Source organism: Ochotona curzoniae, unplaced genomic scaffold (assembly GCF_017591425.1).
Source record: "Ochotona curzoniae isolate NIBS_2020 unplaced genomic scaffold, NIBS_Ocur_1.0 contig_64, whole genome shotgun sequence".
In the NCBI taxonomy this organism is placed as follows: domain Eukaryota; kingdom Metazoa; phylum Chordata; class Mammalia; order Lagomorpha; family Ochotonidae; genus Ochotona; species Ochotona curzoniae.
This window is the reverse complement of record NW_024466502.1, coordinates 51,674,638-52,828,070: the sequence shown is the minus strand read 5'-3', so window position 1 is coordinate 52,828,070 and position 1,153,433 is coordinate 51,674,638. Positions and strand designations below refer to the sequence as shown.

General features: G+C 38.3%; 4 protein-coding genes, 1 long non-coding RNA gene and 1 other non-coding gene across 6 annotated transcripts; 3 read left to right on the top strand and 3 right to left on the bottom strand.

The window, feature by feature from the left end:
• Nucleotides 1-511,277: 511,277 nt before the first annotated feature.
• LOC121163538 lies at nt 511,278-512,257 on the bottom strand. Its single transcript, XR_005884907.1, has 3 exons — nt 512,209-512,257; nt 511,963-512,032; nt 511,278-511,868 (listed from the first exon to the last, which is right to left on the bottom strand). It is a non-coding gene; the product is annotated as an uncharacterized LOC121163538 (long non-coding RNA).
• Nucleotides 512,258-512,797: 540 nt separating this feature from the next.
• On the top strand, nt 512,798-579,067 carry LOC121163554 (neurobeachin-like). Its single transcript, XM_040991089.1, has 6 exons — nt 512,798-513,241; nt 569,967-570,198; nt 573,801-573,901; nt 574,148-574,243; nt 578,132-578,253; nt 579,007-579,067. The coding sequence occupies exons 1-6, from the start codon at nt 512,897-512,899 to the stop codon at nt 579,065-579,067; spliced, it is 957 nt and encodes a 318-aa protein (XP_040847023.1). The 5' UTR covers nt 512,798-512,896.
• NBEA (neurobeachin) lies at nt 574,350-1,058,007 on the top strand. The gene is made up of 54 exons (XM_040991525.1): nt 574,350-574,354; nt 580,591-580,657; nt 588,627-588,746; nt 589,901-590,047; nt 596,601-596,798; nt 597,384-597,517; nt 614,749-614,857; nt 623,819-623,971; nt 625,071-625,239; nt 628,163-628,242; nt 628,891-628,953; nt 629,050-629,147; nt 633,132-633,224; nt 650,471-650,579; nt 651,871-651,952; nt 652,187-652,310; nt 653,022-653,214; nt 654,696-655,712; nt 657,335-657,552; nt 659,921-660,074; nt 664,806-664,814; nt 666,615-666,795; nt 668,912-669,042; nt 671,409-671,516; nt 672,171-672,339; nt 673,876-673,971; nt 686,134-686,572; nt 696,047-696,201; nt 698,319-698,445; nt 711,783-711,910; nt 732,517-732,578; nt 756,821-756,885; nt 785,387-785,495; nt 789,868-790,034; nt 837,623-837,747; nt 855,974-856,117; nt 874,158-874,294; nt 946,705-946,822; nt 947,154-947,256; nt 954,853-954,968; nt 967,774-967,886; nt 976,160-976,300; nt 983,063-983,182; nt 992,910-993,062; nt 1,009,040-1,009,207; nt 1,027,783-1,027,872; nt 1,030,244-1,030,436; nt 1,033,064-1,033,135; nt 1,034,978-1,035,133; nt 1,035,605-1,035,775; nt 1,049,720-1,049,821; nt 1,052,737-1,052,933; nt 1,053,671-1,053,822; nt 1,056,184-1,058,007. The coding sequence occupies exons 3-54, from the start codon at nt 588,633-588,635 to the stop codon at nt 1,056,272-1,056,274; spliced, it is 7,863 nt and encodes a 2,620-aa protein (XP_040847459.1). The 5' UTR covers nt 574,350-574,354; nt 580,591-580,657; nt 588,627-588,632; the 3' UTR covers nt 1,056,275-1,058,007.
• Nucleotides 862,514-862,615, bottom strand: LOC121163822. The gene has a single exon (XR_005884972.1). It is a non-coding gene; the product is annotated as a U6 spliceosomal RNA (small nuclear RNA).
• On the bottom strand, nt 876,828-877,960 carry MAB21L1 (mab-21 like 1). The gene has a single exon (XM_040991526.1). The coding sequence runs from the start codon at nt 877,905-877,907 to the stop codon at nt 876,828-876,830; it is 1,080 nt and encodes a 359-aa protein (XP_040847460.1). The 5' UTR covers nt 877,908-877,960.
• An 84,630-nt stretch (nt 1,058,008-1,142,637) lies between the features above and the next one.
• Nucleotides 1,142,638-1,145,163, top strand: LOC121163537 (volume-regulated anion channel subunit LRRC8D-like). Its single transcript, XM_040991077.1, has one exon. It carries the CDS (start codon nt 1,142,638-1,142,640, stop codon nt 1,145,161-1,145,163), a length of 2,526 nt encoding a protein of 841 aa, XP_040847011.1.
• Nucleotides 1,145,164-1,153,433: the final 8,270 nt, after the last annotated feature.

Sequence of the window (1,153,433 nt, the reverse complement as noted above, 5' to 3'; positions counted from 1 at the left end):
CTTCCCACAAGGACTATTCCCATCCCTATCATCATTGACCAAACCTACCTGGAAGTCAGAAGGCAAAAAGACTGTTAATAGAATTCAATGAATAGGGTCCCTGAGGAAAGCACTAGTGAAGACAGATTTGATAAAATAACCTGTAGTATCAGCCTGAGAAAACCACAAGCCTCTATTTGCTACTTCATCTGTCGTTCATTCCCGCTTCCTAGATAACTAAAGGTAGGCACAATATAAAGAAGCGTCTGTGCCTTTGCTGATGCCTCAATGACTCTATTCCCAGAGAATGCCTGGTAAAGGTGGGCTTCTGCTTTCAGTTCATTGCAATTCAGATAGAAGGGTTGAGTTATAAAATGTGAGCTGCACACTATAAATTCTTATGAGTAATAGATCAATTAATACAGCATTGTCCTTTACTGCTCCCCACGTTATTTACTGTGGTGTTGCCCATGCTCAACACACACACAGGGAGAGAGAGAGAGAAAAAGAGAGAGGCATGGGCATTCAACGTTTCACCACAAGAAGGCAGGGATGAAACACAGCTTGTTTCCAGCTGTGGTGCTACAAAGTTAATTGCAGTTAGAAAATGCCTTGAAGGACTTCCAACTCCACAAAACACAGAACTTCTGTAACCATTGGTTTTTTTTTTTTTTTCTGTATGGTATCCAGTGCCAATATCTAAATTTCCAAGCCTCAAAACCTTTACTGAAATTAGTCTCTAGTATGAAGCAACTCTCATGATAAAAAATAGTAACCGTTCATGTTGTGATTGTGTCATTGACCAAATAAGTATGTGTGTGGGTTGAGGGATGGGGGATGGATGGATGGATGGATGAATGGGTAACTGGGAAGAGAGATATATGAAATATGGTATTGGATGGAGAATGAGCCCATAAGAATTAATTAATTGGAAAATATATACCAATTTTTGATGAAAACAAGCCTAAAATCACAATCAATCTAGAGGCAAAAATATCTCATCTCTAAATTACTGCATTTATATGAGGAATATATTATAGAAGATAAGAATACAAACTCTGTTGATTGAGAAACCTTGGCCTTCCACCATGAACTCATAGCACATCTTGAAATACTTTCCAGTTCTCTGGGAGGAATTCTCCATCCCACAGGAGATCCTCCCTGCTCCGCCAGTGGTATGAAATTGCAGTACAAGCAATAATTAACTTAGGGCATTACAAGGATGATGATTCCCCCATAACACAGTGGGTACAGTTCTTTGGGAAAGCACTCTTTCCATGGAAAAGGAAATCCAGTCTGGCCACAAATTTCTCAGAAAAAAAAAAAACCTGAAGATTTGCAGCAGTTAAATAGCTGTAATAAGATTGGCTAGAAAATACATATATGATGTTTCTGAAAGGCAACAAGCAACATTGAGAAATTGCAAGTCAGGACCAGTACATAAATTTGTTGTGAATATGATATTGAACAATTTCCTTGGCCTCTCAGTGTCTGCCACAGGTGGTATAACCTGGTTTTGCTACGGACAAAACTCTCAATATATTTGATTTCTTTGCATCACACTTTTTTAAGCATATGTGATCTGAGACTTTGAACTTGACAGTTACTCCAAAGCAGCCGTTTTCTATATGTGTGGATAATAGGGAGATCTTGCAGTGCTTCGCGATGCTCCTACAGGGTAACCGTCAGGGAGAGCTAAGAATGAAATGCCCACTGGAGATGACTGTATCTTCTGGGCACTACAGCCTCTACCACAGCTCGTTGACAATTGATACCTTCTCTTCAGTATAAACAGATGGCTGCCAAACACCTCAAACTTAGAAGCTCTTGTCTCATCTATAAAAAAAGTAATAATGGCCAAGCCAGAAACATTATTAAAAACAATGAAGTCCAAAATGTGACAGGCACAGCAAGTAGTCGTCACACCATAGCAATGGAATATAGATCAACATGTTTCACTTTGCTGGGAATATATTCACTGAGTACATTCTACATGTACAGTATATACCGGACAAGACATAAGCCAGGAGGGGGTAATAGGGTAAGTATGAAATTGGCCTCCAAAGGTTGTATTCCTATGGTAGAAAATATATTTGTAAAGCAAATATGGCAGATATTGACGTGAGCAGCTCCATGCAGCCATCCTCCAGCAAGGCTTCCTTGAGGGGATCCAGAAAAGGAAAGAAGACTTTGGAGGAATCCTTTTTTATGAAAAGAGAGAGAGAGAGATGTTATAAGCCTGGAGTTAGGGAGTCCCTCAAAGTTATTTCAAATTGTGTTCCCTTTTACCAAATTAGAAACATTCATGTAAAGTTTGTTTACCTTTTATACTAGTACAGATAATTGCAAGTTTTATACGGCAGAATCAGGGCACCATGAAGTAACACCTGGATCTTACCCACTGAGAGATTAAATAAAAGCTCATCACCGAAGTCAGATGGAGTCTGTGAATGGGAAGCTTATCATAAAAACCTGGAGAAGAAATTTCAGCTTAATCTGTTAATGTCAACCTGCCCTAAATTTAGGTTGCAAAAACCCACTCTGCTCTGCCATAGAAACTAGAACGTTCCAGAAAACCACAGCTCACCGCGGGAGTATGGTAACAAGACACGTTATAGAGCACATGAAGCAAAGCCGTACTGCCCTGCGCTCCCACAGCCAGTGCTCCACCCTGAGGCGTGCTGCTGCTCGGCAATGACTACCCTGGAATCCTTTCATTCTTTTCAAAAGCTGCTACTTCGTCACTTTACCTCTTCACATTAGGCCTCTGAAACCAGTTTTCCTCACGTACAGTTGGTCCCCACAGCAAAACTTGACTTTATATTCCCCAGATTTTCAGAACATAAGTGTTGGGATTTAGACATTTTGCTTAAATAACATAGTATGTCCTCTAAAAACAACCTACAGTATAGAGAGAATATTATATGACTTAAAGCCAGAAAGGTCCAAGACCAAATCTCTTTCCCCAATTATTAGCCCAGTGACATTGGACAAAGGACTCAATAACTCTGGAAAAAAATAAACAACAACGAAAACCTTTCCAGAGTTTCTATATTCTGTGATAAATATAACACATTTCACATGGTCACCAGGAAGTCTAACACATAGATAACATTCATAAGAATAATTGTCCATCGTTAAATTGGTTCCATCGTTACCAAACCGTGTAAATTGGTTCTACATCACTGTAGCAGCAACTAACCCTTATGTTTTGCATAACAAGGGAAGATAATTGATTTAAGCTATTTAACTCATAATCACTCACTAATCTTTATAAAAAAAGTTTGTTTGAGAAACCTTTCCTTAGAATTGTCAAATAAGTGTGAATGAAATAACCAATTTAATACTTACATCATCCTATTACTAATGCTATTTGAAAAGAGAGAAAACTAAGATACAAAGAAATCAGGTACTTGTCCAAGGTCATCATTAGTAAGTCATGGAGATGCCATTCATTCCCAGTCTAGTTATAGAGACCTTATACTAAAGAACATGTATAAAGGAGAAAAATGTGCATCAGGACCACCCCACCCCTAATACTAGATTCATTTACAAACACATCATTTTCAATTGCATTAAGAGATCACACTTATAATTTAATCTCCAGGCTTATTTTTGCTATTACAAACAAATTACTGCCCTCCTTGAGGAAGGTGCTAGTTAGAGTTATCATCTCCATCTAATTAGAAGGCAACACAGAAACAACCAGAATCACAAAGGAGAACTTGAGTGCAAGAGGATCATTCTGGGAAAATAAATCCCAATTTAACAATTTTAAAGCCCCCACAAACACTCATCACACCCTTCTTATATCCCACAGCCTTCTGAATTCACCGAAACATGCTTTCCCCATCTGCCGATTTCACATGTTGGAGCTCCCTTTTCCAAAGCAAAGTTACTGCTCCCATGTTGCCATAAGCATTCACCTTTGGATGGAAGTCTCTGATGGGACAGTGTTTTGTTGTTTAGAAACACTGAAAGTGCTAAGAGTAGACAAATCCTTGGGAAGAGAAACAAGCTCACATACCTACCTACATTACCAGCCGTGAGGCTGCCCTTGTAGCCCTTGGTCCTAGAGTGTTCCTTTGCCACTCCTTTGGGAAATCGAATAAACAGCAATTCCATGGACTGAAAAGAGGAAACCAAAAAGCTGAGCCTGTGGCCCATTGTCTGTTTCTGAAACCTTCCACAGGAAACATCACGCAGGATAACTTATGTAAGATTCACATTAAAATGTCCCTTTCATTACACTATTACTGCAAATGTGCTTGCCAGTTTAGTACAGACAGCTGAATTTGATGGTAAGTTAAGAGACAAACAGAGGAAACATCCAGGCATGACTTGGGGAAAGAGGAACCAGGGCCAGGAGGGAGAGCTCAGAATGAAGTAGGTGGGAGGAGGTGACAGGCTGCTCAGATCTCTGAAGAAGCCTCTCCCTTAGGAACCAGGGAGGCAATGGTCTCATTCACCTTGAAATAAACTCTTCAACAAGAGCAGGCCGTACGGACTAGGATTGAATTGATTGGCATAAAAAATTCCAGGTGCCACAATGAAAATTGCTTCAGGGGCTTTTTGCTTGTTAGTTTGATTTTGTTTTGTGGAAGAAGAGTTTCAGCAGAGGCAGGAGAACACAGCCGTTTCTCTTCTTTCTGCCCTGCATGCTCATACACGTAACTTAGTTCCAGAAATCATGTACCATAGGAGCAGCTGACCCTCCGTGGGGCAGGTTTCCCTCCAGCCGAGTTTTCTGCCAGCTATGTGCTTAGGCCCTGACACAAGCCCCTGGGGATGGGATTGACAATCAGCAGGCAGTCTGTTATTGCAAAAATTGTCTGTTCATCCTGAGATGGAGCTGAGGCAAAGAGGGGTGAGTCCCCCATGGGGGGGGCTGTAGGTAAGGGGATGATGCTGCTGCCTGCCTGCTGGCTGCTCAGACCTGAGTTATGTCAGTGGGGAGACCTAGGGTACTATGTGAATCATAATGTGCTGGATGGGCTGATTTTTCCGCCTGTCCTCATGCCTCCACTATTTATGGTGACCTGTTTTTCTGTCCTGGTGGGTTGGGGGCTGAGTACACACACGGAGATGAAGCCTTTACCAGGGAGATTCCTGGGACACCTTCAGCCTGCAGCGTGCTCTCGGAATTCAAGTCACTGGAATCCGCTCCTTCCCTTCTCCCAGCCTTCCACAGTGCAGTTTCTTAATTTTGAGAGCTTGAAAGAAATACATAAGCATGAACTCTGAAGAGTCTTCCCAGGTAGAATGTTCATTTCGCATGAACTAGATGATCGTGTGATACAACCAGGGCAGTCATTCTTGTCTACAAATTGTAAGAACACAAGACAAACAGGTCAACCCCTCACATCTCAAACTATCTATTTAACTTGTGTCAAAATGTCACAACGATTCATGCTTTCTGACTCTCTGAATTGTCTAAGTGATACTATTTTAATCAAAATTGAAATGTGGTCTTGGGAGACACAAAAATGGTGTTCTTCTCTTTGTATGTGAAAACTAAAGGCATTTTAATTGAGTTCATGTTCTGCACCACATATAATACAGAATGTTATTGGCAGATAAATTTAGTGTAACTGAATTTCTTTTCCCTATTGACAGAGACAGGGTGTTGGAAGAACATACTTCTCTTTGTAATGTCTTTTGTTTTGTTAAAGAGATGAAAGAGAGGGAATTTCCAAGACAAATAAGTGTGTGATTGACTTGGCCTTTTAGAGAACCTAAGTTGTTGAGCTGATCATTCCATTTCCTTTCAAGATCTTCCTTTATGGCTTCAAGCTAATGGAAATGCTCAATGGCATTTGGAAGACTAGATGACCAGGTGTACATTTATTTATTGAAGGAAAAGGACCACAGCATATCCATTCTGCATGAAAGAAGGCAACCGTGGCTCTGCACACTCAAGCAATGAGAATACTTCAGCAGCAGAAAGAGCAAATTTTCCAAAGGACAGTCAGTGACCTCATCTTATTTGTTTTCTTGCGCTAGGTGTGCTAGAAGTACAGGATTCGTGCCAACACCAAATACAAAGAAAGGAAAAGCAAAGCCTTTCCTCAAACTCTCTGACTTGGCTCTGAGTACTGACAAATAAAAGAAAAAAAAAAGTACTTACTTCAATTTCAAAGGCTGTGAGGTGCATGATGATCTGCTTGCATTTACATTTTATTTCATCAGATACACATGAAGTCATCTCTGAGATAATCAGGTAGAGTTAAATTTGTGGGTCGATGTCTTAGTCCATTTGGTGTTACTATAACAAAATATGTTTGGCATTTTATGTAGAAAAAAGGTTTAGTTCACAGTTTGGAGGTTGAAAATTCAAGATTACATGGCCACCTGTAGAGATGGTGCATCACCATGTGATGAATGACAACACAAGTTAGGGTAACATTCAAGAGGGAGGAATCCCAGAGACAGAAAAGGACACACTGAGGAACCCAGGCTCAAGTTATACTAAGCTGCTTCTTTGGTAAACAATCCAGTCCCATGAGATCCAATCCATTCCCACAGAAGTAAACCAGCTTTTTGAAAAAAAATATTAATGTGCACATTACACATTTCAAATGTCTCTTAAAGGCCCTGGACCTTCAGTGTCGTTCCATTAGAGAATTAAACCCCAGTGTGAGTTCTGGAGAGGACAACTCACATTCAACCTTCACCCTTGATGCTCATGAATATCGCATCCCTAGAGTCCATACTCTGTGTCAAATGCTATTGTAAGCTTTGTGTAAGTCAGGAGACAGTTCTTCACAGACTCACACAGTTCTGCATATTATGCTAGCATAAACATCAATAGATTTTTATTCTGGGTTATTATTTTCAAGATGCTTATATGGAAAAGGCAAGGAACAAGCATTTATTGTGTCTAGGAAACAGTTTCCCAATTGGGGTCTGGGAAAGTCCCTAAAGTAAATGCTGGTACTGGCTACTACTTTTGCTGTGAGTAATATTCTTCCTTGTCTTTGACCAAGGAGTCTCATACCTTCTGTGAGCAACCAAGGACTAATTCAGGTTAACTCCTTGTATTGCAAGTAGGGTTAAAATATCACAGTCTCCCCAATTCTTGACAGAAGCACGATGCATTTAACCATTGTTGTTTTTACCAAATGTGTTCTGAATATTATACCCACACAATGGTAGATAAGACTGCAATGTTCCACAAGAGTGGAATTCTACCCAGAGAGCTATCTTAATTTCTAGAAACATTGTGTTTTTATACACCTCAGTTTTAAAAATAATGTTTTACTTATGTGGAAGAAAACTTACAGTGAGAGAGGAGGAAACACACACACACGTGCATAGTGTGCCTGTGTGCCTGTGTGTGTGTGTGTGTGTGTGTGTGTGTGTGTGTGTGTGTGAGTGAGAGAGAGAGAGAGAGATGTTTGCCTGCTGGTTCACTCCCCCAAATGGCTGCAATGGCCAGCGCTGGCCAGTCTGAAGTCAGAAGCCCAGAGCTTCTTCTGGGTTTCCTGTGTAGGTCCTGGAGTTGCAAGCACTTGGGCCATCTCAGCTGATTTCCCAGACACATTAGCAGGGAGCTGAATCAGAAATGGAGCATGAGGGACGTGAACTGGCACCACAAGAGATGTTGTTGTTGCAGTCAGTGCATCAACACCACAACACTGCCCTGATGCTTCTTTTTAAAATGAAACAAACAAAAAAAGCACTGCTAAGAGATCAATCTAAAAATTATGTCTCTATCCCCAGTACTTTAATATAAGTTATGCATAGAAGATGGATCTACAATGTAGGATTCTGGAAGCAAACAGAGATGCAGAGAAATGGAGGATATGTTTTTCCTTCCAATTTTTGAGTATTACTGGCTTTTTAAATAAATGTCCAATCTTCTTTTTTTTCTTAAGGGAAGTACCAAGAACTTCATGAATGGAGGTTTTTTGTGGGTTTACCAGTGTGAGTTTGTTACTGTGAAGGAAACACAGTAACTTCTCTCCAGAGCGAGCTCTGTTCTTGGTCACCTGCTGGTACGTTTTACAGTGCATGTGTTGATGTGTCTCTCCATCTATGAATCTGGGGACCACCATCCTTTGAGGTGTTGGCATGAACTGAGCCCTGTTAGGAAGACACAATAGGATGCTTCAGAATTTCTTAAAGGTGCATGTGTTTGGCAAAGTGTTTAAGAAACCAATTGTGGGGGGAGCATGCAGTGGCCTAGCAGCTAAAGTCCTCGCCTTGAATACGCCGGGATCCAACATGGACACCGGTTCTAATCCTAGCAGCCCCGCTTCCCATTCAGCTCCCTGCTTGTGGCCTGGGAAAGCAGTCAAGGACGGCCCAAAGCCTTGGGACCCTGCACCCACATGGGAGACCTAGAGGAAGTTCTGGCTTCTGGCTTTGGATTGGCCCAGTACCGGTCATTGTGGTCACTTGGAGAGTGAATCATCAGATGGAAGATCTTCCTCTCTGTCTCTCCTAATCTCAGTATATCTGAGTTTGCAATAAAAAAAATAAATAAATCTTTAAAAAAGAAAAAAAGTGGGCTTAAATACGTGCAGTGCTTCTTGCTTCCAGGCTGCAAGCCCAGAGCAGAAAAGGAAGATGCTCACTTATTCATTTAGTGAACAGTTAGTTTGTAGAATTGCCTTTGCAGTTTAATAGGTGGTCCAAAAATGAATACTACACAGAGAATTACCACACCTACAATTAATTAGTAAAAATATGATAACTATTAGAAGCAATGTAACATGGCAAGCTAGGAAATAAATGATATAAAAGTAGATAAATCCGTGGAACTCAAACCAGAGTTATGGCTGGCTGAACTCTTAGGAGCTGGACCTTCTGTGGGGATATAAAGTGTTGTTAGGGGCAGGCCTGCTTATGGACTAGCTCATGGCAAAAGTAGTCCAAAGTGTGTTGCACATAAAATGCAGGAAGGTAATCAGTTGACAATTGTATACTGTAAATCAGGCTGGGGTCAGAGGGAGGAAAATTCTGAGTATCACTCAGAGGATTTAAGGTTTAATCCAGTGAGGGTGGGGGCAAGAACCATGGAATGCTTTGGGGGTGGCGTCTTGGTAGAAGAGACGGCATAATATACTGTCACAGAAACTGAAGACGTGTCAGAAAATTCAGTTCAAATCTTAGGAAGAGATTCCAGGTTGTGAGTCAAGAAAATACCGAATCAGCACTTGCTGAGCAGAAAAAAATGGAGTTGCTTTTTTGAGATAGGGATTGAAGTGATATAAGCGTCTGGCAACATAGGCTTGCACATTGTCCATTCAATCAGTGTTCAGTTTCAAGCGACATTATCTGAACACGTGATTTATTCCCAGATGAACCGTACCCTTTACAGAAGAATTCATAAGACTTCAATTACCCATTCTGTAATACAGTGTAAGGCACCACATACGTACTTGGCGTCAAGTAGATGCTCAACAAATGTTTGCTTATGGCATTATAAGAAATGAGGCATAAAAATAAATTTAGACATCCTATGCTAATTAGGTGCAAAAATGAAAAAAAAAATACATTGACTTATTGTCTCATCAGATGTCTTTATCCAGGTCAAGCTTTTTAAAATTAGCCTGGCTATAAATGCAAAACATTCCCAGCAATAATATGTGAGTTTTTAAGTATAGAATTAGATGCTAGGAAACCAATTGCTTGTATGTCTACATTCCTAAGAGCTAAATTTCAGACATATGACCTCACTGAATAAAAAGTGATTAATCATTCAAATTATAATAAATAGAAATAAATTTACATTATCTCAACACTTTCCCTCTGATGTGCATTTTAGTATTTTTCTTTTTGGAGAGTGTATTTTATAAGTGTGTACACAGAGCTCCAGAAATAGATGTGCAATTCTGTTATAAGAAAATCAAGGAAAGCATTAAGTAATAAACATGACTATGAATCTGCAGAATACTTTAATCACATTGATTAACTCAGAACCATTAAGTGTTACATGCCTCTGAATGCCAACACTTTTGTCAATAAAATTGTGAAACTATTAAATCTTTGCAGACAGGTAGAAAATGTGATTCCTTGAGTGGTGTCTGTTGAAATTTTAAATAGTGTAATGAACTTAAAGGGGAGCAACGATTCTTTCTCAAGAGCTTTCCTATGTCAGTGATTTAATTAATGGCTTTTCTGATTGGCTCAAACTTTTTTCAATTGCAAATTTTGCCACTTGTAAGGGTGGACTCCCCAAGGCTGCCAGTCAAGCCAGGCAGCTAAAGGATCCCAGCCAGACTGGCACATCCTCAGGAAAGCACTAAGTGTCACTGGACATCTCACAGTGTAATTTGGAGGGTGGAGAAATCCCTGGATAGACCACGCATTCATCTGTGGATAGTTGTTCCCTATGGGGCAGAGAAGAAAAGGGTGGTCTCCGTAAAAAAAAAAAAAAAATTGGCAAGAGTCCTCCTTGTTTCAAGGATGTGAAATCCGAGATGCAGAGAGAAAGATTTTGAGGTCAGAAGAAATTACGATTGAATATTATTTATTTGTACTGTATCCCAGACCTCACTCTGCAAGATGTGAGCTGAAAATAAGGTAGAGGTATGAGTGGAGGATTGTGTTCTAGGATGCAGACATTCCTAGCTCTCAATGTCTGAGCATTGCAGAAGACACAATTTGAATTTTGATATTAATGACAGGAAGTATCAGCCAGTTCTGACCAGCCTGCAAGACATCACCATAACTTAAATTACAGTGGAAGCATCTAAGCTAGCCAGTGCCGAGCATCTGTGTGGACTGCTATCAGTCCATACTTCTCTGCTGCCTTCTGAAGCCATCTGGTAGTAGAAGGAGCTAAAGAGGGATCAGGGTGAGGAGTGGAGTCCGTAGGCACGAAGTTATACGCTGTAAATGTCTACTTGTCTTTTCCTATGAGACTCATTTTCTCTTCTTCCAAAAGGTGGTTTATTTAGGTGTATGAGTTGTACGGATTGGAAGTGTCAAGCAAAAATGCATTGCTGAGTCAAATGTTCATATTAACCTATCCAAGCATTCTGTACGAACTTATTAACAGGTTCTCTACCGTCTAGGTGAGTGAAGTATAATGAATTCTGTTGAAGCAGCTACCACTTATATTGACTGATCCCCAAATGAAAAAGGAGGTATCACTATGCTTCCACACCTGTATCATGGAATGTGTGAAATTTATTCATTTTGTATAAATACACAAAGTTGTTAAATAAGCAAAAAGCCAAAAAAGCAAAAGAACCTTATGTATCATGCTTACCAGATCATTTCAATACTTTTAACTATTTATTAAATATTGTCTGAAATAAATGAATTTTGTCAAAACACATTTAAAAAAATGCTTCATGTAACAACATAATGAGAATTAAAGCAGATCACCATGACACTGGGGGCCTTTAAGTGAGTATTTGTCCAGGAATCTAAGAGTCTGCATCTCTCCATAATTTTATTAGTTCAAACCATTTTCCTCAAGGGGCTCTGTAAGCAGAGCCACTCCGTATTGGTTTTCTATGGCCCCATACAGTTACAATGTGTGTGTGTATGTGTGTGTGTGAGTGTGTGTGAGTGTTTGTGTGTGTGTGTATGTGTGTGAGTGTGTGTGTGTGTGTGTTAGTATGATGGAGAAAGAGAGCAGAGACTACCCATAGTGAAGAATAAAATGACACTGTTGTCCCAGGCAGCTAAACAAAAATGCTTGCTCTACCATTTAGTGATCCCTGGGAGTGGCAGCTGGACAAGAATTGAATGAAAAGTTTCTGCAAAAGTGTAGCTAAAGCATGTCTGACTCAGGTGAAACATTTCTCCAGACATCATTCATTTGCATCCGGCCTGGAAAACAAAAGGATGAGAATCAATTTCACTGGAGACATGAATCATTTGAGGGTGTACAGCTCATCGGCACCAGTGTCTACATCGCAAGAAATATGGTAGCAATTGTCATCTTCTATGGAGGGATGAGAGGTAGCAATAATAACACTGAAAGAAAGACGTTCATTCATGTTCTCTGCAGATGTTAACTTGTTTTGCAATGTATCATTCTTGTGATATAGAAAAACAATGAGCATTTCATTCATGAGAAAATTTCATCACTGTAAGAGAAAAATCTAACCATCGTATAGGCACATTTATTTAAAACACACATATGCTTACAAATGATAATACACTCACACATGTGTACATATATAAAGTAACAAAACCTTGACATAGAATATAAATGCATAAACATGACTATATGTACATTTAATGCTGTATTACATAGACACAGTCATATTTGACTAAATACATATAAAATACATATAATAACATATATGTGCGTGTGCTTATTCCTCAGTGGAAACTCAAAAGTGTATCATTCTTGCTTATCTGGTAAATCAACGTGAGCGTTTTTCTTGCTTCTTGGTAGTCATTAGGGTTGGACAAATCTTAAGTTTGAACAACACAAATGACTAAACTGATTATTTATGTCACAATATCAATTTTAAGGTTTGAATAATGTGCACTATGCCCACATTCATTTTTTTAAATTGGAATTTCCAGACATTTATTCAGTGCCCCAGTGTAGAAAGAAACCTGTGTGCATTCATTGGAAAGGCTGTTTTTATCAAGAGTTCTGTCTCCAAGCAGACTGCATGCAGCCTGCACCATCACACAGATATAAAACGAAATCCACAGATAACCCGTAAACCTCATTTCAGCCAATGGTGTTAGTTCTCCCCTCAGAAGATCTCTTACAAAAGCAGCTAACAGGCAGATTGGAATTTTTTTTATCTTCCCCATCCTCAACTACAATTGCTAATGAGCAATGAAATGACTAAAGTGCAATGAATAGCAGCAAGAGGAGGATAAGAAAGGACCTGGAAAACCCTCCAGCTTCACGGTTGCATCCTGAATAATAAGCAATTGATGGTGGCTCCTCACACAAAGTGCTTTCTGCATCCTCTCCTGCCAGCCAGGCTCAGACTGTGAAACCTGGATGTCCCAAAAACACTTGTTCTGAAATTGCTCGATAGGCTGTATGAGAAGGCTAAATCAAAGCCCGATTTGCTATCACTGCCAGTCAGAGTTCCCTGGTATTAGCTATCTTTAAAACATATTTCCATGGCAACTACTTTGGAAACATATTTGACTGTAGAGCCTCTTCCATTATAAGAGCCAGAAAAACTCAAGTGGCCTTTTCTTCTCAAAGCTTTTCCCAAATGAGACAGCAGATTTGATGCCAAGGATAAGTGGGAATGTCCCTTAAGGTATAAGGCAGTGGCACTTCTGGTATTCAGAGCTACACCAGTCTTCCCAGTTACCCAAATAGCCAGATATTAGATTTGCCTGTGTTACTATTTCTCCCTAGAGACAAACTTCATCTACTTCCTTCCTGAGCTTTTTCAAGCCCCAGCATACTGCAGCAGATCTGACCTGCTGATTTGCCCTTATTTTTCCAGTCCTGCCCAGGTTCTGAGGCTGACCACAATGTGCTGCCTTCATAAATGGGAGACAGAAACTTGTTTGTTCTGTATGAAAAGGAGGAATAAAATCCAGGTACCTGATTCCACAACTACCCAGCCTAGGGGTGACTTGCCAAGTAAGCCCTGGGCTGGAGCTTATTCCAGGTACCCTGATACTACAGAATTCTATATATTTTATAAGGAGCAACCATGAAATTTCTGTGGTGCAGGCTATGAAGATGAGACCCACAACAACTCTTTGTTAGAAGTAGATAAACCATTCAATTTCAACCTGCCTCTGTAAGGACTATATATGGTTAGCATTGGATTGACAGCCAGTCAGGAAAGGCCACTGTTCCTACTAGGGCAGGAGGTGGACTGTTTAGGGCTGGCTCATGGACCTACTGGTAGGCATGATATCTGCATTGGGAGAGGTTCTAATGGAGGAGCCTGGGCAACTCCTCTGGCAGGACACAGACCCTGCAGGTAAGCACAAGAAGCATGATAAGAAACAGCCCAAAATAGGCCATGGAAAGTATCCCACTGGCATACATTTGGCAGGGGTCGGGGCAGACAGGCTGAACCAGTTTACATCAGCCTCTGGTGAATCCCAGCACTAGAACAGAGTATGGGCGAGCCAGGTTTGGTCGTGACAAAAACGAGTGCACATTACAGAATGCCAAGGTGAGATGACCTGTATCGGATGTGACCTCAGCAGCAAACAGCACACCTGAGAACCAGGAGGGAGGGGGCAGAGCTGGCAGGGGGAATATGGGGGACTCCCCTGCTGGACAGTTACTCCTACTGGAGAGTGTGAGCTGGGATGGGGGCAGACCAGACTGAGCAGGGCTACAACACCTCTGCGCCTCATGAGGACTAGATCAGGGAAAAGCCAGGCTGGGCTGATTGTTCCTACTGGTGCAAGCATAAAATAGAGTGGGTGAGGATTGGTTGGGCTTAGCAGCAGCATCAGCTGGCAGAAGCTGCCATTGGGGGCTAGCTCTGTCAAGTTTAACTGCAGAACCACCTGGAGAGTGCATAATCTGGGAGTGGGAGTGGCCTAGGAGGGAAATAGTGGGCTCCTCCCTCTTGGGTTACCACTCCCACTGGAGGGCAGGAAAACCAGGACAGGGCAGAGGTGGCTAGACAGAGAGGCACCTAACAGCATGTGTGCTGGCTGGATAGTGGGGTTGGTTGGATTGAATTAAGCTTCAATGACCATTGATATGTATGGGAGCTGAATGGGATGTGGGACAGACCAGACCAGTCTGCTGCACATATTGGCAAACACTGGAACCAGGAGAGGGGGCGGGCCTGGTGGGGGTTATTGTGGGTTGCTGCAACTAGGCTGCAGCTCTCACTGGTTTAAGTGAGGGCCGACTGTGTGCTGGGCAGAATCAGGCTGGATTGCAACACCCATTGCTTCCAGTGGAAGACAGGGCTGGAAACAGAACCAATCCAGCAGTTGCAACAACCAGGTGATTGGGGCAATGGACTGTGGCGGGCCGTGAACTTGCCAAGTACATATAAGAATCTGGTCTGGGTTCACCTCAGATGAAGTTTCTTTTGGGATCCTCTCAATCAAACTGCCAGACTCAGAACCCTAACCATGAAAAGACAGAGACAGAACAAATCAATCAATTACCCCAGCCATATGTTGGCAGTGAAAACCTGGGCAAATGGAGACTGTAAAATGGACTATGTCAAGCAGTGGATTTTGCAGCGATTTCTTTGTGCTTGGAATGGCAAGATTGGCAGCAATCCATAACTGCTGAACTATCAAAACCACTTGAGCACGACCCTCAGAGCATGGCCCACATCAGGGATCTGGGATGGGTGGGAGACTGGTTGGGGCTTCTCTCTTTACGTTTCCCTTTACCCCAGATATAGGAAAAAAAATGTGTGGGAATGGATAGTCTTACCAACTTTCCTTTAGCCCTTGAACCTTTGTGCACTAATTAACTATGTAAAGATTGTCAAAAATACAGTAGAAATGGGGAAAAAAAGATGGGGTCTCCAATATAATCATTTTGCTCAAGTAACACAACCCGAGTGTATTTTCTTTCCTACTACTGAGAGGCTGCAAAGTCCCGCTTCTTATTTTTCCAAATGAGATACATATCTGCAGGAATCAAGTTTCCTTTTAATTAAAGCACAAATGGTGTAAGACAGTCATCAAAACTGTATTCAAGAAAATCTAAATATGTGTCAATATATATGGAAAATTAAATTGGGAATCACCTTTTGGTCTTAAGATGTTCAAGCAAAAAATTTTCACAGAGAGGTAGAATATAAAATGATCAGGCATATAAAAACTTCATTCTTAATGCATTAGGTATAGGCTGTTTGGGGTTAAAATAATGTTACAATACATTGGTACTATTTTCCAGATTGATATCCTTTCATCTTATATTAAGGCAAACATGTGGTATTTGACCTTTTGGGATTGGTTCATTTCCCGTAGCATTATGGTTTCCGGTTGGACCCAGTTGGCCATAAAAAAAAAAAACACAAAAAACTGCATTTTGTTTCTTTTAATAGTTGAGTAATATTCCACGGAGTAAATGAACCATAGCTTTTTTATCCAGTCTTCTGTTGATGGGCATTTCAGTTGCTTCCAATTTTTGCAATTATTGATTACGCTGCTATAAACGTAGGGGTGCATGTTGGTTTTTCGTGTAACAGGTGTTTCGGATATATTTCTAGGAGTGCTATTGCTCAATCATATGGTATGCAGATTTGGAGTTGTCTGAGTGTTCTCCATACTGATTTCCATATTAAGATACTGTGGTATAACAAATGAACATACAATTAATGTGAATCTGATTGCTTATATTCTACATCAAAGAATTATAAAACCTAATATACCTTTAAGACCCTAAGCTACTTGGAAATGGGTGGAAGAACATGGAAATCTTCTATCCCCTTAGCATGTGTGAGGAAGTATAACCTAGCAGAAACATAACAGGTAATTCATAGACAACAGACTCAAATCAGCATTAAACAATAGTTAAATTACAAAGGCGTATAGGGGGAATCAAGATCAATCCTGACCACCTCTTAACAGGAAGTCATATGCATAGAGCGTGGGGAGGGGGGACCCAGAGTGGAGCAGGTGGACAGGAGGAGGCTTGTATCCCAACCCTGAAGACTCAGATCCTCACCAAGGATTATCAGTATGGGCACCAAGGACTACATCCCAACAGACAAGGAGAACATGGGGAATTGGAGTGCCTTCGGAGGCCGAGAACTCCGAGGTCACCCAGCCCCATTTGGATCTACCACATGGCATGGAAGAGGCCCAAACCCTTCCTCACAGGGCACAAGCTCATCGGAACAACAGCCAGGAGCCCTGAGCAGTCGGCAGAAACAGAAAAACAGCAAATTTACTTCGGGACTAGGGAGAGGAGCTTCTCCTGGTCCTTGCTAAGCTCCATCTTTGGATCCCCACCCTCTCTTGCAATGACCATCATGATCGCCCCACAGCCCCCTCCCCCTCAAAATAGGATAAATAGAGAAATACAAGGAAAGCTTAGAACCACGCAGGAAATGATCAGTGTGAATCTACATATAGCTTACAAGATAGGACACAAAGATTAGTTACTCCTCACTAGGGTATTGAAGATTTCTCTGCACACCCCTCCTAAAACTGTGCCTTGTTAGATTTATAAGCCAGCTTAGACTAACCTAAAATCTGCCAAGTTCAGCAAAATTATGCCTCAACACAATAAACTGCTAAATACTAAAATGAAAATAGACACGAGACAGCTGAATAGTACCCTATAGCCACTTTAAGGTAAATAGCAGCCAGTTCTGTATATAAACAAAAAATGAAATGTCAATGAAATAGTCAGAGGATGTGGTTAAGAATTTGCATTTTTTAAACATATTGATTACTTAATACCATATCAATTAATTCCATAATGTTGTAAATTGTTGTTGATGCTGTTCTGGGGCTTTTAATTGATCAGGATGACATTCTGCCAGCTCTAACTTCAGACCAGAGAAGGTCTCCCCAAGAAACTGTTGAAATTATCTGGACAATAAGATGCTGGACTCTATGCTTGGTATATGGTTGCAATGAAGGAATCTTGACTTAATTTGATCTGTAATACTGCAACTAGGTGGAAGAATCCACCATGGGGAGAGGGAATAGGGAGAGGATGGGGGAATCCCAGAGCCTATGAAACTGTGTCACATAAGGCAACATAATTAATAATATATATAAATAAATAAATATATTATATATATATATAAACAAAAAATGTATTCCTTTGAATGTCCTCATGTAGCAGGAGGGAGGTAATGACTGGTTTTGTAAAAGGCAGGAACATCACCTCTAACCCTGTACCCAGTGCTGGCCTTGAACAGTACACTGTTCTCTGATACAGTCTGCTTCAGTTTGGGCTGGTATCCATTTCAGCAATCTTCATGAGGGACATTGATCACCACAAATCACTCATCCGACATTCTTCATTGATCATTAAATGGCTGCAATTAATTGACTAACTGGCTGAAGATCTACTCACTTAGCAAACATAGCCATAGACAATGAGCCCATGGGGATCCTAAGTCTTCAATCTCTGGTCACTGCATATTGCCTCACAGTTCCTGTCAAGCCTTTGCTGAGACAATGCATGTACTTGCCCTGAGTCACCTGACGTGTGTAAACTTTCTAAAGTCAGTATCGTAGCCATGCAGACAGCTTTTTAAGTGAAGTCTAGGAAAGACATAGTAAAATGGTAATACTCTCATATTTGAAACTGAAATTGAAAGTATCTAGGAAAACTGAATTATTTGGAAAATGATATGACTCACTGGTGCCACAAACTGAGGCCTTTTCTACCACACTACAGTGCCAGGCCCACAAATAAAATTCTCAAAAGTAAATGCAGAGGATCGCCTTAACTCTTCATGTCCCTACAGGGTGGCAGATCCAGAGCTCCAACGCACATGAACATTTAGCTTGGACACCACAGAAACAAGAAATTAAGTTTATTATCCCACTAACACAAAAGCTCATGTGATGCAGCCATGATATCTAATTCATCTGTGCTTTGATTTCTTACTAGTAAATGGGAGAGGATATTTTCAAATTTTTAATGAAATTTGAGAATTACTCATTAAAATTAGAACATAATAAGTGCATAATAATTTAAACTATTATATAATCTTTTCTTCAGATTGTCTATTTGTTTAAATCTCTCTATACACACATATATGTGTGTATTTATATATATAAATATACATGCACACATACCTATACACATATACACACACCTGTACATACATATTTCTTTTCTCTCTTTCCTCTCCATTTTATAGTTGCTGGTAAATTTTTGTCCATTCAGGAGGAAACAAAATTTGTGAAAACAAAAGCACATTGTCAGTTATAGGTTATAGTTAATGGTCTATAGTAGTCATCTTTTTCAAGTAGTAAGTTTGGTTTTCTGAGCCTCAGTTTCCTCATTATAGAACAAACATTAAAAACCCACTCCTCCCATAGGATATGAGAGGATAAAAGAAGGCAGCAAATGTAAAAGCATCCTAAAGATTTTGAGTCCTATAAAAATACATGATATTATTTGGAGTTCCCCCAAATACATTTTCATATTACAGATTTCTGTTTTATTAAAATAAATAGGATAAAACATTATCATCCCAAATACCATATGATTTCTACTGGAGTCCAAAGCTGATGTTTTTTATGATAATGCTTTTTAATGTAGGGGATATGTGATGCTAACATTACATTTCCGTTTCATAATGCATTAAAATTGAAAAACCAGCTAAAATAAGATATATAAAATTTCCCATTTTTCTATTATTATTAAGGAGGAGAAAGGACAGTGTAAGCAGTAAAATCACATATGCCAAACCTGATTGGATGGATAAGACAGAAGTTGAGATTCTCACGCTACTGTTGTCTTTAAAATGTCCTTTGGAAAGAGCTGCCATGGAGGCTGATGCTTCCCTATGAATCAAATCAAATCATGACAGATGTCAGTTAACCAAAATCCAATATGAATTCACAATCCACAATCAGATATCTCAATACATTCTCTTAATTTTGCAGAATGACAACTCTGTGTGAACACCTTTTCTGTGGAATTTATTACTATGAATTGAATGTTATCAAGAAATGAAGCTTCCCTGAAAAGACATTTGATATGTTCCCGAAGTTGCTATGTCATGTCTCATTTGAAGGTGCCTTTTGGCTGTACAAGAAGTTAAAATTTCAAATACTATATGAAATATAGTGTGTTTGGCACATAAATATCTTAAAAAAGAATCAAGGAGATTGTTGTGTTGATGGTATTTGAAGTTGCGTGAGGAAGAGTAGAAATAAATACTTAATAACTTGACAGACTATTTGAAACCTTAACCACATGATTAAGATTCACACCACCGTGAGGTTATGTGGCGCCCAAGAACCATGCACCTGACCTTCCAGACATGATGTGATGAAAGAGGCGTTGCATCACTAGGGGTCTGCCCTTTACGCAAAGCCATCAGCCCCTACTTAGCGATGAGAACAGCATCAGACAAACCAACATTGAGGGACTTCGTACAAAATGATCAACCTGTTTTTATCAAAATTATCATGGAGACACTGCGAAGACCAGAAGGGACTGTAAAGAAGTAATAACCAAATACAATATGCGGGTCTGGATTGGATCTGGGAGCAGAAAAAGATAATGAGTGGGAAAGCTGGGAAAGACACATCAACCCTGAAATTTGTTTAGGAGCAACGTGCAGTGGTAGCTTCTTACTTTTGACAGAAATACCATAGTAATATAACATTGGAGGAAGCTAAAACTGGATAAAAGGATGTGAGAGCTCTTTGCATTAGCTTTATAACTTTTCTGCAATTATAGTTGATTTATTAAAAATAAAATATTCACATAATATTAAATAAAATATAAATATTGTCAATCATTAAAACAATCATTTCTAATAGAACTACTTTAATCGAGATATTCAAATTTATTGAATAAATGCATTTATAGTTGTGGATTATTCATTGATGAGGACACATTCTGATAAATGCACTATTATATACTTATATATATTAACTCAGTAATTTTTGTTTCCTATACAAATTCTATAAATGAGCAAATAAATAAATAGTAGATGAGAGACATCTTTCCATAGAATCGTTTCAACTAATTATGTGAAATTAAAAAATTGAAAATCCTCTACAAACAAATAGATGACAATCCGGGGGAAAACGCTGTGGGATAATTGGTTGATAGGCTGCAGAAGTAAGAAGCTAGACCCACACCTTTCACCATATACAAAGATCAAAAGTTGGAAGCATTTCCACCATGTTTCAGAACCAGATAAAGATGCTGAATGTTACCAATGTCATTCAAGTATGGTTCTGGACCTTTTAATGAGAATCATGAGAGAAAAAAAAAAAAAAAGAAATGGAAGGGACACCAGTTTAGACAGGAGTAAGTCAAACTAGCCCTATTTACAGATGATTTGATCCTAGATATAAAGGATTCAAAAGATTTTAGACTTTGGGTACTCATAAGAGAGTTTAGTAAAGTTGCAGGACATAAAACCAATACGTAAAAGTCAATAACCTGGGCCCGGCGCAGTGGTGCAAGTGGTTAAGGTCCTCCCCTTGCACGCTCGCCAGGATCCCATATGGGCGGCGCCAGTTCTATCCCAGCAGCCCCGCTTCCCGTCCAGCTCCCTGCCTGTGGCCCGGGAAAGCAGTCGAGGACGGCCCAAAGCTTTGGGACCCTGCACCCGTGTGGGAGACCCAGAAGAGTCTCCTGGCTTCAGATCGGCATAGCATTGGCCGTTTTCGCGCTCACTTGGGGAGTGAATCATGGGACGGAAGATCTTCCTCTCTGTCTCTCCTCTCTGTATATCCGCCTTTCCAATAAAAAAATAATAAAAATAAATCTAAAAAAAAGTCAATAACCTGTTTATGTATAAAAAGTACTGTTAATGAAAAAAAAAACCTTATAAGATTATCTCTTCACAGTAGCCATAAAAAATTTTAAGTACCTTGGAAAAATATAATCAAGGATGTGAAAATATAATCAAGGATGAAAATCTCAAAACATCAAAGACTCAAATATGGAAAATGTTTCCATGATCATGGATTGGAAGTATCGATATCAAAATGTCCATACTATCAAAAAAAAATTTACAGAAGCAATGAGATTTCAATTGCTATGGAAAAGAGTTAAGAGGCAGATTTCAAGGGCCCCATTTATTGTTTATACTAAGAAGACTTCACTTAGTTATACCCTAACATGCATTATGTACAACCAACCAATGTGACAACAGTTTGAAATTTTGGAGGATCACGTGTCCCTTCAAGAATACGATTGCAACCAAAGCTCACCTTCTCAGAAACATTTAGATATACCCTAAATAGTGAATACAGTCCAGAGGTAGGATTTTCATAAGTAACTACACTTACACACCTGTCTCATTCACATGATCTTATTCAAATTCAGAATATATGATCTACAGAGTTCTTTTGCTCTGACAATATGAATCATTGACATATACTAAATTTAAATGGAAAAAATTATCTTTCCAGCAAAACCTGTTTCTGATCAGATATGGCTAAAAACAAAATGACTCCAAGGTATTCTGTTGGGGATGGAAGAGAATTAGGCTAATGGATGAATGCCATCCCTTTAAACTCACCTTGGAGGCCATGATCAGCATCTCTTACTGCATAGTACAGCATCCACAAATAAGATTGCCTTACTGCTGGGGTGAGGGGTGTCTTGTAGGAGCTGTACAAAATGGCAGGAAAAAAATGCATGTCCTACTGTTGAGAAACGGAAAACTAAAACTTGGATAGCTTCAATACAAACCTTTAAGGTGAGGCATTGCCTCTGTCTCCATTCTCTCCATTTTTATATGTTTGACTGAATCACTTCACTTCTCTCTATTTTAGTCTAAGATCCTGCAAAAAAGGATCAAAATAGCTTCATGTGGGGAATAGAGACAAAACGATGTCTTGGATCAGTATCATTTCCAACGAGCTCGGGTCACACAAATCTTTGCTTTCCTGAAGTCTTTCACCAAACATAGGAGCATGGAGTGCTATGGAAAGACCTCTCATATAAACACGTAAGTAGACAAACAGATAAATGAATAAAGTCAAGGAGAGTCACCAGTGTCCTGGCCCAGGCTCAACTATGGAAAGGAGAATTTATGACATGGTCATATCCCTGGGGCTTACACAGCTGGGTTGAATAAGTCAGAAGAAATAGTCTTCCTAGACAACTGAGCAGTGAAACAAAGCAAAACAACAAAAAAATAAAGTTCTCCTATTTTTAAGACAAAGGTTGATGCAGCAAAGTGTGAAATACCATGCTGTGTATAAATAAAAAATGAGGCAGTCACCTGCCAAAGAGGAAGCTGCGGTAAAGTATTCAGGAAAACACGAGTTTCTAGTTCATTGAAGTTATCCTAGAATTCTCTGTTTCAGGAGTGATTTGTACACTTTAGAAACTGAGCAGAAGGTCTAAAATGTGCTTCCTAAAGTGAAATCTGCACTCTTATTCAAGCCTGTAGTTCATGTTTGGATTATCTGAATGAACAATTATGACATGTATTCATACTAATTTTGCTCTTAATTATAAATCTAATGATTTTACATGATAAGCGCCACATAGCTAAATAAGTCAAAATACATTGAGTAGCTCACCTAATTATTGAATGATGTGATTGATGGTTGTTTTCTCTTTTGGGCAAAGTAAAATTTGCATTTTGTCTTAGGTGTCAAGGTTGCAGAAGCCTTTTATTTGTCACAATGATAAACTTTGTATGCAAAAGGTTACAAAGGAAGAAGCAAATTGGTAGATTGACATTTTAATCTAATTTAATACAAACATAATTACGGGTATAAAATTTGAAATGAAAATAAATTATAATTATGCCTCTATTACTTTGGAGCATGTTTCTGTGAGCTAAAAAGAAAAGAAAATCATTTCACTTAAAGTTTGAGCCTAGAGAATAATAAATGAAGAGCCAGTCCTTGGGACTATTTATCTGTATGCATTTTTACTTATTTATCTGGAGAGGGACTTTCTTTGTTTCAAATTAGTGCTACCTTCATTTTGTTTCTTTAAAATAATTTTTCAGCATTTACGTATTTATTTGAAAAGCAGAGTAATGGGGGTAGGGCCTGGAGTTAGAGAGAGAAAGGTGTTCCATCCATGAACTAGCTCCTAAGATCTTTATAAAAGACCAGTTTCGGACCAGGATGAAATTCAAAAAATGGTCCAGATCTTCCCTGTGGTTGCAAGCACCACAGGAGCTATCCTCTGCTGCTTTTGTTAGAAGCTGGATCAGGAACAGAGGCAGAACTCTACCCCAGGCACTCAAATGCTGAATCTGGGTATCTCAAGCAGCAACTTACGCTGCAGCACCATAAAACTCATCTCATAATTTTTAACTGACACACAGAAATTGTACACCTTTTTGGGGTACAGTTTGGCATTTCATTGTACACATACAATATGCCACAATCCACTCAGGGTGATTGGAATATGTGCCCCTGAGACACACAACATTTGTTCATGGGGAGAATATTTAAAATTCTCTCTGTTAAGTTTGATTAATTGTTGTCAACCATGGTTATCCTGAATGTGTTATAGAATATTTCAAGTAATTTTTTTAGACATAACACTTCCTGATTCTTGCAGTCTAGTTGAGTTAATATAATAAATACATGGAACAAAACTCTGTTTTTCCTCCTCTGATCTTTGTTGTTCATTTGGGTTTACCGGTTTTTGAAGAGAACCATACGCCACAGAAACGGTGTTGGTTGGACTTTGGCACCAACAATCTGTTATGTGGATTTTGGACCAACATCAGAAATTTGTCAGGAGGAATGCAGGGATTGCTGTAGGATGGTAACTTCTTTTGTTGTCATCTGCACCTCTCTCTAGGACAGTGGAGCTTTGATTTTAAGGTCAGAGGTACTTTGTTTCCTTAACTGTGTTAGATGCAGGACTCTTAATGTTCAGAAAAAGGAGGAAACAAAATTCTAAGTTAGAAAGTAGATGCACCACACTCATTTTAGAGTTAAAGAACTGAACACTCTTCAAAGGTATCAGTAACCTAATAAATAGAGGAATAAAGATTCCAATTTAGTATTTTAGATTCTAATATAATCCACCACATGCCTATTTTCCTCATTTCTCTTTAAAAAATCTTTTTTCATGGTGATTACATGGTAAATCAGGCTGGGAAGGATAGAGGGCTAAGGAAAAGTGGGTGAAATCATTGTTTCCAAATTTGCTATTTCTTCTTGTTCTTTCTGGAGGAAGGGGAGAGATAAAGAGGGAAGTCACACCTGGTCTCTCAACTGTCCCAGGACCCAGGGAAGGGGAACTGCCACACGGTATTAACCCAGGGTCTCAATGTTTGCATGTTCTGAGGGCTCTGCCCAAGAGTTTTGGATAGTTTTGAAATGTCACCAATTCAAGAGTGATGCAGCCCTCCTCAAGTCCATTGCTGACACAGTCACATCTCCATTCACCCAGATATTTTTGTCATCATTTGGCTCGGAAGTTGTCTGATTTGTTCTGGTCTTCTGCTATGGTACCATATGGGCTGCCGTATTCTCCATGTGAGTCACGGTCTGTGTGCGCTGCTCCATCTTTTTTACTGAGGAAGACATATTCTTGCAGGTTAACCTAAAACCCAGGCCAGACAACGTGAGTACCTTCAGATGCCCCATCCCTAGGGCTCATGAACCTGGCACCCACCTTGCAGGTGGGCCCAAGAACCTGAACCAGGAGACCCAAGCCCCATTGGATCCCACACCATATTTCTTTATAGCAATCATTTACAATATATCACTATACAACTCATTTGAGTATACACATTTATAGTTTTCATGGCATATATGTTATTATCATACAGCTACATATAAAATAAAATCATATGTAAAACTAAGGTGATCCACATCCATTTAAAAACAACAAGTTAAAGGACAAGCAATACAATTACTCAGTAAATAACTGCCTTTATAACGAGAGCAGTATAATTTCACCATAAGTCTGTATTTTCTGGGTACCTACTTTGACTCCATTTGGCACATAGTTAGGTTCTACAGTGAGCAAAAAATAGTAGACTGAGGCCAGACAGGAGGCATTCACAGGGGGAGGAAAAACAAGGCACATCCTGCACAAGAGATTTCAGGAATGGAAGTGCTCCTCCTGGGCACTCAGATTCCAGCTCCCAGGAAGGAGTAGCAGTTGTGGCTGGAGGGATTAAATATGATTAACACCCTGGCTGACACCTTGACACCTCGTTAAGCTGGATCAACTCTAGTCAACTTGGGACTTCACCTGAGGATTAAATCACTTTCCTATTAAATTCATGTACTCTCTAGGAACTGCTTGGCTTCCCAGCAATAATTCCAGACTCTGCAAAGAGTTTGTGAACAGATGAAACACATGGCTTCTTCCTGTCTGGCATGTCCCCAGGCTACAAATATGGAGCCACAACGATCTTTTTGAGTGATGGGTTTTACCTGCAGATGCAAAAGGGAAACATCTTTCTCTCCTGTAGTACTGACTGGTGGATCAGTAACACCTGGATTCAAACTGACTGGACGTATCCCAGCTCTGTCATTTCGTTATATTGAATCAGGTAGCATCAACATTGTGTCTCCACTTCATTGTATCTAAAATAATGATGAAAGTAATAATAAATTTCTTGTTACAATATTTAAATAACACATTCATTTCTTATAAGAGAAAGCCAATGGAGCCCTCCAAATGTTCCGGCAATTAGAATGTACAGACCTCAGAATATGTCCCCTGTATGAGTTTTAGTACCCTACACTTTGGTTGAACGAAGAATTTCATGCCTTTTCAGTAAATTCCAGGTGTCAAGCAAAATATTTGTTATCTGACATGGGCATCTGGCCTTGTAGTTAAGACTCCCGCATTCCTTATTGGAAAATCTGGATTGGATACTGAGTTCTGACTCCTGAATCCAGCTTCCTGATAATGCAGGGGCACCTTGACAGCTCATGTAGCTAGAACCCTATCAACCCATATGGGAGATCCAGACTAAATTCCCAGTTCTTAGGTTGGGCTTTGCCAATCCCTGGACTATTCCCAGTTGTCTGTCATAGGCATTTAATGAGAGGATCAGCAAAAGACATTCTCTTTCTCTTTCTAGTAAATTTAATTGTAGATAACTACATTTTGGTTGTGCTTTCAATAATTTAGTAAATGCTTTCATATATTATCTGACCCTGTAGGGATAGGAACAATTTAACAAGTGTCTTATTATGAACCCTATAAACCAAGATACGATCTAGCCAGTAGTTTGAAAAACACCATTCTTCATATATTATCTCTGATTATAACTCCCAATTTTCAATCATACTACTTCAAACTCTTAGAATAATGTGAAATACAAAATATGAGTGCAAATCTAATGATAAAAGGAAAACTGTTAATTTAAAAAAAAATACTTAGCAATAATCTACAAGATACAATGTATAGGACCTAAAAGATTGTGATTCCTAGAAGTGTCAGAACCCATGTTTCAAGATCTCACAGTCTGGTGATGGGTACAAACATGTCTCTACATGCTTCTAACTTCTAGAAAAATTTTTGAGTGCTAGAATAAAAGCTACTGCAAAATTCAATAATAACAGGTAGAGTCTTATCTCATAACCTAAGGCAGAAGTGTAAAAGAGGATATTTGAGTAGAAGGGAGAATATAAAAATGGCAGAGGAACAGGGGTATCCAGAAGGGCTGGGGACAAGCACACACAGCTGAGGCTGTGTCAGGCTGAATCTAGGAGCCAGGAGCCAGGAATTAAATCTATCTTTTCAATGTGAATGGCAGAAACCTGAAATATTTCAGACATCACCTGCTGCCTCTTAGATCGTGCTTCAGCAGGAAGCTGAAATCTGGTATATAGTCAGGATTTAAACCCCGGCAACACAATTTGGAATGTGAGCAACATCCACTACTTTCTCATATATAATACTGATGTGACTGCAGATACCACTTAAGTGATTTTATGCTTACATTTTTTTCTCCATCAGAAATCAGTTGAAATTTTTTACTCCACTAAGAATGGGAAATGACATTTTAAAATTATCATGTTAAGTAACGTTATGGTTCTTGACTATTTTATTCAGATTCAGTCAAAGAACTACATACATATATCACTCTTTTTAGAATGTGGCTACAAGATCACCAGATACCAAAATCTGGAGATTGTTGAGTCCCTTCTATGAAATGAGGACTATTTATTTGTAAATAGCCTATAAATATCATCATAAAACTAAAATATATCTATATTACTTACAATACTTAATACAAAGTAACTGCCATATAGGTGAATGAATTGCTTAGGAATAATGACAAGGAAAAATGTCTACACATATTTAGCACCAGAAGAATCAAATATTTTTAATCCACACTTGGTTGATTTTGAAAGTACACAATTTATAGATTCTGAGTGTGCAATATAGTACCTTGAGTGCATCATTTTTTATATATTCCACCTTTTTGTAGTGGTCACACTTGAAGCCTAATTTCCCTGAATTCCCTTTGTATCCATTGACTATTGTCTTCTTCCTAGCAGAAGACACAAAGTCGTTCAGCATCTCCATTGTTTCCTCTCTCTCCTTTTACAATTCCTGAACCTTGCCACAGACCTTTATTAATGGTCCTTCAGAGGAAAATCTATCTCCTGTGTCAAGCTCTGAGCTTGCATACAGTCCTCACATGTGCTTCTCGAATACACTAACAGGCAGACCCATTCTTCCTGTACAATCTGTCCAAGAAACATCTATCTCTTAGGTGTAATTAAAGAGCTGGCTTTAAAAAAGCTGTGGCTGTAGATGTACAGGTGTCTGCTTCTTTTATAGAATTTCTATTATTAGCCCAAAGACGAGGGCTTGTTCTATAATACCAGATTCAGTGCAGCAATTCTACTAGCTTGCATGCTAGGCAGCCCATCCCAGTGTTGCTAAAGCACTCTGCAGGGGATAGTGCATTGCGGCACTAAATTAAGCCATTGCTCAAGATGCCCACATCCCATAGAGGAGCACCTGCGCAAGTCCCAAGTATTCTGCTTCTGATACAGTGGCCATGCTTTGGGAAACAGAAGGTGATGTCTCAAGCATTTGAGCTGCTGCCATCCACATGGGAGTACCAGTGGAGTTCCTGGTTCCTACCTTCAGCTTTATCCAACCCTGCTCATGTAGGCGTTGCAGGAATGAGCCAGCTAATGAAAGATCCATCTCTCTATCTCTCCCCTTCTCTGTCAGTCTGCATTTTAAATAAATAACCAAATATTTAAAAACAAACAAAAAGAATTCAGGAATATGATAAGTAGCAGTTGAAGTTTCTTCTTACATATTCCCCCCAAAAAAAGAGAGCTGAGAATTTTTTCACTTATTAGATATATAAAAAATAACAGACTCTTCAGCCTTTTGACCACTTAAATTTAACAAAAGTTTTATATTTTCTTTTTAATGGAGTGTTTCAAAATACTAATAAAGGTCATCAGTAGAGACTCAACCCTAGTTTTCTAATTCTTGCACATTATTGTAATGTAAATTAGCCCTTGATTATTACTACTTTATTACTTTGATCCCTAAGCAATTAGCTACTGATTATTGAATGATCTCCTGGGGTGCAAGGGAGCAAAAGTTCAACACACAGAAAAAACTCCATGTGTTTTATATCCTCCTCCCACTTCAATATGCTCATTCGGCTCATGCTTTTGCTTTTCCTTTATCAAGCCCCAGTTGCCTTTAGCAGAAACACAGTGGCACTTGAACATGCAGGCCTATTCACATACAGAGTTGAACAGACAATGGTGTCCTCCCCAAGATTAAGATAATTATTCCCACACCTTTACCCTCAGTCCTTTCCATGTAACAAGCAAGCAAATAAGTAAGCAAATAAATTGGGGAAGAAGAGGTGAAAATTTTTCACCTTGATTTTCAGAGGTGAAAATTGTTCACCTCGATTTTCATTCAAGAACTTACATTATAAACTCTTGACTACCTAATCCCTCCATTATTGAGAAAGAGGGTGAAGACATACAAAGCAATTGAAAAAAAGTTCATGGAAAAGTGGAAATAAGTGATAAGTTCGGGGATGGGCATTGAATGTTGTGTTTAAGTTTCCACTTGGAATATTGATATCCCCCAGTGCATGGCTCAAGTCCTGGCTGTACACCTGAGTGTACTGCCGATTCACACTTTGGGAGGTAGTAGCAATGGCTCAAATCTGAAATGTATTCTATCTTTTCAGCTTTGTGGGCATTTGGGAACTAAATGAGGGGATTGAAGATGCTTCTCTGCTGTGTCTCCATCTCTCTGATTCTCAAATGAATAAATAAATGAATGTATACATATATATACATATTTACGCACATATGTATATTATACATAAAAATTAAAATTGTATTTGATGCCAAAATATTGAAATACACAGTTTTTTCATAATGTGTGTATGTGTGTGTACACACTTGGAATATATTCAGAAAACCAATGAATTTTTTTTTGTCAAAATAAAGCATAATACTCTCATTTTTATTCTCAAAATCAGGCTGTGATGTTTTCTCATTCAGTCCATGGTGATCATCAGAATGCACTTCTATGATCTATGTACACAATATTCTCTGAACACTCAACACCCATTTTGTCACCCAAACATTCAATGATTGATTAAATATTACCAAAGAGACTATGGCACCTGACCGAGGAAGAACAGGCTATACCTGCCTTTGTCCGATTGGAAGGAGGTTTCTACAGAAGACAGAAGTCCCAAGAGCTGGACCAAGCACTCAGGATGTCCACCTATGCAAATGCTACTTATTCTCTAGAGGTTTTTCAAGCATCATTTATTCCACAAGTACTTCGTGAAAGCACATTCCACACCACAGAAATCATCTTTTTAAATTGAATTACTTGCCATTTGGAACCCAACTCAATATTGCTTGATAGACTTGTCTTGATGGGCACCTTGTCTTTGACACAAGAAAACCTTGTCTTTGCCAGAGGACAAATGGATTTATTTTTAATGTTCCAAAGAACCAAGCATATTTACACTACACTACACTACACACACACACACACACACACTCACACACACACACACACACACACACACACACACACACACACAGAATCAGAGAAAGAAAAAGAAAAATGAGTAGTGAAGGAGAACTCATTGTTCCCTCAATATCCATCCTATTTGCCCCCTTTCTCTCAATAATAAAACCCAGAAGCATTAGCTCAGCACATATTTCGCTGGATAAAGAATGTATTTCCCATGTATAATTTACATTGTTCCAGAAATGTAAAAAATCTCCAATATGAGAGAAATAGTATAGTAGACTGAAAATGATTATCCCAAACTGGGAGTCATTTCCAGAATCTATTTCCAGAATCTAAATGCTACCGTATTTAGAAAGATGTGCTTTGTACTTGTAGTTAAGTTATGCATCTTGAGATGGGATGATTATTATGGATTATCTGTGTGAGCATTAAGTATAAATTATTATGTTGAATTAATGTATAAATCAAATAAAATTAATTCAATGTGATTAAGCATCTCTGCAAGTGTCATAAGATGGAGGCACAGAGAGTTCTGGCATACAAAGAAGTCCATGTAAACATGAAGACAAAGATAGGAGTAAAAAGGTCACACACTCCAAGGACGTGCAATAATGATGTCTGGACCATGAGACATGGGATGAGACAGAATTCTCTGCAGAGCCTCCAGAGAGCATAGCCCTGCTGACACTTTATTTCAAACCTGTGACCTTTGAAATCGTGAGAGAATAAATGACTTCTGTTTTAAGTCACCAAGTTGCTGTTAACTTGTTATAACTGCCAGAACCACAGGATTCTAAAATGTATTTTGTGAGCAGATAGTGACATACAATTTCAGCAATAATAATGTGTACCTAATAATGTGAAAATGGCTGCATTAAAATCATGCGTAGAGCCAGAAGTTTGGGGGGAAAAAGTCTAAGTGATCTGTAAGATACTATTGTGGAAACTGGCAATTAATGTAAACATAATTGAGGAAGTGCCTATCATCTTAGAAACTCCATATATTATAATAAACAGCAGATCTTGTGGAAATATGGATGTGGAAGATACTTCTAAAAGGACATAAAGAAAGTGAGGATCATGTAACTGCCAACTGAAGGGAAGGAAAGACAAAAAGTAATATGTAGTGGGGCCTGGCACAATAGCACAATTGGCTAATCCTATCTGCTTTTAAGTACTGAATTCCCATTCGGATGTCAGTTCATGTCCAGGTTGCTCCACTTCTCATCCAGCTCCCTGCCTGTGGCCTGAGAATGCAGCAGAGGATGACCCTAAACCTTGGCACCCTGCAACCGTGTGGGAGACCCGGAGTCTCCTGACTCCAAGCTTTGGATCGGCCCAGCTTGGGCTCTTGCAGCCAGTTCGGAAGTAAGCCAGCAGTTGGAAGATCTTTCTTTCTGTCTCGCCTCTTTGTAAATCAGCTTTTCCAACAAAAGTCAATAAATCTTTAAAAATATATAATACATAGTGGTAAAATTGTAATTTGATTTTGTTGGACAATTGTGTGGAGAAACTAAAAAGCTTGCAAAAGAGTTGTGAAAGAATTCTTAGTTTATTAAAATTTCCAAGCAAAGTGTTCAAGATACAACCTGGTTCCATCTTACTTAAAGGAAAATATGAAAAAAAGAAAGAAATTGATACAGGTATTGATAACAAAATAATGGGTTGCTGAGTAATTGGGAAATTCTGAACCTATCTAAAAAGATGATATTATTAGGAGATTCTATTAGGAAAGTGCTCTTTGAAAACAAAATTAAGAGGAACCTGTTCATATGAGTGCTTTATTTAGAGAAAGATTTTTTGCAGATGTTCTTGAGCGAAGAATATTGATGCGCAGAGATATTCCGGGATTACAAAAGTGATTCTTACATTCATTCGCAGATGTCTTAACAGAGAGACAAAGGGAGATCTAACACACATGCAAAAGAGAAAGCAATGTGACAAAATTTTGCTGCATAATTTTTTACCAATGTTGTTAGGTCACATCCGGATCCACACAAGCACCTCCACAAACACCAGAAATGGAAATGTGTTGATTCAGTGCAGACCTGCTGAGGAGCTTCTTGTTCAATGCTGGGAATTCTGATGACCACACATGCAAGATAGCTGCGTGGTTTTCAGAATGTTTCACCTGTAGAAACCTTGCTATCTTAAGCTTGTGGTAGAGAAAGATAATTAAGTGTATTAAAAGATAATCAAAAACCTAGAGGCAAAAATAGTTTAATAAAACCAAGCAGTATCAAAAATGTGCTACCCTCAATGGGAAAGTGTGCAAGCGCACACACACACACACACACACACACACACACACACACACACACACACACACACACAAAGCAGTGATTGGCCTAGATGCTAAAATGCAGCTTTAGATGCCTTCAACCTACACTGGAGTACATGGGTTTGATATCTGGCTGATGCTTCTACTATTGCAGACTAGTGTCACTGGGGAGACCTGAATCAAATTTCTTGTTCTTGACTGATCGTGAACCATTGAACCATTTCCTGCTTTACCAGAACATTTTGATAGTGGATCAGTGGATGGGAGCATTGTCTTTCTCTCTGTATGTTCCTCAAGCAAACATTTGTGTTTTATCACATGGAAAAACAGTTGTAAGGGCAAATGTACAGAGGCAGAAGCCTGAGCCTTCAATTGTTTTTCTTTCTAACCTTTCTCTTTACTATAGATGTTACTATCCAATGTCCTTTCTATTTTCCAAATGTCATAGGAATGTGTCTCATTTTCCTTATTCTTGCATCATAAATAAAGCTGTTTTGTGGGTCACATTTTGAGGCTTCACGTGTGACACCAGCATCCCATAACAGAGTATTAGTTTGAGTACTGGCTGCTCCACTTCCCATCCAGTTCCCTGCTACAGTGCCTGAGAAAGCACCAGATGGTGGCCCAAGCACCTGAGGCCCTGCCACACGTGTGGAGACCCGGGTGCAGTTCCATACTCCTGGCTTCAGCTTGCTCCATTCTTGACCATTGCAAATATTTGGTGAGTGAACATGCAGATGGAAACATCTCTCTCTCTCTCTCTTTCTGACTTTCAAATTATTAATGATCTCATAACATCTCAGCATTTCCAAACTTTCCAATCCTACTTAGAGAACTCTAGCTCTCTGCTATGTTCAACTTGCCACATTCAATTGTTGCTCATTACCTAAAAGATAAAGAGCTTCAACTGCAATCTTGTTTCTAAGTATTTGTATAGAATATGAATCAAAGATTAAAATTGCAAATGATGCGTCTATGTCATAATTATTTAGCTTGTTCATATATTTTCCTTTTCTATGTTTTAACTATAGTTTTAAAATCCTCTACAATTAAAGTGTGCTGTTTTGCATATAATTTTCTTTGCTTTGGATGCAATGACAACATACAACAGATTTGGTGGCTTAAACAGCAGAAACGCTACACTTTAGTGCAGTGTTGGAAGTTGGAAGTCCAGGAACAAGCTCTATCAGGGTTTAGTTTCTATTGAGGTTTCTCCTCTTCCCCTGCAAATGACACTTTATTGTGTTCTCACATGACCTTTCATAGGACATGTGCAGAAGGGGAAGGAGACAGATATTCTGTGCTTGTCATAAGGTCATGCATACTCTCTCATCTCTAGGTCTTTAGACCCCCACAGAATGCAGGGGGTAGGAAACACACAGTTGGGACTATCTACACTAGTTTAATTAGGATTTTGCATTATTGGACCTGGTTCTGGACTTATGTATATCAGGTCACTAGGCTAGTAACTGTCCACTTAGCAGCAGCATTCTGTGAGGATATAATTGATTCACTCAGTCAGTAAAGGATGCATCCATTTATTGGATCACCTTGAGGCATTAGTAAATGAAGCCTTTGGTTTGTCGTAATGCCTGCCTCATATCCAGAAGGTCATGGAACTGAGTTGAAGAATACATTGTGATTTATACAAGTATGAAATCCTCAAAAAGTACCTCTGGGCATATAAGGAACATCCCAAGGTGACAGTAGGGTAGCTAGAAATAACCCTGCTCGGTCAGGTTAATACATTATTCTTCAAGGCCTGGCATGAATGCTATTTTGTTCCACAAGCATGTATTAAGTGCATTTATAATGTCAGGAATTTTTTACCAGTTTCTAGGGACACAACAGTAAATACAAGAGGAGTTCTTGTAAAGGGGAGGGCATGTATATTAAGACTGTAATCCTAACATCACAAAAATGATTCATCAGAAAATATAAGTGTTTGAACAATCAGTGATCATGAGTTTTGGCAGCTTAGAAGTTAAATTGCTCAAGAGGTACATTACGAAACCATTAGAGGGGATGTGACAAAGTCACTGGATTTAAAGAATGAGTTGCCTTTCTTAGGTAAAGAACATTTTGTGGGAATAGACAGTTTGACCACATATTCATACATGCAAAAATACTGTGCCTCCTTAGGAAGACAGGAGGTGAGATATACTAAACAAAAAACCGCTATGCAGTTTAGATTTCAAAGGTTCTAGGTTTTTTTTCTTGTAGTGGCCATGTTTTCTACTAGCAGTAACCACTTCTTTCTCTTGTCTATAAAATATTAGCACATAAAAATAGAATAACTTTTCTGTATCTTCATTGTACCAAATGCAGCACTGTAATTAGTCAATAGTTTAAAATTTTGCATGTGCAATGCATGATGTTTCTTTTTTCTGAGTTATAGAAAGGGTTTTTTTGCTAATTCCTATAAAATGCATGTGACCTCAAGTATTTCCTGTAATGAGAATAACAAAGTTCCGTATGACTGGTTTAAGATGGCACTACAGTCAAAGGCCAGAGGAGTGGGAGTCCTGTCTAAAAAATGGTGACCTTCAGTTAGACTTTATCAAGCAAACTGGACTCTTAATGAATTCTGAAAGAGATTGGAGGTTTCTAACAGTCATAAAAATTCTTATACAGAAAATTCTTTTTTGTCATTCTCTGAAAGGTTTATCGAGAATAATAAGGTTAAACATAATGATAACTCAACCAAAGCATGATTGGCAATATGCACACAGAAACAGCACTAAATCAACAATGGAATAATAATGTCACTGCTGACTCTTCTGTAATGCTGACAAAGGCAAAAGCTGACAATAGATGCTAGCACCAATGTCAGCAAGACACTAAACTTGTTAGCTCTCACATATCACAGGTAAGATGGCTGTATGCCAAAAGTGCATTACCTTATCAGGTCTGTTTATTTCTGTCCTTTCCAATTTCTGTTGACTAAGGCTATTTGTGTCCATCATGCTTTTATTTTCTATGCACCTGCAAAGAACCATACCTAAAATCAGAATAACGAAGGGCAAACCGTGAGTGATGGGAGAAATTACTCAAAGCTCTTAGGCTTGGGTACGGAAGTTTTGAATATGCTTTTTATAGAGATTAGTTCAACATCATTTTGTACTTAATCTTCACAAGCCATCATCAAGACAGTCATTTTTGTCTCCATCTTACAAATGAGAATTTCAAGGTTCAGAAAGATTAAATAATTTGTTCTATCTTACCTTTTACTAAGTAACAGGTACACCTTCAAATCTTCATCAATCTGGTTTAATCGACAATGAAATCCTGCTGGAGTCTTCATTCCTCATCAACTTTCATTGCGTTTTCTTCTTGTTGGCCAACTCTTCTAATAGCAAAAGGCAGGACTAAACATTTGAGCTCTAATGAAATATGTTAGTAGAGAAAGCATTTGAGTTTTAATTAGAATTTTTAATTTCTGTCTCCAAACTTAGGACCAGATATGACATTCTGGCCAGAACTTGATCTTCATTTCCTCATTACTTAAATTCCTTACTTCTTATGTTTGGTATAGTTTCTTTTGAGCAATCCTCCTTTTTCTTCCCTTTTTAAATCAGCTTTTTCATTACTGGATGTCCCAATATATCTTTAAAAATCCATGAAATTTAGAAACAAAGCAAGGCACAAAAAGCCATCTTTCTCAGTTCATGCTCACGTTATATCAGTAAAAACATAAGGCCTTGGCAATATTCGCACAGAAAGAAGCTGTTTTGTATAGGGAATATGCTAAGGATTCCTCACAACAACAGAAACATTTTTTATCATGAAAAATCAGGTCAGCCACCACAGACTGTGCTACATTTTGGATATGGTTTCCTCCCCAAGATTCATGTGTTGAAAGTTTAATCCCCAGTGTAGCACGTTGAGATAGGTACCTGCCAACACTGGAACAACAACAGCTCATCAATATCATGCTCAGAGCTTAGATTCTTATTCCGTTGTTGTCAGATGATTTGCTGATCTGAGCATCACATGCTAGTTGCAAGCGGAAATTGAGAGAAGGACTATTTAAATCCTTGACATGTTCAATCAAGAAAGTAAAATCTCACCAGAATTCCACAGGGACTTTCTATCTATGCCCCCTACTTGGACCATATTGAACCCCCAGTTCTCTTGAAATGGGAACCACAAATAAGCAGCAAAAGAGCAGTCACGACCAGCCAATCCAGAGCACAGATGGATAACAGTGGGGGGGATGTCATTTCCGTACTTTGGGAGGTCTGTTTGATTTTCCTTTTGAAAGGTTAGCTTTACATACTGTTGAGCTGTGCAGGATATTCTCATTTCATTCTCCATCTACAGTCTGCTCTTGTTCTCCACCCGGAGACACTGAGCACTGGAGTACACAGGAGGAAACGAAGAGGAACTGCAGGATTCCGGAAAATAATGAGTGAGAAATCCAGGTGTTTGCTCCTCAGCTCCCACTCAGCCAGCTGCTTTCGTCTGATGCAGTTTCTGTCAACCCACCTTCCCCCGTAGCCATGTTCACATTGCTGGTGGCTCTTCCTCTTGCTCCTTGGATTAAGAAGTGGTAACAGGGCCTGGCGCGATAGCGTAGTGGTTAAAAGTCCTCACCTTGTACACGTCGGGATCCCATATAGTTCTAATCACGGTGGCCCTGCTTCCCATCCAGCTCCCTGCTTGTGGCCTGGGAAAGCAGTCGAGGACAGCCCAAAGCCTTGGGACCCTGCACCTGCATGCAAGACCCAGAAGAGCTCCTGGCTTTGGATCAGCATAGCACCGGCCATTGTGGTCACCTGGGGAGTGAACCATTGGACAGAAGATTTTCCTCTCTGTCTCTCTTCCTCTCTGTATATCCACCTTTCCAATAAAAATAAAATTAATCTTAAAAAAAAAAGAACTGGTAACAGCATAACCAACCACTGTAAGCTGGCTCTGGTACAGTTCAGTTTCCATATTTGTCAACATTTCTTCCATTAAGTTTCTTTCTTTACTTATTTATGTAGCTAGTTAGTAATATACTTACCTACTTACTTAGGTGAAAGGTAATCAAACAGACCAATAGAAAGACAAAGATTTCCCACTTCTTGCTTCACTTTCCAAGTGCCCAAAGCAGCCAGGACTGGTCCAACCAATCAGGATCCTAGAATTGATTCTCTATCCCTCATATAAATAGCAGCAACACAACCAATTATACCATCTGTTTCTGCTTCCCCTACCAAAATGTGCATTAATGGATTGCTGGAAGGAGAATGCACTCAGGACTCCAACAGTCCAAAACCCATGCATGTGTGCCAACCAGCTTAAAAATGTACTGTCTCATGATGGGCATTGTGGAAGAATGAGTTAAGATGCCATGCAAAGCACCAACATCCCACAGAATAGTACTTGTTTGAATTCTGGCTATCCTGCTTTCAATCCAGCTTCCTGCTATTGCTTCTGGGAAAAAAATAATGATAATTTAAGCATTTGAGTTCCTGTCACCCTCTTGGAAGAGCTGGAAGCTTCAGACTGGCCAGCCCTAGCCGTTACAAAACTGTGGGAAGTAACTAATGGCTGGAAATCTCTCTCTCTCACAACCCTTCTCTCTCCTTGTTACTCTGTATCTCAATTAAGTAGATAATAATCTTTAATAAAACCTGTGATTTCTTTCTTTTCCATGCATTTTAAGGTGTCCTTAAAAGGTGCTGACCCTTTTGTTCCAGAATTACATGTGCTTAAAATAGGGAGATAGAACATCCACTCATTTGCACAGTACTGACTTTTTTCTACACAGACTTGTACTACCACCAGCTATTGATTAGACTAAGACTTTCTGTTCCATTTCCTTTCCATACTTTCTGTATCGTTAACACTTGCATTTGAAGTATATTCTGGAACTTGGAAGTCTCATCTCGTGACTACTCTGTCTGCACAACCCCCTCTATATCCCTCATTGTCCCTCTCCTCTGACCAAAATTGTAGATGTTCACATAAAAGTCTATGCCTACAGTTGTTGTTGATATAATGGCAAAATCAATCTCAGAGGATAGAAAGAAAATGATTCCTTAGTAATAATGGAGGTGCTGTCAAGAAAATTTATAAAACATAATTAGTATACAACACACTTTACAGGTTTCTCTGCCAATGAATATATAAATTATATTTCCTTAAGGCATAGCTGATTATGCTGATAAAAATTTCAAGATAAGCCTTTACAATCACAACAATGAAGTGCATGAAACCAATTATACTGCTACTCTTCTATATTATTATAGACTTAATTTAAATGACTTATAGGCAAAAAAAGCAGAAAATGCAATGTAGTGATATGTTAAAATACTTTTTACAAGTTTTCAAGGTGGAGGACTTTAGTAAGGAAGTCAGGTGCTACTTATGAATAAAACAGAGTCATCCCCCCAAGGTTCAATCAAAGAGGATGATCGTTTTATCTTGTAATGTTTGCCTTGCCATCAGGTATGGAAGGAAGGAGAATGCTAGAACTTGTATAGCTGGAAGACTTGGTCAAGTACATCTAACTAACAGTGCTTTTATGATAAGAAAAGAGAACAACAACAGAATCAGTTGCTTTACTAGGATCATGCATTTCTGAATGCTAATCAGAAGCTGGGACTGTATTGCTCAAAGCATTAAGCACTTGATAAATTGAAGATTTGAAAGACTCACTGCTAAATAGTTTAATCAGTATTTTTAAGATCACATACTGACATCTGCTGATTTTTTTTTCTGAAATCTTATCTTGGGTTATTCTTATTCCTATTTCTGTTTCAAAATTCTGTCTGCAACCCAGTGTTTCCCTTTTGTCTATGATTCCCATGAATTTTGCACTGGGGGTACAGAGAAAAATCCCTATCAGTTAAATGATGATATGAATTAAGCAAGAAACGACTACAAATATGTGCATTAACCTACAAGGGCCATATTACTTGAATCTTCAGAAAAATTGTATCTTATATTAAGGCAAGTGCTGCATATAGAAAAAAAACTATGTATGTTTGAAGAATAAATCAAGACTTGCAAATAATATTGAATTGAATTTTATAGTATCTGCTTACAGCCAAATTGTGATATTTTAGCTACCTTGACCTTAGAAGTGATTTGGTACTATGTTTCATTGCTTTTTTTTTTAATTTTTATCATGATTTTCTATTAATTAGTTACTTTCATAACACTCTTGAATTTGCTAGGTACTTCCTTCACTAAAATTGAGTTTTTCCTTTAGTAACTGATTATTTTACTTAACGTAATCCTAAGTCATTTTAATGTAACAGAAATATCAACTTGGTGTTCTATGATTTCTTTCAATTCTGACACTGACTTCATAGGTTTAGCACATATCTCACATGAAAAGGTGTTAATCCTGAAGGCTGTCCCAATGCAGATGCCATCAGCACTGGATGCCACAAGCCACTATACCATGCCCAGGTGGCCACAGACCTGGGACTTACAATAACTTCTTCATGATCCATCACTCTATAGAATAATTATCAGCATTCATAAAAGTGCTCTCCTCCCAATTTCACTGTTGATATAAAGGATACATCTCAAGAAAAGACACAAAGTCTTGGGGATGTGGGGGTGGACCAGGCTGCCCCCGTGAAGTTGGCAGGCACTGCCCACCTAGTAAGTGAATGCTCATTCAGAGATTTTAGTCAAGATTTCATTGCTTTGGTGTGATTGATAGCGAAGAGCTAAATTCCTCACATTGGACATGCTGGGATCCCCAATGGGCACCGGTTCTAATCCCGGTCGCTCTGCTTCCCATCCAGCTCCCTGCTTGTGGCTTGGGAAAGCAGTGGAGCACAGCCCAAAGCTTTGGGATCCTGCATCCACATGGAAGACCCAGAAGAGGCTCCTGGCTTTGGATTGGCTCAGCTCCGGCCATTGTGGCCGCTTTGGGAGTGCACCATGGATGGAAGACCTTCTTCTCTGTCACTCCTCCTTCTCTGTATACCTGCCTTTTAAACATATCTTTAAAAATAAATAAATAAAATAATCTTTAAACAATCAGAGATTATTTTTATAATTTAATACAACAGTACCTGTTGAAATTTTACCTAATCCCTGAGAAGCATACTTCAATGTCTGAAATGGCACACCAAATGCCTTCACTAGACTGTGAGATGTTTGATAGCAAGAACTGTATATCCTTCCTGTATCCTGTGTTTCCAAAAATCAATGTGGTGCCTCACACATCTTAAATGCACAATTGTTGTTTCTCCTGGAAAATACACAGTAGCTTATTAATTTAAAAACTTAGTATAAACAAACATTTCCTTTGGTACCCAGAGTTATTGCTGAATTCAAACTGCCAAAGTAAAATAATTGCTCTTCACACCTAGAGCGTTCAGCTCTTCAAAGGTTAATTGAATTAAGCTGGAATAACTAAATGGTGCACTTTAGATTGCTAATAATAATAATTATTACTATATCCATATGTAACATAAAAGTAACAACTATTTTGACATCCTAATGATAATCACATTTTCCAATCAACCACTCAGGAACCCAAACTGTTACAAGTTGCCTGAAATATCAGGGTGATTTTTCTCTACCTTGAATTTATTTATTAATTTAGAGTATTTTTGTCTTTCAACTTAATCATTTGATTTTCTCAAACACGTAGCTCTTCTAGAGATTTTTGGAAGGATGTCTGCAATGAACTACTTTAGTATTTAATGACCTCAAAATGAAATTGATTCAGGATTATGTATAAAAAAACACATGAAGAGAAGGCAACAGTATTACGTTACATTAATTTTTAGCTTGAATGATGTGTGATACCTAACTCACAGCACATATTAAACTAAACTAATACAAAAATTATAACTGAAATCAATTTTCCATTCAGCTGCCATTTAGTACTTGGCTACTCTGCCTGGCAACGGCCTAATATATACACATCTTACTCATGCATCCCAGATGCATACGGCATACATATGCTCAACTCCATTTTGCACTTTTTTTTTATAAAGGTCTATTTTATTGGAAAGAAAAGGCAAATTTATGGAGAGAGAGAGAGATGTTATATCCGCTAGTTCACTCCCTATATAACTCCAATGGTTGTAGCCAAGCTAATCCAAAGCCAGTAACCATGGAATATTCTGGGTCCCAAGGTTTTGAGTCATCCTCTAATTGCTTTCTGAAACCTGAAGCAGGGAGCTAGATGGGATACCAAACAGTGCCCATATGGGATCCCAGTGCTTCCAAGGAAAGGATTTGGCCACCAAGTCATTTTGCCGAGCCCTCGATTTTGTATTCTTAAGGAATTCCACTAGCCCATCCAGTTCCCTAGGCTGTAAGTGGTGCAACCAGAAATATTACACGAAATTCATCACTTAAGAAACCACAAGTAGAAGCACAGCCCCACAGCCCTGAAGGATAGAATAAAGAGGAATAAGCATGGTAGTTACACTGGTAAATCAAAAAATGATATTGAGGGGCCAGGTGCAGTAGTCTAGTGACTGGAGTCCTTGCCTTGCATGTGCTGGGATCCCATATGGGCACCAGTTCTAATCCCAGAGTCTTCCCATCCAGCTCCCTGCTTGTTGCCTGGGAGAGCAGTTGAGAATGGCCCAGAGTCTTGGATCCCTACACTCTTGTGGGAGACCCAGATGAGGCTCCAGGCTCCTGGCTTCAGATCAGCTCAGCATTGACCATAGCAGCCACTTGGGGAGTGAGTCAATGGTCAGAAGATCTTCCTCTCTGTCTCCCCCTCTTGATATATCTGCCTTTCAACAGATTAAAAAAATAACTTTAAAAAATTAACAAATTAACATTGTATTGTAAGTTTTATAACGTATTGACTTAGAATGTATAACAACAGTAATGTTAAATGTGGGAAAAAGATAAATGCTTGTAAATGGTTCTAAGAACCATGCATCATCCAGGAAATAGTAGAAGTACAAACTTACAGAAGGATTTAAAAATCAAGCATGAACATTTTAGTTCCATGTAACAAATGAAAGTGTAGTAAAAATAAACTGTATAACCAAAAAGCTAACAGAGCATCAAAGTAGAATAATAAAAACACCTGATTTAAGAAAAGGAAGTTAGACATTCAGACAGTGAGCCAGCACACCAGAGCTCTGTCTCTATCTGCCTGTCTTTCTGCCTCTCAGTGTTCCTTAAATAATACATTTAAAAAACAAAATTAGCATCTGAAACAAAAATAAAATAAACAACAGCAGGAAGATTTGAAGCAAAATATAAGAATAATCATATTAACTCTAAACTGACTAAATTCTTCAATTGAAACACAAAGATTCACAGAGATTTGGAAAAAAAAACTTCGTTTAGGGGAGATTTGAAAAAAAAAGCTCTTGAATATGAGGACATATGAAGGTTAAAAGTTAAAAAATAGGCAAATATTTATTATACTAAATTAACCACAGGAATGCTTCTGGAGTAGATTGTTACCAGGTGGCATAGGCTCTCAGTCTTTAAGTCTTGACCTGGCGCGGTGGCATAATGGGCACCCTTTGTGGCACCAACATCCCATATGAGTATAAATTTGAGGTCCCACTGCTGCACATCTGATCCAGGTCCCTGTTAAAGCACTGGGAAAGCAGCTGAGCATGGTCCCATCGCCCATGTGGGAGATCCACAACAAGCTTCTGGCGCCCAGCTGCACACTCGCCCAGCTTTGGCCATTGTGATCATTCAGGGGAATCAATTAATACGCCAAAAATCTCTGTTTCTCTCTTTCTTTCTCTGTCATGCTACCTCTCTGTAATGCTGCCTTTCAGATATGTACATACACACATACATAAATATAATTCCAAACTCATTGTGAATGATTGAAACATACATTAGTAATTAAATGAAAAAAAAGTACCAGAGGAAGAAAAGATTTGATAATAATTTATGAAAGCTAGTTTTATTAAACTTTGTTTTTCTTCCATCATCTACACATGTGCATTTCTTAGGCGTGCACCTGGAATATTTACCCAGATAAAACTGACCGGATCAAAAGGCAACTCTTGAATTTCACAAATTGAAATTATATACAGAATGTTCTTTGAATTCATTGGAATTAAGCCGGAAACCAATTTTAAAAGATAGACATTGAAATCTACTAGATGTTCACAATTTAAAAACTCACTTCTGAATGATTCATATTTGAAGAAGAAACAATCAAGGAAGCTAGATATATTTCAATCTATATGATACTGAAGACAGTGGGGTTTGTGGGGTACAAGTCATGCTTAGAGAAAATTTTATTATAACATCATATGTATCCATTAGGAAAACAAGACCAGTGGAAATTAATCATTAAGTATGTACCACAAGAAGTTAGAAATAAGGAAAAAGGGGGGTCAACACAGAGGATTTGCAACATCAGTATCGCCTATTGGAGTGTGGGCTCAAGTCCTGACTTTACTCTGTTTCAGTTCCAGCTCATTGATAATATATACGGAAAGGCAATAGAAATAGCTCAGGTTCTTGGGCACCTTCCATTCATGTGGGAGGCCAGAATTGAGTCTGTCTCTCCCTTTACCTCTGTACTCATGCCTCTCAAATAAATACATCTTCTTAGAGAAGTGATAAATTAAATTCAGTGCGTGTTAAATAAAGGACAAATTAATAAAAGTGAAACATTAACCCAATAATGAAAGAATACAGTGAAAAAGAATCATTACAATCAGAATCCAATGAGCTTCTAGAAAGACTGATCAGTAAAGTAAAAAAAGAATCCGTCAGTACTATGTGAAGGATAATGTCACCAGAGATACTGTGTTCATTGAAAAATTAATAAAAGAACATAATAAAAGATCTCATGCCCATAAATTGGAAAAGTTGAATTAAGTGAGTAAGGCAGTTGAAGAATGCAATTAAATAACTCTATTTTAAAAATTAAAAATTTGAGTAGTTCCACACTTACCGCATAAATTAGATCGCTAGTTTAAAACTTGTACCTTACCCTCCAATAATAGCAAAAAAGTTAATTCCCGACTTACATAGCTCACTGATACACTTTTCCAAATATTTAATGTAGCAAAATATTTCCAAAGAATACAGGAAAGGAGTATTTCCAACCCATTTTACAAGGTAGCATAGTCTTGGTATTAAACCTGACAAAAGAAAATCATGGACCAGATGTAAAGATAATGAATGAAATACGAGCTAATCAAATCCAATGCTGTATAAAAAATAAGGCATTTTTACCTCACAAGCAAGTTCATTGAAGGATTAAAAAGTGGGCTTTGCTATTAGAAAATTAATGTAATTCATCACAACGGTGGAGTAATCATCTTAATAGAGACAAATCATTTAATAAAATTCAGTCCTTTTTCAATATAAAATCCCTACAAAAAGAGGAACAAAAAAAAATAAGAATTTCTTAGTCTGGTCAATGAGGTTTTATTTAGAAAGATAAAACTAACTACATCTAATGTAAAAATTGGCTGCCTTTATCCTGAAGTTTTTGACAAGAAATGCTTGGCAACATTTTATTTCAATATTCAGCTGCTGAAATAAGGTAGTAAAAATAAATTAACATTATAGAGTTTTTACAAGTGAATTCCAAAGAAGCTGCCACTAGTCTTTGATAACATGATTGCTAATGTAAAAAAATTAAAATACTCTCTGGAAGCAACATGAAGCAATAAAAATAATACCAGTTATAAAACTGGTATTGCCTCTACGAATGTCATTGTGAAGTTTGGGACATGATCGACACAGAGATGAATGAAATAGAAGAAGTTCCACTTGTATGAGTCCCCTGATATTACATATGCCCTGATATGTAATAAACATGTCACTTCACTATGTGAAAAAATGTTGACCTTTCCAATAAATGGAGCTGAGTCAGCTGGCTGTCCATCTGAAAAACATGAACCATTTCCTCTACCTCAAATTAAATTGAAATGAATCACAGACTTAAAACATACAAAATAGAATAGTAAAACTTCCAGGAGAAAAGGAGAAAACATTTGAGAACTTTGGGGTAGGCATACATTTCTCAGAAAGGACATCCAATGAAATAATTAAAATGGAAATATTTGTAAGATGAATTTCATTAAAATTAAAAACTTTTTCTTAAAGATTTATTTTATTTTTATCAGAAAGGCAGATATACAGAGAGGAGGAGAGGCAGACAGAAAGATCTTCCGTCCGATGATTCATTCCCCAAGTGAGTGCAACGGCCAGTGCTGTGCCGACACAAAGCCAGGAGCCAGGATCTTCCTCCAGGTCTCCTAAGGCTGCTTTCCTAGGCCACAAGAATGAAGCTAGATGGGAAGTGGAGCCGCTGGGACTAGAACCAGCATCCATGTGGGATCCTGGCACGTTCAAGGTGAGGATTTTAGCAGCTAGGCTATGCCACCAGGCCCTAACATTAAAAACTTTTATTCATAAATGAAAAAATTAAAATAATATAAATGCATGTCCCAGAATTACGTAAGATATTTACATTGTATGTTCTAGGAAAGGACTTGAATTCAACGGACATATCACTACTGTGTCCTTTAAATTTTAAAGTAAATTCTAACCTCTGCAATGCATCCTGGAGTACAATTTTTACAAGATTTCTTTATCTGAAAAGGAGAGAGATAGGGAGAGACACACAGAGAAGAAGGGCTCTTCCATCCACTGGCTCACTCTCCGAATGCCTGCCAAAGGCAGGAGATGGACCAGTACAAAGCAAGGAGCCAAGATCTTCCACTTTTCTCACTTGGTTGCAGGGGCCCAAGCAAGTGGGTTGTTTTGTTGCTTTCCCAGGCACATTATTAGGGAACTGGTTCAGAAGTGGAGAAACTGATATTAAAGCCATGTGTGGTATTGGTGCTGCAGACAGAGGCTCTAGCAGCTATTCCACAGCACTGGCCCCCGGAGCACAATTTTGATTCTTATTTGCTGCTGTCTTAACGAGGGCAGGAAGCACTTTACATTTTTCAGCACTCTAGGAATCTTACACTCACCTTAGAATCAATCTTTCTTTTATTATTTATTATTATTTTTTAATTACATTGCACTATGTGACACTATTTCATAGGCTCTGGCTTCAGACCAGAGCTGGTCTCCCCAAGAAACCATTGAATTTATCTGGACAATAAGATGCTGGACTCTATGCTTGCAATGGAAGAATCAATCTTTCCTTTCCCTGTGGTTATCACCAGCATGTTAAATCCTCTGAGAGCAGGCCTTTGACCCAGTAGTTTAGACACCGGTTAGTACTCTGTACCCTACACTGAGAGTGTTGGTGCCTGAAACTGGCTTCCATCTCTAGCTTCCTGTTAGTGTAGACTCTGAAAGCCAATGCTCATGGCTCTGGTAGTTGAGCCCTTGCCACTTACTTGGGAAACATGGAAACAGTTCCCACTTTCCGAATTATGCTTGACTTAGTCACAGCCCTGATACAGGCATTTGGAAAGTAAACGATGAGATGAGAACACTGATTCTCTGTCTCTCTATATGAGTGTTGTCCTCCCTCATGAACAAATCAATGAATGAATATCCTCCGTTTCAAAGCAATGTCCCCAAGTAGGATAATACTTGGTGGTCGACTCTTATTTTCCAGTATTTTAAGCGAACACCTTCAAAATCCTGTCCTAAATCCAGACCTCTCCTGGATCCTGAAAAAAAAATACCATGTCATTCTCACAGCAGCTTGGAAGAGTAATATCTCCCCTTACCATGTCCAGCACATACTCAGCACATACTTCCGGTTAGACTGACATTAATCCTGTTTACTAGCTTGGCATCCAGTAGAGCTAGAGAGAGGATCCTTGAGGAGGCTACCTATTACCTTACTGGGAAGAGGCCTTGATAACATCTCCCACATTGGAAAAGTTATCAGCTGTTAGTATGATGGAAGGCTGTCTGTGTAATTCTGGTTGCAGAGGAGTCCGCAAGACTTCATTGGCTGCCTTCCAGTTATTCTATGCACCTTGATATTTGAATAACAGACCTTCTGAACTGAGCATCAAAATGTCTTGTACTCCATAGTTCTAATTTACTCTTTTTTTTAAAAAAATCATAGTTGATCAAGGTGGAAAGGACTGAGCGTTATGGGAAAGTGGGTGAGACCATTGTTTCCAAATTTTCTTTTTCTTCTTCCTGTATGTGGGGCAGGGGGAAGGTAAGAGGAGAAGCCACACCCAGCCTCCCAACTGGCCTAGCACTTTGAGATGGCGAACAGCCACCCAATATCAGCCCAGGATCCCCAATGTGGAGCATGTTCCAAGGGTTCTGCTTAAGTGGTTTCAATAGTTCTGAAATGCTGTCAATCTTGTTAATCCAAGGATGATCCTTCCAAAGTCGATTGGCTAACGTAGTCAACCTTAGAATCTCCATTTGCCCAGATATTAGCCATCATCATAAGTTGAAGCCCCATTTTATTGCGTTCTTCTGGGGTGTTTTCCCAGGCCAGAGGCCTGTTGCTCCTGGAATAGAAGAGAGTTGCTGAGATTTCAAGTCCTACTGTACAAAAGCTGTAGCTGTTCAAGTGCTTTACATGATGTTTGGATCAGTAACTGAGAATACTGGCCAAGATGCATTCTTCGCCCATAGTCCCATTATCTGTTGTGACAACCATAACCAGAAGTCTTTATCTGAAAAAAGAAAAAGAAGCAATTCATTATTATTAAATAACAACATAAACATCGTTGTGAAATTCAGGCCTCATTAGAAAGCAGCTACTACATTTGAAAACTTGCATCTGTGGTTTTGCTAAATTAGTCTTAGGATCTCTACTTTCTGTCTCAAAACAGATTCTATTACAAAGTAGGTTCATGTATGTATGGATGGATATATTTATTTGCTTTAAAGGGAGAGATGAAGAAAAAAATCCCCCATCTTCAGGTCCACTTCAACTGCAGCAGCCAGAATTGAACCAGGACAAAGTCAAAATATAGAAACTACATCCAGATGTCCCACATGGGTGGCACTAAAGTATTCTGTTCACCATCTGCTGCTTTCTAAGGCATATTAGCAGGAAACTGAATCAAAATCAGAGAAGCCAAGACTCCAGTGTGCACTCAGATATGGGTTGCTGAATCCCAGACTGTGGTCTAACCCACTGGGCTATATAATATTTACCCCTCAAAAGAAATTATCTTTTAGTCATGGTCCCTACTTCCAAAACAAGGATTATTTTCATCTTCAGAAAAGTAAAAACAAAGCACTTTTCTCTGAAAAAAAAAATAAGGGAAATAGGGAACAAATTTGAAAATTTAGTATGATTAACTTAAAAAATTTAATTGTAGAACACCTTGGTACAAATGGAAACACCCTGTTCTCCTTTTGAATACTATCAGACATTTTGTCATTCTGTTTCTTGAATTTCACAAATACCTCTTAATTTATGAGTATTACATTAATTAGATGTCAAATGTAAAAAAGAAGTGACTTTGGTCTCTCTGAAAAATGACTTCCAAATCCCATAAAATGAAATTATAAGTAAAGGATTACGCTTCTGAAGTGTGTTTTGATGGAACTATTTTTTAAAATGCAATTAGGAAGTTATAGCTAAGTTAATAGCTATAAAATAAATTCAGTGTAAGATTTGTAGAAGGGTATTTTTTTCTTACTGACAAAGCCATGTTATTTATGATTAATGTGGCAGAAAACATGCTCCAACTCTGCCCTGCCTGTTTCAGAGAAAAGCTGGGAAGCTGGCTGCTGTGGATTTCTACGACCGATGTGAGACACATGTATTCAGGCATTTATTAAGCACAGCTGGACATCCTGGTCTGGCCACTGTCGAAAAAGGACACAAAAAAGTGCTTCCAACAGATAAGGGAAGACAAATTTGGAAGGAAATTTATAATATACTCAAAGAAAAAAAATTATATCATTAAAAAAAAAGGAAACGAAAGCTAAGTAAGTTGTGGCGTTGCAGCTCTTTTTTTCAATTGTGTCATCCAGAAGCGTTCCAGTCAGTAGTCTCAACACATCACAGATGAGGACAGATTTACCACTTGACTTCACTGAATAACAATCTTGAAGCTTAAGTGAGTCTTTGCAAAGGAGCACTCAGGTAGCTGAATGCATTTTGATCTATTCTAAAGGCAGCGTGTTGCTTAAACATGAATGCTCACAATGTGGAGATAAAGAAGACCATCTTGAATATGCAATGAGTTTAGAAATAACAACAACAAAAAAAACCTGAACTAAGGCTTGGAAAAGTCATGGTGGATTTCTAGAACAAAAAAATGCCTGGGGCTTTGGCCTGGAACTGGAAAGCAATTCTCTCTCTCTCTCCTCTCTCTCTCTCTCTCTTTCTCTGCCCACCCATGTATCTCAGTCTTCCAAATCAGTTGATAAATCTTTAAAAAAAGTGAACTTGCATGTCCACATACCTCTCTAGTTTGCTGACAAAATTAGCCTCAGCAGCACGGTTATGCGAGCTCAGAGTCCCCATCAGCACGGTCATAATGTCAACCTCTATCATTCACCAGGTCCTCAGCTACTCTCATTTCCTTGCTCATCATTTCTTTCTTCTTGACAGTCAAGTCTCTTTAACCCTTTCTCCTCCAAAATATCTCTTTCAGCTGAGATGAAACAAAATAGAAAAAGCTTTTATGCATGGCAATAAAAATCCAGGGGGAAGAACCAAAGCCAGTTGCCTGGTCACTCAATCCCTAACTATAGTGATGTTTGCATTATCAAAGTATGAAACAACGTGAATTCCATACTGCTTCAGACTCAAAAAGACAGGCTCCTTCCTTTGAGAAAGCATGTGCCAATCTTTTAATTCTTGAGTGTTCTATGAGCTCTTTCCCTGGGATAAATTCTTTCAGAGAAGAAGCAGCCTTACTATTGCTTACCACCAAGTAGCAGAGCAGGGCAGGTGGTCGATTGGAAGTGGGTTCATCACCAATTTCTCTTGCTGACTTAGAAGAGCCTGTAGGGTGTGCACCCAGAGAACTCTAGGAATCTGACTCCTTCATTAATCATGTTTGATCAGGCTTTTATCTAATAAAATCTTGAGATTTCTGTGTGAAGCAAGAGAACAATGAAGAATAAGGTCTCTCAGGGCACAGACTCCTGCAGGTGAACCTTGGCACTACCAATAAGTGATATGTGATAGCAGCTGATTTGCCTAAAAGGTCCATCCAAGCCCTAGTTTCCTTATCTGTAAAATACAGAAAAAATGATAACCAGCTTTGTTAGTGAGTGTGAATGAAATCAAGTTTTTCAAGGGAATGCCTCAAATACAAAAAGTAGAAATACCTAAAGTAGAAAGTAGTTAATAATTGCTATCAACAATGCACCAATACCGGTACAAGTTGTACCAACATCAATATGCTCAACCTGAGCATAAGCAAGTCTTGATCTAACTCACTAGCCATCGTCATCTCCTTTAGGAGCTTTGTTCTCTCTAAGCTGTCTTTAAATGGATGTTGAAACACTCTGAACACTATCACCTCCAAAGAAGAGAAAAAAGATGACTCAGAAATGGCTGTGAGTTGCCTGAGGGCTGAGGATTCTGATAGAAAATGTTTCTAGTGGCCCCAATTAGACTGCAGTTACAGCCAGAAATTTGGAAGCACTGAAAGAGGTTGGTAAAGGCTCACTCCAAAAACATAAAAATGAAGTTTGACTCAAAGTGAAAGTAAGAGCATGAAATCTAACTATACCTGGAAGGCATAAGAATGTCTGGTTTTAAATAAAAAAAGCAAATAGAGTTACATCAAACACATGGGGAACTTATGAATGTGACATCCACTCTTGGCGGTAAGTGGCTTCTGGTGGTGTGCCTGGAGAAAAAAAAAGCAGTTCCCTAGTACTACAAGTCCTGACTGTTGACTGGGCGGGGTTCACTCTAGGTGACGAGGGAAATATGAGTAGGGACCTAAAAGAAACACTTGTTCAAGAGTCACTCGGCAGTCTTGTTGAATGACCCAAGGGAGCATGCCAATGTCGTCTTGTACTTCCAAAGGCATCACATGTGTCATGCAGATGTTACCAGCTGCCCAAGAAAACCAAACTCAACTCGGTCACTCTCTAGCTCTACTGAAACCTTGCACTCTGAGGCCCTTTCATTCTCAGAAACCCAGGTTCCCTAGGTGAGTGAAGGGTGGATGGGGATGCCATGTGAGGAGCCACCTTTTCTGGGGGTAGTTTTAGGCTAATTGAACACAGCTGTTCAGCTGATCTGTAATTGACAACACCATGATGGAAACTAACAACAGAGATAGAAATAATGACAAAGGAAGAGGAGAGATGACCCATCAGAGTAGGCAGGTGTGGCCTGAGTGGAGAGGGAATGTCAGGAGCAAAGTGGGCACTCTATAGAGCTGGAGAAGGACAATCACGGCATTAGTTTAGCATTACTCATAGCAGACCCACGGAGAGAAGGCAGAGCTGTGTGGATGGATGAACAAAAACTGTTGAAAATACCTGAGGTTGCAGCCTATAGCCCAAAAGGAAAGTGACAAGAGGGAGTGAAGCACACTTAATTAAACATGCAGCTCTGTGACTCCACAACTGCTCCGGCACCTGTTTCAATACCTATCCTGTCATGCAGAGGACTAAAAAAACAACAGCCCCACAGTGGGTCCAGCACCTTAGTGGAAGTCCCAGATGCACAGCAGGGGTCTTTGCCCACAGGAAACAATACACAAACTGAAGTATGCATTCATGTCCAAGGAAATGCCCCCACACCATCTCCCAAAAGAAAGAAAGTAGGGAACTATCCCTCACTTCTTTTTTGAGAAATATCTCCACCATCCAGGGAAGATTCCAAACAAATCAGACATTGCTCATCTGTCTCCAAGTGCAACAGTTACCCAGTTGCCAACTATGGCAGAGCAAGAAACAATCAAAGAACAACTACACAGTTGAAAAGAGCAACAGTAGAGACTGTCACGGTGGCCTAGCTGCTAAAGTCCTCACTTTGAACATGCCGGGATCCAACATGGGCACTGGTTCTAATCCTGGCAGCTCCGCTTCCCATCCAGCTCCCTGCTTGTGACCTTGGAAAGCAATCAAGCATGGCCCAAAGCCTTGTGATCCTGCACCTACGTGGGAGAACTGGAGGAAGATCCTGGCTCCCGGCTTTGGATTGGCGCAGCACCGGCCGTTGCAGTCACTTGGCTCCTGGCTTCAGATCGGCTCAGCTCCAGCCATTGTGGTCACTTGAGGAGTGAATCATCAGAAGGAAGATCTTTCTCTCTGTCTCTCCTCCTCTACTGTGTATCTGACTTTGCAATACAAATGAATAAATCTTTAAAAAAGTACACACATTGGATACTCTTAGCTACTTACAAAACCCAAGGAGTAAGATGTGTGATGAATGATACTTTCTTAAAAAATAAATTCAAATGGCTAACTGACATATGAAAAAACGCTCATGATCCCTAGCAATAGGGGAACACAAATACAAACCACATTGAGGTTCCATCTAACTCCAGTGAAACTGGCCTACACACAGAAATCTTCTGACAACACCTGCTGACATGGATGTGGAGAAAAATGTACCCTATTCCCCAGTTGGTGGGTACAGGTTAATGCAGCCACTATAAAATCCAGTATGTAACCCAGGTGGTACAATGTGGAAGTTAGAGGGGAAGGAGGAAAAGCAGGAAAAGGAAGCTCTCATCACAAAAATATATAATGGCAAATAAGAATGAAAAAAATGGCATAATATTTCAAAAATTAGGATTGTAATTTAATTTAAGGCTTTTTTATTGCTTTTGGAAAAGCAGATTTATAGAGAGAAGGAGAAAGAGAAAGATCTTCCAAGTGCTTCTTTACTTCTCAAGTGGCTACAATGGTGGAAGCTTAGCCAATCCATACCCAGGTACTTCCTCTGTGTCTCCCACACTGATGGAAGATTCCAAGGCTTTTGGCTATCCTCCAGTGCTTTTTGAGGCCATAATCAGGGAGCTCAATAAGAAGTGGAGCAGCCAGATCACAAATCAGTACCCATATGGGGTCCTGGTGCTTGGAGGTGGAGGTTCAGCCAGTTGAATTATCATGCCAAGCCCTGAATGTGAATTTACTTTTACTTTCCTGAGTTCATGGTATCCTTCCAACTCATTGCACCCAAATCAACCATGTACTTGAAATATAAATATTTGTCCAGAAAGAATGAGAAGCAAAAAATCAAGGTTTTAAATACTCAAAATAGAAATTTTCAGCAACAAATAGCCTCACTAATACTCTATTTTTAAAATTATGTGCACTGAGGTTCCATTCATTTTATTCTTCCATGATATAAAGCAAATGTTTTAGCTGACTGATCTTGTGAGAATATTCAATTTTAGTGTAAAGTTATTCCATAACAAGCAGCATGGGTTTCCTAGCATTAGATGAAGCCAGACCCAAAGCAATTGGATGAGGGGCAGCCATTACATTGTCTGATGTGATTTATTGCCCCTGGGCTTCAGCCTATCGGAAGACAAATATTTTATGATTGGATGTTCAGGCCAAAGCCTGAAACTGGTCCCTGGGAGAATAACATTTGGCAGCTGTCTTATACCAGCCCAGTTTACAGCCAGATCAAAACTACCAGGGTAACATTAGGTCTGTGTTTTGGATTCACTGGGCCAGCCCCTTTCCCATGGAACACAGACAGCACCATGGTCTACCCAAGAACCTAGCTGAGACTCAAGGCAGGAAGCAATACCATCAGTGAATAAGATGCTGCTGAGTCCAGAGTAGTGGAGGACATAGTGCAGGTGTCAGCCAACCAGGAGTTTACCTTGGGGCTCAGAGTTCTTCCTACTACCAGCTGGGAGGAACCAGGAGCTCCATCATCTGCAGAACACAACAAATAACAGTAAAGAAAAGAAAAGGAAGGAGCCGCCAGAAAGCAGCTGCCATAGAGTCACACTAGACAAGGAACATCACGTCAGAACCTGAGGGTTCCAAGAATACTTTACCAAAAACTGATTTTATTTCCACTGTGACATCTCAGTATCACCATTCCTGTCACGTATACCAGGATGCCTTCCCAAAATGAAATGCAATGTTCTGCAGAAGACTTACAAATAATGAATGAGTTAAACAATTTTGGTTTTTCCTATTGGACTAAGGTGAAAGTTCTTTAAGTCTCAATTCCAATTATTTTCTTATTTCAAGTGGCATGTTACTATTTTATTTATTTGTATTCACAGGTCTTCTTTACCAAATCCATGTTCCTTTTAAATTTTTATTAATATAAAGAGAAGGGATGGCATGTATTTCATAGATGCAATTTTAAGATTACTCTACTTTGCATGGTCCTTCCCTCCTTTAATATTTTAATGCTTTATACAAAGTATTGAAGTCAATTTTCTATTGTTCCAGTTTGCTTGTTTTTCTCCAAGTAATCAATAGGAGGAAAATCTCATTGGTCACAGAAAAAGATAAAAAAAATTTCATGTGCTCAGCACATGTACTCAGTACATTTTAGGTAGGGAGCAAAATTTATAATCCTAATCTGTAATGACAACATGAGAATTAGAAAAAGAAAGATTAATAAATAAAATTGCCGGGTATGTATGCCCCACTAAGATTATGCCCTGAAATGGCAATAATGAGGAATGACAAGGTTAAATGTTGAATCTGCTCCAGATATATTGTTGGAAATAATACGTCTAAATGGAGTTAGTGCCACTAACTAATTCATAATAAGAGGCAAGACTGACACCATTAAAAATATACTTGCTGGTGCAGAAGTCCAAATCCATGACTAAGCAGTGAATATGTCTGCTGCCTGACTCACGGGCTAAACTCAGGAAGTGATACTTGAATGTGGCTCTGTCATTGATTCTCTAAAGGCTCCTGTGTCAGACATTCTTTTTGATTAATTACTGAAACCAGGTGCTTACAATAATAAAAACTTACCTAAAAGTTTCAAGGGTCAGAAATCCAGTAGTGCTCTAGCTAGGTGGTTCTGCCTCAGGGCATGAGATGACACTCAGCTGATGGCCAGGGACTTTCTGCCATATGAAATATGGAAATAGTGGAGCCACTTCTCGGGTTATATTTTCACATTAGCATGTGCAAGACACTTAAATTGCTCATTTGAAAACCTTTCTCAAAGACAGCCAGGGCATTGTCATGACATGGTAGGCATCATCCCCAGAGGAAGCATTGAGAGACAGGACAGAATGTGAAAATTATTGAAGGTTAGTTGGGGGTTCTTAAAGGTTGCTTATTACAACTCTTTTCCAATGAAAATTAAATCCAACAGATCTCCAGCACTGATATAGATTACTTGTATTACTTGTTATTCTTTTTGTTTGTTTTATTTTCTTAATCTGAAAGGCAGATTTACAAAGAGAATGAGAGACAGAAAGCTTTTCCATCCACTGGTTCGCTTCCCAAACGGCTGCAATAGATTTGAACAAAACTGAGCAGAACTGAAGCTGGGAGCCACCTCCAGGTCTCCGCAGGTACAGGTTTTCAAAGTTTTGGGCCATCATCTGCTGCCTTCCTAGGCTACAAGCAGAGAACTGGATGGGAAGTGAGAGCCGCGAGAAAATGAACTCTCAGCCACATGAGATGCTAGCTCCTGCAGGCAGAGGGTTAGCCAAATGGACCATCGTGAAGTGCCATGTTACATACATTTTTAAAACATATGAAATCAAATGAAAACTTTTTGGTGTAAATAAGTCAATTACTTATTGACAAAGATATACTCTTTTTCAAACTTTGTGTACTATTTCAGTTTTATGGGCTTCATAAAACTGTCAAATCTAGGATGAAGATTTTTGTAAGATGTCGCTTGTTAACTCCACAACTGCCCCGTTCGTTCATTTGAAGATAAGTTTCACATTGCAGTGTTATTGAAATTTGAATTAAATAGATCCCTAATCCACTTACTGCTAGATCAACAGAAAATACCGCACTGATATTTTATTGCTGTAATTTTTGCTGATGGATGGTGCAAGCTTGTGCAAAATATGGAATCTGCATAATATACCTCCTTTTATGCCTACAACATAAATACAGTCCTGGCTGCCACAGTGCAAATTCTTTGGATTTTAGCATGTTCATGTTCTGTAGGCCCCCAAATGATTCATTTCTTCTCTCTCCTTTCCAATTTGAACCACTGTATAGTCTCCCTTTTTAGAATGCTTTGATATCATTTGCTCTCACGTGGAATAAAAGAGATAATAAATTAAGGTGTCTTACTGAAATCATATAGCAATGCTCAATTTTAAGGTGAGTGTCTAGGTGAAAAACAGCATGTTTTTATTTTCACAACAATAATAAAGTGACCACAGATGTGACATATTGATATAAATGCTCTTCCAACATATAGTTATGCTTTGAGGTCACAGTTATGCCGAGATCCTCAATCTAATGAAAATGGAGTAGGGTTTATTTCTAGACAAAAAAAGGAATACTACTCAATCAGATGAGGACAAAAACATATTCGTGGGTGGCACAGAGTACAATGTGCCACCAAACAGCCCATGTCTCCAGGATCCTGCAAGACAAAGCTGTCTGTTCAACCTAGAGGTCTTCCCTGAGTTTCTCTTACATTGTTTCTATTTGCTCCAATGTGAGATATCATCTTATCTCCCCACTCTGTTCACCACTTTAAGCCAAATTATGAGGTCACCACTTCCAAGGCATAAGCAAGGGGGCAGAATGGCAAAGGCATTGGGAAGATATTGACATCATAAACATGGCTTGGCCTTGAAAAAAGAGTATCCATATGTTTATACAGATTTTTGAGCCACTTGGTTATTCTTGGCATTCCACCATCCAGAAAACACTCTCTGGGTCAGACAGCTTCTGAACAGATTTCCTCGTCTTTGACAATGAGCAGGGCTTTCAAAGACTGACGGGGAGCCTCTGGCCTCAGACATCCGGTCTGAGAGCCAGATGCTGTTACATTTATAACAGTGCATCAGGATTCCTTGTCCAGTTGAGCAGATAAAAGGATTTTCAGAAATGGCCTTCTCTCCATTGCAGAAGGCCTCCAGGCTACCATGTCACACACACTCTGGAGAAGACAGCTCTGGCATTGGCTTCCCTGTCTCTGTTAGATGCACTGCTGCTCACCGTGATGACAGAAACAAAGCACATGGAGTGTTCTCGCTCACTGACTACCTTGCCTGTTGTTCAGCCATGAGTGTGCCCTCACTCACTGAGTCAGGAAAATCAAACCCCTCTCGCACCTACTTAATGCAAATATCAAGGTACAGCTGCAGCTACCTTCTGTCCACGGCGGAAGCCCCTTTCCGCTTTGTTCTCTTACTAACTCTGATAATGTTCAGAATGCCTTACCCAAGAACCCCAAAGAACAGGGCAACAAGACATGCATGTGTTGGTATTGACTTATGCGCTCCAATGCCCTTGCTTTTCTGTTCTGTTTTGTCATGTTTAAACCCTAAAGACTTGTAGCAGGAAAAATTGCTGAAGACAGCAAAATTGCGTTGTTACAAAGTCCCTGGAGGTAAGATTCTTTGATGTACTCAGAGTCTGACTCAGGATGAGAGAGTTCCCAGAAATGTTTTTCATGGAGAATCACATTTATTCTTTGTTGCTAAACAGCTGGGGAAATTTGAACTGAAGTGTTACAAGGATGATGGGGAAATGCCAGACTGTGGTTGCTCACTGCAGGAGTAGGCTTGGGTCCCTGAGGTAAAAATTGCATGCAGCCCAGTAACACCCAGACTCACCTTTCCATGCTAATGCAAATGCATCCATTAGCTACCACTAAGGGGACCATTAAAGCTGTGCTGCACTGCACTCTCCATGGGAGCTGGGAAGGGCCAGCTGTGTTGAGAATCCTGTCAGACATGCAGCCAGGAAACAGATGAAAGCATTACATCATCAAGTTGTCAAGGTAACTGGCCAGGCTGCCTCTCTGGACTCCTGTAAATCACAATAACAGGGCCACTAGAGGAGGACTGAGCCACCTGAGGAAGGTGTGTGCAGCTGGAGGTGGGGCCCGGCTAGCAGCCTTCTGCGGTACTGTGGGCCAGGGAGGGCTGGGTCATGCAATGAGCTCCACTGTTCCTGTGAGACGGAAATAACTATTCTGCATATTACCAACTTGCAAGAGTTCTCAGAATTTCTCTTTCCTTGTCATCACCCTGACATCCAGAAAAGCTGGATGTCTTAAGAAGGGCACCTTGAATTCCTGCAAGTTCCAGACTCCAGCTTCTTCTGTGATAACTTCCTGGAGTGTTTGACAAAGCAGCATTAGCCAGGTAGTTTAAATAAATGAAGTTCATATTGTAATTTTTGAGGCAAAAATACCTAAGAATAAAATATTGGCAGGCCCAAGGTCCTGTGGTAGAATTTGCCTAGCCCCAGGCACACCTTAGTTTGCAATGACTTCTGTCTTCATGGGCTGTCTTCCCCGAGTGTCTGTGTGTTGTGGTTTCAAACACTCCCTTATCTGTGTTCACATTTCCCTCCTCTCAACACCAATCATAGTGGATTGCAACCTATCAATGATTTCATCTTAGCTGGATTTATCTTCAGAAACTGTTTCCATACAAGGTCCTATAAAGTGCTTCTGGTGGGAGGTTGCTCCTCTACATAGCTTTCATAAAAGACACAATTCAACCCACAAATGGCTGAATTTTCATTACACAAAGATGGATACACCCAAGACTTGTCCTAGTCTGCAATAAACCATCCATAACTGAACTTCTTAACAACAAACTTGCAGAAAGTCGTTTAACAACTTGGCCAAATTGTTAAAGGGAACTATGTTGAAGAATGAAGGACAGCACGATGACCTTAGAAGTTAAGTTCACTTAATGATCCTCAGCCTGCCAACAGCTCCCATCACTGCTCTTGCCTCATTTCCTGTGGCTAACAGAAAGACTGTGAGATAAGGGCCAGAGTTGCAGCATAAGGATAAAGCTGCCATATGTAGTGCTGCCATCCCAAATGAGGACCAGTTCAAGTCCTGGCAGTTCCACTTTCTACCCAGATCTAACGTGCTGGAAAAGCAGCAAAGTGTCACCGATGTGCTTGGGCCACTGCACACATGCAGAATATACAACGGAGAAAACTCACTGCTGTTTACTCTGGTCTAATACATGGTCTATCTCCAGCTATTGTGTCCATTTGGGAAGTGAGTCAACAGACAGAAGGCATTTCCCTGTCTCTTCTTCCATTTCTCTGTAACTGTTCTTCAAACAAATAAACAAACTATATATATTAAGTAGCTGTAGCTTAAGCCACCACCTGTGATGCCAGCATCCCATATTGACACCCATTCAAATCACAGGTAATCCATTTTCAATCCAACTCTCCAATAATGCACATAGGAAAAGCAAGAGGCCCCTGGACATATCTAGGAGGCTCAAATGAAGCTCCTGTCTCCTGGCTTTAGCCTGGCCCAGCCTTGATTTTCATGACTATTCAAGGAGGGAATCAACAAATCTCTCTTTCTCTGCAACTCTGCCTTTAAAATAATTAAGTAAATGCTCAAAGATTTTAAAATATTGTGAGACAAGGAGTTCATCAATAGGGTCCAGCTGAAGAAGCGGATCTTTCCGGTTGAAGGGTATCAAAACATACCATCCTCAATTATGCCACTTTAAAAAGAAAACATGCTTATGTATTTGAAACTCAGAATTACAGGGGATGAGAGACAGATGAGAGAGAGAGAGAAGAAGAAGACAGAAGAGAAGAAAGGGGGGGGATCCTCCTTACTCTGGTTCAACCACTTATAGGCTATAGTAGCCAGGGCCATTACCAGGATGAAGCCAACAGCCGGATTTATTCAGGTCTTTCATGTTGCTATCAGGAGCATAAGCACTTGGGAATCTTCCACTGCTTTTCCTAGTCCATTAACAGAGCTAGATTGAATACTGAACAGCCAGAACAAACTCATACCCATGTGCGATGCTGATGTTGCAGGTGGTGGTAGCTTCACCCATCATCCCTCAAAATCAGCCCCACAAATATGCCACTTAGAGAATTGTTTTAAGCTAAAGGTAATAGCAAGAAAATTTCTCTGACAACCCGCTCTCTACCCCTATAGATCCATTTTTTAAAAGATCTATTTTTATTTTTTGTAGAAAGGCGGAATTGCAGAGAGAAGTAGAGATAGGGGAAATTTGATTTTTCATCCATAGGTTCTTTCTCCAAATGGCTGCAACAGGCAGAGCTGAGTCAATTTAAAGTCAGGGGCCAGCAGGTTCTTCAGGCTCTCCCACATGAGTGCAGAGCCTCAGGGACTTAAGCCATCATCTGCTGCTTTCCTGGCCATAAGCAGTATTGAATTGGAAATAAACAGGCACCCATGTGGGATGCTGGCACCACAGGTAGAGACTTAACCTACTATACCTTGGTTCTGACACCGAGAATAATTCTTAATTATCAAAAACAATCCCAGACCCTTATGAACCAGGCAACTGCACCAGAAGAATCAATATAATAGCATTAGTAAACCAACCCTGTGTTCCAATAATCTTCCCTTTAATTTAGGTTCCCTCAATTTGACACTCCTAGAAGCTTAAAATCTTTTAGTCTCTCTGTTTCCATTTCTCTGAAAAAAAAAATTACTGTTTCATTGCTAACAGGCTATATAAATTTAGGTTCTAATAATTGCTTTGAGTTACACATCTGTGTGTAGTCCCATACGTGGCACCATGCATGTGATCATAAATTTCCATTTGCCTCTTGCTAATTGTTGTTCATCTGTTGGGTCCCACTTGGAGAACTGAAAGTGGGTAGAGCAAGACAATTTTTTTCCCCCATGTGAACATGAAGAATTTTATTCTTGCTTTCTGTTCAGTATTCCTAAGACCTGTAGAAAAGCAGAGATTTTTTTTCTCTGTGAATTATTCAGCTGGAGCAGCGCAAGAGAAGAGGTTTCTGCTGAGATGTGCCAGTCTTTGCTGTCTTTCAATAGACACTATTTTTGTAGGGTTAGCACAGAACTTTTCTGTTGTCTTAATTTCAGGAGTGTGCTCAAACTTTACAAATGATGAGTGTTATTCTTGTGAATCAAGGCAACACAACGGAGAACACCACTCAGGGGAGGATGAAAGACAAGGAAATCGGGCCACTCCATGTACGTGGTTTCTCCAAAGATGGGGGCTCCACAGGGGTTTTTTATTTTTATTATTTTTTTCTTGCCAGATTCTAATTCTGCAATGTTTGAACATCAGCCTAAACAATTGAAGTAATCCCACTGATGCTGAAACAGCATTTTTTTTCAATCTGGTAGTAAGGCTATGGCTAACTTCAAGTGGGAAAAAGCTAATGAACAAAAGACACAGAGTGAGCGAGATGAATGTGCTCCTCTCAGCCAAAGGAAGGAAACAGAAACAAATAATAGATTGATTGAATCCCAAAGTTCACTTCCAGCCTTTGGGATACTATTTCCACCTCCTGAAAGTATGTGACTATAACTGATAGATATAGATATATAGATATCAACAAATTTTATATATATGTATATACACACATATTTTATATATATATATCTGTATATATCTGTATATATAATCTATTCTTCATAGTCCTTTAATGAAATGATAAATGAAGAACAAACAGCATAGGCTCCAGAGTCTGATGGTTCAATTCACAAAGCTCTACTCCCACATTTCCACATTTCCTCTTTATCTGACTCCAGCAAAGTCAGTGAGTCTCTGTGGCGCAAAATGAAAGACTCAAATTTCAATTCTATAGAGTGATTATGAAGACTAAAGAGGGATAGCATATGGAGATAATAAATGCGACCTCCTATTCTTAGGTGATATAAAATTCCCAATTCTATACCAAAGGAACAAGATTTAGAAAGACTAAATCACATCTTTTGGACACGCGACGAATTGTGATAGACAGGATTTTGTCTGAGCTTGTGCCACTGCAAGCTCTGTGCCCCTCAGCCTTGACCATTAGGTACAACCACCCCCTGATAATTCAGACCAAAGGCAACCCAGAGACCAGGGTCCTTCACAGGATCCAGCTTCCCCTGAGCACACCCATAGTCTAGACGGACCCCTCAACAAGATGTTTTCCTCAAAATTGCTTCTTTCAGAATTGCCCTTAGCTTTCTAAAGTGAAAGTGGTCATACATGTAAGATAAAATATAAGCTGATGGTGATGGCTTAATTTGTTACCCTTCCTTTTTACCAAATTGTGCGAAGGCCAGTCTTACACCCAGTGCAGATGAAGTATTGTTATACCATTGCCGCTATAATTCAAGTTCATGATATAGGGCCTTTTCTCCTAGAATCCATGATACAAAAAATGCAGGTAAATAATTAACTCTTCACTCAAAGGAAAGTGATCATTCTATAGAATGAAAATGAGAAATGACAACTGCATAGATGTGAAATTGAGTACTTAGGGATGTGTGGGCAAGTATGCTGGAATTTCAGCACATGAGAGAGAATTATGAGATGGGACCGGAGATCTGTGAAGGTCGAGGCCAGATGTAGGTCCTTGAATGGCTGCTAAGTAAGCATTTCTTACACTTTAGCTTGTGTTTAAATCAATGTTAGATTTGTCAAGGCACAGATTCCTGGCCCCATGTTCAGTGATTTGGATTCCTCTTCTCTGATAGTTGGCTTGAAAAATTTGTATTTCTCAATAATTCAGGGAACCCTGGGACTTCACTTCCTAGGACCAACATTTGAAATGATTTCTCAATTAGTGAAAAGGCATTAGTGGAGAACTATCTGGAAAGTTTCCATTTTAAATGTACACTGTGGTCTCTTCTAAGAAAAGCTAGTTGGGAGCCAGTACTCTTGTGAGCTCCTCCCTTTAATCTGCTGTCTTATCATCTCAGCATATATGCTAATGTTGGACCCTGCTACAGATGTTGGGCTCTGTTGATGACAAAGCTTGACACTTTTTGTTGCTATATGCTGTTGATGCTGTGACTGAAACTACCTCAATTAACTTCCCTTCCTCACTGCTGGGATGAAAATGTTCTTTACTCCTTTCCAGTAGCATGTAACCTAAGCTCCATATAGGCTCCAAAAAATCTCTTAAAAGGCAAAGAAAAAGGATTATCTGGGGAAGAAAGGCATTTAAGAAGACAAAAATCAGAATTGGTATGACTTCTGTATACCTCTGTGAGTCTGTGTCCCTCACTTCACATCTCATTTTTATCTAAGTTCATCTGAATACCATATTTATCACCTATAAGACAGAGCCAGGGCTTTGTACTGTTCCAACTAACCAGAATTTTCTTCTTCCAAAATACACAAGACTCACTCCTGGAAGTCTTTCCCATCTTACTGAATTTTCTCTGGCAATCTTTATTGGATGGTAGACTTCCTCCCCAACACACACACACACACACACACACACACACACACACACACACACACACACGCACACACGCGCGCACACACACACACACACGCACACACACACGTAGCAATGTGCATGCACCCATCCCCTAATCCTTCTTCCTTATTCCTCGCAGAGCCTGCTATCATCTTTCACATTAGGCATTGCATTTACTTAGTCTGTGCCTCGCCTGCTTGAAAGCAATCTCCCTGAGAACAGAGATTCTAGGTTGATTTGTTTAGTATGTGATATCCAACACCTAAATCAATACTTAGAATGAATAATAATAGATGCTCAGCATTTCTTGAGTATATCAACTATATTGATTCTTCTCTCACAACTTGGGTTTGCTCAATAGTTTCTTTCGCATAGGATGGCCAATCAAGGTACTTTATATTTCTTATTTAAAAAGTAAAATAATAACATCTGCCTTACTCAGATGTCAAGGTTTAGGGAGAATAAACTGACATCTAATGATGAAAGAGTCATGAAACCATAACCATAATACAAAGGCATGTTATTATTGGAATAGCTTTTTAATTCCCCCCACCCAAAAAAACAACATAGATGTCCAATGTCGTTAATACTACTGGTATCATTTTTTTTTCAAGAATGTTTGAAAGACAGCTTTCTTTGTTTCAGTGTGTTTATAAATAGTTCTTTGTACATACAAAAGAAATAGAAGAAAACATGAAAGCTGCTAGCAGAGAGGAAGATAAATAGAAATAAGTCAAGTGTAAGATTGTTCAATTGAGTGTGTTTGGTTACTGTATAAATAATGAGTGATGTTGAGTTACAAAGCAATTTAGAGAATGCTCACCCAATATTTTCTGAGTAAAGTGAAGGAAAAAAGAAAACATTTATCCATCTTATTGAATATATATATTCATATAATATATAATATTAAGATATATATATATATATATTCAATATATATATATCTCCAAAAGTTACCAGGCTTCCTCACATCATGGATTTGATTATGATCACACTGATGTGAATTCATTGACACTGCTGGCAAAAGTGTATGATTGCAAACATGTAACTAAATGCCATCTGGAAATACTTGTTGCATGAGTACAGAAATCATTGGGGTATTTCACATTTGCTCATGAATATTTCAGGTTTCGATGCTACAGCCTTTTTGTTGGTGTCCAGTACCTCAGTCCCTCAGAACATTTCCATCCAGAGAAACATCTCCTGGTGCTCCCAAGTTGCCTAAACTCTGAGGAGCCTGGAGATCACAACCAAACAGGCGTCACACTGTGTAAGATCTGATTTGAAATGGCTGCCCCTCTCTTGAAGTTTTCAATTGAATTCTGGAGTTCAGATGGTAAATTACAAATGAAAAGCCAACACTAGCTTCATATCATCCAATTTAAAGCAATTCATTTAAGATGACTGTTACCAGAATACATGTTCTCACATACCATAGAACAATCCTGAAGTTTACAAACCATGGGGAGACTTGACCTCATATTTTTTGAAAGCTTTATCATGCATAATGATGACTCCGTTGAATTAAGATCTCTGAGAAAGCAGAGTATTGAAAGACCTGAATGAAGTGCAACATACCCTCCAGCTTTGATGAAGGTAGCCGTAACTACACTTGCACAGGGTTCCTGGTTGCCATACATGCAGCAGTATTCCAAAACATTTCTGGCCTCTCCATATGCCACTCTGCCTCCCTGGCAAGTTTGACCCAGCTGTGCTTGTTTCCTGGTTGCTTTTCTTTGACTAGGGAACATCTGTGCAATTCTCTATTCATGCAGGAAACAGTAATTCTCATCTCCATGCCTTTGATGGAAAACAAAAGATCGCGCCGCCCTGCCTTCGGAGGAAGCGCAGCGAAGGGACTTCTCAGGCCTTAGTGACAGTGCTTGGAAGGGAAGTGACTGCTCCCTCCCCTGCTTGTCCATGGTTCAATCTGTGATGATTTCACTTCATGCCAAAATACAAGTACACTTTAGTGGACACGTGATTGTGGGATAGTCCATCCTCATATACAGGAGTAGTCTCATCTCAATTAACTAAAGGGAGTAATCCACAAATTCAAATGCTATAGAATCTCTCTTTTAAGCAAGTTACAAGCTTTTATTTGCTGCTCTTGGCTATCACACACAACAAGCGTTATCCATTTACCTGTAAGTTATGATACATGCAGTTTTCATAAACCTGTGTGTTTTCAGCCCCAGCTGAAAGTACGGAACCCAACTACATCTGACCCTATGAGCTGATAGAGTGAGGAAGTGATTCTGAGCTTTAGCTTTCTTTCATTCAGTTAAGGAAATGATACAATGCCACTGGTGCCGCCTAAGACCTGCATAAACTTTAAAATCTCATTGTTGTTCCCTGTGAATAATTTGCATTGTGTAAGTAAACAAAACAAACAACAAATAAAAAGGAAGGTTAAAAACTGCAGCCAGAGCTATAGCCCACAGACATAGACTATTGCTTGTGAGGTCTTCATTTAGTAAAGCAGTGCTGGCTCCTGCTAAAGAGCTGGGAGGGCAATAGCTGTTGGCCCAACAGCAGTACTCTAAATCATCCAATATTTAAAATCAAAATCACTGGATTTACAAAAAAAAAAAAAGTGCTGGATTTAGAATGAGAAAGAATAACACAAAAGTTTGTGGATAATTTGGGCCCATATGTAAAGAAATGATATTGACAGGCCCGGCGCTGTGGCCTAGCGGCTAAAGTCCTCACCTTGAACATGCCAGGATTCCATATGGGCACAGGTTCTAATCCTGGCAGCTCCACTTCCCTTCCGGCTCCCTGCTTGCAGCCTGGGAAAGAAGTTGAGGACAGCCCAAAGCTTTGGTATCCTGCACCCGTGTGGGAGACCCGGAGGAAGTTCCTGGATCCTGGCTTCGGATCAGATTAGCATCGGCCGTTGAGCTCACTTGGGGAGTGGATCATCGGATGGAAGATCTTCCTCTCTGTCTCTCCTCCTCTCTGTATATCTGACTTTGTAACAAATAAATAAATCTTTAAAAAAAAGATGTGATATTGACATATTTCCTTCTGCTTTAATATGTATAGAAGATAATATGGAACTCCAATTTCTTTTGCTTCTGAACCAATAATTTTAACAAAATTATCCAAGTACAAAATAATAGACACTTATTCTTTAAATCTCTATTTTCATTCTCTCAAAAGTAAAAAATAAAGTATCAATAAATATCAAAATGTTTGATCTTTTATTTAGGTAATTTCTTTTTCCATAATTGTAAAGAAATTCCCTGAAAGCAGTCCAAAAGTTGACAGAGAAGTTGGTAGGGTGCTTATGAAATGAAAATGAACGCTTCAAAATATTTCAGAACAAGCAATAAAGTCTCAGTTTTGCGAAAATCAATTTGAGTCAAGTATTCTCCTTTAAACATAATTGTTTAGAGACTCAGGACTAGTAGATTCTGTGTGAAAAGAGCAAGATTTATTTTAAAGGATTTTATCACATATTTGTAGGGGCTGGTGATTCTAAAATTTGCAGGGAAGGCATTGATCTAGAGTCTCTATGTTGCAAACAATGAGGCAAAATTCCTTCTGAAAACCCCAGTCTATTCTTCAGGCATTCTACTGACTGGACCAAGTCTACCTTCCTAATCTGGTTAAAGTCTACTGATCATCAATGCTAATCACATCTGAAAAATACCTTCACAGCATTATCTGAACCAGTGCTTCACCATGTAATCAAACAGCATACACGGGCATGTTGATACTTAATATTAATCATTATGTGCCTGGAGTAAGTAGTATGCTAGCAGTAAAGTTAAAAATTGAAATTTCCTTGACTGATACTTTACTACAAGAGTTACTATTCACTATTAATTTAGTGCTAATAAAATAGATTCTTGTCTTCAGTAATGAGGATATATGCATATACATACGTGTTTGTAAAGGAGGCTTTATAAAATAAAGCAACGATTCATAATTATTTAATGTACCCTTTCATGTGAATTTTAAAGAAAGTACTTTTAGATTCTTTAAAGCTTATTCATATAATTCCTTTGAAATGCAGAGATGTATATGGACAAAGACAGAGACATCTTTCATCTCTGAGTTCACTCCCAAATGCTTGCGATGGCTTGAGCTATGCCAGTACAAAGCCAGGATCCTTGAACCCAACCCAAGTTTCCCATGTGGGTGGCAAGGACCCACCTCCTTAAGCCATCACCACTGCCTCCAGGTTATGCATCTGTAATACCAGGCAGAGCCGAGACTTGAACATAGGCATTCCAAAATGGTACAGACACCCCAAATGGAGTCTTAAAGACCCCATCAATTACCCATTCCAGTAAACATCTTTTTCTCCTATACATTTTAGACCAGGCTCTTGATAAATAAGTAAAATATGTATGTGTTTTTTCAAATTTTAAAATTTCAGTTTGACGTAAGAATTTGCCTTATACTGAATTGACCCACACAGATCATTAGCATAAATTCTGCACAAAGAATACATTTCAAAGCAGTGAAAGCATCTGGAAACAGACATCAGGGATAGTGGGCGGATAATCCAGGAAAGAAAGGATTGTTCTGGGCAAGATCCGCATGTAATGTTCATACGCATCTTTGTCTCTTAAACATGGAATAATTAGGGTGTATAGAAACCAGCATTCATATAACTTGAGGTGTCAGAGATAATGGTGAAACTGAGATAAAAGTTCTGGGAAGGAAGCAACTACCAAAGGATAGAGGAGAGGCGATTTAAAAAAAAAAAGTTTATAGCTGAACATAAAAAAAGACTAGAGTCCAGCAGAAGGTCACAGCTCTAAGGCTAAAGAAACTGCACATTTACATGCAGCTGCAGTACAGAAGAAAAAGAATTTGAAATTTGAGTCCTGCCAAGAACTTTGTTGAATAGAAAGAGAAACCTGATTTATTTAAGGGCTACAATTTATTACAGACAATATGACATTGCCATGGTTTTTGTACTTGTCCCCGAAGACCTGACCAATGATGAAGTGGGAGAATCTAGTCTAGCTCATGTAACCGCAACACTGATGCATCATCCTCTGTGGATCACGGCGAAGCGTAATTACCATTGGATTACCACCCGTGACTGATCTGTGCCCCAGAGTGGTAACAAGTTTTCATCAAGATGCAATCTGCTGAAATAGAGAGCAGCCCTTTTCATTTGTACAATGATCAACATGAGGGAAAGTGGAAGTGGGTTTTTAATTCTCCAGATCCAGATATAAGTGGCCTTGGTAAAATGAAGAAGTAGTTAAGATGCATTAGAATGCAGTTTAGCAGACAAATGCTTGAGAAAGAGGACAAACAGCACAAGCAATGCAATGGAGTAGTTGGTAGACAAGAACAGACAAGAACAGTGTTTCTTGAGCTTTTGGTCTCATGATTCATAGTTTTACTTGTATGGGTTATATCTGGTGGATTTTAATGTATTGGAAATTAAAATTGAATAATATTGACAAGTGTTTTACTAAGACATTTCTGTATGACACTAATACTATATTTAAATAACACATCTATTATTTGAGAGGCAAAGTGACCTATAAAGACAGAAAAAGATGAAAGCTCTTCCAGCCAGTGTTTTATCCCCAGATAGCTACAACAGCTAGATCTGGGTCATACTGAAGTTAGGAGCTGAGAACTCCGCATGAGTCATCCACATGGGTGACAGGGACTTGCATATTTTGGCCAACCATCTGCTGTTTTCCCAGACACATTAACCAAAAGCTGAATTGGAAGTGGAGAAACCAGATTTCAAACCAACACTCTGAAATGAGATGCTGAAATCACAAGTGAGAGCTTTATTTGCTGCACCATGACGTCAATCCCAATGATTCCATTTTATATTAACAGAATTAAAACTTTTATGAAAAGTGGAAATAGCAGCTTGCAAGTGTGCTATTATTTTACATTTCTTTTGTAAATCTCTTTAATGCCTGGCTTACTAGAAAAAAAATCTGGGTTCTCATATCTGATTCTATATTCAGTATGTTGAAAACCATGCTTTTTGTAGCTTGTAGAAAACTTCCCTCTATTCTTGTCAAAGAACGTGAGTGAAAATTGCAAATGACAACCTTTCATTAGGAAAATAGTCTTGCACTTATGGGTTGTATGAAGTGGTCCCACGAACCCCGCAGGAGACATCTTTATGGGAAATTCTCAAGAAATACAAATATGTTTACTTGCTGGTCACTTCATAGAATTCAAATGAAGTCTTCCTCGAGCTCTTTAACAGCAATCCTTCAGTGTTTGTTAAGCTTTCAGGTCCGTCCAGAGATTCATTAATAACTTACGCATAAATACACTGCTCTACACTTCTGGTCCTCTCTCTAAGCAAAACAAACAATTGCTATACCCCTTCAAACTTTGACCATTGGGAATTCTTTTTTCCTCATTGTATGTGAAGGATAACTCAAATACGGTTCAATCTGCAGTGCTCCACTCACGTCTGGTTCCAGCACTATATAGAAATACCTCTAACTTAGGTTTCAATGTTTTTTTTTTTCTCAGTCCCTTTTACACTCCAGTTAAAGTTTAAGGAACAATAGGCAACATCAAAAGGTCATGTGCTCCAGACCACCATGTAACCATGATGGAATATCTAGTACCTGCCCAAAACTAATTTTTTAAAGATTCATTTTGTGCATTGGAAAGGTAGAGTTACAGAGAGATAGAAGGAGAGACCTAGAAAGAAATGCTGCATCCTCTGGTTCATTTCTTAAATGGTCACAATGGCCAGGATTGGACCAGACTGAAGCCAAGAAGCTGGAGCTTCATCTAGTTCTCTTATGTGGGTTCAGAGAGCCAAGCACGTGGGCAACCCTCCGCTGGTTCCTCAAACCAAGCATAGAGCGCTGGATTGGAAGTGTAGCAGCCTAGACTCAACGTGGTGTCTGTGTGAGATGCTGATGTCACCCCTGCAGCTTTACGCGCTACACTACAGCAACGGCCACCAAGACTAATTCTTTAAGTGATGATAGTCTACTACCTAAACTTACCTAAACTTATGGGACACCGGCCACCAGCTCACAGTAGATGTTCGATTTACATATTCATGTAGTATAGTCAGGGCACAGCAACACATCCAATGGTTTTTCTTAAAAAGAGATAAATGTTTTCTGAGTGAGGTTCAACCCCGCTCCCTGGCCACGAGGAGCCAGTCACATTATCCTGATAGATACTGGAAACAAGACCCCCCCCAAATATTCCAGTTTACAATTGTTCCAGTTGAATGGTGTTGGACTGGCTACAAGGAGCAGCAAATAGTGTTGTTTAAAATGCAGCCTGGTTTAGCTGTTCCCAAATGTGAAAAATTTTCTCTTTCACAAGCCTCAATGTCTCTTTCTTAAGTGGTGGGACTTGCACAAAATATAAGAAACCTGTTTTTCATTTTGTATGTAATCTCTGACATGCCCTGAAGTTTAAAAGAAACAGAAAGGGCACGGCGCGGTGGCGCAGTGGCGCAGTGGTTAAGGTCCTCACCTTGCACGCGCGCCAGGATCCCATATGGGCGCCGGTTCTATCCCTGCGGCTCCACTTCCCTTCCAGCTCCCTGCCTGTGGGCCTGGGAAAGCAGTCGAGGACGGCCCAAAGCTTTGGGACCCTGCACCCGCGTGGGAGACCCGGAAGAGGCTCCTGGCTTCGGATCGGCATAGCATTGGCCGTTTTCGCGCTCACTTGGGGAGTGAATCATGGGACGGAAGATCTTCCTCTCTGTCTCTCCTCTCTGTATATCCGCCTTTCCAATAAAATAAATAAATAAATAAATCTTAAAAAAAAAAAAGAAACAAAATTTTCTGAGACAGGCACATACGTTTCCATTGTGTTATATTCCATGCTCAATAGGCATGAATCTCACTGTTTAGATTATCTGCTGTTATATAACAAATCACTCAAAAAGTTAGTGACTGCAACAAACCAGCCATCATTTTATCACTCAGGTGGGCAGGGCTTGGCTGGGCAGTACTGACTCAGGACTCCTCATGTAGCTCCAGTCAGACTGTGGCAGATATTGAAAAAGATGGGGCACTGAAGGCACTGGAGCAAACCTGGGCACTTCTCTTTTGGCCTGGTTTCTGGACTCTGTATGATCTTTCCTGCCAGTGGGATAATCTTTCTTTTAAATGCCGTGTATAAACTCCAAGCACATGCATACTGCTGGGGAAAATGGAAACATCTCCACCTTTCACGACCCATCTAGTGGCATGCATAGCACTACTTCCAGTAGCCAGAAGGGAATCTTTTGGTTGAAGCAATGGGAAAATCCCACCCATTTTCAGGAAAAGCAAAAGAGACTCCCCACTTCATATGCCTCTAAGTCAGAGGAGCGTCTCAATTGTAAGAAAAGCATGTGAAATTAGAGATATTGCTAAAGCTTTTTTGGGAATATTTGAAGTACTTAGAAGTTCGTGTGAAAAGGAATTATAAGATAAAGTTAGTTTTGTTCAAAACTAATTTGAAGTACAAGAATAGTTTTTACCTAATGTGTATTCCCCATGAACTTTTTGAAGACCCTTAAACTATCTGCCAATTCAAGTGTCATCAGTATTAATTCCTCCAGAATACGTACTATAACATGATCATAATAATATGGATGATAAATATAAGCAACATGCCTATGTATTACCTACTATCATTATATTTTTAAGATTTATCTATCTTTTAGCAAGTAAGATTTACAGAGAGAAGGAGAGACAGGGGAAAAAATTCTCTGTTCCCCAGTTCACTACCGAAGTGGCCACAACAATTGGAGTTGAGCTAAGCTGAATACAGCAGAGCCTTTCCCAGGTTCCAAGACTCTGGGCCATCCTCCATTGATTTTTCATGTCACAAGCAGGGAACTGGATGGAAAATGAAACAGCCGGGACTTGAACTGATGCCCACAGGAGATCCCAGTGTTTGCAAGGTGAGGATGCAGCCACTAGGCTACCGTACTGGGTCCCTTACTGTCATTCTTTAGAATGTGACACTGCTTAGGAATATTGTTGTTCCATAGTAAAATGGCAAAAAACATGTAGCTGTGCCATTCAAATGAAAATAGATTGCTTCTAGTACTGTCTATGCATTACTATAAATGTTAAAAACATTTAAATTCTGTATTTAGTAAAGTTTAAGCATGTAATTATAAAGAAAACTTAAAATATGAAAATTACAAGTACAATAAGAAAAGGAAGGGTAGCAGTGAAGGAGAACAGGATGGGCGAATAGCATAGTATCATTATGCTCTTAAACTTTATAAACGGAATATATGAGATTCTATTTTCCTTTCATAAATAAATTTTTAAGATAAAAAGGATGGAGTGAAGCCTAAGAGAAGCAGATTTCATTTACAAGGTGGGAATAATAAGGTACTGCAAAGATTGGCATGTATTCAATGGAACTATACCATGTAAAATGTTTTCAGGAACAGAGCGGAGGTGTTTGAATTTCGAAGAGGTCACATCTGAAACCATGTGTGTTTTTGGACTCCCCACTTAATTGTTTCACAGTAGCCTCCTCTCCCTTCCCTTGACCTGCTCATCTCGTACATGGAGAAATGCATGCCTTATTTGGAAATAAAACAGACATTTCTGAATTGTTTTATGTTTTTGGGTGCAGCTGCAACTCATCCTGGAACACAGTTTTCATTTTGCCTTTTCATTTTCAATTCTGGTGCCGTTTCAGAGCCTTTGATTTCATTCTTCCTAACACAATGGTGTTTCCTACACATGTTCAAGAGTGACCATGGGGCAATATGCCAAGAGTCAAGTTTTGCTTGACTTTCATGGTGAGTTTTTATGCTTTGAATACTCAACATAAGTCTGCGGATCTTGGGGCCCACTGGGAGACAAACTTGGACCCAAATTGTACCTAAACCTCTAATCTCCAAAAGCTCTCACAGCCCTGTTTTTGTCTTGAGAATGACAGAGTTCAAAACCAATAGTCTGTAGCTCCATGACTTCTTGCTATTTTATTTCCCTAATTTAAAGTTGGTCTAATAAATATCTGCAGATCTCTGAGAAAGCAAAGATGGAAATGATTGCAACATGTACTTGCTTCAATGTCTTTAAGTCTCTGCAAGGCTTTGTGAATATTACATTCCATGTCTGGAAATATAACCGTGAACATAGATCTCAATCCTGTGATTCAAATGAAATTTTGTTTCTGTGTCTAGATTTTCTGCTTATTTGGGATTATATAGAGCTTTACAAAACTGCCCTTAGTAGAATCCCAAGAATGCCATCACTAGTTTATCACCACTGGCATTTGATCTTTGGGATTCCTCCGTATATAGTCTAAGTAATCTTCGAAATAAAAATTTCATTTGTTGTAGATATTACTGACACTGCCACATCTAAAGATAAAAATTGGGCTTAAATGTGCTTCATAGAGTTCACAAATCTAGTCTATGGTTTATTCTTCAGGTGTATATTTCATTGTACTAAAAATCCTAACAAATTATAAACTATCTCTCCTGGATTCTCCCGAGGCAGTAGTTTTATAAACTAATTAAATATATTTGTGCTGACTAGAAGTACCTATATAAGACTTGAAGGAAATTAGAATAAATGAATGTCATTAAAGAATCCAATATAATAACCACTAAAACAAAGTACCAGAATAAAGTGATATGAGACTCAGAACTTCAAAATACATTATCATCGTTGTAAATCAGAACACCGAGTCTTCAATCTTTCAAGGAAAATGAATTTATTATGGAGCAAGGTGGCAACTGTCTCACAGGATAGTACACCCAGGGGAAAGAAAAGCAGGGTTCTTCAAGTGAATATACAAAAAATCATACTATGTGCACAACAGCAGGTGGCCACTGGTAGCTTTTCGCTAATTCTAGAACAATAACATCTCAAGCAGACAAAGCAAAAATTACCAAGGTCAGCAAGCCCTAAAACAGACAACATTACCTTCCAAGAGCCTCGCTCAACTGGCCCCTTTGCAGAATTGATGGTTGGCCTTATCGTCGCTGTCTCTGTTAGGTGATCCATATAAATCATTAAGTATACAGTTGTTCTCACAACTTTCCAGTCAGATAGGGTAGCATACAAGAAAGTTCTTCCATAGTGTTAACAAGCAAGGAAATAATTTTGTTGGATTCTGTTTTCCACTGTTTCATAATATATATAGCAATGTGACAAATGCAATTCAAGTGTGAAGAGAAAAATGGTTTTCACTAAAAAAAAAATTATTGAAAGTTCACAATCAGAATACAGTGTCAATAGTATGAGTCTAGAACACAGAGTGATAAGCTAAAATAGTTATATATAGGATATCACACCCTGGCAAGTATGCAAACTTTACATAATTTTTATTTAAGACATATAAATCATAGGTACATACACATGCTCATTGATATTTCTGGAAGTATTGTCATCAGAATATTTAGTTCTGATATCCCAACTGTAAAATATTTATCAGGTGTGAATATATCAGTGCTCATGTATTTATTTCTTAAGTCATTTATTTCTGTTCACCATGTCAGTGATTAGTACGACGATGACTAAGACAAGGAAATTAAATTGGTAAACTATATATTAGAGTTCCCCTTCACAAAGCTGTGAATTATGTGTGTAACTGATGGGCTGTGGACCAGAGGGCCTGGTGCAGCTCATCAGACAAACTTGAAATCCTGCATTAAGTTTGCTTCCACATCTTCACTTACCTAAGACCGTTCTTACTAAATCAAGCAACTTAATTGCAAAGACTAATGCTGCTGACCCTCATTCTACATAAAATAGTCTTGTGATATAATAAACAGCAGCCCAGAAGATGACTTCTATAAAAATAATTCTAGAAGGGACTAAGGGAAAATATACAGGTCTCTTGCATTAAATCAATTTTATCAATGAATATTAGATAAGGTCAGATAGTTTTCCTAAGAGGAATATATTACCTAATAGTAATGCATTATGACAATACATATAATGTAAAAAATTGCCCTATATGCACACTACTTTCCAACAGCCTGTCCTATTTTCTTTAAAATGACATTGAAATTGCTGAATGGAAAGAGTATATCTATTTTTGCTTGAGCCATATTTTTAAAAGCTGCAATTTAATAGAGATTGTTCACCTTCAATTCTTCAAAATTAAACATTTTTTTCTAGCATTTTTGTCACCCTTTAAGTACAAAAACAATAAATCTTGGAACATAGAAAATAACCCAAAATATCTTGGAGTTACTCAAATGACCATAGAAAGTGGATATTGATTAGGACTTATGAATATCTAAAGTTGTTTTTAAGATGTATTTTATTTTTATTCAAGGGGCAGAGTTACAGAGAGAAAAGACAGAGAGAGATCTTGCATCTGTTGATTCATTCCCTAAGTGGCCTCAATGGCTGGTTCTTGGCCATTCTGAAGCCAGGAGCCAGGAGCTTCTTCTGAGTCTCCCAAGTGGGGGCCCAATGACTTGAACCGGCCTCCAATACTTTCCCAATCCATAACCACAAAATTAGATCAAAAGTGGAGCATCCAGGACACACAAACTATTGTCCATATGGGATGCTGGAATCACAGGCCCACTGGCTCCAAATATCTAAAATATTTTTAACAGACTTCTAATTTTTTCCTAGTTAGATTCCTCTTAAACATGCAGTGAAAAACCCAAATAAAATTAAGAACCACCTTTATTAATCTAAAAATAATCAGTTGCATTGGAAATGTAGAACATAGAAAGCATATAGAAGTGATGAAGGTATTGCTTCAGAAAAACTCTAACATATAGGAGCATGAAGAAGCAGAGTGCTCAAGACGCAGCTTACCCAGAAAGCAATCATCACTCTCATGCATCTGAATGTTGCTCACCCTCAGATAATGTTATTCAAACAAACTGCGTATTCAGTCAGGGCTACCTGCATCTGTAATTGTGCCATTTTCGTGATTCTAATAAACATTATCTCATTTAACTATATAATACAAATTACATAAAATATTGTGTTTAGGTATCATGAAACTTTACTAGAAGAACATCTAGACAGCGCTTTATTTTGAGAACCATTACTCAGAGTACAGAGTGAATAGCTATTTTAATTTTAATTTTTTTATTTTATGATTCAGTTCCACAGACTCTGGGATTTCCTTCTGCTCTCCCCATATCCCTTAGTAATAATACCAGTATGCTTCCCTCACAGAATGCACTCCTCCTGTATTTTATTACAGTTTTTTTTCCTACATTTTTCTATGCATGATCACAAAAACAAAGCAATGTCAATGCAACAGTTTTTTCCTCACTTATTTTTTTAATTTCAGATATCTTCAGTGAATTTATACTTGACCTCATTAACTCTCAGAACAATTGGAGGAAGTACAGACTATTTAGGGAGCTATGGCAGGCAAGGGAATGAAGGCTAAAGAAAGGTTAATCAAATTACCCAAAGTCAAACAGCTGTAAGTGTCAGATCTGCACTTTGAGCTCTCTGGTCCCTGAGCTGATGCTCTTAGAAACTGTGTTATTATATTGCTCTTCCTGGAAATGAAATGTCATGTCTGAAACCAGGGGGAGAACAGAGTTTGTAGAGCCCGCTGTTAACCTTTGACTCATTTTCTCTTGCTTAGGACATGACAGGTCCTGAGATGAGTCCTGTCCACACTTCCAGTGCTGTTCATGGTGAGTGCTTGCAAAGGCTGTGGTTCCCTTCCTCTGTCCTCCTGAAAAAACAGGATTGGCACAAATAGTTACACCCGGAGCCCAGTCCCTCTCCTCGAGGCTCCACCAGATTGCTACTAAGGGGATGCTGGTGATGCCTAAGAAAGTTTGATTTTAAAAATGTATAGCTTTTCTCCTAGGAGAATGTGGACAGATTGGTGGTCTTTAATAGATGATGATTAAAATTTATTATGAAGGCTTGGATCTCTAAAATGCCAAATCATTTTAAAATAATAAATTTGTAAAGTTTTCCTTTGAACATCTGCCTCTAAATATTACTCATTAAAAATATTTCTGGGCCCAGCGGCGTGGCCTAGCGGCTAAAGTCCTCGCCTTGAACGCGCTGGGATCCCATATGGGCACCGGTTCTAATCCTGGCAGCCCCACTTCCTATCCAGCTCCCTGCCTGTGGCCTGGGAAAGCAGTCGAGGACGGCCCAAGGCTTTGGGACCCTGCACCCGCGTGGGAGACCCGGAAGAAGTTCCTGGATCCTGGCTTTGGATCGGCATAGCATCGGCTGTTGCGCTCACTTGGGGAGCAAATCATCGAATGGAAGATCTTCCTCTCTGTCTCTCCTCCTCTCTATATGTCTGATTTCCAATAAATAAATAAATCTTTAAACAAAAATAAATGAATAAATGAAATTTAAAAATTAAAAAAAGAATATTTTTGACAGATCTATTTACTAAATACGTTTTTATTTATTTGAAAGGGAGAGTTACAAAAAATTTCCATACACAGCTTCACTCCCCAAATGGCCACAGTGGCACTGGCTGGGCCAGGCCAAAGCAACAAGCCAGGAAGTCTAGTCAGGTCTCGTGTAAGGGGCTAAAGAGCTGGGCAAATTTCTACTGCTTTTCTTGGCACCTAAACAGGCAGCTGCATGAATGTGGTTCAGTTGAGACTAGAACATGTCTCCTTGTGAGATGTAAGCGTGCAGGCGCTTTCTTAACCAGCCATTCCACAACCTGCTGTGTACAACACTGGCCCTTCTAGTATTTTTAAATTTATAATATATTGTGCACTAATTTTAGGGAATATTTTTCTCAAGTAAAAATTATTTATATTGACTAACTTAAACTCAATGAATATTTTATTGTAGATTTATAGTGAATAAAAGCTATCTAATATTTATAGCATCTATTAATCATTAATAACATTTACTATTCATAAGATTTAATATAAATAATGTGGCCATTAATCTATAATGCAGTTGTTAATATAGTAATATTTCTTGTTATCCTTGGTCAGTATCTCAACATTATGTAGGTTTGTAATTGACAATATGTCATAAGAGAAAGGACTCACTTAATTTTTCAGAGTTCCATATATACATAGAAAATTTTAAAAATCATTTTTATTGAAAACTATTCCATAAGGCATATAACAAGAATTTGAAAGTGTAGAAATTATTCATATTGAAGTGAACACAGAACAGTGCATAAGAAAATTCTGGGCTAGCAGAAAGCAAGCTTAGTTAGAGCCACATCACACAGTGCTGTTTAATAATCCTCTCATTCATAGTATAATATGATTTTTTTACTGTATTAGTTAATTTTACACTGATATTATTTTTGTTTTTTGTTCGTCCTTTCTGATATGACCATGACTAAGAAAGAAGATAGTTAATAGCAGGACGAAAATTTTCAAAGTAAAAAAATTACTTGAACAAAAGCAATTAGTTAAATATATGAGATCATTTACAATCTATAAGAAATTCAAATGAGAAACAGAATTTTTATTGAATGATTTCTAGTATATAATAAAATATTTAAAATTCATCCCATGAGTTTGTCTGATCTACACAGTGTAAATTTAATGAATGATTATCATTATCAATGAGATGATGATGTGAACATTTTACAGAAAGTACTTTTGCAAATATGGGTTTTCTCAACATTTTCCCAGTATGATTTTCTATTAATCCAATTTCTTTAAGTGCAAAAAGGCACCCTATCTACATTGTCAAGAATATCTAAGTAAAACTGAGACCCATGTTTAAAATCTCTTCTGTCACTACCAAAGAGACGGTCTTTTATCGGCAGCACTGCCAAACAAGCTTGAACCAATTTTGCCTTACATTATGAAAACTATATAGTACCTGATCATCTATGTAGATTTCTCCCAGTTTGTCTACTATCAGGATGTACCTTTTTATAATACAAAACCGGGAGGCCAGACTTTGAGCTTGGAAAACAATTTGTTTCTTCCCTGATTCTTCAAATTTATAAACTGTATAGTTCGCCTGTTTAAGATCTATTTTTAGCAATTAAAACTCTCTTAAGGTTTATAAAGGTGAAGTTTTATAGTATTCACATGTTTGACACTTTTAAGAAATGGTGAACAGAAAATATTACTTTTCCCATCCTGGGGCTGGATTGGAAATGGAGCGGACAGAGGGTTAGCCTAACGTACAATAGCACCAGTCCCAACAATTTTATCTTTGCTGTCAATTCTCCTAAGTAAGTTTACAATAAGATTTATAATAGTGACAGAGCCTTGTATTCTTGATATTAAGTGGCAATTAAAACCTTTGAATTGAATGAATTTCTTGAAAATATTCAACTGTGTTGGGATGAATGTAACGAATTTCCTGTTTGAATGATCTGATGACACTGGTATCCTCAAGTTGTCTGTTGACTGGTAGGGCCAGTTTATGAGCAGGAATCTCTCAAATATTGTGTGTACAGAGGAAACCATAAAATCAAACTAATAAAATAAATTTAGAAGAATAATTGCTTAATTTGAAAAAGTTCATAAGGTAATAAAAACTAAGCAAACATTTTGCTACTGTTCATGTTATACTGCATAGCTGTATGCTTTTAATAATTAATCCAACTTAAACTATATTCTTGGTCTTTTAAAAAACTTTTGTCTGCAAGTCTTCACATGGATAGTAGTGATATACCACAATAATCCATATTTGATGATAAATATTTATAAACATATTTATAAATAATCAGTTCCAGATACATATTTATTAGCAAATTTCTTTAGAAAAGAAGAACCAATACTTAAATTTAAGTAAACATGCCCTTGCACTTTTTAAGCTCTTTGCTGTCAAAAAGCTCACAGGGGGAAATAAAAGCATCCCCGAATGATGAAAAATAATTATATACAATTACACATCAAAGTACTGACAAAATCACTGAAGCGAGAGTGTTTGGATGACTGCTGATATACTCTAGTCCTGAACTTCTCAACTTCTATTTCCCAGACAACTTTGATATACATATAAATTATAACTCCCCATGTTTCCAGATGGCTTCATCTGACTCTCCCACTGACAGCCTAGTGGTTTCACTTCTCACAAACCATGGTGCCACGTTCTGTCCCACCATCACTCAACATTCAAGCATAGTTTTCAACCACGGCCTGTTTGCTTCCTGTAAGATGCAAAAGTTGGTTGAGTGTGTTAGAAAAGCCTGGAAAACAAAAGTAAGTTCCATGGATCATGCTTCCCAGTTCATCAGTTGTAGTAGAAGCATGTGAACCCTAAATGCATCTCATGTGCTAAGAGAAAACCATAAAAGACGAGGAGTTTGCCTAACTCATCCAGGCTTCTTTTATTGTATTTCATTGTATTATTTTAAAATTTATTTTAAGGACAGAGTTACAGAGAGAGAGAAAATGAGTCTGAGAGAGAGTTTGTACCCATTGATTCACTCGCTCAAATGTCCACAGAGGCCAAGGATGAGCCAGGGCAAAACCAGTATCCTAGACCTTCTTGATCTCCCACTTGGGTTGAAGAACCCAATCACTTGGTCTGTAGTCATTGCTTTCCCTGGAATATTAACAGGAGGCTTGAAAAGAAATGTTACAGCTAGGACTCAAACTGGTACCCTGATGGGACACCAACATCACAGGTGGAGACTTAACTTGCTATGCCACAATGCTGGCTTAAGGCTTATTTTAATACAACCATTAATAAAAGCACTTAATTCAAAAATATTAAAATACATAGTGAGTGCTAAGTACAATGTGAATTCAATAGATTTAAACCATTAGCCACACAGTAATAGGCTACTCAATGTTTAAGATTCATATAATATTTGGTACTATTTTGTTGCAAATAGAATTTCATTCCTTTTAATGGCTGAATAGTATTCCCTGGAGTAGATGTGCCACAGCTCCTTTCTCCATTCCTCTTTTGACATGTATTTGACATGCATTAAAACATTGTTTCAAGGTTTTCCCTTTTGTACATTTGTACTGCTGTAAATACAGAATTACAGGTTGCTTTCTTATATGCAATTTCCATTTCCTTTGGATATATTTCTAGAAGTGGACAATAAGGCAATCCACAAAGGACAAATATCATATGTTCTCTCTGATATAAGGCAACCTTCATGCAAGGAACAACATCAATATATAGGTAAATACGTATATATTAGAGGAACTGTATAATGGAAACTAGCATACCAAGAAGTGAAGATGCGTTGCAGTATGCACCTCTACTCATGAATAAAAGGAAGACTCCCAATGACACTGTTAAGTATATCTTGACAATAGAATTCTTGACTTTCTGCCATTGTCTGTACCTACAATGTCATGGCAACTTAAGTTGTAGAATGATGGACTTGTGACTGTTGAAGGACTATACTATTGTAATAATATGGGGAAAATGGTGGTGGGAGAAGGATGAGGAGGGTGGAAAGGGGAATTCTGAGCCCATGGAACTGTATCATGAAAAGTAAACATTTTTAAAAAGATAAAGATAAAAATCCAAATAATAATCATGTAAGTATTTAATAAGAGAAAAAACTTTTGAATTTTAACATATAATTCGATAAAAGAGCAGTTAATATGACCAACCCTTCCTGTTACTAATGAAAGATGAGAGTATAACCAGATGTCAATTGTTCCCTAGTTAACTTGTTTTATTGCAAAAATAGTGTGTAAAAAGAAATCGCTTACAAATCAATGACTCATAAACTTCAACACTTAAAGTTCCAACAGTAATTTTTAAATAACTTTTTGAAATAAAAGAATCACCACCTTAATATAGTAACTTGAAAACAGAAGTACAATTATTACCTGCTCTGTAATTTTTAAGTTATGCAAAACCAAGATCTATTTTACAAATGCTATACATACTCTTAAATACTAGAATAAACATTTTTCATATAGTTTGGAGTTCTCATACCTTCTACACAAACGTCTCTTCTGCCATTTTTTCTTGATGAAGTTAAATTGTGGTGACCTGGAAGCTTTTATGATCCAAAACATTATAAAATGTCTAACTCAACATAGTAGGCATGTAACATAAAACAGGTCAAACTCTTACACTTATAAAACCTCTTTATTAATTAACAGCAAATAAAACAAAGTGGAGTTTGCAAAGATAGATACTTTGTTTGCAAGGTCTTACTGTTCTAACGTTGCTGAGTTCGCTTCCATACATCTCAGTGGCGTGAGAGTCTGAGAATAGTATGAATCCATAGGTTTCTGAAGGTCTCAGAGTCAATATTGGCCTCTGCTGGAAAAACTCAGAAGACGATTAAGCTGCATAACTCTGAGACCAGAGCAGCTTGTTTCAGATGTATATCAGTTCGTGTCCTTTCTGGTATGTTCTTGACCATTTTCTTAGAATATTCTACTTCAGATAATATTGTTACCAAGAGCTATGTAGTCCCCTAAAAAGCAAAGAAATATTCAAAGAAAATTGAGCCAAGAAACCACATGTCGCCTGGTTTTGCTTGTTAAACAGACCGATGTGTTCACAGATCTAGGAAGAGGTAATCAGAAGGAACTTGCTATTCTTCATCAAACAGCCACGTGTGGTAAATGACCTCTTGTAAAATCCAACTTCTTTGGAATCATGGAAATTCCAAGATCATTGCAAGAATAGCCTGATTTCCTTAATTTGTGGTCCTCTTAGAAGTTTGTTTTGTCTTTAGCAAAGCATTTTCGTGGAATACTAAGAAAAATGACATTGGGGATACAGTCTATGAAACTATCTGCAGCAGACATTTTACCATTCACCTCTCATCTGTTATGATTGTGGAGTCTATTTCTGAAACATCAGTTCTCCACTTGCAGCTCTGAACTCCACTTGCTTCAGTAAAACTGAGTAATCATCTCAGAACCCTGTTCCTGTCATCATACATGCACCAATTTCTTTTTTTAAAGATTTATTTATTATATAAATTATATATATAATATTATAAACATATATATATATATATATCAAGAAGGAGAGACAGAGAGAAATATCTTCCGTCTGATGACTCACTTCCCAAGTGACCGCAACAGCCAGTGGTGTGCCGATCCAAAGCCAGGAACCAGGAACTCTTTCAGGTCTCCCATGCTGGTGCAGGGTCCCAAGGCTTTGGCCATCCTCAACTGCTTTCCCAGGCCACAAGCAGGGAGCTGGACGGGAAGCAGGGCTGTCGGGATTAGAACTGGTGCCTATATGGGATCTCAGTGTGTTCAAGGCGAGGACTTTAGCTGTTAGGCCATGGTGCTAAATTTCTAAAACACAACTATCTTGTATGCTGTTAATGTTCAAAGTCTCTTTAAAAACTTGTTAGAAGTCTCAACCCACTAATCATCCCTTTTTGAAATCATCCTGGAAAATGTAAGGCACTACATGATGTTACTTACTATGATTATAGTCATAATAATTTCCCACTTTTCTCAAAAGTCACATAACAAATCTCCAGAGCTACATATTTATTCATTCAACAAAAGTTGACCAACCTTTCTTAGCTCCAGACACTATTCGAGGTGCTAGAGTAGAATACTATAAAATAACCACATCTTACTGTTTCAGGGAGAGTGACTTCCTGTGAGAAGAGACAAGTTATTACAGAGTGAGTAAGTAAATGTATGATAGAGATAAGCACTGCAGAGAAAAGATGTCATAAGGCAGGTATGTTTTTCAGGAAATCTTGATGGAAAAAAAATCTGAGAAGAGCTGACATTTAGGCACATATTTCAATTCAATGAGGCCATGATGAAATCTGGGAGAAGAGAAGACAGAACAATAAATGTACATTCCTATAGCAGGAGCAGGCTGGAATGTTTGAGGACCAGCAAGTTGACCTGCAGTGCACCTGCGGCACGATAGACTAGAACACACACGATTGCCATCTCTTCTAGTTGTTCCTCAAGTTGAGTTTCCTGTGTTTTAGGGAAAAACACCGAGCAGCCATGATTGCTGAGCTATTTGTGATTTGGAGTCAGTCTTTCTTGCTCAGCCTGCTGCATCATTCTGCTTTGTTGTGTCTATGAGTTCCTGACCTCCAACTTTCAAAAATGTCCCCTTGTCCTGCCACCCCAGTGTATACTCTGATGTTTCTATTGCTATCGTCACCACTAAGATCGATTTTCTTGTCCTACATGACCAAATTGTCCCAGTCCAAAAGACCAAATACCTAAATCCATATTAAATATCATATTAAACTTCAATTTAGTTCTGGGGTATGCTTTTGATCTAATAATCAAGATGACTGTATCTCATATCAGGAGGCCTCAGTTTAATATGTTGCTCAGAATTCAGAATTCCAGTCTCCTGCTAAAGCAATGCCTGGGAAACAGGGATGATAAGTCAAGTGATTGGGCTCTTTCTGTCCATGCCAGTAGATCTGGATTGACTTTTCCATTGCAGGCATTGGGAGAGCACATCAGCGGGTGAGCATGCACTCATTCATCTTCTGTTTTTGTCTCTACGTATTCTGGCATGTAAGTAAAGATATTTTTTTTTTTAATAAATCCTGTCCTTCCTTCCATCAGCTGACTCTCTGAATTCATTTCTTCAACTAGTCACACATTTCGTGACCATCAAATCCCTGTAATCTGATTTCTGCTTCTACTGTGAAAGTTCTACCACTGATACTGCCCCTTGTTTACCCCTAGAAAGCTAAAATATGGATTGTCTGTTATGGTCTCTTCAAGGTTCTCATGTTCCTAGCACCAGCTGCTGATGGTGACATTACTGACGAATCCCATCTTGGAAGGTTAAACAATAAACTCCATTGTAAACCAACTGTAAAATCCAGCCCCTATCCCTGATGCCTTTGATATAGTTTATCAGGTCCCAATTTCTATCCCTCAGTTTGCAGTTCCTCTGATTTCATTCTGATAACTTCAAGTCAACTTTTAACAATAAATGTTCTCTTTCTTATTCATGGCAGTGAAACAAGCGTCAGACCAGCCCTTCATGGCTCTTGATCACAGACTCAGAATTCAATTATTACTTTTATACTTAACACTGTGTCCTATTCCAAGATGCCTCACAGAAACTCCAGGCTCTTACCAAACAAAATATTGAATGTTCTACCCACAGGCCTGCTTTACCACCACAGCGTTGTCAGAAAACTCTGGCCTCCTGTCAGTGACCAGTCAAAGGCAGACCACATCATGGCCTTGTATGTCAGTTGATCGAGCACTGCCGGGTCCCAACTTTATAAAATTCATCACCCTTAATCCCTCAGAGGATCAGAGAATTGAGAACTGAATGATAGCTTCCTGACTCCTTGCTTTGTGCATTGTAAATAAACTCCCTGCCAACAGCTTGGTGTCAGTGACTGTTGCTGCATATTAGGCAAGTGGACACGGCATAGGGATGACTCTACAACACTCATATAAAACCCAAGATTTACTACTACAGTTGTTCTGAGAGCTATGACACTTTCTTTAAACTTGCTTTGGCTCTGTTTCTCATTTATAAATAGGAGTAGGATAATAGCCTCTTCATGGAATTATTATGAGTCTTACTTAAAGCCATTCTTCAAAAGACTATAGCACTGTATCAGGCCAGGGGAATACTCAGTAAATGTTGTTACTACTATGAGCGTTGAGAATGCCCATTCCCCTTGATTTATCTTTGTTTTTTTTTTTTAAGTGTTTTTTGATCTTTGTGTTTTGTCTTGTTTGCTTATCTCTATCCAAACTGAGAAGTTATTTTGTGTTAACATGAGGTGGAAGATTTGGAAAAACAAAACTGAGTAAGATGTGCACATTTTCCTCCAGGAAAATGCAATCCAGGGACCTTTTAATCACCTCATTCTTCCTGTCTCCAAGGATCCCACAAATCTTGGATCCTCTGACATTCCTTCCTTCTCCCTCCGGTTTTCGTCAAGATTTAGTAAAATATAACAAAACATGCATGACACAACAGAAGTGGTTACCAGGGCCCTTCATGACAGACTGGAAGCCTAGACTCTGTCTCAAAACAAGTCAGATTAGAGGTACAAGTTCCAGGCAGACACCACACCAGATTTTAAGGGAAGACAGAATTATTCCTGCTTTTTGCTCATTAGAGAAATATCTCATTCAGTAACATAAACTTTTCTAAATCTACACCTTTAGGCATTTCCTACAGCCTCAAATTCAGTGTGTCCATTGGCTACTTTTGTCGTAGCCACCACTTGTTTATCTGCATTTGCATAACTCCTCTAGTTTATGTACTATTTTAGGAACAAGAAAGTTCTCTCTCAACCATCACACCACTGATGGAGACTCAGAGAATTCCTGGATGGAGCTTCACCTCTGGTTCCACTTGTATGTCTGAGATATTTAGTCCTTAATGGATTCACACCAGTCGTGAACATAGTTACTTGTTCGTTCTTAGAGTTTAACATCTCCTTCCAGTTGTGGAATTAATTCTCCTCTTTGAATTTCTTTAGCATACTTGAATCCAGGAGGGATTATTTCTTCTCTCTAAGGCCCAAACTACACAAATATGCTTTTAAGTAGCAGCTGTAATAAAACGTAGCAATTAACAAGTTAAGTCCTAATCTGGAATTATGGGGCTGATCTTCTTCTATACAAATGAAATTATTAGGCTTTACATCATTATTAAAAAAAAAAACCTCAGTCCCTCTGTAGAGCTAAAGAAAAGTTCAGTTCCATACCAGTTAGCTCACAGTGTCCAATAAAGAAAAGCCACAGTAACGTGTTGCTCTTCAGAAGTCTACAGATCTGCTAGTCTGTTTTCATCTAAACCTGCTTGCCTGGTGCTGGCTGGTCTAAGTTGACCTCATCAACTAATGTTGATTGACTCCAGAGTAGCTACAGTGCCAGGGTGACAAGGTTCCCCATTGGCAGATCCTGCTCTGTTTATTGACCAATATGGCCAACAAGCTTGGAGGAACCATCATCAAGCAAGTGCAGGGCAGGCAGAATGTGACTTGCACGTGTTACATGTCTTCCCCTAGACAAGCCAAACATTTTAATAGAAGAAGCCATATATGGTATCTTTGATAGAAAACAGCAATCAGCCCTTTTAACTGGCATGATCTACCCTCTAAGCAATGTCACTACCTAGAATCCCCTTACAAGGAACTCATAAATTTTACATTCCAGGTGCTCCTTAAACTACTTAATGTCCTTCCTTCCCTACTTCATTCTAAAACAGGTTTCCTAACAATAGCCTACAAAATTCTACAACAGGGTTTGTGCTACGGCACAGTTATTTAGTCTGTCACTTGCAACACTAACGTCCCATACCAGAACTCCAATTTAAGTTTTGGCTGTTATGCTTCCAAACTGGCCAGCTGTTATAATGCCTGGGAATATAGCAGAACGTGGCCCAAGTACTTGGGCCCTTGCCACCCTTGTAGGAGATCCTAAAGGAGTTATAGGTCCTTGGCCCCAGTCTGTACCAGCTCTGGCTTTTGTGGACATTGGAGGAGTGAATCCATCAAGAGATGCAAAACCCTTCCCTTTCTCTCCACCCCCACCCCCTTCTACATAAAATAAATGTATCTTTAAAAAACATCAAAATGACTTTCACAATGCATCCTCAGGCTCCGTTTCAAATAGAGTGAATGATTTAGATAGTCATGCCTGATATTCTGGGGGAACTAATCATCTATTTTGTCAATATATAAATCTGTCTCTTCTGAAAATGCTATTTTGTTAAAGTTAGAGAATATCTCTTTGTGGTTTTATTTTTCTTGCATTTACTTCATGGAATTTTTGTAGCCACTTTATTTCTGTGGATATTCTTCCCCTTCAGGTACCCCAACCTACTAGCCTTATTTCAAACAATGGTAGTATTTAACATACATCTATTGATTCTTTTAAATTTTTATTTTAATTATTATATGATAGAGTTCCATAGGCTGTGGGATTTCCCTCTTTCCTTTCCCAAATCCCACCTCCCCCCACTGATTTCCCCTATATTATTATAGTAATATAGTCTCTTATTAACAGTTATTATTCTGCTATATAAGTGTACCCTGACATTGTCGGTATGGACAGTGGCAGAGAGTTCAGCATCCTATTGTCAAGATATATTTAACAGTTTCACTGGGAGTTCATATTTGATTTGTAAGTTGAGAAGCATACTGCATTGTATCCTCACATCTGGACATGATAGTCTCTATTACACAGTTACTATGTATCCTCGTAAATAAAAAACCATAAAATTAACAACAGGAAGAAAAAATAGAAAATTTACAACAACATGAAGTTAAATAACATACTACTAAATGGCCAACGCATTGCTGAAGAAATGAAAAAGACAATCAAGACCTTCTTGAAGCAACTGATACTACTGAATAACCTGAGTCAGTGAAAAAATTAGTAAGAAAAAAACCTGAAAAAATTAAATTAAAATAAAAATATCAAAACCCATGAAGTATAGCAAAAACAATATTGAAATGGTTATTGATTTTTTTTAGTATATTTTGACATTGTGTGAAAGCTTATATAGGGCTACCAGTAGGAGGTATCATTATGGCCTTAAAATATTATAAATATGAAATGCATGAAATCTAATGCACTATTTGTACCACAAAGCTCAGTTATTTTAATAAATTTTTAAAATATATTTATCTTTATTTGAAAGGCAGAGTTATAGAGAGAAGGAGAGATAGAGAGGAAGATCACCAGCCAGACTGAGTCAATCTGAGGCAAGGAACCAGGAGTTTCTTCCAGATCCCCCATTTGGGTGCAGGGGCCTAAAGACTTGGGTCATCTTCTAGTGCTTTCCTAGGCACTTTAGCAACTAGCTGGATCAGAAGTGGACCAAGCAAACACAGACCAGTGCCAGTGTAGGATGCTGGCACCATAGGTGGAAGCTTAGCCTGTTACACTATGCTGATTATTTCTACTTCTTTAATGGGAGCAAATGCAAATTTATGAGCATCAATATAAAACCAAAAAATTATAAGAAAGTGTTAGGTGAAAGATTCTCTTCCAAAGAGTAGTCCTGACTTGAACTATCATTTCTATACCTGACCTTTTGCCATACTTCTTACAACAAAGAAATAATTTTGGTTCATTTCATAACAGCATCTGGCTCTGTTGATTTCATGAGGCCTCCTGGTTTTGATGAACATCTTCTAGATAGCAGGAATTGTTTTCCTTTGCAATATTTCATGGCTATTCTTTGAGTCTTTTTGGTGGTTTACCCCCACCCTATCTAACATACATGGTAAGAATGTGGTTTGGGCTGGGAGCAGACAATGATGAGCTGGCTGACTTACAGCCTCTGAGTCAACCTTTTCCTTTGGATAGGACCACATACCTTGACTCCATTCCTCCAGAGTCAGTAAACATGGCCACCTCCCAGGATTCACCACATCGGGGGAAATCAATGTGGAAAAGCTTAAGGAGCAATAAATACTTCAACCCTAGGTGAATGGTCAGAGGAACAGGATACCAACTTCATTTTTGAAATCTTCCCAAATGTTAAATGAAGCCTAATAATCAGAATTACATTCAATTATGATCCAAAAGGCCAGAATTTTCACAACTCATTCACTCACTCATTCACCTAAAGGTTTGTAGTGACCCCTATAGCAATTGAGCCTCCAGTTACTTAGAGGGGGAAATTTTAAATTTAGGGACTTCCTCTAGGGATTGTCTTGATAAGCATGTACAGCAAGCATTTCACTTGATGGGAAAATATTTCTTTTCCTTATTGGTGTGCATATAAAAGAACACAGGTGAATTCAAATGTATGATAATACCCACAAAGTAGAGAAAAACATTTGCAATCTGAACATAAACCTAGAGTTAACAAGACAAGGGCAAAAGGAATGGACAATAATCCAAAGATTTCTGATATTTATCGGATATCAGATAACACAATGAATCTATCATAGTAAATCAAACCCATTAAATGCACTTGAAATATCACAAACATCTGAGGAGTCATTACTGATAAATAATACTTATTTTTAATGACTCTTTCTTTAAAAAAAAAAACTTTTAGCTGTCCCTGTAAGATCATATCAGAGTTTGTATTTCCTGTAAAAATCTAACAGCCCTATAAATACTGCGTGGGACACTTTGAGAGATGGTTGGAGAATTAAGCAATGTCGAATTTCTGCAATTGTTTGGAATTCTCAAATACTTCCATGATGAAAAACTTTAGACAATTATTTCTCTTTTGCATGTTTTAGAATATAAATGCTGAATACCTTTTAAATATAGAAGGGGAACTCAAACATATTTAATGGCATAATTTTAAGATTTTATGGTTGTGCCTACAGGGGATAATAGCTCAAAGACCTAAATGTAAGAGCTGAAACCGGAGTTTTAGAGGAAAAAATGTGAAAAATCTTCATGACATTATATTAGAAATGATTTCTTGAATATGAAACCAAAACACGACCAAGGAAAGGAAAAATTCAATGAATTAAATTATATTAAAAATAAAACATTTGCATGTAAAGGGACAATAGCAATAGTGAAAAGGAAACCAAAGAACCAAACACACACACACGTACACATATATGTATAAATATATATGTGTATATATGTATATATATACACATATACAGCTAATATCCATAATATAGAAGGAACTCTGAAAAATTCAACACCAAAAAAAACAGCCAAGTTAACAAATGGAGAAAGACTGGAAAGAACATTTCCTCTAAAGATGTACAAATGATCACATAAAAAATATTCAATGTCATTAGTAATTGTGGAAATGTATGGAAAAACCAGTGTGGTAGACTAGCAGCTAAAGTCCTAGCCTTGAATGCATCAGGATCCCATATGGATGCCGGTTCTAACCCTGGCAGCCCTGCTTTCCATCCAGCTTCTGGCTTGCAGCCTGGGAAAGCAGTCAAGCACAGCCCAAAACCTTGGGACCCTGCAACCATATGGGAGACCTGGAAGAGACTCCTGGCTTCTGGCTTTGGATTGGCTCACTCAGCTTCAGCCATTGCGGTTGTTTTGGGAGTGAATCAGCAGATGCAAGATCTTCCTCTCTGTCTCTCGTCCTCTCTGTATATCTGACTTTCCAATTAAAATAAATAATTTTTTTCAAATATAATACTCTGTTAGAATGAATTTCACAGATGAATAGACACACTAATCAGAAAATAAACATGGAAAGAAAACAAAAATCCTTGTGCATTGTTGGTAATAAATAATGCGGACATTACAGAAGATAGTATGGTGGACATTTGAAAATTGAATACCCACAAAATTTAGCAATTAATTTTTGAGTGTAACAAAATAATTGGAATAAATTTGTATACCACTGTTCATAAAAATGCTCACAATAGCCAAATATGGAATATGAATAGACAAACTGTGAATGTGGTGTGTATACACCCATGAAATAGCCAACCTTAAAAAAAGAAGTTTTGCACTTGCTACAAAAAATGGATGAATTCTGAAGATTTTTATGTTAAACGAAATAAGCTAGCTTGAAATGGAGAAATGCTGTGATTCCTCCAATTGTATCAAGTATCTATAGTAGTCAAATTCATTGAGGAAAAAGAAGTGGCAATTGCCAGGGACTGGAAGGAGAGAAATTGGAGAGTCAGTGTTTAATGGGTAAAAAAATTCAGTTTTGGAAGATGAAAAATTACCTGGATTCAATAGTGGTGATATTTATCAAAAAATAATTATACAATGCTAATCAGTTTTATGTGATGTATGTATTACTGCAACACAAATCTATTTTTATTGAGTAGAGAAGACTGTGTTTTGAGAAAGACAGAATAGTGGGAATAAAGAGAGAGTGGCTAGCGCCTGTCCAGACAGAGGACACGGTCCTTGACTCTGGGCTTCTTTCAAACTGAGCAGCAGAAAGAGTCCTTCCACAGAGTGGCTTGTTGGGAGGGTACCACACGGACTCTGGTAAGGTGAAGGGCAACATACAGAATGGCTACTTGGTAAACTTTCAAGAGGCAATACACCCATCATTGACTTCTGGGTGTTCAGCTTGCAAGCAGCACCACAAGCAAGACTGGAATGATTTACACGAAAGCAATGTTGTGCCGGTTCTTTCTCCCAAGTGTGGAGAGTATCTGCCAGAGTGGCACCTGTGAGAGGTTGTAGGGACTACTTCTGATGATTTGTAGAACTGCTTATACAGAAGTGAAACTTAAGTTCAGAGTCAGGCACAGGGAAGGTGGGGGAGCTTCAGAACAAGACATGTTGTGTGAATATGCCATTAGCACAGGTCAGGGGTGGAGGGTGGAGAGAAGGTAGAAGTCATAGTAAATAACCTGGTGAGCCTGGTGATTTAAAGGGTCAGTCATCTTGATCATTGGTCCATACAGCTTACATGGTAATGATGCCTGATAGGGAGCCCCCGCTATGCAAAAGTAAGCCTTTGCTAGGAGCAATGTTAGCAGTAAGTAGGTCAAGGATGCAGTTTTTGGAGGGTCAGGACAAGATAAGACTTTGCAGGGAGCAGTCACGTGGTTTGGTGAACAGTCATCTATTCAGGGCCTTCTGGAATACCAGTGAAGATAAGACAGGAGTATCTCCCAGTTTGTAATCAATACTTTTTTGTTTTAAGATTTATTTTATTTGGGCTAGGTGAGGTAGCATAGTGGCTGAAGCCTATGCCTTGCATGTGCTGGGATCCCACACTGGCGTTGGTTCTTGTTCCTGCAGCCCTGTTTCCCATCCAGCTCCCTGCGTTTGGTCTGGAAAAGCAGTAGAGGATGGTTCAAAGCCTTGGCACCTGCATCCGCATGGGAGACACAAAGGATGCTCCTGGCTCCTGGCTTCGGATTGGCTCAGCTCTGGCCACTGTGGCTTTTGGGGGAGTAAATCAGCAGATGGAAGTCTTTCCTCTCAGTCTTTTCTCCTCTCTGTCTATCTGACTTTCCATTAAAAACAAATAAATAAAAGATCTTTTGTCAAGGACTTTAGCCACTACGCTACCACGCCAGGCACAAACTGATACTTATTTAAGGCTTCACACCAGTCATTTACCTGGGTCAGTGCAAATGTCGTCCTGGGCAGATGAACCTGGGCAGAAGTGACTGACTGTTCAGCAGCTGTGGTAGCTAGATTGACCCCATAAGGGCCCACTTCATCTGGGTCGGAATGGCTTTGGATTCGGGTTTTCATAGAGAAAGATCTGTGAGACATTGGAGGGTGGGATAGCAGAGGTGGCATATGGGTCTTTATTTTTTCTTTCCTTTCCTTGTGTGGGATATTTCTGGGTGGAGGACTTCCTGAATACAGAATTCGTGAAATTCCTGTCAGGACTTTATCACGGTCCCATTGGTACAATGTGAGGGAGGTTTCCTTAGGCTGTCTTCAGGGAGACCTGGAACACATCTTGGTAAGATTATTAACAAGGGTAAGACTTTTCATCATTTAGCCACAAGAACTTCCATTCTTGCATGCATACACTAACATCCCCCTAGCTAGTAATAGGAGAGGGCAATTTACAGTTATGTGTAATGGCAACAGTGACCCTGGGCTGATCAGGCTCTGGAAGAGGCTGACATAGAGAGTTTGAGAAAGAGTAACTTGTCACTGTCTCTTCTAAGACTCCTCTTGCATGAGTGTGGCTGAAAGAGAAAGCAAGGCAAGGAGATGCCAAGATGGTTTGGGCAAATGTGTAGGTAAACCACTGTCTCCATGTAATATCGGTAAAGAGGTTTTTTGACTGCTGCTAGGCAACGAGACAACACAGGAGAAAAGAGTAGAAAACTGGGCATTGTGCGTTTTTTTTGAAACAAAGTTGCCCAGGTTCTTGTGTTCCTTTTTTTGTTTTTTGATTCTGTTTCTTTGTTTTCTCCTTAGCTGCACCAAATACGCTCCAGGAGTTGGCTAATACAGAGGCTTTGTCTTCACACAGGAGAGAATTTAGATGTAAAAGAGAGTAGCATTTCAAGGTAGCAAGGTTTAATGATCAGAGCAGATGGTACCCCTCCAGGTGGAGACAGAATTTCTCCAAGGAAGAGACTGGAAGTGAAAGAATGAAGGATGGTCATGGAGGAAGAGATATGCATGTGTATTATGAACCTCAGACCATTTGAAGTTTTGCCAAGGGTTAGATGAGCAGATTACAGGTCTGTAAAATGAAACAAAAATGAGAGGGGGTGGGGTGTTAACAAGAGTACACAAGATGCCTTCTGCACAGAAGATGTGTTAGCAACACAGAAGTAGCATCTTTCACTTCTGAGTTTCTAATGTTAGCAAGAGCAAAACAAGTTACTGATCACATCCTTGTGATGATTTTTGTTTCATCCTGAGCAACCTAGACAGGATTACATCTCTGGCCTGCTGACAGGCTTTGAGCTCAACCTTTTATTGATTTCTACCTGTTATTTTCATCTTCTAACTGTGCTGAACAGGCATCGCTTCCACCATTTTCTCAGGTTTTCCTGTCTTCGAGTGCCTCTCCTGAACGTTACAGCAGAAGCACTGAGTCATCCCAACTATGAATGCCAAGTTCTGAGTCCTCTTAGATGAGAGATTGAGGGTCCTGATGCTTAGACCAAGTGTCCCAGGAGGGGGAAACCAACTGAACAGAACCAAAAGGAGGAAGTGAATCGCCCACACGCATCAGCCCCAGCGCACTTGGTTGACGGGGACCTTTCTTGCTCATCTGGTGGGCTAAGAATCAGATTCCATGTTGCATGTAAAGGGAAAATCTGACACATCTCTGGCTGTGAACCTGCAGAGAGACAAGAATGCATATTAGGGGGTAGGAGATTCTGAAACGATGCCCCCAAGCCCACCTGCATCACTCCCCAAAGGGCACTTGAGAAAGAGACACTTAATAAAAAAATCATAATAAAGAAAGGAAGTCAGCGTGGACTTTACCTCACATCATTCTGTTAGGCTTCTGCGTTAGAGCTTCATATTTTTGGTTCAAAGAAGAGGAGGAGGTGACTAGTTAAAGTAGAGAGGAACTTTATTTCAGGGAGGACAGAATGTAGGAAATAAAGAGTCAAGGTAGAGTCTTCCCGGACAGGGGGCAGCGGTTTGAAATACTAGACTTCATTGCCAACATAGAAATGTTTAAGAAACATACTGGCACTGATAATGAATTCTTAAAAGATCACTTCAGCTTCACTTACATAAGTATTTGAGGATTAAAGGCTTCAAAGACTTAAATTATCCAGAAAATGTATATGCATTAAAGCAGTCTCTTGGAGATATGAATAATCTCCTGGGAAATTCTATTCCTGCAAAGAAAGTGTATTTGAGGAAGGTTGTCTCGGTCACGTTCTGGCCTGCTCTCTGGGTCTGCTTCCTTCATTCCTGATGGACTGGCCTCTGTCTTTCCCTGCTACTGTCACTACCATGCATAGTGTATACTGTGACTCTAACCCCAGCCCCATTCCCATTCAAACCTTAGACATCTGACTCAAGTTGGTCAATCAGAGGACTTTACCAACACATCTTGAATTAGAAAGGAGACAAAGGAATAGACATAGAGAATGAGAACTGGGGAGCCTCTGATGATCTTCAATGATCTGCATCTACTAGAATATATGCCTTCATCCACTGAGTGTGGGCTAAAACTGGACTCTGTTTCTATTTAAACAGAAGAGATAAAAAGCAATGGCTACCTAAGAAGAGCTTTCTTTTTTTTTTTTTTTTAAGATTTACTTATTCGTATTGTAAAGGCAAATTTACAGAGAAAAAGAAAAAGGAGAGAGACAGAAAGATTGTTCATCTATTGATTCATTCCCCACAGCAGCCAGAGCTGCACTGAACCAAAGCTAGGAGCCGGAAGCTTCTTCCAGATCTCCCCTGTGAGTGCAGGGTCCCAAGGCTTTTGGCCATCCTCTACTACTTTTTTAGGCTACAGTAGGCAGCTGACTGGGAGGTGGAGCAGCTGGGACCAAAAACAGTGCCCATATGGAATCTCGGTGCCTACAAGGAGAGGATTGCCACTGGAGCCATCATGCCAGGCCCTAAGGTCAACTTTCAAAAAAAATATAGCATCCTTCTCACTTCTTCCCCGTCTCTTTTTAAAGTGTTAATTAATTTATTTGAAGGTCAGTTTACCAAGGGTGGAAGAGAGGAAGAGGGTGAGACATCTTCCACCTGCTGGCCACAAATACTGTCTGGCCAGACTAAAGCCAGGGGTCTGGAACTCCAGCCAAATGTCCCCCATGAGTGGCAGGGGTCTAAATCCTTGGACCATCTTCCGCTGACTTCCCAGATGCATTAGCTGGGAGCTGTATTGGAAGTGGGGCAACCAGATCTTGAACCAGGACTATTACTAGTTCCAGCACTGTAGGCAGCAACTTAGCAACTTCACCACAGTGTCAGTACCTAGCTTTTTCCTTTTCTAATCTCGCTTACTTTCTAATCTCTCAGTCTTATAGAAACTGGCATCCATATTGCAAACTGCCCTGTAGTGGTGGCTGTGTCCCAAGGCATTGAGGGAAGCCAAACGCCATGAGTCCAAGAGCCCACAAGAACTGAATTCTGCCAGCAACTATGTGAATGAGGGGGCATGTGTGACCCCAGTGAAGCCTCTAAGGAGACTGCAGCCCTAGTCAGTGCCTTGAATGAGACCTTGTGGACAAAACACCCAGCTAAACTACACCTAGGTTCCTGCCCCACACCAATGACAGATGCTCAATGTTGGTTGTTTTAAACACTACGGTTTGGTGCAATGTGCTACACTGCAATGGATAACTAATGTAGAGAAGCAGGGACCTTTAGGGAGGCAATCATAAAATACTGGCCATTGAGGGTGGTCACAGTATGCCAGGTAGATGAGTGAGGAAAGAAATAGTCTTCACAGAAAGAAAACTATCAAGGATTGACACGGAAAGAAGCATGGATGAGAGTACGAATGATATGAGAGTCTTTCAAAACATTCATGGACAGTAAGAATTAAAAGAATGGATTCATCTGGGGGCCAGTGGGTGATGCAACAGGCTAAATCACTGCCTGCTGGTGTTAGCATCCCATATGGACACCAATTTGGCTGCACCCAATTTCCTATCCAGTTCCCTATTTACAGCCTGGAAAAGCAACAGATGATGGTACAAATGCTTGGACCCCTGCACCCAAGTGGGAAACCTGGAAGAATCTCCTGGCTCCCAGCTTCAGATAAGCTCACCTCTGGCCAATGCAACAACTAAGGGAGTGAAACAGAGGATGGAATAACTATCTCTCTCTTTGGCTTTCTTCCTCTCTGTGTAACTCTGATTTTCCAAGTAAAATAAATAAGATAAATCCCTCTTTTAAAGTATGAATTCATTTGAATGAAGCAAAATTCTGTGTACAAAAGCTATTCATAATGCATGGAAAATGCGTATTATAAAATATTATTACACATGGCCAGCATGGTGGCATAGAAGTATAATCCTTTCCACGTGCAAGCACCAGCAACCCATACGAGTGCTGCTTTGGTCATGACTACTCCACTTCTTACCAGCTCTCTGGTTGTGGTCTGGGAAAGCAGGAGAAAATGGCTCAGGTCCTTGGGATCCTGCACCCACATGGGAGGCCAGGAGAAGGCGCTGGACCTTGGTTTCAAATCAGCTCAACTCAGGTTTTTTTGTGGTCATTTTGGGGAAGTGAATCAGCAATTAGAAGACTTCTCTCTGTGTCTCTAGCTCTCTCTATGTAAAAGCATCCCTTTCAGGCCTGGCTGCTAAAGTCCTTGCCTTGCATGCACCTGAATTCCATATGGGTACCAGTTCTCATCCTGGCAGTCCCACTTCCCATCCAGCTCCCTGTTTGTGGCCTAGGAAAGTAGTCAAGGACAGCCCAAAAACATTGGGACCCTGCACCAATGTGGGAGACATGGAAGAAGCTCTTGGCTTCTGGCTTCAAATTGGCTCAGTTTCAGCCGTTTCAGCTTCTTGAGGAGTGAATTAGCAGATGGAAGATCTTTCTCTCTGTCTCTTCTTCTCTTTGTATATCTGCCTTTCCAGTAAAAATAAGTAAATCCTTCTAAAAAACACATGCCTTTCAAATAAAAAATTTAAAAAGCTATACAAATATTTCAAATTTTGCATCCCAATAAGCTCACACTTTTAATTCCATTTTTCCCATGACCTTTGTGATGTTTGCTTATATTGTCTGAATTCCCCAAGGCTTGCCAGTTTTCCACTCCAGCCCTTCCTAAGGCCTGCCCTGTGTTCTGTGAAATTTCTGGTGCTTTATAACACATTGCTTTTGTTGACTCTTTTTTCACCCTCAGTTGATTTTTGCAGCTTGCAATCAGAATCCTGACAACCTAGCTTGTATCAAGTTGCACAGTTGTAATTTTTGTAGGCAATCAGATAGCTGACAAAGAGTGTGTTTCAGTTTGAAGAGGCTCTTGACCCAAGAAGCACCCAGATGTTCTGAGCCACTTGAGGATGGGTCATAAGAAATGGAGCCAGCTTCAAGAGCATCTAACTCTCCACCTACTGCTCTAATCAATGATCAACCATGGCAACATCTATTCAGTGTTAGGTAGCTTTGGTAATATTTGTTCAGATCTTACAGATCTCAGCTGAAAGCTGTTTGAACTTCACAGTATTGAAGTTGATACCGAACAAATTGTTATCCTTTCTTTTAAAGAACACAGTGATATTTTTCAGAAGTCACTTATTACAGTACATGTTGGCATTACATAATCAGAGGAGGGTTGTTTTCATTCTTAGAAACAGCCTAACTACATAAAAATGTACTATTCTCTCTTAATCTGGTTACATCTCTTTTCTTTTTTAATGTCATGTCATGGTCTAATCACCTGCTATCTTAACAAAATTTATATCTCCTAAGTCTTGCCATAAAATACAGAGTTAAAAGCAATGAGTGTCTTTGAAGCATTCCATCAAGTCCTCAAAAAGGATGTGAGAATGAGTTTGGGATTGATAAGTTTTAATTTAAAAGTGAATGTTTGCTCTCAGGCTGGGACTTAAAATATCTCAAACCCATTTTTATGGCCAAGTTTTAAGTGTTGAGAAATGAGCAAGGCCTAGAAGTCAATACAGAGGCACTGCACGGGTTCTGCAACGCTGTGAGGATGACCGTTTGGGGTCTGTTCCTGTGTTATCTCCACATGTGTATGCATTATTTGAACTTTTGCCCTATTTCTTGTTTCTGTGTGTATGTTCAACCTTCATTCCTGCGGTGAGAGATCTAGATTTGGCGTAAGGTGGAAAACGATCAGTTCATCATTAGAGCACTTCTCTTTGTCCTGTCTCTTCAACAATAGCACTTGTCTCCTTTTGCCTTCTGGAAGATCATCTCCCACCAGAATGCGACTCCCAAGTAACAGGAAATTAGTAACGCAGTCTTAGCTGCTGACCTGTTGTTACCTGTCTTCCTTCACTAGAATCCATGGCCATAGGACCAAGGCATTGGGAGAGGCTCTCTTAGTTTAAGAAAAAGTGACAGAGATTAACTTATACATTAAACACTAACATAAAAGATCAGAACACACATGTCGGTAAACTAGTTCTAAGACTGGATAAAGGAAAATCAGTGTAAGACCTGTCTTATTTTGGCTCCTTGGGATCCCTCTATGTGTGGCACTAGCTCATCTTCCTTGTGCTTCTTACCCTGTGACATTGATCTGTGTCAAGTTGTTCTTTGTACTAGATCCAAAACACTTGCATGCAGACATTTTACTGTCTGCAACTACTCTAAGCATTCATTGTAAGTCAAGTTTTGACCAACTTTTCATCTCTTTCTATCGCCATGACTAATGGGAGAATCAAAAGTGTCCTCTGTTCTCTAAAGTGTGCTCTGCACAGGGTGAAGCAGAAATTGTCTAATACGGCTTTCTGGGGGCATATGTTGTCACACACGGGGTTAGTGCCTTGCCCTGCCTTGAGCAAAGCATTTGTCTCATTGCTACTTGAAGTCATAGAGTTTGGTCGTTGTTGATTCAGTTGTGGGGCCCTGATCCCCTTCCCCTTGGTAATTTAGCTGTCTCACTTCCTAACCAACCCATGTGTACAACCTGGTGCTTCCCTGCTGTTGCTTTTTAGGACTCACAAATATGTTAACAGTGGCGAAAAGCATTAATATATGACACAGTCACATGTGATCATCAGCAAATAGAAGCCAGTGAAATAATTCTTATCCATTCTCCCTCTGGAAATACAGTTGGAAGATATAGATACATCAGTTACCCTTGCCAAAGCTCCGTCTCACCAGACAAGCAACACATCATGAATCACAGCCATCCCCGGAACCTGCTCGCTGAATTTCCCTGTCTCACTCTATTGCAGTCTCAGTCATGTCTCGTGAGATAACTCCTCGCTGCTACAAAGCTTTATTTCAGCCTTTGCTTTCTGGAGAATTCAAGCTAAGGATATGAAGAAGTGCATGCACATACACACACAAGTGCACGTGTGTGCATATTAATATGTGTGTATGCATAGATATACTTAAGTTTTTATAGAAAATTAAAAACAAACTTTCCTGCAGAGAACTACAAAAACAGGTAAGAAAGAAAATCAAAGACAAAATAATTTTTAAAATTGTGTTTTTTGTTTGTTTAGAAGTGATTCATCATTTTTCTTTCCTGTGTTTCATGTCAGAAAATTCCCCTAAGTAGACTGGTTCAGATTTCATGGATAACACTTCATTCCTTTCCGATATTTGAATCTAAATGTACTTTAGAATATGCAAAAATGTGTTCATGTAGCTTATCTAATTTCATCCTGAGTTAGGATGACAATCTCCATTGATCACATCACATTGAAGAGTGAACTCATGGCTGAACAATGTTGTCCCGACCTGCAGGACACGATGTTCAAATCCTGAGGGTGGACTGGCAATGCCGGGCTACTAACCCCCGGGCTGCTGGCCCAAGAAACACATGGACATATGTTCTTGGTGGAAAAGCGTGCCTCTATTTTACTCCTCATATAAATACCTTCTTCTCTGGGGAAGGAGGGAAAGGGGGGAGGTTTCCTGGAAGTAATTATCTTCATTGAAGCAAGGAAGGAACTAACCATCTGAACAGGAACAAGGATGGAGGTTCTATTCTGCTTGCTTTACACAGGATGTTCTGGCTTAAGATCCTGCTTGCTGTGGCCCTGCTTGCCCAAGGCAGGCTTTGCAATGCAACAGGTTGTCAGGTATGCCAAATCTAAGGACCATAATTCTGTGGCTCCTAACATAATGTGGTACACTAAGTTATACTATTTCTTAGGACACTCACATCCCATACTCTATCCCAATGCATTTTCCTGCTAACACACACATTGGGAGACAAAGAGGTGACCCAAGTACTTGGGACCAAACACCTGACATGTAGACCCAGAGTGAGTTCTTGGATCTTGACTTTGGCATGATCTGCCATGAATGTTGTGGATACTTGGGAAATGAATCAGCAGAGGAAATATAACTCTCTCTGTGTCTCATTTTTTTTCTGTCATTCTGCCTCTTAAATAAAATAAACCTCTTTTTAAAAAGAAATTATTGTGATTCTTACTTTATGCCACTGAAGAAATTCTTTGACAATAAAGCACTCCTAAATGAAAGTAGCAAAAAAAAATAAATAAATAAAAGACTGGGAAAGCATTCTAGGATAGCCCAAAGCCTTGGGACTCTGCACCTGTGTGGGAAACCCAGGAGAGGTCCCTGGCTCCTGGTTTGGTAGCAGCTCAGCTCCAGCTGTTACAGCCACTTGGAGATTGAATCAGCAGACAGAAGATCTTTTTCTCTCTTTCCCTACTCTCTATATATCTGCCTTTCCAATGGAAATAAATCTTTTTCTAAAATAATGAAAATAAGTTCACCATCAATAGTATGTTCAGGATTTAGCACTACACAATCAGAAAGGGCCAATCAGTTGTTGAAGCAGTTCAAGAGATTAGACACAAGTGCAATCAGAAATTCTCATGTTATGGATAATTAATAGTTGTAAATCCCTTTAAAGGTCCACACAGAAGCCAATGACCTGTTCCTGGGAAGGGCAGAATCTCTAAATCAGTTATATGGGAAATGGAGCATATTTCCCACGGAAGCAATTTCTTCCTTGATGATTAAAAGTCCAAGTCATTTCCTCTGTGCTTATTTAGCCCATGATGCACTTGAGTCCATTTCTGGGGGTTATCTGGGCAAAGGGGAGAAAAATAAAGGAGGAAATGAACTCTCCTTGAATGAACTTTCCTGACTCAGTCCTATCTTGTAACTACTTCTGACAAAGGACAAATCTAGTTTCAGTTCTTCCTACATTCTTTCTTCAGACTTTTCCTACTTTTCAGCATGTGACTACGACCTTCCAGACCTGCTATGTACACTCTGATTTTCCCAGGAGATAGCCTGACGCTACCATGGGCGGAAGGGGAAACACTCTCAGCCCCCCCGGCCCCCGCTTTTTTAAAATTCATTTATCCTTTCAGACATGAAGAAGTCCTGAAGAGGAGGGTCATCTCAGGAGAGATGATATAGAATCCTGGAAATGCAGCCACTTTAAACAGCCACCACTTGGTAAGGATAGAACTCTGTATCTTGCTTGGTGTCCTAAAGTTTCCATATTGCTGCAATAAAATGTTTTCCCAGTATGATCTTGTCTAGAGGACCAGTTACATTACAGAGCAGGTCTGGAAGGCCGTAGTCACATGCACACATGGATATTGGTAATAGAGGAAGTATTATTGAGGACAGGAAAATGAATATGGCCACCTGAGACTTTCACTTAGACACAAATGTGAACTTCCTTATTTATCAAAACAAGTCATGAAAAAAACAGAACACTTTTTATTATCATTTCCTGAGAGACAAAGACAGAGAGAAGCAGATGGCCATAGAGAAGAAGCACTCCTTTCACGCACTCACTCCCCAAATGCCAACAATGACCAGTATCGAATACTGAATTCTCACCTAAGTCAAGAAATGGAGTACAGGAAACTCCTACTCCACCTCTTTCCTCCTCACCTCCAGACCTATAGCAGCACTTTAAGAATAAAATATATTCAGTTCCAAGTATGCAAAAACTCATCAACTATATTCAAAGTAGAAAGAAACAGATGCAAATAACTCTGGGGGAAGCCTTTCGTCCTTTAACTTGATAATGGAAGGGGAGAGAAACAGAACCAGCTTGGTATCTCCACCCTGCCAGTTGTCCAACCTGAGAGCCCTTAGACCAAGAACAATTATGAGTCAGAATCCCACAGGTTCAGATGGGGTGATACGGTTCTTGTTCGGTTCCAGAAACTCCACCTGCAGATGGGGTGAAAAATACCAGCTGGGAGAAGGCATTACGAAGGACCAAGGTCTCACCCTCTAATGGAGATTAGTTTAGAATGCTTAAGCCCAAATATTAAGAAGGTGGCAAAAGGGTTAGAAAAACAATAGAAGATGCCAGATGAATCCAAGAACTTGTCTCTGGGCCTGCAGCTCAAAATAGGTTAAACCTGCTGGTCCAAGAGGGTGTGGAAAGGAGGACTGAACAACTACGCCATGACACAGTCCCAGAAAAGGCCCAGAAAACACCCTGGAGAAAAGTTGTCCGTGATCAGAAGCCCTCAGTTTTGAGTCAGCAACTGAATTTCCTTCGAACATTCTAGAAACTACTTTTTAAGAGGTAAATTTCCTCCCACACACATTACAACCTTCCCAAACCCCATAGTGTTTTCTGTTACTGTGTGGATGATAAACGCAGTGTAATACTGCTGTTACACGGGGTCAGTTGGAACTCCTGTTTTATGTTCTTCATTGGTCCTCCTATCAGTACTTATGAAAGATTCAAGGAGCGTTCTAACCTGCTGCACGGAGAATACAAGAATGAGGTAAGAGGTGGGTGAGTCTGGAAAAACAGGTTGGGCTAGAGCAACCACAGCAGCCACTCTGGATCCTGTGGAGAAAAGTGGAAGCTGGAGCCCCACACAGGGGCCTGCAGGACCACCCCATCCTCCTCAGAGTTTAACAGAGGAGAAATTTCCCCTTACAGTAATCCCCTGTGTGGCCATCAGTCTGCTGTTGGGCACATTCATCTTCTTGTTTTTGACTGAAAGAGTGAGATGAGTGATGCTTGTATATTATTTTTATTGATGAAGATCCTTAATGCAAAAACAAAAAAAAATAAATGAATTTATTAAGTCAATAACAAAAGTACAGAATAGCATTGGCTAAATTGCCTAATGGAGAAAACTTAACTTCATTTAAAAATCACTGTTCCCAAAAACATATCTACTGGAGCAGCTAAGTTTGAATCGTCCCAAGAATTTTAGCCTAGTTCTTGTATCAAACATTACAGAGAACCTGGTGTGCGTAGGACTCTGAATGAGGCATAGATGCACAGTGACAAAAGCCAGACACAGTCCCTATATCTAGATTCCAATGAAGATGTCTCAATCAGGAAATATCTTTTCCACTGGTTCACCTCGGGGACTGTTATAAGGGGGTATGTTTATGGGAGAGGGTGGGCATGTGGGACAGCCATTAAGATGCCATTTGAGTTACTCATTTCCCTTTTACATATTACGTCTATTTTTCAGATGAGATTCCATAGCTTCACTTTTGCTTGATTTCATGTTGTTTAACTTTTCTGTCCACTGCTGTAAAATCTAAGCCATTATCTTAAAAGCCCAGACCAGCCAAATTGCAAAGGCTGATTGTTCAAGGCAGCTTAAATGAAGCGCAAAATCTCAGGAATTTTTTACACAGCAGCCAACAAATGCTCAAACTGATCAATCAAGTCCTGCTTCTTCTCCGAATTCCATCTGCTAATGTGCATAAGAAGAAGCGGGTGTCAACTGCCTCAAGTACTTGGGTCCTTGTCACCCATTTAAGAGGCACAAATTGGACTGCCAACTTGTCTTATTCTGGCCTAGTACCAGCTGTTACAGACATTTGGGAAGTGAATCAACAGATGAAAAACTCTCTCTCTCTCACTCTGTGTGTGTACCTCTTTCTTTCAATAAAATAAGTAAACAGTTTTTAAAGATTGTGTAAAAATTTAATTCAAAGATTTTTTTCCTCTGTATGCAAAATTTCTGTAATCCATGCCAAGTTTTTTTCATATATATTATCCGTGAACTTTTTGAAGACCTCATTTGTATTCCTAAGTAAAGAATTTTTCTTTCCTTTGAGATATTTCAGAGTTTGCTTGGGAGAGGAAATTGAATTTTCACTTGGTTGACAACTGAGGTGTCCAAGGGTTTGGGGTAACTGGGAACCTAGGTAATGTCAACCAGCTTGCTGGTAAATCAATTCTTATGCAAATGCACAAAAGTCTAGAGCAAAGCTGATGGATGTCCCTGAGTGCTGCTCTCAACAGTACCAGTTTGGGAGATGCTATCTCTACTTCATCTTCTGGTGACTTTGCTGATGATCAATGAGTCTGACCAGCAGTTTTTAGGTGGCCCCACTGAGCAGTGCAGACCATACTCTTAAGAACACACACCATTAATGGCTCTGTTGTCGTCTGGTTTATTTGCTCATTCTGTCTAGACTCCAATCTCTGGAGCCTTGGGTGACTCATTTTTTCAACAAAATGCAAGTGATTTCACTTTACTTTGCCGTAAGTGCTATATAACCTAATATTTAATGTGCATTTTGTAATATTATGTGTACCCCATCAAAAAGCAATCTGCCAGCATCCCGGAATATCACATCATTTTGATTTTGATTATGATCACATATTAGCCCTCCTATTGAAGTCTTAGTTTTTGTGAAAAGCTGAATTCTAGAATTCGCTTCAAAGCTGTAGTGTTGGATGTGATATTTTCTGCAGTGCCTTATATATTTCGCATTTGGTTTCCAATAGCCTAAGATACCATAGCCTCGTCTTAGATTGCTTGTGAATTGATTATCTGCTGATGTTCACTCCGGTAATATCTTAGTCTTTAAAAGTATAGAATAGTCCAATTTTAAAGGTTGAATTTCAGGGTACCTTAAATTTTCAGCGTAGCATAATCTTGAGATGCTTTTTTCCCCCAACAACAACCAACTAAAAATATACAAATGCATCATAATGGCATCCCATGTTTTCAAATAATGTTCTGTAGCTGTAGGATTAGAAAATGTGTTTCAGATTTTATATCTTTGTAACTCTTGGGAAAGGGTCTGTTCTTTTTCTTCTATAGTTTGTCAGAGACCATGAATCAGAAGCACAAGGGAGTATCATGCAGATTGGTTCATCTCCGGGTAAATTTATGCTCAGAAATGTGAGGCTCTCGGTGCCACCCTGCTTGTGGTATCTCCTTGCAATGTATGCTCTTATCTTGAGGAGAATGACCCTAATCTTCGTTGGGAGACATCTCTCTAGAGACTAAGTATAATACTAAAAGCTATTTTTTGATTATACTGAAATTCCACTTTAGATGAATATTCTTATTTTTGCTAATTCTAAAAGACTTTAAACAGGTTTAACCAGATTTGGAGCTTTACTTCTTCACATAACATGTTTTCAGAATTCTCTTTCTTTTATCCTAAGAGCCAATATTTTTGAAACATTCTTTCAAGATCTTCATGTTTATTTATTTGTTCCTTTCATATTTTTATTCAGCTCTTCAAATAAATGTAGGTTAAAGGGCCAGAAAAGCCCTAAATTATTCTTGGGTCAGAGATCCAGTAGGAAGTATACAAAATTCCAGTTCTCACAGAGTTTATAAACTAAGAGATAATAATAGCTACAATTAATACATTCTAAAAATCTTTATACCCATTACCTCCTTTCTCCCTCTTATGAGGGAAGCATCAGTACCCTCATGTTGTAAGTGAGAAAACTGGAGCTTGGAATAGCACGTGCAGTCCTGTCCAGCAGCCAGGTCTGAATCCTTGCCTGTAACCAACAGTGGCTAAGATCCAACCTGAGGCCCCTTAGCAGCCAATACTCCATCATTGAGAGTCCCGCATGCTTATGGCATTACAATCACACATCATGATGTAGGAATTTCTTCTGTAATTCCCACGTATATGTAGTATATACAATATTTTTTTCATTATTTTATCGACATGATTACCATATAGGAAAACATCTGGAACATTATACGTTTCCTTCCTCTCTTTACACTGGGCTTAGAAATCAGAGGAAATTTAATATTTAATATCTAAGCAAAACATTTAATGGTTACAAAGTGGTGTTCCACTTTTGATGTAAAATCAAAGCTAAAATTAACTCTTAGAAAACTACTCTATCTTCCTGAGAAACAGGCAGCCCATGGACGGAAGGAAAGAAAGCATTTAAGCACAATGCAGATGACTTGTGTAAGCATCTTGTGTCTTGACTTTTCTCGTTTGCTTTTCTCTTCACTCATGCATTATAGAGGTGATCTAACTCCAGAAGATAAACGAGACCTTTCGTTGTCAACACTCCTCCATACCTCCACGGTGCAGATAAGTTGATAAACAGACTGCTAATCGTATTAACATTTTGCAATGTTTTATTCAGTGTTGTTTGCCATAAAAACGAACTGTCCTTACTTGGAATATTTACTTTCCTGCTCCATTGTGCCTTCTTTCCAGTAAGCGTTGGAGGGCAGCCAATATTATTCTCTTACGATAGGTGACAGATTTTTGGAATTATCAGAGTATACCACTAAGTAATCTTTCATATATTAAAATGAAATTCCAGGACTGCCTAATAGATGACAACTTGAAATTAAGCAAGAACAATTTCTGTTCATAATAAATTATCATAAAGTTCTCTGCCAATGAATATTTATGGAGGGTCACGTGGAGTAATTTTGCCAGACATGCTTTAAAATAAAACACCAAAAGGTTCTTTTTTCTCCTCTGAGAAAGAAATTTCATGATGTCTGTGTAGGTCCTTAGAGTTTACTGAGGAATAGAAGAAGTAGACCTATGAGCACATTCCTCAACACATGCCAAGTAAATAGTGAAACAGATTAGTAAGTGAAGACCACAAGTCAGACCCAGAAGACCGACTCTGTGTGAGACAACTTCAGATAATGTAAAGCAATCAAAATTATGCATCATACAGGGCTTTGGAAATACATTTTTACATGCTGAGGCGTAACTATGCATAGCCTTGATAGTTTTACCTCCTGTGACGAAGGATTGTCTGTACTTTGGACTTGGTATTAAAGCCCTGGTTGAGAATATTTGTTTTTCCACCTTACTGAGTCATCACAGACGAATATATTAACTTCTCTGAGTATGTTTCTCATTACTTGCTTGGTGGCACTCTTTTAAGGATAATACACAATTTACCAGTGATTGGGCAATGGGAGTGTCCATTTGTAGCTTTAATTGTTGTTTTATAATTGAATGTTATAGTTATTGTTACTTCAAGTGCCACTTTTTGGGAGAGTTGAGGTAATATTGTTTCCCAGTTACTCTCTTCTCTCCTTTTAAGCATGCACTGTCAGAGCAGAAGCTTCCATCTTGCAGCGCTGTCATTCCTCCCCCTGCCGCCATCAGGCCAGCATGTCCAAGACTGGATAACTTTCCAGACTGGAACCCAAAATGGACACATAAGAAGAACCTTGGCTAAGCTGCACCTGACACGCAAAATAAGTTGAAATGAAGCCTGAATTGTAAGTCACTTTGTATTGTAAGAATGCTTTAAGGTGTTCAACTACAGCAGAACACAAAACAGCTATTAACATGTGGGAGTTTTCAGGTTGGGTTAATTTGGAGTTGTGATAAAATTTCAGCTGTGATCTCATTTACCTTTGGAAGTTTCCATTCTGTTCAGGCTCAGTTGTTCAGAATTTTGTCAGAGCCGTTGCTGTAAAGCAAGAAGACATCATCACTAGCTGCTTTTATTTCTTAATCATTTTTCATCATCCCACTTCAGCCCACATTGAAAGTGATTCTCTTGTTTCCATAGAACACCTTCAAGTGCAGAAATGGATGGGTACTAAGAATCCTTAAGACAAATTGTTGAGGAAACAAAGCCCTTCATAGAGAAAACATTCTGAGAAAGACATTTTCACCCAACAAGAAATCAACAAATCTTTGCTGAGTCCCCACTGTTCCGGGAGCTATGCAGAACATAAGACAGGCTAAGCAACATACCACAAACCTCGCACTGCACTCCATCATCCTGTACTGCAGTAAAATATTTCACCAATAAGTGCAATCCCAAATCAATCTGTCAAATCCAATTGGGAGAAACTAACCACTGTGAGATCTCAGGGGGTTGAGGAAAACCTCTCGCTGGCCCCAGAGATGGAATAGAACAGGAGCTGCTTATGCCCCTGAACATGTGCAAACAGGATAACATCCCAATGCCAATATAACGGCAGGTGAGTGTTACAGAGGGAAAAGACAACATTATAAACATATAAAGGTAGAAGCTAAGGTTACTTTCGGAAGATGGAGAGCTCTTCAGTTTAACTAAAGTAGAGTTCTCGGAGAAGCAGTGAGAAGCCAGTGTTTATACTGCCACTGTGTTAGTACTGAATATGGGAGGGCCCTGAGATTGCAGGATAAAATGAAGGCTTCATGCAGAGATATCACACATCCTTGAACAAAGAATGGCTGGTCACACTATGATCAGTTCAAGTTGTACATAAACAGGCAAGAATGGAATGCCATGACAAAAGACCAAAGATGAGATTGAAAGAGCAATACCATCTATTGCAGATGACAGCACAAGTATTGTATTCCCTCTCCATTCAAATATCCTACTGAAATGACAGTACATAAGATTAAAGTGAATATCTCTAGTAATACTACGGAAAAGACTGTTTTCCAGCCTGGGATTTTGATAAACTTCTGAAAGATGAAAAACTGTTGAGATTAAGTTAGTGTATATATATATATATATATATGTGAGTGAGTGTGTGTGTGTGTTTGTGAATGATAATCTACCCATGCACATTTAGATGTGGTAAGCTCAGAGTATGTGTGAAGTTCCAACTGGTGAGAGAGCAGAACAAGAGTGAAGAACAAAAATCTAGTGGTGACAGACTGTGAAACCCCTCCCAACCTCTGCTTTTTTAAGTCCTTGCTTTTATCAGCACTGGCATTTGTTTCCAAGCTAGACAGAAGTAATACTTTCTGAACAAGCTATGACCCACCAAGGGAAGGTTAGAGATGATTACCTCTTGGTGTTGAGACCCTCTGCCTTTGTGTGAAATAGAATGTAAGCACTGGAAATTCCACCATGTAAGAGTAATGGACGTGCTATCTGTCAAGAGAAATGAATGATGCCGTATTCCCCATAGGAGTGAGTGTCTGGAGAGAATGTTCAATGTTAATCAGAAGCTTCAGCACATTATTTCAAAATATAAAACTCACCAAAATAATACCTGAAGTTATAGCACAATTAAAACCAAGTGAGAAATGGGAAGCTAATTGACTAGACACTTAGGTACACTGAACTCTTGATCTTCCATGGTATAAAGTTACTGAATATGTTCATATTTTCAAAAGTACAATCAGAAATATTGCTATATTTGTGTGATTTCCATATATAGAGGTTGCCAGTGTAAAAATACAGACAAATGGGATTAAAAATTGTGCCTTCCAGGGAATGAAATTTGCATGGGGAAAAAAACTACAAGGACTAAGACTTTATTTTTTTCACATTTTATTATTATTGCTATAATTTTATGATACAGTTCCATATTCCCTTATCCCCTTCCCAATTCCCTCCCCTCCCAGTTCCTTTATATCATTACTAACATATAGTTCTTCATACTCAGTCATATGTTCATCATTGCGGGCATGGACAATGGCAGAGAGTCCAGAATCCTATTGTCAAAATATAATATAAACAGTTTCACTGTAAGTCCATCTTTGTCTGGAAACAGAGATGCATACCACACTGCATCCTCACATCTGGTTTTTAGTCTCCATTACATAACTACTGTACATTCCCTTAAATGAAAAATCATGATACAAAATCAACAATAGAAAGAAAAATAGAAATTTACAATGCCATGAAGTTAAATGACATGTTACTAGATATGATGGTCTCCATTACATAACTACTATACCTTCCCTTAAATAAAGAGCCACAAAACAAAATCAACATCCAAGAGAAAAAAGAAATTAACAACACCAAGAAGTTAAACAACATGCTATTAAGTGTCTAATGTGTAGCTGAAGAAGTGAAAATCATGACTCATTTTGAAGATTCTGGTCAAAAATGAGAAGCTCATGCAAGAGTTCAAAGAATTTAAGGAAGCAGTAAAGCAAATCAAGGCTGACATATCAGAAATTAAGAACACAGTAGAGCAAATTACAAGAACAGTGGAGAGTCTCCAAAATAGAATGAAGCAAGCAGAAGAAAAAAATCTCAGAATTGGCAGATATCTCCTGTCACCAGGGGTAAGCAAACAAAAAACTGGAAGCAGAGCTGGATCAGGCCAAACAAAGTATTCAAGAATTGAAAGACACTATTAAGAGACCAAATATAAGAGTTATGGGAGTCCTGAAAGGTGCAAAAAGAGAAGCTGAGTTTGCAAATGTATTTAATGAAATAATAAAGGAAAATTTCCCTAATCTAGAGAAAGAATTGGGAAACAAGATCCAGGAGGGACACAGAACGCCCAACAGGCTTGATCAAAAGCGATCTTCACCAAGACACATGATCATCAAGCTCTCTTCAATTGGACAGAAGGAAAAGATCCTTAAATGTGCACGTGAAAAAAACCAATTGACATATAAAGGAATGCCAATTAAGCTCACAGGAGATCTCTCACAGGAAACTCTACAGGCAAGAAGAGAATGGAGTGACATATTCCAGATTCTAAAAGAAAAAAATTGTCGGCCTAGGATAACATACCCAGCAAAGCTTTCTTTCATCTTTGAAAATGAAATAGAAGTATTCTGCAGTAAAGAAAAGCTAAAAGAATTTGCCTCTTCCAAACCTGCCCTACAAATAATACTTCAAGATGTTCTCTTGACAGAGAAGAGAAATAGCACCTACCAAAACCAAAGGCAGAGGTGAAGAACATCCCAGTAAAATGACAACAGAAGACCAAATCAATGAACAACCCATTCCTAAGATGACAGGACCAAAGTACCACCTATGTATATTTAACTCTGAATGTAAATGGCTTAAGCTCGATCAAACATCACAGATTAGTAGACTGGATTAAAAACAAAACCCATCTGTTTATTGTCTGGAGGAGACACACTCCAACAAAGATCGGTGGAAACTCTATCACATGGATTTTGTTGTTTTCTGTAGGTTTCATCTCTTCAAAACACTTTCTTCTGATTAAATCATTCCATGACTCGTAGATCATACAGTGGCATCATTTTCTCTAAGACTTTATTTAAAAGTTGATTTAATAGCCTTACATCTGAGTGGAAGGTTTAAAACACAGATTAAATATTTATTATTAAATTTAAAAACAGAAAAACAACATTTGAATTTTATGTCAATGCCAGAATAACAAACATGACTAATAAATTCTTTGTTGACTCCAAGAAATTTTAGGGGAACTGCAAGTATCACAGGCATAGTATGAATTTATATTCCTTTTTCATGTTTATGGCCTGGTTACAACTTCTATTTTTGTTACTCTATATTACATGTTTTTCTTCTTTTAGAAGTGAAAAAAATGCATTTTTTCTATTTTCTGAGTCCTATACTTGGACTTAGAGCTGTCAGTTTAATTAGCAGTATCTAGTATTATGATTCCCAGGAAGAATATGAATCAGTGGAGCATCATATAAGCTTTGGGTATTACTAGACCAGTCTGGAAAAAAATCTAAAGAAGGGAATAACTGATAATCAGTGTTAAACACAACTGAATATGAAAATCATTATAAAGTATACCCTAAATGCTTAAAAGAAGTTAATTCAGACATACCTAACTGCTTCAATTTTCACTAGGCTGATTGACTATGCATTGAAATTTTCATGAGAGTGCTATGAAGAAAGATTTAAATGAAGCCATTTTCCTAATAAGATTTCAAGTAGGCATATGTTTGCCCCAAGGAGATGTTCAACTAACAGACCTTCCAGAGAAACATCATGCCATCAAGAAAGAGTGTATCTTCAGCCTTCAAAATTTGGTATTATTTTTGAGATAGAGCATCATCTGTTCAAATTTCCAGTGTATAATTTCGGAATTGCTGAAACCAACCTTTGCCCAGTGGTAAGTTTTTTGTAGCACAAACCTAGAGAATTCTACATGTTTACCACAAAAATTCTCTTGAGAATATTGTAGCTTTAAAAAAAAATGTTAATTTATACAGATAGGAACTACTCAATTAGGCTCATGCTTAGAACAATCTTCTCTGACAAGAGCCGCCTACCATCTGTTAAGTCAACTATTCCCGTTCCCAGCGATCCCAAGTTCATCATCTTAGCTGCTGAGATGAAATTCTCCGTCAGTCATAAACATCATCTGTTCCGTCCTCCTATTCCCCTCTTGTGTTCATTTATGTTGTAAGTTTTTTTCCCTTCATTTACCATCAACATATTTGAAAGCAGCTCCACAGAAAGGATGTATAAGCAACTTGATTATCATAGTCAATGAATGGCTTTCTAACAACCACTAATCCATTCCGGTGGCTTATAAGACTGCTCCTTTTCTAACCAGAAGAGTGGCACAAGGTGGACATTTGACCTGTTCATTCAGACTCTTGCTCCTCACATCAGTTTCTGAGCTTACTTTCTGACTTTAGATTCTGATTGCAGCTTACTGCCAAGTCACATCCTGCAAGGTGGCAGGAAGAAGTCAAGTAGCTGGGACCCTGGCACCCAGGTAGGAAACCTGCATTGAGTCCCCAGGTTCTGGGGTTGAATCCCCAGCCTCTACCCCTAAGGGCGGTTAGAGAATAATGAACAAAAGTGCTCTTGCTCTCACTCTGTCTCTCTTTCTCCCCACCTCTGTCATAAATAAACAAATTAATCAATCAATTGGTAAGATTTAAAAAAAAAAGATAGAAACCCATGGAGGGCTCAGTGAGCTAGCATAGTGGCTAAATCTTCCCTTTGTATGTGTCAGGATCCAAATATAGGTGCCGCCGATTCATGTCCTGGCTGCTCCACTTCCCATTCAGATCCCTGCTTGTAGCCTGGGGAAGCAGTTGAGGATGGCCCAAAGTCTTGGGATTCTGTACCTGTGTGGGAGACCTGGAGGAAGCTTCTGGTTCCTGGCTTAAGATTGGCTCAGTTCCAGCCATTTCACTTGAGGAGTGAAACAGTGGATGAAAAATCTTTCTGTCTGTAATAGAAAATTACAAGAGGCAACGGAGAGCCTCATTTTCCATACCCTTCTCCAGGTCAAGAATCACTTCAAGCCTTCTTGTGACTATATTCTCAGTTCTAGAATATCTGCCGTGTTCAAGATTGCATGGTCTCGAGCAGTTACAACTTCAGCAAACAGTTTTATCAGCACTGCCTGATGCAGGGTTTTAGAACCCAGAAAGTTGCCAGCGGATCCTGAGGAGTTGATCATCCCAATTTTAATGACTCTTTGAAGACTTCTTATTTTCTTTGATAGGAAAGGCTGTATATTGAACTGAAGTCCTCCTTTTTGTAAGACTTTTTTAAATAAGAAAACCTTTTTTGGTAAGAAAGAACTTTTTTTTTGTAAGTTCTTTTAAATCAGAAGTTTCGGTCTTCTTTATGTTTACAATGGTTTTTTATCACAGTGTGGATATTAGTAAATATGTACAGCACTTCAGTACCCAATGACGTGGACATTCTTAAAGCCCCAGGACAAGGAGGGCCTCATAAGTGTCAACCTACTTAAGGAACTCCAGCTTGTCAGTACAAGCTCTCCTTTGGGGAGAGGGACTAGAGTTGACTCAACTTCCAACTGGAACAACGGTTCTTTACCTGACTCTAAGTAGCTGGAATTTCCAGAGAATTCATACATATAAATAGCTTGTATCCACAAATTACATAGCCTGGCTTCAACCTGCCTGTGATTCTCCCTTTGAGATTTGCCACATTTAAGGGATAGAAAACAAAACAAAACAGGATTCCCAGTTAAATTTGTATTTCAGTGGGGAGTTGTGGTATTGAAATGGAGCAATTCTTGGTCATTTCACTATTATACTAACATATATGCATAATAGTCTGAAGTTCAAGTTTAACAAGATACCCCTTATTTTAGTTGTCAGCATTACATACCCCGCAACTTACACACGTGCATGTACAAATAAACACAGCTGCCTTCACATGCTCATTTCTGTAAGAATAGAGTATAGAGTGCCATCTTTTGATGCTGTGCTCACAGATCACATCACAGACCCTTGGTGTAGGATAAATGATGAACCACATTACATATTAAACTTTAATGCTGTGAATTCTTACTAAAGATAGTTACTTTTTTTAAAAAAAATCTTTTTTAAAAGATGCATTTATTTTTATTGGAAAGGCATATCAGATCCACAGAGAGGAGAGGCAGAATGATCGTTCATCTGCTGGCTCACTCCCTGGTCAGCCACTACAGCTAAAGCTGAGCAGAACCCAAGCCAGGGGCCTGGAACCTCATCCAGTTCCGAGTCCTAAGGACTTGGGACATCCTTTACTGCTTTCCCAGGCCACGTGTATAGGGAGCTGGATGGGAAGTGGAGCAGCCACAATGTGCATTGATTCCCTATGAGATCTGGGTGCTCTATAAGGTGAGGATTTAGGATTTAGGAGCCATTGCACCAGGACTTAAAAAAAAAAAAACACTTTCTTGTGATCATATGACTATTACAACCAAACAACATGGTACTACTATAAAATGCGGAACAAAGTGGAAGTCAAGATACAAATCTACTTTTCTACATCCAGTTTATGTTTGACATAGGTGATTTTTCTGCATTTGTGTGGCCCTAGTGAGCGTTTAATTCTCAAACATTAAAAAAAACTGTTGATATACCTTTACAAATATGATCTATATGGATTTGTTGCATGACCTATTCTAAAAGTCATCTTACATTAATAACTTTTTTTTTTTTTTTTTTTTTAAGATTTATTTTTATTATTTTTTCATTGGAAAGGCGGATATACAGAGAGGAGAGACAGAGAGGAAGATCTTCCGTCCGATGATTCACTCCCCAAGTGAGCGCAACGGGCCGATACTATGCCGATCCGAAGCCAGGAGCCTCTTCCGGGTCTCCCACGCGGGTGCAGGGTCCCAAAGCTTTGGGCTGTCCTCGACTGCTTTCCCAGGCCACAGGCAGGGAGCTGGAAGGGAAGCGGGGCTGCCGGGATTAGAACCGGCGCCCATATGGGATCCTGGGCGTGCAAGGCGAGGACCTTTAACCACTTGCGCCACCGCGCCGGGCCCCATTAATAACTTTTTAAAAGATCGCCCTCAATTCCTAATCTACCATTAACATTGTTTCCACATGCAGCATTGTAAACACATCTTCATTTATTTATTTTTTTCACAGCCGGAACAAATTGTTAGAGTAACGTAAACTTGTAGAGTTTGCCAACTACAAATGACACAGGCCTGATCTACCAACAGGCTTGGTCTTAGGTACTTAGGAGTCTTATGTAGGAGTCTGGGAAGGAGGGCCGAAGGAGAAGCCGAGATAGCTTTTCCTGGGAGTTTTCAAACACAGTTGCCATTCCTCTTTAGGGAACAGGTAGCTGGAAAGGAATCCAGAGACTGGGTGCTAAACAGTAGAGTGTAAATGCATCTTTGAAGTATTCTCAGCCTTCTTATTTCTATCCCAAGCATTCCCAGAAGTGAGACTGTCGGTCAAAGGTTTTGTGATGAGCCAGAATTTCCCGGGATATTAATAAAAATGTCAGCTTTAATATCTGGATAATACACATCCTTTAGACACTTTTTTACTTTGTTTCATATTTGTGATATTTTTCTTAAAGGATAATGAATGGGAAAAATACTAAAATGAATGAAGCTACTTAGATAAAAGCTTTGGAATCCATAAAATCCTAACTCCCCCTTAGTATGTGTAAGCAATTACTGTCAGATCGTTTTCCCCAATATGACAGCAATTCATGCTTCCATAGGTGACACAGGACAGGACCCAGTGGCACACATAGTGATAGCAATGAGTGCCAATCTACTTTGATTGGTAAACATAAAATATTTTATTAATTTTCTTAAAGTTTCCTTACTTCTCTCAGTTTAATCATTTATCTGACTACATAGAATTTGATTTAAACATACATAAAATACACAAGCATGTATAATTCTTCCATGACTTTTATAGTATTTTTCCATTGGATTGTAATCCTCTCCCCCTAGGTTTCTGTAAGTTCTTTGGATGTCTTAGTTCACCCATTCACAAATATCGAGCATACACTGCATTCGGGGGACTCACGTGGGCTGAGGAGGGAGCAGTGAAGATAGTCGTTACAAGTGTACTTCCGTAAGGAGAGACAGTAAAAGATGTGGCAGAGTGTTATAAAGAAAATCAAGCAGTTAAAATGGAGCAGACAGAAGTTGGTGTTTGGCTATTGGTTTAGACACCAGTTCGGGTACCCTTATCAGAAGGACTGAGTTCAAGGCATGGCTCCACTCTTGAATCCGACTTCACTAACGTGCACCCTGGTAAGCAGCCTGGATGAGGCAGTAGCTGGGTCCTTACTACTGATGTGGGGAACCTGATTGAGGCTGTGATTCTGCCTTACCCAGGACTGGTCCTGACTGTGGCAGGCAGCATTTGAAGAGTGAACCAACCGAGGTCTCTCTCTCTCTCTCTCTTTTTCTCCTTCTCTCTTCTCAAATAATACACAGGAGAGCTAAGGCTCCAGTCATGAGCAATGAAAAGCAGAGGAAAACATATTACCACAGTTTGACCAGTACATAATAAGAATTCATTGAAATGATGCACTATACGCTATTCATGTTTATAACTACTAATAAAAAATTTAATGTTTTATGAAAGTAGAGAAGGTAAATAAATATTCAAAAGTGCATTCTCAATCAAGAAATAATTATTTATTTCAAAAATGGTGACAAAGAAGGAGAGACAGAGACAGAAAGAGAGTGATCTTCCATCTACTAGTTCATTACACAAATAGCACCAACAGCCAAGACTGGGCAGGCTGAGCCTGGGAGCTTGATCTGTGTCTCCCAAGTACCTTGAGTGCCCCAGTCACATGGGCCATCTTCTCCTATCTTCCCAGGTACCTTGGCAGGAGGCTGTGTAAATGAATCAGGATCTGAACCAGCACTCACATGTTATACCAGTGTCACAGACAACAGCTAACCCACAGCATCCCAATGCCACACAAGATTATGAATTTCTAATCTGTGAGTCTGTGATTTAAATAGCGGAAAATGTATTCAAAAGCATTTTCCTAAGAACTCAGAATTATTTACAATTTTGGTTTTAGGTTATCTTTTCTAAGCCACATGAAAAAAAGAAAAATTCAAAAGACATTTAAATACATGGACTATTTGATAGTAAAGAGTCTCAGGCAATAGCAAAAACTATTGTCACTTTTGCTATCTCAAATGGCTTGGAATCACATATACATCTGAACTGAATTTTTCTCCATGTTTGTTTGATTGTTTGGCTCTTCTGGCATACAATCTATCTTACTTTTCTGGAAAGGACATAAAAGAAAAAAACACCTCTCTCTCTCTGACTCAGCACTCCACCGTGCTGCTAATATATATTAGATGGTAAGGTTATTTATACTGAACAATCCAAAAAGAACAAGGTCTCGTTCTTATTTCAGGAGTGTCCACAAATATTTGTGCACAATCTGCTGAGAACAAATATGCTGAATTTTATAGCTTTGGGAAGAATAAATTATCCATGTATGTTACAAATGAGTTTAATCCAACATTAACGTTTAGAGAAAGAGCAAGGAAAAGTGCTATTATTACGTGACAACAATAAGAAATTTCCTAATGTTTAGTTCTGTGTTTTATTTACTCACATGATGTTATATATAAATTTGATTTTGCACTGACATAATTACAATAAAAGCTCTAAAAATAAAAAAAACTAAAAAGAAAAGCTTCAGCATTAAGTTTAAATGTTCATATAAAGATTATCAAGAGCTTTATTTACGATCTGTTATTCCAACAAATGTTATGATTTATTACTCTTTTATTAAAGAAATAAACTTATAAATAGCAAATAATTAGATGACTCGCTGCTTTTCATTAACTTATTTTCTTAGCTTTAATGCACATATGCCTTGTCTGTAGAAGACATTAAATGTCAGTAGACACTCTAAGTCATAATACAAACAGCAGCAGAGGGGACTATGGTCAATGTCCTTACTAATAGAGGGGAACTATGGTCTGAAAAATAAAACAAAGCATGTAATGCTGTCAACTGGCTTGGGCTAAATGGATATGACAGCTGCCTGTGTGCAACACGTGATTAGGCATCGTGAGCTTCGTCCCTGTCACTCCTGCATTGGACTGAATTCCTGGACACACCTCGGTTTAAGTTTCTGTACCACTGCTCTTTCCATTGCATCATTTTTTCATTGAAATCTCCACACAGTATGCACAGAGAAAGAATTTCCCCTGCCATATCAATGGCCTTTGACTGCCTCTCCAAAGGACATCAGAAACTTACGCAAACTGGAACCCATCTAGGATGTCATCATCATGAGTTGTGGTTTAATTTACTAAGTCCCAACACCATCCTGCTCCACTTCTGATGTAGCTCAAAGTTAATGACCTGGCAAAGTAGCAGAAAATGGACCCAGAACTTGGGCGCCTGCATCCATGTGGGAAACCTGGAAGAAGCCCCTGGCTCCTGGCTTGGGCCTGGCCCTCTGCAAGCCTTTGTGGTCATTTGGGAAGTGAGCCAGAAGATAAAACACCTCTCTCTCTCAGTGTCTCTCTCTCTCTCTCTCTCTCTCTCTCTCTCTCTCTCTCTCTCTCCTTTCTGTCAAATAAAAAAATAGTTTAATAAACATAGTTTCAAACATGTTCTTTTTTGTTTTCATAATTGGATCCAGGAACCTGCCCTAATGGAGTAGCAGAGGCTCAAATGGAAACACATGCAATGCCAGAAGTAGTTGACATGGGACCAGTGCTAAAGTGTCTTAGGCTTCCATTGAAGGCACATGGGAAGGGCAATAGGCCTCCAGGCTTTTCCTCAAAGTTCCCCTCCACCCACGACAGTATCATCACTGTGGGAGATTGGGTGGCGTCGTAGCCAAAGTGCTGGAGCGTGGTTTAATTCGGTCTTGTCTTGAGAGGCTGCATTGGATTAGGAACCGCAGGCCATGGCATGAAGCACTAGCACATTAGCCTCTCACTAATCCTGGAAATCTGGAGGGACTGATGTCCTTTTCTAGCACTTCCTGACCATTTTGTCCCTCATATTTGCCTTTCTCAATATCAATGCTTATTACCACAGGAGTAGGGCAACTTACGTTTTCACGGCCATCCAACAATAAAAACAGATAACACCTAATTTTTGTTGGGCACTCACTATTTAACAGGTGTCACCTAAGTGTTTTTCCAGTGTTATCTGCATTGTACCACATCATTAAAAAAAAACCCTAGGAGGTAGCTCCTATTATTATTTTCATTTATAGAAGCTAATTTACATGGCATTTAAAAAAAACTTATTTATTTGGAAAGGCAGATATGCAGAGAGGAGGAGAGACAGAGAGGAAGATCTTCCGTCTGACAATTTATTCCCCCAAGCAGCCACAATGGCTGGAGCTGAGCCAAATCAAAGTCAGGAATCCCGAGCCTTTTCCGGGTCTTGCATGCAGTTGCAGAGTCCCAAGGTTTTGGGCCATCCTCAACTGCTTTCCCAGGCCACAAATAGGGAGCTGGATGGGAAGTGGGGTTGCTGGGACTAGAACTAGTATGTATATGGGATCCCAGTGCATTCAAGGCGAGGAGTTTAGCCACTAGGCTCCCGCGTATATGGCCTTACTAACTTGCAGGAGAGAATGCCCTTTCTTCCTCAGTGACCTTCATTCCTTCATTCAGATATTAACCACATAACAAGAACCAACAAGGTGGAAAGTCATGTTCTGTACAATAGGAAGGCAGAGATAAAAGATATGGTCTCTACCTCCAAGGGGTTTGCAGCCTAACTGGGGATTGTGCATAAAAGTAAACTTTAAAATTTTGAATTCAATGTGATAAGTCAGCATAGCATGTACGCAAGATGTTATGATTTTAAAACAAAGAGGCCACATGAAGCAGGCATTTAGCTTGGGCATTGAAGCCCTTGGAATCGGTTTCCCAGCTCCACCCCCTAACTCCAGATTCCTGCTAATGCAAACCCTGGGAGGCGACAGTGAGGCCTCCAGCAAATGGCTGACCTGGGGCGAGCTTTCAGTTGCCATTTTTAGCATCAGTCTGAACTCCAGCCATCAGGGTCTGGATAATGAAACCACAGATGAGGGACCCAGCGCTCACTAACTCTCACTCCCTTTCATTCTCCTATTCTCTTTTCCTCTCAAATAAGCAATACAATTTTTAGGGGGCAAAAAGAGAAAAGTAAAGTTGTGAAGAGGGAGAATGGGCAGTCAAGACTTCTCACGGAGGCAAGGAAGGATAAGGTAAGTTACAGAACAAGGAGTCGGGGTGAAGAGAACATGACCACCTGGAGAGGTGAATGGAGCACTACGTTGTTTATCAGATTAAGAAACTGATTTGAAGGGCCAGCATTTTGGCAGAGTGGGTTAAACTACCGTCTGAGTGACAGGCATCTCGAATGAATGCTGGTTCAAGTTCTGGCTGCTCCACCTCTGATCCAGCTCCCCCGTTAGTGTGCCTGAGGAAAGCAGAAGACAGCCAAGCATTGGAGCAATCCATTTGGGAGAACACACGAATCCCATGGCTCCTGCTTTTGGACTGCAGGAGACCTGACTGTTGCAGCCACTTGGGGAGTGAACCAACAGGTGAAAGATACCTCTATTTTCTTAAACAGATCTTATTGTAAAATTAATGAGAAGACATAAATTAATTTTATTGTGAAGTAAACACAAATTACACTATCTTCATCATTGTTAAATATACACTTCAGTCACAGTAAGTAATCACATAGCCATACTCAGATTTTTCATCCTCATGAATGAATTTTGTCTATCCCTTTATATAGCTCTAATTTTCGGCTTCCTCCCTTTCCTTGCTAACAGATCTTTTATCCAATTTTCCTATCTCTTTCTTTCTACCTGGTCATGATGTTTTAACCCTCATCTGGCCTAAGCTTTGCTATTTCAAAGTACTTCTATGTCATAACTATATATACCCCCAAATCTGCTATTATCTTTATTGTTATTATTATTATTATCTACTTGAAAGTGGAATTTTATGGGATCTGGCATGATAGCTCAGCAGCTTAATCCTCACCTTGCATGCAGTGAGATTCCATATGGGCAGTAGTTTATATTCTGGTGCTCCACTTCCCATTCATCTCCCTGCTTGTGGCCTGGGAAAACAACAGAGGACAGTCCAAAGCCTTGGGACCCTGCACTCATGAGGGAGACCTGGAAGAAGCTCCTGGCTCCTGGCTTATGATCAGTTCAGCTCCGTGCATTGCAGCCACTTTGTGAAATAGCAAGTGGAAGATCTAATTCCCTGTATCTCCTTCTCACTGTAAAATCTGTAAAATTTCCAATAAAAATAAATCTTAGAAACAAAAAATCTTCTGGAGAGACAAGTACATAGAAGAAAACATCCACAGTTCTGGGTCACAAAACGAGTCACACATACGAACATTCTTCCTTTGATTTTACATTAAATATTCTCTTCTTCATCAAGTCTATAAACACATCTCACACTCTGTGAACTTCCTGGCATTGGCATCCTTCCTTTTGGGAAAATGTTAAACTGCAAATATATGTATATGATATAGAGTGATAGAACTCAAACTAGGTTAGTCAGGGCCAAAACAGCAAAGAAAGAAGATTTCCATGCTTCTCCATAACACTTGCCTGTTAAATAAATTTCACCCCCAAAATAGGTATTATAATAAATAAAACCAAGAGAGTGAAGATACAAAATAAATGATGAGTGGGCCCAGCGTGACAGCTGAGAGGCAAGATCCTCACCTTATAAGTGCTAGGATCTTATATGGGTGCCAGTTCGGGTCCTGGCTGCTTCACTTCCCACCAGCTCCCTGATTATAGTCTGGGAAAGGAGTGGAAATGGACTAAAGCCTTGGGATCAACCCAGAAGAAGCTCCTGGTTCCTGGCTTCCAATCAGCTCAGTTCCCGCTGTTGTAGCCACTTGGTGAATAAACTAGCAGACAAGAGATCTTCCTCTCTGTCACTCCCTCTCTCTGTTAATCTGCCTTTCCAACAAAAATAAATAGATCTTTTTTTTAATTGATGAGGAAAATGTAATAAGAGTAACTCAGATTTTGTTGAAATTAACACTGAGAAGTAATGTGATAACCCATTAGCATTTCTAAATATCAGGGAACTGCACTAAAAATAACAGTACCTTACTATGACTTTATCTAACTTTCCAACTCTTTTAAATGATTATTAGGTGGGGTGAAGAAAGTCACAAAAGAGGGCCCGGCGGCGTGGCCAGTGACTAAATTCCTCGCCTTGAACTTGCCAGGATCCCATATAGGCGCTGGTTCTAATCCCGGCAGCCCTCCTTCCCATTCAGCTCCCTGCCTGTGGCCTGGGAAAGCAGTCAGGAATGGCCCAAAGCCTTGGGACCCTGCACCTGCATGGGAGACCCGGAAAAGCTCCTGGCTTCAGAACGGCACAGCACCGACCGTTGTGGTTACTTGGGGAGTGAATCACTGGACAGAAGATACTTCTCTCTGTCTTTCCTTCTCTCTTTATATATCTGACTTTGCAATAAAAAATAAATCTTTTTTTAAGAAAGAAAGTCACAGCAGAGAAATGTTATATTTATACATTCCATGTCAGATAGGTTATCATCAGAAATTAGTATGACTGTTAGTAATTGGGATTTTATCCTTGGAAGAAAATTAGAACTGAAACTTCTTTGGTCTTCCATAAAGATTCTAAGCAAGTGATTTGTTTTTATTATTCCTTCTTTTTAAAAATTAAATTGATATTTATTCGCTACAGGACAATAAAATTCAGTATCAGGTTTACTTACTTGGTCACTAAAAACAAGTGGTAAAAGTTGAAATTTTCAAGATATGAACTTGGCTATTTCCTTCTTTCTCATCACTGTAAATTGATGAGGCTTTCAAATACTAGGAAACAACCTTTGGAGGGAGAATTGACAAGGCGTGTGTTATGCTGTGCTTGATGAGAAAAATCAACGCAACTCTCAGATTACAGAAAATGTTCTTTGTAGTAAATAAAGTTGCAGGCTGGTAAATGGCAGTTTAGAGGAAGAAAGGATCGCTTCAATCCCTCCAGCAGGGTTTTACACTGAATAAACGCCTTAAATAAAAACCATGCCTGTGAGACACAATGTCACATAATGAGCAGTACACAAGTTTTCTTTGTGAAGCTAAATCAGTGAGAACAGGCAATGTCGATGCTGTATGCTTTCCCTTTTGGTACTAAGCTTACCTCTGCTGACCTCCAATTTTACAAAAAAAAAAAAAAAAGAGGTTATTTGAGTGTTTTTTGTTTGTTTGAAAGCCAATTCAGTTGCTGCTTTTAACAGAGAAAAAAACTATAACATGGTTAGTTTGGAATTAGGAGACTCTGCAGTCTCCCGACTTTGTTGTGATGCATGGGAGAGTGCGAAGAGAGCGGTTGGAGCAACACTGCTTCTTACATTGCTGATTGTGTAGAAGAAAAGCCTAGAAAAAATATGGAAAAAAATTCCATAAATGTCAATAGGAAAAAGGAAAAGTGATTTGAATAACTACAAAAAGAAAAATATAATGACAAACATTAAATTTGGTTCTCCCAATGTCAAAATTATTTTATTATTGCATAATACTGTGATCACATTTTTATCTGCTAAGTTGTTACATATGTTAAGATAGGCTGATGCCTGAATTTGATCACACTGTTGAGAATGCAAAAATAGTGTCAGCTTTGTGAAAAGCAATTTGATATGTGCCTTAAGCACGCCTCCACTTCATATCCCCAGTGCCTTGATATGGAAACCTATCCAAAGAAATAGAAACCTTTGAAAATATTTACCAAGAACATTAACAGTCAAGTTATTAAAAATTCAAGTAATTTAAATGTCCTACAATTAAAATGAATTTTACACATTATCTGAGCTATCATTCCTCTATTAAAAATACACAAATGGCATGAGGAAATATACTACAATAGTTGAAGAAAAAATTATAATACAATTAACCTGGATTCAATTTAGTAAAAAAAATCATAAATTTAGTATTGTATATACACATATGCATACATATTTTGCATACAAAACAGTCCAGAATTCATTAAAAATAAAAATCTTAGTTGAGTGCATGTTCATCTTAATAGTTAAGGTGCCCAAGTTCCACATGGCAGTACCTGAATTCAGTCCTGGGCTCCATGTCCTGCCTTTAGCTTGCTGCAAAGGTAGACCCTCCGAGGCCACAATGAGGGCTCCTGAGAATGGGTTCCTGACACCCAATTGAAAAATCTTGACCACCTTGTTGGATCCTGCATTTTATCTTTTCCTTGACCTTGTAAGCATTTGAAGAATATTTCAGATTTTGAGCTCTCTCTTTGCGTCAGTCTCTCTGCCTTCAAACAAATTAGCTAAATATTAAAAAAAAACAAACTTACAGATAAACACAGATAAAAAATTATGGAAGGGTACTATTATTCTCTGGTACCTCTGTTTATGTTGATACAAGAAAAAAGATAGGACATACATCAATATTAATTCAAACAAGATTATTATTTTCATGTGTCTTTTTGTGTCTTCCATTTTCCCCAGATAAAGCAAGTATTTATTAATATTTCTTTGGCTACATTTCAACTCAACTACATTAAGAAACATGAAATTTACAGGCCTTTCTGTTCTTATTTCTTGGCTAGACATTGCCTCAGGATGCAATAGATGTCATAGGAGTTAATCAAGGAGAATCAAGATGGCAAAATATGGTAAAGACTAGCCAGCATGAAGCAGAAAGGGCAGATTTCAGGGAAAATGACACAACAGGCCAATAACAGCGGGGTACCTGAGACTGAGGGGCATGAGGAAGCAGCGGAGATAATGGTGTGGGGTTGCAGTGACCCCAGCAGGAGTCCGTGAGCGGCAATTTGAGCTTCACTGGCACACAGTGATTAATTTCATTAATTAAATGTCTTGGATTAGTAAGACCAGATCAAAAACATCCATCTGTTGCCTAGAGGAGATGCATCTCACCAACCCAACAAAGATCAGTGGAAATCTATCTCATGGATTTTTATGGTTTGGTTTTTATTTTCATTTCTTCAAATAAGTTTTTTTTTTTTTCACATATAAAGTTCCGCACTGACTCATAGGTCATACTGTAGCATCATTTGGTTCAACAATGTTCTTGATTTTCTTTTTCATTTCTTCAATGACACATTAGTCATTCAGTAGCTTGTTGTTTAACCTCATGGCATTGTAAATTTTCTGTTTTTCTTCCTGTAGTTGACTTTCTTTTATGGCTTTCATTTAAGAGGATGAACAGTAACTCCATAATAGAGACTTTCATATCCAGATGTGAGGATACAATGCAGTGTGCATCTCTACTTCCAGATCAAAGATGGACTCCCAATGAAATTGTTAAATATAACTTGACAATATGATGCTGGGCTCTCTGCCATTGTCCATACTGTTAATGTCAGGATACACTTAAATTGCAGAACGATGGACTTAAGACTGTTGGGTATGAAGAATTATACTATTGCAATAATACAGGGGAAATCATTGGGGGTGGGGGGGAGGGAGCTTGGGAAAGGGATAATGGAAATCCCAGGGCCTCTGGAATTGTAACTTCAAATTAAAAAAAAAAAAAGAAAAGAAGAAAAAAAAGTAAATCAATATTCTTTTTCTATTGTCATAAACTGAATTTCCATGTTTAATTATTCATACAATAATTTTCCTGTGGGATTTACAGATCTACATATTTCCAGGTTTGAGTCCCATGCACAGTAAGACTCCTGCTTAGGTCTGCCTTGAGTATATACTCAAGAAGAAAGAGTCATGTCAGGGACATGTTGAACACCAATCCACCCAGTGTGTTCTCTCATTCCCTGGCTCCCTAATATAGACCCAACAGGCCAAGTTGAATCAAGGTTTGAGACAGACAGGGTACCAAATAAAATTCAGGATACTGTTAAGAGATGGGGAGTAAATGAAAAATGCTCAACATACAGATATTTCTTTTTAAAAGACAAAAAGAAATAACTGAGCTATTTTTCAAAACCAGACACTACATTTTCCCATCATTTCCTAATCAACTCTTCTTTCTCATGAGTGTTGATTGGCTACAGAATTGTTCTGTTGCCACTGGCTTGTACCATGTCCATTACAAATTATACTTTTCATGAATACGTAGAAAGAAAAATAAGTTAAATATTAGTTTCCCTGTGTATGAAAGGTAATTCAAAGTGAAATTTTCACTCAATAAAAAATTTATTATCAATACCTCACTCCACCCTTTCTTCTCCAAGTCAGTTAGATAAAACATGATTCCGCTGTTTTGAACTGTTGTTTTTGAAATGTTGTTAGACAAACACAGCAAGTGGAGAATGACTCCAGGCTGTTAATTTCATCTTGGTTTACTTCTACTAAGTTGAGCTTGTGAGATTATTTCCAGTATACTCTTCGCAGTTACAATGTCATATATTTTTCAACAGCAATGCTTTGAAATGCAATGTGGACTTTTCTCTGAAACCTTCTTTCATTTATCTCATAAAGGTAATTTTCTCTTAAAAACCACTGGTTAAGTGAATTCTCATACGTAAAAAACATAATTACCACTAACTTTTATGAGTGTCAATTTATGCTGACAACAGTAAAGCCCATTATAGTTAACTCTATTACTTCAACAGCTACATTAGTTAAACTACCTAACAAGGCCTTTTCTCTTCATTAAACATACCATGATACAACAATTCACAGAATCTCATTAAGCTCTTACACAGCTATTATGCAATATATACTTAAGACAATACAAATAAAACATGCTTAATACTCAGAGCTTATACAGTTCAGTATTTAGTCCAACAAAAATAAAAAACTGAAATGATCCACAACAAAAATGATAAAAAAAAAAAGTCTGAAAGTAAGGAGAATTTATTTCACACTCACCAAATAATTTGACATCCTTTGGATGTGAGATCATCCTCATTGTAAACTAGAAAGGCAGTCAGAAGTCGGAAATGAGGCAATACAGTGCTCACAAACCTTCAAAAATTGAACATGGCCTCAAACTACTGCTGGTCTGCCCAGGGTCATTTGGCCACATGGCATCTAAACTCAAAATCATTTCTTGTAACTATAAACAAATATCCTTTTTAAAAATTTTTTGTGTAAATTATCTGAGACCATTTTAAAATTCAGCTTGTAAAAATAATTTTTTCTCCTTTGAGTATTATTAATGAACTCTATTTCTTGCTGGGCTGTGTCTTAAAATATGTCTTTTAAGCATATTTGTTAAACTCTTTGTTTGGAGAGACATTACTTCTGACTATAATGCAAATAAAAAGTCTTTTTGCCAAAATCAACTAAAAAGAATGGTTTGCACCCTTGGAAAAAAAAAGCCTCATAAGCCAAAGTTGAGATACATAACAAAACTTTTTTAAAACGTAAGATTTGATTGTTATTCTGTTACCAACACAATTCTTGTATCTGACCTTTAGGTTGTTCTTATAATCATATTGAATAATTAATACGATAAATTCCTGTTGAAATAGTGTCTCTTTAATGTTTCATTGCCTTAACTAATTGCAGATATTTGTTTTCAATTATTTGACAAATAATTGCAATTTCAACTCCACTTTTTAATTAGTAAAGTCACACTAACAACACAACATCTGAATCATTACCTTGCCTACAGAAATTGACCAAAGTGAAGAGCTACATAGCCAACTGCAGAGTGGCTACTGTGAGTGTGGTCACCCCAGGTCCCCACCTTCACTACAACCAACATGGAAAGGGCCATGCTCTGGGGCCTTTGACCTCATCTATACCTTCCAATACTTTTTTTTTCACAACAGTAAATTAGCCATTAATATGAAAAAACACAGCCCACGGGCAAAGAACAGTTTCCCAATTATAATATGGCCAGTAACACTTGAATCTTTCCTCCCTTGTAAAAGAACCATGAAGACAGAAAATAAATGTTAGCCTTTGTTTTTATCTTGTCTTGAAAGAAGTTCGATAAAGAACTGAAAAGGAAGTGTAGTTCAGATAGTAAAGCTAATGACAAAACAGGTGGCGTACTATTCTTCAGTACCATAGCATCAGCTTCAGTCTCACTAACATTGTTTCACAGAAATGGGCCATAATAGCATCAAGTTTTTCGGGTTTTGCTCTGTCTATCCACAGTGCATCTTTAGTGCATCAACAAGCTATTTCTGAAAGTATGTGGACAAAATACATTGAGCTGAGATCTGTAGCCTTAGTCTTCTGGAGATGGCTTCTATAGGTTGTCATGGTAACTCACAGGGTGCCATCTTTAAAAGCATTAAATTCAGCAAAAGTGTACAGAGAAATTTCAGCCCTAAAAGCTGTCCTCCCAAATTGCACATTGGCTTAGATATTTCTGCTTTCTTAATCTTCGTTTCCTAGCTTTTATTCCAAAAATCAAAATGTGTGGAATTATGAAACCAATGAGAGTAGTTTGAGATCCTTTATTACAGACTTTGTATAAATTCAACCCATGTTTCAACTGAAGAAGCAATGCACCTCAACTCTACAAATATATTTTCTTCCTCTTTACTTTCTTCATTATTTAACTTCCCCCATTTATTAATAGATGAGATGTTTGTTCTTCCTCTTGAAATTGGCCTGTAATCAATATTAACACCATTAGTTTCTCTTACTTTTAAGCTCAAAGCAATAGTTATCAATTCGTGTGTGAATGGTTTGAAGAAATAATGACTTTTCCTCTTTTTGTGAAGGACGTATTTGGTGTTTCAGTCACGTGGGATTCAGCAAGTTATACCTCATACTGTTGTTTGTCTTCTCATTAGCATCTGCTATCCCTCCAGCAGGATCGCAGGCTCAGATGCAGAGTGATACTTAGAACTTTTTCATCTCTAGAATCAGAAGCACCATGCACAGGAGCGTTCTAAACGTTTTGTGATACATCTCTCAAATTTAGATAATCACACTAAAAGGACCTTGGAGGTCATCAAATTTATTTCCTCATTACCATAAATGAGGAAAGTGAAATAAGGAAAGGTGAAATATCTCACTCCTGTCATTTCTAATTAATAACATTATGATGACAATAATAATAAAGGTATCCCAATATCCATTAGCCAGGAGCTGCCTGCAATGCAGCACATTCCTAGTTTACATACCATCTACTTCATCATATTGATATTCCAATTCAGGAATACTATGCACAAGAAACAATGCATTGAACATAAGCTAGACATGGAATATTATTAAGAGGAAGTATAAATAAAGCCCTTGAAGAATGATGAAGAAAAAAAGATTAAAGAAGAATTCTATTAATAATGTTAACCAGTTTCAGACTTGGAAACAACAGATGGCAAATAGTGCCACTGTCTTGCTGAAGGCTTGGGAGGTTCCCAAAGACCAGTCATGTCGAGGCATTGCATCAGCACTGGTACAGAGTCAAGTAGGATGACAGATTCTGAGACTATTAGAAATCATCCTTGAAAATTATCACCTAAAATTTTTTTTTAAAAATGTTATCTTGGAAATCTGTGAAGGTTTCTTGGATTTCACAACAGAGACATCAAATGGATCTAGGATTTGTCAATTCTGACATCAAATTCCCATTGAGGGTTCTCTGCAGAGACCTGTCTCCAAGGCATTCTCCTGGATTGATCATTGTTTTTAAAGATTTATTAATTTTTATTGCAAAGTCAGACATATAGAGTAGAGAAGAGACAGAGAGGAAGATCTTCCATTCAAGATTCACTCCCCAACTGGCCATAACCGTTGGAGCTGAGCAGATCTGAAGCCAGGAGCCCCGAGCCTCCTCTGGGTCCTCTGCATGGATGTAGGTTCCATGGATTTGGGCTGTGCTCTGCTGTTTTCCCAGGATTTCCCAGGCCACAAGCAGGAAGCTGGATGGGAAGTGGGGCTGTTGCAATTAGAACCAGCACCTATATAGGATCCCGACAGTGTGTGCAAGGTGAGAACTTAGCTGCTAGATTACCACGCTGGGCCCAATTGGATTGATCATTTTATCACAAACTTCCTGTGCAGGGGTATTTACATGTGTATACATGCAGGTTTGCATGTATATGAACATGCGTGCTAAACTCTGAGATTAATAAATCTGTTGTGGGAGCCAGCCTTGAGGCTTAGTGCAAAAAGCTACCACCCACTACCTGTACAGTCAGCATCATATATGGATACCCAAAGAGTTCCAGCTTTACTGCTTCCAAACTTGCTCCCTGCTAATGTCCTGGGAAAAGCAGAAGATGGTCCATATATATGGGAGACCCACATCGAACTCTTGGCTCCTCTCTTCTGTCTGCTGGCTTTGGCTTGGCAAAGGCCTAGTCATGGTGGTCATTTGTAGCTGTCTAGGGAATGAACCAGCAGATGGAAGATATTGCATCTTTCTCTCTTTCAGTGTCTTCCTCCTTCTCTCTCTCTCTCCTTGCCTTTAACTCTGACATTCAGATAGATAACAAATCTCCAAAACTTAAATGATTCTGCTGTAAACAACAATACAGCCTTTCAGTGGTGTTCTCTCTCATAGAAGTTTACTGAGTGAGAGAACATTGACTTTCATTTCACATCATCCCCTCCATTCTACAGCGGTTACAATTTTCAGAATGAATGAACATGCCTGAACAAGTTAAATCCAATCGTGATTTTAATTTGTTGAATGCAGACCATGATTCAGCACTCTGGTAAAGCACTTTCTAGAAACACCTTAATGCTCAAAACATCACCTGGGTATGATCAATTCCATCTTATTAATGAAAAACATTGAAGTGTTGAGTAGTTAAATTAATGGCAGACTTGAGATCTGAAATAAATCTCATCTGCCTACAAATCCTATGCTTTGTTTTGAAGGCCAATCTCCACCATTACCGCAGAGGGAAGCAAGGACACAGTGTCTTACTGGGTTTAAATACTGAAAAGGTTTCTGGGGCACATTAGTAGTAGTTGAGAAGAAGACACAACCTGCACTTCTTTCTCTGGATATGGCATTCATGCCACGGTAGTGTTTCCTTCACGGCCCTAAGGCCTTAGCCCTGCCTGTACTACTTGAGAGGAATCTTTTACATACCTGATCTAAAAAAATAAAAAACACCTCTAATATGTGATGTATTTCAGGTGATACACAGAAAGTCTGAAATTCAACAGCATTCCCTAGGTAGGTAGAACAGGTCCAGATTTTGAACCTGGAGAAAGAATTTTAATCAGACCTGTTCTCTTTCACCAAGGGACGGATATTCTTAATCTATATATATTACTGAGATTACGAACTAAAGAATATGACCAGCTGTGTATCAAGAATCTTTCTTTTGCAGAGTCTTCCTTGTGACTCATGTCAGCTTCAACATCTCAAGGTAAGTGACCCAGACTTGAAAGCCTTTCTGCTTTGGAAATCTGACACCTGCTCTGGCATTAGTTTTGTGAATATGTCACTACAACATATATCCATTCATCTGTATTCAGTCAGTCTGTTTTCTGTTGCATTTGTGAATATCAGAGATTAGAAAATGCCTAGGGTTCTGGAGGATGGAATTGCAGTTTGTGACATTGACATTCGCTGAACAGCTGGTAGGACTTTCTTGGTCGATGACAACTCAGTAGAAGATATCATAAGATGAGAAAGATCACTTTGGGGGAAAAATCCAATCTCTTGGTAGCAGATTCATCTATTCATGAGGTCTGAGTATCAAACAGCATTAACATGTATGAGTTTGGGGATAAAAATGCCAACATAAGAAATTGAAGACCATATTCAAGCCACAACAGATGGACAAACAGAAATATAGATAGTAATAATTTGCAAATAACTCTCTCTAGAAAACCTCTCGGAAATCCTGACACATATACTTAACTGCTTATTTGAACCCTCTATAAATACATGTCAAAGAAACATCAGCTATGCAAGGTGAATGCTATGATGTAATCTAACGCTGTTTGATCCTCAGTGCTCCCGATGTGGTTTCAATTGCTTCTATACACATTAACCAGAAACTCAGGAGTTACCATTCTCTTTCCTGATTATGTGTTTCCTTTTTTTAAAAGATTTATTTATTTTCATCGCAAAGTTACACATACAGAGAGAACAAGAGACAGAGAGGAAGATCTTCTGTCAGATGATTTACTTCCCAAGTGACTGCAACAGCTGGTGCTGCGCCGATCCGAAGTGAGGAGCCTGGAGCTTCTTCCAGTTCTCCCGTGTGGGTGCAGGATCCCAAGGCTTTGGGCTTTCCCAGGACACAAGCAGGGAACTGGATGGGAAATAGGGCTACTGGGATTAGAACCAGCTCCCATATGGGGTCCTGAGGTGTTCAAGGTGAGGACTTTGACCACTAGGCCACCGTGCCAGGCCCCCTAATTGTGAATTTCATGAACACTTTGTTGTGTATCTCATGAACACTTCATGTTCATTGTGTATTTCAGAAATGCTTTAGCCCGTCGGATGCATGCTGTATTCTCTTAGGCTGCGTATTGTTTGTAGGTAAGTGCAATCATACTTCTAACAAATCAGAAGACACATACCTAGAGGCAGCACTTACATTGAGGAAGCTGACGGCAAGAGTAGGGTTAAAATTCAGACTTTGAAGGCTGCAGTTCTCATTTATGCTTTGCTTTCACACATCCTGCTTGATTTTCTAATTTCATGGAGATATTCAGAAGCTAAAGGCAGATGGAGGTGGTCACTTAGATGGCAAATTACTTTATAGATATTTTAGCACAAGTTTCAGCAGGCACGTTTGAGGATTTCAGGTTGTATCCATTAGGATGCTGACCTGCCACCAGCTGCCTAAATCGTTTTCTAATAAATCGGGTCTTCATTACATCCCAGTTGCCCAAAGTCTGCTCACCTTGTCAGACAGAAATTTTTAAAAGCATTTTAGTCTTGAGCCACGTTAGCTAACATGGATTTCTCCCTCCCTATTCATTTGCAGTCCTACTTTCTGGTGTATTTTTTTTTCCAGTATATTTGAAAAAGCTTTTATTCTCTTTAATCCCTTTGGCTCCTTTTAGTGCAGTCAGCAATTTTACCAACCTTATCTTTCCTCTGGGCTCCAGCAGGCTGTTGTCTGCGCTTACAGTTGCTGGCAGCATGTCTTTTGACAAACCATCTTGAAATCTAATTGAATATTTCATGTTTTAAAAGTTCACTCTTAGAGGAACGCCAGACAACCAGATCTCTTCCAATACAACTTTTGTTCGTCTTTTACCTGCATTCATGCTATCATGTAAATGAGTTAAAGTCCAAAATGTGTAAATCAGTATATATGGAATTAATTAGAAGAAAGCATTATTTTTATAAAAGGAGAACATTTAGAGAAAAAATTTCTTCCACCAAAACAAGAGTTCCTAGATATGGGTTTAATAAAAGCATTATCACAACATACCTATCACCTTCTCGGGGTATACATATTTCACTTTCCACCCCAACAGAATTGCCAAGTTATATAGGAATAAACAAATACAAAAGAGGTCAAAATGAGAGAGAATGTTTTGTTATTCTGATATATCTTCCCCTTTCAATTAAAGAGGAAAACAAATTGTTTTTCTTCAGATTTCAAGTTCGATTTAGCCATGAATTATCATTATTTTCAAAACCGATAGGCATTAATCATCAAGCTTATGTGTGTTTACTGGTAGACATTGAAAATCCTCATCTTATTGTTTGATTTTATTATGACTCAACCCATGTTGAAACGGCCTTTTTAAAAATAGCTATACACAAATGTTTCCAATTGGATGTCACACATTTGATTCAGTTCAAATAGATTTTACTGCCTCACACAGCAATTTGAATTATAAATGAACAATAAGGGACTAAAAATATGAAACAGTAATTCCATTATTTTTTTGGCTTCAGTTTTTTTTTATGCTTATATTGTCACTTCTAAGCATTTTTTTTGGAGGACTTTTATTTGTCAGGGTCAGTGTATGTTTCAGGCAGATGCAGAATGAAACAGATAGTTAAGAACTTAGAACAATGTACAGCAATAAGTTATTTAATAGCACAATCGCATTCCGGTCTGTGTATCTGGTGATGTCACCCCTACAGGAGCATCACAGAATTACAACAACTAAGATGACAATTACCTCATTGCAATGCAGTCTTAGAGGACCACGGTGGCTTTTTGTCTAACCAGGGAAGGATGCATGCTGGGCTATGCCACAGGGATCTTTAACAGAGAAGCCAAATCTCGTCACCCCTTTCCCAAAACTCTCCTCTGTGGTTTGCATCTCATTTAAGCGAAAAGCCAGACATGAGGAAATCTGAGCTTTACAAAGATTGACTTTGAAAACAACATGGAATTCAGACATTGAGATAGTGAAGTAGTTTTCCTGTCAGCTGTCCTAACTTGGTCTACAGGCCTTGTGTGAGCTGGCTGCTGCTTAAAGATCAGTCTCCCCTCTCCCATTGTGTATCTTTTTCTGCTTCGGTGAAAATTCCTGATAAGTTCTCACTTTGGTAAGTGTTCTTGACTACATCTAGACTACTTTTGTAGCAGATCCTGCATGGCTCAGTCTCATATCCTTTTCTCTTTTATGTCTCCAGAAAACCTTCCTTACTATACAGTATAAAATGTGTGTGTACTCATGTGGGTTACCCAAAAGAGCCTGTCTCCTGCCTTCGCTTTGGCTAAGCCCCAGCCATTGTAGCCACTTGAGGCAATGAGCCAGTGGATGGAAAAGCTTCTCTTTCTCTCTCCCAAACCCAGTATTTCTTTCAAGTAAGTAAGCAAATCTTCTTAAAAAGTACTTCCAGAACTTCAGGGAAAACATAATTAAAAAGTGAGCTTATTTTGTTAGAAATCACTTGACATCTGTACATAGATGCTTTCAAAATGTTCCTGGAAAATACATATCATGAAAAAAATCATACATGCATTTCAGACAATTTACATCAAAATAAACTTACCTTTAAGTTCCAATTTGCAATGAAATTTAGAAAAAGCCTTCACAGTATCCCTCATCCCAGGAGCTACATATGTACTTTATCCAACGTTAATATTTCCCCGAGAATTAATCACAAGATCCTAAAGTACAAGTATATTTGTTTACATATTTGCAAAATATATATCTATCCACTGGAAGGTAAGTGCAGTGAGAATGACTGCTGAGGTATCCGTCATACGCCCGGGAACTTACAAGAGTGTCACAAGGTATATAACAGGTGCCTAGGAAATAGTTCTTGAACTAGTAAACAAGGTTATCGCAGGTGGCCACCCAAGTGAAATAGGACATAAAGAAATTTCCAGACTATGTGAAGTAAGCATTGTTCCCAGGGAGGCACGGGTCCTGAGTGTGGGTTCAGGATGAAACAAGACAAGCTTAAAGTCAGAAATGGTAATGCCGAGTGAGCTGCCAAATGTTAGTAGTGCAGCTCATGTTAGATTCCTGACTGAAATATGAGGTCAGGAGCAGAAACCAGATGCACAGGCTTTTAAAAATCCCTCCCCGACACAATGATTGATGGTTAAGATGCTTTCAGCAGCAACCATAACTCCAAGCATGTTAGACATTTGCACCGGGAAATCCAGAAGGAGCAGAATGGATTCATGCCAATCAGAAGGCATCTGTCTTTAAGACATCTCAAGTGAAGCAGACATTGCTAAGTATCCCCTTTGGGGAAAAAAAAAAATCTTCAGAAGAGCCTCCCTAGTGCCCCCCAGAATGTCTGACAAACAAGGATTCAGATAGCACCGGTATTTGGAATCTCAAGGGTAAAGGGAACAGCTGGAAATGCCACTGACCCATCTGACCTCTGCGTGATAAAAAAAAAGACATCTTTCTCTCTTGGGAGCACAAAGTTCTGTACCCAGGGTCTCAGTTGGACAGACTTTTCCAGTCACCGTTATACAGCAGGCCCTGGTGTAGCCCTGGGAGTAGCAGGGATGTTTCAGAACAACACTAGTTTCCTGTAGCCCTAGACACTGCCAGCCCGTCCCTGGAGGCATGTGCAGCCTCTGCGGCTCCAGCTTTCTGAGGTCTGGCACGATTAAAGGACTCCAAACGCCACAAGCTCTTCCTCTCTGGGGCCCTTCTGTATTGTGCAGATAACACAAGTTTAGCACTTAGTCAACTTGACAGGAGCTCGCATCCTTCGCTTTCACTTTGTGGTTCCCTCACTCGTCTCCAAGGATCTTCACATACCTCAGGGTATTTCTCTGCTGAGAGTGGGCATGGGGGCTGCTTGTCTAGATGCTCACATCCCAAATTGGAATTCCTGGGTTTGCGTTTGGGCTCCAGTTCTAGGTGTCTACGTTTCAGCTTTCTGCCACTGGAAAAAGTGGGGAGCAACGGGTAAAGGGTAATGGTAACCCATGTGAAATGAGCTCAGCTGAGTTCCCCAGCTCCTGGCCCAGCCGCAATAATTGTGACCATTTCTCTCTCTCTCTCTCTCTCTCTCTGTGGGTGTGTATTTCTTTCTCTCTCTCTCAAATAGGTTAACAAATAAAATGAAGGAGCAGTTTCTGTGCAAACCAGGGCCACAGAGGTATCATGGTGAAAGACACTATTGGAGAATCAGAAAGGCAGATCAGTGTTCCTCATTGGCTCATGACATTGAGCAAATCTCTTGATTTCCACCAGCTTCAATTTCATCTTTAAATGGAAGGTAGTAAAGATTACTGGGTTAGAGCATTGCCTCAAATTAAAATTATAACCAGTAGTGGACAGACACCACATTATTCTTATGATCTATTTAGTAGTGCTTTTAGTACTTACATGCCTGGGTACAATTTCATACTTGCATTTAAATAATGAAAAAAGTAGATGTTTTCTTTGACAAATTGTCATTCCCCACAAGTACAATAAATTCTTATATTGCAAGCATAACTTTTATAAGCCCTTCATAGAATTATCCAGGAATATAATTGACTTACAATATTTTATATACCTTTATATTTTGTTCTGTATTTTTTTTTTTTGCTACTAGAATAGTTCTATCAAAATCATCTTGAAAAACAAATCATCTTGATTTAGTACTTGGTTGATAAAGGTTTTTAAAAACTTTTCTGAGCCCTTTTGTTACAAGTATATGTCTTTAAATAGCATATCCTAGATTTTTGAATTTCAATCTGCAAAACTATTTTTAATTGCAAATGCAAGCCATCTGCACTCATTTTATTTAAAAGTTGTGATTGGGATTTATTTGTACCACCATACTTAGTATTTTCAATTTCCAATTTTTCCCATTTTCTCCTATTTTCTGCTGTTTATTGATTATTTAACTGTATTTAATCCCATTCTCTTTCCTTTTCCCTATACTGGCTGGTTTTATAATGGTGTATTTAAATGTTTAGTATACTTATTTCACTTAGTACAGTCAGGATTTGAACAGTATCTCTGCTGTGGGGATACATCTTTTCCTCTCATTTTGAGTGACCTTTGTGTATTTTAATTTCTCTTGCTGCTTTTTGTCCCTCATGTGTGCATTATAGGTATTATTTTTGCGCAATCAATGCTGTTTTTATTTGTCCATCCTTACCGGGTTCTTGTCTCACTGCTGTCTCTTTTCCAGCAATCATCCCTCAGGCTTTTGTCTTTCTTGTGACAGACATTCTTCAGTTACCCACTCTTGGCCTTGTAGCATTAAAACTCAAACCCTTTGTTGCTGAGTCCAGCACCATCATTCAACTCACCCACCTCCAGCTCTGGTTTTCCAATTCATCTTCCATCCTGGCTACTGGAAAATTTCATTTCTTTCTTGCAAGCTCTCTATGTATTAAAAAAAAAAAAGTCTATGTCATATTCTACATTTTAAGAATTACAAGTAATCTTAACATATTCATAGAAAATATAAATTATCAAACAGTCATGTTTGTATAAAAAGCATTTTAAAATAAAATGAGCATTTTTAATTTCATTGTTTCACCTGCATCCTGAGATGCTTTCATATATAATCGGAATCCATTTGGATGTGCTCAGAAGTTATCATTCAAATGTGAATATTAGGGCACATATGGTGTTCTAACCACCAGAGGTGTAAAGATGAAAATGAGTTGTTCAGCTCTCAGGGAGACCATGACCCAAAAGAAACAGTTGTTAATTTAAAAATGTAATGCTGATTTTTCAGTGCTATAGTTGCCAAAATTATTAGGCCGGTACTAAATTAAGCTTCTTAAGAATATTTTGCCTTAACTATCTTACCTTCTTCATGCCTATGCTTCTGCTAGCAGATAGTCAGGGTTCATTAAATGTTTGTTCACTAATTTTTATGAATGAATTATAAACATCAACCTATATTTGTGCTATTGCCCAACTAATTTTTTTAAAATGTATTCAGAAAAATTATGTTATTAAGTTGTACATGCAACTCTGGTGTCATATGTAAGTACTATTATTCATGTGAGGGAACTGGATTAGGTGCTGGGTTCTCAGCTTCGGCTTGGCTGTGGCTGTTGCAGGTATTTTGGGCCTTTCCTTCTGTCCCTTAAAACCTGTCAGTCTCTCACTGTTTTCTCGTTTTCCCTCTGTGTCTTTCAAATTAATTGATAAAGTACTTTTGCTTTAAAAGGAACTACAGTTGAAAATCACTTATATATATGTTCCATTTCTCATTCCTGATTTATTCACCAGCCACTTTCCAGCTGGGAGTGACACAGACTGATTGCCAAAATTAGCATTCACAATTGCTTAAAAATTAAGAGTTGGAATTCCAGAATCTAACAAAGAACTCCAGTTTAATGTGTTGCATTGCAGAGTTCAGTTTTTAATTTTAGGCCAATACTGTTCAATGCATTTTTCTATCAATGCTTGTTATTTTTCATGCCTTCTTAAGAAGTCATTGATAACAGTATGGAATTAGATTCTTAGATTGTTTTGGTGCATAAATATATCATCTTTCAATAGCCAAAAATATGAAAACTATCCCAAGAGACTAAGATGTTATTTTGTTATCTTGGCCTTAAATATCCTTAATTAATAACTTACACTATGGGATACTTTGATTTTTAATTTTTATCTGACCAAATATAAGCAAGATAAGAATTTAACAGTCTCACAAAATCATGATCCTGACTTACATGCTTCACCCTCAGAATACTAACATTTCGTATTCTCAGAACAAATATTTGTCCAAGGTCATTTATGTTTCAGGCTCTGTCCCAGGGATCTGAGACAAAACAGCAAACATCCACATATACCCATAAACAAAAAAGCTTTATTGCTGCTTAAAACATTATATGACATGAATAATGCTTTCTACTTTAAACACTCTGGTGGGTGTATTTAAAAACTGCATCAAATTTTTCCAGGCTTTTCCCGTTTGATTCACCAAGCACACCACCAGCAGCACAGCAACACATACTCTCATAGAATCCATAAGCTTCCCAGTGGCTATGGGTTCAATCCTGTCTTTTCTCATCCCCAACCTCTGCTGTGATCATCTGTCCTGTCTAGGAATACCTTTTAGTCCTATCAGTAGTTCGAAATCCCTAATGAGTCTATCCTTACACCATCTTTATTCATCTGAATGTGGATATTTGTCATCTTTTCATGATATCTTACAATATATTATACATTCTGTAATGTGCTTTGGATTATGGTGACTTAGGGATTTATGTTCACCATTGTGAGATTATCAGAAAGAGTAAAAACCCTGGAATAACAAGCCCCGTTTTCCACTTTAATCATTGAATTTTGTGCGGTACTGAAGCAACACTGCACACTATTAATTCTCAGGAGTGTTTGGAAATTTGAACAATTATACCATACTCTCTCTTGTGTAAGTCAAATATATTTACTTTTCATTTATTTATCTACTCAACAGATATTCAGTTAATACCTACTAGATGCATCAGTTTCTCAAGAACTTGAGGACACATGAGTGACAACATTTTTTAGCAATTTGCAAGTAAACATATGAAGATTCACCTTCCTTCATGCATGGGTTGATAAGAACTTGGAAGGCAGAGTCTCACAAAGAATTTAATGTATTTGTCTCAAGATGTTTAAAAAAAACCTTGCCTGAAGGAAGATACGTGGAGGATTTTATTTCGTAATGTTCCCGTCAGGTATTTAGCTGTGGGAATTACTACGTGTGAGGATAAACAACCGGGTGAGTTCTTTCTTCCCTCCCCTCAATAAGGGCAGAGGAAACCATCTATAAAAATCATTAGTCGTGGAAATTGTAGTAGGTTGAAGACTTTCATTGGTCTTTTAGCTCCCATGTAATCTATTTTCCCAAGAGCTGAAAAGGTTTAACAACCAAGAAAGGTCAATTCTCTAAAAAAGAATCTCAACAATGTCTGACTTGATAACATTTTGTAAGAAGGGGTGATACAAGACAGTTTTGTAAGGGGGAAGAAATGCCTTGAATAGTACAAAATGCCAATTAGCTTTTCATCCCCTTCATAACTGTGCCACGAAAATGTCAGAAAGCTTGACCGAAATGTAACAGACCTTGCAAAATTGACCATAGGAGATTCTGAAATCATAAAATGGTCACTCTAAAAATGGGCTGGCAAATAGATGGGTCATTTTTTTTCTAGACTCTATGAAATAGAATCTTTGATATCCATTAGTTTACTTCTAAAATGTTTGGTTCAAAACTATCAGAAAGATGGGGAGATGCTGAGTTAACAGGTTAAAGAATTTAGCATTGAAGACACTCTTCACACATCAGAATTCAGGTTTATTATCTCTGTGGTCCTCTCCCCACCTCCTCACGCCATCCTCCCTGGCTCACATCCTCCTACCTTTATGCAGAGAGCCCTGAGAGGCTCCCAGAGAACCTTTCTTCAACTGACTTGACCACCTGCAGAGTCCTTGGGTTTCATCATTCATAATTCTCACATACTTTCTTTCAACTTTGCTGAATCTGTAAAGGGTAGTTACCTGTGACCACTGCTTTACAGAGATTTCTGACAGGCCAAAGAAAATGATCTACCATTACTCAGAGAATCCTGGAAGTCAGTTCTGGTCGGGGAGAGAAATTCAAGCATGAGTAATAAAACTTGGTCAGACATGAAGTAGCTGAAGGATGATGGCACAACTGGGGAAGTTTTAACATTTCCACCATTCCAAGTAGACCAACTCATCACCAAGCTGCTCCAATTTAGGCACACTATGGGGATGTGCAAATACCTCTGCACCTCCAAGGAACAGACTGTCATTCCCCACAAAGACGGTGCAACTTCAAGCAGCTGGAAGGCGAATGCTATTCCAAAACAGAATATCCACCCAAGTTTTTGCCTTTTTCTAAGTCATTGGCAGTCAGCCTAGCTGCAAAAAAAAAAAAAAAAGAAAAAAGAAAAAAAATGTATTTAGGCTGGACTGAAGCAAGGAACTCCATCAAAAAGGATTAGAGAAGGAATGAGCTATTGGGGGAGAGGTCATGTTCAGCTTTGGTTGAATGAGAAAGTAGGCCCATTCTGAAATGGGAGCAGCTGCCATGCCACAGAAGCCCTCAGGCTTTCATTCATTTTAATAGGATTCTAAGGGAGGCTTTCCCTGGTCTTGATAATCCATCTTTCACCATAAATGCAAACATATCCCTTCAGATTCATTGACATTTGGGGAGTGTCATTTTAGACTCATTTCATTTAAAGCACATTGAAGGCTTACAATGTGACAGGCACTATTCCAGGCTGTACGCTTCAGTCTTGAAACTAGATAGGCAAGGATCTGTCTAGCATGGAGCTGTGATGTCTCAGCATGTGCATTTGGTTAGAGCTTGTTGAAGTGGGAACAAAGAGACATTTCAGCCACCTGCCTTTACCCACGAGGGGTATGTTCCAGGACCTACAGCACATGCTACCGAATCCCTGGGTAGTATCAATCCCTACATATAGTATATTTTTTTCCTATACATACTATCTTTACAGTATTGAAATGCACACAAAAGGATGGTCCTTGCCCTATGTAGGATGAAGCAGGGTGACATAAAATTTCATCACACTACTCAGAATCATGTGCAATTTCAAATTTACAGAGTATTATTTTTGGAATTTTCGTTCAATATTTTCAGACTATGTTTGACTGCAGGTAACCAAAAACAGAGAAAACAATATAGATAAGGGAGCACCACTATAGAATATAGACAAAGAGATCTGTGATGTATTTTTCTTTAACAAGGAAAATAGCAGATACCACATGCAATGACTGGAATATGTATGAAATGGTGTGTGCTTGTTTTTTTTGTAAGATGTAGAGTCTGGCCTGACCCTCCCTCAGGATGTGATCCTTGAAAGCAAAGGTCAGTCACCGAAATCGGCTGCAAAGACATGAGGCAGGGAGGTTAACACCAAGTAGGTGCACAAAACAGAATCAAAATTTTTCATTTAGAAATGATCAAAATATCAACTTGTGAAAATATCATACGTGTATCAAGGTATATTTTGCCAAAAAAATCATGCATTTTTAGCTGAAAATGAATTCTATCCACTGATCACTTCCCCTAAGCATTTTTCAACTTTACAGGGAGATGAAAACAGAGTGGTACACCAGGAAACTGAAAGACGACCAGAGGAAGTGATCTTGCCTTGGCCTGGGTGTGCCTACAGCAGTGAACTGTCAGGGAAAATGGTGAGCTATTGGACAAAGGGTACACAGCTTCAATTAGGAAGAACAGTTCTAGGAATCTACAGTAATTCACGTTGACTGTAGTTAATAACGCACAGTGTGGCACATCTGAAAAGAGAAACAGCTTCTTAGAAACCATGTATTTTTCCCACCCAAATGCATATCTGATCCTAGGGAAAGATGGAATAGCATCTTTCAAGTGTGATCTGCAAAGCTGTGGTTCCTGTACACACACAGGAAAAGGATGATGACTATGCATCTAGGAAAGACCAGAGCCTTCAAGATTTGTGTTTTGGTTGTTCACAACAAACAAAGCAAGACAGCGGTCCTGATAACTTGTAACATGAGAAGGACGTGAAGAATTTTGGTTAACTTGGAATTTCTCAAACTTATTTGAATGCAATTCTCTTTGTTGTCACTGAGGTAGACATTGTTCATAATCACCAGTCTTGTTTTATACGGCGCCCAGGAAAAGAATATTTCTGAGAATGTCTTGCAGTCAGATAGGAGCTATACCATTAGTTCTGGATAATGTGGCTGGTAGCGTAGATTTGAGTTGTCAATGGGCCAAACTTCCTCTTCAACCAAACAATAAAGATTGTGAAGGCCAAATATCAAACCATGAAGCCACCAGCATAAAGCTTCCTGGATTATCCAGTCATCTCTAGAGGACTAACTCCTAAAGAAACATACAATCCTGCCCAGTGTAGTGGCCTAATAGTTAACGTCCTTGCCTTGAATGTGCCAGGATCCCTTGTTGGGACCGGTTCTAATCCCAGCAGCTCTACTTCCCATTCAGCTCCCTGCTTGTGACTTTGGAAGGCAGTCAAGGACAGCTCAAAGCCCTGAGATCCTGCACCCACGTGGGAGACCTGGAAGAGCTCCTGGCTTCTGATCGGCCCAGCTCCCGCCATTGTGGTCACTTGGGGAGAGAATCATCAGACAGAAGATTTTCCTCTCTGTCTCTCCTCCTCTCTGTATACCTGACTTTGCAATAAAAATAAATAAATAGATTTTTAAAAAAACATACAAGCTGCAGAGACCTTTTCTTGAGTGACCTTTGCTTGCACAGGTCATGCCACTAAAATGTTGAAGTTTTTGATTGTTTGTTTGTAAAATAAACCTAGACTGCCCTGACGTGATTGTATTAATGACATCATTATCGTGAAAGCATTTTGAGAACCACTACTGAAAAGATGTTGGTAGCTCGGTCCTTTAAGTAGAGCAGGTGCGCACTTACTTTTCAGTAAAGGGTCATATGGTCAGTATTTTTACCTTTTATGAGCCATTCAGTTAATTCATACACTGTTACGATAGAGCAAAGGTAGCCAAAATCAAAAGTGAATCAATGTGACTGAGTTCCAGTAATTTTTAATTCCAAAACACAAAATGGGCCTGCGGGAAAATAGGCTATCGTTTGCTAACTCCAATGTAAAAGAATTGGGATTGAACCCACACTTACTAGACTTGGATTAATTTACCATTTGTGTTGAACAAACGAACAAACAAAAAATCCAGATACAGACAGAATGATTTATCAGAAATTCTGATGGTTACTTCCAGTTTCCCCTCTAAAGAACTGCATTGTGATGACTCTGAATCAACGCGCGCACAGAAAGACGGCAAGCCCATCCGAATCTTCCCATCAATGTTCCACTGTCTTCCTTCTCACTCTCTCCTGGTAGGTCTATTTGTTGGTAATCAAAGACAGCTACTCTACCTCTTAATCTGGAAAAGCGTGTATATGCACACACACGCACACACAAACACGCACACTCCTCTTGAAAAGTTGTAATTCTCTGAATATGTTTTTAGCAATGTTGACTGCCTTTTGCATTATGATTAGAATAGAAATATCTGTCCAACACCGTAACTTTTTTTTTCTATAACCTGTGTACCTCAGGTTGCTTCTAGTGCCATAATCCATGATTTTTTTTACTCATTTTTCATTGAGCAATATTCAATACTCTCCCATAGGCCTCTCAAATAAGAGGGTGCTTCTCCTAGCCAATGAGCGTGGAAGAAACACTTTTGTCTGGATTCTGAAATGAAATAAACTTCTTCCTTTACACAAAATGGAGTCACCTCAATTCTTCCTAAGAAAGATATTTATAGCTGGCAGTAGCTAAGGATTGTTTTATATTGTGAACTTTCTGGCTCTTAATTATAGCATGTGTCCTTAACTTTGTGAAGAGGCTGTTTGAGGGTTGGTTCATGGACTGGGTTGCAAAGAGAAGTTTCACACAATTGACACAAAAACCGTACAGAACAGTGGGGCAGTATTTGATAGCTACAGCTGTGCAGACCAATGTCCTACTGAAAGGAATGATGAGAAGAGAAAATTAGACCTTCTAGAAAGAAGGATCAGCTTCATAGGGAAATACCACAGTTCATGGTTAGGGCCCAGCACAGTGGCCTAGCAGCTAAAGTCCTTGCCTTGAATGTGCCAGGATCCCCATATGGGCACCGATTCTAATCCTGATAGCTCCACTTCCCATTCAGCTCCCAGCTTGTAGCCTGAGAAAGCAGTCAAGGAGGGCCCAAAACTTTGGGACCCTGCACCTGCATGGGAGACCTGGAAGAAGTTTCTGGCTTCTGGCTTCGGATCGGCGCAGCACCAGCCATTGCAGTCACTTGAGGAGTGAATCATCAGATGGAAGATCTTCCTCTCTATCTTTTCCTCCTCTCTGTATATCTGACTTTACAATAAAAATAAAATAAATCTTAAACAAAAGTTCATGGCTAAAAATGGTAGGTTAGGAACTGGCATTGGCCCCTAGTTCCTGGTTAATGCTCCCAATTCCAGTTTTCCTGACAATGTAGATTCTGGGAGGCAGAAGTTGGTGGTTCAGGTGCTTAGGATCCTAACACCTATATGGAGAAGCTGAAATGAATTCTCAGCAACTGGCGTCAGCTCAGCCTACTCTCAACCACTGTTGCCTTGAGGGTTATTTTGGGAGTAAACCCATGGATAGAAGCTCCCTTCTCTGCCTCCTTCTCTTATCTCTTCAATTAAAAAAAATAATGATAATTATAAAAAAGCAGATTTAGCCTAGATTAAAAAGTTACTAACAAGTCTGAGCAGGAAGACAGAGGAAACTTTAGAATGTTATATATATTAGTGATATGCAAGCTTGATCGAAAGAAGTAGAGAGCAGGTACAAGAATGCCAGCTACAAAGATGTCTTGGCATTTAATGGGAAGAGAAGCAGTAACTTTTGTGCATATTTATAGGACATGGATCCTTACACTGAAAGAAATTCTTAAACATATGGATGCCAACAATTAAATACCAATGGGCACAATCCTCTTCTAGTGTTCCTATCTTTGGGTTTCACATATTTAATTTTACTTCCTCTCACTCATACAAAATGTATTTGCATTTCCTCAAATCCATAAGCTCCCCCCAAGAGCTTCTGTGTAATTTTGTATAACAATAATATCATCGCAGGAAAAACACAACAAACAGGGACACTCAAGCAACAAGATATAGGCATTAAATCTGAAAGATAGATTTTGAATTTATTCAAAACATAGGCATCTGGGCTGCCAACGTTCAGATGCTTGGTGAATTTGCTTCTCAAATATGCTAAAAGATAATTGAACCCTTGCAATAGGGTTGGCTCCAGTCCACCCTCCCATGGTTCTTCTGCATATATCATCTTTGTCTGAGCTTGCCCTTCATTTAATTCAACACAGTTGAGCTGTTCTCCTGAAATCCAGCCCCAATTAAGTGGGCTTGGACAGAACCATTTTTTAAAATATTTATTTATTTTTATTGAACAGGCAGATATACCAAAAGAAGTGATACACAGAGAAAGATCTTCCTACTGCTGCTTCACTCTCCAAGTAACCACAACAGCCAAAGCTAAGCTTATCAGAAGCCAGGAGCCCAGAGCCTCCTCTTGGTCTCCCATGGGGGGTGCAGGGTCCCAAGGCCTTGGGCCGTCTTGGACTGCCTTCCCAGGCCACAGGCAAGTTGCAGGATGGGAAGCAGGCCGCCGGGATTAGAATTAGCACCCTTGGTGACTAACTTTGTAAAATGTTTTGCTTTTCCGTGACACACACGCACATAAACACACACACAGAGATCCCATTTGCTTTTCACTCCTCAGATGCCCACCATGACTCTTGGCTGGGACAAAAACCGGAACCAAGAACTCAAACCAGTTCTAACATATGTGTGTCATAATTATAATTAAGAGAGTCATCACTGTTCTGCATTAGGGAGAATCTGGAGTCAGAAGCTAGAATTAGGCATATAGTCCAAATATTCCAACATCAGAGGTGGAACTTCTTAACAAGCACTCAATCAGTGCATTAAACTTCTGCCCATTGAACTAACTCAAGGTAAAATAACCGCCCAAAAAATAGGACAAAATTTCTGAAGACACCTTTTCCTGAATATTCTCAATTATTAAAATTTATTCAATAGATTAATTATAATCTAGTCCCACTTGTTGTAGCCATTTGAGAAATGAATCTGTCTCTCTGTCTTTCAAATAAAATGAAAATTTGAAAGAAAGGCATGTGATGCTAAATATGAACATAATTCAAAATATCTTAGTAATCACATATTAAAAAGTTAAAAAAGAAAAGTAAAATTGATTTTAACAACATAGTTCATGTAATACATGATATCCAAAATACTAGTTGGGCATGTCATTAACAGAAATATTATATTTTAGATTTTTTTTTATATTAAGTCCCCAAAACTCATTCTGTGTTTCATACCTACAACATATCTAAATTTGGACAGTCGCATTTGAAGTGCTCAAGACAGATCAGTTTATTAGTAAGACAAACAGAATAGGAATGGACATTTTATAGGATATTTTATAATATAAATCTTGTTGCCATAACATTATCAGTGTGAAAACTGAGCTTCTATGAGATTGAATAACTTCTCTCAAGAAATTGTTATCCTGCATTTGTAGCCAGCTTCTTTTTCTTTTTTTTTCAAACTTGTGATCTTTCTGCAAGAATACAGATGCAGTTTCCTTCAGACTCCTTTCCCTGCAGCTGCCTCTATTCTCAAGACAGAATAAGATGTGTTTTGTGCTTCTACTTGTCAGGACAAGCATCTTCAAAAGTCTCTCCCCACTACATGGTTTGTAGTGCTTACATAATCTCGTTGTACTCCTCCAGATCCTCCGTGGCTATGATTCTAAAAGCCTGAAATCTTGCAGAAACTGGATAAACTGTAGATTCGGTAATAATACCACCGGCACCCTTGGGCTGAACACTGCCTCTAGTAATACAATCTAGCACTTTTACTTTTTACTAGTTTTAATACTCAATCCATCTCTAAGGAACTTGTGACACCCCCATAATTTCTTCTATGTTTGTACAACTGACACAGTGCTTTTAGTTTATTCTTACTAACTTCCTTTCGGCTGACATAAATCAATATTAAAAATCATATAACAAGAAAACATGTTCTTTTTGACAACTAGGTCTGAGTACAGCCTTGTAATTTTAGGAGGAAAAGTTGAGCATATGAACAAAGGCAATCTGAAAACTATTTTTGGAGAACAATGTGAAGGGCAAGAGAATATGAACGATGATGAATATTTGTTCTGTACAACCAAATTTCTATTTCTACCCTCTTTAGGTACCTAATAAGATTGCAGAGGGTAATAAAGCATGAAAAGGGCATGAGTCATTTCATTTTTCACTTGAAAGTCAGAGTTACAAAAAAAGAGGGAGAGATAAAGGTATTGCATCTGCTGGTTCACTCTTCAAATTGCTACAACATTCAGAGCTGAACTGAATCAAATCCAGGAGTCAGTAGTTTCTTCTGGGTCTCCGCCATGGGTGCAGGGACCCAAGAAATTGGGCCATCCCCCACTTCTTTTATAGGGTATAAGCAGAGAGTTGGATAGGAAGTGGAGCAACCCAGATTAGAAACCTCTTTCATACAGAATGTGGCATGATAGGAGTAGGATTAGCTTGCTACACCATACCAGCTCCAGCCTGAGTCATTTTGAAGTGAAAGCTTTAATTAGCAGTACATGGTTTGTCAAGTCCTCTCTTTGCCTCTGCCACAGATACAGGTGCTAATTAAGATGTTACTTTTTCTCTTCCTGAATAAGTCAGAGAGTGAGGAGAAAAGATACAGAGCTCCCATTTGACCAGGAGGTATAGAGGCGCATCTTGTTAGGAACCAATAAAAGTGTGGATGTAACTGTAGTATTAATATGAAATTTAAAGGCCTCAGCTCGGTACAATAATATACTTTTGAAAATAATTTATTTAAAAAATCTAACTTTGGAGACCATTTTATCTTCAGTGCAATAACACCAGATTCCTTGGGAAAAAAGTAACAGAAATTATAATATATATGTAAACATATAAAGTACAGAATGAGAAAAAATAGGAAGCAAGTTAAAGTAAAATTAGACTATAATATTAAGTGTAATTGTTAAAATTGAAGACTTTTTTTTTAAAATTGGGGGATTCAAATGAAACAAAAGACAGATACTGTAGAAGTTAAAGAAGAAATTAACAGATATTAATAGAACTAATATACAAAGATACAACTGAAGAAAATATTTTTGCATTAAAACTTAAATGACCGAGTAGATGTACTAAAGAAAAGTCATGAAATGATGACGTGTAAATTTACCTGACAACATTGCAAACAAAGGAACAGCACAAAACTGCCATAAGATGTTGACCTGCTTCCAAATTATACTTTGGTGTTAAAGTCTGCTCAAACCACACGCGAAGAGTATTTTTCAGTTAACTCATTTTTAATGTACTTTCTTTCCTAATCGCTAGTTCATTAACACGTTGGCAACAGCTTCCGTATCTTCCTCTATTATAGGATGTCTGACCTCTTTTGTATTTAGCTTGCATGATCATTGTTTTTGATGGTTGCTCATCGTTTCATTGCAGTCAATACAGTGATACAGATGCATCTTCCAGAAAATAAAAATGTTCTACAGGGTATCCAGCTTTTATGCTTGGACACATAGTTGGCCTATCATTGTTTAACTTCATGCAGGCCACCTTGTATAAGTGAATAACCTTGTCATATGTGTGACCATCAGTCTTCCTCATGTTTCCTTTAATGACAGAATTCCTATGCTTCTCAGGGACTCCCTGCTATCCATCACTGCTATATTAAATAGAAGATATTTATCTACCCTATAGAGAAATGTTTGTTTTAGAGATAAAGTAAAGTCCCAATTAAGGCCAACAGTAAAAAATTAGGCTGATCCCGCAGCTTTCATCTCCCTTGTGAAATGCTAAGTGATGGCAGAGCAATACGTTACACACTATTGGGAGGAAAATGCCAGTAGCCAGACAAAATGTTGTTCATGTGCCTCTGTGTCACTCAGATTCCTAAGAAAATCTCAAAACAACATACTTTACTGAAAGGCGAAGCAAAATTAACAAATTTCTGATGGAAAATGTCGTGTAAGCTACTGAATTAAGCAGTTATACATCAATAAGTTTCGTGAATATGGTTGCAGTATATTAAACATGAAAAAATTAAGATGTACAATACCAACAGCATTCTTTGGTTCTACATCCCGGATTGAATTAACAAAGACTAGGAAGCTTCTGGCATGAAACAGAGTAACAAGATATAAAACACTCACTTTATACGCAGAGAACCAAAAGGCACTATTAAATGCTTGATTTTTCACAATCAGAAAAAGGTAGTGGCAAATTTTTGGATTCGTTCATTATTTCTGCTCTTTAGTAATAATACCTGAAACACTGACTTGAGACATAATGAACAAAGAATGGAAGTAGTATGTAAATACATTTTGAATCCAATCCAAAGACCTCAGATGTTTGAGTGTTTCTTATTTGTATTGATGACCTCATCCCTACCTTCATGCTAATTCTCATTCCTGAAACTTTCATCTTCAAATACAAGATGCTTCAAAATGTTTGTGGGAAAACGCAACCCCTGTTTGCCTTCCTCCTACTATTTGCATTCAAATATTGTCTACCAGTGCACCTAGAATACAGAGCACTCAGGGTACAGAAAATGGCTCCCTCCTCCCAGAAACTGAATGCAGAGCAGTAACCAGCAGTATCCCCCTCCCCTATTTCTATACCTGTTTCTCCCAAATTACTTTAATATGTGACTCTAGATATGATATATTCTTAAAAGAAATCCCTCTACCATGTCATACCAATCTAGCCTCCTCAAACTAATCAATGAAAATAAATAAATAAATAAGAAATAAATAAAATGTTAACAGTGAATGGCAGCAGCTAAAAGCAAGCTAAAGTAGCACCCTGGCAATATTTTCTATTTGAGTGATAATACCTGTGTGCTTGGACCATTGTTGCTCCGAGGCCTAGTGCCTAGCAGTATGTGTTAATTTGCCAACATGCTTTAATATTTAGTGAAGAGCCACAGCCAACCAATAATTTTTAATAGCCTCTTTTCTATTGGTTTCAACCCACATATTAAAGGGCCTAATAAAAATTTTAAAAGGAAAGGTGAAAGGACGTAAGGACAATAGAAAGTTAATGGCTTTGTCCACTTCCCTAGGAAGGAACAAGATTAATTCAACTGACAAAAAGAGTATAATAAAATACTTGCTGACTGCATCATTTCTCAGCAATGTTTTTGTTTCATTTTTAGATTTTCTTACAATGTACAAAGGTTTGTGTGTAGGTTTTTGTTTGATTGTCTTTCATGTTTTTACGTACGTGTTTTATTCCTCAATCTCTGAATTCAGCAATTTCAAATGTAGTACAGATGGGTTAAAAAAAGATTTATTTATTTACAGAGAGGAAGAGAGATAGAGAGGAAGACCCTCCATTTACTGATTTGTTCCCCAACTGGCCACAAAGGCTGGAGCTATGTCAACTCAAAGCCAGGAGCCAGGAGCTTTTTCAGGGTCTCTGATGTGGATGCAGGGTCCCAAGCTGGCCTTGACTGCTTTCCCAGGTCACAAGCAGGGAGCTGGATGGGAATCAGGGTTGCTAAGACATGAACTGGGATGCCCATATGGGATCTTGGCACATGCAAAGGTGATGACCCCAGCCATCAGGTTACCATGCCAGGTTGCCAGATGGATTGTTTTATAAATCCAAAAGAACTGCAAATACAGCAATGGATTTTTAAAAAATGCCCCTCCCAAGAATGACACTTCAGATGTTGGCCCATGGCACTCCTCACCCCTCTAACCCAGGCTGCTTTGATCCTATAGGAGCAAAGCAATGGCAGGATGCATAATAGTTCCAGAACCCCATGGTCAGTACAATTGAAGTCCAAGCTTGGGACGCTTGGAGATTCATGGGACAAGCATTTGTCTTTTCCCTAGATTTGATTTGGAGCAAAAAGAATGTAAGAGCCACCTGGTGTGTATCATTTTAAAAGAAACCGTTCATTCTGAAGCAGCCTTCAATTTTAGCACAGGAACCAATGATCTGTTCAAAGACTTTTGTGGCTTTAAAAAATTTTAATTTCTTTTTTTAGTCATGCTTACATAATTGATTAGGGTGAAAAGGATGGACAGTCAGGGGAAAGTGGGTGACACCATTGTTTCCAAATTTTCCTTTTCTTCTTCCTGTATCTGGGGAAGTAGGGGAGATGAGGGAGAAGCCACATCCAACTTCCCAACCACCTCAGTACCTGGAAATGGGGAATAACCACCTACTATCTTCACAGAATCCCCAATGTGGAGCATGCTCCAAGGGTTTTTGTTTAAGTGGTTTTGATAGTTCTGGAATGCTGTCAATCTCTCTGATCCAAGGATGAGGAAATCCTTCCAAGGCCCATTGGCTGAAATAGTCCATTTAGAGTCTCCATTTACCAAGATACTTGTTGTCAATACTTGGCTGGGGGGGGGGGGTGGGAGGTAGTTGATCAATTTGCTCTTCCTTCCTCTGCTATGGTACCAGATGTCTTCTGCAGGCCCCAATGGACTGCTATATCCTCCATGTGCATATGGGTATGCCACCCACTGGCCATCTTTTCCACTGAGGAGGACCAATTCTGACACATGCACTCTGCAGTCAGTCCACTAATCCTGCAATTCTTTCTGTGGTTGGAATTCTGAGTCTAGCAGCTCAGTTGGGGGTATCCCCAAAGAGAACTTATCTGAAGTGATCCCATTCCTGATTTCTGTGTTTGCTTTCCAGTATAAGGTCTGGCTCAGTCTGTCACCCACATCAGCCTACACACACACTGGTAGTTGCAATTGCTGGGTCAGTTCTGTATCCAGCCCCATCTCTTATGCACACCAATGGACACTGCAACCTAGACCCACCCAAACCAATATGCACTTAGCCCTTATGTACACCAGTGGGAACTGCAGCCTAGTTGGAGCAACCCCCAATAACTTCTACCAGGCCCATCCCCAGCCCTAGTTCCTGTGCTTGCCAGTACGTGCAGTGGACAGGTCTAGTCTGCCCCACATCCTATCCAGCTCTCATACACATCAATGGATGTTGAAGCCTGGTTCAGCCCAACTGACCCTAGTTTCGAGCCTACACTTATGCTGGCAGCTGCCACAGCCTGTCTAGCCAGGCCATTCCCCCAGCACTGGTTCTAATGCACATCAGTAAGAATTGCAGCCCATCAGAGAAGTACCCAGTTTCCCTACTGGATCCTCTCCCATTCCCAGATCTTTCATTCTCCAGGTCTAGCTTGACAGGATTTGCCCCCAGGCCCAGCACTTGCCAGTCACTGTGGCACAGTCTAACCAGGCTGTACTTACTCTGATTGATGCAGGCACCAGTGAATACAGTCCATTAGCCCAGCCTGACTCTCCCCCTATCCCAGTTCACACTGCAGGCCAACAGATGTTGCAGTCCTTGCCTGGTCTGGTCTGCTTGAAGTACCAGTTTTCACATTTATCAGAAACAGCAGTGGCCAGCAAAGGAGATTAAACTGCCCCCTTGCAAGGCTCATGCCTCCCCTACCAACCCCTCCTCAATGTCTCACGTGTACAGGAGGGTGCTGTAGCCCAGTCTGACATGGCCTGCCTCACCTCAGCATTTGCCAGTGGATGCTATAACTTGGCCCAGCCTGGTCTGCACCCAATTCCAGCTCATGCTGTTGTGTGCTGTAGCCTAACCTGACCAGCCAGCCCCACTTGCATCAAAGACTTTTGGATTACAGATGTTGTAACTTACAAAATAGATGCATGCATATTAAGTACTTTTTAAAGATATAAGCTCTCCATACATTCTACCATTTAAGCCTGTATATTAACTCACCCCTCCTTACACTTTCCTACATTCCCATATCTGTTTTGGCTAGAATAAAGCCCATCAGGTGATTTCTCTTGGGTGACCCCAGAAGAGAATGGGAAATGGAATTATGATGAGCATTGGAGCCAGCAGTGTGTGAGGAAAAGTAATATTTGAAAATAGTTATGCATTCTTGGTGATTCTGCCAAGACACAGTCCATAATTTGGGCTGAAAGATGATTTTGGAGAGATCAAAAGTGGTGCAATGAAAGGATTTTTACAACCCTAAAGGAGAATTTAACAGGCTGCCATTAAAACCCATATGTCTCAGAAAATAGGGCTTTCTCTTATGCCACAGCAGGCATTTGCTGAGTCTCTACAGGTCAAGCATGACGCCAGGAAGCAAGGCAGACAAATAAAAGGGGGCACAAATTCCAGCTCAAAGATAATTTCAATTTGGTTGCAAAAGCAAAACACACTCATGAAATAACATGGGACAGAAAGCAGAACAACATTTCAGTGAGGCACTAAAAACGGCATTAAATGGGAGAAAAACCTAGAGCCTTTGCGTCAACAGCTTTTTATAATACAGTTAGGGATTGAGAATGGGTGAGTCTATATGTGTTCAAGGCGGTGGAGGCCTGATGATGTCACCATGGGGTGAGTAATCATCTCCACTGCCAAGAACTGAAGTATTTCCTGAGATGAGGAATTTTTTGTATGCTAGAACTGAGACAGCACTTGGAAATTTGGAATGTGTCAGCTACTTAATTCAGAGGATCCAAGTGCAAGCTTTGGAGACAGGCTCTAAATTTAAATTAAATCTCTGCTATTACTATGCTAAGATTATGGGAAAGTGATTTAAAACTTCTGAGTCTTTTTTTTCTGAAAAATACAGATTTAATAGGTTTATATACAATGTATTAGGATATCTGCTATATGGAAGGCACAATAATACTGGAGCATGTTCTGTAATGTGGCACTGCAGACAGAAATCTCATAGGACTTCATAGAAGAAAAATGGATATTATTGCTTAACATCAAAGAGAAAAATCCTTATGTAGGAGGGCCATAAATAATTTTTTCTTCCAATCTGGATACTTCTGGATTCTTATGAAGACACTGATCTTAATAAGTATGCTACGATGACAAGTATAGGCTGTGCATGTTCCAGATCAACCAAAAAGACCATCAGGAATTCTTGACTTAAGCTTTGATGAAGATTGGACAGGAAGAAGACCATGACATGCAAAGGTCAGGTTCTGCAAGGAGTTGCTAGACCATTATGAACCACAGTTACACAAAACCGATCAGTTGTGAATGGATCTGTTTCTGTCAAATTTAAAATTTTATATCTTAGACTGTAACTACAAGTCATGTTTGAGGAGAAAAGAAAAATGCAAAAATGTTATGGCAACAGTCTACAATAAATGAAAAAGCCCTAAATTTGGAAGTACATCCATATTCATAACAACACTGTTCACAGTGGTAAGGATGTGCAGGCAGTTTAAGCGTTAATCCACAGGTGAATGGATAAAGACCAAGGGATATACAATAAAATACTGTTAGGGCTTTAAAAGGAATTAAATTCTGCTATTGGCAACCAATGGATGAGCTTAGAGGACATTAGGCTAAGTAAAACAAGCCATGCATGGAAGGGCAAATATCACATGTTCATACTAATGTGGAATCTGAAGAATGAAGCATGGGTGTAGGTCTTTAGAATCAAGGTTTGAAAGTTGCTTCATATCCTTCCTCTCATCCCAACTTCCTCTTAGTGTGCATATATTCCGTGAGGCAATGGAGATGGATCAACTAGTTGGACTTGCCCTCACACTACAACTGAATTCTTGGCTCTAACCTGACCTTGTCTTGCCCTACATGTGGCAGGCATTAGGAGAATGAATTAATGGAGGGGGTTCATTCTCTTCCTGTTTGCTTACTCATTTTAATCTATCTATCTATCTATCTATCTATCTATCTATCTATCTATCTATCTATCCACCCATCTATCTTTTAGATAGCTATATATATCTCTATATTTGGCTCTCTGCCTTTCAAATAAATGAATAAAAATATTTTAAAATGGAAAGAAAAAAATATATATCCAATTCAAAGAAGCAAACAATAGACTGTTAGTTCCCAGTATGTGGCGAAGGCAGAATTGGAGTATGACTAAATAGCAGGTGTCAGATTTCAAGGAAGGAAAGTAAACAAACTCTATTGATATGTTGGGCAATATTCTTCATATAGATTGCAATACTGCCCTTTGCACTTAAAAATCCACTAAAATCCACTAGTGCCACTTAAAGTAATATTATTCCAATAAAATGATTTTTATAAAGATTTATTTATTTTTATTGAAAAGGCAGAGGAGGAGAAATTGAGAGGAAGATCTTTCATCTGCTGATTCACTCCCCAGGTGACCACAATGGCCAGAGCTGAGCCAATCCGAAGCCAGGATCCCAGAGCCTCTCTCAGGTCTCCCCCGTGGATGTAGGGTACCAAGGCTTTGGGCTGTCCTTGACTGCTTTCCCAGGCCACAAACAGGAAACTAGATGGGAAGTGAGGCTGCCAGGGTATGAACCAGCTCCCATATTGGATCCTGGAGCATGCAAGGTGAGGATATTAGCTGCTAGGTTACTGTGCTGGGTCCTAAAATAATTTTATCACACATGCAATAAGATATTGTGAAGTAACCAATGAACCAACAATCAATGTGAGTCAGACTGCTAATGATCTACATCATAGAACTGTAAAACCTAATATATTTTTAATACACTATGTTATTCTGTAATGGAGTGGGAGAGCAGAGAAATCTTCCATCTTCCTAGAATGTGTGAGGAAGACATGAAATACAACCTACCAGGATCATAAATGGTAACTCATTGACAACTGACTCGAATCAGCATTAGACAATAGTTAAACTATAAAGACGCTTGGGGGTTATGGGGGATCAGGAGCAATCCCAGCAACCTCTTAACAGGAGGTCATATGCACAGAGCAGGGGGCGGACCCCAGAGCAGAGCAGGAGGACAGGAGGAAGTTTATATCCCAACCCTGAAGACTCCAGGATCCTCACCAAGGACTATCAGTACGAGCACCAAGGACTATATCCCAACTACGAAGGAGACCACGGGGAATTGGAGTGCTTTCAGAGGCCAGGAACTCTAAGGTCATCCACTCCTGCTTGGATCTACCACATGGGTTGGAAGAAGTCCAAATCCTTCCTTGCAAGATCCAAGGGCATCAGAACAATAGCCAAGAGCCCTGAGCAGTCTGCAGAAACAGAATAACAGTAAACTTCCCTCGGGAATAGGGTGGGGAGCTCTCTCTGGTCCTCGCTTGGTTCCAACTTTGAGTTCCCACCCTCTCTGGCAATGACCATCAGAATTGCTCCAGAAACCCCTCAAAACAAAAAACAAACAAACAAAAAATCTAGAATAGATATACAGAGAACAACAAGGAAAGCTTAGAATCAGACAGGAAACAGTCAGTAAAGATTCACTTATACCTCACTACATGGGACATAAAGATTAGTTACTCCTCACTAGGGTATTGAGAATTTCTCTGCACACCTCTCCTAAAACTGTTCCGCACCTCAACTGTTGACATATGTTCTGTTATAAGCCAGTCTAGACTACCCCAAAAAAACTGCCAGGTTCAGCAAAATTATGCTTCAACGTTATAAAATGCTAAATAATATAATGAAAATAGACACGAGACAACTGAATAGTAATCTATGGCCATTTTAGGTATATAGAACCCGGTTGTATACAAACTAAAACTGAAATGTCAATGAAGAAGTCACAGGATGTGGTTAAGAACTTGCATTTTTTTTTTAACATATTGGTTACTCGATACTATGTCACTAATTGCATAATGTTATGAATTGTTGCTGATGTTATGTTGGGGCTTTTAATTGATTGGGATGATACTCTGCCGGCTCTACCTTCAGACCAAAGATGGTCTCCCCAACAAGCTGTTGAACTTATCTGGACAATAAGATACTGGACTGTATGCTAGGTATATGCTTGCAATGAAAGAATCTCAACTGAACTTGAACCGTGGTAATGCAACAAGGTGGAGGAATCCACCACGGGGGAGGGTTTGGGGAGGGGTAGGGGGACTCCCAGTGCCTATAAAACTGTGTCACATAATGCAATGTAATTAATAATAATAAAAAAAAGATTTACAAGAAATTGTGAGAGAACTTGATCATAACTACGGAGCAGTAAAAAATAACTGAAATTGATGTCAAAGGTTCAAAACTAATTTTTCAGGAATAAAAAATTGGTACTGGTAACAAAAATTGATCATGTATTATGCACCACATAATTTTCACGAAAGTATCAAATATGAAACATGTAATACAGGAGAGACTTATTTCTCAAATTTGCTTTCATCATGAATTTCTGGACAGATTATCATCTGCGGTCATAGGTGATGATACTTTGAGAAAATACATAATTCATGGATCTTGACTTTGAAATCTACATTGAATGCCAGGCAGATGCATAAGTAGGTGTCAAAATCAGGCCTAGGATTCAGTTAGTCTATTAATTATGCCCAGTAAAAGCAGATAATTAGAAAACCAAGTGCATACAGAATAATGATTTAGTCTGTTATTTTGTAGACATAACCAAATCTTTGAGTCTGAGTATTTTATAGAGCGAAACACATATTTCTTTCATGATTCTGGTGACTGGAGAGTCCAAATAGCTTGCTGCTAGCTTCCTGGCAAAGGCTGTGTAACTGTGTCATTCACTGGTTAGGAAACACACAAAGGAAGCAGCCCTGAGGCCATACCTGTCAGGTCATCTTAGTTTGTAGCAACCACTCACCTGACTCACTCCACCAGACCAGCACTAGTCCCTTCCAAGGTCAGGGCCCCCAGGGGGTACAAATACCTTGCACTGACTCTTACCTCTTAGGGATCCTACTGCCTCGACACCACAACATTAGGAACCAAGGTTCCATGACCTGAAGTGAAATGCCCACATTAGTAAGAGCAGTTTAACATGCAGAACTGCAACACAAACCCCTGAGGGCATTAGTCTAAAGTAATTTACCCTCATGATTATGATTTCACATACAGGCCCCACAGGTCAGCAAGCTGACTCACTTGGAGACAAATAAATCTGCTCATTCTTTGCTTTTATATCCCTTAGAAGTCTCTTCCCTGTTTTTTTTTTTGGGGGGGGGCGGGGAGATATACACAAACACACTCACAGACACACACACACAAGATAAAATACACACGTTTTTGACTCTTGGGTTGACTTGATATAAATTAATGCAGATCTAACAGTGGAAGGAAGGGAGGAACAAAGGGAGGAAGGAGAGAAGCAGAGAAGGAAAGAAGGGAAGGGGGAAAGGAAGCAAAACTAACTTGAAAGAATAAAGTTGAAGGAAAGGAACTAAAATTAAGTTTCCACAGAACAGTGTGAGAATCAATTACAACAGAAGCTGAAAATGCCTCTGGGCATAATTGATAACACAGTGAGACAGGGAAAAAAATTACAAGTATGAGGCTAAATCCAAAACTTCTTACTTGGAGAAAATGCAGAGGCTTCTTGTGTCCCACAGGACTAATCTAGAGAACTATTAGTGTTTCAGGAAGCAAGAACCAGAGAATAATTGTTGTTGTTAGTTTATTCTTGACAGTTTTAAAGGACAATCTCTCTTGGGGGAAGACTTTTTTTCTATTGAGAAATTTGCACTAAATTCAGAACTGTTCAAAGAAGTTTTGGGCTCGTTCTTGAATTTGAGAATGTATTCTGCATAAACTTGTATAATCTATTCGCTTAATTGCTTCAGCAGACTATCATTCCTCAAGCCCAGAGCTTTAAAAACATCACTGGATATGAAGCACATTCCGGAGAGCAAATAATAACAATAATAATAATAATAATAATGTATAATCTCCATGTTACAAAACTAGAAATTAATCCAGAGATTAAAAGATCCGGATTGTGGCATGATAGCCTCAGAATTGTATAATCACAATTTTACATTTTCAAGCCTCTTCATTGTTAATGAAATTTTTAATAAGATGTTAAAATGAGTCAAATGCTTTGTGAAGTTACAGCTCAATAATTTAGGCATGAAGACTTGTTTAACTTTGTCCTATTCTCTTAGTACACTATTCATTAAACTAGAGACGTGGATGAGAAAAATCTTAATTCGTATTAACATTTTAGGACTTGATGAAAAGAATTTGATTTTTGTATAGGAACACAATTAACTGTTATTTCATTGTAGTATTAAATGTTTAGTAATCACTAACATGAATATTAAAATATAAATAAATTATTTCAATTCTTGACAAGCCTTTCTGACTCACTGGGGATATTTCAGGGCAAATAACTCAGGAAGAATAGATACCTAGAATATATTGGTCTAAAATTAATATAGAATTATTGTACCCATTAAAGTTGGTTATCTCTTGTTAATGAAGTTTAAGAAGACAGCACATTTATTGCCCGGGAGCTAGGAAAAAGGAAGCAGTAATTATCAGAATATATGTACCAAATCATTATTCTACCTCATTCCTTATGCATTTAAACTGTCTCTCTCCACTACACAAGTCTTTTATAATAAAAGTGATGATCCTGATTGCCTACTTAATATAAATTTAGATGCAGTCCACAGCTAGTTGTAAGAGAAGAAAAATCTTCAATTTTATTACCATGGCTCCCAGATTAATTGATTGCAGAAAGGTTAAATTCCAAATACATGTTAGTCTTGTTAACACCTAATTGATTCTAACTCCTCAAAGACAGTTGTTCTTCCTTTTCTTGGAAGGCACCTATGCTATAAACCGAGGTAATGTTGGTACATGCTGTAGATAAGCAAGAAACAGGTGTAACGACTTCATTCATTTTTCTCTCTTTAAAAGTTATTTTAGTCATAATCACAGCAAACATTTGAATTCCTACTATCTATCAGCTACTTTGTAAGTACGACTCATTTCTGGTTTGCACTTGACAACAATCCTCTATGGTATTCATTAATAATTTCCAAATTATACACATGAAAATTTGTGATGCAAAGAAGTTAAGTAACTCGTTTGTGATAATTTCACCGGATTGTGTGACTCTGAGTTCCGTTGACACTTGTATCTGCAGCTTACCACTGAGCATAACTTCAAAGCAAATCAACACCAAATCAGCAAACTTTTCAAATTGGACAAGCCACTCCACTCACGTTTTGTCTTTCATTACTGTCTACGAATGTTGAACCTGCCAGCAAGATCAGGCAAGGTCTTATATCGATTCTTTATCATGCCTGTAGCAGTTTTATGATCTGCATAAGAATTCACTCTCCCTCTTACTGGCTAATTAGTCCTTAGCAATTTCCCCTAGTTGAAAATTTATCCCTATGTAAAAGAGAAAAGAACAAAAAAAGTTTCAAGTATTATTTCTGTGAAGACTTCCACAGCTATCGTAGAAATGTGAGGCGTGTCTGCCTCTCTGCTGCCTTTTAACTTAGTTCTTACCTATGTCAAAGTACAGATGTAATGACAGCAGCGTAAACGGTCTGTGAGTCGCCTTCCACATAAGCCCAAAATCTAGGACAAATTCTTTTTTTTTTTTTTTTTTGTGAGTCTGTTGATCATCACAGGGAATTTGTATCTCCATTCATCTTCATTTTCAAATCCGTATTGCAACAGTTGATTGCTACTGCTGCAATTTTCTTTTCTTATACCTGTATAAATAATTTTTCTCAAACACACAAGTATGGCATCATTAATTTAGAAACCCCAAGAAGGGCCTATAGAAACTTCTCTAAATATTTGAGGCCTCTACATGAGGCAAGACCCTGGAAAAACAGAGAATGCACAAAACAGCACAGGATTCCATTTCAGGCACCACAGTACTTTACTTAGAGAACTATAACGGTTGGGAAAATTAGAAATACCCAGGATTTACTCAGAGCTTCAGCAACTCAATGATAGCAAAGCGAGCAACTGTGTGAAGAGAAGGCTGAAGGAAATGATCAGACATTTTCCAAAAGAACAAATTCAAATGGTTAGTAGACATATGATAAAATGCTAAGATTCCCTAGTTTTATACTGTAAGCTCTGTTATTTCAAACATTTTCATATTTTGCTACTACAAGCAATGCTGCAGGAAACTGCCTTATTTACATAACCCAATCCCTCCTAAATAATTCCTTTTCGTAAATCTCCAGAAGTAGAACTTTGGAGTAAAACATGTAGGCATTTAATATTTCAGTCATTATTTTTCCCACCAATGAAAGATAAGACCTCATCTCTGGTCCTGTTTTGGGTCAGAAACAGAGGTAGGAGCACAGTCATTGGGGTGGGATGTGCGGCAGCATGCCCACCTGTCTGTCTGGCCAGTACTGTGTGCACGTGAGCACATGCAGGTCGTCAGGCTTGATCTGCCCACTTCTGCCCATGTGCCAGCCTCTGAAATTCTTCCTAAAGATAATTCTATGACTTCTTCATTAAGAAAAAAAGGCTGTTTTTTAAAAAAATTCTTAGAATGCATTGTTATGAATGGTATGAGAAAGGCACATTTTTTTCAGATTTTCTACAGGTTTGCAGAATGGAAGTTTGATTTTCTTTTTTCTTTTTTTTCTTTTTTTTTTTTAAGATTTATTTGTTTTTATTACAAAGTCAGATATACAGAGAGGACAAAAGACAGAGAGGAATATCTTCCATCTGATGGTTCACTCCCTAAGTGACTGCAACAGTCAGTGCTACTCCGATCCGAAGCTGGGAACCAGGAACTTCTTCCAGGTCTCCCACATGGGTGCAGGGTCCCAAAGCTTGGGTCATCCTCTATTGCTTTCCCAGACCACAAGCAGGAAGCTGGATGGGAAGTAGAGCTGCCGGGATCAGATCCGGTGCCCATAGGGATCCTGGTGCATGCAAGCCTAGGACTTTAATCACTATGCTATTGCGCCAGACTGCCATTTACTAGATTTTTAAAATAGTGTTTCATACCTCTGTGGTCCTTTTGTTTTAGTCTTCTCTACACATGTGATTCTTTATTTCTCTTGGCATATTTCAATCTTTGTATTTTCTATTGATCCATTTCCAGTTCACAAATTCTTTTTTTTTTGTTTTGGCACCATGTTTAGTCTTTGTTTAATCTGCTCATCAATTTTTTCTTAGGTTATTGTATTTTCAATTTTTACTTAACTCTTTCTATAGATTAGTTGTATGGTAAGACTAATCAGGTTGGCATCTGTTTACTTGAAAAAGTCACAGATATTCTGCAATCATAGCTGAATGGTACAATTGGTAGTCACCTAAACTTGATATTTTTCTGACTCTTGATTTTTTCTCATTTTGTTTTCTTGCAAACCTATCCATTTTTTTTTTCTGTGAGTTTTTCTTTCTCTTAGTTTTTATGCTATCTTCCTGAACACCTGGGAAATTAAAAAAAATATTTATTTTATTGGAAAGGCAGATAAGATTTATGAAGACAAGTAGAGACAAAGATCTTCCAGCAGCTGGTTCATTCCCCAAACAGCTACAATGGCTAGAGCTGAGTTAATCCGAAGCCAGGAGCCAGGTACATCTTCCTTGTCTCCAACATGGGTGCAGAATCCCAACACTTTGGGCCATCCTCTACTGCTTTCTCAGGATGCAGGCAGGGAGCTGGAAGGGAATTAGAGCAGCCAGGACGTGAACAGCACCCATATGGAATCTCAGTACTTAAGCCATTGAGCTGTCACATCAAGCCTGGAAATTTTTAAAACTAGCATTGTAAAGGTTGGTATTGTGGGGCATCATATTAAGCTAATACTGGTAATGCTGCACAGCTATGAGAATGAGTTCTAATCCTGATAGCTCTGCTTCTGATGGGGCTCTCTACTCATACGCCTGGAAAAGTAGCAGAATGTGGCTGAAGTGCTCGGGCCTCCATCACCAGTGTCCGGGAAGTAAATGGAGCTCAGGCTAATGATTTCTGCCTGACCCAGCCAATGGGGTAGTGAGCCAGCACATGGAAGATCTGTTTCTCCCTCTGTGTAACTATACCTTTCAAATTAATAAATAAATAGTTTAACAACTCAAGTTCTTGTCCAACATGCTTAATTCATTATTGATGAAAATAAAAGTACATAATTATTGGGACTTGTGCAGTGGTATAGCAGGCTAAACCGTCCCCTATGACGCTGGCATAACATATGGATATTGGCTCATGTCCCAGGTGATCTACTTCATATCCAACCCATTGCTAATGGACTGGGAACACAGCAGAGAATGGATCAAGACTTTGGGTCCATGAGCCCATGTGGCAAAGGCAGAGGAACTCCTGGCTCCTAGCTTCAGACCAGCTGAGCTCCGGTGGTTGCAGTCATTTGGGGAGTGAACTAGGAGATGAAAGACCTCTCTCTCTTTCAGGCTTTCTCCTTTTCTCAGTGTAACCACTTTTTAAAAATAAAAATGAAAATAAAATTAAACGGTTAAAAATATGTAATTATAATCTCTGGTTTAATTCACCCAATCCTTCTTCCTTTGTATCTTTCTGTTTCAGTTAGGTTTACTCAGTTCTACAAACTCCAGGGTCACATCTCCGCCTCTATACCTTGAACTCTTCCGTTTAGCTTTGACGTTAAGCAGACCTGATATATTTCCACTTTGCCTTTGGAGAGGAGAAGGAACATTTTACAGTACTTCAAATTGTTCCCAAGCATGTCTCTTCAATCTGAAACTCACTTTTTCAATAAACACTTTTATAAATAGTTTAGCACCTCACTTTAGAATGTAAGCTTACTGCTACCTACTGTCTCAGAACCTCGGTTTGAACTGAAAGTTTCCTTTGCATATAATGTTATGATGTAAGACAATATCGTCCCTATGATGATATTTGTATATAAAAATTATTATTATTACTGTAAGTTTAGAATATTTTATGTTTATTTAAAGTCGTTATGAATCCCTCTAATGTGTAAGAATGTGCCCATAACTAGTTAATTCATAAACTTATCCACACTGAACACAATTCACATTCTACCTGCTAAAAACGAAACTACAGAGAGGCAGAAGTAGAATGAAAAGAAAGTGGAAATGATAATACATGGAGCCTTTAAAAAGTTCAAGCAAAATGTATAGTACTCTTTGATTTTATTCTTCCATGAAATTTTACATGTAAGACTCAGGTAATGGTGAGCTGATTTTGGCCTTGTGACTGTGGTTTAAAAGAACTGCTCTGCCAGATTCACTTTAGTCGTGTGTAATGTAAACATTTGCACCTTTGTGTATCCTTATCCCTCTTCTGAACACCTATCTCTCCCCTAGAGTTCTCTGCTTCTAATTTTTGATAGTAGTGTGTCTCTATAAACTGATCATGAGTTGAAAATTTTAAAGTAGGAAGCTGATTTACTTCTTTTAATCTACCAAACAACATAGATTGGCAGCACAAAACGCTGCTGAATGTTGGTTGTATTTCTTTGTGAATGCGTAGCTCACTGGAAGCATTCATTATAAGAGAGAGTATTGGATTATACAGAATCAGTCTGGGAAACAAACCAAATCCAAAATTCCAGGTGAGGCTTCTGTTGACAAAAGTTGGCTTTCATGCCACCGTAAAGTTGAAAAACCATTAAGTCAAGATCTTGTAAGTTGGAGAGTACCTATACATACAGTTATTTTTGAATTAAGGACTTAAAACCAAGTAGGAAATGGATAGGGTATGAGGCCGTTTAAGTGTGTGTGTGTGTATGTGTGTGTGTGTGTGTGTGTGTGCATCAAGGAGCTGCACCCGGGTCCTGTGAGTTCTTATTTTAATAATTACTCGGTAATAGAGTGATAGAGTGATGGTTATGACTGTGGAATGAAAATGGCATTTTAACTGGACCAAACCTTTTTGGCTTCACACAAAGACGGAGTTCTGCATCTTCTTTAGCCCATCACCTTTGCTGATATCACATGTGTCTTATAAGCTTTCAACACTGTGACCTTCTATCACTTACAAGCCATTTGCATCTATTCCATAGCACTCTTAGAGAATTTTGACTGCCCTGTGAATTGGTCCAGTAATTATGGCCAAATGTTTAGAGATTCTCCTGTGCTTTATCAATGTATCAATGCGCATTCTGTTGTGGTGATGTGATAGTGATGAAATTAGACCTTCTCCCTTTCAGTAGCTTTTCAGTAAGTCACTCACAAGGGGGATATTTCCTTGTCCATGGTGAATCTCCTCGATTATAATTCCTTGCAAGGGCCAAAGCCCAGGGATCTGAAAAATTTGGGTCCCATGAGGATGATGGCCCTTGCCTTGATCATACATTATGCTAATTTTGTGAGAGATGTAAGTATAATATTAGAGTCCTCCAAAATCCTTCCATCCATTGGGTTTAGGCAACATTATTAACAACATCAAACTCCTTTTTTTTTTTTTTAGGATGAAATCTTCCACTTGTTGAAGACTAAAGTTATGGAATCAAAAGATTGTAAAAAAAAATAAAAATTTCATTCCTATTTCCACTGCCCACCTTCAGGAATCACTATCAAGACGGTATTTCTTGGTCCTGCAAGTCGGTCAGTTGTCCACACTCTGATGACACCAGTGTCACTTTAGCACAGTTAACACTTAGATTTGTGTCTGTCTATTTATATGTCCTTTATATAAAGAAATCAGATATAGAATATTATCATTAGCTAGAGATTAAGATGTCTTGCAAAGCACAAAAGTGCTGCCATTGTAATAAAGGCATAAAGATATGAAGAACAAGATACAAATTGGTTATCTTCAAATTTTATGGTAGACTAGGAAAGATTCTTGAGCAATGGATTTCTGTTAAAATGACAAATGAGTATGGATAGTACAATACGCTAAAGGAAATATTAATATTTAGAGATTGATCTACTGGATCCCAAGGAAACCAGATGAAGGGGATATGCAAAGTCTTAGGTGTGTCTATGGCACTGTAGGTATGGAGATTTTATTGTATGGAATGTGTATATATTACAGAAAGTGGAAACACATGAAGCATTTTAATACATAGTTTTTATATTTTATCATTTTTATCTATTTTAAGAACAGTGTAACAAAAAGACAGATCTTGCATTTTCTGGTTCAAATGCTCACTGCAACCATAGCAAGGCCAGGCTGAAAGCACAGGGACTCCATCCGAGTCTCCACATAAGTGGGAGGATCCAAGTACTTCCAGCATAATTTGCCTCCAGGGCACATTAGCCGGAAGCTGGACCAGAAGCCACAGAACTGAGACTTTAACCAGGCACTCCGGGATGAGGTTATTGTCACCAGCTGCACCACAATGCCTGCAGTTCTGAAGTCATTTGAGAGGAAGGGAAATAAAGATAATTTTTCTCTTCCCATCTTGGAGAGCAATATGACAGGTATAATAACATAAACCAAAATAATTCCTTAAAAATGATAGTATTTATTGTATGATATTCCAGTGAAAAAGCAAACAAGAAATATGGATCACATTCATAACTTGAATGTACTGTGAGATCCCAGACATAAGTTTCCTTATTCGAGCATTTGCCTCCTCTGTTAATGTTTACCCTGGTACTGGATTTGGGATTGGCTCTTGAACTATCCTGTTTTCAGACAGTTGCTCTTTTCAAGAAGCCTTGCCAGGCTTGCCTCTTTTCTTCTCTAGACAGAGCATGCACTTGTCAATCAAAGCATAAAGAACACCCAAGCAACCTGGACTCCAGAGGCTGGGGGAGAGACAGGGCTGCTTTCCCATGGAAGGTCTGCCAAGTGCAGAATGATGGAATTCTTTGTAAGCCCTTTGGAATTGTAGCAAGGGACAGAAACTCCTGCTTCTGCTGTTGGTCTTGTGTGTGCATCCTTTGCTATTCTAGTTAGCAGTCTCTGAGGGATTCCTAAGACTACAAATTTGCAATCTTACAGGTTTCTTACAACTGTGTCAAGAGTATCGGAAAATGCTCTTCTGTTGCCCTACCTTTTCCACCAACACAGTCGCAATGAATTTTTTTAATTTTTTTATTTTTTTCCTCTTGTATATTATACTTCCAAATGCTCAATCTTCATGTTTTGCAGTATTCACTGAATCTGTTCTTTTGGTGACTGGCAATGATAAAATTCTTCAGGAGTCACAGAGATGATTCATAGCTTCCATTCAGTGGCCTGAATCAGGGTGTTCTCACATGCCAACGGGCACACCAATTCCATCAGCCAGTGCAAATGCTTCCAGAGGCCTTGTGATCTCCCAATCACAATACTTAGAGATGTACCAGAGGTTGTGAGGGTAGCTTTTTGTGTCTCATCCTTTCTTCCCCTATTCAAAGACTGACTGGCTAGCAGACAGCAAGACTGGCAAAGGAAGAAAGACAGAATGCCACCATAATGCAAGTTTTTGCTTTGTGTTTATTTTCCTATCAGGTATTGCTGGACAGCTTGGTGAACTCCAGTAATTTGATCTGGCAAAGAAATCCTTGGCAGATACAGGACAGCAAAGTGTGCACTAACAGCTAATGCTGAGATGATTGGTCAGAGGATCTAGTTAAGCATTTTTTATCTGAGTAAGGCATACCATCTAAATTCTAAGAAGCTGGTTCTAGAGTGAGGAACAGAGAGAGCCCAGAGCATTTGCACAAGATGGGGAGTTTACTTCTATCAGTAACAGTTTGCTTTTGGAGAGGACAGGCGGTTTCTGTGTCCCTGTGGTAAACCCTGATGAGGTTGGGTATTCAGAAACCTTAGTGCTTTGAGAAATAAAGAAGAAAAGAAAATCATAGACTACTACATGGTAACATCTGCTGTTGGTATTTTGCACATATTTATCATTCATTTCCTTAGCAAAGAGAGAGAGAGAGAGAGAGAGAGAGAGAGAAATCACAATCATTTGACTATGTCATGCTCTATCTTGGCTCTGTCTCATAGAAATGAGGTGAAGTAAGAGTGAGATGTGAATAATGTCAGTTTTCAGACTCATGGCTGTCATTATCTAGCCAATGCTACACACATTTTCTTTCATGTGGCTTTGGATGTATAAATCACTGTACTATCTTCTGACACTAGCTCTCACATATAAGCAGATCAGGCGTATATGAATTCTTTTAAGCATTTACACATGAAGAAATATATCTTTGATACTTCATTCAAGAAATTGTTCAGATTTTATTAATTTTTAAACTTTATACCAACTATTTATGGAACACTTACTATGGCCTCATCATTTTACTAAGTACAAAGCTTAACAGTAACTGAAACAAACAAAAATTCCTAGTAACATAATATTCTACTATAAGGAAATAAATTGTAAACAAACACAGTCGACCCTCAGAATTTATTAGTTCCACATTTACTAAACATGGAAAGATTTACTATTAATACCACATCCAGAATAAGCCATAACTATTTTACACATCACTTCATATGTTTTAGAGATTATTAGTTACATTTAGAGCTAATTTGAAGCATGCAGAAGACTTTGAGGTAGGATCCATGCAAGTACTACTTCAGAATAGAAGGCAACATAGAAATAATTTCCTGTGGAAATTGAGATATAATTTTGCATACATTTAAGTATGTGGTAAAATAATACATTTAAGAAGACTAATTATGATTAATGGAGTATAATATGTGGTTAAGGAGGAAAGCAAAGCAGGAATAAGAAGCAGACGATTCTCAGCAATGTGGTTAGAAGAGACTTTAAGAGGCAGGGTTTTGTACAAAAACTTGAGGGAGGTGAACAACAGGTCATGAAACAGCTGTCCTGGCAGAGGGAATCATAAATATAAAGAGTTGAGTCTAGAGCATATTTGTCATGTTTGGGAAAGAACAAAGAGTTGGGAGTGACGTAAGAGAGTGTTAGACCTTAGAATGGGTCAAGATATTCTCCAGCTGAAGAGGGCTAGTGGAGTGTAGGACATGGAAGGGATTCAGGGTGACCGGCTCTTATGCTAGGGAGGTAGGACATGCAATAATTTAGGATATAGTTTGAGATACAAGAAACTAGGTGAAAGACCATGAACACACTGCCTATGTTGGAAATAGTAAAGATGGAGACATGTAATTGGATTCTGGAGATGTTTTCAAGTGGAGTCTGTTAATTTCAGAGGTACTTGGACTTATTTGAGAGAAACAAAATTTTTAGTCCAGGAAAGGGATTTTAGTAGTCGGGGAGAGAGTTTGAATGACCATTGCATCATGGGAGATGGCTGAAGACTACGTTTCATGTGGTGTGATGACTGTGTGAGGAAAATGACCACATAAGGTATACAGCACTGGAGTTTTATTCACTTCAAGCTCGGAGGATGGAGAGGGAAGGCAGGGGTGGAGAAAACATAGAGGCATAAGCCTTTTCTTGCTCTGCACATGCATATGATGGGTATGCCCCATATGTATATGGCTATGTTAAGCTTTTGCAGAGAGACATGGTCAGGTCGCTGCAACACATTCGAAACATTCAGAATGGAAGTGTCTGCTTAAGAAGTTGGTGATTTTGGCAAGGTGATTATCATGGAATCACTTCTGCTCTGTCCAACCTAACAGAGTGGATCTGTTATTGTCATTGGTGTGTGAAAGGTTCAGGGAAACTTCCACATGGGGACTTAGAGAGAGCCAGAGGCAATCAGCATTTGGGGATTGGCAGAATGAGGACCGTGGTCCTCAAGTGAGCATCTGAACACAACATCCCTGCAACAATGTGTGGATTTCCCAAAGTAAGAGGAGCTATGATTATCGCGCCCACCTTATGAATAATAAAGCAGAAGTTGCAAAAGTTAGGTTAAGTAGCTTACTTAAATTCCCAGGATAGCAAGTGATGAATCTTGGTAACAAACAGTTCTTCCAATTCCCAGTTCTGCACGCATTATATTTTTAACCACTTGAAATGCTCTCCACTTGCTTGCTGTACAAGTCTGCAGGACTAAGTGAAGACCAGATCCCATAGTGACACTGAAGTGTCTTCTCCTGTGGTGGATAGCTTTGACTAAATTCTCTGCCCTCAGGTTTGGTCAACATAGAAATATTTGTGAACATGAGTATGGGCTGGCATACCCTTGTCTGTGTGGTAGGATGTGTATTTCACCATCTATTTCCTTCCTACACCTTCAAAGCTTATTCATTTATTTCTCTTTTTCTCTTTCCTTCCTTTGATCAGTTTGAAAATATCTACAATTTGTGAAGATTTGTGCCCATCAAAGAACTAAGTGCTCTTTATGCATTTTACCATTAATTTAATAATGCTAGAGGGAACAAAAGAACCAATACCAGAACCTGAATGTAGTGCTTCATAGCAAGAGAAGTTTGAGGCTGGAGTTATTTTTTGATCATGTTGCTTCTGAGATACCCGTGGAACATTAAGTTTGAAGGATACAAAATTCCAACTCTGGGAAGTCTAAGGAGAGACACAAATTTGAGTGTTTCCAAAGTTCTCTTCCAAAACCAAAACCAAAACAAAACAAAACAAAAAACAAAACCCAAAACCCAAAAAACAAAACAAACCCAAAAAACCTGGCAATCAGTGAGTCAGTTTCCTATTTAATTTAATCATTGCTATTGTTTCTGTGCATGCCTGAGTGCCACAGGCAAATTGAACAAATACAACTCAGGTTTAAAGCAAGCACACCTTTCTTTTACCTGCCACCCTCCTTTTATTCACTAGGATAATAAGATGCTGGACATTGTGCTTGGTAAATACTTCCAATGAAAGAACCTCAACTGAATTTGAACTGTGGTAATGCAGCAGGGTGGAGAACTCCACCATGGGGAGAGGGTTCGGGGAGGGGTGGGGGGAATCCCAGTGCCTTTAACATTGTGCCACATAATGCAATAAAATTAATTTTTTTTAAAAAAAAAGCAAGCACACCTTTCTTTTACCTGTCACCCTCCTTTTATTTAGGACAGATATTCTTTCTCAGATAATGAGGGAAGATTTCAGAGACTTTATATTTACTCATAGAAAATGCACATTCTTATGAGGATTTGAAGTTATAGGTATAGCCTCATTTCAAATATTTAATGTTTGATGCAATGTGGTACTCAATCATCTGACTTGGCTCAGTGTCAAAATATCAAGCTTTCCCTGGCACGTATTTGGATCAATCTGGAGACAGGGACAATGAGAGGAGCAAGAATCCCCCACCTAACAGACTTGATTTTTTGCAGTGACAGGAAAGAGGTGAGAACTAAGGGGTTTGCTATTGGCTTCACATCCTAGACCTGGCAGATGTCTGTTCATATATTTATTTTGGCTCCTAGTAGGTTCTAGGTTGACTTTTCTCACTTTAAATATCATAAGAAAGGGTAAGTCTATTCTGAGTGGCCACAGTCGCGCCTTGTCAGTCTGGAGCCTTGAGAAGGTCCCAGCTCTCTTCTCCCACCAGTCTCTTTTTGTGGATATTTCCTTGGTCTGAGTAGGACCTGAGTACTTCTTTAGACTGTCTCCTCCTCTCCCTGGCATGCCCCACATTTGGCCCAGCATGGAAGCTGGAAATATCATGCCTCTGTCACAACAAAAGAGTCAGATCTTTTCTTATTTCATAGACTTCCTGTGCAGCAAGCAGTCCCAACTGCTAGTCCTGCTTGGCTGAACAAGATATCAGTTCCTGCACTTGAAAGTTTCTGGAGATGCAGGTCAAGCTATCCAGGATAGAGCAAGTGTGTGATCCTGGTAATTTTCTTCCTTTTCTCTGGCCTTGTATTTGGTGAAGGCATGGCAGGTCATCCTCCTCCTTCTTCTGTGTGTTTCTTCCCATTCCTCACACTCATGGATAAAAATACTCTGCAGAGAGAAATCTTGAGAATGACACAAGGCAGTTGTTCAGGCTGCGAGCTCAAGGGAGGCTGTGATGCTTCTAGATAGATTGCTGATATTCCCAACAGAAGGAGTCTTTAGAGAATCTGGAAAAGGAGAGAGGGGGTGGGTGCTGGTACTTCCTGAGAGTGCTGTTTTTCCCTTTACCTTGGATAACCTGGATGGGAATCTAGTGGCCTGGCTCTCTGTCTTACTAAGTGCTGTGACAGGCTCGGGGAGATGAAGTGTCCCTGGGCCTAGTGATGGTCAGCGATGAGGAAGACAGTGTGGCTGTAGGTGAACCACGGTCCTGTCTCTCTGCACGTCTATCTCAGGCTGGAACTCCTGTTTCTCCATAAATGCTGGTACAAAGAAGTGGATCATTTTGTGGGTGGGAGAATCAGTACCAATTACATAAAAAAAAATTGCTTATAAGAGTCCAAGAAATTCAGCTGGTGAGTTAGAAATTTCACACTCCAAATGAAATTGGAGAGAAGCCCAGAAGTCACCATTTTCACATTAGATACTAAAATTCTCACATGGATTGACTTAACAAAAAGTTAACAGGATATTAACATGTCCTTTGGGCTTTACTTTGTTTGCATATGATCTATTTGCATGGTTATTTATTTACTAAATGACTTTAAAAATTATTTTGAAATTGTGCAGGATTCATACATCTATTTGTAAGATATCCCATGATCGGAAAGTATTAATGTTCTTACAAAGATGAATGATCTGATGGCATACTTTCACATTTTACATTTTCTTTATAGGCATAAAATATGATAGTGCCCTCCCCTGAGAGGGTCCAGTAGGATCTTGTTAATTGGATAACTCAGTTGAATAAAAGGGTCTTAGAAGGTTTAATCCTCTCCAGTTGGATATGGTAATTTAAAATGTGTTACCCTTCCAGAGAATGCTGAAAGTGGCACAGGACAAAGAAATGCTGTCTGCTCCCCATCCTCCAGTGGGTGGATGTTTGTAATCATTATGCACACACTTCATCTATGCAAGCCTTTCCACAAATAGAGTCAGACTTCATAGTGCACTCCCCATCTGAAAATTTTTCCTATTCTTTAAAATATCTTTGTAGTCCTAAAATCAATATTCATAGCATTTTCACCATGACGTGCCAACATGTGAAGAGTGGTAAAATATTTGCTTTACCCAGATTGCACATTTCCAGGCAAAGTCAAAGACGATGAGGTTATTTTCTCATGTTTTAGTATTTTTATGCTTGAGACAAGTGCCCTTTTCACAGAGCAGTTAATGTGCTGCGTTTTGCACTTATGTGAGTTCTGTGGGTGATTTTGCTGTTGGAAATGGACCCCAAGTGTAGTACTAGAATGTTGTTTGGTCTTTCTGAGCATAAGAAAGCTGTGATGTGTCCAACAGAGAAAACGCATGTGTTAGATAAGTTCCACTTCAGGTTGAGTTTCAGTGCTATTGGATGTGAGTTCAATACAATTAATCAGAAACATTTGTTAAATAATATGCCTTAAACACATATAAACAAAGCTCTGTTGTTGAAAATGTGTAACCAAAAGATTGTGGGAATGTAACCCCGTATTTTCTTTAGGAGACATGGTTCAAAGCACACTAATTCAGCATTCATGGTAGCTTTTTAAAACACAACTAAACAACAGAAAGCAGCCATGCTGGCTATTGATTGATACATATCATTGGGACCTTCACATCTAGTCACCAACTCCTTTGTCAGCACTCACAAAGCTACAGATCAGATTTGAATAATTGTTAGTGTCCTGTGGCTGATGCCATTCTGGATCAACCAGTGTGGACCAAGAAGCAAGGTGACTTTCTCCATGGCTCACAACACCTAGTTATTCCCCTACAGTTTACACTGATAGTGGCCTGGGGTGTGTGGCAAGGGAGAGGTGGAGGCGTGCTGAGAACTACGGAGAAGGCAACATTGCCCATAGTCAGAGCTGACAGACTGATGCAGATTGGAATCAGGTGGAGGGAACAAATTAGAACTGATCTGCTGCTTATCCACACAAGTGCTGACGTCAGAGGGGTGCGATTATGTGATGCTCTCCTGCTCCTGTAGTGGGGACAGCTGTGGGACTTGAGAGGAAAAATGAGGCATGGGAATTCAAAGCTCCATTTGAACTGAAGCTATATTTGTACGTAATCCAACTCCAGAATTGCTTCCTTTGAGTAGAGGGATTTTGTTGTTGTTGTTTTGCTTAAAAACACACAGAAATAGTAATACAACCTCTTTTTTTTATGTTTTTAGAAAACTATGCACTTAGAGGTAGCAAAATGCAGCTTTAAAAATTTAGTTATGAATTATGTGAGGAAAAATGTTAATACTGTTATTTATGTTTTACTTCATGCCATGGCAGTATTTTATATCACTCTTGTGTGTTTATAGGATATAAATGATATTGCCAGATTTTTGGTGATTTTTATTCATGTTAATAAAATTTTTTAAAAGTACTCAATGTTCTGAAGAGTATTTTTCCAACTGCTTGGTGAAATGACGATAATAATAATAATAATATTTGAGGATATTTCTATTTTTAAAAGATATATCTATTTTTATTGAAAAGGCAGATTTACAGAAAGGAAGAGAGAGAAAGATCTTCCATGTGCTGGTTCACTACCCCCATGGTCGAAATGGTTGAAACTGAGCTGATCCAAAGTCAAGAGCCAGGAGCCCTGAGACTCTTCTGCTTCATTTTCATTTGAAAAAGTCCAAAGTAATGTTCTCTTGATGGCATTGCTTTTGTCACCTGTTCCATATGCTGAATGAATATGTGTGACATGGATTTTATTCTATCCAAGTATACGTTGCCTTCTTATGTTAGACAACATCTGGAGGGGGATCTTCAACATGCAAAGGATTCAACAAGGTTAGATTATCATTTAAAGTGTAAGCATGGCTCAAGATTCAAGGTTTCTAACTCTATCATTATTTCTCTTGCCAAATAAACATTTATGCATATAAGAGAATACAGGAGGTTCGGGAAATATGAATATACATAGAATACAATCTTGGTTCTTCAGAATTTATGTGAAGAGATGGCCATGAAATCAAATACAGTAAGCTATGAGAGTACAGTGAAAGAAGGAATGCTAGCTTTTTCAGATGAAGAGCAGTGGAAGACTTGAAGACAAGCATCAAAATCCACAACTTACTTGGAGAACTACAAGAATTTGGAGCACCATCAAAAGTGCGTGAAAATATCATAACTACAATGTCATAATAAATAGCAGAATGGTGGACCTATAACACTGAAGAACTATACTATTGTAATAATATAGGGAAAACAGCGTTTGAGGGGATGGTAACTGGGGAGGGTGGAGGAGGGAATTCCTGAGCCTGTGGAACTGTATCATGAAAAATAAAGAAGTCTCTTTTATTATCCAGATCCGACATTGTGGTATGAAAAATCTTGTTAAAAACACAAGAAGGCACAATATGAAGGAAGTATTGAATATCAATTCTTTAATGTAAACCAATCAGACAAGGAGCAGTGTAGACAAAATAAGATTCTGTTTACATTTGTATAGTAAGTATAAAATTTGATAGTTGTTGGAAAATAGATGACATAATTATAAGGTTTGAATTTCTTGAGAGATTGCTGTCAGAATTTTGAGTAACTTGGAACAAGGTCATTCTCTTGCCCCCTTCCTCCTTTCTTCTCCAATTTTAAGCACAAAGACAATCAATATTTTGACATCTTTGGGTTTTAAAAAGAAGACATTGTTGGATTTGTCAGATAGGAAGAAACTAAAGCAATTTTTTTATAAGTGCCTATTCAATATAATGTCGATGAATTCTTACAATCTGAGAATTGAAAGATCCTGTTTAAACTGTGTTTATTGGTAGTTTTAAAATGTAAGTGATTCCAAATTCTCCCAGTTATATTTTTGTTTTCAAAAATACCTGGCAATCATTTATCCACGATAGTTATAAAATCAAGACTTTAGTAAAGAGCGCATTAACAAGATGTATAACAGGAAATAATGCATACTACTAACTAACTCATTTTAAAATAATCAATAAAAACCTATTTTGATCATAAAACTTGAAAGAGTTTAAAATAGATTTCATACAAAGTTAAAGTCTCTCCTGTGAAAGACAACAACTTTCTATTATAACCAGGTTTATTTTTCTAAAAGGTTTTAGGCTTGCTTTTCCAAATTGGATTCAGATCAAACTCCCAATAAAAGAAACATCTTTTTCCTCTTCTCTCAGCTGTTCTGACTCTGAAGGCCTTGGTTTCCTTGGGTTGGAGCTGTTTCAACATCTTGAAATGAAACGACTAATTAAAGTGTTTTTGTTTTTGGCTGGGAGTCCTTTTTGCCAGGCTGGAGTTCTGTCTTATTTTGAAGCTAGTACAGCACATTCCTTTTTCTAAATTTTAGTGTGGAAAATACCATTGGTTGGGCAACAAAAATTATGAATGAAGCATTTGACAACTGATTACCCACCTTGCTCTGCCTCATACCAGTTGGGAGGTGCTCCAAGAATCCATCATCATCATTTTCTCACAACTTCGTATGAATCAGATCCTCTAATAAAATGCATCTTCTTTTGATTATGAACTTTATGTAGACTCTTCCATTCTGTGTTTATGATGAATTATTGATTTTAAAATACCTTACTTAATCAACACCTTTGAGAGCTATTGTGCCAGAGTTTGAGAATATAATACATGTTGATACTGTTTTTTCTCTTTTTAATTATTTGCTTTCCCCAACAAATTAAAACCTCCTTTTTGGAAAGCCTCCGACTTTCTTGCTTGATGATGTATCTTCCATAGCGTACAATTTCTGACTTATGGTAAAACTGTCAAGAAATATTAACATAAATAATGGGTGGATTAGCTTAATGGATACCACTCTGACACCGAATAACAGAATAGACAAATTAGACATAATGATGGAATATAAACAATGACAATCCACTCATCTAATCGATAGGAACATGCATAAAAATTATAGAGTACCAGTTACAGACAAATCCCCATGTGCTTGGGGAAGACAATAAATGTAAGGAAAATATTCAGAGCAGGTGTTGTCTGAATAGCAACTTTAAGTAGAACAGCTCTTTGGAAAGTCTGGAAGAAAGAAGGGAATATATATACATACATATGTTATTTACATATATATAATATAATATATTTATAATCTATGAAAACCACAGTAACAGACATTTTACTTTGTGATTATACTAAATTTGAGGTACTTAAAGCAGGATTCATAGTGGATTTGAAGCTCATGATAAAAGTCGTAGAATGTAAGAATCTTGCTTAATCTTCAGTGTGTATCTCACTTTTCAAATATAGTTTTGGAGTATGCTAAATACTACAAGCTAATAGATAACTTATACAATGATAAGATTTGGTTTGAAGAATACCTAGGTCTACTTCTGCAGATTAATTTAAAACTGTAAAGTGGAGATAATGCAGTGTATTTTTTAGCACAAAAATCTTCAAATGTTAGCTATAACCTTAACACACTGCAATCTTTTGACCATTTCATGACTAGACACAAGAGGCAGCCAGTGCAGTTACCAATCCATTGTATCTTGTGTTGGTCATGTCCTTTTCACATTATTATCCTTATTCTCTATTACCTTTATTCTCTAAGAATTCTATTTAATGTGCATTTTTCCACATCCAACATTAAAATGAACCACAACAAAGAGAGAAAAGGCATTGGGAAACCCCTCACACAAACTGCTTCAAAAAGTAGAGGAGGCTTAGATTGTTTGAGTCCAGTCTTGACTGACAATTGCTCTGTGAATGCTGATTTGCACATAAAGCCATCATGAAACAATGGCATGTCAGAAGCTTGTTTGTCAAAAATGTGATTTGGGTGGATATGAGTTCAATAACTGTATTTAAAAGGATGGAGAAGTGGGAAATGGATGGCTTTTTAGCTTTTAAAGAGGACCATGACGTAGTTATGGCCAAAAGAAGTTACATAATCCAATGTCCTACAAGAGAAATATTTAAAGCACAAGGAAATAATTGTTGGTGTTATCTGTGTGCAAACAGAAGCGCAAATATTTAAAAGTTACCTTCTTTTGTCAAATAAATAACATAATACTAAACATGCCACAGATTTATAATTTGAAGGTTAGACATGACGTTGAAATTTCATGAATTTAAGGTGACTTTGTGCGGTAGAGTTACTTTGTAGGAGAGGTAACGGCCATGTCTGCTTTGAGGATGCCCTCCATGTGTGCAGTGTGCTAAGCTGTACTTATGTCTCCACATGGACATTCTGAGAGCTTTTTGTGTGAGAACATTGGAAACCAGTCTCCTAAGATTATGTTTCAGGCAGTGAATTGAGGAAGTATAGGAACCATGGGGGCTGTTCCTGTGACCTGAGGAATACATGATTTTTGTCAGTCATCAATGATGTGCACACTAATTTCTCTTTACAAGAATGCTCAAGAATGTCAAGAATGCATCTTTGTGTTTCCTCTCACTGAATATGAGAAAAAAAAACCTCTGGGGAAGATGAAAGAAGAAAAATAATTCAGGAAACATGCTAAAAAAGAAAAATAGTCTCGAAGGAGGTAAGAGGAACTTCTGGAAAGATCAATACCAGCGAGAAGAGATTCTCTAGCGGACTTATGTGACAGTGAGGAAAAGGATGAAGAAAAATAATTTTCACCAGTGTAGTATGGCACAAAACTTCTCTTGAAACAGGAAAGAAATATGCTGTTATTCTGAAAGCACTCAGGATCCTTTATAACGATGAGTGAATAAGCAACATTTTGCTGTGATGTTGTATTGAAGTTCCTTGCTTCTCTCAACCACTGAGGAAACAGTGATGGTAAACAATTCCATACTAGGAATGTGATAATTAAAAAAAATAGAAAAATAAACTAAAAGAAAAGTTTATTTCCGTTAATAACAAATTTGAAATATGTATTTAGTTTTATAACAAGTATTTTCCATGAACTGTTTTGAAGATCTCCATTAGCACGAAGGTCAAAAATTTTGTGCCAAAATAAACTTGTCTTTTAGCTCCACTTTTCCACAAATATCTTGACCTCTGCTTATATATGTAATTGATAATATGAAAGTGAGATAATTTGGAAAGAAAAAAAAAGGCAAAGGACCTCATTCTTAACTTCCAATCTGTTTGTTTCTACTGTTTTCAGCATTAGTTTAATTATGTATTTGAAGAAGAGAATAAAAGAGAGTACTTCCTTTCTTGGATGCCGCCTATAAATGTCTGCAAAGTCCAGACCTAGACGAACTAAAAACTAGGAGGCCTGGAACCCAGTCCATGTCTCCTGCTGGGTGGTAGGGAACCAACAGCTTTAGCCATCCCTGTGTGCATACAATGGGAAGCTAGAATGGAGCAAGCAGAGAGCCCTGTGACTTGAACCTAGGCATTCTCATATAGAATAAGAGCATCTCTAACTTGGTGTTTTAATTACTAGGCCAAACTCTTGCCCTGCATTTTTTGTTTGTTTTTGTTTGTAAGGACTTAAAAATACTGGTTGGTACAAAAAGAAAGGAGATTGGAAGATCTGAGTAGGAAGATGATAGACGTTGAGGCACAGGATATTGTTTCTTTTTAAATATAACATTGAAAGTAAGAGGGGAGAGTTATGGAAAGTAGTTGGATGACAGGTATGTGATTAATGGTTACAAAATGAGGAGGGGAAGGAAAAGCTCAGGAGAATGACTGACTTACTCTCTTGAGAACAAGGACCATATCTTATTCATCTCTCCATCTGTAGCATCTATTAGAATCTTTACAAATAGTAGGAGCTTAAAATGGAAAGACTTACAAGGAGAGACAGAATAAAATGTTATGCCAATGAGAGAATAGATTATAATTTTACAAATGTTGCTAGGTATGTGCAAAAACAAAACTGAAGCAAATAACTTACATGGTAAGGTTGGGGGCTCAGTTATTCTCACGAGTGAACAAAAGGGAGATTGGTCAAGAGTAGTAACTTACAGTTAAACTTTAAACTTGTAATCCTGTAAGAGCAAAATGGTAGAGAACAAGCAGGATGAATTTGGAAAGTTGATAAAGTAAAGCAGAAGTGATCATGCAGCATGTATCATGGCATGCTCAACCTAGTAGATGGTGGTAACAATATGGTTTAACTACTGTTATAAATACCAAATCGATAAAAAGAGAAGAAATAAAATATTAGGGATAGGAAGTCTGACTCTTCATGCAAAAATTGTTTTAAAAATATGTCAGGGGATGACACAGTGCGTCAACATGTTAATCTTCTACCTCTAAGTGCCAGCATCCCATAAGGGCACCAATTTGTGTCCCTGCTGCCCCATTTCAGATTCAGTACCCTGATGATGGCTAGGAAAAGCAGTGGAGGAGAGCTCAAGCTTTTGGGATCCCGCACCCATGTAGGATACCCAAGCAAGCTTCTGGCTTCCAGCTTTAGATCGGCTCAGCTCTGGACATTGTGGCCATTTGGGAAGTGAACTGGCAGATGAAAGAAACTTTTATCTCTGTCTCTCCTTCTCTTTGTAATTTTGCCTCTCAAATAAAAGTAAGTACATCTTTTTTTTTAAATGGCATTAAGACATTAGCCTAGGGATTAAGGTGTTCATTTTCTACAGCAGAATACCTGGAGTGGAGTCCCAACTCCGGTTGTTGGCTCTAGCTGTCAGGTAAGACAGACCCCGGGAGGCAGTGATGATGGCTCAGTCATTGAGACCCTGTCACCCAGGTGAGAGAACTGGAATGAGTTCCCAGCTTCTAACTTAGATGGGATTAGGTGAGATGGGGAGCTCTTTTCCTTCTTTGCTCCCTTTCCATTTCCCAAGGGAATAGAAAGTTGTTGAAACTAGGTGAGATTTTATGATGTGTCTACTCATTAGTTTAAAACATTTCACTAAAAATGACAATGTCCTAATCCTGGTACCAGAAGATGAAAGTTAAGGCAAATATGTAAGTAGTGTACATGAAAATAAAAAATGTGGAAAGTGTGAAAATCATTCTGTTCACTGTGCCATGGGGTTTGCTGGAGGGAGAAACTAAGTGTCAGAATGCAAGAGAGAAGATGTGTGTCATTTACCAGTCTTTTCACAAATAGTTTCTACCCTTCTCTGCCCAGTCTATAATTCAGAGACAGTACTTTCTTGGATTTTTAATTTTAATTTTTAGTTTTAGTTTTTTTGTACCTTGGGTTCCAAGGATGACAGTGGGAAGCACTGTGGGAAACCAAAAGGGCCCAGTCAAAGAGTCAGATATCTCCCATACTTCTCTGCTTTGATAATGTTTGCAGTAATAACTATTGTGTCTTTTGCTGAGCATGTTACCCTGTTCTTGGACTCTGGTAAAGCAGCCTTCTGCCTTTATGATGTCCTCATTGGCCTCCTGATCTTTTCTATTATCTGTGAAATCCATGCCTAATGACAAATTCAGGAAAACACCAAATATGTTTCTCTTCCCTGACTAGTTCTCCTCTGGTTTAGACACTAGCCAATGAAGATCTCATTTAATGGCTATTAGGCTTGGGCAGGTACTTAGGATTCTGGCTAGCATCCTCTTCCTTTATCAGAATACATCCTTCAGCTCCTGCCTGTAGTTCTTTACTCCAGCTCTGGAGGTAGCAAGAGTTGGTTCAAGTAGCTGGGTTCCTGTCGTTCGTGTGAAATAGCTGCACTGAATTCTTAGCTCCCACCCAACGCTGGCTGTTATGGAAAACTGGGCAGTGAATCTGTGGATTGGAAATCTGTTTCTTTCCCACCACATTACATGACCAAAATATGCTATAATACTTCTGTCTCTACAGGTTGCATTTATTTATATACTTCATAATCCTACAGTGATTCACTTGGTAATTATTGATAAACTTTTAATTTACCCTGGACTCAGATGTCAGAAGAATTTAGTCTCAGAATTCATTTGCGGAATTATCCAACACGTTTTGTTGATGCATTATTCACTTGAGGTATCATGCCGAGCCTGCATGGTCTGGACAGATGTGGCTCCCTGCTCCAACAGGTGTCACAGATTGGTGAGATGAAAGATGCCTACATGTATTCATGCAGAAGATTTCAATAACAGTGTCATTAATATTCAAGTTTCTTTAAAATGTCCATTAAGTTTTCAAGTTCAGTGATAGTAAGTGAGCATGTAATTATTTTTGAGGATCACAGAGTGTGTGGAAAGCTTTCATTAAAACTAAATGGATACCACTCAAGATTTTAGTCTAAGCAGCTTTATAAATACAAAAGAAACTGCAAAATTGCTTTAGTTTTGATGAACCCCAAAATGATGTGCTCTAGCCCTGTTAATCAACATGTCTGTAATTAAGGGACACATGTGCCCTTCTTTGTGATTTACTCTCTCAGAGAAATACGTTTGGCAAAAATTTTCTTTCAGAAATTCCTTTTGTACAGGAAATGCTTGCTATTTCATTGTACTATAAAACTGAGCTTTTTACATTTAAAACCAAATGATTATCTCAAAGGGATGAAGGATGAACTTAATCAATCCCTTATTCTGTGGGTGGGAGCATACCAAATTCATTGCATTTTGATCAGGAGGAATCTTATTTTTACATATTTGGAGAGTATAAATTTTAATATCTTCCAGAAATACATTTCAATGTCAGGAAGCTTATTCATCTTTTTAAGTATCCTAGGCTATTTTTTTTTTAGAGAAAGAGAAGAACAATTGGCTACAATTCCACACATAATAGGCAATGATTATAATTAGGTATTCACTTTTTCATTCAATAAGTGTTTATTGAGTATGTACTACTTAGAGTCACGCCTGAGGATAAAACGTTGAGCAAAACCAGTCTTCTACAATTATTTTTGTAGTCAAATTATCTCTTTTTCTTTGCTCTATTTTTCCAACACTTAATTTCTCTGTCTTTCTTTGTTAAATAATTCTCCTTATTTTATTTGAAAGGCAGAACCATATAGACACAGGAGGATCTTCTAGCCTCTGGCACAATCCCTAAATAGTTACAAAATTGAGGCTGGGCCAGTTCAAAGTCAGGAGCTATATCAGATACCGCACTTGGGTGGTGGGAACCCGAGCACTTGACTGATCTTCCCATTGCTTTCCAGGTGTGTTAGGAGGAGCTGCAGCCGAAGTGGGACAGCTGGGATGAGAACCTATGCTCCTATGGGATGCTTGGGTTGTATGCAGCAGCCTAACCCACTGTACTACAATTCCAGCTCCTTAAGCTTTAATTTCTATTCCTACTTTTCCAATTTATTAACTGTTTTTAATGAACATGTCAATTGTGCTCTGTTAAGCGAGTTTTCTTTTTTTATACTTTTGGCATTTACCTCACAGAGCTTGTTTTTAAAGTTGAAAGAGCTAAGAAATACTCAATAATATTGACATTTCTCATATTCATTATTCCATAGAGTCTTTGCAGTTCTTCTCTTCCACCAGTATGACCACTAGTTAAATGAGGCTATTTAACAAAATTAATTAAAAATAATGTAAAAATAGTTGCTCTAGTCACAGTCCAGGTGCTTAACAAGCACATGTGTTTAGTGGTTGTCATACTGGACAGCAGACATAGAATATTTTCATTGTTGCAGAAAGTTCTGTTGGCCAACAGTGTCTACAGGGACCTTGAATAAGAAGAAAGAAGTGGCTGAGGAGTGGGGGTGTGGAGGACGCTGGATAGAAACACAGAAACACAAAGATAGACTGTGAGGAAAGTGACACATGTTCCTGAAATAATTTCTAGAGAATTGCTTCTGATGTTGTTGCTACAAGTCACATATTTATAATCATTTCTGTATTGTATCTTTTTCCGTGGGTTGTACAATCTAATACTGGAAAACGTGTGCTCTGGAGTTAGATGGCCTGGGTTTGAATTCTGGACCCACTACTTACTGGTTATATGACTTGAAACAATTTTATTAATCTCTCTGGCTCTGAGTTTCTTCCCACATAAAGGAGACAATATAGTTTATGCCTTTTAGTGAATCCGCACAGAGCACTAGGAACGGTGCTTAACCACATGAAACCTTCAGTAACAGCAATATTAGCAGGCAGATGTGGGTTGTATATACACACTTTTCATCAACATGAAACCTTGCCAGCTTTGCCCTTTCCTGAGCTATTTTTAAAACCTTTCCTCCACAGACAGTCATTGGTTCCAGGACGCCTGCAGATACCAAACTCTGTGGATGCTCAAGCCCTTTATATAAAATGACGCAGCACTTTCATAAATATTTTCACATCCCCTGTGTATTTTAAATTGTCTGTGGATTAATTTTAATGCATAACATAAAATAATCAGCTGTTAAACTGTAGTGCTTATGGAATGATAAAACCCTTATATATTTTCAACACAGACATAATTTTAAAATCTTTTCAGTATTTGATTAGCCAAATCCACATATGTGAACATGTGGGCATGCAGGGCCAACTGTACTTAAATTTTCTGCATCTCAGTTTGCACTTTTAAAAAGTTGATTATATGCTTTCCCAAATGGGGATCAGTGTTGAGGAAAACAGCACTTGTAAAAGCAGGGGCAACATTATAGGCGTTCAATAAAGCTGTTTCCTTTGTTCCTCTTTGATTCTTTACTGGAATTATCGTAAGTACAGGTCATACTGAATATTATGGTCGATTATCCTTCAGGGTTATCTAACATTGCATATGAACAAAACTAAGAGTCCTTTCAGGCAACTTACAGACTCTGTGAAGCAGATAATGCATTTCCGTTCCTGACATTCTGATTCCCATTGTGTGTGCTCTTAGGGCAACACAGATGACTGTGCACTTTCAATTATCTGACTGATAGAGGGGAGAAACGGCGAGAATAATCTAATATGACAGAAACTACAACCGAAGAGGGGTATGACCATCACTAATATTCATTTATTAATGTTTGCAATTCAGTTCACAGTTATCAAAAGCATTGTGTTGGGTGCAACACAGCCTTCAAACTAATTTGACAGCAGATTTATTCTAGTGATTGTTTAGTTTGGGCTTATATTTAAATTGGTTTACATTCACAGAGAGTGACTGATTTTAGAAAAATGGGGGAGCCCCTGGGGAGGTAGAAGCAGGATGGAGGTAGGCTGTTCTTAGAAATTCAGTAGAGTGTGTGTAGTAACATAATGTGGGGATTCACAGGAAGAAGGTAACATTTCTTATATTTTTATTTAGCATTTCATGAACAGTATTTTCTACTGGCCTTGGAGAACCTGAAGGACTTATCCACATAACCAAGTTCTGCCTTCTTTGCATAGGCTGCAGTAATAACCCCCCATCAAGCACTTCTAACAGTCCATGAGACAGTCCTCACTACAGTCACAGACATTTACACAGCATGACCATACAAGTACCATCTGGTGCTGACGTGACAATATGAAGTCTTAGCCAAATCACCTTCTTCGTATGACTCTCTTCTAAAGGACAAGAGGGCAATGGGTGGCCAGATTCAAAGAGAAGACCACTTGTTAAGAAACAATGTCTCACTTCTGGGATTTCATTAAGTTGCTTCTGAAATTTAAAATGGAAACACCAGTTTAAAATATTGGCTAGAAATTTATGTTTGAGGAGTATTTGCTAGTGTGTCAAGGAAGTTGGGAAATGAAAGGCAAGGAAGTCACAGAAGATTCAGGAGATAGCCTGTGCTCTCAAGGGAAGAGATGTCTACATTGAGTATGATTTCAGCTACAGAATGGTTTGCAGATTGTAGTAGAAAAGTTGCACTTCTGTCCTATGTTGTTCTGGACAGCATCTGGGAGCATCTACTCAAAAACATGCCATTTACGAAGAATGCGGAGTTAGGAGAGTTCTTGGTAAATGGAATTAGAAAAGCAATGATTCAATGTGGACTTTGAGACAACAATGTTGACTTAGCACTTTGCACCTGTAGTTAGGGATAAACTTCATTTACATTTTGGCATAAATATTGACAAAGTTAAAGATGAATGGATAAGTCCCATGATGTGGTATTTACACTAGACTGAGAGTTCAATGAGGAAGCCTGCAATTAGGACGTTTGGAAACGTGCTGTTTTGAACATTTTTCTGTCTCGCTTGGGAAGAGCATGGTGCAGACTGGTAAGGGATCCAGGAGTGCTGGAGGATGTCCAGAGGGCAGGGAAGACTCACGGTTTTCTGTGTCACACAAGATGATCAAGATGTCCATCTCTTTTCTGCTCAAAAAGAATCAGTGTGCCAGGAAACACACATCTTTCTCCAAGATCTTTCTTGAGTTTAAATGGGATAAAGTAAGATGAAGTTTTCTTCCCCACATACTGAAATTTTTTTCCTTCATGATTTAATAAATGTCTACCAAAGGAAAATGAAGAGGAGTTTAGAGGAGAATCTAATTGCTCACTTCAATCATTCCCGCACTGGATGCCTGGCTAAAGCACAGGCAAGCAGAACGGCAGCGTTTGGGCAAAAAGTTAAAATAAAAAGAAAAGGGAAAAACATGTCCCGAGAATTCTGTTGGGAAATGGAGACGAGCTGCTGCATTTTCTCCAGGCTGTTATCTCTTAACCCAAAGACAGTCCAACTCTTAACCACGTGCAAGGTTTCAAAGTAGAGGGAAATAAGGCTTGCCTAGAACTCTCTTAGTTGGGGACCAAAGCTTCCCAAGTTGAAGGAAATGCTTGTCATTTGGAGAAAAGTACTGTTTCCAGAGCGGCCAGGTAAGCAATCTTAGTGTTTCCGAGTGCACTGACTTTTGCCAGCATTGTACGGTAAGTTTACACAGCATCCCATTCTCAATCTAGTCTAACAACCCGTGCATTTAAAGAGACTTCATGTCTGTTTAGATTTCCAAGCTCTCATTCAAATATTGGTGTGGTTTGACATGGCTGGTCTCTACAAATCATAGAAATCTCATACTGAAATGTAAATTCCTGATGCACTAGTGTTGAGAGAGAGTGAGTGCTGAGGGACTATGCTATTCTCTCTGCTGATGTGTTAGTTCTTTATGGCTTTGGTTGGTTACCCTGACGGTGGGTTTTTATCAAGGGAGCTTCCTGGGTCTCCTCTTTCTCTTCCAGTTGTATTCCTCTCCTACATGTGTCCATTTGCTCTTCTGGTCTCACTCATGTGACTCCACCAGAAGCTGATAGAATGCTGGTGCCATGGTCCTGAAGTCTCCTGCCCCAAGAACTATGAGATGAAATAATTCTCTTCCTTTACAAAACTCTCAGAATCAGGCATTTTTTAAAAAAAGAAAAAACAATAGAAACACAGTGAGACATAAAGGTTTGCGATCTTCTTTCCATGAGACCACTTTTACAATTTGAATATTAGTTTAGTTGTTTCCCCAAAGCCCACCCACCAGATGCTTGGTCCCCAAAGCCTTATATCAATGTTAACGAATTGATTTTAATAGCTATTGGATTCCATGTCCAGGCCTAATCCAGTTGTGATGCCTGAATGTGGGGCCTTTACAGAGTGTCTATTTGGGTTAAGCTGGCATGGTTGAGCCCTCATGATGAAATCACAGTTGCTTAGAAGAAACAAACACAGACATGGTGAGTGAATTCCGTCTTGTGTCTCTGGGCCTGTTGGCTGCCTGTGGGATCTTAGCTCCACATGCATTTACCATTCACTGTCTTCATTAATGTTAATTCTCCTGGGGCTTCTCCATCTAGTACTATGAATCTCCAAAACTATAAGTTGAAATAAAATTGACCATCATTAATAGCTTCTCTCAGGTATTTTTTTTTAAAGGGATGCAAAGCTGACTGAACACAGATTCTTAATTAATTAAAACACTCACAGTATCTGAATTGCATCTTGATGTTACATACCCTTTGGACCAGGGTGAGTCTTATATGAGCGAGAATTTGTGGGACCTCTTCAACATCGATACTGAGCAGTTGGACATGCAAGGAGAGGCAGGCCTGGTACGGTAGTGTAGTGGCTACAATCCTTGCCTGGCATGTGCCACCAGGCTCCCATATGGGTTCCAGTTCTAGACCCAGCAGCCCCACTTCCCATCCAGCTCCCTGCTTGAGGTCTGGGAAAGCAGTCAAGCACAGCCAAATGCCTTGGGATCTTAAACCCATGTGGGAGACCCAGAAGAGGCTCTGGGCTCCTGGCTGCAGATTGCTGCAGCTCTGGCTTTTGTGGCCACTTGGGGAGTGAAGCAAGGAATGCAAGATCTTCTTTTCAGTCTTTCCTCCAGTCTGTATATCTGACTTTCCAATAAAAACAAATAAATCTTAAAAACAAAAAAGCAAGTGCAAGGAACCAGATGGAAAGGAAAGAGGCCCGGGTCAATTTTAAGAAGCAGCTCAGATTTTAACTTAAATTCAACATGACATGTGTATACTCACTGTGTGTATATATGTATACACACATAAAAGCTAGAAGAAAACAGTAGAATATTTACCCTTGAAGAAATGAGTGTCTGCGGAGATATATTCACCACAATTGAACACTATCCAAATATATTTGTGTATCAAATCATCACATGATACCCTGCAAATCTAAATTTTAAAAATTAAATATATATTTGAAAGGCAGGTGTGATAGTGAAAGGAGAGCTAGAAATATTCCATCTACTTGTTTACTTTCTAAATGTTGCAATGAACTGTTTTGAACCAAGTTGAAGTCAGAAACCAGGAAGTCCACCCTGGTCTCTCACTTAGTTGACAGAGGTGTAAATATTCAGACCATCCTTTGTTGCCTTTCTGGTACAGCAGAAGGAAGATTAATCAGAAGTAGAACAATGGCGATTTGAAACATCATTCAGATATGGGATCACAGTGCCACAAGTGATGGGTTAACACACTGAGCCACAGTGTCAGCCTTCTGTACAATTTTAAAGTATCTATCTTAAAAAAAAATTAAGAGATTTGGTCAGGACACAAGACCTGGATCAAGAGCTTGAACCTGTATCACCATAGGGGGAACTTGGGTTAAATGATGTTTATAGAAGTTAAGGTCAGGATAATGACCTTAAATAAGACATTTCTTCCCAAGCTACACCTCTGCTGATTCAGTTGTGTGAGAGTATTGGAGTTACATAACATTCTTTGGATGTTGGAGTTCATAACTTCTTTGCTTTCATGAAGTGATCATAAATGATGAACCACCCCTCCCATCTCACCCTGCATCCTTAGGAGAAACAGGGACTTCTCTTTTCTTAATGAGGTCAAATTGGACAAACCCAACTGGCTGTAAAAATATAAATAAAAGGGAAATTCAGTTACTACCTGCATGTTTTAGTAGACTTTCAAAAACAATCTCATACTACATTGGCCTCTCCCTTTCCACTTTCGTAGCCCTTGCAGATTTTCCCATCACTGCTCAGCCTCCCTGGGTTTTCTTCCCTCTGTCGCTGAGCTTTCTGAGTCCTTTTTACCTGTGTTTTAATATCTCAGACTACTCATGCAAGTAACTTCGGTCTCCTGGTATGTGTCTCTGGATCCAGTCTCCAGATTCCACCACACAGAGATGTAGGCTTTGACCCAGCATAAACTTGTCAGTGGGAGAGGGTTCCAGAAAGCAGCAGATTCTTGCATCAGTCTTGGCTTAGTCTAAGGCTTCTGTCTTTTTGGTTCATCCACATTGATCCTTCAGTTTTGGATGAACCTTCCTTGTCTGACCCTAGTAAAACCATGTATCCAATCCATGTGATCTTTTCAAATTTAGGCTACTAGAAAGCAAGGCTTAATATATCGACCATTTTGAATCAATCACTTATGGAGTGATGTGAATCTGATATTAATGAGAATAATGAAGGAAAATATTAGAGCTGTATGATCTAGAGACAAGTTACAGCATTGGATTGAATTTCATTGGGGAAATATCCAGGCGATTCACAAGTGTGAGAAGATGCTGAGTGGACTCTAGATGTGTGCAATGCCTTAATCATCACAATATCACATGCATACTGAGTACACGTGCAGAAAAGAATGTACTGTACTATAAATATAATGATTCTGAAGAATATTGGGGGCATTTAGGAAAGGATATCCATAATACCTACTATGCACTAAATAATCACTCTGTTATGCTAGACTGTTACATATGCTTAATAGTTCTCAAGATAGCCTTAAGATATAACTATTCATCCACACTGTTGTATCTCATGCCTGCAGCATCTATATTCCATGAGACTAAGTATGATAGGTAGAAGATGTAGATGTGTAGACATGACATACCATATGTATACAGCTAAATATTTATCCAGACCCAGATCTACATATCAGAGTAAACTGGAACTATGAGGAAGTAGGAAGGATTAGAGCTTGGAATTGTTGTGATTGGAAGAATAACATTTCATCTGAAACAAAACTCAGCCTCAGAGTAGGTTAATTAATAAAACCTCATGTCAATTAAACTAAGCCAATACAGAAATACAAGTATGGTACGTCCATTCTTGGAAGCTAAAACTGTGGAGCTATTGATGAACAAAACAAACTTGTGATCATTAGAGCCCAGAAAATTTAAGGAAGAGAGAAGATAGGAGGAGGAAAGATAACAGAAATTAGAGCACAGAAGGAATTAGTTCTAGTGCTCTACAGCACAAGAAGGTAATTAGAATCTACATAATGTATAATCTATTTCAAGGTAACTAGGAGAATGTAAAGATCTCCAGCATGCAAGAATGGCAAATGCTTGAGGAGACAGAAATATTACTTATCCTGAATTGATAATTATACTTTATCTATATAAATATATCAAATCCTGATATAGTACCCCATAAATATGTGTAAATATTATATAACAATTAAAGTTTAACATGACAGAACTATCAATCCCTTTCATTTATCATGGCATGTTGTCATTTAAGTTACTCGTTTTTATGTCAATTTGATTTTATAACTAACTTGAAGGAAATAGCTTCTTATTTAACTTAGTAATTTCTGTGGGCATATGAACTTAGCAAATATCCAATTAAATAGAAATAAAAACTTATTTTAAAAATTTTTATTTGAAAGGTGGAAGGACAAAGAGATCTATCTACTGACTCAACCTCAAATTGTTGCAAAAATGAAGAGTAGACCAGTCTGAAGCCAGCAACCAAGAACTTAATCATGGTGTTCTAAGGGGGTGTCAGGGATCCAAGTAGTTGCACCATAACTTGCTGCCTCACGGGAAATTGTAGTTGGAAGAGAAGCTGGGACATGAATCAAGGCACTCCAATATGGAATGCTGATAGCTGCAATTAGTTTAACTGATGCACTGAATGCCAGTCCTGACCTCAACATTTTAAATGAAGATACAAGAAAGGAAAAAGAGCTTAGACTATTGGCAGTGGTAAAAGAAGACGTCCACTGAGATATCAGTCATGATCACTTATTCAATATCCAGTGAGCAAATATTTTATTGGGGGAGTAGTCTCTACTCTCAAGCAGCTGATACATAAATAATGAAGATGATACGATTCATACTTAGTGTCCCCAAGTCATGGGGAAGCAAAGCAGAGGGCAAGCCGTTTTGTAAACATAAAAAGGTTTGGAAGGAAAGTTTTCTTCTATCTCAAAAGAAGGATTGACATTTTACAACAGGAGGACAGGAACGTTTTGGTGGGGGTTCCCATGTATAAGCAGAGGTAGAACATTGTACAAAGTAACCTTGGAGGCTTAGGGAGACAGCTGAGTGCTGAAGAATTGGAGAAATAGGGATGGATGGAAAAAAACAAACAAACATGTGGGATTAAGATCAGCAAGGCCCTGCTGGAAATAGGTAAGTATGTCTATCACGTTGAGTTCCCTGGGAAAGCGTGAATGATGTTTCTGCTCTGGATCAATACAGTAAAGCTGACACAGAGGAGTAGTTTTTCCTTCAATAATTGGGTCTGTTTCTCTAGACCAGCCAAAGGAAGCACCTCAAACTGGCTACCGTAGCAAGTGACGAAAACAACAGAAATTTATTTTTCTGCAGTACAGGAGGCAAAAGTCCTAAATTAGTCGAGTGGGACAATAAAGTTTCAGGAAGGTGGCTCCCGAAGGCTCCAAGGAACTCACGCTCTTGTCCTTATTGACTATTGGCTATGACATTTTATGCATGTGCTGTCATGGTTCTAACTTCTACTTCAGTCATCACATGGCCTCCTCCTCTTTTTTTTTTTTTTTTTAAAAGACACACAACCTCATTTCTGTCTTTGCTTCAGAGACTGAAGAACAGCTTTGATCCATCAGAGGCTGTTCTTTCGCATTCATAAGTCTGAGCAGTGGAAGCTGTGGACCAGCCCTCAGGGGTAGGATGGACACTGATGTGTCCAGTAGGGACTGCTGAGCACACACAAAGGGTGCTTGAATGCCTTCAGACCAGTCTGTAAGCTCAGGTTGAGCAGCAGTAAACTCAGGAGCTGGAGCTGTCCATTCACCTTGGAATATCTCCTTGGTCACAGCTTGAAAAAGCTGAAAAGCAGCGGCTTCCTCTTAGTCTTAACTCTCTCCAAAATCTATGCAGAAGTACAGATAAGGCATGAGTTCCTGAAATTGTTCACAGGAGATAGTATCTTGTATGTGCAGAACCTTCTGGGTCAGCACCCACCACGTGAGGTCCATGCAGTGGACTCCCTTGTTGTGGCATAAGATTGACAATGTCAACATCGTGCAGAAGGGCATCTCCGTTACACATTACAATGGTAGGAAAGTTCTTATAAGACACCTCTGTGTCAGGCTTGTGGTCAGTCTTGGATCAGTAACCATTAGATGTAGCTCCCAAAGAAGTATAGCTGGATCTGATTAGTGAAGGTTTTAGGCATGCAGCGGCCAGCAATGAGAATAACTCCAGTGGCAGCAGCAAGCTTTAGCACAGCCCCCTCAAAAGTGTTCCTGAAGAATATCATACTCACATCAGAAAAAAAAAAAACTCAATGGTGACCATGACATGATCCACAAGCCTAAGACTATCCCCAATCCTCTTCAGATTTGCAGCACAGATATGATCACTTTTTCCTTTGGTAGTCTTCTTTTGGAAGTCTAGGTTGGTGACACTTTGGTGGGTTCCTCCAACAAGGAATTTAAGGACATCCTGTTCTTTCATTGTAGGATATCAAAGGTGCTGGACATTGTGACAACTTCGCTTTAGGTGATACCAGGAATCAATGACAAGGCCATATGGATTTGTCAGCTAGTGTGGAAAAGCACTGGTTCCTCTTCTGTACTGAAATTTCCTTCTGCCTCTCGCTTAGCTGTGAATGCATTTATGGCCCATCAGGATATTCCACAGCACTCTACTCATCTTCAGAGCTTTAATGTAATCACATCTTCAAAGTACTTCTTTCCATGGGGTAACACAATTGCAGAGATTAGAGAATGGATATCTCTGGAAAGTATTATTCATCTTACCCCAAGCCTCACAGCCTCTAGATGTTCTGTTCCCTTCCTGCTAGGCTGTTGGATGTGTTTGGCCTTGCGTGGTATGAATAGTTGAGCAGACATCTGGGTGTCAATTTCTGTGTCTTTCCGTGCAGAGGGGAATTAGGTTGGATGGACACACTGGATGTTAGGATTTGGAGTAAACAGAAACGGGCAGAGAACAGTAGCTTCTGATGTAACTCTTACAGCTGAAGAAAGGTAGTTATGAAAAGACCAGCATATATGAAAGACATACTAAGACATCATGGGAATTCAGGTGATGAGTTTTGGTGCGGGATCAGAACAGCACTAGCAAGTAGAGAAAGAGTAATTCTGTAAACAAGTAATCACAAACACCTAAGCCTCTCCTTAAGTTCCACCTGGATCATCTTGATGCCTCCCCATTCTCACATACAACCTATCATGCCAGCCTGATGGTTCTGTTGTACCTTTGTTTATGATTTTTCACATGAGAGTGTCACTTCTATGCCCAGACTCTGGAATTTCCACCCCTCCCCTCCAGCATCCATACCTTCCCACCCCAGCAATTTCACTAACATCATCTTTAATTGGTACCGTGGTGTCTCTTTTTCTGATTCAGGGACATGTTTTCTGCCTTTTTCTCAAAGTGTAGTAGAGCTCCTTCAGCTTCCCCACCTTGTTCTTCTCTTCCCACAGTATTTCCTTCTCATTTCAAGTGAAGAAGTTCAGGGATTGTCATTTCTGTTGTCTCTACATCCCTTTGCCTTGTACCCCTGGTCCCAGTCTTGCCAACATTGGCTAAAATTCTACTATATTCATTAAACCTTGATTTAAATAAGGAACTGATGTGGTCCCAACATTCCAACTTAAATAAATGGATTATAAGGTACTGAATATTTTCACTCTATACCTAGTGTTTTGTAGCAAAGAGAAAAAGATACAAAAAGAGTGCTGAGAATAACATTCAAATATGGGAAATTATTACTAGACATTATTATATTAGATTACTTTAGCTAATTTTGCATTGTTTCACAGATCAACTCTCCTTTGTTTCAATGGCTTTTTCCTGTAACAAATCCATGTGAGCGCAGGTGGATTTTTAAAAAGAGTTTTGTATCTTAAAGATAGGTTTTGAGCAATGTCTGAAACCTTAGGAACACTTACAAAATACCATTCAAGGATAATAATTCTTTCAAGAGAAAGATTTTGAAAGTGAAACACACACGCACACAAACTATAGATGCTGTCGCTGGTTAAAATTAGACCTAAGCTGCTGGATACCGTACAGCCAACACTCTGGAGATGAGAATTGATACCAGGAAACAAGTTTATTCAAGTGACCTCCCGCAGAATTGGGATCTGCAGTTCCAAATACACACTTTACAGCTTCCAATTTAACAAGAAAAATGGGGAGGTATTTGAAAAAAGGAAGAGTTGGGGGATGTTATTAAACAGGTGCCTAGGGTAGGATGAAGCTTCTTAGATAGGAAACTTGACTATTTTAGCTGATGATCATAAATTTCTGCTTTATCTAAGGCATAATTTTACAGAACAACTCCTCAAACTAGTTGGAGCTATTGCTATAGAATCCTCACACCTGAATTTACTGGCTTGACACACAAAATGTCAACCACTGGGACTGGGTGGCAGAAGAAATTAGATGCTTAACCACAAAATGCAAAGCGAGGAATTGGGTAAGTGTCAGTTAAATTTGAGACTCTCTGAGGAGTTAGGGGTCAAAATACTTACAAATAGAAATTGGAGCTAAAAGGCCTATGCTTAGCTCTTGTCCAAGTTCCTGGTTGGTCACTGGTGCTCATGGCCTTTCCTTGATCAGAGACAATACGCTTCCTAGGGAATCCTTGTTGTTGTGTTGGCCCCGTGGGCTTCAGTAAGTCAACTGAGTTACATTCAACCCCAAACCTGAAATTTCCCTTTCTGGGATTGAGTTTTGCTAAACATCCCTCTTTGGATGCTACTGGCCAATACTGTATCTACTAGGGAAGTAAATGCTTTTTTGAAGCCAGCGATTAGAAACTCAAAGATAAGTTGTACAGCTCTCTCAATTCAGTGACTTTCTTTAGCCATCCTAAAAGAAAAACAAGGAAACCTTGAGTTAAGCATGGGAGTGTGGGTTCCAGTGGTATCTTGCCTATCATTTTATGAACAGTACAATAGGGCTTCCTTTGCAGTGCTGAGCCTTCAGTCAGCTCCTGAAGTGTTAGGTCCCCATCTATTTGAGCAAATATTTTAGTTCGTCACAAGATTAACAAGGGTACATAAGTAATTGTACTTTTAACAATTGCAAATGTGTGCAAAGTCTTAAGGCTAGACTATGAAATGTAATACAGTTATAACATCGAAGGACACCTTCATTTCATGGTATAGGAGTCATCTAACTTTAGTGTGCCAGTCTACTAAGACTGTGGAAGAACAGTTTATTATTAGAATATTTGCTGGGAAATAGAGTAAAAGTATTCTTAGATTTGCCTGCTTTTTTTTTTTTTTGATCATTTCCACAAACTCTCATGGGAAAAGTGGATTGCTCCAAGAAATAGCTTAATTTAAAAAATTGTTTATATCTCCCCACCTGACAGGAAAAAGATGACCTGTCTATGACAAAGTCGAAGGTAGGAGCTCTCGATGTTTGAACTAAACATTCCCCTGACCCCAAACGCATTGAGGCACAGATTTCTTCTTCTTCATCTGCACGCTTCTGCATTATGGAATGAAGTTGGCTCTTCCAGACAATTGCCTATCAGTATCCAGGGAAAAGGCCAGGCATTTAGAGAAAGAAGAAAGACACTGGGAAAAGAAGGACCTGGTCCACCTTTGTTCACCAGCGTGTAGCAAGCTACACAATGTTGAGGACATAGTTAATGTATGCCATTGAACATGTGAGTGATGGAATGATCTCAAGAATCCAGGGACCTCAAGTGTGTCTTCTCTTCCCTTAAATGTAAGAGAATGGTTTCTTCCTCTTTACTATTCGCTGAGAATATTTAGGTAAACACATCTTTTGGGTGCATATCCATTCCATAAAAGTCTTTTTCTGCATCCTCTCTCTTCAAGCTCCATAAGCGAAAATGTATTACACATTAGCTCATTATAACCCTTATTCTAAGGCAGTTTCTATGCTTTTATTTTCTCCATAATGTGAAAATTATGAAGATTGTTCAGAATATGAAAAATTGGCCTTTTTCCTCTTCCTTTTTTTTCCATACAATCAACATCTCTTTGCAGTGATATTCAGAAATATATTTGAGACAATAAAACAGTAAAAAGAACTAGTACTCATTCTCACATATTTTCTGCAACAATGTTCCTAACATTTTTTTAAAATGAAAACATGCATTTCTACAGAATCTTTAAAAAAAACTGCGACTGCATTTATAGTAGGATCCTACAGAGGGCATTTGTGGAGATTGCATTCCTAGCATCCATTTAATTTATCTTTTCTACTAAAAATATATTTTAGGGAAGCTTACAGGAGGCAGGTATTTTCTTTCCTGGGTTTACATTGGTAGCTCATCCTCAGCAAACTATTGAATCTGAGCCTGCGATGTTGAAAGGTGGGAATGGGTGGAAGCTCTGCTCAGAAAGCTGCTGTGTTATCCTGAGCTAGGCTGCAGGATGCCATGGAAACAGTACTCACATTTGGTGTTAGACACAATGTCAGTACCAGAGATGATGATGTGCAAGGAGCAGGAACAATGGGAGCAGCACAAACTTAGATTACACTTAGGTGTGATTTGGGCCTCATTTCTGGCTGTGTTGAACTGTAGTGTCTGACTCTTTCAAACCTGGTACTATAGACTTCTTATTGTTATAAGAGATTATCGCAAAAAAAATTTAGGTGCAAATCAAGTGAAAATAATCTAATTGAAACATGAAAATGTGGCACCTGGCTCCTATGTATGCTATATCTATATATAAAGAGAGCTAAGCATATCTTTGAATATCCCTCTTACAATATTTGAAAATGTGGCTTTACAAATTTTACAAACTAAATGATTAATTCACCATTCTAAATTTTTTGTTTGTATAACATCTCTAAGAATTGTGCATAGAGTAAGGGATAAGTAATAACTACTAAATAATGTTATAAAAATAGATGGCAAGAAGAAACATGCAGGTTAAAAAAAATTGTATTATTGCTTTGGAAATATGAGTGTCCGGGTTTATAAGGGAAATGATCAGATTTCACCATGAAATGTTGAAGCTTTTCTTGAGTCACTGTACTTCCTCATGAACTTTAGCTATTCCTCCTCATCCTCGGATTATTTCCATCAGTAATAAAATAGGTAAACACAATTATCAAGGTAAATTTCATCACAGTTTGAACCTATTTTGTGCATGAGCAATTTGTCACACATTGTTTTTTTTTTTGTTTTTTTTTTTAAAGATTTATTTTTATTATTTTTTTTATTGGAAAGGCGGATATACAGAGAGGAGAGACAGAGAGGAAGATCTTCCGTCCGATGATTCACTCCCCAAGTGAGCGCAACGGGCCGATACTATGCCAATCCGAAGCCAGGAGCCTCTTCCGGGTCTCCCACGTGGGTGCAGGGTCCCAAAGCTTTGGGCCGTCCTCGACTGCTTTCCCAGGCCACAGGCAGGGAGCTGGAAGGGAAGCGGGGCTGCCGGGATTAGAACCAGCGCCCATATGGGATCCCGGGTGTGCAAGGTGAGGACCTTAGCCACTGCGCCACCGTGCCGGGCCCCACACATTGTTTAAAACTAGGAAGTTTTTCATGGGTAGGTAGGATTGGGAAAATATAAATATGAAATCTTGGTGAACTTTCTTTTTACTTTTCCTGAGAGAAATCTAGAGTCACTTAACAATTTAAGGAAACCACAAATGATAATAAAAATAGTACTTTTCATTTACTGCTTTTAGTGCTATTTTAAGATTCCCATGTAATTGTTAAAATTAAATGTTACTAATTAATGAAATATTAGCCCTTTAGTTTCACCATCTCTTTATAAGGTGTCTAATGTGATTTGCAAATTGAGATAGCTACTAAATTAGTTTAGAAAAGGGATATATAGACTATATGACACTACAGCATAAATCTAATCAACCAGGTGGATTCTTACACAACAGCCTGAAAGCGAAAAATATTCACACCTGGAGTAAAATTGTTAAGCCTCTCAGGAGCTATTTTTATCTTCTTGATTACACTGAAACATCATCAATACTTAAATAATATTGAGATGAATATCCTTACATATGAGAGATTTGGGGGTCCAATAATTAGTAGTCTGGTGATTTTATTTATAATATTAAATCATGTGCATTAGAAAGATGGCATTGATTTAATCAATGGGACATGCACGTGATCACTTTCTTTCACTTTCACCAGCTGATTCTCAAAAATGATTCTGAGTTATTTTGGTGGATGAAAAATTATGTCTACTTTAAGTATTTTGGTTTTTAGTGATATTGGAAAGTTTCCTGTCTTATTTTTGCATGTTTATTTTTATGCTGTTATAAATTCCTTTTGCTTATTTGTTTTTGGAAATACAGTATGATTTACTGATAAGGAATTAATGAGGGTTATCTTTTCAAATTCCGGTGTCAGTGGTATTAAAATAGTAACAAATGTGACAGATATCCAAATCTAAAAGAAAAATGTGGGACTAATTGACTAAAACTAGATGACATCCATGGAATAGCACGGAATGGAATGGTAGACAATTTGGCCAATCAATTGCTGCTCCTTCATTCAAGTTTTCAAGATATGTCTTAAATCATTTGTGAGTACTTACACTGATTATTTTTTGGCTGTTAGTTTCTGTTGGTGGTTTTAGAGAAAAAGCATAGACTAAAAACAGATTAGTTAGAATTCTTATTCTATTTAACTAGCTTTTTGAACTCAGAATTTGTGCTCTTTTTGGATGGGTCGGGGGCTTTCGTCTTCTTTTCTGTAAAATTATCCTGATAGCGTCTGTAATTTTGGTTTAGAGTTTAAAGTAGATAAAGAAGAAAATGGGTCTTTCAGGTGCTATCAGTGTGATAGCATAGCGGCTAAAGTCCTTGCTTTAAGCGTGCCAGGATTCCATATGGGTGCTAGTTCTAATCCCGGCAGCCCCACTTCCCATCCAGTTCCCTGCTTGTGGCCTGGGAAAGCAATCAAGGACAGCCCAAAGCTTTGAGATCCTGCACCTGTGTGGGAGACCTGGAAGAGGTCCCTGACTCCTGTTTTGGATCAGCTCAGCTCCAGACATTGGGGCTACCTGGGGAGTGAATCATCAGACAGAAGATCTTCCTCTCTGTATATCCGCCTTTGCAGTAAAAATAAGTAACTCGTTAAACAAACAGCAACATCAACAAATAAAATGGGTCTTTCAGTCCTCAGAACATAGTGTAGGTACTGAACTGTAATGGATATCGCATTGGGTAGTAGTTTGTGATTGTGCATGATTGGACAAAAATATGTGAACTTTAGCAAAAATTTTTAATTACTCACACTAAAGGAGCATCAGCCTTGCATAAGTGATTCCAGCTCTACTCCCAAACCTGAGTATACATGAAAAGTAGGTGGTGGGTTGGCTTGATTTATAGCGACAGAGTTGCAAAATGTCACTCACCCCACTGCTGTAGGCAACTAGGCTTCTGAGATTGAAACACAGGACATTCCCAGCACAGAGCCTGTGTTCTTGCCAGATTGGACATATTTTCTTTAAAAGAATTTTTTTAAATCTATTTTTATTGGAAAGTCAGATATACAGAGAAGAGGAAAGATAGAGAGTACAATTTTCCATCCAATGATTCACTCCCCAGGTGACCAAAATGGCCGAAGCTGAACCAATCCGAAATCAGGATCCCAGAGCTTCTTCCACGTCTCCTATGCAGGTGCATCGTCCCAAGGCTTTGGGCCGTCCTGGACTGCTTTCCCAGGCCACAAGCAGGGAGCTGGATGGGAAGTGGAGCTGCCGGGATTAGAACCGGCGCATATGGATGAGGACTTTAGCCACTAGGCCGCCGCACTGGGTCCTAGGTTTGATATGTTTTCAAACAAACTCATTATGCATTTTGTATGCTGTGTTTCCTCCCCAATAATCCATTTCTGTGAGGGTTTTCAGTTTCAAACTATCTTTAATGCTTTCTTTTACCCTCCCACTAGATTTCTGAAATGTTGGTTAGCATTTGCCATTTTCTGTTACTATTTCTACTCTTTTGTTTAGATCCTCTTCAATGAAATTGCCTACGACTGAGTTGTGGTCTCTTGAGTTTCTTGGAACCCAAGTCCACCCACTGAAGTGATTCCTTGTCATCTACATGTCAGGATGAATCCTGTTATGATCTTGTGTCTCTGTAATTAGACTTAGTACTCACATGCATTTGATTGTAGTTCCTTAGTCTTCAACACAACTTCGTGCCCTGCGTAACACAAATTGTACCCTTTTTTTGGCACACCCAGTGCTATTTCTTCTGCTCCCTGCACCATATCAAAAATGCAGCCACTTTTCAAGGCTTAGCCTGAGATCTTTCTCTGTGAATCTTTCTCAGATTCATATGGACGATGAACATGGGGACTTTGAACAGTTGATGGAAAATAGAGTTAGAATATAAATCCATTTCTGTAAATTTGTTTGCCATCCATGTATATTTTTCCTATGCATATGCATTTCCTCTGATCTTTCTGAAGATTATATATATGCAGCTTTTTTTCCCCCACTAGTGTTATACAAGCTTTTGGAAGTATTCTTGTACTTCCTGAATTTTTATCCCTAAATATTTGAGCAAAGTGTAAGGTGCAAGGTCTCATGTATGTTGGTTTTCTCTTATATATCCACAGTGGAAGGCTTGGAGAAAATGGTTGTACCATCTACAGCTAAAGTTTCCCTTGTTCTAGGCCCACATCTGACCTACCAAACCCGTAACGCCTTCTGCTTATTTAGCCACCTATATATGGAATGTGAGTGTCATGGGGTTGTTGTTGAACTCAGAGCTGATCTTTCAAATCACAACTCATTTTTCTCTCCTCTCATGATGATTTTCACAATGTATTCTGATATCTGCAAGCCTAGAACCATGTACACTTGATTAGTCCTTAAACTTTTTTTTAAAGGTTTATTTATTTATTTTTTTTTATTGGAAAGGCAGATATACAGAGAGGAGAGACAGAGAGGAAGATCTTCCGTCCGATGATTCACTCCCCAAGTGACCGCAACGGGCTGCTGCTATGCCAATCCGAAGCCAGGAGCCTCTTCTGGGTCTCCCACGCGGGTGCAGGGTCCCAAAGCTTTGGGCCGTCCTCGACTGCTTTCCCGGGCCACAGGCGGGGAGCTGGAAGGGAAGCGGGGCCGCAGTGATAGAACCGGCGCCCATATGAGATCCCGGGCGTGCAAGGGGCCCCAAGTCCTTAAACTTGAGAGCATAATCACGTACCCTTGACGACCTCTGTCTCTGTGCTTCGTATTCAGTGAGCCTTGAGGTTCTCTTTCATTGGGAACCTGAAGCATGTTTGCAAACTTCATGTTCCCCCTGCCCCACTGCCTGGCCCTGGAGATTCCTCAGCTTTTTTTCTCCTCTTTATATAAACCTCTACTCACTCAATTTCTTGAATACTACCATAGAGCCTCCATTTCCACTTAGATATGTCCATTTGTTCCAAGGCTCCCAGTGGATCCTTGAAACTAAAATTGGTGCCAAACCCTCTATATGCTGTTTTTCCTACGCATATACACTTATGATAAACTTTAAGTTGTATATTAAGCATAGTAAGACATGAGCAGTAATAACTAAAAATTATATAAAACCGTTCTAACAATACATATTCACAAAGGTTATTTGAAACATGAACTCTCATTTCCGGTATTTTCCATTTGGTATGTTCAGAATGTGTTTGACCATAGGTAACTAAAACTGTGGATAAAGGAGTACTTATGTGCCAAGAATCACTGCGGAGTCATCCTCACCCACTCCAGCTATCACGACAAATAAGCACAGAGATCATGTCAATTTTCACTCACAGTCAGTAAGGGAAAACACAAAATTGTGGAAAATTCCAAGGAGTAGCCAAACTACGTAAGACATGAGTACTAGAGTGGGGGTTGTGGTGAAGCAGATTTTGCTACAACATGGGGATGCCAGCATCTTGTATAACAAACCTGGCATCAAGTTCTGTCTCTGCTTCTGACCCAAGTGTCTTCTAATGGTGTCCAGGAGACAGCAGATGGTAGTTCAAATGTGAGGGTCCCTGGTATCTATTTGGCAGACATGGGTGGAGTTCTAGACTTCCAGCTTGACCTGGCCCAACTTTGTCTAATCTACTATATGGGCATTTAAGGAATAAAACAGTGGATAAGAAATAATATGATATCTTATTCAAGATTTCTGATTTGTTTTGCCTGCAAGCAGCACCCCCCCCAAAGCATGCTTATATTTAGTGTTTTTCTTATAATTCAATAAGTTGGTTATTTCTCCAATGATTTATTGTATAATGGGCACTGGGCTAGGAGCTAGAAGTGAAAAGATGAATAAGCCATTTCTGCAACCAGCCTATAAAACATAGTCAAGTGCATGTACTATAAAAATAAATAAATAAATAAATAAATACTATATGCTATCAATCTTCCCCATTTAATCAATACCTCTACCCTGGGTCCAAAACTTTCATCTTTCCTATTACTCTATAGGCCTGTAAGAAGAAACGGAATAACAGGCTCTAACTAAAGCTTTGTGGTTACAAGCCAGATTAAAACTATGAAACTGGCACTGTTAAAAGAATGGAGGGCATTAAAAATGGGCATGTGATATATCATTCTAAGTGATTCTTTCATGAGACTACAATATTTACCTTACTAATGTTGCTCTTAAGATATTCATTCAAGCTAATTTAGCAACCATTAAAAATTGTTCCCAAAACATGTTTTTCACACCTATTTTTGTATACTAAATAGAATACCATAGTTTACGCATAGGCTTTATTGCTCAAACAGCTTAGGATGACTTCGGGCTGTTTCCAAGAGTTGCACATGTATGTATACCACTGGATAGCAAAGTTTTGGCACTTTAATATAGATATTCCCCAATATGTGCTTTAGTTATACAAGCAATTTCTCAAAAGAGATTCCAGTGGGTTCTGAGCAAGGATAAAATGATTAACATTCATGTCAAGCCTCCAAGGGGACCATTTTGATCGACAACTCGACATAAGGCTCAGCTCCCTGTGGGCTTGGGGATGTTGCTTGCAGAATGTTTCCTGGGAAATGCTCTTGGGAGATACATACTCTAAAAGAAAGAAAAACAAAACTGGACAGGGGGACAACTTGATCCTTAGTGCAATAGCTACATGGATATACAAATTTAAAATTCTGAAAAAAAAAACCATAAGTGTTTTTGTTGCATTAAGTCTTATGTCCTGATTATCAGCCAAATTACACAAAACATCAATGCAATTTGGTAGAAGTGATGCTTCATAACTGCATATGAGCTGATCATTTGCCTGTAAACATCATGTTGTTAGAGATTGATTGATACAACTTTACAGTATGGTCTCCAAAAGCATCCAGATAAGGAGTTACACGTAATTTCACATTCTCAAATATATTATATTTTGGCTATAATTAAAAGAATTGGGTTGAATTTCAACAACTGTTTGATGTATATGCTGACTGACATTGAATCTCCACACTAGCAGGTTTAAATGGAACAATAAGAAAGAATTTCATGCTAATCAATGTGATTGAGCTCATTCTATGGCTGAAGATCGGGAGACAGAGTAACTCCTGCTTGGATAGTAGTGTTCAGTAGCCTTGCAACTTCCCCTTTCCAAATTGTAGCTAAGTGAGCAAAGGAATGAGTACATGAGGGCATATCATTTGGCTTGTTCAGATTTGCAGTCCAATAGGAAAGAGAAGCATGGAAGATCAACCTGTGTCTTAAGGCTGCATGGACAGGAGGTTCTGTTACATGTTAGTGCCCATGTAGTCACAAAACAATATAGAGTTTAGAATCTCGGTTTGAAAAGTCAGAATACCATCACTCCTGCCGGAAATATATTGTGATCCCTTAAGTGAGGTCTCCCTTGAGCCCATGTCTTTGCCCATCTCTTACAGGGTTTAGGCATCTTTGCCCTTTTACCTTGTTGCTTCATTTTTACTTCTCAGTGGAAGTAACATCCACCAATCCAAGGTAGATGATGGAAATTGATAACCTCTTTTTTATAAATGAGGCAGAGAAATTGGAAATTGTTCTAAATCATGTGGCTATTCAAAGATATAGCTGTGGTACACACTCAGGAAATAGAACTGTATTTATTCCTCTCTGTGAAGAACTATGTCCTAATCACACGTGCATGCCTAGTGACGAACGAATTACATGACACCTAATAGATTTTTAACAGAGAAGCCATTGAAAGGCCCTTTATCATAGGCTGTTCTATCTTGAGGAACACGACTGACTAAATGTACAGGGTTTCTGTCCAGCTGAAGCTGCATCCCAAATAATCAGCTCAGCAAATTTTTCTGTCCTTATGGTTCATAGGGGCTATTATTATGAGGAAGCATCCTTTTGACCTGTAACATAATTCTCTCTCTTTCCCTAGAGTTAGAATCCCAGTGGAGAGGCCTCCTGTTGGGCAAGAAGCATAGAAAAAATACAGCTATCCATTTGGTATATTCTGCCTGGGCCTTTCAGTTTATCTTAGTTTTGGTTCCATTACCTATGTGGACTAGCAGCAATGATCAATAAGCAAAAACATTGCCTAAATCTTTCTGGGAGAACATGCAATTTAGGAGTATTAACACTGGTTCCCCAGTGCTGTGGCTTTTGGGCTGCTAAGAGTGGTTAGACTAATGGAGATTGAATCCAATATGGAGATAAACATAAATAGATGGAGGAAAAAATATTATTTAAACTCACATGACTCCCAACTGTACCTGCTTTTCTTGGGGTTAATGAGGAAATTTAAATTAAAATTTTAGGCTTGTCTGAACCAACTTATGTGGAGTGATTAAATAGTCAACCCAAGAGCAGGTTTCATTCCACAACAGAGATGGTGGCTGATTTGATTCAGCAGTAAGAACAAGGCTCACCAAGCCGCACATCACATCAGTGTGGCGTTCGTCTGCCAGCGCCTTAAAGCACATGGTGAGTTTCTTAATTTAGTTCTCTATTCTATTATCACTGCATTTCATGTTGCTTAGGCAGCAGAACTCGGTGACAGCTTGCTTGTTGGCTCTGTAGACTGATGGAAATCTTTGGCTCTCAGTTTCTCTGGCCCAGACTTCCATAACCTTACAATAACCTTCAATCCTCGGCAGAGTTACTACCCAAACCCAGCCTACCGCTTCTGCTACAGTGTCTGAGTTCTCTTGGTGCCTGTGGAACAATGAGGGTTGAGGTAGGATGAATTATTTCTACTAAACACACAGGAGTTAGCATATGACACTTCTTGAACAGCCATTTCTACCACTTTAAAACATTCTGGCCTTTTAAGTTGAAGGGAATTTCCTGATACACAAAAGCATAGCCTGATATGAACTTAACAGATGTTTTGTATCTTTTCAATACAAAATAGGGAACTAGCAAAGCTCATTCTATGTGGAAACAAATGTGTGTTTCACACTTCTTACCTTCCCAATGTAAACTTATTGGCTCAGTGCAACAAATTTTACTAAAAAAAAATGGCATTTTTGCATTCTGGGAGTCAGCATTCTGAATTGGGTCTAAACTGAAGTTGCTAGCAAAGCTGTGTTCTTTCTGGAGATTCTGGAAGAATCTTTACCTTGCATTCCCTAGCTTCTAGAGGAAGCCCACATTTCTTGACCAGTAGAGACAGTCCTCTGACCTGCATTTCCACTGACACATCTTTTTCTCCAAATGTCTCCCTTCTGCTTCACTTATGATTACCTTGGGCTCACACCGATAATGCAAGATTATCTTCCCATGTCAAGAGACTCATGCACATTAGCCAGTCACTTTTGTCACACTGACAGACCTAGACGCTAGGAATCGGGACATGGTCATCTTTAGGGATCCTTATTCTGTTAAATTAGAACTTTATTGGAGTAGATAAGAAATCCAATTTGATGTGTTCTCAAAAGACAGAGCAGAGAGCATAGTAAACCACTCAGTGCCTTCCCACCCTGATTCTTACTCTGTCTCTCATCACTTACTTTTTTTCTGCTTTAGCTCCAGACTATTAACCTGATATGCACACACTTGCCTCCGTGCCTTTCTGTTGTTGCTTAGCCTTGGACAATAAATACACACTTACACTATGTGCGTAGCTATGCATGGATACACAACTCCACTGGTCTGAACACGCTGTGACGGAAGCACAGATAAACTCCCGTCTGAAACATTTCACTGGTAGTATTTGTGGGTTCCGAGTGTTCTTTCTGACTTGAGATTTTCCAGTCTTGGAAATTGCTTAGGCATCAAGTAGCTGCCTTATGTCCTCATAAACCTCTGAGGACACCGTCAGACAAGGTTCCAGTTTCTGGAATTTCTTACTCTATTGTATCACTGAGGCATCCAATCTTGTCTACTGACACCCTTTATTTCACAGCTCCAGACAGAACAAAAGTTAACTAAATTTTCAAATGATTTATTTAAGCTCTGGTAACAGGTAGCACAAAAATGCAAAAATGAATACACACATATTCATATATATATGAATTGTTCTATTTATATAAGGGGCAATTGTGCATTTCAGTAAGAAAGAATGATTCATAGGAATTTTCAGAAAGCAACATAGATAAGAATCTTTAATCTTTTAAAAGATCTTTATGTTTTCCTTTCAGAGAATACAATGAATTTGTTTTTGCTAAATCCTGTTTTATTTCCATTTTATTTTAAGTTTTACACGATTTATATAATTTAGTTTTCAAGACGTTCATGATCTAATGTGGATGGAAGTAATATATTTGGGGGTACTCTATAATACTTCAATTGATGCTGTAGAGTTAATCACTGTTTTTGTTTAGGTAACCTAACTATCTATTTCCAAAGTGGTTCATCATTTATAATTGCAGTTTCAGATTATTATAATAAAATTATTCACAGGATTACTTTTCAAAAAATTAAATATTGTTCCCTATCTGCTGTATATTGTGCAGATTTTCTCCCATTCAGATGGTTGCCTCTTCACTCTGTTGATCATCTCTTTGGCTGTACGAAAGCTTCTTAGTTTGATGCAGTCCCATTTGTTCATCTTGGTTTTGGCTGTCTGTGCTCTTGGTGACTTTTCTAAGAAATCTTTCCAATGCTTCTATCTTGTAGAGTGCTTCCCATATTTTCCTGTAGTAGTTTGATAGTTTCTGGTTGCAGATTGAGATCTTTGATTCATTAATGTGACAAGTGGGGATCTTGTTTCTTACTTCTGCAGGCTGGTACTCAATTAGCTCAACAACATTTGCTGAGGAAACCAAATATTTTCCCTAGATTATTTTCAGTTCTGTTGTCAAAGATGAGCTGGCTGTACATGTGTCTGGTCAATTCTGGGGTTTCTATTAGCTCCATTAATCATCTTCTCTGTTTCTATGTCAGTATCAGACTGTTTTGACTACCACTGTCCTGTGGTATATTTTGAGGTTGATAATATATCCAAAAGAAGTGAAATCTGCATTTGAGAAAGTGACTTGTACCCCTATAGTTATATCAGCACAATCCATATTAGCGAAGACATAGAAACAACCCAGAAGCCTGTTGAAAGAGGAATGGATAAAGAAACTGTAGTACATTTACACCATAGAATAGTACTCAGTCATTAAAAAGAATGGAATTCCAGTATTTGCAACAAAATAGCCCCAACTATAAACCATTATGCTCATTGAAATAAGCCAATTCTCAAATAAAAAAAAATCATATGTTCTCTCCGATATAAGGCAACCTTCATGCAAAATGCAATGCAAGCAGATATATACATAAACATGTATGTACATATATTCTTATAGTTGGACTATATAATGGAGACTATCATATTGGAAAGTGAAGTTGTATTGCAGTATGCATCCCTTTTGTCAAATAAAAGGACTCTCAATGAAACTGTTAAATATACCTGGATAGTACGATTTTCTACCATTGCCTGTACTTACAATGTAGAATGTTGGCCATATGACTTGCTAAAGGACTATACTATTGGAATAATATGGAGGGAACTAAGGGGGGCAGGGACACAGGAAGTGATGGGAAAGAGAAGAGGAAGATGCAGGATGGAATCCCTACAAAACTGTAACGTGGAAAATAATAAAAAGTAAAATAAAATAGCAAAAAAGAACAGAGTAAAGCCATTTAACAAGAGCTGAGAATGGTAGCCTAATGGCTAAGTCCTCACTTTGCATTGCTGGGATCCCATATGGGCGTTGGTTCATATCTCAGTTGCTCCACTTCCTCTCAGTTCCTTGCTTGTAGCCTGGGAAAGCAGTTATAAAAAGCCTGAAGTCTTGGGACCTTGCACCCATAAAGGATATGCAAAGGAAGCTCCTGGATCCTGGTTTTGAATCAGCTCAGCTCTGACCATTGCAGCCACTTGGGGAGTGAGGTGCTGTATGGGGTGCAGCGATCTTAACCAGTGCCTTGAACCTACTACAAAATTCCCATAGCAAGCTTCTAAATCATTGTACCTGTTAGCTTCTGTAAATGGTGGTGGACTTTGAATGAAATCGCCCAAATCAAATGAAATTACTAACATTGCCATGGACATAAAAAAACATAAATATACTTGGCACAGAATAAGTATTGAATAATTATAATAATTATCAGCCTAAGTGATTATTATTCTCCATTTCGTGCATCCTTGTGCCATGAATGTTATCTTCTTAACACCACTGTGACATCTTTCAAAAGTTCCTTGTGTATATAATAGGTAGATTTCTTCCATTGAAGCTTATGAAATGCACATCAATGTTTAGGGAAAATCAAATTCTTTCTCAATGCAATGAGTAAATGTGATATTTATTTATATGATCAACATAAAATTTATCATAGATTCATATACACATATAAAGAATGTATTAGTTGCTTTCTAATAATGATCTTGGGGCCAACATCATGGTATAGCAAAATAAACTTCCTATTGCATTGCCAGTATCCCATATGGGGACCATTTCAAGTTCCTGCTGCTCAGCTTCCAATACAGATCTCTTCTAATGGCCTGTGAAAGAAGATGACCCAGTAGCAGAAGTAGCCCTTGCACCTATATAGGAGATTCAAAAGACTTCTTGGCTCCTTGCTTCAAACAAGCCCAGCTCACTCACTTGCTCTCTCGCTCTTTCTCTCTCCTCCCACTATAACTCTGTCTTTCAAACTAAATACAACTTTAAAACAAAAAATAAATTTTTAATTATTTAATAATGATTTATATTTTCAATCATTAGAAAATAATTTATCCTTGGTCATCTCACCCATCTCACAAAAGATCATTTTGCATTTCCTTCCTTTCCTTTTCCTCTTTTTGGGGTCTTATATAAAGACCAGTATTATTTAAACACCATGATTCTGAATAGCACAGACATATTCTTTTTCCTGTATTTTCCCTCTCATCTCCTTTGACTCTCATATTTTTGTATATCTCCTCTATTGTAGTGAGATGAATGTCTAATTGTTCTCACATAAGAGAAATGACACATTAATGAGAATATGCTAAATATGAAAGTATGCATGACAGAATTTTTTTCAGTGAAATTTAGGGAGTCAGAAAAGGCTGGTCCTGTCACGGGGGAAATGTTGGCTTCATTTTTAGGAGAGAAATGCTTGTGTTTCCATTTACTTGCATTCCATAAGAAGCTATTTTGCATGACCACGGAAAGGTTGTGTGATAAGGCTCCAATAGGAGCTGCATTCTTCGGGCAGAATTTCTGATTCATGGTGACAGTCTGGAGAAGAATTGACAGGCAGCTGTGTATCTAAATGCTTATCCTAATTTGTGGACAGGTTTTGTTAATAAACCAGGACATAAAGGTTTATCATCCCTTCCCAAATTAAAAAAAAAAAAAAGAAAAGAAAGAAAGAAAATTATGATGCCTTTAGTCGAGCTCTGCTTGTGTTTAAGCTTCACTTACAACACTGTATCTTTTATGCTGGTGGACAGCCATGCTTCAACTCCTCAGGATCTTAAGCAACATACATTTAACAGCATGACACGTTAAAGGGAGAACAAATTTCTTTCCTTCACACCAGATGGGAATAAGAGACGTGAGAATTGTGCACAATGAAACAATATCTATAACTCCAGCATTTTATCATCCCATTTCAAACTATAAAATTAGAAGATTACACTTCTACTCATTGAAATACTCCCTGCTGAGGTTCAGGCTCTGTGGAGGAAATGGATGTGGATGCCATCTTTAAAAGGGTGAAGTTGTACATCTGTGAACACCGCAGGATTGGCAGGGACACAACCTTGCATCCAGTGGCAGTTGTGCTTTGCTAAGGCATAGTAGAGTAGTACCAGGGATCAGAATTACTAAGAATCAGCTTATTACCACTTGTAATTCATGGCCCTTCAGGAGAACTAAGGTAACACTCCCCGTGGATGAAAAAATTGCATTTCTATTAGTTGGAAAATTATTCATTTCCTCAGGAAGAATACGTAAGCAAATTTTATCCTATTTCTTTTCACTCTTTCTCTCAGTTTCTAAATCTGACCCATATTCATGCTGTTTCTGCTCCTGATAATAACAGTGACAAGTGATATCCATAAGGTGCTAAACATTTTCAGAGTTTTCACCTTCATGATCTCATGTAATCCCCAATCAACTCTGGGGAACTTGGACAAGAAAAGGCTTAATGAGTTGGTCAAGATTTGGTTTGAAAATGCAGATACCCTGAACAAATTACACTGTTTTTTGTTTTTAATTGTTATACTTTGGGACCCTTTTTCCCAGTGTTCCAATGAGTACCAAACTGGGCCAGAGATTTGTATCAAAATATGGGTCAGAGGTTCCTTATTTCCTGAATTCTTCTTTCTCTTGAAAGCATACCTGTAGAACTCAAGGAAGAAAAGATAGAATTTTCTGGTTGTTACCTACTAACATTCCATTAGCTGGGAAATATGCATCTCTGCTTTAGGCCAGGAAAATCTATTCTGACCTGATTGGCTTGGGAATGAACACAAATTCAATAACCATGCATAATAAATTACTTCAAAAGGGTCCAATATAACCATTCTCTGAGGTTTTGAATTTGCAACCAAAATAAACCAATTCAATAGTTTAACTCTAACTATTATACAGAATCTAGCACTCTTCCTTTCAGAGTAGCTGATAGGGAATAGGAAAGGGAGAGCAAATCAGGGACTAGGGAAGAAGATGGGAAGCTGGGTTTCTGCCTGAGGATGAAGCTGTACCCCTCTCCCAGCTTGGCTCTGTGGACGCTGCAACTATAACTTTCACCCTTTTATGTAAATGAGTCTGACAAGGTTGTAATATTTTCCATACTGCGACTCAAGTGCAAATATAAATTTCATATGGTCCTAGTGGGGAGGAAATGTACTTAATTTTCTCTAGTCTGTAATATTGCTCAATCTTACCTACATCTCCAAACTTCTCTCCTGATGAGTCTTAGATTGAACTAAGGAAAATCATGGCCTGTGATCTGGAACCTAGAGGTTCTGAGAACTCCACTGCTCTCTGCCCTCCATTAGAATGTGCTTGACCACTACATCATGGCTTCTCCTGTTGACCTTCATAGCTGCAGCCCTTAGAATGAATTGACTCAGCACTGCCACAATAAAATACCCAAGGCACTTAACTTTATAAAGAGAAAAGTTTAATTTAACTCACAATCTCAGAGGTGAGAAGCCCAGGGTATGACTCTGGAGGGTTGATAGAATGGAGAAAGCATTCATTTGGGTTTTGGTGAGAGTGCCAAATGACAGCTGCAGGAGCACCTATGTATTCAGATAGCGACATCTGCAACAGGAGGCATACCCATGCTTGCGTAACAATCATCTCATGAGAACTGCCAACAAGTCCTATGAGAACTACCTTCCAAAAGCAGTGGCCCGATGACCTAAGATCTAACACATCCACTCCTCCAGAGATTCCATCATCTCCCAATATCAGCAACCTGGGAATCAGATCTTTAATTATAGACCTTAGAAGATACCCACACACTTATCCAAACCATAGCATCTGTGAACCTGTTTTGCTCTGGCTTTACTCCCCATTCCACAATATCACAACTTTCTTCAGCCTGCAGAACACACTGAGGCTTTCTCCCATGCCCTGAGACATCCTTTAGGAGAGGGTCTCCTTTCAGTACCTAACAACACACCCCCACCCCCGTGAATCAAACAAAATCCATCATTCTCAGTATTTCCATCAATTTACCTAACACCCTCATTTAGCTGAAGGAAAATTAAAATAAATTAGCTTAACATGTTTTGAAATGCATTCCTCTCCATGTAAGTCTGAGTGCTAATGAAAACTCCAGAGTTCTAAGTAATGCTGTCAGGAGCAAATAGCAAAACTGCTGACATCATTCAGTCACTAAACCAATTGATCAACACTTTACTGAGAAGTTGCTCAATCCGGGAACTTAGCTGTGGCTTGTCTACCATTACTGAATTGCTCACAATCTAGAAAAATAAACTAGTAAAAAAAAAAAAAGCGCAGTAACAACAGTAAAGAAAAATGCACTGAATTGGTGGAAGCAATTCAGAACTGAACTATCAAAACCACTTGAGCAGTGCCCTCGGAGAATGCCTCACATCAAGGACCTGGGATGGGTGGGAGGGTGGGGCTTCTCCCTTTATCAACCCCTTCCCCCAGATACAGAAAAAGAGAGAGAGAGAGAGAGAGAGAGAGAGATTGTGGAAACAATAGTCTTACCCACTTTCCTACAGCCCTTGACCCTTTGTGCCCTGATCAACTATGTGAAGATCATCAAAATAAAATAATAACAAACTAAAAAAAAAAAAAAAAAAACTATTTCTAAACAGAAGGATGATCAAAGATTTTCTTTGCCCCCTGCAGATGGGCAAATGAGAAATGCTGTAAAAGGGGACACAGAGCTCCCTTCACAGCGGTGAGCAAAGACAATGCCAGATCTGCAGCCTGCAAAGCCATTCCCTCACCAGGCTGCTGATTCGATTTATCATGTTTAAATCTCTGAGCAATGTACCTCATAAGCCTGAATTCTAAGTGACACAGTGACCATAAAATATCATATTGCATCTTATGTTTGGACCATATAGCTTTGAAAATGCACAGCAGTTTACCCAGTATTGACATTTTTGTTTATTTGAATATAAAATACTTTGAGATGGTATTGGAATGTGTTAGTAATGGCTTAGGCCTACAGGTATATCCTCACTCTTCTGGGAACTCTGTGGTGGTCTTCCTGGAGCTCCGAGAGCCCAGTGCCTCTCCTTGTGTTACTTTCAGCACCACTATATTTAATATTTCTTGTGACTGGCTACATGAAGACTTGACTGGTGCTGTTTAATTCACTGCTTTCTACCCAGATTTTGCGACATAACCTTGGATGTAGACTAAATACCCTATTAACCAATACGCGTTGATTACATGATGAATAAACACCACATTTAGGATGCAATTTGTTAATAGATATATAAATTTTTAATTTGCCTTACAAGTTGATCCTAAGGAGATAATCATGGATATTCACAATTATTTACAGAATGTTCAGAACAATGTGATTTACATAGAGAACTAGAAATAATCAAATATGCTCAATATTAGAATCATGTTTACATAAATTATAGGATTGTCTTTTGAAAGGTTACTTTGTAACAGTTAAAAATGACAATAGCTACAATAAAACTATCACATTTTAATAAATCTGTATATATTGAGTTTATCTATTACTAAATGTACATGCATAGAAAAAAAAAGTCAGGAAACTGGGTACTAAATAATGTTATTTCCAGGAGCAAACTTTTCAATTTATGTATTAGTTTATCTTTGTTTATATTTTCAGTGTTATAACTTAACAGCATATTTCTTTCAATGTAATAATAAAGCAACATTGACCATAAAAATCATAAATGGTCTTTAGCCAATAGTTTAGAAAGCTGGTCATCAGATCCCAAACTAATCCATGTGTTCCCATTTTCAACAAAGGTCTTCAATTATCTTGACAAAAAGTTAAACCCAGATGCTCATCCATGATATTTATGGTGGGATTTATGCTATCAATCCTTTTCCATTCTGCTCACCAGCTGCGTGAGGAGGCAGTGAATTAGGCAGCAATAAGCCTGATCTGCAATTATGCACCATTTTATGATAGAGACTGATCCACACTAAGCCAACCCTCAGATCTACCAACACTCAAACTGACCTCACTGCTTACAGGAACTCAAACAAAATCAAACTAGCAGCACTGACACATCACACCTAGCAACAGCCACTAGAATGTCTGCTGGGCCGCTATTTCAAGGTGGGTTAGCACCTGCACCCCTTTTAAAGTTCCAAAAGATCTGTAACTAGTCCAGGCATTAACTGTATAAGTCAGAGCGTAGCATGCCACCCAAAACCACAAGTGTCAACAATAACCTGTTCTTTCTGACTGCATGGGAAGCAACAGGGAAGAAAAGATGACAGCTGACATTTCCAGAGCAGAGGATACTTGCCGCAGACACTATCAGATATGCAGGGAAAGTACCATGCCCAGTCCCTGGAAGACACAGCTTAAATCTGTCTTAAACCTCCATCATGACTGCTCACTGCTCAGCCTAACTTATCGACAGATTTCACCTTTCTCTAACCTCAAGGAATTGCAATTGTGGAACTTATTTTTTATAGCCATTTTGAGTGTGTGCCTTTTCCTTTAAAGCACTTTTAACTCATCTTTTAAAGTATTCATATTTAGAAAATCAGACTAGTGATCTAATTTCTAATGAAATGATTGCTTCTGTAAAGGATAGAAATGAAATGTCCTGAAGAATCCCACAGGATTATTGTTGCTCCGATAATGTTTATCATCATTACCTATCCTAAATTTCAGACACCACAGCTTTCACCTCTAAAACAGCGATGTGACTGATATGATTAGAAAAGAATCACTTAGTTACAAATTGCCTTCATCTTGCCCCGATCAAAGCACTCCACTGATGACAGCTTGTTCTGATTCACTGTGGTATTTGCATTGCTCATTGATATTAAACCAAGGAGCTTTAATGTTTATAGATTTTCTTTTAAAAAAATATTTATTTTTATTGGAAACTTAGATTTACAGAGAGAATGAAATGTCTTTTATTTGCTCATTCCCCAAGTGGCCCCAACAGCCAGAGCTGAGCTGAGTTGAAGCCAGGAGCTAGGAGCTTCCTCCAGGTTTCCCACGTGGGTACAGGTACCCAAGACTTTGAGCCGTCCTCTACTGCTTCTCTATCCACAAGCAGGGAGCTGGATGGGAAGAGGATAGCTGGGATACAAACCAGTGCCCATATGAATCCTCCCAAGGTGAGGATTTAGTCTCTAGGTTATCATGCCAAGCCACATATTTGCCTTTGTTTTTGAAAAATTACATTACTAATTTAAGTGTCACTTGGATTCTATTCTTTTTAAACTAAGCCTTTGCATGGATCATCTTATTTTTTTCCAAGTTTCTCATTGCAATTCCTGTTAGGGTGGCAGAGCACATGGAAACTTGTGCAAATATATACAGCATGGCTTAGGAAGGAGTGCAGGAAAGAAGGAAGAGGTTATTAACTTAAAATCTGCTGCAAAACTCAGAGATGGATTCCAACTCATTTTAATAGAAAGTGACTGAGCCAAGAAGATGCATTCTCAAACCAAAAGACAGCTTTTACTCACAACTGCATCTTGCCTGGCTGCTGTCAGCCTAACACAAACTATGTATACTGACTTCCATACAGAAAAAGACCTCAGAGCTTTCTGTATCTTCACTCCATTCGACAACACTCTGGCAAAGTAGCATCCGTTCTTCAAGAGCTTGCCTAATAAAAATCAAACTGAAAATTGCTATCTAAAACAATTACTTCTACTAAGAACACATAAAACAAGTATCTAGATTTCAGCACATTTATGGCCTCAGCATTCATCACGTCATGCTATTAAATAAGCACACTGATTACTGGAACCCTAGATAATTTGCCTCAGCCATATACTTTTGAAATATGCCCAGAGTCTCCTATCCCAAAATATTTAGGGATAATACCTACTGGCATTGTTTACTAACAATTTTATTTTTATGTAGCTACCTAGTTGTTTCAAAGGCAGTACAAAGTACCATAGACTTGGTATAACTTAGACAGCAGAAAGATATTATGTCACCATCTAAAAACCTGGAAGTCAACACTTTGGTTTAAGACCTCCTTCCTTGGCTAATACATGATCTTTCTGTTGTTTCTTTATATGATTTCTTCTTCTTCTTCTTCTTCTTCTTCAAGATTTATTTTTTGCAAAGTCAAATATATACAGAGAGGAGGAGGAGAGAGGACAATCTTCCATCTGATGATTCTCCCCAAGGGACCACAACGTCCAAAGCTGAGCCAATCCGAAGCCAGGAGCAAGGAGCTTCTTCTGGGTCTCCTACGTGGGTCCAGTGTCCCAAGGCTTTAGGTCGTCCTTGACTACTTTCCCAGGCCACAATCAGGGAGCTGGATGGGAAGAGAGGTTGCCAGGATTAGAACCAGCTCCCATGTGGGATCCCAATGTGTTCAAGGGGAGGATTTTAACTGCTAGGCCACCGTATTGGGCCCTATATGATCTTCTTTTTGCACACTTACAGTGTCTACTCTCCTTTTCTTGTACTGATGCCAGTCATGTGGGATTAGAGCTCAATTCCATGACTTGATTTTATCTTTTCAAAGGTTCTATCTCCAAAGGTCTCCTGCAATACCAATGGTTAAGGAAGGCTTCAATGTGTGAATTTTGGAGGCACATAATTCATTTCAACATGATTTGTAAAATAGGAGCTACAGGGCCCGGTGACGTGGCCTAGTGGCTAAAGTCCTTGCCTTGAATTTGCCAGGATCCCATATGGGCGCCGGTTCTAATCCTGACAGCCCCACTTTCCATCCAGCTCCCTGCTTGTGGCCTGGGAAAGCACTCGAAGATGGCCCAAAGCTTTGGGACCCTGCACTCGTGTGGGATACCTGGAGGAAGTTCCTGGATCCTGGCTTTGGATCGGCATAGCATCGGCCGTTGCGCTCGCTTAGGGATGAAAGATCTTCCTCTCTGTATATCTGACTTCCCAATAAATAAATAAATCTTTAAAAAAAATAGTAGCTACAGTAGATGGTCTTTAAGGTTAGCATTGCTCTCATATCTAACATAGTAACTAAGTTTTTATTTTTTTTTCAGCTTTCTCTTCACCAACTCAGCAAAGATCTACTTGATGCCAGATGCACCTGTAAAAATGTGCTTCCCCAGATTTTTGTTTATTTATTTTGCTTTGTTAAACATTTGCTTACTTTTCTTGGAAAGTCTGATTTGCAGAAGAAAGAAGGAGAGACAAAGATCTTCTGTTAACTGATTCACTCCCACATGACCACAACAGCCAGAGCTGATCTGATCCAAAGTCAGAAACTTCTGGGTTTCCCATATGGTGCAGGGTCCCAAGGCTCGGGTCATCTTCTACTGCTTTCCCAGGCCACTATCAGGGAGCTAGACAAAATGTGGAGCTGCCAGACATGAACCAGTGCCCATATGGCATCGCATTGTATATAAGGTGAGGATTTAGCCCTTGGGCTATCAAACCAGGCCCAGCTTCTCAGTCTTAACTTGGTAATTATTGTCCCTCTACTTCACTGGACTTTGTCATGTCACTCGCTGGGGGCAAAAAGGAGGTACCCAAGTGTAGGAAATCAGGTAGAGACTGGCTAAGACACCCAGTGCTCACATAAAATAAGAGAAATTGGTGGCTAAACCACAAGCCATAGTGAGAGCTGATGCCCAATTTAGGAAGACTCTAGTGGGAGCCATTCAAGCAAATTCTGAATTTGGAGTCACAATTTTATCTTTTAGGAAGAAAAAAAGCAAGGTAAAGTATGCTGGAATCAAAAAGGAAAAGAATCAAAATGGTGATACAAAAAAATGGATGGCTGTCTGAATGGGGAGATAGTCATACACATTGGGTACCACCTTACTCTCTATGCCTTTAGAAAAAGCAGTTTGAGGTTTACAGGAAAATTGAGTGGAATGTACAAAATTGTCCTATATTCCTCTTCCCCACTCAAGCATGGCCTTTTTCATTGTCAATATCCCTCACTAGTGTGAAGATTGGAATAAATTACAACTAATGTGTGTAATAAATCACAGTGTACACCAAATTATAATTAATGAGCCTACATTAACAATCAGAGTCACCCCAAATCACTAGTATACACTGGAATTCAGAATTGGTGTTTCATATTCTATATATTTAGACCAAGGTAAAACCCAATGTACTCATCATTGTCGTTTCTTTATCTTATACAATAATTTCCCTTCACAAAAAAAGTCCTCTGTGCTTTGTCTATTCATCCCTCCCCTCACCTCAAATCCAGGCAACCACGGATCTTTTCATTGCCTCCATGTTTTTATGATTTAATAGGTCATTTCTTCTGAGCATTGTGTAGTGGCCCATTATCTGATATAACACAACTTAGTTACCCATTCAGCTGCTGAATTGATTGCTTCCAAGTCTTACCCTGACCATCTGTGACAAATTGTATTTTTAAGAGATGGTTAGAAAATATCCCCTTTTCCTAAGTTTGTTCAGAAATCAGGCACTTCTTCATTAAGAGATGTTTTCTGCTCTCTTTCCTTGACTCTGGATAGATGTGTAACTTTTTGGTAACCACCAGAGTATGTGACAGATGATGAATTCTGAGAATGGGTTATGTCTTCAATGAGTTCATGGAAAATTAATATAATGAGAAAACCTGCAAATGGATTTTTTTGGCAGATCAATGAATATATGGTTTATTTTTTAAATAAATTTTTATTTTGAATTTTGAATTGTGTGGTACAATTTTGTGTAGGCTGGGATTCCCCCCAAACTCCCACCCCCTATCAGATTTTTCCCATTTTGTTACAATAGTGAAGCCCTTCATAAGGAATCATAATTCTATAGTCTCTTATTTAAGTGCACAGCGACACTGTTGGTACAGAATGTATGTTTCAATTCCATTTTCTCATAAACTTTCTGAGGTAACTTTGTGAATGGGGCAGCTCTCGCCTTACAGGAGCACTGGCACTGGCAGCTTGAGCCACTAAGAGTCCAATCAAGCATCTTGAAGTCAGTTTCATGTGATGGGGGAGCCCAGCTAGCCCATCTGAATAGATGGGGTTGAGGAACACTGAAACAGTGTCATGAGCAAGAGATGTCCAACTAACACGCATCAATTCCAGCACTCCCCTCTCCTCGCCAATTGTCTCACCTTTCTCTTTTCCCACCTCCACCCTCAATTACTCCTGCTGCTCCAATCACTGCTTGCTGCAATCACAGAATAGACTCCAATCCCATAGTATCCACACTGAACACTTCCTGTATCCCCAACCACAAAAGTTAGGAGCTAATCAAATGAATGCTGTCTATCACTAAGCTTTGGGTGATTTGACTATGCAGCCAAGGATGACTCAAATTAATATCTTCTCTTCCTCTCCTTCATCACTGATTTGGCTTCCAGGTGGAGCCGTTACACTTTCTGTGCCTTTAAATTCAGTATTCTTACAGGAAATGTACTACACACTGAAGCATCCAGAAAATGCTGATCCTGGGCTTTAATGTTATTGTACTCTCTTTATCAGAAACTAGATAACCCAAATGTAATCATTTTCCTCATATTTCCATGTAAATGCTTTTTAAGAACTGATTGTGTCCCAGCTGTTTACAGTTACAACCATATCATTACCACAAAACATTTCTACTGTTGTCCCAAAACATTTTCAAAATTCAAAATATAGAATAAAATAGTACTTTCTTGTTGTAATGTTCCCCTCTCCCACAAACCCACCAAACCGGAGTATTTAATGGAGGTTTTCATGTTGAGAAGGGCATAGTTTGCCTTGTTTTTCCCCTTTCCTCTCTTGTTATGTTACCCACACAATATTGGATTACTGTCAATTAGATAACTGACATCAAGGTCACATCACTCATCAGCAGTCAGACATTAATCCTTCATCACTGAGGTGAGGAGAAACGATCGCATTGTAGAACATCATGGTGGATGGCAGTAGTTGAGCTTGAATGTGCTTACTAAATCTCCAAATGCAGACTGCTACTCTTGGAGGCTAATTTCAAAATGGAAAAGTTTTTTCTTTAAATTTCTATAGGATAATGACTGCTTTAGTTCAATAAGAAGTAGAGTGGATTTCTAGTGTGATACTTCCCAGTGACATTCCCAATCCTGTTTTTAGTCATGCTAACTAAAACTTAAAACTATCAGAAGACAGAGAAGTCATATATTTGAACTTGTCTGTTAGCTCTGTGTAATTCAGAGCAGCACAATCATTTAATGTAGCATCTCCAGCATCAGCAAACTTCTACCCTCTATTTTTATTCATAGTTGTTGGAAGTGGGAGAAATCACTTCAACGAGTTAATGTAGCAATGAACTTTGTTATATCTTTCAGGCAAATGTCATTCAATGATTAAAAATCACTGAACTAGAGAAGGGAGTTAGTCTGCCACCCGTGGTACCAGCATCCCATACGAAAGATCAGGTTCTAAGACCAGCTGTTCTGTTTCCAACACACCTCCCTGCTAAAGCACCTGGGTGTGGGTAGTCATCCATGCATCTGGGCCTTCCCGGCCTATGCCAGAGGTCATGAGGGTGCAGCACACTGCGCCCATGAGGAAACCAGCAGAAGACTTGGCCAACTGACACCCTGATTTGACCTGATGGCTGACAGGCAGCTTGGGACTGGACGTACATATCCTGCTTTCCTCCGCTTGCAGTGGGGAGACAACAGAAGCACTCAGGGGCCGCTGCGGTCAGGTCAAGCTTGCAGGTTGCTCTCATCAGTAAGGATTGTATCTAAAACTGACATTTAAGTAGACTGACAGCTATGGAGGGTGGGGTGATCAATCAAGTTACTGTTCCTAATGCTCTGGCCTTCCTGCTTATCACCTGTATATAAGCTTCACTATTAGACGCAATAAATGGATCAGTCGGCTGACTCCTGGTCGTCTTCTTTCTTTGGAGGCCTTCTGCGGGGCCTTCCATCACCTCACCTTGGGATCTCTTCCAGGAAGACTGCGAAAGTAGCCTCACCTTGGAAAGTGGCAGATGAAGCATTGAAGGTGTGGGGCTTTGCACCTGCATGGGAAGTCCGGATGGAATCCTTGACTCCCAGCTTCAGCCTGGCTCAGTCCTGGCTACTAAGACCATTTGTAATCAATGGATGAAAGACTCTCTCTGTGTGTGTCCAGTCTATCACTCTGTGAAATAAGTTGTCCTTTTCAGAGAATAATTGAGCTATCAAAGATACAAAAAGCTACAAGAAATCTTAAACATATATTGTTAAGGGAAGTAACTGAGCCTGAAAAATCTGTATACTGTATGATCCAACTATATTAAATTCGAAAAACTATGGAGATAGCAAAAAGACCAAAAGGCAGACAGGAGTTCTGGGAAAGGAGATATGGGATCCATAGGTAAAGCACAGGAAATGTTTCAGACAGTGAAACTATTTTCTGATAGTGATGAATGACATGGCACATTTACCCCAAACCACAGAATCGGGGCTGGTATTGTGACACAGAGGAGTAAGCCACCACCTGCGAAGCAGGCACCCCCTAAAACAAAGCATCCATTAGAACCCTGGCAGCTCCTCCTCCCATGCAGCTTCTTACTAATGGGAAAGGGGGCAGGGAAAGGCCCGAGTGCTTGGAAGTGTGTCACATACATGGTAAACTGGCATGGAGCTCCTGGCTTGGTTTTGACCTGAATCAGCCTTAAGCAGTCGTTTGGGAAATGAACTAATTGATACAAGATCTTTCCTTTCTCTGTCTCTCTGTCTGTCTCTCTGTCTCTCTCTCACGCACTCTCTTTGTGTCACTCTGCCAGTAAAATGAACAAATCTTACAAAAACTAACTCACAGAATTATATAGCATAGGATGAACCGTATTGAAGACTCTGGACTTATTTAATCAAAATGCACACATACCAGCTCAGTCATTATAATAAATCTACCACATTACTGTGAGATGCCATTTTAAAAAGAAAACAAGGAGCAGGGAGAAAGATAAAAGGACTTGGACTTTCCATACTATTCACTATTTTTTTTTTTGCTAATCTAAAACTATTCTAAATAAAGTTCATTACATTTTTTTAAGTCTGGCATCACAGAGTGAACAACTCTATTTTAGCTAATGTTCAACAATCAGCTGTCTAAACATTAGCATGAGATACTATTTACTATTAAGCTGCAAGAAAAAAAAAACATTAACTTACCCTTGAAACTGTTGTTGAGATTACATGATGAATTCGGAACAAAGGGTTGAACATATTATTGAATCAGAGTTGATTTAAACATAGATCATCCTCCCACATAGCTGTGAGCTGTCGCTAGAACCAGAAGAAAATGGAAGAAATGATCAAAATTTCCCCCAAAAGAATTAACTGGTCCCTTGTCAAAATCGCCCTGATGTGAAAAAGTCAGTCACTCCCAGGCAGAATTTGAAGTGATTTGATCTACAATGACACATAAAAGGTGTTGCTAAAAGCTTATTTTCTAAGGTTTAGAATCCTGTTCTGTTCAAAGGAAAGCATCTTCTTACAGTGAGGAAAAGGCCAGGGTTCTGTGTGACATGGCTCAGGATCCTTCCCCCTTGGCCACAGTATTTGGGGCTGGAGATAACTATTTGTGGAGTGAGACAGAGGACATGAGCCAAAATGAATTTCAGGCTTGCCAGAGCTTACAATCTTAATGTAAATTTGATAATTAGCAATGCCTCAGCTGTGGAAGCTGAAAAAAATCCACACATCAGATGGCGAGAGAGCCTGGTAGGAAAATCACTTCCAACTGAGATTGCTAACCTGCCGTCTCCGAACGCGACTCACAACCTTGAAAGCAGACCTGGCGGGTATCACTTGTGAACTCACTGAAATGATTCCAGAAAGGCGCCTGTTTATTTATTCAAATTAGGAAGACAAACATGCGCACAACTCAACTAGGGAAAGAGCTTTAAAATATGACATAAGGCACAGGTTGAAAACTTTGGAGGTTAACATACATCATAGAAGGCCAACACAATTTGATTGACTTAAGAGACAACTAAGAATCAGAAACTCTAGGAATAGGTCATAGGCACAGCAGTTGAGATGCCACTTTGGGATGCTTGCATCCAACATTAAAGAGCCTGGTTCAAGTCCCTGCTCCTGCAATTCTGATTGTGGCTTCCTGCCAAGGAAAATGCTGAGAGGCAGAAGTGATGATTCGAGTGTTTGGGTCCCTGCCAAGAGCTTGTAAGAGGCCTGGATTGATTACTTGGCTTCTGATTTCAGCCTAGCCAAACTTTGGCTATTGCAAACATTTGAAAATTAAACCAGCAGATGGAAAATTCTGTCACGCTCTCTCTCTTCCTTCCCTTCCTCCTTCCTCCCCTTTCAAATAAAATGAAAAAAAAAAAAGGAAGGAAGGAAGAAAAAGACTAATGAATTCTGCTGTGTCCTTGTCAGTTTGTAGTATATGTCAGCTAATATTCTGTAATGAGGTTATTTTCTTTGGTTCTAGAGATGTTTGGAGAAGACAGAAAACACATATTGCACACAATGGGTCAGTTAGCCAATAACTTTGGGATTTATTTGTCTCATCTGCTTGCCTTAATTCTTTTCTACAGCTGTCACTTGCAGTACAGGTCTCCCATCTGAGAACAGGTTCAAGTCCCAGCTGCATCATTTCCTATCCAACATTCTTATTTTTGTACCTGGAAAGGAACAAAAAATGTCCCGACTCTTGGATTTCTGTGACCCATGTGGGAGACCCAGGTAGAGTTCCAGTATCTTGGCTTTGAACTAGCCAGGGTCTGGTAGTTGCAGCTATTGGAATGAACAAGCAAATGGAAGATCTGTCGCTTTTTCTGTCTCTTCCCATCTGTCTGTGCATCCCTCCTGCCCTCCCTCCCTGTAACTTTGTCATTCAAATAAATAACTTTAAAAAGAGGAGTAGTGCTGCAAGCAAGTGCTTTTTAGCAATCTTATTGGAAAAAAATGTAATCATACGAGAAATTAAGAAAAAGACCTAAAATTCTTTTTAAAGGTTTATTTATTTTCATCTGTTGGAAGGCAGAGCTATCAAGGAGAGAGAGATCATCCATCTGTTGGTTTAATTCATCAAACTTCCACAAAATGCAGAGCTGAGCCAGGCTGAAGCCAGGAGTTTGGAACTTCATCTGGGTCACCCACATGAGTTGCAAGGGCCTGAATACTTGAGCCATCATCTGCTGCCTCCCAATATACACTGGAAGGAAGTGAGGTCTGAAGTGGAATAGGCAAGACAGCAGAATTCTGCTGTGGGCTGTGGGCACCACAAGAGGTGGTTTAGCCCTCTGCCAGAATACCCACCTGAACATCTCAAATTCTAAGGACTCCATGGGATTTTCATCCCTTGAGGGATATTATATATCCTATTTATATTACCTATTGCATATAATGCAGGCTTGTGATCATCCTCAAAGCTAAGAACCATACTCCATTTTAACCACACAACTGGTCTGCGAACATATTCTTATGTTTTTTTAAGTTTTATTTATCTTCATTTGAAAGACAGATTTACAGAGAGAAGGAGAAACAGAAAGTTATTCCTTCTGCTGGTTCACTTACAAAAAGACCATAATGGCTGGAGCTGAGCTGATCTGAAGCCAGGAGTTTCTTCCAGATCTCCCATGTGGATGCAGAGTCTCAAGGCCTTGTGCTATCCTCTACTGCTTTCCCAGACCACAAGCAGGGAGCTGGATGGAAAATGGAGCAGCTGGGACATGAACTGGTCCATAAGGGATGCTGACACTTGCGGTTAGAGGAGTAGCCTGTTGAGCCACTATGCCAGCACTAGTAACTTGTGTCAAATATTTCTCTACATTCTATTACATCACTCCTTTGTAAAAGATACTCCCGTGTCTTATATGAGTAGATTCTTATGAATGCACATCAAACAAATATTTTGAATATTTATTTATTTATTTGAAAATTAGAGTTACGGAGTAGGAGAGAGAGAGAGAAGGAATCTTTCATTTGCTGGTTCACTCTTCAAATGGCTGCAATCTCCCAAGCCTAAGATTCCAATGGAGTGTTGACTTTCCAGCAGCATTAGCAAAGGAGCTGGGGTTCAAATCTGTGCCAGCATCGCAAGTGGCATTTTAACTTGCTGCACTGCAAACACTAGTTCCCAAATTGTCAGTTTTTAAATAAAATTATCATTCAATTTTTCTCCATTCAGTGTGTATCCGAGTATGGATTCTTACCCATCTCCCAAACACAGGGACTGAGAAATAAATCTGGCACAAGCAGTGTCTTTGGGCAATGGTCCCAGAAATACAGAAAAGCTCTGGGGAGGCCAAACAACCTAAGGGAAGCAAATCAAGGTACCCCAATGAGTGAGTGACCACGTGACAAACAGTGCCTTGTGTCAGATGCCGATCTTCTGTGCACTTCACACCCCCGAAGTGGCCCGGTCAGGTATGCATATCCACGACTACAGTTTGAAAGACCCCCCAAATACTCAATGAGGGTGACAAGTATGAATAAGATAACAACTTAATCTGGCAATGGTATTTGGAGGTGACTGAGAGTTTGGGGAAGTAATTAGGGTTACAGGAAGGGTCCTATTGCAAGTGCACTGTGCTTTTATATGAAGAGAGTCTGAGTCCTGCCCACCATGAGATGCACTGCATCATCCTAGTACTCTGCAGGGTCCTCAGCAGCAGGGAACTTCCCTCACCAGATGTCACTCTCCAGTACTGAACTTACATCCTTCAGAACCATGAATTAATTAATCAACCTGTGGTATTAGGTTACAGCAGGGAAACAGTACTAAGACACCCACCAAATCCTATTCTTCACAGTTTGAGAGCTCTTTCTAAGATTTTCTGGACTTTTCAGACTTACAGGCCTGCATGGCACATAAGCAGAGAAGACCCCAGTGACCAGAGAGCGTCCTCTAGCAGAAAAACCCAAGTCATAAGGGAGATCTCCTCCTCGTGGCTAGGAACTGCCCGCTGAACCTGCAAGGGACCTTCTGAGCAGGCTGAAGGGATGGGCACAGGGCTCCACTGCCAGCTGCTGCCCATGCTCAAATCCCCAAGTGCTCAGCTCTGCACATAGCAGTGAGTTGTGTTTATTGAGTTAACAGTCTAAGACTCTCTCCCCTTTTATCTTCTAAATGAATTATGATCCATATTTGTATCTCTACTGGAAAGAACCTTTAACCCAGTCATTCATTTACACATCTTTTAATCTATACAAAAAGCTTCCTGTCTCCATTCTGCAAACACTTGTTTTGAACCCAATTATCTCAGAGCTCTTCTCTCTCATATGCACTGTCAAGGCAATTTACTTCAAATGAGCAAAGAGCTTCAGCTCACAGCCCTTGCTTTTGAAATGAAGAAAAAGGAGCCAGGATATCTTTCTCAACCACAGGGCTCTATCAAGCGGTTTTTGTAAAAGAAGTTTTAAAAATGTTTAATTATTTCAGAATCCCACAATTATTTTCCGCATCATCTATTTGCATAAGTAAAAAGGAAACATGTTCTTTTATAATAGACTCTTACTCAATCAGCAAATAGGCAGAAAATTTCATCCTAGCAAATTTGGTTGGTTTTATACTCAGATCACAATTGCTGTTTTTGAGGTTCATACAAAACAAGAAGAGAGAGCGAAAGAGATACCAGAAAATGTAAGCTGTCACTCAGATACTCACTTTATTTTTACACTAGATATTACCTACAGGCTTGTCTTTTCCTATCGCAATAACTTCTTACGATTCAATCTCTTATTAATCCTTATTCTTGGAGACAGGGCTACTTCTTCAGTCCTCAAAAGACCCCCACGTTCCCTGACAGTAACAGTGACTTTTCCAGCATAGCTGGTGTATCAGAGCACTTGAGGGCAGTGCCATGAGTTGGGGATTAGGGACATCATCATCTCTTACCCTGTGGTATGGTCACGTGTTCTGAAAGGTTGGAGAAATCCCCTTACGGGCATTGATGAGAATGGACTGTAGTGTCTCTTGTTTGTGGTGAACGTGTCTTTGAATTGCAGCAATAAAAGCACCTAATTCTCAAATAGGTCCCAAAGGTCTCCATTAATTGATGTAGCGAGCGTCAGTTTCACGTGATCAGTTCCTGAGAGCCGCGTGGGGCAGAAAGTGTGTCCAGCACCTGTGACAGCAGAGAGCCATGGGAAGCCAGAGGGACTCCTGGGAAGGACATGTTCACAGACCCCAAAGATAGCTGAAGGCAAGAAGACAATTGACCTAAAATATTGATCCATAAAATACTTTCTGGTCGTTTCTGAATTTCCATCAAGAAAAGCCTGATGGGTATAAATTAGGCACCTATTGAAAGCAACCTTCCAAGCATGAATGGCTAAAGGATTGTAATTTTTTCTTCCTATCATTATAGGTCTCCCCGAGGCCGTACGAATGACTAGCATCCTTCAATCCTAAACATGACCGTGCTCAGCTGAGACACCAGCTTATGAAAGTTCAGTTTTAAATGGGATTTTATTTTGCTGATGATCTCATTAATTAATTGCTAACAGCCTTTAAAACCCTCAGTGGAAAACAGGGACCTTTAAGTCCTTTCTTTGAGAATTAAAGCTTTCCTTTAAGGTTTCCAGATGGATCGCATTTAAATATTGAAGTTCAAGTGCTTTAACCACCAGAAAATGAAAGGCATTTTGCTTGGTTTTGTTCCACAATCGCCACCAGTAGCTCTTCAATCCTGGCCAAATTGAGCATCAATTTAAATGAGATTTACTCATGGGGCTCTCTACAATCACAATCAACACAAGATACTAGGGAGCTCAGGAAATGGATCTATTAGTCCGCCACCCAGAGCTCATTTTCAGTTAATGTCATCCCTAGCAGACGGTCGGATGTGACTGCTGTAAATAAAGTGGTTTGCTTTACGACACGTACTGCAGTCCAGAGCTGGTTGCTTGAACTCTGATGATGGCTCATGGTTTTATTTTGCTTTGAGACAGCTTCAAAATTGTTGGTTTGAATAAGCGATTTTGAAATAACTTCCTGTATAACTGCATAATTTCTCCTTGAAAATCCTAACATTCACATACACAACACACACACACAAACAATTAAGCTGTCACCACCAAAAAAGTCACCAATGAAGTCCTGGGTGTCCCCCGGCTTTCGCTTTTTGGTGTGAAGTTTGTTTCATGGCAGTTCTTTACATCTCCCCATCTGGCAGCTGGTAAGCAGCAAAGGACATCTTATGTCTAGAGGATGCTTAGTCATTCTCTTGGCACAACGTGTTTGCAGCTAGGGTTTGCTCCTGATGAAACAATGATAGGTGATCCAAAGTTGAGAAACAAGTATGTTGCTTGTGGAAGCAGACATGAGCAGAGCATACCACAAGTTTGCATTTGTCACATTCAATTCATTCATCTAGCTGCTCCCAAACCTCTTGCTAGCACTGTCTCCTCGGTGTTTACTTGGATACCTGTGTCCCCAGAAACCCTAAAGTTCCTAAGAATCACATTGTTCTCCATCTAAACACACCTAGCTGTCTCCACCTCCTGAGATTTAAGCTCTTTGCAGTCAGCCAGGCTGAAAAGTCAGATCCTAAATTCTTCATGGTGAGGTATTCATGGATTAACGTTGCCTCCACTGTGTAGGATTACATATTTTAAAATGAGATCCTCCTCAAGACTTTCAACCAAAAAATGGAATTGAAATGGGAATTTCAGGCTGCACGTAAAATCCCAATCAGTAGAACTCCTGTGGCTTAAAATCGTTTGGTGAAGTTTATTTTCAGCATATGTGCATGTGTGTGCGCACACGCTAATTTCTTCGTTATGTTTCATCATAAAAACATATTCATGCTGATTATAGAAAATGTAGGGAATAAAAAGTGAAAAGAAGATAAAATTCAACCATATTCTTACCATGCAGAAATAGTACTTTCAACATCCTTTCTTGTTGCCTATGAATCATGGTAATATGCAAAAATGCTTATTTATTTTGTGGAGTCATGACTAGAGTTTATGTATAATTTAACATTTCTTCACTTAACTTGTTTAATGGAAAATATCAGAACAGTTCTCCCCCAACCAAGGGCCCACATTTTATGGTAGTTTACCCTGTCTCCACTCATCAGTCTTTCTGCGGAAACTACTTCGAAAGTACTCCCTTCATCTGGCTTGGATTCTTTTCTACTCCAGCATCTACAGTAAACTGGAAACCCTTTCTATCTGTATCTACTAAATTTCTGCATAAAAAGCACCCAGGCCCAGTTCTGTCTTAGGGAAAGTACTGGTGAGCACCAAAGCAAGGTTTGCATGTCCAGCAGAAGGACTCAGTCTAGAAAGAGCTACTAGCAACAGGTTAAGATGAAGGTCCTTGTCACAGCCTGCAACCGATCAGAAGCGTGGCTGCCACAGCTCAGTTCAACGGGCTGTTTCACAAAACGTGACTCTGCGCCCAGTTGCCTTGGGTGCCACGTAGCTCCGTGATGGGGTCACAGGCTCATTATCTGGTCTGAGGAAAGTCAGCTCCCAGCATCAGCAACACACTTTCTGCCACCCACAACAACATTGTGTACAAAATCATCACTCCGGTTAGCCACGCCCACCTGTTTGGCTCAGGAAACAGAGACAAGGGTAGATGGGGGCTCTTAGATTTGATTAGGATTTGTTGAATGTGTTCACATTTTTATTAGGAGTATTTTTTTCCAAGTTTGCCATTGATGAGGTAGTGAAATGCAACATTCACCTTGTATTATTCTACTTGGACTGATGGTCTTCTCAAATTACACCGAGAAAGTACGGCCACATGTTTTGGAAAGCAACACAGTGCAAAGTGCTGCTATTCTTAGTCTCATTAGTCATGTTTCTTTAAAACAAATAAATAAATAAAAGTTCAAAGGGGACAAAAGGATAAGAAGAGATCGGTAAAGAGAATTAGGTAAACTTCTGTTGATTAAGGCATTTGATTCATAATGAACATGCCTTTTTTTTTTTGCTAATGGAGTTGCATTACATCTAATTTTATTATAAATGTTGGATTATATTAAACATGTCATAAAGAGCCTTTAGCTCCTTTTGAACAAGCAAGACTGCCCAGAGGTCAGTATTAATAATGTTTGATAATAATTAACAAACACTTAGGAGGTCCATCAGATTTCCAATCACTAACAATTCGATGATCTACCCAGTCTCAGAAGGCATCAAGTGCAGGTGTCTGATGGCTGCATGTCTGCTCCTTTCACATGACATCCCAAGCACCCAGCATGTGAACCAGGGGGAATGGTTCCTCTCCTCACCCATCAGCTCTTACTCTCCTCAGCAGCAGGAAGTGGAATTGCTTTCAAGGTGGATGCAGGTTCTGGGGGGCTGGTATTCATGGCAACTCAGGAGCCCTTGTGAACATGGTGATGTACGTCATTCTTCTGATCATCATTGGTTTTATGATCTGCAATCCAGGTCTACTGAATCTTATAATAGGATCAATGTCAGAGGCAAGCAAATCAAAATAACAAGGCAGAGGGAGCTGAAATGGTTGTAAATATGCATGATTGTTTATAAATTATCTCATGGACACAAAGCTCCATAGATTAAAATAAACAACATTATCATTTTCCCTTTATTTTAATGTTTTTTCTTATTAGAAAGGTAGATTTTACAGAGATAAAGAGAAACAGAAAAAGATCTTCTGTCCGCTGATTCACTCCCCATGTGGTCACAATAGCCGAAACTAAGCTGATCAGAAACCAGGAGCTCACAGCTTCTTCTGGGTCTCCCACGCGGGTGCAGGGTCCCAAGGTTTTGGGCCGTCCTTGACTGCTTTCCCAGGCACAAGCAGGGAGCTGGATGGGAAGTAGAGCAGCCAAGACATGAAACAGTCCCATATGGGATCCTGGCACACGCAAGGCAAGGATTTAGCCACTAGGCTCCAGCACTGGGCCCTCCCATTTTCTAATATGGGGTGAAAAAAATCCAGGAAATAGCGCAGAAGCTTTCTGTTTTTTAAATTTATTAGAGAGGAGAGACACAAAGAGAAGTACAGAGAGGCAGGTACAGGGAGAATCTGAGACTGAAACAGCTCCTAATTGCTAATTTATTCCCCAAACGCCTGCAATGGTTGGACCTGGATGAGGACCAGAACCAGGAGCGAAAGACATAATCCAGATCATTTTGAAAAACAAATTCCTTACTCCATTCAAATTTTTAAAGATGTACTGATCTATGTTTCTCTATTTCTCTAGATTTTTCTCCATTAGGATCCCCTCGTCTACCCAATTGAGCATTCTCATTACGTATCACTTCATAAAGTGGATTGACTGCTTCTGTAATTAACGTGATGTCCTGTGTGTCTTACCACAATACAAAGATTCAAAATAAACATTGGACTGAAAACGCAGGAAAAAGTGCTCCAAGCATTTTTTTTAAAAAATTTTGGAAACCAGAGAGTTGAAGAAATTATCTAAATCACATTGTTTACTGGCGAGGAATGGAATCAGGTTTAGAGTTTTCTCTTTCACTGACCTTTGAAATGAGAAAACGAACATATAGGATTCTCTTTTCCCAGGAAAGACCCATGCTTCCTTCTGGGTCTGAAGACCAAAGAAGGCCGTCCTCTGGCACCTTCTCTTCCTGAATTCCCAGCAAGCAGTCACGTTAAGGAGCTCCGGTTGGTCTGAGGAAAGCACCCTGACCAGTTCACACTCGTATTCAATGAGCTTTGTCCTTTTTCTTCTCTTGGGTGTGAAATCCTGCAGCTATTTGCCACTAACGGAAACCCTTTACAGGTTAAGTCATGGAAGCAAGATGGAAAGCTCTGGAATATAGGCTATGAACAGTGTTGTTATGTCTAATCCCGTTACTCATCTGATCCTCCCTCACGTTACAACGTTGTGCCTTGCCTTTCAGGATGCAGAGCTCTCAGATCAAACCAGCCGACTAAAGTGTCAGCATCCGGTCAGTGTGTCTCCTCCCAGCACATCCAGCACAGCGGCTGGGTGCTCACGACTCTGTCACCCTCACGTTTTTAAACTGCAAGGGCCACACGGTAGGCCTCGGTGAGTGTTACAGAAGAGGAGGGAAAGGAAAATGCACTGGACCCAGACACACGGAAGAAGTATAAAAGGGATCTTCAAGAGTTCCTGGAAAACATGCATCATGAAAAAACTGCTTATGACTAGAAAGGACTATACTGTTATAATAACATAGGGGAAATCAGCGGAGGGAGGGAGACTTGAGGGGAAATCCTAGAGCCCATGGAACCGCACCACAAAATTAATTAATTAATTAAAAGACAGCTTGCATTTCAAAATAATTTGCACTAAAACAAGCATGCCTGTTAATCCTGTTTCAATAACTTTTTGATGTATCCACACATGTATTTCATTTAGCAAACCATTCAAGTAGCATCTTTGTCTACGTATCGTGTATTCAATTTTTGTCTGGCAAGAATCAAGGAAGCACCAAAAAAATCACAAGCTATAATATTGATATGTAAAATAAAACCATTATTAACAATGGCAAAAAGGGAGTTATGCCCTAGAACTTTTATCACAGACTTTTGTATTTTTGTGCCATATCATTAAAATTAATGAGACAAAAATCCTAACACCATTTTCTATTGCAAAAAAAAAAAAAAAAAGATCCAAGAATATGAATCGGTAGGCTTAGATAGCCTGGAAATCCCTGTTCAAGGCATACCTGTTCGCTACAAAGGGAACAATAGTACCTTCCCAAGAGGAGACAACACATTAACCCAGTAACCAAAGATAACGTGACTAGTAGCAGGATGTACCACTACTCTGTGTCCGTGATGGAATGCATCCAGTGGAGCACAGCATCACTATCGGGATAATCTTCACAAAAACACATCATCTAGATTCGATCATGAGAAAAATTCACACAAACTCAAATTGAGGAACATTTCCCAAAATAACTGACAAGCATTTTTCAAAAGTGCCAGGGTCATAAATAATAGAAATGGACACATTTTCACAGGTTGGAGGAAACCAGGAAATCAGAACAACTCAATGGGATTTGCCATCCAGGATTAGATCAGAAATAGGCTGTTAGTTGGAAAAAATGGAGAAATTTTATTAAGGTGTGTTGATTAATGTAATATTATTACATCATCTCATAATTTGAATCCCTTGGTTTGGATCCTTTACATGAAGATTATAAAGATGTTAGTATTAGGGGGCTTTGAGTGAATATTGAAATTCTTTAAAGTACAGAACATTTCAAACGAACGGTAGGTTTAAAATAAAACAAAATCGAAAGGTCTAAATGGTGGATTTCAGTGCATTGCTGTGAGCACTTTTTGAAACATTTTTGAGAAAAAGGAACATAAAAACCACAAAGTTAGTGGTATTTCTTTTAGATCTGTGAGTGGGTTGGCCTTTTTTGGCATTTTAATTAGAAAGATACAAAGAGGTAGGAATACCGTCGGTAAGAGACACCTAAGTTGGTATGTCTGCACTGACGAATCATTTCAAAGAAAACCAGGGCTTCATCTTAGAGCCAACACACCAAGGAGGCTGTCACAGCTCCTGTCCCAGCCACGTGGAATTCCCGGAATCAAAGGCAGGCTTTCCTCTGACTGGTCAGGTCAGGCTGCTAATGAGGAGAAGGTCACAGCGCTTCATCCCCAGGGCCAGAGGGGGTCACGTTGTCCCTTGGCAGTTCCCTGATCACAAGGTAGCCAGGTGTGAATGCTGGACTGCATTAGTGAGAAGCCAGCTGTCCTGATGGAAAACCGGAACGCTCACTTTCCTGAGGTCACCTCAAACAGGATGGACACACTTGAACAGAATCACTGTCACCTCCATGGGCTTTTAAAAATAACTGCTCCAGGGAATGCATTCCTCATTAGATTCCCTTTACTCGCCTGAGCCTGTAATTAGGAGACCTGGAATAGTGAAGCCGATTGGCTCCACATGGCCCAAAGTTCCAAAGAGCCGTGCTGGTTCTTCAGCGGAAGGATGCCGAACCTGGAAAGCAGTGCTCCTGTGTCATGTCACCGAGGCACACTGCAAACGCATGAAGAATAAGGCTGCTCACTCTGCCCCTGACAACGTTCCCACTCATTAATAAAAAGGGGACAGGGAGGCTCCCTGGCATACTGTGGACAGGGAGATGAACATGCCCAGGAGAAGCCTCAGTTCCGAAGATCAGCACGTTTTAGAGCCAAAAGCAGCTCAGGAATCAGATCAGGTTCCAACGTTGGATCACCAAAACAAACAAACAACAACAACAAACCAGCAATTTGAAAGTAAGTTTTCTTGTGTGGTGAAATAAAAAACAAAGTTATCCAGTTTTACTCACCTAGGCCTATCATTAGAACAATGTGATGCATACTATATGAAAAGTTATCAATGTGAGATTTCTTAAACATGCAGATTTATAAACATAAAAGGATAAGGTGTCTTAATTTACCTTGTGCAGCTGTACCTGAGTTGAGCTAATCTGTAAAGTGTTTAGCTCACAGTTCTACTAAAGGCTGGGAGGTTCAAGAGAACAGAACCAGCATCTGCCCAGAGCCTTATATTATATTATGTCCTAACTTGGGAGAAGACTAAGAAAGCATGAGATTGCTGGAGTGGGCCAAACTTCATTCTCTCTTTTTTTTATATATATATAAATTTGAGCAGGTGTTGTCAGGTTCTCTGGATCTTTTTTTTTTTAAGATTTTTTATTTTTGGGGGGGAAGTCAGTTATACAGAGAAGAGAGAGGAAGATCTTCAGTCTGATGATTCACTCTCCAAGTGAGCGCAATGGCCGATGCTGTGCTGATCCAAAGCCAGGATCCAGGAACTTCTTCTGGGTATCCCACACGGGTACAGGGTCCCAAAGCTTTGGGCTGTCCTTGACTGCCTTCCCAGGCCACAAGCAGGGAGCTGGATGGGAAGTGGAACTGCTGGGATTAGAACCTGTGCCCATATGGGATCCTGGCACATTCAAGGCGAGGACTTTAGCCGCTAGGCCACGCTGCCGGGTGCCAAACTTCATTTTCTAATCCTTGCAAAAACTAAGTCAATCCCCAGATAACAGCATTAATTCATCCAAAAGTCTTGGTCTTGTGAACTAATCGCTTTTTGTTGGATACTACTTCCCAGCACTCTGGCATTAGGGATTCAATTTCCAATGCATGGAATAGAGCAGACATTTTCAAAGCACAACACAGGATTGCCTCCGAGTGGCAACACCATCCCTTTGCTTCCTGTACTGAACTGTGAATTTCCAGGTCCTCTCCAGCAGAACAAGATGAAGGGGCAAGCCCGTGCAAATAAGCCAAAGAGCTTCTCCCAGTCTCAGCATGCTCTATAAATCTCAGGGAAACGAGATGCTTCACAATGCTGAAAAGTTGGAAGCTCCTCATGAGAGCAGAAACAAAAATAAAAACCAGAAACACAGTCTCAGCACCTCTACTTAGTAAAACTGAGGACAGCTTCAAAAAATCAATGTCAGAAAAACCAAACAAAATACGTGCAATAGGAGGAAAAAATGCCTCAAGACAGCAGAGTTGTTGGGTTGTAAATATTTTTAATTCAGATGCTGAGACAAAACTGTTATCCTATATTATATTAAAATGGTGTGTCACTTTCAGATGAAGGAACTCATGTTCTACCACCACCTCTTGATTTTGTTCCCACAGGACAAATTTGGATAGACACTCTTATAGACTTGAACTCTCCGAAGGAGACACTAATGAAACCTTCCTTCCAACCTGTGCCTTTATTAGCCATACCGTACACAAGAAGCAAGAAATAAGTTTACAAGTTTGTCTCCCTATATACACACATTTTGCCAAGAAGGATAGACGTAAGAAGTTTTTTCTGTAGCTGATTGGACCATGAGCTAACAGTAGAATGTTCTGCTTCTGGGGAAAATAGAAAATAACTGGAATTTGTCTCCTGATGAGGGACCAGTCTTCCTGCAATCAAGCTTTAGCCCATGAAAACACACATAGAATCAAACCTATTGTTTGAAATCAGACAGGAAATCTGTGCAGTCCCCACTGGGGAGCCCACCTGAGCCCCTTCTTCCCTCTCTGTGAATTTAGAAATCATGGAGAAGTTTTCACCATTTATTTAACATATGTGTCCATATTATCTTCTAAAGAGTAGAGCCTGATTAGCATTCTGCAGCTGAGGTAGTTGAGATTCAGAGGCCAAGGTGACCTTGGTAAGCAAGCTACAGTCTGTGCAACCAAGCTGCAACCAAGTTTGTCTCCCAGGTGAGAGTCTGGTCCATATCAGCATCCTAGGAACCAGTCATGACATATCCTCTCAATAAGGTAAGTCTTTGTTCTTACCTTATTCTCAGTATCTCCATGTCTGAGCACTTTTGATCTCCTCTCTTTCCCTCTAAAACTCCACAAAATGCACATTTGCTCAAAAATGCCTATTAATTATATTAACCTGCCACCTCACATCAAAGGCAAGTGCCCTTTGCTTGCCAAATTATAATCTTGATTATATAATGGCCCTATTGATGAAAGAAATGATGTTAAAACTTTGTCTTTAAGACCAACCACTTGCAGACACAAATACATACAAGCAGGTACCTATAAGTGTTAAGAAAACTGACTAAGCATTCTGACTGAAAACTCAGAGATCTCATTTGGCAAACCTCATTATGTCCAAGCACTCGAGGAACGGCTGTCTTTGGAAACAATATCCAGCAGCCGCATGCAAAGATTACTCAAAGATGTGGTACTTGTATCTCTGAAAGTATGAATGCTTCTTTTACAACTACAGAGCCTAGCGACCTCCCCACCTCTCCAACACACATTGCCACTACCCTACAGAACAGAATCTCCAGGACAAACTATAGCCCAAGGAAGAGAGACCACTCACTTCCCACTCTGCTGGCTCCGCAGCCCCAGCATCAAACCCCTGTAACCAGGGCATGCAGAAATGGTCCTAAGGACCCACCAGAAAGGCTCAGAGACTATTGAACATACAGTGGTTGAGGAAGGGTCTTTCTCTACCCTTCCATTGTTCTAGCACAAGGGCATTCTGAGAATTCCATCACCAGTCATGAAGGAAGAACGCTAACTGTGAGTGGCTAGATATGAAGATCGCCCGCTGTGAATCTAGAAGCAGCAACTGCCAGGATGCAGAATAACCATTAGCACCAGCATGAACCTTTTCAAAATCTCCCATACTTAGACCCATACTAGCTCTGCCCTTATTGTGCTGACTTAGAAACCCTTCCTGGCTGCTTGGAGGGTCTCTCAGAGGGATACCGTTCACGTATGGGAAAGGAGCAAGATTCTCTGTCGAGCTTAGGCTCTCCAAATGAAATCATGCAAAGTAGATGGGCTAAGGACAGGTTAACAAGACAAAAGCAAACAGAAGTCTACTCACACATGCATCATGCATGTAACACATGGGAATAACCAAAAATGAGTAATTCAAGAGGGTTTTTATAATTTACCTTGAAGACCACCTTGCCAAAAAAAAAAAACCCCAAAAAGGAATGGTAAGCATTTGGTGAAGCAGTTAAAACATCTCTTGGAGCTCTGGCATACCACATGGAAGTGCCAGGCTTACCACAGAGTAAAGACTAAAGAGGCCTCCTTTGAGCTAGTACATTCCTGCATCCTTCATTGAGCAATAAAGTTCCCTAGTGAATCTCATCTATTTTCAATTAATTTGTAAGCCTTGACTGACTGGATATGTTAGTGCTGTTATTTTAATATTATCTGACCCACCTCCCTCCACAATCTAATGCAGACATTTAAAACCCAATGTTGTAAATCAGTGGCATTAAAAAGGCCGGAATTTAATCAAATTATATTGTTTGGGAGATTGGTCTAATACAAATTCTTTTGGAATTAGGCAACTTGTCCAGGGAAGGAAGATCCTGGGACAGGGTTGGTATTAAACCTAGAGTTGTGCCAGCCTTTCTCTTCATGGCTCATCGCATGGTCCTTCCTCTGCACAAACCAAGGCTAAATCAATGAGGTCAACCAATCTTGGACTTAAGCCTCCAAAACAATGAACTGAATGAACCTTCTCTCCTTAGAAAGCGGAGGGGCCCCAGGCTGTTACACAGTAATACTGCAAAATTAACTTATACAGATGTTACAAGGAAAGTTTTCCTCGAAGAACTCTAATATCACCAAGCCGTTAAAAAATTCAGGATTGTTATTGGGAGGTAAAAGAAAGCCTACTCTACTTAAACCACTTAGTTAGGTTTCTACTACTTATACCACAGATTAGACTCAGTAGAATTAACAAGCCCACTGATTGTTTTAAATCAAGATACAAGGTAACAGGAAAAGGACCCAATGCCAGCACTTGCTGTGGGGCTGTGGGTGAGGCAGCTGTCTGAGAAGGAGCTCTGATCATGGCAGCATGACTGCTCACAGTGATTGGAAGATCACAAACACAACAGAAACACAAACACAATGCTGAGAAAGTGTAGCAGCGACATCTGACCAGTTAGATGCAAATGACCAATCTTACATATCCTCGTCCAGAAATGGCTATGAATCAGCTTCTCATATTTTTTCCTTGAATGATCAATCCATTGAAATTTTATATCATCTTGGTAAAATGGAAAATAAAGTTCTTAAATCTTGTCATGGTTTTCAAAAACTTATCAAATCATTCCTATTATGAAAGAAAACATTCATATGCCAATAAGGAACCTGGGTTTTATAATTAACAGTCTTTTCCTCATGAGTTCTATGTATTAGGGAAAGCTAGGAATTAGGAGAAAGAGAGGGGATGGATAAAGAAGTTATGGGGCACGTTAGGGATGAATGGCTGATTCTTCCAATGTCAGCAGGGCCAGAGGCAAAGGGTGAGAGTAGAAAATGATAGGAGGAAAGCATGAGAGGCAATGAGCACCACGCCCAAACTGGTATCTGGGTGAAAAGGCTTATTAATTTGAGGAATTAAATTGGAATTCGGACTAGAAAGCCTAAATCTTTAAATTAACCTAGAAGTTGGCAAACATCTAGAACATTTTCACATTTTTCCAAGCGTTGTGGAAACTATTTGAATCTTCATATGTTCAATCCCAAAATAAAAAGATGGGATGTGAGTGGGTACTAAAATTTTCTCAACCCTTAGATCTTATATTTCTACACTTTGTCTTCTCAAGGGTATTCTGGCCATAGCTTTTAGAATAAACTCTATGTTTATTCCTGCAGTCTTCTTTTTAGCTTGACAAGGATCACACATGAGTTGTAAAAGAAATTCTATTATCTCTCCACAGAATGGCTTGTATATTTATTCCCAGCCCAATCTGTGACCCTCACAAATCAACAAGCCTAGTAATTCACTCTGAGAATTATTTAAACCTTCATCATGAATCAGGTACTCAGTATGCTTTGGAAACAAAAGAAGAGAAGGTATTCTCAGCCTCAAGTTACTTGTAGTTTACTCCAAGACAGCTGTTTCACCAAGAATCATCCCAAAAATTTGTTGAATACATGAATGAGTTCTTACTAAACTGTGCAATTATTTTTAAGGAGTAGCTTCTCTTCTCTTGCCTGAGTCTCTCAAGGTGGAGGGCATCAACAAGCATTCTCCTAGCCATTTCTCAGTTGGGTGCTATGTCCTCATTGTTTGGACACAGAGGTAAAGCAGAGAGAGATGGTGTATGAATTCAGAGCCAAATTATCAATGAGATAAATAAATCCAAGAGCGTGGCCAAATTTCCATGACAGGAAACACATGACAGGAACTGAACACATGACAGGAACACAGTCAACACAGTTCATCACAGCTGAACACATGACAGGAACCCAGTCCCTGAGCAGGTTGGGCTTTGGGATCTTGGGGATGTTCTTCAGGGTGGGAAAATTCCATGATAAAGGAAGAGGGGGTGAGGACCAGGATCAGTTTGGGGGAACGTTTCAACCTTAGCAGTCCTGATCCCTGCAGATGAGGAAATAGAGTCTGGGATGAGGGCAGGTAACACTGGATTTTGCAATGCCATATAAAAGTCCTCAGTGAAAAATTCTCCGTTTACTATCCTGCAGACATAAGGCTCAAAGTTGTGTTCTTGCTTCCTTCACCGGTACCCAAAAACTCAGAGTGAGGGTGTGAACCAAAGCTTGATTGGCAACAGAAAATAGCATCCTTAGCCACCACAGATGCTTTTTTACCCATACAATACTAATTCATTTTCAAGGTTTAGTTAGTCCTTTGTTGAACAGTTCAAGACTTTTTCCCAAAACTTGGTGGAATGTGGTGCTGATTACAAATGAAACCAGTTGTGGTCCAACAGCTGCCTCACTCTTGAATCCTCAAAAGGAGGATGCGCTTTTGCTGCTGCTCCCAGAGGTACTCTATGCCTTGAGTCACTTTTAGTTTCCTCCTTCTGAATCTCTTCCTCCTGTGGGACCTTGCCTCAGAGTCTCATCCCCATTCTAAAATAACTCAGGCCTTCTGGCAAATATTCAATTTAAATGTCTTACACATTTGCTAAGCTCAGGCACCCAGTAAGCCTCCTCCTTACTCTGGTGTGTAGAGTAAGGTGTGCTTGCCAGCTCTCCTCAGGGGCGTTGGAGTTCCTGATCCCCAGATTCGAGGAAAAGAAGGGTGGCATTGGAGCTTCTCACTGGGGTTTAGTGACTTTTATTCCGCAGTACACACAATAATTGCAACAGTAACCCCACCCTACGCCATGCACAGAGAAATGGCAATGGGGTGGTTTTCCTTATTGGGTGTGTGTGTGTGTGTGTGTGTGTGTGTGTTTCTTGTCAGTATTCCCTTAGGAATAGGGGTTTATGATCATCCAATCACACAAAGAAAATACAGAAGCATAGAATTAGGTGGTATAAACAGTAAGAAGCAAGAAACTTTTCTTAGTCAGATGGGGCAGGTTGACACATATGACTTGCTAATTCCATCTGATTTTTGAAGGATATAATATAATAAGAGTAGAAATTTCAGGGTTCTAGTCCATGCAAGGGATAAATATAAGCAAACAACAGAGGCACAGGCCTGTCTGATTCATCCTGAAGATGGTATTAAAAGAGCAACCAATTCACAAGCATTGTATTAATCTTAGACCCTCAACCCCTTCAAAGCTGTCACCGTATGAGGTCTCTCAGGGTACATGCCAGGAATGGGAGGCACTGGTGATCTCCAGCCAATGCTATAAATATTTTCCTGGTGTTAAATGAAACCGTCAAGAGAATAACAGATGCAGAGACAGGAAGGGGAGAACGAAGCCATGTGTAGTGATTTGTACATACTATATATTAAATGATAAAAATAAAACCCAGTCCTATCTGCCATTCAAAAAATTCTTAATATGACTAATTCAATATGTCCCTTATTTTCCTCACACTACATTTAAAGGTGCTTTTTTTTTTAAGTTATTAAACACCTATTGCATCCAAAGCATGAGATCCTATAGAGCAAAGTGAGTTCTAATTCCTGAGGCTGAACAGTCTCCAACCTGCAGGATGGCAGATCCATAAGAGGAATTTAGTCTAAGCAGTTAGAAATGATGTTAACATTTCAGAATCAGTGACTGTTTCTTTCTCTAAACCTACTTGGTTGTGTTTGTTTGAAAGTCACAGAATCAGAGATGGAAAATGATGGAGATCTGCTGGTTCACTTTCCAAATACCTGTAACAGCTGGGGCAAGACCAGGCCAAATTTAACAAGAGTAAGAAACTCAGTTCAGGTCCCTCACATGGGTAGGAGTGACCCAACTATTTAAAACATCAACTGCTACTCTGCAGAGTGTACATCAGTGGAAAAGAGAGCTATAAGTAAAGCTAGTACTCAACTCTGATACAGGATGCAGGAATCCCAAGTGGAAAACTAACAGATAGACCAAACAGCCAGCCCCAGAGAGATTATAAGCTTGAAGACAAGGATGTGTAGGAACTTTTTAGGTTAAAATGTGCAAAGTGGGGTCCCTGCATTGCAGTCTAGTGGCTAAAGTCCTCACCTTGCATGCACTGGGATCCTAAATGGCCACCGTGTTGTAACCCAGCTGTTCCACTTCCCATCCAGTTCCCTTCTTGTGGCCTGGAAAAGCAATAGAGGACAGGCCAAAGCCTTGGGACCCTGTATCCTAACGGGAGACCTGGAAGTTACTCCTGGCTCCTGGCTTCAGATCCTCTGAGCTTGGGCCATTGTTGCCACGTGGGGAGTGAACCAATGGACAGAAGATCTTTTTCTCTTTCTCTCCTTTTCTTTGTAAATCTGACTTCCCAATGGAAATAAATAAGCCTTTAAAGTAAATGTAAAAAGAGGAATATTCAAGTAAAAAAAAGCAGCAAGTATAGAGGCCTAGGCATGTAGAAAGTTATGCAATACATGTTTCTGAAATGATGGAATGTGTCATATCTACGCTTTCCACATGGTAGGAAATAATGATATGAAGGCATTGAGTATTTGAAATGTGCTTAGTACCACTGATGAACTGATCTTATATAGGACTTTTAAATTAACTTAAGTATGCATAGCTTCTATGAAAATAAAAGAAGACCTACCAAACCAAACTAATGCTACATGCTCTGAACTGTTAGAGCAGGGAATCAGTCGCCATCATTTGCATTTTGACAGACTTGGAAGTAGGTCACAAGTTGGAAAACAATACTGTGGGGGAAGGAGAAGGCACAGCAACATCCCAATGGAAGTAGCTGGCGTGGAGCATCTGTAGCTAGGCTCCCCATTTGATTAGTTAGGGAGCATATTGTGCTCTCTATTTTTATATTGATCTCTCTATCCAGTGACCCTTCATATATTCAGCCTCTCACCAATAACAGCTTATGGTAATAACATTTGTCATGACAATTCTGTAGACACAAGAAATCTAGTTTAGCGGAATAGGCTATAGGCTATATGTTAGGAAATAGTAGGAAACAAGGCTAAGAGAGAGAAAAACAGAATGTGAAAACTTGAATGCCAATTTGAGGAAAGTATATTTATGCTGATGTGGATGTGGAAAATATAGGAAGGCCAGCCCAATGGTTCAATTGACTAAGCTGCTCCTTGCAAGTGCTGACATCCCCTATGGGCACTGGTTTATGCCCAAGTTGCCCCACTTCTGATCCAGCCCCTGCTTATGGCTTGGGAAAATAGCAGAGGAAGCCCAGAGACTTGAAACCCCACAACCATGTAGGATACCCAAAAGAAGCTCCTGACTTCTGGCTCCTGGCTTCAGATCTGCTCAATTCCAGTCATTATGGCCATTTGGTGAGTGAGCCAGCAAATAGAAGACCTTTCTCTCAGTTTCTCCTTCCGTCCATAAAACCTGCCTTCCCAGTGAAAATAGATAAGCAGAGTTTAGATTAATACATTGTGAGTTTAGTTAACACATGGTACAGGTCAAAGGACATAGAGGCTGCAGTATAATAGCAAAGAAGATGGAAAATGTAGGTAGGAGCGAAAATGATTGAGATATACAATATAAATGATTCAACATGAGAGTCAAAACAAAAAGGTCTCCAAATTACTATCAAGCCCTGATACGGTAGAATTTTGTAGATCTTTCAAGAACTGTGGATGTAGCAATATAGAATGATTAAAATTTGGGCAAAAGATTTCAAACCAGTAAACCTCAACAGAAAAACAAATCAGAAGAAGCCAAAAAGGAAAAAAAAAAGCGCATTTAAATGAGACCAACTTGACAATACTTTTTAACAAGAGCACACACAAATAATAAATTATATAACTTCAAATGCAATTACCAAGCTTAGGGGATGTCAGTTTGGATACCCCTCTTGTCTATCAAGCACCTGGGTTTAGCCCCTGCTACGTCTCTGGTTTCCCAATTGCTGCTGGTGTAGACCATGGAGGACTCAGGTGATTGGTACCCATATAGGAGACCTGGATCAAGTTTCAGCTCCTGGCTTTGGCTCAGTACAACTCCAGCTTTTGTTGGTATTTGGAAAATGAACTGGCTGATGGGAAACCTCTCCTCTGTCTCTCCCTCTCTCTCTCTCTCATAAATAAAAACCAAATGGATTTCTAAATTAATTTCATTATTAAACAAACATACATATATGCATTATTAAACAAACATACACATATACTACAGAAAAACCAAAAAGTTATGCTTGACAGTTTTCAAATAATCCCAATTAAATTAGAGCAGTTCTCTTCAATATAAGCAGTGATACCAAGTGTCTTGTTTTTCTTTTAAGACTTGATTTGGCTCTCTACTATGCTTGAGGATTATTAGTTAATTAAAATAAACAAATCTAAACAAGGGTTCTTAGCAATGTGCCCTGTTATTAATTAGTGAAATCTTTGTAAGAGGAGGACATCCACTCTTTTCAAGAGATTGCAATCAAGGAAATACTTTCTGGTTTCAAAGAGCAGAGATCATGTCCTTGCCAAGGAGTTAGAATCAGATAGTATCTCCTCTTCCTGGTACATAGTCTAACTCGGTTCACCAGAACATTTTCTCATTTCAGTGAATTCCCTTTTTGCCGTGGAACCTTTGTTTTATAATGTATTCACCCTGATTAACTGGAACTCAAGCAATCAGATACCATGTCTCCCAAATTGACACTACACTTCCACTATCTCAAATGAAGACTGATTGGCAGGGCACCAAATTGTGAGACTACACAAAGATATCTAACCCCACCTGGTCAGTTCTCAGCATTCCCCAACATGTGAGACCTCAGAGGGCAGGGATCCTTCTTTGATTCAATGCTACCTAGGTGATCGTTTCCACAAAATAGTCCCTCTAACCACTTTAGCTGAATGTATAGTGAAGGCAAAGTTGGGGCAGTGATGGGATACTGGAGAGCAGAGCAGACTACAAAATAAGAGAAAAATCTGACCTATGTCACACATCCTCAATGATTTTATACCTTTCATTCATTAATTTTAGTGTTTTCTGTATGCCAACTAAGGATCATACTCTATGCTAGTGAGATAAAGAGAGAGCATGAGAGGCTTCTTAAGTTTTGTTGAAAATGCATGTTATGAAAAAATTGCATGGTTTTCAAAGAATATTTTACATCAAATCAACATGTCTTATAATTTCATTTTCAAAAACTTTTTGAAAAGCCTTTATACTATCTTGCCCCTGTCCTCCAAGATTACATTAAATTTTGGTTTCACATCATAGTAACAGTCAATTGTGCTTAATGCCTCTGGTAGTCAACTCTTAGTAACTAAAAAATCTTTCCTGGAAAGAAAAAAAAAAACAATTAGGAAGAATACCATTGCCACTTCCCAAGAAAGCCTGACCATCTCTGTTTGCAGTCCTCTCACACTGGTGATTTTATCATCAAGGTCTAATTCAAAAGATGAAAATACAATTCACTTCTTTTATATCCAGAAATAATTACAGCAGTTAAAAGAACATGTGTTTCAAAACTTCAAATCCAAGCAAGTTCAAACTCAAAAGGAGACATCCATATCACTAACTGTTGCTTAAAAATGAGTCCTTTGCCCCATCTATAGACAACTGCCTAGGTTGGCTTGTACCGAAGTAAGTGTTAAAATGATCTGAAAAAAGTAACCAGGAGCTGACAAGCATTTTGGGTCTGGTTAATACCAAATTTATGCTAACTATACCAGTATGCCAGCAATAGTCGCTTATTTTTACTTTTAAGGTTAAGTAGGGGAAATGGGGAACTCTGAATCAGGACATACCACCCTGGTCCCCAGGTGGCAGGTTGTAAATTCCCCAGGAAAGGGGGTCAAGGACATATCGAAGTGGGAATGGCCAAGTGACTATTTGATAGTGAAGGAATGACTCCTAGTCTTCCAGAGATTGGGCCACTGCATTCACAGATAGACAAGAGATCTGAGACTGAGTTGTTTAGATGGAGAAAACTCAGGGGCATGTCTGGATCAAGCCAAGCCACTCACCCACATGGCAGACCAGGGTTGGGCTAAATAGCACCACCTACCACCAGCTGGCACTTGCAGAAGCTGGAGACAGGAGGCATGCCTGGTTGGGCTAGGTTGCAGTACCCACCCATGAGAGTCAGAGCAGAGGTTGGGCCACTTCAGGCTTGCAGCACACACCAGAATGAGAGAAAGAATCACAGTTTGAAGGCAGATTCTGTAGGGGAATTGTAGGCTCATATTTATGGGACTGTAGCACCTGCCAGTTTATGCAGAGAACTGGGGCAGTGATGGGCCAAGTCAGGGTAGGCCACAGAACTCACCTAACAGGAACCCACATGACACTCATGAGAGCTAAGGCTGGGAGGAGGGCAGGTTGGGCCAGGCTGCAGCAGCCATAGACACATGCCAAGGCAGGAACTGAGCAAAGACCATGCCAAGCCGGGCTGTTGTTCCAGGTGACTTGCAGGAGATCCAGGGCTAGAAGCAGGCCTGGTGGGAATAATTGGGAAACTGTTCTACCAGGAAGCAGCTAGGATGCACAAGGGCTGGAGCTTAGAGCAGGCCAGGACAGACAAGGCTGCAGCACTCAGTGTTTATGTGGGCAGGATCTGAAGATAGGTCTGGCTGTGCCGGGCTGGAGTACCTGCTGTCAAGCAGTAGAGCCAGGACAGGATGTGGGCCATGCCTGCCCAGATTAAGCTGCAACACCCGCCAATGAGAGCTGGTCATGAGTGAGCCATGGCAGGTTGGGTCACAGAACCTCCCAGCACATGCAAGAGCTGGACTAGGAACGGACCTAGTGGGGAACCCTGGGAACTCCTCTGCTGAGCCATACCTCCCACTGCTACCAGCAATAGCTAGGGCTTTGGTCAGGCCACACTGGGCAAGGCTACAGCACCCATTGACAAGCATGTGGGCTTGGTCTGGGGGTGGACCGGTTGGGCTAGGCTGTAGCACGTATCAGTGACAGTCAAGCTGGGTACAGGCCAGTCAGACTAGGTCATAATACCTTCCAATGATGGCCAGGGTGGGGCACCAGCCATGTCTTGCTGGGAGCAGGTCTGGTGGAGAAACGTGAGGAACTCCCCTGTAAGATCACAGCTCCTGCTGGTAAGCAGGCTAGACCAGGCTGGGCTATAGCACCCATTGGTATATGTGTGAGCTGATCTTGGAGTAGGCCAGGACAGACTGGACTGCAGCACCCATCAATTCACATGAAGGCTGGGTATGGACCAGGCTGGGCTAGATTGCTGTGCGCCTCAGTGAAAGCTGGGGCTAAGAGCAGGCCTGGTTGAGCCAGGTTACAGCACCCATTGCCAAATGCTAAAAATAAGGGCAGACATCTCAGGCTGAGCCGCAGCACCCACTGGCACATAAAACCTGGGGCTGGAAGCAGGCTTGGTAGGGGAATTTTAGGTATTCCCTTGCTGGGTTTCTGCTTCCACTGGTTAATATGAGAGCTGGGACTAGAGGCTGGCCCCAGGTTAGGCTGCTGCACCCTCTGGCATGTATGAAGTCCAGAATGGGTGCCTGTTAGCCAGGTTAGGCTACAGCACCAACTGTCAAGTATCAGGAGTAGATGCAAGTCATGGCAGGCTAGATTGTAGTTCTCCCTGGCAGGCACTAGATCCAGCTGGGAACATGTCTAGGAATGTCCAGGCATTCCCCTGTTAAGCTGTACCTATCACTGGTGAGTGCAAGAGCCAGGCCAGACAAGGCAGTAGCACCTGTTGGATTATGTGAGAGTTGAGTTGGGCTAAGCTAAGCTGCCGCACTCATAGACATAAACAAGAGCCAAATGGGATGCAGGTTGAGCTGACAGCAAAGGCACACACATGCAAAACCTGTGCTGGGACAGGTCTCGGGGGAGTTAGGATGGAATCTGTCATGGGCTGGTTAAACTGGACCACAACACTAGCTGGCACACAGTTAAATCTCACATCTTCCCAGAAAAGGTTTCTTGGAAGACTATCCTACTAGACCACTGGACTCAGATTCTGGCCATGGTGAAAATCACAGAATGTATGGTCTGACTTTGCAGTGCATGTATGGACCTCCTTAGCTGCTGATGCCTGTGCAGTGGACATCATGCCCAGATGGAAATGGACAGCGGGGCGTATCAATTGCTCTTTAAAAGATGGAAAACTTGTTCTTGAATCTGTGAATGCACTAGGATGGATTTTGTTAACCAACATACCTTGGAAAGACTTTTTCAACACTGGAGCAAAACAACCAACTACTCAGAACTATCAGAACCACTCAAATAACCTCCTCAAAATACTTTTCTGCACTTCATGACCTCTCAGGCATCATCAAATGACCATGCTTTCTCCCCAGATGATGATGCAATTTCACGGCAGGAGACCCCTACTCCTCCTCTCCTGTGGACAAAGAAGGAAAAAAGAAAGTGAAACACTTAGTCCCACCCACCTTTCTCCGTACCTGACCCTCCCCCTTCTGATCAGTGGCTCACATGGGCATGCATCCCTCTCAACTGTGTAAACAATAATAAAAAAAGAAAATTAAAAAAACATCTTTAAAACCAAATTATTTGGAAAGCAAACTATCATTTTGTCAGTATTAAGTTTTGCAACAGGGTTTCTTTTAGGTTCATCTCTCCTAAAGCCAAGCAAAAAAAAATGTAGATTTAGCCAATTGATAATAAAAACACCTACTAGAAAAAATGATTATAACATGTTGTTAGCAAATGCAGAATAGTAAAATCGCATCATTTATCTTTAGGGATCTTTCTATATTCTGAATAACTCATGGACAGCAAAGTAGTCATCGACAAGATTTGGTTTAAAATTGTCACTACACATTTTTATTTCAGTTATCACTGGGTATAATATATGCTAATCTGAAGTTAAATGTGCCTTTAGGTGTTGTATCATTTTTGTTCTCAGTTTGAAAGAAAGGCATCAATTAAAACAAAGCTCTGATTCCCAAAGCCGAGCTGGAATTTCTCACTGCTGTAGCGATCCAGATCATACCAGGTCTATCTGGACATTTTCAAAATGCCAAGGGAGCTTCTGAAAATGGTTATCATTATGAAGGCAATGACCCAGAGCTCTCCTCAATGGTAAATCCTCTGTCTGGGAATTTGGCCAGCCAGGCAAGAAGATCAATGCAGTGTTCAGATAGATTTATTTCCAATAGGCAAAGAACTCGCATGTGAGAGAGTCACTTCGAGCAATGCTAAGCTTTCAGGTTCTTGCACATCCTTGTGTTCCACCTGACTGTATTTCTTGGAAGCAGGACAAGCCTTAGAGGAAGTCTGTGGAGCCCTTGAATGCCCCTTTTGTGCCCTGCTCTCACCTTGGCAGTGTTCAGCTTTCACCTACTTGAAATCCCATCGTATGAATAAGTGCTTATCTATCCCCCTAAGGAGTGAGGTCAGCACTTTCAGGAAGTAAGCTTGCCTGTTGAGGCCAAGAGAAATGGACACTGAGATCTTTTTTCATTTCAAGCAGGTCTTCTAGCAGGAGGTTCTTGGCACGTGAAATAGCCTAACTCAAGCTTTTGTAGGCAGAAACAATTTCATCAAAAGATTCAACACAGGATCAGAAACCAGGCCTTCAGGGTATATAGAGAGAAAAAGAAAATTTCTTCTTTCTTGCATAGGAAAAAAATTTTGAAAACAAGAATAAATGACTGAATGAAACACCAGCAGGCTCAAGTTCCCTAGTCTGAGATTTGCCCATAAATATAAGCGGCGATTTCTCCTGTCTGCAGTCACTTTGGAGTCTTCAAATTCCCCAGCTAGGGTGGATCTGAAATCTTCAAGCCAGTTCCCAAAGAGACTGCAGGAGCTGCATCGAAGCCCAAGGGAAGGCACAGGAGGGAGAGTCCGTGGTGGAGGCTCTACAAAGCCACCATGTAATCAGATACAAATGACAAGAGCAGAATTGAACTTGTCAAAGGCAAAACAAAATCCAAGATAAAATCAACACAGACTGTTTATTCAAAAACTTGTGACAAGTTTTTTAATCTGTCTTCCCTTACTTTTCAGCAGGTGTTCATGGGTGTTAGAAAGTGTTATCAAGTGAAAAGATCTAATACTGAAGCCGTGGCTGATTGACAAGCCTTTATTAAGCTGAGGTTGTTGGAACTGGAAAGACTATCATCTAATTGGCCTTTGGATATATGTGACACTCTTAGGTTGACTGCACAAGTGGGGCAGGGGAGAGTTGAGCAGTCTAGGGACATTTAGAGAGAAAGGATTTGTCCAACATCAGGGCAGGGAGTTTTCTGTGCCAACCATTTTGTGGAATAAGGTGGGTTTCTGGGTGTGCCTTGCAGCAGTGATTCTTTATGACCAACTATTGGCCAGAGCTGGCATCTCCCCAAAGATTAGGGGAGAAACTGGGGGGGAAACCAAGGGAGTCCTCCTGGAGCACAGATGCATGTTAACGAAGCAGGTGCAAGTAGTACTAATAGTTTTTTTTCCAGCATCTTTCTGTCATCTCAGCTGTTTTCCTAGTCCAGGAACAGAGTCCTGTTTGACTTTTCAGCTCTGGCTTGTCCCAATTTGTCATCAGTTAGGGTTAGGGCTTTTAGATGATGGATTGCTTTTTTCTCATGGTTTAGCCTCTGGTTTTGCACTATGTAACCAGAGAATAAGATCTTTTTTTTAATGTGAAAGTAAGGATGTTACATAAAACAAGTCCAGATTTAAAAGCAACAAGGAGTAAAGGCATTTGGGCAGCCCCGACAATGAGCCAGGAATACAAAATTACAGCTTTGTCCTCCAAATTGACAAGAAGGTACTTAAATCAATTGTACTTTACTCCTTATCACCACTATCTATACTGTTTATGTGTGTATGTACATGTACATACAGGTGCTAGAACTGAGGAAAATTTAATATTCTCTTCCAGGTTTTCAGAAAATAGTAGAGAAACAATATGTACATGTCATTCAAACTCTGCATTAAATCCATCTAAATTCATTTTTATTGATTCATTCTCTCTAAGATCAAAGTTGTAAAGAATAGAAAGAGAGGAGTAACAACAATTGAAAGCTTTAGACAACAGCAAAAGGAATGTCTGTGCTTCCACACAGCCAGATCCAGAGGTAAACTTACGTGAATAGATACTCTTGGCTCTGTTTGCCCTCAGGAACAGCCAGGTGATAACTACTACAGTTAATATCCAGTTTTCTTTCCTTCATATTCCTTACGATGCTACCCGATAAATGCTCTCATGGAATATTTATCTTGAAGGCTTTATATCACTGAACCCTTTGATCTAGTGCCTTCCACAAATAAGAAAAGAAAAAGAATTAACTTGTTCAGTCTAACCAGTATTTTAATTAAAATTCAAAGTTCTGGAGCAAAGAAGTATTTTAATAAAATACTCACCACATTGAACTTTTAAATAAATATTAAGTATCACTGTATATAAAATACCTACTTTTCTGACAAAAATCCCCCAAAAATGAAACCAGCAGGATTTCATGCATAATATGAATGCCAAGTATGTATTTCTCTGATTTTTTTTCTGAAAATGTAAATGAGATTATAATTAAAAAAACACTTTTGCTCACTAGTTAAATTGGTTTGAAGAAAGCAGCTCTTTGTCTTCTTTATTAAATTCACATCTGTACACAAATTGTCCTTCCTGTTTAGAGCTTTGATGTTCTGATTATTATTGCCTTTTTTTTAATTGTTTTTCAATTCCACAATGTTATGGTTGTCTTGGTGATAGAAAAATTGGCTCAGATCTTTTAAAATGATAACCATCTCCTATTCCATATTATTTACTGGATTTTATTCGGGTATTTTTCCCTTTCTATGTTTTTCCCTTTATGAATTGAAGCTACTTCTCTTGTCATCTAGATTTATGTTTTCTAAATACTTTCAAAACTGCCAGTCCTTCATACTTATTCTATTGAAACGAAGCAAGTCCATGACTCTAGGCACAGTGGAAAAGCAGACATTTGCATTTGCATTGCAACAAGAACCGTGAGTGTCACAGCCACCTGCACAGTAAACTGCTTACAGCTGCTGTGTCTGTGAGCTCCACTCATCCAGGGATTCCAAGAGGACTATGCATTGGGGAGTTGGGAAATCAGGATTCATGCAGTCAAGGAGCATCTGCTGAGGGAACACCAGGCACTCACTAGCCAATTCCATTCCCTCAGTAGGCAATGAGCTGCGGGGAGCAGCTGTCCCCTGCTTTCAGCTTCTGTGTAAGTGCAAGGAAGGTTACTGCTGGGATGGTCAAGGCTCTCCCTTTGTTGTGAGAAGCCCCACCTAAAGATAGTGCTCAAAGCTCCTTAAACGCAAAGGGATTTCAGATACTGCTTGGAAGCTGAGGCGAACATCTGTCCAGTGTGAAAATCCGCAGAACCAACTACGCCAAAAATCAGGTAGTCTCCTGATTGCTACAACGAAGTGAATAGAATTATAGAACTTATAAGAAGAAAGAACTTAAAGTAATTTTGCCCAGGAGTACTTAGTCCAGGAAAGCAGTTTTCCTAAAGTTCCAGACCTAGACTTCAGTAGGGTAAAGGACCCTATCATATCATCTTCAAAATTTAGAGTAAATGTGTGTAGCCACTGTAGAGAAAGCCTAAGGATTTTTCATGTTCTCAGAGAGGCCTTGAACAGTTATGTTTATGTATATTGTCCTGGATTCATTTGCTATTTATGCCCCATTTTACTCTCAAAATGATCCCACTGTTGTAGAGAAATTGTGGTCTGTTTGCCTTTGCTATAGAAAATAAAAGAACCACTGGTTTGACCCATTCCTCCTCTCCTTCACAAGCACCCCTATTCTGTTATTTTAACAACAGGTGCCAAGGCATGGGACTTAAAAGCTGAAAAATGTAGCTAATTAAGTCAGGTGTAGCTATATTGGAGACTGAAATCAAACAAAATTCTTTGACATGAAGATAATCACCTTTTTTATTATCAACATGAGCATTCAAAGGCATATATAATTATAAGCATTTTGTTAGTATTCCAGATTCTGCTCAAGATAAAGTCAACTTATTTATTGCAGTACAGAAATTATGCACTTTCAAAATTTTTCTTATTTGCACAGTTTGAAGAATTAACACATTCTATGATCAACAAAAAATAGAAAGCTGACAAAACTGACCGAGTTTTGCCTGTGCTTCAGACACTGCTTTGTAATACTAGAACACAGAAGAGAGACAAAAATAGAAAAAGGTAAACTTGAATAGGTGAGCCTTCAGGATCTTGAGAGATTAGAAGGAAAGGAAAGATGAAGTGTAAATAAGTAGCAAAAGCTTTGATATAATTATTTATAAGGAATTAGGTTCAACTGCAATAGGAGGAAAATCTAAAGTGATAATGACCTAAGCAAGGTGAAAGTTCAGCTTTCTTCTATACAAAAATGTGGAACTAGGTAGCCCAGGCTGAGCGCTGTTCTCCAGAGCCAGGGGTCTCAAATTCTTTTTCATTGTTGGTCTGCAATCTGTGGTCTCTGTTCCAAAATTAATATGCATCTTTAAAACCAAAGCTGCTATAGAGAAAGTTCTGTCTGCTGGGATATAAGTGAACTCAAGGAAGGGAAGACAAAAGGAAATATGTCAATATTTGAAATCTTGGTTGGAATGCTCCAATAAATTTTACTTCACTGTGATTTTTTAAAGGCATGTTGTGTAGCAGTTGGAGCACTGTTTGACACATGTAAAATCTAGACCAGAATGCCTGTGTTAAAGCCCCAGCTGTGTTTCCAATTGTACCTTCCTGCTAATGCACAGGCTGAAAGGCACAAGGCAATGACTCAAAAGTTGGGTCCCTCACTCCCATCAAGCATGCCTGCTTCTGACCATGGCCTGGCTGTTGCAAACATTCGGAGAGTGCACAGTGAATGAAAGATCTCTGTCTGTCTCTAAAAAAAGGAATTAAAAAATAAGAGATGGAACGAATGACAACACAGACACAGGCAGGAATGTTTAGAACACCAACCGTTAAGCAGAAAAGACTGGATGAACGTTGGCTCGGGGAGCCTGGTGGGAGCGTGCTATTTGATTTGTTTTTTTAAAATAAGAAGATTTTAACAGACACAGATTTCGAAAGAAGATAGTCCTATCGTAAAGTATGAGTTAGTTCAGACAATAAATTAAGCAAGTGTGGTTAGTGTGGAAAAACACAGATAGTGCTGGTTTTTTATGGAAAGGACTAAAGACGGGGCACAACAGGATTACGGAAAGACCTGGAGCATCTGCGGCGCCGTCCAACTCACGCTCTGAAGCTGAAGGAGAGATTCAAAGATTTTCAAAGAAGGAGTTTAAGAGGGGAGAAATGCAGTCCAAGATCCCCATCTCACAGTATTTACATTCGCCATGGGATGGTCAACTTGTAACAAATGGACAATTAATCATGAAATTGTAATTTGAATGCTATGAAGAAATAAACAGCGTGATGAAATAACATATCTAGAGGAAGCCACTTACTTTAGGTAGGGGGTGACCTTTGCTTAGAAAACAAATATGAAGAGAAGTGACAAAAGTCATGATAAGTCAGAGCCCCTGAGGCATGAAAGAGCTTGGTGTGCTTAACGCTGAAAAACCCAATGTGCTGCTGCTTAGTGAATAGGTGATTTGAATGTAGTCATTTTGGAGGCGCAGAACCTTGTAAGCCAAGGGTATAGACAGAGCGTTATTACCTTAAGGGAGGAAAAGCCAAATAAAGGATTTTAAGCAAGGAACAAATAGAATCCAATTAATATCCACTGCATGAAGAACAGATAGGAAGGTGTCAGCAAGAGAAGATTAGGAAGCAAGGTACAGTGACAGCCTGGTCCAAGATAATGAACCACAGATGGAGGCGTATGTGCTGAGGGTATAAACAATAGCATTCACTGTTGAAATGGGAAAGAGAAGAAATAGAGGGAGTCCAAAATAATTACTAACCTTGGGACATTTAACACCTAAGTGGAAGGTGACCAAATACACTTACAGTAAAAAGTAAGAAGGGAGTTGTTTTCAGCTGGGAGTAATTGTGGGGAGAGTGATGGGTTCAAAGGCTGTATTTTTTAATAACTTTTTTTTTTTAATTCTAAAGTCACATTTGCAGAGTGAAGGAGAGACTGACAGAAAGATCTTCCATCTGCTGGTTCACTCCCCAAGTGGTTGCAACAGCCGGAGCTGAGCTGGTTTGAAGTCAGGAGCCAGGAGCATCTTCTGGGTCTCACACTTGGATGCAGAGTCTCAAGGCTTTGAGAAATCCTCTACTGATTTCCCAGACCACAGGCAGGGAGCTGGATGGGAATTGGAGAGGCTAGACTATGAATTGGTGCCCATATTGTATTCTGGTGCATGCAACACAAGTACTTCAGCCACAAGGCTACCACGTCAGACCCAGACTGTGCTTTTAAAACATTGAGTTTGAAAGGAAATGTGTATTCAAGTAAAAATGCTCAAATTGTAGCTCATCATATGCATAGCTAAAATTTTGGAATATGTTTTAATATAGGATAAATTTAGAGTTTATGGGAGAATAAAAAAAGATTGATATAGAAATATAAACGGGGGAGAGAGAAGATGGCCGACGTAGGAGGAAGGCTGTGAGAGAGCGTCTAGTGAAAGAGGGATAGAAAGTTACAGAAGCAGCAAAGTGGAACAGCAGGGAATCGCAGGGAGAGGTCCGTGAGGCTCCCTGGGACAGTGTGGAGCCAAAAAGATCCACACAACTCGGAAGAACAGCGAGAACGGAGCAGGGCAAAGGTAGAGAAACCGACATCCCACTCCAGACCTGCTGAGTCACTTTTGAAAGCGGCCTGACGGGAGACGCGGACAGCCCGGAGGCGGGGAGATCGGGCGGACCGTTGCCGGCGGGAGGCGGAGGCAGACTGCAGCGGCCGGACGTTTGGTGAGCCGGGGGGTTGACGTGGTAGCCTCCGCATTCCTTGACCCCCTACTGAGGGTCCAGCCTCTGAGAACGCGGGGCAGAGAGACTGAAGCTCTCGGGTTTATGCCTTGGGAACTACGCACAGTGGTGTTGGTGGCTGAGGGGGCACCAGGAAGGCGCCTCGGATGTTCCTACACTGAGAGGGCCAGTGCGTCTCAGTGCGCAGAGGCTGCTGGTGAGGATCTGGAGTCCTCCACATCCTGCCTGGTGGAAGCGCGATAACATCGGGAAGACCCTGGTCGCTGCGCCGAGCGGACTAGGCGGCCCCGCCTGCAGCAGCCGAGCGGATTAGGCGGCCCCGCCTGCAGCAGCCGAGCGGATTAGGCGGCCCCGCCTGCAGCAGCTGAGCAGACTAGGCGGCCCCGCCTGCAGCAGCCGCCTCCACAGCGCAGGTGTCAGATGTCAGGGGAGCTTTGAGACTTGGGAAGTGTAGCGCTGTGTGTCCCCGACACGCAGGTACCACTCCCATAGGGTGAACTGCTCACCCCTCGCCTCCCACCCCGCAGTTCTGAGCGTGGGCGACCCACCAGGAGAGCTCTGAAAACTCCTGCATCACACTGACACGGTGCGAACCTGCTGTGAAGTCATTATAACAGGGCGCCTGGGCCACTCCCCCGCTAAGGGCCGGTGTGAGAGAGCCACACAGGAGCAGGGGCTCTGAACACCCACACACCACGAGTGGTGGATTCACTGCACAAGAGCCACGCCTGGAAAGTGCCTCACCCACAGTCCCGTGTGTGGGAGACGCACCAGGTGGGCTCTGAAAAACCTTGCAGTCCCTGACACGGAGAACGCAGGGAGAAAGCACATAAAACCTTCTAAGTCCTGTGGATTCCCGTGCAGGGGGCACACCCAGAGAGCGCCTCCATCCCTCCACGCCCTGGGGTGTCACACCTGTTGAAGAGGTGCCCAGAGTGTGCCTGGAATCCACTGGGCCCCCAAGGTGGTGCTCTTCAGCCCCGGGCCCTGAGAACGCACCAACGGTGCCTTGAAAATTACCACGCCCGGCAACACCACGCCTGCAGGCTCCAATCTCTACAGGAAAGCACCTGACAGCCCCTCAACACACGGGTTCATTTGCCCCACCAGAATACACCAACGCAATGGGAAAAACCACCAGAAAGAGCTGTGCTCCAGATGAAAGAGCCAGCACCCCACCAAACATGGGCCAAAAGCCATTATCAATATCGGCGATGCGAGATGAAGACATGGACGTGTTACCAGCAAAGGAATTGATGAAAATAATGCTAAAATTTCTCAGAGACGTGGACACAAAGCTGGAAGACTACCAGAACCGCATAATCACCGAAATACAACAAATCAAAACCAAACTGGATGCCCAAGAGAATAAGATTGAAAGCCTCATCAACAGAATAAATGCGGCAGAGGAAAGGATCTCTGAAACAGAAGACACACAAAATGAAAGTGCCCAGCGAATTAAACAGCTGGAGACAAACCTCAGCAAAACTAATAAAATGATGCAAGAGATGAAGGATTACCTTAGAAAACTGAATATTCGGATCATCGGCCTCCCTGAGGGAGTAGAAAGAGAATCTGGGATGCAAGCAGTGCTTGATGAAATTATACAGGAAAACTTCCAAAACACTTGGAACACGAATCCACCCCGCATACAGGATGGACAGAGAACTCCCAACAGACATGATCCAAAGAGATCCTCACCCAGACACACGGTGCTCAGGTTCTACTCCAATGAAGACAAAGAAGGAATCCTGAGACAAGCACGAAGTAGAGAAAAGATCACATACAGGGGAAAACCCATCAGAATCACTGCTGACTTCTCCGAAGAGACCCTACAAGCAAGGAGAGAATGGACAAAGATCTTCCAAGTCCTGAAACAAAACAACTGTCAACCAAAAATAATCTACCCAGCAAAGATCTCATTTGTATATGAGAACGAAATCAGATACTTCAATAGCAAAGAAAAACTAGAAGAATATGTCTACACAAAACCAGCTCTGCAAAGTCTCCTTAGAAATGCACTAGTCCCGGACAAAAAGGAGGCAAATCACAAACAAAGCTGGCAAATAAGAAGGTCTCCAAACTAAAAGCTGCACAAACAAGACAACTACATTGGCAACAACACACACACAACACAATCACATGGCAGGGCAAAATTGCAAACTCTCAATTTTAACTCTCAACACAAATGGTCTAAATTCACCAATCAAAAGACAGAGATTAATAGAATGGATCATCAAACAAGACCCAACCATCTGTTGCCTACAAGAAACGCATCTAACCAGAAAGGATGCAAAGAAACTGAAAGTGAAGGGATGGAAAAAGATATTTCACGCCAATAGACGAGAAAAAAAAGCTGGGGTAGCTATCCTAATTTCAGATGAAATAGATTTCATTCTAACTAATATCAAAAGAGACAGGGAAGGCCATTTTATACTGGTGAAAGGAATGATCCATCAAGAAGCAATCACCATCATTAATGTTTATGCACCGAATCTTAATGCACCTAGTTACGTAAAGCAATTACTTACAGACTTAAAGGAAGACATAGACACCCGCACAATTCTTGTAGGCGATCTCAACACACCTCTAACAACAATGGACCGGTCCACGAAACAAAAACTCAACAAAGAAACAACAGAGCTCACACAAACAATAGAACAACTAGACTTAGTAGACATATATAGAACTTTTTATCCTAAGGCCACAGACTATACATTCTTCTCAGCGGTGCATGGCACCTTCTCCAGAATCGATCACATGATAGGACATAAAGCGAATCTAAACAACTTCCAAAACATTAGTATCATACCATGTACCCTCTCAGACCACCATGGGATGAAACTGGAAATCAACAACTCAAAACTCCCCAGGAAGTATAGGCACTCTTGGAAATTGAACAATATGCTATTAAACGAACAATGGGTCAGAGAAGAAATTAAAGATGAGATCAAAAAATTCATGGAAACCAACGAAAACTCTGATACAACATTCCAAAACTTGTGGGACACCGCCAAAGCAGTGCTAAGAGGTAGATTCATTGCAATCGGAGCGCATGTCAAGGCCCAAGAAAGACGCCAAATACAGGAACTAACCACACACCTCCAGGATCTGGAAAAACAGCAGCAGAAGAGTCCCACGCACAATAGGAAACAAGAAATCATCAAAACAAGGGAGGAGATAAACCAAATAGAAATCAAAAAAACTATACATAAAATCAACAAATCAAAAAGTTGGTTTTTTGAGAAAATAAACAAAATAGACACTCCACTGGCCCGATTGACCAAAAAAAAAACAAGAGAAAGTGAGAATCAATAGCATTAAAGATGAAAAAGGCAACATAACAACAGACACTGCAATCATTAAGAAAATAATTAGAAATTACTACAAAGAACTGTACTCCCACAAATTTGAGGACCACCAAGAAATAGAAAAGTTCCTGGACTCCCACCACTTACCAAAACTCAGTCCGGAGGCAACTGCAGAATTAAATAAACCCATAACCGAGGTAGAGATTGAAACAGTCATCAAGGATCTCCCAACGAAAAAAAGCCCAGGCCCAGACGGCTTCACTACAGAATTCTACAAAACATTCCGAACAGAACTAACCCCAATCCTCTACAAGCTCTTCAAAACAATAGAGGAGGAAGCAACCCTCCCAAACTCATTCTATGAAGCCAACATCACCTTAATCCCAAAACCGGACAGAGAACCATCAGAGAAGGAAAACTACAGACCTATCTCTCTGATGAACATTGATGCTAAAATTCTCAACAAAATCCTAGCCAATAGAATTCAAAAAATCATCAGACAGATCATTCATCCGGATCAAGTAGGATTCATCCCTGGAATGCAGGGATGGTTCAACATTCGGAAATCCATAAATGTTATAAACCATATCCAAAAACTGCAAAACAAGAACCACATAATAGTTTCAATAGATGCAGAAAAAGCTTTCGACAAAATCCAACACCTCTTCATGCTAAAAACTCTAGCCAAAGTAGGCATAGATGGGAAAATCCACAACATAATTAAAGCAATTTATGAAAAACCCAACGCCAGTATCATACTGAATGGAGAAAAGCTAGAACCCTTCCCACTGAGATCTGGAACAAGACAAGGGTGCCCGCTATCACCACTGCTATTCAACATAGTCCTAGAGGTACTTGCAGAGGCCATAAGACAAGAAAAAGAAATCAAAGGCATACGTATAGGAAACGAAGAAGTCAAGCTTTCACTATATGCAGATGACATAATCCTATACATAGAAAAACCAGGAGAATCAATACAGAAACTGCTAGAACTTATACGAGAGTTTGGCAGAGTGGCGGGGTACAAAATTAACGAACGAAAATCAACAGCCATAGTGTACGCAAATAACACCAAGATGGAAGAAGATCTAACCAACAGGATACCATTCAAAATAGCAGAGAGAAGTATGAAGTATTTGGGAATAAATCTAACCAAAAGCGTAGGAGACCTATTCGAAGAAAACTACAAACTATTTAAAAAGGAAATTGAACAAGACCTCAAAAGATGGAATAACATCCCGTGCTCCTGGATAGGCAAAATCAATATCATTAAAATGTCTATACTACCACAAGCAATATACATTTTCAACGCAATTCCAGTCAAATTGCCCAAAACATTCTTCACGGAACTGGATACAATGATTCAAAAGTTCATCTGGAAACACAAAAAACCACGAATAGCTAGAACCATCCTGAAAAATAAGAGATTAGCAGGGGGAATCACAATCCCGGACCTCTGGACATACTATAGAGCAGTGGTTATCAAAACAGCCTGGTACTGGCACAAAGACAGAAAAGAAGATCAATGGAATAGAATAGAAGCACCAAAAGGGAACCCACACAAATACAGCCAATTAATCTTTGACAAAAAGACCAATGATAGCTCAAGCAAGTGGGAAGGCCTCTTTAGTAAATGTTGTTGGGACAACTGGCTGATAGCCTGTAGAAACAAAAGGATAGACCCACATCTATCACCATACACTAAGATCCAATCTACATGGATAAAAGACCTAAACCTACATCCAGAAACCTTCAAACTCTTGCAAGAAAATGTAGGAAATACACTGCAAGACCTAGGAGTAGGTTCCGACTTTCTAAGAAGGACACCAAAAGCAATAGCAGTTGAGAACAGAATAAACAAATGGGACCTCATCAAACTAAGAAGCTTCTGTACAGCAAGGGAAACAATCAACAAAGTAAAAAAGCAACCCACAGAGTGGGAGAAGATCTTTGCACACGATATAGGCGATAGGGGGCTAATTTCCAGGATATACAAAGAACTTCAAAACAACCAAAAAACCAAAACAAACAAGCCACTCAAGAAATGGGCAAGGGAAATGGGCAAACATTTCACAAAGGAGCAAGTCCAAATGGCAAACAAACATATGAAAAAATGTTCCAGCTCCCTAGCAATAAGGGAAATCCAAATTAAAACATCGATGAGGTACCACCTAACACCAGTAAGATTGGCCCACATAAACAAGAACACCAACGACGCTTGCTGGCGAGGATGCGGGGAAAAGGGAACCCTACTCCACTGCTGGTGGAGCTGCAAATTGGTACAGCCTTTATGGAAATCAGTCTGGAGAACACTCAAACAACTCGGAATCTGCATGCCATATGACCCAGCAATAGCACTCCTAGGAATATATCCAAAACACCTGTTTTACGACAAACCAACATGCATCCCCATGTTCATTGCAGCACAATCAGTAATTGCAAAAACATGGAAGCAACCGAAATGCCCATCAATAGAAGATTGGATAAGAAAGCTTTGGTTCATCTACTCCATGGAATACTACTCAGCTGTTAAAAAAAACAAAATGCAGTTCTTTGTGGCTAAATGGGCACAACTGGAAACTATAATGCTAAGGGAAATGAGTGAATCCCAAAAGATTAGATACCACATGTTCGCCTTGATTTAACCTGTAATTTATTGTTTGGTTGTTTGTTATTTTTTGAACGTGTCATTGATGCTGTCTCAACCCAGATGTTTCGAAGAATGGAACTTGCATTATTTTTAACATATTGTTTACCCAATACTATGTCAATTAATTCCATAATGTTGTATATTGATACTGAGGCCTTGTTGGGGCTTTTAACCGACCGGATCTTTACTCTGTTAGACCTATCTTCAGACCATAGAAGGTCTCCCCAGTAGGCCACTGAACTTATCTGGACAATAAGACGCTGAACTTTATGCTAGGCATGTGTTTGCAAGCAATGAATCTCAACTGAACTTGAACTATGGTTAAGCAGCAAGGTGGAGGAATCCACCATGGGGGGAGGGGTATGGGGAGGGGTGGGGGGAATCCCCAGCGCCTATAAAACTGTACTACACAATACAGTGTAAGCAACAATAAAAAAAAAAAAAAAAAAGAAATATAAACGAGCTGAGTTTTGCTCGGTCTTTGCTAAGAGGCAGGTGTGACTTGGTAAAATTTTACGTAATCAAGCATTGACATGTCTAAGGACCAGGCCCAGAACTCAGCTAAATAGTAATAGATGGTGGTTATCTTAAGTAGCTTCAGTAAGTCATATTTCCGTGTTCAGTTTCTCTTTACTGTTGAGTTACGTTACTTCTAGCCACCTTGGTGTGAGAAGGCTTCCTGGAGCATGCTGACTGCCATTCTACAGATTCTACATAGAATGCGATAAGCACAAGTCATCTAGCAGTTATTGCATTCTGCTTCAAAGGAAAATCTTTAAGGAAATATTCAACCCTTTCACCACCTGAGGATACCTGGTGGTGGTTTCTTATTCAATAAAATGAAATATGTTCTGGGCATGCAGGTCTTCTGATAATGCAACTACTGTCGTGTGCTGTAAAGTCAGAGAAGAAAATATCTCAGAATACATTGCACAGTTAGGGTGTAGCCATAATAATGTTATGGACAACACACTATTCATATTTGTGCTGATGCTGGTGTAAACAAACATGCAAATCCAGTTGTAAAAAAGAATAGTACACATAGCTATATGCAAAACATGTTGCTTGATAATGACAATAAATGACATTACTGATTTAGGGAATTATGATACTAAATACGATCCTTTTATATCATCTGTCCACTTGTGTTTTGTTGCAGCCAACACTGCGGTATAGTGGCAAAGCCAGTGTCACATGGGTGCTGATTGAAGACTTGACTGCTTCACTTCTGATCCAGCTACCTGTTAATATTCCTGATAAAGCAGAAAAAAAAAATGGCCCAAGTGCTTGGAATCCTGCATGCAGGTTGGAGAGCTGGAAGAAGCTCCCGACTTCAAACAGTCGTAGCTCCATCTCTTGTGGCCACCTGGGCAGTGAACAAGCAGATGGAAGACTCTGCTTGGCCTTGGGAGGTTGACTTCTGTTCACGTCCCCCTCCTAGCCTGCTAGCTTTCCAACAGGTCATCCAACTGAAGGCACTAGCAGAGCAACAGGTCATGGTATGGATCGTGTGTCCTCTGATTCTGATTCCACATCACATGAGTGACCCCTCTCCTTTGGCTATAGCTGTGACCAGGGTCACACAAGCAGTGGTCCCTATCTCTATGGTTGCTACTGCCTGGACATTTCAATCTTTGACAGGGGTGTCCCTAACCTTCAAATAAGGGTTGATTGGGTTAATTCATCCTGTAGAACAGGAATGACAGACCTGCTTATTTTATACTGATAATCTCAGCCTATACAGTCCTATAATGAGCTTCTGGCATTGAAATGTTTTACAAGAGCATCTCCTGAGATGAGGAATCCTAGGAGTGACAACAGAAGACCTCTATCAGGGCAAAGGCCAGGATTTAGTCCTGCAAGTCTAAGTCAGGATATATGCCCTCAAAGACATAGTCTCCCAACCCTACTTGTCCACATTCCTAGTTTATTCCTTTCTCCTCAGTAGCCCCCATCTTCTCATGAAGCCTGATGTTCCTGCTAAAAGTAATCAATCTTGAGAAATAATTATTTCTAGCAAGTGAGTACACAATGAATGAAACATCCCTGCTGAAGCTGAGATTTGAGACTGGTATGGTTCCTACTAGCAATTTTTTTTTAAATCTCATCTGGGAACCACCTTTGATGTATCTAGCAACTTTGTTTCTCTGGAAGAGTTTTAGGGGTTGGTGTCATAGTATAGCAAATAAAGCCACTGTTTACAGTGCTGGTACCTCACATGAGCACCATGAGTTCTGGTTGTTCAACTTCTAATCCAGCTCCCTACTAATGGCCTGGGAAAGCAGCAAAGTATGGCCCAAGTGCTTGGACCCCTGGACCCATGGCAGAGACCCAGAGGGAGTCCTGACTTTAGCCCAGTCCATCTCTGGCCATGACAGACCATTTAGGGAGTAAACCAGCAAATGAAGAATCTCAATCTGTCTTTCTCTGTGACTCAACTTTTCAAATAAATATGTGTTAAAAAAAAAAAACTCCAGAAAATGACTCTCCAGATATTGGAAGTCAAGTTCAAATTTCGCTTTAGCTTATAGGACTTCATTGCCTGAACTCTGTGTCTCCAACATCATTTTTGCAATTCCTGATCTGAACTCTTTCATGCAGCCATTTTCAACTACAATACCTCTACCCTTATCAATGAGGGATAGATTCCTAGGTCCCAGTGGCCATCTGCAACCACAAGTAGTACTGAGCCTGATAAATGCTATTTTTTCATATACATACAGAGCTGTGATAAAGTTTGAATAAAAAATTAGGTAAAAAGAAATTAAAAACAGTAACCAAATAATAAAATAGAATAGTTATAGCAATATATTACAATAATAGTGTATGAATGTGTTCTTCCTCTGCCCACAAATATTTCATTGTATCTTATTCAACCTTCCCCTTGTGATGATGTGACAAGATACAGTGTTCTGTTGATGAGAAGAACTAAGGTGAGTGTCATTTGGGTTTTTTATTCAATTATTATATAAGGCCTGCTTGAATACAAGTATAGTGATACCATGAAAATTAGCGTAATAAACAAGAAAGTTACTAACCAAATAATGTTGGATAACATACACTGTATGGATTCTCTAGACAAAAAGATGGTTCACATACCAAGTCAGATTGGGCTAAACTATGTGAGAATTCATCACGCTACTAAGATGGTACTTAATTACAAATATGCACATCATCTCTTTAAGCAACATTTCTTTAATAATTCTGAACCATAGTACCTGAAACCAGAAAGTGAAACCTCTGCTACCTCATTATGCTCTTTCAAGATTCTTTAAACTATATGTCACATCCTCTCTACTCCCATTTGCCCTTCCACCTATTCTCCCTGCAGGATCTTCCTGCTCCTCCAGGCTCATCTCAAGCATTCCATCCACCTGGGAGGTCTTTCTTTTCTTCAGTGAATGCAGTGTTTTATTTTGTTATTTGTATGGAACATAAAATTATCAGACTTGAAAAAATAACCATCAGTTACTTATCCATTTGACTGCGAAGCTATAGATTTCTAGAGGGAATTGTTCATGTTTATATTCTGAGAACCTACATAAGTGTTTCAAACATAGTAACAGTTAAATCTGTGGTGAATAATTGAATTTGATTCATTCATTTTGAGTAAGTTAGGAGGAACTAGGGGATGTTGAGAAGGAAAATGGGAAAACAACTAGGTTTAAGCAATGATTTGAAACGTGATGACTTAAAAGATGAGATGATTTACCCTAGGAAGAACAGGATATGAAATAACTTATTTTTATACATGTGACAATTATCACAATTTTAAATCAAGAAATGTGTTATAAGTGTATCAAACAAGTATACGTGGAGCCAGCAGGACGGCGTATTATGCTACTCCTCCACCTGCAGCATGGTGTAGGGGAGGGTCCAGTTTGGATTCCTGCTACTCCATTTCCAATGTAACGTAACTGGACTGGGAAAGCAGTGGAGGATGGCCCAAGTTTTGGGCCCCCACACCCACCTCACTCCTGGCTTTGTTTTGGCTCATCTCTGGCTATTGTGACAATTTGGAGAGTGAACCAGCAGATGGAAGACTCCTCTATCTCTCCTCTATTTGTAAGATGTCTTTTCACATAAAAGTGAAACAGAAAAAAAAATAGTATATATAACGAATATTTTAAAATAACTGTGAATACAAAAAACTAAAATCTTTCTAATACTTGTTTTAAAGTGCTGTCCTTAGAAACATTTTTTAAAAGAAGAAGACGTGAAAGCTCAGCTTTCTTGAAAGTTTGTGTAGACATCTACATGAAGTAAATAAGGAGATACGGTCACCACTTTGGCATTGCAGGTGTCATCCAGGCCACCCAACAGTATCAGAAGAGCATGGAGGAAAAGACCACGTGGTTAGAGCCCCTGAGAGCTATGTTCACCCTGCTTTTTACTTTCCCACTCTCCGGATATGAAGCTTGGGTCTGTTGTCTGCAAAGCAGAGAACGTAGTTGAAGTTAGCTTCTAGAGCAATTGTGAGGATTATATGAGATAACGCACTTTAAAAATTAGCCTCTATGAGCTTAATAAAGGCAATTTTTGTTAACGTCTACATTGTTGTTTTATATCCAAGACAACCACGACCCGGGCAGATAACAGTGACATCCCAGAATCACATCACAGGTACGGCTGGGGTTAGGACAGCAGCCAGGTGTTAAAACATTCACCTCACCACTCCTGACAATACAAAGGCCAGAAGTACAATGATTCCAGCATTGCTCCACTTTTACACTCCTAAAATACAGTACAAAGTAAGAACCTGTGTTAGGAATTAAAAGCTAAAATCATCTAACCTGCAGCCTTTATTAATAAAAGATTAAAGCCTTATTTTTGTTAGCCTTAACTTTTTAATTACAAAGAGCTTTTCTTGAAGCATGCTAGGTGAAGCCCGCCTTTCAACGTCAACAGCTTCAAAAATGCTTTCTATTTCAAGCTGGAATTTTCTAAGACCTCCAAAAGAAAAGTTAAATTGACAGAGTGACCTCTAAAAGAGCACTGAAAAATTTTTGGCCACCCAAGGTCATTACCTATAAGAAGCTCCACATCCATTATTTAGAAGAAGCTGAGTGATGGAGTGTTTCTGCCTCCGTCAAGACGTTTGATGCCGAGTGGGCAAAAGAAAAGTCACAGGAGTGTGATTCCTACACTCTGCACAGATGAGTGAGCTCTCGGGGGCAGCTGCAAGCCCAGAGCTGGGACCTTTTTTCTTTTTTCCTTTTGCTGCATACCTTTGGAAATCTGTCCTCACTACCTTTCCCAAGCATTATTTTTCAATCTGTTTCTTCAAGAAATAGAATGTAGCTGTAAAGCAACAGTGCAGAGACTATAAGGGAAGATCACGGAGATGCATGAAATCATCTACGCGTTTGCGGTTGTAGAGAGTATGTGCCTCTGGTGTGTTTAAGCTGATTATCACACTGCAGGTGTCAAGGTTTCCTCTCAGTGATCTCTGCCCTAAAAGAGTCAATTCACAGTCGTCTTTTCCTTCCTACACTGTGAGGATTAAGTTTTCTCTTCCAGTGTGACGGATTTTTAAACACCCTAATGACTAGGTGATTGCAAATCTTTCTTGCTAGTATTACAAGTAACAATGCCTCATTTCTGGCTGAATCTTAAGAATTTTCACTGTGCTTTCTGTTTAAAATACCTTATAAATGTCCACAATTGAATTAAAGCCTTATGTTCAATCATGAACCATGAAATTAGTTGGTATTACCAATGTTCTGCAATTCAGACTCTGAAAAAAATAAAAAGATGGCAATGCAAAATTATTTGAGAAGAGCCTCCGCTGAAATGGGACTTGGTACTTGAGAAAGGTGTGATGGCTTCACCAACTCTTTCAAAGGGTAGAATACGAAACACAAAGAACACTGCTAGGTGAGAGAATTTTAAAACTGAATGTTTTAAAAAAAAATAGAATGAAAAGATAAGTTTCTTTTGCTGCCACAATTTTGAGGGGTGGGTATTTGGCTCAGCAGTTCAGTCATGACTTTGAATGCTGTACGTGGGTTGGAGCCCTAAGTCAGCCTCCGAAGCCAGCATCCTATTAATGCACACTCAGTTCATGCACATGCTGAGAAACAACAGGTGAGAGCTTAAGTAGTTGGGTCCCTGTCACCCATATCAGAAACTAACTGCTGGCAGCTGGGCGCTTTTAGCGAGAGAACCAATACATATCTCTGTCTCTCAATCTCTCTCTCTCTCTCATTCTCCCTCTCAAATAACTATTTTTTAAAACAGTAAAAAATAAAACAATTTTGAAATTCATGTTTACTTTTTCAATAATATGCATATTTTTCATGAAACAACCTCATAATGCACCTGTCTATTGTATAAAAACACACAAAACACGTACTATTCATAAAAGATTTTTTAAAGGCTTATTTATTCGAAAAGTGAAGTTACAGAAGAGAGGAAGATCTACCTACAGATTTGCTTTCCAAATGATAACAAAGGTAGGGACTGGGCTAGGTGAATGGTAGGAGCCAAGAGCCTGGAACTCCATTCAGGTCTCCCACACGTGGGTCAGCGGCCCAAGCCATAGACCATCTTCTGCTGCTTTCTAGGTGTTTAAGCAAGAAGCTGGATAAAAAGTGGAAAGCTGAGGCTCTTAAGGCATTCACGTGGCATGCTGGCTCCACAGGCAGTGACTTAACCTGATGGATCACCAAAATTTATATTCAGTGGGCTCAAACTGATGTTAGTGACACAGAATATCACAAACATAAGACTACTGATATCAGCTTTTTAGTCATAAGAATCAAGGTTTCATAGCTGGGGTGAATTTCTGGTACAATCAATATACCCAGATCACAGAATGTTAAGCAGTAAACAGCATTAAATCCATCCTGTTGCAGCAGCATCAGGACTTTAATCAAGAGCACTCCCAGGGTGTAACAAAAACAGTTGCTGTGATTTGGCTCCATCCTACTCACTGCAGCCCACCATCTTCTGTGTATCGGAAAGGCAAGATCCAGAACCTGTCCTACACCTCCTGAAGCACAAGCTGCATTGTAACAAGATCTCGGAGACATCAAATGCATCCTGCAGTTTGAGAAGCACTGATTTCATCAACTGGTCTATAAGTGTACATAGTTTCTTCAAAATAATACTCAGAAATTGAGTAACAATTTTGAAGGAGAAAAAAAATGTGGAACCTATCATGTGCATGCCTAGATTTTATTTTATTGAATCTTCATTAAAATAATAACTACACAGTAGGTGTAATCTCATTTTGTAGTGCGGTAATGGAATGCTTCGTCAAAGCTAAACACAGCTAATACATGTTGGAGCCAAGATCAAAAATAAAGTCTGTCTGGCTCCAATGTTTCCCAACTCTTTTCCATTATAGCACAATATGCCTTATCTTGCTCATTTTTTATGCTACTTAACATCATTAAAAGTCTTGGATATGGGCCTTAGATTGAACTTCAACATCAGAGTCCATTTATTAAACTCAGTTTGTCACTTATGTTTTTGAGTTTTGTGTCCAAGGTTGCCCTTAGTTGGTTCTGTATCCTCACAGAGTAACCTGCTCTATTAGTCACACTGCCCAGTGTCCATTAGTGGTATATCATTTCCCCTTGGTATCACAACTTACCTTTTCAGTAATTCATAGATGTAAAGAGTTTCAAAGCTTATTGCAAATAAAATAATCTCAAAATCTCACCGACAAACATAGCAGCAAAATATTACATAGAAATATAGCAAACAATATCTCTCTAGGTAAATCACTAAGAAGTATTATGTTTCATTTGGAGGAGGATTATACCCCCACAGAAAAAAAAATCATCCTGGGGAAGACAATGAGCCTAACAATTAACATTTTAGTTGAAATATCTGTGCTTCACGTAGGAATATCTGAATTCAATTCTCAGTACTGAGTCTTAATTTCAGTCCTGCTAATGTAAAACCTGGTTCAAGTATTGAACATGGTCATAGTTCAAGCATTGGAGTTCCTACCATTCAGTTGGAATACTGGAGTCACTTACTCAGTTGCAGACTTACTCCTGTGCCAGCTCCTTCCATTGCAAGCATCTGGGGAATGAATCAGTGTATGGGAGCTCTTTCTGTCTCTCTCTCTCTGTCTCATACACACATAAATTAATGCAAGTTGCTAGAACGTTTATTTTAGTTGTAATGCAGAAAGATAGAGATCTCCCACTTACTGGCTTACTCCATATAACCACAAAAATTAGGGTTGAACCAGGCTAAAGGAGATGGAAATAGCTCAGGGCTTGCACATTCAAAGCTACACACAATAAGAATTTCTTTTATCAAAGCTGTATATTTCTGAGAGTTCTCTGCATCTTGAATTAGGAATTTAAATATCTGAGGTCACCATTTTGTTTTCCAAGAAGTGTCAAATTCACAAATGAGTAAACATAGAGGCAACAAGAAAAATCCATTATGCTTTTTTTTGTTGTTGTTTCACAATAAAATAATATAACATAATAAATATGTGGTCTAGCCAAGACACTTAAGATACTTTCTTTCAATGTGTAAAAAGAATCACACCAGAAATCGTTTTTGCCTTACAGGCCACAAACTACCAATGTCCAATTTATCAATGGAAGCAAGGTCATTATTGTCTTCATGTGTAAATTGGATCAGGAACTCAGTTTCAGGTCATTCAAACCATTACACAAAACTCTCTCTATAGTGTTTTATTCCTCTAGAACCACTTATACTAGTAATTTAAGCTCCGACTAGAGAACTAAAGCTTTCTGAGTGCTATAAGCTAAAATATGTTGCAGGATTAGTTCTTATTCAATCGTGGGGAATGATGGGACAATCTAGAAAGACTGATTCCACATCCAGTGTTGAGCCTAGAATTTCTGTAGGACAGGCAATTGATCAAAAAAGGAAGTTGGATATGAATTAGAAAAGACAAACTGGAAGCCCCAAGGTTGCATTGAAATGCACTAGAAAGCCAGAAAGCATCCATGGTCTTCACCAACTTCAACTTTCATACTGTGATTTATCAATAATGGAACCTAGCGCCTTGTCCCATGAAATTGCACTTGCAATTGGCCCAGAATCCTGATGAACTGAAGAAATCAGATTTTTCAGAAGATACTGCAGCTTTCAACCCATGAGTTGCTCTGTTCCAAAAAGGCAACAACAATGAATGCATGTGAGTGACCACGGTACCTGACCTGAAACTGTCAAAAATATCATCCTTTTTTCATCTTCCAAATAATATACTAACTTGTTCTATATCCTGTGTTAACTGAGAACTATATAGGAAGGAAAATTTCCAGGAAACATATTTCTATCTTGGGTATATTGAAGAAATGCAAAGCTGCCATTAAAAGACATTGGTTAAACTTTTCTGTGTATACCAAGAATGACTCACACATAGTGACACATAAGAACTCAACAAATTTCACCACAGTGCATATTTTTTTGAAATTCTAAACCTACTGTACAGTTCTTTAAGGACAAAAGTGTAAGATAATTAAAATTAATTAGTTAAATCCCATGACTCCACTGAAATGTTACAAGCTATCTTTATTTACAAAATATTCTGAGAAATCTGAGCCTTATTTACCTTAGTTTAACCCCACTCTGCATCACTAAAAATTAATTGCTCCATAGAACTCTTTTTAAACCAATGTTTAGCATCCTATGAAGTGATATTCTACAAAATTAACATTGGAAAGCACTTCCTCGGAGAATTATTTAACCAGCATGGTAAAAGCTTCCATCTAAGACACAGTGTCTAAAGTGTGTATGGAAACAAAACATCACAAGCCAAGCAGCTTGTAAGCAACAGAAATATTTGGCTTCCAGTTTGAAAAGCTGGGAGGTCCAGGGTATGAACAAATGAAGTGGGTGCTGAGGCCTGGTGTCTGATTCACAGATGGACTCTCTTACTGTGTGCTTGCATGCTGCTTAGGTCAAAAATGCTGCCCTGTGTCTCTTTGATAAATACACCGATTCTACTTATGAAGGTTCTGCTTTCATCATTTTTCCCAAAGGTCCCATTTCTCAATTCCATCACCTTGGAGCCTGATATGTCATTATATACATGTAGCATTCAAACCGTAGCATGATGCAACCTTTAAATCAGGTGATGAGTGGATATGGGGGATTTTAATGCAAGTTTGATGGGAAAGCAATTATGATGAATGAGCAATGCCTGTTCTAATCAGAGAAAGTGAGAAAGAAGGCAGAAGTGTATTTGGTAATACAACCTCCATGGCAACAGCCAACATAAGCCATGAGTGGGAGGATCAAGTGAATATTCAAGTGGAAATACTGAACAGCAATGAAGCTTGTCAAGAACCTATTGATTATTCTTACAAACTGGTTCCTTGTACTATTTGATTCCTTTGCTAACTGTATAAGTTCTGACTAGATAGACTTTCTATTGATCACCTTCTTTTTTTTTTTAAGATTTTATGTTATTGTTATTGGAAAGTCAAATATACAGAGAGGAAGAGAGACAGAGAGGAAGATTTTCCATCCGATCATTCATTCTCCAAGCGGCTGCAACGGCTGGCACTGAGCCGATCCAAAGTCAGAAACCCAGAGCCTTCTGCAGGTTTCCCAAAAGGGTACAGGGTTCCAAGGCTTTGGGCTGTCCTTGACTGCTTTCCCAGGCCACAAGCAGGGAGCTGGATGGGAAGTGGAGCTGCCGGGATTAGAACCGGCGCCCATATGGGATCCCAGTGCATGCAAGGTGAAGGCATTAGCAGCAAGGCTACAGCGCTGGGCCTTATTGATCATCTTCTTTAGTGAACACAGATTTCACCTACACCTATTTAAAGCTTATCTTTAATCATGTTAACCAATGTAATAAATAGACGTGTCTAGTTACCTATTTTAGACTTCGACATGTATATTTTTATTTCAAAATTATCCTTTGATCAAAGATTTTACTTCCAAGGGCTTGAAGTCCAAATTACTTCATTTATAAAATGAAATAGTTGTGAGTCACTTTCAGCAACTATCCATTTTTATGGATTAATTATTAAATGATCATATTTACAGCAATCAATATTTTAATGATACATTGCTACTGGCACAGCTTATTCACATACTTTACAATATTAAGTTGAGGGATACCTTTGGATGTTTAAAAAATTTTTAAGTATAAATAAATCTACCAAGAGATGTTCTCCATTACAATTTTTCCACATTTTAGAAATTTGAATGTTGTCATAAGGTGAAAAAACAGAAAGAAAAAAGCAGACCTTCTCTATCTGAATGGAAGCTTGTATATATGACATTCTCAATAAACACATACAGTTGTAAAACATTGAAGCATTACAGTTGCCTTATTCTCATTCAAAATGAACTCAAAAATTCAGAGAGATTTGAGAAATCGGAAGTGCTTCCTATTGTCCACAAGAAAACTTCTTGGTAAAAGTTGTTAAGTCAAGTAGAATATTAATGATTATGCAAATATCTACTATTTCAGGCACAATAAATCTCTATAAAATTTAAAACCTTTTCTTTATATTTTTGAATGCTTATTTCTTTATTTGAAAGACAGAATGATGGAGAGAAGGGGAGAGACTGAGAGAGATCTTCCATCCACTGGTTCACTTTCAAATGGTTACAAATACCAGGGCTTTACCAGGCCACAGTCAAGAACCAAAACACTATCTGAGGCTCTAAGTGGCAGGTGCCGTCTTTATTGAACAATCTTCCATTGCCTTTCAAAATGTTTTGGCAGGGAGCTAGATTAGAAGCAGAGCAACAAGGACTTGAACTGGCACAAGCTGCTGGCATCACAAGCAGTGGCCACTGCGCCACAACACCAACCCTATCAGTGTTGATTCCTATCAACCATTGGCATCAATATTATTTAGAAACACTTTTTTTTACTCAGTTCATGGACAATAGGACACTTTGAATGTACACGTCTTTGATTTACCTACATATCACTTTTAAATGGTAAATGCTGATCTACTAAATACGAGACAACTTCAGCTCTATCCACATGCACAATCAAGGTTCACTTTACAATAGCAAAAATGCTGACTTAAAGAAGTATTATGTAAAAACAGTAGCCCAAAGTAGGGGTAACAAATGGTGCTTTTACAAGAACATGATGGAATACCCACGAAACTATTCTGGGTGAGTCTGTTATCAAATATATTCCTGCCACGGATATCACTGGTTTTCAATGATGGGCTTCTCTTGGATGTCTCATCCAGCTCCCAATTTTCACAGTTGGCTCTGAGTGACTCACATCTCATCCTCCTCTGGCAAATGTTCTAGCTAAAGGAGTGACACACACTCTGCCCAGGGTGACCCAGAGTCTAGATTTGGAGTATAAGAGCCCAGCTTATTCACCTCTGAGCAAAACATCCTGTGTGGAATAATTCATGATCCAAAGCCCACAATGGAATGAGGCTGAAGCTACACTCTCCCTGAAACTAATTTGCACATCACATTCTTCTTGCTCTCCTATTTCCTTTGATTTCTTATAGATTACTACTGAGAGTACATCTTTGACAAATCATTTGCATAGGGATGTCCAGTAAGGAAGAAGGTTTACCAAGAAATTACTACAAGAATTTATAATAACAATGCTGAGAACAACAGCAAAAAAAAAAAAAAGGCATTAAAATGTTTCACAGGGAAAGTGCATCCTTTGAACAGAACAGAGGAACCAGAAATAGATCTACATCAAAACAATTTACAAGCAAAGGAAAGTCTTTTCAAAAATGTGCTAAAACAATCAAAGAGCAACAAGAAAAGAAAAATGAGCCCTGACTCCTAGCACACCACGTAAAAATCTTAATTTGTGACATTTGTTACACTTAAACCTTAAAGTTAAAATTGAACAACTCTTTAAAAAATGTATGGAGGATTACTTCAAAAATATTTATCAAAAATAATAAGTCAGTGCTGGAGAAAGAGGGAAGCACAGATAGAAACAAGAATGGTAGAATTTTCATACTTCCTGAGCTAGATAATAGGTAAATGGGTATTCACAGTACTACTCACTTAATTCATATACAGGCATTAACCCTCAAATGGTGACTTGTTTTATTCAAAAGTGGCTAAGAAGATGAAGTTTTTTCAACATGTTGTCATGAAATCACATCACCCATATAAAGTACACCTCCCTCTAATCACAAAATAATTCCTGAAGGGTTCATAAGTCTGAACCTACATCTTAGAAGGAACCCAAAAGGCTAGAAGGAACTATAGGAAATAATGCATGCAACTTTCAGGTAAGGAAAGACAGTTTTTATGTTAAGTTATTTTATTAGCAGTATTTTTAGCCTTCATTAATGATTTCTTTCTTTGAACCATGCCTTTGCACTTTAGTGGAGTGTCTACTACAATGCTATCCAGAGGCATGTACTAGGTAGGGCCCGGGAGGCCAGGTCAGTGCTCGAAGGCGGCACAATAGTCCAGGGTGACAGCTAGTTTGGGTTGTCACCAAACTAAATTCCTTGTAAGCAAAAAGAGAGGCTATGGTCAGGCCAATCAGTGTAATCACACCCACATCTCGTTTCTGCCACAGTGATCAGTACTGTAACTTAGGCCACAATGACTACAGACCCCACCCACACAGGTGCATGGACCGCGGAAAGAATCTGTATTAATCGGTGAGATCACAGTATCTTTCACAATGACCCCATCCCAGGGTCTCAAGAAATCTGAGACTCTGAAACCAGACACAGAAAGTGCCAGGAGACCCAGCTACATCCCGCATCCTTCATGCAGTCACAGAACTCCCCCAGTCACTGCAGATAAGGCTCCCGCAGTCACAAGGAGCACTGGATCTACTCAGTCACAGGAGCCACTTGCATCCATGGAGAGAGCAGAGGCGATCCTAAGCAGTTGTCCGTTGGTCCTCTGCCTTGGCACTTTTGAGTCCGGGTGCCTGTGATACAGTGCGGGGACAAGAACATCGCCTAGCCTTCCTTACGTGCCCCTGTGCCTGATAACCCTCCGCGGCAGACTCGAAGTCCGTGGAGAGCATGCATTTCTCCCTCCATGCACACAATCTGTTGCAGCCTCTAGTCGCATTTGTAAGATGGCACTTTCTCCTCGCTTCTCACCAGCTGCGAAGTGGAGGAAGGAGAGAAAGAAGTGTACTCTCCCTTCACGGGGTTAGGTGAACATCTGGCACCCCACTAGCACTCCAAGCTGGAATCAAAGCCGTGTGGCCTGCAAGATCCTTCCTTAGGCAATATCATCAGTGACGTGGCTGCCACAGTCTAACCTCACTCCCAGAAGATGGTGTCAACTCGAGGCCTGGATGCACAAGTTGCCAGTGGGGTCTGCTTGCTGTCCTGCGCTTAATCTTCCACGCTGCTGCATGGCGTCTTTTCTTTCCACAGAATTTCCACTGCAAACTTCTCTTCAGTTCTCCTTTCCACTGTTATCGTCCTATGGTCAAAATCAGCACATCTTTTACTTAATCACCTTAGATTCCTTGGAAACTACTTCTTAGATGAGGAACAAAACACATAAATCATTAAAATTTTGGATTAATCAACCTTATCTGAATTAAATCTTCTGTTCTTTAAAATGGGCATCTATACTCACGAAAAAGTACTCAGTAACTTTCCAACACAATATGTACATGTAGAACATATAATGCACGTTATGATAGAAAGAAAAACAATGCTTGCAATAATCAAAATGCTTCAATATTTACTTTGCAAAAAAAGATATAGGAATGACTTATAACAATATAAAGAGTTATTGAGCAATATTGTAATCAGAGAAATTCAAACCATTTTATATCAATGCAAAAATAAGAAAGGCTAAAAGGGCCCAGTGCCACAGCTCAGCTGGCTAATCCTGCACCTTTCAAATGCCAGAATCCCATATGGGTACTGATTTGTGTCTTTGCTGCTCCACTTTCCATCTAGCTCCTTGCCTGTGGCCTGGGAAAACTGTTGAGGACAACCTAAAACCTTTGGACCCTGCACCCATGTCGGAGACCCAGAAGAAGTACCTGGTTCCTGGATTTGGATCGATTCAATTCTGGCTATTATAGCTGTTTAAGGAGTGAACCAGCAGAAGGAAGACCTTTCTCTCTGTCTCTCCTTCTGTCCACAAATCAATATTTCCAATAAAAACAAAGCAATTTTTAAAAAATGTGTAAAAATGTAATATTTTGAAAATGTCTAGCAATTTCAAGTGTTTCCGTGGTACAGAGCCACTATGACCCTCATACTTTGCTTTTGAGGACATAAAACAGTGCAATCATCTTGTAAAAAGGTATTGTAACTTCTTCTAAACCTATGCATACACTTTCTAAATAACCCAAAGCTTTTTCCTTATGTCCTCACCTTAGAAAACTTAAAACATTTTCTTTAAAACCGTTTACATGAATCGTTACAATAATTTTACATATAAGAGTTAAAACTCGAAGTGGTCAAATGTCCAACAATAAGAAATTGTACAAACTACTTTAGATTATATCCATGCAGCAGAACATTAGCATGAAATGAAATAAAAAACGGCAGTTCAGCAGTTGCTGAGGCAAAACAACAGATACATGTTTATTATGGTAGTCCATTTGCTTAGTATCTGCCTGAGATTTTCCATAATAATATTTTTGAAGTAACACAGAAATCAATTTTCAAAAGTTACAAAAATGACACATTAGTGGATCTAGTAATTCCCTTCCTGAAAAACTCATCCTTGAAAACAACCAAAAAGCAGAAATAAATGATAAAAATGAAAATATACAGTTAGAGTGATTTATAGTTTTGGGAAACTTGGAAAGAATCTAAATATACAACAATAAAGTAAGAATATTAGATTTACTCCATAAAACATAATGCAGCCACTGTAATTATTTAAAATGAATGGCAGGTAACGTATTATGTACACTCAACCAGCTAGACCTTATCTTGAGTACTTTACCTGGCCTTGCTTACTTAATATGAACGACAGATAAAACATTAGTTTGTGAAGCAAATAGTATACACTAGCCATCTCAGGACGTGCTAAGAACTAGTAATACAAGAATGAGCAAGAAAACTTTATGTTTAGTCTCATGAAACTTTGCAAAGTCAATTAAAATCTGTGGATCAGGACAGAAGCAATTACAATGTGATACTGAAACACTTAAAGTTGGTTCAAGCAGCAACATGAAGTTGCTGTTTCTATCACATGGCATCTAATAAGATGACCAGGGTGAAAAGAAAACATTTCATTTATTCAAAAGATACCATCAAATGTGAGCGATTTAGTTTGCATTCTGTTAGTTTTGATGCAGTACTTTTAAGTTTTAAAAATCACGTCACATGTATATCAATGAACTAACTTAATAGTGAGTAGTGTTTGATTTTTCCCTTTTCCTATGAATTAATGTAATTGAAATGTATTTAATCATTTTAACTTATTTTTTTAAACAATTTATTTCACAGTAGTTTCAAAATCGCAGAATAGAAATGACAGAAAGTCAGGTAACAACACTGAGTTCCCATGTAGCCCTCATGCTGGTCTTCTGCTAACTTGTTATATTAGCAACTATGTCACAATTAAGAAACCATGCTAGGTTTCTCCTATTTCTTTCTCTCTTTCGTTCTTTTTTTTTTTTCTTTTAAAAATGTTAAGAATATTTTTATCGCTCTCATCCATCATGGCTTCTAAGTAATCAACAGTCTGGGTTTAATTTGGGATTTTTCTGTTTCTTTATTTTGCTTTGTTTTGTTTCAGTTTTACTTATAGCTCCCACATGTAAGGGAAATTACACCTTGTCTTTCTGTGTATGACTTACTTCAATCAATGGGATATCCTCCAGTTCTTTCCATTTTGCTGCAAATGACCAAATGACAGGATTTAAATAACTCTATCTACATTCTATAAATCCGTTCTAGTGATCCAGCTAAAGTGGATGCATATCAGAATCAACATTTTTTAATTTAATAAATACCTGTGTCTCCACCCAAATCAATCAAGTCCAAGTCTCTGAGGGAAGAATCCCTTCACATGCTAGCAAAGCTATGCGTTCGTTTTTTATTATTATTCTTACTTGGGTCTTTGTTGAGTTCCTGCCATCTAGGAGGTTTTATGCGCCCCATTTGTACACAGCTGTGAAAATAATTACATTTACTGATGTAGACATTTCAGAATACTGATTATGTAAAATACAGATCTTTCATTCGTTTTTCCATATTCTAGACTTGTGTGTTGTGCAGTTTATGCATTACAGATTACTTGTCACTTGCAAGGCAGAAAACAGGACACCCAGCACAATCAAAAAGCCAAATAATGTGATGCTGTTCACTATTTTCATCACTTTTTAATTCAAATAGAACACATTATATACAAACAGAATTGAGTAAGTACACAGATTAAAACACACACTCGAGCTCAGGGAGAAACCCAGAAGTGATAAGTATAAATAAGGAACAGTCTCTTTGTTACAAGTGAAATGACAATTTCCCCAGCCCACCTGCCTCTTCTCTGTTTGAAAAAAATTCAATGCCCCAACTGATATATTCCACAAAGGACTGAGATCAAAAAGCAAATAATGTCAACATTTCCCCATAAAATTTAAGCTTAATCCACCCCTCAACAGGAAGTATAGACAATTTCAAAAATTTTATGGAAAATCATATTATAAAAAACACTCTGGAGCCTGTATGTACCGGGATCCCATATGTGCTCTGGTTCATGTCCTGGTCACCCTGCTTCCCATGCAGCTCCCTGTTTGTAGCCTGGGAAAACAGTCAAGAATGGCCCAAAACCTTGGGACCCTATACCTGCAATGGGAGACCTGGAAGAGCTCCTGGCTCCTGGCTTCAGTTTGGCGCAGCACTGGCTGTGTGGCCGCTTGGGGAGTGAATCAACAGATGGTATATCTTCTGCTCTGTCTCTCCTCCTCTTTCTATAATATGTGACTTTACAATAAAAAAAAAAAAATCTTAAAAAAAACCACTGTGTATGGGTTTGAATTTTTTGCACTATCACACCTAACTTATTTATGATAATGAAGAAGAAAAAGAAGGAAGAGGAGAACGAGGAGGAGCAGGAGGAGAAAGGTGCAGACAGAGAAAGAGAGATGGATAGAAAGAGCCTCCATGCACTGGTTTACTTGGTAATTACCCGCATTGTAAGCACTAGTCCAGATCAGGCAGAAGAAGGAATTCCAAAGAATTTGAGACATCCCACATGAGAGGCAGGAATTTAATTACTTGACCCACCTCTATTATATCACAGGTTTCTCACTGGCAGGAAGTCAGAGCCAAGAGACAGAGCTGGGAACTGAACTCAGGCATTCCAATGTGGGACTTGGTGTCTTAATCCCTACACCAAATACCTCTCCTTCACTTCCCTTTTAACTCCACTTTCCCATGAACATACTGGAAGCGCCGCTGTAACATTGTGTGATGTGGCTGTTTTTCCTCACCCATGCTTGGTAAATATTGTGGGATGATCACACAGAAGACAGGGATAATAGCTAGTTAACTTGCTTGATGCAGTGCTTAACACAGTAACACATGCACGTGGGTGCCTAATAAGCCATGGTGTAAAATTAGTCTAATTCTACTCTGACTCCTTGTTCCATCAGCCTTTGGGGAGACAATGATAATTAGTCGAAATAGCTGGAGAATAACATTTAATCATAGAAAACCAATGCAGAAAAATGATCAAAAACAAATTGTCTTTGCCTAAGGTACATTTCTACTTGAGAAAAAGAACAAAATTAAGCAACTGTCAAGAACTGTAAAGCTTACAAGCCAAAATGTTGGGTATATCTTTTTCTTTCTTCTTTTTTGTATAACCACTCTGGGCAGACATTTGACTCAAATTCTCAAATGGGTCAGACTGTCCACTGACCTCTGCAAATAATTGACATGAGACTTTTATAGAAGCATGCGCAGTTCATTTTACTCATAATAATAAAATATAGTTAAATGACTCCTAGTTAGTTGCTCCATTCTTTCAATTTGGGAGATAAGAATTTTACTTCCATAAAGTCAGACTGAGTTTTTTTTTTTTACACACTGGCTTGCATAATGTTCAACATGATAATTAAAAATGAACGCACAGCCACCTTTGTCTGAAATAATGAAACTGGTTCAGTTGCTTGAGTTCAAATTAAGCACCTTCTGGAAAAATTGCAAGTATGATTAAATAAAGGTTTGGTTATAAAGTGTGGGTGGTTAAATGATGAGAATTGCAGAATAGTCACAAGCTGTGCTTTTCCCATGCTAGACAACTTTTCCAGTCTTGCCCAAGATGATTAAGGTGTCAATTCATAGAACATTGGTTTCACAGCAAAACTTAGAATCAAGGTGAGGTATCTTTTCCATAACATTCTACATTACAGCTACACTAAAATGCGACCCACAGAATATTAGCTGCAACAAATTTCAAATAGTTCCTTTTTCTTTCTATGCTGTTATTTTATTACAATGGTGACTTTTCACAACCTGAGTGTGAGTTTTGGGACTGGGTCTCCCCACGGGAACTGCCTCCCAAGGGTAACTGCTACTGAGTAAGGGGAATGAGACCTGGATGGCTTGAATTGTTTCTGTATTTCTTCCGAATTTGGAAAGTATCGAGCAGGCTTAATGACTGCTTTGGTCTAAAGGCCATGCAAAACTGTGACTTCGGTTCTGCCTCCCCATTGCCTTTTGATATTATTTTTAATAATATCATATAAGGCGCAGATCAAGCCACGGAAGAGACCCAGGCTGCCTTTGTATAGCAAGTACCTGCTAGTGCACACCTCCAGAGTGAGCAAAGCAGGAGTAGGAGGCACACCTACAGGACTGCGAATGCTAGTGAGCGGAGATGGAGAAAATCAACCAGATTCCAGGGAACCATCTGCCTCTGACACAACTTGCAACAGTGTCAACAGTGAAAACCATTTCAAAGGCACAGGCTGAAAATCAGCTCTGACCTTTTCAGAGCAAAGATTAGCCTCTCCTCTCTGCCTTCAGCTGCTTTAACATAACCCCCCAGGTAATGTTCTTGGAGTTCTTCCCCCACTACTTTTTTTTTCACTTCATCTATCTTTTACCTTTGAGATATGAAACATGCTGGATTACCTGAAGCCTTGCTTTCAAATGAATGGATCAGCAGACCTCTCTGTACTGAGGCTCGTGGCTTAAAAGCAAACATGCTCAGCTGTTTGCAAATTGCTGAGGGCTGTTGTACATAGTATTTAAGGTATTGATTCTGTGAATGGGCAATGCCTTGAACTAGAGTGGTTAGGTGCCCAAGTGGAGCTAGAACCTAAAGCCCAAAACAGTGGAATGTGTTCTGCACAGTCTCTAATAGAGTAGCTGTCGCAAACATATATACATATTTGAGAATAAATGAATGCATTCATCAGTTTGGACCATTGAGCTAAGTGGGGAAGTGAGGCAATCACCCTATACAGAGTACATACTATACATGCATGCCTGTTGCTCAGGTTCTATACAGTTTCTGCCATTATTTTTCTTTGCCATTATTTTTCATTATTTTTCATTGGTCCTATAGACCTCAAACATCCCCTTTTATCTCTTAAGCATATGCTTTCATTCTCCAAAGCTTTTACTTTCAGCTCCTCCCCTTTGCAAGAGTTGGTAATCCCCTAGTTCATCTGTTGCAAAGATGAGCTAAAATAATATGGTTATGTCAAAAGTCACAGTCTCAATCAGCATCCAATTAATTTCTAGTATTTAGCTTGCTCCTCTATTAGCCCCTATTTAAAAAAATATTCTAAATTGCTTTTTAAAATAAGTTTACCTTTTAATTCTGTTATAAAGCAATTAATTCTTTAAGAGTTATTTAATTGTTCATTTAAAAGAAAAAGTTGCAGAAATCAGCAGGAGAGAAAGAGAGAGAGAGTTCTTCCATTCTCTGATTTGTGCCCAAAAGGCTACAGCTGCTGAGACTGGGCCAGGTTAAAGCCAAAAGCCTGGAACTCCTTCTGAGTGTCCCACATGGATGAAACAGATCCAAGCATTTGTACCATCTGTTGTTTTCCCAGGAGCAGGGAGCCAGATCAGAAGTGCAGCAGTTTGAATTCAAACTAGCACTTACATATGGAGGCATTATATACAGAGGCTTAACAGGTTGCACCAGACTGTACATTGGCCCCTAGGTTGTTTCTATAAACTCACTTAGCATTTGAGTGTTTTAGAAATAATACTAGCTTGGGCCTGGAGCGATAGTCTAGCAAAGTCCTCACCTTGCATGTACTAAGATCCCATATGAGCGCCGGTTCTAATCCTGGCAGCCCTGCTTCCCATCCAGCTCCCTGCTTGTGACCTGGGAGAGCAGTTGAGGACAGTCCAATGCCTTGGGACTCTACACCTGCATGGGAGACCTGGAAGAAGTTCTTTACTCCTGGCTTTGGATCAGCTCAGCTCTGGTTGTTGCGGCCATTTGGGGAGTGAATCAACAGAGGGAAAAATCTTCTTCTCCTCTTTGTACATCTGACTTTATAATAAAAATAAATTTAAAATATTTAAAAATTTTTTGAAAATGCTAGCTTTTCTGTATGTAAGCTATAGTTCATGTAGTTGTGATCATTAGATCTAAAATGCTGTAATTCATCTATATTTTTTAAGTGGTTCCGATCTAGGGCATTCTATCAAACCTGAAAATGGGGCTGTACAACTTTTGAGAAGTCACAAACACAAAAATATTACATGATTGTGTTAGCTATATGACACAGAAAATTCCAGAAAACTACAGTTGGAGTATTTTATAAGTCATGCATTGACTATTATCTTGGTTGAACAGCTCTACCTTGAGAAAGAAAATTTTTTTAATACCATGCATGAAAATCATATTAAACAATTCCACACTTCCCCTGATTCTATTTTTTAAACATAAATCAGGGCCCGGCGCGGTGGCGCAGTGGTTAAGGTCCTCGCCTTGCACGCCCGGGATCCCATATGGGCACCGGTTCTATCCCACCAGCCCCGCTTCCCTTCCAGCTTCCTGCCTGTGGCCTGGGAAAGCAGTTGAGGAGGGCCCAAAGCTTTGGGACCCTGCACCCGCGTGGGAGACCGGCATAGCATCGGCCATTGCGCTCACTTGGGGAGTGAATCATGGGACGGAAGATCTTCCTCTCTGTCTCTCCTCTCTGTATATCTGCCTTTCCAATAAAAAAAATAAATCTTTAAATAAACATAAATCAAACAGGAGAATCCATCATGCTGGATTTAACTTTTATAAGGTGAAGAAGGAGCTAAAAGAAATTAAATATTGATACTCTCAAGGCAATATTTTCTGCCCTTACAAACAGTAATAAAAAAAAGTTAAACCCAACAATGGTAGTTTTTACAGCTGATGGATATTTCTCAGTGGTAAGTTACGGATGAGAAATGAAGGAACAAATGATTTCTGAGGAACTAAGGGTTCCTGCCAACTGTCTTCAAAGCAAGCTGCCTTCGAAGCAGGTCTTCCAGCCCCACTCATGTCTTAATCAGCTTCACCCCTAGTCAAAGCAGTAACTTCAGCCTCCTGAGAGATTTGAAGTTAGAATTGGTCTACTTGCACTGACTTTCTGAGCCACAAAACAGAAATGATAAATGCATATTAGCTGAAGCTACGAAGTGACCGTGTACTCTGTTACACCATGGTAGAGTCCCACGGATGTGAGTACTTTGAACTTTGACTTGACAAGCAACCAAAAACATAGAAATGGCTTTGGAAAAGCATTAAGCAGACATCTTAGGAAGCATGTTAGTGAAGTCTGAAGTATATGACAGGTGAAACGAGACTGCTTTTGAGGAGTGTGTGGAGCGGGGAAGAGGGGAACCTACAGGACAAAGTTATAGGAACAGAGGAAAGGAGATACTGATTATCCTCTGTCAGGAAATTTAGCAACACTACTTTTTTGCAGTTAAATGCAAAGTAGAAAATGTGCCACATGGCAGTTTTGACCTGGCAAAAGAGACTTAAGTATAAAGTTGAAATTGCTGCTGTGTGCCTTGTGCTGTTTTTAGAAAAATGCAAGCAAAGCAAGATAAAATACAATCTCACTCTTTTTTGTTTTTCCCCAATTATTACACCATGATTGACAATTAAAAGTTGTATAGATTTATACTGCACAACATGCATTGTGATGAGAACATTACAGATAGTAGTGATTCAAGATGGTGGAATAGGGTAAGGACACTTTTAAACAGATGGAGAAATATTCGCCAGTGTGAAGCAAAGAGGGCACATTCCAGTAAATAGGAGATTACAGAACAACAACAGAGGGTACCCGGAGACTGACAGGCACAGGAAATCAGCAGACACAATGGTGTGGTGTTGCAGTGACTGATATCCCAGTGGCATTCTGCGAATAGTGATCTGAACTCCACCTGCAGCCAGAACTCCACCAGCAAGGAGGTGAGAAGCTCCGGAGGTGAGCCCAGACAAAGAACAGCCCATCTTGCTGGTCTGTTTGATTTGACCAGGAGCAAAGAGAGAACAGCAGGTCCCAGACGGGCAGTGCAGGATCAGGGTAGATTTCACAGCCCAGTCTGCCCCCCTAGAGCTGTGGTGGGTGCCATTTTGTTTGAGGCAAGGACTGTGGACAGTACTGCACTTGCATTGACCTGGGAGTTAACTCATTTCTGGCTCAGTGAACTGTAACAATGTGGCATCCTACAGGTTCTATTCAAGACAGGTCTGGGTAGCCCTCAGACCTGATGGCCAGCAGATCAGGTGTCATTTCTTACAGTGTGGCAAAGAATTTAAGAAGGCAGGGGACAAGAGCAAGCTACGCAGTGAAAACTCACTGAGCATTGCACTGATCCCACAGGAAAATAATACTGACTATTGCATTGTACAGGTCAAAAAAGGTCTGTATGACCCTCAGACCTAACGACCAACTGGTTCAGGCAAGAGCAGCACCAACAACAACCTAGCTATATAGGACACCTGGTGTCTCCCTATTCCTGGGACCTACTCCAACTGAAAGTGGGAGTAAGGCTGTACAGACAATGGTGCAGCTTCAGCACAGTATCACAGGAGGTAGAGATTGGTGAGCCAGGAACTGGAGTTACAGAGACCATGGTGAAATCTAACATAAGAACCAGATCTGGAACTCACTGGAGGGAGTGGCACAAGTGACTGCATTCAAAGAATAATGTACCAACTACAATAACTAAAATCAAACTGTAGACCCGTGGGTGACACAGCTTAGAAACCTGCCCCAAGGACAAGAATCTGATAACCAGAAGTACAACGACCAAGAGGAAAAAAGAGACAGAGGCACAACAAATATTATTGAAGACTTGCCTGTAAAGGAGCAAAATCCTCTGCAAACCTCAGAGGTAACTGAGGAAGACATTGAGAAAATGGGGGATACAAAATTCAAAACACTTGTTATAAAACTTCTTATCAACAACAAGAAGCACGTAAAGTAGGAATACAAGGAATTCAAGGAATTTTTCACACAGGAAATTAATCAATTGAAAGCTGATATGTCATAAATAAAGAATACAGTGGAGAAAAATTAAAAGTACAATGAAGAGTCTCCAAAATAGAATGAATAAGGCAGAAGAAAGATTCTCAAAATTATATTTCCTGTCACCAGGGGGAAACCAACAAAAAAGCTGGAAGCAGAGCTGGATCAGGCAAAACAAAAAAAAAAAAAAAATTCAAGAATTGAAAGACACTATTAAAAGGCAAAACATAAAGAGTTATGGGAGTTGCAGAAGGTACACAAAGAGAATCTGGGTGTACAAATGTATTTAATGAAATAATAAGGGAAATTTTCCCTAATCTGGAGAAAGAATTGGGAAACAACATCCAGGAGGGGCACAGAACTCCCAACAGGCTTGGCCAAAAGCGATCTTCACCACAACAGATGATAATCAAGCTCTCTTCAATTGAACATAAGGAAAAGATCCTTAAATGTGCATGTGAAAACAAACAAAGAAACAAACAACTGACATATAAAGGAATGCCAATTAGACTCACAGGAGACCTCTCACAGGAAACTCAGGCAAGAAGAGAATGGAGTGACATATTCCAGATTCTAAATGCAAAATATTGTCGACCCAGGACAACGTGCCTAGCAAAGCTTTCCTTTGTCTTTGAAAATGAAATAAAATTCTTCCACAGTGAAGAAAAGTTAAAAGAATTTGCCTCATTCAAACCTGCCCTACAAATGATACTTCAAGATGTTCTCTTGACAGAGAGAGGAATAGTACCTACCAAAACCAAAGGCAAATGCAAAGAACATCCCAGTAAAATAACAGAAGACTAATTCAATGAACAACCCATTGCTAAAATGACGGAACCAAATTACCACCTATTTGCATTAACTCTGAATGTAAATGGCTTAAATTCACCAATCAAACGTCATAGATTATTAGACAGGAATAAAAAACAAAAGCCATGTGTTTGTGGCCAGCAGGAAACATATTTCACCAACATAGATCAGTGGAAACTATATCTCATGAATTTTGATTTTTTTGTTAGTTTCCTCTCTTCAAAACACTTTCTTCTGATTAAATTCTTCAGTGACTCATAGAACATACAGTAGCACCATTTTCTTCAAGAAGGTTCTTGATTTACTTTTTCATTTCTTCAGTGAAAAATTAGCCATTCAGTAACATGTTATTTAACTTCAGAGTGTTGTTAATTTCCTTTTGTTTTCTTTCTGTCGTTAATTTTGTTTTGTGACTTTTCATTTAAGGGGATGTATAGTAACTGTGTAATGGAGACCATCATACCTAGCAGCATGTTGTTTAATTTCATGACATTGTAAATTTTGATTTTTCTTCCTGTTGATTTTGTATTGTGGCTTTTCATGTAAGGGAATGCAGAGTAATTGTGTAATGGAGACTGTCATATCCAGATATGAGGGTACAATGCAGTATGCATCTCTACTTCCAGACTAAACTCACAATGAAACTGTATACCAGATCTTAACAATAGGATGCTGAACTCTCTGTCATTATCCATGTCCACAATGATGGACATATGACTATATATGGGGGATTGTACTATGGTAATGATATAGGGGAACTCAGTGAGGGGGCAGGATATTGGGGAGCGGAAAAGGGAAATTGCAGAGTCTATGGAAATCTATCATAAAATGATAATAATAAAAAGAAGTAAAATTTTAAAAAAGACACACACACACACACAAAACATTAACAGGTACTCTTAGCAATTTTAACTGTGTGATTATTATGAGCTATAATCACCAAGCTGTACAATAGAGCCCCAGGACTTATTTATGTGTTCTAACTTCAACTTTATATCAAAGAAAGACTTTAGAACAAAAACGGAAAAGCATTCATTGCTTTGAAAATTCTCAGACCATCCAGAAAATTAATGATGCTGACATTAAGAAACACCTTCCAAAGATCTAATCCAGGGAACTCCAGGAATCATGGTTTTGGTGGAACTTCAAGGTGAGGCTGCAAAATCCTTTCTGAAGATTTCATGTAGATTGAATGTGGTGCCACTGTGAATTTTTCAGTCCAACAACAGGGCTTCTGAAAAACACATTGCAGAACTCCATCAGCAAGGTCACCAGAAGACCAAGTTAGGGAAGGGCTTACCTAAAAAAGATTTGCAAACACAGCTTTTATATAATAAGAGGGCCACATAGTGTTTAAGACAATTACATTGGCAGACGTAACAATAGCTTGCACTGAACGGGACAGGAATATAGAAAGTAAAAAAAAAAAAAAAACCAAAAAACAGGACTTTGAATTCTCAAAACCACACAGCTGCAAACACAGCTGAGAACCCATCATGACAATAGAAGAGAGATTCAGAAAGAAGTAGCATCAGCCCCCAACACAGACCCAAGAACCACTGTGAAGAAGCAGGACTAAATTCTGGTCAAACAAAATATGCCCATTTCAACAACAGACCACTGATTCCCACATGCTTCCTATTTTCCTCTTATTTTAACAGGACAGTTATCATCTTATGCAAATGTATGTGTTAGAGAGAGAAAGCTTATCTGTTTAGCTTCACTAACATTCACGTCAAGTGGTACCATACTTGAGATATTATACCTAAGAAGCCACATCTGTGTCAGACCACCTGTACCAGGATGGAGAGTCTTGGGAGGGTTATGAAGACATTTTTCACGCAGAGACATGAATCAGCAGATGCAGGAAGTAGATTATAGTAGTCAACTTCCAAGATGGCAGGCAACACTCCCTGACCTTTGGAATTTACATCCTTGTAGAGCCGCCTTTCACATGGAGTAGGACTCACCTCTGTAAAAGCTAAAAGCCATGATTCCTGGGGTTCCTTGGATTGGAACTTTGGAAGATATTTTTTTAATGTCAGCATCATTAGTCCTCTGGATAGTCTGAGAATTTTCAAAGCAATAAATGCTTTTCCTTTTTTTGTTCTAGAGTCATTCTTTAGATATAAACTTGAAGTTAGAGAGTATTGGGCCTGGCATGACAGCTTAGCAGCTAAAGCCCTTGTCTTGAACACACCAGGATCCTATATAGGCACCAGTTCTAGACCCAGCGGCCCCATTTCCCATCCAGCTCCTTGCTTGTGGCCTGGGAAAGCAGTCAGAGATGGCTCCAAGCCTTGGGACCCTGCACCCACATGGGAGACCTGGAAGAGGCTCTTGGCTTTGGATTGTGGCCACTTGTGGAGTGAACCATCGGATGGAAGATCTTCTTCTCTGTCTCCTCTCCTTTCTGTATATCCGCCTTTCCAATAAAAATAAGTAAATCTTTAAAAAAGAAAATAAGAAGTTAGAGAGTATAAGTAAGTCCTGGGACTCTATTGTACAGCATGGTGATTATAGCTCATAAGAATCAAAGAAATGACAACTGGCCTTCCAAGACAAAGGTATTACAGAATTTACAATTATCTTTTCTCTTTGATAATTGCTGTAGGGGAAGCAATTTCCCATAATGTGAATGCCAAAATGCCCAAGTAGCTTTTTAGAAAGGCTACATGGAAAAGAAATTTTATTGGTAGCATGGTTATAAACATTTAACATTAAGCTCTTCACAGCAAATGCATGTTTGTGTATGTGTTCCTTAATAATTTAATCAGTATTGAGGAAGAAGTAATGATTTATACAAATAATGAATGATTGGCTTTATTTTAAACGGCAAATAGCCAGGCCCAGTGTAGTAGCCTAGCAGCTAAATACCACACCTTATACGTACCGTCAGAACCCCATATGGGCACCAGTTCTAATCCTGGTAGCCTCACCTCCCATCCCGGTCCCTGCTTGTGGCCTGGAAAAGTAGTCGAGGATGGCTTAAGGCCTTGGGCCCCTGCACCTGTGTTGAAGACCCTGAAAAGGCTCCTGGCTCCTGGCTTCGGATTGGCTCCTCTCTGGCCTTTGCAGCACTTTGGGAGTGAATCAACAGGTGGAAGATCTTCTCTGTCTCTCCTCCTCTCTGTAGACATGACTTTCCAATAAAAATAAATAAATCTTTAAAATAAATATTATATAGCCAATTTGATTTTCAGTTTTTGTTGATGAATTTTTGACAAGTTTCTGACATAAAAGTTGCTAATATTCTCATTTACATTATGAATAAAAAGTGCAATGATGTACTAATAACGGTCTGTATCGCAGCATTATGAATTTTTAGCATGAAAAATGACTTGTTTGTTGAATTGACTGATAGGTGCAAATATGATAGGAATAGTTCCTTAAACTTTTATGCTATTCATAAAATAAGAGATAAATATATATCATATTTTAATTTAATCTGCTATTAATGTTTCCTCCATCATTTTTTAAATAATCAGTAAGTAATTACTAAATTATCAGTAAAATAACAAATCAAATTCTGATTTGTAGTGTCTGCTGACATCGGAAGAATAGGTACTCCCACTAGGGCTAGTCTTAATACACTGATGTAATTCACTGAGTAATACAGAGTTGAAATGAGGTGTTCACTAGAACAGAACTATACTGCCTTTGTCCCATGAGATACAACAGGCATAAGTAACAACCGCTCCAAAAAAAAAAAAAAAAGGAAAATTGAAAATAATTAAGAAGTGATGCATATTGCATATTTATTACTGTGGTTGTCATTGAAATTTATTCAAATTAAACCCACAGGATTTAGATCTTAATAGGGACGATGTGTAACAATTGGCTTGCAAAACATGTAGAATTGAACAATTGGTTTTTGAAAGCAGGTGTGTGCCAGCTCCGGCATGCTCTTGGATCAAAGCTTCCTGCCCACACCCGTGGGAGCGAGCCATCTCTGCAGCACATCTCTTCATGCAGTCAAGGTTTCGCAGGACTTCAGCCGCAGCCAGCACATTCACGGCAGCCTTGTGAAAGACCCTGAACCCGAACAGCTCTTCCCCTGGGGAATTCCTGACCCACGGACTGTGAAAAATAATGTTTATTATTTAAATCACAGAGTGTTTAGCTGAATTGTTACATGGAGACACAGGTATATAAAACACAAACAGTAAATAAGAGTAACATTTTCAGGGGGAACCTTGGCACCTGAGGCAGCACCCCTACAACTATTTGGGAGAAATATAATGGGATTGAGATAATGGGATTGTTTTAATTCTCATTTTCCTAATATGTTAACTGAGGCTTGCAGAGAGTAAACAACTTATTTAATAAAACCAAGATGTAAACCTAAGTTTCAACCTGTGTTCTCTCAGACTTCAAACAGATCTTTAGTTTGTAGAACAGTTTATTCCCTATGAACAAACCGACGCTCACAATAATCTGATCAATGAAAAAGATTATTTCTGCTTTATAAATGTTCGAAAGACAGATTTCCCTTAGTAAACACACCTCAAATGAGAAAACCTTTACTTGGCTCCAAAAGTAAATTCAAGTGTAAAATAAGATTATGTTAGTTAATGAATTTTATAATATAGAATATAAATCCTAAAAGTTCAGAAGTCAGCAGCCTTGTTATTTTTGCTAATAGATTTATTTTAGCGCAGTGTTACAGTTATAGAAAAATTGATCAGAAGGCTCAGAGATTTACCACATCCCCCCTTCATCCCTCAACCCATAAAACTCATGGCATCCTCCGCTATCAATATCTCTCCCTAGTTTGGTGCATTTGTTATAACTGGCAAATTTACATTGACCCATCATCAGCACATAGGTCCACTCATTCTCGGTGTACATTCTACGGTTTTGGAATGAATGCAGAATGACGTGAGCTCACAATTATATTATAGAGCATAGTTTCATTACCCTAAATGTCATCTTTTTCTCCCCACTTATCTTTTATTAGCATTTGTATTTTGCAATTAGAGGCACAGAAATATCTATCCTTAGGATAGATAATATTTTTAAGATTTATTAAAATTGTTACTCAAAATAAAATGTATTTTATGCATTATCAAGTTTGACTCAGGACCAATGGCCCCCACTAATTTGCATAACTGCCTCACACAGTATTAATACATTTCCAATCATTTCAAATTATTCCTCTTTACAGCTTTTCATAAGCAATCCAAATGAATAGCAACAATTTTGTTTCCCAGATATCATTTCCTGTGTCTAAATAATTCTATTCGACTTTTATGTTTACAATCATACAGGATTGATAAGAACAAATACCAAACTCAATTTGGGATAATTTGAATAAAAAAATTATTATTATTATATACATATATATTTTTGCTTTCCTCTTAAGCATACAGTTCATTAGTGGTGAGAACAATGGCATCATCACACATAATGTAGTCTCTAGAAAATTCCATTGTACGCTCATGAAAGGAGATTTAAAACCAAATAACCTCCAAATGATATTACTTTTTACTTCACAGACTCACAATAAAATTCTCAAGGACTCCTAATAATCCTCAGAATGCATTTTAAGAACCACTGTCTTGGATCACTCATTTAACAAGTACTGCAACACTTTGAGTGATCAGAAATTTACCTTTCTCAGCAGTCTGTTCTTCCAGCTTTCTAACTGGGGCTTTGATTTACTGGGGAGAGTCAACATGGGAGGAAGGATGTCCTCTGAGTTTCCTCAACTCTAATAAAATTTTATCTTAGATTCTCAAAACTGACATATTTACCGCTATAAAGTTCAAATTCAATCTCACTCTCGAATTTCACAAGTCAATAACCTCAGAAATGCAATGAGCCACATGTCCACAGATACGTAGACACACTATGCACTTATTAAACATTTATGTATTTTAATGCCTAAGTTTTATGTTGGGAAACTCTCTGTGATGCAGTATTAGTTTCCATTATACCATGATACAAGGCTTATAATACTCATTTGAGAGATAGGCAAGCAAAATGATTAAGATATTCCCAAAGTCTTATCTTTATATGACAAAGCTGGAATTGCAAATATTTAATGACTATACTCATTATAATAACAAACATTACACGTGGACCAATGACATTACTCTAATGCCTTACTTTTGTTTATATTTTCAACAGTATTTGGTATGGTAAATACAACTGTGGATTTCCCACTGATATTTGAGAAAAACGAGAGACAAACAGATTAAGTAATATACGGAAGATCATCCAGCACACACACTTGGTATGACTTAAATTTGATTGAACCCGGGGCTGTCTGACCCGAGAATGTCTGTTTGTTATCTTTACTCCTTGATGTCCATTAGTCTTATTCATGTTCGAGTCTGCAGCTCTCTGAAGTCACCTAAGGGAGACACGGATGTGCATCCTCTTCTGGCTACAGGGGAGGTACAGAGGCCTATGGGAACCACAACAATCGTCTCTGTAGCACAGATGAATACAACTACTGTTTTAACTAATACATACGTAAGGCAAAAAACATGAGTTACTTATGTATGACTAGAACAAATCGTGAAAAAAGTAACTATACAGAGTATTAAAAAATAGAAATAATCACAGGATGAGAGAATCCTAGAAAACGTAAAAAGGATCATAGTTAATACAAGTAAGGAGGAAAGGCAGGCCGACTATAAACAAAGTGTTCAAACCTTTGTAGAGCTTGGTCCCCCACGTCATTAGACGTGAATCATTCAGGGACCATTGCCCATTGTGAATAATTTCAAGATACTCTTGAACTATAGATTCCCAAGGAACACATAAGGCCATTAGCCAATTTTTAGATATCCATTTATTTACTTCCAGAGTCGAAGTCTGGCCATCTACAAAGCTGGTTCATTTACTTAAGAAGCAAAATTAAAAAGCACATTAGCAATAGTGATACAATAAGAACCGTTTCTTCAGTACTGAATCTGTTGGTTGCAGATGTTTTTTTTTTTTTTTTTGAGAACAGGACTAAAAGTAGAATGTCACATCTGTGGACTCCAAATTTTGCACTGCAAATACTCATAAAATGCATCTGTACTGAATGTGCTTTTTTGCCATTATTACTTAAACAACACAATATAATCAGCAGTTTCGCAGCATTTACATGATACCATGTGTTGCAAGTAACCAGAGATGATTTAAAGTAGATGGTAGAATGTGCAAAGATTATATATAAATATTACACAATTTATGCAAGGACTTAAGCATTCCAGAGTTTATCCATAAAGGGAGTCTCACACCCATTCCCCAAGGATTCTAAGACAACTGCACGTAAAATGTTCATTTTGTTTTCATCTATGAAGTTACTTATTTACCCCATTGCGAACTTTGATGATAATTTATTGCTCTGAACTCTTGGAGAATAAAACTTCATTTCCATTGATAATGGCTTCACTTAAATTCTTTCGGCCATTAAGATGTAAAGATGAACTTAGAAGCAATTCCTTTGATATTCTTTGATAATTTCAAAGAGGAAAAAAATTGGAATCTGAGAGCTTTTTAGCTCAAAAGTACCAGTTAGAACTGGATAAACCTTTCCTGACCTTTGAAGCTGTTTAAATGCTCTTTCCAACTTAAGTCACTTTACCCCAACCAGACAGAAACTTGACTTCCCAGCTGTTAAGGAGAGTTCAGACTCTGTTATGCTGATTATAGGGATATTCACATATGGTCACATTATTCAGTCTGTTCTCACCCCATACATTCCCTTACTCACATCTATCTCGTTCTCATTCTCTTTCTTACCCCCTTTTCCACATCCCTCACTTTTCCTTCACCATCAACACAGACAAGGTCTTCCTTCCTGATGGTGAATTGGCTTACCAGTCACATAACTGTTGTTTCTACTGAGAGAGAAACTGAGTGGAAAATTGTCTTGAACTCAATGTAGCCCGATTGATTCAATGGCTTTCTTTTTATTAAGCCACATTAGCAAGAAATCTTTAATAATAATTCTACACAAGCTATATTATACATTTAAAACTCGTGTATGATAATTCTGAGTGTATTTTTCAATTGATTTTGTTTGAGACAGAGTCTTATTAAAGGAAAAAATATTGCAACTGAAGGGAATAAGAACACAAGTTTGAGTCTTACTCATTTGAAATAGTAAACAGAGATTCTCCCGTGAGAGAATTTAAAACGACTAAATTTAAAAACAAAACAAAACAATGAACAGTCTAACCTGTCCCATCCCCAGTCTCTGCATTTCCTTACCCGAGGGTGCAAGACCTACCAATGTTGAAATGCCCAAAAAGTTGGTCCAATCCCCATCCACTTCATTTTTTTTTTTTTTTGGAAATCCCTTGCTCCTAGGAATATTTCCCAAAATGCCGAACTATAAAATTCCCAGCCAACTGAAGAACTAGACCTCTACATGTTTTCACTCCATGTACTCCAGGGCAGATGATCCACCGCTTTGAATTTATCATTAAAACATTCAATTTAGCTGTGAATTTGCTCCCTGCTACTTTTCTAATAACCAAAAAATAATTAATGAAGTTCAATGAGTAAATCAGGTTAATACTGTGTGTATGTGTGTGCATTGAAGAGCATAAATAAGAGAAGTGCAGATCATGTAGGAAACATATATTTTTAAAAATTTTAATTGTACTTGGTTGTGTAATTAATTATCCAACAGCTGATACACCCAGAATAGAACAGAGTTCAAAAGATCTAGGATCAACAAGAAAGAGTTTATAAAGAACATCCATCTGTTATTAGTTACATCACATCAATGCAGTAAGCTAACACGTTTTCCTCATACCAATTACTACTGATCTCAAAATCTCTCATCAGAATTCATTGGTGCGCAGTGAATGCCAATTTATAGAGGGAATAGTTTCTGATCTTTGGATTGCAATGTTTCTATATAATGATACCCTTTTTCTTCTTCTAGAACGATCTTGTTATGTTACTTGATATGAGCCATGATGGCCACAGCACAACAAATGAAATGATGGGTACAATGGATCCCATTGAGAAGCTGTTTAGCCTGGGACATGACTCAACTGAGGGTGGCAGGGGTACAAGCCAGGAGCAGTAGGAACCCACAGAGAAGGCCCACAATGGACCAGGAGACTCAGCAACAAAAGGCCATCAGGATTTCCAAAGAGCTTGTGCAACAGGAAGATCTAAAACACTGAGTTAAGGACCCGGTGAGATAGTATAAAGGTTAAGGTCCTCCCCTTGAGCACACTGGGATCCCATATGGGCACCGGTTCTAATCCCGGCTGCTCCACTTCGCATCCAGCTCCGTTTGCTGCCTTGGAAAACAGTGAGGACGGCCCAAAGCCTTGGGACCCTGCACCCACTTGGGAGACCCAGAAAGAAGTTCCTGGCTCCTGGCTCCTCGCTTCGGATATGCGCAGCACCGGCTTTTGCGGCCACTTGCAGAGTGAATCATCTGACGGAAGATCTTCCCCTCTGTCTCTCCTCCCCTCTGTATATCTGACTTTCCAATAAAATAAATAAATAACAAATAAATAAATAAGACACCGAGTTAATACATTACATTAAAATACGAGGACCAGTATCTGATAAGTTTCAATCACAGGGAACTGCAATAGTTATCTAATACTGAATAAGAAAATTACCTACAGCTGGCTGCTTGAAGTAACCAACATTTGTTACTTTATAGTGAGTGCAGAAATCTTGGATCAGTTTCACTTGGGGAATTTTGCACAGGTCATTTGAGAAGATTGTTAACAATGCTTTTGGCTGGTTGCAGTCTCAGGAAAGGCTGCACAATAGAAATATGTGCCACCAATCTCAATGATACAGCTGCTGTCAGATTTGAGTCTGGCCCTGACTGTTGTAAAAACCTCAATCCTTTATCACATAACCCTACCTGTAGGTTGCCTACATTTTCTCACGAATAGCAGATGATTTACATAGGGACAGAAGCCAAGAAAGAAAGAGAAGGAGAAGGGAGGACACTACACTCAAGATGGAGACCAGGGCCATTCTATAACCTACAGTCTGAAGCGTAGACCATTACTTTCGCCACATGCTAGCCACATGCTAGTTGTCATACAGGTGAACACTGATAATACGTGAAAGAATTTACACTACGGTGAGCAAACCAGAAGGTGAGAAGCATTAGGGCCCACCTTGGAATTGGGCCACAACTATACATTTTCACAAGAAGAAAATATTCAAGTTCCATGAAGGGTAATCCTAAAGGAAAGATTTAGAAAATCCAAAAATTTCACAAGAGGCCTAGGCCACACATGAAGAAGACGTGAGTGACAGGGATACCAGTGAGCCTTGAAGGACATCCAGGCAAGCAGAAGTTGGAAAAATATTCAGCCAAAGAAAGCAGAAAACCAAGAAGAGTTTCTCGGCCACAGACGTGCCGGAGAGGTTAACATCAACAGCTAAGCCTCATTGAGGCACAATTCCACTGTGAAGCCCAGTTAAATTTTCAAAAGCTGGTAATGTTGGGTTTTTCCTGTCTGCAGTTTTGATTTACAACTCCTTTACACCAGAATTCAGGACCCATTGACTCTCCTGGAAAATCATATTATGCACAGAAGTGCGGAAGGCATCCCCAAGAGACTGAGCGTCCGCACCCAGAGCGCATGTAGTGTTAAGCAGGGAAAATTGTCCTTGGAATGTTTAATGTCACCGGTGCCTTTTGTGCAGCACAACAGGAGGTCACCAGATGCTGAAACAGAGACTGCTATTTTTGCAAATCAAAAAAAGTCTTAGACCAAAAACGGCACTAATAAAACACTAATGAATTTTGATAAACTGTTTTCATGGTGTCTATTATCTAACGATTAATGCTCCATTAATGAAGTACTTCTCATCTCATATAGCCTCCAAGTTTATTGAGACACACAATAAACAAAGGATTATTCTGGGCTGGCAATTTTCCCCCTTTGCTACCCGTGTCTAATGATGAGAAGGGCATTCAGAAGTCTGTCCTACTCCCTCTGTAACAGAATGTGTGGGACAATTTCGGCGTTCACACCTGACAGAAGATGTGATGTGACAGCCACCCACGTTCCTTTAGCTGTAGTTTTGCTGACTGAGAAGTCACTTGTTCTACCTCCAAGATATGCATCATATTTCCAACTTGATCAGTTCTGCATTCCATTGACTTTTTTTTTTTCGGGTGTGGGCTGGTCTGGAAACTAAGGGTACCTCAAAAAGTTCATGAAAAATAGAATTACAAATATGAGCTTACTTTCAGACAAAACTTTTTATTCCACCCATGTTTTTCTCACAATACACATTTTCCAGAAGTTATAAAGAAAATCTTCATCAGAAACTTTCCACCAGAATAAATTCCTTTTTAAAAAACCACTAATGCATTTATTTGAAAGGCAACGATACAGAGAGAAACAGCAAGAATTTCTGCCCACAAGTTGACCCTCCAAATTGCCTAGAAGGCCAGGCCTGCTGGGCCAGACCTACACAGACCTTCCAAGTCCATACAGGGGCCTATGGCCAAGAGAGATATCCTGCTATTTCCCTGGTCTAATCAGTAGAGAGCTGGACAAGAAGTAAGCAAGTATAGCAACTGGGACTTGAACCAGTGCCACACAGGATTCTGACATCTTGGTCAGTGGCCTAAACTACTGTCCCACAATTCCATCCCTGAAAATAAATTCTTACTTTTAATTCCATGTATCACGAAGCTTTGGAGTACTGTCTTAATAACAAGATTTACCACTTTAATCATTTTTGATACAGCTCAGTGGCATTGAATGCCACTGCCATTGGATATCACTGTGTACCCGTTACTACCACTCCACTGTATAACTTTTCATTGCTCTCAGATGGAACTCTACTCATTTAAACGTAACTCCTCATTCCTGTCTTTAGCCCCTGGTGACAAACAGTCCATTTTCTGTTTCTGTGAATTGCCTACCCCGGTACTTTATGGAGTAATGCAATATTTATCCTTTTGTATCTGATTTATTTCACTTAAAATAATATTTTCCAGGTTCCAGACTCATGTATTCCACCCCCCCCCCAATGTCTTAAATACACTTTGTTCATGGAGGAAGTCAAGCTCTTTCTTAAGTATATGGAATTACTTAGCTCTTATGTGCAAATGTACATTTCACCTGCTTTCAATATGTGGCAAATAGTCATAGGAGAAATGAGGAATGCATACTATTACCCTTGAAATAAGAACAGAGAAAGAGCTGATTTGTCGAGATTACTGCGTCAGATGTGAGCAAGAATCTAGTAATGGAATACAAAGCAGTGACCAAGAGCTGGGAGTGACAGAGAACAGCAATAGATTTCCCAAGGCATCTGGCTTGTGCTTTCCACATGTTCCTAACGGATGAAGAAAGCCTGGCCCCTTTGTCTCCCAGAGTGTCTCTATTACCACCATGTTGCATGGACCTCCTCCAGTCTTACGGAGTTTCTTCACTGATCACAGGTAGGTACAGAATTTAAAAGAACGCCTGATTTCCAATTTGTTTCATTGCTTGTGAAGAGCTATGGTTGTTTATTCGCTTTGAATTGGAACCAAATCCTGTGTTAAATGTGTATCAGAAGCATGAATGGCTGCATGATATCAGAATGAGATATATCAAACTATCAAAGACACATAAAATCTCATATATTGTGTGCTTCAGTGTGTTTATGTGTATGCGTTGACATAATCCACGGCTGTGGAGCATCCAAATTGATACAGAGTTCTGGGAAAAGAGCAAATGTCTGTGAAACCATCTGAGGAACTGCTGTGAGTAAGCAAGTCAACCTGTTGCCACCTCTCGTGTCCAACATTAAAAAAATATCCTCACAGTAATATGAGAATATAGCCTACTGCCTAACGCATATAAGAATTTCAAACAAGAAAAAACACTTGAGAGCCATTTGAAGTGATAACTTGGATCCCCTCTGAGGTTCTTCAAGCCATACAAGTCAAAGATGAAAACATCTTATTAAAATAATTGTAGCTATTATACTGCATTTTGCATAAAATTCCAGAGAGATAAAATGGTGCGTAGCTCCATTTCTGGGAAGGTTACAAGTTACTCATTCTCTCTGTCTTCCTCTGCCTCTCTCTCAGTCCACGATATGAAAGCATCACTGGATGACCTTAACTGAGCTCATTCTCTCTCGAGCATTGTTTCACTGCAGCTGTTAGAATACAAAGCCTCAGCATCTCGGCAATGACGTAAGCATTTCTCCCAAGCATCACGTCACCATTCTTCTTGTCTTGCTACACCTTCCACCTCTCCAAGGCTTGTCTTCCAGAGCTGCCACAACAGCGAAAGAAAGTGTCGAAGGAGGCAACATGCCTGCCTTTGGCAGGAAGTGATTCACAGGATTCATATCATATTCCATTGCCCAAAATAGAGTGGACAAAGGAGACAGAGAAAGACAGGGAAGTGCATGGTATTCAATGAGCATCAAGCATCTCTACCATTCCCATAGTATGGTTCTCAGGGTTAGGGAAGAGACTGTGCTAGCCTTTCAGTGCTGTATTCTGTAAAACAACAATATCTGTTTTTGGAGCACACAAAAGAAAATAGAAAACTCATGAAAAATAAAAAAATTTAAAATCTCCAGTCTTTATCTAACCCTAGCCCTGAACTTCTAAATTTAAAAATATTCTAAATTTCAAACTTTTCCAATAGGTAACTTCATATAACCTGAATTGTGACCTTAGAAGCATATCTGGACCCTTGGTTTTCATTTAAAGAAGAGTGGCTCTGGATAAAACATGTATAAACTAATATATATAAATTGGTGCTAAGAATGGAAATTATGCTGTAATTCAGATGTATTTGATCAACCTACATTTTCAGTCATATATCATGTAAATTGTTGATATTAGCCAACATTTATTCAGTAGTTTCTATGTAACAGGTATGGTGTTAATTACTTCTCATTTGTTGGCTAATCGAAAGCTTTCACAATCATTTGCTATAATGTATCATTGTCATCTCCAGATACAGAGATAGCTTTGATAAAATTTAAACAAAGTCACTCAGCTAAAAGACAGGGGCAGTTGACACTATACTGGACCCACAGTGCAATTAAACCACCTTAAGAAAATGTCTTCACGGTTATGTGTGCCTGCCCACATTTTACAAGCTAAAACAGAGTTGATTTAAGTGAAGCTTTGAATAATGTATACATATATGTTTGCTATGAAAATTTTCAGCAGAATTTAAATCAATAGCCTAATCTACCTTAAGCTCTATCATCAGAAAATTTTGATATTTCAGTTTTGGTTTTTCCATTTCTTGAATGAGAATTGAGCTTGAATGAGCTGTAGGTTCATTTATGGCCGCAGGAATTCCCCATCAGCACTTCTAAAAGAGTCTTTGGCTTGTTTTAAGAGACTCCCTGGAAAAACTTTGTTGACCAGAAATGTATGTGTAGTGAATACATTAACTGCTTTAAAACAAGGTTTAACTAACACAACGCAGACCTCGTCTTCAATTTATTAAGGTATATACATATATATGAAATGGTTAAATCAAGCTGATTAGTGCATACAATACTTCACATAACTCTATTTTTTATAGGTCTACTAAACATCACATAAAATATTTCCTGGCATATTAAATACCTCTTTCATTGCAGAAAATGCCAGTGAAAGGAATGTTATTTCATGTTGCCTGAATTGGAAAACCTGTAACTATACTAGAATAATTATAGAAAATATATTTCTTAAAGTACATTTTTTTCTGAAAGGTCTCAATTTAAAATCTAGAAGCCACTTTATTCTGAGAAAGAGTCTCTTTCTATAATCCTGAAAAAAAATTTAAGATTTATTTATTTTTATTGGAATGTCAGATATACAGAGGAGAAGAGACGGAAAGGAAGATCTTCCATCTAATGATTCACTCCCCAAGTGGCTGGAGCTGTGCTGATCCAAAGGCAGGAACCAGGAGCCTCTTTCCAATCTCTCACACAGGTGCAGGGTCCCAATACCTTGGGCCATCCTTGGCTGCTTTCCGAGGTCACAAGCAGAGAGCAATACGGGAAGCTGGAACACCAGGATTATAACGCACAACCATATGGGATCTCAGTGCATGCAAGGTGAGGATTTTGACCACTAGGCTATTGCACCAGGCCCAACTTTAAAAAATCTTAATCCAAATGTAATAAAATGATTTTTTTTTCAGACTGAATTGCATCCCAAATCGTCTTTCTACATTTACAATTTCACACCCATTGATATTTTCCAATAATATTAAGATTTGGTGGAAATTGTGTCTAAAAAACCCAATTAAAATTAATGAAATAAAAGATTCTCCCAGGCCTGGTGTGATAGAGCAGTGGTTTAAGTCCTCATTTTGAGCACACTGGGATCCCATAGCGCATCAGTTATAATTCCAGAAGCCCTGCTTCCCATACAGCTTGCTGCCTGTGGCCTGGGAAAGCAGTTGAGGATGGCCCAAAACTTTGGGACGCTACACTCACCTGGGAGACCTGGAAGAGCTCCTGGCTCCTTGCCTTGGATTGGCTCAGCTTTGGCCATTGAGGCTGCTTGGGGAGTGAACCATTAGGCAGAAGACCTTCTTTTCTGTCTCTCTTCCTCTCTATATATCTGCCTTTCCAACAAAAAATAAGTAAATCTTAAAAAGTAATAAGGATTCTCCCTAACTTCTTAGACATTCTCATTTCCTTATTCTTCAGAGCTAGGAAGAATAGAGCTTGAGTTTGGATGGTGGGTTGGTTGGTCCTTTCCTATTGTATCAACCTACAAGTTAAAGTCATTTTCCTGTCCCTGCCTTGCATGCACCAGCATCCCCCATATGGATGCTAGTTTGTATCCTGGCTGCCCCACTTCCTATGCAGCTCCCTGCATGTGGCCTGGGAAGGCAGTCAAGGAAAGACCAAGGTATTGCGACCCTGCACCTGCATGGAAATCCAGGAAGAAGCTCTTGGCTCCTGCCTTTGGATCGGCTCAGCTCCAGACATTGGACCACTTGGGAAGTGAATCATCAGGGGACTCTCCCACTCTAGCACTCTCTGCTTTGGTAACACCAACAATCTTGAGTTCTCCCAGCCCCCTCCATCCAATGTTTTCTAAAAAGGATCTAATTTTTCATCCCATTTCTGCCATGGAATATAAGCAAGTGTGTGTTATTCTTATTCATCTGCAATTCCCCAAATGTTGTTAGCATAGTGAAAAATTTTTTTTAGCAAAACAATGAATAAGGAAGGGACAGTGAGATGTTTCCTCTTCCTGATCTGAAGTATATTAAAATACATCCATATTGTAATAATGCTGAAAATATATTGCTATTGTAATTTAGCTTTCTTTAATGTTCATAGTGTTTCATCTTACCAATTCATTACTTCCTGCATTATCAATATGCACTAACATATTTCTACCTTTCTTGAGACTTCAATTGCCATTAAAATAAACATCAAAACATTTAGTTCTGTGTTTATTTAATAATTTCTTGTGTACTAGTGTTTTTCTTTCCTACTAGACTGTAATTTTTAAGGCAAGTTGTTGTCTGTCCTTGAATACACATATCTTATCCATAGTATATAATGAATATGTGTGAAATGAAATATAGAAAAAGCATTATATTTCCATAATTACGACTATATTATAAGCCTGATTCTGATGTGATCCATGTATTGATTCAATTAGTCCCTACAACAAATTCAGGAAGCAAAGTACAGAGTGGAGGAATTCAACTACTACATGAAAGAATAGATTTCACCATAAGAAAGTCTAGCTGTAAAATCTGGACATCTAATCATTATTCATACAAAAATTAATCATCATTTATGCTCAGTTGACTGATTGAAACATGATCAATATGACAGTGTTATAAACATTTACCCCAATATAATTTTTTAATATTTTTAAATTTATTTTTCACATTTTATTATTATTGCTATCATTTTATGATACAATTCCATATTCCCTTATCCCCTCCCCAATTTCCCCCCCCCAGTTCCTTTATATCATTACTAACATATAGTTCTTCATACTCAGTCATATGTTCATCACTGTGGGCATGGACAACGGCAGAGAGTCCAGAATCCTATTGTCAAAATATAATATAAACAGTTTCACTGTAAGTCCATCTTTGTCTGGAAACAGAAATGCACACCACACTCCATCCTCATATCTGGATGTTAGTCTCCATTACATAACTACTGTACATTCCCTTAAATGAAAAATCATGATACAAACTCAACAATAGAAAGAAAAATAGAAATTTACAATGCCATGAAGTTAAATGACATGTTACTAGATATGACAGTCTCCATTACACAGCTACTATACCTTCCCTTAAATGAAGAGCCACAAAACAAAATCAACTTCCGGGAGAAAAAAGAAATTAACAACACCAAGCAGTTAAACAACATGCTATTAAATGTATAATGTGTAGCTGAAGAAGTGAAAATCAAGAACCTTCTTGAAGAAAATGATGCCACTGTATGATCTATGAGTCATTGAATGATTTGATCAGAAGAAAGTGTTTTGAAGAGATGAAACCAACAGAACACAACAAAACCCATGTGATATAGTCTCTGCTGATCTTTGTTGGAGTGTGTCTCCTCCCGACAATAAACAGATGGGTTTTGTTTTTTAATCCAGTCTACTAATCTATGATGTTTGATTGAGCTTAAGCAATTTACATTTAGAGTTAAATATACATAGGTGGTACTTTGGTCCTATAATTTTAGGAATGGGTTGTTCATTGAATTAGTCTTCTGTTGTCATTTTACTGGGATGTTCTTCCCGTTTGCCTTTGGTTTTGGTAGGTGCTATTCCTCTTCTCTGTCAAGAGAACATCTTATGTATCATTTGTAGAGCAGGTTTGGAAGAGGCAAATTCTTTTAGCTTTTCTTTACTCTGGAAGAATTTTATTTCATTTTCAAAGACGAAAAAAAGCTTTGCAGAGTATGTTATCCTAGGCCGACAAATTTTTTTCTTTTAGAATCTGAAATATGTCACTCCATTGTCTTCTTGCCTGTAAATTCATTGCTTGCCTAAAATTCCCAAAAAGGTATCAAAGCTTGCTGATTATACGCTGCAAATATTTCAGTGATATTTATTCTATTGATTTCAGTCTTCTTTTTTTAAGATTCATTTGCTTTTATGGAAAAGGCAGATTTACAGAGAGAAGGAAAAACAGAGAGAAAAACCTTCCATCCACTGGTTCACTCCCTAAGTGGCCAAAATGACCAGAGCTGAACCAATCTAAAGCCATGAACCAGGATGCAGGGTCCCAAGGCTTAGGGTCACTGTCTACTCCTTTCCCAGGCTACACACAGGCAGTTGGATGGGAATCGGGGCTGCCAGGACACAACTGGTGGCAATGTTGGGTCCCAGCACATGCAAGGTGAGGACTTGGCCACTGCACCATCACTCTGAGCTCCTGACTTCAATCTTGTTCAGGGATTAGAGAGACACAAAAGTCATCACTGTGAGTGTGAAGAAAGCGAAAGGTGACTGATAAAACTTGTGTCATGCTTTATTTATTTCCTCAACTTGACCTTCAAGCAAGACGTGAAAAAGAGCTTTCTTCTAGAAAACATTTCTCACACCATAGCGGGAGTACATCTCCACATAGATGGTAGTCATTTAACAAATGTCCCCTGCAGTGATATTTAGTTAGATGTGAATCACCACAGAAAGATAAGTGAGCAAATAATAAAATTATAAATGTCTTATAAATATTACAAATTGTAAAATTATTAATATTGCTTCAAATGTGTGATTTCTGTTCCAGGATATCAGCAATGTAAAACTGTCTGCACCTGTGTCACTCCTTATGTGATATTACAACTACCTTCCGGAAGCTGGATAGGTTATATACAACAGACATTCATGTCCCACAGTTCTAGATCCTGACTATGTCGAGACGAACCCCACAGCAGGTTGGGTTTCTGCTGAGAGCCACTCCTCAGCTTCCAAGAAGGAGCCTTGCTGCATGTCCTCAGGAAGGGGTGAGCACAGTGCCGCCACATGGCAGAAAACAGGTCTAGGCAGTTCCCTCCAACTGCTTGGTAAGGTTATTAATTGCATTCATGAACGCTCTTCTTTCATTCTTTAACCACACCATAAGGGCCTTAGGTTTTATCATACTATTTTGGGGAAAGAAGGTAACATACATTGAAAACGTAGCTCCCTCTCGGTCTCCAACTGAGTCTGAGTCATAGTAAGTTGTTAATAAGCATTTGCTCAATGAATGGTACTTAATGATGAAAGTGTAATATTGGTTACCATCTTCAGTTGGAAATCCATTTTTTTTCTAAATTGTTATATTGTCAGAGATACACAAATGTGCACTGAAAACTGCCTAAGTGTTCATTCACAAGATAGATTCTGACAACTTTAGTGTCATGGGAATTTAGGCACTTCATCAAAACAATCCAATATAAACAGAATCTAGTTATAGAATGTATTTTAGAGTTACCATTCTTCCTACTTCTGAGAAATAAACTTTATAGGACAGAAAAAAACCTGCTTCTATATCCATATGCACATGCCACCAAGGAAAGTGTTGCATAGATAAAAAGGAATGCACAAATAATATAGAGATTCTTAACTATATATTGGTTTCCAATACACCTTTTTGCTTTTCTCGCAGGGATGAGGTGAGGCCCATAATCTATCCCCTCAGAACCCTGTTAATAGTAAGAGCTAAAGAGTACCTCTCCATGGCAGTTGGTACTCCACTTGACAGCAGGCAAGGCCCTTCCGTCTGAGGGCCTAAGCTCAACAGCCACAAGGCAAAGATGACACGGAATCTGTGTTGCGCATCTATCACCTGGGTAAACACAGAAGCTTACCAACACTTTCCTCATTTTTCATTTTAACTCACTTTTTTTACTTCTATTCGTCCTTATTTCTCTTATCATCTTGATTTAATAGACTCCCTCCCCCATGAGCTATTCATAAAAATGTTTAAAACTAGGAGGAAAACTGACCACTAAGATTTATGTGGTTGGGATAATTTATTCACCTCTCAAGGAAAGAGGAAATCCATCACGTGTTGAAAGGCTGGACAGTCAAGCTCTGACTATAGTAACATGACAGCAAAAAGCTGCATTCCCTGAGAAAGACCAATTTAAAGATAAAACCAAATTATGTGAGCAAGACATTTTCAATGACTCTTTTTGATTCAAGTGTATTTGTTTATCACTACGGATTTTTTTTTCAGTGTTAGAAAAATCTCACATGCATGATTGCCTTGACTCAATGTTTCATAGCTTACTGAAAATTATGTGGAAAAAACATTACTAATAGATATTGTGGGCTAAGTGCTAAATTGAATATCCTATGTTTTTTGCTATTCCAGAATTCACAGATATTTGCAGTCTAGTGGGAAAATAGCTACATAAATAATTAGAATTGTAGTAAAGCTCAACTCTACCCAAAGTGAGCAGCTCAACATCTGTATCCACGAGATCAAAATCAAAGGATTTTGGCCTTTTATTATAATTGGCAACTAAGAGCTTTCAAACTTTTACAGAAGAAAGTAAATATTGCAAAAAAACTCCAATATAATAAAAGACATGTTTTGGCACATATAATGAAATGAGAAGGTAAGAATAAGCGTTAAACGTAAGGCTTCAGGTCAGCATTTTCCCTTATGCTATTTTCAAAACTTACCAGTTGCTTGTGCTTCTCTCTGTGTGCCAACAGTTAGGTTGGAAAACAGTGTGAGAAGTGAGTTCTCACTAAGACACTGCATCTGTACTAAGATGCCATAGAACTGCAGGATTTGCTCACTGACAGCCCACTGTTAAAAATAAAAGCCTTGGGCCCAGCGCCGTGGCCTAGCACCTAAAGTGCTTGCCTTGAACGCGCCGGGATCCCATATGGGTGCTGGTTCTCCCAGCAGCTCCACCTCCCATCCAGCTCCTTGTTTGTGGCCTGGGAAAGCAGTTGAGGAGGACCCAAAGCCTTGGGACCCTGCAGCCGTGTGGGAGATCTAGAGGAGGTTCCTGGCTCCTTGCTTCGGATTGGCACAGCATCAGCCGTTGGGGTCACTTGGGAAGTGAATCATCAGATGGAAGATCTTCTTCTCTGTCTCTTCTCCTCTGTAATCTGACATTCCAATAAAATAAATAAATCTAAAACAAAATCCTTTGCTCAGTAGTAGAAATCACTAATTTTAGATATGTCACAATGTTTATATCCTATTTCTAGATCTGAATGGTCTGTCCTTATTTATCCACATCAAAACACAACATTCATCAAGCTCATGCAAAGGAAACAGCATTTCAAATCAGATGCATCCAGAAACAAATCATTTGAAAAACTGATTTTTCAGTCTAAACTTTTGTGACATAGTATTCATCATAACAAAAACAAAATAGTTATAATACGTGTAGTGACTACCTGTGGATATTGTGATACCATGGGCAAATGATTCTAGGTAGGTTTTCCAGTTTTTCTTTTCACAAGCAGATCTAGTACTACCATCAGGCTGTTTAGAAACAAAAACCTTAACACAGTCGCCAGTCTTATGTCAGGACAACCGTGGCACAAAGTGCTTTCAGCTTTTTAACAATAACAGTCCCAGGTGACAACAAGCAAACTGTCATTCACACAACTTTGCTAAAAATTATAAATACTCCAAGAAGAAAGCTAATGGAGTGGGAAAAACAAGTTTAACACTCAAAACAAACACTTTGCCGTAACACTAACATTAGCAAGTATGCTTGCCGATCATGTAAAGGTTTACTTGAAAATCCTCCTAGGTACCAAGCAGGGAGACGCCTTGGATTATTCAAAAGCTAGCCAGCTGGGATTCTTGGCACTGAGCACAATTCGTAAGCTAAATGGGTCAGAGTAACTCAAAACAGGAAGATGTAAAGGACCAAAGAAACTTCCTAGCAAATCCAGAAGTGCAAAACAGTCTATATGAAGCATCAGGCTGAAGGTTGATTACACAAATAAAAATCATATAAAAGCATTGACACTGGCCTCCAAAAAACCACTATTAGAATAATGATAAAGTGTTGTGAAAGAAAAAAAATGTTTCTCAGTCTGCCTCTTAATGGAGTACCCGCAACGTCATGAGTTGCGACAGGAAAGATAGAGCAGATTCAAATACGTCCTTCTTAGCAAAAGTTGCACAACATACTTTAAAAAAAGTTTTTAAGAGATAGTTTACACACTAGTGCGGGCAACTTACGAGGCCAAAAAAAGTTAGAATGAATATTAAATTTCTCTCAACTTTGTTCAACATATTTTATTTCCCAGTGTATCAAATTATTTTGGTTTTACTAAATTTAATTCCAAACGCAAAGCCTTAGCCTATTAAAACACCAACATCTAACGCTCTCTCAGGCTAATTCAGACTGTTTGAAAATTTCACCAAAGCCCCTTTAATAGTTCTAAGAAGATTACCTATCAAAACTGTTACCAGCGCTGCCTAGCAACAAAACTAATTACAGAGCATAAACTTACTGCAAAACTTAGTAGACCAGTTCTTTCTTCAAATACAAAAATTTTCCCACTTAAGTACATCAGAAAATGTATGATGTGAAAATATCTTAGAAAATCCTACTAGACTACTTTGCTTTGTTTTACATACTCATGTATGTGAAAAGTCATTTTATCCTGGAAACTAAATCATTCAATCAATTTTTGTCTGCCTTCTCCCACCCTTTGTATATGATCATGTGTTTTCCGATTTTGTGAATGGGAGTTGATTTCCAGGAGATCTCTGTGGCATTACCTGTGTCTCCTCTTGCGAATGGCACTCCGCGCCCTGTATAGCTTTTCAGGTTGATGGAAGAGCCCGTGAGCTAGCCAGCATCTTGATGTCTGACTTGTTTTTTTTAATGATGAACGTGAATATACCACGAAACCTAAACTAAAAATCAGGAAGAATATTGTTAACCAATGTTATTAGACTGTTTTCATGCAAGAATTAAATATATCCGACAACCTGATTAACATTAAAATTCATACCAATGTAGTGATTATGACTCCATAAATGTCACATACATTCCAAAATTATGTTCTCTTTCACAGACATAACACTGAGGCAGAAACAACCCTTTATTGTGCCTTTGTATATGAGATCATTCAAAGGCAACTAATTCTTGTAAGAAAAATTTAGGGAATTAGTTATTTGCCTCTACTCCACATTCTCAATTCTATAAATGCAGTTTTATTTGAAACTGCTGACAAATAATCAATGCCGGATTTATTTACTAGGCTGTGCAGTCATTTGGTATTCAAAAGATAGAAATTAATACTGGATTTTTTTTCTCTTCATTGTATACTAACATGCAGTATTTTTTATTCAGCCATTACCATTTACCTGAAAGGGGTGATTATCAATAAATTACCCTATTCATCACATCTCTGCATTTTAAAAAAATAACTTTAGTGGAAAATTTAATGATTCCCAAAACAAGAAAGTTAGATTTGCTAACAAACAAGCAAGCTGGTTTTGCTGCAGCCTACATGTTGACTGTGGAATTATTTGCTCTGGCACTTGCAATTATTTGTTTGTTTAGACTAGTCTTGAAGTTTTCCATTGTTCCAGTTGATGTCCTCAGTTTGTCCTTTTTATAGCTGTCATTTTTTTCACAACTGGTCAAAGCATTAAAAAATCTATATGGGAAAAGCAACACACTATTCATGAGAGTAAGACTACATTTTAGAACCATATTTGGTAGTGCAAAATTCAGAAAACAGGATCTTAGTCATCCATGAGCATTTTAAAAATCCCCAATGAATTAAATCCTATTCTACTTGGCGAATTAGCCCAGGTACTTACAAGACAATCGCCAAAATATCAACTAGACTGTGAAGAGCCAAATTGACCACGAACAAATAGACCTCTTGTGGTGAAATTCTAGCCAAAATCCATCAAACATAAAAGAGGAGAAAAATAACCAAGATTAGTGAGCATATTAGAACTGGCACAACATTCCATAGCCATCCCATTTAGTAGTGCTTATACCAGCACAGTTACAGCATTAAAATGCTAACGATTTTAAACGTAAAAACCCAATATAATTATCCATACAATTTTCCAAGATAGTGACTAAACAAATTCATACACAAACTTAAGTCAAAGTGATTGTAAGTTGGTTTCAGCTTCCCCTCAAAAATTTCACTTCCATTTGTTAGCATTTCTCCCAACCTGGCTCTTTCTGACATATACCAAGAACAGACCACTACAGGGCTTTCCTGAAGCTACTACTGTCCTAGCATATACATTTCAAGATAAGATACAAATTCTAAAATGCTCAAATCACTTCTCTACAGTGGAAGTCCTTTAGAACAACCATCATTTTTTTTTTTAATCTGTTGAAAGAATCAAGAGTTTGTTTCTGTACCAGTTCCAGACTGCTTTGATGACCACTGCCCTGTAGTATATGTTGCGGTCTGGAATTATAATTCCTCCAACTTGATTTTTATTCTTCAGGATAGCTTTTGCTATTCATGGTCTCTTGTGCTTCCAGATGAACTTTTGTATCTTTTTTTTTTTTCTGGGGGAATGATGTGAGAATTTTGATTGGGATCACACTGAATTTGTGTATTACTTTTGGTAATATGAATATTTTGATGATGTCCATCCTGCCAATCCAGGAACATGGTAAGTTTCTCCTTTTATTTTTCTTAACATCTTCTTCTGTCTCTCTTTTTTTAATATATATATATATATATATATATATATATATTATGGTTTTCATCATAGACATCTTCCATGTCTTTGGTTAGGTTAATTCGCAGGTATTTAAGACTCCTCTCCACTGTTTTAAAGTGGACTGTACTTACAATTTCTTTCTCAGTCATGGGGTTATTTGTATATAATAGTGTCACCAATTTATGTTCATCAATTTTGTATCTTGCTACCCTGCTAAAATCTCTTATGAGTTCCAATAGTCCCTTGATTGAGTCTTTTAGTTCTCCAACGGAACAGAACAGAAACACCAGAAGGGAGTTCACACATGTATAGACAATGTATTTTTGGCAAGAAAACTCAAAACAATCCAGATCAAAAGACTGGTCTCTTCAGCAAACGCTGTTAGGATAATTGGATAGCAGGTTACAGAGGGAAGAAGCAATACCCCTACCTGTCAAGTAGAACAAAAATTAGCTCTAAATTGATCAAGAACCTAACTCTGTACCCAGAAACAATCAAACCACTAGAGGAAAACATAAGAAGCACTCTACAAGATAGAGAAATTTGGAAAGACTTCTTAGAAAAGTCACCAAGAGCACAGGCATTCAAAGCCAAAATAAACAAATGTGATTACATCAAACTAAAAACCTTCTGCACAGCAAAGGAAATAATCGATAAAGTAAAGAAGCAACCAACAGAATGGGAGAAAATCTTTGTACACTACACAACTGACAGGGGACTAATATTCAGGATTTACAAGAGCTTCAGAAACTCAGCGATAGCAAAACAAACAACCCTGTGAAGAAACGGGCAAAGGAAATGAACAGACAGCTTCCAAAAGAACAAATTCAAATGGCTAATAGATACATGAAAAAATGCTCAAGCTCCCTAGCTGTCAGGGAAATATACATGAAAACTACATTGAGGTTCCACCTAAGTCATGTCAGATTGGCCTTCATTCAGAACTCTACTAAAAACACCTGCTGGCATGGATGTGTGGAGGAAGGAGTGTAAGCTAATACAATCACTGTCGAAATCAGTATGGAGAATGCTAAGAGAAATAAAAATAGACCTGCTGTATGATCCAGCTATCCCACTTCTAGCAATATATGCAAAGGAAATGAAATCTTCCTATGAGAAAGGGATCTGTAACCCATTATTTACAGCAGCACAATCTACAATAGAAAAAACGTGGAAACAACACAGATGCCCATCAAAAGAGGAGTGGATAAAGAAACTGTAGTACAACCAATCCGTGGAATACTACTCAGCCTTCAAAAAGAGTGAAATTCTACCAATTTTAATCAAATGGTCCCAATTAGAGACCATGAGCTAAGTGAAATAAGTCAATCCCAAAAGGACAAATACATATTCTCTGTGATGTAAAACAACCTAATTGCAAAATACAAGATCAATAGCCATTTCAATACTTTTTTTGCTACATCTCATAAGTATTGATATTTTTGTTTTTATTTGCATTCATTCAAAAACAGGTTTTTTTTCTTATTAAATTTTTCACTATCATACATAGCATCAATTTCCTCAAGAAGATCCTTGATTTTCTTTTTCATCCCTTCAGCGAAACATTAGTCATTCAGTAGCTTGTTACTTTACTTCATGGCACTGTAAATTTTCTATTTTCTAATTATTGTCGATTTTGTTTTGTTGTTTTTCATTTAAGGGATGTATAGTATTTGTGTAATGCAGACTATCATATCCAGATGTGAGGGTACAATGCAGTATGCATCTCTACTTCCAAATCAAAGATGGACTCCCAATGAAACTGTTAAATATATCTTGATACTAGGATGCTGCATTCCCTGCCATTGTCCATACCCAGGATACATTCAGCTGGCAGAATTATGGACTTTTAAGACTGCTTATGAAGGACTATAGTATTGTAATAATACACAGATTAGTTGGCAGGTAGGGGACTTGGGGAGAAGGGACAGGAAATCCTAGAGGCTTTGGATCTGGATCATAAAATAACTTTTAAAAACAAAAAGAAATAATAATCAAAAGGTTTTTTTTTAAAATCAGTACCATTGCACAAATTGCACAAAAATTCCTTCTAATTAAGCACATGCCAAACTTTCAACTGAATTCTTTTTGCTCTACTAAAAAATATTTTGCTTTTCTTTTAGTTCCCTGTTGTGCTTCTTCCTGCAACATCCGCACATACACGTGGTTTAAGGGTGGTGACGCTGGTGAAGCATGTTAACACAGTACTTACCACAGAGGACTCTGGTGTAGAATGAATTAGGCTTGAATCCTGATTCCACCACTTCTTTTTTGTAAGCTCTTGAGTAAGTACACGCTTACAATCCTCTTTTGTGCATGAGGATTAAATAACAGCATTGTTCTGGAGATTTGCTGTGAGAATAAAGGACACATAAAATTCTGAGCACAGTGACTGACATGTAGTTGATGTTTTAAATATGATAAATATTATTACTATTAATGATGTTTCACACATGTAAATATTCAGTGGATATTCACTGGATATAAAAATGGATGTCTGGTTAAAATAAGATCATGTCTATAGACAAACAATTCGACCGGTGAAGACATAAGTCTGCAATTCCACTTGCTCACCAGCATTTGTTTGTCCAGGCGTACCATGGCTACTTAAAATGTAGAATCATTAAATACCCAGAAAACCACAAGCCCAGCAAACAAGTGAAAGGGAATTGAGATAACCATGAAAATCAATTCCTCTAGTCCTAATGTGTTCAAATGGTCAATGCACACAGTGTTTTGAAACGTCAGCCTATAAAAATACCTGCACTCGGGGCAAGTCTTTAGCCCAGCTCTGAAGACAAGGTTTAAGACGTCAGCAAATCACATCAAAGAGAATGGGGTTTGAGTCCCAGATCTCGTTTCTGATCCCATCTTGCTGAACCCTAGACCCTAGAAAGCAACAGCAGTATCTCTAATGATTGAGTCCCTGCCACCTTTTGTGAGAGAGACGTAGATTATGTTCTCAGCTCTTGATTTCAACCTTAGAATTCGTGAGCATTTGGGGAGCAGAAGAGAGGATGGGAGTTTCTCTCCCTCTTTCACTCAATCTCTCTCTCTCGTATGCTTACTCATATTAGCTTCCCTCCTGTCCTCAAATTTCAAATCATGCCATCTCCAAAAAGATATCTTTTTGACAAAAGATAGAACAAGTGAACACAAGAAAAGCTCTCTATCTCCCCCTTCTTACCCGCAAAAAATAAAGTATAAATTTTCACTTTGGTAAAGAGAAGTTTTATTTACGCAGGGCATTTTCATTAGCAACTAGGTATCTGCCAAGAACAGAAGAACATTGGAACAATGCTTGCCATCTGAGAGATTTACCTACATAAAAAGATAATCTTTATTAATATTAGAACTCCCATACCCTTCGCATATCCACTTTGCCTGAGCAATCACCTAAAACTCCCCAAACCCTTATCACTTAATGTAATACCATAATTCACTACAATATACATTCCTCAATCATCAAGACATTTTATTCTCACATTTATGTGGGAATTCCATGTGTGCATACATAACGAAGATGGGTTTTTTTCCTGTTCATCTGTTTTATGTAAATTTAATTCAAAGAACCAAGAAGAGTAGAAGAAGCAAACTTTTTCTCTCCTTTACTGCTTTGTGTTGGAGAATTTAAAATCTTCACTCCCAAATTTATTGAGCTTATATAAAAGATTTACATTTATTTCATCTGACATCAGCAGTAGGCTGATATCATTCTAGGTTTTTTAGAGATTTATTTATCTTTATTTGAAAAACAGATTTACAGAGAGAGAGAAAGAGAAAGCATTTCATTTGCTGATTCAATCCCCAAATAGTGGCAATGATGCAGCTGAGCTGATCCAAAGCCAGAGGCCAAGAGCATCCCCTAGGTCTCCCACGTAGGTGCAGGGACCCAAGGGCTTGGGCTATCCTCTGCTGCCTTCTCGGGCCACAAGCAGAAGCAGAGCAGTCTGAAGATGAACTGGTGGCCATATCGGGTGCCAGTACCTGCAGGTGAAGGATTAGCCTGTTTAGCCACAATACCAGCCCTAGGTAATATTCTCTAGTTCACAGATTAAGAAACTAAAAATCATAAAGTTTGATAACGTGTCCAAATTAGATACCTGGGAAATGAAAGATCCAGGACTCAATTCAAGTTTTATATTATAGTATCAGTGTGATTTAAACCATTACTACAACAATATAACAGTAATACAAAATGCATGGACTATCCATTATGTGTCAGGTACTGGTATATTAGGAGTGAGGATGCAAAATGTCCTCAAAGTGATTACAGTTTATGGGCAGGTTCATGGTTCAGCAGTTCAGATATCACTTTGGATGCCCACATTCCATAACACAGTGCCAAAGTTTGAGACCTGCCTCCACTTCTGATCCAAATCCCTTCTAACGTGCATCCTGGGAGACAGGTCGATAAGTTAAGTATTTAAGTTCCTGGTATTCACATGAAAGCTCAAGATTGAGTTCTATTTTCCTGGCTTCAGTTTGGTTCTAGTCCAGCTGCTGGGAGTATTTGGGAATGAGCTAGTAAATAGAAGAGATCTCCCCTTCTCTCTCTGTTTCTTTCTCTCTCTTCCTTCAACTCTCTCTTTCCAACTCTCTCTCTCTTTCTCATTCACTCTCACTCACTTTCTCTCCTTCCTCACCTTTACTTCTCTGTATCTGCTCTCAAGCAAACACAACAATTTTGTAAACCACGGAGGTAGGCTTTTACAAAGGAACAAGGTACGCAACAGGTGGTTCATGCCTCTTGTACACCTAGTGCTCTCCAGTTGTGCTAAATACAGAATTGTGTATGTTTATTGCTGAATAATGATATTTCTCCTGAAATCTTGTTGGGTTAAAATAGTATATTCTAAGGAACGTTTGAATCAAACCAGTGACAGACAAATGCAAAAACATATATTTTAAGATTGAAGGTAGGGCCCAGCGCAATAGGGTAGTGGTTAAAGTCCTCTCCTTGCACCCACCGGGATCCCATATGGGTGCAGGTTCTAATCCCAGCAGCTCCACTTCCCATCCAGTTCCCTGCCTGTAGTCTGGGAAAGCAGCCGAAGATGGCCCAAAGCCTTGAGATCCTGCACCCATGTGGGAGACCTGGAAAGAAGTTCCTGGCTCCTGGCTTCTGATCGGCACAGCACCAGCCATTGTGGCTACTTGGGGAGTGAATCATCGGATGAAAGATCTTCCTCTCTGTCCCTCCTCCTCTCTGTGTATCTGCCTTTGCAATAAAAATAAATAAATCTTTTTAAAAAAGGATTGAATAGAGAATCTTCAAATTGCAGTTAAGTCAAAACAAGTTGCAAAGCTCATGAAAGTGCCACAAACATGAGACCCAATCAGTAGCTCTTAATCTTCTGTGCTTTACCTTATCACATCTGAAGTTCTTTCCACTCAGGTAAGCTGAGCAGATGTGAAATCATTATGTCAAAGACCTTGTTCTGTGTAGAGTCTTCCCTAATCTAACCCTTGTCAATACCACCTGGCTCCAAAGCGTAAAAGCTCGCCTATTTTACACAACTCCTTTTCATTTCGGTCCGTGGGAGTAACATTAGTGCTTCGTAGGAGTGGTATAAAGAAAGTAGATATAATCAAATGCAACTAGATTGATACAAAAGCTGATACAAAATCAGGCAGACGTGCTGTAGTACGATCATGCATTGTTAGTGAAGACATAGGAGTCTGGCCTTGTAAGTCAGGAACATGGGGCCCATGTCCAGCTCTCTCTGAGGCACGGAACAGAAGCAACAGGTATGTGTGTATCCAAGGTTAACCAAGCCTGTGGAGGCTGGCTGGCAGAGTTCCACCTGGTTTCTCACTGCTGCCAGAAAGGGTAAGGACACAGGTTCATGCAGCAGAAGAAATTACCTGGAAGCCAGCTCTTGTTGAGACTCGTGGTGTATGTCTCAATTGTCTCAATGGGAAACTACTGGCTTTTTCTCTGTGCAAGTCTTTCTTTTTGCAAAAATTTCCCTCATTATACGGTGATTGTCATTCCTAGTCCTGAATATGAAATACAAAAAGTAACCCCCAGAGATTAAGACGGTCCCAAACAGCTTCCACCCTCCCACACTCCCCCAATAAGTATAGAACCCACAGACACTCCTTGAGGACCCCTAAAGAAAGCTTAACTCCCTGGAGAACACATTTATTGTCATCAAGTTCCACATCTTCACTCTGTATACAATGTGAAATCCAACCTGTATATTATTCAGTAGTCTCGGGCCTAGAAACCAGTTTGGGGGATTTCAGACATATGTTGTAAATTTCAGTGCTGCCTCGTTTTGAACTGCAAACCTGCCTTCCCACTTAAAAACCTTTTATGCTATCTAAAATCTCTCTGCTAAATAAATAAGTTTCCAGCGATTTCTCCCTTTAGGAATATGTATTTACATATCTTCTTTTTCAACTTAAATAATTGACTAGTATGAGACCAATAAGCAAAGATGAAATGCGAGAAAAAATTCATCTTCAAATGGAAAGTAAGGGCGAGATTCATGAAAAATTAAATACACATCTAGAAATTCTCATGAAATTCCAGTATATTAAGGATAAACAAAGCACTTAAAATTTGACTTCTGCTAAGTTTTTTTTTTAAAGTTTATTCAAAGGGATAATAATAATAATTAGGTTGACATCATGCTCATTAGAAACATTGAACCCATAGTCCCAGCAAATCCCCTTATAGGGTAGCAAAACAAAATCTTCAACATGTTGGGAGGAAAAAATTGAAAACTGAAGCTGGACTTCTCTGTCACTCAAGTGAAATGTAAAATTATTGCTTGTGAAGATATACTTATTCATTTTAAAGGTGGAATGACAGAGAATGAGGGAGGAGGGATGAGAGAACCTTCCATTCACTGGTTCACTCTCCAAATGGACCAACAACCAAGTCCAGTGCAGGCTGAGGCTAGGAGACTTGAACTCCAGCTGGGTCTCCCACATGAGTGGTAGGGACCCAAACACTTGGAACATCTTTTGCTCTCTTCGCAGGTGCATTAGCAGGATGCTGGATCAGAAGTGGAACAGTTAGGACTGCAATCAATGCTCAGAAAAAGGGATGCTGGCACTGCATGTTGCAGCTTACTCGTAACACCGGCTCGACCAACAAAATTTTATGCATGCAATGAAATGGCTTGCCTGATTAAATACTAAAAGCATAAGAATGATATTACTTTCAAATACAATATCAAACTGTGTTATGCATGTTAAGGTTTCAGTTATGAGAGACCATTTGCGGGGTGTGAGTGAATGGTGAAGGACGAAAGGTAGACCTTTGGCTTTGGCCTCATCCATGAAGGGCCTCACATTTCACCTGTAAAGGTTAGGCACACCAGAGATGTTCCCAGGAGGCTAAATGCTTCATTGTTTGAACTTCTACCATAGAAATCTGTATAACTATGGCTTAAATACCAGAGTTTGTTTTTCACTCATGGAAGAACACATTTTGATATCAATCATTCCTCAAATTGGCCAGTGTACCAGCTTAAGGAAATCTAATCTGAAAACTCTGGCTTACATCATGGTCATGCTATGACCTTTCATGCAACATTACAGACCAGAAGGAAGCAGGAGAAGACCCAGAGGACAGATGCCAGGGTCTATTTCCTAACGACTCTGACCTCCATCTCCTGGAGCGAGCTCCCGTGTCAAATCTCTCCCTTATGAATCAGAAGCTAGGAAATGCAGCTTATTAACTGAGTGTAGTGGCATGCCATTTGCATTGATTGATGAGTAGAGAAAATAATGTTTCTCCTTTTTATATAATTGATTTTATCTATAGGGAAATTTTGCTTTACAGATTTTTCAGAAAGCAAGAATTCTATGACAACCTTTCTCACTCCCACACATACTATTCCTTAGTGAAGGAATTATTGATATCTTACCTTAGTGAAGTATGTGGATATTATCATCGGTGAACTAGTATTGATACACTATAATTAACTGAATTATTTACCATTGGTTCATTGTTTACATTTGAGTACATTCTTTGGGTTTTGCAGTTCCATGAGTTTTAGAAAGTACATAATCATAATGTCACGTGTCTGGCATTGTTTTAGATATGTCAGAACATTCAAAATACTGGAAATAACCCAGTCCTCTTTTGGTTCTCCGACTCTGATAAGAAGACTGGTTTTAAAAGCAGTATTTTTATTGCAGTAAAGGATGTAGAAACAAAGCTAAAACCTTTGCAATGTGCCAAAAGAATGACAGATAAAATTCTCAGGAAAATATGTCTCTGAGCCTTTTCAGGAATCTTACCCCCTGAAGATAGGCTAGGCAAGGAAAATGGCCAGAAGGCCAAGTCCCAGGCAGGAGGCTCTTGCTCAAGAATATGGGACATCTTATCTACAAAAATTGCCCAGCATCTCTCCACAGAATGTGGAGATAGTCATCACCAAAAGTTCTTAGCTGCAGGTACTCAGTCTACAGTGAAAATTCATGAATGAGTCACTAATGAATACATGACTATACTCCAGTTGTTGCACAGAAAATGCATGGGAGATGATGCAAGAACAAAAATTCAAAAGTGTCAGAATGAGTGTAACCAAACTGGGATGACAGAAGCAAGGCCTGTTAAGAAAAGGCTCCAGGAAGAGGAGGTGAAGGGCTCCCCATCCATCGTACATGCTGCCCTCAGTGTGTAAAAGCTGGAACCCTGTAAATAAATGTTGTCAGTAGCCCAAGAGAGCACCAGCCCCTGTTTCTTATTTGGTTGCTTCCCTCCCCAGGTAACTTGCACAGACTTAGTTGGAGAGCTACAGTAAAAATCCAGATGAAATAAATGAATATGGTATGGAATAGTTATTGGCTTCCAGTGCTTACCAATAGACATTGGTAAGTGTAAGCATTTTCTATAAATGATTAGTCAGTAAATACTTTAGGTTTAGAAGGTCATACATCTCTGATGCAACCATTCAGTTCAGTTCCTGTAGCACAAAAGTAACCACAGATGATCTGTGCGTGTGAATGAATAAATGACTGCATTTCAACATACTGTGTTTATGTGCCATGAAACTCATTTTCATTCACTTTTATGTCTTAATACACGCCTCTTTAATTTTTTTCTTAAATTGGTCCTTAAGTATACCCGATATTGGAAGCTAACTTGCCTCATTTCAAAGGCTTTCCCCCTTCAAATAACACGATTCCAGTCAGATTTAAACGGTTTTAGAGCAGTTTACCACTTTTCCACTAGTTTTTCAAGACTAGGATAACCCAAATAATCAAACTGAGCTAGAACAAAAAAAAAAAAAGAGTCATAGACAAATGTAACTTGCAGATACAATGCAAATACACAGTGATTATGCATTAATAAATCCAATCTTTAAATGTAACAAACTAAAATATCTAAATAGAGTTTATTCCAGAATGTTTTGCTGTGAGAAAGATCTTACATGATCATATTAAAGGAGAAAGCCCATAGATCATCTCAAGAGACGACAAAAATATTTAACAAATCTTACCTTGCCTTTATAATGAAGGAATTGTATTTTAACACTAATTGAGAAAATACAGGATCAAGCACTATAAATGAATTCAGCAACACTTTAAATGAAGTTGACTTTCCTTAATCACAACAACTAATTTGATAAAAGCTGACAAGCAGAAATCTTCCGGAAACTATATAGGCAAACATCAGAAAGGTTGCCATTGTCTTTGAGAATAAAAGAGTTTTTTAGTCTCTGCTAAGAAGGGAGAGGCTCTTGTAATATTTGAGGGTTTGTTCCAAGAACCGTTGACTTGTTACTTAACACCAAGAATTTTTTTACAGGAAATACTTACTTAATTTGTGTATGGTAGAGAACTGTGTGAGTGCTTATGAGGTAAACCATGTGTTATAGGAAGCTAATTTTACCTACAACTCTACAAGTCATTATAATCTCAGCAACTAGTATTAACTCGACTTCTTTGACATATTGTACAGATTTTTACAAAATACAAACATTGTTAGAGACAATTTTTTTTCTTGTGTGAATTATTTTAAAATAAAGCACAAGTGACCCTTACAGATTAAATTGCAAGGCAGTTCCTCCATTTGCCATGACAACAAAGCTAGAATGATGATAGTATTAGCTTATGAAGTTTACTTTAGTTAGTGACTATTTTTAGAGAGGTTTTAAAGATGAAGGGTAGAAATGAAACATAATGGGCCTCCCTGGGGCCAGGCCACTGCACCTGCCAATGTGGAGAAGAGCCAGGTCTCGGGGCAGGCCAGGACCTAAAGAGGCAGCACACTGGGCTCCACGGCCCAGAACATAGCACTCCCTGTGAACAGGTAGGCATGGTGGAACAACAATGGCTTTTAGCATCAGAAACCAGCCTGCAGTTACATCTCACAATGGCTTCAGTCACAATAGGATCCTGATCTCGGGGACCCTTGCCCATGGAATGTGGTCTGGCCTTGGCACACCCGTTAGATTAGACCACATCTGTCACTGAGTCCTGTGCAAAGGTGAAGAATATACACATTCACGCAAAAGATCAGACTGCCTACTCCGCTAAACCAACCAAAAATCTCATGTAACTTTTTAAAGGATAGAAAGATAAGCAAAGACTTTACTTCTACATTTCAAGGCTGCCGCACTTTAAGACATACATGTTTTTTCCTACCTTTTCCCTAGACCCTTTCTAGAAATTGCTACTGGTTAGGAACGCAACTTCATGAGTGAGATCTTCTAGTATAGTATTAGAAGTTACTGCTGTGTCATATGAGACTGATTTCTAAGACCCATTGCTTTAAGTAAGTTGACCAACTCTTCAGGTCAGGATGTCACTACAGAAGATGTAATGAATCTGCACCTTTTGTCAACCGTGAAGATTAAGAAGCGGTAATCTCTGAGAAGGGAATAAAATGGCAGAGCAAGGTAGCCAGCTTAGGCTCACACCTCTCTCACTCTGTAAATCCTATCTGCCCATCTTTCAATAAATGGCCCCTCCCTCAGGACACATCTCCCCCTGCTGAGGGCTGTATTATGTAACCAGTCCTCCTCCAAGACTCTTATGCTGTCTGACAATGCACAGGGGCCCTTTCTCTCTTCTTGTGGACCCAGGATGGAAGGCAGAATAGTTCTCTCTCCTAATTTTCTCCTCCAGGCCCATTCTATCTCTGATCGCAACCCAGAGCCTATGATCTCCTCACTTCTTTTTTTTTTAAAGATTTATTTTTATTATTTTTTTATTGGAAAGGTGGATATACACAGAGGAGAGACAGAGAGGAAGATCTTCTGTCTGATGATTCACTCCCCAAGTGAGCGCAACGGCCGATGCTATGCCAATCCGAAGCCAGGAGCCTCTTCAGGGTCTTGCACACTGGTGCAGGGTCCCAAGGCTTTGGGCCATCTTTGACTGCTTTCCAAGGCCACAAGCAGGGAGCTGGATGGGAAGTTGAGCGGTCGGGATTAGAACCAGCGCCCATATGGGATCCCGGGCGTGCAAGGAAAGGACCTTAACCACTGTGCCACCGGACCGGGCCCTCTCCTCACTTCTTAAACAAATGTTGTAAAACATGTTTTTAAAAGATGACACACACACATACACAAGGACTGTTTCTAAGCTTTGTGCCCCTCGTCAAATTCCGCATCTTGTTAGCACATTAGAGTCTGCCTCTAAGAATAGAAGAAAATGGTGGACTAATTCTGGATCAGGATCCTGGCACTGTGAAAGACGCTGGAAATTTGAGGTGGACATGAGTGCTAACCCAGCCCTTCTGAGCATTCAGTGTCACACACTTGTCGGTGCTCAAGATTTGTGCTATATGTAGGATGCCATTAGCCACACACAGTTAAACAAAATAGAAAATTTCATTTATCAGTCATACTAGCCACATTTCAGTGCCACTTACAACTACTGCCTACCTCACTGAACTGAACAGATAGAAGAGAACTTTCCCATCATTGTAGAAGGCTTTAGGCAGGACTGCTCTATGTAGAACAAGACGTTGGCTGGATTTGAAAACAAGATCAGTTATTAAATAGGGGGACAATGTTGACAATATTAATTACCTGATGAAAAGAAGCTGATTGCTAATTGGCAAGTCTTTCTAGAACCACACATCCCATAAGCCTAAAAATTCACATTAGACATTTATATCAAAGAAAAAAAAGACTTTTTTATGGTTCAAATCATCGATTTTAGAAATCTATTAAAGCGCATGTGGGCGACTGTCAGCAGAAGTGCTCATCAGATATGTTCCCTTTCATTCCTCTACCTTATAACCTTATAACACTTGTGTACTTATACCTGCTCATCTCTCCATCCCATAAATTTCAATGGGTAACGTGTATGGTGTTAATCCTTCTCCGGATCATTTGATTGTAAAAGAGAACCGATTAAGTGGAGTGAGAAAGAAGCTCTAATGGAGGAATTTCAAACATCATCAATACATCACTGGGAGAGACAAGTCAGACTCAAAAAGTTTTCTTAATTCTTCATATGCACCTAAACGGCTCTTCTGCCACATCCAAATTCAGGGTTCAGTTACAAAATCTGTTATGAGGAGAAACAAACAGAGAAGTCCATTTCTATGTTTTCCCTGCAATTTTGAAGAGATAGACTACTAAAATGAAATAACTCAGGTCTGTCTTCCTTGATGTCACCATTCCATGGCTCCCTAGGAGGTTACTACATCACTTTTATATTTCATCAAAGTTCACAGAGGATTTTGGCTCAGGCACAAAATTGGGTTGTTTAAAAACCCCAATACATTAGACATGAAATATTTAATATTTTCTTGGAGAGTCTCCAATCAGCCCTAACATGCTTGATTCGATCCAGACTTCCGTGAACTTCTTGTCCTCTTGGAGAGCCCCTTCCTTTGCAGGTATCTGCCATCATGGTAATAGCTGTTCATCATTTTCAATACATCAGCTTTTTAAAAATGAGGAAGGGCTGGTGGGGCAGCACATAGAGCTAATCCTCTACTCTGTGATGGTAGTATCCCATATGGGTGCTGGTTCATGTCCTGGTTGCTCCACTTCTGATCCTGCTCTCTGCCTGTTGGCCTGGGAAAGCAGTGGAGGGTGGTTCAAGGCCTTGGGCCCCTGCACTCACGTTGGAGAACTGGAAGCTCCTGGTTTCTGAACAGATCAACTGAGGCTGCAGCCACATCTGTGCTGTGAATCTCCTCTCTCTCTCTCTCTGTAAAATATCTTTCTCTCTGAAAAACTGGCTTTCAAATAAAATAAATCCATCTTTAATAAAAAAAATTATATCTCAGGCTCAGTGCAGTAGCCTAGCAGCTAAAGTCCTTATTAACATGTCAGGGATCCCATTTGGGCATGGGTTCATGTCCCGGCAGCCCCGCTTCCCATCCAGCTCCCTGCTTGTGGCCTGGGAAAGCAGTCGAGGACGGATCAAAGCAGTGGGACCCTGAACCAGTGAGGGAGACCCAGAAGATGCTCCCAAGTCCTGGCTTTGGATCAGCTCAGTCCTAGCCATTGAAGCCACTTAGGAAGTGAATTAGCAGACAGAAAATCTTCCTGTCTCTCCCCTTTTCTGTATATCTAACTTTCCAATAAAAATAAATAAACCTTTTAAAAAGAGAGAGCGAGAACTCTCCATTCTGTGTGTAATACTGCGATAAGATTAATTGGCTCACGGAAGCCAATTTGTTGGGTCAGCTCCAAGAAACCATGTGCCTTATTGAATGTGAGTGTGAGTCTGTTAATATCTGCCAGACTGAAGCACTCTGAAGCCCTTTAAGGACTTAATTCCCTCATCCAATTTGACTTCTGCCCAATTCTGCATCTCATTTGCTAGTCCCTATCCTTAAATCCATCCAGTTTGTCAGTTGTGGATATGGATCAAATATTATTTTTCACCAGCAGTAATTTTTTTCATTGTCAAAGTCTATTTGGTATTGGCTGTGGTTTATAGGAGCTGATAGACATGTATGTCTGTGTATACACATATTTGGTCAGGCCTGTTTATGTTATTATCTCTTCAGTTAAGAGATATACATTGTAACTCAGCTAAATCCTTGCCTTGCATATGCTGGGGTTTCAAATGGGCACCAGTTTGTGACTTGGCTGCTCTATTTCCCATCCAGCTCCCTGCTTGTGGCCTGGGAAGACAGGAGAGGCTGTCCCAAAGCCTGTGGAGCCTGAACCTACATGGGAGACTCATAAGAAGTTCCTGGCTCCTGGCTCCTGGCTCCTGGCTCCTGGCTCCTGGCTCCTGGCTTCTGGCTCTGGATCAGCTCAGCTATGGCCAGTACAGCCACTTGGGGAGTGAAAGAGCAGATGCAAGATCTTTGTCTCTCCTCCTCTCACTTTGCAAAACTGCCTTTCCAATCTAAATAAATAAATAAGTCTTAATAAAAAAAGAAATACACTGATATAAAACTTTGATTCCAATGGTTGTAACATCTTCAAGAAAATTGCATACTATGACTTAACAGTGATATGTAAAGCTAATGCATACAAAGAGCAGAGAAAAAATGGGATACACGTGTGATCTTATTAAATAGCAACTGTGTTACTGGGAAAATGACTACAATTGCATATTTTCTTACAAAAAGAATCATCATATGTTTTGTGGGAGTTATGAAATCACCCTGAATAAATGGATGTATTTTAATTTCACAATGGAATATACAGAAAATGGCTGTTAGACTTAAACAGAACATGTGAGAAACTGTCAAACTCAGCACACTGAAAGAAGCTTGTAGCAATGAAAGGTCAGTGGGACAGATAGGTGCATCCAACAAGACTATCACTGAGGCACCAATGTCACTTAACACAACTCCTGACTTGGAACAGAAACTGCTTAACAGCAGGCATAGATGACTTATTGAAAAGAAAACATTGTGTTTAGTCAAATAGGAAGCCCAAATGAAACGCTATTCTATAAAATGCCTTGAAATTTTTACTAGCAAAACCAGGAAATCAAGAATGCAATATCATGACTTTGAATTACTTACAAAAATATCTTATCACTGTGATGCTAGGAAAAATTGAGGATGGCCAGAAGGTCAGCTGAACGGTTAATTGATTTTAAAGCACAGAATCTAAGAATAAAGCATTTCCCAGAACATATGGGTTTATGTGATCTCCATCTATAGTACAGCAGATGTAGAGATGACTAAAATTCATCAGAGCAGTCCAGAGCACTAAGGTATCAATCGGTTGTGTTAATTCTTGACACTTTGGATGTATCTTAACAGTTAAATCACAAGCACCACAGGGTACAGGAATGGCCCTCTCTCGCTCTCTCATTCCCTCTAACTCTCCACCTGCCTCCACCTTTCAATGAATATAAAAAGTAGATGAATAGCTAAATGATAGATCATTCTAACAAAAAGCTGTCTGAAGCTCTATGATACTGTAGTGAGCTGTCTACTTTGTCCTATGGACTGATTGTGATTGAACAACTCCAACCTTAGAACATTTTCCTTTCCAAACAACTCATTGTCCGTATGAAGAAAAGGCACGAGTCCTGGCAACTGTCTGAAAATATCTTCCTGTGTCTTCAAGGCAAAACAACAAATCTGTTAAGTTAGAAGAAAATCCCAGAAACCAGCAGTGAAAGGTTTCTTTAGGGAATGCTCTATCATCGTACCCCTTAAAGGCACAAAAACCATTATTGTAAAGAGAAATCGAGGCATTGCCTGATCTGAGCCAAAAGATAGAAATCCATATTTGTTAGAAGAGTCAGAACATGAGTGGGAAAAGTTTAAGAAATATTAAAACCAAACCACTTAATTTGTACTTTCCTTCCTAAAGAAAATAATGATATATAATTTTCATTACACCCTACTCAACAACTCAAAAGGAAACTTTCATGTGCTTAAGTACAAAACAAGGCATTTTAGGTTAGAAGCATTATGCCATAATTTAATTTGTAGTGTTTCATTTTTTAGGAGTATATAAAATAATGACATCTTATAATATCTGGCCCCTTCAATTTGATAAAGACTAATGCACCTATTGGTTCATTGCTGATTTAGGTATCTATAACAGATGGGGCTGCAAGGATTTGTACACTAAAAGCAGCCATTTGCATGGTTAAGATTAAACTCCCAACTCGTGATCAGTACTATACAAACTGTGTAAGTATACAAGAAACAATCTTACTCTGGGAGACTTCAAAAAGAATCACGTTAACAGTTAATATTTGGCAGGAAAATATTCAAATATCTCTTTACATTTGCCATAAATACCCCAAAATAACTGGTAATTTTCCTCTACTTAACAGGTAATATGGAGCACATTCATAAATGTTCTAGCTGTAACACTAGCTAGATAATATTTTTAAGTTCACCATTGTGGTGGAGCAGATTAAGTCACCACTTGCAAGGCCAGCATCCCATGTGGGTTCTAGTTCGAATCCCAGGTGTTGACCTTCTGATCAGATTCTCTGCTAATGGGTCTGGGGAAGCAGCAGAAGACAGCACAGGTTCTTGCACTCATAGGTGAGATCCCAATGAGGCTCTTGGCTCCCAGCATTGACCTGACCCTGCCCTACTTCTTGCAGCCATTTGGGAAATGAACCAGTGTATGAAAAATATCTCTCTCTCTCTCTCTCTCTCTCTCTCTCCCCATATATTTCGTGTGTGTCTATAACTCTTTCTTTCAAACAAACAAATATATAAGAAATTTTTAATAAAGATACTTACTTGTGGTGTAGTCTTGGTCTATTTTTGCCCTTAATTGATCATCAATCAAAAATATCAAACCTTGAAATGTATAACTGGAAAAACATAATGGCATAGTTTCAAAATCTGTGTAAGAAATATAATCATATTAAGGAATTACAAAATGGAGCCCTTGTTTCAGCAAATGTCATGGCACTCTCAGAAGCAGCCTGATGACAACATTGTAAGCTATTCTTAGCACATCACCTTTTTAGAACATTTGTGGTTGTTAATTATGACCATTTGGAGCTCACAGATGGTATATGAAATCGCAGTGTTCTGTTTTAGATAATGAGGGTGGAAGTATGATAAATAAATCATTGCGAAATCAAAGGACATAGTTGGTGCATAGCATGGTGTATTGGTTATTTACAATACACAGTACCTTGGTTGTTAATAATGCTTTATCTTTGGCTTCCAGTTATCATTCCATCTGCCACTCTAAGTCTCTATTTTACAGGGTTTTCATCATATTAATCTCTCCACTTACAATCTTTGGGGTCTTTTATTTTGTCTGCCCTATCAAACTTGAGTTCCTCAGCTTTGATACCAAGGCTCTATGATAGGCTACAGCCTTCCCAGATTAAATCATTTCCTGATATAAGGCCACCTTCATGCAAAATTCAAGATCAATATCCTTGCAATACTGTTTTTGATACATTTCATGGGGTTTGATATTTTTGCTTCTATTTTCACTCATTCAAAAAAAAATTTTATGAAACTCCTCACTGACTCATAGGTTACACAGTAGCATTGTTTGCTTCACTAAGGTTTTTTATTTTTTTTTCATTGCTTCAGTGACAAATCAGTCATTCAGTAGCATGTTATTTAACTTCGTGTTGTAAATTTTTTAACTTTCTTCCTGTTGTTGATTTTGTTTTATGGCTTTTCATTTAACGGATGTATAATAATTGGGTTATACAGACTATCATTTCCAGATGTGAAGATAAAATGTAATATGCATCTCTACTTACAAATCAAAGATGGACACCCAGTGAAGCAGTTCAATACATCTTGAAAATGAGACCTCCACAACCAGCATCAGAATATTTGGGAACCATTTCTGGCTCCAGCTCCTGTCTCCCACTTCCTGCCTGTACAGCCCCTGTGAAGGAGCAGTGAATTCCTGCCACTCAATAGAAGATCTGGACTTAGTTATCAGCTATAAATGTATGCCCCAGCCCACCCACAGCCCTGGTCATTGCAGTCACTGGGAGAATAAAGTAGCAGATCTAAGTTCTGTGTGTGTGCGTGTGCGTGTGTGTGTGTGTGTGTCTTTCTCTCTCTGTCTCTCTCATCCTTTGTAATAAATAGAAAAAAGAAAAAAATTTAGGAAAAAATCCCAACGAAAACACTTGCACACTAATTGTATTAAAGTAGAAGAAGAAAAACTAACAACTGATGCAACGTATAATGATCATCATGATAATTTCTCAGACATTTGCCATTTCAAAAACTGCTAACAACTCTTAAAGCAGCACACCACAGAAAGCTGAAGTCTCCAGGTTCAAGTCATCAATTTCATAACTGAGACTTTGCAATATGAATGATATTGCACAACAAAGGAAAGAATCCATCTTTTAGAAACCATTAGCCATTTGTTAAAATATTCATAGTCCCATTCATTTTGACTTATACATCTTAGACATTTGGCACAATGTTTCCATAATTTATTATTCACTTGACATTTTGATATTCATGTTACTAAGATAAAAACAGGAAGAAAATGGCATGCAAATACATACAATGAAATATAAAAAGTTACTTCAAAACGAATTATTAGATGATTAAATCTGCTATAAAATGGTTTATGTTTGGAACACTTACACATAGAAAACAAAAGCTTGCCAAGAAATAGCTAAAACAAAATGGAGAAGATAAATAATCCAAGCTAAGAATATTCAGGAAATTCTGTCAGTAGGATGAAAGCAATTTACAAGTTAACTATCATGTCCACAACCCACATTGTGTCTCAGACCTGACCTAAGTCTAGTCCCTAATTGTGTAACTGTCAAAGACTTGGAGCCCCACAGACATTTTTGCATGCATTTACATCCTTAATGTGATAAATTTAATTATTCCTTTTGTGACAGCCTCTCATGTTTTAATCTGAAATCAAAACCCATACAAAATATGGTATGATGAAAATAAAACCTTACCAAGTCATTTAAATGTGATAGCAAGGAAACACAGCTTAACCTCCAAACCACAACTCCATTGCCCCAGTAAGCATAAGCATATTGAATTACAGCAGTTCTGTGAGGGAACTGGCTTTGCAGAAGAGGCTTTGGTTAAGACAATCCAATCATACATGTTCTCTCATCTCTCTTGTTTCCCTGATTCTTGTGTTGTATCTGTTCAACTAGTGTCGGTGTCTCAGAATAAAAATTGTATTTATTATGTCTATAGATATACTGTTGGTACAATACAACACTGTTGCTGTACTGTTGGTATAATACTAAATAAATCCAAAGTATAAAATATCTTCTTGGTAGTTGTTTTAAATAACTGTGCCTTTAAGAGAATGAAGAGAAAATAACATACAAGTGGAAATCCAACTTGTTAGTTATGTTTTTTTCATACAGCATTCACCAAGAGTTAGTTTATTTGAGAACTATGATATTCTCCAACTTGGGGCAGTGGGTTTATGTGAGCTTTTCATACAAGCAAGATTTCTTAATTTATTTTTAATTCAGCTTATTTTACTAGTCCCTTGTCTATTCATTTTTTTCTTTTATTAATGATCTCTTTAACTTTATGCAGATTTGGGTTCACTTTTTTTTTGAGTCAATACATTATTGAACCTTCAATGAGCATGTAAGTCCTCTGGGCACTATCTGGGTAGCACTTAAGGAACAAACCAAGAGGCACAGAGTTTCCAGGTGCATGAAATAACTCCTGAGAGAGTTTGTGTGCAGCAGAATGGAGACAGAATCACTGCTACAGGAAACTGCATTGTGCAGAAGCATTTGAGGAGCGTTGGAGTGAACTAATGTGCTATCAGGTGCTGCAGTCTCCTTTCTGAACATATATATATATATACACATATATTTCAGTATCACTCCTGTCATTCTTTGGAAGACAAAGGGTTCTATAAATGGAATAACAGGTGTGTGAATGCTGCTATAATTATGTCCTAATAGAGGTTTCCTTTTCTATAACATTTCTGATGATTGAGTGCCTGGTATGTGGTTTGTTTCCTAATTACAATCAATCATTTCCTCCTAGAAGTCATTCTGGTAAAACACCTCTGTCATTATTTTTTTTTAATCTATGACAAGCACGTATCCTGTATGAATTCAGGAATAGTTTTCATTCAGGAGCTTTCATCAAGTACTGCTTTTAGAAAGAAACAAAGACTCATATAATCTCAAGGATTGGCTCCACTTCCAAAAGAAAACATTAAACCCCGTATATGAGTTAACCCCTAAGAGAGTACAGTGGGCAGGGCTGGTCATCCCTACATAAATAAGTCACTTACTGTTATTAAGCACGGGTTCATAACATCAAAATTTGTCCCCTTACACCCATTTATTCTTGGAATTCCTTTAAAAATGTATGATCTTCTTTCTAAACTACTGTAAAGTTACAAAGAGTTCTTGGAAAGATAATGTACAGATCTAAAGTGACACCAAAGGAAAGAATAATTGTAACTGATACTAACTTCTTCCAAAAGAGGCTGTTGTGTTTTACAGCTTACTGTAAGAACCTGGAAGAGCCCATCATGGAAACAGAAAGGGACGCAGGTCGCCACTTGGGCATTGCTTGGGATAGACGCTCACTTGTTTGCAAACTTGACCTGGATTGCTGCTGACTTTGGGATTAGCAGATTTTTTTTTCTCCAAAGTTTGCAATCATACATCTCATTCTTCTCTCAATTATTTGGGTTCCAGTGAAAAAGGGTTATAATTTTCATTTGAAGTACACACATAATCAGATCTTCATAAAAACTGTAGTTTCCTAATAGTTTAAGTTAAATGCCCTATCAAGTTTCCAGAGTTCATCCTATGATGCAAACTCATTTTTCCCAACCTAAATGTTCTTCACATAAGCTTGGAAAGAAGAAACTTGCCAATCCCAACAGTCTTGAGTTACATGAGCAGAGCCTCAGTACTCCAAGCTATGGAGGCACGTGGGTGTTGACTGAAAATGAGAGTCATTGAAAGTAAAGAAGAGGGGCCTTGAATGCACTGGGATCCCATCTGGGCACCGGTTCTAATCCTGGCAGCCCCACTTGCCATCCAACTCCCTGCTGGTGGCCTGGGAAAGCAGTTGGATGGCCCGAGGTTTTGGGACCCTGCACCCGCATGGGAGACCCAAAAGAGGCTCCAGACTCCTGGCTTCAGATCTGCTCAGTTCCAGTCATTGTGTCTGCTTGGAGAGTGAATCAATGGACAGATCGTTCTCTCTGCTTTTCTTTCTCTCAGTATATCTGTCTTTCCAATAACAATAAATAAACCTTTAAAGAAAAAAGTACAGAAGAAACTATAACGTTGACAAAAAAGCAGATAAAACAACTTGGTAAGCAGTCTGACTATAGTAAAATCATGCTCTAAAGAGATTTGGTTCAAAAGCTGAAAGCTTTACCTTAAGCTAAAAGTCTTTCCTCTGTTTCAGACTCCAAGAAGTACCGTAGAAGTTGAGAAGACTTAATAAAGACAGTTGCTTTGAACGTGGCATTTCCAGGTCTACTTCCACTAATGGTGCAAACACAACCACAGTGTGACTGGCTGTACCACTGTTTTTTATTTGTCACATAGACAATATCCAAGACGGAGGGTGACTGATTTTGCAGCAGCATTAAGACATTACTTGAAAAGCCCTTGGATTTCATTGCACTTGCTTTTACCAGCTTATGGAATGTAAAAGGAAGGCTTTTATACTGTGCTCTGTGCTAAAACCTCTCATTTCCCAAAATAGATGCATGTGAATTTCAATCAGAGAAGTTCCAGCTGCATGAGTGGTAACCACTTCTCACGCTTTGACCTTGGATTTATCACACAGGGATCAGAGGTCACACTCCCTGTGGAACGCCAACTGGTTTTTACCAGCTGAAGTTTTTTTTCTACACAGGCAGAATGGGGAAAACATTTCATGCAATCAATGTCAGAATATTCAAGGAAAATACTTACATCCAAATTATTCAGAATTAAGGATTTATATTATTACATAAAGGTTCTATAGGGCTATTTAAATAACCCCTATCAGTATTTCTAAGAAAAATGTTATGTTTCATAAACAGATGACAGGTTTAAGGAAAGAGAGTTGATTTTTATATGTTTAATATATATGTATATATTTTAAAAACTGCAGATAAAGATCTTTCAGTGCCAAGCCATGTAGAATTATTCAGGTCCTAATTTGCCTGCAGAATCTTTTGGTATTCCTTAAAAGACTTTCATGTACTCAAAATCAATCTCTCACACTCTCTTGCACCATTCTGTTGATTTTTTACATCCCCTATATGCAAAATCATTTATTCAAAGTGACTAGAGAAGTGGAAAAATTAGAATTTCATGGTTTAAGGATTGAAATTTATACAGCTTTTACAGCTTTACTTTTAAAGAAAGGAAAATGTTTTCTGCAGTTAAGAAATCACTCCAACAGATGGGTCTATCTCCTCTATATTTATCTCTAGTTGACTTACAGGTGAATTACCCTGGACATAGTTATAAATTTGGAATCATAGGAACTGCTGAGGGATGATATTTTTCTGCCTATAAAATACAATGAAGACACAGCTGCAACATCTACAAAGTAAGGGAAGCTAAGACCCTAAAGCATTACCGTTTCCTCCTTCCTGTTTCAGATGCAGACCCTGATAGTGAAGCTTATCTGGTTTCCCATTATTTATAATGATTAATCTAATGCCACATTTCCAGGAGAATAATCAGTCAGTCAATTACTTCTGTGCAAATCCAGCAATTCTGAATAACTGAAACTTGGTGATTAGAAATGGCCAACCAGCACAGCATCATTTTATGGTGAGCAGGGCATGGAAGGAAGTTGAATGTTTGGAAACCAAGTAGTATACTTCTAAATAACCAATGGCTCATAAGAAATTTTAAATGGGAAATGAAAGAATTTTTTAAACTGATTAGAAAAACTCACCTAAACAGATTTGTTTTTTCAATCGCCACTAAAAGGAAAAGAAAGAAGCAGTGAAATAAATACCAGAAATTTAGAAAGTCTGAAATCAATTGTTTCAATTTGCAGGTATGGAAAATAGGAAGTAAAAGAAAGCCCAAAAGGCAGAAAAGATGAAAATACTAAAAATTAAGGTGGGAATCTCTTAAATGGAAAACAGGAAAAAATCTGATTTTTAAAAATATATAAATAAAACTAACACCTGATTAATTAGGGGAAAACCCAAGAAGATACAAATTAACAATATCAAGATAGAAGATGCACTATTACTACTGATTGCAAAAATACATAAAGCAACCTGAGGAAATGTGGATTGAACAACTTTGACAAGTAGGAAAATTCTTTAAAAGGCACAGAATAACAAATCTTTAAAAAAATTATTATAAAAATGTGGTACTTGCCTAAATACAAATAATAGATCAATAACAGAACAGATAATTCACAATGGACCGCAAATAAAAGTAAACAACGGATTTTTTACAGATTTATTTATGTTTGTTGGAAAGTCAGATATACAGAGAGGAGGAAAGACAGAGAGGAACATCTTCCATCTACTGATTCATTCCCCAAGCAGCCACAATGACCAGAGCTGCGCTGTCCAAAAACAGGAACCAGGAGCTTCTTCCAGTTCTTCCATGCAGGTGCAGGGTCCCAAGGCTATGAGCTGTCCTCGACTGCTTTCCCAGGCCACAAGCAGGGAGCTGGATGGAAAGTGGGACCGCTGGGACATGAACCAGCGCGCATATGGGATCCTCACATGTGCAAGGCAAGGACCTTAGCCACTAAGCTACCGTGCCTGGCCCGCACTGATTTTTTAAAGATCAAAAGTGATCCAGTGGATAAAGAAGAATTCTCTCAAGAAGTGGTACTGGAACAAAAGAAATCCATATACAAAAAGATCAACTCAATGCAAACCTCATGCAATATAAAAAAAATTAATTCAAAATGTATTATGTAACTAAAAGGGAAGCAAAAACCATTAAACTATGAATAAATATAGGGAAAGTCATTTACTTTATGAATGTTTTTAGATATTACACTAAAACCATAATTCATTAAACCAAGAGTATTAAATTATACCTCATCAAAATTCAAAATATTTGGTTGAGTATTTAGCTGTTGGCTAATTAAATTACAAACATGCTATTTCTAAAGTGAAAAAAAAGGAAGGAAGAGTGGGGAGGGAGAGATGAGGGGGAGGAAGGGAAAGAGAGGGAAGAGAGGACATATTTATATTCTCAGAATTCTATTTATGAACTAATCTTTTAAAGTTTGAAAAAAACTAAAAACAAATAAGTAAAAATATTGCTTTTCAAGAGAAACTGTCAAAAAGAATAAAAGATGAGCCAGAATCTTGAAGAAGATATTTGCAAATTCATGCATATGATAAAGGGCTTGTATCCAGAATACATGTATAAAACTCCCAAAACTCAATACGAAAAATCAGTTTTTAAAATGAGCTGAAATTTTGGAAATGTCTCCAAATAAAATATAAGTGACAAATAGGTGCATGAAACTTGCTTAAAGTATTTGTCTTTAGGGACATGCAAATTGAAACTAAAATGAGATTCAACTATGAAAATTTTAAAAATAGATACAATTTTCAACAGTGATGGTAAGGAACCAAAATTCTTCCTGTGGGATTGTAAAATAGTGAAATCATTTTGGAAAACTGTTTGGAAGTTTCTTAAAGTTAACATATTCATATCATGTGATCAGCCATTCCATATCTAAGAAAACATTGAAGAGAAATAAAATAATGAATCTATATAAATGTAAATACTTACACATGAAACACTTATAGCAGCTTTATTGTAAACTGTCAAAAATTGAAACCCACCTAAATATCAACAGATGAATGAATGAATACATTTTGATGTAGCTGTATCATAGAACTATATTAATAAATACAAAGAGAAGCTATTGATAAGCAAAACACATGAATGAATCTCAAATAATTAACACAACTTCAAGTACCTTACTCTCCTTTACTCAAAACTCTCCAATGACTTCTTCATGGAAGTCAAAGGTTATAAAGGCTTCAACATGAATACTATTGCCTTCACTGTTAAGCCTGTTCCCATCTCTGTTTTTATCCGTGAAGGCCAAGAACAACTTATGCCGCAGCTCCCTCAACCTGCTCTGCTTGACACACTTATGCCCAGATATTCCTTGGATTGCTTCGTATCTTCCAGCTCTCGTCTCTACCCAACTCTCTGCTTTGCTTTTTCATTGTAACATTCAACACGACATTGTACTATACAACTTTTTTATTTTGTGTGTTTATGCTGTGATGAGCTTCTCTTTTGCCTTTGCAATGATGGATGCAAGCTCAGGCCAGAACCTACATTCATGACAACAGCCAGGTGAGAGTAGTCAAACCTAGCCTTGCCGACTCTCAAACACATCAGACAGTGTAACAATGATCATCTTAAATTGTTAGACTTCAGGGTGAGCTGTGGGGCAGCATTAGTGTTGCAACAGACATTATGTGAGCATCTATTATCTTTCTCTCCAGGATAGAATGTAAGTTCTATGGGGCAGGAATTTGTCTTAACTTTGTTCTGAGTCTAGAACACTGCTTAGTAAATATTCTGGAAATAAATCAATAAATGAATAAAATGACTCTAGTTTTCAAATAAGACCATGGTCATTTTAACTTGAATAGACAGAATATACCATTTTTTTATTGTTAATAACATTGTATTATGTGATATGGTTTTATAGGCACTGGGATTCCCCACAACCCTCCCACAACCCTCCCCCCATGGTGGATTCCTCCCCCTTGCTGCATAACCACAATTCAAGTTCAGTTGAGATTCCTTCATTGCAAGCATATACCTAGCATAGAATCCAGCATCTTATTGTCCAGATAAGTTCAGTGGCTTCTTGGGGAGACCTTCTCTGGTTTGAAGGTAGAGCTAACAGAGTAAATTCCTGGTCAGTTAAAAGCCGAAACAAAACATCAGCAACAATATACAATGTTATAGAATTAACTGACATAATATTGAGTAAACAATATGTTAAAGATAATGAAAGTTCAATTCTTCAAAACACATGGGTTGAGACAGTATCAATGACGGGTTCAAAAACAAACAAACGACAAAAAAAAATTACAGGTTAAATTAAGGCAAATGTGGTATCTAACCTTTTGGGATTCGCTCATTTCCCTTAGTGGAAAAGAGAACCCTACTCCACTGCTGGCAGAGCTGCAGGTTGGTACAGCCTTTATGGAAATCAGTATGGAGAACACTTAAACAACTCAAAATCTGCATACCATATGACCCAGCAATAGCACTCCTAGAATACACCATTTTTTAAGTCACCACAAATTTGATTATTTAAATTTTTTACATATGATGATTCATATATTTGATAAATGGTTTGTTAGAGATATAAACTATACTCTGAGTATGGAAAATGTTTTTATTTACTGTTCAATAGATAATGCCCTGACATATGTTCAGAAGAGGATGAACCATCTGAAGGATGATTTAACGGCTTTTTCATCTTACCTATAGCAGTCTTTATAAACTAATATCAAAGGTATCTTTTCATCATGTTGTACTTTACTGACTAGAAGTGAGTCAGTAATCCAGGCCATGCTTAAGGGGAAATGATTAGTTGGGGTAATGAACACTAGAGGGTGGGGACATAGGACTGGTTACACATGAACAGTCAGCCCTCAAATTTTGTCTGTAAAAGCAATAAATAAAAATTATCATGTTTAACTCTATATAAAACTTGTATCAGATATCATATTGCACTTAACAGTGTGAACTCTGAACATTTTTTCCCTGAGGAGCAAGAAAATCTAAACTCTAGGTGTACTAAGAGCTCCAAATTACAGAGCAATATTTAATACTGGTATGATCAGACAATGTAATTTAAAAGTAACAAGTAGAATATTTCATCACAAAATTGTATCTCTGCACTGTATCTTCCTGCCTGGTATGATAGTGTCCCTGACACCGTTTCTCCAGATGAATAGACCTATATATATGTATATATATATGCTTACCTATATATCTATGTGTCTTGCATTTCACATGAAGGTTGCCTTATGTCAGAGAGAACATAAATTTGTCCTGTTTGTATTGGCTTGTTTCACTAAGTATAATCCTTTCTAGTTGGACCTATCTTGTCCGAAATGGTAGAATTTCATTCTTTTTAATAGCTGAGTAGTATTCCATGGAGTAGATGTACCACAGTTCAATACCCATTCCTCTTTCTTTCTTTATTTCTTAAGATTTACATATTTTTACTAGAAAGATAGATTTACATAGAGAAGGAGAGACAGAGAAAAAGAGCATCTGTCCACTGATTCACTTCTCAAGTGGTCACAACAGCTAGAGCTGAGCCAATCTGAAGCCAGAAGCCCAGGTCTCCCATGCGGGTACAGGGTGCCAAGGCTTTGGGCCATCCTCTATTGCTTTCCCAGGCCCCAAGCAGGGAGCTGGCTGGGAAATGGAGCAGCTGGGACACAAACCAGCACCCATATGGTGTCCCAGTTGTGTGCATGATGTGGACATTAGCCACCGTGCCAGGCCTTCTCCATTCTTCTCAATGGTCATCTGGGTTGCTTTCACATATGTATGCATCTCTACTCCTGAATAAAAGATAATCCCCAATGAAACTGTTAAATATATTTTAACAATAGGATGCTTGCCTTTCTACCATTGTCTATACATACAATGTCTACCTTAAAATTCAATTATAATAAAATGAAAGTAACTCCAAGAGGAAATTGGCTTCCTAGGTGATTAGGACAAAGCTGTACTTACCTGCTTAGGAACCAACGTCTGGAACAGTTACTATATATAAACAACTGAAAAATAATTCCTCACTGTATTCTTCCCAGAATTGTGCTGAATTGAGAAAAGACTTCCTGCACTGCATTTCCATTTCACTGACTCTTTTCACAGAAACTGCATGCCGCCATTCTCCAACAAGCACCTGAGCCAACATTAATTCATACTCTACCACTGCAATCTTCGGTTACATACATGCCAAGAACATCAACAACGTCTTCCTTGCTTCTCTCCGTTCTACCATCCTTACTTTTTCCCTTGCAAAAAAAAAAAATCAATCAATGCTTGTCAAAATTTAAAACATTAGATGTGCATTCCATTTCATATGGAATCAATGTGAACCTACCCATGCATGTAATTATAGTATTGTTACTAAATAAATGGTTCATGATGGAAATGTCAAACAGATATTTGTTCATGCACTCTAAAAGAACATTACTAGTATACCATGCTGCAAAATGACCCTATATCCCTCAGATCTCTGATCCCCAACAACAAGTTCTGCGGTCAAAGAGATACACATTCTTGGGCTGAAAGACCATGGATACTAACACAGAGTAAAAAGAAAGAAACGGAAGTTGACATCAATAAAAGTAACTCTCTCACATACACACATCATGACTTTCTGAAAATCAAAAACAAATGTATCTCTGGACTTCCTCCATAGAGAATCAATTCAAGAATGACATACAAGACAATCAGGGCTACGCTTCATTTCAGAAAACTTTCCAATGTAAGATTGGCATTAGCCCAACCAAGCACTTATTCCAGGCTATAATCACAAACGTACATCCTCTAGTTGAATCCTGCATTGCACAGATCCCCTAGGATAGCAAGTAGTGTTTGTGTGATTTTTTTCTCCTACACCTTTTAAAACTTCAACTTGTACTTCCAAATAGAATTTACTCATTTATTGAGAGACCAAATCAAACAAGTTTGTTCATTTTTTGTGTAGCTGTAGCAACATTAAAACAATTTTATATCAATTACTTGACCAGGATAACAAGTTCAGTTCCTTGCTTCATACGTGTAGTGTGTCTGCTTTCCAAGATGCCAGCTAAAAACATTACAAAGTACTAAAATGCCTACCTTAGAGGAGTTTATGAAAATTAATGCAATTTAAGTTAGAAGGAATGTAATTAGCTTGCTTGGAATTTGGCGATTCCAGCTGAGTTAACATGGTGGCTTTTCTAAAATGCTCCACAAGCCCCATGAGCTTAGGGAATACAATAGCAATTCATGACCTCGAGTACAAACCTACTCAAGGGAACGGCCTTTCAGTCAAACACAATTCCTTGTCAAAAAAACACATGACCAGTCAGCACTTAGAAGTCAGTGGAAAGAACAGTTTTCATTTCATTTACCAAAAATGTCTGCCTCAATAAAATAGCAAAAACTTACTTGGTGCCCTGTATGAAGGAACTGATCTATACAGCACAGATGGGGGTGGAAGGGCTCTGTACTCACAGGTTATTGCAGTCAGCTCAATGTTACTGTGAATCTTGCTTTAAATCCCTGGCTCGAAAATGCATGTACAAAACGTAAAACCTGCAGGGGATCCAAATTCCTAAAAACCTCCACTCCCTCTAACATTTTGGTCCTGCAAGTCACTGCTTTTTATTAATGTACTTATTATGACCTAAAAAACTATCAGGTTTCTATATTGATGCATGGATGAGCAGCAGTGCTCCTGTGGCTTTCCGAAAGCTGTCTGAGGATGCAACTTTGGATCCTCTTTACACACCTGTAAGTTTAAGGTCAAAGTGAATATAAACCTCAATTCTGAGCCCAACATGATTGCTCAGTGACTAAATCCTCTTTTGGCACACAACTGGGGTACCACATGGATGCTGGTTCATGTCCAAGCAGTTCCACTTCCCATCCAGATCCCTGCTAGTGGCCTGGGAAAACTGTAGAGAATGACCCAAAATGTTGGGACTCTGCATCTGTGTGGGAGACCTGGAAGAGTTTCCTCCCTCCTGGCTTCATATTTGCTCAGCTCTGGGTGTTGCGGCTGCTTGGAGAGTTAATCAGTGGACAAGAGATTGTTTTCTCTGTATATCCTTTTTCTGTAAATCTACCTTTCCAACAAAAATAAATGAAGCTTTAAAAAACCTAATTCTACACTAGGAAATCTACACTGTGAAAAATCCACACTAGAAAAGTCTACACTATCATTTTAAACCATGGGTTTGGTTAATCTGAAGTTTCCCCTAATTCCATTAATACATTTTCACCAAAACTGGACCCAGCCAATTTATGTTTTCTCTGAGAAGTGCTGCAGTATAATAGAGAATTTTTCTGGTCTTTTCCCTGGGTTTTTGTTATGGCCATTGCGGTCTTCTACTTTCTGCTTCAGCTCACCTGAAACAGACTGAATGCACAGCAGTTCCCAGGAACCCAACAGTTTCCTGTTATTCTAATTCACCTAAGAATTAACTTGAATGGCTTTTCAAAGCAAAGGCTTTCAAAGTTTTACCAGTGGTCTCTTAAACACCATTACTAATTCAGAGACAAAGGGAACAGAAAGAAATGTACCCTAAATCAGGGAGAAAAGACTATTTTTAAATACAAGTGCACAAATTGAGCTAAAATTAACATTAGGCATACAATTTTTTCAGCTTTTCCCATGACTTCGTTTGTTCTGTATTTGCGTCAGCTCATTGATTGCTACCTACATTGTATAAGGTACTTGGTTTCTTCTAAATCACTCTGCCTTTTGTTGAAGTAACTGACCCCCCCCCAATATCGACATTTTAATGGATGAATTATTACCACTTTCCCAAAGTTACAGAAAATTGATCTAAACAATTAAAATGTAAAAATCTATATATGCAACTATTGGACTGGAGGACAAAATGTCTTTACAAATAAAATAAGCAAAAATGAATTTACCATAAGTCAAGTGAAACTGTATTTGAATGTCTAGACCAAATGCAAGGACAAATCTTTTCAATGAACTTAAATTATACCCAAAAATTTGAAGCTTGTAGCTACAGATGTATATACACATTTATATAAGTAGGAAATGGAAGAATCCCAGCAAAAAATACCAAAAACCCCATATGCTGAACAGTATAAATATAGAAAAATCATAAGATGGAGGCTTATGTATCTCTAAAAAAAAGAAGTAAAAAAGTCCACACATAGACTAAGCTTGTTATACTAGTGGAAATAAAGATGGATAATATCACATACATTTTTACCCATTGTTTACTGAGTTGACCAAAGTTCAGATCATCCATAATGGTGGGTGACCTGTTAACCAGTCAGACCTGCAGTTGCTGATACTTCCTATGCACTGGGAATTCTGTCCTCACCCCGGATGGGTGGTACTCTGCTCTTCTCACAAATGGCAACATTACATCACATATTAATTCTCACTGTCTCAGGATGCAGTATTTGGCCACTAGGGACCATATTAGGAAGGATAGAACAAGGCTGGAAAGCAGTTGGGCTGAGGCCTTCTAGGGCTTCTCTCTCTAGCACCAGCCTCTCCCTAAAGGAATGTTACTGCAATTGCTTCTTGGCCTTTTGGCTAAGATCAAGTGAGATGTTGCTGCAGCAAGAATACTCTTGTGTGTAAACAAACACATGGCAGTATGTCTCTGTCACTCATCCATTGACTTCACAACCTTTTATAGGGCACTCCTATGAAAACATAACTTTTCTTAATCCATTCTGCTCCTCACAAGCACAGGAAGAGGTCGCAATGACTCTCCTTGTTTTACAGGAGTGTGTGCAGGTGAGGAAACATGCTTCAAGCCCTCAGGATGGTAAATGGTGAAATCTGTGCACACAGTAACTTGGATGACCTGGAAACTTCTTTCCTCCTCTGTGTAAATTGTCTCATCACACAGATAATGGGCATGGAGGTCATTAAGAGATATATAAACATCTTGCTTCATTGCCTCCCATCTCACAGTCTGCCTGAGTGAAGAGAGGGAACAGCTGGGTTAATTCCTAGGCAGCAACACCCAAGAGAGCTTTCAACATAAGTCTAATTTTATATGAAAGTGATACAAGATCACTTACAACAGAGACATCCCCCAAAGAAACCCATCTTAAAGTGAACATGCCAACAGATTATATTCATATTTAAGGAACAAGGCCTTGTAAAGACACACCCTAAAATATGGCACTGTATTTCTGCGGAATGTGTTCAATGGGAGAAAATAACTGAAGAAATTGGCCAGCTTTCCTTATCACACAACACTCCTAACCATCTGCTACATGTGCTTAGGAACAGTGCTCAGGACTTAAAATTCACATCAAAGATAATTTGGAAAACCGGTTTACAACCTGTGAGGAAAGGAAAGGGTTGCCTCGTTCCCGTATCCACAGTTCAGCTTTATAGCTAGCACATGCATTTGTGGGTGGCGGCGCTTGTTTCTTAAAAGAAGATAATTGCACATGCTACCAAATAACAAAACAAAGGGGGGAAATGTGTGTGGGAGTTGGGAGTGAGTTGTTAGAATAATTTAATTACTGTCAGGTGGTTTTCAAGCTGTACTACAGGAACTAAGCCTTAAAAAGGTTCTATTATCCAGAAAACAACTAAGCTTGCATCTCATTTTTATCAAATAATTCTAATGTTTTTTTTAAAAAATTTGGCACACTTTACGTTGATATGTAAATGAGCACTAATGACTACAAGAACAACAATAATGAGGTCATAGTCTCAAGTTCGCTCAAAGCCTTCAATTGCAATAGTTTTCATTCCATTCCATGACTACTAACTGCATATTATTTAACACTGGGACCTCTATCTAGCCTCTAGATTATCCCAAGCACCATCACTATTATAACATGCTAGTATCCTATGAATAGCATGTGTGGTGTGTGGTCCAGGTTCAGCCAGAGCCTAGAAATTTGCTACCTATTACTGTCAGTCCTCAGATTTCAAAGTGATAAGGAAAATGAGAGTGGCCACTTAAATAGGAAAGAGGAAGTTTTAAAAAGACAAAGGAAAGAACATATACATCTTGAAGTTTAGCCAGGACCTATGGGCTGTGCTCCACTTTAATGGCCTTGGAGTTTGACAATGGCATTGATACATACCATGAGTAAAGCCTAGAGCTGGCTTGCCTGGTGCTCCACCCTGGATTCATTAGGTACCACGGAACACAGAATGCCTGCTAAGGTACACTAGCTCTGATTGCTCAGTGGTCAGAAGAAAAGCAATAGGAGGAGATGTCCTATGAGCTGGAGTTACAAGCAACTTTGAGTCCCCATAATGACAGCATTCTGTACTATAGTGGTGGCCTGGGGCTGGTATCACTGTGAACCTGACAACTCCAGAGAAATAATACAAGTTGCAATGGCATGAATGCCTCCAGAGAAACCAGGAATTGACAGCCTGGGATAGCAAGAGTTTGTCATAGAAAAAGCAATGTCATATTGACACCTTATTTCATACAGAAGAGATTTCCTCTACACAAGCATGATAGGTCAACTCAAATCCTCTTTAGAATGATAGCCATGCAGAGCAGCTCCAGGAGTCCTTGAGCAGAATAGACCTGATGGCACAGCCTCTCCTTGCTTCATCCCTTCACTCCTCCCTCTACAAGCCCACTCCACATCTGTGCCTCTGAATTCAGAACCTGTTGAAGATCAAACAAATAAATACTTTGTGACATGGAATAAATACACCTGTCACAGCTATCAAAGTGGTTACAAATATTGACATTAATTATCAAAGTTTTGAAATGATGTCACATGACTTATTACAAAGACTACTAGGGGCTGGGAGGAACTCCGAATAAATAGAAAATTACAACTGTCGTCTTGACACACTACAGATTAATTAGACAATAATAAAAGTCAACAACTGTTATACCATTAGGGTTACTGAAACCCAAATGGCATTGTTTATGAATCACAAGACTAAAACTGTGAGGGCTGCTGAATTAATCTTTGCATTCCTTCCCTTGAAAAGTGCTTGTTTACTTGGCAAAATCCCTGTTAGAGATTCTGGCTGAGCATAGTGCCTTGGTTACAAGGACGTCATCAGCTACACTTCAACCAGGAAATACAGGACTCTCAGGAAGTGCACTTGATAATGAAGCCACTGTGAGCCAAAATTAGCCAGTAATCATCATTGTGCTTCATCCTGAAATGATGCAGTCATATGTCACAAGGCAGTCCAGGGGATGATCCACTGTGAAGCACATGTTAGACCCCATCCTCACTTTGCCATCAGTTTATGGGATCTTAGGCTGTCGGGTTTAATAACTTTCTAGTGCTTCAGCTTCTCAGTTTCAAAGTCTCAGATACAGCATCAACAGTAGGATTTATACAGGTGGCAAATTTACTGTACAAATGAGCTCTACAACCTTGAGGATGATGTTTAATGTGTTTTAATACCCATAAGGTAAAACACTTGCTTCAGTAGATGTTCAATTAACATCTGCTAAATTACTAGCCATCAGAAAGGCAAATAACAAACAAACCCTATTATCCACTTGATATTTGCACAGGGTTAGTTGGTGTCCACTGACTCTATGAAGTGCAAGAATAGGAATTACTTACATAGAGAGGCACATGGGAAGGGCTGGGGTGGCAGTATAGCCCATGAAGATCCATTGTGCTGAAACAGGGCTGTCTTGGTAATATACTCTTCTCCACCAACACGAAGAAAAACAGCTTTGGGAGAATCTTGGAACATTTAAGATCCACTTATTTTTGCTTACATGCTTTTGGCAGGTAGAGCATACATACTGAAGAAAAGGTGCTGAAATCCAAGAGTTTTTTATTCATTCCTAGAAATTTTGTGGGAATCATTACATCTGTGGTAGATGAGTCCAGCTAAAATTTGTTTCTTCTTGTAGAAGAAAAGTACACAACAAAGTTTGGTGTCTCGGGCCCAGCACGATAGCGTAGTTGTTAAAATCCTTGCCTTGAATGCTCTGAGATCCCATATGGGCACTGGTTTTAATCCCAGCCGTCCCTCTTCCCATCCAGCTCCGTGCTTGTGACCTGGGAATGCAGTCGAGGATGGCCCAAGGCCTTGAGACCCTGCATCCGTGTGGGAGACCTGGAAGAAGCTACTGGCTTCTGGCTTTGGATCAGCTCAGCTTCAGCCATTGTGGTCGCTTGGGGATTGAATCATTGCATGGAAGATTTTCCTCTCTGTCTCTCCTCTTCTCTGTATATCTGCATTTCCAATAAAATAAATAAATCTTTTTTTTTTTAATGGTGTCTCTATTCCAAGAGAACTACAGCACCCCACTTGTATCCCCTAGTGATTCTCAATATAACTCCTTCCCACAACTTTTTAAATAAGAAGCACCTAAACTTAGCAGTCAGGGACTTATAATGAGCACAAATGCAGCGTAGATGCTACAGTGAAAGAAAAATCCCGAGTTTCAGAACAGTTACTTATCAATTGTATGACTTGGGGCATATAACTCATCTGTCTGGACCTCAGTCTCCTCATAATTTCATATCTCAGGTTTACTGTAAGAACCAGATGTGACCAAGTATACTTCAAGAGGCTGTGCAAATCATAAAACACTTTATGTACAATATTCACAGCATGCTTCTTGCATAAACATAAAGTAGAGATTTAAACCTCAAAAAATGTCCTTTCTGAAAACAGCCATTCAAAGAGCCATGACTGCAAACTGGGAGTGAATTCTGACATGACAGAGTGACCAAAACCAAAAATGTAGCTTTAACCACATACCTAGAAATATTCACATACACCCAGGTGATGGTAATGTTTTTCTGCACAGCTCTATTGAGAACACTAACAAATTTAGCTCTCAGCTCTGGTGTCTCCACTATCAGAATGGCTTTTGACACCAGAACTTAGAAGAACTGGCATTTTCCCAATGTCTATCACATTAATTTAGGTTTTATAATTGGTAAATTTTTATCAATATAACATAAACAACTTGAACTTTTTTTTAGGTCTAATAGCCTAATAAAAAAACTTCCCAGGCATGCTTGTGTAAAGACACTGCCATTGGTAGAAACAGATTAAAAGACTGGAATATCAAAGCTATAAAACATATATGATAATAGGTTCTGTAAGAATTTATGGGTTTTTTTAAATAAGCCTGAGTATATTCTTAGTAAATAAAAAAATAGGTAGGTTTATTTTATCCTGTTGAGTGACCAGCTTCCTCTTATTGTCAGCACAAAATTTTTATAGATTTGAGCACTTTTCCATGAAGAATGACTGCATATATTATGGAGGAAGATGCACCCAGTTACCACATATTGCCTGAATTTCCAGGTAATGACCTTCCCCCCCATAGTTGGACTGATGATGTAAATTTGTAAGAGATACCCTTTTTCCCTTATTGTTCTCTCCCCTATTCCGCTTTTTCTTCATTTTATCTTGCTGGCAAATTTATGTCCTAGTTCTCCTGACACTGATCCCATTCCTCTTCTCAAGGTTTCATCAGATTGCATCTGCGGCCTCACAGGTCGGGTGGAGTGGTCCTCCCTTCTTTAAAAAATGAGCTCATTTCTCCTTGTGTCTGCACTAGGCAGGGCCTAGAAACACACAGTGCAGTGAGATTCAAGACTGGAGCCTGTGCAGGGCTCCACCCTTAGAGAGTCAGTCTCCATGGAGACAGACACACAAGACACAAGCCAGCCAGGTGGAGACAGAACAGCAGGGCAGACACCAGGAGTCAGAGATGCGGAAAACAAAAATATATTCAGGGTGGGGAGGAATTGTTCCATCGTGGGGGTGGATTTACTTTCTGATCAATTTTTAAAATATTTTATTTCAAAGCAAGAAAACAAAGAAAGTGGAAACTGTTCCCAGATGAGTGTAACTAATGCTTTAACTGTTAATATAGTAACACATGATTTTTTTTTCTGCTTAGATTGTTCTGTGATCATTTCAGCGTTTGTAATTGTGGATCTAGTCAATGTTTATTACAGCAGTCATGAGAAAATAGTTGATCAAGAAAACCGTTGCCTGCAGTTAGCAAATAATCACCCCCATTTAAAACTTTCATCAAGTTGTATATATATATATATATACACAAATATATATGATGTGATCCATCAAATGCCTGGCTTTTTCTAATATCTCGTTAATTTTCTGGGGTGACTTCTGATTATTACGCTTCAGAAATTAGCAGAAACATTTCTCTCCTTTTGTTGCTTGTTGCCTAGTGAGGATAATCTTGTAATGACACCACACGATTCGACATGCCTTTTGCTAATGAGTCTTTAGGGGGAAATTCAACTTATGAGAATTACGAAAACAATCTGCTACTTCCCATAACAGCAAAACCATAGGAACATGGCTTTGAATGCATACTGCCACAAGGTTCTAATGTCTGCAACAGAGTCAGTGGCACCCTGTATAAGTTATGGGCTGTTGCTTCTGATTAATACAAATGCATTACATGATTCATACGTGCAGTTTAAAATCATTGATAACATATAATTTGTTGCCATTTCTAAAAATTAGACAATATTGTAAAAGATTGAAGCACAAAGCCTGGGAATAATTCTATTTTATGCTATACACCACAGAAACTAATGCGATCAATAGAACAATTTTGAAAAGGAAGAAATATATTTCTCATGTAAACTTCTACCAACTTGCAGGCTTAACCATGGTGATCAGTCTTGTTTTCTCAATAAAACAGTGAACAACAATCTAGGAAGGAAACAGACACTAGTAAATGAGGTGCATTTATCTAAAGCTCTCTGTCCCTGGGGACGGGGAATGACTTTCCACTTGGGACTAGAACAGCAGGGCCAACAGTCACTGTCACAGAAGTCAGCATGAAATGAAATAATGGTCTCAACCATGTTCCCAAAGGGATATTTTTTCTAAAGAAATCTTTGAGTTTATTCCAGTGACACAATACATTTCTTGTGTTGTCCCAATGTTGTTCTCTTACATTGCCAAATAGCACACATCAAGAATTTTGTAATCTCTCAGCTATTGTACACAATGTAATAAATATTTCTTTTTATTTATTTAGTTCTCAATCAAGACAAACTATCATGTATGACCTCATATCATATTTCAATAAGAAGCTAGACTTAATCATACAGAAACTCTCACTGCCTGCATTAAAGCCCACAAACTTTGCCTTTCTTCCTGTGACCATGAAAGAGGCATGTGATCTAGGACGATAGGTCTGATGTTGGGCCCTAGAATGTCCTCTACTCCTAACAGAAGAATACGACCCGAACATTGCAGTTACGTGGAGAGAATTTAAATGAAAATTACAACAGGCAAAAGAAATTGTTTATATTCTATGTGTCATTCTTCCCTCAATATAGTAATGTAATTGCACAGTGCTATAAAAATCCCTGTGCATCTGAAGTAAGCAGCAGTCACACTCTGTCCCTCTACGTCTGAAATAGTTTACCCTATTAAGCTATACAAAGTTCTGACAAATTAGTCAATTCATTAATTCACGTTTACTGATTTTCACTAGACGATTTCAAGGTTTTGCATATGTCAAAAAGAGAATGCTTTCAATCATCATGTTGCTGCAGCAGGTATATTAATATTAAATAAAATGAATTTCAAGCATAAGATGTCACAGATTTAAAGAGAATATTTTTAAATAGCAGATATTTAAGCATAAATACACCTTAAAACAGAGCCCCTAAATTCACAAGAAAAATCTGACAAAATTAGAAACAAATAAAAACTACCTTATTTGAAACAAAATTAAAACTTACTGTCAGAAAAAAAATGTTGGAATTCACAAATAAGTAGAAATTAAACAGCAAATTCTTACAAAGCTATTGGTCAGATAAGTAATAATACAGACATTTAGAAAATATCTTGTTATGAATATAAGTAAACCAAAATGCAAAATATGTGAAGTTTATGGAATGCTAAAACAGGGCTCAGATGAAATCTTATACCTATAAAATGTATATTTAAGAGGAATGATTTCAAATCAATAACCTAATTTCTCAACTTGATCAAGTAGAAAAAAGAATAGACTGAATTCAAAATAGGCACACACTTTCTACCTCCGTTCATTTGCCTATTCTAGATAGTATCTAATATGAATGGAGCAAGGGTAAATGTGGTCTTCTGCGGTTGACTTCTTTCACTTGGTAGCATCCTGTCCAGATTCATAATGTGGCATTTGTCAGCACTGTTAGATTGACAAGTACTATGTATATAAGAATATACTACATTTTATTTACAGTCATCAATTGATGAACTTTAGTGTGGTTTCCAGTTTTATTCTTTCATTTTATTTGAAAGACAGAAGGTGAGAGAGAGCAAAAGAATCTTCCAATCCCTACTTCACTCCTCAACAGCCCATACTAGTCAGGTCCAGGCCAAGGTAAAGCGAAGAGCCTGGAGCTCGATTCAGGTCACCCATGTGGTTGTCAGGGATCCAACCACTGAACGCCTGCTCTAAGAGAGCACATCATAGGAAACTGGGCAGAGCAACACAGACTTGAAACAGACACGTAGCATGGAATTCTGGCATCCGAAGCAGCAGCTTCACACACTGTGCCAAACACACAGCCTGGTGTTTTTTTTTTCAGTTTTATACCTTTATGATTAATCAGTTATGAACGCTCACATAGAGTAGTCACACAGTAGTTGTATGCTCAACAATTTGAGGAACTGCCACTGTTTTCCAAAGTGCATGAACTACTTTACATTTCTCCCAGCAAAGAACGAAGGTTTCCATTTTAGCTAATGTTCAGTGACACTTGATGTCATCTGGTTTGTAATTATTATTTTTTTAAGATTTATTTATTTTTGTTGGCTAGGCCAATCTGCAGAGAGAAAAAGAGACAGAGAGAAATATTTTTCATCTGCTAATTCACTCCACAAGTGGCCACAATGGCCAGAGCTGAACTAACCCAAAGCCACAACCAGGTCTCCTACATAAGTACAGGAGACCAAGGACTTGAAACATCCTCTATTGCTTTTCCAGACAACAAACAGGGAGCTGGATGGGAAGTGGAAGAGCCAGGGCAGCAACCAGAGCTCACATGGGATCCCAATGCTTGAAGGAGGAGGATTAGGCAATAGAGCCATCGCATAGGCCCTGGTTGGTAATTATTAATACATGGTTCCTCTTAGATGTGAAGTGACATCTCATTGTAGATTTTTTCATTTGTATTTCTTTAATGACTAATGTTATTAAACAATATTTGCATAAGCTCATTGGACATTTTTGTATTTCCATGGCAGGAGTGTCTGCTTGATTGCTTTTCGTTTTTTAAACTGTTACTACTACTAAATTTAAATAATTACTTATACATTCTTCATAATCAATTAGATGATTTACAAATATTTTTCTGGTTTTGAAGAATACAGGATTTACAAATATTTCTCAAATCTAGGATTAGATTTTACTTTTTTTCTGATAACACCTGAAATGCCAAGGTTCTCACTTTTTGTACTATATTTTATCTATATTTCTACTCTGTATTTGTGCTTTTAGCTTCACCTTTATGAAACAATTGCCTAGTATAAGGAACTGAGTCTGTCATTGTATGTCTTCTCCTACAAGTTTATCTTTTTCTTCATTTTTCATTAAATTGTGTATGGCACAAGACAGGGGCTCAAATACACAGTTTTAAACGTACATAGCCATTTGTTCAAACTTGATTGAAAAACAACTCATCCATCCTTTGAATTGTCTCAATGGCATTTTTAAAGATCAATTTTCCATAAATAAATTAATTTCATTTATAAACTTCTTTACAGCTATAACCTTCCCTGTTTTTACAAGGTTTGTAGGCAGAATGGAAATGAATTCAAGTTACAGCAGAATTCAGATTCACCATAACAGTCCGTTGGGAGATGTGGTTGCCAATGACATCTGACACTTTGTGAACAGCACCTCCATAAAAGGTGTGATCAGCACTTCCTGTTAAAACAGCTGTAAAGATGCAGCATTCCAAATACAAACATCCTAGTAAGAGTTCTTATTTATACAGAAATTTAGTTTGCTTTTCTTAGTAAGATGCTTTCTATAGTCAAATTATAGGCTCACAGCAAACTTGAGTTAAAGGTAGAAAGATTTCCAGTATATCCAAGTTGCCACATTACACACCCTCCCCAATGATCAACATTTCCCACCAGAGCGGTATATTTGATACAATGAATCCACCTTGATAGGATATTACAGTTCAAAATGTAGAGTTCCCATTAGGGTTCAGCCTCAGCACCACACATTCTGTGGGTTTAGACAGCTGTGCCATGGCATGTTCCAACACCGTAATACCATCAGAGTGGTGTCATGTCATTGCACCAAGAATGCTCTTCACTCTAGCTGTTCGTTCTTCCTTCCAACCTCTTCTGTCTTCCCAGGAAACCTTTCAATGTCTGCACAGTTTTGCCTTTTGCAGATGTCATTTTACTGGAATCATCTTGTGGCACCGTTTGAATTTGGCTTTCTTAATTTAGTAATATACACTTACACTTCCTCCACAAGGTTTCATGGCTTTGACTCATTGATTTTTAGCACTGCATAATATCCCATTTGCCAGGATGTATCACAGTTTATTTATGCATTCACCTGCTGAAAGACATTTAATTGACCCCACATTTTGACAATTATGAGAAAGCTGGTCTAAACATGCACGTGCAGGCTTTCACGTGGACGTGAGTTTTCAGCTCATTTGTGTAAATTCCAGGAAGCGTGATTTCTGGATCACACAGTACATTTAGTTTTACAACAAATAGCCAAAATTGTTCAATACAAAATTAAAATGTAATATTTAGGTAAAAACAAGGCTGACTAAAAAGGAAACATTAGAAAGACATAATACACCAACTCTAAATCTTATTGTTAAACAAGGACTCAGATTCTAGTGCCTTGGGGGATAGGGAGTTGTTTAGAATTTCCCTACATGGGCACTGTGATCATTTATGAAAATGAGAGACAAATACCCTAGATATGCAAAGGCTCAGACAACCTATCAGACAGGTAACCTTGCTAATATTCTTTAGGCAAGTGCTTCAAATGAATTCTTTGCAACAATGGCATTAAGTAAATTAAGAATTAAAGCATGGGATCCAGCGCAGTGGCATACTGGCTAATATTCTCACCTTGCACGTGCCAAGATCCCAAATGGGCGCCTGTTTGTGCCCGTGCTGCTCCACTTTCCTTCCAGCTCCATGCTTGAGGCCTGAGAAAGCAGTAGAGGACGGCCCAAAGTCTTGGGACCCTGCACCCACGTGGGAAACAGGGAACAAGCTTCTTGCTCTTAGCGTCTGATCCACTCGCCTCGGGCCATTTCTGGCGCTTGGGGAATGAACTAGCGGCTGGAAGATCTTTCTCTCTGTATCTCCTTCTCTCTGTGTATCTGAATTTCCAATATAAATCAATCAATTAATCAATAAACAAGTAAATCTTTTTTTAAAAAAAATTCAAGAATGGAAAAGTTATTATGTAAGAAGATCAGTAGTAAATAGCATTTTCTCTGCCATCTCTAATTAGAACACACCTCCCATGATTGATTCCTTAGAAAAATATACCTTCTGAGTGGCTTATGTTCCAGTTCCAGTATACACACGCTGCTGCAACTGACCAGTGTCTATCACTCCCATTTGTTCCGCAGGCCTTCTGAGTAGGAGGGAACACGACCGCCCACCTTCAGAGGCACTTCCGGCCTTAGAGTCTGCGTCACTTCTTTAAGAATCAATGAAGCTGCTTCTATTGAGGCACTTACTCATCAGTCATAACTCACAGTGTGTGTGTCCTTTGTGGGTATCTCAAGGAGTTTCTGGATGCTACGGGTATCTGCACAATGCTCAAATTAGACCGAGTCACCCAATAAACATTTCTGAAGTAATGAGGTGAAACATTCACAGCTCCCTCTGGTAGTCCACCCCTGCTGTACCAAACAACCAAAACCTCCATGCCCTTTGGCACCTCATTGGGAAATAGAATTTAAAAATACATTGATTTTTGGTGCAAAAATAAATAAATTTATGCGTGGGGTTTTTTTTCCATTGTATACATTTTTCACAAACTTTTGAAAACCTGTGTGATTTTTTTCTTTTTTTTTGCCCAATTTGCCTACTTTGTGAACTCTAAGATTGTCAGACAGTTCCATCTGTCAACACTCAGGTAGAAATCACCAATGTCACAGCCACTAGTAATGCTGTTCCAAAATTTTAGATTATTTGTTCATCCTCCATAGTACGTGGTGGAAGATTGAAAGCTATGATTTTACCTTTTTCAAATTAAGTCCTACATTTTCTAACTGATAGCATGTACTCATTAAATGTTTGCTAAATAAAGAAGCTTTTTGTAGAACTGAATAAGTAGGCATACTACAAGAGCCACATGGCTATGTGATTGCTTATCTAGTCAAAAGGTATTTAGGGCCTGCCACAGTAGCCTAATGGTTAAAGTCTTTGCCTTGCCCGCACCATATGGGCACCAGCTCATATCCCACCAGCCCTGCTTCCTATCCAGCTTCCTACTTGTGGCCTGGGAAATCAGTAGAGAATGTCCCAAAGCCTTGGGACCCTGTATGCTTGTGAGAGACCACGAAGATGCTCCTTGCTTCTGGCTTAAGATTGGCTCAGCTCTGGCATTTGTGGCTACTTGGAGAATGAATCATTGGATGTAAGATCTTTCTCTCTGTCTCTCCTGGCCAATTTGGAGGTAGCAAAATATAACTAGATAATCATGCATTCAAGAAAGGATCTGCAAATGATACACAGACATCCCTACAATCATCTGAATTTGTTTTTAGCATAAAGGAAATTTTGTATTTTTATCTCAGGAGAAATCATATACTCAAGGTTTAGTAAAAGAACTTAAGGTTTTGCTGTATTCAAGCTGTAGTCAAAAGGTTTCAGTGCTTCCAAGCTCTTCCCTCAAAATTAGAACATAAAAGGAGAGATTTTTCAGTGTCTTCTAAGCTTTTTTCATGTAATTAATAGTTAAATAAAGAAATGTTCCTCATCAAAATTTCCTTTGATCTATTGTACTAGACTCGCTTTCTCTGCCATGTGAAAGTGCTATAATTTTTGATACTTAGAAGATTCAATTAAAGTTTTAATGGGGAGTTTTAGTTAATCCTTGAAAATCAATGTTTTTTTAAAGATTATACTTTCTTAGATGTAGAAACTACAGTTAAATCTCCTCTATAATTGGCTTATCTTTCCTGCCCTTATTTTTGCTGAGATTTCTTTTCTGTTCTTTGAAAGCCTGCTATGTCTATCCTTGCTTGGCTGTTGATGAGAATTTTTCACGTAAGGTAATAACAAGAAGCATGCCGGCTGATGTATTGTTTGCACATAAGAGAATCAGAGATGAACAGAATTGACTGAGACAATGCGTGCAATTTGGGGTGGACAAGAGATTTCAATAAAATGACAATTAAAGTGAATCAAAATACATTAAAAATAACACAAAATTACTGTCATAAATTAATCTCAAAACTATTCTACTAAATTTGATATCCCGGATCTTATATAAAGGCATCTTTCAGAGAATGGAAGGCCAGGTTCTTACAAGAATAGCCATACAAAATGTACCTAAGATGAGGATGTCCTTTCTAGGACATGTCTTCACATTCTATTTTTGACCATGACAAGTCAGTGTTACAAAGTTGAAAAGACGTGGAAACAGCCAAACACTGAGGCCCAGACTGCTCAGGACATCAGTTTTTACACAAACACCAAAAAAACGTTAAAATGTGTCGATTCCTGCCTAAAACTTCCAGAAATAGAAACTGAGGAAACTAAAAGTATGTAATTAACCTAATTTCATTCAATTCTTAGCATAATTATAATTGACATGTTGATTTCTTGTTTATTTGAGGGGAGAATATATGTATACACACACACATACAGAGAAAAAGAGAGAGCGAGAAGAAAGAAAGAACGAAAGAACGAGGAAAGGAAAGGAAAGGAAAGGAAAGGGAAGGGAAGGGAAGGGAAGGGAAGGGAAGGGAAGGGAAGGGAAGGGAAGGGAAGGGAAGGGAAGGGAAGGGAAGGGAAGGGAAGGGAAGGGAAGGGAAGGGAAGGGAAGGGAAGGGAAGGGAAGGGAAGGGAAGGGAAGGGAAGGGAAGGGAAGGGAAGGGAAGGGAAGGGAAGGGAAGGGAAGGGAAGGGAAGGGAAGGGAAGGGAAGGGAAGGGAAGGGAAGGGAAGGGAAGGGAAGGGAAGGGAAGGGAAGGGAAGGGAAGGAAATCTACAAACACCAGAAATGGACCAGGGATGAAGCTGGCAGCCAGGAATATAGTTGAAGACCCACGTATAGGCAGCAGGAATTCAGTTACGTGAGACATCACCACTACCTGCTAGGGCGGAGCCAAGAGACAGAGAAAGGAATGAAACCCAGGAACTCCCTGAGAAATGAAAGCATCTGAACCAATAGGGCAAACACTAGATGCTATCACAGATTTTTAACTGCTCCTCTCCATGATTAATTTGACCTTGGCAGATAAGAATAGGATTCTGTGGTTCTGAGAGCCAGTTTCAATCCTACCCAAGTCTGAGCACCACAAGTAAGGTCTTTGCTCTCTTTAAGTATCTGTTTACCTTTTGTAAACTAATAAGTTGAATAAATTTATCCCAATTTTAAGTTTGTGACTAAAGTGATTTCTATATAAAGGAGAGACACGTCTTGCCCTGGAAATAAAAATAAATAAATAAATAAATAGGAAGGAGAAAGGAAGAGGTCACTGCATTCTTAAAATGGCACCTATGAATGTATGAAATCTCTCTTTATATTAGTTTATCTGAGAGTTGACTTAAGGAAAAGCCTTCAATTGCAAAAGCCTTCTATATGCAACATCAGTGTCTCAATGCAAGATTAATGTCAAAGCTATGAAAAGAATTATAAACTTTTAGATAATAAGAGCAAAAAATACCTGATTTTGCATCAGCTCTATTAGACTGCCTGAGGTTATGCCAAGCAAGATGTAGAAGGCGCAATCTGAGCTTAGTAGGAAAGTGCTATGATTTATTTAGCAATATCTGCTAAGTGTGAATAGTGTATATGCATATTTGCCACATGAACTTTCAAATAATATTCTAACCACATACAAGAACACTACAAAAAGTTCTTGGAAAATGGAAATATAAGATTATCTTGATACAAAAATAAATTTGAAATCCATACATCACCTTTTCATATATATTTTCTGTGCTCTTTTTGAGACCTTCATATGCATGGATTTCAGAAAGTTTTGCATCAAATTAAAATTATATTTTAATTACATTTATGCAGGCTTTTTGAAATACCCTAGTATAGTAGACACCTGTTATTGGTTTCTGAAGACATAACTAAAGACTAGTTCAGTCACATTAAACACAATATAGCTTCAATATACAACTAACTTATTTTGATCTAAACTGTCCTATATGTAGAAGTTTCAAGTGAAAAACTATAGTAAAGAATATTGCATGACCACTGATTTTCATTTCTCTTTTCTGTAATAATAGGTGCTCTGACTATACTGGGGCACATGGTTGCCCCAAATAGACACTACTGCTTGGCCTCTCTTGCAGTCATATGGACCAAGTGCAGATCAATGCTGTAAACTGACGTGAAGTGAGAAACTCGCAGGTCATGCTCTTAAAGGAAAAGGATATTCCTGCCCCTTTCCCGGTGGTATCTCTGATATCATAGCGAGCCATAAAGGATATGATAACAGAGGATACCCTGCAGTAACCCTGTCAGCCCCAGATTGCTTACACTTGGGAAGTTACCAGGAAAGTATTTTTTATCTTGCTCAAGTCACCACTGTTTTGAATTTGTATTAGAGCAAACTCAACTAACCTAATAAAATCATTACCCAGAAGGGGTGAGAGATGTACAGCCCATGGGACATGGACCCTCAAAATCATTTGTTCTGACCCAGCCAGGGAAGCCACGGGCAAGATTTAAAATCCAATAAGTTTATAACAAGCTAATTTTTACATGTATAATTTAATATAACCCACAAATAATTTCATAGATATGCAAACTCCCCTTGGCAGAAAAACTAGTTTCCCCTCCTGGCTTGGAGTATTAAAGTTTGCATAGGCGATCCATGCTTCCTTGTGAGAAATCTGAGGGACTCGGAAGTCTTTTCTGCTACCTGGGTATTTCCAAAAAGTAACAAGTGGTAAAGGAAGCACTGTAGCTACCCAGCAGATCTTTGGATAAGATTTATCTCTTCCATCAGGGTCGGCAAACTACAGCCTGTGAGCTAAACCCTGTCAAATTCTGCCCCAAAAGCCTGTGGTTATAAATAAAGTTCTGCAACATAGCCATGTTCACTCATTTACATATTGTCTGTAGTAGCTGATTTTCAAGTTACAAGGCCATAGTTGAATCATAAGTTCTAATAGAGATATGACTCACAAAGTCTAAAACATTTACTATGTGATCCTTAACAGAAAAGGTTTTCCCAGTCGCTGTCTTAAAAGATGACAGCATTTCCATCCATAGGAACTCCAGCTGACTAAATTATTTTTATACTTAACATTTTTAATCTTTATTTATTTATTATAATTATTGTTTTATGATACAGTTCCATCGGCTCCTGGGATTTCTCTTATCACCTCTCCAATCCCCCCTTCAAGCGAACTCCCCTATATCATTACTAAAAGTTCATATGTTGGAAAGACAGAATGAGACAAAAACACACAGAGAAAAAAGAAGGGGGAGGAGAGAACACACACACACACACGCACACACACACACACACAGGAGAAAGAGATCTTCCTTCCATTGGTCCATTTCCAAAATGCTTGCAACAGCCAGAGCAAGGCAGCCAAGGGCTCCATCTGGGTCTCTCACAACGCTGGCAAAAGCCCAAATATTTACTGCCTCTGGGGCATATAACAAGAAGCTGGATCAGAAGCAGAATAGCCAGGACTCAAAATGCATTCACATATACATTGTGGACATAGCAAACATTGGTTTAAATTGCTGGCCATTCCCTACTTCCAATGTGGCAGTTTGTTCACATCTATGCATCATTTTTAATTTCTTATTCAAAGTTATTTAAACACACACCTTTCTATTTAAAAAGCATCCCAATTTTTAAAAAAAGTTTCTCCTCACTTCTCTCCACACGAAATACTCTTGGGTATTGCTAACCCCAATCATTGTTCACAAAAAAGTGCTACTTCACCACAAAAATAAGAATATTAAAAAGGAGGTGGGAAGACTAGTGAGGCGAGGCTGTCATCTCACCTCGTGGCCTCACCTCCAGGGAAATCTGATTTCACACCCTGACCTCAATCTAAGTTGCATCTTCACCTTCTGTCACTGTGAAACAAAATGTGTCCAACAAAGAAAATAAAAATCGCATTAAATTTTTTAAAATGCCATAAATCTACTTTACTGCAGTTTGGGGACATAAGCTAGTGTGCATATTTTGTTCTCAAAGGCAGCCAATAATCAAAGCGAAAAGCATATGATTATGTAGCTAATTATAAATTAAAAACCATGCAAACCAGAAATGTGGACCACCAACAACCAAAGAGAAGATATTAAGAATGACATTGTCTGTAACAGCATTGTTTGGGTACACTTAAATAGCAGACTGATAGAATTGTAACTTCTTATGAAGAAATGTAACCTTGTGACAATATGAGAAAAGTCAGTTGGGGGTGGGAATTGGGGGGAGAGTAATCCCAGACTACACAGAATTGTACGATAAAATTAAAATTTTTAAATAAAAATTAAAAGATTCAAAAAAAGACATTAAGACTGAACATGTGGATTCATTTTTCAATATATTTTAGGAATAAAAATTAAGATAATCTTCTTAAGCCATTTAGAAAAGATGAAAACTTTCAAAAAAAACTAGTTATGACTAAAAATAAGAGAAATTGCAATTGACACTGAAGTATAAATCCACACATAAAACATGAGTTAGAACTACATTTTTAACATGGATTTTTTAATTACATTTATTTTCAGTACCTTTCATCTATGACATGGTTGCCTCAGTACCTATGATACTGCTAATCTAATAAAGAGCAAAATGTCCGTGTTCAGGGAACCTAACATTGTTATTGTTGTTATATTCCTACTGGATAGCACTTGTCTAGAATGTCTCAGGGAACTACTTTCTTCCTCATAACTTTGAGGTTCTGAAATTATCACCACAATGATAGCAATCAATACATGTAAGTTTTTTGTATTGACTATTTCAATGAGATTTAAAAAAAAATCGGTTGGAGAACTCCCAATCTATGGGTTTTAGTTTTAATAATTGAACTAGGAACAAAGGAAGAAAATGTCCAAATAATATTTTTCTCCTTGTATTTCTTGCTTTAATTTCATTGGTCCCAAAGAGAAGGGGTGTGTGTGTGTGTGTGTGTGTGTATGTGTAGGATAAGATACAGTGCCAGTTACAAATATGGCAGACTTGAGAAAAGAATTGTGCCATATTGAGTTATAATAACTACACTTGGGATGAAACGCCATCAAAAATAACCTCTCTGAAGAACACAAATTTAGCACATTCCTTCATTTCTTTACATGAAAGCTGCCCCCAAGCTATACCACAGTCAGCTCAGTGTAATACTTTGTATAGAATTATAGAAAGAAAAGTCTCCAATAGCAAAAACAGGGACCACATCTCAAAATTTTTCATTAGCATGTTCTCTACAGATAATCAAGATGAATTTATTTAGACTACAAGTTCTACAGCATCACATTAAAAATTTTACATCATATTTTTTACTGAAACTGTTCTAAGAGGCTAACTTGATTTCTTGAGCATTTAAGTTTACCTTAATGAGATTATTTATTTGACTAATTCTTGACTGAACAGAACAAAATATGACAGCTAACAGTACACATCTGCCTCCTTCCAGTCCTTGTGGTTGGAAGGGTTACTTGAGATGGGGATAATGGCCATGCACAAAAGTATTTCCTTGGATTCCCTTCTAAGAACAACTTGAATATTATCTTCCCTGCTTTTTAATTTAAGTTTTATTAATTTGAGATACAGAGTCACAGGGGTGAGGAGGGATGTGGTGGGAAAGAAAAAAATCTTTCATCTACTTGTCCACTCCTCAAATAGTTGGAATTACCAGCACTGGGCCAGACTGAAGCCAAATTCTTAGAAACTCATCCAGGTCTCCCACAAGGGTGGTAGGGTTCCAGGCCACCAGCAGGGAGCTGAATTGAAAGTGGAGCAGCCAAAAATCAAAACTAGCATACTTGTGGGACACCGGCATTACGGGTGATTGCTTTAACTGCTGTGTCACATCATGGGTCAGACTTCCTCTTTTCTTTCAACACCAGCCTTGCCAAGAATGGAAGTGCTATGTCGCTCATTTCATTGCTTCTTACATTTGTTTCTAAAATGATGAGATGTCTTTGTTTTCATTTCTAAGATATCAAGGAGAGACAACAGAGAAAAAAACTCCAACGCTCACAATAAAAATGCCTGTGTGATTATTTCTAAATACCAGTTACTAGAGGGGCCACAAGGAAGACATGAAGTCAACTCTTCCGGTTGTAATTCATGCATGAAGGAATACATCATGGATCTACTCCACTCAAGCACACACATACACACACACTTTCAATGATTGATCAAAAGGTAAAGGAAGCTGTTAGGAGTCAGCATTGTGGAGTAGTGGGTTACGTTACCACTTTGAACTTGGGACTCTAGCATGTGCTGTGAGCACTGATTCAAGTCTCAGCTACTAAACTTCCAACCCAATTTCCTGCTACAGGCCAGGAAGGCAACAGAGGATGTCAAACAAGCCTGGGTTCCTGTCATCCACGTAAGAGACCATATTGTTTCTGGTTCTTAGCAACAGCCCTGTGCTTTTAACCCAGCCCTGGCCATTGAGAGAGTGAACCAGTAGGCAGAAAATCTCTACTTCTGGCTCTCTCTCAACTCCACCTTTCAAATATATAAATGAATAAATATTTTAAAAAAAGAAGCTGCTAAATGCTCAGGACACAATATTTTATATTCATTAATAGAAATCAAGATAGAAGAACTTACAACCATCATTGCAGCTTAACCAATGACAGCAGGATCCTACAGCTATGTCCAACCCAGAATTACAGATGTGGTGTGCATGGGAACTGTTAGTCCTTAGATTAACAAACATAAAATGGGTTTGCACAAAGGCCTTGGGAGCAAAACAAGATCTTAAAAAAAAAAAAAAAACAAGAGCAAGCCAGAGATGGAGACAGTGGCATCGACTTCTAATCAGTCTGTAAAACTGGATTTAATCGCACCAAGAAAAGGCTGAGATAGACCATTCTGATGAAGGAGTTGGTGATCTTGGAGGCAAGCAGGAGAGTCTGGTGGTCAGCATGGAATTCCACAGAGTTGAGGAATACAACTGGATGCTCAGATGGGGTGAGGTAGCGCGGGGCAGGCTGGTATGGCGGCAGCCATGCATCTTTCACCAAATGTAGCTGAAGATGTGAGCATGCAGGTGAGAGGCAGGATGCTTGCCTATTCAGTCTCTGGGTACCATGGTTTGTCTTCTTCCTCATTGTCACACCACCACACTCTTAAATACACAATGTCAACCTAGCACCTTAAAAGTGTTAATGGAAATGTTTTTGGAAAACAGTGCTTGAGACTGACAGCTTCTTTGTGGCAGTGATAAACTGCAGAATAGGGATAAACACCATCCAGGATATTTGAAGATCCTAGTCCTTTGCAATAAAGTTCTCAGTGGACATCAGCTGCAAAAACTATTCCATGAGTCCTTTCCTTAAGGAGATCAACTGGAGGGGTTGCCTCACAGAATATCAGAAGTATTGATTAAGGACACAAGTGAGACAAAAATTAGGCAACTCTGACAGAAGATTTATACTTTCTCAGAACAGTGTGACGACTCCATTCCCCAGAAGAGGCCTGTGTGGGATTTCTTCTTAATCAAAGACCAAAACATGAGTCATCAGAATACAAGATCAGAATCCCCAATCCTAGGAAAAATATTTTAACTAAATGCTTAGAAAACAGATAATAAAACTGGTTCCATAATCCAGACTGCAATTTTGCATTCAAATCGGCATTATAATATTTACTTCATATTATTCCAGAAAGGTGTTAATGAACATGAGAGTAAAAGATTTTTTGAAATTTGAACTATCTTGAGGACAAAGATGGTGGAATAGGGTGAGGACAGGTGTAAACCAATGGAGAATTATTAGCCAAGATGAAGCAGAGAGGGAGCAACCCGAGGAATTAGGAGATGACAGGTCAATGAGAGAGGAGACCCTAGATCCCGTGGACATGGGCAAGCAGTGGAGACAGAAGAGCACTGTTGCAGTGACCAAATAACTCAGTGGTGCTTGGATATTGGAGTTCCACCAGTGACCAGGTGAGAAGGGAAGTTCACCAGGAGCCCAGGAGGTGAACCCAAGCATAGGACTGCCCATCTTGCTGATTTGCAGAGTCCAAGCAGGTGGTGCAGGAACAGGGTAGATACCATGGCTCAGAATCCCACCAGTACCACAAGAAGTGTCATTTTGCATACTGAGGAAAAGGTGGGGGAAGAGGCTGGAGAAACAACACTGAGCTTCACATGCACTAAACCAGGAACTAGCTCATTTCCTGCCTGACACATTGCACAGGTCCCACAGGGAAACATCCTACAGGTTCCACCCAAAATAGGTCCAGGTGGCCCCCAAACCTAACTGCCAACAGGCCCAGACCTCCACCAGTGCCATCAGGCACCATTTTAGGTAATGAGCAAAAGGCTGTGGGGCTGAAGGAACAACAGCAAGCTGCGCATGCACTAAGCCAGAAGAGAACTCACTTTTGGCTCAATGCATTGCCCTCCCATGGAGAAAATAGTGGAAAATTTGGCATCCTGGGAGTTCCATCCAAAATAGATCCAGGTGGCCCTCAGACATAACAACCAGCAGATTCCACCAAGACCAACTCTCTGACAACACAGTAATTTAGAACAATGCGACTCCTTAATCACAGCCACTGTCGTACCAAGAGTCTAGGAGAAAGGCTGTGCAGATAGCAGTGCAGTCACAGCACAGGGGATGGAATGCAGTGATCCAGGACCTGGGACTGTGGTGAAATCCTAGCTCAAGAACTTGAGAATTGGGCCCGGCGCGGTGGCGCAGTGGCGCAGTGGTTAAGGTCCTCACCTTGCACGCCCGGGATCCCATATGGGCACCGGTTCTATCCCGGCAGCTCCACTTCCCATCCAGCTCCCTGCTTGTGGCCCGGAAAAGCAGTCGAGGACGGCCCAAGGCTTTGGGACCCTGCACCCGCGTGGGAGACCTGGAAGAGGCTCCTGGCTTCGGATTGGCATAGTATCGACCGTTGCACTCACTTGGGGAGTGAATCATCGGATGGAAGATCTTCTCTGTCTCTCCTCTCTGTATATCTGCCTTTCCAATAAAAAAATAATAATAAAAATAAGTCTTTAAAAAAAAAGAACTTGAGAATAAAAGTTGCTGGAGGGAGTAGCATAAGTGACTGCAAGTGAAGAACTGGATACTGAACACAATCAGTAAAATCAACTTTTAGACCTGTGGGCAACACAGCATTTGAAACTGACCCTAAGCAGCAGAATCTGCTAATCAGAAATGCAATGACCAAGTGTAATAGAAGAGACAGAGGCACAATGACTATTACTGATGCCTCCACCACAAAGGAGCAAAAGCCTTTGTCAACCTCAGAGTTAACTGAGGAAAACATAAAGGAAATGAGGGATAAGAAATTTTTTAAAATTTGTTGTAAGTCTTCTTAACAATAATGAGAAGTACATGTAGGAGATCAAGGAATATGTCACACAGGAAATAACAACAAAGAATCAAATGAAAACTGATATATTAGAAATTAAGAACATAATGAAGCAAATTAAAAATTCAATGGAGAGCCTCAATAATAGAATGAGCAAGGCAGAAGAAAGAATCTCATAATCAGAAGACATTTCTTGCCACAATGGGGAAACAAGCAAAAAAAAAAATGGAAGAGAAACTGAGTCAAGCTAAGAAAAGTATTCAAGTATTAAGGACACAAATAAAAGGTCTAACATAGGCACTATTGGAGTTATAGAAAGTGCAAGAAGAGAAGCTGGGTTTAAAGATGCATTCAGTGAAATATTAAGTGGATAATTCCATAATATGGAAAGAATTGGGGAACAGCATGCAGGAGAGGCACAATACTTCAAGCGACATTAACTAAAATTATCTTCACCAAGATACATGACAATCACTCTCTTAAGTTGAACATAAGGAAAAGATACTTAAATGCACAAACGAAAAAAATGAATTAACATGTAGAGGCACCCCATCAAACCTACAACTGACCTCTCCGAAATAATTCTACAGAAGAGGATAGAGTGACATATTCCAAATTCTAAAAGGAAAATATTGTCAGCCCAGGATAACTTACCCAGCAAAGTTTTCCATTGTCTTTGAAAATAAAAAAAAAATTATTCTACAGTAAAGCTCAAAGAATTTGCCTCTTCCAGACACACCCTACAAATGATACTTAAAGATGTCCTACTGACAGAGAAAAAGAATAGTGCCTACCAAAACCAAAAGCAAATGAAAAGAACATCCCAATAAAATGACAAAAGAAGACTAAATCCATTGCTAAAATGAGAGGACTAAATTAATGCTTATCAATATTAACCCTGATGTAATGTAATGTAAATGGGTTAATCTCATCTATCAAGCATCATACATTAGTGGACTGGATCAAAAAAACAAAACCCATCTAGCTGTTGCCTACAGGAAACATATCTCAGCAACAAAGATATGTGGAAACTAAAAGTGAAATGATGGAAAAAATATTCCAGGCCAATGGAAAAGAAAAATGAGCTGGTGTAGCCATCCTTACATCAAATAATATAGACTTTGACATGAAAAACATTAAAAGAGATGAAGGACATCACATAATGCTAAAAGGATCCATTCAGCAAGAAAAGGTCACCATAATAAATGTATGCACACCAAACGCCAGGGCACCTAGCTATGTGAAACAAATATTAATCTATTTAAAGGCAGAAATACTATACAATAATACAATACAATAATAAAATAATAGTGGGGTCCCTAATACACCATTAACATCAATGGACAGATCAACAAAAACTCAGCAAGGAAATAACAGAGAAACAACAGAAAAAAATCTAGACACTACAAAATTGATAGAGGACTATAACCCAGGATTGACAAAAATCTTTAAAACACAACAACAGCAATACAAACAGCCCTGTGAAGAAATGGGCAAAAGAAATTAACAGTTATTTCAAAAAACAAATTAAAATGACTAATAATAGATATATGAAAAAATGCTCAGGCTCCCTAGCCATGAAGGAAATACAAATGAAAATCACATTGAGGTTCCATCTAGCACTGATGAGGTCGGCCTACATTCAGAGCACTAAAAACACTTGTGGCTGTGGATTTTGGGAGAAAGTTACCCTCTGCCATGGTTGTGTGGCTAGTGCAACCACTATGAAAATCAGTATAGAGAGTGCAAGGAGAAATTAAAAATGATCTACGGTAAGAGCAGCTATCCCACTTCCAGGAATATATCCAAAGGGAATGAAATCTGCATATGAGAAAAGGATCTGTAATACTGTATTTATAGCAGCACAAACTACAATAGTAAAGACATGGAAATAATCCAGATGCCCACTAAAAGAGGAGTGAATAAAGAAACTTTGGTCATCTAACTCCACGGAATACTCTTCACCCATTAAAAAAAAATGAAATTTTACCATTTTCAGCCATATGGTCCCAACTACCCAACTAGAGACAATTATGCCCAGTGAAATAAGCCAATCCCAAAAGTACAAATATCATGTTCTCTCTAAGGCATCCTTCATGCAAAACGCAAAACTAATAGATATATAGGTAAGCATGTATGTAGATATAGTCACTTAGAGGAACAGTGTAATATTGACTATCATATGAATATGTGAAGATACAAAGCAGTATGCATCTACTTCCAAATCAAAGATGGACCCCCAAGAAAACTGTTAAATATATCTTCTTGACAATACGATGCTGGATTCTCTGCCATTGCCCATACCTATAACATCAAGATACACTTAAATAGCAGAATGATGGACTTCCAACCATTGCTGAAGGACTGTATTATAATAATAATAAAGGGGAAATCAGTGGGACAGTGAGTGCTTGGCAAACAGGGAGGGATAATCCCAGAGCCTATGGAACTATAGCATAAACTTAACTAATTTATTAATTGAAAGATTTTGAACATCTTTTAAATTCTCTAGAAAAGATAATGACAAAGGGAAGCTAATAATTCCCTGGTTAAGGCACTATTCATTGAATGCATCTGTTTCATATCACTGAATTTTAACATTTTTCTTCAAATGGAGTATAAATTACTTTAAATTCATTGTACACTTACTATATGCTCTAAGCAAAGTTGTAATGGTTCAAAAATGAGTAGAAACGTGCCAGATACCAGCATGGGCCCCCACTCACTCTACTTTTTTTTTTCTGATATGGCTTTCTGCTAATGTGCACTCAGAGAAGCAATGAATGAATGATAGCTCAAATACTTTGATCCCACCACTCACTTGTGAGAATAGACCGAGTTCCCAGTTCCTAGCTTCTATTTGACTCAACCCTAGCTATTGTGGGCATTCAGGTAGCAAGCCAGCAGACAGACAATATCTCTGACAACATCTTGTCTGTTTTATAAATACTATACTTTTCAAACAAAATATAAATATTTTTTCACAAACAGTCCTTATTTTCCAGGTGGCCATGATTGTCAGAGCTGGCACTATGTCCCACAGAAAAACATCAGAGTCAAAAGGAAAGAATTAATTCAGTACTTGTAACAGAAATTTGAAAACTTGAGAACACTGAAGTTGGATCTTCAAATATGATTACAAATGCAAACTTTAAAATGCTTTTCGAAAATGAAATTGAGATGTGTTTATTTTGGAGCACAATTTCAAAATCTTTGCATACAAATCAGCATCCTAAAATTCATAAAGACCTCATAGCATGAATACACACACATATATATAATGATTTAAAATTACCAAAATAGATATTTATTTCCATTGTCACTGAATTTTTCAAAGTACACTTGTTTGCCTGGTAATGAAATGAGTGAGATGGGGACAAAAGGAGGTATTCCTAACATTAAATGAACATGTTCCTGGTAAAACCTATATGGAGGACACATAGAGATTACTCTGTGTCATTTACACAACTTCCTCCAACTGTAATAACTCAATTTTAAAACATTTTAAAAGAATATTTGCTAGTATTCACATTGCGAATATGCATGACTGTTTGGAAATAAGGCCATTAACCCTAAGTGAGGGATTGCAGTGGAAGGATGCTGGAAAGATAGGCAGTAATTATATCGCAGAAAAACAACTGGAAGTAAATGGAAGGGCATATTTTTTTTTTAGCAGAAACACCAATTAACATGTGATTTTACTAGCCACATACAAAAGCTAAGAATGCCTGGAATCAACCTGTGGAAGCAGAAGTGGAGAGAAGATAAATGAAATTTATACTGAGTGAAAGCAATGGAATTTAGTGATTCTATAAAAGGAGGGAAGGGGAAGAGATAACTTTCAGACTTGAATGAAAAATCCTGCCACTAAAACTATATAGTATGACCTAGAAGGCTTTTGAAGTGAGGTAATGAGCTCAGTTTGCCCTTTCTGCTCTGTGGCTTCTGAGATTGCACGCCTCATAATGTGCTTGAAAGCTCTCATTGATACAAGGGAATTCCTCGCATGATATATCTGATAGAGAGCATCATAATTATTTGGGTGGTTGAGGATCAGCTAGCACAACCAGATATCAATCACCTGGGATTAATGTGGGAAGCTTTAAACGTGTAAGGTTTCCACAAATGTAAAATTGCATGAGACAAAAATCAGTCCTCTACCTTTGAAAAAGTAAAAATTCTCCATCTATTTTCATGTTTCTGTAATCTTCCTGTAAGTTTTTAAGTGGCAAAAACCATGCCTTATTGAATTGTACTTTCTCCAAACAGATACTTGTATTTATTGTTGAATTAAAAAATAAATTACAGTGCATTCTCATAAAGCAGATATATACATACTGATATTTACAGGCTGACTCTGACAAATCTCTTCAACAGATCCAGTAAGCATTTTATTTATTTATAAGTGCATGGATCAGACCAGTCAATCAGAGAGACATTGTCATAGGAAAATACTGAATTTCTCTTGGACAGACAGAATGAAAATAACTTCAATGACACGGTGGTTCAAGATTCCAGACACAGAGAATCTCAACTTGGTTTTTAGCAGATTATGACGAAGATCCTAAATCCTCTATTCATTGTGAAAGTAAGTCAGCAAACAGATCTGACATTGTGTGAGTATGGAAAAGTAAATTTATGTCACACAGGCTGTGTTTGCTCAGGCATAGTGGAGCAGAGAAGTGATGTGTTAGGTAAGATCAAAACCCAGCATGGGTGGGGTGAAGGAAGAGAGATACAGCAAGCAAAATGAATGGATTTTCTTTTACTTCCCTGAGGCAATTTATAAATTGGGGACATGATTACATAAATTATGGTTTGTTCATATAGTAGAAAATTTGCAGTTGTTTCAAAAGAGATGAAAAAAGCAACATACATTGATATGGGAAAATATGTCATATATATTGACAAGGCAAAAAAAATGAAAGTGACTGGCAGTTTTTACCACCTGCTAATAGTCTGCATTTCAAAAAAAAAAAAAGATGTAGATAGTTGGATATGCATAAACTACTGTAGATATACCAGCTGTAGGCAATTCCCTAGGTTGCCTTGTATCTATGCAAGTATTACATTGCTGGGAGAAAAACAGCCAATAGCTGGTGGGCATTCTGGGCCTGGTTAATGCCAACTCTGTGTTAACTATACCAGTGTGCCAGCATAGCTGCCTATTTTATTCAATTTTTTAAAGATATGTGGACCATGCAGCAAAAAAGAGACACCAGGCTGGGGTAGACATACTCTCCAGGGCAGCCCCAGGCACACCATTCACTGTCAGGCATCATTCTGGCCTCAAGGTGAAGCACAGGCAGGGCAGGAGCTTGCCCAGGGAAGAGGATCTGCAGACATGTTGGAGTGGCAGCTGCTGGGGGCCTGTATGATAGCTGAGGCATGACCTCTGGGGTCTTTTACAGACAGGGTCACTGTACTTGCAGGAAGGTGAAGGAGTTGAGGTGCTTTAGAGGGGCGAAACTGGAAACCATGTCTGAGTCATGCCAAGACACCTGCCAAAGTGGGAGACCTGAGCCAAGGAATATCACCTATTGCCCACCAGTGCACATTAAAGCTGCCTGACTGGGTTAGGCTGCAGTACCTGCCCACAAGTGTCATGGCATGAAGTAAGCCACGATCAGGATGGGCCTCAGCACCCCTAGAGTATGACAGAACGGGATCTGGGGACAGGTTCTATATTTGCAGACCAACCCCTGTGGAGCTGCAGCATCCACTGGTTTTTGTAAGAGTCAGGGTGGTGACAGGCCAAGCCAGGCTAGACCATGACATCATGGACACTCACAAGGGCTAGAGCCAACAGGAGGCAGGGCTGGGCCAGGCTGCAACACCTGCTCACCTATAAAAGATCATGACTGGGAGCAGATCAGGCTAAGGGTTTCAGCACACACTGGCAGGGCTGGTAGTGGGCCTGGTAGAACCTACAGTTAACTTCACAAATTAAAGAAAACTTTCCTTTCCAATACAAGTCAGGCATTAGGAATTACCATGAAGGCCCAAACCATCATTCTGACTCTTCAAAGAAAAGACAGAGAAGGAAATAATGACATTTGGTGAAGGCCAGTAACTTCTTATCACAATTTAGCAAACACCTCTCCTGAATATCTGTGAGAACTTGAATTAAAATTGCTCATCTCCCAGCAGATTCATGATTTACCATTTCCTTTGGCATTTGTAAGGAAAGCTACTAAGTTGTGGTTCAAATTGGTTACAGCATTGCAAAATTTATCTAGAATAGCTTTTTAAAATGTGGATTTTTTTTTCCAAAAAAGAAATATACCATATATTGATTTTTTTGGTAATAAAGAACTTCACTTATGTTTATAAAGATAATGGGAATTCACATTTGTAAGAGAAAATTAAATTTATCTTCCTAAGGGCTGATATAACTTTAGGTGTAAAACCATTTATCCTGATTTGGTTAAATTGGCCACATAATCACCCTGCAGTCTACATTTCATTACCTTTGTAAACACAGACAGGGCATCATTTATCTGAAACTTTAGCGAAGAATCATGTTGGTGTCTTAAACATTTTAAAGAGGCTTATATTAAATAACTATCCTGAGAATAAAAGAGAAGCTGGTTAAGTGATCATTGGGTATATTAATGATCAGCGGATCATTTTTTTAGTTATGCCTAAATCACAAACTAGTCACTTTGAAAAAGAAAACAGTCATGGTTGTTATATTAACATTCGGATCTATTATCCTACTAGGGAAAGAATAGGATGTAGACCTAACAAAGGCTTGAAGACATACAAAACGACCAAATGATAAGCTCATTCACTGAAGAACAATTCTTCATGCTTAAGCCTCTTCCAGGTCACCAGCAATGTGGACATGCAACCAGGAAGAGGGGTTACTGGCTTACTTCTTGACACTGCTTGTTACCTTTCAAAGGCAAATCCTAAATTAGAGTGGGGGGTGTATGAGACACAGAGACAGGAGAGACAGAATAGAACGCCTGAACATGTCTCCGTGTTTCCGTGTCTATTAGAAGAAAAAGAGGAAGAGAGGATCAGAGGCATCATTGAAGACTCTGCTTGGGAATCTTTGGTCAATGACTCTGACAACAGAAGAATCAGGAAAATTTTCTTTTTTTTAAGTATATTTTATTTTGTTGTATGTTACAATTTTGTATAGGCTGGGATTCCCCCCCAAACTCCCACCCCCATCAGATTTTTCCCATTTTGTTACAATAGGAATAAATGAGCATAACAATTTTAAATACAAGGATAAAAAACTATCTTGGTTTCACTGACTGAGATTACCTGTCCCCTAACCACTGAAACCAAAGGGTGCATATGAAAACTATTTATAAGTCAGGAAATAAGAAAGAAAGAAACACTTCACTTCTGATACTTGGTAAAGTAGTTTTAGGGCAGTAAAGGGTACTCAACTTTAACAACAACTTCACTACACTACAACCATCATGTTGAATGATGAAAAGCATTCCGCTGCGGCAAACTGGAATCCTAGAGCTGAGAAGATACTTGATTTATTTACCTCAACTTATAAATTACTGAAATGCATCCGTATTTTAGAAGAAAATCAGCAAACTTTACTCACAGACAGAAAGAGCATGAAATCTACTCCAGTTTTTAATTTAATATGTGTTACCATACCAAGTGATGCTCTTCTGTATACCTGATAAGAAGAAAAGGAGGAAGTTCTGCAGATCAAAAACAACTTCACATTTTACTGGTATATGGAACTGCAAGCCAGGTGTAAATCTTTCCAGGGATGTGGAGTCTGGGAAGCAGAGGATTATGTGATGAAGTCTGCAAGAGAGGAGCTGGAGGTCCTTATGCCGATGCAAGCTGATTAAAATTAGTACCTCATGAGATTGCCTTTTTTTAGATGATAAGTGATTCTGAGTGTGACATTGTTATAAAAACTAGAAAAACCTCTCATGTTTCAATCTATGCTAAAGGTTCTTTCTATGTGTGACCTTATTTGGTATATTAAGATAATACTATTGCACAACTTTTCAAATACTTTGTCCTTTTTCATGTCTTGGCTGTTAAAGGAAAAAAGGTTTTCTGAAAAATGACCAAGAGTATCTGAAGGCACAGAAACTAGATTTATTCAAAAGAGAATTAAAGCCCTGAGACTTGGACTCGGAATAAACTATTTCACCTTCCAGCTAGAATCATCTTTAAGTTTCACCGGTAAAACTATTGACAGGACTAAAAGAGGATACAATATTTTAGAGTGTCTGATGCCACACATTAGGCACGCAAGAGCAACTCCTATTGCATTCTAATGTTAAATTTAGTGATGGTACTGTTACTTCCTTCTATTCGTGTTAGGCTCCTTAGCTAGGGCCCCACAAATTAGATGAACAAAAGACAAGTTCCCAAGAGAGAAAGCAACAGAAGCCTACTAACATGCACAGAGGTGCATTCATTCACTGAAGAATAACTCAGTGTGGTTAGCACTTGGGCTTGCATAGCATCTTAGCAAAAACAATGAATTTCACAGAATAAAGAAGTTTACAGAGGTGAAAAGACAAGAAGAAAAGGACTCAGTTTCTAGGGCAGCCAATTGTGGGAAGGTAAATATGAGAGCAGGGAATCAATGTGAAAGACTAGTAAATAAGTTTTCTTATGTAGATGACACTGCTGTTTCTAGTCAAATGTGTCTAATATTGACTCTGGCGATTAAATTCTATCCTTCTTGGTAGAGAAGGAAAAAGATTCCTCCTGTATACAGCATAATATAGAGAGCCAATGGATTTCCAGGAGCCCCTATTAAGGAAAGACACATGATATAACTCTCCAGAGCCCTGAGGGTGAGACAGAAGACAGGAGAAAAACAAGCAATGTAATCTACAGATGTTTAATCTTCAGATGTTGTTGAGTGACTTGAGCACTCCGCACATAGGTGTGCAAAACTGCCTGCTCTGGTCAGTTCCCTGATTGGTTCATGTAACATGTCTCATTAACGTACATTTTCACTTTCCCAGTAGGTTATTATCCCCACTTTCTAATTAGCTGTTATTCTAATCTCCTGATTGATTGTTATTCTGTTTCTTCCCTGAGTGGCTGAAACTGTAATCATTTTCCAAAAGACAGCCAATCAGAGAAAGTCACTATGCATAGAAAAAACCCAGAACTTGTAAGCTTCTCCTGGAATTTATCCCTTAGAGTTGCCCTCCTGCATGTTGAGACAAGATCCTTGCTTTCAGTAAACTTTACTTTGTTTATTGGTCCTATCCACATGCAAGTTGTTTGACATGAGACAAGAACTGAGATCTCCCTATCATCCCACAAGAAGAGGACAGGGGCTCTATGTGATGGCTCAGTGGCTAAATCCTTGCCTTGCATGTTTGGGTTCCCATATGGGCACCAGTTCATGTCCCACCTGCTCTACTTCTCAACCAGCTCCCTGCTTGTAGCCTGGAAAGGCAGTGGAGGATGACCCAAAGCCTTAGGAATCTGCACCCACACAGGAGACCCAGAAAAAATTCCTGGTTCCTGGCTTCTGTTCAGCTCAGCACCCATCATTACGCCACTTGTGGAATGGTCCAGCAGGCAGAAGGTTTTTCTCTTTGCATCCCCTTCTCTCTCTCTGTAAAATCTGCCTTTCTAATAAATCAATAAATCTTTTTTAAAAAGAAGAGGAAAAAGAGAGGGAGGAGCACAGATAGCTCATCTGCTCGGTTTGGAGGGGACGTGCCTTTTTAAAAAATATATTTATTTGACAAGCAGAGTTACAGAGTACAGGGAGAGGGAAAGAGAGAGAGAGAGATCTTCCATCTACAGATTCACTCCCCAAGTGGCTAAAACAGGTGGGGCTTTGCCAGGCAAAAGCCAAGAGCCAGGAGTTTCTTTCAGGTCTGCCAAGAGAGGAAGTGCCCAAGAATGTGAGCTCTCTTGCATTGCTTTCCCAGGAGCATTAGTAGAGAGCTGGATTCAAAGTGGGACTTGTGAACTCATTCAATGTGAACCCAGATAAAATCCCAACAATATTCTTCTCAGAAATAGAAACATAATATTGAGATTTTTCTGGAAGCACAACAGACCACCAATACCCAAATCTATCCCAAAGAATAGAAATAAAGCTGGAGGAATCACAAATCCAGGCCTCAAGACATACTACGGGGTAGTGGTGGTAATGCAAACAGCCTGGTATGGAAACAGAGAGGAAAATCAGTGAAACAGAACAGAAACCCTGTGAGGGATCCTACATATGTACAGCCAGCTAATCTTCCAGGACAGAACTGAAAATAACTCAGGGAAAGAGGTTGGTCTCTTCAACAAATGCTGTTGGGATAACTGGATATTAGCCTGCAGAAGTAAGAAGCAAGACCCCATCTGTCACCTTAACACAAAAATCAGCACTAAATGGATGAAGGATCAAAATCATCACCCAGAAACCATCTGATTATTAGAGGAAAACATAGGAAGCATTCTACAAGAATAGGCATTGATAAAGGTTTCTTAGAAAAGTCACCAAAAATGCAAGTAGTCAAAGTAAAAAAAAAAAAAAACAAGCAAACAAAAACAAATGGGACTATACTAAACTAAGCTTCTGTACAAAAAAAAAAAAAAAACCAGTCAACCAAGTGAAGAGGCAACTAACAGAATGGGAGAAAAATCATTGTACACTGCACAGCAGCAGATAGGGGACTAATCCAGGATTGACAAAGAGCTTCAGAACGTCATCAACAACAAAGCAAGTAACGCTGCGAAGAAATGTGTGAAGGAAACAGCGGGCAATTTTCAAAAGAACAAATCCTAATGACTCATAGGCATATGAAAAATGCTCAGGCTCCCTAGCAATTAGGGAAATACAAATAAAAGCCACATTGAGATTCCACCTAACTGCACTGACTCTGGCCTACAGTCAGTAACCTATTAACAACACCTGCTGGCATGAATGTGGTTAAAACGGTACTCTTCTTCACTTCTGGTGAGAGTGTAGGCTAGAGCAACCACTGCCAGTATGGAGAGCACTAAGGCAACTGAAAATTGATCTGCTGCATGACACAGCTACCTCACTTCTACGAATATATCCATAGGAATGAAATTTGCATATGAAAAGTGACTTGCAACCCTATATTTATAGCAGCACAATCCCTAATAGCAAAGATGTGGAAGCAACCCAGATATCCAATGAAAAAAGAATGGATAAAGAAGTTGGTACATCTTCATAGAATACTACTCAGCCACTAAAAACAATGCAGAAGCAAAAGAGAGAGAGAAATTCTACCACTGCCAAATTGAAGAACATTATGTTCAGTAATATAAACCAGTCCCGAAAGGACAAACATCATATGTTCTCTCTGATAAAGCAACATCTACACAAAATAAAAAACAGAAAGATATATAGGTGAACAAATATACACATGTATTTTCATAGATTAACTGTGTAATGAAGACTAGCAAACCAGGAAGTGAAGATACGTCGCAGTATACATCTCTACTGCTGAATAAAAGTAGGATCCCCAGCAAGACTTTTAAATATACCTTGACAGTATGACACTATATTTTGCATCATTGTCAATACTTACAGTGCCATGGGTACATTTAAATAGTAGCATGAAGGACTTGTAGCTGTGGCTGAAGGATTTAACTATTATAACAATATGTGAGAAAACGTTGGGTAGAGGAAAGAAAGGTGGAGAGAGGAATCCCTCTACTCACAAAACTATGTCATGGTAAATGACCACAACCAACACAAAAAGAAGTGTGACTTGAACCAATGCCCATATAGGATGCCAGTGACTGCTACATCACAACCCAAGCCACCACAGTCTTATATTTAATTCTTCTCAATTGTCCTCAGTTCAAAATAATCCCTACGGCAAAGCATACTCAAGAGAGAGAAGAAGAAAGTGATATTCTACCACTTTTCATAATACAGCAAACTCTATTTGCTTACGTAGGAAGTGCCAGAGCTACAACAGGTGCCTACAAAGAGTTTATAATCTTCTAAAAGCACAAACAATGTTAGTCCATTTGATTTGCAAAGAGTAAGCAGAGATTAAGATCAATCAGGAAGTTTAACTGAAATTGAATTTCTCCATGAATTGCTGACTCAGATCCATCCCCATGGTGACAGGGCAGAGGCTATGACCTGGCATTTATAAAAAATCAGACACAAAGGGCCTGCTTTAAGCTTGCTTTTCTTCCATCACTACTTCTAAGATAAAATATTCTGGGATCCTTCCTTGTCTCATTTAGCTAATTGGTACACTGCCCTACCAACTTTGCCAGCAACACCCAAGTGTCTTCCGTCATGTACTTAGGCTGCTTCTCTTCAAGCCTTTCTGTTCTGCTGATTCACCAGCAACGAAAGAAGCACATCCTGCCTGTTACTGACATTTCCTTGAGACGTACAAATTGGACTGAAGCACTGGCAATTAGTATTGCCACTCTTTCCTGTATGACATACACAATATTCTAAATGGTACTTTACTTGTATAGAAACAAAATTAAATTATGAAAAGAGATTGGATTTTTAACACCAAAATCAATGACAGATGCACTTTACTTTCACACAAGCATACAGAAGGAGGAAAAAGACCAAGTCATAATGTGGTTTCAGATGCCTTTTAATAGCGGGCCCAGCGCAGTAGCCTAGTGGATAAAGTCCTCTCCTTCCACACACTGGGATCCCAACTGGGTGCTGGTTCTCATCCTGATGGCCCTGCCCTCCTTATAGCAACCTGTTTGTGGCCTAGGCAAGTAGTTGAGGATGACCCAAAGCCTTAGGACCCTGCATCTGCATGGGAGACCCAGAGGAGGCTCCAGACTCCTGGCTTCGGATTGGCTCAGCTTCGGACATTGCGGCTGCTTGGAGAGTGAATTAACAGATGGAAGATCTTCCTCTCTGTCTCTCCTCCTCTTTGTATATCTGAGTTTCCAATAAAAATAAATAAATTTTTTAAAAAAGATGCTTTTTTATATCATTTTATTTCCCCCAAGGAATGGGTTAAGGCAGGAAGTGGAATAGCATTGCATTCATCTCATTACATTGCTCTGTCATCTGAAAAATACAATAATTATTTTGTCATTTCAGTGTATTTATCATTTAAAACTGGCAGAATATAAGAGTCAATAGCCACATGTTTTTAATGTGGGTTCCACATCTCTTGCAAGCCACAAACTCAAATCTAATCAAACTCCTTTAAAACCTTAAATAATATTGGAACCTACTCCAAAGTCTGTCTCAAGTGGCGTCTAACCAGCTGTGAAGAGTTTCTCTGCACAATCTCTTAAGTTCCCAGAACTTAGAAGACCCTGGAGTACAATCTAGATTCCTTCTCTTTTCTGTACCCTACTCATATGTATGCAGAGATATTTTGATTTCCAAGGAAAAGAATCTTTGTCATATTATGTTTTCTTGCTGCTTGTGTTTATTTTACTGATTAGTAAGGCAGAGACAGAAGGACAGAGAGAGATCTCTCATTCACTGGTTCACTCCCCAGATGTCTAACTCAGCCAGGAATAGGCCAGGCCAAATCCAGGATCCCAGAACTCGGTGCAGGTCTCCTTGGTGGGTCATAGAAGCCCACCGATTTGAGCTATCATCATTGTCTCCCAGAGTCTGATTTAGCAGGATGTAGGGCTAAAATCCACACACTCCAATATGGGATGTGGGTGTCCCAACAGGTGCCAAACACTCATTCCTAAAATATTCTATTGATTAAGTTACATAATATTTGAAAATTTTTGTCATATAGAGATTAAAAGAATTCTATGAAGATAAAAGCAACCCCAAAGGTTATAGTCTTATTGTACTAACAGATATACACCAATTTACTATTTAAGCTAGCAATCTTATCCCAGCATTATTTATTCAATTACTTTAAATCCTTGTGCTTTTAATGTGTTTTAAGCCAGACTTTAATACCTTTCTGGTTCCCTCATCAATAAGTTAAATAAATCTTCAGCGTGTGCTCTGTGCTTGCGTCAGAATCATATGTTAACATTTTGAAAATAGTATTTGGACACTCCTATAGTTTGGATGTTTCCTCCAAAATTCAGAACTTAATTGCCTTTTGACAGTATTAAAGTGATTGTGCTGAGTTCTCATGAATGGATTAACATTGTTAGCTTAAAAACTGTTCTTTATCATGGAAGTGGTACCCTGATTTAAGCAAAGAAGCAAAAGAAATTAACTCTGCTTGATTTTCTCTACTTGTCCTATGGGTCGTCACTCACCCTTCCTCTGTGTTATAGGGGCCCTTACTATATGATGGGCCCATGTTCTTACATGGAATAGTGAGCCAAATAAGCATCTGTGCTCACAAATTACTCTGTCTGTGGCATTCTCTGATAGCAGTAAGAAGTGGTCAAAAATAGGCAGTTGGGGATGATGATCTCAAAAATATGCCTCATGAATAATCCAGATAGGGGATGAAATGGAAAACTGAGTTTGTTAAAATTTTTATTCTTTGGATTATCAAGCAACTTTTCTAAAGATGTATTTATTTGTTTAAAAGGCAGAGTTATAGAGAGAGGAGAAACAGAGAAACAGAGAGAAAAAGAGAGATCTTCTATCTTCCGGGTCATACCCGAAATGGCCAAATGGCTAGAGCCATCCCAACCCGAAAGCAGGAGGTAGCAGCGTCTTCCAGATCTCTCATGTGTTTACAGGGGCCTAAGGTCTTGGGCCATCTTCTGGTGCTTTCCCCAGGTCATTTGCAGGGAGCTGGGCAGAAATGGAGCAGTCAGGGTTTGAACTGGCATCATTATGGGATGCTAATGCTGCACGTAGTGGCTTCACGCAAATTGATTTTAAAATGTACCTACTTTCTGAAAAGGAGAACAGCTCTTTGAGATCTGGGCCCGTCAGTTTTGTTTCTGGGTTTGCTTTTAATTCATAGCCACTATATACCCAGGTGTTTCTAGGAGACTTCACACTGATTTGCTGCGGCTAGTAGACCTTACAGATTATAAAACCCGATGACGGAACTGTGCTCTGTCTGTTTCGCAGGAAATGATAAACCACTGCACAAATATAATATTCCCAGGATTCCTTAAAACAAACTTATAATACTTTAAATATACAACTAACCCCACATACAACAAAAACATCAGAAACTGCTATCTTAGAAGTACTTTTATACTTTAATCCAACTTAATATAATCAAAGAGAATCTTTGACCATACTTAGTTTGTTCAGTTATTTTCATTTTAAAATAACTGTTTGCCTTCTCCCTAATTTTAACTATATAGAATATAACACAAGAAACATTTCATAATTTTTAAGGTTTTTAGGAGTAAAATTTTTAAGGTATGCTTTTTATTGGAAAGCCAAATACACAGAAAGGAGGAGAGACAGAGAGGAGGATTTTCCATCTATTGATTCACTCCCCAAGTGGCCACAATGTCCAAAGCTGGGCTGATCCGAAGACAGGAGTCCAGAGTCTCCTCTGGGTCTCCCGCACGGCTGCAGGGTCCCAAGACTTTGAGTCATCCTTGACTGCTTTCTGAAGCCACAAGCAGGGAGCTGAATGGACAGTAAGGCCGCCAGGATTAGAACCAATGCCCAAATGGGATCCTGGCACATGCAAGGTGAGGACTTAAGCCACTAGGCTATAGCACCACAAGATTTTATAAGTAAACTCTTAATCTGCATTTCTCAAAATTCACAGTGTTAATGATCAGACAAATCAGCATATTTCCATGTCAAATTTTGAATTATAAAAAATTCTACGTTCCAAGAATTAGGCCTATAATTCTGACTATGTCAACAGTGGTTGCAGTCTGTAGTGCACCAGTTTACACACAATTTTCAAGTTCCTTGAATGATATTGAAACGTAAACTATGATTAGGTTGAGCTAATAATCTCTATCTGAATAGCTGCTAATAGAATATTCACACACATCTTAACTTTTTACTATATCATGTCATTGACTATAGCTTGTAGTCATTTTAAGAAAAACTTCCCAACAGAGATAATTTTGTACCAGGTGAATTCCTAATTGTGAAAGCTTTCCTGGGCACTATAGAATACAATGCAGTATCTCTGAACTCCTCTCAGTAGATGCCATTACCGCCACCCTACCTTTGCCAATGGTGACCAAATGTTGAAAATATTCCCTAGAAGCAATATAGAGAACTATGGTGTTAATAAAAACATTTACTTGTATTATTTCAAGAGTGAGAAAGTAATTCACACACCGTATCACCGTATTGGATGTTCTCTGCTGACTTGATAGCTTTACTGCCCCTCTCCTTGTTCTCTCTGTTAACTAGGAGTCAGTTATTTCAGCTTGAAGGTAAAATTAATGTAGGCGATTAAGACTGTTAGAAAGTGGAATGGCAGAGAAAGATGACTGTATATAAGATAATGGAGTAAAGAGAAAAAGAAAGGGTTTAGTTTTAAAATTAGGCATCTTGTTCTAGAACTGTGAACAGAGATAGTCTAGGTTAAAACTTGACTTAAGGGCCCGGCGCGGTGGCCTAGTGGTTAAAGTTCTCACCTTGCATGCCCAGGATCCCATATGGGCGCCGGTTCTATCCCGGCGGCCCCACTTCCCTTCCAGCTCCCTGCCTATGGCCTGGAAAGCAGCAGAGGACGGCCCAAAGCCTTGGGACCCTGCACCCGTGTGGGAGACCCGGAAGAGGCTCCTGGCTTCGGATTGGCATAGCATCAAGACCGTTGCGCTCACTTGGGGAGTGAATCATCGGACGGAAGATCTTCCTCTCTGTCTCTCCTCCTCTCTGTATATCTGCCTTTCCAATTAATAAAATAATAAAAATAAATCTTTTTAAAAAAAACTTGACTTAACATAAAAAATCCAAGGAGCAGAGAAAACAATTGTTCCCTTGGTACATAATTATTACAAATAAAATAAACATAAATATTGGCAAGTGGGCTCAGTTTGGATGAAGCAATCCATACATCTAAGAAAAAAGATAGAAACTATTATTTGGGACATGCACACTCTTATCAATGCCCCTGAGATCAATCCTGCTCCACTTCCGATCCTTCTCCCAGTTAGCACCTATCCTGGGAGGCAGTAGTAACGGCTCGAATAATTAGGTCCCTGCCATCCACACGGGAGAGTCAGAGTAACATCTGGAACTACAGCTTTGGCCTGTTCCAGCACAGATTGTCTCAAACATTTAGGTGACAGGACTAACGGAAAGAAGATTCTCTTTCAAAGAAAGGAAAGAAAAACTATTTAAAAAGAAGCAATTTCTGGAAATCCTTTATACCAAGTGTTTGTGTTAATACAAAATTAGAATTTGGTCTACTTTCTGTTAAAATTCACCAGTCAATATTTGGTTTGTTCTTAACAAGTGGTAGGAAAAGCTATGATTTATCTTCCGTGTATTCCGCCCAGATAGCAATGCTTCTGTATCACTAGAATGATATGCTCTGCTTTGACTACGTTGCTGATGGCCTTCATTATTTAAAAAAAAAAAGTCTCCTTAAAAGAGCCCAAGTCATAAGTTCTTCCGCATTTTTAAAAATATATTCCATTGGGCCCGGCGCGGTGGCGCAAGTGGTTAAGGTCCTCGCCTTGCACGCCCGGGATCCCATATGGGCGCCGGTGCTAATCCCGGCAGCCCCGCTTCCCTTCCAGCTCCCTGCTTGTGGCCCGGGAAAGCAGTCGAGGACGGCCCAAAGCTTTGGGACCCTGCACCCACATGGGAGACCCGAAGAGGCTCCTGGCTTCGGATCGGCATAGCATCGGCCGTTGTGCTCACTTGGGGAGTGAATCATCGGACGGAAGATCTTCCTCTCTGTCTCTCCTCTCTGTATATCCGCCTTTCCAATGAAAAAATAATAATAAAAATAAATCTTAAAAAAATAAATAAATAAAATATATTCCATTGTCACTTTGATTAACACATAGCTTCACTGAAATTATTCATGTACTCCAGCATCTAGGATCTTGTTCTCAGCAAATTATTAAATGTCCTTTGTTAGCTCCTTTCATTTTTCTCAAGATCAGATATTTTAAATTGAACAGCCCTTGGGATTTTCCATGGGGCTGTAGAAAATCTCAAAGATTGCTTGTTTTAATTTATGTATTAATTTCATGTTGCTGGCTTATTACCTTAAATCACCACAATGGTAGTAATTTTTTAAAAACACACAAATTATATTCTCTCATGGCTCTGAAGATCCAAAGTCCATAAGGAGTATCGGCAAGCGAAAACCAAAATCAAGACCTTGTAAGAGCTGACTGCTTGTGGGAGCTATGAGCAGAAAACTGGTTCTCTCGACCCTCTGGCTTCTAGTGGCGCAATGCTCCTTGTCCATGTTCCCTTTCTCCATGTCCAAAACCTATCACTCTGGGCTTCGTTTTCATCATCACATCACCTCCCTCTCTTACACATTATGTAACCTTCATTCTTACATCAGATTCACCACAGTAATTCAGAGTAATTTCTCATTTTATAGCTTTAAGTTAACCACATCCCTCATAATCCCTTTTGTAATATAGAGTAACATATTCATGGTTTCCAAGGATCACAACATTACTATCTTTGATAGTTCTATTATTCAGTCTACCACACATTATGAAAAGAGGAGTCCCAGGAAGAATGAGGTTTTCTGGTAAACCATGTATTTCTTGTCGTGTCTCCACATCATTTTCAAAAGCTGCAGAAGAGAGCTGTCACATGAAAAGTTTACTCCTCCTTAGGGGTAACATTAGTAATTTAAATATGCTCTACAGATGCTATATTTTTTTCAAGTCAGTTTCAAAACCTTTGAGAATTTGTCAATGCCTTTGATTTTTGTAATATTCTTGTGACAAGAGAAAAATTGGCCAGATCTTTATGTAATACACATGAAAAGACAAAACTAATAGCTTAGCATCATGACATGGTGGGGTAAGCCACCTGTGATGCAGCATCCCATGTCAGAGCACTACTCCACTTCCAATCCAGATACCTGTTAATGCACCTGGAAAAGAAGCAGAAGGTGGCCCAGCTAATTAGGCACCCCTATTCTTGCAGGAGTCTTGGCTGGAGTTCCAATCTCCTGGTTTCAGCCCCCGCCCCCCAGTCCAAGCCATTATAGGCACTGGGAAACAAAACTGTAACTGGAAGATCTCTTATCTGTCCTCGCTTTTCTGTTTCTCTCCTTCCCCTCACTCTGCCTTTCAAATCACAAAAATTAATAAATAAATAAAAACAGAAAAGAGAGCCACAACGAATTTATTTGTGTATTTAATACATGCATAGGCGTAGGCTTTGATCAACATAGAGTGAGAGATTTCCCTGGGAAGTGGTAGCGCAGTATGTACTTTAAGGTAAGAAACATGAAACATGACAGTAGATGTGAAGCTGAATGGCTAGCACCAGTTTACTTCAAGTTATTCCTTGTAAGAGTAAAGCAGAGAGACTTCTTTACCACCCCTGCTAAGGTGGCTTGTTTGGAGATCTGCCTCGGAGACTTCTCTTTCTTGATTTCAAAGATCAAACAAAGAAAGTTATAGAGAGGAATCTCTTGGATTGGGATTTGTATAGTGTTTAAATACAAAAACCCTTAAGATTCTTTTTGTTTTGTCATGAAATAAAAGCAGCCGCCCAAAAATGTTTCCTGAGATTCCTTAGGAAGCTATCAGACAGAACGCAACTGTCTCACGTTGAAATTGCCCAGTATTGTAATAGCCAGACTTCACTCAGAGAGGATCAAATGTTAAGACAGCCTACTAAATCAATATAAATAAATCACACCAAAATACAAAGTGGTCAGCCTATTCTTCATATGATGAAAAATAATCCTGAGATAATTTGAGATCACCCTTCATTTCCCTGAGTTGGTTTGTTGTTGTCATTGTCATAACAGGACTGAGTGAGAGTAGGATGTGCCGACCTAATGAGGGAAATTTCATGTGGTATTTATCTGAAAAATCTTTTAAACTATTCTTAATGCTCTGTTTGTGATTTATGCTCTAATAGAAGCAAATAAACGTGCATGAACACAAAGCAGTGATGTTATTTAATGTTATTAGTCATTGAGAGACTCTGCAACAGATTGCAGTAAGATCAAAAGAAAAATTTGAAAAACAGTACGTACGTAAGCAAGAAGGGTGCTGAAATGGAGTTCCAAATAAATGTAAATTGGCTTTTTCACAGAGTATTGAGGGAAAATAAATTACCTCTCCACCACTTAGAATTCATTTGTATATTTATGAGTAAGAGCTATTTGCATTGTGGTTGTCTACAACTATAGAGCTGTAAAGAGCTCAAAATCAATGAAAGGCAGAGGTATCCCAGAATACTTGTTCATCAATTGTTTATTTATTTAGCCCACTTTTAAGTATTTCACATTTTTTCCTAACATCTATGAAACAAAATTTTCCCTCCCACATCTCTCTCTGCAGAGGACTTCTAAGCCCATCTTTGGAAATTTGGATTTCTCATCCATTCCCTAACAAGACTACTAATGCATTTTGTTCTACAAAACACCAGTAGGAGTCCTTCTATCCAACTAATTTTTTCACTGAGTAAGTTTCCCCAGGGGCTGCTTCTATATCCTCACGTCTGCTTCCTGTGGGGTTCTGGTCTACTGGCTCCTTGAACACCCTGATGTTCAAAAAGAAAATATTGACATGAAGTAATGAGCTCCTAAACAGGTCTGAAAAGCAACACATATTTCCCCTGGGTGTCACTGCAATAACTTGGACCCTTGCAAGGGGCCATGCAATTAGAGAAGAAGCCTGAGGGTTGGGTTACCCTGGGAATACCTCATTTGCAAGCTGTGAACATATCAAGACCTTGGTGCTCAGAACCTGGCCATTCGTCCAAGTCCTTCCCAATAGGACACCCTCAACGGTGCGTCACATTCCTACCAGAAGTTCCTTTCATTTTCTGTGAACCATTTTTAAAGTTACATCCTATTTCAATGATGCCAAGCTCTGAAGACAAGATTTGCAAACTGCTCAAGTCATCTTAGATGCCTTAAAGGCTTCACTAAGATATATGCAAATATATGCAAATAAGGCCCACCGTGGAGTAATTAAAATAAAATCTAGTAGCCTTAAATAGACACCAAATAATAGTCCTGGGAGAGGCAATTAATTTCATTGTTTACCACCACTCCCTTTGTTAGCTGATTTTTTCCCCCTCAAATGAAGAGGGAAATCATTTTCTTAGCTTCTCTGACAGAAAGACAAAACGGCATTGAATTTATTATCTGCCTCATTGTTGTTTGTAACAACACAGCCAACAATTTTGATTAACAGCAGGAAAAATAATTCAGAAATGGTGCCACAGCTCATGCAAGTTTTCAGGGTCTGGCCACAGTATAGCCCTGCAGCCTCCTCTTCTCCCAAGCCCTTGCCACAATTCTCAGCCAATCCACACCAAATACCTTCCAACCCTATCACTTTCTCAGCTCCTAGGTTGCTAACAGGACCCACACCATCCTGAGGAGCACACAACCCAAACAGGAAAGAGACAACAAAGCCCACACTGTGACCCCAGGGCTATGAGTGCAGTAATGGACTGTGAATGGAGTATGGTGGTGTGCAAAGAAGGACGCATAAAGCCTGGGGTGAGAGATCAGAGAAGAACCTGGAAAATAATACACTGAGCTGAGGACTAATGGAAGAATCAGAGGCAAGCTCTGGTGAACAGACCTAAAGTACATAATGTTAAGGGTTGTATTTGGGAAAACTACTAGAAATTAGGGGTGTGAGATCAGGATTGATAAGAAATGAGTTGTGAGAGGCAAACTGGCAGAGCCTGGAAGATTGGGTTTTCATGTTAAAAAAAAGTTTGCACTTTGGAGCAGGAATTACAGCATAGGGGCTTGGCTGCCCACTGAGACACCTCCCTCCTATAGGAGTGCCAGTCTCAAGTAGCAGCTAATCCACTTCCAATACAGCATTCTTACTAAAGCAGCTGGCGAAGCAGCAGTTGATAACTCCAGTGCTTGGGTCACTGCCATCCTTGTTGGAAATAAGATAGAGTTCTGGCTACTGGCTTTAACCTGGCCCAGCCCTGGTTGATGCTGGCATTTGCAGAATGAATCAGCAGATAAAAATACCTCTCATACCGCTCTTCCTCCAATTCATTCATTCTAACTCTATCCTTCTATCTATCTATCTATCTATCTACCTATCTATCTATCTATCTATCTATCTATCTATCTATCTATCTATCTCTCCCTCTCTGTCTCTCGCCCCATTTCAAGCAGTGAAAAGCAAATATTTTTTTCAAAGTTTGTGAAAGTTTCTTATTATTAAAAAAAAGGTGGCTCTTCAACCACTGGCAGGCAACCACTGAGGGACTTTTAAAAGGTGAAGAAAGTGAGTGCTGGTATAAACTCCTCTAATTCACTCCCCAAATTACTGAAACAGTCGAATGGATCAGACCAAAGCTAGGAGACTGGAATTCAATTCAGTTCTTCCACGTGAATGAAAGAAACCCCAAGGACTTGATTCATCCCCTGCTGCCTCCCAAGGGACACCTTACCAGTAATCTGCAATTGAACCCATCTCTGATGTGCTTTGCACACATATGCGTATTTTAACCACCACACCGAAACCTGCTCCTGAGATAAGGTTTTCATCCAGGGTGAAGACCACCTGCTGTGACTTCACTGAAAGGAAAAAAAAAAAAAGAGGGAGAAGACTGAAGAAATAGTTTCCCATATGAGAAGTTGTTATAGTAATGCCTCAAAGGGCAGTGAACAGCAGAGGGGTGCAGGTTTTCAAGATATTAATGGTGTGGGTGTTTGGCATAGCAGGTGTGATGTCAGTTGGGTAGGTCCACAATCTGTTACAGTGCCTGGGTTCATGTGTGTGCTCTGCTCCCACCTTCCCACTGAAGCAACCCAGCAGGTGAGGACTAAAGTAATTGGGTGCCTGCCACCTACGTGGGAGACCCAAACTGAGTTTGGGGAGTGAGCCAGAGAGTAGGACAATTAGTGAGAATGGAGAAAAATTCTGGGATGAGAAAAAAGTACAAGCCAATATCAACTCCCATTTTTTGTTGTTGGTCTGCTCTGTATGTATTGGCATTCTGTCCTGAGATGAGAACACAGAAGCAGTATCATGGGAGGTAATATTGAATGTGATGAAAAGCAAGTGCCTGATATCTCTACAGGTCTAGTCCTTGGATGGTCACTTGGAGTAATGAGTTTCAGAAGCTGCCACTACCATAGAGGCAAGGAGACTTCTTAGAAAGGAAATCCTGGTTCTTGCCTCTGGCCTGGCCCATTCCTGCGAGGTCTCACCCACAGCTTCCTCTAGTACCCCGTTGCCAGAGGGCATGAGCCTGCTGCCCGCCACCCAGCCTCCGACTCGCAAGAGACAAACAGACGGGCAGGGGTTCTGTCCAGCAGTTCCGGTTTTTTGGGGGAAGTACAGATTCTTATATAGGGTAAAGGATAGCCTCAGGCCAGGAATTTCAGGAATTCTAGGAGGGGAGAAATTAGGAGCCAATTACTAGGAGCATGGCTGTGGAAGCCACTTCCCAAAGGTTGGGGTAGGTGAGCCAAACGGCCCTGGCCAATCAGTCTTTCTTTGAGACGACTGACCCCCTGCCCTGGTTCATGCCCAGGGCTCTGTCCTTGGCCACCATCTTGCTCACCATGTGTAACCCAGTGACCTTGACTGTTAGTCACCACCTTGTTGACTTAGTGACCTCTTTGCCACTGAGCCCAACACATTGCTGGTCATTGTGGCCACCTGGAGAATGAAAGAGGAGAACAGATATTATTCTTTTTTGTCTCTCCTCTCTCTACAACTCTGACTTCCACAGAAATATATTTTTTTTTTAAGATTTATTTATTTTTGTTGGAAACGCAGATGTACAGAGAGGAGGAGAGACAGAGGAAGATCTTCCTTCTGATGATTCACTTCCCAAGTGACCGCAATGGCCAGTGCTGCGCCAATCCGAAGCCAGGAGACAGGAATTTCTTTCCAGGTCTTCCACGTGGGTGCAGGGTCCCAAGGCTTTGGGCCATCCTCGACTGCTTTCCCAGGCCACAAGCAGGAAGTTGGATGGGAAGTGGGGCTGCCAGGATTAGGCCTGGCATCAATATATGATCCTGGCACCTGCTAGGCTAGGACTTTAACCACTGCGCCACCACACCAGGCCCAGAAAAAAAATTTTGTATTTGAAGAGAGAAATATTTGGGAGGCAGGCTACTTCTTTCCCCTTTCATTTTATGCTTTCCAAACATCATTCACATACTCAAGATTGTGTTAATTGGCTTCTATGGAATGAGCAACTACAGCTAGAAAATTTTGGATGGTAAAGACTTCAATTTATATTGTTAATATCTTCTTCCACTCTGTAGCTACATCCTCCGCAAAGTTTCTGTAAGCAATGTGTCAAAGAAGTACTATAGTCCTCTTCTTTTGGGAAAGTAAGAGGGGGATATGCTGACAAGCATTTGTATTTGTCAAAGTTTTAACCAGATGCTGCAAGTTTCTCTTGGACCTTCTCCTAGATTTATCTGTGTACTGCACTGCTTTGTAAAATTCACTTTTAAATAACAAACCTGTTAAGTGAGTTTATCAAGAGTCCCCCATCCTCCAAATCTGATTATATTTGATTTTTGTTGTTATTGTTGTTGTTGTTTCTTTCTTTTAAGACTTACTTTACATACTGAAAGGCAGAGTCACCTAGATAAAGGAATAAAGAGCATCTGCTGGTTCACTCTCCAAATGGCTACAATGGGAAGGACTAAGCGAGGACAAAGCCAGGTGGTGGTGTCCCACCTGAGAGCAGGGCCCTAAGCACTTAGGTCATCTTCTGCTTTTTTCCCAAGCCATCACCAAGGATCTACATCAAAAGCATGGCAGCCAGAACTTGAACCAGCACTCAGTAAGCGTGCTATATCACAATACCAACCCTATCTAATCAGTTCTTCATGCTCTAACTCGCCCCAGGTAATGTTAGGCCACTTGTTCTGCCTTAGGCAAGAATCGTATTCAGCTGATTTAGCCAGAAACCCTTTCCCAGAGACAACTCTTACTCGGTGCCCATCAATGGACTCTCCCTGCTGCATTTGGAATTAAGTTCCATTCCATACTGAGGTCTCTATTTCCTTTTCTGCAATAGTCAATAGTCTTGAATAAAATCTATTCTTATTACTTTCTTTACTATAAAATCCAGGGTTGTTTTTTTTTTTTTCTGTGACATGCCCCAAGTAACAGAAGTTAATTGGAGCCAGAACTAGAAGCAGAATCCCTCTGGCTCCTAATACCTTTCTCTTTCACTGCACGATGTTCTGCTCTTTCAACTTTGTATTAGTGTAAATATTTAAACAGCCATCTAAAGACATACAGAACATCAGAGAAGACACGTTTCAAAACAATCCATTCTTATTCTCAAAGGTGCATTAGAGAAAAAATCATGTAATGAATAGTTACTTACTTACTCAGGATCAATAGACTCCCTGGCTGAGAGGTGCAATTGCTTTGGGACACACGCAGCAGAAACACAGCAGCTGAGGGCAACGGAAAGAATATGGTGAGAATACGGAGATCACAGCGGCACCTGGGGTAGGGGGCAATCTTCCGTCAGTCCAACAAATCAAACTTGCGGCATAGCCTTCCCCAGAAAGAGACGCAGATGTAAAATTTGTAATTAGTGGGCCGACGCCCTAGCATAGCAAGTTAAGCAGCTGCATGTAATATGGCATCCAGTATGGTTGCTGGTTTGAGTCCCGGCCACTCCACTTCCAATCCAGTTCCATGGTAATGTTCCTGAGAAAGCAATAAATAATGGTACCAGTCCTTGGTCCCTGCACTTGGGCGAGACATGAAAAAGCTCCTGGCTCCTGATTTTGGTGTGGCACACTTGTAGTCATTGCTGTCATTAGGGAGCAATCAGTGATTGGAAAGTATCCTCCCCTACATCTCTCTCTCTCACACACACACACTCTCTCTCTCTCTCTCTCTCTTTCTCCTCCCTACCTTTCAAATAAATAAAACAAATCTTAAAGAAAGAAGTTAGTAACTGAAACCTTTACACTAAGAATCCTGAATTTGGAAACTCTGAGGAAATCCAGTTTTACACTCTGAACCTTAAAATGTGTGTTCCTTCCCAGTTTAGCGTCAATACTTTCATCAGGCTACTTAAAAAAAATTTTTTTTCTTTGTTTGAAAGGTTAAAGACAGAATAGGACAGAGACAAAAGGAGAGATAGAGAGATCTTCCATCTGCTGGTTCACATGGACAAGGTATGGGCCAGGTTGAAACCAAGAGCCTTTTGTGAGTCTTCTGCATGAGTGGCAGGAATGAGGTATTTAGATCACATTCTTTGCATCCCCAGGAACTTCTGGGAGCTGGAGGGGAAAGCCGAGTCTCTAGGACTCCAACTACTGCTCTGATTTGGGGTGCAGGTGTCAGAGGTGGCTTCTTCACCCACTGCACCTCAACCCTGGCCCCTATCAGATAGACAACTTTTAGCTGATTATTTTAGTTGATTATGACTCTGTCCCAACTCTAGAGTGGGGATGTTCCCAAAGACCTTCAGTTCTAAAGAAAAATTGTATACTCCCAAGACAAGAGGTTGATGATGAAATGGAGTGGCAGTTTCAGAACAAAACCAACTGAATAATGTATAAAGGCTATAAAAATCCCTACAGCTTTATTGAAATTATTTTATTATGAAATGAGGAAATCTTAAGCAGCTGTGTTAATATGATGACTCTAAACTAGAATGCGTAATTTTCATGAGCCACTTCTTTTGAAGTATGTCAGGAGCAAGTGTTCACTGGATACATTCCTCTTAGAAACTGTTTCAATGTGAAAGTAAAATACCATCCCCACTCACTATTTCCATGGTAACTGTTTCCTTGCTAAATGGAAATAGCAAAATCAACATTTAAGAATTTCAATTTCCTGGAATGTTTATCTTATGTGAATGTCATTTTCAAATCCCAATGAATTTTCATATCTCTCTCTTTAATTTCTTCTTTCAATTAAAATTAATTCTGCTAGTATGGTGGCTATGTAATGAAAAAAAAATAATGTTTTGCTACCCTATTATTCTTAAAATATATTCCTGGACTGAATGTTTGGTACAATAATTGAGCATACCTCTTCTCCACATAGTGTTAAGAATGCAGAGCTTTCAAAGAGATAATTCAATAAATACATATTCTAGTGGTGTTTGGAAAACACTGCAAACAAACACTTGTCTCTTTTACAATGTAACTTTTACAAAAATAAAGGGGACATTGTGTCTCCCACACAGATACAGAAAAGAACACATGTGGCTTATTAAATTTTTTGCTTAGGAGAGAGCCAGAACTCTCTCTTTCAGCAAGCCTTTGAGCTCTCTTCTCTGTTGTCTTTGACCTCAGCCCCTTCCTTGTCAGGCATGCATTGCACAAAATAGTAAAGAGAATGCAGATAAGTTGATATCAGGCATGGGGACCATCCAGCCCTCAAAAAATCACAAGTTGTGATCCTGCCAAAGCAACTGCAGGTGGGACTCAAAATCCAATAAATCTGTAACAGGATAATTTTAATAATAGATACTTTTGTGTAGCCTGCAAATAATGTTATAAATATTGAAATGGCACTAGGCAGGAAAAAAAAAAAAGGCACTAACACCCCTGATCACCTCGGCCTGCCTTCCAGTAGAATCTTGTTAAATTGGGGTAGGAAGAATCCTGCTACCCTTGACATCACCTCTTGGAAATGTGCCATTGACTCCCTCACTATGCTCAAGGACTACAAACTCCCTGCAGTCTCTGCTGCATTTGGAATTGAGCCCAATCTGGCTTGCTATTGGAATGCTATTGACACCAATTGCAGGAGTCCTGAATGCCATCTCTCTTGCTATTTTAACAAGTGTCAGGATAATTGGGTAACCACAGGCAAACATTATAACCAGTTCAAAGGAAAAGTAAAAAAACAAAACAAAACAAAACAAAAAACCCACAAATTTACTAGGAGCAAGGGAAACAAATGTAAATAAAGGCAAAATAGGTTTTTCAGGGGGTGGGGATGCAAGGAAGTCCTCCAGCAATATAGTTTGTGTTTCTGTCAGTGAGCTGCCATTGAAGCACCTACACAAAACTGCTCTAAAGCCACTGGGGTTGACTGTGGGCTAGTCTAAGACAGCGTGGAATAACCCATGTGGTGACTGCAGATTAGCATAAATCACAATACACATTAAATATTAGCTTTACAATCATATTCTCTCCAAACTCAAAGCACGACTTCACAGAAATTGGGCTCAGAAAAAAAATTAACAATATAAGGAAACTAATACTTAACTTCAATAGGTCTTAAATGCAGTTCAATCTGTACACTTTTGAAAACAATCTAGTTGGTGGAGAGTCCTTTCATGCAAGACTTTACTTAGGTAAAGACACCCAACAACACCAAATGAAGTTACGACATAGAATAGAAACACTAGCAATGAATATGCATGTTTTCAGAAATTGATTTGAAAAACAATGCACTCAGGAGTTCTGAATATGAACTCATAGAAATAAATATATAACTTTTATTAAATATTTCACATTGTTCCTTGTATAGTTTTCTTATTTTTTTGTCTTTTTTTTTTTTCAGAGAGAATAGACAGACAGATGGAGCGAGAACTTCTATGTACTGGTTACTCCTCAAATGCCCACAACAGCCAGAACTGGGAGCCTGTAACTTCGTGTAGACCGCCTACATGAGTAGGGAGGATTCAAGTACCTGAGCCTTCCTCTTTTCCTGCCAGGGTGCACCACAGCAGGAAGAGGAAGCAGAGCAGCCAGGAGTTGAACCAATTACCCCTACCTGGGTCTAGAGCTTTGTAAGCCGCAGCCTATGCACTGGGCCACATGCCCATCCCCCTTGGCCACGTCTCTCACCCTAAACTCAGTTGAGGGCAGGGACCATGTCTATATCATCATAATGCCCTCCACAGAAACCACCACTTTTCACAAAACACACATAGGCTGAGTGATTAGAAATGGGACGAAGGCTTCTGCTGTGGTTTCAATATTTGGCCCCTGCAATGCTCATACTTAAACTCAATTGTCTTTACAATAGTATAAGAAGTGACTCTTTATGAGGCAGTTAGGCCACAAGGACTGTATCCTCATAAGTGGGAATAACGCTGATAAAACCAGGTAAATTGGGCCTAGCAAGATGGTCTAATAGCTGGAGTCCTTGCTTTTCACGTGCCAGGATCCCTTGTGGGCACCGATTCATGTGCTGGCTGCCCCACTTCCAATCTAGCTCCCTGCCTGTAGGTTGGGAAAGCAGTCAAGAATGGCCCAAAGCCTTGGAACCCTGCATCCTCATGGACGAACCAGAACAAGCTCCTGGCTCCTGGCTCCTGGCTCCTGGCTTCTGGCTTCAGAGCTGCTCAATTCTGGCCGTTGCGACCACTTGGGGGTGAACCAGCAGACAGAAAATCTTCCTCTCTGTCTTTCCTTCTTTCTGTAGATCTGACTTTAAAGTAAAACATACACACACACACACACAAGCAAATAATTTCAGCTCTTTCTCACTTACTTTGTCCTAGTATGTGATTCCTTCTGTTGTGTGATGATATGGAAAGAAGACCATCAGCAGATGCCAGTTCCTTGATTCCCAAACTTGATGCCAGCTCCAAACTTCAGAGATGTGACCCAATATCTTATTGTTCATGATAATGACTCAGTCTTATGTGTTCTGTCATTGCAGCATAAATAGACTACCAGCTTTCCTCTAGTATAAATGAAGTGCAGTTTCCTAGCTATGTTGCCCCCCATCTCATTCACTTAACTTAAAATGTCATTTTTAGATAACCTCCCAAGCTGCCATTAACTGAGCACAGATTATGTGCTAGACTCTGTGCTGATGCCTGACATCTGTGATCTAATCCCCATGCCAACTCTGGCTATTATCAGAGATGCAATGGGAGTAAGTTTTTCCACTGCACAGACCTTCCCCAAAACAGCCAGTACTCTATTCATGAGTTCTGCCTCCACGAATCAATCCACTACAGAATGAAAATATTTAGAAAAGAAAAACAAATCCCTATCTGTACTGAACATAAGCAGACACTTTTTCCTTAGCATATTCTCTAATACAATGTAACAATGGGTATTAATGAGTTACATAACTCATATATAGTGTTAGGTGGTGAACATAATCTAGAAGTGATTTAGAATATACATAAGTGTGTACATGGGTTATATACAATGCTACATCACTTCATACCACAGGTTTAAACATGCAGAATGATTCAATCTCCATAGATGTTGAGGAATAACTGTACACACATGTATTTTATCTTCTGTTCACAGCATCTGGAATTAAAATTCCTCAATCAGTATTTCTAAGCTCTGTATCCTGACTCATTAATAATAGGATCTTCACATGAGGTAGTTAGAGTAAGACTTTACAAACTGTCAAAATTCACCTAATGTAGATGTTGCCCCACAAATGCAGCCAGGTTTGTCAGAAGAGACTCACACCACCCACCACAGATGTTAGAGCAGATGGTTTGCAGGTGCTAGCTTGTCTTCCTGGCACTGGCAGTGGATATGCTCCATGTCTTCCGTGTGAGTCTCCTCCCAGCCCACTGACCACCTCCCAGGACAGGTTGTCTGCCCTACCCTAGCACTGCCCAATGCTTCTCAGATCTCCGTAGGCCAGAGAAGAATGACTAACCATCTCTTCTTTTTCTACTAATTTTGTTCTGGCACAAATGTCTCTCTTGATTTTTTAAGACAACTCTTTCTTTACAAACTTAGCTCGTGCAGATGGAAAGTCTCCATTTTCTGTAGATATAAATTATGCCCATTTGTTCTATTGTCTGGGTAAGCTCTTTTGTTTCCTTGCTGAGTTTCTGTCTTACTGATCTATCCATCGAGATTAGTGGGGTGTTGAGGTCCCCCACTATAATTTACTGGAGTCTGTTTCTCCTTTTAAATAGATTAATATTGATTTATGTAGCTAGGTGCCCTGGTATTTGGTGTGGATATATTTATTATGGTGAACTCTTCTGGGGGAATGAATCTCTTGATCATTATGTGGCATTCTTCCTCACTCTTTTGTTGCTTTTCATGCTGAAGTCTATATTATCTGATATAAAAATGGCTATACCAGCTCATTTTTCCTTTCCGTTGCACTGGAATATCCTTTTCCATTCTTTTACTTTCAGTTTCCACACATCTTTGTTGATGACAGATGTCTCCTGTAGCAACAGCTAGATGGGTTTATTAATTATTATTTTTCAGTCCACTAATCTATGACATTTGATTGATGAATTTAAGTCATTTATATTCAGGGTTAACAATAGGTGGTCGCATCATCTTAGCAGTAGGTTGTTCATTGTTTGATTTAGTCTTGTCATTTAATCGGGGTGTTCACCACATTTGCCTTTGATTTTGGTAAGTGCTATTCCTTTTTTATGTCAATAACGTATCTGTAAGTAACATTTGTAGGGCTGGTCTACTAGAGGTGAAGTCTTTTAGCTTTTGTTTGCTGTGGAAGTATCTTCTTTTATTTTCAAAGACAAAGGGAAATTTTGTTAGGTAAGTTATTCTGAGCTGACAATTTTTTTTTTCTTTTTAGGATCTGCAATATGTCACTCCATTCTCTTATGACCTGTAGAGTCTCCTATTTAGGGTCAGTTGTGAGTCTGACTGGTCTTCCTCTACAAGTTAACTGGTCTTATGTGCATATTTAAGTATTTATTCAAGTATTTATCCTTATATTCAACTTAAGAGAGCTTGATCATCATGTGTTGCACTGAAGATTGCTTTTGGCTGATTCTATTGGAAGTTCTGTGCCCCTCCTGTATTGTTTCCCAATTTGTCCTCCATATCAGAAAAGTTCTCAATTATTATTTCATTAAATACATCTTTGAACCAAGCTTCTCTTTCTGTGTCTTTTGTAACTCCCATAACTATTATGTGTGATCTTCTGATGGTATCCCTTAATTCCTAAATGCTTTTCTTAGCTTCACTCAGGTCCTCTTTCAGCTTTTTGACTGTTTTAGTGTTATTCCAGATGTTTCCAATTCTGAGATTGTTTCTTCTGTCTCATTCTATTATTGAGGCTTGTCACTGAATTTTTAATTTGCTGTATTGTGTTCTTCATTTCTAATAATTTAGCTTGATTTTGTTTCAATATTGCTATTTCCTGTCTAACGTATTCCTTAAATTCCTTGGACTCCTGTGTGTGCTTCTCATTATTTTTAATGACATTCACAACAATTTTTTAAAAATTCTTTATCCTCCAGTGCCTCAATGTTTTTCTCAATTAACTCTGAGGTAGACAAAGACTTTAGCTCCTTTGTGGAGGAGGCATCAGTAATGTTATATATTGTGCCTATGTCTTTTCTTTTGTTCTTGGTCATTACAGCTATGATTCATGGACTCTTGTCCTTGGAGCCAGTTTTTAAGCTATGTTCCCCACAGGTCTGCAGGTCAACTTTACTTATCCCATTCAGTGTCAGATCTTTGTTTACTATTCTGATGCCACTCTGTTGCGAGTTTCATTCCAGGGCTCCCATGCTATGTTTCTAATATGTTCTCTGCAGCCCTAGCTCCCAGCTCACCGTTCTCCACTGCCTGTGATCTCATGTTGTGGCTGCACCATTGCCTGTTCAGCCTTTCGCTCACCACAGTTCCAGCAGTACTTGGTTTTAGAGAGATATTAGCTGTAACTTTAACCTAACTCACAGGGTAATCCGTGGTGCCCGTTGCACAGATTTTTTTTTCTTTTCTCTTCTTGCCAGAACCTGCTGACAGTTAGGCCTGGAGGCAACTCAGACCTGTTTTAGATGAAACTTGTGGTATGCCACGTCAGTATCGCTTTCCTGATGAGACCAGTGCAATGTGTTGTGCTGAAAGTGGGTTCTCTCCTTGCTTAGCACATGTGCAGCTCCCTGCTCCCTGCTCCCACCCACCCTAAGACTTTGCCTCAGGACACCAAATGGCACCTGATGTGGTACTGGTGGGGTATGGTCCACAAAATCCACCCTGTTCCCACACCCAACTGCTTGGGCTCTGCCACTCTACTTCTGCTCATGGTCAGATTAAACGAACCAACAGAACCTGCAGTTCTGTGGCTGGGAAAAGTGTTTGAATAATTAGATTTACTTGGATATTAGTATTGGTGAATTGATGAGAAAAGCCATCAAATTAGAAGAGATGATTAACCTTTCTTGAATTAAACTTGTATGAATAAAAGTTTATGAATGCAAATATTATAGTAATTATGTCATATGAGAAGTTCCTAGAGAATTGCCAATGTCCTTACAATCCATGATATGTTTCTAGTTGTTAGAGTCATCATGCTACTTTGCCTGTTATTACAGAGTAGAAGTTAGGCTTTACCATGTTAAGTGGATCAGAACTTTATTTCCAAACTAATATCTTCAAAACCAACAGTTCTTAAGGAGACTTATTTCACTTACTTATGCTGTTTAAAGAATATTAAGGACTATACTTATTTCATATTATTGGTATATTGGTGTATTTTATTAGATTATTGGTATATTTGCAATATATTATGTCAGTATATATTATATCTCTGGCAACTTTCTGGATACAAATATATAAACCTGGATTATGTAATCCAAATTCATAAATTGAACATATTAGATATATATTAATTGTTTAATTTGAAAACAGACCTATTATATAAATGTTTGTAGATACTCTCTAAAACTTGAACAAATTGAATTAGTTATCTAGTTTTGCATGCCACAGAAACAATTGAATTTCCTAGTCAATTGCAAAATTTTAACGAACTTTATTCTATTTTTAACTTTTGAAACATAATCATAAAAAGTCAATCACAGAATGTTTTTAAATTCATTTGTTTTTATTGGGAAGGTAGATTTTGCAGAGAGAAGGAACACAGAAAGATCCTCCATTCACTGGTTCACACACCAAATGGTCAGAGCTAAGCTAATCCAAAGCAGGAGCTTCTACTAGGTCTCCCACAAGGGTGCAGGTTCCCAGGGCTTTGGACTATTATCTACTGCTTTGCCAGGCCACAAGCAGGAGACTAGATGAGAAGTGGAGCAACCAGGACATGAACCAGCACCCATATTGGATCTTGGCACTTGAAGTGAAGGATTAGTCAACTATGCCATTGGACCAGACCCCAAAACCAAAAACAGTAAGCCCATCATCTACGCAGAGTTTCCTGGTTTATGCTACTCGCTTTCAAAAGCATGTGTAGACATAGGGCACAGGATTTTCTTTTCAAAAAGAAGATACCATCTAGGACTATGTCAGAAAACTTAGCCTACTGGGTTCTGATGGCCTCAATTAAACAATGCTTATACCATGCCGGTTGAATGAGTCAGCGTTTCTAGAACTCTGGTCTGAAGCAAATTGATTTGAGAGATCATAAACTCGAGGTGGAGCACAACAGGTGTCAGTTGTACAGGATGAGGGAGCTGAAGAGGGATACTTGAGGGGTTTGCATGGGATGTGTGTCCTTTCTAAGCATCTACTTTGATTCTGTATTGAGTTGATTTTTCTTTATTTCGTTGAGTTTTTTTTTTCCCAAAACTCAAACTTGATTGGAACACATTACCCAGTAACTCAGTAAAATGGCTTTTTACAGATTCTTGTTTTATTCCTATCTTAGAGGCCTCTCCTATGATGCTGTCCACCTGTAGTGCCACCTGTAGTGGCTGCCCTCACTGTGCTGCAGTGGTCACTTCAGAGCGTGTCACTGGAACATGCCTCTTTGGTGGATGGTTTCAATTTTAATTTTTTCACTTTACTCTCATTTTTGTGGAGCTTTTTCCATAGAATCTTCCTGAGAAAATCTGCTTCGAAGACACGGATTTTTAAAGACTGTTTTGTTCAGTCTGTAGTTTGTCTAAAATTTGGTTGACAATTTTACTGGAAAAAAAATAGGCTACTGATCATTTTCATTCATAATTTGGAGGCATTGTTCCACTGTTGCTGTGTGATCCCTGATCCCCTCTATGTGAATATTACTTTTTACAGTTATATTTTACTTATGATTTATTTATTTATTATTTCATTTTTATTTGCAAAGTCAGATACACAGAGAGGAGGAGAGACAGAGAGGAAGATCTTCTCTCTGATGGTTCACTCTCCAAGCAGCTGCAATGGATGGAGCAGAGTCAATCTGAAGTCAGGTATCTCCTCTGGGTCTCCCAAGTGGGTGCAGGGTCCCAAGGCTTTGGACCATTCTTGACTGCTTTCAGAGGCCAGGTAGGGAGCTGCAAGGGAAACAGGGATCCAGGATTAGAACTAGTGCCCTTATGGGATCCTGACACATACAAGGTGAGGACTTTAGCCACTAGGCTACCACACTGGGCCCTATTTATTATTTTTTGAGATAACATATTTTTAATTTAAATTAAACCCAAAGACTTAATGGTTATGCTAAATAAAGGGCCTAATAAATAAAAAGTAAATGACCATCATATACCATAACAACAGGTGAGGCGCTAAACAACAACCAAATGAAAAAATGTTCCACTACTCTATTTGTATACTATGATTGTCATGATCATCACCTTTGAAAATATGTAAAACCTCCTGTTTATCCCAATTTATATTGATCATGGTACTGTGCCTTGATAAAGATTTTATTAGTAATATTCCTTTTACTGATTCATGAAAGTCTTATTCAATTTTAATATTCCTATTCTTTAGTTTGGGGGGAATTTTTGAATTCTTTGTTCTATTTTTCTGTACTCTGCCAGAAAATTCTATAACAGAGATTTTAAAATCTCAAAATGATCTTTCTTCTTTCCTTATATTTTCTTTTTGTTTGTCTAATTTTTATCTTCTTGTTCTGTCAGTGTAGCAAGAATGGGAACTATGTCCTGTTTTAAAGAAGATGTCTCTGACGTCACTTTTCTCCTCTAACTGTTCTATTGCATATTTATACTGCACTTGCAATATCTAAAAGCTCTTTATTATTTCTAAATGCCTCCCTTTTATAGCAAGCATTTTTTAAATTACTGGAATGAAAATGACTTCTTAGTTCCTTGAGTATATTAACGACAGTTTTGTTTTCGTTATTAGTCTACTTTCTGAAGCCTCTTCTTCTCTCATTTCGGTTGGTTCATTTGGTGAGATGCTTCCCTCAAACCCAGGGCTGGCACAGCATGCTGATGAGGCAGAGCTCCTAGACAGAAAGTCTCATTCTATAATGATTGAGAAGCCTTGGGTATTTTGTGGGAAACTCTCAGATCCACTGAAATCTTCTTTATTATTCCTTGGCCCATTGTGCGTTTCCTCAACCATGCCCAATATTCGTAAGGCTGCATCTCTCATATTTCAGTGTCTTCAGAAGTAACAATCTGTTTTTAAAATTGAGAAACAAAGATTCATTATGATGTGATGTTGGGGAGTAGGTATCAGAATCTCTTGATTTTTAAGAGACACAAAGACAAGGAGAGAGAGGGGAAAAAATAGAGAGAGCTCCCATTCACTAGTTCACACCCCAAGGTCCCACCGTGACTGGTGCAGGACCAGAACGGAAGCCTGAAGCCAACACCTAAATGGAGGTATCCCATATGAGTGGCAAGAACCCAGTTATTTGAGCAACTACCACTGCTTCCCAGGATCTGCACTGTCGAGAAGTTGGAGGCAGGAATCAGAGTCAGGAGTTGAGTTCAGGAACTTGATTTTGAGACACAGGCCTCTTAACTGGCAAGCTAAATATCCACTCCTACATTATTTTTTCAAGACTTTTAACCAAACTAGTTTTCAACGGGACTTTTACCTTCAGAGTTACTGGGTGACTCCAATTCCTGAACTTTCTAGTGCTCAGTGAAGTTGGCTGTGTGTTGTGTTTCATTTGTCCCTGGCAGTCAAGTATCAGATTTCTCTGCTCTGAGAAGTCCGTTCTCATCTATTCATCCACTTTTTGAACCCCAAATTTGGATGCCAACTCTAATCAGCATTGGTGTACTTTCCTTTTATGTCCATGCAGATTTATTGTTACTGCACTCTTTTACTGTCATTCAATAGAGATTTTAGAAGAAACAAAGACGAACTTCCATATTCACATGGATCATTTTAAATACCTTCTAGTTGATTGCTCACTATTCTATATTATTAAATCTTATACTTTGCCCCTTCCCCAGTTTGCAGCTTTACCATTTGATATTTATACCTTATAACACAGAGTACAGTAATTTTTAAACTTCAGAATTTTGTATTTGCATGAGTATCAAGACCAACAAATCATTTTTGTTTGTTTTTTGTTTTGTCTTGTTTTCCTGGATTGGCATAACATGCAATCCATAGGCTCTTACCAGCTTTATTTGCACTCTCTCAATTTAATAATTATCACAGGTCTATAAGATGAGTGTCTCTCCCTACTTCCATATTCAAAGAAAATGTTAAACTATCACTAAAACACAAAAACATCGAATAGAGTTATGATTTTTCTTGAGATAAATACCTCTTTTTTTTTCATTTGTCCAAAGTTGTACCCTAAAGAGTAATTGTGGCCTCAGTTCAAAGACTAAGTCTCCAGGACTATAACCACTTAAAAACCATTACCTGCAGTTTGAGTAATTCACAATTTTCAGAACCACAATTCTTTCCCAAGGATTTTTTTTTGTTAAATGATGCAAAAGAATATAGAATGTTTGGGTAACTCTTTGTTAGAGATTGATATCTTCCCAATAGCTACTACAGACACTCTGTAACAAACTTCTCTGGAAACAACCGCAAAGAAAACATGTACTAGGAACCACTTCATATAAGGACAGAGGAGATGCTTAGTCAAAGATGAATTTTTTTAAATGCCCTTCAAATCTTTTCTAGCTGAATGAGTTTAACTTGTTAATAAATAGCACTACTAATAGCAGAGCTGTTCTATTGGTCCCTCCTTGTAATTACCTGATTGGTGAGTGCTGAATTCCTGGAAATGTAGCAGGAAGCATGGTTCACATCTGTCTGCAATATCCCAGAGCTGCGCATGTACTCTGGAAACCTGACAGACAAGAAACAAGAGGAAGGAAACACCAGTACAATTCATCAGGGGACTTGAAAGACTTCAGTGTCTATCAGGAAGTACAGCTACAGTGCAGTAGTTACCCAAGATAAAAGCAGTCGCCAGTTCTGTGAGCATGTCCTCTGAAGTCACCAATTTACTCCATGAATTAAAACCCAGCTATCAAGCCATATAACTGTGAGTGGGAAGACCACAGGGATTGACATGCAAATAAGCACTCCAGGCAACCCACACTGCTTAAATTTGCTCGAGGGAAGAATATTTGGGTGCTCATTTGCATTGCATGTTGGTTACTAAAAAGTACATTCAGTTCACAGCCATTTAAAGCACTCCTTGTCAGTCCCGGAGAATAAACTGCAGCATCTGAACAAAGGTGATTGAGGCAATGTGTTCTCTTCTGGAAGTCACAGGAAGACAATGTGCCGTCTACTGGGGACTTAAATATTCTTTTTAGATGTGTACTGCACAAACAGCACTCACCGACAAGTATGAATTCCTCTTGCTAAGAAAAGATCTCTGACCACATTTGCTCTTTCCTGCCTTAATCTCTGGATTCTGCTGTCTTAGCCCTTCCCACTAAACTGCTGTCTCAGAAAGACTAATATCTGATTCTTCTGTTACTACATCTGCTTTCTATTTGTAAAGAGTGCACTTTGCAAAAAGAAATGCTTCTTTCTTTAATCCACAGCAAAATTTATTGCTGCAGGGGAATTCCGGTTTTGTCCTTTTGGCAAGCACACAATTCTCAATTTAAACAGGCAAACCAAATGCATCTTCTCTCCACTGAAAGCAGCTGTGGTTAACAAGGCTCCGTGTGTGACAAATACATACATTTCAGTTATTTTAAAACAAATAAGAAATAAGCAATCCTCCCCTTACCCCCTGTAAAAGATCACCTTCAAGTCAGGATCACTGTTCTAGAAATTTCTTTCCTACAGCGTCTTTGGAAATCCGCACATTTCGGCTTTCATATTCATTGTTCTTTAAGTGCCCACAGTGCCTGAGCTATGACTGGCTATGATTCAAAACGTCTGTCCCTGCCCTACAGCGACCGGCACTTACCAGGAAAAAAAAACACAAGGTGAGACCACACAAGAATGTCCATTAAACACTTTCCTTCAGGACCAAGTACCGTGAGGATTGTAGGGTGTATGGCGGTAAATGGAGGTTTGATATGTTTGAAATGGGAGCAGTGATAAAATCTCGTTTCTTTGGACTCATTTATTGTGATGTCCACATTTGGGCCATGAATACAAATGAACTGGAAGAGCCCCCAGCATTTTCTTTCTCTTGATGTGTCTTCAGAACCAGTTCTTCAAAAACCTGTTCTTATGAGTGGATAATTATTGTAGATATTCTGGTAATGGTTTTCATCAGTCTCATTCACAAAGCTCATTTCAACCTGGATCTATTATCACTTATTCTGAGAAGCCCCTGGGGTTAAATAGAAGCTATTTTCACCAGTAACACTCAAAAGATATCAGTGACCTGATTTCTCAACCTCACAATCTAGGACCATCTAGAGAAAATACCTAAAAAGCAGCTCAATAGATCAGGTAAACATTATTTATGCACAATAACCTGCAAATAGCACCTCCTTAAAGAATGCTTAGCTGTGTACCCATTGCTTTCCGTCTCACCCAACTCCTTCCAGAATATTAGTTCTGCCGCATACAGGCACAAAGTGAACATGCTTTTATAACATGCAAACAACGGTAAATCACATCTTTCCTCACTTGTACAACCCTGTGTAAATATTTAACACTTATCTCATGTTTCTTATTTTCAAAGCACCTTTTATCACTTGGTAAAGCACATATATATATATATTTATTTATTCATTTACTTATTTATATATATATTATATATATATATTTTGCTCTACATACTCTATTAAGGTACATTTAAAAAAAAAAGAAGAAGAAGAATTACATTGACCACACGTAATATGTGCAACACAGCCAAAAATTGAATTTAAAATTTCTAAAGTGTATCATTTTCATCAATGCACATTTAACACATAGAGTCTTAGCCTAAGAAAGCCACAGAATGGGGTATGACATATATGATAGTGGAAAATGTGTGCCTTATAAATGCCTTATCAATACATTTTATCAGAAATCATTTCTTTCTACACCATTTTCCAAATAGCCTGAATAAAATGGATAATGGTGCAATTACTTTAGATCTTTGAAAGCATTGGAGAATCCAATTAATGGTTTTAAAATTGTGTTCTTTTTTATGAGTTTCATTATCATAATTTGGTTATATGTAGGGTTTTTATTCAACACTTTTCTTAGTCCGTTTTGTGCTGCTATAACAGAATATAAGAGGCAAGGGAGTTACTGAACAACAGAAATTTATTTTTAATTATTCTGGGACTTAAAAAGTCCATGCCCAAGGCTGCAGCAATCCAATGAGCCCTCTTCGTTAGGTCATCCATGGCAGAAGGCAAAACGGCTAGAGAGGGAAAGAGGAAGCCAAACATATCCTTTAATAAAGAATGGACTCCTGCGATAACAGTCCATTCCTGTTACCACAAACACACTACCACAAAACAACCCTAATCCGTCACTAGGGCAACACCTCCAACAAGCCACACATTCCACACGAAGCCCACCTCTTAATGCCACCAAATACACATGAACTTTGAGGGGCACACTTAATCTATTGAAACACTGAAGTCCTTCTTACATATCAAGAGAGGGGATTTGGCTTTTTCTCTTTTATGTTATCTCCTAATGTCCCCCAGACCACAAATTCTACTAAAATAATTTTGTTAGACTTCTTAGACAATGATTAGTTAGTAAATATCTGTTTAAAACAGACCTGAAGCATTATAACAAAGGAATTATAAAAGCATTAATAACTATCCACATATTGAATGATTTGAAATCATATTTCTTAGACACTAGAAATACGCAGGAGAAAATCCTGATACCAGCCATTTAATTTAGGATGAAATTAGTGTCTTTCTTTTTTTTTTTTTTAACTTTTATTTACTTATTTGAAAGAGAGAGAATAGATGGACACAGAAAGAATGAAATCTCCCATTTATGGGATCACCCCTCAGCTGCTGGCAGCAGCTGGAGGTGGAACAACGCAGGGCCAAACCCAGAAAGCATCTCTACCACACTGATGTAAGCAACCCAATTTCCTGGGCTGTCACAGTGCCTCCCAGAGTTTGCATTAGCGGGAAGCTCCAGTCAAGAGCAGGAACTGAGACCCAAATGGAGACACTCTGTTGTAGGAAAGAAATATTTTAACTGCCTGGCAGTGTCCAAGCTTTAACTTCTTTTATAAGAGATAGACTTGTTCAAGGCTATGGTGATTTTAAAGTTTAAACAGCAATCAATTTCAGAAGAAAGCTAATTTGTTCTACACTGTCTTATTTTGTAGGGAATGCATCTTCAGCTTTATAGGTGGATCAAAAGATAATGCATTTGTAGAAGACCTTGGATAGTTACAAAATGCCAAAAGACAAAACATCTTAAAGATAAAATATTTTAAAAATGGACTTTACTATCATATGTTGCATAAGAGTAGACCTCCTCTGCCTTTTCCCTTGCGAATTCCAAAAATGTGAATACATTTCAGTTCAAGTGCAACCAAAATTATAGGAGCATTTTTTTCTGCTTTTCTTTGGCTTCCTGTCATTGCCAATATTTTTCATATTGATAAGAGGTAGGACTTCTGGGGTCAGGAAGCATTGAAAAACGAAAAACAGTGGTGGTTATGCAGAAATGAAATAACATCGAAAAAGCAAATCAACAAATCTTAAATTTTAAAATAAAGGCCACAGAAGTAAGTTTATGAAGCTTAAGTTTACCAATAATAATAACAACAATAATTAAAAGAAGAAGAAAAAGAAGAAGAATGGATGCACAGGCTGGTTGGGGGAATAAACGAAACAGATGGAGCAGAGGGATTTCACGGGGCGGGGGGTGTGTTCAAGGTTATGACAACAAGCCAGTCCCAGTCCACACAGGAGCTAGAAGGAAGGGTTGCTGTGCACCTCCAAGCACTGCATGGCTTCTTCAATTCTGCTTCTCTGTTCTGGCCTCCCGTTTTCCCTTTTCCTGAATCCTTGACAGGATTAATGGATCAAGATCATCATGGTGTTTACTGATTCTCACCTTGGCTCTGCCTGACCAAATCATTTCAGTGGCCAGCATCACCTCCATTCTGACAGACCCAGTTTCCAGCTTCAGTCAACAATTTTCTTTTCCAAAAATCAACTCAGGTCAGAGCAAAGAACCAAGCAGCAAAAACAAAACAAAACAAAAAAAAATTGCCCCCTTTAGGTTATGAGTAGGACAGAATGTCCAAACTGAAGTTGTGGGAAGGCATTAAATAAACAAACACATATATAATATGGAATAAAACAACCCTTGAGATTTCTATAGAAACTACAACCTTTTATCAGTCTTAATCATTACTTTTTAGGATAGGTCAGATTGAGCAATGAGTGGTGAAGGTGATGGGGCTGTTATGGAACAGTAATACAATAAAATCACTGGAAAAAATCAAAAGCAGACTCTGCATAATGGCTTGTAGTGATATAGATAAGAAAACTTACATGTGTTTTTTTTTTGGTTTCAAACAAAAAAAGAACCAACCATGGTCTTAACTTTTGCATATGGTAGAAATGGGAAAGAATCCCAATAGCAATGACTGGAAAAGTGTAATCTTAATGCGCAATGTTAAAGGGTTATTAAATACTGTATATAAAATATGTAACAGTATCTATAAGTGATTAAATGCAGGGGTGAAAGAAGACATTTATAATTATGAAGTAGAGATCACAAAGCAATCTGTCATCAGATCTAAGAGTAGAGTTCAAAATCTGAATCTCTGTCCGTCATAAGTTGCCATATTTACTGTACTTACAAAGATGAGTCCATCTTGCTCCTGCGTGTTATATGGAATTCCTTAAATGTTAAGAAAAGTAGAACTCCACCAAATAAAATTAGTAGATCTTGAATAACATCACCATTATTCAGTATATCGAATATAACGCCAAGAGTAACTTTGCTTTCTTGTGTTATCAATCCTTCATTCACAACTAAAATTTGCTAGATATTTTTCTATCCAAATAGTATAAACAGCTTCCAATCTGCATTAGACAATAATAAAAATTAGCTAAGGATCTGTATATCAGTGGAGGAGCTGGTTGAAAGGGCTTTTTGTATATATGTGACTGTATCTTTTTTCCATATCTGTGACTTGATATATTTTGGCCATATTACCTATAGACTTAGCATGTACACAGATAAATAAGACTCCATGTAAAAAAAAGTTATATATACTCAATATTACATGCATGCATATAGAATATTAGTTTTAATACTTAAAACCGGTTCAAAGCACCCTTTGCTCTTCCCCATCCTTATTTTCAGATTTTTTGTCTCTTCTGTTTTATTTCTGCTTTTAATGCTGATCCTGATCCACTAAATTGATTTCGCAAGCCACTAATGAGTTATAATCTAGAGTTTGAAAAACGTGTATCTAGACCAATTAAATATTGTTCTTTACTTCAGGTTCCTTCAATTAATTGGATACACCTGGAGACAGACTGTGTCATTTAGAAATGATAGCCAAGATTAATCTAGGACTTACATTGGTCTACATACCCACAAATGTTTTCTCCTAGTAAACTATGCAGTCATTTCCTATAAATTACTGTGGTTGGTGTTGCTGTAAATCTTGCAGGCATTTTCTTTATCTGCAGAAAGTATCTGTTTTCAAATGGAGAAGAGAATCCCTACTGAAAAACAAGCTCAACTATGCAGAAAGTAATTAATGGGGTTAGTTGTGCACATAGCCCAGTTTTTGTTCCTCAGGAAGTGTGCATATAACCTCAAATTCATCTTCCCTAATATGTTACCACTTAGTTGGTGTTCTAGAGGCTCATTGGCTAGTGAATAATTAATCAGAAAATCTCTACTAATGACCACTGAGAATGAATCAGTAGGATTTTTTTCCGGCATAGAAAAAGATTTCTAATAATGGCACCTTTACATAATGCCCATAAGAGATAAAGCATTGGCCTTTGTGAAATTTAGATAAGAGATTTTTAAATGTAATTTCTTGTGTAAAAATAAGTTTTAGACTTTCTCTTGTTTATAATGCTAAGATACCAAGGTATTTCATTTCTGACTCACATATCCCCTGAACCAATCATATCATACCCTGGACTCATCCTATCATGCATTCATCCTGATTGCCATGAATTATTCTATTTTTTTTTTTTGCTCTATGTGTGTTATTCTGTGTATTCTAGATGCTATCTAATGCACTGTGAAAATTGCAATACATATCCAGTGCTTATGACATCAGTTACTCATTGAATCGTGGTTGAGTGAATTAGTGAGTAATGGATGGATGCAGGTACTTGAGTACTTGTATATGAAAACATAGATCATCATTTTTTTCTGTTCCAAAATAGAGGCAAGGACTAACATATCATTACTACTGTGTGTGTAGTCACTGAAAGGCATGCACACTCTTCTGTTCATTAAACTGAGAATGCTTTAGTTGTGTTCAAATACACCTCTTTCCACTGTGTCCCATGCAACTAATATTTATTGAACTCTTGGCACAGCTAGCAACCACAATAGCTCTCTAATCCATCTGTTCCTCTCTATTTTTTTGTGCCCCAACCTTAACACTTCTCCCTTAAATTATTGCAGTTGTGCTTAAATTTCTTCTGCATCTGCTTTCAATGGTGCTCCCACCCCAGTCTGTTCGCTTCATGTCTTTCCAGATACTGTTACCAAAAAACATGCCATTCTCTTGTTCAAAATTCTCAAGCTCTCAAGTCTGAAAAACTAAGTTTTTCCTACATGCATCTTCCTGATATCAGTCCTTAGACCCCACTTGTAAAAACCTTTCAGTTTGCAGAATGCACCTGTCATTGCAGCACTCCACGATTCAAACTTCCTATTCTTTTTTTTTTTTTAGAATGTCCTGTATGCTATCTTAATCCCAAACACTACTACTCATTCTTAAAGAACCAATGCAAAATGTGTTTTCCAGGATTGCATTTCCTTTCCTAGTTTAATTGCCTATATAGGCCATAGCTCCTTTCCTTTGTTCCTATTTCACTATGGATTGCTAGTTTTGGTGACACTTATTGAATTGTACTGCCGTAGTTTACTGCTGCACCTGTTGCTGCCTCCTCAGCTCAAGATTGCAGAGTCCTTCAGGATTATTATTAGTAAAATGTAGTGGGAACAAAAGAAGAGCTGAGTATAAGTTAAGTTGTGTATTTATAGTATCTGTTACAGAGGCTGGCCATAATAAATTGTCAGAATTCATACTTTCTTGAACCAACAGAATTCAGCTCTTTTGTACAAAACGGAAATTATTGCAAGGCTGTGGTAGCTGAGGTTTTTTGGAGAAGGTAGACTGTGTAGTTCAGATGCTATTCAACTTATTCAACTAACTAGTCTTAAGCAGTAGAACATTTAGTCTATTAAGGGACTGTCCTAGCTAAAACCTCACCCCCATATCTGTCCCACCACAAAACTCTCAACAGAATGTCCTTTGAAAGTTTCTTTATAAGATCCAAACATTTACCACCATATTTGCCTAAAAATTCTACACCAATCACTTACTACTCATTTCCTTCAAATCCCCACTCACAAAACAGGTCTGCAAGCTATATGCTTGAGATACTATCTACATAAGAACAATTGGAATGGACATATGACTATGTATGAAGAACTACACCACAGTAATGATATAGGGGAACTCACTGACAGTGGAGGGAATAAGGCAAATCCCAGGGCCTATGGAACTGTATCATAAAATGATAATAATAAAAAGAAGTAAAAATAAATAAATAAATAAATAAAATACATTTGCATCCTTAACTTTTGTTGAAGAACTGACAGCCTCATCAATAAATTAAGCTGGAGAAACTTGACCCATAATCTCTCACTCTACAAAAATCCACTCAAAATTGCGATGGGCGTTGGCCTAAGAGTCAAGAGGTCATATTCTATGTAGGAGTATCTGAGTGCGAAATCTCCTTTCACTCCTGATCCTGCTCCTTTTTAATGCAGACACTCGGTAGTAGCAGACAATGACTTAAGGAACTCAATCTCTGTCACCAATGTGAGAGACCTGAGTTGAAGCTCCAGTTCCTGGCTTTGCCGTGACCTTATCCTGGCCAAAGTAAGCATTTGAAGACTGAACCAACAGATGAGAACTCGCTCTGATTCTTCTCTCTCTTTCACTCAATCTCTCCGCTCTCTCTCCCTGCCTCCCTGAATAAATTTCAAAGACCTAAATGTATGATCCTAAACAAGGAAAGTACTAGGAGAAAACAGAGTTGAAAGACTTTGTGACATCGGTATAGACAATGATTTTCTAGAAAGGACACCAAAATTACAGGCAACTAAAGCAAAATCTAGACAAACAAAATTGTATCAAGCTAAGAATGTTGTTCACAGCAAAAGAGTAACTCAGCAAAGAAAAGAGGCAACCAACAGAGCTAAAGAAAATATTACCATACTATTTTTCAAAGGACTAATATCCAGAATACATAAGGAATTTAAAAAAATCAACAGACAACTTAAATGTGGGTAAAGTAAGGGCCACCATAGTGGCATATGAAGCTATTCCTCTGCCTTTTGTGCTGGCATCCCTTACACGTGCTGGCTTGATTTCTGGCTGCTCCATTTTCAATCCAGGTCCTTACTAACAGCCTGGGAAGGCAGCAGAAGATGGCTCATGGAACGGAGCCCCTGCACACATGTCAGACACCCAAAAGTTCCAAATAAGCAATAATGCCTAGTGAATTTCCAATCCAAGCTTCAACATGGCCAGGCCGAGTTTCTAAAGATAAAATTACACTTAGTGATAGTAGTGCTTTATCCCAATTCAGCCACTGACTTATTAAGCAATAAAGCAAAGCTACGTAAGATATAATACTTTATCTGACTATAACAAATGAACTGGAGGGAGCATTAAGAGATTCAGGGGATAAAACTCAGAGTAAAGCCAAGAAAAGTTTCCATTTAAAAAATTTATGTTAGAAACAGAGAAAATCAGATAGTGAGAGAATTCCCAACTGGCAGTTCACTTTTCAAATGCCTACAACATCCATGATTTGGCCAACACTGAGCTGGCCAAAGTCAGTATCCAGGAACTCAATATTAACCTCCCATGGTGGTGGCAGGAACTCATCCTCTAAGCCATCCCCTCTGCCTCTCAACTATTGCAATAACAGTAAGTTAGAATCAGTCACTGCAGTTGGTAATCAATCTTAGATACTCAGGCCTGGCACTGTAGCCTATTGGCTAGGGTCTTCACTTTGCATGTGCCAGGATCCCATACGGGCACCAGTTCATGTCCTGGTGGATAATCCAGCACTATGATATGGGATGTCAGTGTTACTGTATCACTACACTGACCCTGAAATTCACCTTTTTGACTATATCAGTTTATTTGGTAGATTAAATTATAATCAATTCCTGTGATTATGCAATCTTCACCACAATCTACCTCTGAAATTTTCCATATTCCAAACACCTTTGTCTATTAAATAACTAGGCATTCGTTATTTCCCCCATGTGCTGACTACCACCATTCTGCCTTGTACTCTCTGTTGAATACTTTCTACTTACTTAAGTGAGGTTATACAAGAAAACATATAATTTTTTATTCTGTTTTTCTTAGAAAAATGGTCTCAAGATTCATTCATATTTAGCATATTGCCATTTTCGAGGTTGAGTAATATTCCATTGTACAAATACACCACAGTGTTTGTTCAACAATTTGTGGTTGGACAGATAGGTTGTTTTACCTTTTAGATACTGTAAATAATGTTACTGTTTAAAGATATAAAATTATTTCTTGCATCCCTGCTTTCAAACCTTTTGGAAAGATATTCAGATGCTGTTCATGATTTAATTTTTTGTCATCGATTTCCTGGCATTGTTCTAGTGATGATATATAATAAAAACCATCCCAGGATCCCTGTGTTATGGAAACTCTATTCTGGCAAAGGAAAACAAATACATGAATAGACAAACAGGATCCACTTAGGATTCACTACATGGCAAATAAGCAGAAGTGAGGCAGAGTGGCTATAAATACAGTTTCATGTGTCAAGAAAGGAAGCAAAAAGATAGCAGCACATCACAGGGCCAGCCTGTTCTTTTTATGAACAATAAAAAATGCTAAGAAGTCCAATGAATTCCCCAGGGTCATACAGCTAATCGACTCCATAGGCCAGAATATAATCACTACCTGTCCTTCACACACAGACACTCTCCTGAGCTGAATAGCTGGATTAGAGTACAGATTTATTCATCACAGCAGCCTGTACAGTACTTCTAAGATGACTGGTCTCCATCTACTTTCATGGTTCTGTCCAGAACTCACTCTCTGAATGATAAGCAGACATTGAATACTCTGTGTACCCACATGCTAACCTCAACTATGTCACTGATACTCCTTTGTTTGTTTAAAGAGATTTGTGACAAGTACAGGTTAAAACAGTATTAATCCTAAGGAGAAACGTCAAACTTACTATAGTCTAGCTTTAAAATAAACAATTTCTATTCCATTCAGAAAAAAACGCACATATGACCTCAGTAAGTAATATCTGACAAAATATATAAATGTTCTGTTGAACAATAAGAACACTGTTTCTTCTAACCTTTGCTTTCATTCAAGGTCATGTGAAGCTTACATAAATATTTCATGAAACCTGTTTTGCCAACAATCACTGTCTAGGATGATGTATAAATACACAAGTCCATTGGCAAAGTCTACATTTATAAACACTATAAATTTTTCTTTTCTAGCAAGAGGAGAGTAACCCTTTTCTCATGAGGTGAATGGATACAACCTTTCAGGGAGGATTAAGACCTTAACACAGTTCATGTGTACAGCAGAGATTTATCAAAACCTCTTTGTGAAAGAATGTGTCCAGTGAAAAGATGTGTAGCAATCCAGTTCAGAACCTAAACGACATTGACTGGATGAGAAAAAAAGAAGTTATGACATAAAGTTTTATGTTAGGAAAAATGCTGATTCATTTATTTAAAAATGAATCTTGCTCCACTGTGAGCTGTTATAGAATTAAAGAGTTAGTAGAGATTCTTAGCATTTCAATTAAATGTTAAAAATGACCAACTCTGCTTGATATATTTGTTCCATCAACAAATAACTACTATGAACAACTGTTATGTACATAATACTTTAATATAGGCTATTAAATTATAATATGTCATTGTGAAACTAGACATTTTCATACTTACATTAGCTGATTGATTTGGTATTTTAAAACATATATGAAAATATTCAGATATTTAACATGCTTTACAAAAGCTTTAGCTGAATAAGTGCTACGTGTTAATCCCAGGGAATCTCTTGTCTCTATCACTTAGAAATGACCTCAAACCTAGTATTTCACAACTACATTGTGAAGTAAAAAGGAAGTTAAAAGGGCTTTCCATTACCTTACTTTTCATGAAACCTTCTTTTGTCTTTTTTTGTAACAACTTCTCAACTTCTTTTTTGATTATTCAAAAGTCAACACAATTTATTAAGTGCCAAGTACAATGACGATCGTTGAGATACAAAGGTGAGATTGCTGCTGTGTAAAATTTACAATCTGGTTAAGGAGACAAATAAATAAAGCACGACCATAAAGTTCAAAGGCACCATGACAGGAAAAATAGAAATCACCATTGAGGCACATCAAAATATCACTGGAAATGGGCCCGGCATGATAGCATAGTGGTTAAAGTGCTTGCCTTGCACACGCTGGGATCCCATATGGGCACCAGTTCTAATCCTGGAGGCCCTGCTTCCCATCCAGCTCCCTGCTTGTGGCCCAGGAAGGCAGTCGAGGTCGGCTCAAAGCCTTGGGACCCTGCACCCGCATGGGAGACCCAGAGGAGATCCTGGTTCCTGGCTTCAGACCAGTTCAGCTTCAGCCGTTGAGCTGCTTGGGGAGTGAATCATCAGATGGAAGATCTTCCTCTCTGTCTTTCCTCCTCTCTGTGTATCTGCCTTTCCAATAAAAAAATAAATAAACAAAAAAAAATTTTTTTTAAAAAATCACTAAAACAGAATGAAGAAGCAGAATACAAACTATGGCAGGAACAACATCTTGGAGGCAGACACAGTCAGCTCACCTTTCAGGTTTTCCAGCGAGGTCTGGTCACTTCCAGCAAAAGAGCCAAATTTTGAATTTAGGTTTTGAAACTAATTTGAAAGCTCTGCGTTACCCTGCCAGGTTACCCTTTCCCTCAGCTGATTCACTCCTGAAATGTTCTTGCTTCCTTAAATGCAACATGTGCCTCCCCAGCTACAGTGTTATCTTCATCACTGTCCAAAAATTTTTGCTGTCTTGGTTTTAGAAGTGAGTTTTAAGTTTTACTGAGACTGGAACAATTGTGTGCCCTCCTGTAGCTTTCCCCATATCCTGATTCTCTGCCAGTTCTTGCCAAGCTGTGCCATGCCCACCCTCACCATCGCCAGGATCAAAGAGCCCACTCTCAGGAACATCCTGCAGGATGCAGACCTGCTCCAACCCACCCAGGAGTCAGAGGATGTGCGTCTAGTTTCATCTCACTGTTCCAGAAGACCCCCAGACAACCAAGAGCACCCTGTGGGGATGGAGACATGCCCTCAAAATACAGAAGATGCTGAATTTCTACCAGTCAGGAACTTTGGTAGCAAGAAATACAATTACTTTGATCGTCTTTAGTGGAAGAAAAACATACATACATAGAAAAGCAACTGAGTAGTTCACAGCGATACAGAAAAAAGTGCCAAAAACCAAAGTTCGGAAGCGGCAGCTGCTCCTGAGCCCTGATGCCATAATCTCCTCAGGTCGCTCCCACCGGGGGCTCCTTGTTGAGTACATTCCAAGACATCAGTTCCTGGGAGAAAGTAGCAGATTGGCGCATCCATTGGCCAGAGGAAGAAGACAACACCACTGAGCGTATGCAATCAAAAAGGAGTGATTGTCCAAAGCACAGCTGGGAAGCTGTTTCCACAAAAAAAGAGAATAGATACTAATACAAGAATTTAAATTGCCACTACAGGAGGCAACCTTGCTTCTGGGTGAGTTCTTAGAGGCCTGATTCTGCAGGTTTCCAGCCCTGTATGCATTTGCCTGAATATTGTCTCAGCATGCCATTTAATCGAGTCTACATGAGTTCCAAACCTTTCAACATATGATCACCAGGAGCCTTTGAATATAACTCTTGAATAAAATATATATGCATGTATGTGTGTATATATATATGATAAAGCATAGAAATTGTATTTCTTCAAAATGGTACATCATTTTTAGGACTGGTGATATATATAACATTGAAAGCTCACTCATAAATGTTCCTGTTATATAAAATTGTTCAGCACACTCTGATCTTTTAGAGCAATCTTTAAAGAGGAAAGCTATGGGTCCGGTGTTTTAGCCAAGAGGCTAAGGCCCTTGCCTTGCATGTGCCAGTATCCATATGCGCACCAGTTCTAATCCTGGCAGCCCCACTTCTCATCCAGCTCCCTGCCTGTTGCCTGGGAAAGTAGTCGAGGACAGCCCAAAACATTGGGACCCTGCACCCATGTGGGAGACCTGAAAGAAGCTCCTGGCTCCTGGCTTCAGATCAGCTCAGTCCTAGCCGTTATGGCCACTTGGGGAGTGAATCATCAGATGGAAAATCTTCCTCTCTGTCTCTCCTCCCCTCTGTATATCTGACTTTTACAATAAAAACAAAATAAATCTTTTTTTTTTAAAAAAGAGGAAAGCCATGCCCTATGCTTATCTTAGCACTAGTAGATTCAATAAAAATATTAAGAAGTAATCCTCTTCCTGTTGAGTGATGCCAACTTTGTGCTGAACTATCATGAGGGTAACATTTAAAATCATATTCTTTCAGTGGCCTCTCCTCACTACAAACCATACAAGCACACACATTCTGTAACATCAGCTAGTGCTGTCTTCCTAGTTCTCAAAAGAGTTTTGCATACAAACAAAAAATGTCAAGACCAGTTTTTGATTTTGTTCACACTTGTGCTCCTAAATGTTGGTCCTTGAGCTTACAATCTTTGGAAGATCTGATATGTATCCCCAGGACTAAGCTCAACACTGTTCACGCTGAACAAGATGAAATTGGTGATGGCATTATACTAACACCTAATACACATTAAAGTCATACTGTGAACAGGCTGCCACTTAAGCATTCTGTGTACATTATGCTTTCATATTGGATGGGGTGCTCTAAGGGAAAGGAACATGTGTAGGAAAGAGAATCAGGAGAGAATAAAGATAATTACTGCAACCAAGTCCATGAGTAGGTGGAGAGAATGAGATTCAGAATTCAAGTGCAGATAGAACAGGAGAAATCTTTCCATTATAAAATTGCTAAGGGATTGGTAGACTTGGCTTGGGAATGATGAGAAAAGTCTATTATGGAAGTTGCTATTTTTTTGAACAAATAGGAAGGAAACGCTGGGAAAGAAGGTGGGTAATTATGGTGCGTGATTGAAGACATCAAAAAATGACCAACAGTAGTATTGCAGAAACAGAAAAGCATGTCACTAAAATTTGTACAAAGGGAGAAAAACTGAACTCCACCTAGAACAGAAGCAAGAAAGTTTTAAAGTTTATAGAAGTCTCATCCACAATAGCTGTTCTTCAAATCTGCCTAAATCAAAGCTAAGAAGGCAACACTACACGTTTTTCTTTAATTATTTGTTTTTATTTATTCGAAAGTCAGAATAAGATGAAGGAGCTTTTCCATTTGCTATTTACTCCCTAAATGACTGTAATGACCAGAACTAGGCAAGAGTGAAGCCAGGAGTCAGATGCCTGATCCGCATCTCACACATGGAGGCAGGAGCCCAAGAACTTGGGCCATTTCCTGCTGTTTTTCCAGGAACATTAGCAGGGAGTTGAACAGGAGTGGAGCAGCCATGATTTAAACCAGCACGCATTTGGGATGATGCCATTGCAGGTGAAGGTTAACCTGTTAGGCTACAGCATCAGCCCACACACATTTCCTATGATAGGGTTCTTTGATGCTCCCTCAGAGGAAGTCACAATGTCAAGAGGGTGGGAAACACTGTATACATATTTTATAAATGGATTAATTAATAGAAATCCAGATGAATAAATAAAGAAGGAATTTACATAATTTTATTCCCCATTCTGAATTTTCCTCTTAAAATCATATGTCATACATATTGCATGCTGCTGATATACTTGGCTTTCAACCCAATCTCCTTTTCAGAAACTTGAGGAAATCTCAGAAAGGCATTCATGTTAGGCCCAAAAATGAAACAAATGCTCCACATTTTCTATGGATATTTAGAGACCCTCATGTTTTCCAAAGTTTTGTAATAAGTGTCTGCCTATACTATTTGCTGGCTTAATGTGAGAAACATTTTAATTCAAATTCTCACCTGGGACAAATGACCAAATGGTCACTCCAGAACAAGATCATTTTTCTTTTCAAAGTTATTCCCTTGGGTCTAAATTTATGTCCCCTGACTACCCACACAAGTCTTCCCTTCGACTAACCAGTGTCCTCTTTTGAACTACGAGGGTACCTAAAGGTACCCCTTTGATTAGAAAAGAGCTTGTAATTTCTTTCTGTTTTACCAAAAAGCACTATCCATGCAACCCATGGCCACAATTGTTCCTATAAGATTTCCAGTATGTGATGTCATCTTTTAGTTTTGATGTCCAGCTTTCCAGATCTTAGCATACAAAGAAGCTCATCCTCAAAGGACAAGAGTGTATCTTGTTTTGCATCCTCAATACTCAGCATGGCTTTTGCTGGAGGAGTGAATAAATGATTCACTAATGAATAAATATTAAATTGTTCTAAAGGTGACATATCCTAATTCATTGGAATTCAATTTGTGCTCCACGCTGCAGAGGCAGCAATGCTGAATGTTTATCTCAGTGTCTGTCCTATCTTTCAAATATAGAGATAAACATTCCTCATCCCAAGAATTTGCATGGCACAGCAATTATCATACTAGTCCAATTTATCCCCACTGAGAGAGAAAAATCAAATAACTTAGAGCATCTCAATGCTTCAAATTGACTGATTTTATCAAGTAAGGACAAAATATAATCACAGCTTGTTCCAAACTCTGAAATCTCTAGAACACTTCTTTCAATTTTCCTAGAATTATTCCCTACTAATAGCATTATGGCACCTAACATTCAAAATTCCTTTCTCCATCATTTTCTTTTGTGGAGCCTGCATTAATTTTTAAGCATTTTTCACATTTTTAAGTAGCTGGGATATGGGGAGGCACAAGCCCTTGAAATTGTGTCTAGAACTACTTCTCAGTAATAGTTACAGCTTTTCATCTTCTTAGTATCAAAATCAAAATGAAAGCATCGCCCAGCTCTAAATTGTGAAACAATAAAGATGATTCCTTTCCCTACTTAGTTTAAACATGGAATAAATTCAATACTCTTCCTAATAAGGAGCAAGAGGACCCGATTATAAAATTGTGAAGACAGATTCTGTTCTAATAATTCATTTGCCTGGATCATTTGGAAGAAACACATCACTTCTCTCAGCTTTCTCCAAACATTCAGTGGCAAAGAGGCATTTCCTTCCACATTGGGAAAAAAGTGTGCAGGATGGTGAGAGGGTGGGCATGAAATGCTGGCTGTTAGTAACATTGAACATCAGTTCACTGAACCAGCAATGCATTTTCTGCACACAAGTCCTCTTCCCAACATGAGATGCAGGAGAGGCTACATAAGGATGGAAAGCTTCTAACTGAGTGCAAAGTGAAGACAGTCAGGTTTTTAAATCATTCATACAAAGGAATTAATAATAAGCATTTTTGGAATGCCCATAATTAAAACAATAAATGCTCAGCAGGGTCGAGGGAGGTGGGGCACAGGGGTCTCTATCATTCCCCTTAAGAAAGAACAAGTCAGTAATTATCCTGTCACTTTTAGAAGTCAGGCCCTCTGGTAGGCTGTTTCCAGTAAAAGACTTTTTCTGATTAGGTTACCTGTCACACTGTTATTAAGATCTGCTAGTACTTTATGGTCAGCAGCTCACCAACTCCAATTTTTTCTGGAAGGAAGAGAATGTCTGATTTTTGCTTAATGTACAGAGAAAGCCAAGAGAAGTTACATGGTTTTCCCGAAGATATGGGCAAATTGTCTAATAATAGAATCTGTCTGCACTGATTTATAACCTGATCTTCTTGTACTTTGCACATCATTTTCCTTGTCCTACATTTGTAGCTGTGGGAAAGAAATTCCATCTCCAGGTGCTTCTGCCTCTGCTTTCTGGGGGCATCCCTAACAGACAGAAAACTGTGGTGCTGTAGTGGAGGTAAACTGAAAGAACATGTGAGTCCAAGCCCCTGAGCTGTGCTTCCCTACTGTGCAGCGGGAAAAAGATACCCAAACCCCTGCACACATCTTATCTCTTTAGTAATGTGGCTGAGTATTAGAACAGGAAACTTTCTATACCAAATACAAAGTGTCATCATCATTGAGAACCTGGGGAGACCATGACTTAGATGGAGCCCCTGAGCCCAGAGAGAAGAAAGGGAGCTCACCAGCTAGGGATTCCCCAGCTGTGTGCAAAGTCAGGGCAGCAAACACATCATCATGGCACAGGTGAGCAGGGACTCCAAGGTAATGCAAAAACTCACATCAGGACCAAAAACGATGACATCCACTCAAAGGGAAGAATCCTGGAATATAAATATTTATCAATCATTTAATCAATCATTTTAATCATTAATGAAAAAAACCAGTAACAAACATTTGAAAATACTCATCATTAAAACAACTTCTTTCTACAAACAGAGAAACCAGTCCACACGCCATTTGTCACTAAACACCAGGAAATCATTCAAAGCTTACGGGATTCATGATGAGGAGCTTTGTTTATGGAATTGGATTATTAAGAGCTCCACGTTCACATTCTATGCACATTTCAGTCTTAGTTTGAGTAGACCTGCAAGGACAGCCAATGAAACCCAACACGAAGACCACAGAACAAAGAGATCTCCCGAAGATTGTCCTTCTGTCACCTGAAATCATCAGCCACAGACAGCTAAGTCAAAGCTGAAAAAATGACCATATCCCACTGCTTTACTATACCATGGTTTGGGGCTATAAAGGTTCATTCTCAATTCCACAGCCTTGAGATCTCTACACGTGAGACCCAAGGGCCAACATTGCAACATGGTGTGCTAAACTGCCACTTGGAACGCTCACATCCCGTATCGGAGAGCTAATGGAACTTCAAATCCAGCTCTCTGCCTGAGTCAGTAGCAGATGCCCCATATACTTGAACTTTCATCATCCATAAGGAGAACTGGATGGAGTTTCAAGCTCCTGGCTACAACTAGGACCAGACCTGGCAGCTACAGCCATTTGGAAAAGGAAGTAATTGAAGCAGCGAATAATGACAGATCTTTCTCTCTCTTTCTGTCTCTCTCTCTCTCTCTCTCTCTAATTTTGACTTATGAATAAAATAAGTGAAATTCATATTGAAATAAATTGTTTTTCTCAAAGGTAATGTTTTAGATAGTCCTCTATGTGTGGCATCAAGTTGTGATCGCTATAGACTGTTTCTAAGGTGCTTCATATAAAACGAAATTACAATTACGAGTTACAATCAGCTGTAGTACAATAGAGTGGACCTCAATGATGCTTGTGAGTGAAGACACAATAGTTCTTTGAAGGTTGTGTTTGACAGAAAAGATGAGAATTTTGCTGAGCGCATATATAAAGAAAAAATAGAAAACCATTCTATTCAAATTGTAAGACCTGAAAGGCAACCTGTTCCAAAGGAAAAAGCACTCTGACTATTTTTGGATGTTGTAGACAATATTATTCATTCATTCATTCATTAAACAAAAATTGATTGAGCCCCTACAATATTCCAGGCAATTCCCCAGATATTGTCAGTGCCAATATAGAAAACACCCTTTTCCAGAAATGTATGTTATATCCACGAAGATCTACAATAAACAGTCACACAAAATACATTCAGAGAGTGATAAGTGCCACAAAGATAAAAAAAAAAAAACCACACAACCTAAAAAAAGACAGGATAAAGGGGATAAGGGGAGACACACAGGATTTTTATAGAGAGTGCACAGGATTTTCCTGACAAGGTAATAACTGAATAGAGATTTATCCTTAGTGAATTAAGCCAGTCCCAACAGGACAAATATCATATCATGTTCTCTCTGACAGAAGATAGCCAATACACAAAGTATTATAAATATTGTACATATATACAAATGTAAACATATATATGCATATTTATATCCATATTTGTGAACTGTACAAAGGAAATTACCATACCAGGAAGTAAAAGTACTTTGCAGTAGGTGTCTACCAACGGACCTTACAAATACGCCTCCACATTACATTACTAAGTTTTCTACCTTTGCCTGTACTTACCATGTCATGATACATTTAAATATCAGAAAACTAAGCTTCTAACTTGTACTAAGGGACTAGAGTATCATGATAAAACGGGGGGAAATGGCAGGAGAGGGAAAGGGAGGGCAAGGGATGAATCCGTATATCCACAAAACTGTATCATGGAAAACAATTATTAAAACTAAAAAAAAAAATTAAATGAGAGGAAGATTCATGCAAATATCAGGAAAAAAATCACATTCTAGGCAGGAGAAATAGAAATACAAAAAGTGTATTTAAAACTAGTTAATAGACCTGTAGTGTTTGAATAGAACAAGAGAATGGATGGCTGAAAATGAGGTTGGAAAGTAGCCAAGAGACTTTGTAGGACTAAATAAGACAATGAATTATACAATGAGAAGACATTGGAAAATTTTCAGCAAGGAAATAACAGTATCATGTACTCATTTTTTTTTCTTAAATTTCATTCCAACTACTGTACAAAAAACAGACTGAAATGGAACAAGGTGGAAACAGGAAGTCCAGTTAGTATTGCAGTAATTGAGAGAGAAAAAAAATGGCAATTCACACAAAGGCAAAGGCAGACAGGCAATGAGAAATGGTTACATTTATTACATATTTTTAGGAGTGAGCCAACAGCACTTGCAGATAAACTGAGGTTGGCTCCTAGAATTTGGTCAGAGTAACAGACAGACGCTGGGATTATTTAACAAAATGGAGAATAATCAGAAAGTATCTGATTTTGGAACAAGAGGTAGACATCTACTTTAAGTGTGTTTAGGACACCTATTAGACCTCAAATGAAGGCTTTATCTATTGGTTGAAATCGTTTGGAGTCTGACAGATAGCTAGAGATTACAAGGAGTTACAGATTTTTTTAAGCATATTTCTTTGAAAGGTGTTAGATTTAGCAGAGCAGGAGGCTGGCCTGAGACAGGGTGAAAGTGAGTCCTTATTGCCTCAGCAATGTCTGGAATGCCCTGCAGGAACCCCTCGGGCATTGTCTCAGCCCCCTGGCTGAGGACCTGTGTTACAGAACTGCACAAGCTAAGGAGTTAGCGTCTTCTTCCACACACCACCGCCCGCAACTAAGATGTGTAAGAACCCAGTGCTGTGTACCCTGGAAGGTCCATGTGGAAGTGGTTCAGGCTGTCTCCCACCAGGCAGCAGTCTGTCAGACACTCACTCCTAATTAATAAAACCCTTTGGCAGAACTAAAAGCTTCTCTCTCTCCTACTCTCAACCAAGGCCTAATTAACAAAATGCAAAAAGACAGAGTGAGCTCTCATCTGCTGGTTCACTCCACCAAAACCCACCATAGGTAGGGCTAGAGAGGGCTGAAGTAGGGATCTGTGAAGTAAATCCAAGGTTTCCCATGTAGGTAACAGGCACTCAATTCAATTGAATCACCACCACTGCTTCCCAGTGTCTGTGTTTGTTGGAAACTGGAGACAGAAAATAGAGTTGAGAATCAAATCTGGGCAGTCTGATGAAGAATTCAGACACTTTCATCACCAGGCCAAAGATGCTATCTCAGAAGATGAAAAATTGGATTTTCAGCATGTGGAACAGAAACAAATGCAAATAGAAAGTAAAGCACTTAAAGGGCTAAAACCAGGGCCATACCAAATTGTCAGCTTAACAAATGAGAAGACTTTCAGAATAGACAGCCTGAGATATAAGAGGAAATTAGAAGTCATTGTCCCGGAAGCTAGCTTCCTACCAGTATGTACTCTAGAAGGCAACCTATGGTGGTTCAAATACTTGGTCCCTTGCCACTAATGTGGGAACCTGGACGGAGTCATAGACTTCTGTCTTGTGTCTGACCCAGTCCCAGTTGTTGTAGACATGTAAGACTGAACTGGCAGATAGAAGAACAGTTAAAAATATCTCCCTCTCCTCCACTCTTCTTTTCCTTTCTTTCTCCCTCCTTTTTTTTTCCAAATAAAATGAAAATAAGAAATAAACTAGAATTTATTAATGAAATGTGTAGTTCGGTGAATTCAGTGATCAAGACACCACAGAGTACACTTACAGCAACTAAGGCAGGTATAAAATTATTAAAGGTTGCTATTTTGTGTAATAACTATCATATACTCAGTCCATAATTTACTAAAATGCTGTGATGTGGCATCTGACCACATTATCAAAGGAGAATTATTAATTAGAGAACAGCAAGTACCACTGGATATGAAATCAATGGAATTGACATATAGAAAATTAATGGAAAGAGAAAAAAATTAATCAGGTCATTTTCAATAGCAATAAAAACAATTAAGTATTTGGGAAGAGAATTGTAAAACTTTATTGAAAAACATTAAAGGCCTGAATAAATTGAGAGGCAAACCATGTTCATGCATAGAAAGAATCAGTTTTATAAAGATGTCCATTTTTTTATATTAATTGGCTACTTCAATACCATTTTAATCAAATTCTCAATGGGGTTTCCCTTGGAAAGTGATATTCTGATTGCAGATTTATTTGGATATGCAGAGACCACAAAGCCATAATGGCTTTGCAGATGAAGCACAGATGGCAAGACTCAAAAAACTGAGTGATTTTTAAAAGGTATGACAGTGATCCAAAAATGAAAAAATAGGTCCATGAAATAAATAAAGAATTCATAAACAGACCTAAAATATATGTAGAATCTTAAAATATAGCATTGATGATGGGCAAGGAATGAATATTCAATGTATAGTTGCAGGTTAATTTGCTATTCAAATTGAGGGCCTACGATGCATCAAATTCTCACCTAACTATATGCCAAAATCAGTTCCAGACACCAAGAAACGCTCTGTATGAGAGGCAAATTCCAAACCTCACAAGATAAATCTTAAGATTCCATGTTTGAGCTCCATAAGGGATAGGAGTTCTGCGAGAAGACACACTGGAGCAGGAGACAGGAAGAGAGGCCAAAGGAGGGATAGGAGGAGGCAAAGTTCGACAAATCTGACCACATTAAGATTTTTAAACTTCTGTAACTTTAAATATGCCATAAACAAAATTAGAAGACATGACACAACCTGAAATAACATATTTGCAATGACTATAACAGGCAATATATTAGTATCCATAATATATAAATAAGGACTGTAAGTAAGTCAACAAAAAAAAAAACCTAATAGAAAAAATGATCAAAACCTTTAGAGATATTTCAAAAAAAATCTCCAAAGAGCCAGTAAATATAAAATAAGGTATTATTGTTGAATTTCTGAAACTCTTTGTAAATCCTGGATATTAGTGCCCTATCTGTTGTGTAATGTGCAAAGATTTTCTCTCATTCTCTTTGTTGCCTCTTCAATTTGTTGATCATTTCCTGTGCTGTTCAGAAGTTTCTTAGTTTGATGTAGTTCTATTTGTTTATTTCAGCTTTGACTGCCAGTGCATTTAGAAAATGGGTATAAAAAAAGGAAAGTGGGAGGGAGGGAGGAATCCCTATAGCCACTAAACTATATAATGGAAAATAACAGTTGAAACTTAGATGTGCCATCTCACTAGTGGGGGAAATAAGTACTTTAAAACATTCTAAAATATTTCGCAATAATCATATCAACAAGATTCAAAATTTCTAACAGTACTAAAAGACAATACAAACGTGAAGAAAGAACATCTCATTTACTACTAATGAAAATCAAAAATTGAAGCAGTCTCTTTGAAAAGTGACTCAACATCTCCTGTTAAGTCAAAGAGGTGTGAACACCACAACTCGGCATCTAATTTCTCATGTATCCCTATGATTCAGAGAAGTTTCTAGAGGTGTGCACAGGGAAGACACATCAAGAGTGTTCATCACAGCATACATGAAAGCAAAAAGTTGATGCAATATGAATATGTGTTAACAAGAGATGAATAAATAAATTATAGTATATTTATTATCATGCTGATATATCTGTGAAAATAAATGATGAGCCACATATTTTAATGTAGATGAATCCTAAGTCTCATTGAACAAAAACAAAAGCAGGTTTCAGAAGGTTTTTGACAAAGTGTAATAGCAGAGAACAATAATACATGAAGATATGAATGAGATGCAAAGAAACATAAAAAGAAATTAACACCCAAATCAGGATAGCTGTGCTCAATTGGTTCTCCAAGAAACAGTCACCAAGACAGATTGGGTGTGAAGAAACACATTCACGGAATGGCTGTGAAGGAGACAATAAGGGGGCAAGACACCCAAAAGAGGGTCTTTACTCTGCAAATGAGTAACCTGAAGGAAGATCAATGTGGTAGGAGGCAGTTCAGATTTCCATACAGCAAGAGAAGCTGTGCCCAGGCAGCTGAAGACTCCTTGCCCAACAAAATCTATTGCAGAAATCCTACAAGGAAGAAAAATTGGTCTGATCTATTTAGTCATTTCTGCAGCCTCTCTCAGATGAAGCAAACACAGTGGAACTTTGCTCCCCACAATAGGGATCAGAATGGCCCACATCTGCCACACGAGCTTTGAAAGATTAAAGTGTGGCAGAGTGCACGAAGCTAAAAGCAAATGGGTTTTGACTTCCAACTCTTGAAAGAGAAAACAAACATACCCAAAGTATTATTTTCCTTACTATCTGGGGTAAATTAGAGGAAGAATAGGAAGTTAAGAAGTTGACATACTAAATTTAGAAAATTGTCTCATAGCATTTCCCTACAATGCAAAATCTAGCAACAATCTTCCTAATACTAATTTAGCTTATTAGGGAAATTCTTTTCATTTTTGTCTGTGTGTTTGTTTATTAATTTGCAATCCACAGTTGTTTTGGTTTTTGTTTTGTTTTCTGTTATAACTTGAGTTCACTGAGAAAGGGTTCTAGCAGTTTGGAGAAGTTAGTTTCTGCAAGGGGTAGGCAGGGGCTTCCGTAGAACCCAGGACCTTTCTCTTTAGCTTCCTTTTTTTTCTGATCATTTTCTTTCCCGTGTATCAGGAAGCTGTCTCAGCTTTTAGAGTGCTTGACATGCTCAATATAAACATTATCTTGCCCTTATCCTTTTTTAAACAACCATAACAGCTGCATACTTGAGTACATTGTAGACCTTTCCAGTTTTGGCGTGGTAATATTTTGGGGGCATTCCTTTTTTGAACAGTATCCATTCCTTTGATGTCTACATGCAAATGTGCACCTATAGGGCTGAAAAAAATGACTCCATGTTTCCTAAAAAACCTGAGGAACATGTATTAGATGCTGCTCCTCTTTCCCTTTGTTCTTGTCATCTAAGATTTTTTTTTTTTTAATGGAGAGAGAGGGAGACTTCATCAGCTGGTTCACTCCCTAAATGGCTGCAATAGGCAGCTGCATCAGGCCAAAGTCAGGAATCGGGAACTGCATTCTGGTCTCCTACACAGGCGGCAGGCATTTCCTCCTACATTTGAAGGAATCTGGATGAGGAACCAAATATGCAACACTCCCAAGCGGAAAGCATTACAACCAACTGACCGAGTGCACTGGAAGACCCACTGTTGGAGAAATTGGACACGAGAGAAAGCAGGAAAATTGTAATGCTAATAGCACAAACACAAAAGGAAGATCAGAAACAATTATCCACCCTGGAAAAGAAAATTTTTGAGTCAAAGTACAGGTAGAGAATTTCAGGTCAGAAGATAAGAAAAGCCTCCAGTGACTATTGTTTGCCTACTAAATCAAGAAGCAAGCTGATTAGCTCAAAGTGAGGCAGTGGAAAGTGGTTTTGGAGGCTGGAGGAAAGTGCAATTGCCTAGGAGTCCCCAGGGCTCACTTGAGGTTTGTGGTCAGAGATGTGAAAAGATAGCTGTCAGTGTGGCTGTGTGATTTCTGCCTGCTGGAGGCTGCTGTGGCTCAAGCAATTGCCTGCAAGGATAGAGAAGTTGCATTCACCAAAATGGGTCTCCGCCAAGCAAGTATGATGAAGAGAAAGAAATGAGAGTAAAGGGTTTGGGAGTTCAGGGAAAAGGAAAAACATCCTCATAGTGACAGGCTGTAGGAAATTAGGATGCAATTGAATAATAATGAGGAACCACAAGGAAAACAATAGGGAAAGTAATGGGTTGGAGGCTCCATGCATGGTGATTAGAGCATGACATGTTCAAAGTTGTGATTGTGGACACAGCAGAGGTCAAGGTTTATGGAATACTGATTTGAGATAAGCCAAAGGAAAGCTGCAGCAAATCCTACACAAAAAATGGCAGCAACCTTGTCTCACATGAAAGAATTTTCATGCAGACAACTTTAGTATAAAAGACAAAGGACTGCCTGGCCCCACCAATATCCGTTAACTGTCACCTGCCAAGCAAGAGACACACAGACTCCCTAGCCAGGCTGATGCACCAGAGCCCACTGCACTTTTCTCAACCAAAGGACATGGCCAGAAACTGGGAAGATGCTCATACAATTCCAACTGGTACTAGCTAATATATCTTCAGTATACCACAAATCCCAATGCAGTCTACATCTAGGAAAAAGGAATATAATTTTTTATTCCAACTGCATTCCTCAATCACCACGGAACTTATCAAAATTATAAATTATATTGTACTACATTTTATTACCCATTTTATTGTGTTGATTGTTGATAAATCTCTGAAGATAAAAACCCAGTGTGAAATCTTCTCTATTAATGAGACCCATTAATAAATTAGATCTTCACTAACCAATGGGAACATTTAACTCTTCTTTGTTTTTTCAGTCTGGAACTCTGGCTAATTATGAGTTCAATTTCCATCCCTTCTGATCAGACTAAGTGTTCAGAATTCTCAAGGAGTAGTTAATTGAAACATTGAATGTTCAAACTTCTACAGGAATTCTGTCATACACAAATGGATACTGAGTGGTGCAGTAAGCTACAGAATCTGACACCTTTTAAAAATTCCTGTTTTATATTTAAACTTGTTTATTGCTTTGACTCAGGTGGTTTCTTGCAGGATATATGTTTTTCCCCAATGTATCGATCTTCAGCTTTTATACATAAATTCCACTGGTTCACAATTGTCCTGAAAAGTAATGAAGTTCATTTTATTATCCATGTTATGTTTATTATTATAACATCTGTTGTTTGTATTTGTTCATCTTGCTACTTTTGTTGACTGGCTAAACTTTTTTCCTTTCCTGCTCCTTTCCATGTCAACACTAATTTGGACTTTCTATGCATCTCAGATTGAGTGGAGGCCTATAAAACTTAGCAACAAGAACTTCCACCAAGTGGCTTCATTGCCAAAATTCCCCCAATGCTAGAAATGAAGCCTGACACCCCTCTTGCTCTGACCCTCTTCCCGCATCCCTGCCCTCGACTTCCCCTGGATTTCACTCTTGGTTGTCACTTCCTTTTCCTTTAGATGTTTCTTACTTTTCAGCTTCTTTGGCACTCATATAATCACTTTTCATTAATATTGTTACTATTTACTGAGACTGCTTATCAAGTGATGGTTATTTCTTTTTGAAAGACGAAATGATTTACTTTCTTTGCTCTACCATTAATGTTTTCCAGTTACCTATTCCATTTTTTATTTCTGATCATTGTCTTCCACAATTTTTTTTTCGCATAGCACACAGAAAGGGCATGCTCTCCATCTGTCCTGACAGATGAACAGTGTCTTAACATACATGAATCTTAGCCCACCATTCATTTGTCTCTTATGACCCCATTGCAGCTCTCAGTTTAGCAGATGGAAATCCAAAGCTAGTTTTTCTTCATCCCTTTCTTAGTAACTTATACTTTGACCCAAGAAATCTGAAAGATCTTATGCTGGCTCTTAGAATTGAGAAATTTTACCAGAATATGTAGAAATATATAACTTTCATTATCATTATTAAACTATGCCAGGATATCAATACATCATCTTATTTTTTTTTCCATTTTGGGAAATTTTCTTTCAGAACTTATTCAGTGATAGCTTTTGCTCCCTCTCTCCCCCACCATCAGAATATTTTCTGCTGTTAGGAAAGACTTTTCCTCACAAGTGAAGCCCCCTTGAGCCTGTTTTCCATGTCTGTATACTCCTCTCCTTTTTTTCAGTGTCTTTGTATTTCTTTTTTCCTCTAAGCAGCAAGATTCTTTCATTTATCTCCCAGGTCTCTTTCAGATAATTTAGCAAGGTGCTTTATTTGTTGTTTGCTAACTCACATAGGCAGAGGCTAGACCAAAGCCAGCAAGTACAAGCCACATCTCAGTGTGAGCATCAGCTGAACCTGGAGTCACAAGTGGGACTGGGGCATGAACCAGACAGATACAGGATGGAGGTGTCGAACCTGACACGCCAAATGTCCTCCCCAGCTAGGCTGTTTTTAATTTCGGAAACAATGGACTGTTTTAAATTTTCAGAAATTCTTACTCTCTGACCTCATTGCATCTTCTTGAGGATTCTCATTATGGTGTTCTCTTAATTTTATTTTTCGTCTCTCATTAGCACCTTGTCACCGCAGCCATCTGCTCTGGTGCCTGAGCCCGGACTTCCTTCCGGAAGTCATGATGATCTTTTAAGCAGGACACAAGCTTTTTGGTTTTTTTTTTTTTTTGTATATCTTGTTACCTGCTCTACTCCAAAATACACCCTAAATACAACCATCTCTCACCACCCCCACTGCTAACATCCGAGTGTGATTCTCCATCATCTGTCCCCGGACCAAAAGCCTCTGACAGATCTTCAGTGTATGGCTGCCTTGCCGCTCCTGGCAGCAACCAGAAATGTCTTTTTCACTCTGAAGTCAGACCACATCACAACCAGAGGTAGCACATCCTTACTATCTCAAAAACACATGCCAGACTCCTCTAAGAGCTTTTCATCTTTCTCTGCAAAACTTTTTCTTTTTTTAAAGATTTATTGATTTTTATTGGAAAGGCAGATGTACAGAGAAGAAAAGAGACAGAAAGATCTTCCATCCGATGATTCACTCCCCGAATGACCACAAGGGCTGGAGCTGAGTCAATCTGGAACCAGGAGCCAGGAGCCTCTTTTGGGTCTCCCACACAGATGCAGGGTCGCAAAGATTTGGGCTGTCCTTGACTGCTTTCCCAGGCCACAAGCAGGGAGCTGGATGGGAACTGGGGCTGCCAGGATTAGAACTGGCACCCATATGGATCCAGGCACATTCAAGGCGAGGACTTTTAGCCCTTACACTATTGCACCAGCCCTAAACTTGTCTATTTTAATCATTCATGTCACATTTAAAGAAAAAATTCTTCTTATCTTAATGTACTTAATTGAGGGGGTGGGGGGAAACTCCCATTTACTCTCTCATTTCTCAAATGCCTGAAAATCCTGGGGTGAGTCAAGCAAAGCTGGGAATCAACTCGATCCAGGTCTCCCACATGGGAGGAAGCGATTCAATTACTTGAACCACGATTTGCTGCCTCCCAAGGGTGCACTTAAGCAGGAAGCTGGAATGGGGTGCAGGGACCCCAAAGTAAGCTCTCCAATGTAGGTGTCTCTACTATCACATTAAATGCCCTCCCTGCTCATTATTTTTAATTCCTGACTCACAAAGTTCTTTCCAAAGGGACTTGCCCTTGCTCTGTTTAAAACTGTAACTCTTTTTGCCCCAAGCCATACATCTACTAATTATTTGAAGTAATTTATTCCTTTGAAGTTTTTTCTGCATCCAATTTTCACCTTAATATCTTACCTAAAGTATATACTGTTATGCATTCTAATTGTTTGTTGTACGTCTCTCCTGTTGAAACATAAGCTCCCTGAGCCAGAACCCTTTGTCTTCTTCTTTGATGTTCTCCTAGTGCCTACACTAACACCTAGAATATAATGAATGTTTAATACACACTTCTTCAATCAATATTGAATAAATTATATTTTCAGTTCTTTTACTTGCTAGTTATTTCAATTATTGGGCAACACTAGGAGGCCCATTCGTATACGTGAAATAAGACAGTTGAGATAGGATTTCTCTTCAAGTACAAGGGTCTGTTTCCCTTAATGGCAGAGCTGGCTACAAGCAAGCTTTTAGGGAGATGCTCATACATGGAGCAGTTGGACCATATCCAGCTCCCATCTGCCACCTCAGGCTACACAGTCTCACTCATTAGGTGAAAATGATGAGAGTGTTGTCTTGGTGTGTTTACACTAATAAGGCAGTTCAACAGAGCAATTAAACTCTTTAAATTACAGTTCTCTGGGCTTTTAACAAAACATGAACACATACAGCCAGAGACTCTATGTTAGCGACAGGTGAATTTAGGAAGGAGAGAGGGAGTAAGCAAATATCTTCAGAGGGTTTCCCTTTGGGTAACCATCAAGTCAACCAAGGGGTCCCCCTTGCAATTTTTGTTCTGTGTGTTGTCACACAGCCTCTCAGCAAAGAACCATTCTCCAGAAGAAAGAGCCCACCACTTCCATCTTCATGCATTTTGGGCATAAGGTGCCTTCCATTCTGCTATATTCAGTTCAATGCTACCTATTTTTAACCTTCCAAAAATTGCCTGTATCCTGATACTTCAGCCTACACATCCTTCTTTTCTGCTGTTAGTGGTTTTATTCCCTTTTTTGGCATGTTTTTTATGCTAGTGTCTCTACAAAATTTTGTGAGTGGTCTGAATGTAAGAATGTTTTAGTCCTCTATCTTGGGTAAGAAGCCAGAAAATTCTTTGAAGAAACAGTACTACTTATCAGATAAAGGAGAAAAATATATGTGAAACAGAAAATTAAGTTATATTTCTGTTTATTTCCCCTTTTAAAAAAATTCAAGGAAAATTACATTTAATATGTTGAGCTTTAATTCAGTACTTTCATACGAATTCAAGAAATACCCTCTGTACACACTGGAAAGTGTAGTCACAACGACTCTTAAGTCATTCAAGCATAGCAGATGATGGAAACTGTACAAATAATCTGGGAAACAATGACTGGTGAAGCTTCTGGCCTGTGGTTGAGTCATCTTCACCCACGTAGAAACCTGGGTGAAGCTCCTGACTCCTGGCTTTAGTCCTGACAAACAGGGACATTTGGGGGAGTGAACTAGTCAAGGGGAGATCTTTCTTCCAAATAAATAAATATTGTAAAAAATAAAAAGTGTTTCTACCACTCCTCCACTAAACTCCATACTTATGCGTTTGACTTGTACATCGCACAAATTCACATTCTGGCTTATTGTAGAATTCTCTATGGATTATATAAATCTTTATTTCTAATTTGGCCTTTGCATTCATAAACCTCAAAAGACAATGGAAAAATTGATTTTTATAACAAACTCCACCACTTAAAAACACAACATATCTCATCCTGAGTGATAACCACAAAAAGATAACCTGACAGTTTTTTAAATATATGTCAAATTCCTTTTGTGACCACTAAATTGGAAAAATATATCCAAACGCATTCCCTGGCGATAACTGACAGTGGTCTTATCATTCTCAAATCTTTGATTCAAATATGTCAGAAATCTGACAAGACACACTTCAGAATAAATTTACTGAAGATGAAAAATTTCTTATAGATTTAATCCATTCCAGCGGTTCAACTGTTCCTTGTTTCCCCCAAGTTAACTGCAAAATAGAATAAACATGAACTGGATTACAGTACGACAGAAGTCACACATGCGCCCATGATGTTATACATGAATAGTACCTGCAGACACATTCTCTCTAGGAGAAGCACAGGGTGTTGCCATTTGAAGATAGAGACTGCTCTTGAGAGAGAATATAAAACTCGCCGAGTGAAAATTCACAGCAATTCTTTGGGGCATTGGTCTAAATTATTCTTACCTTAAAACCGATGAAACAGCAGCTGCAATGTTCATTAACAAAATAGGCGGCTGCCGACATGGCTTAATTTCAAGGTTGCCCTAAGCTCTCCTTTTTAAAATGTTGCCATGGAGCTTGGAATTCGCAAAATGTGGCCTAGTCTTTGAGTTTTACCTGAAGTTCCTAGTAGAGGCTGAAAAGTGGGTATTACAACTAGCAAAGGTTCTAAAGAGAGATTGTATATGCCTGGTTTTTGCTCCCATTATTAGCTATAACTTGGGCAAGTTAGATAACCTCTGTGTTACACATAAGGCATTTGTAAATAAAAAATCATTTAAACTCTTTTTAAAATTGTATTATAAATTCACAAGAGGGCCTAGCTCAACAGCTCAGTGGCTAAGTACTCTCTTTGCAAGCCCTGGGATCCCACGTGCGTGACAGTTCATGTCCTGGCTGCTCCACTTCCCATCCAGCTCCCTGCTTGTGGCCTGGGAAAGCAGTAGAAGATGGTGTTTTAAAGCCTTGAGACCCTGAATCCACGTGGAAGACCCAATAGAAGCTCCTAAGTTCTGGATTTGAATTGGCTCAGTTCTGACCATTGCAATCACTTGAGGAGTTGTCAGCGGACAGAAGATTTTTCTCTCCATCTCGTTCTCTGTAAATCTTCCTTTCCAACAAACAATAAAAACAAATCTAAAAAAGAAAAAAAAATGCTACAGAAAACCAGAATTAAACAACTAAATACCCATACCCAAACACAGCTTAGAATCCAAGTTAACCACAGGAAATATTCAGCTTCTAATCACCTAATCACCACCTCTTGCCACTGCTGGGCTTCTCAGTGTCCAGCAGTCTCTTTTCTGTTGCTTAGCTTCTCTGTTTACCCAGTATCAACCTGACCATAAACAGCAGCCTCCCAAGTTGGCCTACAGATCTTTTATTGGGTGACTTCCTGCTAAATCTTTTTTATTTCTTTCTTTAAAAGTAGTTTGACAAAAAAAGATTGTACTATGTGATGGTTTAATATATGCACATATTGTGCAATGCTTTCAAAAATTACTGGGCACATCACATCCATCATCCCCATGTCATAGACTGCCAATGTTCATCTATTAACTAGAATTTCTTCCCTTTGCTTAGTATCTCTCTACTTCCTGCAACTGCCAGCACCCAGAAACTATCATGCTACTCTGCTTTTATGACTTCTGCCTTTTAGAGTTCACACATAGGAAAAATGATACAGTATTTACCTGTCTATGCTTTGCAGTTGCATTTAGATGAATGACCTCCCCTCTAAGATTCATCTAATGATGTGGTTCCATTCCTTTTCATGGCCAAATATTTGTGTGCATGTGTGTGTCACATTTTCTTATACATTCCATGTGTCTATAGATACTTAAGTGGTTCCATATCTTGGCTATTGTGAAAGAACTGCAATGAACAAGGAAGAACTCGTTGCTGGATGTCTGCATTTCACATTCAGAGAGTTCTCATTTCACAGCAAATGCTCACTCTAGTCATAGGTCATTGGCAGACCATTAGCATACCAATTCTGAGCCAGGTATTCTTGGCCCAATCCCCATAGCCGGAGAGACTGGTCACACAGGCAGTAGGTCCATCCAAAGAGCAAGCACAGCAGTGAGGAGCAAGACACAGAGTCTGCAGTATGCCCTTCTAATCTGATTTTCTCTACTGAAACATATAGATAAGTAACGTGTTTCACAAATTTTTCTAGGGATTGGCATATTTTATTGACTGTCTACTTAAATAAACTCAGAATGGCATACTGACCTTCAGTGCTTTTTCAGTAAATGCCACTGACTTAATTCATTTAGTGAAATCTACATCACTTTTGGTGATTGTCCTCATATTTAATCTTCATTTCAGTATTAGCATATGTAAGAGTTGGCTCCAGAGTATATAGATAGTGCCTCACTTCTTGGAATGCCTGATTGAGTCCAACTTACTTCAGCAGCTCTATTTGTAAAACATTGCATAGTTTGCAAGTGCTCTTGCCTGGAGAGCATCATTTTGTGTGGTAATCTGTGGCGGCCTCAGAAACTACGCAGGCTCCTTTTTCAAGACTGCTTTGTTTATACTTCTGCTGGGTCTCTGTGTTCTGAAATCATTGCTCCGTTCACCTGGGTCTCAGGTAAGTAAGGGTTTGTCTCTGTGGCAGAAGGCTACCAGATACATCATATATGATTTCATTTTTTAGTTGATATAAAAACTACAAAGATTAAACCGCTTCCTTCCAAGTGCCACCGTCCCATATGGACACCAGTTCAAGTCTCAGCTGCTCCATTTCCAATTAAAAACTCTGCTTATGGCTGGAAAAGCAGCAGAGGATGACTCAACGCCTTGGGACCCAGGACCCACATAGGAGACCAGGGAGAAGCTCTTGGTTCCTGGCTTCGGATTAGCTCAGCTCTGGCCACTGTGGCTATTTGAGGAGTTAATCAGCAGAAGAAAGATCTTTCTGTCTCTCTTCCTACTTCTAAATCTGCTTTTCCAATAAAAATAAATAACTCTTTTTTAAAAAGCACAGATTATCAAATGTTGACAGTTTTTAAAATATATTTTTATGATTCATTTTATTTATTTCAAAGGCAGAATAGCAGAGAGAAGGTAAGTCAAGAGAGAGAGCAAGAGGGAGGAATAAGAGAAGGATCTTCCCCATCCATGATTTATTTTTCAAATGGCCCCAGAAGTCAGGACTGGGCCTGGCCAAAGCCAAGAGCCTGAAACTCCACCATGGGCTCCTGTCTGGATGACTGGGTCCCAAGGTCTTGGGCCATCTTGCACTGCTGTTCCAGGGACATTAACAGGAAACTAGGTTGAAAGTGGAGCAGCAGGGACTCAAACCATTTGGATTCCAGCATTGCAGGCAACAGTCTAACCCATTATGTGACAATATTAGCCTTCCCAGCATAGAATTCTTGCTGAAGGTATAGTATTATGCTACCAGTGATTGGGAGGAAGGTGAAGAATGAGGAACCTGATAAAATATTAAGCATAATTACACATCAAGATTGGAGACTTTTGTGAAATTCATTTCACAAAGTTTTTGCTAAAATTGAATTTAAGAAGGACGTACACAGATGGACCTAGGAGAAGGCTCCGGAGCCTAAGGTACAATAAAGCAAAACATCTTTGTCATTACTGAAGGAAAACATTAGGCACAAGAATCGTTCTAGAAGCCCAGTCCTGGAGAAGCAGGGCTCACTTCTGACATAAGGGAAGGAACAGAAGGAAAGACAGAGTTCAGAAAGTTAGCTACTTTCCCAATTATCCAAAGAGCGGGAATCTACTTCTTGCCCTTATTTACTTCGAGCCTCTTCCAATACTGGTAAACATCTTGGGTAAACTTTATTACCATATCGCATTCACCTTCTTCCAGATGAATGTTGTAGTACTGAATCTTTGCACTGCTATTTTAAAGGAGCAGCTGCCTGGAAAATGTGAGCTTTTCAATGACCCAAACACCAATCATTCTCATCCTTCTCCAATGTGGTGCCTCCTGTTTAGAACAGGAATATCACATATAATTAGCTCTTGGAATTCTGTCTTTGATTCACTTTTACGTATACATTTAGGGAGATAGTATGAGAAGAACCTGAGAGGAATGTGTGTTGTATGTGTTTCTTATCAGCTTCGCGGTTTCCAAACTCATAAAATATTAAAGTTCTTGGAACAAAAACCAACCAAGTCTCAAGTACCTGAAACATTTATTTGGAGGTACACTAAGAATATAGAGAAGCAGAACAGGAAAGAAAAACGAGTCAATACAAACACATTCTCTGTTTCTCCCAGAATGTGCTTTCTGGAAGAGCAACACAGAGGCTCTGCCTGGGCATTTCCTTTGTTCTTCAGCCCCAGGACTGCCCTGTTGCAGCCAGTGTAAAATGACCCTCCACCGCCAAGAAAAGTACTCTCTGTGGCGACAGGAGCCTTGAGAACCAGCATTGGCACTGCACTGCCCACAAATAACTGTGCTTTGTATGGTTGTCATCTAACCTCTTGATATGCTGATCTTAAAGTAAGATCAGACTGTCATGCCTGATCCGTTTAGGCTTACGCTATACAACAGAATTATACAGGTGGAATCATTTTTGAAAAGCTACAAATTGCTACATAAAATTAGGAATGAAGAGAAGCCAGGGTATTTTTATTCTGAATGCAGTAAACAACTTGGTTTCTGCTTTTAACTACTGAAGGGCAGCCTCTAATTGAAGTGGTTCTCTTTTGCTTTAATATATTCATTTGGGGAAGAGTGCTCTTCCAGTGAGGCAGTTTCTCACCATCATTTTGCACATAAACATACAATGCACTGATATCTTTATTGCAAGCAGAATTTATTGAAGTGGCTAATGAAATTCTGAATATAAAAACTGAAAAACAAATTGAAATTTACTTGAAAATTAAATTGAAATTTGATTATAAGGGACCCAGTGCAATGGCTCAACTAGCTAATCCTCCCCCTTCAGGTGCCAGCACCCTATATGGGTGTTGGTTTGTGTTCCAGCTGCTACACTTCCCATCCATGTCTCTGCTTGTGGCCTAGAAAAGCAGTCAAGGAAGGCCCAAAGCCTTGGAACCTGCATCCACATGGGAGACCCAGAAGAGGATCCTGGCTTTGGATTAGCTCAGCTCTGGGCATTGCAGCCATTTGGGAAGTGAACCAATGAATGGAACATCTTTCTGTCTCTCCCCTTTGTAGATCTGCCTTTTCAATACAAAATAAATATTTAAAAGAATAATTTTAATATAAGTGTATAGGAAAAAAATCTATCCACACATTTTAATAGATTTTTTGAAAAGGTCACTTAAGTCATAAAATTCAGAATTGTTCACCTAATCTGTAGTCAAGATAGACATTAAAATTTGATTTTGCAATCCGGAAGAATCTGAGCCTCTAAAAACAGTATGTGTCATGTATATAGCAGACAATCAATCATTAAACATGCCAGAAAAGGAATAAAATTGGAAGATCCCTTAGGACTACTAAATGAGACAATACAGATGAAATAAATATGCAAGAGCCTAACACAGAGTAAGGCACATTGTGGATACTCCATTTGAATTCAATCTATTTCAGCTGTCATGGATCAAAAAGAAATATTCAGGGAAATTCTCTGTAATGAGAAACATTTTCATCATAAAACAGAGAATATAGATACACAAGTATACTACTAAACACACGCTGATAGAGTGGCAAAAAGACATAGAAAACTGTACTGAATTTAGAATCAGAAAAGAAGTTCAACTCCCAGTTCTCCCACTTCCCAGCTGTCTGATGCTAGAAAGTTCACTTTCACTTGCTGTCTGAACACCCATTTTCTTAGAGGTAGAATGAATGTAATTGCACCTATTAATGTATTTTGTAGGGTTGTTATAAGCATAAAACCAAATGAGAATTCATTGGAAAGAAATATGTAATCTAAGATATCACATCATATTGTTAGCATTGTATAAATTTACCTTCCAAACTTTCTGAAAGGTAGTTTTGGAAAATAATAGGTGAATTTAACTACAACATTGGAGTGATTTTCACCAGGCATATGAAACTTAATCTGCTTGAATATGTGTTTCTTATGGGTATATTACATTATAAGAATAGTAAATTTCTGCAAATCAAACACAGTAAGTAAGTTTTACATTTAATACAGGCCAGGAAGCTTTTATCAGAGAAGTTAACTGAGGGAGCATACGCAAACAGCTAGACAATCACAAGTACAGGTAACCACAAAAATGACCTTGAAACTGTCCAGTAACTCATTAGAGAAGTTCCTCAGTCCTAAACAGTTCTGGACACATTTTTAAAATAACAGATAAATTGGCTAAGATGTAAAATATAAATCAGCTTTGAGGAGGCTGACATAAATACTTCTGAAATCAAATATGTGTCACTGAATTCGTAAAAAAATAACATTCATAAAAAATGTAGAGATTTTAAACATAAAAAGCTAAATTACACATCAAGATACCTTTGCAATAATAGGACACTTTATTTTTCACAGTAAAATGCTAAACCATGTGGCATGGTTTCCTAGTAACAACAGCAGTACTAAGTAAATAAAATATAGTTCAGCTTACAGCAATCAGTAACCATTCAGTTTCCAATGAGAGGTTGAAATCACTTGGAAGCTTACATTTTCATCTTCATTATTCTAAAAGTTAAAAAAAAAAGAAATCAACTTTCTAAGCATAGAATTATTCTTTCAAAATTTGGAGAACACATTGAACCAATTTTTCAACATTCCTGGACATTCTGGGTACTTCGTACTGAGTTATCCTCAACAAAGTGACCCCTTACCCAGTCCATGGTCAAGAAGGTTTCTCACGAGGCCGAAATTTTAAAGGGCCTACCCCACCTGTCCTCACTGGTATCTGAAACTCCACACTTAGAAGAAACCCTCACTTTGGAAGCAGTGGGAACCATAAGAGAACATTTTGTTCCACTCCTCTTTTTGACATAACATTGGCAAGTGGCAAGAACACGACTACTTGAGGCATTACTTGCTGCCTCCCAGAGACACAGAAGCAGACAGCTAGGACTTGAATCCACACACGATGATCTAGGTTCAGACTTCTCATCAATGTCTTCATTGGTAACAACAAATGCCCCCTCCACCTTTTCTGCACTGAAAAAGTATTGTTTCTGGGATGCTCAGATGTACACATGATTTTGTTATATGTGAAATGTTGTGGAAGTGGTACACTATTTGTTCATACTTGAGAATCTCTGGCATGCCCAGTTCTCTGGCATTGCAAAAACTGTTGATTATTTACTGCAAATCTATTCCACCCAATCTTCCTTCTTGGAAAATTCCTGCTTTGGTTTTCTTTCGTTTCACTTGTCTCCCATATCTCTGTGATCAAATGCTTACTAAAGATATTCTAATTCTGAGCGCAGGAACAAACTCCGATTACTGCTTGTCCATTTTAGTAATCCCTTGCCAGTGGCTATCTTGGAAACAGGCATGTGACACAATGACTGGTTGTGATCAATAAAATTTAAAAGTATGTTCATGAGACTTCTTTACTGATTTTAAAGTCAGGTGCAAAAAGAAATACTTACTTCTAGATAGCCATCTTCGTGATGACTGGAAATACGGCAACTATCATGTGACCAAGAGGACAAACTGTTCTATGCCAAAATCCTACGGTTGAGAGACAAGGAAAATGAAAATAATCCAAATCCGTAATACCACTGGGCTTCTAAACCACCCTATCCTAAAGTTTCCCCATCTCTAGACTTCTTTCCATGTGAGATGAAACATATTGTTATCCTTCATGTCAACTGAGTAGATTTTCCTATTGCAGCTGAAGGCTGACTACTCCAGAATATATGGTCATCACAGCCAAGTATCTGAGAGCCTTCCTGTAATATCCTGTGAATTTGATGGGACAACACAGATTCAAAGATTTGTTGCTGTTCTTGTTGTTGTTTTGGTAGGTTAACAGATAGTTTAATGAGAAGTTTTTAACAAATTTGGAGTCATATTTTAAAAACCACCAAAACCTACCTTCTCAACACACTCTTACATATAAACTTCACCTACAGCCAGTCTGGTGAGCAGGCAGGTTCCTTTTTCCAGAGTTGAGGTCTTTGTCTTCACTCCATGAATTTGAGAAGACTTATGACTGCTTAAATCAACAGAATAAGGTGAAAATGACCCCAGGTAACTTCTGAGATCTGGTCAGAAAAATTCATGCAAATCTATGTCCGCTTTTGGATTCTTCTGTGGAGGAAACTCCATGAGGCATCTCAACTGTCATGCTGTAAGAGGCCCAAGCCAACAGAAAGGCCACAAGGAGGTACATGTACATTGTGAACATTCCAAAGGGACATACCCTCACCCTTTTTCAACCATCACAGCCTGAGTGCAAATGTGTGAAGGAGAAAGCCTCCAGAGTGGCTCTCATTTTCTAACATGCATCAGAGACAGAGAGCTTTTTTTAAAAAGATTTATTTTTATTATGTTTTTATTGGAAAGGCGGATATACAGAGAGGAGAGACAGAGAGGAAGATCTTCCGTCCGATGATTCACTCCTCAAATGAGCGCAAGGCCGATGCTATGCCGATCCGAATCCAGGAGCCTCTTCCAGGTCTCCCACGCGGGTGCAGGGTCCCAAAGCTTTGGGCCATCCTCCACTGCTTTCCCGGGCCACAGGCAGGGAGCTGAAAGGGAAGCAGGGCTGCCGGGATAGAACCGGCGCCCATATGGGATCCCGGGCGTGCAAGGCGAGCACACTAACCACTTGCGCCACCGCGCCGTTCCCCAGAGAGCTTTTTAAAATGGGCCATAGATGCCACTGCTGGAAGCTCTGAGTTGTTAGATCTAGGACTGGACCACACAATTGGTATTTGCAAACGACCACCCTTTAAGGATAACCACGCTACAAAAGTCAAACCACTAACGCTGGATTCCTGGAGCACAGACTTCACGTCAGCAATATTCTGTCATTTCCTGTTCAAGAAGGTATGTTAAGATGAAGTAAAATGATATCATAGGGGATTTTTAAGAATATTCTTTAGTTTTCATAATATATTCGGTAGGCTCTGGGATTCACCCTTCTGCTTTCCCCCATTATCCTCTCACTCTGTTTTCCCCGGCATTGTGACAATAGTTTTATCATGAAGTGGAGATGCACTGCAGTAAGCATCTCTACTTCTGAATAAAAGATGGACTCCAAATGAAACTGTGAAATATCTCTTGACACTAGAATGCTGGACTTTTCGGTGATTTTAATAGTTTTCAAAAACTTGTTGATTTGAGAGGCAGAGTTATAGGGAGGAAAGGAAAGCCAGCGGAAGCAAGAGAGTGATCTTCCAACTGCTGGTTCACTATCCAAATGGCGACCACCATCAGGGTTGGGTCAGACCAAAGCCAGTAGCCCAAAACTCCATCCAGACCTGAAAGCACAAACAGGCCATCCCCCACAGATTTTAAGGATATTGGTAGGGAGCTGAACCAAATATTGAGCAACTGGGACTTGAATCAACACCCATAGGGAATATTAGCATCATGGACAGATGCTTAACCCACTGTGCCATCATCTCATACCCATTCTAATGATTTTACACACTCACATTTTGAAGACTTGCTTTACTGATTCCTGTGATAATAACATTCCTCACCAAACTTTGCTGCCTACTACACCACAACTGGAAACCTCTCCTCATTGGACAGCAGGGCTTCGGAAGCTCTCAGAGATGATGTTGACTCTCATGAATACTACTTACAGATTAACACAACAATTAATGGGATAAGGAAGAGTTTTAATGCCTGGATTTAAATCCCAGCCCTACCAATTTTTAATTAGAAATGACAGTAACAAAATCCTTCGCCTTCCTAAGCTAATAGCTCTGCATTCCTAAAGTGGCTTGAGGAGACAGCTGTGGTTCTTAAATGTGATCATCTCCAGTAACACCCAATATGGAGAAGCCGCTATAACTATATGATTATATAACCATCTCATGAAATGGTAGGTGCCCTTAGACAGATTTTCTCTATAAAAGCAGAATTCATCTATAAATCAAAATAATAATAATAAATCAAAATAATAATATATCACAGAGAAATTATTTAAATAAATAATAGACTAATAGTAAGTGCTCAATTAAAGGCAGTTGTTATTATTATAGTTACTGTGCAACAATCCCACTTCCCGGCATTAAAAGCTCAATGTAGGAAGTTTAAGCCAGATAAAACAGTTTTCATTCCAGAGGCAAGGTGATTGCAGTGTACAAGGTGTCTTAGCCTGCCACTGACCAAACAGTGAGGGAACAGGAGATATTAAAATTTGATCATAGAATCAAAACATTACTGAAAGAGCTCACATATGCTCAGAAGCTGGAATAAGAACTATGCTAACTCAGGGCTGGTGCAGTAGCACCACACACTAATCTCCCATCTGCAGCACCAGCATACCATGTGGCCACTGGTTCATGTCCTGGGTATTCCAGTTTCAGTCCAGCTCTGTATTTATGGCCTGTGGAAGCAGCCAAGGATTACAGAAATCCATAGGGCCTTATACCTTTGGAAAATGTCCCTGGGACTATCAGAGTTTCTGTCAAAATTTAATTACAAAGGTATTGACTAGAGGTTTGCTTATAACAGTGGAGTTTTTGTTTTGTTTTAAAAATTTATTTATTTCTATTGGAAGGGCATATTTACCGAGAAAGGAGAGACAGAAAGACATTTGTCCGCTGATTCACTCCCCAAGTGGCTGCAATGGCTAGAGCTGAGCTGATCCAAAGCTGGGAGCCAAGAGCATCTTCCAGGTTTCCCACACAAGTGCAGGATCCCAAGACTTTGGGCTCTCCTTTATTGCCTTCCCAGGCCACAAGTAGGAGGCTCCAAGGAAAGTGGAGCAGCTGGGACATGAATCAATGCCCATATGGGAATCCCGGCATGCAAGGTGAGGATTCAGCCACTAGAGTATCACGCCAGGCCTTATGCCAGTGGAGTTTGTAGAAAAACATGCCTGACACTAAAGATTAAGTTTTATGTATTTGTAAGAATGTCATGTCTTACATCACTTTATCATTTCCAAAAGTTCTTACTGATTTAGAAGAATATATACCTAAAAATGGTGAAGAAAATAGTTACCAAACAATAGCTACCAGGCACGGCTTTTGAAAATGTTTTGTAGCAGCTCTCTGTAAGTGCTGTATTGAAGGTCACTCTGAAGCAGCATCTGGACTCAGCAGGAAAGGCAGCTGTGACCCTGAATGTCTGCCATGGGCATGAGAGGTGTGGAGCAAGAGCACAAATGTCCTCTCCCTGCCACCCCAAGTGCTATACACAGTGCTGTTTCCATCATCCATCTATCTGTGTGCAAACAGTGCGTGCGCACGTGTGTGTGTGTGTGTGTGTGTGTGTGTGTGTGTGTGTGTGTGTGTAGAAGTACTGCATGGCGACAGCAGCAATTCTTTTCAAGTTGTGAGACTGGGGTGATGTGTTTTCTTTTCTCAAAAAATATGGGAATATTTCTTCAAATTTCTTTCATGGGGTCCAGGACATACTACTCCATATCAGCAGGTCAAATGTCTTATGTTGAAGGAATCTGAGGAAAAGCATGTATAGGACTGTGCGACCTTCTCCTGAAGTAAAGCCCAAGTGAAAGGACCACCCTCCACTCAGAGGGGAGCAGCGTTCTCACCTTTGAAGGCACAGGGTCATGCAGGAGGCTGGAGGCACAGAACCTGCAGGGCTTTTGCGGTTCCTCGCACTCGGCTCCTCCTTCTTCGGCAGATTACCTTCTGCTCAGCTGTCCGCTCTCCAGCAAACCCAGCCTAAAGACACCAGGAAGCAGGCCTTTGGTACCAGTTAAAACGCTGCTTGGGACTCTCATATCCAATCTCAGCTACTCCACTGCCTACCCAGCTTCCCGCAAAGCACACCCTGGGAAGCAGCAGATGATGACTTAGTTCAGAAAGACCCGGACTGAGCTCCTGCCCCTGACCTTGGCCTGGCTCAGCCCCAGCTGCTACCGTGAGCAATGAACCAGTGGATGAGATCTCTCACACTCTCACTGTTGCTTTCCACTTTCGAAAGAAATAAAAATATGCATTTTTTTCTAGAATACTCTCACTTAACCCATTTCTCTGGTTTGCATTTCTTTCAAAGTTTCCTTTGTCTCATAAGACTTTTACTGAGTAAATCTGTGTGCTTTTTTCTTCTTATTCCACCTTTACTTCGGAACTCTAGTCAGTAAACCTGAGATGGATAGAAGGAAGCAGTTTTTCCTCTATCACATCTACTTTGACCATATCTTTGTTTTTATATATTCATTGTTTTCTGTAGCTTCAAACTGTTTGCTGATGTTTTAATTAGAATGTTGTCTACTCTGGGCTTCACCACAGGGATGGGAGGAATAAAAATCTATGCAGATCATATTAGAGAAATTTTTATGTGCTTTTGTTTCTTTTTCTAGAAGGAAAAATATGTTATCAGAGTTAGAAATATTTTTCCAGGACCCAGCACAAAGATTCATTAAATCCTCATCTTGCACATGTCGGGATCCCATATATGAGTGCCAGTTCATGTCCCAGCTTCTCCAATTTCTATCCAGTTCCCTGCTTGTAGCCAGAGAAAGCAGTGGAGGAAGACCCAATGCCTTTGGACCCTGCACCTGCATGGGAGATCGGGATGACGCTCCTAGCTCCTGGCTTTCGATCGGCTTAGCTCCAGCCATTGCAGCTACTTGGAGAGTGAGCAAGCAGAAGGAAGGTCTTTTGTATTTCCTGCTCTCTGTAGATCTGCTTTGCAACAGAAATAAATAAATCTTTTTAAAAAGAAGAAAGAAGAAGAAAGCCTACTGTCTAAATTCTCCCTCTTTAAGCATCAGAATACCATATGGGTGCCAGTTCACGTCCTAGCTGCTTCACTTCCCATCCAGCTGCCTGCTTGTGGTCTGGGAAAGCAGTCAAGGACGGCCCAAAGCCTTGGGACCCTGCACCTGCATGGGAGACCTGGAAGAAGCTCCTGACTTCAGATCAGCTCAGTTCTAGCCATTACGGCCACTTGGAGAATGAGCCAGCAGATGGAACATCTTTCTCTAAATATCTCCTTCTCTCTACATATCCACTTTTTTCCAATCAAATAATAATAATCTTTAAAAAATGTTTTTTCAGTACAGATAAACTACATCTCTTCAATGTCATTGTGAATGCAAATATAAATGTGACCTTTTATCTTCTATGGAAATACAAACACTTGAAAGATTTCTGTGAATGAGCAAAAAAAAAAAAAAAGGACAATTTGCATAAATAACCATAGGGCAAAAATCTAATAAAACCATAATCAAAAGTGCCAGTTCTTAAATATTTTAAAGAAATTTGAGATGCTTTTAATTTCTTTTTCTGGCTTGTGTACTGCTGAGTCATCCTCTCTTGTGCAGCAGATTCTGATATCTTATAAATTCAGGCGTCTTTGCAGAGAGTACCAACCAAGTGAGGAAGTGAGCTAAGTGTGGTTCCAGGTTGAGTTTCTCCCAGCCTGCTCGGTTGGCTCAGGATTGGAGATCACAGTCTTCCGGAAGCAAGAGAAAGCAGACCCAGCCATGACTCTGTTTAATTAGCTCTGTGATGTTATGCAAAGCATTTCTCTGTTCTCTTTCACATTTTCCACGTTTGTAAAATGAAAATATACTGTTACTGCCCTCCAGGGCATAGTCTGGGAGCATGAATTGAGTAAAAGATATGAGATGTATAAGCCAACGGGAGACCGTCTTTCCTACTGGGTTTCACTCCCAGATGACTGTGTACAAATCCCTTCTAAGGTGTTAATTCATAATGAGGATGTTAACTGGCAGCCAAGTAGTCAGCGATATTTGAGTTTCTAGAAGTGAATTATGTGGGACTGTCTTGTATTTCACAAGTGGAGAGCATCAGCAAGATGTCCAGGGCTGACCCCAGGGAGCTTCAGGGAAGTATATCAGTTATAATTTCCCTTAGCAGTTCCCAATTCTCTTAAAACAGAAATCCCAGGGCCCAGCGCGGTGGCGCAAGTGGTTAAGGTCCTCGCCTTGCACGCCCGGGATCCCATGTGGGCGCCGGTTCTAATCCCGGCAGCCCCGCTTCCCTTCCAGCTCCCTGCCTGTGGCCTGGGAAAGCAGTCGAGGACGGCCCAAAGCTTTGGGACCCTGCACCCGCGTGGGAGACCCTGAAGAGGCTCCTGGCTTTGGATCGGCATAGTATCGGCCCGTTGTGCTCACTTGGGGAGTGAATCATCGGACGGAAGATCTTCCTCTCTGTCTCTCCTCTCTGTATATCCGCCTGGCTCTTGGTTTTGAATCAGCTCAGCTCCAGCCATTGTATCCACTTGGGGAGTGAACCAGCAGATGGGGAAAATTTCTGACTCTCCTTCTTTCTGTCAATCTGCCCTTCCAATAAAAATAAACCAATATTATTTTTTAAAATATCAAAGACGATGCACAGACTCAAAATTAATTCAACACTTAACAAATAAGCTTATATCCATAGCTTGTAAATATTATAAACACCCATACCCGTAAATATTATACACACTTCCTTAGAACAGATTTCATTGCTAACCACACTCGCCTCCCACATAATCTAAATCAAGATCCACAGTGCATCTTTATGCAGCCCCTTTTTCCTTTTTTTTTTCTTACCCCTAGCATTGTGTAACATTTACTCTGTACAAGCTCTGTGTGACACTATGTAAGAGTTATTAGAGGTTATGTTCCATCACTGTCAGAATTACCTACATTTCCACATTGCAAACTGTTTTTTCTAGCTACCTCAACACCAGTACTCCAAAGCACAAAGACAAGTCATTTTATTTTCTTCCATATTTTCTACAGTAATAGTGTGACTATATTCTACTAAGTATCCTCTGTTCTTTAAATGCTTTATAACTGAATTTTGGTTATAAAATTTACTTAAGCCAAATAATATAAAGTTTACATAAGCCATATAATTTTACTTTATATGAGGATACTTCAAAATGTTCATGGAAAATAGAATTTAAAAATAGATTTTATTTTAGTGAGAAAAAAAATTGAGGTCCATGCTTATTAAGGATCTTCAAAACGTTTGTGAGAAACATATTGTGAAAAAATCCATTCAAAGAGTTCAAAACTTTGCTATACAACAATTATTTATCATTTAATGAAAATTTCCATGAACCTTCTAAAGTAATCATCTATATTAAAAATTACATTAAATCACATTACATTGAAGCTGTAGCATTTCCTTTTGGGGCCACATGGGGAGTGAACTAACAGTTGGAAGATCTTTCTGTCTGTTCTTTCTGTAAATTTGCCTTTCCAATAAATAAATAAATAGATAATCTTTTAAAAACATAATAAAATAAAAGGCAAGGTTGAAATTTAAGCCTGTCCCAAAGGCAACTCTTTCTTTGCAAATAAGATTTAATAAGTTCACCATGGGAAATTGAAAAGAAGCTGATACAAAGAATAGAAACTTCAAATTTTTTTTTCTTGCCGATTGTGTTTGCATCTCTAAAAAAGAGAATAATGAATTCCACTAAAACTTACTAATCACAAAATCTCCATTCTCTTCTTGACAGGTGTATAGCCTTCTAACAAAACCCAAAATTACCACAAACTTCCACATAAAGAACAGTAAAACAGGGGTCAGGGTCTATCCTGTGTCATAGAAGGTTAAACCTTCACTTGCAGCGGCAGCATCTCGTGTGGGCACCAGTTTTGGTTCCAACTGTTTCATTTCCAATCCAGCTTCCTGCTAATGACTGCAAAAGCAGCAAAGGATGGTTCAAGTCCTTAAGCCCATGCACCTGTGTGGGAGATTCAGAAGAAGCTCCTGGCTCCAGGCTTTGGACTGTCCAAGCTCCAGCTGTTGTACATTTGAAGAATGAACCAGTACATGCAAGATCTCTCTCTCTCTCTCTCTCTCTCTCTCTCTCTCATTTCTGTTAATCTGCATTTCAAATAAAAATATTTTTTATAAAGAGAAAGAATAATAAAACCTAAATTTCCTCCCATCTCTTTCTATTTTTGCTCCTAGATATTACCATGATTTGTTTGAGGAAAGTTTCAAGTTTATTGAGTCTTATTAAGACCAACTCACAAATAATCAGAAATTGTTTTCTGTACTTAGGCTATGCTGTTACTTATTTAAATGATTTGATTCAATACTTGCAACAAATTAGGTTATCCCACATGAGGTCATTCAAACAAGGTGTTAAATCCCTGCTCCAGGTGCCCTGAAACTGCTGCCAACAGTTTGCTCAATGGAGCAGCTAGAGCTCCTTGCATCCAAGTGAAGGAGCATCATTGGTGGCAGGAAAGAGGCAAGGGTACAAATGAGCAACAGGGACATAAATAGGATAAACCAAAAGGAGAGCAAGGAAGCATGGACCTGTGTTGACTAAATCTGGTTTATGCATTCTTCATGTGTTTGGCTTAATGTTTGCAGTGGGGCGGGGGGAGGGAGAATTTTGTCAAATCTTGAAGTAGCAGTCTCACAGATGACATGGATCTGGAATAACATACTGCTCTACTTCAGAAAGCCATTAAGACAGACCTTTTATCTTACATGCCCTACTGTGTAACAGATGCTCTCTGTAGTGAACTTGGGAACAAGAACGGCCAGTTGAGGGAATTATTCACCTAAGGGCAAAGACTCTGCTGTTTATGATGTTCTCACCTCTCTTCATTCTGCTTCTAATTAACTCAACTTTCCTGCCTGCTGTCCTCTCTTCATTCTGGATGCTGACTGGAGAATGAATTCGAGAGAACAATGACCATGGGTAGAAAATTACTCGCTATACAAAGTGGTGGCTAACGTGACGAAGAGAGATGAGTAAACTTGAAAGTGTTCACAAGATTGGGAGGGAGTGTGATTGAAAATAGGTGATATGGGAGAGTCAAGAGTCAACAAAACCCATTAAGACATCTGATCTGGGCAGTTGAGTGAAGAGCAATTCCATTTATCAGGTAAGAAGACATGACATAGGGAATTGAATTGTTACAGTTTATCAAACTGAGAACCTGAAGTAGAGATGTCTGGCAAGTAAGATATGCATGTTGGGAGGTCAGGAGAAAAAGTAAACTGAAGACAAATAGTCAGACTTCGAGGAGTCACCATTATTTTGAAAACTTACAGCAGGATCCATATCTGCATTTGGAGCAGATCAGGAAGTTCTACCGGAGACACAGCAAACAAACCAGAAGAGTAAAATTCACAGTATTGTACAAAAATGTTTTTTTATGTTAACATTTTTATGTTAACACCATAAAAATGTTAAATCAAGAGAAGATAATTATTAAAAACGTATTTGTTAAGATGGGCATTTGGCACACTGATTAAAACATTGCTTAGAGTACTCTCATTCCATATCAGAATGCATGTTCAAGTTTGGATTCTCTAATTCTGATATATTCAAGATATCTTCCGTTTGCTGGTTTATTTTCTAAATGCCAGCAACAATCAAGACTGGGCCATGATGAAGCTGTGCGCCCAGAACTCTTTCTGGAGTCTCACAAAGGAGGCAGGGACTCAGACACATGCCCTGCTGCCTCCCAAGCAAATCAAGAATACTGGATTACAAGTGGATTACTTGGAAGTGGATTCAGTTTTAAAACTATTTTTTACTGTATGGTCTATGAGTCATTGAAGAATTTAATCAGAAGAAAGTGTTTTTGAAGAGATGGAACTAACAAAAAAAAAAATCAAAATCCGTGAGATATGGTTTCCACTGATCTTTGTTGGTGAGATATGTCTCCTGTAGGCAACAAATAGGTGGGTTTTGCTTTTAAATCCAGTCTAGTAATCTATGACGTTTGATTGATGAGATTAAACCATTCATATTCAGGGTTAATACAAATAGGTGATAATTTGGTTCTGTCATTTTAGCAGTGAGTTGTTCATTGATTTAGTCTTCTGTTGTTATTTTACTGGGATACTCTTAGCATTTGCTTTTGGTTTTGGTGGGTGCTATTCCTTTTCTCTGTCAAGAGAACATCTTTATCATTTGAAGGGCAGGTTTGGAAGAGGCATATTCTTTTAACTTTTATTTACTGTGGAAGAATGAAACTGTTTACTGTATCTTGACAATAGGATACTGGACTCTGTGCCATTGTCCATGCCTGCAATGATGGACATATGATTGTATATGAAGAGCTGTACTATAGTAATGATATAGGGGAACTCAGTGAAGGGGTAGGGAAATGGGGAGGGGATAAGGGATATCCCACTATCTATGGAACTGTGTCATAAAATGATAATAATAAAAAGAAGTAACATTTTTAAAAAGAAAACAACTATTTTTAAATCCATACATAGTTTTAAAATTTATAAATTTCCACAAAAATTTTGAGAACTCCTTGTATGCCAGACATAGGAACATCATATATAAAGGAATGCTTGTGTTTCTGTATTTCAGATATGCTGTTCTAAAATTGTGCCGTATCATCTCATATTTTATAACTCTGAAATCCGTTAAACTGTGACATTTTCATATCACAACAATTCTATGAAGCAAGTAGGGCAGGTATTCTTATCCTTTGTTAAGATGAAGAAACTGGGGCGTGTGCCAAGGTTAAGAACCCAACCTCCTGAGCCAGGCTGGGTTGCTAGTCTGGACCAGATCAGTCCCTGAAGAATAGCGCTTTCATTAGGAACCTGTGATATGCAGATGAGGGTTAATTGCCCTATCAGTAAGTGGTCTGGAACCACAATAAGAGGGAAAGTGTGCTACTTGTTCCTTTACTTTCAGAAACAAATACAGCACAACAATTTAAGCTTCTTTCAGCTGAGTTTCCTATCCTCTTCTCCACAATGATGAATTGCATGATATTGAATCTTCCTTGCCTCTGGGACAGGCCAAGTGTTAGCTTGTAAAAGCTCAGAACACCTGGGAGCCGAGAGGTGTACTCTTGGTAACAGCAGCAGCACCTGAGGCCCAATGAGCAGCCAATAAGACAGGAACCCCAGCCCAGACAGACAGCCATGAAAGAGAGGAAGCTGTGGTCAAACATTGTGGCAAAGAGGGTTTCTGACAAAATGGAATTCAAAATAAGACAAATAATCAGCTTAAATCAAAATGCTATGACACCTATAGCCACAGGAACAATGGCAACAATGTATATATGTATGTAATGTAGCCTGCAAATGCCAAAAATAGAAGATACTTGCAAACTACACTAGTCTTCTCAGACTGTCACAAGAAGATACCCCTCACTTAGCAGCATAAACAACAGATATCTATTTTCTTATCGTTCTCGAAACTAGAAAGTGCCAGCAAATTTGGCTGCTGGTAAGAGCTGTCTTTGCACTTGCACAAGGCCATTTTTCCATGTGCTCTCACATCGCCTTTCCTCAAGGCTCACCGCAGAATTCTCAGTGTCTTCCTCTTCTAGGAACTCCACCTCTGACACATTAGGGCCCCACCTTACAACCTCTATTAACATCTATAAACATGTCATTGCCAAACATTAACACATGGGTGAGGGCTTCAACACAAAATTTGGGGGGAGTCAAAATCAGTGTGTAATAGAAACTAAAACGTGTGACTTTCAGATTTTGAAAATGAGTAAATAACTTGGAAGATCAAGAGGAAAACATTAAAGGAAAATTTACCAAGAATTAGAAATTATGAGACAACATGAACACAGGCAAACAAATCCAGGAGATAGCACAAGAATGGCAAAAGTTTCAAGAGAAAAGTAAGTTTGAGGAAAGGCAATACTTGTGCACTAGAGAGAAAAATTATGTCTGCCTCAAGGCAGAGAAGAGGTTTGAGGCGCCCACTGCAGAGCTGTGGAACATCTGCATACCATTTTGAAGGACCTGAGTCCAGTCCCAGCCACTCACTGTCTGTCCAGCTTCCCAGCAATGCACATGCTAGGGGGCAGCTGGTGATGGCTCAAGAGTTTGGGCTTCTGCCACCCGCATGGGATACCCAGATGCAATTCCCGGTTTGGGCTTAGAACAGCTCTCGTGCTTACAACGCATAGGAAGTGAACTAGAGGATGGAAGAGATCATTTTCTTCTGTGTCTCCATCTCTGTCTGCCACTCTTACTTTCAAATAAAATAAAATTTTAATTGATTAATTTGAATTTTTTTTTTTTAAGATTTATTTTTATTATTTTTTCATTGGAAAGGCGGATATACAGAGAGGAGAGACAGAGAGGAAGATCTTCCGTCCGATGATTCACTCCCCAAGTGAGCGCAACGGCCGATACTATGCCGATCCGAAGCCAGGAGCCTCTTCCGGGTCTCCCACGCGGGTGCAGGTTCCCAAAGATTTGGGCCGTCCTCTGCTGCTTTCCCGGGCCACAGGCAGGGAGCTGGAAGGGAAGCGGGGCTGCCGGGATTAGAACCGGGATCCCGGGCGTGCTAGGCGAGGACCTTAACCACTTGCGCCACTGCGCCGGGCCCGATTAATTTGAATTTTTAAAATGTATGTACTCACTGAGTTCCATGCAAGATGTGCTTGTAATGTTACATTTAAAATTCTTAAACTCTAAATTTCTCAGAAGATTTGGAGGAGGAAAATTTACAAATGAAATAAAACAAAATGTGAGATCAGCTTAACCATTCATTTCAGAACATGGTGGAATATACTTTCAATTGACATGGAGGCGAAATGGCAACCAACCAAGAATCTTGAAAATATACAAGATAACCATTCTATCAGCCAGGTTAAAGGTAGAAAGCTTAAACACACACACAATTTAGGACAAACAAAAAGACGAGTACTGAAAATCAGGTAGAATATTAATAAGAAAAAAGATCTAAGAAAAAAAAAGGATGAAACCAAAGAGAGAAGTGAATGTTGAATCCTACAACATACATATTTAAATATAAATAGATGATATCTATGGGTAAATAAATTATGTTTAAGTAGGGTCTTTTGCAATGAAACAGTTGTTATAAGAGAAAATCTACAATAGTTTGGAAAATAAGAAATATCTCAACCAAAAATTGGTGAAAATACGAATTATCATAGCATTTTGGGAAAGTGAATAGTATGCCTATTAAAACTTAAACTACATGCATATTACATTCAGAAGCAATATTTCTAGGAAACTAACATTTCCACTGTTTAAGAATATGATTTTTATGCAAAATAATTTAGTGACAAATGTGGAAAGACTCATCTATTTGGAAACAGTTTAATAAATTGCAAATATACCCTCAACATGGAATAGAATGTAGCCATCTGAAGAATTGTACGTAAAGATTTGGAGGGATTTATATGAGGTATAATTACATGGAAAAAGCATGATAAAACTGTATATAATAGGACAACAGTTTCTAAAAATGAAGCTGACTCTTCTAACACCCTGGTTACTACACATCCTCTCTGTGTGTTCTTTCATTCCTCTGGGCCTTTGTTTACAATACCTTCCCCCCAGCTCTTTCCTTTGCGAGCCCTAATCTTTCTCCCCAGGCTTACTTAGGATCCAGGGCTTCTGGAATGCATTCCTCAGTCCCTTAGCTGAACAAAAAAATGCCTTTCTTTTCTGCTTCCTTATAGCATTTTTTTTCTCTCTCTTTATAGCTCTTAGGACATGTGATAAGACCTATTTTTATTGTACATCTTCCTCTCTGAGATGTGTTTTATGCAAACAGGGCCTTTTTTACCCCCGGCTTCTTGAGCAGTTCCTGACATTAGCTAGACGCTCAGCGCTCCATCAATATTGAATGAAGGTCTCAAGGACTCTGACAGGTATATTGCCTAGATAATTCCTCTGCTTCTAGAGAATGTAGGGTCCATGCTTCAGCAGGAAGTTATTTGTTAAATGAATACATGAGAAAGATGACAGAGGATAACATAGTTATGATAAAGGAAAGATGTTAACTACCTGCTATGGCGGACTTCAATAATATTCAAGATGCGAAGCCACTGGGTGATGTTTAAGACAGTGGGAGCCGTGAACAAGAATTTTAGGAATGAGATATACTGTGTTTACTTAAGTCTGATATAAAAGACTATGTTTTAAAGATTTATTTATTTTTATTGGAAAGGCAAATATACAAAGAGAAGGAGACAAAGAGAGAAAGATCATCAGTTTTCTGGTTCCTTCCCCAAATAACCACAATCGCTGGAGCTGAGCTGATCCAAAGCCAGGAGCCAGGAGTTTCCTCTATGTCTCCCATGTGGGCGCAGGGTATTAAGACTGTGGTCCATATTCTACTGCTTTCCCAGGCCATAAGCAGGGAGCTGGATGGGAAGTACAGCAACTGGGACACGAACTGGAACCCATACGGGATCCTGGCACATGCAAGGCAAGAACTTTAGCCAGAAGCTGTTGTACCGGACCCTAAAAGATTGTTTTTTTTTTTTCTTTGTAGAAAATTTGAATATCAAGGGGTTGAATATGCAAGAGTACTTGAAAAACTTTGTGGAAAACAGAATTGAAAGATATTTATTTTCCTGCAGAACATTGTAAAAATCTACATATAGCTTGATTCATAATATTTTCCATTAACTTTTTGAAGAATCCCCTCAAACTTATAACTCAGGCATTTCAGTTGCTTAAATAAGGCATGGACAACTGGTCCAAAATGTCCCTAATTACATTGTCTTTATGTACTTTGAAATTAGGAAACTAATAAGAGCTAAAAGAAAAAAAAAGTGGGGTGGGGGGCACAGGGTCAGGTCATTCAAACGACTGGACAAAGCCAAGGACGGTTATCCCTGGAAAGAGCAGAGAAACCGATGAAAGGAGAAGGGAAAGAGTGATGGATTGTCCAACACTATCCATGTATTCATCCATTCCAAAAGTTACTGAGCCTACTGGGATGCCTGCATTACCACAGGAGGTGGTTATTCAACAGTAAATGAGATAGTAATGGAAGTGTCATAAATGCCAAGAAAGGGAAAGGTGCAATGAAAACATAAAACAGGGGAACCCAACTTAGTTAGCCTTTAGCACAGACTTTTCAAGTTCAAATCCCCAAGTGGCCCCATTGTATTTCATTTCCTGCCCTTCAGTACCTATGAGATTTCTCTTTGTCCCTTCCAAAACGAGCTGATTTTTTTTTTCTTTCACTTGAATCAGCATACATTTTTTTCTGCTGTCATATTGGAACTGTTCCTTTTCTTCCAAGCAGAGGTATTGCACACAAGGCCTCACCTCTCCTGCCCCTTGGTTTGGCTCATTAAAATAATCCAAGCTCCAGCCACAGTGATGGGCTCAGATGTTTACACACAACTCCCTCTAACTCAGGAATTTTGTGGGGACCTTTTTGGGGAAATTGAGACAAAGTCCCTTAGTTCTTTTTAAAACTCAAGCACAAAGTTCCTTAAAAGGTTGGGGTTATTGAAGCTAATGTCACCATTTGAAGGGAAGTGGCCTGTGCATGAAGATACCACAAAGACTACAGTCGAGAGATGATGGGCATTCTGAAGATTTCTGGAGATTTCTTTTTTAAACATATGGTAGACTTTCCAGTTCCATGAGCCAGTAGATTATTTTCTTCTCTTATTTTAAGTAAATAGTTTTTACTCATAACTGAGAGAATACTCAGGAACACAACTCTTCTAGATAAATCTCTTTTCCCTTTGCAAGCTAGCTTGGAGGCACTTGCTCTATCCTTTTGTTCCTGTTTCTCAGTTTGTAATAATTCATTGGTATAATTATTCAGTTCAGAGGCAATTGAGCGTGAGAGAGACTTTTGGTTCAAGTCAAGAGTTTTATTGGTTCTGGGGGAACAGTCTAACATACGTCTCCCTGGCAGTGAACAGCCTGGGACCACTTACCCATGGCAAAGTGACTGCATGAGGGAGTTGGTCACCCAGGGTATATAGCACTGAGCTTTTGTACATTTTAGGCATGTGGGATGGAAGAAGACAGCAGCCTCTCAGTTTGTGCATGGTGTGGCACATCGCAGGGGTACTCATCATGGTGAATATTGGCCTTTTGCACAAAGTCCGGGTGATTCAGCATTCCAAACATTTGTGGATAGAAATGTCTGCTTGACTTCAGCATGGGGGGTGCAGTCACTTCCGTTCTGCCCAACCTAACAGTAATACCTTTCCCAGTAGCAGCTCTGGGAGTTTCCCATGGCCCTCTGAGAATTTCTGTCCTGTGAGTACTATTATTCCCATTTTGTAATGGTGTTGTAAAGTCAATTAGTTACAAGGCAGCAGATTTGGGTGCTCGGGATGTTGTTCAGCAAGCGATATCTAGGTGGTTCCCTTCAGCCTCCCCTGTGATTCTTGCTTCCTTTGACTCCCATCTTCCTGAGCTGATGCTGCTGCGTTCTGTCTCCAGGTCCAGCTTTACTCCTTTGGTGTGCCAGCTGGAAAATAACCCTGGAACATTACAAATAGATTTCATTATTTTTTGAGGAATTACAGTTACAGCATAAATTTTATTATCTAGCTGGAGTCTAATTTTCATGTAAAAATTTTTGATGCATTAATAGCATAACTGTATTTTTCAACAACTCTAAATTAGGCCAACTTATTTTTTAATGCAGTGAATAAATGAATTTTTGAAAATTGGCAAAATTATTTGGAAATAGAGCAATGATCAGATACAGATATCAATCAAATAATAGATACTTTTCATACATATTTTTTCATCTCTTAAATATACAGTAGTCCTAAGCTAAAAATAAAACAGAAAATTACGTCTATTTTTTAAAAATGAAAACTTCCCTGTAGTGCTATTAATCCTTAAAACTATAGAATTTGGGAGATAGAAATTACTTTTTTGCTTCATTACCCTAAAATATTCCAAAGAAATATTAAATTTGGATTGGAACATTTGCTATTTAGTTTTAAATGTTACTGATGATTAAATTGATGTTCAGATAAATCTTTATACAATATTTTCTCGACATCTAATGAACGTCATCCCTCCCTTTCATATTCTACTATATTGTTAGTCTTTCAGAATTTCATTTGAATTTTACTGTATTATTTTTTTATTGGTTTTTAAAGAATGATCCCATTAATTATGCCCTGGCAACCTTAGCACTAAGTCACCCACTAAAATAAGCCAAAGAACATCGCCAGGCAATACATTTTCATTTTGGTGAGCTACTAATTATAATTTTAATTGTAAACACAAATACTGACTTCTCTGCACAGGAAAATAGAGTGAGATCATTCATTAAGTCATCATACTTGTGTTTATAAATCATAATTTCTTCATTAAAGTGTTACCCCATGAGTGTAGAAAGCAAAAACAAAATGGAAAAATTTTTCCCAAGCCCTTACAAAACCTTTTCTCAGTTATTATAACACAAATGTATTTAGGAATTTGTCAGAACTTATTTCCATCTTGCCTACACAGAAATTTATCATGAAACAGTAGGCACACTCAGAAGATTGAATTCTGTGTGCAGATTAAGTAACCATGTAATATGATTTCAACGATTCTCCATCTCTCAAAATTGAAATCACTTACCGCTTTCCAAGAGCAGAGACCTTTGTACCCTCTCGTGCTTTTATTGTCAACTGTTGATACCTGACCAGAGGCTAACAAATCGAAATTTCCATTAGTATAAGTGTGAAAGGAAAGAGTCAATGAATTTTTGCAGGTGAGTACAAATAAGATAGGCTGAAGGGTCTGAAATCACTGCATCAAACTTTGGCTAGGAAGTGTTAGAAGAACACTGGTCCACTCGTGTAGGAGTAAAGAAGACACTAAAAGAAAACCCACAATTTTCACTAATATCACATTTCAGATAGTATTAGTTCTATTTAACAACATTTTCAAAAACCACTACCAGGTTGATGACATTGAAAACAGACCTTGAAGCTGAAGTGGCGGGGGAGGGGAGGGGGAGGCGAATTATTCTCTTGATTAATCCCACGGAGATAGTTGGCTGACTTTGGCAATGAAATTAAATTTGTTCTTTTTTTCCACTGTCTCATATGCACATTCTGCTACACCTTACTGAACATGCTGTAAATCCAATACATAAATGTATTCATTAATGATTTAGCTTAACCCAAAAGGAAAGAAAATCTGCCAGAGCCACTCTACAGGTCTCCTACTTTGCCAAAAACGCTTACAGTGAAGTCAGGCCTGATGGTGTGAGCCCAGCTGTGGGAGGCCAGCGAGACTGGAGAGGCTGCTGCTCCTGCAGCTGTTACTGTTAGTGTGATGCCTGAGTAGATGCCTCTCCAGCCTTCGGATTTGCACACCCACCGTGGCTGGGAAATGGGGCATCTGATTATGTTCATGTTATGGGTTCTTCCTCTTTCCCTTCATTATGCACCAAAGGATGTTCTAGTAAAATTCAAGACATCAGCTTAGAATATGTTAATGCTCATAAATTAAATTGCTCACAGAAGGTGATCAATTTTTAATGTTTACACTCAAGATGTTCTTTTTAATTAACACTTAGCTACATTTATACTCTGTTCACTGCAGAAAATGTCTGAACTTGCAAAGAACTGCAATAAGTTGTGAGGGCGCAATCTGCAGTCATTTTAAAAATTACATCATTCAGCCAAAGAAAAAGGACTTTGCTTTAGAAAACTGGCACTGCTCAGAGACCTAAGTTTTTCTTATCAATTTGTGTGGCTACTTTGTGTGCACAGATATTTTTAGAAAATTGGTTATAATGTTGATATTGGAGGTAGAAATTACATATCCATAGTGCCTTTGGTGTGTTGAGATATATATGAAAATTAGAAATGATTTCCCAATTAGGAAAATGTTCATTAATTTAGTGTCCATTGATTTACAATTAATGTTACTTATTGGTTATGTAGAACTCTTTTTCAAAAAGCTTACTGTCTATTGGTTGTGTGACCTTGAGAAATTAACTTGAATCTTCAGAGCAAAAATGGTAATAAAACATGTATCAGAAGAAAGGAACAACAATTTTGTCTTCTGCCGGGATCCGGCATCCATATCAGGGCACCATTTTGAGTCTCAGCTACCCTGCTTCAAATCTAAGTTTCTCCTGAGAGACAGCAAATGATGGCTCAAGTACATGGCCACCTGCCACCTGTCAGGGAGGCCCTGATGCAGTTCCAGGTTCCTTGTTTCAGCCTGTCCCAGTGATGGGTTTTCAGGGCATTTCTCAAGTGAATCACCAGATAGAAGATATTTCTGCATGTCTGTTTTGCTCTGCCTTCCAAGTAAATTCTTATGAATCCTGTATGATACTTTTTAATGAAGATTAAATAACATGTGAATTGTTGATTAATGGCTTTCATGTATTAGAAAGAAATAAGAGACAGTTTCCTTCCTATGTCTGTTATCATATTTACTTGCATTGTGCTTCTAAGTACATTCTCGCCAAAAATGGGAATGAGTTCATAAGAAAATATATACACAACTCACTGTGGGGAATGTTCCTTCTGGGTACTTCTCCAAGATAGGAACAATTCAAGGAAGAAGTCCAAGAACTTTGAACTACTCAGCACGGGTATTGTGTGCGATTTAGGAAACAAAGCTTGTTTTCCTAGAAAATAGATATTCACAGGCTACAAAGCACAGAGTGGCTTTCGTGCTAGTATTGTCAATTTACAGAAAATAAGATTAAAAGTATATAAAAGAATGCTTTAAAAAAACATGATAAATTCTTCTTATCATTACATTTCTCTCATTGTGCTTTTATTTGCTTGCTTTTAAAAGGCAGAGTTACAGAAAGGAGAGAGAGAGAACTTTTCCATCCACTGGTTCACTCCCCAATGGCTGTAACAGCCAGAACTGAGCTGATCTGAAACCAGGAGCTTCTTCCAGGCCTCCCACGTGAGTGCAAGGACCCAAAGACTTGAACCATCCTCCACTGAAGGGAGGTGGAGCAGCCAGAACTTAAACTGACACTCATATGGAATGCCAGTATTGAAAGCAGTGACTTAGCCTACTATACCATGACAGTGGTCCCTGCTTGCTTGTCTTTTAATGAGAGAATTTGTAGGATGGTAATTCACAAGTTTTTTTAGTTTGACAATAGGAAAATTTCAAGTTCACATAAAGATAGCAACAAAGAAAAAGAGTTGGCACTGGTAAGGTTGGATGGGGACAAGACAGATTTTGACAAAATAAATGTAAATATTCATCTCTGCTTTTGCTGAAGGTGGTTATAAGGCTGCTGTGTATATTATAAATAATTTTTACTGATGATGAGTATACCAGTAAAAGACTAAGAAAACCTCAAAACATGTCTGATTTTAAGCATCACACATTGTAAGTCTCTAGCTGTTTAAATAACTTCTACCCACACGTAATTCCAGTTATTCACATAACCTTTGCTTTCCAATACCTACAGAAATATTTTATATGGTTTATTAATATTATTTAAAATGAATCATTAAGCCCATGGTATGTCAGTGGGGCAGTAGAAAAAGCAATGAGTACATGCTCTTGATATATTTAACATGTGAGATATGAGAGGACAACTTCTTGCTCTGCCTTTTGATATGCCCATTATATTTTACTACATGTTGAACTAAAAAAAACAACTTACCACTGGCTAACTCTAATTTAATCTGCTTGTGTTAATTGATCTAATATTTTCTAAGCACTGGAATATGCATACATTTTTAAATAAATAGCTGGACAGGATACATTTACTCAGAGTTCAGTTTGAAGTAGACGATTCAAGAAAGTTAGGCAATTTCCTTTTTTTTAAAAAAGGATTCAAATGACATTTTTGTCAACCTGGTAGTTTTTAACCTCAGATTTGTGGAAGAAACAATTGTGTTTTTTTTTACAAACTATAGAAATGCTCGCGGAAAATGCTGCTCTTAATTATGACTCAAATATGTGAATCATTGGCTCAGACACAGCTTTTGTAGCCTTTGGGGGAATTAATCACCAGACAGAAGATTTCTCTCTCTCTTTTTCTCCCTTAACTCCCTCCCACACCCACATTATCTTACAAATAAACAAATAAATCCTTTAAAAATAGTTTGCTTATAAAACCACATGGTATGTTGGATTTGGTGCAACAACTACACTTTGCCAAGCTCTGTAGGACATTGCAGCTCAATTTAACTTGTTTCAACACTTTGCAGTTTCACTCCTATTGCTTTATTCTATAGCTTAAAATGTTATTTATTTTTTAAAGTATTACTATGGACTAACACACTAAGTAGCTATTATATATAATTATTAAAGATTTCAAATAAATAAGAATGACCAAAAGAGAAAACCATCTCTCAAGATGCTGATTACTAGTGAGCATCATTTAACTTTATCTAGGGTAGCTAACACTACTTTGTAAATTATGCCTATTGGGTAGGAAGTGATTATATAGAAATTCCATAGCCTTGTTACTTCTACAGGACTGAAACTGTTTAATTGTGTTTCATAGAAAGTACTGTGATTGACCATGGGAAACATTAGATATTTAGATACATATGAAAATAAGATCAGATTCCTCCCCAGGAAAGACATTGCTGATAAATTACAACTGAGCCTGTTCTGACCTCACAGTGTTTCCTAATACTGCTTTAGGCACTCGACACAAATCTGCGTAGACAGGCAGGAAGAAACCCATGTAACTTTTTTTTAGCACAATAGATGATGTTTTCAATTCAAACAATGAGCAGGACTTTATTCTTCTGTCTAAGGGTATAAACGCCCTTCCTATCGGAATACTGATGAGTGTGCTGATCTTGCAGAGAGTACACAGAAACACATGCTCATGTCAGAAATGCAGAAAACTGCAGCAAAACACCTTAACCCAAAGCAAGTAAGCAGCTTTTTGCATAGCATGCTTGGAAGGAAACAGAGATTCCCACAGATATAAATATATTTTTATAGATACAAAAAAATCCATACGTAATGATATACTTTTAAACATATGCATAAAGAAACAATACAAACTTGGCTATCATTTGTACAAAACAGACCCAGAATCAGAGTTTTACAGCTGCTGATATGAGAGTAGAGAAATGTTGGGTGTACCCAAGGTGATCCTGATTGGGCCAGAATTTCTTCCTTAGGTTTACATTTCATGACAGAAAGCTGAAATGTTCAATCTCCCCATGGCTTGGCCTCCCTGCCCAGGCCATCTTCCTTATCTAGCGACCATCTTAGGAAACATTTTAAAACAGTAAAGGCCAAAGTTACAAAGCTGTTAAGCCCTAGGTTTCAGAACTTGTACAACACTTCAACTACATTCTGGGTCAAAGCAAGATTAAAGGGGAATAGAAAGAGACTCTACATCTTGGTGGGAGGCACTACAATGTTGAATCTCTTCTTTTTGAGTTAAGTCCTTCTAAATAAGATACATGGATAGCAGAACTAGATGGGACATTCCTGACATCTTCTTAAGATTCTGGTGCTGTGGTCTGCATTGTGGAGTAGTGAGTTAAGCTGTTGGCTGTGGCACCAACATTCCACAAGGCATCCAGTTCAAGTCCCTGCTGCTTCACTTCCAGGTCAGTTGCCTGCTAACACTCAAGGGAAAACAGTGGAAGAAGGTCCAGGTCCTTGGGCCTCTGCACCCATGTGGCAGACCTGGAAGAAGCTCCACCCTCCAGCATTCAGCCTGGCACAGCCCAGACCATTGGGGCCATTTGAGAGTAAATTGGTGGTTGGAAAATTTCTTTTTCTCACTCTCTGTTCCCTGTTCCCCTAACCTCATCTATGTAACTCTACCATAAAGTTAAATAAAAATACATAAAATCTCTTTTAAAAACATTCTGATGCTATAAGTGGCCAAATTAATAATCAGTTCATGCAATAAAACACCATCATAGGGGCCAGCATGGTGACATAGCAAGCTAATCCTGTGACTGCAACACCAGCATCCCAAAGGCACATCAGTTTATGTCCTGGCTGCTCCACTTCTGATCCAGGTCTCAACAATGGATGGGAAAACAGCAAAATATGACACAAGTCGTGAGACCCTATTATCAAGATACAGTAAACAGTTTCATTGGGAATCCATCTTTGATCTGGAAGTAGAGATGCATACTACATTCTATTTTCACATCTGAATGTGATAGTCTCTATTACACAGTTACTATATATCCTCTTAACTGAAAAGTCTTGTAGCAAAATCAATAGGAAAAAAATAGAAAATTTACAACAACATGAAATTAAATAACATGTTACTGAATAACCCATGGAAATACTTGCTTTTCTAAATATCTAACATGTTTTCCCTTTTGTTTATTGAAAAACATATGATTTAGGCTACCAATAAGAATTGAGCCAAAATTTGATCCTAACTTTTGTAATGACTTCAACTCTGTTCTTTCCTTTTGAACTTTAACTGCCTTTTTCTCCTTGTTGTCCAGTCCGTATTAGATTACTCAAAGTAGAGAAGGAGAATGCTACCAGCAAAGAGGATTTTGAATGTATATGGGAGAGAGTATCAGTGGGAGTAGATATGAGTAAAAATAAATCAACACAAGTTTAGGATATACAACAAGATGAAGAACAGAGCAGTTTGAAGGCACTTCAAGAGCCAAGGGTAAATAAGAGAAGCTTCTGATGAAACTTAACCCAGCTTAAAAGATCCAGCGATTAAAACAAGTGGAGTGTTTTGGTTTTAGAATTTTGAATTCTTTTATGCAAGAAATTCAATTCATAATTAATTGTACGGCATATAGTGTTGATTTTTAAATGCAGGGAGATTCAACCTTGCAATCCCACCAGAAAAAGGCTAAATATGGTTAAGGATTGTGGTTTGGAGAGCTTTAACCAGCTGGAGGTGAAATACTTCACAACTGAACAGTGTTGATCATTATGTGAAGTACTGTACCATGCAGAGGACCCACAATTTATGTCTTTGATTATAGCATCAACCCTAGAGCTTGATTTAAAAAGAAAAAAAAAACTTGAACTATTAAGGACTCCAGAGAGCAAGACTGGAAATATTGCTTTTTGAAGGATTTATATTGGTTCCATTAACAAAATCCCACATATTCACTTAAAAATAGATATTTTAGATTTCCTTCAGTATATTAAAGGCATAGAATGTATTAAAGAAAAACCTTACAAACTCTGCAACCCTATCCCTGCATTTGATGGATTTGGAACTAAAAAGTCACAGGGTCCAAAAGACCATAACTCAACTAATTGGCAAAAGGGCAGAGGTCTTTGGATTCTCTGCACAAGCTCTTTATTCTCGCAGAGAAGCACATGTTACCCTGCCCAAAACCGCACCTACACAAGCCACAAAAATGATTTTGAAGCTATTTTTGGCACACACACAAAAAAGAGAAGCTCACAGCTCTGTACGGGGAACTTGCAGCTTTTCATGCTCACCTAGAGTTCACATTTGCTTTGTTTTCCTTGTAAATTCAAATCATTGCATGATTTGTATATGTCATCAAATTCCCAAGTGGTTTTATTGAGCATATTAACAGTACAGAAAAAGTTTATATTATTACTTGTTACTACATGTTGTTCTTTGGAAATCTTCCCTCAATGAGTCAAGATTTTCCTCAAATTCTCCTTGGAGCAATACTTTGGCATGCTCACTAAGGTTCAGTTAGCACTGTTAAATTCAACAATGTAATCTGCAGCTAAAAATCTACTCAGCATGGAAAGCATACTTTGCAGTTCTCTAGCAAACTACTTTTCTCCTTAGCTTCTTCCATCCCAAGACTTTTACTTTACATATTTCTCCTACCCACCCAGAATCCCCAGTCCAAGTTACAGGAAAGACACAGAATGGGATTAATATTGTGTAAAGGTGTAACTGATAGATTTTAGCACCATTGTTAATTCTTGTTAACTTTTCAAGTTTGTGTATCATTTTAATTTTCAAATAGTATCTATCATTTTCACCTGCTCTTCTCCTTCCTGCCTCCACCCTCTCCCCACCTTCTCTCTCCCTTTCTCATCTCCCACCACCTCCATCCCGCTCCTGATTTTAAAAAAACTATCACTCTCAGAGCATGGTTTTTATTTTTCCAATGATAATATAGCTTATCTGGAAGCTTTCCAGAAATGTACTGAGGGCTGAGAATAGGAATTTCTTGGGAATAACTCTTCCCATGCTATTTTTAAATCTCAATTTTTTTGTTGTTAATAACATTGTATTATGTGATACAGTTTTATAGGTGCTTGGATTTCCCCCACTCCTCCCACAACCCTCCCTCCATGGTGCGTAATCACAGTTCAAGTTCAGTTGAGTTAAATCTCATTTCTTACGAGATTTAAAATAACATAGGAGGGACCAGCATTGTGGCATAGCAGGTAAAGCTTCCACCTATGACACTGGTTCCTGATGTGAGTAACGGTTTGTGCCCCAGTTACTCCACTTCCAATCCAGCTCCTTGCTAATAGCCTGTCCAAAGCAGCAGATGACGGCCCAGGTATTTGGATACTTGCCACCCATGTGGGAGATCTGGATTAAGTTCCTGGTTTTGACCTGGTACACTGCTGGCTCTTTGGGCCAGATGGGGAGTGAACCAGTGGAAGGAAAATCTATGGGTGTATATGTGAATGTGTCTGTAATTCTGACTTTCAAAATAAATAAATAATGAAAATAATATGTTTTTAAAAGAAGCAGTTAGATTTCGCTGTTTCTCACCTCTCCTTTCCCCAAATCTATCTCCATCTAGAATCTGCCAAAATCTTAAGCTTGGATTATTGCTTTATCACTAAAAAGTTTCTAAATGTGCAAAGTAAAATTTATTTACCAGGATGTCTTGCAAAAAGATCAAATGTGTTATTTGGGCAAAACTCAAGAGCGTGAATATTAAACCATACATAAGGTCCTTCCCTAAATATTCCCAAAACACTTCAAGGAGTCGTGTTAACAAGTTCAGCCAACAAGACCACAGCCCAACAATATTTGAGCAACTTCAGTATTCTGTTATAGCTTCTTGCAAAGGCACTGTAGCAAGTTCATGCAAGTTGGATTCAAAGGTAAAGTTACATTGGGGCCAAAAATTTTGAAGCTGTGTTATGCATAAAAACATGCATGGAAATACATATTTTCAAAAGGCTATGCATGGATTTCAGAACTCCAGGCATAAAATAAGCCTTAGTAATTCATTTTAATGAAAGTTTTAAATTCCTGCATATATGTGTATACATGAATTAAAATTTTTCCGGTAATGATTTCTTGCTGTTTGTTTCTTCACATGTTCTGCATGTAGGTATGCTGTTTTTTTTTTAATTTTAAAGATTTGTTTTTATTATTTTTTTATTGGAAAGGCGGATATACAGAGAGGAGAGACAGAGAGGAAGATCTTCCGTCCGATGATTCACTCCCCAAGTGAGCACAACGACTGATGCTATGCCGATCCGAAGCCAGGAGCTTCTTCCGGGTCTCCCACACGGGTGCACGGTCCCAAAGCTTTGGGCCGTCCTCGACTGCTTTCCGGAGCCACAGGCAGGGAGCTGGAAGGGAAGCGGGGCTGCCGGGATTAGAACCGACGCCCATATGGGATCCCGGGCGTGCTAGGCGAGGACCTTAACCACTTGCGCCACTGCGCCGGGCCCTAGGTATGCTTTTAAAATAAAGAGCCTACTTATTTTGCAATTTTATTATACTTTGAAATTTAATTTGCATAAGAGTAGTTAGTAAAATATATGCCTTTAGGGCCTGGCAGCGTGGTCTAGCAGCTAAAAGTCCTCGCCTTGAATGCCCAGGATCCCATATGGGCGTCATTTCTAATCGCGGTGGCCCCACTTCCCATCCAGCTCCCTGCTTGTGGCCTGGGAAAGCAGTTGAGAACGGCCCAAAGCTTTGGGACCCTACACCCGCGTGGGAGACCCGGAAGAAGTTCCTGGATCCTGGCTTCAGATTGGCATAGCATCGGCTGTTGCGCTCACTTGGGGAGTGAATCATTGGACAGAAGATCTTCCTCTCTGTCTCTCCTCCTCCTCTCTGTATATCTGACTTTCCAATAAATAAATCTTTAAAAATATATATGCCTTTAAGAGTATTTATTTACTTTTATTGGGAAGACAGATTTACAGAAAGAGAAACAGAAAGATCTCCTGCCTGCTGGTTCACTCCCCCAAATGATCACAATGGCTGGAGCTGAGTCAATCAGAAGCCAGGAGCCAGTAAGTGGAACTTCTTCTGGTTCATCCATCTGGGTTCAGGTTCCAAGGATTTGGGCCAGCCTCCACTGCTTTTCCAGGCCATAGCAGGGGAAACTGGATCAGAGATAGAGCAGCCTAGAAACACACTGGTCCCCATATGGGATTCTGGCACCACAGAGTGGAGGATTAGTCTATTGAACCACTTCAGGACCCCCTGTGTTTTCTTTGCACAGGCAGAGAAAGAGAAAAAGGGCACAATTATTCCCCCTTCACTAGTTTCCTCCCCAAATGTCTGCAATGAACATGGCTGAACTGGACTAGAGCCAGGAACTAGAAAATCAATCCAGGTCACCCATGTTGATGACTGGAATTTTTTTTTTTTTTGAACCATCATTTCTGCTTCCCAGTATCTGTACTGTTAGAAAGTCGGTGTCTGAAGTCAGGAACTGGATTACAAATTTGAACCAAGATTTTATGTGAATTCTCAAGTGGAATGATCATTTACTGCTTGATTTTACTCATCTGCCAAAAATCAAATGTGCTTTATCCTTTTGATTTTTCTGATTTGTTTTTCTGGGGCTATACATCATTCACCAACTGCTTCAAAATGTTCTCCCACTGCTTGCAGTTCTCAAACTGTGGGAAAGAATGCTTCGTGGACATTAAAAGGCATTCTCTGAACTTGACCCTTCCTTTTCCCTCCATTTTGAGTTTTTGATGTCCTCTCATTAAAAAAGGAAACATGCCACTTCCCATTAGTAAATGAAGATTCTACAATCCTTCCCTTCTCTTACTAACTTTTCTTAATGGACCCGGGCATTCACAACCTCACCTATAAAGTTGGCTGAAATTTTCTTTCAATGTAATAGGTTTTTATCTGTAACAGACCACATTTTCTTATTTTACTATATGCAGATTATGCTTCATTAAATATTGCCTATGAATATTAATTTTCCTATTAGCAGTTCTAGCTACTCTTCAGTGATATTCTTCCAGTTAAAAAAATAAAGAAATAATAAAGTCTTACTCAAATAAGATTTCTACATCGCTGCTTTTTAAATTTTCCTCACCTAATCCATAGCACCTGTTAATGAATATCCTCAACTCCTTTCTGGATCTCTCATTGTCCCTCATGTTGTTGTGATGGGCCAAAGGTCTTAGTGGTGATCAGACACGTTGCCCTGGGCCACAATTGCTTAATTGTTATACTTCACATCATCTAGAAATATCTTTCACTCATCTGTGTTGTTCACAGATGGGAACTTAACTTCCTCTCCAAGATGTTACTGGGTTTTTCCCTTTAATGTTGCAAGATACGTTTCCCAGTCACAGTGTATTCATTGGTTCCAGAGCTTAATTTATGCAATTCTGCCCCCCACCTCTGTTGGACAGCTCTGTTTTTTTTTTTTCATATGTGGAAATGCAGAGCAGCGTGATGCTGTAATGTTAACTTCTTTCCAGAATGTTATGAACTTGTAGCAGCAAATGCACTCATTTCTCTTTATAGCCATGCTTGATTTTTTTCCTTGTTAACCTCCTGTGATGATCACTGCACAGTGTATTAAAATAAATGAACATATCATTTTAAAACTATTTTTCAAACCTCTAACAGGTTTGCCCACTGCTAAAGGTTTGGGCAGTAAATGTAATAACCTATAATACAAAATAATTCACATTCATTGATCACTCAGACTTCCAAGTAAATTAGAGGCAATCTTTTCTCAACCTGGCATCTTAGGTAGTGCATGGAACAGCAGCCACTCTTGGCTTTGATGCGGAACACTGCCCTGCCACTTCTGAAGATAAACATATTCTGGATCCAGGTAGAGTTCAGGCGCAGCCTTAGCAGTGAGTCCATGTCCAACCCCAGCTACTTGCCAAGTAAGTAGGGAGGCTGAATGTCCTGTTTTGTCACTGGATTTCCTCTCTACTTAACCAGAGAGCAGTTACACGACCTGTTCTCAAGATGAAAATGGGACATAACATTTGTCTCAATTCATTTTATAATCAGCATTATTGCTTTATCAGAAAAGATCTCCTGGTTTTTCTTCCTTCAAGTTTTTAAAGTGGCAACCCTACCTGGGACTTTAGTACCTTTTCATACTCTGCTCTCCACAGTCACTCAAGCTGCTTTGACTTGCATCTCTATTTTCAAGAGGCCCTTTTCTTTTCTTTTTTTAATTTTTTTTCTTTTTTGACTTGGAGGGGTCTATCTCCATAATAAAGAAACCATTTGGCCAGAAGCTAAACAGAATTTCTACCTTTCACCTAATAAAGACCATTTGCGGTTTTCCATTTTTAAAAATTCAGAGATAGGGGAAATCATTTTATTATCCCTGCCCTTGGCTGGCTTTTCTCTCAAAATCCTGTGAAGTCAGTGAAACTTGACACAGTATTTCATAGTCTGTGAAACTTGGTGCTGTGAATTTCCTGCAAATAGTTTTCAACACATATTTTTTGAGTATTTCCTGAATACCTTTGTCTGGGATAATTAAGTTGCAATAAAAACAAAAATGTGTCCTCCCCAACTCTAAACAAAATGAGAATGTTCAACATGTGTTGCATGGATTTCCACAACTTTTGTACCAGGATAAACTTTCCTTTTGTCCCATTAGCGTATTAATTGTTTAGAACTGTAAGAAAGAAAATAAATGAGGAAAGAGACATAGGGATTCAGTGTAGAGAGCTCTGGATCATCTTCACAAAGCCCCAAAGGAAGGATGAGTTCCCAGGCAAAGGCTCACAGTAATAGGCTTGAGACTGGATGGACCTGCAGTGTGACGTGGGGTGAAAAAAAGGACCCAGAAACTACATCAATTAGATCTTCCATAACAAATACTTTCCTCCAATCACACACACACACACACACAGGGGTCAACGTTGTGGCATAGCAAGTAAAGTAGCCATCACTAAAACTACTGCAACATATCCGACCACCAATTCAAGACCCTAATTCCCAGCTGCTTTACTTGCTGTCCAACTCCCAGTCAATGCCCCTAGAAAGGCAATAGATGATGGCCCAAATACACGGGAGCCGGCTGAGACCCAGAGAGTTCCTGGCTCCAGACTCCAGTCGGACCATTGTAGTCATTTAGAGAGTGAACCTGCAGATGGAAGATCTCTCCATCTCTGCATCTGTGTCTGTGTCCCCTACCTTTTAAATAAATAAATCTTTTTGAAAAGAAAAAAAATTATAATTTTTTAGATTTATTTATTTTTCTTGAAAAGTCAGCTATACAGAGAGGAGGAGAGACAGAGAGAAATATCTTCTATCCGTTGATTCACTCCCCAAGCAGTTGCAATGGCCAGAGCTGTGCCTATTCCAAAGCCAGGAGCCAGGAGCCTCCTCCAGGAATCCCACATGGGTGCAGGGTCCTATGGCCTTGGGCCATCCTCAACTGATTTCCCAGGCCACAAGCAGGGAGCTGGATGGGAAGTGAAGCTCCCGGCATTAGAACTGGCGCCCATATGGGATCCCAGCATGTGCAAGGGGAAGACTTCAGTGCTAGGCTACCACTCTGGGCCCAAGATGTATAATTATAATACAAGGTTTCTCATTCTCTTAAGTACTCTTGACCCTTATTACATCGGAGGTTTCTACACCTTGACAGTTCTGGAGCACCTAATGATAGAAGCTTCATTCAGCTTTCCTGAAGGAAGAGTGGTACTGTAGGACTCCCTGTCTCATATCTCTGCCTGCTAAAGGTACAGAGCAGAACAAAGCATTCTGGGGATCTTTATTGGCTTTTCTTATTTCCAACTGTGTTCTTAATTGCTTGCTGATAATATCTCATCGACAGATGCAAAGCCGCTGACACTATGTCATTGCTGAAATTAAATCCGTCACACCTGAGGGGATCTGGACCTTCTGGACTTCATTTTTGGCCCAGAAATCTTTACCCTACTTAAATGGCCAAAACTAGGGAAGATCCAAACTTATAGGAATTTCTGTTGTTCTCATTGTTCACCTCTTAAGCGCCCTTGCACCTTGAAGGCAAACCAGGGAACTTGGTCCCAAATTGCTGATCCTAAAACTCCAGCGAGATCAGAAGAAAGGTGCTACTATGACTTGGCATCACTGTAAAACAAGGAAGGACTATGTGTCTAAATTTCAACAGAAGTCTCACCAGTCAGGAAAGTGAACAATGTTGCATGAGTGGGTCCACAGCAAACTTCTGAGATTCTGTGTGCTGAGGGGGACTGTCAGCTGTCAGATATAGCCAATTGCTGCAATGGGAATGTTCAAACTCCTGTATCACAGCCATGTTGTAATGCAACAGGCTCAGCTGCTGCCCACAGTGCTAGCATCCTCTATGAGTACCAGTCCATTTCTGATGGCTCCATTTTTGATCCAGCTCCCTACAAAGGCACATGGGAAAACAAGTGTTTGATCTTTTATGGGAGACCCTGATGTGGCTTCATTTTCCTGACTTTGGACTGTCCCAGCCAGCCATTGTGGCCATTTGGAGTGTAAGTCAAGAATGGAAGAAATATCTTTCTGTCTTTTGCTCTCCATCTCTAACTATGTCATTCAAATAAATAAAAATCCCCCATCCTCTACCATTTTTTTTTTTCAGTCTTGTGTCACATGCAAGCATTTGTGCTAGTGATTAAGATGCCCATGTTTCAGATCTGAATGCCTGATTTCAAGTCTCTGCTCTGCTCCTGGCTTCCTGCTCAAGTAAGTGGGTGCCTGCCCGCTATGGGGAAGACCTGGGTGAGGTTCCTGGCTCCCCATTTTGGCCAGACCCAGCACTGACTATTGTGAACGTCTAAGAAAAAAGTTGCCCATAAAGAAGGATCTATTTGTGTTTTTCTTTTTCTGCCTTGCTCTGTATTAAAAAAAAAAAAAAAAAGTAAAATTAGATTTTAAAAAATCCCATGTTTTCAAACATGATTTCAAAAAGAGAAGACAGAAATCTGAATAACTGTATGAAATGTCCTTATGTCTGAAATCTGATGACTAATAGAAAACAAACAAAACTGCAATTGAATTAGGGCCAAATATGAGCTGCCTAAAACCTGGGTTCTGTTTGAGGGGAAACAAGGGAAGATTTATGTTCTGTGACTTCTGCAAAAATCTAAGACACAATCTGTCATGGCCTATTTCATGTTTATAAAAGATTAAAAATCAAAAACAAGAGGTGAAGAAAGCATGCAAATGTTACTAATTTGCATGCCATGTTTGATTTAGTGGTTACATCTACTGTGAGTACAGTTCAGGATTCTGAGGCTGTGGGTCTGCAGAGAGTTCTGCGGTGAATTATCAGTGTTGAATAATGATATATAAAGTATACATGACAGTATACAATAGTAGGGTGCTAAAAATTAGGAGCAGAGCCGGAGATCCCAGTGTAGGCACCCCAATATGGAATGCTGACCTCCCAAGCCAACACCTAAATCAAGTGCCTGCCCCAGTGTTTTAATCTTTGAAAGGAAGCCCAAATCCAAGAAACTAACTGAAAACTGTTATCTTCCATTATAATATCCTAGAGCTAATGACATTTGGGTGTTTAGAAATATATTTTTTAAAGATGTATATTTCTTCAAAAAAGATTTTTTTTCTTATTAATTTCTTCACTGGCTCATAGATCATTCAGTAGCATTGTTTTCTTCAAGAAGGTTTTTTATTTTTCATTTCTTCAGTGACACATTAGTCATTCAGTAGCATGTTATTTGACTTTATGTTGTGAATTTTCTATTTTTCTTTTGTTGATTTTGTTTTATGGATTTTCATTTAAGGGGATGTACTGTAACTATATAATAGAAACTATCATATCCAGATGTGAAGATACAATGGAGTATGCATCTCTACTTCCAATGAAACAGTTAAATATGTATCTTGACAATAGGAAGCTGGACTCTGTGCCAATGTTTATGCCTACTACTTCAGAATATACTTAAATAGCAGAAAGATGGACTTAGGACTATTTATGAAGGACCATACTATTATAAAATAGGGAAAATCAGTAGGGTGTAGAAGCTTTGGGGAGGAGGGAAGGAAACCCCAGAGCCTACGAAGCTGTATCGTAAGATAATAATAAAAAAAAAGAAAAAAATATTCATTTATGTTGAACTCCAGAAGAAATTTCTTTATTAAAAAAATAGAGAAAATAGGTTATTGTATATTAGATCATTGTGTTTTCTTTTTGATAAACCTCTGCCAAAATCTTACTCAAAATAAGGGAAGGCTAAAAGCTCCAAGTTGTCAGTAATTGCTAACTCAGTGCCGAGATAAACGATCTGAATGAATGGAATAGGTGGTAAATAGCCTACTGGTGAACTCAGGCCTGGTATAGAGGATTTCATACAAATCAGCTTCTTCTCACAATCTCTAAATACAGCATCGGTGCCTGAAACTCGTGGATTAGCTTCCTCTGAGTACATATTTACAGTTCATTATTACAACATCATTTAATTTGGAGTATTAAAATTTCACTGCCTTTATGACAGTAAGGAAAAATTTGTGCTTCAGCAGAAAGCTACATATTTTCTATAGCACACTCTCGCTTATTTGATTCAAATTTTATAGATTTCTCCTAATTTTGTGTTGCACATATGCATAGCACTGTAAAATCATCTTGTGTGTCTATATCCTATAAGAGAGACATTTCCCATCATTTTATCCTTAAAATCTTATTTATTTCATAGTTTGAAAAAATAATAAAGAATATGAACAATTGTTTTTCAAAAACCATTCCACAAAAAATAATTGGCTAGTTGGTCTATTCTGCACATGGTTATATATTAACATAAAGTCCCTAATACGTTCCTCATCTCTAAAGTTCTGTAAGATCATTTTTTTTAAAAATATAACAGAGAGGTAGAATGCTTCTTTCTACTAGTTACTCCCCAAATGCTTGAAACAACCGAGGTTGCTGGGCCTGGGCCCCAGACAGGAGCTGGGAAGTCAATCCAGATCTCCCGCAAAGATGGCAGGAACCCAACTGCTTGAATCATCACCACTGTCTCCCAGGAACTGCACTGTCAGCAAGCTGGAGTCTGGAGCTGGAGCCTGGAATTGAACTCAAGTACTCCAAATTGGGACACAGATATTTACGCTTAGAGGTTGGCCTTTAGGTAACACACCCACCCACTAGCCACTGAAAAGCAAATTCACTTTTCCATTATCTACCAGTCAAAGTAGTTATTTTAAAGCTCTCAGAGGGTTTCTCCAATGTTAGCACCTATTGTCAACAGTTTGCCTGGGGCACCTCTCCAGGCTATCATGCCTCCAGTAAAGCCAAAACAACCTCTTCCTTAGCCCAGCCCTTGCCAGGCACTGAGAACTGGAAAGGCAAAATAGGCTCATGAGAGATTAAGGAAGTGGGTCAAAGTGACTGGAGAGTGAAATTGAAGGTGAAGCTCTTCCTTTGATTAGTCATAGAGCTGTTAAAGTTCTCTAGAGTAAACAAAGACTAAGAATGGCAAGGAATGTGGAGTCAGAGGCCAGAAAGCTGCTGTGACCAGGAGAAAGTAACTTGATAGCTGAGACAGAACCTGGCAGAAGGGTTTGCACAAAAGAGCAGAATAACTAAGAATCATCAATGGGAGCACGATATATAAAATGACAGCATTACTCTCCTGCCATGCAGGGATTAAAGTCTTAGGAGGGATACAGGCAATTAAAATATTATTTGATCCACGGATGATCACAACATGCTAGGAAGCGCATGGGAGGTAAATGGATTTCAGTCTGGGTTAGTGTGATATATAAGGGAAAGGTTGAAGGAAGAACTGGGCAATGTTACTTCAACATGATGCAGACATGCTCACAATATAGGCATTGCAAATTTCCTCATCACTGGAAAAGCAGCCAAGTAAGTGGAATAGAAATGATTAGTTGGTCCTGCCGTCAAGTCATGGAATTTCTTTCCAATGCTTCCTAATCCAAATTCTGATTATTAGTGTGTTTTCCTGGCTACTCTAAGCCTAGCAATCCCAGATGGGAGATGCTCAAGCAATGAGAACTGAATTATCTCACATGGTGCGTGCATTGCCATGAATCATCTTTCCTAAGACTTGGCAGCTCTGAGACACTGACAAGACTGACGACCAGACTGGAGGCCTCGTTAAACTCACCAAAGGTAATGTTACCTAGGAGGCTTCTTGACAGTTTGCAACATCCACATGGGATCACCCTAACCTTCGATACAGCCCCTCTGCAATTTTTAACAATTTTAACAATGGACACAGTGAGTAGGAATTGCATGTCACCAATCAAATCTGTGGAAGTATAACCCCACTTTATTTTTCTGACTACACACACTTTTCTTTCACAAATCCTGCTACTGCTTAGAAGCCAAAAAGCTAAATTTTTTTTTCAAACCAGCACGTTTTGCAGTTGTTCCTAATTTAAAACTGAGGCTCACTCAAGTAAATGTTCTAGCAAATGCAAGTGTTGATGTGTTTTACCATTGTCTGCCTCAGTGCACTCTCACTTCGCCTACGAGTCCTTCCCATTTTCCATTTAACCATCAGGAGGCCTCTGAGAAACCTGTGGCTCATCTAAATTCAGGTCTTAAGGCCTAAAATTAAGACCCAGTATAACATGCCTCCTTGACAGCTGGCAAAATTCAAAGAACCTGTAACGGTCTAGCCCCAAGTTCAGCTTCTTAGTTTGCTCTGGAGAATAAGGTTCCCCAATGTAACACCCCTTCTTGCCAAGATGAGGAATCAGTTTCTGCATGTCCCTGAGTAGCAGACTTCAGCTCCCTGTCTACTTGCAGGTTTCCAAACAAGACAATTCCATCCTTTCACAGGAGCAAGGCTACTTCTTGCTCTTGCTGCTACAAGACCTGTCTCTCCAGCCCATGGTTGCTCACTAATGTTCTTGAATGCTGCCTTTTATGGTCCTGCTTGATGTCCCCTGGGTCTTCGTGGCTATGAGTATATGTCTAATAAATAATGTTACCTCTTCTGTCCAGTGTTGGATGGCATGTTCAGTCATCGCTATGACTCTACAGCAGGTATTGCTAAACTACCCAATAAGAGCAGTAGAGTGGGACTGGGGGATTTCAGTTACATAACTGTCTGTGTGTTGGGTGTGAGGAAATTTCTTCAATTAGATCTTTTCGTCATCAACGAGCCTGGCTTCTGACTCTGACATATTAGCACCACCAGATCCTTGGAGTGGGTGGCTAGATGATCCAGAACAGTTTAAGAAACACCTTAGACAGCTTCCTGACTTGTCACACTACCTAATTCCTAGTTGACTCCCTCTTTGCTATCTTGTGACTCATATTGCCATATCATTATGTTCTTCATGCTGCAAAAGCAGCAGAGGTCTGCTCAGAGGCCACTGCACAGCAGACTGCAAAAACGGTTGATGAGTTTCTGACTCCTTAGCCTACAGCTGTGAGAGTCAAAGCAAGGGATTAGGATATGTGTCACCATGGGTGGACGTGGATCAGAATCAATGTTCCACTTCAGTGTCCTTCTGGGAGTGCCCTCTCCAGACTATCCTTGTTTTCACACTCACACTTAGCCGAGAGTGCTCACTTTCCCTACTTTCTTCATTCGAATTCATTTTGGTTTGCAATCTGACTCAGATGCCACTGCACAGAAAACTCTAGAGATAGCTTGTCAGTTTCCTACTTCTTTGTCCCTGAGACTCCTTTAATTGATCTGCAGATTGTCAAATTCAATGATAATTTATGTCCTGGTCTTATTGGATCACAATGTGGCATGTGACATTGTTTTACTCTCTTTAAAAATCTCATGTACTATCTCTGACACCACTCTTGTCTAATTATCATTCCAATATCGAGTCATGGTTCTGTCTCTTGCACACAGAACCCTCTAATTGCCCCTTAGGTGATGCTGCCACCATTGCACAGGGCCTGTTTTTTTGTTTTGTACTTTTTCATTCACAATACATTTTCACTGGCTAAGCATTCTCTGTTTTCCTTTAACCACCGCTAAAATGTGACTCAGTGCCTGATTCAGTGCCTCCAATATCCCATGTCCAGTTCTGGACCCATAAAATATATTTTTTTTAGGTAGGTAAAAGTGGCTCAGATTTTCATACTCAATGTGCGTTAAAATCCTTTATTTCCTCTGTATTGAGACACAATCACCTATCTGATAGAGGAGCATTCCATTCATTCTAGACTGTGTCTTCTGTCCCCATCAACATAAGATCTGATCTTACTTCCTATATGGGTATGTTGTAATTCTTGTCTTCTCTCCTATTGCATTACCCTGGTCTTAGGTTAAAACTTCATTGCTTTTTGCCTGGATTACAATTCTCTCAGACTCTGGACTACACAAGCTCTTTCTGCTACCCAACCTCAACCATCATTATATGTCGGAAACAATAAATTTGCTCATGTCAGAACACCTTACAGCTTAAAACTCTTTCGCTCCTATCATTTTGGAATAAAGGTCAAATTCTTCAACCTGCTACTCAGAGTCCATCATTGTATTTGGCACCACACTCCACTTACTAGCTTTGTGAATGTAGACAGGTTGTTTAACCTTTCTACACCTCAGGTTCTTCCATCTGTAAAATAAAAACATGAATACCATATGTGTGATAGGATTGTTAGGAATACTGGATGAGAAAGAGCACACAAAATACTTAGTGCCTAGAGCAGTGTAAGCAATATGGTTTTGACAGTAGCTGTCATTACTTTCACCCTTTTACTCTCACCTCCCTTCTCTTCATTTTCCTTTGGCAGTACCAGTCTATTTGATGTTTCTGCTCTCACTTTTCTCAGCTTCTTTATGCAGGCTTCCTGCATTTGAAGTAGCTTACCTTTTTCTTGGTATAATCATGGCATAGTTAGTTTTAAGGATTTTTCTTAACATCATTTCCTGCAGAATGCCATCCATGAACTTTCTGCTGCAATCTGATTTGGCTTCCTTATGACAGCACTTTGTCCATATGTTTATTCCCGTTCTCAGGACCCTGCATATGACTTGATTATGTGTCTGTCAAAATTATGGATCACTTACATGCAAGATACGTTTTTCTATCTTTAGTCTCCAAAACAGGGTTTAACACCATTAAATTAAGTGCCCAGCAAGTGAATCTTGAATACATTTAAAGACTAATCATTTCCTGAGTCTGGGAGGGGTCCGGGCCTTGGGATTGGGGGCAGCTTGCAGCTCCCCACAGTGTGGCAGTTTTGAGGGGTGCCCCTGCTGGGCTGGATCCAAGGCTGAAGACTCAGGCCAAAGCCACTGCCAAAAGGCAGTGAACGAGTCCTAGGCTTTGGGTGGCTGGTACACCAAATGGTGCCAGGCTCTGCCTGCTGGCTGCCCAGCAGTGAGTTCTGGGGTTGCTGATCTCTGAAACTGCTGCTTAGGCTTACCCATGAATAAGACCAGCTTTAGTGTAGGCGAGAGATGAATTCTGGGTGATTCCCAGTAACAGGTCATGAAACTTTCGGGCAAGCGTGGGGACTGAGACCTGATGGTTTAGAGGGGAGTATCCATAAGGTCTATTTGGGCCAGACTGATTCACCAGCCAAATTAAGAATCCTGAGATGGGCTGTTAGCATAGAGCATCACTAACTGCCACACACCAGTCCACAGCAAAGTTATGGATGGGGGCCTGTCTGGCAGGGCTAGGTACCATTACTTGACTGGATGGTGGAATAGTGGATTGGTCACATTTGGCAGGGTCAAGACACTAACCAGCACATGAGAGAACTTGGTCCGGGGGTAAACTCTATGGGGGAAATACGGGCCCAACCCTGTAGAAATACAAGTTAGCTCGCAAGTTGGGGTGGCGATGGGCTAAGCTTGGAGTGACCATGACACCTGCTATCACTTATGGGTAAAGGAACTGATGGCAATCTGGGCAGGTCAAGGCAGCACCACCCGAAGTTGCATCCTAAAATAAGATGTGGGGTGGGCTGAGTTGCAACTGGAAGGGGGCGCACCAGGCAGGGCCAAACAAACTTCAACTCACAAAAAAGAATAGAAAGCAGAATGGAGCACATGTCATTCCGATCTAGGCTCTTATACCAACTGGTCTGCATGAGGCAAGGATACTATGCCACAGCATCAAAGGCAAAGGCTGACAGGTGAGGGGCTAAGCCAACTGGGTGGGTCAAAGCACCCACTGGCACACGGGCAATCTAGGACTGAAAATAGACTTGGTTGAGGAACTGTGAGAGTACACTTTTGCTGGGTTGGGATTCCCACAGGAGGGCTTGGGGGCTGGAGTGGGGGGAGACATTCTGGTATGGATATGGCTGTAATCTCCCTAGGCACAATTGTGGACTGGGGCTGGGCACACCAACTATGTTAGACACCTTCACCATCTGGTGCTCTGGAGAACCTAGGTAGATGTAGGACAGACTAGGCTGGGTCTCTGCCCCTTTTGAGCCATGTGTGAGCAGTATCTGGGTATGGACATGACTTGACTGGAGTGAAACAGCCAACACCAAGAACTGGAATGGATTGAAGGCCAGGAAGGAGGGCTGGCCCATGGAAACACCAGTACACGCAAGACCTGGCATAGGGAGAGGTTCTGAAGGAGGAGCTTGGGAAACTCTTCTGTCGGAACACAGCCCCAACAGGTGAGCACAAGAATCATGATATGGAGCAACCCAGACCAGGCCAGAGGAAGATACCCACCATCATACATATGGCATAGGTGGGGGGCAGACCAGGCTGAACCAATTTGCAGCAACTGCTGGCAAATCCGATCGCAAGTATAGAGTGTGAGTCAGACCAGTTTTGGTCACAACACATACCAGTGCACATTAAAGAATGCCAAGGTGAGGTGAGCCATACCAGATATGGTTGCAGCACCCAAACAGCACATGTGAGAACCAGGGGGGAAGAGGCAAAGCCATCAGGGGAATGTGGGCTCCCCTGCTGGGCAACTACTCCCACTGGAGAGTATGGGTTGGGATGGGGACAGACCAGACCACGCAGGGCTACAACACCTGAGGGCCTCATATGAGCTAAGTTGGGGAAGGGCCAGATTGGGCTGACTGTTCCGACTGGTACAAGCAAAAATTGGAGTGGGTGAGTGTTGATTGGACTTTATCACATCATCAGATGGCAGAGGCTGGCACTGGGGGTCAATTCTGTTAAGTTAAATGCCAGAACCACCTGAACAGTGCACAATCCAGAAGTTGGAGTGGCCTAGGAGGGAGATAGTGGGCACCTCCCTCGTGGGCAACCACTTTCACTGGAGAGCAGGAAAACCAGGAGAGGGGCAGGGGTGGCTAGACAGAAAGGCACCTGCCAGTATGTGTGTGGGCCGGATAGTAGGTTGATTGGGTTGAACTAGGCTTCAATGCCATTGACAAATGTATAAGAGCTGAATGGGATGTGGGACAGACTGAACAAGCCTGCAGTACATACTGGCATGCATGGGAACCAGGGTAGGGAGCAGACCTGGTGGGGGTTGTGGGGAGTTGCCCCAACTAGCCTGCAGCTACCACTGGTTTGTGTGCGGGCCGAGTATGAAGTGGGTAGGATTGAGCTGGACTATAACACCTATTGGTTCCAGTGGATGACAGGGCTGGAAACAGAACTGACCCAGCAATTGCAACGACCAGCATGTGCATAAGCTGCTTGGGGTGAAGGACTGTGGCAGACCCTGTACTGGCAAATTCACACAAAAATCAGGTTTGGGATCATCTCAGATGAAGTTTTTTGGAGCTCCCTCCAACTGAACTGCTGATCTCAGAACACCAACCATGAAGAGACTAGTGGATTCTGAATAGGTTTCATTGCGATTCAAACAGTGAGATTGGCAGCAATTCAGAACTGTTGAACTATTAAAATTGCTTGAGCAGCATCCTCAGAGCGTGCCTCACATCAGGGACCTGGGATGGGTGGGAGGCTGGTGGGGCTTTTCCCTTTGTTCCTCCCCTCGCCCCAGATACAGGGGGAAAAATGATATTAGTGTGGAAACAATGGTATTACCCACTTTCCTGTAAAAATTTTTTAAAAAGACTAATCATTTCCCTTCTTTTAATTGATACAGACGCCAGGCCACCTTTGCTTTAGAAAAACTTAACATTTTTTAAAATCAGGGTGCTGAGTCCAGCATTTCAATTGGAGGGATTCCCAAAGAAACTTCATCTAAAATGATCCCAGACCTGATTCTTATGTGTGCTTACATTATTATTATTATTATTATTTTCTGTATCTGAGGTAAAGAGAGAGATAAAGAGAGAAGCTGCAACCAGCCTCTCACCCATCCCAGGTCCCTGATGTGGGGCATCCTCTGAGGGTCCTGCTCAAGTGGCTTTGATAGTTCAAAAGTTTTGAATTGCTGCCAATCTTGCCACTCTAAGCATGATGAGGCAAATACAGCCAAGACTAGTGGAAATTGTGTGAGGAGGAGGTAGTGACTTGTAATGCTATATGTTTCTTTGGAGCTGATGAAAATACTCTGGAACACTCTTTGGTTTGCTATTCTGTCCCCCAGGCCCATTGAGATGGCCCTTTCAACCCCATAACTGTAGGCTAGCTCCCATAGTAAAGAAGCTTCAAACTCCAGTTCCTTTCTAATGCAGCAGTGATGGTTCAAGCACGCAGGTTTCTGACACCCTTGCAGGGAACCTGAAGGGCTCACAGCTTCAAACCCAGCCAGCCAGGACCACTGTGGAAAGTCAACCTGTGCTTGCTTGCTGGCTGGCTTTTTCTCGCACTCTCTCAACCTTGCAAATAAATAAATGCAATAAATAAATGTTCTAGAATTAGATTGTTGTTGTGGGCATAAAATTTGTGAATATACTAAAGCACAGTTTAACACATAAGAAAAATAATAAATCAGAAATGTTAATGGTAGAAGTGACACAGCCTAGTTATCATTGCTATTAAAGGGTTCACAAATAATATCAGCTTTTCTAAATATGAAGAATTATGTAGCCAGCCATCAGAATGGCTTATATAAAACATTTTTATATTTGTTTTTCTCCAGTTTCCCAGAGATTTGCAGCTGTATTGTACCGTTCATTTATAGGCTCCCAAAGTCACCATTGTCAATTGTTTCCATTTGCTTTAAACTTTTGACTTTCTTTAGGTAATTTTGTTAGAATTATAATGTTGTTCATTTAGCTCATTCAATAAAGAATCTGTACTATTTTAGTTAACTTTCAAATGGTTAACTTTCACGTGGTTCTTTAACCACTTATTTTACTTTAACACATTTATAGCTACATGCTCTGATGTCACAGATACTTGGCAATTAATAATTTTGGGACGGGCACAATAGCTTAGGGACTAAATCCTTGCCTTGCACAGCTGCGATCCCATATGGGTGCTGGTTCATGTCCCAGTTGTCCACTTTCCAACCAGCCCCCTGCTGTGGTCTAAGGAAGCATTAGAAGATAACCCAAAGCCTTGGGATCCTGCACCTGTGTGGGAGACCTGGAAGAAGCTCCTGTCTCCTGGCTTCTGGCTTTGGATTGAATCAGTTATGGCCACTGCAGCCAACTGGAGCATGAACCAGCAGATGGACAATCTGTCTCTCTTTCTCTCTGCAAATCTGCCTTTTCAATAAAAATAAATAAATCTTTTAAAAAATTCCTTTGTGTTTCCTTTTTTTTAAACACAGTGACATAATTTCCTATTATTGTTCATTTTAAATGTCAGTTAAACAGATATTAAAACTGAAACTATTTATGTAACAGGAAAATAGAGTGGCGTCATACTTGTAACTTCTTTCTCTGAGACAACATAAACTTGAAAAGCTGTTGAACAAATGGTTCTTATTGAACATCACTCTGCACAGCTGTGGTTTGCAAGCGTTGTGTGTTTCTGAGTGCACTTTGCAGACCAATTCATCTGTAAAAGAAACTTGAAGAGATGAAATGCACTATACAAGTCAGCATTCATTTTGCAACATTCTCAGAATATGAAGACACATTCTTACGTCTACAAAAGTACTTGGTCATTACTGCATTGAATTGGTTGTACCTTTGTCCTGAGGTCTTAAATGCTATTACATGCTGTACATTATAGTAAATGAGAAGTTATTCCTTTGACCATACCTTATACTTAAAGGTAAGGATTACTTTGTATTAAAATCAATACATATAATCCAGATGTCCCAAAACTTTTGCAAACTTTGTCACAATTAAAACAATTTTGTGCTATAACAGACCATCCTCTGTATACACCATGGGCCATCAGAGTCATTAAATCACTTCCACTGACATTGTCCTGCACTCCTTTGAGGCCCACAATTTCTTAATTTTTCATATTGCAGCTGCTTTCCCTCTTTTGTTTGAGAACCATTATTTAAAGTTTCTGTGTTTGCTGTTAACCAGTCAGAAAACATAAATGGTGGGCCCTGCATAGCAGCCTAGCAGTGCCATATGGGTACTGGTTCGTGTTCCTGCTATTCCACTTCGCATCTAGCCCCCTGCTTGTGGCCTGGAAAGCAGTAGAGGACGGCCCAAAGCCTTGGAAGCCTGCACTAGTGTGTAGAGACCTGAAGGAGGTTCCTTGCTCCTGGTTTCAGATTGGTGCAGCACCAGCCGTTGCGGTCACTTGGGGAGTGAATCATTGGACAGAAGATCTTCTTCTCTGTCTCTCCTCCTCTCTGTATATCTGCCTTTCCAATAAAAATAAATTTAAAAATATTTTAAAAAGAAATGCAGTATCTTTCTGATTTATACCTCAGCATCTACCCATTATCTGGTTCTAAAGCCATTTCCATGTTTTCAAGAATTTATGACAGCAGTATCCCATTTCCTTCCTTCTTTCTTTCTGTCTTTTGCAAAACAACCAGAAAAAACATTTATTCTTCTGAAATTTGTACATCCTACTATTAAAAAAACAAAGCAGCAAATTTGTTGCTGCCATTAATTTAATGAACCTGTTTCACTGGGACAGACTCGTGTTCAATGCTGTCAGTGTCATTTCAGGTTGGATGAGCTTGTAGGTATTTTTGTCCCCACTTCTAAAGCCTGATGAGGAATTCAAAATAGCACACAGCAGTATATACCATTTATTTCTCCACAAATCATGAGACCCAAGAAAGAATGCAAAATAGACTAGCAAAACTCTAAAACAAGTAAGAGAGAAGCTCACTTTGTTCCCAAGTGATTAGCACAGAAACATGTGGTCATACAAAAGCAGAGGGAGGGCAGAAAGGAAAGTTCCTCTGAAAGAGCACTGGAAATAGCTGAATCAAAGACAAAAAGAGGGGACAGGGTGTTCCCTTGCAGCCAAACATGAACCCCCTTTCCAAATACAAGTAGTTTTTACCCACTGAAGTAGTTTGTCTTCAAACTCAAAACTACATTTTTCCACCTGAAGAAAGATGAGGACCAATTAGTACATACAAGTCAGTACCTGGGCAAATGGACAGAGAAAATACCCCCTTTCTTCATATCAAAATCTGTATGTCAGAACTCTCCAGAGAAATAGAACCAATATAATATATATATGTAATGTTTTTATATAGTTACAACTATAGACTTTGTTCAGAGAATTTATGAAGGGTCAGAAGTCTCAATTTTTCTGCAACAGGCAGGCTGCAGACCTAGATAAACCAATAGTGTAGTTCTAGTCTACACCAGAAAAGCTAATGACTTAAGTTCCAATGTGAACACCACTGGGCTCAAGACCCAGAGCCAATGTTTCACTTCACATACACCCAGAATAATTTTTTAATAGGTATCTGAGTACAATGTGACATAGGCAAGCAAACAAAATTTATATCCCACTTCTCAAAGAGAGGAATTTCCAAAGAATGAGCCACAAAAAATCAACATCGCTAATAGAACAAAAATGAAATGATATGAAGATTATCAGGGGATAGCAGTACAAAAGGAGAAATTATGTAACTAGGGCTTAAGATTCTATAATATACAAACTTACAGATGCCACTGAAACCTCTGCTGATACTGCAAAGTTGCTGCTTTCATTCTGCAGTGCACCTTGATCTATATTACCACCAACCAACACCACGGGAGTACAAAGCTCGAAGATGCCCATCACTAGTGCTGTTGAAGCCAGAGATCTGGAGGTACTATAATGCTAATTCTGATGCTGAAGCCATAGTCTGTGAAGGGGCCCAGGAGCCCAAAATTACAACTTGCTGTGGCTGTTGTTTAGAGACATTGCCACAACTGGGAAAAAAAAATGGCTTCTTCCCCCTTCCTTCCTCTGATCTCTCATTGCCATCCGTAGGTCGTAAGTAATACTTAGCCATAACTTCTCAGGAATGGGAATTTGGAAAATATCATTTGTAGTATTCCTCCTGCAGGCGGTCAGGAAACATAAATATTATTTTGAAAGCCAACAGTTGCATAACCAAAAGAGTAGTAGTAATAGTAATTCTATGATTATTGTCCTTATTATAGCATGTTTCACAAAAGGTGCTGCCTGTGCTTTTTTGTGTTTCAACTTTTACAAAAAGAAAGCTGTTCTTCATGGCTAGCTCATAAAAATTTAATTATTTACTTATTAGAGAGAGAGAGAGAGAGAGAGAGAGAGAACCTCATCTGCTGATTCATTTCCCCAAATTCCTGCACTAACCTACGCTGGGTCAAGACTAAGGCAGGAAATGAGGAACTCAAGCCATGTTTCTCATGTAGGTGGTAGGGACTCAGTCTCTTCACTGTCACTGCTGCATTTCAAGATTTACACGGCAAAATCTACAGTCAGAAGTCCCAACAGGCAAAGTTCAAACTCATACACTCCAATGTGTATTGTAGGTACCCCAACCAGTGACCAGTCCATGTATTTACTTCAGCAAACTTTTCTGAAAGCTTTCTATAAATTAAGATTGAATGACATAAAGGAAGAAAGTTCACAGTGAGACATTCAATTTTGCTGTTTCCCAAGGTAAGGGAAAACATAAATATGAGCATTTTCATCAGGGTCCTCTCCTGGTATCATTCAATGGTCCAGCTTTGTTGTTTTCCTTGTTTGAGGTCCATCTGCCTTCCTCATTTCTCCAAAGTTCTGTTTTTTTCTTTTCAAGAAAATTTCCACTTTTCCCACCCTACAAGTCCTTTACTTTATCTCTTCAAGGTGGTCGATCTGTCTTTAACAGGCCAACCTAGTTTTGCTTATTTCCTCAGAAAGCCTACCAAGAATTTTTGTAAAACATAATATCCATCCATCTTATAAACAAATTTTTCCACTGCTCTAGATGGGAAAGGCAATTAAAGTTAATTTTTGTGTTAAATTATATTTTTTCCTTTTTGTTATTACTAAGATCCTTTTGATGCAGTTTTGATAATGACAAGCTTCCTTATTTGCAGCAAATTATACCTTGCCTGATACTAAATGGTCCCTTCCACTCAATTCTGTTTCATCTTCAAACATTGCTGTAACAATGCATATCCTTGCTTATATTATAAAGCATATTTTGCATGTCTTTTGAAATTTAGGAGCACATGGGAGAAAGTTTTCAACACTGGCTGAGAATCCCTAAAGTAGCAGAAACTTACAAATATGACAACATTTTCAATGAAGACATCAGTCTTCATTCTCAGCAAGTTTCCAATCTTTATGGGAGAATGACACTTATACTTACAAATTACAATAGCCAATATGCTTCAAGATACATAAAGAGGAAGTATTTCTAAAGCTGAACCTTGGAGAATGAGTTGGAACAGAAAATAAGAGTGGAAAATAGAGATGTAGGTGGAAAGATACCATGGTAGGGGACAGAGACAAATAAGACATCAGGCAAATTAAAGACATTATGAAAAGATGATGTAAGATTGTAAAGTGGAGAAAAGTTGAGTAGTCATTAAGTGTAAGAACTATCCCTATTCAGGGACCAGCTTTGTGGTATGACAGCCCACAGGAGAGCTGGTTTTAGACCCAGCTACTCCACTTCCAATCCAATTTCCTTACTGATAAGTTTAAAGCATCAATCCAATTTCCTAATGCGCCTGGGAAAGCAGTGATACAAGTGCTTTGGCACCAGATGCCCACATGGAAGACTCAGATGCAGCAGTAGGTTCCTGGATTCAACCTGGTGCAATATGGGCCATGGCCATATTGGACAGTGAACCAGTGGATAGAAGCTCACTTGTTCTCTTTCTTTGTCACCATACTTTTCAAACAAATATTTTTTTCAAAAAATGACAATATTTAGTGGTGAAGTGGTGGTATCTGGGAGTCAGATAGAAGAGATAGTTAAATAGCAGTTTCCAGTATGAAACTACTAATTACAAATAAGAATATAGAGTGAGAAACATAATTGTGTCAATAAGAGATGTGTGTGTGTGTGTTATGTTCGATCTGGATGAAGTGCGGCATGCAGGTGAAGATTTCCAAGAGGCAGTTAGTGTATTTGTTTTCTTACATTTTATTTACTATCTGACACTAGAGTTTTATCTTTAATTTTAATTTTTATTTGAACATATTAGAGAGATGAGAAAAATCTTCCATCCACTGGTTCATTCCCCAAATAGCTACAGTGGACAGAAGTGAGTCAATCCAAAGGCAGGAGTCAGAAGCCACCTCCAGACATATGGATGCAGAGGCCCAACTTGAGCCATCCCCTGCTTCTTTCCCAGGCCTTAAGTAGGGAGCTTGTTCTCCAGTAGAGCAGCTGAGACTCAAACTAGCACCCACATGGGATGCCAGCATCAGAGACAGAAGCCTAGCCTACTATACCATGGTGCCAGGCCTCTTATTTGAAATATTTATTTTATTTATTAAAAAGACGAAGTTACATACACACAACGAGATTCTTCCTTTAGTTCACTCCCTAAATTTGGCTGTAACAGCCAGAAACAGGGCAGGTTGAATCCAGAAACTAATAATTTCATTCAGGTATTTCACATGGGTGCAGGGGCCCAAGGAGTTATGACATGCTCTGTTTTTTTTTTTTTATTTTATTATTTTTTTTATAGGTACAGAGTAAGGAGCTGGATTAGATGTTGAGCAGCTAGGATTCCAGTTGCTATTCACTGGGAATCCTGGCATTGCAAGCAATAACTTAACTTGCTACACCATAGTACCAACCCAAATAAAGGCCAAAGGTAAATGTTTATATTTACAAACACAAATGGGCAGAATTATTGTTCCCAACACATTTATATGACTTCTAACAAGGCAAATTATTCCTAAATGTTTTTCATCTTTCATATTGCATAAGGTCCTAGATCATAGATAGTTCACCTTTGTGTCCTGGTAGTTAGCACAACTGAATAATGTTTATTGAATATTTTGCGGTTATTGTTGTTAAATGAAAAGGGAGATATGATATGTAGATAAAATCATATAGGAGATTCATTAATATGCTTTATATATAAGGCAATTGGTTGATAGTAGTTTAGTTTAGTAATTAGTATTTCCTACTCACTGTTTCTTTTTATTTTCTTTTTTTTAAAGATTTATTTATTTTTATTACAAAGACAGATATACAGAGATGAGGAAAGACAGAGAGGAAGATTTTCTGTCTGCTGATTCAATCCCCAAAAGACCTAAATGGCTGGAGCTGGGCCAATCCGAAGCCAGGAGTCTCCTCTGGGTCTCCTGTGCAGGTGCAGGGTCCCAAAAGTATGGACCATCCCTGCTTTCCCAGGCCACAAGCAGGGAGCTGGGTGGGAAGCAGGGATGCTGGGTTTAGAACCGGTGCGCACATGGGATCCCCACAGGTTCAAAGCAGAGACTAGCTGCTAGGCTACTGTGCTGGGCCCTTTTCTTTACGTTCTAGGCATGTGTTGATTTGAAAGGAAGAGAATTAGAGACAGAAAAAACTCCCATCTGATGGGTCATTCCTCAAATACCCACCAAAGTCAGGGTTGGGCCAGGCAAAGCTGGAAGCTGGGGAACTCCATCTAGGACATTCATTAGAGCGGCAGGAAGCCAGTTACTTGGACCATCACCTGCTGCCTACCAAGGACTCCATTGGCAGGAATCTGCATCGAGGTGTGCAATGCAGGAACTCTGATGTTTAGGGATGCAGGTCTCTTGACTGCTAGACTAAAGCCTGTCCCGATTTTTATTTCTTCAGGAGGATCCTCCTTTAAATCATGATTCTCTTCCCTCTGCCTACAACATTGCTACTTCAGGGCTTTTCACAAGCAGTCTTTATTTTCACGAGCTCTATTCAAAAAGGCACTCCAATCTATAGAAATGCCATTCCCCACAGAGTCCTCTGTCTTGTCCCTCTGTTAATTTCATCACTGCACATATCATATTACTATCTGATTTCTTTCTTTGCTTGTTGTCTGTCTTCTCACATACAATTTAGCCCTGTGAGAGCAGAGAATTCTGTTTTAGGTGTTGTTATATTCATAGTGTCCAGAACAAGAGGCTTTCAGTAAATAAACATTTGTTGATTGGATTTATGATATGGGCAGTCCCTAAGGGAGAGCGAGGGTATTGCTATGAACATTTGTGAAAACCTTTGGTATTACGCTCACTTGGATTTATACATTGGAAAATAAAGACTAACATGAAGGATTACCACATCCTCACGCTTTTTTTTTCTCTCTTCTGTTTTCTCACTTTAGAGAATCCTGGGGCATACACCGAAAAAATTCTGCTGCCCTTTATTTTCACAGCTGAATTGTTGTGATTACAACTTCAACAATGATAGACTATGTGCTTTCTAGAATCCCTTGGTTGGAAATGTTATCAAAGTTGATGCTGCTCATAAATGTGAATAAAATAAAGTTGGCATTACTGCAGATTCAAGAATCTCCTCTACAGTATCAGGAAATCAGTTGGAACATCTGAAGGAACTGTATGTGGTACAATTGTTGCTGCCTTAAGAAAGATGTGACCATGACTCTGTAACACCCTGACTGCACAGCCTGTAAATTGCCTAGTTATGGCTGGACTCAAACTGTGTTACCTACTTTTAAACTGTGTTAAATTTCTCACTACTTTATAGACTTGATAGGGTGAGCCTATTTACTGTGACAAAAGGATTACCTTTCACTTGGTCTTTTACTTTAAGTAAGTAATATTTCTCTTTTAATGAGTCTAACAAAAGAGGGCTATAGTTTATTCCCTGTAGATGAGATTAGAAAGGACTGTGAAACACATGGTATTCTAAAAGAAACTACTGTGAATGCATGTGGGTTACAGCACACTAGAGTTTAGGGAGTTGTGTAAAGAAACCATTGTACGATGAAGTTTGGAAAAACCAATCTAGGATTATGAGTCTACATTCAAAAGTAAATTGGGGGCCAGTATGATGGCTCAACAGGCTAATCCTCCACTTGCAAATGCCAGCATCCCACATGGGTGCTAGTTTGTGTCCCACATGCTCCACTTCCAAGCCTGCTTCCTCCCTGTGGTCTGAGAAGGCAATGGAGGATGGCTCAAGTCCTTGGAGACCCAAAAGAAGATAATGGCTCTTGACTGCAGATCAGCTCAGTTTGGGACATTGTGGTTATTTAAATCAGTGGACTGAATCAGTGCATGGAAGTTCTTTTTCTGCCTCTCCATCTCTCTGCAAATTAGATTAGAGCAATTAATAATCTTAACTAGAAAAAGCTGAAAATTTTTTCTAATACTTACCTTTTTAAAAAAATAGTAATTATGAAATTAGCATTCATCAAAGTGTTTGGTAGTCATGACAGTGTCTATTAAAGATGCATTTTAAAAACTAATACTCAAATAATATTCCGCTTTGGACTTATTTCATCTATTCATTTATATATTTTTTAAAGTCCTTCAATATTTTTTCTCATTGTTCTTTGTAACAGAATGGTAAGACTCTTTTCTGCCTTTTCTGCTTTGTAAGCTATCATATTTCCATCTTCCTTTGGAAGTTAAGATCTATGCCAGCAATGGCATGTTCTTTAAATTCATCTCCATTCTTCAAAAATCTCTTGAGGTGTTTGGCATCCATTCCCTGCTTAATTCTGCTGTAGAATCATTAACTAGTGGCTCATTCTCCAGAGACCCATCAAACTTCACATGTCTTTACTGACAAATTGACATTGGATTTCTCATTGATTTTACTGACCTCTTAGGAAGTATGCTCCCCAAAGGCAGCACTTAATTTCCACTGAAAATAAATGGGGAAGGTATTTCCAAATGCTAAGACTAATCGTAAAACTGACATTGGGCCATTTCTTAGTAGAAAATAGTATTCCTTCCAAAAATATTGGAGACCATTTTGCTGTTATTTACATTTGTTCTCCTGCTCTAAGTCAAAGAATTAACTCTTGAGGGAGGGAACCTCTGAAGTGAACTCTTTCTGTACATACACAGAAGAAGGTATTTCCTTAGAGAGACCTATCATTACTTTTTTGGAGATCCATTTATGACAGTGCCTAAGTACTATCACAGGAGGTCAATGTGTAACAAGATATGTGTGTGTATATGTCTTGTTGTTCATATATGTGAAGAAAAAATATATACATGTATATTTTAAGTCAAGCCATTTATCCTCTCTCCACTTTCTCATCTCCATATTTCTCTGACTTTCTTCTCTCCCAAACCTTCCTACTTAGTCTTCTGGAAACTTCTGGAATATCCTCATCTGAGGACATTCATTCCATGTTTTGGCCTCAATTATAGTACAGCAATTTCTATTGGGATACTGCTTTTTTCTTTTTCTTTGCAGTTGATTCTATTTATTAAAGATTTATTTTTTATTATTGCTATTTTCCATGATATGGTTTTATAGGTACAGGGATTCCCGTTTTTTTTGTGGGTGAAGGGTGTAACTGTTTGTGTAGTGTCTTTTTTGTGAGTTTTTAAGTATTTATGGTTAGTTATTGTTTGAGGTGTTTTTTTTGAGTGTGTGTATTATGTTGTTGTTTTTTTATATTATATCGGTGGGGGGGGTGGGGGGGGGAGGGGGCGGGGGGGGGGGGGGGGGGTGGGGGGTGGTGGTGGGGGGGGGGGTTGGGTGTCGTTGGTGGGGGGTGGGGGGGGGGGTATGAATGGTGTGGGTTTGTTGGTGGTTTGTGGTTTGTTTGGTGATATACAGACGAGTGGCGACAAAGGGGGGGGAATAAAGGGGAAGAAGGGTTGGTGTGGTGTTATAAGGGGATTATGTAATTGAATTTGTGGTGAGTGATTACTAATTAAATGATGGTTTAGGGAAGTAGGGGGGGGGGTGGTTGGTGTGGGAATTAGAGATTGTGTGGGAGTGGGTGTTGTGTTAGAATTGTAAATGTGATTAGAGGTGATTATTTTGGAGGAGGATTGTGAGTGAAATGAATGAGGTGTATAGTGGTTTTAATAATAATATGGATGAATATAGGGGGAGGAGAAATTATATGTGGAGGGAGAAGAGGACGTGTAGATGGGTAAGAGTTGATGTGGGGTTGGGTAGATTAGGGTTTTGTTGGGGAAGTTTGTGGAGGAGGGATAGTGAAGTTTGATGTGGATTTATGGGATGTGGGTATTGATGTTGAGGTGGATGTGAGATTGCACTGATTGTGAAAATTTATATTCGTGTATTTTTATAGAACCAGTCCTACTTAATTTTCCTTTAGTTGATATTTGAATTTGGTGATGATATTTGTATCTTAAATTTCCTTTCTTCAGAAACAAACATAAATGACATATCATAAGATATATGTTAAGAGGAAACACATGATATATGATGTTACCTATATTCAAGATAATATCTGTAACTTTTGTTTTTCATTTGACATAACTGCCCAGAAAGTTTCCAATATGAAATAAATATTATTGTTAGTTTTTCCATTTTCACATATAGCTCATTTGATACCACTAGAAAAATCCAGCAACCAAGGTCATGTACTGTTCTGACTCCCCAGTTAGACTGAGTCGCACAAAAGTAGAGATTAGATGATGTCCATTTTTGAGTCTTTATCCCATAATATACACCACTATGTATTTAGGTGGTCAATAAGTGTATACAGGAATGAATTTCAAAGGAATAAAGTTTAAGCAGTACCAGGATGAAAAATTAAGAAAAGCCAGAAATTATTTGACGTGTTATAAACTCCCTTAATGATACCTCATGTAGGACAACTCTAATTTATTATGAACATTGGAATTATTCTCAGAAAGCAAGCATAAAAATAGACAACACAGGCTATTCCTGTATTCTGATTTCCGAATTTTTTAATTTACATGAGATTAAAATTGGAATGTTGTCTTTATGTTATAAAGTTTAGCAAACATAGAAGTCTTTTTTTAAGATTTATTTATTTTTATTGGAAAGTCAGATACACAGAGAGGAAAAGAGATTGAGAGGAAGATCTTCCGTCCACTGATTCATTTCCAAATGGCCTCAATGACCAGGGCTGAGCTGATCTGAAGCTAAGAGCCAGGAGCCTCTTCCGGGTCTCCCATGAGAGTGCAAGATCCTAAGGCTTTGGACCGTCCTTGACTGCTTCCCCAAGCCACAAACAGAGATGGGAAGCAGGGATGCCGGAACACAAACTGGTGCCCCTATGGGATCCCAGCATGTGAGAACTTCAGCCACAAGGCTGCCATACTGGGTCCAGAAGTGTGTATATATACAAATTTCTATCACCAAAAGATAAACATTTGAAAGTCAATATTTATAGCTGAGCCTTTCAACTGAGTAGCTAATGATGATGCATTCTTGATTTTCTATTTTCACTCTAAGTTCCAAATAATATGAGGTAGCTTTGGCTAATGTTGCTAAATATCTAAATTAGCAGGAGGTATTCAAGATAGAAGTTACTTCTTTTTCTCTTCACAGTCCCAGGTGGTACAATGGTTCTGTATCACAAAGTCCCTAAGGAAGGAACTTCTTGTTTCCTGTGTCCTTTTGGTGGTCTCACTTGCAAGGCCACAGTTCTCTTTCTAGCACATCTAGCAGCAGGTGGGAAGGAGGAAAGGAATGCCCATAAAGGATGCCTGTGTTGAAGACATTTAATTTCTTTAATTGGCTAATACTCTTGGATAAAATATTTGTCCAAAGCCTACCAGTTTAATCTATACTTTGAACATTCAGGAACCCACTTAAAAATCAGGGGTTCTTTCGCTGTAAAGAGGGAGAGAAATGATTGGGAAAGTCACAAGCTATCTTTGCTATCACCAAATACCACTATCAAGAAATATGCAATCTTACCATGAGGTGGCTCCTTATAAGTTGGAAGGCAATGGCATTCCCCTTTCCCTATATTCAATTATTTGTAAGTAAAAATAGGACAGTAATAATAAAATCTTTCTTTTGGAAAGGTGAGAAAATAGAAAAAAATAAATTTTAAAAAAGTTGAGAAAATAGGAGTCTTTGGATTTAACTGATTATAAAATCCTTTAAACTCAAATTCTAATATTTCCTACCCTGGAAATGAGTGGAGCTGCTTGTTTAGCATCTGTATAGATTTACTGGAGGAATTTGCCCATTGGTTGTCCTCCATGGTCCTGGTTTTACTTACATTGCTTCTCCCTGTCTATTATTCATCATGAGTGTATATGAGGGCACACAGCAGCAGATCCTTCTGAGATGAGGTGGAGAAAGTGTTGCATAGATTGTGCTCCTGCCTCCTGATAGTGCAAGTTTAGTATTCAGGATTTGCTTTAAGAGTCTAATTACTGGAGCCAGAGTTGTGGAGCAGTATGTCAAGCCTCAGCTTCCAATGTCAACATCCCATATCCAGATGCCAGTTTCATTTGGGGTGCTCCACTTCAGTGAAAGACAGGCTCAGACACTTGGGTTACTGACACCAATGTGGGAGACCAGGATGGAGTTCCAGCTCCTGGCTTTTGTAGGGCAGAGTGCCAGTTTGTTGCAGCCATTTGGGGAGTGAACTAGCAGATGAAAGATCTCTGTCACTTTGTTTTCAAATAAATAAAATAAATCTTTTAAAAATGGTGTCCAATTACCAATACAACTTTATAAGGCATGTTTAGTATTTGTTTGGCATTATGATTCTCTCAAATTTGTTATAAATTACAAATATTTGCTTTTGTCTGTTTCAGAAGCAACCAAAGACCATATTTATCTAAGACTTTCAAGTTTGGGAATCCCCTGACTTATTAACCTTTGGGATCTGTCTCCCAAGTCAATATCAACATCTTGAGGCCAAGTGAAACAATTATCTTGGGAGTGAGGGCAGCACCCTTCTTCTGAGTTTTGACGTTGAGTTGAACCTCAGAATTTGGATTCTGTGGGCTGATATCACAACTTTGTCTCCTGTTAAAGCTATTTCTTTAGAGTGACATCTTGCAAATGTTTTATTGTAGGGAAACAGGTGACAGGGGTCTTGAGAGACTTTGCGGACTTCCCGTCAACTTAGATTTTAAGCCCTCGGTGAAGACCTTCTGAGTCTTGATGCTATCCTTTCCTGCTGTACTTTAGTTTGGCTAGAAATCCTCTTTGTCTTTGAAACTACGCCAAAACTAACAAGAAGCAAGCAATTTACACTAAACATGTGAAAGCTTTCCATATACTTTCTTTGGTGTTGTATGATCAGGTAGCATGTGTTCCATATAACATAACATCGAAGATAACAGCTTTTTTCCGAATGGCCTGGAAAGGCTCGCCAGCGGTCTCACTGTTATCTGTTAGAGAACTCTCAGCTGATGTCATATATTCAGATTCTGTTCTGTTCAGCACCTCTTTCAGGAGCTGAGTTTTGTGTCAGTCAGGACGGAAGTCTGATAACTGTGAGACAGGTTCAAAATAAGAATGGCTTAAGCCAGGGAAAAGATCATTTCCCTGGCACACAATGAAACAAGCCACAGCAAAAATATCACAGCATAGCTTTGAAAAACAACTTGGATTGTCATATTTTCCTTGCATCCATCAACAGGGTGGGGTTTTTGTGGTCACACCGTCACAGCTACATGCTATTCCAGGAAAAAGAGGAGAAGGATTCACTTCACTGACACTTACCAATAAATGACCAAAATTGGCCACAGGGCTATTGTGAGTTTGTAAGAACACAGGATGGGTAACATATATTGCATTCAGGGTAACCAGTATTCAAGAAGAAGTAGAGCGAACCTAACCTGCTAACACATTTTATATTCTGAAATAGATAATGTTTAAGTTTGATTTTAAGTATTTCATTTTGTGACTTAAGACTCCAAAGAAAACACATAGATACAACTAGAGAATATTGCCAACTCTATTCATGCAATCCCAGTCTTTGATGGGGTTTTAGTCTCACTAAGATAGGAGATGAAAGGCAGCAAGATGATAAAATTTGGATTTTACTTTATTTTCAGAACATTTTCCTAATCACTGATTTTTTTTAAATGTTAAAAGGAAAAGTTGGATGTTTCGCCCTTTATCTGTAGATAGCCCCACATTTATAATTACGTGGGTTATTTCTATTGAAAGACCTTAAAGTTTATTCACAGATTCCCTCTATAAATTTAATGTCTCTCATTTTTTCCAGGGAAATAAAATCTCTTCAGCTACACATTGTTTTTGCACAAGAGTCTTCACTCACAATAAACAAATTATGTATAGAACTCGCATGTACTCACATGTTACTAAGATACAAACTCTTTTTGAGAACTGAGGCTGTACATCTTCATGTTAATAAGCAACTTGCAATTTTTATATAACTTAATGACTTCTTATATATACCTTTGATGCATGCTTTCTCATTTTCTGTTTTTGTTAGACCATGTATCTGAGAAGCAATAACGGTACTTGACTATCAGGAAATGAAACTAAGCTTATCAAGTCCAAAATTTCACAACATGTCTTGACCCTGCCTCCAGATATTCTAGAACTAAATTTGATATTTTTTGAGGCCAGAGTTTTGGTGCAGCAAGTTAAATTATCGCTTGCAATAATGGCATCACATGTGAGTGCTGGTTCTAGTCTTAACTACGCTACTTCTAATTCAGGTCTCTGCTGCTGCACCTGGAAAAGTAGCAGAAGCTATCCCAAACCGTTGGGACCTCGCACCTATGTGAGTGATCCCAGCGAAGCTCCTAGCTCCTTGCTTTGGTCTGGCCCAGTCCTAGCCATCACAGCCATTTGGGGAGAAATCAATGACAGGATGAGCTTTCTCTGCTCTCCCCTTCTCCTGCTCCCCAACTATGTAACTCTGCTTTTCAAGTACATTTTTCAAAAATCAAAAATTATGGCATTTTCGAACTATTTTTGGCATTCTATGACTAGAAGGAAAGGAATACAGAAAAAAGGAAGGAAAATAGACCTGCTGTTAACTTGTTGCTAAGCTTAAATGAGAATTTAATGGATAGTTCTGGAAGAATTTTACTGAGGCTGTGGCAGACACCTTCATAAGCATTCTGTTCCTGAACCCATACTCTTATATGTAGGGCTATTCTGAGGAACTATTCTTCATTTTACAAATAATTCATATTTCAAATGTTCAAATATTTGAGTAAATCACATATTCATGTATTTATAGAGGCGATTTACATAAAATCATTTTTTTGAAATCATGACCCATTTCAACTTGTCATATGATTACCTAGGGTCTAATTCCTGTGAAAAGCAATTAAGTCTGTCTGGTTCTCAGCTCTAATTTTGTAGATGTCTAACTTGCTAACATATTTAGAATGACTTTCTAAGTCTTTACAACTATGCCATTTTCTAATGTTAGGTGATTTGGGCTCAAAAATCTTACTTAAGCACAGTGCTTGAAATGTACATTAAACAGGAATGAAAAGTTAACATAAAAAAACAGTAATATACACTGCTCCCAAACACTCCATGGAAGTGTCTTCTTTTGTTTCTAGTTTTATGTCTCAAAATTCAAAATCCTGAAAAGTTTTCCCAGGAATATTTCCTCTTGTAATCAAAAGTACCTAGACCTTACACATCATACAATAACAAATCTTGAAAAATAATATGAGAATTATATAAATTGTATAATAGAGTAACTTCAGAAAATAATAACATTTGAAGTTTCTAGATAGGAAGGTAGGATAAATATATAGTTAGATATCCAAAAAAATATATATATGACTGCAAGCTAACTTTTAGAATTACAATATCTTGGGGTCCAGCACCATGGTGCAGTAAGCTAAGCCTCCATCTGCAGAGGTAGTTTCTCATATAAGCACCAGATTAAGTCATGGTGGCTCCACTTCTAATCTAGCTGGCCTGGGAAAGCAGGAGCGGGCACTCAACTGAAGGACCAGAAGGAATCTCCTGGCTCCTGGCTTCAGATCCATCTAACTCCAGCTGTTGTGTCCATTTTGGGAGTGAACCAGTGGATGAAAGATCTTTCTACTTCTCTTTCTGTAATTCTACCTTTTAAATGAAAATAAATAAATCTTTTAAAAGAAGGTATTATACAGACTAATATACTCATATGTGATGGTGACCTACCTGTTTTATTTTCATAAAATTTGAAGCTGATGAGAAATAATTTACTTGATTTTTTCTCTTTTTTTTCAGTCAAAAGGAAAGTGTTTCAGATGCTATGTGAGGAAAAGATGAAGGAAAATTAGAGATGCTCCTTTTGGTCAGTTAAAAATTATTTTACAAGCTGATGTAGTGGTGTATCAGGCTAACCTTCTGCCTGTTTGCCTGGCATTCTATATGGGCACCTGTTGGTGTCCCGGCTGCTCCACTTCCAATTTAGTTCCTTGCTTACAGGTTGGAAAAGCAGTGGAAGTTGGCGTAAGTGCTTGAGCCCCTGCATCCACATTGGATACCTGGAAGAAGCCTCTGGATCCTAATTTCAGATTGGCTCAGCTCCAGTTGTTGCAGTCATTTGGGGAGTGTATCAGTTGGTAGAAGTGCTCTCTCTGTCTCTCCTTACTGCTTTTATTTATTTATTTATTCATTCATTCATTTTAGCATTCTGATCATAAAATAAATGAAGAATTCACTTTGTCATGTCATTAGGTATTAAATACTCAATCAATCATTCATTCATTTCACATTTCATTAATACCTGAAAGCACTGCAGAGCCAAAAATGGAAGTGGAAACACTTCCCAGGCTAGCAAGAAAATGAACAATTATCGTTTGGATACTAAGGGCTGAGACAAAGTATGAGTGGTGAGGGAACTACAGAATTCTTAACATGTTCTAGTCACTGTGGTAGATGCATCTCATTCATTCATTTCATCCTAGTAGTGACTGCCTGAAAAATGCCAGAAGCAACTAAAATCAAGTGAAATCAACTAACTTTCAGAATAATCACAAAACCAATGCAATGAAATCATAAATCCAAATCAGGCCTGTCTCAAATTATATCTACCACTACACAATTACCTCTCTGGCAAGAAGGCTCCTGGAGTTTTGGTAAGGACCATGGAGTCAGAAAAATTTTCATGAAGCAGGGGCAACTGAACTCAAGTCTTGTGAGATGAACCTGAATCCCACAGTTTGCGGAGAGGGAAGACCTCTGGAAGAGAATGTGAAAGGTGAAGAGGTTTTCCAGAAGTGTCATTACTAGAAGCTTCCAAGGACTTCTGCATAGTAAGCCTGTTCTTGATTCTAGAGGTTGGTTGTCTAGATTCAAACCTCAGTGGTGCAACCGCTCAGCTTTGTCACATGGTCTGTTTGATCTACAAAATGTGGACAATAACATTTAGCTAGTAAAGTTTTTGAGGATTAAATGACATGAAGTATGTGAAGTATTTTATGGAGGAACAGGAAATCAGGAAGAAGTGTGTCTTGAACACTACATATGAAATAATTGGAATATAATGTTCAAATGAGATAGGGGCAGGAGGCCTGGGGTCAGATGATGTTAGTGCCTTCTGCATTACATTTTACATATTGCAACATTAATGAAAGGTTTAAAGCATTTTGTGTGTACAAAATTTTTTATAATGAGTCTTAGTTTATCACTAAACACATTACTGTGCAGAACAGATGAGGAGTAAGACATGAGTCAAGGATACTCTCTGATAATTGAAATAAGCCAAGGCATGGCCCACTTTCATCTGAACTGAACAGATAAGCCACGAAGGTAGCAATGGAGCTGAAAATACTTATGTATTAGTCAGACTAATGGAGCAGAGATTGGTTAGTGGGAATGCTTGGGGTGCAATAACAGAGAACAGGAATATAGAAGAAGTAGGCTTTGAAAAACTAGTTTACGTAGTAAAATCATGTCCTGTAAAACAATAAAAGAAATTATTATTTAATTGTTAAACATAATTATTTTTCAAAGGAGTTACTCAGAAAGTCTTCCCTGAAGTTTAAAGTTGAAGCTAAAGAAACTTCTGAACAAGTTATTCATAAGAGAAAATATTTATATCAGAATTTTGTCAGAGAAAACTCAAACATGGTTTAAAATAATTTGTAGAAAGTTTTAAAAATACACACAGATACAAATTATATTTTTAGGTAAGGCTTAGATTGATCAAAGGAAGTCCAGCACGCACAGAGATTAGATTATGTTATGATTTTATTAGTCAAGAGCACATGTAAAGCAGTAGCAGATATGATACATCCCCAAATCTTTTAATGGGTATGACATGGTAAGAACAGAATAGGATTTCAATTGATCCATAATATTATATTCTTGCTATGTGGGCACAAATTACATACGCTCATATGACACCAATGACCATTATTTGCTCTGGATTTACATGCCAAAGGAAAATTTATTTCCAACACTTTACATACTTCTGTTTACTGAAATATATATAAATCTACAACTCAAAATAAACATATCTTTAAATCAAATTTTCCATGAACTTTTTGAAATACATATAGAAACACGACTATCTCCTGCTTGTGACATCAATTCAGAGTCAACAAAGCAATTCTCTTAGGGAGAGCCAATTTCATCATAACTCTAAACTGTAATAAGCAATGGAAAAATCTGACTACTTGTAATCAAGTGTGCTTTGATATAGTTAGGGAGTTAAATAACAAATATTTATTTTTAAAACATAACCTTTAATTGTGGAACCTACATCAAAACTAGTTAATATAAATGGACTCAACTATTTCATCGGTATTAATATGCTTTCACATTTCTGGACCACTAATGGGTTTTCTCAATGTCCGGTGTATTAAGATTATTAGAACTATTAATCCACAGAAAGTTTTCCAACAGGAAAATAGTGATAATAAACTACATGTTATATATGATATTCAATGAAAGGGTGCAACTAAGGAGAAACGGTTTCACTGAAACAGAAGGGCTACACAGACCAGTTTCAGCACCAGGGATAGTAATCGTCTGGGCTAACAGTGGATGCTTTGCTACAGATGCGTAAATGTTGTTGTCTGATAGTTAAGTTCACATGAGTGAGTATAACATGGCTGTTCAGTGCATGGACACAAGGAAACATTCAACAAATGATTTTAAAAAGATTATTGTCATTGTTTTGTTAATGTTGCCATACTTGAAGATGATTTAGTAAAAAAAATATAGTTAAATATGTTTTCAACCACAGACACTAACTATATGCAGACACCACAGGAGAGACCTGAAGGGAGCATCTGAATATTGGTTTTTACCTGACCTGGATATGAATATTGTGGGCGTTTTGGAGTAAATCATTAGATGGGGGATCTTTTTCTCTCCCTCTCCTTTACCTCTCCCAGTCTTTGCCTTTTGGGTAAATAAATGAATACAATTTTATAAAAGATGATATTACATGTGAGAAGTTAATTTGTGCTAGAATGTTTCAAATATGTTTTCAGTATACACATTAATAAATGACTTTGCTATTTTAGTTAATGTTTATTATTTGCAAGACAAGAATCTTATACACACACATAATTCTCACGAAAGGATTGGTAATAAAATTCCATCTTAGCTCCAGCCACTGTGGTTCCTGGTTCACCATGTAATCATTCCTCCACTCATCCTCCACTGTTGCTAATTCTCTGGCCCCAAAAGCCAGATGAATCAATGGGGCTTACCCAATTTTGGATTGTGAATTTCTAAAACCATGGGTGAAAATAATCTTTATTTCTTTCTGAGTTGACTGTGTTAAGTGTCCAGCTATAGAGCCGAGCAGACAATACACAAACACATTTGAGATTTCTTTTTTCTTTCTTTTTGAATTTCACTGAAGGAGCTGTATAGGTGACTTCATGGATTTGGGATATGGATTTCTTACTCTTGGCAAAAGAGGCAGAGATGATGGAAAATACTAATTCATCTGAAGTGAAACTTTTCTAGTCTACTTACTGTGGAAGTAGAGAGAAAAGTCAGAATCATTGTTATACAAAGTAGGAAACTGGGACAAGGTTTCAGATCACTGTCACCCAGGTGGCATTTACACTGGCAGTGCCAGAAGGGAGATAGAAGGATAGTGCTGTGGTCGAAGAGGACATCATTGTGTATACACAGTGATTCTGGTGGCCTGAAACCTTGTAAATTTTCTGACTTGTGGACCTCAGAATTATTCACAATGATTCAAGAATGCTGATAATATCAGGTATTGCTTGTGCACAGAATGTAAGTTAAACATGTTGATGTTGTATGTTTGTGCATTAGACTCCTGGGACTGCTGTAACGAAGGATCACAAACAACAGAAATGAATGCTCTTGCAGTTTCAGAGGCCAGAAGACAAACGTCAAAGTGTTCATAGGGTCAGGCTCTCCCTGAAAGCTTCAAAGAAAATAATTTTATTTCATTTTATTTTATTTTATTTTTTGCCTTCTACTTGCATTTGATGGCTGCCAGCATTCTGATTTTCTCTGTTGTCTGCGGCATAATTGTATCCTTGTCTTTGTGGGGCATTCTGTGTCCCTGTCTTCACATCTGCATCCAAATTTCAACTAAGACATTGCAGTAATGCAAGACATTGCTTGTAATGTCTACTGAAGTTAATCATATCTATTTTAAAATGTTTTTTTAAATTTAATTTTCATTGGAAAGGCAGATTCACAGAGAGAAGGAACAGAAAGATCTTCCATTCATTGGTTAACTCCTGAAAATGGCCTTACTGGTCAGAGCATAGCTGATCTGAATCCAGGAGCCAGCAGCCAGGATCTCGCTGCTGATCTCCCACGCGAATGCAGGGTCCCAAGGATGTGGGCCAACCTCCATTACTTTTCCAGGTCATAGGCAGGGAGCTGGATTGGAGGTGGTGCAGCTGGGACATGAACCGGCGCCCATAGGGGATGCTGCTACTTGAACTTAGAGGAATAGCCAGTTGAGACATTGTGCCCACTCCAAAATTTTGTTTCTGAATGAAGCTACATCACAGGTACTGTAGATGAGGACTAGAATATATTTCCTGAAAAGACATTCAAGTAACGTGTGTGTGTGTGTGTGTGTGTGTAAAACGTTTGTAGATATGTGATTTTTAAAAAGAAAAAAGAATGAGAGAGGCATTTAGCCTGGAGGTTAGGATACCTATGTGCCTTATTGTAGTACATAGGATCTGGTTCATGACTTCAGCTCCCTTGTAATTCAGACCCTACAAAGCAACATGCTGGCTCATGTGGCTGAATTTCTGCCATACAAATTTGAAACTGGATTGAGTTCCCACCTCATGGATTTTGGCCATCCTCAACCCCAGCCACTGTAGGCTTTAGGGTAGTGACCTAACAGATGAGAGTTCTCTGTCTCTTCATCTTTGCTTCCAAAAATTAAAAAGTAGAATTTACTTATGTTAGAAATTATTTAATAGATAAGTATTGTTGACCTATAGTTAGTATATACTTACTTTGAAATTCTGTAGCACTTCTTGTCTTCGTATTATTTGAAGTTTTTCATGTGTTAACTGGCTCTTTAACTTTTCATGTGACAACATTATGTTTCTCTAAATGTGGAATTTGAAATCATCCATTTCAACCAGTCTAAACTTTCACATGCACTAAGCATTCAAGTATTTGCTGATACACATCAGCATTTCAAACATACATCAAACTGAATAATGTATCAAGTTTCTATTTGTATTTGTGTTCTCTGTCTAAAAGAAAAAATAAGTGTAAAATAAGTAGTGGGAATTTAAAATTAATGAGGACATCCTAAATTGGCATAGATAGTCTTAAATGGCTTCAAATTCCCAAGACAACACAAATTTTTATCATTCACCCTGAAAGAAACTGAGAAGTAGACCACCACAAACTGCCAATGAGTCACAGGGAAATAGAAGTGCTAGAAGTGAAAGTACTAGAGGCACTGGGATTTTCAAATTCTTGCAAATACACAGCAAACAACTTGACATCATCAAAACTGATAGAAATAATATGTTATCTAAAAGTTTTAATTTGATTTTGAAGAGATACAGAGATAGAGTGTATCCAGACTTTAGTAAGCCAATTTTCAAGATCTGTTAGGATATTCCTTTGGGTAAGTTAAGAAAATGTAGGTGAGCTATTAGTACACTAGGATAGTTAATTTATAGTTGAGCACAAATAGGTGCTTAATTAGCTTATGTAGCAGCTTTTAAATGTTTTGATCATGGCTCATGGAAAGAAAATTTATTTCATTATCTAGTAGTATTCACATGTATGCTTGAATAAAATAAGCTTCATAAAACAGTATCAATCCTTACAAAATGGATGTGTTTTGATTACTTCTCATTCAATGTATTTCCATTCTAGTTCTTTAGAAAAAAATACTGTTGCTGCAATGCACTAAATCACCATCATGAATCTCTAATAGGTTGGGACTCACAGATTGAATAATGTGAATGGAATACAGCCAAAATCCGTCCACACTTTTCCAGAGCTTGTTCTATTAAGTATTTGGGTGAAGGTTTACAAGGAATGCGCTAATACTTGAAGATAGATAATAAGGAAACTGCAGTAACAGATGATTTGGGGCCTGGCGTGGTGGCCTACCAGATAAAGTCTTTGCCTTGAAAGCCAGGGATCCCATATGGGTGCTGATTCTAATCCCAGCAGTCCCACTTCCCATCCAGCTCCCTGCCTGTGGCCTGGGAAAGCAGTCAAGGACGACCCAAAGCCTTGGGACCCTGCACTCACATGGGAGACCTGTAAGAGGCTTTGGGCTCCTGGGTTTGGATCAGCATAGCATCAACTGTTGCATTCACTTGAGGGAGTGAATCATCGGACGGAAGATGTTTCTCTCTGTCTCTCCTCCTCTCTGTGTATACGTATATGTGTGTGTGTATATATATATATATACACATATATATCTGACTTTCCAATAAAAATCAGTAAATCTTTTAAAAATAATAATAGATGATTTGAATTATGTAATCAGGATCTAAAAATTCTTAACAGATGGAGCTTAAATAGAAAATCTGGAAAAAATTAAATCAAAATCAAATACATACGTACTTTTCTGTGTTTCATGCCTCAAAATCATTATATAAATTACATTACAGAACTATGCTGTTTAGCAGCAGCATGCTACCAGCAAATGAAAACAAGAAACCTTGTTTTTTTATATTGACAATCTCACCATGAGAAGGGAATAGAACTAAGTCATTTGAGAATCTACTACATGACAAATATGAACTATTATTACATTGTATAAATTATTGCTGTCATATTTTTGAAAAACCCAATCCCAAACCAAACCAAGCCGATCTAAATTGATTTAGCGTTACAAGAACTGGAGTTATATGAGTGTACTTCATCAAGTTTGTGAAAAATGAAATTAAAGGCAAGTTTATTTTGCTGCATATATTTTGCATGTTTGTAGTTACATTTGTATTTCTAAAGGTTGAAGTCAAGATAAAAGTTTGTCTTATACTGATTTGAATTCACATAGAATTTGCAGCATTCTGTTCGAATAAAGTTTAGAGAAAATTATTCTTTGAAGAGTAATGCAAATTAATAGACATTTTGCTTAGAGAACTATTCATTTCAAATACATTTATTAAATGTAAATTATAGACCTTGCATGTAAGGTGCTGAAAACAGACACCCAACTGACAATATGCTCTTTTCTCATACCTAATGATGTGAAACGCTGAATGACACTTGCTACTATATGCTTAAACACATTGCCTCTTTCTTCCCTCTGTGAAACAGTAACGTCATCCTTCCCCCAAGTTGAACAAACTGAGGGTTTGAAGTCAAGTCATTTGTACAAGATCATGAATCTCAACCTAGGTTGCACTGACTCTGGAGTACGTTTCTCAACTTCTGGGCAGTAAAGCCCCACGTAAATATATATAACATTGACATTCATCATACATGAATGCAAATGCTAAATTAATGGTAATCTGCAGGGAAATAGGCTTTGTAGGCCAAAAAGAAACAGACTTGCTCTTATCTGTAGCTGTATATTTCTGCAGAAGGTATTAAAACATGCAATTGTGAAATCTTAAAGATCTGTCCGTAGCTACATTTGGTCTTTTGAGTCTTCATAGGTTATTCAAGGCTTACCAGGACTGCATATTCTAAGAGGCTATGCTTGTTACTGAACTGAAATGGTTTATGGAAATTTCCACTTCCCTATAGGACAGGAGCTGAGACTGAAGTTTAGAAAGTCTGAATGGATGGCAGAGGTGGTTAAGTTGTGAGGATAATTTCTTTTCATAGCAACATGCAGGAGCTGAATCTGCTGGAGAACCCTTGTTAATGGGAACTCCCTCTTAAGTAGCTCTAAAATTTTATTAAGTAGGAGAGTATTTAAAAGATTTGTGGAATTTTTTTTTGTAAAAATTTTAAGCTCTTGCATGTCTTTTTAAAAATATTCATTTCCATGAACTTTTAGAAAGCCCTTCATATGGGAAAGTGGTCTCTCTCTCTTTCAAGATTTTTTCATTTGTATTGTAAAGTGAGATATACAGAGGAGAGATAGAGAGGAAGATGTTCCATCTGATGATTCATTCACTTCTCAAGTGGCTGTACTGCCTGGAGCTGAGCCAACCCGAAGCAAGGAGCCCAGAGCCTCTTCCAGGTCTCCCTTGCAGGTGTAGGGGCCCAAAGCTTTGGGTTGTCCCTATACTGCTTTCCCAGGCCATAAGCAGGGAGCTGGATGGGAAGCAGGACCTCCAGCATATGAACTGGTGCCCATATGGGATCCCTGGCATGTGCAAGGTGAGAACTTCAGCCACTAGGTCACCATGCCAGGCCCAGGAAAGTGGTTTTCTTCTTGTAAAGTGATCTTCTCTTTACCCACTAATGATCTCTACTAGAGAAACAAGAAAAACAAAAGGCAAAATGCTTATAATAGTGTTTCAGCAGCAAAACAGGAAAAAATCAAAACAGAAATGCTAGAATGTTGCCGAGCTGTTCATTTACAAAGGCAATAGAGTTGAAGTGGTCACTGTTTCCCAATGTTTTCATGCAAGATCTCTAAAAATAGCAAGGATAGAACTTGTTGTCATCTCTTTCTCTCTCACATACATATACAAGTAAGTATACATTTATATTTATACACAAATGGCTTTAAAAATTTTAATGTGATGATTAGACTTATGTATTGAGAAAAAGACATATCATTTTAAATTTACAAATGAAACAAGGCTGCTAGAAGCAGATGATACTGCTTTGGGACAGGCATAAGTACTGAACATGGATAAACAGGAGTTTTTCAATTATACCATGTCTCAAGTCATATATATTAAGACATATGTTTTGTAAATCTCAGACTTTCTTTTTTTTTTTTTTTAAGATTTACTTATTTATATTGGAACGTCAAGTATATACAGAGAGGAGGAGAGACACAGAGGAAGAACTTCTATCCGATGATTTACTCCCCAAGTGACCACAATGGCCAGACCTGGGCTGATCTGAAACCAGGAGCCAGGAGCTCCTGCGGGTTGCAGGGTCCCAAGGCTTTCCACTGTTCTCAAGAACAGCCTGCTTTCCCGGGCTGCAAGCAGGGAGCTGGATGGGAAGTGGGGCTGCTGGGATTAGTACTGGCCCTCATCTGGGATCCTGGCTAGCAAGAGGACTTTGGCCTCTGGGCCACCATGCTGGGCCCTCAGACTTTCAATGATGATAGCATCTAACGATTTAATTGCAGCTTAAGAGCACGAGCAAATTACCATTTCTTTGAGAAATGTTTGCCAATTTTAACAATTCAATCATTTCAGTGTAAGTTTAAGCAAACAGACTAAAAACTAATCCTAACTGCCTGTTTTGAGGAATTGTAACCTGTCGCAGTTTAGAGATTTATTGTGTTTTCATATAGGACTTTGCCTGATTAGTTAAATATAACTGATCCAGAACTGCATTATGATAGATTTGTATATTGACTTTCTGATATGACAATTAAGACTTATTCTGGTGACTTATTACAGATCTTACTGAAAAGGACAGACCTCATGATTAGAAAAGAAATCACGTCTTTTATTTGGAGGAGGAAACCAGCAGTCTTATGTGTTATGTAGTTTTTATTCAATACTAGTAGCAAGATCATGGAGTACCTTTTAGTTCTTTAAAACTAAAAGCATTCTTTTCTCCCCGCCCCCCTGGCTTGCTTCTGTCTCTATGTGGACACAGAAACCTAATTTTCCCAAAGAACAAGGTTGCTGGTGAGAATAATCTGTATTTTCAGAAGTCCACTGGGCTGTGCAGGGCTATCAAAAAGGACACATCCTTATCAGCTGGCATCACACTTGGTTTTTAAATTTTGCCGCTCCTACCAAAATGCCCCACTGTGTCTCACAGGGCAGCTTTCCCCCCTCCCTCCTGTTTTTGTTGGACTGGGAAGTGAGTTCAAGAGCTGTTTGTGGAGCCGAGCCTGATCCGGAGAGGATCCCTGTTTGCCAAGTTCTATTTTAAGTCGCTCCTATGTGTGCAGGTGTCAACCTCTTTCACCGCTATGGAAAAAGACCCATCACGCTCCGTCTGTGTGCTTTCTGGACAATGCAGGATCCTTCTGTTCAGTGCGTTGGTTCGGGCTTCGCCAGTCACTGTCTGGGGAGGAGGACATTCAAGGGTCGGGGAAGGAGGACAGGACTTCGAGGAAGGGCGAACAGGGGCCTAAGGAGGTCTTGTGCCACTCCCCTACCTTTCAAGGCACGTGGCACTGGCGGCGGCAGTAGCAGCTGGAGGCAACAGCGGTGACGACGAACCTCCTCCTAGCGAGAGGGTATTGAAGAGAAGGAGGAGGTGGCAGCGAAGCAAGACATGCACGCTGTGTCCTTCCCCACAGGGAGAATCCACCCTCAAGGGGAAAACCACAAGGAAGCCACTGCCGCCCCACCTCTGCCAGCTCGCCCCAGTGTCTGGCAGCCGTCCCCATGCACCTGCTCACCTGTCTGTCCGTGCGGGGCGGTTGGGGGAGGGACGAGGGGTGTCGGGGTGGGTGGGTGGACCCAGAGGGAGGGCAGGGCGAGAGAGGGGGTGCACAAGGACTCCGCCCCCCGGAGGCGCTGCGCAGGCGCAGTGGCCGCTACCGCAGGCAGGGGGCGGCAACATGGCGGAGTGAGCGGCGGCGTCGGGGTTTCACAACAACAGTGGGCGCCCGGAGCAGCGGCAGCGGCGGCGGCAGTAACGTCGGCCACGGCCTCAGCTTCAGCACCGGCCAGCGCCTCCTCCAAGCCGCTGGCTCTCCAGCCTTCTCGGGAGCGGCGGCAGCATCTCTGTGGAGAAGAGGAGGAGGGGGGGCGGGCCGGGCCGGACGGACCAGAAGGGGGAGAGAGAGAGAGAGAGAGAGAGGGAGAGAGAGAAGGCAGCGGCAAGCAGCCGCCGCACAGCTGCTGGGCGGGCACTGCCGCTCTCGGGGCAGCGGTTAGCGGCGCCGCCACCGCCGGCCAGCAGCCCGAGGACCTCCCGCCGCCTCCGCCGGGGAGGACGCCGCAGCGGGCCGGGCTGAGGCGGGGACGGGGCCCGGCGCCGCGGCGCTGGTGGATGCGAGGGCTCCGAGGCGACGGCCGGGGGGCGGGGGCCGAGGCAGGTATAACGGTACCGGCGGAGGCAGCGGCTCCTCAGGAGGGGCGCCAATGGCGAGCGAGAAGCCGGGCCCGGGGCTCGAGCCTCAGCCCGTGGGGCTCATCGCCGTCGGGGCCGGCAGCAGCAGCAGCGGCAGCGGCAGCGGCGGAGGTGGCGGTGGTGGTGGCGGCGGCGGCGGGGGCAGCAGTGGCAGCGGTGGCAGCAGTGGCGGCGGGGCCGGTGGGATGGGAGAGCTGAGGGGGTCGTCCGGCTCCGGCTCGGTGGTGCTCCCCGCGGGGATGATTAACCCTTCGGTGCCGATCCGCAACATCCGGATGAAATTCGCAGTGTTGATTGGACTCATACAGGTCGGAGAGGTCAGCAACAGGGACATCGTGGAGACGGTGCTTAACCTGGTAAGACACCGGGCGGGCTCTTGCCCTTTTTTTGCATCCCTAACTCCCTCCCCACCTCCCCGCCCCGCTCCCCAGGCCCCCACATCCTCTGTCCCCGGTGTTGTGGTTCGCACCCCGTCCACCCCCGGGGGTCACACGGCGCCGCGAGTTCCCGGGAGCGCAGCTCGCTGGGGCGGCATCGCCGCGGGTGACCTCCTGCGCTCTGCCCACGCCGCGCGCCACCTCCCTTCTGGTCTCCGGCCGCCCGGGGCACAGCGCCCAACTTCACCCCGCTGCTCCTTATCACTTCTCCTGACGGCGACACAGTCCTTCCTGGCCGTGAAGGCTGTGGGTCCACTTTAAGAGTTGAGTTGGGGGTGGGGTGGGGATGAGGAGGCCTCCTGTTCTCTGGGGTTCTTTTCACCCACACTCTTTAATTGTGCGTGGTGTCGCTCTGCGAGGATGACAGCCTTGCCCCTGGAGCCTAAATTCCCCCGTGCTCCTGAAATGTGAGAAGCGGATTAGCTCCAACTTGAGCAGCTGGGGTGTGATGTTTTCGAGGGAGGAGGGAAATGATGCAGTTTTGCATCTGTCTTTAAATCTATTCCGAGCCTGTGATGGAGGAGAGTGCTGTACGGTATCCAACCTCCCCCCCCCCATCTTCGGCAGCCTCCCGTCTTTGTAACATTGTCCTGAAAGTGCTCTTCCCTTAGTGATTTATGATGCTTCACAAGATGTTAAATAAAATGTGAGGACACCACATCACACAGGTTACCTTGCGTGCGTACCTCCAGGAGCATGGCATGTGCTTAAAGAACTAAGCAAAGATGTTAAATGGTTTTGGTTTCTTTCGTGGTAAGAAAGAGTTACTGCAGAACTGTGTATGACTTCATGTTTTGCGCTATCTACAGAGGCTCAGAAGCGTTCAAGATGTCAGGGAAAGGAAAGGGAAGAAATAAGGACAGGAGAATCATAAATTGACTGTAATTAAGAGTAGCTCATTTTTAGTGCTCTGTAAACGCAGGGTTTTTTTTTTTTCCCTCCTGCAGCAAAGCTTTTCAATCATTTCCCCCCTGCAACATCTAGTCTTTGAAGTATTGTATAGTTGGATTTTGGTTGGCAAGATGTAAATCAAAGGCAATCAGTTGGCTATTGTATTTGTGTGAAGTCACAGGAGTATTAAAATATAGCACCCATGCAGTCTTATTTTTCGACTAAGCAATTATTTTTATTTGGTCTGTTAGAAGACGGAAGGAAAACTGCAGCTAGAGCAGTGGTGCACAGAGACATGGATTAGATAATGTCTACAAGGTTTATGAACCTCTTAAATTCTCAGAAAAGTTGAAGCCGTTCTTTCTTCTTCCCTCCCTCTGGTGTATCAAGTCAAAGATAGATGATCTGTCTTTACTTTGTGGTGATTATTACTGTCTAAATCAAAGAAACTTCTCTGCTTTTGTTTATCCTTCACATTGATGAGCACAGGAAAAGTCAATGTAAGTTTGGGAGAATGTCCCCACGTTGATGTAGCCACTTATTTTCAAAACACTATTAAGCATGCAGTTTTCCTAGGCGTTTTCTTTTTAACTAGCTGCACATAGGATGTCAGTCCTAGTCTTTATTTTGCTGTTGTTGTTTTTAAGAGATGAAATCTCGAAATATGTCAGTAGGTACTAAATTTCTGCTCAGAGGAACACATTGTAAGTTTTTGTGGTTTTGTGTGTGTGTGTGTTCACCCAATACCACTTTTACTTTAGATAATGTGATGATAGTGTTTGTATCCTTCCTTGATAGGTTTTAACGTAATAGGCAATAGAGCTGTCACAAGCTGGAAGCTGATTTGAATGTGTAACTAGTTTGGTCTCTGCAGCAAGATGTGTGCTGGATCAGGTCTTAACACATGGGATTCTGCAGACACAAAGTAGACTAGGAAAGGAAGTGAAACAGTTCTCTAATGGGCAGAAGACAAATTTAACTCATAAACAGGAGGAAAATGTGGCATGAAGCCTCAGTGTGTGGAGTTTGGAGATTAACCTCACAGTCCTTAGAAACAAGGTGATCTGGAAATGGTGTATCCTCACATCTACTCAAGACCTTATAGCTGTTGATCTTTGGGATTAAGAAAGGAAAGTTAGGATTAAGGTTTCTTTGGGTATATTTAAGAATGCAAGAATTTTCTAATGGAAATGTATTGGAGAAAAGGAAAAAAAACATAATAAAATAAAAATTTTGTTATTGTTAACATTGATTCTGAAATAGCAGTTAGTCATTTGGAGAGTAATATTGTCAGAGTTACGGGTTTAGGACTTTATTGTTCCTGGATGTACATGATGAAAGTTGTCTTGTGCACATTTATGCCAGTTCTCAAAAACTTCAATGTTATGGAAAAATTAAGGTGGAGATAATGAGATACCTGTGATAGTGCCTTGTGTGACAAAAAAGAAAGGGAACTCCGTGAACTACACTTCAAAACTGTTTCTACTGCAAACAATGCCTTTTTCTTCATCCCCTTTGTCAAAATATTTCTTTTCTTCTTGGTTCATTCTTTTCATGAGAATACTAATGCTTGTGTTTTAGGCTTTTTATTTTTACATTTGCCTTGCTTAAAGAATCTAAACTTTTGCCTAGTAAAGTTTAAACATAGAGCAAAATACAGGACTACCTTAACACAGCCTTGGTTGTGATTCTTTCTGCTTTTGTTTGTCAAACATAGATTCCATTTCCAGTACTCAGGTGGATGTGGGAGTTTGATGAAGAACAACCAGTGTAATGAAGAATAAAATGAATGGATGGATTCATTGTAGTTGCATGTATTTTGTATAATGATATTAGAGTTGACGTAAAACATTACAAAATAAGATGGATAGTTTCAGGAAAACAAGTAAATTAGTTTATAAGTAACATTACATTGAGAATGTATTATCAAGGATTTTGCATTGTAGCTTTATCAGTTAAACGGATCTGATCATCATCAGTCTGACTTCACAAGGAATTCTTTAATTTGGCAGTATCAGACAGCTTAACTGTAGAAAATAAATTTTATTTCTTGATTTCAACTGCAAAGGAGACAATCTATTGCTTCTTTTGTACACACATTTGACACTTGTTTATATAAGGTTTCTCTTTCCAAGTAGTAAATGCTGTGTAAATATCATGTGTTGTCACTGTGTATAGCATGGTAGTTTCTTTTTATCACATTTAATATAAACACTTTTATCACATGCTTTAATAATATTTACTTAGAAGATTACACAGTAGGGGTTTTTTGAATAGCTGTTTTTTGTAGTACAAATGTAAAATTAAAATTATAGTATTTAATTATAGACTTGAAGGTATTCTCATGAGTTGCTGAATTCAAGAGTTTTTCCAGTGACTTCTGTTTTTATTTTTCATGAATTGCCATGAGAAATCAGTGGTTTTTAGCTGCAGAAAATGCTATTTTCTCCAATTTAAATTTATTTATTTTTTTACTTTTGAAATGATATGCTGATTTACTATCTTGAAGACATAACAAGATACTTTGAGTTTTATAGACTATTATTATTTAAAGATTTATTTATTCTTTGGAAAGTCAGATTCCCAAATGGCCGCAGCTGAGCCAATCTGAAGCCAGGAGCCAGGAACAGCTTCTGGGTTTCCCAAGCAGGTGCAGGGGCCCAAGGATTTGGGCTGTCCTCTTCTGCTCTCCTGGGTCCTAAGCAGGGTGCTGGATGGGAACTGGAGTAGATGGGGCATGAACAGGTGCCATTATGGGTTGCTGGTGATTGCAGGGAGAGAATGAACCAGTTGTTATTGCACTGGCCCAGATTTTATAGATTTTTAAATGCCTCTCCTCTTGGCATGTGGGTCATATTGTTTTTGTTAAAGGATAATTTTGTTTTTTGTACTTGAATGTGGCAGCATCTCCTTCTTTAGAAATTTTCACCTATGCTGTAATTTTCATTTCAAAGCTGTTTGGAATTTTACAAATGAGAGGCATGTTTTGCATTTGAATTTATTTAAAAAAATAACTGCATCTTACATTCATGGAAATACATAATACTAATGAAACTACATTTATTTTTGTTAGAAGAGTTTCCTGCATTTTAATTTATGTTGACATGTAAGTCTTTTCGTATTAACTTGAATTGTCTTTTTTTCTTGCTGTTAAGTGTAGAATTAAAGTTGTGTATGGTATAGTATGGAATGTTTCAGTGTCAAAAGTTCAAGAGGTTTTCTACAGAAATAGTAATTTATTCATTAATGACATCAAAGTAGTAAATATTGTGTAGTTTGTTTGTGATCAAGTTACATTAATTTCAAAGTATTTATTTGGAAGGCAGAGCAAAAGAGAGGTGGAGAGTTAGGAAGACAGACACACACACACAGAGCTATCTGCTGGTTCCATCCGGCCTGTGGTGAAACAGGAACTCAGTGTAGGTCTCCCAAGTGGATGGCAGACACCCAACTTCCTGCTGTGTTCTAGGGCACAGGTTAGCAGAAAGCTGGAATTGGGAAGGGAGCTGGGACTGGAATACAGACACTGTGATGTGTCTGGTGAATATCCCAGCCAGCATCTAAACTGTGAGGCCAAACACTGCTCCAAAATTACAGTATTTCAACATCTTTTTATATTGCTAGTCCGATTTTGGCACAGATGGTACTGTTAATGAAGACTAAAAATATCTCAAGGTTCTTTATGTTGTTCCTAAATACTGTATAAAGACATTCATTAGGTCCAATGAACCAAGCCCCTGGTTTGCAAATTGATACAACTGTATATAGTAAAGATCAATTACTCTTTTTTTGATTAAAATAATTGTTATATATCATATATAAAGATGTTTTAGTTTTTGCCTATTATTTTTTAAACCTTATTCAGCCAGCCTATATCTTTTATTTTGCACTTAATTCTCTAATATTGGAGTTATTTATGTATGTGCAATTCGTGAAAGACTGCCATTGATTTCTTATATAGTTATTTCTGGGTTTTGGTTAAGTTAAATGCACTTTAATTTTGGTAGCATTAATTAGGACTAGTTTTTAAGAATTTTTTGAACAGTAGAGTTCAGACCACGTATCCTCAATACATTAGATTCATATAAATTCAGTATGTTGCTTATTTTAATTCTATAAATGTGCATCCAATTTATGTGATATCATCTAGTAGGGCATTGCTACATATATAAATTTGATATTTGAACTGGCATCTTATAATAAAAATTTGGCAAAAACTTTTCAGTAAAGCATAATCAAATATGTGTATGAAATAAAAATTGTGTTATTAAGAAGGAAAATGTATGAGAACATTTTAAAAATTTGTAGAAAATGAAATTAAAAGCTAAGTTTATTTTTGTGCAAGGATATGGCTTTTGAAAGCCATAAATGATTTTTCAGATGCTGATTTTAAAAATAAAGTTTGTGGATATTACTCATACTTGAATTCAAATCCTCCAAACCCCCTTCCCCCCGTGAGAATAGCTTGGTGGCTCAGCATGCTAATCCTCTATCCACTGGCACCAGTATCTCAAGTGGGAGCCCGATTGTGTCCTGGCTGCTCCCCTTCTGATCCAGCTCTTTGTTAATAGCCTGGGAAAGCAGCAGAGAATGGCCCAGTTCCTTTTGGATCCTGCACCCATGTGGGAGAGCTGGAAGAAGTTCCTGGCTCCCTGCTTTGCATCAGCTCAGTTCTGACTGTTGCAGCCATTGGGAGGGTGAACCAGAGGTTGGAAGATTTTCTCTTTCTTTCCTCTCTTTAACTCTGCCTTTCAAATAAAAATAAATAAATACTAAATAACTTTTTTAACATAAAAAACTTTTCTAGCATTGTTTTCCATGAACTTTTTGAAGTAATTTTTAAATAATATATTGAATAGAAATTTTAAAAATACGTCATTAGCAGTTGTCATGTTATCAGAATATTGTGTAACTCCTTTTTGTCTATCTGATACACATTCATCTCTTTTGGTAGTGTGACTCCTCTTTTCTTTTAATCAACTTTTCATTCTCCTTTGTAAGTTCATCTTGGGTAGGGTGACTGCAGTATTTGCCTTCAGTGGTAGGCATTTAACCAAGGCATGGCCAGCGTCGTGGTGGTTGATTCAGGGCTCCTTCTGTTACCCACAGGGAGCCACGGGGTTGGAATACTTTTCTGCTGGGCACGCTAAACATGTGGACACTCAAGTCTAGTTTTGGATGCCTGTCTTAGCATTTGACCAAACCAAGGTAGAGATTTTTTTAAAAAAGATTTAATTATTGATTTAAAAGATTTACATAGAGAGCTCTTCCACCCACTAGCTCACTCTGAAGAAAGCCACAGGTGTGCAAGCACTTGGTCTGTTTTCCACTGCTCTTACCATTCAGTTCATTATCAGGGAGCTGAATCATCCATTCCACCACAGTGTTAGCCCATAGTGTATTTTAAGAGACTTTCCTCCCCACTTTGGTGTATTGCATTTTATTAAAATTGTACAAAGAACACATATGCATGAGTTAAAAAAAGTAAGTGAAATGTAGGGTGTTAAAAAAAAGTAATTAGAAGAAATCTGAGAGATGAAACAAACATTTCATTCAGTAAATATTAATAAAGATATTTTGCTTATTAGAAGTTATATTTTAATGTATTAACATGTCTTTTTAAATATTTTGTTTATTATGATTGGAAAGGCAGATATACAGAGAGGTGGAGAGACAGAGAGGAAGATCTTCCATCTGATGCTTTACTCCCCAAGTGGCCACAATAGCCAGAGCTGTGCCAACATGAAGCCAAGACCCTGGAGCTTCTTCTGGGTCTCCCATGCGGGTGCAGGATCCTAAGGCTTTGGGCTGTCTTTGACTGCTTTCCCAGGTCACAAGCAGGGAATGAATGGGAAGCAGGACTGCTGGGATTAGACTTGGAACTCATATGGGATCCTGGAGCTGTCAAGGTGAGGACTTTAGCTAATAGGCCACCGTGCTGAGCCCTTAAAATGTCTTTTGAGGTGGAACATAGAACTTTCCCTTCAGTAACTCATTCAAAGATCAGACTCAGTCTTATTGAATAGAGGATGGATTATTATATTGGTTTACCAGTCGAAGGGCAGACAACTAAGTATGGATGGAAATGCTACAAGTCCCTGAGGTATTACTATAAATACGTTCTTTATGAGCTATTCAACAAAAGTCAGTACTGAATTTGAATCTTTATTTCAACTTTCAATAAGGAAGTTTTTTTTTTTTCTCCTTGGATGACATTCATTTCAGTTTCTTCACATTTCACAAACTAGTACTCATAGTTCTAAAATGAGTCACTGTTTCTACCTTTAGCTTCCATCCAAGATGGTGAAGAATCAGAGCTTTTTAGGTTGGTATGCCCCACATTTTGCCCTGTGTTAAAATTACAGAGGAAAGACAGGAGTTTTAATTAGGTCAAGTTCTATTTTATAAGCTTCTCTCAAGCACCTCATGTGATGCTCCTGGCCTCTAGACTGAAATTATAGCAAGTCCAGGTGCAAAGAGCTTGAAACTGGTGTGTAGCCAGGGAGCAAGTGCAACAGGAGCTGACCCATATCCCCCAGGTTACTGTTCCACTTGTTTCAGGGTAGATCATTAAACTGAGGGTTAAGACTATTGAGAAGGCCTGTTGTTGTGAGACTGAAACTGAAAAGCTAATACCTGCATTGGTATGCTATATCTGGGCCATATCTCGGTTTGGTTGGTGCTTCAAGCTATTGACTGTAGTAAATTGATCAAAACCTTCCTAATGTTTTAGGAAGCTGTATTTGCAGAACAATCTTAAGCATGGAGGGGAGCTGTGTGCTCCAATGCAATAATAACTGCTGAAGCTTCATGAAGAAATGGATTGCTAAACAATATAGCCACTAGACAGAAAAGTCTGTAGACATGGGGAATAATGGACAAGTGAGTCTTCGGAGGTAGTAGTGATGAGTTCATCTGCATTGACTGACAACTCATTTGTCAGCTCAGAATTTCTTGATGTCTAACTGGTGTCATATGTTGTATAGTTTGAAGGAATTACTGTAATTTATTTCACCACCTCCATTCTTCTGAGAATGACTATTAGGTCTACCCACCCAGATGAAGCTTTGTGTTCCTGGCTCCTGGCTTTAGCCTGGGTCAGCCACAGCCATTACAGCCATTTGGGGAGTGAACCAAGGGATGGAGCATCTCTCTCTCTTTCTCTTCCTCTCTTTTTCTGTAACTGTCATTTTTTTTCTAAAATGAAAAAATCTAGTTGCACTTTGGAGACAATTTGATAAGCCTTTTCATTCTGCCAGAGAAAGTTGCTTTTACTGCTGTTGCTAAAGGTGTTGGAATATAAACCTGGAGTTGATGGCAGTCTGCCACAATGAAGACAGGATGTTTGAGAGTGGAGCTATAGCTATTGCAGAGATACACAGAAAAAGGAAAAGGTTGCTGAAATAATCTCTGGAACCCTGAGGCCGTGTATATATTCAGAAATTTCAGTGTAGTCAGCAAACACATTTCCTGTTTGGCTTATTGCCAGTTTGTTAGGACCCTCAAAGACTCTTCTAGATTAAATTTTAAAAGCACATAGGCATTATGAATCATAATAAAAGTGTTGGTTTGTAAAAGGACATGATACATTTCAAGAAGTAAAATGTTTATATAGCATGTGTGTTGTGGTGTAGCAAGTTAAAATACATGGGATCAAGTTCTGCCTCTGCTTTCATTCCAGCTTCCAGCTGACATACCTAGGAGGCAGTAGATAAAGGCCCAAGTACTTGGGATGCTACTGCGTGTGTGATACACCCCGGTGGACTCTGTAGCCCTTGGCGGTTGCAGGCATTTGGGAAGTTAATCAGCTGATAAAACATTAAATAATCTCCTCTTTTCTTTTTCTTTCTGTCTCTCTCACTCTGTCCCAAGCAAACTTACATGAAAAAACAAGTAGTCAAAGTAATAGCATGAAAAAGAAATAACCGGTTAATTCTATGTAGTACTAAAGTAATCTTATAAATATTGTTGGGTAAGTGAAATAGAACTGTTATGAATTGTAGTAGTTACCTATATCAGGAGTTTCAAGATTTCTGTCGTTATTCCTTAGTTCTCTAGGGTAAGGGAAAATCACCTGTGGGCATATAGAAGCGTTAAATGTAGTTTTGTGCTGCAGAATAAATTGACAATAGCTTCACTAATCTACAACAGTCAGTACTTCTTGCATTTATGTTATTAGATACCATACAACCATCCATCAAACGTTTCTGTGCCTCATTTTTCTTACTACCTCATAAGATCTTGTGAAGATTCAGTGGTTTATGTGTATACTGTGCTTAGTACTAACTAACTTTATTTTTACCACTGTTATCTTTATTCTGAGCTTGATCCTGAGACTCATCTTAGAAGGAGAAAAACATTGGTGACCTAGCTAAAACTGAACTGGCTTATACTACGCTGTAGTGCCTCAACCTAGTGCACCTGTCAGGGAAGGAGTGCAGATCTGCAGACTGTGAGCTCCTGCTTGAGCATAGAGCTCTCATACCTGGATCTTGCAGGCCTCAACAGCTCTTGGCCCAGTTTTTCTCAGTTTTCTACTTTGACTTAGGAGAGTGCTCGTGAAGTATTGGTCAGAACGGGTTTCTTTGCTTGGTGCTTCATCTCTTTCTTCCATGATGTGGCTGAATTTCACGTGTAGATGTAGTAGGATCTAAATGGGGAGTAACATCTCTTCAAGAAATGCCTCCCTATGGTAGTATTTACTTAAATATTTAGAAAACTGCTTAGGAAATAAACCTAAGTGGTAAGTTAGAGGACTAAAAGCTATTTTATGATCAGTTGGTTTTAGAAAACTGTATTAACTTATAGTTTAATGGCTCTTATCTATGATGTACATGTGAAATTGTGAGACATTGCCTAATCCTTGGCATAACCCTTTTCTGTAGTGTCCATTCCTCTTTTACAGATGTAGAAACCAAGGATACAAGAAAATTCAAGTTACTTAGACAAATGTTGTCTAGGTGTCAAGTAGCAGAACTAGGACTTAGGCCTTCCTATCCCAAAGCTAGATTTCTTTCCCATTAGTAAACAAAATGCGGTTATTTAGAAACTGTTGTGAAGAACTGGTATGAAGGACTTGTGCTGGAGTGGAGAGATCAGGCAGCCTCAGGAAACTGATTTCTTTGGAAGGAGTGACTGCGGACAAGGCGTTCAGAAGAAGCAAAAATTAATGCAAGGACTGTTTGATAGAATTATGCCCAAAAGTAGTTTATCAGGAACTATACTGTGAGGTATTTGTTTTTGAGATTTTGGGGAATTATTCGTTTTACAGTATTATCAGTGGAAACTGACTTTGAATTATGTATCTTTATACTAGACAGATTGTGAATATTTTTGATATTACTGAAACAGTTCAGTAATGTGCATTAATATATTTGGTGATTCTCTTGTATATTAGAGGTAATATTTACATAACCACATATGAACATATAATATTTATTTGAATAAAACAGTTCCATAAATATACTGTGCTCTTGGACATATCATTTTCTACAATTGTAATGCCTTTTTCATTTTACTAAGTTATGCAAAATACTGGAGGCTGGTGCTGTGCTACAGTAGGTTAAGCTTCTACTTGTGGTGCTGGTAATCCCATATGGGGTCTTGTTTAAATCCTAGCCGCTCCACTTTGGGCCCAAATCCCTGATAAAATAAGTGCCCATGAAAGCAGCAGAAGATGGCTCAAATTCTTGGGCTCCTGAACACGTGGGGGATACGCAGAAGCAGCTCCTTGCTCCTAGCTGAACTGGTTTAGCTTCTGCTGTTGTGGCCATTTGAGGAGTTAACTAGTAGATAGAAGATCTCTCTCTGTAACTCTGCCTTTCAAATAATAAAAGAGAAGAAAACATTGATTAATAGCAAATTTTATGGGAATGTGACTGTCTAGATAGGTTTCTTGTTAGTAAATAATTTCACTTAGTGTTAGAACCTACAGCTGATTTGAAAATGCTATATGAATATTTTTATAGTTACCTAAAAGTTTCTTACACTTCTGAAGGGCATTGACATTTATAAGTTGGGATTAGGTTATCACCTTATTTGTTTGTTTGTTTATTTATTTTTAAAGATTTGTTTGTGTGAAAATCAGAATTATAGGGAGTGATCTTTCATCTGCTAGTTCACCCTCTAGATAGCTGTAACAGCTGAGAGTTGGGGCAGGCTGAAGCCAAGAGCCAGGAACTTCTTCCAGGACTATCAAGAGATCCTGATGTTTGATAAAGTTATATTCTCTTGATGGGCCTGTGCCAGTAACGTGTACAGGGAGAGGGTCTGGGATGAAGAAGCAACAGGAGACTAGTGATGATAGAAGTCTCTGGGAAGGCTTGCTTCAAGTGCCTTCACTTGTGCTTATATACTCTTCCACCCAACCCCATGTCCTAATTTAGCCAGGAAATTGGGTACAGATGAGTTCAATTAGCCTAGGTGTTTTTAGCTACAAGCTCAGTTCCTGCCCAGCCCAACCAGCGAGCGCTAATCAACTCCTTAGCCCACAACAGACCTGAGTCACAGTAAGCTCTTGATAAATGTGAATAGTAAGTCATGAATACTAGTAATGGTAATTGATATGCATTGATATATATATACATTTTTACTTTTTTGGAAATTGGAGAGGATGGCAGGGTTTTTTTTTTTTGTTTGAATAATTATTTTTATTTGAAAGGCAGGTTTACAGAGAGAAGGAAAGACAGATCTTCCATCTGCTGATTCCCTCACCAAATGGTCAAGTGTTTGGAACTGAGCTGATCCAAAGCCAGGAGCCAGGAACTTCCTACGGGCCTATGAATTTGAGGTATCCTCTACTGCTTTCCCAGTTCCTAAGCAGGGAACTGGATCAGAAAGGAAGCGACCAGGACACAAATTGGTGCTCATTTGGAATGCTGGCACCATAGTTGGATAATTAGCATTCTGTGTTACTAAGCTGGGCCCCAGGGTTTTGTTGTTGTTATTGTTGATTCCAGGACTAGAATCTTATTTGAAATTTTGTTTGAATCTTATTTGAATCTTTCTTTGTTAGAATGACAGAGAGATACTGAGAAAGGAAGAGAATGAATGAATAGCTTCTATCTTCTTGTTCAAATGGTCCCAATAGCGAGGGCAGGTCCAGGCTGAAGCCAGGAGCTGGGAACACACCATCTGTGACTCCATAGGTGACAGGAATTCAGCTACCAGAATCATTATTTGTTGTTTCCCAGGTGTATTAGCAGAAAGTTGGATTAGAAGGAAAGCGGCCAGGACTGGGTCTTCAGTCTAGGATATTGGTATTCCCAGTGGTGGCTCAACTGCAGCCTCCCACTTAGTTTGATTCTTAGTGTAGTCTCTTAATCGAATATGAAAATTAGAGTTAGAATTTGGTGCATTTGTGAAAATAACCTAGAGAAAAAAGGTTGAAGAAAAAAGGTTGAAGAAGTGATGAAAGTAAGTAAACTGAGAATATTGGAAATTACTTTCATTCTTATCAGCCTTTATGTATCAGAATTCCAAAAATTTTAAGATTGTCAAAATTGAGTGTTAACTCAGTTTGGCTAAAACTGAGAGAAAGTTGAGACTCGTGATAATTTCCGGGTTCTATCAGGATCAGCATGATTATTTTTTCTCAATTAGTTTTGGAAGAGTGTTGTTTCATCAAAGTTTATTTCCTCATTACTTTCTGAAATAATTATATTTTTCTTTTCTGCAAATCAAGTTATTTTTTGTTTGTTTGCCTTATAAAATCAAAAGAATGTTACCCCCCAAAATAGTTAAAAGCTGGGTCAAAATAATACTATGTCTTGAGATTTGTGATTTAGTGATTTGTTTATAGAGAGTAGCTTTTCGCATTGTTTATGTCCCAGTTAATAAAATATTCAAAGAGCAGAATTTGTGCTTTTTCCACATGTTTATGTGTTCACATGTTTGTTTCATGGACATTAGTGTTGGAGTCATCCACGTGGCAGATTGCAGATGGTAATTGGGTGGGATTGTAAGTGCAGCCTTTTAACCACTGATTATGCTAAGTTTGAATTCAAATGGAATGTAACCCATTTCCTTGGCCTCATTAGTACTACCTAGGGACTGACCGAGCTAATTGGTCACAGTTCAACAAGATTCCTGAATGGTCAAGAAATTGTTTTGAACCATTAACATTTTCTCATCAAGGCTTTGGGATCCAAAGTATTAATATTGAGGGTGCCTTACTTATTTCAAGGGTCAGTGAAGAAGGATGTTTCTTTGTGAAACTACCGTTACATTCATATGTAGGGATTATAATGAACAAATAGATTTTAGTGAAATTTAATAATTTTTAATTGATTTATTATATATGTTCATAGTGTAGACAATGTTTAACCTGATTAGTGATGTATTTTAGTAACTGCACGACAAACTGTCATTCAGAGTGACAGCTGAATCTAATTACACTGAAAAATTATACTGCCAAACTCTGAAATAAATTGAAGACGACTTCCTAGAAAATATGGGTTATAGACATTCACAACAAAGATTTGGAAGAATGGTGGGGATTTCCGGGAACACTGGAACACTGACATACCTTATGGGTGTAGTTTGTGTCCTAGCTGCTGCCCTGCTAAGCCAGCTCCCTGCTAGTGGACTGGGACAACAAAGGTCCTTGGCCACCGCACCTGTGTGGGAGACCCAAAGGAAGCTCCTGGCTGGCTTCTAATTGGCTCAGCTCCAGCTTTTAATAAGTTTGCTTTATAGTTTTATCAGCGAATGGTCAGATATTAATGTTTAACATACACTGATAAGTTGTTGAATCTGATTGTAGTTTTTTAAAGGTTTATGTATTTTTATTGGAAAGTCAGATATACAGAGAGGAGGAGAGTCCTAGAGAAAGACGTTCTGTCTACTGATTCATTCCCCAAGTGGCCCCAATGGCCAGAGCTGAGCTTATATAAAGCCAGGAGCCAGGAGCTTTTTCCGGGTCTCCCACGTGGGTCTCCCACGCGGGTGCGGGGGTCCCAAGGCTCTGGGCCATCCTCAGTTGATTTCCCAGGCCACAAGCAGGGAGCTGGATGGGAAGCAGGGCTGCCAGGACACGAACTGGTGCCCATATGGGATCCTGGAACTTGCAAGGTGAGGATGTTAGCCACTAGGCTATAGCGCTGGGCTTATCAGTTTCCGGTTTTGCTACAATATTTAAGATGAATTACTGTCTTTTAAAATTATTTGTATAATTGTTTATTTGTTAACAAATTTCACGTGTTTCACAGTGCAGATTTAGGAACACAACAATACTTCTTGCCCCACCCTTCCTCCTGCCAGTGTCCTTTACCCACCCTCAACTTTCCATTTTTGAAGAAAATTTGCACAATGACATACTTTCGGTTTACTTCATAGTTACACACTTAACATTCCATTAGATAAAGAAATTGAGTCTTAAAAATAGACTACAGCTGTCTACTCCTGGTCAGTTCTGTTTGGCAGCCACTAGCCACATGTGACTACTGAACATTTACAATGTCTTTTAGGTATAAAATATACACAGTGTTTTTAAGATCAGCTGCAATAACATAAAATACCTTAAGTTTCTAAAATTCATTCCATGCTGAAATGATATTGTGGATTTTAGATATCTGTTTCCTTTTCTATTTTGTTTCAATGTGACTAACAGCAAATTTATAGTTGAGTATGTAACTTTCCCCTGTGACCTGCGTTATGGTTTTTATTGGATAGCAGTGGTCTGGAGAGAATATTTCTGAAATTTCAAGATTTTCAGGAGAGATGGACATGGAAACAAGTTAGATACGTATTGAAAGAGGAATGGGTAGAGAAGCTGTGATGCACTTACTCCACGGAGCACTACTCAACCATGGGAAAGAATGAAATTCTACCATTTGCAGCAGAAGGGTCCCAACTGGAGACCTAGTAGGCTTAGTGAAATAAATGACTTCCACCAAGATTAATATCATATATTCTCTTTGATCTAACACAGCCTTCATACAAAGTACAAAACAAACCAGTATATAAGTAAATAAGTGTATACATACATTCTCATAGATGAATTGTACAATGGAGACTAGGATACTGAGAAGTGAAGATATGTTGCAGTATGCATCTCTACTCCTGAATAAAAGGAGGACTCCCAAGGAAACTGTTAAATATATCTTGACTATAAGAGTATCATTTCTGCCATTGTCTGTTCCTGCAGTCCCATGACGTACTTAAATAGTAGAATGTTGAACTTCTGATTATTGCTGAAGGACTATACTATTATAATAATGGGAGGGATATTCAGGGTAGCTAAGCTGGGGGTTAAAGGGAAGAATCCCTGTGCCAAGAAAATATGAGAAAAAGTAATAAAAAGAAGTGTAGAAGAGGCTAACATTGGGATTTGGTGGGTAGAGCCAACACCTATGACTCTGGCATTTCCATATAGGGCTGATTTGCGTTCCCTGTGTTCCACTTTCAATCTGTCTTCCTGCTCATGGCTTGGGAAAATCAAGGGAAGATGGCCCAAGATGTTGGGCCCCTGCCACCTGCCTGAGAGAGTGGGATGAAGCTTCTGGCGACCTCTGACTGTTGAGGCCAGTTTGTACTAAATCAGCAGATGCAAATCTCTGTCTCTCCCTTCTTCTCTGTAATTCTGCCTTTAAAATAAATAAATAAATAAATAAAATCTTGTTAAAGAACAGAAAGAAACTGTAAGTATTAGAGCATGTTTTTTTTTTCTCCACATGTATGGGTATGTATATACTTATATAATACATCCCATCTTTATATTGCTCAAGGCATCCATACTATATTTTCTGTTATTTGTTAACAGACTTCATTCTGGCTAATGGCAGTGATTTAGTAGCAACAATTTAAAAACCACATATCACTGGGGAAAAATGTGTTCTTCCTGCTCTGGTACAATTGCCTAAATAATTCATAGAAATCAATATGGCAACAAATTAAAATGCATTTTATTGTCAGCAAATAAATTTGGAGGGCAAATTGTAAACATTGTTACAGAGTTGAAAATGATTATTAGAACAAAATGAAGGCATTTGTTTTACAATAGGATGAAAGTAGTTTATTCTCATCATGTTTTGTTTCTATTATTTTCTAGACTGTGTTTCTTAATGAGATCAACATCTCCTTTTTGTAAGCTGCTATAAAAATAGAGAAGTAAAAGTATACTTTCCACAGAATTTAAGTAATTTCTGTTTACTAAAAGTCAAAATCAAGAAGTGACCTGGCCTTTATCTGCTTGTAAGGATTTCTTGTTAAAACCAGACTCTCCTTTTGTATTCTCATTATTATGTTGAGTATTAATTGCCAAGGGCAGTACATTTTAAATCAGGTTGTGAATTGAGTACCAGAATTCTGGAATTGGAAGATGTTTGTTGTTAGTATTTTTGGCTGTGTGTGGAAGCGTAAACATAGAGAGGGTGCTGGTTTAATCCGGGCAGCCTTGTTTCTAACTTATACTCTACACTGGACTTTAGAACTCTGAATTTTTTTGTTGTTATTTAAAAAAAAAGATTTATTTAAATTATTTAATTAAAAGAGTTACAGACAGGGAGATACAGAGAGATTTTCTTATCTATTGGTTTATTCCCCAGATAGCTGCAATGACCAAGTTCCGGTTGTAACAAGGAACTGGGAGCTTGTTTTGGGTTTCCTGAGTGGTAGTAGGTGCCTAAGCCTTGGGCCCACCTTCTGCTGCTTTTCCAGGCCCGTTAGCAGGGAGCAGAATTCAAAGTGGAGGAGAACAGTCTCAAGTAGGCACCCATAGATATGCCAGCATTGCAGGTGCCAGCTTAACCCTTTATGCCACAATGCTGACTCCTTGTTTCTCTTTGTTTAAAGGTTTACTTGTTTAATTGGAAGACAAAGTTAGAGACAGAAGGAGAAAGAGAGAGACAAAGAAGTCTTCCATCCAATGGCTCATTCCCCAAGTGGCCACCATGGCTATTACTGGGCTATGTAAGAGTTACAATCCTGGACTCTGTATGGATCCCCATCATGAGTCACAAGGGGCCCAAGTCCTCAGCTTATCTTCCATTGCTTTCCTGTGCACATTAGCAGAGAGGTGGATCAGAAGTGGTTCAGCTGGGTCTTGAACTGGCACTCATTGTAGGCTGCACCTTGACCCACTACCTTACATTGCAGATGCTTCTGCCTCTGCCTCCCCTTCAGGCATCTGAATTTATAGTGTGGTAATTATTCTTTTTATTATGTTTACACCAGTATCTTGAGTTTGGCTTATATTTTAGGTTGGTAGAGCTATAAATAATACCACAGATGTGGTGGCTCAAACAACAGAAATTTATTTATTGTAATTCTGGTGGCTAGAATTCCAAAGCTGAGTTATCCATAGGATTGGTTTTCTTTTGGATCTTTCTCCTTGGCTTGCACAGTACCATCATCTCCCTATGCCTTCATATGTTCTTTTTTTTTAAATTTATTTTTATTGGAAAGTCAGATATACAGAGGAAGATCTATCGTCTAATGATTTGCTCCCCAAGTGACCACTAGCAGCCGGTGCTGCGCCGATCTGAAGCCAGGAGCCCGGAACTTCTTTCCGGGTCTCCCATGCGGGTGCAGGGTCCCAATGGTCTGGGCCATCCTCAATTGCTTTCCCAGGCCACAAGTAGGGAGGAGCTGGATGGGAAGTGGAGCTGCCGGGATTAGAACCGGCATCCATATGGGATCCTGGTGCATACAAGGCAAGGAATTTAACCACTACGCTATTGTACCGGGCCCTATATGTTCTTTATTCCGTGTATCTGTATTTAATCTTCTGTTCTTACAGGTATATCAAAAATATTGGTTTGGGGCCCACCTATATGACCTCATTTCATCTTAATTATATTTGTAAAGTCCAGTCTCCAAGTAGTCACATTCAGTAGTCACTGAACGTTATTAGGGCTTCAACAGATGGATTTGTGGTGATGGGTAGAGAACAGTTTAGACCAAAAAGTGAAAATAAGGATAAGGATGATGATGATAAATTCACAAGACATTTTATTAATAATGTTCACCAGATTGCCTTTTGAAAGGACCCTTTTACATTCAATAAGCTTGCTTTATTTCAATTAAATCAACGTTTGTCAGACATCTGCTTTTTCCTGTCTCCCTGTTTAATACTCACATACCTTCATTTAGACATATAAGGGTTTTAATTATTTGCTTATATCACTTTAAATCGTTTTGACTCTTCAACTAATTATAAAGAAAATCTGTAACGTTTACAGAAAATCTTGACCTTCACTTTTATTAAAACAGTACTAATAAGAAACCTCTATTAAACCGTACTAAGTACTAGGTATAATGCTAAATACTTTACAAGTCTTAAATGTTATATTAGGCCTATGACAATGCTAGTATTTTATACGTGAAGAAGCTTAGGTTTAAAGATCTTGAGATTTCTTAGATAATAGCTGTGATGTCTTAGATATTTGCTGTGCTTATTGCCTTTTTTTTTTTTTAAAGAATTCTTGATAACTTTCTGATATTTCAAATTATGTTTGTAGTCTTTTTGAAATTAAGATATGGAAATATCACATATTGGCAGCTTTGTGATAACGGTGATGTTTACTATGACAAACATTCAGCCATTTAGCTGTGGTTATGAAATTACACTGAAATTTGGTTCTTTTTTTTTTTTAAGATTTATTTTTATTGGAAAGGCAGTTTACAGAGAGGAGGAAAGACAAATGGTCACAATAGCCATAGCTAATCCAAAGTCAGGAAGTGCCTCTGGCTCTCACACGTGGGTGCAGCATCCCAAGGCTTTGCGTGGTCCTCTATTGCATTCCCAGGCCATACGCAGGGAGCTGTATTGGAAGTGTAGCAGCAGGATGCAAACTGGCACTCTTATGGATTGCCGATTCTTGCAGGGGTAGGACTGGCCAGCTGAGCCATTGTGTTGGATCTTTAGATACTAGAGTTATCCAGGCCCAAATCACTTAGTGTGTCTTAATTTAATGCAAAAACAAATTCAGTGGAATGGTATATATTGGCATGTCATTATCTATACTTAATTTCTTTTTAGTGGTATCTAGTTGTTTCTTATTTGTTGAAAATACTTTGGTCATAATCAGCTACTCTTGGGTTTTTTTTTTATTTTAATGTAATCTCATGACTTCTTGGGACTGCATATGTTCTCTGATTCCATTCATGACATATTCTCTTGTTTACTTCCTGAAGCTTTATCCAAAGTATATTTGTTTTCTTGTACTATTGAGGGTGATATTGTGGCCTGAAAGATAATTAATACTTGATGACAAGAAAGGAGTTATCCAGAAGCAGGCATGGCCTGCCCAAAAGAGAATGTGCAAAATACTTGTGTTTAGCAAACTGCTTTAATGCAGGAAAGTAGAAAACAAGCAGGGTTGTGTAGTTCCTGGATCAGCTAGGAGGCAGATACTTGATCCCAGCTGGATTAAGTTAATTCCAGAGCAAAAGTAGAACTAGGAGATGCTAGAAGCAATGGATTAGTTGCAAGGGCAGTTGTGGTTGGGTAGGGTATGGATGCTCCACAGCAATAGTAAATAGAAAACCTGCCACAGCAACATGGCCTAGGAAATGAGTCTCTGTAAATTTGGGTGATTCTGTTTCTGTTTTTGCTTTTCTAAGTTGGTGATACATATTGTGATTTTTAAAATTATCTTTATAGAGTATACTTCAGTAGAATTCTAAGTTGTGCATTCTGAAGGGTCTCCTAAGACCTGCTGGAGAGAAATGGCAGGTTTGTTTTAAGCACATTCTTATTTTTAGGTAATGGTCAACTGGATGACAGAATAAAGTTGGAAAAATGATTTTGCCTTTCAGAACTTCAATTTTTGAAAATATTTTATTTATTTATTTTTAAAATGCGGACTTGCAGAGAGAGTGAGAGGCAGAGAGAGGGAGAGAGGAGGGAAAAGAGAAGGGGAGAGAGAGGCAGAGACAGAGAAAGCTGCAATGGCTGGAGCTGAGCTGATCCAAAGAAAGCTAGGAGTTTCTTTCAGGTCTCTAACATGGATGCTTTGCCAATTTATAAGCAGGTAGCTGGGTTAGAAATTGACCAGCCATGGTGTTGGTGTCTAAAACTTCACTTTCTAGTAAGTGAGAGTGATGTACTAGTAAAAATATCCTAAATGATGTGATCAGGCCTTCTTGGTAGGACTAGTGTGCATTTAAATTCTAATCTTCCTTTGTTTGTGATCTTGAGTAAAAATGCATTCAGTATTATAAAATTGTTATTGAGTCACGATGAACTGTTAGGGGAGTATGAAAGGACTAGTTTACAGGGTTCTGATCTCGGCTTTGAAGGGTCAGCTGGCCTTTGCTGAGTAGACTGTTTGAGTAAGAGTGTTCCAGATAAGAAAATTTGAATCAATATAATGTATCCAAAATATGGTTGAGCATCTGCTATCTAAAATCTATAGCAGTGCTCCAAATCTGAAACTTTTTTGAATATCAGTTGTTACCCAAAAGATTTTGGATATTGGACATTTTAGATTTTCAGATGAGAGATGCTGGGCTCTTTATTTTGTGCAACTGTTCCAAAAGCTGGAAAAAAAATTGGTGCCAAAAGAATTTGCTAAGGGCTAGTCAGTCTGTAGTACCTTGTTTCTACAAAAGGTTTTCTCTAAGAAAAATTCTACTTATCCTTTAGGTCTCAGCTTGAGTTTCTGTATCTCCTGTGTATTGGTGTCTAACTGAAAAGAGTTTTGAAGCAATATCACATTTCTATTTTTGTCTTCCATTAACACCTTATAAATATGTCAATCTCTTAAACTGAGGAGTCGCATTCCTGAAATGGAACACAATTGCAGAACTGCAGTTGGCAAGATCAAAGTCTCTTAGACATCAAAAGATAGAAGGGAAAAAATAGCATCTTAAAATTGTATATACACATTAAGAGAAGTGTGGAAAGCAACTGCTCCTGAAAGTAGAACCAGGTATGGTTACTTATTTGCATGAAATATAAAATAGTAGCAATTACAAGTTTTTGTAGATGTCACTAGGCTGTTAGCTGTACTTATTTAATAGGAACTCTTGATGACGAGCTCTGAAATACTGTCACATTAAATGTGCACTTCAGTCATGAGTTTTAGAGACAGGTGTTCTAGTATGGTGGTTAAGATGCCGCTTGGGGTGTGTGAATCTCATGTCAGAGAGGCTGGGCTCTAGTCCTGGCTACCCTTCCAGTTCCAGTTTTCTGCCAGTGTAGACACGTGAAGACAGTGGTGTGTGTGCACATGCACTTCACATTTATGGAAACAGGAATGAAAAGTTCTTTTTCCTTTTATTCCTTTCTAGAGTAGAAACTGTGTATATATCAGAGACTAATATGTATGATCAGTATATTAACATTTTCTGCTACTATAGTGAGTTTTTATTAAATATATTTATGATGTAACCTTCAGATGAGGTTTGCGCATTTTAAAAGATTTGCTGGCCTCACAGGAAATCAGTAACTTACAGCAGAATCTTCTGCTTTGTAAGATTTTTTTCATGAAGAAAGCAGTCCTATTTTATTATAGTGTCCTTATTGGTTGGCCTTCTAAGTAACATGAGTGTAGACTACTTTTGTGAACATTTTAACCAAAGATTACTTTTACTTATGTTACTTTTTAGAAATTATATAAATTTTATTTTTAATGGTTTTTACATATTTCATTAGGGTCTGAAGGATCAACAGCTAGAGGAAAGGGGGTGAAACCATTGTTTTGATATTCTCTTTTTTTCTTACTGTATCTGGGCAGAGGGGAGAGATAAGGCGAGAAGCCACAGCCAGCCTCCCAGCCATCCCTGGGTCCCCAGTGTGGCGCATACTCCGAGGGTTCTGCCCAAGTGGTTTTGATAGATCAACAGTTCTGTAATGCTGTTGATCTTGCCACTTCAAACATGGTGAAATCTCTCCAGAATCCACTGGCTGACACAGTCCACCTCAGAGTGTCCGTTTGCCCAGGCAGTCAATGCCAACTTTTGGCTGGGGCAGTTGATCAATTTGTTCTGTCCTCTGTGCTCTGTTATGGTACCAGGTATCCTTTGCAGGCTCTAGTGTCCTGCCATGTCTTCCATGTACATCTGGATATGCTGGGCCACTGATCAGGCCCAGCTCTGACACCTGCATTCCACAGTCAGACCATGGAACCTGTCATTTTCACCATGGTTGGAATTCTGAGCCCAATGGTTCAGTTTGGGAGATCCCCAAGAAACTTCATCTGAGGTGATCCCAGACATGATTCTTGTGTGTGCATGCCAGTACAGAGTCCAGCACAGTTCATTGGCCAAATCGGCATTTGCACATTGTTAGTTCCAATTACTGGTCTGTTGTCTCTAGCCTTGTCTTCTATGCAAAGTAGTGGGTGTTGCAGTCCAGCTCAATTCTGCCCACTGCACATTTGCCCCCCATTCAAACCTTCGTTTCATTTGTAGTGTTAAAATTTTTTTATTATTTAAAATATTATTGATTTTAGATTTGGATTGTATTTTGTTGCTCTTTATGAGTTGGACAACTCTCTTAGCTGTTTTAGACCTCATTTTGCCTGATGGAGGATGAAGCTTATAGTCTAAGTTTAAAAACTGCTGCTAATAAGTGACTTCTAACAAGTTTATTTGTTTATTAATAAGGAAGCACATAGATCCAGTTAAAGTAGAAGATATTTTAAAAACCCTGGAATAGAAATATGTTTTAAGAAATTTCTTGGGCCCAGCACAATGGCCTAGTGGTTAAAGTCCTTGCTTTGCACACCAGGGATCCCATATGGGTGCCGGTTCTAATCCTGGCGGCCCCGTTTTCCATCTAACTCGCTGCTTGTGGCCTGGGAAAGCAGTGGAGGACGTCCCAAAGTCTTGGGACCCTACACCCATGTGTGAGACCCAGAAGAAGCTTCTGGCTCCTGGCTTCAGATTGGTTTTGTACCAACCACTGTGGCCACTTGGGGAGTGAACCAGTGGATGGAAGATCTTTGTCTCTCCTTCACTCTGCAAATCTAACTTTCCAATAAAAATGATATGTCTGATGGCCATTAATCTCTTATCAAGCATTTACCAAGAGTTTGACGTGAAGTATACAGTGATTAATGAGACTGTTTTAATCGCCTAGGGTGGAGGGATAAGTAATACAATAAATTTTATTTAGTATTATTTGACTTGAATAGTATCTTCAAAAATAAGTGTTTTTTATTTATATATTTGTGGTAGTTTTAGTATTTAAATTATATATTTTATTGGTTGAAAATAAAATTAGTAACTTATGATGTGCATATATAAAACTAGGTACTGTGCTTGACCTATGTGCCGAGAATGAGCAGGAGGCTGTGAGAGGCTGTCTAGAACAGAGGCAGATAACTGGAGTTTTTCTATGAAGATCAGATATTTTAGGCTTTATGGTGCCTATTCCCACTTTTCAGTTTTGCAGTGGTGGTAGAAAGATAAACAGATAGAGCTAATTTTATGTTTTGTAAGTATTAAGGATTGTAGGCTTATTGAGGATGGATCAATAGCATCTTGTTTGAGGAGCAGAGACTCAATGAAAACCTTTTCGTAAGAAAGAGATTTATAAGATGAAACAAAAATTTAAGACCAGAGGTTGGACCAGGAAGAATTGTATGAGTCAAAAAACCATTCCATTTTTCACATTTTGGCCTATTAGAAACATGTTGCTTTTTTCCCTGGGAAAAATATTCTCAATTTTGAGGCTTTGCAGTAAGCATTTCATGATGTTTTACTTCCAGAATACTTCTCTATTTTGGCTGTATACTCATGGTTTTGCTTCTAAATGTAAATATGCGTGCACATAATGCACCTAATTATATTAAAGAGAATAGATGCTAACATCAGTAATTAGGAATAATTAATTCATTTTGGCAGTTGGAGTCATTTTCTCACCACAGTTTATAATGGTTCATGAGGTTGAAAATTTTGTTTCACTATTTCCTGTGTGTGATGCATAGTATATCCTCAATCACTAATTGCAGAAGAGTGGGTAGGACAGAAAGGTATGTTTATAACTCAGACTTGTTCTTTAGTTAATCTAATGGGTGAGTGAATTTTAAGTAATGCTGTGCAGAAAGCAGTAGTTACTTTCAGTTTTGAAAGACTCTTGAGTCCATATTTTCTTTAATTGACTTTATCATATTTCTGTATTTTTATGTATCTATCAATGCTTTGCTTTTTTTAATGCCTTTCAATGTAGGGTGAAATCATGAATATCTGTTAACTCAAATTCATATTTGGTTATCTCCCCCAAGTTATCTATAATGAAAACATCTATGTTAAGTATCATATTTATTAACTTTTATTAAATACTTGCACCTCCTAACACAAACTTCAGAATACAGAACACTAGACTTAGCTTAGGCAGTTCTTTTTACCACTTTTCTGTTAAACTCACGCAGTTCCTTTTCTCCTTCCTGTAGGAGCTATGCTCCTATAGCTGCAGAGGCAATCCCTCGTGAGTTTTTTCCTAATATATGATAGAGGTGGCTGTTTTAGAATTTTTATATAAATGAATTTAACCCATTTAACTTTTGAGTACAGTTTATTTCATCTAATGAAGTAATTTTGAAATCTGTTCATGTTGTATTTATTAGTAGTTTGCTTCTTTTTCATTGCTGAGTATTTAATCATTATTGTGAAAAAGACACTCCTTCAGAGCTAGGCCATGTACAAGCCGTTTATTGGCAAAGGACCAAACAGAAATGGCCATCAGACATATGAGAAAATGCTCAGATTTACTAGCTTTAGAGAAATGCAAATAAAAACCACAGTGAGATTTCATCTCACCCAAGTTAGGAGAGCCATCATTCCAAAAATCAAAAAACAAAATTCTGGTGTGAATGTGGGGAAAAGCATAACCTAATCCACAGTTGACTTGAATGTAAAGTAACTACTACCACCATTATGCAAGATAGCATGGAGATTTCTCAGAGATGTGAAAATTTTCGACCATTCCATTCCTGAGAATTCACCCACTTAAAGGAAATAAGAATGCAAATTTTATCTTTTGAAGAGTGTCTTTTTATGCCAGTTTCTTAGCTGGACTACATTTGGTTGTTGAATTTCTTGAGCTCGTTATAGACCTTAGATTTTTTTTAAACCAGTTGAACGGTTTTCAGATATTTTCTTTCTTCTGTTGGCTGCTTCATCACTTTGTGGCCTGTTTTCATTGAAGTTGTGATGCTTTGTAGCTTCATGAATTTCCATTTATTTATTTATGTTAGTTTTAATGACCTCTACTTTAGTAGGGTCTTTTCCAAGAAGTCTTTGCCTATGTCTTAGTTTTGCAGGATGTCCCCAATATTTTCCTCCAGTAGTTTGATGGAATCCAGTTGTAGAATGTGATTTTCAGTCCGTTTAGAGTTGATTTTTGTATAAGGTGATATTTTCATATTTCTGCACATGTAGATCCAGTTTTCCCAGAACGATTTATTGAAGAGTCTTTCCTTTTTTCTCTCTGGATTGTTTTTGGCTCATTTGCCAGAAATTAGTTGGCTGTAAATGTGTGGGTTTCATTTTTGGAGTTTCTATTCTGTTGCATTGATCTTTAAATTTTTTTTTTTTTTTTTTTTGCCAGTGGCCGGCTATTTTGATGGCAACTGCCCTGTAGTTCATCTTGAAGTCTGGTATTGTGATGCCTCCAGATTTGTTTTAGTTGTATAAGATTACTTTAGGTGTTTGTTGTCTCTTATGTTTCCATGTGAATTTTTCCATATCTGAGAAGAATTGTAGAGACTTTGGGGACTTACTGAATCTATAAATTGTTTTCAATAGTATGAGCATTTTGATGATTTTAGTTCTACCAAGCAAGTTCCATAAACTGATGAAAAGAATGTATACTTTGAATCTGTGTGATGAAATGTGAATATATCAATAAGGTCCATTTGGTCCATAGTATAGATTGGTTCTATTGTTTGTTGATATTCTGTCCAGTTGGTCTGTCCAGGGATGAAAGTAGGGTGTTGAAAATCCTCATTCTGTGATTGTATGGAGTTGTGTCTCCTTCTAGTTTCATTAATAATCGTTTCAAGTAGCCAGGTGCCCTGGCGCTGGGCATGTATACATTTACTATGATCATTTCTTGTTGTTGAATCGATTCTTTGATCATTATGTAATACTCGTCTTCATCTCTTTTAATAGTTTTTGTGCTAAAAGTCTGTTTTTTTTCTGATGTTTGAGAATGGTTGCACCTGCTCATTTCTGTTGGCGTGGGCTATCTTTTTCTCCCATCCAAATACTAACCAGGCCCAACCCTGCTTAGCTTCCGAGATCAGACATGGACTATGTTTTTCTATACTTCTCTTTCAGTCTGTGCCTTTGTTGGTAGGTGCTTTTCTTGCAGGCAGCAAATAGAACGTTCTTGTTTTCTAATCTGTTCAGCCAGTTTGTGTCTTTTGACTGGAGAGTTTAGACCATTAGGTGTCCAAGGTCATTATTGAAGGGTAATGACTTGGCTCTGCCATTTTTTCATAAATATTCTCATTGTTTGATTTGAATTTCCTTTGTACTCCTAGGAGACTTTTTACCTTCACATTCTTTCATCATGTTTATTCTTCTGTGGGTGTAGCACATCCTTAAATACTTTTTGTAAGGGTGGACAAGGGGTGGCAAATTTTTTCAATTTCTAATTTGAAAGGTTCTTATTCATGTATAAATGAGATTTTTGCTGGATACAGTATTCCAGGTTGGCAGTTTATTTTGGTGCCTGGACTGTGTGTCTCCCTTCCCTTCTGATGAGAAATCCGCTGTTAGTCTAATTGGAGTGGTGGTGGTGGTGCCTCTGAAAGCAAGCTGGTGTTTTTCTCATACATATTGTAGAGTCTTTTCCTTATGTTTCACTGTGAAAGGTTTGACTGTGATGCATTGTGGTGAACGTTGTCTCTGATCATGCCTCATAGGAATTTCGTATGCTTCCTATGCTTGGATTCTCTTTCTCCACATTAAGGAAGTTTTCTTGTTACTATTTCAATGGTTGCACTTTCTAATGCATTCTCTCTTCCTGTACCTTCAGGAATTCCTAAGATGTATGCTTAGTGGCTTGATAGTGTCCTATACATCTTGTTTTGATAAATAAAGCTCAGCTGTTTTGAGCTTTTCTGTTTGTTCTTGCTTTTGTCAGCCCAAGATAATTCCAGTGTTTTGTTTTCTGTCTCAGACATTATTTATTCTGGTTCTCCAAGCCTGTTGATTAATGTTTGCCACTGTATTTTCCATTTGGCATATTGAATTCCTCATTTCTAATATTTCTGGTTGGTTTCAGAATTTTATTCAGTTTGTAGAATCTATCATGCGTGTCATGTATTGTTTTCTCTATTTAAATAATCTGCTTCTGGGTGCCTTTGAATAATCCCGTGATCATTTATTATTTCATTTTCAGGCGTTTATCAATCTCTTCATCTTTGCATTTGAAAAAAGATTTATTTATTTTTATTGGAAAATCTGATATACAGAGAGGAGGAGAGACAGAGAGGAAGATCCTTCATCTGATAGTTCACTCCAATTGTTGTCTATGGCCATACCATCCTGAACGCACCTGATCTCGGAAGTGAAGCAGGGTCGGGCCCGGTTAGTACTTGGAAGGGAGACCAATAGTTCACTCCCTAAGCGGCTGCAATGGCTGGAGCTGAGCCAATCCGAAGCCAGGAGCCAGGAGCTTCTCCGGGTCTCACATGTGGGTGCAGGGTCCCAAACACCTGGGTCATCCTCCACTGCTTTCCCAGGCCATTTCTATCTTTATGGTCTAACTCTATGGCTTGGTGAAGTGACTGCTCCTGCAGTGGAAGCCTGGAGGTGTGTTCATGGTGATGCCAGAGTTCTCAGGTCAGTGCTTAAGGGAGAGGTGAGAGTCAAAGGAAACATTCAACTTGGATGTAGTAGATCTTGTTTCACCACAGGGGAGTAGGGAATTTTTAACACTGTTAATATAATCACTGCCTCATTTCCTTTCCCTCTCCTCCTGTCTTGCCCTCCTGTGTTCAATGCTTGGGTTAACTCACCATGTCTATAACCCTCACCTTCAGTGGCAAATGAATTATACAGAGGATCACTCTGAGCACGAAATATGCTGCAATATGCCTCAGGTGATCTTGAATCTCCTAGTTTTTGATGTAAGACAAGTTGAGTTTCCGGAGATCCAGTTCAACATCATGCCCTATTGTGCATCCAGAGAATTCCTGTGGTCTTTGTGCTTAGAACTCCCATAGTTAATGGGAGCTGAGGATCCACTGAGCACTATGATCGTGCCCCACTCACAGAGAGAGCAGCAGTCTTCCTGGTGCCAGCTTCCTAGGAGTGCTCTGCATGGGCAGTCTGTGCCCTTTTTAGGGGATATGTATGTGTGCATCCCAATGAATGTGCAGCTCCTTCCAAGCTGCCATCACAGACCCAAAGTCCATAGGGTGGTACAGATTTGTCTCTCTTAAAATTCTTTAGTTGTGCAGGTGCTGGTGAGTAATAAGTGACTGACATTTAGGTGGCATTACACCCCATTTGGTTTTGTCCTCTCTCTGGTTCATGGTGGGATGGTGAAGGGGACTCTTCCTTCACAATGATACATATACTCCCCATTTCCTGCCCTGGTTCCAGTCTGAGCCCCAAATCACTGTGGTCTGTAAGATTCTGTGTTGCACAATGTTGCCTGTGGCACTAGGTTTCATAGTTGGCATGTGGAAAGCTACTGTGGCCTTCCTGGACTTCAGAATGGTGCCGACTCCTCCCTGGGGTGGTTGCACTGGGAAAACGTGATGCTCTCCCACGAAGATCTGTGGACACCTTGCTGCCAACTCTAGCAGCAGTCTAAGCCTGGGGTTAGTGCTCTTTACTGGTCTTTCTGCCAGAAAGTACTACCAGTGATCTAGGATTTGACAGCCACCTCACTCAGCAAGCTGCATCCCCCCACCCCCAGGCCCTGTGTAATTGCTGTGTTCATAAGTCTTCACAGTGACTCTCCACTATCCATCAGGTTTTCCTACAGATTTCTTGTAAACTTTTCCCTGGGAATGTGCTTCCTTAACCTGAACTCCGCCACCTTCCCTTGCTCAAAATCCCACGTGACTATTCCATATTCAACCATTCCAGACTCCTGTGAATCCTTATATATTCTAAGTGTATATAGTTTTGTTCATCAGTTGTATGTTTTCATAAAATATTTTTAGTCTGTAATTTGCTGTTTATCAAAAATTCTTTCTTTTTAGAAACTTTTTTATTTTTTTGTTTTAAATTTGAGAGAGGAGATAAAGATCTCTCTGCTGGTTCATTCCCAGATGCTCACAACAGTCAGAGCTGGGCCAGCAGAACTCAGGTCCCTGGAAGTCATGCTGGAACCCCTCTGTGGGAAGCAGTTACCCAAGTAGTTGACCCATCCTCTGCTGCCTCCCGGGGTGCTCATTAGCAGGAACCTTGAATTTGAAGCGGAGGTGGGACCCAAACTCAGGCACAATAGTATGGGATGCTTTTGTCCACAGATCCTAGCCCTAATGCTCTTTTCAAGAGTATTTTTTAGTTCTGATGAACTCTAATTCATTAATACTTTTCTTTTGCAATTGTGTTCTTCAGAAAATGTTACTTTCACTATAGATCATAAATAATGTTTTAGTTATTATGTAAGAATCTGTAATCTATATGAAATTAATATTGGTGTATGGTATGTGCTAGAGTTCAGGTTTTCCACCATTTTTATTATTCTATTCTTTTATCACCATTTAGTCTAAAGACGTTTCATTTCTCTATTGGATTACTATTGCATGTCTGTAGAAATTAAATGAGGCAAAATTATGAATCTTTCCTCATTGATCTGTATGTCAGACTGTATGTCATGGCTATGATGTCTTGATTATTATACTCTTATTTAAAATTTGAAACCAGTGTTTCTTTTTAAGATTTTAAATTTATTGAAATGCAGAGTTACAGTGATAGGAGGAGGGACAGAGAGAGAGACAGACAGAAGGAATCTTCTGTCTGCTAGTTTACTTCCCAAATGGCTATAATGGCTGGAATTGAGTCGGGTCGAAGCCTGAAACAAAAAATTTCTTTCAGGTTAACCATATAGGTGCAGATTTGGCCATCTTCTACTGCTTTCCCAGGCATGTCAGCAGGGATGTTGGATTTCAAGGGGAGTAGCCAGGACTTGAACAGGCACCCATATGGGGTGCTAGTGCCATAGTTAGAGGCTTAACCTGCCACAGTGTTGGCCCTCAAAGCAGGTTGTTTTAAGTCTTCTTATATGTTGTGATTATTTTTTCTCTCCAGGTTGCTTTGATTATTAGAGTTTTTTTAAAATAGGATTTTTAAAGATTTATTTTATTTTTATTAGAAAGTTAGATATATATGGAGGAAGAGAGACAGAGAGGGAGATCTTCTGTCCAATAGTTCACTCCCGAATGACTGCGATAGCCGGAGCTAAGCCTATCTGAAGCCAGGAACCAGGAGCCAGGAGCCTCTTCTGAGTCTCCCATGTGGGTGTAGGATCCCAAGGCTTTAGGCCGCTCTTGAATGCTTTCCCAGGTCACAAGCAGGGAGCTAGATGGGAAGTGAGGCCACTGGGATTAGTACTTGGGCCCACATAGGTCCTTGGTATGTAAGGTGAGGACTTTTTCTGCTAAGCTACTACATCAGACCCTTGAATTAAGATTAAAAAATATATTTATTTATTTGAAAGCCGGATTGCCAAGGAAGAAGGGAGGAATGGACAAGAAGTGGGAGAGGGAGAAGGAGACAGAGGGGTGGAGGAGGGAGAGAGAGAGAGAAAGGGAGAGAGAGAGAGACAGAGAGATCTTCTGTATTCTGGCTCACTCACCCTAATGGCTACAATAGCCAGAGTTAGACCTGGCTGAAGCCAGGAGCCAGAGATCTCTGTCTGTCGTATGACTGGCAGGTGCCCAGATACTTACGTCATCATCTGCTGCATTTTAGCAGGAATCTGTTGAAAATGGATCAAATGGGACATGATGCTGCTCATATAGGAGGCTGGAGTCACACATGGTGGTTTAACCTGCTGCTTCTCAATACTGGCCCCCAAATTTACTAATTTATTTCAAAGACAGTGACACAGATAGGAGGAGAAACTTGGAGTTATCTTCTATCTGCTAATTTCACTCCACAAATGCTTACAGCAGTCAGTATAGGCCACTGGAAACTAGGAACCAGGAGCTCTATCCAGGTTTTTCCACATGGGTGGCAGGTACCCAAATGCTTGAGCTACCCCATCTGCTGCCTCCCAGCCACATTGGCAGAAATATGGATCTGGAATGCGGAGTGTCGAGACTGGAATCAGGCACCTCATTATGGGATACGGGGATTCCAAGCTACAGCTTAACCTGTTGTACCACATCTGCCTCTGCAGTAATTGTTTGTTGTTAATATTCACATTTGAGAGTAATTTGATTTCTACCAATAGATCTGAGATATTGTAAATATATTTGCATAAAATACATAGCTTAATTTGGTGGTAGGGTTGATTTCTTAAATTTATTTAGTCTTCCTATTATGAATGTAGTATATTTTCCATTTGCCTGTTAACATTTTCTCTCAGTAGTGTTTTGTATAGTTTATGAGAATTACATATGTTTTGGTTATATTTATTTGTAGCACTAACCTAATGTTAGAACACAAGTTAGTTTTAGTAAATTTACACCCAACTTAATTATATTTTTATATTCCCATCATACCTCCCCCCGAAAGATATCTCATGTCCGTTTGCAGTCAGTACCCATTGCTATCTTCAGCCTCAGGCTTTTAGAATAGTTATTCTGTGAACAATTTCACCCAATCCAAGTAGAATTTCTGGATATTATGGTCAATCTATAGTTGCCTCTTTAAGTATAAACTGTGTAAACAGATTTTAAACTGTTTCTAAATTGGTTATATCATGTTGCATTACCACTGGCAATGTTAGATTGATTTTTGAGTGTTAAAAACAATCTTGGCATTCATTTTTAGGATAACAGAATGTTGTATTCTCTGCCTTATATATTGTTAAATTTGGTTTGCTAACAATTTTGAAGCATTAGTTTGTTTTATGGGAAGTTCAGGTCTGTAATTTTATTTATTTGTAATATCTGTCAGATTTGGTATTGAGGTTATTGCAAAGAAGTTGGAGTATGTATTCTCCTGTGCTTTATGAATGATTTTGTTACAATTGGCCAATAAAAACATTTGATCTTGCATTTTTCTTTGTGGGACCATTTTAAAATGAATTTTGTTTTTATTTTAAATAAATAAATGCCTGCAACAGTTTTCAAATCCCTGCCATAGTTTGGCTGGGCCAGGCCAAAGCCAGGAGCCAGGAGCCAAGAACCAAGAATTTAATTCTGGTTTCCCACATGGAGAACCCCAAGTATTTGAGCAGTCACCAGGGTTCACATTAGCAGTACTGGAGTGGAGAGAAGTGGTATTCAAACCCAAACATTATAATATGGGATGTAGGTATCCCAAGTGCCATCCTAGCTAGTGTGCCAATACCTACTGCTTAAACAAGATTTTTTTTATAGTGGTGTTTCCTTTTAATAACCTAAGGTTTTTGTATTTTTCTCTTTCATCTTGTGCTGTTGCTATGCAATGGGCCACTGTTATTACTGCAGTTGTTAATAAAAAGAAACTCTATGTACTTACTGCATCTTAAGAAAAAGAAACTCTATGTACTGCATCTCTTGGGAACTTTATCACATGGCCCTATAAGGTGATTGGTAGAGGTGGGGAAAGTGAACCTATCTCCCTAATCACCATGGAATGTGGTAATTCATAAGATAAGGGAACATAATGACAATTTGAAAGATTTTACATGTATTTCATGTTCCATGGTAGGTGCTGAAATGTCATTGGAGGTGCAGTCACTTGACATTCTCATGACCTACAAAGTAACCTCCTAGTCAGTCTGAGCTACTCTGGAGAAACTACAGTTGCGATTTTGCCTGCAGCTGGTTCTGTCCAGTTTGGTCAGGGAGTCTGCAACCACAGCTCAGCAGCTTTTTAATACGATAATTACTATGGGATAGCAACTTACTGTGCAACTGACAAGCAAATAACTGTTATGAGCTGTTGGTGTGTTAGGCAGGTAAGGGAAGCCTGTTGTTAAGTAAGACAGGGGACGTCTTCTGTTGTCTGTAGTTTGAGTGCCAGTTTGGTAAATTTTGGTTTGCAATTAAGAGCACAGATGTGGCCTCAGAGGGACCTCACATGTCAGAACAACATAAATAAATGTGATTTACATATTTACATATATATGTAATACTTTTGAACTGTTTACTCGAGAAGCAGAGAGCAAAGTGAATGTGATTGATTTTAATTTGACTAGGGAATATGAGTATACTGGGATAATATAGGAAAGGCATGGGAAGGTTTAAGGCATGCATCCTGAAGGGATACCATATCTATCTAGCTATCCGTTTGCTGGGTTTCAATAGCTGCTCAGGCAAATGGGGAAGGAGGACAGGTGGGCTGTGTTTCAAATCTCATTTTTATTAGAATGGTAAAAAGTGAAAGTAAAATGTAGATCTGTGTCTGGTTAGAACCTTAAAATTATTTGCTATGGATTGAGTGTGTATTCCAAAGTTTTATGTGTTTTACACTTAGTCCTACATTTCATATGTTGATGGTATATGGAGGCGGGATCTTGGGAAGATAATAGATGAAGCATGAGTATTGGTTTCCTGTGAAGGCTTTACAAGAAGAGCAGCAGTGCTGTGGGCTAACCTGTCCTATGTCAGATTCTCCATATGAAGCCTTCTATCATGTTGTGATGCAGCAGTAATCACCTTCTGAGATGCCAAGCAATAGGTGCCATGTTCTTGTACTTTCTAACCTCCAGAGCCATGAAAGTAAACTTATATCCTCATAGAATACTGGTCTTAGCTTTTTATTATAGCAGCAGAAAAATGGACTAAGACTTCACGTTTATTTCCAGATTTATTTATTTGAAAGTCAGAATGAGAGAGCGAGAGCGGGTGAGAGAGATGTTCCATTTGCTGTATTCCATGTAAATAGCAGGGACCCAAACACTTGGACCATCCTCTGTTGCTTTTTGCAGGCTGTTAACAGAAAACAGGGTCAGAAGGTACAGGAAGACATGAACTGGCATTCATATGGGGTGCTGGTTATTTGGCGTTGGCTTTACCAGTTATGCCACAATGCCAGTTAAGCCATCATCATTAATTTCTCTTGCCCTTACTTCAGTTAAGTGTGACTTGATGATTCTCTCACTAAAATTGTGGGATAGGTGCCGCACTGAATTAGAAAATTAAAATGCAGGGTGGGAGCCAGCACATAAAGCTTTAATTCTCCTTCAGGGTCTCAAGTTTTTCACTATTTCAAGTAGCTGGAACAAGTGAAGATTTTGCTCCTTGATCAGAGTAAGAGGCTTTTGTTAAGAACTTTTATATATTGACTAGTCAATAGTATCAAGCTCCACCATGCACTAGTCTGTTTTAATTTACCTGTATGCAGGTTTCAACAGATATTTGATTAAATATCATCTATTACTACATAAATGTTTGCAAATGTTTTGAGACTCATCCAAGCCTCTCAGAAAGCTGTCACTGAGGACCAGTATCTTAACTTTTCTTTGGGGAAAGTTAAGGTAAATGTTGAAATCCATGTCATTAATGGGGACAAAAGGGATTAGGTTGATGTAAACACATTAACAAAAGTTAAAATTTTGACTTAAGGATGTAAAGTATCTTTTAAAAACTCTTTATTGCATTATGCACTACAGTATGACATTTCAATTTATGTATGTATTGTGTACTGATCAAATCATGACAATCAACATTCCTCCTTCTTTGACATTAGACTCCAAGATAGTAATCTGGGAACTCCTTTCTTTTATTTGCTCATAAAATATAAAGTGGTTTATTTTGAACTGTAGTCAATCTTCTGTGCCATCTTAGCTATAACTATGATAGGGTATTCATTATCTAAACTCCTTCTGTACTTTCTTACCACTCTCAGTGTCTTTTAGCCCCTCTTCTGTGTTCAGATTGAGTTTCATTTTAACTCCATATATGACAGAGTATATTGCAGTATTTGTCTTTCTCTGGCTTAGTTAAAAATGATGTCCTTCAGTTGCATGAATTTTGCTGCAAACGGCAGGACTTTTTTTTATGGTTGAATTATGTTCCATTGTTGTTTTCTTTATTCATATGATCATAGACACCTTAGCTGATTCCTTCTCGTGGCTATTGTGTATAGAGTTCAGTAAACATGCTGGAACAGATATTTTCTTGAAGGATTTCAGCTCTTAGAAATACATACTCAGGAGTGACATCGCAGGATCATACTGCGATTTCTATTTCTGGATTTTTATGGAATCCCCATATTGTTTTCTGTAGTGGCTTTATTAATTTATATTTCCATCAAGCGTATTTATAAATTTCCTTTTCTCCATAATCAATATAATATTGGAAATATTAGTAAGATTGGGTAGGTGAGAGAAAGAACGGACATTCAAGTTTATTGAAAAGACGCCCCAATACAATTTTTTTTAAATATTTAAAAATTTTTATTGGAAAGTCAGATATACAGATAGGAGAGACAGAGAGAAAGGTCTGATGGTTCACTCTCCAAGTGGCCGCAACAGCCAGTCTGAGCCAATCTGAAGCCAGGAGCCAGGAGCTTCTTCTGGGTCTCTCACGCGGGTGCAGGGTCCCAAGGCTTTGGGCCTTCCTTGACTGCTTTCCCAGGCCACAAGCAGGGAGCTGGATGGGAAGCTAGGCTACTGGGATTAGAACCGGCACCCATATGGGATCCCGGGCGTGCAAGGTGAGGACTTTAACCACTAGGCTATAGCTCCGGGCCCCACAATACAATTTTATACATGGAGAATCTTAAACTTTCCGCTAAAAGACTGTTAAAAATGATTAACCAATTCAGTAAATTTGCAGACTATAAAATTAACGTTGTAGATAATAGTAGCTTTTTTATACATGAATAGTTGAAAGGGAAATTGGGAAAACAGCATAATTCACGGTAGCTACAAAAAGAAGGCATTTAGGAATAAAAAATCATTTTAATCAAAGAGGTTGAAGATGTCTACAATTAAAATTATAAAACATTAATGAAAGAAACCAAGAAAAAATGGTAAGATAGTCCGTTTATAGAGTGATTACAATGGCCATCGAAATACCAATCACGGTTTTTACATAATTAAATTAGTGCTAAAATATATGTGGAATTACAGAAGATTCATAATAGTCACAGTGATCATGAGTAAAACAAAATAGAAGCAATGCATTGCTCGAATACTACAGAGCTATTGTAATGAAGATAGCATATTGCTGCCGTAAAAGAATCAACCTAAAATTGAATCAGTAGAATAGAGAATGCAGAAATTAACTCACATACAACCAAATTTTCTGCAAAGCAGCAAAAAACTTGCTTTAGAAAAAGTCTTTTCAATAAATGGTACTGAAGAAATTGGACATATATTTAAATGACAATATATATCTGCATTGTATCATACTCAAGGACCGGCTCTTCATTGTTCAAAGGCTTAAACTCAGGGCTTTAAATGATGAAATTGCAAACAAGAAGATATAGAGGAAACTTTAAAATGTTGATTTAAGAGAATCAGTTTTTGGAGAAGATCTCAAAAATGCAGTTAACAAAAGCAAAAACAAACAAGTTACCAAATTGCTAGCATAACTTTTCAGTCCCTGCTTGATCTGCAGTCTTTGTAGCTCAGGATTCTCATCTCCTGCGACTGTTATACTCCTTGCTTTTTTCTCTTCCTCTTTGCTGCTTTCTGCAATGGTAGTTTCTCCTTGTATTTTATTCTTATGCCAGGTCTTTGTTTTTTATTCTTATGTCATGTTATGTTGTATTATTCGTATACCAGGCTTTGTCTTATTCTTATGTTATGTTGTGTTATGTTATTCTTATGCCAGGCCTATTGTTGCTGCACTAGTTTCTATTCCTCCATTCCCTTTGTTCTTCCCATAATTCTATTATCCGTATGTCTCTGGTTTTAACTAAAATTTAGTTTCTTTTCTATTTTATGTCTTCGTCAAGTAAGACTCTGTGTGCCCAGTAGAATCTGCCTACTGTGTTTTATGAAACCTCTCAAGGTTGCATTCATCTAGTTGAATATTTATGAATAGCAAACCGAGTTCAAAAACTGCAATGGTATTTGTTCTCAGCTGTTTTGAGCAAGCCGAATGAATTAATCTGGAGGTGATTACTCAGAATTCCATTAAGCTAGTTTTCCATGAGGAATAAAACTGCTGAAGATTTGTGTGGAGTTCTTTTTTCTGACTGGGAGTGAGGTGGTCAGTCACCAAAACTGAGTAACCAAGATAGCTCATTGCTACTTTTATGAATGTGTTGTCTCATTATGTGAGCATGATGCTGTTACATATTTGATATTTAAAAGAAATAATGTGATTTTACACTTGATAATATATTTTTTAGATATTCAATTTCAGTTTTGGTTGATTTTGTTTGGAAAGTTTTGTAGACACCAGTAAAATATTACTTAGTTAAAAGCTGTGAAAAATAAATCCTATGGGGGGAAACATAAGGAAATGAAGTTCTGTTGCTTACATGAAATAATTCAGATTATTCAATTTATATTTGAAATTAACTTCAATTGAGAAGTTATTTATGTTAATTATTCACTTTAATAAAGGAATTAGAGAAGAAAGTACAGCTATTAATTTTAAGAGATTTAGTTCTGAAGAAAGACATCTGTAGTGTTACAAATCATGCAGACTTAGGGATATTTCAGGAAGTAAAGGATAGTGATGATTTGAGCAAAATAGGAAAATACTTGTTTCAAAATTGCTAAACTTGTTGAATGAAGATAGCTGCTTGGACAGAACTCTGACTTGTTTGCACTTGCATTTATGTGACTTCTAGTTTTATTTAATATGTATTTACTACTTCCGTTTTGCCACATACAATCATTGCTCACTTGTCTGTTTTCTTAGTATGTATTTTGGTTTTTAAGCTTTCAGGGAGCAAATGTGCTTAAACTTTAGATGCTTACTGTTTTAAAATGAAATCTTCCCTGCCCCCTGAAATTTTTGCTTGTTTTTCTAAAAGTTTTTTGCTGCTTTGCAGAAAATTTGGTTGTATGTGAGTTAATTTCTGCATTCTCTATTCTACTGATTCAATTTTAGGTTGATTCTTTTACGGCAGCAATATGCTATCTTCATTACAATAGCTCTGTCCTCATGTGAGTGGCAGGGACCTTAATCTGAGCTATCACCTGCTGTCTTCCAGGATATATTTGAACAGGAAGCTACAACCTGAGTGTTGCCAGAATGCAAACTCGGGCACTGCTTTCCTGTTTTAAAGATAAGTTCCCATAATGGAAACCCAGATCTTGTAAAATAATGGTCACCCATAATGCTGACATCTAGAGTCAGCATTTAAAAACTTGATATATTTCATTTTAAGTGTGTCCTCCACAGTCATTAGGTAGAGGAAGAATCAATCTCGCACATATTGGTATATATTTGGAGTGTTGAAATGGTACTGTGACTTGGCTGCCCTCCCATTTAGAGACTTACCCTCCCATGCCTCAGTGTTTGACCTTGTTTGAAGACAAAGACATCAAACAGATAATCAAACTTAAAATGATCTCATTAGAGTGGATCCTAACCCAGTATGACTGGTTGATATCCTCACAAGAAGAGGATATTGAGACACAGAACAGCATATGGGAAATACAGCCATTTGTGAGCTAAGTTGAGAGGCCTGAAAACAGTCTACCCTCACAGCCCTGAGAAGGAATGACCCCTGTTGATGTTTTGACTTCGATTTCTAGATTTCAAGACTGTGAGGCAATACATCTCTGTTGTTTAAGCTGGTGTTTAAGTTGTTGTCTAAGTTGGTGGTAGTTTCTTATGGCAGTGCTAGAAAGCTAATAGATGGTATAGCATACTGCCTTAGAGTAATTTATAATTGTGCCATGCTTTTTAACTTTTTTCTTACATTTGTTTTCATTTATATATTGGGTAGACTCAACAAGGTTGGAAATCTTTAGTGGCTAAAGTCCTTGCCTTGTACGTTCTGGGATCCCAAATGGGCACCAGTTTTTGTCCCAGCTGCTCCATTTCCCCTCCAACTCCCAGCTTGTGGCTTGGGAAAGCAGTAGAGAACGGGCCAAGACCTTGGGACCCTATGTCCGTGTGGGAGACCCACAAAAAGCTCCTGGATCACAATCTCAGATCAGCTCAGGACATCGTGGCCACTTGGGGAGGGTGAAGGATCCTTCTCTCTGTTTATTCTTCCTTCTGTAAATGTGACTTTCCAAAAAAAAAAAAATTGAAAGAAAATCACCAGCATATGCTCATCTCAAAAATTGTGATTTTGGAATGGAAGACTTGGTGATTCAACTGGAGGACAACAGTTGCAGTTGGTTTGGCACTTACAGGTTATATTTTGTCCTTGCAAGAAGACTTTGGAAAAGTTTGATAGTACAGGGAATGCTTTCAGCTATGTATGTGGTCTGAAATTACTAAGTTGAATCTTACAGTAAGGAGAAATTTATGGAAACTTATTTATGGAAGCTTATGGAACTCTGTGAAAAAAAGGGGGGGGGAGTGATTAATAAGGAGTGACCAGAGAAGATGTATCTGAGAATATATTGGAGAGAAGGCTAATGTGGAGATCTTATTTTTTAAAAATATTTCTGAATAAGAAAAATGAAAGTAGAAACTGTTCATTCCCTGCTTCCTGTTGAATAGTTAAGGAGAAACTGTTTCACTTAAACATTTGCATTGTAAGTGATTGTTATTACAATTCCATAAAAAGATAGTGTCACATAAAAGAAGATAATCTGAAGAACCTGTTCACAGAAATAAAGATATCAGGGGTGAATGGCTGCTATCAGAAAAGAAGTAATACCAAACCAAATTAGAAGATGAGATAATGTCCATTCAGGGAAAGTTAGAAGCTCAGACTGCAACGTTGAAAAGCTTATGAAGCAGAAAGGGAAGACAATTAAAAATTTAAAAATACTTGACATAAATTTGGAAGAACTCAAGACAAAAATTAAAATTTAACTGGATGAAACAAAAGATCCCATGTGTATATGATATAGTGAGGAAAATGCAGGGTGAAAAGGAAGAGTGAAATTAAGATGGAAATGGAAGGATTCCCGAGGACGTACAGAAGAGTGACAAAAAAGAATAGTTATAAAAGTTCTTGAGGAAGAAAAAGTTTGGATACTAGACAAAGTGATTATAGTAATCCCATGGGGTGAATGGCATGATAAAAAGATCTGGCTAAAGATCCCAAAAATGAGAATTGGGAACAAGCAGTGTGCTCCTGAGTATTAGAAATTAATCATCTTACAGGAATTTCTCTGGTTGTTGTGACATTTCACTGAAGGCAGTTAAACCCTTTCTGTGTGTGTGTGTGTGTGTGTGTGTGTGTGTGTATTTAAGCTATAATACTACACTTTGCAAGGATTCTGGCTGGGGTTGAAATTCTTCGTTTTTCATCAGGTGCTTTTCTTTAACTTCATTTCCTCCCTCACCTGCCATGCTAAGTGATGTTTGGCTTCTGTCTAGAATCTTGAATAGCAGGCTGAAACATTTGGATAAAGCTTGAAACTTGATCAGATGAAGGAGTCTTAATCCTTACTCTAAGGGTCTTGTGCAGCATCACTAACATGAATTTTAGTTTTTTTTTCCCTTGTAGAACAAACATTTACCAAAATATGGAACATTTTTTTTTGTGTGGGAAGAGAGATTGTCCTTGGACTTCTACCTATATCTTGAGGCCTGTGAAAACAAAATAAATATTTATCCATTTAAAGTTTAAAGAAGAATAATTGAACAATGATTTACAAAGTTAAATTGTTGCATCTGTGTATATTATAAACTAATACAGCAACTGTCTTTGAAAATTTAAGAGAATTAGTAAATTAATTACTGCTTTGTGATTTTTAAAGATTTATTTTTAAATTTTTATTGAAAAATTAGATATACAGAGAGGAGGAGAGAGAGAAGAATATCTTCCATCCACTGATTCACTCCCCAGGTGACCACAGCATCCAGAGCTGAGCCAATCCGAAGCCAGGATCCAGGAGCTGCTTCTGGGTCTCCTGCATGGGTGCAGGGTCTCAAGATTTTGGGCCAACCTATACTTCTTTCCCAGGTCACAAGCTGGGAGCTGAATGGGAAGCTGGGCTGCTGGGATTAGAACCGGTGCCTATATGGGATCCTGGCTCGTGGATGGCGAGAACTTTAGTCACTAGGCTGCCATGCTGGGCCCATGCTTTGTGATTTTTATAGTTTTTCTTACTTTGAAGTTTCACTCAAGTATATGTTATTTACTCAGTTAATATTGAGTACCAGCTATTCTTATGGCACTGTGCTAACTTCTACAATGTGAAACTGTATTTTGGTTGAGTTGTTTATGACTTTTTGGAATGTTTTATATCAGCCTTTGTTTAGAGCTGTCATTATAAGAATTTTTGTAGAGCAGACAGTTTTGAAAAGTCAGGCATACTTTGGATACCAGCAAGATTTTTATTTTCCTGATCACAATAATATTATATTTTCCTTTGAGGCAAAGACTGGGCAATTTGCTGACAGGCCTTTAGCTGCGACAAACTCAACTGTGTTGTCAACATCTACTGAGCCTGTGCCTTGGCCTTGTTGGAGAAGTTCAACATGGAGGAGTTCAACATGAAGTTCAGGCTGCTTTCTATGCTATGAGTAACAATAATAAACCTTTAGTCTCTGACCTCGGAGCCAGCATCTATGAACGTGGCAGGCTAATGTGTTAGCTTGAGAGTGGGATAAAATTTCAGACCCTTCAGATTCTGTACTCAATAGATATGGATTCCTTGAAACTTTGTTTTAAAAAGATTCATTTATTTTATTTCAAAGTCAGGGTTCTGAAGTGGGAGGAGGGGTAGAGACAGGTAAAATGATCTTCCATCCACTGATTCACTCCTCAAATGGTTGCAATTTCCAGAGATGGGCTGGTCTTGCCTGCATGTAGAGTCCCAGGGTCTTGGTATAACTTCTGCTGCTTTCCCAAGCTATTAGGAGGGAGCTGAATTAGAACTGCTGGGACAGGAACTGGTGCCCATATGGGATTTTGGTGCTCCAGATATAAGATTATCTTGCTAAGGCACTGTACTGGTCCCTTCTTGAAACTTATTTATTTAGAAAAATTATTTCTATTTTGCTGATCTTTGTTGTTCAGTTGATCGGCTTAATCTCTTTACATGTAATATAATTAATGATATTTTGGGACATACAGATAATAAAATACCATTAATTCGTGTCTGAAATGTTTAATTTTCCCTTCGCTTTCAAAGATATTTCCCTGAGTATAGAATGAAGGCTGACAGTTGTCTCCTTCCCTCACTTTGAAAATAACTTGACTTGTATCTTTTTCAGTTTTGCAATATTGTATTGCTTCTTCTTTGAGGGTAACATACATTCTTCCCCTTGTCACTTTTTGAAATGTTTTGTGTGTGTGTGTGTTAGTGAAATGAAAGATTTTAAGTGACTGGAATTTATAGCCTGAGTTTTTTCTTTTTTTAAAGATTCATTTATTTTTATTGGAAAGTTAGATACGCACAGAGGAGGAGAGACAGAGAGAAAGGTCTTCCGTCTGATGATTACACTCCTCAGGTGACCGCAGTGGCCAGTGCTGAGCCGATCTGAAGCCAGGACTCAGGAGCTTCTTCCAGGCCTCCCACAGCGGGTACAGGGTCCCAAGGCTTTGGGCCGTCCTCGATTGCTTTCCCAGGCCACAAATAGGGAGCTGGATGGGAAGTGGGGCCAGTGGGATTAGAACTGGTGCCCATGTGGGATCCTGGCGCTTGTGAGGGTAGGACTTTAACTGCTACGCTATCGCACCAGGCCTGCAACCTGAGCTTTTTTTTTTTTTTTAAGAATTTCTTTGTAATTCTGTTTCTAGATGGGTCTGTTACGTTTCTTTTTCTTATCCTTTTGGAAATATGATTATATAAATGATAGACCTATGGCTTGCATTCTGTATTCTTATTTCTCCCTCTGTTTTACTCCTATTTTACTCTGCATGTATCTGAATATTTTCGTTTGATATATTCTGGTCACTAATTCTTCCATTGTATGTAATTTGTTAAAGCTACAATGGAGTTATTAAATCTAGTGATTCTCAAGAGACTTCATTGTGCGTGGAATGGTGAGATTGGCAGCAATTCAGAGCTGTTGAACTGTCAAAACTGCTTGAGCAGGACCCTCAGAGTGTGCCCCACATTGGGGACCTGGGAAGGGTGGGAGGCTAGGTGGGACTTCTCCCTCTGTCTCCCCCCTTAATGCAGCTACAGGAGAAAAATAATATTAATGTGGGAATGAACAATAGTGTTACCCACTTTCCTGTAGCCCTTGACCCTTAGTGCCCTAATCAAGTATGTAAAGATTAGCAAAATGAAATCATTTTAAAAATGGCAAAAAAAGATTTAGCCTGATTTTTTAGCCTCTGATGGTCATAAGTTACTTAACCTCTCCCGCCATCAAGAAATACATTTTTCTTTGGCTATAAATTATTCTTTTAAAATAAATATATAGAATAGGAGTAAACGTATGATAAAAATTTGTTAACTTCTACTCTAACACACTTTGGGAAACAATTTAGCTCCATTTTTTTTTTTCCCACATAAGTTTGTTAAAGCAGAGCTCTACTGATTTGCAGCTAGATGCTGTGAGTTTGTTCTGAGTCTCCTCCCAGGTGGATACAGGGCGCAAGGATTTGGGTCATTTTCCACTGCTTTCCTAGACATGTTAGTAGGAAATGGTTTGGAGGTGCAATAGCTGGAACTTGAACTAATGCTGAGGGTGATTCCCAACATGATGTTTTACAAGTTATGTATTTGCTGTATCAAATATTTAATTTTGATTTTGAGTATCATTTATCTTTTCTCTCAGAGTTTTGTGTTTGTCACTTTCTTTTGTGTATTACTTTATAGGTTTGTTATCTAATTTTATAATGTTTTTATCCATGGAATTCCGTGTTTGTTTGTTTCTTTGTTTTGGTAAGGCAGATTTACAGTAAGAAGTAGAGACAAAGATCTTCCATCTACTGATTTGTTCAATAATTGGCTGCAAATGGCCAGAGCTGAGCCAATTCGAAGCCAGGAGCCAGGAGCTTCCTTCAGAATTACCACACAGGTGTGGAGTCCCAAGGACCTGGAGCATCCTCTGCTGCTTTCCCAGGTTACAAGCCGAGAGCTAGATGGGACGTGGAGCAGCTGGGACATCAACGGGTGCCCATATGAGATACTGGTGTTTGCAGCTGGGAGATTACCTATGGAGGCATTGTGCCAGCCCCATGAAATTCAATTTAGCATATGTAATGTTTTTTAGTAGATTATTCAGTCTTGTTTTGTAAAGTTTTCCCAACTTCAGGATTGTTGGGAATCCTTTACTAAAGAGAGCCGTTTTAAACAGGAAGTTTTAAAAGCCTGTGCATTACACTATAAACATTATTCTGAAAGGTGTCATCTTCCTGCACTGGTTGTTTTTACCCCAAACCTAATTTTTGCTCCATGTATTTTCTATGAATTTTAGACACCGGAGAGCGATGTTGTATTGTTCTAGAGACATGTTTTTTTTTATTTTTATGTATTTCTTTGTTGTTATTGTTATGATTTTGCATGATACAGCTTGGTAGGTATAGGGATTCCTCCCCTTCCCCTGCCCCACTTCCTAACTCTGTTTTTCCTTTCTGCCATTTTACCTCATATCAACACACTGGTGTAGTCCTTTAATAACACAGTTTTAACATTCTGCTGTTTCAATATTTCATGTGTATAGGCAAAGGTGGAACATCTAATATCATGCTGCCGAAGTGTATTAAATAAGTTCTCTGCTTATTTTGGAATAGAGATGTGTACTACAGCGTATCTTCACTTCCTGCTGTGCTAGTCTCCATTATACAGTTCACCTATGAGAATACATGTATATGCTTGATTTCTCTATATCTATTTAGTACTTTGCATGAAGGCTAGGTTGTATTGGAGAGAACATATGATATTTATCCTTTTTGGGATTTCTTTTTTTCAATAAGCCTAATAGGTCTCCAGATAGGACCATTTTGCTGCAACTGATAGAATTTCATTCCTTTTTTTTTTAATCAAACATTTATTTATCAAAATAAATAAATCTCATAAAAAATGAAGAATAAAAACATAAAATCATCTCAATAGATGCATAGAAGACATTTGATAAAATCCACTACCACATCAAGCTAAAAAACCTAAGCAAGGGATACTCTATAACACAATCAAACCAATACAAAAATTCCAAATATGCCTTGGCAATAGGATATTAGAGACTTTTTGTCATTGTCTATACCTACAATACCATGAAACACTTAAATAGCAAAATGTTATACTTGTGACTATTGCTGAAAACTATATTGTAATAACATGGGGGAAAACAGTATGAAGGGATAGGAGGGGTAGATGTGGCATCCCTGTGCCTATGGAACCACAGCATGAAATATAACTTTTTAAAAATGTAAAAATTAAAAATCAACAAAGAAAATGCTGGAAAACCAAAAAAAAAATCGATTTTTTAAATATGTTCAAACTTGTTTGATGGCGATACTATATGGTCTATTTTAGACATTTTTTAGGAAATGATTAAAAGAAAGTATATTCTACAACTGCAGGATGAAATGTTTTGTGAATATTTATTAGGTCCATTAGTTCTAGAGACTGCCTCTGCAAGTCCCCTATTATTGTATGGGAGCTTTTGTCTCTCCTTAGAGCCATTGCATTTATTTTATAAAACATTGAGTCTTAGCATTGATTACATATAAATTTATAATACAAATCTTGTTGAATTGCTCTCTCAATAATTGTACAATGGCCTACTTTGTGTTTTTTAACTGTTTAGTTAAGTGTATTTTGTATGAAATGTGTATAGACACTCCTGCTCACTTTTGATTTCCATTTTCACAAAGCATTTTTTTCATCCTTTCACTTTTAGTATGTAGGTGTCTTTACTGTGAAAGTATATTTCTTGCAGAAAGCACAAAGATGTGTATGTTTTTTTTCATCCATTCATCCAGTCTGTATCTTTTATTTGGAGAATACAGTACATTTATATTCAAGATTCTTATGCATGCATAGTTACTTAGGCCTGCCATTATTCCATAAATATACCTATTGTTTTCCTTTAATCCCCTTTGATCTTCCACTTGGAGGCTTTTTGCCATCAAATTGTTTCATGCTAATGCTTGTCTTTCTCTGTTTCTGCATATAGTACAACTTAAGTGTCATTTGTAAGGTTTGCTTGTCTTGGAAAGTCATTATTTCATCTCTACTTATGATAACTTTGCTGGGTCAAGTATTTTTAGTTGGCCATTTTTAAGCCCTTTCTTTCCTAGCCTGTAGAGTTGCTATTGAGAAATCTGGTATCAAGCTGATGATAGTTCTTTTATAGGTGATCTGGTATTTCTTTCTTGTGTATTTTAAGATATTATTTTCATTTTCTACTTTGGAAATTTGGACTATAAAGAATCATGATGAGGGTCTTTTCTTCTCATGCCCATTTTTGCTTCCCATATTTGGGTGACATATCTTTCTTTAAATTGGAGACATTTTCCGCTACAATTTCACCAAATAGATTTCCTAAGTCATTCTGTGTTTCCATACTCTCAAGAATTCTTAAGCCTCATGCTTTTTTTTAAATTGTTTTATGATACAGTTTAATAGGCACTGGGGATCCTTCTCCCTCTCCCCAAGTTCCCTCCTTCTCCTCTGTTCTCCTCTCCATCTTACAATGAGTGTCTTTTGTGAATTTTCCCAGTGCCTCCCAACAATGCAGATGATCAGCCCATCCTTGTAGTGCATGCATGAGGACTTACTTCTCTCTGTTTCTACTTTTGAACATATTTATTTTCTGATACATTCCCATAATGTATCCCCTTGAGTACAGTCCACCACGGTGAGAAAAAAAAATAGCCTTTATCCACATGAAGTGAATGAACATGTAACAAAGATATCAGTGTGATGTTAGGGGAGTGAAAAAGAGTGTCTGGCATCTTCATGTAGTAGTACATGTCAGCGTGTGTTCCAAGGCACTGATAAAGGTACAATGAGGACTAGATCCTCATTACTTATGTGCTTTAGCAATAACAGTGATAAAGGGGACATTAACAATCTCTGGTGATTACAAGCAATTAGTTTCTTATGCATGATTGATTAATGGTATTCATCACAAGGTCTTATTACGAAGGGTACAAGTAACTAAGAGGTGCAGTCAGGTGGAAATCACAGGTACCATTCTCCTCAGTGGCTGAGTAATGTTCCATGGAGTAGATGCACCATCAATGCCTTATGCTTTCCTCTTTGATGGGCATCTGGGTTGTTTACATGTCTTCATTACTGTGGATTTTTTTGGAGATATATATACACATATATGTATCAGAAATTATCCTGATATATATTTCAGATATATATATATATTTTTGATAACCTCATAAATGTATTTTTCTGATTATATATTTCCAGATATATGTGATACATTTTCACATATGCGACTTATTTTCATTTATAATTTCTTATATATATTATATAAAATATATGTATCAGTAAAATGTATATATATTTGAAAAAATATTTATAAGGGTGCAGATTGCTTCTTATATGCATATTTCACTTCATTTGAATATTTACCTAGGAGTGAGATAGCTGGGTCATATCGTAGATCAATTTTCAGTTGTCTGAACACTGTCTATATGTTGTGACTTGCATAGTTGCTGTGCTAGTTTAAAGGTAGAATTCCTTTCTTCCTATCCACACCAGCAGGTGTTGTTAGTAGAGTTCTGAATGTAGGCCAATCTCAGTGGAGCTAGGTGAAATCTCAATGGGATTTTATTTAAGTTTCCTTAAAAGCCAGGGAGCCTGAGCATTTTTTAAATGTCTACTAGGTATTTGAATTTGTTCTTTTGCAAGATGTCTTTTCATTTCATTTGCCCATTTCTTCATAGGGTTTTTTATTTGCTGTTGTTGAATTTCTAAAGCTCTTTGTATTTCTTGGAATAAACTGGTGTTTTACACAAGTGCAATTTCTGTTTTGCATTGCTCCTTTGGTTAATATATATCATTTATGTGCAATTCCTATAGTCTTTAAAACTTTGGTTTACCTACTTTAATTTTTCAGATTGTAAATTCATTGCTTAGTCTGACAACTACAGATTTTCCTTACGTCAGTTACCCTGGCAGAAATTCAAGTACTTTCCATCTTATAACCAAATCTTCACATCTCAATATGATAGGCTGTATTATACAGTTCCTCTAGATGACTGTATATGCATGTGTGCTTATCCTATATCTGTTGAGCTTGTATTTTGCATGAAGGTTGCCTTATATCAGAGAGAAGAAGATACAGTATTTTTCCTTGTGGGACTGTCTTATTTACTTGAGCATAATGCTCTCTAGTTGGGACCATTTGGTTGCAAATGGTAGAATTTAATTCTTTTTTAATGGCTGAATAGTATTCTATAAAGTAGATGTACCACAATTTCTTACTTCTGAGTTCAAGATGGGCTCCCAGTGAAACTGCTAAATATGTCTAAGTCCATAATTTTGCTGTTTAAGACCAGCATTATAGTATCAAGATTTATTTAACAGCTTTGTTGGAAGTCCATCTTTATTCAGAAGTAGAGATTTACAGTGCAGTGTATCTCTACTTCATGGTATACTTGCCTCCATTATACAGGTCCCCTAGATTAATGTGTGTATATACATGTTTACCTGTATATCTGTTGATCTTGTATTTTGCATGAAAATATATGCTGGACTGTTCTGCCTTTGTTTATACCTATGATGTTAGGATACACTTAAATAGCAGAATGATGGGTTTATGACTGATTTGGAAGGACTGTACTATTGTAATAGTATAGGGGAAATCTGGGGAGTAGTGGGAAATTCGGGAACAAAGAGGGGAAATCTGGGTGTGAAATCTGAAGTTGACAGGAGTAAACTTGCGTACACAGTACACTGAACTAGCCAGTCCTGTGGTATGGTGTGCTTAGGCATCACCTGCAGTGCCTGCATCCCATATTGACAACAGTTTATGTTCTGGCTACTACTTAAATGGGAAAGTTTATCCTTGAAATTATCTGGCTGTGTGGCTCTGCAGGGAAGATTGTAACTACAGATTTAATTTCTAGAAGTGACAGAACTATTTTTGAGAGACCTTTAGTAGTTTGCATTCAAAGAATTTTTCTTTTCCGTAGAAATTGTCAAATTTATAAAGTTATTCAGAATCTTGATGTACTGTTTATAGTATCTGCAGATCTAGTGAGGACTCCTAGTTTTGCTGATATTTTTTATTTCCTCTCTTTGCCTGCCTTCTTTTGCTGCTCTTGATTTATCTCTGTAGACAGTGTAAATAACTCGCTTTTGGTCTCAGCATTTTTGTATATTTTATATTTGGTATTTTTGATTTTTCTGTTCTTTTATTTTTCCCCTTACAATGAGTTTAATTTGCTGTTTCCTAGTTTCTTAAGGTGGAAAGGAAAGGTCATTGATTTAAAATCTTTCTCTTTTACTATAAGCATTTAGTTCTGTGGATTTCCCTAAAGAACTGTTTAGCTGTTTCCAATAAATACTGATGTCATATTTCCATTTTCATCCATGTCAAATTCTGTAGCTTCTTTGGTGACTTCTTTGACTTACAGAGTATTTAGGGTACGTTTCCAAATATTCAGGTATTGTTTCTCTTTCTGTATATTTGTAATGATTTCTTTGTTTCTGTTGTGATGTCATGCTTTTTATAATTATAGCTGCATAAAAGTTATTAATAATTCAATGACAATTTTCATCCCCTGGTGAGTATTTCTTGTGCACTTGAAAATTTTTGTGCTATCATTGAATGCCATGTTTAATATTCCTCTGTAACAAATAAGTCAAACCAATTGAAAATATTTAAGCCTTTTTTATCTTTATTGTTGCTTAAAATTTTAATTGAGTCTTGTTAATGTATTAAGGAGACCATAGTATTGAAATCTATTAAATCTGCAGGTTTATCTCTTTTTCATTTGTATAGGTTGTGATTCCTGCTTTTTGAAGCTGTACCATTAGTTGCATTCATATTTAGAATTACTGTTGTCTTAATGAATCTGTATCTGTGTCCTTGCAGAACATCTCTTTATCTGTAGTTTGTTTTCATAAAAGTGAAGTTGCTTTTTCATAGTGTATCTTTTTCCATCCTTTTACTTTTATTCTGCCTGTATCTTTATGTTTCTATTCTGGGATCAGCAAAGCTGTTGCTCATGTGCTGGGCACCTAAGATGTTACGGTAATGCAGCCATACTTTATTACTTACTTATTACCCCAGTCTGGTCACACTAAAACTGTGTAATTGAGTGATTATAAGAGAGACACTATAGCTTACAAATCTAACATCTTTAATGTCTGATTCTTTAAGGAAAAATTTACAATTTCTAACAAATTCTTTGGTAGACAAAGTATAATTGGATATTGCTCCATTTGATTCATTTTATAACCTTGATTAGTGATTCTGATTTTTTGATTTTGACATGATTACTAGTGTACTCACATTTCAAGCTATCATTCTATGTGTTTTATATATATAATTTCTGGTTTCTCCTTTTTCTTACCATTATCTGGCTCTGAGTTAATTGAATATTAGTTATGGTTTCATTTTAAATAGACTTAACTTTTTATTTCTTACTTCTAATACATTTTTCTGGAGTTTATTTAAAGCATCCATAATTTAGCATGCTCTACTTTCAGAGAATACACACTTCAGACAGGGTAGGAAGCTTTCAAAATTATGTTTCTTCTTCCCTGTCTTGTACTGTGTGGCTAATCATTTGTACCTCAACATATATTATATATTCATTTATAATACATTTCTCTTTACTGCTTTAGACAGTTACGCTTTACAGATTTCAAAGTGAGAAAAGTCTTTTATATTTAGTAATGTATCAACTCTAATATTCTTTAGTTTTTCTGTGTGTATTTAAATTTCCAATATGTTCCTTTTGCCTAAAGAGCAGACTTAATTTTTTTTTTTTGTAATAAATGTTGACACCCAGCACATTGTTTTCAGCCTTTGGGGAAATCTTTATTTTTATCTTATTTATTAATGCAATAGATTGTCATTATTAGTTTAGGAGTTAGAATTTAAAAACATGTAATAGTTTGATAGCATCATTTGTTTTACTGCATTTTGCTCATTAGTTTGCTACATCTCTGGAATACTTAGAGTTGTTACAATCACGTAAAGCAATTCTAAACGTGCTGATACATCCTTTTATAAGTTTTGTTAAAGCCACATTTTGAAGTAGGAGCTTATTGTATGATATACCCTTTGTTTTCTTCTCTTTTCCCTGGAGTTTTATTGAACTGTCTTTGTTCAGCATTTGTTTCACTCCTGGGTATAGTTATTTCAGTTGACATAAAGATTACTAATAGGAATTACTGGTAGAGAGGGCTAGTAAAAAATAAATAGGAGACAAGTAATTTTCTGTTTTACTTGTCTGTGTTTCTCAAGTGTGCTTAGGGTCATTATGTTTTAAAATGTTTACATCTAAATTTTAAATTATTTTCATGTTATTAAGTGGACAAATGAGTAAAATAATTTGTTATACAAACTTAGTTCAAAACTAGATTTTGAAGGTTAAATTGCTGGTAGAGGTACATTTGTGGATGCCTTGGGTTTTAGTTTCTCTGCTATTAATTCATTATGATGTTGGGAAGACACTGATTTAAATTCTGATGCTGATGCTAGCTTTGGGACATTGGGCATGTTATTTATATTTAACTTATGCTATCCTCAATTTTTAAATTTTTGGTATAATTTGGAGTCAGCACTTGCAGTGCAGGCATTGTATGTGGTCACTGTTTTGTGTCCTGGCTTCTCTACTTCCAGTTCAACTCCCTATAAATGACCTGGGAAAGCAACATAAGATGGCCTATGTGCTTCACCTCCTGTTTGCAGTGATGGAGAGCTGAAAGAAACTGCTGCTCCTGGCTTTGGCCTGACCCAGCCTTGACTGTTGTGGACATCTTGAAGGGTTCAATCAGCAAATGAAAAATCTATTTATCTGTATTTATTCTGTAGGCAACTTGTTTTTCAAATAAACAAGTACATCATATATGACACACACACACACACACACACATCTATAGTAATAGTGCAGAAATTCATAAGAATTAAGTGAGACTACAAATTACTTGGCACCTAATAAAATTCACAAAATAGTGATTATTAATCACATTTCCAATTACATTTTAGTTCTTTGCAACATTCAACTTAGATATATATAGCACTATCTTGAAGAGAATTCGTTTTTTACAGATAAGTAATTCAAGAGCATTAGAATTAGTTTGTAGATTTCACAAGAGTGTGGTGAGATCAGAGGAGAGTACTACTGTATTAATTTGAAATGAAATGCTTCAGAAGACCTTACAGAAGAGGTGAAATTAAGACAAGCCTTGAAAAATCAATAATGTTTTGAGACACAGAAAATTATGTTGGTCTTGATTTATGTGTGTGTATAAATATATTTGTCTATACATAGAGGAAAACTTGTGTAAGCTCATGAAAATAAGTGAATTATACAATGACCCTATAGAGGAACAAGGTAGAAGGTGAATTGTGATATCTTTGTTTTATAAAGAGAGCTCTTACAAGAAAACAACCTGTTAATTGTTAATAGTTCTTTTTTTGTGCTGGTCTTTTTTCTCAGTCTACTAACATGATTTTGGGAAAATACTTAATTGCCTTCCTTGTATTCTGAAAAACAATGTTCGTTTTCACTATCGTTTCTGTTTTGGAGCCCCTTTGTAGTCTCACTTTGTTTCCCTGCTTTGTTTCTTCCAACTGTTCTCTAACTTATGTAGCCAGTCATTTTGCTTTCCTTTCTATTTCATATCCTTTTTCCCCTAAAAAACTTATTTATTGATTTTACTTTACTTGAAAGATAGAGAATTATATCAGAGTTCTATGCTGTTTTACTCCCCGAGTGCCTGAAACAGCCAGGCCTAGGGCAGAGCAAAAACAGAAACCTAGGAAGCCAGGTCCTGCAGGTGGGTAGGAGGGACCCCAGTACAGGTGCCATAACCTGCTGCCTCTCAAGTGCCCATTAGCCGGAAGTGGGAATCAGAAGAGCAGGCGCTCTGATGCAGCGATCCCAAGAGGTTTTGAAAGGCACAGTTAGAGAATCAGAAACAGAGAGGAATCTCTTGATCATTATGTGTTGTCCTTATTATCTCTGAATGATTTTTGTGTTAAGGTCTGTTTTGTCTGATGTTAGAATGGTTATACCAGCTTGTTTTTCCTTCCTGTTCACCTGCATGTTTCTTTCTAGCCATTCACTGTCTCTGTATACTTTTAAACACTTGAAGCAGTAGTATCCTAGTTCTGGGAATCTGTTGAGTTGAGTAGGAGAAAGAAAATTCTTCATTATTTGTTGAAAAGCAAGGGAAGTGACACAACAAAGTTGAAAGCCTGAAATGTAAAACAAAGCTAAATATCAACAGCAGTTTGTTTATAGCAGACTGTGCTAATATACTTAAATTTGGTTAAGGAGCTTGGTCTAAAATTTCTTGAAAGTTTGCCAATTTAATATATACATGTTTCAGTAACCCTACTGCAATATAAAAATGATTGTTAAATAAGTTGAGATTTTTCTGTCTTTCCCCTGTCACTGTGGCAAAGGTCTATGGCCTTTTTCTCCCTTCCTCCTGCCACAGTGGTAGGAGGTACAGGTTCTTTCCTCTCTTGAAGCCCCTCCTGTCAGTAGGACAGGAGCTCCTCTTCTCAGCTTTTCTAATAAATCTTACTTTAAAATTAACAAAAAAAGTTGAGGTTTCTAAATAGTTCATTATGTTATTCTGTTAGCATAAATATGTTCTTTCCCTTCAAGCTTTTTCTGAAAAATTCTGCCTGATAATACTATAGCTAGAGAAGTCCCCAGTGGCGCTAATTCCTTAACAACAAAAAGTTGCAAATTAAACACAGGTGTAGTTTTTCAGTACTGTATAGTTTGGTATCACCAAAATACTTTTTTTTTCCTTCTCTATTTTACTTTTACTTTTATGATGCAATTCCGTAGGGTCTGGGGTATTTGATATTTAGCATTGAGAATTAGCTTTTTGAGTTTGCTGTGTGAACATCTTTTTTTTTTCCCCAAAAATTTCTCATGAATTTTTAGGGTTTTTTTGTTTTTTTTTTTTTTTTTACTATAATTGAGCCCGTAAAATCATGTATTTACTTGCTGAAGTAGCTTTCAGCAACTCGTCTTTTGTTAAGGAATAACTGTCTTTCCATCTTTTACTCATAGAACTGTGTTTCATCCCTACTACTTTTCTAATTCTATACTTTCGTCTTTATGGCAAAATTCACCTTTCCAAATGAATTTGAATTATGGATGTCAGTTTCTTATTTGTTTCTTAATTCTGACTGTGATTTTGCTTCTCAGTCTTGTTTCTCTTATGTCTCCTTCTATGAGGAAAGTAATAGCTTTATGTGATTGTTTTCAAGAATTGTTTGAACAATAAAAGTAATCTGTTTTTACTTTTTCTATTATGATTTAGTTTTTCCCACATATCGAACCTCTTGTTAATAAAATAGGCAATATTTTACTCATCTTAATGTGAGACTTTCTTGTAGCAGTAAGCCACTTTCACACTGATGTAGTAATAGCAAAGTAATTATAAAGATCAATAAGACCAAACTTTCATAGAAAATGTAGATCCATTAACAGTATCTGCAGTAAGTATTCTCACTGTTTTCTGCTAGTGAGACTTAATTTTACACTTTTTTCTTGTTTTTAAAATACATTTTTTAAATTTGTTTTAAAGACAAAGTTGCAATGAGAAGGGAAGGAGAGAGAAGGAGGAAAGGAGAGAGAAAGGGAGAATGGATTAATCTTCCCTCTGTTAACTTTCCAAATGACTGTAGAGCTGGGCTGTGCCAGGTGGAAGACAAATCTGGAGCTCCTTTTCCCACATGGTTGCAGGGAGCAAAGCATTTGGCTAAATCTGTTGCCTTCCCAGACACATTGGCAGGGAGCTGAACGGGAAGTAGAGCCGCTGAATCTCAACTGGAGCAAGTATGGGCTGGATGTCATTGTCACGGGAGGTGGCTTGATGTGCTATGCCACAACACTAGCCCCAATTGTACTATTTTCTAAGCCATGAAATATAGAGAGGGTATTGTATTGCTGACTGTGAAAGATTGAAGTAACAGATTCAAATAACAGAACATGATTGTTAAAAATACATATATTGTTTCTTTTTTGGGCAGACTTTTTTTTTTTTTCAGTTTGTTTGGTCTTATTTCCATGAGTTCATCTCTGTTAGACATCAGAGTAGTATTTGTTTATACCAGACACTGTTAAAGCATTGACAGTTGGGTTAGGACGTTAATGTGAAATGTGCTCACATTTTAGTATGCCTTTGTTCTTTTAATATCTGTTTCTGTTGCCATTTTGTGTAGTTATCATATTTTTTCACTTTTGTGCTTTATTAGTGTGTAATTTCAGTCCATGTATGCAATGTGCAATGATGAGATCAGTACTCTGTATACCTGGTAACAGTACATTATTCACGATAAATTAGTTGGAAACATGGCTTAAGCTGGCTGAATTTATGATATTCAACAGGCATCAAGTCAACTGCTGGCATTCTGTTAAAGCTGGGAGTGGAAGTTTTTAGGAGAACTGATATTAGCTAGTCCTAACTGGTAACTGTATGAATAATGGCTGTTGTGCTTAACTACTTACAAAATAGTATTTCATTTAATTCTTAATAATACTTAATTAGACAGGAAGTTGTATTCTCTTTTATAACTGAGGCTTGGTGAAGTACTTTAATTAAATTCGCATAGCTGAGTAGGACAGCTAGAATATGAATCCAGCATGTTGGAATTCAGAGTCAATCTTAACCACTGTTGTACGTATTTATATTAGTAAACCAGAAATAGTAGAGGGAGTTGAGAATGTTTCACACATACAAATGAAAGTGGCCCTTCACCCAAAGACTAGGTCAATTAAATGTAAGAATTTAATGGAAAGGCTAGTTGTCTCTAAAGCTGAATCTTGATTGTGCTACAGCAACATCATAAACAGCATATAAAAGTTTGTGAAAAAATTGCAAAGATATTATTCCTACAACTTAGTACTATTAATGTAGTTTTTTCCTTGATCATGGATATGTTCTAGTTACTAGCATAGTAAATGCTAGATGTTAATCAATAACCTCTTGAATGAACAAAAGAATTGATTTGTGTAGGGTGAATTTATTCCTAAATGTGTCTGTCTGTTGTTTAGAATGAAGGGATACCTAGTTTGCTAGTGTTATTTACAAAATATGATTTAATAATATAATAATTAAGGGTGATTTGATGAATTTTAACATACCATTCATTTTATAGATGTAAATGTTATATGACATAGATAAGATCCTGTAAAACTTTTATGATATAGATTTTTAAGTTTAGTTTTAAGTAATAATAAAATGAATTTCATGCCTTATAATATATTTTAATTTAACTATATTTTGTTATTATTACTTTTATAAATCAGATCTTTTCCTGGGGGATGGAAAGTTATTTGTGCTGAATCCTATCCAGTGATAATATATTGTATTTTTTCTCTTTTACAAGTATTCAAATTGTCCTTTTCAGTCTTGATAAAAATCAGATTTTATTTGCTTGTTTCAACTCTTAAAGTCTGTAGCTTTTAAACCTTGGATCAAAGTTCATTTGACACCAAAAACTTGCCATTGTTAAGTGACATAGTTATTATGCTTGCTTGTTAGTCTAGTTTTTGTTATCTTATTGCTATAAATAGCTTCTAGTATCCTCACTAGTTAATGTTTGTTTTTTCTGTTTACTTTTAGCTGGTTGGTGGAGAATTTGACTTGGAGATGAATTTTATTATCCAGGATGCTGAAAGTATAACATGCATGACAGAACTTTTGGAGCACTGTGATGTAACATGTCAAGCAGAAATATGGAGCATGTTTACAGCCATTCTACGAAAAAGTGTTCGAAATTTACAGACTAGCACAGAAGTCGGGCTAATTGAACAAGTATTGCTGAAAATGAGTGCTGTAGATGACATGATAGCAGGTATGAGGTTTTCTGACTGAAAAGTGTGATTTAAATGTTTCAAAATCTCATGTACGTTTCTTGATGATCTTCATAGGAAATATACTTGTTATAACTATTATTATTTAAAATAGACAAATAGAAATGTATGGAAAAATTTGCCTTTTTATTAGTGGAAAACCCAAAGTATGGGAGAAGACAAATACTTCTTGTATTAGTTGAACATAATTAGCATTTTTGCTTCTCTAAAATTTTGAAAATACGTATTAGTTTTGCAGATAGTACTATGAAATCAGAAAAATAAAAAGTATGTTTTTATGTAATATGCAACTAAATCTCTGTGTAACTAAAATAACACCATACATATTACACTTGGGTAAAATGATCCCTTTTCAAAATTGTCACACTCTTGTGTGCTTCACCTTCCATACATACAACTGACTGTGACAGGAGATACTCAGAATCTTAGGATTGGCAAAGTACATCTTTTGGATGTATTCATTTTACTTTGATAAATTGAGAGGAAAATAAATATAAGAACAAAAGGCAAAATGTGCACAATATTTCAATGTAAAAATTTTTTGTGCTTGTTAGAGGTTATTTAAAAAAAATCTTTGAAATCTGTGATTCCTCTTTGGAAATGTATTCTCCCCTGTGGTTAGATATACTTCACTAAGTATGTCTTGACTGGTAATAACATAGTTCACCCATTATAATTTCTTGAAAATAAGTTTAGAGTTTGAAAACTTGATTTTTGTAGGCCTTGAATTCTCAGTGTCATATGTGTTCTGACAAAAAATCATGCATAAATTGAAACATGCTAATACAATTTTTACAATATCATATCTTGTCCTTAAAAGTAGTTCAGATACAAGATAATTCTTTTTAACATTTTGACATACATTTAAGTAACCAAAATTTATGAAATAAAGCATTAAACAAGACAGAATGAAATGAACAGTTTCGCTAAACAAGAATGCTCTGTTAAGTAGTATTTTTAACAAATTTGTTCTCTTAGAGAATATGTTACAATCATTTCTAATTGCTTTCTGGGGTAATGTATATTGATCAATTTACTGATTTTTGTATTGGAAGATAATAATTTGTTAAAAAATGAGATCCAGACTTAATTTAGAAAATATCTTTTAAGTGAAACCATACTAGTGTAAAGTCATGGGTTCTTGAGCAGGAATTTGCTTTCATAGAAGTTTATGAGTACATACTGTATTGACCATCCTGTGATTTTTCAATCCTTATCTGAAAGTAAGGCTTGATTGATCATTTGTTTTTAATAAAGTGGCTGCTGCTTTGCAGAGTACAGTCTGAGAGTGATTTGAAATCACATACACATTAGTACACATATATGCAGTTTATGTTCTTTGGGACATAGAGTGACAGGATGGTAGTCCACTGAAATTCTTATTTTGAAATTATCACATTAAGCTCCTTATTTTTGTTATTCTTTATCCTCAGTAATAATAGCAACACAACATTTTTATTTATTGTTATCTTAAGCATTTCCTCCCCTAAGAACTTGACTATGGAATCGTACAAGAAAAGCAAAAATTTCTTTCTAATAGAGAATTAAAATTTAAGTATTTTATTAAGGAAACTTAGTAGCCACTAAAACATTGCTTTTGACCTCTTGATTTTGTTGCGGTATTTTGAGTTGGAAGATATTCTTTTCATTTGATAATGTAAATGTAGTACTAAATGTTGGTTTAAACATTTATAAAGAATTTCATAGTATTTTTTCCCTTTGAGAAATCTTATTGTCTTGAAAAATGGTCTTGTTATAAGTCAGATACAGGCTGTTTGATTTTCTGTATATGATACATGATGTTTGAAAATTTTTGCTATTAAATGCAAATGTAATAGATTATTTTTGTGACATACGTAGGACATAAGGTAAAAGTTTACAAGTAGAAATTTAATTAAAACAACGTTTATGTGTAAACCTTTTAGAAGTCATCTGTGTAGATTGCCATTGCAGCTAACTATTTGTTATTAGCTTGGTTTTTTAAAAAAGACTTATTTATTTTTATGGAAAAGTCAGATATACAAAGAGAAGGAGAGACAGAGAGAAAGATCATCTGTCTGATGATTCACTCCCCAAGTGACTGCATGGCTGGTACTGCGCAGACCCAGGAGCCAGGAGCTCTTCCAGGTCTCCCACACAGGTGCTGGGTCCTAAGGCCTTGGGCTGTCCTTGACTGCTTTTCCAGGCCACAAGCAGGAAGCTGGATGGAAAGTGGGGCCACCAGGATTAGAACTGGTGCCCATATGGGATCCTGGCGCATGTGAGGCGAGGACTTTAGTCGCTAGACCACTGCGCCGGGCCCTATTAGCTTGAATTTTTAAGATGCTTGATTTTTATCAGGAATTGTTTCCTAGAAATAGGCCAGCTAACATAATGTACTGATATCTTCATATACTTTATTACCTAAATGATGAAACTTTTGTTTAAAAAGTTTCTCCCTCAAAATGTTGAATCGTTTTACTTAAGATTGCTTCCTGACTGTGAGGTTAGGTAAGACTCAGGTAATTATTTACTGAAATGAATAATAAAATTCAATTTATATTTTAAAATGCTTAAAATGAGCATTTTCAGGTGCCTCAAATATAAGATACCAATCCATGATAATGGGTATTATTTTTACCAATAACTTAAGTTTTAAAATTTAGTTTTTTGCTTGATTAATGAGGAAACTTGATGCTACATTTGTATGTTGATTTTGAATTTATGTAGCATCTTTATTAGTACTTTAGTAATTAAGAATATGAAGTAACTGTTTCATTTAATTACTTGCAAAATTTGTATGTATGAATCACGAAAGATAGAATAGTTATAGACGAGAAATTAAATGTGTAATTTTTCTAATTATTTGTTTAACTGGTATATCTTTGTATGCATGTAAACACTAACATTGGCATAAAGATATCATTAATATTGCACTAAATGTATACTTCCATTTATAAACTAGTAAGTAAGACTGAGTTTGAATCCTGACTCCTTAAGTTGCTGAATATATTCTCATGGGCATTGTTGCCAAGATGTATAGATTACAATTTACTGAGTGAATAGGAAATAATAATTATATCTATTAATCAGGCTTCTTACAAGGAAGTTTGAAGTTGAACCATGGAAACAACTTTGAATAATATAATATTTTAAACTGTTGTTAATGAGGAAAGGAATATCTATAAGATATTGTTTTGTGAATAGGTAGTTGTGAAAGCAAATATGCTCAACCTGCACGTTATCATTTGAAAATAACCAGTTTGCAGTTTTAACTCTTTGGACCCATATATTTTCTCTGTGTGCAATAATGTATGAGTATGTTTGTGTATGTATTCTGGAAATATATGAAATCTCTATTAGGAATCTGCCAAGAAAGCTTAATTGAGTGATAGATCCAAGGAAGAAAATCCAATATTTCAAACAACTTTGATTATCTAATGAGTGAAGTGTTAATATGTCTATTCAGTAGAAACTTTAGTCGTATTAATATAGATGCATATATAAATGACAGTTAATAACATTTTCTTTTTCAAAAAGTGTGTTACCTTGACAGATGTCAGCTCATGACTAGAGTTCAGAATAACTTTATTTTCCTTTGAAGATCTTCTAGTTGATATGTTGGGGGTTCTTGCCAGCTACAGCATCACTGTCAAGGAATTGAAGCTTCTGTTCAGCATGCTTCGAGGAGAAAGTGGAATCTGGGTAAGCTGTGGTCAGAGGGAGCAGCGTTCCTTAGCAGTCCATTAGTACTTACTGGCTGACGGTTTGTCTCTAGAGAGCTGTTTATTTGAATTGTAATGGAAATTGTTTTCCTCTTTAATAGTTTAGTAAATTATTTAAGACAAAATGTTTCTTTAGTTAGAAAACTGTCCAGAGGTTAAACTGGTATATTGATTGTTATTGTTAAATTTGTGCTTTGATTTTGTTTTTCTTTTATTGTTTCCTCAGCCAAGACATGCAGTAAAATTACTGTCAGTTCTTAATCAGATGCCACAAAGACATGGTCCTGATACTTTTTTCAATTTCCCTGGTTGTAGTGCTGCGGTAAGTTTTAAGTACATATATTAAATTTTCAAGCATTTATGTTAAGTCTATTTGCATATGATAAAGCCTTTGAATTTAATAAGTGCAATTTGATGATTTTTGATTAATAGTGTAACCATGGCATTAATTCAGATTAGAAAATTCCCATTACTTTCTTAGAATAACTTATGCCTATTTGAAAAGGGTTCCTAATCCCAAAACTACCCCCTATTTCCATCTCTAAGTTATTTATTTTAGTGTTTGTTTTTTTCTTTTCTGCATTGCAATTTAAATAAAAGCAAACACTATCTAGTCTTTTTTTGGTAGTCTTTCACTGAATGCTTTTGTGATTGTGTTGGTTTCATTAGTAGTTTATTCTCTTTTTATTTTGAGGAGTATTATGATGTATCATTATTTATTCATCTAATAGTTATTGGGAATTTTGGATTCTAATTTTTAGTTATCATAAATATAAATGAAATGAGCATTTGAGCATAGATTGTTTTGTTGTCTCCTAATGAAATACTCGATGCATTTGTTGAGTTTTAGTGTGTGTTTACCTTCGTGAAAAGTGGCAGAGAGGAAATTTTATGTTCCCATAAGCAGTGTATTAAGGTCCCAGTTGATCTGCATCCTGGACATTTTTATTCTTTTTAATTTTATTAATTAAAATGGTTATGTAATAATGCCTCTTTAGTTTTAATTTTGTATTTCTCCCATGATTTTTTATCTTTCACATTTTTCATGTGTTTATTGCCCATTCTTAATGACTTTTTCTGTAAGTTTTGTGTTGAAATCCTCTACTCGTTAAAAAAAATTGGTTATTTCTATTATTATTCAAATAATCAATATAATTCAATATAAGTTGATCTGTTAGATATACAATATCAAATATTTTCTTCCACTCTAAGGATTGCTTTCATTTTCTTACCAATACTTCTTATTTTTAGCTATAATGGTTTAATTTTAATTAATTCTGGTTACTTGGTGCTTTTAAATTCTAAGATTATTGTAAACTGTGCTCATATTTTTTTCTTTGATTTTTCTTCTAGAAGTTGTGTATTTTAGATCCTATATGTAGGCCTATGATCCCTTTACTTTCAGTTATTTTTTTTCCTGGAGATCCAATTTCGTTTGAGAATTAATTGGTTACATAACCATTTGTTGAAGTAGCAGAGTCCTTTAGGCTTTGGGTTATTTGACAGTTTCCTTGAAAATATATTGTACAAATTGTGTGGATTTGTTTGTGAGCTCTGTATATTTCTATATTTTTGTCAGTATCATATAATATTTAGTACTGGAAGTAGATAGTTAACAGTTCATGAAATCAGGTATAAATACTCCATTTTTAAATTTATAATTAATAGCTTTGTTGTTTTCAGTTGTTCACATTGCTATTATGTTGTTGAGTAAACTTCTCAGATTTTATCCTGCCATGAGTTTTATTATAATACATTGGATATATGAAACAGTATGTAGAAATAGATAGGTTATGTTGGAGTTTTTGAATCTTCTATATTCAGAACACAGTATTTCTCCCTTTATTTAGTTTTGTTTGTTTTGCTAGTTTTTTTAATGTATATCATGGAGGAAAGAGTTTCTAAAATTTGTCTTCTTCTGTTAGTTTGGTATAGTTTTTGCAGTTTAATTTAGTATTTAGTGGAATGGATTGTGATAGAAATGATGTGGAAAGTACCAAGGTGATTTTTTACAGATAGAGTATTGCATACATATATGCAATAAATAAGAAAAGAGGACTATTTTTAATTACTTGAGCGATGGTACTGCAATAAGCTATTTTTGCTGATATGAAAGTACCATTTATTATGTTCTTGTCAAAGGTGTGAGAACTAGGAGTCTTATCCAGTCTCAGTGTGTTTACAGGCATGAAGAAATTAACATATCTATTATAATATGTAATATACACTGAATTGATATAATATCATTTATATATTTTGATAGAGTAACTTACTGTTTGATATCTTCAGTTAATATGTCCGTTTTTTTAATACTCTGACTCAATTTCCAGCATGTGCAATCTGGCTTATAGAAACTAACATTTATATACAATGCAAGAAAACTAAACATGTTACCAGTAAACAAAACCATAAGTTGAATTTACTACAAAACAAAATAGTGAGATAAAAATAAGCCTCATTTAAAAAAAAATCAAGAAAATTTGCATCATATTGCAGTAAAACATTTTGAATATTTATGTATGAAAGGTCATTATGTGGGAAATTTGCATTTATTTATAATTTAACTCTTCTTCTGTAATATTTTTCTGTTGTATGTCCTAATTGTATATGTGTTTATGTGTGTATTTTTAAGATAGACATCTTTAAAAACATTGACTACTTTGAGATTATTTGCCCACATTTTAATTATTTTCTGTATATTAGGATATAATACTGAAGTATACAACACGTCTTTAAAAGGGTCATGGAAAATTAGTCTTTAAGTATGCATGGAAAAATTTCCCTCTTGTCATATTTTGAATCCTTTTTGTAGATCATATACTTTACTTTGAGAAAATATAAAGGGCAGATAGATGCAAAACCAGCTTATTACAATAAAAATTACAAGTGATATTGTATATGTAGATAATGAAACTAAAAGAAAACAAAATAAAAGCTAGAATGTTTTGACATCTAGAGAAACTTCACAGTTGAAGGGCATGTTAGTCTGAATAGAGAGATAGTTGCGATGTTTGGGGAAGAAGAATGCGCTTTTGATAGAAACAACATCAAGTCTAAAGAAGTGGTTGTCGATGAATAGAACAGCTGACATATTTCGGAACATAAGTGATTGAAAAAAATGTATGGGATATTAGAATAATAATGTGAATTGAAATTCTTATATTACTTTTGGAAATTGAAAGTTTATGCAGATGATCATTGATATATAACTTATTTGCTGTGTTTGAGGATTGTCATTGTAAATAGGATGTGTTTTAAAAGAGCAGATCATCATTGCTTCTCAGCCTTTTGGCTAAGATCAAGTGTAGAAGAGCAGGTCAGCTGTCAGATAATAATGCATGAAGGGATTGATCTAGTAAAATAAATACATTCACATGTATTTCTTCTCATTTATTTCTTAAAATGGCTAGCTTTTTTTTGACTACTTTTACCTACTGAGTCTTAATTATTCCTTTGCTAATCTGGGAGTAGATCTTAATCCTTTTTGATCATTAAACATCAGCAGTTCAGTGTCTGAACCTTAAGCCTTGTGATTTATTCAGCAGTGTGAGCCTGGTGAGCATTACTACTGACCCTTGCATTGAGTCATTGATGATCCCACTCCCATCCTGCAGCACAGTCACTGATGATCCCACTCCCATCCTGCAGCACAGTCATTGATGACTCCACTCCCATCCTGCAGCACAGTCATTGATGATCCCATCCCATCCTGCAGCACAGTCAGTTTTGGTACTAGAGAGTCATACTTCCTTAATCAAGTAAGATATAAATCATAAAGTGCAAATTATGAGGCATGTGTATAAAGGACTGTAGAAAGGGATTTCAAGAGGTTCTTTCAAAAGGGAAAACGGAACTAAAGATGTTTGCTTTGGTTTGAAAATATTTTAGAATCTGTCCACTTTTTTTGTTTAATACAGATTTTTCCATGAGCTTCTTTTTAAGAACCCTCAGATATTGGAAAAATTGGAGGGGAAATTTTTGGAGTACATTTTGAAATCTACTACATAATCTAGAGTAGAAACTTACTTTATCCAATATTTGAAAACAATGTTTCTGTACTTTAATGAGATAATAGTTTTTATTTTTGGTATTTGCTCATGAACTTTGATAGTTATTCCTTTATCACGTTTTAACTGTAAAAGTCTTATTTAACCTTAATTAATTATTTTCTTCAACTGATACTTGTGTATTTTTTTTCTTTGCGTTTTAGGCAATTGCATTGCCTCCTATTGCAAAGTGGCCTTATCAGAATGGCTTCACCCTAAATACTTGGTTTCGTATGGATCCATTAAATAACATTAATGTTGATAAGGATAAACCTTATCTTTATTGGTAAGTAATATGTATTTCTAATTTAAAAAAAATGTTAGTGATGATGCTTACATAGTTGAACAGGTTAGGAAGGGTCAAGGATCGGGGTAGTGGGTGAGACAGTAATATGTTTTGTAGTAGGACTTTGTCTTTAAGTACTTCATTTTATAAATGTATGTCAACATGACGTATTAGAGAGTATGCAAACGTATAGACACATGCACATATTAAGATTATAAAGATATCTATCTAAGGAAATTTTTTTATTTTGCTGTTGAGTTCATGCTACTTCATTATATTTTTATGATTTGTTTATTTATTTTTTGGAAAGTCAGACAAAAGGAGAGACAGAAGAGAAAGAGCTTCTATCTGCTGGCTCACTCCAACAGTGACCACAGTGGCTGGAACTGAGCCCATCTGAATGAAACCAGGAGCTAGGAAGCAGGCACTTCTTCTGGGTCTCCCTTGCAGGTGCAGGGTCCCAATCCCTTGGGCTGTCCTTGACTGTTTTCCTAGACCACAAGCAGGGAGTTAGAAGGGAAGTGGAGCAGCCAGGACAGAAACCAGCACCCATATGGAATTCCGGTGGATGCAAGGTGAGGACTTTAGCCAAAAGGCTACCCCATTGGGCCCCTCCAGTTATGGTTTAAAAGACTTTCTCTGTCCAGTTTTCTTCAATGTTGATCAGTTACAAAGTGCTTATGATACCTGTTGCCAGAGCAGGGAAAAAAATTTCCAAATTCTTTTTAAATTTTTTTCAGTTTGTCTTTTCAGTCTACTTCAGTTTTATGAGCACAACAGGCACTTACATACTTTTAAAAATAGTAATCAGTGAGGCTAGTGCCATAGGACAGAAGGCTAAGCAGTGCTAGCATCCGACATGGGTACTGGTTTGACTGCTGACTGCTCCACTTTGAAAGCAGCTTTGTGCTAATGCGTCTGGGAATGCAGCGAAAGTTGGCTTGAGCCCTTGGGCTGCTATAAAACATGGGAGACCCAGAAACTCCAGGCTTCTGGCTTTGGGATAGCCTACCTCTGACCACTAAAGACATTTGAAGAGTGAAGTAGCGGATCAGAGATTTCTCTGTGTGTCTTTTTCTTTCTCTGTAAATCTGTCTTTGAAATAAAGATGTGGAAATCTTTAAAAACTGGTAATAAGCTTGTGAGAAAATATAGTCAGATTAACTTTGTTAGGCTAGCACAATGGGCTATTCAACATAACGATTGTTCGCTTGGTAAAGGTTGTGATCTTTGTAATATTAGTGTACCAGCAACACATGATCAAAAATATTACACATTCATTGATTGCTTTAATGTATGGTTTACACTGGAAATACTTTACACATATTCATTTAATACATACAATGCTGTACAATAAGATTGAGTGTCACATGATTATCATCATGTTGCTTTTGCATCTTAGATTGTAAAATGGGCATTGTTTACTGACTAGAATGTAATGATAGAATAAAGTGTTTTGTAAAAGGACTTGATCAGAAATTTGGAGTTGAAGCACTTGATAAATTATTACCTTCCAGATTCTGTCATAAGTTGTTTAGAAATGAGAGAGTATTTTAGAAAATTATTTGAAAATTCAAACATAAACTGAGTTGGACTTCAAAATGGACATTTTGGCAAATCACAAATTTATATTTCAGTATCAAGCCAACCAAAATAACCCTCCAACCCCCCCCCCAGCAAAAACATCACCCAATACCTATCCAACCAAGATCACTAACCGAATTACCACACGCCATCACGGTTTTCTCCTCCACAAACAAAAACCCAATCCCCCTCCAACAATATGTTACACCCCCCAAATAAACACAACCAATCAAAAAGAACCCCAATCCTACTAACAAAATACCTCCCCAAAAACCCCCCTTCACACTCCCTAAACCCTCTCGATCCCACCCTCGCAGTTACCATTAAAATCAGATAAGAGAGAAATCATATTTAACCGGAGGACCTACAATTGTCGACACCAACAGTCAAAGTTACGTCAAAAAATACACAAACTACCCAACAAAAATACCCAATATCCCAAACCCCAACCTTCACTATACCTCCAACATCCTATAAAAAAAAACCAAACCCGAAAAACCAACCACCATCAAAATTAAACAACCCGCCTACAAAACTCAAAACTCAAAATAAGATTACATACAAACCCCCCCAATCGCCAACCCCCCCCACCCACCTGCAAATAAAAACACAACAATACATCACATAAAAAAAAATAATCTCTACCCAAACCCAAAAAAAACCAACAAAAAACAAAAAAAAACCTAAATAACTACCACGTCCCCTGATATTGAAACAACAGCCAACGGAAGTAATTACCCCATAAACAACTAGCACATCATTGAAGTCCAAAGGAAAAGGTTTTCAGCACTGTGTGAAATATGATTTTCAGCCACGCAAGGTAGGGAAAAGTAAATATTTCTCTTTGAAATGACTACTGTAAAATTTACATGTAATGAATTCTGCAATACTGTGTTTTGCTAATTTTGCTAAGATTGTTAATGTATCCTTTTCTGAATTTTCTTCTTATTGCTTTTTTTGAATTTTGGCCTCCAGAAGAGCAGTCTTAGGACCTCTTGTGTGTCTCTTTCCATGCTTTGAATATCTCTTGGCATCTTCAAATATAGTGATTGAATGTTTATTGAGTACCAGTCGCTGGTCCAGATACTTAGGATTTGACAGTGAATGAAATAGAAAATATCTCTGCTTTCCTTTTTTTAAGGTTTGTTTATATATTTGAAATAATGAGTTGCACAGAGGGAGAGACAAAGATCTGCTGTCACAAATTGTTTTAACAGCTGAGGCTGGTACAGGCTGAAGCCACGAGCTCTGTTGTGGTTCCCCATGGGGATGACAGGAGCCCAAGTATTGGACCAGCTTAGTTTGTTTTTCCTGGTACGTTAGCGGCAAACTGGATTGGAAATGAAGTAATGACGACTCTTGACAGTGCTCATTTGGGATGCTGGCATTGCAGGTGGTGGGTTAAGCATCTTTGCCACTTAATTCTTGACATTGTTACACTGAAGAATTGTATCCAGCTCACGTTAGTCCTCAGCTTCTACTCCTGTTTTCAGGGTTCTCAACTTTGTTCTGAGTTTTGCTCCCAAGTGTCTTGAAGTCTTAGTGGCCCCTGGCCTTTAGAATATGTGGCATTGAATTTACCATTTTTGGTTCTACAGCTATCTATTTTCTTAAGTCCTCAGTTCTCAGCTTTGACAAGAAATTAACTATCTTCATAATAGTTGGGATTTGAGTGCATTTGTTTCTTTAACCCTTTTTAGTTTTTATATATATATGACTAGTGGCCAGGGCTCTGGCTGTGGGAGGAAGTGGCTCTCTCTCCAGCTTGCTGCCCTAGAATGTGCTGCATGGAGGCCCATGCAGAAGGGCCAGCACCCCCAGGCACCTCCACCCAAACTCCAGTTGCTGTAGCTGCTGCACATGGACACACCCCACAACCTCCCCAGGTAGCAGACATGGGCCAGGCCTTTACCTCACTCCCATCTGCACCCACCCAGACCATTAGCCTCAGAGCCACATACCAGGGTGCAGCTGCCAAGCTCTCACCAGCCCTCCGCTCCACACCTTTGCTGCCATCAAGGTGGTTCTGTTGTAGGGATGCCCTTGTGGCCACAAGACCCCCAACAGTTGGCTTGGACAATGCTCTTTGCCCCTTAGCCACTGGCCAGTTGCGGCTTCAGTGGTGGGCCTTGGCTGGCGTCCCAGCGATGTTTTTTTGTACAAGAACCAGGTCCAAGTGTTGCTTCCTCTTCCATCTGGAAGCCAAACTGCTCCTTTATTTTTTTAGAGCTGCTCATTGTGAATCTGAATCTTAAGCAAAACCAAATGTATTTCTAATCAATGGAGAAATAAACTTATTTAAATAAAACATGCTTTTTAAAGTTTTTACTTCAGAAATTCTTTACGTTGCCTTCTCCTCATCTCAGATCACTTGTTTCTTGTTCTTCCAAATTACTTTTATGTACTTTATACTAATTCCCAGTTTGCCTTCCTGATCATTTTATAAGAGCACTCCAGCTCATTTTTTGCATTCCATAAACTATGGAATAAATTCAGATTTTTAACCTCATTATCCATGATTTTGATTTGCCACAGTTTATAAAATCTTTTCCTTTCAGTGTCTGTCATGCACACCGTTCGTACATGCACTGTTTCACAGCTAGGCCTTCATCTCTCTCCCACTGCTCTGTTCTGTTTCCTGTAACGTTTCTAAGGCACTGTGCTTGATTTATGTTGCTTCCAGTTAGTGTTTCTCACAACATTTTATTCCTGAATTTCTAGTCATAGTTACTCCTCGTAAGCCTTTATTTACTCATGTATTAAGTGTGTTATTTGATAAATGTTGATGTAAAGATCTATGTTGGATTTATTTTTTATTTCCCTCAGTGTTCTCACAGAGAACAATGAAGCTGATAGAGTTACAATAAGATATAGTGGGTAAATGAATAAAAGTGCTTTTTGGTTATTTTTGCTCTCTTTCTCTATATGGAAAATTAGAGTATTACCCATGAATATTGAGACAAAGTTAATGCTTTTTGTGAAAGTTTTTTATACAGATATAATGGAAAACATGAGTGTTTAGAATGCTGAGAATTGAGGGCCTGACACAATAGCCCAGTGGCTAAAGTCCTCCCCTTGCAAGTCCAGGATCCCATATAGAAACTGGTTCTAATCCCAGTGCCCTGCCTCTCATCCAGCTCCCTACTTGTGGCCTGTGAAAGCTGTTGAGGACAGGATGGCCCAAAGCCTTGGGACCCTGCACCCTCATGATAGACCTGGAAGAGGCTTATGCAAACTAGTGCCATTCAAATACAAAACACATCATGATGATCAATCCCAAGGCCAACCTCAGTCTGTTAAACAAAAGGAGAATTAACAATAAAACCTAGATGTGCTACAATGGGCAAATGCAAGAAAACAGAAAAGTAGCCGACTATACTGAAAACAGAAATAAGTGACAGGCCACAAGCAGGGAGCTGGATGGGAAAAAGAAATCTGGAAATAAAGATCCAGAACTTTTGTGTTATTTTAGTTAATTATATTTTTAAATGATAATAATTGGTTCATACACATATTTTTTCTTTCAGTTTAACTTTCTGGGAATAACAACTCTCCCTTATCTAAGATTTTATTTTCACAATTTCAGTTAATTGTACACTGAAAATATGTGAAAATCTTCAGGTACAGATAAGGATACGTATATATGTATATATATTTAACCCTGTCCATTCACTTGGAATAATACTCTCACGTGCTTCACTGCATCTTTTGCACAGTAGATCCATTTAAATTTGAAGAAACAAAACAATGATCTTTTTGTTTCTCCTTCCACATGCATGTGGTATATTGTCTATGACGGCTTTGCCAAGTTTATTAAGGTGTCTTCCAGTGTTTCCTGTAACTTTAGTTTTATATTTAAAATTTAGACTTGGGGCCCAGCAAGGTACCCTAGAGGCTAAAGTCCTCGCCTTGCATATACCAGGATCCCATTTGGGTGCCAATTCATATCCTGGCAGCTCCACTTCCCATCCAGCTTCTTGCTTGTGGCCTGGGAAAGCAGTTGAGGATGGTTCAGAGCTTTGGGATCCTGCACCTGTGTGGTAAACCCGGAAGAGGCTCTGGGCTTCTAGCTTTGGATTGGCTCAGCTTCAGCCATTGGGTTGCTTGGAGACTGAATCAAAGCATGGAAGATCTTCCCCTCTGTGTCTCCTCCTCTCTGTATATTTGACTTTCCAATAAAAATAAAATAAATCTTTTAAAAAAATGCTGAGAAGTGGTATATTCTTTCACATCTTCAGTGGGTCCTTTACCCTTGATATATATCATTGTTGCGAACTAAAATTGTATTTAGTAATTTACAGATGAGTTTTGTATATATAATAAAATTTTCACATTATTTTTTATAATATTTTATATATTTTTCTCAAATAAATTTATGATATTTTATTTCAGTGTTGTTTATGTAGTTGAGAAGGATGTGTGCCCATGTAGGCCAGAGTGGGGTGGGGAGCAAAAAGAGTGGAACGAAATGTTTCCAATTTGTTGCTTTTCTCCTCTGTGAGTGGGCTGGCAATGGCAGGAGCTTCTCCATGCCACCAAACTACAGCCACACCTGGGGATGGGAGATGGTCGTGTCTATCTTAGAGACCCCAGTCTGGGGTAAGAATTTTCCTAGGATGTGCTTCAGTTTGATAGTTGTGAGATGGAGATTTCATTGCTCCAGGGTAGAGAATATATTTCCAAGGTTCAATGGTTGACAAAGTCCACCTTAGGACATCTATACACTCACACACTTGCTGCAAAGCTTGGCAGAAAAAAAAAAGTGTGTCCAACCTCTTCTGCTTTCCATCCTCTGAAAAGGCACTTGATGTCCCCTGCTGGCCTAGATGAACTGGCTGTTGGGTGCCCCATATGCATCTGGGCATGCTGTCCATTGCACAGGCATCAACCATTGAGGAGACCCAGTCCTGATAGACACACTCCAAGATCAGACCAAATATTCTGTGATTTTTCCTGTGGTGGAAGTATGAGTCCAGCCATCTAGTGGGGGAGTCTTCCAAGAAACCTTGCCTGGGATAACCTCAGACCTGTAAGCTCTTGGATATGCCAGCCAGTGTGAGGTCTGGTTGAGTCCGAAAGTTAAATTAACCTATGCACAGACCAGTGAATGTAGTTGCCTACAGTTCTAGCCCCAGCCTGGATGCAACATCCTAGCCTAACCCAGCCTGCCACAAACCACAACCTCAGGCACACCAGCCAGTACTGCAGCCTAGATGAGGCAACTCCCTATTAGCTCCATGAGGGGCTTTTCCTTTCCTCTGTGTGTTGGCAGGTAAAACAGTCTGATCCAGCAGAATCTGCAACACATCCAGCTCTTGTACACCCATGTGTGCTGCAGCTTAACTTAGCCCTACCCACGTCCAGACCCAATACACACATATGTCAACTGGTGCTACTACCTTGTCAAGCCCAGCCTTGGCTGTCATGTTTACCAGCAGGAGCCACAGCCCAGCAATTCGGTATCCATGGTTCCCTTACAAGGCCTACTCCCAGCCCTTCATTTTGTGCTTTGCCAGGAAGTGCTTCTTCTAGCTTGAGATGACTTGCACCCAGTACTGGCCCTTGCCAATGAATGCTGCAGCAAAGCCTGGCTGTCCCACATTCACTGTGGCTCTTGAATGTGCCAGTGAATGCGGTGATTTAGTTTTGCTCTGCCTGCCTTCAACCCCAGCTCACGTGTAGGCTGAAGGATGTTGCAGCCCTGCCCCACCGTATATGCCCCGAGTCCCAGAGCTCATATTCAGCAGTTGGGGTTGTGGTCTAATGGAGTCCTCTTTCAGGTTTCCCTGAAATTCCCCTTTCAGGTTTTTTCCAGCCCCAGGTCTTGGTCATGCTCATGGGTGCCGTGATCCAGTCTGGCAAGGCCTGCTTTGTCAGTGGGTGGTACAGCTTGGCTCTGCCTGACTCTGCCCCTCCTGTCCTCAGTCCCATCTTACCCTAGGGTTTGCTGTGGCCTGGCTCAGCGTCGGCAGCCCCAATCTATTGTGCATATCTTCCAAAACAGTATAACTTTTTAACAAATTCATGGATTTTCAAAGTCAAACTTTTCTGGGTCATATTTATATTACTTTCGTTGTTTTTCTAGAGAATAATTCATGTTGAATTGTTACTTTAGTTACAATGCTACAATGCTTTGCTTTCTTTTTCCTCCTCCCCAATTTTTCCCCTCCGGTTCCTCTTCCTTTTTGTGTTTCTTCTCCTCCGTTACTTCTTCATTGTTCTTTCTTTTTTTAAGAATGGATTATTTTATACCTGAACTGCATAAGCTACGCTGTTTTGAAACATGTTTTAAAGCATTTCCTGCTTAAATTTTTCTGTGATTTGTTCTCTCACAAAGGCAAGATTCCTAAAGATGTTGCATAGGTCTGTTTCCATTCTGGTCTTGTTTTCTGCATTAAACCTGAGCATTAAGAGATGTATTTCATCAAGCCTCTTTGCTGTACCATAAGATTTTTCTGCTTATAGGGTCTGTTTGTTCCGCATTTAGATTTTCAACAATTCCTTTTTATTTTTCAAGCTTAGTTGTACATTTCATATTATGTTCTAATGAATTCTCTTTTGACAGCCTTTTTACTCCATTTCTCTTTTCTCTTGTGCTGCTGTGCCAGTCATTAAGTTCTTTTGCTCTTAAATCTGTGTCTTAGATATTTACTATTATGTTTTTCATCTTTGCTTCTCTACTGTCACATACCTGAGGGTGAATATGTTGTCTTTATGTGTCTGATGATTAAGCATGTAATTTTGTTCAATATGAGACATTGTCTGGTAATACTAATAAATCAATAAATATTATTAGTTAATTGATAACGTTTACACTAAGATATGCCACATACTCTACATCTAATATTTATCATAAAACTATTTCATTCATGACATCTTGTTTGTGTTAGTCATCTGTCCTGTTTAAAATTTAAAGTTCCCAAGAATTTTACTCCATAATATTTACCTAGATGGCAGTCTGATTGACTGTTTTCAAAAGTCCCTTAAGAATATACATGCATTTTATTTCTTATACATGTTAAGATCTGTAAGATTTTTCTCATAGAATTTTGAAGCTCAGTTTTTATGTCTTTTTGATAATTATATGTCATTTAAAAATTGAATATCTAATGAGTAAAAGTTTTCCTTTTCTGGTTTTATTTTTAGTTTTTAAACATTTTATTTGTGTACTTGAAAGATGGAGAGAGAGAGAGAGAGAGAGAGAGAGAAAACAAGTGTGCACGCGAGAGAGAATGAGATCTGCTACCTGTTGCTATTTCACTCTGACCATGGGTGCAGTAGCTAAGGCTGGACAAAGTCCTACCTAAGCCAGGAGCCAGGGACTTTGTATGCTTTCTGACATGGGTGGAAGGGGCCCAAATCCGTGGACCATCTGCTGCTGCTTTTGCAGGTGCATTAGCAGGGATCTAGATTTGAAGTGGAACAGCTAGATTCAAGCAGGACTCCCATATTGGATGTTGATGTTGCAAATAGCTGCTTAATATACTACACTACAATGTCAGGTACTTCTATTGGGATTTTAATCAGAATAGCAAATATGTTATCTTGAGACCAATAATTCAGTTAGCAATAAATTAAAGTTTACCTTGAAAGACGCAACTTGACAAAGGACAGGCATTTAATTGTCTGACCTGATCTTAGGGAACAAAGTTGTTTATTATTTTTCTTCCCTGCATTCTTCAGTGGATATTTTTATTTTCTACATAAAAATTAATGCTACTAAATTCTGTTCATAATTTTATGCATCTTGAAATACTTAGTATTTTATTGAGTAAGAATTATTATAATTTTATATTTTTCAAATGTATGTGATTTGTTGATAGAATGTTAATAAGCTTAAGTAATTTGTAGAACAGTGTATTTTACTTTGACTTTTTGGGGAGGCAGCAAACATCAAATTTTTGTTCCTTAATTAATGCAGTGAAATTTGTTCAAGCACCTATAAATGATTTTACCTGCATTTTTCTATGTTTTAGTAATATTTCTGTGGTCTCTGTTTTAGTATTTCAACTGTGAAAACGCAAAAAATTGGATCCACTGATTGTTATAAAACTTGAAAAATCTCATTAAAATTGACACATGAAATGCTTTGTTGTTGACACCAGTAAAAGTAGTATGGAAATTTTAAATGGGATCATTTATTTATTCCTACAAAATATTTATACATCCTGAAATAAAAATATTCTAGAATTTCTATGACAAATTCATGAAATAATTTGTGGATACGAAACTACCAAGATCTTAGTATATAAAGGTTAAAATGTTGTTTTTCTAGTTTTTTTCTTACTCATGCAATAGAAAGTAGAATCCTAGGTCCATCTTTATCAGTTTCTACTATTTCCTTTTTTTCCCCCCACTGTAATTTAATGATTTGTGATTTTCTGTTCTTTTACATTTGTTTCAGAATTATTGCTTTGACCCGATTGTAAATTTGGGGGGAATTAGGCCTTTGGTCTTTTGGGCTGGTCTTCAGCATCTGTAAAGCTTCAGTTAATGTAATGTAAATGTTGGTAGGAATCAACAGGGATATCTGTGCTTCCTCAATTTTGTACTGTAATACAGTTGAAGATTAATATCATAATGAAGGCCAAAGAGTTCTGGTCCTGTTTCCATTACAGTTTGTTCTTTTTTATCTGTAAAATGAAAAGGGGGCGAGGACTGGAAGAAATGAGTGTACAATCAATATCAATTGTCCTTCAACCATTTCATTAGAGTGTTCTGAATGTTACTGTTGTGTAGACACTAATATCTAAAACACATAATGATATTTTAAATTATTTTTATTTAAGTGGTATATGATCAGCATTGTCCATATTTACAATCGATGGAGGAACAGTGAAATTCGGTGTTATGTTAATGGACAGCTGGTATCCTATGGTGATATGGCTTGGCATGTTAACACAAATGATGTAAGTTTCAAAGAATTTTTTGATCTGCATTTTAATATGTCTAGAATGATGCATTACTATAAATTAATTAAATAATAATATAGTTGCGTAGAATTGTCTAAGTATTTTTTTAAAGGTGTATTTTTAGTATTTGTTTTAAAATTTAAATTTGGTATAATAAAATTGCCATCATAAATGACCACTACCACAAAGAATAAACTTACCAAAGTTGTCAGTATTTTAGGCCCCAAAACATCACAGCAGTATTTTTTCCAGAATCTTAACCACTACAAATACGTCTTATACTTTCTTGGGTATAGAAGAAAAGCCTTTGAATAAGTACTACACACAGTCATTGTTCTTAGTTGCTTGCTGATACATGCTATCATAAGAAAGGGAGAAATATTTAAGTTGTTAGTGTAGAGAAGGGAGAAAATAGATTGACTGGAGATGATTTTAGTTTAAAAGAACTGATGCAGGTTATCTGAATATTTGGGTTTTATGTTCTGTTCAGTGGAAACGTGACAGAGTTCAGGAAATAGCAAGGCAGTCAGTGTCTTTAGAACACGGGAAAGAAATATAATAAGGGGTGAGAAAATGAGTAATTTAGGGCCAAATTATATTGACCTCTTGTGCAGACATGAGCCAAGGATATCCCATCCTACCCATCATAAAAATCTTCAAAAGATTTTGAACAGAAGTGTGATACCTGCTTGTGTTTTCAAAACACATCAAAATGGCTGCATTATCAACAATGACTTAAGAGAAATGCAGTGGAAAAGTCACTTAGATGACTTCTTGTAATAATAACACAGTTAGTAGCTACCAGCATGTTAGCAATGGAGTCCAGGACCGAGTGGAAGTTTAGATAAAGGATATTTGGAAGTAAAACCTCACTCTTATCTCCGTTCTAACTTATAAGAGTCAAAGTTGTATTTTAATGCCAAAAGGATCTCAAACATCAGTAATATAAAGATGTTTCAGTGGAACTGGTTTTTCTTAGTAGCTTTCTTTTGAAAGAAAATTGACCTCCTAGTTTTGTCTGTGTTTTCTGAGGGCAGGGATTGGCTGTTGTCTTTTTATGTCTTAAGTTATTCATGACAGTGAATGCACATGTTTTTAAATATTTGGTCATTACAAATTAATAATTCTTCTTTGCAATTTGTTAAACACAGAGCTATGACAAGTGCTTTCTTGGATCTTCAGAAACTGCTGATGCGAATAGAGTCTTTTGCGGTCAGCTCGGTGCCGTTTATGTGTTCAGTGAAGCACTCAACCCAGCACAGATATTTGCAATTCATCAGTTAGGACCTGGATATAAGGTAGACATAGACATTCTATTAAATAGTCTGGAAAGTTTTACATGGCAGATGTGTTATGATGTAACATTTTTTCTTGGGTTGTTTGATGCATCTCTGTTTTTTCTAACGTTTGTGACTATGTTCCTTTTATTCCAAAATGTACTGTCTTTTTTCAACTATTTTTCCTTCATGAACTTTTTCTATTAGGAAAATATTTTGTAATGTTGTAGGTTTGCCTTTTGTTATCATCTCTGAAGTGGGAAATCTTAGAGAAACATACTATGTAATGTGGATTTCAAGTATCAAATTTTGAAGTATGGAGTAAAAATGAAATTCCTAGAGAAGAGATTAAATAACTTGGATAACATAGTTGCTACTATGTAAATCAGCAAAAGCAGTGAAATCCTATCTTTCACAACAAAGTGGATACTACTGGAAACCATTTTACTTAGTGAAATATCCCAGTCCCAGGTGGATAAGCATGTTTTTTCTCCGATATGAAGAAATTTAAAAAGTGAATAGGTGAAACAGACAGCTTGTGATTTAATCGTTGGTTTTTGCCCTTGTTTATACTCCTGGGGATCTGTGGTCTGTCCACATTTTATTTGCTGAATATTATGGTTAGTGGTGCCTGTGATTTCGGAGCAGATTGAAATCAGATTTTTGCAAAAATTGAAGAAAAGAAAAGGAAGGAAGGGTGGGGAATAGAGATGGAGAAAGGAAGGTGTGGTAATGTGCTTAGAATTATACCTATGAGATACATGAAGTTTGCCATCATATACTAATAAAATTAAAGAAAAAACAAAAGAAAAATTTGAGGTGAAATAATATATATGACTGAAATTATTCATTGGAGCTTTTTTGTTTGCTTTACCATTTATAATCAGTGAAGAAATGAGTACAGTAGTATTAATACTAATTTTGTAAAGCCCATTATGATTGATGATATTCTTCCTCTTGCTTAGGAAATAAGACCTCATTGAGTTAAGATTTAGCATTCACATTATGGACAATGCTTTTGGCTAGGGAAACACATATGTACTGCATTTAAATCATGCTGGGCATTGGATTCAAAACTGTTTGCTTCTGAGATATCTGTTTCCAGAGATTTGAATAATTGTAGCAGAGCTGTTTGTTTTATTTCAAAGCAATGACATTGCTTGCTGCTGTATTTTATGTGTTTCATTTTATTTGTTTTGCTGGTTCTTGTGTTGTGTTATTTCGCAGTACACCTGTTTGTGCTTTTGTTGGTCCTTTTGTTAAGTTTGAATCCTGGTTCTGCCTTATGGTGGTTTTGCATGGAAATATTTTTATTCAGATTTTTAATTCATATGCAACCTTTTTTCTATTTTACCTTTTTCAATAAAGTGTATTAAGTTTAATTTTTTAAGCAGTAAAAGAATGATGTTAAATCAAGCAGATCAAGCCTGTGCAGGTAAAAATTTTAAAAAACTCAAGAATTACAGACATTGAAATTCTAAGTCAGTATTGCTATTCTTAAATTTTAGAAGTGATGTCAGTTTCCTGACAGCAGAAAGAAAAAAAAAAAAGTAAAGCAGATGAACAGTTTAAATAATATTTGGATTCAGAAAGGTGCAAACGCTGTCCTTTACTGCTTTGCAAACATGATAATTTGTGATATGACTTGTTCCTTCCCAGAACCTGCTAGCAGATGCTGCAGCAAAGCCCAAGCAGCTTGCACCTTCTCTGGCTCACGCATGCACCAGTGGATATGGTCGTTTAGCCCAGCCTGACTCTCCCCCCAACCCAGATCACATGAAGGCCAATGGGTATTGTAGCGCTGCCTAGCCTGATCTGCTTCCAGCCCCAGTCCTCACGTTCACCGATGGGAGATGTAGTTCAGCTGGGGAGCCCCTCTGTATCCCCAACTGGGCTTATCCTCCATCCTTGGTCTTACGTGTACTAGTGGATGCTACAGCCAAGTCTTGCATGGCTCTCCTCTTCTTGGCATTTCCGGTGGGTTCTGCAGCCTGGCCCGGTATGGTGTGCCCCCAGTTCCAGCTCATGCTGGCAGGTGCTGCAACCTAATCCAGCCCAACCATTCCCCCAGTTCTAGCCCTAATGTGAACTGTCTGATACTGTGACCCAGCTTGCCCTGGATTGTGGCCCAGCTTGACCTGTCCTGCACCCTGTCCTGGTTCTCACATCTTCCAGTGGATGCTGTGAACTGGCCCAGCCTGGAACATCTCCAGGCCTGACCCACATGTATACCAGTGGGTACTGTAACCTGGCCTGCTATGGCCTGCTCCCAACCGGTTCTTGCGCTCACCTGCAGGGACGGTGTCCTAACAGAGGAATTCCTCAAACTCCTGTATCAGTTACCTCTCAGTAACAGATCTCACATACACAGGTAGGTTCTTGGCTAAGCATGGCTTTGCCTGCCACCTGTCCTGGTAGGAACAATGGTCTTGCCTGACTGGCTCACACCCATTTTGACTCTTAACGTTGGGTGCTACAGGCCAGCCCTGCCTATTCCAACCCCAGACCCAGCTTTGCATGGTTCAGTGAGGGCAGAGATCTAGCCTAGCCCATCCTACAGCCACCCTGCTCTTGTCAGCACCGGTGGGTACTGTAGCCTAGCTCAGTTTGGCACACCTCAGACCTAGTGCACATCATTGCTAAGGTATACTGCAGCCATGTTCAACCCAGCTCCCATTTCATATCTCATACTGGCCAGTGGGAAACACAGCCCATAATGTCTGTTCTCTTAGCTACCTGACCAGGATCGCTCCCAGCCACAGATCTTACATATGCTGGTGGTTGCTCCAACTCAGCCCAGCAGAATCTGTTTCCTATCTTGACCTTTACCATCAGGTGCTGCACTCTGCCCCAACTGTTGCTGGTGAGTGCTGAAACCTAGCACTGTCCAGTTATCTCCCATCCCTGGCTTTCATGCAAACCAATAGGTGTGATAGCTGGCATGGCCTGCACCCAATCCTGGCTCCCATCATGCAAGTGTGCTATGTTTGTGGGTCTGACCCTGCCCAGTCCACCCCCGCCAAAGTCCACCTCACCAACCACACACCTGTCGACAAGTGTAGCAGCACTTCCTGGCCTGAACAACACCCAGCCCTGAGTCATGATCATGTGTTCACCACTGGGAACGATGGCCCACACGGGGAGTTCTCCAAATTCCCTCACCTGGCCCATTCCTAGATCCTGATCTCATGCATGCCAATGGGTGCTAGCTCTTTTTCTGGTACAGTCTGCCCCCTATTCTCAGCCTTTGTGTTTGCCGGTGGATGTTGCAGCCTGGCCTGCTTTTGTATGTGGGTCTTGCAGCCTCAACCAGCCTGGCATATTTCTATCCCCAGTACCCATGAGTGTTGGTGAGTTTCATGGTCATGCCTAGTGCAGGCCATCACCACTTCCAGTCCTTGAGCAAACCAGCTAGCATAGCAGTCCCCCAGGGGTAAGCCATGATGCCCTACAGAATCTGCTTCCAGACCCTGTTCTGTTGTGAGCTGATTAGTGTCATGGCTCATCCTAACATGATCCACTCTCACCGCAACACTCACTGACAGGGACTGTGGTTGAGCCCTGCCATGCAGGTTCCCCAGCCATGACTTTCATGTTCTCCTGTAGGAAGTAGTTTATACCGACAGTGCCAGCTCAGGTCTTCCACATGGGCATGTGTATTGCTTTAACCCCCAGAGATCCTCCAGCTTCCCTCCTCTCAGCCCCCTTGTTACCTGCAAGTGAAGTAGCTTGGTTGGTGGAAGTCCTCCAGAAGTCACTGCTCATCTTCACGTTCTCCCTCAGCATTCCTCCCTCTCACACATTTCTAGACCCTCCTCCCAGAGCAGTCCACCCTGCCATTCCTGAAAATTTGCAGATTCCCAAGCCAAGTACTCCAGTGATGTCCCGTGTCAGGCTAGGGCCCTGCTTGCCTACTCAGGGCCCATACACATGTAGCTCCCAGACCCTGTCTGCTGGCATGCTTGCATCTGCCCCCAATATAACTAAAAAAAGTAGAATAGACAACTATGTTGTCACCTGGTATAGTTAACACAAATTTGACCTTAACCAGGCCCAGGATGCCTGCCAGGTAATAGGTGTTTTTCTACAATGCAACCTAGGCAGTTGTCTGTAGCTGGGGGAAATGAGTAAATTTTGAAACTTTGTGAAGCGAAGTAGTAATCAACATTTCATTTAATTGAGTGAAAAACAAGAGGTGTGGTCCCAATAGTACTATTTGTTTATTGATCTACCCTGTGTCTTAGCCTTCCCATTCCTGGAGATTTATGCAAAGGAAATAAATCAACATATGAAAGCATTATCAGTATTCCCTTGTTTTTAGCAGCTCAACCACAATAGGTAAGATATAGAATCAGCCAAGCTGTTCATCAAATGATGTTTTTTCAGAAATTGTGATTGCAGATGGTGGAATGCTATTCAGCCATGAAAAAGAAAGAAATCTTGTTTTGGCAACAAAATGTATGCAATTGGCGATCTTTATGCTTAATGAAATAAGTCAGACCCTGGAAGCAACTATCATGTTTTCCCTGATATGTGATACAAAAATGATACATGAGTAAAATTGACATTTTGAGATTTGTTTACTGTTTATAGCCCTTTTCTGTACTCTGAAGGAACATTGGTTTTTATACTCATTACTTGTAGAATTATTTACTCTGTGGAAGGTTGTGCTTGTGATTATTAAGTAATTAAAAAGTATGTCATTTAATAACTTAAAAACAAGAAAGCAAAGAGGCAAGAGGTAAAAATGGAGGGAGGGACAGTAGAATGGGCAGTGTCATTATGGTCTTAACATTTTATAAATGAAATTTGTTCTCATGTAAAAAATTAATCATGAAAACGAAAGTATAGTTTAATATCAAATTATCTTTCCACTTGAGGCGCAAAAAAAAGAAAATGTGATAAATATACATAGTGCAATATTATTTAATCATAAAAATAATGAAGTGTCTTTTGCAATTAAATGGATGAAATAGGATACCATTATAGTTAGTGAAATAAGTTAGGTACAGAAGATAAATATCATGTTTTAATTTGATGCTAATATATTGAGAACGAAAAAAATGAGTGAACTTGACATCTTGAGATTTGATTGTTGTTTATATCCTTTGTTTATATTGCTGAACAATGGTTTTTCAACGTTCTACTTGTTGAAATTCTTTTTAAGTGGACGATTAGGCTGTGGCTCTAAAGTCAGTTTAAAACGTAAATTGCAAAATTTAAAGGGAAACCAAAAAGGAAGAGAATGAAAGATGGATGAATTATAACAAGCATCATTAATGGGTTAAAATTCAAATTATGAAGTACATGAAATCTGTTTTCTTTATAAATTAGGAAAAAAGCTAAATATACCGGCATGTAAAGCGTATTACCTGTTATCTCAGATATACAAATTTTAATTATTCATATTGTTTTTCTTAAATGTATGATAATGAACAGTTGGCATTCAAGTTTGATTAGTCTATATAGACTAGTCCCAAACTACAAATGTTAACTAAATTTGAGGTAATATGTGAATTAAATTTAAAAATTATGTGATTATAAAATTCCAGATTTCGTATTTCTGTTAAATTATTATAAACTGATAATATTGTAGAAAGCTGATAAGTAGTAGGGGCCGCATTGACATAATGCAAATGTTGTCTAGTTTGATAAAATCATATTAACCCGCTCAATTTATATGTGTATCCTCTTGCCTCCCCAACATACTTGAGTTTACAAGTTTTAATTTAGCCTTATTGAAACATTAACTGTAGGGAAATCAGAGCCACATTAATCAAATGATTTATTAAACATCAAAAAGATAAGTAATATCAGAACTGGGATTATAGTTTAGTTGATTTCATTAGTCATCAAAAGATTAGAACTATGTTCTGGCTGCCTTCCAAGTTTTGTTTTTCATAATAATGGATTTTTTAATAATAATGGATTTTATAGCTGCCAGTTGAAAAGAATTATGATACTGAGAACATGAAGATTGCAAAGGTTGAATATTATTTATCAGTGTTTGATTCATATATGTGATGCTATTTTAATTGCTTCTAATAATATCTTTATAGCTAGTAAAACTTTCCTATAAATAATATGCTTTAATTAACTTAAGTTCTATACTGAACATGGATATTGTGATACTGTTGAGTAAGTACTAGTATTTGATATGTTTGATATGCATTTTAGTAAAAATAGAAATTTTTACATATGTACATTTTTCAGTCTCAAAGTTATTTTTGTATGGGGCTACTTAGTTTGCCATGTGCATTTGAAAGTGCTAGCATGAAAATTAAACTTATGCCATGTAAAATCATAATTATTTTTATATTTAAATGCAACTGGCTTTTAATTTTTGTAGTAGAATTATTCCTAAATAATAAAAATGCAAATGATAATATGAGTGTATTAATACCTTGATTAACAAGGTAAAACTAAATTTTCATAGAACTCAAATGAGTATAACAAAATATCACCCTTAACCCAGAAGGCACAAAAAGTGTTTTTTGCAAATTTAGTTTCTATGTTTTAAAAACATGCTTTAGGTTACCTTTAAAGAGTGTTTACTTTAGTTTCCTCTTTTCAGAGTACCTTCAAGTTTAAATCTGAGAGTGATATTCATTTGGCAGAACATCATAAACAGGTTCTGTATGATGGAAAACTTGCAAGTAGCATTGCATTTACATACAATGCCAAAGCCACTGATGCACAGCTCTGCCTGGAATCATCACCAAAGGAAAATGCTTCGATTTTTGTGCATTCTCCACATGCTCTAATGCTCCAGGTGGGTGAATCATAGCCTAGTTTTCACATTCTTTTCAACATTGAGAGTATTTTTATTTTGTGCTGAACATTGTTCATCTATGCATGTATAATTGCTTAGTGGGCATGGGTGTTTGGTTTTCCAGTTATTTAAATGGAGCTTTTGCTTTCTGCTTTTTGGGGGGCAGCATACTTTACTCTGGCCTTGTCTACTTAAAAGATATTAGAGATCCATTATATCACTTATCTTTGTATGTTTTTGTATCTTTTGAGTATTATACTTTGATTGGCTGAACAATTGTCAGATATGAAATTATACTAAACTTTACAAATGAATTACTCTGAGATTTAATCCATTAATTATATTTCATATCCTAGTGTAACTTTTGGTTTAGCTTTATATTTAATGTAGTCATGACTCAACTTAAAATTTCAAATTTGTAAGTGATTACCCAATATACCACAATTTTTCATTTTGTATATATATATCAAAATATAATCAGATGTTCTGAAACATAAACACTAAGTTTGGTATTTGGAACAAGGTAATTTTGATGAAACTTAGACTGTGGGAATTTAACAAACACCTTTGTTTTTCAAAATACAGGATGTGAAAGCTATAGTAACACATTCAATTCATAGTGCAATTCATTCAATTGGAGGGATACAAGTGCTTTTTCCACTTTTTGCGCAATTGGACAACCGACAGCTTAATGACAGTCAAGTGGAAACAACTGTCTGGTAAGTTTTGTTTGAATATACATTGGCTGATATTTTTGACACATTAAGATTTATAGATGAAATTCTCAAATCTGTGTAAATTAATTCTAATACTCGGATTTTATACTTGAAGTACTAAAAAATTCTTTTAAAACTATGGCAGGTAAACATTTACACAGAATAAGATAGATTCCTGATACTTAGATTATTTAAACTATAAGTGATTAATAACACACAACTTACCAGATGTTGCCTCAAGATTATAACATATTGTTGAAAAAAAATGTTGTTCATCCCCTTATACGTAACAAAGTCTCATGGGTTGGATTATCCATAAAACCTTCACAGTTCTAAGAAACATCACTAGAGTAAATGTTATTAAGAATAGTAATGGTTAATAAGATTACATAATTTGTACATGAAGGAGTGATACTTTATAAAATTATTATCAAAAGACTAGCATATTAATTGACACCAGTTTCTCTCTCTAGGTGCTGTTTTGATATTTATTTGACATATCCATGTTCATGTAAAAATGAAGTATCCCTTAATGAGTTTAATTTCATGTATATTTTTGATAGTTTCCCTTAACGTTGCTGATATATACCTATTCATTAAGCTTGCTAACTGTAATGTATTAAAATAACATATGTAAGAAGTTAAAAATGAATTTTATCAGCAATTTTTACTTTTCATTATAAATTATAGGGATGAACATTAATTTTTACTCTAAATGTTATAGAGGAATGCTCATTAGTCTGTGTACAATTTATCAGATCCTTCGTAGTCATCTGATTTGGGATTAATAAAAAGAAATTCATGAATCTATGAGAAAAATTTAAAATTTCATGAAATATAATATATTATTTTATCACTTGCCTTATTAGAGTGTTTCTAATTTTATTCCTGTATTGGGATTGTTATGCAGATTATTAACTTCAGCAAAAATGTGGCTTTTGCGGTGACAGTGTTCAGTTTCAATCTACAGGTCATGATATGTATCTATATATGTATATTCATGTAAACATCATTATAGTGTTAAGTAAAGTTGGAGTTTTGAAAGTATAATGCTGTGTAGTGAAAAGGAATCTTGAGCTCATGCCTTCACTATCAAATCTTAAATAAATTCATTTAGAGGCAGATGAGCATAGTGTAAAATCAAATTTTACATTCTCGTTCTCCAAGTTGAAAATGTTTTCCTCTTTATCACTTAAGCAAATCAACAGAAATTAAGGTCACTAATTTAAAACTGAGTAAATGCTTTGAAAAGAATTAGAGAAAAGATGTATAATTTAATATGAAATGAGAGTATTTAATTTTTAAAAGTCTAAATGGATTTTGTTGCTCCCTGAAGTGAATATAAGAAGCTTTACAGTTTGAATTGTTAAAAATTATTACAATGATTCATTGCATCATGAATATGTATTATACAGTGTTAGTATTAAGGTCTTATTTAACAGTTTATCGAATCCATTCATCCAAGACATGGTTGCTTTTCATTATCTGTCTTCAAAACTCATTTTAGTACTTATACTATATTTTGGTCTTTAAACTCTCTTTGTTTTATTGTGTTGATAAGCGTATGAGAGGTTAGCATACAAATTTTCATTTTTACTTATTTTTTAAATATTATTCATCCTGATTTTTTCCTTTGAAAGTATTTCCAACTTTTTTAGTTATGTATATTTTGCTCTCTATTTACAATCAATAGAAGATTGACAACGAAGACATTATTGTTATCTTTTACAATAATAACCCATACCCAATTCTAAGCTACCCTGTGATTCATTACGTTCTGCTTTGAATTCTTACTACTTTTTTATTTGTTTCAAAGCTTTGATGTCTGAGGTTTGTTTTACCTTTTTGTTGGCATTGTTTGTATCAGTAATACAGTGTTTTGTTATTGAAAGTTTTGAAGCAGATCATGGTAGAAAGGTATGTACATCAGTGATACAGTATGTCAGATCTATTAAAGGGAATTTCTTCCTTTGTCTGAAAAATTGATCCTTATCAATGCAAAGAGTGATACATTTTTCAGTTTAATAGCCATATTATTATTCATTTTCTTTAATGGGTTGGCCCAATTTATAACTTAAAGTCAATATTAAGTTATTCTAGAAAAAGGAAAATAAATTTGAAGTTTTTAATGCTTGCAGACCAAATTCAGGATACTATCATTTTGGGTATCTATTTGCATAATGAGTACATGATAAAATTTGCTTACTTTTATATTAGTTTTTATAGAAATTGTGTTAGCTTTAAAGCTACTTCTCCACCTTTATGTTTCAAACACTTTAACCTACATGTACCTTCCTCTAATAAGTAGTGTATTTTTAAGAAACTTCTTACTATTTCAGTGTAGTCCTTATTGGGAGTACCATTTACACTATATCATTAGCTTAGAGAAGTGAGTAATAAGGTGCATATTACTGTGCTTAGAATACCTCTCTTAATATAATTTTCAATAGAAAATTATTTTAAAAATGAAATAGGGTTTATATTTTGAATTTCAGGTGTCATGAAAATCAGTGTGTAATTGTTTATGCATTTTTAAGATATAATGGCTTACAGCTGAAGAATTTATTAGTTTAGTTGTGAAAATCAGTACCAAGTCAGAGCATGACTTCTCTAGTGAATTTTTGAGCTTATTATCTCCTTAGTCTGCAGGAATCACTCATCTGCTGATTTTTATTTTATGATGTGGTTAGCTTTTATCATAATTCAAAAAGTGCAATAGAAGTAGTATAGGGAAATATGGGATTTAGTTGAGTAGCAATACTATTTATATATTATTGTCATCAACATGGGTACGGTATATTTGGTGTGATCTGATTTTGAATAATTTAAGCCAGTGTGTAGTTTTATTTGTGATTTCATCTTGTTTATCATTTCTTGATAATGTGCAATAATCCTCGACCATTGTTCAATGCTAGGCATGAAGTATTAATAATTTCTTGAGAATATTCTTTTATGATGATTAATATTTTAATTGATATTAATTTAGTCTAATGAATCTTGGTGGAAGTAATTGAGCAAATTACTCTTTACTTGCCTTGGATATGAATTAAAGTGAACAAATTATGTGATTTGATTTAAGAATCAAGATTCTACTCCTTTCAGAGAAATGGCTCAACAAATTAAATATAAACTAAGTTTTCATCTGAATTGTTTGATCTTAAAACCTGATGACAACTAACATTTCCTGCATACATTGGAAGAACATGAAATTAAATCCTTTAAGGAATACAAAAAGAAAAACACTTTTCCTAATACATGACTTTGAAAGTGTTCAAGTTTGTATCTAAAAATTTTAAGTATGCCAAGAGAGTAGTTCCTTTGAAGTAAAGCAGTAGCATGAGGAAGTGCCCTTTTGAGTTAAGACTGTCTTCTATCTCTACTTTCTGATATTATGTGATGATGGGTCAGTCTGTGGATGTGAAGTGTTCCTACATGGTTTTCATTGAGTAGTAACTATGTGCTAGCCACAGTTTTAATGATCATGTTTAAAACTTCTATCATTTAATCATATTCTGTTGATGAAGAAATTAATTGAAAATATTGCTTGAGAACAGCAGATATTACCAAGTGGCAGAACTAGAGTTGTAATCCTGAAATCCTGCCTTCACATTTTTCCATATTCTAAACTGTAGAAGGGCAACTGTGAAAGTCATTTTTGCCAGTTGATCTTAATGTCAAATTTATCTTATAATATTAATTTTAAAAAAGATAGTCCATATAAAATTTCTTATCATAGCAGTTGGAATGCACTTGACATTTAAAGAATTCTCTTCTACAGTCTTTGGGGAAGCTAGCTAGTCTACTCGTATGGTTAATTTTTTTATTATTAAAATTTATTTTTAGTGTAACTTTAAATTGTGGTAATTTATATATATGTGTGTATGTAAATTGGTACATATATACCAATTTATGTACATATATGCATATGTACACGTGTGTATGTACACACCAATACATATGCACATATGTACATGTATATTATATATATACACACATATACTCTATATATACACACACACCAATTTAATAGTTGTAACATATTATTCTAAATATACAATATATTTCTTGGAAAATAATGCTTTTTTATTATCGTAAAAAAAGTTTGTATGGATTACAAAATCAAGAAATTTGGAGCTTATCACTTTGAGGGTCATGTTCATACCATAAATATTTGTGGTTTACTAATTTGTTAGGCGAACTTAAGTTACAACTCATCTCTTTTCTTGAAAAGATCTTGTTAAGCAAGTTTAGTTTTGTAATTTACTTGGATTTTTCAAGTTATCTTAATAATTATGAATAGCATTTGGCAAATGTAACCATCTGGAAAACTGAAGTAGTTCAGTGTCTAGTTGGAGTTCAGTGGACACTCAGAAGTGTCGTAAAAATCCTTTGAATGTATTTGTTATTCCTGGGTTTTGGTTCAGGAAAAAGTACCTATTATCAAATGTTAAAATGTCATTGCTTAGATTAGAAATAATGTGATTGCTTTTCCTCTACAAAATAATGAAAATCAGTACCTGTTTGTACTTTTTCCCCCCATTTTTGTGAATATATAATTATTTACTTGTTTTTCAAAATGTTTAAAATACTTTTACTGGGCCATACATTATCCAGTTATATTTTGTTTATATTGCTTAATATTAATATCTACTTATTTGCATTTTAAAACTAAATTTATATTAAAAATTTTGACATGAAGCATAGATTATATAATGTAGATAATATATATACATATATACATAGACTTTGAGCTTTCTTTGTAGTAGAACATAGATGTTAGAGGAGAAAACTGAATAATTTGTTTAATAAAGTTAAATAAATAGTTATTAAATTCATTATTTAAATTAAACTTTTAGAAGATTTATTTTAAATTTTTTTATTAGAAAGTCAGATATCCAAAGAGGAGGAGAGACAGAAAGGCAGATCCTTGTCCTTTGATTCACTCCCCAAGTGGCTCCAATGGCCAGAGCTGAGCCAGTCGGAACCCAGGAGCCTGATAGAATTATGATTCCTTATGAAGAACTATACTATTGTAACAAAATAGGAAAATTCTGACTTGGGGAGGGGGTGGGAATTTCCATTGTAGGCTACAGCTTCTGCTGATAAATATGAGAACTGGGGGCTGAGGTGGGCTGGCTCAGGGGGTGAGCTGGCTAGGCTGGATCTGGACAGGCTTTATCATCAACTGGCACAGGTGGCAAGCAGGACAGCTTGTGACCTGTGCCTGGCTAAGCTACTTACCAGTTCACATGAGGGCCAAGGATAGGGGTAGTTTGGGCAGGGCTACACCTGTCTGGCAAGAGTTGGGACTGGGAGTGCTCCAGGCCAGGTCAAACTGCAGCATCCACTGACATGGTGCCAAGACTGGGCATGGAGTATGTCGGGCTGGGCTAAAGTAGCAGTCACATGTGAGGCAGAAGTGCTCCTGATAGGGAAACTAAAAGGATTTCTTGCTATGGTGAAGTTCCTACTGGTTCCCAGCCCCAGCTCTGTGGGTGATCCGGGCTGAACATGGTTGCAGCATTTCTTGGCCTGCGTGTGGGTTGATTCAGAAATGAACCACACTGGGTTAGGTCCCAGCACCTGCTGCCACTCGCAGGAATCAGAGTGGGTGAAAGATGGGCTGTGCTAGGTTGTAGCATCTACTAGTGCACATGAGAACAGGTTCTAGAGTTTGGTTAGGTAGGTTTGGGCTATAGCACCTGCCTGTGAGACTTGGAATGGGTATGTCCTATCAGACAGTCCCACAGTACTTTCCTTTCCAGTGGATGCATTGGAAATGGGCTATGTGGGGCTGGCTAAGCAGCCACCAGCACAAACAAGATGCAGGGCTGGGAACTGATCTGATAGGACAACTTGGGGAACTCTTATTAAGCTGCAGCTCACCTGGTGAGCACAGGAGACTAGGAGAGCCCAGGCCAGGCTAGGATATAGTACTCTTCAGCATACATGTGGACTGGGCTGGACCAGTTGCCACCACCTGCTGGCAGGTGGGAGAGCCAGGACAGGGTTTGGGTCAGGCCTGGTTGAGGCAAACACCTGTCATTTCATGTGAGGGCTGGGTCTCGGGACTGGCTGGGCTGGGCTAATTTGCAGCATCCGCCAGCATAAGCTGGGACTCGGGGCAAGCTGAGAAAACAAAGCTGTAGCACTCAGAAATATACCAAAACGAGATGAGCATCCACTGGCAAGTGCCAGGACTGGATGCAAGTCAAGTTAGACTGGACGCAGTACCCCCTAGCAAGCACAAAATAAAGGAGTGGGAGTAGGTATGGTAGGGGAGCTGTGGGCATCCCCCTGCTGGGATGTGGCTTCCTTTGGTGAGCATGAGAGCCAGGTCTGTGGGTTGGCTGGGCTTGACAAGGTAGTAGCACCAGTTGACATGTGTGTGTATTGGGTCTGGACGTGGGTAGGGCTAAGTTAAGCTGCAGCACACATGGGTGTACAAGAGCTGGATGGGTTGTGGGCTCTGCTGCCTCAAACTGTGTACCTGTTAACATGCACAGGAAAGGAAAAGCCCTCATAGGGCTAATAGGGAGTTGCCCCGACTAGGCTGCAGTTCCGGCAGGTGTGCTCAGCCAGACCTCACACTGGCTGGCATATCCAAGAGCTTACAGGTCTGAGGTTATCCCAGGCAAGGTTTCTTGGGAGACTCCCCCACTAGATGGCTGGACTCATACTTCCACCACAGGAAAAATCACAGAATATTTGGTCTGATCTTGGAGTGTGTCTATCAGGACTGGGTCTTCTCAATGGTTGATGCCTGTGCAATGGACAGCATGCCCAGATGCATATGGGGCACCCAACAGCCAGTTCATCTAGGCCAGCAGGGGACATCAAGTGCCTTTTCAGAGGATGGAAAGCAGAAGAGGTTGGACACACTTTTTTTTTTTTGCCAAGCTTTGCAGCAAGTGTGTGAGTGTACAGATGTCCTAAGGTGGACTTTGTCAACCATTGAACCTTGGAAATATATTCTCAACCTTGGAGTGGCAACATCAGCAGTGTCAGAACTATCAAAATCACTCAAGGACACTCTCAGAGCAATTTTTTTTCTTTTGATGACATCAAGTGACCATTCCCTCATCCCCAGGTGCAGATATAATTTGATAGTAAGGGGTGACCTCCTTCCCACCTTCTATCTGCATATAGAGGAGATAATAATAGAATTAGAAACTTTGTGCTACCCTCCTTCCTCCATATCTTGACCTTCCCTCCCTAATCAGTGGCCCATATGAACTTATAACATTTTCGACTATGTAAACAATGTTAAATATAACATAAAATTAAAAATTTTAAAAGGCTTTATGATGCTGAATGTAGTTCATCAAATGGGTTCAAATGTTTCTCACTGTCTGCTGTTGTACCTGTCTTACTGGTTGCCTGTTTCGAAGGAGATACATTCAGATTATTTTCTTGAGAGTGTTTAGTGGCTTATTTCTGTATTGGAAACAGCTAACTTTTCTCTCTTGTGTCTCAACTGTCAGATTTGTTATGGTAGCTGAAATGGGGAAGATCTCTTCCTTGAACACTTGTAGGCACATAGTAATAGATTCAACATTTAGAAGGATCACTGTTTAGAATCACTTTGATTCTGTGTCTTGACTATGATCTCATTTATCTGATGGGAAAAGAAAGTTGAGGCCTTCACTGACAGAAGATAATAGCCATATCTCTGTATTTAAACCTGTAATTTCTGCATATTATTTTTAAAGCAGCTCAATGTGAAACTGGAGATTACATCATTGGAAAACTCACTGGAGGAGGACATTTTTCTTGTTAAAGAGCTTTTGTCATATGTTACCATGCGGAAGGTAGAGATGACTCAGAGCAGTTTGGTTATTTTGTATGTCTCTCTTACAACTCAGTAAGCGTGACTCAGAGCTGTTGGTGTATTTGGTATGTGTCTCTTAAAATTCAGGAAGTCATGTATACCAGTTTGTATTTCTATAATGTAATTAAAGAACTGTTAACTGGATTTTGTTAAAAGGAGTTCTAGTAGACTGTTGTTAATATTCGGGAAACTGAGATTGTCTTTGCCTACAATGTCACGATACAGTTAAGTAACAGAATGATGGACTTATGACTGCTTTTGAAGTACTATACTATTTTAATAATATAGGGGAGATCAGTTGGGGAAGAGGAATTGGGGCGGGTGTAAGGGGAAATCTCTGAGCCTATGGAATTTTCTCATAAAATAAGGTAAGTTTTATGTATAAAAACTTTTAACAGTATTTGTTTATTGTGAAATGAATATATATGTCAAGTAAAATGTACACGTTTGTATTTGGCACCAGATATTTTCATAGTTGGATTTGGAACACAGTATTTGGTATCTTAGTTTTTATATCGTTGAATAGGACATGATATAATTAATTTCAGTGAAATTTTGATGAAAGTCCAATAGACTGCAGATCCTGGTTATCCAAATTTGATGTTAGTGTTCCTTCAAATGCTAAAGAATTTGATGGCACAAATTTAATTTATGGCTTAAAACACTGAATGGGATATATATATATACCATTCAATGTTCAACTGCCTTTTGGGTGTATGGTTGTGAGATGTAAAAGTAAATATATTGTGCTTAGTTCTTAATAAATTTCTTGGGGGAGTGGTATTTTTATCTGGTGGTCATTATATCTCATGAAACTTATGGTTGTTTGTCTAATTAGAATGTGGTTTTGTACAGGCCCTAGTATATTGTATCCTAATTTCAGTTCAGCATTTTCTGTGACATTTGTGGAGAAAACATTTTTTAATTTGATCAGCTTTAGCCACTTTAAAAGTTGCCTGTATTACGTAGACAAGGTAGATTTAATTTGGGTGAGAAAAAAATTTGTTGACTTTTTTGAATAGATAGACTTAATCATCTTCAGCATATGCAAACATAAGTTTAAATATCCTTCGTTGAAATAAATTAAATTTGAAATTTATTAATGGTCTTCAGTAAGATGGATGAGTTTGGTTTAAAGTTTGCCTTCATGGTATATATTGCATATATTGTAGAAATGATGAATTGTTGGAGAAAAATGAAGGAAAAAATCTGAGTAATTCAGTGATATTTATTCCCTTGCATTAAAGTTTCATTCTTTTGTAGCACCATATATGTATGAATGGGAAAAGGTATTTTAGGTCAACCAATAATAATTTGTGAATTATCCAAATGAGTTTTGTTTTTAAGGATATTTTAAAAAATATGTTCAGAAAAATATTTCCTCTAGGGTCTGGAGTGATAGCCTAATGGCTGCATCCTCACCTTACAACTGCTGGGATCTCTTATGGGTGTTCGTGTTCTGGCTGCCCCACTTTCCATCCAGCTCCCTGCTTGTAGTCTGGGAAAAAAGTGGAGGACAGCCCAAAGTTGTGGGAGAGCCCAGGGGAGCCTTTGGAATCCAGGCTTTGAATCTGCTTGGCTCTTGCCATTGAGGCCACTTGGGGAGTGAATGAGCAGAGCGAGCATCTTTCTCTTTGTCTCTCCTCTCTGTGGTTCTGTCTATTCAATAATAAATAAATAAATCTCAAAAAAATATTTCCTCTAAATATAGTGCCTTGCTGACATAATGAAACCACACGTTGCACTGCCTGAAAAGACAATTCAAGTTAAAATTGAATTTAGAATGGGAACTGACTACTGCATTAGCTGAAGCCCGAGTCACAGCATCTTCAAATGGCTTTTGGTGTGCAGCACAATTCCTAACAGTCACAGCAGAATGAGGTTGTAAATTAACTCATAGTATCAGATCATATCAGTAAGATTTTTCTATGAATAAATGCGAGAAATTCTGGTTTCCAGGATTGTGTGAATCATGAACAACTTCAGTGTTTTGTAGAGTTGTGGTATCCATAAACATTCCAGTTCCAAAGTAGACATTTAGGAGAATCAAGGATTTATACTCCGTAGGGTATCAGCTGCAGATCTTGAGAAAGTATTCACAGGGGAATGAAACTTGGTTGCTTCGTATGGGAATAAATGATGTAACAAGAGAATCATATATCTTTATTCAATATACTTAAAAATGGAAGTAGAATGTTTATGAAATAGTTTGATAGACTATCTGAAGGTGAAAATTAAAGACGAAAGTGGGATGTTTATGAAAGTGCTTTGGTTTTATCAATTGCTCAGGTTTATTAGCAGAAACTTTATAGAAAAAGTTGATATGGGGATACTGGATAATGTGACCCAGGTATTAGTAAGGCATAATATTTTAGGGGTTTTTTTTGAGGGGATGTTGAAGCTGCACCTAGTTGTAATATAGAGGTTAAAAAAGGAAGGAAAAAGAAACAAATCCAGTAGGATGTCTTTTCATTGCAGCCAGTGCTACTAAATGCAGACAGAAGTAAATAAGTTTCTAGGAAACTGAGAACGAAAGTGTTATGATCAACTGTGCAAAGTTTGTTTACATGAATCTACCTTAGTATATTCTAAATAATTTATTATTCTCAATGGAAAATAAAATTAACCAGTTTAATAATATCAACAAAGACTGTTGACTGATTTTGTTTACCACAGGGCTTTCTGTTTCAGTGGTGATAGCCTGCCAGTTGTTATGGGTGTTGACTTATGTGAACAGTGCACCCAATTTCCACATCCAAGAATAGTGTGATTTATTCATAATCATTGTAAAATGATTTGGACTGGGGACATCAAATGTGTAGCTTTACTTAGAAAAACACTGAGTAAGAACTCATCGGATTTATTTCCAGGGTGTTCTGAGCCACAGTTACTAAAGCATTTCACATGAAAAATAAAAATATTAAATATTGCATTGTTAAGGGTGGAATGGTAGAATAAAATATTGAAAAAAAGAATTTACGTCTTTTTTAAAATCCAGATATTTTACTATAAGCTATATTATATAAATTAACTCTAAAGTCTTAATGAAGTTCCACAATAAGTAACAGGTACAGTTAACTCAGATTTGGGATATTGGGTCACACAATTATGTATCAGAGTATCCAGTATTCATTACAGAAGAAAAAGAGAGAAACTAGACAGTTATGCATGTAGTTTTCATTATTGTTGCCCATAAAGGACTTCCGTTCTCATCTCTGTTGATTTAGTCACAACACTAATACTAAGGGATCTGGGAAATGTAGTTACACAAGAAAATAGGATATGACATAGTAATTATCAGTAACTCTGGTTGTTTCTGGAATGCTTGGTTTCTTTGCTGGTAAAATTAGTTGGTTGTGGTAGGTCTTCATCTGATCTGTAATTGCCATAAAAGGGTATTGAAGAATGTTTTGGATGTTGTAGAATAATAGAGTTATTCCTGGTTTTTTACTTGTTGATTATTATCTTTAACGGCAAACTAAGCCAATGATTATAGAGTTATGTAATGGCAAGAATTGAATGATGGAGGGAAGAATTGGGGGAAGAAGAGGAGTAAATAGTGAAATATGGTTGTCTTCCTAGAACTTTTCATATGAAACAGGTGATAACTGTTCTCTTTATAGTAATAAAAGAGTAAAGAGAAACAGTTGCTCTGCTGAAAAAAAGGACTGATTCTAACTGGTTGTATTCCATCCTCTACTATCTTGGCATATTGAATGTATGTGATTACCATGCTGATTAAAGATGTGAGGACTGAAAAGGAATTTGGATCACATTGGATTCTCTCTCTCTCTCTCTCTCTTTTTCTCAAGAGAGATATAAAAGGGTGTGCATGGAACTATGGCATTCCATGTCGTGCAGTTACTCTCCTGGTTGCTCTACTTCTAACCCTGTTCTGTGCTTAAGGTCTGAGAAAGCAGTGGAGGATAACCTAGTCCTTGGGCCCATGCACCAATGTTCAAGGCCAGGCAGAAGCTAGCTCCTAGCTCTTGATCAGCTAGCTCTGGCCATTGCAGCCCTTTTGGGAGTGAACCAACAGATGGAAGATCTCTCTCTCTGGATGGAAGTAGGGTTGCCAGGATATGAATTGGTGCCTATATGGGATCCTGGTATATGCAAGGCGAGGACTTTAGCCTCTAGGCTGCCCTGCCAGGTCCTAAGTCTAAATTTTAAGCATAAAACGGAAATTAGAGGAAACATAGGAAGACACCTTAATAAACTTGGCAAAGCCATCATAGATAATATACCACATGCATGTGGAAGGAGAAACAAAAAGATCTTTGTTTTGTTTCTTCAAATTTAAATGGATCTACTGTGCAAAAGATGCAGTGAAGACTTGGGCAGTATGAGAAGATATAGTTAAAATCATTATGTGATAGTACTATTCCAAGTGAATGGCCAGGATTAAATATATATATGTATATATGTATCCATATCTATATCTGAAGATTTTCAGTGTACAGTTAACTGAAATTGTGAAAATAAAATCTTAGATAAGGGAGAGTTGTTATTCCCAGAAAGTTAAACTGAAAGAAAAAATATGTGTATGAACCAATTATTATCATTTAAAAATATAATTAAAATAACAGAAAAGTTCTGAATGTTTATATGCAAGTATCTGTCAACTTATTCCTGCTTTCAGTACAGTCAGCTACTTTTCTGTTTTCTTGCATTTGCCCATTGTAGCACATCTAGGTTTCATTGTTAATTCTCCTTTTGTTTAACAGACTGAGGTTGGCCTTGGGATTGATCCTCATGATGTGTTTTGTATTTGAATGGCACTAGTTTGCAGAAGTAGTTGAGAACATACTCCTGTAATGTCAGCATGTTTCTGTTAACCTTTTTCTGTACAGTTTTCAAGTTCTAAAATTCTTTTTTCTTTAGAAAATGTTATCAGTAAGTTTATAATATTCATGTACCCATAGTTACAGTAGTGGCTACTGTTTGTTAAGGTGTGTGGCAAGTTATTATGGAGGGAGTTGGAGATTTTGGAGCATTTAAGCAGTGGGACATCTCAGATGGTGTTAAACTGTAGAGCCATTAGGCTTTAACAATTTTTTTTATATTTTAAAGAGTTTGTAGTAAATGAGTATTTCTTAGTAAACTAATGAAAGGAGCTTAGTGGCTCTTTGTTTAAAAATTGTGCACATTTTGTGATACAGTGGACCATTACAACATAATAAGAGATTTAGAATGGATTTCTTTACAAGTGTAAAATTTGTAATTTCATATTTTAAGGTCAATGACATGCTTCAATCACTTTTTAGATTTTTGCTATTGTTTTGAGAAATAAAATAGTCTGATGAACCCTAAAATGAAAATGTTATAAAACAGAGGAAGGCATAATTAGAGAGCCTGATTTTTCACAGATCCTGTAAAAATGTTAAAAATTTGCAACATTAATAGCAAGTCAGTTTAAAAGTGTGCCTACATCCTAGTTACACTGAAAAAAGGTAGAAATTACAGAGGAGAGATTTTATAGCCAACAGAAGGCTTAATATCATGTGCTAATCCTGTGTTACATTTGTCTTACATTTTATTGTGTATATTTTACTTTTTTTTTGTTTGGCTTCACACATACATGTATCTTACTTTGGTTTGTAGCTCCACTTATTGTCAACTTTCATGAGTGTAACAGTGTGTATTAGAATTTTTATTGTGTACATAATTATGGTCTTTGTGGTGGTAATTTTAGGGGCATGCTGTCTTAAAAATGACTGCTAAATGTGCCTACAAGTCAGAAACTTGGGCTCTGGTTTTTTGTTTTTGGTGTTTGGATTTTTTTTTTAACTGTGAAGGAAATTAATCCAACATGAGGTTTTTGTTTGTTAGTTGTCAGAAATTGTCTTGAATATGGACTTGAGTTGATTTCCTTTAGTTTTATTTCTGCTACCATCGCATTCATTTGAAAGATTTTAAGAGAAATATTGTTGAAACAATGGAATTGGTTACTTTACAAAAGTTTAATAATATTCTAGTGTACTTTAGTGATATATTAGGATGGTTTAAAAGATAAAACTTCTGAAAATGTCAAAAGATAATTCCTTCATTTGCATAGCTTAATTGGAAATTATCTCTGAATTTTACTGGCAGGGATTTTGTAGTGTTTGCCAAGAAATTAAAGACATCCTTATATAAGGGAGGAGGAGATGTTGAATATCAGTTGGAATCTTTAGTTTTTGTAAAAGTTAGTTCTAGTCTTTTTAATACATTATTTACTTTGGAAGCCATTCTAGTTGTGGTAACTGCTTGTTTTAGTATAAAGCAAGTTGTAGTTTCTTTCTTCTAAGTGCTGCCTTTGAACTGAACTTCAGTTACACTGTATGTTTGTTCTTATTATTTCAGTTAAAACTAGGTTTATCTTTATGATATATTGTATCTCTAAATGAATTTATTTTAAAAATAAAATTTTGGAACCATGTTACATGAAATGTTTACATGAGTTTTCATAAAATTAAACTGAGAAAATGGATAAATTTATATTAAAATATCAAAAATATTTTTGTAAATTTTAATGGAGCTAAATGTAAATATACTTTCATCAGAAACAAGTAGTTACAGATTTTCATAATGAATAAATATTATTGGTATTTGGGGCAAAGACTATTGTGGTTTTCTGTATTAATGTGGAATGGAAACCTCTGGAGATATCATAGACAGGCAAAATTATTAGATAGTGTTTCATTACTTTCCCAAGGTCTGACTGTTCCAAAAATGATTCTTGCAATAACATAATTTCCAAATGTATTTCAAACTTATAAAGTGTTGGCCGATGATAATTATTTTAAAGAGAGAACCACAATACTGGTAGAATTTTACTGTCCTTTTCCTTAAAAGGAACAGAATAAATAAACCTTAACCATTGCTGAAATAGAATTGCTACTTATAGAAAATGATATGTTAGAGTACCATCTGTTGAAAAGTTTAGCAATTTTTATCATGATTAAGGAAAAATATTGCTCTGAAAAATCTCTTCTTTGGTATTGCTATACTTTTCAAGAGAATGTTCTGTGTATATTAGTTTTGGCTGTCAGAGATACTTGCTTTTTGTTTTATTCTATATACCTAGATCCTCTGCAGATGACTGATATGTTCTAGACAGGAAGTGGTATGTAGGAGATATAGGAATGGGCTGAAGTATCCTTTATATTTGCCTTTGTATCTAGGGGAGTTGGAAATAGGCAAGAATGGAGAGAAATTTTGTATGGCAGTACACAGAATTTTGCAAGTTTATTGTGAGCCCTGCAGCAATCCGATGCATTTTAGTTACTGGTAAGTTTGTTAAATTATGTTTGAAAATGTACCTCTTCGAAGATGGCCATCTATTTACTATTACGTCCATCATGTCAAATATACCTAGTTTTAAAGTTTTTTTTTTTTTTTTTTAAGATCTGCTATTACTAATTGTATTGAGTTTCAGGTGTGAGTTAAAAATGTTTTGGTCAGTGAATGCATTTGGCATTTTAAATCATTATCCTGGTTAATACTGAAGATAAATTACATTCTCTATATAGCATAGTTTTATATTAATATTTTAGAATTTTAACAAAATTTCTAGCTCCATTTTGTAATAGAATTATCCGATATTTAGAGTTCAGGATTAATTCCTTGGATCTTTGAGAATCAGGGGTTCTTGTGACATGAAAGAATAAAAAAATCCATTTTGTCCTTGTAATTGTATATGGCTCTACATAATCTACATAGGAGGGTGATATGTGTCAGAAATAACTTTTCACCTATTTTCATGTATCATATGGACCATGCTGGGGCATTAGGAATACGCTTCTTCCCTAAATCCCTAACTCAGGTGTAGGTAAGAATTCTGTGAACAGGTTAGGACATTGTAATCACTGTACATTCTTTTTCTTTAGTTTTTTCAAACGTTTAGGAACAATTGTTATATGTAATGTACTCCTTAAGCAGGTGTTTGTGAAGTGACCTTGACTTGGATTGGATTAATTGAAAGTAGACTAGATTGCTTAATAGCTGTATTTCCTTACAGACAGAATTATTTTAAAAATTCCCAAGGGATTGTTCCATGCTTTGTGTTTTCGCTTATAAATATCTATTTTTGACTTAAGGACAGAGTAAAAGGATATAATGAATTCATTGTTAATTTCTTTTTTTGGTGTGATTTTAAACATACAGAGACAGTTAAAATAATGAGATTTTAATTGCCTGTGATGAAATATTTAGTTTTGGATACATATATATTTAGCTGATATCATGTAGTCAATTAAAATATCAATTTTTATATTAATACTACTGATAATTTTGCTGTTCATTGTTGTCTTGAGAGCATTTATGACTTAAACAAAAATAACTATGTTATCAGAAAAATATGTTGTTTATCTTGTTGAAACCAGAAGAATAAGTCAGAGATTAGGATAACTTCAGATTGCTTTTGGGCTTTAGTCATTTTAAAATTTTTCTCATTAGGAAATTTTCTCAATTACTTGTAACAGTGAATACTTGGGCAGTTAAATGAAGTATATTCATAAATTTATGGTTTTACCCTTTCTTCTGACTCTAACTATGCAATTGAGGCTATATTTAAAGTATTGAAGATTCTAATTCCTGATAAAGAATGGTTCACAGCAATTTATTATAAACTGTATTGTTCATGCACAAATAAGAAGGCTATTTTTTAATTTTAGGAAATCTGTATTCATGTATCAATGCCATTGATTGGATTTATCACACGTAACTTTGTTCAGTTGTTCGTTATCAAAACTTAATTCAGTGTGCTTATTTGTTTTCCTTGTGTTGCTTCATTCAGTCATTCGAAACCATATCAAGTATATAATCTTTGGAGCATATCTTTGTGTGCTTTTATGTGTTTGTGTATGTAGTAATTAATTGCTACTTTTCATTTCAGTGTTACACAAATATTTCTCCCCCTTTGTTGTAAATTTTTCTGAGGACATACCAGATACAAGTGACATGTTATACGTTTTCCTGGACTTTATTCTAGTGAAAGTCTTTTTGAAAAATAAATCCTTTAAAAATTATATTTAAAAATAGGTGTGTTCATCAAGAAAGGTATTTCACACATATTTAAAATTCCCCAGCACAGATTATTATTCAAAAAAGAAATATGATAAAGTTTTTATCATGGAAAATGGCATGCATCTATGTTTGTTACATTTACTCGAAGCAGGACATATATGTGTACAAACACACACAGACACACATATATATAAGTGAAGATATACTAACCTACTGTGAAATATAAAACCATTTGGTTATGGTTGTAAGGGGGAAAACTTTTATATTAGTGAAAAATTCATTCTTGTATAATACAGGATAAATTATTGTTTTTTAATAGTAAAATGCTAAAGTGAAATACTATGTAATAAACATTTGATGGTTACATAATGAAATGTCTGTACTTTACATGCAGTGCTACTCTTTTGGCATTCCTGGTTGAACTGCTTAAAAGTTCAGTAGCCATGCAAGAACAGATGCTGGGTGGAAAAGGCTTTTTAGTCATTGGCTACTTACTTGAAAAGGTAAGTGATATATATTAATGCTTTCTTTATGCGGCTTTCAAAATTGGAAAACCATGACTAGTTAATCACATTTTTTGTTGTTTCCTTGGTTGACTTTGGGGTAGTCCTATTGTTTGCTCTCACAAGCCATTTTGTACTTCAATATAAGTATAGGTGTGGAATGAAGCAAAATATTAAATGTGCATCTATGAAATATGCCACATAGAAAAACATGTGATCTCCCTTAATGGTAGTAAAAAATAAAAAATTAGAAATAGAAAGTATCTAAACTGAAGGAACACTGTTAAAAATTAACAATGAATAAAAAAAAAAAGAAGTATCTGTAATTCTGGATCGATATTGCTGCAAATGGAGTTCTGCAAAACTTTGTTTTATGCTTTTGTCAAACTAGTGGTTAAGCACATTACACTACTGTAGTTTCAATGATCTGTGTTTATTGTAACATATTGTGTATGACTGAAATGATTATTTTTGTGTTTGATTATAATTTATATAGCCCTTAACTGCAATGTTACATGAAAAATTAAAAAAGAAAAAAAGAAACGTAAAAAGGGATGTGGGGATAAAGGGGAAGGGAGGAGAAAGGGAGGGAGAAAATGACAAGGGATGGAATATCATTATATTAGAAATATGTCTGTGAATTATATTGAATTTTCTCTGTAAATATCATAATGTCATGAAAAGCTTAAACACGATTAAAACGGAAAATTCTGTGTGAAATAGCAACTAAAGAAATATTCCTTTAGTAATTTTATTCAATTTGAATGTCTTCTATTAATTTTTTTTTCGGAGTATTTCTTTGCCATCTTTATGCCTAAGCAGAATTCCTAATATAATTTTATTTAGTTTAAATGAATTTTTTAGTTGCTTGATTTATTTTTTCATTATAGCTTTGAATCATTATTTTTATTGACAGAAACAAGGTTCAGTGTTGTTTCTGTTTTCAGTGTATTTATATACTTAAGGTAGCTGCCTAAAATTAATATGTAATATAGATGTTCTCATTAGGTGGGCTTAGTTTTTCTATTTTGTGACATCTATTTCTATTTTTTATGTGTGGACTCCTTTGCTTATGTAATCACTTTACTGAATGCTGAATTTTAGATGATAGTTTTCCAAGAGTTTACTTTTGTTACTTAATATCTTTTGAAATTTGAAGTAAGGGTTCATAAATGGTAAGCTTAATTTTTTCAAAGATATTCTCATCCCAGGACTCTGAAATTTTTTCTTTTCATGTTACTTAAATAATCAGCTGCTCTGAAAAGAAACAAAAGAGAAAAAAAACTTGAGTAATAACGAGATTTCAAATAAGAGGAGTAAGGATCATTTTTAACTTGGGAGATAAAACTGGGAAGACAATGGTTTATTTACTGAGAAATTGAATGCTGTTTTCCTGTGTTTGATGTGTTTAAAATTATTTCATGAATTATATGATAACTGTATTATATATGAAGTAGGTACTGAAATAAATGCCTTTGTCAAATTAGTGTAAATGACATCATTAGCTCTAAGTCCACTTCTTTTATACACTTTTTTCTGTGTACTGTTTTTTGTTTAGCGTAAGTACACAGTTTTTTACAGTTAAAATTTAAAATTAAAAATATCACTTAAAATTTTCAAATCAAATAGATAAATTTTCTTTTTCATAAGAGTAATTGAAAAATAAGTATCCTTTAAATTATGCTGTCAATATAGTGGGGACAAAGTGTACACCAAAAAGATCATGGAAATTAAATTAAAAAAAATTTATTTTGGTACAAAAACAGTTTGTAATTCATTAAATGTAAGTTTTATATTTTAAGTTTTCATAGTATAAATTTTATATTTTATGTTTCCAATGCCATTTGAATTGCCCACTTTAGTATCCCATTTTGGTGTTAATTTGCCTATTTTCAAGATCGTGGTGAGGTTAAACATACATATATACTTACCGACACGGATACATACATATGACATTTGTCTTTTCTTTCCTGAGACGTGCTCGTTCATGTCCTTTAACAATTCTTCCTATGTCCCTGTAGATACCCATTGCTACATAATCTAGAATTTGCATTTGTGTCTTTATGATTATCCCTGTTTTAGATTTTTGTATAAGTAGAATCAGTTTACTTTTTGTGTTACATAATTTTGTCTAATCAAGATTGCACAGTTCATCATGTGATAGTAAATGTCAGAACTTTATTTCTTATTACTGAATAATATTTATTGTATAAATGCATATACACTATTTTAATTATAAATAAACTCATAATCAGACATTTGTCGTACTACTTAATCTGCTATTTATTATGATCAATGCTACCATCACTATTCATGCTTGAGTTTTATGTGAAATCATGTTTTCATTTTTCTTGCATAGACGATACTAAGGGAATTCATTTTCAACATTCTGCGGGTCTGTCAGGCCTTAGCACATTGTAAATTAAGGCACATGTGATGCATCTTGGCTGGCCCTAGTCCACTTATTGAAAAGGTGATTTTCTTCTGCGTTGTAATCAGATATTTGCTATAAATCAGATGACCATGTACTCACTTGAGTAGAATTTTCTTGTTAAAAGTAGTTTAGACTGTACAGCAAAATCTTTGTGTAGCTTTTTAGTACATCTTAATGGTATGTTGTTATTCTCCAAGATTGCTAGACTATTCTTGGGTCTGCATTTTCATATGCATCAGTTTGTCGATCTCTAATTCAAAATGCTAGCAAAATACTAAAAGTTTTATTATATTAAGAGGACAGTTTTACTTATGAACAGGAAGCTTTACTTATGAATAGGAAGTTTTACTTATGAACAGGAAGATTGAATAAACTTGTGATTTGTTTTGCTCTTCCTTTGTATTATACCCCATAGGAAGCTTGCTGTCTGATTTATTACTATCTAATTGATTCTTTCAGAATTAAAATTTCTGATTTGCCAGGCATCCATAGAAGCAAAACTTATTTTTAAATTGAACTTTTACAGCTCAATCTTGCTTCTCCTTTGTTCTAATAGTCTGTAGGTTTTTCAGAATTTAAAAATTTTTCGTCATTTAAAAATGATGAGTTTGTCTTTTCCTTTCCAAAGTTAATTCTTCTTCTTGTTTTACTGTGTTATCTAAGACTGTGTATAGTCTAAGTTTTGTTAGTTGTTATACATCATATTTGCGCTCTCATAATGTTTTTAACAAGTAGTCAATGATACTTGCTGTAGATTATTCATCATAGATCCTCAAATTAAGTTAAAGGGATATTTCTAGTTTGCTAATAGTTTTTTTTTAAATCATAAAGATACTGAATCTTATCAAATACTGTTTTTTTGCATTGCTGAGAAAATTATGGCATTGACATGTTTTAATCAATTTCATGAATTTGCATTAATTAGTTATTACATTTCCATATATGTACATAAATATAAGCTTCCTTATATTTCTGAGTATCAGTTCCATAGCCTTCGTTGTCATGTAAATCCTGATTACTCTCAAATGTTTCTCCCTTCTAAGTTCCACTTGAATGTTCAGTAATCTTTACAGATCTGAATTATACAAACTATTTCTTTTAACAATCCTCTCAGATCTTTTGTCACACAGCCTTCTTTATCTTGGTCTATAGCATTGTCATTAGGTGGACAATACAGATTAGACCGCTAATCTGTATTAACTCTTCCTTTCAGATACTGAATCCAAACTAGCAACCAGTTATGCCACCTTACTTTCAGAACATATTCAGAATAAATTATTATTTTCTAGTCACTACTCTGATCCTTTTTATCATCATTGACAACATCATAGAGCAAATTGTATTCCTCCATCATTGTTACTTTGCATCTGGTTTTTGTTTGCAGTTAGTCTTGCCCTTATAAAAAGTGCCGTATCTTATTACTCACCACTCTCATTCTGAGATCTTAGGTCTTATAACCCTGACATAGCTTTTCTCACTCTCCTTACTTTCTTTGTTTCAGCCATACCAAGGCCTCTTTGCCTTTCCATTAAAAACTGAAATGGTAAGCATATGTCCATCTCAGGTCTTTTACCTTTTCTTATCCCAATTTTCTGACGATACTTACATGGATCATTCTACAGAATAGTATCAGTCCCTTCCATAATCATGACTATCTTCCTACCCTGCTGTTTGCTATTTGCTCATTACGATGTGCTTTATGATTTTTAAGTTTTTCTTCTTTTTGCTACTAGCATTTAGATTTTGTCAAAGTGGGGAGTAATAATTTTCTTGTTTCCTTATTGTATATCCTCAGCTCCTGTAACTATAAATAAATTTGCTGAATTTAATTAAATAACTGAAAATATCTTGAATTCTTGCATTTGTACATCCAGGAGTAAAGTACCTGACTGCAGTATTCTTTGTAATACAGCAGTGTAGTATAGTAATCTGATCTTATGGAGTCAGGCCAGGTAAATAAATACCTCAACTGTATTTTTCCTCTTGTCCTTTAATCTCCTGCTAGTGTCTCCAACTAGTCAAACCTAACTGGAAATTCATAAGGGAAAGGGCTATCCTAAACATAGAAGAAAAACAGGGAAAATTGGAGGATCAGCGAGACCTGTTCACCAAGATGAGCTTCAGAGATGGCTGATTTGCATCTCAATTGTGCTGTCAGTGACCACATGTTGCCTACATCTCTGCTGCTCCACCTAAAATGTCAATTTTCTGCTAACACTGGTGGCTTTCGTGGTCATAGGCAGACTTTCAGCGGAACTTGTTGCTGTAGATCTTCAATTCCAGTAGGAGAGGAAGAGCATTTTTTCTACCAATTAATGAACAACACTCTATCCTCCAAATTGATGTGTAATTTTAGGTCTTGGGATACGTAGCATCAAGAGTTGTGGCCAAAAAATGCTGGATTTTGATGCTGGCTCTCTGAAATAGTTATTGTTTTCCTTTACACTCCCCGCTTGACACACACCACCAACACACAAAACACAATAAATGGCTGTTTTCATTACATTGTAGGCTCTAAACTCCCACCAGTGGCCTCCGTGTCCCAGCATCCCAGATAGATGTCATTAGAGTCCCAGCTGCCCAAGTTCCGATTCACTTGCCTAGTGATGGCCTGGAAAAGCAGGGAAGGAAGGCTTAAGACCTTGAGCCTCTATACTTAATGTGAAACCTGGAAGAAGCAGCAGGCTCCTGGCTTTGAATCTGTTTAGCCATATTGGGAGTGAAGCAGTGGATGAAATGTTTTCTATCTCTGTGTCTCTTTCCTGTCATTTAAATAAAAGTATATCTTAACAACAACACAAAAAAGGTTATTATGAGTGGTTTAGAATTTATGAAACTCACTCTTGCAATCGAGGCCAGAGCAAAACACATGTTAGATTTGACCTTTTCGTGATATACTTTAACCAATTGAAATAATTCTTAATAATTTACTTATATAATCATGTATATTCTGCATATGTAAAATGTGTTCACTAAAAATGTGCATTTACTGCAACTTACTTATTGTATACTGCTTTAAATTTTGTCAAAATTGATGGAGTCAAAGTTTCTCCTTTTAAACAATAAATATGTCTATTCAGCTTAGTTAAATTTGATATGGACTTTTAACTTTCTCTAACTGCTAAGATTCTACCTGCAAAAGGCTCATTCATGCCTTGTGCTTATTAAATATTTTAATTTATTCTTAATGTAAATTAGGTATTTCATGGCCACACAAGCTATTGTCTTTTAGTTGAAACTTTAGAGCTTACATTTCCTATGAGAAATGCATTGAGTTTCTAATGTTTATACATCTATAACCATAAACTATCCAAGTATAAATATTTTAGAATATCTTTGAGAAAATGAAAGCAAATACTGAATCAGAAAAGCATTTTAAAGCAATAAATCAAAGCAAACATATTAGGAAACAGATGTGTATGTCTTCTTTCATCTTTTCTTTTTCTGTTTGTGTTTTTCCTTATCTGCTCTTAGCCTGTTCTTGATTTGACATGAATTCAGATAATACTTATTGAAGATTTAGTGTAGCAAATGGCAAAGTGAAAGCTGAAGAAGATAGCATGCATGCTTTCCTATATCAGGAATAAGGGGATTTGAATTACTAATAGTACTTTATGGAATAGGAATCAGTATTGTTTATAAGTAAAGGCAACATGTCTCCACTGAAGAGAACATGCACTTAATGTTTAGGTCATTATTAATAGGACAATAGGAACATAATTCTAGAAAAAAAAATTTTGCATTTGATTTGTTTGAAGCAGGAGGGAAAAACGAAGAGGAGGGTGGGAGGGAAGAAGAGAAAGAGAGAAAGTAGGGCTGTAATGCAAATTCAGACACACCATTTTGGGATGTGGGCATCTATGCAGCATCTTAAGTACTGGGCAGAATACTTGCCTCAAAAACTAATACCCAATGTAATTAATTAACAGTGTGTTTTTACTAATCTGGCAGGACTTGGGTGATACATTTACTGTACTTTTTATGATATATAGTTCAAAACATCTCTAAATTATAAATTACACACTCAAATGAATGTATTACAATGATTAATTTTATATTATACATTAGTGTTAGTTTTATAAGCACATGACAGTTTTTATATGGGGTATCCTCATTGTAGGTACAGGATCTGATTGTAATGTATTTCAGAGTTTTAAGTATAAAAGCATGATCAATCATATTCTTGAAATCATTACAATTGTGAAAAATTGAATATACAATAGAAGCTATTTGAAATTATCACCAGTGAAGAAAATAATGAAGTTTTATATAAACGTTAAATTCATATTTTACTTTTATTCTTATATATATGAATAAAACATTCTAGAATTACAGTAGTGCATATTTTCTTTTGAAGTTTTTATTTTATTTGTAAAATGTATTAATTCAACTAGTTTGTTATGATTGTTTCTTCCATTTTTGTAAGCTTTTCACATAAATTGCACTCTGAGGTTGGTTTGAACTTTGTAGGCAACTGGTTATATAAGCACAACTGGAAGTTTTGTCAAACATACAATGCTATGAGTACAAATTTAGTGTTAGTCTTATTTTTCATTAGAACAAAATAAAAGCAGCCTCATGAAGTCATCTTGTACAAATATCTTTGCTCCATGTTTTTACATGTCCTTTTTAATACGCAATTTTTACATATTTTGTCTTTTCCTTTTACTTCCTTGTTCTTGTCTTTCCACCTGTAGAATAAGTTTTATGAGGGCAAGGTTTTTGTTTCAGTTTTGTTAACTGCTTTTTTCACAGTGCCAAAGAGAGTGCCTGACTATTAGTAAGTGTGTTTTCAGAATGCTTGAACGAAAGCTCTTGAGCTCTACCTCTAAGATTTGAGAAATGGATTCAGATGTATCGCAAGTTTATGGAGCATCGTGAAAAATGAAATGGAACAAAGTCAAGTCATGTATTGAAATTAACCCAGAGAAATACTTTGAAAAAAAATGTTGCTTAGTTTTGAATTCAAGAACATGGATCTGTTTTCACCAATCTTTATTGTTCCAATATTCCTATTCACACAGTGTTTTAGTTAACAAGCAACAATTTGAGTTTTTCACTCCCTGGAAGTGTAAAAATGTATGATTTTCCATCAGACTTGAGCAGCTAAAATATAGATAAAAATACAAGGAAGAAAAATTGGCAAGATAATTTTAGTTCCTTTTAAATTTTATTTTCATATCCTGATATCTGAACTTCCTTTGCTGGACAACAGGGAGAAGGACATGATATGAGATGTGATTTAGGTTTGAGTAGCAATTGATTCTTTATCCTAATGCTTGGAGGATGGTGATACTACTGAAAGAATTACTAGAAAAGGAAAAAAAGAGTTTTGTAAAGATATATTTTGAACATTTGATTTGGAATTACTTTTTTGAAAGTTTTTTTTTAATCTTATAACATTTCAATCTTATTTTTAGGATATCATTGTGCAGTTGAAATATATTTGAAGTATCAAATGCAATTTAAGTTTTTCAGTAAAATGTTTTAGGTGAAATGAATTTTAACGATGTATTCCATTTAACTGATTGATTATACCTAAAATATTATTTCAGCATGTATTCACTGAGACCTTTTATATTCTTTTTTCTTTATTCACAGCTATTAAAATCCAGTATGTAGGTGTCATAGCACATACGTATCATTTTAAAGTAACCACATAAGGCTAATGACCACTCTATTGGACTGTCCAGCTTTCAAATTTAATTTGACCCTTGAACCTTTGTGCCCGAATTAACTATATAAAGTTTTTCAAAATAAAGAAAAAAATGAATTCTAAATTTGAATGATCTCTTTCATTCCTAAATACCATTAGTAACACATCAGATATTTTTGGTGGCAGCCAAAAATTGTTGATGGGAATCCTCCAAAGAGAGGTCGTGTTGCAAAGCTGTGGAAGTATTTGTTATATCAAAGGAATGTGTATTACTGGAGCAGACTGAGGAAATAATATTTGAAGCAAATACTGAAGAATGATCTAAGAATCACGAAGGCTAAATAAAGGCAGTGTATTCAGGAGAGTAAGGTCTGCTTTTTTGAAAACTGCATTGTTCAGAAAGACTCATGCTAAGACGGCACATTGTGTTTGTCAATGTGAAACTTATTTATAGCTTTTGAAGAATGGTAGGATTAATGTATTTTCATTGGAGATGTTTGAGAGAAAGCATTCCTACTTCTTTAGATTCTCTTTTTTTAATAGGTAGTGATTATTTAACTTTTAATTGCCATGCATAAAACCTTGTGTTAGTACTTAGAAAAGTAGAGTTAAGTCATCATTATTAATCAGTTACATAATTTCTTTGAGTGTGACCTAAGAATAGCGCTTTCTAAGCTGAGTAATTTGTAATCATCTAGAGAGATCTTCAGAATGCTTATAAGCTACCATTCAAATATTCTGAAATTCTGGTTTTCTTGATGTAAATATATTTTAATAGCTAAAACATATAAAAATATATATACTCATACTAAGTCAAAATTATACGTTGATACTCTAGATATTTTTAGCTATTTCTGTTTTCTGTGTTTAGTCATCTAGAGTTCATATTACTAGAGCTGTGCTGGAGCAGTTTTTATCCTTTGCAAAGTACCTTGATGGTTTGTCTCATGGAGCCCCTTTGCTGAAACAGCTTTGTGATCACATTTTATTCAACCCTGCTATCTGGATACATACACCTGCAAAGGTATGCATTTTATCCAAATTTATTTTAGCTGAGTGAATTGTTATAGATTATTTGCATTGAGTCTGAAGTGTCTAGTAGAAAGCACTGGAAAATTTTAGTATATTCAATGACCAATCCAGGGCAATGCTTATTAATATCTGAGATCAAGGATTAAGTATACAATTATAAAATAAATAAAATTATGGTTCAAAAAGTGGGCAAGGTGTAACACTACATTCTAATGTCAGACTTTTCCAAGTGGGATAATGTGGTGTGCCTATTACTGAGAGAATAAATGGGCATAAATAATTATATTGTGATTACCATTATTATTTTGATTAGAAATTTCTTTCATTTTGAAAAAAGAACTTAAGAAATGATGTGAAAATAATTCTTCCTCGCTCTCTCTCTCTCTTTGAAAGAAATTCTTTCTAGATAGTTAAGATTCTTACTATTTTACTTACCATGATTTTGTTCTAAAATATACTCATAGAAATCAGTAAAAAAAAAAACAGGATATTCTGATTTTGAAATGTTTTATTGTATCTCATATATCCAATTATAGGATATGTGTTCTGATTTTCTTACGTTCATCTTCTCAACTTTTGGATTAACCTCAAATATGAAGTTTCTTGTCAACTCTGTGCATTCACATGTGTTCATAAGCAAATACGATGTCATTAGGTGTAAAAAATTGAGATTACATTAAGTATTTGGATATATGATATTGTTGCAGATACACTGCAGCTGATTGTTGTAAATTTGTTCCTATGAAGAAATATAGGTATTTGTGCCAATAACATGTGCTTTACTTGAGGGTTTTAATCTACTTGACATTCAAACAGTTGACCTTTGTCTTATTAGTTTCAGTTATCTGATCATTTTTTATCATTTGTCAGTAACTGTTAGATAACCTGTGTTAAAATAACTTTTATGTGAATATGTCGATTTTAGTCTATTATTTAAAATGAACATTGGATATATTATGTTTAATCTCATTATCAGAAGTCATCTCTGACTTTGCTAGTTGGCTTTTGTTAAATTGCATAATATATATATTTTTCATATTTAAACACGAGATATTTTATATTTATAATGATCTGTGATCATTCTGTGTTAGGTTCAACTCTCCCTCTATACATATTTGTCTGCTGAATTTATTGGAACTGCTACCATTTACACCACCATACGCAGAGTAGGAACAGTATTACAGCTAATGCACACGTTAAAATATTACTACTGGGTTATTAATCCTGCTGACAGTAGTGGCATTACACCCAAAGGATTAGGTAAGTATAGTTCTACCTCTGTGTTTACACTTTCCTATTACTGTGTCCTGGGTATTACTACACTGAATAGATGGGCATATTTATTAAATTGTCATGAAAGTATGTTTCTTTTTTGTAGTGGGTTGGTGTATTGAGAATTGTTAATGTTTATAAAGAAATGTATAATTTTTCAGCATTATTTTGGTATAAGGCAGGTTAAAATAAACATTAGGCTTCACTTTAGCCTCTATGCTTTCCTTGTGATTCAGGAAGATATGCATGTAATATTAAAGTACATGATTGCTCTTGCATATAGCTTGTGTGTTTTCGTATGTTGATGTTAAAATTTTTACATTATTATGTTTTTTTATATTTTTGCTCCAATATCACCTATTAGCAGTGTTGAAGAAAACAATTTAATTACTTCATGCTTTTTTTTCTTACTGTTTTAAAAATGTTGCCATTTTTCTAATTATTTTAAGATATGCATACAGTAGATATTAAGAGCATAAAGACATTGTTTGTGAGCTAAACCCAAGGTATAATAACAGATTTGACATACTTCTACTGTTTCTTGTTCATAGACTTATGATGGTATTTGACCATTGTTCTAGAATTGAGATTTTTACCTCAACTCTTCATTTTAACCTGCAAGGATGTAGCCCTTGGGTTGTTTCTAGACTTAATTTCAACAGCTAGGGTGGTGGAGTCTTTGATTATATACCACTCTCTTTCGTGAGTGAATGTCATTTCAATCCACTTTCTTTTCTTGATTTATGCAAATGAGCCTTTCAGGAGTAGCATAGTCAGCATAGGGTCAAAGAGTGGAACAACATTGAATAAGCATATGCCCTTTAAAAGTACAGGCAGAGGGCGGGCTGGAACCAACATCTTTCATTTGCTTAAACTTTTTGAGAAGGATGCTAATGACATAGTTTTAACTTTGGCTTTTCAGAAATGTCTTACCAGTAGATAATTTCGTCAGCATGTGCCTTTTTATTTTATTTTGAGGCTTTAAAAAATCTACTCTTAGATTCATTACTTAACCTTTTAATGAATTTTTAAATTCATTTTTAAATTGATAATAGCAGCATTGATTATGAGTCTTATAGTTAGATTCTCTGCTGGATAGTTCATATTAGTATATTTAGTAATAAAATAATTATAAATAGATATATTCACACATTATATGAGATGTGTGTGTTTATGTTAAACCCACATTACACATTGGGTAACTGAAAGTTGATACAAAGTGGTGGAGCTGATCTAATTCTGACTCAAATACTTTGTTTTGCTTTTTTTTCTTTTATATATAAATGCAGAATGAAAGAGAGGTACAAATATACATGAGTACATGCATACATACACAGATTGAGAGAGAGAGAGAGAAAGAGAGACAGAGAGAGAGAGAATTATCTTCTGTCCTTCCCACATTTGATCTCAGATTAGATTTCCTGGATTTGGTTTCTGGATTGAGCTCCTGGGTATACCCACCGGCACTGCAAACCATGGAGCAGAAGTGATCTGTCAGTTCATTGGGACGTGCAACTCATCAGAAACCTGTGTTATGATCCTGCTTCCCAGTTTTATCTTAGCCTACGCCTGGCCTGGCCCAGCTACGGCTGTTAGAAGAACTTTCCATATTTTCCAGTTTCTCTATCTCTCATAGAAACAATTTGAAGAGTTCAAACTTCCCACTCTACCCTCTCTTTCTCACTCACTGCCACCCTCCCTCCTTATTCATTTTTATTTCTTACAATGGCATAAATTCAGTTTTCTTTAAAATGGCAAGCTTAACCCCTTCACCAAATATATAATTCACCAGGCAGTAATTAGAAGTAAAATGTCAAGATCATGAGTGACAAGAACATATGAAAAGAATGACTGTATGCTGAAAAGCATTGCAGTAACATAACTACATGCAGGGTATCATCTTCCTACTAGCATTTAAAGCAAAAGAAATTTTTTTTAATTGCACAAAGTATTTTATTAGTAAAATTTGATTGGAGTATTTGATTAGATTATAGGGCTGTTTAATGCTACTTTTAATTTTAATGTGTAAGGACGGTTATCTTATTGAGTGCCTTTAAGTTTTAAGAATTACAGAGAAGTATTTAAGTGTTTAAGAGCTAAGTATTTAAGAGGTGATCACGTTTACAATGTATTCAAGTTGTGACAAACAGACGCTTGCCTAGCTGGAGTGATAGATATCTGAAGTAGTGATTTAAGTGCTGCACAGGATGTTCACTGCAGGGTCAGACCTTCAAAAACTATACACAGTTATGGAAATCTGGGTGTCTTCAGTAACAGCATAATGTACTGGATTTCTGTGATTTTAGTAGTATTACTTAATGTAGTCTCCATGTAATAAGCGATATGTATATCATTTCATTTTTTCATTTACATTTGTAGTTAGATGTTTTGTAGTTAATTGCTTTAAAATGTAGATATGATTGAACCGATATGTATTTTTTTAACTTTTCATATATTGGTTACGTAAGTGTTTAATGAATGCCTACTATTTTATATACTTTATATATACAAGTGGTTTGAAAATAGATGCTAAAACAAATACGTGCAATAAAACTGAGTGCTACAATTTCCATACTTTGTTGTTTGATGTGTACACTTGAAATGAGAGAATTATTTAGGTGAAAGCAGAAGATTAAAAAATTGAGAAACCTATTAAATTGATAAAAAAAATAGGTACTATCACATGTGTAACTACTTTTGACTATTGACTTATCAGTGGGAAGTAATATTTTATCTTTTAGAAGTTTCATTTTACCTAAATGTGAAAGTTTATTGTTACATAATCTTCTAAAGTTGTAAAACATTAGTATTAATAAAAGCTTTGGTTCAATAAATATAACTATTGAAGAATTCTGCTGTTTGCTAACATTATTGCCTTAAGCAATTTTCTTTTTTACCTGTCTTCTTCTAGAAGGTCCTAGGCCATCACAGAAAGAAATAATATCACTACGGGCATTCATGCTACTGTTTCTGAAACAACTCATACTAAAGGTAACATAATTTTACCTAATTCAGACATAAAATAGATAAAAGAAACTTGAGTAGTAGTTTTGAATCATTAATACTAAATTAACACTAACTAGAGATTCTTGATCAATACTCCATGAATCTCAATATTAACTGTTGATGATCTTAACTTGGTTTAAATGCTGTTTAACATTCTTAATATTAATGAATGTGGGAAAATTGGACAAGGAACATGTGAATCAGAATTGAGCACAAAGATTTTATTTTAGGAAATCGTCTATTACAATTTAAGAAGGATTACATAATATATTTTGTAAGGATTTTCTTAATTTAGGATGAAGACAATAAGAAAATAAGGGTAAATTTATTTTAAAATGCACAAAATTTTTGATATAAATTTTTATTTGTAGTATTTTAAATAGTAAATAATTAGATACTAGTATTTTGAGTATGGCCAAATTGCAAATATATTAAATATATTAATTTTGATAGTGAATCTCAAAGTAGCCATGACTTTAAAAATAGTTCAAATTTTATGTAATTTGCAGTATATTCTATGAGTGGTAAATTTTAATTACATATTACTACTTTTAAATTCTTGTAAACTGATAATTTTATGCCTTAATTCTTATTTCTAGATTAAAATACTTTTTTTAATACTATTTTTAATAGGATCGAGGTGTCAAAGAAGATGAACTTCAGAGTATATTAAATTATCTTCTTACAATGCATGAGGTAAAAAATGTTATGAGTACTTCAATAGTAATTATTTTATTCAGTCTTAGAATAAAATTTTGGCGAAATAAATATTGATGATTCTTTATCATGCAGGATGAAAATATTCATGATGTGTTACAGTTATTGGTGGCTCTAATGTCTGAACATCCAGCCTCAATGATACCTGCGTTCGATCAGAGAAATGGAATAAGGTATACTTGTAAATATGGTTGTAATATTATTAAAAATCAGTGGGACTTTGTTGATAAGCTACTCTGAGAAGTCAGTGCGGTCCCATGTAACCTGTCAGCCATGCATGGTGTATATGTCCTGCAGTAGGATTGGAGGGTCCAGAGAGATAGAGCTGTCATCTAACCAATTACAGGTGGGTGGCAGGATTGTCAAGAGTCACCCTTCTGCCTTCCCTTTTTCTTAGTCTATAAAGTTTGTGCTTATTTTCGAATAAACGACATGCTCTACCAGACTGGTGATTCTGAGGAACTCTGTTACTTCATCCCCCCAGAGGTCACGGGCACCTGCTGGTCAGAACACCATGAGAGGTCATGAATTGGAGAAGGATTATAGCCTGAGACAATAGCAGTGCAAAAGGAAGCACAAATGCCAAAGATACTTTGGAACAAGAGGCAAAACCAAAAGAATTTGAAAATAATTGTTATGGTTATTATGAATTAATTGTGTAAATAGGTGAAACATTTTGTTGATTAATACTGTTATGATATCACATTCATAATTTAGTTCTCCAGGAATTCTATTTGATTTTTCTGAAGTTCTGAGAAGGTAGAATGAATAAATCTAGCTTATGCTGTATATAAATTAGTAAACTTCCACAGCTTTCTTTTGAGAAAGTTTATGAAAAGATATTGGAAACGACGTTTCAGCATAGGTATATGTACTCTTCCCATACTTGGCCACTTATATCAGCCAATAACCTTCTTGGCTTGAAGAACTTTCTAAAATCTGAGAGGTTATCACTTCAATTCTATGTAGCCAAATTTGTGATATCATGATTATGTTTGAGTTTATACTGGTTAATCTGAAGAAGATAATTTCACATATAATGAATAACAACAGTGATTACTTTCTTACTTTGAAGGTGAACAGTATGAAGTTGTTGAAACTTAATGCATTTTACCAAACAATGAAATTATGTGTTGTTCAGTCCAATAATGCAATCACATTATTCTGAAATTTTTTTGCCAATTTAATTAGTATTCTTAATTATATCTTTTCTGATCACAAGAAGACATGCATTAAATGACTTGTTAATGTTTATATTCATGCTCTATCATCATTCTGTTCTTAGATACACAGTAGCCTTAGACATGTTCCTGTTTCAGTGTTAGTCATGATTTCTAGTGACAAAAGCTGTTTTTCCAGCTCCTTAAAATTATTCATGGCGAATTGAGACTCTTTGAGAACCTTGGATTTTAAATCTAAGGATTTTTCAAGTTCTGAGCTTTTGTTTTGGCTCACCAGATTATTTCTCCTGTTAAAAGTTGTTATGATCTTAGTAATTCACTTTTGGCATGTTTCTGCTTTCTAACTTAAATTTTTTTCATGATTAATTTAGATCCCTGAAAATTCTGAACATAGATTTTAGTGTAAACATGCAGAAATTTAGGATTATGATTTAAAAAGTCATCGTTCAAGGGAAACAGTCAATTAACAGTACACCTATTCTTTCAGTCCTTCTGCATTAGGTAAAATGCAAAAAAAAAGATAAAAGGAAGTAATATCAACAGTATCTTTTTAAAATTTAATTTTATTATTTCATTTTATGACACAGTTTCACAGGCTCTGGGATTCCGCAACCCTTCCCCAAACTCTCCCCCCATATTGAATTCCTCCACATTGTTACAGTAGTACAGTTCATAACCAGTCATGATTCCTTTATTGCGGGCATGGATCATGCAGAGAGTCCAGCATCTTATTGTCCAGATAAATTCAACAGTTTCATTGGGAGACCAGCCCTGGTCTGAAAGTAGAGCTGGCAGAATATCATCCCAACCAATGCAAAGTCACTATACAACTTCAACAACAGGAAGAAACATGGAAATTTACAACATCATGAAATTAGTTAACGTGGTATTGAGTGACCAATATGTTAGAAAATGCAAGTTCTTAACCACATTCTGTGACTACTTCATTGACATCTCAATTTTAGCATATACACAATTGGCTGCTATACACCTTAAAATGTTTATAGGATACTATTCAGCTGTCTCCTATTTTTATTTTTATATTTAGCAGCTTATACTACTCAAGCATGATTTTTGCTGAACTTCATGAATTTTAGGATAGTCCAATCAGGTTTATAACTCTAACAAGGCATATGTTAACGATTGAGGAACAGAACAGTTTTAGGAGGGGTGTGCAGAGAAATCTTCAGTACCTTACTGAGAAGTAACTGATCTTTGTGTTCTACCTAGTAAGGTACATGGTAGTCCAAGCTGACCTTTTCCTGTCTGTTCTAAGCTTTCCTGATTGGTCTCTCTCTATCTGATCTAATTTTGGGGGCTCCGGTGTGACCCTGATGGTCATTACAAGAGAAGTTGGGGAGCCAAAGTTGGGACTAAGTAAGGACCAGAGAAGGCTCCTCTCCCAAGTCCCTAAGGAAGTTTACTGTTCCTCTGTTTCTGAGGACTGCTCCTGGCTCCTGGCTGTTGTTCTGATGATGTTAGCTCCTGTGAGGAAGGATCTGGTCTTCTTCCATCCCGTGTGGGAGATCCGATAGGGAACGGTTGACCTCAGAGTTCTAGGCCTATGAGGGCACTCCAATTCCCTGTGATCTCCTTGGCAGTGGGATATAGTCCTTGGTGCCCATATTGATAGTCTTTAGTGAGGTGCTGGGAATGTCCAGGGTTAGGATACAAACTTTCTCCTGTCCCCCTGTTCCTCTCTGGGGTCCCCTCCTGCTCTGTGCTTGTGACCTCCTGTTAAGAGGCAGTCAGGATCACTCTTGGATCCCACTGTATGTCTATAGTTTTTGCTAATATCTAATGCATATTCAAGTCTGCTGTCTGTAAGTTACCTGTTACAATCTTGATAGATTATACTTAACATATTCCTCACACACTCTAAGAAGGTGAAAGAAAAGTATCTTTTACATATTGTAAATTATTAGTGGAATTAAAATAAATGACTTTAATTTTAAGGTTTTATTCTCCTGAATGTTAGAAAATTGTATCTTATATTCCATTTGACTTTTGTGTAGCCTGGATTACTTTGCATTCAAAATATACCATGACATTTTATTTATTACAACATAATATGATATGGCACATATAATTTTATTGCTACTTCTTGGAGAATCTTCCAATATTTTATTATTATCTGTGACTCCTTTTAGTTTATAAGATAAAATTTCTAAGACATGAATTAATATTGTAATGAATGTATTCCTAATTTATTTTTGTTTGCAGTGACTGTTGAGTGTAGGTTATATGTTGCTAAAGGGTGTTTTATTTCCAGGAAACAAAAAAACCTCTCAGGCTATTTTTATTAAAAGTTAAATCACATACTTGTAATAAAAATATTTTCAGGGTAGGAAAGAGGGATTACAAGCCATCAAGAAACAGGTTTTGTTTCTTTGTTCCTTTCTCTGTGTGTGTTTCATTTCTTCCTTCTGTCTGTTGAATAGCCTCTCTGGATAGAAATCAAAACTGCTGTTCTCTTTTTTTGTTGTTGTTGTTTTAAATCATTTCTTAATCTAAGATTCCAGGAAAGACAAGTACTGTTTCTCAAACTTCATTCCAAATTCTCAGGAGGGGGACATAGTTCAGCCAATGTCTATCCATGATGGTCTTTACCAAGAGCAAGAAAAGAGTCGTTAGTTTCAAATGTTGGAGGCCTTTCTGAGAGAAAACTAGGTGTGACTAAGCAGGTATATTAAAATTTTATTCAGTGTGCTCATCGATAGCCAGTCATATTGCCCTGTAACGTATATATATACATATATGTATATGTGTGTGTATATATAATATATATTATATATAAATTATATGTATTTGTCCAAAGGGCACATTTTAAGAAAAGCATATCAGTTCTAATTTTCAATTTTCCTCCAAAGAATTTTGAAAATTCTATAAGGTGTTTTATGTGTATGTAATTTATCTGTATATAGCATTTTAATTTTATTATTGGTAAGGGACTAACAGAGAACTTATGTTTTTTAGAGTGATCTACAAATTATTGGCTTCTAAAAGTGAAAGCATTTGGGTGCAAGCTCTGAAGGTCCTGGGATACTTTCTGAAGCATTTAGGTCACAAGTAAGTTGATGTTTCTAATAATAATTATAGAAATGCTTCCAGAAGCTATATTTTGTGAGTTTAAATCTAGTAACATCAAATTTGACTGGAATAATTTAACAGTGGACATAATGGTTTTCTGTGACAAAAGTTGTGAAAATATTTAATGAAATAGTGTTTCATTAAATGTATATTATTAAATAAAGCCACTATTTAAAGTGATACAGATGATTTGTTTGCTTTCTGAAATAAAATTATTGTCCATTTTAAGGTTGTAATAAAATATTTCATGAGAATATGAGCCATATATGGATGCAATTTCAACGTAAATGTTTTTGATATGGGGAGTATCATGTATAGTGGCACCCCTATGCCATGTGATCTTGGGTTCACATGTATATTTTATCTATTTGCATTCCTTTTAGCAATGAGGCTTGCTGGAATCATTTGTGACTTGACCTGCCTAGAATACTTTAACATTCCCTCTAACCTCCCCCCAATTCCAAAATGTAGATACTCTTCAAAATACTATAAGCAAGAAATGTTAATTAGTTCGTTTCATACTATGTTGTCTAGTGCATGAGTATTTTATAGCCCATTTTAAATTCAGGTGTAGCCCAAGAGGTAGTTGTGTAATTTACGTATTGCTAGATAGACTTTCTTCAGAACCTCACTTTTGTACTTTTTTTTAATGTTTTAATTTATAAGGAGATTACTGATACCACTAATGAAAACTGAATGAAATATAGTTAAGATATGTTTAACATGTAATTTTGAAGTTTAGATAATCTGGTACTAAGTAATAGTAATAACAGTTAAATAACCAGCAGTTAACAGTAATAACAGTAAAGTAAGGAAGAACAGAGTCTTTCTAGTTAAGTAAGAGGGAATAATCTGAACAAAACCAAGATTGTGCAAAAGTGTTACAGTTGGGAAACTAGTGGAGTTAAAATTATAAACACTTTCAGTACTAAGAATGAGGTTCAATGGTGACCCTCTGGCTTGGCATTTAATCCATGTTGGGATACCTCTCTCCCGTAATTGGAGTGCTTATGTTAGCATCTCTGCTCCATTAGTTACTCCATCTTCTTGCTGATAGGCACATTGTGAGGCAGCAGGCGATGGTTCAAGTAGCTGACTCCCTGCCACACACATGGTAGACCCAGACTGGGATTTTGGCTCCCAGCTTCAGCCTGGCCCATCCCAGACCAGTCAGGCATTTAGAGAATGCATCAGTGGCAGTTGTCTCCATTTCTATCTCTGGCTTTCTCTTTTTGTCTATCTCGCATAAATATGTAGTCGTTCATAAATAACTTCACTTAAAGCTTGCTTGTATAACGTTGAAGAATCGGGGGCCAGTGCTATGGCATACTAGGCTAGGTCTTCATCTGCAGCAGCTGCATATGCTTTGGGTGCTGGTTTGTGTCCTGCCCCATTTCTAATCTAGCTTTCCACTTATGACCTGGGAAAGCAACAGTGGATGGCTGAAGTGCTGGCACCCTGCATCCACCATGGGAGATCTAGAGAAAGCTCCTGGCTCTTGAATGTGGATTGGCTCAGCTCAGCTCATGGCACTGTTGGGGGAGTGAACCTGTGGATGGACGATCTTTCTCCCACTCTCCTTTTCTCTATAAATCTACCTTTGAAATAGAAATCAATAATCATTTTTTAAAAAGGAAGTAAGAATTGTATTTTTAGATTCATTCTCTTCATATATATATATATATACACACACACATGTATGTGTGTATATGAAGAAAACACGTTAGAGCATTATATATAAAAAACAAACATTGAAATATAGAACCAGATGAAAACAACACACAAAGCAAAATGGAAAACAACAAGCAGCTAGTAAATTCCCTTATAAATATTGATAAGATATACTCTTTCCCTCTTTTTTCCTGTAAAATCCATAAACAATACAGATAATGATAGAATAGTTAACTAAATTAGAAGAATGAACTCCAAAATATGAATATTGGAATTACAAATTTGGGGATTAGTATTCCAAAATTGAGTAACAGCTAGCAACGACAAGGAAATAAGAATATAATGAGAGGATGAAAGTGTTCAATGATACTACATCTCACAAAATCTCTTGGAAAAAAACACTTTCTGGAAATGATACATCCATTTTGAAGTGAACAAATAGTTCTGTTGCTTGAAATACTAGACACGGTTTTGTTATGGTTAATAGATTCCTTCTTAAATCGTATTATTTTCAGAAAAGCAGAAGATGCATAACACATACACAAATAAACTAAAATTTTAGAAAAGAGTGTCTCCTTGGAGCTAGCAGAACAAGCAGCTTTGGAAGTGTGAAAGCATGAAAGTTTACTTATGCACATTCCCTGACATAGGCACATTGAAGACCTCTTGCTGGTCAAAGAGAATTTGACAATGTAAGGTGGCTTCAAGTAGTTCAGGGCATGGCCCGGCGTGGTAGCCTGGTGGCTAAAGTCCTCATCTTGCTCGCACCGGGATCCCATATGGGCACCAGTTGATGTTCCAGCAGCCCCACTTCCCATCCAGCTCCCTGCTTGTGCCCTGGAAAAGCAGTCAAGGATGGCCCAAAGCCTTGGAACCCTGAACCCGCGTGGGAGACCTGGAAGAAGCTCCTGGCTCCTTGTTACAGATCGGCACAGCACTGGCCATTGCGGTCACTGAAAGACCTTCTTTGGTTCTCCTCTTCTGTGTATGTCTGACTTTGCAGCAAAAATAAAATAAATCTTAAAAAAAAGCTCAAGGCAAAAATTATGAAAAATAATCATTGGTTCAAAATTGGTATGCATCAAAATAAACGTTTTGTTTTCATTAACTTTTTGAATTCTCCTCATATCAGAAAAATAGGGATCTGTATATATGCTTTAATTAAAAGAAAAAAAAATTGAAAACTAGGATTTGATTGAACCCTCACCTATTTGCATGGGATGAATGCTAATTTTGATTAAATTTTACTGAAAGTTTCAAAAAGTAGGTATGTAATGAACTGCTTTTAAGGAAGTTGCAGCAACTGGATAGAATGTTAAATACTTAACAAAAAATGGAAATGATGAATTGTAAGGTAATGAAACTTGGGAAGGTAAACTATGACATAAATAAAAGTGAAAGTGGAAGTAGAGAAAGAAAGATAAACTTTATGGTTGACCTAAGATAACACATAAACTAAAAATAAAAGCAATGAAATAAAATGTAACAGAATAAAATCAGATAGCATATATATTTGAGCATATAATTGTTTAGAAGGATTAGAAAATAAATGATTGAGACAAAAGGGAAAGAAGTTGCAGTAGTAGCATAAATGTGATTTTCTGTAAGAAAAGCAAATCAGTGAATCAAAAATGTGATTTTCCAATTACTAAAGCAAATAATGGTTCAAAAATTAACAAGGTAATACAGTAAAGTTGCAATATCATATTTCCCAGTTTTATTAAAAGGGTGTATTATACAATGTAAAAGCATAAACCAAAGGAAAATTAACAATAAATATGTTGCTTTTATCATTGCACATTACTGAAGAGATGAAGGATTACTAAGCATTTTATACTAACAAAGATAAGTATTTCAATGCAACTTGATATATCAAGTTCAAAATACTCAAGATCTGCATGGATAAATACATTTAATGGCACTATTAAGAATTCTGTGAAGTCAGTAATCATAGCATTAAACTTATCTGAAACAAGGCATATTATAACGTAAAATTACATAAATGTAAAAACTTTAATAACATCTGTTAATCGAAGAAAAATCGCAGTAGTTGAATACAGAAACAATGTCCATTTATTTATACAGGAAACATACGTACATAATGGCACAGCAGGTTAAGCGTATTGCATGTAGGGCCAGTATCCTGTTTGAATCACCACTTCAAGTGTTGGTTGTACCACTGATGAGACACTTGCTGCTAATCTGAGGCAGGAGCAAATTGTGGCCCCAACTTCTGGGTCCCTGCCACCCATATGCAACACCTAAGTGGAATTTCTAGCAGGAAGTCTCTAGTTTAGTGGGAATATAGACAAAGGTTATAAGCAATAATTGAAAGAAAAATGATCTTTTTACTCATATGTGGTAACTTGTAGAGTAGCCACGGATCATTGACACTATAAAAAAATAATATTCTTAACCACTGGATTGGCAAAGGTCTAAAACAAAATTTTAAAGAATAATTTGTAGCAGTGTTGACACACAAGGCACCTCTTTCCTTTTTTTCTTTCCTTTCTTCTTTTATTTTAAATTTTAGCTTCGACAAATAAGGAAGAACGTGGTATGTGCTTTCTGTGTACCACTTACTGACAGCAAAATGAATACAACTGAAGCATAGGTTGTTGATTGAAATAAACCATAATATGGTTTGGTCATTATTCATAGTAAGTATTGTAAAACATAATCCATGATGCAACAATATTTAATTTGATTCACTATATTTTTCAGTGATAAATGTGGAATCTATGGTTCTGTTGTGTATAAAAAGAGACTAAGAATACAGTAATAATTCAACATTAGAAATTCTAGTAAAAATCATGAGAAACACAAAAACAGTGACCATGATTCTTAGTGAAAAACCTTTAGAAACAAAGACAAATATAACCCTGTGTATGTAACCTATGGAAATACTGCTTTAATAATTCTGCTCTTGAAAAATGTTAAACTAAAATACAACTAATGAAATTTTGGTTGAATTTCTAATATTTTGTTATTTGAATTGGATTGAGTAAAATTGATGCTTTAGTTTGGAAGTAAAATGAGATGTGTATAGGAGATTGAAAAATAATTTCACTTATAAAGTGAAATTGAATAGTAAACAACAAAGATAAAAGGGAAAACTATCCCCGATCTATTAAAACAAGTTCAGCATTTGTTTGGTTTTTGATATCATTTGCAAGGCAGAGCGACACAGAAAAGGAGACAGACGAAGATCCTGCCTTGCTTTCCTTCCCAAGGACTGCAGTGCTGGGTCGGGCGGAAGCAAACCGGGGGCAGGGAGCTCTGGGCAGTTCTCCTGCGTGGAGGGCAGGGACCCAGACAGCAAGGCCAAATCCCACTGCTCTCCAGGCTCCATAGCGAGGAGGTGAATCACAAGGCCAGCAGCCAGGGCTCCAAACTGCACACCAATACGGCATGGAGTCACAGATGGCAACTTAATGTGCTGTGACACAACACAGGCCCCAATTGCAGTATATTTTCTTTAAAGATGATACAATGCTTATTTCTGAGTAGAAAACTGAAGAGTGAAGTAGAAATAGATTGACTGCAGTACTTACAGGGCTTTACTGTATATTAAAGGTGCCAGGCCCAGATCTATGACTAAATTCTCACCTTGCAAGCACTGGGATCTGATATGGAACCAGTTCATGTCCTGGTTGCTCTACTTCCCTTTCAGCTCTGCATTCCCATTCACCTCCTTGCTTATGGCCTGGGAAAGCAATGGAGGACGGCGGAAAGCCTTGGAACCCTGCACACATGTGAGGCACACTGAAGAAGCTCCTGGCTCCTGGATTCTGGCTTCAGATCAGCTTCAGCTCCGGGCTTTGTGGCCATTTGGGGAGTGAATTAGTGGACGGAAGATCTTTCTGTCTGTCTCTCCTTTTTCCTGTCAATCTGATTTGCCTTTCTAATAAATATAAATAAACCTTAAAAAACAAGACAAAAGAAAAATAAGAAAATAAATGTGCCATCTTGTATAAATGGAACAGTGTTACACTGTGTTTTTAAGGAAGAGAAAAAATGAGCTCTGTTTAATATGCCTTAAAATGTTTATGGAAGATTGTAACAATGTGCCAGTCTGGGCATGGTTTGAGTATGTAATCTGAATGGTTTCTTATTGTTCTTTGTAAATAGCTAATTGTATTTTTTAGTATGAAAAATAAATGAAAACGAGTGTTAAAGAATTATTTAAATAAAAACTTCAAGCAAAAAACAATGTGGAAAAAGAAACATTGTAGCAAAAGGTACTTAACCATGCTACAATTTCAAGTGCATATATATCATACACTCTTGATTAATAAGTGCTATTATTTTGATCAATTATGATTATTATGATTAATAGCATTAAGCAATGCACAGAAAGCAAAGTACTGGGAATATTTTATTTAAAGATTTGTTTATTTTTATTGCAAAGTTAGATATAGACAGAGGAGGAGAGACAGAGAGGAAGATCTTCCGGCCGATCATTCACTCCCCAAGGGAACACAACCGCCAGTGCTGCGCCGATCTGAAACAAGGAGCCAGGACCTCCAGGTCTCCCACACAGGTGCAGGGTCCCAAGGCTTTGGGCTGTCTTCGACTGCTTTCCCAGGCCACAAGCAGGGAATGGATGGGAAGTGGGGCCACCAAGATTAGAACTGACACCCGTATGGGATCCCAGTGCTTTCAAGGTGAGGACTTTAGCTGCTAGGCCACCACGCTGGGCCTAGTACTGGGAAAATTGTAAAGAGGCATCATTAATTTATGCATTTTCATTATGTTTTCTTTTTGGAAGAACAGTCCAAAAAAATTTTACTAATATGCTCTGGGCCTTCCAAAGTTCATGGAAATTGTACATTATGTTATAATTCCGTTTATTTTATTGGAAAGGCAGATTTTACAAAGAAAGGAAGAGACAGAGACAGAAAGGTCTTTTATCTTTTGGCTTGCTCCTCAGCTGCAGCTTGTCCAAAGTCATGAGTCAGGAGTATCTTCCATGTCCCCCCAATGGATGCAGGGTCCTAAGGCCTGGCTCATCCTCCATTGCCTCTCTAGGTCAGAAGCAGGAAGCTTGATTAGAAGTGGAGTAGCCAGTACTGAAAACTTGAAGATGGAGGGTTAGGTTATTGAGCCATGGTGTCAGCCCCATAATTCTGTTTTTCCTACAAGCCTTTAATAAGCCTTCTAAATCTGAAAAAAAAAAAAAAAGAAAAACATTTTAACTTGAGTAGTGTGCACACTTCCTAAATGCACACAAAACTATACACATTCTTGCAATGAAGCCTTATTTCAACCCATTTAAATAAGTAGTTCCCATCACAAAATTTAACATAAAATCTACTAAAATCAAACCTAGGAAATATGCATCTTTCATGTTACTTATAGCATGAAGTTATGTGCATTATAAAATGCAAGCCAAAGCTTTGAATATTGTGTTGATGTAGAATGCTTGGGTGGTTTGACATCAGGATATCTTTTTATGTTATTTAATGGTTACAATTTTTAAAAGGGTAAAGCTATGTAGTAATGGTAGTCTCAGACCTGTTTGTCTTAAAACTTAAACATTGCAAATAGAAAATTTCTTTAAATTGTTGCTATGTACCTATACAAATATAACACAGCATATATATTAGTAAAATGTTAGAGGCATTCCCACTCAATAATTAACAATTAATTTAAACCTGTTTTTACCATCATATTTAAAGAATTATACATTGGCATTTATAAAACACTCCACTTCAAGTCATTATTATTTCTTTTTAGGTGAATGTGTCAAACTCTCCAGAACAGATGTATGCCATAAATTAAGTTTCAGCAAATTTAAAAAGTTTTGAAATTAAACAGACTATATTCTATAACACAACAAATATTATTTGTTTTTATGGGGAAGTCAGATTTACAGAGAGGAGAGACAGAGAAAAAGATCTTCCATCTGTTGCTTCATTCTCCATGTGGCTGCAGTGGCCACAACTGAGCAATCTGAAACCTGGAGCTTCTTCCAGAACTCCCAGACAGATGCAGGGTTCCAAGACTTTGTGCCATCCTTGACTGCTTTCCCAGGTCATAAGCAGGGAGCTGGATGGGAAGTTTAGCAGAAAGAATACAAACCAGTGCACTTGGGATCCTGGCACTTGTAAGGCAAGCATTTAGCCACTGAGCCACATTGCTGGGCCCAGCAACACAATTAAGGCAGAAATCAACAACAGCATTTGGGAAATTCCAAGTTGCTTGAAAAGCAAACAACACAGATAAACCCCTAATTAAAAGGAATTAAAGACAATTAGAATATAAATTGAATTGAATGAAAATAAAATTACAACAGAACATTTATTGAGTTGTTATGCATTGCTGATAAACTGTAAAGTTCCATAGCCATTTTCTAAACATGTTGGGGTCTGTTAAATCCGGTAGTAAGCCTCTACAATATCTTTGTTTAGTTACCTGTTCAGGAGAAATGACATCATATTCATACCTAGACTTACACATCACAATTATTAGCATGGTGGTTCTTATGAGCCCCAATTGGGAAATAATCCAAAAATTGAACAGCTGATTAATTAATAAGCAAAATGTGTTTATCCTAATTTGAGTAGGTGAGCTTAAGATCATAAATTTGAAGACATTGAATACTGCAATGAAGTATGCAAAACAAAATGTTAGAGCTTCAATAATAACTTGATAGAAAATAATGCTATAGACCATACATATATATATATATCTCAGTATAGGACCACTTTAACAGATAATACATGCACACATAAATTGTTAGTATTTTTCATAATATTAGTATCAGTAGCATTCATGAAGCATTTATCAAAATTTACTGAAATGTAAGACTATTCCAGGAAGCTAGTTGACGATGGAATTTAAAAATGAGTTTGCTTTGGTGTTACACAGTTTTAAAATTCATGTGTACAACTGATCTTCAGAAAAGTTCATGAAAGGATTGTTATTGCACAATAGGTTAGGACACCGCTCAGGATACCTGCATCCTATAGTCAAGTCAGGTGCCAGTTATTCTGTTTTGTCTCCAGTCCAGATAGCTGGGCCCCTGCTACTTCCGTGGGAGACTCAGATGGTGTTTCTGGCTTCCAGTCTTGGCCTGGTCTATTCCTGAATGTTGGGGCATTGGGGAGTGAATCAGTGATTGGAAAGATCTCTTTGTGTCTTCCTCTTTCTCTGATTCTGCCTTTCAAATAAGTAAATAATCTTTTAAAACTATTTAATGAAAAATATATATTATGAAAAAACTATGCATGGATTTTAATGAATTTGTGTCAAACAATTTCATTTTCTGTGAGCTTTTTGAAGTACCATCATATGGTCTTTCTTCCATTCTTTTCGGATGAAATTTTTGGGTTTTGAGAGAGAAAGAGAGTAAACCAAGAAGATATTGACCACCATTTCCTGACACTGCAATAAAATTAAAAGCCAAAAGTCAAAACAGGAAATTGAAGGATGGGTTTTGTGGTGCAGCAGGCTGACACTTGAAGATGCCGATATCTCATGTTGTTGTGTCTGTTTGAGTCCTGATTTCTCTGCTTCTTATCTAGCATTTAGGACGTACATCTGGACATACAGAAGATGGTGGCCACAAGTACTTGGATCCTACCATCCACATGGGATACATGCATTCAATTTGTGGTTCATTGCTTCAACCTGTTCTAGTTCTGACAGGGCTTGGAAGATAACAATATCTATCTGTCTCTTTTTCTTCTATCACTCTTTCAAATAAATAAGTAATTATTTGAAGTGAATTAGCAAACTATTTTCAACTTAGAAATTAAACAATTCCAAATAAGTTATAGTGAATATAGAAAAATAAATGGAAAATCAGAAATTATATACACCTATCTGTGTGTCATTGTATAATTTTAAAAGTTGATGATTAAAAGACTTATATATTTCTATAACATTAAAGGGAACAAATTATAAAAAACAAATGTACTGAGGATAGGAGCTAACATCAATAAAATAGAAAATCGAACAATATCAAAAAGATCACTGACAACAAAAGTGATTTTTAAAAATGATTTATTTATTTTTGTTGGAAAATCAGATAGATAAAGAAGAGGGGAAACAGAGAGGAAGTTCTTCTATCTGCTGATTAATCCCTAAGTGGCTGCAAAGGCTAGAGCTGAGCCGATCTCAAGCCAGGAGCCAGGAGCTTTCTTCACTGCTTTCCAAAGCCACAAGCAGGGAGCTGGATGGGAAGTGGGGCAGCTAGGAAATGAACTGGTGCTCATATCGGATCCCGGTGTGTGCAAGGCAATGTCTTTTCCCACTAGGCTACCACACTGTGCCTTAGATGGTTTTTTATTTTTAAGGAAGCAGCAAAATTAATCCAGCATTCTCACAACTTGTTAAAGTATCATTATACTCTTAAAAGTATATGTATGAAATATATGATCTGTTTTTACCTTATATACATTGTTATAAGTTAAAGGAAAAGAGGCTTGAATTCAAAGGACTTTTACAATTATGAGCAGGTTATTACAATTCTAAGAAAACATACTATTACATGGCAGCATGATATTATCACTTTTTTCTAGCTTTTAAAAAAATATGTATTTATTTAGTTTCTTTGAAAGAGAAGTACCTCCCATCTTCTGGTTTGTTACCCGAATGCCTGAACCAACAGTGGAGGAGCCAAGCTGAGTCAGCAATCAGGAAATCAGTCCCAGGCTTCCCGTGAGGAGCAGTGCCCCAGCCCTTTGAAATGTTGTTACCTGCAGGGGAGGGAGTCTGGGCGGGACCCATGCACTGCAGTAGGGCTGCAGCTATCCCAGGGGACAAGTCAATGGCTGCACCCAAATCCTGTCCCTTAGTTGTTTTAAGTGCTATAGTTTGGAGGCTTTCTGAACATGCAAGTAGTACTTTAGTGAAATAACAGGTGGGAAGAATAATATCTTATTAATTAATAAACAAAACACAGGAATATGTTCACAATATATATCCTGTTTTCACTAACAGCATTTTCTTATATTTCAAAAGGCCTGACCATAAAACAGTGGCAGTGTTTTATTTTTTTATTGAAAAAATTGATTGGCATATATATTTTTTGTACCTTTTTCCCACTCGTAGCTTCAAAGTAACAGCCTGAGGACACGGAGGCCAGCACTGGGGCATAGCAAATGAAACTGCCCACCTGCACTACCTTCATTAAAGATGGGCACCAGCTGGCGTCCAGGCTTCTCATGAAATTTACTGGGGAAGGAGAGGCTGTTGTCCAAGTGTTTGGGCTGTGCACCTGTGTGGGGGACCAGGCATAGCCTGCTGGCTCCTGACTTCAGACCAGCTCAGCCATTTGGAGAGTGAACCAGTGAATAACAGATTCTCCTCTCTCTCTATCTCTCTGTCTCTTGTTTCTCTTGCTCTGTAACTTTGCCTTTCAAGCAAACAAACAAACAAATCCGACAAGAATATTGACTGAAACCTCAAATAGTGTTAAACTTACTATAATTAATTAGATGAAACTAAACACGTATAATTAGGCTCATTGGTAGTGTAAATAATGCTTCATCCTCCATATGGGATAGAAGCCAGTAGAAGTTCGAAATTTAAACAAAGTTGTTAATTATTTTTTGAACATTGCTTAGAAATTAAAACTGCAGATTTTGTTGCTATAAGATAGGATTACAGGTCATTTTCGTGTTTTCAAGTTTCTTTTCGTTTGTTCATTGGAATACTACTCACCATTTAAAGGGTGAACTTCTATCATTTGCAACAAAATGGTTGCAACTAGAGATCGTTATGCTCAGTGTAATAAGCCAATCCCAAAAGGATAAATATTGTATGTTCTCTTTGATATAAGGCAACTTTCATGCAAAATGCATGATCTATGTATAAGTAAACATGTATGTACATATATTTATCTAGAGGAACCATATAATGGGGACTGGCAAGCTGCCAAGTGAAGATATATTGCAATTTGCATCTCTACTCCCAAATCAAAGATAAACTCTCAATGAAACTGCTAAATATATAGGATGCTAGATTTTCTATTGTTGTCTATACTTAGAATGTCAGGATACACATAAATAGCAGAATGATGGACTTGTGACTATTTTGGAAGGACTATACCATTTGTAATAACAGGGGAAAACGATGGCAGGGAGGCAAAATGGGGAAGGATAGGGGAAGTTCCTGAGCCTATGGAATTGTATCATATTAAATTTAAAAATCATAAAAAAGAAATTAATATTTCAGTAAATTAAAAGCTGTACCAAGTACCTCAATGGAAAGACACAATTATATAAAGATAGAAATAGTAATTCAATGTGTAATCATAGTGTAGTTCTGCTTTAAAAAAAAAAAAAAGAAAAACCTGAATTTTTATTTAAAATTTTAAAACCTGAGCTTGCACTGTGACTCAGCAGGCTGCCCCCCCCCCCCTTGTAGCAGCAGCGTCCAATATGAGTGCTATTTCATGTCCTGGCTGCTCCACTTCCCATCATGCCCCCTGCTTGTGGCTTGAGAAGGTAGGTGGTGGAGGATAGTTCAAGTCCTTGGGACCCTGCACTCTCCTCAGGGATGCAGAATAGGCTCCTGGTTGATGGCTTCCCATCAGCTCAGCTCTGACCGTTGTACCATTTGCGGGGTAAATCAGTGGATAGAGGATCTCTCCCTCTCACCACCTCCCTGCCTTTCTCCCTCCTTCCCTTCCCCTTTTTCTCCCTGCCTCTAAGTAAACATTCCTTTCCAATAAAAATAAACAAATGAGTCTTTTAGAAAAATGTCAAAACCTTTTCTAAAGCTAACTCAGGTGTCCAAATAGATAACTGAGGTGGGCATTGTTGCAGCAGCCAAGGTACTGTGTGAGATACTTTCATTTCATATTTAAAGTGCCTTGATTTGAGTACCAGCTTGGTATCCAGTTGAAGCTTCTTTCTGATTTCACCCTGTGGAGTAGAAGGTGGTGGCTGAAGAACTGGGACCCGTGCCATCTGCACTGGCGGCCTTGAGTTCCAGAGTTCTGTCTTCAAAGCTTTGCTCTGCCGTGGCTATAATGAGCATCTAGGGAACAAATGTCTCTGTGTTCCTATTTTTTTCTTTCAAATAAATAAAAGTAACAATTCACCAGTGTGTCAGGAGAAATTTTAAAAGAATGAATAGAGATTATATAGATAGTATAAGTTGGCTAGACTTTAAACCAAGAGCTAAGCTCAAAAAACAGGTGTAGAATGGAAAACACAGAAACATATCCTAATGCGAGTCTCCTATGTGGGTTCAGAGTCACAGGACTTGGGCCATCCTCTGCTGTCTTCCCAGGTCATAAGCAGAAAGCTGGTTTGGGTGGGACAGTCCGTACATGAACCAGCTTTGGAGACTCGCACCTAGGGTCGAGGATTAACCTGCTGGCCCATGTCAGGCTGCATTTTTATGGATTCTATTTAATGACACTTAAAATGACACAGTATATTGTTCATTGAAAGGAAACTATAAATGATCTTATATAGGAAAACAGTGGCAAGTTGATGGAGAAATGGAAGAGGGAAGCCCTGTGCCTGTGGAACCATATCATATCATGAAAGATTAAAATGTATATAAATAATAAAAATTAGATAAAATAATTCCATTGTATTACTATCATTTAGATCTCTTGTATGCATATTTATATACATAGTAATTTGGGAGAATATAGATATTTATATTCATTACATCTAAATTAAGGAGTTAAGGCTTTACACTTTGATTTAAACATGTCTTTATTTGTAATTTTGACAATCTCTAAGAGCTATCTTTTATTTTGTGAAGATAGGTATTAGAATACACTTCTTGGTAATGTATACTAAGCTAATAAATTTGTACAACTCGCTTGACTTTTTAATTCTTTTTAAAGAACTGTTTATTTGCTTTGAAAGGTAGGAGAGACAAATGGAGACACTGCTTTCATCTGCTATTTTACTCTCAAAAAAGCCACAAAATCTAGAGCTGGTTCAGGACAGAGCCTGGGACTTGAACCCACATTTGGGTCTCCCATGTGGTTTCAGCGGTCCAAGCTTTGGATCCTCTTCCTCTGGTTTCCCAGGTGGGTTAACAGGGTGCTAGATTAGAAGTGGAACAGCTGTGACTCAAAGACGCAGCCATTCGGAATGCAAGCATTGAAGGTGGTGGCTTGAAACTGTACTACAATATGGCTCCTGGAAGTTTACTCATCCAATTTGGCAGAAATCCTCTTCAATGTTACACAAAGTGATTTGATTTTACATAATACTTTCCAGCTCCATCCATGTTACAAGATTCCATCCTTTCTGAGGCTGATTAGTGTTCCCTTGTGCTGTGTGTACCGCATCCGCTGCGGGTTTTTTTCTGTTTCTTAGATGTTGTAAATAGTAGGAGTACAGATGTCTTTTTGACAGGTTGATTTTATTTCCTTAGCTGTGTATCCACTGCTGGCTTTGCTGGATGACACGGTAGTTCTTTTTTTAGAGTTTTGAGGAATCTCTGTATTGCTTTCTAGCATGGTTGCACTAAGTTACATTACCACCAATGGGGTGCAAGGGTTCCCTGTTTTCCTCATTCTCATCAATACTTGTTTTGTTTTGTCTTTTGATAATAGCTGATCTAAGTAGATAGAATAAGGTGATTAACTCATTTTGGTTTTGATTTGCATATGATTATAACATAATCACATGTGCACAGAAATGGTGATCTCACAGAGCTTAAAAAATACAATAGCGGGATCCGGTGCTGTAACCTGGTGGCTAAATGCTTGCTTTACATCTGCAAGGATCCCATATTGGTGCTGGTTTGTATCTTAGCTGCTCCACTTCCCTTCCAGCTCCCTGCTTGTGGCCTGGAAAGCAGTAGAGGATGGCCCAAAGCTTTGGGAACCTGTGCCCACATGGGAGAGCTGGAGAAAGTTCCCTGGCTCCGGGCTTCCGGTTGGCTCAGTTTTGGTCTTACAGCCTTTTGGGAATGCAGTGTATGAATCAGTGTGTCAGTGCTCTTTCTCTCTGTCTCCTCCTCTCTGTGCACCTGCTTTTCCAGTTAAAAAGTAACAGCAGTTACCAGTGACTTGGGAAAGAAAAGTAGAGCAGGGGATGAAGAATTATTGGTGAATGGATACTAGGTTCCATCTCGATGGGTAGGAGTATGAAGTCCTGGGCTTCTATTGCACAGCAGGGAAACTGTAATTAATCTAAGTAAGATTTTTGGATATTTTTACCATCTAAAATATGTTAACTGCTCGAAGAAATACCTGATTTTTTGTTTTGTTTGTGTAGCTTGGACAGTATGCATATTTCCAAAGATCACTTTTTTCTCTATGTCATAATTTAAGAACAAATTTTAAAAAAGAGATAAGGAAGTTATACTAAAACCTGAGGTCTATTTTGGTTTATAGAGTAAGCAGGCTTATGCTGTTAATTTTTCCTACATTGTCTTAATGGGGACCTTTCCTGAACCACTGAGCTGGTTTTTCTCTTAGAGTCCTGTGGGAAACAAAGACATGTGATGACATTTGTCACTGTCTCTTGACTGCTGCGCAGCAGAATTTGTTGGTAAGCATTTTTTAAATGCAAACTGCAGGAGGAAGGTGACCTATTTCTGCCTTAGTGTTTATTCAGTGTTATTTAAGTTTACCACCCCTAACCTAAAACTAAGTGTTTGTGTAAGTATTTGCATTGGAGGAGATGATCTAGAGAGCATGAATTCCTTTGGTAGCTGAAGTGGAAACGGCATACTGAATAACCTGCTGCTCTAAGTTCCGTAAGGCCTACAGCAGACATAGCATTTACCAGTTAGCAAAGGCATGTCGGGCAGTTCGTGGACAATTGTCCCTTTACTGATTAGGAATAAATTAATGCCTCAACTGCCTTTTCTTCCATGTAGCTTGAATCGGGAAACACATCTTCCCCTCCTTAATCCTTTAATATCCATAAATCTCGTCTTTGAAAAAATAATGGTCAGTTTTGAAAAAAAAAAAAAGTGGCCAGTTAACCGTTTCCAGTCTTATGTAACTGTTTTTTCAAACCCAGCCACTGCACAAATGCCTGGATTCTCTTGTGTTTACGCAGTTTTGCTGTTTCTCTTTCTTGAGGGGGATTCAGTATGAAGATTGAGTGTCCCATGTCTTCAGTTACTGAGTGAAACTTGAAGTTTGAGGTTAAGAGAGAATTTCCCAGTGATACCCAAATAGATGCTTGGTCATTTGATTAGTATTAATTGAGGTAACAATAGTTAGATGAAAGAGTCAACTTATAGTCATTCAACAAACTAGTGTCATAGTCCTGTTTACTTAAGATCCAAATGGGTTTCCCCGGCAGGTGGTTTTCTTGCATGTAGGAATGTAGAGACCCAGGCAGTAATAACTGTGTGACTCCCTGGCTACTGCATACCTGGCTTGGGGAAACAGCATGGAAGATGTAATGAGTATCTTTTCATGGACCAATCCTAACAATAATATAAACCCTTTGTGTTCACATTTCATTGGCTCGAACTGAGTTATTTGACCATCTCTGTCTATAAAGGAAGCTAGAAATATAGAACAGCAGTGAACTCAGGAATTAAGGAAAACGTTTGTTAGTTATATAGTCCGTATCAAAATAACCAAGGCCAGACAGAGTAATAGAAAAATCCAGTACAGATAAGAGAGACTGAGGGTTTGGGAGCCAAGGAAATCCAGATCATGAATTTTAGGAAAGTACTAAAAATGAGAAGCATATAGGAATCCCCTGAGTTAAGTGTTTGGAGGGACCTCTACCTGGTACTTGTCAGATTGATAAGTCAATAGAAAAGCATTGAGGTTTGTTTTAAATCTGTGGGCAGATCATAAATACAACTAGTGATGAGGTGTAGAATTATTTTGTTCTATGACCCTTATTACAAATCACAGTATTCAGTTTTAATCATAATTTGAGATTCCTGATGTTAAGGTTTGTTAACACACTGTTTCACACCCAAGTGATATCCGAGTATGTGGTCTTGGGGCCTACGCTGAAACTCAAAGGGTTAATCGTCCGCCTGTGGTGCACTCATCCTATATGGATGCTGGTTCATGTCTTGGCTCGCTGCTTCCTATCCAGCTCCCTGCTCATAGCCTGGGAAAGCAGCAGAGAATGCCTGAAGTCCTTGGAACATGATGCCCGTGCGGGACATCGGAAGAAGCTCCTGGCTCCTGGCTTTGAATCAGCTCAGCTGTGGCTGTTGCAGCCACTTGGGGAGGGAATCACTGGATAGAAAACTTTCTCTCTGTCTCTCTTTCTCTTTCTAATAAAAGATAAATCTTTTAAAAATTATGTGGTCTGTTAGGGTTTGTGATTTTAGCACAGTAAAAATGACTCCTAAATACTCACTAGAAATTTGAAAATAGTAACTCAGCATTCATACGATATTACATGATTTGTGTTGTTCGCCTTTTAGGTTGTGTGATCTTGTGAGAACTGCTTAGGTGTTTTCATGTACTTTATAAGAAAGTTGTGTTTTAAACGATTGTTTCTTTGTGCAGATGGATGTTTGTAAAAATAATAACCTTAATGATATTATGCCTGCTTATAAATTGTTTCTTATCCCAAAATTATGTGATCAGAGAATCCATAATTTGTTTTGATTCTGTTTTTTCCCTCTTTCTTCAGGAGGAAAGTTGAAATTATGCACACACATAGTCTTTTCACACTTCTTGGAGAGAGGCTCATGCTGCATACAAACACTGTGACTGTTACAACGTACAACACACTTTATGAGGTAAAAGTACTGAGCGATGACCATCATAGGTGTGTACAGGGGAATGTTGATAGCCTGTGTCGTTGTGAGCAGTAATCAGCACAAACTGCTAAGAAAATCGAGCTAATGAAAGCAAGAACAATTTAAAAGTAAATATACACCATATATGGATATATTGGAGATTATTTTTAGTACAGGATTATTTCCTGCAAACTTTTTCTTTTTTCTTTTTAAAGATAATCCTGATGTTTTAAAAGGAAGCATTTCAGAGAGGTCGGGGTAGGGGCAGGCAGGGAGAAGACAGAGCTAGTTCTTCAATCCACTGGTCCATTCCCCAAGTGGCCTCAATGGCTAGGGCTGGGACAAGCCCAAGGTGGGGACCAGGAACTCCTCAGTGACCTGCATGGGTGGCAGGGGTGCAAATACTTGGACCATTTTCCATTGCCTTTCCAGGAACATTAGTAGAGTTTGGAAGTGAGCACCTGGGCCTTGAATTGATGTGCATAAGGAATGCAGGCGCTGTGGGCAGTGGCTTCACCTGCTCCGCCGCAAGGCCAGCCCGGATCTCCCGAGCCTGTCTGGAGTCCCATCTTTCCGTTAAAATATATCTACGTTCATATCTCCTTCTTCTCATCTCATTTTTCCTCTGCCTATTTATATATTCACATAGGTTCTTAATAATAGCCTGCTATGTTTTATTACTTAATAGGGCTTGCATTTATGTGTGTCTGGAACATTAACCAAGAAAATTGGTACTAGAAATATAGTTCCCCTAGCCAGTTCATTCCCACTTACTATCTCCAGAAATTTAGTAGTGTGGGCATATACTGCTCTTAGTAGATATTGAATCAAGTTTCCAAACGTATTTTTATGATTTAAAAAACACTTGCATTTGAATATGTTTTGAATCATTTTCATATAGGGCCTTGTTCAATTTACAGAAGGCTGTTGCAGGCAGGCAAGGCAGTTTTTATCCTCATTTTTAGGCAAAATAGGGACTTAAAAAGATGGCTGTGGCAGCTGTTGGTGCTGAGGTAAGTGGTGTTAGCTGTGCATTGATTGTTTTTGGTGAAGACGTTTTAACTGTTGTCCGTCAGGGAAGAGTATGACTTTGTTTTCCCTAAGTTGGTCTTTGCTTATTTTGAATTTTCCTATTTGTCCAATGATTTTTCTGGGCTCATAGTGAATTTATTAGAAAAATCCTGTAGAAAGCATTTTTATCTGATTTGAAACAATTTGACATGTTTGGTTGTTTCTATATTTGTAGTTATGATGTATTGGCTAAATTTAGCTAAAGTTCTTCATCTTTCAGATCTTGACAGAGCAAGTATGTACTCAAGTTGTACACAAACCACACCCGGAACCAGACTCCACGGTGAAAATTCAGAACCCAAGTGAGCAAGTGACAGTTCTGTATTCCGATTGGGTGGTTGCCTCGCAATGTGTGATCTAAGCCAAACTTATCCTAATTGCTTGAATCATGTTGTGATGTTTTACTAGTTCATAGTAACTATAACTCCCCTATCACAGCGCTAATGACTTAGTTGGAATCTGAGAAATGCTGTCTGAGCTGAACATTTACATGTGGTTGTGAATCTTTAAAGCAGTCTTTGTTCTTTTGCTTGTAGTGATTCTTAAGGTGGTGGCGACTTTGCTAAAAAACTCGACCCCCAGTGCAGAGCTGATGGAAGTGCGCCGGCTGTTTTTATCTGACATGATCAAGCTCTTCAGTAACAGCCGTGAGAATAGAAGGTAAACACTTGGAGTACTGCAACAAAATTTCATTCCACATGTAATCTTTTCTCTGTTCTTAATTTTCTTGCATTGCTAAATACTCTTAATCATTAGAAAAGGTATTGTGTGTTTTTGATTCATTTTGATTTCAGTAATCATTTTGATACTTCTATTTAATTGTGTTGCTATTATAGTTTAAATTATATGTTTATGGATATATATGTACATACATATACACAAACCCTAAATAAAAGACACTATCATTTTTGATACGTATCTGTTACCAATGATAATTTTATTGTAATTATATTGGATTTACCAATGGTTTTCTAGGCTTTTCCACTGTTTTTTTAGTGACTGAATTGCAATGCATTTTAAGCTGATTAGCCAGCACAGGGTTACAGTATGAGTGAGGCCATAAACTCAGTCCAGTGGGAAAGAGAACAATGCTGGATTTGTAATGTGTTAAGCATTTTGAGTGCTAAAAGTGATGAGAATGTGTAAACATTACTAAAGCTGTTGGAGGAAAGTTAGGAAGTAATTTGAATGATCATTAGACTTTCTGCAGGTTGAGCAGTATAGGAGGAAGGTCATTCTAGTTACAGAATACAGAATGTGCAGTGACTGTACGCCTTGTTCTGTCTGCGTCAGAATCCATTTTGACTGTTTCATCCAAATGACAAAATGATGAATTCCTGTTTGCGTTAAATGGATGTTTCTCCTTTCTAGATGTTTATTGCAGTGTTCAGTGTGGCAGGACTGGATGTTTTCTCTCGGCTATATCAATCCTAAAAATTCTGAGGAGCAGAAAATAACGGAGATGGTCTACAATATCTTCCGGATTCTTTTGTATCATGCAATAAAATATGAATGGGGAGGCTGGAGAGTCTGGGTGGACACGCTGTCCATAGCCCATTCCAAGGTAACATTTCCCTATGTGAGTTTGCCACTGGGTTAAATGGCTGCAATGCTCATCTGGCGCCATCTCGTGGGCATCTTAGGTTATGGCAGATTTCTTTTCCTGCCTTTCTATTTCCCTCCATCCTGATGGTTCAGGCTGTTGCAGCTCCAAAGTATCTTATAGCTGATGTAGGATACTTTAATTCAAACATAATAAATTATGAATTTTAGACCTCGAACTGCTCTGAGAACAGGAATGCTTTTCATTTTTTTGTTTTTATTACTTAGAGAGTGTAAATAAATTTCATGTAAGTCCCAATACAGATATGAGTGCTTTTAAAATCAAAACATGCTTGGTGTTTAAAAATATATATTTCACAACATAGTCTCTGAAAGACATGCTTTAAGACAGTTTTTAAGTAGTTAGAATTTTAAAAAAATTTATAGCCATACCATCATTGAGTTTTGTGCTTTTAGGAAATTCAGTGAATTCTTTTGAATAGTTAGAAAACTCATTTCAAAAGCATAGAGCGTTTGGGGGGTTATATCTTACGATACAACCACTCAGTTGTGTGTGAAAGCAGCTGTTGGACAATGTGAAATGGATGAGTGCAGTTATGTTCTAACAGAACTTTATTTACTCAAACATATGAGAAGTAGGTTTGACCTACGGGTTGCAGGTTGCTAATCTCTACTTTTTAGGTTTATTTTCTTCTGCTGTAAAACCAAGGGCGTTTGTATGCTGATAATTTCCAAAGGAAAGTCAACCTAAAGTTCTATTAGCCTATGATATAGATGTAAGTCAATATCTCCTGTGCCTACCAGGAAAGATTTGTGAATGCACATCTGTACAATTCTTTAGAAAAGACTTTTAGAAGAGCATCTATTTCTGTTACAAATTTACATTTTGTGATCAGGTGACAGTTCCCAGTTATCACACCTTAACACATTTGAAAATAGCAAAGGAAAGACTTTGGAGATGTTCATTCGAAAATATATCTCCTGATTGTATTTAAGCAATCCTATAAAAAAATCAAGTTTAAAAAAATCAAAGTAGACTATACAAGGATAAAACCGTGACGTTTTGACAGCTTACATGTGTATATATGTTTATAGACATAAGAATTTTTCTAGCCTCAGTTGTGAAGCACTCATGTGAGCAATCGAGATGAAAAATGATGCAGCAATAACTTTCGGTCACTGTGTATTAACTCCCAATTCTATCTTTTATTTCAAGTGAATATATAGAATTTAATTGGAATATTAGGTTTGCTTAGCATTGGAATAACTAGTTTTAGTTAGCCATGCATTAGAGTCTATATTTCGGTGACTTATGTAATAAGGCCTATATTTCTATACTGCAGGATTGGTTCCTGTCAGCAACATTAAACACATTGAAATCTTACATTACTGAGCACTTGGTGCTCTCATTACCATATTCTCTTTGTAATGATGTTTGTTCTTCCTGGCATGCTCAGAATGACTTGACGTTTTCTTTCCCAGGTCACCTATGAGGCGCACAAGGAATACCTAGCCAAGATGTATGAGGAGTATCAGCGGCAAGAGGAGGAGAACATCAAGAAGGGGAAGAAGGGCAACGTGAGCACCATCTCGGGTCTCTCCTCGCAGACCACAGGGGCGAAAGGAGGGATGGAAATTCGAGAGATAGAAGATCTTTCGCAAAGCCAGAGTCCAGAAAGTGAGACAGATTACCCTGTCAGCACAGACACTCGAGACCTGCTCATGTCAACGAAAGTGCCAGATGATATTCTTGGAAGTTCAGATAGACCAGGAAGTGGCGTGCACGTGGAAGTACATGACCTGTTAGTTGACATAAAAGCCGAGAAGGTGGAAGCCACAGAAGTCAAACTCGATGACATGGATTTATCCCCGGAAACTTTAGTAGGTGGAGAGAACGGGGCCCTCGTGGAGGTCGAATCCTTACTGGATAATGTGTACAGTGCTGCTGTTGAGAAACTGCAGAGCAACGTGCACGGAGGTGTTGGTCTCATTAAAAAAGATGAAGAGAAGGATAATGGTCCTTTGATTACGTTAGCGGATGAGAAGGAAGAACTTCCCAACAGCAGTACAGCCTTTCTTTTTGATAAAATACCCAAACAGGAAGATAAACTCCTACCTGAACTTTCCAGCAATCATATTATCCCGAACATTCAGGACACGCAGGTGCATCTTGGTGTCAGTGATGACCTTGGATTGCTTGCTCACATGACTGGTAGCGTAGATCTAACTTGTACATCAAGTATCATTGAAGAAAAGGACTTCAAAATCCATACAACTTCGGATGGCTTGAGCAATATTGCTGAAAGAGACTTAGCATCATCATCAAAGGGACTAGAATATGCTGAAATGACTGCTACGACTCTGGAAACTGAGTCTTCTGGTGGCAAAATTGTACCAAATATCGATGCCGGAAGTATAATTTCAGACACTGAGAGGTCTGATGATGGCAAAGAATCAGGAAAGGAAATCCGAAAAATCCAGACAACCACCACTACACAAGTAAGTTAGCTCGTGTGAGGTCTAGAAATAAAGGAAGGCCTGGAAATGCCTGCAGGAGAGTTGTCCGTAGCCATGCAGAGGGGCTTCTTACCGACCGCATCAGGTTGGAATGCAGTCAGGGCAAATTCATAGACTTAGTAGGGTGATGGTACACTCGTACATAAGACGTGTGAAGTGTGTGGATTGCGTCTCCCACTCCGCCACATTCTTCTGTGTAGCTGGGCTCTGCTTCTCTGGGCCTACAATGCAAGATATTGTAGAAGGTTGTGTCAGATGCAGATATGACATATATGACTACAAAATCTCTCCCACTTCCAGAATTTAGGAATCTGTGATTGCATTTACACATTGTGTACTAGAAATACTGATTCTCCATGCTTGCTTAATTTCACCTGTCCCGCTTAGGCCCGACTGTGCCCTGTGGGTTGTAGCAAAGAGGACTTGGAGCCTAGAAGGAAAGGGGGCTGGTGTTTATCAAGTGCCTACCATGTCCCAGGCACTGTGCTGTATGTTTTTAGAGTTTTAATCCTCACAAGAGCTCTGTGAGGTAGGTAATGTGGATGAGAGAATAGGAGTGATTAGCCGTGGAAATTTTCTCTAGATTCATGTAGGCAAGAATTTGTTTTGAAGCAATTAAAGGCTCTTGGGCCTGATGGGAGGGAAGGGTGGTGGTGTGATTTTGGTCTTCCTGGAGTAAGGTTGATTTGAGTCATGCTTGATGATATGGATTTTAATTATTGAGCTTTGATTTAGAACTACTTCCTTCCTTTCTGGGTTGGAAATAATGCCTAATGGTTAGGAATTTGAAAAATTATTGTAATACTGCAACCCTTAATTAGAACTTTCCCTTTCTTTGGGTGTCCCAGACATTTTTAATATCTTTAGAGATAAATTAGCATTGTTGCCATTACAGTGTGTTATAAGGAATAATGTATTACTTGCAAGTGTTTTTCCACACTGGTAAGAATTTTTAATACTACAAGTTATTTTTTTCTCCATTAACTGCCAATTTCCATTTTTGTGGCATTATACTGCAGTAATATTTGGTAGGGTTGAGAATACTGTATGAGGGGCAGATTTAAAATAGGAGAAAAGCACACGAATCACTAGGCTTGCTCTTTTTTTTTTTTTAACTTGGAGTTCATAGCTGTTTTTCTGGTTTGGTTTTTAAGTATCAAATCTGTGCAGTAGGTTTTAGGTTTTACCTCCCGCGTTCCGGTGAGGCTGCTGGTGTGGTGTTGTGGGTCCAGGCGGAAGGTGTCACATGCTCAGTGTGCTTCACGTCCCATGTGTCCACGTCAAGCAGGGAGTAACGTGGTCTAATGGGAAGAGCGTGCAGCAACGTGAAAAGCAGTTGGATTTCAACGTGGTCATTGATGCTAACCTTAGGGATTTGATTACCTTTCAGTGTTTAGCATTAGTGAAATAGAAGCGATAATAGTAGCTTTTCCAAGCGCCAGAGTTATCCTGGGCAGGGATCGTGGGTGCACAATCTTTGTCAGCTAAACCGACCGGCTGAAGTCCCGGGTGGAAGCTTTAGTGACTCAGTTACTTTGCTGTGCTCACTACGTTCATTTAGACTTTCTCTTTGTCTTCCACGTGTTCACGTGTTTTTTCTTTAGGCTGTGCAGGGTCGGTCCATCACCCAACAAGACCGAGATCTTCGCGTGGATTTAGGTTTTCGAGGCATGCCGATGACCGAAGAACAGAGGCGCCAGTTCAGCCCAGGCCCGCGCACCACGATGTTCCGGATCCCTGAGTTTAAATGGTCCCCGATGCACCAGCGGCTGCTCACCGACCTGCTGTTTGCCTTAGAAACTGATGTACATGTGTGGAGGAGGTAGAAAATTCTTTTCTGTAAATAAGACAGCATTCACTTAAGAAGGAGCATTCTAACCTGCTAGCATCAAATGATTAACCAGTATTTATACCTTTGATTAAAATTCATCAGTTAAATATCTTGAAAATACGTAAATATTCCATATTTGATGAAGGTCTGTTTCCACGGGGCTGGAAGGCCAGAGCGCTCAGCAGTAGGGATTCCCACGCAGCTAGCAGCATGTGCAAAGTGAACACCCAAACCTAGCACTGCCTCTTCTTATAAAGGTCCAGTAGGAAGAGAACACCTGTGGTTTAAAGGAATTTCCACATTTCTCTCATTTCCTGGTGACATTAACACCATGTACTAAGTTTATTCTTGGCAATAAGATTATAAAACTTTGCGGTAAAATAAGATTTAAAAGCACCATAAAAATACATGCTTTTACAACCTAATACTATTTTAGCAGTTTATGTAAATTAAAATGTTATCTTAATTTTAGCATTTTTTTAAGATTTATATTTCTTTTTATTGGAAAGGCAGATATACAGAGAGGAGGAGAGACAGAGAGGAAGATCTTCCGTCCAATGGTTCACTCCCCAAGTGGCCGCAATGGCTGGAGCTGAGCCAGTTCGAAGCCAGGAGCTCTTCCAGTTGTCGTGGGTGCAGGGTCCCAAGGCTTTGGGCATCCTCCACTGCTTTCCCAGGCCACAGGCAGTGGGGCAGTGGGGCTGCCAGGATACGAACTGGTGCTCATATGGGATCCTGGCGCATTTAAGGCGAGAACTTTAACCACTATGCTATCGCGCTGGGCCCAATTTTAGCATTCAAATAACAACTATGTAAAAAATGGATCAGTTCTGAGTGCCTTATTTACAATGCATGACTGTGGTTAGGAAATGATGGTCTGACTGCCAGTTGCACACACTTGACATTTTTGGATCTCAAAATGGTTTCTCTCTCCTTAGAACTTGGGTTTTTAGGATTTGGGGTGGTTCGAGTTTCTAGCAGCAAACTGAACAGCAACAACCAGGACCTGGTGGAATTAGAAGGCGGGGACTCTGCTTCCTCCTCAAGCCCGCCCACCACTACTTGGTTTTTTTTTTTTTTTGCTTCTCTTATTCTTATTGTCTTAAATCTTTTTTTCCCTCAAAAGTAAACCCACGAAAAGTTTCTCTCTTGTGTGTGGTAGGCCAGTAGAATCACACGGGCATTTTTAAATGAATAACCAAAAAGGTAACTGTGATGACCGTGAGCGGCATGTCCAGTGCTGGCCCCTCAGCCCTGCCCGGCGGGGAGCCCACCCAGCCGCACAGGCGCGCTGTCAGGAGGGGGTGCCCCGACAAGGCAGGGGCCAGCGAGCTCCTCCAGGAAAGCTTTGCCTTTGAGTTTGCTTCACCAATTTATTCTTAGGCTGCTTAATTATTTTCATTGTTGATGTTACGTGCTAACCTACCGAGCAATAACAGCTGGTTAAATTGAAGTGGCATCTAGTATATTGCCATTAACACTGAAGTCAGCGTGTGCAGATGATGAAATTTGCTAGTTACAGCCCTTTGTCACCTCCGAGTAAGGAAGACACAGCTTGCCTTCCTTCCGCTTAACTGTGTCTTCTCATGGAAATTTCATGGAATTTCATGGAATTTCTTTTCAGGAATTTCATGGAAACTCCTGAAATTCCCTAGGCAATTATATAGAATTTCGTTTGTATAATTCTTAATTTTGAGGAAAGAGAAACCAGTGTGATATCTAAGATGCAACAGCACTTTATAGCTCTAAAGGAAAAAAGTTACTCACCTGAGTTTGATCATGAAGTACTGTCTCTTCCAGTTTCTGTGCTTTAGTGACAGCAAGCTGAAGTTGTGTATTCCCTCAGACGTGCGCATGCTCCATGTCGGAAAGCCGTGCTGTTGGCCTGAGACAGAATTCCTTCTCCGCTCAGCAAGTGTCTGAGTGTCGCACGGCACGGCTGTCACCTCTGTGGCCGGCCTAGGGATGGCCCTGTGAGCAAACCAAACAAGAAAAACTCAGTGAGCCTTCTGATTGTTTTGCCTTTGGCAGAGAAACGCCACCTTTGGCAAAATATAGTTTTACCCAAAACCATTGACCTAGTTATATGTAGAGTCTAGTTAATACTGTATTTTTTCAGGCAGGGTCAAATAATGAATTAACACATTTGCATATATAGACTCCTGCACAGGTGAAGGAGAGTTTCTGGTACTGTGAATTTCAACTGTATATTCTTTTATAAAAAAGTGCATTATGAATTTGTTTCCTATTCTCAGTAGTCTATAATTTTTTAATTTAATAATGTTATTCTCAGCAATGTCTAAACACTTTTTTTAGCCAAGGAAATGTTCACCTGTGTTTTATTTTTCTGCTGTTTTAGCCATTCTACAAAGTCGGTAATGGATTTTGTCAATAGTAATGAAAATATTATTTTTGTACATAACACAATTCACCTCATTTCCCAAATGGTAGACAACATCATCATTGCTTGTGGAGGAATTTTACCTTTGCTCTCTGCTGCTACATCACCAACTGTAAGTACTTTGCCTCCATCTAGTGGTTACCATTTGTAATTACATGAGTTGAGCATTTTAGTGGCTTAAAATAGGTATATGTTAACAAGTTCTTCTTGGGAGGAGAGAAGGGGAGGTGAAGAGGGGAAATCCCTCTGCCTACAAAACTGTGTTATGGAGAATAATAACAATAAAAAATGCAAAACACAAGCAAAAAAATTAAAACACGTTCTCCTATGATAACTTTTAACAATTTAAATTTATATTCTATATCATTTATTAGTTTGGGGTTCTAGCCTTCTGTATTTAGGACAATATTCTTATGATAATTCTGATGAATACTTCTTGACAAGTGCCATAATTATAAATGATTTAGCTTTCTTTTTCTGTATATCATATATGAAACTCTGCAAGTCTATAGCACAAGATCATTTTACTTAAAACTCTTATAATTTGATTATGTTTTCTAGTATAGTACTTGTTTAATGGACTAGATGTGTCTCTGTTTCTCTATAAAACAACAATGTATTGATGCAGTACGTTTGAAAAGCATTTAATTTATGTGTGTAGCTTTAAAATATAGGCAATCAGTGTTAGCCTTGTATTTGAGTTGCCATTTGAAAGTGTCTCAGATGTGTTACTCTGACTGCCTGTGCGGACCAGACAGAAGACAGAAACTGGGCTTTCTGCATGAGCTGTGTTCTCGATGCCATGTGGGAGCCTAGTCCTGACACCAGAGACACCGCTACCCCAGAACAAAGCCTTGGCATCATTCAGCTGCCTAATGTTTGCTGAGAAAGCACTTGTAAACCGACCTCTGATCTGCCACTAACCTTTCCCTGCATGGCTCTCTTTCCTTTCGACCACACAGCGGCCACACTGCAACCTTAACAGAGTCTTTGCTCATATGCCTTCTCCAGGCATGTGCACATCTGTTTCATCCATGAAATAGCTCAAGTCCATAAAGGCAGGCAGGATGGTTGTAGGGGGAGGAGTGTGCAGTAGCAGAGGTCCCCCTTAGGAGCCGGGCGGTCATGGCGTGTGAAGCCTGCAGGTGTCCTGAGTTCAGACACCACGGCTCCTCTTCCGTCTGCACTGACGTCAGTGCTTTGGGGTTGTGTATTCAGACAGGGAGGGCTGTCTTTATTTCTACACAATCAATACTGTATCAGCAAGTATTCTCTGTGACATTTGAATTATGTAAGTTTTGCTTTCTGTCTTACCACTTATCATCAGTCATCAAGAGGTTTAAGGCAGTTGCATTTACACTTGGTATTAGCCAAAACACTGATGAGTGACTGATATTCCCTTTACAATATAATATTAAGTGTGTTAAAATTATTCAGAACGAAAATTATCTGTAGCATATACAGTTTAGTTTTAAGATTAAAATCTACTAAGGTGTGGAATGTTCAGACTTCTGAAGTATTTTTCTAAGTTTTAAAGCCAAAAGATGTCTAAATATCAGTAAGGAAAGATATTTCTATATTCTTCATCATCTAACTTGGTTATCTTTTCACAACGAATGTACAGTAGATATGCTGACATTTGGCAAGTTCATTTCCCAAATTTTTACCAATGTCAGTTTCCAGTTATAGTTTGAAATTTTTAACTACTCCTTGCCTACCCCCATTTTTCAGCACATGTAGGAATTCACTGAACTGTGGCAGCTGCTGCTTATTCTTCCGGCTGCATTGTTCTGTGATCTTGCCCCAGTCCTGGGTTGTATGTGTACCCTGCATGTAAGAAGCAGCCTGAACCTTCCCCCGTTAAGCCGCGGTGGTCAGTGCTGCCTGTCAAGTGCCGCTTCTCCTTACTGCATTGCACGATACTCCAACTACAAGTTGTAGGAGAGGCCCAAGTTTGGAAGGAGGAACCTAGAGAAAGAAGGACATTAGAACTGAAAATATTTTTAAATTTAAACTGTAAAAAATTGAAAGAGAATTATAGCAGAGATAAGACAGTGACAAAACATTGGCAATAGGCAGTTTTCCAAAGGGAGGTAACTGCTTGTGTCATGCTTTCAAAGTTTCCATCCTAGGTTAAGATGGAAAGGTCACTTTTGAGTCATCTTGTTTTAGATTTATGAAATTGGTTCAGAAATTTCATCTATGTGGTTGTAAATTTTATTAATATATAGGATTAATGATGCCTGATGGTGGTTGCCAGACTTTTTTTGCATAGGGTCAAATAGTAACTATTTCAGGGTTCTGATGTTTGTCCAAATTATTTATCGTTTTTGTTGTAAAAAGATGTCTCAACACAGACACAAGCAGGCATGTGTTTCAGTGTAACTCCATTCTTAAATCGGGCACTGAGACAACTGTATCCTCTGGGCCAGAGTTTGCTGACCGTTGTCTTAAGGTATATTCCAGGTAGAATATAAATGGCATACTCTAGGGATTTAATGTGAAAACTTTATTATTACTTCTTGCAGATATTGAAAATAAAACAGAGCTTAGGAAAAATTCATTGCTTCCTATTACTCAAGAACTTTGAATTTGAACATGGAATTTTTAAAAACAGTTTGAAGATTGGTCATTGTGTGCTATAAGAAGATATGCATATTTTTGCACTCAGCCAAATGCCTTTAACATTTCTAATGTGGAGCAGCAGTGCATTGCGCAGTGAAAGTAGGACATTAGTACTCTCTATAGTTCCCCACTTTAGCTGTAATGACACAGAACTTAAGCCAGGAATATGTCTTCTCATTTCTCAGAATAAGTGTAGATCTCAGAGAATTGACAGCTTTTCATAAAAAAATAAACTTGTTTCTCAGTGTCAACAAGATTCAAATATAACCCTTACTGAAATCACTGCGAAAGGTTTTAGCATAAGACATGTCTGACCTTTAACCTTGGCCTGAAAACATTCATTCGATATGGCCTCAACTTTATCTCATTTATTAAGTGGTAGTAATTATTCTTAGACCAGGGTTAATATTTGAAACTTCAATAGGATGGTATACTTAAAGTGCACTGCGCGCATGGGGGGCTGCTGGGAGTTCTCTCTCTGAGTTCCCTTCGGAGCTGCTGAGTCAGTGATGGGCTCAGACACCTGTGCTGGTAGATGTCTGTGGGTAGAGTGTTTTTGCATCTTCAGCCTGCTATATTTGAAACCCTGAAGTTCAGAATATTAAAGATAAATGCAGTTATCAGGAAGGATTCATTTTGGTATTGAAAACCTAAGGTATTATAGTCTTTTTATCTACTGTTCCATGAAAGTAGCCAACGATGGGCTCTCTCTTTTCCCTAGAACCTTAGGAAAATTCAACAAAAATGAACCAAAAATACACACACACACACACACGCACACGAAATAGCAATCATGTAGTGCTACTGTAGTGGTTTCATCATGAAAGATAATTTTAACCTGTTCATATTAATCCTGCCTGTAGGAAGATATTTTGATGGAAACGTAATGCACAGGAGAATATAGCCATGCGTTCTTTTGATCACAAATACTTTGAACTTGGTATTGTAGGCCCAGCAGCTCGTCATTGGCGTTTCAGCTTTCCCAGACTATTGACAATCATAGGCATCATGGGAGACAGATTACATAGTAAACTTCTAAATTTAATAATTTTAATTTTAGTAATCAGGAAAAATAGACTTATTAATGTGCATTTTTATCCATCTTCAATTTAGGAAAGTAGTATTGCTTTTGTTTTTGTTATCATGACTAGCCAGTCAGATCTTCTGTTGTAATCATCTATCGTATTATGCGAGAGGGTCCTAAGTGGCAATGAAGGACTGGTGAGGAGAACGGAAAGAAGCAAAGCGTATGGGCTGAGCGGCAGTTGTTCAGCCATTTGATGCGCTTCTCCGTTTAAGTCCGCCATCCGCAGCACTGAACGCTTAAAAGTTAATTCAGTGTCCTGTATGTTTCCATTTCCTTTCTCTCAGAAAAACAGTCATCGACACTTGTGGTTTTCCTAATAGTTTCATAATCACAAGAAAAAAACCCAGTATTTTCCTTTTGTTGTCTAAAAGTCATGGCAAGCTTAATTTTTCCTTTTCATAATCAGAATGTACAGTCAGTAATAAAAATTATTAATAAAAGATTTGATTTTGTGTATAATGTTTGATAGTAGTTTAGTATTCCCAGAATGCTTTTACTTTTATGTTTTCCAATTGATGCATTATAGAAAAAGCATATTTTGAAATTTAACACACATTGTCAGAAATTAGAAAATGGACCGTCAGTGATTATTATTGTGAAAATCCTGTTCAAGGCTTTTATATAATGTACATTGTCTCAACTACTGAATTATTCTCTGCGTACACAAACTTCATGGATTGCATTAGTAAGTTTTTTGTAGCCTGGGAAAGTAGGTTTCAAGTTGTCGTTACTCAGATTTCCTTACTCGTTCTGGGAATGTTGATGTCTAAAAAGGTTATCAGTGTTTGAGGAAACAAGTGATATTTCATATCAAATTCTAAAAGGTTGGTATAAATAGTTTCTGGAGTTATTATGACTGAATTGGTTCTGAAGTAGGGATTTTTCAGATATTGTAATTATTTTTAATTAAAACTTATAATCATCTGGTAGGAAAACATTTGTTTTATAAATATGAATCTGTATAACCAATAAAATGAATAGCTCTTCTGAGAGTTTCGCTTTTGATAAGAATCAAATATAATTTTAAATATTTTATGTTTTGATTTTGCATTGTATTTTCATTTAATTTTAATAATTTCCTTTTCTTGTACTTTTTTGGTCTGTTGTCTGTTTTGTCTAATGCATGTCCAGGGTTCTAAGGTTAGTATTACTTCTGCAGTAATTTTCAGGTTTTCAGTTTAAAATTTTATTTTTTACTTATTTATAAAATTTTTGACTTGGTTGAATTTTTAGTTTCCATATCATTTTTAACATTAGCATATGTACTGTATATTTAAAAATTTCATTAAAAATTTTATTCTAATGCATTGATGGATTACTTTTATTACTCATAATTTCTACACTATTATAGTGAAAGTGGTATTGTTACAGTTATGTATTAAATCAGATTTTTAACTAATATCAAGCAATAGGTATTGGATAAAATAAGATTTTTATATCAGTTGCATCTTACTTTTAGTTTAAGCCCAGTTTATGTAACATTTCAACATGTATGTAAGATGATTTTATATAGAATATAAAATTTATTGAATTTTAGGTTATATTAATAATTATTTTCATTTGAAAATTTTGTTTTGGTCAGAAACATGTTTATAAATCTGTGAGCACATTAGTAATGTTTAAAATTTCTACTAACTAATTCATTTTGAAATAAAAATATACCATGAAGATTCGAAGTTTAGACTATGAAGCACTGAAAAAGTCATTAATTTAAAAAATGAGGTAGATGCCTTATAATTGCTATTTAAAGTAATGAGGGACATCTCAGACAATAGTGGACACACGAAATTCTGATATTTTGAGAAGTTCTTGAGCAATAACCAGATCTGTCATTACATCAGAGAACTTTAATTGAAAACTGTGATTGAAAAAGAACTTTTTTTAATAGACCAGTGTGTGGAGGCTACAGATTTTTAAATCCATGCAATGAAATTATGTTTTGTATACAGTTCTTGGAAATAAAGAATTTGCTTGTATATTCCAGTTATGGATTAACCATTTCTTTAGGCAGTGATTGCTGAATTTGTAAATGACTGATTCAAACAAGCTTATATAGTTCCAAGTACAATTTGGAAAGAGTTGCTGTAACCCCAATTTGGATGATAAGTCAGAAAAAGATGTCCGTATTTTGTATCTTAGAAATCAGTGTAGCTGCGTAATGCATGCGCTAGGTGCGTCTGGTGTTCGTTACATACCATATACGCAAGAAGTGTGGAGGCTTTTCAAATTAGTGTTTTCCATTTCTCTGTAATATTGCTGCTTAATGCAAACAGAGACAAGTTTAGAGAGAATAATGGATGAAGCAGTGTCAAAATGGAACACTAAATAGGAACAGAAACCCATTTCATGTATTCCTGACTATTTTTTTAGTCAAGTGGTATGGTTATGACAAATATACCCATTTTTCAAAAAATTAGAAAGATAATTTGTTATAAAATTTTTTCTCTGTGTTTTGAAGCGCTGAGAAAATGAGCCCTTGCTATAAAGAGCAAAAATGATTAAATTGTTTTGTAATAAATATTGAAAAATAAGAATTATTGCTATTGACATATAGCTACAAAGATGTACATTGAAGAATTAGAATACTTTATTATATTCCTGAAAGCAGAAAATTAGACTTTATCATAGGCCATAGTTTAGTGCAAATTAACCTGTAAATATTTTTGTAAAATGATCTGAAAGTTAAAATGTAGTTATTTTTTACAACTAATGATGTTCAAAACTAACACTGATTTTAAAATGGACCTTTGTTTTATTCAGCATAAATGATAGATAAGCTAACCAAATTTGTTAACCAGTTCTTGTGCTAGATAGACAATTTATACTTTGATTTACATAATATGCTAAGTATACTAAACCTCTGTTCACCTGCGGAACATATTGCTTGTATATTTTGTTTCTAAATTTAAAACAAGGCTTAACTTTTCTACTTTTTTAAAGACGGAGTTGGAAAATATTGAAGTCACCCAAGGCATGTCGGCCGAGACGGCGGTCACGTTCCTCAGCCGGCTCATGGCCATGGTGGACGTGCTTGTGTTCGCCAGCTCTCTGAATTTTAGTGAGATTGAAGCAGAGAAGAACATGTCCTCCGGAGGCCTCATGCGGCAGTGCCTAAGGCTGGGTAAGTCCTGCAATACCAGCTGAACACAGTAAACACTCACGTCCACACTGGTGTCATAAAACCCTGTGGACCATAAATTACGGAGCCTATATGTTGGTGATTATATAATAAACTAGGTATCTTGTAAATTCAATTTTAAAGTATTATGATTTCAGCCTGAGGAGTTCACAGCATTGATTCATTTTTAATCTTTTTTAAAGTTTTTTTTTTTTATTTGAAATAATTACAGGGAGATGGGGAGAGGGACAGAAATCCTCCATGTGCTAATTCCTTCCCCATATGGCTGCAACAGCCACAGGCCAGAAACTTCACCCGAGTCTCCCGTGTGAATGGGAGTTTAAGTCACCCTCAGCTGCTTTCTTAACCTGTTAGCAGTTGGAACACAAAAGGCATGCCAGTGTTGCAGGTGGCAGCTTAATGTACTATGCCGCAACAGCAACCCTGCTTTAGTGGTGTATACAGTAGAGGATGTTGTATTTGGAGTTCTTTGAAAAATCAGACTATCATTTTTTTAAAAAATTATTTCAGTACAAACCCATTTATGAATCCAATTTTATGATGATATTGTCTAGGATATGCCAACATATTAGAAAATAAATAGCACATTCTTAGTATTAGAAAAAATTTTAATATATTAATCTCATTTTTAAGCAAATGTCTCTGATCTACATTACTGTATCTTTGTTGTTTAACTTTTGTCTTATGAAATGATTGCTCTGAGTTTTCCTAACTTTTAAAAAGTATCAAAAAACAAAGAGTAGGTTTCATCTTGCCACTCTTAACCAAAGTCCTCAGTCCTCCATTGAGTCAGAAACAACATGGGGAGTTTGCGTAGCCATATGGTTATGGAATAAAAGTGTACATATCAATATATATCAGAAACTGCCTCCCCTATCTCGTGTCTGTTTTATATCCTGCTCATGCTCTGAGGCAAGTATGGGAAGAACAGCTTGCTGATTCCTTTGAAGTCTTAATGGTGTACATAAATTTTCCCTTTAAGGGATACCAGAGGTAAGAACGGTTCCTGAATAAAAGCTCATGCAGAACCAGTAAGCGTGTTCTGTGCTAAAATACCATTAGAACACAAGCTGTGGGGAGCGATGGCCACACCAGAATCGCTTTGGCAGCAAAGTATTGTGGGTTCATTTACTCTGAATGGTCAGGCACATTTCCGTTGATAATTTAGTTATAGCTTCCATATAGAACTTTGTATAAGTGAGGTGTATTTCTGAAACTTCCTCAGTAACTTTAGAAGTCAGCATTCTTTGCACTTTTTACTAATTCAGACCTTAACTGATGAATGACCTAGCAGATTTAGTTGTTGTATCACCACAGGAAACTTTTCTAAATGAATTGATGATAAAACAAACGCACGTTTCATATATTGTTTCAAAGCAGCCTTGTAGCGATATGTTCATCCTCACTTTACATATGAAGGAGCTGAGGTGCTGGCAGTTTAGGTGGCCCGGGATCACACACCTCATGAAGGAACCAGCCAGGACTTACGTTCTGCCGATCTAAACAGTCTGTACTTTTTCTATCACAACTATCTGAAATACTATTTAGTATATAGCTTTACTATTTATAAAATATGCGAGCAGATGAAATTTAGCACTTGGGGTGTGGCTTTTTGGCAAAAGCCCGTGGACTTTCCCCTCTACGGAGAAAGGTGCGCAGCGCGTTTGTGATCTGTGACTCGTGTCGCTCTTCACGATCGCTGAGCTGGGCGTCTGCACCCAGCCTCGTCACCAGGATGGTCCAAAGCACATGCCTCTTTTCATACAATTTCTCATCTTAAAGTAATCACTGATCTGTAGACTGGACTTGTGAAGGAGCGAGGGTAATGGCATAGGGAGATTACATTGAGAGCTTCAGAGAGCTTTCTGTATTGTTTCATCAGCTGGCTATTAGAATCTAGATAGATTGGCCTTACTTTTTCATTTCATATGCATTTATGTGTACTTTTCATGATGTATATCATAATTTTAAACATTTAGCAATCTAATTAATTTAAAGCATACTGCTGACTGTAGTAAGGATAAGAAAGCAACAACTGGCATTTACAATACATCAGAATCATCCATATATATGAATATGCTTTTGATGTTTTATCTAGTATGTTGTGTTGCTGTAAGAAACTGTTTAGAATGTCGACAAAGACAGAGGGACAGGGGGAGCAAATCTTCCCATGCAAGCAGTAAACCTCAAGAAGTGCCCCAAAGTGTGACTGCCACGGCAGCTTCAAAGGTAATGACTATTTTCTACGTTAAATGTAATTTACCATAAAATGTTACTTCTTTATGAGCACAAAGGTGTGTGGTATTGCTTATTAGTGGCAAGCAAGGTTTTTTGCGATTAGGCAGCTCTGTTCTCTGTTACTAACTTCCTCAGTTTGTGTCACCAAGATTAGCTACTGTCACTGTGGGATCTGTGTTTTTGTTTAGTAAATGAAAACCCAATGTAAGTAATGATTTCTATTTTGTTCTTATAAGCGTTACATTAGTGCATACTATGGATATAATAAGTTCTCAGTTATTTTGTTCTAATGGTTCCATTCATGTTCATGGTGTCCAGTGTATGAATAATTCCCTTTTTAAATGAATCTGCTTTTGTGGATATGTGTCACAGTTACCAGAAATCTCTTAAGTACTCAGTAAATAAATGAATAGTACGTAGTATTATGGAATGTAGCAGTAAGTCGCATTCTAAACTAAATTTGTGTTTAAATCTAACCTTTGGACACCACATAGAGTTTTATTGACGTGACTTTTGTGGTAAGCTGTGGATGGTCTTTGCTTACCTCGTCCCAACTCGGACATGTTTACCATTTACAACACCTTAGTCATCCTGTAGACTAAATTCTGTGCATTCACAGTTTATTCAGTATTCCTCATACTTATACTTAGTTTCCTGTCTGTTAAATGGTCAGATTATTTTTTTATTTAGCTAAAATCTGTTCAACTCTTAGGTTCAGTTTAGCTATTATACCATACCACTATTCCAGTCTAGACTAATTTCCTCTCGTTTCCATAAATGTCTACATATCCCTTGTCACTATACTGGTAACTATTTGTTCAATATTGATGCAGTGCTATTTTGCTTAGTAATTGAAAGCATGGAGTAGAAAATCTAATTCATTTTAAAACTTTTCATGCTTTAACATTCTGTAATTTTTTCTTTTTCTTTTTTATGTCTTATCTAAAATGCATATTTGGAAAGTTTGGAAAAAATTAAGATGTTATTTAGCTTAAGAATTTAGAAGTTATCTAAAAATCCTCAGGTCATTTCTTAGTATCAAAAGTATGCCAGTTTTTTCTTCTGAATGTCTTACACATTTAAAGAGGTAATTATAATAAGTCTCCCACATTTTAATACAGAAATTTTTTTGAATTAACCCTCAACTCAGCACCAAATAATGCAGTTCTGTTTTCTCAGACAAAGGATATTGGAAAATTGTGTTTCATTAATCTGTATATCTCTTAATATTTCTTTATCATTTTCCAAAGCAGTCACAGTTTTCCCACATCTCCCACTCACGTGTCTGCGTGTTGATTGTAAGCGTGTAATGTGCCTGTGAGTCCTCGGCAGTGTGTCACGTGGGGTCATCCAGACTGTCAGCCGGGCAGCAGGATCAACTCTGCGTTTTTGCAGCTTTTTGCTGGAGTCCTTTGTTCCTCTTGTTTCAGATCCTAACCTGTCCTTCCCTTCCTGAGAATGTTGACTTGTGTGGTTTTCAAACGCTCACCCACATATTTGTTAAATCTGTTGATATCTTGTAGCCTTTCTTCGGTACTACATTAAGGGAAAAATTCATGAAATGCTTCAAGCCTATGCTGTTTTAGCACTCACAGGAGTCCACTGGTCCCTGTTGAGGAGGTGAAGTGTAAACATGTCAGCAGTAACGTGCAGGACCGTTCCCTGAGGACACTGTCCACACTTGTACATCTCTGTAGTTCCAGAGCATTTATAACGATCTAATTGTTTTTGGCAATGTGTAAAGGAGCCCGATTTCCAGAATCAGAGTTCTGAGTTGGTGTTCTACCTCTACAGCTTAACTTGTTTATATGATGTAAGAACAATTACTTACCCTCCTGTGTCTCAGTTTCTATCTTTACAATAGATACATTATACTAGGTATTTACATCAAATATGAAACAGTCATCTGAAAAAACGTAATTCCTGGAATGCAGTGTAGATTCAGTTAATACAGATTCATTTCTTTACTCTAGCAGTTAGCTACTTATTCAGATGAATAATTTGGAAACCTTAGGCCTCCAGAATGTTTGTACTTAGATAATTGGCAGCCTTTCAGGATGTATTTGAAATTATCTATGCCCTAACTTATTTATTTTCTTTAATCATTGTACTATAAACATAACTATCTGTTTAGATATTAGACTTGAGGTTCACAGGGGCTACTATCTCACCGTTGGGTTTTGAGTTTGTAATGGAAAGCAAATGGAGAACAGAAGGTATTCCTTATAGTGGAGTGTCATTTTCAATAAATGTTAACGCAAGTGGAGCTTAAACCAGTCCAGCCTAAATTAAAGATACTAAATAATGCTGTTTATGCTTTCTGTAACATATTCTTGCCTCCCAACTCTCTTTTCAAGACTCCATTGGAAAATGTTCCAGGGAACCTTTCTCCTATAAAGGATCCCGATCGACTTCTTCAGGATGTGGACATCAATCGCCTTCGTGCTGTTGTCTTTCGAGATGTCGTAAGTTGCGCTTGCGCTGTATACGTGATTATACAAACACTGTCTAAAATACATGATATGGAGCATGTATATAATAAATGACATATGAAATGACTTGTAGACTGTAATTTTGGATGGAAAACTTTCATTTTTTCCCCCTTTGGTCGTTTATGGCTGTTTTGCCTTTTAAGTGTTTAGTTTTCTTAAAATAGCACATGCTTGCATGCACGTGCACGTGTGTGTGCACACACACATGCACACACACACTTTGAGATGAGTGATTTTAGTGATTTCCAAGCACTTCTAAGTTTTTTGGCACTGAAAAAAACTGAGTAATGCACATATGATATAGGCAAATTTATTAAAGTTCCTAGGAATATAGTTTATTTCCAGTGAAAAACACATTACTGATTTGACAAATAATAATGACAAGGAGAGTAAACAATAAAATGTTGTTATGTATTTAGCACATTTTTAGCATTGCTATTTTCTCATTTTTGTGCTTGTAATATACATGATATATTTCTGCATGGTTATATTCTTAAATGATGCTCATTAAATAGCAATATATATTTAGTAAGTTTTTATAAAAATTAAATATCACATTTTACCTCTATATGAAATTGAAAATGTTTAGAATTTTTGATTGCCAAAATCACCTTGTGTTTTACATAGGATGACAGCAAGCAGGCACAGTTTTTAGCTCTGGCTGTTGTTTATTTCATTTCGGTTCTGATGGTTTCAAAGTACCGTGACATATTAGAACCCCAGAGAGAAACTGCAAGAACGGGAAGCCAGCCAGGTAGAAACATCAGACAAGAAATAAATTCACCTACAAGTACAGGTACTTAATTTTTAAAAAATTCTTTAAATTTTCACTATCATTTATCTTTTTTTATCCTTCACTTTTATATTCAGATTTAAACTGAACCAATTTGTGGTCATGTCAGATATTTATAAATAATTGTTATGCAAATGCTGTTTTAATCTTTAATTCTGTGAATATTTATGAATAATATTTCTTTAATACTTGCTATCTTCTCATTTTATCAGTACAGCTTCAGTTTTCATTTTGCTTCATTTTTCAGTTCAAATCATTGATTGATACCACTGTATTACATGCAAGTAACTCATAGATCTTAAATATATTGCTTTAAAATAGTCACAAACATGAAAATAGGTAGTATTTACAGAACTGTTCAAAACCAGAAATAGGCCAAAATATAAATTTTTATAGCCAAGCTTATAAAATAGTAAACACCTCTCCATTTCGTCCTCCCTCTTGCATCCTTCTCTCCCTCCATGTTTCCACCCTTCCTTCTACCCCTTTCTTCCTCCCTGCTCCCTCCCTCCTCCGAGTGCTTCCTCCCTCCCTGCCTTTCTTCCTTCTCTTTGCTCACATTTATTTCATTATCTAAATATTCTGTCCATGACTTATAAAGAGAAATCATATATTCTAAATTTTAGACCAAAATGGCCTCAACTAAAATTAAACATTTGAGGATGGTTAATAAATATCCTAGACAACAAGAACCATCCTGGATCATGATGTTTCAGGAGTTCTTGCCTTATCAGCTGTGCTTTCTCTGCTTGAAATCTGTGAACACATTCCTTGGGAACTAATATTTAATATCATAGAACACTTTCTAACATTTATGTTTTCTACCAGCTATCATTTCTCTGTTGTTTACAGTATAACCTTGGTAATCCAGTGATTATTTTTAGTACCACTGAATTAATTCATAGCTAATTGTCTTTTACCTAAATAAATGCATGTGATCTATAAATCAGATTGATACATTTAAAAGTGAGTAGAAATTAGTCGTCAAATCTCTGCATGTTGTTTTACATAAACATATCATATCCCATTTATGTTTTATTGTTGTAGAAATATTGATTATGTCTTAGCTATAATATGTTGATGTTGCATACCATACTTTTAACATGCAAATGAGAGACAATCTTATCATTATATACTTTCATTTTTATTTGTATTTTTAAGTTAAAAATTTTCCTACCATCCCAATCCATTTTTTAACCATTTAAAACATGAGAACATTATCACCTTAACTTTTTCTTCATTTTTAATGTACACATATCCATTATGTATGTATAAAATGAGAAATATTAGAGTGGATGTATGAGTACCAATTTTCTGGCATATTTGTATGTTTTTGTATATGTTGCTAGAATTTCTTTACACAAGCAGGATGCCATTTCTCTCTCTGAATACATAACCTCCTTCCTTCCTTCAGCAATGTACTCTACTTCTAGTACTGTTTGCATGTTGCAGTGGTTGGAATTGCCATGGATCTTCAGTGGATCATGTTGCCGATTGTTACATGCTGGCTCAAATTTGATTCCATGATTTTTTCCACAGTTGTGGTCATACCATCTATCCCTCACCCAAGTTTGAACCATGGATTCCTTGCCAAGTTAATTCCTGAGCAGAGCTTTGCCCACTCATTTTACAAAGGTAATACTGACTTATCTCCTGACCTGTTTGGCATTCTTATTTCATGAGTTGTTATAAATATTCATTATGTAATTATTTATAAGCAAGTACATACCTCAGGTTTAATGGAGATATGATATGTTATATTTATACCTAGCTACTGAGAGCAAAATTTTGCTTTATATATGTATTCCTTTATAATTCTTTAAGTATCATCTTCAAATCAAGGATACATATTTATGTTTATATTAGCATGCACACTGGTGACATTCACCAGAAAATACAGACTATCAGCACTTTCTTTAAAAAAAAATCTACTTATGTGAGGTGAATGAATTTCATGCATTTCACAGCACAGATTTAGGAGCATAGTACATTCCACCTTCCACTTCCTCCTGCCCATGTTCTAACCCACCTCCTTCTTTCTATATTTATTTTAAAAAATTACAGTGGTATGGCAGGTTCAAATATAGTCTCTTTTCAGATTTCTGAGGAATCTCCATATTGTCCTCAGTAATAGCTGCACTAGTTTACATTCCCACTAACAGTGGACTCAGGTACGTTTATCCCTACATCCTTACCAGAATTCATTATTTTTGATTTTTGGTTGATAGTGATTCTAACTGGGGTGAGGTGAAACCTCTTTGTGGTTTTTAATTTGCATTTCTTGATGCTGGCGATCCTGAGAGCTTTTCATGTGTCTGTTGCCGACTTGAATTTACCCTTTGAAAAAGGCCCATTCATGTTCTTTCTCCATTTCTTAAATGGATTGTGTGTTTTGTTGTTGTTGAGTATCTCACACTCGTTATATATTCTGGCCACTTTGTCATTTGTAGACTATTCAAGTATTATCTTCCATTGTGTTGATTGCCTAGTCACTTTGTTGAAGGTTTCCTTTGCAGTTGGATGTGTCTTAACTTGATGTAATTCTTTTTTTTTTTTATTTTTGAATTTATTGCCTGTGTTTCTGGGCTCCTTCTGAAGAAGATAATGGCTGTGCCAATACCTTGCAGAGTTTCCCCAATATTTTCTGCAAGTAATTTGATGATAACAGGTTTTAAATTTAGATCCTGATCTATCTAGAGTTGATTTTCATATAAGGCTTAAGGTAGGAATCTTCTTTCATACTTCTGGATGTGGAGATCCAGTTTTCTTGGCACCATTTGTTGAACACACTGTCCTCTTTTCAGATACTGATTTTGGCTTGTTTGTCAAAAATTAGTTGGTTATAGATTAATGGATTGATTTCTGGGGTTTCTATTCTGTTACATTGATCTGAGTGCTTGTGTACCACCACCAGGCAGTTTTGGTTACAGTTGCCTGTAATACATGTTAAAGTCTATTATTGCGATGTTTCTGGAATTATTTTTGTTTTTTTTAAGATTGCCTTCGCTATCTGAAGTCTCTTGTGTTTCTGTAAGAATTTTAACTTCATGGTTTCTGGATATGAGAAAAATCTTTACACTAGTGTTTTTATTGGTATCACATTTAATTTGTAAATTGCTTTGAGTAGGATGGACATTTTGATGATATTATTTTCAAATCCCCAATCCCCCAGCTATAGGCAAAGGCCTAAGTTGCCTTGTACCTAGGCAAGTGTTACCCTGTTAGGAGAAATTCAGCCAATACCTGGTGTATATTCTGTGCCTAGTTATTGCTAAATTTGTGCTAACTATACTAACAGGCCAGCATAGTTGCATTTTTTTTAAGGTAAGTGAGGAATGTGGAGAACTCTGGGTTTTGAGACTCCGTCCCAGTCCCCAGGAGGAGAGGCTGCAGATTGCCTCGGGGAGACCTGAGGGTGCTTTGGAATGGGAGTGACTGAGGACATGTTTGACAAGAGGAGAATGGCTTTTGGAGTCTCCTGCAGACTGGTCACTACACTGACTAGACCACTACACCCACTGGGATGATGAGGACCAAGTCTATGGTGGGCTGACTGGGCTGCAGCACCCATTGGTTAACGTGATATATGAGGCTGAGGCAGAACTGACCAGGCAGTTGCATCCACTGGATGTGTGTTGGTGGGTACTTGTGACAGACTGCACCTGTGCACAAAAGCGCCAAGTATGAAGCCACTCCAGGCAAGTTTTTTTGGGGGACTCTCTGACGAGACGACTGGACTCAGACCTGGTCACTGGGAAAAATCCCAGCGGTCAATCATTTATCAGGACTGTGGCTCCTCAATTGTTGATGTCTGTGCAGTGGACAGCGTGTCCAAATGCATACAAGGGGCATGACAGCCAGCTTATCCTAGGTCAGCATGAAACACTGAGTGCCTTGTCAGAGGATGGAAAGCAGAAGAGGTTGGACAATTCTGACTAACCTTTGCCGTATGTTGCTGCATTTGTGTGTGCACTAAGTTGGTCTTTGTCAATCAATAGTTCTTGGAGAGATTTTTCTCAACCCTGGAGCATTGAGACCAATAGCATTTATAACTGCTCAAGTAACACCCTTATAACAATCTTCTCTACCAGTGTAAAGGTCGCTTAAGACGTCATCAAGTGGCCCTTTCTCATTCCCTGGTGCTAATCTAGTTTGACAGAAGGAGTGCGCCCTTACACTCCTCCAAGTATACAGGAGAATAAAAAACTATTGAAACAAATGTCCTACCCCTCTTCCTCCATACCTGACCCTCCCCACCCTACTCAGATGCCCATATAGGGATGTATCTTTCTCAGCTGTGTATATAATGTTAAAATAAAATTTTAAAAAATTGAAGAAAAAAACCTGGCCATTTTTTCAAATAAAAATTCTAATCCACAAATATGAAAAAATTCTACCATTTTATGTTTTTTTCTATTTCTTTTTTTAATGTTTGAATTTTTCATTATAGAGATCCCTTATATCTTTGGCCAAACTTATTTCAAGATATGTAGACTTTTGTGCAGCCATTGTGAGTGCTTCTTATACTAGTTTTTTCTTAACCTTGACTTTATCAATATTTATAAAAGTCTTACTTTTTTTGTGTTGATACTATATCTTGCAGCTTTGCTAAATTCTCTTATGAGTTCCAGCAGTCTCTTAGTGGATTCTTTAGGTTTCCCTCTGTGTGGGATTATGTCTTGTACAAACAGGAATTATTTAATTTACTCATTTCTAATTTATATCCTTTTGATTTATTTTTCTTTGCTTTTTTGGCTTAATTGCTCTGACTAAAACTTCCAGGACTCTATTAAAAGGCAGTTGGGAGGATGGGCATCTTTCTGTTGTTCAGGATCTTAGAGGAAATGACTCCATCTTTTCCCCATTTACTATGCCTTGCTGTGAGTTTCTCGTATATGGCCTTGATTGTGTTGAGGAAGCTTTTTTTTTTTTCTTTTAATCATTAAAGCATGTTGTAGTTTATCAGATGGCTTTTCTGCTTCTATTGAGATAGCCATATGCTTTTTATTCTTCAGCTTGTTGATGTGATATATCATATTTATTCATTTTTGTGTGTTGAAACATCCCTGCTGCCTGGGATAAAGCCTGCTTGATCTGGGTGAATGATCTTTCTGATGTGTTTTTTGTATTCCATTATCTAGTGTTTTGTGAGAGTTTCTGTGTCTTGTTCATCAGGGATATTGACCTATGTCTCTCTTTGTGGTATCTCTTTCTTGTTTTGGAATTAAGGTGATGCTGACACCGTAAAAGGAGTTTGTTAGAATTCCCTCACTTTGAATTGTTTTGGACAGTTTGAAAAGATTATGAATTAGTTCTTTCTTAAAAGTTTGGTAGAGTTCAGCAGTGAAGCCATCGTTTTGGGGTTTTTCTTTGTTGGAAGGGTCTTTTTCACTGGTTCAGGCTCCATCTGCATGATTAGTCGACTTAGGTTTTCTGTGTCATCATGACTCAATTTAAATAGTTTGTATGTGTCCTGAAATCTCTCCATTTCTTCTAGAGTTTCCAAGTTGTTGGTATTTAGCATTTTGTAGTAATTCCTGGTGATTCTTTTTATTTCTGTGGTATCTGTTATAACCTCTGCTTTTTCATCTCTTGTTTTTATTTTTGTCTTCTCTTTCTTGGATCAGTGGTTTATCAATTTTGTTTACTTTTTCAAAAATCCAGATTTTCATTTCACTAATATTTCCTATAACCCTTTTGTTATGAGACTGAAGTAGCCTAAAATATAGGCTGTTTTATGTACAATAAGAAAAAATGCGCAAAAATAAATCTTGAGAATATCAAGGTTTTCTGTTAGTTTTTAACTTGTTTTCAGAAAAATGTCCCAGTATTCTTCTGTTGTGATTTTTTTTACTTTATTTGTTTTCAGTATTTGTTTAAGTTATTTGTTTTAATATTTGTTTTATTTTATTTGTTTTCATTTTATTTGAAGGGCAATGAGAGAGAGTTTATCTTCTGTTCATTCCACAAATGACTACAATAGCTGGGTCTGGGTCAGGTCAAAGCTCCAGGATCTAGAACTCAATCCAAGTCTATCATACCAGGAACAGAAAAGCAAATACTTGAGTTATGATTTGCTGTCTGTGAGGGTACAAAGGTAGGATTGAAAGTGGGGCTGGGACTCAAATGCATTCTAATATGTAGGAGTCCTGTGTGATTTTTTAACAGCTGTTCTAAATTCCTGCCCCTGATGTGACCTCTAAAAGTGAAATCAGGTGTTTTTTCAAGCACTTCAGATTCTTTTTCATGAATTTCATGTTACCAAACAGGTGAAAATGAAAACTTATTTTTCTGTGGTGAATAAGTTGAAAGAACAAAAACAGGGGCCATAACATAGTAGGCTGTTTCAGCCTATGGTGCCAGATCCCAAGTGGACATCATTTCAGGTCCTGGCTGCTTCAGTTTCTTTCCAGCTTCTTGCCAATGACCTGAGAAAGCAGCAGAACATGGCTCAAGTCTTTGGATCCTTGTACTAACATGGGATACTGTAAGAAGCTCCTGGTGTTTTGCTACGGACCAGCTCAGCTCTGTTTGTTGTGGCCATTTGAGGTGTGGACCAGTAGATGGAAGACCTCTCTCTCTTTTGGTGACTCCACCTGTCAAATAATAATTTACAAAAAAAGATAAAAAAGAACAAAAACACAGAATAATGTAGAAATGGACTTTGGAGATAAAGTAGAGAAGACATGATGATAGCTTGCATGTGAGGCATGAGGCAAGGTGGACTCACTAATGACCCTTCGCTGTCTGGTCCGAAGCACTGAGGTGATAAAAGAGGCATTTACTAACATATGGAAGACTAAAGGTAGGTTAAGTTGGCAAGAATAGCTATGACTTCCATTTTAAATGTGATGGTTTTAAGGTATCAGTAACCTTTGGAAAGTTTAATCAAGCAAGAATTTTCCAAGTGGTAGCCTGGCAAGTTTTCTAAATCTCACAACATACTTAAGACTTGTGTTTTTCAGGTACAGTTTTTACAACTCAAATGGTGGCTCATTTGAGGTAACAGGGAAAACTAGTACACTGTGAATCAGAAGTGGAACTTTGATCATTTTGCTTATATACCTGTTTTATTTCTTTTTTTGAATTTATTATTTATTACTGCTTCTAGAAAAACAGGAAAAGCACTCGAAGTATTTCTTCAACTAGAAATACTAAATGGAGAGAAAGAGATGAGTTTCTTTTTTAGGATCAAAGAAACTGTTGTGTACATAATGAAAGCAGAGCTGGGAAAGAGATGGGTTAGATTGCACCTGAGAAGAGAGTCGCTGAGATGGTGCTCAGGCTCTCACAGGATGTGACAATGGTGGTGATCTCACAGGACCCGAGAGTGATGATGCCAGTGAAACAGTAGCAGCAGGAAATGCAAGAACTCTAAGTGCGATTACTTATTACTAAGTCCTAGTAACACATTGTTGTACAATGTGTGCAATTCTTATATGCCTGTTTTAGAAATAAAATAATGGAGATTGGGAAAAAATTGATTAGCTAGGTCTAAATAAGAAAGTAATAAATAGATCTTGGTTGAAAATAAGTTCTCATTTCAAGCCCTAAACATTCCTTAAACATAACCATAAATATAACCATATAATGTCTAATTGACTTCATAGTGGATGCTAACAGCCATGCTATATTTACTTGTTATATTAATCTTTTTGGTGTGACTGTAGCAAGTTATATGTGACTGATACTTTTAAAGGAAAAGAAATTTGTTGTGGTTCACCATTCTGGTAACAGAAGATCTAAAGAGCTTGTTGCCAGTAGTGTTGTAAGGCTCCCCGCGTTGTGTCTTAAAATAGAAAAGAAACCAAGGGTCAAGCTTGGGAAGTGGCCTAGTTTTATAACAACCTGCTTTTGAAAGAGCTAACTCATTTTGTTAGGCCATCATTAATTTCCTACAAAGATGGTGTCTTATGATCTAATTTCCTCTTCTTAGGCTCCATCTCTTTTTAAAAATATATGTATTTTGTTCATTATGTGTTTGAATGGTAGAGCATAAGATCTCCAATCTGCTTATTTACTGCCCAGATGCCTGCAACAGTTTGGCCTGTTGAAAGCTATGAGCTAAGATCTCAATTGTAGCATCCTGTATAGGTGGAAGGAACCATTACCCGCTATTCCCAGGGTGCATGTTAGCAGGAAACCTGAAATCAAGAACAGAGCCTGGGCTAAAACTCAGGTTATAAACATTAGTTCACAATAAATTAAAATGAAGTTTTAAACATAACCTGGTTACAAGTTTTTTAGAGGAGTGAGCAGTGAGGAGGTTCTAACCACTGCCTCTTCAGTAAAGCAAAGGGAGCACTATTAACCATTGTCAAAGTAAACTTTTTCAGTTCTTTAGGAAATAATCCAAGAGTGATTGCAATCCAAAGGCCATTAGTGTAAGAAAGACTGTGACATCTTCATGAGAACAACATGCATTATAGTAGTTTAATCTAACCCAAAGCTTATCTACCAGTCCTCAGGTCTGAGTTATTCTCAAAACACAGATGCTAAACCATGGCATGTAAACCGCAGCAGTCTAATACATGTTGTAAAACAATAGACTTAAGTTTTGAGTTGCTAAAGTCCCAGCACTAAGCCAGTGTCTCTCATATGTCTGAAAGCTTCTTCAAAGAACTCCATTCACAAGATTTGTCATTATATGATTCCATCCGGAACTTAAGGAGATAAGATTTATTTCCAAAGTATTTGTAAAAAAATCATCATCAGTAATATTACAAATATCATGTCCGCTTGAAGTGTCAGTGCTATTTACGCAAAACAGAGCCCTGCTATAAACCTTAAAGCAAGATCTGAGGGGCCAGTGTCATGGAGCAGCAGGTAAAGCTGCAACCTGTAACACCAGCGTCTTATACAGTCATGACAAGATGCTCCACCTCTCATCTGCTCCCCCCTGGTGGCCTGGAAAAAGCAACGTGGCCCACGTGTTTGGGCCCCTGACTCCCGTGTTGGAGATTGGGATGAAGCTTCTGACTTTGGACTAGTCTAGCCCAGGCATTTCGGCAAGGATTTAAAATATTGTATGTATGGCTTCCATCCTCTAGATTAATATTTATTTTATTAAGCTAAGTTAATTTTGCATTTACAGATTCAAAATAAAAATACAAGCATCTATGTTTTATGTTAAACTATAGCTGTTTGCCGTGTTTAATATTAGTATTTGAAAATACTTAATATAAATTTTAGAATTATGCTAACAAGGACCTGGGTGTTTCATTCACGTTTTCCTTATTGTAGGGAAATTGGAAAACAGCAATTTCAGTACTTCAATATATATAACATACTGAAACACTTTATAAATCATTTTAAAAGGGGATTTTTTTTTGGAGGAAGGAATGTGATATATGAGGTTTCAATGCAAACATCATGTTATTTGCTTAACTTAACCCCATATTTTTTCCAAAATATATTAGGTGACCTCATTAGGTTCAGTTATAAAGACTAAAAAAAAAAAAAAGGCATCTGGCATCCAACTGCCTGTTTCTGACAAGGTTAAGATCACTCTGGCTAGTAATGTTTCCATTTTGCATTTCTCTTACTACAGAAACTGGTGAGAACTCTTGGGAACCTACAAGCTTGCCATCGTTAGTATAGCCTGAACAGATGCAATCAGTTGTCTTATTTACGATGAAATCACTTGAATGAATCCTCGAAGTTCTTTAGTGTTACAAGGAAGTGTTCTGGAAATGTAAAATATCTAACCTGAGGCTGATGCCGTATACTGACAGCGTGTGCTGTAATAGATGTTAAAACATAAAGAAAAATCGATTTTTTATTATTGAGCACAGTTTCCTCTACAATTATTAGAAAATTTTCAATTGCAATTTATTGTTATATTTATATAATTTGTTTATAAAGCATTCTTTACAAAACATTAAGGTACTTCATGAAGTTTGTGGAAAATGCATATCGTGATAAACCAATGCCTAAATTCAAAATTATTTGCATCAGTTTAAACTTACCTTTTATTTTATTATTTTTTTTAAGATTTATTTTTTATTACGAAGTCAGATATCCAGAGAAGAGGAGAGACAGAGAGGAAGATCTTCCGTCTGATGATTCACCCCCCAAGTGGCTGCAATGGCTGGAGCTGCGCCAATCCGAAGCTGGGAACCAGGAACTTCCTTCCGGGTCTCCCACGGAGGTGCAGGGTCCCAAAGCTTTGAGCCGTCCTGCACTGCTTTTCCAGGCCACAAGCAGGGAGCTGAATGGGAAGTGGAGCTGCTGGGATTAAAACCAGTGCCCATATGGGATCCCAGCACGTTCAAGACGAGGACTTTAGCTGTTAGACCACAGGTCTGGGCCCCTAAACTTACCTTTTAATACCATTTTTCTACAAACTTAGTGATGAAACTTACTATTTGAAAATTTTTACTTTGAAACAAGTTGAGTATCGTTTAGCTGCAAAGCTTGAACCAGAAGTGTTTTAGATTTTGAATATCTTCAGATTTCAGAAATTTGTATATGTGTGTGTTTATAGTGAGGTAGCTTGCAAAAAGAAATCAAACTTAAATAAGAAATTCATTTGTGTTTGATGTACACCCACACACATAGCCTGTAGACTATTTTTAAAAGCTGTATGTATTATTTGTTTCAAAAGCAAAGCAATGGAAAGAAAGACACACAGACACAGAGATTGGCCCTCTGATAGATCATTCCCCTGTTGGTATCCATACCAAGGACTGAGCTAGGCAGAAGCCAGCATCACTGTTTAGTAGGGACCCAAATACTTGAGTCATCTTCTGTTGTTCTCTAAGTGCATTATCAGTAAAATGGATTGGGAATAAAGTAGCCAGGTCTCAAACTAGCACTCTGGTAAGGGAAGTTGGCTACAGCCAACCAGCTGGTTACAACATTGATCTTCAACCAGAAGGCAATTTAATAACAGTACTTTTAGTGCACCTGAGTTTAGAATGTGACACATCACATGAAGTCAGATGCTGACTTTCCACGTGCGGCATCGTGTTCACACTCAGAAAGTTTAAAAATTTGCAGTATTTCTGATGCAGCACCATAGCTCAACAGACTGCTCCTCCATGCACTGATGCTAGCTCCCGTACGGCACCAGTTCACATCTCAGTTGTTCCACTTCCAATTCAGCTCTCTGCTTGTGGCCCTGGAAAGCAGCAGAGGATGGCCCGAATCCTTGGGAACCTGGGCCCATATGGGATATCTGGAAGGAGTTCCTGGCCCCTCCACTTTGGATCACCTCAAGCCTAGCCACTGTGGCCAGTTGGAGAGTGAAGCAGCAAAGCAAGACTTTGTCCCTGTATCTCTCCTTCTCTCTGTAAACCTGCCTTTTAGATAAAAACAAACAAACAAATAAATAATTAAATAAAGATTTTGGAAATTTCTCAACTTTGAATTTTCAGATTAAGGATGCTCAAGCTGTACCAAAGTCACTGCTTCCTTTTTGAAACCATCCTTTAAAAAAAATTTTTTTTTTTAATTTTTCATGATACAGTTCCATTGGCTAGGGATTTCCCCTTCTACCCGCTCCATTTACCCTCCACCCCATTTTCTCCTATATTATCACGGTAGTACTGTCCTTCAGCAATAGTCACAAATCCATCATTCTTCTATGTAAGTATATTCTGACATTGTCCGTACAGAAAATGATATTAAGTCCGGCATCTTATGGTCAAGATATATTTAGCAGTTTCATTGGCAGTCCGTCTTTTATTCAGGAGTAGAGATGCATATTGCACTGTATCTTCACTTCTCAGTATGCTAGTCAGCCTTACATAGTTCATTTAGATGAATATATTTATAAACAAGTTTATCTGTATATCCGTTGGTCTTGTATTTTGTATGAAGGTTGCCTTATACAGAAAGAACATAGGATAATCTGTTCTTATGGAATTGGTTCATTTCACTGATCATCTTTGATCAGTGGCAGAAAAAGTAAAATTAATGTATTTTTTATTGCTGTGTAAATATTTTTAATGAGCTGTTTACTTGTTCTGATTTGTGATATTAATAAGTTTTAATTATGCTTTATAATAAATAGTTCAATATTTATATTGAAATTGTAAGTACCAGTTAACAAGGTACACATTTTACAGCTCATTGAGCATAACTTGGCCAGAAAAGAAAAAAAATTATATACATATGTATGTATATATATATATATATATATATATAGTTATTCACAAAAATCTTACCAGGTGGAAGCTTGTAAACACCAAATTAAAGAATTAAAGATTTTATTTTTGGTCCCAGCATGGTAGCCTAATGGCTAAAGTCCTCGCCTGACACAAGCAGGGATCCCATATGGGCACCAGTTCTGATCCTGGCAGCCCCACTTCCCTTCCACCTGCCTGCTTGCGGCCTGGGAAAGCAGTTAAAGATGACCCTGCACCTGTATGGTAGGCCTGGAAGAGGCTCCTGGCTCCTGGCTTTGGATCAGTGCAGCTCTGGCCGTTGCAGCTGCTTGGGGAGTGAATCAGCAGATGGAAGATCTTTCTCTCTGATGATACAGAGAATAACTTGTCAAACCTTTCTTGCGTTTTTAACTTTGAATCGTGGGAACAGTGCAGATACATCTACCCTCTTACTCGTGTTGCTCATTTGGTGTTTGAATACTATTATATTCTATAGAGTAGTTGTTTCTTCTTTCAAGTGCAGCATCCTTGAACAAATGTATGAACAAGTAAACTAAATTTATTTGATAAACCGGAGAAAAGCTACCTGTACGTGATTGTAGTGTGGCAGCTCTGTGCTTTTAGTTAATTGAAGTAAATATTGGCACAGTTGAGTGACATGTCGATACTATTCATTCCTAAATTTTAGTATGTCATTTTAATGTCGCTGGAATAAAACAGGACAATCAAAAGACCAAAAAGTAACTTGACATGTTTCAAAGAAGCAGAAATGTCAATATCCTGCTCTTTTATTCCTTTGTAAACTTATTAAAATTATTCTTCAATTAATCTTTTACATCCTGAGTAACGGCAAAAATGGATAAAGGAATTGATCCTGTTACTAAACAAAACCATGTATATTATCTTTAATCCACTAGGAGATGTTTGCTAAACTTTCAGGTAGTTATGATCAAGTAGTATTATTAAAACCTCATTTATTTATTTCTTAATTTGAAAGAGACAGAGAGACAAACCTTCCATCCACTCACTCCAGAATGGCAACAGCCTGGTTTCATATATTAAACAGAATAATAGCAAAATGCAAGACTTTCTATTGCCTAAATATTTCATAGCTAACAGTAAGAGAATAAAATAGGAACAGTGTACAAGCATCAATTTCAATTGTAAGCTTTTTACAGTTGTTAATGAACTACTTCCTAATGCTTTAAAGCATGGTTTTAAAATTCCAGATGTTTGAAAGATATGGAATACTTTTCACTAAACAAAATGATAATTTTATGTGAATGCTATGGTTTAAGTAGCAACTAGGTAGCAAATTTTCAGCTTAATATTTTGTTCCTTATTCTAATATTAAAGGACATTTTCTCAGTAAGGGAAGTTTTTCTCATGTGATATACGTATGCATTTTTTCTTTTTAGTATTTTATTTTGTTTTATGATATAGTTCCATAGCCTCTAAGGCTCCCAAGGCCCCCCCTCCATTGATTTCCCCTCTAGTTTTACAGTGAATGTCTTTCATGGACAGTCACAAGTCCATCATGCTGTTACTCAAGTGTTTCCGAACAACGTAAGCATGGACATTGTCAGGGAGTCCATCATCTTACTGTTAGGATGTGTTCAGTTCTTTCACTGGGAGTCCATCTTTGGTCTGTATGCATAGAGACATAAACTTATTTCTTTCTTTACAGAAACACCTGCTGCATTTCCTGACACAATAAAGGAAAAAGAAACACCAACCCCTGGTGAAGATATTCAGCTAGAAAGGTCAATTCCTCATACAGATTCAGGGATTGGAGAAGAGCAGGTGGCCAGCATCCTCAATGGGGCAGAATTAGAGACTAGTGCAGGTCCTGACGCCATGAGTGAACTCTTATCCACTCTGTCATCTGAAGTGAAGAAATCACAGGAGAGCTTAACTGAACATCCCAATGAAATATTGAAGCCGGCACCATCCATATCCAGCATAAGTCAAACCAAAGGCATCAATGTCAAAGAAATATTGAAAAGTCTTGTGGCTGCCCCAGTGGAAATTGCAGAATGTGGACCTGAACCTATTCCATACCCAGATCCAGCACTGAAGAGAGAAGCACAGGCTATTCTTCCTATGCAGTTTCATTCCTTTGACAGGTGGGTACTGTTCCATATGTTAAAATAAAATTTGGTATCATTAATTTAAAAATACTAGATTCTCCAGAAGTTTATATTTGTAGTGCAGAGTCTTCTCAAAGGATTCACTCAATGTGATCGATCTATTGATAACTTATTTTTTACTTTATTCTTCTCAAAAAATGGAAGCTTTATATTATATGATGCATGGCACATTGAGTAAAGAATTCTGAATTTAGGATATTGTCCATTGTTGAGGAACTATAGTACCTTAGGGATGTCATGTTTCCCTTTGGATTTGTTTTGTATGTAGATTTTGTGGTGAAGAGGTCACACATTTGGCCTAATAATCTAGACACTGTTAGAATGCCGACATCCTGCATCCAAATGCCTGAGTTCAGTTCCCAGCTCCCGTTTTTAACTCCAGCTGCTAACGAAGACCATGGATAGCTTTGTTGAGGTCTCAAAGAGTGGAGCTTCTTCCCCACCTCACAAGAGACTTAGATGGAGTTCCCACCTGCTGAGTTCAAACCCAGCTCTGTTCTGGTTGTATGGGCATTCAGGAAACAAATCAACAGATTGATGCACTCTTTTTCTCTATATGTCTCGCTCCCTTCTGCCTCTCAAATGAAGACTATAGATGTATTTTAAATCAGAGAGTGAAGATACAAATTATCTATTCCAAGATCTATTGGGGATCTATTACATATACCATAATATTTGGTAGAGTTAGATTGCTCACTTCAAGTAACAAAATTAAAACTGCACTCGGTTTAAAGATTTTATTTATTTCTAATGGAAAGGCAGATTTTGCATAGAGAGGAAGAGACAGAAAAAAACTCCCATTCTCTGGTTCGCTCCCCAAATGGCCACAGAGCCAGGATTGGCTCTCCTGCGCCAATCCAAAGCCAGATGCCAGGGGCTTCTTCTGGGTCTCCCATGTGGATGCAGGGTCCCAAAATCTTTGGAGCCAATCCTCTATTGGTTTCCCAGGCCAAAGGCAGGGAGCTGGATGGGAAGTAGAACAACCAGGGCATGAACTGGCACCCATATGGGATCTCAGCACTTGCAAGGTGAGGATTAGCAAGTTGAACCATTGTATCAGCTCAAAAATTTCAATTTTGATTGGAAAAAATACCAGCGTGATCTCTTCTAAATACATGAACGATTTAGAAGCCAAATATGGTGGAATGCATGTTAAATATTATTGAAAGAAATTTTGATATATTATTCAAATATAATTATAATTTAAACTGTCTGCATTCAATTTTACATAATACAAGATGGCTTTTAGAAAGACCTAATATTTTTTCTGCTAAGGAACATATACAATGAAAAGGATAGTTCACAGAAGCAAGTATTTGAGAATTGGAAAACCATTGCATTGTATTATAATCCACTCCTTAAATATGTGCAACATTGGAAATACCTTACATACTATCACTAACAATAGGTTTGACTCCTGGAATTGCTTCGTATTCATGTTAATATGTAAACTGAAGGATGCGTTCTTCTACTGTCTGAAGCAAATCATTGTTGTTGATGTTTGTGCACATTTTCATATAGTAGTTTTTATACAAGTATGAGGCTATTGATGAATAATTTCTTCAATTTCAAAATGAATATGTAGCCCAAATAGAGTGTCTATTCCATGTAGCTTTCTCTGAAATAGCTGAAGTGCTTTGTTCTAAGCCTAGTCATATTTTTTAAGTTGGAGGTAGAGATATGGCAGCCAAGTTTTGTTAGGATGTTATCCTTTCCATGTAGAAATATATAACAACTTCATTTCAAGCAGTGTTTTACAGCTATTTCTGAAAATTCATTCTCAAAATATAAGTGACTAGTTATCATGTGGAGTATAAGATGAACAATAACCTTTTTTTGTCTTCTGTGAACTGAGGTAGATGTTTGCAAATAATTGTCATAAAATAAAAAATGTGTTCAAAAGTTTTGGAAAGGTACAAAACAGAATCATAACATGTAGGGAAATACCATTTATATAGTTCTTGTTAATATTATGTTTGGATGAATATTCCTTGGATGTTTCTTATGCCATTTCACAATAATATCCTCTATTTCATATGTTTTTATGCTTCCACAATATGTGTTTATGAGTTTATATAAATACATGCATGTAAGTATTGATGCTTATGTATATCTATAAGTCTATTTCTATAACTTTCATAGCAATTTTATTTAGTCATTCAAGTTTTGAGTGCCATTTTCAATTATATGTTTAAATTTTTAAAGAGACAAATAGTAAATACAAAGAACTGCTTTTGTTTAACAGAGTCCAGTGAAATAGAGTGCATAAAATATTTTTGTTGCAATTTGATTTATTATTAGAACTAATTTTCATTAAAAATTAATAAATATATCACCTGAGTGCTAACTACTCCCAATTTTGGGAATATGGCTTAAAAAGAGAGAATTTAGTATTTGTTCCTGTAAGCGTTTGTGCAAAATGCAATGAAAGTAGGATCATTATTCTAAATTGCATAAGTAGAAATGAAATGGAAGAGCACAAAGCATATTTCAGTTCTTTTTAGGAAAAGGGTCTCTAGTGTAGTTAATATATGCAGTAGCTCAAGTACTATCAAATGTAAATGACGAGGTGATATTGATGAAAGGAGGGGATTGAGGTCTCAGGGGGCGCTGATGACGGATTGAACAGAAGCGGCCTTGCACTGCACGTAACTCAAGTCTGTCGTCTTCACTGCTCAAAGCCATAATGGGAGGTGGCAGTCTGAAATGAGTTGCCACGGCAAAGAGTATTATTTTTGAAATGCTTTCACACAAATCACTAGGCCCTGCATACAACTTAGTTTCATGCTTTAATGTCATCAGGAGGCACAAATTGGTGTGTCTAATTGTTTGCCACCTGCCAGCAAAATGAGCTGCCAGCCAGCCAGACGGGTTTGATTGTCTGTCAGCCATTCAATAGATTGAGAGTGACAACATCAAAAATTTAACTTCAAACTCTTCAGCTTTGAGCAGCTTTCAGAGACACCAACCCCACAAGTGCTTCTGGACCAATGCGTTTTTCGATTATATGTCCTGTGAATTGCTACCATTTGCCTTATTTGTCTTAAGGTAGCTATAATTACGTTATGAGATATATAAACATATTTCCAAAGCACTGAACTCTGAAAGCCAAGTTATGACATGTCTGTTAACATCAGGTTGCATTCCTTGAAAATGGTTTCCAAGATAACAGGCTTTACAATGAAAGTCCCAACGCTACTCGTTTTAATACCATGGTCTTATTTGGCCAGTAATGCATTCTTTAATTTTTATCTTTGGTTGAGAAATAGATATAAACTTAGTTGATTAGTTCTTTGTAACCACACTATAGGTGAAACATATAAATGATTTTATCCACATGTAGAAAGTAAAGGTTAATTTTTGTTTTCTCCATTCACCTGTGCAGATTTTCATGTTTTTCCTTGATTACTAGTATGTATTTATGTAGTGTCAAAGTGGAGTTCTGCTAATACTCTTCTGTATTGAGAATGTACTATATGTGTAGAGAAAACGCAGTTTTGAAATAGCCTTTTGAAATTCTGTTACTATTAGTAAAAAAAGAAATAATTTATGACAGTGTGATTTTTAACAGAGAAAATAAAAAATATTGTCTAATAATTCATGCATCAAGGTGCAATTTCCTGGTGACACTATCTTTTGAGATAGAGTTCTACATAAACACAAGGTGTACTAAATATCCTTGCTGGGCCATTATTTCTTTAATAAAAAGCTATATGACTTCAAATTAGGATAACACTTTTCTGCAGAACAATTAATTAAATCTTATTTAAACTCAAATTTTAATCATGTACCCATATGTTTTTCACCTTTGAGGATTTAATATGCATCTGTGATTTAGTCTAGTCTTAATTTCCAAACGTTTTCTTATGTGCATTTTCTTTTGAATAAAGGAGCAAACATAAACAAAGAAAGCAAATGCAAAGCGTATTGTGCATTTTAATTCCTAAATTGTTAACAATTGTATTACATCTCACATATGACAGCTTAAAATTTTGCTCTTCCTTACACTAATAAAACTTTAACTTATATTTTAAATTTTCTTTTTATTTTATAATCAGTTCTGTTCAAATTATTGGCTAGTATTTTCCTCAGTTTTCCAAGATTTTTTATTAAGAAGTCCCTGAAATACAACGCTGTTTATAAATAAGACCAAGAAACATTAAAGATAAACTTCATCTTGTTAAACTGAAGTATAGATTTTGACTCAGTATATTCCTTCGGGTTTCAGTAGCTTTTTATTTATTTTCAAGGTGCAGATGAAAATTGTATGTAATAATACAGGAATTTTTGGAAGAGTTGATAGGTCATCTTTCATTGATATTTGTAAACTTTGAATTATACTTATTTCTGAGGATTTTAGTTTCCTTTTTATTGTGCATATTTTAAAAAATCATTTTGCTTATGTTTCTTAGAATGAGTAAATATAACAAGCCAAATTGTCATTAACAGTTTTATACTTTAATGTTTTGCATCTTGCTACTGTATTTTCAGCTTTTCTTATGCTCTGTGTGTCCTTGGCACACATTTTAGGGCCAGTTGCCAGAGAGGTAATTTCAAATGAGCATGGATGTGGACTGATTTCTTAATATTGTTGCCTTTGTCTCACTTGCCATTTACAGAGACAATCCAGTAGACTGAAAAAAAATGTCCTTTTAGTAGGCAATTTATTGTCAGATATTTTACAAAATATAGAAGCATGGTAGGTGTAAGCATCAGAACAGTAAGTCTGTGATTTATGATGAACTGCAGCAAATTATGTTACTCTAAATTCTTCAACAAATTCCATCTGCCTAAGGTTCGGTTTTTCCCTTTAGTGTAAATGTTTTTAGCATCTATCAGCTTATTGGACAAACCTTGATGACCTGAAAATGAGAAAAACTGGTTGCTAATAATGGATCTTTCTGTGTTAATTCTGTTTTCCTTGACCAATTCTCTTTGCTTTTGCGAATCATTTCCCCAACCAATAGGATAGCAAGGTTAGGGTGCATGATTTCTTAAAAAGGAACAAAGGTTTCAAATCTATAAGTGAAATAGCCTCATAGTTGGTCTCAGTATCAACATATAGCTACTTTTAAAGCTTGATTTAAAAAGAGAAAAAAAAAGTCGCATTCCTGGAACAGTTACAGTGTTTCCATGCCCACACCTGCGGACTCCTTCAGTCAGTCTCTTTCTGGTGGATTCCTTGTTACTCTGTAGGTGGCCTATTTTGAGATGTTTTCCATTCCCCAAATTTATCATTTACAATTATGAAAGACACATTGTTGTTAACTACAAACCTGATGAAGATTCTGAAATAATTTCTTGCTATGCACATTACAAAAAAATTTCTGAGCCTCTTTCACCTACCATCAGTATTTATTTGCAGTTCCTTCAGTCCAGGCTACTACATTGTTTCACCTCTCTTGATGCCACTAAAATTCATTATTGGAGTACTGTGTGTACTTCCCTGCACCTGGCTAATTCTCACTGCTCTTCATAGATACAGTTCATTTTTCTCTGATGATTCCCATGCATCCTGCAGTGTAATGTATTTATGCACCCTACATGAGTGCCCACAATGCACAGACTCCTGGGTAAAACTTTTTGGTACAGTTGGAATACTTGATCAGTGAGTACTATGGAATATCAAACATTTTCCTTAATTTTTCCTAGTCATCTCAGCTTTTTCTTCCATGACTTGATTTCCAGATTTCAACCTGACTCTTCTCTTTAGATGTGATGCTGTCACTGCTCGTGAAGTGAGATGGCTGAAGCTGTAGTTTTGTTTATGAGCTATGGAGGTTGCAAAGCACACTGGGATTATTGTTTCTGATGTAGACGGGGACCACATCCACACTTTTTGGTGCCATAGCGATAGTAATCATTGCTAAGGTGTAATGACCTCTCAGGTGTTACACAATTGCAGGTAGTTACTATGAACTTCATATTTGTAATTGTCTAGTTGCATAACAGTCTTACCAGGTACAAGTTATTCTAACTCTTTAATCCTGAGGGGAAATGTTGAGAGAGGTTAATGTGCCCAGTACTGCACAGGCAGTAAGTGTTGAAGATAGAATTCTGACCCAGGAGTGTGACACTGAGTTGGATGTCAGCGAAGTGCCTGAGCATTTGAAGTTGATTGCCTCTAGTCCTGATGCTTTCAACTCATTTAGTAGACAAACATTTAATGTCATTATACTTTATAACTGTTCATCATTACAGGATTTTGAGATTTATCATTACCTTGCATTCAAATAACTTATTTTTTCATATTATAACTTACTTCTCATAGTCCCCCACACTGATCAAGGTAAGAGCCTGTTACCCAAATGCATTTTTTTTAAGATTTATTTATTTATTTCAAACAGTTAAAGAGAGAGAAGGAGAGATAGATGGAGAGACCTTCTGTTTCCTGGTTTACTGCCCTAAGAGTTGACAGGCAGGAATCCAGAACTGCTTCAGGTATCCCAGCTAGGAGCAGAAGCTAAAGTACCTGGGCCATCTTCCAATGCTCTTCCAAGTTTACTAGCAAGGACCTGGTGTGAAAGTGAAATAGCTGGGACTCAGGCTGCCACCCATGTAGCAGCTTAATTCACTAATTTATAACACAATCTAACCCAGAGGATTTGCCCAGAATTGGTAATTACCTGTTATTCAAGAATATTTAGCTAGACCTAGCGCAGGAGCCAAGCGGCTAAAGTCCTCGTCTTGGATGCGCTAGGATCCTATATGGATGCCGGTTCTAATCCCAGTGGCCCCACTTCCCATCCAGCTCTCTGTCTGTGATGTGGGAAAGCAGTCGAAGACGGACCAAATCTTTGGGAATCTGCACCCATGTGGGAGACCCGGAAGACGCTCCAGGTTCCTGGCTTCAGATTGACTCAGCACTGGCCTTTGTCGCCGCTTGGGGATTGAATCATCAGATCTTCCTCTCTTTGTCTCCTCCTCTCTGTATATCTGACTTTCAATAAAAATAAATAAATCTTTTTTTAAAAAAGCATATTTAGGTATAATTTTTTACCTATTACAAAGTCAAAATTACCAGTCATGTCCTCTTTTTTTATTTTAAGATTTATTTACTTTTATTGGAAAGTCAGATATACAGAGAGGAGGAGAGACAGAGAGGAAGATGTTCCATCTGATGCTTCATTCCCCAAGTGGCCACAACAGCTGGAACTGAGCCAATCTGAAGCCAGGAGCCAGGAGCTTCCTCCAGATCTCCCACGTGGGTGCAGGGTTCCAGAGCTTTTGGGCCATCCTCGACTGTATTCCCACACCACAGGCAGGGAGCTGGGTGGAAACTGGGGCCGCCGGAATGAGAACCAATGCCCATGTGGGATCCCAGTGTGTTCAAGTCAAGGACTTTAACCACTACGCTTTTGTGCCGGACTCCATGTTTCTTACTTTATTTTTAAGTATTTTTGAATCATGTGAAGTATTTTAATTTCATGAATGACTGGATATTTAAAAGGGTTTTTTTTTCTTCTTGGATAGCCAGCTAAATGTTGCATCTCATATATTTTTTTTTACAAGTTTAGAAAGAAGTTTTAATAAAAAAAAAAAGTACGATATTAGTAGTGCCTTTTTTCCTGTTGATCCTTATGTTGATTTGCTTTAAGTCCCGTGGACACAATTCTCTCAGTTATACAGTGGCACCAATTATTTATGGTGCATGCCATGATTGGAAAACTTATTTTAAATACAGACTTTTTAAAGCTTCATGGTTGTATGTAAAGTAGGTTGCATTCATCTTGTCATTTTTATAGTGAGAACCTGAAATGGGATCCGGGCTGTAAGCCTCAGTCCTGTGTGTCCGTATCCTGTATTCTGTCTACAATATCACGTTGTGTCTCAGTGGAAACACTGAAGGGATAGGGTAGAGGAAGCCACTAGCTGGTGGAGGGATTCAAAGGTTGTTGTGTATTTTTAGTAATTAAATGGATAGTTGAGGATTTAAGATTCAGTCTAAAAGAATTTAAGTACAATTATCTAAAGAGAAAGGAAGAAAATATCCACAAAGAATTTGTGAAGAATTTTTTCTTGAGTAACATTATTCATTTTACATACAAAAAAACAAGTAGCCCCCACAATTTAGAATACTAATTACTGCAAATTCAGATTTTTAACATTAAGTCAACAAAGATTATTTGGGAACATTCTTTGAAACTCTCAGGAAAAAAAAAATGTTGCTCATTAGGAAATTTAAGATGTTTAAACTATAGACTTGAGAATGAGCCATTCATAATTTTCATAAAGTACAAATTCTTCATGAAAAAAATGACACAATATAAGCCCATTGAAAAGCCAGATTATGCACTGAAATGGCATAGCAAGTTTAGCCACAACCTCATGTGGTCGGTCATCGATTCGAGTCCTGGCTTTGCCTTGACCCAACCCTGGCTATTGTAGCTATTTGGGAAGTGAAACAGTGAATGGAAAATCTTTGCTCCACCCCTTTTGCTGTTACTCTGCCTTTCAAATAAATGATATAATAAAATCTTTTTTAAGTTCATACTGGATATTTTACAGTGTGACTCACAGTTTTCAGGTATTGCATATGTTTTTAATAGCTCATAACTGTTCTAGTGAAATTCTATTACGGTTAAATAATGCTTGGAAGATATCTGTGAAATGGAGTTTGTAGTTTTATGAATTTTGAGAATGAAGCATTGACATAGGGAACTGTGGATATTTGTTACAGAAATGGTTTCTCTCTTTGTATTTGTAAATTAATATTCTCATTTATAACTTCAGCTTAGTATAACTAAGAAATTTCTTTAATAAACTTTATTTTTAAAATACCAGAACAAGAGAGAAAATATTACACTGTAGGAAAGGTCAAGGCTCAAAATTTAGAGAGCTTTAGCTAAATATATGTTCTATCATTTCAGTACTCCTTTTTCTAGTAACATTTGTATCATGAAAACCAGCACAATTCTTTTCAGAGACATGAATAACCTCATTATTTTCTTAGAGTTTATTTTTCTTTGATTTGATTGTAGCTTTAATTTGAGAATTTGCTTTCAGATGTTTTTCCATTTCTAGAATGTTTTACCCGTGGAGAGAATCTTATATGTATAAAATGATTTTATGTATATTCTGTCGAGTAATCCTGTGTACCTGTGTAAAATCTGTTTACTTCAACCATGGTTCTCTGGACTCCTTGATTTATAATTAGGCTCACAAAATACTTTAGGAAATTATTGGAAAATCAAGAGATGTACAGATTTACAGTGTTTAATGCAGTTTACAATATATCGTTAATATCTGTATTTTTTCACAGGTGAAGATGAGCTCTGGAGTTACAAGGTTTTTTTTTTTTTTTAATTAAAAGAGGAAACTAGGAAAAAAAGAGAAAGGCAGGAATAGGGTGGTTAGGGCAGAGAGAAAGAGGTTGTTGGCGGTGTGTATCCCTGGTAGCAGCAGCATTGGGATTCACGTTTCTGGTTCTTGGGACTTGTGTCTTTGCAGGAGCGTCGTGGTGCCAGTCAAGAAGCCCCCTCCAGGCAGTTTGGCAGTAACCACTGTGGGAGCCACCTCTGCGGGAAGTGGGCTGCCAACAGGCAGTACCTCTAATATATTTGCTGCTACAGGAGCTACACCAAAAAGTATGATTAATACAACAGGTATTGTCCTTATATATTTTTGTGATACCTCATCTTTTCTTTCTGTTTTCTATATCTTCATTTTACTGCTTATTTGATCTCAAAAGTTAAAATTCCCTGATCATTTGATAGTATCTCAATCTTTAATAAAGATTGCACCTTATGTTGATTTTTCACAATTGTTCAGTAAATCTAAGGTACAGTTTATAGAGATCATTTTAGATGATACTATCTTTTCATTTTGATTCTTTTCAGACATGCTATTTATATTGAGAATGAGATCAGGTAGTTGAAAACTATCAGGGGAGCAAAAACAAAAACTAATTTGAACACTTAAATAATTTAATCAAAATATCAAAATATTCTAAAAATATCGGTGATAGACAACGTGACGTTGACTGATGAGTCACAATGTATGTCCTTTGCTAGATCCGTTAAGGGAAGGCAGAGCTCCCCTAAGGACCTTAACAATATGCAAGAGCCTCAACTTGATAAAAAAAAAATGCATGTGAATAAATGCCATTGTCTGACATTGAATTAGCTTCTATATTTAGGCTATACTTGCATATGATTCACTGTCCAACAATTTCCTGATGATTCTAGGGACCAAAACCTCCAAATCCTGTATAAATTTTAAAAGCCTACCTAAAAGAGTATCTTTTCTTGTAAATTTCCATAAATGTTCCTATTGCTTATCAGCTAAATAAATCCTTACCCAAGTCTTTGTGATTCCATTTTAGGTATTTAAACAACGCAAGATGATCCCTGACTTTTCTTCCCTGACTATAGTAGTCTTCTCTTCTCCAAACTGTATAGCCTTGAATTTTTCCATTTATTATCATTACTTAGATTCTTCCCATTTTTATTAATTTGCAGCTCTTCTTTGTGCTTTCTGTATCTATCTTGTTTATCATTACCACCTAAGTGTCACATATCATGAACAACACATTTATGGGGTTCTAGTAAGTAGAATGTACTCTGTTAAGCATATCTGTATTAGCAAATAAGCATTGTTAATGGCATTGCTTTAAAGAGTATAATATCAGTTATTACATTATAAATAAAGATTGACATGATTTGCCTCACTTATCTGAAGACTTTCAACTTTTGCCACTTATTATTATATATTTTTAGTTATTTCTTTTTGGATTTCTACAAATGGCAATAAAGCAAATTTTCTTTTATCAGAGTAAATATCTAAAAAGCTTTTTTGTAATGTGTTAGTGTAGCAGAAAAGTGTCTGTTTAGCAATGAGAGTCTGAACCACTATTAATGACTAGGTAAATATAAAACATTCACTAGTGTTTATCTTTTTATTGGATATGTCATGATGTTTCTATAAATTTGTTTTAAAATTATCAGTATCATAGTTACTTCCAGATATTTTGTGATAATATAAATTCTATAATATTACAATGAAAAACACAATAGTTGATAAACTTGGAATAAAAATTGTGAGCCATCACCAAACTGAGCTCATTGCCCAGTGCATAAGTTGGCACATGTGCGGTTTTAAAGGTTGTAGAATGCTAACTTCAGTAAGCTGTTGAGTTCCCGGGAATCCACATGAGATATGATGTCACTTAGGAACACTAGGTGTCCCCCCACTCCATCACTGTGTGACTTACATTGCATGTGAGTGTTTTAGAAAAATCTGTTGTTCTAAAACAAGAGCTTCATATCACTGAGAAAATGTCTTTATCTTAAAACTAACTGCAATTATGTTTTATGGACCTTCTTTAGTAAAATTTTATTCGAAAAAGCATGATACAGTGGCACAAATTTATGCTCGGAGAATTTAGTGTAAATTATAGAGGATAAAAATGTAACAGTTAAAATTTCACATTTAAATTTCCATCGTTTTATCAACCTGATTTTACCAAATTTTTTTTCATTTGTTGATGTCTTTTATTTATACCCATGTGTAACATGTAGTTTTATTAGCTTAACATAAGTAAACCAACTAGATTTCAGTACAATAGCTGTTATTTAAAATTATAGAGAATTAATAGCAATGATCAAATGATTTTAATTGTTAAAGTCTATTTTGAAATTCAAAATCAAATAGGGTGATGTAATGAGTATTGTTTTGTTAAATAAATTTTTATTTAGGCTAAAAATTATTATTTTGGGAACAGGTGCCGTGGATTCAGGGTCCTCCTCCGCTTCCTCCTCTTCTAGTTTTGTGAATGGTGCTACCAGCAAAAACCTTCCAGCTGTGCAAACTGTTGCTCCAATGCCAGAAGATTCAGCTGAAAACATGAGGTATGTGTAACTATTTATGTTTTAACCATCTTCCTCTCTCTAACTCTTTGTTTTGTTTTTATCATAATTTAACAGTGCACTGTTAAAACCTACATATGGTAAGCTGGTAAGAAGTGTTGGATAAGTAAATTATGTGTTTGTGTTTACATTACCTAATTGCATTTTTTTTGTATTCTGGGATACTTGTTTGCTATGGTGACAGTAAGGGTCATTATCTTTCTGAGTCTAATAGATATTGATTAGCCATAAGATAATGACTGCTGAATTTTTAACCTACTGTCAATACGTGTTGCCATTTCAAATACAGTTTAAATGAGCTCAAATAATAGAATGACAAAATGGAACATCTTTGAAAGGTGATGAATATTTAAAGTGTGTATTTTCAAGAAAGCTCTTACAAAATAAATATAACAGAATCCCTGCAATTTGAGTAATAGAACATATCTGTTGTGATTAGAGAGCCTGTCTTAGCAGAGACTGGTCATAGTTCTTGGAGCCTAGTATACGTGTACACACATAGGAATATGCCTGTGTATATTTTCATGTTTTTAATGGGAATACACTCTACACTGTCTGCTCATAGATTCTGGTGCACACATTAACCAGCCACAGTTCAAAACACTTTCACAGTGCATATGTGCAGACTTTCTTTTCAGGTCAGAATCCATTAACAATACACTGTAACAGCTACATCCGCAGTGTTTACCTTGAAGTTGCTATTATAAGCCATCCAGACATGATTTAATGTGCATAGGTTACATATAGATATATGTGTATATTTATCTCTCTATATAGATATATCTGTGTGTCCACAGTGACACCCAGTGTGTGCTGCTTCCTCACTTGTTGTTCTTGAAATTATCCACCCTGACTTATAATTAGAACAGTTTTGTCTGTTTTGGATTTATTTGAATGCAAGTACATAGTATATTTTCCTTTGTGTCTGACATATTTGTTTCAATATGCTATTTATGAGATTCATCCATATTCATTTTGTTCATGCTTATCCTATATACCTTTGTATATGTTTAATGCAGTTTATTAATTCAGCTTTTAAAAATAATAAAAATGCACAGACAGAAATGTTTTAAATTATAGGTCCAGTGTTGCTGTGTGGGTATGCTATACATAAGCATACATATCAGGTGTACAATGTGCAGTGCAATGGATGATTCATAGAATTTGTGTATGTTTAATTTAACCAACAAATAACAAATGTTTTGCCAGAGTAGTTACACAAGGTTACTAACTCAGCAACAGAATATGAGAATCCCAGTTATTTCATATATTGACAGGAGTTAGCATTGTCAGCCCCTTTCATTTTAACTATTTTTGTTAAAGTATGCTGACATTCTCTATAATTTCAGTTGGCATTTTCCTGGTGAATAGTAAGATTAAGCAACTTTTAAATATATTACCGGTCTTTGTATTCCTCTTTTGGGATTTACATGTTGAAATCTATTGTCATTTGTAAAAATTTTCATACTATTTGAAAATGAGCCCTGTAACAAGCATATAACATGCATATGTTTTTTCCCCTTTCTATCATTGGCTCTATGGACTGCACTGACTCCTAGAGGTGGTGAATCTTAGAGAAATTTAACTCATCAATTTTTTAATACTTGTGTTCATAATTTATCTGGAGTTAATTTTTAAAAATATAATTAGACATGAATAAAACAATACCTGAGACCCTTTATTTGAAAGGATCTTCTTGGCCCCATGGTCTGGCACTTCGTTCACAATCAAGTGCCAGTTGATGTTGGACCTCGATTTCACACTTGGCTCTGCCTTGTTGGTCCATTTGTGTATCATTCGATAGTGCTCTGAAAATGAACTTCAGCTTTAACAAAAAAAAAAAAATGATATTGGATCTAATAGGATCCTTCTATTTTGTCCTTTCGCCTTATGCATTCTGAGCTTTCTTAAATTCTTCATAATTCCTTTCACATCTTAGAGTCCAGGTTCTCAGTGTTCATTTTTTAAAAACCTAGCTGGGGTTTTGCCCAGCTGAGGTCTCTGTAAGGAGTGGGGGCTGCACATGTTTTGCAGTTGGGGCTGTATTTCAATCGTAAACCTCTCTCAGTGCTTTGACTCCCAAATTATGAGACTTATGTGTTCCTTTTATTCCTTTGGTTTTCCTAATACTTATCTCAGAAACAATTTCTAGTTTTCTACAGAAAAATCTTAACATTTGTAATTGAGTGAATTTTTTAGAATTTAATATTTCGTATTTAATCTTAATTTTTCTTGAATTGGTTTTCAGATCAACTTTATTAAGATATTTTGGTCATGTTATTAAATTCCATAGAAAACTAATTTTGAGTTTGCATGTTAGTGAGTTTTGATCCACTTGTAAACATAGCCAGCTACTACCATAAGTAAATCATGTAACGTACCCAATAGCCCAAAATTTGCATTTACTCATGTGAATGTGCTGTGTAACTTTGTAACTTACGTATTCTCGGGGATATAAAATAGATGATGTCAGGATTTTGTGATTCAATCATGTCTTTTTTGCCTATAAGTAGTCCATTTCTAATTAGTGTTGGATATGATTCTGTTATATGGCTATCTATTTATTTTTAGACCCAGGTTTTCTAGTTTAAATATTACAAATAAACATTGTAGTTATACCTGAATGCAAGTATTTTCTGAAGCATTGGGTTTTCACTTCTCTCGGAAAACAAGTGTGAGGTTGCTGCTAAGGTGGTAGCCTACTCCTGTTTGTGAGAGACTGCTGGGCAGCTCTGCAAAGCAGTTCATAAGTGCAATGACCGTAGTATTTTTTATCTTTTATGGTTTGTTCCCTTTTAAAATCCTTGCAAATCTTATCTACCGCCAAATCATTTACATATCCTCCTGTGTTTGCTTCTAAAAGTATTGTCAGTATTGATTGCTCTTTTGGTCATTGCTTTGATTTGTCTTGAATTTTTATTTTATTTATATAAACTGAAAAACATTTTTTGTATTTCAAATGCAGATTTAGAAGCATAATGGTACCAGCCACTCCAGTCTTCTTCCTACTTAATTCCCTTCCTTATTTATTTGTTGATTTGATTAATTGATACAATGGAATTCACAGGCTTAACACTTACATTAAGTGAAGAATTGTTTTGAATAGTTTAAAAGAATATGAATTAGTTCTTTAAAAGCTTGGTAGAATTCAGTAGTGAAGCCATTGGTTCTGGATTTTCCTTTATTTACATTGATTATTTGATCTATCTCCATCTCATTTTAAATGTTGGTCTGTTTAGATTTTCTGTGCCTGCATGACTCAATTTAAGAAGATTAAATGTGTCAATAAAACTATCCATTTGCTCTTGATTTTCCAATTTGTTGATGTATAGCTGTAGTAATTCCTGATGATTCTTTTTGTTTCTGTGGTACCTATTGTTGTATCTACTTTTTCATCTCTGATTTTATTAATTTGGGTCTTTTCCCACATTTTGGGTTAGTTGGGCCAATGATGTATCTATTTTGTTTATTTTTCAATCTATTCATTAATGTTATATATCTTTTTGTTTCATTTTTGTTTATTTCTACTCTAATTTTAATAATTTTTTTATTATTAGCCTTGGGTTTGATTTGTTGCTTTTTTTTCTGCATCTGTGAGTTCATTGATAGATCATTTGTTTTATGCCTCCTAATTTCTTGATTTAGGCACTAAATGTTGTGAAATTCCCTAGATTCGTCTGTATCACATAAGTTTTATTATTTTGTGTTGTCCTCATTTGTCTCCAGGAATTTTTTATTTTCCTTTTGATTTCTACTGTGACCCCCTTCTATCCATTAGTGCATTATTCAGTCTCATGTGTTTGTAGATTTCTAAAACTCACAATGTTGATTTCCACTTCATTCCGTAGTGGCCAGAAGATACATAGTATTTCATTTTTTTTTAATTTTCTGAGACTTGTTTATTTATCTCTTTCCATCCCCAAATTTACAGATAGCTTAACTATAAATATGCATGTATTTTTGTTGGTGAAGTGTGCTTCATGTAGGAGGAAACTAGATGGATCTTGTTTGCAAATCCATTTCCAGGCTACACTTTTTTATTAGCTTTCAATATTGTTATTGAACGGTAAGGTCTTGGTCCTACAGCTTTTCTGTGAAAATCCCACTTTGTTTGGATTTCCATTTTTCATACCTGATATTATTCTACTTAAAAATTTTTACTTTAAGTATTGATTACAAGTTAATTTGATGTAAGAAATATTCTGTGTGATTCAATTATACAAAGTTATGTAAATAATTATTTGCTCAATAGAGCAAATCATATATCAATATCTGAATAAAGGGGGGAATTGTACTTCTATTTGATTTATTTAGATAGACAGTTTTTGAATATTGATTCTGCATTTAGTATACTTGTGTAGTCAGTGTAATTAGCAAAGTTTGGTAGAATGTTTCAGATTTTATTAACTCTCCCAATAGTTGTAATCATTTTCTTAGTTTTCTTATTATTTTCTCTGTATAATTCAGCTTACAATTTTAGTATTATTTATCTTGAAATGTTTGATTATTTGACTCAGATATTTCAGAGATACATTTTGATACTGGATTTCTTTCGTTCAACACAGTACATTAAAATTTGTCCATATTGTTGTTTGGATTGTTAATATGTTCATTTTTTTATTTCTAAGTTATATTCCATGGTAAAGATATATGACAGTCTTTTCAAATAATCACCTGCTAAAGGACTTATCTTTTCTCCCAATTTTTTGCTAATTAGGAATAAAGCTTCAATATATATTTGTTTATGTGGAGGTAGGTTTGTTTTCCTGAAGTAGCTGCCCAAGAGAAAGATCATCTTGAGTTGGCTATGAGGTTCTAAATGGCAGTTTTAACCACTGTGCCACACTGCTGACCTCTTTTCCATTTATTAATTAAAACACATTTTTACTTTGGATTATTGAATCTGAAGTAATGTATTCTAGGCACAGGTACTATTTCAGACTTATTTGGGAAAATATTCTCTCACATAGTGGCTTGTTTTGTTCTTCCAACAGAGTTTTTGGCAAACAGAACTATTAAATGTTTTTTATAGTGTAATATGTGAAATTTACCATTTGTGTGTTACACTTCTGGCATCGTATCTGTGAACTTTCAAGTTTGCCTGCATCCCAATTTTTGTCATGTTTTCTGTCAAATTTGGTGACAGTGGTGCTTCATTTTTTTTTTTTATTCTTATGTCTGTTTCATTTTGAGCTACTATTTGTGTAACATGGGAAATTTAGTTTTAGATTCCTGTTTTTGGCAATGAATATTCATTTACTCTGGCATAATTTCTTCAAATGGGGTTCCTTTACCAGTGGCATGACTTTAAGAACTTTGAAGACAAGTGTATATTAGTCAATGTTTTTGGACCAAATTTTCCCACTCTGAGTGAGTAGACATGCTGGGATTTCCCTGAATGCACAGTGTATTTAATGAGACCTTTCCTATCTGGTTCAATAAAATTCAGACAATTTCCAGCCTGTGTGTTCTCTCAGGGAAATTTTTGTTATGTCTGCTTCGTATTATTGTTTCCATATAAGTGGTAAATCTGGCCTGTAAGCTTTATGACTTCATATCTCTAGATTGCTACTCAAAATTAGGCTGGATTTTGGGAATTGATTCTTTCTGTTGCCATTTGCTATCAAGTATTCTGTCCTACAGTTTCTACTCACCTTGTCCTCTTTGGACTACATATGCTTCTTACCAACTGACTCTATTTCCAGCAATCTGGACATGGTATCCACAAAAGAACTGAGTGATGGCAGGGCTCTTGCTATTTCATTTCTTCTTTTCTTAATTTCATAGTTAACTGCTCCATATATTATGTGCATTTAGCTGTTTCTGAATTTCCCCAGTGCTCTATTAACTTGGGAAGTAATTGGAGAACACCCTGCCTCCATGAAGGCTGAAAATTGAACTAGACCTGTTTTATATCCTGAAACTTCAAACACACGTATTGCTCCTTTATATCTAGAGGTTGTCTCTAAATGCATGTTTATTCATGTGTGTGTAAGCATTTCATTTTCCTTTTACAATATTTTTTCTTTTTATTTTTCTTTCTTTCTGTTTTGTTTGTTTGTTTGTTTGTTTCGTTTTATGACAGTTTCGTAGGCTCTGGGATTCCTACAACCCTTCCATATGCCCTCCCCTCAAGATGAATTCCTCCACATTGTTGCAAGGGTGTACCATGCATAGAGTCCAGTATCTTATTGTCCAGGTAAATTCAACAGTTGCTCGGGGAGACCATCTCTGGTCTGAAAGTAGAGCTGGCAGAATATCATCCCCTCCAATGAGAAGCCACAACATAGCATCAACAACAATTTACAACATTATGGAGTTAATTGATATGGTATTACGTGAACAATATGTTAGAAAATGCAAGTTCTTAACCACATCCTGTGACTACTTCATTGACATTTCAATTTTAGTTTATACACAACTGGCTGCTGCACACCTTAAAATGGTTATAGGTACTATTCAGTTATCTCGTGCCTATTTTCATTTTTATATTTAGCAGTTCATAGTATTGAAGTATACCTTTGAATTTGTTTTTTCTTGACTTAATGTGCCAGCCAGCACCTTTGGTATGGTTTTCTGGAGTATATGACAGTAGCATTCTTTTCTTATTCTTCATCTCTGATGAAACCTTTTCACATTTCATAATTATTTATGAAACCTCCTATTGTACATTATTGGCATCAAATATAAGACTTTTTATTTAAAGTAAGAAGACAGTGTTGATCATGATGTATGTTGAGTTTTATTTTTATTTGTTTTTCCATTTTGGGAATAGTATTCTCTGTAAGATAATATAAAATACTGATACATTTTTAAGTGCTAAAATACTTTGAATATTCCTATCATTTGCAACAAAATGGTTCCAACTGTAGATCATTATGTTCAGTGAAATAAGCCTGTCCCAAAAGGACGAATATCATATGTTCTGTTTAATACCTGGTCAACCTTCACGAAAAATACAAAATAATTAGATATATATGTAAACAAGTACATACATATATTATCACAGTTGAAGTGTATAATGGAGACTGACAGCCCAGGAAGACCAAAAACGTTGAGGTATGCATCTCTACTCCAAAATAAAAGGACTCCCAATGCAACTGTTAAATATACCTTGACAGTATGATACTAGATTTTCTGCCATTGTGTATATCTACAATGCTATGACACACTTTAGCTAGCAGAATGTTAAACTTGTAACTGTTACTAAAGGACTATACCACTGAAATAATATGAGGGGAGAGGAAGATGAAGGGTGAGAAGAGGATTGGGAGGGAAGGGAATCCGTATGCCTACAAAACTGTAGCATGTAAAATAATAACAATAAAAAGAAAAAACTTTAAGAGGCCATTCATTACATAAAGCAAGTAGAAGGTATCATTCTTATTACAACTATGCAAACCAAAACCAAAAGGCAGAGTTCAGCTCAAAAAACTATGTGTAGCAAAACAAAGTTTCATAAATGAAGGTAAAATACACTTTACGGGTTAAAAAAAAAAAAACTAGAGCATTTATTTGGCTGATGTACTACAAAAAAAAAAAAAAGATCTATTTGGAAGGCAGAGTTAGAGAGAGTGAGGGAGAAAACCAGGGAGAGGAAACTCCCATTTGCTGGTTCACTTCCCAAATGGGGAGAGATAGAGAGACAGAGAAACAAAGAGGGAACCATCCATCTGTTGGTTTATTCCCCCAAATGGCCACAGTGTTCAGAGCAAGCATGGGTTGATGCTGAGAGCCAGGAGTTTCATCCAAACTTTCCATATGGGTGGCAGGTACCCAGGCAGTTGGGCTGTTAGGATGCTTTACCAGGTTATTAGTAGGGATTTAGATCAAGTGGAGCAGCATGGTGCCTGGCTCTTTGGCTCAATGGCTAAATCCCCACTTTGCAAGTATCAGGTTCCCTTATGCGTGCCAGTTCAAGTCCTGGCTGCTCCATTTCCACTACTGCTGGGGAAAGCAGCAGAGAATGGCTCAAAGATTTACCCTGTAATCTGCAGAAGAGGCTCCTGGCTTCTTCTTCAGATTGGTTCCGCTCCAATCACCGCCACCATTTGGGTAGTGAAGCAGCAGATTGAAGAGGTTTCTGACTCTTCTCTCCACAAAAATCATGTGCCTTTCCAACAAAAATAAATAAATCTTAAAAGGGGGGGAAGGGGAATGGAGCAGCTGTGACATAAACCAGTGTACATTACGTGATTCCAGTATTGTAAACTGTAGCTATATCTGTTGTACCACAACACATGCCTGTGTGTTTGTTTAACTAGTTTGTGAGAATTCTTTTCTCCTGTTATTTATGTTCCACCTGGATTTTTAGGCTTTTTAAAATGTTGTACTATATGTAAACCCTTCTGCAATAGTAGTGCCATTATTTTTTACATGGTGCTTGAAACCTCTAATTTAAGGGCATGGGTTTGTTTCTGTGGTTCTAGTCAAACTTGGGTCTAGTCAGGTGCTGCCTTCACACTTGAATGTGGAGAATCTCTTGCCCATAGGCCCGCAACAGCCAGGGCTGCACCAGGAAGAAGCCAGGAGCCTGGCACGTGGTCTGGATCTCCCAAATGGATGCACAGGACCTGAATACCAGCACCACCACCATCTGTTGCCTTTCATAGTGTGCAATAATGGTAACTGGATCAGAAATGGAGTTTCTGGGGCTCAAACCCATATAGGGATATAGTTATTCCATGAAACCAGTTTAACACTGTGTCATTTTCCCTCCCTTTATTTATTCTCTTAACTTGTTACAAATATATGTGATTCTGTTTATATGGGATGAGGAGAAAATGTCAAACTTTAAAAAAAGTTTTCATTTATTTGTTTTCATTTTACTTGATAGGTGGAGAGACAGACAGCTTGCATCTTCTGGTCCATTCCCTTAGATACCTTTGACGATCAGGACTGGGTCATGCTGAAACCAGGAGCCTAGAGTTCAGCCTGTGTCTCCAGCATGAGTAGTATTGATGCAGGCACCTGAATTATCAGCTGCTGTCTCCCAGAGTATGCATTATGAGGCAGCTAGGTTAGAAGCAAGGAGTTGAACCCAGGAGATCTGATCCTGGAACAGGATGTCCTAAGGCGTGTTTTAAATGCTGTGCCAAATGCCTGTCTCCAAGGCATCGTTGTAAGGTTATAAAACCATGAGGAAATAAAATTAACAAGCATGTTTTCAGTATTATTGAAGCCCTAGAAAGTTACAGTTTAAAAATACTATCAATGGGTCACTGTTTTAAAGGCTATGAGATTTTGGGTGTAATTTATGTATTAGTTACCTGGTATGTTATATGACATCAAAGGTTTTCTTTTGTAAATAAGACAAAATGTTTATTCAGTACTTTTCAATTTTTTGTCATATAGCTGAATAAAAATTTAGCTTTATGATATATAGTTTTTCTATCATTAATACTTTCCAAGTCTTGTCATTTCATCCTTATTTACTTAAGCACACCAATTCTTTTATCTGTGCCCACCTTCGCAAATTTACACTGGGGCAGTCTTGAATTCATTAACACACTCATTTATTTTATATCTGAGCTATGTCATTCAAGTGTATTACTTAAGAGCACATTATATTTTTCATTCCTAGATTTTATTATAGCTACCCATTGTTTTACAAGAACTGAACAATATACTTGATCATTTAAGTTGTACAACTAAATTGTTAAAGTTTATTGGAATTGGGACATTATACAAAGGGCCTAGCAAAATAAAAAAGGTTGAAACCAATAGTGAATAAAGCTGGGGGCCTGTTTTCTTCACACTTTGGGACCCCCTGCCTGTCCTATCAGGGTTCATGTTCCAACTACCTCAGGTCCAGCTTTCTGCTCACATTCACCCTGAGGTGCAACAGATGACTTAATTGCTTTGGTTCTTACTGCCCACTTAGGAGAACTGGATTAAATTTGGAGCTCCTGGCCTTACTGCAAATAAAAGCCAATATAAAACTGTGATGATTTTGAACCATTATAATAAGCTCTATGTTTCAAGTCATAATGTTTTGCTATAGAGATTGGAGTTTTAGATTTTCATCTATATTGCTATTTTTAGTGTTTTATTTTCCTAGATTTTGTAATTGTGTTAGAATAGTTAAGTTGCAATAGTTACCGTTCAACTACTCTAAGCCTAATAAGGGTAGCTAAAGAGGGTGAAAACAGAATTAAGTGGCGACAGTGGAATAAATGACTTGATATCAAATGCATTTTAACTGACGCTGTTAAGTTTTATATCCCAGGGTCTAAGATTTTTCCAAGTATGAGGAAGGTAATAGACTAGGAGATTGTAAATCTTATTTAAGAATGTAGAGGCAGGTTTTTCACCTTGTGCATCTGTGTATTACTTCTTGTGTTAAAAATGACTAATGTGAACCTTTAGCGCAATGGCTCAGTGGCTAAATCCTCGCCTTGCACATGCCAGGATCCCATATGGGCACCAGTTCTAGGCTCAGCTGCTCTACATCCCATCCAGCTCCCTGCTTGTGTCCTGGGAAAGAGTAGAGAATGGACCAAGACCTTGGGACCCTGCACCCTTGGGAAATCTGGAGGAAGCTCCTTTGGATCAGCTCAGCTCCGGCCATTACTGCCACTTGGGGAGCAAACCAGTGAATGTTGATCTTGCTCTCTGTCTCTCCCTCTCTCTATAAATCTTACTTTACAATAAAAAAATAAACTTTTAAAAAATGATTAAGGTGAATTTTTTTGAGAAATGAATTTTCCTGTCATAAGAAACCTTAAAGAAATAGCCATTTCCCTAAAGTAAGGAAAGCGTGTTAACATTTCTCAGGAAGTAATTTGCTGAAGAATCATTCCTTTTCTCCAGCTTATTATATATTCATTTTATTTCAGTTTAATAAGAAACAGTCCCTTAACTTTATAGGATTTAAGACCGTGAATTTCTTTGATTTCAATATAGTGTTTTTTATTTATTTTTCACTGTGAAACAACAGTTATCTATGCGGTCAAGGCGCCAAAATATTTCAGAGATAAATACCAGAAAATATGTAGTTGAAGTAAAACATCCTGGGATCTTATAAACAGATGATGTAGTTTTTTTCTGAATAATCACAGATTTTTAAAAAATTCATTTTGATAATCTTTACTTAGTTAATTAGGGCACAGAGGGTCAAGAGGTGCAGGGAAGTGGATAAGACCATTGTTTTCACAATCAAAGCTATTAATAAGGGCAACATGAAGCACCGGAAATTATTCAGAAAAAATGCACAATCTAAACGTAAAGGTGAATAAAGGTCTTGTTCTCTCTTATTAACAGATTAATATTCTTTGCTGTTATGACAGTCATAATTTTATATCTATGTACTTTCTTCATTTGTTACATTGAAACATAATTTTAGAAGCTTTATTATATTTACTTCAAATGTCGGCATATACATTTTTTTTCTTAAAGGGAAACATCAATATGGGGGAAAATAATATATATTCATTAGCTTGATATGAAATGGATTTCAATGAACTTTTTCTGTGTTGTAATAATTGTCTCATGCCATGGAATTGTAGAAAAGGAGTTTCACATTGAATGTTTCTCTAAGATGAAAAGTGAAATTCACAAAATAAAAATATATACCCACTATGTCTCTCTCTTTTGTTATTAATCTTTTTCACTAGTATTTAAATAGTATTTAAATGATGTGAAAATTATGATCAGCTACTTTATACATTGTTATATGGTTTACCCTTCATATACATATAATTTATGGTAAAATTCTATGGAGTCTGGGAATGGTTCACCGTTCTTTTGTGTATAGTATATGATAACTAAATATCAACAACCAAAAATGTTATTTTTCTCATTGCATAAAATAAATGCTTTCAATTATTTTGTTACTGCTTACTTGAGAAATTTGGCAATATAATGTGGTAATTTAAAAATCTTTAGTCTGATGAGTTAAAAGTTACATTGTTTTTCCTTTATCAGAAACTTGATATCATCATTTGCAAAGTATGTATGACATTTTATGTTTCATTAAGTTTTTCAAGAATAAAAGTGCAAAAAATTTGTTATCGAGACTCACTGAGGAAAAAAAAACAGACTTACTGCCTGTTTTTATTCAATACTTTCAATTTAAAAAATCGTCGTTTGCTTTTATACTCACACACATACAGGAGTAATCAATGTCTCAAATTAGCTGAAATTTCTAGCTGATATTTGACTTGTGACCACAAACAGTGACTTTTGCCACTAAACCTCACAGATAGTATGTGTTAAATTGAGGAAAAGTTATTCTTGACTTTAGTTATATATTGGGGCATTAAAAGCAGTGGGCTGCCTAAGATGTGAGTGTCTGTGAATCTTTAGTTTTCCTAAAGTGATTTCTCATTTATTAATTTTAGATGAAATTAAAGATTCTTTTTTCAATCATAATTCACAGTAGAAACTGTTAATAGTGATTATATTTAGATTTTTCATCATGGACTAACTCCTTTCATTCTCACTGCCATTTTTTAATTGAAGGGAAGTTAGCTTATCTGGAAAGAGCTTTAGGACATGATTGCAGAGATTAAAAGGGATTAATGAAATAGATCTAAAAAGGAACCTCTAGTTGTGTTCATTTTCTAAGTTGGAATTAACTCATTCTGATTATTAGTATGCCAGGATTCGGGGAGCCTTTTTGTTTGCTAGTTTTGTAACAAATACTTAGTAGTGATAAAAACACTCTCATTAAATCTGTAGTTGTGATTTCTAAACAGCACCTCCTGAAAGTTTGTTAGAACTGCCAGTTCTCACAGTGCATGCAGATCTGCTGAATGGCCCTCCAGGTGATTCAGATCCATAGTAACATTTGAGAGCCACTGTCTTAAAGTAGGTGCTTGCTGCACAAACAATACAGTAGTGGGGAGTATTGAAACTTGTATCCTCAACAAGTCTGCGAAACTTCACTGGAGTCGTTTTTTATTGTGGGAAGTTTCTCCTCCCTAAATTTAACTCCCTGTTAAATGTTGTGGGAGTGACTAAACTCACTTCCCCTATTTCTGAAACTGTTGATGCACAAGAAAGGAGACAAAGCAATTGAAAGTATTCATGGTGAGTTTTTGAGTGCTTCAAGATCCAAAACTTGCTGTTTCCAATTTAGGAGGGATGGCATAATAGATTATTCCATAATCCCTGTTTAATCATTTAAGATAATAAATGAGCTATCAGAATTTAGTTTTAAGTATTAATGACATATTGCGGATTAGTATGTGATTTGTAACTAGTCCAGTGGCTAGAATGATGAGTTTATGTTTTTGAACATTTTACTTCTAAGTAAAGTATATTTGGCATTTGATACTGAATTGTATTTATTAGTTTTTATGTCTTAATTTCAACAGCATCACCGCAAAACTTGAAAGAGCTTTAGAAAAAGTTGCTCCTCTTCTTCGTGAAATTTTTGTAGACTTTGCCCCATTCCTATCTCGTACACTTCTTGGCAGTCATGGACAAGAGTTATTGATAGAAGGTATGGTTTATCTCTCTATTTACTTTATTTGTTTTCCTATAATGTATGTATTGACCACAGTAGAATTTGTTCTTCTGGAGGAATGTGTACTGCAAAAAGGGCATAAAGACATTGCTTCCACAAAGTCCAATAAGGTATTTCACAGATGCTTTTTGTTTAATCATTTTTACCCCAGTCAATGCCAATAACTGAACTTTGAAAAGGTGTTGACATGCATGGACCCTTCTGGTGCATGCCTGTGAGGTCCACTGTGTGGCTATATCCTTTCATTAGGACACTCTGTTTCCCAGCAGTGATCTCCTAGGAGTTTCTAACTCTGAGAGCCATGCTTCTTTATGTAACTTTTCTTGTTTGTGGAAAATGTGAGAATTCCTAATTAAAATGACAAGGGACCTTAACTGGAAGTTGATGAAACTGTAGACTTGTACTGAATAGCAATAATAGAGAAGAGGCAATAATAAAAATGATTCACTGTGGTGAGTATTTAATATATACACATTTAGTAGTGGGATATCTTTGAAAAATATGATTATTTGAAGTCTTTACTGTTAACATGTAAAATGTTTAGCTATGTGAATAGTTCTGAGTTTGAGAAGGTATTAAATCAAGATAATTCTGTAATGGTTTTAGGTGCCCAAATAGCTGGTCCTCAGATAAGGGGTCTTGTATATGAATGCTACTATTTACTTCTTGTTAGCTGAATAAGTAAGTTTTCCTGTGCTTCTTCTGTCATTGTTTCATTTATATCTGTACAATACTTACATTCAAATTCTTAAGGCAGAATTTACACAAATTTCTGTGTTCTGCAGTGTTTGTGAGTTTCCTCGCCATGGTGTACTTCCATTTTCTTTTCATAAAATCAAAGCAGTAACTTCACTCCAGTGTTCTAGTGATAATTCAGTTAAATGAATGTAGAGCTCTTGCAACAGTAATACATAGTAGACCACATACTTTCTATTGATTAAATACTAAATGAAATACTTACAGTGTGTTAGTAATGTCAAAATATCCATACCAACTAAAGCCATCTACAGATACATTACAGTCCTTATCACCATCCAGCACTGGTTGTGCAAAAATTATTTTAAAAAATTTGAGATTAATGTGAAGCCATGAAGTAGTCTGAATTGACAAGGATATCTGGAGCAATTAAACAAGGTTGAGGAAACTAAATTACCTGACTTCATATTGTCTTATAGAATACTTTACAACAAAGCAGGACACATTAAAAACAGGAACAAAATGCATAGCCGAAATGAAAATCTGTGTGTTTACATCAGGTGATTTTCAGCAAGAATTTCAAGAATTAGGAATTGTAAAGGAATAGTGTTTTCAATCAGTTGTCAAGAAAACTGGATATCCCAGTGCAGAAAAAATGATACTAGATCCTTATCTCATGATATATTCCAAAGTCAACGCAAAATAAAGACTTGGAAAACAAGTACTAGAATGTAATGGGGTAGGCTCCATGATATTTGTGTCATAATGAATTCACTCTATGACTTAAAAATACAGTAAACAAAACAAAAATAGACAAATACAATTAAATTAAAAGATTTTGCGTAGCAAAAGGAAGGATCAGTCAAGTGGAGAGAGAGAGACTACAAAATTGCTCAAAGTATTTTCAAACTGGAAGTGTGATATGGAGTTAGTATCCAGACAACATAAAGACCTCAAGCTGCTATCAAGAAAACAAAACAAGCTGATTTTTAAAATGGGAAAAAGACATGAATAGACATTTTTGAAAAGTGGACTTATGGGGCGGGTGTTTTTTGGTTCACACACTATTTGGGATTATTCCATCACATGTTAGAGTTCACTAGGCCACTCCTAATGCCAGATTCCTGCTACTTTGCCCTCTGGGAGGCAATAGGTGACATCTCCAGTACTTGGGTACCTGCCATCCTGATAAGGCAGACCCAGATCCCGTTTCTGGCTCCTGACTCTGGCCTGGCCTAATCCTGGCTGTTGTGGGCAATTGGGATTGAACCAGCAGGTGAGAAATTTCTGTCTGTATCTTTCTGCCTTCCAAATTAATTAAAAAATAATACATATATTAAACTAAGGAAGATCTTCAAATGACCAACAATATGTGAAAAAATAATGCTCAGCATCATTGATGATTAGGGAGAAATATAATTGAAACCTCAATGAAATGTCATACCACGTCTGTCTGCTGATATATGTATATGTATATGTATATGTATATGTATACTCCCACACACACATGTGTGTGTGTTTTAGAGGGTAGTAAGTATTGTTAAAGAGAGAAGGGGAACCATTACATGCTGTTAGTGGTAGTGTTATTTGATAGAGCTGTTGTGGGAAACAGTGTGAAGATTCCTCGGAGCCAGCACTGTAGGGTATCAAGTATACCTATACAGTCAGTATCCCATATGGTCATTGGTTCAAGTCCCAGGTACTCCACTTCTGATTGTGCTATATGTTAATGTAGCTGGGAAGGCAGCAGCAGATGACCCAAGTACACCCCACTACCCAAAGTTCCTGGATCCTGTCTTCAGACTGGTCCAGCCTCGGCTGGCCATTGTGGTCATTTGGGAAGTAACTAGATGAAACATTCTCTCTTTATCCCTCCATGTATGTGTGCATGTGTGTGCGTGCGTGTGTGTGTGTATCTTTTCCTTTTAAATAAATGGTCTTTAAAGCAAAAGATGCCTCAAGGGCCCGGCGCGGTGGCGCAAGTGGTTAAAGGTCCTCGCCTTGCACCCCCGGGATCCCATATGGGCGCCGGTTCTAATCCCGGCAGCCCCGCTTCCCTTCCAGCTCCCTGCTTGTGGCCTGGGAAAGCAGTCGAGGACAGCCCAAAGCTTTGGGAACCTGCACCCGCGTGGGAGACCCGGAAGAGGCTCCTGGCTTCGGATTGGCATAGTATCGGCCCGTTGCGCTCACTTGGGGAGTGAATCATCGGACGGAAGATCTTCCTCTCTGTCTCTCCTCTCTGTATATCTGCCTTTCCAATGAAAAAATAATAAAAAAAAAATCTTTAAAAAAAAAAAAAGATGCCTCAAAAAATTAAAAATAGAACTGCATTTGATCCAGCAACAGCAATACTGACTGTATGTCCAATGGAACTGAAATCAGAGTGTCAAAAAAGTTTCTGGGCTGCTGTATTTTTACAGTATTGTTCACAGAGTAAGATGGACTCTGGGTCCATCATCACATATCTAAATAGTGAAAATGTGACAAAAGCACACACAATAAAATACGATTCAGTCATTAGAAATGAAATCCTGCTGTTTGTAACAACGTGGCTTAACAGGAGTGGGGGCATTGTGTTAAGGAAGCCAGGGAGGAAATAACAGTTGAGCACACGCTCTCACTCTTGTGCGGATCCCAAAGCAGATGTGATTGATTGTTGTTACTCGAGGCTCCGTGCTGTGAGAGATGAGCAAGTAAGGGGGTGTTGGGTAGGTGCTGGTCACAGAATAGAAAGAGTCAGTCCAAGAGACCTATTGTCCAATACGATGACTGTAGTTAACAAGAAGTTATATTCTTGTAAAATGCCGAGAAAATGTTGGCACTACGGAATGACTGACTGATGTAATGTGTCATCTATCAGTGACATGATAAATACATAAAATTATCAATTTATGAATAAATAAATTTTATTTAAAAAGTAAATCAATACTCCTTAAAAGAATTGTTCATACTGGATTTTGCAATCATTTGTGGATGTGATTCAAATATACAGACAATAGCAAAAAAGTTCAGCTGGACATCATGAAAAATGCTTTAATTTTTTGATCCAAAGACAGTATCAGTGGAGTTAAAAGGCAGCCTACAACATAGAGGGAAACAGTCTTCAAATCCTTTATCTAATGAAGTATTAAAACCTAACCATGCAGGTGTTCTTTGCTAAATCAATGGAAAGTGTATGTCATAAAAATTGTTTTACATCATTGTGAGCATTTTTTGTCAGTTTCTATGAACTTTCTAAAAATATTCTCATAGAGAATATTACAATAAAGAAACAAAAAATGCCTAATCCAAGAATGAGCTGAGGGCTTGAAACGTATTTTCCCAATTAAAGATATACCAACGGCCAATAAGAGGTTTTCCATGTGCATTAACAAAATGCAGATCACCATTGCAGTGAGCTACAATTTCACATCCATTTGGATGATTGCTATTAAAAAATAGAAGATAACAATTTTAACAAGGATATGATGAAATTTGAATCCACTGTAATTCTGGCAGGAATGTGAAGTGTTAGAACTGATGTTAAATACCATACAATAGCTCCTTAAATTAAAAAAAAGTAATAATAGATGGGGCCACAGTTGTGGCATAGTGGATTAAGTTACTCTTTAGAAGATTTGCACTCTTGGTTTGACCTGGCCCATCCCTGGCCATTGTTGTCAAGTTAGAGTGAATTAGCCTATGGAAATAGGTTATGCAAATGAGTACAGAAAGGCAGAGTCAGTGATTTTTTTTTCCAAATACATATGCTAGGTGTGGGGAACCTTTTGTGTCAATGAAAATTGTATATATGTAACATCTTTCGCAGGCCATACAAAATTATCAACTTAAAAATTAGCCTGCTTTATGTTTATTCAATATCGTCACACCTCTGGTTACTTTGACAGGGTCAGACCAAAGGATTTTATGGGTCTTACATGGCCACAGGCTGAATGTTCTCCATTCCTATAGAGGAACTAGACAGTAGCAATTTTTGAAGTACTTATGAACAGGGTAAAACAAAACCAAAATATGATTAAGAGATCCAGGCCATTGTCATAAGAGTTAAATAGGAGAGCTTAGCAACAAAATGAACAAATAAGGCAGTACTGAACAAATGTCATATTGAGTAAGCTGAAAGATAAAATATACGGGTAAAAGAGAAATGGTACAGGCCCAACCCAAAGGCCTAGTGGCTAAAGTCCTCGCCTTGCATCTACCAGGATCCCATTTGAGCACCGGTTCTAGTCCCAGCTGCTCCATTTCCCATCCAGCTCCCTGCTTGTGGCCTGGGAAGGCAGTCAAGGACGGACCAAAGCCTTGAGATCCTGCACCTGTGTGAAGAAGCTCCTGGCTTTGGATCAGCTCAGCTCCCACCATTGTGGCCACTTGGAGAGTGAACCAACAGACGGAAGATCTTTCTCTTTTCTTCTCTCTGTAAATGTACCTTTTCAAAAAAATATAATAAATTTCTTTAAAAAGTGAAAGGGGGCTATAGGAATGTTTTTCATTATTTTATCATTGTGAATTTGACATATAAGTATCTCTACAATGCACTAGGCTTGGCCATTTTATATTCATACCTAATACCTACTAAAACAGTGCTGTATCTTAACTGAGCTTCTAATAAAAACTAACACTTTACATATAGAGTTATATGAACTCACAGTGTCAGCTTTTTGTAAACAATTTTATTCTTTTTTATTCTATCCACCAAAAACTGTTCATCAGATTGTCACTTTTCAGTTTTGTTTTCAGGTGTGGAATGAGATGGAAATCTTATGCCTCAGTAATTGAGAAATGATACTTTTCTGTATCTTTTCGTTTTTAATGTTCATCTTCTCTTTTGTGCCACTTTTGTCCCGTTAATAGCTAAAGGAAGAGTATAGATCCATAGTTACTTGGCCAAGGTGAAAACTTTGTGTAGTTTAGGGCTGTGGTTTGTAAGCTTTTTCTGCTAATAAGCTGAAAAATGAAATAACACACGTTTTATAACCATTCAGCCTCTGTGGTAACTACTCAACTTTGACCTTGTTGTGTGAAAGCAGCCACAGATGGTATTGAAAAGAATGATCTTGGCAATAACATTTTCTGCACTGAGATTAGAATAACATGTAACTCTCAGGATCCACAAATCACTTTTTCTTTCTTTTTTCCAAAATATTTGAAAATTCCTAGGCTGCTTTTAGCTTCTGAGCCGTATAAAAACAGAAAGTGGGACTGAATTGTTTTCTATACTGTAGGTGATGAATGACCCATTACCAGAACAGTGAAATCAGTGCTTTTATCCCTATACAGTCTGTATCGTGTCCAGTTTTGATGTGGGCTATAATGTTTTCAACGTTTAAAAACATTAGTCTACATATAACACTAAAGATACAGTGTCAATGTAGACGAAGACCTTCGCTTAAATTTAAAACAACTGTTGAGTTTCCAGAGGCTCCAACAAAATCAAATATTCTAATTTCCAGTCTGGAGTTTTGGATATAATTAAGAGCTCAGTAAAAAATAAGGAATTCTGTTGTGGTATTTAAATTTTTTTCCTCAGAGCTGTGGATATCCTGACACTAAAATATTTAATGGTGAACAAGAAAATTTTGCTGTTTTCTTACTGGGAATCATATTATTAGTCATACCTTCCTAAACTGAGATTTGAAGACCAATACAACTGCATAGAATAAACACAAGCGGCCTTTCTTTCCGTTCCTTCGTCTATCCTCTCCAGCTATGCCACTCCTTCCTCTCTGGTTTCACTGTGAGGTCAGGCACAGGGCATGTCAACTTTGACTGTCAGTCTCCAGTTTGTCTTTCTCAGGTATCAAAACACAATTTTCCACATTACAGATACTTCTTAAAGATAGAGTTGCCACAACTTAACTAGACCCAGGATCACAAAAAAACTCAAAAATTAACTTGCTAAAGAAGCCTGAGAAAAATATATTGGCTGAATGGAGTATTGCCAAGACAGGCACCTGGAAACCTTATTCTTTTTCTTCTTTGTTTCTTCCTACTTGTGTTGTCCATCATATGCAAGTCAGGTTGATGTTAAAAGGTCATATTTATTCATAAGAAAACATTTCAAATTTTGAAATGGTTTGGAATTTGTTTTGCTGTAGGTTTTATGTGTGTATGTTTGCCTAGATACTACAAATGAGTATAAAAGTGTGTGTTTATGGTTGAAATGAATATAAGTACAGTTTGAATGTTTATATACATAAGAAGCAAATTCTTAATTTATACCAGTTAGTTACTATTAAAATAATTGTGCCATATATTATCAAGCATCAGCTACTTACTATATCTCAGTAGTTTTACTAATTTTTCTACAACTTTTAGATAATAAGTTGAGATACACAGTAATAAATATTATAAAATGTAAACTGCTGCATACATGTCATATTTTCTAATTTTTTTCCCTCATATGTTTTTTACATATTTGTGCAAATAAATGTCATGTTTGTTTCCAGGGGCCTATGCAATGGGATTTTCACATGCTTAGATACATTAATCTCACCAACATTCCTCTCAGTTGATTTTTTTTCCCTCTTCCTATATATGAAAATATTAGATGAATCTTATTGATGTATACCCTTATAGTACTTCCCTTTCTGAAATGGGCCAAAATCTTCCATTGCTAGAACTTTTTCTGTTAAACTTGTTATTTCTGAATTCAGTGTTAACTCCTTTACCCAGAAACTTCATTTGCAAAGTCAGTACTTTGGTTTCTGTGACGATTTTACACCTTCACCATCCTGATACTTTTCCTGTGGGTGGACTGCATTGTATCTCTATCCCTTAAAACTGTGCTACTTGATAAACTTATATTCGTAGTCCAGTTACTGCTAGACGGTCATCATAGCCTTTATTTTTATACTAATGTAATAATGCAAACCAACATTGTAAAAGTAAGATTTTAGTCAACAAAGACATTTTTCCTGTTTCTAATATTTAAGCTAGGAGGACGAGTGATACCACTGTGGACTTAGTCTAGAGGACTAAGGTTGTACCCCTTGGGCCTGTTTCCAAGGGTTTTGGTTCTTTTTTTTTTTTTAAAGATTTATTTATTTATTGGAAAGTCAGATATACAGAGAGGAGGAGAGACAGAGAGGAAGATCTTCCATCCGATGATTCACTCCCCAAGTGAACGACGGCCGATGCTATGCCAATCCGAAGCCAGGAACCAGGAACTTCTTCCGGGTCTCCCACACGGGTGCAGGGTCCCAAGGCTTTGGGCCATCCTCAACTGCTTTCCCAGGCCACAAGCAAGGAGCTGGATGGGAAGTGGAGCTGCAGGGATTAGAACCGGCAGCCATATGGGATCCCGGGTGCATTCAAGGCAAGGATTTTAGCCGCTGGGCCCGGTTTTGGCTCTTTGTGAAACTTCTTTATTTTCTTTTGGATACACATTTACCCTCCATGTAGAATGTTCACTTTTAATCTATGTCTGCCCTGTACCTAATTAACAGAATGAATTAAATATAAACTCTGCTGCAAGAAATATAATCCATGAGACATTTGATTTAGATTGAAATACTGAATTTTACCTGCTGAAGGACTACTTTATTCTCCCATGCTCTTCTGTATGGAAATATAATTTGTGCCATTATCTATGTCTGAAATGTTATCTGTACTTAGTTGAGTAGTTCAAGTTGCACTAAGTCTAGCCAAAGATAACCGGCTAAGTATGTGATCATTAAAACTACTTTCTTAAAAAGATTATGCAGGTAATTTTAATATCAACACAAGTAAAAATGTATGAAATGTGTTTTTTATTTATGAGTCTGTTCTGTTATACAGAAGTCTTAGAGCTAGATAGATTCTCACTGATTGAAAAAAAATTCCCAATTCACAAATTTGGATTTCTTATATTGAGTTGATTCCATGATCAACTTTTTCCTCTAGAAATTAGCAACTGCACATTTGTATAACTTGAATATATTAATTGAGTAATTCTTAAGTCCATCATTTTCTAGTATTCCCAATAGAAATGACCCTGTTGACATGTAGCTTGCTTACAGTGTCAGTATTCTCACATGGTTCTCAGTAAGTGATCCCACATATACCTTGATCTGTTTATCTTCCTGTACACTCTGGTAGAATTCAGGCTTCTCTAATTTACAGGATGCGTCTGCTTCATATTTATAATCTATGGTGTGTGTAAAAGTACAATTTTTAGGACCAAAAGGTTGAATATCTGTAATTCTTGAGTTGACTAACATGTCCTTCACAGCATTTTTATGGCCATTTTTTTGGTGGCCATTTGTAGATTTTCCCATTCATGTAATTTTAAAATTCTTTCAAGTAATTGAAGTTCAGCTTACAACAACTTAAGCTTATGTTAATCAGAGCATTTTACTGTTGTATTCTGGTTGTTGTTTTGGGTTTTTTTGTTAGTTTGTTTTACATCCTGAATGTTTTGTTACAGTATACATAGTATTTACATTTAACAGATGATACTGATTTAAATACTTGAAAGAATATAGACTACTGTTCTTCTGAATACAAAAATAGAGAATTTTGGGCCCACCAAGATAGCCTAATGGTTAAAGTCCTTGGCTTGAACGTACTGGGATCCCATATGGGCACTGGTTCTCATCCCGGCGGCCCTGCTTCCCATCCAGCTCCATGCCTGTGGCCTGGGAATGCAGTCGAGGATGGTCCAAATCTTTGGAACCCTGCACCCTTGTGGGAGATCTGGAGGAAGCTCCTGGCTCCTGGCTTCAGATTGACATAGCACTGGGCATTGTTCACTTGGGGCGTGAATCATTGGACAGAAGATCTTCCTCTCTGTCTCTCCTCCTCTCTGTGTATCTGCCTTTCCTATAAAAATAAATAATTCTTTAAAAAAACAGAGAATTTTTGCTATGTATTGCTGTAAAAGCAACATTAAATTTTTCTTACTTCATGACCTTAAAATTATTAAATATATTGATTAGGGAATTTAAATTAAAATCAGAATATTGATAGTTTAGATCTTTACTTGTGTAAAATGTATATATTTTTTAAAGATTTATTTATTTATGCATGCATGTATGTATGGATTTATGTTGTTATTGTTGTTGGAAAGTCAGATCCACAGGAAGAAGGAGATAGAAAGATCCTCCATCTGCTGGCTCACTCCCAAAGTGGCTGCAATGACCGGAGCTGAGCTGATCCAAAGCCAAGAGCCAGGAGCCTCCCCTGGGTCCCCCACAAGGGTGAGGGTCTCAAGGCCTTGGGCCATGCTCCACTGCCCAACCAGGTCACAAACAGAGAACTGGAAGGAAAGTGGAACATCCAGGACACAAACCAGTGCCCACATGGGATCCTGGCACATGCAATCAAGGACCTCAGCCGCTGAGTTAGGCCCATAAGTTGTACATTTTTACACACTGTTTAAAAGAAGAATTTCATTCTGCAGACTAAATTATTTTTAATACAAAAGTATATTATAGTGATTACGGTGAAAATGTAATAATTCATATAATTTAATCACATAGCTCATTTAGTTGATAATTTTCTTTTGATTAATAATATGTTTAAAAATTATACATATTTGCACATAAATAATTTAAAAATTATTTCAAAATAGATTCTTTCTTGTGTAGTTTAAAAATTTTTAACCAAAGGTAGCTTGCTAATGTTAGTGTTTAATTGAGGCTTTTGCACTTGGAATGAACTTAGGGACCGGGAAGGAAGTTGGTATAGAGTGATGGAGGATAACAATTGATTCCACAGTTACAGCTTAGCCCAAGAGAAGTGGAACTTTCGGATGATGTGTAATGGTGAAATCTCTTATTTTCCTTATTTTGTGCTTATTCATTGCTGCTGTGACTCAGTCACGAATTCACAAATGGACTTAGTGAGGGCATTCACCTTTTATATTGGGCACTTGAGACTTCTGCTATATGCAAAACTGCCTGCTATAGTACTGAAAAGTATCTGTTAGGTTATTTGGAGCTATTTTTGGAGATGACATTTTCAGGCACTTTCATATATATATATTTGGATGTGTTCTCTTTTAACCTGTGTGTTTGGGTCCTTGAAGGGAAGACTGTCCTCAGCTTTCCCGATGGTCCCTCTCTGGGCTGCTCAGGCAGAAATCCACCTGCCGGCTGCGGTGCTTCCCGTTGTTTTCAGTGAATTACATAAAACCATCTCAAGTGGTGGGCAACCCCAACCTTAATAGCAATCAATAACAAAAAGTATATGCACATCATAATTGAGTCTTTGTATTTATCAGTGAAAAATGTTATTTCAGTAGAATATGAAATTAAGGTGGAAACCAAAAAAAGAGCAAGTTTGAACATCAATAATTTGCCAAAATATTTTTCTAAGTTGGCCCAGTGTGTTTTTTAAAGTGGTAGTGTTTTATAGCTAATAGTGTTAATAAAGATCTTTGTAATACAATTTTATTATTCTTTTTTGTTGTTCATCCAGTAACACAATTGGATCACCGTAAAAAATGTATGTAGGAAACATAATTGCCTGTTTATATTTTATTGTAATATACTATTGTGTTAAAGAAGTTATTTGTGGCTGTAAGAGATTTCAAACTGGACTATGAAAAAATTCGTAAGAGAAGCAGATTTATAAAAAAGGACAATATCTGCAAAAAGTAAGGTGTCTAGAGGCTTTTAAAACATGTCTGAGAGAAAACAGTGTATTTAATTAAATCATTAAAATGACATTTCAGATATTGTGGGCCATAGCTACAGTTAAGTTTGCTTCTAAACAGTTTGCAATTAAAAAACTATTTGTCAGTCATTTCCATTTAAAAACAGATTTTTCCTTCTTCTAAATGTGACAATTCCATGGGGGAATTGCACATTTTTGTTGTTTTTAAAGATTATTATTTTTTTTTGGAAAGTCAGATACACAGAGAGGAGGAGAGACAGAGAGGAAAATCTTCCTTCCGATGATTCACTCCTTAAGAAGCCACAATGGCTGGTCCTGTGCCGATCCGAAGCCAGGAGTCAGGAGCTTCTTCGAGGTCTCTCATTGGGTGCAGGGCCCCAAGACTTTGGACTGTCCTCTACAACTTTGCCAGGCCACAGGCATGGAGCTGGATGGGAAGCACGGCTGCCTGGATTAGAATCAGCGCTCGAAGACTAGCCACTGGGCTAGGACGCCGGGCCCAGGGATTTTCATATTATTAAATTACTTTGAAGTTGCAATTAAGCTGAACAATATTGCTTTCATTATAAATCCTGCAAAGGATGTTGTGTAAAACAGTACCACTAATTTCTGACTTTCAAAAATCAAGGGCACGGCGGCGTGGCCTAGCGGCTAAAGTCCTCGCCTTGAACGCACCCGGGATCCCATATGGGCAGCGGTTCTAATCCCTGCAGCTCCACTTCCCATCTAGCTCCCTGCTTGTGGCCTGGGAAAGCAGTGGAGGACGGCCCAAAGCCTTGGGACCCTGCACCCGTGTGGGAGACCTGGAAGAAGTTCCTGGCTCCTGGCTTCGGATTGGCATGGCATCGGCCGTTGCGCTCACTTGGGGAGTGAATCATCGGATGGAAGATCTTCCTCTCTGTCTCTCCTCCTCTCTGTATATCTGACTTTCCAATAAATAAACAAATCTTAAAAAAAAAATCAAAACTGTGTTTCTCAATTTAAATAAATGCCTTAAATTTCCTATTTAAATATTTGCAGTCAGTAGAGCTCCACGTCTCATGTCCTTAATAGGTCTGAGAGAGAAAAAAGTACACGCGTGCACAAAGAGCATCTCCCGGCAAGTCTGTTGTAGCTCCTTAGTCAGATACGTTGCCATGTCCACCACAACACGTGGATGTGCACATAAATTTGCTAAAGTTGTAAACAGTACGGCTTCGTTAATTTGGAATCTTTCTAAAAATTGAGTTTTCAACAATCTCAGAAGACTAAGTTTTCAAGTCTGGATTTTAGAATTATGAAACATTGTAGAAAAACATTGAAAATAATTGCCCCTATAAAACATTGTAGAAAAGCATTGAAAATAATTGCCCCTACAGTTTTGTAAGTACCTGCGTTATCAGTGTGTGCATGTTTGTGTTCTATTTGCCACACAAATGGGTGCCTGTGTGCCCACGTGTGCACAGTACGAGCAGATGGTTTCATTGGAACACAGGCTCTGCCTGTTTGTTTTTGTTCACAGTAAGTTCGATAACAGCTTTTAGTGAATTAAAGAAGTATGTCTTTATAAACACTAAAACAGAAACTAAAGCAGTTAAGAGGGAGTGAGCATGTCAGGGAGGTGAGGGTGGCCAGCGTCACTAAGCTCTTAAATATGCATTTATAAAATTCATTAACTGTGTTCACCTTATTAAAATAGAAAATTAAAATATCAGTATTTTGTCAATTAAATCTTGTTTCACTATGAAAGTGAGTTGCAGTGATTTAATTACACTTGTCTAAATTTTTTTTAGTGTCCTTGCTAATATTTTACCTTAATTGTGTAACTCGTTCAGCTAGTAATGATAAGTAGTGTTGAAGCAAAATTTCTGAAGAACATGTAAACAAATCTTGAATTGGCCAGTTACAATGGTAACAAACCTTATCTATAGACATTAATACCAGTTGTAGCAATAATAATAAAAATCGAAGTCATTATTGGTCTTTCCAAGGATTGTTTTCGGTTATTGTCTTTGTTTTTTCTTTTCTTGGTTTCAAATCTAAAAGGCACTGATTCCTTGATTTTCCAGCTGTTTAAGTTACCTTTTAAAAAGTTTGACGTTCAGAAAATACCTGTGTGCGTTTGTAGCATAGAATGCAGTTTTTCAGCACAAGTGCAGAGCCACCAGTCAGCCTTTTTGTCTTTTGGGTTTTTTGGCGGGAATGGAGCTAATTCTGGAACTTTGCAGATCCTTCACCGGAATAGTATGCATAGTCTGACTGCTCCTTCCCCTACTCTTTAACCTTCTGTTTAGTTCTCTAGAATACCCTGAAGAATGTCTTTCAGATCTGTCTCTGCTTACATTGTCCTTTAGCTCAGGCTTTCATTGTTGTGTCATGACTACCCTTCTTATTTGTTGACACACACACACACACACACACACACACACACACACACACAAGCTTTCTGAAATGTGAGAGTACTCCAAAATGTTGAGGGAAAAAAAAAATACATATTACAGATGTCTTCTGATTGAATTTTCCATTGCACTTTAAAAAAAAAAAAGATTTATTTGTTTATTTATTTTTGCAAAGTCAGGAGGAGAGACAGAGAAGATCTTCTGTTTGTGATTCACTCCCCCAGTGGCCGGCACTGAGCCAATCTGAAGCCAGGAGCCCGCAGTCTCTTCTGGGTCTCCCACATGGGTGCAGGGTCCCGAGGCTTTCGGCCATCCTCCACTGCTTTCCCAGGCCACAAGCAGGGAGCTGGATGGGAAGCAGGGCTGCCGGGAACCAGCGCCCATAAGAGATCCCAGTGCATGCAAGGCGAGAACTGTTAACCTCTAGGCTACCATGCTGGACCCCACCTGGGCATTTTAAAGGTCCCTCATAGATACGATGCTGCTTGCCCCTTAGGAAAATTAAAGGGTTCCTTGTTGACAACACAAAGCTGAGCTGCATATGGCTTTACTTCCTGTCAGCTTCTCGGGCATCACTTGCAGTCACTTCCTTCCATTTGTCACACTCCCCAGCATAAGCATGCAGATCCATTTTACCATCATGCTTTTATACACCTCTAAACTTCCTGTTTACTGAACTTGTATTTGTTCCTAAATAGGTTCAACTTCATCCAGTGCAAATGTTGCAGTCCCCATGAATTCTTCTAGACAGAATTGCTCGCTAACCTTTTCATTCTTCTACACTGTTTTTTCTGTGAGTCTGTATCACAGAAAAGTATAATAGGCTATATGACAGTTACTGTTTCAACATAGCGTATCCTGCTTTCCTCACTTCTTATTAAACATATTCTGTGTCTTGGTATCTGGCATATCAGACATTGTGCTTTTTGAAATAATTGTGCACTTGTCCAGAAGAAATGCTGTTCTGGGGCCCAGCAGGATAGCCTAGCAGCTGAAGTCCTGGCCTTGAATGCCCTGGGATCCCATAGGGTCACCGGTTCGAATCCCAGCAGCCCTGCTTCTCTTCCACCTCCCTGCTTGCAACCTGGGAAAGCAGTCGAGGATGGCCCAAAGCCTTGGGACCCTGCACCTACATGGGACACCCAGAAGTAGCTCTGGGATCCTGGCTTCAGATGGTTCAGCTCTGCCCATCGCAGCTGCTTATGGAGTGAAGCACCGGAAAGAAGATCTTCCTCTCTGTCTCTCCTCCTCTCTGTATATCTGCCTTTCCAATAAAAATCATAAATCTTTTAAAAAGAATAAAAGAAATTCTGTTTTTTTCCCTTCAAAGTTCTTTTTTTTTTCCCTTCTTTTAATCAGTGAATAACGCTTTGTAAATTTATTGGTGTAAATGATATTTATTGATTTATTTATATTTTTATTTACTTATTAATAAATTTTATTCATTGATAATATTTTCAAAGCATTTAGTCATTGATGCTTGTTGTAATGTGCTCTATTGTTTTGGGTCCCTACTGATAAACTCCCTGTGTTATATAAAAGGAGGAGTAGGGTTCCTGGCTTTTTCTTATCATGTTTACATGAGGAATGTTCTGCTAAGGGTCTTTCACAGTATTTTAAAGTTAATGGGCTCTTTTAGCGTGATTTTAAGTTGAACAGATACCATAGAGTCAAACCCACAGACTGACACCAAAGAATCCAGCTTTTTATAGGAACAGTATTACTCTACCTTGTAGTTTGCCTTGCAATAAACACAACTGTCCTGAAGGCAAACTTCTGATTCCACACTCATTTTGATGGTCTCTAGTCTGGCTTATTTTAGGTGCAATTCTTCACTTATTGTTTAACTTTTTTTTTTAGTTGAAGAGGGAATGTGGTTTTAAAAATCGAAACTGACTTCCTGCCATGAATAAGTCTGAATTTGCAGGAACTGCCAGGTTTTAGACCATGGTTTACTCAGCTCTTTCCACTTTGTCTGCTGCCTGCATCTGTGCCACCTCCTATCTGTGTGCTTCATTTATTTTTGGAATTTGTATCTTAGCCACTCAACTGCTTACAGCTTTCAAGCAATGCAGAAAAAGTCTTTACAACTTTAGTGGGAAATGCATATTATTAGAAATATGCATACATTTCAAAATTTTTGTATCAAAGCAATGTTTCTTTTAATTGCATTTCAGTGAACTTTCGCAAGTACCCTAATATATTCATAATACATTCAAAATTTCTTAGAGTGCCTCCATCTTTAGCAGTTCATCATGTGTATGCTCACATTCACTTGCTCCTCTTGTAGTCTAAACTGTGTCTTACAGGATGGACGAGAGCTACTGACTAGAATATTTATTCTGCTGAATTTATATTTTGGGGAGAAAATCAATTCAATTTTTCCAAATTTCAAACATATTTCTTGGGGGTGGGGGAGATTCTTCTGGGAGCTACTTAACTGAGAAGTCATATATTGTCATTGATTATAAATACCATAAGACAACCTTAGTATTATTTCTTCCAGTTTCAAACTTGCTCTAAATCTGTTCTTTTAAAGCCTTTTATAACTTTCCTTTGATGTTTATCTCGTTTAGACTTAATTCAGTCATCCAGACCTGCTTTTCAAACAGCCTTCTGTAGTCATCCATTCCTCCAAGCTATAAAGGTCTTTTTAGACTTTTCAATTCCTTTTAACACTGTTTATTTTGCTTAAGTTATTGTTTTTTGTCCCTATGTCTGGCCAAGACATTTTGTCCTCTGTGTTGAAATTAGCACCCTGGCCTTTCTTTAGTCGTAATTTTTGCTCCACTGCATTTTGAGTTAGATGACAAAACAGAAAAATAATGTCTTGTGTATTACTGTGAATTTCTTAATGTCAACACCATACTTGGCTTATAAGAAGAGGTAACAAATGAATCAGGACGTTTCCACACTGGGTGATGCTGAACATTAACGTCACTAGCAGAATTTTAAGAATATGGAAACATATGATGTGAACGATGGAAGAGTGTGATGGTACTTTATCACTCTCAACATGTGCCCACAATAGCTGGAGCCAGACCCTCAGAACGGAACTAAGAGAAAGCATGCAACCCAAGTTTTTCACATGGGTGGCAGGACCAAGATGCTTCAGGCATCTCTACTGTGTCCCAGGGTCTGCGCTGTCAGGAAGCTGGAGTAGAACTTGGACCTGGGTAGGAATTCCGAAGTACTTAGGCCAAACGTCCGCCAGGATTGTGTAACCTCGACGGGTACATAAAACCTCCAGAGTTCCCTCTGCTTATTTTCACACAGTCAGGATTAGTTCCTCTGGTTTTTTTTTTTTTCTTATTCTTATCAGGGGAATCCATTCGTTTATTCTGATCAAAATTAATTAGGTAAAATATTACTAAAGGTGTGAGGTTATAAAATTGAAATCATAAAGACCTCCGAGTTATTGTAAGTAGTTTGAAATTTCAGTAATGCTCTTTTTTCTGTTTGGAACAAAATATCAGCATCTGTTTATATATTTTTATAATAAAATGATAGTATTTTAATATTATGAATATATCTTTTATGTAGGGGTTTCTTTGATGTATGTTTCAAAAATTAGTATGTAAGAAATGAATGCAATTGCCTATTTTTCCCAATTTGTTTCATTATTATTTAACTAATACACAAAGTGTACAATGAAAACTCTTTGTATTAAAATGCATGTATCTAAATTAGTAAGAGTACCTGTCTTAATTATAATATTTTTGCCATTATAGTTTCTCCTTGTCATGATTCAAATAGTGGAGTAGCCAAGAGAGGATAATTGTCCCATTAATCTTTCTAATTCTCTATTCTGTGCCGCAGAATTCTTGATAGTTACACCGATTGGATCGTCATTCAGATTTTTATATCTGCCTCTTATTTCATCAGTTATTGCCCAAAGATCACATAAGATGAAACATCATTGCCTCCTTTTTATAGCTTGCTTTGTCTGTTCAATAATACTAGGCATGTTAGTGAAATAAGCATAAGTGGTTATTTATCTACTCCCTACAATATATACATTTTCTGTTATCTAGAAGGCATTCTAAGCTGTTTATTAAAATAATCACCCTATAGGAAATAGTCAGTTTTGCTATAGCTTTTCATTTAGAAACAGCTGATATAAGACCTTGTTCTTTCTTACTCTAAGATGCTCATGCTGCTTCCATTTGTTCAGGGAGGTAGGTTACGTGGGAAAGGGAGGCGGGGTAGGGAGAGAAGGACACACACACACACACACACACACACACACACACACGTTTGTTTTAAAAAATGTTATTGAAGCAGAAAGCATTTTTTAAATTTTTCTCTCTTCCAAGATCATTGCTAATCATTTTATATCTCCATGTTGACAGTTTAGAAAAAACTGGTAGTTATGACACACTTTCTTCATGCACACATCACGTACAGAGTAATATTTTAGTTATCCTCTTACTTGGCAAAAAATATTGAATAATTAATGTTTCTGCCAATTATAGGAACAATACTTTCTGATCTATAGAATGGAGAATATGGTGCTTTGTCACAGAGTATAATAAAAATTGAATGAGGCTCTGTGGTCCTGAGAAACTTGACACAGTGTTCAGCAGATAGTAGGTGAAAAGTAAGTAGTAGGCATTTTTATATACACATTATTACATGTGCTATTTCACAATTCAGTTTTGTTATTTGAATAACAACAACAACAACAAAAATGCCCTTCCCGAGAGGGAATAAATGTGGTACATTTGTTCCATGGATTATTACTCAGCCATTATTAAGAATGAAATTCTACCATATGCAACCCAACTAGAGACCATTATGTTCAGTGAGATAAGTCTATCTCAAAAGGACAAATATATATTCTGTCTGATATAAGGCAACCTTCATGCAAAATACAAGATCAATAGCCCTTTAAATACTCTTTTTGCTATATCCCGGGGGCGAGTGATATTTTTCTTTTTTATTTTCATTCATTCAAAAAAAGTTTTTGTTTTTCTTACTAATTTCTTCACTGACTCATAGGCCCCACAATAGCATCCTTTACTTCAAGAACATCTTTGAATTTGTTTTTCGTTTCTTCAGTGACACATTGATCATCAGTAGTATGATTTTTACCTTCATGTTGTTTTAAGTTTTCTATTATTCTCTCTGTTGATTCTGTTTTATGGCTTTTCATGTGTGTGTAGTAGAGACTGTCACATCCAAATGTGAAGATACAGTGCAGTATGCATCTATACTTCTAAAACAAAGATGGATTCTCAATGAAACTCTTCAGTGTATCTTAACAGTAGGATGCTGGACGTTCTTCCATTGTCTGTGCCAGTAATGTCAGGATGCACTTAAACAGCAAAGTGATGGACTTGTGGTTGCTTGTGAAGGACTACTGTGTAATGACAGGGGGAAATAAGTGGTGTGGAGGGGGCAGAGTTTTGAGAAGGCGGATCGGGAAATCCAGGAGACTATGGAACTATATCATGGCATAATAAAATTAATTGGTTAATTAAAAAAAAAACATAAGACTTATAGATGTTTCCCAAGAAGTCAAACAAAAAATGATCACAAGCTTTTTGAAGGAGCAAATGTACACTTGAGAGCAAAGTCATCGGTGTTGTTTGTGATGTTTGTTTAATTTTTCGTTTTGGTTCTTACAATCAGGTGTGTCTATATAGAGTCCAAATGTTTGGCATCTAGGGATTATATTCCAAAGAACTGGTTAGCTGCTTTTAAATGAGGCAATTATACTACCGTAGAAAATGAAAAAGAAGCTTATAAAATTAATATAAAATACATGTGTCAACTCAGAAATAAAAGAAAGTAACAGTAAAGTAAATGAAGTAAAATAAAATAAAATAAAATAAAATAAAATAAAATAAAAACACTCGCATGCTCGACTGCTTTCATTCATGGTCCTTTCCGCTTAAACTATGGTTGGAGGGCTGGTGAGTAAAAGAGGCCAGGGCAATGCTTTTAAACATTTCACAACAATCCACATTATTTTTCTAGCCTCTGTTCATGCTTTACAACCATGAGTTAGAACAAGATGTAGATTTTCTGATATGCATTTAATCACTAAGAATTTGTGATGTCACGGCTTTAGTTGAGTAATGTGTCTAGGGCTGTGTCCATTGAACACAAACGAAAGAAGTTGTTTTGTCAGCCAGGAGAGATGAAGCATTCTTGGTGATCAGATTGAATTAAAAGTTAGACGTGACTAGAGCCTAGTCCATGTCCTACCTGTTTCAGTGGCTTGGGATTCGCTTCTCTGCTACAACATTTGCTAATATATTATCTGAAGTGGGAGCATTTTCCCTTAATTTTTGCCAAATCTACTTTCAGTTCACTTTATAATCACAGGGTTAATTCATCACTAATCATCATGTTTAACTAGTAAAGTGTAGGAAGACAACAGTTCCACAGGAGTATAAACTGGAAGTAAAAATAACAGTCATATGATCAGTTGTTTCTTCTTTGCTAAGCATTCCAAGTTTTGGAAACATTTTATAAACTATAGGAAATTATCTATTTGTATATTATGTTAATTTTATCTTTTGGAGGAAGAGTTAAAGAGATCCTCAATAATTATTGTTCTTTGCTGAAGAAAGCAATGACACAGCAAATGTCACTGGAACGAAAGCAACTCTAACCACCTCTTTAGTTTCAGTAACTCTCCCTCATCTTGTTTAAATGTTTTTAAAAATTTTTAAGACTTTACGCAACAATTTGGATGTCTGAAGATTTTAAAATTAATGCTGTAAAACATAGCTTAGTGCATGGTTTTATTTTAGTGTTACTATTTTAAAAGTTTTTTAGTGTTACTATTTTAAAACTTTACTAGTTAAGTTTTTTAGAAGTCAGAATTCTCTGGTGGTTTGACATGGATGAAGGATTTCTGCCGTTGTGATTTCATGCACTCGTAACCCTTCTTTGTTGCAGGCCTTGTTTGTATGAAGTCCAGCACATCCGTGGTGGAGCTTGTCATGCTGCTTTGTTCTCAGGTACGGCATTTCATTTGCTTGGTTCTATTAAACTATGAGAATGTCTGTGACTAGGAAGAAAATGTAGGTGCATACATAAGTGTGTGTATTCATATATTTTCCCAATATCCACTTTTGCCCTATGCAGGAAGAAAATAATGTACATGGAGATACCTTAGAATATGGATGCTCTTCCCTTTTAAATATTGTGTTACTCTGGCTCACTTGTCTTTCAGTCTGATTCTCATTCTTTCTGTCTTCCGTTGTTCCCAATTTTACCTTTGGTATCATTTCACATGGAATATATAAAAAATTTACACCAAAAATTTTTGGTGAATGGGGTGAAGAGTTCATTTAGAGTAAAAATTTTTGAAATCCATGCATAATAATGAAGTCCCTCCTTTGCATGGAATTTAGATTTTATGTCGAAGTGAACTAGGCTTTTTAATACATTTTCCATGTCCTTTGGGGGTTGTCTTACTTATGTTTGAGTATGTGCGTATTTTTGAAAGGTCTTTTAGCCCTCTTTATGTCCCACTTTTTGAAAATGATAAAGCATAGTTTAAATTTTGAGGTTTATTATTGCCTTGTTTTTCCTACTCTATTAGAAGAGAAGAATAAACACTTTTGAAGCAACAACAAAACAATGTAAATACAATAGTACTCATTAATGATTGATCATCGATGTGATACCTTGCTGTTTTCCCTTTTTTATGTGTAAGCTGTCAGTAAAGTCTTTACAAATAGAATTAATGTATTTATATTTACTAATCAGACATAAAGGCATAGTTGTAATTGTTGACCACCAAGCCTTCTCAAAAGTTACAGAGAAGTAAAATACACATGTTACAGATTTTCTGAGAAAGGAAGACTCTAGCAGTAGTCTGCTTTCTCATCAGCTCAATCAAGTCTCCTGCATATCATGAATATCATAGAGGTATTAAACACTTTGCAAAATAAGGCAAAATGAGAGTTTCTATCAGTTTATAACATAATTACTGCATTTCTCCATAGTTTTCCTAACAAAAGGAAAATACATCTAAACCATTTCTAATTACCATCATGAAATCTTCCCCAAGCAGCCAACTCCCAAATAAATAGCCTTCAGTCAATCCATTAAAGTATCACCAAAAATGAACGAAAATCTTACCTACTGATCTCCAGTTTTCAGGTGAATTTTCTTCAGTTGGTATATTCAAGGGAAAATTGTTAGGTCCATTTCCCCTTCTTAACTGGAAGCAATATTTGATGAAGAAGTTAAAGAAGACAACCTCTCTGGCAGAAGGTTGTCTTCATGACATTTGGGATTTTTGTCACATAATGCTGAAGTCTTGAGTTCAGGAGGCATTCTGAAAGACCTGTGTGGCCTCCTTGGTTTCATGGTGATGTACATTTTTGAAAAACTGCTTTTAAGGAAAAGAAATAGTTTAAAAGTCTTTGTGCTCTATCCCCGAGTTTCAGAGCAGTTCAGAGAAATAAAGAGGAATGTGGCATTAGGACCTGGTGTCTTTGATGGCCTCATCATCTAATCATAGGTTTAACATTACTCATTTGCTGGCTCCAGGAATTCCTGCCATTAAGGGCCCTAGAGATGAAACTTTGCCTCAGATATTGATTGAAAGGAAGAGTGAGAAATTCAAGCTCTCTGTGCAGTGCACTTTCAGTGTTGCAGCAAAGAAATATAAACATGGCTCTCAGTTTGATTTTTTAAATTTTTAAAATAATTCATAGTCTGTTTAACACTCCTAAATATTTAAGCACTTGAAGTGGCTATTTGATTAAATGTACCTCATTTAAGTGAGTTTAAAATCTGTATTTAATGCTCCAGTTGATTTTGTTATTTTGTGCTTTCTCTAAGTTTTTTGAGGGAATATGATGCTATTTTAATTATTTAATAAATTTTTAATAATTATTAATAAATTTTTCCACTGTATATATTTCAAAGCATAAACATTTTAAAAGAAACAAATGAGTAGCCTTCCTGATTTACAATTAAGGTGCCAGGAGTCCACACACTTTTTGTGTGAAGTTAAACTTACCAAGACATTATTATAGATTTATTGCTCCACTCATGTTTGAAACCTTGATTTTAAAGACACACATACACACACATACACATAAATGTCTCAGAGTTTCTTAAAATGACCTGCCATTTTTCCGCTACTGCTCTGCTTCATGTTGATTTATATCCTGTTTTCACCCATTAGCAGAGAGCAACCATAGACGCAGCTGACCTATGATAAGCAGAAACAAATACAGTTAATTGTGCTGTGGAGATTGCTTGGCATAGCTCTCTCCAAAATGGCTTTCCAGAGGCCTAATGCATCTCTTCTACCGTGAACCTGATCCCTGTAGGATTAGCCCTGTTCTGGAGGCTGTCTTTGTGCCAAGGCAGAAGGAAGACAATCCAGTGAATCTTTATAGCTTCGGAGTTCTAAATTTCTTTTGTTTTATTATTGTGCTGTCAGGCTTTGTCAATATTGATAGCTTCCTGCTATGATGGGCAGTATTATTACTAGTAAAGGTAGTTGAAAATATAAATTGGAACTATCTTAAGATGCCATCTCAATACATGTTTTCCCCCAGAATGAAATACAAGTGTATCGTAATAGATATTATGATTTACTTATTTTCAAAAATAAGTTTGCAATGCAGATATTTCTTGCTTATATACTTTATTAAGATTTACTTTTGTCTTTCCAAGTTAAGGTAAACCATTCTTTCCAAGTTAAGGTAAACCATTGAAGCTAATTTATTATTGGCAGAAATGCATAGGGTTTAAAAAAGGAAAAGAAATTGCACTATCTTATTTTTTATTGTAACACATTTCTTTTTTTAATTTTGGGAGTTTCATATTAACTACCACAGAGTATTAAGGATGTTAACTTTCCTTTTTATCTGAAGTCTTGAATAAACTTACTCTTGCAATATTTTGTATCCAAAATATGGTCTAAATTTACATGAGCTCATATTACAAGTGTCTGAAGGTACTTGTCAAGGATAATTCAGTTCATATGGGTATCCTTTTAAACTCCAAAGGACATGCCATCCAGTCTACCCCCCAGTGGGTGTTTACATCTCTGTAGAAAATGGCTTTTTTTTTTTAGTTTAAAAAAGGAACACTTAGCATTATCATTATATTGTATATATTCTTCCACAAATACCCCAGATTTAATTTTCTCCATGTAAACTTTCAAAACAATGGATTTTTAGAGTTACCTATGCAGTCTTCACTTTCAGTTTGTATTACAGTTACAGTTAGCACCATCCTTTACAAAATGTATGGTTTTCAGACATTTCAAAGTACAAATTTCTCAGTACACATATTGCGTTTGACGCAGTCAGTACTTCAGTTGAGCGTTTCCTTGGATCATGCCTCTGCCATAGATTTATTTTTCAGGTTTATAGTTAGTTGTGCTTGAGGTGCTTTATGTTATTCTCTATATGTACCACTTTTTCAGTTACATTATTTTTAGTGTATTGGGCTCTTTGATGAATAGCAGATTTAGTTTTCCAGTAAACTTTTTTTAGGAACTCTAAAAGTGTCTAATTATTTCCAGACATTTTTAGGAAGTCTCTATGAGAGGTATTCCAAAGAGGGAGGAGGGGGAGTGGAAGGGGAGGAAAAAACTGAGTGATGTTATCCCGTAGGATTTCTTGAAGTTTTCATAAATAAGTCTTAGCAGATGTCACTTGCATTTTTCTGTATCTTATCTGTCCAGGGAAATGTTTTGTAAATTGAAAATCTTCAGTAAAAGAAAATATTTCTTTTAGTGCTTAAGTGCTCTCTAACTTGAAGCGTTGATTAAGTAAATACATGCTTAATCAACCATTTTTATCTTCATTAAAACCCCCAGTATATATTTAAAAAGCAACAAAGTCTTTTAGTTTAGGGTCTGTGTATGAAGTTACCAGCATGAATGATTTTGTGGTTTTGACTTTGCTCTCTTCTGAGTAGTTCATCTACTTAAAATAAAGTGGATTTAGTGACTTCATGGATGTGATCAAGGCATAACCAAGGGCTTCTAAAGAGGACACTTACAAAAGAACCACAACTGAAAAGCAGTCTTCCTCTTTAAAATGACTTGGCCTTTGAACATTTAAATGTATGCTCCCCCCCAACAATTTGATGTTTAGTCAGTACAAAGGATAAGTATATACTTTCTTCTAAATGTAATAATTTCACAAAATAAATTTTTGAAATACAAAGATCAATATAAGAGTCTGTTAAGGAATATTCATTCCTGAATATTCAGTAATTATAAGAATCATGGGCTTCCCCAACATTTTATAAAATATTTTTCTTCCTTCAACCCTTATCTTATCATCTTTGAGAATGCAAAAGAGTTGACAACTAGATACCTCACAGATCCGCAGTGATTCTGAATAGCAGTTATTCCAATTGGCTTTAGTAAAAACACTGCAGGAATAAAACCTGGTCCCCTTTATGCTGTCTTCTAGAAATGTAGAAGTCTTCAATACATAAGTTCAAGCAGGGACCATGTAAGCAGGTTGATTAGCAAAGCTGAGTGCAATCAGGGATAGGCCTATAGATAAAGACCTTCAGTGATGAAATGGCTCACGTACATCTTACAGATCTCTTGCAAATATCAAATGTAAGAAAAACTGTTTTTAAGTCTCAGATATTTTTAGGTTTTTTCTGTTTCAGTAATCTTTTGGAAACTGTGATGTAATTGTGTAGCTTTATAGATGTGACCACCATTAAGTCCAGGTCATGATTTATGTAAAAATTTACTTAGAAAGTAAACTTCCTTGAAATTTAATCCATTAAGAGTTTTTCTTAAGTATGCCTTGACATGTTTTTGTCCATTCCCTTTTCTTGTTCTCAAAGTCAAACACAAAAAGAACACGCAGGACATCAATGCTTACACAGTAGGAAGAAAAGTTAATGTCAGAAAGCAGCTTCACATATCCTGGAGGAAAAGAACTCTGTCTTTTGCTGCATATTTTCATGTGATTCTCCAGCAGTGAAGCTCAGCAGAAAGTGTGTCGGGCAAAATCCAATATTTTTAAAACAAAGAGATGTGACATCACTTTAGAGTATTCCACATCTGACCTCATGTAATGGATTATAGTCAAAACAAAGCACTCAGCACAGTTCATTCAGTATCACCAAGGGGAAGGAGGCCCTCCTACCTACCCTTCAGCTTCTGTATGTGTCTTTTCCTCACATATCCAGATTCTCCCATTCAGTCCTGGTATTGTAGTGCCTTTTTACCCTGTGAACATTATCTTTTCACAGCATGTTGTTTATGATCTATCCTGTTTACTGATGATTCAGTGTACACAAATGCTGCTTCATGAAGAAAATTGCTAGCACTACCAAATAGAATGATTACATGTTGATGCACATGTTTAGAATTTTATTTCAACTCAAGTTCCATCTTCAAGTTATGTCATTATGCACATGCAAATGCTCAAAAAAACTGAAGTTCAAAGTACTGTTCATCCAAAACAGTTGGATGAAAGATGTTCAACCTGTCTCGTGTAAGAATAAAAATTAAGCAAGGATTTGTAATAATGTAAGGTGTAACAAGTATAGTCAATTTGGGTCATAATACAGATTTTACGTTACTAGAAGTTATAAAGAAAAGTAGAGCAAAAAGTAAATATTTTGCTGTAAAATAAAACTAATAATAGTAAATAAGAAAAGTTGCCACTAATTTTATTATAAAAATAATAATGACATTTTAAGATATTATATTCAGCTTTATTATTTTTAAAAATGTATGTAATTTTGAAGGAAAATGAAAAGATAACAGTGGAAAGCAATCAGTAAATTCTTCTTCTTTATTGTATCTTGTTGACAATATCTTCAGAACAGGCAGACTCAGCTGTCTACTATCTTCTCAATTGTTTTAAGCATTTCTGAATGAGAATTTAACCAAAGAATGAAAGAACATGTAAATTATTTTTGATCATTTCCATAGGTGTTTTATTTATTTTATTTCAGCTCCTGAATATATAAAAAATTTAAGCATTCCATTATTAATTTTAGAAAGCAGAGTTACATAGAAAACAAGATAAAGAGAAAAGGAGAGATCTTCCATCCAATGGATCACCTCAAATGACTGTCACAGCCCATTCTAGGGCAGATCAAACTATCAGCTAAGCACTCTGTCCTGGTCTCCCATATGTTTGCAGGGGAAAAAAGTACTTAAGCTGTTGTCCTAGCACATCAACAGGGAGCTGGACTGGAAGCAGAGCAGCTCAGACTCAAAGTGGTGCTCCAAATATAGGGTCCTGGATTCACACATGGAAGCTTACCTGATCACTACAAATGTGGACCCCATTAAATTTTGAGCCACTTTTATGTTATAAAATATTTTGCCTAACTGAACTATAAAACGATATGCCTGTCCTTTTTTTTTTTTTTTGCCTTATATTTCTAACTTCTCACAATCCAAATAACATTGGAAGAAATTAGTAGGCTTTCCTCACCCATCAGTGCTAGACTGACAAAAGATAAAGTTTCTAGAATATTCTGCTGCTATGTTGTTATTTCTCAAAGAAGTGACAATGAGAGGATCTCAGCCTGAGTTAACTTTCTATACTTTGCAATACAATCATTCCTTTAATATCTTTCTGTCATTTTGCTTTATTTTTTTCTTTCATTTTATTTTACTTTTAGATAACAAAGGCACATCATACTTTGAAAAATAGTGAAAACCATGTGTTTATATCTTACGGTTCTACCACTCTCATGTTCATTTGACTTCTGATTGGATTTTCTTCCTTTTGTTCTCTATTTCAGGATATTTTATCAGTAGTCATGTAATAAATATTTTGTTTGTCCTGTCTTTAACTCATTGCATATTTATTCAAACTGTGTTTCTGTCATTTTCTTATTTTTTTAAACAGTTTCGTATTTACTGGAGATTACAAAAATGGTACATAGGATCCCATATACCCTTGGCTGATTTTCTAGTGACATCTTCTATATAAGTACAGTACAAACAGAAAAGCAGGAAATTTATTTTTAGCACAAAAAAGTAAACCAAAATACAGCCATTATTTTCTCTTTCTTTGAAAGAAGTATTTATTTATTTATTTGGGAGGCAGAGTTAGAGACATAGAGAAAGATCTCGTCTTCTGGTTCACTCTGCAAATGCCTATGGCAGTGAGGCCAGTAATGTCATCTAGTACTCACTAACAGGAAGATGGGTTGGAATGGGCATCACAGAGTAGCCAGGACTTGATCCAGGCTTTCCAGTATGTGAAGTGGACATTCTAAACAGCATTCTAACGTGCTGCACTGCAGTGCCTACAACAACTTTCTCTGGTTTTTATGCATCTTCATGTGTAGTTTTTTAAAAATGGTTCAGTACTTTATAAAAAGCATGTACAATGTAAAACCAAACCGTTATTACTACTGCTTCATATATTCCCGGTTATTTAAAACTCTTTTCTTAAATGAATCTTTACTGATTTCTTAATCGACTCTAATCTCCTTTTATTCTTAGCATTTGAATGTATAAATCTTGATAGTAAATAAAGGTAGTTGTTTACATGTTTTAATTGGATGCTTTTATATGTGAAGAAGATATGTTTTTATTGACCATAGCATTGCATTTAGAGGGGGAGTGATAACTCATCCTGTATTTCCTTGCTTTTTGAAACATCTGGTCAGCCAGTCAAGACTGTTGCATAGTCTCAAGATAATATTTAATACATATTTATCATGAGCAGTTAAAATTATAGATTGTTTATGTCTGATGGTCTAAATTTAAGCACTATTTACTGATGGTACAGAGTTTAGAATCTTCCAAGGCCACTTATATGAATAATATTCATTGCCATTCTTTTATGAAGTTATACATTGCTATAAAAAAGGGTTTATTTTTTTTCCTTTTTGCGGTTGCCAGTAGTGCCTTGTATTTGGCTCAGTGCTATATCATCCATACTTAGCACAATGTTCACCACATTGTATATGAATTTATTAATAATATGCTGAGCTAATTCTTGAATAATAATGAATATATAGCTGTTAAAATTATTTTAAAACATTTCTGTTTGTTTGGAAAGTAGATAAAGATTCACAGAGAGATGCTCTGTGCACTGATGCTTTATCAGTTGTGCAGAATGGCTAGGGTTGGCCCAGGGCTGACACTAGGAGCAATGAAAACAATCTAGATTCTGACATGAATGGCAGGAGGCATCACTGATGCATCTCAGGGTCTTCATTGGTGGGAAACAGGAGAGCCAGTGACAGTAGTCAAACTCATGCACTGTTGTGCAACACAGGCTCTTTAGCACTAGATTACAGACTATTTAGTTTTTGATGTGATAAAATAAGTATTTGTATATATTGCATCAATTAGCCACTTAAAACGTACAATGCAGAATAATTACATTAAAAATGATATGATTATCGTTGTTTATAATATTTTCAAGACTCCAAACTCACAATAGCTAAGATATGTAATCAACTGGATATTTGTAAACCAGTGAGTGAATAAATTGTGGAGTTTCATTAAACCATACAAAGATGGAATACTGAGTAGCCATAAAAACCAATGCAATTCTGTCTTTTGCAACCATATATTCAATAGGAGACCATTATAGTGAATGAAACAATTCTGTCCTCATAACACAATATATAATATACTGAGTTGATTCTTGGAGGTTTTTCATGATTTGTAGTAGCTTATCTTCAGGGTACAAAAAATAATGTATATGGTCAAAATTTTGAGATTTGGATATATACTCTAATATGTACCCGTATGTATTCATGAGGACCAGTAGTTTTTCTGCTTAAGCAAATATCTACCTTTTTCTATCTCTCCAGTTTCTGTTACCAATCCACTTTTTGTCCCTAAAATTTTGCCTATTATGGATGTCTTAATTGGAATTTTACAAAAGTTGTCTTTCGTTTTTTGCTTAATATTCTTAATATTCTCATATTCTTCCATGTTGTTGCATTTATGAGAAACCATTCCTTTTTGTGTTTGAATGATACTCTATTATATGTACAGTACTTTATTTTGTCAGTCATTTATCTTCTGATGGATAGATGATTTGTTTTCACATTCTGGTTATGATAAATAATGTCAACATAGTGTAACTGCTATTTGTCTTGAATAATCATTTAATATTCAACTATTTCAGAAACTGACACATGTTTTCTACAATGGTTGTACCGTTTTCCAGCCCCATGAAAAATGTGTCAGGGTTTCGATTTCTCAACATCCTTACTAATGTTTGTTATTTCTCTGGGTTTTAAAAATTTGATTTGTTTGGTTTCTTAAATAGTAATCCTCTTTTGGAAATTAATGTGGGATTTCATTATAATTTTAATTTACTTGTCCCTGATAAAAATTTTGAGCATGCTTTCATGCATTGGTCATTATTCTGTGTCCTTTGGAACAATGTCTGTTCAATTCCTTTGTCTATACATTCCTTGCATATTATGAATATTAAATCCTCATGAAATACATGATTGACAAATGTTTTATCCTATTCTTTTGATTCTTCTTTACTCTGATAATGCCCTTTGATGATCATATCTTTATAGTTTAAGGATATCCATTTGTCTGTTTTTCATTGTTGTTGTCAGTACTCTTGATATAATAATTATGAAGTCCTGACAAAATCTGAGGTCATTCAGATTACTCTGTATTTTCTTCTAAGAACTTAAAAAGTTTTAGAGTTAAATTTGCATTTTAATTATCTTTTGTTTGTGGTATGAAGTTGGAGTGTTACAACACAAAGCCAAAATTGGATGGGGGGTTGGTAAAAAAAAAAAAAAACATCTAAAACTGAAGCCATTTGTCTAATGTGTAGAAAGTTGTTATTTCTACATCTGGGTTGTTAAAGAAATGTATGTCTTACAAAGCAACAAGCAAGGAACCAGGAAGCTATTGTTTAATTCCCAGACTCCCTGATGCAGTTGGGGTAACTGTTGTTAGATTGAAGGTGCGTGATCAGCTTGTGCCCAAGTTCTTGGTTGGTAAATGATGCTCACCCCCTTTCTTTAATGGGTCAGTGATACCAGGTTTTTTAGGTAACTTTTCTGATAGGCAAGTGAGCTTGATTTTGTCTGAAGACTACATGCAGATACTATTTACTTGTTGCTCAGAATCTGCAGCTCCTGGGGGTTAGGATGTACAGAATAAGATAAGATTGATAAGATAAGATGTCATCTATTAAAAAAAAAGATGTCATCTATTATAGAAACAAATGACTGATGGATTTGGTGATTAAAACCTTAAGCTTTTGAATTAAGGGAATTAAATAATACATTGCTATCAAAAGGAAAGACAGGGACACTTTAAACTAAGGGAGGGAGGCTAAGAGACTGGTTCCCACAGTGTCTAGCATCTGTAAGTACTGCTTCAGGAGTCTAAAGTCATTCATTTGTATGCTTATGTCTGGACTTCCAGCACCACTCATTGATGATATCTTCTTTCCCAATTAATGGTTTAGGGAACTTTGTTGAAAATTAGTTGAGCATGGAAGCCGTAGATGGTCTTTACTGCAAAATCTATCAACCTTCAATTTTAAAATATTTAGAAGAAAAGGAATTAAAAAAGAATTGAGCTAAGCCTTAGTTACAGGCCCATTGTGATGAAACCCACTGCAGAGTGGAGCCCCAATGCCACCAATGCCCCCAGGTCAGTTCCTTAGTCTGAGCCTCTGAAACCACACTTCCTAGGTGGGAAACATGCTGTATCCACCACCCCTTTCCAGACTTCGGGTCAGGACAGCACAACACTGAGAATGATTTGGTGCACTGGGGAGTGAAACACAAAAATGCACACATGTTAAGCAGCATGAAAATGCACAGTGTTCTTGTAAAGAAGGGAACTCAATAACCAGCATCTGCCATTTTGTCTTTCTAATCAACCCTGAATCAGTAGACTTAACTCAAAGAAAGAAAGAAAGAAAGGTAATTGGAGGTCCCATCAGTCTTAGTTCACACCACAGACACTTGAGTTATTTGTCAGATTACAGCAGCTGAGCCTCCCTGGGAGAGACATGGTCACCATGCTACTGCTTTCGAACAGAGAGTCCCCTTATGCCACCAGTGTCTTACTGTTTGTGCCACCAGTGTCTTACTGTTTGTGCCATCTTTGCCCTTTGAAGAAACTGGGAAACCTCTTCTAGCAGCCCCACAAATCCGGTGCAGTAAACCAATTGGGAGGCTGTTCCAGTCCTCTTCATGACTGCAGGGAGAATTTGAGCTGCTCAGCCTGCAGGGACCACTAGACAACAGTTGCAAAATACTTCTCATCCTAATGCTGTCCGAAAGTAGCAACACAGCACTATTGATCCACCCTTGGCCTCAGGAAGCAACTGAGCACTCAGCTCGTAGAGCCCAACCCATAAAAGCCCAGGAAAGCAGATGCATGACCCTTCCTCCCCGTTCACACCCACAGAGGCATCCTTGCTGAGTGGTTTGGCCTACCAAGGGTACCACAAGGTGACCATGTACTTTTCTCCCTCTGGTTGTCCCAAGAAATAGTTTTATATTTCATTCTCTGCTGCTCATCCCTTCAAGACCCTGGGAAACAGATAATCAGCCACATCCACATGTCCACTTACCATCAGGCTCAGCAAGCAGCTGGACAAACCTCCCTGAGCATTTCAGACCTGTGAAGTTACAAGTGCAGCCCTCAGACCGGGTACCTGTGTATAGTAAGCCCTGCACAGTCCTCAGATATCAGCAAACACTGTACTCTGCACACTGCACCTGCATAGTTCGATAAGGGTGTACCTTCCCTGACATGATTCACAAATATTGACAAATAGGCCATACCCACAGGAAAGCAGACCACGCAAAAAACTACAAGAAACTTGCATTGCCTGAGGAAGTAGAATCCCAGGTGGCAGTCAAGTCCCACAATCCCTGCAGCCTAGGCCACTGAGGTACCCAGAGATACTGCAGTGTTAGTTATAGCTGAAAAACTGTATGCCCAGTACATTAAAGCACCCGCTTGGAACGGATATAATGCAGACTAGCCAACCACTCTCTAGAGCATGTGAGCAGCTGAAAGTCTTTCATGGTGAAAGCTAGCCTATAAAATTTCTGGAGGGAACCAGATGTTCAGAAGCCAACACAGATGGACTTGCATTGTGGCATAGTGACTGACACAGTTTGTGACTCCCAGAAAGCCTTATTAGTATTGATTTAAACCCTGACTTTTGCACTTCTGATTCCAGCTTTCTGCTTCTGTGCCATGAAAGGCAGCAGGAGATGGTTTAAGTACATGAGCCCCTGCTACCCATATGGAATGCCTGTCTGGAAAAATTCCTGCCTCCTAACTTTGACATGATACATATTCTATATCATAATCCCTTCGTTGAAATAATAGCTATGCTTCCAGCACAGCTTCCATCTGATTCACACGCTGAGCTGCAGCAGGTGATAACGCAAGGAGTTTGGTCTCTGCCACCCATGCATAGAACTGGATTGAATTTCCAGCTCCTGCCTTTGGCATGATACAGGTCTGGTTATCATAAGCGTTTTGGAAGTGAACTTTCAGATGAGAGATCTGTCTCTCCCTAGTCCATGCCTTCCCAATACTAAATAACCTATTAAAAATAAATAATCTACTGAAAAATAGGACAACTGCCATGTAATAGTATGCTAAGTCTCCTCTTCAAACACTGGCCTCCCATATCTGCATTGGTTCTAGTGCCCATCAGCTGCTCCACTTCTTATCCAGCTCCCTGCTTATGGCCTGGAAAAGCAGTGGAGGATGGCCCTACACTACATGGAGACCTAGAAGAAACCCCTGGCTCCTGACTTCGATCAGCTCTCCTCCGGTTGTGCAACCATTTGGGGAATTGAATCAGTGTTTGAATGAACTCTTTATCTATCTCTCCATCTCTGAAACTCTACCTTTCAAATAAAAAGAAATCAAATGTTTAAAAATAAGTAAATTTAATTAATAAACTAAAACTGCTTTTATCAAATAAGAACAGTAAGATAAGATTATCAGGTTACTTATGAGAGAATAATCATGAGATTCATACTAGAGTAACTTCAGCATTAGATGAACTTTCTGGCAGAAACCTAATAGACAGCAAGAAAATGGAATGGAATATTCACACATGAGAGGAAAAAAAAAATAATCATCCTTTTTATTATACCCATACATTAAGGATAAATAAAGACTTTTTGTGATAAGCAAAAAACTGAAAGAATTCATCATAGTTGTATTGCCCCTACAGGGTATAAGAAGAAAAAAAAAATAACATGCTAGCATTTGTTCCAGTGGTTAAGACACCTGCATCACACATCGGAGTACTGTGTTCAGGTCCTGGCTCTGGAATCCTGACTTTTCCTTCATACAGTTCATGACTCTAGGGGTGGCGGTAGTGATGGCTTAAAGGACTGGGTTCCTACAGCATATTCGGGAGACTTGGACTGCATTCCTGGCTCTTTGGACTTCATAAAACACAAAAAATACAATTCTAAACAGCAGAACAGAATTTCAGAAGAGGAAGAAATAAAGAAAAGAATCTAATGATTCACCTATTTTTTCTGGATATGATTAAGGGATTTTAAAAAAATCTAGTGGTAGTGATTAGAGCCATCATTCTATAATTTTTTTCTGTTCTCATTAGATTTTGATACCAGTATATGTTGATTTCTTAAAATGAACTGAAAACTATTTGGTTCTCTAATTTAAAGGAATATGTTATGTTACTGAGCCATTGCTTTATCTTTGAGTGTTTGATAGGCTTTACCAGTGAAAATATATAAGCATTTAGCTATTTTTGGAAGATTTTTTAAAATGAATTTAATTTATTTTATATATATGAAGGGCTAATCAAAAATTTCGTTTCCATGTCAATTTTATAAATTTGTAATTTTGGTGAAATACATGTTTTCCCTATGTTGTCAAAATTGTTGGCATAACGTTGTTTAACATCTTTTTTAAAAATTAAACTGTCCTACAAACTAGAAAAAAAACTAGGAAAAATAGAACTGTGCTACAACCTAGAAAAAAACTAGAAAAAATAGAACTGTCCTACAAACTATCAATCCCACTACTGGGTATATATATGCAAAGGAAATTAGATCAGCCTGTTGAATAGACACCTGTACTCCTGTGTTTATTACTCAGTTCACAATAGCCAAGATGTGGAATCAACCTAAGTATCCATCAAAGAATGGGTAAAGCAAAGCAGAGTAAACATAAATGATGACATAATATTTAGTCATTTTTTAAAAAGCAAATCCTATAATTTGCAACATGAATGAACCTGGAGGACATTATGTAGTGAAATATACCAGGCACAAAAAAGAAACGCCACATGTTCTAGTTCATATATGGATTCCAAGAAAGCTGATTTCTTGGGGTTCAGAAAATAATGACGGTTAAAAGAAGCTGGGGAAGGGAGAAGATGGTACAATCAACAGGTATATTTTTACAATCAAATAGAAGGAATAGTGCTTGTATATTGCATATGCAATAAGGTAAATTTTCAACAATAAGGTAAACTCTAAAATAATAATAAAAAAAGGTCTTAATATCACTACAACTTAATGAAAAGATCAGAGGTGATAGAAATGCTAATTCCTCCAATTAATACTGTGCACGTGTAGTAAGGACATTACTTTGTACTCCATAAATAGGTAGAGTGAACAAATCAAACTTAAAGAGAAATTTCTTTCCTATTGCATATTTTCAATAGCCAGAAGAAATGGCTATTTCAATGTGTGTCTTTTCAAGCTCTCTCTAGACATTAATTTAAAAGCCATTATTTTATTATTAACATAATCATTGCATCCCGTGATTCCTACTATGGATAAATATTCTCAATTGAGATGTATTGGAAGTCACATCCAATTGTAAATATTCTAGTTGCTAGGTTAAAAAAGATGCAAAAGTAATGTGAGAGATTGTCTTTAATAAAAAAAAAGTCATTTCAACACATATTCTATTTTATAGGAATATTTTTCATTTTTATGTTAAATCTTTCAACTCAGGTTATTTTATACTTACAATAATGCCCATGGTTTTCATCGAATTTCAAGTGATGGAAATAGCTATATGTGTCTAGTGGATTCCATTCTGGTTAGCACAGCTCAAAAAAATCAGATTTAGTATATCAATGTGAATATTGTGTATATTCGTATCGTTGCAGAATATCCTTGAAAATAACAGCTATGTAACAGTCTTCTCAACAGGGATGAATTATCCTCAGTCACTCAAATAGCAAAGCCATGTATGTATCAATAGTTACAGACTCTGCTCTTCAAAATAACCTAGACCTTTCTTCATTATAAGTATAAGTACATACTTACATTTATTAGAATACATTTAATGATGAATATTAAATTTAATAGTTTAATGAGCAAATAAAACCTTAACGACTTCTTATGTTTATCTTTATGTGCCATCCCAACTTTCCTTTTAATAACACTGTCAGTGTATTTGTATGTTACCAATCAGATGTTCTTTGATAGGCTGATTGAATGTCCCTAATACAAAAAATGCAAACTCTGACATGATTTATAATTTATAAGCTTTTTGAGGTCATGACACCACAAGTAGAAAATTCTGTAACTGACCATATCTTGGGTTGCAGTCAAACCTCAGGCACTTTAAAATAATTTAAATTTACCTTCTGGATATATACATGAGACATCATGGGTCGCAAATGAATTTTGCACTTAGATATTGGCCCTATCCAAAATATAACTTACTTTGACTATGCAAATATTCTAGAATCCAAAATCTGACACACATCTGGTGAGAACTTCAGATGGGGGACACTTGGCTTTCATCAGTAGTCTCCTCTTTTAGCTGATCATTAATTATGTTTCTTGCATTGTCACACCTATAAGGCTTCTTAATAAGACATTAATAAAATAAAGTATAGAAAGTTTAAGAAATATTTTAAACTTTTACATACATACTTGTTGGTTTCAAATGTGCATATATGGGAAAAATAAATACCCCTGTTTTTGCTCTGTGCAATTTTTTTTACTTTAGCTTATGCATTTATTAATTTTTCTAATTTACATGAAAATGTTACAGTAACAGTACCCTTAGTGGCAGTTAACGATAAGTAAAAGTTATGGATACAGAAATATAAAATTAATTTTGCTGTTCTCAGTTTACTTTCCTTGTAATATTTTCCATATTTTAAAAAAATTTTGATGGATTGGGTCTCTTAAGAACATCAAGTTGGTTTATTGAGTTGTATACAAAGAGGAAAGAATGAGGAATGTGCATTGAGCTGACATAGATGAGGAGAAACTGATGGGAGGAAAGAAATTATGTCCTTGGACTGAGATTTCTACTAGGTCATCTAACTACCATAAAGTGATTGTGAGGAGAACATAGGGATTTCATTGTCATCCTTCTGGAACTTATTTGTCTTCAAAGTGTTTAGTTTCAAAGGGTCCTTAACATGAGATCCAATTCCCTGAAAAAGTCCTTCATCTTGAGGAAATTTTATGCATCCATGCAGAAGAGTTAAGGATTTGTGACACAGCTATTTAAAGGCTTGGCGGCTCTCTGCAGGTTTTAAATGTGAAGCTTAATATTTCCCTAGGAAGATAAATTTTTTTAAAAAAAGATTTATTTTTATTATTTTTTTATTGGAAAGGCAGATATACAGAGAGGAGAGACAGAGAGGAAGATCCTCCGTCCGATGATCCACTCCCCAAGTGAGCACAACGGCCGATACTATGCCGATCCGAAGCCAGGAGCCTCTTCTGGGTCTTCCACGCGGGTGCAGGGTCCCAAAGCCCCAGGCCGTCCTCGACTGCTTTCCCAGGCCACAAGCAGGGAGCCGGAAGGGAAGCGGGGCTGCCGGGATAGAACCGGTGCCCATATGGGATCCCGGGCGTGCAAGGCGAGGACCTTAACCACTTGCACCACTGCGCCGGCCCGGAAGATAAATTTTTTATGCCCATAGTTAATATACTTAATTTACACCTTTTCTTACGTTTGATCATTTTCTTTTGTAGCAGAATGAGTTGTATGTGTACGCATGTATACTTTCACAGATGGCAAAAGACCTTGTGAAATGACTTGTAAGATGTTAAATACACTTGTTTCCACATCATTGCTAAGCACTTGTCCTTGGCGACATAACAGTAGTCAAATTATTATTCTCTCCTTGCTTATATTCTCATGTATGCCAGACTTGATATGTTCAATTAGCATTATCCATTCTATGAGCATTTTAGGAGGTCTCATTACCTGACTTTTGGTACCAAATCTCTGTAATAACAAGAGGTAAAATATATGTTAATTGTTGCTTACTCAATAGATTGCTAAATCATCTTTATTGAGTATTGCATTGGTCATGCTAGAGCAGGTGTTAAATTAAAATCATACTAATATCAGGCCCGGCGTGGCAGCCTAGTGGCTAAAGTCCTCACCTTGCACAGACTGGGATCCCATATGGACTCGGATTTGTGTCCTGGCTGCCCCACTTCCCATCCAACTCCCTGCTTGCAGCATGGGAAGGCAGTCAAGAACGGCCCAAAACTCTGGGGACCTTCAGCCACATGAGAGACCTGGAGGAAGTTCCTGGCTCCTGGCTTCAGATTGGCTCAGATCCGGCCGTTGCGGCCACTTGGGGAGCGAATTAGTGGACGGAAGATATTCCTTTCTGTCTGTGCTCGTCTCTGTGTGCCTGACTTACCAATAAAAATAGATAAATCTTTTAAAAAAAAACCACATAAATCTTTAATTCAATTCTATATGATAATTAAGACAAAGGAGTTTACAAGTTTCTGATAAATATCACAATAAAATTTATAGTCAAGTTACATAAACCTGGGTTCTTGATGAAGACTGCCCATGATGTATCTATATGGGAATAAGTAAAGGCAAATGTTATATATTGACTTTTTTTCTGAACAACTACCAATCTTTATCGTTTTTAAATGTTTGAAAGATATTGTAACACTGGCTTTTATAAGGATCCTAACAATATCTGCGTTAACTATTAGCTGCTGTAAAGCCTTCTACTAGATCTAGTCATACAGATTCATCCACTCAGATGAACAATTTAAGACCGCAGGTGTCTCCTCTCCATGTCTTCATATATCCTGAATGGTCGGCTGACATACTTGACAAGATACCTGAGAAGATATTTTTTCATCTGACAGAAACCCTACTCAAAAAAGATTATGTGCCCAAGTATACCTATTTTCACCCAACATCTGTGGCTGTTCCCCACTAATATATCTATGCTGTGGTGGAGGCAAGTCTGTCGTGAAAACAGGAAGTGAGAGAGCAGAAGCAGGATGTTAGGAATCACACTGAAGTTCCACTTCTGGGAATTTCCACCCATCCCCCTTCCCTTAATTTAAAAAGGCAAGAAGTCAACAAACAAAAATACAGCACACAGTCAAGAAGCTAACAAAGCCAGAAAATACATCATGCAATTAGTTAAGTACGTAAGTCCTCCATTTAACAGAATATTGTATTATTGCAATTCTTTTTAGTGTGGATCTGTACTGACTACCATTACTATTCATTAGAGTATGAAGAAATAAAAAGAGCTATGTAACACACTTCCCTGGTTATAGTTTCATTAAACTATATTCATATCTATATAAAATCTGATTAAGATACATCAATATATAACAGTATTGATTTTCTCTGGTAAGGAGTTATTTGGGATTTTTATGCTTTTTACCTTACAAGTGAAGAGACAGCTTTCGAATGCTTCCTTAAATACTAAAAGCTACTGCAATGAGGCGACACAGTCCAACGATCATCAAAGTGATCAGGAAAACGATCTTGGGCAGTAAGCCTTCTGTTACTCTCATTTGGGATGTGGGACAAGCCTGTCATGAGCATTACATTATCCTGGAACATATACAGGGGTTATACTGTCTGCTTACAGAAGAAGCCAGTCTGGAAGGGAAAGTATTGAATGTGATGGTAATTTTCATTTTTATTTCATAAATAATGTTACAATTGTGTTTTATAGTGATAGATTGAGTACATATATTCCTGAATAATCACCTCACATATTTAGCATTTTTAATTTGAGAACAATTTAATTCTAAAGAATACCAGGGGGTCTTCAAGAAAGTTTATGGAAAATATATGCTGTGAAAGCATCATGCGTGGATTTCAATTCTTGTACCAAATAAATTTATCTTTTAATTCATTGTCTTTTAACTTTTCAAATTATTCTCATAAAATGTGTTTTTACACATAATCACCATGTTCTACAATAGCTCTCTTGAATTTATTCTTTTTCTATTTATCTTGGATTTTGTATGCTTTGACTGTTGTCTCTCTAATTTCCCTCTCCTAAACCACCTAGCACCAGCCACTGCAAAACAACATTCTCTACTTGGATTTTCAGTTCTATACCCATGATCAACTTTCATTTGAAAATAGCAAATTCCATAAATAAACAGTTCATAGTTTTATATTGTAGCTCTGTCCATCCGGGTGTCCAGTGCATATCCTCCGTATGTACTCCTTGCCAGTTATTCCCTTAATAACTGTCTCTCTTCTGGGTCTGTTGACCTTTTTTTCAGGTACCCCTTTGTTGAGAGACTGCTGTAATATAACTTTTATTACAGCAAATGCTGTAATTGTTCTGTTTTTAGTATTAGTTATTGTGTGAATCTTTTTTCCTGACTTATAAACAGCGTATGTGTGTCTGTGTTTATTTAAAAAAAAACACAATAGTAGTGTATACAGACAGCGTTATCCACAGTTGCAATCATCCACTTGGATACTGGAATCTATTTCCTGAGGATAAGATGTGGCAAGGGAGGGGAAGGCTTCTATATTCCTCTATACTGTTGATTTGCTCTTTGTTGTCCATGTCTGATAGCCAACAAGACTCTAGGTAATAAATTTGGAAACGACAATTTTCAGTTAAAGAACCTTACATCTTGGTGTTTTCCTAAGCCAGTGTGTATATTAAGAGTGTTCTAACATCCTGCTGCTGTTCTTATATTTTGATAGAATTTTTCCATTACTTTTAATGCTTTGTTTCCTAATCTTAGAAATATAACTGTTTCCTATAGTTTTACTTAGCTCTTTTGTTCATCTTCTGTTATTATTTTTTTTAAAGATTTATTTTTATTATTTTTTCATTGGAAAGGCGGATATACAGAGAGGAGAGACAGAGAGGAAGATCTTCTGTCCAATGATTCACTCCCCAAGTGAGCGCAACGGGCCAATACTATGCCGGTCCGAAGCCAGGAGCCTCTTTCGGGTCTCCCACGCGGGTGCAGGTTCCCAAAGCTTTGGGCCGTCCTCGAGTGCTTTCCCAGGCCACAGGCAGGGAGCTGGAAGGGAAGCGGGGCTGCCGGGATTAGAACCGGCACCCATATGGGATCCCGGGCATGCAAGGCGAGGACCTTTAACCACTTGTGCCACCGCGCCGGGCCCTTCTGTTATTATTTGTAGAGATTTTGCCTAATGCTTTCATTAATTGATATTTCTATGTAAGCAGTTCCAAGTTGCACATTCCTTTTTGATGTATTATCATTATCCTAAATGTGGCAAGTAAAAACTAAAGACAGAATTGTTTATGATTATCTCCAAATATGTCCCCTTTTTTCATATTTTCAAAATAATTTAACTACTCTCCCAATAAGCCATTAGGAAGTTACATAACTTACTCTATTCTACTCTTCCATTTCAACTCTTAAATCAAAAATTGTATCTAATCATGGAAGATCTTCCTTATAATATCTCTCATTTTCCACTTTTTTGAAAACGTTAATTTAGGGTCCGGTACGATGACATAGCTAGCTAATCATCAGTCTACAAGCACAGCATCCCGTATGGGCGCCTATTCATATCCTGGCTGCTCCACTTACCATCCAGTGCCCTCCTTATGACCCAGGAAAGCAGCAGAGGCTGGTCCAATTCCTTGGGCCCCTGTACCCACATGGCAAACCTGAGTGAAGCTCCTGGCTCCTGGCTCTGAATCCGCTCAGCTGCAGCCTGTTGCGGCCATTTAGGGAGTGAACCAATGGTTGGAGGCTTTCTCTTGTTTCTCCTCTGTACTCTGCCTTTCAAATAAAAATATGTAGATATTTTTTAAAATGCTAATTTACCTTTCTGTCTTCTCTCTTCTGAAAGCCATACAAAAGCCTTACTATCTCTTGCTAAAAATAGCAAATCTCATTCTCTTAATGTGCTTTCAAATTAATTTATGATGGAGAGACAAGGAGAACTCCCATCTACTGGTTTACTCCTTGAATGCTTGCCTCTGCCAGTGCTGGGCAGCTGCCAAATCCAGGGGCTAGGAACACAATTTGAGTCTCCTATGTGCATCTAATATAAGGATCTAATGTCATCAGAACAACAGCCAGGAGCCTTGAACAGTCCTCAGAAACAGAAGAACAGTAAATGTCCTTAGGGATTTGGGAGAGGAGCCTTCTCTGGTCCTTACTTAGTCCCAACTTTGGCTCCCCACCCTCTCTTGTAATGACCATCAGGATTGCACTGGAGCCCCCAAAATTAGATCAGATAGACAGAGACCAATCAGAGAAGCTTAGAACAGACAAGAAAAGGTCAGCTTGGACTACCATGTACCTTACTAGGTAGAACACAAAGATCAGTTACTTCTCAGTAAGGTACTGAAGATTTCTCTGGTCACCCCTCCTAAAACTGTTCTGCTCCTCAGTCGTTAACATATGCCTTGTTAGAGTTATAAACCTGATTGGACTATCCTAAAATTCACAAAGTTCATTAAAAATCACTATTGAGTACTCTAAGTATATAACTGAAAATAGACACCAGACAGCTGAATAGTATCCTATAAACATTTTAAGGTTTATAGCAGCCACTTCTGAGTATGCCAACATTGAGATTCAATGCAGTAATTATAGGATGTGGTTAACAACTTGCATTTTCTAACATTGGTCACTCAATACCATGTCAGTTAACTTCATGATGTTGTAAATTTCCATGTATCTTTCTGTTGTTGAAGTTGTATAGTGACATCTCATTGGATGAGATGATACTCTGCCAGCTCTACTTTCAGACCAAGGATGGTCTCCCAATGAAACTGTTGAATTTATCTGGACAATAAGATGTTGGACTGTTAGCATGATCCATGCCCGCAATGAAGGAATCATGACTGGATATGAACTGTACTACTGTAACAATGTGGAGGAATTCAATATGGGGGAAGCTTGGGAAGGGGTTGGGGGGAATCCCAGAGCCTATGAAACTGTGTCATAAAATGAAAAAATAATAATAACAACAACAACAATAATAAAGGGAATCCAATTATTTGAGCCTCCCAGAGAGTATACCACAAAAGGCAGTGTTCAGGAAGCAGAGCTGGCAGTTGAACCCAGGCACTCTGATACCAGACAGAAGATTATTAACTGCTAAGTTAAGCACATTCTATGACAAATTACTCTTCCTACAATCTAAATACTTCAGTGAAATCTATAGCCATACACTATCATTGCTTTTCTCATCCTCTAAAATCTTATATCCTTAGTTTAGCTGAAAATTGTTTCTATTGTTCTTCTATGAAAGTTTGTAAATTACTGTCTTATATGCAAAATTAAAATTGCAGAGATTAGTTTGATTAGAATGTAGATTTTAGTACACTTTTCCTATATAGTCTTTTATTATTATTATTTTAATTTTTCATGATATGGTCCCACAGGCACAGAGAACTCCTACTTCACCTTTTCATTCCACCCCCACTGTTTTTACCCCATATTATAACAGTATAGTCATCCAGCAGCCGTCACAGTTCAGCGTTCTACTAAGTGTATCATGGGATTGATACAAAGCCATGATTGTCATGATATATTGAACAGTTTAGAAGAAGTGTAATTTGGTATGCATGTACAAAATCTAGCATATGAAAAAACTTATTTAAAATTCTATTTTACTACAAAACTGTTAGTTGAAAAGATTATCATATAGAAAATCATGTTTAAGAAACTGTAAGAATTTATTCTTCAGACATGCATTGTTATTCTTACAATGAGTTAGCTTTTCTGTTTAACATCACGGTATATTCCAAGAATTTGTGACATATTTATATTTTGGGGGTATCTTAATTTGCAATAAATGCAAAAAACACTTAGATGATAGGAGATTGGTAGGAAGTCAATTTTTTTTTAATTGTATGGAAAAGATTGCCTGTAATTTTTTTGACAGAAATTATTTCAAAGCTCAAAAAAATTTTGTAAAATGAAACAGCCATCTTATGTTTGGGTGCATTTGTAAAAGCTGTGATGGGTACAAACTAGGGAGACTTTTTTGGCCTTGGACCAACATACTTCTTTTTTGAAGTGGTTTATTCTCTCTCATTGGGAATTGAATCGTCATGATTTGGTCTGTTATCATTTACATGTTAACTTCGATTGGAGCATATTTACACATACAAATGCCTACTTTGGGGACTATATCTATTCTTAGCAAATGCTAAATTGCCGATTAAATAAGCAAACAGAAAATCCATTGAATTTGTTTGTACTTTTTACTTTAGGTATCTTCCTTACAAATTTCACATGAATTTACTTGTGTCATTGTTTACCTGTAGCTTTAAAAGTTTGTAATGCATATACAGCCCCTTGGTATCTCTGGGAGTTTTGTTCTAGGACTTCCTAGGATGCCAGCATCTGTGGATTCTCAAGACCCCATAGGAAATGGCATAACATTTGCATACAACCTGTGTATTCTCATATTTCCTTTAAATCTCTGGAATACTTCTCATAGCTAGGACAATACCTACACAACACTTTTTTGTATGTAGATTCAGCATAGTACCCTTCTTGTAGTGTAACAAATTTCTCTTTTTGAACTTTTCTGGGATTTTTTCCCTTTGAATGTTTTTGATCTATAGTTGGTTAAGCATACATATACGGAACATATAGAACTGGAGAACAAACTATATAATAACATTTTGTTTAAACTAATCTGAACATTTAGTTTAATGAATTAGTTTCATTTTAAGATCTCAGTAGAAGTCTCAATATTAGGAACTGGCGACTAAGCTGTCCAGGAGATTTCTATCCTTTTGTGCATTTGTTTGCTTTTGGAAAAGAACTCTTCACTAAGCACTCTCTGTACCTGTTATCTTACTTTCCATCTCAATCTACAATAAATCTGAAATATTCTGGAATTTCAAAGCATCTTCTAAATTGATGCAGTGATACTATATAACACTTTTCTTTTTTACAAATGAACATTTGTGATAAGCTCTTATAAAAGCATTGAGACAGATACTGTGCAAATTATTAATAACATCAACATGCTTCTTAAGCCAGATGTTACTTTCATTTACATTTCTTACATTTCTCCCTTTAGGAATGGCAAAATTCTATTCAGAAGAATGCAGGACTTGCATTTATTGAGCTCATCAATGAAGGAAGGTAATTAATTTTACAATTTTTGGACAACTAGTCAGCAAACATTTGATTCCACTGGGCAAATGCTCTTTTCTGCCATCTGTACCAAAAAATGTGTAAGAAAATATATTGAGGTTAAGTAATATATCGCACAGGTACTTCAATGTAAATGAATACAGTTTAAAGTGATTTTTTTTTTTAGAAAAGTGCGTGTTTAAAAAAGGGGAAAGCTACATAAGATTTTTTGCTGAGATGTGAGTGTCCTCACACTGCGCAGTGAAGCTGCCTTACACAGATCAAGTGAGCACAGTGTGTAGCCCCATCTGCCGCTCCATCTGCTCTCAGAGCAGTGCTCGGTGTTTGCTCCCTCATCCTCCCGTCGTCCATGTGAAACCGTCTCATTAGACTGGGGCCAGCTGAAAACATGAAAGATGTTAGACATAGCAAGCACAGCCGTCTTGATAGGAATTTATATATCCCTTTGTAAAAATGATGCTGTAAGTAAAATTATGCTTAAACCTATTAATGCATGGTTCATATTTTCATAGTTGGTTGACTCTGATTTCTGCAATACTTTAAGAAGTGGCTATATTAAGAGCAGTGTAGCTTTCAGCAGGTGACATATATATAGCTTCCATCAGCCAACACCTGCATCCTCGCACAACTTCAATTTCTTTTATTTTTCATGGTGCTTCAAATGGTTTATGAAACTGTAAGTTAAAAATGTGCATTTTGTTGCAAAATATTGAAACCCAAGTATTATTTTTCATGTTTATATTACACAGACTTTTTAAAAACCCATCTGTGCATGGATTTAAACAATTTTCACACAATAATTAACATATATTTTTTAACTTTTTAAATTTATGTAATGAGAACAAATTTCATGTATTTCATATGTACAATTTTAAAGCATAATGCTACTTCCTGCTTTACCCTCCCCATTCCCTCCCACCCTCCTTCCTCCTTCTCTTATTCTTCTTTTAATTTTTACAATGACATACTTATGTTTTATCTTAAAAGCACAAGCTTAGCACTCCACTAATAAAGAATTCAACAAGAAAGAAGTAAAATTGCTGTTCCTCAAGGATATAGATACGAGCTGTAATTAATCATCAGATCTCAATTCCATTTTCCACAAACTTTTTGAAGTACATTCATAGTATATTCTTTAAAAACTAATAACAGAATTTGCCATAGTATTCATGTCTGATTGAAACCAGATTTAGTTACATTGATAAGCAAATGATGCTTACTGCATTTAATTTTATTTCTGCTTTCAAGGGAACTTTCATGAAAAACACTTCATGAAAATGTTTTATACATATACACATATGTATATGTATACATATGTGCAGAGTTACAATGATAAATAGGGGGAAAGAAAGAGAAAAAGAGAGACCATTCACTGGCTGATTAATTCTCCAAATGGTGGCTGTGACGATACTGGGTTGTACCAAATTCAGGACCACGAGCTTCATCCAGGTCTCCCATATGAGTGCCGAGACTCGAGTACTTGGTCCATCTTCCTCCACTTTTTCCAAGTGTGTTGCCAAGGAGCTGTATAGGAAGTGGAGCACCTTGGACATTAACTGATGCTCATGTTCTAGACAGCAGTCTAACCCCACTATGTCACAACACTATCCCAGAAACACCACCTTTTAAACAATTTTAATGTAGCCTAATAATATTCCAAGAAATAGCCCGTTTCTTTAGAATATTTTATCATATTATGTATTTGTCATTAATATGTTATGACCTAATCACTTTTGCTGCAATGCAGGACTGCAATTTAAAATAAATTCTACATTTACTGTAATAAAAGAATATAGGAAAATATCAATTTTTGTATATAGCATATTCATATTTATGCTTCTGTAACAAATGCTATAACATTCACTTTTTACAAAATCTGAAAGTTGTGATTCTCCTTTTAGACAAAAATATGAGAAAACTAATTGCTAAAGCAAATCACTGTTACATCAATTCCACAAATAAGTCATAGTTCATACGCATATTTATTTGCTTATTTATTTCAGTTGTTAAGACAAACAAATGATTATCCTACCAAAAATAAATCTCCTATTAGTTAACCAAATTGATTTCTTTTTTTTTTTAAGATTTATTTTTATTATTTTTTTATTGGAAAGGCAGATATACAGAGAGGAGAGACAGAGAGAAAGATCTTCCGTCCGATGATTCACTCCCTAAGTGAGCACAACGGCTGATGCTATGCCAATCCGAAGCCAGGAGCCTCTTTCGGGTCTCCCACGAGGGTGCAGGGTCCCAAAGCCTTGGGCCGTCCTCTGCTGCTTTCCCGGGCCACAGGCAGGGAGCTGGAAGGGAAGCGGGCCGGCAGGATTAGAACCGGCGCCCATATGGGATCCCAGGCGTGCAAGGTGAGGACCTTAACCACTTGCGCCGCTGTGCCGGGCCCCCAAATTGATTTCTTTAATGCTTGATTTTTTAATCCTGGGAAGACTAAAAACAAGGATAGGAAATGCTAATAGTACAGATGTTAAGCTTCTGTATTGTATTATTATTCAATATAAAATTTTAGAAGTTTGCTTTGTGTTAAGAAATCAATTATAAATGCAGTTAATGCAGTATTAATTATACAAATCTTAATCTATGAAAATAACAGAAATGCTCTTCATAATGTGCTGAGGACCATTGTAAATTTATGTTTCTATTACTCATGATAATTGTTCTTTAAGAAAAAGCTGATTTGGGAATAAAAATTCAACATTAATATCTATAAGAACAAACCATGATACAGTGTCTTCTTAGTACCTACTATATGCTGAATATTATTATAGAGCTAGGAGGTCTGAAGTGAACAAGGTGGACAGTTTTCTGAATATTTTAGTAAAATCAATCACCAGACCAAAAAAAATAAAATAATAGAGAATGCTCGTGTGGGGAGGAGGGTGGGTTTTTGGTCGGCCATGGTGGCATAGCAAGCTAATCCTCTGACTGCAAGCACTCACGTCCCATATGGACAACAGTTGGAGTCCCAATGGCTCTACTTCTGATCCAGCTCTACTTGGGAAGAAAAAGAGGATGGCGTCCTTGGGACCCTGCACCCACATAGGAGACCAGAGAAATGCCCTTTTTCTCAACTTCAGATCCGCTCAGCTCTGGCTGTCTACAGACATTTGAGGAGTGAAACAGCGGATGGAAGATCTTTGTCTCTGTCTCTCCTTCTCTCTGTAAATCTGCCTTTCAAATAAACATACATAAATCCTTTAAAAAGAAAAGAATGCAATGGTAAGGCCAATATGCATGATTATGCAATCAAGTGAGAAGGCACTTAGCCTTATCTGAACAGGTACATGCTCCTGGTATAGTTATCAGGGTGTTCATAACTATAAGTACTAAAGGAAAAACACTTATTTTACACCTTGAAATTGATTAGGAAATAGAAAGGTGAAAAGCAGAAGTACAGAAATAAAATTTTAAGCAGAAGGAACCATACAGTACAAAAGCTCGGAGACGAAAGATCACAGGTTACATTGTTCAAAAGCTGTCGTCAGTCGGCCAGTACAGTACGTGTTTAAGTACATGTTGTGTGCCAGGCTTAGAGAGGCAAGGGCGATTCCCTCGTGACAGAGGCTGTGACAACGGGAATGCCAAGAAGAGGAGTGGAAGCTGTACCGATAAGGAACTGAAGCAGTTTAGGTGCAGTTTGCAGGACAGCGAGCAGACTTCAGGGGCTTGGAGCTTGAACGGGGCCCTGACGTCGGCTTTCAGCAATCCTGTTGAGAAACATGATGTCATGGAGTTCATCACAGTGGCTGGAAAAAATGAACAGTTTCGTAGGGTCTTTTGAAAATGAAATGAGTAGGAGTGCTGATGAAAGAGGGGAGAAAAGAAATCAAGGCTAACTTGATTTCTGGCTTTGGTAACTGATGATTTGTGTTAGGTAAAATTTCACTTTGCCGGAACAATGAGGGACGCATGTAAGGGTTCGGGGGCAGATGTTTTCACTTTTGGTTACACTGAATTTATTATATCTGAAATCCAAAAGGAGCTACCATACAAACATCAGGCCTTTTGGATTTTGAGCTCTTCAAAGAGAGATCTGGAGTGGAAATTTAGGTTGTCCCTGGCTTGTACAGGGTGAGTTGTGCAGTCATGTTCATGTTATGCCCAGGGAGAAGGGAAAGCGTGGTGACCCATAGCCAAGCCTTTGGTTCTGTTTCCTGGGAATTCCTCCTCCCCCTCACTTTCACATGATTGTGTTCTCTCTCTTCTCTCTCTTCTCTCTCTCTCTCTCTCTCTCAAGGAAACAGCTTAAGTGTCACATGAGGTTTACATTATTGTTTTACGTTTTTACAACTCCCACTATAAAGCATTTTCCTTAAAAACTTTCATCTTATTCTCTGTTGTACTTGATGTTATATTCCTTAGTTTTTTTGTTGTTGTTGTTTCTTGAAGGAACTAAGAATGATTATTAGAAAGGAATGATCAACAAGAGGGTTTCCCAGTTAGGATTAAAGACCCTACTGGATTTATTCACAAGAGGCTCATGATCCCCTCACCTAACCACAGTGGTGACTACTTGTATGCTAATGACGTGTGGGGAGACTTGAGCACTAACCGAGCTTATCATCTAGCAGGGATGGGGTCCGATGATGTAATTGCAGATATGACGGAATGTATCAGTGGGCAAGATGAGTATGCTGTGGCAACAGATAATTAAAGGACTGATTTTTTTTTTAATGGTGATTTACCAAGAATCACAGCACAAAGGAGATGGGCATTTGGTTTCAGGCTTTTTATTTCTTCTTCTACTTTAGTACAAATCATCTCTGCACTGAGCAACAGCACCTTCTCCCTAACACAGAAGAGGTGCTTTCCCAGGTGTTAACTCCTGCTATCCCTCACTTACGCAGCAGTAATTTAAATGACTGTGTATTTGTGTTGTGCTTTTTGGCTGTTTCCACAGTGCCTGGTGTAACATTACCATATGATGTGCACCATATATATGCATATATACACATATTGCATGTATATTATATTTAATATATAATAGTTATATATATTATATGTGTGTGTGTGTGTATATATATATATATATATAGTGTATATATATATATATAGTGTCTATATCATTTGACCTGGATTCTAATACCAGTTCTTCTCCCTATAAACAGATAAAATCTGGGCATGTTCTACAAGCTATCTCATGCTGTAGATTTATGTGGCCCCTTTGCTGCCCGATTTCTCTGAAGGTTCAGCATACATTATTCCACATTTATTTAAGACTGCTGCAATATAGTCACTTTAAATATTTAGTCACTTTAAATATTTCAGCTAATATATTTATCAAGTGTTTAGACCCACATTAAGTTTGAGTGACTTCCTTCAATTTATAGCTTTCACAAATTGAACTTTGAGGTCTAACTTGAAAAAGTGGTATATTTAAATATTTGTGATACAATAAAGACATCACTCTATCTGGAAACCATTGATGCCTACTGTGTGCTAAGCACAAATTAAATGTTTTACACAGACTTTTATCCTGTTTACAATGACATGTAATTTTTTCTTAAAATTTTCAATCAGTTTGGAATCTATTATTTAAAAAAAAAACACTTCCTGTGGTTGTTGAAATATCATTCTTTAGTTTGTCCTTGTGGGAATAAAGATAAAAATCTTTAAGTGGAAATTGTTATAAATGTTTATCCTGCTTAATAGTTACACTTGTGAGCAGAATTCATCAATCATAGCTTGCAAAAGCAATTGTGCAGTTGTCTGCAATTAACAGGACAAAAACAGTTGATGAATGTGTGGTTGAATTAAAATACTCCTCAGGACAGGCTGAAATTATAAACTGGATCATTTAAAGGAATCTAACAAAGGATCTTTATAATTAAAACAAAGCAAGGTTAATGGGATGTAAAATTGCCTATAATATCTTGGCAATAATAATTTAAATTTAAGTGATTAAAATATGAAACGAAGAATGAGGAAAATGAGGAAGAGTTCTTTCTTTAAAGTATAGAATTTGACTGTTCTTTTTTAAGCAAATTAATCATTTGCCGAAAGTGATTCTCTATCATAATATAAAATATAATTAATGAATATATTCACCATAAAAAGGTCACAGTGAACTCATTTCCAGAAGTCTGTGTGCACTTTGGGGGACATATTCAAATCTATGTTTAGAATACATCTATATATGCAGTTGTGTTGAGGGTTTTTGTTCTCTTCTAAGAACAACTTTTAACTACATTTTCTTTAAAATATTATTTTAATTTTGATGAGGGTTAGGTAATATTTCAATAACGTTTGTATTCATTGTATTAAAAAGCAGGAGGCTAACCATTGAGAAAGATATACTTTTGGTGTGTTAATTTCTCTTTAGAAGATTTATTTGTTTGAAAAGCAAAAGAACAAAGAAAAAGAAAGATAGGTAGAGAGAGAGAGATTCATCTTGTACCCCCTAGGTCACTCCCTAAATGGCAGAAATAGCCAGAATTGAACAAGGCTGAAGCCAGGTCCCAGTAACTCCATCCTGATTTCCGACTTGAGTTGCAGGTGGCCATGAGTTTGCACCTTCTTCTGCTGCCTTCTCGGGTGCACAAATATGAATCTTCATCAGAAGTGGAGAATCCAAAAATTGAACCACACTCTAGTGTTGGATGACCATGTCACAAACTGTAGTTTAAAAAATGCACCAAAATGCCGGACCCTGGTATATTCATTTCTGTGCCGTACTTTCCTTTTTCTTTCTTAAAGACATAGTAATTTTTTTCTTATTATAAACAAAATCCAGGCATGCTGTAGCTAATCTGTGTCTTTTCTGTTTCTAATTTGTTAGAAAAGTATTTTTTTGCTGCCATTAAGATTTAGAAAATCCATGTAAAAATGTGTAGTTAGTACTATAGCTGTACTGAAGTACTGAAAATATGCAGTGCCATTCTTGTGGCAACAAAATGTAGCCTACAGTTAGCTCTGGATTGTGCCTTCCATGTAGAAACGAAGTAAACAGTGATGGGAGGGGCCACACTAACAGAGTCTTAGATGTATTGCATTGCTAGTCCAAAGGTACACAGAAGGTGAAAGTTGGAGGAATGATATGAACATGCCAGATAAGAGTGAAATCATCACCTGTGCCATAGATTCTAAGTATAATCCAGAATGGAGGCTTGTCAGTTCCCATATTGGTGAAGTGAGAACACAGATTTTTCCTGGGTAGATCAACAGTTCAGAACCCAAGGCACTTCTTTTGTCATGTGCCTGTGAAAGAGTCAGTCTTGGCTGGATCATGATTTGGTGAAAGTTCTTTTTAATTATGAAAGTAATTAAGAATAGGTATTCTTGAAACATCTTTAACTTCCTGATTATAATACATACAAAAATACATATAAAAAGCCAAACTTGAATTAATTCATGCTATGCCAAATTTGTATTTTTGAAATAATTCATGCTTATGACAATCTTTTTCATATATTGCTAAATATATTACGAATGAGATTGAACTCTCAATAAAAGTGAACTCTCCTAAAAACATACAGATATTCTCACTCATATTTGGCTGAAAATCTTACTCCAGTCAATAAGCAAGAAAAAATGTCAAAATGCCTGGAAAAAGATACAAGAAATTATGAATTTACTATAATAGGATACAAGATAATATTCAAAGTCAATTATAATCAACTGTAATGAATTATAATTAGATTTCTGTAATAATATAAAATAATAGAATTGAAATGAAATAAATGACTATCATTGTATCAGTCTGATTTGGGGATGTAGGTAAAATATGCAAAAATTTCTACAATAAAAACTCTCAGTTATTTCTGTAAGAAATTTAAAAATGAATCAACTAACTACAGATGTACTGGATTTATATATCAAGATCCTGCATTGATGAGGTCTTTGTTTTCTCCAAACTGATAGGTAACTCAATATAGAGCAAATGAAACTTTCATATTTAACAAAAGTAGACAAACGGCCTTTAAATTTTCATGATAATACAAAGTACCTAAGACAAAAAAAAGACTGTTGTAGGATTTATATTACTTAATTTTGTTATTTTAAAGCCACAATGATCAAGACAGTGTATTGTTGTTATAAAAATGGAAAGATCAAAGACAGATTCTGTTGTTAAACTCAGTGATTAAATGACAATCCAGATTGGCCAAAATAATTTGAACATGCACTATAATAAAGAAGAAATATAGACACAGCTAATTGCTATCTTAAAATGTGTTTGATATCATTAGTTATTTTGAAAATTCAGTTTTAAACTCTTTTGGACAACACTGTGTATACCTTCTGTGATGGGTGCAAATAAACAGCTTATCAACAACAAACATCAGTGAGGACATGGAGCCAGTGGGGGTGTGAAGTGGTTTGTTCATTGAAATCCAGTTTTGTAGTTCTCATATGCTTAAAAATATGCTTAACCATACGGTGCCACAATTCCAAGCCCAGTTATCTGCACAAAAGAAAACCTTGAAGACCTTACTAAAACCTGTATGTAAATTTCATAGAAACTATTCTTCAGTGCCCTAAACCAAATATTATAAAAGTTCATTATATAAATTAGACTTCAATAAAGTAGACACTAAATAATATAGTTTTCTTCATTGTTCATAAAACTCAAGATGAGTAGAACCTCTAATAATGACTTTGCTTCCCTTGCCTTGCTTACATCCTACACTGAATCATTCATCCAAAATACAGCCAAAATACAGCTTTGTAACTTACAGATCACTATTATCATCATAAAGGAGTCCTTAGTAAATTATTGCTGAAGGAATGAATGCACTCAAAGACATACCATTCTGATAACTTTTGCAGATACATAGACACAAGCATGTGTTGGAGTGTCTGGTTAAGTTGATCTCTCTCATCTTAAGTATAATATGGTTGATTTGCTATCTAATATGATACCAATTGAAGTAAGAATCAATCAGATCCTAACTATAATGCTCTTAGTCTGCTGAGTCAAGGTCTAAATGTTTCTGATACAAAGTAGAAATCCCAGGAATATGATTTATGTTGTTAGGTGTTAACTGTTTGACTGAGTATTGTCATGTCAAGACAGTTGTTCAAGTTTAAATAGTAAAGGTAAAAACCCATATGATTGCTTCTGTGTTGAATCTCCTTAGTGCATTTTAGGTTGCATTATTCTTATGCTATTATGAATTCTCTAGTTCCTTGAATTCATTCTGGTAAATTCTGCAGTAAGAAACCACATTTGGAAAATGGCTTTAGACTTATAGTTAAGACATGAGTCCCAAATTGAAATGCCTCGTTTGATAACTTGGGCCTGTTACTGATTCCAGCTTCCTCCCAATGCAGTCCCTGAGAGGCAGCAGTGTGGGTCAACTGATTAAGTCTCCTCTTCTTGTGTGTGAGAGGTGGTACTTACGTTTTGGATCACAGCTCTGGCCTCTGGTCTACTCCCTGATGTTGTGGGCATTTGGGCAGTAGATAATGGGTGGTAAGCCCTCATGCACTCGATTGCTCTCACTCTCTTCCTTATTTAAAAAATAAAAAGGATGGGAGAAAGAAATATTTTTTTTAATTTGTTGAGAAATACAGACAGAATTTTCCTCTGCTGGTTTATTCTTTGGATGTCCTTTGTAGCTAGGAATGAATGTGTCAGGAGAAGCCAGGAGCCCAGGTCACTGTTCAAGTCTCCCATAGGAGTGGCAGGAACTAGAGTTATTGGAACAGTCAGCTATTGCCCTCCATGGTTCACCATAGCAGGAGGCTGGAATGTTGAGTCGTTCTGAGACTTGAACCCTGGTTCTCTGATAGAGGAATCAGGCATGCTAGGTAGTACCTTAAATACTGACCAAAACACCCAGCCAAGATCTTTTTTTTTTTTTAGTTAAGGAAAGTTCTTTTAATCAGCACTCATACTCGATATTTGCACTTTAGCATCCCTTTCTGTGGCAAAAGAGCTGTGACAATGAGGGAGTGTAGTCTAGCTTATAAAATTTAATGAAGGGGCTACGGTGGTATATATATTCCTTTCTGGCATTGTATTATTCTATAGGTGCTTGTGCTGTTATACTTTATATTCTCTCAAAATCCTCCAAATTTTCTTAGTATTTTTTTTCATTTGTTCATCCCTTTTATTAGAAGTTAAATATCACGAATTGGTTTCTTTACTTTGGTCCTGCCATGTGCCTTATCTTGAGCTGGTTGTTTTCCACTTATATGCTTTTTTTCAGAATCTTTTACCCTGTAAGCATTGGCTTTATCTAGTGGCCATAAAACTTTTACTTAATCATTTGGAATCCTAGAATTTAAGACAATAGCTTGGCTATTTGGCCTAGGGTTATCTCCAGAAGGAATCTTCTAACCAATATTTTTGACAATTAATGTCTAAACCAGTAATAGGACATATGATCCTGGATTGCTATTAGAATTCTCTAGAATAAAAGTAAAGACTAGAATAAAATAAAATAGGTACCTTGTCCATTGCTTAGGTAAATACTAGGCTGTTTCAGAAACCCATGGAAAGTAGAATTAAAGATAAGTTTACTTTGGTGCAAACAAAACAAGTGAGGTCCATGACCATGAGGGACCTTCAAAAATGATCGTGGAGATGCACCCAAATAAGTTTATATTTTGATTTTATTTTCCAAAAATGTTCTTATGTACTTTCAGCATTGTTTGAAACGTGTTATATGTGTAAATAAGATTCTGATATACAACTTCACATATTCTACTTTAGGACATGTCTTAAAAGGCACTATTCCAAACTGATATTACAGTATTGAAATCATGTGTCTTAAAACAATCTAAGCTTGTCCTCTAATTCTGAAAGCAATGACTTTTAAATCTGTATTAAGGTACAGTATGAGTATTTCTAAATTCTGTGTTAGGACATTAACGTACTGAGGCTGGCTTCTGACATGAAAGATAAATAGATAAACAACCACGACCGGAAACAAATGGGAAGAAAAAAAGTAGAAGATTAAGTAAGCCCTTTTTGTCTGTTAATTATTTGAAAGTAAAGCAGAAGAAAGGTGCTTCGCAGTGATATGGTATTAAAAGTTCTAGGTGCAAATGCTAAGAAATTGCCATTTATTTAATAATGTTGGACAAGAGTGTGTGTTGTTTGCAGTTTTTCTAATAATGTTTTCTCTGAGTGAGCTGAGTATGGGGCAGAAGTTATGACTTTGCCACTGAGTGATGCTGAGAAATTAATCCCAGACTTTACCATTACTCACAATGTAGTAATTCAGCTTGTCTTCAGATATTTACACATGACAAGAGTGTTTATTAAACTGATCTGACCTCAGAGCTACAGCTGGGATTTCGGTAGTAGTATCAATATGTTCTGTGAGGAATCAGCATCTCCAATGGAGAGCAGTGTTTGAGAAAGATTACCTTTAATTCATGGCTCTCTCCAGCTAAATACAACTATATTTTACCCATAACTGGCACCATAGTAAGTACGTGAACTGAATCATTTTTTCTGTGTAATCTAAGTACACTAACTTTAGGTTTGTGATAGATTAAAGTAATAATCTACTCTCATGTGTTCGAAGCTGTAAGTATGACCAGAAGTGGTGGTTTAAAATGCTAATCCATGGATTCTTATTTTCATTGCACAAAATTACTTAGTTCCAGAGCTTTTTGGGTTTTTTAAAATTTATTTTTATTACAAAGTCAGATATACAGAGAGGAGGAGAGACAGATCTTTCTTCTGATGATTCACTCCCCAAGTGACTGCAATGGCCAGTGCTGCGCTAAGCTGAAGCCGGGAACCAGGAACCTCTTCTGGGTCTCCCATGTGGGTGCAGGGTCTCAGAGCTTTGGGCTGTCCTCGACTCTTTCCCAGACCACAAGCAGGGAGCTGGATGGGAAGTGGAGCTGTCGGGATTAGAACCGGTGCCCATATGGGATCCCGGGCGCATTTAAGGCGAGGACTTTAGCCTCTAGGCCACAGGGCTGGGACCCAAAGCTTTTTCTTAACAGTTTTCTTAACAGTCTTTAAATACCCATCTCAAGTCCCAAAATTATCCTTCAGATTTCTCTTCCTTCTCTGTTCTTTTCCTCCAATCTGGACACAACTTCCTGTAGTAAATGGATCCCTCAACAAATATAGATCTGATTTTTCTAGAAATATGTACAATAGATTTTCATATGATCAGTTGATGTCAGTTATATATAATAGATGTTATACTCTAGTACACAGTTTGTATTGTAAGAGAATAAAGGTGGGGGTTTCCCCCTAATATCCATGTATAGAGGGAGATCTTTAAACTTTGATCTATATTTTCAGTTTCCCTTTTGCTACACCAGTAAAAAATCTTAAAATATACCATAACAAATACTGTGATTTTTCTGATTAAACAGCCCAAGAAAATTAAGTAAATTTTGTTGGTCCATGTTTCACAAAGCACTTTGGTCAGTAGTGTAATTGATAACTAATGTGCCAAGTTACAGTTGTGAAATATGAATTGCAGAATTACTTTCACCGGATTCAATAAGAATATGGATTTGTGTAACTAAGCATTAAGATCTGGCCTGAATTTTTTCCACCAGTTTGTAAGTTATCTAAAGCGGCACCTCCATTTTCTAATAAGGAAATGGAAGCTAAGAAAGGAAAATCTTTTCTCCAACATCTTAATTGTTATTACCCCAGAACTTAGATATAAACTAGTTCTGCATTTTTTCCCTTAATTCTTGTCTAGTTGATAAATCAGTTTTTCTAACCTCTTGTTATATTACCCTTGATCAATTTTGTTTCATCAAATCACAAAAAATCACTTATATTTAAAATTCAAGATCTTAGTCTTACGTGAAAGACAAGGAATGTAAATTAGAGTATAAAATCAAATGCATTCTAGATCATTAGTAATTACCTTGCTGATTTTTATTCCATGTAGAATATGGTACATTATTTTGTCTTCTGTCTATTTTTTCCCAAACCCGTGACAGTTCTGTTACTGGAGCAGGAACACAGAGAATTGAGCAGATTATTTTCTTTTACTGTTTCCACTGAAATATTAGTATTTAGAACATGAAACCCACGTCAGTCTCTTTTGCTGTTGTATACATATTGCAAGTAGGAAAATGTTTTACAATAAGTATTTCTATATTATTGTTTAATTTGCCTCTTAATTTTTTTAATCTAATATTCTGTCCACCATAATGGGTTTTTTTTCTTGTTTAAAAATATGCACATTATTCCTAAAATCCACTGTTTGACACCTTCCACCTCACATAGTCACGTGTGGATACAGCCACTCATCTGTGGGCCACATTCTACCCATACCTAAGGACAGGTGCTGTATGAATCATGTTGGATATAAAGGTGAAGGAGCATTGTTCAAACATACTGATTTTTACAGCTTTGGAGAAAAAGCCCTGTTTGAAATGCACTCAGCACAGAAGTTAAAAGTGTGTGAAACACATCAGCTTTTAATTGCCATAATTATTGTCATTTCATAATATATGCATATTTCAAAATGACATACTATATATACAACTTTTACCAATTTGGAAGAAAGATGTAAGAGGGAAAACGAGGCAATATGACAAGTAGTACAGTGCTCAGAACATTCATGACATGGGAGAAGTCTAGCAGATGTAGAAACTATCGGGTGTGGTAGTATTACATAAATCTGAAAATGATATGTTATATAAAGGTTCCAATAAAGCATAAATTATTGAAGGAACTACTAATGGTACTCAATAACACAAAATAAGTATCTTAATGACAGCAGATAAGGTGGAAAAGTAGATAAGCATCTATATATAATAATAAGCTTGAGGAGTTTTTTTTTCTTTATTATGGGGTACCACTTGAGAAATTTGAGTCTAGAAAGTACTGATGAAAAATGTATTAGAGTGATGGAGATTTGAGGGAGGCTGAGAATTATGGAGTGATTATAATATGTTGAGAGATGATTAAGATTTAAACTAGAGCAGCATCACTGAAAGCAGTCAACAGACTAAAAGGAATTTACCTTCAAGAGACAAAGTTGAGTAGCTCTGATAATTAATTCAGTATAGAGTATTTCAAAAAGATATAAAAATTAATTGGAGAACTAGATAGGCTAAGACAGTTACAGAGGGGCTAAAGGAACACCTGCCTACTGGTTTACTCCCAGATGTATTCAGTGACTAGTGGGATTGCATTCCGGATCTCCCATTAAATGCCTCCTCCATTAATGAATATTTTAAGGACCGGGGCTGTGGTATAACAGGTAAAGCTGCCATCTGTGGTGCCAGGATCCCATATGGGCACTGGTTCAAGTCCTGCCTGCTCTACTTCAACCCACCTATTGGGCCTGGAAAAGCAATGAAAAATGGTGCCTGCATATATGTGGGAGATCGGGAAGAAACTTCTGGCTTTGGAGCAGAGGTTACGGTCTCTTAGAAAGTGAACCAGTGAACAGATCTTTCTCTGAAACACTGTCTTTCAAATAAATAATTAAATATGTCTAAAACAGGATATTTTAAAGTCATATTTTAAGTAAATAATCAGGGCTACTATAGCCATATGGGTCACTCAGTGCTATGAGATTGCCTTCTGTTTAAGAACATTTTCTTTCTACCTGTAGTCTGCTTTGAAGCATCATGAGGTTTATGAATATTTTAAGGCTCCTTCAGGGCCATCTGTTTTATTTATGAGTAGTATTACAAGGAAAAGAAATGCTGTGAAGGCATTACTGAAAGGGTAATGTTATTAGAGTTTTAAATCTGTAGCCAAAAATGAAGTTGAGCTTCAAAGTAGGGTCTTTAAAGAAGACTGAATTTCAGTTCCCTCTTTTTCTTTAGGTTTATGGATTTATTTGAAAGCCAGAGATATTAAGAGACAGAGAGAAAGCCAGTGAGAGATATATTCCATTCACTGATTCACTTCCCAAATGGATACAGTGACCTAGGTTGGTTCACACTGCAGCCAAGAACTGGGAACTCCATGCCGGTCCTCTTTGTGTCAGGGTTCCAAACAATTGGGCCATCTTCCACTACTTTCCCAGATGCATTAACAAGGAGGTAGATCAGAAGTGGTACAACTTGGACTTCAGATGGTACATGTATGCATGCTCGCATTGCAGGTGATAGATTTCCTAGTGCTTTTTAACTTGCTTCTGACAAAATAAGAAAACCATTTACAAATACCCAACTCAGGTCTGTGTGACTCCCAATGATTGTAATAAAAAATGATGTCACTTCCAAAGGTGGTTTAAGTAGGTGATACTTGAAGACAATACACTTGAGGCTGGTGTTGTAGTGTGACAGTTTAATTAAACCTCCACCTGTGGTGCCTGTAACCCACAGGGCTGTCAGTTTGAAATTTGGCTGCTCCACTTATTATGAGGCTTCCTGCTGGTGCACCTGGGGAAGCAGCAGAAGGTGGCTCAAGTACTTGGGCTTCAGCATCCACGTGGGAAACCTAGAAGGCATTCCAGGCTCCTGGCTTTGGCCTGGCCCAGCTCAGGCAGTTGTAACCTTTTGGGGAATGAACAAGAAGATGGAAGGTCTCGGTTTTTGTCTCTGTCTCCTCCTTTCTCTCTCTGTAACTCTGCCTTTCAAATTAAAAAAAAAATCTTAAAAACTGGGCAAAATGGTCAAGAGGATAAACAGATGTAAGTCTCTAAATATTGCAAAGATGAGAATTGTGAAATAAAGGAAGTGAAATAACTCAGAGTAAGTGAAAATGAATAGGGGTGGATCCAAGAAGGCATCTGAGTAGGAGGCTCCATTGCCTGACTCCCCACAGAGAAGCCAAGGTGAACAGCCCTGCTCCTAACAGAGTCAAATGAGAGCACAGTGCCTCATTCTGCCATAATTTTAGGAAAAGTTGCATTAAAGAAAGCAGGGGAGGAGGTGTTGACAGCATCACTCCTACCCCAGCTCAAAGGAACACTACCCCAGGAGATGATTCCTGCTGGAGAGAGAAAGAGCAAATTGAATTCCAGGACCAGGTCCACTGCAAAGAGATTGAGTCCAGTGAGCCTCCCTGCCAAGGCCCCTTGGCCCTCAATCATGCAGTGAATGTTTAGAGCTTCCACAGCTAATGGCTTATGCCACCCCTCCCAAATTAACAGCAAAAAGCAAAACTCTAGTCATGATTCCTACAATCTGGGCATGGACCATGCAGAGTCCAACATCTTATTGTCCAGATAAATTCAATAGTTTCATTGGGAGATCATCCTTGGTCTGAAAGTAGAACTGGCAGAATATCATCCCCTCCAATGAAAAGCCACTACATAACTTCAACAGCAGGAAGAAACATTGAAATTAACAATATCATGAAGTTAATTAATATGGTATTGAGTGACCAATATGTTAGAAAATGCAAATTCTTAACCACATCCTATAACTACTGCATTGACATCTCAATGTTGGTATACCCACAGCTAGCTGCTATGAACCTTAAAATGGTCCATTTCCAATAGGTACAAAATATAAGTAAAATACTTGGGAATAAATTTAACAAAAACAGTTGTGTCTCTAACAACATCATAAATCGTTGATGGGAAAACCAGAACTAAGCAGAAAAAGTATGAAGACATTCCATGTTTATGGTTTGGAAGAATTAATATTCAACTGTGCAACTATCCAAAGAAATTTACAGATTCAGTGAAATACCTATTGAAATGCCAGACATTTATTAATTAGAAAACCAGAAAAAAAATTTTTGTAACACTAGACAAAGCATTCTATGGATCCAGAAATGACCCTGGGTGCCCAAAGTAATTTCAAGCAAGGATAAGGCAGGAGGTATTATACTACATCTGTTTAAAATATTTTGGATTAAAGAATTAAATGTAGTAACTGAAACTTTCAAAGTATTAGAAGAAAGCATTTGGAAGAGGAGCTTCAGTACATTACAGTGGACAAGGATTTTCTAAATTAGACCTCAAAAATCTCAAGAAATGAAATAATAATATATAATTGGGATTACAAAAAATAAGCTTTTGTAATTCCACAGAATCCATGGAGCTGAAACAGAATGGGAGAAAATAGTTGTAAGCTATATATATGAAAAATGTTGAATATACAGAATATAAATGGAACATCAAGCCTTAATAGAAAAAAACAATTAACATTATTAGTAGAGATAAACAGAAAGAAGACATATAGATGACTATTGAGTATTTGAAAAATGCCTTAGTCTGACTAATTGTCAGGGAAATGCAAATCACAATTGCTTCACTCTAGAAAAATTTGCTTACACAAAAAGTAACAAAATTTAACAAGAATATAGAGAATAGGGAATGTTTGTAAATTTTTGGTGAGAATGCAAAGTAATACAACTATCTGGAAAAATAATAAGTTGCTATGAAACTAAGAAAAGGGGGAATGGGCATTGTGCCCTATGTGTTAAGCCACTGCTTGAGACACTTGCATTCCATGTCATAGTGGCAGTTCTATTTCAGTCCCAGCTACTCCTCTTTCAGTTCAGCTCCATGGTGTGAGTGCTGAGAAACAGCCGAGGATGGCTGGAGTATGAAAGTTCCTGCCATCCAAGGGCAATACCTGGATGAACTTCCTGACTCCAGACTTCAGCCTCACCCTGCCCCAGCCTCCCATCATCCTGCAGTCCCACTCCTGAGTAGAGATATAATGGAAATGAACTGCATTTGTCAAGAGAGACACCTGCACTCCCATATTACTGCACCATTGTATACAATAGCCAAAAAATAGGAGCATATTAAGTGTTCATTCATCAATGAATGAATAAAAAATATTGAGATGCATATACAGTGAATGTTACTCAGCCCGTAAAGAATACTGAAATCTTGTCATTTATAACAACATGGATGGGACAGGATCATCATATTAGGTGAAAAAAGCAAAGCAACAAAGACAAAATCACGTTGTCTCATTCACACAGGGAGTCTAATATACAGATGACCTCATAGGAAATAAATAACACTATGTGAGTGATTACCAGAAATGGTGGAGCAAATTATGAAAAGAGGTATTGTGAAGAATAGATAGGTCCTAAATAACAGCTAGATATGAGTAAAAAGTTTGGGGTTTGTTGTGCATTAGGTGACCATAGATAATGTGCTGTATTTCACTATTTAGGATTTTGGACACTTTGAACATTAGGAAATATTAAATGCTTGGAAGGATAAATATGTTACTCTGATTAGATATTACATAACATATGCAGGTAATGTAACCACATGGTACTCATAAATATGCATAGTTTTTATATGTCTGTTAAAATATTTAAGTACAGGAAGATGAATAATGACAAATGATCTGGGAAAAATTAATTTTACAGAAAAAGAAAATTACCAATTGGGGGAAATATCTGCATTGATTCACCAGATAAAGGTGATAAAGGTGGAAGCTTGAAGTTAATTGGAACATAGTGTGTGTGTGTGTGTGTGTATGTTATTTACCTAGAATGCAGAAAAAGAACTGTGTTGTGTTAAGAGGTGTGGAGGTAGAATGAGAGTTGATTTGCAAGCCTTTGCTATTCAGAATTAAGGAATATGAAGAGTAAGAAAGATGAAATCTCTTTTAAAACAGTGATTAAACTTTTCAAAACTGATTGAAAATGAATATAGAAGTGTATGAAAACTGTACTACAAATGGGAAAAAATACAAAACTGATGGTATACATATATATGACATTAAAACTGATGAATGCCAATGATAAATAGATAAAACACCCAGAAGGAAAGACTATCTCTATATAACGAAAATTAGAATAGCGGTAAAAATTAAAATCAGAAGAAAATAGCATAATATTTATAATATTTTCAGACTTGGAAAAATAATTCTCAATAATGATATTGCAGCAAAAACATTTTTGATCATTTGGGAAATAAGTATGGCAAACAGTGCAACTCTAATGTCTACTCTCCTTAAACTTGCCTCTGCATTTCCTTTAAATAATTTTTAAAACAAAACAAAAATCCCATGTTCTATTACCTTATCAGAAGTAACGTAGGGGGCATCTGTTAATGTTCCAGTTACTCCACCTCCCAACCAGCTCCCTGCTTATGGCCAGCAAGTGGAGGATGGCCCAAAACCTTGGACACTGCACCTGCATGGGAGACCTGGAAGAGGCTCCTGGCTTCAAATCCAATCAGCTGCTGCCAGCGAGGCCAGTTGGGGACCAAACCAGCAAATAGAAAGTCTCTCCTTGTTTCTGTAAATCTAATCTGCCTTTCCAGTAAAAATAAAATCTTAAAAACAAAAGAAGGAACACAATGATCCCCTTTAGCACAAAATTGTATTTTTTTCTATCTTCTTTGGTGCATCCGCAGAATAACTATTCGCTTAACTTGGAACTGGTACCTAACTTTACACAGCATGAACTGAATACGTGTCACCTAACTTGGCACAACATAAATTAGGCCACTTTAGACGACTTTGCTCAGTGCATTGTTGACAAAATGTATAGCATGGTAGAGTGCTGCTCACTGTTAGGATTGATTACTTTTATGAAGATTTCTTTATTTGCAATGCAAAGTTAGAGAAGGGGATCGAGAAATCTTCCATCTGTTGGTGCACTCTCAAAGTGGCTAAAATAACCAGAGCTGGACCCATTGGAAGCCAAGAGTCAGGATAGTTTTTCTCCAGTTTTCCCACATGGATGCAGGGTCTCAAGACTTGGGCCACCTTTTGCTGCTTTCTTAGGCACATTAATAGGAAGTTGGATTGTAAGTGGAGCAACCAGGACTCAAGCCAGAGTCAAAATGATTGCCAGCATTGAAGATGGTAACTTCACCTGCTATGATACAGTGCCGGCCCTGATTGATTGATAGTTTAGGCAAACAAAGCCTTGGAAGGAATACCTGGGAAATAATGTCTGGTACCAATTGTTGCAGACACATGGAGAATGAACTAAAGGATTCAAGATCTGTCTCTCTTTACCTCTCTGCCTTTAAAATATGTAAAATTTCAAGAGATCTCCAAGAAAAGTAACTGACTGTTTAGTAGTGAAAACAGAATAGATTTTTTTCAAACTCCTTTTAACACTGATTTTTAATAACTGCACAAAATAGTTTTAAATCCCCTTTCATGGGATGACACAGTAACCTAGTGACTAGATCCTCACCTTGCACACACTGGGGCTCCCATATGGAAACTGGTTTGTGTCTTGGATGGTCCATAATGCATCCAGCTTCCTGTTTGTGGCCTGGGAAGGCAGTCGAAGAATGGCCCCAAGTCTTGGGACCCTGCACCTGCATTGAACACCTGGAAAAGGCCCCTGGCTCCTGGCTTCAGATTGGCAGAGCTCTGGCTGTTGCGGCTACCTAATGAGTGAACCAGCAGATGGAAGATCTTTCTCCTCGTATCTTCTTCTCTCTGTAAATCGACGTTTCAAATAAAAATATTCAAATTTTTAAAAATAAGTAAATCCTTTTTTCTCTAATTTAAAAATTGCATAAAATATTTTTGAAGCAACAGTTTAGAGTTTAGAGGTATACAGTATATAAAGTATAATCTGTGATGCTAATGGTATAAAGTGTCAGAATAGGATGGAGATGCTAGGCAAATGCTCTTACTATTGAATTTTCTTTATGCTAATCCAGATTGTTAAAAATTGTGTTGTGATCCAAAGAGAACCCAGAAAGAAGATGAAAATTATGGTAAGAGGAATCACAAAGAAACAGAATTCTACAACTTTTAAAAATAAACATGTCATAGAAAGAAAACAGAAAATTGAGGAAGAAAATGCATGTAAACATTCCACCTGGACATACTAGAGGAAGATGAGAGGAAACCACTTCCATAGCAAGAAGGAAAGAAAGAATGAAAGACAAGTATGCAGAATTGAAAATAGCAAAGACACTTTAAAGCATAAGTTGTTTAAAAATATCTACAAAACTGAGAAAATAACTATTGTGATGACCAAGAATAAGAGAAGACTTAGACTACTGAAGTGAGGATGAAAGTGAAAATATTGTTAGTGAGTTTACAGACAAAAAAAGGATTATAAATAATTGAACTGTAAATCTAAATGCCAATAAATTACACAACCTAGATGCAATAGGTACATTACTAGGAACAGAACACCAAACTGTCTACGAAATAGAAAACCTGAGTCCTGCTGTAACAGTGAAGAGTTTGGTGTAGTAATTTAATAGGGGGAGGGGGACTTGTCTAGCAAGTAAAAGCCAATGACTAGGTACTTTCACTTGTGAAGTGTATCAGATATCTTCAGGATAAATAAGAGCCCTTTCCAACTCCTAGAAAATGTGCAAGAGAATGAGACAATCTGGGAGTCCAAAAATTATCCACATAGCAGTGTTCAATAATTGGAAAAAAAAGCTACGTACCTGTATGTACAGTGTTTTGTTATGAGCATAGATTCATAGTTACAAAATTTATGGACTCAACAGTCCTCAGCAAAATACCAACAACTCTAACTCAGCAACATATGGAAAGAATTATACACTATGACCAAGTGGAATTAATTCCAGGAAAGAATAGTTAGTTTAACAAAGAGAAATCAATCAATGTAATATACCATTTTAATTGAATGATTGGGGAACAGAAACGTCTGTTATGTTAATAGAAACAGAAAAATATTTGGAAACTTTTCAGCAATGTTTCATCATTAAAAAAATACTCATCATACTAAGAATAGAAATTTTCTCAGTGTGGTTAAGAACACAAAACACCACACCAATTTTGCATAAAATGAAATTAAATTTAAAAAAGAATAAAGCAAGATTGAAAAGAAGTAGCAAAAACTATTTGCACGGTTTTACAAGATGATTATTCAAGAAAAAACAGAAATGTGCATTATGGAAAAACTGGATTTCAAATAGTTTTGCGACAAAATAAGCTTAACTTTTCATTTCATTTTCAATGAACTTTTTGAAGCGCTCTTGTACTTCTTCATACACTATGAAGAATTTTCCAAAAAGATTAATGAAGCCAGTAAACAAATTCAATAATACTGAAGATTACATGATCTGTATATAAAAATCGATTGTGTTTCTACATAATAGTAATGAAGTATGAAGTAATAAGATTGTGTTTTATGATACAATCAGAAAGAGTAAGATATAATGAACCTGAGAGAATTCCAGTATCACTAATAACTGTAGGAAATCAAATCAAAACTATAGTGGAACATCATGTATATATTTCTGGTTATTAGAACAATCAAGAAAGCAGAAAAAATATTATTAAATTGCAGTAAATTGTAATTCTTATATACAGTTAATAGATTTATTGGAACAGTATGGCCGAATATGATGTACCTATGATTTTGTACCCAAAAGAATGGAAAAGAGACTGAAAGAATTGTTTATGCTCATGTTCACTGCTGCATTATTTGTAGTCATCAAAACATTAAAGCAGAAAGCAGTCCAGATGTTCAGTTGCAGAAGAAAAGATAAGCAAACTATAGTAGAAGCATGCATTACAGTTTAATTCCGCCTCATAAAAGAATGAAATTCCAGTACACAACCAGATGGGTGGATGGACTAAGCCACTTATAAAATGATGCTTGGTTTTATTTATAATCAGATTCCATGGATACAGATAGTAAAATGATTGCCAAGACCAAAAAAGATATCAAAGAACATACTAGGGAGTTATTTTTTTGTTAATTGATTTTTTTTTTCTTCTTGTTGGAAAGACGAAAAAGGAAGAGAATCTTGCTTCTGATAATCCGTGGCCAAAATGTTCCAAACAACGCAGGCTAGGCCAGGTAAAGAGCAGCAGGCCAGAAATCAATGCAGGTCTCTCATAGGTGGCAAGGGCCCATCTACCTGAGTCACCACCTTTCACCTCCTAAGATGCGAGTTATCAGGAAGCTGCACTAGAAGTGGACCTGTGGCACAAACCCAGAGATTCTGTTATGGGATGTGAGAATTCCAGGGAGCATTTTAATGGCTGTAATAATGGAGAGTTCCTTTTTCATAACCATTTCTATTGCCAAGAGGAAAAAATTGAGAATGGGTGATGGGAAAAATATAAAAACATTCTATATTTATTGTTATATTTTAGGTTATGTCATGGCTTTTTATTGGTCGGAAGGATATTCTGCTAGCTATGTCTTCAGTCCAGGGTTGGTTTCCCCAAGAAACTGCTGAATTCAGCTGGGCAATAAGATACTGGACTTTATGCATGGCACATGCTTGCAATGAAAGAAACAAGACTGGATTTGGACTGTAATACTGCAATATGGTGGAGCAATCCACTATGAGGGGCGGGCACGGGGAGCGGATGGGGGAACATCAGAGCCTATGAAACGTTGTTGTAAAATGAAATGCAATTTTAAAAAAAAGTAGCTAGGATGTATATTTTGTTCCAGTTAAAATTTTTGCAAATTAGAGACCTGAGACCAAATTCAATTGAAGATGTTCAGGACTTTTTTTTTTTAAAGATTTATTTTTATTATTTTTTTTATTGGAAAGGCGGATATACAGAGAGGAGAGACAGAGAGGAAGATCTTCCGTCCAATGATTCACTCCCCAAGTGAGCACAACGGCCGATGCTATGCCGGTCTGAAGCCAGAAGCCTCTTCCGGGTCTCCCGCGCGGATGCAGGGTCCCAAAGCTTTGGGCCATCCTCGACTGCTTTCCCAGGCCACAGGCAGGGAGCTGGATGGGAAGCAGGGCTGCCGGGATAGAACCGGCACCCATATGGGATCCCGGGCGTGCAAGACCTTAATCACTGCGCCACCGCGCCGGGCCCAATGTTCAGGACTTTTACATCAAAATTATAAAGCACTGATGAAGGGAACTATGGGAGCCCCAAGTAAATAGGAAGACTTTCCATGTCAATGGATTGCAATACAAAGTAATTTCAAGGTGTCAGCACTGCCCAGATTGACCTAAAAAATTAGTGAAATTTCTATGAAAGTGTCAGCTGCCTTTTTATTTCTACAAATGGATAAACTCTTCTTAAACTTAATATGGAATTTCAAGGGATACAACACAGCTAAGAACTTATAACTCAACAATAAAAAGACTAACCACTTAGTTTTTGAATGGGCAGAATTGAGTTCACAATTTTCCAAAGGAGATATATAAATAGTCAATAGGCACAAGAAAAACGTGCATGGCATAGTCATTAGAGAAATGCAAATCAAAATCATAGTGAGATCACTTCACACTTACTAGAATGGATATAACTTTTAGAATATACAATAACAAGTTCTGGCCTTGATTTGCACAAGTTAGAATTTTCATATATTTAGTATAGAATGATGCAACCATAAGAAAACAACAGCTTTTATATTACTCAAGTAAACATAGAGTTATATATGATCTGGAAGCGAGTTATGATATTCACACAAAAACACAGTTTTTGTAAAGCAGAGTTATTCGTAATAGCCCCAAAGTGGAAAGAATCTAGACGTGTATCAACTAATAAGTGAATAAATAAAAACATGTGCAGATGAAAGAATATCATAATTATTCAGCCATAAAAGGAGAGATGGTACAACACAGAACGTGGAAAATAATGCCCTGTATGAAGGAAGCACACCAAAGGCCAAATATTATGTGATTCTACATAATTAGAAATAAGAAAAATCATTGAGGATAAGAGGAAGCAGAAATTGGGACTATAGTCAATGAGGATATTTTGTACATATTTTACTAAATAACATTGTGTTTTTCAAGTGAATGGAGTCAGGATAGTAAAGATATCTGTACTTCTATCAATGTTCTATGAGGAAAGAATACTACAGGTGGTTTGTTTTTGTGAGTTTCCTTAGCAGTTCAGATTTATGCAGGAGGAAGTGACGTATTGATCACGGGCCTTGTGTTTTCAGAAGCAGTAAAAACAGGTGTAGAATTGAGTGTAGGTGCTGGTAAGAGAAGGGTTAAATGCATGGACTAGCAAGATCCTAGCAAGTTAAGGTAAGTGGACTCTCCACTTGGTGGAAAAATAGAGAAATTGGGCAACTAAAAAAAGTCAAGAATATACTTTTCTTGGTGCATGGGGTCAGCTCAGTGAAGGCAAGATTTGCAAGGGTAGGAGAGGGTGATGGAAGAGGAGGCTCCTGCAGCTCAAGCATTGTAAATCTTCCTAACCAGTGAGCTGTGTCCTGAAATAGTATAGTATTCATAATCATTGGAATTAAAATAGTCAAGGAATCGTAAGTGCTACTGTTGTATTTTTTTCATGGGATCACACAGAAGGAAAATGAGAAATAAAAAGAAATCTTCTCCTCAATGACTAACTAAACAATAGCGATTAGTTGATAGGTAACTCCTAAGAACCAGAGTTAGGACAGACTTGAAAATAATTATTCCAATTTCTCAGGCCAGACTCCTGTCAGAGAGCCAGTCACTCCCCTCCCACCCCACCCGTTGCCTCTTTGTTTTGCCAGTGCAGGCTTTCTCCTGGGAATGGTAGCTATTAACCAGGCAGACTGCAGGCCTTTCCTTTCCTGCTGTCTCCTGCTAATCTACTTAGGTTTTGTAATCTGCACTAATTTGCACATATTAGATTTCTTCCTGTCTTTCTTCAGATCTTCGACACGCATAGACACTACCATTGAACTAAATGCTCCAAAATCCCACATCTCTCCTCCCTTTTGAAGCCTTTCTCTAAAATGCATTGGTCAGCAATGTCATCCAATGTCAGAATGTGCTTTTACCTTAGGATTTTCCGACTGCCTCTTTTTCCAGCCTTCCCCAGAGACTGCAATTGAGGGGAGCGGCGTGAGTACTTCCCCTCCATCATTTACAGAGAAGTTAAAACCCTTTTCCCCAAGTGTCTTCTCTAGCAGATCTCTGAACTCTTTTGTGGTCTTTGAATAATTTGTATTTTGGTTAACTTTTGGATTCAAAACTGTACAACATTTCCAGTGAAATGTGCCTGTTTTCCTCTCCAGTGATTGGAGAAATTATTGCCACATGTTTCCTAGTAACATCACCACCTTTCCTGCTGCCGTGAAAGATTTGAGTGGAGCCCCTGTCATATGGCCAGAGCCATTCCCACTGGTCCTAGAGTGACAGAGTGGATATTTAATCCAAATCGCATCATGAAGTAATTAAATCTGTGTCAGAACAGACATGGGTTTTGGAAAGATTTTTACAGAGAACTGTCTGGAGTTCATGGCTGCCCAGATCTGACATTACTACCCTGAAATGGAAAAAAAATTCACCTGTCAGTTTTTGTGGACGATGTCACACATAGATACTTCAAATAATTTGGTGGAAAGATTCTAAAGCTCAATGCTATCTAATTCAATGTTAATATACTGTAAAAAAGACTCGACACAGTCAGCCTTACCTGAAAGATATATGCAACTTTTTAATATTTTATTGAAATAGTAATTTAGAAATTTAAGGATATATAATCTTTTTACAATGTGCTGAAGATGATAGCAGGAATTAATATCAGCTGATATTTAATAAATACAAAAATTAAAGTTGACCCTGTTCTGATTGAAGTGTATCACAGCTGGAAGATGAAAAATGGTCAGTGAAAATAAAGGATGATAGTTTTGAAATTCTTATCTTGACTAAAATCCTAAGGAAAAAGATAGATAAGGAATTCATGTTAAAATTAGAACTGATTTTCAGAATAGAAATGAATGATCTGAAACTACTTCATAAACTCAACTTTCAAGAAAAACTCAGAAATATAGACTTTTCAAATATTTCTTAATCTTTACCATACAATAGTAGCTATTACATAATACATATAGTGTGTATTTGCATATACTCATCTAAATATGCTTAAGAAGATGCAATAAAGTCCTAATTGTTTTTATTGAAAATATTGAAAGAATCAGATATTTTATACAAAGGTGGATGGCAGTATAAATAATTAAGATGCACTTGAAAAAATACCTGCTAATCAAGGTATCTTACACATATCAAATCATGAGAAGCATGAAGAAACAGTTATGACCTGGGACAAGGTACTTTAATCTTTCTGAAATCTGATTTCTTACGATAAAATTGAAAATGGGAGCAATTTTGACCTAATAATAAAATCCCCATTAGGATGCCTGTATCCTACATGCGAGTTCAACTCTTGAGCTGAGTTCAACTCATGGCTCTAGCTCCTTAATCCATCTTCCTGAGGGTTGCAGTGGTGATTGATGTCTCAAGCAACTGAGCACTTACCACCCATGTGGGAGACATGGATTAAGTTCCTGACTTCTTGCTGACATGCCTCCCCTGTAACCCACCCCACACTATGGCCAGCATCCAGGAGTGGACCAGCAGATGAGAGCTTGCTCGCGCTCTCTCACACTCTCTGTTCGTCTTTCTTTATGGTTCCCTTTTTGTGTCAAATATTCATTAAATATTTTTAATGAAAACAAAAATATATACCTTTTGAGGACTCTTAAGAGAATTAGCCATGTGATAACACCTGGTTTATTACGTAGCTTTTGGTAAACTGTTTGGTTGTGATAGTTGTCATAATCATTGTCATTATCATGATCATTGTGTGAGCTCACTCACCAATCATGGTTTTCTATTTGTGGTTTAATGATTCTCATTGCCTGGGCTCAGATGAGATTCCCTGAGTCTGTAGTTGCCTGGGAAGCTGGCTTTGATCTGAAATTCTCTTAGACCTGGAAGCTGACACCTCTGCCTTCTCCATCTCCTCTTTCTTTTTCTCCACCCTGTGATGTAGGACTCTCAGCAGGGTGGCAGTGTCCTGCCTTTAGTAGTCAGCAGTGTCCCTTCTTCTGTTTAGCAACAGTCAGGCCCAGGCCAGAGCTAAGAGGAATAAGAGAATGAACCTCTTTTGGATGGGACAAAGTCTCAACTCCAGAGACCACTTGGGATGGAAATATCATTTCTTGGAAATAATTTTGGCCATATTTTATAAAAGGAGTAGTGAAAAGTTCCTTGTGTGTAAATGGAAAAAAATATTCAAGATATCTGCCTAAATGTTAAAAATTATGTATGTAGAAATATGTGGTACACTTATATTAGAGTTAAAAAATGGAGGAGTAAATACATTTTTTTTTCATATATTTAAAAGCTGTTAACAGTCAGCACCGCTCACTTTGGCAGCACATGTACTAAAATTGGAACAGTGAATACTAATCATTGCTATAGGTTGGGTGAATAGAGAGGTTTCAACTGAAATTTTAAAAACGTTTAGAATCTTAAAGAGTAATTGAATTTTTAAAGTGTTAGCATCATAGTGACATTTTTTTTCTTAAAACCGTATTTCATGGTAATTCTGTTGTAAAATTTGGAATGGTAGCAATTAGGGAAATTCTAGATATCATTTGGTCCTAATGTCTATATTAATTAAAGTAAGAATTCATTCTATAGATTTTCTAATACATGGTCAGCCAGGTTATGTATTAATTTCCAGGATAGTGAATTCTGTTAGCAGTTTTTTTTATGTTAACAATTTTAAATAACCTCAACATAAATCCTTGATTTTCTTGAGTCAGCTATCTTTATTCAATGCCTAAATTGCTCATTCATCAGATATACTATTTAACAAAAGTATTGGTGTATTTCCATATTTCAAATTTCATTGAGTTATACTTAAACTGTATCAGTGTTATAATTGTTGGCATTTATGCATAATTATTACTCAATATAGTGAGGTATAATTACTGAAAAAATCAGACTCAATATAGCTGTGCTCTTTCTCTCTTTAGGTTACTGTGCCATGCCATGAAGGACCATATAGTTCGTGTTGCAAATGAAGCTGAGTTTATTTTGAACAGACAGAGAGCTGAAGATGTGCATAAACATGCAGAATTTGAGGTAAGGTTTGAGAAGTAAATTAAACTGTTCCGTTAAAAGCCAACTTTCACCATCTGTAACCTTACGTACAAATTTTTTTTCAAAAAACATCGCACGGTATTCATTTCAGGTACTGGTTTTAAAAGATTTGGTAAAATGGCAAACAGCGTTCTAGTTCATTTCCACCTCATTTAAAACATGAAGAGAACCGTCCTGCCCTGTGGCTAACTACCTTAAGTTGTTCTGTGTGTAAGAGCACAAATTAGGTTTTATGATTACTTTATTGCTCTTTAAGCTAACAGATTTACACACTACTCAATAGATATGAGCATAGCATACTGAGTTTTGTCAACGAATTCACGCAGGATTCAACAAATCTATTTCCAGTGTTTTAAATATAACTTATTCAGCATTTTCAATTTGTTTTACTTATAAGGTAAAAGTATTTTTCAAACATATTTAGATGCCCTAGTGTTTGGCTTAGGTTGGATTCTTCCTGAGCACAAAAGTAATAAATACCAATTTATTCTCCTGAAGCCACAAACCAACAAGTGTGGTGAGGCCAGAAATCAGAGCCCATGATCCCGGTTTTGATGAGTTTTTTATCTCAGTAAAGCAGCTCTCTGAGTCACAGAGGTTGATGGGCTAAGTTTAGTGATCTCTGACCTTGCTTGCTCATAAGTGTGAGACAGAAATAGCTGTTGTCGCTCTCTTGCACGTAACCTCTGCTTCACTTGGCCAGGGGAGACAGCAGGCACTTGTCTTGTGGAATTGCAGGAAGCTTACATTGAAAATAATAACTGATAAATGTATAGTGACAAGTGAGTGTTTATCAAAGTGAAATTTCTTAGCACTAACAGTAAAAGACATTGGGCATTTATCAAGGTGTAATGCAGTAATTTGAATGACAAGACAATGTTGAATTAACTGTAATTTGAAAAATATATTAGAATATAAGAAATGTCAAAATCCAGCAAGATAAGAATATTCAGTTAGCCTCCAACTTCTGTTAGTCAATAAGATTTACAGTCCTAACTGAATTCCCTACAGAATCAATTTGAGGCAGAAATCAGGATACTTTGTTGGGGTAGAAGCAGGGCAATATTTATCAAGTAAAGATATTTAAAAAGAGGGGTCAAGCAGTGAAGTATCAGTTCTAAACTTTAAGTCATAGTTAACAAAGGGCAATAGTTTTCCACTTCCTTGTTGTTATTACCCCTCGAGGGAGTCTCTTTAAATGTTTATTTCCTAGTTACTTACCAATTCCAGTGAAATTTTAATACCACCTACGATACTGTACAGCCAGCTGTTGGCCTATTGCACATACGTCTGTGCCATATGTATTAAAACAGAAGGATTTTTGAATATTCATTTATTTGAAAGGCAGATTTAGAGAGAGAGGAGGAAAAGAGATATCTTCCATCTGTTGGTTCACTCCCCAAATGGCCACAAGAATCGGGGCTGGCTGTTCTGAAGTCAGAGCCACTGTCTCCCGTGGGCACAGGGGTCCAAGACTTGAGCCATCACCCACTGCATTCTCAGCCCACAAGCAGGGAGCTGAATGGGAACTGGAGCAACAGGGACATGCATTAGCACTTATATGGGATGCTGCTGCTTGCTGGCAGTCGATTAGCCTGTTGAGCTATTTTTTTTTTTCAACAACACTCCCAACATCAGTTTTTTTTCTTTATAACTCGTGCAGTGAGATCATTCCCATGGTGGATGTATGGCTGAGGATGATAAGATGTCTTTAACTAGTCATAAAATCTTAACATATTTTAGATTACACATAAATAGTGTATGGTATTGATATAAATTAATTTTTAAAATATTGCCAATAATCACCTATGATTATACCTTTTGGGGCATAATGTTTACATTTCTTATTTTTAAGATACAGCTAGATAAATATTACTACGTTCTTTAATAAATTTGTTCATCCTTTACCAAATACATAACTTGTAAGTTATAAAATATTTTATGCAAATCAGACGTTTTACTTAGATTTCCTCTTACTTTAAGGGTTTATATTTTTTGTAAGTCAAAGTTACAGAGACAAAGGAAGACAGAGGGAAATATCTTCAGTTTTTGGTTCATTCCCCATCTGGCCACAATGACAAGCAGTGAGCCAGAAATTCCATCTGGGTCTCGCATATGCGTGATAGGAGCCCAAAAATATGGACCATTGTCTGCTACTTATCTCAAGCCATTATCAAGGATCTAGATTGGCACTGCTGCAGCTGGGATATGACACAGCTCCTGTAAGGGACATCAGCCTTGCAGGCTGTGGCTTCACACTCTGTACTACAACATCAGCTTTTTACTAAGACTTCTTGATGAATTTCTCTCTCCTCTACAAGAGGCTGTAATTAGGGGGAAATATATAGTTAATTTGAAATGGATACTTCATAGTTAAGGTTTTTTTCTTAGTTAACTACTGTAATTGTTAAGGAAGAAAAATGAAAATTTAATTTTACTCTCCAATGAGCTAATGAAATATTAACCTCATTACTGAGGAAAATCATTGTACAAATTGGTGATTCCCTGTACAAAAAGATAAATTGGAAAATGAATTAATCCTTCCTATGCTACTGTAGGGTTACTTTCCCGGACAATAAGACTTGTAATAGTAACCTAATCATGAGATAGAGGGAATGCATTCAGATGCCTTCCTTGAAATCATTTTTTTCATTGCAATGAAAAATGGGAATGTTATGTATATTTTCTTAGATGTATGAGACATTTTCTTCCAGTTATATGACTTGAGTGGCACACTTGCTCATATTAAAATATAAATTCAAGCCAATTGGTATAAAAAAAATCAAATTTGAGGTTTAAGAGAGGAATGGCCAAAACTGTCGCACAGCAAGTTGTGTCAACACCTCCAACATGGGCATCCCATTATCATGGTGTTGCCCCTAGTCCTGGCAGGTCCACTTCCAGTCTGGCACCTGCCAAAGCACCTTGGAAGAAAGCAGATGACCCAACAGTTTGGAATCCTGAGACCCATGTAGGAGATGAGTATGGAGTCTGACTCCTAGATTTGACCTGCCCTAGCTCTGGCTAGGAAAGAACAAGGTGTGTGGATTATGTTTTCCAGCAGTCCCTCTCTTGTTGTCTAGCTCTGCTTCGAAAGAAAGGAAGGAAAGAAGGAAGGAAGCAGGGAGGGAGGAAAGAAGGAAAAAAAGAAGGAAAGAAAGGAAGGAAGGAAGGAAGGAAGGAAGGAACGAAGGAAGGAAGAAGGGAAGAAGGGAGGAAAGAAAAAGAGAGGGAGAGAGGAAGGAAGGAGGAAGGAAGGAAGGAAGGAAAGAAGGAAGGAAATAAATCTCTTTTTAGAAAAATCATACAGATGTCCCTCTTCATTTTCATATTGACCCACTTTGGTACAATAAGGGACCCAGTGAGGGAGAGTATGCATGACTACTTAACAAACTGATTATCAGTGAGAAAGGGAAGACAAGAATGAGGTAATATTTTCATGAGATCCTTTGAACACATTAAATTTTAGCGCTCAGAGGAATCATCAGGGAAACCTTGTCTGGGCTCCTAATTTTATATATATGAAACTGAATACAGTGGAAAAAATGAAGCTTACATAAAATATAAATTAAAATCTACATCTGTTAAATTCTCGAATGACTACTTTTTCTTCTATACCACGTTGCCATTATGTAATAGAAAATTAAATGAAATATTTTGGGTTCCTATGTATCAGGAATAGACCACTTACTATAAATGATATATTGGTTAATATAAGTAGATTTACATTTTTAGTAGCTTGTGTTTTTAAAATGATTATATTTTAGAATACATTAATGTCAGATTTCCAGAATTGATAGGAGCTGTGAAAGTACTTCATTACTTTATTATTTAAGATTATCCAAATAATTCGACACATATTTTTAAAAGAGTACTTTTACCAGTTTGAAATGTGGCTATGTATCCTTTAGGACAGATTATCAGAAAATTAAATATCTGAGTTTATAAAATTGTACTATTCTTATTACCCTTAATGCTATGTGTGTGTAGTATTTATAATAAGAAAAATTTTCCCAGGGCCTGGCACAGTGCCATAACACACTAATCCTCCATCCCGTAACAGCCCTGGTTCTTGTCCCAGCTGCTCCACTTCTGATCTGTCTCCATGCTTATGGCCTGAGAAAGCAATGGAGAATGCCTCAAGTCCCCGCACCCATGTGGGAGACCTGGAAGACATTCCTGAGTTAGGGTTGGCTAACCTCTGGCTGTTGGAACCATTCGGGTAGTGAACCAGCAGATGGAAGCTCTCTTATTCTCTGTCTCCCTTTCCCTCTAACTCTGACTTTCCAAGTAAAACAGGTATTTTCAAACAAGTTCATTGTTAAATTAATTAGTATTGTTTAATTCTTTCTAGTCGCAGTGTGCCCAGTATGCTGCTGATAGGAGAGAAGAAGAAAAGATGTGTGACCACCTCATTAGTGCTGCTAAACACCGAGATCATGTAACGGCGAATCAGCTGAAACAGAAGATTCTCAACATTCTCACAAATAAACACGGTGCTTGGGGAGCAGTTTCTCACAGGTAAGTTATGGCAATTACAGAGGAGTAAGTCTAGGTTCGTTATAACATTCAGAAGTACAACTGTGAGTACAAATTTAGATGCTTCTAAATATCAAGAATTATTTAATGGTTACCGTTAGAATGATTTAATAGAAAACCAAAGGTTTTTTAGTAACATCAGTGGAAGTTATTTCTAATTTATAATAATATATAAACTAATAAAAAATTTAGGCAAGGATTCTAATAATATTTTGAAGTGAAATTTATGTCACTCTTCTCTCTCGTATATATAATAATGTAAGTATTTACCATGGATTACATTTTTTAAGTTTTCTTCTTAGTTACCTCAGAAGAAAGCTTTTCATCTCTAATTAGAGTATTTATAATATTGTAGTAGAAGTAAAACAGAATCGGTTGGTTTTTAAATCATGAATCTTTTCTTACTAAAGTTTTGTGGGCATAAATTTATTTTTATCTGCATAGTGAAGGTTTTTTTTTTTTTATCAAAACCTGGTATTGAAGTAGGAAAGTTCTGTGTAGATTGTTTTATGTTCTTCATTTTTATTTCTTTATTTTAATGGACCTTTTGAAATTTCTATTAAATCTGTGCTTGGCATAGTTTGAGGGTTATTTAAATTCTAGCATAATCATTATTAATTGTGCTGGAAGCAACTCTTGGTTACAGGAGCACATCTGGGTTATGATCAGAGTAGTATTTAATTGTCCTTGGCTTACACCATAGCAAATCTTGATTATCTTTATGTTTAAGTTGAAAGTTTATCATTAAAAAAGTTTTAAATTCAGAATAGCTTAAAATCTATACGACAAAAATTGTGAAATTGTGCGGAGTTCCCATAACCACCACAGCCAGCTTTCCCTGTCCTCAACATTTCAGTTATGTTTGTCATGTTTATCACACTCCTTAGCTTCCTATATTTTAATCCAGACCTCTTCTATCCCTCCCACGCCTTCCGGCCTTTCATAATTGCTATTTTGTTTTCATATTTAATTTTTTGCCTCATAATATGTTACCTGTCTTTCTTTGTCTGGTTTATCAGTTGCGCCTGTTTTGCTGCGAATGACAGAATTTCGTTGTTTTTTTAGGACTGAATAGAATTAGATGTGGGTGTGTGTATCACACTTTCTTTATCCACTCTTCTGGTGGACATCTTGGTTTATTTCATATCTTGAATATGTGAAAGATGTGAAATGTTTCTTTGATGCAGTGTGTTTGTATATTTTGGGTATTTATGTGGCAATGTGGCTGCTGGACAATACAACAAATCTATTTCTGTTTTTTTAAGAGAGCTCATATTATTTTTCACAGTAATTATACTAGTTTACCTTCCCGTTGTGTGAGGGTTCCTTTTTCTCTCCATCTTCAAGAGCACTTGTTAGCCGCTATCTCTTGGATACTAGCCGTTCTGACAGGACTGAGTTGGTATCTGAGTGTGGTTTTGATTTGCATTTTGTTGATTGCAGTGATAATGAGTATTTTGTCCATATATCTATTGTCTTTTGTATTTCTTCTTTTGAGAACTGTGTATTCTGGTCTGTTTTTTAGGTTGTTTTTGTTTTTACTTTTGTTTTGAGTTCCTGATATGATATGATACGATATGATCAGGGTATTATCTCCTTTGTCAGATAAATATCTTGAAAATAATCTCTCCCATTCTGTTGAAGTAGTCAGTGTTCAGTGCTTTTATTATAATAACAAATATGGCATCTGATATTTATTGATATTTGTTGTGTGCCAGACACTGTAGTAGAACATATGTGAATGGCTTCATGCAACCCATTCCAAATGACCTCTGTTCAGAGTGATACTGAGTTTTTCTCTGTTTTACAAGAAAAATGGAACTCCTAGTTTTTAAATACAATTTACAAAGTACCACGACATTTCTACAGAGACAAAATGTATTAGCCAAAGTTCTCCAGACTAACGCTTAGGTAGAACTCAAAGATTATATATGATGTGTTTGTGTGTATGTATACACACGCATGCATACTCATAGGTTACATATGATGTATGTGTGTATATACAGATGCAGACTTATAGGTTACATATGATGTATGTATATATGTACACATATACTCATAGGTTATATTTGATATATATGTATATGAAACACTTGTTTTAAGAAATTTGCTCTTATGCTTTTGGAGATTAGTTTATTGAAATTTGTAGGATAGTTTGACAGAGAGGCAAGATTTCTGTACTGCCTTCTATTTTTTTAAAGATTCATTTATTTTTATTGTAAAGTCAGATATATACACAGAGGAGGAGAGACAGAGAGAAAGATCTTCCGTCTCATGGTTCACTCCCCAAGTGAGCGCAACAGCTGGAGCTGTGCCGATCCAGAGCCCGGAGACTGGAATCTCCTCCAGGTCTCCCACGCGGGTGCAGTGTCCCAAGGCTTTGGGCCGTCCTCGACTGCTTTCCCAGGCCACAGGCAGGGAGCTGGATGGGATTAGAACCAGCACCCATCTGGGATACTGGCACGTTCAAGGGGAGGACTTTAGCCACTAGGCCACGGTGCTGGGCCCTGTACTGCCTTCTTAAAGCTAGTTTCTTCTCTGGAAAACCTCAGTTGTCATAAGGGCCTTCAGTTGATGTTATGAACTCATCTCCTTATACGTATCAAATATATCTATAAAATGCTTTCCTAAAAACGGCTAACCCGGTGTTTATCCAAAGCAGCTGGACATGATAGCTTAACCAAGTTGACACACAACCATTACACAAAATAACAGTAACATCAACATTTCACCCACTTGTAAACTTTGTGTAATCTGAATTGAATCGATCTACTTACTTATTTATCCTTATGTAAAAACACTCACATAATAGTTATTAATATCAATTATTAATTATTAATACTTATATATAAATAACATATCTTGAAAACATGTTTGCATCAACATAAACTTACCTCTCAAATCCACATTTTATTAATTTCATTTTAAAAAGAATTCTGAGAGAGATGGACAGAACTGTTATCTTCTTTGCATACCCCACATACCTGCAATGGTAGGGAGTTACTAGGCTGGGCCAAAACTGGAAGCTGGGAACTCAATCTAGGCCCCCCCCCAGACAGGTGGCGGGAATAGAAGGATTCAGTCACTTTAAGCCATCACTGCTGCCTCCGAAGATGTGTATTAATAGGGAGCTGGAGTTGCGCACCATAGCCCACTACCAAATCCATGTTATTCCATGATTGTCTTACTGGCATTTGAACCAATGGGCTAAACACCAGCCAACTTTTTTTTTAAAGATTTATTTTTATTATTTTTTTTATTGGAAAGGCAGATATACAGAGAGGAGAGACAGAGAGGAAGATCTTCCGTCTGATGATTCACTCCCCAAGTGAGCGCAAGGGCCGATGCTATGCCAATCTGAAGCCAGGAGTCTCTTCCGGATCTCCCACAAGGGTGCAGGGTCCCAAAGCTTTGGGCCGTCCTTGACTGCTTTCCCGGGCCACAGGCAGGGAGCTGGAAGGGAAGCGGGGCTGCCGGGATAGAACCGGCGACCATATGGGATCCCGGGGCGTGCAAGGCGAGGACCTTAACCACTGGGCCACCGCGCCGGGCCTCAGCCAACTTTTTGAAGTACACTCATGTAGTCAGGTCCGTAATATGGTATTCAGCTAGCATTGTTCAGGATGCTTCCTTCAGTCATAGTTTTTATTATTACTGTGTCATGCAGTTAGAGTGCAGCTTAAGGATAATGTCCTTCCTACCTGGTGGCCTGTAGTAACATGTCTTTTTGCGTTCTCTATTAGCTGGTCAGCTTAGCCTCTTAGGATCTTATTAGATTGATAGGAAGAGAAGCAGATATCCTCTGTCCTTTTCTGCATGTGAATTCTTAGTGCTAAATAATATTAAAAAAGAGAATGTGCTTCAGTTACCCCGTAATAACTGATTCACTGAAATGTAGATATTTGACTATATTCTCTATTCTCTATAGTCTTCCTTAGTTTTAATTCTTAGAGCTCAGTCATTGGTCCTGTTCTCTTTGTTTTCTTACTCTGTGGACAAATTTATCTAGTCTCATGGTATACATGCACTATCAGTATCTTGATAAATTAAAAACTTACTGTTTCTACTCCAGATTTCTCCCATGTCCAGTCAAACCTGCCTGCATGACATCTATTCCTTGGATATCTTTGTATTTCAGACATATCATATCAAAACTGATTCCTGACGTTTTTCCATCAAACCGGTCTCCCTGCATTTTTTCCCTCTTAGCCAAAGACCATAGAAATTCTTAGAGTTGCCCAGGCCATACGTGTTATTGATTTCTCTCAATAAATCACATACTGGACCCTTCATCAAACCTTATAGATTCTATGAAACAAAATATATCTAGGATTTGACCATTTCTCACCATTACCTTTGATCACTTTGGTGCAAGCCACCATCTCATGATTTACTGCCTTGGCATTTTGAATAATCTTCCTGTTTTTGTCCTTGTTTTCCAAAAGTCCATCCTGAGTAGCTTGGGTCATTCTTCCTATACTGTGTGTCCCTTTGTTATTCTACTCAGAAACCTTCAGATCCAAACTATGCAAGACTGTACCCACTAGTCATACATGGCTACCCGTATCTCATTAATGCAAAGTTTGATATCTCAATATTATTAGCCAGTTTCAGGTAGACACAAATGACTCGTAGCTACCATATTAAATAATACACACTGTCTCCATTATTAAAGAAAATACTAGTGGGGGTTGTTGTTACAGAGAATTTCAGTGTTAGTCAACCAAAGAAACTGACAGTCACCTGAGTAGCCTGTGTTATCTTACCTAAACTGACTCTTTGGCATCTTCACATACTATTCATATATGGGTTTGATCTGTTGTAGACACTGTGGCTTCTTGTTTACACAGCCTGCTGTCTCAGTGTAGAGTGTTTTCCCTAAAACAGTCCATCAGACCAGCCCTTCTGCTTTCATTAGACCTCAACTCAAATGGAATCATCCCCGAAGGAACTTTGTTAGCCACTCCATCTAAAATTTTACTTCTTCCTCCACAAATGAGAGCACTTCATACTTTCATGGAAAATAAAAATAAAATGTTATTTTGACACAATTTTTTTTAAATCAATGTACCTGAAAAAACCTGAAAAAGTTTATGAAAGATATTTATTGTGGGATCTGGTATGGTAGCATACCAGGCTAATCATCCACCTATGTTGCCAACAATATGGGCGTGGGTTCAAGTCCTGTCTGCTCCATTTCTGATCCAACTCCCAGTTAATGACATGGGCAAGAAGCAAAGGATTGCCCAAGGCCTTCGCCTCTGCAACCACATGACAGTTCCCAGCTTCGGATCAACCCAGCTTTGGCTGTTGAGGCTATTTAAGGAGTGAACCAGTGAATGGGAAATCTATTTCTCAGTCTCTCCCTCTCTCCTTCTGAAACTCTTTCAAGTAGAATAAGTAAATATTAGTATATATGTGTGGTATGTGTATACATATGTAGACATGTATATATATATATATGCGTGTGTGTGTGTGTGTATGTATGTATATTATGAAATGCCTGTGATTTTTAAAATAAATTTTCCAATATAAACCTATCTTTGAATTTTTGTTTCCATGAATTTTCTGTTAACCCCTTAAGTGTCAAAAAGTACCTGTCCCTGCCTGAAACCAAAGTGACAGTGTTGAGTACAAAGTGAAAGAGTTGGGAACATACTAAAACATGTGTTTACTAATTCAGTAGCAGTATAAATAGGAAAGTTTATATGTTCTAACAGGAATCATGAAGATAACTTAATAGAAAAAGTTACTTTTGAATGCTAGTATTCTGAAAATGTTGAATATTTGTTTTCCATATAAATTACCAAATCAAGTAATACATACTGTACAATAATTGTCTGTAATGTAGAATAATTCTATCAGTTATAAATACAGTAAAAGTGTGTCCATATTTATCACTGCTAAGCCAGTATAGTTAATATAAGATTTTGCATGCATAAAGATGCTTAATATTTGGCTCTTCTTTTTATCTTAGTCCACTCATCTAAAAAAATCTTCTAATTTCAATACCACTTAATCATCATTTCATTTATTTTCTTCATTTCATCAGCAAATAATTCTTGATCTCCTATTTGTAGTTACAATGCAAGAAGCAGACAAACTCCCTGTCTTACTGAAGTTTTCATTCTAGCAGAAAAGACTGCAGTTAGACAAAAAGATATAAATATGAATAGTGGAAAATGTATAAAATGTTTAATGGAGTATGAATAACAGAGGTGCTTTATTTTAGGTTAGACAATTAGGGAAGTCTTTTTTCAATATACTCTGTTTTAACAAAGCGCTAAAATGAAGAGTCTGGAACCCCCAGTGGAAGATAGATGGTAAATCATTCAACAGGGAAATATTATAAAGACCGTCACCCTCTCAATTACTAAGCAGAAAGGAACTTGGTGGAAAATGGGGACAGTCGATTGAGATGAAACTAGAGACTGGTATATGAACAAGATGACTTAATGTCCTTTAGATCATGTCAAGGTTCTATGCCTTCATCCTAAGTTATTTTTATCATGAAGGGCAGCGAGAATCCACAAACACAAGTATAATGCATTCTGATTTATGATTTAAGACAGCTTGGCTATAATATGAAGACATATACTGAGACAAATAGGAAAGTATGTTCACCCCATTTATATCCAAGTTCAGAAGCTCTCTGCTTTCTACAACATTCCCGTACTTTATCTTTTCTCCCTTCTGATATATCATTGTTTTATAGCCATGTGCTCTCATCCAAATGACTTGTAACTATAGAGATCGAATAATAAAAATTTTATATCTCTGTTATTAAATGAATGTTAAATCTAAAGGAATTCCATCCTTATAACCTATTTACTGTTTTTACTAAAAGAAAATGTTTGGCTTTTAACAGAATAACCCACTTCATAACCATCTTTTGACTCAATGCTGCTGATTCTAACATGTTATAACATTTGAATTAATAAAATTTATCTTAAAGAAAGGCTGTAATTTGGGAGGTACTGTAAAATATGCAATTAAAAGACTCAGTGCTTTTATGTGAAATTTGTTTTTTATTTAGTTTTTTTGGGTCGTACTCATCTTCCTGTTTGCTTTAAACTACATAAGCCTTAATAATCTAAGTAAAATCAGTATGGTTTAATAGGGCCTTGAGTTTCAGAGACCTGTGTGTGTGTGAACTCAATTTTTGTTGTGGTGCTTCAAATAAATTAAGAGAGAGGTATTCCATAGTTCAGTTCCTAAATGGCTACAATGTTCTGGGTTAAGGGCAAACCAAGGTCACAGTCCTGGAGTCTCACCTAAATCTCCCACGTTGGTGCAGAGCCCCAAGCATTCGGATCATCTACTATTACTTTCTCAGGCAAAATTCCCTGGGAATTGGATCACAAGTGAAATAGCATTACTCTAAACAGCATTTGAATGGAGTGCCAGTGTTATAGGAAGTGTTAACCCACTGTGCCACAATCCCAGCATGTTCTTGTTATTCAGTAAATAAGAATGGCCTGGGAGATTGAGAGAGACAGAACCCAAAAGAGGAGTCAGGTGTTATTGTCAGATTCTCCAAGAGCCATAAAATAGTTCCAAAGTCAACATCCCTTAGAATAAATATTGTGCAGGTGCAAATGAAAAGGAGAGGAAAGTACATTATGAACTTTAAAAGCCTGTCAAAATTCATGTTCCCTGATGAAACTTTAATATAAATTGGTAAGATCAGTGTTGTAAAATGACTGGATGATGTGGATCAATAGTGAGTGTATGGGTCAGGACCAATAATGTCAGTTATTTGTGTATGAGGGTCATCTGTCTGAAACCTCTATGACCCAATTGATTGTCAGTATTATTTCTGCTGCTTTTTCCTGAAAATATACATTGGGGGGGGGGGAGAATTGAGATAATTATTTTAAGAAGTCCCTCACAGATAAGACACTTTGCAAAATGCATCATACATACAGTTAGTATTGTATGAAACACACAAATGATAATTATGGAGAAAAATCAATATCCAAATATTAAATAACAAATCTAAGAAATAGTAAATTGGGTTCTTCACCCCCAAAAAAGTAGTTAACTAAGATATAAAGGAAAAATCAGGTTTTTTTTTTTCTTACATTAGTTAGATTTTTCCTTGGCTTACAAAGGCCAATGCAGTTTGAAATGCTTGTCCATTTACAACATGTGCGTGAATTTAAGATAATATTCTCAGAGTCCTGTTGTCCTTTATTTGGTTGCTAATTAAAATAGTCATTTACTAACTGCAGAAAACCTTCTCAAGCGTAACCTTTGATATATTGGCAGACTCAAAGGCATTTTTGCTGGAGTTATTGCAGTTGGTATTTTATTAGGCCAATGAGACATATTGCTGAACTCTTTTGCTGTGACTTCTTTTAAAAAGCCTGGATTTTGACTTAAGCATTTTCATTTAACCATAATATGTTTCCTGAAGTAATATATTCAATTTAGCTACATATTTTAAACTCTTGAAAAAGATTGTTCTAAGGTTTAGGGAGTCAGATGCCAGCATTTTTTTCTCTACAAATAAGCTTTGTGTAACTGAATATACTGTGAGTAAATTAACTCATATCACTCTGTGTCATATATGTACAATGAAATCGTGTGCATTATGTTACAAAGCATTTTTTAATGTCTGTACTCACAAGTAGTGTAGTGTCATTTGTCAATAGTAAAGGTTGCTTATTTAGTTGGAAAGTGCCGTTGCCCTCCGGTGTTCGACTTGACGTCATCTGTCACAGATGCATTGTAGAGAAAGAAGACTATTTATGTTTATGGCATTTTAAGTAACTGAGTTAAGCCCTTTGGAATATAGAGAAATGGCTTGTTGACTGTCATCACTGTTCACTTAATCTTGCAACCCTGATGCATAAATTCCCATAAATCTCCCTCTGGGTAGTTCAATAAAACAGATGAACATCAAAATGTAATGATTGTTTCAGCTTCAGGAATTAACGATGTGATGGAGTAAATATGACCAGATAGACAATATTACAGAGCATTCCACCAATTCCTTTTTCTTAGCAAGTAGTAGTTACCAGAAAACACTCATTATAATTTATATTCTGTTTTCCAATGGTATGTGTATTATATATCGGATTATTAAACAAAAAGAAAAAATAGATATGCAATACGCATATTGTGACTTTTTAAAAAGCTCTTTTAAATCTAACACACTAAAATTACAATAGTAGAAAGTTGGTTTGCATAATGATATTTTAATAGAGCTGTGTTTTATATTGTTTTTCCATTATATTATAGTTGCTAATTTTCTGCATATTCACTCATTTTAGTATTTGTGGTTAAATTCCTCAAACATAAATTCTTGACTTTGGTAGGTTTCCTTCCTTTACTTTTGGAAGCTACTGTGTAGGCATCTGGAGTAGAGAATGAGGATACTGGAGTACTCAAAGAAGAATTAAAAATAGGATAATATGCAGTCCTCAAGAAAATTAAGCAACCAAAAGCTCTTAACAGTCATCACTATAGTGTGTGATCCAGAGCCTCAATCCAGAAAAAACACAAATTTAGCTGAATGTCCTGTGAAAAAATTGATTCATTGAGTTTATAAAATGATCTTAAAGCAGGTTACATCTGCCTTCCTCCCATTTTCATAGGTAAAAATGGTTTGGGGTCATATAGTTTGGTGTAATAAAACCTTTATTCCTCTTTTTGAAATTTTGTACTTTACGTGGTAATTGTAAATTCTAATCATCACAGATGTTCTGTATGATTTGAAGCCTGTGATAATCCATAGACTTTGTGTTTGATAATAATGATATTAGAAAAGTATGTTAACTCTTAACATTCCTTTTAGGCATTTTTATTGCCCACATTGGTGATCCCAAGAAGGCGAAGGTTTTCATAAAAGAAAAGCAATCGTAGTAACTAACCTCAGATTAGTCCCAGATACTAAGATGAGTGAACTACCGATTGATTCAATCTTAGAACACTGACATGCAGTGGAAAATCTTTTATGAAACCCTCGCATGTGTCTATCAATAGCAGCTTTCCTTTCAGTTTAGACAATTAAGTCCTGAAAACAATACCTTCTTTAGTTTGAATCACCTTTCAAGTTGATATAAGCCCTAAAAATTTGATTCTTATGGTTTATCTGGAAGGCATTAAATGCAATATCTCTTTGTGGACAGTATAAGAAGTGATTATTTCCAGGTGATATTTTTTTTCTATTATCATTATTTAATAGTTACCAAATTGTAGTCAACATTCTGTGGATAAAGATATTATTCAGAGGTTTAGAATGAAGTACTCCATAATTAGGTTTTTTTATGCCTTTTGAGTTGTAACATAAATCTTCAGAATTAAGTACATCTGGCTTTAGGATAAAGAAAGACTTTTGAAAGTTAGGCAATAAAATAGGCCAAATGTAAATTATCGCATTGGCGTTGTAGGGGTTGAGAACTAGGTTTATCTGCTTCAGTGAGGTTGGCGTTTTTTTAAGCAAGTTAATACACACATGAAGTTGACAGTTGGAAGTATAACTCTGCTAAGTTTGGGATCAGTATTGAGTTTATCATAACTAATGGATCATTAAAATTTTCAACTCATTGGTAAGCTCATTGGTGTGGTGAGTTGTGTGAATATTATTTCCAGTTGTAAGAGCATCCTGCTGTTGATACTTTAAAGGACAAAGTATAAAGCAATTAATAGGTGACTCTGCGTCTTCAGTTGGCCCTTTTAAGCATCATCAAAACCAGTTTTTTTATGAGGTTGATCTTAACTTTTTTATTTATTAGCTGCCCCCTTTTCAGGATTACTTTACTGTAAACTTAGCTTGGGACAACTCAGATTCAATCAACAAAATAATAATCATCTCATCAAAAAACTTTATACTCTTGTGATAGACTCTGTGCCTACTGCCTGCTCATCTGATTCTGCTGTGTAAGCCAGGACCTAGGAATAAATTTCCTCTAAGATTTTTTTACTTGGCTTGTATTGAGTTCCTTCTCTCTCTAGCTGTATTCTGTCCACTTGAGACAAATGCCAGTAAATTCCTTTTCATTTAGAAATTGCTATTCCATCCTTCTTTCTGTGACTGAAAAGTACTTAAACTTTTTTATTCTCAATTTTTATTAATCCTTCCACTCTTTTTTACAATAACATTTTTTCTTAATTCACATTTAAATATTTTAAGGTAGATCTCTGAACTGTTTGACATTAATATTATTATCAATATGCAATATTTGCTTCTTAGGTGGGCTAAGATTTAAAACATACAAAATGTAAATGTTAATTGTTGCTGTTAATTTGCCACATCAATGAACTGACTTCCTAATTCTTCATTCAGATGCTGGGGTTAGAAATTATTAAGAAGGATCTACTTTTCCAGCCTAAGCCCATAAACACATACACCCAGACAATTCAAAATAGTTATTTGTTGTGTTAATGCAAAACTCTGGCCCTCTTATATGGAAAACAAACATTTTTTGGAGCTAGCTAGTCTGAGTACCAATGCCATTCAGGGATAATAAGTATCCAAGGAAAGAAAAACAAAACAATAAAAAACACAAACATTAACTGATATTTTAGAAAATCTCATGTGCTCAGATAATAATTTCCGGTGACTATCTGAAGTCTTTAAGCAGATATTTTTTAGCATCTTAAATAGCTATATAGGTAAACATGTGTATACATATGTTCACCTAAAGGAACTGTACAGTGAAGGCTAGCATATCGAGTAGTAAAGATCTGCTGGCAGTATGCATCTCTGCTCTGGACTAAGAGGACTCCCAGTGAAACGGTTGGATGTCTCTTGGCAATAGACTGGACTTTCTACCCCTGTCTATACCCACAATGCCATGATACTCATAAATAGCAGAATGGTGGAGTTGTGAATATTGCTGAAGAACTACACAGCTGCAATAATTCAGGGTGAAACAACACAGGGTAGGGGAAATAGAGGGAGTTGGAGGGGTAAATCCCTGAGCCTCTGTAGCTGTATCACGAAAAATAAAAATTTTTAAACAGTATATCAAACTAAACTTAAGCATTACCATTTTGGTTTGATTTCTTCCCTTTGCTTTTATAAAATCCAAATTAGTTCGTATTTTTCCAAATTGCATGTTTTTTTTCCACTTTACTGTCATATATGTTAAAGTTTCTGGCATGTTTCTAAGTTGCTGCATGTAAGAAGTGATCTGTAAATAAATATATTATACTTTCTAACTATGAATGAAAAGCAGGCCAGAAAAAACTGAAAAGCATTCAAAATACCCCTGATTCCAAAGAATTCTGAAATTATAGCAGATGATGTCTTTGTTATTATCTGGTACATCTGATAATAGGTCAGAAACTAAATTTAGATAAATAATTGAATGATTGAATATATTTGACTTCTGCTCTCTTGTAGATGTTTTCTCCTTTGTATTGAAGATACAATGAATAAATACTATTATTTGAAATATTTGAAGTTAATTTCATCTATGATATTTTAGGTTTTTGTAGTGTTTTAATGTTCAGTCATTTGAAAGCTTTGAACACAAAAGCAAACAAGAATTGTTGAGGCTAATATAGAACTTAGATTATGAGAAGCAGTTTATAAGTACTAATTCAGTAATTATATGTTGAAGTTTTAGACTCAGACTGGAATTTTTATTTCCTCTCAAAATATTAACATCTAAAGCATTTTGGAAAGTTTCTAACCTCTCTGAGCTTTAGTGTTTTTTATCCATAACATGTGCACTAATTACCTGTTCATAGAATTATAGCATATAGAGCCCAGTGCAGTAGCCTGCGGGCTTACATCCTTGACTCACATGTTATGGGATCCCACATCTGGGCTCCCGTTTGTGTCCCGGCTACTGCACTTCCCATCGCGCTCCCTTCCTGTGGCCTGGGAAAGCAGTCAAGGACGGCCCAAGGTCTTGAGTCCCTGAACCCACGTGGCAGACCCAGAAGACAATCCTGGCTCCTGGCTTCGGACTGGCTCAAGTCCAGCCATTGCAGCCACTTGGGGAGTAAGTGAATCCGCAAACAAAGATCTTTCTCTCTGTAAATCTGACATCCCAATAAAATAAATAAATCTTTTGAAAAAAAAAAACATAGCATGAATTGGAAAACGTGAAATCCTATTGTTTTATCAGTTGTTTATGAAACACATGACTAATTCAAATTGGTAGTAAATTTTAAAGATATCAGAGTAATAACATTAACCTTTTCCTGCTTTATTTTTCTCATATAAAATTTTCAGTATTGTATTTGATCAACAGAATATTCTCCAACATATATAAAACCCCCAGATTTACACACTAAAAATGCATTTTTACTTTCCTAATTTTTAATAGTTTGCCTTATAACTTTATGCAGTTCACTGCTGTTGAAATGACAGTGAATGTTAGTTGGTGTTTTTTAGCAAGTACATAGAAATGCCTGGGCACAATATTTATAGAAACAACCTTCCTAAATGAAAATATGACCAACTGTTACTCACTTATAAAATCTTTCTACGAGGAACAATATTGTCTTCACTGCTCTAATATCAAAAATTCAACATTTGATCTTAAACCTCTTTGGAATATTTTGTTGTTCTTTTTAAAATAAGGAAGTATGGTCAGGATTTAGCCTGTTAATTTAGATTCCTGTGTCCCCTCCTATCAAGAGGACCTAAATTCAATAGCCAGCTTGAGCTCCTGGCTGCAGCTCCCTGCTGATGCAGACCCTCGGAGACATCAGACTCCCACCACCTGGAAAGAATTCCAGCTTTACAGTTAGCATCTGCCTAGTGCAGCTCAGCTGTTGCAGGCCTGGGTAATTGCACTGTAGTGGACAGATTAGTCCTTCTCTGTCTCTTTTTCCTCTCTCTCTCTCTGTCTCTCTGCCTCTCAAAATTAAAGAAAAAAAAGAAGAAGAAGAAAGGATGTTTTCTAGACTTATTTTTACTTGTTTGAGACGTTATGAAGAGGAGTACCGTGAACCATTCTTGCCTCTTGTGGAAAGTGTAAGGGCATTTGCGGAGGGTCTTCCATCTCCTGGTTCATTCCCCAGATGGCCACAGCAACCTGGAGTGGATTAGGCCATCAGGATGCTGGAAATCCAACCAGGTCTCTTATATGGGTTTCAGAAATCCAAGCACTGGTGGCATCTTCTGGTGTTATCCCAGGTGCGTTAGCAGCAAGCTGGATCTGCAGTGGAGCAGCCAGAGCTCCAACATGTATTTTTCATATGGGAGGCCAAGTTGCAGACAAGCTTTCCCAACTGTGCTACCCAAAAAGTAAATAAATTTTTGAAAAGTATTTGAAGGGTGTTTAATTCTTCACCTCTCATTATTTGTCATTTAGTCACTTGAGCCCTGCTTTCCTTTCCATTGAAAAGAAAAAAAAAACAGAACTTGAATTAGATTTTCTCTTTATTTGTCTGGTTTACAATTCATTTTAAAATCCATGGTATACTTTGTTTTTGTTTTTCGTTGGTTTTTTTTTTTTTTTTTTTTTTGGTGTTTGGCTTTTTGTTACAACCACTATAGCCTATCACATTTGCCTTTGAAATATTTTATTTGTTTTTCAGGCAAGTAAACAAAGAGGCAGAGATAGTGATGGAATCGGTGTGCATTTGCGTGGGATAATTCATTCGTAGATGCACACAGCAGCTAGGGCCGGAACAAGGCCAAGCCTGGAACGTGAATCCCTCTCTCCCCAGGAGTCAGAACTGAATGCAGGCACTCGCCTGTGGAAAAGAAGTGTCCATTACCTGCTATTACCTGCTAGGCTAAATATTTCTTCCTCAAATATCTACTTTGATTCTAGAAAACATAGTCAGTGTTGTCTCAGTTCTACAGCAACTCATATTCATGTGTTTCTTCTTATTAGGGAAGATTTTTGTTAAATTTTTCCAATTAAATTTAAGATTGTTTAAACATTTTTGTAGAGTTGTTTCAAAATGAGACATGTTAGAAAATCTTTAAAGAGTAAGGTTTTATCATGGTTCTTTCTTTTGACTTTGGCTTTAACGTTTTCTTTTCTTTCCTTCACTTTTACTAAATTGTGATTAAACACACGTTTCCTTATCTCGTTCTTTGCTCTTACCACATAAGGAGCATGTGCAGAGAGATTTGGTACAGTGGTTAAAATATTGCGTGGGGTGCTAGCCTCCCAAATCGGAGTGCCTGATTTGTGTCCTGGTTCTTCCACTTCTGATCCAAGTTTACGCAGATACACAGGTGTTGATGACTCAGGAATTTAGGTCCCTGCGATCCACATGGAGACCCAGATTATTTTTTGGGCTCTTGGCTTTGACCTGGCTCATCCCTGGCTATTAACATGTTTAAAGATAACAAATTAGCTCTCTCTCTCTCTCCCTCTGTCTCACTCTCTCTCCCTCCCTTTCCCTCTCTCTTTCAAATGTAATTCAAAGGCATTGCATTATGTCAGTGTTTCACAAATAACAGGCTAGGTGACAAGTTGTCTTTATTCCCAGAAACTCTACATAAAATCAAAGCATTTATAAGATGGGACTTTTTAATAAATGGTAGAACTTATGCTTTGAAATAGTCATTTTGAATAGCATATTAAAGATATTATAAAATACTTATTCATATAACATGAACATATCCAAGGTAATGTTAACTCAGAAAAATTAAGTAATCTAGCAAACATATTATATATATTTTACTATTTACTTTCTATAGTTCTTAATTACTCTTCTTAATAGAACTGTTTGTTTACCAGTAGAATACATGGTAATTCTTTGAACATTTGAAATGCAATGCCTCCGTTTAAATATTTGTTCCTGAGAATTATTTATGAGGGGAAGAAACTAACCTGATTGCATTTAGTCAGTGAATAACTGTATATTATAAATCATAAAACATTGTTTTTATTTACCCACCCCTCATTTTTTACTTTTGGTTTTTGTCTAGAATGCAAGAGGGACAGAAAAACAATCTGTCACTTCCATGATCTGAGGGCTTTGCTGCATTAACTTTTCCATTAAGTGTGCTGTTGTAAAGTACAGAGTCAGTGTAAAACTGCTGTCTGTTCACTGATACGGCTAGCGTATTTGAGTGTCTCAGTCATTATAGGGTGAAGGCCTTCATCAGTTTTTAAGAATGAAATTCCTTTCATTTTAAACTTAGTTGAGTTTAATTGCATTATTGTGGTTTAAGGATCTGTACTTGTTTTCATAAACCTAAGGCTTTTTTTCTTTTTTTCTTTATTTACTAGTTATGTCACTTAAACTAACATACATTTGATGTAACTATTATTCAAAAAATCCAAATTTGCTAAGAGAAAAAAAAAAGAGCACCAGATGTTTTCTGGTAGTATGCATGTTCTTTAGTTCATTTTTCTTCTGTATCTTCGTTTTGTTCGTTCTGAATGTTATTCTAGTTGTCTAGAATTGCTCAAAAAAAAGGATTTTTTTTTTCCAGGAGATGAGAGTCTTCAGGTAGATCAAGGTGGAAGGAATGGGATGCATTCCCTCCTGAATTATTAGACTGTCAAGCATTCCAAGCAAAATTTTTAGACCTGTTTCCATTCTAGTAAGATGGAAAAATTCTATAATCATGCAGACTGACAATCAAATACTTTTTGTTTTGATGTTTCCTTAAAGAGCTGAGAAATAGAGTTGGAGTTATTAAAAATCAGATATATGGGCATGAGATGATGGCAGGTTACCTGATTTTTTTCTTTTATTTTTTTTTTATCATTTTGATCAAAGGCAAGTGAGGACGCATGATCCTTACCAAGTGTGCGAGTCAGCTACTCGGGTAGAAATATCATTAATGTTGATCAAAAGCAATATTAAGCAAAAGAGCAGCAGTTGTGAAACAGTAGGTGGAGAAAGAGGGTAACTGAACACTTAGGAGAGGGTGTTGAGAGCAGTGCTGGCCGAGCTCAATCCCCTGCCACTGAAGGGCTGCACGGTCGATTTAGGTTGATCTGTTGATGCCGACGAAGAAGAACTATCCTTTGAAGTACAGATTTAACAGAATATCTTTTTCTTGTGTAGTAGTAATCTTGTTCATCATAGTGTTAAGAGAAATGTAATCCAACTAACTCTTCCAAACTTTTAGATGTGCAGCACAACCATCATGAACTGGCACATTGATCTCTCTTTTCTAAACCCTCATTAAAATGTACCCTTGCCTTGAATAAGGCTCTAGATCAGATCAGTGAGCAGTACCTACCCAGCCCCGGTATTTGGTGTGCTAGTTGGCTGTGAGTCATTTTAAATTGTTTCCTCAGTGCACGGATTTAGTGTATCTTTCATCTTAGGACGCTGCTGCCTCACTGTAATTCCACAACAAATTCTGATGTTTAACTGGTAGAGTACAGTGTTGCCATATGGACTCTGTTACTTCTGCTTTTAGTTTTTCCAATCAAAACAAACGAAACACACACACACACAAAATACACAAAATCGTAGTAGGCCTAAATTGTAACACTCATTTGTGTTTTTTGTGTTGAAATTTTAAAATTTTTATTCTGATATTTACAAACTCTTTAATAATCACTTATCAAGATGGCACTCAGAAGAAATTCCTATCACAATATCTTTCAAAAAACTATTAATATTATTCTCAATATTGCTATGTAGCTATAAGATTGGAAGAATAAAATAAAATATAGCCATCAAATCTTACTGTCATGATAAGAATAAAAGTTTAGATATGCAGAGCAATTGTATAAGTATATGCCTGAAGGCAAATATCTGGGAAGCAGTTGATGTAAAATAAATTAAGCATATTATTGCTATACTCCACGTAACATTTCAAAAGGACCTGCTTCCAGAAATCCTTTTGTCCAGCAGGCTGGACCAGCTCCTAATGAACAAAACCTCAGTAATGTGCGTCTCTGTCATAGGCATGAAGTCTACTTCTCTAAGATAGAAACTGAAAGATAAAGGTCATAGGCCTGGAATGCTGATAGTCAAGTTTTCAGAAATAGAATAGGTCATTTTAAACACATTTTGGTTATTTCTCATTTGGTATTTAAATGATATATGTGCCCTGGCATATAAAGTTTATCTTTATAAATTTCCTTACTGAATTGTTAAAGAATGCAGGTCATACATTTGGATATCTTGGATAATTTTATGAAAATCAAATTATTGGGTTGGAATTTCAAATAACAATAAAATTGCCTATATTTTGCCACAGAAAGTTTTTGAAAAAGAGGCATGTGTGTGTGTGTGTGTGTGTGTGTGTTTAAGAATGGCATAGAGACAGATGTGGGGGCATTGTGGGCTAAGGTGCTAGCATCACAAATCAGGGTGGCTGAGCTCCTGTCTAATCTTGAGTAGGTATAGAATTATCATGTATCTTCTCTTCATTTACCATAACTGTCATGTTATTTTTCAATGTTCTACTTATATGATGGAATTTATTGGCATTTTAATATCATGTGATAAAGAGATAATTATTACATTAGATAACTGTGCTCTGAGAAACTTAATCACACACCTTGTTGCCGTGTCTTTGACACATGGGCTGTTGTTTTTGTTAGCTAACTGGTGGTTCATTGAAGATGTCATTTGAAGCGCTCTACCCTCATCTGTCTAAACTAGTGCATATTCAATAATTGTTTCAAAATGTGATGCAGCAGGCCACTATGCTATGCACAGCGTACAATGCAAACATATGTAAAAGTCAGTCCCAGCCCCCCCCAAACTGTTCTAATCTCCAGGCTCATTCTGACTCTCTGGTAATTCTATTATTACAAAACTCTATTTAAGTGAGGTATTTACTATTATTTATATTTTATAAGGAAATATGTAGGTGTTCAGACTTACATTCAAAATGGACAGAATAGAGTTGAAATAGTCAGGCTTTTTGAGAAGCATTAAATCATCTAGAAAAGAACATGAGAATGGTAGTATTTAAAGATAAGATTGCAAAGTAGAGTTCAAGTTCAATCAAGGAGACTCTCAAATAGTTAGATTAGACTTGGTTATGTAGGCAACTCATTATTACAAATAAGGAAATTCATGTTAGCAGGTCAGAATCTGCCTTTTTGGTAATGCTGAATCAGAATTGAGAGTTCATTAGAAAAAAAAAGCAAAAAGAATTTAATCTTGATTGTTAATGAAATTTGCTTCCCTCTCCAATCTAGTTTACGTGAAAAATGGCAATACCAATATTACCATACATAATAAAATAGTTACTTGTTTGTTCTGTTTATTCTTCAATGTATAATTTTATTTTTTAGTCATATAACTAAATTGTCATTTTGAGTGAAAAAAAAACAATTATTCTATAGTCATGACAGATATAAGAGGTATTCATGTCATATGATACTGAATGTTAAAACAAGGTCACGGGGCACTAAAGAAAAGGAAGCAAGCAATATAATACCTCTGGGTGACAAATGTGAGGGGAAACATCTTATAGAGGCCACTAAGCAGGGTATTTATCACTTAGTGCTGAAACCCTGATGACATGATAACAAGGTTCTCTGTAGTGGTCACGGTACTGGCGGCTCAGAGCACCTCTTCGTGATGACTTCTGTTTCCTGTTAGCTCACTGCTTTCTCAAACCTTAAGATTGATTTTTTTAAAAACTCTTCTCTCATCTTCCTTTTTGAAACTGTCCTTGATAACTTAAAATCAAGAACCAATTATTTGATTTGACTTAGCATACATTTCAGTACTACAAAATTGAGTACTTCAAAAAGCCTTTATATTCAGAAATGTGAAACAATCAAAATAAAATACTAAATGGATAAAAAGCTACCTAACAGAGTTGTCATTTTTTGGTAGAATATGTGTTTTGGTTAATGAATATCTTTCTGTGAAAGTTAATTGTACATAACAGTCGTCAATAATTAATTGTAAAATACATGAATTGAGTGGTTGTTGCCAGTGCTGTTAACGTATATTATACTTTTCTTGTTTGCCAGTTTTGTCACAATTGTGTAATTGCTTTACATTTTTGAAAGGCATTTTAGTTGTATATGGAATTCACTTTAGTAATGATTAAGATTTCTATGTTTTATAACACCCAGTAAAAGATCATAAACTGAGTTAAGCTAAACATGGAAATCATTAATTTAATAACAAAAGAAATGTTAGTTTACTGTAGCCCCTTGTTTAGAATTTAATGAGTTGTATTTCAAATTTGAAGTTCTGTTGGGATAATAAAGAATATTAATAGTGCTATCTTAACACATGATTCTCTGTTGTCCTCTGCTATTGTGTAACCTACAGACTAGACTAACAGGTCCTGGCTCAAAGTGCAATTTCTTTGCTCTTTGCCATTAAATACATTAATATTGTCATAGTTTATATCCATTTGCATATATATCATAGTATAAGTTCCTTACATATTTTTGAAATTTGAATTTTAACAGAATTTGTGGAAGATACATGTAAACATTGGCTTTCAAGCATGCAAATAAAAAACTCATCCAAATTTCAGTCTGGGAAGTCTCACAGTTCAATCAATTAGGCAATCTTAAAATTAAGATAGTGAATGAGTTGGTAGAATTTTAGAAGCAATCAAAGCTAAGAGCAAGGGAACCTAAAATAATGGCAGCCAGCAAAAAATTATACTTAATCAGAATGTAAACTGTAAATAGCATTCTTTAAGAGAGAAAAAAGAAGATAGGCTAGGAAGTGCTCCTCAGTGCTCATATAAAGTTACACCTAACTCAGAGTTACAGGGCTGTGAATGCAAGGGTGATTATTGTCCAAGTGTGTGATTATACCTCATGTCACTAATTAAACTTTAAAGAAAAAAGAGAAGAAAGGTGGCGAAAGACTGTTATGTGTAAGAAGGTGAGGACATGGCAAAGAAATGTGACCGGTTTCAGTATAGGCAGACACCTAGCAAAGAGACAAGAGAGTAAATGAGATATATTTTATATGCCTTCATTGCTATGAAAACATGAAATGATATATAGGGAAAGTGAAGAAAGTGAAAAGTGATCACTTTTTAATAAAAATGGAACTTGATGATAAAAATAATGTTCATAAAATTTGTCCGAATTTTTAAAACAGGGAAAATTTTAATTTACATTGTAAATTTGTATGTGTGTGTGTTTTAAACATACAAATGTGTTTGAGACAGTGTTTACTTTCTTCTGTATTTGGAAAACTGAGAAAGAGGCCAAGCAGATGCATGTTGTCATATGATTGGTAGTCCATGTGTGAATCAAGTGCAAAAGCTGGAGTACTAACCAGGATAATATTGAAAAGAAAGTCTGATTCTGAGATTCAGCCCATCCTGCTGCAGACACACACACAGAAGCATTGACTGCAACATCAAGGAGATCAGAGGAGAACGGTGTGGACAGTGCGCATATTAATTTGAAAGTGTTATTTTCATTAAGCCATTAGTAATGTTCTGAAGAGTGTGTACTAGAACTACGGTTTTGTACCTAGATGGATTCTGTCTGCTTTTAGTAAATAATGCTCAGCAGCAGCTTGAGGCAGTGAGTAGTACCCTACAGGTGAATGTGAGTACTGCACCTCCAAAGGCCCTTGCTAACACCTGCTTCACAGCAGATGATAGCCTTTACTCGCAAAGCTCTTACTAAACAACTTTACCAGCGAGAGAACTTGCAGTGTACCTGATAAACATCTCCAACCTTGAATAGAAAACACTTTGCTTGTTTTATTATTTTTATGATATGATTTTGTAGGTGTAGCATTTCCCCCTTCACCTCTTCATCCTTCCCCTTCTCCCCCTACAATATTTTCTCCCATATTATTACGGTAGTATAGTCCTTCAGCAACAGTTACAACCCCAATCTTCTCCTATTTAAATGTATCATGGTATTGTAGTATTAGCAATGGTAGAAAATCTAGTATCATATTATCGAGGTATATTTAACAGCTTCATTGGGAGTCATCTTTTTTATTCAGGAATACAGATGCATGCTGCAAAATATCTTCAATTCCTGGTATGCTGGTCTCCATTATATGAGAATATACATGTATACATGTTTGCCTGAATATCTACTTGTTTTGTTTGTATTTTTTCACAAATCTTGCCTTATATCAGGAAGAACATAATATTTGTCCTTTTGTGTTTGGCTTATTTCACTGAGCATAATGGTCTCCAGTTGGTGCTCTTTTATTGCAAATGGTAGAATTCCACTATTTTAAATGGCTGAGTAGTATTCTTTAGAGTAAATGTGTCACAGTTTCTTTATCCATTCTTCTTTGGACAAACACCTGGGTTGTTGACATGTCTTCACTGTTGTGGATTGTGCTGCTATAAATATGGTTTTGCAGGTCACTTTCTCATATGCAGATTTTACTCCTTTAGGTGTACTCCTCGCAGTGTGATAACTGAGTCATACAGTAAATGTGTTTTCAGTTGTCTGTGCACTCTCCATCCTGATTTCTATAGTGGCTGAACTACGCTACACTTCCAGCAACAGTGAAGTAACTTAGTCATTTTCAGTCATGTCCAGTTCACAAATGGACTACTTCGCTGGAGAGATAAGAAAATGTTATGGCATCATTCTTGTAGTTCCTAATAATTGAATACACTTTAGGATCACAAAATAGAATTTGATTGGAAGAGTTTTTACTTTTTTAATTTGAGAGACAGAAAAAGAGAAAACTTCCTTATTCTGATTGGAAATATTTTAGCTTTGGGGTGTGCCTAATACAATCTCTTCTTTGTAATATCTGTTTTATACTGAGTGGACAGGCACAATATTCATTTTTCTGACTTTGCTTAAGGTGCACCACAGTGCCATGTACATGTGTGATGCATTTGTTAGCATCAATGGGCTGTATCTTTCCCTACCCATTCTGTTTTCTTGTAATGATTTATACAATTTTTACGGTAATTCACTGTAAATGTGATGGCATTTCATATATTAATGTGCCAGAGTTTTAATAAAATGTATATTTTTAAATATAGTGTAGGAGATATTTATAGTTACGTAGTAGAAATATATTTATGAAATAGAGGATGCAACTTGACATCAAATGCTGTCAATGAGGAAGACAATCTGTTAAAGTCAAGATTACTTTCTTTTGTTCATTTCCTCTAGATTCTTTATAGCACTTAATAAAACACAATAAAGTACTAGTAATGTGAAAAATATTCTCATTTAAAGCAGTTTGTCTGCTTTAAAGAGCACAGCAGCGAGAGGGCATGGAGGATGGAGGAGAGAGCTCTTCCATTGGTGGCTCACTTTCCTGATTCCTGCAACAGCCAGAGTCAGGTCATGTCAGAACTGGACTGTATCCAGCTCTACAGTTGGACGACAGGAACCTACCCAAGTAGTTGAGCCATCAGCCGCTGCACACACACAGGGTGCACAGCAGCAGGAAGTAGGAATCCTTGGCAGAGGTAGTATGTCAAGTCCAGGCACGCTCATGTTGGACGCGGGCACCCCAAGTGGCAGCTTCACCGCTATGCCACACACCTTCCCTATCGTTTCAAGACATCCCTGGTTTTACTTGCCACTACTTCAAATTCTGCAGAATATCCTGAATGATTTGAGAAGAATTTCTGCTCTGTTACATGAATTTTCACTCATACGTTTGGGAACTAAGAAAAAAAAAAAACAAAACAAAAACAAACAAACAAACAAAAACAGTAACGCTGTGGGTATTTATTTGGCCAAGCAGTCAAGATACCAGTTGAGATGCCCTCATCACACATCAGCATGCTTTAGTCTGATATCCAACTGCAGCTTCTTGCTGCTGCGATCAAGGGAAGCAGTAATGACACCTCAAGTAATTTGGTTCCTGCCACCCACATGGGAGACCACATGTTGTTCCTGGTTTCTGGAAACAACCCACCCAGTCCTTGCCTTTGCAAACAATTTGAGAGCTCCTACCTCTGAAAGTTTTAACAAACAGAAACAAGTCTTCTCAGTCCCGAAGTAGTTCTATAGACTCCTAAATTTTTTCACAACGCTTTATTTCTGCTGAATGTCACTTTCAGCTATTGGTTTAAAAATAGATTTTGTATCTTAAAAAATAATCTTACTCTAAAATTTTAATTTCTGTTTCATTTCTAAATACTTAGCATCATAAAATAACACTATAGTAGCCTAAAACCGAATTAGGTAAAGGTAAATATTTGGAAAATCTATGTTAATGCGGAGCTAGTTAAAAATTAGTAATATATAATGGAAATTAGCTAGTTCCCAATGGAAAAATTAACACAGTTTTTGTGTTAATTAGAATAAATTATATAAGAAAAAAATCAATCAAGGCAATCAAATTTAAATTGCCTTTGATAAATATTTTGGTAAACCTGTATTTTAAAGCTTTTTTATGATTGTTGATAAATGTGGCTGCACTAAGCTTGCAGCAGATCAATATTTTAAAAATTGAAACAGTATAGGTTTGTATTGATTAATGTGGCTAAATCAAAACGAGAGGTTTTGTAACAGCTTTCTTAGACAGGCCAGTCCCCAGTAATGGCAACCTATCAATTTTAGCTTTCCACTGATAAATCAGCTTGAAAATTGGATGTCAAAATTTTTTTCACTGAAGTAGTGATTTTTCCATGCCCTTTAACCTTTTCTGATATATTAGATTCGTTTATAAGAGTAAGCTTTATCTTACAGAAAGCAGTTGTCAAATTGACATTTAGATAGATTTTCAAATGATTCTAACAACTTTTTCATTCCTGTATATAAAATGCACATATGTGCAATCATATATATTCTATCTCTCTGACTGCAATGGTTATTTATCTTCAGAAAAAAAAATGACTGCATGTTGTAAAATCATCCATGTCATATTTATAAATCTTAGAAGTTCCCAGAAGGTCAGAGCCTCATGTTAGAATTTATGATTCCATGAGTGGTCTAGCTTTTGTTTATTTTTTTCTCATGACTTGATTTTTTCCTTTATTTTGTAGGAAAATACAGGTAGGATAATTAATGACACCTCTCTTATGCTATTATGTGGTCACTGGTAACTGTATGCTTTATTTCCACAAAAATAAAAGCAAGAACTGACAATGCTTTCTGATTTATCAGGAAGCACTGCTCAGGATTGAAAATAGTACTAGAAAAGATTTGGTTAGCAGAACAGAAAAATAGGTTTAATTTGGAATTAATGGGACAGATTGCACTGACAACTGACAGTTCCATACCTTCATGCCCTTATAGCTGACTTTAAGTTAGCCTGAGATGGTATTGATTGTGAAGTTTCTGTTGTATAATTACTTTTTGCTAGGAAAAAAAAAATGCAGGGTATATTGATCTAGATGGAAGCGTTTGAGTAGCGGTTTCTCTTGGCTAACAGTGAGTGTCATCTTTCAGCCATGATAAATGGTAAAGCTCTAGTTCAGCATAATTACTTTGTGGTGAAATGAACCTCCTATCCCATTCCCCCTTTCCCAGCAAGGAGATGCAGTAATCATCTTTATCGCAAAGCCATGATTTACTGAACTAATCATCCTCTTAATAGAGGAAAATCTTTTCCCCTAGAGCATGTCCAGTTTTTACTAACTGAAACCAAAGTGTATTACAAATAAAAAAATGTGGAATCTACAACATACGTATTTTTAATCAGCTACCAACTATTCCTGACCTATGCTTTACCCGTCTATCCGTACCGATTCTACTAGTTACACATTGATCTACACTGAAGATAAATTGATAAACTACAGATTCCTCAAATCTTATATACTTACTTTGATAATAGGAAAAAGCATTATGTAAAAAAAATCTATGACTTTTCTTAAGTGTAATGTCTGACAAATTATTTTTCATTTATTTAGTTAAAATATGCCTTAAGAAGCTTTCTTGAGGCATAATGAATTTTGTTACACAGTCAACAATGTAGCTACTATTGTGTTGGACATTTTTGTTTGTAGATTCTGTTTCTGTTAGGCTTAAGCTCATTAGGAAACAAGGCACCTTATATTGACAACCATATTTTCTTCCCAACGTTAAAAAAAAAGGCAGATAATTTGTATTTTTTGCTTTTTAACAAAGAAATGTGATGTGTTATCAAATTTTCATTAATTCTGTGGTATATTTTGCTGAAATTAGATCTGTATTTGCTTGCCAGTATTTTAATATTGCCCCTGGGTAATGACTTTTAGTTAAGTAATGTTATTTAAAGAATATCTGGCAGTCATTTTAGATCATTGTAAGACCGCTGTGAAGGGTCTGGATAAAGGTCATTTTCAATGATTGTGCTTAGTTAAATAAATGTGAAAGGTTTCACAAAGGGAATCTGGCTTTTCAATGTGCTGTCATAAATTTCCTTTTAGCACATATGGGAATACCAAGTAAATGTAGTTGTTTCAGCCTTGAAGGCAATGTATTTTATATTTTTCTTTGTTTTCCCCTCATAATTCTGTTTATTCTCACAGCCGAACATAAAGATTTCATTTTGTCATAAATTAGATTCAGCACTTTTGACAGGTGTAGAAACCCCAATATATATCTCTCCCAGCATTTAGAGAAAGGAAACTTTTTTAAGTGTTACTTAGAAAAAAAAAATAATAAATTCCTTCTTGAATATGACCCCGGCTCGCAGTTGCTCCCACTCTGACCACAGCTGGGCTCTTGCTGTTCACAGCTAAAAATTGAAATCAATGCTCGGTCTAACAGAATGCAGATGAAAGCCATTCTGATCATACATAGTCATTTCCCGTAATTTTATCTTCCTTCCGTTACTCATATGATCTCTGGAAAACATTGTTTATTCAGGTAAACACAATTCCACTTTTTTGTGTTGAGAGATGCTGTCTTCTAGAAAATAATAGCACCAAAGGCTGTAAACATTGTGAATGGCTTATCATCACACAGCGTAGATTTTTAGAATAGTGTTGCTATTATTCCCCTAAGGAAATAGTATAACTCCAATCAAATCATTCATCATTGAAATTCTAGAAATGTTAACAGTAAACAATTAATGTGCCTTTATTCTTTCTGTTAACACAATTTAAAACACTGAAGTTAAAAATTTAAAAATGCCTTTGTCTAAATTCTCATTAGTCTAGTGTTGTATTAAATATTTGTACTTGGGTAAAGCTGGTTGTAAAATCGTATTGTAGCTGAATGCTTCAAAGGTCACAGAACTACAATGAGGCTGATGGAAAACAGCTTTTCTCTTTTTTATTTTAAATGGTCCCTGCTTTGATTACAAGCATTTATTATAATTATCAAGAGATTAGAGTGTTGTTATAGAATCTTTGTAATGGAGCCATTTAAAAGGAATATAATGGCAGTTTATTGGATTCTGCGAAAAAAAAAAAAAGAGCACAGATAAAGTGGCCCTTTTTGTAAATGGCTCAACTGCTGGCTGAGTATACTAATTTTATTATTCTATCTTAATTCATTTGCCTTTGAAATTTTGTGACTAACTACACAATTATTTCTAATATACAGCCTGTCCATGGTTTATGTTTTTGTCGAGTGTATGTGTGTATACAAGAACTTTGCATGTGTGTATACATTTATCTGTATGTGTGCATACATAAACATACAAGTAGCGCTCAGTACTCTGATATGCAGTCTTTGGCTTAGAATTTATATTTATGTCAAATTTTGAAGGTGACTTTTAGCAATTTACATTTTAATTTTTAAAACATTGTCATATAGGATTGAATTCATTCAGTTATCACTTCTCATTCTCTTTCTAGCTATAGTAAAACAATTTCAATGAAATAAATATCCAGGAAGTTGGAAGATTATAATCTATTCTGGAAAAACAAGGTTTCAGAAAATGAGTGCAGTTGCTGTATTTTGGATCTGTGAATTAAAGCCAAAAATATCAACCTTAATGTCATGTTTTTTTTCTCTTAAACTTTCAGCAATTATTACCAGACACAAAGAATGCACGTTTAAAATTTTTGAACAAAATTTAAATTCCGTTAAGTGGATTTTCCTATTCTTTCACAAACTAGCAATTGGTGGAATTGCAGTGTTTGCTTTTAGAGTAAATTATTATTAAAGAGGTACTGGCTGCAGAGGAGAGCTGAGGCATTTAATGATATCCATCAGAAATGCCAGAGAAGTTGAAGGCTCAAGTTGGGAAAAACAGATTTTTGTGAAGTGAGAGACTCAGGAGAGGAGTTGTAATGCTGTTTCAGAGACAATAAACTTTCCCCCACCAAAAGGATGCTTTGAGTATAATAGTTCTTCAAGAATATTTCTTAGAAAATTGCTTTGTTTTAACCAAAGCAGCAAAAAAAAAGCGTTTTTAATCTTAAATTTTGTATTTTTGAAGACTTTCCAAATAATATTCTCTCTTTAAGTGTTTCAATAGCATCAATGTACATATTGCTATTTTGTTAACCTTATGGCTGTACAGTAATGCTTAATTGAATAGCACTGGTTTTAATTTTTAACACTTCATTCTTAATCCTAATTCTTAAATCTATACTCACACACCCTAAGACATCTTGATGTTGGGGCAGGCGTTGTGACTTACTGGATTAAGGTACTGCTTGGCATATCAGAGTGCCAGTTTGAATCCTAACCTCATTTCCAATTCAGGTTCCTGCTAATGTCCACTAAAAGAAAAAATAGTGGGTAAAGCCCACATGGTAGCCTAGCGGCTAAAGTCCTTGCTGTGCAAGTGCCAGGATCCCATATTAACACTGGTTCGTATCCTGGCTGCTCCACTTCCCATCCAGCTCCCTGCTTGGGCCTGGGAAAGCAGTCAAGGACAGTCCAAAACCTTGGGACCCTATACCTGTGTGGGAAACCCAGAAGAGGCTCCGAGCTCCTGGTTTCGGGTCAGTGCATGTTTAGCCATTGTGGCCATTGTGGCCATGAGGGAGAATCATCAGACAGAAGATCTTTCTCTCTGTCTCTTCTCCTCTCTGTATATCTGACTTTCCAATAACGTTAGAAAAAAAGAAAAAAAAAACAACATAGTGGATAAGTACTCTGTCATCCATGTAAGACATCCAGAGGGAGTTCTGGGGCCTTAGCTTCAGTCCTGGCTGGTGCAATCATTTGCGGAGTGAACCTGTGGATGAAAGATCTTTCTGTCATTCTGCTTTACAAACAAATAGTTTTTTTTTTTCTAAAGAAAGCTCTATATTGCAGTTTAAAGATTTTTAGAGGTAATATTTTTGTGTACTGGTATGTGTAATATTTAGAAAATTGTGAGAATCATTTTCATATGCTTATAGGAACTTATTGATGGAAAAACTTGATTGAAACCAATATATACTATTTGTTCCCTTTATCCCACTTAGCATGAATATTTTATACATTTCTTTACAGAAATATAAACTTATTTGATCATGAATTATGAAAAAAATTACAAATACATTTGTATTTAATCTATAATAACTGAACCATACTAATACTTTTTCAAAATAAGTACCTATTTATTTGAAAGAGTTACAAAAGGAAGAAAGAAAAAGAGCAAGAGATCCTCCATTTACTATTTCATTTCCCAAATGCATGCAACTGCCAAGTCTGGGCCAGCTGGAAACCCAGCACTGCAGCCACACCTCGCTTACGAGTGGCAGGGCCCGCGTGCTTGGGCCATCTTTCACTGCCATCCTAGTTGGATTAGTAGTATGCCACATTACAAACAGAGCAGCTGCAACACCACCATTACCACCACCCTTGACCCTGAATACTAATTTCCTTGTATTCAAAAACTTACAGTTTGAAAAACATACGAAATCTTAAGTGTTTTGAAGCACCTCATAGCCAGTACAAACAGCCATGGCAACAGATGTCATAAAGAGAAAATAAAAATCAGGTTGTTGAGTAAATTAAGCTTTCTTTTTCCTAGATAAATCCAAATTTTAGAATGGTGATCGTACCCAGACAAGGGATATTTTGAGGCATGGAAGCAAATGACTGAGTCAGATTGGCACTATTCAAACCAAGGTCTAATTGAGGTGCACTATGATTGTTAATGACCTTGCAGGACGTCACAGTTGAATGTTCCGTGTTTTATTATGGTTTTATTGACTGACTTACCAGAGATAAGCATTTTGGAGTTCTTATTCAGTCATTTTAATCCATACTGTGTTCTTTAAATAGATATCCTTTAATATTTTTATTTGAAGTTTTTTTTCTTTGTTAAAATTAAGATCTAAAACATCATTTAAAACATTCCTGTCAGAAATGTTCTGACAATCATACTAAAATATTTTAAACAGTCCTTTTGAATGAGTCTCTGGTGTAGTAATTTAGATGCCACTTGGAACACCTATACTCCCCAGTTAAATTGTCTAGTTCAGATCCCATCTCCATTTCCCATCCAGCTTTCTGCTAATACATGCCCCAGGATGCAGTAATGATGGCTCAGGTACTTGGGCCCTTGTCATCCATAGGACATTCAGATTGATTTCCTGAATCTGGTTAGGCCTGCGTAGCCCCAGCTGTTGACACATGTTTATCTGTTTACCTACCTGCCTTCCTGCCTGTCTAACCCTATCCCACCCCCACTTCAAATAAATAAATAAATATTTTCTTTAAAGATTTATTTTTATTATTTTTTTTATTGGAAAGGCGGATATACAGAGAGGAGAGGCAGAGAGGAAGATCTTCCGTCTGATGATTCACTCCCCAAGTGAGCGCAACGGCCGATGCTATGCCGATCCGAAGCCAGGAGCCTCTTCCGGGTCTCCCACTCGGGCGCAGGGTCCCAAAGCTTTGGGCCGTCCTCCATTGCTTTCCCGGGCCACAGGCAGGGAGCTGGATGGGAAGCAGGGCTGCCGGGATAGAACCGGCACCCATATGGGATCCCGAGCGTGCAAGGCGAGGACCTTAACCACTTGCGCCACCACGCCGGGCCCAATAAATATTTTCTTAAAGACAGTATTACTTATTTATGTTTCAGCACTTGTAGAATTCTGGTACCTAAAACTATTTTGTTAAATTTGGAATTACGATAGTGCCTGTGCACTCTGATTTACAGTTACAAAATAGCTAAAACAGAGATGGTTAGAAGTATAGTTACAGTTTCTGATTTGCTATATTAATGAAAAGAAATACAAATACCTTTCATATTCTTAAATGTTCAATCCCTTTCATTCACATTTATTTATTACTTATCAGAGGATGCCAACATTCAAGTTAAATACCTTCTCTAATTCCCGTTATTCCTGTGTATATTTATTGAACAGTACAATTGTCATTTTGCTGCCAGTTTTAGCTTACGTATAAGGAGCCAATTTATTATATATGCAGCATATCAAGGTAACTAAGGTTTTCCACTATTTGAACTATGTCACAGCATCACACCTAATAAGATGTAATAAATGCATGAAACAACACATGCTGCCCTGCCAAAAAAGGTAGATCCTGTTTTAGCTTCTGTACATCTTTTTATATAGCTAAGGACAAGATGAATTAAATCCAGAAAATATCTCACCTGGTTTTCTTCCGCTTTGCTCCTCAGTCTGCAAGATTTGACCTTTCTCTACCACACAACGCAACACTTACACTGAACAGTGCACAAAGGGAACAGAAATATGTGTATTATATAGCTGTGGAAGAAAAGGGTTCTCTTCCCAAGGCACATGGGATGGGTGTGTGATTTTGTTACATTAGCAAACTGCCAAATTAGCCAAACTTGTGGTTTAAAAAATGGGCAGGGGGATGAGGTACTGTTTTGTGTTGCTGGTTTTAGATCCTGAAATCTCCACTCAAAATATGCGTGCTCATAAACACAGGATATGAACTCTGTTCTTGGGAGATTTCAAAACCAATGCTACCCTTGTAATGGGTAAAATAAAAAATCTGCTAGATGGTGGTTTGTAATTTTTCAGTGTTTTTTTTTTTTTTAACTTTCTATAAGGTTGATTTACTCTTTGGTTTTTCTAACTCGTTGAAGTACAAAGTTAGATCATTGTTTTTTTGTTTTTTGGGGTTTTTTTGCCTTGTTAAGTATTACATAAGTATTTAAAGTTATAAAAGTCCTTCTTTCCTTCAAAACTTTTTGTCTATTCTATTTTCATTATCATCAAATTGGAAATATTTTCTGTACCTTATTTTCTGTGATGTATCTTAGAATTGTGTGGTTCAAACTCCCAATGTTTGGCATGCTCATGGAGATGTTGTTAATGATTCATATTTAATTCCATTGTAGCCACAGAACAAACTCTGTATTATTTTCCTCTATTTTATATTTGAAGATTGTCTTATGGCCAAGATTTTTTTGTTATTCCTATCATACTTTGTGCAGTTGAAACTACTGCACATTCTATAGTCATTGAGCATAATTCTACGTAAATTAAATTAGTTGCGTGTATCTGGTTGGCAATGTGGTTGAGATTGTCTATGCTGCTAATTTTTTTGTCTACTCATGCTCATAATTATTAAAAGAAACTATTAAAATCGCTTATTATGTCTGTGGGATTTTCTAGTTCTAATACTTTCTGTCAATTTGCATTCATGTATTTGAAGCTCTGGTTTTAGCTAAATATACTTTTGTAAATGTTATATTCCTGTCTTCTTGAAGAGATAACCTCTTTATCACATTTTAAAATCCCTGCTTGTGTCTGGCAACAGTCTGTTTTAAAGTGTACTTTGCCCAGTAATAACAATGCCGCTTTAGATTCTTACAATTGATTTTTCCCAATCATTTATTTTAAACTCATCTGTGTCTTTTTGCTTGCATTGCATTTGTCATACAAGCATAATGTTAGACATTGCTTTTAATCCATTTTGACTTTTACCTTACATTTGGAAAGTTTCTTCAATCATATCTGCTAACATAATTAAATTTAGCTCCATTATTCTAATATTTATGCTCCATGTGTCTACTTTTACTTATTTTTTTATTTACTACTATGTTCCGTTCCTTGCTGTTGTCTTGTGGATTACTTAATTGTTTGCTAAAATTTAATTTTATCTATTTAAATTTTAGCTTTACCTCTTGGCATTATCCTTTCTGTATTTATCTAGGGATGGTTTTATGCATTCTTTTCAGTGTCCTGAGAATTAATAACATACCACTTCATATAAAATAGTTAAAGGTAGAAACCATTTGGTTCTGTTTGCCTGCCATTCTTACCCCCAGGACTCCTTCCTGCCATATTCCATTGATGAATGACATCTGCATTAATTAGGAATCCCATCACATCATGTATATTCCTTAACATCATGTATATTTCAAACTACTGTGGTGGAAATTTGCAATTTATAGTGCCCAGTCGTTTACCATTAGTTTATTTCTGAGGAATCAGTGCCATTCCATCTTTTTATTTCAAGACTTTTCCAGGACTCTGTGTTACTCCCTTTGTTTCTAGCTACTTTCCTTTCTTTGAATTTTTAAATTAATGTATTATGTATTTCATTTGTACACTTCCAAGAAGACAACCACACTTGGCTCACTGTACCTCATCCCCATGGTAACCCTCCCTCATCCTCCTCTTCATTAGTTTTTACAAAGACATAAACTTAAGCCATTCTATATTCACAAGCTTAATTCACCATTACTTATAATATTCAACAAATAAAAAGTAGGAAGAACACAGGTCCACATGAGTGTAAATATGGGCTAAATTCGACAATCATATCCCAAAGTGACTATTTCATTCCTATGCATTTTGTTATTCTGTATTAGCTGCAACATATTAAGAGAAAGCATATGATATTTGTCTTTTTGAGAATGGTTTATTCCACTAAACATAATGGTTTTCAGTTGCATCCATTCTGTACCGAAAGATGGGGTTTCATTCATTTTTATGGCTGAGCACTGTCCCATAATATACATATACCGTGTTTTCTTTACCCATTATCCATTAATTGATGGAGATATTGGTTGATTCCCAATTAGCTATTGTGAAATGAGCTGCAGTAAACATAGGTGTACAAATAACTGATACTCTTGATTCATTTCATTTGGACAATTTCCCAGGAGCAGAATGGCAGGATCATATTATAGATTTCCTTTCAGATCTCTGAGGAATTGCCACACTTCCTTCTATAATGGCCATTCTGGTTTAAATGCCCCATCAACAGCAGATTTTTTCCTCCCACATTCTTGCCAGCATTTTGGTGTTTCTGCTTTTTTTTTTTTTTTTTTTTTTAATGATAGCCATTGTAACTGGGGTGAGGTAAAACCTCATTGTGGTTCTTATTTGTATTTGATGACTAGTGACATTGCATATTTTTATTCCTGTTGGTGACTTGTGTTTCATCTTAAGAAATTACTTATTCATGTACTTTGTCCATTTCTCATTTTAAAGATTTATTTATTAATTTTTATTGAAAAGGAAGATTTACAGAGAGATGGAGAGCAAGAGAGAGATTGAGAGGCAGATCTTCCATTTGCTGGTTCCCTCCCGAAGTGGTTACAATGGCCAGAGTTGAACAAATCCAAATCTAAGAAGCCGGAACTTCTTCTTCAGTGTTTCCCACATGAGAGCTCCCACTCGAGCGTCCTCTGCTGCTTCTCTGGGCCACAGGCAGGAAGCTTGATCACAAGTGGAGTAGCTAAGACACCAACTTGGTGTCCGTGTGGGATGCTGGCACTTAGCCTTCCAGTCTTCTTCATCAACATTTCTTAACTAGATTGTTTTGTTGTTGAGTATCTTGAGCTCTTAGTAGATCTTGGATGTTGATCCTTCATCAGTTACATACTTTGCAAATATTTTCTCCTGTTCTGTTGGTTGCCTCTTCACTTTTAACTTCTTTTACAGTGTGGAAACTTCTTGGCTTGATGTGTTCCCATTTGTCTATTTTTGCTTCAATTGCCTGTGCTTCTGGAATCTTTTCTAGGAGTCTTTCCCTATGACAGTGTCTTTCAGAATTCGGTAGTATCAGGTCATAGTTGTTGATCCTTGATCTATTTTGAGTTGATTTTTCTATATGGTAGAAAGTAGGGGTCTTGTTTCATATAAAATTAGGTCATGCATAGACCTAATTTGCACAGCACCATTTGTTGAAGACACTGACCTTTCTGTGTGATTGATTTCAACTTGTTTATCAAAGATTAACTTGTTGTAGATGTGTGGATTAATTTCTGGGGTTTCTATTTTGTTCCATTGGTCTACTTGTGTATTTTTATTCTAGTATAACTTCCATGCAGAATGACTTGAAGTCTGGTGTTGTGATTCTTCCAGCTTTGTTTTTGTCGTTTAAGATTGCTTTAGCTGTTTGGCCTCTCTTGTGTTCCCATATAGATTTTAGCATCCTTTTTCCTGTTTCTGAGAATAATGTTGTTAATATTTTGATTGGAATCACACTAAATGTGTAAATTGCTTTGGGTAGTATGGACATCGTGATGGTAACAGTTCTTCCAGTTCATGAACATGAATGATTTTCCTTTTTTTTTTTTTCCATTGTAGAGCTGTTTCACTTCCTTGGTTAAGTTTATTCCACACAGTAACCAGAGCATGGTAGAAATTTGAACCATTCCTAAAAGCCATCATTCCCTAAGCATTGTTCAGAACGCAGTAGTGATCAAGACAGAAAGGCCTTTGCCCTCGTGAACGAGTGAAAGATTGTGTGAATGGGTTCACACGTACTCCAGCCCCTGACTCACACTAAATGACATTTTTAAATGAAGAATCTTCACCTCTTCACAATGTATTATGAAATGTGATCCAACTGCTGTCAGTGAGTGCTTCTCAAATCGACTGCTTTGGACAAAAGAATTCAGGAAAGTTGAGGGCAAGACAATTCAACAGCTTTGTATCCTGTGAATTTCCATTTATTTAGAAAACTCTTCAATTAATGCCCTAATCATCTGTTACTTGAATCTCTCTATACAGGATAATATTCTAAAATATGCCATCTCTATATTAAGATTCCTGCAAGAGAAAAACCTCTAGCTGCTTTACACAGGATTACTGCCATTTTTAAGTAGTTCATTAATCAATAAGCTCTGTTGTTGCTTTAGAAATGCTTTTAGGGATGCAAAGGTCATTCATTATGAGCTAAATGTGCATTATTGTATGCTCATTATTTAGATTTTTAAAAACACCTATAGAAGTCTAATCAGTGGACTGTAGATTGATCACTTGCGAAGTGTGAACTGTATTTCCTCATCTTATTTAACGTCTGTTTTATTTACGTAAGCTGCCTTTCTGGAAACTTTGAGATAGGAAATTTATTATTTATCTATAATCTTAAATTACATAGTGTGTACAGAAAATTTGAGGCTATTAAAAATGTTATTACATTTATATTAACTATTTAAATTTTGACAATGGAATCAAAATAAGTAGCAGTAAAATAAGGCAACCTTCATGCAAAATACAAGATCAAAAGGTATACTGTTGTATATACCTACAATGACATGATACACTTATAACAGAATGATGAACTTGTAACTATTCCTTAAGGACTGCTTATCGTAATAATATAGCAGAAGGGCCCAGCACAGTAGCCTAGTGACTAAAATCCTCATCTTGCATGTGCTGGGTTCCCGTATAGGCATGAGTTCAAATCCCAGCTGTTCTGCTCTCTATCCAGCTCTCTGCTTGTGGTCTAGGAAAGCAGTATAGGATGTCCCAAGACCTTGGGTCTCTGAACCTGCATGCTACATCTGAAATAAGCTCCTGGCTCCTGGCTCTGGATCGGCTCAGCTCCAGCCATTGTGCTCCCTGGGGGATGAACCAGCAGATGGTGGATCTTTCTCGCTGTCTCTGCCTCTGTAAATCTGCCTTTCCAATAAAAATAGATAAATCTTAAAAATATATAAATATAGGAGAAAACAGTGTGGGAGAGGGATGTTGGCGAGGATTGAAGAGGAAACCCCTTAGCCTGTGGAACTGCATTGTGAAAAATAAAAATTAAAAAAACATAATGCAAGAAACTTAACTGCAAATTTAGAAAATAGTTTTAAGCATCTTAAAATGATAGAAATAAAAATTTACCTATTAATATTTTATATAAAATAAAATTTAAATAAAATTGTATGCCCAAGATGAAATTTTTGAAAAAAAGTTAAATATGTTTTTATCATATAACCACATTTGTTGTATTAGCATTCAGAAGAATATTTTGTACCTGAAAACTAAAAAATGAGTTAAAATTAATGTTATTTTAAATTATTAGTTAAAAATCATTTCTCTGTTGGGAATGTACATTTTAAAATATTTACTTACATTAATGAGAATGAGGTAATAAAGGAGTATACTCTTATAAAAATACAGGGGAAGTCAGCAGCGGGGAGAGGTGTTAGGGAGGAGAGAGGGAAAGTTCCTGAGCCTATGGAACTATATCATAAAAAAAGAAAAAATTAAGTTTATTTGCTATTTTATTTTTAAAAATTGCAGTGAAATATTTGCCATATGAATACCATCTCTAGGGGATGCCCTTTTTCTTGTCCCTTCATTATTACAATTATAGTAATGTGACAATATAAATACTGGATCATCAGGGTAATGGGCAGGGAAGAGTAACAGGGAAACTTTGTGTCTGCTGGTTCACTCCTTCTTCTTTCCAGAACACCTGGAGATGAGCCAGTCTGAGGGCCGAAGCCCTGATCTCCGGCCTAGTCTCCCTCCTTGGTGGTTAGGAGTCAAGGAGTCATGCCAGCCGCCTGCTGCTGCCTCCCTGTGTGCGTCTGCATTGGCAGGAAACTGGATTGCCAGCAGAAGTGGGACTTCATCCCAGGCACTCCATATCATATATGGACATCCCCAAATTGGCTTAGGCCACTGTACCACAACACCTATCCAGGCTGTCTGTGTTCTTTTTTATTAAGATTTATTGACTTATTTGAAAGCAGAGTAACAGAAAAGGTGGAGTATGAAAGAGACTTCTTGGTTCACTTCCCAAATGTTTGCAACAGCTGTGGCTAGACCATCCCAAAGCAAGGAGCCAGAAACTCCATACAAATTTCTCAAGTGGGTGGCAACCATCTAGTACTTTAGCCATCATCTCATGGTTTCCGGGGTATGTGTTTTCAGAAAGCTGAATTGGAAGGAAAGGTGGAACTTCATGCTCGGAACTAGGATAAGGCATGCAGTCATCTTAAGCCAAAGCTTCACCATTGCAGCACAACTCCAACTTCACGTTTTATACTTTTGTGAACTGATACTTAGAAAGATAATAGTAGTAATAACTAAGACGAAGAATCTCACAGCTTGATAGTTTTCCAAAAAGACCCAAAATTGAAAGCTTAACTCAGGTTGATAGGTTGTATAAGCAGAAAGTTAATTATAAAACTAAGGAGTATACTTTTTCAATTAGCTTAAAAGCAGATGTTTAATATGGAAACATTTTTCTTTGACATGCTGATAAGTATCAGAAAGAATCAAATACGAATAGGCCCAGCTTGTATTTGATTACTGAGATGATTGCATGGCCAAGAGCAAGCTTCACAAAGCAGACTCAACTGTCAATATCTTCTTAATTTACTGTTACAGTTTCCTGTTTGGATTAAGCACATAACCAGCAAATTATTCCCTCTACAGAAGGATGATAAGCTACTAAAAAAAGTGGTGCTTTTAGTTCCATTATCACTAGCTTGAAAAGTAATTCCACAAAATGTAATGTATATTAGTGGAAGAGCAGAATAAGACATAATGTAATTTTGTTCATATCCGTAAGCATGTTTAGTACTTAGTAACTGTGCACTTCCTTTGAAAACTTGACTCTGTCTTAATTTTGTTCTGAAGATTAAATCTAATTTTATGATATGAAAACACTTCAAGTCAACAATCAACTAATAGAGCTCTAAGTTCTATGGTCTTGCAAAGCTGCATAGAGCAAATATCTTGATCTCTTATTACTGTAATCTAGCAAGAATGTCAGTCTTTAAAGATATGAGGTATTAAATGAACAGTTGAGACCCACCAAAGAGTAAGATAATTAGTAATATCCAAATTTATGAGCAAGGCTGTTTTAGTGAGAAGAATACCTTGTAATATAAAATAAACACAAATGGTGAAGAATATACAATTAGTTGTCAGTTGAATGGACATGAACTTAAGATTTATTTGTGCATTTCAAGGCAGAGGATCAGTGATAGAGAGACCAGGAGAGAAAGAGACAGAGAATGAGAAAATTCCATCCTTTGGTTTAATCCTGAAAGGCCACAGCTGCAGGGTAAGCCAGGCTAAAGCCAGGAGCTGGGAACTATCCAGGTCTCCCCCAAGAATGGCAGGAGTCCATATATTGGGGCCATCCGTCACAGCTTTTGCTAGGCACATTGGCAGGAAGCTAGATTAGCTGTCCCACGGCTAGACCTTGACCCAACACTCTTGATAGAATTTCCTTGTTGTAAGCAGCAAGTTAAAGCCCCAGGATCACAGTGCAAGGGGTGATCATTTTAACGAAAGGATTAGCATAGAACTCAGAATGAAAACCATAGTGTGAAAGAAAAGAAGACAGTCTGAGGAGAGTGGAAATGTTGAAATAAGTGAGAGGATACTGGGAAAGGGCATTTGTGGACCCTGTATCACTCTCCCTACCAAGTGTTGCATTAAAAATATTCCTCCCTGGGGTAGGCGTGATGAGACAGCAGATTAAGCCTTGAGTCAGTGTGGTACAAACTGCTCGACTTCTGATCCAGATTTCTGTTACTGCATCCTGGTAATCATAAGATGCTTGCCCAGGTACTTGAGCCCTTGCCACCCACAAGGGAGATCCAGGTGTAATTTGAAGCTCCTGGCTTCGGTCTGTCCCAGCCCTAGGATTGAGCCAGCAAATGGAAGACAGGTTCTCCCTCTCTTCCTCCCTCTCCTTTTCCCCTCCTTCACCCTCTCCCTCTCTGTCTTCCTCTCGTCCTCTCCTTCCACTCTCACTCCTTCTCCCCCTCTCTGTCCCTGTCCTCTGCCCCTCCCCCACCCCTCTCTCCTTGTCCCTTTTTTCCTTCTCCCCCCTCTTCTTTTCCTCTTTTTCCTGATCTGTGTGTGTTTGTGTGTATTTGTCTATCTTTTCCTCTCAAGTAGATGAAAATACATAGAAATAAACATTAAAATTATCATGCCACTTTCATTTGAGTTATTGTTTTGTTTTCTGGAAATGCAAAATAGGAGCATTTTAGTTTTGCAAAAACTGAATACTTTCTTTCTGTGAGCTTATGGAAAGCACTTGGCAAAGAGCGTTAATAAAATGTCTTATTTCCCAATGAATGAAAACCAAATTCTAAGAGAAGTTGTCTTTCACCAAACAAGTGGTAGAGCTGAAAATTTACCGCAACTTTTTATTAGATTGTCCTACTGCTGTGGCTCTAACTTTCTGACATGTATCAAACACTGGACTAAGCACTGTGGATGTGTTCCTTACATTCATTGTGTTTGGAAGGTTTTGTTTATAAACATTTCGTCAATAAAGAAACTGAGGCTTAGAGACTTACAGAAGCAAAAATGATCTCTTAATAGCAGGCCTGTAACCGTTACATAACTAGAAGGATGTCTTTAAGTGAAATATTACATGGCATTTACCACCAAAATTTTTTCCAGCGATTGAGATAGTATTGAGATAATTGAAACTTGTGTAGTTCACATTAAGACATTTCTCCAAGTAAGTCGTTTTCTGTGGAATTTTATACAGTAATCAATTTCTGAAGTCCTCCTAAAACAATTTTTAATTACAATTTCTAAAAATACTTACATCTATACACAACAGCAATAGCTATTAAGATGAAAAAATGCTTACTTTCTTTAAGTTAGATAATTGCTCTGTGGAATTATGTTTTACAAGTAGCTTTACAATTTTGTTAATTAAGATTAAAGTCCTTATTTCTTCTCTGAAACTGCTTTAAAATGAGAGTCCATCTCTATAGGAAGGAGGAAAAAAATGTCATAAGCTCTAAAATGCTTTCTGTGGATACCGTTGTCAAAGGAAAAGATGCCGAGTCAGAATAGTAGCTGATTGTAGATGCAACGAGAGTGAGAATGCAGTTCAGCATTTACTGACCTTATGGTAGCGGAATACTCACTGACTAAAGCTTCAAATAAAACTCAAGTGTTTCCTTTCTCTGCTTTCCAGCCCCCACCTCCTGTTTCAGCATATTGGGGCTCCCCAGCCCCCATCTCCCCGCAGTATAGTAAGTGAAAAAATACACTAGGAAGACTGCATTATCCCTTAGATTTGTTGCCCATCAAAACCCTTCCGTTCACTTCACATGTCCTTTTAGGGTTGCACATCGTGATTTTAAAAATTGGTGGCAGGAAATGACTTAATATTGCCTTAGTCGGGTGAAGGGAAGTCCCGAAACCACAACTCCACTGCTCTCTTAGGAACTCAAATCCTAGCTTTATCCTCCTCTGTTAGTTGAGATTCAGATTTCACAGACATTGTAGGTAAATATTTAGTGAAATTGAGCCAAATTTTAGGAACAACTTAAATGACTGTTTTTGTGGCTTGCAATAACATACAGGACATAAATAGATATTCGTGGACTTGTTCCTCTCAGCGGCCATTTTCACAATTAAAACTAAAGCCTGAAAAGTAAAACCGTTTTATTCCTAACATGCTAGAAAATCAAGTGTGCATCCGGTGAAAGCAAACCCAAGAGGCACAAAAGGTAGCTATAGATATGTGTAGGTTTTTTTTGCAGAAGATAAACTGTTCCCCCCCAAAAAGACAAAATGAATGAAAAGGAAATTGAAGAGTTAAATATAATCGTGTCTGCAACTCTTTTTTTTTCAGATTTATTTATTTTTATTGGAAAGGCAGATATTCAAGAGAGGAGGAGAGACAGGAAGATCTTCCAATGATCACTCCCCAAGTGACTGCAACAGCCAGTGCTGTGCCTATCTGAAGCCAGGAGCTTTTACCAGGTCTCCCACGTGGGTGCAGGATCCCAAAGCTTTGTGTCGTCCTTGACTGCTTTCCCAGGGCACAGGCATGGAGCTGGATGGGAAGCGGGGCTGCCGGGATCAGAACCAGCACCCATATGGTATCTAGGTGCATTCAAGGTGAGGACTTTAACCACTATGCTATTGCGCTGGGCCCGTGTCTACAACTCTTATTAGAAGTTCTCTTATTCTGCCCGATTGCCGCCCTCCAACACACGCATGTGCATCACACAGAAAGGTCACACAAGCCCTCTGACCTGACTGTCTTAAGGAGGAATGAGGATTTACTCTTGAATGACTTACTGTACTCTTTATCAGTTGGCAATGCATTCATCTCCACATTCATGCTAGAAACATAGCTTTAAAAATTATTGGAGAATAACATTTTTTGCTGTTTACTGTGGAATAAATCTAGGAGTTTATGTGTATTGTATGTTTAACTTCTCATGTTATGTAACTAAGAATGTTGTCATACTTTAACCTACCAGTATTACACAAAACTTGGTGTGTAAATTGTTTTTGCATAGTCCAACCTTTACTGTAATAATAACTCAGTGCTTTATCTGAAGTATTATCATTGGTTGAGAATCTGTTCAGTTCACATACTTCCATTAATGACTGTCTCCCTCTAACGTTAATCCAAAATGCTTTTAAAGAGTTTTGCCAAGACTCATTTACAACTAATCCCTGCTTATATGCATGGGAATGAAGGATATGCTAAAATTTGGAATGATCCTCAGGGGTATGCTTGGAATCCCATCTTTCTTCACCGACTCTATAATTGTTTTGAGAGGAAAAAAGTGACACTAGGTTAAAAACACATTGAGCTGGGCCCAGCATGATAGCGTAGTCTAGTGATTAAATCCTCACCTTGAACGCCTCAGGATTCTATGTGGGCGCCGGTTCTTATCCCAACAGCTCTACTTCCCATCCAGCTCCCTGCTTGTGCCCTAGAAAAGCAGTCGAGGATGGCCCAAAGCTTTGGAATGCTGCACCCATATGGGAGACCTGGAACAAGTTCCTGACTCCTGGCTTCGGCTTGGTGCAGCACCAGCCGTTACGGTCACTTGGGGAGTGAATCATCAGATGGAAGATCTTACTCTCTGTCTCTCCTCTCTGTATATCTGACTTTGGAATAAAAAAAAATAATAATAAAATAAATCTTTTTTAAAAACCACAATGAACTGAAGAGTGTAATTTGACTTTTTACATTATGACTCTACAGTAGCACAATGTGGTAGTACATTTTAGAAGGCATGAAAAAAATTCAGTTTATCAGCACTCTCCTTCAGTCATTTAAACTACTAAGTCCAATACACAATCCTAGTTGGAGAAGGATCAGAAGATTGTGAGAGAAGGCCTTGGAGGCTGTGTTCAGGAATACAGTGGTAAGAAAGTCAAGTAACAATAATAACATTAGCAATACATCAAATATATGTGTATAGAAACATCCTTTGTATGAGACCATGAGCTGCGCATCGATCCTTACAGAAGCAGGGCAATTCATGTTAGGGAATTAGTCAGATGTGACACAAGACATTATTAATTTAAAAAAATTAATGTTTCTTTTGAAGGAGAACTTAAGAATGCCAATAAATACTGACTCTCTTTTCAACATTTTCAGTTGTGTTTTATTAGCATGTCCTCATTTATATATACTCATAAATTCACTTATACAGTAACCTAGTTTCCCTATTTTCCTTGCTGTATCTCATCTCTTTCTTAGCATTTATCAAAAATTCTAACTGTATGTTTTTTCCTATTATGAAATTGAAAATTACACAAAAACTGGAGTCATGCCAGTTCATTCATCAGTGCAGGCCTAATATTTTGCTCGTGAGCTGGCTTATAGTAAGTACAAAATAAGTATTTTTTTCAAAAGTGAATGTGAGTAAGCATTGCGAAACAAAGGATTAAGCTACTGCCTGTGATACCAGCAACCCGTATAAACACTGGGTCCAGATCCTTGCTGCTCCACTTCTGGTCCAGCTGCACCTGGGAGAGCAGCAGAACATGGCCCGCCTGAGTGCCTAGGCCCCTGCCACATTTGTGGGTGACACAAATGAAATTCCTAGCTTCAACCTAGCCCAGTTGCACTCACCGTGTCCTATTGGGTAGTGAATCAGCAGATTGAAGATATGTCTCTCTGTCTCTCTCTCTAGCTCTCTCTCTCCCTCTTCCCACCTCTTCCCAGCCCCTTCACCCCTACCCATCCTGTTACACTGTCTTTCAATAAATTAATCTTAAAAAGAAAAATGAAAGAATGAATCGACTTCACATATATAGCATGCTGTTATCATTGCTCATCCAGAGTAATTACTTTGGGTTGAAAAGAGGCAAGGAAGCATTATACCTGTTCTTTTACATCGTAAAGATATTTTCTTGTTTCTTTTCTTTACAACTAGGAGCTTAATAACATGAACCAGGAACTTATACTGCCTGGAGAGACCTGCTTGTTCTTCCCCAGCTAGCTGCCTGGGCTTGGATATATCACTTAACTGCTGTGGGCCTCCATTCCTTCAGCTATGAAATGGATTAATGGTAGTTGTTTTCTCAGAAGGGATTAAAAAAGAATGAGTTAAATTTATAATTTTTGGAAACATATCTGGAGTACAGTAAGCTGCCAGTAAAGTTTGGCCCTTTTATATCCATAGGAACTCAGTGGAATTCATGTATTTGTGTTGCATTATGGTAACAACTCACCTGTAAATCTCAGTAGCTCAAATCAAGAAAAGCAATTCCTCATTCAGTCTCCATGTCCAGCTGGGTACACGGGGAAGTTCTGTTCAGTGAAGCCACTCAGGATTACAAAGTGATGGAGAAACTCCATCAGCGTGTGTGTTCTTGATTACTATAGTGGAGGGAAGGGAGCCTAGCAGGTTGTATACTGCCCCTCAGGACTTTTATGTGAAAGTCTCTCAATTCTGCCCACATTGTATTGACATGAAAGAAATTATATCAGCATGCTGGATTTCATAGGGTACAATGCACAATTCTACCATGTGTCCAGATGGAGGATGATATAGCAGCTTCTGATAGTTTGCCTGTCAGTATTCATAATTTTGTTTTATTCTAGTGGCATTAGAATTCATGTGCTGAAGTCTAGACCTCAGTAATTACTTCTGATTCCTTAGTAACTGATGAGGGCCTTCATGCTGAGTCATCCCATGGCAGAAGACACAAAGATAAGAAAGGATGAAAGCAAGGACGGGTCACACTGATGCTTTTATCGTGGACTTACTCCAATGATGACTAACCCACTTTTACAGTGATTGTATTAATCTGTTCTTAATTTATTACTTTTTAATGACTCTCTCCCTTAGTTCTGTTTCAATTGGGATTAAATTTCTAACCCACAAACTTTAGGGGGATATATTCAAACTGTAGTACTGATTGTACCCATGGGGCATCTTCCCTGTTGATTTTATCAGCTTCTGAATGGCCCTAATTCATAACACCATCATCTTAGGAGTTACCATTTCAACATATATAAACTTTGGATGAACTTTCAGGTTAACAGTACTGTATATAATATTTCTAAGCAACCAGTTATTATTTACTTGATTTACTTACAAAAGGAAATTTTTATTCCAAAATGGTAAAGGAGAAAATAGTTGAAACAAATAGGAAGACAGTTAACAGAATATTGATAGATTTTGATGTTAATAACAATGATTTGGAGCCAGTGATGTATCATTTTGGATTAAGCCACTACCTGTGATGACGGCCAAGTGAAACTAGAAATCTAGGTTCCTCACTTGGCTTTCACTTAACTCAGAGTGTGGCGGAGAGTCCTCTGCGGTGCTTAGCGGCAATGAGAGTTCTAGCTCCCCATGTGTGGAGGATTAGCCTTATTACAGGCAATCAAGTCCTGATATTCCCTATGTATCCTCCACTGTAACTCACCTGGAGAAGGAGAGCTCTGCCCTGTTGCTTCCAGCAGGGGTTGTTGTGTAGACTATCTACACGTTCTCCACTGAGTCTCTGAAAGGGGACACCTTGTTACTGGACAGAAGAGATAGCAGTTCTGACTCTGTACTTCTCTGTGTCCGATACAATATCAGTAAAGGAGATGAGGTACCTTTGCACACCATCATGAAGGTGCATCTGTAGGCTTCCCACGTAGCTTTTGCTGCCTTGGACAGAATAGAGTCTCAAATTATCTATGACATCTGGCTGGAGGACAACAGTCGTTGTGTAAAAGTTTTCTCTCTTACCGTGCATTTCAGTTCTGTGAACTTTGGCTAGAAAGAATAAGCTTGTATGGGGTCTGTTTTGGTTTGCACCTTTGACTGGTTCCTGGGTTCATTTTGTCTCTCTTGTGGCTGAAGTCCTGAGTCCTTTAGCCAATCAGTTTTGGGTTCAACATTCAAAGTCCTCATGTGTTGGTCTTTGCTGAGGAGTCCACAACATCTCAGCTGCATTTTAGCAAGAAGAAGGGCGAAAGTAGATATTTTATGCTTAAAAAAAAACTTTGAGATCCCTTTAGATCTCTGATCTCTGCTGGTAAATTCACTTACTTAACTTTAATGTAATACTAAAGGAAAATATAGCACGAGTACAGCACGGTGTTTGTTTAAACCCTTGGAAGTAATCTGTATTTGCAAGGATCGGAGTCATCTTATTTAAGTTAGTAATAGTGACATACTTTTTTAAATTACAAGATATAATTAACTTAACAGAAAAGTTAGTAATAATTTTAATGTAAATAGTATCCCAAATGCTTTTAATTTTAATGCTTTTTAGATATCCCATTATTGTGTTGTTATAATTAAACTATAGATAAAAGATAAAATAGCCATAAAATCTGGAAATGTTTTTCAAAATTAAAGCGTTTTTCTCAGTGATTACAAATACCTGGAGTTTTTTTTTTCTTTTTCTTCAAATTAAAGAGTTTTAATTAATTCAGTGAATATTTATTTAAAACATATTGTGTGCCAGGTGTGTGTTAGGGATATAAGAATAAATAAAACATATACAGGGTCTGTCTTAATTGAACATAAACATTCTTCTACAGTAAAATATCAAATTAAAAATGAAATCAAATATGTGAACACATTTTTTGTGTTTTTATGAATAGTATTGCTGAGAAAATTAGAATATCGTCTGTGGAGGATGCTGTTCCAAATACCTTATGCAAAAATATCAGCTCCACATACAGTGCTATTTACCACAAAAGTGTTCTGAAATTAAGTTGAAAACAAAAATTATATCATGAAATGTTCTACTGGATATACAATGAACGTATTTTAGTTCCAGAAATATCATGTGGATTTTTAATATTGCTGTAGAGTGTAAAAGACAATGTTACCCAGCGATGGCAATGGTTGTTAATGGTTTGTATTAAGCTAAGAGCTGTAAAATCATCGAAAGGCTCTGTTAGTGCTAGAATAATAATTTACCAAGACAATTACCACATACTGGAATTTTTTGCAGCTCTAATTCAGTATTATTAATAATGGATAAAATTGCACTTTTCTCAGGTTGCTGTGGGCAGCAGGGAATTATTTCAATGAATATTTCAGCACATTATTTTAATCATTGCTCTACAAAAACCAAGCAGGCAATATTTTATACTTCTTAATTCAGTATACTAAGAAACCATGGTCATTAAATTGCAAACTATTTGTAGTAAAGTCTATTATGTGATTTACAGGCCTTGTTAAAATCAGTGTAAAGGAAAGAAAACTGTGCCATTAGTACTTGTAATTTGATGTTGCATTTGTACTAAACTCTCCATGATTAATGTTTTTAGTAAAAGAAAGAAAAAAAATTTAAATCAGCACTGAGTGTTGTAATGCCTAAAATATGGTAATGTTGCTATTTGTAGAATTGCTCATTTGTAGAAGAAAAATATAAGAATGTAATTGTAAAACATAAAAATATCTGAAAAATTATACTAATTTTCCAGTGAGACTATAGAAATAAGCTCTAATGTGATGAGGAAAATATATTTGCAATACACTTGTTATTAATAGTGATTATTGTTGTCTCATTTTCCCATTCATAGTCAATTGCATGATTTCTGGCGTTTGGATTACTGGGAAGATGATCTTCGTCGAAGGAGACGGTTTGTTCGTAATGCGTTTGGCTCCACTCACGCTGAAGCACTGCTCAAAGCTGCAATAGAATATGGTTAGTATTGATGCCTCTTACGCAAAAATTCTTCTGAATATGAGTTGACTCATGGGTTAAGAATTTGTTTTTTTCTCTATTAATGTTCTCCATGTTGAGAGTCAAAAGCATTTTATTCTGCATTATCAGTTTATACTTAATCAACCCAGTATTTTTCTCACCATATATTTATTTAAAACCCTTCAACACCTTTGTGAGATGAAAGGCTCCACATGGTTGATTACTACACACCATTTATTTTATTCATCCCCAAATAAGAATACAGTCAGTTTCTTTTTCAGTGTGTTTTCAAACTTTGGTGACCAAGAGCCGTGATGGAAAAAATAATCGGCCAAAGTGTAATCTTCGAATCAGAATTATACTTATATTGTGTATTAACATTGTGTGTATACACAGATATGTATTATGTTCATGTATACGCATACTTGCAGTATATAGGTATACATGCATATGCATACTGTGTATATATAAGTGTATAAACATACTTGAAATAACCATAGCAGATATTTCACTAGTATACTCTTTACATGGCACTTTGTATTTTAATTAAACTCTGTTGTTTCTAAGTAAGAAAAAAGAAAAAAGAACATAAAACTCTCTTACAGTCTACCAGATTAAAATCTGAATTCTCTAGTGGATTGCAAATGAACTTTGCAAAAAGCATGGTTACCTATATGCAACTATGACTCCTCTTGTTACCATTCGCTAATGCTGCTGGCTTGTATGATTGTCAACTAAAAAATTGTCCAAAATTAGGAGAAACTTTTTCTGATACAGGTTTTTAAATGCTTTAACTAGTCTAATTTGATTTATCATATTAGAATTTTATAAACTCCATGTATTGATAAAATACCACTAATGAACATTCTCCATGTATTTTGTTACATGCCCTTATTCTTATAACTGCTTATATTTTGAACGTTGATCTTCATTTGCTTACAGTAGTAAATGATCCATCTGCTTTAAAATTCACTATACTTGGTAAATAGTTTTTATGATACCATAGTTCATATATTCTGATGGCATTATTGTTCTTAATAGATCAAACATAGAAAATATTTTAATTGTAATAAAAATGTACAATTTTAAAACATATCATTCCACTAAGCTATTGATTAATGTAACTTAGCAGGACTCAAACATGATCACATTCACATAAGATTTTTTGTATAAAATGGTTATACCGAAGATAAAAGTTACAAAATAAGGTTACACAGTGAAATAAACTATTGGAAAAAAGGTAAAAATCACAAAGTAACTTTATACATTGAGGGTAACTTTGGAAAAATACTGGAAAAAATGTAGTTGGTCTTCATATATTTTCTTTAATCAACTCTAAAGATCAGTTAAGGATTTCAGCAGCCTAAGGATTTGATACTAATTCAAATGAAGTGCATGATCCTAATGGAGCAATTTTTTTAAATATTGCCTGTGTCCCAGTTCATGTGCTTTAAAATGTTAATGCATCAAAATTTAGTGTTTTTTTACCCAGTAATTTAAGCTTTCCCACCAATTCCTCCTGAATTTATCTCATGTGCACTTAAATATCTTCAGACAATTTGTAACAGATTAGATGACAGCAGATTATTAATAATGAGTTACCAACTATAAAAACATGTTATATTGCATTCTACATTTACAACTTTAATTTTTATTATTTGTTTCTGCTTAAAATGAATTAATTTTATTTGAATGATTCATTTGTAAAATATTTCTATTAGTAAACCAATGGTATTGGCATCCAGGATAAATAGATTAATCTTTGATTTCAAAATTTTTCTGAGTATTCAACATTGTGGCATGGTGGATTAAGCTACAGCCCATAAGTCCAGCATTTAATATGGATGCCAGTTCAAGAACTGGATGCTCCACTTCTTTTCCAGATCCTTGCTGATGTGCCTGGGAAAGCAATAGAAGATGGTGCAAGTGCCTGGGGCTGTGCCACACATGCAATAAAAAGTAGAAAACCCCATTCTGGCTTCAGACTGGCCCACTACCAGCCATCTTGGCCATTTGGGGAGTAAACTCTGTCACTCTCCCTTTCAAATAAATAAAAAGTAAACCTTAAAAAAACTTCCTAAGGCTAAACAGTTTATTAACATAGTCATTATAGTTAATGAATTTGAACTAAAAAATTAAACTAAACGTAATGTTCCAGTTTTGAAATAGATGAGAGGATTAGATGACACAGCATATTCTCATGAGTGCCATGAATATCTTTTAAAATATGTGGTAAACATTTTAAATTCTAGATAATTATACACAGATTTGTTGTGCTTTCTGAGTTGGTCTCTTTGAGGTAAGAAAGACGACTATATTTTTATTTTGTACAAGATAAAAGCATATCCTGTATACCGTAAAATATTCAGAAAGTCTCTATGGTCTGGAGTTCTGTGATTGCTCTCGGAGTTAAGGCTGTGGAGTAGAATACAAAGCAGATTTTAAAAACTTCTGCCTCCAAAGGCAGTTTTGGAGCACGCTTGTTCTCACCTTCCTTACATTCCATAACCATGTCTTTTGAAACTAAATAGAGACTTGGGACCAAAATACAGAGAACACAAAGAGAGTGAAAGGGAAGCGCTCCCTTGAGTCACCATCACATAGTAAAGGAGGAAGTTCAAACTGCCAAGAGAAAACTGTAGTCGTAACAAGCCTTCTCACCTGCATATCAAGTGTTTCTTCAGAAGAAGTAGGAAGTAAATGTCAGTAATTATTACCAAGCACTTTATCCAGTGAAAATGCATACTGAAAAACTTAATTCAAACCAGATTTCCCTCTTAAAAAGAAAGGTTTCGTATTCACTTATTGTAAGGAGACCCATGTAAGACCTTAAAAAAAATACTCAGCCTATCATCTAAGCACTTTCTCTGCTATGAAACATTTAAATCAAGCCAAACATGTGCAGGTCTGGCAGTATACAGACTAATCCAAATCATGTTTTGATGTACTGTATTAATATATTAAGGATTTAGCTATAGAACCAACTTAGGAATTCACAGCAAGATTCTAAACCAAATTGAATTTCACTTTATTCTTCATTGTATGTTTAAAAAATTGCAGTGTTTCAATTTCCCTATTGTTAAACTCTATGGGCAATTAAGCATTAAATGTACAGAATCTCTGTACATCTGTGTGGTTAGCAATACAGGTATGTTAGGAGCAAAAGAATGCTGTATGTATGCAATTGTTAGTATGGCTAGAATTATTTGAGTCAATGATCAAAGTTCTCAGAATTTTAAACATGTTATAGATGAAATTGCTTGAATGGGGTATATTTACATGGTCATTAAAACAAAGCATAAGGCTCACACCGCTGGATCAGCCTTAGCTGTTAATGTAGTACATGTGCTTCCAGAAGACAAGCCTGCACCAGTAATAGAAATCAAGTGGTTTTAGTAGCCTTCATATTTTAATTTGAGGCACTTAAATTTTCCTGCATCTTAAATTCAGTAAGGCATTTTAGATTAAGTGATGGTCAAACTTTCGTATGAGGGGAAGGAATGTTTAGCCATACTTTGGAATTCATGGCATTGTTTTCAGACAATTTTTCAAAACCTCAAAGGACTATGTTAATGATATCTTTAAATAATCAAACTATCAGAATTGGATGTAATTTCAATAAAAGACAGTAATTTTATTTCCGTATTTACTTTGAAAAGCTTTCCCTGTGACTTCATTAGAAAAACTTCTGGCTAGCATTTTTCGGTTGGAAAATATCTAACACTGGTGGAGTTTTTCATGCTTTTTAGTAATACTAATGAGTTGAATAATTTATGAGGTTGTCTTGTGCAAAAGATTTGATATGATTTGATATACTTTCAGCCTCTGGTGTTGGAATGTGATTAAAAAAACCTTGAGGCATGTAATTTTTTTCCTTGATGTTTAATGTCCTAATTTTGCATGTGTTGAGTGTGTTATTTAGATATTTCCTCACAGCAAAATCTCATACAAGTACTGATTTAATTGACTACCAGAAATTTCAAAGACCATAGCCATGGAAGGATATAAGGAAATATTTTAAAATGTAGACACTCCACCTGCAGTGTTTTCTTCTGGACACATTGGCTAATGGGTAAATGATTGCAAAAGGAGAAATTTTATGTTGTTTCTATATTAAAATAAAACCTGCCTTAGTGGTGGCTGTTTAAACATTGTGGCTGTCAAGGAATAGTAAGAAATCTTAATAAGTTTCATTGTCATTGCTGACTGCCACTTATCATTTAGGCCTCTGTTCCCTTCCCTAAGAATACTGTGACAGTGTTTCATCAAAGCCTCAGCTAGCAGCGCCTAGGTGTCTGTGATCAAAGACATCATCTTAAATAGGGCTGATCAGGCATCGTCGAAGAGGGCAGGCTGCTCAGCCTAAGGAAAAAAAAAACATGGAGCAAAGATGACAAAGTTAATCAGTCATTTCTTTGGCAATAAATAATAAGATATGCTGAGAACTGCAAATGAGAACATTCTTAGGTTCCTCAGAGATATGTCTGCTTAACACCTGATTTATCTAAGCATGTGAAGCCATCAAGATATGACCTTGATGAGTGAAAGGAAGCTTTTTAATGAATCTGGAATTAAATGAGTTCTGATGATATACGCATGACTACAGTAATGTGCCACCTGTAGTAATCAAGAAATAAGAGAGGCACTGGAATTTAAAAAAAAAAAAAGATAGCAATATAACTTGAAAAATAATTACCAAATTACCTGACTTCATTATTTAAAGTGTTGATTGTTATAATAACATTTTAGGAAAATGATTAATATTTTATTATGTGAAGATTTTATAGATCTTCTTACTGTAGTTCATTGATAAGTCAGTTGTAGTTGATATATTTTTAACTGGATCTCCGAATTTGGAATGAAATAAGTGATCAGGTTGTAAATAAATAATTTTTTGAAAAATGAATGATATAAACATTTTTTAAAAGAGCAGTAGAGGAAGAAATGCAAAGAAGGCTCCGCCAGCTCTTTTTGCTGTCAGTATCACAGTTTAACAACTTAGTCTTGCTTTTGTGGTTTTCTTAGTCTCTAAGTAATTTAAATACATTATTTTTAAAAGCCAAGTTAAAAATATGCTGATTAATTTCATTTTGGAAGTATTATAAAGCACTTTTCACATCAATAATGTTTTAATGAGCATTTTTATGGTGAAGATTCAGGTCATTGGCCTAAAGCTGATTCCGAGAAATCTAATAACTTTATTTAACAGCATTTATTGGATAGCTTTTGCATTCCGTGTTTGTGCTAGAAACTGGATTTAGAAATTGGAAGTGGTTCCTGCCATCTAACAGCATGCAGGTTAATGTAGCAATCCTCCTTGGGAGGCGGGGCTGTGTGGTTGACCTCTAACAGAAAGAGATGGGAATGTTGCTAAAATACCCCATACCACAGTTAACAGTTCCCCGTCACAATGACAATCCCAAAAAAACCCTGCCCCAGATACCAGTAATGCAGATGCAAATCTCAGGCATGGTGGAAAGGAATTAATCCTTATAGAAAGACGAAATATTTCCTAAAGGAGCACGAGAGAGACATGAGTCACAGGGCCTATCGTGTCAGCACAGTTTGTAGAAGGAATTACTGGTGAACTTCTCAAGAAAATTATGCATTGACTGGATGAACAGAGAAGTAAAGATGAGAGGTATCTGCCATGGAGCCAAAAGAGCTTCTTCAAATTGTCTCAATATTTTAAATTTGATAGAAGGTCACTTTGTGCTGGTTTTTATTTTAGATGTTTTGTGTTTTGAGAGTCAAAAGCAGATCTGCCATCTATCATATTGAAGTAGCTACATGAATGCAAGTTGTGTGCTTTTTTCTCAGTTGCTATTTTTTATTTAATTGACAATTGATTCATATCAAAGTATTAATGTAAGATTTTAACCATATCATTCTTCACTTAAGATAACATCATTGAAGAATGGATAGTTTATGGGCTGTAATTCCAGAATAATATATCTTCAGATTTTCATGTATTTGTTCATATGTTTGCATTTTATTTTCATTTAGAAGGGCAAATGCTATTAAAGATATGGGAATGAAAATATTATACTAACAGACTTACCGCTCAGTTGCATGGAACTACTTAAACACTGTTTCCAATCACACTTGCATTAGTTTAGAATGCTTTTTAGTAGAACATACACAGAATTACATTTTAATGATTAGAATAGAGTCTGATTGGGCCAGGCGTGATAGTGTAGTGGTTAAAGTCCTCACCTTGAACTGGCCTGGATCCCGTATGTGTGCTGGTTCTAATCCAGGCAGCTCCACAGGAGAATGGGGAAATGGTATGTCAGTAAGGATGAAAAGTAGTGTGTGACCATATTGAAAATGAGGTTGTCAGTATTCAGAGCCGTTAAAGGATGTTTGACGAAATGAAAAATCATAAAAATGAAATTCTTTGCTGAATATACCAAAGACAAAGACAGAAAACATAATCTCAACTCTTTGGGTCATTATCTCAACTTAGTGGGCATTTTCAAACATTTCCACCTCTGTGAAATTTACATGCTGATTTTTGCTGACTCTTGCTGCCCAATTTATATTAAATTAGTATCTTTAAAAATGTGTGTATTTCATGTCTTGTATGTTTGTGGTATTGTGTAAGATCATTTTATATAAATGACCTCAGCATTGTCTGTCCCTTAACTCTTCCATTTTTAAGATAATTTCAGTGATTTTTTCATTCTAATCACCTCTTCCTTCCATATCTCTAAGCTAGTTGCTAGCCTTGCCACAACATCTCCCACCCTCGTTTTCCAGAGTTGCATGCATTCTTTGCAATTTCTTTTATTTATTTGAAAAAATGACACACAGAGAAGGAGAGAAAGTGATCATTTGTTCACTCCCTTAATGGTTGCAATGACCAGTGCTGGGCCATGCGAAAATCAAGAGGCCAGAATTCCACCCAGGATCTCCCACACCAGTGGGCAAGGACCTAAGCAATTGGGCCATATTCTGCTGCTTCCCTCCGTGCACTAGCAGGGACTGATCAGAAGTGAAACATCAGGACTCAACCAGCACTATGATGTGGGGTGCCAGCAGGAGGCAGCTTAGCCCACTGCGCCCTGACACAGCTCTTCATCCTACACTTTTGAAGTGTATTATCCACACTGAGCTCTGTGGCCGACTTTACAAAGAAACTAAATATAATTCCCAAGGGCTAATTTCACCTGTTAGCTGAGGAGGTCTCTGTACACTCCAAAATATTTCAACTTCCCTACTTAGGTTTTATAGCAGTCCTTCTCCTTCCCTCCTTGCTGTCCTTTTCTCCTTCATTCCTTTCTTGCAGAGGGGAAGCATGTAGTTATTACAGAAAATCTTTCAGATGCCAAAAGAGTTAGAGAAGGGGCACTCATAGCCACTCTTGTATAGTCCTCTTTACCATTTTTGTTGCATTTATTTCATGTCAGTATTTTCTAAATGTATTTCATCGTAATAATCAAACAGTATGCAGTGTACTCACACTCAAAAGATGAATAATGCATCATCTCTGCTCTATTTATATTAAAACTGGACCAAATATTCCGCATTTAAGCATGTTTTCCACTAATAAATATGACAGTGGGTTTTAATGTAATAATGTGTGTATGTATATATATATATGAATATGAATACATACACACATTATATATTTAATATGATGAAATTCTATTTAAAGAATAAAAACCATCCTAACTCCGTGGCTAATCAAAAGTCTCACCAAGTAGTATCCATTCTAAAATGTAAAAGATTCTATATTTACCATATTGTATATTTTAAAACATATATGCTGTGTCAAATTTCCTTTAAGAAACATAGAATGCAATTTCCTACACTGAATCCACTAATATTAAGTTAATGTTTCAGACATGCCTAGTGCTTCATTTAAATTTAATAATATTTTCTACCACTTTTTAATTGCATTTTCTCTTTAAAATGCTGTTTATGAATACCCCCTTTGTTGGTCTGCTGTAAGAAATATTGCTTACATATGAATATTTTGAATTAAGACTAAATGAAATTCTGTTTTTGCTGCCAGAACCAAATTGTAAGAATGCATTGCATATCTTCGAAAATCAGTATACTCTATTAGCAGGCCTGTCAATATAAAAAGTGCATTCCATTTCCACCTCTTGCTCTAATAACCTTTTCTGTGTTACTCTGAGGCAGTTCACATAATCAGAGTATATTGTCAGCTTACCGGAGTTGGGGAAGCATGAAATGAAAATCACGTTAATATTGATCCAATTCTTTTACTTGCGAGTGTCCTTGATGTCCTTTCCTACTATGCAATAACTGTTGGTGTTGGGTAGCTATTGTCTTCTCATCCTTCTGAAATTTCATGTGTTACATACAAGTATATACATGAATAAGATTGTAGCAATTGGAATAATTTCTGTGGGCATTTAATCTTAGTACTATGGTGGATGGCTGATCCTATATGCTTACTAGGCCACAGAAAGATTTTTTTCTATATTTTAAAAGAACCTACCAAAAGATACAATATTTACCTAGTTTAAAACAAGCGAAATTCTGTACAAGTTTCTGTTTGGTAAAAATACAAAAGATACTATATTCCTAGTTGTAGATAGCATAGTGATGTTTTAAATTGGGCTGTATTTGCCATCAATTATTGATTCAAGTAATAATTGCCATTGATGAATTAGCTTCTGTATAAATTTGAAACTGCCATGTTGAGTTATTTTTAATTTTAAATTGGTATTGATAATGTCTATTTTGGATTATTCAATGTATTGCCAGTCAACCAAAATGAATTGAAGTGAGAATCATGATTTTATCCAATTCACTCATGCTGAAATATCTACAAGTAAGCAAATAAGAATTTGAGATTGCGGCTAATAGATTTTACAGCTGTATTTTTAAACTTTGCTTAATAGGTACTCACTTATTTATCTAATGTGAGTTTTCAATAACAAACAGAAGCAACCTATTTGAATAGAAGCAGTCTATTTTATCTGTGAAACAATTGCATTCATTGAATGCTATTGCATTAATATTGTAAGCCTGCTACTTCAGCTTCAGATTAAAAAAACCTTCAGATTTAATTGTTCTTTTTAGTAGAGTGTTGTTATTCACGATCACTAACAGTTTTGCTATTGAGATTTTTCTACTGAGAGGCCTGTTTTCAGTTTTTTAGAATATTCTGATCTATGTGGAGGATGATTTTTCTTCATCCTTGGTCTTTTACCTTTAGCGTATTGTCATCATTTGTGAATTCTAAAGAAGGAAATATGAGTACTGCGTATTATAAAGTCAAGTACAAGATTAAGTTTTGAATTCAGATGATTTACAAAGTAAAAAATATTTCATAATAAAATTCTCTAACAGTAGAACTTACTCTGTTTATATATCTGCTACTTTTCTCTCGCAGATACATTACAGCCAGTATAAAGTGTTTTTGAGCAGTAGGTTTGGTAGAATAATAAGAAAATTCTTTTCTTTTTAAAAATTTTTTAATATAAACTTTTCAGAAACAGGTTCATTTGTATGTATCATTACATGAGATCAGTTCACCATACCTAATGTAATAAGAAGGTATATTTATCTTAACATCTTTTCCTTAGAGTGGAAACTATATAACATCATTTAGAATTCCTAAAAGCACTTGTCTCTAAAAGTATTTTTGCTTTGACTTGAGTTTTAATGAGAAAAATAATCTTTTAAATTTTATCAAATTGGTCATGTCAATAATGATCAGTTATTCACTATTCTTTTGATATTTCCATAAGAAAATATTTTGATTGAAAATGAAGTGCTCATTTTTTTTTTACTTTCATAGTGGTAGATTTTGCCAAAACTCACTGAATAGGGCCAAAGCCATTACAGAATAGTGCATGTTGGAAAGAATTTAAGCTTTGGAAAACAATGCCTTCTTGAGAACATGATTTCTGAATCTTTAGAGACATTAGACATTCCTTAAAATATATTTAGGCCAAATTAAAATAAACTGAATACCTATTCTGCCAAATCTTAAGTCTTCATTATATTTTGTACCGAAGGCATTTTTTTTCCTCCAAATATCCAAGTTTTAAACATACTGTTCAAATATATGCCTAAAATAATATATCAAATGTGTTGGTGCTTATGTAATTTCATCCAGTATTACCTTTAAGTCTATAAAATGGCTATAGGGAGCCACTATTTTTAAGAACAAGTTCTTCACACTTTGCTGTGGCTTTTAATAAGATCTGCCTCCTGAATGCATCAAATGTGTAAACCCCAGAATTGTTCAATTTAGTGGTACCAAAAAAATAGAAACCAAATCCAGTTACAGTGTACAGGAGGTAAGCCAAATGGAAGGTGCTCAGGCCATTGGCAGCATATCTTAGGAAAGCAACTCTTACAGTGGCTGAATTGTCTAATCCTCCTTCTTCAACCACTGGGATCCCATATGGGAACTGGCTCCTGTCCTGGAAGCTCCATTTGCCATGCAGTTTCCTGCTTATGGCCTGAGCAAACAGTGGGAAAAGGCCCAAAGTCTTGAGACACTGCAGCCATTTGGAGAGTGACCCAGCAGATGAAAGATATTTGTCTCTGTGTCACCCTCCTTCTATAAATCTGCTCTTACAAACAAAAAGAAAAGAAAGAAAAAAAAGAGAAAGAAGAGAGAAAGAAAAAAAAGAAAAGAAAATTAATTAAATAAATAAATAAATCGTGGAAAGTGGTGTTCCTGAGCACATTTGTTACATGAGTCAAATTGTACATAGTTCTCACTGTTTGGTCATCCCCGCAACACACACACACACGCCCTCATTCTCATCCTCTGGCTTTTGAAGATGGCCAAATCCAAATGACCTACCTGGTTTTGGCCAGGAACCTTCAAAATCATGAGCCACAACAAACCCATTTCCCTCATAAGCAGTTTCTTGCAGACATTCTGTCACAGTAACAAAAACTGACTAATACACAATCCATTCAATTTCCTGATGATTATGTAGCACCTGTGCCAATAAACACCCTTTCTGTCCCAAAAAAGCATCCAATCTAGTGGAGGAGTTGAAAGCTCATATTCAATTGTAATGAATATAAAGCGACTATTAAGACAGAGCAGATTAGCGTCACAGAGAAAAAGGAACTCATTGTTAATCTAGTGCCTGGTATTTGTTAGTCATGTGCTAAAGTTTAGGTTCATGTTTTGCCTTAGACTCACACTTTGAGTTTTTAAATATTCAGATTAATAATCCATTTCCCCACTTTGGTAAATGTCTTACAAGATTACTATAATTAGACATTGACTGTGTTCTTAGTAAGTTTTAAGTTAAATACTCAGTATATTCTTTTAATATTACTTATCTTATAACATTTTAAAAACATCTTTGAAAGCATCTGTGTTAATAATATCCACATGTTATTATTATTATTTGAAAGGGACACAGAGATGTCGCATCCATTAGTTCACTCTATAAATAGTGACAATGGCTGGAGCTACACCAAGCCAAAACCAAGATTCAAGAACTCCATCCAGGTCTCTCAAGGGGTGGCAGAAGCCAAGCATTTGGACCATCATCTGCTGCCTCCCAGCTGCATTAGCAGGGAGCTAGTTTGGAAGTAAAAGTGTCCGTGACCTGGCTTGGTGCTCTGATGTTGGAAGCTGGCATCACAAGCTGTGGCTTAATGTGTTGTGCCACATTGTCAGCTGCTCTGGTTCCTTATTTCTGACCCCTCAGGGCTGAGGACTTTGGGCTAGCATACTAGTTCATTCTTCTTCATTCCACAGAATACTCAGTTGGCTGTATGCAGCCAAACCTGGCCATTGCTCAGTTTTGCACCCTATTAGCATCCTTTGTCTCATTTTAAGTTCACAAAAATCATGGCAGAGTTAGGTGGGAAAACATTTGTTATTCCTTGTTGAGATGTTAGACAACTGAAGTTAATTGAGAGATTGGTCTGAAAATTGTTTTTAATTTGTTGCTATGGCACTGCATCTTAAGTCATTCTTTGCACTTTTGGTATTTCATATGTCTTCCAGTTCTAGTACTTGTTACTCCACTTCCAATTCAGCTCCCTGCTAAGGTGCCTGAGAAAGCAGTGGAGGATGGCTCAAGCTCTTGGGCCAGAAGAAGCTCAGGGCTTCTGGTGTCTGCCTGGCTCATCCCTGATCATTATGGCCATTTGACGAGTGAACCAGCAGATAAAAGTTCTCTCTGTCTCTCTGTCTCTGAAACTCTGCCTTTGAAAAGTTTAAATAAATGCTTAAAATATGTAAGTACATGTAGATAAATGTATTTATTCATCATTTGAAAATCTGGATTATAGAGAGAAAGGGAGAGATGGGGTGGGAACATACTAGCATGGTAGGGAGGTGTTTTCATCCCTAATTGATGCTTTGGAAATTAAGTCCAGAAAAATAATTTCTAAATTAAAAGCAAGAAGCTTCTAAAATGGATAATGATGGTGCATTATAATCAATTGAAATCTATTCTTTATATATTTAAAAAACTGATAAAAATTGTAAATGATAGTTACTTAAGAAAAAAATTGTTCATTTCCCTAAAACAATAAAATAAACATTTTTGTTTAAAAAGCAATATAAAATAGAATACTAACATGATGCAAAGAAAGTATTTTTTAACCAAACTGAACCATCAAAGACAAGGCAGCCAAGAGAATTCTATCAAGAATTTATATATGATGGATTACAGAGAGGAGGCAGAGCTGCATGTCTCAGAGAGAAGGCATTCAACTTCTGGGTAATGTGAGATGCAGAGACCAAATCAGCAATGCAACAAAATTAAATAAAAATATTCCAATCATAAAACATGTATTTAAATTGTACAGATAAAATGACCTTGAAGATGTATTGTTATACATAGTATGTAAATATAAAGTCCATATGGATAGGTATGCATACACAAGCATATATAAATATATATGAGGAAATTTCATAAAGTTTGTGGAGTTAAAAGCTCAATCTTCAAAGGACTCTGAAATATATGATTTTTCATGAAACTCATTTTCCATGAAGTTTTTGAAGACTCCTTATATATCTAATTTTTTAATTAACAATGACAATCATTGTTGCATAAGTGGTATCAGAATAACACTGTGAAGAGGACCTGATACTGAAACTAGATTGCTATCAGCTTATGTCTTTTCTCTCTGTTCATTAGTGATATATCTGTGATTTATAGCTCTTGTGAACTACTTTTTTATTGAGTTTTATTTGTTAATACAGTGTTAGAGTTGACTATAGACTAATTCCTTAAATGTAATTAAACTACTATTTTACATGTCCATTATGATGCTTTTATTTATCAATAGAAAAATACATAATGAGTAAATGAACTAGTTTCTTTGCCTTGACTATTTCAGGGAGATATATCACTTGATTTTATTTAGATATTATCTGATATTTCATCCCCAATTAATGCTTTGGAAATTAAGACCAGAAAAACAATTTCTGGATAAGTTAGTACCTCTTATTTGTCATTTTTATAATCTGGCTCATGCTTGTTAAAACAATATGTAAAATGTAAAATGATAATTAATAATAGTGTAGTGTGAACAATTAAAACATGGTAATTCTGTTGCTTTGCTTTTAAAACAAACTTTGTCTCACATTGATCTCTAGTACTTCAGAAAAAAAATTTGTAGAGAAAAACTTGAGGCTCATTGCATACCACATTTTATGTTTATATTAGATGGCATATTCATGTTCAGCCGTCTTCAAATGTTAGTATTTACCAAGAAATCCGTGTAGAACACTTTTGAGTATTACGTGTAGCTTGATGTGGAAAACAATTTGTAGTTTTGATCTGACTTCATTAATGTCATGTCCTTTTCCCTTTGAGATTTTAAATTTTCATGGCATTTTATTGCCTTCATAGAAAATACACATTGTATGCCTATCCTATCTAGATATCACACATAATCTTTTTAAAAAAAAATCTAAGGTGTTCTGGTGGTGTAGTGGTATCCGCTTGTTAATTTCTTGATAAATGGCTGGAGAGGCCAAGAAGTGCACTCACTCCAACGTGTCTTGTGAAGATAGATGATCTCAAATAAATTCTCTTCCCAATCAGATTTTGATTTGTTGGGTGTTAAACCAATCCTTTCTAAGGACAGTGTTTACAAGCCTTGTAATGAGACAGCCCTCTGAGACCTTACCTCTTTTTGCCTGTAATGTTGATGAATGAAACTCTAATTCATAAAGGATATTGTGATTGAACAGCACCTTTAGATCTCATACACTTTAATTTAGATAAATGCTTGGTGCCATACCACAAAATCAGGAAGTTTACTGAGCTGCGAACTGAACAGTTCAGTAGGGATGATAAGTTCACTGTGCTGCTATGGAACAGTTTGCCATATGTCTTTTAAAATTAGAAGGGATCCACTGCTTTAAAACTGCAAGGGATACTACTAAAAGTTAGATAAGCACTTTACAATTCTCTTACTTCTTCTTTACTAGTAGGTTTTTTAGTCACAGAGTCATTTAAAGCCTTTTTTTTTTTCCTGATAAAGCAGATTTCACATGAGTATGGTACATGAAGAAAAATGCTTTATTGTACTAACACACATAAAGCTTAAATGGTTTTCATATAAAGAACTATGTTCCTTTTCACGTAAGTCCATAGATTCTTCAGTTACCTGAGATGCCCTGGGAACTTCCAATTTGGAAACCTCCAGAGCTGTATCTCAGTTTGTTCAGTTTACAAGGGCTTTCTCTGTGCCAGGCCAGTGCTCAGTATTGAAACCTCAAAGATGAGAACACGTTTTTAGTTATCCAAGCGCGTCTGGGCCATTGTAGAAATAAGTAAATGGTAACAGTACCTGAGCACTGCACAGCAGCATTTACCGTGGGCCCTTCGGGAGGAAGAGGGCACACAAGCACCTGCAGACATGACAGGAGGGTGTGGAAGGCCCTGCGAGTTTGACTTCCGGCTCACCAAATGTGTGTCTTCTTTGTGTATCTGTGGTCGAGTTTCTGTGGCCTCAATGCTACAGATAGCACTTCCTCTGCTTAGATGAGTTCTGTGGAAACTGTGGAAGTAAGGAAGGGTTGGGACAGGTGACTGAGGAAGTGAGATTTGAAAGACAAGTAGCAACAAAACTAAGAAGGAAGGAGGAGAAGAGGGCATAGCACTAGTATGTTTCAATAGATATGTGAAAATATGACATATTTTGGAAACTGCCAATGATAGGATGTTGCTGAATGGTGAGGATAGGATACAAGGCTTGGGCAGCCATGCCAGCTGCAGCTATAGAATTTCTCCTGCAGCCTGTGACTTGCATGGAGAGTTTATGACTCGAATGAATCAATAAGTAATATCAAGCAGGAAAATGTCTTAGATTTATTTGCATTGTACCATAGTCACTCTGACAAATAGGAATATCCAGGTGTAGAAATCTAGAATTGCAGCTTCATAGACCCCAGGGAACCTGGCTTATTTGCTATCATGTTTGACTTTTTTTCTTCTCAAGTGGTGGAAAACTCTGACTTTTTCAAATTGTTACGGCCTAGCATGCAGCAAATGATAAAGACACCAGACCTCCTGCCACCACTGAAGATTACGTTTGTGCTGAATTTATATCACTAAAATCAAACAAACTGGGGTAAGGTCCTAAAGCATTCAGGGTTCTGTCCTCAGGTTTTATTCCAGAAGGAACTTGTATGGTCCAGTGAAAGAATATGCTTGAAAGAATTCCACTCACCTCTGATGCAACATAGATTTGTAATAATATTTTGTCTCCCTGAAGCATTTATCAAAATAGATATTTAGAATACTATATTATATTTTAGCCGTGCTCTCTGAATGCCGTTATCCACCAGCTGTGATTGTGTGGTTAAACCACTGCCTATGAAGCTAGCATCCTGTATTAAAGCATTTGTGTCCTAGCTTCTCAGCTTCCAGTCCAGCTCCCTGCCAGTGTGCCTGGGAAGGAGCAGATCGTGGTCCACATGCGTGAGCCCCAGCCAACCATGTGGGTGATGCAGATGGAGTTTCAGGCTCCTGGCGTCAGCCTGGCCTACCCGTCGCAGCCATTTGAGAAATAAAGCACTGATTAAAAGATCTTTTTGTATCCCTCTTTTTCTATCACTCAGACTTTCAAATAAGCAAATAAATCTTTAAAAGATAAATAAAATAAATGCTGCCATTCACCCTGAGGTAAGATAGTAGCATGTGCTTCTTGGCCAATGGCACTATTTATGAGAATATTCCTAACCTGTTTTTCCATTTTTTTGGCCTTTTCTTTGAATCATTTTTTTTTCTGTTTTATCAAGTAGAATTTCCTACAGTCACTGACAGAAAGATGTGTGAATGCTACAAAACAAAAGAAAAACACCCGTACTGTTTTTCAATGCAAGTTTTATGGCACCTTGGTGTACCTTCAAGAAAATAGTTGAGCAAACATCAGTAGGCAGTAATTAACTGCTGAAAGTCTCATGGTATGGACCTTGGAGAGTTGACCAAAAGTATCGTGAATTGTAGCTGCAAAACATGTTAGCCACGGGCATGACATAATTTGGAGAGCAGTTGTTTGTGTACACACTATAATAATGTCACCTAAAACTGTATTACAACAGCAACATCTAGTACTGATTTATTAAACTCACATTTCCAGGAATATATGCACCAGGACAGATGGACAGATTAGATACCAATGCATTTTCCTAATCAATTCTGTCTTGATGCCTATGTCCTAACATTGTCGCTAGAAGATGGTACTTAAAATTGCTTTCTTCCAAATTGAATTTATTTATTTATTTATTTATTTTTAAAGATTTATTTTATTTCTATTGGAAAGGCAAATATACAGAGAAGAGGAGAGACAGAGAGGAAGATCCTCCGCCTGATGGTTCACTCCCCAAGTGGCCGCAATGGGTGGAGCTGAGCCCATCTGAAGCCAGGAGCCAAGAACTTCTTCCTGGTATCCTGTCGCTGTCCCGCAGCGATGGACTTAGTGCACGGAGCCGATAATAACACGCGTGGACCCTGACTGATGCTCAAAGCCAAAGTTTATTAGGGGCCTCAGACTTTATACACTGAGAGTCCATACTGTTTCCCTCTCTTGATTGGAATTCCTTTTGTTTTGTATATTCCACCAGGTGTTCTCATTTACATGCTGTTTATACCAAAGGTAGCCATTAGGTTGTTGTAATGCAAATACTGTCCAATGAACTGCAAACCTGTGCTTGCTGACCTTCCAGGGTCACAATGTTCTCCTACAGTATCCCACACGAGTGCAGGGTCCCAAGGCTTTGGGGTATCCTTGACTGCTTTCCCAGGCCACAAGCAGGGAGCCGGATAGGAAGTGGGGCTGCCGGGATTAGAACTGGCACCTATATGGAATCAAGGGAAGGACTTTAAGCGCTACACTACCACACAGGGCCCCAAATTGAATTTAAATTTTAAATACAAAAAAACATAGGGTCTGTGTGTGTAAAATGTCCTGGCATTTTAGATTTTAGATTCACAGTTAGCTTCCAAAGCAAGTGTTCAAATGTAAATACAAAAATATTTATTATCAAATCCGAAAGAATTCAAGAACATGGTTTATATTTTCTAGCCATTATACTCATTGTCATGTTAATGCTAGCTCAAAGTTTGTAGCATTTCAGTTTTTCTGAGGATTTTCATGTGTTTGGATTTTGGCTTTTTGTAACATTTTATGTAATGAAACAAGAATATCATTTTAGAAAATCAGTGTGCATTTCATTCATTGCTAAAGAAACAGCTGTCTTGTGCTATGATCATGTTTTGAACCTACCTAACTCCTGGTTTCTAGAGCTTCCCGGTGGCAATGATTTGCCCACCAGAGATAAATGTGTTATTACATTCACCTCTCTAGTTTCCAGATCAACCTGATAAGTTGTTAAGCTGGTTTGCATGAAAGTATAATTATGTAAGGTTTTGTAATTTTATTAGTCAAAAAACTGTGTTTGGAGTGAGGTGTAGATGTTTTTTTAACTTGTCTTTGTCTTAAGAATCCTAAGTCACAGGTTTTGGAATACTTTCTCTACCACCAGCCAACTCCTTTGTCCCTCAACAATGCAAGTAGGTTTCTTAGTCTTACCCTGGTCTATAGAAGAATGATAAGTAGTTACAGCCCTGATCTTTCTCATTAAAGTACAAACATGAAGAAGTTAAAAATGTTCTGTCGGTGTGTGTAAATAAAATGAAACACACTATAGTATTTTAAGAGTAATCAGTTCTTTCTAATACTGATGGCAGAAGCAAGCACAATGACCCAAGTTGCTATCTTTTTTTTGTTTGGGTAGGCACTGAAGAAGATGTGGTGAAGTCAAAGAAAACATTCAGAAGTCAAGCAATAGTGAACCAGAATGCTGAGACAGAACTTATGCTGGAAGGAGATGACGATGCTGTTAGTTTGCTACAGGAGAAAGAAATTGACAATCTTGCAGGTAAATATTTTTTTTTCCTTCTTTGCTGTAGCACAATACCCAGTTCTAAATTTAAAATCTATCTTGTAGTAGACACTGGCTCTAACGTCCCCAATTATTTGAATGCTGATACTCTTATCTCATCACTAGTATTAAATAAATGTCTCTTTTCCTGAACATTAATTGAATAGCATTAACTTCCATAAAAAGGAGTATCATTTTACATGGGAGAAATAACACATAGGGCAAGTTCACTTGCAATGGCCTACGTAGCTGGGAGGTGGAACAGAATGACCGACTCCTGCACTGACACGTCTGCAGCATGGTAGCATGAAGAATTGCCCCTCCAGCCAATCAAGGGACTGGAGAATGTGCTGTTTTCTTCCTGCTTCCACTCCTTGAAGTGTTCCTTTGTCACTCACTCCTGTTAAATGCTATGGCCTCACCCTGCTAATCTCCAGTGCCACTAATACTGCAGTACCAGCTCATGCTGTCATCTTGTTCCCTGGAAACTAGTCCATGGAATCGCATTCTATGACCCAGGTAAAAGTGCCTGTTTTAAGTACCAAAGGGTCTGAGTCTTACCTGAATGGGATGTTTTCAGCTTTCACCAGAGCGCAGTGCTCGGTGACAGAGGACTGGCGCTTGTGTTTACTTTGTTTACAGAATTGTGCTTCTATTCCCAGAGTGTCCTGGAAAGGATCTGGCACGGCCTTATGAAAGCCTGGAGTGCTTTTATATATGTATATATATATTTTTTATTTTTACCAGCTAGAAATTTTCTTTTTGTTTCAACCAAGAAAATGTTACTGTTAATTGCAAACTAATGAGAGCACAGTATTCTTCCTCTTCTAAATGAAGAAAATGTTTTATAATTGGCATTATTCTCATGCCAGTTCTTGGCCTATGTTATTAACATAATATCATCAAAATAGTTTTTTTTTCCCTAATTGAAACTGATTTCAAGTCTGCAGGAAGATGTTTTCCTCAACTTCCGAAGTAAATGTTCAAGTTTTGATGTTGTTTTTATAGTTTGCATGTTGTAATAATAGCTCAAATATAAATTTATTAATAAAACAAATCAAGATAAAATAAATCAAATAATTTAATAAGTAATTAAAGTAAAATAAGATTGATTGATTTTCAATCTCACCGTCCCAACCGCAATGAAACCTATTCAGAGTCCACTGGCTGACAGTCTCTTGATGGTTGGGGTTCCAAGATCAGCAGTTCAGTTGGAGAGATATCCAAAGAAACTTCACCTGATTTTCATAAATCTTAACAAAGCAAGGAAACTAAACTTTTTAATTCTGCTCCCCTAAAGGTGTGTTTTTTTCTTTTCTTGGTCTAATTCTTGATCATCAAGGCCATAGAAAATTACATATGTGTTGCCTTAACTATTTATGTAATGTATTGCTTTTTCTCATTCACATATGCTAACAGGTATGCTTCATAATTGTGTGATTTAGTTTAAACTCTAATCATTTCTCCCTATTATTCTCAACTCGTTACTTGCTGCAGCTCCACCTAATCCCTTTAAGTATATTATTGTAAATTCTACCCAGAAATGCAAGGGGAACAGTTGGGACATGAACTGACACTTAGTCTGCTTTACGCACTATGCCACAGTGAGCACCCTCAAATAGTATTTTTCAATATGTTTGAGTATGTGTGTGTGTGTGTGTGCTTTTAAAAACTCTTCTAAAATGATGCAAAAGTGAGATCATTTGTATATAATTCAGTGCTCGCAGTGACTGTGTTATGCGTACTTGGAAGTCTTGAAAATGCATAATTTTAGTTTTATGGATAGTCTGTGTTTTACTCAGAATCATTCTGGTAAGTTAAAAACAATCTGAAAAACGTATTTCACACAATTCTACTTAAATGTTGACCTTATTTCCTGTTTTCTTCATTTTATTTGGATCTGACTAGTTTTATGACTGAAGAAATGTTCCATAAACTTGGATAGCCTTTATATGTCATTCAATTTTCTGTTTCACTTTTAGTTCCCTTTCTTCCAAAGCTGTTCATCTCAAGAGGCAAGTTAAATGTGTGTGATTACTAATTACTTAATGCATTACGTGTGGTAGAAAATTGCTAATCTGATTATAGTGTAGAAATATGCCAATCAACTAAGTAATTACTATATTAATAACATCTAACTTACTTTTACTTTTTGGCTTTGTAATGATTCAGCAAAATGAATGAGCACCCAAGTTTCCACATGTGATTAAAGATCTCAATTTACTAAACTGTATTTTTACTTAAAATACTGATATTAATTGGTACAATTCAAATTACTTTAACCTAAACTCTCTATTATTCAGTCTAATTTACAGTCTAGCCAATTGTTTTCTTGAAATAAGTATTCAGTGAAAGAAATTTAATATTAACTCAAATTAGCATGAATTGACAAAAGGATTTTTGCAAGTAATAGGAAAGAATTGTGTTTGATTAGCGAAATATAGGTTATTTTCTTTTAGCAAAATTGCTCAGGCTTGATGAGAGTAAAATATTTTACTTGATAGTATTAGAGTCCATGCAGAACTTTTTTTTTCTAATTTAGAGGGATCTGAATTGATAATGATAATAATGATAGCATTGGTGATCTTTTATGCTTTATTTTCATTACTGTAAGTCATAATCATTTTATTCTTCTGTTGTTTATATGTATAGGCTGTTCTTCCATCCACGTAATGTCCAAACTAATATACAAATTTCTCAATTAATGTACAAACTTCTTTCATCTCCTGGAATATCCTCTGCATCTCTCTATATTCTATAAATATATGTATATTTTATAGACACTCTCCATCTCCTGTTTTCAAAAATTTTATGCATTCTTTAAGACTAGCTTAAAACACATTATGAAGTATTCATTGGCCAATCTTGACATACTCGTAATATCTTTAGCTAATTTTTTGAAAACAGTTTTATTAATATATAAACTACCTGTCATCATGTTGATCCATTTTCATTGTATGTTATCTTAGTATAGTCACAATTATGCAGCACATTATCATAATCTGTCTTAGAATATTTCTTCACCCAGCAAAGAAAAGTGTACCCTTTGGCTATCTCCTCTAAGTTTTCCATTTCTCTCTGGAGGCCTGCTCAGTGAATACCCTACTCTGTGTAGATTTACCTAGACTGAAAATGTCCTATAAATGGATTCATACATAGTCTTATGTCTGGCTTCTTTCACTTAATCCCAAAATTCATCCATAATATGACATGCACATATGTTCTTATAACGGAGTCCATTCTACTGTATTGATAGACCACATTGCTTTTTCTTTCATTGAACATTGAAATTGTTTTATCCTTTGTGGTGATTATGAATAATACTTCTGGGAACATTCATGTACAGGTTCTATCTGAACATATGTTTCCATTTCTTGAGTAATATACAAGAGAAGGGGAATTGCAGGGTGAAATCTCACCTCTGTGTTGAGCTGTTTGAGAAATGCATACTGTGTTTACTAAAGTGAATGAACCCATCCTCAATATCTCAATATCCAGTTTCTCACATCCTTCCCAACACTTGCTGTGGTCGGTCATTCTTTAAATTACATCTACTCCACATTTTACTGTATCATTATTAAGACATTTACAACGTAAAGCAAAGCATTGTTACAGATATTTATCTGTGTTTTTCATCCTCTTTCACACTTTAAATTCCTGAAAAGTGGCAGCCATATATTATATAACTATGAACTATAAAGAAATTTTCCAATACAGTATTCCTTGTTAAAAGATCCCCACTGAAAAACTTTATGTAGGTTAAGTAAACTTGGAAATCTGAGATAATTTTCTAATAATCCAATTAATTTATATCTAGAGCAAGAAAGAACAGTTATAGTTTTTGCACCATTGAAGTATTGAAGGAACTTGAATTGTCAGATTAGTATTAGTATTGCTAATACTAACTAAATCTAATTATGCAGGTTGTCACTTAGCTTTTCTATGATTTGGAAACATTGAGGGAAGCTTGTCTTCATTTTCTTTCTTACCAATACCCAATGGTATTATTTTAGTAGTATGTCTCTTAACCTTGCAATATATAAACCAGCCATACCATTGATACTCTTAATCCAAAAAATGTAACAAATAGAAAGTTTACCAAATGATCAATAGATTGCCATTCCTCTGAGTAGTTATGGAAAAGTAGTTGGTATAGGAAAATAGCAACACAAGAAGCATTGAAATATGAGTCGGATTTTTAATGGATTTTTTTATACTGGCAGGTTTATCATCCTTTATATAAATACTGAGATCATGAATGTGAAACTCAGAGAATGTAAGTTATGTACCTTAAGAATGAGAACAATATAGAAACAGGAATGTGTTCTATTAAGAGGCTCTGTTAAGGGTCACGTCCCCTTGTGAATCTCTTGGATAGCCATGATAATTTAGAGGGCAGAGTGTTTTAAAACTTTTTTTTTAAGATTTATTTGTTTCTATTGGAAAGTTAGATTTACAGAGAGAAGGAAAGAGAGAGAAAGATCTTCCATCCACTGGTTTGCACCTCAAATGGCCACAAGGCTAGAGTTGAGCCAATCCAAAGCCAGGAGCCAGGGGCTTCTTCTGGGTCTCCCTTGTGAAGACAGGGTCCCAAGGACTTGAGATGTCCTCTGTTGTTTTTGCAGGCTTTAAGCAGAGAACTGGATGGGAAGTGAAGCAGCTGGGAGATAAACTGTCACCCACATGGGATACAGATTCTGCAAGACAAAGGATTAGCCGGTAGAGCCACTGTGTCAGCTCCTAAAGCTGTTTTTATTTTGTTTTGTTTTGTCTTATGAAATAAGGTGTCAACTGATAAAAAAAAAAACATATTGAGTGGATTGACAGTTTTTCTGAAGGTCGATTATGTCTTCCTCTCTAAATCTTAGTGTGCATTCGCTTGCTCGTTTAGTTTTTCCCTAATACAGCTCATAGCTGTCTAGCCGGTGCAAAAGGTAGTCAGACTGTGACAGGAAAACATCCTCGGAGAGTTAGCACCCATACCAGTTACCTCTCAGTAGCTCAAACAACCAAGAAGTTGTAACTCAGAATGTGCCTTCCCTAGTCGATGAAATTTCCCAATTGAGATGATCAGCTAAATAATTTACACCTTCAGTGTGTTTACTTAGACTATGTAAATATCATAGACAAATTGATAATATATAAATTGAGTGTTATCTATAAACTGATCTAGAAAAGAAGTAAAGTGATTTATGGAACATTTGGAAAGATGGAAGAACCAAGGATTCTGCGATAAAATAATGAAGTCATTCTAAAAGCTAATCTTTTTAACAGAAATACATTATTAAAGAACGGTCCTTTGCCCAAATAGTGAAAGTTTCATTACAGTTGTTTAGTGGGCCAAGAATAATTCCTATAGAAGAGAACATGTTGGGCTGGAGGCGTGGCCTAGCGGCTAAAGTCCTCGCCTTGAACGCCCCGGGGTCCCATATGGGCGCCAGTTCTAATCCCGACAGCTCCACTTCCCATCCAGCTCCCTGCTTGTTGCCTGGGAAAGCAGTCAAGGACTGCCCAAAGCTTTGGGACCCTTTGCAACCGTGTGGGATACCAGGAAGAAGCTCCTGGATCCTGGCTTCAGATCGGCATAGCACTGGCCGTTGCGCTCACTTGGGGAGTGAATCATCAGATGAAAGATCTTCCTCTCTGTCTCTCCTCCTCTCTGTATATCTGACTTTCCAATAAATAAACAAATCTTAAAAAAAAGAGAGAGAGAGAGAGCATGTTCATTGTTCCATGTGCAAGTGCAGACAAACTCTGTCATAGCCCAGTCTTCTGAGGCTGGGCTACTCCACACAACACAGTTCTAATACACTGTATGTAGCATTCCTGCCCCAGCAAAGCAAGCATTTAAAAAATTACTCCTCCAGGTTATTCTTATGTAGTTTTAATTTTATAGTCTAATCAGAAATAGTTCCACTTGATATTGTATTTAGGAAAAACACTCTTTTTAAACATTCTGGATATTTTTAATACATTTTGCTCAGGATTTCCCCCTTAGTTCTTAAGCCCATGTGTATTTCAAGGGAAATTTAATCCATATGTCCCTGACTCACTCACACTTAACTCATCAAAATGTTGTTTAGTAAAAGCTATTTGATGTTGAAAAAGCCTATGAGTCTTTGTGAGTCTTTTCTCCTTTCTCTTTGAGTTAAGAGGTTGCTTTGCTTGGTCATAAATAGTATACTCAAAGAGTTCATAGAATTCACCAAATCCTTAGAGTCATCATTAACAGATGCCTATTTCTTTAGTATTTAAATTTCTAACGTGTTTCTAACTTATATTCTAACTAAAGCTTTGTATGTTAAAATTAGAATAAACGGACCTCAAAAGTGTTTTTTAAGCATCAACCATCATTCAAATATATAACATCCTTGCATCTTTTTATTTATTGTTTAAAATCTGCAATGCTTCATAAATTTATTGTCATCCTTGTGCAGAGACCATGCTAATCTTCTCTGTATCATTCCAATTTTAGTGTATATTACATCTTTTCATTTCAAGAACAAACCACCCCTTTGTTATGGACAAGCATTTCACAAAGTGCAACATTGATGTCTATCTTTCTTACCATTACCACTGCCTCTGTGTGTGTGTGTGTGTGTGTGTGCGCAAAGTGTGATCATAGTTACTACAAATCTGAGAAAAAGCATCAATAAACAACTCAACTAACTGTTTAGTATACTATTTTTTCTCACATGTAGTGCTGAGCTTTCATATGCTTTATAAAATCTTTTATTTTTTGAAAGACAGAGAGACGGAAATAGGGAGATATACCTACAGTTTCACTCCCTGCATGCCTGCAACAGCAGGGCCTGAGCTAGTCCAAAGCTAGAACCCTGGAACTCCATCCATATCCCAAATATCAGGAGCCCAAGCACTTGCCCAAGCATCACCTGCTGCCTCCCATGGTATGCATCAGTGGGAAGCTAGAATCTGGAGCACAGCGAATTTGAGGTCAGACACTGTGATATTAAATGTTAAAGCATCTCAAGTGGTAACCACTATGTCAAATGTTGGTGCCTGTGCCATATTCCGCAGATGTCTTGATATGAATCAACCTGCTTAAAATATATGGGACATCATGCTGTCACAAATGTGGGGAAAGTTTTAAATAACACCCGTATTTTGCTGCTGCCATGTTGTAGATATTAACAACTGAGGAGAGAAATGGGTGAGAACTGCAACAACATTTTCTCACTGCCACACCTGTGCCTATCCAGCCATTCTCTCTGAAAGACTTAGCACTGATTCAAACATTATGTGAAAAACTGACTTTTGCCACAGTATCAGAAAGACCAACTGAGGCCTTCTGCATACTGAAAATACTTTCATTTTATTTTTTTATTTCCATGGCTGGTGCTAAAAGGAGAGAGTTACAGCCTACACAAAGCACTTTAAACAGTGAGCCCTCGTACAGCATGACAGTTAACTCACAGATAATTATTCTGGCAAACTCTACTCTACCAACTGAAACCAGCAGTTCAATCTTAAAACAAAAGTATAGAATTTTTTATCAGCAAAGAAGGGAAAGTTTGAACTTGTTTTCTAAATATTATTTTTTCTAAATATTCAGGCAGAATACTGTGCAAACTTCATTGATTGGAAAGTTACTGATAAAAATGTTTCTTATGTTTATATTCAGAAGTGCAATTGATTTTAACACTAAAGATAGTTAAATATATAGCTGCAGTGCTATTCCATTTTAGTTTATCTGTGAAACAAGAATGGTAATAAGCAGAATCAGAAAATTAAAAAAAAAAAACCAGTAAATCTTACATCTAAACTTGGCCTCTGAGGATGATTCTCCATCACCAACTGAAGTTTATTTAGGAAGGAATTGAGCTACACAAGAAATCACCACAGATAGAAGATGGGAAATCCATGAGATGTCATTTTTGAAAGAAAACAATATTACAGGCTGATAACTTTATCATAACTTTGTGAATTAAGTATACTTCATTTTAAGCTGTAGAATCTCCGGTTCAGACATTCAGACACTTGATCATGGCCAAATAACAAATAAGGAGAGGAGATTAGTTTCAAAACCATTTTTCTCTGTCTATAAAAATCTTCATTTATTCCACAACATCACTGTTGGGCTTTTGTTAATTTTTAAATTGCAATCCATTGGTGGGTTAAATCAACTAAATGTCAGTATTGTTTGCAAATGAAATAAAGCAGGAGAAAATGAGTTTGAATTTAAAAATGCAAAATTAATCAAGCATAATAAAGAGCAGGAAGAATCTTTGGGTCCTTATCCTCTGATGCCAGACTGTGGCTTCATTCAGGTTGGCTGTGGTTATGCAGGCCATATAAATACGGATATTGAATATCCTCCATATGCAAGGTATTATGTTAGGCCCTTGCAATAAAAAGGCACATATAACTGAAGTTCCCTCTCTAGAGGAGGCGATAGCTTAGAGGAAGAACAGATAAAGAACCAAAGAATTGTCCAGAAATACAAAGGAAGCTGTAATTTCACAAAGTAGAGCCCTTCAAACAACATGGATCCTGGAAGGCCTTCTTGGAACACAAGTTTCTGTCTTGAATTTTGAAGAATAGGTTAAAAAATTGAGAAAGGTTTGACAAGTTTTGCAAACAGCAAGAAACATTTGCTAAAATCTCAACTTATGTGTGGAAATACACTGGCACTAAATCATTTAGTTAAAAATGATGAGGTGGAGATTCTCGTGAGTTGAGACTGGAGGAAGGAGGCTGTGTGCAGTAGGAACTTGGCCATCCTCTCAAAGGCTGCAGTGATGCTGGGAAACATTTCATTCATGTCAATGATGAGGTCAGATGCAGTTTTAGGGCACTCTGGACCCAGGGAGAATATAATACTATTCCCAGGCTTGAGGTAAGAGCACATGTCAGAAGCCATTGTTGTCCACACCAGAGGTGATGAGAACCTGGAATAAATTACTGGCTGCAATGAGGAGTGTAGGACAACTGCAAAAACAGAAGATATCGTATAGAGGACTATAATAATTGGCTAGTTGCAAGGAGTAGGAATGACAAGAATCTTGCCTGTGAGAAGACTGTTACAGAAGTTATTAACTATGTTTGGAAATGTGAAGAAGCAGTGTCTTGAGAAAGAGAGAAAATGATTGTCTGAGTTTGTTCTGTTAGATATTCAAAAAAATTGCAAAAAGATGTGAAGGGTTTGAAATTTGAGAGCCAATTGGTCATGGAGTTAAAAATCTCTAAGATCACCCAAGGAAAATGAGAGCATAAAAGAGCAGTATGCTACATTCTGATCCCTATCAGGAAGCAAGGTCAAGGACATGCAGTGTAGTCCATGAGTCCAACAAGGAAATCAGGTGATAGAATGACAAGAGAATCTCACACTCAGAAGTCAGGGACTCTGATTTGCATATTCCTTTTCTTCTTATTTTTTTTATTAGTTAATTTGAAGGCAGAGAGACAGAATTGCCATTTGTTCGTTCACTTCCCAGGCTGAGCCAGGCTGAAGTCAGAAGCCAACAGTCCACTGCAGATCTTTTACTTGAACCATTTCCTGCTGGCTCTTCTTCTTCATTAGTGAGGAAGTGGAGTTAAGAGCAAGAGCCTGGAATCAAATCGTGCTACTCTGCTCTGGGCTGTCACCATCTCAGTGTCGTCTTCATGGCTAGGCTGAACTCCCTGGCATTTTTCAAGGTGATATTACTTGGAATGTTGGTGTTTTGAGAGTTGCAAATGAAGAAAAACTTGTGCAAAGTGCTTGGCAAATTCTGGTTTTACAACTAACATACTACACAGGTGGTTTTTGTTTTTATTAACTTATTTTTGAAATCCTATAACTTATTTTTTCTAATTATTATCACTGAAAGGCAGTGATAGATATAATAAGCCTGTAGTCTTTACTAAGCAATATGTGTTTACTGAGCACTTTGAACTAACATGATTATGAAGGAGATGATGAAACAGTGAGACGCTGAGTAGCCAAGAGATAGGAACCCAAGTCTAGGCACTTTTTGAAAAGGCAGGGGTGAGGAAGAGCTCCTCAGAGAGAGGAATACCAGGGGGCAAGGGAGGGTAGGACCGACAGAACAAGTAAAGAGAGTAATTGCCTCGGACAGGAGGAAGGATGGATATTTCTGAAAAGAGACAAAAATGAATGCAAATGTGGGAAAAAAATCTTTAAATTGGGAAAGACATTAAGATAGAAGGCAAACAATTAGGAATATCTTATTTATCAGGCAATCAGCATGGATAATGTGCACAGGTTTATTTTTCCAGGGAAGGGCTATATAATCACCATCTTTTTAAAAAGATGTGTAACCCCCAACAAAGAGCCAGCACTACTTCTACCCTCTGCAGTTACTGAGTTCCGGGCATTGATTCCATAACCTGACATTTCAAAGTTATGTGTACTCCTTCATTTTCAGCTCACACTGCTTCCCTTTACACATCCCACTCTCTAGCCACACTTCCCGCTCATTGGTGTGTGTGTGTGTGTGTGTGTGTGTGCGCGCTCAGACTACTCTGGCATACTTACAACACTCTTCCTCTTCCCATTCACCTGTCCAAACCGACCACAGCTCATTTCAAATTCTACACCATCATGCTGTCCCAAATGCCGCTCCCACAAAGAAAAGGCTGGAAATAGTCACAACTTGTTAATATCCATAGAATTTTTTTGTGTTCCACTTCTTGGTGGGGGGGCAGTATGTAAAACAGTTGAATACATTGACTTTGGAGTGAAATAACCATGCTAAAATAATGTTTCTACAATTTACTAGTTGTATAAGCTTAGTGAAATTATTCTATCCCTAAATCTCCTGTGATTATGCTTAAATGAATGTAAAGGTAATTATCATAAATTAATTCATGTAGAATACTTTACACAATACTTAGTTTACCTTTCTCCCTTATGTCACATCTATTCATGTGAACTTCTTATCTTTACTCTATATTGTAAGTTCTTTGTGGATAAAATTTATGCCTTATACATCACTCTAGTCTTTCCTAGTGCCCAAAACAGCACACTAGTCAGTAGCTTTTGACTGTATGAATGACTGTATGAGTACTGAGTTAAATATATCTCTACATACCTCTTTTATAAAGAGGGAATAATTTTATAAATAATCCTGGTGTATAAATTCTGATGCCATTTAAAAAGTCATGGTGCAAATGGCAAAGACAGTGGAAAGGCCATTGACAGCCATTGACACCAACTGCACATTCTGTGGTTCCTAAGGTGGACACATTAGATTAGATACGGAGAGATTTCCTGACCTGAGACATGCAAGTCTTACACTTCTGATCAGCAGAAAGTAGCTACAGAAGATGTGATGAAACTGTATCCTTCACAACCCTTAAAAGTCGGGATCAGAAATTTTAGGAGAGAATGAAATGGGACAGGCAGATAAAAACTTAAGATTTGTGAATTGGAAGCCATACCTTCCACCCTATGTAATAGTTACCTTATTGTCAGTCAAATGACCCCTTCCCCAGATTGTATGCCCCTCACCCGGTACTGGAGGGCATTATAATGTGATCACTCCCAGACCCACACACCAGGCCGAGAGGTCTGTCTCTCTCCCTGTGGACACAAGATGAAAGTAGAAACAACCTTTTTCCACTCTATCCCTGCATGTGTCTTTGTGATTTCTTCATCTTTGAAATACACTTGATGTTAAAAAAAAAAAAATGGAAAAAAAATGGTTTACATATGATATAGCTAGAATAACAGGCTATAAATCTCATTGGCTTTTTTTATGTTCTCTCTAAAATGCAGTATCATTTATGCTTTTTATACACTTTTTGAAGTCAGTTCCATAAAAATACAAAAAATAATACATTGTTTTCAGTGACCTTTCACTATGATACATAAATACAGAAATGCTGTGTATATTTTCTATTTGCACTTACATAAACACAAATGTCCTATTCTGTTGATAGATCCTGTGTTAGGACAAGAAAATAATACCTGTGTCTTACCTGTCTTAGGCCAAATGGGAAAAACAGACTTCTAGTCATATAAACTAAGTATATCATATTCAATATTTTATAACTCCTACAACAAAGATGCCCAGGAAAACATAGGAATACAGAGGCAAAGTATTTAGTCCAGTATAAGGATACAACAACTTAATCTTACTTTAAATCATATCCTCTGGTTTATTCACTCATCTAGTCTAGTAGGAATTTGCTCTTCCTGATCATTAAGTGATATCCTAGTGCCATAAAAGAGTCATACCCTTCCAGGAGGTGAAAAATGTATTCCATATGTTGAACTAAATGTAATATAACTAGAAACACAAATCTCAGCTGACTCACCTATTAAATCAAAAGGCAGAACAAATTATCACACCAAACATTAAAACTACCATTGCTTTTTAGTATTTTTTTGTGTGTGCTACAAAATAACTTAATGTTGTTTTACTCATACTTTGTAAGCTTTCTTTTCTATAAGTTCACTGATTGTATTTGCAGAAAATACACTTGTTTTTGTTGACTTCTTTTCTTCTTTGAGAGAGATGGGCAAAGTGCTCCCAAATGCTGATTCACTCCCCAGATTCCCTTGAAGGCCAGGACCCCTGTAGCTGAATCCATGTCTCCCCTGTCAGGGACGGGAACCCAATTATTTGCACCATCGCTGCAGCTCCTAAAGTCTGGGCCAAATGGAGCCAGGAGTCAGAGCCGAACCTAGAACCAAGGCAGTTATGTGGCATGTGGGCATCTTAATGAAATCCTAACCTGCTAAGATAACCTCTCACCCCTGCAGTTTCTTATACCATAAGTAATTACTTGTTCTACAAGTAAGTTACAAACATAATGTAGATATTAAAGTAATAACCTATCCTATCTCTCAGTATTTTTATTATAGATATTAAATAAGATTGGATTTTTAAATATTAAACATAGATTCTCTACATTGATGTAATTGGTAATATGCTAAATTTCAGTGTTAAATTGCTCATATATTTACACTTCTTTATTTCCATATCTATTTTTGACTTGTAAGTTCAAATTTCCGTAAGTATGTTTAATTGGATCTCAAAAGAATAGTATTGGGTTGTAAGCACCTTTCTCATTTTATACAGTAATCGAAGGACACTAGTGAACTTTGGAGATAATGGGTCATTGTTATCTCGATCTTAAAGATGGATTGTACTCAAGAATTCACCATAGAACATCAAGAAACCAGTTAGACTGCACAGTGAACCTTTGCAAAAATTGGTTTGATAGAATAGTTAAAATGGATAGTTCTGGGATTGTGTGTGCATGTGTGCATGTGTGTGTGTACGTGTGTGCACACACCTGTTTAGGAGAGGAAGCAGTGCTGACATTTGCACTTATAACCCTTGTGGTATATATTCTGACCTCTTCACAATATCTTTTTCTCATTCCAATAAAAACATTCTGTAACTACATGCAAACAAGAAAGGTTTTGGAAAATAACAGAGGATAATTATTACAATAATTTATTTGAAAAGTAATATCCTCTTTCTTGTTATTATTTTTTATTCCTTGAGGTATTTCAAAGGCCTAAAACCCAGGAAACTATCTTGGATAATAGAAACATAAGATTTCCTGCAGTGCTTTTCTTTTCTTTTCTTATTTTTTCGGGGGCGAGGGGGAGGACCCTCCCTCTCCCTGAGGTACACACACAAGCAGACATTAACACAAACACCTCCTGTTTTTGAAATGCCTAAAGCTTTCCTCATATTCCAAATCAAAGTTCCAGCCCTCTCCTGTTCTTCATTAATTTATACAAGTCATTTTAAGATTTATGCTATTACTTCTATGGGGGAAGTGTTTTAAAATTAACAATAACATCGCTCAAAATGATTTCAAGGCACTGGTAGATATTTTAGATATGTTCAGTAACTCGCACGGTGAATTATTTCCCCTCAATATTTATCACATCACAGAAATACTTATAAAAATATATCATTGTGTCACCTTAAATTTTTGAAATAGTTATACTGAACTTGTCACCTTAAATTTTTGAAATAGTTATACTGAACTTAAAGACAGTCAAGTTAATTTTAATTCTAAATAATGTCAGTATTTTCAGTTTAAGACTATTACTAGCATTAGCCAATATTTGTTATCCCTAAATAATGGTCTTTTACAAGTTCTAACCGGCAATTAATGAGGTCACAAAGTCATTGAGGTTGGAGACAGTCTATATAGTCAGAAAAATTTTATTAATATTATACTAAGGTTAATAGATCGCCAAGTGAATCTAAAATACATTGTAATTTCATGCACCCCCATTGTATTTTTTTCCAATTGAAAGCCATCAGATTAATTCCAGCAATTCCAATTTTAATTAAACTTCAACTTTTTCTCCACATATTTTCATTGTTGTACCTTATGTTCAGATGTTTAGACAAGGTTAGCATGATTTGAAAATTTTAATTGGCACAATTGCCTTTTAAAAGCTGGAATGCTATTGACCTCCCTACAAAAAATGACTCATTTCTTCATCTAGGAAGAATGAGGCAGATTCTACCCTTTGAGAACTGGCCCGACCAGCTCCCTGTTGTTGGGAGATTGCCCAAGTTCACAGCTATGCCGTGGCGCTTTGTCCTTGGATATAAACAGCCGCCAGCATCTGACAGGGGCACATGATTATTATACGAAACGAAAAACTATAATTTTGTCTAAGAACAGACAAAAACAAGGTCTTTGTGTGTGCCACAAAAAAATACCAAATACCCCCTCTCCTGGATAATTGGACTAACTGCTGCTGCTTTGCAGTTGGTGCTACATCCAGTCTTCCCTCCCTCCTTCCTCCAGATAAGCTCTGTTAAGATACCCAATCACTGAGTTATCCCTGATTCCCTCACAGCCCAACATAGAGCAAATCCCTGCTTTCTGGAATCCTTCCCCCAATCGCTACCCCGATGCCTTTGCCAAGCACTGCCACCCTCTGAGTGTGGCCAGCCTCCTTCACCAACACTCACACAACCTGGGTTCTAAAGATTGTCTGTCACCTTCACTGAAATGAGCAGCAGCTCAGCTTGGTGGTCTTTGGCAAGAGAATGCTGATACATCCACAGCCCCAAACTGTGGAAACTAGGCGATTAGAGTAGAAATGTAAGAGAATTTTCTAAGCTGTGAGCTTCGATTAAAATGTCAGTGTATCATTCTTAAGATGTCTAGGTTTGGAATTTTGATTTTCAGCAGAATAATTCAAACTCACAAGTGTTTTTTCTACTTTTAAAATATATCTGATGAGTAGTTCCTTTTTCAAATATAAAACATGTGTACTTTCTGCTTAGTCCATAATGAAGTTTACCATCTCAACTGATGGTAAACTAGGACTCTAAAGTCAGTTGTCTTCTTTTAAAGATTCTTTTCATCATGCTTGTGATATCTTGGTTCTAATTTAGATGTTGAACTAACAATTAATGTTCAGTAATACCCCTACCCTTCTAAAAATAGTCAAGGACCAATATATGTAGACATTATATTGCCAACTGTAAGATGTAAATAACATTAATTTCCCTCTTTTTGCTTCAGATGGTGGAATTTCAAATCATTGCATACATCAATACAGTGGGAGGAGGCTTTCATTTGTTTAATCTTTTTTTTTTGTAGCATTATTTTACTTCTGTGTGTGTTGAGGACATTGTTGAAATTTAGTCTTTCATTATTGTAACAGGGATTGATATGAGTATATTCAGACTCGGTCTCCAACTCAGGACTCCAAGCAAAGTTCAGGAAGCTAAAGCACCTTATCCTCTAAACTTGTAATATTCTAATATTCTAAATAGAATCAGCTGGATCAATATACCAGTGGCATTATTTTTCTCCTTTTCTGGAGGGAGATTCCAGGTTTCCAGATAAGCAGAAACCACAAAACAGATCTGCAGGTTTGTGATTGTGCCTAATGTAAACATTTTAATATTGTATCCCTAAAATCCAGAGGCTCCCCCAAAGGGGATTAAAGCATAATCCCCTCTCTCTATTGCTGTAGTGGATTAACTCCGTATCCTCTCTGCGGCCGGTTTGCTCCCTGAAGGCGCCAACAAAAAGACTCAGTGCTCCTTAAACATGCTATGGAACTGGAAGTTGTAATTGGAGATTTCCAAGGACGACAGGGGTTGGGGGAGAATGCCACACTGTTAAAGCTGAATATAGCATGATGCATCTTTCTTACAGAAGGGTCAGCTCGGAACCCTTTTATAAACTCCCAGAAAACCTCAGCTCCATAGAGCGAAATTGGAGAAGAATCAAATGGATGTAGTGTCCCCTTCGAGGAAAATGTGTTCCCCCTTAAAAGTCCATGGGATTGTATACTTAGAAGTCGTAATATGTTTCAGTAAAACATCGGGTATGGTTTTGATAATGTGTTTAATGATCTTTTCTCAAATTCTCCCACTTTAATTGTTTGGATGTGTTAAATTACTTTGGAAGAGAAAGAAGCAGTTCGCCATTTTTTAATGTTGTTGACCCTTCTCCAAATGCCAGAAACCCCTGATTTCACCATAAATCACTAGCCCTCTGTAGAGAAGGAAGACTTGCTGGGGTTTCAGCATGACCCCAACACCTGGGCAGCGGAGCCCAGGGGCGACAGCAGGCCGCGGGGCTTCGGGAGGCCCGGCCGCGGAAGGGTTAAGGCAGCGGTTGGAGCCGGCCGGGCGCGGGGCTGGCGGAGGCGGGCGCGCGAGGCGGGAGGCGCCGGGCGCGCGCACAGACCCTCCAATAAACACAAAGGAGGGCCTGGGGAATAGAAACCCAAATCCACTTGTAATCGTACAAGAGATTCGGGCATAATTACTTGAGCAACCTAGATTAAGATTGATGAGCCTTTAAAGTGGCGCTTCAGATCGACCGCCTCGCCCTTTGGAAAAGAACAGCGATGTGGAGCCGAGTAGACCCCCGACTCGGCTCGGCTGCGCGGCGGACCCTGCCCACCCGAGGCCGAGGCCCGGAGTCCTGGGCCGAAGCCCCGTCCGGGTCTCCTAGGGGGCGGCGGGGACGATCAAATGAGGGGAAAGGCCCGGCGGTCCCGCTGGCCCGGGGTGCCTCCTGGGCGTCCCCCGCCAGCGGGACGGGGTCTGCGGTGCCCATCTGTCCCGGCGGCCACAGCGGCCAGGGGTCGGTGTGTGCGGCTGCGGGGAGCGCGGACCGCTGTCCTCCGGGCCGGCGTCTGTCGGGGGCGGCAAGGGAAGCAGTAAAGTGAACCCGTGCTTTCTGACACCCATGAAGAGGGCCCACCCTTTGAGAGATTTCCAAGGGGGGTGGGATTCCAGCAATCCGCGTTTGAATTCGCACACTGAGACGTGAAACCCCTGAATCTGAACTTGAAATTGAGTTTGAGGGAATTCGAAGTGAGCACCTAGTAGGCACGCTTCCTGAAAATGTCTTTCCTAAACGTAGTTCTCCTTTCACAAGTTGAGAATGGACGCTCTGGGACATCTTTCTGAGAACCGTTTTCTTCAGGCTTCTCCCCTGTCCGTCCCTGGTGTCCGCTTGTCCCTGAGAGCGCCGTCCTCTTCCACCCTAGTCCTTCGACGACCTTGGGTGGCCAGGCCGGCGCGACCAGGAGTGGCGCGCCTCGGGACGCCGCGATAAATTCGTCTTCACCGAGAGGTGAACCCCTCGGCGGGGAGGACGGTGCACTGTGTCTCCCTGGTCTTGCCTTCGCCACTCCCGCCTGGAGGGCCGGGCGAGGCGGCCTCGCGGGCCGGGGTCCTCTGCGGCCGGTGTCCGCCGCGTGGCTCCCCGCGGGCAGAGTCCTGCCACCCCGAGACGCTCCTTTATGCTAGTCAATGCCAGAGCCTCACCAACCGAGTGGGAGCTGCAGGCACTGGTTGCAGACTCGCGCATTCAGGCTCTTCTGTTCTGTATCCTGAGTGCTTGGGGTTTGTTCAAATTATTTGTCTCCGTGTAAGGTAGTGGCGTAAAAGCCAGGTAGCCCTCTCCCGCGAAAAGGACTTGCCGCATTCGTAGAAACAGTTTTTTTTTTTTTTTCCTAGTATATCTTTTGAAAAATAAAAAGCTGTGATACCCTTCCGGGGGGGAGCAGGGACAGGCCCGAGGGGCGCAGCCTGACTGTCCGCTTGTCTTGCAGGCCCAGTGGTTCTCAGCACCCCGGCGCAGCTCATCGCGCCTGTAGTTGTGGCCAAGGGGACCCTCTCGATCACCACGACAGAAATCTACTTCGAGGTAGATGAGGATGATCCTGCCTTCAAGAAGATCGACACCAAAGTGAGTCCATGCGATTCCCAGTAGTGACTTTGCGGCAGGAAGTGGCTAGCAATTTTGCTAGGTTTTAAGTGACAGTGGGGGAGGGGGCATTTTCTTGTCTTTCTCTTAGACATTAAAATGAATGAAATGACTTGTTCTTCTATAAAACTGAAAAATATCATGGTTGCGTTGAAGGCTTGCGTTAGCAGACCTGCACCTTTTGCCCAAACCTCTGCTCTGACTTTGTTTGTGTGCACCTGGGCTTGTTTAGAAGTTACTCCAATTGCTTCCAAATCCCTAGGGTACAGCATCACAGGCTGTCTGGGAAGACTGGGGGAAACCCTGCGAAATGTATCAAGATGGTTTTTTTTAATTTCCAAAAGTACACATTTCACTGTGAATTATTATTTATTCAGTGTACAAGGAAACTGGGAGAAGAAATCCATTTAAAAATAAATCCATATGTATTATACATCCATTTTTCATCTCCTGAAATAACAATGGGTTTTTACCTATGGATTTAAGAGAAAAGGAAACTGGGACTCTGGGAAGTTTTCATCATAAATGTATTTACATGCTACATACTGTTGCTCACATGTTTAAAGGTTATTTTCTTTAGGTGTAATGCCAGAAACAACCTACTAAAACTCATAAATATTGGCTTGGTAAATCTGATTGGGTAGATTTTGGATACCTGAATATTGGGGTGATTCTTGCTTCAGCACTTGATTCTGAATCATGCTACTATGCAATGCGTAAACTTTTTTTTTCTTGAGGTTAAGAATTCAAAAGCATTATTAAAAGTCATCTTAGCATCATTTTGCAAAGATATTCCTGTGAGGAGTTTTCAGAGACACTTATTCTAAAACAGTTACTAACAGTTCCTTAGACCCAGACCCAGACCTTTATTATTTGTAGTTAATTTATATAGAGAAATAAAGCCTTATTGACTGTGTGAAGCGTAGCCAGTGGCATCATAAATGTAGCACTACCTGCCTTGATTAGCTTCGGGCCGTAGGTGATGAGCCATTCCCACACTTGTTGACTATTGCAATGCTGTGAAGGGTGGACAGAGGAGTCCTTTCACTTCCTGCTTCTAAAGCACTGATTTTTAAAACTGAATTTGAATGTGCTGAGTTTGATTCTAAATAATTTAAGCTCTGTCATTATAATTTTATCATTAGCTTGACCTGTAAAGGAAAAGGAAATTTTTTAAATTATGATTAATTCATCTTACTAATGGAACCTATGTTATGTAAAATAATGTTTGACATAAAAACTGTTGGTCAGAGATGGCCTTCGTTTTTAGTTTTGTTTTATACACAAATTTCCAAAGACCCATTGTCGCTTTATTCAATTTATTTTTTTGTTTTTTACTTAATCTTCGACTTTTGACTCAGTAATCTCTCCTGTCATAGATTTTTTTTTTTCTGTATGGCATCAAAAAGTCCTATTGAAATTCCCAACAGAAAGGCAAGCTTTCAAGAGTAGATTAAAATGAATGGTCTTACAAGTGCGCTAGAAAATGGACATGGGTTATATTCTGTGGTTGGTTAAGAATAGGTTTTCCCCCATAGTTTAGAGTCTTTTTTTAATGATTTCTCCAGCATATTTTTTCAAAATGTATAATGCATTCAAGTGTTTTAGTGTTTAAAAATGGAGCTTCTAATAGAAAAATAATTTAAAGTGAGACACAACTTGTACTTTACTTCATTTATTAGCTTCTAATTAAATAAAAACCAGCAACAGAAATTAAAATCCAAACCACAAAAATTATCCAGTGTATTTCAAGTGCATTTTTCAAATATATAATTCAGATATTCAAGCGTTATTATATAAGCTGAATTCAGATTTCTTTGAATATATTTAAATAACATTCAAGTATATTTATGGAATGTTAGAGAAATAGAACAAGCAATATATTTGAAAGAAAATGTAAACTTTTAAAGTTCAGACACTTTCAAAGACAGGTAAAAATGCCAGGAGGGAATCTACCTTTCAGTGGTATCTGTTGGTGGAAAATGTCTGGGAGTATCCAAAAATGACAATTTAAAATCTGTTCACCAAATCACAAAACACCAATATCCACACTTTCAAAGACAACGTGAGATCACAATATTTGTTACAAACCAAAATATACATCACTCTTGGCTTTCGCTGGCGTATCCAGACCGCGCTTTACTCACAGCCAGATGCACCTAAGTCCCCAGGATTGCTATTAATCCTTTGGTAGTTAGGCAGCGTTCTCTGTGGTCTTGCGTGACAGCCTGGCTCTGTTCCGGGTGCTGCTGGGGGACTTTTGCAGGGAGAGGTGAAACCGCCGTAAAGGGGTCTTGTGTTACTCGTGGGTTTGGGGTGTTCTCCATCCACTTTCCCTACTTACTCTCCCCTTGGAGGTGTGGGCGAGATGATGCCTAAACATTGCATGATAGTTCCTTTTGAAGGAAGAGATCGTTTGCACTGACAAGTGGCATATTAGGAATCTAACAGGAAGTTTATTCGTAATCAGGATTTGGAAAAGAGGAATCATTTCGCCTCTGGATTAGGTCACCCTCTAAAGTTTTTCCAAACTTTTCGGGTTGGTCAGGATCTCTCTTGCCAGTCGCCACGTTTGTTTGGCAGCGTTTTCCAGGGCCGAGTGAGGTTTGCCTTGAAAGAGATCTAAGTTGGGTAGGAAGTAGTGGGGACACCGCCGGCACTGCAGGCAGGAGATGAGTTGCAGCAAAATCCCGTTCAGCCGATCGCCGAGGCAAGACTCGTCCCAGTCCGACTCCCGGGGGTGCTTTTCACACTCGTAGGAAACCAGAGTCTTCATGTGGTAGTTGTTGAGGGGCTGGCCGGGCAGTTCGAGGTGCCGATCCCGTAAGGTCTTGAGGATAGAGAGGCATTTCTTTCTGCAGCCCCCCATCTGCAGTCTGTTCTCGGCTTCCGCGAACTGCAGCACCCAGGCGTCGCTTTCCGCCGAGCTCTGCTTGCCGGCCAGGGAGTGGCACTCCTTGGACAAGAGATTGAACCCTTCCGCTTTGACCTCCGCCACCCGGTTGGGCCCCGGCCAGGGGATGTGGGGCAGCGGCCAGTGGGCAGCACTCCTCGGCCAGATCCCGGTGCATTTAAAAGCTGGTGTGATCTGCACCACATACCTATCTCGGATTCTCAGTTTCACTTCGCTGGTGTCTGCCACCATCTTTACCACATCACGGTAGCTACATTTGTCTACTGCCTGAGCCACCAGCGTCTGAAACCTGGACCGGATCTTGCGCGCCGAGAGGTAGCCGGAGGCGGTGATGAACTCCACCCAGAGGGACATGCTCCTCTTGCGCCCGTCGCTCAGCTTCAGCACCGCGCAGCCGGGCAGGGAGCCGTCGTCCACGAAGTTGAACACCCCCATTTGGTTGAGATAGAGCACCACTTCGAACTCGGTGGGAGAGATGACCTCGAGGCCCTCGTAGCGATTGTCCATCTCGTTGAGAGAGCTGATGAAGCGCGGTTCCTGCACCTCCACCTCCTTCAGCACGTCGGAGACTACTTTGCAGACTTCCCGGATAGTTTTGGCAATGGCAGCTTTCCTGGCTTGGCATTTCTCGTTGTAGTACTTATTCAGGTGGTAGACCAGCTTGGCCTGGGCCGCGATCATGTTGGGGCAGAGATCCGGATTGTACACCGGAGTCTCGCAGTAGGCTGTGGGATCCAATGCGGCTGCTAGAGCTGGAGCCAACTTCGGTGGAGAAACGGGCCGAGGCGCTCAGAAACGGGTTGCAAGGGTCTCCGAGGTGCGCGGTGGCGCTCTCCCTGCTGCCGCCGCGTCCCCTTTCCTTTTATCTCGGAGCCCTTGCCGGGCTTAAAATGAAAAGTGATTCTCCCCCCCGCGCTCTGCCTCTCTTCCTTGTACAGAATCCGCGCGTAAGAGAGACGAGAGCACCTTCTCCGAAATAAAAACAAAAGTTGCGCTGAGACCCCAGCAAAGCTCTTCCGGTAGTCAAAATAATCACCCCTGTTCGTGTTTATTTACGCTCCCCCGTACTCATTGTGTGTGCAGGACGTTAATGAGATGGAGGAGAAGTGTGCTGAGTGTGCGTCGGGGCGAGTGTGCGCGCGTGTGTGTCAGAGGAAGCCGCTGTCGGTTTGTCGAAGAGCCCAGATGCACTCGTGTGGAAATTATAAAGGCAGGGCCAGGCAGGCGAGCGGCCAATCGCCACTGGGCTCGTCACGACAGCCTCCTTCAGCTCCAGCCCGGCTAATTAATCCCCCCTCATGGATGTAGGCACACAAACTAAAGGTAGGAGGCTGCTGTCTGCAGAAAGCCGCCCAGGCCACCTAGACAGTTTGGAAATCAAGAGGAATCGCTCAGCTTTGGTGTTACTTGAAGCATATTGACGTTTTGAAAAGACTTGGCAAAGCGGCTCTCTTCCATACTCAAAACCTGCTTGTCTTTTTAACCGCTGAAATGCAAATACAGGTGTATTAGTGGTCATCCATCAATTAGTGAATTAGATGGAGTTCGCGCTAAAACAGAGTCACTAACTTGCATTTAGAGTGAGATAATTAATGTCTGCTAATCCTCGGGGTCTTTTTGAAGACAGGTTGAAAGTTTACTCTTGCATGCACTGACTGCTGGCTTACGGAAGCTGGCTTCAGCTAAGGGCCATACCTGCATTCTCATTGCAAGTGTTCCTGTATATTAAAAAATTTCAAACATTATGCAAGCAGCGAGTTCTTTAAAAATTACGCTTGTTGAGAGGAATCTCAAAAATATGGCTAAGTGTATTACATGTTGTTTACCTTCCAGTCTAAGCTGGGTCATTCAAAGACTGTTTAGCACCTCCCAGCCTGCGTTCCCAGCCTCCCGCTGCCCCCTCCCCTTGCCCTTGGGTAGACTCCCCCTCTTCCCCCCCCCCCCAGATACGGCCTCAGTAAGCTACATCTGCACTTGTCAGAATATTTGAAAAACAAAGTATCTCTGTGATTGAAAGATTATTTTAGTGTGATTTCTTAGTGAGCTGTCTCAATATATGAAATTTAGAGGAGAGCATGGACATTAGATCTCCTGGCAGATAACTAATCCTGAAAATCTCAAGGTTTGAGTTTTCTGTCTTGTTGAACGACACACAAATAAGGCTATATCACCCATCTTACATGTCTTCAGTGATAATCTAACGGTGCACTTCTAATTTTATGAGTTGATTGAGGGAAGATGGTTAATGTTTTTAAAGAAAATTCATTTGTAGCCATCCGCTTATTTGAGGTTTAAACATCATTTTTTTAATAAATGGAATGGAATCTGCATTTCTGAATCTTGAAGCCTGGAATAGAAAGGAGAAATGGGTTCGTGCAGGACAATTTTTGCCCCTCTGATCGTGCCACTTGAATCTTTAGTGTACGGGAAACTGGAAAATTACTACTTCATATTTATGTAGTGTTTTCAAACCTAGGCAGATTTTTAATTGCCTGTTTTCACTGTAAATGCCATGTTTTCCAAATAAGAAAATACTTCCAGCAAAGCCTTCAGATAGCAAATTTGAAGATATTTACTCTTAAATCTCAGTATCTTGTTGAGGGTATTCATTCAACTTCTTTTTCCTTTTTTTTTTTTTTTTGTGACAACAATCAGAAAACCACCTATTATTTATTGGCTTGTTATCTGAAGGCGATAGAATCCGGTTTCACTTAAAATCCTACGCTGCATTTGGGGAGAATGGCATCTATTTATTCTATTCCCTAGGACCCTTCGGTTCCCGCAGGAGCCAGGACTAGGAACCCGAAATGTCCCTCCCCTGTTTGCGAGCTCGCGTGTGAATGCACTGCTACCTTTAGGCAGCAGGGAGAGGTGGAAGAGGACGCAAAACCTCCATGGAAGCCCCGTGGCTGCGACGGCCTAGGGAGACCCCGGCGGCCCCTTAGGAAGACTGCAGCGCCAGTGCCAGGGCGCTCCCCGCTGCCCCTCTCCCTGGTGCTCTCCCTCTCCTCTCTGCTCTCTCACGCACTGTCATTTCTGTTAGCGGTGCTTTTAAACCTTACTTGGTGTTTCAGCTTTCTCCACATCTACAAAAGGCAACTGGCTCAGCCCCGGGACCCCTTTGCTCTGGGTAGCCCACGAGGGGCTGCGGTAGAGGCAGGCCGGCGCTTGCATGTTGACCGCGGGAGCCCCTGCGGGGTGTTTTCCGAAAAACTGGACCCCAACACTTCGGCCCTTTCATTCTTGGGTCACCCTTAAAAGATCCACCCTGTGGAAGATTTGAGGCCACTGGGGACGCAGAGGCCCGGGAGTGGATTGGGTGCTTGCAGCGGTAAGGTCGCCGGCGCCGGGCGCGCAGGTGGCGCATCTTCGACCTCACTGTGCAGCTTAATTGGGTTAAAGCGAAGCTAAACACCGAAGCACTTTGTGCAAACTAATTGGTGCAATCGGCGCCTTTTCACTAACGATTTACACTTGGAGATAGAAAACTGGATGGGGGAGAAAAGGGACTGAGAAACTCTTTAGTCCTAGAGAGTGCCAGGGACGCGAAGTCACTCGGTTTTGAGTAACTTGGAGGATGCCAGGACTGCGTTTTCCCAGCTGCTTCCTACAGCACTCCTCACACCGGAGTTGACAGTGATTTACATAACACAGGATTCTCCGGTGCGCTGTTGGCTGGGGGGCGGGCGGGGTTGGGCGCCCTAGCATAATATCCCGCGCCAGTGCCGCTTGTTGCTGCGACCTTGCGATTTTCTGTTACACTGAACACGTGAGATGAATCGCCTTCGGTAGCTGAACCCTTTCAGCGATCTGGGCCGCCCGTCATTGTGGAAGGGCAAATTAAACTGTTATGAAGAGCATAGTCCTATTTTCCATTCCTTGTATTTTTGAACTGAAGTAACTTATAAGGAGGAATTTAACTGTGTGTATATTTGGGGGTAATTCAGCTTATTTTTATCTAACTTTGAGGGAGTAGGCTTGTTTTGCAGGAAAAAGAGCTATATTACAGTAACATTTTTTGATATGTCATTTGACCCATTGAACCAGTTATTTCAAGCGATTATGTAATATGTAAAAAATGGCTTTAAATTCATTTCTTTACTTATGTGAGAAATCTATAAAAGAATTCTAATAACACCAGTCGTATTATTACACACACACACAACTGGTGTGTAGAATTTCAATAGTTAGTTTAGAATAAAAGCTTTGTGTGGCTCTTGTTTTGGAGACCAAAATACCTAATTGTTTTCTGTAGTGTGTATGTAGACATCTTTGACATGAGCCAATAATAGAATGATAAGTGAAGAAAACTGACCTAATTGAAGAAAAAGAATCCCAAGAATCTTGGAATTTCATGTCAGTTTTAGATGTTTACATTTGAATGCTATTTAAGATTGTAAAGTCAAAATGACTCTTGTTTTATTTTTTCAGTTTAGTAGGCAACCTTGATTTTAAAATGTACTCAAAAATTTTTTATTCAAACCACGCCATTATCACAACTGTTAGTAGTATTAATGAATATGATACTTCAACAAGCAAAGCAACTTTTCCTGAAGTACTGTTTCCCGAATAGTGTTTCCTCAGCTCTGTACATCTGCCTGCCTCCACTATATGTGAAACATGCAGTGCTGTATGGTCCCCTAGTAGATTTAAAGGAAAACTCTGTTATGTTGAGGGATGTAGGAATGCAGTTTCTGTGTTTCTTAAATACTAATTTGAGTTTGAATTGTATGTTCATAAATGTCAGCAATTGCAACCTTTCATCTGGGAAGAGGTATCCGTAGGAGGCTAGGCGCACACGTTAAATACTCACATAGATAATGGCTTGTGTTTCTTCATAATTTGCTGGCTGCTAGTCTATTCACAAATATTCATGAATTTAAAGTTTTATTTTTGTAATATGTGCTTATTGCACTGGGGAGATAAAAAGAATATGAAATTGAGTTTATTAAATTATTTATCCCTACTGCCGGAGTGGCTTTGAAGGCTCATTGTGCACATCTGATTTCTTTCCCCCTCTCTTTTTTAAAAAGGCACCCAGGCTATTTCAACTGTTTCATTCTGCCAGACACAATGTATTTCCTTTTTTACACTAGAGAAATTAAAGACAGATATTTGTGCAGGATTTTCTTTATGTGTCACATAAAATAAAGTAAAATAGAGGGAGTTTTTCTGGTAATCTAATTTGATGGCATCTATGCCTTTCATCATGTTTTGACTCCTACTATAAGAACACTTGAAACAAAAGTGCTTAAAAATTTCAGCGATTTCTTAAAATAATTGTGCCATGGCTTAATATCAGGCTTATTACAAAGGCAAGCAGAGGGTTGAGGTCACTGTTTGCACAATGTAGACTCATTCTGTTTCTTCAACTGGAGCATCCTGGGTATTGTGGTTGGTTTTTAAGAATTCTTCTTCACTGGATAATGAAGGTCATTGCCTCAGTTTTCTCCATCACCCTGTACACAATAATATAGTGCTATTTCTAGTGGCAAATCCGATCCCCCCGACAGTTTTGTTCAGTCAACTTGATGTTGCACTTCATTTGTGACGAAAAATGATTGTGAGATCCAGGATGGAAGTTGGAAGTATACCTTGTAGACTTGAAGTAAATCTGAATAATTCTGGCCCAGACTGCTTTTTTTTTTTTTTGCAAGAAATAAGAATTTAAAGTCTGCGTTATTTATATAGATTTCTTAGCTTGCTTATTTCATTTGAGTATATCTACAAAAGTGAGGTGCGTCTTAATTTACATTTGCAAACCGAAAAAAAAATTGAATGGGAATAGAAGAAGCTGTCAACCAAAATAATTCCATAGTGTTCAGAATAAGCCATGATCGCTAACCTTTTCCAATAATATAAGGGCAAAGGCCTTCGTCATTCGTTTATTGACAGTTAAGAGGGAAATGATGGTTCCAATATTTTAGCTCCTCAGAGACCCCTCAGAAAGTCACTTGTCTTTCTAATTCATGATGGAATTCAAGTTCTTTTTAGATTTCAGCTTACAGTTTTCCTTTGAGTAGTACAGAAATATTTAGACAGGCTTAATGGACTCATGATTTTTTTCTATATGAGCATATGAAAACTAGGTATTGCTAAACCATAATGTGGATTTACACACATTTGGGTATATGGCAACATCTTTAGTTCTCTTGGTAGGCTACATTTTAATTGTAGTTAAAGAAAACAGTGGAATGAGATGCTGTTAGTGTCTTGTTAATCTGTACATCTGCAGTGGGTCATCCAGGACTGCATTGCTCTCATTACTGTTCTATACTGTATGTGATTAAGCCACTGAAAATATTCAACCTGACCTTGAGACTAGAATATGGCACATAGATAATCAGCTTCCAGTGATTGCATGTCTAAAATAACCTTTTGTATTTCTACTTTATAGTTTTGTACCTTATTTTTTAATGAACAAAGCAATTCTTCTAAACCTGAATTTATTTTTTTAATGATCACTAACTACAGTAATAATTTATATGGATAATTACAACAAATTAAAAAATCATCACATTTTTTCATGTATTTTTATGCAATGAAATGGTTTAGAGAAAGAAATTATTTGTAACTAATAATTTCCTTTATGTGTTTACATACAGATATAGAAATCGTAAACAATCTGAGAATAAGCAACCCATATAATATTCATTTCCATTTATGTATGATTATTACTACTCTTCTAATATTCTATATTTGAACATACCAATGAGTACTTAGCACAGTTGTTCATGATTGTCAAAAATACCAAGTTACTACTTATGAGTAGTTGGTACTTTCAATCTTCTTATCTTTTTCCATTTATGTAAAAATCTAGATAAATTAGAAGTATAAAAAGCATACTCTGTAATATGCAATATTTAAAAATAGGAATCTGGTGGAATAAGCATAGTTTCATTCTTAAAGATATGTTTTGACTTACAATGTCAGTGTTTAGTTTCAAATGATTTTTGTTTCATATGATTTTTGCATGTGAACATACCATTCCATGAATCTGATAAATAGATAGAGTTGTATAACTTTACCTCAGACATGGAACCTTTTCATTGCAACCAGAATAATTATTCCAACTCCTATTGCATTTTTTTCAATGTTGTTTATAAATTTTATGATTAAGTCCATTGCACTGTAAAGATCTTTTCACAGTAAAGACTATTATTCGTTCTCTTAAGAACTTTTTATTTTATTATGCTTCTAATTTAATATCATTTTTAATTAGAGCACAGTGAAACCCAGGCAAAATGTGAAATAATATGCTATATTACCAGAAAATGTTTATAATTGTTAGTTTACCTAAAAGTTGTTTTAATTTATGTAACTAATTATGTTTGGTGACAAGATTAATTTTTCTTTGAAACTACCATTTATTGTGCTAATGCAAATGTATGTAATAGGTTTATAAGTATAGTTTACAGTTTACACATCAAAATATTAGGAAACAAGGTTCCTAAAACAAGATAGGAACATTTGGGGTGTATTTGTGATGATAACAGCTTTATAACTCCAGAGAAAGGAATGTTGAGATCTCTCAGTATTTGTGTTTCTCTTCACAATAAATTAATCTTCCCTTTGAAATCTTCCTTGGAAGAGTCTAAGAATTCATGACAACTAAACTCCATTAATATATTCACATTATTGAAGCACTGGCCTCTAATCAAAATTTGTATAAATATACATTATCATTTAAATTTGGATAGTTAAAACATTCCAGAGTTATTAACGTTTAGGGATACAGATTTTTCCATTGATATTGTTCTTTCAAGTATTTTGCCTTTTTATAACTTGTAATAGCACAAATTAGTCTTTTATTTCTTCCCCTAAGATATACAAATTATTTAAATGCCTTCTGTTTTATATTTTTATTTGGCAATTACAATAGAAATTGTAATGTTATGCATGCTTATAGGCCTATTTAGAAAGAAGTTATTGCTTTCTTAATAATCTTAAGTCATTGTTAGAAAATGTATTTTTTATGGTTTGCAAAATACTCTGCGTGCAGGCAGTGCACACACACACACACACACACACACACACACACCAGTGCTCGAGATAGTGAAAAGATTGAATTGACCTCTGTGCATTCTAAATGTTAACCTGTTAAAAGTAAACAACCGCTAAAGGATTGTCATTGCAACCAGGAAGCAATATCACATCTGCAAGATTATTCCATATAAACTCTTAGTAACTAAGTTTTTAATAATGGCTTAGGAAAATGCAACTAAATGTATTCAAGAAATTCCAACAGTGTTTATCCAGTCACATAAACTACACCAGTTTGGGCTGTCATAGCTTTTAATTGTGAAATTGAAAATTTTCAATATTGCTCATCATTCTGTTCATAAAAATAAAACGATATCGCTTTATTCACCTATATTAGTATGTATATATGAACATACAAAAACATGCAGCATTTTGAAATCATTGTCTATTTCATGCAAGAGACCAAGGTTAAATTTTTTGCAGCCTTAACCTGTATTTGATAAGCAAAATGCGTAACTCATGGGGGAGAGGGGGTTGTAGATAAAGGATTTTTTGTTTTTGTTTTTTTAAATAGAAAATTCAGTTCTTCATTTGTTTTGCTCTCCACGCTGCATTAGCACCGTTTTCCCCTGTGTGCATCTGCCAGTGTACAATTTAGCCACGGGCATCTGTAGACCTTGTGGTGATCAGTATTGCAGGCAAAAGCCATATGTGTTTAAATAAAAAAAAATCTCTTTATTTCATTTGCTGTTTTAACTGGATGGATAACTTTTGTGCCTCAAGACAGAAGAAGAAAAAATCCAGAAATAATTAATTGCCTCTATTCTTGAGGCAGTTTCATTTTCCCCTCCAATATGGAATGCTTGTCAGCTTTCCTGATAAATGACTGCATGTATTTGCATAGATTTTACATTAACACAAAAATTAGTTTTATTTGTGGAAAACTAGTTTACATAATAATATAAAACCTAGGGTTATTGATTATGTTTCCAAGCATTGATGACTGTAGAGGTACTGTATAATTCTAAATTTTTGAATATTGGATCAACTTTGTTTCAACTTTTTTTTACTTCAGAAATCTTTTTATTTTATATAAAATTTCAAAATTTAAAAAATCATCTAAATGTATTAACCACAACTGTTTTTGACCCATAGTTAGTAGTATCCATTTGATTAAAGGTGTGATTTTAAACTTTTGGCAAAAAGTACTTACTGCAATACAATATTTACTACCACTGCATGTAAATATGCTGTGAAAGTGATTTTAATTTTCATATACATATTATCAAAAGGATGATTGCCATTTTGGACTCTTCATTTGACCTCAAGGTTGGGAAGCTATTCATTGTTTGCAGTAAAATTTAAAATGTATCTGAGAATTAGTCTTTCTTCCCATCCTTAAATATTTTTAGTTGTTCACCCTAATCTGGGTGTTAGAAAAAGCAGGACTAGAGCTGTTTGGCTACTAAAAACAATTCCACCCCTTTATGTGGAAGGCAGTATATGTTTTTCATACTGTAATGTGCCATCTTGTTGTCCAGAGGCAAGCTACTAATTATGTAGTATTATTGTGTTACCCATGTTACGGAAAATTCAAGTACGCTCACTGTTTATAGTTATATCACAGGGCTTTTCATATAATACACTTGATCCTAAGAAACCTACTATACTTAATGGCAACCTAAACCAAGAGTGCCTCTGCCACTTCTTGATTCTGGGACACCCTGGGTGCCAGCTGTCACAGCTCAGCTAATGATGACAAATGCCCCACTCTATGCAGATTGCAGAGCTTGCAGGCTGCTGTGAAAGGCAACCAGATTACCTTTCTTCAGATAGTAACTTAACCTTTTAAACTCATGTCACAATGAAATGATCAGCTGTGATGGTTTCAATATCTGTATCTTTAAAGCAAAAGTCAGAATAATATCAAGCAACTTTTTTTGATTTTTTAATATTTGTATGATTTACGATGTCTTACCCTTGAATGCTGTAATTCTAAATGAGAAACTAGGTAAGGTATACTTCACATCACCCGACATTTTGTGTTTGAAGTCTGCATATAAATCTGGGAGTCTGAAAAGCTGAGAAAATTATTCAGATTATTTAGCCAAAAAATAGGCTGGTAGCTTGAGTTGTGTTCTGTTCATTTCATCTGAATAGTGAAGGCTTAATTTCCCACTTCATGTTTAGGTCCAACCTGGTCCAAATAAGTGAATGCATTATTTCTTTAAAACCTAGTGAGTTTTTTCAAAATTATCTACAGAGTAATGGCTCTCAATGACTGTTTCGCTAAGATTTTGAAATTCAATTTTTGTTTTAAGTTGTTAAGTTGTTCTATAGAAATGCTTGTTGCATTATTATACATATTCCTAAATGAATTATTCAAAAACAATAATGAACACCATTTACCATAATGGAATGCAGGGAGATAAATTACCCATTAAATGTTAAAATTGCAGCATTCTTTTCAAGTTACAAGAAACATATGTATTAATTCATTTGATGCTTAAAATAACCTACAAGTTAGGAGTGATAAGGAATAGGAACTAAAGCTTAATGCGTAATTTTTTTTTCCTTATTTTGTCTTCACAAGTAAATATTAGTTCTCTTTTTCAAATAAGGAGACTGAGGCTTGGAAAGGTTGATTGTATTAGCAAGGATCACAGAAATAATCGCAGAGCTAGCACGTGTCTTGTTTTGGTTACTCTTAGTGCTACCATATCTGTCTATGTTGTGAACATATACTTATACATGTTTGTCATTGTGTAATTTTTCTCTGTACCCAGATATAATTTGTAGCAATTTCTGCTCTGATATACCACTACTATTCTGAAAAAAAATTACGAACTTACATTTTCACTGAGAATGTGATTCTACGTTAGGTAAGCTTTGAATATCAGGGTCTTTATAATAAGCTTTTAATTGAGTAAGTGTAAGGGACACGTTATGGCGTGAATTTTATGATTATCATATATTGATCTATCACATAGCAGGAAACTATTTGGGAAAGATAGATGTTGCTTAATGATTATCGAATTGGACTAATTCACCTAAAAAATCATTTCATTGTAAAATTTGCTATGACTAATGGGGTACATTTTTTATAAAAATGACGAAGAGAAGTAGTTACTCAGGTGACTTATCAATATACTTTTTAGCAAAGGTTTATACACATAGTTTTATCACTGAGCTATCTAATTGCCCATAGTCTATCTTTCAGTTCAAGATATATTAAAACTCCTCTTTGTCCTGAGTTTAAGTGTGGTAATTTTCATGAAAGTACAAGCATTATGATGTAAGGGTTTTTATTCAATGATACACTTGGTCATGTTATGATGACTTTGTTTTAATTACGTGTTCTACTTTATAGTTTATGATAGTATGAGTGCTTAACAAATTGCATTTCACTACCTACAAAAATTATGCAAAAGTATTTGTGAGCATTTTATTAAAATGCACCATGCAGTTAATACCAGGGTGAAAAAAAAATGAATCCTATGTCTTAAGTCAGTGTTTTTACACCTGGACAGGAATGAACCCTGAAAGAGAATATGAAACACCAACATCCCATCCTTGACCATTGGTTTCTTCTTTACACCATTCCCAGCTGTGACCGTCTATCTCTATAAGGTCTTATCCCTTTATCAGAAGCCCTCGAAATATGGTACAAAAATCTACAATTTACAGTGACTCAATCTGCGATTTTTCAGATTTGCAATAGTGTGAAAGTGATCAAAATTCGTCAGATATCATACTTGGAGTTTGAATATGGATCATGTCCTGGGCTAGTACTATTTAGACCAATCCTTTCTTTGGTGCCTGCCAGTGGCAGAGAAACCCAGCTTTCAGCCAGCCTGGCAAGTACAGGGGTCATGAGCTATGCTCTGCTGTGTGCTGTGTGTCTGCGCTAGAATGTTGGTTAGGTGGGTTCAGTGCACTTTGCACGAACAAAATTTACATTGTGGGCATATTAGACCAGAACACCATCATAAATTGAGGGACAACTAAATTTGAAGTATCAAATTGAATATATCTCTTCCAGTTGTGATATCTATAGTAGCTTTTAAACCACCCCACTATTCAAGATCCATTTGGGGACGTCGTTTTCTTCAGTTATGGTACATTATTCCCTGAACAGATGGGAAAGTGTGGAGCAGAGAGGCCTCAAAGAAGTGAAATACAGTCATATTTTGTGGCACTCCCATTCACTTGCTCACAAATGCTGTGTGTAAACACATCTTTTCTATTTAAACATATTTTACTAGAGTCCTAAGAGCATGGTTTTATATTTGTCTAATTTGTTTTATCTCATTAATTTTTTCTTCTTTAAAGATTTATTTATTTTTTGTTGGAAAGTCAAGTTTACAGAGTAAAGGACAGACAGAAAGATCTTTCATTCATTGTATCACTCCTCAAGTGGCTGCTATGGCCTGAGCTGAGCTGATCAGAAGCCAGGAGCTTTTCCCAGGACTCCCAGGCAGGTGCAGGGTCCCAAGGCTTTGGGCCATCTTCGACTGCTTTACTAGGCCACAAGCAGGGAGCTTGATGGGAAACAGGGCCACTGGGATACAAACCAGTACCCACATGGAATCCTGACTCATGCCAGCAATGACTTTAACCACTAGGCTACCGCACCAGGCCCTTTGTCACTATTTTTATGTATTTTCTTTAACTTGGTCAATGTACAGAAAAGCTAATGAACTTTAGATGAAATAAATAGGGCCTGTAGGCTATAAGAATAATTTATACATTGATTCATTTATATTTTAATTTCCAATAAAAATAGTTTCTAATATTTTAGCTAGTGCAGAGATAAATTTTTTTAATTAATCTACTCAAGAGGCAGAGTGATATCCCCAGATCCATTGCAGAAGTGCCTCAATGGCCAGGGCTGGGCTTAAGCTGAAGTCTGGAGCTGTGAACTCAATCCAGTTCTTCCACACAGGTGGCAGGATACCAACCACTTATCATCACCACTGCCTCCCAGCATCTGTATTAGCAGGGAGCTGGATCCATATGCAGATATTAACCCAGGTACTCTAATACAGGAAGTGTATGCCTTAATACTTAGGTCAAATAAGTATTATGACTTAAAATATATGTATATATATTTGGGGCTAGCATTGTGCCATGACTGATTAAGCTTTGACAGGTTAAACTGATACTTGGCGTACTGTCCCAACACCTCTAATTCAGGTGCTTGTTAATGCACCTAGGCAGTAGATGATGCTGCCTCTGACACAGAAGATCCATTGACGTTCCAGGCTTATGACATCACAATGACGATCTAAAGAGTAAATCAACAGATGGAAGAGTCTCTCTCTCTCTCTGTCTCTATGTGTATGTGTGTGTGCCTTTTGTCTTAAAAACAAGTGAGGAGGGTTTGTTTGAATAGTAGAGTAACAGAGAGGGTGGAGGAGAGGCAAAGAAAAATCCTCCATCCTCTGGTACAGTCCCCACATGGACTCAACAGATGGAGCTGAGGTGATTCTAAAGTCAGAAACCAAGAGCTTCTCCCACATCTTGGATGGCTGGGAAAATCTTCTATTGCTTTCCCAGGCATGTTCGCAGGAAGCTGCGTCATAACTGGAGCATCTAGGATAGGAACAAATACCCATATAGGATACCTGTATTACAGGCAGTAGCTTAACCCTCTGTAACACCAGCCCCCAAATGTAAAACATCTCAAGAAGGAAAAAATGGCAGTGAGGTACTATTTTTATAAAATAAATGATGCATACAATTTTGCATACAAATCTTTTTTTAAAGATTTTATTATTATTATTATTATTTTTGAAAGGAAGAGTTACAGAGGAGAGACAGAGAATGAATCTTTCATCTGCTTGTTCATTGCCAAAGTAGTCACAACAGTAAGAGCTGGGCCGATCCGAAGCTGGCCCAGAATTAGTGATCTTAGAGAGATCTTAATTAAAAATTAAATAGACTGAAAAAAAACCACATTTGAGTACTAAAAAATAATAACCAGTATTACATCATAGATAAACTATGAAATGTATTTCTTTTCATTATATTATGAATGGTTACAAAAAATTGCATTAGCTTTTCTATGGATGTTACTTCCTGTAAAATCTTAGGTTCCTGAAAGTGTAGACACGTGTTTTTATTTGCCAAGCTTTTTGTTCCCTAAATAAGAATATTTCATGTGTATTTTATTTACCAACATTGTGACACCCAGGCAGTAAAAACACAAAAACAGCCTGCGTTGGATTTGGCTCTCTAGCAGTTTGTGTCTTGAGTGGAGAATGAAGTCCAGTGTTTTCACAAAAGAAACGCACTCGTATAAAGAGCTGCCCCATCTGTTTCATCTGGTGACTTATGCAATAATAGGTGTTATCGCATGAATTTAAATGCACAAGCAGGTTTGTTTTTTTATGAACTCTTTCTGTGCTCTGAGGAGTTTATAAGTTACATACTCCATTGTGTGTCAGTCGCAGCTGACCTAAGCGCATTCTGCTGAGCATATTTGGAGTATAATTAAAACTAATGAAGCCCAGAACACGGCTAATTCTCTAAGTGATTGATTCTCATGCTCTTGTCTGATGGTGAAGGATTCTCCAAATCATAATCTCTGCCACTTATTTTTTCTTCGCATGATATTGACATAGCTACTCTGATTTTATGTTTGATTGGCATTAAAAATAATTGGACATGTGAAAACTGAGAAGTGATTTTCAAAGTAAAGGTTTATTTTTATTTGTTGGTCCACTGGGTAGAGGGGAATATCAGTTGTTTGCCATCCTTTGTTTTTCTTTGTATCTCAAAATGATTGTGGCACCTGTGAGTAGCTAATGGGATAGAAAATGTCAAGTGCTAAGAGTCTCAAAAAATATATATCACTAGGGAATAAAGTCTACAAGTGAAAAAATTTTTAAATTATTAACAAAAGAGTCTTTCTTCTAATTCCAGTTTGCCAAAGAAAGCTGAAGATTAAAAAAAAAATCCTTATGACTCACCTTCATGTTTCAAAGCTTTGTTTCATTAGCATGGCTTCACTGTACAAGCAGTGTTGAGATGACATTTCTTTGCATGCCCTCAGCAAGTAGTCAGTGATTCAGTGGCCTGTAACGCTTTAAATCCCTTCAACTTGCTTTCCTTTCCTGTTATAACTGTTTCAATGAATGGCACTTTTGTGGTGCAGGTTAAGAGCAGGTAACTCACTGAGGACATCTTAGGATGAGGATAGGCACAATGACCAACAAAAAAGAAAGGCTGTGACTTTATTAAAACCTTAATGCTGAAGTCTCCTCAGGTAGTTATTATTGCATATGTCCTATCTAATCGTCTGTTGCCTAGAAAATATAGCAGAATTCGTTCCGAATAATGGCTACCTTTATCTGTTGAGGACAATAATTGATATTTACTGTAATGCAGAGCTCAAATAAGAAAAACCTTAAAGACAAGAATCACTTTCTAACATACACTAAAGTACCAATATTAGTTTAACTCATTGGCTAGGGTAATGGTAGGGACCAGACATGTCTTATTGTTGTCATGAGACGTTTAATGCTGCTTTGCGTAAATTCTAATACTGTCTGGATAGTGTGACTGGGTTAATCACTCTTCCTCAAATTTTACCCTTTGCCTGAAAGTCACCTTAACATTTAAATCACATATCTCAGGACCTTGATGGAAAAAGTTGCATGCGAATGCTGTTTTTAAATTTGTACCTCTTTACAAAAAAACAAAAACAAACAAAAAAATAAACTGGTAAACCATTTTTTATACACATTGAGCTTTTTATAAACTAGGCATTATACTGACTGCTTGATTCATAATGTATTTTTTCATCCTGTCAAGAACAGAGAAATCAAGACACAGAGTTAAGGATTTGCAAAGTTGAGATTGGTGTCCATGCCACGTGGCTGCAGACACTGAAGCACTCACCTTGTTATGCTTCACACTACACTTCACCTGAGTTTGTCCTCTCATCTGTAAAGCAAGGAAGATAGTATTTACACATATGGTTGTTGCATGTACAAAGCTTTTTTTGAGGCCTTTTCCATTTGTTGCTATCTTTGACTTGGGTCGTAATTTTTGTTTTAAAGACTTGACATCTAGGGCCAGCACTGTGACTTAGCTACTGAAGCTTCTGCCTGAAGCATTGGCAACCCATATGGGTGCCAGGTGAGACCAGAAGCTCCACTTAAAATCCATCTCCTTGCTTATGCTCCTGGGATAAACAACAGAAGAAGGCCCAAGCGCTTGGGATCCTGAACTCATTTGGGGGGACCCAATGAAGCTCTTGGCACCTTACTTCTGGCCTCTGACAAGCCCAGCTCTGGCCATTGCAGCCGTTTGGAGAGTGAACCAGCCAATGAAAGATTCTTTTTTTCTCTCTAACTCTGCCTTTCAAATAAATAAATCTCAGAAAGTCTCAACATTTATAACATAATCATTGACTAGTCTCCTGCCCTTTGCTTCATCCTAGAACCCTGTATTGTGTCAATCAACAACTCTTATACATTTTTATTCTTTCCTGGTGTCTTTCCCATATATTCTTTTCATTCCTACCCACCTCAGCTATCCTAGATCTTTATCATCTCTGTCAGTCTGTGCCTTCCTGTTTCTAGTTTTGCCTTCACTAAGAATGCTACACGGTTACTTTCTCACCAGCCACTTTTATCACCTTTCTCCCTGTTCAAAAATTTGTATTGGTTACAGTCTGGAAAAGAAGAAGAAAAGTGGATATGGAAGCAGGGAGAAATGGAAGAAGGGGAGGGTTAAAAAAAAAATTCCTCTGGTATTTCTGCACTTCACTATTTGGTTACAACATGAAGTTCTGGTATGAATTTCTTGATATCCATCCTTGCATTCCATAACTGTAGACTGATTATTTCTCGAGTACAATTCTTAACATGCCTTTTCTTTCTTGCCTTTTCACCTCTTATTCTTCACCCATTAGAATTGCATGTTTTTCTTAATAGTAATTTTTTTTCTCTCCGTCAATAATCCTAATTTTATGGTCTTTGCTTCTCAGTAATCTTACATCTCTTGAGTCCCCCACTGTTTAAATAATGTAAATAAGTGCTACTAAACATAATATTTAAATTTGTGCATGTCTTTTTTTTTCCAGAATTGGTTCAGAATTCTAAGCAAAATTGTGTCCTTACCCAAAGGCCTCGCTTAGCAGTGCACATATAATGGAGTATTTATGCACGAATTTTGAATGAAAGTATTTGTGAATTATTAAAAATGCAGGAAGAAAATAATGGAAATTTAGTAATTATTTAAAAATTGAAAACAATGATAACCATGGCCATTTTTCTACAGACTGATTACAAATTTGGCAAACTCATAAATTTCATCCAAGAGTATTATAATAATGTATTGAATTAGGAAAACTCAGTGAAGATTTGATATGTAAGTTGAGATTCTTATTTTTTATATAGGTTAAATTTGTCTTTATTTGAAAAGCTGAGTGACAGAGGGAAATAGAAGGAGAGAGAGGGAGAAAGAAAGATCTTTTGTCTACTGTTTAGCTTCACAAGTGGCTGCAACACCCAGGGTTAAGCCAGGTCAAAGCAGAAGTGTAGAACTCCAGCTGAGTTTCTCACAGGGGTGGCAGGGACCTAAGTACTTGGGCCATCTCCCCTGCTTTTTCAGGTGGATTAGCATGCAATTAGGTTTGAAGCAGAGGAGTCAGGACTCAGACCAACTCTCCAATGTGGGATTACAGAAAATGACTTAACCTGTTAGACCATTAATGCTGGCCCCATTCGGTTGACATTCTGTATGGCCATCTCAAACTGTCACTGCTAACACTGGGTCATAGCACCATGCAGTGAAGCAATCCATGCATCTCTACCGTGTCACATAACTACCAGTGGCAGAATTGAGCCCTGCTTTAGTTTCTTCCGTTGAGATGCTGAATTTTCAACACAGTATAGAAAAGCGTCTTCCTTTATGGAATTACAGAGATTTTAAATGAATATTTTCAGTGTTCTAATGTTCATAAATTACGTGATATCTATCATCAACTATTTGTGTAAAACATGTTTGATTATAAAATTACAGTAATCTGCCAACTGGTAGCAAATGACCATCTTGCATTGGCATCAATGCAGAACTGCATGGATTTGCACCATTTATTGTACTTCCTAAACATTAGCACAGGAAAACAATCCATTGACATGCCCTGTAGGGGTTCAGGCAAAAAGTCTGTTAGTTGTTTGCTTATCAGATATTTATTGATCATCTCCTGTACTCTCCACTATACATATTAAACCCATCCTGGCCTCCACAGAGCTTCTAGACCAGAAAAGAAGTGCAGAAAACTAAGTACATAATTGCAGTTCTGTGGGCTGAGCACTAAATTATTTGAGGAGAAATTGCAGGACTCACAAAGGAAGGGCATATAAGAACAATCCAGGGAAGCGTTATTTCTCTCTGTCCTACCTTCAGGCATCTGTAGCAACTAATACAGGGCACGTATGGTTCTCCGCCTCCACCGGGAAGGCAACTACATGACAAGGACAGTGAAAGAACAGAGAGTGTTTGGGCATGCTTAATTCTCATGTTTCCAGCTATGGGGCAAATGCTCCACCGGTTCAGATACAGAAGTATTGGAGCAAGAACAAATTTTATGGAGAAGTGATAAATTCACTCTTCACCATCAAACTATGTACTATTCATGTGGAGACCTCAGTTAGGCAACTAAATAATGAATATATGGCTCCAAAACTTAGGAGAAAAATCTAGGTTTCATCATTTTGTATATTTAGAAGCATAAAATTCCATGAAAAGCACCAGGAGATAATATAGAATGAAAAAAACACAGTGACATCATCCTGGGATTACACACAGTGGAAGGTGATTTAGGAGGAATTAATGAGGAAGAAAGTTTGAGAAGAAAGGAGGAAGGCTAACAGAGCTGTTCCAAAAGTAGAATACAAGAAAGTTTTGGTAAAAAAAAAAAAAAGCTAGTGAACAACCACTCATTACCACATAGGCTAAAAAAATAACATGAATTCTTATTGTCTGTATTTGAGCATCAGTGGAACACACATGCAAAAACAGATCATGATAAAGTTGAAAATGAATGGGAGATAGAAAGTGTTGTTTTCAGACTACTGGTTACTATGAACAGACTACTGGTTCCAAAATGCAAAGGAAAAAGCGTAGTAGATCAGTAAGCTGGAAGAAAATGGAGTAGTGGAGAAACTGAAAGTCTTTTGATTAGAGTTGCCAGATTTAGCGTTAAGAAAAACAGGACACTCAGTTAAATTTAAATTTCAGATATTTCATTGTCTGGAATCCAAGCTTAATAAGAACCCCTGTGATTTATCTGGCTACCCTAGATGAAGGTAGAGTAAAATGTAGTACTATTGCTAGCTAGAACAGTGAGGGGCAGGTGTTGCGATGGTTACTCTGCCATCTCTGATGATGACACTCCATATGGGATCCAGTTTCAATCCCAGCAGCTCCACGTTTGACCCAGATCCCTGCTGATGCAGCTGGGAAACAAAAACAGAAGATGGCTCAAGTCCTTAGACTCTGAACCTATCTGGCAAGCCCAGATGAAGCTCCTGATTCCTGATTTCAGCCTGGCCCGTCACCATTTCTCTCTCTCTCACACACACATACACACACACACAGACACACACATCTTTAAAAATAATAGTAAGAGGAATAAGATAACTGAACCATGGGAGGCACAAGATGTCATGAAATAGAATGTGACCATAAATATACATAAGTTTTCTGAAATTCAGTGAAGTCAAGGAATTTTTTAAAAAGAGTTTTGTTTTGTTTTTTAATTACAGAGAGAAGTAAAAGTTACAGAGAGAAGGGGGTAAGAGAGAGAGATCTTCCATTTGCGGGTTCACTCCCTAAATTGGTGCAAAGGCTGCAGCTGGTCCAGTCCAAAGCCAGAAAACAGGAGCTTCTTCCAGGTCTCCCACATGGGTGCACGGGTCCGAGGGCTTGAGCCAGCTTCCGCTGCTTTCCCAGGCCACAAGCAAGCAGCTCAATCATAAATGGAGTAGCTGAGACACAAACCAACACCCATATGTGATGCTGGCACCAACCGCAATGTGAAGAAATTTAAAATTCAAAATGTAATGTGCTTGAGAAAGCAGCAGATATCCCAAGTACTTGAATCCCTGCATCGACATTGGCAGTCTGATGAAGTTTCGGGCTGCTGGCTTTGAACTCTCCCAGCCCCAAACCACTTAAGGAGTAAAGCAACAGATGGAAACACCACCACCATTAGTCAACACAGATATCAAAAATTGCTTTGCTCATGTCTGATATTTCAGATGGCACTGGATTTGCATCTATGTATATGCATATGCTTTTTACATTATCTATAGTTTATTTACAATACCTAAAACAATGTAAATACTGTGTAAATAGTGCTGTAATGTATTGTTTAGAGAGTAAAAACAAAGTCTGTACATAGTAAGACTGCATTTTTTTTTCAAATATTTGTAGTTGACAGTTATTTGAATCCACAGATATGGAGTTGATGGATGTGAAACTCACAAATACAGAGACTGACTACATGCTTTAAGATGTTGCCAAAGCAATATGATTACAATAAAAAATCCAACTAATGCATAAAATCTCAGTAAAGAAAAATGAGATGAACAAAAAATATGAAAGATATAGAAAAAAGCAGTATGGAACAAATATGTCCAACCATAGTAATGGATTACAGAATCTAGTAAAACCATGGACTGTCAGGCCGAATAAAGCAACAAGATCACCCTCTTTACCCTCTACATATAAACATATGCTGTCAGCTAAATGCGTTGACCCAATTTAGATGAAAAGCTATAGATAAGTGAAAATGAAAGGATGAAAAATGATATACTATGCAAACAGCATTAATAAAATAGTTGGGGGGGGGCTATACCAATATCAGAAAAAAAAAACAGAGTACTACCTAAAAGTACTACCACTCATCCAGCATATGAAGGATCTCCCTCTCTCCCTCTAGCTCTTTCTCTCTCTAAGTAAGTATGGAAAGAGTGGATTTCTGGACCCGACGCAATAGCATAGTGGTTAAAGTCCTCGCCTTGCACACCCGGGATCCCATATGGGTGCTGGTTCTAATCCCGGCAGCCCCAATTCTCATCCACCTTTCTGCTGTGACCTGGGAAAGCAGTCGAGCACAGCCCCAAATCTTTGCAACCCTGCACCCACCTGGGAGACCCAGAAGAGCTCCTGGCTCCTGGCTTTGGATTGGCCCAGCTCCAGCCGTTGTGGCCACTTGGGGAGTGAACCATCGGATGGAAGATCTTCCTCTCTGTCTCACCGCCTCTCTGTGTATCCGCCTTTCCAATAAAAATAAATTAATAAAAATTAAAAAGAAAGTGGATTTCTAATCGTAAAAATATTATTTGCTTGGGCGGATAAAACAATTGTAAATCTATGTGCATCCAGTCACAAAGCCCAACAAGCATGAAGCAAAAACTAACAAAATTGACAGAATAAATATACAGTTCGCCAAAAATAATCAGAGGCTTCAATATCCTACTTTCAATAACAGTGCAATAACCATGCATGATATTTAACAGCATGTAGATTAAAAGAAAAGATTGGTTTGGAGGCATACTGGCCTCATCCTGCCTGAAGTTCTAATATTCCATGTGAGTCCCAGTTCATGTCCACTTCCTGCCTGTGACCTAGGAAAGCAGAGGAAGATGGCTCCGGTTCTTGGGCCCCTGCATCCATGTGGAAGACCCCAGGGAGGCTCCTGGCTTCTGGCTTTGAATCAGCTCAGCTCTGGCTGTTATGGACATTTGGTTAGTGAACCAGCATATGAAGGATCTCTCTCTCTAGCCCTTCCTCTCTCTAACCTGCATTTCAAATCGAAATATTTTTAAAAAATCAAAATGAAGAAAACAGTACAAACCAATCACACTTAACACACATCCACAGGCCACTCATCCAGCAAAAGCCCAATTCTTCTTTAACGCACATGGACTTTCCAACAATTTTTCTCCTAAGTGTGTGTTACAGTCCCACAGTGAGCTGTTCAAATAGCTAATCCTGATGTTTAGGGGATGTTAAAATACATTGTGTGTGGGCAGCCATTGTGTCATAGCCAATAATCAATTGCTTCAGACATGACATTCCACATTGGAGTACCTGGTTTGGGTCCTGCCTCCTTCACTTCCAGTCCACTTTGCTGTACTAAGCCATAGCAGAAAGTATTGCAGCACAATTGGGGAGTGAACCAGCAAATGGAAGACCTCTCTTTCTCCTTCTCTTTTCTGTCTCTTTTTTTTCAAATAAAATAAAATATTTGAATAGATCTATTTAAACAAAATCTAGCATAAGTAAATATTTTTGTTTTTGACCTACTATACTTTATTGTAAGATAGGCTGTTACTTTTATGCCTTTTTTTCTTATTCTTTCCCCCAAACAAAATTGTTACATTAAGTTCAGTATAAAATAATGATATATCGATAACCTTAGAGTTATTATTATATTTTGATTTCTATAGAAGCTGTATTTGAAAGGCATATAAAATGAATTTGATGAGGAAAATGCATTGGAGTTTCTTGAGGTATTTTTTCTGTAATAAGAATTACTTGCATATAAGCATATTTTACTGCTTATTTAGAAGGTAGAACCTTGTATTGCACATCTTGTTTTTTCTGTGTCTGGCTGGAATTGCCAACATATTTTTCATGGGACGTATAGAATAATTGCTTATCACTGATCAGTTTTTCCCTCTCCGGTATCAGTAACAAGAGAACCAAAGGCAAGAGTTTAATGCCTGATGGAATAAACAGCGGTGATATATCAGTGCTAATGTGTGAAAACAGCGCGGTTTAGTTGTTTTAGAGATTGTTGTAGCTATAGTAGATGATGAAATGATTCTTTTAAGATTTATTTATTTTCTTGGAAAGTCAGAAATACAGAGAGATAGAGACAAAAAGAAAGCTCTTGCATCTGCTGGTTCACTCCCTCAGTGGCTGCAAAGGCCACAGCTGAGTTGATCCGAAGCCAGGAGCCAGGAACTTCTTCTGGGTCTTCCACATGGATGCAGGGTTGCAAAGAGTTGGGGCTGTCTTTGACTGCTTTTCCAGGCCACAATCAAGGAGCTGGATGGAAAGTGGGGCCACCAGGATAGGAAACAGCACCTGTTTAGGATGCCAGCACATGCAAGATGGGGACGTTACCCAGTATGCTATCGCATCAGGCCCGGAAATACTTTTCTTAAGGCACTTACTCTTTTTCAAAAGCCTCATTAAGATAATTTGAAGGAAAGGTGCTTGAAAACAGTCCCTTGATCTGTTTAAACATTTTCTCATTGTCCTTTGCAAATGGCAGTTAACTTCTGTAACTGCACCCTGAAAATACTTTTTATTCGCATATGAATAGTCATGACAAAATTTATTTTTAAAATACCAAACTATATTTCTCAATTACATATCCAGTTTTTCTTATAGTTTCGTGAGGCATCTGTCTTCATCACTGAAAATACAGTGTGCTAAACACTCCATGAGTTTATTTTCCTCCATGTCACCCTAGAGTCAGGCATGCCTGCTACGACTCACACATGCATTTCTGATATTAATTAATGAGTTCTTTATGATTTTTTTGCTTGAGATTTGTATACTGATGTTATTTCAAGAGAGAATATCTAGTCAGATTTGTGTGACCACACCAGACACTTGAAGAGTCGGTATTAATCCTGGCCTTGCATCTGCAACTCAAGTTCATCACAATCACTTGGAAGAGAAAATATTCTTGCCATAACAAACAGATTTAGATTTCCTTTATCAAAATGAGAGAAAATCGATGTAATGCTCTTTGCATTATCTTTTACAGAAAAGCATGAGATCTGTTTACCTGGTTGAAATTCAAATTGTTTTATTATGGTGTCAATTCTCTGGTTTTGGCAGCACTTCTAAAGTGTCTATTCACAAAAAGACTCCCATAGTGAGTGAATGCTAGTGTTGACACCACCTAACAAGCAGGGATTATGTGTTTACAGAAGAAGTAATATGATAGGTCAAGTATAAGAGGCACTTCTCAGGAGCACTTCAGCGCATAATGAGTGACTGACGAGAAAGTGCGGAGCTGCCACTCTCTGGCTTGGAGTCCGTGTTGATGCCTGCCTCTCTTCACCAAAGCTCTCTTGATCATGTTCAGCTGCTCTGTTCTCATGTGGGGAATAATAGTAGAGTAAAGCTGCTTTTCTGTCTCATTTTTCTTGCTAATTTACACATTCAAGCCATTTTTTGTTTGCTACCCTTATTTGCTATTCCCTTTTGTCAAGGCACTGTTCTCTTTTTTGCCTCAGGCCTAAGAACTAATTTGAGCTTCTATAATTACTTCATGTTTTACACCTGTCTGCATATCATGCGCCCCCCCGTGTCCCTGTGCTTAAGCTGTATATTTCCTGGCAGAAAAACTAGTTTTCATATACATGGACTCCTAAGTTTCTCCCCTCAGACTTCCTTGAGAAGAAACACAATTAAACTGTTGCGATATCCTGGGCAATGCAGCTGACCTTTGCAGTTCATGAAGGACAAATGAACGCTGTCTGCTCAGACAGTTTGTGTTAAGACATTGTTGAGCAGAGAGCCCTAGCTTTGTTCCTCCTGAATGAAGCAATGGTTGTAGTCATTTTAAAATCATTAAGACCCTGAATGCACAGTCTCATTCTACAGTGTTTGCTCTACAGCTGCTCTTCTACTTTAATAGCAGCTTATTAAATTTGGGTCAAGCGTACTCTGAAGAGTACCACAATGAAGAAACTGTTCTAAAAGTTACCTGTTTAAAAAAGGCAATTGATTAGATTTTTAACTTAAGTGACAGCTGCAATTCATTGCCTATTCTTTCTGATGTCCTGCAGCCCAAGCAGCCTTTTGTAATTTGGGCTTCATTTTGTAAGAGCTTTCTGGAATAATCCAGGGTTGCTTTCTACCCAGAGCCTGCTTCAATCCAATTAGGAGTTTAACAAGGGTCAAATTAAGGAGACTTTGCACTTCATGTTTGCATCATTAGCCGTAAGACTGTTATGTGAGTGCATGACTGTGTGTCAGGAGAGAGAGGGGAAGGCTGCAAGATGGGACAGACACAAAGCTGTCATCCACCATGTGCTGTGCCCCTCTCGGAGGGAGGCTCAGCAGGCTAGCAACAACATTTCCAGTTGTCTTTTGAGGTTGTTGGCTTGTCATATCAGCTGGTATATAGTTGTTGGGAGGTTACAGGTGCTAGCTGGGGCTGCTGAGAGAGAGTGTATTTTTGCCCACTCTTCTCTTCTGGTAGCCTGTTGTGATTGGACAAACGACGGGGAAGACATGAGGTTGAAACCTCCTGAGCATTCATTATTTTTGATGAGATGACAACTATCTACATTGCTATTCTCACTCCTTGTGCTCCATCCTGCTTTTTCTTTTTTTTTTTTGTCTTGAAAACATAATTGTTCGTTCTGTAAAATATTATCCTTGAGAGTGAAAACTATTTTTTATAGGCAAATAGAGGCCCCGAAAAAGGAGTTAGCTGCTGTTCAAACAAAGAGTTCATGATAATATTTTTGGAATCATATTACTTAAAATAACATTATTTCATTTTGTTCATACCATCAAGTTATATTTATATTTGCTAATGTGATTTTCCCATATGATGTCACTGTTTTAAAACAGCCCATTTCCAAAGAGAAAAGATTCAATTAATCAGCACGTCCATGCGTGGGATATTGCTGGAGAACTGTGGCTGTGCCCCTGTGCGGAGCTTTGTGCTGCTACATACAAAGTAAAGATTTATCTAAAAATAACACTTGCATTGTTCCTTTCTTACCTCCTCAACCCATTAATAGGTACTTTAGTATCATGAGAGTTTTCATAGTTTAATCCCCTTTCAAAAGCTTTTCAGAATAAAAGCTCTAAATGGTCCTCAGTATTAATTTGATGTGACTTCTGTACAATATGGTTTAAAGCTCTCAGAAGCACATTTTTACCGCTTGCCCTTTTTTTTTTAATGAGAGCAATGTGTGGAAAATACTAGCTAAATGCTTAGCACAGTCACTAATGTGAGCCATTCTTGTTGTTTTGTGATAGTGTAGTTTGCCAGTTTAAAAAATTGCCAACATTGTGATAGAACTACTAATTCTCTAATATGTTATTCTGGGTTTTCCATCAGTCTTTAAAGTATATTTACACTTAATATTGATACTTTTCCAAACTTTGCTTTTTGTCTCTGATTTGCCAAGAATTAGAAGCCAGTAATTAAGTCAGCCTGGGCAGCAGCAATCGGGCTGGATTCTGTACACTCAGTTACATCTTTGTTTATGTTTGGGCCACAGCAGTTTCAAATACGAGAGCTCCTAGCACTAATAACTGCACCTTCTTAGTGTATTTTGTTGTTTTGATTATACAACTATCTTTTGAAAAATGTATATATGATCCACGTAATTCTTGCCGTCTACGAATCATTTAATGCTGAACCTGTGGATTACATGACAAGTTCCAGTGCTTCAGTTTCTTGTACACCCACAAAGCCTTTGTTGAGGAGGGGGAGCCCATTAATTCTTTTAAATTCCATATTTCCTCATTGAAATCTAATGTTTACTTTCCAACGGGGAAAGTAGGGATATATGTTTATGTGCAGTTGTGTACATATATTTGAATGTTGCAAGCATCTTTCAACAGTGAAAAATTAAAAAAAGAAAACACCAAAATAGTTTTATATCTGCTAGCTCAGGAACTAAGCCAGTGAAAAGTGGCTAGAGCTCAACAGTACCTCCTGTCCCTTGGGCATGGAGTACGGACACAGGCATATTCAAATACCCACACTAATCAGAGGAAATTTGTAATCAGGAAGGTGCTTTTTTGAGGGGGAAGATAATCTTATCAGCAAATTCTGGTCAGTTTTCCTGTGAAACTTTGACCTCATTTGTTGAATATGTCGTGTTATGTAAAATTTTTCTCATTCTGTTTATTTCCTTTCTAAATGCTAAATTCTACACATATGCTTTTAACTCAACATGTACAACCATAATGAAACTTTGTGATAATAAAAGATTAAATAAGGCAACCTGTGGAAAAAAAGATACTGAGAAACATATATAAATGATTATAATTTTAAAGTGAAATTTTAAGCTAAATGTATAGGCAGGAAATAAGCAAGTGACTTTTAAAGTTATTTAATTTCTTGTTTATGTTTCCTCTGGATTTGCCCCCTTCTTCAGCAAAGCTCATTCCATGCTTCATCTGCTTACCATGTGGAAGCAGATTTGAATTTCCCAGTCCTGAAATAACAGTGGGCTGGAAACGGCCACGCTGGGCTGTGTGAGCTGACCTACCAGTGACACTGTGGTGGCCTAGAATCCAGAACTGGGTAAACCTCAAAATGAGCATTTCCCCCTACCTCTCATCAGCGATTTATCAGCAATCTCTTGATTATGTCTGATACAGTGTATAAGGATAGTGTACAGTGTATGGGATATCTACAGCTAGATTTGGAAAGAGCCCATAGATTGTCACAGCTTCCCCCATTCCTCTCTGTAAACTAGGAGTGGAAGTAGAAAAGCATCAATATTTGGATTTGCTTTTATATTAAATATTTTGTTTTATGATCATACAAAATTTGCAATATATAAAAATTTTGCTAGTGATATTATTTACCTTTGAGATAACAGTAACAACTCTTGGTCCAAGGCTAAGAGATGACTTTATTTTTAAAATGCTGGTGTTTTGCATGTACAATGTGTTTACCAACTAGTGAACATTCCAGAGTCGTGGTAAGCAAAATAAATTTGAAGATATGTTTTTAGATTACACACCATGATATGTGTCAACTTTTGTTTTACTTTATTTTGCTTTCAATATCAGGGCAAATGTCAACGTGATATTGCTCAATGTTAAAATGGAGCCAATATATAATAGCACAAAAATATAGGTAAGATGAGCTGGCATGATACCTCAGTTGTCTAACCCTTTGCCTGCACATGTCAGCATCCCATATGGATACTGACTCCTGGTCTGGCTGCTTTATTTTCCATCCAGCTTCCTAGTTGTGGCCTGGGAAAGCAGTTGAGAATAGCCCAAAGCCTTGAAACCTTGCATCCACCTGGTAGACCCTGAGGGGGTACTTCTGGCTTTGGATTTGCTCAGCCCAGCTCTGCCTATTGCAGCCATTGGTAGTCTTCTTGAATCCCATGACACTGTCATCAGCAAACTGAAAAGTGTAAGGCTCCAGTTTCTAAACTGGCTCTTGTTCTTGAACTCCAGGCTCTTTCTGATGCCTACTTGATACTTCAGCTTGCATTGTTCTTGTTTGTTTGTTTTTGAAGACTTATTATTTATTTATTTGAAGGGCAGAATTACAAAGAAAGAGAAAAAGACAGAGACACACAAAGAGAGAAATTAATTTCTCATACCCTGGGTCAATCCCCAAATGGCTGCAGTGGAGCCAGACCAAAGCCAAGAACCTAAAACTTTGTCCTGTTCTTTCACATGGGTGAGAGGGGACAAGTACTCAGTCTGTGCTCCACTTCATTCCCCAGCGCATTACCAGTGAGCTGCATGGGAAATGGAGCAGCTGGACTCAAACTGGCGCTCATACCGGGCACCAGCCTTGCATGCTATGCCGTAACACCAGCCCTTGTATGCTAACTAGATAAATAAATATACCTAAATCTGAACTCCTCTTTGCCTTTTATCCTGCCCTCTACCCTCCAAAAATCATTCTGTCAACCCTCTTTCTTGTCAGAGTTTACTACAATTCCATCGGTTTAATTATTCAAGCAAAACCTTCCTGTTATCCTGGACCTCTTTCTTTTTCTTACTGAGCAAAAATACCCTCAAAAAATCATATTGTTTGTATTTTTTAAAAAAAAAATCCAGAATTGCATTTTTCTCACCCTCTTCACAGCTACCTTGTCACTATCCTCTGTGAATCTCTAATCTTCATGTAGCTCTTCAGCATCATACTTAGAAATGGCTAACTAGAAGCCACTTCTAATTGTAGCACAACTACCTGTGCTACAATAAGGTCGATGTATTCTTCTATTGTAATAATTCATCCTAGAATTGCAAGAATCATTTTATTATATGTTCACTGCACTTAACCAAAACTTTGTTGTTTTGAATAAGTTATTTGATGTTTTCTTTTTGTGCTTTGTGGAGTTTTTTGGTTTGTTTGTTTTATTTTTTACTTGAAAGGCAGAATTACAGAGAGAGACAGAAAGGATTAGATAGATAGATAGGTAGATAGATAGATAGATAGATAGATAGATAGATAGATAGATAGATAAAGATCTTTTATCTGCTGTTCCAATCCCTGATGGCCTGCAGTAGATATATAGACCAGGCCAAAATCAGGAACTTGGAACACAGTCCCAAGTTACCTGAACTATCTTCTACTGATTTCTCTGGTATATTAGCAGGGAACTGAATCAAAAGTGGAGCAGCTAGTACATGATCTGGTGCCAAACCAATCCAGAACTAGGAGTCAGCAGCTTCTTCCAGGTCTCCCACAAGGGTTCACAGTCCCAAGGCTTTGGGCCATCCTCAGCTGCTTATCCAGGCCACAAGCAGGGAATTGGATGGGAAGCAGGGCCACAGGGATTAGAACTGGCACCCATATGGGATCCTGGTGCATGGAAGGTAAGGACTGTAGCCACCACTCTGGGCCCTGTAGAGAAACATTTAGGTGGTAGTGCTGAGAGAACATTTGAAAACGTGGTCATGAGTTTTGGGGAATGGAAGATTTCGCTGCAGCAAAAGCTGTAAGACTTCAAAACGTGGTTAAAGGCATGGAACTGAATGAGCTGACTGGAAGAGTGTTTTAGGTGTCTCCAGCTCAGTAAGGCTTCTCGCAGCAGCATAGCTGGCAACCCTGTCCTAGCAGGCAGTTCAGAGAAGCTGGGCATAGCATTTCAGTGTGCATGGCAGACAGTGTAATGCCCAGTTGTCTGCCTAGTGACCTTGTGTCCTTCACACAGGAGCTTTGTTTACATTAACAGATACTCCTGTGGCTGATGTCTAACTCATAATCAGTTTATGTCTGCTTGACTGTTGTTTAGGTGCTGGGAGCTGGAGCCATATCTTCCCAGCATTCTGGAGAAAGCCCAATCTGGAATATGCTCTACTTCTTCAGTTGCATAGCCAATTTGATCAGAAACAGCACTACAATGGGAAATAAATTTATCGCTGCTCCTAGCCTGGGAAAGCGGTAGAGGACAGCGCAAAGCCTTGGGACCATATAGCTGAGTGGAAGATCCAAAAGACACTCCTGGCTCTTGGCTTCAGATCAGCTCAGTGCTGCCTTTTATAGCCACTTGGGGAGTGAACCAGCATGTGGAAGATCTTTCAGCTCCTCTTCTCTCTGTAAATCTGACCTTCCAATAAAAATAAAATAAATCTTTAAAAAGAAAAAGAAAAAAGGGAACAATAGGGGAGCCCTCTGCTAGGTCAGAAAGATGCCTTTTAGTGCCCATGTCTGGTCACTGGTATAAGCTGTTTGCACTTGGTGTTCTACCCATAAGGCTTAAGCAGCAATCTTTTCTGTACCTTTCCCATTACAAGGATCCCAAACTTTTAAACACAGCAAGAGGGAGACATTTAAGGAAAATTTAATTGGGGATGAGGGGATGGAATCAGAAGATTGGGGTGTGGAAGGCAAGATGTGTTTCAAGCAGAATGAAATGATTAACAATGCCCAAACTGCAGAGGAGAGTTTAAAAGGACTGGAGATATTCCCTGGATTCAGTAAGATTGTAAGTCACAGGCCCAGCGGCGTGGCCTAGCAGCTAAAGTCCTCACCTTGAACCGCTCCGGGATCCCATATAGGCGCCGGTTCTAATCCCGGCAGCTCCACCTCCCATCCAGCTCCCTGCTTGTGGCCTGGGAAAGCAGTCAAGGACGCCCTAAAGCCTTGGGACCCTGCTCCTGCATGGGAGACCCTGGAAGAAGCTCCTGGTTCCTGGCTTCAGATTGGCTCAGCTCCAGCCATTGCGACCGCTTGGGGAGTGAATGATCAGATGGAAGATCTTCTTCTCTGTCTCTCCTCCTCTCTGTATATCTGGCTTTCCAATAAAAATAAAGAAATCTTAAAAAAAGAGAAAACCAACCTTTTAAAAAATTGCTATCCATTTGAACATTGAGAATCCCAAGTAAATACTGAAAAGCTGAGCCATTTCTGAACCTCAACGTTAATACTGTTGTATTTACTTACATAATCAGCCTGTAATTATTAAGTGACTATTGCATCAAAGCTCTGTAACTGTGTGGAATAATGAAATTCTTTGCTTGAGATGACTAGAATTTAAAGAATTTTTAAGCACATAAAAACTATTAAAGGACTGCATTTACTGGTGACTAGACTGATTATGTCTCAGAATACTTCAGTACTTTAAATTGACAACCTACAATGAACTATAAAGCACAGAGTCCATTACACACTTTGCAAGCAAGAAACACATTTGACAAAGAGAGAAATCTTGTTGGTTACAGAGGCATCTGATGCCTTTAAATCCCCATCAGGCAGTGACTGCAATGTGTAGATATTCTAGTACAACCGAGTCTCTCTGTATCTATGCATTTTGAAATGATTGTCAAAATGATGGCAATATATAAGAAAACAGCATAGCATACCAAACTGCTTGTCCTAATGTACTCTTAAAAGAATTTATATTGGGTTTAGTTTGTCAGCTTCTCCTAAGACATGCGCTTTAGAATATCCTTTAGATTATCCTGCACCTTTCTATTTCAAGCATAAGGGAAGTACTGATTTTCTATGAATAATACAGCACTCACCTATAGAATTATCTGAGAGTACCATTTGCAAATAATTAACTCTAGGATAGTAAAAAGGATACTTAGGAATTGCATCATCTTTGCATATCATCCCTGGAAGTTTTTTTTAAAGGTTTTTTTTTTTTTTTTTTTTTTTTTTTTTGCTGTTTGTTCTATGAATTTTTGTATTAGCGAGGATTCAGTTATTTACCTGAACAAATCTTGGCTCTCTTGTTTACTTATAACAGAAATACAACGGTCCTCTGTTCAAGTAGGCAGTTCCCAAAAGAGCTTGTGAAGCTCAAGCCAGTGTTGAACTGTCAGCGAAGGCATGTGGTTTTACTTTTAGTTTGTAACACACATTATTGCAACACAGGTACATGGCAGACAGTAAAATCTCGAACACACAGCTGCCCAATATCAATTACAATCTTGGCTGAGTGAGACACTACGTATGGTGAGGACTGCCTGAAGTTTAAGGGCTCTTATTTATTCCTGTGTCCCTGGACTGGAGCTAAATGGCAGAAGCTGTGAGCCTGAGCCATCAGGTTGACCTCTGTTGTGGTCAGATTCTTGGGATACATGAAATAAACCACATTCAAGTTCCCTGAAGCAATAGAGCATGGTTGTATGGATATATGTGCATGCACATTTGTTTTGGAATTGGAAACACTGAAGAATCCAGTCAGCACCAGACACCAACTGTTTTCCCTGTCCTGTTTTGTAAGCCACTTGGGGTGCTGATCTCAGAGCATTGCTTGCTTCTCTCCACAGATCAACTTCCTGTGCTTACACAGAGTTTTTGTTCCCTGCATGTTCATGCTGCTAGTGGCAGTTCTCTCCCTTGGCTTCACATTACATCCGTGCATTTCGACGTTGGTTCCTACACAGTTCTTTCTGTATTTACTATTTCCAGTTCTCTATAGAGAATATTCTTGAGCCAGGCCAAGCAGCAGACCGTGAGCTACTCTCTGGAATAGCTGCCATGGCTTCAGCCTGGGGCAGCTCTTGTAGCCCTCATTGGTCAGACCTCCCACATCAGCTGTGAGTCTGTCTCACAGTAAGAAACCTGAGTGTGAGCCCTCTTACAGCACCTCTCCAAGAACTTCTTTTTCTTTCTTTTTTTTTTTTTAAAGATTTTATTGATTGATTGATTGATTATTGGGAAGTCAGATATACAGAGAGGAGGAAAGACAGAGAGGAAGATCTTCTATTCACTGATTCACTCCCTAATCAGCCCCAATGGCCATTGCCGAAACCATCTGGAGCCAGGAGCCGGGAGCCTCTTCTGCGTCTCCCATGCGAGTGCAGGATCCCAAGACTTTGGGCCATCCTTGACTGCTTTCCCAGGCCACAGAGAACTGAATGGGAAGTGGTGTGGCCGGGACCATATGAACTGATGCTCATATGGGATCCTAGCACATGCAAAGTAAGGACTTTAGCCTTTAGGCTGTCGTACCAGGCCCCCATTTTTCTAATTTGTGATTTAGGAAATAATGTAAGCCCTGAATTAATATAAGAATGTTGTTGATGATGTTATTCATTATCCTTTACAATATCCTTCTCTGAAAACCCATGGTATTAATTTATTTCTACTTTTAAACATTATGAATACTTGTGCAATTATTCTGGACTTGGCTGATTTTTATCTTATTAACTTTGTGCCAAAATTGTGACTTGTTTTACAACAGTGCCTTTCACAAGTTCACAAATTGGTAACCCAAGCATATGAAGTTTAAAATGACTCTTGGTATGTTTTTCTGTTTTATTACCAACCTTATACCTGTTTCCATTTTCTGGTTTTGACCTTGTTTCTTCATGTATTTCTAAGCTGAATTTTATGCAGTCATGTAAGTCCTTTGACATCTTTTCGAAAGCAAGGTATAGATATAAAAATTATAGCACATCATAGAACATGTTAATGTTCCTAGCTAGTTTTCTTATGTGAGGTGATTTTTAAAAATTGGAAAAACAGTTTAAAAGTATTACATTTTTCTATATTTATGTAACTTAAAGCCACCCATCTACTTATTTAAAAAAAAGAAATCCCTTTAGGCTTAGAATAGGCTTAGAAATATCTTTCAAGTAAAGTTTGAGATTAGAAAGGATTTTATTACACATTAATCATTTTTTGACACAGCTTTGAACATACTCTTGTAGTAAAGGGATATGTGTAAAAAATTAATAAACATTGAAATTTTTTTATATAAACCCTGTTTCTGAAACAGAAACCTTTACCCCTCCAACAGCATTACATTTCCCAAATTATTTTTTTCCCCAGATTCTTTTTCTTGGCTACTTCTTTTTGAAAAATTAAAATAGACAAAAAAAAAAAAAAAAGAAAAGAAAAGAAACTGACATCAATTTTACATAAAAGAAGCCCTTGAGGTGGAAAGTTAGGGAAGACTGCATGAGTTTATAGCAGACAAAATGTCGCTTACATTTTGCTGCTCAGTAGTTTGATATACTCATTTGCTGATGTGAAATGACGAGGGCTTACAAAACAGGGTTTTGTTTTTTAGCTGCCTGTAGACCTAGTGGGGCCTAACAGAACCCAGTCAGCAGGTCATTAACTCTGGAGAAAACAGCTTGCATTAATATGCTCTAATCCGGTATAATTAGTCAAATTACTGCATGCCGACCAGCTTGTCATGTGTTGTCAGACTTGGCATGCACGCTGGACTGCCTGGGTCCCTCTGGAATGCCAGCTCCCTCAAGGAAAACTGCTCATTTGTAGTGATCTTGAACTCTTGATAGAAAAGATCACTATAATAGTGGTCATGGAGACATTTTTTACCAGATATTTCATTCAAAATAACTTTTCATCAAAAAATAATTTAGTATTGTGGCAATTGAAATTGAATCGTAATTTCTACTGTTTCCTGTAGCGTACCTATGGAATACTCCAAAAGATTAATGTTAGTCTTTTCAAAAAGATGTAAAATAATTACCAGTTGATCGGCTATGATTCCAGTATATGGGAGTGCCAGTTTGTCTCTGTTTGTGTATGTGTGGCTCTTTTTCCAGTAGGGTAAGAGGTTATTAAACTCTAAAAGGGCCACATTAGCATAAATTTACAAGAGCTCCTGTTCTGGCGGCATGATAAAAACCCGTGTTACCTTTGCATTAACACTGAATTGCTTGTGCTTTTGGCAATGACAGATAAGTCAGTGTAATTCCCCATTGCAACGGAAATGATGCTCCAGATTCCGAATGCATCCTGAAGATGTCACTGACAATAATCTTCAAAGAACGGCCAGTGAAAGTGGGCTGTATGTTTGTAGGATGATATACTGCAAATGACAGGAAGAATTATGTGAGTGAAGACGAATCTGTAGCATATTATTAAGCAATTTCACGAGAATAACAGGGATAAAAGGATAATGGATGAGGGTGTCATTATTACCTTCATGTAGAGGGAAAGCAAAAGCAAAGGTAGAGAGACAAGATTAATTGAGGAAGGGTGAAGCATTCATTGCTCATCAGCTCTTTTGTACTCTTTGCTCCTGAAATTCCAGGCTGGGAAAGGAAAAGGTGCTCAGAGCTGCATTTTCATGCAGCCGGCAAGGAGGAAGAGAAAACTGACAAGGCACTTTTTAGTCACCTCCCTTTTTATCAAGCAGCGCACGGTGACTGTTACCTTTTGAATGTTCAGAAGTCACAACAAAAATCCAGTAAAATGTTTATTCTTTTTTCCTGTGTGTGACAGCTTCCAATGTTAGCTGTTCTTTTAAAAATCCAAAGTTGCAGAATTTCAAAAAAATATTTTTCCATTCCTTGCCAAAAATATACTCCTTAGAATTTAGAAAATTGTATTTGCTAATAAACCATTTCCAAATCCATTATATTATTATTTTGATTTCACTGAGATTATTAGGTTAAAGAAGGAAGACATGGTATATTAAATTTTGCCTGTTCTTTCCATTTTCTAAGCATATATCTGTTCCATGTATAGCTGTTCTTCTTAGATATTAGTAAATACATTTCTTTTTATTAATTGGAGGATGTGAATAATTGGAAATTTAAGATACTAACATCTGCTCTGTTTCTTGTAGCTTCTCATTTGGCCAATTATTCTAAGGCATGTATTATTATACCATGCACAGTAAGATGCAATTATGAAGTAACACCCATTATCCTCATTGTAGAATTATAACACAAGTGTTTTCCTGCAATCTAAGAAACCTATGGGGATATGGATTCCCTTCAGATTGTAATTTGCAACTGATAGGAGTTAACTTTAAATGTTACAGAAGCTTTATGTATTTATGTTTGCCGAGCTAGTAGGAAAATCAGATGTTCACATGAACAACTTTAAATACGTACTCAATGAAGATGGTTAGACTTAAAAAATATTTGGTAGCAAGAAGCTTGTTTCTCATTTATATATACATAGCAGGTTAATATGTCCAGGAAAGATAGCAACAGATTTTGATTCAAGTGTCAGTGAGAATTAAGAATCAAGACAAGTTAATATTAATCTAACAACCAATAAGTTGATACTAACTTACCATTTTGTGCATGTATACATCATTTCATAATATTGCCTTTTTATTGTGCAATAATTTTCAAACTATTTTTTTCTTTATACCTTGTGCATCGTATTTGCTTGGCAGGACTGGGATTGTTTTTTCTGCTCTATAAATGAAAAAACTGAGGACCAGAAAATTAAATGAGTTTGTCAGAGTAATTCCACTGGAAGTGATGCTTCCAGGAATAAAACCATCTTCAGACGCCCCACCCAGTGTGCTTTCTGGCGCAACTTAATATTTAAGCTTTTACTAACACCATACTATGTTTGATAGTTTATTTTTCACAAGTATTTTTCAGTTATCTTAGATATTTACTGACTAGCAAAGAATCCTCCGCTTTCTGTTTTCTGTAGAGATAAGGGAAGGGATCTAACAATGACTAAACTCCCAGTGGCACACACTGTAAGAGGTAATTCAAAGCTGAGGCTTCCTGACTTTTCTCTGTGTAAGTGCTTCCTCCTTTCCCTGGCCCCTCCTCCTCCCACACCTCAGTGCAGATTCTCCCCGCCCCAGTTCCTCCCCTCTCCATGATTTAAACTTCCTCTGTGTGTAGACAATGCCAAACTTCTCATGCTGGTCCAGTCATTCTACATCTCTGAGTTCTGAGCTGTCTTCCCCACAGCTGCTTTGATATGAGTGTGCTTTACTTGATCAAACCAAACACATCATTTTTCTTTTCTTCCTAAGTTTCCAATTTTAAGATACCATTATTCTAATCACCCAGATCTTATTGTCATTTTGCTCTTCTTACACATTTCATTCTTTATCCTTACATATAAGCCTCTCCCATGTTTATAGGCTATTGGAGTCCATCCTTTCTCCAGTTTTAACAGCTCGGTTTTGAGGACCATATCAGATTTCCTTCATAGGTGGTTTCCCGCAAACCTGTAAAATAAATGTCTGTGTATACTTTGAAATCTCTAGTCTTGTACCTTCTTTATGTATTTTATTATCATATCACGTGTTGTTCTCATTTCTGTCTGCTTACTTACTCTGTAAAGATCTTAATGACAGCAACTTTACCTTTCTAATGGCTATAATACTCGGAACAGCCTATCAAGTTACCCATCAATATTAGTTGAATTGAAGTGGATTAAGTTATCTAGCAATGCAAATACATATTTTATAAAAAAGTTATTTTCCATATATACATATACATATATTTATACACATATATACACATATATATATAACACACATATGTATATGAAACAATTTTCACTTTCCTGTGTCAAACTGTATACTAACTTTTTGGTTGATGACATCTTGGATTTTTGTTTTAAGTTTCTTTGAGAGGCAAAGAGACAGACAGGTGGACCCAAAGAGACTCCCATTGCTTGGCTTACTCTTCATTTCTTGGCTTACTCTTCAAATGCTTCAAATCCTTGAACCAGCCTGTTTTCTTGTGTTAAATTGGTGGGCTTAGCAGGTTCCCTAGAAGCACAGTCAGCTTGTTTTCCCAGGGTATCCAAGTATATATACTTCAATACTTCTTCTTATGCTGGGGGCTAAATGCCTGGTCTTCTTGGCTTCAGATCCATACCCTGGTCTTCAGTCTACTGCCAAAATAGTTTTTGCAAAGAGAGGACAATAACAAGTATTAATTTAAAGTTTTAGTTTTACATATGGTTACTGTTCCTTATTGTACCTTTTCTTTGTTAAGAACCTGCAAGAAAAGACAGAATGCAATAAAAGTCAATAGCAAAATCCAACCCATAAGTAGAGTCCTAATTCCATTATTATTACCAGAACAAAGCTTCAGGAATTAGTCATAAGAAACAGAACTTAAGGAACTTGTAATATTTTAATATAAAAGATAATTTATTTGAAGTAGTGTAGAGTACTTTGTAAATCCCATGGCAAGTGTAGCCCAGAGCCTAAACAAAGACTGGAATGGAGGAATACAAAACTATTGTCTAGATTTCTTCATTTCTGTGCCATATGATCATCTGTATATGCTTCTATTTCATTGTTTCTCTTCACAAGTTTGATTCCTTCAAAAATTTCCTCAAGCCTTTTAAATTCCTCTTAAAACCTTTGTTTTTGCTCAGAACCCAAAAAGAAGTTGCCATAATGCTTTGCAGTTTTCTGCTGCTTCATTATCAACCAGAGATTCAGTTTCAAATTCTGGAGGGTAGGAGTGTGGTTAGCCAGCCTCTGCAGCAGGTGCTCCTCTTGGCATAAATTAGCTTTGTCTGGCCAGAGCAGGGCACACCCCCTGGAATAGCAGCAAACTTATCCAAGAAGTAGGGTGTGGCTGTGACTGCACCCTGAAAGGCTTGCTTCTTTAACTGTTTTATTTTTATTTTTGCTTGATTTTGAAAAGTTTATTTGAAAGGCGTATGTACGCGCACACACAGGCACAAAGACAGATGGAGAGAGATCTTCCATCCACTGTTCACTCCTCAGATGTCTACAACAGGCTGAACTGGGGCCACAGGCAGAAGCCCAGACCTCAGTTTGGTAGCTCCTACATGGATGGCTGCGACCCAAGTACTTTAGCCATCATTGTTGCCTTTTACAGTCTGCTGTTAATAGGAAACAAATCAAAGGTGGATCTGGGAAATAAACTCAGATATTGGATGTACCCCGAGTCACATTTTAACGATTCATAGTACCTACACTTTTAATTGTCCTGATGTTTCCTTTTCTCATGGTACTAGGTGGGAAGAAAGAACTAACCAACTCAGTATTATAAATGATAAGATTATTGTCCAAATTAAAACAGTCAGTAGCAAATAAGGCAGATAGGACATTCTGTAGCGATGGAAGGAACAGTGTGGTGCAAAATTATGCTGGCATAGCAAAATAGGGGTTCTGAGAAGAGCAGAGCTTGAACAGGGATTGTGAAACAGTGACGTGAGACCAGAGTTGGATGTGTACACTAACAAGGAACAAGAGTTGGATCAGGAGCATATGGGAAGGATCTGATACAGCCAGACTGATATCAGAAAACCACTAAAAGACTTACAAGAAGCCATGTAAATGTCCTGTTTATGAGAATTAATAGAAAAGGACAGATTTGGGAATCAGCAAGATTTCACCACCTGATGGAAATAGAAAAAGAAATTATTTGCAGGGCCCGCTGCAGTGGTTCAATTAGCTAATCCTCTGCCTGCAAGCATCAGCATCTCGTCTGGGAGCTGGTTCATGTCCTGGCTGCTCCACTTCCCATTCAGCTCCTCACTTATGGCCAGGGAAGGCAGTGGAGGATGGCCCAAAGCCTTGGAACTGTGCATCCATGTGGGACATAGGGAAGAAGCTCCTGCCCCCTGGCTTCGGATCAGCTCAGCTGCACCATATCACCACTTGGGGAGTGAACCAGCAAATGGAAGATCTTACATTTTGTCTCGTCTTCTCCCTGTAAATCTGCCTTTCTAATAAATCTAAATCCAAAAAAAGTATTTTTCAGAAAAGTACTAAATTTTTAGTTTGATTACGTTATGGAGATGAGTGCCATTCTCTGGGGTAATAATACAACCTTTTAATGAACACTTTCTTGATTGGCTGTGATATTTAAAATTCTGAATGAGAGATACATCCATTATTTTGTTTAAACACCGTAATGCCTCTCTGAAATGTGTATGTTCAACTGAAATGCTCTAGCAGACATTGGACTAGTGGACTTGTGAGAAACCTTGGGAGGTAGTTGCTTCATCATTATAGAGAGGACCCTGTGTGAGGCAGAATCCTGCCTCTTTTTGGGTTCCATGGCATTGTAAGAGAAAAGTTGTATTAAAATATACTAGCACACAATTTTCCAAAGTCTACTTTGACTTTTAAGAATTCCTTAGATCGTAGCTGAAACAGATGAAGTTTAGGGGTGAATAGAGTGGCATACTGGTTAAGCCAACACTTGGTTTATCTGCATCCTATGGCTGAGATGGAGTCCCACCTGCACCTCTGTTAGCATCTGCTGATATGCATTCTCATGTGGGGATTTCACAAATGATGGCTTAGGGCCTTGGGCGCTTGCCACCCAAATGAAGATCCAGGCGGAGATCTAGGCTCCTGGCTTTGGCATGGTATGTCCCTAGTTGTTGAGGGTATTTGGGGAGTGAACCAGTCAATCTAAGATTGTGTGTGTGTGTGTGTGTGTGTGTGTGTGTGTGTGTGTGTGTTTCTCTACCTTTCAATTAAATTCTAAAAACCTTTGAAGTAATTCTCATTAACAAACTTCTAATAATGACATGAAATTAATGGAAAAATTATGAACATAATGTTCAGTGGAGATTTGTCTTTTTCTGGTCAATATTTTCAAAGAAGCAGTCTTTTTTTGACTTTTTATATGTTCACTTAAGAAAAAAAAATTGACAGGGCCCAATGCAATAGCCTACAGGCTAAATCCTTGCCTTGCATCTGCCAGGATCCCATATGTGTGCTCTGTTGATGTCCTTGATGCTCCACTTCCATCCAGCTCCCTGCTGTGGCCTGGGAAAGCAGTCAAGGTTGGCCCAAAGCCTTGGGATCCTGCATCCATGTGGGAGACCCATAAGAGGCTCCTGGCTCCTACCTTAAGATCAGCTCAGCAATTGCCATTGCATCCACTTGGGGATGTACAGTAACTATGTAATGGAAACTAACATATCTGGGTGTGAGGATACAATGCACTGTGCATCTCCACTTCCAGACAAAAGATGGACTCCCAGTGAAACTGTTTACTATATGACAATAGGATGATGGGCTCTCTGACATTGTCCATGCCCACTATAATGGACGTGTGACTGTGTATGAAGAACTATACTTTAGTAATGATATAGGGGAACTCGGTGAGGGGGGAATTAGTGAGGTGATAAGGGAAATACCAGGGGCCTATGGAACTGTATTATAAAATGATAATAATAGTGATGATAATGATAATAATAATAAGCAAAAGATTTTAATAAAAGAAAAATAAAGTAATCACAGAATGTTTAAACTAAAATGTTTCAGATTTTAGCCATCTGACAGTGGTGAAGTGAGATTTCATTGTGATTTTGATATGCATTTCTGTGACGGCTATTGATGCAGAGTCTTTTTCATGTATTTGTTGGCATTTGTAGTTCTCTTGAGAACTGTCTGTTGAAGTCCTTTGTCCATTTCTCAACTGAATTGAGGTTTTTGTTGTTGAATTTTTAAAATTGCTGATATACTAGACATCTTAATCCTTTGTCAGATAGATGATTTACAGATATTTCCTCCCATTCTGTTGGATGTTTCTTCATTCTGTTGATTCTTTGCTGTAGAACAAATTCTGAGTCTGATCTGGTCCCATTTGTTTTGTTTGCCTTTTGTTTATGCTTTGGCAGTCTCATCCAAGAAGTCATTCCCTACACCAATGTCTCAAAATGTTTTCCCTATATTTTTTTCCAGGAACTTCTTAGAGTCAGGTCTTTAAATGTAGATCTTCAATCCACTTTGAGTTTATGTTGTTTATGTTGAGAGATATACATCTAATTACATTCTTCTACATATATTCACCGTTTTGCCAGTGCCATTTACTGAAGAGACCATCCTTACTCCACTGTATTGTGTGAACACTTTTGCCAAAAATCAGTTGTCTGTATGTATGTGAATTTCTGGGTTCCTTGTTGTATTTCATTGATCTCTTTGTCAGCTTTTATGCCATTACCATGCTGTCTTTATAGCATGCTAGGAAATCACATATGGTGATGCTTCAAGATTGATTTTTCTTCTTCAGCATCACTTTGTTTATTCTGGGTCTTTTGTGATTCTGAATAAGTTTTAGGATTCCTTTTTCTAATTCTGTAAAGAGTATCATTGGCATTTTGATAGGGATTACATTGAATCTGTAGATGACTTTAGGTAATATAGATATTTTAATAGTATTAATTCTTCTGATCCATGAATAAGGAATATCTGTTTTTTGGCGTTCTTCATAATTTCCCTTTTGATAATTTTCACTGTATAGATCTTCCATTTCTTTGGTTAGTATTTAATAGTCTTAGATATTTGATTTATGGTGGTCATTGTGATTGATATGTCTTTCTTGACTTCTCCTTTTGTGAGTTCATCATTAATATTTGATAAGCTATTGTTTCTTTATGTTTATTTTGCAACCTGCAGTTTTACTAAATTGATTTATCAATCTAACAACTTTGTTTAGGTTTTTTTCAGCCATAGCACCATGTTATCTGCAAACATGCATAAATTGACTTCCACTTTTCTAATTTTGATCCTCTTTGTTTCACTTCCTCCCTAATTGCTCTTGCTAAAACTTCTAGTAGTGTCTGGGATGAGAGTGGTGAAAGTAGACATCCTTGTCTTGTTTCAGATCTTGGGAAGGAATAGGATGCTTTCAGCTCCTCCCAATTCAGTATGATATTGGCTATTGTTTTGATTATAAAACTCTGACTGAAATTCTTGATCTTCATTGAGATGAGGAAAATAATTGTGCAGTTAGAAATGGATCATCATGCCATGTGGGCTGGCATCATTCACAATGCTTCATATAGCTCCTTAACCAACTTTTTGTGTTGTTGATTTTTTGTATTGCTTCTGTAGGTTAAGTTTCATTTATTTTTGCTCTGAGCTTCATGGTTTCATACCTCCTATTTCTTTGAGATTTGATTTGTTCTCATTTTTCTAAGTCTTTGAGTTGTGTCATTAGTTACTTAGTTGGAGGCATTTTCCTTGTTTCAGCTTAAGTAATTAAGCTGTTGCTTATGCTATGTCCTGCAGATTTTGATCTATTAATTTTTGTTATTGATCTATTGTTATCTATTTGTTATGATCTATTGATCTATTGTTTTCATTTATTTCAAGAAAGTTTTAATTTCCTTTTTGAGATTAAAATGACCCATTGATGATTTCATTTTGTGTTGTTTAACTTCCAAATGCTTTTGTCTGTTATATTGTTCTTGTGAATTGCTAGTTTTATTCCTTTATGTTCAGAGAAGATATATGGTTGATTTCGATCTTTTTAAATTTGCTGAGTTTTGATTTATGGCCTAACATGTGATCTATCCTAGAAAATGTTAGATATGCTGATGAGAAGAATGTGTGTTCTGTAGCTATTGGGTGAAATGGCCTGTAAATGTCTGTTTCGTCCATTTGCTTAATACTTTGTTTCAACTGATGTATCTTTGTCTGGTTGATCTGTCCATTAATGAGTATGAGGTGTTGGAGTCACTCAGTATTAGTTTATCAGAATCTATCTTTCCTTTAAGGTCTAATAGTATTTGCTGTATATATCTGGTTGGTCTTTTGTTGAGAGAATATTCTCAGTTTTTTGCTTATCCGGAAAATATTTTATTTCTCCTTTACTTTTAAAGGATAGTTTCTCTGACAATAATATTCTTGGTTGGATTTTTAATTGCTTGAATTCTTTTTAAGAACTTGAATATACCATGCTGCATACTTGTGGTTTGTAGGTTTCCACTGAGAAGTCTGTTGTTGATCTGATTGGTCTTCCTTTATATTTAACTTAACACTTTCACTTACTCTTTTTAGGATTCTCTCCTTGTCTTTAACTTTCGACAATTTGATGACAGTATGCCTTGGAGAATGCCTTTATTGGTTGAGTTTGCTTGGGGTTCTTTGAACTTTTTGTATCTGGATATTCATGTATCTTTTAAGACCCGAGAAATTTCCAACTATTTTTTTTCATTTAGCAGGTTCTCAACACCTTTCTAAATTATTTTCTCTTGATTATTGTCTGATCAAGTGATTTGAAAATTCTGACCCTTGATGTCAGAAATTCTTTCTTCCACTTATTGTGTTCTATGGTTAAATCGCTCAGTAATATTTTTCACTTCACCAATTGAAGACTTCACCTCTATAATTTATGTTTGGTTCTTCCTAATGAGTTCGGTTTCCTCAGTAATGTTTTCATTCATGTCACTCATTGCTTTTCTTCTTGCTTTATTCTGTGTGTCTGTGTTCTCTTGCATGTCATTGAGTTTCCTTATGATTATTATTTTGGACTCTTTATCTGTCATTTCATAGATTCCCTTCAGTTCAGGATCTTGAAGATAAAGATGTTCTCTTGGAAGCAACATGTTATCTTGCTTCTTCACGTCTCTTGTGTGCCTAAATTCGCTTGTCCATCTGGTGTACTTGTCTCATTCTCCTATGTAGCAGGTTTTACTGGAAAAGAGCTTACTGCTTGTCAGGAATGCATAGTATAACTTGACTTGTTTTGACTTTGATTCTAGATGAGCCCAATGGCATATTTTACCTTTTTTAGTGTTGGCTGGGTCTACAAGTGACACAGTAACTTAGTCTCCTATAGAGCATAGTGATGGAAATGTGGCTTTGAGATTAGTAAGAGTTTCCTCATGTGTATCTTTGGCCAACAGTCTGATGTCAATCTCTGCAGTGAATGGAATAGACAGGGCCTTGTGCTCAGTGCTGAGGGAGAGGCGAGTGGCCCACATGTCCTGTTGGCAAGCCTGAATGATGCCAGGGCTTGTGCAACAAATTATTGCAGCTCTAAGACTGTGTGATATGGATGGACCCATCCTCAGGTCTTGCTAGCGGAGTCCCAAATTGTACTATGTTGTATAATACCAATAGTCCTTGTCTCAGGACTGGGACATAGGAACTGAAATCTGGTTCAGTCCTGTAGGCTCCTGTGTTCAGGGTATACAGGAGGTAGGCTCTTCTCTGTGTGAAGTGGCACTGAGGATTTTATAATTATTTGTTACAGTCCTGTTATTGCAAGATATGATCGGGTCATTACCCAGATATCCCAGATGGGAATTGTTTGTTTGTTTGTTTTTAATCAGATGCCTCTGGTGTTAGCAGCCAGAAGCAAAAGAGAATGCTCCTGGCTCACATAGAATATGAGGGCATAGCTGTGAGTCTGTTGCCCAAAATATCCCCACAGTTGCAAGATATAGAGGGTCTGTTCTTTACCCCCATGTTGCCCTGATTTTGACTACAATGCTGGTGGGAACAGACTAGAAGCATACTACTTGGAATTTTGCTGCTGAGTATGCCTTTTTGTGCTGGTCTGGAAGGAAAGGGAAGGCAAGCAACACGGTTTCCCTGCTCCACACCTGGCAGTGGTCAGACCTAGTCATCTCTCCAGGCTGAAGTATAAGTCAGTGGATGACCACGGAATTCCTTCTTAGCTACTATTGTGATCAGTGAGATGCACAGTGGTTTCTTCCTACACTGAGTCTTCTCTATGTATTTTTTGTTTTGCTTCTTCCCCCAAAATATGCACCAGTCAGACCCCTGGAAACATAGTCCTTCCTTTGTTTTTTTTTTCATTTCCCAGAGCAACAATAATGTATAATACAGTATAGTTAATGTAAATGTACTTTATTCAGCCATGTTAGATCCTTCTACATATTCATTTTTAAATTTGTTAATTATTATTTTTTAGTTTCATTATTTCATTTTATGACACAGTTTCATAGACCCTGGGACTCCCCCAGCCCTTCCCCCCATATTGAATTCCTCCATATTGTTATAGCAGAACAGTTCATAACCAGTCATGATTCCTTCATAGTGGGCATGGACCATACTGAGAGTCCAGCATCTTATTGTCCAGATTAATTCAACAGTTTCATTGGGAGACCATCCTTGGTCTGAAAGTAGAGCTGACAGAATATCATCCCGACTAATGCAAAGCCACTACACAACTTCAACAACAGGAAGAAACATGGAAATTTACAACATCATGAAGTTAATTAACGTGGTATTGAGTGACCAATATGTTAGAAAATACAAGTTCTTAATCACATCCTGTAGCTACTTCATTGACATCTCAATGTTAGTATCTATACAACTGGTTGCTATAAACCTTAGAATTTTCAGTTATATACTTATAGTACACTATTTCAAGTGTGATTTTACTGAACTTTGTGAATTTGCTAATTATTTTATTTTTATTTTAGCTATATTCCCTTCTTTCTGCTTTTTTCCCTTTGAAATGTTTTCTATTATTTAATATTTAAATGGAATGCTAAATTTTATGTTTTTTCATGGTTGAAATCATTTCAAACTAAAATATTTATATTGGCATTCTGTGTCTCCAAATTCCATGGTACTGTTTTAATAGTCCTAGTTTCCTAAATGTTCTGTCATGATGTTCTATCTGAAGTGGATAGCATTAACTCAGAAGAATGGAATTGATAGAACAGCTTTGATAATAATGAGGGCTTTCTTCTGGACACTTGAAGGAGAAAAATAGAGAGCCTCTCACTGCTCCCTTTGAGTTCCCCACCCCATGTTATCCAGCCAGCTCAGAATTTGTGAGGAAAAGCTAGCTGGGTCTTTTTTTTCTTTTTTCTTTTTTTTTTTTTTTTTTGGTGAGGAGGGTGGGGAGAAAAAAAAAAAAGATCCTTCCTCTCCTTGTATGTGTTCCAACAACACAAGTCAAATCTTTTGTATAGGTTCCAAAAGGACATGTCAGCAATGAGCAATCTGATCCGGGTGAGGAAAGGAGCTCAGGAGCTGTCGCTTGGTCCTCCACTCCCCGTGCAGTCCCTTGTTGATCATTTTCTCCAGCTCCCCGAGTACTTAGTAGTGTTTCCTGTAAATAGTGCTTCATTGGGCTCATCCTCAACAAATTAACTCCGTAGATATTTTATTCCAGTTAGAAAAAGTTTTGAAACAAATCCTGTATCATTGAACACCGTTTCATTTTAAAATTCTCTCATTTCAACTTGTTATATTATGAGTTTAATATTTTTAATCAGAAAACCCAATGAAGCTTAATATTTTCTAGGGAAAACAAAAGCTATTTAATATATCAGAAGGCTATGCTATATCCAAATGGTTTTAAATCCATACTTTTCCCACAGTATGTATTTTCATGAAGTTTTTAAGTACCATCATGTATTTAATACTTTTAAATTTTATTTTATTGCTATTTTTAGTTATCTTATTGTGAAATAATCCAATCCTTAAAAAAAATAGAAAATCAAGACCAGTGTTGTGGCACAGAGCCACCATGATGCCAGCACTCTGTATGGTATCAATTCATGACCCAGCTACTGCTCTTTTCTCCATCCTGATCTCTGCTACTATGCCTGGGAAAGAAGCAAAAATGGCTCTGGTACTTGGGCCTCTGATACCCACTTGGGAGACCTAGGTGGTGATCGTGGCATCTGGCTTCAACCTGGCCTTTGGCAGCCATTTGGGAAGAGAACCTGTAGTTGATATTCTCTCTCTCAAACTCTGCCTTGCATGTAAATACAATAAATGTTTTATATATATTAATATTATATATATAATACATATATATATATTAAAAGGGTATTTCCAATGGCTAATGGGCATGTGGAATTAAAAGATATATTTAGGGCCTGGCACAGTATCCTAGCGGCGGAAGTCCTCACCTTGTACCTGCTGGAATCTCATGTGGACACTGGTTCATGTCCCGGCCACCCCACTTTCTATTCATCTCCCTGCTTGTAGCCTGAGGAAGCAGTCAAGGATGAACGAAAGCCTTGGGACCCTGCACCTGCATGGGAGATCCAGAAAAGCTCCTGGCTTCAGATCGTCTCAGCTACAGCCATTGCAGCCACTTGGGGGAGTGAAACAGTGAATGGAAGATCTTCCTCTCTGTCCCCCCTCCTCTCTGTATTTCCAACTTTCCAATCAAAACATTATAAATGAATTTTTTAAAAAGATGTTAACTTCCATGCAAAAATTTTAAATTCATTAATAGCTTTTTTTCCATTTCATTTCCTATTAGGTTCTTGAAGGCCCCTTAAATGTCCAATGCCATATCCAACCACCCAACTTCAAAATATTATAAAATTCTATCATATTTGCTTCTGACATTTCTTTCAAAGTAAAACATTCCAAATACAAGCTGTACCTCACCATTGTTCAAGTCTGTTCCAATACTCTTTCCCTAGAAATTCCCCAGTATTTTCGGAATGCAGAATAAGAACTTGACTATATTGTCTTTAGGCTTCCAACTCATAAATCCAGCAATTTTATTTTAAAGTTGAGTATATCCATTATAATTACTTTTATCAGAAGGGCCAGTCAGTTACACCAAAAAGCTGAATCTAGTCATCATCAGGAAACCTACAATAAAACTTTATTTGCCTTGTTTGTTTCTCTTTCTAAATATTAGTTGATGCCAAACAAGTAAATTGCAATCTTTTAAGTATGTTTAAACTATAATAAAGATGATTCCTTGAAAATGTTTATTTTCATTCATTTCTTTGGGGTGGCAATGCAAGAACAGAAGCAGTTTCATAAGCTGATTAAAGCTGCAGTTATAAATAAATTTGGATGACAAATATGAATATTTACCGTATTGGAAATAAGGTTAATATTTTTAAACAAGGTTGACAGGAGAAAAATTGTCTTAGTTTGCAAAAAGGAAATTTGTTTCTTTAAGTGAAAATTGGGGTCATAAGGTCACAGCTCGCCTTGCTTCTTCATGACTGAAATAAAGCAGGCATAAAGTACTACTGAGCAAACTAATGAAATACATATTTTGTAGAAGAAAATGTGAAAATTTAAAATGAATATCCACTTCACTTCAGTTGTCTTGAGTTGGAAAAACTAAGCTCTGTTCTCATATGTTCATCGAGAAACTCGTGACTATCTTCCAGGAACCAGGATGGTATGCTTCATCTTTTGCACATGCTCCATTATTATGGCATTTTGTTTACTGACTGTCATTTCATTGTGGTAAAATAGTTGCTCTTTGTACAGTAGAAACAATATGCACCCCACGTGCCATGTATAGTGCAGTTGTAGAGAAGGTAAACCTAATTTTATGTCATATACTCATTTCTTGATTCTTCTAAGTGAATTAATGGTAGTAACTTTGTTAATCATGTACTCTGGGCACCATGCTAGGTGCCTTACACTCGCATCTGTGACCACACCTGGAGGCAAATGTTGCTTTCACCACTGTAAAGGTGGGAAAAAAAAATCTCAGAAAGTAGATAAGTTGACCAAAGTGATTAGGCTGGCAAGTGAAAACTATAACATGCCAATTCCGTATTTTCAGTAGTGACATTTTCAGGAATATGATCCAGGAATACTGCTGTTGAATGTGATAGTTACTTTTATGATTTTTGCCTGTAAAAATAATTATAAATGAACCTCTGTTTCAGGTGGTCAAAATAAATCTGTAAACCTATTCTGTGCATTTATGCATACTCACAGAGAAGGCATTGTAGCTGGCTCTTGGTTTCAGCGTCAATGCCAGCAGTGATCTTATGGGAAATGTTAGTGGAAAACACTGAAGAATATAAAGCAAGTTTTATTATGTGACCTTTTTTTAATATGTAGGCATATAGTAAATAGTCGATCTTTACATATAACATATAACTTTATTTTGTCTAAATACCTAAAATTGAACAGGTTAATACTATGACCTGTGTGCTGTTGAAATAAGCAACTGACTGATAGGAGTTATTTAATTAGAATGTGGTTTTACTACAACTTTTCTCTTTTTAGTCCCTTGTGTCTAGTTATATAAACATAATTCAAGCTGCTATGTCAACATGGAGTATTTATGTCTTAAGATCACTTTTTGCCAACATCACAAGAGGTAGTACATTTGTTATTTGTGCCTGAAAATATGTATTTTATCCCATTACTCTCTTCACACATATTGATTTTCGGAATAGAGGAAATGTAGTCAGTACTTCTGCTACCTACAAGAGAACTGTTTTTGAAGATAAGGAATTAGAATACCAATAAATTGAGTTGAAAAGAATGTTATGTTTCCAATATATCATAGCTTATGGATGGAAAGAGACAGGGTTTTCCTTGCATTCCTTTTTTCTATGCCCATATTGCCAAAATCACCTTTATATCTATTTTCTCTAACAATGGCATTTACATTTTGTTGAATTAATATGAAGTATCATAGATTGCATGTATTAGTAGGTTCTTTTAATTACCGCGTAGCAATAACGTGTAATTGAAACAAAAAGCATTGTCTCCCATTCTAATTCCTTTTCTTCGAGTCCATCCTGTCAAGCTGAAAGCGTGAAACTTATTTTCTAGTGGTGTGATTAGATTGGAGCTGAACTCTCCAGCTGGCAGGCCTGTCTATGACTGGCGGCGGCCTGTCCCCAGTGCTTGTCATTTCCTGACATGCCTGACAGGATGGGGACAGCCGCCCCAGACAGGTTCATTAGATGGTGTTTTCTACAGCTGGGCTAAAAATAAATACATAAATAAATAGAAAGCCTGTGCTTTGTCAAGGCCCAAGCTGTATGGGCCCTTCTTGTTGGTTTAAACCAGGGCCTTGTTTTGACAAATTTTGATCTGTGCAGTTTTTAGATTTTCTGACACATTTTTGTTTCCTTCCCCTTTGGCCTGCACTTTGTGCACTCTGCCTTGTTGCTGCTTCAGAATCCTAACAGACTCTTCCCAAGAGAAAAAGAACCAGTTATCAAGGGCTTCACGGATAAAGCAGAGCAGTACTCCATAAAATAGCAATAGTTCATCTATTTCCATGGTGATCCACACAATAGGAGTAAAAACAACATTGGGACTTGAGATAAGCCAATTACAGGAGAGGTTATGGGTTTTTATAGTACCAAAAACATGCCATCTACATGGGAACATAGGATCAGTACTAGCAATCTACACTGTCAGATACACTGTTCTTTAGAATGCCAGAAATTTTAGCTGTCTTCATGTTGGGGCTTTCACGAAGCTGGCACAATTTTCTGCCTGTGTTAATACACTTTGGCTCAGAAAGATAACTTTAAGAAAATTATACAAAGCCTGCTAACTAAAAACTAGAAATACATTTTAGAATCAAACTTAGGAATAAATTTTCTTATCAATGTAAAGTCCCTTTTAAGTTAACTAGGTTTGTCTAATATCTGGTATATGTGTAAATGCAGAGTCATGATTCATCGTTGTCAACCCCAAATTCAATCTTTGCTAAAAAAGGGAAAGGGAAAAAGTCTTTAGCCAAGGAAGTATTCTTCCTGGGTTGTGTGTACCTGTAATTAAAACTAGCTATTGCTATTTCTGTGTTGCTGAGTTTCTAGCAATGGCCCTTCGGCAGTCGCACTAGCTGATAACTGCTGTCATTAGGAGAAACATTTGATCTTGACTTTCAGTAAGTAGAACATACCCAAACAGAAAACATTTGACCATGTATGTTTAAATAACCTCAGTGCTCTTGTCAGCTAAATATAGAAAATGTAATAATGTATGTGTCTCATGTGCTTTATCATTGGTGTAATAAACACTGTCGCTGAAAAAAAAATCAAGTTCCTCATTCACAGAAACCTTAGCTGTACCTTTCCTTTGTGTTGTTAGGTTCTCTGCTGCTTTAGTCCCCCGTCTCTATGACAACTGTTTAAATTGGGATGGGCAACTGTCATCTGGAGTATTACTGAGAGAAAAGTGTTAGTGAGCACACAGTTCCCATAGATAGAGCATTTCAATATAATCCAATTTTAATTGAGCTCTAGAGACTTTGATGTGCTGCAGAAGGTTCAGCGAGAGCTATTCCAGGGAGAAATTAAAGCAGCCAGCAAGGCTTCCCTGTGCCACACTGTCACCATCTTAAGTAAGCATTAGCATCAGGCTTAACCTGCCCCTATGGAACATCTTACTTCTTTTTTCAGCTTTTCACTGATTTATTTTGCCATATGTAAAAGCAAAGCACTTTCATCTCTTTACATATGTTTTTACACCCGTTTAATTAAGACTGGAGAGCTTCTGCTGGACCTGAGATTCAGCCTGCCCTGTCTGCTGGACTTTGCTCCTCAGTTCAGAAAAGAGATCGAAAGTAGATAGGGATTAGTTTGGAATTGTCAGCTGTCATGTATTAAATTTTGCTTTTCATAGTGCTTTAGAAAAGGTAAAAAAAGTTGAAGGACGTATAATTTCTACTTAGCTTGATTTACCCTTGAATTTCATTTTAATATTTAGATGCTTAGGCATTTATTTATTAGAAGATAAGACTGCTATTTTCTCTCAGCATGAGAAAAATGTCTTTCAAGGAAAGCTGGTTTATAGCTGCAGAACATAAACATAAATTTTTAGTGGAAAATCAGCAAACCTTTTTTTTATTAGATGATAGATTTTTCTTAATATTCAAGGGCCCTTTTATGCATTTAAAGTACTAATGTCCAGCATCAATAAAAATGACATAAAAATCAGAAATGTAATTAAAATCATTGCCTTTGTATTATGCTGCTTATACAGGCAAAGGCTTTTTTACAGATACAGTAAACTTTAAGAAAGTATTATGTGTTTATGCCTTACCTGAGATTTCTGGCATATACTATGCATTTAAAACATAAATTTAAAATAGATGTTGATAGTTGAAGCAATTATGGCAGTAACTGCAAGTCAGTTTGAATATATGTGTGGTCATAGATACTTATAGTCCCATTTATTGTAAAGCTCGGGGAGCTTCAGTGTCAGGGCCCTGTACTCCATATGGCCTTGGGAAATATGGGAGCTGCCAAGAATTACAAAGTTGTCTCAGTTTGCTAAATTGCCCTAAGAAAACTCAAAGAAAAACGACTTAATTTCTGAGATGGTATTAATTTCTCATTCTAAATAAATATTCATTTACACTGACATTTTTATTTGTACCTTTGTATTTTTCAGAAGTCCCCCTGAATAGTATAAATGATAAGTTTATCTGTAATTTATTTAGCTAACATCCCTCTGCCCAGCTGATGGACATTTGTTCCCATTGACTTGTTATTGTAAACAATGCTGCAGTGAATAATCGGATGCCTATTTCATCTGGAGCTCACATGAATATATTCACAGGATAAACTCCTAGAATTAAAATTGCTGAGTCAAAGTGCATAAGCATTTGAAATCTAGCAGACTATGCCCAAATTTGCTTGATATGATTGTGTTATTTTCTACTCCAACCAGCAATATAATGAGTGTCTGTTTTCCTCCACAGCAAACTCAGTATTGTCAAATTTTTGGATTTTTGCCAGTCTAACAGTAAATAATAATGTCTCCATAAAGTTTTAACATCTGTTTGTACTGTTTTATTTTGTTTTGTTTTTTTAAATCAGTCTAATGACCTGGTTTATCTCATGCCTATATTATGTGTGTGTGTGTGTGTGTGTGTGTGTGTGTATGTTGTATAGGTGTATAAACTAAAAGAATTCTTGAAAAAAATTCATGGGAAAATGTATAATTTTAAAAATTGTGCTTAAATTTCAAAAATTAAACTTAGCTGTTACTTTCATTTTTAAACAGATTTATTAAAGTATTATCACATTATGAACATTATATGCTTACACGAATATCTCACTTTTCCTTCTGCTTCTTGCTCAGATTAATTTGACATTCCTCTATAGAAAGTTATCCAGAATTTTATTGGAATTAAGAATCTTTCTGTCTAGTATTAAAGTATTATCCTACTAATGTGTTCTAGCACCACATTGCTGAAATATTATTAGCTAACTATGTTAATACTACATACTATATTTATTAGATAAAATTATATCCCAAAAGTGCCTTGTTCTTTGTAAATTTGTTTGCCATTTGGTTGTTGCTGCATAGTTTTTATTTATTTACAGAAATATCCATATTGGAAAAATGTACACAGGAACCACATGAAACTGCATGCGTCCAGTTTTTGCTGTGTGCCACACACTATGCTGAACACCAGGGGAAACATTCCACATTTTAATAGGAGGTTTTGATTGAACCACAGAAATAACCTTATATGGAGAGACACAATATACACTCCAGGCTTACAAAGACACTCGAATTCAAGGAAAATGGAATTAGAACATAAGTTTAGGGGCCAGAGTTGTAGCACAGTGGTTGACATCACCACATGTGAAGCCAGCATTCTGTATGAACGTTGGTTGAAGTGCTGGATGTTCCACTTTTTTTCCAGCTCCTTCTGTTGCCCCTGGGAAAGCAGAATCCTTCAAGTCTTTCTGAGGGTCTCTCCATGTTGAAGCGTCAGATCACATTCTAGGCTCTTGAGTTTGGCCTAACTAGCTCCAGTCATTTTGGCCACTTAGGAAGTGAAACAACAAATAGTCTCTCTTTCTCTCTCTCTCTCTGTCTCTCTCTTCCCTTCTCTGCTCCCTCTCTCTCCTAGCTCTAACCTCTCTCTCTCTGTACTTCTGTTTTTCAAATAAGTAAGTAAATATTTAAAAAGCAAAGCATAGTGGCAGAGCAATGGTTCAACTGGCTAATCCTCTGCCTGCAAGCTCCAGCATTCTGTATGAGCTCCAGTTCATGTCTTACCTGATCCACTTCTGACCCAGCTCCCTGCTTATAATCTGGGAAGGCAGTGGAGGATGACGCATCCAGATGAAGCTTCTGGCCTCAGATCAGCTCAGCTCTGGTAGATGCAGCTATTTGGGGAGTGAACCAGCGGATGAGAGATCGTCCTCTCTCTCTCTGTGTCTCTCTCCAAATCTGCTTTTTCAATAAAATGAATAAATCTTAAGAAAAACAGTAACATAATGCAATGTAATTAATAAAAAAAAGAAAAAAATGAAATTCAAAACAGAAATATCTGTAAATTTACTTTGGTGCAAAAATGTTTGGCTATTCCATTGTGCCAGGCCCACATTTAACTCTTTTTAAGTATCCCTGTTTCTTTTGTAAATTTTTCATTCACATTGTGATTGTTTCACTAGTTTTGTTCCACTTTGTTTATGCTGTCCTATCTAATTGAGTTTCCTTATCATTATTTGTTTTGATTATTTGTAAAATAGTTCCTTAATCTTTAATTATGATCTTTTTCCTAGAAATACAATATTACCAAACTATTACAACATTCCCTTAGGGATCTTGGACTTTTATTAGTCAAAGATTCATCATCATTCACTTGATATGAAAAAAAAGAAAAGCTACTCTATTTCAAATGTAAATATAATTATAAATGCTAAACATGAGGAATGGAAGTCATCATCTTCAAATAAACAAAATCGAAAGTCACATAATGTTGAGTATTGGGAGACAGTGGTGGCTTCATGTTTATGAGAAATATAATTTAGGAATAGAATTTTACTTCCAAATAATCTGTTAATTAAGTAAAAATTCAAAAGTGAATGATATTTGGAATGAAAATCTGTTAAGTACTGTCCATGTTCTAAAACTCCAGTGGCTCCTATTTCATTTCAAGCTATTAAATCATCATAAAGGCCTTGAAAACTCGTTGTTGTAATCAATATTGGATCATCAGTGCTAACAAGATGTCAATAACGGAAGGAACTGTAGAGAGAAGAAAGTGGAGTTGTTGGGCTCTCATTGTACTTTCTGTGTATTTTTCCTGTAACATGACAACTTTGGAAAATAAACTCTATTAAGTATTAAAAGAGAAAAAAAATGGCTATCAAGGCATAGTGCTTTTCAAAATGTGCATTTCCTTTAACTTTTCAAAGACTCTCATATGCATAGACTTCCATTTTATTTCCTTTGCCTTAAACTAGGGTTTTCATTCCACTTCTCACAAACTTTTTGGAATATCCCGATATTTAAAACTGGATAGAAAAGTGTTAATAACAGATTAGGAGACAGTCTTTGTGGCATACGAAGTCAAGCTGCCTTTGGGACATCTTCATTCCAGATCCCCGTATTATATCCCACTTCCTGCTCTGGTGCATCCTGGAGAGAAACAAATGATTGCTTCAGTCCTTGGGCCCTTGCTCCCCACGTGTGGAGACCCAGATAGACTCCACATTCCCAAATGTCTTTTGTGTGCATTTGAGGAGTGTCCCACTGGATGGAAAATTCTCTCTATCGCAATCCTTCTCTGTGTGAGAGAGACTTTCAAGTAGACTTTCAAGTAGACTTTCAAGTAGATGAAAAATACAACTCTTAAAATAACAGATTAAATGTTTTAATTTGCTTATATTTTATTCACTGGTTATTTTTAAAATAGTCCAGAATAGACAGGTTAATTTTTTGTGATTGCTAATATGTTTCCTTTGCAGAAATTACGTTGATGTGGGTGATAATGACCAATGTGGTTGCCATATCTGAAGCCTGAACTCAGTCTTCTTTTTGTAGTGCTTGTAGTCTGCATGTACCCGTAGGCCTGGAAGATGACGGAGCACTGCATCACTGTGTCACTGCAGCTAGAGTCTCCTGCAGCACTTTCATTCATTTCACTCTTCCCTTAGCATAAAATGAAATAATGCAAGACTCGTAATTCAGTATCAGAAATATGCCTACTCTCTTCTGTCTTCCTGCCTACTGCAATTGGCTTAGATTAGACTTTCTCCACTTCCTACTGAAATCATTCTGATGTCCAGTTAAGCTCCTTTCTTTCCATTCTTGAAACTGCTTCCAGAATGCTCTTTCCAAAATGCAGGTTTAATCTTACATTAATTATGTTCCGTCCAGTGCTCTCTGTACATAATTGTAGATCTCAATAGAGTTACCATTTGTTATAGCTAACTTTGAAATCATTTTCTCAGTTCATCTTTTTTGCAATGAGTGCTTTGGACAGCCTGTTGCTTGCAGAAATATAACCTTGTTATAATGGAGACACTTGAGTTAAGAATATTAAATACAGGTTGGGGCATGAGTGGTTCAGTGATAGAATATTAAATATAGCAGTTCATTCTATTACCTTAGCAACCAGGTCAAATATCATCTTATAAATAAAAGCAGGAGTAGACAGTCTTGGCTCTAAGGAAGGAATGCCCATCTCTGCCTTATTGACCAATGTGTCATCAGCACTTGGCATCTACAGGCAGTGGGTAAATTCTTGTTTGATGATCAAATGGGATATGATGCTAACAGCCTTTACCATTTTGCTAAAACAAAACATAAAAATGACTAATTGTCGACAAAATAATATTTTGCTTCAAATACATTACCTTTTAAGCAAGGTATATAAACTAAGCTTAAGTAAAAATTCCAATCTGGGAGAAATTGAGAAATGTAGAAGATACTTTAAGGAACACCTAACCCTGAAAGAACTATTGTGATCGCCTACAAGTTGAGAACTCTCTAAAACCTGTGTACTCCATTACAGATATCTGTGAAAGACATTCACAAACAAGCAAGAGGCATTTACTGAACTGTTTACAGTGAAGCTGAATTGTATTTCTTGATGAGATAATTGCTCTGTAGCCTGGATTGCTGAGCAGAAGTAAAAATACCACTGGAGGAAATTCAGTAATTGAATTGCCTGTAGTTGAAGCACAAATATTTTTTTTTTTTTAAAGATTTAACTTCAGGGCCCAGCTCAATAGTGTAGTGGCTAAAGTCCTTGCCTTGCATGCGTCGGGATCCCATATGGGCACCGGTTCTAATCCCACCCAGCTCCCCACTTCCCATCCAGCTCCCTGCTTGTGGCCTGGGAAAACAGTTGAGAACGGCCCAAAGTCTTGCGACCCTGCACCCACGTGGGAGACCTGGAACTGCTCCTGGCTCCTGGCTTCAGATTGGCGCAGTACCGGCCATTGACTCACTTGGGGAGTGAATCATCGGATGGAAGATCTTCCTCTCTGTCTCTGCTCCTCTCTGTATATCCGCCTTTCCAAAAAAAAAAAAAAAAAAGATTTAACTTCAAACCCAGCAGACAGAACACTCAAACCCATCCAATAGGTAGTCTCTAATAACAAATTACAGCAAATCATTGGACTTAGGTAGATCGATGTGAGATGCAGATGCAGGAATAGAATCAGAATATCTGTATAGGGGAAGCACCTGGGCCAGAACCAGAGCAGTGCCTACCCCTGTTGCATCTGACTCAGGACTTTCCCAGAACTGTGGAAAGATGGTGTGTTCATGTCTTCATGTGCACATGGAGTACTGCCCTGGGACCAACCTCTGTGTGTATTGGACATGACCCTTCTCATTGTGTGGGAATGTTATTGTCTGTGTTAAGGAACTTTCCCGGAGTTACAGAGCATTTGTTTGTAATCCTTTAAAGTCAGCCACTTTCTACTGCAACATGGCAGACAGGGCATACAGATAGATAAGGGTTTAGTTGAACCTATTGAACTATGTGTTAGCAAAGTCTGTACTTGTTTATTCTGACAAATAAGAACAGGGAATGTTCTAAGGATCACAGTCACACTGGTTTAGGCAGGCAGCACTGTTGGTTGAGAACCAGTTTAGAGGCTCACAACTGTGCTAAAGCAGGTAAAGCTGCTGCCTGAGTTGCCTGCATCCCAGAGGGATGCCATTTCAAGTGTTAGCCACTCCAGTTCCAATCCAATTTTCTTTCTTCAAAGGAATGCATGAATGTTATATGAAGTTGTAAGACTTTTATCAGAAACATTTTACCTGAGAATAACAAATTGAAATGGCTTCATTAATACAGACAGACAAATATTGTATACATAGACAGGTAGAGCTCTCAGAAAGTAGTGATACCTGGATTCCAGTGATCTCCAAGGCTGTTGACTCAGTTGCTTGTGGATGTTTTCAAGAACCCAGGTTCATTGTCATCCTTGGTTTGCCCTCATCATCACACCAGTAGCCGCCTGGCTGCAACACTTCCAGAAATCAGCACATGCTCAGGAATGTCTAGAGGAAGAGAGAGTTTCTGTTCCATTGGCCCCTTCTTAAAAAGGGGGAAGTTTATCCAGATCTGAACTATTCCTGGTCATGAGTTGAGTGTGTCCTGCCTCCAAAAATGTATGAAAGAGAAGTCAGTGTTAACTAGGCTGAGAAGTTAATCCCAAAGAGCCCATGAAGAAAACTTGTCTCAGAATAGTGCTATGAGAGTGTGCAATAAAAATTCTATTTAGTCAGAGAAATCAGTTGAGAAGAAGAAAAATGCAAGAGAGCCAGAGAATATAGGTTAGAAGTTACCTGGGCAAACAGGGTGGGGATGAGAGGTGGGGGAGAGCATGTATGTTCGCTCTCTGGCAGAAAGCAACACTACATGCCCAGGGACTGAAAGAAGGGAAGCATGACTGAAGCCAGGACAAAGGCAATTCCAGACACAACTGGAGCAGGCAGCACTAAACCAAACCTGTGTGATTTGGGCTTGGCTTCTGCTTTTTCTGAACTCTGTCTTGTGATTTCTGATGACTGCCTACTTGCTATCTTTTTGCTTCTTCCCACCCTTTTCAATGAAATTGTCTCTGGATAGCTCACATTCAGATAATCAAGAGAGATTATTTGATGGGGTCAGCCAGCAGCATCCACAGTTGTGTGGCTGTAATGGACAGTGTTTACACACCCAATACTTGTGCTGTGCTACTTAGATCAATACTGTTATATTATAACATCCTGCTTCAATCCTCTGTAGCCAGGCTATAGTGAGCTCCTAGGCAATAAATATGGTTCAAAGGAGCTTTGCAGAAAGGGTGCTATGCATGGCCTGTCCATAATTAATTGGAAATCAACTTTTTCTTAATGTGAATGGTTTTAATTAATATGTGTGATATATAAATTACTAGGGATTTTTGCATAAATTAATTGACCAACAATGACAATGACAATTCTTCAGTACCTTTACATCTTACTAAGTGCTCAGCTCTATTCACAGGTAAGCAAAAAACACCAGTAAGTAAGTTGACAATTATGATGTAGTAAGGATTATAATGTAAAATGGATACACAAGGTTCGCATAGTGAGAAACAGGGTCTGCTAGCATGCTTATTAATAGGAGTTATTCAGAAGAACAAAATAGGAAGAGATTGTGAGGCAGAGAAAAACAGGGTGCATGTGCACAAAAGTGTGATGGAGCACGAGGAGCTGAGTATCAGAACAAGTGGAATTTAAAAGCTAGGCAGAATTCACATATTGTTAAATAAAGATGTTTATACCATTATTAAAAATAGTAACTCCTTTTAAAATAACTATGTGCCATAAAATGTATACTTTACATATCTAAATTCCATCATGATTTTCATGAAATTTGAGGGTGCAAATTATTTTAATATTTGAAGCTTATTGAATGGGTAAGAGTTGAAAAGTGTACTCATATTTATATTACATGCCATTTTCTCCAGATGAAGATAAAGAAACACTAACCAAAGAAAATACATTTAAGTTCTTAAATTTTAAAAAATGTATTGGTTCATTAAAATCTTATTCTTACTTTTGTATGTGTTTTTTAATTCTTTTAGTAAAAGGTTTTCAGTGTCTTAAAAGATTCATGTCAGAATCTAATTAGATCTCCAGTGAAAGGCGATTCTCTTTTATGTCTGCTATGTAAGCTAAGAATCATTTGACCATTAGAAAGATAATTATTTCAGCTCTCCACTAATCATGTGTCATTTGTACCCATACTTAAAATTTAATATGAAATATTTTAGAAAATAAAATGTTTGTATTGATATTGATACAGTCTGCAAAATTGCTCCATATTACCAAATTGGCTCACAATAAAACCTCTAACTCAGAACTCCAGATAACCTGCAATAAAGGAAAGTAAGTCTGAAAACTAAAGACATCACAAGTACAGCTAGGTTAAATTGGCACTGTACAGAATAATGCTAGGGTAGTTAACGTGCTCTGTGTGAAAAGGAAATATTAAAAATTGGAAGTTGGTTTCTTTCCATTATTGCAGAGTTCTAGGCTCCGTCCCATCCAATCCTGTCCCTTTCTGAAAGGACAGCAGAGGTAAAATGTGTGAGTTTTTAAAGTGTGTCAAATTTAAGGAAATGAACCAGATGTATAATATTTACACATGAGTACATTTATGAATGGGACAAAAATAAAGTAACCTGACAGTAGTATTTTTTAAAATTTTGAGTCAATTATAAGTGTTAGAACCAGTTTGTGTTTTTCACTATATGCATAAATGTGAAAAGATAGGGAATAATTGTCATAGTAGACTTTTGTTAAGCACTTCATATATGCCCAGTTACTTTCCTAGGCATTTTAAAGATTTATCTTATTCAGTCTCACAACTACCTTGTGAGATTAGCTACTATTATTGTTCTCATGTTAATGATAAGAAACTTTAAAATTCAAAATTAGCTGACTTTCCTTGATGTCTCGCAATCAGTAAGAAAGACAGACTCTAGGTGAGTCTTCTGCACAAGGAAAGCAGGTACATAAGTTGATTGATTAGAACAAACACAAAAATTCATTAAATAAATACTCCCTGTGAGCAGGTATCTAATTTCTCCACATTGTGGTGTGTCTTATAGCCCATGCTGCATAATGAGTGCTTAACCTCAGAATTATAGCCTATTGCTTACTTTGAATTGAGTAAATTACTGGAAACTTTGCATCCCCAGCTTAACTTCTTGATCATCTTGATGAATTCACAGTTTACATTCATTTCTGATTTTCACATTTCCAATTTTAGTATTATTAAATTATTTTCATCAAGACCAATGGTTTTCTATTTAAATTTTATGAAAAGATTGGATTCAGTGATCAGCGTTTTTGTCCATATTATATTTTACTGATCATAATACCTGCCTTTAACAGCTCAGTTTTGATGGCGGTATTATTAATTGAGTAAAACCTCCCATCCACCGAGTTATTCCTCCTCAGGTCTGGGCCAGCTAGAGCCCAAAGCTAGGAACTCAGTCTGTATTTCTCATGTGATGGTAAGGTCCCTGTTACCTCAGTCATCACCTGTGCATCCCAGGAATTCCTTTGGCAGGAAGTTGGAATTATTAACATAGTAAGACTTTGAATTGAGGCTCTCTGAGGTAGGATGCAGGCATCCTAACCAGTGCCTTAACGGGCAGGCCGATTGCCTATCCAAAAAATTTTAAACATATGAAATGTCAAGACTAGACCAGGGTTGTGGTACAGCAAATTATGCCACTGCTTTCAGTGCTAGTATCCTATATTGGAATGTGAGCTTGAGGTCAGCTGCTCAGCTGCTGATCCAGGTCCCATCTACTGTGTGGAAAAGCAGCACAGAATAGTGCAGTTACATTGTGTCTCTCCCTGCCCTCTCCCACCTTTCAAGTAAATAAACAGCTAATTCTGAAACATATGTAATAACCAGCATGTTCTAAACATGAACATTTTAAAATAACACTTGTTTTATCACTTCTAAGATATGCCATGTTGAATCAGTTGTGTCCAATAGAGATTTGATTTCTGTGATCTATTAAAATCCATAAAAGTAAGCTCTCTTTAAAAGTTGAACACTTTATGTAATTCCTTTCTTTTTGACTCATTTTTCCAATGAATTTTCTCTCCTATATTTATATAATCTTTGATATTTGCACTTCAAAGACTTATAGATCACTACATCATATTAATTTTAAAGTTTAAGTTTTTTTCTGGAATGAATTACTATGATTATTAACATACAGTTATCCAATAACAAACATATTGTGGATTTGAAAAAATAATTATTAAACACAAAAAATGAAATGCTATAAATTTACTTCTTTAAATGAGATGAATAATAAGTAAATCCGAATTTTATTTGTTGCTAGAAAAATAGAGTAATAATTTTGGAGCCATTTATAAAATTTTTATAGAAGCAATGAAAATTTTATTCACCAAAATAAGCAGAAAGATGTTGAAGTTTTATTATAGCAGAGTTATTCAATGTTCTGAACTTCATCGAAATTGTATACTAAAAATTATCTTAATGGTCTATCATCCAAAATTATTTTTAAAGAGCTCTAAACTTACAGACAATTAGATATGACTTCTTTTTGCTAGTAAAGAATTGGGAGATGATGTGACTCGCAAAAGCTTTGTTTTGTTTGTTTTGTTTTGTTTTCCATTTCAATCTTTTGGGCCTTATGATTCCTGACTTCTCTTCAGTATTTTAAATTGTTTCTTGTTTGAGACTCCTTTTGCTTTAGCAGATCTTGTATCACAGACAGTGCATCATAGAGGATTTCTTATTTTTTTTTAATTGGAGAATGGCAATGTAATACAGCTCCCCTTTGGGAATTTTCATCTCTTTCCATCAAGCTGGCAAATAAGGAAAGACAGGATAATTCCACGTGTGAATGTGAGTCTCTTCATTACTTCATCTTAAAGAATAGATGAGATCACTTCAAACATTCTTAGGAAATGGAAGTAAAAGATAACTCTACTTTGGTTCAGAAATTTCAAAATCATTGCAAAGGAGGGGCCTTCAGAAAGTTCAAGAAGAATAAATATTATGATAAAATTAAGTGTGGGCTTCAACATTTTCTAAAAGGATATAGATTCATTTTAATTTCATTTTTCCCACAAATTTTTTGATGTATCTTTGTATTTGTTGGAGTCATTGAAATGTATATAGAATTATGAAACTAATGTGGACTTGCAGCTTTATAGTGCACTAAAAACCTTTAATTAAATTGTTGAATATGTAAGTGGATATTGAATGTGACAATCTTATGAACACTGCAAATAGTATTCCAGTCTTCTGCAGCCTTTTTACTGATTTTTACCAGAAAATACAACTTGAAGCAAATTAACTTACCATAGTCAAAGAAAAAAGTGTTTTGTTTTATCTGTTCTAATAATGTATGAATGATATGTGACCAATGAAGCTGTCATAAGTAAATATTTTTAAAATTATGCAACGTTAGCAGCCTTTAGAGGGAAAAAGATAAACCTGCTTTGACAGCCCTGTAACATGCTCCAGACAACAACATGCGCATGTCTGATGCTTGTGGTGTACAGCAAGTCTGTTTTCCTTGAACATGATCACAAGATAATATGTGTTAGTCACACGGTGTAAGTAGGGGAGCTGTGAAGGGTTTCTGCTACATTCGCTTTAGATAGCTTCATGTCTGCTTCGGTTCGTATGTTGAATGGAGCAGAACTCAGGGTAGAGTCTAGCATGAACTCTTCACTGGTTACTAAGATGCTAGCTCAGTGGTAATTTAAGGAAATCACAGAGTTTCAGAAGATTTGGAATCAAAATGCTGTATTATTTTTGTTTATGACCTATATGATATAATAACATTATGTTTATTCAATTTTCAAAATATGAAACCTAAATGAAGTAGTTAGCGTTTGTGCATTAAGTTTTATACTACATTAAATAATTGGGAGAAGCAGGCAAAATAAACTAGATGAAATGAAAGAGTTGGCTTAAGAAAGCAGACAAAACCACAAACCTCAAGTATAGATGAAAGTACTTAAGTGATTTAAAGAAATATCTGGGAGTATAATGAGAAACAAACTCAAAGGGTTATTATAAAAGTTCCTAAAATTTGCAGATCATTATGCAACCAGTAAAGGTATAAATAAAACCGAGACAATTTTATAGTATAGGGTCATATTTCAGACCTGGGCTGGGTGCCCAGATTTTTATAGAAAAGTACCATAAACTCAGTATTTAATCGACTATAAATGGTATTCTTTTACATTTCTGAAATGTATACAAATTGATTAAACTCCTCATCACTTGCCTGAAGTAATATCCCATCTGGTGCCTCTGCCTCCAGTTTCACAGACTTTGACTTCATCCCCTGCCTCTGCAATGGTGGTTTCTAAAGCCTAGTATGATACTTTCCCAAAGGCTCCAGGGCGTCCCTACAGAAAAACAAATAAGGAGGACCCTAGGAACTATCCATAGAAGCCCATGATAATCACAAGGTTTATTTAGATGCTACTATTTTATCTCAAGATTTCCTCTTTTTTTTTTAAGTTTTATTTATTTATTGGAAAGTCAGATATACAGAGAGGATTTCCTCATTTTTTGGTCTCTTCTTTTTCAGCATATCTGTATTACATTTATTACCAAAAGTGCTTTAAATTACATACCAGGAGTAAAATTTTATGCTCAAGAGCAGTGCCAAGTGATATTATCTGACACCCTTCAGTAAACATTATCTTATATGTGGGAAGCAAAAGTGTAGTAACAGGAAGTCAGAATTCTTTAGCTAAAGTCTTTCTCTTACTTCTAGAGAGAAGGAACCATTATTTGTAGGAAGCAGGCTGTGTCCGAAATAGGATGTAACTTAGACAGGGTTTCTATGGTGGTGCGAATTAAAGTGCTAGAAAAAAACCATTTGTTGTATTTCGATGATCTATTTTTCTGTATTTATTTGTTTATTTACCTTGAAAATTAAAGTCGAAGAGAGGAGAAACAGATCAAGAGATCTTCCATCCACTGGCTCGCTCCCCCGATGGTCGCAGTGGCCACAGCTGGGTCATATGAAGCTGGAAGCCAGGAGCTTTTTTTCAGGTCTCCCACACCAGTGCTGGGACCTCAGGTCTTAGGCCATACCTCACCATTAAGAGGCAGCTGGATTGAAAGTGAAACAGCCAGGACTCAGACCAGCACCCATATGGGATGCTGGGTCTGCAGGCTGTGTCTCTTTTCCAGCCTCTTAGTTGCTTTTTAGATCCTGATTAAAGATCACTAAGTCACTAGAATGTTTGGTACACTGTACTACTAGACTGTACACTATCTGAAGGTCAAATGGGAATGCTTTTCCAGTTCAACAAAGTATTCAAATTGCATACACTTTGTAAGCTATGTCTGTAATTTTCCTCATCTCTATTACCACTATGAGTTTCCCATAATCATTTATTTAACAAATGCATAAAGATCACATATGTGCAAGGCACTTTTTTTTTACATACTCTGTATTTAGCAATAAACAAAATAGGCAAAACTCCTGTTTCCATGTAACCTTTTTTTCCATGTAACTTTTATGTCACAGGGAGTAGTCAGAAAATAACAAATAGACATGCAAAGAATTAATGCAAATTAATAAAGTAGAAGAGAAAGTAGAAGAAATGTATGATAATTTTAAATTGGGTGACAGGAAAGATAGCTATAAAGATTGACTACAATTCTTTAATGAAAAAATTATCAGATGGGAAACTTCAAATAAATTTTAAGAAAATTCTGATCCGTAAGTGAATTTTGAAGGAAATGAGAAGGAAAAGCAAGAGGTGGCTTGCTGGAGAATGAAGAGGACCTTAGCTCTCGCTATTAGGGTTTCCTAGCAGGGAGTTAGGAATAATTGCCAGCACTATCCTTCAAAAATCGGATGCACTTCAAATATTTAAATATGCAGTGAGTGACTATGAGCTACAATGTATAAATCATTTTTCTTCCCGTGGCCTCTTTGGTAGGGGTTGCACACTTCATCAGGCTTCCATTGCTTGGAATTGTTTTGCACCTTGACACCTACCTTCCTTATTTTGCTTCCTGCACTAATTATAAGCTACCAGCAAAATCATTTTCCTTTTCACTATGTGGCACTGAGAGAGTGGTGGTAGGAAAAACAAATTTATGTGTCAGCCTGGACCCAGTAGAGAGAAACCATCTGCAATTAGGCAGGGAGCAAATACTACAAGTAATTATTACATAAATCATAACAGGCAGTGAGGCAACAAGGCAGTGTCCACTAAGAAATAAAGGCAACTCTATAGAATATAAGAATAACATGCCAAAGGATCAGCCGATCTCCTTAGAGTTGTCATAGCACCTAAGGAAGAGGCCCTCCTGGACATGTTGGGGTGGGCTGGGTTGTAGCTCACTGGATATCAGAGAACTCCCTCTATTTTGGGAAATTTGGCAAACATGTACTCTCTATGAAGTTGGTGTCCTACCAGACATACTCCTCTACAAACTCCTGTGAGCTCAGCTGGCCCGGTGTATTCTCCTCTACAAACTCCTCTGCAAACTTGTGTGAGCTCAACTGGCCCAGTGCAACATAGAAGCAGGCACTGTGCAACAAGTGCCTGCTGACTAAGCAGCCACATCGGAGCTAAGCAGAAGAACCACTTATTCCATTTTATCTCAACAGCTACCCTATCCTGGAAAGGCTTGATCTCATGCCAGTCAGCCAAGGATTTTTTCTTTGTTGGCTAATAGTATAGAGTTATTTTCACAGATCCAGCCGTAAAGGGTTAATTTGGACTGGCAAGCCTTAAATTAATCATTGAAACAGTTTTTCCAGACCTGGTTCAACTTGGAGCTCTAACTGTCCTATGTAATTTTTGAGCTACCTGTCTGCTATAATGAACATAGAAACAGAACATGAGTCATGGAAAGAAATGCTTGGTGTAGATGTTCAGATCTAGATATGAATATCCTGCTGGTACACCAGTGTTTATATGCCAGAGCCAACATAACTTTCATGGAAAGATCTGTCCTTTCTTCTTACATTATATACTACTCATTTCACTACATGGGTTTTTCAAAAGGCCTTAGTTTTATTTTGTTAAAGAGAAATAAACAGCTGTCACATGATGCTCAGAGGACATGGGAACTTAAGAACAGAATGGAATAGCTGGGGCTGCATACTTCACATTCATTGTCTGTGCTTGCTCTACCAAGTAATGAGTTATCACCGTTTTACAAATGATAAAACTCAGATGGGGCGCAATAACTTTTCTAATGTTCTGTGTTTAGTGAATAACAGAGACAAGGCTTAAATTGGAGTCTAAAGGCTTAAAATATTTCAGATTTTAAATAAATGTCTGACTTCCTCCAAAAAAACTTTTAAAAGTCTAGGGAAAGACAAAAAGTAACCAAAATGTATGAAATGGGATTTTTTTTTAAAAAGAGCAAATGATTATATATATATATGTACATATATATAGTTATATATATAGTCATAGAGAACAAAATATAAAAAGAAACATCATTGCTTGTTTTTAAAACTTAAAAATTGTACTATATGTAAAATGCTATAATCGCTTTTTATTTTCATCAAACCAAATGTAAGTGTAATAGAAAATACCAATGAAAGTAAAAAGCATTTATATATTGTCAGTTTATGTTGTGATCAAGAGGAAACATGATTATTACAGGTTTGATAACAGTGGCTTAAGCAAATATGGAAATACCTGCATTGTTCAACAAGCAGCAAATATTGATGACTATTAAGTATTAGCACCATTCCTGGTGCTGTCTTGGTCTTCTCATATGGTAGTTCCTGAAGTTTCCACCATCATATCTCCATCCCAAAAACAAAGGTTAAGAGAGATGCCAGCACCATGTTACATTAGCTTTTCTTTTTTTCTTTTTTTTTTCTAGATTATTTACTTTAAAGGCAGAGTTGCAGAGTGAGAAAGAGAGATAGAGGGAAAGATCTTTCCATGCATTAATTTGTTCCCTAAATGGCTACAATGGCTGGGGCTCTGTCATTGAGCATCTTCCTGGTCTCCCACATGTGTGCAAAGGTTTGGGGCCATTTTCCACTGCTTTTCTAGACCCATTAATGAAGAACTAGGTTGAAAGTGGGACAGCTGGGACTCAACTTGTACCTTTTTGGAATATTGGCTTTGTGGGTAGAGGCTTAATAGGCTATGCCAAATCACATCAGCATTTCTAAAATAGTCCCAACTTCTTTTGACTTAGTTCTCACCAAAAAGTGCTGAGCCAACTATTCTTCCCCAAAGTTGGAAGAAAATTTGGAAAAGCAAGAAGTAATACTGTCACAGTTAATTTAGACCATGGATCAAAAATAACTTTAATCATGAGGCCAAATTCAGCCATCCTCCTTATTGTAAATAAAGGTTATTTGGCACACAGCCTAAGCCATTTATTTACATATCGTGTATGACTGTGTCCATCCCATAATGACGAAGTTGAGTAGATGGCTTGCAAAGCCTAAAAATATTCTATGACCATGAACTGGCTATGGTGGCACAGGTGGTTAGACTATGGCTTGGGATACCCACATCACATATCAGAATATCTATACCAGTTCCAACTACTCATCTTCTGATACTGCTTCCTACTAAAACTCTGGAGAAAGTCAATTATGACCCAAGTGTTTGAGTCCCTACACCCATGTTGGAGACTTATCTGGAGTTCCTCACACCTGGCTCTGGCTTGAACTAACCCTAGCTGTTGCAGCCATTTAGGGAGTGAACAGACACATGCAAAGTATCTTTCTCTCTCTCCCTTTTACTTCCTTTCCCACTCTGTTTTCCAATAAATAAAAATTTGAAGCAAAAGTCACTATCTGACCATTTGTAAAAAAAATGTTCACCAAGCTCTGGCTTAGATTAATAATTAAGCATCACTTGGAGTTGACCATGTGGACACTTTTGAGATGACTGGACATTACTGAGCAAAGAAGAAAGAGAAGTGATATTGGAAAAAACTAACTATATGAAGGATCTTCAAGGAGTTCACAGAAAACAGTCTATTTTTAAATGTCAGTTTCACACACACTTTTTGAAGTATCCTTGTCTGTATTATGCGTTGCCACCAAGTACAATTAGTTATATGATATGCAAGAGTGATAATACATGACATTATTTCAAGTCACATGATCACCTAGAACATCCAATTTTTCTATGTCTTCATTTCTTTGTGAACCAACTAAGACTTTAGAAAAGCAGAAATTTTAAAAATTTACAATATCAAATAATTGACAGTGACAACAATATATCATGACTTCAGGAAGATAGTCCCTAAATTACTACTTTTTATCCAGCAATGTCTAACAATACGGCTAGATTTAGACTTAAATGTATATTCTGTTTATTGACGCCTCCCTTTAAACTGTTTGTCTTAGGTTCTTGCATACACTGAGGGACTTCATGGAAAATGGATGTTCAGCGAGATACGAGCTGTATTTTCAAGACGTTATCTTTTACAGAACACTGCTTTGGAAGTGTTTATGGCCAACCGAAGTAAGTACAGTTAGATAATTCAAAAGAAAAGGTGCTTGTATGTGAATATTATCTGTCTCACTGATGTGGTACTCTCATGATTTTCCAAATGTATCTTCATGTTTGATCAATTATCTTGCTAAAACAAACCAAACTTAAAATATGAAAGATGAATTTCTTTGAAAATATTAACCCTAAGTGTCTCATGAATAAAGTCATCCAGAAAGATGGTTTTCCAGGAAGATTCATTTCCTTTATCAGTAAATCATGGTAGGCTTGAGAATGATTTTGTGAAAGTTAATGGTTAGTTCTGTGGTTTTCTAAATTCTCTTTTTTTTTCTTCTTACCACAGCCTCTGTTATGTTTAATTTCCCTGATCAAGCAACAGTGAAAAAAGTTGTCTATAGCTTGCCTCGGGTTGGAGTGGGAACTAGTTATGGTTTGCCACAAGCCAGGTAATTATATCATATTACACATTATCCTTATTTTAAAAATATATTTTAGTCCCAATATGATAGAAATAGAAATATGATTAAGCAGTTAAAATCATTTCAAGGACCATATTGTTTCTCTGCAGGTTATTTTTAAGATAAACAGGTTTCTAAAAGAGTAATTTTGAAAAAAAATTGAGTAGGGTAGAATGTTATTATCATATACAGAAATAAATAAGAAGAAAATTGGATGACAGACATAGGTACCAAATAATAAGGTCATTTTTTGCTTATTAAAATAGTATAAGAAACATACCAGAACTCTCAAAATATTTGTGATTGTTATATAATATAAATCACTTTATAACAGCTATGTATTTATTAAAGTCATAAAATCTGTTTACTAAGATAAATAAGCATTAATTGTGGTGTAATCTTAACCATTTCATATAATTTACATGTTGATATTTTAGAATCATCATTTGAAGTTTTATTTCATTGAAAAATACTAGCATAAGGAGAAGTCAGTAATCGTATGTATTGTGAATATTAGGTGCTTGGTTTAAGTAATGGAATACCTGACTAAAGGGGGATTAACCAGTAGGTATTTTTCAGTGTTAAAATAAAAGATCCAGAGTTAAAGCACTGTGCATATTAACTCAGAGACTTCATAATGGCAGGACTCTCAACTTGGCCTCTAGTTCACAAAAGCCTAACTACTACTCCAGATTCCATATTGTCATACAACTGCACTAAAGTAAGGAAAGACAGATGAATTCTCTTTACGTTTCTATGATATTGAAAGAAATTAATTTCTGAGAGCCTCCAGCTTTACCCCAAGAAAAATCTTTAGGCCAGAATCAGTTCATTTTCTTTCCCATAAAACAATCACTTTCAGAATAGTGAGCTTGCTGGCTTGGCCTGAACAGAAACTACGATGAATTGTGTTTCAGAACTGTGTCTCACTGCTAGCTTGGCCCCGAAAGCGTTTCTGCTGATAGGGAAGAAAGAGAGACAGGCTCTGGGAGGACAGTCAACAGTGTCAGCTATGTGACTGTTAGGTTCCTGTGGATTGTTGTAGAGTATGGCGTAGACACGAAGGAGACTAAACCTTGTCTATCTTCCCATAAATAGAGTGTGGACATTTGAAAGAAACAATGTTTTTGTTTGTCTTTTAATCTATCACAGCTAGCACAGAACGTAATTGTGGAGGTGATTTTTCAATGCTATTTGACTGAAATAACCTTGTAATACACCTAATCAGTTCTGTTTAAAGCAAGAGTTTAACAGCAATTTATTGACATTCTTGTATACACATGCTCAGATTTTAGCTAGTACGATGGCAAGAATAAACTAAGGCCTAAGTAGATAATAAAGCTCTTATATAAAACACAGGTCAAAGAAAATGAGTTTAATCTATCAAAGGAAATTGGGTTACTTTTGCAAGACTTGTTCTTATTGAATCTAAGCTGACTCACAGTCATCACTACTTCCTTTCCCAAGTGCTTACAAACTATTTCTTTAATCATTAATTCAAGAAAATTTCCAGGAATTGACATTAAGAACTCATATATAGGTCTTGCTTTCATTTTTTCAGAATAATATCCTGCCTCCTGACATCCTTCTCAATGACCATGATTCCTGAAAGCTTACTTATAGGGATTTCTTGGTGGCAGGTGTAATTTGCTTCAGTGCTCTTGGACTTGCCTGGACCTGAATTCATGTAAATCTGCCAGAAGCTCTCTTATTATCTCCTTTGCCTAGTATAAGCGCCACTTCCTCTTTTACTACTTTTATACTCTTTTGATTTTTTAGAATCAAAATAGCTTTGCTAGCTTGGATTTTCTTATAATTTCATAAAGTCACTATGTGTTAAATATACTTTCATTGACTTTGGTTTATTTATTTATCCTATTTCATTCTTAGTTTTCTGACAAAATAGTTTCCCTGAAGGCTGGATTTGTGTATTTACTGAGCTATGTAAGACTTCATAGCATATGAAGAGGCTGGGGAGGCAATCTAGGCTACGGTTTTCCACTTGCTTGCTGGGTAGCAATAAGACACAGAGCCTGGTAGCTATCGGGTACTGAATAAATGCTGGCTCATAGAACGACATGCAGACAAGAGGAATGATGGCCTCTCATTTATCTTAAAACAGACACAATATGTTTGTTAAGAAAAAAAAAAGATATTTTGAGGATCTTTTGAGAGGATAAGGGCAGTTTGTGGAGTGTGTGTGCATGCAGTATACACATTGATACTTGCATGCATTCAGTCACACACAGGTGTAGGTAGGTAGATGATGCACCATACACATCCAGAAGCATACGTGTGTGTAAGATATTTAACATCTTGTCATAATTCAGGATTTGTCAAAGGGAAGGGACATTGCCTGTCTCACACAGGTAGGAGGCCATCAGTGATTAGTATCTTGATGGAAGTACACCAGGAAGAACCAGGGATCCACTTTTTGCTTTGCTTTCTTGAGTATGAGAGTGTTGATTGCAAACCATAGCAAACGCACAGTCAAGTCCAAAGGTAAGTATAGATCCAGAACACTAGGCTTCACAAATCTTTCTGGATACTTCTTTGACAAACCCACTAAAGAGGTCACATTAAAATCAGATTGTTGCTTAAAGAGCAACAGCATAGGACAAAGATGCTGGTTCCATTATGTTAGCATGGCTTAATGAACACCCCTTCAGTTAATTAATTTTCCTAGCTATCATTTATGAGCACTTCCCATGCACTTTGAACTATATTCTCTGTTTTAATTAAAAAGTGTTGTTTTCTTTAATTCTTTTTAAAAAAGATTTGTTTATTTGAAAGGCAGATAGAAAAAGAATGTTCCATCAGCTGATTCACCATCAAAATGGCCATTAGGGGACTGTTCCAAGCTTGAAGCCAGGAGCCAGGAATTGCATCTAGGTCTCCCACATGGATGGCACAGATATAAATATTTGAGCCATCTTCTCGTGCATTCCCAGACACGTTAACAGGAAGCTGGAACTGAAACAGAGCAGCCTGGAGTCAGACTGGCACTCTGATGCAGCATGCGGCATAGTGGTAGGCACCTTAGTCCACTGCATCACAACACTCATCCCTCTCTAAGTCTCAGAAAGGCAACATTCTTAAAATAATAGGATCTTTATCCCATTTAACAGATAGGGAAATAGTTAGATAAGTTATTCATCTTTCCACTCTCATTTTCTATCCTGTTTTTTCCAGATGATTCGCATTGATCCTAAAAAATAAAAACTACCTACTCACATTTTTAATGATTTAAGAATACTGGCAAACATGTGCCCATATTCTAGACCTCATATTGATTATCATTCTGTCATTAATATATATTTTCTATTCAGTCAGCAGAATCAAATCATTTTATGTTTTTTTAGATTCTTCATTTACAACATAGTTGATAGCTTAAAACAATCACTGTCTGCTGCAGCACTTAATACTTTTATTCCAGAGAGCAGTTGATCTTCATTTTTCTCTTCCAGTTATATTTTTTTAAAAATTTTTTCCCCAGTTGAAATACATAGAGACAGAGAGAGGAGAAAGAGATAGAGAGTAAGCCATCTTCCACCTGCTGATTCATTCCCAAATGGCCACAATAACTGGGAAAGCCCAAAGCAAAGAGCCTGTAACTCTGTCCAGGTTTCTCATACGGGTGACAGAGACCTAAGTAATCAAGCCATTTTCTACTGCTTTCCCAGGCACATTATTAGGGGGCAAAATCAGAAGTGAAATAGCAGCCCGGGCGCGACGGCTCAGTGGCTAAATCCTCACCTTGAACGTGCCAGGATCCCATACAGGTGCCAGTTTGTATCCCAGGTACTCCGCTTCCCATCCAGCTCCCTGCTTGTGGCCTGGGAAACCAGTAGAGGCTGGCCCAAAAGATTGGAACCTGCACCAAGTGGGAATTCCCAAAGAAGCTCCTGGCTCCTGATCAGCTCAGCCCTGGCCATAGTGGCCACTCAGGGAGGGAACCAGCATATGGAGGATCTTTCTCTCTGTCCTTCTTTCTCCTCTGTAAGTCTGTTTTTCCAATAAAAATAAGTAAATCATTTTTTTGTAAAAGTGAAACAGCCAGTATTCAAAACAACACTGGTGTGGGACACCAGCAATTCAAGCAGGGTATTCCTCCCCCAATTCTAAAAACATCCTTTTATAGCTCCTGAAATTGTGTTAGGATAGTCTGAACAACCCTATTAATTTACTGTTTCTCATATACTTTGTACAATTGAATTATTTATTGCTTTATACTGTCACATGCATCCAGCCATTTTCCCTTTTAGAGTAGATGCAGAAAATCAGTTCATTCAGTATGTTCTTGTAGAAGCCTCATTGTATGTCTAGTCCTGCTAAATGCTAAGTATTCAGAAATAAGTAGAACTCTGTTCCTCCTTAGTTCTTGTTTACAGCAGGAAAGACAGAAAAGCAAACAATAGAAACAGACACTTTGCCTGAATACTTTGTTTTTCTAGATTTATTTTCCATGCCTACTTTTTCCTTCACTTTTACACTTTTTAAGGGTGACACAATAACTTTCTCACAAAATTCTCATTAAATATAATTTACATGAAATGGGATTTTGTTTTAGGGATTTTTTTTGGTGGTCAGAATTATTTCCAGAGCAACAATAAAATTCAACTGCTAGGATTGAAAATGTCAGTAAAGGTTTAAAACTTTACTCATGTTATATAAATAGTTCGTTTAGCAGACTGAGTATAACTTCAGGTGAGAATTTTAGCTTATCAAGAATGTGATTATGGTAATAACTCAAATTAGGCTAAACATGCTTTTCTGTTTATTTGCTAATTCAGGAGACATTTTGTCATGCTCCCTTTCGTGGTAACAAGCAGGGCTGAATTTATAGTTTAAAATTGTGTGAAGGGAGGTATGCCTGGCGACATTTTGAATGCCAGTGTCAGTGTGATCCAAATATGCCAAATATGAAAGCCCTTCTTAGTGCCATAAAATCAAGTTATGAATTGTACATAATTAATTATGTATTAATTACACAATTTAAGTGGTAAATGTACAAAAACGTCTTTAAAATTTAAGGAAATGCATATTATGGAAAAACTCTGTGTGGTTTTCAGAAAATTTTTCATCAAAATAAACTTGTCTTTTATTTCCACTTTCCATGAACTTCTTTTAAAGATTCACTTAGTTTCTTGAGAGGCAGAATGACAGAGAAAAAAACACAGAAAAAATGTACAGATGGGGGTTAGGAGAAGAGAGAAAGAAACAAATGACCACAAAAAACCAAAGCTAAGGCAGATGTAAGCCATGAGTCCAGAAACTCCGTTTGGATCTCCCGTGGGTGGCAGAGGTCAAACCGCTGGAACCATCTTCTGCTACTTACCAAGATACAGTAACAGTAAGCTAGATTAGAAGCTGAGTAGCTAGAATTTGAGCTGGCATCCTGACATGAGATGCAGGCCTTCCAGTGGCCACCATCCAATGCACCATACCACAATACCATCCCTCTAATGTACTTGTTGAAGTATCCATATAAATTGTTCATCTTTAAAATTCAATGAATCATTAGCCTACATGATCCTTTCTGAGTCAATCTGTAGGCTATTACTTCAAATGTCTTTAATTTAAAAATTTTATAAATTTTAATGTGTGAATAGGTTACTGTAAATTTGTTAGTATTTTATACAGTTACATGCCATTATTCTTGAATTGCTTAATAAGTTTGTATTTGAGATAAAATGAAATGTTTTTCTTTCTTTTTCTTCCTGCCTCCCTCCCACCTTTACTTTAAATACAGTTTAGCACTTACTATATGCATAACAATACCTGTTAATATTACATGTGAAAGAAATGCTTGATAATAATCCATAAGCAACAGAAATTATCCCACATTTGTAGTTCTCAGACTGAGCACCAGGGAGCCCTGAGAAAGAACAGTAAGTTCCTAGGTGGTGCTGCAATGTGTTTTAGGTTTTGTAGGGACAAACAAAAATATCTGTCGCACTCTGCATAAACTGTTAGCTTGAGTGAATTCTAAAGTTCAGCATTAGAAAGTGATTCATTGTTTTCAATGATGTCTTTGTGAAACTGATATTTAGTCATTGCTGTATTCAAAATCAAGAGCCCCATTAAAAATCAATGTGAAACAAAAAAAAAAAGGAGAGGCTTTCCAAATTTTCAAATTACAAGATTTGAAAATCTATGTAATACCCAACACGCATCCATACCCTTTTAGTGATTGTGATATTGAAGAATGTAATATAATTACTAATGCTCTATTTATTTGAGTGTTATATTTCAAAAAGCAACTCAGTTGTAAAACATTACAAAGTGTTAATTTGGCTGTTTATATTTGAGTACTCAATGAAGAGAAAAGTTTTAACTTTGTCAAGAAATACCTTGGGGAAAAAATTGCTGAGACACTAAGGGTGACTTGAATTAGAATAGTTTGGGAAAACCCTTCCTCAAAAGTTCCTCTTTCTGGGATATCAGTTACCTATAGTCACTTGCAATCAGAAAATGTTAAATGAAAAATTCCAGAAAAGAACAATGCATTGGTGTTAAATTGTGAGCTGTTCTGAGCAGTGTGAGGAAGTCCCACCTCTTCCATCCTGCCTAAACCAATGTATCCACATTGTTCATGCCGCCTACCTGTGCTATCCACCTTGGCTCTCAGCTCTGCTCTTGTGGTACCAATACTTGTGATTAAGTAATCCTTACTTTACTTAATAATGGTCCTACAATGCAATTTGGATATAAACCAGAGGTTGTGTCCTTTAAAGGGAAGAACTAATATATATAAGTGTATACAGTATATAAGAAATCTTTCAAAACTTTTCTCATGGAAAACTTGTAGTATATATCCCATTTTTCCGTGAACTTTTTGAAGTACCTTTGTTTATCCAGTTCACTCTGTCCTGTTTCAGGCATCCACTAAGGATCTTGAGATGTGGCCTGTGAAGATAAAGTGAACCACTGCAGCTTTATCATACCTAACTACTACCTGTTTTACTTTTTAAAAATATAAACATGTTGAAACTTGACATTTTTATAATTTGCATAAGTGATTCTGATAACATTGTCTTTAAGCTGTGCCTGTGTCCCATCTGGACTCTTGTTTTCAAGCTTCCTGGTTTTCTGTTTGTATGTTTGTTTGTTTAGTTTTTGTTTTGTTTTTCTCTGTGCATGTCTGTGGGTGTGCACACTGTGTGTGGATGCAGGAGTGAGAAGATTGATGACAGTCATTATTCTGTATGGTTTGAGTCAGTGTCTGTAAGCGGTTACCTGGCTAAACTACCTTGCTTATTTGCACGGACTGGATTTGCTGTATTGAATACAGGTTTAACTTGTGTCTCATTGTTAACTTGCAAAATACACATTTGTAGCTGTATTTTTACAAATAGTTTTTTTCAAATTGGTTTGTCCTGGGTAATTAAAGAACATTCCCAATGGTAGAATTCTTAAAAATTGCAAATTTCTATCATTAAGATGCATTTTATAATTCATCTAATAAGAATAAGTATCCAGTTATTTTAAACTGAATGTTTTCAAATGAATATATTACTTAATATCAGGTTGTTGAAAGTAATGAGTCTAAATAAAACTGTTTTGCTATTGTGTACTTGATAGGAGGATATCTCTGGCCACTCCTCGACAGCTTTACAAATCTTCCAACATGACTCAGCGCTGGCAAAGAAGGGAAATTTCAAATTTTGAATATTTGATGTTTCTTAATACTATAGCAGGTAAGGCATCTCATTCTTTAAGCTCATAATATGTTTATGTTCATGAAAGCCATAGCTAATATGACTTGATGTAATTCATTTTTTCTCATTGGAATTCAAATGCAGCATTAGAGTAAATGTTAAAGCTCTTGCATTAAATTTTGGAAGAAACTGTAGAAGCTAATATTAAGGTTTTAGATCCATTTACTTTTTAACAGGCTTTTCCTTGCTCTCCTTCTGCCATTTCCTTTGTTGACAGCTTTGTCTGAAGGTTTATTAGAGTCAACAAACCATTACTTGTGAGTGTCTGGAAATAATAATGGGAAAATGTAATTTCACTACTTTGTCATTCCCAGCAATTGCAGCCAGACAGAGAAGAACAACAGGATTCTGCCTAGTACAGATGTCACCTAGTTTTTGGCATGATTAATTTATAGCACTCTTTTTTTTTTCTTAAAAGGTTCAACCTAAAATAAATAAGTAAGTAAATAAATAAGATTATGTATTTTAAGTGACAAGTAACTACCATCATGCACAGCAGTTGCCAGACATGCATATTATTTAAAACGAGATAGGGATTTCTTTTAGGCCAGATCATTGGTTGTTGGTGCTTAAATATGTCTACACGATTAAGTACATCTTCCTTGTTTTTTAAGCTCCAAATACCCTTCTTCATGGTTAATTACAAAGATGGTACTTCTAGCTCTACAAAATCATTTTTTGCAGCAAGGTTAATTAACTACATAAATACATGTACTGACCTATAGCTATTGTTTCATTAGGAAAAGGGCTTGCTACCATAAGTTTGGACCAATGTTCTGCTCTAAATAATTGCCCTAAAAATAACTCTGTGGGTCTGGCATTGTGCCTCAGTAGAATAAGCCTCCTCCTGTGACACCAATTTCCCATATGAGCTCTGGTTCAAGTCCTAACTGTTCTGGTTCCTATCAAGCTCTCCACCCTACAACTGGAAAAGTAGCAGATGCTGGCCTGAGAGCCCAGCCCCTGCCATCACAGCGGGAGTCCTGGAGGAGCTCCTGGCTGTGGCATGGTCCAACAGCAGCTGTTATAGCCATTCGGGGAATGAACCAGTGGATGGAAGATTTCTTTCCTTTTCCCATGAAACCTCTTTTCCCTGTAACTGTCTTTCATATAAATAAAATCATCTTTTAAAAATTATGTAATACTACCTTTAATTTTTAAAATTTTTCTTATTATTTATTTGGATGTCAGAGACAAATCTTCCACTCACCGCATCACTTGATGCCAAAGCCAGGAGCCTCCGTTTCAACCTTAGTCTCTGATGGAAAAATAAGGACCTCAGTGCTGTGTGCGGTCATCACTGCTGCCTCCCAGGAAGCTGGGATCAGAAGTGCAGCTGAGACCCAAACCCAGGCACTCTGGCAGGGAATCTAAGTGTCCTAACTGGAAGTTTAAAATGGAAAGATTTACAGAGAGAGAGAAAGAGCAGGCTATTATCATATGTTGCTGGTTCACTCCTCTATGACTGCAATAGGTTTTTTTTTTTTTTCCCTGGATTTGGCAGGAGCCAAGAACTTCATCTGAGTGTCCCACTTAGGGATCCAAGTATTTTGGCCATCTTCTGTTGATTTTGCAGGCGTGTTAGTCAGGAGCTGCAACGTGCATCAGGATGGAGCAGTTGAGATTTGAACAGGTGCTCTGAAGTGGGCTGCTCGTGTTGCACTTGCACTGTCTGCTGCACCATTAGCTCTAGCCCTCCCTGGGACATCTTGACCACTGCACCAAATGTCTGCCCTGACTCTTTTAAAATCTGTCCTATTATATCAATATGGATACTGAATATATACTCAACAATTCATCTATACAGTGCACACAAACACACACCTTTTAAAAAACATATTTATTCCCCCTAAATAGGAAAAAATGAGTTACACTGTTTAACCAGTTAATTATTTGTATATGTATATGTATATACAATGAGCTGAAATATCTGAAATATAAAGAACTTAATTTCCTTAAGATATTTAGATATTTAGATATTTAGTGAAAGGACATGACATAGCAGAGAACACATAAACTTTAAAGCCAAAGAGAAGAGGGACAGAATCCCAGATCTGCCAAATTAGTCTCCTAAAACCCAAATTGGATTTTCATATAGTCACTCTGTCTTGGTGTTATAGTCATTCAGTAGCAGTGTATAATATGTTTATATCTCTTCTAATAACAAATATGTCTGATCCAATTTTGTCTTCTTTTATATTACTGTTTTAAATGTTCTCTTGTGTTTCATATTTATTTTCCTTTGGCCATATGAACAGTTTCATTCCCATTCTTTAGCTATATGGAATGTAATATTGACTATTTTACTAAAGTACATTTATTTATTTATTTTACAAAAGTACATTTAATATTTTTAAATCTACTTCAGTATATTTCTCTCATTTTCAACTGAGACTGGAATCAATACTTTAAAATTATGCCTATCGTAAGCTAAAAACTTTAACTCAATTTACCCTGCATCCATTGCTCATTTTGTAAGTTAACTGGCACAAATCAAGATGATTATTAGCCTTTGTTGTTTGGAATCTCTTGTTGTTTAGATAGTAAGATTTTAAAACTGGGGTTAGCATTGTAATGCCACTAAGCCATTACCTGCAGTGTTGATATCCTACATACCTACCAGTTGGAGTCCTGGGTGCTCTGCTTCTTATCTAGCTTGTTACTAACGTGCCTGGGAAAGAACAGACCTATTTACCCACTCAGGTAATCTGGATGGGGCTCCTAGAACTTGGCTTCAGCTGGCCCAGCTTTGGATGTTGCAGCCATTTGGTGAAATGGATCAGTAGATGGAAACTCCTTCTCTCTCTTCCTGCTACTCTCCTTCCCTCTCTCTCTCTCCTCCCTCCCTCCATGTCACCTGACTTTCATATAAATGAAATAAATCTTAAAAGGAAAAAAAAATAAATGAAATAACCAAGAGCTGGCATTGTGGCATAGCAGGTAAACCCGCTGCCTTCAATGCAGATATCTGAAGTAGGCACTGGTTCAGAGTCCCAACTGCTCCATTTCTGAACCATCTGCCTGCTTATGTACCTGGAAAAGCACTACAGGACAGCCCAAATGCTTGGGCTGCTGTATCCACGTGAGGGACCTGGAGGAAGATCCTTGCTCCTGGTTTTATCCTGGCCCAGCTGCAACTGCTGTAGTCATTTGGAGACTGAACCAAAATATACAAGATTTCTCTCTCTCTCTCTCCCTCTCCCTCTCTCCCTGTCCCCTCCCTTCCTCCCTCTCTCTCTCCTTCTCTCTACATAGATATGTAGAGATAGATAGATATATACATATATACATATAAGACTCTACACACAAATATACATCTATATAACTATCATTAAAATAACTAAGATATTTTTCAAAAGAATTTAAAACTATTAGAATTTCCTTCTTTCTTGTACGTGAAGTATATTATAATCAGCTGCATAGGCCATTACCTGACTTTTCATGGTAGTGCTTCCTAATGTTTTTTTTTTAAGATTTATTTTTATTATTTTTTTTTATTAGAAAGGTGGATATACAGAGAGGAGAGACAGAGAGGAAGATCTTCCATCCGATGATTCACTCCCCAAGTGAGCGCAACGGCAATGCTATGCCAATCCGAAGCCAGGAGCCTCTTCCGGGTCTCCCACGAGGGTGCAGGGTCCCAAAGCTTTGGGCCGTCCTCTGCTGCTTTCCCGGGCCACAGACAGGGAGCTGGAAGGGAAGAGGGGCCGCCGCGATAGAACCGGCGCCCATATGGGATCCCGGGCATGCAAGGCAAGGACCTTAACCACTTGCGCCACTGCGCCGGGCCTGCTTCCTAATGTTTTTCTGCAATATTTTTTCCACAATGCTCATGTGAAATTTCTACCATATGTTCTTGAGAGATTTGTCAAGACTCAGAGTCACCATTAGATGGATCTATATTTTTTTCTTTTTTTTATTAAGATTTATTTATTTATTGGAAAGTCAGATATACAGAGAGGAAGAGAGACAGAGAGGAAGATCTTCTGTTTGATGATTCACTCCCCAAGTGAGTCAACGGCCGATGCTATGCCGATCTGAAGCCGGGTACCAGGAACTTCTTCCGGATATCCCACATGGTTACAGGGTCCTAAAGCTCTGGACTGTCTTCGACTGCTTTCCCAGGCCGCAAGCAGGGAGCTGGATGGGAAGTGGGACCACCGGTATTAGAACAGGCGCCCATATGGGATCCTGGCGTGTTCAAGGCGAGAACTTTAGCCGCTAGGCCAAGGCCGCCAGGCGCATATATATTTTTTTCCTTGGCTGCACTTGTTATGTGAAGCTGCTGGGTGCAATACTATATAACAAAGGACCAAACTTTACTTGCAGTTCAGTTTAACCAGGCATTGCATTCATATTAAATGTTTCTGTCATGCTAAGATATGATTTCCTCTACTTTTTGGATTGCATGTTATCTAATGCGTTGTTTTAAAGGACTTTTCTAGTCTCCATCTCTTCCCACTTCATTTTACTGATGACACATAAATACCTCAGGGTATCATGCCATTGCATGTATCATGCCATTTGCTTTCTGGGAGCCTCTTTATCTAACTCTGGGAAGACTGCTGGACTGCAGTAACACCGTGATCCCTTCCACCTGTTTCTCCTGGTAGTATGGAGATACACACACACACACACACACACACACACACACACACACAGAGATCACTTGGTCAATCTTTGAGTCCATGAGCCAAAAAATAAAAATCATGGGCCCGGCGCAGTGGCGCAAGTGGTTAAAGGTCCTCGCCTTGCACGCCCGGGATCCCATATGGGCGCCGGTTCTAATCCCGGCAGCCCCTCTTCCCTTCCAGCTCCCTGCCTGTGGCCTGGGAAAGCAGTCGAGGACAGCCCAAAGCTTTGGGAACCTGCACCCGCGTGGGAGACCCGGAAGAGGCTCCTGGCTTCGGATTGGCATAGTATCGACCCGTTGCGCTCACTTGGGGAGTGATTCATCGGACGGAAGATCTTCTTCTCTGTCTCTCCTCTCTGTATATCCGCCTTTCCAATAAAAAAATAATAAAAATAAATCTTTAAAAAAAAATAAAATAAAAATCATAAGGAAAGTTTAAAAGTATCTTCCTATTTTTCTTTTAATCATTGGGGCCTGTTGCATTTGATAACATACAAAGATTGACCACTGTTTTTTTTTTTAAATTAGTACTTTCTCTTCAATAATTATAACATAGTAATTATGACTATTGTAGACAAAGAAATTTAAAAAAATGGGGAGTAGCAACTCACAGTACTGACAATTTAGATGGATAAATAAAATAGGTATAAATTACCAACAAAACAAGGTCTGCATATGAAAACGTTTAGAAAATGCAAGGAAGATGTAATTTGGTGCCACTGAGTATACTAAAAGCAGAAGAGAAATTATTTTGAGATAGTCTACTCAAGGAAAGCTTTGTAGAGGAGGTGCGTGTGAATTAGCTCTTCAAGGATTTTGTTATGTGTGGGTGATTATCCAGGCAGAATGAATCCTTGTGAGCAAAAAGGCAATTGGAAAAGGTTATGAATTTAAATATTCTGCATTACTGTTCCTTGATATATTCCCGTTGATTTTCCCCTTGCCATCAGCCTGGAGTTTTCAGTAAGAGTACAAGTTACACTGTGCACCAGCTTTGAAGACCTAAGTGATGGTTTTATAAAGAAGCTGTACTTATGCTGAGGAGTATATGAGTGTTTTCTCCTAAATTTTGGGAAATATTGTGGATCCATTCACATTTTCTTAATTGAAAAACTTTCCACAGTCTTCTGAGAACCCTACAATGAAATTCACTGTAAAAATACTAAATTGTGCAACTATCACTCTAAGGGATTCTAAATTATCGTGTTGTTTCTTGGCATAGTTTTACGGATACAGATATTATCAAATACTTGTTTAACTGAAACTTACAATGATCATTTCTAGAGGGAATATCTTTTCAAAAAATATTGTATTTATTATTCTATACAATTCAAGTTTTATGTGTTGTTCTGTATGTACCTTAAAGATTTTTATATCTTAGTCTTTTAAAAACATTAATTTTTAGTTATATCAGCAAAGTTCAGACTACATTCTTTTACCTCATTTATGTTTGATATATGTATTTAATGTCAATAACAACATTCAGAGAAATAGTAGTTATTGTTTACTGAGTGGTTTGCAATACACCTAGCTTTATTCTAAATGCTTTAGTTCTGTGTTTACTCATTCAATTTTTTAAAGATTTCTTTTAATTATTTTGAAGACAGAGAGAGGGAAAGCCAGAAGAATCTCTGATCCACTGGCATCCGCATTGCTTGTGTGAAAAGCTGACGTCACAGACAACAGATTAACCTATGGCACCCCGACACCAGCCCCTCACTTAATATTTTTAAAGATTTATTTATTTATAAGGCAGAAATATAGGAGAGAGGGAAACACATAAACACTAAGAGTAAGAGCCAAAAGCAAGAAATTTTCCATCACTGGTTTTCTTCCCAAGTGGCTGTAATCACTGAGGTCAATCTGTAACAAGGAGGCTGAAACTCCATCCAGGTATTCTATTCAGGTGGAAAGGGCCCAAGCACTTTCTTTGCTTTCCCACAATCATTTGCTAAGAGCTAGATTGAAAGTGGAGTAGCTGGGACTCGAACTGGTGTTCCTATGTGATACCAGCATTGAGATAGAGGCTTAATATGCTGCACTAAGATGCTGACCCCTATTCATTTCATTTTTCACAACAGCTCGAAGAACTATGTAGTAGGGACCTGCTGCAGAGGCCTAGTGGCTGAATCCTAGCCTTGCACACATCTGAATCTCATTTGGGTACCAGCTTCTGTCCCAGTTGTTCCACTTCCACTCCAGTTTCCTGCTTGTAACTGGGGAGAGCAGTAGAAGATAGCCCAAAACCTTGGGACTTTTTACCCTTGTAGGAGACCTGGGGGAAGGTTCCTAGCTGCTGGCTTTGGATCGGCTTAGCTCTGGCCATTGTGGCCACTTGGGCAGGGAATCAGAGGATCAAAGATGTTTCTCTTTTTCCTTCTCTCAGTAAATTTGTTTTTCCAATAAAAATAAAATAAATCTTTTTAAAAGAGCTATGCAGTACTTCCCCCCCCCCCCCCATTTTAAGGATCAAGGAAGAGAAACAGAGAAGTTAAATACCTTGCCCTAGTGTCACAGAGATAGTAAGTTGTAGGTAGGCCTCAGCAGTAGGTAGTTTGACTCCCTGGTCTTCAACTACTGCACCGTATTTCTTCAGGATATTTTTGTACCGATTGGTTTCACCTCCTGTCATCAGCCTTGATTTATTAACTGCTATTCAAATCTAAACAATTAATGATTTAAAAGAGTTTTATTTTCCTTTGCATTTCATAAAAAAAACCCTTCTCAAATTTATTTGCCATCATGACTTTTGTAGGAACTGATAACCTAGCACCAGGTCTGAGCCTGTATCATTGTGTCTATTGGAGAACCCTGTACTGTTTTCACTGAGGGTGCAGGCACAGAAATACTCTAAGGCAGAGATCTGCTTGAGGACATTTATTGGAAAGGGCCTTTCAGATAGCCATCTGTGAGAGAGTAAAGAAAGTAGAACCAGGTAGGAGAAGAAGAAATCAAACTCTAGTCCAGTTTCATTGAAGGGAGTTGCCTTGTCCTAAGTCAAGGTCCTGGCCATTGCTACCTACGCCTTGAAGTCACTATAGACTTAGGAATGAGTCTTGACTTTGCATGATGGCACTCTGTGCTGATGGTAGGACTCTTAGAGAAGGACTTAGCTCACTGCCAGCAGCCTCCAATATCCAACGTAGAAAGGACTGTCAGAGAGGCGGGCTTGCTAAAACACAGATCATTAGACATGACCTCCAGAAGTTTTGATTGGCGTGAGGCTCCAGAATTTTCACTGATAGCAAGTCCCCACTTGGTACTGATTTTACACTTTGACAATCACTGTGTTACACCTGTGTTCTTTAAGACACACCTAAAGAAGTTTTATTAATCTCCTACAGCACTGCCTGTATCACATATTTTGGCATTTCTGATGATATTGAGCCCTCAGCATCTTATATCTATGTCTCATCTTCCCAGTGAGATGATTAGGTCACTAATTTTTTGTTTCATAAATATCAAGGAAATTAAAGTGATTTCATATTTATTTTTGCCATTGTTGGCATGATGTTGCACTGCAAATTTACTAAATGGAGGATTTTTTTAAAAAGGATTTATTTACTTACTTATTTGAAAGAGTTACAAAAAAAGGAGAGAGATTCTATTCCTTGATCCATTTCCCAAATGGCTGCAGTAGCTAGATCTGGATTAGGCCAAAGCCAGGAGCCCAGTGCTTCTTCGGGTCTTTCATTGTGGATTCAGGACCTTCCAGTGTAGCATTAGGGCCTCCCTTAGCTGCTTTTCTAAGTGCATTAGCAGGGAGCTGGGTCAGAAGCAGAGCAATAAGGACATAACTTAGGACCACCCATATGAAATGCCAGCTTTGCGGATGGTGTCTTTATCCACTACACTGTGCCCAGCCTGTAGATATTCTTTTGTAAAAGTACACACACACACAGTACACATAAATGCACTTAAATAGATACTTTACATAGTGAGTTTATTAAATATTCACTTAGTCCACAAATGTGTCTTGGTCGCATAGAAAATTGGAATTTGGAAAAATGCCATTTTAAAATAAAAGTCACTCTACTCATAAACATCCCAGTGGAAATTTTGGTTATTTTTCTCTTTTTCCATTTTTATGTATGACATATCATCATAAACCTGCCTCACATGCCAGTTTTTCTTAAATCTTTATTTTGTTTTATTTGAAAGGCACACACATACATGTATACACACACACGCGAGAGAGAGAGAGAGAGACAGGGTAGAGAGAAGTGGGGCCAGGGTGGAGCTAGGCCAAAGCCAAAAGCCAGAAACTCAATGGGAACAGTCCACATGAATAATGGAGACATTAGGACTTGAATCATCCTCGCTGTCTTCCAGGGTGTGCATGAACAGGAAGGCAGGATCCAAAGTAGAGCCACCATTGGAACCTAGGCTATCTGACAGGGGTTCGGGACATGTTAAACAGCTTCTTAAACACAGTGCCAAATGCGTATTCCACGAATGAATGATACTTTAAAACCTCATTAGAAAGCTGGGAATTATGCCAGAGAACAACTGCAGCATAATTTATTTTATAGTTCTTTAAACACTTGGGATTTTTTTTCAAATAGCTTTACATTTTGGAAGATCATGTAAAAGTATTTTAATGTTGATGAAAATGAAACTAAAACCATAGTTCTAATTCCCACAGTTGGCTTCATTTCTGTTTATTGTGTTCTGAAAGATACCACCTATGCCTCACTTTATACTAATGAAAAAGTTGTTAAAGTCTGGCATATTTGCATTTTAAAAAATAACAAAGTGATTGCTAACATAGCTTTGCAAAAATGATTCCATTAGACTTAAGATTTTTTTTCAGGTGTTTTTTTAGTTGTTTTTCATATAGTCTGCTAATGAATTCCATACAACTTCCCCAACTCAACCTTTTTCTCCTGTTTAGCATTTTCCACTTTTTTACTCTGTGATGAACAAGCCCTCCCTGGTTAATTATGTATATATTTAGCTACTGCATGTGTTGGGCTTATTATTGTCATCTAATTAGATGTAACTTGAACTGCTTGCTTCTAGAAAAATCATTAAAAATTCTTTCCTAATGACCTAGAGATGACAAAATGTCTGTAAAGTGTGAAGAAGCAGACAAGCACAGGAACATCGCTCTTAAAGAGTGTTAATCCAGATGCTGCAATCATCTAATTAAACAATATTTTGCTGTCATTAACATTTTCACCACGGAACTGCAGTTATAATTTCTTTGTCAGCTGTCTCTAGATCACGTTACCTTCAAAACTAAAGTGCCATATAAAAACATTAAATTGGATGGTTTAATTAAAAAGACATTCTTAAAAATGAAGAAACATCTCCACTGTTTCTGAGATCTCATTTACTGGGCTTTACTTTTGTTGTGTGAGTAGATTAGTGTCATAGGCTTGCAATATTTAATATTCATCTTCTAAGATTAATCTCCACACACACACACACAATCAGAACTTAACCACTTGTTGGCAAAAAGAGCCCTAGTCGTACACAAGTGTACTTAGAAAATCTTAGGCAATCTAAAGAAAAAAAAAATAGTTGATAGATAAGTATCCAGATGTGCTAGAACAAGCATCTAAAAGGTATTTTTTAGGTCATTTAATTGGTTTTCATTTCACACAGGTGTTCAGTAAAAATAATTAAAGGAATAATGGTAGTCTGTGTATACAAGTTAGAAATGCAAAATCCCCTAGCACTTATTAATAATTCTGATTGTTCCACATGACATTAAATATATTGCACATTTTTAATACAAAACAAAAGTGTAATTATACTGGCTGCCCATGCTGGAAGACTAAACTTAGCATTATTATATTTATTTATAAAGTCTACTTATTATCATGAAAATGATACTACAAGTTCTAGTTATTTAAAAATTACTGCATTTTCCTCGACATTTTATTTTCAGAAAACTCTTCAAAGGTTATTATAAGTGAATTACAAAAATTCAAGACAGATAGTATTTATTAATTGTGGTTGTTAACAGCATTTTGTATATTTGTGTGTGTGTTTCAAAGATGCTTTACTTCCTTTGTATTTTAGCAAAAATAAAATTATATTTATTCCTTGATTAGAAAAGTATTTCTGTGTAACTTTCAGTATCTGAAAATATGGTTGTGGTTTCATGCCTTTTGTGCTTATGCAGTATGTTTTGCTACTGAGTTAATATAAATTGACATTAGCTTTTTTGATAGTTTTTCATTAGTAAATGAAAACTTCATCAAAAATGCTTCGAACAGTTGTAGTGTCTATTTTTTATGTACTGATTATGTAATGTATGTTTTACATACGTGGCATTAACATTATCCTGTAAAAATTTATTGAAAGACCTACCCTTCTTTGAAATGTACAGATTTTTAAAGCAAAACAACTCTCCAGATATTGACAGGGAAACTGCCTTTCCAAACTCCTTTTCCTTTAAAAACTCCTTTTCCTTTAAAGAGAATCTTCTGCAGTTTTTCTTCACCTGCTTTATGTTTGCTTATCTTTAAAATTTAGTTCATTTTATTCCACTTTGATCATTCATTCCTTCAGTAAACCCTGATTAGACAGACAACGTGTGCCAATACACAGAGATTTTTAACTAAATATAACAACCCACCAATATTTTCTTGTGTTTACAATCTAGCGGAGAGACAGACACGTGCAGTAGGCTACACAGAGGTCAGTACCAGTGCTGCTGGGGAGAACCAAAAGGAAGACCTATACCAGTAAACACAAAGTAGAAGAAACCATTCTGCTTTCCGGAAACAATAGATAGTAGACATGCTCCCCCACCAATCTACTTGCTTAAAACTATATGAAAGTTAGTTAGTTAGAGAACACAAAACTTCATAAATGAAAGTTAGTTGTAGAATACAGAACTTCATAGAATAAAAATGCTGAAACCATTAATGTTTGCTAGATGAATTCATAAATTTGGTCCAATCCTTATTATTAATGGTAGATTTAGTTCTTATGCAGAATTTTTTTTCTGTTTCACAGTCACACTTTGCAATGGTTTCAGCAGTAGATATCCTTTAATGTTGCTTCCTGATCATATACAAGATGATGTCTGCATGCGTATGTGTCTGCTAGGCGCATGTATGATATGTGCACAAGGCATAATAAATGGAATCTGTATCATTGAGTAATAGTTAGCCATTTTGTGTGAATTTGAATAGAAATTGGAAAATCTACCTATAATCAAAGTATGATATTTTTTCAAAAAGTAATCACGTCCAGCAAGAACGTTTTTAGACTCTTTTCTAAGAATGATTCTCTTTATCTCATCTGATATTGTGTTATTTCAGTGTCAGTTAATGGGGAGTAGTGTTATGCTTACCAAAATGTGTTGTGTTTCCAGTGTGTTTCAATAGTCTATCTAAAGTATTTACTTAATTCTACCAAAAGCTGAATGGAAAATCTAATATAGGATGTAACAGTTATCCACTGAGATGAAACAAAATACTATTAAAAATTAATTAAAGGAATGAAAAAATTGTGAACATCTGCCCCTCTGCTTTTTCATCTTTTGAAGTACTTCTGTTTCCTTGCACTCTCTCTACAATGATTCTTTGTATCTGCCTAATATATTATTCTGTCTTTGGGGAATATACTTTCTAGATAAATAATCACAATAGAATTATTAGAAATGAATTGCAAGTGCACAGTCAAGCAGGTCACTCTCATGGCCTTTTCTGTGGTCACTCTCATGGCCTTGGTCCAGCAAGACTGCCTCTAAGATCACAGAGTGATTTTCTTTATAGCAAAGAGTGGTTGAGCATGGAGCCACCTGTGAGAAGTTACAACGGACTAAGCCTCTTAGAGCCACATACCACCACTACTTCCATTCTGTAGATTACAACCCCCATAGCCAGAGATACTTGTCAGGAAGGTTGAAGTGTGGTCTAACCTAGGAAGAGTAAAGTAAATTATGATAACTAGTAAATTCTTTATCATACTGTTATAAATTTATAATTCTAGTTATTCTTCAATGTTACTTATCTTCAATGAATTCACTTGAAACATTGTTATGTGAGTGGTTCAATACAAAGATGAAATCCAGTAAACGAAAGAGCTGTGTTTTCTCTGAACTTCAGTTAATTGACCCTCTATTATAAAAATAAGAAAACTTTTGAATGTGGAATTACATGAATTTTCATTTCTGATTTTCTTTACTAGGTCGGACATACAATGATTTGAACCAATATCCTGTATTTCCCTGGGTGTTAACAAATTATGAATCAGAAGAATTGGACCTCACTCTTCCAGGAAATTTCAGGGACCTCTCAAAGGTAATTTCTAAATATATATGTGAGTGAGTTTTTTTTTCACTCATATAGTGAAGACCTATGTCCTAAAAGCATTTCTATCACAGTGTATAGATGCAAATAATGTTTGCAAGAAAGTGAACTTGGTTATCTTTTTTTTTTTTTTTGTATTCAGTGTCTAAGTCTCACCCATTGGTAGCACAGATGATAAATTATTACTAGCCTGGGTTTAATGAAATGTATATTTGAGAAAGATGGCTTAGGTATTCTGGAGTTTATAAGTCAAGATGAAAGGGCTGGTGTGGTGGCATGCAGGGCATTGCTCTGCCTGCAGTGCATACAGGCACCAGTTCATGTCTCTGCTGCTCCAGCTTCTCACTTATGACCTGGCAAGGCAGTGAAAAGTGGTCCAGTTCTCGTCGAGATTGGCAGCAATTCAGATTTGTTGAAGAGTGAATAAAATATACATAATCAGAGTCCTCCTGTAGAGAACAAAGGTGAAAACTCAACTAACAGAAATAGATGAGGCAGCCTGTATGATGCAAGTATTGGTGTGGACTCCACCACACTGGACAGTGTATGCTCAACTGCTCTAAGACATTTGGACACGTGTGGTTTTGAAATGCTCCCCTAACCAGAAAAAATAGGGCATGTGTTTTTTAAATTATAGATTTATACAAGGCATCTGGTAAAATATTTATGAATAATTAGATTTGTAGTTTATCCACATAGGAAAGATGATCTGTCTAGTCAGATTTATTTGCTTTGGCACGGTTTCCCCCTTTGTTACTTACCTGTGCTCTTCAAAATGCAAGAGTGTTAACTAGTAGGAATAAACAGGTAGAATGCAAGTGAATTAGGCAACATGAATACAAACCGAACTTTTGCAGGCATTGAGTCTTTCATATTGTGATTGGTTTGTATTCATGAGCTCTTAAAAGACAGTTTTTTCTACCAGTTTTACCATATTCCATGCTTTAGCAATTTGTTCTATATTCTGTCACACTAATATGATAGGAAACTGTTAACAAATTAAAGCTTCTTGATATGTTAATAAATTACTCTTGCCTTGTCCCCATGCTTCACTGAATTTCTTAATAGGAACTTCTCATAAATGGAATGCCCTGTATAAAAACCATTAATAAACAAAATTTTAATATATGAGTATATATCTTCTTATATGCCTAATAGGAAAATGACATGTGAAGTATAATAATCTAATTCAAGGAAACAAAAAACTAACGTCACGCAGTATTATTAAGAGTTTCACTAAGAAGCATACTAAATGCTGGCATGTACAATCAACATCACACATGAAATTTTTCATGAAGGATTTGTCATTAAAATGAGTGAAGAATTGGAATTCTTAAATGGTGTTAATAACCTGGAAAATTTCTGAAAATTTTCTGACAGTATTGACAAAATAATAGTTTTCTATTTTGTTTTGAAGCAGCATCTAGTTTATTAAAACAATGTATTAAAAATCAACTCACTGTTTTCATAGGATTATGCAGGCAAGATAAAGTAAAAAAGAAAATAAATAGGAAAATAAATAAATACAAGCTGTATTTCCTGGGGCATTAATGCCATTGAAGGAATGGTTACATCGATATTTCCTCTTGCCAAAGCTCATGCCACAGTCACATCTGCATGGGAGATTGAACAATTACAGTTTTGTTTCTCTCTTTCCTTGCATTAGTGTTCAAATTGAGAGAAAAGAGTCAAGAATTTATAAATGTAACCTGGGAAGAATGAATATTCTAATGTTTGTCACATATTGTACAGACATATTTTCTAAGCTCTGGACTCAATATACTCTTTCTTAAAAATGGTTCAGTAGTGCTTATCTAGTAGGGTTCTGGTGGAATTAAACAAAACAATATAGATGAAGCACTTGTTGTAATGTAACTAATTTTTGTAATGTCAGTTAGGGTTCAGTATCTTGGGTGATTGAAAAGATTCTACTGGAACTGGTAAATTCAGCTAGTTTTCATTGCAATGGAGTAAAAAAGTTATATATATGATAATTGTCTTATCTGTTTAAACAATCAACCATAAGCATCAATGCAGAAGTTAAATGTGTATTGAAATTTGAGATACATTTACATTTAGACAGAATATTTAATAGTTAATGTCTCACTCTTAACTCGCTGAATGTATAGTTGCAAAACACAGGCACAAGAAAGATTGTCATCAGTAACGTGTTAGACCTCTTATTTGATTAGACATCACAGGTGCAAGTTATATATATTACATTATATATATATATACATTACAATATATATATATTACATTTACTGCTTAGAATTTATATTTGTTGTTTGACATGATAGACTTGTTTTGTTGTCCTATCTTTTCAGTATCTACAAAGCATAGGTATAGAGATTTTTGACCCTAATTTATACAGATATTCCTTATGCAGATGGGACCCTGTGGTGAAATCTGCCTTAAAATATGAGATATGTTTGTGCTTCCCTTATTTATATATACTCATATGAACTTGACTCTTAAATTGCAGTGTTTACATGACTTTGACATGCATGCACCACAGTCCCTGTGGATGGAAGTTTCTTATTTCCAAGTTTTTCCGTCTGATAAATTAAATAGTTTCATCACAAAACCAGGTCCATCAGATATTGACATGAGCATAAGACATCACATACACACCCAATCACTGAGTGGAAAAGATTTATTTTGTTAACACAGGAGTTGTTTGACAGATGATGATAAGCATAACCATTTTCCCAAATTATTATGCCACTTACAAAAAGGAAGTGATAATGCCTTGAGGCTTTGAAATGTGATAATGCAAATGAGTGCATTGAACTGTGAATACTTTTCAACCACACGCCCTTTAATACTGCCAAATGTCTATGTACCGCGTAGAAGAGCTTACCATGCTAACATGAGGAATGTGCCACTCTGCAAACTAGAGCAAATTCTACAGCTATGTCATTTTTCTTTTTCACCACAGGTTTATATTACCTAAAATGAAATGAGTTTTATGCTCAGGTTTTAACAACAAAACATGAAGTATGGGAAAATTTACCAAGTGTATTTATTAGTTGCTGACTGTGATGCTATAAAACTTACAAAAAGATCAGAGTATGATGGAGATATTAAATGTACCATATGTCAAAAAAACTTTCTGCCAAATTTTAAAAATTTAGCTAATTTTGTGCTGATTGCCACCTTTTTTTGTACTGATGATGGTTCTTGCTGGGCTTCCGTGTCCTGTACTTCTGTTTCAGGACATGGTATCGGTTGGCAGATAGACTGAGAGCAAAGGAGTGGTTCACAGAGGAAAAAGGAGCAATGGGTGCTTAACAGGAAAGGAAAAAAATAGATACCCATTGCATTGTTGGAGCTGGTGCTATATTTCCTACTCACTTTGGAAATTGTTACCTATTTTTCTGTGAATTTCTAGTCATGTGAATTGCTCAATTTATTTAATTGGATCATTTGTTAATTTCTTACTGATTCATAAGTGCTAATCTTTTAACAGAACTTTGTTTTTTATAAACATGTTTTTCAGTTTATTGTTTGTCTTGATTTTTGCTTTAAATATTCTATAAAATTTCCATATGGAAATATAATATCACAATCCGGCTAATTAGTACTCCATATAATTAGCACTTATTATTCACTTAAAAAGCATCAGATACTACAATAGGTGCTGAGAATTCGGTGATGAATAATAGACAGAAATTTCCTTTAAGGACTAGTCCACTGGGTTAATAAAGGTTATAAACTTGCCAGTTATCAGATAGTGCCATGAAGGCCTGACAGATACACTTGAACTGCTTCTGAAAGAATGATTTGATGTTCCCTGATCGGATAAGAAGGAACACTGGAAAATCACTTAGCACACAAGTATCTGTGGATCCAGTTTCTTCATTGTCATGACTGAGAATGTGCAGTGTCATGACCTATAGTTCTAGACTGAAAAAGCAAAAAAAAAAAAAAGTTTCCTGACCCACTTCTGAGGATTTGTAAGCCTTTGGTTACTATAATGAAAGGAACTAAGATACATAGGTTAGAAACTCAGGATGTTCAGTGTTGAGACAACTCAGACCTGTTCTCAGAAGCCAAGCAAGTCAGCCATTCCCAGTTGCATGTTGCCTCTAGCATGAAGCCTCTGCTGCTGCTGTGAAGTTACAACCTGCCTAGCAATGTGATTTTGATTGCACTTTGCTTCCGTGTTCTCATCTATTGAATATAGAGAAGAAATAGTAGACCAGTGATGTTTTCTCCATTTATGAGCAGCTATGAAGCACGCAGAACTAAGTAGGCAGTTAAAGAAGAAAAACATTGCATCAAGATGAAAATTAATCTAGAAAATGATGCAGAGAAAACATCTTAAATAAATATATAGGATCGTTGGCAGTTGTAGCTGGACTGGTGAACTCTTGAGCATTTTATGTACAAGCATACTTCAAAAAGTTCTGGAAAAATTGTTTTATGGAAAAACTATAGACTTCAAAATTTTGCACCTGAATTAATATGTATCTTCTATTCAGGTGTATGCTTGCAGAATCCTATGATCATAAAACGTCATATGAGCATTTTTCCTTTTTATGATGTTTCCAAATCTGATGTTATTAACATTACTTTAGTTGGACCACCATTAGTCTGTAAACTCAACGTTCCAAGCACAGTCGTGTTGCTCCTCTTTATCAACTCACATTGTTATTTTTCACAAACTGCCTGAAATATTAACCTTTATATGTGAAGATATTTCAGGAAGTTCATGGAAAATGTGTATTGAGAAAATGCCATGCATAGATTTAAAAATTGTTTTGCATCAAAATAAACTTGTAATTCCGTCTTCCCCCAAAATTTCTTAAATACACTCGTAAAAATGCATACAAACACAGAGGTGGCTGTATGTGAATGCTCACTGCTGGAAAAGGAAATTGCTTTTTGATACAGTAAACATAATAAAGTTTTTTAAAGCTACAAAATAAATTTATAAATTTAATTTAGTAAAATCTTACTTCTTTAGAGAACTCATATTACCTATATGTTCAATTCAAAAGGTGTTGAAATTGCATTATTTACTCAAATTAGAAAGAATAGCAGAGGGCCTGGTGCTACAGCTCAGCAGCTGGATCCTCATCTTGAATGCACCGTCATCCCATATGGGCACCGATTTGTGTCCTGGATGCTCCACTTCCCATCCAGCTTTCTGGTTGTAGGAAAGCAGCAGAGTATGGCCTTGGGACACTGCACCTGTGTGGGAGATCCAGAGGAGGCCCCGGGCTTTGGACTGGCTCAGGTCTGGCTGTTGTGGCTTCTGGGAAATAAGCTAGCCAATGGGAGATCTTGCTCTATCTCTCCTTCTCTCTAAATCTGCCTTTCCAGTAAAAACAAATAAATCTTTTTTTTAAAAAGTGGATTACAAACTTACCAATAAACAGGTAGATAGACAAGTAGTTAATTGGTAGATAAATATGATATAACATGACCTCTATTTTGATCTCACAAGAAAATGTGTCATCTATGGCAAAGTTCTTGGCACAAACATTTGAAGCTTTTCCCCTTCGATAACTTATTGCTTCTTAGCTAGTAATAGCAAATTGGTAATAAAATGTAAGCACAAAACAAATCATGCATGTTTCACAAAATTTATTTATAGCTAAATTAGATAAAAATTCAGAATTAAACATATAGTTTAAGAAGAGGGCCTTTGGACCAGTGGGTAATGTGTGTGCCACATATTAGATTGCCAAGGGTTTGAACCCAACCTCCATTTGCAGTCTAGCTTTCTGCCACCCATTCAGGAAACCAGAATGAAGTTCCCAGTTGCCTGGCTTTGGCTTGACATAGCTCTGGGCATTTGGGGAGTGAACCATCAGATAATTTTTTTTTCTTTCTCTTCCTCCCCCACCTCTTCTTCCTCCTCCTCTTTTTCCTCTGCTGTCCCTCCCTCTATCTCTCTCCCTTTCTGCCTTTCAAATAAATGATGAATAGATAGAAAATTTCAAAACAAATATTTTTAAGAAGTAGCAAATGGAAGCAAATATAAACTTTACTGCTCTGCAGCTTTTCCAATGATTATTGTTCTGTAAAATACTCTAATAAAATTACTGATTAATTTTGAGTAAAATGAAAAATATAAATACTCATTTCGATCCTTTGAGGAGAATACTTTAGAATAGGAAGGGCCATGTTCCTTTCTCAAGAATGCTTTCCGAGGTCTCAGAGAACAAACATCAGACAAAATCCATCCTCAGGAATCATGCAGACACTTCATACACACCGAGGTTAAGTTAGCATAGTCCAAAGTATTAGATATTTTAAACGCCTTTACAATATGCTTATTGAAAAATATGCTTAATAAGTTAGAGAAACGTAACTACACATGCAGAAAAGTACAGGTATGAAGTATGCACATCATTTTAACTAAAAATTCATTACTTAAATTCAGTAAGAGAACCTACATTCAAACCACTTTATCCCAAAAACGATACTTTTAAAAATACCCTTAAAATTTTATGAAGTATCTTAACAAAAATGATTCAAAATGGCTCAAATATATTATGTGAAATTTTATACTTAATGTTACAAAAATGAACACAAAATGTTTAGGAACCTTAAAATTAATACTTACAGGTAAAACATAGCTTTAAAATGGATGATTGAAATGTATCTTGATAATTTGGGGGCCTATAGAACTTTATCATTAAAACAAAAAAATGAAACATAAAAAAGCAAATACATGATTATTCAGTCTTTGTTAAATCATAACAAAAGATTGTTTTTGTTAAAGTTAATGACGATGAAAAACCATCGTTTATGAATCATGTTAATGTTCAAGAAAGCACGCTTGCAAATAAGGGTTTATTATGGAAATTCTAAAACGCTTTTAAATACTAACATTTATTGACTTAGTGTCCTGGGACCAAAAGAAAAGATTCCCAGCAGTATTTATATAAATGAATCTTTTCCTCTTGTGTAACATTATGAGTCCCTTTGGAACACTAATTTTGTACACTACTTCCCTTTTAAAAATTAAGCCATAGGGAGAGCTTACTTCGTACTTAACTGGTAATGTTACATTTTGAAATAGTAAAGTAAAATGCTATATGTTCCTTTTTTTCTGTATAAACATTTTTCTTGTTTTAAGTGTGCTTGTTTTCATACAACTGCATAGCAGAGAGGGAGAGAGAAAGTCTATTCCATTTGTTGGTTCACCCTCTACAGGCATGCAACAGCCATGACTGGACTAGCCTGAATCCAGAAGCCACAAACCATCTAGGTAGTCCACCTGTGTGGAAGGTGCCCAAGCATTTAAGCCAACATCTGCTGCCTCCCTGGGTGCCCTAATAGAAAGCTGAATAGGAGCCGATAGCCAGCTGAAACTGGCACTCTGTAGGGGTTGTGGGCTTCCAAAATGGCAACTTGACCATTGTGCCACAACACCCACGCTTTACATATTTATTTTCATACTATACAAAATAAGACACTGTAGTTATTTGAATCAAGAGTGAACTGTGTAAGACATCAAGCCAAGCCAAAATTGGGGACTGGAATGGGGAAGTGAGGAAGAAAAACACCCATAAGCTAAGACAGTTTTCTAGTATGAATCATAAGGATGCTATCCCGAAAATTCCTAGCAGATATGCTGAGAAAATTGAGTCAGTGATCCAATTAATGCATACTTTATTGACAGAAAACACACATATCTGTCATTATATATACACTGCTGTAGGGATTCATGTCATTAAAGAGAACTCATACCACAGCTACCAGAGGAGAGGTCTGAGTGGCCTTAGTCCAATGCTCCCCAGCAGATCTGAATTGTCTGGATTATTGCTGTCATCCTCAAGTTTGTAGTTTAGCTTAATAAAAAGGCTGCATCTGTATTGTGACAGAATGGGACTAGCATTCCAACAGTGCTTCCATATGGTGGATTGTTGTCTTTCACACTATGGGTGATAGTCTATTAAGACAAGTTTCCCTGTGTATGATACTCAGCTGATTTCCCTTCTCATTGGGTTTCTTGTACATCAAGCTAAGTTTTCATTAAATATGTTGTTAAGTAGGCAGGAAGATAATGGAAAAATATTAGTTTGACCTTGAGAGTTAAAATTAATCATGTATGGTAATTCAGTTTAGTAAAACACTAAGTCTGCAATTGTTGGAATTGTATCAACATCCAATGTGGTAAAAACATAATACAAATAATTTTTTGCTCTATGATTAAAATGAGTGATTAATATTGAAAGACTTTCAGAGTAAATACTTATTAAGAATGTCTATTAAACAGAATGTTTTCTTTTGTCTTTTTCTAGCCAATTGGTGCTTTGAACCCAAAGAGAGCTGTGTTTTATGCAGAGCGTTATGAAACGTGGGAAGATGACCAAAGTCCACCCTACCATTACAATACACATTATTCAACAGCAACATCTACCTTGGCCTGGCTTGTTCGGATTGTGAGTGTCTTCCTTATGTGACAGTTTACCTTTGGTTACGTGTACATAAATGCAAAAAAGCAAAACAATTAGATTAGATAGACATAGAATAAAAAGGAAAGCTTAGAATCAGATAGGAAATGGTCAACTTAGACTCACATATACCTTACCAGGTAGGACACAAAGGTAAGTTACTCCTCACTAAGGTATTGAAAATTTCTTTGCACACCCTTCCTAAAACTGTTCTACACCTCAACTGTGGACATATGCCTTGTTAGAGTTACAAGCCAGTTTGGACTATCCTAAAATCCTCCAAGTTCAGTAAAAATTATGCTTCAACACTATAAGCTGCTAAATACAAAAATGAAAAATAGACACGAGACAGCTGAATAGTACCCTATAGCCATTTTAAGGTGTATAACAGCTGGTTGTGTAAAACTAAAATAGAAATGTCAATGAAGTAGTCACAGGATGTGGTTAAGATCTTGCATTTTCTAACATATTGGGTACTCAATACCATGTCAATTAACTCCATGATGTAGTAAATTGTTGTTGATGTTATGTTGTGCTTTTAATTGGTCATGATGGTACTCTGCCAGCTCTTCTTTCAGACCAGAGATGGTCTCCCCAAGAAGCTGTTGGTTTTATCTGGATAATTAGATGCTGTACTCTATGCATGGTACATGCTTGCAATGAAAAATCACAAATGGATTTGAACTGTAATATTTCAACAAGGTGGAGGAATCCATGATGCAGGGAGGGTACAGGGAGGGGTTGGGGAATCCCAGAGCCTATGAAACTGTGTCATAAAGTGAAATGTAATTTAAAAAAGAAAAGACAAAAGATAGTACCTTCATATTCCCTCAAAAAAAATTTTAAAAGACATAAAATTTTTTATTTCTTTTTAAGATCAAAGTTATTTAATTAGTCTAATTTGTCCAGTGATTCACCTTAATTATGTGAATTTGGATTAATTTTATAAATTTTTTTTCAGAGCTAGATTTTATTTTGTTTTAATGTAGCACTATTACACATTAGAAGCTCTATTTCTTTTTTCTGTTAACTTTTAGAACATTACATTTGCATCGTGGCCTGCTTACCACTATGAAGCAAAGAGGACAACGTGACACTATCCCCCAGGGGTGCAAAGATGCTTCACATTGAAGCCAGTAGCATAGCAAGCTAGTCCTCTGCTCTGCAGCACTGGCATCTCATATGCGTAGCAGTCTGCATCCTGGCTGCTGTGTTTCTGATCCAGCTCCCTGCTTATGGCCTGGGAATGCAGAGAGAGATGGCCCAATTGCTTGGAACCCTGCACCCATGTGGGAGACCCATACAAAGCTTCTGGCTCTCAGCTTTGGATCAGCATAGCTCTGGCCACTGCAGCCATTTAGGGAGGGAACCAGCACATGAAAGATCTCTTTGTAAAGAGATCTCTTTCTCTTTTACAGAGAAAGAGGAAGGAAGGAAAGAAGGAAGGAAGGAAGGAAGGAAGGAAGGAGGGAGGGAGGGAAGGAAGGAAGGAAGGAAGGAGGGAGGGAGAGAGGGAGAGAAGGAAGGAAGAATGGAAGGAAGGAAGGAAGGAGGGAGGGAGGGAAGGAAAACAAACCTGTCTTTCAAATAAAAATAAATGAATCTTAAAAATTAAAGTACTTCAGTACTTTTACAAGTATTATAATTGAAACTGAAATATAACACAAATAAGTAAATACTTTGGTCATGTTTAGGTTGAGAATTGACTTTTTTTTAGGTCAGTTTTTTTTTAAGATTTATTTTATTTTTAGTGCAAAGTCAGATATACAGAGATGAGGAGAGACAGAGAGGAAGATCTTCCATTCGATGATTCACTCCCCAAGTGACTGCAACTGCCATTGCTGCGTCAGTCCGAAGCCAGGAGCCAAGAACTTCCTCCAGGTCTCCCATGTGGATGCAGGGTCCCAATGCTCTGGGCTGTCCTCAACTCCTTTCCCAGGCCACAAGCAGGGGGCTGGATGGGAAGTGGGACCACCGGTATTAGAACCATCGTCCATATGGGATCCTGGCACGTGGATGATGAGGACTTTAGCAGCTAGGCCACCTGCTGGGCCCAAGAATTGATTCTTAAGGACAATGCATATTTACTAAATGGCAGATGAGAAGTATTTAACTAAGAGCTGGGTGCACAATAAACATAGGTTAATAACAGGGACTTTTAGCAGATTCTAAAAGAGATACTGTAGATTCTTTCAAAAGAAATAAAAGAAAAAACTTCTGGACTAAGCCAGAATGTCCTCAGAAGTAATAGTTCTTCTGTCTCCTAGAACATGACATTGAATTTTCTCAGATGGAAAAGGGAAATGATTAGGCTGCAGCAGAAAACAACACTGAGGTTTGGGCTGAGATTGCGCAGTGCGCAGCACAGAAAAGGGCCTCAGGAAGTGCGTGTTCTCCTCTGTTTGACCTTTGTTATATTTCCTATCACTTTGAATATGTATCTTTTCTAACCACAGTTACGTTCTGAGTTTTCCCATGTTTTAAATGGATGAGGAAAAGACAAAAGCTTTAGGAGTAGAATGACTTATGAAAGTTCCTATGAGGGTCAGCATCATACCTCAACTGACTAATCCTCTACCTGCAAGTGCCAGCCAGCATCCCATATGGGCACCAGATGTGTCTTTCTGCTCCACTTCCTATCCAGCCTCCTGCTTGTGGCCAGAGAAAGCAGTGGAGGACAGCCCGGAGCATTGGGACCCTGTACCCACGTGGGAGACCTGGAAGAATCTCCTGGCTCCTGGCTTTAGAACAGCTCAGCTCCGGCCATGTGGGGAATGAACCAGCGAATGAAAGATCTTTCTGTCTCTCCTCTGTAACTCTGCCTTTCCAATAAAAATAAGTGAATATTTTAAAAATTAAAAAAATTTTATAACTAAGCAAACATCATTTGAGACAAGAACAAAGGGGTTGTTAAGAAGAAAAAGGAACAGAGAATTGGTGTTTGCCCAAGATGGAGTTTATTGTGTAAACACTGAAAGACAGAAAAGGGTGTTAGTGTCCTCGCAGAAAACTAAAAATATGATGACATATACTGGCTTCAGTAGTTCCCTGTGAATTTGGTTTCCACTGGTAAAATGGCATTCAAATGTATGCAGTAACCTTGAGTTGTATATAATTAGAAGAAAATTTGCTATCATCGCTTTATATTACAGTGCCTAACCCGAAATTTTTAAAGCCCCCAAATGCCAGCATTTTAATTTGTGTAATTAATGTTACATGTTTAATTGTTTTTGTGTTTTTTCTTTCAAGTTAGTGTTTTTCTGGCAAAATGATGAAATAATTAGTTAGTTACGCTGACGCACACATAGAACATGGCTTCACCAGCCTATGTTGGATGAATAAATATAAAAATTTCTTAATATAGCACTTGCCTTCCTGTGTTAGTAGGCCTGAACCAAATGAAGAAGAAAAGCCTTGCACTTATCTCAAAAGTAACAGAGAGACACAAAGTAAAAACTATTCTCCTCAATAATCAGAGCTTGAGAGATCAATACTCACGTATAAACAAATAGATTATCAATTCCTATTAGTCCTTTTCTACTGGAACTGCTGGAGGCCTTCAGGAATAATGAGCATATATGTCAGTGGTGTAGTAGGTGGCTGTAAAACGGCTGTTAATCATATCTTTTTAAAAGTTACTTAAAACAGTGAAATGTGGATTCTTCATTATTCCCTGATTTTTAGTGCCTCCAGATTCATAAATGTTGGTATCAGAACTAAAAATAATTTTTCAGCTTGAGATTTCTTTTCTTTATGCCCGTCAGTGCCATGCTTGGCAGGTCTTTGTTAAGGGTTTTATAGTTTAGGCTGAGGTAGAGATCAGCTCAGCTTTTCGTGGCAAGAAGTAAGGCTTTGCATGTGTAAACAGGTCTTCACTCACATCTAGTTAAAAAGCACAGAGACAAGTCTGATGCCTCTAAATTAATCTCTGCCTACCACCTCCAGAGAAAACAATAAATGCCTTACATCAGCATCCTAGAATAATGAAGAAGGGAATTCTGAAGTTACACCTTTTAGGTATAATTTCTATCAGTGGTTAAAAACACAAAAGAAAAGCTATGTCTGATCCTCACTTTCCTATATTTAATTTCCCATTCCCAACATACTGTGTTCGTCAATTTTTTGTCACTGTAACAAGGGATCTGAAAGAGAAGAGAAATGGCTTATGCGGCATACAAATTTGGAGGTTCTCCTTTCTGTCCAAGAATGTATGACCCTTTTGCTTTGGCCTATTATGAGTGGTAAATATCAATGGTGGAATGCAGATAGAGGAAGGCTCATGTAGCAAGCCAAGAAGCAAAGAGAGAAGTTGGGCCCAATTCAGGTTTTATAACCAACCTTCTTGCCAGCTCTCAGGTGGGCATAGAACTACCATCCAGGGGTGTGATCCCCAGTGGCCTAAGGATCTCTCTAGCCTCACCTTACCATAAACTGTATATTGTGTTTCTATAGTCTGAATACCTTTTACTTATGATTTTGAGGTCTAAATAACTGCATTAATTTTGGAGCTAAGTCTTATTGAGACTATAACAAGTACAAGTCTAGATACATTCAACAAACATTTACTAAATGCTGTGAGCCAAGCATGGTACTAAGGTTACATGTATGAGTAAAATCTAAGAAATTTTAAGTCTACTCAGAATGGAGTAAACTGGCAGTTTGGTGGGAATCCCAGCGTTAAATTATTGCACAATGCGAAGCAGTTGCTTCTTACTTTCCTATTAATTTGATTTGATTATTTTGACAGAGGGGTAGACAGAGATCCCATTAACCATTTCACTCATCAGATGACCACAATGACTAGGACTGGGCCAGGATCAAACTGAGAGTTCAATCCAGGTTTCCCACATGGATTTGAAGAGCCCAATTTCTAGGGCCATCATTGCTGTCTTCCAGGATTCAGATGAATAGGAATCTGGAACCAGGAACTGGAGCCCAATGGCAAATCCAAATACTCTAATATAGAATGTTGGCACTGTAACCGGGCCTCATAATAACCAGGTCTAATGCCCACCCCCATGTTAGTCATTTTGTAATGATAGCTAAGGCTCTCTTCATATTACTTTCTTTAATCTAATTCTCATAATTTCCCTTAAGATATTGTCAGTCCTAGTTTTTATAGGTGGAAGAATTGAAGAGAGTTACTCACATAATTACTGGAGTTTAAGTAACTTGTCCAAGAAAGGTAGTTATGCCAAAATTCACACTTAGATCTGTCATATTTCATCCAGTTTACCATTGCTACTTCTAGAATAATGGTATTCCCATTTTAATTTGTTTTAATTCCATGATCAGATTATTGCATACACAGCCTTATTTTTTATTGTTAGTTGAACGTCTTCAAAGAAAATTGGTCAAAGTCATATGGTAGAATTATTAGTCATAAATTAATTTTGGTCACATCTGTTTGTCTCTCGCATCACTTAAATTCCTAAAGAGCAGGGTGGGTTTCCTAGATGCATATCTTATTTCCAGGTGAATCAACAGTGCTGCCTCTACCACCTGCATGCACTGTATCTTTCTAAATCTTACCTCTTGCATCATATTTCACTATCATCCAGCACTGAACAGGAAATATTAACTATTTTACACAAGATTGTAAGAAAAAATCACATATTTAAAAAGACTGAAATGTGGAAAATATGAGCATTATGTTGCTTGGCAATGACATATAATTCACCCTGGACTTAACAAAGTACAGGAACAGAAATGTGTTCATATTTATTACAATTTTAATAAGAAATCTATGGTAAGAATAAATACTATTCAATCCACTAAAATTTGGAAGTCAAGTTAATGACATAAAAAAATGCCTCCCTCCCAACATAGAAATCACAGAAAAATTAAACAGATTGAGGCATTGCAATATAGTTATTGCCAGTTTTCCAACTATGGCAATACATACTACTTGAGCGACACTATGATTTCCTAAGGGAATAGTTACAGAATACAAGAAAGAATGGAGCTCAGTCATCTCTATTGCACTTGCTTTATTTTCTTCCTTTCATCAAAGGGATTATATGTTGAGCAACTTCTGTGTGCCAGGATTTACTGTAAGTGCTGCAGATAACACAGTGAAGAAGATAGATATGAGACCTGTTTCCTGTGGGGAGTAATAGACAAGATAGCAATCAACTATATGACAGTGTGATAAATGCATCAGTGCTATTTAGGAAGCAAACGCTACTATTTGAGCATATTGGGGAGTCTTAGTAAATCAAAGAACATCTTTCAGGAAAAAATAGCGTATTGGTTGAGACTTATATGATAAATAGTTTAGCCAGATAAAGATACAAGGGAAAGGAGTGAGTCTATATGAGGCAAAAGAAGTATCACACATGAGAACAGAAGTGGAGCAAAAATGGTCAGACCTTACAAAATGAGTAAGAGAATGGGGAGAGGGTTGGAGCAGGTTTCAGACCACTCAGGCCGTTTGTTTTTTTCTTCAATTTTTTTTCTTTTTGACAAAATAACAGTGCAGGCTTCCTTCTGTATGCTCCAAAGAGCTATTGAAGAGTTTTAAACAAATATTTGAAAAGATCATTAGATGGATGCTGTAGTTGTGCCATTGATCCAGACAGCATCTCCTAACACGTTGGTGTGGAGATCTTACCAAGAACACAGAACACTTCCCCTCAGTAGAATTTCAGATACTCATGTTTTACAAAAGAACAAAGGCAGCTGTGCATATAATGATAACATTCTGGATTTTGCATTTTATTTTGTTTATTTATTTATTTTTTTACCTAGGAACCTTTCACAACCTTCTTCCTCAATGCCAATGATGGGAAATTTGACCATCCGGATCGAACCTTCTCATCGGTGGCAAGGTCTTGGAGAACTAGTCAGAGAGATACATCTGATGTGAAGGTAGGCTCTTGAATTTGTTGATATTAATTAATGCTATTGCAAAATATGTTGAGATTTTGATTTCTTTTGTTTGCATGTGTAGCAGATTTTATTTTGCAGCTTTGTTCTATCATACTAAAATTATATGCTACACCTAACATCTTTAAAAGGAAATAACTTTGAGCATCATAGAAAATGGTTCTTAATTCTTTTTTATTTCTCAGGGTTTTCAAGAAATTCCTATCTAATTTAGATCGAATAATCAGGAGATGGAAAGGATAGCCTATAAATTGCCTTTCCTGCTGTTCACTCAATATTTGGCCCATTCCATAAAACACAGCAGGAATTGGATTTGACCTTAATGTGTCATATTGTTATAGCTTGCCCAGCTTTGGGTTTGCTTAGCCTGAGGCAATTAATAAAGCATTAATGACAAGACCCATTTAAAATGTAGGCTTTTCTGCACAGCCTTAGCTTTTACTTGACTGTGCCTGGGGACACTATGCAACAATACACATTAGATTAAAACAACACACACATACGATAGCCAGGAACAGCCTGAGAGAAGAGTTGTACAGTTGGTACTATTTAACTATTATTAAATACAAGGATTTTGTTTTCATTTGTGCAGATTTTAAGCCTTTTTAAGGGATAAGAAAAATATTGTATTCAAAAATATGCTTGTTCTCTCATCTTTCCCCATTTTTTTTCTGCAAATACAGTTATATGATGAAGTTTTTCCATAGGTAAATGTGTTTCTTATTTTAAGCCCCTTTTTCTTCAATACAGCTTTTCCCCCATTACTGTCACTCAATATAAAATGTCACAGTGTCATTCCAATTAGGATCTGTAGCCAACAAAAAGTAGTGAGTGGAAGTCAAAATTCTCTTTTACTTATTTGTGCTTATCTATTGCATAAGATTTGTAAAAAGCAATTATAGTATTACATGCCACAAGAAAGCTGGATGAATACCAGTTATTCAGTTCATTATCAAAGCAGGAAACACAGGAAATGGAGCCCAATGTTACATAGCATATCTTTGTGCTTTATTTATTGTCATAAAAGTTCACATAAATTAATATTACCATGTAAAGCAACATAACCATAATCAGAAAAAAGAGCACTTAACATGCATCCTCACGTTAAGTTCTGAAGGCCCACATTTTTCCCTTAACAGTCTTCTAACTTTAGTGAGTAATTAAAATATCCATAAAGTATCATTTGTACCAATTTTCAGCTAGTAAATTCAAACATGTAATCTATTATTTAATAAGTATGAAAATCAATATAGAAAATGAGAGTCCACAAACACTCATTAAACAAAAGGATCTAGTAGTAGAAGAATATTAATAAAAGCCACTCAATAAAATTTTATATATGAATTAAATGCCTTTATATGTATTTGAAGGCTTCCTCTCATGTTTAAGATTGTTTATATCTTAAGTCAGAGCTGTTTCATATTATATAAAATTATTTTGAGTGAAAATACCTGCCTGCTGTTACTTTATACCATCACAAAAGAAAATGAACTTTTCGATTTAGTGCAAAGATTCCCTCTCACATGTCCACACCCACAATGGGTCATTTGTTCTCATTTATCTGTAGAGTTGCAGTGTTTTAGAACTTGCCTTCTCTGCTGAGACTATTGAATTCAGACCACCAGATGTCTCAACTAGCTATAATTTGGGCTTTGATCACCAATGCCCAGGTACCAGGCTACTGAGTCTTCCAACAGTTTTCCTATTGGGAACCATTTCACATTCACATTTTGTAGGTAATTGTGATAGTGTGGACTCCCAGGGTCTGTCAGGCAGGACAAAGACCAACATGGCTCTCACCGATGTGAGAGGCTCTATGGTTGTGTTCTCCAGCAGTCAGTCATACTGAACAAACATGTTCTTTTTTTTTTTTTCTTTCAAGACTTAATTGGTTCATGAGGAGCTCATTTCCCCAGCTTGACATTACACAGATTGCTTTCATTTTCAGTTTTCTCCTACCACCACCTCTGAACCTTTCATATTGTATGATAATTTATCTGGACTATCTCACTGTGAAGCTCTATCTTTTGTTTTTAAAGGCTGCATCCAATATACAAAACAAGTTATTTATCCTTATAGTCTTAGGTTGATGGAGAATTTGTCTTTCTCTCTGATTGTTACTATCAAATATGAGGGAGAAATAAACATCCTTACACAGACAATTTGATGGACTTTGTGTATACATCAAGGATAATTTTTATTAATGAAGCTGGTGGGTCAAAAACTAGGTAAATTTTAAAGTTATGAAAGATAATGCTTAGCTGATATCCTCAAGATGCTCCTCACTCCCTGTAGCAGTATGAATGGATCTCATTCTCACATCATCACTATTGTAATAGTGGAATTTTTGTTGAGCACTTAGGAAGTGAAAAAATTCATTTGTTCTTTATATATTTTGCCCATTTTGCAGTTGGGTCATATGTCTTGCTCTTACTCATTTAAAAAACATACTTGAAATTACAGAATATTGTATTGCAAGTGTATTTCAGATGTGTGTGTATGTGGAAGAGAGAGGACGAGAGAGAGAGGGAGAAGTCAGCTGAAATGATCTTTATAGCAGCAGAACTTTAGGTTCTGTTGAGAGGCATGTTAAAGAAAGGAGAATGCTTTTTTGGAAGAAGGTGATGATAATGCTAATTTTCTAAATTAATGTTTTAAAATATTGATGAAAGAATATGACATTTTCCTCTACAATAATACCTGATTTGGCATGCAAGCATATTGTATGTTAAGCCCATTTCTTTTTATCATAACTGAACTGTGTTATAGATTTTGATATATTTAAATGGTTTATTTCCATTTACAAAAATGCAAATTATTTGTATGATATCATAGAGTCCTATAATAGAGAACAAGAATGTAGTAGGTGGTTTTATTCTGTCTGTTACTGTCACTCTTTTCCTCTGTTAATGAATGCAAGCTGGGGCAGCAGGCCTCGGGTGCAATCAGACCAGTTAGTTTCCACTTTATTTATTTTCTTTTAATTTCTCTTCCCTAGTCTGGTTACAATGACATTCGCCTCACTGAAGTTCTTACACTAATTTTCCTTAATGCCTTCAAAAGTTGTTATATTACTTTTTGAATAGCTACATAGATGTCAGAAAAGGTAGCTGTGACAAAATGTCATTAAGGTGACATAGTGTAAATTAATACAGTTAATGGAGGTGCTCACCACTGACTCATTGACCCATTATGAGCTCTTTGGAATTAATGAATGCCAGGGCATCAATCTTTTGAGTGGAAAAAAAAGGAAGAAAAGAGATGGCAGCTTTAGAACCTTGCAGTGAATTATATTAGAAAAGTGAAAACGTCTGGGTTGGATTTGTTTCACTAGGAAGCCGTAAAATGGTATACTCTCTCAGCAAAATGTATTAAGCTGAAATGTCAGATTTGATGCAATAGGTATACAATTATGATAGTGTTAATAGTGGTCTTCTATCATTCTCAGACATATTTTCAAGTCCAATTTCTCAGCAGCTTGAACTTGTCATAAGCCTATAAATTAGAAATTATCTTTGAGGATATTTTCTTATTTTTGACAGAACACATATAATACTATTAACTATACCGTGGGGTTTTAGTGTAGCTGTTAAACTAGAAATAACATTACAGACACAAAATGCCTGTTATGAAATTCATTTTGCATTGTTTTAGAAATTTTGGCATCTTTGCAAGGTTATGCGTTTTGACATTTTTAACTACTTGACTGTTTTCTTTGAAGAGAAGCTGATTAACAGAAAGCTCTGAATGAAAAGAGAGTAAGCAGGAAAATGGTTGTCTTAAGGCAAGCCAGTGTCTACTGTGCTTTCATGGGGTGTACTTCCAAGCCGTAACTGTACATCTCATTTTTTTAGTAACAGTTGATAGTATGGAAATATGCTTGCTTATTCATTACTTGATACAGCCTGCAAAAAAAAAAAATCCTTAGATATAGCTATTGCTATCTTTCTTCTGTTAAGGAGATTCCCAGCTATTAAGTGGTTTGTCTAAGTTTGAACTTAGGCAAGTGGAGAGGGAGCTAGACCAGCATTGAATGCACTGGGTCATGTCCAGTGCTTTAGTGAGTGTACGCTGCTTCAGTTCTTTGTAATCATCATCTTATCCAATCACACTGATTTGGACTAATTGGCCAGTTAAGGAATATTGTAATCATCCATTGCCATGTGACAAACCAACTTGAAACTTAAAAAAATATGTATTTATTCACTAGTCTGCAGTTGAAGCAAGGCTTATCAGATACACCTTGCCTCTGGTCCTCATGGGGTTATCTGGAGTGGTCTCTTACTGTACAATCTTTGAGGTGACTCCACCCATACATCTGGTATGGCTGGAAGAGCAAAGGGCTATCTTGTCATCTCTGTTCTGCCAAAAAGATCACCACATTTTTCTTCTTGGTAACTGGCACCAAGACAATTTTAAAGAAAAAGAAAGAAATGACACCTGAAGGGCCACTTGATGCCTGTCCCCAGGATCACAGAGTGTTTTTACCTCTAAAACATTCTACTGGTCAAAGCATATCACGTACTCAGCCCAGATGCAGGGAGAGGAGAAACAGAGTTTGTCTCCTGGTGAGATGTCTGAGTAAGTCTGTAAAATTCTTATCTTTTAATCGGATTTTAACAGCCCCCCCTTAATTTGGACACTCCCATATGACCATGTTTTATTTGTAATATTTTGGAACTGGTCTTAGTCTTGAACCTATTTCTTAACTTTGCGAATATTTTACCAGTGAAAGAGATTGTCTCAGACCCTTACATTTCATAAAGTAGTGCATCAGAGCCAGTTTCTCCTTAGCTTGTCTTTCTTGCCACATCTAATCTACAAACTGTTCAAAGAACCCTTTGGTCACACAGCATCCTGCCTGGTGGTCTCCTTGGCTGGAAGCCCAAGTTTAGTTGACACTTTCTGTGTCTTAGAAAACTGGAAAAGATAATCTTGTTCATTTTTATACCACTACACAACATGGTTTGCTTGTCTTCAGCTTCCAATACTAACTTCCTTGCATACCTTCCACACTCAACTGGAAACCTCCTCCCCACCCTTCTAACTTCTGCCTGCATCCTCATCGCAAAGCCACTGCCACCTGTTTTAAGTTTTTATTTCAGTTCAAGTATTTCACTTCAAGTGTAGATCAAATCACCCTAAAACGTTTGGGCTCAAAACAAAACCAATTGGTTTGTTTGTAATTGGATAGTCAGAGGTAACTCATCTCTTTACTAGACACGATGATAGTGGCATCAGCTTAGCCAGGGCCAGAAAAAAACCAAAGTAACTTTGCTCACATGTCCTATGCCTCATCTTAGGTAATGGAAACACCTCACAACTCTCTAGGTTTGTCTGCATCTTACAGAATCTCTCTAGTAAAATAACTACACGACTTTATGTGATAATGACTTCTTGGTGGACACAAGCAGAAACTGCAAACCTTTTCAGTGTTAAGCTTTGATAAAAACCCCAAGTGTCACTTTGCCCATTGTGTGTGTTGGAACAAATTAGTTCCTGTGCGGAAAGCAGGGAATAGACTCCATGACTTATGTGAGGAACCTTCACTGGGAAATGCTACGAGGCTAAGGGTAAGGGAGTGAGTTTTACAACAACCTTTGAGAAAATCTTCAAGTTAATGAAGTTCAATAAAGCTGTTAAGTTCCAATTTAATTTGAACCATTCTGTTGAGACTGATTGTGTACTTATACGTAAACCAAAACCTGAAGTGCAAATAGCTTTAAAAATACCCGATTACTCTAGGTTACACGTAAGTTAGTCCTTCTTTCTAGAATACTTAAAGTGAAATGAACTTTAGAAAGTGAACTTTTTCTTCTGTGACTTCTGCAGTTTGGCGACAGTTCTATTGCAGACTTTAAAAACCAGCTTTTCTGCATTTCAATTAAACTCTTTACAATATTGAACCTTTTAAAACTTAGCTAAGAGTAGTTAGATAAGCAAGATAACATTTTTAATAGTGCAAAAATCCGCCCCCCAAAACAAAATGAATTTCAAGTTTCGTCATTTTTCTTTAATAAAATTCTTCATTGAGTCTCTTCCTGTGTTGAGGTAGTCTTCCTGACACCTGCACATCCCTGTAAAGATTTTTTGTGATATTAAGATCACCTTAGCTAATCTGTCCAATAGTTGAATTCTTAATGAGCACCTTCTGTATGCAAAATGTAACACCAGCAGCAAGAAAGATTCAGTAAAATACAAACCTCATAAAACTAGGGTTAAGCTTACTTTTCCCCATACTGTTAATTGCATAAAATCTTATGTTTCCTGGGCTTTTGTAAGTCTGCTCTATTGTAAGTTAATAATCCCACACTTCACATGACCCTGTTCCACAGGAAAGGATGTAAAACTATATAAAGTAACAACACATTGGGTAGTAAATTGAGACTCTTTGGACTGTGTTGTTATGTCGTTGTGAATATAGAGGTGTAATTCAAATGGTTCATCGAAAGTGAGTTTACTTTTGATGCAGAAAAATTGAAGCATTTTCAAAGATTAGATGGAAAATTAACATTATGAAAAAGTATGCATGGGTTTCAGAATATTTTTTGCACCAAAGCAAGTGTCTTTTAATTGTGTTTCTCTAATCATTTTTAAGTACCACCCTTTAACTCTGTCCTAAAGGAAGCTTATTTATATAATTTCACTTTAGAGATAGGTCACAAACAAAAACAACTGATGGAAGGCTACAAGGAAGATCTCTGACTTAGATGAGTCTGTTTCATATGAAGCACCTTCAAGACAAGCAATGCTTTGAGTTCACATTCCTCTCCTTCATTTAGACCTTTTGAAATTTTACCTCTCTTCAGTGTCACATAAGGAACACGCAGTATGCAAACAGCAGTAGCCATTGCCTTCTCTGAATCTCTTACTATTCCTTATGTGTCTTTACTAATATTGAGTAAAAGTAGACGAAAACGGTGTGTCCTGTAGTCACACAGTGAAGTCATAAGATAATAGCTTTGCATTTCTGAATGGGAGCAAATCCATGAGGAGAGTGATGGCTCTTACGCCTTGCAGTGAGTGATCATAATCCGTCAGCAGATTGCCCCTTCAGTGATAGATGGGCGCTGTCATGATTACCCAGTCTGGAAAACAAACTCATTTTAATCATTGCTCACAAGTTTTTTGCTGAGATATCCTTTGTCCATGTCTTTTCCTTCAATTAAGCAATAACATATTGAGCAAGAAAGTGTGTTTGTCTCCTCATTGTTTTGCTTTCAGTTCCGTTTCCAATTTAGTCAATAAAAATTTGCAATCATTTGTATTAATTTTGCAGGAATTCTTTCTCACACAATCCATTATGGTCTTACATCTTGTACAGCCGATTATTAATATAGATTTGCCTCTCAGTGTGTGCCATCTGATTTCCTGCTTCTACACAAGCTTAGACCCACAGCTTGGCTGACTCCCTCCCGCCTTCTTGCCTACCATGGAAACTCAGTTGCAGATGACTGTTCCATGATAAAGCCCTTCATATGTTCACTTACACAATGTTTTTCACGTCCCTCTGGTCTTGTTCATGCTGCCTGCTGCCTCTCGCTCTCTCTCTGCATGCACATATGAGAAGAGACCAATCCATCCTTTACCTATCACTTGATATCTTACTGTAAAACAGATTTGATCAATAACTATCATTAAAATTTTCTCTTGCCAATAAGATAAAATTCAGGCAGTCTTATCTTTGTAAAACTCCTTTCATTATCCAGCCCCATCCACCCTATCCTGTAAGAAGTCAGGTTCTCATCACTTTGTGATACTTCATGACATTCTTTTTGCTTTTTCTCTGCTGTTCATCATAGCCACGTCCCAAGTGAAGTCTTCAACCTTGCTTTCAAGTTCTCCAAACCATGCTCCAATTTTCCACATCAGTCATATGTATACATTATAACCACCCTTTTATACTTCTGCCCCACAGACTAGAGTCTGAATTATTTGACAGAAAGGCAATGTCTTGCTCACTTTTTGTTTTCCGAATACCCATTACAGTATCTGGTGTTCAAAACCTTTATTATACAAATTAATACTTCTCAAGGAAGCATCAAGTGAGTTTTGTTCTATTTAAACCTCTGATTCTTAAAAATTAAGCTTAATTTATCCAGAAAATTCACCTTGTATGAATTTTTTTCAAAGATTGATTTTTATTGGAAAGAGGAGGAGAGACAGAGAGGAAGATCTTCCGTCCAATGATTCACTCCCCAAGCAGCTACAATGGCCAGAGATGAGCCAAACCAAAGCCAGGAGCCAGGAGCCAGGAGCCAGGAGCCTCTTCTGGATCTTGCACATGGGTGCAGGATCCTAAGGCTTTAGGGCATCCTTGACTGCTTTCCCAGACCACAAGCAGGTAGCTAAATGGGAACCCAGGCTGCTGGGAATAGAATCGGCACCCATGTGGGATCCTGACATGTGCAAGACTTGGACTTTAACTGCTAGGCCATCACGCTGGGCCCATTTGTTGATGCTCACAATATGCTAGACAAAATGAGTCTCATCATATTATGATTCACAATTAACGTCATATGAATGGATAATGCTCAGATTCACACAGTGTTGCTAGCTACACTCTTATTTTGCTACACCAGAGATGTTGGTTTTAGTGGGAAAACTTAGAGAAAGCTTTTGTATACTTTTGTTAATAAGTTAATGATCCAATCTGTTTAAGACTCCTATTTCTGATGGTTTTAATTTTTTCTAAGCATCTCAAGAGAAAAACACAATGAGATTCAAATTTCAGGTACTGTGCCATCAAAGTTTATCATATTACAAAAACAAATGACCTATTCTTCTCACAGTGTAATTTAAAGTCAATTTAGCAGCATGTTAATACTTGAATAAAGATTACTTATAGATGGTTTACATTAAAAAAAACTACAAATTTTTTTGTTTCTCATTTTCTCCTAATTGCCTTGGTTTTTTTCCTTTTTATTTATTTATTTATGTATCTTTTTTTGCTCAAAACAAGTGCAGCAAATTAGATCTTTCTAAGATGTTGAAATCAGCTCACGTCAGTATCAGACTTATTTTAAAGTAGCACAAACCCTTTTGTGGATGCTGTGCATCAGTCTCAAGTTTGCATAGGCCAAACGTACATGCAAGTAACGCAAATTATCTTTGTTTCAGTTTACTAAGAACCTACAATTCCAGTAGCTTGCGTTAAATAATTTAAGCTTATTATCATGTTGTACATTGTCTCTTCATTGTGCTCAAGTGGTAGGTATCCAGATTGATTTTGTCAAGTCAGAAAATCAAACTATGAATTCTACAGAAATCATATAATCACAAGTGTAATTAAAAAGAAAAAAATAGAAAATATGTGTGAGTTTTGACAAATACTGACAGCAGGCTTTTAATTTACTATAGCATATTATATTCAGAAAATACTTCAAGAGACTTGATGTAGTTTTACACACATGTGTACTAGTACTAGTGAATTATTCATTTGTATATCGATTTCTCTTAATTTGTGGCAGGATAAGATTTAAAATGCGTAATATTTTATAATGCTCTGCACTATTAGCGCATATTTTGAAGAAAATTATTTAAGAGAAATGTTTGTCTTTTCAGATCCTTAAAACTTCAATTAAGTAATATAGACTTTAAGCAAAATATTTGTATAATTCAATTTATGCTGAACAAGTTACGAGTTAATCGTTTTATCCCTCTGATTTCCACAGAATGGTTTAATGCACTATATTTTTATTCCCGTCAGGAGCTAATTCCTGAGTTCTACTACCTGCCAGAGATGTTTGTCAACAGCAATGGATATAATCTTGGAGTCAGAGAAGATGAAGTGGTCGTAAATGATGTTGACCTTCCCCCTTGGGCAAAAAAACCTGAAGACTTTGTACGAATCAACAGAATGGTGAGAAAGATTTTGTTGTATTTCTTGTTTGTTTTGCTTGAGAAGATAATAAGGAAGTTAACTTATTCTGCAGTTTTGCTTTTAAGTATTACAGATTGCAAATTACAATCTGTAAATCCGAGGTTAAAGTGTAAGAAAAGAACGAAGCATTGTTTATACTGTGGGTTTTTGGCAGCCTTCTGTATGGTTAAGTAGATTTTCTTAAATGAAGACTAGCCTCCTGCTCCTGGTTGCGTTCTGACCCAGTCTTGTCTGTTGCAGGCATCTATTGCAGACATCTGGGAAATAAATCTGAATGTGAAAACATTCTCTGTCTCTCCCTCTTGCTCCATCCTTCGCTGCCTCCCTCCCTCCCTCATGCATTCTCCCTCTCCGAATCATTCTATTTCCCTTATACAGTATGCCTCTGATATTATCCAGTCTTTGTGAAATACTTTGAGATTATCTGGGTTTATGATTCCCAAATGAAATTGTAAATGAGCTACTAATGCAGATCATTCACAGATAAAGCTGTAAGTTCATTCATCTTAAATATATGTTTTAATGGAGGATTTGAACAGTAAGGTGGTTGCTATTAAAGCTCGTTGTGATATTAAAAAAAAATAGAACAGTCTAACCATCTACTAAATATTTCACATTTATTAATTTCCTAATATTTACAGATGATCAGACTTACTAGTTACCAGGAAATATCTCTTACATTTTTCAGGCCTCTGAATGCATAGCAGTACAGACAGGGTAGACACCGGAGGCCAATGCTGTTTGCCAATTCCAGGACTAGGCCACAGTTCCTAAGAGGAGCATACTATACTGTTTTCAGCGGTACTCGTTTGGTGAAGTGTAATAGGTACTTACACAGAGATACTGACAAAAATGTGGGGAGGAAATCTTAGGAAATGGGTAAATTTATGTTAACTTTTTTAAGAAACTGCAAAACTGTTTGCCAGAGTGAAGGCACCACCTTACATTCCCACAAGCAGTGTGTGACAGTTTCAGTTCCTCCACATCCTCACCACAACTTGTTATTACCTATCTCTGTTACAGCCATTCTAGTGGTTATCAGGTAATATCTTACAAAAGCCTTTTTTTTTAGCATTATTTATTCATGTGAGAAGGAAACGGAGCATTCCCATTCACACTATTCATTCTCCAAACATTGACAACATCTGGGCTTTGCCAGGATCCAGGAATTCAATCCAGGTCTATCTCCTAAATGGGTAGCAAAGACCCAACTACCTGAGCTATCTCCCTCTGCCCGCCAGGGCACATGAGCAGGAAGCTAGTGTTGGAAGCAGAGCTGGGACTCAAACCCAGGCACTCTCATATGAAATGCAAGCACCCCAACTATTGTCTTCACTGCTGCTTCCAACCCCTGCCCCTTGTTATGCATTTAGTCTGTATTTTCCTAGTAACTAGTGATGTTGAGCATCTCTTCATGATTTTTGGAAACTAAAATATTTTACATCTATTTAAATAAAACATTAAGTAATGACTTATTATATATACAACCTTTGCATCCTCCTTAGTAAGAGAAGTTAATATGCCTCCAGGACTAATAATTTGATTACTGATATACCTAACAGAAATAAAAGACAATACTTCTCTTTAAAAATATTCACAAATTGTCATTAAACTCAGAATTTTTTGCCCATGAAAAAAGCTAACAATTGCCATGGGTGAAAAAACATTCAGTAATTAACAGTTGTGTGAAACTAAACAGAATAGACCAAACTACTAGTGACTGACTCTGCAAAAGCGTTACAATGCATCATTCAGCTAGGATGTTGGGTGAGCATGCAGTTCAACTAGATACACTTTCCAAATAATTGAAATTTCTTGAATATTTTAGGTAAGCAAGAACTTTTATGAAGCATTGTTACATTTAACTTTCTGAAATGTATTTCTGTTTGGTTCCATACCTCTTTCACAAAGTATAAAACAATTCTTTCTTAGAAGATCAAGGTTACTAGTTCTAAGCAGCTAGTATGATTCTTCATTATGAAGTGACATAATTTCATATGTGTTATTTTTCTATGTTCTTTTGCAGATTATCAGGAGTCAAATGTAGTTCTTTTTAAAAGCCATCAACAATACAGATTTTGTTATTTACAATCTCTTCTAGCCTACATTAGATAATTTTATCAAGGCCTTATGGTAAATATCAATCAAGTAAGGCCCTGGAAAAAAATGTTCATTTTTGCAGTTTACATAAAATGCCTTTAGTTTCCATTACAGGTTCCATTGCCTATTAGATACTAGAAGACAGTGACAAGATACTGCACTCAGCTGCTAAAAAGTTACTCTCTTGTTTTATACAGAAAGCTACATGCTTGCCGATTAGGGTATTCTTTTCCATTCATTTAACTACTGACATTTTTTTCTCTAGTCTGTTTCTAAGAGTTACTGTCCAAAAGGTCAGGATAAAGTATTGCAGTAACAGTGCTTATAGCGTATGCCGTTTGAAAGGTGTTTGTGTGTGTGTTTGTTTAAGATTATTCATTTGAAAGGCAGAGCAATAGAGAGACTTAGTGAACAGGATGACGTATTTTATCTGCCAGCTTAACCTCAAATGACCACAACAGCCTAGGCAGAGCCAAGCCAAAGCCAGGAACTTCAGCTGTGTCTCCCACATGAGAAGCAGGATGCCAAGACCTTGGGCCACCTTTCTCTGCCTTCCCAGGTGCCATAGCAGGAAGCTAGGTTGGAACCTGTGTTAGAAACAGAGTAGTGGGAAGTGGACCAGCACTACAGTGTGGGATGCTGGTGTCACTACCACAACACTGGACCAGTTCCATTGTGGTTTTAATTTATTTATTTTTTTTAGTATTCTTTGTCAGATACAGTGTCAGAATTTCAACTGCATCATTCTTTTAGTCTTAAAAAATAAATACCTTCAAAGGTAAGGATTAACTGGAATTCCAAATACTTAGCAAAGTGGCCATATTCTTATTCAGTTTCCAGATAGAGAAGCAGTAGCCAGAGGAACTCAGGAGAGATAAGGGGAGGGAGCCCACTCCTTGGATTGTGCATACAAAGAGAGAAATGACCGGAAGTGTCCTGAGACCAGTGATATGGTCCAGCCTTAGCAGCTCTTCAGAGCTGACCTTTCGTGAGCCCCATTTCTACCTTCATCATTCAGTGCTGTGAAGCTCTCTGCAGGGAAAACCATAGCTCACTGCTGAACAAGCCTCGGCTCCCTCTGCCCAGCAGAGGAACCCAGCAGGTGCAAGAGGAGTTGTGTCCAATGGGAGAAATTATGTTCATCTCTATTCTAATCTTGGAGTTACAGAATTTTTTTTAAAGATTTATTTATTTTTATTGGAAAACCAGATTTACAGAGAAGGAGAGATAAAGATCTTCTGTCTGCTGGTTCACTCTTCGAGTGGCTGCAATAGAGTTGAGCCAATCCAAAGCCAGAAAGCAGGAGCCAGGAGATTCTTCTGGGTCTCACATGCAGGTGCATCATCCCAAGGCTTTGGGCCATCCTCTGCTGTTTTCCCAAGCTACAAGCAGGGAGGTGGCTGGGAAATGGAGCAGCCAGGAGAAGAACCAGCATCCGTATGGGAACCCAGCACATGCAAGGCAAAGATGTAGCCATTACGCTATCACACTAGGCCCAAGTTACAAAATTTTAGAGCTGTTATTGACCCTTACTTCATTGGATAGACTAAAGCCTGGTAAGGGAAAAAAGCCTGGTAGCTCATGGAATGTCTGAACCTAGGTGCTTTTGCTGTCTCACTGTAGCTGATATTGCAGGTAGGAACCGTAAATGGGATACTTGCTAGACCCACTTACACCCTTTCAAACTTCACCAGACTTTATAGATTTGGCTTGATAATCAAGCCAAATTCAGATAATATTCTTTGGCTATGCCTGTTCAGATAATTAAAAGAACTTTGGAATATAACCTGTTTGATCCATGCGTAGGTGACTTCTCAGCATGCATTAGTCACCCTGATTTACAATCCAGTCTTCATCAATGGCAGTCAACTATTCATATGATCACCACTTTAAACTGTTTTTAAAATACCTGAATCTCAACTGAGTTAAAATGTCTCATTTCATTTCATTTGGGTTCTGTTGAGAGAATTAGCAGATTATTTATTGAAAGAAACAACCTGAGAAAAGGTATAACACCATGATGGCAGTTTAAACTCTAAAATAGACTTTTTTTCCCCCTGTTCCTATAGGGAAAAGTACATGATTTTAAATTTTGAATAACAACTTTCAAAAATTCTTACTTTTTCCAAATACTTCTGTTGTACATCAATTAAGTGACAGGAAACTAATTCCTGATACTGGCATTACCAGTTCAAAAACGGATTTCTGTTTTATGTACTGCTTACCTGTTATGGCTTGTCCTTTGAACAACTGAGTCCTGCTGAATCAACTTCCATGCTTCTTTCAAGTAAGCCACCCTAAGTAGCACACCTGTAGATGCACTTTGGGCAAGCTGCGTGTGTACAGCTCACTGTGAGCTGTAACGATGGCAGGAAGTTTGGTGAGAAAGTCACTGCCTCTCATATATTCAATAGAAATAAGTTTTACAACTGGCAGAAATATCAGGGACACGTACTTGTGCATCTCGACAGTAGCGCGCGACGTTGTCAGCAGTGGATAGTACATTTCTACTATAAGTAGCAAGTTACAACTTCTGTTCATTGAAAGAGAAAGAAAGTGCAAGGCTAGAGTTTTCTGTATTTCAAAGCAAATTCCTGTTATCTTACCGAATTAATGGCTCTGGGAAGACAAGTGAAATTAAAAGTCACTCCATATAGTGAGACACTTTTCTCAAAATGTTGCTTATGTGAGGAAATTGAAGGACTTTAGTATTTGTTCTTTGCATCACCCAGCAGCAGTGCTAAATTAGTTATGAGGAGGACTTCCAAAAGTTCACAGCAATTTTGTGTTATCTTTGAATTCTATTTTCTGTGACCATTATGTGGTCCTCTCGTAAATGCTTGAGGTTAGTGTCTAGCAGATAATAGGTGACCTGAGAAGTCTTTCTTCCTCCTGCCCTCTGGATCTGCCAGAAGGCATCCAGCAGAATAGAGAGGGGAAAGCAAGATGCAATGTGTGTGGCAGACACTCTTGATTGCTTCAGAATTAAAGATAAGAATAGTCCCAACTGTGGCCTCCAGGAACAGTGCATGGCAGAGCTGTGCAAAAGTGGCTTAGAGAGTGTGTCTGTGTGTCTCTACAACACTCCTCTCAGTGGCTTCAATTCTGCCTTTCTTCTACTCAAAGTGTTCCTTGATAGCACCTCTTTATAGTTTTCTGTTCTTCATGGAAGGTGCTTATTGTGAAAAAAGTAATGTAAGCATTTCAAATTTTTTTTTGCACCAAGACAAACTTACATTTTTTTAGATGAAGATTTTTTATTTATTTGAAAGGCAAAATTATAGAGAGAGGGAGAGATATCTTCCATCCTTCGGTTCACTCCCCAAATTGCTATGACAGTCAGAGCTGGGCCAGTCCAAAGCCAAAGGCAGAAGCTCCTTCCATTTCTCCCACATGGCTACAGGAGCCCAACTATTTTAACCATCTTCTGCTGTGTTCCCAGACACATTAGTAAGGATTCATCAGAAGTGGAGCTGCCATGACTGGAACTGGCGTCCATAATGCATACTGGTGCTATAGACAGTGACTTTAGCTGTCAGTTCCAATAAACTCCTTTAAATTCCAATTTTTCTGTAATTTGTTTGAAGTACCTTCTATTCTTCTATTTCTGTTATTTGCTGAAGGTGTATTATTTTGTTGAGTATCTGTCTAATATAAGAAGCCTAGGCCCTGGTGTAAAACATAGAAGTATTTAAGTTTTTCATAAATTTCATGAAAACCTCCATTTTATATCATTGTGTATAACTAGAAGTTTCTAGCTTTACACTGCCTAGGTAGTTCATGTAGAATTTGGTTCTTATGAAATAGATCTAGAAAAAATGTGCTCTTGTATATTTATAATTTGGACTTGGATTATCTTCAGTTATTTGAAAGAAATCTTTATAAGCCTAAAGTATAAAGTGAAAATGTCATATATCCCAGAAAAATGACATTCACATGTGGTAAAAAGCCCTCATCTCTTTGTGTGGATTGGAATTCTGTCTTCAGGAGCATTCCCTCCTTTTTCTTTCAAGCTGTCATTAATTGAAGACAAAGAAGACAAAGTAATGTTGTAAAAGGGATGATGTCATTGATTATTAAATGCTAGGTTTCATTATCCAATGCCAGCAGCTGAACAGGTACTTGATGCATTGGTCTTAGCCATTACTTGTCTATAGACTGATTCCTTTTCTTATTGTAAAAATCAAACAGCACTTTCTTTCATGGATTTCATCCATCGTGGTTTTTCCAGAAATATTTATGTTTTGTAAATACAATGGTGAGAATTTTACTTCACTGAAGAGGTATGGAATTCCAGATTTGGTGTCGCTGAGAAGCCTCAAAAAGTGATACAGACACCTCTGTAAAAATTTCAGTAAATTCTAAATGCACTGAGTTTATACATCATGAATTGGTTTCATTTTCCACACAAAGCTAGGTTGATTACCACTGACTTACTCATGAAACATTAATAAAGCATTGTGTTCAGTTCTAACATGATTATAATCTGACCTCCTGAGAAAGGACAGAAATTGAAAGTATCTCTGATAACATTACCCTAATGCTGGGTTCATCAATCATAATCCACTCGTTTTTTAATTTGCTTTAGCAAAAGGCCTTTCACGGATGTACACTGATAATCTCATCCGGCCCTCAGCCCAGCAGACGCCTGGTGCTGTTGGGCCCACTGCAGTCTTCCCAGGCTGCAGCACACACACTGTGTGCAAAGGCAGGCAAGTTGAGTCAGTGCGCTTTTGCTTTTACTATATCATTGCTTTAATGAAATTTCCATATTATAAAGGAAAAGTCCATTTTGTGGTTAAAAAAATGCATTTGGGGATATTCTACTAAAAAAATGCCTTACTTAAAAGATAATGACATTGTTTATCTGGACAATAAGATGCTGGACTCTATGCTTGCAATGAAAGAATCCTGACTGAATTTGAACTGCAATACTGCAACAAGGTGGAGGAATCCACCATGTGGGGAGGGTATGGAGAGGGATTGGGGGAATCCCAGAGCCTAAGAGACAGTGTCACATAATGCAATGTAATCAATAATAAAAAAATAATAACAACAACAACAAAAGCCATGGAGGGCTGCACCCACACAAGAGATCCAGAAGAACCTCCTGGTTCCTAGCTTTGGATCAACTTAGCTCCGTTGTGGCCATTGGTTAGAAGAAATTTCTCTCTCTCCTCTCTGTAAATCTGCCTTTCCAATAAAAACTAACAAATCTTTAAAAAGTCAAAAAAAAAAAAAAAGAAAAAAAGATAATGACATTGTCTGGACCAACAGTGTGGGGTACACTTAAATATGAGACTGATAGAATTATGATTCCTTATGAAGGACTACACTATTTTAACAAAACAGAAAAATCTGATGGGGGGTGGGAGTTTGAGAGGGAATCCCAGCCTATACAAAATTGTACCACAATTCAAAAATCAAAATAAAAATATATTTAAAAATATATAATGTTAACAATAACACAATTACAAGATTTTTGAAAGTCTGATGTGGCAATTTAAAGTAATGAGATGGGGCCCAGCGCGGTGGCGCAAGTGATTAAAGTCCTCGCCTTGCATGCCCAGGATCCCATATGGGCGCCAGTTCTATCCTGGCAGCCTCACTTCCCTTCCAGCTCCCTGCCTGTGGCCCGGGAAAACAGCAGAGGACGGCCCAAAGCTTTGGGACCCTGCACCCACGTGGGAGACCCAGAAGAGGCTCCTGGCTTCGGACCGGCATAGCATCGGCCATTGCGCTCACTTGGGGAGTGAATCATCGGACAGAAGATCTTCCTCTCTGTCTCTCCTCTCTATATATCCGCCTTTCCAATTAAAAAAATAATAATAAAAACAAATCTTTAAAAAAAATAAAGTAATGAGATGTTTGAGTGTCTGCTTTGCCACCTGTTGTAATACTTGCAATAATTCACCTTTATGATGTCTTCCTTATTTGGTGATTGTTCATCTCGTAACTTTTTTTAAAAAAGATTTAACTGTTTGACAATCAGAATTGCAGCGAGCGAGAGAGAGAGAACTTTCTATCCACTGATTCACTCCCTAGTTCACACAACAGCCAAGCCTGGGCCAGACTGAAACCAGAAGTCTCCTCCAGGTCTCCCATCTGGGTGCCAGGAGCCCAAGCATTCAAGCCATCACTCACTGCTTTTATAGGCCATTAGCAAGGAGATAGATAAGATTTCATAGGTGATGGTTTCTAAGGCCAGCCCTTAGAAGTTTCTTGCATGTTTGCTTATTAGCTCTAAAAGTAATTGATTTCTTTGAAAACCAGAGTTACAGAGAGAAACAGACATCTTTGAGACCCAGGTATATACAAGGCATTATGTAAATACAAAAGTTCAAATGTAGATTCTACTCTATAGAAATTCTTCAATCTATTCTAATATCATTAAGCGTTTATCCTGTACTTTTTTCTGTTCCGGGCTCTGGCAAAATGGAGCCACGTAGTGAGTGGCCTTCAGCAACATCATTCCAGTTAACAGCCCACACAAGTAAACTTACAACCTCTTGTGCACTGATAATGTGCATCCAACAGGTGACTGTGGAGTTCTCAGTGTGCTGTTTGTCATGTTTGGCATACCCCAGCGAACAGACATCCCCATCTTACAGAGCTTACCCTCTGTCAAAGACAGACAATAGGCAGTAAAGTAATAAGAAAAATAAGTACTATGTTATAAGATAATCATTGCTATGATGATAAGAACTTGCATTTTTTAACATTGGTTACTCAATACCATGTCAGTTAATTCCATAATGTTGTAAATTGTTGCAGATGTTATGTTGGGGTTTTTAATTGATCGGGATGATACTCTGCCGGCTCTACGTTCAGACCAGAGATGGTCTCCCCAAGAAACCGTTGAATTTATCTGGACCATAAGATGCTGGACTCTATGCTTGGTACATCCTTGCAATGAAAAAATCTTGACTGAATTTGAACTGTAAAACTGCAGCAAGGTGGAGGAATCTACCATGAGGGGAGGGTTTGGGGAGGTGTGGGGGGAATCCCAGAGCCTATGAAACTGTGTCACATGATGCAATGTAATCAATGAAAAGAGAATAAATTAAGTTCATAATGGGGAAAAGAAAAAGAAGTAGTGCAAGATAAGGGGGTCAGAAGCATGGAGGAGGGTGGACAAGATCGCCTCCCTGTGACAATGAGATTTACACTAAGGCATAAAGGAAGCAAAGAGCAAAGTGATTGTCTTGGAGAACATTGCACATGGAAGAAGCACCTGGAGTAAAGGCCCAATGGTGCGAAGTCCAGGGCGAGAAAGCCAGTGGGTTAGAGTGGAATGAGCAGGAGGGTACCTGGTAGGGCAAAAGCACGGAGCAGCTACAGGCCCCAGCACCCAGGGCTTTAGAGGCCATCTTGAACATACTGCCTTTTTACCCTGCCTTTTTACTGGCATGGAAAGTCATGCCAGTGTTTTGAGCAGAAAAGTGATGCTATCTGCCTTATGTTTTTTAAGGATCACTGGTATATTTAGAGTGAATGACTGATATGTTAACGATAAAGGTGGAGATGATGCAGGCTTGGATGGAAAGAAACAATGAAGATAGTAATACAGTCCACTCTGGGTCTGTATCAAAGTTAGAGCTTATTGTAATTTTCATCTGCTACATCTAATCAATGGTTGTTTTTCTCAGATGCGCCTATCATAGGAGCGGGTGGATATGCAAAGTAGTGATGGCTAGAATAGCAAAGACAGATCTGCCGGACAGTTGCATTTATGTTCTATGTTCTGTCTCCCAGAGAACAGAGGTTTTGTCTTGTTTATCACAGTACGCTGAGGCTTAGAATGCTGCATGGCACATAATAGATGTTCTGTAATTGGATACCTAGTCCCTCTGAAATCCTCTTCCCTGGGATGTCCTTAAGCTTCATGTCCTCATTGCAGTCTTTGTCACAAACCCAAGGAAGCCTTTCTGGGCATGTCTAAATTAGCAGTCCTCTCCCCAGCCAACATCCTCCTTAAGCTCTTGTCCTGCTTTTATCTCTTTCTTTGCATCTGTCATCTCCCAACATGTCCAAATCTTACTTATTATCTTGAGTCCTGTCATTCTATCACTGCACTGTAAACTCTCTACTCAGGATTTTGGTTGTGTTGGCCCACAGCCATAGTCCTGTGATCCAGAACAGTGTCCAGTACATAACAGTATTTGTTAAATGAATGAATGAGTGAGCCTTTTTCTTAGTCCCACCCTCACCTTATGAAATTTCTACCATTCTTTCCTCTTTTGACCATCACATCTTTCTCACTGCTGTAATTAATCAATTTCTAAATAGTTCTTAAATATGTATTAAATGATAGGTTATGAGTGATGAGAAATGTTCCTGGTGGCAGGTGTTTGGCCTGGTGGTTAAGATACCAGTTGGTACATCTGTATGCATGTCACAGTGCTTGGGTTCAGTTCCTGGCTCTGCCTGATTCAGCATTCCTGCTGGTGTGGACCATGAGAGGTGGTGGGTGATGTTCCAAGTGATTGGTTCTCTGTTATCCATGTCAGAGATTTGGACTGAGTTCTCAGGTTCTGGCTTCAGCCTGGTCCTGACCCAGCAGTTACTGGCCTTTTGGAGAGTGAACTAGTGAATGGGCTGTTTCTCTTTCTATCTTCCTCCCTCTCAACTAAACACACACACACGTATATGTATATATGTATTGTATATATACATATTTATATATTATATGATCTATATATATATTTAAAGTGATGGGAAATTTAAAAAACAACATTTTACAGTCTACCTTGAAATTCCTTACACTTGAATGAAGAATATAGAATTATACTTGTACAACAATAGAATGCTTAATCGATAATAATTCTGTTATTTTGTACATCATTTTGTTATTTGTATGTAAACTAATTTCACAAGTAAATTTGTAGGTATTATTTTACCACACGAACTAAAAGAAGGGAAAATGATGAAAAGTGTTACAGAAATTTATGAGGGAAAAAAGAAGGACATGGAGCAGGGGAACTCAAGAAACAAATACTAGTTGTTAAGTAAGGAATGTTCTACCTGGACTGAGGATGTGTACCAGGAGGTCATGAGAAATCATGGGGGAGGTAGGGTCAAGGTAGGTCTGAGCCGGGGAGAGCCTGCGCTGAATGGATTGAGTCAGGAAGAGCCTAGGATAGAAGAAGACAATGTGGGTGTGTTGGCTCTAAAACCTGTTTTAGCAGTAGAATGCAGGACGGACTGCATTAGAGAAGGAAGTTGGAAAAAATTGCTATATGGGAGAGGTAAAGGCTGGGAAGTGGTCTTCTCCATGATACAGCTAGTGAACAATCAATAATGGGGTAATCTAAGCCCCTACAAGATGAACACTTAAAATAACTATGTTGTCATCACTTAAAATATTATAAACTGTCAGTGGATAATTGCTACAAGTTCAGTGTAACCTCGAAGATAGGCTCACATGGGCACTAATGAAGTGTCAATATGATTTTCAGACTGTTTGCTTGAAAATTAGCAAGTCTGTTTAGAGAATTTTTAGTACCAAAAGCAGATTTTTGAAGTGATGAGAAAACAAAACAAAACAAAAGCAAAACAGAACAGAACAAAAAAATGAAGTTACAAGAGCATTGAATGGGGAAAGGTTTTTGCTGCAGTCTGGAGAAAGAGATTAAAAATCAGGAGGAGTAAATTTTTTTTTTCAAAACTTAATTTCAGTAGTCTGGTATCTTTTATTCTAAGTTTCAGAAAAGCTTTATTGCAAAACCTATCAAAGAGAGAGTTGTCTACCATCTAGTACTCATAGAACAAAATGGAAATTAGAATTAAGTAAATGTTATCCATCTAAGAGATATCCTTTCTGGTTAAAATAGTACTCTTTATAATTCCTTCCTCCCAGATCCCTAGGGTAGAGTTATGGATTGGCAATTGGTTTATCTAGGCTTAAAGCAATTGCTTCTGCCTTCAGATATGCAAGTAGCTAGTAAGGAAAACTATTAAGACCATTATAACACTAATAGCTTAGTAATCAAATATTTCTTTGTATTTTCAATTGAAATTATTGTACTTAAATTTTGTTTCAAAATCCAAAGTGTCTTTGTTCGTGGAAACACACTTTTGAGAAGACTATATAAGCAGATACTATGGATTTAATAACAAATTAATAGTGTTCATGGTACAATGAAGGCTCTTCATGTCAGTCTTCAGCTTTTTAAGATGTTACATTTATGAGTTAGATATTCATATATAATTGAATATAATTATATTCATATTATTGAATTGATATTCAATTCTTAGATATAGATGTGATTTTGAACTAGATTTAGCCTTTAAATGTAATTAACTGGATTTACTTTTTTCTACAAAGTGACTAGCAAGACAAGAAGTCTATTGAGTTTTATCTGTTTAACCTTGTGTTTCATCATATGCTTGTCATTTGATTTCATAACCAATAAAATTAAATAAAATATAACTAGATTTAATTATCAATTCATTTACCATGTTACTATATACAATATAAAAAATAAATAGCTATAAACATAACAAAAATTTGAAACTTAATTATATTGTTTAGAACTAATAAGTTTTAAAACTTAAGTGAAATGGATCAATATTGACAAAAACCTAAATTCCCAAAATTATGATTTATAGCCTTTAAGAAAATGTTTTAAATGATAAAGCCTTCCCATAATCTCAACAAAAATTAAAGGGCCATGTTATTTAACAGAATTTTACAAAATTTCAAAGCATAATGAATTTATTTCTTATGCAAGTTGTTTTCAGAACATATCTAAAGCTGTTCAATTCACTTTATGAGGCTAGAAGGACAGCATTTTCAAAAGTAGCTCAAGGGAGGAAAAAGAAAAGAAACAGCAACAATCTCAGGAGTAATTATAAATACAAAACTTCAAAATAAACTATCATCACTACATAAATAAAACATTAATATAGACATAAAATGATGCTATGGATGAAAGAAAATAAATTTTAAATGAATTATAACAAAATATGATATTGTAACTATAAATACAAAGAAAATTTATCAGTTGTGAAAATTTATCTTTAATCTTCAAAACAAAACCCAAGAGCATAAATTTGTAAATTATTTGGTCATTTCAAAATTATCTGACTATTCACACACAAAAAAGTGGATATGTATAATAGATACGCCACCTCTGGGAAATGTATTTGCAGTGTCTAAACTAGCAAAGAACTGTTAGCTAAAATATACAAAGAACTCTTTCAAACCAACAATGTAGTGATAGCAACCTTCATTAAAAAGTGAATTAAAGATACAAATAGGAAATTTACAAATCAAACCAAAACACACAGGAATATTTCAAAATGTCCAATTTTGTGGCAGGTGTTGTGGCATGGTAGGTTAAACTGCTACTTGGGATGCCCACAAGGCGTGTGAAATTGCCTGATTGTCCTCCCACCGATCTGATTCAGCTTCCTGCTAATGTGCCTGGAAGGTACCAGGTTATATCCTAAGTGCCTGGGGTTTTTGTCACTCCCAGAGGAGACTCAGAATGAGTTTTGATTCCTGACATTGTCCCAGCTCAGCTGTTGCTGACATTTAGGAAGTGAACTAGTAGATGGAAAACAGGTCTTTATTCATCTCTCTGTGTCGTTCTGCTTTATCAATCAATATTCTCTTTTTAAGAAAATGATGCCAAATTAATTACTAACCAGTAATTAATTAAAATTAAAAAGTAAAATTGCATGATTATTTCGTATCTATTACACTGACCCATTAGAAGCCTAGATAATAGTAGTGGGTATGTGGATATGTAGAAACCTTCATGCAAAAGGGGAGCTGAGAAAGTCACTGTGTGAGCAGCTGGCCACCAATGCCCCAGAATCACAGTGGCTATACCCAGTGTGGTGTCGCACCGCCCGTAATTCACTAAAGAAGTCAAAGACATTCTTACAAAAACCCAAAAAGTCACGTGTCACAATCTTATCATATGCGAAGTTACAGGTGAGGGAAGTTGTGAGGCCGTGGGAAGCAATGGCCTAGCTGCACATACAGCGTCCTAGGTAGCTGATAAAAGCAGTGCCCGGGGAAGACGGTGCGGAACATGATGAAGTCTGTAACCCGAGATGGTAGTTATACTCAAAACTACAAACACAGAGAGACTGTATCACACTTTCATAAGAGTCCATGCAAGCCAAAAGCCAACAGTAAACTCAGTAGCTCGTTACATGTGATAGAGAAGGGAAATACACATAGATAGATGGTAGAGGTAAAAGAAAATCAATATATTTTGCAAACTCAAGTTAGTGGAAAGTTATTTCCTATATTACCACATGATTGCATGATTTATCCAATAATGATTTTACTCTACACCAGAATAGTAGGTAGTTTTCTAAGTCCTTTCTTTTGTAAAATCCACAGATTTGCTTCAAATAATTGCTACCCTCCCAATCATATTAGTATGGTATTCCTTTAAAACAATATATCTGATATCACAATTATTTTGAATTCGCTTAGATAGGTTTCAGTTATAGCTACTCGATAAGAAATCTCCTTTTTTAATTTTTTCATTTATTGCACTAGGCACTGAAAAATATTACTGACTTTGAATTGACTAAGTTCAACTTATGTAATTTGACAGGATCATTTATGTAAATTGAGTAGACCAATATAGAGTTGTAATCGGAATTTTCTCCATTGTATTTTTTGACTCATTTTTTGTGTTCTAGACTGAACTTTCTTTTTAAGACTATGTGGTGTTAGCATAAATACTCTTGCTTGGTTTTATTTCTGAGTGAGAAACATCCACAATGATTAATGTAAATACACTAGAAGCTAAAAACTTTAAAAGAACTAATTCAGGAAAAAGGTCAAAGAGAATAAATTACAAGTTAAATGTAATCACTAGGAAGTTGTAAAATATTACTCAGAATATTTTATGTACTTTAACAATGAAATGCAATTTGGAGAGAGTTAATTTGGAAATCAATTATCAATTAAGTGAAATCCAAATTGATTTCAACACCTTGGAAATCAGGGCCATTCAGCCAGAAAATTACTTCATTCACTTGTCAGTGACAGCTTAATTTTGAAAATTGTTTTATATAATTATTGCAAGGCTGAAATTTAAGAAGCTAGATGTACAATGTTTTGTTCATGCTGCTGAAATCAGTGTCCTCTTTAAATGGGAAGGAAATAGATGATAAATTAATGCAGCAGAGTGAGAGGCATACTAACACACTTTCACCACTCCTTTCCTATCCTGATCTGGAACAGAATTCCCTAGCTTACTCTCAGGATTCTTCCAGGAAGCACCTGACACACCTTAGGATATTTTTTTAAATGCCTTTTATTCAGGCTCTTTATGCAAACTTAACATGATCATTGATTTTCAGTTTGGCACTAACTAGCCAACACCCAAAATGTCGAGTGAACCCAAACCATGTGATAACTGCGTTAATTTCTTGCAGAAGGAAGGCATTTCTTTCCGATTCTCTTAGAGGTATGCTGGGGAACTTTAGTTGAAGAAAATAAGTGTGCACCGAAGTTTTTCACAAAATTGTTTAACCTCAAACTAATATTTAAAATTGAAAATGAAATTGTTGTAAAGTGTTATTAAAGCAAGTGTTTCAATTTATTTTTCTTTTAGATCAGAGTGTTTTTGCAAGAATTGTATGTGGTAGTGAAATTTGTATTGTATATGTAACGGAGCCAAGAGAATGTTAAGCTGCTTAGAGATCATTTTCATCTAGATTTATTAGAAGTAGTATTTGACCATTTCTGGGAGAAGAAAACCTAATATTTTCAGATCAAACAGAGGAATTTAAAAAGTGTATGCTCCTTGTTTATACAGAATGTTTCAAAGTGAATCTGCTAAGTTGGGGTTGTCTCTCACTTCTTGTCTGACCTATTTCAGGCCCTGGAAAGTGAGTTTGTTTCTTGCCAATTGCACCAGTGGATCGATCTTATCTTTGGCTACAAACAGCGAGGACCAGAAGCAGTGCGTGCTCTCAACGTTTTCCACTACCTGACCTATGAAGGCTCTGTGAACCTGGATAGCATCACCGACCCTGTGCTCAGGGAGGTAAGTGCAAAGGCCCACATCATTCCAAAATGACATCTCTGAAAGGCAAATCTTTTTAACTCTTCCTGCATGAATTTTCTCTCAATGTAACTTTTCTTATAAAACATAGATTTCAGATTCTTGACAGATGTGGAAGAAAGAGATGTCAGAAACAAGTAATGGACCAGCATGTCATTCCTTTATGAAATTGTAGACTTTTTAGTGATTTGTATATCCCTATTTTATCTGTTGTACTTCAGAGTTTATATTAAAATGCTTAGTTAGGTTGAGTGTCCAAGTGTGAGTAGGTCACAATAAAATCACCTACTGGTGTGGAATTTTCTTAAACAAATAAAAATACAGTCTTCTAGACAGAATTCTCACAAAGTGTGTTAATGATTTCATAATATTTTATTCACACATGTTCTCAACATAGGAAGTGTTTATAACAGCCAAGAATTACATATATGTGTGTAAATATACATAATGGTATGCTCATACTTTCAATGAAAATACTTGTGTAAAATATTATTTAAATCATTTCTACATGCACAAAATGATTTGAGGTAGATCAGAAGAGTGAAGCTGCAAAAGCTACTGCAGAGTGAATGTTGCTGCGAGGAAGTTATGTCCCCAGCTCCCTATACCAGATACCTTCCGTCTGCTCTCTGCAGGAAAGTCGTCATGTCTGTTTCCAGGCAGCAGGATGATCTTTAGTTTTAGTTTTACAGGCAGAAAACTTGCAGATTTGGGAAATGAAGCTCTACTAAAACATTTGCATTCATAAAGCTATTTCTTACATACCTCTTAGAAAACGAAAATGACTCCATTTGCATGACTGCAAGCAGAGAAGAGGGAAGGAAAGGGAGGAGAAATGTCTCATAATCATTGATCACTGAACCCTCAGGGCCAAATAGTTAGACTACACATTGCAAGCATGTTATTAGGGGCAATATTATGCCATATTGTATGCATGAGGAAATGGAATTATTGCCTGAAGCCAAGAGAAAAAGATCAACAGAGAATGAATGATTGAGAGACACGCTCGTTATGAAATTGGCTGGTGAAATAAGGGATTTTCTCAACCATCGCTCGCCCAAATAGCTCCAGCGTGTACAAAGTGTAATCAGGTTGTTTATTTTGATAAGTCTAAAGTTGTTCTCATAACTACATACCTTAGATTACAACATGCTTATTTGATAAACTCCTTACTGATAGTGTTCTGATTTTACATCTAATACCTTTGAAAGCCCATTTTCAAATTGGTTTTTGGGGTTTTAAATGTTACAGACTTTTTTGTTCCTATGTACTTCATTAAAGAAAGCTTCATATCAATCCTTTAGGATCAATTAAAACATACGGTACACCTTGTACATAATGAAACAATTTTAAAAGTGCACAATTTTAAAATGTACAATGTAAATTTTCGTTGTTGAGTGGAGGCAGTTCAAGCACCTGTTTACTTGTTATGTAGTGGTCTAAACACTCATTATACCTCAGATCCTTGTGAGTTCATGGCAATGCAGACTGCCTAGTGTTAGATCAGCTCGGATCAGGACTCCATCTCCTTCCAGCAGGTTCTTTCTGAGCAAGTAGGTGACAGATACTAAAGTCTGATTAGAGATTCGCAGAGCTATCATGTGATACGTATGCTGTACCCCACACGCCTTGGTCCTCCCTTGCTGAACCCACAACCTCTGTGTCATTTCTTAGAACACAAAATGCAAAAGGATACGCACCTGAAATACCAGCCTTCTCTCCTCTTGCCAGCATTGACTCAAGCATACTCCAGAAGTCATATGTGCACTGACCCAGTTGACCTGTGTCAACACAAGATTGCTTACAGACTCATCTCCTTGAGATCACTGGGGAACCACTTAGTGTGTATGGACAGTATTTAAATTCAAGGAATAGAAGTTAATTTCTGGGCCTGCGCAGTAGCCTAGCAGCTAAAGTCCTCACTTTGCATGCACTAGGATACAATATGGGTGCTGGTTCTAGTCCTGGCAGCTCTGCTTCCCATCCAGCTCCCTGCTTGTGGCCTGGGAGAGCAGTAGATGATGGCCCAAAGCCTTGGGACTCTGCACCCACTTGGGAGACCCAGAAGAGGCTTTGGGCTCCTGGCTTCAGGTCAGTTTAGCTCTGGCCATTGTGGCTGATTGGGGAGTAAATCAGCAGACAGAAGATCTTCCTCTCTGTCTCTCCTCTTCTCTGTAAAAATAAAATCTTAAAAAAAAAAAAACAAAGAATTTCTCTCATCCTGCTACCCATCATTATCCCTCTGCTGTACTCCCATTAATGCTAATGCCAATTAGCCAGTTAAAACCTAAGATATTTCAATTTTTTAAATGTGCACTAAAATTTAAGGTCTCGAAGAGTGGTACCCTCCTACTCATGAGAAACCCAGCTTGTGAATTCACTAAATGTAGCCAAGTTACTTAATCACACACTACCTCTATTGCACTCTCCATAAATCGTTAACATGTTTTCTATAAAAACTGTCTACTTTCACAAGAAAGTGCCGGGAGATATGTGGAAGAAAGTATCCCCATTGTTTGATGTTCATTTGTGCCCTCTTACCTATATATGAATTCCTTTAGAACCTCTTATGGCAAAATACCTTTTTTGAAGCCTCAGTGTTGAATTTCTGGAGATCTGCACTGCTGTCTGTAGACCGAGGGAGGGTATTCCCATGTTAATTGTTAAACACAGTCTTTTGAAAAAAATCAGAATTTGAAACAGTAACTTTTATTGAACAGAGCATCTTTCCTTCATTCAGCAGTGTTCATCTTCTTATTTTTAAAATACAGATTGTGTCATAGATAAAACCAAAAGAAGTATAGTTATCTTGTACTAAGCTCCAAATAGGTAAAGGAAAATGCGTTTGTGCTGTATTCAAATACTGATTTAAAAAGAGAAATTGTTAAGACATGAATATCCCTACATAACCCCTTTGTTAAAAACTATTCTACAATCCATATAAATTTGAGCTTTGCAGTTAGTGCTAAAGTCTGAGAAATGGCTTAAGGTTATTGATTCGTTCTTTCATGACAGGTGAAGTCATGAAGCAGCAGTAACCACAGCAATTATGGCATTAAAATGTCAAGAAATTAGAGGTCAGAATAATAGATAATTTTCTTCTCCATGTCAGATTAAAAATTGACATTCTTTGACAAGTTAGGATCTCTGGCTGAGAAAATTATGACAGCTTAACTTACTTTATACTTGTAAAGCAGTAATTGAGAATAAACTTTATCATGACAGCCTCTGGGCAGAAACATGACAGCACAGTTCTGGTACAAAGCTCTTGGTAATACGTAAACACCAGATCTGTTGGATAGTAGATATTATTTAAATTGTCTCAAGTCTTGACTTACATCATAATCTTCTAGACACTTTTTTTTTCCCAAGATGAACTCAATGATTTTGAGCAGTGCTTTTCAAGCACAATAATGAATTTTCTCTCTTACCCATTTTTATTGACTAAAAATTATGGATTTGTCTTGTATTTTTACCTACTAAGGTGATGCCCAAGGAACTACATTTTAAGACCTGGAAATGGCAAATAGAAAACCATGAGTGCCATGATAATCACAGTATCCTAACCCCTTGCTATTCAAATGTGGTTCATAGCCCAGTACAGTATCACCTCAGACACTCAAGTCACCAGAACTCCAAGTCAGATTGTGCACTAAGATCTCCAGGTGGCTTGCTGGAAACACTGAAGTTTAAGAAGACACAGGTCTAGTGTCCAAGATGAGCTAGAGTGATGTGAGAAGCTTTTCCTTCCCTAAAACAGTAGAAAGAGTGATGTAATAAACCCCTGTGTACCTATCACCACTCCAGAGCTTCCAGCTCGTTTCTTCTAGATTCACAGCCCCACCCCCTGTACTGTTTTTGAATATGCATGCCAAGCCCAGCTAACCCTGTAATTCCCTATAGTGTAATACACTATATCACTTCTAGTCTCTGGGTATTATTTTAGATTTCTAATTTAATAACTAATTTTATTTATTTAAAAGGCACAAAGATCTGTTGGCTTACTCCTCAGATATTCTCAACAGCTGAAACGGGGTCAGGCAGAAACCCAAGAGCCTTGAACATAATCCTGGTCGCTCACATTACTGGCAGGAACCCAACTGCATGTACCATCCATGCCATGCAACATTACTGGGAAACTACATTTTACCATTAATCTAACTTAACTTTCCTGTTACGTAATTTTTTCAAGAGGTATGTGTGTATATGTATGTGTTTGTGTTACACTCAGGATTTAGGTAAGGTTTCTATATTCTTTAGTCAAGGCTTCTTTAGCATAAGAATTGAAACATATAACTCTGAGGCCAGCATAGCAACATTCTGGGCTAGTCCCCAAGCCTGTGATACAGGCAACCCGTAGGGGCAGGTTTGTGTCCCAATTGCTCCACTTCCAATCCAGCTCCATTCTTTGGAAAACCATGGAGAATGGCTCAAGTCCTTGGCCCCCTGTACCCACGTGGGAAGCCCAGAGGAAACGTCAGATTGACTCAGCTCCTGCCATTGCAGCCATTTGGGAAGTGAAAGATGGAAGGTCTCTCTCTGTGTCTCTGTCCCTCTGTAACTCTGATTTTCAAGCAATAAGTAAATAAATAAATAAATGGTTTTTTTAAGAATGAAAGAAAAGAAAAACAAAAGCAAAAAGATACAGCCCTATATATTAAAATGTACTTTTTCAGAATAGTATTATTCTTACTTCCATAATGATTCTTAAAGTATCATATAAAACCAAATATGTATTTCCATTTTTTTGGTTTATCCTTTGAATTTCTTAAAATTTTCAATTATAAATTTTCCAAAAATTAGAGGAAGAAAGTTAAGATCATTTTTTTAAGCATTAGCCATTTTATTGGTCATTTGTTTCTGCCTAAGAAAAAGTCATAATTTTATCAGTGTGTGCTTCCAGAGTACTATGAGATTATGTCATCGATGGTAGTTGATTAGCAGAGAAAACCACGGAAAATTTATTTGTTACTATGTAAGTGAAAAAGATTTCATTTTAAATTATTTTTTAAAAGTATCACACTTGTACTATAGACATGCTTACTCAAGCCTGTCTCCTCACTGTATGACACATTATAAGGCATATAATGAACTGATAAAGGAATGGAAATCAGAATATTGGTTTATCATTGCCCACAATTAATATTTCAGTGACAGCTTAGTCACTTAACCTATCTTTGTTTTTCCACCTAAAAATGACAAAATTATACCTACTCCTTAGAAGTACATATATGCATAATTAAATAGTCTTAAAATAACTTGTTTTAGTTATTTGTTTTACCATATGATACTAATTTTATATGATATCAATTACTTTTTTAAGTGATAGCCAAAGACAAAATTGTGTGTTTTTTATTTTATTTCATTTTTGTGTTGATTATTGTTTGATTAAACCAAGTAATTATATATGTTAAATTTCCCAACAATGTCTCCAAAATTCTATAAATCAGCCTAATTGCAGCTTTCTTATCACCTGTGGTACTCTTTGTCCTGGTGTAAGTTAAAATTAGCATTTCTGGTCTTTATTATTATTTACGTATTGTTAAAATTTTTAGAGGGGGACATTCCTTTTTCATTTGTATTATCTAAACAGTTAGCATAACTGTGGCACTACGTTAAATCTGGACCTATCTAGGAAGAGAAAAGAATGAAGTCAACATTCCATCCATAGCTGTAAACTCACATCAGACATTCTGCTGACAAGCGGCAGGCTCTGAGCTTGTGATACCGGTAGTCAGTGTCATGAATCCAAAGCATTACATCATTCTTGGTTTGTTTATTTCCTTTGACAGTAAGAGATGCATAAAATCCTAGCATCAAGAGCCAATTTGCTAGAAGCTCTTTGGACATGTGGGCTGTGCAGCATTTATTTTATATAGATTATATACATTTATCCTGGAAATAGCAAATATATTTTAATTTTATCAGCAGTTAAAATATAGTGTTTTCATTTCCTGTTACAAGCTTGTCTTGGTTTTGTGTTTTCTTTTTTTATCTCTTTCTTTGATATGACAGTGATAATAAGCAAAATATCCCTTTGGATCTGTTCTGATAAAAAATATGCCCACACAAAATATACTAGATCATTTCAGCTCGCACTTCACTTTCTTGCTGAACTATATCCCTTGCTGCTACAGAGAACTGACATGGTAGCCTGTCAAGAACCAACAAGACAGATGTGCCTTTAACCAAAACAGCTGCAAGACTGGGATTCCTAAAAAAAAAAAAGTGAACTCATACAACTTACTAGAGAAAAAGTAACACACATTTCATCCTGATAATATGGCTCAATTATACCAGTGGCAGTGCTGGAAGGCCACTAAACGTCATTATGCTTTCTGTGAATTCATTGCCTCTTGTCTTTTCCTTTCTCCATTATTGACATCTCTCTCTTTTCTTCATAATCTCTTTTGTCGATTTTTCATTTAGTTGAAAAGCAGAATTACAGAGAAAGACAAAATATTTCCATCTCCTGGTTTACTTCCGAGTGGCCGCACCAACCCAGAGCTGAAGTAGGCTGAAGCCAAGGAGCTCAGAACTCTGAGTCTCCCACCTGAGTGAAAGGGTAGAAGGATTCCCAGCTCTTGGGCCATCTGCTGCTGCTTTCCCTGGCTCATTATCAGGGAGCGAGGTGAGAAGAGGAGTAGCCAGAACTCAAGCAGCCCTTATATGGGATGCCTGTGTTGCAAACATCATCTTGACCTGTTGTGCCACAACCCTGGCCCCCATTTTTTCCTGTAATATGACAAGAAACATCAACACAGCTTCTAGATCTGCCTGAATAAACTACACATTGCTGTTCTTTTCAAAGTGCCCCATCCCTCCTTGTCTTCATGTAGGGGTGCGCAGGGTTCTCCTCCCGGCAGTTACTCTGAGATCACGAGAAGTGCTCAACAAAATGGCTGATTAAGATTTCCTAAAATTATATTAAGTTTTCCCCTATAAAAATTAAAGTTTTACTGCTCTGAAAAGTTCAGCAAATATATAAACCAAATTTATATGGTGGGTCTATGTTAGAAGCACTTTGAAGTTAAAGGGGCATTTTAGGAGCATGAGAAAACATGATCCCCCAAATTAATAAAGCTATAAAGCTCAAATGTTTGTCATGTGTTTCTCACTTGCCTTATTGTGAAGGTTAAGTGAGGAAGTTTCAAGTAGAAATAAGTATCAAGGAAATATCAAGCACATTTGACTTCGGTTGGTGAATAAATCTTTAATTTAGGTGTATCTTTTGTTCTCATAATTAGTGCAATCCTTTAGTAGTCTGTGATCATCAATCCTTCACTAGAAAAGCATAAATAATTCAACTGGTCCAAGATGTATGCCATTTATGTAAGATGTGTTTTTTTTTCTCGTCCTTGTGTTATTTTTATTGTGTGGTGTTGAGAAATGCTAATTATTGATTTTTCAGAAATTAACAGCAAATGTTTTCACAAGGGTCTAGAGACTTATATTACTCAAGGGAAGTGGAGTGCAAATTGCAGTCTGCAGTTTATAATAGAAATAGCTGGAAGGGATTTCCTTATCTTCTATTAGCATAGTGTTACCTCAGCATAAATTAACAATTATTCAAAACATACTGCATGCTTCAATTTGTTGAACTAGATATTACTCAATGTAACTACCTAGGCAAATCAGTTAGATGTTTAGGATTCATTTTGAAAGAGTTTAAACATCTTGATTGTGAGCCTATTAAAACCATTTAAAACTAAATATTGTATATCTAAATTTTGGTTTCCCACTTATATCAAAATCCAATAATATTTTTTTCTTCTGAATACATGCAATGACATTTTAATGTGACTTTAACTTACCCAAAGTATATTTTATGATTTTGCAGTCTGTATACTGTCTCTGTCTCCATGTTAATCCATATACCAAGCAAATTAATTTCACTTTTGTTAATGTCATTATTTGATTTCCTTGATTAGACACTCCAAATCGACTGATAAAGGTCATTATCTGTACCACTATTTCTCTATCATTCCTCCCTTTGCACCCCCACCTCTCCCTCGGTGTCTCCCCTCCTCCTCTGTCTTATGAACCAGCTATCATAGAGTTTATTTCAGCCATACAGATTTTGGCAGCATTTGATTTCTCCCATGGGTGGTTAAGCTTTTGGAGGTTGAGTCTTCTCCTTAGACACTGTGGATCAACCCAAAAATGAGCAAAGAACCAAGAACATGGAAGAATCCTTTGAAGACCCATCTTTTAAAATCCCTGCTTCTAAACAGTCCAATCTCCTAATCATCCAGAAAATAATATTTTCATTATCATCTTTAGGATCGGTAAGCAAAATTGCAAAAGGACTCTGATGCTTCTACCACAAAGCTTTAATGTAATGTTTATTTCTCAAAGCCTCAGTGAAAATGTCTCTTGCTTAAACATACTGTTTTGGTCATTGATACTCAGACATGAAGCAAATAGGAACCGTGTAGTTCTCTCATTTGTTAGACCTCAATATCAATCCTATTTGTATCTGTCAAGACCTCAGCACATCACCCTGCCAAAGAGATAGGACATAACTTGAGGACATCAATACTATTTGAAATATGCCAGACACAAAAAGACAAATACTGTGATTCCACTAATGGGATATACCATGAGTGGTCAAATTTATAAAGATAGAAAGTCAAATGGTGGTTGTCAGGAGCTAGGGGAAGGGAGGGGATAACTTTTATTAATAGGTGTGGTGGTTTAGCTGTGTAAATGAAGTCTGGAGTTTGTACAATGTGAATGTGCACACCACTACTACTGAACAGTATACTTAAAATTGATCACAGTGGTACATTTTGTGGGTATTTTGCCACTATGACACTTTTGAACTAGGATCATGAGAAGGGTTTAGTAAATTGCCTTATTTAAAAGATCTGGGCGTGGTAGAGTGGATGACCAAGAGAAGGCCCCTGTAGGGGACAAGGAGAGGAATCCATTACTAGAACCTGACAAGGAAAGTGGTCACCTGCAGGAGCTGTAACTTTAGGGAGAGGAATGCCACCCATTTACTGTGAAAGGGACCTGGCAAGGAGAAGCCATACAGGAAATATCTTGCCCAGTGGGGAAGTATAGAGTGAAGGAGTATGGTGATGTGATCCATAGAGGCTGGTCTCATGGAGTCAAGGAAAGTGTCCAACTCCGCCATCAGTTCCCACCCGGGCTATCCGTTTCTCTATGCTGAGAAACTTATGTAGGCCTCCAAGTTAAGACATCCACTATGAGCTACAATAAATGCATGTACTCTTCCTGCTTCGGTTGGCTTAGGCAAATATTATCTGGAAAAAATGAGTGATCTTGACACCTATGGTACTGACTAGCTTTAAAAACATTTTCTATCCAGAGGAACAGGAACATGCTTTTTCAAGTTCATTTAAATCAATTATATATCATCGTTATAATTCTTCATTCCAAGGAAGATAAAAATAAGGAGGAAGACAAGTCTCTTAATTCTGCTTAGGTTGACCTACCCCAAAAAAATCAAGAATAAAGGTAGATAATTGAATGAATCAGATGTTATCTAACATAATGTACTAATTAAAGCAAATATGATCCTTTCTTATTTGAGTTGCCAAATAGTTGCCTAAAGATTTTAATAATTTTACTGAAACAGATTTAAGCTTAGTGAAGTTGATTATTAAAAGGAAAATTATCTATTCTCCTATTTGTCATTTCTATGAAAAACTAGAAGCAGTTGAATGTAAAATAGCATTTTTAATTTTTTATAAAGCTTAATGTTTATAAACCAAGAAATAATAAAGTACAGATATTATTTGCTTGATTTATTTTGCTCCTTTTCACCATTAAAAAGTAATGCCTTATAGATCTTGTTTTATTGCAACAATAAACCAGAAACAAAAGTTTATCACTTAAAATACAGCCTGTCATTAGATAACTTTTCCTTTTATCATTTCAGCCTTCTCAAAATTTCATTGTTTTGTCTACTTGTGCATATTTAAAAGAGTGCAGAAGGAAACAGAAAAATAACATCAGTCACATACATTTATATGTGTGTCAGGTTTGCGCTCTCTGATTAACAATAAGAGTATTTGTTTTCAAGCATTAACATAAAAGCATTGCAAATAAGAACTTTATGATTAGACAGACAATACTACGGAAATTTTTTGAAAGTTTTCACTGTATGTAAAAGCAGTCACTTTACTATTTTTTTAATTTGCTAAAAATGGCTAATTCAGTACAGGTTTGTACATAATCCAATATTTTGCATTGTGGATAATATACCAGTACTACTTTACAAAGTGCTGATTTTTCTGGAAAACAATTAAAAGCTTATACATAATAAAGAAAATGGATGACATAGATCATTTGAGTCTACATTATTAGTACATCATACTGTTTGTCATGACACTGTAAACTTGATGCCGTTCAGATACTAAATTTCGTTTATTAAAAAGAATAGGAATGGTAAGGATACTGTGGAAGAAAATGCATTTGGGTTTACATTTGCTCATAGTGTGGAAATGATAAATTTAACTGAAGTTTGTATCTCCCACAGATCCAAGACAGTATGATTTCTGAATTATGATTTAATTATTGCTGCATTATCTTTACTTTGACTATCAAGTCTTTCCAGTTAATCAATATGTGTATAACACACATATGCATACAACCCATGTGATAAAACTCTCTTGGAAAAGAAACAAAGAAAGCAATTAAGCAAGAGATACAGAAGTCAAACGATAAGGCAGCTGTCATACCTATGACACATGCCTCTTTGTACACCTTTGATGACTCCCTTACAGCAACAGTTTGTTGGAGCAGCTAAGTCACTGCTTGGGTGCCCACAACCCATTTCTTAATACCTGATTGGATTCCTAACCTTATATCCATCTTCCGGCTAATACGCATCCTCAGATAGCTAAAGTACTTAGATAGCTAAAGTACTTAGACTCCCTGACACCCACTAATACGCATCCTCAGATAGCTAAAGTACATGATAGCTAAAGTACTTAGACTCCCTGACACCCACTTGGGAGACCTTGAGTAAGGTTTCAGGTTCCTGGCTTTGGACTTGATACAGTACTGGCTGGTTCATTTTGTTTTGTTTTGGTTTGGTTTGGTTTGGTTTCGCTTTTGCTTGTTTTTCTCTCTGTAAAAAAAAAAAAAATCTGCCTTTAATATAAAAATAAATCTTTTTAAAAGGAGCTTCTTCTTTGGGAATTGAGGTGCATGTTATCACTCATTTGCCCTCCAAGAGAACACCTTTGTACAGGGCATCGATGGTATACCATGCCTTGTGACCCTGGCCTACATGGAAGATGAAAGATCTTTCTGAGTGTAAACAGAAGGAAAGTAGACTTGGATGAAGATGTGGGTAATTTTGTAACCTGTTAGGTGGGTCCTGGAGGAGTTTACAAAGGAGAATCTCCCAGTACTAAGAAATGGGTTGATGGGAAGTACGGACAAGGCAAAACAAAGTCTCTGTAACAGAAACTTTCCCTAGTGGAAGCATCGTATTACAGATAAACAGGTAAAACTGAATTATGTGTCATATTTGTACAGAAAATCTAAAAATCACATGTATTTTTCAAATTGTTTTATTCACTTACTCGTAACTGAGTTTCAATTTCCCTTTACTTCCCTGACTTTTGCAGGTTTTATATGCAAATTCCTTAAGTTGTTAAAACTTTTTAATTATTATTTCATTATGATAATCTTTACATAGTGGATTAGGACACAAAGGGTCAAGATCTACAGGAGAGTGGATAAGATCATCGTTTCCACATTCTCTCTCTCTCTCTCTCTCTCTGTTTTTTTTCTGTGTCTGGGTAAAGGGAGAGATAAAGGATAAGCCCCACCCAGCCTCCCACCCACCCCCGGGTCCCCGATGTGGGTCATGCTCCAAGGGCCATGTCCAAGTGGTTTTGATAGTTCAACAGTTGTGAATTGCTGCCAATCTTGCCATTCCAAGTATGATGAAATTCTCTCGTGCTTTTTAAATAAACATAATAATTTCCATTTTTTATTTCTTTTCTATTTGTAAGTAATAGAGAAAAAATTCTCGCATCTGCTGGTTCATTACCCCAAATACTCAAAATGCAACAGCCAGCATTAAGGCAAAGCCAGGAACTCAGAACTCTGTCAGGCCTCCCAAATGAGGGTCAGGAACCCAAATACTTGAGCCATCAATCTGACACCTTACATGTTGCACATCAGCAGGAAGTTGGCCTGGAAGCAGAACAACAGAGACTTAAACCAACCATTCACATACAGATGCACCAAATGCATGCCCCATTTAAACCTGATTCTTGATAGCACTTTCCTAGGAAGAAAATAAATGCAAAGAAAAAGTATTACTAGGGCCCAGTACAATGGCTCTGTTGCTAAATCCTTGCCTTGCAATGCACAGGGATCCCATATGGGTGCCGGTCTGTGTCCCAGATGCTCCACTGCTCATTCAGTTTCCTGCTTATGGCTTTGGGAAGCGGTAGAGAATGACCGAAAGCCTTGGGAACCTGCACCTGTGTGGGAGACTCAGAGGAGACTCCTGGTTCCTGACTTTGGATTAGCTCAGCTGTAACCATTACAGCCATTTCAGTGACCAGCAAATGGAGGATCTTTGTATGTCTCCTTCTCTCTGTAATTCCAATCTGCCTTCCCAATAAAAATAAACAAATCTTTTTTTTAAAAGTACTACTAGTCAATAAACTTTTGACAATTTTTTGTAAAAACAAGCAAGAATCCATTTAAAAGTTTTAAATTCCAACTCTGAAGAAACTAACTTATTTTTATTTGTGTCTGAACAATTACTGGTGAAGAAATAAATTGATATTTCTTAAATAATTATTTTGTGAGATACAAACGAGTTTGGGTAGGTAAGGGTTTCAACATTTTAATACCCTAAAGGCCAGCATTGTCTGATCATTTACAGTAGTCACCATTACATTCTAGGTGCACAAATATGTGAAGAAAATACATCTACAAATCAACATAATCATTTTATAATACAACTTGACAGTAAAACTAAATGTGTTTATATGACTTACCAATCTCATATCTAGATATAATCAACAAAAATGGTTGTTTACTTTTATCAGAAGACATGTAACAAATGTTTTCTAAGAAACTTTATTCATAATAGCCTGAAGCTATTAACAACCCAAATATTCATCAACAGGAAAACGGATAAACTATGGTAAGAATGCAAAGGAATACTAAACAGCAACTTTTGAATACCATGAAAAAAGATTTTCACAAACAGTAGGATGATTTAAAAAAAAAAAAGGCAGGGCCCGGAGCAGTGGCTCAGTGGTTAAATCCTTACCTTGTATTGTGCCAGGATCCCGTGTGGGCACCATTTTGTATCACGGCTGCTCCACTTCCCATTCAGCTCCCTGATTGTGGCCTGGGAAAGCGGTAAAGGATGACCCAAAACCTTGGGACCCTGCACCCAAGGAAGACCTAGAATAGGCTCCTGTTTCCTGGCTTGAGATCCACTCAGCTCCAGCCATTGAAACCACTTGGGGAGAGAACCAGCAAATGGAAATAAATGTGCCTTTCCAATAAAAATAAATGAATCTTTTTTAAAAAACAGACAAAAATATATACTGTCAGAAATTCAAACACATAAAATAATGGTAATAAATATAAAATAGTCATTGGTTTGACAGGATGTGAGAATTGAGAATATTGGCGAGGGAATTGTAGAAGGTAAGCTGTACATTTGTATAATCTCAGGGAACCACCACCAAGACAAGCTATGGAAGCTTCTAATTCTGTTCCAGAATCTTCCGTCTTGATCTGAGTGGCAGTTCTAAGAGGCAGAAAGATAAACAAATACATACAATCACATATGTATATTTGTCAAGTTATATAGTTAGGATTAGTGTACTTTATTTCTCTCAATCCTTAAAAAAGAAATGAGTGAGAATTTACATAAAAATGTTCAAGTAAAAAAAAAATTCAGCAATGACAAAAGCCTAAGAAGTAATACTATTGTTTAAGGAATTGACATTTTCATGTTATTCTACCATAAATACGCTAGTCTTTAATATTTGTAGAATATCAGAGGTTTTGTCGGTCACATTTGCTTTGAAAATCCTAGTGACTTAAGCCTATATTAGGAGTGTATGAAATATATGAGACTCCTATTAGTGTTTATGTAAACAGTTGCTATAATTCACTGATTCCATGGTGAAACTCATTTTTACATCTCACCACTACAAACATGATGTGACTTGCAGTCAGTTAATGGTGAGTTGTGGAATCAGTAAGACTTAACTTTTTAATGATACATCCAGCGATGAACCTTTTCCATGTTTTCTTTTCCATACCGCATTGCAAATACGCATGAGCTCACTTTGCAGCATTAATTCATTCTTTCTTCTTTGGAAAGGGCAAAAGCTTTGATTATTAGAATTCAAAAGAATTCACAAATTCTACTGTCTACTTGAATCAGACAGAACAAGGCACGAAGCAAGTGCTACGTCCGTACTTGCATCGGTCACAAGAGCAGTGGGCATTCCAGAAGAGTAGCTGTGTAGCAGTACTGATGCAGTTTTACTAGATTTTTCTCAGTTTAGGAGAAAGAAGCTAAACCTCACTTCCTAACCTACAAATGTTGTCTCAAACAGAAGCCATATTGATGGGATTCCAGGTGTGACTTCAGCTGAGAATAAGCTTTACGAAGGCAAGATTCTTGATCCATTATGTTTGATGATTATCACAAATAACTTGAATGCCACCTGGTATACTATATATCCTATGGGTAAATAAAGGTAGCATTCATTTTCTGAAAATGCCATTTAAGATCATATTAAAAAATTTGCCTTGTAATTTGGAGTAGTAAATTTTATTTTCTGTATTAAGAGAGCATCTGTATGTGGCAAAACAAAACAAAAAAAAATTGTGCTGGTGACTAACTAGTTAATTCCCACTTTGTGTTCCAAGCTTAGCTCATGTTCTTTCTCTTCAAGTTATTTCACAAGAGCCCCACTCCCTCTTGAGCTTATTGCTCATCCCGCTTTATTTTCTGGGTCTGTAGACTTCCTGGTGGCCGTTTAGTGTCTGACTTTGTGTCCCTTCGCATGATGTTATCATCCAACGAATACTTGTGAACTTAGTTGTTTTAATAGTATTAAATTGTAAAAGTGAAGAACTCTGAGGATTTCTAAACTACTGTGCTCATCGTTTTTTGGACTTTCAGTTTTATACAGATGCCCCACCATTGCCCTACTTCTATATTTAGCAAATATTTTTAGTCCCTCTATTAAATCTAAACCTCAAATTCCTGGCTTACAAAAATTTGCAACCACAGTGAGCAAGCGTATATGAATAGCTGTGTGTTAAATTCCATAAAAAGGTGGAAAATGGACTGTGAATATAGAGAGACCTGGTAAGTGATCGGTTTAAATCTCTGCCCAAGATCAGCATTCTGGGAGTTTCCTGCTGGGGAGGGAGTGGCTCTCAGAACAGTCTCTGCATTGCCATGATTCATGGGGTTGCATCCTGTATTTCACCAAATCACTCTCCTTTTCATAGCACCTACCTATTTGACAACTGGTCATCAACAACTCCCTAAAAGTTAGGGAGGACAGAAAACATGATGCTGGGGAGCAGATGAAAAAAGACAGGAGGCACTTACTGCCCGATCATGCATTTGCTAACAGTAATAAGTATAAATGAAATGGAGGGTCCAGTGCAGTAGGCTAGTGGCTAAAGTCCTCGCCTTGCATGTGCCAGGATCCATCCCATATGGGCGCTGTTTCTGATCCTGGTGTCCCTGCTTGCCATCTAGCACCCACGTGGGAGACCTGGAGAAAGCTCCTTGCTCCTGGCTTCGGATCAGCTCAGCTCCCAGCCAGTGATTCACGAGGGGCGTGAATCAGCAGAGGGAGGATCTTCCTCCATCTGTCCTCCTTTCTGTATATCTGACTTTCCAGTAGGAATAAATAAACCTAAAAAAAAAAAAGAAAGAAAGAAAGAAATGGAACGTAGCAGAAACAGCACGCCTTTCAAGATCAGAATAACTATATATTTAAACAAGAGTAAATAGGATAACCAAAAGATAGCATTGAAATAAGATGCTTTGAGTCCTGAAGACATATGATAAAGATCACAGGTAAGAGGTGTCCAGTTTGGTTTCAAAAGAAACACAGGTTGGGGCTGGCATCGTGGTGCGCTGATTGAAGCTTCCTTCTGTGAGGTCAGGGTACCATAGCCTGCCTGCCTCACTGTTAATCCAGCTTCCTGCCAATGCACCTGTGAAAGCAGCAAAACGTGGTTCAACTACCTGGGCTCCTACCACCCACCTGGGAGGCCTGCTTGACGTTCATCCTGATCCAGCCCTAGCCGTTGTGGCCATTAGAGAAGTGAAGTAACAGATAGAAGATTCTCTGTCTCTCCGTCTCTGTCTCTTAGCTCTGCCATTCAAATAAATATTTGAATTTTAAGCAGTAATTTTTCAGTGCATACAGTAGATTAGCCTTTTTATTAAGATTTATTTATTTATGCATTTGAAAGGTAGAGCCACAGAGAGCTCTTTCATCACTGCTTCACTTTCTAAGTAGCTTCAACAGTTGGCCTAGGGTCAGGTTGAAACCAGCAGGCAGGAACTTCATCTGGGTGTCTCATGTGGACCTGGGGGCCTAACCGCTCAGGCCATCTTCCGCCAGCTTTCCAGGCATATTAGCAAAAAGCTGATTGGATACAGAATAGTTGTGACTTGAACTATTGCTTGTATGGGATGCTGACAGCACAAGTAGCAACTTAACACACTGAACCATAAAACTAGAATCAAGAAGTCAGGTAAAGCAAACTTGCTGATTCATTCCTTCAATAACATTTAAACACTACCTACTAGGTATATGACAGTGATCTTGAAATTAAATGGGTTGTAATTTAATTCCCAGCCTCTTCTTGACATGAGGTCCTTTTTATGAGTTTTGAAAACTAAGGCAAAGTATCTGTTGTTAGACAAACTATCCCTGATCCTTGAAGCCATATATTGGACAAACGCTTATAACAAGGGCAGCTTTAACAAACTATTGCCATCCCCCCTCCTGCACCCAAATAATTCTCAAGAGTTGGTGAATAATATCAACATAAATAGAAATGGTTTCTTTCCCATTTTGTAATAATAAATCGTGCACTGAGGAGACAACGTATGATGACGTCTATGTGATTACAATTTAGTTAAATAGCCTTGCTAGGCACGAGAGTGGACACCATGCAGATAAATGTATACATTAAAATTGGACAGCACTTAAAGGAGATTTAATAATTCACCCAAATGCCTCTGCAAATAAAACCAAAACCCCATTTGTGCAATTGTTGAAATATGGCAGATAATGATGCGTTCATGTTTAATATTGCTAATAAATTTGGAAGTTCACATTTTATGGATAAACATTTTCTTGAAATGCATTCTAGGAGGACAGACTGTTAAATTTAAGTACTTTATAAATGAGAATTATAGATAGCGATACTGGCAGTGCTCTGTCAAGAACCATCCACCAGCTTACCTGCATTCCTTCAAGTACTTAGCAATAGTTTTCGTATTTCACTTTTATGTGCAACCAAATTGCATACAATTCGGGGGGAAAAAATTAGCCTGCTAACAGACTAATGATGATAGTAAATATTGTGCTTCTCCTTGTTGACTTAAACTACATTCTTATAATAATACAGAAAAAATATTCTGCTAAATCTAGCTTATTATATTGAAATATTTTGCCTATAAAATTTATGAAAATACCCAAGTGTTTCTCTTTGACACACATACACACACACACACACACACACACACACATACTACTGTAAACTCCAGGCAAACTGAAATCTAAGTTATTTGTATTCATTGAAAAAATTAAAGTCTCATTAATATTTCCATCTGTATAGGCTCTCATGTGATAGCATATAGCTCAGTATACCTTAAGAATTCATCCCTCTTTTGGTGAGTCTTATCTGACATTTCAGGGAAATTTTGATAAGTGAATTAATAGCTTATAAATAATATTCTAGGATTCATCTTAAAATAACAAAGCATATATGTTGCAATGAAAATTGTGCCGTATTTAATTACTGCACAAAAGTCTGGTTTTGGGGATTTTTCTTTGTTTTTAACTGATTGCCCTGTGAATGGATTGGAATGTATGATTTTCTGAATTTTACTTTGTTTCATTGGTGGACTCTATGCCTTATGTTTTTCCTCCCCATCAAGATTCCAGAAGCTTATTTTATTAGAGATCCCCACACATTCCTTCTTACAAAGGACTTTATTCAGGTATACGTGTTGTGTTTAGTATTAAGAATATTCTTTGGTCTATAGCTGCATGCATGAGCTTACAAGTTAGCATTTCCACATTTAACTCCAGCTTCTGAAATAATAGTGACCTTGGTTAACTGAAGCATGGTGGAAGAAAAAGTAAAGCTTGTCTACAAATACTAACACTTGGATGAATCTGCACCCTGAGAAAAGAGCACCTGGTGGTGTTTCTGGACTTTTTTCATGGCTGACTTGGGATACACTTGCATTGTCAAGGAGTGTGTTGACCTCTGTCTTTGATGCATATGGATTGTGACAGTCCCCCCTTCCCCTGCAGGCCATGGAGGGACAGATACAGAGCTTTGGACAGACGCCATCTCAGTTGCTTATTGAGCCACATCCGCCTCGGAGCTCTGCCATGCACCTGGTAAGACAAAACAGCATGTGAAGGATTTTTCCTTTCCTTTGTACTTAACTAGAGAGCAAATGAAATAATGATTTTAGCAGCATTTAAAAAGACTTCTTGATTTACCGATTAACTCCTCAGCCCAAGTATACACCAATACCCCAGGAGAAATAAGAGAAAGCAATATAATTCCTGCTTTTAAGTCCCGCATCAGCTAGCCCAATTTTGGATTCACAGAAATAGCCGTCTTCTCTGTGTCTGCCTGTGCAGAAAACTATTCATGCCCGCTAAAGCATGCAAACTCACACTCACACCAAAATCTCATCAGATTTGTGGATTTCTATGAAAAACATAAATACAATATCATATTGTCAAAATCAGTGTTGTGAGACTAGGTAGGACAGGGAGAATGTTTGTTTTAAGAAATGGGGAAATTACAAAGTTACATTATGATCACTGCATGAGGCTGTCCAAGCTTGGTTAAGAGTAAAGAGCCTGGGAACCAGACTTGAATCGATGCTTTCTCTGCCACAAACTGGTAATTTGTGTTTAACTTCTCTGTGTTAGGAGTAAACTAGTATGTACCAGAGACCATTAATGACTCAATGCTAAACTAGCAACAGCCATATAGTAAGTTAGCTTATATCTCTATCAGTAGCCACCTATGTTAAACCTTTATGCAATGGAAACACTCATATGTTTTTTACTTTGATCTGAAATTTGAGAGTCAATTTTTATATCAGAAATCCATTTTTAAGTTTCTCAATGATTACCGAAAATTTCCTTCTTTGTCTAATTTGAAGAAGATAAGAAATAGCCTGGAATTTATTTTTTCAAACTGTGATGTTTTTCACTTTTTTTTTTAACTTTTTTTTGTGGAAAATAAAAATGCTTGCAGGTAAGAATCTGTTTACAAATAAATTGCAGCTTCATCCATCTTTCTAGATTATTAGGCAACAAGCATTCTGATTTTGCGATAAAGAGCTCTAGAATACAACCCATAACATATGTGTAAATAAATGTATTTGCTGTAATTTTTGGCCCTTTCATTGATTTAGCAAATGGTTTTTTTTAAACAAATTTCTATTGAACTCTTCAGTGTGTCAGATGTGACACTGCCTTGGAGGTGCAGTACAGACAAGACCGTCCTCTCTTCCTTCCAAGACTCAATGGTCAGATACCTGGGAAATGTCTAAATACTGCACTTGTTTTAAAACATCTTTCCCTCCTATCTCCACCAGAGAGTTTTAAACCCCATTAAGTTTGTCAATTGTGAACTCTTTTCCCTGAAGCTAATGCTCCTGAGTGGCAGAAGACAGGTTTGCACCCAGCACCAGCTATTCCCATGCAAGCTCATCCACAACCCTCATTGGGGATGTGGGTTGCAGGCTGAAGCCTGAAGATGAAGCATTTTAATAAACTGTCCAGGAGAATATCTGTAACACTTTATTTTATGAAGTTGCTTGGCAGATGCATTTTATTCCCATGTTAGTTTCCCTGCTCAATAATAATAATAGTAGTGATAATAATATTTATCCTGGAAAACTGCCCAGTCACAATTTGTTGCTTTTCTAGGAGAAATTGTTTGAGACCAAATTGACATGAAGCTGCTCATAAAGCAAACGCTAAGCTAAGTTCATGGAGCAGTCAATTCACCTATACAAGAAACAATTACAAAATGTTTGTCAAGTCCACATAATATTCACTTTAAGCATCACTATTTTCTGTCTTTATATAGTAGTATTTATAGTGTTTTTACAGTACTCATCGTATTTATAGTCTATCAAGACGTATGCTAGGTGTTTGAGAAATAAAGCTTGACAAAGAAAAAAATGCTCGCCCTGTGGAAGCTGCCATTGTGGGAGGGAGGACGACAGCATCCACCGTCTGTCGGTGCTGCGTTGTCGTGGCCATTCTATTCTAGTTGTTGAGATCTTAGTGTAGCTGTGATTCCAGATAAACTGTGATCCAGATAAAGGTGAAAGTGTCAGTCAGTTCACTTTGTATTTCTTGCAGACAGTGTCAATCACTGATTTGATTAATTCTTCCATCAATTAGTTGTTTACCTAGAATAATTAGTTTCTGTCACAGTGATGCAGTTGTAGGCTTTCATGTTGCATATGGGCAATATATAAATGGAAACTGCTGGCTGATAATCCAGTGTTCCTTGTCAGCGACTGCAGAGTCGTTTCTTCCCTTGTGCCACCCTCCAATAAAAAAAACTGTAAAAAATATCTGTTTCTGGCAGGTACTCACCAGTAGGAAGTTCAGATTGTGTTGTGTTTCTGCTGTGTATGTGCCGGCCTTATGTGTGTTAACCTCACTCCCTGGACCTTTCACTAACTGTGTTATCTCTTGTTTTCTTCTGTCCCCTTCTCTTTCTACTTAATAGTGTTTCCTTCCACAGAGTCCACTCATGTTTAAGGATCAGATGCAACAGGATGTGATCATGGTGCTGAAGTTTCCATCAAATTCTCCAGTAACCCATGTGGCTGCTAACACCCTGCCCCACCTGACCATCCCTGCAGTGGTGACAGTGACCTGCAGCCGACTGTTTGCAGTGAATAGGTGGCACAACACAGTAGGTATGTGCACCTGAGCTAGCCATTCACTAAAGATTTCTTAAAGCTACAATTGATTTAAGATAAGAAAAACTGTAATGGAGTAGCAGGGGCATGCATTTGCCCCAACAGTTAAGAAACAAGTTAACATTTCCCCCATCTCAGAGTGTGTGTAGGTTCCTTTCCTGGCTCTAGCTCTAGCTCCATGTCGATGCAGACCGCTAGCAAGCAGCAATGATGGCACAACTGAGTTCCTGCTACCCATGTGGGAAACTTAGATTGAATTCCCCAAACCTGGCTGTGGCCCCAGCCCAGACACACCCATTTTGTGCTTTTAGGGAGTGAACAAACACATGGTAGGACGTGCTCACTCTATTCTGTTTAAAAAAATTAAAATAAACACAAAACAGACATAGTATAGCCTGTATGCCACATTATCGACCAAAACCAGAAGAGTAAATGCAAAACCTTAAATGATTCTTTCTTACTGCTGTTGGATATTAGTCCTCCCAGAATACTCTGCTTCATAATTCAATACTCAATAAGTATTTGATCAGTTGAAGCAAGGCCTCTCACTCACTTCTGTCTCAATCTTCCACCAAAACACCCTTAAGTCTTATCCCATATTAAACTTAAGTGGATGTAAATCTGTATTTTCTGGGTGGTGGCCTCAAATCTTCTTGGTTCACTACCCTTTATTTAGCAAATATTCAGATGGCTATCATGTGTCCAGTATTCCTATACACATGCAATGTAGCCATAAACAAGACAAACACCACCTCTATCCTGTGGAGCTTAAAGACCTTAAGAAAAGACAAACCCAGATTAGTCAGTGATTGCACATGCGTTTTCTCCAAATCCGATTCTGAAAGTTCCAGCCAGTACATCTTGAAGTGATAAAATGCTGTTGCAGAAATTTAGACATGTTGATATACTTGCTTAGCCAGGTCAGATGTGGATGTGACCAAATGATTTACTTGGTCCATTGTATCACTTAAGATCTCCCTGGAAGCCCCAGGACTTCCACTGTCTCCAGGGGGAAATAGATGAGCCCTGCTGAGTTAACCTGAATCTTTCCATGTTGCTGACTTCTGCTTTGCCCTGAAAAAGGCAGTGATTTATATCAAAGCTTTGTTTCTGACAAGTCCATGTGTACACCTATTTTATGGTTATTGATGATATCATCAACATGAGGTAGCACATCTTCCATTCAGTCAGAAATATGCAGTAAATGTCTTGGGGGAAACATGATTTAATTATTCACAGAAGTTTTAGCCTTTAGAAGTGGTTTGCATTGAAAGCTAAGAAGGACTAAATTTTCCTTTAAAATTGTTCAAAAGTATTATATATTCTATGACCACCTGTCAAAAACATCTGACTAATAAACTCAGTCAAACCCAAAATATGAACTCCCTGAATGTAGCTTTTAGTGAGATTAATATTTTAGGTGCCCATTTTATACTGGCCACATATTGAAAGAAAGTCCTTTAGATGACAAGAGACCTCAATTTTATTTCACTCCTGTCCCGAAGAAACCTGTGTTCATGATATCCCTGTTTGGTGACAGACTTTTTCTTTGAATCTAGACTCGTCGATTTCCCAGTGGCCTTAGCATTTTGATTGACTCAAGAAATGTCATAATCTTTGTATTAATCAGCTTTTTGTCATTACAGTTAAATACCTGAAACAGTCAACTTATGATGGGAGACGTTTATTTTGACTTACGGTTGTGTATGTTCATAATCCAAGACGAGTGGCCCTATTGGTTTAGTCTCTGGCAAGGACATTCTTGCTGGCAGATTTCCAAAGCACGAAGAACATCATCTGCAGGAAGAAGTTTGTGTGTCTACATCTGTGCAGTGTCTTACAAAGCAACTAGGATTTAATCATGGGGATTTCACCTAAAGACTTAATCCAGTCCAATGCCTTACCAAAGGCCCCATCTCCAAATAATTGGATTGCTTCCACACTCAGAACCATTAACCTGTAATTTTAGCATTTAAATGTCAGTATAAGATTGGGAGACAAATCATGTATGATACATACCAGTCTTCTATTTTACTAAAGTGTTGCTTATTAGGATAAGAAAAACAAATTTTACATGTTTCTATAGCTTAAAGAGAAACATGAAGTCCCATTTATGATGACATTTATATTGCTTATGAAGGTATATTATATGACAATTATTCTTAAAATGATTCACCACATAATTTTAAGAAAATATGTGTGAGTCAGTCTTGTGGCACAGTTGGGTAAACTACTCTTTGCAATGTTTGCATCCAAGATCAGCATGGAGGTTCAAGTCCTGGCCACTCTGTTTCTGATCCAGCTCCCTACTAATGCAACTGGGAAAGTTTTAGAAGACAACCTAAGTATTTGGGCCCCTACCACTTTCATGAGAAGTCCAGGTGGAATTCCTGACTCCTGACCCAGCCCCAGCATTTGTGGCCCGTGAGGAGTGAAATAAAAAATGAAAGATCTCTTTGTCTCCATCTTTGACCGTGTGTGTGTGTGTATGTGTGTGTGTGTTTGTCCCCTTCAAATAAATCTTTTTAAAAAGATTTATATAATTATCATAAAGCAATACTGCTTAGAAAATTTCACCTTCCTAAGAATTTAATAGTAATATTTCTTATTTTTAAAATCGTTAGGTTTGAGAGGAGCTCCAGGGTACTCATTGGATCAAGCCCATCATCTTCCAATTGAAATGGATCCATTAATTGGTATGTTAACACATAAAAATAAATTTTGAAGAAAACTATTAGCAGATTCTTATATGGTTATTTTTCACAAGAATATTTGAATAAAAATTGTATGCCACAAAATTAAGTTACAAATAATATCAAATTACCTTCAAGGATCTGTACAGATCTTAATAGACCATCAAGAACTTTTTGGAATTAAAGCAATTACTTATGGAATTTTCTTAGCTTTTTATACAGTTAGTTAAGTTGATTATAAACAACACAAATCAAGCTGTCCTTTCTTTCATTACGAAATACTCTTTAATAACTCTGTATTGTTTAACATATGAGGACTCAGGTATTACTAAAAGAGACAAATACTGAAGAATGTGTTTTCCAGAAGTGTCTGTTCAATAGGACTAAACATTTTGGGAACTTAAGATATCATATGACTTTCAAACTCTTAAGCTGTTACTCTTTAGCAAATATCCAAATATCTGTAAATAACACATGCACATACATATAAGCCATAGGATACGCCATAACTGAGGCATATCCTTCATCTTTGTCAACTTCTCAGCTTCGTATCTGTGCAGTGGTTTGGAATAATTCTTGTCCTCCCTATCTCGTGAGGTATGTGGAAAATTAGAGAAAATGTTATGAAAAATTATTCTCAGACATCCAAGTTGTGGTGTTTTCTCTTAGACTATTTTACCCATTGACATTTTCAGAAATAAGAAACAGCTATTTCAGTTCATTACAAAATGTTCCTATCCCAAATGCCATTTACATGTCTGTGGGAAGATGCAATGTTTTAGGACCAGGCCTATTTTTAGGGTTTTGTCTAGTTTTTTCTCCTTCCAGCAGACATTGACAGTGAAATATGTGGCTAGTGTGTAATCATGGAAAAATTAACACTTGTGTTCTAATGAATCCAGGACCATTATATAGTTTCCAAATGGCCCAGGAGTTTAGGTTTTCCTTTGCCTTGGTGCCTTTTAAAAATGCTTTTCTGTAATTTTTATTTTTGCTCTTCCTTCCCCAGTAGCTATCTTTATAAGTGCTGGTAAATATCACAGACAGTAGCACTTAGATTTAAATTGGTGTTAGAGAGTGGTGGCAGCGACCTTGTGCATTTTCTGTTTAAGGATTCAGCCCGAGGATTGTTGCTGAAAGGACGGCATAGCACAAGGGACAAGCTGGCATCCAGACAGGCACTGGGGAAATCAGATTGTGTCTGAGTTCCTGCCTTTATTCAGATCCAATCCCAGTGCTGTACATGGATTCCTGCCTGTCTCTTCCTTCCCCAATCTTTCCTACCTTTTCTTTCTTTTAAGTCCTCCCCTACCAACCCGTTTTGGAAAGGCCTTCTGTTTGCTGACCTGAAGCACCCTGTGACTGTCCACAGAACAACAGCCTTGCTCAGATCTCTCCCCTCTGTTTTTTACATGAATTAAAAATGACATTGGAAAATGACAGATGTTGGCAAATGTTACTTTTACATGTCATACTTTTTAAAATCTCTCATCTAGTTCTTGCAGGATACTGATGAACTTGTGCATAGTGAACATTTGTAGAATTAAATGCGTTTATATGCTGTGTTTTAAATCCATTTTCTTAAACTGCTGTGCTTTTATTGTGGAGGAAGTACGTAAGTGTCTGGCATGCTGTTTAAATATGAAATATGGTTCATAAATAGTCACTGCTACTAAAGAAATTCATATTCCTCAAGAGAAAATGTTAGGCTCCTGACAACTTTGGAGTTTTAAAACTATTTCTAAAGAAATGAAACATAAAAGTACTTATTACTTTTCTTCCATAAGTGCTTGGTGAAACTCTTGTGGATTCTTCCTTCAGTTCTTTTTTCCTGTGTGTTTTCAGCCAACAATTCCGGGGTGAATAAACGGCAGATCACAGACCTTGTGGACCAGAGTATACAGATCAATGCACATTGTTTTGTGGTCACAGCCGATAATCGTTATATTCTTATCTGTGGATTCTGGGACAAGAGCTTCAGAGTATATTCTACAGAAACAGGTAATTCACACTGCAAAATATCTTGTTCTCTCCAAAATAACTGTGATTTACAATCAGAGCTTACTATGAAATCTTAATATTGTAGGCTTTCTCATCATTCGCCAATATGATTAGTCAAGATTGAAATTAGATGTTGACACTATAAGCTAATTACCTATAACTTTACTAAATCCTAGCTTGACCCCTTAGTTCTTAGAACAAAAGGAACTGTTATCTCCCTTCCCAAATTCATAGGTAGGAAAAGGTGGTAACCCTTTCTTGAGTATATCCAAAACCTAAGGACGAAAACTTTATTTAAGTCCTTTCCTTCAAAAATCCCTCCTGACATTCTTGTTCTGATTTTTAGAAGCATTGCAGATGTGTACCTGTAACTAGAATTGAATTATTTACTAAGTTTTTGACTCTCTGATTTTTCTTTTAACAAGCATGGCAAAATGAAATGAAATGAAGCCTGTCCTTTCTGTGTTTCAGGGAAATTGACTCAAATCGTATTTGGCCACTGGGATGTGGTCACTTGTCTGGCCAGGTCCGAGTCCTACATCGGCGGAGACTGCTACATCGTGTCCGGGTCCCGAGATGCCACGCTGCTCCTCTGGTACTGGAGTGGGCGACACCACATCATAGGAGACAACCCCAATAGCAGTGAGTGTCCAGCGTTATCCTACAATTATCCTTTCTTTTCCGAGTATTTTTCCTATTTGATTTTCTGGTAGTTTTTCCTTGAGGCTATACATATTTTAAAATAAGAAGTCCTAAGAGCCTGAAACCTAAGTTCAAAGTGTGGAAATGAGCAATTGCTGTCACCTTCCTCCTGGGAGAACCCCAGATCTCCTCAGCAGCCGTCCACAATCTCCACATGTCCCTGTCCTTCAGGAATTCCTTTCAGTATCACTTGGTTCATTAAACCTCATATGACTTATTTCAACAGAATGTCACTTTTTTTTTTAATAAATTCAGATTTTGTTTGTACCTCAGGATGTTTACTGCTTACTGCTATGCAGCATAGCAAGATTCACTGTTTACTTCCTTACGAAATCAGGAGTATGCCCTTCAGGGTAGGCGCTGAGAATACAAAAACCCAACAAGACTTCATTTCCCTGCTGGAGGTCATTCTGTATGTGTTTTGTGTTCAGCAGAGTTCCCTAAGATGTCCTGCAGCATGCACAAGTGGAGAGCGCCCATCGTCATAGCACTATCTTGGCAAACACTGTGTATGTCGGCCTCTTCACATAAGCTCTGAAAACCCTACAAAAATAAATCTGTTGGTCTTCACAAACCAGTCTTTTTTCGTTTTGCTCAGGCAGGAGCAGTTAGTAATCCCTGGAACTGTTGTTGTGAGTAAACAGTGGGGTAACTCAAAAGTGTTTCCTTCCCATCCCAAGCTTCCAATGGCATGCAGGGACACGTCAGATGTTTTCAATAAATATTGTTAGATGACCTACATAGATAAGAAATTGCCTAGAGATCTTACTGCTTGTTATTAACAATCTTCAGTAGTTAAAGTGCATTCATTCCTTGTAAATCACAGCCTGGTTTCTATAAAGTGTCCTTTAGTGAAAAGTGCCTCAACCAGAAGTATTGCAGTATACCTCATACATCAGTCACAGCTTCAGTGACCGTGCAGAACAGACAGAAAAATTAGCTTGGGTAACACTTCAGATATAGTGCAGATAAGAATTTCCCAATAACCTAGTGAATCTGCGATTGAAACTTTGTTAATATCGATTAAGAAAGACACGAGATGCCCTGTTACCACTGCGTGCCTGGAGGCTACCGTTGCTGGTCACCTGCAACCCATGATGCATCTAGACTGGAAACTGAACTGTATCTGCCCTTCAACCCCATTCCCTCCCCAGCTATTACTCAATTTCACAGGAACACTGCAAAAAACTGGAAGTGGCTTTTGATGTTCCATTAGAAACAAAGGTCCCGTCATGGTGGAGGGGGAAAAATGAATATATGAATATATATATATATATGCATGTATATATTATCTTCTTGTTGCTCATAGCTAGATTTAATAGTAGATAAACTAAAACTGTGTTGGAAATTACTGGATGTCTCTTGGCAGAGACGCTGAGCAAAAGAAAGGTACATGTAAGTCTCAGCCTTAAATTATGAATTATCCGTTCGCTGCTTTATTTTCTAAAGACGTTTAAAATCAAAAGATGATTAACTATCAGTTGATAATATTTAAATAACTGAGACTCCATAGAAAAACAGCTATATAAATACAAAATACTCACATTAAATCTTAAAAATACTGAATATATTTGTTAAAATTTTAGCCACAAACCAAGATAGGATTATCTTTCCCGGAAATTATGCCAACCTTCCCATTGATTTCCACATGCTTCTGACCCTTCTGTCCAGTTCACTGTGACAGTGGCTAGGCCAGGGTCTAATGATGAAAGAATGTCAGTATGTACAGGAATTTTCAAGAAATTATGGAAGGGGCCAGCATTATGGTGCAAAAGGTTTACCTGTTACTTGTAATACCAGTGTCTCATATCAAGTGCTTTGGCTTGTGCCACCATGTAACAGACAGGATGGAGTTCCTGGCTCCTGAGTTCAGCCAAGCCCAGCTGTGGCTTTTGTGGCCATTGTGGTTATAAACCAGCAGATGGAAGATCCCTGTCTCTGTCTCTCCTTCTCTTTGTTGCTCTATCTTCAAATAAATAAACATGTATGAACATAAATATACAAATTATGAAAAAATACTCAGGCCTTTCAGAAATTTTTGCATCTAGCTAAGTTCCCTATACAGAGTATCTCTTACATGAATCATAAATTTGCGCCATAAAATGTTTTATGTCTTTGATACAAACTATTATACAAAAAAAGCTGGCTTCATCTCCTTGCCATAAAAATAATTACCAGTAAAATAAAAATAAATCAAAGAAGCTGACAGAGTATAGATACCTGACTACTTAATGACTCATTGGTCTGTTAAAATGGTCAAACTAATAGCATAATCAAAGAGTTTTTTCCAAAAGTTAGTGAAAAATGTGTATTATGAAGAAACTATGCGTGAATTTCACAAATTTTTCGTTGAGATAAATTTACCTTTTACTTCTATTTTCCCATAGCCTTTTAAAAACTATCCTCATATCTGCCTGAGCAGAACAACCACATACACGGGTCAGGTCAGTTCTTCTAAAGGCAGCCGCAGCACACGCCGAATTGACTGTCATCTGCGATCCAGCTGTGGTATTGACATAAACATAGTCGTTGCCAGCAGCCATCAGAAAACCCCACATATGAAAGAAATGATTTTTTTCCCTCTTCCACTTTAATGTACTCTAGCTACCTATTCACAAGTCAGAGAATCAAGCTGTATTTGTTTTCTATCTCCTAATACACTGCTACTCAAGAACAAAAAGCTAGTTATGTCTAAATTCACATTAAAGTGTGTGACACAATGCCCTTAGGTTTTGGAGGTTGTATATATTAACCTAGACTTGAAGGGAGAAGTCCTAGCATGAAACCTAATATCCCAGTGGCTGCTAGAATTCAAGGGTTGGTGTTGGTATAGATATTGAATTGCTCTGTATGTCAGAGAAGTCAGATCAGACTTGCTCATCCCAACATCATGCAATGATGGGATTGATCATCTGACTCATGTGGACAACAGTGAAATCTTCCCAAAATTAATTCACAGGGCGTTAATAGATTTGTTTCTTTTTGCAAGTGTGATTATTGTAATAGATGGCTCTATAAATTCCACAAAGAAAAGCTAAGTTATGTTCATGATTTTTTTAGGTAGGTAAAGAAAGGCTTTTGTTTGTGATTTCATTATGTCAAATATATTGTTATAACTAACTTAGAAATCTTCAAAATATGCGCCTTTTTCCCAATTATATGTCCTATTTTAATGAAATTTTCACAGACAGTGAAAATCTGTAAACAACACCACAGAGAGATTTCATATGTTATAGTTGAATTATGGTTGTTTTATTAATGTGTTTAATACTGGCAATATTCATTGTTATGTTTCTCAACTTGTAATTTTGAATACAGAAAATTATCTTAGAGATTTTCAGCGGGTCCCTAACTAGGTAACAGAATTGCAAAGATGTGAGAGACAGCTGCTTTCATCTGAAACAGACTTTTACACAAATTCTGAAACTAATTTGGAAGTGATAAAAATTAATTTGCGCACTTTAATTGGAAGCAGCCTACTGCATGAAAGAAAGCAGAGCAGGCAATTTGTGTTTAAAGCTGATTGAATTTTTTGTCAGGTAGGTATCTTGGACTTGGCCGCTTATCCTCTGGAGCCCCTCATTGCAATATATTATCACCCATCTCTGACTGGTGTTCTTTAAAAGGATCAATGCTATTCCTGTTGACTCCCTGGAGTCCAAAATTTCATTGATCTTGGGACTTGACATTTCTCATTACGTGCTGTAGCTTCCAACAAGATAGTCACGAGAGGGGCAAGTTAACATTGTTGTCTCTTCCACAGACATTTAAAATGCATTGGCAGCTCAGCTGAGAAGCCAATATGCTTTTAAGGTATTTGATTTTAATGTTTATGCCAGATAGGTGCCTTATGCAGAATTTGATGATACATAAATACATATGAAATTTTTAAAACTCTGAGCAATATGAAACCTTGAAAAGAGATTCACTGTGCTATATACTTTTTAAATTCCACTTTAAAAAAAAAAAGAAGCATGTCTTTTAGCTCATGTACAAGCATTATGTGGACTTTGAAAGAAACCAATTGAAAAGGAGCCCCTAGCCCTGCACACATACCTTCTCTGGGCTCCCATTGTGTAAGCTTCAGCCTTGGACACTGACCCTCCTGCCAGCCTCAACCTGTCACAAAACATCTGCCAAATCACATTCCTCCCTTTGTTTGCTTCCAGCCCTCTTTGTAAAAGAGCATCTTGGTGCTCAGCTTCACAACTGCCATTAACCAGTAGTGTTAGAAACAGGGACATAGACTAGCCCAGAGATAGTTTTTAATTGAATTTATATGTATTATGTGAGTATATCTCACTCCTCAGAACAAGACATGTTTAGGGCTTAGTAAATGTGTAAGTCATCTTTTTATTTGGTATGAGAGAAAACATAGTTAGACATGTACTGGAACAGGCCCAGCACTTTCTGCCGGGGACCACTGGACCCTCCCATCCATTCAGCCTAGCATCAGGAGACTTGATAGGGTTCATGACTCACAAAGAGGCTGCTTGCCACGCACTCTATGTTTGTTCTTTGCCTCTACGGGGCCAGGCTTCAAGAAAGGCTTTGGGCTGAATCAGAAGCAATAGCAAAAATAGGCATAACCAATATGTCCTCTAATCAGAGAGCTTCAGCCTACCGCCCAAGGGTGCCGAGCATTATGCAGTGCTCAGCTTCCTAGGGAAAGGTAGGTGGGTTACACTATTGACTACTTTGTAAGATCGTGGTAGGATAAGTGCTGTGACCTGAGTCTGGGTTGAGGATTTCAAAGGGAGAGATTTGCTTTACAAATAGTGCTCAGAGGAAATTGCATTCACTGTCATCTCCGAAGAGGAATACAAGAACTTGGAGTGGAGGAATAAATGGCATTATTTAGTGCTCATCATATACTTGGGAGTGCATTATAGAAGTAAGCCAATGTCACAGGCCAGACTAACATTTTGCAACCTGCAGAATATCTTTCCTGTGTTCCTGTGTGCTCAGCCATATTTGGTCCTTCATTGTGATGGGAATAACCATACTGATACAGCTCTTGTCAGAAATTTCAATCCTATTACTAACATAATAGTTTGAAATAAATATTGAAATCACAATAACAAACAATGCATCCTTTGATTAAATCCCTTGTTGTGAATTTTTTTTGCATTTAAAAAGTCTGTCATATTTTGTGGAACTATAAACATAAATGATGATGCCTTCTATGATTCTACAATAACTTGGCAGGGGTCAGAGATATAAGCTAAATGCCATGTGTCACCTCTGACTCCCAGCACAATTGCCATGAGGAATATCGGTCTTGGAAATGCCACTGTCTTGGTTTAGATCTAGTTCTGAGGGACCAAAGCATCCCTCTCGTGTGACTAACCCCACAACTGAAACTGAACATGAAAATAAAAGTGATAGACCATCTCACCAAAAGCGTGCTCTCTCTCTGTCAATTCTACATGAATAACAACATCTGAGACTTTTTTTTCTGTCATCTGTTTTAAGATTTTGAAATGCTTAAGCCTTTCCTGTGTGGAGTTTCCAAATGCTCACCAAGGAGGAGTCTTTATCATTCGTGGTAATTCCATCACACAGGGAGCTCTCCTGATGAGGAAATGAGTGACGATGGGCACACCGGTGCCTGGGTCCTTAGAGGGGAGCTCTCACATGTACCTCCCTCTGCACGGGGCCTTTTAACCCTGAGCTGCATCCATCAATTGTGATGTGACAGTGACAGAATATTCCCAAGATTTTGAATGATTATTGGGGTGTGTGACATCTGTCCCAGGCGATGAAATGAAATATAGGAAATATGCTTTTCCCCAGCTGCAAAAGGCCCAGAATAGCACTTTATTTACTTTTCTCCATCTTACACAGGGAAATGGAGCTTCCAGTGGCCCTGAACAATATCTCTTAATAGTTAAGCTTCACAGTTTATTCAAATGATCTAGGGAAATCATAATGAAAAAATAAAGCCTTTTAATGCTCTGAGTCAGATACAAGCCTTTGAAAAACATGTTTCCTAATAGAAAGCCTATATGACATAAGGAATATTTTTAATATTTTTGTAAATTTTTGTCAGTTTCCCACAAGACAATTTGGGTGCTTTTTTTCCTTATAGCTTATAAAGAAAAGGTCTCAAAACTATTTTATATCAGTTTCAGTAGGCATATAATTTCAGGGTTTTTTTTTTAACTTTGTGGTTATAAGCTAAAATAATCTTTTAGACAAAGAAAGTATACTTGGTTTTTATACATACAAATAAAATTTATTCTACTTCATAAAAATATATGTATTTATTTTATTTGAAAGAGAAACCAAGAGAGCAAAACAGTTGGCAAGAGATCATCCATCTGCTGGTTCAGCAGCCAAATGCTCACAATAGCCAGGAACAGGTGAGACAGAAACCAGGAGCCCAGAGCTTAATCCAGGTCCCCCATTGTCAGGGATAGGGACTCAAACACCTGAACCTTCATCTGCTGTCCCTGGGAATTCGTGTTAACAGGACACTGGATCAAGAGTGGAACAGGTGGAACTCAATCCAAGCACTTGGGTATGAGATGTGGGAATTTCAGTGGCTACTGCACAGCTGTTCCATTCTCCCCAATCACTTAGAACTCACCCCAATCACTTAGAACAATGTGTTATAGAAAAAGTCTTACCAGTATTTAATCACCATTTTTCCGAAGAACTCAGAACATTTAATAATAATAATAATTACATAAATATGTTTCAGACAGATGCAAGACTGCTGAAATTTCAGCGGTTGATCTACCAAGCATTCAAAACCCAGGTTAATCATAGGATGGCAAACTCACATGGGCTGCTGACTCCCTGTTTCCCCCCATAGCTAAGAGAATGCTCTAGTAGAAAATGGAAGTAGATGGGTCTGATAAAACTCACATGAAACTGTGATAAACCCCTAGGGAGGCTGTGTGGATTTTAAGGATGTTGGCAGACCAGAAAGGAGAATGGTAGGCTATTGCTGAGTGAGGGTTTTGAGTTCTGTGCTTTCGTCCTGAAATCTGTGTCTTTCATTCCTGCACCTGTCCTGTCGGGTATTGTTCCTTCTGGAGTTACATCAGTGCCAAGTGATGAGTTATGTAGGAGATGAACACATCTGCCACCTTTGGACATTCACACCCTTCTACCCACTCCACAGTGAGAGCTAGAAGGTGAGAATTCAACCATGGAGGCAGCTCTTGGAAATCAAAGGGCCAGAGCTAGACTACAGTGTTTCTCTGAGAAAGATGAGAGACCAATAAGCCAACCCCAGAATATAAGTTCACAGGAAAAGCATGCAAGAAACTCGTATGCTATAAAATTAAGTTTGTTATAGAAGAAAAATAACTGAATAACCTATGCCAAGTAACACACAATAAACAGAAAATTATAGAACTTTCAAAAAAAGATGAAATATTCTCCAAGTCTGGATATAAAGGGCATTAAAAATACTGGCAGTGTTTTATATTTTATAAGCTGCAGATGAATACAGTGAATTCATCTTACTCCCTTAATCTTTTACATATGGTATAAATATTTATCATATCATTATTATTTTATAAATCCTTTATTCTGAGAAGAAGAAAATGAAGTAGATATATGGAAGCTACCAAATTAGGAGGAATTTGTGAACTTGAAGAAAAAAAACTAGTTTACGGTAATGTTCCTCACACTGATCATTGTTAAAGAGAATAAAATTGTCAGAAACAACAACAAAAAAGGAAAAAAAGAAAAAGAAAAAATCAAATTCCTTGGAATGTGTTCCTAGTTTAAGGAGCATTGACTTAAATCATATTTCAGTTTGAAATTTTCATAACAAATAGTTATCACAGCATAGATAGATGAGAGCAAAAAGAAATCTCACCTTTCAACTGATTGTTAAAGATTTATTTCTTTTTATTGGAAAGGCAGATTTACAGAGAGAAGGAGAGACAAAGATCTCCCGTCTACTGGTTCACTTCCCAAGTGGCTGCAATGGCCAGAGCTGAGTCAATTCGAAGTCAGGAGTCAGAAGACCCTTCCGGATCTCCCACATGGTCAGGGTCCCAAGACTTTGGGCCAGCCCCTTCTGCTTTCCCAGGCCACAATCAGGGAGGTAAAAGAGAAGTGGAGCAACTGGGACAAGAACTGATGCCCGGATGGGATCCCGATGTGTGCAAGGTGAAGATTTAGCCAGTGGCCATCACGCGGGGCCCTATTTTTAAAACCTTAATGGATCAGCAGGATACAAATCTGAAAGCTAACAATGTTCATATAACTTCTCAGGATACATAGACTTTAAGAAATACCAATAATTCTGAAAGAATTACAGTTAGATGACCAAGTTGCAACAGCATATCTTTTTAAAGTTTTATTGATATATTTTTAAGAACAAAATGACACTTCCCATTTCTCCCTCTCTTACTCATGTCCTCTCTTCTCATTTTTAATTTTTACAGTGATATTACTTCTAATTACTGTATGATCAGCAACTTAACCCTCCACTAAATAAAGAATTCAGCAAACTATAGGTTTATACCTATACCTGTTTATACAGGAGTATAGACCAGGATGATAATAATCAACTGCACGTCCTAAGGAGGGAAAGTTAAAGCCAGTGCTGTGATGTTGTGGGCTAATCTGCAGCTTGCAGTACAGTTTTCCCAAATATGCACCAACTGGGACACTGGCTGCTATACTTGTGATCCCTTCTAAATGTGCCTAGAAACGCGTCAGAGGATGGCCCAAGTGCTTGAGCCCACATATTCACAAGTGAGACCTGTAACAAGTCCCTGGCTCCTGGCTTTGATCTTCCACTGCCCTGGCCATTGCAGCCATTTGGAGATTGAACCAGGAATGAAAAAACTCTCTCTTCCTCTCTGTAACTCTGCCTTTCTAATAAATAAACTAAATCTTTAAAACAGAAAAAAAATGGAAATTTAAACACACAAGAAATATGCACAAAACTTGCTCTTTGCTAAGATGATACTATGAACTCAATAAAGCTTCCGTAAGTCTTGTCATACAATGAGAATCTGCTCTAATATTGTAAAACTAGAAAAATAATAATTCAGATAACATTAGCAGATAGAATAATGTTAGTGGAGAATTGGTAAGGTGGAGTATGACAAGGCATCAATACCTGGTTGAATATAACTGAAGGTCCAGATGCAGAATGTCTTGTTACTATGTATTATGCATCCTTCTTTCTGATTACCTGCCCTCATTACTCTTCATTGAGTCAGTTCTTCATGCACTGCCCAATATGACCAATTTGAGTACTTAACCCATGTACTAAAAGAACTCCTCAAAACCTTGCCTGAAATGGAACCACACCCCATTCCACATTAATTCCCTACCTTTTCTTGTTTCCTTTTCCTCCACAGTCCCACTCTGCAAATCAGTAGATCCCCAATCCCTGACTAGCTCCTCCCAGTAGTTTCCTTGAATGAGCCAGAATCTCATATGGGTGCTGATTCTAGTCCCAGCAGCCCACTTCCCATCCAGCTCCCTGCTTGTGGCCTGGGAAAGCAGGTGAGGATGGCCCAAAGCTTTGGAACGCTGCACCCGTATGGGAGACCTGGAAGAAGTTCCTGGCTCCTGGCTTCAGATTGGCGCAGCACCTGCCATTGCACTCACTTGAGGAGTGAATCATCGGACGGAAGATCTTCCTCTCTGTCTCTCCTCCTCTCTGTATATCTGACTTTGTAATGAAAATAATATAAATCTTTAAAAAGAAAAAGAAAACAGTATTTGAGTGATGCAATCCCAGCTTAGCCAAGCCTTCCTGCATTGTTCCGCATACCCGCTGTTTATTCAGCGTTCTTCCTTTTCATTCATATATATTTTTTCTTTTACACAAACATAGGCACAGCCTTTATTTACTTTTTGTGCTTCCAGTGTTTTACATATTCTATAATTGCTGAATTTCTTGAAAGACTATGTGCCCAAGAAATATATTCAAGGGTAACCAAACCTTTCAGACACAATGATGTGGAAAGAAATAATCATAGTTGCAGAAACCTTGCTTAGGGAAAGACTACATTGCTTTGGCTCCTAAGAGAATAATTTTAGGAAGCTTATGAATTGTTCTAGGTCTGTAGCAAGAGAGATATTTCCAACAAAGAAATCAGGGGTGGGAGAATTTTGATGGCTTCTGAAATCTGGGACACAGTGGCTAACAACAAAAAATCAAAAAGGAAGACAAGAAAAATATTCAAATAAGCCAAATCTATGTTGTTACATATTCTGAAAATAAGAGATATTCTTCTACATTTGCATATTCCTCTTAGGAAACATAAATTTCACTTTTTTCTTTGTATGTTTCTTACAAAAATTGGAAGTATATAAAAACCCCATTAATGCACAAAAAGAAACATGCATAGGATCCTCACGATACAGTTACCAAAATAAGTTTCACCCATTTCTTCCTCCTTTACCACAACAAGCTGTTTGCAAAATTGTTAGTACATTTTATTTCTCATCCCCATTTTTGTATGGCCAAATCCTATAGTGACTTTAGATTTGGCCATAAAATGGCCCTGGGCACTGAAACTTCAGCAGATATCACAGTCAGAAATGTCAAGTTCTCCCCCATTTGGATGTGCTCTCATGGTTCTCTTGAAACTACCTGACACAAAGGTACATCTAGAAAGTCACCAAGATGTTTTATACAGCAAATCTCATCTGCATCTTGACTGGATTTAAATGATAGCATTATGTAATTTAATTTCAGGGAAAGCAGCACATTTTTCGACTGGTTTGTATAGTCAGAGAGTAAAATGAGGCAAATCATTTGCAAGATGGCCATAATAATTTTCCTTCTTGATTCCACATCCGTAGCATTTATTCTCTCGGACTCTGTGATGCACCATGTGATTTGGTTTAGTCCTTGTGGCCATAGCATCTGTGATAGAAGAGGCTGAATAGTACTTGCTCCAGTGTCTTGCCGATTTTGAAATGTATTCACATGGTGAAGTGCAGGACAGCACTTCAGAAATCATCTAGAACTAAGCAGCCCCACATTGACCCCACAGCTAAGTGCAGCTGGGTGGATGAGCTGGGCAAGCTCCAATGAACAGTGCACCTGAACTCAGAACCAACTCTTGACCAAAGAATCAGGAAATGGTAAATGATGGTTACTTTAGGCCACTTAAACACTGGAATAATTGTTTATTACAGCACAAGTGAATGTTTATAAATCAGTCCCTAAACCATCACCCTGCCCAGTCACATCAATTTTGGGCAAAAATTGCAATGAGAGGACCAAGAAAAAGAAAAACAATTGTTTCTCATTTTTTTAAATATATTTCAACTATACACATAATTAATAACAAATATTTTATAGGTAAAATACAATGTATTAATTTTATTAGTATAATATGTCTTGAATTTTCCCTTCAATTAATGAAAGCTGAAAATTGCTCATACTATCAAAAGGCTGTGTCATTTAACAATGAATAAGCAGATTAAAAAACAGAATTCAATGCTATTTCTCTAAGAGCAAAATAGCAACTACTGAATGTTTCCACACATATACTGAATTTAACCAGAAAACAAGTTACCATAGTAACCAGAAAACCATATGATATGGCTTTAAACTATTATTAGTCACTAATATTTCTTCAAACATGAATATATACATGTGTCAACTCATGATTAAACACACTAGCTCATGATAAATAAGTTTTACCATTTTGAACATTGCTTCTTATAAAAATATATACAATATCCAGACCCAAATACATGCAGGAAGAAATTTCTAGAAAGCCAGTTATGCAGTGGATCTCAGAGCCATAATTTTATGAAAAAACTCCACTAATCATAATTTATCCATACCATCTATTGAATGAACCCCTGGGAGGACCAAAACACAGTATAAAATACAGGGCAAACACTGTGTCATAGTGGGCAAAGCAAATTCCTGAAACATCTGTATCGCATAGAGGTTCCAGTTTCTGTCCTGGCAGTTCCACTTCCAATCCAGGTCCCCACCAACAGCCCAGAAAAAAGAGCAGAGGGCAGCCCGTGGTCCAGACTCCCTACACCCACAGAGAACACCTGAACAAGCTCGATGTCTCCAGGCTGAGCCTGGCCTGCCCTGTCGCTGTGGCCATCTTAGGAGCAAGTGAGAGAGTAGAGATCTCTCTCTCTCTCCCTTTGTGTGTGTGTGTGTATATTTAACTATCTATTCCTCTAATTCTTTTAAGTAAACAAATAAATCTTCAAAAGAAAGAATATTATTAATCCTTACTATAGGAGAGCAGTGATTTCCACTTCCTAATTATCACATAGCAGAAGAGCCACAACAGGTATGCATATAGGTAAAGAATCAATTCTACTACTTTAATTTTGGGTATCATATTACTGAATAAAACTTGAATGAAAGAAAGTGATATAAAATTCTGATGTATGGACTTAATTGTCTATTTCTTTTTGGACAAAGGGTCTTCACAAAATTTCAAAGTAAATACGTGAACAGTCAAATCTATCTCCATTCAACTTGAAACATTCTTCTTGACTACAGTATGACCTTATAAGACGCTTCTCACATTGTCATCAAAGTTGTTCTGCTGAAACTTTCATCTATTCTGCCAGTTCCATGCATCAAAATCACTGTCTACTTCATAGCAAGTACATGGCTGTTAGCATGGCCCAGAGTCCTGTCTCTGGAGGGAAAGCCTTGTATCATTGTTCACCCCCCGACCACCATAACCAACTACAATAGCTTTTCCTGGCAGGTCTCGCAAGGGCAGCTTCCACACCCACACCAGCCATGGGATGCAGCCAGTGCAGTGTGTCTTGGCAGGGGTTTACAATTAAGCGTTCAGGTCTTCCTGGGACATTCATATTCCTTGCAAATTTTTTTTCCTGTTTCTTCTACTTCCCTTCTCAGGTTTTGAATTTTTTTTTAAGTTTTATTTTGTTTTTATCTGAAAAAACAGAACCACAGAAAGATATATTCCATCCACTGGTTTGCTCTCCAAATAGCCACGATGGCCAGAGCTGAGCCAATCGGAAGCTGAGAATTAGGAGTTTTCTCTAGGTTTCACAGGCGTGCAGGATCCCAAGGACTTGGGCCATTCCGTGTGGAAATGTTTTGATCCCGGATGTATTTTGTGCACACAATTTTTTCACTTTTCCATTTGTCACATTTGGGGGTTGGAAGGCCATGATCATCCGATGTGTTTTGAACAGTTACATATAAACCCAGCCTCTGGTATGCTTACAAATTCAGAAGATATTCTTGTAACTTGGAAGTTATTTCTGAAGCTTGGAAGATATCTGTTCTGTTTGTGAGAGCACTTAGCAGTGAGAAGGGTTATGAGATAAAATTGAGCCAGATTATTCAGTTAGATGGACAGTAAATAAAGTGGAATGGGGAATTAAGATAGTTATCCTCACACTGCCTTCCCTGCCCCCACTCAAATGAAGAAGACTCCAGGGAATATATTTAACTGGATAAGAGTAGGGGTGTCAGAAATAAATTGCTCTGAGTTCAGTTTTCCAGGTTTATGAAATTGGGGAGATTGTATAAATTCGAAAACCCTTGGAATTTTGGGCTGCAAAATAGAAATAACAGTAGCTAACCTCATAAGAATGTTATTTAAAATCAAATAGCACATGTAAATTTTTTGACAGGAATTATGTTATATTCATCACAATAATTAGGAGAGAACAAAAAGCTGTCTCCACTGTCCTAATGCCCCAAGTATATCATGTACGTGTCTCATCCTACCATTTAAACAGCCTGCGTCATACACACAGGAGCTACGCCCGCTTCACAGGTGAGGCAACACAGACAGACAGCAATTGACTCATGATCGCCTGGGCTGGCAAATGCTGATGATGTTGGTAAATGCTGCGTGTGGTTGTGTGGCTCTTGATGCCTGCTGTAGTCTGTAGTCACTCATGGCTGCTGTTCCTTTGCAGGTGACTACCCAGCACCCAGAGCTGTCCTCACAGGTCATGACCACGAAGTCGTCTGCGTTTCTGTCTGTGCAGAACTTGGACTTGTTATCAGTGGTGCTAAAGGTCAGACATCGTCTCTTTCATTTTTAAATTTATCTGTTTTCTCAAACGAACCGTAGTTTAACAATTCACAGTTTCTTTCTTCCAGGAGATTTTGCACAGACAGGTATAATCCCTAGATTCTTTGTAGCTGTTTAGTTTTATTATTAATATTTACTGGTACTAATATACAATGTACATAAAAATTTATGTTGCCTTTTGCAGTCACCAGCATTCTAATAGAAAATGGGTATATTAAATTACAATGCATTGGGCCTGGCACAATAGCATAGCAGTTAAAGTCCTCACCTTGAATGCACCGGGATCCCATATGGCCACTGCTTCTGATCCCAGCGGCCCCACTTCCCATCCAGCTGCCTGCCTGTGGCCTGGGAATGCAGTCAAGTATAGCCCAAAACTTTGGGACCCTGCACCTGTGTGGGAGACCCAGAGGAAAGTTCGTGGCTCCTGGCTTCAGATTGGCTCAGCTCCATCCATTGCAGCAGATTGGGGAGTGAACCAGTAGATTGAAGATCTTGCTCTCTTTCTCTCCTCCTCTCTGTGTATCAGCCTTTCAAAAAAAAAAATTATACAATGCATCCATTGGAGGCAGCCATTTAGAATGACGTTGGAAGAGAAAGGGGGAATGTCCCTGCTGCAGTGGGGGCCCTGGAGAAACCAGGTTATGCCTTAGACTTGGCCCTGGATCCACCTTTCTCTGCCAGTATCCCTCCTTTTTTTTTTTTTTTTTTTTTGACAAGGCTACGGAAGGAGGGAGTGTGTGTGTGTGTAACAAATGCCTTTTCAGGAGGAGTCAGGAAATCTGAGCCCCAATCATTCTGGTTCAGACAGTGATTCACCATGGAAAGGCAGATAAGTGTCTGCTGTCTTTGGAGTGACTGAGAAATCAGTCTGGAGTGTGGGCATGGTGAGACCAAAGAGAACGGAATGCGATGGTGACAGTGTCACTAGAATTTGCAACTTTAAATATAGAAGGAGATCCCTGAAGTGATGTGGTGTGTGTGCGTGTGTCTAATTCAAGAGACAGATAAAGAGTTCCTATCCAACTGATTCAGTCCTAGAATTCCAAAGGCAGGAACCAGGAACCCAGTCCCCATCTGCCGCTTGGATGGCAGGCCCCCAACTCTGAGTTCTCGCTGACTGCCTCTCAGGCACATGAGACTGGACTCAGGAACCAGAACTGGGAATGAAGCCCGGGAGCTGTGCTATGAGACACAGGCTTGTTAACGGCCATTAGCTGCCGGACAGATGTCCACCCCAGTGAAGGTTTTAACCAAAGAGATGAGATGATCAGATTCTGTTGTTGCAGCTTATCCTGCAGGCTTCTAGAAACAGGTATAGCCTGAAGGCAAGGGACCATATAGATTCATTTTAGGGTATAAACACAAAAATGGACGCATGGGGTATTTTACATAAATGTCTTAATTTTTAAAAGCATAACAATATATGCAATGTTATTCTAGCCCATTCAGAAGGGAAATGAGCAACATGTATAGGCAAAGGGAAGAAAACGTGAATGTCTGTAGATGAGAGTGCGACTAGGTATTTTCTAACTTTCTGTAGTGCACATGGATCACATTAGTGATTGAGGACAAATTCATTTAGTCTCATAATCTCACTTATGTTGTAGCATGTGTGTCTGGCTGATCAAATCAAGAGAGTAAAAAATAAAAAATGTAATTTATCCAGTTTTCACAAACCAGGAAGTGGGTAAAGACTTACTTTGTACACAGTGTATTAACCACTTATATTATGAATTTGACAAGGGAGTTTTTTTTTATCATAAAGCACAATTTTAAATGTTAGCCCAACTATTCATTTATTTCAACGGTGAAGATGCTGCTTAGGCTCTCTGCATCCTGTATTAAAACAGCCAAGTGTGCATCGAAGCTCCACTTCAAATTCCAGCCTCCTACTGATGTGCACGTCAGGAGGAATCAAGGACGACTCAAGCACTTAGGTCCCCACTGCACATGTCCTGGGTTGAGTTTGGCTCATTGCTTCGGACCGACCCAGCTCCAGCTCTTGTGGCATTTGGGGAAGTGAGCCAGGATATAGCAGATCTTTCTATTTCTCTCTCTCATTCTCTGCAACCCTATTTCTGTTCTGCCTTTCAAATACATTTTAGAAATTTTTTAAAAGACTGAATGTGCTTCTGTAGTCTGAATGACCTAATTTGTTTTCTTTTACTTTCACATTTATATGTGCGTTACAGAAAAAAGGTGACGCTTTCTTACTAGCAAATATTTATGTGCTACAGTGTTAAATATCTGTCAAGATTTTATTTACTTGAAACACACACTTACAGAGAGAGGGAAAGAAAAAAAAATGTTCTATCCACTGGTTCACTTTCCATATACTCAGAACAGTCTAGCCAGGCTGAAGCCAGCAGCCCAGGAATATCATCTGTTTTTCCCATGTGGGTGGCAAGTATTGAGTGACCCTTCTCTGCATTCCCAGGCCAGTAGTAGGAAGCTGGATCAGAGGTGGAGTAGCTGGACTGAAACCAACACCCATGCAGGACATCAGAAATTTTGATGTTAGTAGAGCAAAGTAGCAGCTGTTCTGATCATTCTCTTAAGCATACCAGAAAAATCTCCAAAAGCACGCTAGAAGAAATTTTCTTTTAATTCTCACATAATCTATGAGCTACATTCTTTTATTATGACTACTATCTGGTGAAAGAGAAGACTAAGTTCTTACTTAGAGAAATAGTTGGGCGTCACTGAGTGTTATTTGCCAGTTGCAGTATGCTGTTGAAGCCCTCCTGCTGGGCGCTGGTCAGTGTACCTCTTTCCTTTTCTGTCTTCTTTCAACAAATCTGGTGTGTAACCAGGTGAGGCTGCCGGGCTGGTGAGGGCCAGTGTGTGTGACTGACCCTCCCCACTAACCTTGCCATTGGTGTCACTCCTCTGCAGAGGGCCCTTGCCTTGTCCACACCATCACTGGAGATCTGCTGAGAGCCCTCGAGGGCCCGGAAAACTGCTTGTTCCCACGCTTGATTTCAGTCTCCAGCGAAGGCCACTGTATCATCTACTACGAACGAGGGCGGTTCAGCAATTTCAGCATTAATGGGAAACTTTTGGCTCAGATGGAGATCAATGATTCCACAAGGGTAAGTCTGTTTGGTGAATGCTACATAGGACTGAAGCCACGGGATTAAGGGTAGTTCTTTGACATGCAATAATTCATAATAGAATTTCTCTGATATCAGAATAAATATGTGCTGGTCCAAAAAGCAGATAAATAAACCCACAGTTCACTTAATACCAAGTAATTAATTTAACAAATTAGACTTTAGAAAGTATAGCTGTTGCTTCATTAGAGATTAGAACCTGCAGGACATGTGCTTTAAGCTGCTTTGATAAGTCATCATTTCAACATTGCAACTTCAGAGAACTGAAAATAATGTTATTGTCTAAGAATTCTGTCTTTAGAACCCTGACTCAATTTACGTGTCCCCTGATGCCCTTCACCAATAAGCAAATTATAATTCTAGTTTGTCGGAAACAAAAACTTTTGAAATGTGTTCTTTGATTTGTTAAAGAAGTTTCAACATTGCTAACAAAATTTAGCAAAAACATGCTATTTAATTCTCAAATCCTTCCTATATTGAATTGATAACATTCTCTTAGGGGTTTCTGTAATTTTGTAACTTAAATTGGGTTTCATAAAATGTTTTTGTGTATTTGAGAACTTTGATGAATTCCACATTAAAAATTATGTGGACTAGACTTTAGAAAACTTAGACAAATGATGAAAAGCAGATAATTATAAGGGAGTAGGTTTCCAGTAGTGCCTGTTGTTGGTCTGGGGAAAATTGAGAGAATTGGCTGTCTGCTCTCTCTGAAGGCCATTCTCCTGAGCAGCGACGGCCAGAACCTGGTGACTGGCGGGGACAATGGTGTTGTGGAGGTCTGGCAGGCCTGTGACTTCAAGCAGCTGTACATTTACCCTGGATGCGATGCTGGCATTAGAGCGATGGACTTATCCCATGACCAGAGGTGAGCCATGCCAAGGCAGCCATAATCATGGAGAACTCTGTGTTCTACCAAGGGTGAAGTGCGCCACGGGTAAGATCCCAGGATGCAGACAGAAGACCATCCCAGGGAGGGTAAGCTGGGGGAAGGAGAAAGTACTCAAAGAGATGATTCTGCAAAAGAGAAATAAGAGAAGAAAGAAAATGACAATGGGTCTGATCCAGGACAGCTTAAGGCCAAGATGCAGAATTGATTCCCACCAATTTCTCTGCTCTTAGGTCGTGACCTAGTCTCCTACAGGCTTGCTCGACTCCCATGATCTGAAGGAAGCATTTCTTAGCGAATGTGGGTTTCAGGGTGAGACATCCTTGAAGATAATGAAATCTCAGTAAAACACATAGTGCATGCTACAGTTGGCCTCCCATTTAAAAATACAAAGCACTCACCTTTTAATCTGGAATACTTTTCCACATCTTACTCATTTTTTATTTATTCTGTTCTCTTGGATCGTCTATATTCCTCTAAGACATTTTAATTCTTTCTTGGAAAGAATGGACATTGATATTAATTAACATTTTCCATAGTACTTCTTTTGTAGCAAGATTTTATTTCCTAAAATTCACTTTTACATTTATTATAAAATAAAAAGAATATTAAGAGTATAAATTTAAAAATAAAACAAATCTCATTGTAAGGAACTCTGTAATCTCAATGTACTGTCTCATTTTTGCTATACATGTAATAGAAATAAGAAAATCTGTGAATCAACTTTTTTTTTCAACCAGAATATTCTGTATAAGAATATTGACATTAAAATGTTTTAAACATTAACATGTAAAATACACCCAACAAAATGTCTTCACAATACAGTGAAATCATCCTGAGTCTGTCAGAAACAAGAGGCAGCTGACTTGAGTCTAGGGAGAGGGGTAACCGGCCGGCAGCCCCTAACCTGTCTTAACTCAAAGTCCAAGGTTATTTACAGCCTCTTTTAAAGTACTGCAGTCCACACTTATGTATAAACGGGCATGGTTTACTCTGTATTTTTTCCCATTTCCATGGGTGTTTATAAAGTGTCTACTTTGTGTCCTTAAGTGATTTAAATACTCTCCCTGATACTCACTAAGGTAGGCATGTTACAAGCTTTTGCTGCCACACTCCCCGATGAAGTGTTGTGGAAAGTACTAAAGAGCTGGGACAATAATAGTGAACCCCAAAAGATCAAAGAAAATCACACTGTCACTGGATCAAGAAAGTCCCCAAAGCTCATTAAAAAATGGCATTAAATTGTTTTGAAAACCATAAGTATGAGCATTCTTCAAGAAAGATCATGAAAAGTGCAAATTAAACTATGCACAGATTTCAAAATATTTTATACTAAATTAATGCTTATTTTTAATGCCATTTTCTGTGTGCTTTTTGAAGACCCCTTGTGCCATGAGGGAAGCAGAGCATATTGACTGACAAGGAACTGAAGAGTCCTTCTTGAGGGCTCAAGCAGGTGGGAAAGGCCCCAGGAAATGCCCATTCACCTGGCAGGGACACAGAGGGCGGGGGAGAGCCTGCTCAAAGTTGCAGCCCTGTCAGGGGTCTCAGCAGAGGTGAACATTAGAAACTATCAGATTTCTGTTTCTGTTTTAACCCCTAATTTTCTTGGGTTTTATTGCTTTACAATGCACTAACATGCTGGAACTGCAGCACATGGAATGATAAACTGGTAAACGTATATTGAGGATGTTCATTCACAAAGATGTGTCAGCTGTCAAGTGAAGCAGTGCTCGGTCCTGAGCTCAGCCCCAGCAGGGAGGCAGGGAGGCAGGGAGGAGCCACCCAGAGAACGGGGCCTCAGAGCTGATGACTACAAGGTTGCTAAAGGATCCAGCATAGGGTGACTCAACCAAAGATGGGCCATCAAGCTCAGTAGGAGGACCATGATTCCAGTGGACATTCTGACAGTCTGGGATCGGCTGACACAGCCTGCTGAGTATGTTCTTTGGCAGCAGGAACTAGGCATCTGAGGCTTCGAGAAGATGGGACTATGTGTGTGCCACTCCAGGAGTGTGGAGCAAGCTTAAAGGGGTGACATGATCACAGGAAGAGGCTAAGAGCAGATGGGTCAGGGAGGTAAAAGAAAAAAAAAAAAGGAAAGCCAGAGAAACCAGCAAATGTCCAGGAGGAAGAAGGAATTGGGTATGGTTGTGAATGCTAAGACACAGCAATGTTTAGGGACCTGGAAACTGGGCTCGTAGGAGATGCCCTAGATGGGCTCACAGGCTCCAGGAAAAACCTGGAAGAAATTCTAACCCTATCTCAGTGAACGCTGAGATTACAGTGTTGCCTGGTGTCAAGTAGCTTCCCCATTAACTACTCTTTCTACTTTTCCAGGACTCTCATTACTGGCATGGCTTCTGGTAGCATCGTAGCTTTTAATATAGATTTTAATCGGTGGCACTATGAACATCAGAACAGATACTGAAGACAGACGAAGACCCCAAAGTAAAGCTGAGAGCACAAGTGCTGCGTGGAAAGGCAATATCTGGTGGAACAACTCGCCTCCATCGACCTCTGTTTGTACATTCCATCACACCCAGCAATAGCTGTACATTGTAGTCAGCAACCATTTTACTTTGTGTGTTTTTTCAGGACTGAACACCAGCTGCTATCAAGCAAGCTTATATCATGTAAATTATATGAATTAGGAGATGTTTTGGTAATTATTTCATATATTGTTGTTTATTGAGAAAAGGTTGTAGGACGCGTCACAAGAGACTTTTGACAATTCTGAGGAACCTTGTGTCCAGTTGTTACAAAGTTGAAGCTTTGAACCTAACCTGCATCCCATTTCCAGCCTCTTTTCAAGCTGAGAAAAAAAAAAAAACACGTTTGATACTTTGTACATCAGATGCATCTTATTTAAAGGGATACTTTTGTAAAAGTAAAACCTTGTATAAAGAACAAAAGTTTCTTAATTTTCTTGTGGAGTTACAACTTGCATGTTCTTTACTCCTGATGTCTTGATGGAACAGGTGCATTCACACTGACACAGAAAGATCTGTCCCAGGGCGCAGCTTGTATGAAAGGGTTGAATTTGGGCTCCGTCGGGAATTTTTGACATTTTCACCAAAATATAATTTGCACTTTTTAATCTAAATTCATCCCTTCTAAGTGAAATTTGCTCATAAAGCATTTGGATACTAAGCCATTCTTTGCCATTTTTTGGTACTTTATACAAAGAAAATCAGCCCTACCCTTTATAATTTGAAGACACAGCGGAAAGGGGGCTTAGGGATGAGGTCATGGGCTTTGTTGTATAAATAGCAGTCATGATCATTAGTTCCATAGCAAGGACTTCCCAACACCTGGCCATCTCTTCCAGAGTCATCCCACAGGCTTAGTGTGTATCCAGGAGGGACGAGAGCTGATGCTGACTTTTTGTTTTCCTCTTTGGTTCTTGAATAGCCTAGTTTCTTTAACAACAAGTCCAATTTTATTACAACAATAACTGAAAATATTCTTTTAGGTTCTTGTGAATTTCTCACCTAAAGCCACATTTCTTGGCCTAAGGCACTTCATCTTTTATGAAATAAAATAATGGCTGTCTAATGATTTTCCATACATTGTACTGATCAAGTTATTACACCCAGGGGTATATACACTTTATTCATGTTTCTTCTTTGTATATTTGGTGACCGTATCGTCATAGATGTACATATTGTGTCGGTAGGGCTATGAGGCATGTTACAGGAATGTAATTTTCTCAGAATTTACACTCACTTGCAGTCATTTATTTAAAAAGATAAAACAAGATCATGGGTTCTTTGTATTGGCACTTTGCACCAGAAACATATCATTATTTATTGATGTGATTACTTATTTGTTATCCACCTTGTACTAGTAAGTTTTAGCACCGAATTCCTTCTTCATTGTTGTTTGTATTTATGAAATTCTGGAATTATGGGGAACTCAGCATAATGATTAAGTTATTCATCACCAGGCTGTAAGCAATATCTTGAGTTTGTAGCTTAGAATGGGGAGGATACTGAACATCTGGAAGACAAGCTCATTTCATCTTGAGATCATGGTGAAATATTTTGGATATATAAATTCCTTAAGCTATTGTAACCATGTTTTATTGCAAAGATGTAAAATACGCCAGATGTGTGTGAGTTGGAAATCAAAAAAAGAAAAATAAAATATGCAAAGAATTCACTGATTGTTTCACATTTCATTGGGCTCTGGGTTAACGTGCATTCATTATGTTGTCATACGAGCTTAAGAAATCAGCCTTGCCTCCCACACAGGCCCACGGCCTCTTCGAACATGAGATGGAGTCCTAATGAGGTTCTATAATTTGCTGAAACATGAGCTGCTCTGCTTGACCATCTGGCAGGGACTTCGGGCCACAGTGACCAAAGGGGAACAGCCCTCATTGTTTATTCTGCATAATACAGTTGGGGGCTGTTTTTATTGTATTTAAAAGGGGGCAAAATGGCGAAAGGTATAACAACTTCTCATATGGGTGTCAGCAAATAATACTATTTTCATTTGAAACCACACTTGGTAGGATTTGTCTTCAGCCAGGCATGACACGTGCAGGGCCTGAGAGACCTGGGAGAGCTGAACAGCTGTGACCACAGCAGGCCAGGCATCAGGAGCACTCACTGTAACCAATGCTCCCATCTGCAATGCCAGGACAAAATGGGCAGATGCTACAGTAGCCTAAGGAAGGCACAGTCTGCTCCCTCTCTGTCCTTCCCCAAACCAGAAAGCACTGGCCCTAACACTCTCGGTGGCGTCACAATGGTATTGTTAGGTTCAGTGTTGTGGCCAGAGTGTGTTAAGCCACCACCAGCAGAAATACTGGCATCCCATTTGAGTGCCAGCTGTTCCACTTCTAACCCTACTTCTTGCATTTCTTGGAAAGCATTGGAAGATGATCCAAATGCTTGGGCCTCTGTCACTCATGTGGGAGATCAGGACACAGTCCCAAACTCCTGGCCTCAGCTTGCCATTGCAGCCATTTAGAAAGAGAACTTCCAGATGGAAGATCTGTTTGTGTGTCCCTCTTTATAGCTTTTCCCTTTAAATATTTTAAAAGGTATTCTTAACTGCTTCTGAGTTGTAAGTTGTCATATTTTTAAAACCAGATTCTGGGATTGTATCCTCATGCGTGATCTTATGCAATGATTCTTTGGCATATTTTTTTATCTTTTATTTTTTAACATCAAGAGCTTTTATCAACAGACACCATAAAGAGGCAAGATGCAAACTGAATTGTTTAATATATTTATTTGTTCATATTTTGCAGAGCAACAGAGAGAGGGAGGGAGTATTTCCCTTCACTGATTCACTTTCCAGATGATCAGAATAGCCGGGGCTGAGCCAGGCCACAGCCAGGAGCCTGGAGTTGGATCCTGACCTTCCACGTATGTGGCAAGGACTCAGGAACCCCAGCCATCACCTGCCCCCTGCTGCATGCATTAGCAGAGCGCTGGATCTGAACAGCAGCTTCGCTGGGACTTGAATCAGGTCCTCCAATATGGAACATCAGCATCCCAGGCAGCCACTTTACCTGTTTTGCATCAGCAGCAACCCCCAGACATGTTTTCCACAATGCTAATTTGAAAGGGTCCAAACTCAACAGAACCCAGAGTTGCCTCAAGGAACATGTGTTCCATTCCAGTTGGTGACTGACATACCAGATAAACCCATCTGTTCCAAAACCCTAAAACTCCTATATCCTTAGTCCTCAGGGTTCTTCTCACCAAGAGAAAACTCAACCTGTACCACCCTGTTTAACTTTTTGTTGTAAATTGACATAAACCAGTTTGAACATGCATCAGCTTTTTTGACACTTAAAGATGGCCTCCAACCCCTACATCCACACACTGTTACTAAGACTAAGGTGCCATGATTGATGAATTGGTTTCTGACATGTATAGAGGCTTATTAATCAAACACATTTTAACCAGTAGCCACAAGACCATTAATACAGCTCTCCTGTGGATTTGCATAAGTTCAGGACTCAGGCATTCTACATCAAAAGTCCACTAAGCACAGATAAACCAGGATCCTAGAAACAGGGCCCTAGGAACCTGGCAGTGCAACAGCACAATATTATAGGTTGGGTGGCTTAAAGCATCTACTTCTTCACTGTTTTGGACATGAAGTGTGGCTCCATCACCTGATATGGCCTCTTGCTGTGATCAGCAGTCTTAGGGAAACATAAACTGCCCAAGGCTTGTAGTCAAATGCAACACGCTCCTTTCAGTAAGCTTTTTTTAAGTAGGTATGAAGAATATACTCTAAAATGACAATAAAATGTATAGTATAGTAAATACAAAAACCCATAGCAGTCATTTATTATCATTATCAATTATGCCCTGAGTATAATTTTATCTGCTGTAAATTTTTCTTTGGTAGTATAGTGTGTTTTCTCACACATCATCACACATGAATGATGTTATCTTGTGACACATTAAGATGGCAATGATGTCACCAAGCAATAATCTTTTTAGTTCAATTAGTCTTTTTCTAAAAATTGTGAAGATTAATTTATCTGAAAGAGTTACAGAGGGAGTGGGTAAAAAAACAAAGATGTTTCACCCACTGAGTCACTCCCCAAATGGCCACAACTACCTGAATCAGTCCAGGAAAAATCCAGGAGCCCAGAATTCCATCTGGATATTGCACATGAAGAGCACGGGCCCAAGCACGTGAGCCATCTCCCATCACCTCAAGCGCATTAGCAGTGAGTTGAATCAGAGCAAAGAAGCTGGCACTGGAACGGGTGTTCCACAATGGGATGCTTCCATCACAAGCAGCAGTCCAACCCACTGCACCGGGGTGTCAGCTCTTCATTATAGTTTTGTATGACCACCATCACAAGTGTAATTCATTGTTGACCAAAATACCATTAGGCAGCACATTATTGTATACAACCAAAGTCACTAAGAAAGACCGATGTCTAGCATCCATTGTGCCAATTAGGGAACCTGTCATTTCCTCAATAAAAAACCACCCAGCATGTTCTGTCCTAATAAAGTGTCTGGGTTCCTTTATGAATAGAAAGCTGGAGCACTTGCCCTTCACTTTGGAATGAGAATATTCTCTTTTTTTAAATTGGAAAGTCAGATATACAAAGAGGAGAGACAGAGAGGAAGATCCTCATTTACTGATTCACTCCACAAGTGGCCACAGCAGCCAGAGCTGAACTGATTCAAAGTCAGGAGCCAGGAGCCTCTTCCGGGTCTCCCACACAGGTGCAGGACCCCAAGGCTTTGGGCCGTCCTTAACTGCTTTCCCGGGCCACAGTCAGGGAGCTGGCTAGGAAGTGGGGCTGCAGGGATTAGAACTGGCACCCACATGGGATCCCAGAACTGCAAGGTGAGGACTTAGCCTCTAGGCTACCACATCAGGTCTGAGAGTATTATTGTTAAATAATATGCAGGACAAATTTCTGGTCAATGCCGCTGATGTACCTAAAGTACAAATGAATACATCACATTCTATACAAAACATTTTCAAATAAATTACTTTGTAAACCTTCCACTTCTTTTTACAAGGTCAGTTCAAGTGTGTCCTCTATGAAACCTGTGACCGGTGAGTTAGCTCCCCGCACCAGGCATGTGCCCCTCACAGCACTGAACAGGGAACTGACAGTGTCCTTGTCTCTCCTTCCCTGGAGCTGTAAGCTTGTACACTGGGACTACTACGTCATGACTCTAGAGGCCAATGATGGATTCAGAGTCATGCTCCATCAATGTGATTTGCTGAATGTATGGATAAACAGATCCTTGGGCAAAATGACAAAGGTGGCTGCATGGCCAGGAGCCCCCAGCTGTCCCTCTTCCCCTTGTCTGAACCACCACAGCGTCATGTCACCCTCTCCTACCCTGCAGTACAGAACCATCCATACAGCTTCATGCTAGACTTGTAGGCCTCCTGAATCTTGATTCAGAAAATCACTGACTACTGAGCTATTCCCCATAAGTGCAAAAGAGAGAATATTTTAAAAATTTAATTACTACTGTTAACCCACATTTGCTCATTTGGAAGAAAATAGAAATGACAGGTGATGTGGCTAAGAGCTTCTGGCAGGCTGGCTAATGCAAGCTGCCTGAGAGCAGCATTGAGCAATAGGGCTCCTTGCTCTAGAAGGAGCTGGTGAGTTCATGTCCTTAAAGTGCAATAATGGGGGGCTGTGCTAGGGTAGTGCCTGGGGTGCCACTTGGGGTAGCTGCATCCAGTCATGGTCTGAGTTCTGGCTCCACTCCAGTCAGATCCCAGCTTCCTGCCAATGTGCACCCTTGGAAGCAGAAGGTGATGGGTTCCTGTCACCTGCAAGGAAGACTCAGATCAAGGTCTGGGCTCCCAGTTTCAGTCTGTCCCAGTCTGTCTGTTGCTAGACTTCCTCTCCCCCAACCTCTGTCTCTCAAAAAACAACAGTTGATAATTAATTAGTTAAAACTTTAAATGAAGAATCTCCAACTACATTGATGATCTGAGCATCAAAATGCTTAATGTCAGTCAAGTGGCAAGTAGAGAATGCAGCTCTTAATAGAATTCTACACATGCTCATGGCTTTCTACTCTAGCAAAAACATACAAGTGTCCCTCAAAAAGTTTGTGGGATTAAAAGATAAGCATATTTTGGTGCAAAAAAGCACATCCACATTTAAAAGCATGCAGTTTTCTACTTTGCACATTCCATGAACTTTTTGAAATAGTGTTGTATGATTTTCATTGTTTCAGTATCACCTCCTTGTTTATCTGCTATGTCCCATCACTGGAGAGACTTCTCTTCTTACTAATCATAGCTCTAATCCTTCGAACGTTCTGGTCTCCAGCCAGGCCATCATATCATCTCCATTTCTACAATCTTTGTGATTGCTCAGAGACTAGACATGAACTATGCTGGATAGGCAGACCCTTTTCCTGTAATTTTATATTTTGAAGGGAGCAAGGAGGTCACTTTTTCCTTTTACAGTCACATACCTGACACGAAGGACTCATGGACTGCCTACAACCCTGCTCTTAATAATATTGAGAACACCTGTTGGCAGAGGTGAGCTTGAACATATGGCAAATGGATTAGCAGTGCATGTCTTTGCCTGCCACAAGTCCCTAGGGGCCCAGTACTTACAAGTGTCTCACGTCTGGATGTTTGTGCTGGTCAAGAACCAATAAATAACCCATCACCACCTCAAGCCCCTTACGCCAGTCAAAACAGTATTGAGATCAAATCAAAACATGTACATATGAAACAACTTCTTGACCCCAATTAGGCACCCCTGCTTAGGAAGACATGATGCAGTCCAAACTTGACAGGAACCCTAAACGTATCCCTGCCTTTGTATGCTCCTGTAATCCCATGTTTAAGTATAGGTCCACTGATACAACTCAGCTCCATTCATCAGCATTCTGGTGCAGGTCTAGAAGCTAAAGACCATCAGCACCCATGCCACCTGCACCACGATGATTGTTAACATCTTCCCTACTCATCCTTCACAGCTGAACTCGGCACTCCTGCTGCTCAGCATGCAGCTAAGCCTGCAGTTACATCAGGCCCCTGGCACTGGGTCAATGCTTGGAGGTCACCACGTGCACTGCACTACCCCTTGTCCTATAAAAGGACAACTGCAGCTTTTGCGGTGGGGAAGGGAGCTTCCCTCACAAAACGATCCACATTCATGTTGCGTGTGTTCTAGCCCTTCACCATTCAACAAATCCTACTTGATATGTAACCCTTTGTCTCTTGGCTGTAACCTCACATTGGGGAACATAAGAAACTGGACTCAATCTACCCAAGGATCTCTCCGAGCCCAGCCATGGCCCCCTAGTCCCCACAACATAATTTGGGGGTTCTTTCCCCATGTCGCTTCCTGACGAGCACCTTCCCCACCCCCCCACCCCCATCCCGTGGAATGAAAGCCTGGCTCCAGTGCTCACTGCCTGCTCCCTGTGTCCCTAGTTGGCTGGGCACACGTCTCCATCAGCACCCTCCTACAGCAGCTGGAACAAATTAGATGACCCTGGGGAAGTCACCAACAACAGAACTGTGCAGTAGCTTGGGGGTTTGGTAGTTGAGAAGTGCAGGATCCAAACAGCAGCAGATCTGATGTGTGGTTTGTAGATGGTATTGCCTATGTCTTCAAAGGGTGGAAGGAAAAAAAACCAAGTCCTTTTTTCAGAAGTGACCTAATTGCCTCCATAATACAAAACCACTGAGGATTACGTTTCAGCTTATGAATGAGGGCTTCAGAAATACCCAGTATCCCCCAGTTCTCTCTGTTTATTGGTGTTGCCTCCCTCCTACTATAGGACAACTCATCCCGAGCATTTTCCCGAGCATTCAGTCCAGAAATGCATTATCACTGTCAGTTACATGTCCTCCTCCCTGGCCTGGAAACCTACACGGTCATCTCTTCGGAATGTTAACTGAATGAATATATAGGGGCAAAAAGATGTGATACTTTTACTTAGCTCTCTCAAGGGTCATGACCAACATCCCCAGAAGAAAAGCTAAGTTAACAAGAGACTAGCGTGACAATGTTATAAGCCAAGAGCATTCAGAACGAAGACTAAAGGAGCCAGTGAAACTGAGTATTCATGCAGTACCTTACACAGAGAAACACCGACTCCCAGCCGCCTGGCTGCCCAGGCCTCTCTCCCTCAGCGTAAGGTGTCCTTGGCCCTGTTTTCTTGTTTGTTTGTTTGGTTGGTTTTTGGGGTTTTTTTTTTTTTTTGGTTTCACATCAATCTTAGCTCATTGCGATGAAGGAGTGGTGCTCATGAGGTCATTTGTTTCTCTGGCAGATAGCACCTCAGTGTTCCAGTCTTGTCTCTATGGGTTTCTTTTTCCCAGAATTCCAGAACTGAAGCAGAAAGCAACTACCTCCCATGTGTGAAGCCCCCAAACTAACTGAACCCCACTTTTCCGTCATATCACTGTCACTAACCAACCAAGGAAGACCACAAGCAGTGTTGATGCACGCCTCAGCCACAACTGCAATCTGTAAGACCCTGCACCTCCGACAGGAATTCTGCAATAGCTGCCCGGCTCCTGCTGTGTGCCTCACAGTTACTGCCTCCTTTCATCTACCATCCAGATGTCAGTGATGGGCTCTTCACTGGCCAAATGAACCTAACCATGGGAGTTAGACAGCTAGTCCTCTCAGCTAATTTGGGCAGTTGTTCTGTATGACTTCGGAAAACTGTCCAGTTTCACGCTTGGATTTCTGTAGAGCTAGGATACACAGTTGAACAAAAATGTATGACCTAGTGATGACAGACAGGAAGCTAGCCCAGCATTGGCTGTCTGCTCACGTTGTTCTTGACCTTGCAGTTGTAGCATTCCTTCCTTCCAGCTACAGCGTAACACCTCTCATAAATGAGGATCTTACTATCCAAAGTCCCATACAAGTTAGATCAGAGAAATTATGTATGGCCCACTCCTAGTCAGAAAGGCTAGGGAAAATTAGAGCAATATTTTTTCAACTTAATGTCTTGTTCTGGGAGGAGGAGATCTTATTTCTGTGACTTAGTCACAGGAAGAATAAGGAATGGGAGCCCAGCAGACAGAAATGCTGCCTCACAGGCCTCCACTGGTCTCTAGCTCAAAGTACTCAAAATGTCAAGATGTCATAGTGCAGCATGCCATTTTCTGAGTTCCAACTAATGCAGAAGTGAATACATGGGGCATAGTAAGAACAAATTAGTCACTCCGGGGCTGGGAGACCCAGGTCTACGTTTTAGCACCACAAGTTTCTCTGGTACCCATGGGGTGCACTAGCGAGTGTCCTTGAAACTTTCCCACTGTAAATCATAGAGAACTACACAGCTATTGTCACCATGCAGGTGCCCTGTGCCAGCACATGTACAACAGAATTAACCCCCACAGGGAGAGCAGCAGGACCTGTCTCCATAGACCCTCTGCCTGGGTGAGGCGGAGCCTGTGGCTTCCACCACCACATGTAGGCATGCATGAGGATTTCAGCTCTGGTTAGCACCTAGTGAGAAAGAAAGATTTGACTTGGCTTGATTCTGGTTTTTGTAACACCCCTCCCCATTGAGCGCAGAAAGAGAAACAGGAAACCACTCAACACCGCAGGGGAAGTCAACGTCTTAACAGAGCTTTCCTTTGGCTGCGTGGAATGTCCTCCCTGTTTGCTTCTAGAGCCACAAAAACCAAGTGGGGAAAGCTGTGGTCACACACACTGGAAGCTCTGCTGCGGGGGCTGTGAGGGAGGGGTGCCCAGACCTGCACACTCAGAAAGCCCCGACCCCGTCCCTTCTCAGAGCACTGGCCACGCCTGCAGAGACCCACATAGCCCGAGGTGGGCCCCTGAACGTCAAGTGAGAGACACAGATCGAGTCTCTGGCTCCTGGCTTTGGCCTGGCTCACCACTATCGGGCACAACCATTTGGAGAGTGAACCAGTGCGTGTGAGATCTCTGTTTCTCTCTCCGCTTCTCAAATGAAATAAGTGAACAGATTTTTAAATAAATACAATGTTGAGGCTGACACAAAAGGAAGGATTCTCCCTAGAGGCAAAACAGGAAGCAAGAATAGAAGGCTTAGATAGAGTGTAATTTTTTGCTGTTGAGTGAAAAAAAAAAAATTGAGCATTATCTCCTTAACTAGAGAAAGAATATTCGAGATACAGAGCCCCCAGATGAGGATGAAGACATTTACACAACAGGAGCCCCTTCCACAGGGACCTACACAGAGAGAGTAACAGAACACAGAGCGAGTCTGCTAATGAAGGGCTGTTTGTCACAGCAGAGACTCAACATCAAATTAGCTTTGAACTGTTTGGCAGGACCAGGCGGAAACAGAGAAGAAAATCCTAATTAGAGTTCCATTGAGTTATTATTAATAGCCCTACCGAGTGCCTGCTGTCTGGCACTGCTTGTAGCAGAAGCACTCTGATTCTCATTCTCACAGTGACCACCTGCAGTGGGTACTGTCCTTCCAACTGGTCTCCCAAGGAAGCTGAGGTACAGAGAGTTCCAGCAGCTTCTCCAGGGATGGAACCGCACAGGTATCCTCACATTGAATTCTGAAATGTATTTGTCACTGTATATGGGACAACATGTAAATCAAACGATTGAGAAAGAGCGCAGACACAGTTTTTAATGTAAATTTTTCATAGTCATATGTGATGAAACCCAGCATATGATGTGGGAACACTTTGGTGCTAAGCTAGCAGGACCCAGGTGCATGGCCTTCTGGACACCTGATTTGATAACTTGTCTGTAGGTTGGTGCTCACGGGAGGACTTCAGGAGAAATGACATCCCCTAGCAAGAAGCCAAAGGCTGCCTGTTTGTGGATACAAACCTGGATGTTCTAGAAATCATGACCACAAGGCAGGCACTGTGGCCCAACAGGTTAAGCCACATGCTTGCACCTCACATCTAAGAACATGGGATCAAGTTCCATCTCTTGCTGATGCACCTGGCAGACAGTAGGTGATGGCCCAAAAGCTCGAGTTTCCCTCACTCATGTGGGAAAGCTGGACAGAGCTCTCGGCTCCTGGCTTTGGCCAGGCCCAACCCTGGCTATAGGCGTCTTTGCAGAACAAATCAGGGAATGAAAGATCTCTTTATCTTTCCCTCCCCCCTCTCTGTAACTCTTTCAAATAAATAAATAAACTTTTTAAATTTTAAAAAAATCATGACTGGATGGAAATGGAAACTATGATCTCATGAATATTAGAAAGCTGGCCCGGTGTCCCCACCGGAGTGAAGACAACGCTGCTCCTTAATGAGTTCATTTGTTCAACAACTAGCTTAAAGCTTTCAAGATTTGCCAACTTCTGTATGAAGCTGTGGGTTCAGATGAGCAAGCAAAGCCCTCAGGGACAACAGCTCAATGGTAGAAAACTAACAAATCACCCTTCCAATGCCAAGTGCAACTTTTCTAATAATAATAGCAAAACAGAGGCCGAAGGACAGCATGCATCTCTTTTGGTGAGATGATATCAGAGAATACCAAAAACCTCTGCATGGACACTGAATTTTTTATATATATGAACAAGGTATAACCAAATAATTGTTCCATAGAAAAGAACTGTCTTCTGAATTAGTTCACAGGTTCTGTTTTTGCTAAGAGAGGCTGTGAGGTCCTCGGTCCTTCCTGTTACACAGTCTGGGTAGGATGAGCAGAAGAAAAAAAGAGAGAATCCAGGCTAGAATGAATTCTGCTGGGCCAGGCAAAGCCAGGCCGTCGGGGACTGGCATTAGGTGAGGAGGAGAGGTGAGCTGAGAGGGCAAGGAAGCACCTGCTGTTGGAGAAAGCAGGTAAGCGGCCAGGGTGCTGGGATGCGGATGAAGCTTGTGAAACGCCCCATCCTCAGCCTGCCTCCCTCCCTGCCCTACTCCTGGCCTCGCTCCTTTCTCACCGCACTAGCCTCCCATTCATTTTATTTTTAAAGATTTATTTATTTATTTATTTATTTTTATTGGAAAGGTGGATATACAGAGAGGAGAGACAGAGAGGAAGATCTTCTGTCCGATGATTCACTCCCCAAGTGAGCACAACGGCCGATGCTATGCCGGTCCAAAGCCAGGAGCCTCTTCCGGGTCTCCCACGCTGGTGCAGGGTCCCAAGGCTTTGGGCCGTCCTCAACTGCTTTCCCAGGCCACAGGCAGGGAGCTGGAAGGGAAGCGGGGCTGCCGGGATAGAACCGGCGCCCATATGGGATCCCAGGCATACAAGGTGAGGACCTTAACCACTTGCGCCACCGCGCTGGGCCCCTCCCATTCATTTTAAAGTCTCTTTTCACTCTGCTATCATTCTGAATGATTCTCCAATCCATAGAAGTGAGCTGGAATCCAAAACTGCTTTGAAGAAAAAGTAAAATGCAAAGATGCAAATTAAATGAAGAGGGCCCAGTGCGGTAGCCTAGCAGCTAAAGTCCTCGCCTTGCACTTTCTGGGATCCCTTATGGGTGCCAGTTCAAGTTGCCGTGGCCCCACTTCCCATCCAGCTCCCTGCTTGTGGCCTGGGAAAGCAGTCAAGGACGGCCCAAGACCTGGAGACTCTGCAGCTGCATGGGAGACCTGGAAGAGGCTCCTGGCTCCTGGCTTCAGGAACCAGCTCCAACCGTTGCAGCCACTTGGAGAGTGAATCAATGAACAGAAGATCTTTCTCTCTGCCTTTCCTCCTCTTTGTATATCTGACTTTACAATAAAACTAAAATAAGTCTTTTTAAAAAAAACTAAGTGGAGCACTTTCAGGAGAACTTTGAAGCCAAGAGGGAACAGGACCGGAGTAATTCTTGATCACTTGCACCTGTGCTCACGCAGAAAGGAAACATAGTATCTCTTGATGTTATCTCATTGTGTTTCAAGATAAATATGATTTCAGAAGGAGATTCTAAAAAACCCATGTTGCATCAATACAAGTACCAGCAACCTTGACCTTAAAGATCCCGGAAGCTGGCTGCTGCCACAGCCTCTGCTGTTCAGCGTGTGCCCAGCACAGGTTGCACGAAGTTAGAGACCCCCGTGCTGGGGAGGGTCTGCAGCAGTTCTCCAGGAGATGGTGCTATCTGGAAGCCGAGACAGTAAAGGATGGGAAACCAGCACAGCAGTGGCTGAGAAAGCAGGGAGAGGCAACGGGGGACCTTGCATTCCTAGATCACCCCTTCTCCTGGGCTGGGGATGTGGGTGCCAGGTGGCCCAGGCAGTCCTGTTAGCAAAGCCAGTAGTTGGTCAAGAGGGAGTGTGGAATCCTTTTAACTCCTAAGCAGCCGCACACACAAAGCCTGGAAGAGGCTGTGCAGCCTGGGCCATCAAGGAGCAGATGTTACTGGTCCGCTTGTCAGTAACAGCAACCGTGGCAGGATTGATTCTGGACAGCCTATCTCGGCAGGGTCCCCTGAACCTGAATGGCGAGTTTGGAAATAGCAGCAGGGGGAGGCTGCCTATCCTGGGGGGCTCACTAGATGACAGCCATTTACGTCCTGTGGGTACATGTGCGTGCTCACCATGCTCACCTCCAACCACAGAGGCTCCCTGGCAGACCCTCCGGTGTTTGAATACAGGAACACACAGAGCTTTCTAAGGAGCCCCATGTTCTGATCAGCTTGTAGTAGAGCAAATCTTCCACATAACTTGCAAATAACTCCTAGTTCTACTGCTGGATGCAGAAGAAAGTGAGGTGAGGAGGATAACCCCATGGTCCCAGGAGATGCAATGATTCTTAGCATCTATTGCTTGTGAGAGAGACCTCAACAAATGAAAATCTCCCACATCAGTAAGTAACGGGAGAACCTCTTGGGGCCAGGGGCTTAGCTGGTCAGATAATGCTACCACCTATGATGCCAGCAACCCATATAGACACAGATGCCTGCCCCGGCTGCTCCACTTCCAATCTAGCTCCCTGTTTGTGGCCTGGGAAAGTAGCAAAAGCTGACTTAAGTGTTTAGGCCCCTGTGGGGGAGCCATGCAGTTGGGTCAGATGGAATGGGTGTGTGATGAGCACCGCTCCTTGGTTAGCAAGGCTACAAGGAGTTTCTGGGCGCGTGGCAAGGCCCTGCAGAATGTCTCTGGTCACTTCACTGCTGCCTCACCCCATTGTATGGAACTCAATCACCTCTCTGATGTTTCCTAGAATTCTCCTAAGGGTGTTGAAGTTGTTGTTTTGCAAATGTAAAGTGATTCCTGTAACTGGTATAACACCTCGAACTGATCAATCATGTTATGGTAAAAGGGTCTTTAGCAGCTTAAGGCAATGACACACAGCTAAAAGCATATAGTAGTACAATTGAGCCCACAATGTCTCCAAACATCCTGTTATGTGCCCACCTTTGTCCTGAAGTTTGCCCTAATGTAAGTAATGTTTTCCTTAAGAAATGGCGTGATAATATCTTGGAACAGATGGTAATCATGGAGGTACAGAGAGTTTGTGTGCCATGTACCTTGAACTGTTACAATACATGATATGATGCATTTTGGTTTCTTACCATGGAGAGCAGAAAGTATATGGGGCATCTTCTAAAGGGAGACAAATGTGAACCCCCCTCAAAAACGGCTTAAAATCTCAACCTTATATTGGCACTTATATTTAGAGAAGAAAACAGTTTATAAAGATAAAACGAAGCTTCTTGTTCAGGCCCTCTGTAATTGGCTGAGTTGCCTTGATCCCTTTCACTGCCCTTTAACAAAAGAACAAAAAACAATTGAATCAGCACTAGGTGAACGGGGTGGTAATTAATACAAGATTGATTATAAAATTTAATAAAGAATCTATGTTATATGCTTTTATAAATTCCTTTCACTTATGGTCTTTTAACTTTGTACTCTTTGTATTTTAAGCAATATTAGTTTGTGTTTAGTGAAAATTGATTTTGAATGTAAGTAAATCACTTGTCGCTATGTAACTGCATGTGCTGCCCACCGTGGACCTCCTGGCTTCAGTCAGGTCACTGCAGGTTTGAATGAGTGATAGCTTGCTGAAAATATTTTCTCCAAATAAAATAATAATGTTTTTTTGGGATTGACTTTGTAATCATTCTTTTGTAATGAAGTAAAAATGAAACAATTGGATGTTGTGCAAAAGCTTGTGATGATTTGTGTATAAATAAAGACGGCAACTTTTCTGAGTTGTCCGTTATGAGCATCATGCCATAGTGGTCCACGTCTCATCTCTTTTTCTTATCGTCTCGCCGATCCACGCATCCTTCGCAAGCTCACGGGTCAGCTGGAGCAGGTCTCCAGCATCCCTGCACACAAGGGAAAGATCTGAAAAAAGCTCCTGGCTCCTGGCTTCAGCCTGGCATAGCCCTGGCTCTGGTAACCATCTGGAGTGAATGGAAGATTCTCTCTTTTTCACCCTCTCTCTCATCCCTGCCCCTGTGTGTGTGTGTGTGTGTGTTCCTTTCTTTGTAACTCTTTCAAATTTAAAAAGTGAATAAATTTTTAAAAGAATAAGTAAAAATAGGGCCCGGTGCCATAGCCTAGCAGCTAAAGTCCTTGCCTTGAATGCGCCAGGATCCCACATAGGAGCCGGTTCTAAACCTGGCAGCCCCACTTCCCATCCAGCTCCCTGCTATGGCCTGGAAAGTAGTCAAGGACAGCCCAAAGCCTTAAAACCCTGCACCTGCATGGGAGACCTCGGAGAAGCGCCAGGCTACTAAGTTTGGATTGGCTCAGCTCCAGCCTTTGCTGCCTCTTGGGGAGTGAATGGGCGAATGGAAGATCTTCCTCTCTGTCTCTCCTCTTCTCTATGTATCTGCCTTTCCAATAAATATAAATAAATCTTTTTAAAAATCAAATGTGGTTAGGCATACATTTTAAATGATAGTTTTAAAAAATCTTGTTTCAGGTCTGGCCCAATGGCTCAACTGGCTAATCCTCCATTTCCAAGTGCTTAGATTCCATATGGGCACTGGTTCGTGTTCTGGCTGCTCCACTTCCACTCCAGCTCCCTGTTTCTGGCTTGGAAAAGTAGTCAAGGACAGCCCAAAGTTTGGGACCCTGCACCTGCATGGGAGACCCAGAAGAAGTTCCTCGCTCCTGGCTGCAGATTGGCTCAGCTCCAGCCACTGTGGCCATTTGGAGAGTGAACCAGTAGATGAAAAATCTTTTTCTCTATAAAATCTGATCTGCCTTTCCAATAAAGATAAATAAATCTTAAAAAAATTCCTTGTTTCACATCATTTTAACTAAAGAGCTAATAAAATGAACCATTATTGTGGCTCAGATGGTTAAGCCAAGACTTGTAATGCCAGAGAAGCAGCACTCAGACCCGGTCATCCATGTGGGAGACCAGAATGGAGTTTCTGGCTCCTGGCTTTGGACTGGCCCAGCCTTGGCCACTGAGGCCTTTAGGGGAGTAAATCAGCAGAGAGATTATCCCTCTAATGTTGTGAGTTTTCCAAATCTATCCCCAAATGAGTCAAAGGCAGACCCTCAGAAGCTCGAGAGTCTTTATTCATTCACCAGCTGCCACCAACCAATGGGCTGCCCCATTCCACCACAACTGGCAGTGGGGACAGCCCCGAACAGCAATGTTCAGGGGTTCTTAAGCAATGATCATCCAATCAACTAAGAGAGCGCTGGCACATAATGCAAATCATTCTACTAACAAAACTCAGACTTTGTGATGTACAAGGCTCAATCCAAGGTTTCCATTTAAAGTGGTTCCAATTGATGTTTTCCTCAGCACCTGAATAAATGGGCTCTTAGCGCCTGGCAAGGTGGCGTAGTGGGTTAGCTTGCCCGTTGGAATGTTGGCATCCCTTATTGTAGTGCTGGCTTGGGTCCTGGCTGTTCCGCTTTTAATCTAGCATCCTGCCAATGTTGCTAGGAGAGCAGCAGATGATGCCCTAAGTGCTTGTGCATATGGGAAACCTGGATGTGGTTTTCGGCATCTGACATCAACCCGGTCCAGCTCTGGCTGTTAACCACCATTTGGGGAGTGAGTCAGCAGATGCAAGATCTCTCTTTCTCTCTAACAGTTTACCTTTCAAATAAATAACTAAATGTTTTATTTTTAAAAAAGTAACTATTAGTCTTTAGCTATATCCAATGATTAAATTTGTGTGCAACATGTGTAGGAAAGAGAGCAAGCAAACTCTTACCAGGAGCAAAAATCAGTAGGAACAACCACCATCTGAATCAGACACCTAAAAACTGAAAACAATGAAACAATCACAATGTGTTAAAATGATGTTTAATATGATTTATCTTTTAGTAAGTACTTTATATTCTGAAGCTTTATTGTTTGTTTGTTTGTTTGTTTCAGAAAACACAAAGGAACAGAATGGAAGTGAAAAAACAGTAACTTATTATTTTAAAAGAATATGCTACTTTTAAAATCAACCACAGCGGGCCAGGCACAATAGCCTAGTGCCTAAAGTCCTTGCCTTGCACAAACCAGGATCCCATATGGGTGTTAGTTCCCTGCTGCCCTGCTTCCCATCCAGCTCCTTGCCTGTAGCTTGGGAAAGCCTTCAAGGATGGCCCAAAGCCTTGGGACCCTGCACCCAAATAGGAGACCCAGGAGAAGCTCCTGGCTACTGGCTTCAGATTTGTTCAGCTCTGCCATTGTGGCCACTTGGGGAGTGAACCCAGAGGATGTATGATCTTTCTGTCTCTCCTTCTCTCTGTAATTCTGACTTTCCAATAAATAAATAAATAGATATATAGATAGAAATAACCAAAGAAAACTTCAAAAAACGTAAAATGCAACTAGAACAAATGAAACTCAATAGCCTGGTTATACAGCATATTAGATAAGCCAAAGAATTAGTGAACTGAAATTTAGATCTGGAGAAATTGCCTGGAATGTAAGAAGTCATATAGAAAAAACTATGAAGATATTGAAGATAATTGGAGTTTGCAACAAATGGGAGGAAAGCAATATTCAAATAGTAAATTATAAGGCATTAAATGGACTTAGAAGTGGTCAGGTCTCTGTTGGAGTGAGAATAGGCAGAGTATCTTTTCTAAAAAGGATTTTTTTTTAATTGCAAAGTCAGATATACAGAGAGGAGGAGAGACAGAGGGGAAAATCTTTTGTCTGCTGATTAACTCCCCAAGTGGCCACAGCAGCAGGAACTGAGCTGTTCTGAAGCCAGGAGTCAAGAACTTCTTCCAGGTCTCCCATGTGGGTGCAGGGTCCTAGTTCCAAAGCTTTGGGTCATCCTTGACTACTTTTCCATGCCACAAACAGGGAGCTGGATGGGAGGTTAGGTCGCTGCGACAGAAACAAGTGCCCATATGGGATCCTGGCGGGTACAAGGCAAGGCTTCAGCCTCTAGGTTACAGCCCCAGGCCCTAGGCAGAGCATCTTTAAAAGCGTGCAAGATGTCTGATGTTGCCCAGAAGGTGCTTTTAGCAAAGCGAAAGTGCCATCTCACCTTTCTGAGTTTCTGGTTGTATCATGAGAATGGAAAGACGTTACCAGTCACACCCTCCTGAAGGCTTTCTGTTTTATCCTGGGCAGGTTAGACAGGATTACAGTTCTGACCTTCCAACTGGTCCCCACACTCTAACAGGTTGTTATCCATGCTCTGCTCACCAGAATTGTGCTCAAAAGACAACACTTCCACCATTTTCCTCCCTCCTCCCTTGCACAACCTCCTCCCGTCACCCCGATCTGCAGCAGGGCTCTGTCTTCAGTAAGTCTTGTTTTGCTCCCTGAAATTGTCTGCATAAAAATTCTTGTTTCTGTGAAACAGGAACCAAGCTTGCCTTAGCCTTTTGTATTTAATTTCCCCACAACAAAAATGGCTGAGATTATTATTATTATTTGAATGATTTATTTTTATTCAAAAGTCAGACTTACAGAGAGACAGCTCCTCCTTCCTCATCTGTAGTTCAGCGAGATGGACAGCATTTCGGAATTATCGCATCCCTGCGAGCATGTGCCCCATTGTGACCCTGAGTTGATATCCGGTGGCCTTTTCCTATCCTCAGGCACTGGGATGGTTGGAGGCTGGGTACGGCCTATATTCTTACCTCTCCCTTCCCTCAAGAAATGGGAAGAAGACATAGAATGTATGGAAACAATGGTCACACCCACTTCCCCTAACTCTCCATCCTTCCCCACCTGGATCAAGTATGTTAATATCATCTAAAGAAAAAAAAAAAAGGAAGAAAGCTCTTCCATCCTCTGGTTCACTCCCCAAGTGGCCTCAACAGCTGGATCAGATCTGATCTGAAGCCAAGAGCTGGGAGCATCTCCAGGTCTCCCATGCAGGCTGCAGGGTCCCAGAGCTTCGGACCATCCTCCATTGCTTTCCCAGGCTACAAGCAAGGAGCTGAATGGGAAGTGCAATAGCCGGGACATGAACCAGTGCACATATGGGATCCTGACATGTGCAAGGGCAAAGACTTAGCCACTGAGTCATTTTCCCAGGCCCTAGGATGATTTTTATTAAAAAAAAAAAATTGATGAATTGAGACCAGCGTATTGGCTCATCTGGCTAATCTGAATTCTGCGTGCAGGCATCTTGTATGGGCACTGTCCTGGCTGCTCCTCTTCCCATCCAGTTCCTCATTTCTGGTCTGCAAAAGCAATAAAGGATGGCCCAAAGCCTTGGGACCCTGCATCCGTACGAGAGATCCAAAAGAATCTCCTGGCCCCTGGATCCTTCAGGTGGGCTCAGCTCTGGCCATTGTGGCCATTTTAGGAACAAACCAGCAGATGGAAAGTCTTGGCCTCTTCTTCTCTCTATAAATCAGCCTTTCCAATGAAAATAAATAAATCTTTTTTAAAAAATTAATGAATGACACTAATCTTCAAAACTAGGAAACATGATAATTCTTCAGCAGAACCCATGAGGTAAAAACACACTTAGATATATTTTAATGATGATGTCTATTGCCCTAAACAGAGAAAATACTAAGGGAAGAAAGATCATTCTATAAGACCATAACAAGTAGACACAGGAAGTGAACTTTTCAGTAATGAGAGCAATGAAATCAGAATATAGAAGAATTCTATTTTCAGGGCACTTAAGAAAATAGCACCTAATGCGTTATACTCTATTTTTTTTAATCCACAGCAAAATGAGATTTTTGCTTTCAGATAGGTGAATTCTGAGAGCATAGCAAAGGAGACCTTGGCCAAAGGACTCATGAAAAATGATCACAGACAGGAAAGACAGGAGATACAAAAAGGGATCTTGTGCAAGAATCATAAACATGTGAATAAATCTAAGCCAATACTGACTGAACAGAATGATTGATCATGTAAACAGTGTCCCATGTTAGAAGTTAACAAGGTGGAAAGCAGGTCTGGGATAATAATCTCTCTTCAGTGGAGAAGGCCCCGATTGGAGACAGCATTCCAGGGTCCTGTGCCCGCCCTAGGAGGTGGGTAAGGGAGGCATACATAGTTCCTTGGTGAGGGGCGCATCGTGGCCAGATCCAGGTACCCATCCTTGCCGAGGACAGGAGTGGCGGTTGGGAGGATTGAGGGGTGGGAAATTGGAAGGGGGTTGAACAGGGGTGGGAGGAAGAAGAAGGGGAGGGATACTGCAAAATCCTAATCATTTCCTATCCCATGAGCCGCCAAGCCTATCTCTCGTTAGTTCTTGTCTTACTCATTTAACCATATTACGGGACTCGTCAGACCTCTCACGTGTACAGGCTGATGAGACGAGCAACCTTGAGCAGATTTCAGGCTGCCAGCTCTGCTGGGACCTGGCGGGCAGCAGGGAAACAGCCCTCTGCTAAAGCCACAGCACAGTCCCTGAGGGCCCCAATTCCTCCTAGCTGTTTTTAGTAAAACAAAACAGAAAAATATCTCAGGTTCCTTTTGTTTTTAGTAGACATCCACCTTGATTGGGCAAAAAAAAAAAAAACAAAAAACTTACATCGAATGAACTTGCAAAGCTTCCTGGATGTTATACTTCATGCTTTTACTTTTTAACCTGCTTAGGCTTATTTTTGCTTCTGTTTGTTGCTCAGTCAAGGCCCAGGGGACAGAGGCCCACGCAGTCAGCGCATTCAGTGGAAAGTTCTTGAAGGAAAGTGGCTTCAGAGAGTGAAGTGTTAGGGCGATTTCTGCTGCCCAGCACTGTTTGGAAAGTACTCAGGATTCATAAGAGCCAGCCATCTTTCCATGTTAGCAAGTAGTCCATGGAAGACCAGGCACAAAATAATTTAGAAACAGAACAAAACAAAGCATACTGGATTCTTGCAGCTGGGGGTCTTCATATCACAGAGAGGGCTGGGGCTGCAACAGCAGGTCCGTTTCCTGTGGACTCTAGCCAGGAGTGGTTCCCTTGTGCCGAGCAGCCTTAAGGGAATGACTGATGAACTGTCAAGGAGAACAAGAAGGAAGTAATGTGCACCTCATTTCAATTTTTTTAAATATTTATTTTTATTGGACAGTTTGATATACAGAGAGGAAGAGAGACAGAGAGGAAGATCTTCTGCCTGCTGATTCACTTCCCAAGCAGCTGCAACAGTCAGAGTTGCACGAATCTGAAGCCAGGAGCCCAGAGCCTCTTCCAGGTCTCCTATTTGGGTGCAGGGTCCCAAGGCTTTGGGCCATCATTGACTTCTTTAACCAGGCCATAATATGGAGCTGGATGGGAAGCAGAGCTGCCGGGATTAGAGCTGGCGCCCATATGGGATCCTGGCACAGTCAAGGTGAGGACTTTAGCCACTAGGCTATCGCATCGGGTCCTCAAATGTTTACAAGAAAATATATCAAGGAGGAAATCTTCTTAGAAATACTGGTTAGGGGTCCCATTAGCAACTGGTAGGAGCAGCACTTCAAGTCCCGGCTACTCTGTACTAGCCCCTGGGAAAGTGCTAGAAGAAGGCACAAGGACTTGTGTCCCTACCACCCACGTGGGAGACCCGGACCACTACAGCCATCCGAGAGATCAGCGAGCCATATCTCTCTTTGTCTTTCAGATAAATAAGTACCTAAATCTGAATATGAAATAAACTTAAAATGCATTTTTTTGAAAACAGGATCTTGTTAAGATGAATTCTGAAAATGAATTCTAGTAATTATATACTTAAATACCAAATTGTTTTGTTAAAAAAAAAAAAAAGGAAAAAGCTCTGGTGTTTCAAACAGACATTGCAATTTGCAAAGTGGGACCAGTGCAGAACTAGCAATTAAGTGGAATTTAAGTCTCATCAGAATAAATCCTCAAGTCACACACTGGAATTTTTCTTTATTTTTATTTATTTGAAGGGCAGAAATAGTTAAGAGAGAGAGAGAAAGAGATAGAGTTGGAGAAACAAGTATTTTCTCTTACTGACTAACGGCTTCCATAGTGAGGGAAGAGACAGATGGAGGCTGTGAGCCCAGCATCCAATTCAGCTCTCCCTGGTGGGTAGCACTGCTACAACCATCACCTGCTGCTTCCCAGGGGATGAGCTAGGAAAGCTAGAAGTAGAAGCAGAGACGATGTGGGCATCCCAAGTACTGGACTACTAACGGCTGCTCCGAACATCCTCCCTTTGGGAATGATTTTCACCAGTTTTTAAATGAAATGGGAAATAGAAGCTATTTTCTAGTTCTGTCATGTTTCTTTTTATGTACAAGGATGGTTTTTATTTTCAAATGTGGCTTGAATCCTCTAATTGTTCATTTCTTCCATAAAGTCTTAAGTTCAAGAAATGTTTCCGTTTTTGGTCACAGACGCCTCTGCAGAGTAAAGTATGTGACACAATGAAGGACCAGAGTCTGGTTCCCTGGGTAGGAAAAGCTTGGGAAGCAGTGCCTGGCCAAGAACTGTATTTATCTGCTCGGGCTGCTGGAATGGAACCAAAGACTAGGAGTCACACCCCCATGAGGTTCCTCTTATTGTGGTCTAGGTGGTTAAGGCCTAATATTTATTTCCTATGTTTTTGCTGCTTACTTAATAGGTATGTTAAACACAGACACCAATTTAGCTTTAGAAAGTGTCAAGGTTATTCAGAAGGGGAGGAATACAGACACACATTGGCCATGTGCAGGGAGACCAGGCCAGGAAGGGAAAGGATGAGAAAAAAGGTTGAAACTTTCCATCATCTGATCCCATCTTTGAGAACAGAAATGAGAGCAAGTCCTGCTTCAGCATGGGCTTTTAAAGAGCTTGAAAGGGGACTGGCTATGAGACACGGTCCACTAAGGTCCCAAGTAATGAGAGGAAGTCACTGGAAAAGTATCCTTTGACTAACAGCTGGGCAGAAATAATTACATAGGCAGGGGAAGTATGGCCTTCAAACTCATGACCCTGAACTAGCTGCCTGCCCAAGCCCCTCTCACAATGCTGGAGGCTGGACACCCAAGATCCAAGGCTGTGAGGTTGGCTGTGGGAAGGCTTCTCCCTGGTCTATAGATGGTCCCTTCACCTGTCTTCGTGCTGAGAGAGGGGGACAAAGAGACCCCTGATCTCCCTTCCTCTACCTTCTAAGTCCATGACTCTAGGGTCAGCACTGTGGCACGGTGGGCTAAGCCACCTCTTGCCATACCTGCATCCCATATTAGAGTTCTAGTTTGAGTCCTGGCTGTTGTGCTTCCAATCAAGCTTTCTGCTAATGTACTTGAGGAAACAGCAGAAGATGGTCCCAGTATGTGGGACACTTCCACCCACACGGGAGATCCAGATGGAGCTTCAGGATCTTGGATTCAGCCTGGATCACCCCCAGCCTTTACAGCCACTTGGAAAGAAAGCCAGCCAATGAAAGAAAGATCTCTCTTTCTTTCTCTCTCTCTCTCTCTCTCTCTCTCTGTTTCTCTGGATCTCTCACTCTCTGTCAGTCTGCTTTTCAAATAAATAAGTCAGGATGACTGCTGTTATGACACAGTGGAGGTGTCTGTGATGCTGGCATCCCATATCAATACTGGTTTGAGTCCCAGCTGCTCTACTTCACATCCAGCTCCCTGCTAATGTTTGAGAAAGCAGCAGATGATGGCCTAAGTACTTGGTTCCCCTCTCGTCCATGTGGCAGACCTGGAAGAAACTTCTAGCTCCTGACTTCTGCCTGGCTCAGCCATGCCAGTGTGGCCATCTGGAAAGTAAACCTGGGATTGGAAGATCTCCCTGTTTTTCTCTCTGTGTCTCCCCTCTCCACCTTGTAGCTCTTTCAAATAAGTGTGTGTATGTGTGTGTGTGTGTGTAGATGCTAAAAGACCTGGAATCCCATCTGACAAAAGAGACCCATCCTTTTGATATCATCTAACCTTAATTGTCTCCCTAAAGGACTTCAACCCCTGGCTTTTGTGGAATGCAGTTAGGTCCAGTTGCAGCACTGTGCTTTGTGAAGGCTAATGTGTGACATTTGAGAACATGAGAAAGCCCCGTGCTGGGTTGTTGCTCCAAGAGGAGAGACAGAGCTTTGCCTCTGCACAAGACACACCTCATTGTGAAAGTGAGTCTGGCTGAGTTCTGAGCAGGGTGAGGGTGACATAAATGCTGTGTGAGCAGTGCAGTCCTGGGACCTGTAGACAAGAAGAACTAGTCCTTACAGCCCAATAGGACCTGGTCTTGCAGTATGTACCAGAAACATGCAGTCAAAATTAGTGAGATTGGATGGGATCAAATGAAAAACTCACATGACTACAATATCGGTTTGTTTCAGAATAAAGTAACTCTGGTTAATTCCTGAGACTAATGTTTTCATTTTTGGTCCCTTTGTAGCAAAGTATGAACAACTACGTTGCCAGAAATCTAGATTTTTAAATTCTGTTTCTAGAAGCTACCTTCTTTTTCCTTCATAAACCGAAAAGGGATAGGATTAACAGACAAATCAGGGGACACAAATCTTTCATGGAAAGAAGAATTGAAGCTCAAATGACTAAGTTAGTCATTTTCCTAACAAACACCGTCTCCCAAAGTCCTTTAAACTGATACTGTGTTGAATGATGTCACTAATGTTAATTGACAGTTTGCTGGAAACCATCTATTGGAAATGCTGCTTTTCTGTTCAAGCCTTGTTTATTTTGTCACAGAGTTAGAAACCACGAAACTTCCAGAAAGAAGGAGTGCACCCCAACACACACACACACACCCACACACACGCATGCCCTTACTTTCTGGCTTTTATACTGAGAAGGTCATTTGCAAGAGAGAGAAAAAAAAACTGAAACAAGTAGAAATGAAATTAGACCTGTGTTTATACAGTTCTCCTCATTGGCCCAGGACGGATTTTTGAAAGTTTGTAAACTGGCCTTCCAGTTTAAATTGAATAAGTAGGTGCAGCTGAGTAAATGAAGAGACCTGCATTTATGGCCATGTGTTTTCACTTTAAAATTACATTGAAGAGGAACAGAGGGGGTTAGAAACAAAAATAAGAGAGAGATGTAAGGCAGGCCATGTTTAAAGGGAAAATGTGAGAAAATGAAGAGTCAAAACAGAAGTCCTCTTTGTTGGGCCCCAGGGGGGTCGGCAGCATTTCCCCCTGACTGTGAGAGGGAGGGGCTCCTTGGTCCCGAGGTACAAAGACACGGAGCCGGGACAGGACAGGTTCGGGACACTTCCACGGGAAGGCCTGGGTTTAAGACATCTCCATCTGGGAATCTTCCCACAGCACCCCCAGGGGAACGCCATTCATCTGTTCACCTAAGACCAATCACAGGGCCAGTGTAATGGAGCAGTGGGTTAAGAAACCATATGCAGCCCCTGCATTGCATAATGGAGTGCTGGTTCAGATCCCAGCTGCTCAGCTTCTGATCCAGCTTCTTGCTCATGTGGCTGGGAGAGCAGTAAAAGACACCCCTGACGCCTTCAGCCTGGCCTGCTCTTGCTGCTATGGCCATTGGTGGATGGACATAAATCTTAAAACAAAAGAAAAAGTGAAAAGACCAGCCACACCAGCTGCTCCCCGATAGGAATAATGATTTTCTCTGCAGCCATTTGTAATTAGGTAAATCACAAATTCTTAGGTTCAAGTCCCAACCCCTGTACATCTGCATGAACTGCATTTGGAAATTAGGTCTTCAAAGCAGTGACTGAATTAAAATGAGCCCACTAGGGTGGGGCCATGATCTAAAGTGACAGATGACTTTACAAGAGGGTCAGACACCAAAGCCTACCCCGTGAGGGAAGACACAGCGAGGAGATGGCCGTTGTCTACACACTGAGGAAGGAGGCTACAGGAGCAGTCAGGCCTTTACGCTGGACTACCCAGACTTGGAATTCGGAGGAAATAAATTTGTTGTTGACGTTCCCAGTTAGGGCAGCCCTGGCCAAGTTATATGAACCCAAGATACAGCTGCTATCAAAGATCATTTCCTTACATGAATACACAAAGAACAGGTGTCTTCTCACTCTGTTGCCAATGCCTGGGCTTAGAACGACTGCCCAGGGCCAGTATAAAACTCACCTGTAGGTTGTAATTCTTCATGATTCCTGGCTGATTCTCTGGGACTTTTCTTTACTTCCCTTTCTAAGCTCCTCTTACAGGGGGAATTGTTTTCCCTAGGAAAAGTACCTTGGGGTTCTATCCCCCAGTACCTGAGAGTGGAAATAAGAGGAGGTCATTATGATAGCCCTAATCAGAGACTACTTCAGAGTTTAGGAAAGTAGAATGAAAAGCTAAGTATATTTTGGTGCAAACACTTTTTGAAATGCACGCATAGTTGTATGACCGGTGTCCTTCTAACAAGGCTGGCTCTACACCCAGAGCAAGGAGATCGTGAGTGCAGAGATGTGCAAGCCCACGAATACTGAAGTTCACAGCCAACCCTGGAGGCCAGAGGAGAGCGCTGGGCCCCTGAAGGAGCCAACCCTGCTCATGCTGGGATCCTGAGTGTCCACTTGGCTTGGCTTCCAGATCTCACAGAGCTGTGAAGGGCCTCCCAGGATACAAATGAAGTCCCTGGCACAGGGCTTATCTCCTAGACATGTGATGAGCATCACCTGGCCCCAGGATACTGGCTCAGAGCCTCTCCCTCTTCCCCGACCTGAGTTGGTCACTGCAGTTGCTTTTGTGGTTCCCTTCCCCAGAGTGTCTTTCTGTTCCACACCAACTCCACTCCTCATTGCAGCTTTTACAGGCAAACTCTTTTAAAGTGTCAGGAGCCATGTACTATAGCCACAGTGTAGCCATGTCAGGAGCTGTGTTCTGTAGCCACACTGAAGCCATTTTGAATATAGAACGATGGGTCAGTGGAAAACTCCCGGCTGGCTAGATGCTTGGGAAAGAAGTTATGAAACTAATCACACGCTTAGCTTCAATTGTTTCTAGCAACTGTTTCAGAATGTGATTTATGCTGTACCTGCCGACATCTTGTTATTGATTACCTATGCATTTGTTAATATGGTGGTTACTATTGTTGATATGGTGGCTGCTCAAGAACAATCGGTCTGGAGACCATAGCTTGCATCCCAGTTTCTCCTTTCCTCCCTGAGCCTTAGTTACAGAAGAATATAAAAACCCTCAATTAAAAACAATAAACTGACAGCTTGATCAGACATCTTGTCTTGCTGTCCATTCTTCGTGTCTCTTGTCCCCTTCATTCTCTCCTAGGTGGTTGCGACCCCCGTTGACTGTCCTGCTGGATGGGACATTAAAGAATATTTTTTTAAAGTTTCTTTTCATTTTACATGAAAGTAAAAAAGAGAGTATGAGACAGACAGAGATCTTCCATCTGCTGGTTCACTCCCCAAATGTCCACAACACTCAGGGCTGGATCAATCTGAAACCAGGAGCCAGGAACTCCATCCGGGTCCCCTATATGGGTGGCAGGGACTTAAGCACTGGGGCCATCACCTGCTGGCTCAGGGTAAACATAGCAGGAAGCCAGACTGGCAGTGCAGAGTAGGTGGGACTTGGCTCAGGCACTCCCACATGGGATGAGAGTGTCATCTAACTGCTGTCCCCAATGCCTGCCCCTCTGGACAGGTTATTTTTCTTCAAAAAATTCTGCCCCTATTTTTTTTACCCCTACCAAGAGGATACATGCAGGCTCTCAAGGGACTCTGTTCTCTTTGTGTTTCCTAACCCTAAGCCTGCCAGAGACTAGCTAATTCAGTGAATATTTGTTGAGAGAACAAGTAAAATGAAAAATAACAACTGGAAAAGTAGAATGGAAGGATAGATGAATTCTACCTAAAAAGGTGCCCTGGATATAGTACGTTAGCCTCAGCTTCTGTGAAACAGTTATCAGAAGTGATTAGCTGCATGGCAGATGGGTTCAGCTATGCTTCAAGAGGGAGGACCAACTTCCCAGGGCACTCAAGGCTCTCTCCCTTACTGGCTGTGAGCAGGGGCCTTAGTTGTTCTCCATGGACTACCTGAATGGCCTCTCCCCAAGTGAGTGGCTCAAAGAGAGCCTAGGATGGAAGCTAAAGACCCTTGTAATCTAAGCTGGACAGGACACACTCTCACTTCTGCTGTAAGGATGGGTGCAAGGTGTGTATTTTGGAGGGCAGTGACTAACTGGGGGACATCTTAAAAGTTTCCCACCAGAACATTCATAAAGTTCCAACCCCAGACCTCCCTCCAAGTAAACCTGGGCAAAGCAGCTACCTCTGTGGGCCCTTTCAATTGATTTTTATCTGATTGACAACAGCTTATGATTGCACACCAATTGACTCTTCAAGTGCAAATATTATGCATGATTCCCTCCCCTACCTCTAGCAGCTATTACTGCCAACATCTCCATCCTGCACAGGGAGGTGATGGAGGCTCTGGATTTGAACCCAGGTCTGCACTACTGTGTTTTTTTCACTGTGAGAAACTGAGAGATCTGCACCTAACTCATCCTGCTCTTCCTTGCATTCCCTCTTCCTGCCTGCCTGGCTTTGTGTTGCCTGAGCTAACTGGCACTGGAGCCCAGCCATCAGTCACATTTCACCTTGATTTCTAAACACTTATTTCTGTTGCTTTGAGGAGGTGGGGGGCAAGGGAGGATTCTAGACCAGACAAGACTATGCTTTGAGTTAGGAGCCAGGAGCTCGAGCAGGGTCTCCCATGTGAGCTGCGGAGACCTCAGGACATCTCTGTTTCCGGAGCTGGGATTGCAACTTAGGCTCTGATACGAGATGCTGCTCTCCCACAAGCATATCCCTTGACAACCGTAGGCAGACGAGGAGCTTCGGCTTGCTGTGAGAGTCTCAGCCCCGACTTCTACAGATCGGAAAGGATCACAGGTCCTGGGCCGCCTCCGCTAGTGTCCCCTTTCCTTGATGATTATGTTTCAGATCCCTCTCCATTTCTTTTCAAACACCTCCTCCTCCACTCCTCAGATCACCACAGCCAGCCTCTGGCCTGGTGGGATATGGCGGCTACCCAGGAACAGGTCTCCTGAGTATGGCCTGCCCCTGTCACCCCATCACCCTGCCTGCAGGGAAACCTGCGCCGCCACAGATGTGCTCTGCCCCTTTCCTCACAGTCAGAGTGGGGATCATTTTACTTAACAGCATTGCTGGCTGCCCCTCGCTTCATCCCCATTTGCCTTCTCCACTGACCCTATTTATTATTATCAGGAAAAAACAATGAGTCCACATTGAAACTTCAAAGAAAAGCAAGGCGGCTCATGTTTCAAAAAACCACAGAGGCCATAGGAGCTATGGCGAATCTGTAGGCAGATTGTATCTCTCCCAGAGGAGCCAGGGCTCAAGGTCAAGGTGAGGCCCAACTTGTGATCCACCTGGGGAATTCTAGGAATGCCATGGTGATCAACAGGAATGTCATGTTGTGTCCCTAACTGGGAGAGAAGCTGAGAGAAAGGCTCTGGGGAGCTGCTGTGTCAGGACGGGACAGGAAGATAGGGAAGGTGGGCTTTTACTCCACAAAAGGCGCCCGGGCAGTGCAATGGCTATGGAACCCAGCTGTGTTTTGAAGCTCACTAAGCAAGAGCTTCCTGTGCCCGTGTAGCCAGGCCAAGGAGCCATGGGGCCTCACTGAGCTGGTCACCAGCAGGCCTGAGGAGCTAATCTTCTCCCCACCCCCAGAAGGCGAGAGTGCCTTGCACTGGCCCATTCGGCCTCATCCCCCTCGGAGGGCAAAGCACAGACCCTATTCACCAAATGCGCCCCAGGGCCCGTTCCTGCTCTTGGAGTACTTTCACCCACTCTCTTCATTTCCCGTGTTTCATAGCCTGTAAGTGGAGGAGGCAGATCATTGGGACCTGTATGCTATGATGCTGAGCAGACCCTCAAACCTGCAGCTCACGTGTCAGGGCCAGCCGAGAGCACTGACTAAACAAAGCTCCAGGTCATAGGCTGCGAGGTGCCACTCTTTCCCAGCTCCAGGGCTCCTTGCATCCATTTGAACAGAGTACGTAAGCTATTTTAAACGTTTTGTTCTAGAATAGAGGGACGATCATACTATCCAAGCAGGTCCATTGTGCAGGGGGCTAGTATAAGAAGAATGGTTAGAAGGGAACTGCAATTCAGGCGAACACTTCACTTTTTGCTTTTTATTTCCCCACGACCTGATGTGTGCAGGTGGGGTGAGGAGGTCTTTTCGCCTCAGAGGGCATTAGAGAGATGACAACTGTGGCTATCCCTGCCACTTCTGTTCTTGTGCTCCTGCTGCTTTCAAATTCCACAGCCTCAGTCTGCACCCTGGGGGACCCGGGACACCCCAGAGTGAGCTTCCCTGAAAAACAAAGTTGCTATGCACTTGCCTCCCCAGATTGCCTGGGACCGCCACATAATGAAGTGATTTTCCTTCCATCTTTTATTTCCTTTCTTTCTTTCCTTCTGAAACAAATGGTAAAATAATTCGATCCCCTTGCATCTTTTCACCCTTGGTATTTTCCTCCTTCACACCCGAGCGCCGCCCCTCCATAAGTAAGAACACATGTGTTGAAATCGTGGCCTTCACCCTCCTGATTCAGGGTCCTCCTCCTCCTCTCGGGGGACCCGAAAGGGGGCAGGGGATGCGTTTTCTTCGAGGCCTCCAGAATAAATTCACCGCAGCAGGAAGAACATCGCTTTTCTTCAGAACTCCAATTAGAAAAATATAAAAGTCAAATTCTATATCGCCATTCTTGGGTTTCAGAAGGAAAATAATGCTTTTCATCTGAAAGTTTCTTCTCTCTGACTCTGCAGGTCCGACACAGCTGCCCTCGCGACGCCCGTGCTGATTCATGACTTGGAGGAGCCAAAGGGTGACACACGCATACTTTGCGTATGACCCCGCAGTGGGGTTTCTCTTCAGAGCCTCCACCTTGAGACGCCAAGACTCAGACACTCTCCACAGAGTTTTTATTCGAAAAAATGCAAAGGGTTTTGAGAAAGTTAGTGGGGGAAAACACATACATAAACACGTTATAAAACAGCAATGCATGGAGTTCAATTTTTGTGGCATCAAAAGCAACCGATTTCTCTTTCCCTTTTCCCACAAACTTCTTGAAGTGCCATCTCTGGAAAGCATGCTTGAATCTTTATTAAACTATCTCCTGCCTCTGCCAGCCTAGCCCTTTCCAGGAAATAAACTTTGATTGTTGTTGTTAAAACACAGCCCATCATGCCAAACAATGGGTGCTGGGAAAATTGAGATGGTTTGATTGTCTCCTGAAGCAAGATGTCTTCTTAAACCAAAACGCCCGCGCAAGGATTCCTGTAAGCATCCTTATGCTTTGCAGTCAGGAGCACCGCCCAGCAGAGGAGCGCTTTCCTTTCATGGTGCTCCAAGGCTGCTCTTGCCTCTCATGGCCTTTGTTTACATCTGCCCCCTGTTAATGAAGATCTGTATTTAACAGATGCACTCAAACACCTTGGAAACCAATTTCTTTCCAAGTGAAGTACTTTCTGGGAAGAAATGAAAGGAGACGCACGTCGGCTGGCAGCCCTCCACGGCATGGTCATTTATTGTCATGGAATGTGGCAGGGGACGGGTCCTTTAGAGATTTCCTTTTGATTTCAGTGTGTAAATCTGCTCTCACCTAAAGCTTGACCACATGACGGGGCAGACCCACATTAAACTGATTATTTCTGTCTGAGCTGTGTGTAGAATGTGCACTCTAGATTGCACATAAAAATGTTCCCCCAAACAGTCCCACCTGCCGCCAGAAGTATCCCTTTCGTCACTAAGACAGCCCCAAATGTGTTTCTAGGATTCTGCAGCCTCCTGGCTGGGCAGGATTGTCACCGTGTCAGTGTTGGGGCCTCCTGGCTGCTCCTCCACAGGCAGGCAGGGCCTTTGGTAACCCCCTTACCCCTGCCCACTCCAGCGGTGTCTTCGGCTGTTGTTCCAGGTCAAACTGAGTGTTAGGACAGCAGAGCAGAATAGTGGCCGGGAGAGGCTGAAATGAAGAGAGTGGAGAGAAAGAGAGATGTGACTGCAACCCGAAACATGTCAGGCCAAGAAAGGGAGTTTAAAGAACAGGAGAGATAAACAGACCTGGGCGAAAAGAAGGAGGAAGGAATGTAAACGCAAAAACACAGAGGACAGCTTCCTTTTTAAAAGGCAGAATGAAACTAAAGCCAGGATGTGGGGACCAAGTTGCTGTGACTGGTCCTGATCGCCAAGAGCAGCTGCTGGAACTTGGCTTCCCAGCCTCTGCCTCCAGCCCTGCCAGGTGAAGGCAGAAGAGAGAGGCTGGAGAGGGGAAGCCCCCCTGCCACACAGAAGCCTGCTGGGAGATTGAACTCTCCAAATCGTCCACCCCTTTCCACCCCATCATTCAAAGTTGGTCTCAGCCTGTCCTGGGTGGTTTGCAAAAGTTCTAGTTTCAGAGTATTCAGGGCTAGGTGAGGAGCTACACGAAGACCTAAAAACCGTCTCCATTGTCTTTGTTATTTTAGGCCATGGATAACTAGCTTTAAGGATGGATGGATGGAAACAGGAATCATCTCGTTTATAAAGATTACATTTTATTTTTGTGCTCTGTATATTAGTTATCCTTCGGCGACTTTCTTATTTCACTAGCATAAATGGCTTCCAAATGGATCTGATTAGCTGCAAGAGATGAGATTCCATTCTTTTTTTATGGCTGAGTAGTATTCCATGTTATATTTATATCGCATTTTCTTTATCCAGTCATTACTGATGGGCAGCCTGCGTGAAACAATAGGATTTCTGTTTCTTCCCTCTACTTGTTAGGTCTTCACATCTTCACTGATTGGAATGTTACGCTTGGAGTGGAAGGAAAATATACCACTGTAATAATTAAGGTTAAAAAAAAAAGTGAGGGCAGATAGAAAAGGAGGGTAGAAAGAGGCTCTATGCGTCTAAATCTGTATCATGAAATACATGAGATCTGTTACTTTAAATAAATGGAACTGATGATAATAATAATAAAGATGGAAAGATGAAAGATAGTGGTTAGCTCTTAGTAGCCAGGAGAGAGTAAAACAGACCTGTTCCAATTTGCTCTCAATGTCTTCATTAACTTGGAAGGCTGCAGGCCAAATTGCCTTTGACTCTGTCTCTATCCCTAGAAGTCCAAGGTCCTACATTCTTCAGAAGAGTCCTTTGCTCCTATTGTCCATTTTAGCTAAGTTTCTCCAAAATAGCCCGTATCGTGGGCTAGTGTTATGGAGCAGCAGCCACCTGTGAATGGCACCATATGGGTGCCGATTTGTATCCCAGCTGTCCCCTTCCCATCCAACTCCCCAAATGGCCTGCAAAAAGAAACAAAAGTTGGCTCAAGTACTTAGCCCCCCCTGACACCCATGTGGGAGACCCAGATAAAGTTAGCTGTTGGCTCTTAATTTTGGCTTGCCCAGCCCTGGCTGTTGTGGCCATCAGGGAAACGAACCAGGAAAAACTCCCAATCTTTCCCTCTTTCTCCATAACTCCTTCAAAGAAATAAGTGGCTTAATCTTTTTTGTTTGTTTGTTTGTTTTTGTTTCAATTAGTCCATATGCCTGTTTCTACATTGCAGGACATGGTCTGTGAAGGAACTTCTATGTGAGCTGTGCTCCCCAGCACCCTGCCCTCCGCCTCCCATCAACCTGACAAAGCTCATTCAGGGAGATCTTCTCTGTGACATCTGATGGTGGTAAACTCGCCCTCCCTTTCTTTTTTAGAAAGTAAGTAATCAATGAATTCAGTTGAAGAACTACAGACTCTATGCTTTCAAATCTGTATCATGAAACACATGAAATCGAGTTACTTGAACCAAATAAATAGAACTAATAATAAAAGTTTTTAAAAGATGGAAAGATGAAAGACAGTGATTAGCTCTTAGCAGAGTAATGGGGATGCACAACTTGCTCCCTCAATGTCTTCAGGCGTCTGCAGGCCAGGTTGGCTCAGGCCTGCCCCACTCGCATCATCTGCTCTCGCTGCTGCATGGGCTTCACTGGGAACTCTCCACTGCACTGAAACGTTTGCCACTGGCTTTCCTACTTCTTGGGCTCCTGGGATTTCTCAGTCCCATAACCAAAGGAGCCCATTCCTTGTGCTAAACCTCTTTATTCACACCTATGTAACTCCTGCTGCTTCTGTTTCTAAGGAGAATCTTAGGACTAATGACCAATACAAGTTCATTCTCAAGTGTTAGTGTTTCCTGCCCCTACCTTCTCCTTTTCCTCAATGAGTCAAGTAGCCCAGGTCCCTGCTGTATCTCAGCCCTTGGGACCTGCTGCAGTAGCCATAGTTACAGGAAAATCGTTCTCACCAAAATCTCCATCAGAGGCTGAGAGAAGTCTACAAAAATATTCCAGCCCTAAACCCTGGAATCTGTGCATGAGCCCTTGTTTGCCAAAAGGGACTTTTCAGATGTGCTTGAGTTAAAGCTGTGGAGCTAGGGGGGTGATCCTGGGTGATCATCGCCTTGATGGGGGGTGGACACTAATGCGTGCCGAGTGTTTGTGTCAGAGAGAGGCAGGAGCTTTGGCATGGAAAGGCAAGGTGAGGGTGGAAGGTGGAGTTGGAGTGATGCAGCTACAGAACTCCAGCAGCCTGCAAGACACCCACGAGGCAAGAGACGGTGTTCTCACCTAGAACTTCAGCAGGAACCAGACCTGCCAACACCTGGATTGATTTTGTACCTTTGGCCTCCAGAACTGCAAGAAAATAAACAGGTTTTGTGTCGAGGCACCAAGTTTCTGGTAACTTATCCAAGAGTTCTTCTTTGACAGGCTGGACATCTTGCACTCTCCAGGTCTCCTTGCAACAGTACTTGGTACTGTCTATCATTCCTTCTTGAAGCTGACTTTTCCTTCAGTTCCCATTTCCAACCAGCACCCTCTCCTGCTTCTCCTCCTACCCTTCTGGCTGCTTTTCCTTATCTGTTTGCTGAAATTTCTTTCCTGAGTCCCTTGTCAATATTGTTAGCTATAGGATTCAACCTTGACTTTTTTTTTCCATGCTGTGTATGATTTTGGAATAGCGCCAGGATCCTATTCTTCATCCTCAGCTCAGGTGAACTTCTCTGTGTTGAACTACAGGATAGGTATGTCCATCTGGTTGCCCAGGGACATGTCAAACCCAGCAGTTCTCAAATTCTGGGTTCACCGTCTGAAGCTACTTTGCTGTTATAACATCTATCATCTGATCCATTCACATGACACCACAAGCCCAGGTGCTGCTGGGAAGTTTTTTTTTTTTTTAGATGAAACGAAACTTTACATTGAATGAAATATATCACCCTCCCTACCATGGGTGGGCCTCACTCAATTAGTTGAATGACTGAACAGAAAAAGGCTGACCTGCCCCATGCAAAAAGGATTCCTGTCTCCAGGTAATCTAGACATTCAAGGGATTCAAGCTGCAACATCACATCTCCCAGCCTCTCCTGCAGTTTAGAACCTTATTATTCTTTGTAACCACATAAGTCAATTTCTTACAACAAAAGAATCTTCCTCCCTCTTCATTGTCTAGTCCTCTCCCTCTCTTTTAAAAATATTTATTTATTTTTATTGGTAAGGCAGATTTACAGAGAGAAGGAAAGACACATTTACAGAGAGAAGGAAAGAAAAAGATCTTTTATCCATTCGTTCAGTCTCCAAATGGCTGCAACAGCTAAACCTGATGTGAAGCCAGAAGCCAGGAGCTTCCTTTGGGTTTTCCATGTAGATACAGGGTCCCAAACACTTGGGTCTTCCCTCTGTTGCTTTCCCAGGCCATTAGCAGGGAGCTGGATGGGAAGTGGAGCAGCCAGGACACAAACCAGCATGCAAACAGAATCCTGCCACCTAGAGATGGAGAATTGTTAATTGAGTCATTGCTGCTGCCTTCCCCACCACCCATGTACACCTCTCATTTCTGTCTCCTCTTTGGTTTCATTTCTTCAAGCCAGTCCAGAAACTCATGACTTTCTTGAGTCTTTCACCTAGTCAAGCTATCAAGGGTCATATCCCAGGAACTCTACCATCAAGCAGATGCTCAGTTTCGACCCTCACAATCTCTAATTTGTATCCTCCAGTCTCCGGTCTAGACAATGTCTAGTCTGATGCTAATATCCAATTTGCCCAATATTTCACAGCTGCCAATGCATTGTCATAAAGCATTCACCTGATCATGCCACTTCCTGAATCAGGACTTCCTCTTTTGCACTATCTATCCCACAAACCCCTCCCCATTAACATTCACTATGTTTTGGTCAAAGCCACCTATGTCAGTCACATAGGACTAAGTCCAATCCAAAGATTTACCCAGTCGGACCAATGAATGAGCAATCTCATGGTGCTTCAGAAACCAACCCGTTTAAAAAGTCAAATTGGCTTCTCATGCAAACAGTTGTGCCACAGCCGCCACAAACAATATTAGAATAGTTTCATCCCCCCCCCCATAAGAAGCCTTATATGCTTTAGCAGTTTGTTCCCCCACTCTTTGCCCAACATCCCCAGCCCTTGGTACCACATTTCCATCTCTATAGTTGCCACTCTGGACATGTTATCTCCATGGAGCCAGGGAAATGCGGTCTTCTCTTTCTGCTTCTTACTCTTAGTGTGGAGACCTCCAGATCCATCCATGTGAATAGGTATTCTCTTGCTTTGTATGACTGAATACTGTTTCATTGCATTAATACACTGCATTTCATCTACCCATTCATCAGCTGATGGACTTTGAGGTTGTTTCCACTTTTTTGGCTATTATGAATAACACTGCTACGAACATTTACGGCCTAGTTTTTTGTGTGAACATATGTTTCAATTCTCTTGGATGTATACCAGGAGTGGAATTACTAAGTCATATGGTACCTATTTGACCATTTGAGGAATTTCCAAATGGTTTTTCCACAGTGGCTGCATCATCTTGCAATTCCACCAGCAGGATTTTGGGGGTTTTGACTTCTCCACACCCTTATTCACACTTACTATCTTCTGTTGATGATAGCCAACCTAGTAGGTACAAAGTGAATATCACATTATGGTTTTAAACAGGGCTTATCGTTTGTGGTTGCTATTGTTTATCTACATAGCATTGCATTTTGATTTTTAAGTTCATTTTTTTATTGTTTATCTAAAAGAAAGAGCAAGAAAGAGGCAGAGACAGAGGCACACCAACAGCGGTCTCCAATCCTGATTCACTCCTTCAAAGTGCACAGTAGCTGGGGACAGAAGAGACTGAAGCCAGCAGCCTGGTCTGGGTTTCCCACACGTGCAGCAGGGACCCACACTGCTGGAGCCATCACCTGCCATCTCTCAGAGTGCACATTAGCAGAAAACTGGGACCAGGTGGAGCCAACACTTGACTCTAAGCACTCTGACCTTGGATGTGGGTATTATTAAGTGGAGCCTAAACTGCTGACCCAATGCCCATCCAGTATTATATTTAAAAAAAATTTTTTAAGATTTATTTATTTTTGTTGGATAAGCAGATTTACAGAGAGAAATAGACACAGAGAGAAAAATTTTCCATCCATTAGTTCACTCCCCAAATAGCCCAGGTGCCCTGAATGAGTCCAGGAGTCAGATTTTTCTGAATCTCACGTGTGGATACAGGAGTCCAAGGCTTTGGGCCATCCTCAACTGCTTTCCCAGGCCAGAAGCTTGGAGCTGGAAGGGAAGTAGAGCAGCCAGCACATGAAAACACGCCCATATGGGATCCCACTGCATGCAAAGGGAGGATGATTCAATTAAGCCAGGTCCAAAAAGGGTTTTTTTTTTTCTTTTGCTTATTGTGAAATACATAAAATGTCTCATTATTTTATTTCATTCTTGCTGTTGTTACACATGGCAGTTCACTGGGTGCCTTATAAACGATACAATTTTTTTCCTCCCTGTTCTGGAGGCTGAAAGTCTGAGATCCAAGTTTCAGAAGAGCGGGTTCCTGGGCCTGGCCCTTCTGCTTGCTAATTCCTACTTCCTCACTGTGTCCTAACACGGAGGAGCTGCCAACTCTCTATAGGGCTTGTAAAATTGTTTATATAAATTTATCTTGAAAGACTTACGTATTTGTTTGAAGTGAAGGAGAAAGAGAAAAAGATCTTTCACCAACTGGTTCACTCCATCATTGGCTACACAGAGGCAGGTCTCAGTCCCTGGTCCTCCAATATGGATGTGGGCTTAACTGCTGCGCCAAAGGCCTGCCCCACTGATGCGGTTAGATAACAGACTGAAGCACATGACATTTTTGGCCACCTTACACAGTATGTACCAATATGTACCCATAGAGTTGTAATTAACCAGCAACGGATAATTCTTGGATGTAAACCTTTAAAATATTACAAAATGTGTAAGAGCTTGTTTTGGCTTCTCAGGTAGTAGTCGGAATCCCTGCAATGCAGAGAGAGCTAACATACAAAAGGGCACCATTTGGGGTCTTCAGTTCCTAAAAATGGGATCTCCAGCATGAAGAAGAAACCTCTACCCTACCCACATTAACATAATTAAATAACACATTTGCTTCTAACTCCCCTCCAAAGCAAACGCCTTACTTTTCTGAGGTGCAGCTGGGGTTGTTGGATATCAGAGGCCTCTATTGCCCCTCTAGATGGAAAATGCATTCACTTTGGCCTCTGTTTCTTTAAAATCAGAGGGTTTTGCTTTGTTTTGTTTTAATCAACAATAAAACTAATGAGACTGTAACACCCTTGGGAAAAAGAAATCCTCTCTACAGTTAATTGGTAAATCTCTCTCTCTCTCTGTTTTCATTTGCATCATTTTACACCTCCCCCTACCCCCACCCCCATTGCTTACATCTTGTCCCACTAAAGCAAATCTGGAGTGGGCGTTAAGTACAGGGCGTTAAGTACAGTATGTTTGCATGGTGTACTGGAGTCCCAACTCCCACCATGACTCCAGCTTCCTGCTAATAATATATCATTGGAGACAGCAGGAGATGGTTCCTGTACCTGGATTCCTGCCATTCATTGAGAGACTGAGATGGGGTTCCAAGCTCCTGGCTTCAGGCATTTGAGGAGTGACCCAGCAGGCGATAATTACATCTGTATGTGTGTGTGTCTACGTCTCTGCTTTTCAGATGAATTTAAGAAACAAGCAAATAAATATTTTGAAAGCAGATTTCATTGTGCCTCAAAGATCTTCTGTAAGTTCCTATAACCTTCAAGATGCCCTCTCCTGTATCTATACACACATTCTGTGTTCCAGAAAGTCAACCTCTTGTAGCTGTCAGTGTTACAATGTGTGAGAGATCATGCCAGACAAGTCTTGGGTATACTAAGGAATCTTTATTAACCAATCTTGGTGATGGCAGGGCCCATTAAAAATTAGCAAATGACAAGTCCAGTGGCAATTCAATTTGAATCAAAACTCTGAGAGGAAGAAATGATCATTACTGTAAAACTATCCATTAAACTGGAGACCCATGTCCCAGCTTCCCCAGCAATACAAGTTATCCTAAGAGAGAAACAGTGAACAACCTGGACACACTTAGAAATTGGCAAATATTCACCTTTTCCTGGCTTCTCTGTCCGCATTCCATCACTGCTAGGCCTTACTTCTCCTGGAACTCTTGAAAGTACACAAATTAGAAATATATACCATCTTAGCATTAACATCTGTACTGTCCCAGCCAAGCAGTGAAGAGAGGGTGAGGAATACGGAGTTCAGTGGCCATGTTCAGGGGATACCTGTCCTTGGAGCCTGTCCATGGGAAGCCAGAGAGCACGCAGGTACTGGGGAGGCCAAGAGTTGGAGTGCCAGAACAATTAAAGGCTTTGATTAAGATAGAGAACCCCTAAGGAAGGGGCTTTTATGGGACCTTTAGGAAGGTTTGTAAGGGGAGTGGTTACACAACAATGTAATACCACCCCCTCTCAGGTTCCAGGTGATGACAGGTGAGCATCAGAGGTGGGCAGAAAGGACCAAGCAGGTGGGGGAATGTGGCTTCAAACTGGTGACCCTGAACTCATTTCCTAAGATCACATTAGAAACATAGCAATTTTCCTCCATCCACAAGATAGAGCTGAACTCACAACACCCAGGATGTACAATGAAAAATGCTGCATCAATTTCAGAGATTTTTTTTTTGTACCCGAAAAAACTTACGCTTTCATTCACATTTTCGAAGAACTTTTTGAGGCTTCTTTGACCTATACATCCTATGATAAAGTTGGATTTTTACATTAGAATGAGAGAGACTGATAATAACAATTATTGCAATATACTACAACAAAACTTATCTAAAACTTAGGGTTTGCATCTGGAATTTTTTCATTTATATTTTTTGATTGTGGGCAATTGATACCAGGGAAAGCAAAGCTGCAGAGAAGACGGCTGTGCTGTGCTGTCTGCCTGACCTGGGTTTTCACACATCACTGGTCTTCAGACACAGCCCTTGTCCCCCGTTTAGCCCAGGGCACTGCATAAACATAAAACATTTCAAAACAGACTTAAAATTTTCACCTTATAATGATTTCAGACTCCCAGATGTTAACACTTGACATAATACAGTTCAATGATCAATATCAGGAAAACATCACTAGCACAAAGCTATTATTCAGTATCTATAAACCTGGTACAAATTTCAACTACCATCGTATTGGTGCTGCTTTCTGACCCACGACCCAGGATCACAGAACGCATTGGCTGTTAGGTCGGGTCAGCTTTTTCCACTGAGACCCAGACCCTCTGTCTTCTGTTGGCTTGCATGGCTGCAATGATTTGGAAGAGCACCAGCCAGATGTTTGGGGGTTTGCCTAATATTTTCTTATGATTAAGTTCAAGTTGTGCATAAATTGGTAAAGAATCTCACAGAGCTAGGCTGATACTCAAACCAAAGAGATCACAAATAAAAAGCAAAGTACACATCAATACCCTTGGTGAATACAGATGCAATAATCCTAACAAAACACAAGTAAACCAATCCTAGCAGAATATGAGGATACTTTGAAAAGCTCCCTAGAAATTGAATTGAAAAGTAAATTCATTTTGTTGTAGAAATGCATGCATATATTGTTGCCTAACCTGTTTTCCATGAGATTTTTGAAGACTCTCTCATTTTCATGGATCTCAAAATACTGTTGCAGAAATAATTTAAATTCCATTTCCCACAAACCCTTTGAAGTATCTTCATACATGTACATGTATGGATGAGCAGACACATAAGATACACATGATGGGCTTCAAAATTTCATAGAAAATGCATGTTATAAAAATTATGCATGAATTTCCAAAACTGTGGGAGACCTGGAAGAAGTTCCAGGCTCCTGGCTTTGGATCGGAGCAGCACTGGCCATTGTGGTCACTTGGGGAGTGAATCATTCAATGGAATATCTTCCTCTCTGTCTCTCTTCCTCTCGGTATATCTGACTTTGTAATAAAAATAAATAAATCTCAAAAAAATGTCTGCCAAGTTCCTTCAGTGTCATGTTACTATTTCTTGTTTTGTAATTGACAAGTGTTTTCTGGGGCTGATGCACTGCAAATTCACAAATATTCTGTTTCTAATTTTTCCCCTTTAATTTTACCTGTTAATTTTCACATATATGGCCGATTCTTGCCTGAGCTGATTATTCCTGCAGAATCTGCTGAATGGTGATGTCTTGATTTCTTCATTTCTTCTCCACTCAGTAACTTTTCAACTACTGTGGGGAAGAGTTGTCCTTCCATTCCTCCATGATTCATTTATTCACCTATATCTTATATCAGTGCTATTAATCACTTAAGATGAACGTGGTTTTTCTAAACCCAAACCTTGCCAAGACTTGGTCTCCAACGTGGCGGTCTTGGAAGGTGTACCTGCAAGGGGTATTAGCTCCATAAGAGAAATTAATGTTTTTCTCATGGGAATGGTTTCTTGCCCTCCATAAGATGCTTATTTGTCTGCTATAGTGACATAGAGGAGACACACAGGGAAAGATCTTCCATCTGCTGGTTCACTTACTAAGTGGTCACAATGGCTGGAGTTGAGCCCATCTGAAGGCAGGAGTTTCTTCTGGATCTCCCAGGCAGGTGCAGGATCTCAAGAATTTGGGTCATCCTCTACTGTTTTCCCAGGCCACAAACAGAGAGCTGGATAGGAAATGGAGCAGCTGGGACACAAACCAACACTCATGAGGGATCCTGGCACAAGCAAGGTGAGGGTTTAGCCACTGAGCAGCACGCAGGACTCAGCTTTGTTTAGAAGGGGAAGGAAGGAACAACCCAATTGACAAATGAAGAGAAATTTTCCATTCACTGGTTCACTTCTGAAATGTCCACAATATCTGAGGCTGGGCCAGGCTGAAGCCAGGAGATAGAAACACATTGTAGATCTTCAACATGGTGATAGGAACGTAACTACCAGCCATCACCACCACCTCCAATGGTGCGCGTTAGCAGGAAGATGGGACAGAGTGGAGCTGTACTGGGAGCCCAAGCACTCCCATATAGATACAGGTGTCCCAAGCAGCAGCTTAGCACTATGCCAAATGCCCACTCTTGATAAATTCTTCTGAAACACAGAGGGTCCTGTGTGTGTTTGTATCAGAAAAGATGTGGCCAGAAGAAAGGAAGCATTTCACTAAGACAGGGAATGGTTAACAGAAGAAGCCCAACTATGCAGGCAGAGAGAAGATTCAGAGACCAGATGGAAGGAGGAAACTTTCTGCCTTTTCTCCTTTGAGGACCTCCTTATTTTGCAGGAGGCAGGAAGTGAGGTCACCTCCAGCATGTGGGGGAGCATGGACAGGAGGGATTGGATGGGCTCTTGCAGAGTGACTCTCAGACCCAGAGTAGGCAGTTTACCACTGCTCTTCAAGCCCAAAAGCTTTCCCCCTGAAATGCCCTGCAGTCTCCAGGAGACAGGGAAGGCGGCAGATGGGTGGAATGTCCCAGGTGGCCAAGGGAGGAAGGTGAGGTAAGAGATAGCTGAAGTGATGAGTTGCCATCTAAAGAGGTCCAAGGAGAGTCCAGGGTGGGGAGGCAGGGAGCAGTGAGAGACTGACAAAGCAGGGACCATGGCCAGCTGGAGGGAGGATGGGAACCAGCTCAGTGCTGACAGGATCTGGGAGTGACTGAACTTGGAGGAGCCAGCAGGAGTGTAGGAAGTGAGGCAGGGCATTCCAGGACACCCAGCGGGGAGGCCCCCATCTCCAAGACCTTGGCAGTGTCAGTCAAAGGAATGTCCAGACTGTCAGAAGACAGAAACCGCCCTTGTGCAAGCAAAGGGAAGGAGAGACAGGCTGGGTGGAGCTGGTTCCATACAAAGGAGAAAGAATTGAAGGGTCAGCTAAGACAGGCAATGGGCCAAAGGAGTGGAGACACACCCTTGCTGAGATAAGCAGCTCTTTTCTCTGCAGCCTACCGTGAGCATGGTCTGACTTTTCAAATGTGAGAGCCACAAGCACCTACTCTTTCATTTTGAAGATTATTTAATCTTCAGGAGCTAGTGCTGTGGCTCAGAAAGTTAAGCCACAGCCTACAATGCCAGCATTCCATAGAAAATTGCTTCAAGTTTTTGCTGCTACATTTTCCAACCCAGCTCCCCTCTACTATGCATGAACAAGCAGAAGATAGCCCAAGTGCATGGGCCCTTGCAACTCACCCTCTAGAGATTTTCAGCTTCGTGATTTCAGCCTGACCCAGCCTTGACTGTAGAGCTGTGTGGGGAGTGAGTCAGTGGATAGACTTTCTCTGTCTCTCTTTTTGTAACTTGGCTTTTAAAAAATAAAATTTGTTCGGTTTGTTTATAAGAGAGACTGATGAAGAGATAATGGAGAAATGCTGAGGTCTCACTCCTTAGATATCCACAGTAGTGGGGGCTAGGTCAGGCAGACCTAGGATAGCCTGGAACTCCAACTGGATAACCCATGTGGGCCACAAGCATGCAAGTATTTGAGTCAGCTCTTGCCACTTTTCAGGCGCACATTAGCAGGAAGCTGGAATCAAGAGCGGAGCTAAGTGTTACGCCCAGGTACTCTGACACAAACTGCCAAAAACAGCAGCATCTTCACCACTGAAAAAAACATCACTCCTGCAGTAGCCTGTTTCGTTGTTGGTGGTAGTGGTTTTTGTTGTTGTAAAGATCGACTTTTTTTTTTAATTGAAAATGCAGAGTTACACAGAGAGAAGGAGAGACAGAGAGATGTTCCACCCACTGGCTCACTTCCAAAATGTCTGCATTAGCTGCAGCTGGGCTAGTCAAAGCTGGGAGCCTAGGACTTCTTCTTGGTCCCCCATGTGGGTGCAGGAGCTCAAGGCCTTGGGCCGTCCTCTACTGCTTTCCCAGGGCATAAGCACGGAGCTGGATGGAAAGTAGAGCAGGCAGGACATGAGCTGGCACCCATATGGGTCACTGTGGCAAAAAAGGATGAGGATACTGTGCCATAATGCTGGCTCCTTAGACTTTAATTCTTTTCTTTTCTTTTTTTTAAAGATTTATTTATTTTTATTGAAAAGTCAGATATACAGAGAGGAAAAGAGACAGACAGGAAGACCTTCTGTCCGATGATTCACTCCCCAAGTGGCTGCAACAACTGGAGTTGAGCTGATCCAAAGCCAGGAGCGTCTTCTGGGTCTCCCAGCAGGTGCAGGGTCCCAAAGTTTTGGGCCATCCTCGACTGCTCTCCCAGGCCACAGGCAGGGAGCTGGATGGGAAGTGGAGCCACCGGGATTAGAACCGGCACCCATATGGGATCCCGACTTGTTCAAGGCGAGGACCTTAACCAATACGGTATCGTGCCAGGCCCCTAGAATTTAATTCTTAATACAATAGCCAGATTGGGCAAATTCAAAAATAGGATACTCAGCTATATTTGAATTTCAAATAAGCAAGGGATAATTTCATAGTATAAGTATGCCCTAAATATTTCATAGGACACATTTACATTAAAAATTTGTTCGCTATTTTTATGAAATTCAAATTTGAGTATTTGAGCATCCTATCTATTTTTCTGATAATCTTAGTCCTTAGGGAGGCCAAGGTAAATCATGCAATGGATCTTCCTGCCCCTTACAGATTGTGGGAGAGGAATCCCATGGTTCCTATGGCTGTGAAGGTGCACTTCAAGGTCAAGGCAAATTTCATGCAGGGAACAGGTTGAGAGGGGGTATTGCTGGTCGGGCTGAAGAATTCTCAAAGGTAAGGATGAACAGGTGTTCCAGAGCAAAGCTTCTTCTTGGTTAGTGTGGGTTCAAATACTTAGGGTAAGGCTACTAACAGAAGACACAGAATCATCACAAGTCACAAGAGGCCGGGACACTTCCCTACCCTGGCATTCAGGAGGGGAGACTCTGACTCTCCCTGCCCCTGGGAGGGTGGGCACTGCTTAATAGATGGAGGAGGGCCTCACTTGCAAGGGACATTCACCTTTCTGCTCAAAGCAATAGCGATCCCATCAAGGACATTTCATAGTCAGGAGAGGACTTTGATCGTTGCTCCCCATCCAGACCACTCTGGGGTGCTTACTTTGGGGGGCTCCAGCAGACAGAATAATACCTGAGCCCTTTCTCAAGCACTGGCCGCAGGCTCAGTGCTCGGTCAGAGTTTCTCTCCCAGGTCATGCGGCAATAGTGTGGCCGGATGGCTCCTTGGGGGAACACATGTGACCGACTTGGTCAGTGCCCTAGTTGGCTCTTCCCTGACTGCTTGGCAGGGCCTGAAGCAGCTGTTTTCTAGGCAGTCCCACCTCCTCTTCTGCCCCCTGGACACTCCTCTCTCCTTGCTGAGAAACCCGCTTCATCTTTCTACCTTAGGCAAGGTTCTCAACTTTCCAAAATTCCTTTTTAAATTTCCTTTAATTATTTGTGCTTTTCCTTCTATGTGATCCTTTGTTTAAGGGCATTTTAATTAGCTTTATTTAAATATAGGTTGAAGACCATAAAGTTCACCTCTTTAAAATGTTCAACTCAATGATTTTCAACTGCGTAACATTACTATTATCAAATTTCAGAATACTTTTATCATCAAAAGAGGTTGTCCATTAGCAGTCACTCTCCATTTCCCCTCTTTCCAAGTCCTGGCAGCCAGTAATCTACTTTTTATCTCTATGGATTTGCCTGTTCCAGACATTTCCTATAAATGCAATCCCACAACGTATGGTTTGTTGTGTCTGACTTGTTTCACTTAGCATAATGTTTTCCAGCTTTGTTCACGCTGCAGCATAAATTAGTTATGCAGTCTTTTTAAGACAGAATAATATTCTATTGTCTGGCTGTGTAGAGATAAATAGATGCATCTTTTCATTCTATTTCTCCATAAACTCTTGGAAGTACCCTCACCTATCACATTTTCTTTATCAATAGATAAATCGTTCAGCTGATGGACATTTTGGATAATACTGTTATAATCTTAATTCACAGACTGGGTTCTATGCGGGTGTATGTTTTCATTTCTCTTGGACAAACACACTCACGTACACACACACACCTCCTTAGGAAACAACAACTCTATATTTAATGACTTGAAGACCTACCTAATGGTTTTACTAATCAGCTGATTATTTTACATCCCCAATAATAATGTGTACACATTCCAATTTTTTATTTTTAATAAATAATATTTGTTATTATCTGCTTTGTGGTGGTCATCCTAAGTGAATATGAATCAGTATCTTATCACACTTAGTGCTAATGACAAATGATGTTAATTCTCTTTTTAAGAGCTTATGGGCACTTGTACTCCTCTTTGAAGAAATGTCTATTGCCTTCTGTTTCATTAGTTTATCTCTCTTTGTACTTTTTAGTCATAAGAGTTCTATTGATATTTTAGGAACAATTCTAAAGTGTCTCTGATGAGTTCTTTCTCTTAGCATAGTGCTTTCAAGATTCAACCATGATTGTTCCTTTGATTGTTGAGTACTATTTCATTTCACACATATAACTGGTCTTTTTTTCTTTCATTCCCTAACAAATGGATAAGTTGAGTCATTTCAAGCTCTAGTTCTTAGTTGTTCCTAGTTTCTAGGTGTGAAAGAAAAACAGCTACAAATATTTCTGTGGGTTTGTAAAGAGGTCTTCAAAGCTATTTATGGAAACTGCATATGATAACCTGAAGCAAAAGCAAACATCAAATTTGTGGTAAACCTCAGGCAGAAAAATTATAAAATCATTGCTACTTTGCAAGGTTATAGTTATGACACCCTAGGTAAATCAACCACTTTCAAACAGATGGCTAATTTTGAGAAAGAACAATGGAACATGCATTGTGGTATGATGGGTTAGGCTGCTGGGGACACCCATATCCCATATTAGAGAGCTGAGGATCAAGTCCTGTCTCTGCTTCTGAGCCATCTTACTACCAAGGTACACGTTGGGATGCAGCAGAAAATGATCTAAGTACTTCCTGCCTCGCTATGGGATACCAGGATGGAGTTCCTGGCTCACAGCATGGCTTAGCCCTAGCTGTTTCTGGCATTTGGGAGTGAACAAGTAGATGGAAGATTTCTCTCCCCTCAACTCCCCACTATGTCTTTTCTTCTCTCTCTGCCTTTCAAACAAATAAATCTTAAAGAAAAAAGGGATGAAGTAATGTATAAGATGCAGCCCACAGGGGCAGACCATATACAATTATTCATTTGGAAAAATTAATCTTGTTCATGACCTAACTGAAGAGAACCAGTGACTAACAGTAGAAACAAGAGCCAAGGCTATAGATATCCCAATTGGTTCAGCTTCTACGATTCTGATGGAAAAACTGAAGCGCAGCAAACACTCTGCTCTATGGCTGCCAAGACAATTATTCCCCAATCAACAACAGACAAGAGTAGAGATTTCAAGGGAAATCTTGAACAAGTGGAGCTAAGATCCTCCAGCATTTCTTCAAGAATCAGGACAGGAGATGGAACACGATTTTAGCAGTGTGATCCTGAGGACAGGACAAAGCGATGCTCTAAGAGGTGGGAGTGGGTAAGTCCAAGCCAAAGTGGGCCAGTCAAGAGCAAAGGTCACTACAGTAGTTTTTTTTGCTTCTGAGTGAGGGGGATGCTCAGGGCCTTTTGCTTGTTGGTTTTCAAGAAGGCTAAAGAACAACACTATCTTATTACGGAATGCTTAGGGAGAGTCAGCCAAAGTTTTAGCAGAAATCTACCCAGGCAACCTTCACCAGAATCTTTTTCCATCATGACCACACTCCTGCTCATTTCTTTCATCAAACAAGAGCAGTTTTGTGATAGTTTTATGGAAAATCATCAAGCCTCCCTCTTTGGCTCTTTCTTACTTTGTTTCATTACCGAATCTTCAAAAGTCTTTAAAACATGTGCATTTTCCTTCCATTAATAATGTAAAAAAAGACTGCGTGAACATGACTGCATTTCAGCTTCAGAAGTCTTTGCGGGTTGGCATTTGATGCAGCAGTTAGAATGCCCGCATCCCACACTGGAATGCTTGGCTCAAATGCCAGCTCCTTGGTTTCTGATTGGGCTTCCTATTAATACATACCCCAAGAAACAGAAGATGATAGCTCAGTTACTTGGACCCAAGGCTGGCATTGTTGTACAGTAGACTGTCATGCTGATGTCAGCTTTTCATTTTGAATACCAGTGTGAGTCCCAGCTGCACTGCTACTGATCAGCTGCTTGATAATGCACCTGAGAAAGCAGAAAAAAAGAGACTAAGCTTGGGCCCAGCATTGGACACCCAGGTGGAGTTCTGGGTTCCTGGTTTCAGTTCAGAATAACCCCACCAGTTGCAGAAATTTATGAAGTTAACCAGTGGATGAAATAAATCTCTTGCTTTTTTCCTCCCTCTATGTCACCTTCCTTTGCAATAAATAAATTCTTTCTTTAAAGTACTTGTGCCCCTGTCACATTCATGGGTGACCTAGATGGAGTTCCATATCCCTAGCTTTGCTCTGGACCAGCCCTGGTACTTGTAACCATTTGGAGAGTAAACCAGCAGGTGCAAGACTTCTCTCTCTCTCTCTCTCTCTCTGCCTTCATTTCTCTGTCTATCTCTCTACTTTGATAAAAAGTGAAAACAGGATTTGACTCAGTGACTCAATTGGCTAATCCTCTACTTCCTAGTTCAAGGATCTCATATGGGGACCAATTTGTGTCCAGGCTACTTGGTACACTTTCCATCCAGTTCCCTGCTTGTGATCTGGGAAAGTAGTAGAGGATGGCCCAAAGCCTTGGGACCCTGCACCCACATAAGAGATCTGGAAGAAGTTTCTGGCTCCTATTTGCTGGTTTTGGATTAGCTCAGCTACGACTGTTGTGGCCATTTGGGGAGTGAAGCAATAGATGGAAGATATTGTTTCTCCTCTCTTTAAATTTGTCTTTCCAATATAAATGAACAGATCTTTTTTTTTTTTTAAAGCGAAAATAGAATATGTGTGTATGTATATATGTGTTTAGGTACTCAAAAGTGCCTTCAACTTAAAGGAGTTTATGATAAGAAATACAGTTTTTCAAATTTTTATCTATTTTTATTGCAAAGTCAGATCTACAGAGAGGAGAGATAGAAAGGAAGATCTTCTGTCCGATGATTCACTCTCAAGTGACCACAACGACCAGTGCTGCACTAACTAGACTTCTTCCAGGTCTCCCATGTGGGTGCAAGGGCCCAAGGTTTTGGGCTTCAACTGCTTTCCCAGGTCACAAGCAGGAAGCTGGATGGGAAGCAGGGCTGCCAGGATTAGAACTGGTGCCCATATGGGATCCTGGCGCGTGGAAGATGAGGACTTTAGCCGCTAGCCCACCTTGCCGGGCCCCAGAAATATAGTTTTTATTTTTTATTTTTGTTTCCAATTTTGAACCTCTGGGATCAATGAGCCACCCTAAAGCTCAAGGAAAGTACAGAGGTGCGCAGAACAAGCAGCTAGCTCTACCCAAAAAACCCAAAAATGAACTCTGTCTCTTGTGACGTCAGTCAGGTTTCCACCAGGGAAGCAGAAACTCTCTCACACACACACACACACTCACATTCACACACAGTTACATATGTATACACACATATACACACCTATGCACACATTCACATATAATCACACACACTCACATATACATTCACCCTCATATTCACACAGAGTCACACACTCTCACACATACATCCTTAGGAATTCATCATGAACCATGGGCACAGCTAAACACAAATCCTAGGGGTCCAGGCTGGGACCCCATAGGCATCGGCAGAAGCCAGTGCCAGAAAAATTGCAAGTTTCTTTAAAGACTTTCCAAATGCTGATAACCACCCAGGGAATTCTCCCTAAACTAGGTCAAGTGATGAAGAACCTTAATCACATCCCCAAACTCCTTTCACAATGGCACCTGTGTTAGTGCTTGATTAAATAGCTGGAAGTGGGGTATACATAAGCAGTAAATGGCTCCTGCTTGCCGTCTATCAGTTCTTTCCAAAGAGTATCTCTCAAGGCACATCATGTCTGAAAACTTGCTAAAGAGGGAATTTTAGGTAATGTCCTTTAGTGTAGTAGTTTACCACAAAGCCGTCATATCTGTGGTCTGCAATTATAAAGCCCCAGTAAAAATTGGTAATGTATAGGCTCAGTTCAGGTCACGTGACCACCTCTAGCCAATTACTGTCATCAGGGCAAGGAGCAGAACGATTGGCCATGGACCAAATAATCATCTCTTGACCATCTCTTGTAGCATCACTTGACTGGAGCAGGAAGCATCTGGTTTGCAAAGAGATTAGAAGAGCTGACAAAGCAACCCAACTGATATTTTCATCTAGGAGGTCACCTAGGATGGGCATCATGAGAAGCACCGAGAAGGCATCCAGCCACAAAACCAACTAGAAAGCTACACGGGGATGCCAGGTTCTGTTCATCTGCTCATTGCCTTTGTCTGGGCCAGGCTGAGACCTGAGGAAAGGCTGAGTCCCTGGGTCCCTGGGACTCACACAGGCTCTGCCTCCTACACTGCACTGGCTTTACAACAGTGTGTATTGTTCCAACTTTCAGAAACAATTCTTGTTTCTCAAGACACATCCCATGTCATGACAGTAGCATTGTTGTTTGTTCACAATTTTCCCTGGAAATCTCTGGCAAACTCCATCTGGCTAGAGGAGGAGGAGGATTCTGGGCTTTTTGTTGCTCCAGAGCCTCTTCCTCTCTAGGGTTCTTTACTGTCTCCCTTTGACCCCCAGTGAGAGGCCTGTGGGTTCCCTACTGCCAAAGCAGCACACGGGTACCAGGAATCCCTGTGGCTCCAAAGCATGGGTAAATATAGGCCAGTGAAAATGGTGCTTAGCTCCTCACGTTAAAGTTTCATGATTCTTTTCTTCTGAGCTGTTCCAGCAGGAAGAAGAGTTGTCACTCTGAGTTTATCCTGATCTCAGTTGCCTGTGTTACTGTAAACGCCGTGGCGGAAGAGGGGACATTCCAGCCCTGTTGTGTGTGTCCTCCATGCCCGGGACAGTAGCTGATTGTAAAGAGCAGCCCGCAGAGGTTTGCCCCTGGATCATGAACGAATGATTCGTCATCACTGACGGTGCTTAGGGGGACACTTTGCTTCCTTCTCAGCAAGCATAGCCAGTAACTGAGCCAAAATTGGAAACTGTAAAGGATTATGCTAATGCCCAATGGCCTTGGTAGCACTGGATGAGATGTGATGTTCCTTCTTGGTCATTTCAGTTTTCAAACCCCTCTATCCTTTGACTGTATGTATTACAGTTTGCTATTACATGTAACATATGGTGTTGCTGCAGCCTACCTCTCCTCTTAAACTGTAAAACAGGACCAGACCTGCATACCTGGCATACAGCAAACACTCAATAACTGTTGAGAAAGTGAATATAGCCTTCATGCCATCTAGTGAAAATATTTAATTCAAAATACTAGAGCACTCTAGGAATAAAAATCAGCCAAGCCACCCACCTTCTTTTGTATTTTGAATTTTATTTTGATTTCCTCTTCAGATTTTAAAGAGCTGGTATTCACTAACTACGTGCTATGTTTCAGGCACTGTTCTACACTGCTCAAGTTTTGGGTTCTATAAATCTGTTTGACTCATTTTAGAGGTAGATACACACATGACAGAGAAAAAAAGAGAGAGAGAGAAAAAAAGAGAGAGAGAGAGAGAAAGAGAAAGAGAAAGAAAATCCTATGTATTAGCTTGCTCCACAAATGCCCATAGTGGCCAGGCTGGGCCAGGCTTCGGTTAGGAGCTAGAAGCTCAACCCAGGCACCCCATGATTGGCAGGGACTCAGTTCACCACTTGAGTGATGCTGCCCCCCAGAGTGTGTTCTAACATGAAGCTAGTCAGGATGGAGTGATGCTGCCCCAGAATGTGCTCTAGCACGAAGCTAGTCAGGAACAGGAACCAGGACTTGAACCAGGTACTCTGATATGAGCTATGAGTATTTTAACTAAGTCCAAAGCCCACCTCTACCTGCATACTTTTAAAAATCCCCAAAGTATCCCTTGGAAGTGGGCACTCTGATCATGCTACTTCTCATTTCACTGCTCAGAAACAAAAGCATCCTTCATTCCTAGACCAATGACCATGAAGCGGCAAACGCCAAGGCCATGATTACAGTAAGACATGATGGAGCCCAGGGCTGAAATGATCTTCCTAAAACCCATCACCCTGATATTTTACTTCCTGTATAAATCCCCAGAAACATTCCTACACTTCTTTCTTCAAATGACCCAACTTGCAAATGACCCAACAGTCCCACTTTGGGTATTTATTCCAAATAAATGAAAACACATGTCTTCAAAAAGATCTGTAAGTGAAAGTTTATGGCAGCTTTATATTCATTAGAACTAAAAACTGGACCCAACCTACATAGCCATCTCCTGCTAAATGTCTGTACAAATTATAGTGTCTCCACTGATGTGGAAATACCATGAACAGTAAGAAGGAATGAACTGATGGTACATCAGTACAACAGTGTGGAAGGGGGCAGACATTTGGTCTATCGGCTATTGGTTAAGTTAATAGTCTTGGAGTATCTGGCTGCACTTTTGGCATCAATGTTTTGCTAATACATACCCTGAGAAGTAGCAGCTGATGATTTAAGCGAATGGATCGCTGCTACTCACATGGGAGACACAGACTGAACTTCACCGTCTATGTAGGTGACATAAACCAGGTACAAAAGACTAAATATGGTATGACATTGCACATACTATCACATTTTAGAAAAGATGAAAGCAATAGACAGAATATATATCATGAGTCAATGGGCCTAGAGTCAATGGGCAGAGAGTTTAGGGTTTTGGGGAGAATGGGATTGGAAACTGGACTGTATAGGTTACTCATCATCTAACTATAGTATAAAGGGGAGAATTTCATTGTATGTCAATGATATCTTAGTATATTTATATACACATACATCTATATATTCATCTTATTTGAAACTCAGAGAAACAGAAAAAGAGAAAGATCTTTTGGTGCTGGTTCATTTCCCAGATGCCCAACAGCTAAAGCAGGGTCAGCCTAAAAACCAGGAGCCGGAACCCAAACCAGGTCTCCCACATGGTGACAGAAGCCTGTGTTCTAGAGCCATCTCCTGCTCTCTCGCAAGGTTTGCGTTAGAACACTGCATTCCAAGGCAGAGCCAGGACTTGAACCCAGCACTATGACATGGATGGACTTGCTCTATTTTAACTATTGCACCACATGCCCACCTCACAACCTGAATTTTTTTTTCTTTAAATCTTGTTGTTTTTTTTTTTATTCCAACAGGATATTGGAAAATCCAATAAAATTGTTTCGCTTTTTCTTCTTAAACTCAAGCAACAGCAGCACTTAAAAAAAAACAACGTGTAATTTAAAAATCGACTTGAAATATGGGCACTGAGTACATCCCACGGGGCAACCTCTGCAGGCATATTCTACATCCGCTAAAACAACTGGGGCTGGCCACGGGGCAGGAGTGGCTTGGGAAAGCGTTTAATCCTGGGGTGTGTTTCTGCTTGTGTTCATCAGGTTCCGTATGACCGAACTGACCTTTGTTCTCCTTCTGGTAAAATTACGAAGGTCCAGGGAAAACGTGTTTACTTTTCGTGAGCCTGAGCGATGCAGAGTGTGCATGAAAATGCGTTCTCCCCAGGATTGAGAGGTGTCTCAGCACAGCCGAGGACAGGCGACAGGATTGGTGCAAGCATGGCAGATCAGCGGGACTGATGTGAGGACAGCAGATCAGTGTCACGGGAGAGATGACCGGAAAGACAGGGAGCCCCCTCCCCCAAACCCCTCTCAGGGACTGGTGCCATGGCCCCAGGCAATGAAGGCAGCAACTCAAATAAATAGAAGAGCTGTTTCATTAAAATCTCCGTGAGACGTGGTGAGCTCTGGGCGCACTCCTCTGTGACCCCTGGGATAGAAGAGGCCGCGTGTTAAAGTCAGGATTGCCCCTGAGGCCAGTCTCTGGAGCAGGACAGGGACGGGGCAGCTGAGGGTCAGCCAGGGCAGCTTGCTACAGCAGGGGGTGTCAGCCCTCTGTAGTGTCAGTGGCCATGCAAGGGGAAGAGGCTGCAGCTGCAGGGAAGCTGGGGGCAGGCGGAAACCTGGAGTGTGCTAAGACATGGCAGGTCATCCACATCATTAGATGGGGGGGAACTGAGGTAGGTTGAGGTCCCTTGCAAAGCAAGTAGATCCACAGTCAGGAAAACGAGAGTGCTTCTTAACTGTTATGTAATCATTTTACATAACCCTTCCCGTGGCACGGAGCTGCTGCTGAAAGGCTGCAGACAGCTCAGAGCAAGGCTATCACCCTTAGGCAGCTGGGTCCTCTGCTCTCTGACAAGGATGCACAGCCACATCCCACTTTCTACCTCTTCAAATTCCCACCTGCACTACAGATAAATCTCCTTGAAAATTGCTCTTGTATGTCTCTCTGCCTCCCGCATGCATTTCCCAGGAGCTTTGGTGCATAGCAACTGAATTAGCATCCGGGCTTGCTTAATTAATAAAATGAGCCTGTGCACACCTGCAATCCTTCTAAGCAATTGTGGCAGTCCTCATTTCCGCCTGGAATTCAGCCTGCTCGCACAGAGCACCGTGGGGCACCAGACAATGGTCTTAGCATCTAAAGATATTTTTTCTTTCAAACACAAGTGGATTTGGCTGAGACCTTTATGGAATTTCGTTTTTACTGAATTGTATTCACATGGCTTGGTGTCTGAGAAACCCAGTGCCTAGCACAAAACGGAGGCCTAATCATAACGGAATGAGTGATAGCATCTGGTCTGTTGCTTGGTCTCTGAGTCTCATTTTTTCCCCCATCTCTAAATGAAGATCATAGTTTCTCTCCTGTAGGACTGAAGTTCACATTAAACACAATGCAAATAAACCATGTGTACATTCTGCTGTAGCTATATTGGCCTTTAAAAAAAAAGATTTATTTATGTTACTTGAAAGTCAAAGTTGCAGAAAGAATGCGTTAACTCCCCAAAAGGTCACATGGCCAGAACCAGGCTAGTCCGAAGCCAGGAGTCACAAGCTTCTTCCATGACTCCATTTGCTCAAGGGCCAAAGGCCTTGGACCATCATCTGTTGTCTTCCCAGGCTATCAGCAGGGAGTTGGAGTAGAAGTGGAGCTGCTGAGACTTGAACCAGTGTCCATATGGGATGCTGGACCAAAGGCAGACGGTTAGCGTGCTACACCACAGCACCTGACCTATGCATTTACCATTTTATGAGGCACACACAGCTAGGAAAAGGAGATTTGAGTTAATTACAGATCTCACATTAATTTTTAAAACAGATTTCTTTATTTGACAGGGACAAAGAGAGAGAGAAAGAGTGCGAGAAACAGAGATCTTTTGCTGGTTTACTTCCCAAATAGCTGCAATAGCTGTGCTGGGCCAAGCTAAAGCCAAGTGTCAGGAGTTTCTTCCAGTTTCTCCATGTGGGTGCAAGGGCCCAAGCACTTGGATCATGATTAAATGCTTTCCCAGGTGCATAAGCAGGGAGCTGAATTGGAAGTGGAGCAGTTGGAACTCGCTACTCTGATAGACTGGAACCCACACTCTGATATAGAATGTTGATGTTGCACTCAGTGGCTTGGCGAGCTGTACCACAGTGCCCCTCTGCCACCAAACTGTTGGTTGATTTTTTTTAAAAAAAATCTCCTAACCTTTGCTTTTTATCTGTAGACATCCTGGTACCTCTGCAATATTAAATCTTGGTAAAATATTAAAGAAGATGATCTAAATTTTAAAAAAGAAGATTAAAAAATAGGCAGCATGATTCCATTTCCAAGGCATGGACATCATTGTGCTTTTTCTGTTGGCTCAAGAAAGTGACCCCTTAGCAATGAAATGGATACCTGTCTCTAGAAGAGCCGGGGGTGGGGGGTGGGGGGATGAAGGTGTGGGGGTTGAGGGGGGGTTGGGGGGTTAGTCCTTTACTCCAGTTTGCGTTTAGCAGGAACACCCCGGGGCCCTGTGCTTGTCTCCTGACTCTCCTGAGAAAGAGAAACGTGCCCCTGTCCATCAATAAAAACTGTCCTCCCTCTCCACGATTGCCTTCGTGTACAAGTGCTTTTTTCTGCATCCCCATCTATGGGAAACTGCGCTGTGTTTATTTATTTATTTGTCTCACTTCTCCACTCTCACTGGAAAAGCTTTTTTCCTCTCCTTGTTCCTTGGAGCTGTCACCTTTTGTAGATCATTCTTATTAAGCATGAACTTGGTGAATGAATGAGAGGCACTTGGGCGCAGCCCTAGAATATTGCAAAACACAGAGTAATCAGTTCAAACATCTGCAAAACTTGGCAATGGACTGTGGCGTCCAGGAGCTCAGGGCCAAGTCCGTGACAGGCCTTGAGGCCCCCCGAGAATGCAGCACCGGGAAGATTGATGTGGGGAGAGGGTGGGAAATGTCACTTTGCAATTTAGGTATAAAGTGGAATGACTAAGTGCTTGCAGGCACTATCTACTCTAGGCCTTCATCCCATTCCACCACATCCTTTGGATGGCTTTCAGACAAGCTTACAATGCAGGGAACCAAGTGTCACTTGTGCCAGGATCCTGAGTTTCTGGATTCCACTGACTGGTCTGGCCCGCTAAACACACGTGGACTCTCTTGAGGTTTTGCCTCCTTTGCTACACAGTGTCCTCGGCTTTTGCTGGCCACCCCTCCTACAGTCACCAACAGTCTCAGACTTCGGACATGAAGCCCTGACTATGTCCCCAGCCAGCAGCCATTTTGGCCTTCTTCCTGGAGTCTCTAGCCATGCCCTTGGGTCATTCACCTGCTCCCAGGGCATGGATTTACTATAATGTTTTTCATCCTCATATAATGCAAGAGGCTCCCTTCTCAATGCAGCAGACCGTTCTTAACCCTGGATATGGGCGTCCACATAATGCTGTTTGGGGGTCTGTGAAGCAGATGCTGGTACTTGAACCTTCCTTCTCTTTCTGGTCTTTTAAAGTCAAGATTTCCAGGCTCTGGGAGTGCTTGGATCTTAAGGTGTTACATCCATATCTTTTTTTTTCCCTTAAGATTCGATTTCATTTATCTGAAAGACAAAGTGACAGAGAAAGAGGTAGAGGTAGAGGCAGAGAGAGAGAGACAGGGAGAAAGAGATGTTCCACCCCTTGTTCACTTCCCAAACAGCCACAGCAGCCAGGGTCATACCAGGCTGAAGCTGGGAGCCAAGAACTCCACTGAGGTCCCCCAAGCAGATGACAGCAAGGGCCCGAATTCTCAGGCTATCTTCCACTACTTTCCCAGGAAGCTCCATGAGCAGCGGAGCAGCCGAGACTCGAAACTGCCCTCCAACACGGGGTGCAGGGCCACAAGTGACAACTCAGCCACTATGCCAACGCTGGCCTCCGGATGCCCTTTGTAGAGCATTGGTAAAATAGCACTTCCAGTTTCAAAGCCTACAATTCCTTGAAACTATAACATCCTGTTGACTTCGAAGTTTCTCCATTTGGCCACGTAAGCAAGTGCCACATGCGGCCGTTTTGCCTTCATGGTTTCTTTCCTCCATGAAGATATGAATAAATAAATAAGAATCATTTTTATGAGTGTGTTGGCGTTAGACAAATGGAATCCAGGCTGAGCTCATTATGATTATATGCATTGCTTCCTTCGAATGTTGTCCTTCTCCAGGGTTCCAGGGCTCTCTCTTCCGTGCATGGTGGAAAAGTCAGCCTCGTGTCGAGGCTGTGGTAGGCTGTCTTGGCCTTGTTTTTTTTAGGAACCCAGGGTGGTTCTCAGCATGTGCACCCTGGCAGGGTTGTTTTCATCGTTGTCTACTGCTCTCTCCGTCCTTCTCCCACACAAATGAAAGATTTGCCCAGGCTAGCCATCCTCCTACTTCACTTTGAGCCCCGCCCTCACTCCCACAGTTTCTTGACATAGACAACTAAAGCTTGTGGAATGACATGGAAGTCGTAGGACGAAGTTTCATGATGCTGTCATGGAGAAGAAGGGTTTGGAAGTAGGGCAGTTAAGGACACTCACCAGAGGTCACGCATGCTTCACCCAGAGAACAACTGAGGATGCTGGGGTTCTCAATTGTTCACAGCCAAGTGGAGGAGACTCACAAGAGAAAACCCAACTTCTGGTCAAGTCGTGAAGTGGTCCTCTGGGCTTGGAGCCATTCAGTGCGATCTTGACCTCCAGCTGCACCATCTCTCAGTTCCAAAGTGCTCTAAGATGTTCTCATGAGTGATTTGGTGGGATAATGGACACAGGCCCCCTGTGTCGTGGTATAGTAGCTTAAGTTGCTGCTTATAATGCTGGCACCTCATGTCAGAGTGCTGGTTTGAGTCTTGGCTTCTCCACTTCTCACCCAGCTTCTTGCTAACATGCCCAGGAAGGTAGTGGAAGATGGCCGAGGTATTGAGCCCCTGCCAAATATGCCGGAGATTGGATGGAGTTCCCGGCTCTTCTGCTTGGTCAAGCCGTGGCCATTGGGGTCATTTGGGGAATGAACCAGCCAGTGAAAAATTTCTCACTCTCTCCACTCTGTGAAATCTATAAATAAATCCTTTATAAAAGAGATTAATAACATCAACCTTAATGAAAGAGAAAATATCTGTTAAAATATGAGACTATTGCTTGGGACCAGGTAATGTTGAATTTTATTTTAGAGATTTATTTTTGTTGGAAAGATAGATACACAGATTCGAACTTGTACCTTAATGATGCTTCTACACACATCACATGTTCAAAGACGGCTACTGAAATGTCATGGGAGGCGTGTCACTTAGTGTCCCATGGAATCACAAGTCAACGCTCCCTTTTGAGTTGATCTGCACAGACTCCATTTACAGTGTCGGTGCAATCGGTTCCATCTGCTTTTATCAGGAACCCTCAACAGACAGCTCAGCGGATTTTTAGCAAAGACAACCACTAGGACTTGGCAGATTACCATGCAACAGGCAGGCAACTGACTATGATGGGCTGTTAATAAGTAAGCGGCTGAGGGGAGCTTGCTGGTGGGTCAAGGGAGTGGGTCCCCGGACCCACAGTTTTGGGGTAGTTTAGTTCTCCATCAGTGTTGAATTTTTCTTCTTAATGACTCCATTCCCCAATTTCAGAAATTTCTTCCAGTCACTTCAATCTGTGCAAGTTTAAAGTCAAATTCCTTTGCATACATTGAAGTTTAAGTTCTTCGTCCTTTTCGTCTGTACTGTAGGTTCTCAAAAGGCAGGACCAAGGCCTCCAGCCCTTGGGCAATTCCCTGCACGCATGCCTGGTCCAGTGGCGCTGAGGTATGACCTAGGCCTGCAGCCAGCGGACCATCCTATGGAGTGTCTGTGCAGTAAGCCGTGTAGGCATCTGAGGAGCTCAGCTTTCTACAACCAGGCAGTATTTCCACGCCCCTGGGCCACCTCAGGGATGGAATGAGATTTTCTTTGGAGAGAAAGAGGAGTGGGACTGGATGAGCAGAAGTCAAGCTGGGAGCAAGCTTTTTGCAGCAAGTATTAGAGTCAAAGTTGGGATTTGTTTTAAGGGTATAAGCAGTCAACATCTTGATGTGGGAAAGTCATGTCTCTTGAGATTGTGACAGAAACAGGGCAAGATTTCGAAGATCTCTCTCCAGGTCAGCCCCTCCTGCCTTCTCTCCCTTGCTCTGCATAGCCACGGCTGCAGTGCGTAACTGCCAACACGCAGCAGCAGCAGAAGGGGTCTCCCCTTCTGTCTCGCCAAACCTGGTCCTAGGGAGGCCACTGTGAGCGTCCCTGGAGGTACCAGGATGGCAGTGCACGCCCCTCTGGTTTCCATGGAGACCGTGTGCTGTGGACAGGCAGTGCCTGCACAGCTGCGTGAGATGAGGACCTGGGCGTTTCCCTGCATGGAGTCACAGGAAGTTCAGTCCCACAGTTGCAAGAGTAGCTTACATGAAAGCAACAAAAAGAATTCATTTCTTCTTTTTCTTTTTAAAAATATTTTCTTTTTATTTGAAAGAGACAGAGAGCAAGTGTCATGCACTGGTTGACTCCCGGAAGCCAGCCAGCAGCCCAGGAACCCAGAATCCCATCTGGGTCTCCTGTCGGGGTGGTACTTGAGCCATCACCCACATCTCCTCAAGGTGCTTATTAGCAGGAAGCTAAAATCAAGAACGGCACTGGGCTTGAACTCAACATGGCACCAACAAGGTACCAACATGGCACATGGGCAACAAACCTCTATCCCTAAAGAACCCATTTGCACATCTCCTGACAGATCAACAGACAATTCCTACAGGAAAGCATACACGGCTTCTGTTCGGACCCCGGTGCTGGTCAGCCATGGGAAACCAGTTCCCTTGGCAAGAGTGGCAACTCAATGCTGATTAGGGTACCTGTGGGTAGCATTTAATCTAGAGGGATGTCTGAAGCCAAGTCTCTCTAGCCCAAGCTTCTGTAGTGCAACCCCAGATGCCTCTAGCTCAGTAAGCTGCATCTTCAAGGTTGTTCCTCCCCCGCCCCACCGCAAGAAGGATGTGGTTCACTACCCAGCCATTCCCCGGGGAATGGGGTGTTGCACGGATGCCTCCCGGTGGTCATGCCTGCAAACTGCAAGGCTCTGAAAGCAGGGAGTTCCCTGGCTTGTCCACTCAAAAGGAGTGGCATCACCTGTTATGGAAAGAAAAGAATCAATCAGGAGCAGGGGAGCAAGAGTGCCTTAATTAAGTGCCTGACATTGTGGGATGTCTTCTTAGTGAGTCTATGCCCAGTTAGTCTATGCGGATTGATTTTGCGATTACATCTTGAAGTCCAACCGCCAGGAGCGTAGATGAAATCTTTACATCTACATTAATCAGGGGAGCCAGGTAAGCACCTTGAAGCACTTGCCAGATGTGTCCAGCCAATGAAGCTCCGCCCCCCGGGAATAGATGGGCGTTCTTTGGTTTGACGTGAATTGTGAAATTTGGTAGCCACAAAGGCTGCGCATCCAGGACTGGGGGTAGGGCTCAGGGCCTGAAAAGCTTCTGTGGAACTTGCAAAGCCAGGTGCAGTGAAGGACCCGGGGCTCCTCCATCCCGGAGCTTTCCGCAGCCAGGAAGATCGCCTGCTGTGGAGTGGAGATTGAGGATCCTGACCCCATCCGCTGTGTGTGTTGATGCTACAAGATCATCTGGAGGCTCTGAAGCAGTGGGAACTGGTTTGCAGACAGGGGGTCATCTTAAGGAGAAAGCCAACGTTCCAATCACCCCCGTGAACAGATGAATCATCCCCTGGCATCATCTAAAAATGTGTGCACCGGGAGTGCTGTGCTAACAACAGGAGGCATTCGCTACAGGGATTTCGGAAAGAAAAGCAAGGCTTCTAGGTGGACAAGATATGGAGGTAGTTGATTTTTCATAGCATAATAGCAAAGTAATAATAAAAAAATGATCATGATTTCATGCATCAGGTCATCTCTGGGGATCCAGGAAACAAATGCTTAATCCAGAGTCCTTGCCATGTGACGGGATTCAGATACAGATGGCAGCTTCTACACACAGGATTCTTCCTTCCACCTGTGACTCAACAAAGCAGTTATTTCACCATCCATACTAAGTTTCTTTTTACAAAAGCACCTACTTGTTGTTAGCTAAATTTAGACGTTTAAAACTTGAGTTCAGGAGCTGGCATGATGGCTCCGTAGCTAAATCCTTACCTTGCATGTGCCAGGATCCCACATGGGCGCTGGTTCGTAATCCAGGTGCTCCACTTTCCCATCCAGCTCCCTGCTTGTGGCCTGGGAAAGCAGTAGAGGGTGGCCCAAAGACTTGGGACCCTGCAGACACGTGAGAGACCTGGAAGAAGCTCCTAGCTCCTGGCTTTTTGATTGGTTCAGCTCCAGCTGTTGTGGCCACTTGGGAGTGAACCAGTAGATGGAAGAGCTTTCTTTTTCCCTGCAAATCTGCCTTTCCAATGAAAAATAAGTAAATCTTAGCAAAGAAAAAAAAAAGAAAAGGAAAGAAAGAAAGAAAGAAAGAAAGAAAGAAAGAAAGAAAGAAAGAAAGAAAGAAAGAAAGAAAGAAAGAAAGAAAGAAAGAAAAGGAAACCAACCCTGAGTTCAGGGTACGCTGCTTCCTATGGTGCTCACACACCCATTTAGCGACACATAGACTGAGGCGTGTTCTAGTTGTTATAGTAACCAGAGTGTGGAAGAACAAAGGAAGCCTGGTCTCCTTCCACCCTTTCATATCCAGGAAGCATGCTCCACCACATGTGTGCTCTCCAGGGCCCGCTGAATTCACAACTACAGCAGCCATACTTTCTTCTGGTGTCTTGGAAAAGACAGGCCTTGAGAAGTGATTCTTGAGAAAAGCAATACCCCTCAAGGAAAAGTGGGCCATAAAACATAAAAGAGGAGCTCCCCTGCTCTCGCCAGCAGTAATGCATCTTCTACTGTATCCTGCCTTCTGAAGGCTTCAAACAGGGAAAGGACAGAATTTGAAACATTTGCCGCATTAAGGCAAAATTGAGCTTAGCCAGGATCTTTATAGGCCTTATAAATATTTATACTTAATAACATCTGGGCTTGAGCTTGACTTTCGAAGCTCGTGTTTGCTGAATGAGTCCAGTTCTGCCCTGTTCCTTTTTTTTTTTTTTTTTTTTTCTTAAGTGAGAAATGAGGCTGGGAAGATATCGTTACTTGGGTGTTTTGGTGTTCCTATTCATTTCCCTTAGCATAGCTTGCAAGAGCTGATTTGATTTATTCGTTTTATTACTAATCAAGAGGCTCCAAGCGACGCAGGAGGTGGTTGGGGGTTAGGAGAAGTGGGGGTCCTCTCAGGACCGGCTCAGGCAGCTGAGGGTTGCACAATTATCTGCAGGCGTCAGGCCCTCGGATCCACTGTTGCCTGAATTTTCTGATGGGCTGTCCCAAAGGTCCTTCATTTCCTCTAAATACTTGCGTCATGTTCTCACTTTGTTTTAGCAAAAGGAGACTTAGTCATGAAAATAACAAATGCTGTTAATCTTTTCAAGTTTTCAAAAAGCTTTTCAAGTGCTGATTTATTGTTTTTGGATGGTCAAGGTCAGCCACGTCGGCATTTCTACAGTCATTCTCTCTTCTGAATTCAAAGGACGCAAATGTGTGAAATCCTGCAAATGACTACTCAGCTTTCTGCACTGGAAGAAGATAAAGCTATTACACATCACTGGCATTTGGGTGGGGAATGGCTTGGTGCTTTTAAACACATCCGATGCCTTGAAATATTTGTGGACATTCACCTTCAGCAAAACAAGGAACCTTGCTTAGAAGACTCAGAAGGATGAGTGAGAGACTTTCTTCCCATCTCTGGTTTGCCTTGTTTAAGCCTCAATAAAACCTGGGAGGAAAAACAGCCCACCTCCTTGTTCCAAGAGGTTCTAGGGAAAGCCACGCTGCCCTTGCAGGTCTCTGTGGAGCAGAGCAGGCAGGGTAATTTATTCTGGGAAAGGCTCCTCAGCAATGATGAATGTAGGAGAAAAAACAACTGAAAACCAGGAGGGCTCTGTTTGCCAGGAAAGCAAAGAATTAAACTGTTAGTGTCCCTGCAGGAGAAGGAAGATGTCAAACTGGAAAATCATTGAATGGTAAGTACTGTCAATGAACTTGAAAGATTGACCTTGGGTAAACCAAATCCAGATTGTTGATCCATAAACTCACACAGCAGAGGCACACAGACAGACGCACAGAAGGGCGTTCTGATGGCTTCTTGTATAGTGATGGCATAATAGAGAGTATCACATTCAGATGTGAAGATTCAATGCAGTATGTATCCCTACTTCCAAATCAAAGATGGACTCCCAATGGAACCATTGGACATATCTAGACAATGAGATGCTGACTGCCTGACATTGTCTGTACTGGCAATGTTGGGGCACACTTAAATAAAAGACTGATGAACTTATGACTGCTTAGGAAGGACTATAGTATTGTAATAATATGGGGGAAATCAGTCAGGGGTGGGGATTTGGAGGGTGGGGTGGGGAAATCACAGACCCTATAGAATTGTAGCAAAATTCAAGATTCTAAAAAAGTAATAACCAATTGGGAAAAAAAAAAAAAGAAGTGAAGTGACTTGTGCTCAAGGTCACTTGGAAATGAACTTGTCTAGGCTATGTCTCCCAAGAGACCCCCTATTTTGCAGCCCTGTGACCACTGGCACTTTTAAATCTGCTTTGTATCCATAAACATTTTTCTTGTTTTCTGCTCCATAAGTGCCACAGTGTGAAGCCTGAACAATTCCATTCTTAGCCTTGGCTTTTTCTAGCCCTAAGCTTCCAACTTCTTACACGGGAAAGATAAGTTTTATTCTATAATTAGCCACACAGGGTTAGAGAAATTCATTTTTTCCCCCTGATCTCAGCTCTTCAGCCAAAGCATGATGGAAAGTGAGAGTGAAACAGAAGATAAATGTCCCCACTCCCTGACCTGGACGTTGGTTTTTGTGCAAAGGTAGAAGAAGGAGCCCTCGGAATGAGATAGCAGGTAGAATTACACCTCATTTCCCTAACGATACAGGCTCTATAATAACCTTGGAAAAGTAATCCTCCACATGATACCCACAGGAATATTCCTAATAAGTAATTTGAAGTCATATAACATTCCTGCTGCGGAGCAGCACAAGGGGCCCGGGAGGGGATTAGATTTATTTTCTCGAGTTTTTCTAAATGAGGCCGGGATTCAGGGAGAGGGGCATCGTCTACTTAATACTAATACTCTGACATTGTGTGACTATGTTCTTAGGCCCGGGTCCAAATGGTCCTCGGGCTTAGAGAAAGCAAAGCTGAAAGCTGAGAACCATCAATCTCTGGAGCTGAGCCTTTTCAGATGCTCTCTGAAAACTGAGTGTGCACCCGATGTGCAGGACATCCATGATTTCTAAAGGCTGGGGACCCCGGGAATGCGCTGATGAAAAGAGATCCCGGTGGGGGGAAGTCAACCAACACTGCCTTTGAAACAAAGACTCACGTTTCAAGAATAAAGCAAATGATTTTCTTCAGCATAGTCAGACGCAAGGGAAGTCTGAGTTTCGGTTTTGCCAACATTTATCAAGTAACAGGAAGGAAGAGATTTCCAGAGCATATTTATAAATATTTTCTACTTATAATATTTTTATTATTATAGTATTATTATAAACTATTAGTGTGATGGGTCTTCAGTAAGTTCAGGAGGAAATGTTTGTTATTAAAAAAACAATGACATGGATTTCAACTTTTTTTTTTCCTCATCGAAGTGAACTTATCTTTCAATTTCATTTTCAATTTTTTGAGGGACTACTGTGGAAAGTACCTGAATGAAGAAAGTTACATTGTGTGTGTGTTTTCTTTAAATGGAATAGAAAGCCCTTTAAGACTTGCCTGGTGTCTAGGGCACAGTCTCTTAGCATCCTAACTGTATTTGTATTCATTGGGGTCTTGCCAGATTCCAGACACTAAGTTCTTTGCAAGTACTGTTTTGATTAATCTTTGTGATAAGTATATGAGGCAGGAATTATTTTTCCCATTTTCTGGATATGAAAACTGAGGTACAAAGATGCAGTTAATTGGCCCCAAGATCACTTGATATGTGGAGTAGAAGGATCCAGATCTAGACCTGTAATCCTCTCTGCTGCTCTGCCTGCCAGAAGACATTGCTGTCACTGTTTAAGACCTGTGCCCTGGCCAGAGAGAGAGAGAGAGAGAGGGAGAGAGACAGAGAGAGAGAGAGAGAGAGAGACAGAGAGAGGGAAGGAGAGAAACAGTGAGAGTTGAATCATGTAACTTGGAAATTTGGACCCAACAGAAATCTTAGGTCCGTTTTAGAAATCTAAGGTGACCAACCACCCACGAGCTGTTCCAACAATACAGGTGAGTGAACAACAAGACATAATAGGTTTCCCAAACAGGTGTTTCAAGCTGTGCCCACAGAACATAATGAAAAGAAATGACCAGGCTGGTGGTCACTTTGAATAACGGCCACGACATGAACCAGAATAAGTGAGGAAGATGTTCACATTGGATTGCCGAGAAAGCAACAGAAGAGAAATCTAATTAGAAACAACTCGTTCATTCCAGAAGCATTCCTGACAAGTCTCAATGCCAAGATCAATATTATCTTATATTAGAAAATAATTGAAACTGATACAAGGCCTTTACAGATTCAAATTTACCATGGTTGGAGAAAGAACAGGGGGTGGCAGGGGCAGTTGAGGATAGTAACTGATTTTCAGTAGCCTGGGAAAGGTGGGGGAGAGAAGCAAATGAAATTCAATCTTCCATAAGTTAAAACTCTGTGTTTGTAGAGAACAAAAGAAAACAGGCCTAATGGGGTAGAATGATCTGGACAATGCCGCACATTCACAGGGTTTTGGGTCCCTCAAAGACCTTTGCAAATGGTCCAGGGGGCTCCGTGGCTGTACACCTGTGGGGCATTCTGATCCCCAGCTACTCCCTGGAGTGAACCCACTCTCCGACAATGATTAAGAAAGTACCAATACAGTGCCCATTGCATTCTTGACCTTGAAGGGATTAGGCTCCTAAGCCACCTGGAAAGGGAACAAGCAGCTCAGGGTGCTCTTTTTGCTAGTGGGCGTGAAATTTTCAGTGTGGTCCTTCTGAAAGATGAGAACGTCCCAGCCCCTCCTTTGAAGAACAGCTGAAGCTCTGCAAAGAACTCCCTGTTAACCAAGCCCATGGGTAAGGGCAGCAGACACTTACCTATGCTAAAGGAGAATTGTGTTTTTAAAAGCCACAACATAATATCAACAATTTACAACATTATGGAATTATTTGACATGGTATTGAGTAACCACTATGTTAAAAATGTAAGTTCTTAACCACATCCTGTGACTACTTCATTGACATTTCAAGTTTAGTTTATATACCGAACTGGCTGCTATACACCATAATATGGCTATAGGGTACTATTCAGCTGTCTCGTGTCTATTTTCATTTTAGTATTTAGTAGTTATAGTGTTAAAGCATAATTTAGCTGAGCTTGGCAGAATTTAGGGTAGTCTAAACTGGGTTATAACTCTAACAAGCCATATGTCAACAGTTGAGGTGCAGAACAGTTTTAGGAGGGGTGCGCAAAGAAATCTTTAATACCTAAGTGAGAAGTAACTAATCTTTGTGTCCTGCCTAGTAAGGTATGTATGAGTCCACGCTGACTGTTTCCTGTCTGGTTCTAAGCTTTCCTTGTTCTCTATCTATTCTAATTTTTTCTTGTTTTTTAGAGGGGGAGGGGGTGGGTACTCCAGAGCGACTCTGATGGTCATTGCAAGAAAGGGTGGGGATCCAAAGTTGGACCTAAGTAAGGACCAGAGAAAGCTCCTCTCCCGAGTCCTGAAGGAAGCTTACTGTTCTTCTGTTTCTGCGGGCTGCTCAGGGCTCCTGGCTGTTGTTCCGATGACCTTGTGTCCTGCGAGGAAGGATTTGGGCTTCTTGAATCCCATGTGGTAGATCCAAATAGGGGTGGGTGACCTCAGAGTTCTCAGCCTCCGAAGGCACTCCAATTCCCCGTGTTCTCCTTGGCAGTTGGGATGTAGTCCTTGGTGCCCATACTGATAGTCCTTGGTGAGGATCCGGGAGTCTCCAGGGTTGGGATACAAGTCTCCTCCTGTCCACCTGCTCCACTCTGGGATTCCCCCCTCCCTGCTCTGTGCGTATGACCTCCTGTTAAGAGGTTGTCAGGATCGCTCTTGATTCCCCCTGTATGTCTTTGTAGTTTTACTATAGTCTAATGCTGATTAGTCTGTTGTCTATAAGTTATCTGTTCTGTTCCTGATAGGTTATACTTCACATCTTCCTCACACATGCTAAGGAGTTGGAATATTTCTCTGCTCTCCCACCCCATTTCTGAGTAGCATAGGGTCTTAAAAGTATATTAGGCTCTGCCAGCTCTGCCTTCAGATCAGAGATGGTCTCCCCAAGAAACCATTGAATTTATGTGGACAATAAGATACTGGACTCTATGCTAGGCACGTGCTTGCAATGGAAGAATCTTGACTGAATTTGAACTGTAATACTGCAACATGGTGGAAGAATCCACCATGGGGGAAGGGTTTGGGGAGGAGTTGGGGGAATCCCAGAGCCTATGAAACTGTGTCACATAATGCAATGTAATTAATAAAAAAAATTTTTTTAAAGGAGAGTTGTGTTTTTATAGATGATCAGTTTTCAAGAGAACATGAACTGCTTAAAGCAATTGATCCTTACTTATTTTGGCTTATATTTTCCATACATAATTATGAAACACTTAGTACTTTTTCATAATTAACAACTGAGGGTTTTGAACATAGATTTAATTTTCTAAGATTTAGTTTATTTATATTTGAAAGTCAGAGTTACAAAGTTAGGGGGGGAGAGAGGTCTTCCATCCATTGGTTCACACCGCAAATGGTCACAATGGCCAGAGCTCAGCTGATTGGAAGCTGAGAGCCAGGAGCTTCTTTTGGGTCTCTCGCATATTTATTTCAGTCATTCTCTCCATTCCCAGGCACATTCACAGGGACCTGTATCAGAAGCGGAGCAGCTGGGACTTGAATGGGTGCCCATATGGGAGGCCATAGCACCAGCCCCTCTACACACATGTGATTTCTGGGAAATTGTAAAAAGTATTCAAAGTATAACTGCTGCTAACTCTATTGAATGATTTAACATCTACCATCACCTACTTTAAAAGTACAAGTACATGCCTTTCTTTGATAGAAACATTATATCATTTGCTTTTCTCCTTGGCACTGCATTTTCACTCTAGTTTTCTTTATGATTCATCTTAGGGGTTGGCGTTATGGCATAGTGGGTTAAGTCTTCACTTGAGATGCCCATATACCATATCTGAGTGCCTGGTTGCTCTTCCACTTCTAATCCAGCTTCCTGCTAATATGCCTTGGTGATTGGGGCAGCAAATGATGGCCCAAACACATGGGATACCTGGATAGAGATCCCGGCTTTTGGCTTCTGTCTGGCCCAGCCAGAGCTGTTGCAGGCATCTGGGGAGTAAAACAACAGCTGGAAGATGTTTCTCTCTCTGTCTTTTCTTCCTCTGTCATTCCGCCTTTCAAAGAAATAGCTCTTTTCTTTTTAAATGATTCATCTTAATGTATTATATCTCTGTTCTTGTTTTTTTTTATGATCACTCTGTTTCTGTGATACACATACACGTGTGCCTCCAATGGACACTTTTAATGTTTCCCGATTTAACAATTGTATCTTCTGGATTGATGTATTATTAAAGACAAGTTGTCAGTAACTACAAATATTTTGTGAATTTTAAACACTAATTATAAGCAAAAACTAAATTTCTATGTGTTGCCAGCCATATCTGTATGTACTGGCTACATGCCGTACCCAAAATGGCGCTGGCCAGAAAAGCCACATCTTGGTGTTTGGTGCAGAGTCACGTAGCATTCACTGTACTGCGCAGGCGCCTAGCGCATGCGCAGTGAGCTGCGGCGCGGCAGGCACGTAAACACTGGGACTGACGAATCCAGTCGCCCAGAACCCTGCGTAATCATGACGCTGACCTATCATCGGCGGAGGCGGGGCCAGACAGCACATAAGAGCAGAAAGCCTGCCGGGGTTCGGCGTCCCTCCTCTTCATGTTGGTGTGCACAATAAATTTTACCGCAGGAGGCTTCACTCGCGTCTGCGTCTTATTGCTGGGCGGTAAGACACGTGGGCGCGACATCTATGAACATGCCTTAAGGAGGTAGGAGGCTATGGTGTCTCCAATTGTTCCTTGGCTTAGCGTCCTGGAGATTTCTCCCAGCTGGGACACTGCAGAGCCTGCTGTTAAGGTGGTTGTTGCTGTTTTGTTTTGTTTATTTTGTTTTGTTTTGTTTGTTTGTTTTTAATAAAATAGGGGAAGGAATATTGTGGCAGGGGAAGTGGCAAGGGAGGAAAATCTAAGGTTTGTACTTAGGCCAGTCAGTGTTCGGGAGTGATCTCAACGAAGGCAGGGACGGCAAGCTGGTTCCCTCCCAAGCAGCCGGCTGCAGCGACTAGGCAGGAAGACTGGCAGAGGTGAGATGAAACCTGGGCCTTGCCCGGAAGACAATGGCTCAAACTGCCCTGTGTGGGCTGTCATTCTTCCTGTGAGGAGGCAGAGAACTCAGTTCAGGACAAGGTGAGAGTGAAGACACAGACGAGCCTGTGCACGCTGGAGTTAGCCACTTGGCAAACATGTGACTTCTGCAAGGCTCACTCAGCTATTCTGCCAGAGGAGGTTTCCATCCAGGGACTCTGCCAGGATGGCATGACTGCTATCCATGCTATATGCATGAATACTGCTTGGCAGTGCTTAGAGCACAATAGTCACTTTTCCTACTGCAGAAATATGTCAAGGACCTGGCTTAACTACATGGACATTAAAAACATTTAAAAAAAAATTGTATTTGAAAGGTAGAGTTACACGGAAAGAAGGACAAAGAAGGAGAGAGCCAGAAGTTTCTTCCGAGTCTCCCACATGGGTGCAGGGTCTCAAGACTTTGGGCTATCTTCCACTATTTTTCCAAGCCACAAGCAGAGAGCTGATGGGAAGATGAGCATCCGAGACACAAACGAGCATCCATACAGGTGCTCAGGGCATGAAAGGTGAGGATTCAGCTACTAGGCTATCATACTTGGCCCTGAAGTAATAATTCTTGCAGACAAATTCTAGGGTGGAATCGGCCAAGCATAATTATGAACTATAGAACCCTTTTTCTTTTTTTTTTTTAAAGATTTATTTTTATTATTTTTTCATTGGAAAGGCGGATATACAGAGAGGAGAGACAGAGAGGAAGATCTTCCGTCCGATGATTCACTCCCCAAGTGAGCGCAACGGGCCAATACCATGCCCATCCGAAGCCAGGAGCCTCTTCCGGGTCTCCCACGCGGGTGCAGGTTCCCAAAGCTTTGGGCCGTCCTCGACTGCTTTCCCAGGCCACAGGCAGGGAGCTGGAAGGGAAGCGGGGCTGCCGGGATTAGAACCGGCGCCCATATGGGATCCCGGGAGTGCAAGGCGAGGACCTTTAACCACTTGTGCCACCGCGCCGGGCCCAGAACCCTTTTTCTTTAAAAACCTTTTCATGTAAGCAATTTGTTTAAATTGGAAAATCACTCTGTCCTCAAAATTACTTCTTGTTATTTGTTAAGAGAGGAAAAAAGAGAGGGCGTGTATGTTTCCATCCGCTAATTCACTCCTACAATGCCTGGAATGGTTGGGACTAGGTCTGGGCAAAGTCAGGAGTAACTCAAGTTAGTTAGCATCAGGAGCCTGAACTCAGAATCAAACCCAGGCACCTTGATATGGGAGCAGACATCCTCACTTCTAAGCTAAATGCCTGGCCCAGTCCTCATTTTACCAACTGGAATGGAAGCAAGCCAGGCAGAGTTCATGGGATGACTGAGACACATCTACCTGGTCCTTTGGCCCAGATCCCACCAGCAACAAGCGGGCAGGAATTCCACGTCAGCATCTGACATTTTGCTGGCTCTGGTTCCAGGGCTGTGGAATGGGAAGGGATCCTTTTACAAGGTGTGGAGACTTTTGGAATGTTTCTCCTGGGATTCCTGGCACAAAGGATTGGGGAGCTCACGCTTAGGTGCTCAGTAAATTCTGAGTTCTACCAAGTGTTCCTATTGAGGAATCTTCCTGATCACCCTCTGCCTGCTGCACTGCGCTGGGAATGCTGTTAGATCATGATACCTTCAAAGGCAGGAACTTCTTGCTCATGGTTGGATGCCCAGTGCTTAGGACACACTGTCAAACAGAATGATGATTTGAGTCACGCTTTCAGTATTTCTAGTGCCAACATTGAGAAAGTGAAAAGAAACGAATGCAACTAATTTTAGTTAGTACCAACAAATACATTCAGAGTACTGTTACTCAACCCAGTAGGTGCAAAAATAGCATTTTAATATGTAATCAGTAGAAACATTAGCAAGCTTTCTTACTTTTGTTCTTATACCAAATATTTGCTATCCAATGTGTGTTTTATGTGTGTAGCAAATCTCAGTTCAGAGCAGCTACATGCCACATGTGACACCACCTGGCTACCATTCAGTAATCATCTCAGACTTAACAAAACCACTGAGTGCGACAAGTACCCCATGCACAATTATTGCTATATAGTTACATCCAAGCCTAGGTTTCCAAGGGCAGCTATAACAACTAACCAGACATGTGACAGTTTAGAGCAGCAGAAACTTCTTCTCTTCCAGTTCTGAGGATCAATGTGCTGGTAGAGTTGGTACCTTTGGAAGATTCAAAGGAAGGATTTGTCTTTCTCCCTACTACTAGAAGTGACAAGGAACTGTTAGGGTCTCTTGATTTATAAATGCAATACTCTGATCTCTGTCTCTCTTTACATGGTCCTGTATGTCTTTGCCATTTTTTTCTGTCTCTTGTATGGACACTCTCATTGGATTTAAGTTGTGGACTAATCCAATTCAGTATTCTCTCACTCCTTTAATTACATCTGCAAAGACCCACCTTTGCAAATAAGACCTTGTTCTGAGTTTTCATGTGGCTATAAATCTGAAGGCAGATAGGAGAATAATACAAATCACTCAAGCAAATTAGAGTATGTTTCTTCTAGGTTGTTTCAGTTGTTTGTTCATGTTTTAAGTACTTAGAATGCATTTGTTTAAAAGGCTGAGTGACAAAGAAAGAGAGAGAGGGAGAGATGCTTCATTTGCTGCTTTCTCCCCAATGCCTGCAGGAGCTGGGCCAGTTAAAAGCCAGGAGCCCAGAACTCCACCCAGGTCTCCTGCATGCATTGGCAGGGACCAAAGTACTTGGGATATCATCCGTAGCCTTCCTAGGCATATTAACAGGGAGTTGGATTGGAAACAGACTAGCTGGAATTTGAATTGTCACTCCCATAAGGAAAGTGGGTGCCCTAAGTGGGGGTTTAACTCACTGTACCCTGGGTGCCTGTCTCTTACATTTTTAAACAATTATTTACTGTTTCTTTATGTAGTGTAGACTGTGGAGATGATCACATTGCTTTAATGACTTAACAAAGTGAAAGGTGAGATCTTAACATCACTTTAACAGAAACAGGGAATATAAAGAATGTGTCCAAATTCTGGCAGTCGATGAACGGCGGAGCTTGGACTTGAACCCAGGTCTATGTAACTCCAAAGTCCATTCACACATAACGTGCACCAAAACTCCTCTCACATCAACAAGGCCTGTGGATGTTTATTAGCGACCCTACAGAAAGGTCATTAACACAGATATGTTCTGTTTAGTGTTTCTTGTTTCTGGTTGTTGAGTCAGTGGCTTGATGTCATTGTGCATTTTTTGAAAAAGATTTGTTTGATTATTTTTATTTAAAAGGCAGACCTCGCAGAGAGAAAGAGGTCCTCCATCTGCTAATTCACCTTCCAGTTATCTGCAACGGTTGGAGCTGAGCTGATACAATGCCAGGGGTGAGCAGTTTCCTTCAAGTCTCCCACATTGACGCAGGGGCCTAAGCACTTGATCTGTCCTTTTCTGCTTTTCCACGCCATAAGCAGGGAGATTGATCAGATGTGGGGTAGCCGGGACTTGAACCAGTGCCCATTTGAGATGCCAGCACTACAGGCAAAAGAACAGACTATTACCACACTGGTGCGATCATTGTACATTTTCCACATCTGAACTCAATGATTTTTTTCTATATAAGAGCTATTTTTGTTCATGTGTATGGATGATACTACTGTTACAGTCAAGGATTTGTTTTTTTTTCATTTTAAAACTGGAGGGATGAAAGGAGGAGAGACTGGGTGCAGTCATGGGTTTGGCATCCACTCCCTGTAAATCCACGTCAGATCTGGGAAGGAAATCCAGAGTGTGAATCTGGGGCTGGGAATAGCTCTTGGGAAAGATCCTAGGAATAAATGTCTGTGAAATGGATCCAGTGGGTTAAGGCAGGAACCCACGATTGCTCCACTGAACGGAGTTTCGTTGATAGAAGAGAAAGATTCTTCCCTTCAAAGTGTGTATTTCATGTTTAATAGACAGAAACTCATAAGACAACCAGGAAAGCGATTCCAGAGCTTTCTTCCCAAGGGAGGGTGACCTGGCAGGAAACAGTCCTCTGTGCGATGAGAATACTCAAGTTTCTTTTTCCACATACACGTAAGAGTGAACACAGCTCTCTTCGGTTTTTTTTCCTATTACTTCTGATTCAATTTTATTAAAGACACAGAACTGGTAAGCCATCTCACAATGGCTCTGTGAGGCCCCAGGGCAATGGTGGGATGAGATAGACAGGTCGCTGGCAACCCGGGAGCCTGCCACCAGCCCCTGGCCAGATGGCCTTTGGCTGAGAGCGGTGGTATTCAGTGTTGCTTACCTTGGGCTCCTGCTCTGACCAGTGGGGGGGTCACTGAGCTGCCAAGCAGTTTCAAACAGTGTGGAAGTTCCCTCACAGCATTCAGCAGGACCAGTAAGGACAGTCACCAAGTGATCTTTCCACACTTGGGCGCTGTTCATCTGCCACTTGAAGGAAAAGAGGTATGGGCGCCCGTGTGAAGATCTGTTACTGGTAGAAAACAAAAGGGAAAATCCAAATCCAGAAACACAAAGCTAATCAAGGTTTCAACAGACTGGCCGAACGCCTTAAACGGAAACCACAACTATGCCTACAACAAGAAAATACACATTTTCTTGTTCAAAACGAGGATTCCTGTTTGCTTTTTAAAAGAGCCCCCATTCTGAGCTCTCTGAGCCTTGTAAACTCTGTCACAGAGTGTTCCAGATGAAGTTTGGTAGTGCACAAGTTCATTCTCACTCCCAGGAGGGCTGTGTTTGGAGATGGGCCTCTAAGGAGTTGAGGACCCAAAGCAGCGCTCTGCTATGGGGTGCCAGCCTTGTAGGCGGTGGCTTTACCTGCCGTGGTATACATTGGCCTGTTAGGCACGCTCTAACAGAGCTGAGCCCGGAACCTGGTTCACATCTTACATGCAGGAAATGCACAGGTGTTTTTTTTTTTTTTTTTAAGGTTTATTTTATTTTTATTGGAAAGTCAGATATACAGAGAGAGAGAAAGATCTTCCATCGGATGATTCACTCCCCAAGTGACCACAACGGCCAGTGCTGCACTGACCCAAAGCTGGAAGCCAGGAACTTTTCTGGGTATCCCACGTGGGTGCAGGGTCCCAAGGCTTTGGGCTGTGCTTGACTGCTTTCCCAGGACACAGGCAGGGAGCTGGATGGGAAGCGGGGCTGCCGCGTTTAGAACCGGCGACCACATGGGATCCTGGCGCATTCAAGGCGAGGACTTTAACCGCTAGGCCACCGCACTGGGCCCGCACAGGGTTTTTTTTTTTTTTTTAAAGTTAGCATGCATGAACTCATCCATGGCACAAGGGCAGGGTCAACACAACAAACAGCTGTTAGACCTACTACACATCAGCAGTAGCTGTCGGTTTAGAACCTAATGCGGTAGTCCTTGTATAACATTGTGTATTTAACACCACTGAGTTACACACTTTCAAATTGTTAATTTTGTGTGAAAGGAATGTCACTTTAATTAAAAAAAATATATATGCCACTTGAGGCAGATGTTGGGCTAAGATGTACTCAGATAACCAAGTTGCAAATCCAAAAGTAACCACAAGAATGAAAGAAGGAATCCCAAGTTTATGACCCTGTGCAGGGTGCTTGGATGAGCAGACACTGGTCATATATGGTAGAGAGATTACAATCATAGGATGAGGGGGCTGTTAGCCCAAAGTGCTTATCCACTGTGAACCTGAACTTGAACATGCAGCTCACAGAGAAAGCTGATGTGTGTGGCAGTTTACCTAACTTTGTTTACTGTGGCTAGCTATCACTCTCAGAGTCACCCTTCATTGAACTTTTGTTGTATAATACTGGTCTTGTCATAATTTTTGCCTCATTGAAAGTGATTTCCAGCCGTAAAACCCCTGGCAGTGTGCAATGCAATATTGCTCTTATCAGTGGAAAAATCGGAGCCTGGATGGGATGCTGGTTGATGCAAGGGAAGGATTTAACCACGAGGCTATTGTGTCAGGCCCTATACGTTACTTCTTGCACGTAATTTGTCCATGCTGTGTATGCTACCCACTTATCAATCACAAGAAAGCCGTCTCAGTTATCAGATGGATTTCAAGCACCACAAGGCTTGTGTTGAAGTGACCTTTATTTTATTTAATAATGGCTCCTTTGCACAGGAGTAATGATGTAGGTTGTCTCATTACTACTATTACTCTTGTCATCAATTATTATTGTTAATCTCTTTCTGTAACTAATATATACATTAAACCTTATCATAGGTAAATATTGCTCTTATCACACTAGTGTTACCATTTGCCCTTTGAAAGCCTTAGGAAAAGCGCCTTTGCTTTTAAGCATAATGTTTTATTTTCACACAGACGGACACACCTCCTGCTTCCTCTTGGATTCCTCCTAGCAGAAGGATTAAGCACTGGTCATTGAAACTCCCGGCCCCGTTGGCCTACTTGCTACGGCTTTGCTTACATCATAATTTCTTTTCACCACCCTATGTATGTTTTCTGACTTGTCTCTCCTGTACAATGGTGGGAAGATGGTACAGCTAATACGCCTTTTTTTTTTTTGAGATGATGCTCAGCCTTTTTTTCCCTTTTAGCTCTTTGAATTGCTAGTTTCTCTTGGATTCAACAAAACCTTCCATTACTAAGGGAAGAGCCTTTCTCCTCCTACTTCTCTGTTGTTCCTTGGTGGTTTTTTTTTTTCTTTCCCCTCAGGGGTACTGCGGCTGGTGTTGGACATCTGTGTGTGTTCGCCTCTGGGATCTTTGTTCTGGCCAACCCATTTCCCATTTGGGCCATCCTTGACTGCTTTCCCAGGCCACAAGCAGGGAGCTGGATGGGAAGTGGGGCTGCTGGGATGAGAACTGTGCCCATATGGGATCCCGGCACATTCAGGGCAAAGAATTTAGCTGCTAGGCCACACCGCTGGGCCCCAAGTCAATCTCTTAAATACATAGATATGGAGTGATTCTGCTTCACTAAAAACTTAAAGTACAGTTGAGTTTCTTCACTTGCTGCTGCTATGTTTTCTCATTCACCTATTTGTTAAGATGTATCAGTAATCCTAAAATCAATAGTCTTAATACTTTCATAATCATTCTTGGATGTGTATAGGCAGTGAAATATTTGAGCCGCCCACTGTGTGGTTTCCCAGCTGAGACTGGGAATGTAATCTTATACCTTCTTGCTCAGCTTTCCCACTGTAAACAGGTGTTGGGCGGACATGGAAGCATAGCAAGCTAATCCTCTACCTGCTGGCACTGGCATCCTATTTGGGCACCTGCTCATGTCTCAGATGCTTCACTTCTGATCCGGCTCTCTGCTTATGGCCTGAGAAGGCCTCAGAGGATGGCCTAAAGCCTTGGGACCTTGCATCCGTGTAGAAAACCTGAAAGAAGCTTCTGACTCCCAGCTTCAGATCAGCTCAACTGCAGCCATTACAACCATTTTGGGAGTAAACTAGCAAATGGGGAACCTCTATTCTGCCTTCTCTCCTGCTCTCCCTATAAAATCTGCCTTTCTATTAAAAAAATAAGTAAATCTCTAAAACTTTTTAAAAGTATCCTATTTTGTAAAAATACCTATTTTGTTATAAAACATCTTTTTTTCATTAAAATATTCATTTTGGTAAGTGATGCAGTTACCAAATTGCAACTTAGGTAGTCACTGCTCAGGAAGACCCCTCCCCACCCACACCAACCCCCGCATAGTGTGGTGCAACTTTGGTGTTTCTGGCATTTGGGCTTTTCAAGGTTAAAGTTGTATTTAAATTAACTGCAGCTTCCTAGTTTAGAGTTTGGAACTACAGAAATATTTGTTATCCTGAGATTTTATGATTTACTATTTCAGTTGTTCAGATGATAAAAGTTGCTTAACACCTCTCCCTAGTCTTCCTTGATTACTAAGGTCCTCATTGGAGCTGTTAGCACATCCACAGAATGTCAGGGAAACAAGATATAGTAACCAGGAGTTAATGTGTGTTCAACATCCTTTCTATGCATCTACATGGTGTTAGCTTTATAATATCCAACTAAACAACTTCTAAGTTGAAGAGTGTGACAGGGCAATAATTTTGTTTTCTCCATCAGTAAGTAATGGTTATCATTGGTGACTGGTAATCAAAAGACTGCACTAGTGTAGGACTCCTGCCTATGTCACCCCTGGATGCATCTCTTTGTCATAAGGATTATTTTGAAGCCCTTGAGGACACATGAAAAGACCCCCAAATACAGAAGTTACCATTTTTGTAAAGGAGGTTGGCATCTGCAAATAACATCCCTCTTGGTAAGGGTGTTTTCCTCTTTACGGCAGAGAAGACAGGAGGACTGGTGATCCGAGGAATTTCTTACCAATGGGGAAGCAGGTGCGGGCTACACTCCAAGCTGGACAGAGACACTGACAGAGAAGGTTCATTCATATGGGGAGTTGCAGTTATTTAGTTTGGCCAACACATGGTGAGTATTAGCGATGGGGGGTGAGTGAGAGGGCAAAGGTAGCAGATGAGGCAGCAGAGCAGAAACAGGACATTCAAAAGTACGGTTTTGAAACTTAACAGCTTTTCTGGGATCTCATTCACATCTAAAAAAAGTGCACAATTCAGAAACTCCTTATATATTCACAAAATGGTGCCAATATATTATTAACACCACTATATTATTTTAGAATATTCTCAAATATTTCCTCCAACAACCTCAATATATCAGCAGTCACCCCCCCCACTAACAGCTCTTCCCAGTCCCTGAAAACCATGAATCGATTCTCTGTGCCCATCAATGTGTGTATTAAAGACCCTTCATGTAAGCAGACTCACACAACATGTGGCCTTTGTGACAGATTTTGTTTTTTTCCCATATGGTGAGATACCTTCTGGGTTCAACCATGCAATAATGTATCAGCACTTCAAGGCAGATGACTGCTTTGTCATATGGCTGGACCACATTTTGCCTATCCATGCATCTTTTGGGGAACACTGGGTTGCTTGCACTTGAAGGAAACATTTGAAATCCGAACTTGCCTTATCTAACTGAACTAGGATATTTAGGACCCCAAACTGCCAATAATACCTTTACTAGGAATTTTCATGGAAATGCCAGGAAGGACATATTAGCATAGGAAGAAACCCACAAGAACCTTCTACAGCTTTCCATTGATCCCTTTGGGGGTTGTGGAAATCAGTAACTATTGGGTGGTTTCTCCCCACACTTAGAAACAGAGCTTGTTTTCCCTTCAGTTAATTGATCTGTGAGGATGAGGACCCTGAATCATGTTGTAGGGCCGATACTTGGGCACCGGAGACTCTCCAAGTTAGACTTAGTTCAGTTTCTTGTCTTTTTGTTTGTTTGTTTTTATTGGAAAGTCAGATATACAGAGTGAAGGAGCCAGAGTGAAAGATCTCCTGTCTGCTGGTTCACTCCCCAAGTGGCCGCAACAGCCGGAGCCGAATCAATCCAAAGCCAGGAGCCAGGAGCCTCCTCTGGGTCTCCCTTGTGGGAGCAGAGTTCCTAAGGCCTTGGGTGGTCCTCCACTGCTTTCCCAGGCCACAAACAGGGAGCTAGAATAAAGAAAGTGGAGCAGCTGGATTATGAACTGGTGCCCGTATAGGATTCCAGGCTTGCAAGGTGAGGCCTTTAACCACTTGGCACCATGCTGGGCCCCAGGTTCTTGTCTTACACACATAAAGGTGCAATCAGCAGGCTTAAGTAGAGATGAACGGAAAAAGCAGGATTTATTGAAAGGCAAAGGGACAGTACACACTCAGACTTGAGTGTGGGCAACTTCATCAGAGTGACCAGGAGTTATCCTTTCTATAAGGTAGGGCTGGCGCTCAGAGCTGCCCCAGTTCTGGTTTTCATGCTCTCCAGTGGGAGTGATAATCCAAGAGGGAGGTGCTCACTATTTCCCTCCTGGGCCCACTCCAACTTCCGGATCATGCATTCTTTAGGTGATTCTGCAGATTAACTTGACAGAGTTTGCCCCCAGTGCTAGCCTCTGCCAGCTGGTGCTGTGGCTAAGACCAACCAACCCTCACCCACCCTGACGTATTCTTGTACCAGTAGGAACAGTCAGCCCAGCTTGGCTTTCCCCTGATCTAGCTCACATGAGGCCCACAGGTGTTGTAGCAGTTCGTGGTCTGGTCTGTTCCCATCCTGACTCATGCTCTCCAGTGGGAGTGGTGGTCTAGCAGGGGAACCCTCCACATTCCCCCTACTGGTTTTACCCCTTCCCAACTGGTTCTCACATGTGCTGGTTAGGTGCTGTGGCCCAGTCTGGCATGGCCCCCCATGCCTCGGCATTTGCCAGTGAGTGCTGTAGCCTGGCCTGGCCCGGCCCACCCCCAATTCCAGCTGAAACTGGGTATTACAGCCTAGCCTAGCCCAGCAGGCACCCAATCCCAGCTGTAATGTGTACTAGTATGTGGTATGACCAAACCTGGCCTGACTCACATTCTGTTCTGGTGCTTGGATTTACCAGCAGGTGATGTGAACTGGCTCAGCTGTCCCTGTCCCTGACCTGCGCTAAATGTATGCCGATGGGTACCTCTCCCTGGCCTGGTCTGAGTTGCTCCCTATAGTGTTTCTTGGGCCTACCTGCAGGGACTGTGTCCCGACAGTGGAGTTTTCCAAGCTCCTCTATCAGAAGCTCTCCATGCGCCAGATCTCACGCATACTGGTAGGTACATGGGCCATTCCTACTTAACCTTCCTCTTGTCCTAATAGGAACAGTAGCCTTTTCTGACTAGCCTTCAACCAGTACCAGTTCTTATTGTTGGATGTTTCAGCCCATCCAAGGCTCATCCGTACCCAGACAGAGCTCACACATGGCTCAGTGGGGGAGAGACCTAGTCTAGTCTGTGCTATATCTACCCTGGTCCTCCAGAGCACCAGATGGTGCTGGAGTCTAGCCCGGTTCAGTGGGACCAGCCCCGGTCCACACTTGCACCAAGGGACACCATAGCCATATCCAAATCAGAAAGCAGCCCCCATGCCATCCACTCTGCTCACCAGTGGGAATTCAAACCCAGCCAGGGTGTCCTCTTAGCTCCCCAACCAGGCCAAAGATTGCGTGTATGCCAATGGTTGCTCTGACCCAGCTTGGCATAGCCCATCACCTATCTTGGCCTTTGCCTTTAGATGTTGTAGCCTGGCATCCCTGGCTAATGCTAAGCAGTAGGTGTAAGAGCCTAGTTTAGCATGACCTGTGCTCCAGCCTGATTCTGTTCTTGCTTGTGAGCTAAGGTTTGCTTAGCCCTACCCAACCCCCTTCCATAACCAAACCACATGTTAGCCAACAGTTGGAGCTACTTTGCCAGCTTGCCTAACCCCCAGGCCTAGATCGTATGATCATCAGTGAGAGTTATGACCAACTAGCGGAGTTTCCCAAGTTCTCCCACTTGTCCCACTCCCAGACCCAGATCTCATACATGCCAGTGGGTATTTGGCCAGTGCCTGGCATAGTCTACCCTTCCATCTTGGCCTTGTATGAGTTGATGAACATTGCAGCCTGGCTCACCCCACACCCTGTGGTATGATGCATATTCAGGTGCTGCTGCCTTGACATGGCCAAATTGTTGTTGGTTTCTTTAGCCGTGAGTGATGGCAGGTTCCATCATCACTGCCTCAACTCTTAAGCTAATCAATGGGACTTGTATTTCCCCATGGTTGGGCCCACTTATCCCATGCAAAATCTACCCTGGACTTGACCCTTCCGAATGTGATCCATCCCCTGTTTCAACACTCAGTCAGATACTGGGATCTAGCCCTGCCAGACATGTTCTTAGTCTCTCAGCCATTGCTTTCATGTGAGCTGGTATGTGGCAGTCAGCAATGTTCTGCGCTAACAGCCCATCTCAGGACTCCCAGCTGGGGTGGTGAATCAGTTTGACCCATACAGATCTTACGGACTCTCTCCTCAAGACACCCAGGTCTCAGTCCCCCCCTCCAGCCAGCAAGTTCAGTCACCCCATCGTTGGGAGCCACACTGGATTTATCCCTCACCTAAACTCACATTGGCCTTATCCATGGATGTCTCTAGGCCACAATTACATACCAATAAACACTAGCTCACCCAAAGCCCAGGACTCGTTCACCACATGGTGATGGTGCCCACAGCCAGAGTTCCAAGCATTGGGTCCGACCTGGCTTGGGTACCTCTGCAGCCGCCACACTGTTAAGGGCTCCTGTTACCTGGGCTTGATTTACTTTGCAAAGACCCGCAATAACCTTTCTCTTTTTGATTTCTAATTTTGCCATCCTTTTAATTTGAATTCAAAGCTAACCTGCTCTTAGAATCCATTCGTATCTCCACTAAGTTCTATTGGATCCTATCACAACACCCTATCCCTCCTTTATCACCCACCTCACAGTTCCCTGCTAGGGTGTTCTAGGTTCCTAACTCAGTTGTCTTTGCTATGGTCTAGGCACTCACCCTTCAGATTCTAGTAACTATTATTGTGTTCAACCCCCAAATCCCAGTGTCCAGTCCAGACATGTTCTTACTCACTCACAAATTTCTACATGCACATGAAACCAACTCATTCCTCCTCCCCATACATACAACATGTATGTAAGCACAACTCCTTTTCTTTTGCAGGACCATGCTTCTCACATCCCCCAAGTAGAACAAATTCTGCTGAATGGTGTGGCCTTTTGAATATTTCCTTAGTGCTATGACCCCCTTTGGGATCTCACTACATCTTTCTCAAGTATCACCTGTCACCTAACTGGTTTTCCATTTTTAAGCGTATCCCTTCTTAAATAATCCTCCACTGTGTTAACAGAATCATTTTTTTCTAAAAGCATAAGTCTGAATTTATCATGCCCTGCCTACAGACATTTAACATAGTGTCATCATTACCTAGTATGGCATACAAGACTCCCACAATCTCCCTATAAGCCATATTGCCCACCCAGTGAGCCTTGGGACTTGGTACCCTAAGAAGACACTTCACACTGTTTAGATTTAGGAGCCTATGCAAAGCTGTGAGATTGTCCTTGGGGGCGTCAAGGCTCTGCTGATATTGTCACTTGCATTTTCAGGGGTGACGATGGTTTAGGGTTGAGTACTCCAAATGCATGTATAGCCAGCTCCAGTGATGCCTGTGATGAGATTCTTGCCCTGATGGCTGTGGCTGGCAGTGGGCTGAATTTGGGGTGATTTGTGAGCTTCAGAACTCTTTGTTGGAAGTCCTAGTTTACTCTTTTAAAATTGTGCCTGAAACCAAAGGAAAATATATGAGAAGTCTTCAAAAAGTTTGCCAAAAGTACATGTTAAAATTTTACATGTCAGGCCTGGCACAGTAGCCTACTGGCTAACGTCCTAGCCTTGCATGTTCCAGGATCCCATATGGGTGCCGGTTCTAATCCCAGTGGCTCCGCTTCCCATCCAGCTCCCTGCTTTTGACCTGGGAAACCAACAACCCAAAAGCCTTGGGACCCTGCACCCAAATCGGAGACCCAGAAGAGGCTCCGGGCTCCTGGCTTTGGATCGGCTCAGCTCTGGCCATTGTGGCCATTTGGGGAGTGAATCAGCAGACACAAGATCTTCCTCTTTGTCTTGCCTCCTCTCTATATCTAACTTTGAAAAAAATGAAATAAATCTGAAAAACAAAGCTATGGCTTTCTCTGATTCCCCTCATTAGAGAGTCATGTGCTGTTACTCCCCTCTCCGTCGTGGCTGCCGCCCGTGGTGCCCAGGCTCCTCTGCCGCGATTCCAGGTGGCAGCTGCAGCCAGCCCAGCGAGAGCAGGGTCCAGGGCAGCCAGGTGCAGCCGCTGCCCGCTGAAGGTGATGCTGTTCCTGCCTCCTCAGCATAAGCCCCAGCTCTCTGGCAGAGCTGCCCAGGCTGCCTGTCCAGGAAGTGCCAGGCTGTGTGTAACATGCCGCTGCCGGCCCCGGGATGGAGAAGTGAAGGCTCCTCTTGCTGTGGTTCCAGCCTGTGGTGCCCTCCTGAAGCCCAGTTCCCAAAGTGCCCTGAGGATACAAGGTCGGCCCCTGGTCCAGCTGAGAAGGCCTAAAAGCACCCATGCTTCAGAAGCCACAACCCCCCCAGCACCGAGATCTTGGACTCTTCTACCATTCTCTGACCAAAAGGAACCAGGACTTCCAGCAGGAATATCTGACTCCAGGGCTAGGGTGGGGTACTGAGCACTGTGCCTCAACAAGTTCATGAAAAATGTGCCATTTTTTCCCCACAAACCTTTCAAAGTGTACTGGTACAAATCAAACTGGGAGCATCTTATGCTGAAGTGATGGATATTTGTCAAAGGGACACAGTAAGAAGCTGAAATAACTCCTGAGGGCCAGAGGCAAAACAGAAGGAACTCAGGTTATGAAACAAATGCTCTTCAGTTCATACAGACACACTTAACTGATAAATAAATTAATGAGGAAGAATATATGAATGCATGCAGGAAACTCTCAAATGATTTAAGAACATGTTGCCCTCCTCAAAGAGGTTAGATCATTATTAGCCACTGCTTCAGCATGGCCTGAGTATGGTGCCTTCCGCCTAGAGTTCTGGAAGGGCAGGTGCAGGAACCTGACCAATTGTACCTGGGCCTCTTCCTCTGGTCTCCATAGGGATGAGTCATGCTGAGCTTTCCCCTTTACCAGTGTGAAAGGAATGTCACTTGGTCTCTGAGCTCTCCTTGTAAGAACTCAAAATTCTATGGTCATCCTAAGGAAAATGTGAGATATATCACCCTGGAAGGATTTTCTACAAATTTGGTAACTATGGAGTGTTTCAAACTCAAAGTCATCAAGAACAAGAAGGCTATTTCTGAGAAGCAGCCGGAAGCAGGAGGAGAAAAGGGAGATATGGTAACCGTAACATAGGGCTCTGGCTGTGGTCCTGGCACAGAAGAACCATTAGATAGTCTGTAGCAAATAGACTGGTGTGGCTAACTGTGTATTTAATTTTTAAAGTTTGGGTTTTTTGTGTGTGGGTTTTGTGTTTTTTTTTTTTTTACATTTCTATTGGAAAGTCAGATTTACAGAAAGAAGGAGAGACAGAGATCCTACTTCTACTGGTTCACTCCCCAAGTGATTGCAATGGCCAAAGCTGAGCCTTTCCAAAGCCAGGAGGCAGGGGCTTCCTCCAGGTCTTCCACGTGGGTGCAGGGTACCAAAGCTTTGAGCTGTCTTCCACTGCTTTCCCAGATCACAAGCAGGAAGCTGGAAGGGAAAAGGAGCAGACGGGATATGAATTGGCTCTCATATGGGATCCTGGCACATGCAAGGCAAGGACTTTTGTAGAAAATCATCCCCGGGTCTCTGTCTGCTACCTGGCAGGCATGACCTAAAGCTTGTCTGTCCTGGTCTAGGGAGGGTGTCACTTCTAATCCTGTATATAGAACCTGACTTCTGATGTGATTGGAAGGTCAACAGGATTAGGCGTGCCTTTCATCCAATCACAGTGTCATTATTGGGTGAAGGGACTACCTGAAAACACCCTCTTACCCTCCCTTTCCCTAGACCTTTATAAACCTGGACCTTGCTCACCAGTTTGTCCCTGGTGTTTCTTGCGGCCAAAGAGCACTGTCGCCTCACTCTTGGTGACATAGGGGCTTTGCTGGCAGGCCAAAACTTTGAGAACTGGCGCCTGAACAGAGGCATCAGGACTTCAGAACAGGGACCTGAAGAGTCTGAGACTTCAGCAGTTCAAGACTTCAGCAGTTCGAGACTTGGGCAGTTTGAGACTTGGGCAGTTCGGGACCTTGGCAGTTCGGGACCTTGGCAGTTCGGGACTTCGGCAGTTCGAGACTTGGGCAGTTCGGGACCTCGGCAGTTTGGGACCTCGGCAGTTCGAGACTTCGAGAGATTGAGACCTCAGGATTTCAGGTAATCAGAACTTTCAGGTAAAATCTGGGAATGTTTACCCTTGAGGACATTGCTACATTTAATGACATTAAGCCAACTTACCGAATCCTGAAGCCATGGTGGGATGTCTTCATGGATTACCTGGCAGTTATCATGTTGCTGATAGCTATCTTTGCGGGATCCATGCAACTTATCGAAGATCAGATGGTCTGCTTGCTGGTATTGCCTTCTCCTGTAAATGCAGAGATGCACATGCCACCAGGAACTACTGATGTCATCACTGACATCCCGAAGACAGCAGCAGCCACTAACCAAAACCAAGAGGGGCAGATGACAAATGGCATTTTCCTTGGCACATCTGCTGTGATACCTGACACACCTCTCAAAGCCATGAAAGATCGAACATGCCAAAAGAACAACTTGGATTTTCAGCAATATGTATTTATTAATCAGATGTGTTACCATCTAGCCCTTCCCTGGTATTCTAAGTACTTTCCATACCTTATTCTTTTACATACTATTATTCTCATAGTCAGTAGCAACTTTTGGTTCAAATTTCCCAAAACGTGCTCCAAAGTAGAACATTTTGTTGCGATATTAAGAAAGTGCTTTGAATCTCCTTGGACTACAAAAGCGCTGTCCGAGACAGCATGTGAAGACTCAGAGGAAAACAAGCAGAGGACAATGGGTACCCAGATTCTACCAAGGCATGTGTCTACCAGCAGCGATGAAGGCAGCCCCGGTGCCAGCACCCTGATGAGCAACACAACAGACTTTAAATGTTCAGCTGAGAAGCCTGTGATTCAACTTCCCAGCATGACCATTCTGGATAAGAAAGATGGTGAGCAGGCCAAAGCCCTGTTTGAGAAAGTGAGGAAGTTCCGTGCCCACGTGGAAGACAGTGACTTGATCTACAAGCTCTATGTGGTCCAGACGGTTCTCAAAACAGCCAAGTTCATTTTCATTCTCTGCTATAGTGCAAACTTTGTCAATACAATCAGCTTTACACATGTCTGCAAGCCAAAAATTGAGCATCTGATTGGTTATGAGGTCTTTGTGTGCACCCACAACATGGCTCATATGTTGAAAAAGCTTCTCATCTGCTACATAGTTGTAATTTGTGTTTATGGTTTCATTTGCCTCTACGCACTTTTCTGGTTATTCAGGATACCTCTGAAAGAATATTCTTTTGAAAAAGTCAGAGAGAAGAGCAGTTTTAGTGACATTCCCAATGTCAAAAATGACTTTGCATTCCTTCTGCACATGGCAGACCAGTATGACCAGCTGTATTCCAAGCGTTTCGCTGTGTTCTTATCAGAAGTCAGTGAAAAAAAGCTTCGGGAAATCAACCTGAACCATGAGTGGCCATTTGAGAAGCTCAGGCAGCACGTCTCACGCAATGCCCAGGACAAGCAGGAGCTACACCTGTTCATGCTGCCAGGTGTGCCTGATGCCGTCTTCGACCTCACAGACCTGGATGTGCTAAAGCTTGAACTGATTCCAGAAGTTAAAATTCCTGCTAAGATATCTCAAATGACTAATCTCCAAGAGCTACACCTCTGCCACTGCCCCGCAAAAGTCGAACAGAATGCTTTCAACTTTCTCCGCGATCACTTGAGGTACCTTCATGTGAAGTTTACTGACGTGACTGAAATTCCAGCCTGGGTGTATCTACTCAAGAACCTGCAAGAGCTGTACTTGATAGGCAATTTGAACTCCAAAAACAATAAGGTGATAGGACTCAAATCTCTCCATGAGCTGCGGTACCTGAAGAATCTCCACATGAAGAACAATTTGACCAGAGTTTCCTCCAACATTACAGTTGGGGCTCCACATCTTACGAAGTTAGTCATTCATAATAATGGCACTAAGCTCTTGATACTGAATAGCCTTAAGAAAATGATGAATGTTGTTAAGCTTGAACTCCAGAATTGTGAATTAGAGAGAATTCCACATGCTATTTTCAGCCTCTCTAACTTACAGGAACTGGATTTAAAAGGCAATAACATCCACACAATTGAGGAGATCATCAATTTCCAGTATTTAAAACAATTGACTTGTCTAAAATTATGGCATAACAAAATTGTTACCATTCCTTCCTCGATTAATTGCATCAAAAATTTAGAGTCACTTTATTTCTCTAACAACAAGCTTGAGTCCTTACCAGCGGCAATATTCAGTTTACAGAAACTAAGATTCTTAGATGTGAGCTACAACAACATTTCCACGATTCCAACAGAAATAGGTTTGCTTCAGAACCTGCAGCATTTGCATGTCACAGGGAACAAGATGGACATCCTGCCCAAACAATTGTTCCAATGCGTGAATTTGAGGACTTTGAATCTGGGGCAGAACTGCATCTCCTACCTCCCAGAACTAATTGGGCAGCTCTCCCAGCTCACTCAGCTGGAGCTGAAGGGAAATTGCTTAGATCGCCTGCCAGTCCAGCTGGGCCAGTGTCGGATGCTCAAGAAAAGTGGGATTGTTGTTGAAGATCACCTTTTTGACACACTGGCACTCAAAGTCAAAGAAGCATTGAATCAAGATATAAACGTTCCCTTTGCAAATGGGATCTAAACTGAGATAATATGTGCACATCCATGCCCGGGAGCAACATCTTAGATTGCAGATGCTCATGTACATGTTATTGCAAGATAATGCATTTTAGGAGTAAGTGCATCTTTTTAAATAAAACAGAGGACACATAGAAGGCTGACTGACAATTATAATCACTAATCTTGGTTCTTTTAAAATTGTTTATAACTTGGATGATGCTGCTGCTACTGAATGTTTGCAAATTGCTTGCCTGCTAAAGTAAATGATTAAGTTGACCTTTTCTTACTAGAAAAAAAAAAATCTATGTATGGCATTCAAAATATTTTTGCCCCCAAATAAATGTCTTTCAGTTTCATTTTCTGTGTGCTCCTGAAACCCCCTTAGATAAGTCTTCCCAGGGAAGGGGAAATTCTAACATTTCTCCACAAAGTTTTTATCTGCTGTACCAAAGGGTGACTGCTTACACATCCAGATGTGGTTCTTTTCTCCTGTGACCCCACTGAGGGCCCTGTTCCCAGATAAGCAGCATAGCAGGCCCCCCACCCCTGCTCTTGACGGACCTCCGATCCATCCCAGCAGGTGCTCCTCTGTCAACCAAGCCAATAGGAAGAAGGGAAGTCAATATTAGAGGGCAACTGACTGATGGCTAAAGCTGGGACTGTGTGGAGGAAAGATAACGGTCTGGTGGTTCACCTGTAAACATTTTTCAGATGCCAATAGTCAGCAGGCAGCCTTTCACATCAGATATCTGTGAAGGCATCAGCAGTCAGAGAGTTGTGGGCCAGAAACCCCCTCCCCAAACAGGGATAGAACCGCTTGTGTGGAAGGAAGGGGTGTCTCGCTCTCTTGGTGCCGGGTTTCTCAGTGTCTTCCTGATTTATGGCAGCATAGTGGAGGCTGCCTGCTCAGATCTAAGGTTACTGCAGCTGCCTCCTTGCTTGTGTGAGACTGGAGCATAAGACAATACAGGAGAGTGATGAGAGCTACAAGGACCCAGTTTGGACACACATCTACGCACACATACACATGCCTATGCACACAGTTGCACACATATGTGCACAGCTATAGACTCATGTCTGTTCATATACACACCTGCACACATGAACACATGTCTACACACAGGTACTGGTGCATACAATCACACACACCTGTCTACACACATACATCCATATGTAGCACAATACCTATCAACCAAGAGTAGACGTACCTCCACAACACACTGAGCATGCCCCTACATAAACACCTGCACACAGACACAAACACACCTATATGTACATGCCTACATTCACATATCCATGTACACAGACACATGAACACACACATTCACCTACAAACACCTACACATTCTTATACATACTTGCACAAGCCATGGCACACATACGTATCTGGACACATCTAAACATCCATGCACAGACCAACACACTCTGCATCCCCACATATTATACACATGTGCACACCATATACACACATACATACCAGACATCCTCCTACATAGTCCATGCACACACATACACACATATGCCCTCAGGAGAACCAGGTAGTGATGGTCCCCAAGGCCTGACGTCAGGCAGAGGAGAAACTCACAGTGGTACAGGAGTGGCAACAATGCCAGGTGTGAGCTCCTAAAGTGAAACACTGATGTGTTGGATTTAGAATAGAATTTCATCCCTACTTCTTGGGTGCCTGGGGTCTTGAGTTGCTATACAAGGGGCCTCTCTCAGCGAATACTGATGGGTGCAGGACCATGAACACCCAGCTGTATGTCAATTTTCTCAGAGTGCTCTCTGTGTTTTTAATAGCACACATGGCTCCTGTTGGAATAATTCCCAAGAAGGAATTATTCCTGAAATCCCAGAATTCTTTAAGAGGCTTGGTGAAGGTCAAGGTCAGAGGTTGTCCAGAGACCAGTCTGGATTTAGGGCCACATTAATGGGAAGTGAAGCCCTGAGTGTGTGGTGGCCAAGTCTCACGGATTTCAGGTGTCAGGTATGCCCCTGGAGAGGAGAGCAGGTCAAGGGGAACTGAACTTGGCCATGTAGTAACTTATATGGCTGTTTATTGCTAAAATACAGACGAGTGGAAGTGAGCACAGGGAGAGGGCAGGTGCTGGTTGAAGGAGCTTTGACATGGTCCCATGACACTCGGCCTCTGTCTCAGCTGCAATGTTCCTACCCATTAGAGCAAGTCCTGCTGACCCACTGGGGTCGAAGCAGAGGTGGGCAGTCCTCAGAGTGTGACTAAGAGGAGTGATCACCTAGCCTCAAGGACACCTAGTGGCTGGACTCTGCTTTTTGAAACAGTGGGATGGGCACAGTGGTTCTAGTCAGCTGGTTCTGAAGACTGTGAAGTTCTACAATGAACCCAGTCTTGATCATTTGGATTCCTGGACCCATGAGGCTCAGCTCTCCCAGCCTTTTGGAATGCATCTCTGGGCATTTGTGAAGACTCTAGTGATGTGGGTGATCCTTGCTTCCATGGTATGTATGAATTTTCATCAGACTTTTTTTTTTTTAGCATGGACATTCTGAAAGAAGGAGATGGTGTGTTGTAAGAAGGTTCTGAGAGCTCCAGGATTGAAGCACCCATATCTGTTGGCATGGTTTGTGCTGAAAAGCATGTCCAGGCCCAGGCCTTTTGGGAAAAGGCCACAAAACCATGGGACAGGAGAAGGTCCCAAAATCCCTAGGGGCCTCTCACCCATCTTAGGCAGGAAAAATGTTTAGCTTTCCAATTTACAAACCCAATACTAACTGTTACCCTCCTCTCTGAAATAAAGAGGAACACCGAAAGACTTGTTAGAAGCGAAAATGAGTTCACTTAGTGAGACAGCAAAGGACTTCGAAAATGTTACTTAAAAAAATGGAACACTCACATTGATGGGAACACAGAGGACCATATCAAGAGAAGAAATTGCAAATGTCTGGGTTGTTTCTGGTCTTGATTTATCTGTTGAAAAGGAGAAGATATTTCACATTCTGCACAATTTGCCAATGAGCCAGTGCTGACAACTTCACTGCTTAATCAGAAGAATCCAGCAAATTAACAGGTAATTCTGATGAAATAGCACAAGCTCTCTTGGGTGGAAGATTAATTATCACCCTGCTGAAAGGGAGAGGTGACAGGGTGGGCTTGCTCAGGAAAAAAGGCGCGAGAGAGATATTTTCAGGGTCAGCGGATTTCTCTCTTCCCTCTGTCTCTCTCCAGGGGCAAAGAGAAGCAGCATAGAAGACTGATTTTTCCTTCCTGGGGAGCAGCTGGCTGGGGGCTCTGTGAGTGGGAGATGCCCTGTGTTGTAGCAAGAGATATTCAGAAGGCTGCCCATGGTGGGTATCTTCTGCTACAGGGGTGGAAAAAGTAGTGGGGAATCACTGTATTTCAGAAAGTGGGTAGGGTTTCCAATACTCACTTAAGAGTCAGGTACTTGGCTGTACCTCTTCCCCAGAAAGTCCAGGAAACTGGGATCTGCAGCTGTTTCCTGTCTTCATTTACCTGAGATGCTGAGGGCATTTGCATAGCTGGAAGACAGGCCTCTAGCTGCACTGATTCTCTGTTATGACAGCCACGACTGGGTTGTGACAACTGGGTTTGGGAGTGTCAGCTCTGGGCTGTACCCCGGCCTTGTTGGGGTTAGCTTTAATTATCCTGCATTGAAGTCAGCATTGTCATGTAGTGAGTTATGCCATGACCTGCAATGCTGGCATGGTATATGGCACCAGATCAAGTCCTGGGAAAGGACTATCCAACTCCCTGGGAAAGCAAAGGGATCCAAGTTCTTGGGCTCCTGCTTCCATGTAAGCGAGTTCCAGCCTCCTGGCTTCTCCTTGGCCTAGCCCTGGCTGTGATAATGGCCGTCTGGGAAGTGAACTCATGGATAGAAGACCTTCTCTTCCTCTCCCTCTCTCCCTTTCTCTTCTATCTCTCACCTTACTTTTAAAATAAACAGATTAAAATCTAGAACAAAACCTTCTTGCATCCCCTTGTGAGCCCCTCTGTGTTCTCGAAGTCTGTGTTGGCACACATGGCTTCTTTGGCTTGGAATGTTTTGCTCTTCTCTCTCCCAGCTGCTTGTCTTGCAGGCACTTGTCACTCAGGGACACCTTCTGCAGGAATCCTCCTCTGAGGGCCTCACTCAGGTAATCTCCCCAATGCTCTGTGTCTTCTTTACTTCCCACTGTCACCACTGCCTCCATGCTGTTCACTTGCTGTCCACATAGGCCAGTGAACATGCGAGGGGCAATGGCAGGCCTTCCATTCTAGGGCCTAGCTTCCAACAAAGAGTCTGGCATGTGACAAGAAGTTGCTAAAGGTGGAAGTCATGGACTTATCCTGGTTGCCAGAAGGTGAATGGGGTGGTGGGAACAGGGTCCTCCAAAAGGATCTTAAAAATGCACAGAGAATGCATCCCACTTCCTATTTCCAATAGGAGTGCACCGATGAAGACACTGATGGCACCTCATCATTCTCCCACCCTATCTCAGTGAGCTGTGTGTCTGGATGTGGAGGAGACCAAGGACCATGCTAAATCCATGCAAAGGCCTATTCTGTGATTCCCACACAGTTTCTCAGGACTGATTTTGAGAACATACTTCGAGAAACACTAATATTCCCATTCCTTTTAATCTCTCCAAATAATCCTACAATGTAACAACTTTGGTCTCACACTTTATTTCCTCCTTCTCTTCCTCCCCCTTCTCTCTCCTTTCCTTCCTTTCTTTTCCTCCTTTCAGTGTATTGCCCAAGAATGACATCTGAATTGTTGCAATAGAGCAGGCCACCAGTGTATTTGTGTGTGACTGATAGCTGGCCGGTAGGCAGCCGGCTGGGAAGGCACATGCTGAGAGAGCCAGCCTTGGCCAGTGGGGATGCCTGCCCCTGACAAACTGGTGTTTGGCCATCTGTGAGTGATAAATCAGTCACCTCAGTCCAAACAATCCAGCTCAGAGGATTTCTTGCTGGAAGAGGATTCAGATCAGGATGTCTTCTTTACCTTGGTTGGTAAACACAGGGAAGTATTATAGCATGGTGAGATTAGTCTCATGCTAATTGTGGATGGCAGAGAGGCCTTCTATCTCAAAGCCAGGAGCCAGGCCAAGAGTGCCATGGGGTGTGCACACATCGATCAGGCAGATGGCAAACACACAGCCTCAAGTTACAGAGTCCAAGGGGCTAGAGAATACAGGGCTTGTTTGGCTGTGTGTGTGAATGTCATCTGAGCCCCTGAACTAAGGGGCTCAGCAAAATTAAACCTTCAAGACATGTTTTTTTTTTTTTTTTTTTTTTTTTGCCTTTAAAATCTTCTGTCCCACAGTAAAGCTAAAACTGCAAAGTTTCCTCTCTCCTTTCCTAAGCCCAAAGGAAGTGTCTTCCCAAGCCACTGGCACTCACTCAAGAAACATTTGAATGAATGATTTGGAAGTGCAGGCAAGCTGACCGGGACATCTGTCACACTGCTGATGGCCAGCACAGATTTGGCAGGTCCAGCTGGTTGGGTGTGGTTCTTCATCTTCCCTCTGCACTCCTTCTGGAGTTGGGGGTGGGGTGGGAGTGAGGGTGGGTAGCAGATGAGATTCTAGATAGACCAAAGCGTTTCTTCCATTTGGGACATATTTCGAAAATAGTCCCAGGTTGTCTCTGTTTCTTGTTAGCCATGCACTCTGATTTTTCTGAACTACCTCCTGTGTCCATGACTGTCACTTTCCCAATCATTACTCCGAATGGCCTGTCCTCACAGAAAGCGCTGCCCTCCCACTTCCCATATGTGAAAGCTTTATCACCTTCAAGTGCAGTGCTGTGTTTGAGGGCTTCACATCAAGACCCTCCTTCCATCCCCCACCCATGGCAGGTTTTTGGCAGAGCTGCCAGCCTCATAAAACAAGGTAATGATATTTTGGAAGCTATCACTTCAGCTATTGTCTCACAGCCATTGCCAGAAGAACCAGAAAAGCCTCACTGTGACTCACTACAGAGGAGTGTGAGGGGGGCAGCAGCGGGAGCAGCCTGTGGATGGCCAGGGCAGGTGACTGCTAATTTTACAACTGCTTGGAGATATTCTGGCACCTTCAAAGAACACCAGCAGATCTGCAGTCACTTGTTCAAGCTGACTTTTTGAATTCTCAGCATTGAAAAGCTCGGTAGGAAAGAACTTTACTCTATGGTAGAATTTTGCAATTTTTCTACAGTCAATGCTACACGTGGAGTGCCTAATAGGAAATTGCTATAAAAATGACAGCTAATTACACTCTTCTCGGGAGACCTTGTGCACATGGGTTGAAGGATAAGATACAGCCGAATGGGTTTCGATTTCCTTGTGTTTGTCCAAGTCCTTGGCCTGGGGAAGTAAGGTAACCTATGAAAAAGGGACATTTTTGGAATAGTTGTTTTTGAATTATGCTTATGAAATACACCCTGTGCAATGGAGGGCATGTGGGAAAGCTATACTCTGCCAGCATGACTAATTTTTAAAGCCTTACTCAGAGAGAATTCCCCCCCACACACACACTCCAAGAACACAGCTGGGCTACTCCTCTGTGGACTCAATGTGTCAATTCTGAATTGAACTAACATGAAATTTTACCCCATTATGGCACAGCAAACCAAGGACCTTGCAGCTGCATTTGATGTATAGGAGTTCATACACCAAGTACTATTATTTTATTAACTTTAAGAACATGTTTTACATAAAAACAGGCAACATCAAAAAAGCTCAGTTGATAAATGAACATGATATATCACAGATGATTTCATTCCACATTAACCTACATTTATTCACTTAAACCAAAGGATTAAGGGAAAAATTGGATCTCATTCCACCTTTATCATGGATACAAATCATTTGAAAGTTACTTCATTAGGATTCTGAAAATCAAAGATGAACTTATACCATCTGATCCATGCAGCAAGTGATAAATTCAGTATTTTCAAAGGAAACATTGAATTTTTTCACACACCAAATCAAAACCTTTCAGAAACTTGTTTAAATGCATCAAGTTCCCAGCCCACCTTTTCAGTATGCATGAGCAAAATACTCTAATTTCACACTCAACTAATCCTTTAATAATTTTCTTTCAGCCAGAATGAAAGAAGCTATTATTAATTTCCTAATAAATTTTTTTAAAGAATTTATTGAGGCTATGACTCTGACCTTTAGAACAGTTTCAATTCTTTTTTATTTTCTTCTGAGAATACACCAAAGATTAATGTCAATGGTGAGAAATTATCCCTAGAGACCTGGTCGGGGCTTTTTTTTTTTTCTTACCTATTTTTTTTTCATTCAATTGCACTGGAATGAATTGACATTGTAGCGTCTTTATCATCACTGTAAAAATTCTACTTTGTTTTAGAACCAACAGTGAAGGCCTTAGAGCTATTACTTACTTTAATTTCATAAAGTATATCACAGACAAAAATATACAATTTTACATTAAAGCAACATTAAGGGTCTCAGGTAAGTTGACCAAGAAGAATGCTGAAGGAATGTACAAGTAGTTTAATTTTAGAAATCACACTACTTTTCGGGCAAAAGAATGAAACTATTTTATTTGTCTTCATGGGAAAGATTTTGCAAACCTCCTGGTCAAAACACCTGTCAGGCAGAAGCTTGTTCACTGAAAATGGCCACGCCAACACCCTGTGTGTCGAAGCCCAACAACAGATTAGAGCCAAATAAACTGGAAAAATTCTACTTCTCCAGGGCCTCAGAAGTCTTCATATGGAATTGCCTATTTCCCACCAGCTTCTGACCCTTACTGTTACTGAACGGATGGTTGCATATTTGAGATGATTAAAAAATTAAAGACTGACTTAAAAGCACCTCCTCTCAAGTAACTACATACAAACCAAAGATTCTGTCAGTCCTAGGGACCCATTTGTCACTATTTTATATGAAAGCACCACTGAGCCAATTTTTATAGCACAGTTGCAGTTATTAAATGTTAGTGATTCTTCAATTTTGTTGATTGATTTGCCTTAACCAAAAAAGTGTCACGTGTGTCACTTTATGCTCTTCTTATGGTGTGTGAATTTGATAAAAATGTTAGTTCTGGAAGTGCTTTTAATCACTATCTTTCGCAACAGACTAGATTTTGATGATTAAATAAGAAATCCATATCGTCAAGAAAGCACATATCTGACCCTCTACACTTCATGCAAAATAAGGGTCTATTTGAGAGTATTTTCCCCAAACTCTTAATGGAAATGGCAGACAATATGTGAGAAAGGCTGACCTTTAAACTGACCAACTTCAAGTTTAAAAAAAAAAAACATTTGGACAAAAAACATTGCATTGTGCTTTA

What these genes read in the sequence shown, in the direction of transcription:
- LOC121163554 (XM_040991089.1), top strand. Translation starts at nt 512,897, where the DNA reads ATGGCGAGCGAGAAGCCGGGCCCGGGGCTCGAGCCTCAGCCCGTGGGG. An exon ending in GAGGAGAAAGTGGAATCTGG is followed by an intron (nt 573,902 to 574,147) that starts GTAAGCTGTGGT and finishes TTGTTTCCTCAG; the next exon opens with CCAAGACATGCAGTAAAATT. An exon ending in TCCCTGGTTGTAGTGCTGCG is followed by an intron (nt 574,244 to 578,131) that starts GTAAGTTTTAAG and finishes TTTGCGTTTTAG; the next exon opens with GCAATTGCATTGCCTCCTAT.
- MAB21L1 (XM_040991526.1), bottom strand. Translation starts at nt 877,907, where the DNA reads ATGATCGCGGCCCAGGCCAAGCTGGTCTACCACCTGAATAAGTACTAC.
- LOC121163537 (XM_040991077.1), top strand. Translation starts at nt 1,142,638, where the DNA reads ATGTTTACCCTTGAGGACATTGCTACATTTAATGACATTAAGCCAACT.
- NBEA (XM_040991525.1), top strand. Translation starts at nt 588,633, where the DNA reads ATGATCAGCATTGTCCATATTTACAATCGATGGAGGAACAGTGAAATT. An exon ending in TTGGCTACTTACTTGAAAAG is followed by an intron (nt 614,858 to 623,818) that starts GTAAGTGATATA and finishes TTCTGTGTTTAG; the next exon opens with TCATCTAGAGTTCATATTAC. An exon ending in TGGCCTGGCTTGTTCGGATT is followed by an intron (nt 976,301 to 983,062) that starts GTGAGTGTCTTC and finishes TTTTTTACCTAG; the next exon opens with GAACCTTTCACAACCTTCTT.